This window comes from Ambystoma mexicanum, chromosome 3p (assembly GCF_040938575.1).
Source record: "Ambystoma mexicanum isolate Mex_15411 chromosome 3p, UKY_AmexF1_1, whole genome shotgun sequence".
Classification (NCBI taxonomy): domain Eukaryota; kingdom Metazoa; phylum Chordata; class Amphibia; order Caudata; family Ambystomatidae; genus Ambystoma; species Ambystoma mexicanum.
Window position 1 is genome coordinate 1040994343 of NC_090925.1, and position 1153433 is coordinate 1042147775.

General features: G+C 46.1%; 1 protein-coding gene and 1 pseudogene across 2 annotated transcripts; both read left to right on the forward strand.

Annotated features, from left to right (window-relative positions):
- The first annotated feature begins 268396 nt into the window (after window positions 1-268396).
- LOC138581218 (bactericidal permeability-increasing protein-like) lies at window positions 268397-893100 on the forward strand. 2 transcript variants are annotated; one of them, XM_069652398.1, is made up of 15 exons: window positions 268398-268600; window positions 303886-304000; window positions 328236-328364; window positions 360313-360468; window positions 393465-393528; window positions 497192-497255; window positions 498035-498126; window positions 582512-582688; window positions 599081-599138; window positions 624761-624930; window positions 647117-647184; window positions 650472-650514; window positions 816699-816762; window positions 820107-820183; window positions 876380-893100. In XM_069652398.1, the coding sequence occupies exons 1-15, from the start codon at window positions 268474-268476 to the stop codon at window positions 876416-876418; spliced, it is 1443 nt and encodes a 480-aa protein (XP_069508499.1). In that variant the 5' UTR covers window positions 268398-268473; the 3' UTR covers window positions 876419-893100. The 2 variants fall into 2 exon arrangements, with proteins under 2 accessions (XP_069508500.1, XP_069508499.1); XM_069652399.1 differs by lacking the exons at window positions 816699-816762; window positions 820107-820183 and having other exon boundaries at window positions 268397-268600.
- Window positions 539605-540912, forward strand: LOC138581220 (calmodulin-1-like; annotated as a pseudogene).
- Window positions 893101-1153433: the final 260333 nt, after the last annotated feature.

The window sequence follows — 1153433 nt, forward strand, 5'->3', positions numbered from 1 at the left end:
AAAGGGCTGGGGAAAAGTCCGGAAAAGCCTGTGTTATTACCTCAAACCGTGCCCCAGTCCCCTCTCCCCCTTGCCATCTCTGTTCCCATAGGCCAGGAGGAGACTTGGTCTGACGACAAATGCCCCTTTTTCCCACATGCCAGTCTGTCTCAAACTACCCAAAACTCAAGGCATAATCCTTTGTCTAAGTGCACCATAGGTTTCTGTTAACAGGTGACAGTTAACATTTGAATTGCTCGCAGTTTCTTTTCAACCAGCGCGTTTTTGCAAGTGGTTTGGAAGGAGCGAGCGCGCGCATGAGAGAATGTTTACTAGGCAGTCTCCTGAAATCCAGTTGTGGGCGGTTGCATGGATGTGCCAACTGGCTCATCGGGTATTAAAGATGAAATTCCAATAACATGGCTAATTTCTCGCTGTTTTTATTGTTGTTGTCCGTGTGTGTGGCTTGTTTTGTAAGGCATCAGGAAACAGCATTTTAGGTGTTGGCACATAAGGTGTGCGAAGTAACACTTACTTTAACCGCAAGTCAATGGTATAGTAATTGACCCTAAAAGGCCTGAACCACAAAACCCTTTTTTCAGTGATCGAAGTGTATGAAAAGAAGTAGTGGAACTATGTTCCCTGCTGGCCTGCCGACGCACCTGTGGAAACCCATTGCCCTTCCCACTCCCACGCACAGTAAAGGCACCCAAACACATGTGCCTGCTGTGTAAGGGAACGCTCACTGCAATGTACTGAAGTGCAACTTTCACCTTCTTGCTACACTTTTATTTAAAAAATAATAATAATTCCGGAACTGTTTCATTCAAAAAGAAAAGTATAGGCACAATAGGCACAGTAACACTTAATTAAAAAAATGTAGAGGAGCACCGCTCCTACCAACCCACTTCCCACTGCCTTTTTTGCCCTAAAACGAAAGCCTTGAGTAAGATGGGGGGGAAAAGCATTGCTGGACGGGTGCATCGAAGCTCCACGTTTCGGGCAGGCTCCCGCCCTGCTCACACTCAATCCGTACAGGCACTGGTGCCCACCACGCACCATTTGCACTTTTATGCTGTAATTCCCATTTCCAAAAGTTGATCTTTTGAAGACAGCTTTGTTTCTGGAATTTGGCTTGTTCATCCAACTGACCTGTCTTGTTATCTTGATGCATGTCTCATTACTGAGCTACAGGAATGTGGGAAGGGGATGCTGCTGGCTGAAATGTAATACATCTCTCTCTCTCTATTGATTATCTGCATTGCCAGGCGTGTCTCCTGTTATGTCAGTATTTAGTGAAAAGAAAACATGCTTACAACGATACACAAAATCAAACTAGGGGCGAGCAAAGATGCTTGTCTTTTACTAACACTACAGAAAGTCACCTGCAAAACCGCTCATACTTCACAGTCATGAAGCTGTTTGCATCTCACCATTATAAAATTATAACCTAATATTTTGTAGGTACTTAGCTATGCATAGGCTATATTAGCGCATAAACGAGGCTGGGGGAAGAACTATGCATCTTCCCTTCGAAACAGATATTACTCGGAAATAAACTCCACACATGGAAATCATTAATAAGTACTTCCCGATCGAAAGGATGATAGAATCGAACACACTTTGTACTGCAGGCACCTAACCACTTGCAGGTCTTTTCTTTTTCTCCCTCACTGGCCGTGCCAGTGATGACTCTGAATTAATTCTCATGAGTTGCAGACTTGGGATTAATACTTTGTTCTGCTGTCAGAGCCTGTGTGACGCAATGACTGCTGCCCTGCCGCAGCACAGGGACGAGTAGTGGCCAAACCACCTCCTCAGCCCCACACTACTACTAAATAGGCAGTGATCCCAATCATAAAGGTAAAGCAGGCATAGCCTGAGGGGTACACCTACTTTGCGTCTTGTGGTAACGTGAGCTGAGGGCAGGCTTTACTCCCAGGAGGTATGTCAGGGGATAACAGTAGCAACACAAACAACACTAGTGCAAAGACTCCAAAATAAAAGAATGCCCAATCAAGGTTCTATACAAATAAAGAGTTTTAAATAAACAATTAAAATGCAAATTAATAACTAAAAACACAGCCCTGTAAAGCGTATAGAGTGGCACTATGGATACTTGGATACTTGAGCAAGGAGTGTTCAGGCAAGAAATTGCACCAATTCACTGTGGGGAAATATATGTTTGAAAAACTAGGTGGAAAAGGTGACAAGTGGGACTTACAAGCCCCTAGGGTCCCAGAACATAGACAAGGGGAACAGGACCTCTTCTCTTTAAGAGGCTCGACAGCTGGAAGAACCTTGGGGCGTAAGGCCTCAAGCTCGTCTTCGCTTGCTGCTTTTAGAGCTCTCACTCTAGTAACTGATGCAACTATGTTTGGGCCCAGGAAGTCATTGCCCACCAGACACCCTAATGCAATGTAGTATTTGAGTGCAACACGACACATGGAGATTTCACCTCTCCAACTAAGCTCTGCAATTGCCAAGGTACTGGATCCAAGACCGTCAAACCCCCTTTATATTTGGTTTGGTCCTGGCATAAACTGTCCTTTTTCCACCTATTGTCGCCTGACAGCTGTGACACAAGCAGCAATGTCACACAAAGTGGGAGATTTTTCCCCTGTCATAAAGACATGCTTCAGAAATATCTGAGTATTGATGGAAACTGGAGCCTCCCCTGGGCACCTGCTATCTTCCCCTTTCAGAGTGTCTAGGCAACATTCAGCCTCTTCCTGACACAGTTGCCTCTTCCATGACACTAGCAGCCATGATGGTCTGTTTTGTTTACCCTTTTAGTCTGGAGCTCCCTTTGCTATGTGTCACGTCTGCACACAGAAAACAACCATTGGGTGTCGAGGGTGCATGTGCCTCAGTTCTTAAGATGGACTCACTCTTCTTTTCCATGGGAGGTGACAAACCATGTGTCAGGGATGTCCCGTCAGGTTTTTAGGGGCCTTTTTTGGAAGGAGGGTCAGAACCTCTATCCTTACTCTCCTAGTGTTCAGCATTATCAGATAACTCTGCTTCTGCTTTGGGAGTGCTCGCCAGAAATGTCTTTTGTATTTGTATTTAATTTTATTTATATAGAAATATCGACCAAAGCACTAATGCAGAAATAAATGATAGAAATGAATCAACAGGCAAGCAAATTAGTTTTAAGATGAGTTCTGAAGAGAGGAAATGAAGAGAAAGAGCGAAGACAAAGGGAAAGTGTGTTCCAATGTTTGGGGGCTAATAGAGCAAAAGAGCAACAATGTGATTTAGCACATGAGGACAAAGGACAGTGAGAAGAAAAAGAGATTGTGATTGAAAAGAGCGGGAGGTTGTATAAAAGGAAACCAAGGAAGACAAATAAGGGGGGGGGGACGGGCAGGCTGTGGAGACACTTAAAAAAAGATGCAGAGAAAATTGGAAAAAAACCACAATTCGAAAGAGAGCCACTGAAGTGATGCAAGTGCAGGGGAGATAGACTCTCGAGAGGATAAAGAGAAGAGACGATGAATCGAGGAATTGTAAATAGAGCACAAAGGAGCCAGGTGAGTAGCAGGAAGGCCAAGAAGAAGAGAAGAACAGAAAAATAGTCAAGAAAATATAAGAGAGGACACAAGAGTTTTGGTGGCATTGAAGGAAGGGCTGCACCTTCCGAACATTGAAGATCTGGTGGCGGCAGGAGCAGCAGTAGTTGAAACATGAGAGGAGAATGTGAGAGAGAAATCAAGTAAAACGCTGAGATTCTGAGCAGATGAAGAGATGTTGAGAAAGGTAGGAGGAAGAGAGATGGAAGGAGGGGGTAAAGGGGGAGGAATAGCAGAGGCAAGGAAGAAAAGGTCTGCAGTCTTGGTGAATAGCAAGGATGAAAGAGTAGAGTGAATAGAGGGAGAAAAAGAAGAGGAATAAAGATCTGTGTATAGTCTGCATAAAAGTGGCGAGAAAGACAAAAGGAAGAGATAACAGAAGGAAGGGGAATCGTGTAGAAGGAAAATTGGACCAGACCTAGGACTGAACCATGGGGGACACCAAATTTGAGAGCGAGAACCGAAGATGTTTGGCCGGCTCAGGAGACAGAATATGTACGATTAGTGAGGTAAGTAAGAAGCCAGTCAAGGACAGAGCCCGTAAAACCAAGAGAGGAACTGGAGCGAAGAAGAAGAGAGTGATTGATCTTGTCAAATGCTATTGACAGGTCGAGAAGAACCAGGCAAGAGGATTGCTTGGAGTAGCAAGCAGAAAGAAGAAAGTCACAGATAGAAAGAAGTGCAGTTACCACAGAGTGAGAGGGGCAAACCTCATATTGGTGTAGAGGAAGAAGAGATAACAAATTGATATGTGTAGTGACTTGTGAATACAAATCATTTTCCCTAAGTTTCAAAAGAAAAGGAAGGCATGATATTGGATGATTGTTAGAGGGGAGAGAAGAATCAAGAGTGTTTTTTTAAGAATGGGGTCTATATTAGCATGGTTAAATAAAGATGGGAAGGTGGAGGACTGGAGAGAAAGATTAAACAGAATATCCAAACAGGGAAAGAGTAAAAGATAGACTTTAAGAATAAGTGATAGGGCAAGAGGGCGAGAAGGGACAGAAGTAGGGTGATCTTTGGAAAGAAAAGAAGAAATATCTGAGGGGGAGAGGGAATGAAAAGAAGACATAAGAGGGGAGAGAATGAAGAGGATTAAGTGAAAGAAGGGGTAATATAAAAGTGAAGGAGAATGACATGCAAAGAGAAGAAGCAAAGTCTGAGGCAGAAAGCGAGGAGGACAAAGTGGGAGATACGAGAGAGGATACGTTTCAAAGATGGCATATCCTCGCCTCTCTCCCTAAAAAGATGATGAGGATGAGAAGAAAAGGAATTTGAAGATCAGTGTAATAGGTTTGGCAGATAATAAGGCAGAATCAAATTCTGAGTGAAGAGAGGAGGGATTAACAATGTCAAACAGAGATTGGCATTTCCTCCATCAGTGCTCTGCACGGTGCAAAATGCACCCCACAGAGTGAAGGGCAGGAGAAAGCCACAGTTGGGGTGTCCTACAAGATGTAGATAAGGAGGAATGAGGATAAAGTAGGTCAAGAGTACCAGAGATGACTGAGGAAAAAAAGAAGCACAAGAGTCAGCAGAAAGACTAGACAAGATGTTAAGAGGAGGGAATATAAATATGAAGGTAGAAGTGTCAAAAGAGCAGAGATCTCAGAAAAAGAAAGTGGGATAAAAGGAAGAGGTAGAGAAGGGGGAAAAGGGGTGAATGAAACAGAGAAGAGAGAGATATCAGGAAGAGCACATATAAAGAAAAGAGATGATAAGGAGGAGAATATTAAGTCCAAAGAGAAGCCTGAGATATGAGCAGGGGAGGAAGAGACATTAGAAAGATGATAAGAATTTAGAATGGCAAGCAGAGGGAGCAAAGTGTGAGTAAAGGACAGATGGAGATTAAAACCGCCCAGGAGAATTAGAAGGGCAGATAGAGGAAGGAGTGACAACAGAAACATTTCAAGATCCTCGTAGAAAGTGGTAACAGGGCCTGGGGTATAGTAGATCACAAAATAAAAGCATGAGGGAGGGCGCTGTTGCGCACATCGAAGATGGCCGCTTGATTTTAGTGCTCCGTCCCGCATATATCCTGATCTGAAATTACCCCGACTTGGAGCTACCTACGAAATAGTAAAATATGTCGGTACGCAGTGAAGATCACTGGGCACAGCTGCTGTAATTTTGGAGCTGAACCAGAGTACTGTTCCTGAACAGCACCATGTGCAAGAGTCTGCGGCGCTGTGTGACGACGCAGGCCGGTCTTGGGATCCATGAGACTTGTCCCGCCCGGCTGCTGCTGTGACTTGGGGGAGGAGCACTGTGAAAGTGGAAGAAAAGGCTCACCTATGGCCGCCACAAGTGCGACAATGGCTGGCAACACTCATAGCGCAGGAACACTGACACGCCGGTGACCGCACTATACACCACATACTAGGTGTGGAGGCCACAAGACCACGCTGGGTCCCGGAACAAACCTGGCTAACCTGTGCGAACCACCCCCCCACTGGATGGCCGTGGCGGATCGGACCGCTGCCGTGTGATCAAACCAGGAGGGGCTGCGACAAATTAGGGTCGCTGACACACCATCTACCCGTTCTCAGGAGAGACCATCAGTGCAGTGTACACGGAGGATGTGACACGCGAAACGCGGCCCGATTCGGCAGTGGCCGTGAGACTGTGGGCCCTAACTGTTCTCCTTTCAAGGCAGTGTACCGGCGCTGGATCACCCCCGGCCCTTGGGCCGCCCCCAACCTCTGACCGACTAAATCCTGTACACTGCTGGGGCGTGGTGCACACCATTAGCAAACTGGCGAATGCGCCTAGCAGGGTAAGCCACGACAGACAAACTGTGTCCAACGTATCCCAGCAAGAACTTTTATCCCCTTGGCGACCGTGGTGGACGAGGAAGACTGGCGTGCCCCAGTCCATTGGCCTGGACACGGGTGTAGCCACGAGAGATCTGCGACTAAAGGGAAGCAAGAGACTACTGACAATGGTGAGTGCATTGTATAGATAACCGGATTGACTGCTGGTCTACCCCCCATTTATTGGCGGAGGAATCTATTTGACAGCCCCTGTATACACACTTGCTGCGAGTGGAAGCCAATACACCATAACTGCCCTAATATCTCCTAGACAGCAGTTGGCCCCAGGTACCACCTGAACTAAGCGTGTGGTTAGTGAATGCAGCTATTTACCAGAGGATAAGAAAAAAAGGACTGTACTCAGTGTACACGCACCACACTAAGCACCACTGGGCTGGCTGGAGACAGCAGAAGAAGCCTTGCAGTTCAGGCCTTCCCCTGTAAATAAATCCTTTTTCGCAGTCAAAGACACAGCTTATCCTAAACGTGTAAACACTTGAAGGGTGCGCTGCTACGTGGGAGGACCCAATTCATTCATAAGAATTGGAACTTTTTACAGAAAGCCATGGGAGGAAGGTAGGAATGGCACACAATCCTCCTCAATGCAAGGCTGCTGAGCTGGTGTTACGCGCTGTCGCTGGTACACAACTTGGTGAGCCCCTGGCTGGCTCATGCATTGTTCTACATACACTGCCCTATGCCTAGATAGATGCAAAGTATAAATACTCTGGTGACATCCAACCTCAGGCACCAGCCCACTCGGAGTTGCACCTGGCAGTCGGCCATGTAAACGCCCTCTCAGATCCACAATCTAGCAGCAGGCCATCATATTGGAGACCAGAAGTCACCAGAATTTGCACACCACACAACGCAGACAAAACTGAAAACTGTGGCACACGCCTAATCACTGCACCTACGACACGAGAAACGCACAGCAATCCGAGACAATGACAAAGGATGCGGGTGCGAAAAAGAAGGGCCCCATGGACTCGTTCACGCACAGCCGAACACCGAGTCCACAGTCGGAAAAGCCAGCTACATCTAATGCCCAATCTGAGGTAGATGGCGGTGATAAAGACCGGCGAACGACCATAGTACAAAATGGCTTCCTAGCAGTCAATGTTAAACTTGATGACATTGTCACTACCATCGGGTCCCTGAAGGCAAGAGTGGACAAGGAAAGTTCACATATAACGGAGGCAGAGGACAGAATCAGCACAAAAAAAGACACTATCGCCCACCACAGCAGAGACATTGCCCAACTTAAGAAAAACCTATCCAAGATGCAGAATAAATACGAGGATCTTGAATCGCGATCCAGGAGAAATAATATTCGGATTGTGGGCGTGACCGAAAAATTTGGTAAAGGTGCAATGGAACGCCAGGTGGAATCTCTCCTTAAAACTCTTTGGAACAGAATCCTTTTCAGACCATTTTTTGGTTGAAAGAGCGCATAGAACTCTAACTCCTGCACCCAAGCCGGGTGCACCGCCCCGCATGATCATTGCACGCCTTCTTAATTACGGAGACAGGAACACAATACTCAAACAGGCTAGGGCGCAAGGTACGCTACACTAGGAAGAGAAACACATTCATATATATCTGGATTTCGCAGCGGGAGTTCAGGCAAACCGAAGATCGTATGAGCCAGTCAAAAGGCTGCTAAGAGCACGCATTAATATTACCGGCTAAGATGAGAATCCAACATGGAGGAAGAACACATTTTTTTGAAACTCCAGCTGCCGCCATAGCCCATGTTGAGGCCTCTATACCCTTACCCCAAGGGAACGGAGACAGGATCAGAATGGCAGACCTCTCCCTGAAGAAGAACGGCAAGATCCTGCTGACTGAGCAAGAACTGTTCTGATACCCTTCAGTACTTATAAAGGTGATGTCCATGCTTCCGTGGTGGCTCTACACACTATTGTCTAACTGGGGCGTGAGCCTAGATCGGGTGGCCCTGTGACAGCAACATGGCAGCCTCAGGAGAGCTCCAAAAGTTTGTTAGAGTTCATCGTCAAGTTGGGGAAGATGATGAGGGTGGGGGGAAAAGAGAGGGGAAGGGGGAAATGTGGCCTTCAAAGGGGGTAAGGGAGAAGTTGATTGTTGGAGCCCCAGTTGGAGTGGCTCACACAGGGTAAATAAAATGGTCGTCGTGCAACTGCATGAAACACTGGTTCGGTTAAAATCAAGATGGTCAAGAGTAAAGTTAATACACCCACATGGCACACAGTACTACCATATCTATGGGGCTGAAAATTAATCTTCTCACATGGAATGTCCGGGGGCTCAATAACCCGACTAAGCTGAGAAGGGTTGGTGCATATGTTGCCAGACATCGCCCACACATTGTCATGCTGCAAGAAACACACGCACTCCAGAGGGTAAATGGGGACCATCTTCGCAATTGGGGTCGGCAGAGGTATTACACTGAATACTCCACCCAGGCGAGAGGAGTTCTTACACTGGTACACCCCTCTCTGTGTTTTCAGTTCGTTAAAAGCAAAATTGATCCACAGGGACGATACGTGATTGTATGGGGCAACATTGCTGGGAGAGGAGTCATACTTGTAAACACATACGGCCCGAATATCGATGACCCCGATTTCTACACAAATGTGCATGCGAGATTGGCACACTAGACGGGGAATGTGTATGGTGGGGGGAGACTTCAATACTACTCTGAACACAACTCTTAACCGTTCATCTAGCAAACAAAGAGCACCTACCAGAACAGCAACTACCATACTTCAGATCATGACGCAACTGTCACTCATGGACGCCTGGAGAGCATTACAACCACTGATTAAGCAATACTCAATCTATTCCTCCATACACAATAGTGAATCCCATATAGATTACTCGCTCGTGTCCACACTCCTTTCTGTTAGGGTTGATAAATGTGAGATTCTTCCATGCACTTTATCAGACCACTCTCCAATAACCCCACAATTAATTCTGGAAAACTTCAAGCCCCCCAACGAGAAGGTTGGAGGATGCCACCAGATGTTTTAAAAGACCTATATGTCACAGAGGCACTTCACACTGGCATTGAAATGTTCTTTGAGGTCAATAAGGGTTCCGTAGAAAAAAATGCTGCCCTATGGGAAACCTTTAAGGTCTGGGTAAGGGGAATCCTAATTGCCAAGTCTATGGCTTTACTGAAGACAGTCAGGGCAGAATTAACAGAAGTGGAGAGACAACTGGGGGAACTGGAGGTACAATACAGTGACAACCATGAAAAGAAGACCCTACCGAAAATAAATAACATTCTACAAGACTTTTATAAACTGGCGACTAGGGAACTGCTGTACATGTCTGCCCCTCTCAAGGCACGGCGATATGGCGAAGGGAACAAGGCTGGCCGAGCTCTTGCAAATCTGCTGAAAACTGAAAGGTAGCATGCACCCATTTCCAGCATAATTGCGAGAGATGGTCCCTGATAACCACTGAGGAAGGAATCAATAATTAATTTACAGCAGTACACAGAGCTATACTCCAACCACGATACTAAGTCTGCACAGGAAGTAGAGAATTATCTAAATGCAATAACAGTCCCTAAACTACGGTTGGAGGATGGGTTGGCCCTTGAAAACCTGATAACACTTGAAGAAATGACAGATGCAATTAAATCCCTATCCTCTGGGAAGGCATCCGGATCTGATGGCCTGGTTGCAGAGTTATACAAAGAGTTCAGCGCCGAACTGGCCCCAATATTGTTATTGGTGTGGGAAGAGGCAATGGAGCGACGCACCCTGCCTGACACAATGAGGGAAGCAATAATAACGGTGCTGTTAAAACCAAGACGCCCACCACACGACATGTCTTCTTATAGACCTCTCTCGTTAATTAACTGTGACGTCAACATTTTTGCAAAAATCCTGACCATGGGCCTCATTACGACCCTTGCGGAAATGGAAAAATGATGGCGGAAATGCAATACCGCCATCGAACACCGCTCGTTGCGATCATGACCCGTCACCGTAAAGTACGATGCCATTAGCGACACCGCAGTGAACGGCAACGCTAACTGCACCAAGTACGCGCACGCGCGCCTTGCAAAACCGGAATCACCGCCATGGCGCAACGGTACGCGAATTCTGACCCTAGCGGACATGTACTGAACGCCATCAAGCACGTCGTAAAGTACCATTCCGCCATGGCGAGAAATACGGCAACGCGAACCAACCGTAAATGGCCCACTGAGTGCCTGTACTCCACTCCCTGGCCTCATTGCACAACTCCTGGCAGGCGCAATGTACACACACTATGCAACCAGTGAAATCCACTATTCACCCATGCATGCCAACGTAGAAAAGCATGCAGGGGCTCAAAGCGCCCCGTGAGTGGGCATCCATGTACGGCATGTCACCATAGCCGTACTGACGCAGCACAGGCATGTGAAGGTACAACACATCAAAATGAAAATCAAGAACACATGACACAAAACAACAGTAGTCCCCCATCGCTTGCCACCAGCGCAAGGCAACATCCACAACAGCATCCTGAGGGGGATTGCACCAGCCCTGTACTCATGCCAGTAAACAAACCAACCATCAGCAGAAGCATGTACCACACAAGTCGGCAGAGTGACTGAGCAGCCAGGCCCATCCCAAGAGGGGCCGATGGGAGCTGCAGGGCACAGATGGCATCAATACAGAAGCTATTCCAATGGACATGACCCCAGTCCCCCTCCAACAAACGCACGCAAACACAGTCACCTGTGACCAGCCACATTCTGAACAACCCATCATTCCACCAATCGACCTGGCTGACAGGCACCAGTCGGCCAAAAGCCAATCCCCCGCCCCTGAACAGCACATCATGTAAACAGACACAATGGCAGCCTCTATCCGTGACCATACTGTGCTACGTAGGCAAACGCGGCCAGTACTGTACCACACAACTCAACTCAGAAGGCGGAACACAAAGCAGATCATCATGCAATACATACCGCCACAAAGCGAAAATCGCCACATCACCTGCAAAGAACAACGCAACACGACAAATATCGGAATACAATTTAAATGCACATCCAAATGACAAAGGCCCCACATCAATTTGCAAAATCCCACCAAAACAACCATCATCACCGAGGGCTGCATCTGCAATAATTGACCGGCTTCCACTTGTGTGACGCCCTGTACCATCATGGCACACAGGGCTTACATCAACGTTCCAAAAGGCAACATGGAAGCGGCAAGAACCGCAGGTCCGTCCCATGAGGCAGGCACTAGTCGAGCTGAAAGGCCGAAATGTTGCACCTAGCCACCAGTACAGCGTAAGGGCATGTGGCCCATTGGCGATCGTCCCATATGATCGAAATGGTGCTCCACTGATTCACCCGAAGCTGCAGGAGTCGAGAGTAAAAACCATCTGGAGGAGTGGCGTAGAGATGGCATCTGCAATAGGGCAGGAGATACCTGTCACCCAAAAGAAACACAAATCAACCGATTGCATTACGGGACTCATGATGCATTACAATCTTCATTCAACACACCAAATCCACACCCATATGCATGCTAGCCCACTCCAAAGGAATATACACACCCCTAATCCAGTATCGAATCACAACGAAACCAATCGAGCTAAATACACGATTGGCAACGTCGGTTACTGTGCATGCGTCCGTCAAGATAGAACCCATGACATGGGATTAGTAACGTGCCTAGACACAAGTGTATGAAGGCGCGTCGAGACAGGGAGGATCCGACAAGGGCAGAGAGACGTATGTCCCACTATGGCAGCCTTGCATCACATAACGCAGGGGAAGGGGAGTGAACCAAGAAACCCATGTACATGGCAGACCCTGAACGGATTCATCAGTCCATGCATCCACACATCATTCCCTCATCCCGCAATGAAAACGCATGAATATTCACTCACATAATATGTGAAACTTCCATCGCGTCTGTGCGTAATGCAGTCCGCAAAAACCACTGTGCCCCTGGCCGGATCTGTAGTGTTGTGAAGCAAGATGGATTTGGGAACGTCCTGCCTTATCGTCCACTACGCTATTGCGCATCCCATTCAATTCATATCATTCATTGCCTGCTCGTTATGGGCCATGTCCCAAGGACATTCTACAATAGAACGTTACATTTCCAGCCAGACCTGTGGGCGTATCCTCGCCGCTACTTCAAAACCAAAAATGCTGGCCTTCGAATTCCTCACTTGCAACATTACGTCGAAAAGGCTTCTGTGAACGCTTGCATTCACAATTACATCAATGTAGTGCGGCTGTGGGTCATAATGCTAACTGGCTGCAATCACAAATGGCACGCCACGCCCGTCGGTGAATTACGTTACTGTGCTGCATGAGGGTCGGCCATCGATCGAGCCCTACATACCACTGACTCTTCACAGGTATGTAAGCGGCTGCAATCATAGCATGTGTAACAATGGGAGCATAGCATGAAAATCAGTCAAAGTACATCACACTGCCATCGGGATTTGATACATGATTCCAATCCCAAGATGCCATGCGGCCAAATGCAGCCTTACGTGCGGGCCGTGCTCGACCAGAAGGGATTGCATCTGCCACAGATTCATTCAATCAGCACAGGTGGAGGCCATACAGGCCGACAGCACATATATTGCAGACCCAAACCCCTCCCACAACCACTCCCACTCCAAAATGCTACCGGCAGGACTAGCGATGTTGGGCCTGGGGTACCAGATAGCACTGCAAGTGCTACAACTACAAGAAGACGACGAACAACAACAGGTACAACAACCGGGCGCACAGGGGAGACGGAGGAGGAGGAGGAGGAGGAGGGCAAGGCAGGGTCAGCAAGGCCCACAAGCACTGCCACCACCACCACGCAGGCGGCCCGCAATCCCACGCCTCCGAGCCGATCCGTTCAACCTCACTGCTGAGCAGATCCACACCCTCTACCGTTTGGACCGGGACACCATAATCGCCATTGTGGACATGACACATGCTGACCTCGTGAGCATGATAGATAGCCCAACCGCCATCCCACCCCTACTGAAGGTGGTGTCTGCACTCCACTTCCTGGCCACAGGCACCTACCAGCACACAGTGGGACAGTTGCATGGCATTTCACAGCCACTGTTCTCACGGACACTCTTCCAAGTGCACGATGCCCTCCTGAAGCACGCCGACGACCACATCACACTACCACGCACGTACCAGGAGATTACCAACGCTAAAGTGGGATTCCATGCACTTGGCGGCATCCCGGGTTGCATTGGTGCCATCGACTGCACCCATGTTGAATTGGTTGTCCCACATGCCATGGAGGTCCAGTACCGCAACCGGAAACAATTTCATTCAATCAATGTGCAAATGGTGTGTGACTCCAACAAGATATTTACGCATTGTTGTGCCAGATTTCCAGGATCTACCCATGATTCTATGGTCCTGAGGAACACAAGAATACCACGCTACATGGAGCGACACGCAGGGCACAGATCCTGGCTACTCGGTGAGTCTCATTTCATGCATGACATCGTGGCCCATTTGATGCGTCAATGACCTTGCAGGGGGGGGGGGGGGCTACTTAGCACTATCATTCCACTGACACCCTTTATTCGTCTCATACAGGTGATGCCGGGTATCCACTGAAGAGATGGCTCCTTACACCAATCCGGAACCCACAGAACGAGCATGAGGAGGACTACAACCATGCCCACTCACGTACCCGTGTGGTCATTGAACAGGCATTCGGCCTACTGAAGGCTCGTTTCCGCAGCCTCAGCAGGTCTGGCGGGGCACTCATATACAGCCATGAGAAGGTTTCTAAGATGGTCATGGCATGTGTCATGCTGCACAACATGTGCATACGTAGGAATGTGCCCATGCCCCCTGACGCTGTACTGCATGCACCTGAAGATGATGATGATGATGAGGGTGGGGATGTGGAGGCACCTCAAGGAGTCCATGAGGCACAGGATGCACGTGCAATCCGACAGAGCATCATAGATGCATGCTTCTAGCAACCACGCATGGTGCCTATTACACGGAAAGGGGACCTGTGGCACTGTGTGTGTGTAGTACAGGCACATTGTGGACTGTACGCCTATGAAGGCCTCGTACGCAAATATCAATGTCCACACATGTCATTGGATGATAATGAGGTGCTGTATTGTTAATGTGATTTGATTTATACACCCTATGGACCCGCCACCCAGTGAAGCCCAACACACCCCCTCCACCCTACTACCTCCCCCCCCAACACCAGTGTCCAAATATGCATGCTGTCCGTGGGTAGACGCTATTGCAAGCCCCCTCTACGGGTATCAGGGGCACCCCTGCCCGTGGAGCGCAGGTTCCTGCCAGATCTGCGTTGGGGGCTGCCCTGGACGGAACTTGCCACGGATGAGGTCTCTGCCTGCTCGCGTCCATGCATGTCTCTGAGGGTTTGTGAGAGCTCCGAGAGCACACGGCGCACAGCAGCAAGTTCAGCACAGACGTCTTTGGACGTCGCATGCAGTTCCCCCCTCAGGCTCTCGGTGCTTTTCTCCATTTGTGCTCTCAGGCTCTCGGTGCTTCTCTCCATTTCTCCCCTGAGGCTCTCACTACTTTTCTCTATTTGTGCCCTGAGTGTCTCGGTGGATGTTTCCATGGCTGCCCTGGAACCCCCGCATTCATTTGCATGGTCCTTGAGTAGCGTGGACGCTTCCTGCTGTTGCTCGATCAGCAGGTCGAGGGACTGTTGCCTCTGCTGGGCCATGGACATTTGCGGTGGTGTGACAGGGGGGCTGCTCAACACATGTTGCCTTGGCACAGGACTTGTGGGGGTTGGCCAGTCGTCGTCTTCAGGGTGCCCCTGCGTGGTTTCGTCATGGTGTAGGGGATGGGACATGCAGGGGGATTGGGAAAGGTCATGGATGGTACCTACGTCGCCAGCACTGTTTTCCGTGTCGGAGCATGCTGGCATGACAGCTGTGTCCCCTATGGTGCTGCTACCACCAGAGGCGGTGCCATCAGATACGTTCTTTGGGGGGACCTGTGGTGCTGGGGTTGTGGACTTGCTGGCTGCTGGGGTGCCTGTTGCAGTCCCCTCCAGTGTGCTGCCACTTGATTCCTGCTGCTGCCGTGTCTTGATCCTTGCACCTGAGGTGGAGGCTCTTGGGACGTTGGTCCTGGCCCTCTTTGCAGGCGTGCTGGTAGGGGTGTCCTGCAGCTCGTCGTTGGTATCGGACCCTGTGGTGGAGTAAAGAGGGGCGAGCGTTAGTTATGGGTCTGTCGGATTTGGAATGGCAACGTATCAAATGCATTGGGGTGGTACATGAGGCTGATTTGGGACTGGGCCTTGGAGGTGGTCTCATTTCCGTGTGGATTGAGGATGCATTCATTTGGCTGCCTGCAGTTAGGGGGTGCATGCTGCACATGTAGGGGTTGTTTATGGCTTCTTGATTGATTTGTTTGTTCATTCTGACTTTTAGAGGGCGCTGTCAGGGCTAAGTATGTATTGCACTATGGGGTCACATGGTACTGCACATGTTCGTGGTTTGTGGATTTCGCATTGTTTCTCTTGGCCAACCTACCTGATTCTCCGGATGTCGGCACTCCTTTCTCCATCCCTCCGACTCCCTCTATGCTCTCCATTCCTATGGTGGAGGCGCAGATTTCCTCCCAGGGGGTCAACTTGATGGGCGACTCTGAACCCCCCCCGGTAGCTGTGGCGATGTTCCTGTTCGCAGAAAGTATGCTGCGTACGCGGATCCGCAGGTCGTCCCACCGCTTGCGACATTGCTGTGGCGTGCGGGGTGTTGTCCCCACCGCACTTACGCGCTGTGCCACCAGGACCCATATGGCCTTCTTGTTGGCAAGGGCCGTCCTGGTCATTTGACTTGAGAAGACGACGGCGGAATTTTCCTGTAGGGTCTCGGTGAGCACGGTCAGTTCCTCTCGGGAGAAGTGTACCTGCCGCTTGCGGTCACACGCTTTCTTGGCTACCTTTCCCATATTTATTTTTTTAACTGGGGTTGCTAACGGGTTGGGATGTGTGTCAGGGTCGGATTTTTTATGGTTGTGTTGGGATTCGGATTTTATAGTTGTGCGGCGTGCTGTTTCCCGTTCCGGCCACATGCTTTTACTTCCGTTTCCGTATATTTACGGTGGCCGTAATTTGCGGTGCACGCTCGTTACGGTGACCGCTCATTACGGTGACCGCTAAGATGGGTGGCGGTATTGCACCTGGTGCAGCGTACGGCGGCGGTAAGGGCCGTTTTGGGGTCATTTCCGCCATCGCAGCCTTTCGGATTCCGCCATGGCGTAATGCTCGTGCCCGATGGGTCGTGATTGGCCGCACTTTGCTCCTTCGTGCAATGGCGGAAACGCTATTTACGCTGTTGCGGTCCGGTCAGTCAATTTCCGCAAGGGTCGTAATGAGGGCCCATGAGGCTACTACCTCACATGCCCCAACTGATCCACCCAGATCAATGTGGCTTCATCCCGACAAGGTCGACTGCACTGAATATACGTAGATTATTTGGAGTCATGGCTCAAATTAAACCTGAAGCCCAGGCAGCGGTGGTCTCTTTAGATGCCAAAAAGGCATTCGATTCGGTGTCATGGGGTTATTTATTCTCTGTACTGCAAAGGTTTGGATTAGGCCCCTACTACCTGAAATATATTAGGCTGCTATACACAGGACCCGGTGCCAAGGTGTTGACCAATCGTACCATCTCATATTTCTTTAAACTAGGAAGGGGAACCAGGCAAGGGTGCCCATTCTCCCCCATACTGTTTGCTCTTACGATAGAACTGGTGGCAGCTGCTATCAGACAAATCCAGGGACATAGAGGAGTAAAAATGGCGGGATCGGCTCAGTCGATATCGCTATATGCAGATGACACCCTATTATATATCCGAGAACCCAAATCTAACCTAGGGCCCGCTATGGAGGTAATACACAAATTCGTAGAGTACTCAGGTTTTAAAATTAATAAATCAAAGTCAGAAATGTTCCCCCTGACTCCAGCAACTGTATGCCCAACCAATATGCATGGATTGAAATGGTCACCCATTAAAATTCGATACTTGGGAATTCTAGTGTCCAGAGAAAGAACTTCTCTGTTTTTGGATAATTACGAACAACTCTTACACACTATCACAACCAAACTCCAGCTGTGGGCCAAACTCCCCATATCATTTGCAATCCGGATAGCTATTCTAAAGATGGTGATCCTACCAAAATTACTGTACATATTCGGTAATGTCTCGATCTGGCTGGGTAGACAGTTTTTTGATAGTCTACGATCCATGGCGGTAGAGTTCATCTGGTATGGGGGTTCGGCTAGGATGAAATGGGAAAAACTGGTTGAACCATATAACACAGGGAGCATAGTGGCACCAGATTTTGAATTATTTTACCTAGCAGCCCAAGCTCAATATGCCAAATGCTGCATTCCTGACAGAGCTATGCTCCATCTTGTTCAAAACACAACATAGAGACGAATGCGAATTTGACCCGGTCAGAACAACAGTCCTTGTCTGGGCCAAGATTTACAAAATATTAAAACTCATGACACCCTCCAATCCAGACGCACCTCTCTGGAACTTCCCTGGCATCTCACCAACATACGATGTAGACATACAAAAGCTGTGGGACCCTGATAGAGAAATCAAAATGTGGTATATCTTCCCTAACAGGAAATTTGTCACGCAGGAAGACTTTGTGGCCACTGTGGGGGGAGGACAGCTTAGATTACTGAAATACCACTGTATGAAGGCAGCGTTCAAAGACAGATGGCCTCTATTCCCAGATGAACCGCTTTCGCATGAGTGCCTTATATCACTATCTTCAAGCTCCGGGACCAGTGTTTCCAAACTATACACGATCATACAAACACATACACCCACGATAAACACGGTCAAGGAGAAATGGGCAGTAGACATGGAGACCATAACTGAAGACAAGAAATGGTCAAAATACTGTGCGTTATCCAGGACTGTATCACTCAGCGCTGGACTACAGCTAATCCAGTTTAAGGTACTGAATAGACTACACTATACACCAGTCAAAATGACCATATTCACGGATAACTGTACCAGGAGCTGTCAAAAATGTGGGAACTCAACTGCCGACTCGTTTCACATGTACTGGAGCTGTCCGCCTATCCTTAGGTTTTGGGGGGAAGTTGCTGAGCTATTAGAAGAAATAACGCAGATACCAGCAGACCTCACACCCCACAAATACTTGGTTGGAGACATAGTGAAGGCAGCAGAGGTGACCATAAGATTATTTAATGTAACATGTGCATTGGCCGAAAAGTGCATACTACAATGCTGGAAAAGTCCACATGCACCACGCAAAGACAAATTGCTTAAAGAACTCACGTATATCAATGAGTGTGAGGAGCAATATGTAATCACATTGCCTAGAAAAAGCAGACCCAAAGATATATGGCCTCCATTCAGAGTGTATCTGTGCAAAATGCTGTCTGATGATGAAGACTCCCACAGACCCTAACATATGTCTGAATTTGTTAAATGTGTGATAAGATCTGGACAATATACCCATCTATGTTGAATTGTACTGATTGCTACATGTGTTGCTGCAGTGTTGTAAACCACAACTAATAAACAAAGTTTTTAAAAAAAAGCATGAGGGAGAAAGACTTGGTCGAACAGGAAAACTGGAATTCAAAGGATGGAAAAAGAGGAAGCTTGGGAGAGGGAAGCAAAATGGAATAAGAAGAGTGATAGAGAATGTCAATACCGCCCCTTGCACCCGTAGGATTGGGGGGTGAAAGAAGGACGTAGACGAAGAAGAGAGAACAGCTGGAATAATAACATTTGCAGGAGAGAGCCAAGTTTCTGTGATGCAAAGAATAGGAAAATTAAGATGTAGAAATGCAACAATGGAATGGGCTTTATTACATATGGAATGCACGTTCCAGAGACCAACGTTGAGAAGAGACAGTGACGAGGAAACAGAAGGAAAGTACAGTAGAACTCACATAGCTATCATACCTATCAGCAGCTCTTGTGAGCTCTCTCAGGCCTGTGCTTGTCTTGTTCACTCAATGCTTGTGTAGGTCTGCCTCACAATTGTTAAGGACATGCTTCTATACAACCAAATTTAACAGTACCTCAAAAGTGTCAACTTTGTTACTAGCGACCCATTCATTCAGCTTCTTCCGGGGCCAGAGGCATAAACTCCTCAAAAGTCTGACATCCCTTTTTTGTGACCTCACTATAGCTCATCAGGTATTATTCTGGGGTCTTGATAACTTCCTGAAGATGATGGTATTCATTTTGCTGTAAATGGGCCTCTCTTGAGGAACCAATTGAATAATTACATCAGTTCCAGGCATGGGTAGGCAGCTTTTAAGAGAAGTTCCTCACAATTCCTCTTCCACTTCCCGGAGGCACAAATATCGTTGGAGTGAATCAAACCAGTCAAAGATGTCCTTCCCCATCTCATATGGGTGGACTAAGTCCTTGGAATGTAGCGTATAGTCTTGCCTTGGGTGCCACCACTGAAAACACTTCCAGCTCCTCTAGAGATGTGTTTGTGTGTCTCAATTCTCTTCTAGAGCTCCAATTTACACAGTTCTAGTATAAGCTGGGCCCCCTCTTTTTGTTCTTCTAGGGCCACCATTCTTTCTTCTAAGAGTAGCTTCCTTTATTCTGTTCTGCCCCAGAGAGACCACCCCCGTTACTTGGCTGAGACACAGCACCTAACAGAAACCTGGGATCTAGCTGAGCCCCGGCAACCGAGAGAAACTTTACTACCTGCTCTTTGGGAGGGATGGTCATAACAGCTATCATTGTCTCCATCCACTTCCATGCTCTCCAGTGGAATGGGTACCTGCGTTCGGGGGGTCCAGGTACCTGCTGGCCCCCTGGATCTTCCTCCATCCCCATGAATTCCTCAAAAGCTTGGAATATCTTAAGCAATTCCATCTTACTAACCTTACTGCCACAGGGGAGTCCCCTTTCTTTACATAGCTTGTCGGGACACTGACTTTCAAGCACTGCATTGAGCCCCATCCAACACCTTTGTGTAGCAATCAAAAAATGTCTGCCAATGTTTCTAACATTAACGTAATCTTTTATTTTGGAATACTAACTGTAGGCACAGTCTGCATCACATCCCACCGATGTACACAAGTGTGGTGAAATAACTGCTGCTCTGTAGGCGTACAGGAATGAGAAGTTGCTAAACTGCCTACTCAGCCCCACAATACTACTAAATCAGTCATTATCTCAATCATAAAGGTAAAACAGACACATTCCGACAGGTATACCTCCTTTAGCTTTTGTGATAACTTTGCAGGGCAGCGCAGGTTATACCCTAAGTGGCATCTAAGGTGATAACAATAGCAACCCACATTGCTCGAAAATAGAACACATGTACAATAACATTTCTATAAAAATATAGACTGTTAATTAAACAATAAAAATGCAAACAACTAAAAAAAGCAACAGGAAGAAAGTTTGTTCTAGACAGTGGGCCTGCTTCTCTCCTTAGCATTAAGTCATTAGGGGCAGGCAGAGGAGTGTCTAGCAGTGTTTTCTACCAGGGGCCCGGACACAGAAAATGATCAAGGTGATGCCAACGTTGCTTTCCCTATCCGACTAGATAGAGAAGGCAGCATTGTGGGTCAGGCAGGGAAGGGAGCTCCAGATTTAGACAACATTACTACTGACATGAGAGGCAATGATGGTGGTAGTATGAAGGGATGGGGTGCTGTAAGGGACACTAGATGATCATTGTTAAAGTGCAGACTCTCTTGAGTACATTACATGGGAGGCAGAGTTTGAGAGACATGAGACATGATATGATATGATATGGCATTTATAACGCGCCTATACACAAGTGTTTCAAGGTGCGATGATCACACAGACAGAGAAGGTGGCAGAGCAGAACAGGGCAGACCAATGAAAGCCTATCAGCTATTCAGGGAAGAAAGAGAATACAGGAGATGGCCATAAACACTCTAGGGATGTCCTGCTTCTTGAATGTATAGATGCAAAGTCTGTCTTTATTGCAAAATGTGAGGAATGTATTGCATGCAATGCAGACACCACCTAGTGCTCCTGTGCATGAGGGGTATAATTGCCATTTTACTAGGTACCATTTATGCTCCTGAGCATTGAGAAGGTGCTCCAGCCATCTGTTGCTGGGCAGTTCAGCACCCAAGGCATCAGATGTTACCCCGCCTATTTCGGGATCCATGTTGCTAGTGCTAGATATATCCACAACCACCATGAGCAAAACCACTTTTTAAACTACATTTGTCCCATTATGCATGAGACTTAATGCTTTAGATCCTTCTCACATTGCAGGGCCCAGTGAGGAAGTTGCAGTTGCCACGGGAATTTCAGTGGAAGGGATTGTGGGTAGACCACCCCCGATTGTACCTAGTGTTGTGGGAGTGTGCGGATGGGCCTCTAATCACCTTAACTCAAAATAGGCCCACCACTTAAGAAGCGAGTTCATGTTTGTCCGTAAAGCAAGTTTATTGTACAATCAGCCGAGAAGAGCTAGATGATGCTGTAGAGTCAAACTAACCCGATTCTCCCCGAACCACACAAACACCTCACATTATATACATTTTGCAACAATTAAAACACTCTCAGATATTTTATTACAAATCTCACCCCCACATCTGATTGATCAAACGTATACAAAAGAAATCCAATCTTCTCTAATTCTCACGTTCTCATTGGTCACATTTATCTAACTAACATCATCAGCTCATATTTACAGCACACCACTTTTTGGGATTTGTCCATGGTAGGTCATGACATCATCAATAGTTACACATTTAAAACAAACATAATTAATTACAAATTCCGGCTGGCCTGAGACCATCTAACTCCAGATATGATGCACATGGTTTGCAAGGACACTTCAAACAATATGGAGAGGGGGAGAATAAACCAGTTTCCTTTGAACTGGTAATAACAATCTCACCCGCCCAGATTTGCTGGTGTCCTTGTTTCACTATAATCCAAAAAACTACCAATTAAACAAACATGACCTCCTGACACACCCCGAGTAAATAATTGAAACCCATAAAGTATTGGTCAACTCAGCCTTTAGATGTCGCTTCACCCCAGGTTTATTACTCAGCTGCGAACAGATAGACGGATTCCCCTGGACAATAAGTAACAAGCTCCCATGCACTTAAAAAGATTCCATCTCCTTTCTGGAAATAGTGGTAAACCATAATAATCCAGGGTCTGCCTGTGGCTGACCATCTGATATTGTAGCAGCTGCCCTTCCTTGGCCTTCAATCCTTGACAAACCAGTTTTCCCAGTCACACAGATTTCCCCTCACAAACCCTGGGTGCAGGGCCTCGCCAACCTATGAAAAAAAAACATATGGCATACAGATTTCCACATTTCCCATGTACCACAAATGGTCCCAAACATGTATCCCTGAAGCCCGCCATATATCTTTGTCTGTTTATGTATGTTCAAGACTACCACGTCCTCCTCATAGTGGTTTCTTCATGACAAATCTCCATTTTCTCATGCACATTATGAAGCTCCTTGTTGTCCAGTATTTTAGGGTCTTTGTGGCACACCATACCTATATTGCAGAAGACCCGTGAGTGTTCCAATATCAATGAGCTTGTCCATACATACATGCCCCAGATAGGAAAAAATGTGCCATGTGAAGAGACAGTGACAGTTCTACTGTTTAATCACAGTGACAGCATTGGTGCATTCTTTTTATCTTTTTGCCAACACGTGTTTCGACTGTTGAGGTCTTTTTCAAGGCAAAGACATGATATGATATGATATTTTATTTGTATCGCGCTCATACACAAATGTTTCATGAGCAAAAATGTCTCACGAGGGACTATTTGTAGATTCAAATAGAGGTGTGTGGATCTCTCCACAAGCATGACTGTTTAATTATGTTTGTCACTGTTATCACGAGAAACCAGATGTACTAGCAATTGATTTCAAATATCGGGCAATCCATGATTCGTTATCCTTGTGCTCGGGCCCTCAGCCCGAGCGCCCATATCTACCTGGTATACCCTGCACCTTCTTACCTAGCATACCTATATTGCATTTATATTTTATCTGCGGTTTTGACATTTATTTTGCTCCGTACATGCAATCTAAAATGGATCAACTTAAACACAATAGTAACACTAAACGTGATGCATATCCCATTCCCATTAACTGCACTAAATATATGTAAAATTGCAACATTGCCCCAACTTTGCCATTTCTCCAGTCCTCAATATGGCATGCGCAATATTAACCCTTCTCATTCGGACCTTTGATGACCACCCCAACATTCCCACCTCTAGTTAATACTTTAACTAATAAGCCAATATAATTTTCTTTAAAATCATCTTCTCAGGGAAAACCCTACAATCATCTCTCACATTGGTCCCACTATGGGCATACTCCTCTGCTGAACAAACCCAACTCGTCCCCCACCATTTCCAAAATCTATCCGCTGCTCCACACAATCATACCAACTTGCTGGAGGATACAAAACAGCTTCAGTCTGAGTAGCCATGTGATATAAAATTTAAGTGCTGCTAGCTTTGGACAGGGTCACAGTCATGGCAGCTACTTTCGGTACCTGGGCGGAAAATCATCGTAAGAGCATTTGAAAGAACAAATGATAACAAGGCAAAACAGAAAAATTGGCATTACGATCTTGACAGCTAGGCTCATCCAAGGCAGCACCCAAGTAAAAAGAGAGTCCAACCAAGGGTCATTTGTGATTCCTGCCTCATTCTCCATGACCACCCTAAGCTTTTGCAAAGGGGCAATAATCTGAGTCAGAGTCTCATTTGCAGAATCATTAGGAGGCACACATGCGCAACAGTTGCTCCATATTTTCTGGCAGACCCCTCCCTCCATAGCTGTTAAGATGTCGAGGACATATCTATTCTGCAAAGCAATCACCCTCCGGACTCGTAGTTATTCTTTGATGGCACTGAAGGCTGATTGTGAGGACTTCACAAATAGCAAGATTTTGTATCAGGTCACCTGGAGCCACTTCGCATCCATGGTAGCTTGGACATCAGGTGCCAGGAGGGAGGGAAAAACACCTGTGCCCGACTGAATAAACGATATTGCTTGGGAATATCCATCAGAGCTTTTAAAAATGCCATTGATATGAAGTTTGAATTCTTGGTCCGTCGCAATGGTCTCTCCTTTCCATGATCAGGCAAAGTCATTGGAGTGTTCATGTGTGTTACTACAGGGGACGCAATGGATGAAGGGGGCACAGATGTGGCTTTGAGCATTGGGCAGTCGAGTATTAAGTGTTCCTGAGGAATAACAAGGACAGGCACATGTAACGTGGTGAAACTGCACACACCTCGCCAGGCTGCAGGCAATTGTCTGTAGGCATACTGTCGACAAGTCAGAAACACACCAAGAAGCATAGCTTTAGCTCCAGCCAGATCAGCGATGCAAAGTGTGCAGCTACAGGTCCCATTTGTGCTAAAAGGCACTGTGCCATCACCCTTAAAACACAGAGAAAAATTTGTAAGTGTCGATATCTTAACAGGTTTTTCTGGCTCCTTGAGCCATGTCAGATATTTTAAATATTTTTGCCGCACATTTCCACATTCTTGGTTCACACGTGCCACTCCTTCTTCTGAGAATCCCATTATTCCTCCAGCTCTGCAATACTTCACCCCTTCCTCCCATCGGTTGCTTATTATAATGGCCCCTTTTAAACTCAACTGGACTCTTTGCATCCAGCACACATTCCTGTGCTTCATACGGTCTGTAGCTGAACAATCTTCATCAACAGGTAAAGAAGATGCTGTGACTGATTGCCCTTGAAAGTGCCCTCAGACCCTGTACAAAGCTAGGTGCACTAGACACAGTGCATCTGCTAACTCTATCTTATCCGGGATAAACACCCTAGGGACACCAGAAGCATGGGGGATGAGAGAGCAGATGTAGAAAAATCCTACAGATCTCTCTCTCTTCTCAAATGGCTATACTTCAACTCAACTCAAAACAACTTTATTCAGCCATAAAAGGCCATGAAAGCACATCCTAACAAAAAACAATACTAGTGCATGGTTATAATAAACATATCAGCAAAGGAGATGACAAAATCATAAACAAGAAAACCGCACCCTTCATAAATACCCCCGACCAGAGCTATGAGCCAGTAAACAAAAACCACCAACCCCCTGCTTCTTGGACCCCCCATAGCGCCTCGGGCCCAAGGCAGTCAGGTTTGCCCCTGACAGGGGACTGTTGCCAGTGTAGGCTCTTGTGGAGTACAGAGGGGCAGGGACATAAAGAGAACCAACTTTAATACCAATTTTCCTTGAACACCAAAGGCCATTGCATCTTTCCAGGACAATGCTTACCATATCAACATCCCAGAAGACCACTTTGACAATATCCATATTGGCTCCAAATTTGGGCATTCTAGTGCACTTCAACAAAGAGCTCCTGGACACAAACCCGCATCCCCCCCACTGCCTGCAACCAATGAAGGCATTTGTTTCGGAGGGCATCCCTTGGTTCTCTAGTAGCAGTTGGTAGTTTTGGGACATAATGGAGAAGCACAGTGGAGCTACTACAGTCTTCACAGATATGGGCCCAGACGGAAGCCCCCCTTGATCGCACTGTGAAACATTTTTTCCCCTCCCCACCAGGCACAAATTGTCCTGTGCTCTCCTAATGGGAAGCCACGAGGTTGGGGGGTTGACCCCCAAAGCTGAAGTCACCCTCAGTGAGGGTGGCAGTGGGGGGGAGCCAGAGATGGAATATACCCAACCACAGGAGCAGGGGACGGACAGGGCTGTGTTAGGTTTACCCCTTTGACAGAGCCTGAATTCATCCCCCCAGAAGAGGGAAGTGGGGGTATAACCCCATACCAACAGTTGGGGCCGAGCCTCCCTGCGTATCCCCCGGTAGGTTGGCCTCTCCTTCCCACTAGCCTCTGTCACACCCTTGAACAAGGCCACTAATAGTGATTTAATGTTGGCCAGTTCGATAAGTACACGCTCACAGCAACAGCTTGGAGTAGTAGATGGGTCCTTAGGTGGTGAGGCCAGCGAGGACCGATTCCCTTGGATAGGAGGCTTGGTGACCCTAAGCGGAATTAGCCGTGGAAAAGAGCTGGCCCCAGAAGGTGCCGTTGACATAAAGTCGCTCCAAGTGCTGCAGGGGGGACTCACAAAGTGCTTTCCCGCGGCAGAATTTGCGAGGCCCAGGTCCATTGGGTCCACTGGTGGCTGCATAGACGGGGGTGGGGAATGAGCAGCCTCAGCGACTGGCTATTGTAGCTCAGGGGCCACACACATATTACCAGGGACAGGCCGTGCAGACATCACAGGAGACAGTGGGGGTGCCGCCTCCATTTTTAGTGGCCCACAGCCCCCAATGCGGTTCGCAATCCTCACACATCCATTACCTAGAGTCTCAAGAAGGTTTGCAGTGGTAGTACGATCAAAACCACCTCCAGGGGTCAGTAGGGTAGCATTGGCATTAGCATTGGCCACATGTTCACCATTCTAAGCATGGTCTTGAGAGAGCCCTTGAAGATCCTCATGAGGGTGATAGATAAGGTTGCTTAAATATACAGGGATTGGGGCCCCCTTTACTCCTCCCCTATCTTGAGTAAGGGCGTTGGGCGCTAGGGCCAATGCGCTACCTGCACAGGCATCTTCAGAGCGTGCGGGATCAACTGCAGGATCAGCTCCACTCCACTGGCCCTCCCACAAAGCTTTGCTGGCAGACCCCCCCATTCCTTCGCCCAGTTTTAAACTTACAATCCATTTTGGGTGCGGGGGTGCTTGCAAATTGGGAAGGTTGGACAAAAGAGAAGATTTAAAGAAAAAGAGGGGGGAAAGGGGAAAATTCCTCTGTGATTGCAAATCCAGCCATTCCAACCGCACTGCCTGGCCAGTTCAGAATTCTACAGTCACTACAGTGAGGGGGGGCCCCGAGTCGTTTTCTCACCTTAGAGGAAGTCCAGTGCCCAATCCAGGGGTGCTCTGTTGGTGATTTCCTAGCAACAGCGTAAGTCCTGGGCGCTCCACTTAGCGGCGCACGAACACTCTGGTGGCGGCAAAAACCCACGTCCTTCTCCCCTGTGGGCTTACACCCTTGCGGGTGACGCCCGCATCATTTTATGAACAAGGGGGCGGGCTTAGGTCTGTGATAGAAAGGGGCAGCAGACTCCCCAGCAGCAGGACCCTGGAGGCAGCAAACACCCGTGTCCTTTTACCCCGCGGGCTTACACACTTGTGGGTGAAGCCTGCATCATTTTGTGCACAAGGGGGCGGGGCTTAGGTCTGTGACGGAAAGGGACAACAGACTCCCCAGCAGCAGGTCCCTGGAGGCAGAAAACACTCGCGCCTGTTAGGCTCACCTGGTCTCTGCGGGGACGTTGGGGTACGGTTGGAGCCCTCCCAGGAGTTGGCTCCCTTGGATCGACTCTCTCCCCCAGCTGCAGCGAAATCGAATGCTCTGGATGGTACTGCCCCTAAGAGAAGATGAAAGAAAGTGAGAATGGCGTGGTGGTGTCGTGATCCTCCTCGACTCTTTCATGCCAGAATGAAGTGAGCAAGAGTTTTCCCATGCAAGCTCACCTGTTTTAATGTAAGGATGAGCTCTCCATCCTGCTTTCTCTCAGCAGGGGCACTGTGAATGGACCTAGTTGCGTCACTGGTTCTTAGCATAGCGGTCCAGACCGGCTGCGACCAATTCCGCCTTGAAGGTAGGTGTTTTATAACAATGAATATTGTCTGTATCCTTTGTGGTGATTTTCCCCAATGAATATTGTCCGTAACATTATATTGTCCTTTCCTCTCCCTCTAGGTATGAAGTTGGCCCACGAGTACGTGGTGATGGAAGAGAGTCCAATCCGGAAAACCTACAAGAGGTAAATTGACTTTCCAGATGATGCGCAAAGTTCGCAAGTTGCACTGCCCAGCGTTTAAAGTATATGCAATTGCTAACCTTGTGCTTTCTGTCTCCTTTGCATGTCCAGGAAGTCGGCGTTTGATGGCAAGCAGTCCTTCCGAACTCCTGCCGGCTGCCAGATGAAGGGATCTGCGAGGATGATGTGCCAGAAGATGTCTCCGTGTTAATGGGGGTTCGGGACAGGTAAGAAGCGTGCGGCCGCTGCAGAGTTGGAAGCGAGTAGCAGTACTTCAAGCGGTGGCGTGGCTGATCTCAGGTAAGATGCGCACGATAGCTGCAGAGTTGGAAGTGGACAGCAGTGCTTCCAGCGATGGCGTGGCTGGTCTCAGGTAAGATACGCATGGTAGCTGCAGAGTTGGAAGCGGACACCAGTACTTCCAGCGATGGCATGGCTGATTCCAGGTAAGATGCAGGATGGGTTCCGGAGACTAAAGATGCTTGTGCTGAACTGGAACAGGTAAGGATCTGTAGATGGCGGTAAGCGGTACGCTGCTCCAGCAGACTAACAAAAAGCGCCAGCATGCGGGTGGGGCTGGCTTATATAGCCTGTCCCCAGTCACTCCCTTTAGGCCCACCTTGTGGCTCCACCTTGCCACTCCCCCTGTTTTCTGCACGTGCTTCCAATGGTTTTGTATGGCCACGCCCGGCCATGGTGCACGTGCCTTGAGCATACTGCGGGCAGAGCACACTTTTAAATGAGCTTGGTGCCAGAGGTGCCAGGACTGGGTCCATTGGGACCCTGCAGGATATAAAGTTAATGGCCGTTGACCAGTGGCCATGACAGCACTCCCGCTCAAGGCCCCTCTCACAGTTATCCTTCCCCCTGGCCCCGGTTTGGTGGGATTGTCCAAGTGAAATTATTTGATGAGTCATGGAGCATGGACGAATTCAGCTGGTTCCCATGTACGATCCTGGCGCTCGTAGCCCTCCCTATCGATTAGATAGTAAAGTTTTGAGCGCACTTTCTTGGAGTCCAGGATACTTTTCACCTCATATTCAAGTTAATCTGTGATGATCTCTGGTTCTGGTGGTGTTGAAATTTGAGTGTCCGGTTTCCCTGGCTTTAGAAGAGAGACATGAAAAATTTGGTGGATTCGATGTTGGCTGGTAAATCCAATTTCATGGCTGCCGGGTTCACAATGGCTTTAATTGGGTATTGTCCCAGGTATCTTGGCCGGAAGGCACAAGGTCCCTTTAATGGAATGTTTTTGGATGCCAACCATACTTTATCCCCGATGTGATATTGCGGGGCTTCTCTTCTATGTCGGTCTGCAAATTTCTTTTGTTGTTCCTTAGCTCGGTTTACGTTTTTGGTAGCTTCTTTTAGAGACTGAGTAATAATGTGATGCAATGATGTGATCGCTGGCATCTCCAATTCGTCAAGTGGATCAAAGGAAGATGTTCTTGGGTGCCGACCATTCATTGTATAAAACGGGAACTGCCCAGTGCTGGTATGAATAGAGTTGTTGTACGCAAATTCACTTAGCCAGAGGATGTTTTTCCAGGACTCTTCTGTTTGCTGTAACATACATCTCAGGTATTGTTCCAGCGTCTGGTTTGTCCTTTCCGTTTGACCATCGGTTTGGGGATGCTTGTGCTGAACTGGAACAGGTAAGGATCTGTAGACGGCGGTAAGCGGTACGCTGCTCCAGCAGACTAACGCGAAGCGCCAGCATGCGGGTGGGGCTGGCTTATATAGCCTGTCCCCAGTCACTCCCTTTAGACCCGCCTTGTGGCCCCACCTTGCCACTCCCCCTGTTTTCTGCATGTGCTTCCAATGGTTTTGTATGGCCACGCCCGGCCATGGTGCACGTGCCTTGAGCATACTGTGGGCAGAGCACACTTTTAAATGAGCTTGGTGCCAGAGGTGCCAGGACTGGGTCCATTGGGACCCTGCAGGATATAAAGTTAATGGCACTTGACCAGTGGCCATGACAGCACTCCCCCTCAAGGCCCCTCTCACAGTTGTCCTTCCCTCTGGCCCCAGTTTGGTGGGATTGTCCAAGTGAAATTGTTTGATGAGTCATGGAGCATGGGCGAATTCAGCTGGTTCCCAAGTACGATCCTGGCACCCGTAGCCCTCCCAATCGATTAGATAGTAAAGTTTTGAGCGCACTTTCTTGGAGTCCAGGATACTTTTCACCTCATATTCAAGTTAATCTGCGATGATCTCTGGTTCTGGTGGTGTTGATATTTGAGTGTCCGGTTTCCCTGGCTTTAGAAGAGAGATATGAAAAATATGGTGGATTCGATGTTGGCTGGTAAATCCAATTTCATGGCTGCCGGGTTCACAATGGCTTTAATTGGGTATGGTCCCAGGTATCTTGGCCGGAAGGCACAAGGTCCCTTTAATGGAATGTTTTTGAATGCCAACCATACTTTATCCCCGATGTGATATTACAGGGCTTCTCTTCTATGTCGGTCTGCAAATTTCTTTTGTTGTTCCTTAGCTCGGTTTACGTTTTTGGTAGCTTCTTTTAGAGACTGAGTAATAATGTGATGCAATGATGTGATCGCTGGCATCTCCAATTCGTCAAGTGGATCAAAGGAAGATGTTCTCGGGTGCCGACCATTCATTGTGTAAAATGGGGACTGCCCAGTGCTGGTATGAATAGAGTTGTTGTACGCAAATTCACTTAGCCAGAGGATGTTTTTCCAGGACTCTTCTGTTTGCTGTAACATACATCTCAGGTATTGTTCCAGCGTCTGGTTTGTCCTTTCCGTTTGACCATCGGTTTGGGGATGGCGACTCATGGATAGACAAAGGTTGATTTGGGCTAGTTTACAAAATATTCTCCAAAAGGCTGAAACGAATTGAGTTCCCCGGTCACAGTCCAATACGGATGGGAAACCGTGCAGCCGAACGATTTGTTCCAGGAACACTGTGGCCAGAGTTGCAACGGTGGGGAGTCCCTTCAGTGGAATAAAATGTGCCATTTTGGAGGATAGGTCTACCACAACCAGCTTTGTATTAAACCCATCACAGGGTAGCAGATCGGTAATTAAGTCCATAGACAATGTATGCCATGGTGTTGGTGGTACTCAATGGTCTCAACAACCCTGCGGGATTACATTTTTGGGATTTGTTTTTTACACAGACACCGCAAGTTGTAACAAACTGGGCAACATCTTTTCTCCAAGACGGCCACCAATAGTTTTTATGGATCTTGGTTCTAGTCAGGATGTCCTTCCACCAATGACTCATGATAGTTCACTATTATCTTGGTTCACACTTCCTTGTCTTGAACATATAGTCTTCCTTGGAAGTATGGTAGATTATCTTTGATGGAGTAGTGGTCCCCCTTACTCAACCATTCCTTTTGGGCTGTCTAATCCATCTGTACTCAGTGATCAGTCTTCAAGTCTTCCCAGCAGGTAGTTAGAGCAATCTGATGTTGAATCTGTTCTTCGGGAAAAATGGCTATCGGTTCTGATGGATTAAAGGTGTCTTTGTCCTCTCCCATACGGGATAGGGCGTCTGCCTTTCCGTTATGCACTCCTGGTTGGTAGGCTATTACAAAATTGTACTCGGCAAAGAAATAAGCCTAACAGAGTTGACGTGAAGTTGAGCCTTAGCTGTTTTTAAATATTGCTCGTTACAGTGATCTGTGATAACAGTGTCCGTGTGTCTTGCTCCTAAAAGGTAGTGTCTCCAGGTTTTGAAGGAGCTCTTTGTCAGTGATTGCGTAATTCTTTTCAGGTGCAGAAAACTTACGGGACCAGAATGCTATGCGATGGAGTTGCCCAGTCTCTGGGTCCTTTTGTGATAAAACTGCTTCCATGGCAATACTGGAAGCATTTGTTTCAACCACATATGGTAGGTCAGACCAAGGATGTCGAAGTATAGGTGCTGAGGTGAAGGTTTGTTTTAATTCCTGAAAGGTGTTCTCAGCCTCGGTGGACCAAAAGAATTTCTTATTCTTTTTTAGAAGAGATGTGATTGGAGGGACGATCTCTGAAAATCGGGGGATAAATCGTCGGTAGAAATGAGCAAATCCGAGTACACTCTGCACCCCTTTGGTAGATGTCGGGGATGGCCACTGAAGGATAGCATCAGCTTTACGTGTGTCCATATGAACTCCTTGTGGAGTAATCATGAAGCCCAAAAATTCGACCTCTGTGATGTGGAAGGAGCATTTTTTTTAATTTGGAAAAACAGTCGGTGTTGACGTAGCTTTTCCAACACTGCTCTTACATGGCCAACATGAGCTTCCTTGGACTGTGAATAGATCAGGATATCGTCGATGTAAACGAGGACACAGACATCCAACAGTTCGTGGAGTACATCGTTCGTAAAGAACTGGAATGCCACCAGTGCATTGCATAACCCAAAGGGCATCACCTGATACTCGAAAAGTCTGTATTTGATGTGGAATGCTGTTTACCACTCGTCGCCTCTTTTAACATGTACAAGGTGACAGGACCCCCCGGAGGTCTAGTTTCATATAGATTTGAGCGCTATTTACCTGATCGAGTAATTCGGAGATGAGTGGCAGAGGGTATCTGTTCTTCTGAGGTCATCTTCCTTCTTTGGTACGAAGAAGAGCGCTGAGGAAGCAGGAGACTTAGATGGGCGGATGAATCCATTAGCTAGGTAGTGGTCTAGGTAGGTTTTTAGGTGTTGATTTTCTTGCTCCGTTAGACCGTATATTCGACTGCACGGGATTTGAGCCCCGGGTATCAGGTCGATCTGGCAGTCGTAAGGTCTATGTGGAGGCAGGGTGTTTGCTTGTTCTTTTTGGAATACATTTTGATACTCCAAATACTCCGGGGGTAAGGCACCAGCAAGACCCAGAAGCCTTTTTCCCTTGATTTTGTGGTTCTGCAGGTCCTTATGGTAACAAGTTTTGGCACATTGTTGCGGAAAGGTCAGCACTCGTGTTTTCCAGTCTATTCTGGGATTATGGGTTTGTAGCCACAGCATTCCTAGGATCATCTGGAACTGTGGTGCCCCAATAAGATCAAAGGAGATGTCTTCCCGATGACCGTCCTGACACATGAGCATAACTTTATCGGTGTGTTGCGTTACTGGCCCAGATGACAATTGAGAGCCATCCACTGCAGTTACGTTTTCCGCTTGTAGTTTCTGCTGAAGAGGGAGGCCTGTTCGTGCAGCTAGATCCTGATCAATATAGTTACCCACAGCTCCACTGACAATATACGCTTCCAAAGTGTGTACCCTTGATGGTTGCTGGTGGTGGACTATGAGTACCTGAATGACTAGGTGTGAGATCTGAACTACTTTCTTCATTTCGCTCGACAAGTGGACCCCTACGCTTGTCGGGCGCTGGAGTTTTCCGGGGTCTGCTCTTGTTCGTCATTGCTGTTATCCGTTGCACCTACTGCGTTCTTGGGTGGTTTTCTTGGGCAATGCCGAAGAAAATGTCCTGCCTTGCCGTAATGTAAACAAAGTTGTTGTTGCCTCCTTTTTTCTCTCTCTGCCTTGGATATAGGGGCCCATAACCCCCCGATCTGCATGGGTTCGGTTGTTTCATGGGCCTTGACTTGATTGTCTCTGGGTCGCATATAAACCGAACTCCCTTCAGTTCTGTAACCTATGATCCAGTTGTACCGTCAGATTAATATATTCTGCACAACACTCAGGAGGGTTGACCACTTGGGCTAGTACATCCTTTAATTCCCCACGTAATCCTCGATAGAATAATGTGGTTCTCTTTTCTTTGGGCCAGTTGGTTTGTGCAATGAGGCAATTAAAGGTGGCTATGTACATCAGTAGATCATGATTTCCCTGTTTTAGGGAAAACAGTTAGTTATCTAGGGCCTGTCCTTCGGTGTGTCTCGTAAACAACTTTACCAATTCCCGTTGAAATTCCCCAAAATTGTGGAGTACTGGATCATCCTGGTTAACTAATGGTATGGACCAGTCTGCTGCACTGCCTCCTAAATATGAAAGCACAAAAGTAACTCTGGCACTATCATTAGGGAAGGCCCCAGGACGGCACAAAAAGTGAAGGCAACACTGATTCATAAATATGTCATATTTGTTGGGGTCACCGGTAAACCGTTCAGTTGGGGCCAAAGGTACAGCCCCCGGGAGTACCACTTGAACTGGTGGTGATGGCGGTGGCAAAGGGGTTGGTGCGATTCCAGGTAAAGGGACTTGCCCTGCATGAGTTTGAAGCACACATCTTGCCAGTTCGTCAGTTCGTTCTCGAGCAACAATTAGATCCCTTCTTAAAGCATTTGCCTCTTGTCTGGAAGCATGCACTTCAGCCCGTAGGTCCCCCAGCAATTGGACAACTGGTCAGTCTCTGAGGTATTCATAATGCCCAGGCAGAGATTCTGTGAGGCTTCGCGTTCTGTTACGCTCACCGGGTCTCTGCGGGGTCGTTGTGGTACGGTTGGAGCCCTCCCAGGACTTGGCTCCCTTGGATTGACTCTCTCCCCCAGCTGCTGCAAAATCAGAGGCTCGGGATGCTGGTACTGCCCTTGAGAGAAGATGAGAGGCAGTGAGAATGGCGTGGTGGTGTCGTGATCCCCCTCGACAATTTCGTGCCAGAATGAAGTGAGCAAGAGTTTGCCCATGCAAGCTCACCTGTTTTAATGTAAGGATGAGCTCTCCGTCCTGCTTTCTCTCAGCAGGGGGGCCGTGGATGGACCTAGTTGCGTCACTGGTCTTTAGCGTAGAGGTCCAGACCAGCTGCGACCAATTCCGCCTTGAAGGTAGGTCTTTTATAACAATGATTATTGACTGTATCCTTTGTGTTGATTTTCCCCAACGATTATTGTCCGCACTGTTATATTGTCCTTTCCTCTCCCTCTAGGTATGAAGATGGCCCACGAGTATGTGGTGATGGAAGAGAGTCCAATCCGGAAAACCTACAAGAGGTAAGTTGACTTTCCGGATGATGTGCAAAGTTTGCGAGTTGCGCTGCCCATGGTTTAAAGTTTATGTAATTGCTAACCTTGTGCTTTCTGTCTCCTCTGCAGGTTCAGCCAGTCGGCGTTTGATGGCAAGCATTCGTCCGAACTCCTGCCGGCTGCCAGATGAAGGGATCCGCGAAGATGATGTCCTGAAAGATGACTACGTGTTGATGGGGGTCTGGGACAGGTAAGAAGCATGCGGCCGCTGCAGAGTTGGAAGCGAGTAGCAGTACTTCAAGCAATGGCATGGCTGATCTTAGGTAAGATGTGCGCGGTAGTTGCAGAGTTGGAAGCGGACAGCAGTGCTTCCAGCGATGGTGTGGCTGGTCTCAGGTAAAATGCGCGCGGTAGCTGCAGAGTTGGAAGTGGACAGCAGTGCTTCCAGCGATGGTGTGGCTGATTCCAGGTAAGATGCAGGATGGGTTCCAGAGACTAAAGATGCTTGTGCTGAACTGGAACAGGTAAGGATCTGTAGGTGGTGGTAAACGTTACGCTGCTCCAGCAGATTCACGCGATGCGCCAGCCTGAGGCTGGGGCTGGTTTATATAGCCTGGCCCCAGCCACTCTCTTTAGACCCCGCCTCCCCAGACTCCCCAGCAGCAGGTCCCTGGCGGCAGCAAACACCTGCGCCCTTCTCCCCCACGGGCTTACCATACATTATCTGTTGCAAAAACATGTGCATCTACTATCAGATCGAAATTTACATTGTCCTCATTGCCCAGGAAATCAGTGTCACCATTCCTTTGTGCCCACAATACTATGTCATCAAATTCTATAATACTAGATACATTTAAACGTTCACATCCATACTGTTTGCCATCTTTGAATATGATAACAAGAGAAACAAAAAAGACATATAATTCATCATTCTAATATACATTTTAAATCCAAAGTTTCATCTTATTCTTGAAAAATAAAAATGACTGGTTTTCGCTTGCTCCCCCCTCTTCTACTGGAATGAACTCAGTATCCTGAGAGCATACCTAACTTTGAGCCTGCTCCTGTGCCGGTAGAGGGGCGCTGGTATTCCTTTGTACATATCTGAGTTGGACCCAGCTCTTGCTGCCCTCAACCTTCACAGCAGTAGGAGTTGCGAAAAATCACACTTTGTGGGCCATGTAAATACTGCTCATTCCAGTGTCGCACAAAGGTGTGTACGAAGGCCAGGTGCCCGGGGAACAGTTGTTGCTGGCGGAGATCGTCTGATTCTTTGCCGCTTTCTCCTGTAGACTGTTGGTGAGAAGATGCAACCTGTGTAAGGCCCTGAGGTACTCCCTAAACACCTCACTAAGGACCTCTGCTGCTTATGTGTATATGACGTTGAGTGTGCAGGTGAGAGCGGTGTGCATAACCTGCACCCAGTCACAATCTCATGAGGGCTACTTTGTTGATCTTTCCCTGGCTGATTTAGTCTTGGGAGCAACATGATCGCCTTGGAATCAAGACGACGCAGAGCAACAGAGGCTTGATCCACGGGTGCGTGCTTAGAAACCTCTGGGTGTTAAGCGCATTATAAATAAGCAATTATTATTATTATTCAAATAAAACAGAACAATTGGTAGGCAGAAGTGGCAATTATGATCCAAATCACTACATATTTTTGATAATCGAGACTTGAGAACACCATTTAGCCCTTCCGCTAATCTGTTGGCCTCAGGGTGGTATACTGAACACAACTGGTGCCTAATCCCCAAGAGTGAAGTAATCTCGGTGAATAGGGCATTCAAGAAATTGGTCCCATTGTCAGACTTTAGGACCTTACAAATTCCCCACTGAGGAAATACCTCCCTCACCAAAAACGTTGCTGCAGACTTAGCATCAGGGTGTACACAGGGACCAGCTTCGAGCCAATGGTAAAATGGGCAGACTACATCAATCAGATAGTGAAAATTATTACATTTTTTGATCATGTCCAGAAAGTCAATGTGGAGTTCTGGAAATGGCCCTGAGGGCATAGGCAAAACTCTTCTTATCGTCCTCATGTTATTACCAGGATTACATTCTGGGCAGACTATATAATTTCCGACAAATCTACATACCTGTTCTTGGTGGTTTGGTATGAAGCATTCCTCCTGGAGCTCTGCTGCGATGTGTTGCCAATAAGCGTGCAACGGGTAATGTAGTTGCTGTAGAGCCACAAGAAGCACTTCTACATGCATTACTACCTTCCCCGTAAACTCCTGTCTCCACAGCAAATCCATGGGTGAGAGGGCACATCCTGTCTCTCCTGTTCCTCCTTAGGTGCCTTTCCCTGTATTTCTATCATTTGAAGCAAAGGGACTGCAGTGTACAGAGCTGGGAACTGTACCTGCTGTGACTCGGTTTCCATTTTCTGAGGATCCGGGAATGATAATCAATTCCAAGTGCTATTGGATTAGTACGATTAGTATGCACAGCACATTTAACAATCCCAATCCTTTGTGGACAGTGGTAGTGCTTTGATTAATCTGGACAGCAGCAAAGCATGCTGGAGAGCGGTCCCATCATATCTCCTAAACCCTTTTTTTTGCCACCCTGATAAGCCTGAATGAACAGTGGAGGTTACATATGCAGAGTCAGAATAAGTAATGACTGCCTTCCCCTTACTCTTTTCTAGTGCCTCTATAAGTTCCACTAATTCCGCTGCTTGCGCAGAGTAATTTCTTCAGTGTGACCTGGTATTCCCCATGCACAAGGCCCACAACAGCTGCAAGTGTATGCCTCTCTGTAGTGTCCTGATTGATTGTCGAGGACCCATCAACAAAAAGTATGTCACCTCCCTCCAAGGCATTCTCCTTAACACTTGTCCTCTCTTCCTCTTCTCCATCGTACATTGCACAATCATGGACAATATCATCAGTTTTCACTGGCTCGGCTACACATGTCACAGAATTAACTAGGTGACACTGTACGGTATGTATGGATGCATTCAATATAATAACCTCATACCCCAAGACTCTTTGGGTCATCAAAGTTGACTTGGATTTTTCCAAGATCACAAAGAGTGCATGCTCCACGTACAATGTCACCGGACAACTCAGAGTAATGGTTGAAGACTTTTGAATTGCAGAAGCCACTGACCCTAAAGCTTGTTTACAAGAGAACTGTCCTTGCATCACTGGGTCTAGGAGTCCACTTTATTAAGGTTTAAGGATTTGCGATGTTTGCTGTGCCAGGACCGCTGTCGTTACTTGCCTGTTTGAGTGAGAAAACAGATAAAAATGTTTTTGTAATTTAGGGTCGCCTAGACTGGGGCATTGCTGATCGTGGCCTTGAGTTTCTGAAAGCAAGTAATCATTTCCTCAGACCATTCTATCTGACCTTTTGCCTTTTGCACTTCCTTAAGCCCCTGCATTAAGGGCCTTTTGCAACTATAGTAGTCAAAAACCCATGATCTACAATAGTTACAAAGTAAACAAATATGCAGCATTTTTTTCACAGTGATTGGCTGGGGCATATTTTCGAAAGTGCGGTAGCTCTCTCTGGCATTACCTTCCTTCCCGTGGGAGATATCACTTGCCCCAAATATACTACTTCTGTCTGCCAGTTTTGCAATTTTTCTTTGACCACTTTGTACCACTACTCCCCAAGCAAGGTGAGGAGTGTTATTGAATCTCCTCAACATTGCTCTTCTGAAGCGCTACAAACTAGTAAGTCATCCAAGTATTGAATTTATATACTGTACACATGTAACTTCCCCAAATCCATTTGAACCACCCTGTTGAAAACACTCAAAGATTCACAGTATCCCTGGGACAACCTTGTGTGCTTGAAACTCTGACCACAATACGTACATTCTGTGAGGTACTGACAATCGGGGTGTAACGGGACCAAGAAAAATGCATTCTTCAGATCAATCACCATGAAGTGGTTCGACACAGTAGGGATATTGCAGAGAATGGTAGCAGGTTTCGGTACTGTGAAATACCTGAAGGTATCTCACATTGCAAACCTTGAGAAACCCTTATTCAGGTGGCCAACGAAGGGCTGATCTGCTCAGATCCCAACTCTAGGGGTGAAAGAGCAAGAAAGGCTCACCGGGATAGGGAAGCCCGGGGTGGTACTCGAGGGAATACCCCAAGGGAGACGCAGTATTGTACCAGAGAAGGAGAGGAGGGTGAGATCCCTGAAACTTTCTTAGGAGGTATGACATCGGCCTCCCTTCCTCCTATTAGATTTCTCCTGGCTCCTCTATGTCTGCTAAATACCCTATGAGCACGAACCCCCGTAGATTCAAAAACCACATCTGCAGGAAGCCCTGCTTTCCAACTTTCTACCCGAATACTCCCAACCATTCTTCTTCCCGCCCCTCTGATTATTATTTCCTGCCCTCCCAACCTGCTCAAGGAAAACGCTACCGGTCCCACAATCCGTCTTGTTTATTTCACGATCCTAGCTATTCGTGATTGCCTCACAAACCCTCCTACTCTTTTTAAAACTCCTCCAAAACCCACCCTTCCGAGTTCACCCAAAACCCCTCTAATACAAGGGTTGTAATTCCATATAGCACTGTTTCCCCATCCTACCCCATAGAACAATCTGACACTCTAACCCCCACCCCTTTTGACCTGAACACCTTTTTGCCCCATGAAAGACAACAGGCTCATATGTGTTACTACTGGCATCTGCAATTGTATTAGCTTTCCCCTCTTGCTTCTACACACTTTTTGACTGCGTACTCTCTGTTCTCGCCTCCTCATCCTTTCTCCCTTTTCCTATGTCTTCCCCTCCTCCCCTTACTTTCTTCTATGCACTTACTCTATCAGAATTGTCCCTGGACCTAGTATGATAGCAACCTTGTCTGTCTCCTCCCCCCTGACCTTACTGTTTTTATTCCCAGACCCCTTTCCCCAGCACTATCTGAAATGTCATCAGGCCTAGTATGATAGTCGCTTGTGTTGTTCCTACCCTCCCTTTCTGCACCCCTCTCCCTCACCTTTTGTTTTTCTCTGGCTCTACCAGAAATGGTGACAGGCCTAGTACGGTAGTCGCCTGTCTGTTTCCATTTCCTTCCCATTCTCCCCCTCCCTTCCGTATCTATGTCTTAGCTCTTGCACTATCTGAAATGTTGTCAGGCCGAGTAAGAGTAAATTTCACATCCTTACTGTTCATGGCCTGTAAGAATGTCATTGTAGTTTCCCTTGTTCCCTCCCTTGCCTTGAAGCGCTTTGAAACACATTGTGTATATGCGCTATATAAATAAACTATCATATATCATATAGAGCTGTTTAACTGACATGTCCAGACAAGGATCAGGCAGAGTCAGGCAATTAACCAGAATCACACACATCTGATGGCCCTTTACTTTCCCCACAGGGATAAAAGGTGGAGCAAGAGAGAACAGTACGAGGAAGGCAGACCGCACGAGACAGCTATCCAGATCCGGCAGTTCAAGAGTAGAAAAAGGACAGCGAATATCGAGAGGGTGATGAGGAGAGACATCACCTTGCCCTTTTCGACAAAACCCTCTGAACCCTCCTTAGAAGGAATCGTCAGACAGAGGACAATTGCCCAAGTGTGCTGGAGCAGATGTCAACGGTACATGGAGCATATTGACGCTAATAAGCCAGAGCGAGGGAGACTCCTGCTTCTCTGGTAGCGGCCTTGACTCCAGCAAAGAGGAAAGCCAAGTGGTTCATCCCAGCTGTTGAGTTGAGGGGAGAGTTGATAAGAACCAGGCTTTGGTGAATGAAAGTCGCAAAGTGGAAAATTGAGAGAAGTTCAAAGAATTATACAATTGTAAAGTGGAGACCAGTTGCAGAAGAAGACCAGCACCACATGGGTGCTGCTCCGAGAAACTCTGGTTGATCCCGTTTGCACTTCCTTAAGCCCCTGCATTAAGGGCCTTTTGTAACTATAGTAGTCAAAAACCCATGATCTACAATAGCTACAAAGTAAACAAATCTGCAACATTTGTTTCACAGTGATTGGCTGGGGCATATTCGAAAGTGCGGTAGCTCTCTCTGGCATTACCTTCCTTCCCGTGGGAGATATCACTTGCCCCAAATATACTACTTCTGTCTGCCAGTTTTGCAATTTTTCTTTGACCACTTTGTACCACTACTCCCCAAGCAAGGTGAGGAGTGTTATTGAATCTCCTCAACATTGCTCTTCTGAAGCGCTACAAACTAGTAAATCATCCAAGTATTGAATTTATATACTGTACACATGTAAATTCCCCAAATCCATTTGAACCACCCTGTTGAAAACACTCAAAGATTCACAGTATCCCTGGGACAACCTTGTGTGCTTAAAACTCTGACCACAATACGTACATTCTGTGAGGTACTGACAATCGGGGTGTAACGGGACCAAGAAAAACGCATTCTTCAGATCAATCACCATGAAGTGGTTCGACACAGTAGGGATATTGCAGAGAATGGTAGCAGCTTTCGGTACTGTGAAATACCTGAAGGTATCTCACATTGCAAACCTTGAGAAACCCTTATTCAGGTGGCCAACGAAGGGCTGATCTGCTCAGATCCCAACTCTAGGGGTGAAAGAGCAAGAAAGGCTCACCGGGATAGGGAAGCCCGGGGTGGTACTCGAGGGAATAACCCAAGGGAGACGCAGTATTGTACCAGAGAAGGAGAGGAGGGTGAGATCCCTGAAACTTTCTTAGGAGGTATGACATCGGCCTCCCTTCCTCCTATTAGATTTCTCCTGGCTCCTCTATGTCTGCTAAATACCCGATGAGCACGAACCCCTGTAGATTCAAAAACCACATCTGCAGGAAGCCCTGCTTTCCAACTTTCTACCCGAATACTCCCAACCATTCTTCTTCCCGCCCCTCTGATTATTATTTCCTGCCCTCCCAACCTGCTCAAGGAAAACGCTACCGGTCCCACAATCCCTCTTGTTTATTTCACGATCCTAGCTATTCGTGATTGCCTCACAAACCCTCCTACTCTTTTTAAAACTCCTCCAAAACCTACCCTTCTGAGTTCACCCAAAACCCCTCTAATACAAGGGTTGTAATTCCATATAGCACTGTTTCCCCATCCTACCCCATAGAACAATCTGACACTCTAACCCCCCCTTTCGACCTGAACACCTTTTTGCCCCACGAAAGACAACAGGCTCATATGTGTTACTACTGAATTCTGCAATTGCATTAGCTTTCCCCTCTTGCTTCTACACACTTTTTGACTGCTTACTCTCTGTTCTCGCCTCCTCTCCCTTTCTCCCTTTTCCTATGTCTTCCCCTCCTCCCCTTACTTTCTTCTATGCACTTACTCTATCAGAATTGTCCCTGGACCTAGTATGATAGCAACCTTGTCTGTCTCCTCCCCCCTGACCTTACTGTTTTTATTCCCAGACCCCTTTCCCCAGCACTATCTGAAATGTCATCAGGCCTAGTATGATAGTCGCTTGTGTTGTTCCTACCCTCCCTTTCTGCACCCCTCTCCCTCACCTTTTGTTTTTCTCTGGCTCTACCAGAAATGGTGACAGGCCTAGTACGGTAGTCGCCTGTCTGTTTCCATTTCCTTCCCATAATCCCCCTCCCTTCCGTATCTATGTCTTAGCTCTTGCACTATCTGAAATGTTGTCAGGCCGAGTAAGAGTAAATTTCACATCCTTACTGTTCATGGCCTGTAAGAATGTCATTGTATTTTCCCTTGTTCCCTCCCTTGCCTTGAAGCGCTTTGAAACACATTGTGTATATGCGCTATATAAATAAACTATCATATATCATATAGAGCTGTTTAACTGACATGTCCAGACAAGGATCAGGCAGAGTCAGGCAATTAACCAGAATCACCCACATCTGATGGCCCTTTACTTTCCCCACAGGGATAAAAGGTGGAGCAAGAGAGAACAGTACGAGGAAGGCAGACCGCACGAGACAGCTATCCAGATCCGGCAGTTCAAGAGTAGAAAAAGGACAGCGAATATCGAGAGGGTGATGAGGAGAGACATCACCTTGCCCTTTTCGACAAAACCCTCTGAACCCTCCGTAGAAGGAATCGTCAGACCGAGGACAATTGCCCAAGTGTACATGGAGCATATTGACGCTAATAAGCCAGAGCGAGGGAGACTCCTGCTTCTCTGGTAGCGGCCTTGACTCCAGCAAAGAGGAAAGCCAAGTGGTTCATCCCAGCTGTTGAGTCGAGGGGAGAGTTGATAAGAACCGAGCTTTGGTGAATGAAAGTCGCAAAGTGGAAAATTGAGAGAAGTTCAAAGAATTATACAATTGTAAAGTGGAGACCAGTTGCAGAAGAAGACCAGCACCACATGGGTGCTGCTCTGAGAAACTCTGGTTGATCCCCGTTTGAGTGAAACTACACATACCAGAAGTCCTTAGCAGAGCCGCCAAGATAGGTCGAAGTGGACATACAGGAGGTTAAGCAAAATGCCTGTACAGTCGAAAGACTTTGACCTAAGAACTTTCATGGAAGCAAAGGAAGTGAATCCCGCCACATGAGAAAGCAAGGGAAGGGAATCCTGTGAACAATGAAAGTAAATGTGAATGTGAAGTTGGCAAGAGTGAACCCGGCCTACAGATGCTGATGTTCTCATCAGTCTAAAGTTCCAAGAAACAGTGTGTTGACAAAGGTGAACCCGGCCGAGGGACCTTCACTGGAATTGTTTAAAAAGAAGATAAGATTTGTGAGTGAAGGAAAATCCATAGTTAACCCAGTGGAGGGAGCCTGAAAGTAAAGAGGGGTCAGTGCCTGGAAGAGGGGGATCTAGGGGTGACGAATCCTCACCCTGAGTGAAAACAGGAAACAAACTTTCATTTTGTTGAATGAACTTTTGTTTTGTTACTTGAATACGTTAGGTCCTCAAAGGCAAGAGACTTTCAAGAGATATAAGACTTGGCCATCGACAGTCCTGAAAGCTGCAAGTGGAACTGTCGTATCGTGCTGGGGAAGCTTGAAACTGTAATGTTCTCCAGGATCCCACTTTACCCCATGCTTAAAACATGGGGAAGGGAGACCCAAGCTACCGCATCCTGACATATTATTTGTGAAAACTTCTTTCTTTTCTTGAGAACTATCCCACACACTTTTTTGTATTAGTTGTAAGGTTTGGCAATAGGTTTCTTAGTATAAGCCCTTTTTATTTGACACAATGCCACTAGGACTGCCTTATTTTCATTTGATGGTCAATGCTTGCTCCCATCTTGGATTTAGGTTTAGATTAGGTGTTTTTCCTATCTGCATACAGTTTAATAAACACCCTTGAACTGTGATCCCTTGTGTCTGTCTTTACTGTTGCCACCATGAGTTCCTTACGGTACCACTGAGAACTCCACGTGAACAATATTATTGAGAGGGCGCAAATCCTGGACCACCCTCCAACTGGACCCCTTTGTTTTCTTCACAGAGTAGATGGCCGTGTTACATGGGGACACAGAAGGTTGTTTTATGCCTTTTTCCTCAACGCCATAATGGTCTCATAAATCGCTTCGTCTGCCTCTCTAGACATGGGGTACTGCTTAACCTGTGGTAATATTGAACCAGATTTCAATTTTATCTGAACTGCTCCAACACTCTTTAATAGCCCCCACACCATGAGGATTGCTGGCCCATAAAAGGTCCAGCACTTTTTCCAAATCCTCCTTCTAATATGGCGATGTATTTCTAATGAAGAGCATGGTCTGTGGTACTTCCCTTTGCTCTATCGCTATCTGTCAGGCCGTAACCCTACTTTCCAAATCTCCTCCTCACCTGATTCTTCTGATGACTTGTTCTTGGAAACAGAAGAAGACTTCATGCGGGATTTTCTCTTGTCAAGGGATGGCTTCTCCTTCGGCTTTCGATCCTTCCGATCATGTAGATAGGGTCTGGCTCCCCCGGAGGCCACCTTGGCAGCGATGGGAACCTGCCATCGGGGGACCCTGGGGAGCCAACCCCAAATTCAGGGAAAAAGCCGAAAGGCAGAAAAAACCCTGACGTCCAGCCTCACAGAGTTGAAAACGGAAGTCCTTGTCTCCCAGAAGAGGCAGCAATAACAGGTAAGTTAGTATGCAGGGGTAGTAATTGCCAATGGGCCTCATTACGACCCAGGCGGTAAGTTACCGCCTGGGCCGTGACTTTACCACCATTGAGTAAACTACGTTTACGCCATGGTGGTTGGCGGACTTACCGCCCCATTCCGACCTTGGCGGGGCGGTAAGTCCCCAATCCCCATTTACCCTTCCCCATTCCCATTTTTGCCCCATAGGGCATAATGGGAGTGGGGAAGGCGTTAATTACGCCACCGTAAATTACGGTGGCGTAATTAACTCCATGGTCCCTTAGCGCCATGGATTTTAACACCTGCTAAAAGCAGGTGTAAAATCCGCCATGGCGCTAAGGGACCTCGTACTCAGGCGGTAAGGGTCGGCGCTGTTTACGGCGCCGTAAACCCCTTACCGCCTGGGTCGTAATGAGGCCCAATGAAGGATGAGTACAGGAAGTGCTAGAGAATGAGTAAGTAGCGACAGGTCCAGAAGGGCTAGAGTAATAGCTGGTCCGGATGATACAAATGAACTGAAGGGTTCAAGTGGAAAAGGGTTGCTGACAAAGAAGGTAAGAAGAGAAACAGCCCTAGGACTAACAAGAAGAAACAAACACCACAGACAGGAATTACGACTGAAAGAAAAGGATTGGCTTGAGAGATCCAGACTAAGGTAGGAGGGCTAGTTGCTAAGACGGTGAGTGCCGGGAAAAAAGAGGAAACGGGCACGTTGAACCAGAGAGAGCGATTCAGAACGCTACCCTGGAAACAGACGGAAACGCGGAACGACGCGGAGAGAAGCCGAATTCTGACAGGTGGATTCGGAAAGCCGGGAAAAGCGGTAGAACGCCAAGGGAAAGAACAGCTAGGAAAATAGTTAACGCATGAATAAGACAGGGATAGCAAGTGGACAGACTAGGAAGCAGAACGACTAGCAAACTAGCAAGAGGGAAACAAAGGAACATAAATACTTAAGGCAACAGGAGGAAAACTTCGGAGTACGCAGCGGAGCACTGTAGACAAACAAACAGATACAATGCATCGAGCCGTGGGCGGAGTCTGCTCTTATACTAGCGTCTGCAATCTTGGATGAGGACTAGAGCAGGAGTGAAGAAAGATGCCTAGTGCCTCCAGTAATGCCACAGCTTCCACCTGTGATTCCTGACAGTATACCCCCTTCCCCTCGGGGGAACTCCCGGGTTTTCCGGGGTGCATCAGATGGAACCTTCTTAATAACCTAGGCGCATGAATGTGGCCTTTGGGTTCCCAAGACCTTTCTGCCACTGGGTATCCCTTCCAATGTACAAGGTATTGCACTCTACCCTTGCGGTATCTGGAATCTACGAGATAGGCAACCTCATATTCATCTGGAGCTGAAACCGTTGGCGATTGTACCCTGTGACCTTGTCGTTGAAAAGGATCTTCTCTGAATTCCTTAAGTAGGGAGGTATGGAAGACTGAGTGCACCCTCTGGAGATACTTGGGCAGCTTAAGTTTATAGGCTACTGGATTGACACGAGTCATTATGGGAAAAGGACCCAAATAACATGGGGAGAATTTACCAGTGTGGACCCATTTAGGTAGGAATTTAGAGGATAGGCAGACTAACTGACCAGCATTCCAATCAGGATTGATTCTTCTACTCTTGTCTGCCCATCTCTTCTGTGATTGCCAACTAGCCTTGTGTGCCTTCTTAGCTAAGGCATGTACTTCATGCAAGTCCTTAAGCAATTATGCAGTAGTCTAGAGTGGGATAATTGGTAGAGGGCACACTGGACCACGGTAAGTGTTGGGGATGATACCTGTATGTGCAATAGAAAGGGCTCATCTGAATGGAGGTGTTGATTGAGTTGTTATATGCAAATTCCGCCTGAGGGAGAAAGCGAAACCACTCATCCTGTTGGGGGCTACAAAAGCATCTCAAATACTGCTCACGGCTGGCATTGAGTCTTTCGGTTTGGCCATTGCTTTGTGGGTGATAACCTGATGAAAGGGCCTTGTGAATTCCCAATACATCACATAAGGCAGACCAGAAATTTGAGTTGAACTGGGTGCCCCTATCGGAAACGATGGTTCTGGGTAGGCCATGAAGACGAACTATGTCTCGGAGAAAGATGGCTGCAGTTTCTGGGGCTGAAGGAATCTGTGTGAAGGCTGAAAAGTGGGCCAACTTGCTGTATGAATTCACGGTAACCATGATGACCATCATACCATAGGATTTAGGTAGGTCGACAATGAAGTCTGTAGATATATGTTCCTAGGGGTGACCAGGTAACTGAGGTTGCTGCAACAATCCAATGGGCTTCCCAGTCTGATATTTGCTGGAAGCACAGATGGGACAGGATGAAACATATCTTTGTACATCCTTTCGGAGGGTAGGCCACCAAAGGTTTCTGCTCAGTAGGTCATGAGTCTTCCTGATACCCGGATGTCCTGATAAGGAGGAATCGTGACACCAGGAAAGGACTTGTTTCTGAAGTCCTTCGTAAGGATATAGAGTGCAGTATCCTGATAGTAGAGCCCATCACTCCCTTGAGTGACTGTCGATGGAAGATTTGCCTGCCCTTGATAGTGTGGGACTAGTTCCTGGAGAAAGGAGTGAGCTGCTGAAATTATCCTCAGTCCAGGGAACACCAGTACATGACTCTGATAAGGACCAGAGTCTTCTCCCTGACAACGGGACAAAGCATCAGCCTTCTTGTTTTCTGATCAGGTATGTATGTGATGAGAACATCAAATTGCAACAAAAGAAAATAGGCCCATCTGGCGTGGCGTGCATTGGTACATTCCATCTGCTGTAGTACCCGAAGGTTACAATGGTCTGTGCGGATCAAAAAACTGTGAGCGGCACCTTGCAAGAGATGTCGCCACTCTTGGCAGGCTAGCTTGATGGCTAATAGTTCTCTTTCTAGTACTGAATAGTTGCGTTCATTGCTGGTTAAGGTCTTGGAAAAGTATGCCACTGGATTTTCCAGACCATCCGAAGCCTTCTGAAGTAAGATGGCACCCACGACCCTAAAGAAGCGTTGGGCTCTAAAATAAATGGTCTGGTTTGGTCTGGTTGCACCAACACCGGGGCGGAAGTAAATAACTTCTTTAGTTGCTGAAAGGCTTCTCTGGAATGCTTATCGAATGTGAACTTGACCCCTTTCTTAAGAAGGGAAGTGATGGGTAACATCATGTTGGAAAAGTTGAAAATAAATCTTCGGTAAAAGTTCGGTAATCCCAGGAATCTCTATACCTACTTAACATTCTGAGGTTCCTTACATTCTAGAATAGACTTAATCTTACTCGGACGCATCTCACAACCATCCTTGGACAGAATGAATCCTAAGTACAATACAGATGTAGATTCAAATTGACACTTTTCTGGTTTGACCAATAGTTGATGAGATTGAAGTCGGTGTAAGACCTTCTTTACTTGCTGACGATGATCCTGTAAAGTTTGTGAAAAGATCAAGATGCCGTCCAGGTATACCACTATAGACAGAAACAACATGTCAGCGAAGACCTTGTCCATGAATCTCTGGAATACGGCCGGGGCATTGACCAGACCGAATGGCATCACCTTGTATTCAAATAACCCCAGAGGGGTACGAAAGGCTGTCTTCCATTCATCACCCTTCCTTATTCTTAGAAGATGGTAGGCCCCTCTGAGATCTAATTTGGTGAAGTAAACTGATCCTTGTACTGCTTCCAAAATGTCTCATATCAAAGAAATGGGGTATCTATCTCGGATGGCAACTTGATTTAGACCTCTATAATCAATACATGGTCGCAGTTCAGAGGAGTCTTTCTTAGGGATAAAGAATAAAGATGCTCCACAGGAAGATTTTGACTCCTGACAAAGACCATTCTTCTGTAGGTTGGCGTCGAGGTAGTCCTTTAAAGCACGCCTTTCTGGTAGAGACAGAGGATGCATGCAACCAAAGGGTACTACAGAATCCGGAATCAGATCTATGACGCAGTCTTCAGCACAGTGAGGTGGCAACAGTCTGGGTAAAGCATCCTGGAATACTTCTGAATATTCTTGATACTGGAGTGGAACGGATGATATCGTCTTAGTGCTAATGCTACGAGTCTCTTCCTCTTCAGATTCCTTGAACGGATGGTTCATGCAGGTAGAACCACAGTATGATGAGTTGAAACTCACGTGATTAGATGCCCAGTCAAAATGAGGATTATTCTTCCTCAACCACGGCATTATGATTACCAGAGGAAAGTGGGCTGCTCTGATCAAATCGAAAACCAGGTATTCCTGATGTTCTCCCAACTTCATCTTAATTGGATGCGTCTCCCTTAGGATGGGACCAGAGGACAATGGGGTTCCATCGACTCCCTCTACTGGAATGGGTCTTGATTTGGGTCTCGTAGAAACAAGATGTTCCTTGGCTCAGTTAACATCCATAAAGTTGCCGGCGACCGCCCAATCCAACATGGCCATGACTTCCGTGGGTTCAGGACCGGACAATGAAAATAAGACTCGAAAGACCATTAACTGACTGTCTTCTGTATCTTCTACTGATCTTGAGTAGTTGCAAGGTTTATAGCTAGCTCACCCGATACTTCCCTTGCATAGGATCGGGGGCTGGAGTTTTCCTTCCTCCTGGGTGGGACTTTTGGACAATTCCTCAATCGGTGCTTAGAGGAACCACAATACATGCAGAGTCCTGAATCTCGACGTCACCTTCGTTCTTCAGGTGTTAAAGGGCCTCGTGTGGCACCAATTTGCATTGGTTCTTCCGCGGTGTGGCTGATCCTAGGAGACTGGGCAGGTGGGCTAATAACCTGAGGAGTGGTATGGGGTCTTCTTCTCTCTTGGCGTTGTTCTTGTAGTCTGAACTCCATCTGCAAGGACAAGGTCATCAGTTCCTGAAAGGAAGTAGGACATGCCACGCGTGCTAGCTCATCTTTAATATCATCATGGAGTCCTTGTCGGAAAATAGTTTGTTTGGCGGAATCTGGCCAGTCTGCCTTAGTGGCTAATCTCAGAAAGCGGGAGGGATACGTCTGCACGTTTGTAGATCCCTGACGTACGTCCAATATTGTTTCCAGGGAAGAATATAGTACTTCAGGACGGTCAAATCTCTCTTTAAGTGATTCCACAAATCGATCATAATCGTTTAAAGAAGGATCATTGCCAGTGACCAATGGGGTGGCCCACGATAAGGCGTTTCCGGAAAGATTGGCAATGATAAATCCGACTTGGGATCGAGCTGTCTCATAAGCATGGGGTCTGAAGGTGAAATATACTTGGCAGGCATCAATAAAGTCCTTGAAACCTCCTGGATATCCATCATATTTGCCATAGGATAGTGTCATGGGTTGTAAAATACCCCGATCATCACGATGTAATACAACCTGTTGAGGAAGTGCCACATTCTCGGTCCTTAAATCTTCCACTTCCACAGTGAGATTCTGCATAGCTACCGCCAACTCCTGATACTGCTCCAAGGACGCCATGGGAATTATTTGGCATTGTATGCTGTCAGGCCGTAACCCTACTTCCCAAATCTCCTCCTCACCTGATTCTTCTGATGACTTGTTCTTGGAAACAGAAGAAGACTTCATGCAGGATTTTCTCTTGTCACGCGATGGCTTCTCCTTCGGCTTTCGATCCTTCCGATCGTGTAGATAGTGTCAGGCTCCCACAGAGGCCACTTTGGCAGGGATGGGAACCTGCCCTCAGGGGACCCCAGGGAGCCAACCCCAAATTCAGGGAAAAAGCTGAAAGGCAGAAGAAACCGTGACGCCCAGCCTCACAGAGTTGAAAACGGAAGTCCTTGTCTCCCAGAAGAGGCAGCAATAACAGGTAAGTTAGTATGCAGGGGTAGTAATTGCCAATGAAGGATGAGTAGAGGAAGTGCTGGAGAATGAGTAAGTAGCGACAGGTCCAGAAGGGCTAGAGTAATAGCTGGTCCGTATGATAGAAATGAACTGAAGGGTTCAAGTGGAAAAGGGTTGCTGACAAAGAAGGTAAGAAGAGAAACATCCCTAGGACTAACAAGAAGAAACAAACACCACAGACATGAATTACAACTGAGAGAAAAGGATAGGCTCGAGAGATCCAGACTAAGGTAGGAGGGCTAGTTGCTAAGACGGTGAGTGCCGGGAAAAAAGAGGAAACAGGCGCGTTGAACCAGAGAGAGCGATTCAGGATGCTACCCTGGAAACAGACGAAAACGCGGAACGCCGCGGAGAGAAGTCGAATTCTGAGAAGTGGATTCGGAAAGCTGGGAAAGGCGGTAGAACGCCAAGAGAAAGAATAGCTAGGAAAACAGTTAACGAATGAATAAGACAGGGATAGCAAGTGGACGGACTAGGAAGTAGAACGACTAGCAAACTAGCAAGAGGGAAACAAAGGAACATATATACTTAAGGCAACAGGAGGAAAACTTCGGAGTATGCAGCGGAGCACTGTCGACAAACAAACAGATACAATGAATTGAGCAAGGGGTGGAGTCTGAAAAGCCTCTAGAGCCTCCAGTAATGCCACAGCTTCCACCAGTGATTCCTGACACTATCTGGCAAGGCACCCCAATCTCAAAAACCATCTCTCCTACGTGTTTGGTGTCTTCGAACAATTGCGCATCGGAAATCTCCCTTAGCGATAGGTCGGATTGATGCACATAACTGTGCTCCACTCTCAGCCTTCCTCATTAGTGCCTGAGAGAATCACCCTATTCTTCTTGATTTATACTGCTTCTAGGAGAACCGTAACAATGGTGCCTGGTGTTGCCTCCTTCGGCACAGCAGGCGTAAACACGCCATGTCTCATCTCTGATTCCTGGGACCCAACTCAACAAAACAATTACCCCATAAGTAAACAAAGTCGGATGTACAGGTACCCCCTTATCACGCTATCACTACAGTATGCATGCAAACGTGCCACTTCTCTTACTGGATACAGACCTGGAGTTGAGCATACTATACCTTCCTCCATGAAAGCGATCGACATGTGTAGTTAACTGAGGTGATCCATGCCCGAGAGGTTCACTGGGGTATCTTTGCAATAGAACAAAGGAGCAGATACATTCTGTGTACCTACCTTAATACGTAGATCTTCAGAATGAGGAACTGACAGAATAGCCCCAGAGTATCCCTGTGTGTCCATTGTTTTGCCTGACAAGGAGAACTCACCTTCCTTGATGTAAGATGTCATAGTCCCTTTATATACCTTGAATGAAAACGTTTGTTCACCTACCTGCACACCTATCTGGGTTTCCTCTTCCAGATCGGCGGTAATGGACAGGACTGGACACATCAGAGATCCCTGAGGGCTGTCCTAATCCTGATACATAATAGCACCGGGGAGCGGGAAAGGATTTCCTCCAAAAACACTTGCTCCAGAGTAATGAGTGATCGTTCCTCGGGGTAATGGATTTCTCTCCCATGTCTGTACCGGTGCCTGTGCTGGCAAAGTCGGTTGAATCACATAGGTCTGTGCCATCCCAGCTGGATTCTGTTCAACCTGTGCCTGCTGTGATTGCACAGAGCCTGGGGCATATGGCATCGTTGGGGATTGCATTTGCTGAGCTTCTATGTTAAAATACTGTGGCCTGCTCCTGCAATCTTGTGTGACCAACACTGAACCCCATACAACCCTCCATATTTATTTCCCATTGGCCCATTAAACCGGAGTCCCATTCTTCCGAACCCACCAAATGACCCATTACATTGTGAAAATTCTTTGCTACGCCTGGGAATCCTTCTCATTTGCCTTCGACCAGGAGCATACTGTAACGCTTACCTGGACTCCTCTGGAGCGTAATGCCTTCTCTGCCTGTGGACCTGAACTTGGGCACTTTTTGTATTCCCTTTCTGTATAAACAATAATAACAACACTATAACTGCTATAACATCTATTTACTGAGACGGTACTGCAATAAATGTATACTTTTGTAATCCTCCCTTCTCACCTGTGTTTATTTTTTGTGAAGCTCTCCATCCTGCTTTCTACAGGAGCGTGTTGAGATGAAGATACCAATGGAATTTGGAATGCTGAGGTACGCTATAGTTTCTTGCCTTGACAATGCTTATACTTTTCCAGAATTAGTCTTTGGGTTAAGTATCTTGGAGAAAATACTTTATTCTTTTATGTCTTGAAATAATTCCTACGTTGGTGAGATCTCTCTTTCTACATAATTGACTTTTACTTGCAAGTTCTCGGAATTCGGAAAATAAATGTATGGCTGCGGATGACTGCAAAGTTAATCAGGATGAGGAAACGTTAAACAATGTAAGTTTGTCTACATGGAGTAACTGCAGCCTTCAGGAAGAGCACAGAAACAACTGTGAGGGGTAATCTTGAAGAACCTTCAGGTACGTAAAACTTCTGTTATTTTCTATTCAGTTTGTTTGTTAATTAAACACCTCTCCTTGGCTGCAGGTTTTCGGAAAGCTGAGGAAAATACCTACGGAAGATGCAGAGGCTGCGGAAGAAACTTCTGACTGAAGATGCTGCGGCTACGAGCGAAAACCGCTGCTGGAAGATGCTGCGGCTGTGAGAGAAACTTCTGACAGAAGCTGCTGCGGTAATGAGCGACCACTGCTGACTGAAGATACTGCTTCGGAGATACTTCGGTTCAGGGAGTATTTTCTGTAAACTATTGTATTCTATTGTCTTTTTCTGAAAAGATAATGGGTCTCATCACGAGGTGGGCGCAAAGGGATACCGGGCACCGTTAAGGACATCGGTGCCGGTAATCCCTTTGCACCCTATTCCGAGGTCCCTTAGCGGGTCTCTTCCTTAACAACTGGTTTTACCAGGCGTTATGGACGGGGCCCGTTAAGGGACTTCAGAGCTAATAACGGTACAGAAATTTGCGGTACCGTTATTAGCGCCTTCCCATTGAGCCCTATGGGGGCTGAAATGGGAATGGGGAATGGCTTTTTCCTTTTTTTTCCTGCAAAGGTCAGAATAGACCGGTAAGTCCCCATTGAACGAGGGCGGACTCGGTACCGGTTTTCGAATATAATAGCTAATAGCGCCATGACTACCTCCAACCTCAGAATGAGGCCCAATGGCCCTCATTCCGAGTCAGGCGGTGGACCATGGTGCTATTAGCACCATCATCCATGCCGGACTCCGGCATGGTGGATGGCGGAATTACCGCCCCATTCCAAGGTGAGTGGGGCGGTAATTCCCCATTCACCATTTGCCCTTCCCCATTCCCATTTTTGCCCCAAGGGCATAATGGGAATGGGGAAAGGCACTAAGTACGTACTTAGCACAAAAGTCACTTTGCGGTATGGGTTTTAACGCCTGCAAAAAGCAGGCGTTAAAACCCGGGACCTCTTAATCAGGCGTTAAGGGTTAACGGCGCAGACGGCGCCGTTAAAACTTTAACGCCTGACTTGTAATGAGGGCCAATGTCTTTATATTTTCTCCTTTGACAGGTTCTGTGAGGAGGAACGCCGGTAGCGTTACCTGCTGTCAGTGGCGCAGATGCAAAGCGAGCGTCCCAGCGGAGGCTGGGCTTAAGTAGCTCCCTCTGCAATATGAATAGAACGTGCTGCAAGGTACAAATGGATCTTGTGGTGGCCATTTTTAGAGTATGAGACCAATGTTAACACTATAAGAGTCTATGGAAACCTATGCTGTGAATGGAGCAAATGTCGTATGTGCCAGGCTAACACCCACCTTTGACCCGCTGACTGATGTAATGTTCCTTGTCTATCTTGAATGCCTGAATGGGAACTGTGCTCACTGACTGGGATCATGCCACATACCCATCCATAAAACCTTGTGTCATACCCAATTCACTATATCCCTGGTGTCCTAATTGTCCATGCTGTCCATCCATGGAGCTGGTAATACTACTCCTTCCATACAGATTTTCACTACTTTTTTATGAACAAGCTTGGCCTCTGACTTTTGTGCCTGCTCTATGCTCTCCATTTCCTTCTCTTGCCTCTTTTTACAAAAATGCACAATATGTGCCTGAATTTCCAGCCAACTCTTGGCCTCCATCCCTACTACTTTTACTAGATCGTGTTGGACTTCCTTAGGAAATCCTTTTTTTAGCATGTGGTAAATAATTACCACATTCTTATCCCACACTTGTCCTATCTCTGCCTACCACATCTCCCGAATTAACTGGATATGTGCGGCAGGATCATCGTCTAACTTCATTGTCTTGGCCAGAATAGAATTGATATCTGGCGTATCAGGGTACCTAACCCACAGGGCTCCCCACACCTGTGCCCTGTAATTATTGAATGCTGCCCCATCATTGGTGTTTCTATCCAATTGAACTCCAGATACCCTGCTCACCTGCAAAGCTCATCTGACCATCCCCCCCTTAGAGATGTGAATAAGCCATTCATGTCCCCTATGGCCAAGTAGCAGCGTGTTTCTCTAATGCATAGATCCACTTCCCCACCCCTGAAGTGAGTGGAGGGAGCATATTCATCAAATTATTCTGGTCCATGTGTGACCATGGGACATAAAATGCCTTTCTCTGGCCCTTCTGTAGCAACAGAAATTGAGTTACAACCACTTTTACTGGAGTTTCCCCCATCTCTCTCCTACCGCTCGCTGCGAGTACCATGGCATGTCCGAAGACCCCATGGTATATTCTCTGTCACTGCTACTGGAATGGGAGGTGGGGCTACTACACCCTGATCACCCTGCTCAACATCTGATTCCCATTCACCTTCATCTCCCACTCCTGTTATCATGTCTCCTGATACTTCTAAAGGCATGTAAGCATACTAAGCACTACCTTGCTTGAATCTTTTACCCATAGCAATACTTCTGCACTCCAGGTCGACGTTGATCTCCTTGATAACTGACTTGTCCAACCTAACAAGAACTTGTCCATTACTCCACTTTCCTTCCTCTACATCATTTGTCTGTCTATTCACTTCTTATCACACTTTACTTCTCTGCTGTCGTAACAGCACTACCTCTTCTTCTGCTAGCCTCAGTGCTTTTCCGCTCCTGCGTCTCTACTGCCATTTGCAGCCTATGCTCTATCCCAGTGGTAGAAGACATTATCTCCTCTTTTTCATTCATTCTCAATGCTTCATTTACTCTTCTGGTTGCCAGTCTCTCTCTCTTTGTCACTCCTTCACCCTTAATCCCTCTGCTAACCTTGCTGTTAGGGGAGTTATTCCCTTTCCACTATCCATTCTCAACCTTTCTGCAGCCCTGACCACTGAAGGAGTTATCCTTTGACTTTCCTCAACATCCTATCAGTTAGGAATCATAGCTGATGGGAGTGTTATCTGTATTCGTCTTGCAATCACTAGAGTAGCCGCTGGAGAAAATGGAAGTTCGAACTCAGGGTCTGTATACCACTCTGCGTGCAATAAAGGATAGCACCCACATGGGGGCAGTGCAGCAGGAATTCATGCACCCTCCTTTATTGGTTTTTCCTCTGAGATTTAAACACTATGGGCCTTCCTGCCTTTCTCATACTTCCCCAATAGCTCTAGGATGTTCAACTGCTTCTCTAACTTCGAATCCTTGTGCCTTGCAACTAAAAAAGTATTCAGTTTTCCCATATCATAGGTCCCCTCAGTAGGTCAAGATATTAGCATGTTGCCCTTAGTTTCCCACAGCCATTCCCGATGGTACTTTCAAATCTTTACCTTATAGCTAGGAAGTACCTGACACAAATTATTTAATGGAGTTTCCATACTCCAAACCTAGTCCAACCTTTAACAATATCACTTCAAAATAAATGACTTAAAACAGAGAAGACGAACTTGCAGGACAACATCTCGACCCAAGGAACCTCTTTTTCCCCTTCCCAGGTTTTTATTCTTTCACACACTCACCCACCTCACTCACTTTCACCACAATCATCTCACTTAGCTATTCACTTTAATTATGCTTCTCACTCTTACACAAAAGACAGCATCTGTATCCAAAAAACAAATGCCAGCAAATATCTCTGAGTTATCTACTTCACACAAGCATAGAAGGAGCACGATGCTTTCCACTACAACACACCTGCTCTTGCTCTTTTCCTCACTAGTACAGTATTCTCGACTACAATACCATCTTTCCCTGACTACAAGAAGATTACCTTCACTACTTCGACTAACCAAGAAAAGCAAGTCAAGGGCCATGTCTGCACAGTAAATATAATTGAAGGGTGCCAAGGGTATACTTCAGAAAGGTATCTACAGGTGCACGTATGATATGATATGATATGGCATTCGTAACGCACCTATACACAAGTGTTTCAAGGCGCGACGAGGCAAGGGGGGAAACAAAGGGAGACAGACAACGATCCTACTAGGCCAGGTGTCATTCTGCAAGGGGGAAAGGGAGAGGAGAAAGTGCATTACAGGGTCAATAGCATACAGGAAATAACAAGGGCCAGCTAGTGGCAGTGCGAGTAAGTGCAGATAAGTGCTGGGAAGGGGGGGCTGTGGGATACAGACACAGTCTCGTAGTGCAGGGGGTGCCAGGGAGGCAGTGCAGGGGAGAGTGGCTGGGCCAAGGACCGAGAACAGCGAGTGGCCCAGTTGCAGATTCAGTGCAGTTTCAGTAACTTTAGCAGGGGAGAGGGGGAGAGAAAGCGGAGGCAAAGAGGAAGGTTTTGAGGTGCTTCTGGAACCGGAGATGGTTCTCCTCAAGTTTCAGGGAGGCAGGAAGGCTGTTCCAGAGGGAGGCCCCTGCAGCGGAGAGAGATCTGCCACCAACTCGTTGTTTGGCGAAGCGGCTGACCCTGAGGGAGTTGGAGGCGGATGAGCGAAGAGCTCGAGAAGGAAGATATTTAGGAAGAGAGAGTTGAAGGTATTTTGGCCCAAGGCCCCAGAAGGCCTTGTGGACAATGCAGAGGGTTTTGAACTTGATCCTCGCAGTCACTGGGAGCCAGTGTAGTGATTTCAGTCCTGGAGAGATACGTCCCTGGGCTTGAGGCCAAGGACAAGTCTTGCAGTCCTGTTCTGGATGAGTTGTAAACGGCGGAGAGTAAAGGCAGGCAGATTTAGATAGAGGCTGTTACAGTAGTCCAGCTTCGAGAGAACCAAGGCTCTAGAGACAGTGAGCTTCTGGGGGAAGGAGAGGAAAGGAAGGATACCTCTGAGGAGGTGTAGCTGGTAGTGTGACTTCTTAGAGACGTCAGATATGTGAGGAGAGAAGGAAAGTGTGGAGTCTAAGATGACCCCGAGGTTTTTTGCCTTGCAGGTAGGAGCAGGAAGAGGGCCAAGAGAGGCCGGCCAGAGAGCTGCAGGGAAGGAGGGAGTGGGTGTGCCGATGAGTAGAATCTCTGTCTTACTGGCATTAAGGCAGAGGTCATTGGCGGCACACCAGTCCTGGATAGCAGAAAGACAATCAGAGATGAGGGAAGCAGAAGAGGAGGCCGAGGGTAGCCTGAAAATGAGCTGGGTATCATCCGCATAGCACTGAAAGTAGGGGCAGAGAGCGGCGATGCGGTGGGCGAGAAGTGCCAGATACTGATTGAAGAGCCAGGGGGAGAGGCTAGAACCCTGGGGGACACCACAGGTAGATAAAAAGATGTCAGAAAGGAAAGACCCCAGTTGGACCTAGCAGGGTCGATTGGAGAGGAAAGAGGTCAGCCACGCCAGAGCCGGACCAGTGATACCCAGGTTATCACGGAGACTGTTGAGCAGGATGGTATGGTTGATAGTATCAAAGGCAGAAGAGAGATCAAGCAAAATGAGAACACAGGGAATGTTAGAATCAAGGTTCGAGAGCAGGTCCTCACGGATGTTCAGGAGAGCAGTTTCCGTGCTTCTGGCAGCTCTGAAGCCAGACTGATGATCATGAAGACTGCCAACAGATTCAGCATGGAGATTAAGCTGGGAGATGGCCAGTTTCTCCAGAAGCTTGCCCAGGAAGGGAGTGATAGAGATTGGGTGGTAGTTAGCTGGGCAGGAGGGGTCGGAAGACGACTTCTTAAGAATGGGGTGCTCAAGGGAGTGCTTGAGAGGGGATGGGAAGACTCCAGAGGCGAAAGAGTGGTTGCAGAAGTCAGCAAGGGCAGTGGCCAAGGAGTCAATGTGGTCCTTGATAGTTTTGGAGGAACAGGGGTGGACCTGTTTTGACGAGACTTTTATAGATCGGACTTGTCTCGAAACTTCGTCAGCAGAAAAAAGGGGAAAGGCAGAGAAGGGGAGAGGAGGGGTGGCTGCAGAAGGGCTAGAGGGAGAGGTGATAGGAGGAGAGTGAGGACAGGATGTCCTGAGTTTTTTAAATGAAGTGAGAGGCCAGTGCTTTGCAGATGGCCTGGGATGGGACAGGAGATGTAGAGACTGCAACAGGGTTGGCCAGCTCCTTGCAGATTTTAAAGTGTTCGGCCGAGTTGTTAGATGCCGCAGAGATGCGGGTTTTGGATGAGGGCTCTCTTCTTGGAGAGAACGGAGAGCCGGTATTGCCTTTGGAGCAGGCGACAGGCCAGTTTGTCAGAGGATGCACATGAGGCACGCCATTTCCTCTCTGCCACCCTGCACTTGCGTTTAGTTACATTTGGCTTTGGGCTTCTGGCGGATTCTCATGACAGGGGCAAGGATATCAAGAGTATCAGATATAGCAGAGTGGAGAGGGCTGTGTCAGGGTGGGAGTCAGCCGAAGGGAGAGGAGGGGGCGAGAAGGTGGCAGCAAAAGCCTCAACTGACACGCGCTTCATAGGTCGGATGACCAAGAAGGAAGGTGGCAGTGATGAGGGTGGCTTTTCCTGTGGGGTAGAGAGGGTGAGGTGGGAGGTGGGCGGATAGGAGAAAGTGATCACTCCAAGAGAGAGGAGTGGATAGAGGGACAGAAAGGGGAAGGTCAGAGGAGATCAGAGCATCAAGAGTGTGCCCTGCAGAATGGGTCGGCCCAGACGGGAGGATAGAGAGTGAGAGAGAGTTGCAGAGGTCGCGAAAGAGTCCAGAGGGGGGACAGGAGGCATCCAGGTGGGTGTTGAAGTCTCCAAGAAGGAGGAGTTGAATGGTTGAGGAGAAGAGTGAGGAGGAGAGGTTCGCCCACTCAGAGAGGAAGGAGGAGATTTGACCAGGTGGCTGATAGATAGTAGCCACGGTAAGGGAATGGCTAGGAGAGAGAGTCGGCAGACAAGACATTCAATAGAGGAGTAGATCTGCGTGGGAGTAACAGTGGCAGGAATCCACTCAGGGAAGATAAGGGCCACACCCCCCAGCATGGTTGGGCCTGGCCACTGAGAGGATCTTGTAGCTGTCAGGTAAGAGTGTGTCAAAGCTGGTGACAGAGCTGGCCCTGAACCATGTCTCAGTGACACCGAGCATGTCAAGGTCCAGTTCCTCTAGAAGGCGGCAGATATCAGAGGAATGTTTGACAGCAGAGCGAGAGTTAAGTGTGGCAATGTGGAGAAGGTTGCCATCTTTGAAGGACTTCCGGGGAGGGGTACAGATCAGAGGTACGCCTTGCGGAGGTGTGGAGGGAAAGAGAGAGGGGGCAGGGAGGGAGGGTGGTGGCAAGGTAGCCGAGGATAGAGGAGGGGGGACAGCAGGAGAGGAAAGGAAGTTGATGAGGCGCGGGAAGCATCTATCAAAGAGGAGAAGATTGGCCTGAGGGCCTTGGACCAAGACGGTTCCATTAGCATAGACATTAATGATGGCCTTAGAGGAGTGGAAGGAGGCCAAGAGGACATCCCATCGGGTGCCACCATTAATTTGAGAAGAGGAGAAAGGAGAGAGCACAGAGACCATATGAAGGGTCCATAGGTCAGGTGAAGGCACGAAAAAGAGGATGTCAGTGAGAGTTTCCTTGGAGGAGGCACTGGTGTAGGTTTCACCGATAGGGAGGCCTGGGTTGGAGACCAGGATGTCCTTTTTAAACTTTTTCCTACCAGATTTAGTGAGGAGAGCAGGATAGTCAATGGAGATGCAGTTTGAAAAGATAGGTGAGATAGAGAGCACCATGGAATAGAAGGGAGTGGGGAGGGGGAAGACAGGACAATCGCAAGCGGACAGGAAGAAAGCGGCAAGCCCTAGTTTACCACAAGTTCCGAATACAAGTGAACACAGTGGAGAGGCCACCTAAGTTTGAAAATCCTGCGAGGGGAGAAAAACCATAGTATACCACAAGTTCAGAACACAAGTGAACACAGTGGAGAGGCCACCTAAGTTTGAAAATCCAGCGAGGGGAGAAAAACCATAGTATACCACAAGTTCAGAAGAACACAAGTGAACACAGTGGAGAGGCCACCTAAGTTTGAAAATCCTGCGAAGGGAGGAAAACCATAGTTTACGATGATTATCAAACACAAAGAGGTGTAGGCACCCGGTGAAGAAGTGAACATGTATGGGAGGCTGGGGAGGGCCGGGAGAGCAGGAGGAGCTCACAAGAAGGAGCGGCAGAAGGTGCCTGGCGTTCCCAGCGGACACCAGCAGACACAATGGGAGCTGCAACCCGTAAGGAGCCGCCCTTTGCCTAAGGGGCCCTTAGCCTAGGGGGGCTGCCGGGCAGGGGGCTGCCCAGGGGGAACAGTTAAAAGGCAGAAGGAGAGGAAGGGGAGGGGGGTGTGGGCGGGCAGGGAGGCAGGCAGAGGGACGAGGACCAGGAAGTGGCTGGAGGGGGGAGGGGGAGCAGGCACACAATACGCCCAGAGTGCGGAAGCAGACTATTATTTTAAAAAGCACCAGAAATCACTCACATGAGGCCCGGAGGGCCTGGAAGGGCTTGGCTGCCCTGAAATTAGCGGCGGCTGCTCTCCCCCGCTCTGCTGGGCAAAGAGATCAAAGGGGGTCTGGGCGGGCATTAGGTGGCATAATATGCCACCTCACCCCTAGGTGTGGGCTTCAGGTAACCAGAAAAGCAAACTGAAGGGTATCAGGACAAACCTCGCAATGGACATGCAGGTGGGGATACCACCTCACACCTCTAAAATAACAAACTAGATAAAAATATATACAAATGACTTACAACATAAAACAATTCATTCACTCCTTCAAAACATTCACCCTTTCATTCCCCTTAACCTTGTCTAATCTCCACACATGCACTCCAATTATACCCTTACCAAACCTCTTAAATCCAAGAAAACTTTTTTTAACCCCTATTACCCTCTTGCTTTACCCACCGAAAGTGCACTCACGTGAACCCAAAGCACTCCGAAGTGGTGCTCCTTCAATTTGCCCTGCACAGCTGGACCATGGTACCGTGCCTCTGGGGAACAGACAGGATTCTTACCAATATGTCACCTGTGGACCTCTCCTTTTTCTTCCATGAAAGACTGATCCCCGCAGAGAAGCACCACAGTCGAGTTGTGCGGACAGGAAACCTCCAACGTCTCGGAACAGCCTGGGCTCCTGGCTGGCTCACCAAAGCACGTTTATTGTACAATTAGCTGGGAGGAGCTAGAGTCAAACTAACCCGATTCTCCCTGAACCACACGAACACTCACATTACATACATTTTGCAACAATTAAAACACTCCCACATATTTTATTACAAATTATCTCCCCACACATGATTGGTGAGAACTATATAAAAGAAATCCAATCTTTTCTAATTCCCACATTTTCATTGGTCACATTACTCTAGCTACCATCATCAGCTCATATTTACAGCACACCCCTTTTGGGGATTGGTCTGTGGTAGCTCATGACATCATCACATAGTTACACATTTAAACACAAACATAATTCATTACAAGATCCAGCTGGCGTGGGATCTTCTAACCCCAGACGTGATGCACATGGTTTGCAAGGACACTACAAACAATATAGGGAGGGAGAATAATTATTAATTATAATTAATTAATTATAATTAATTATAATAGTTTTTTATAATGCACTTAATACCAAAGAGGTTTCTAAGCGAGGACCTGGGAGTCAAATCTGAGTTGCTCTGTGTCGTCACGAGCGTGTTGCCATTTAGCTATACTACCCATGTGAATGAACAAGTTTCCTTTGAACTGGTGATAACTATCTCACCCGCCCAGACGTGCTAGCTTCCTTGTTTCACTATAATCAAAACGACTACCAATTCCACACACATAGCCTCCGGACACAACCCGAGAGAATAATTGAAACCCTTAAAGTATTGGTCAACTCTGCCCTTAGGTGTCCCTTTACCCCAGGTTTATTACTCAGTTGCGAACAGATGGTTGGATTCCCCAGGACAATAAATAGAAAGCTCCCGTGCACATCACCTTTCCGCAATAGTGCTCAGCCATTGTCTCAGGGGGATAGCTCAGGGGCAAAGTGCTCGCCTTGGAAACAAGATGACGTGGAGCAACACAGGTTTAATCCCTGGGTCTGTGCTTAGAAACCTCTGGGTATTAAGTGTGTTATAAATAACCAATTGCAATAAAAACCCTGGGTCTGCCTGTGGCTGACCATTTGATATTGTTGCAGCTGCTTTTCCTCGGCCTTCACTCCTTGCCGAACCAGTTTTCCCAGTAACACAGAGTTTACTTCGCGAACCCTGTCAGCAGGGCCTGGCAAAACTATGAAAAAACACACTGCATACCCATTTGTAAATTCCCTATGTACCCCAAACTGTCCCAAACATGTATCCCTCAAGACACCACGCATGTATGTCTGTTATGCATGTTCAAGACTACTGCATCTTTTTAACAGTGGTTTCTTTATGATAAATCTCCTATCTCGCATTCACATTATTAAGCTCCTTGTCCAGTTTTTAGGCGCTTCGTGGCACACCATGCATATGTTTCATCAGCAGTTTTCACATTTATCTTGCTGCACATGTGCAATCTAAAATGTATCAACTTAAACACAGTAGTAATGTTGGGATAGAAATGAGTCTATGCCACCCCCCTAGGCGCTTCAGAGTTAAGCGGATGCCATTAATAGCGCAATGTGTTAGGGGGGAAAGGGCCGGGCTAGAGAAACCTAGATTGGATACAATATCACTGGCATTCTATATGCATAGATGTAGAGCACATATAAAGAGACATTATAGTTATGGAAGACAAATGCAGCCCTACATGGCTGCGCAGTAAACATAGGCCAGACGGAGAAACATGAACAAGCCGAGCCACTGAGGGGAGACAAGCCCACACTGCTAAATCCCACAAGACACTTCCTCTTGTTCCCTGACTGTTGCCATTATTTAGTTTCACACTGAGGAATGCGCGCTGCAAGGCCATGAGATAGCAACAGGCTCCTCGCCATGCTCATCCATCACAACTAGGCCAACAACAGACCTCTAACCCCGACCCAGCCCACCAGGATGGAAAGCACCCCTCACTGACCCCGTCCAAGAGTCTCTGCATTCCTCAAAAATAAGTGAGTGAGCCCAGCTGGACCGCAATAAAGCAAATGGTCATAAAAAACCTGAACATGCATGACCATGTCACCTCTTCCCATAAATACACCATTTGTAGTACGAGGTACAGCGAGGGATACATTATAGATCAAAACAAAGGTGGAAGCCTTGGGTGCAATAGAGATAGTGCACAGAATGTGTGGGTGAGCATGATTGTATTTATACCCTTCCCCCTGATGCCAGTCCATGAGAGTCCCAGGTGCACGCCATAATGATGTAGTAGTATCATTAGCGCACAAAGAGTAGCCTTGAAACAGCAACATGTGAAACGCCTAACCGTCAGTCCTTGAAGAGATGAGCCCAGCTGATCCACGTGAAGACAGACGGCGGAGGTGAGAACCAATCATAGCCTGGCGCAGGACCATGTATACTGTGTTACCAATTATACCCAAATGTGATGTCCTTAGTGACACTGTGGCCGTTCATAATGTACTAAGACTCATTTTGGAGGCAGAACGTTCTCGAGCATCAGAGTCCTCTGCTGAACGTTTTACTTTGTACAATTAAACCTTGTTATCCTTGCAAGAAATCTCTTGGCCGTGTTTCCCTAGAGGGTTGCATTTTCTCTCGCCTGAGCGTAAACAGTGACTTGCCTTCATTAACACTAAAAGTTACACATATCCCATTCCCATTAGCTGCACTAAATATATGTAAAACTGCAGCATTGCCACAACGTCGCCATTTCCCCATTTCCCCATTCATAAATATGGCGCGCGCAACGTAAGCCCCTACATGTCATTGGGATCTTTACTGACCACCCCAATAAGTGTAAACACAGTTGTTAAGCAGATGGCGACGGTATAGGGAAGCCATTGGGTGGTTCATGCAGGCATCTAGGTGTCTCAACCAGCCCTAGCCAGCAGACCATTCAGGGCTCCCTCATTCTCTCTGGTTATGTAAGAGGAAATATCTGCAGTTGTGGGACAGTAGAACAGTGTTCTATGGCTATGAAAGGTGTGCTGTTAACTTGTGCCTTGGGCTATGGAAGTTCTCCTTAGTGACCCGCTAGCACCTGAATGCTGCTGTTGTGCATTGTTCTGTGCATTTGGCCCACTGGCACCTCCTGCAATGGCCATCTGACTGGTCAACTATGGATAGATGGGTATATGTAGCTATTTGTATTAGTTTGCAATAGATTCCCACTCTGCAGCGGAGTTGGTCATGGTGTATGCCTTGGTGAAGAAACATGAAGTGTTGCTTTTGAATGCCAAAGGCTCCAACAATGGTGCATCTGGTGTGGATGTAGGCCATGTTGTACAACTTTGGCTCTCTTATAGTGGGAGTGTTGCATAACATCATGAGCCATGTCTTCAGTAGGTGACCTTTCTCGCCTATTGCCACCTACATGAGGCGAAGAGGAAGGTGTTATTGCACATTTATTGTCTGTCTGTAGGTAGGCAAATGGGAATCAAAGTGGCTGGTGGATTTTGAGTTGGATGTAGTGTCCTACACATGTGTCTTTGAACACTGACTTATATAATAGGACACCGTCCTTATATTGCTCTCTCCATATGTCCCTTGCCACCAAACTAGACTCCATGATGCCTGCATCATGTGCAGATACTCCCAGCTCATTAACAAATAATTCAAGCAACTAAAGCAGAAATAGGTTTTGTTCATACAGCTGTGCAGAAATAGGTCAGGAATTCCGCATAGTACCCCCATCCCAAAATGGATGTCCCAGAGCACAGAAACCTCAGGGATTTTATACTGTTTTACACAATGCACCTCATACCGAAAATCAGTATGTTATATGAAGTCTGCTACATAAACAATCAAATGCCTAACAGTATAGCCTACGGGCAATGCTTTACAGGACCATCCAAGCGTGATGTAATACGGCTCAGCCGCCCATGTGACACAGACCATCTCCCTTAAGAGAGGTTTTCATTATACGTAATGTACAAATCTGCAGACTCAGCAGTTACCTGGTGACTAAATCGGTTCTCAGGCAGTTAAACCCACTTCCGTGATCTAATGCAGGTCATGGAGGCACAACTGGGCATCAGTAAGTGGCTTACTTTATCCTGGCACAGTATTATAGGCAGCTGTGTGCTTGCCAACGAACTGTCAATTAGTTCTCACCAATAGCCCTCAGCATGGCTTTAGTTTCTATGTCGCTGACACAACGATGGCTGCTAGTCTGTACTGTCTGAGGCTCATGTATGTGCACAAACTTAAAGCTTCCGCATTTGCCATTATTCTGAGAATAGTTTTGAGTAGGTGGTGAACCACAAATGTTCATCAAACACTATCTGTACTTCGAGAGTGGGGTAGCCCTTCCTCTATTAGTGCATCGCATTTGAGTCTCCACAGCCAGGCCTGTGACTTCCGGTATTCTAGATTATATTTCAGTACCACTGGAGCATGATCGGATAGCGCTCCCGCAAGCATCTTGCGTGATGTAATTGCGCTAATCAGCCAGGCTAGCATTCGGCCCGGTCTATCGCTCTCGCCATATCGCCTAGCACAAGTATTGCCATCCAGGTAGCGTGCATCCCTGGTTGCCAGTTAATTAAATTCTTCCACCTGTTCCTCTATCTTATCAGGAAGCCCTGCCTGTGGTGTGGTACATATTCTGATTCCAGTTGCTTAATTTCCCTTTCTCACTTATGCAGTTCAGGCCTGATATGCTTTAGTGTGCCGTCTCCAACGAAATGCACATAACCCTAATAACGCTCTTCAATGCCTCACATAATACAAAGACATCCCCTACAGATGGTATATTTTGGTCAAAGTATAACTCTATGTCCATTTCAATGCCCTGTTTCCTCTATTAGTGCATCGCCCTTGAGTCTCCACGGCCTAGCCTATGACTTCCGGTGTACTTGATATTATTCCAGTACCACTGGAGCATGATCGGATAGCGTTCCCGGCAGCATCGTGCATGATGTAACTGCACTAAGTCCCTGGGCCGATATCATAATGTAATCTATTTGCGTAAAGGCATCAAGTATGGAGGAATGATATGTGTATTCTCTTTTCCCTGGGTTACAATGCCTCCAGGCGTCCCAAAATGAGTAGAATGTTGCTGTATCCAGCCGGGTACGCACAGCCTGTGGGAGAGGTCTAGCATCAGTAGAGGTCTAACTCTAAGCTCATAATCATATTAAAATCCCCAGCCCAAATCCCCAGACATTCACTGAATTCATGTAATTTGCAGGCCGCTTACTCAAAGAAGGACGGTGTAGAGACATCGCGAGAGCCCGCGCTCTCGCGAGATCTCGCGGCAGGCTCAAGCTCTGCCCCCGCGCGCTTCGCGCGCATTACGGGACGAGAGGAGGACGCGATAAGGAGCGTCCTGCTTAGCCCTCCTGCTACGGGGCCCGCTCCTTACAGATCTTGGACAGAGACTCCGTCATACATTCTCCCAGCCACCTTAAGCCCGTTGGCCCTTAGCATTAAGGCACACACGTTGTGTGCACGCTGCATAAAGCTTGTGAGTTAATAAATACAACGTCACAAGATCAGAGGCTCCTGTCTTCATTGAAAGCATTATACTACATAAATTGGCGACGAGGATCACCACCAGGACTCACAGAGGAACATGCAAGAGCAACGCCACCGCCACCATTTCTCCAAACTCCAGGTAGGCCTGCCATTCCATGGCCACAATGGCAGCCCCTATTCACGACATATGTGGAGGCCCTAGGTGGGGCGGGGTTTTCAGCGGCGAGGCGCAGGGCCATGCTACTAAATGCCCTGGGAGTGGAAGGACAGAGAATATTCGAGAGTCTCACCCCGATACCGGTGGCTGACGACAATGACGATGTTTTCAAGGAGGCTGTCAGGAGAATCATAAAAAGGTTTGCCAGTAAAGAGAACACAGTGCTCCACCGAATACGCTTTTACACACGAAGGCAAGAAATATCTGAACCAGTTGACGATTACGTCACCAAGCTGAGGGAATTAGCGGCGCTGTGTAATTTTGGCAACAACGCGGAGAGTCTCATATGTGACATGTTGGTCGTCCACACTAACAGCCGGAAAGTCCAAGATAAGTTTATTGTCGAAAAGGAACTGCAGTTGGAGAAAGCGATTGAGATCGCCAGGGCAGTCGAGGAAACGGCGGGAAGACGTAAGGAGCTTACTGGGGCCCAGAGTTCTGCAGAAATACAAGCAGTGGGTTTCCATGCAAGAAAAGAGAGGCTGGCTGCTGACACGAAAGAAGGGAGAGGGAACAGAAAAGAACCCCTAAAGTGTCACAGGTGCACCAGCACGAAACACCTGGCGTTTGACAGGGAGTGCCCGGCCAGAGACAAGGAGTGCTCCATTTGCAAACGCATTGGCCATTTCTCCATTGTGTGTCGGTGGAGGAACAAGAAAGTCTCCAGCCTCAATGCAGATCGCAATACGGAGAAAGAGTCATCCTCAGAAGATGAAGGTAGACCCACTGTCATCATGGTTAACAGCACAAGAGCGAGGAGAGAGAAGCCTCATTGCGTGATCAAGATTGATGGCATGGAAACTAAGGTCATGGCAGATTCAGGGTCCGATCTAACGATCATTCCCCTTCGCACGTATAAGGAAATGGTGGGGAAGGAAAAGGTGCAAGTGCTAATAACGAAGCACAAACCCACGGTGTTTGGAGGGGCGTCAGTCGAACTGCTAGGATATATCAAAGCCAAAGTTGAATTCAAAGGAAGGGAAACCACGACCAGGGTCTATTTCAGTCACGAAGGCCCAGCAGTGCTAGGATGGGACGACCAAGACAAGCTGAAAATCAGACTGGATCCCAGCACCGAAGAACAAGTCCTGTCGGTCAGGGTGACGGGAGGACCTGTTGTCAAAAGCGACTACCCAACACTTTTCTCCGAGGAGCCGGGGCACATTAAGGGTTTTCTGCACAAAATAATACTCAAAAGGAATGCGGTCCCTGTAAAGCACCGAGTGAGGCCAGTACCAGCCACGGCAAGGGACATTCTTAGAAGTCAGTTGGAAAAGATGAAAATGGAGGGCGTCATAGAAGAAATCGAAGCATCTGAATGGCTGAGCCCTGTTGTGCTCATAAAGAAACCCCAATCACAGGAACTCAGGGTATGCATAGACCTACGCAGCTTAAACTTGGAAGTCATCAGAGATAACTACCCCCTTCCAAGCATAAATGAACTCATTCTGTTAATGAAAGAAGCCAGGATATTTTCAAAACTGGACATGAGGAATGCATATCACCAAATACAGCTACATGACGAATCGAAACCCCTCACGGCATTCATCACTCCATTTGGCACATACCAATTCACCAAAATGCCATTCGGGTTGTCATCAGCAGCGTCGGCGTTCCAACGCATGATGGATGTCTTGCTGAAGAAAGTTAAAAACGTGGTGTACTTCCAGGATGACATCCTCGTGTATGCGGAGGATGAACAAACGCACGACGCCACGTTAAGAATTGTCCTAAACAAGCTACAAGAAGCAGGGGTGCAGTTACGCTATGAGAAATGCCTGTTCAGAGTGAAAGAAGTTGAATACTTAGGATATAAGATTTCAGAAAAAGGGATCAGTCCCAAACAGAATCTCATGCAAGCAATCATTAAAGCACCGGAACCAATCAGCAAAGAAGAACTAAGGTCATTTCTGGGGCTGGCTGAGTACTATGCGAAGTTCATACCGAAGTTTTCCGAAACCACGGCACCCCTTCGCGATGTACTCAAAAAGGGCTCGGAATTTGTATGGCAAGAACCCCAAAAGACAGCGATGGTGAAGATAAAACAGCATATCATAGATGCACCATGCCTTCAACCGTTTAATCCGGCGTGGGTAACAGTCGTCACCACCGATGCCAGTGCTTATGGACTGGGAGCAGTGCTAACACAAAAGAAAGGCGACACTGAACACGTTGTGGCCTTTGCATCGAAGGCATTATCGGAGGCGGAACAGAACTATTCCACCATTGAAAAAGAAATGTTGGCCTGCGCATGGGCGGTGGAACATTTCAGGACCTATGTATGGGGCATCAAATTCAAGTTGGTGACTGATCATAAGCCCCTTATCCATATGCTTAGCCCGGGAGGCACAAAAGTATCCACGCCCAGATTGGCACGCATTGCAGCCAAGCTGCAAGAGTACACGTTTGAGATCCAGCATATCTCAGGCTGGAAAAATTCACAAGCCGACTGCATGTCGAGACTGCCGGAGGGTAAGGATAAAGCCACCACGTTCCTCCACGGAGGATGCATAGTTGCATCCATTATGGACTTGAGAGCGCCAGATTACCTGGAACTCAGTGAGAGACACTGGGAAGCGGAAGATGGGAGAGACCCCACCATGGCCATGATCCGCAAATGGACCAAGGAAGGCTGGCCAAGTGAAAAGGCGTTACCCGAGGGCATGAGACCCTACTGGAAGGTGTCAGACGAACTATCAGAAACGGAGGGGATAATCATGAAGTCAGACCAGATTATTCCTCCCACAGGAATGAGAAGAATCATCCTAGGTAGAGCCCACGCGGGCCACTTGGGAAACATCATGACCCGTCGCAGAGTGAGAGAAGCCTTCTGGTGGCCATCCATGGACCAAGAAATTCGATCCATGATAGAACGTTGCCATGAATGCCTCAACAGCGACAAGAGACTCAAGGTCCGCCAAGCACCCCTAATACCCACAGAAATTCCAGAAGCTGTGTGGTCAAAGGTCGGCATTGACTTCATAGGGCCTTTGGAAGCAATGGCACGCGAACACCGGTACGGCATAGTACTGGTCGATTACCTCTCCAAGTGGGTGGAGGCCGCGTACGTCCCGAACATAACCACGGCAAACGTTATAGAAGTACTTACAGAAATTTTTCAGAGGGAAGGCCTCCCCAAGGAGGTAGTCACAGACAACGGGGTGCAACTAGTCTCAAAAGACATGGAGGAATTCTTAAAAAGGAATCATATAAAACAAAAGAAAGCGGCCCTGTATCACCCCCAAGCAAATGGGCTTGTTGAGAGGGCCAACAGGTTCATAAAAGGCGCCATCCAATTGGCAACAGCTTCGGGCATGGACCCGCTCAAAACCACCAAGGAGGCCATAGCAGCCCACAGACTCACACCAAATGGGATCACCCAAATATCCCCGTTCAAAATGTTGAGAGGGAGGAGTGCGGCATCCACGTTGATCCCACCATGGTTGTCGAAACTACGAGAAGATGAAGCGGTGGACATGGCAGAAGTAGTCTGGAGAATCGAAAGCGATAAGGCACGCATGAAATCATGGAGTGATCGGAGAAGAAGAACCAAGCAGACGTCAGACATCGGAAAGGGAGACTTGGTTAAAATCCAGTTACCGAAGAAAGATCAAAGCACAGGGTCTCGGTTTAGCCGACCCATCAAAGTGATTCACAAAGGAGCAAACCACATCCGCACGGAAGATGGGCGAGCGTGGAATCTTGAAAGAGTGGCACTATACCAGAAGAATCGAGGAAGAGCGAAGACCCCGGAGAGATCACAAACGGAAACCGAAAGAGACTATGGAGCAGGCGAAGAAAGAGAACCAGAAAGAGACGACAGAGAGAGGGTTGAAACCGAGGTTGAACCGGAAGCACTGGCTGCAGATCCCGATCAGGAGCAACAAGAGAATTGCACCCAAACTGATGATCGTCCCAGAAGGGAACACAGAAGACCGGTGAGATATAATGACTATGTTTTACAATGAGTTCGGTGTGCGTTGAAAAAGGGAGATGTGTAGAGACATCGCGAGAGCCCGCGCTCTCGCGAGATCTCGCGGCAGGCTCAAGCTCCGCCCCCGCGCGCTTCGCGCGCATTACGGGATGAGAGGAGGACGCGATAAGGAGCGTCCTGCTTAGCCCTCCTGCTACGGGGCCCGCTCCTTACAGATCTTGGACAGAGACTCCGTCATACATTCTCCCAGCCACCTTAAGCCCCTTAGCATTAAGGCACACACGTTGTGTGCACGCTGCATAAAGCTTGTGAGTTAATAAATACAACGTCACAAGATGAGAGGCTCCTGTCTTCATTGAAAGCATTATACTACAGACGGGTTATCCTGGTTGGGTGCATATATATTTTGAATACATATCCTGTTTCCCAGTATCTGTCCCAAAAGCAGTAGAAGCCTGCCCTCCAGATGAGACTCTTTCACCAGCCGCTTCAATTCTACAGATTTGTGAATGAATGTCGCTACACCCCTCGCGACTGACGTGTATCAGTATTCTTTGATTTTACTCCCAAGTATGACCACGTTTAACCCTACACCCCTCGTACATGTGGGTTTCTTGCACCAAGAGGATATCTACTTCATGGCTTTTGACATACCCTAAGATTTACCTGGCCTTCCAGTTATCCTTCACTTACATTCCATGTCATTATTGTTAACAGTTTGTTCATATCTACCATATCCCACCTGAACCATACACACGTGCTACATTTGTCAACCATGTGTTCACTATGCTCCTAATATTTGTGAGTGTAACGTTCAACAACCTGTTTAAACAGTACCCACAAACATTTCGCCTTCTGCCCCCCTCTCACACGCAAGCCTCCCAATCTGACCAGCAGTCCCCCTCCCAGACGGGTAATGTTTCAAACTGTCACTGTGCGATATATGCTGGGGTGCACAGTAGTGCATGCCTCGGCTATTGGCTGCAATTCTCCGGGCTGTTATCGCCTGCTAATTCCTGCGACTGCTCAGCAATTGCTCTAACCCTTTGAGGGTATCTAAACACAACAGCGCTGTTGGCTATTCAGTCACCATCGTTGGTTGCAATCTCTCTCCGCCTGAGTTGTGCGGCTGTCTTTTTTGCTTCGCGGGTCCGTGAAGAAGTGCGCTTTTCCTCCACTAGATTCTCTCAATTCTCCAGTATAGTACATGCCAACGGCGATAACCTGGGCATTTGTCCATTAGCTATGCCATATGCATCACCCATTACTCATTCTTGCCAGCCCCTTTCCTTTCCCCTCCAGTAAGGTGCTGAATGAGACATTTTCCTTTGGTTTGGCATAACAAGGCCGCAGATTTATTTTCACACATATATATAACCACAGCAAACAGATATTGAAAATAGTTCCAAAGATGCGGCGACTGCTCCTCGTCCTGCTTCCCCCTTTTTGTCCATGTCCATTGCAGGCCCAACTCCCCCAAGACCTTCGAGTCTGAGAACCGCCTGCCCCTGCAGGTATTTGCGGACTGGGGGAGCGCCGTTAGTTGGGGGGAAGCTGAGCCCCAATTGCTACCGCCAGACACCCCCGCCGTTTAGGCTCCCAGGAGGCGCTGTCCAGAATGGGCGAAGCCCCTTCCGGTTTAGCAATGGCTCATTCAGAGTCTTTCTGTTCTCATTGGTCGCCACAACATCGCCTGGTCCTCCTGCGACAACGACGTCCAGGCTCTGCCTCAGCTGTAGGGTGGGAGGGTGGGAAACGAAAAACCTCTCCTGCTTGGCGGGCACCCGGCTGCTGGAAGAGCTGCAAGTGCTGCTGTTCCAGGTGCCCGCCGCTTATGAATCCCAAGCTCCTCCCCTTTCTTTTGTTGCCCTTCGCGGGCTTTGGCAGCGCTTGCCGCCCTTTTTCTGCCTCTTGCCGCCCTCTCCCCTGCCCCCGCAGGGGGGGAGGGATGAGAGAGCGGAAGGAGGAAGGCCCCTGCCCCGGTTATCGGGGTGCCTCCTCCATTTCCCTTCGGGTCTCCGTTCGTCACCTTCATAACCTGGGCATTTGTCCATTAGCTATGCCATATGCATCACCCATTACTCATTCTTGCCAGCCCCTTTCCTTTCCCCTCCAGTAAGGTGCTGAATGAGACATTTTCCTTTGGTTTGGCATAACAAGGCCGCAGATTTATTTTCACACATATATATAACCACAGCAAACAGATATTGAAAATAGTTCCAAAGATGCGGCGACTGCTCCTCGTCCTGCTTCCCCCTTTTTGTCCATGTCCATTGCAGGCCCAACTCCCCCAAGACCTTCGAGTCTGAGAACCGCCTGCCCCTGCAGGTATTTGCGGACTGGGGGAGCGCCGTTAGTTGGGGGGAAGCTGAGCCCCAATTGCTACCGCCAGACACCCCCGCCGTTTAGGCTCCCAGGAGGCGCTGTCCAGAATGGGCGAAGCCCCTTCCGGTTTAGCAATGGCTCATTCAGAGTCTTTCTGTTCTCATTGGTCGCCACAACACCGCCACGCCAAAGGTGGGTTACCGCCCACCGTGGCTCCCCCTTTTCCTAGTTTGTAGCTCTAGAAGTTCTGTGTACACCTTGCTGCCTGGTGCCAGTCCTTCTATCCTTCTTTGACCAGGGATGTCACCTTTGCCAGTTGTGCCTGATCCTGGGGTACCCCAGTCCCCCCTTGACCTGCTCTCGTACCACCGGCTCCTGGTTCTACCACTGCTTTGAAGCCAACTGCTTCCTTCTCTTCAACCATCTCCTTACTAGGCAAAAATCTCCCAACACTCCGTGCCTGGTAACACCCTGCCCCTGCAGGTGTTTTAGGGTTGAGAGCGCCATTTGTTCGAGGAGGCTGAGCCCTCGTTGCCAACACCAGACGCCCCTGCCGTTTTTAGGCTCCCAAGAGGCACTGGTCCGATTCCGTTCCTTGCATTATCCAACCATCTCCTTCGTGGACACAACTCTCTCAACCCTCCGTGCCTGCTACCTCCCTGTCCTTACAGGTGTTTTCGGGCTGAGAGAACGCCATTTGTTCGAGGAAGCGGAGCCCTCGTTGCCACCACCAGACGCCCCTGCCGTGTTAGGCTCCCAAGAGGCGCTGGTCCGACTCCTGAGTAGTGGAGTCTATACATGAAGCTACTGTACATACTGACTTGTCTTTTGGCTCAAAACTTATCCCACCTTTTGCCACATACTACTGGTGTTATATTGATTCCACCGAACCGACCCATGTGCGCCAGCCCAATAAATTGCGTTGTGTATTAGTAACTTTCATGGCCACTTTTTGCAGCCCTATGGATAGCCTGAGCCCTCTCCCCCGCCTCAATGCCCTTGCAACTACCAGGCCCTGCAGTGATAAGGTACCCCACCATAACCCTACCTGGACAACCTGTTTTGTAGGGTATGCCCTCCTGTGCGTTGACCTCGGTGGATCACCCACTGACCTGAGTGCCCCAGCAACCTTCACCCCCTGGCCAATTCAGATATGTCCCATCCCATGCCCACTAGAATCTGCCCAGATATGGTTGCCTACAAGGGTATCCATCTACCTCCGTGCCCTTATTGCCTCCCCGGCCTATTCTCCCATCCTCTCCTAACCTGCTTCATATCATTTGAAACGTTGGTAGGAGGATAGGTTTTTTCTAATGCACTTAATACCCCGAGGTTTCCAAGAGCTAGCATGGGCTCAAACTTTTGTTGCTCTGTGTCATCTTGCTTCCAAGTCCAGCCTGCTCCCCCTGAGGTATCCTCACCTCTACGCTTTGTACCTCCCCTGATTAGCCCTATTCACTTAGGTACATTCACTCTTATGTCTTCCAAATTTGCAATGCCTTGCCACTCCTGTCAAATCATGTGACCCTGCGTGATCCCGACCAACCACCTTTGCCTGGTGGAAATTCCCTTAAAAGCCTGCTGCACTGGAAAGTTGCCTATCGCAACGTCTCTTCACGGGCCACCAAGTGAGTTCCGTAATAGAGTCCCTCACTGCAAACCCCTACCAGTTACTTGCGAACTCAGCTGACCTATTTGAACACCTGTAGCCCCTGTGTCATCTCTGTGGCTGCTCCCACGAAACACAAACCAATGCCGTCAACACACGTGGCTGATAACTAATCCACTGTTGCTGTGCCATACCTACAATTAGCTAAACTACTCCTAATCGTTTTTCACCTCCAGCCCCCCGAGCAGCAACTGCGGTACCAAATAACAGCGCGACGTGATATCATGTACCCCCCAAGGACTTAAACCATATTCGTCCCCTTTTCCTACATTGTGTGTCCGAGCGTTTTTACACCCGCCATAATTCCAGATACTTTTGCTAACTTTACATTGACCGTCATTGGGGCGTCTTGTCCTTCCAACTGCCCCATACCCGTACCACTAGCTGCTTTACTGGGGCTCTACTGGTGCCTAGTCCTATCTTTCCTAAGAGTACAGCTGTCACCTACAATGAAAGCCTTAGACCCCACTCCTGTACAGAAACAGCAGGTGTACCACCAACCCCTGTACCATGTGGCAGTTGCGATAGCACCACACAAGAGATATGATCCTTCCAGCACGCTCCGCCCAGGTAAACTGTGGCCCAATCGAAAGCTTTAACCCTCCCATGTGCCGTTGCACGGGAAGTGGTGCGGTTTAAAAACAGTCACTATCTAGTGGTTTTGCCGCTGCCGAAATTACACATGTTAATCCCCCAGCTGTAGCCTTCCATACTTTCCCTGGCCGCACACCATCACCTCGCTGCTAGTGGGTCGCTCAGCCTGGCCAAAATAAAAACGACACCTAAGACAAGTTGAAACCTGGCTGTAAACATGGAATATTCCCTTGATGACCCATGCAAGCCCACTGCACTGCTCACCCATCCCAACTGACGGTAGTTCGCCCTCATTTCCGATGTTCATGGGCGCCAATGCCCTACCTAAGCCCCACGAGGAGACATTCAATGTCACCCACACTGAACACGCGGGCGCCTCGCAACCTTCCCTGCAATGAGCAACATAATGCATGTGTGACGCCTAGTCCTAGTAAACACATCCCCACCTCTGACGGTGTTAACCAGTCATCAACCGGGACCTCCACTACTATAAGTCCCAGACTGCCAAAAGAAAACCGGGCCTTGACCGGTTTCCCCCCAAAATGCAATGGGTAACGAACGCGATATCTCCCGCTTGTCGCTTTGCCTCTGACTTGCTACCATGCCCTCTGCCGCTCTCGTGCGCAACGTAATGCACTTTCTCCTCCCCACGGTAATTCCCCTAATGCTGGAGGACATATTGGCCGGAAAATCGCGCACCACCTGTACGTTCAGCTCGTCGCCTCTAGGAAATATAAAGAGTTGCTTCTAAAACCCCCTCCCCTATATAGACCACTTTTGAAATGGTGTTGCCATGGGGTCCATGTAAGGCATATGAAACTGCCTTCCTTTGTTGTGCTTGGGAAAGCACGACTGACATCTCTGTAATGTGTAGATCTACCGCTATTTTGTACTGAAAATCCCTGATCCTTCTCCATTGAAAAGCAAGGCAACGTGGAAGACCTCTGTCCTGAACGTCGTACCACCCACTGCCATAGTAAACCCCTATATCATTAGCCCCGAGAGCACAGCTGTAAATATCGCCTGATGACTGTGCAGGCGGCAATGCGGTACATAATGACTCCCTACACGCCCTGTACAAATTGAAACAACTCGCGGCACTCTTCAATAATTCCAACACCGCACAGAACGCCATGATGATGCCAACCGCCATGTCCTCTAATAATGCAAGCCCCCCAAGTTGATTGTAGTCTGAAAAAACCTTATCCCACGGGCTACTACACACGCCGTTAATCATACTAATCTCCGGCGCCACAGCACACGGTTTCACACCCATGACCAGGTACCACCTCCATTTTATCAAAGAGCTTGCTACCGACATTTCTATCGTGCTGTACCACTGTATGCAATGAAATGCAATTCATTATTTTCCTGCGAGCAACGCCGTAAGTTTAGGTCAAAGGCTTAGAGCACTGCATACTATTGTAACTGTACAGTTACTTATAACGTGCTTAATGCCCAGCTGTTTTCAAGCACGAATCTAGCGCCTGAACCTGTGTTGCTCCGCGTCTTCCACAGTGAGCACGTTGCCCCTGCGCTATCAGTTATGCTGTCCCATGCCGCCCCGAAGCAGAAAAGCAAGAAACACACCTTTGGGTAAGCGATTAAAAACCTGGGGAGGGGGGAGCCTATAAACTCATCTTAAAGAAATGGCAGCCCAGAAGTGCCATATGGACACATGGCTCTGTACTCCATGACACCCTCTGCTCCATTCAGCATGGAGCGCTGCTAGCACACTCCAAGCATACCCCTGCCTCTTCTGGTGGACAGCTGGCGGACGCTGAATCTCCCTAACAAGCGCTGCGAGAAGTGTCGTGTCTGCAGCATAGTGTAACCACCCCCTTCCCAGGGGGCCATAGGGTTTGGGGTCCATGTGGCATCGCACCAGCCTCTGCAGGTTAACTGCTCAGTTTAATTACTTTTTGTCTCACCGCCGATGCAGGCCTGCATGCTCCAACTTGGAAAGTGTACTGTGGAGGGGGTGAGCGAGCACTGCCCCCTCCCCCCGTCCCCCACCGAGAAATATGCAATTTTCGAAGCGAAGCCACGGCAACGAACGATTAGTGGACACAATGGAGCAACACTGTGATGTGTGTCCGCCCTGGATTTGTGCTGCGCGAGAACCCCCACGGGAATGTGTACAATTCAGCAACCTGCAGGTAAACAGGAGAGGTGGGCGGGCACCCACGCACCCTCCTTCCCATGCACATGCGCGTACCGCTACCACACAGGAGGAGTGTACAGTCACCCACCTGAGCCGACCCACAAACCTTCCGGGATCGATCCACGCGCTTTCACTGCTCATGCCACAGAGACTGAATAATTTAGCATTTATATAGCGCTACGAACCCTCAAGTATCTGAGCGCTGCTTATTATTGCCCACGGTGTGTGGTGCTCATTTATCGACCTCGGAAGGATGAAAGGCTGAGTTTGGCCCCGCCGGGATTCGAACCTGCGTTAGCAGGCTCTGCACGGATGTCAAAGCAAGCGCTCTACTCGCTGTGCCACTTGACGACCCGCTCTTTCTACGTTACGCTTGCTGCATCATGTACAATTCCTACATGGCCCATAAAACTCCCGCCTCAAATGAGCCCGCTTACTTGCTCCGACGACCAGACCACCAATTACTGGAAACCCCTTCTATGTAATTACGGAGCCAGCCGCACTATCATTATCCACCCCGTCCTCTAACCAACGGAGCATTCGGCTCTCCCCACCTGTATGTACCTTCTCTCACGCTCTATCCGCGACACCCGAGCTCCTCTCGTGACTGCAGCTGGCGCACAAAATCATCCGTTGGACCACCGTGACATCTTAGGATCTCCCACGCGAACGCTGGAAAGGCCTTCAGCTGCAGTGACCGCCACACAGCAACGCGAACAGGGGTGAGCCAGGAGAGCAGGAACCCAAAACGACATCCTTCTTGAAACGAAAAACCACGAACGAAAAACCTCTCCTGCTTGGCGGGCACCCGGCTGCTGGAAGAGCTGCAAGTGCTGCTGTTCCGGGTGCCCGCCGCTTATGAATCCCAAGCTCCTCCCCTTTCTTTTGTTTCCCTTCGCAGGCTTTTGCAGCGCTTGGCGCTCTTTTTCTGCCTCTTGCCGCCCTCTCCCCTGCCCCCGCGGGGGGGGAGGGATGAGAGAGCGGAAGGAGGAAGGCCCCTGCCCCGGTTATCGGGGTGCCTCCTCCATTTCCCTTCGGGTCTCCGTTCGTCACCTTCATGCCGGCTCATTTCAGGTCCTCCTTCGCCTTTGGAAAGGTTTTCCTGGTAACCGGCTAAAGCCAGGAAATAGTGACAATTTGGCAGGACCAAAATGTAATGTCTTCTCACGGGCCGCCACCAGGAACGCATCACGGTCCCTGCACTCTAGTATTTTCATGATAATCGAGCACTGTGGCACACCGGAGAGGTGGTCTCACCATTAAAGCTCTGTGCGCATGCTCCACGATAAAGTGCCCCGACACAGGCAGGCTGCCTAGGATGTCTTTTAATAGGCGCTTTATAAATACCTCGATTTCGCCATCGATATTGGTGGGCCATTGTCAAGCACAGCTTATTTCTCCTTGATCTGCCTCTCAGGTCCTCGCATTTGGAGTGTAAATGTTTAATTAGCTTATCCATGTCACTGCGCTCTTGCGCTGCTGTATACTCAAGTGCACTAATACGCTCTTCCGGCTCTGTAACCCTGCCACACAGCTTGTCAATTTGGGACATAAAATTATCTTCCTTACAGGATAGAAAATCCAGTTTCTGGCCCATGCCATCAGTGCTGTCCTTAAGGGGTGCCAGAAGCCTAGCTATGTTGCTGTTGTCATCTTCCGTTGGCTCCACTTGTGTGTCCGTCACAGCTGTGCCCAGAGCCACCTATGGACCCGCAGTGAGTTAGTGTATGCTTCCATCTTGGCTTATTTCCTGTTCCCCATAGGGCCAAGAGGCCATGGGGTCCCCCCTGTCCTCGCCGGATCACGTATTATAGTGGAATACCTCACCACATCCCAGTTCCCTCAGCCGCAGCACAGCCAACACACCTGTAGGTGACCTCCTCTCACTGTGACCTCAGTATGTGTGGCGTTTGTTTCACCCCAGGTTAACTGTTGAGTACAGAGTAGCTTTTATCTCAGTCCACTGACAATGTTGCTTGACTTTAGGTCTGTGCTGGTGCCGAGTGTAAGGAGAGAGCAGGTGCCGCCACCTCGTGCAGCAGCCACCGCAGCACTCACCAGGCCTCCAGCAATCCAGTTTTGGGGCGGGACAGCACTGTACAGACAAAAGGATCCATCTCTGTCCTCATGGCATGGGCGTTGGCCCGCAGCACCCTCCTCCAGCCCGAGTCACCCGAGGGCCCGTGCTTCGCCTCCCATGTGCACCGCGCTCACTGTCGCGACCCCACTGGCACTGCGTCCCAGTTGCCACAGGCTTCCTCAGTGTGCTGTGCCAAATTCATGCCCCCTGGCTCTTTGTGCCCTCTCCAGGTCTCCTGTCTTGCTCCCAGAGTTTCCAACAGCCTTTGCACTTCCGCCGCAGGGGCAGAGTAAGATGCAGATGCCGGTATTTTTGATGAATTTCAGCCTGACACGGAGCTCCTCCAGCTTGCAGCCATTTTGAGCACCATGCTCTAACGCCCCCGATCTGGAGCATTTTACAACCAATCGCCCTCATCCAAACAGTGCGCTACATTTTAGGACCTCATTATAAGTTTGGCAGTATCAGCTAGGCAAATACCGCCTAACTCATTTTCTGTTACCTCATTAAGTAACAGTAATTTAACACACAATTCAAAATAGATAGTATTCCCCAATATGGGGTCCCATAGGAATCAATTGGGGTTAGGCGGTATTGCCATGTGCAGTAATTCTGCCTGGTCTATTACTGCCATTGGAAGTAAAGGTAATACCTCCATTTACAAGCTCCTTTTTTGTATCTATATATTGAAATTACCCATTAACATGCAGAGCAGTAAAACAAGTGGTATTACAAAACACACCTCTTTTACTGTTACCGCATTACTTCTAACGAGGCTCTCAGTCTGATGGGCAAGTGATATCCTGCCACCCTATTCCGCAGAGGAAAATCGAGAAGTAGCTCCTGCATTTGGACTGGGGCCGCTGTGGAATATTTATGCCTAGTCGAATTTTCACCCCTTCTCTTGATGATCCAAAGACTTCATGGCAACCAATGTTACTTTGGGAATCGTATTTTGGTTCACTTTGAAATGTGTGCTATTGTTGTCAATGTTAACGTTCAACACATGTGAATTTTGGATCAAAAACGCACAGTGGGTGCCATATATTACTTCATTTTGTATTTCTAGTTGAAAGTTGCTCTGCATTGGAAGTCGCACCACACTGGCTCTCTGTGATGCGGCCCTTAATGTATCTAGCAAGTCTTTTGGTGCCACAGGGGAAAGGAACAATTGAAAGATTGGGTCAGAATCCAAGAGCAAAAGAAGTGAGAGGCAGGCCCCTGTGACTGAGGACAAGCCAAAGGTTTGTGTGAATTTCTTACAATTCAACAATGTGAAATCAAAGCATTTACAAGCACTTATCTGGCATACGCATGCATGCAATTGGTGTCAGATGCGGGCACATTGTGCAAGCACACATTGCGAATGGGCCCGAAATAAAAGAAACCAGTTTTAGCTTGGGAGCATTTTCAACGATTGGGTGTCAGTCTTTCCTCCTGAATGAGACTGTGAGGCAATTTTAAAAACTGGGCAGAAATGCTGCATTTTGCAGCACACTTTTGCAAAACATTTGGTAAAAGGCCATAACCTTCTGAATCTTTTCTATAGTGTAAGACTTGGTGGGGGGTTGGTGTCGGAGGTGGGAAGCAATAGCTGAGTGGCTAATATTTTGATTCCTGTACCCACGATATATGCCAGCACGGACAGTGTAAAGTACATTTTCATGATGCCTGCGCCCGCAATGTGAGTCAGCATTGCTACTGCAAAACATATTTTCATGATCCTTTTGCTCACAATATAATGGTATTGTTATGGTTATCAATGTTACAGGCACTGAGGCCTGAAGGCATCCAAGCAATCCACCGAGCATGATACATGGATAACGAGGAAAGGACAGCCAGAGTGGGGGGAAAGTAAGGGCTCCTAAGATTACAACAACCCACTTTGTTTCGATTTTCTAAACAGAAAAGGACCATTTATGCTGCAAATATTGTTATTTTTTTATTTTTGTTTAACTTGACTTAATTGTTTTTATACAATTTTTGCAAGAAATGTCTTCCATCTTGTTTATTTTTGTCCATAGTGTCTTATAAGGTTCAAAGTATAAAAAAAGAAGAAGAAGAGAACTTTTTTGTCAAGTATCGGCCGTCGGCTGGAGGTTTTCATTCTGCGTCTGATTTTGATTAGTTTGTATGTTTTTTTCCTTCATCCAAGCCAATGTTCTGAAGGTATTGTCCTACTGCAATGACTGATTTTCTACTTTGGCCACTCACCAGACGATTCCACCAATGTTCCTCCTCTATGCTCTGTGCGTCCCTAAAGAGATGGCCCATGTGGATCCTTCTTTTTGTTGTCAGTCCAGGACAAAAGAGGAGCACATGTCTTATTGTTTCCACTCTGTCTTTCTGATCACAGAACCGACAAGTGTTTGACTAGAGCAACCTCTTGTTGCCAAAACCTCGTTAGTTTTTAGTAGGTTCAGTCGTGCCCTCAAGAAAGTTGACCTCAGCTTCTTATTTTGAAATGTTGTCATGTATTCCATTGGTTTGTTTATTTTGTGGGTGTTTATTGGCAAGGGAATGGTTAAGTTTGTTCTTAGCGGCAGTTTCTAAAGTTCTGCTCTAGTCCCGTTCTTTCAGGCGTCTTGCTGTTTTCGTTGGATTATATTCAAGTTCCAATCTCAGAGCTTCCTATTTCTTCTAAAAGTGTTTGATTTCTTATCACCCATCTAGACAGCATTTTGTTGTTGCCACTGTTCATTTCCTCATGATTGATCTCGTGTATTTTTTGTTTAGAGACTGATCCTTCTGAAGAACATCAGGCCGTTCAGATCGACAGTGCCTTTGAGAGACACCAGACTAAGTTCTCTCCGGATAGAGGCTACAGGGGTGGAAGATAGCAAATTTAAAATTTTCCTCCAAAAGTATCCTTCGAGTTTTAACCAGATGTTAGTGGGAATTGAGGGCATGGCTTCAACTCCGTAGACGATTGATGGTAGGACCTTGGCCTTGTAGAAATGTATTGACGGCATCAGCGAGAAGCGGCCACATTTTTTGTCAAGGATTTTCGTCTGAGACATGAAGTTCTTGATTTTAGTATAAAGAGTTTCTTGCATTGGAGACTATTGCAGACTGCTGTTGATTGTTACACCCAAATACTTGAAAGATTTGACTTTCGCAAGACATTCACCTTCTAAATGCGAGAGGATTTTTTCGTTTCTCTTTGGATTTTTCTCGATAATCATAACTTTGGTCTTTTTAGAGTTGAAGGTAGGTGAGCAGACCGTCCAGTTGTCGTTGGAGGCCTATGGCGGTCTGGTCAAGCAGGATGAGGTCATCAGCATAAAGCATTCTGCTGATTTGTTCTTTGCCCCTTCTTGGTGGAAAAGATCTGATTATTTTTTCGGAAAGCTGGTAATCTCCGATATATGCATTATAAAGTGCTGGTGCCAAGGGGCAACCTTGTTTGATTCCTCTAAACGTAACTATTTCTTCTGAGAGTCCCCAGCACCACTAAGGCGCGCTCTCATTGATGTATCAGTGTATAGCTCTTTAATAGGTTCAAGGATTGAGGAGGGGCATTTCCAATTTCTGAACTTCGCCCATAGTTTTTCTCGATTTACCTTATTGAAAGCCTGGGTTTGATCTACAAAAGCAGGAATGTTCTAGGGCTTCCCTCCACAACTTTCGCTTTGAGTGTACTCTGGAGCCTGATGTTTGCTGAAGTGCCTGTGTTCTTTATAAATCCAGTTTGAAAAGGATCTGTACATTCGGAAGAGCTTGCCCAAATTTTGAATTTGTCAATAGAAGAGCCCCAAAGAGTTTTCCAAGTGCGTCCAAAAGGGCTATTGGGCAGTTGCTACCCGGGTCCCCTTTGTCATCCTTTTTGTATATGGGGACCACATTGGCTGTTTTCCATAAATTCAGGATATAATGCAAAACGACACAGGTATTCATTATTTCCATGATTAGGCAAGCCCAAACTTCAGGATTATTCTTTAAGTCCATGTTTGAGATCCCATCAGGACCAGGTGCTCTTGAGTTTTTTAGTTTGGCGATTTTTTGGAGGATTGAGGCTTTATCATGATCGACATCCCGAATTCGGGTGAGATTAGGCAATCTCTTGTTGTTGACGATGATGGTAATCTGGTCAAGTTAGAAAAGTAAGACACCCATTTTTTCTCACCCACGTTGTTTAGGAGAGCGTCTTGTGTGTTTTTTGCAGACGGATCTATTAAGGACCAAAAGGCCTTGGCTTGTTTCATACGGAGAGTTGTCAGCATTTTGTCTAAGTCTTCTTGATGAAGGATTACTTTATGAGATTTGAGCCAGTTTTTGTGTGTCATTGTGGATTTTTTTGCAGCCTCTTTATTTTCCTCTGACGGTGAATTTTTTGCCCTCCTTATTTTTCTACGCATGTCTTTCCTTTTTCGCAATCAGGAGCAAGGTTTTGCTGTGTTGGTGGACGTTGTAGGGTGTGTTATTATTCCTGGATTAGTGATAAGGAACCAACAAGGGGCAATAGTCCGTCTTTGCCATTCCTGTTGCCTTAGCGTCGCTTTGTTTTGTTGTTAATTGTTTTTGTGTGATTTCCTTTATTAAAGCGATGGTGAGCCTCAAGCGCGTGCCACTGTTGGCTACTTCAATCGGAGTTGCCATTTGTTTTCTGCCAGAAGTTGTTGAGGTTTCTGGGGCAACCAATATGGCAACCAACAGGTTATGATCTCTATTAGACATTCTGGTCACCTCAAATGATGATACCGTTGCCAGGAGGCCTCTGGAAACGTAGATGTGCTCCAGAGTAGCTTCACGACCTGCTTGTTCCCAGGTGGCAATATAGGGCGTTTTAGAGGTCTGGGAGAAGTGAAGATTATGCAAATATCTTGAGTCCATAAGGGACGACCATGAAGTTCTTCTGTGAGCAGAGCCAGATGTCGTCCCCTCTATGGTTCGTGCCCCATAATGGGTTGTGTCGCAGTCTGGTAATTTTTCATTCCCTAGATCTGAACAAGTGGCATTAAGAGCGCCACATATGATGATGTGGTCGATTTTTATTTTCTTCAATGGTTTCATCTATTAATGTTTCGATCTTGGTCAAGAATAATTCATCGGCTTGCGCTTTTGGGTTCCAGTATACGTTAATCACTAGGTATTGCTTGAATCTAGTTACGTCCTTAGAAGCTAAGCTAGGTTTCCAAGATGTCAAGGTTGCTAGGATGAAGCCATCAGTCAGTAAGATTTTTTCCAAATGAAGGCCGTTTCCCGAGTGGAAAGCTGATAGCAAACCCGACGAGGGTCTCCCCATTGAACCTTTTAATGCTGGTGAAGAGGCAATGTCAAGGCCATCTAGAGAGGGTGTTTTTGTGAGCCAAGTCTCCTGTAAACACAACAGGTCAAAGGATCCTAAGTTAACGTCACTTTCTGACATTAAGTGAGTAAAGCCTCGAGTGTTCTATGACCCTATGATCAGCTGGTGTGGTACTTGGCATTCCGGTATACTACTTAGATTGTGTGTAGTAAAGCGAGGAAGACATTTTAGTGGCTAAGATCTGGAATGGCTCGCCAGAGATTCCGGTAACCAGGCCCATCTCGTTAGCTCTTTTTATTTTGAGAGAGCTCCTTATCAACCTCTAGGTGCCGTGGTCTTGTTTTATCCTGGTCTATGGTGATTTTCTAGTTTGGAAAGGGACCATGAGGAACTCGTTCGAGATCGATTTAGGTCTCAAAATCCTTGTTTGTGAATCAGATTGACTTTGCGTCACATTCTTCCAGCCTTCTTCGTTAAGAGGGAGACTTGCGCCTATCCGATGTTTTATGTTCGTTCCTCGGGTACCTAGAGCATTGAGAAGGAGAGCGTTTTGCACCTGTTGCGCTTCGGCCTTCCCTTTGGTCGAAGCCTTGCAACGTTTGTTGGCCGGTTTTATCTCCATGTGATGTCGACTGGGTACTACGACCCTCCTGGAGGGATTGGTATATGAAGATCTCCCTCTCTCTGTGGCTACAGGGCTCTGACGGCGGGGCCTGAAGTGACGAGGTCTGTTAGGTGTTGCCAAATTTGTTCTGGGTCTTGATCTCTTATGTAAATTTGTCAAGTGCCAAGCAGCGAGATCCACAGAGGCACGGTCAGGGTCCTATGATCGTTTACATCTAAGGATTATTAGTGTGTTTCTAGCCTTAGAAATAAAGATCTTAAGAGGCGACTAGATATATGCTATTTCAGATGGATTCTAATATATGTGGGACAATATCCTACCTCTCTTTATAAGTGATAACAGGAGTTTAAAGGGAGCATATTCTAGCACTGAAACTGTAAAACACACTTCACAATGTCTACTTCCACAATATATGATAGCACTGGCACTTTAAGAAAACACTTTCACGCTAACTTTGCCCAATGTATGCCAATAAATTGCCACAGTAAAATACGTGTATTCCCGATAGGCACAATATATGCCATCGTTTCACTTTAAGCATGTGGTCATGCATCCAGCAACAAATATTTGACAGCATTAACTTATAACAAGTTGTCTTTCAGCCAGTGACCACATGTATGTGAGGAATGCCATTGAACAATAGCATGATCGTGCCTTTGCCCACCTTCCTGTCCAACCACATGCACAGACACATCCATCAACATGCGTTACACACATGCACGCACATGCACACACATGCACGCTTAAAGACACTTTCACAACATGGTCTGCTCCAGGTCATCATTTCCAGGCCCGTGGGTGGAAGAACAGCAGGAAGCATGGGGGAGCGTTGCCTGACACTTCCCTTCCGGAGTACAGCCCCAGCTTTGCCAAAAGCAGGATGGGATGGACCACTCCGGGCGCTGCCACCTTGCTCCACCTACTTACTACCTGTGAGGATAGGGCATCCCCAGACCATGGGACTGCAGCTCAAATGAGGGTGTGCGGGGTTTCTGTCCCTGCAGGCGGTAGGGAAGTATTGTATCTTGCACAGCACTCCTGAAGTGGGCTGATGCACGTGACGGAATAAATGCCCATTAGCGAAATCATAGCCAAGCACAAGAAACAACTGATGGGCATATGGCAAAAGGTGTGCTGGAGGTGTCACGGGTGTGACCCATGTCTTAGCTGCAGCTCTGATGCCCAGGTGCAGGCAGATAAGGAAGGAGAGAGTCCTTCCATCTTTTACATGGCGGATGATCACGTGCAGGGGAGGCCTCGGCTAGACCATGTCATCCTGACCATGGTGGGGGAGGGGCACTGCGAGTAATTCACAAGGGCTCGGCTACGCCATTTACAATCACATGTCAGGCATTGGAGCGCATACCATTTGTGACACGTGCGCACATTCTGGAAGCACTGACTGCAAAGTTTGAGGCGGATAATGATGCTGGCATGGATTTAAGCCATTAACGCATATTTCTGATAAGGTCATGGACATGGGGCGCATCCTTTTCCACATCGTGTGATACTGGGCTTGTTGGGGGAGTAGGTCGGTGAGTTGACCTCACTAACAGCCCACTCGCATTAATTGCAGACACGTGTGAAAGTGCTGGCTGCCTTTGCACTCCCTGAGAACTATCCTTGCAGCTTCCCAGGGCCCTTACATGTGGCATTCCACAAGTCAGCAAGCCGTGTAGCCTGCATCACAATCTGCTGCGCCCTTTATAATGTGTTAACCGTGCATTGCATTCCGAGTGCAGCACCAAGCAATGGGTTACATGGCAATGTCATGCTTTTACATATGCATCCAAGCGCTTGGCGCACTACGCTGTGCACATGTGGTCTTTCAGCCACCGCACCAGACTAAACAGCTGGACAGCAATCGGAAGCTCTGCCGTGCACACACGTCATCGGAAAAGGCAGGTGTAACATCATGAATGGGTATGGCAAGCTCTCTGCTGCCACACGTGACAGTTGCATGTTCCAGCGCTCATTGAGTGCAGGAGTTACAGGCTGGAGACTACAGCGACTCCTGGCGGCTTCGTGGGTGCAAATCCTTATTTCACAACGTGTGCCTGTAAGTGGGCGACACGTCACTGAGAAAGTTCACAACTCGTCCCATGCCATTAGACATAAATAGAAACTGCCTGAGGTTATGTGTTGGGTAGAAGCCAACTGAGCATGAAAAACACATGTGCACACAGAGTAAGGCTGCACAACCGGAGCAGGAAATGACATGGCGTCACCTACTAACTCTGCCAAAATTCTAGAGTTTCAACAGTCACAGGGTAAAATGTGCAAGTACACAGCAAGCAAATGTGTATCGGCATTGTGCTTATGCGTGCAATTAAAAAAGAGCCCACTTAATAATATCACATGGGGAGAAGAGTTCCCACTTAATAATATCACACGAGGAGAACAGTTCCCACTTAATAATATCACATGGGGTGAACAGTTCCTACTTAATATCACATGGGGTGAACAGTTCCCACTTAATAATATCACATGGTGTGAACAGTTCCTACTTAATAATATCACATGGGGTGAACAGATCCCACTTAATAATATCACATGGGGAGAAGAGTTCCCACTTAATAATATCACACGAGGAGAACAGTTCCCACTTAATAATATCACATGGGGTGAACAGTTCCCACTTAATAATATCACATGGGGTGAACAGTTCCTACTTAATATCACATGGGGTGAACAGTTCCCACTTAATATCACATGGGGTGAACAGTTCTTACTTAATAATATCACATGGGGTGAACAGTTCCCACTTAATAATATCACATGGGGAGAAGAGTTCCCACTTAATAATATCACATGAGGAGAATAGTTCCTCACCATCCACATCTAATTCTAGCAGCCTGTGATCACATTGGCACTCACTGCATAAGTTTAGTGTCACAGAAGAACCAACCAGAGACATCATTGTACACATTTCTGCCATACATGTCACATGTTCAGAGCCTGGATCACGCAGTTGTGGTCCTCTACACCCCATCAGTGGTGTGCAAGACTGGAATGTCCTTTGATGTCTCTCCAGTGTCGTATTTAGGCTTTCAGCTGCCCTATGCCTAAGTGCATGTTCCCCCCTCCCCAACTTACTCCACCTCTGCCAGACTCTGTACCTTCACCAGATTCCGACCCTTCAGCAGACCTCTGCATTGGCCAAACTATGCCTGTTCACACCCTTTGTGTCCCTCATTTTGGCTCCATAACAACATACGGAGGTTTTCAAGGCTGTGTAGATTTATTGCTTACACTCTACTAATTCAAGCCTGTTCTCTTCGATGTTATGTTAGTTAGAGTGTTTTCAGATCTCTGCTGACGAAGATTTAGCAAAGAAGACTGAGAGAAGGCACATTTATGCATGCAGTCTTGTCAAATGTTAAACATTTACATATGAAATATATGTACGTGGTACAGGCCCATCTTATAGGCCCATGGTTGCAGCTCTGGTATTAACAGAGGACAACATGGAAATAATGCAAGTTACCTTCTGCTGCAGCCCATGCACCTCCAATCCTTGTGTTACAACAACATTAAAAGATGGCAAAATCACCACTGATTAACACCTCAGTAGAGTAATGAAAGTTGTAGAAGGTTCCTGAAACCTTTGACTGCGTAGTCTCACAGTGGAGTAAAGGGTAAGCGTGTGTCATGAACCATCAAACTCGCCCCTTCTGGGCTTCCGGGTCCCTGTCACGTCGGGCCTTACACTCCATAATACTACCAACATGGCGACAAGCTCAGCACGCTGCTCGCTAGTCTTCACGTTCTACACAGCGTCCTCTATAAAGAAGCCACACCCCTGCGGCCCCGCGCGTCTCCACGCTGCTACTAGCTGTGATCGGACGTGTGTTCCGAACCTTCTCTAGTGCTACTTGCTATCCCCCGGCCCCTGGATTCCCTTCTCCCAACTTCTTCCCTCTTTTCTACTTCCCGGAATCCCTGTGCGCTTCCGCGCGCCCCAACACATTCTTGAATACTCCTGAAGTTTCCCATGATCCTGGACATCGAAGATGAACGTAATCTGGAAGCCGAGGACGGCCGAGCGGGCTTATTTAAGTCCCGAACCATACGAAAGAAGACTCCACCTAAGGAGGACATCAGGCAACATAGACAGGTGAGAAGGGGGGAAACCTGTGACAGATTGAGACGCCAGCTGACCGAAGTCGATACAGACATGGAGGCGGCCATCCAGGATCTTATGCGTGGCATGCAAGAACTATCGACCGAAATACAGAACTTGAAAGCGGAGAACGCCGCGCTGAAACAATTGGTACTCTCACGCGACTCTGCCTCAAAGGACAGCGTGCTATTGGGCGGCATTGTTGACAAATATGACGGCTGTGCAACAACCCTCCGAGGATTCCTGGATTCTTGTTTGGTCCACTTTACCTTTTAACCTTATTATTTTTCCACCCCCAGGGCTAAAGTGGGCTTTATTATTTCTCACCTCTCCGGGAATGCCTTAGCCTGGGCCACACCATTAGTTAACACCGGAGATTCTGTTTCGGATGATTATGATGGAATCATTCAAGCTCTAAAGACTATGTTTGACCGCCCAGAACAGGTCTTTAGTGCTCAAGAACGTTTACTCGATTTCCAGCAAGGCTCTCAGGACATGCTCACCTACGTAACTCGATTCAAGCAATTGGCTAAAGAAGCGGGTTGGCCTTCTGAAGCTTGCTTCACCCTCTTTCGAAGAGGGCTAAATGAAATGTTAAGGATGAATTAGCCAGGGTAGCACGTCCTAGTTCTTACCAGGCACTTATGGATCTTGCTCTACAAATTGATTTCCGCATCCAGGAAAGAAAGGCAGAGAAAAGGAAGACCAAGTCAACCATTCAAAAAAATCCTCTTGTGAGCCCTTCAAAATCCGAAGATTCTCCTGCGCCTACAAATGAACCCAAACCCATGCAGCTAGGGGCCTTCCGTGGACCCATATCCCCCCAAGAAAGGCTGAGAAGGATCCATACTGGCTTATGCATGTACTGTGCCTCGGACAGGCATTTAGTCAGAGAATGTCCCTTAGCCCCTCCACGGCGTTCGGGAAACGCCAGCTCCCGATCCAGGATGGAGCTCAGTTTTGGGAGAGAAATGCAGGCTCCACATCTATACCATCCTTGAACGTCCTGGACAAAACTCCCTGGTAGTCTTACTGGCCTTTCTATCGTCATTTAAGAAGGAATCCTACCCCATTCTGGCACTAGTGGACTGTGGGTCCATGGGAATATTCATAGATCAGGAATGGGTCCTTAAACACCATATTCCTTACGAATCCCGGAACGTCCAGCAACCTGTAGAAGCAATTGATGGAAGACCTCTTTCTTCTGGACCCATAACCCTTAGGAAATTGAGCTTGCTATAAACCATCACCGAGAAAGGATAAAGTTTGACATCATAAAATCTGCCCATTACCAAATGGTTTTGGGAATGCCCTGGCTACAAAAACACAACCCATACATCAATTGGACAGCTGGTTCCTTGTTCCTAGGTTCCGAATTTTGCATGTCCCATTGTCTGCTCCAAGATCCTTCACCAACAACATCAGAAGAACATTCAACAACTCAGCAAGATCCTCTTATGGTCTCCAACACCATCTAGGTTCCTAAAACCTACCAGGAATACGCTGATGTGTTCTCTTCTGCTATTGTCCAAGCCCTGCCACCCAATAGGCCTGAGGATTGTGCTATTGAAACGGAACCTTCAGCCGTGATTCACTTTGGAAGGATGTTCATCCTGTCTGAACCAGAGAAAAAGGCCCTTCGTGAATACCTAGATACTAACCTAAAAAATGGCACCATACGCCCATCCAAGTCTCCGGCTGGAGCTTCATTATTTTTTGTTCCTAAAAAAGACACCAAGGAACTCAGACCTTGTCTTGATTATCGAGGTCTTAATCAGTGCACCCTTAAGGATCGATATCCATTACCCTTAATCTCGGATATCCTAGAAGCCGTAAGAGGAGCCGTAATATTCACCAAATTGGATCTTAGGGGTGCTTATCACTTGATTCGTATTAGAGAAGGTGACGAATGGAAGACAGCCTTCAGAACACCCTTTGGTCATTACGAATACTTGGTCATGCCCTTTGGACTCTCTAATGCTCTGGCAATCTTCCAACGCTTCATGGACCGGGTGTTTTCGGATATGCTATTTCTTTTCGTCATCGTCTACTTGGACGATATTTTGATATTCTCTAAGGATCCTCTTAAGCATGAAGAACATCTTAAATCAGTGTTACAATGGCTACACGAACACAAGCTTCTAGCAAAACCGGAGAAATGCCTTTTTCATGTTTCCACTGTTCACTATCTAGGATTTGTCCTTAGCCCAGATGGCATAGGCATGGATCAATCCAAGGTTAAAGCATGCTATCCTCGCCAACTCCGACCTCCGGAAAACAGATCCAATCTTTCCTGGGCTTGGCCAATTTCTATCGGAAGTTTATACCATCCTTCTCTGAGATTGTTCAACCGATCATCTCCTTGTTGAAGAAAGATACTCCCTATTGTTGGACCCCAGCCCAGGAGAAGGCCTTCCAACGCCTAAAAACAGAATTTACACAAGCCCCCATCCTGGTTCAACCTGATATAAATCGACCATTCCTAGTGGAAACAGATGCCTCTAACTATGCCATCGGAGCAGTTCTGAAACAGGAACTAGATGACGGGCTGGAACATCCTATTGCCTATCTTTCACGGACATTGACCTCCAGTGAAACTCATTACTCAGTCTTAGAAAAGGAACTTCTAGCTATCCGTCAAGCCTTCACCGAGTGGCGTCATTTACTTCTAGAAGCTAAACATCCTGTCCAGGTTCGGACGGACCATCGAAATCTCCAAGTGTTACAGGCCCGGGAATGCAGGAACAGCCGTCAGGCCCGTTGGGCGTTTTTCTTTGCTCAATACCAGTTCCAAATTCACCATGTTCCGCTAACACAAAACGTAATTGCTGACGCCTTGTCTCGGTGCCCTGACTATGAACCTCCTGATGACCTAGCATTTCCCAAGATGTTTCCCCACACAATAATTGTAGCTCAGGCGACCAGCCTCCTAGATGAAGTCCGCAGTCAGAATCAATCCTCGGAACTCTGGAAAGGTATCTCGGACAAGAACCAGTGGAAACTGAAGACCAAAGATGGATACTTGTTCAAAGACAATGCCTTGGTCATCCCAACACAAAAACTACAGCAAAGGATAATAAATCTCTGTTACAATACTCTTTACTCCGGGCATCGTGGTATTACCAATACCCTCCGATTAATACAAAGGCAATTTTGGTGGCCTGGAGTGAAAACTGATGTACAAAGGTATATCCGGGCATGCTCTGTCTGTAATCAAAACAAACATGACAACAAGAGACCAGCGGGTCTATTGCAGCAACCTCCACTTCCAACAAGGCCTTGGGAATTCATAGCAACAGACTTTATTGTGGAATTACCACCTTCCAGGGGATACACAACCATCATGGTCACCATTGATTTGTTCACCCATGTGGCCCATTTTACACCTCTGTTTAAACTGCCATCCTCGTCAGAACTTGCTGGAATTTTCCTGGAACACATATTCCGACTGCATGGACTTCCTTCCAAGATCATATCAGACAGAGGGCCCCAATACATTTCTCAGTTCTGGAAACATCTTTGCCAAATACTAGGAATCCAACGCACTCTTTCTTCAGGATATCATCCCCAAACCAACGGAGCCATAGAGCGCGTAAACCAAACCTTGGAACAATACCTCCGTTGCTTCGCTACCAAGGTCCAGGACGGTTGGTCCCTCTTAATACCAGTGGCAGAATTCGCCTATAATAATTCAGACCACTCTGCTATTAAGACCAGTCTTTTTTTCTGTAGCCAAGGATTCCATCCTTCGGTTCTACCCTCCATCCTTCCTCATCCTACACCAGTTTCAACAGTCGATTCCTGGATTGAAATGCTCATTAATGTTCAAAGAGAAGCCAAAGAACAATTAGAAAAGGCCAGGACCCAGACCAAACTGTATGCGGATTCCAAACGAAGACCAAGCCCCTCCTACACAATAGGGGATAAGGTTTGGCTGTCCTCGAAACTGCTACCACGGCATTTGCGACCAAATAAATTGGCTCCTCTATATTATGGGCCATTCCTTATAAAGGAAATCATCAACCCAGTGGCCTACCGACTCAAGCTTCCAGACTCCTGGAAGAAAATCCACCCAGTCTTTCACACGTCCTTAATAAAGCCATATGTTCAGACCTCTCGAACTAACCTTCGGCCCAAACCAGTACTCATCAATGACCAACTGGAGAATGAGGTCTCCAGGATTTGCGATTCTAGATATAGACGTGGCATACTCCAGTACCTGGTGGAGTGGAAAGGATATCCCCCCAGTGTACGTACTTGGGAACCTATCTCAAATCTAAATACCCCCAGGCTACTCAGAAGGTTCCATCTCATACACCCAGGCAAACCCGGTGGAATGAGTTTCCGGAGGAGGCATGCTGTCATGAACCATCGAACTCGCCCCTTCTGGGCTTCCTGGTCCCTGTCACGTCGGGCCTTACACTCCATAATACTACCAACATGGCAGCAAATTCAGTACGCTGCTCGCCAGTCTTCACGTTCTACGCAGCCTCCTCTATAAAGAAGCCACACGCCCGCGGCCCTGCGCGTCTCAATGCTGCTACTAGCTGTGATCGGACGTGTGTTCCGAACCTTCTCTAGTGCTACTTGCTATCCCCTGGCCCCTGGATTCCCTTCTCCCGACTTCTTCCCTCTTTTCTACTTCCCGGAATCCCTGTGGCGCTTCCGCGCGCACCCAACAACTTCTTGAATACTCCTGGAGTTTCCCGTGATCCTGGACATCGAAGCTGAACGTAATCTGGAAGCCGAGGACGGCCGAGCGGGCTTGTTTAAGTCCCGAACCATACGAAAGAAGACTCCACCTAAGGAGGGCATCAGGCAACATAGACAGGTGAGAAGGGGGGAAACCTGTGACAGCGCGACCCAGATCATTCATAGAAGGGAAACAACACCATTCCTCGTAGCTGCGCATTGCAGGTATATTTCTCTCAAATTAAGTGGTACATACTGTTTACCTTATTTGGGGAATTGCAACTGTCCAAAATACCCAAAACGCCAAGAGTAAAACTAAGTAATGGGTCAGGCACAACATTACCTTTGTGGGTGTGGTTTAGGCTATGGGTCTTACCAGCTGGCGTTTATGATCATTTAAAATGTTGTTAACTCCTTGGAGTTGGTTGGACTGTACAATACATAGGAACATTTTGAGATGTGTGTGTTATAAATATAGATTTCCTGCTGTCATTTGCGCTGTTGTTTTACAGTAAAAGGTAAACCTTGTATTTAAAATCTCATTCATGTAAAAGATACCAGTAAACGCAACTCTTAGATATTACGTGGCCTACATTGCAGTTGGTTCTCCTGGTAGTGCTCAGCTGAATGTCATCAAGGGCACATGATAAACCGAGCAGGGGTGCCATTTTCCTGCTTAGCACTGGGCAGCTTCTGGAAAGAAGGCTGCATGAATATCTTGACGGGACACCACAGATCCTTTTTCTTTGCAGCTGTGAAAGGGTGTGTACCTTTTTTTGCATGGCCACAAACCTCTGAAATGTGGGTCCGGGAAGAGAAAGAACTGCTTGCTTCTGAACAGCATTTTAGGGCTCCCTTGTGGCAACGCTCTGCTTGTCTTAAGCTTAGGAATCTGGTTAATATTGTAAAATGATGCCTCATTTGTAACCTCTACTTTTCTCAAGAGAAAACCTTAAAAAGTCAAAGAATTCTTGTGGGGTAGTGCTGAGCCAAGCTGTCGTGTGTTGCTGCAGAAGAGGAAGGAGGGGGTGCTTCACTGAAGGCTAGCTGCCCGGAGCAGAGACAGGGACCGTGTGCATTGTAAAAGGGGTTGCTGTCTGTGATCAGCAGGCTCAGAGCTCCATACAGCACTTGGAAAGCATAAAGTGACAAATGAAGAGAGATTTTTACACGTGTTTTAGATAATCTTACACTCATAAGCAAAAAGTCAAATTAGGCAACAGGAAAACCCCTTTGTTCTTCATTCACTGGAAGGCTAATTTATTTTCCTATGCGAAGCTCGCTGCTTGCAAAAAAGAAGGGAGTTTCTGCGCTATCAAAGCTGTAAGTGCAACAGTTATATCACAAGGTTGATATAAAAAAAAAAGTGTGCATGCTCTGCCAAGTTTAGCAAATTAGAGGCCTGCTTTGCTGCTCGTGGAGAAGAGTTTTTCTCTTGGGGTGAGAGAAGCCAGGAAAAGGTTCTGGAATTGCCATTGACATAAATGCACTACACCATTGTTGGCAGATTGTGAAACCGTAGTAGAAGCAGATAAGCTGGAATATGTTTCTTTCTTCCCGGTTTGTTTTCAATGTTACATGTGTCCAATGATTGCGCATCATATATATTTCTATGTGTTTTTATTATGATCTGCAGCCAATTTATAAAGTGTATTACAGAATAACAAAAAGCTGCGCATGGCTGTTTATTGTGTGGCATGTTTATTTTTGTAATGTGTAGAGGATAGAATTTGGTACAACCATAATCGCAAATGGACAAAAGAATTTAGAGGGACCTGCATAATACAAAGTCCGGTGGTGACCTTAGACAGTGCCCGAATTAAAAGAAGCATTTTGCAGTGAGGTGATCTCCACGCTAGGAATCAGAGAAACACATAAAACAGCGCATGAGATTGTAGAAGAATAGAGATAAAAATATCCAACAGTTACCTTTACTTTTCTCAAGGGAAAGCCCTTATTCTAGAAATTGTTTAAATAATGCATGTAATGTTTATTTGAACATAAATGTGATTGCTTAACACACTGTGTGTGTGTGTGTGCGTGATGTGTTTGTTGATTTGAAAGAACTTCAATGATAATGGGGAGTTGCACCAACAAAACTATTGAGGTTTTGGCTGCTTTTGCATATTAAAGAGCATTTTGGGAACATAAGAATGACAAAAGAGTTTTATATCTGTCATATATGTGTGTGAGAGTTGTATGACTTAATCACTAAATCCCTAACACACACTGGGTTTGGTTCTCATTTCCTTTCCTTTTTTTATATATAAACAAACGTTAACCTAATAATAAACATTTAGTAAATGTCAAGCATACATAGAAGTTTGGCCATCAAAGACTTTAGCTGTCAGAGTGGAATGACTGCTAACAACTTGCAATCACTTAAGGAACTTTATATTGAAAAAATAACTACATTGAAAATCACCTGCTTTAAAATGCAGCTTCTGTGGCATTTTGTTGCCCTAGTCGGCCTTATCGTAAATACCTCTGTGTATGTTAAACAATACTGCTAAATCACAGGTCAGACATATAGAAGCTATGGCGATCTATCCCACCTAGTGTACACTGGTGTGGCCTGCCAAAGTACCAAGAAGGCCCTGAGAAAAAACATAGTGTATCGGGTTTCATCCATTTTGGAGCCTCTTTTGAAAATTGTGGTGTGTCACTTGTCAGGACCCTTCCTCCCACAAATGCTTTCAAACTCTAAAGACTCTGCAAATACCAGCGTTCCCTAAAACAATGTTTTTGATAGCACAAACAATGAACTGCTAGGGTTAGACTTGGGGTCCTTGAATACAAATGCAGAGCAGACAGCTTTCCTACAAGTAGTCAAAAATGTATTGGAAAGACACAGCAATGGCACGGTCACACACACTGATTAATTGATTGATGCACAGAATTGTATTTAACAAAAACATGCAATTACAATAAAATACTGTCATTGAAGCTACCGTGGCTCCCAATGTAACCAACCTTCATGTGAATAGGTTTGAGAAACTAGAAACACAGCCTTACACATGGCACATACTATTTTGCAAATGGTATATCGATGATATAAAAATAACATGGAGAAGAACAAAAGAAGAAGCAGAGTACTAAAGGTCGTGCATAAGATCAGGCACTATGATCTCAACATTTTGGCCCTAACAGTATAACATGAGGATGATATATTGTTAGTCAAACTCTTCAGACCACAATGCACTTCTGGGGTATTAAGGTCCTCACCCAAGCACATCAGTGATAATATTGAATTTAGGCAGTATCCAAACTAATAAGGAACACCAGTAGCAGAAATGCACACAGTATGGAACAAAAAGAACTGACAAATACGTTAAAATGTACGCAATTCCCCAAAAAGACAAATTTAAAGAGCAGCCAAAAGCACCATGGACAACAATCACCGAGCCTTGCTCGTGATGACACTGAAAAATCAGGAAGGCACAAGATTTGTATCCGTAAACACAAAATCAGATGTGTCTCTCAGAATCCAATGCGTCGTCCAGAAGAATTGTCAAATCTGGAATAACCAAAAGGAAAAAGTAGACTCTCCATTGTTTGCACGCAAAAGGAGCTCCAACGTATGAATTGCAGTCGTTAGGAGCAATTTAAAATAATTCCAATAGTGCAACCCTCACAGAACACTGGGGTAGCTACAAAGACATGAGCCACAACATGTGTGGAATTTGCATGACATGCAACCTTGCAGAAAAATCCTGCACAGTAGATAAAGGTCTCATATACCCAGGGAAGAAAAGGGTGCTTGCTAATAGTGCACACAGGAAGTCATATACATGACCATATGCAAATGTAGTATGAAGCATATATACAAAACCCACAGTGAGGATGCAAATAATTGAGCACAGCAGATGCATTTTATATGCTAGCTGAGCTTTTAATCAAGGAAGGACACAGTGCAAATGATAATGACATCAAGTGGATACAAATGGGATTACCAAAATAAATGATCTCCGGTCCAAATAACCGGAGAGACTCAAATAATATGGCAAAATACTACTTTATTATCAATTCAATAAAGTAGGGAAACCTGTGAACAAACCGATTGTAGCTCACACACTCTCAACGCATTTCAATTGCACAAAAGGCTTTATACCTCAATGTAAGTCAGTTATGATGTCATCCTACGTGTCAAACTGTAAAAACCTACTGGGTGGAGCGATTGGTTAAGGGAACATGTATACCTATAGTTTATATAATTGTTAGTATCATCATTGGCTGCCCCATATATGGTAGGCACGCCTTGAACAACCTCTTACTAAGTAAAATACTGTTAATAGCATAAAACCAGCAGTGGATAGGCTTCTGCAACAATCTATGGTCCACCATCACATAGGCCCTCATGATTGGTTGGCACTCTCTTCTAACCTTGGACATTCGGCTTGTTAATAGCACATAAGCAACAAAAGCCAGGTGCAAGGGAACAACATCAGACTACTGTCCTTCTTAGCTAATTAGCCTACCATCTCTCATCAGTTAGGACCTAAGCGAAAGCTTCTTCTCTGTAGTTGACCTTGCTGACTGTTCTCTTCCCTGGAACTATAAAGGGAGTAAAGGTGCATTGCTTTATTCGTCTGGAGGTTTATGAATAGTCCTTGTCTTCTGGTCTTGTACCACGTGTGAGGAGACCATGATTTTGTCCATTCTGTCATTCTATTTAGTGCTATTTGATTAAATTATATTGGGTGCTAGTACTCTTCGCAACCTCTGGAGACTTGGTTGCCCTGTCTTGCATCTGCTATCTGCATTTCTGTTTGTACAATACTTGGCACTCACAATTATTCACTCCTTTACTTAATCTAAGAGAAATATGTCCTACGTGCATGGCTTATCCTCTTTGACTCCTTTTGTGTCTTGCAGTTGCTTCTTGCTGTGGCACCCTTGATTCTGAGCCAAGCAAACATCCTTTGTTCTGCACGAATCTCTATTCCAGCGCCTGTTAGCATTGCAGCCTTGGTTTCCCTTCTCGAGGCTTCTCACTTACGTCCATTTTCTCAACATGTCTACTTTTCTCATGTTATATTTCTTACTCCAGCAAGCTTCTACATTGTTTTATCTACCTTGATTTTCTGCGTATATTCATCTACTGCATCGCTTGTTACTTAACTTCTAAGTGTATATGTTTTTCTTCATATTTGCATATATGTTTACTTCGTCACTTTAGTTACATCTTCATTCTCTGCATAGTCATAGATCAGGTTTAGTGCACCCACGTATCTTCTCTTCATGACATCACTTCACACCTATAAGACTTTACTTTTACTTTTTCTATGTCTGGTGGTATCTGCAGGCTCATGTCGACCACATCAGTATGGGGCTACATTCTATATGGTTGTCAGTGCATAACGTCTCTCATACCTTCGATGTGGTATTGGGATGATACCAGGTGTCATGCACAGTGTTCTCTTGCTGTTCTTCCAATATGACGGAGGTAAGGGAGTGGGCTCTATAAATGACATGTACATTTGCCTCTCTCCAAAATATATCGACCAGCTGAGACACAGAAGAAGAGAAAATAATTTCTTTTGGGGAAAAAAAGGATCTTTCACACAGTGAGTTTTGAGAAAGGATTGAATGAGAGCATAGAGTGGCGGAGTGTATCATCAGTTTGATTGATGCTACATGAGAGAGGTAGAAGCAGTACACTGAGAGAAAGTATGCTTAGGGAGAATGTATATTTTCTCCGACCTGAAAAGTTTACCCAGTGACCCTGGAGTACTCTATGGGGCTGATGGGATGCGTTAGCTCATCTTTTTCATCTTTTTCATCTTTTTCAAATGAACCAAAACATTTTAACACTCTTCACCAAGGGCTTCTGAATCGGGGCATCATGGATGTGCACAATCTGATGCCCCCTGCCTCCCCTAGGCAACTGTGTAAATTAGGGTCTGGAAAGGAACGTTTATACACATTTTAAAGTGTATCCTGAATTAACAAACAGGATTCGCATTGGAATTGCAGAAAACAGAAGGAATGGGGCAGGTGCATGGTAGATTATCAATGCATGATAGTGTGGTTACTGGACCTTTCATGTATGTTTTGAGTATATCAGCAGTAGTCAAAAGGCTGTGGCCCCACTTGCAATTGTATCCCTCAAACTACTATTGAATTACACATTTCACATTGAGAGTGCCTTTGAGGGTGTGTCACTGGGAAATACAATCCCTGCAGTGTCGAGAGTGTGCAACCAACGTTAAGATGGCTAGCCAGCATATCATTTGCACTGGCGCACAGTACCCCAGAAATGCAAAGGGCACCTTTGTGAATGAGGTAACCTGCATATTTCTTTAAATGACAAAAGTAAAATACTTTTTTTTACTTCAGTGATTTTCTGAGAATTGGGCTCAATGCTTATAGCATATACAGTCAGTAAGTGCTAAGATTTGCAGCATTTCTAGACTAAAAGTGAGGCTGTTATCCATCCCCACAGAAGAAACCCCCACCCAATCGCAATAAAAACACAAATCAGCTATCTTCCCTTAACACTACATTTCCTATCAAACATTGCAGTCCTAGCAATCCTTCTGCAATAAAACGGGTGGGAGTACATATTTCTACAATCTGAGAAATGCATTAGAGCTGCCCCCTTAGAAATAATGAAACGACAACCGCCATTATGCAGATACATTTCACAGAGATACTAGTGGCTTTCCACAGACTGGAGATCGTCCTTCGTTAGCACTGCGGGGGGGGGTCAGTACTTGAAGGCATGGTGACTCTGTGTGGATCACGGAGGGGCGCGTCGGACCGGCGGAAGCGTTGGAGGGAGCGGATTGCGCACGTGGGCTGAGTTGGTTCTAGGGCTCCGGTCTCTGGGTGCCCTTTGGAGTATGGGTGGGGGTGGGGGGCGCCTCTCACCCTGCCTTAATGCCTTGAGGTTTCCTCTGGTCGTCTTGGGCCCTCCCCGCTTCCACAGAGGCAAGCTTGAAAGTGATGGCTCCGGTCCTCACGAGGGGGGCTAGGATTGTGATTGGGGCCTGTTTCCCCAGATACGTCATGGCTGAAATGTTCCGGGGGGACCCCTGTACTCCAAGGGGGAGGGCTGTGCCAGCTTTTATGGGGGGAGTTGCGCTGGTCTGTGCCCTGAGGGTGCCGGGGGGTGCCAAACCCAGTCTGCCGAGTATCAGTTCTCCCCCCTGCGCTCCTCACCTTCTCCGGGCCGTCGAGGGCCTCCACACGTCCATTGTGGGCTCGGACCCCTTCACTGGGGGCTCCTTTTCAAGTAGGCCTCCGTGCGCGGGGGATGGGTCGGGAGGCTCCCAGAGTCCTGATTTGCTGCTAGTTGTCCACACCGGAGCGGTTCTCGGCGACGTGGGGCTCCCACCAGGGTGCCCCACTCATCCCTGGCCCCGTGCGATGCCCACACGCCACCGAGGCAGAGCTCCGGGGCCCGCTCGGTGTCTGCGCATGCAGGGGGCGTGCTCCGGCATCCCCCTCTCGGTGTTATGGGTGCGGGCCGCGGCTGCAGAGACGACGACTGGCTGCTCTGGGTTCCGCGGCAGGTCAGGCCGAGGTCTGGGACCCCACGAGAGGCGACGCCCTCAGTGGCTCCGCTGCACGGCCTCCGAAAAGGTGTCCTCTCTGTTGCTCGGCGAGCGGGGCCTCAGATCGGGACCAGGCTATGTCCACTTTTGGAGGGGCGCTCGATTCGTTGGGCCGCTGCCGCGGGGGAACACGTTCCTGTCGTGGTTACTCCAAACTCCCGGCCGGAGATTGGCTCAGAGTGCTAGGCCCTGCGGTGGTGGAGGAGCGCTGGTCTCACACATCCAGCATGCTCCGCGCCCCCTGGCAGTCTTCCGCTTCGTGAACTTTTATTTGTGCAAGGGAAGGTTTTCCAAAGATTATCATGACCGATAATGGCGTTCAATTTAGATCTAAGGAAATTCAAAAATGATGTGCCGAAAATTCTATTATGCACAAAAGAAGTGCCATATATCACCCACAGACGAATGGAGTAGTTGAGCAGTTCAACAAAATACTCAAATACGTCATTCGGCGGGCTTGGGAAAATGGACTGAAATGGGAAGGAGCGGTTAGAAAGAAAATTATTGCTCACAGTTTCACCCCACATTGTACAACGGGGCTGTCTCCATTTGAGTTAAGTAGGGGACGCAAAGCAAATACAAAATTAACCCCATCTTGGATGGAGAGAGTGACCATTGTAAGAAAAGACTTTGGAGAAGTTTGTGAAAATATCAGGAACACACAGTTAAAAAACAAGTGAGCTCATGACAGTTCTTTACTTGGAATAAAAGTGGGAGAAGCGTCAACAGTGCGAGGGTTAGTAAGGATTAAACTTCCCCCTGTCCTAAGAGATGGACCGTGTAAGTGGTCAAAACCGGTGAGTGTGGTTGAAGTTTTTAAACATGCAGTGAAAGTTGAGGACGGAAGGATCTGGAACATAGAGAGAGTGTGTGTGATAAAACCATATAGAGTGGATGCAGTAAATGGGCATATGTATACAGATGAGAAAATAGCGGGTAGTGGTGAGAACACAGAAGAGAATGGAAGGTGTATCAGAGGACTGATGAATAGAAAAGGATTGTCGAAAATGTCCTTGCCAAGACCTACATCAGAGTCTTCACACGTGTCAAGGACAGGTAGGATCATCCGCAGACCTGACCATATGAAAGATTTACTGTGGGCACACGAAGAATATGGAAGAATCTCAAAGTAAACTTTCGCCGAACAGTGGGAGGCTAGGGAAGGGAGATGTGCAGTATTATGCAACTTCCTCCTCTGTCACCACGAGACTCCACTAGGAGATCCAGCTCGTGGATGCTTTAGCTCATGAGCGATAAGTGTAACGGTCACCTGACACCCACAGAGGTGCTGGTCTAGTCTGGGTTGCTGTGGCCTCTTCGAGCGTGATGCGCAGAACTCGGAACACCGACTGAACAGGACCCTCAAATCTTGCTTGTCTGGCCCGTAGGAATATCCTTCTGCAGATGAGAAAGGGGATTAACAGTCTGCAGAATAGTGTGCTTGCTCCCCCCTTCCCCCCTTCGTTCTTCTCTAACTTCCTCCGAAATCCCCGGTTGAAGCTCACCTTATGGTTTGAAAGGATGAACTCTCCATCCTGCTTCTGGTGCAGGGGCGCGTGTTAGTCCAGTTACTTCACTGGTTTTCAGAATGGCGCTGGCAAAATCCACTTGACTTTTCCGAGCGGAACGCCGTAAGTATGAAGATTACAAAAGTTCAAGTGTTGTGCCTCCTTTTCTGTTGCCTTCCTAACCTATGATCTGTCCTTTATTTCAGGTGCAGAATGAAGGTGATGCGTTGAAGGATTGAATTGCCGATGGTAAACTCAGGTGAGTTAGCGATGGGGGCGATCCCTCTTAATGTCTTTATATTCCTCCAGTAATGTCTTTTGTCCTTTCCCCATAGGGGCCAGGGTGCGGTACCTGCCAACGAAGCGGCGCCGACCCGAAATGAGGAATGGTCCACCAACAGAAGACCGGTAAGTGTTATGGCGGAAAATTAGGCTTTCCTCATATGTTCCTTCTGCTCACCTTTTGTCTCTTCTTCTCTCCCCTAGGCGCAGAGATGTGGCGACCGGTGCAGACAGTTGCGGTGGAGCCAGAAGAACTCCCGATGACAGGTGAGTGAAGCGCGGCGCTGCAGCGAGCAACGCAGTGCTTTTAAATGAAAGTCTTTTCTCAGGAACGCTGGCGTGGAGGTTCCGGATGCAGGTAAGAAGTTTGGTAAAATTCTTGGTTTTCACCTTTCTCTTCTCTTCTTTCCTTACAGGTGTTCCAGGATCGAGGCGGGCGTGGCTGGAGACCAGATGCGGGAGCAGACACGGTGAGCGTTCAGCTGCTTGGATGCAGAACAATGCGAAGCGTGAGCTACTGTCTGGGCGTGGCTTAAATAGCCCCCAAAGTAGTTCCAAGTAAGTATCCTTCCCTGGCCACGCCCAGTGGCAAAATAGTCCCAATGAAAAAATAGTCCCTTTCAGGTCTCAGGGAGGCCTGAATCTTGCAGCATGGTCTGCATCAGGTAAGTGCACAAAACACCTTCCTTTATGAGCCTGGCGCCTATGGCGCCAGGACTGATGTCCAACATGAGCCTGGCGCCAACGGCGCCAGGACAGAGTCCAAAGAGCCCCTATAAGGGGCCGCTGGGCTTTTACCCGGGGGCATGATGCCTGCTCCCGGGGGTGCTGGGCCTGGCCTGGTGCTCCGGGGGTAGGCATCATGACAATAAGCTCCTGGAATCATGAGACGTCCTTTTACGTGTGAGAGAACTTCAGGAGGTTGAAATGACAACAGAGGCATTGGAGAAGTAAGTCGGTGGGGCCTCATATGCTACCTACTTTCTCATGCCCATATATGTACCCAATATTATTTATAATTAATACAAGTGTATTCAATATAAATATATATCTTGGAATCTTTACCTCACCCACTACAACATTGTATTGCAAATATTTAAAAGGAATTATGCAAACACGCCTATGCTGTACATAAAAGGTATATGCAAGTTGGGCCCCTCTCTACCATCACTTCTCAGTACAAAACTTGGACCAAGTGCCTCTAGTGGTGGGTACGCCCCTCGCCCTTATACAATACAAACCTTTGGTTACATTGGCGTAGATGGGACTACCGAGCAGGACACAGGGCATCCATTTTCTGTACCCCCTTTCGACTCCATCTTGGTAACTAGGCCTCACTGCGATAGTACAAAATGCATCCCTCTCTTTTTGCCCGCCGCTGTAGCTCGGAGCACATGGCCCCCACCCTCGTCCCCACTACAACTGGAAAATTCTGCGGCTCCATTGTCACGCTGAGGCCGGAGCTGCTTGCAACAAATAATAAATGTAACACATCCCTTTTCCTCTGAGATCACTGTCCTGCATGTGAACCAACATGAGCCAAGCACAGGGCTCGTCCATCTCCACAAAAGTGTCCTTGCCCTCTTACCCTCACCAGTTGAAACTTATTGCCATTCTAACCCTGTGTCCTTTCAAGGCATCCCTTTCATGTGCCAGACTGCCAACCATACTATGAATCCCACCCAGCAGACCCCCAACTAACATTAGACCCCTGTGCAGTATATCGTGTCCAATACTAACAAGTGCCACATACCTGAGATTCTTGTGAGACTAACCCTATAGTTCAATGACAGTATTATAGTGGTCAAGACCCTTAAACCTGTGACCTGTGTAACCCAAATGTGTAGATGGTATAAACCCTTGAGTGATTTGTATAACGACATGATACACGACTGAGAGTCTTTTGATCAACTGCTATTTATTGCATGCATTACTCAGAATGTATTTTCTTAGCTTAGATAGTGACCACCGTGTTTCACAGCGACCTTACCTTCACCCATCCGGAGCACAAATGTCTGACGTCAATCTTCCCGCCAACCAAGCAACCAACCCGGAGGAAGAGATGATGCCCACACCTAAGTCACCACCACGGCTGACCAATCCTGGTCCAACATAGCATCATATGTTAAAAATGTAGATGTACTATATAAATGTGTTGTAACCTTGATGTGGGCAGAGTGCTCTCAGAGATCTAGATAAACGTTTCCTTGAACTCTCCCAGTCTGCGCTTTTGTGCCTCATTACCTGCCCAGGGAGTGTCTGTTTTATTCATTTTTACACGTGTGAGTCAGGGTGGGCACAAACATTTGGTGACCCCCTGCAATGTGATCGGAGAGGTGCCCTGAGGCCGGCGCCGAGCGGTGAGATCCGGGACGCCCCCCAGCGAAACCATCGCCTCTGCGGCCGAACAGCCTGTGTGCACTACGAAGAAGGGTCAAGGGTTCCCGGTTGACGAATACCCAACTGAAAAGCTGTTTGCCGAGGCGGGCCACGGCTTGGTTGGGGTGCGAGTCTGACTGGGGTCGGACTGCGAGCGGCGACCCTCGGGTCACCTGACTGAACACGTGAGTGCCGGTTGTGAAGGTTACGAAGGAAAGGTAAGGGGGAAATACAGGGGACAGGTGGTAACGGGTAGTAGGGAAGAGTAGGGCCCGTGTGAGTGATGATGAGGCTTTTCTGATCTATCCTTTATATGGCCATTAGGTTTTGGTAAGAAGTGAAGAGAAAAAGAGAAGTGGTATCCTTGCCCGAACGGGGTAGAAGGCGGCGCCGCGTAGCATTGTCTCGTCCAGTGCAGAATAAATAAGTGAAGTTACAGAGAAAATAGTAGGAGTCTCGTATATTGAGTAGACTCGGAGTAGTTATTTAGAACATTCTTTTTCTGGGTACGAAAGGATTCTTGGAAAAGAGTAAGAGGGTGTAAGAGGTGGGGAGTGAATGAGAAGAGTAGGTGAAACGGGAAAGGGGGTGGAAAAAAGAGCAACTGGGAGAAAACGTGCCCAGGTAGTGCAGGTGCATGATAAGTGTTATATGTGCTTTTGTGTTCTCTCCATTTTTTGTCAAGGATATCCAAATACTGTGATTAATTTGTGGTTAAAGTGGCAAAATATGCAACAATGAACTGTTGAATTTGAACATGCAATAACTAAAAGGTTAACGTTGAAAAGGGGGTTGATATATATATATATATATATATATCTTGATACATATATGTGCATACAAATTACAAGTAATTGATAAGACTCGTGGTATATTATCCAACTGGTGAAGAAGTGATTAAGGGGAAAGGGAGGTTGAAAGTTAAGTACAGACAGAGGGAGGGAAGGAAACACATCGTCATGGGAGGAATAACACCACTAGCACATATTTGTCAGCACCTTCCGTTATACAGTGAGAAAATGCAAAAATACCATGCTTAATGGTTGACGGAGATAAGAGGGGACAGTGTGACGCCAATCTGGCCAGAGGGTGGGTCATTCGACTAGAGAGTATTAGATCTAGTATCTACACACTTGTTAGCAAGGTATAAGGGGAAACAACTGCAAAAGAGAAGGGAAGTACTAGACCTATGGCGAATGTTTGAAGAAGTTACGCCTGCAGCAGAGGTATGTAAAGAGAAAGTGAATGAAACACAGAAAACACAGGAAGAGGTAAGCAGAACGCCAAAGGGCGAGTGCACAACCACTACAGCTGAAGGCGATACAACTAAAATATATCTTCTAATGTCCAGACCAGCAGTAGGATATAGTGAGCCCCTGTACGTACCAGAATGTCCAACTCCTACACCTACAACAGGAGCAGTTGCCACAGCACCACCCCCCTATGATAAAGGAGGTTTGTATGGCCCAACAAGCGCACCCCCGTGAATTTAGCACATATCACTGGAGAATTAGACCGCCAGCTAGCGCATGCACAGATGGAGATAACGCGGCTACGAGAGTTGTGCGACAGGAGCCAAATGCTACCAGGGGGAGGAGAGGTACCACCATTATCCATAGCGGATCTAACACCAACATTGAGCACATCAGGGGAAGTGGCGCAAGCAATCTCAGAGCCTGCATGGTCAGTAACATCACAAGGAACACACATACCACAAGGGCAAGAGAAAGAGTGGCAGTCAGGGGAATTCCTGTTCCATTTAAATGACAAACCCGTGAGGATTATAAGCCCACCCACCCCAGACAGTGAGAGAGGAGAAGGATGTGAAGGGAACAATGAGCAAGAATCAGAACTAGAAGAGGTGTGGAGTGACTTAGACGAATATGAAGAGGCAGCTGCCGAGACCGGGTCCCCACTGCCAAACCGCCGGTACCCAGACACACCATCGCCACCACTATGGCAGGGTAGGCTAAGACAGCGAGGGGGAAATATGATGGTAAGTAAGAAAAAGAAAGGTGCGGTAAGTAAAGTAGGGAAGAAACACAAGTTACAAATGCCATTGATACATAAAGGAGCAGGTAGGCCACATTACATTCCGTGGGCTCAAATGGATAAAAATGACTTGCTAAAGGTCCTCCCCCCACTGTCGGGAGGAGCTGGCAAATGGATACACGCCTTTGAGAAAAACACAGCAGGAGTGCCGCTAGCAATGGGGGATGTGAAGGGCTTATTAGTGTCAGCAACTGGTGATCAAGCAGACGCAGTGTGGGAAAAGGCCGGATTTCCCGGAGTAACGATGAGTTGTGACCGCCACGATGGATCGGCGTTCAATAATGTTTGAGCACAAGTATAGGATGCATTGAGGCGCACGTTTCCAGATATTCCAGATTTACATTTGGTTTTGCAGTGCACAATGGAGGAGAACGAGGATCCTACGCAATTGGATGCAGGATTTATGGAGAAGCGAAACTGGCCAGTCCACCGCCTTGTTTTATTTTATCATCAAGAAATGGCTCCCGAAGGAGGTGCAGAAGGCCTTGGACAAAATAGCTGCGATAGAAGCCAAGGGCTGGCCTGAAATACAGAGTATAATTGTGCACCACTGCAGGAGGATCAAAGAGAGAGAAAAGGCGATAGCACAAAAAAGGCTGGCAGACGAGGTGAAGCGGGTACAGAACAAATTAGTGAAGGTCGCCGCCATCAACGCCAGCGCAACCACAGACCGAGAAAACGAGGGAGACGAAGGAGCGGGAAACAGACCAGCAACAATAGCAGCACTGCAGTCTGCAGGAGGACAAGGACAGTGGAACGGAGAAGAGCAATATAGTGGGCAACAGTGGCAAGAAAGACCAGCAAGAGGAAGAGGTGGGTACCGGGGCCAGAGAGGGGTGTTTGGAGGTATGGGAAATAGGGGATTTGGCGGCCAAGGAATGAGAGGCGGATCACAAGGGTCTTGTTGGAACTGTGGGAGATGGGGGCACTACTATAGAGATTGTAGAATGCGGCCTTCAGGGTATTTCCAGGGGCAACAGCCCATGGAGAACGAACAAGGTTGGGGGTGTCCACACCCAGGTAGCCCCTACGGACTACAGATGGGAAGTGGAAGACAGCAAGACTACTGCTATAATGAACCACAGTTACAGCGAGGACAGCAACCACCACCACAACCAATGGCAAGACAAAATGCAGTGGGAAGCGCGACCAATAATTGCTATCAACATCTGCAAACGGTGCACCCGCACCGCATCGTGGCGTGACCGTGATCGGAGATAATGTCTTCTCCGTGCCAGGGCAAGAAAGACATTCAGATTAGGACAGCCCACAGGGAACACTTGCGTGTCCAGTCCTATCCACCACCCTATGTGCAGAAGAGGAACCACTAGTAGGGGCAGAGATAGGAAATAAGCAGTTTATCTTTATGGTAGACTCTGGAGCAGAGAAATCATGTCTTATGGAAGGGCGGTTTCCGCTCTCAGGCAGGAATTTAGAGATGCAGGGGTTCTCTGGGGCTATTTTAAAAGTTCCTTACACTAAAGATCTTGATATAAGGGTGGGGGGAAAAACCGTGCGCGCACCCTTACTGTACCACGAAGATGCACCAATAAACCTGCTGGGTAGAGATTTGTTGAGCAAATTGAATATGATGATCTCCTTTACAGAACGAGGAATAGTGTGCTCAACACCAGGAGTATGCCCAGTACGAGCATTGTTGATGATCAGCACAGTGATGAAGGAAGTTGTGGTGCGAGGGGTACCCATTGATATAAGCATGTTCATATATGGTATCAAGGTGTTAGCACGAGTGGTGCCAGAGATAACGAGAAAAGAATGGAGAACACCATCAGATTTCATATTCCGCCCAATTGCACCCACAGTTATTGTACCAGGCACGATAATGTCCATAGACATTGAGGCAGTCCAAGTATTCAGCAAACGTATTGTGGTCATAGGACTGGACGCGCAGGGGTGCGAGTGGAGGACTGTGTTATGCATAGACCCAAACATAATGCTACGAGATATAACAGATGAGGAATTGTTCACTGATGGTGAGGATGATGGAGAAATAATAATGGAAATAAGCATACCATGTGATATTATGGTCCAATACAGAGAGGTACAAAACCCAATGATGGCTTTCGTTAAAGCCCCACTGACTATATTTGAGGAAGACATGACAAAAGTAGCACCTGAAATTTGGACCACCAGGCCCCACGATGTAGGGCTGCTGCATGAGGTGACACCAATGAAAATAAAACTCAATCCAGGTGCAATGCTGCCGAGAGTAAAACAATATCCCATATCAAAAGAAGCGGAGGAGGGAATTAGAGAAACAATAAATGCACTCCTGAAAAAAAGGCATCATAGTGCCATCAACCTCCCCATGTAATACAGCGATTTTCCCAATCAAAAAAGCAAAGGGAGGGTCGTGGAGGATGATCCAAGATCTCCGGCCACTCAATGACGTCATTCAAAAAGAGTTCCCATTAGTGCCTAACCCGGCATCAATATTGTGCCAAAAGAATCAACATGTTTTACTGTAATTGACTTGAAGAATGCTTTCTTCTCCATACCACTCGACCCAGGATCCCAGTACCTGACACTGTTCACAATAGGAAACAAAAGGTATGAAAACCGCCGACTCCCGCAAGGGTATTGTGAAAGCCCTAGCATTTTTAAAAGGGTGTTACGGGAAGACATTGGAAACATAGATGTAGAGAGCACCATCATTCAATACGTAGGTGATTTGCTCGTCTGTAGCCATACAGAAGAAAAGTGTCGAGAAGACTCGATAGCACTACTGAATGTGCTAGCTGCCAAAGGATACAAGGTAGACAAAGGGAAATTGCAATACTGCCTTGCCGAGGTTGTATACCTCGGACAGTTAATATAGAAAGATGGGAAGCGAATACTCCCAGACAGAGCAGCTGCTATACGCAATATAATAATACCAAAAACTGTGAAAGACATGCAAAAATTTCTTGGCATTTGTAATCATTGCCAAGCATGGATCCTTGATTACGTGGCATATACACACCCCAACTACAAGCATTAAAAGAGGCACAGAAGAATAGGGTGACAATAAAATGGACACATGAAATGATAATACAGTACTCGAAATTAAAAGACCTCATCGCTGACGCCCCAGTCCTCGCGAACCCAGATTATGAGAGGGAATTCTTCTTGTTTTCACACTGCAATGGGACACTGATGACAGCAGTACTGACACAGAAGACATCACTAGGTCACAAACCATTGGCTTACTACAGTGGGACACTAGATCCAGTAATGCAAGGTCATTTCGCGTGCGAACAGGCCCTCGCAGCTGCGGCCTTTGCGATTGAAAAAAGCACCACCATTGTCATGGGATGTTCGGTAGCGCTATATGCGGAGCATTCCCTGTTCGCCATCCTTGAGCGATCAAAATCAACACTAACGACACAAAGAGCAACAGCATATGAAGTAATAATTTCAAGTCCCAACGTACACGTTGTGAGGTGCAAGACAGTGAACCCAGCAACATTTATTACAGAGTCATGCACGACAGAGGACATACAAGAACACGATTGTGCCACATATGAGGGGGAAGGTGACGACATCCCGAAAGCAAGTGAGAATGCCCTACAGGATGGAGACATATATTTCATAGATGGGCCAGCATCAGTAAACCCCGAGACAGGGGCAAAACACGTTGGAATGGCAGTAGTGCGCATGGAAGAAGATGAATATGAGACAATTGTGCAAAAGCGCCTCCCATCCCATTATTCAGCACAGGCAGCAGAATTAACTGCATTGATTGAAGCCCTGCGCACAGCCAAAGGCTGTGCGGTGACAATAGACTCAGCCTATGCAACTACCACGGTGCACTCAGGGCTGTCACGGTGGCGTAGAAGACGATTCAGGAGGGCAGACGGTTCTCCAGTACAGCATGCAACATTGTTGAATGAACTGATAGATGCATTAGCAGTACCATCGGTAGTGGCAGTGGTGAAATGCCAAGCCCATACCAACAACACAGAAGCAATCTCATTGGGAAACACGGCAGCCGACGCAGCAGCAAAGGAGGCCTCGTATTTCAATGTGACACCAACACTTGAGTGCATCACAAAAGCAACCACCACAGATCCATGAGAGGAAGCATACAATAATACCCCAATAGCGCAGATAATAGAGTTACAAAGACGAGCGTCCCAAGAAGAGAAAGAACTGTGGAGCAAACAGGGATGTACACAATCAGCCACAGATCTCATTTGGAGGCAAGAGACGACAGGAAAGGTTGTAATGCCCATAGAGTTACTTGAAATAGCATTCCAACAGTTGCATTTCCCCGGCCATGTAGCGAAACAACACATTGCTGCAGACATTCAGGAACACTGGTTCATCCCCAATTTACAAGAGCACCTGTCAAAATTCATTGTAGAATGTATAACATGCCAAACATATAATTCTGGAATGACATTAAGAACACTGGGTGGTACCTTGCCCCGACCAACAGGACCATTTAGAGAGCTCGACATAGACTATGCTGATATGGGAGAGCGGTGTAACGGAGCAAGATATTTGATTGTGGTGGTGTGGCCCTTTTCAAGGTGGGTCGAAGCGGGCCCATGTCCCCACCCAGACTTGAAATGTGCTGCCAAGTTCCTCGTGCGGGAGGTGTTTTCACGATGGGGGATATGCGATGTGATTAGATCAGACAACGGTATGCACTTTGTGAATGACCTCTTCAAAGAAGTGACATCACTCTTGGGGGTGAAGCACAAATTATGCTCAATTTATCACCCAATGGCGAATGCGATGGAGGAAAAGATCAACGGATTATTAAAGAGTAAGTTGTCTAAGTTGTGTAACCCATTAAAAAAGAATTGGGTGTATTGCTTGCCCCTAGCACTGTTCCAACTCAGGACGCAACCATGTAAAGACCACCATTTAAGCCCCCACGAAATTGTAACTGGGAGGAGGATACACAACAGTATCCCCGATTAGAAGAGCATCGGATGCACACAGGGCTGCCACAGTGCTGGGGGAAGAGATCAAGGAATACCTAACCCAGTTAACACGTGCAATACGCAGCATAGCGCGACAAATAGCACCGCCTTTTACTGAAAATGTGATGACTGATACTACTACACCGGCCACAGATAGTTCAAGCAGGCCACTAATGCCGGAGGCACATGTGCATGTCCGCAGCTTTGTGAGAAGGTGGAATTCACCCAGGTTTCATGGCCCCTACGAGGTCATTTATAGTACACCCACCGTGGTGAAGGTGAAGGGATTGAATTATTGGGTGCACTTATCCGATGTGAGGAGGGCACACAGTAGTACAATCCCCCAGGTGGAGCAAGAGAGCACTACTGGGACAACAAATGAGGTTGAAAGAAAATAACAAAAGAGTCAGTAAAAGAATATGCAGAGATAAAAGTGATGATATGTATTTTGTTCTGCACAGCTTACTTCCTCCTTCTTTCTTTTCTGTCTCTTCCCCCTCTCCTCTTCAATTGGCCAGCATATTGTCTACATACCTCACCTATCTCTCCCTCTCTATCTCCCACCTTCATTTTTTGATGGTTGTCTCTACAGCAAAAGTACATGAGCAATAGAGTAACAGAACAAGCCTGACTGAAAATAATGACTAAACGTGAAGTTGAACAAGAATGTAAATATATGTATATATTGTGATGACTTAACAAATTTATATCGCCCCTCCAGGTGAACAATGGCCCAATGACCCACGATCGGAGAGAGCGAATTAATGTTAGATAGTGATAGGGTCGCCATTAGGGCTAAATGGTTCAGTGATGTTGAATGCGTTTTGAAATGTGCTGCAATTTTTATGTCAGTAATGTTGTTTTTTGCAGCTTGGCACTATACCCTTTTATCTCTTGTTGATGACATGCAAAGGGGGGAGCGAGGCTAACATGATAAGAGAAGGATCGCAAATGATATGGACTGGGGTGAAGACTATATGGCAGGAGTCACATGAAATTAATGTTAACAAAACAGATGGAATGCAACCCTCAGAATACATCACTGTGGGATCAACAAGTGTGTCAGTGTTACATTTCGATGTAAAAATGAGTAATGCTTATGGATATAACGAATATAATGGAGATTATTATTGGACAATGATTTAATTAACACTAGTATTAATGCACAGACAACCATACACCCTACCTCACACAATATTGCTGCTACTGATGATGATACATATACCATATTGAATAGTAATGATACAACATGGACTGGGATGCTTCCAATACATTACAAAAGGGTGAAAAACAATGATCAGCAAGGCAGGAGGAGGAGAAAAAGGGGGGCGGGAGGGAAAAGATACGACATCTATCACAACCTGGGGTTAGATGAAATAGAAGATCCCCGCCACCCTGATCAATCAAATAAATGGTATTCTGACATGAGTGCCACGGCGAAGCAAGCAACAAATGAGAGCTGCTACGTCTGTTCACTCATCCCGCATGCATCAGGAACACCAAAAATGTTAGTACCACAGGAAGTGCCCTTGTCGGAGGCCCAATGTTTAATTCATCTGGTTTTATGCAGAATAAAGAGCACATTCAAGGTGCACACTGTCACATTGGAAAAGCTGGAGAATGAGAAAACATGCACAAGCCGACTCCAAGGAGTAATTTGCCTCGAGGAACCATTTCTTGTCATCAAGGGGACACGATTTGCAGAAAATAAATGGCATGAAGAAACAATACAATGCAAAGCCGAAGCGCTTCGAGGCCTACCAAATGACACTTTCCAATGGATAAAAGGGGCATGTGACCCTATCTGGTTGCAACATGTTGCAAAGCTAACATGGGTCACAGCATTAGAAAAACCTATCAAAATACAAAAAGAAGTGCCACATGAACTGTGTTTCCGTGGGGAAGGGAAAGTGAACATGGGGGAAGCAAGGAGATGTAATAAAACGGTAATAATTCCCGACAAGAAGAAAGGCACAGCTGCACTAATGGACATGTATTGGGTTTGCGGCAAGCAAGCTTACCTGCACCTCCCCGCATCGTGGAAAGGAACTTGTGCCTTAGCCACCCTCCACACAGCCATGATGGTAATACCAGAGAGCCACATTCACGGGTCAGCAGAGCAATCGGCTGGCATATCGGCAGCAGGGCAATCGGCTGAGCCATCGACAGCGCCCCAACTAATAAGAACAGAAGCTCCAGCATATGAACTATTGTCAGAATATGTACTAAAGAAAAGATTGACACGAAGTAAAAGATCCTCCAATTACATCTCACCCGAATCATCGAAACTCCTTGCTGAGATCCCGCAGAAATACAAGCTCTTTTCATCAGCAGAGACATTCTTTGTCTCACTTTTTGCCCCTGGACTGCAAGCACGAGCAAACGCCAAATGGTTGCAGATAGTGCGCTGGGAGCTCATTCAATTGGCCAACGACACTGAAGAGGGGTTCAATGGGATAAAGATAGAGCTCCGCGTGTTGCGCCTAATGACAATGCAAAACAGATATGTCCTCGATCTCCTCACGGCGATGGACGGTGGTGTTTGCTGAAAAATTGGGGGGGCGTGTTGCACATTCGTGCCAACTGAAGACGCTGATAACAGGACACTCTCCCATGTGATAAATGCAGTGCACAATTTAGGGGAGAGAATGAGAGCGGAAGGAGGAGCAGAAGAAAGTACATGGTTCGACAATTTGTTCAGCTGGATACCATCATGGGTAAATGTGGCAATGAAAACACAGATCACCCTCATCATTTTTGTGCTCCTGTTCTTTTGTGTGTGCCAACTGGGACTACAGTGTTGTGAGAAAAGCATGCCAACCTCGGCTATGATGATGGTTACAATGGGCCGACCGACAACGGTAACTTCCATGATAGATGCACAAATGCAAACAGGAGAATAGACCACACCACAATACAGAATGACAGCAATTTACAGGCAATATGGGGATATAGTGGATAATTTGCATTACACAACGATAAAGGAACCAAGAGAGTTGCAATGGTACCAAGAAGTATGGGTAGATCTAGATGGGGATGGAGGTAGTTACTTAATGTGTACCCCAGATGAATATCCTGCACACCAATTGGTATTGGAAATCAAAATTCCAAACAATATTTAAGTAGCTTGAGTAATTCAAATCAGTTTTGTCTTTAGATAACCAATTTTGTTGTGAAAATTGTTGTCAGAAACATTCAAGGATACATACAATCAAGAATGTTTTTAATCAAAAAATCAATATAGGAGTTCAATTCACTCAATAGTATCAGATTATATTAATTATGAGCTCCACGCGTTTCGAGAGTGAACCTCTCTTCTTCAGGAGCAATACATCATATTTTTTACAGAATATTTTCAGTGAGAATGCTTTAAACAAAAAAAATAAAAGTTTCTTTTGACAAAGGAATTTTTGACAAAAATATTTTAGCAATTCAATGGCTGCCTATTTTACATTTAATACAGACATGATTGCATTTTTCAACTAAATTGTCTTGTGTATCGTCAAAAAGATCATTTGACTGTGGGGTAATGGAAACATCATCGCGTGGCACAATTCTCTGAGAATCTGTGGATAATATTAATAAATAATATTAGTATTGTGTAACTCAGTGGGAGTTCTACTGTTAGTCAGGTAAGATATTGTAAGTACCTGTATGATTATTCAGCACGTAACGAGGGAATTCAGATATCCAAAAGTTTGGTCGTGCAAAATCTTGTTCTATAAAGGTAAATACATTTGATATATATATATATCTTTTATTTGCTAAGTGTTAAGCTCAATATATTATCACCATTTATGTGGATCGACTGTTTTATACACTCACCTATTCGCAAGTGTGCTCTATCTGGTACAGTCAACGTTCTTCTCGTGTCTGTATCTGTTCTTTCATTGGATTTAACATCACGTTGCCCAAGTTTCGAAAATCACTTATCTTTTTGTATTCGATTTTCTAAGGAATGACAATATGTGTCAGTAAGTAATAATCTCTAGATGTTATTCGCTATCTTGTTAATGTTGTATGAACAAAGCTTACCTCTGCTCCTGCGTGCACTAGCCATTGGTACTTCTTTACAATTCCCGTCAGTGAAAAGCAATTCATTCGCGCATGGTTCCTAAAGTAGTCATGTGATGCTGATCACATGTCTACATGGGGTTTGGGAAGGGTAGTTTCTCTATGTGAAGTGTTGCGCGGTAGTCGCCTTAGTAGTTCCTAAAGTAGTCATGTGATGTTAATCACATGATTACACAGGGTTATGGGAATCATAGTTTCTCTGTGGATGGGACCACTGAGCAGGACACAGGGCATCCATTTTCTGTACCCCCTTTCGACTCCATCTTGGTAACTAGGCCTCACTGCGATAGTACAAAATGCATCTCTCCCTTTTTGCCCGCTGCTGTAGCTCAGAGCACATGGCCCCCATCCTCGTCCCCACTCCAACTGGAAAACTCTGTGGCTCCATTCTCATGCTGAGGCCGGAGCTGCTTGCAACAAATAATGAATGTAACACATCCCTTTTCCTCTGAGATCACTGTATACAGATACTTTTTTAAAGATTCAGTAGTGTAGTTTAATAAAAAGGTCCTTTCAATAAATGACGTATGCATTGGCTTGCTGGGTAAAACACCAAAAGCCATCACTGATGATACATTGCCACCAGACCCCTGATAATTTACCGGCGCCTGAATTCTGGGTGCCACTGGGCTATTACAAGTCTGGTATTTGGGAAGTCAGGCGCTGGTACATTTGTTAATCCCCATTCCCATGGAGTCCTGTTGTGAATAACCATGCGATTGGTTGGGCTGGCCTCTGTGCCCAACCTTCTCATTTTGACATCACAGACTAATGTTTTCATCAGGAGCATATTTGGACATACACAATGTTAGTTTCTTTGTTTTAGCTATTGTGTGGAGTATCTCAAATTTCAGATTACTAGCTTCAACATTAAACAAATCATTTTTTGCCGGAGAAGTACATTATGAATACATTACAAATTAGTGTTTTCTTTTTATAGCACCCAGACACATTAAGATAGGGTTTCATGCCTTTCATTGTTTAAAGGTGACCTCACTTTATAAAGACATAAATATTGTCCAGCTTGCTACTGAACTGGCCCTTTTTATTAAGCACCAGAGACAAAAGATGAAACATGTGACTTTAGCCATGACCTCAGAATGACGATTACCTATGCTTACAGCGCAAGGAGTCTTGATTCTATTAAAGACACAGAGGCGAGCATTGTGCTTAAAATTCTTTAATGCCACCATCCAGCAGCTTTTCAAATCTCCCCTTTAAACAATAAAATATTTGTCAAAATAGTTGTCATCATTTTTCTTTTTTCCCTTTTTTTTAAAACAAACTGTAAACTATTCCAGGAGACTTCATCTCCCAGTCATTTCCTGACTGGGGAGTTTCCTTCCTTGAAGTCTATCCAATCAAGACCCTGCTGACCCCTTTATGTCATGACCTGACCGGGTCCTTACCTCTTCTTTTGTCAAATCCCATAGCACACTTAACCGGCAATGGAACCATAGAACAGCCACACTAGCCCCCACAGGGGCCAAACAAAACCAAACGAAACCTGCTAAACCTGCTAAACCAGCATCGTGTGAATCCCTTGCTTCAGCGTCTCCAAAAAGGCTTCACAGCATCTTCTGGTCATCTTCTGCAATAGAAAATATACAATTAGGGTGGGGAATATGCCATCTAGCTAGCGTGCCTGCGCTCATCCTCTCCTGACTCTCACTAGTGACGTGCCCTATTCCTCAATGTGCATTCTTCTGGGAGGGATAATGCTTGCCTCTGTGTCTTTAAGCTGTAAGCATAGGTAATCTTCATTCTCCGTCAAGACCGGAGGTGAGCATTACGCTTGTTCAAAGCTTCTCACTACAGTCGCAGCTTGGACGAAACTGGCTTAAAATAAAAAAGTATGGAATGTGGAGTTGCTTCACCAATCTGCTGCTTTGAGAATGTCCTGCAGCAAAACGGCCACAGTGAACACCCTCGATGCCATGTCTCCACCGACGGAGTGTGCTCCAAAAATTGAAACATCGATCCATGCTGATGTCAAAATCTCCCACACCCATCTGGGGATGGTAGATACTGCCACCTCTTGAAAAGGCTTTCGTCTTGAAATTAACAATTGCGATATCTCCTGTGGCATGACCTGTGCCGATACTCTTTCATAGCATGTAATACACAACTTTAGGTTGTTAGGAAAATATGGGTAAGAAATTACATCCGAGTTCCCTTTCATCCACCTGTCGATACTAAAAGCTCCACCGTCCAGATAGAAAACCTTCCTGTCTATCTCTAAGCCTCTGACATCAGAAACCCTTCTGCAAGTCACAAGGCAGAGCAGCATGCCTAGCATACCGGATAGTTCCTTTTCCGATAGCCGGTTGTTCACAGGCCACTGCAAGAATAAGTTTAATACTGTATTGATGTCGCACAATGTGGTATACCTAGTGACTGGATGCCTAACCATCTTCACCACCTTGAGAAGCCTGATGACAGCCGGATGCTCATCTACTGGAGCGGCTCTCACTTGTTCTTTTCCCGCTGATATGGTGCATCTATAGACCCCTATCGTGCAGAAGGCCTGACCTTCCTGCGACACTTAGAAACGAATTACCTGAGCGACAGGGCAGAAACGGGATGAACATGATGCTGCGTGCACCAGGACTCCCAATGGTGCCATGCAGCACCACAGCTCCTGAGGGTGGAAGTAGCCCAGGATTCTTTGATAAAGCAGGCAGCTTGTTCCAAAATTCCTGCTATGTGCCACCATCACCAGAAACTCTTCACTCCAGAATTCGAAAGCTCCCATCTGAATTAGAGGGTAAGGTTACCCCGCTGGATCAGAGTGCAGATCCTCCCAGGATGGACTCCTCCTTGGGAAATTTGAGGAAAGTTCTATCAGAACTGGAAACCAAGCTTGTGACTTCCATTTGTGCGCTATCAACACCACCTCCCCTTTCTCCCTGTGGATCTTCGCTAGGGTCCTGGCCATCATAATAAATGCGGGAAAGGCATAGTGTGTGGCTCCGGTCCAGTCTTGAAGAAACATGTCTGTACCCTGTGCACCCGGATCCAGCCACCAGCAGAAAAACCTGGGCAACTGCACGTTCAGGGGAGACGCAAAGAGGTCTGTGTGAAGGGGACCACATAAGCTATGAATACTCTGAAACACCTGCTCATGCAGCCTCCAGTCCCTGGAGTCCATGAGGTAGCGTGAGTTCCAGTCCGCCACTACTTTCTGTGCCCCTGGTAGATACTCCGCCGTGACGGAGATCTGGTTGCTCAGGCAATAATGCCAGAAATCCTTTGCCAGTTCCACCAACATTTTAGACTTCATACCTCGCAGATGGTTGATGTAGTGGACTGCTGAAATGTCCATCCTGAGAAGGATGCAACACCTCTTTTCTCAGGGCTTGGATTGCAAAGGAACCTGCGAGCAACTCTATGCAGTTGATGTGCAACGCTAACTCTGCAGAAGACCATCTTCCTCCTGTCTCCAATGACCCACACCTTGCGCCCCAGCCTGACTCTATGATTTGGTCTGGGACGTCACTGAAAATGGCTTGCCCATTCCATGCCTCCATGTTTTGGAGCCACCCTTCTAATTCTGCTTTGGCCTTGCTGTCGAGGCAAACCAGCTGGTGATATCCCAATCCCCCTTGCAGGTGCCTGATTTTTAGCCTCTGGAGTGCTCTGTATTGCAGAGGGCCTGGGAAGATCGCCTGAATCGAGGAGGCCAGGAGACCCACTCTGACTAGACTCGGAAGCGATATAACTTCCTTTGTGATCAGCCCTCTCAGCTCCTTTTTGATCGCCCTGAGTTTGGGCATCAGAAGTTCCAGGGTCGCCTTGTTTGTATCTTTATCTAATGCCAGGAACTCCAAGAGCCTGCTCAGAATGAGGCTCGATTTCCCTGATTCACTAGGAAACCTAGAGAAGTAAGCAATGTGCTGGCCTCTTGTATCTGTTGTAATAGGTGATCCTTGTCCTGTGCTAGGCAAAGAATGTCGTCCAGGTAAACTATCATTCTGACGCCTTTCTCCGAGTGTGCCCATGACCACTTGATAACCTGTGCCAATTTTTGATACACTGGCCTGTCCTCTCCTCTACTGGAGGGTACACATGTCCCATCATTCTGAACTGTTCCTGCACCTTAATGGCGGTAGAAGCCTCTACATCTGCTACCTCAGGACCCTCTACCATCGAAAGGGAAGAACGTGTCTTGCTGCCTTGTCTCCGAATATTGGGCTCTGGGCCCTTGAAAGGGACGGACGCTAGACTTGGGTAGCGAACGGTCCTGGCAAACACACGATTAGGTAATATTTTCCTAATGGACTATTGTGCTCTGTCAAGCCAATTAGTGTGCCCACAAACTTTTTCTTCTCCTTTGCAAACATCTCCCCAAATAGGAGGCCTTGGGCTGTGTCACCTGCTTCATATGACGCAAGGTCACCAAGTTTGATGTCTATCTTGAGCTACGTACTTCTCTTCTCCAGTGATATGCCATAGTTCAAATTACCTAACATGCAGACTGCCCTCTGTGCCCAATTAGCGATGGTCTGTGCCTCAATAGGCTCGCCTGTGTCCTTTGCTCTTCCCTTGTTTTCACAATTGTACGCGCTAGATCCAGGAGCTTGTTCTGACACCCCTTCCATGTCCTGTCCATGCCTTTGCAGTCAACCTTGAAAGACTTTGTAATAAAGCTGAGTGGTTTATAGTCATAATGTAGAAACCAATAATGTCGAAAGACATTTTTTCAAAAAAAAAATGTCGAAGAAAAAAATGTCGAATTTTTTTTTTAATGCATTTTTTTTTCGAAATGGGGGGGTTCTCCCCCAACCCCCCTTTTTTAATTTTTTTTTTTGTTTTACCCATTTTTTTTTTATCCCGAACCCCAAAATAAATATATAATTTAAAAAACAGAATTCGACATTTTTTTTTTCGACATTATTTTTTCGAAAAAATTGTCATTCGACATTATTTTTTCAAAAAAATGACCGACCACCAAGCTGAGTATTCTGGGATCCAGCTCTGGTGTCTCTGCTACCTTTCACAGCAGTTCGGGTCTAGGGCACACTGCTTTCATGCGGTAGTGTGCTTCCTTGTCCAGGGGCTTACGCAGCTGTGCAGCCATTTACGCAGTCACTTTAAGGGAAGGCAACCACTCAGAAGACCTAGGGTGTCTGATGATCTCCGGATCGAACATATCAGACATCTCCTGTTCTGGTTCCTCTTGCTCTCTGGGCCTCTTGGAGGGTCTTTGATCTGTAGATTGACTACATCGGAGGCCGCTATACCTCTATTTTTCACCCCTGGGGCAGGGGTAAGTGGCTGGGCTTGGCCGAGTTTAGCAGAAAGGCTCTTTTAGCTTCTCAAACGCATTGGCCACGTCCTGGGGCTTATCTCCCTTCCCTACACCTTGGCCCGGGGGTGAAAAATCAGATTTACTCTTCCAGCAGCTTGATTGCCCTCTGTGGGTGTAGGTGTGATAGTCCTTCTCCCAGACTGCCTCTCCCTTCTCATCACCCAATGCATGCCTGGCTTGGCCCGTGTTTCCTATTAAAGCTTTGAGAGCCACTAATCTGTCTTGAAGGGGCTTGACTACTTGTGAGGCAGCTTGTACTAGAGAATCCCCTAGGATGCTCTTGAAGCTGAGGGTAAGGTCAGCATCCTCTTCTTCGAGGAGCTCCTCTGTTCTCTCATGAGCCTCAAATTCAATCTCACAATCCTCCAGGCTCTCAACTTCCTGGCTTCTCTCGCTCCAGGATTCAGCCATTTCTGTGCCATGCACTTTGTTTAGTTATTATTAGACACTTGACTGCAGCAGCACAATTGTAATGTCTGTGATACATAAAGACATTTTTTTTAATTCTTACATATATCTCATAGGTGTTGTTCTGTAGAACACTTGGGGCTTTGCAACTTCTATAACTCGGTCAGCTCAGGTCTGTGATTTATATTCAGCACAGAAATACACCTGCTGCCAATATCGCAGAGGAGAGGCACAGAGGACCCCAGCCAAGATTCTCTATTTGGTAAATGTGGTCAAGCAATCAAGGCCTAGCTCTCAGGAGGGGATGCAGGCTGGTTGTTAAGTACAGTGTAGTCCCCAAGCACCCATAAAGGAATGTCCACACACTATGTTAGTGATAACACAGTTATTTATATAAATAAGGTTTCTGTTGTATACACAATCACAATAACACACTTTGTGCTCAAGTTAATCTAAAATGGCAAATATATACAGTTGTTATGTGGTACCACAATTATACTTGTATTCCTTTAAACTGCATCAACTGTAATCAGTTCAAATGTCATACAAATCATTTAATAATGTGAACCAGCAATAGACATAGGAGGAAAGCAGATTGGTTAAAACAATAAGCAATTGCCCCTAACAATAGACACAGTTCTGTGTGGGGATCCCCCCACCTGTGCAACCTGTAAATAAAGATATCCTACAAGCCCAGTCCATATATTGTTCAGATGACTCTAGCAAGGTTCTACCACCCCAATGTACCTCGAATAGCAGAGTTTGATGTTGGGTCATCAACAGATCCTTCTTGAGTGGCTCTCTTTAAGGCAGGAACCACGGATTGTTGAGATCTCTTAAAGAAATGGTGAACAAAGGCGTTGAGGCAGCAGCTTCGGGCCTGGCGGTACTCGTCGATGATCCGTCGTGGATGTCCTGCGAAGACATGGCGTGTGGTGCACCTCGACGGCGATAGTTCGATGCGGCAAAGAGTCATTGAAGAACGTTGGCCCAGCAAGGGCGTCGAGTCGTCGGCGTCACTGTAGTCTTTGGCCGGTGGGAAACCCACCAGCGGATGCTCCTTGGCGCATCAGGGGTCTCGACTTTCTCCGACGCGACAAATCGGTCGAAGATGCTGGTGAGAGCGCCCTTAAATTCAAAGTGTCTTAATCAGGTGGAGCGTTGCGGTTCCGGTCATTGTTGGCTCGGCGTCAAGCAGTACCCGCTCTTCTGGGCAACACAGCTTCGACAGGCCTCCAGCGGTTATAGCAAACCTACGAACCCTGGTCGACGACGGTGGACGGCTGTCCAGTGCTTATCTTCGTTCTCCTCAGCGGTCCCCATCTCCGGTTGGCAGCATGTCGAGGGTCTGACTTCCAGGGAGCTTTGGTGAAGGTTAGAGGTGCACGATGGTCCCTCGTAGCTCGAGAAGAGATCTCCTAGCCAGGTCCTCTCTTGGAACAGTTTCAACGGCACAGCAGCAGATTGCAGTGAAGGTAATAGCTGTCAACCTTCTTCTTCGGGCTCGGCTTTGAGATTTAAGCATCAGTTTCCGCTTCTGCTCCTGAACGATTTCTAGCAGTCAGAGGCCCCCAGATATACTGTTTTGTCTCTCATTCACTGCGCTGGGTCACACTCGGGCAACCAATCATTCAGAAGGGCATTCAGCAGGCAGGCAAACAATCAGGCTTACCGGGCATTCAGGCCATTCTCCTCCCGCTCAGACACTCACAACAAGAAATGTGTATTGGGACAAGTACCAAGCCATTCAGCACTCCACACTGCATTCATACCAATTTCGGGCAGGGCTGTCTCAGTCTTTGTGTCACATACCAGAAACTAGACAACCATAACAAGAAGTGCATATTGGTCATACACTCTATTCAGCCAGTTCCCACCCCAAGGGTGTACCCACATCATACAGTCACTGGGAAGGCTCCAGCCAGTCTGGCCTGGACTTCCCTACAATACCATATATGGAACTTCCACCCAACAGCCAGTCTGGGGGAAGGAACAGAGTCAGGGCTCCCCAGGACTTTGAGAAAAACAAGGTAACCGGCAATAGAAAGCAAGAGGCCACAGGGGCCATCTTGTCTTCTATCAGGAATCAACTGATTCCAAAGGCAGGGCCTGGGTATCCCAAAATGGAGGATACTCGGAGCACACATCAAATTCAGCATGGAGCTGCCACCAGCCCATATGGCACCTATGGGTGCCATAGGGGTATCCCAAAGGTCTGTACAGCAAACCAAAAAGAGGAAGAGATGCACTGCCAGGAGTCCCAAATGGACTCCTGTGCAGAAAATAACACAGAACATAAACGAAAAAGGACTACAGAACAAGGACAGGGAGGCCCTGTCCCTCCAATGCATTTCCAGAATTACAGGCCCGGTGTGAAACCGAACTCCATTATGTTTATACTATACGCTAAAGTGTTAATAAAGCGTGCCTGCAATATAAAGCGCAAATAAACAATAGCTTTGCAACAAATATCTCAAATCAACGTTAGATAAGCTCAGTAATGTGAAGCAAGAAAAAAGCCACACGTATCTGCTGGGAAGCAGCAAAAAAAGAAGAGGAAAGGACATGACATAAAGGCAGCAGCAGGGTCTTGATTGGATAGACTTTGAGGAAGGAAACTACTCAGTCAGGAAAGGACTCATGGGAGATGAAGTTTCCTGGAATGTTTCCAATTTGTTTTAAAAAAAGAAAAAAAATGTATGAAAAACTGTTTTGTCAAATATTTTATTGTTTCAATTTGACATTTGAAAAGCTGCTGGATGGTGGGATTAAAGAAGTTTAAGCATCTTGCTCGCCCCTGGGCTTGCCATCTATAGAAATGCATCTCCCTTCTCCCAAACAGATTCAGCAATGGCCAATTTCTCTTGAGTTGTTATTTAGGGTATGCATTCAGACTTCAACGCGATTGCTACCAAGTCAATGGAAATCATTATTTTAATAATGCCACTCCACTCTATGAAACAATGTTTACACTCTGAGTCTCCATTCATGTCAACATCGTAGAGATTCAACATCTGGGATACTGACAATACCAACAGACCTCAAACAAATGGTCAATGGACACACCCACAGAGCAGGACAAACTCTCGATGGAATCTTCTGCAGGGGTGGACTCTACACTACCGCTCCACCATTAACAATCTTCTGTAGCGACTATCACATGATTCCTTTCACCATCAATATCGCAACTCAAGGACTGACCACAAATACAGCACAACCGACAACAACCAAAAGGAACAGGAAAAAACTAAGGGCCTGATCACGACTTTGGCGGTAACGCCGGAGGTATTACCGCCGGCGGTATTAGCCCTATGGCCAAACTCCCCGGCGCTAAGAGCACCGGATCACGAGTTTGGCGGTAATGTAATTCCCCATTCCCCATTGAGCCCATTTGGGAATGCACCATTCCCCATTGGGCTCAATGGGGAAAATTTGCGCTCTTACCGACGGCGGATTTCCCGGCGGTGGTAATAGCGCACATTTTCAGCAGATTTCCCCCCAGCTCAGAGCTGGGGTGAGATTCCCCGAAGTCCTGATTTGGCGGACCTTTCAATCTGGCGGTAATAGCGCTACCACCGGATTTAAGGGTTACCGCCAAAGTCGTGATGAGGCCCTAAATCTAGAAAACCTAACACAAGTGCTCGAAAATGCCATATCAGACATAACCAAACTGAACGAAATGACGCCAGATGTCATAGAAGATAACATCTACACCTGGATCACAATCACTTTAGACCCAATGGCACCTTTAAAAGCCTTCAAACCAACCTAGAAATAAGCAGCAACTAGATAGCACACAAGGGATCTGAGAGGACTCAAGAAAACAAACCGTGGAGGAAAACTACAATCAGAAAGAGAAAATTATTTACCTGCGACAAATTCGCCTATACAAAGCAGCAGTTATAAAAACTAAGAAAGCACACCATGCTGAAAGAAACCTATCAGCAACTTACCCACAAAAAGAAATGCTCACAATGCCACAACACTACCTTATACTTGCAAATGTTATGTGACAAAATCACAGACTATTTCAGAACAGAAATACACTAATTTCAACAAGTCATAGATGCATCCACCTGGACCACAAACACGTTTCCAGAAACAAGGTTTTTATCAGCCAGCGCAACCATCAACCAATTAAATGCAACAACCGATGACATTTTTGACAAACTACTAAAACAAACCAATAAGGTTGGATCCCCCAATGACCCATGCACACTGGATATCTACAAACAGCTTCTCACCCATAAAACACCAGCTCACTACACCCAATTATTAGTGAACCAATCACTGAAGGTTGGAATTGTCCCAAAATCATACAAATCAGCATACAATCAACCACTCTTAAAAAACAAGCCAGGAAAAACTGCGCCAACTACAGACCGATACCAAACGTGCCTAACCCTGCAAAAAGTTTGGTGAGCCATGTATACAAAGAATTGCTCAACCACTTGGAATTCAATGTATTTTTAGACCAATTACAGGTTGGTTTTAGACTCATGAGAGGAACCGACTCGGTACTCCTGTCCATATGGAATGATCTAAAGATAAACACTGACAACAACCAATCGGCCCTCATGCTACCCTCACCATACACCTACCTCACACACCACAGATGACTAGAAAACCCACCCAAAGAACACCTGAATCCGCACATCTTTCACAAAACCAATTTATAAAACCCAACTATGCTACAAACACATGATTATAATGTTGTGATGATGCTTATGTAAATAGTTATGAAGATGCCTTTGTAAATAGTTATATGTGGAGTTCCACTTATGATGCATTTATGCTCCATGTGGAATGCTGCAATGGCACTATGAAGAAGCAACAGAATGTATATACATGTCATGTGAAATGTTTAGACTTGAATGTGGTCGCTATACAGTTGATGGTTTCCCAGCTTGGAGGAGGAAGGTGCTGGGGGTCTGTACGTGTTCAGCTTGGAATAAATCTTTACTTCAATCTCGCACCGGAGTGTGCATTCTTTCATTGGCGGCGATGAAGTCAACAGACCCGGGCAAACCAGAAGGACAAATCGCCGCTCCAGCTCATGTGTGTGTAGCAGCGGCCAACGTCAAGGGAGGTTAAGCCGATTCACTACCCAGGCATGTCAAGCGGCCAAGTAGGACAAAGACAAGCCGCTCCGCCTCAACTCAAAGTAAGCAGCGGCCAACGTGAGGATACAAAGTGGGGCCAAGGGGATCCTGCTGATAAGCGCTTTATCATTGTGAAGAAATCATCTTTGCAAAGACGTTCCCCAGTGCGAGTGGCTCGCAGAAGTAGAATCAAAAGTAAACAAACTTACCGCCAGCTGTAGAGCCCGAAGCGCACGCACAGTACAGAAACCATGGGCACAACAAGCCAATCCTCACAAGCGACGTTAACCAAGAGGACGCGGCGCCACTGAGCATGCACGTATAACTTAAATACGATTGCGCATGCTGAGGAAATCAGAAGTACAATTAAGTGTGTAATTTACTGCTAAATCCAGCAGGGGCAGCGAGGGGACCATACCAGAAAAAAAACAAACATATTACTAAGCATTATCAAGTTTTGCAATTTAAAACTCCAAAGGAAAAAGGGACACAGGAGTTAGAAAACCACACTTTATGCAGCACCCCACTACGTAGAAAGACAACAATTGACAGAATCATGGCATTTACATGCTTGCCAGGCCCATCTCTATTTTTGGCATTTCCAGGCCCTTCGAAGGTGAAATGGTCCCAGTGCAAAAAGGTGTTTCTACATTACATAAGGGCAGCTTGTGGCAACTCCTACTCAATGGACAGAAAAGTTTAATTGCTCATGCATTTTTTGGGTTATGAAGGCCAACGAGTTTATGATACGCTCCCACCACTTCCAGAAGAGGGAGAAGGAAATAATATGCCAGACCTGGACATTGCTCGGAAGAAACTAGAATGCATTTTAATCCTAGAACAAGCAAGATATTAGAAAGATACAATTTTGGCACTAGGGCCCAAGAACAAGGGGAAACTGTAGAGGAGTTTGTTACGGCTTTGAGACATTTAGCTCTCTCTTGCAAGTTTAAGGAATCATACAGAGACCAATTTATGTTACACTGCAGCAGCAACACAATAAGGGAGGAACTATGGTTGAGGGATGATCCATCATTGGAGGAAGTGTTGAGCAGTGCGAAATGAGTGGAGCACTCCATGGCCTGCGTAGCAAAGAAAGCAGAAAAGGACAGCAGTGAAGGACAAGTCAAAGTATTGAATGTGGTGGATGGGAGACAAAAGGAGAAAGGGAAGGAAAAAACCTATGTGAAAGAAAGAACAGATAACAAATCCAACGAAATGGAAAGTGGAGAAAAGAAACAACAAGGGGCGGTTCTTTTTCAGGTGTGTGAGTGGCACACATTTTGCTGCTTCCATGTCATGTCCGGGAAGGAGGGCTGTGTGCGCCAAATGTAAAAGGCGTGGTTATTTTGCTAACTGTTGTAAAAATTACCAGACCAATCAAAGGAGAGTCATGGTAGTGAATGATGAAGATGGCAATGTTTGTTCAGTGGAGGATGATAATTGTAATGTTGAGAACATTACCTTGAATGTTATACAATATTCAAGTGACAATGATTGTGATCATCCGTACGCCAATGTGAGAATGTTGTGATGATGGCGAATTGAGGATCTAAAATATCCTTAATGTCTAGAAAAGTGTATGAGGAAGAAATGCAAGGTGATGTGCGAAATCTCCTTGAACCTGATATAAATCTGGAAGGGTACAATCAAGAATAGAGTTGTTAGGATATTTTGAAGCTGATTTTGAATTAAAAGGGACATGTACCAAAGGAAAAGTCTACATCACGAAAAAGGGGTTGACACTACTAGGATTGTGGGACCAGAAAAACATAATGGTGAGACTAGATCCCAACAAGGAGGATCAGGTGATGCAGGTGAACACATCTATGAGAGATACATACAAAAGTGTGTTCAGGAAAGGTGTAGGGAAAGTAAAAGGGATGCAACATCAGATTGTACTTAAAAAGGGATGTGTGCCCGTTAGTGTGAAATTAAGACCTGCACCTTTGGCATTAAGAGAGGATGTGAGGAGAGAATTGCAGAAGTTGTTGATCATCAAAAGGGCAGGAGGAGTGGAATGGAAGTCTCCATTAGTGATTGTAAAAAAAAACCTTCAGGTGATTTGCACCTATGTGTGGTCTTGCAGGAATTAAACAGGTGTGTGCTCGTAGACAGACAACCATTGCCTAATACGGGTGAGGTGCTAGCTTTGGTGGGTCAAGGAAAAGTTTTTTTGAAGCTTGATATGGCGTCGGTCTATCATCAGGTAGAGCTAAAGGAGGAGTGTTGAAAATTAACGGCCTTCATCACGATGAAGGCATCTTCCAATTTAGGAGAATGCCTTTTGGTTTCGTTTCCGACTCCTCTGTCTTTCAGCGTATAATGGATAAACTGTTTCACAAACTCAAAGGTGTATTCTGTTTCCAGGATGACATTTTGGGGTCTGGGGATAATGAAAGTATGCATCATGACAGACTTGGCAAGGTACTGGAAATTCTAGGAGCAAGAGGCATAACTTTAAGAGAGGAGAATTGTGTTTTTCGGGTAAATAAGGTGGAATATTTAGGCCATGATATTTCAGCCCAAGGGATAAGACCCAAAAGTGCCATGGTGAATGCGATCAAAGATGTGGTCGAAGTAAAGTTAAAAGGAGAATTACGTTCTTTTTTAGGAATGCTGGAGTTTTACCAGAAATTTATAAAGAATTACTCTGAAAGAGTTGTGAAAATGAGGAAACTGCTTAGAAAGGGTGAAGAGTTTTTCTGGACTGAAAAATGTAGTCAAGAATTTAAGAATATTAAGGAAGAAATTGACTTAGCTGTACCATTAAAGAAATTTGACACAAGAAAAAGGTGCATCATCACAGTTGATGCCAGTGAGGTCGAGGTGCTGTTTTGTCGCAGGTGAATTCTAAAGGAGAGGAGGAAATCATTGTGCATGCATCCAGAGCACTGAGAGGTGCAGAGTTGAGATATTCTGTAATGGAAAAGGAGGCTTTGGGTTGTTTCTGGGCAGTTGAAAAATGTAAGAATATCGTGTGGGGAACAGACTTTGTAATCAAAACGGATCACAGACCTTTAAAGTCCATTTTGTATGTAAAGGTTTAGATAAGGTATCTAGAAAGGTTGCAGTATGGGTCACACACCTACAATGCCATAGTTTTGAAATGTGTGTGGTGGCTGCAAAAGATAATATATTGGGGGATTGTTTGTCTAGATTAACCAGAAGAGAGGAGGAAAACCAACAGGATAATGCTATGGAATTAGTTCCTGCAACATGTGATGGTGTTATAGATAAGGAGGATTGGTTGAGAGCAGTGAATAGTGACATTGGGCCTCATTCCGAGGTTGGCGTTAAGTATTGGTTTTTACCGGCATGGCGGAAAGAGCGAGTCCGATCTTGTACCACGCCGCTATTTACAGGCTATTCCGACCTCGCGGGCACGAGCTTTCCGCCATGCCGGTAAATCCCCTAGCGGCATAACGCTAAAAGGCCCGTTAAACCCCTTAGCGGCATGAAGCGAGACGTTCTTTACAACACCGCCATCGAAGCTTCGCCGTCCGTAATTAGCGGTGACCGTAATTTACGGATACCGTAAATTACGGTCACCGCTAATTAACGGATACGGAAATTACGTCATCGCACAGGAAAGGGAAGGAGCGCGGCGGCCATCTTTAAATACACAATCCATTGCCATCCTCTTCATACTGGACCCGGAGGCATATTTGGATCGGGAAAATAGCCATTAGAGACCAACATCATGCCAAAAGCACTGAAAAAGGGTGCCGCCCGCATAAGGAAGGAGCGCTTTACAAAGGACGAGCTACAGGTCCTGGTGGACACTCTGCACGAACATGCTGAGATAGTATTAAGCAGTGACATGCGTAGGCCCACCGTCGTCAGGAAGAAGGAGATCTGGGACTTGGTTGCACAGAGGGTGAGCGCCGTAGGAAACACCCCCCGCACCACGAAGGACTGCAGGAAACGGTGGGATGACCTCCGTCTCAGGGTGCGGGCCAACCTATCGGCCAACCGAAGTCAGGCCCTGGAGACAGGAGGAGGCCCAGCTTCTCCCATCAAGATGATGCCCTGGGAGCAAACGTGTGCGGACATGATGGGCACAGAAGCCATAGAAGGGATTGGCGAAATGGAGTGCGGTGCTCCGTCATCCGCTGATGGAGGTGAGTGTCATGAGTCAAGACAGTAAATGCATTCCTAATGTAAGGCACCGCCAAGGGCTGGGCAAGCTGTCACATCATGTATGGGAAACCACCCCCCCCCCCCAATGAAATCATACCGTAACAAGTGGGACCCAGGCTGATGTCAGGTGCAAGGCTACAACCCATATTGGCCATACCACACAAAGAGGCTGTCAATGTGAGTCACCACAGTACTCCGCCAACATGAGTGGCCCAGACATCTGCATGCATTTTCCATCCAAGCCCAGATCACTGTCCCACTCACCACCCAAATGTCAACAAAACGCTGCAATCCCATTGTTATATCATAGGCTTGAAGAAATGCTGACCCCCAAATCATTACTCATGCCGTCTCTCTCTTCCCCCCCACAGGCAGCGGGCATGAAAGTGAGGACCAGGAAGCCACCCAGCCCAGTAACTCCAGGGGCAGCGCCAGGGGACACCGTATACCTGCAAGCAGGAAGAAAACACATGCAACACCACCTGCTCCAGCAACCCCCATGGAGGGTGCACAACCCCCACCCGCACCCCTACCCATGCCTGCAGTGCCGCTGGAGACATGCCCCACGGTGCACTCTGAGGAGTCCAGTGTGGCAGGGGAGAATGCTGCCATGTGCCTCCTCGATGTGCCAGATAGCCCAACATTAATTTCCGTGTCCAACGTGGAGGACCCCAATGACATTGGACATAGCCCAGACACTCCATCATACAGCCAGGTGGCACAAAGTGACTCCGGGGAGAGTGACACCCCAGGGCTCACAAGCCAAGGAGTACCACCTGCCTGTCCTGGATCCACCTCCCCTGCAGAAAGTCCTGAAAGGGCTGCAGGCTCAATACCAAGCCTGCCAAGCACATCGGCCACACCGGCCATGGATGCAGTGCGCTCCCAGCACCTCACGGGCCTGATTGAGAACTTTATCCGGGACAACCGCAAATCTAGGTCGGAGTGGAACAATGACCTTCAGGCTCTGGGCGAGGTGATCACTGCGAGCACAAACCGGCTCTGTGAGTTATTGGGCCGGATCGCAGATGCCCTGGAGGCAGCACCCCCCAGACCACAGCCCCAGTGGGAGTACCCACCCTCCCAAAGCTCCTCCACGCAGACCAGCCCTGTCCGTCGGTCACTGCGTACTTTGCACCGCCACAACATGGATCCCCCTGGCTCTGGAAGTGCACATTGACCATACTGCCACACACATGTGGCCTATGTTGCACTGATGGGACTTTTGTGGGGTTGTTGTGGGGGGAGGTGAAGGGGGGTGAGGGTGTGTGTGGGAGTTGGGGGGGAGGAGGAGGAGGGTGAGGGTGGAGGTTTTGTTGTACACGTTTCTACATTATTATTCAATACACTGGTTGATCATCCCTAAAAAACAGAGTGGACATTGATCATTGTGCATGTGTCTTTTTATGTTGCACAGTGCATGGTGTACATGTATCCCCACACCCAGTGCCCAATGTCCTGTCATCCTCACACCCTCAGCTGACTTGTGAGTCAGAAATATTGTCCGATCAATGATTGCCGCACGGAACGTCCCTCCTGTGCATCGGCACCGTGATGCTGTCCTGCCATTCCTTCCTCCTCCACCTCATCATCATCTGGTGGTAGCAGTTCCACGTCAGGGGGCAGTGGCACGTTCCGACAGATGCACATGTTGTGCAGCATTACACATGCCATGGTGATCTTGGACACCTTCTCGTGGCTGTAGATGAGTGCCCCACCCGACCGGCTGAGGCAACGAAATCGTGCCTTCAACAGGCCGAAGGTCTGCTCTATCACCACCCGTGTACGGGTATGGGATCTATTGTAGTCCTCCTTGTGCCTGTTCTGTGGGTTGCGGACCGGGGTCATGAGCCACGGCTTCAAAGGGTAGCCAGCATCACCTGCTTGAGAGTGGAATGAAGGTAAGTGTTTGTGCATTCATGGTGGAGAATTGTAGTAGTCCTTTACCGGCATCGTTTTTCCCTTACCACCCAACTCGGAATGACCCCCATTGTGTTATCTAAGATAAATGCAAAACAAGGGGGGTCTGAGAATCTCTCTACCAGCACGAACACAGCCCAATGACCTGTTCTTGGGTGAATGACCCCTGGGAGAGACTCTACCAAGTCTTTAGCTCACTGTCCCTTTCACAGAGAAGAAATTTCCCTGCATATCAGTCTTTGTCCTGCCCAGGGGCAGTCCAGCACCAAAATACTAGGCAATTCTCCTCTGAACAAGAGTACCAACAGCAACCCCATACACGTGTTTCAGCCTTGTTGGGCATCATCAGTGAGGTGAGGCTGTGTCTCTCTAAGAACAGTGAGCAAGGGGTCCACGTCTGGATCGCCCTGTTAACTTAGGGTGAAGCCCAAAGTTAATTTATGCAAAACAAGGGGGTGTCTGGGAATCTCTCTACCAGCGCGAACACAGCCCAATGACCTGTTCTTGGGTGAATAACCCCTGGGAGAGACTCTACCAAGTCTTTAGCTCACTGTCCCTTTCACAGAGAAGAAATTTCCCTGCATATCAGTCTTTGTCCTGCACAGGGGCAGTCCAGCACCGAAATACTAGGCAATTCTCCTCTGAACAAGAGTACCAACAGCAACCCCATACACATGTTTCAGCCTTGTTGGGCATCATCAGTGAGGTGAGGCTTTGTCTCTCTAAGAACAGTGAGCAAGGGGTCCACGTCTGGATCACCCTGTTAACTTAGGGTGAAACCCAAAGTTAATTTATAAAAAACAAGGGGGGGTCTGGGAATCTCTCTACCAGCACGAACACAGCCCAATGACCTGTTCCTGGGTGAATAACCCCTGGGAGAGATACTACCAAGTCTTTAGCTCACTGTCCCTTTCACAGAGAGCTAAAGTTAAGTTAACAGAGCTATGGATGAGAAACCAAGGCTGACACTCAAGGGAGGTGATGCAGGTTGGTTATTAGGTATAGTGAATCCCCAATCTACCCACAATGGATTGTACACACACTATGCAAGGTGATAACACAGTCCTTTTATTAAAGGATAAACAAATCAGATAGATATATACAAATAAATAAGACTCACTTTTTACTACAAATCTAAGCAGGTAACTTAACTTACTATATAGAGTTCTATGTGGTACCACTGTTACTGTGTGGGAATCCTCCCATCTAGGCAACCTGTAAGGAAAGGTGTACTTTATGTTGTATGTTACAGCCCAGTCCAGATTTGTTCATTAATAGTCTGATTCTGTTTCTACATATCCCACCCCCCCCCCAAAGAACCTGGGAAGCCACAGGAGAACAGAATCCAGGACAAATCTAGGACCCTGGATGAATCCTGAGGATGGAAGATGCTCTTCGTCATCACAGTAGCTTGGGTGCCTTGGAAGGGGTAGTGGTAGAGTTTCTCTGCTTTACTCAATGATGCCCCTCAAGGATGGACCCACCTTAAGGGGCGGGAGAAGTGAACCAAGCAGTATCAGAAAGACAGCAATGCAGGTCTGTCGCGGGGGTCTCGTTTGTCGTGTTGCTATGTCGGCTGGGGATGTCCCATGAATATGGGATTTGCTGTGGACCTCGACTAGGCTTGGATGATGAAGATAGGTCCCTTGGTGGCTTTGTTGGGTGTCCTGACCCACGTTTGAGCTATCATGCTGCAACATTTGGTGCTGTGGGGTTAGAAAATCCAAGATGGCCAAAAAGCTCACATGTGCGCCAGAATCCAGGAGAACCACGCAGTTTGTGCGCACACCAAGATGGTCACCCAAGGTGCCACCCATTTTTGCCTATGTTGTGAGCACAGAAGGGCACAGAGCCTAAAACCATTGTAAAAGGGGCAATGCTGATTGCCAAAAGCAACCCATAACTATTGGGAATTCGTTTTCTTCAGGTCAAACATGGCTAATTTATGGGCACAAAATTATTTTACTGCAGAACTACACCAATGCCATTTGTTGAACCTGGACAATATACTTCCATGTAATATCTCTTGTTTGAAATGCTTGAATTCAAGACTGATCCAAAAAAATGCATGCAGTACCCGCGTTTGACTGAGGGCGGCGCTAGCGGTCTAAACTCTGACAGGGAAACTGCATGTCAGGAGTTGCAGGAGAGGCCTTTACATCAAAGGCTGGGAGTTAATTAAAATCTTAACCACATGCTGTTCCCAGAAGACAATCTGATTAAATTAACAGGCCAAAGGCTGGGAAACCTCTCACCTCCAGAGATTCACACCAGGAGTTAGAATCTCACATGACCTCTTGATTGATAGAAGGCAGACTGGCTGGGAGCCTCCTGGAGACCACACAATAGGCTCTTGCACTTGAATAGAATATGTTGATTTTGACTGTTTCCTGTCAACAAAGGCCTGCCTGCCAGCAGAGGCATGGTCACTGACCCACCAAAGTCTTGGAGGCGGACTCCAACACTCTGAGAACTGAATTGAAAGCAAAATATATATTTTACAGAAACACTGATAACTCTTTGTAATCAAATGACAGGAATGTATAACTTTGAGAGCCTTAATTTAAAAAATGTACCTTCGATTCAAGCCCAAACTCCAATTTGTGTGATGTTCTGGGGCAAAACCCTGCTACTTATTGACACCACATACTCTGTGTTTAAGCTAGAGATATGGGAATTTACTGGAGTAGGTATGGACAGCCTGTGTATATGTGTATAACTTTTAATGAAGAATCAAGGTTGCATAACCCACTAAAATCGAAAATAAGTTGCCATTTTTGAATGCAAGCCCTCAGGAAGAGCAGAGTTTGAACAGAGTATACCTCATGTGATATGTGATGGGTGCATGTAATTTTAAACAACTGTGTATCTGTGCAATATGTATTTGAATCAAATATAGATTTGTGGGCAAACTGACCAGGGGAGGATCCTCTGACCCATAAAACCTACAGCATCACTCTGACTCACATTTCCTTCCCACAATCATGGGAGAGGGGAGAATTGGGCCAATGACAAGTAGAAAGGGGCAGGCTTAGCTAGGCCCAGGCACACACCCATTTTCAAAACACATAAAAAGAGACTGCTGGGACAGGTAGAGACATTCATTTCCATTTGCTGCGGAGCATGCTGACCGACGACTTCACATCCAGAGATCCTACACTTAGACTTCCAAGCTAACCAGAGACTACAGAACTTTGAACCAAGAAGGCCCACTGTAAGCAAAAGTATTTGTCAGCAGGCCCAAAAATCATTTGCAGACTATTCACAGCCGGACCCAGCTGTTGATTCTGGCCTAAAACCCTGTGCCAGGAAAATCCAGAAGCAGTGCTGTACCCAGAGAAAGCAGAGCAGTATCCAGAACCAGAGGCCAGAGATCCAGAGTGACCCAGACCGCTGTTAGCAGAACCAGAGAGCTGATCCAGATCACTGTGAAGTGCCGAGACCAGAACCGGAGTCCAGTCCAAAACCTGACCAGATCCGCGGCGAGGCCTATTTCAAAAATATATTGTGAGTACCTAGCAGAACTGTGCAGAACCAATCTCTTAGTTAAAATAATCTAATCCAAACTATTTTAATCTAACCAGAACTGCCTCCTAACTGTCACCTGTCATTTTCTAGCTGCAAGCTGTAACCTGTCGCTTTGAACTTTTAAAATTTCAAATCCGAAAAACAACCTTCACAAAATTGTTCATAACTCCGTAACCGTTTGGGCTAGAACCTTGCTTTAACTTTCCTCTGAAAGCTTAGAATCTTAGCTTTTCAACGGACTTAGAGACGACTTGCTACTCCTTATACTTTTGCCGTAACGCATTCGCAAATTCTGCCGCGATTCGCGATTTGGTTAAAAATCCAGCCACGTGTGAAAACAGCAGCTTCCTTGCTTTCCTTTGCCAAAAATTCGTTTAACCTGCTAGTTACTCCTAGATCCTTGCTAAAGTGAGCCTGAACTCATCCCAAGTATATTTCACTCACCCTGAACCTCCTAAAGGGAATTAAAACCATTTTCAGCATATTCCTCACTTCATTGCCAGCACATATAAAAGCATTTTGGGCCTGTGTTTCAAACTTCTGTAGTCTAAGCTTGCTTGGGTGAACTGAATTACATTTGATTGCATTTCTAAGAACTGTGTGCTATCCTCTTCATTTCCTTACATTGCATAAGGGGGGGGGGGGAGTGGATTGCCAGAGAAAAGTGATTACATTGTTTTGTTGAAATCATATTGAGTATTTTCTGTATTGCATTTTCATTCAACATTGCACCCATCTGAAACTAGATAAAGCATTCTCTACCACCTTATTCTTCTGTTCCTATTCCCAAGCGTGCTACCTCATCCTTTATACTACTTCTGAGTAACCCAATCAGTTTGTTAGTTGAACATTACCCATTGTTGTTAACTGCTAATGTTCTGAAGTGTGATATTAATTATTAATTTATTATAAAGTGTGATATATATATATATATATTGTTTAAATTCTCAAATAAACCTTTTAACTTGCAAAACAGAACTACTTCTTGGCTCAGTGGGGTCAGGGGGATTCCAAGAGTGGGGTGTTATATAGGGGTAGTCATCCAGAACTCATGAACTGGACATAAAGATATATCAATAAGGGTTTCCATTCAGTATCCCAGACTAGGCATTGACTTAGCTGTAGTGTTGAATTGAATCCTCTTACAAATTGGGGGCTCGAGCCGGACGTCTGGGTTAGATCTATCACTTGTGCAGATTAATACAGTGTGCCAGCTGACCAGATACACATATCGGGTCGGATCACCATGCTGTGTTACGCTGTAAAGCACTCCTCAAAGGAACGCTCTAAGAAAAAGGTCTGTTTTGCAAAAATAAAATACTAATTTCTGTAAGTCAGGACAGAGATCAATCTCTAGAATGACGACCTTGGTAGACATGAAAATAGCGAGGGAGCACCTCTTACATAAGCTATTTGTGAGAGGTGAGTGGACTCATCAGGACCAGACGGTCTGGTTGCAGGCAATCGCACCCCAGATCACTGAAACAGGGTCAGATATATGGAGAGACCAGGGTCCCTTACATGTGGCCCTGAGTGAACTATATATGTCCCCTAAGGCCAAGGATGAGCACAATAAGATTGCCAGGATAGCGGCATACCTGTACCTATATATGGGAGACATGCAGGATAAATGTACTGAAAGCCAAGATCTGGCAAATAGGCGACAGATGGCGTTAGAGAAGGTCCAATCTGACCTGGTCTCTTCTGAGCAGAGGCTGCAGAGGAGCCAGGAGTCAGAAAATGATAGTAGGCAGTATATCATTAAAATAAAAGAGGACATGGATATACTGCAACAGGAAAAGACAGACCAGGATACCAGAATTCTGGCCTTGCAGAAGGAACACCAAGACAGTTGGGACTCCCTACTGCAGAGCCAGAAAAAGCTGGAGCAACAGATCAATTTCAACAGGGCATGCACAGAGCAGGTAGCCACCCTGCAAATCCAACTAGACAGAGAGAAAGAGGAGAGCAATAAACTGATCCTGAAAGACCTGGATACCCAGGCAGAGTTTGATCAGGAGCGCCAGAAAGCTGGTGCCTTCCAAAGGCAAAGGGGCGACCTGACGGCACAGATGCAGACTCTTAGTCAGGAAAGGGACACCTTAGGCCAGGAAGTCTGCCACTTAAAAAGAATAATGGAAGAAAATCACCTGGCCCACCAGGGACTGGGTGACCTCCAAAAAGAACACCAGGACTTGCTAGAGCACACCAGGAGGGTGGAGGAGGCTCTGGCAAGACAGGAGCAGGCCAGTAGGGATGGGACTCAGGAGGTAACCCTCCTGCAGCAAAGACTGGCCCAGTGCTCCAGGACCAATCAGGAAACGCAGAGAGAGAATGAGGCTCTCTGCCAGCACAATGATAGGCTCCAACAACAGGTAGCGATGCAGGAGAGACTGATAGAGTCTAGTAAGGCCTTAACTGAGGAACTGAAAGCGCAGGCTCTTGCATTGCAACAGGGAGCAGGGGCGGATAGAGACCAGGTTCGCTGGGAAAGGGAAACTCCTGAGCATAACCTCAGGAGCCCTAGTACTAGAGGCCTTTATCTCTCTCAGTCCCTGGACTCTGCCACCCCCATGTCCCCTGGCGCACATGAGCACCGGGCCACAGGGATGGCAGATTACTATCCAGCCAGAAGCATGGGGCTCATAGGCCAGTACCTCCCAGGAATGGATGGGCGGGCATCCGGGTATGGGCACCCAAGCACAGTGCAATTTAGTGGGGAACCCCAGGAGAATAGGCCCATTAAGGGCATCCTGAAAACTTCTGCCCAGTTAGGTCAGTGGGGGGGGGTACCCATCAAATCCTGGCAGCAAGGAGGAATCTGAAGACTCCTCTGAACGGTGCAGGACACAGGAGACCAGGTCCCCACATTCTGCCAGCCATTCCCAGGCTCGCAGAATACGGGAAAACCTGGAAGATCAGACAGGAACCTCTGGGAGCAGTGCCTCTGAGTCAGAGGATGAATGGACCAGGGTTACCCGAACCAAAAAGGCCAATAAGGCAAAAAGGGCCTTGCTTAAGGACCCATTGAAACAGATTAAGGCAATCAGGAGTGTCATCACGCCTTATCATAAGAACGCCAAGTACTCTGTTTGGGAACACTTGGAGCTCTATGAGCAAATGATGGAGACTTTCCATTTGAAGGACAGCAGTAGCTGCATCCAGTACGTCAAATGGACATTCTCCCCAGAATACTCCAGTTTCTTTGCGGGGCTGGAGGACCAAAATCATTTAAGATGGTCCACTTATAAGGCGGCCATCTTGAAACATTTTTCTGTTCACAGAAATCCTCAAGAGGCTCGCAAGGCAGCCTACAATTTGCAATGTGGGGAGGACCAGGCCCCACAAGAGTTTGTGCAAGAATTAAAGCGTGTTTTTGCGCAGACCACCAGAAGGGTGCGCACAGACAGCAAAGAGTTTGTCAATACATTTTTCCATGCTCTCCCTAAATATATAATGACCCAGCTTGTGAGAGATTTTCATGAGAAAAGATCTTTAGACTGGGTCATTAAACAGGCTACCCGGATCTATGAGGTGCAGAAGCCTATCGAAAATAAAAATAACGCGCTGAAAAACCCCAAAACCAACAGCACCCCTGCTGCTGCCAAGGTGGCAGAGGTAAAGGTTGCCCCCGTTTTAGATGGGGGGCCTAAAAACCTGCCTGCACCAAATAACTCACAGCCCAGAAGGCCATCGGGCCAGTCACAGACAGGGAGTCGAGGAGGTAGTCCCACAAATGGGGTCCCCCGCTCCCCTGACTATGTAAGTCCCCGCTACAAGGGAAACCGACCAATCCTGGGTTATGTGTGGACTCCTCCAGCCCAAGGGGGGGGATCCAGCCAAGCACCTAACCCAGGGAACTTCCCTCCCAAGTTCCCCCAGGAGGGCAGAAATTCTCCAGATCCTGGGCAGAACTTTTTCCCCAGGTATCCACCCAATTTCCAGCCCCAAAATCATCCATCCTTCTTTCCCCAATTCCCTGAGCCCAGACAACCTAATCCGGGCGAGGGGAGGCCAAGGTTGGAGGGGTACCAAAATCTTCGCAACCAGGGGTACTACCAGAGAAGGGATAGCTACCCTTCCCGGGATCAGCCCAGGGGAGAAAATAGAGCCCCGTATCAGCCTGAGCGGGTTTCCCAGTTAGAGCGCCAGGTCCAAAATATGGCACGGGATCTGGGTCACATACAGAACCCTCAGATGAGCATGCCACCGCAGAATGCCCCAAACTCTGGACCTGGTGCTCCAGAACAATGACGGGGGCAGCACCCCGATAACCCACCGGTTCCCAGGGAGGAGGCACAAGGGGAAGGGGGGTGTAAAGCCTTGGAGGAAGCTTCCTTCCCAACTTGTAAACAGCCCCTGGAAAACCAGGAACCGGAAACAAAATCTCCTACCCCTGAAAGCCTGCCTCCCAAGGAGCAGAGGGGGGGTAGGAGAAACAAAGGACCCAAACAGACCCACTTTGTGGGGGAGGTACAGATCTTCCAATTTGAGGGAGAGGGATCCTCAGAAGATCCTGGGAAAAGGATCTTCTCCTTCAGAGATGGGGGAACTCCTCCCAAAGAAAAACGGATCCCAAGGGATTCCAATCCAGACTGGGGAGATATGGAGACTGAGCTACCGCCGCCCATCATCTCATCCCAGAACCCACAACACCAAAATCCCCTGCTTTAAACCCATCATGGTGACTGCCTCTGAAAAGGGGGGGGCGGCCCAGAAACGGAACCAGGGGAACCCACAATGGCTCTGATCTCCAGCTGCCAACTTTTTCTTTCAGATTCCCAAGACTCTCCACAGAATTCTGCCCAAATCTCTTCTCTAGCAATGTCCAAAACCAGAAAGTTAGCCCACCAGTTGTCCAAAAATGTGCATTATCTGTGCCCCCTTGAGGAGAAGGAGGGAAGATACTATGCCCCGGTACAAGTACAGGGGCAGGGTACAATTTTGGCACTGGTGGACATTTGATCCCAAGCTACCCTTCTGTCCAAAAGGGCCTTTGAGGAACTAAATGCAGGAAGGGGGGAGAATTACCAAATTCCTCTCACCTCTCTTCCTGGACAACTGCAGAACTTTGACGGGAAGGAAATTCCCGTTGAGGGGACTGCAGACTTGGACATTAAAATTGGGCAACACAAGGTGAAACACCCGGTCATAGTAGTGACTCCAGAGGGCACCCCTTGTTTACTAGGGAATGACCTCCTGAGAAGGTTGTCACCCCTAATAGATTGTGTAAACAAGGTCCTCTGGACCCAGACTAGCCGACCAATAAAATTAAAACAGAGTGTCAACCATGTTAGTTTAAACGGCACCTGCCACATGGTTGAACAAAAATCTGACCAAGTAGAATTTCACTTCCGGAACAACCAAACTCCAGACGTGACAGTAATAGAAGTAGGACAACAGACTGGTGATGGGGGGTCCTCTCTATTTCTGAAAATCAACCTTCCTTCCAGTTTAAGGTGGTGTTCCACACTGGAAGGAAACACCCTGAAATTCTTTACTAATCCACAATCAGAAACTCTCACTCCTATAGTCCAGAAAGATGTGAAATCAGCTCAGAGCCTGGCTGATATTCAGCAAATTGGAGAGCAGTTGTTCATCCCTGTTCAGTTAAATGATGGGAAGGACTCTGTTCTCGCTCGAGTGTGCGTGAACAACGGTAAGAGCTTCATCAGCGAAGCCATGTTCCGCCAACTCCCAAAAGATCGAGCCATTCCCACATTCAAACTGATAGACAAATGGGAAATGGACCTAGAAGCACCTAATTCCAAACAGCTCCTGCCAAGCAGGTGTATGCTCAAAATCTCCATTGGCAACAAGAGCATAGTCCATAATTGTTGGGTCGTGCGAGACGTCACTGCCGCCTTTTACTTAGGGAGTGACATTCTCAATCGCTTTGCCATTAGTTTGAACCTAATAAACTTCAAAGCTTGGTCCCGATTAGTGGATAATCCCATGGGCTTTGATGATCCAGAAAAAGCATTTAGGTCAGCTCAATTGCTACCTTATGCAGTTGAAATTCAGATCAAAGAGGAAGTCACCATCCCAGAAAGGACCCGACAATTCTCCCTGGAAGTGAAAGTTAAAAGAGGACAACATTTGAAAAACCCTGATGCTTACATACATCTAAATGCTTCTCTCCAACAGCAAGGGTTGGGGGTAAACCCAACACCATTAGTCAACACAGAACATGACACCATTCCAATAGAGGTGGATAACAGCGACTTAAAGAGTATTACTCTAGCCGCAGGCACCATTATTGGAATGGCGTTTGATGACTGACATTTTTCCATTGATCTAGGAAATGAACTGTTAGGACCAATCCCCAAGGACTGTTTTGACAGTGACAGTGATGACGATACAACACCAGACAGGATTTTTACCCGGCATGGGGGGAACTTCCTGGTGTACACTTCCTGCCCTTATGGTAAGGAAGATGTGACTTGTGACTTCAGGAGGGATGAGGTGATTTTCCAGGTCCATGAGGGTTGCCTTTCCCAACTGAGGCCTCCAGTCCAAATCAGCACTCTGACCAGGGACTTCTCCACCCACCTGGAGGAGGCCGCTGAGATTGCCAAACCAGAAGTCTTTCCATGCTTCAGGCAAATGGTGGAAGAGAGAGTCAACCTAGCTGATGCCTGTGTGACTTTGGAACAAAAGCAAAAGTTGAAACAAGTTTTCTTGGATTTCCAAGATCTCTTTGCAGTAGACTCATATGATTGTGGTCGCACCGACATCCACACAACAACAATTCCCACGGACCCTGGCATGACTCCAGTGTTTGTGAAGCAATATCGCTTCCCTCGCGCATCCATGGAGTCCCTTACTGAAATAATTAAGAACCTTGAGTCCCGGGGAATAATCCGTCCAGTCCACAGCACCTTCAATAATCCGGTGCTGGGAATATTGAAGCCAAACGGCCAGTGGAGACTCTGTGCTGACCTTAGGGAGCTCAACAAACGGGTCCATACTTCCCGATGGCCTCTGCCCTACATTGACCAAGGGCTGGCCCAGATCCAGGGGTCACAAGTATTTACTGCAATAGACCTGACCAATGGATACTGGACTGTGCCTGTCAGTAGGGAGGACCAATACAAACTGGCTTTTACCTTTGGGGGCCAGCAGTACACATGGACCCGGACTCCCTTCGGATACCTCAACTCCGGCAATTAATTTAACATTTTCCTACACAAGGCCATGCCCGACCTGGGTGCAAGGGGTAACCTGGCTTATGTAGATGATGTCCTCATCAAAAGTTCATCTGTGGAGGAACACATAGCAGAGATCTGTTATGTTCTGACCCAGTTGAGGGCCGCCGGAGCAAAACTTTCCTTTCAGAAAGCACAGTGGTGTAGAACCCGTGTAAATTTCTTGGGGCATGAGATTACTCCTCAGGGTCTCTGTCCCCAGGAAAAGAAAGTGGAAGCACTTCAGAAACTGAAAGACCCCACAACTCTGCGTGAACTAAGGAGCCTCCTTGGACTGACTAATTACAGCAGAAAGTTCATTGAGGGCTACGCAGAGATCACCAGACCCCTGATTCATCTCCTGAAGGGGGGGTCAAGTGGGAATGGGGTCCAGAACAAGCAGAGGCAGTAAGACAACTCAAAAGAAGCCTCTCACAAGCGCCCTGCCTAGCTTACCCTGTCAGAAACAAGGAGTTCTTCCTGGAGACAGGGTTCTCTAATACGTGCTTGACGGCAGTATTATACCAAAAGCATGACAAGGTCAATAAAGTAATCTCCTATGCGAGTAAAACTTTATCCTCTGTGGAGGAAAAATTCAACGATTGTGAGAAGGCAGTCCTGGCAACGGTGTGGGCATTGAAGAATTACCGCCCGTTTATCCATGGGGAACACATCATAGTGGAGACTCCACACCAGCCTCTGCAATATCTCCAAAGTGACAGAATCCGGGCCGGAAATGTGAGTAATTCTCGAATTACTTCCTGGATTCTGTCAATGCAAGGCTTTCCTGTGGAGGTCAGATATGGCCAAAACAAGAAGAGTCCCCTCGCGCAAGGTCTGGCTGACTTGCATGATTGTGCCAGAGAAAACTGTCTCGAGGACGAAAGTCTAAAAATCAAGGACAACACAGAGGCATACCTTAATTCCCCACACAAAGTCTTTGAAGAGGACAAGTGTGAGGGAATGCCCACTGTCTATGTGGATGGATGCTCTTACCATGTTGACAACAACGGGGAGAAAGAACTGGTGGCTGGCGTAGGGAATGCATGGGTGAATGAGTCCCCAGAACCCTCTGCTGGATACAAAATTGATCGCCGAAGTAGTCAGGTGGCAGAATTGATGGCTGTGCATCAAGCCATCCTCACTGCTGTCCAACATCAACTCCACGAACTGGTCATAATCACAGATTCTGATTATGTACGGAACGGGTTCATGGAGCACCTGGTTAATTGGAAAACCAGAGGCATGTTATGTGCTAACAACAAACCCTTGAAACATGGGAAGTTGATCCAAAACATTGATGATCTGGTCACCTCGAATGAGATGACCATCTATTGGAAAAAGATCAAGGGTCATTCCAAAGTAGAGGGACCAGACAAAACTGGAAATGACTTAGCTGATCAGCTGGCCAAAACCGGGGCCATCCAAGGGGATCTAATTGAGATTGAGTCCCTGTTGGGGGAAATCCAGGTCACTGCTATCACTAGGTCCCAGACAAATGCTCACAATGATCTTTCAATTGCACAATGGAGTAAGGAGACCCCTGATGCTGATTTGATTACCGCTCAGAAGGGGGATCCAATAATTGGTAAATTTTACCAACACATTGAGGACCCTGAGAACTTTCCCCTGACGGATACCGATTACAACGGGAAAGAGGACCTTAGAGTGTTGATGAAATGTCCAAAAATGTTCCGGATCCAAGACGGTTTGTTGGTAAGGAAATCCCAAGCTGGCCATGATCAGTGGGTGGTTCCTACCTCTTTCCGAAGCCTGATGTTAAGTCACGCCCATGATGCGGCTACCGCCGGTCATAGGGTGTTTCATACAAAACTTGAGATCTTAAGAGAGGTTGCCTACTGGCCACACATGGGCCAGGACCTCAACCAATATTTGAAGGGTTGTCTTGTGTGTGCACAATTTCAGCCAACATCCCTCACACACCGGGCGCCTCTCCAAAAGAGGGGAATGACACTCCCATGGTCAGATTTACAAATCGACTTTGTAGGCCCCGTGATTCGCTCCGCTAGGGGGAATAAGTACATGTTGACTGTGACATGCTTGTTTACCAAGTGGGTGGAATGTCTCCCAGCCCCAAACTGCAAGGCAGAAACGGCAGCTGCCTTGATGATTAACCACATCTTTTCCCGTTTTGGTCTACCTCAAAGGATTGAGTCAGACAGAGGTAGCCACTTCACCAGTGAAGTAATGACAAAGATGTGGGAGATACTGGAGGTCAAGAGAAAGCTACACATTGCTTACAGGCCAGCTTCTTCTGGAGCAGTGGAACGCTACAACCGGACAATTGTGAGCATCTTAAAAAAGTTTGTGGCAGATTCTGGGCCAAGATGGGATATCCGATTACCTCTGGTCCTAATTGCCATCAGATCTACCAACTCAAATATGCTGGAAGAGATAATCATTGAGATGATCAGGGCAGCCCTCTTGAGTTCAAAGTCAGCCCTGAGACACTTTGAAGCAGAAGACTTGTACTTAGGACGGCTGGCTATAGGCAGGCTGTGATGGCATCATGCTGCTGAGTACATTTGTGAAGCCTGCCTTAGGTGCTTAGCTCTTATAGTAACACTCTTTATTTATTTTTTGAAGATGGCAAAGAACATTGTCTGGAACATGAACAAACATAATAAAACGTGCATTGTTGAATTGTAGCATCTATTGGCGAGTTGTTGTCTGTAAGTAACCATTTTAACACACCTATTTTTAAGGATTTGCATGTCTTTGCTAAGACCACTGTCAACATTTTCGAAGGTTGGCATGGATCTGTTAATTTCTGTAACTGGCATAGGAGTCTTGGAATTACACTATATTATGCCTTCATTGGCGCACGCAATTAGTGGGATGTAAGGATCATTTTGATTCTGCCTGTCAGCATTAGTCATAATGCATGGTGAAAGATCAACTCCTTCTTCTGACCAATCGAACATGCCCGGGACAAGGATATGCACCGAGTGCTGCCAAATCCTTTGAATTATGCCAATTTTTTGAAACCCAGAGACAAGATGAGACTCAATGAGTAGCTCACACATCGTAGAGGACACGTGATCAATGAAAGTTGGGAAGGCCTGGACCGAAGGCAAGAAATTCTTAGTTAAAATGCTTCCCCTGCCAGACCAAATGCAGAGTGTGAATGTCCTGATGAAGGCTGTGCAATAATACAATGGCTCAAGCTGGTAGACATACATGGAGAAAACAGGCATAACTGTTTACCCCTGATTCAAGTGATAACTGTTTTAATGGTAGTCTTTTTGTTTTCATGTAGTTGTTGGTGGTTTTTGGAGAGAGCCATGAGTAAAGGGTCTTCACATGGGAATTGTCATGCCACTTCACCGATTTTCATTTTTTCTATATGTGTCTGGAATTGAAAGGTTCTCCAATGTTGACTTGCGGACCATAGTGAACAGCTTTTTAGAACATTTATCGAAGACAATTACATTCTCCCAGACCTTTTGTTTTCCTTTTCTGAAAGTGGATTTCTTGGCAAAGGGGCCTGTAAGAGATACGGTACACCAACGGTACCTAGGAAGAGATCCTACCACTCTGTTAGGGAGTGATATGTGTCAAAGTACAGACTTACTTTAATGTTCTCATCTTTTAACTCCCCTTACTTTTCCGTGTAATTTTTAAACATTTAAAGAGTTGAGAATTTATGGGACAAATCACTAATTCCATCATTATTTTGGAGGAAATACCATTGCTTCGTTAGTGCTAAATCCCTCAAAAAAATGTGCGGAGTTAGCGCAGGATGACAAAACATTATGCTAGACATGGGAGGCTTGAGTAGTGATTTTCTTTAAACAAGCAATGGACTTAAAATGATCAATTTCTTGGAGCCATCTGAGGGACTTAGTTGACAGAATCATGCTGGCTGAGAAAGGAAATTCTAAGTTACCTGAAACACTGGTCCCAAAGCCAAAATTCACAGATGAGGAGCTCCAATTGCGTCTGTATGAGGCGGTGGGCATGCCCATGTATTGCTTGGTGGCCAACAGCAGACAACCTTCCTCCAGAAAAAGACAGAGATCTGGAGGAAGGTTAGGGATTGGTGGAAGATCAGTATTACTACAAAATACAGAATCCCATTATTCTGAGGTAGAAACCTTGCATGCAAAACAACCACTTTCCCACGGAAAATAGATGGGGGCAGGGTAAGGGTATTTAATTAAGTGGGTGGGGTGAGAGGCACTGCATGGGGTCTGCCCCCACATTAAAAATACCCAAAATGTGTTGTTTTAAATGCAAGGTTTTCAACCACGCAGTAAAGAAATTGGTGATTTTCACATAGATCCGGGAGATCAAGGTACTGCTGTAAGGATTGTGTCACAGGACACTAATGATGTCAAGAAATGGTCGAATGACCCTACATTCAGGGTCCACAATTTCCAGTCTATCCACTGAAGGGAGACTGCCGCCACCAAAGGTGGCACAGTGGAGCACTAAACTCCACATGGCTGGCCTGGAGGAAGTAGAAGCTGAAGAGGTGGGCTTAGGATGCCAAGCAGACTCTGGTGCCACAAATAAAGGTTTATGGTTGTATGGCAGTCTTACTGATGCTGGTAATACCACCGTTTTTAATCTTAATAATGAAGGTAAATGCTGGGGACATTATCATCAAATATGAGTGAAAACCATAATCTGTCATCAATAATTCTGAGTCGCACTGAGGTAACGTTCTTGCAGAATCGACACCACCAATGCAGCAGGACTCGTAATGAGGCCCAGAGGCCGATAACATCATGAAAATGTACCATAATGCATCAACGACACAAACCACACATAGCCTCGCACAACAGCACATGACAACTACTGACTGAAAAATCACATCCACGCTCATCGAACGGTGTAAACCGAACTGAAGCTGCCAACAGCACATAAGAGCTCTCTTGTGCTTTCTCCTGCTCAGTCCCACTACCTTACAATACCCTCTTGCCATTCAGATCCACCAGAGCGCCAGGGGACCACCCTCGTGGTGACAGTGCACGGTATAAATATCCGTTAACATAACACAAACAGCATTGCCACAGTAGGAAAACTAACCATGTTTATGTTGCCCTCACATCATCTGCAGTTCCAGTGACCAGCACCCAAAATAACAATCAGCATGTTGTTTTCACCCTCTTGACATACGTAGTCCCAATGTGCTGTGCTCTGCTATTACCCCTTAATCTCCTACCTCTGTCTCTTCTCTCCCTTCTCATTCTGCTTGCATGTCCTCATTTCATCCTCTATCTAACACTGCCCTTCTTCTCTCTAGAGCCCATCCCACTTCTACCCCAATTCCTTCTTCCTTCATCTCTAAAGTTTACCCTACTCTATTACCCTATCGTATGGCACTGTTTAAAGTCTCTTTCTTAACTTCATATTTTCCTTCCTTGTTTAAGCATGGCACTTTTTTCCTTTCCTTTAAAAACCTTCACTTGACCCTTCCTTCCCTTCCAATTTCCACCGAATATCACTCCTCCCTTACCTTTTCAAACGCCTGTAACGTCTTGCCTTTTCTCAAGTCTCCTCCTATATTACCACTAATGCCTATCCTCCCCCATTTCCCCCATTTCCAATCTGGTGTCAGCCCTTGCAATTCTGTTGAGACCGTTGAGACTGCCCTCCTCTCTGTCTGTGATTCACTCCTTTCTGCACGCTTTGTGAAACATTCTTCCCTCTTGATCCTTCTGGATTTGTCAGCCGCTTTTGACACTCTTTATCACGCCCTTCTTCTTTCTTCCCTTTCTTCTCTTGGGTTTTCTGGGTCTCTCCTACACTGGTTCCAGTCCTAACTGTCTAATTGCACCTACTCTGACTCTTGGGATGGCAAAACCTCCCCCACTCTCCCTCTGCCCCATGACATCCCTCGGGGTTCTTTCCTAGGCCTGCTTCTTTTCTCCCTCTATACCTGTCCTCTTGCCTCTATAATTTCATCCTCCGATTTGTCTCACCACCTCTATGCTGATAACACCCAGATTTTTCAATCTTTTTCAGCTTTTTCTCCTCTATCCATGCTACTCTGACCTCCTGTCTTCAGTTCATCCAATGATGGATGGTAGACCATTATCGTGTTTTAAGCCCTTCTAAGACTGAGGTTCTTTTCTTTCCTGCCGCTATCATCCCACCTCCACTATTTCCTGCTTTCATCTCTTTTCCTCCTTTCTCACTCGCTTCTATCTACCCATAATCTAGGCATCCACCTAGATGCTTCACTCTCTTTCACTGCCCACATATCATCTCCCTCTCTCGCACGATTCATCTTTTTAATATCTGTAAGGCCCAACCCTTTCTCCCTTGACATGCCTCTAAGCTGTTAATTACTTCGCTAATATTTTCTCATCTTATTTTTTACTTCCTAAATCCCATCTAAGCCCTCTCAAATCTATCTATTCTCTATCCACTTCCGCCTCTGACACCATTTTACGAGCTCTCTCTACTCTTCAAAGGCTACCTTTCCACTCTTGTCTTAAGTTCAATTTCCTTTGTCTTGCCTTCAAGTCCCTCCACAATCTCGCCCTGTCTTTCTTCTCTCATTTTATTCTCGCTTTTGCTCTCTCCGCTCCCAGTCTCAATTCCTTTTATCTGTTCCTCGTCCATCCTGTGCCCAATCCCGCTTTTGTTCTTTTTCTCTCTTGGCCCCACTTCATTGGAACATGCTCCCGCTCTCCCTCCGCTTTCTTTTCTACCATCCTATCTTGCGTTCTGGTCTTTACAGACTACCTACTATCCCCGTAAAACCTGGACTCTCACAGGGACATCATTTGGGGGGTGTCTAGGGGTCGCAATTGTAACCCCAGGCAACCCCCATGAGACCTCTGACACTGCCTTTGTAACCCATTGGGGTGGAGTGGCTCGGATTTCGAAAATAAATAATGTCTTTTTGAAATCACTCTGACTTCAAAAAGAAATTATTTCTGTTTCGGTTTTGCAAAAAGGAAATCATTTAGTTTTGAAGTCAATACGAGTGACTTCAAGAAGAAATTATTTCATTTTGAAATACGAGCATCCCCAACCCCCCAGGACATGGATGGCTCTGGCTCCTGTGCTCTGTTGCGCATGACAGAAAACAGAGCTGGTTCTTTTCGTGAGTGCTGAAGCATGAGAGCCAGAGTCATGCCTGCAGAGGAGGAACTGCAGCAACAGATTTTGAAAGGTAAGGACAATTATTTTTAAAATGTAAAAGTGTGTGAGAGAGAGAGTGTGTTATGTAATGTATGTATGTGTGTGTATATCGTGTAGTATGTGCATGATGTTTGGGTGGCTGGGCGTGCTTGTATGAGTGAATGAATGCATGTTTAAAGGAGCAAACAGTGTGTGAATGCGTGTGATTTTGTTAACTACCTGGTTTATTTACCGGTCATCTTTATTACTCTTTGTTCCACTCTTCCTCGTCCCAGTACTTGCTTATGAAGCACCTAGCCTCATACATAAGTACTGGGCAGAGGAGTTGATTTTGGGGGTAGGAGGAGAGTGGGAGGGAGAGGAGACATGTGGGAGGAGTGGGGCAGGAGAGGGGTGCACTAATACATAAAGGTCATCAATGATAAAGCAGGCATGATGACTAGACTGGCATTTTGGTACAGCCAGTCTAGTAATTTCTTACTGTGTCATGCTATATTTTCTTGGCATATATAATGGAGTAAGCGTCATATGGGTTATTACGTAAGTGTTATTGCATAGCTAGACTAGCATTTTGGTGCATCTAATCTAGCAATTTCTTTCTGTGGCTTCAAATTTTGTACTGGACATCTCTGATAAAGCAATCATAAGTGTTATTACCTGGCTAGACTGGCATTTAGGTGCAGCCAGTATTGCCTTTCCTACTGTAGCCTGGTATATTTTTCTGGGCATCTATGATAAAGTATGCATGATAAGTGTTATTATGTGGTTAGATTGCCATTTCGGTGCAACCCATCAAGATATGTCTTTCTGCGGCATGGCATTTTTTACTGTGCATCATCAAGGTTACAGCCAGCATGGTAAGTGTTGGTATGTGTCTAGCCCATATTGTGCAGCCAGTTTTGACATGCTTTTTTATTACGACATTGTATATGAAATAGCAAAGTGGTAAGATAGCTCAGCAGGTTAAGCACTCACTGCTGCAATCTACATGTTCGAATCCCGGTAAGGCCAATTTAGCCTTTAATTTGTTTGAGGTTGATAAATGAGTACCAACTTCTGTTGGAATGATAATTGTATTTAAATATGTGCTATGAAAAGTGCTTTGGCAAAAGCGCTATACAAATAACAAATCATTATCATGAATCAAAGCATTCATGCTCCTGTGCATTGTTGGTGACTTGCATCTAACTGGCAATGTAGGGGCTACACTTATCACATAATGACAATACCTGACATGCAGCTGTAACTAGCATAATATGAAAGTAAATGGCCATACAATGCTGAAGTGATATATATATATATATATATATATATATATATATATATATATATATATATATATATATATATATATATATATATATATATATATATATAGTGATATATATATATATGGCAGTGCCTCAGCCTTCGTGGAGTCTATTGGGTCTAATCCTATTATATCATGACCCCCAGCTTTGACATACGAAGGCAGCACCCTTGTTAAAATGTGGTTGGTTTCACAAATATTCTTGTCTACTATTGTACCTATTTGGTATTTTAGAAATTGTACATTTATGTACTTTTTTTATGCCCGCGTAATGTTTCTGGTGATGTCACCAGAGTAAAGAGGACATCACTCCCTGTGATATTGGGTGTGTGATGTCACTACCGCTACTCGGGGCATTTTGGTGAATCGACGTCCCTGGAGTCTCATGTCATTTTTCGGACTCTCGTTGCATTTTACCTTTTGATTTGTTCCGCTCTGTAATTTTTGTCAAGTGATATGCTCCGAAGCGCTATAGAAATCCAAATACACATGTTTCAAGGACCTTTCTGTCCATAATTCAATGAGTCAATGATTAAGCAGTTGTACACTGCAAACATGTAATGAATGTGCCTAGACCTGATACCAAACAAAATACAGTGCCGCTCCAATCAACCCACATTTATGTTAGATTGTATGTGTAACTACGAAGGCCCACTAGACGTGTCACACGTGCTATGAGCACACACTACTCATCAAGAACAGCTTCCCCATTTCAAGTATGTTTTTCTGGTGCATACTTGTATTCTCCAGTGTTTAGTTTTCATTGTCCCTCAGCATCCTTAATGATTTTGGATTAGGACATGGCTGGTACCTCGAGCTTCTAGCCTGACCGTGTATGTGAGGTCTGATGACCCGCAGGATTCAGGTGAGTCCTGACGGGTCCTGTTCTGTGTTCTATACACCTGTTGGGTTTATTTTGATTGGTTTGGGGTAGTTCAGGGTAGGCCACTCTTTTTTTTTTTATTAAAACAATTTTCTTTATTTTCATTTAACAACAAACAAACACAAAACAAATAAACCACAACTCTCAACATTTGCTCTGGCACTTTCGGGTTTAAGTTCATAATGTACGTTATCCGCTCGAGGCACGGCTAGGCACCCTCCAACTCCATCGTGTTGTCCTCGTTCCTGTCTGCATGCTGCGCACGGGTGCGGGCACGTCAAGTCTCCTCTCCTCCCGGCTCACTCGATTCAGTGGCGCTGTTTTCCTCGTCGCTCCCAAATTTCCCAAAGTCTTGTACCCAGGTATTCCACGCTAGTATTCTGGCCCCACTGTTCTCTTCTCCCCACTGCGAGGTTCTGGTCCAGACCGTAGTTTCTGCTATTGCCCATTTTTGTAGGCCTGCCCAACAACCTTCTATCAATGGTCCTGCGCTTGCTTTCCATGCCATTGCGATGCGGCGTTTCGCCAGAATTGTCATCAGGTCTATCATCTTAGCTATATGGATCCTTTGCTTCTTGCCCCTCGGGAACAGGCCCAGTATGTAGGACACCGGCGACCAAGCTTGCATATGGATTCCTGCCTTCAACGCCCTTTCCTGTATCGTAGTCCAGAAGGCTGTCACACCCGGGCATGTCCAAAACATGTGCATCATATCTGCCTGTTCTTCCTGGCAGCGTGGACAACTCTGTATTTGACTGTCCCCCATGTTTGACATTCTTTTAGGCGTTAAATATGCCCTGTGCACTATGTAGAACTGCAGCTGTCTGAACCTTGCGTTTCTGGAAACTTTCTTTGCGTATTGAAGGGCTCTGTTCCATTCTTCGTCCCTGAGGGGTCGCTGAAGTTCCGCCTCCCATTTTGTCCGGCTGTTCAGTGTCCTAGAATTGATGGTGCCCAGCAATTGTTCATAAAGTCTGGACACAGGGTGTCCCCCCTCAGATACATCGAACCAGGCGTCCAGCGGCCCATCCATGTCTTCCTTTTCCGGCAGGGTCTCCCACCTCATCCTTATTCCTTGGACCATGCTATTATACAGTATGAATTGGCCACTGTGTATGTCCTGCTCATCCGCCAGGGTCTGAAAGTCTACCCAATGTCCTTCTTGCCACAGGTCACCTACTTGGGCCACTCCTTTGTCTTCCCACTGTGTTCTGAACGTTGCCATGCTTGCTATACGGGTGTCTATCAGTCCCGCCAGGGGAATGTGCCTTGAACAGGGGTCTCTTATGTTCTGCACTTTCCATGCTCTCTTCCACAGTGCTCAGCCTAGTTGAACTATCCTGGGAAGGGTTTTTGCTTGGGTCTAGTTTATCCACAGTAGTTCTTTGAAATAGTATCGCTGGAGTGATGGTCGAAACCGTATTGCATCTATGGAGGTGTCTTCCCCCAGCCATCTGACCACGAAGTTGTGCGGCCAAGTAGTAACGCTCAAAGTCCGGGAGCTTGATCCCTCACCATTCGTAGCCCCTCTGTAATGTGCTTAGTGCTACCCTGTTCCTCCCTCCCCCCATAGAAAGGTCCGGTTATGGAATGTAATCGTCTGAAAAAGTATCTGGGGATGTTATAGGGGATATTGGTGAAATAATATAGGAGTCGGGGTAAAACTATCATCTTCATTAGGGCCGCCCGGCCTACCATACCCAGCGGTAGTGTTTTCCAGAACTGCATGGCGTTCTCTATTTTGTCCAGGGCTGCCTGCGTGTTGGCCATGTATGTTTCCACGGTATTGTGATATATGTCCACCCCTAAATATCTGAAGGTGATTGGGGTCCTTGTCAGGCCCTGATGTGGCAGCTGGTCTGACGTCATCGCCCTCAGGCGCACCAAGGGGAACAGTGAGGACTTCCCCTTGTTGATGGTGATTCCCGATAGCCTGCCAAACGCTCCTAGTGCCTCCAATAGGTCTGGTAAGTGGGTTTGTGGGTCCTGGACGTAAAGCAGCATGTCATCTGCATATATTGAAATCTGGTGCATTTCCCCATCTATCACTATGCCTGTGTCTCTGTACTCCGCCCTTAGGAAGGCTGCAAATGGTTCCAGCGCCAATATATATAGCATCGGGGACAGCGGACACCCCTGTTTCGTACCTCGCCCTATGCTCCACTCCCTTGAGACATGCTTCCCCATCTTAACTCTGGCCCTCGGGTCGTTGTAAAGCAGCTTTATCCAACGTAGGAACCCCCCGCCTATCCCAAAGTGGGCGAGCGCCCCCAGTAGCCAGTCCCAGTTCACTGAATCGAACGCTTTAATTGCATCTAATGATGCCACTGCGTATTCTCCCTCCTCTTGGTTCATCCTGTCAATGACGTGATGGAGTCTCCGGAGATTCCATGCCGTGTTGCGTTCTGGTGCAGACCCCGTCTGGTCTGTGTGTAGCAGTGTGGGTATCAACCTTTTTAGCCGATTGGCAAATGCCGCTGTCAGTATCTTGGAATCCTGATTTATCAGAGAGATTGGCCTGTAGGACCCGCACTCGAGGGGCGGCTTCCCCGCTTTAAGTATCGGGACTATTACAGATTCTGACATACTGCTCAGGAGTCGTCCGCACTCGTACGCCTCCTCCAGTGTCTCTAGTAATCTCGGAGCCAAGCTATCTTTGTATCTTTTATAGATTTCCCCTGGCAACCCGTCGGGCCCCGGGGACTTCCCTGTCAGCAACTGGGCAATAACCTCTGTCAGTTCCTCCACAGTAAGGGGGGCGTCCAACATCTGGGCCTGCTCTTCTGACAGTCGTGGGAGTTTGATTTCCGCAAATGCGTCCTCAAGGTCTCCCTCTTCTGGTTCCTGTACTCTGGTATATAGTTCCTCATAGAATTGCGAGAACACCGTATTTATACCCTCCTGGGACCTTTCAATCGCCCCCTGACTATTTCGAATTGCGTTTATCGGTTCTCGATTGGTATCCTGTTTGGTCAGCCAGGCGAGAAGTCTACCAGGTTTATCCCCTTCTGCGAGAAGCCTTTGTATGTACTTCCCATAGTCTAACGGCCATAATCTCTCCCAGGCCGCCATACACTGTTGTCTCAGAGTGGTGAGGTCACCCGTTTCCCCCCTCTCGCCCTGCCTGTGCTTCCGCCCTCTCTATCTTCCCTTCTATCTCATCCAATTCAGCCAGGGTTTCTCTCCTAAGGCCTCCCGCTTTCCCAATTGCCGCCCCCCTGATCACCACTTTAAAGGCCTCCCATGTCGTACCTGCACTGTCTACACTACCCGTGTTGTGCTCGAAGTAATCGTCTATTGAAGTTTGGATATGGTCTTGGAAATCCCCCTCTAGGAGTGCTTCCGCCCTAAGTCTCCACGTGGGTATGGGGGCTTTCCTGTATGTATGTGCCCATGTTGCTTCCAGTGGGGCGTGGTCAGATAGGGTTCGTGCGTGAATGTGTGCCCCAGTGAATTCACCTAGTGTCTCTTTGCCCGTGAATAAATAGTCGATGCGGGTAAATGTCCCGTGTGGGGCGCTATAGTGCGTGTTTCCCCTCTCATCCCCATGTACCTTCCTCCAGACGTCCTCTAGCTCAAGCTGGTCCAGTGTCTTCTGCAAAACCCGCGCTGGTGGTGCGGCCCTTTTGTGTTTGTCGTCCGACCGGTCGAGCTTGGGCTCCAGTGTGCAGTTCAGATCTCCAGCCCAGTTGGTCGTGGTGTTCCTATATGGGGCCAGCTGGGGTGTGAGTGATGTAAAGAAATCTGCTGCATTGTGGTTTGGGGCGTAGGTGTTCACCAGACACACTTCCCGGTTCTCCAGCATTCCGTGTACGATGAGGACCCTGCCTTCAGCGTCTCTCTCCTGTTTGATGAGTTGGAATGGGATACCCAGGGCAATCCAGGTCGCTACCCCTCTCGCATAGTTAGAGTATGTGGAGCTGTATGTCTGGCCGCCCCATTTCTTGGCCATCTTGGCTTGTTTATCCGCCGTCAGGTGGGTCTCCTGCAGCTTTGCGATGTGGACTTTCGCCTTGTTCAGCCATGTGTAGACCCTCAGTCTCTTCACGTAGGCGTTTAGCCCCCTGACGTTCCAAGTCACCACTTTTAGTTCATCTCGGTTCCTGTGTCTTACAGTTTCCTGCGGCCCGCTCGTTCCCATCGGCCTGTTTAGTTTTCCCTTTCTGGTCCGCCTTCCCTCTTTACTTCCCCTGTCCTGGCGGACCGCCCTGCCACCCGTGTCTGCTTCCCTCCACCTCCACTCTTTGGTGTTCGCGCCGGATTCCCGCATTTGAGTGTAGCCTCACTTGCGCCCTTGCATTGTCTTTGCTGTGTCCGTGACCTCCTCGTTCATTATGTTTGCCTCCTCTCATGTCTTCTTTTAACAAACTTATCCAAACTACTACAACTACTATAAACCAACGCCCAGCCTCCCTCCCCCTGCTCGGGCCCTGCCGCATTCCAGGTGCCGCCCTTGATCCGTGGGCGCACTCGTTGTGGCGTAGTGCCTTAAAAACTGACACTGCTAACTTGTTGCTGCTTGGCGTCCCCTCTGTGGGTCTTGGTGGTCCAGTGCCGGAGGCCTCGAGCTCCCGGGTTGATCCATTAATTTATGCTTCGGTTCTCATTCTTGCCGTATCTCGATTCGGCATGGTGTCCTCAGTGTTTTGTCCGCACCCTCATTCCCTTCCTCGTCGGGGTGCCTCCCGATTCCTCTCGGCCCCCTCTCTTAGTTGTGGGATCCTCTGCTGGTCCATCCACTCCTGGGCATCTGCCGTGGTCTCAAAGATCTGTGTCCTCCCGTTGTGCAGGATCTTGAGCTTGGACAGTTAAAATAACACGAATTTCACCCACGCTGCCCGAAGGCACTCTTTGGTCGGCCAGAACTGGGCACGCTGTCTTTGCACAAGTGCCGTATAGTCAGGGTAGATGGTTATCCTGGCTCCGTTGCGCGTTATCTCCCCGCCTTTCCTCGAGAATGTCAGGATTTTCTCCCTGTCTTTAAATTTCAAGATCTTCACGATCATGCGTCTAGGTGGCGTGCCCGGGCGGGTTTTCCTGTTAGTGCTCTGTGCGCCCTTTCCACCACAAAGCCCTGGGACAGGGTCCCTGCACCTACTTCCTGGAGCAGTAAGTTCTCTACGTAGTCTGTGGGGTCTCTGCATTCCAACCCCTCCGGCAGCCCCACAATGCGCACATTGTTGCGCCTGGCCCGGTCTTCCGCATCTTCTGCCCTGTGTTCCAGTGTTTTAATCCGCTCCAGTGCATCCGACATTTGTGTCTCAGAGGTGGTCAGATTTGCTGTATTGCTCTGCACCTGTTGTTCCACAGTTGTCACTCTCTCCGCTAGGTTCCTCGTGTCCTGCCTGAGGAGCCCCATGTCCACGATCACTGCATCCAGCTTGCCCTCTAGTGAGGCCTTTAGCCCCTCTATGGCCTCTAGGATACTGCCTTCCACTTGTTTGAGCTCCCCTTGCGTAGCGTATGATGTGGCTGTGTCCGCCGCTGCCGTCCCAGGTTGTCAGTCCTCGCTCTTGCGGGCAAATGTCTCCATGCTTGTTTGCCTCCCTCTGCTGCCTTTCTGATTCCCAGGCATGCTGATGTTTGTGGCCTTGTGTGTCTGTGCTTGGATGGGGGCCTTGTGCCCCTGGGCGGCCTCCACTTTGTAGTCGGTGTTCTTGCTTGCCTGCGGGTTATCCCAAGCGTGGGCCCTGACACTCCCCAGCACCTCCCTGGGCCCGGCGCGCAGCAGCTAAAGTCTCTTTGTGGCCCCTCTGTCCAGCTGCAGCCTCGCCTGCCTCCGCTGACTCGGCCTTACCGGGGGCTCCGGTTGCGTCTCTGCTAGTTGCTGCTTCCTGCTGCGCTGCCACGGCCCCCGGCCGGCAGCCCGCTTGCCTTTTGCTGGAGAGGGCCGGAACAGGGTCAGGGTCTCCCCCTCCGGGCTGCCACTGTGTGGGCGCACTCCGGTAGGACTTCTGTGCGCTGGGGGGCGCCCTGTCGGTGCCTCGGGCCGCAGGCGCTGTGTTCTTCCTGCGTCTCGGCCCTCCACTCTCCTCTGCCGGGGTTCCCGCCATGACACAGCACTGAAACGGCCCTCCTTGGTTGCCTGCTCCCCCTTTACGCGGCTGGTGGTGTGCGTCTCGTTCCCCGTCCCTGTCAGGGAGGGCAGCCGGGTTTGGCGCCTCTCTCGATCTTCCGCGAGTGATGTGTGGGTATCCAGTGGGCAGCCGTCCGTGCCCCCGTGCCCAGCCGTCTGCGTACTCAGCTTCCACTGCCCTTCGGAGCGCAGGCAGGTCCTCAATGGGCCGCGGCCGCCATTTTGTGTGGTGGCCCCGTGCCTCCGCTTCACCTCGTTTCTGGTCTTTCCGACCTCCGATTTTGTTCGGGCTTTTGCCCGTGCATGCCCTGGACCCCCCGGGTGCCGTTCCTTCGATTTGTTCAGGGTCTCCTGCCGTTTTTCAGCCGTTTATAAGGATCGTGTAGCGGATCACCCGGGAGCTCTCGGTGACTCGCTCACTCTCGCATGGCCGCCAAGCCACGCCCCTGAGTGCTGGCCACTCTTATTCTTTCTCATTATTGATACCGAAGTTGTTATTCCCGACTCATTTTCATTGATTGCTCAGGGGAGTACTGGCCAGTGAACATTTTAAACTGAAATATGTTTCTGGTTATGAACAGATCTCAATCAGTTGCAGTTACTAGTGGCTTTTCTCTCTGTGGCAGACAGCGGCAGGTTTTCAAGTGGAAGTTTGAACTTTCTTTCTGAATGCCGGTCTCTTAAGAGTAGTCTCATGTTATATCTGAGCCTCCTGCTTCTCTCCAGTCGGTGGTCTCCATTTTAATTTCCTTTCAGTGTTTACCCGGCAGTGAGCTCTCGGTCAGGGCCGACCTTAGGGGAGGGAGTGGGCGGTGTTCATTAGAATATTCCAGTGATTAACTCCCTGGTCAGGCACCAGAGAGGGTAGTTAAACAAAAAATTGTAACCCCTACCTCCCACAAACCCCTGGCTTTGACCAGGGACATGCGGGGAGGGAGGGGCACATGTGTCTTAAACCACCTGGGGCGCTGCTACCGCTAAGGCCGGCACTGCTCAGTGTTCATGACTGGTGAGGATCAATGTCATTGGAGGGCATCCTGTCCAGAAGTGTTGGGTGCTCTTATACGCTCTGAGGTATTGGTAGATGGGCAGTTCAATGTCAGCATGTTGCCCCACTGTTATCTTTGATCTCGTTTTGATTGTTCTCATGAAGCGTTCTACTTCACCATTTGCCTGCAGCCAGATTGTCGCTATTTTATGATGCCCTATGTTCTTCTCAAGTAGGTATGCTTTCCTTTAATTGACATGGAAGGCTACCCATTAACAGTGTTCCTTCCCTTCGGGGGATCTTGAGAACACATCAATGACTATGAGCAGCTGTCTGCCGTCGACAGAAGTCAGTTATGACCTTTTCCCAGGAATTTTTGCTGAGTTCGACTTTCTCACTTGGGACTGGCTAGTCACTGGCTGCAGACCCTGGCCATGGTGGGCACTGTGCTAGTTTGCTTTCCACCAGTGCATGTAATCAGGGAACCCCGGTTTTTACTCTAAATCAGGCTTTCGGATTTGACAATGCCTTGGTGTTCAACATGAACATGTTTGACTGTTCTCATGGCAAAGCCAACAGTTTTGACTTGTGCAGAAGCATTACATAGGCATTAGACAGGCTACACAGCTACGCACACCATTGTCCATCTGTTGCCATTTTATGGCCAGGTAGTACCATTTTGGCGGTGCCTGGCAAATGCCTACCCCATGCCTTTACAGAAGCCAAAACTGACGGCTTTGCCAAAGCTTTCTTGTACTGTGTTTTAGTAGAAGCCAACGGTCATCTGCATCCCTACCTAGCTTGGCATTGAGTTGCGACACCGCTGGTATTCAAAGAACATGGTTTTCTCATGGGAGTGACATGTGTTTTAAGGAGACGCATAACCAGCACAACTTGGGGCACCCTTGATCTGTCAGTCTTCCCCCAGTCATCCTCTTCTCTGGGGAGACCTCATCACCCACAATTATTGGAAATAACAGAACTTTCTAACCACCCCCCTTTTGAAGTCCCTCGCTATAGTGCTCTGAAGTGGCTTAACGGGGGAGGAAGCGCTTTACACAACCAAATAATAAAATACATCTAGGATATTTATTTCAGAAAAGGACAATATGAATGTAATTAGGCAGATGATATACTCTTGGGTGCATGGCGCTCGAGTATGCCAAGGTGTTACCAATATATATTTACTTGCTGCGCAATCTGCCACGGTCCAACTGCATCTATTGGCTGTTTGAATAACCAAAGCACTAAACAAAACAGAGTGTTACTGCAGGTTCTCCATGTGGGGGTGATGCAGGTTTATAAGCACTATTTCTGCCTGGAAGCTAGCGACATGTGAGAGCGCTATCTGAATGCAGGGAGTCTAAGGGGGCGATTCAAGCAGCCATGGTGGGTGCCAGCAACAGCTTGCGGGGATTACATTGTAACTTCAAGACCCCTACATGGGGCCTCTGCCCTACACTCGCTTCACCTTCACTTTACAGTAATGCCATCATTGGTACCTTAATCTTGAGGGAAGAAAAAGCTCCCCTGCATCCGGCCCACGTCTATCAACGAATTCACGGTATGTTGGCCGCTGTTGGCTTACACCAGTACATATGTTTGTTATTCCAACTGCTAACTCCCGTGGGCTTCTCCCGCCACCTCAGCTGCTGGACACACGATTGAGCTAGAAGCCCTTCTGTGACTGAGTCACCTGTGCAAGCCGTCAGCCCTGACTTCATGGGGCTGAAAGCGTCTGCTTAAAATGGCGCTGAGGACTTCGCTCGGGTGTCAGGAGGGGGTCGCATGCTACGGTTTGTTGGGAGTGGTGCGCTGAAGTCATGTCATTTTCAGATTCGTGACCCACTCATTTAACATTTAACACGAAGTAGGGCTTGTTTTCTCATTAAAGAAAATCTGAGTTTTGACGTCTGAACAATGTGTATCACGTGGCAACGAATTGCGGATTTAATGAAAAATGAACAATGAGTACGTTTCCACCATCCCAATAGCACACAAACACTTAACCCTCTATCTAACGAGTTGCAGTGAATTTGTGAAACCAACCTTCCCTCCCTCCCTCCCTCCCTCTCTCCTGAACACCATTCATTCCTTCCTCCCTTCTCCTCGTCCATCATTCATTAATTCCTAAACCCTCCCTCCTTCAATCTTCCTCTGCAGTCCACCACACATTCATTCCTTCTTTCCACCCTCATCCTGCCCATCTAACGATATAAAAAAAAGCCAGATGTAGGTTTGTCCGAGGCCTGTTGACTTAGGATATATAGTTGTCCTACTGTGTTAATATAAACCTGCACTTTGGCCTGTGTACACAGGCCTCTACACTAGTCATTCATGAATTGCTTCCTTTGTTCCTCCAATCTCTCCCTCCCTCCTGCACATCATTCATTAATTCACTCATTGCTCCTCCATCCCGCTTTACCACCTCCTTCCTTGTTCGCTCGAGTCCGTTCCCTCGGTTTGCCCTCCCTCTTCTTACTCCTTCTCTCCCTCCAAGGGCATGAGCTCTAATTGGGGCAGCTGTTGGGCTGTGTGCCCCTGCCGGGGTCAGGCCAGCACAGAACTGGCATTCAGAGGAGTTGAAAGGTCTCATGTCGAGTCGTACCAAGGCTCCAGGGGGTGAGGTCGGGATCCCTGCATTTCTGCCAGCCTGTCTTTGTCGCTATGTGCCCTTACTTTGTTGTTGTTTATTATTAGCCAGAGGGCCTCCCGAGCGCTGGGTAAAGGCGGAGGACTGGACATCGCACACAGGAGGAGTGTCATGAAACAGTGGCGTGTCCATGCAGTAGCCTGCGGTGGCACATGCTACCCCTGGAATCTGATTGGTCACCCCAGGTACCACTGCATTATCCTAAACTAGGAATGTGTGTGTGTGCGCTCGTACTTAACGCTACCCATGCATAAGTCAGTGCCCCACTTGGGCCACCCCAGTCAAAAGAGTCTGGACGCGCCACTGAAATAATCCTTGTGGTCCCCTAACCTCAATGACAAACCTAGGAAAAGCCATAGTGGCACCCATGCATAACTGGTAGGCACTAAAGCAAACCTATAGATAATGGCACCCGTCCGACGTGCTATCCACACAGACATCTCAGATCTGTTGGTCAATATGCAATGAGCAGTAGGAGAAGTGTGTACACATGTGCAGGCCGTGTATGTGTTTGCAACCTTAGCTAAGGTTCCAAATGACTATGTCATCAAGGACATCATGCACCAGTACTTGGCTTTCATTTCTGCATCAATTGCCTTTTTTTGAGTTCATGTTTTGGGGTTCACTTCAAGCTGGCGAAAACTCATAACTGGGGTTCTGCCTTTTCCTCGACTCCACCCTCCAGCCCTGTGTTTTACAACTGTACCACCAAGACTGAAAGAAAAGAAGTGAAAGAAAATACATCTTCAACAACCACCATTACTGTCAGTCATGGTCCCCACAGCATATAACTTCAAACACCCTGCCCTTTCCAATGGCCCACCATTCGCACCTCTTGAGGGAAATTTGGAAGACTACAGCCGCCACTCCTGACAAACCATGACCTACCTCCACACAAAGGTATCTATGCAAGCTATTTCACATTACTCGGTTGCTTCAATGCAGAAGAGAAATTGCTAATCACTATGGGAACAGGACTATGAGGAGACTCGAGAATTGGCATTATCTCTCAGTCAGGGAAGCAACAGTAATCAGGCTACAAGATAATGCCACGGGATGTGACATTAGGGCATCTCCAGCCGTGCCCAGGTTTAAATCCTCAGTAAGGGAGCACGCCTGGGGACCAATGCCGTTGGTGACAGTGCGCGGTACAAATACCTTTAACAACACAAACACGCCCTTTGTCATCCAGGAACGGTTCACAGCTGACAAAAAGGGAATGATGGTTGCCTTTATGAAAAAGTAGACGAACTTTGGGCCCTTTAGTTCCCGCCCACTTTGGCCTCTGCTTCAAGCAAATAAAAGGAAGTAATGCAAAAGTAAAGTTAAAGGAAAGCGCAGGACTGTGATTGGGTGTTTCTGGGATACTCTTGCCATCTCTCCACCTCTAACATGATGGCATTTGCATGTTTTCTGACCTGCAAAAGCCTTTTTTCTGTGTTTCATGTTCCAATATCATCGGCTATAGCCGTGGCGCTATCTCGCTTCGAGAAAAAAAAAAGATGGCAGCTTTTCATTTATAACACCCACTTTCTTGGCAATTTACCCAAGATACTGGTATTTATTTTGGGAAGGGGGCACCCCCCTTCTCCATTAAATATTTTAAAAAAACACTGTATGGAATAACCCCAAACAAAAGTTTGTGTCCAAGTTGTTTAAGATCTGGTCCAAATCCATCCAGAGGTTTGGGCTGTGTGGTGAAGCAAACATTGACCCTTTCTGTCTGTGGGAAAATGAATGAGAAGCCCACAAGGTTGTTTTTTCTTCTTCTTAATAACGTTCTTATTTTTTAACAGATCTTTTCCAAATGTTGCACTCCGAGGGCCCACGTGTCCCTAATTCTTCTCAGCTATTGTACATTTTGCCAAAATAAAATGTGTTTTCTCAGCTTTGGAAGCCTCTCTGAACCAGGCGGATGTTTTCAACTAATAGTTGATTCAGGAAAATATTATACAATCACCCCCTTTTGGGACAGGCCTTAAAAATTAGTCCAGAGAATCAGAGAAAATGTGTTTGTCAGGGAAGCCTTCTCCTTCTCGCAAGTTAAGGAAGAGGTGGTACGGTCACTGCTTCAGAATTTGAAACCTACCAATGACACTCTTTCCTATGCCAACATGTGTAGCAAAAGGGCTTGCGGCAAACATATCACCTTTTCTGACACAGTTCACTAACAAGTCACTACTTTCCGGCTTTGTACCTGCCATGTTAAAAAAAACTCTGTGGTTACCCCCCTTTTGAAAAAACCAAAGCTGGATCCAGAAGATTTGCAGGGTTGCGTTGGCCGAGAAAAATCATAGAGAGGATTGTAATGTCACAGCAGCAGGACTATGTGGATAGGGCATCCCTGTTGGACCGCTTCGAGTCTGGTCTTCAACCAGGTTTTGGCACAGACACAGCCTTTTTGGTGGTGTGGGATGACCTCCTTGATGTGGCAGATCAGGGTGCGTTACCCCATACTGGTCATGCTGCACCTCTTTGCGGCGTTCGATACAGTTCATCACAGTATCTTGCTTGAATGCCTCGTTAGGATCGGAAACATTTCTGGCCAGACCATGGGATGGTTCCAGTCCTTTCAGTCAGACCGAGAACAATGAGTCATGCTTGGTGGATTTCTTTCAAACTCCCTCCCACAGGCTTGTGGCATCTAGCAGGGATCCTCTTGCTCCCCCCTTCTCTTTAACTTATACCCGAGACCATTGATGGACATTTTAAGGAAGCATGATGTTAAATTTCACTCATATGCTGATGATACCCAAGTGTTCATCAAAATAGGGAAGGTGAAGAACACTTTTCGGATGGTCGAACGTTGCCTGCAGGAAGTCCATGGGTGGATGTCCTCCATCTGGCTTCTCTAAAATGACAGGAAAACAGAGGTGGCATTGTTCGGCCCCAAACATCATCTTGAGGGTAGCAGATGACCAGTCACCTTGCTTTTTGGGCTCACACTTGGTTTTAGCCCCAAAAATAATAAATGTAGGTTGTATCTAGGATGAGGACATGGGGAGTAAAGCCCAGGTTAAGGCTAAGGTACAGTCAGTATTTAGTACCCTGCGCCGTCTGAGACAAACCCTCCCATTCATTCCAGCCAAGAACGATGCAGTGGTGGTGGGAACTTTGACAAACTCGCGCCTGGATTCCTGTAATGGCCTGCTGGCAGGCAGTCCCCCTATACAAATTCAGAGATTACAAAAAGCCCAGAACGTGGCTGTTAGACTTGTCTTTGGAGTAACAAATTCCTCCCTGATCTCAGGTCTGTGCTGATCCCTGGCCTGGGTCACGTTGAAGGAGCGTATCGATTCCAAAATTCTTTGCCTGGTGTTCAAGTATGTAAACTCGTTGGCCCCCTAACTATCTTTCTGACAAAATAACCCAGTACTCGCCACCCCAACAATTGTGCTCCTGCAATAATTTGTTTTTGCAAATTCCCCCCTCAAACTGTGTATCTTTTGGTGGCCGCAGGTTTGCAATTAATGGCCCAAAGCAATGGAATACGCTTGAATTGGAAATTCCGGCAATACAATCGCTCAATCCTTTTCGAAAAGCTTTGATCACTTATCTGTTTAAATAATCTTGGGAGGATGGGTCCAATGTAGGTAGTTTTTAGCATTAGGATGTGGAACCTGGTAGAGATTCTCTTTAAGATTGGCTGCTTGAGTGTATTTAGAGTCTAGCTGCGCCCAGATATGATTAGGTTTGTCAGGTGCACGGTACAAATGACTCAAAATCAAACTTAATTGACTTCTGCCAAATCCATTGCATGAGTCAGATGTTAATAGCAATTCATTTTGGGTTTCGTATGGGAGTCCTATTATATATAAGTAGGAAAATCCATTTCAGCCGAGTCACACATTCCACAGCCCCCCTAGTAGCCATCGCTGAAAGTTTACCTCCAGTTCTGAGCCAAAACAGCAAGGCATAGCAGGTATGCAAATTAGCCCAACTGCAAACCTTTTCTCTAGGAAATTGGGCCTCACTATGACCATGCCAGTCTGGAAACAAGGGTGTCGGTAAGCTTACCAGCACCATTGTTTCCGGACCGGCATATTACAGGTCTGCTTGCCTGAGCCGCTGTGCCCGGCAGGTCTGACCCTGTCGGGCACAGCGGCCACGGTAGGCAGATCGGTCACAGAATCACCGGCACCGTTAGTAACGGTGCCGGTGCTTCCGTGCCCACTCCCAATGGGGACTTACATTTTACCGGCGCCTGACTTTCCGGGCCACCGGAGTTGGAATCTCCCGGTGGCACTGTGAAGTCAGGTGCTGGTAAATATTTACAGGTCCGGCAGTAACCCTTAATTGTCTTTGTCTAAGAGGGAAGTGCTCTTTTATACATAGCTTAATCAACACAAGACATACATTTTGCATTGCTGTCAGGACAACTAAATTCCTGGTTTCACCCATATTAGGGATCATTAATGCAGTATACTGTACACACTGACACACTGTGGTTGGAGCATTTGGCCATGTTTTCACAACACCAAGACATTTATGGTGGGTTTAAAAAGGTTTGAAAAAACCCTTTCACCTGAAATGTGAAAGTAGGAAAATCCATTTGAGCTGAGTCACACACTCCACAGCACCCGTAGTAGCCATCACTGGAAGTTTGCCTTCAGTTCTGAGGCACAACAGCAAGGCATTGTGGGTAATCAAATTAGCCCAAATGTATATACATCCATATATATATTCAATGAAAAAACTTTGTTAAAAGGGGCGTTGTTGTTACAAGTAAAATCGAAAAATCTCAGAAATTCACCAGTTATGGTAAACTAAGCAACCACAAGCAACCAAAACTCGCACCACCATGTGCACTGCTAAGTCTAACACCCAGGACATCAAAGATGACATCACAAATGTGGGCACCATAGCCAACCCTACACAATCATCACCAACGTCTTAAATGTATGTTACGCACAACAAGGAAGTTAAACACAAACATCCACAACAAATGGAAAACCATGGTCTTTTTTTTACTGAAATGATAGAAACATTTCATTTTGAATAAAACGGCAGTAGTGGACATTGTAAAAAACACTTTTCATTTTGACATAGGAATGAATACATTCACTTAAGTCCACAAAATGTTTGTTAACTTTTTCGGACCCAGTTCACAGGTACCAAACTTTGCAACGTTTACATTTTCACTGAAACTCACAACTGTAATCTTCTGCCAAATCCTATCATCGATCCATCCATGCAAGTCTTTGCATTCTCCGACAAACATAATTTTCCATAAGCGAAGAATAATCTGTGCATATGCTGCTGCATTACGTAGGACAAAGTACTGCTTTCCAATTGAAAAAAACCCAATACTTTCACATCCGCACTTTTCTAGAAGCTATACGCGACCCTGTTGCTTCTTGTTATTGCAACGGCAAAAGGACAAATTGTTGTTTGACGATCATCCCACACATTGTTGGCGACACATCCGTTGTTGATAATTATTGTCCAAACACTGTTGAAAAAAACATCGGCCGTGAGAATGAACCCATGACATGCACACAGCGGCAGTATATAACTATGCAAAATAAAGGACAAAAAACATATTTCAGTAAAGACTTTACAATTCAATATACAAGTACATTCATATTTTGGCTATAATTTAATGTTCTTGTAACATGTATTACGTCTACTCTTTGTGGCAAATTCAATATTCATGCATCACAGCGTTCATCATATGGCATACAGTTACTTTCCACATGTCAATAGCTTTCATGTAAAATGTTGCTTACAATGCTTTTTGCGTATCCATTTTTCCAATGTTGTTCACGACGAACCGCTTCACAACAAAGTTTTCTAAAATACAAACTTTACTTTCCAATGTCTGCTTTTAATATAGGGAATCTTATCATTTATTTGCTGACTGTTGACACATTTACTCCCACAAATTCTTAGTGCACTGTTTTGAAGGCCACGTAACAATGCCACCCTTCATGTACTTAACTCAACCACTAAGACCGCCTCCACAGTACAATGCTCTGCACACATTCAGCTCCTAGATAAAGGTTAGAGCAGAACTATAACAAGGGCCAGCGCCGCAAAATAATGCCGCGCTATGTAGGTAGAAGATGCAGGAACATAAGCAGGGGCAGTGGGGCCCCATAGGGCGAGTACAGCGACGCTGAAGTTGTACAACATTGGTAGAGCACAATAAGTACACAGCACCGACAGTGGTTGTTATCCCCCCTTTTCCCGCCTAAGTTTCTGTTTTCTTCTCTTCCCCTACCCTTTCCTTTAGCCACAATACAAAAAGGAGACCACCAGAGGAAGCAAAAGGCAAGTTAGGATGTCGCACCATGGTGCTAAAAGGGCCCGGGTGTCACTCTGCAGAACAAGAAAGGAACGGAAGCAAGTGCAGCATAGGAGGATGGGGGTGGGGAATAACACACATATGCAACATTTTCGGCGCCAGCAACGTCAACATTAAACCAATGGCCTAAGACCACAGAAAGCGAATAAAAGGGGCCCTGCTAGCAATGGACTCCATTTCGCACATCACTCTGAAAGGAGTGCAAATTAGCTGTTCTGCGACCACAGTACACTTCTACTTTTTTACGCAGCCAGAAAAATAAGAATAATAAAATTGAAACAGAGACACAAAAAACAATGATAGCGCAATGAACGTTGTCACACAGTCGTGGGAAAACAAAGCGGCACAGACCAAGGGTTACACCCACTGTCCTCGTGCTCAGAAGGACTTTTTCATATTTTTTATGCAAAATGTTATCAATAACATTGTATTATCATATATGTAATTGTGTAGTACAATCCACAGCCTTTTATTGCCAACACTAGCAATAATGTCCCGGGAGGATAGCTCAACGGCAACGTGCTAGCCTCGGAAACAAGACAACACGGAGCAACAGATGTTCGATCCCTGGGTCTGCGCTTAGAAACTTCTAGGTATTAAGCAGGTTATAAATACGCAACTAAGACATAGTCCTGTAACAGCGCCTCGATGCCCTCGGGCTGTGTGACCGCTTTAAAAATGCAAATAAATAAATGTCTCAGTAGTCGTTGGACAATCAACTCAACAAGCTTGGGCGTAGGGGGTAATAACACAAAATGACCAGGGGAGCATCGCTGCTCCCCAGCTTATAGGGTAAGCGCAATAGGCCTGGGACAACATTCAATGGACTCATACATATGTTCATTGCTGAAACAAGGTCTTCAAAAGACAGTCCTCTCACACCAGCAGTGCTGTGTCCATTTCCACAATAGTCACAGTGCATAAAATACCTTTCTGGTGCACGTTGTGTACCACACCTTCAGCGTCTCCATTCACCCTGCCCCCTTTCCAGCACACCATCACAGCTGCCAACTGTCATTTATACTAGACGCGGGTATGTAACAGTAAGGCAACTGCCACACACCAATGCATGTGTTATTGCACACCACTATGTATCAATCTGCTTATATGTTTGAATGTGTAGTGCACTTAAAAAAGTGTCTCACAATTACAATACACATACTACTACTGTAGTCATTGTGCCCAGTGCACATATTCTAGTGGGCATGGCCTCTGGCCATGCCCCCCAGAATCTAGCCACTGACCACAACACAATTAACTGCATGCCAAATACATATCATACACGGTGAACTAATGAAACTCACCCCCACACCCCTGCAATCCAAATGATATCTGCAACATGTTCGTCGACATCGGAGGAAGACACGCCTGTTTTTGGACTTTGAAGCCATATCCCATCCCATCCTCATCACCCCTGAACTCCCCAGCTATGGTTTCTTTAGTTTGACAAGTGTAATCTTGTGTTTCTTAATATGTCTGTACCATGATGCCCGTGGACACTGGCGAATGTCCAGAAATCCAACATGGCAGGCATCTCCAAAAATCTGACGCGTCTCACGCTTTTCACCATCCAATCAGTGAGCACCTCCAATGTCCGTGGACCTGACATCACCCCCTAAACCAATGGGAGGCCCGTCCCTGGACCGAACAGGGAAGTGAGTCAAAGGACCGAACCCAGATATCACTCATTTCTTTTTGCCTACTTGTTGGTTGTTTTAAAAAACAAATACTGAACGAATTTACACCAAATTTACAAAAGCACACTTTTGGGAACAAGACACTGCTCCTGCCACAAATCTGCTGAAAATCCATCCCGCAGTCAAACATTGTGGCCACTGGCTAGTATTGTGCTAAAGTCCATGGCTAGTGTCTGTTCAGTGTATATAATATACAATGGACACCATTGCCACATTTCATCCACTGGTAAAGGCCAAAATCTATGGTTGATAACTTGTTAGTGTTTTAAAATATTCAGTGCACAAGAGTGAAGGTTGTGACCACTGTCCATAACTGAAGGTCATGACTAGTAATCATCCATATGTTAAAATACATTTGGTCATGCACACTGACCATGGCTGAAGCCCATGCTTAATGGCAGTTACTGTTGTATTGTAATTAGTGATGTGATCAGTGATGTCATCATTATGATCACAGTCTGTGCAATAGACGGCACTTAGTTGGGGTGGCTTTAGGAGAATTTCCAGGGTTTTGTTGCATTAAGTTCTCACCTTAACGTCCCTAAAACTAATGTTATTTCCTTGAATTTCAAGGGTTTTGTTATTCCATACATAATTAACATTAATAATACAGACAATTCTGCTAATCAAAACACTATTATGTCAACAAACTAAAATAAAAAGCAATTGGACAACCACATTCCTCCCAAATAAACCTGTTACAAAAAGTGAGTTTGCATATGTACTTTACTTTTTTTTATTGTTTTTATTTGAATTTATGTCAAACAGATTACAGAATTTCCATTAGAAATTAACAGGCATCAAAATGACATGAACTATCCAATCACACGTTGTGCTGTATTGACGCGGATACGTCCATGCCATTTGACGACATCCACGCATACGAGACTGCACAATCAGACGGCACAGCAGTCTGTAGCCACGAATAATCAGCACACCCACAAAAAAAACTTTACATTAATCATTGCGTTCTGTACTCGCTAGTGAAACGGTTTCTGAATAACTGCAAGCACTTTTGGCACTTTACCCCTTAAACTCTTCATCCTTTTTACCGATATTCCCAAAATCCAATTTTCATTTGTCTTGTGATATGTTTAGTTTGTATATTTTCTGTTTTACTTTTTTTTTTACTTTTTCATTTTTTGCAGCATTGTCTTTTTTGTGTTGCCATTTTTATTCTTTTATATTTTCCTCCCTAGTTGGACATTCTAACATGTTCAACCACGATATTAGGAGCAGTGAGGATGACATCATCCTTTGGGTTGACAATCCTTCACCAGCAAGGAAGAAGCACACAGGAATGAAAACAGCTGCAGACAGTCGGTGCTTCTTTAAAGTGAAGGAACACTGCTCCAAAAAAGAGGCAGAGGAGCTACTGTGCACATTTTGCAATAAGACTACACTGTGGGCCTTCCGATAGCCGCTCTCAATGTCTAGGAACATAGATAATGATCAACCGTCTGGTGCGAGTCCACTGGGACGATGTCGATGATGAATATCGTAAAGCCCATGAACATCACAAAAGAAAATTCATACAACAATATAAAAAATATAAGAAAACAACCCTACAAAAATCAAATAGAGATTTAATGGTAAAATTGAGGAATCCTGGAGAAATGTTAATAAAGCAGTTTCAGAATTCATGACTGACCACAACCAATTATGGATTGCAAACAACAACATACAGTTCTAGATGTCCAATTTCTATAGACATGATGGAGTACACCTAACCGATGAAGGATATGCAGTGTTCTTAATAACATCAAAACAGTACTGCTAATGTGCTAATGTTCTACACTCAGTGTATCCCAACACAATCCTTTTAAGGTCTACTTATTATATAAAAATATACAAATACAATAAATAATAACAAAAAACATGTTTTATTATAACCGCAGCTACAATTCATTGACTTTTATCTTAACCGCGGTTACAAAAAGTCAGTTGACAAAGGACTGACTTCAAGTTTTATGCTACAATCCAACTTAAATGATCAATACAGAACAACACTAATCATGTACTTATGTAAGGTAAATTAAAAGTAAGAAACCATAGAAAAATACATAACAGTAAACTAGAAAGGCAAACATTGCACACCCATACAACATAATACCATAAGTGAGGATAGATGACCTAGAATACATTGTATGGCACATCTAAAACAAACTAGACCACAATTGCTCCTTTTTATATTCATTTTGCTAAACTATTTTATTCTATCTTTCTCTAAAGTCTCACATGCTCAAATGTCTGAAAACACACATCCAAAATAAAAAAAAGACACTCTAATACCTACCAGGTCACTGACCATTGCCCTTGGCCATGGCCAGTGATCCCACCACCCTTGGCATCACCATACCTAAACAAAGTATGCTAAAAAAATATATAAAACACTGACACCCCAAACTATATAGCCACGAATACCGAACTACACATACCCCCCGCTATCTGTAGTCCTTTGTAGCCTCGGATATAGCTGTGAATATTGGCAAAATGGGCAAAGAAGAAAATGCTTTCCTGCCCCCTGCAACTCACCAAGTGCCCCCTCATCTGTGCCAGCTCCTCCCACTCCCCAGGTGGCCTCCTCAACTCCCCTGACCTCTCAATTTTCCTCCCCACAAGACACGCCGCTTCCGTGACACAGTTTGCAATGACATGCCGGCTATTCGTGGATATAGCCGAGCCTACGGAAAGCTTTGTGTTGCAAACTCTGTCCCTGTACCCCCTACAACTTCCAAATTACACTCAGCATTTGTATTTCTTTTACCTGAAAATAGCTTTTTACTGCTTTCATTTTGTGAAATGGATGCCCGCCTGTGCTTGCTTTTGCGGCACTAATGAAGGAAAAGCCAGCGAGCTGTAGTAAACAAAAGCTACCACTGGGTGGCTTTTCCTTCATTGGTGCCGGGACTCAGAGGACGGAGACCGGAGACTACAGGCAGAAAAGCTGCAGCTGCATCTCGGTAAGTGCTATTTTTTAAATATAAATAAACACTAGCTGTGTTTTTTTTCCTAAATTTTCCGGGCTGGAGGAGCCCGGAAAACTTAGAAATGAAACTGCAGCTTTAAAAACGTTGTATTTATGTTTGCGGTAGCTTTTGAAGCTACCGCACACATAAATACAACGTTATTGTGTTTGAAAACGCTGCGGTTTTTCTTTCCAAGTTTCTCAGGCTCCTCCGGCTCGGAGGAGCTTGAGAAACTTGGAAAGAAAAACCGCAGCGTTTTTGAAACACAACCGCGTTGTGTTTCTGCTGCCTTGGCTATCACTTTGGGTCTCCGGTGCTCGGAGACCCAAAGTGAAAGCCAAGGCAGCAGAAACACAACGCGGTTGTGTTTCGATGCCGCAGTCTTTCTGCCTAAAGCTGTTTTCCCATTTGGGGCTCTCGGGCTCCCCATGGGGAGCCCGAGAGCCCCAAATGGGAAAGCAGCTTTAGGCAGAAACACTGCAGTGTTTAACATTTCAGAAAACAACCGCGTTGTGTTTCTGCCAAATGGGAAAGCAGCTTTAGGCAGAAACGCAATGCGGTTGTGTTTGAAAACGCTGCAGTTTTTCTTTCCAAGTTTCGCAGGCTCCTCCGAGCCAGAGAAGCCTGAGAAACTTGGAAAGAAAAACCACAGCGTTTTCAAACACAATAACGTTGTATTTATGTGTGCGGTAGCTTCAAAAGCTACCGCAAACATAAAGACAACGTTTTTAAAGCTGAGGTTTTATTTCATAATTTTCCGGGCTCCTCCAGCTCGGAAAACTTAGAAAAAAAAAACCCAGCTAGTGCTTATTTTTTTTTAAATAAATAGCACTTACCGAGATGCAGCTGCAGCTTTTCTGCCTGTAGTCTCCGGTCTGCGTCCTCTGAGTCCCGGCACCAATGAAAGAAAAGCCACCCAGTGGTAGCTTTTGTTTACTACAGCTGGCTGGCTTTTCCTTCATTAGTGCCGCAAAAGCAAGAACAGGCGGGCATCCATTTCACAAAATGGATGCCCCCATGTGCTTCCTTTTTAAAATTTTGAGCTTCATTTTCTCAAAATTTTACATAGGGACTTAAAAAAGGGCAAACCATTCCTTTAAGCACAGCCAAATGCAGACGTTCCAAAAATAGAAGAGAGAAAAAATGGTCATTGGAACTGGATACCAGTTTTAGTGCTGCACATCATATGTCAACATCTTTAAGTATCTTATCAATGTTTGATGCTACCCTACCCCTCTCAGACTGCTATACTACCATCACCCACAATGTCATTACCTATACTGTATCCTCCTCCTCACAGCTTAGCCCTTGTATTTCATCCACTACACTTTCAGACCTACATTTTATACTTTCGACTACAAGCCCCACGAACACCATTCATGCACTCTCCCCCCTATTCCTACCACCCCCCCGCTCTCATCTCCGATTCCATTCCTGCTACTCTCATTTTACATATTTCATCCAATCTATTGTCATCATTATTTCATCCCTTTCATTTCAGTATCCCTATTCCAATGCCCCTAAAGTCATCCATTGAGCTCCCACACCCTTTTATTCCACCGTTTACACTCCCTAATCTCATCATTTTCACAGTTCCACTCTCAGCCGCCCATTACCCCCTTGTCGGGTATACTCATTTCACCCTTCTCTCTCAGCTCCGCCCTATGCAAGCCTCTATTCTCTGCATCCCTTCTGTCAAGACGTACCCTCACCCGATTAATATTGCACTCTACTTAAACTCAGCTCCCAATATAAATAAATATACATCAAGGACAACTTCCTGCTTTTAGCCCCTTAATATTTCACCCTCCACTCTTGCCCCCTCATTTCAACCTTATTCACTGATCTGCTCATAACATCTCACCGACAGTCAGCCATGCTGAAATCACCAACTCCATCCTCTTCTAAATTGTTCCACCACTTTCAAGCTTCTTGATTTCACTACCTCCACTCTTAAGGCTCCATTTCACTCCTTACATTCTGAGCCCCCCTACCCGTGTCACCAGGGCCGGCGCTAGGCATGTGTAGTTGCACTTGGCCCTGCGCCAAGGTAGCTGTTGACTCCAGCACTATCCGTTCCCAGATTATCACACTCGACTCTCAAGCTCAGGAAACTGCACCACTCCTGTCTCAAACTATAATTTCACCATTCCAGCATTTCACCAATCCACTTTCACCTCACTAATTCAGCACCCCACATTCGGTCCCTCCATTTCTTCCCCATCATGTTCAGGATCCCTAACACCACTCCAGTTCTCCACATGTATCCTTTCATCTCATCCCTCTGTCCAGTGATGTGACCGCCTCCAGTCTTCGACCCATCATGTTATCCTTCTCAACTATCACCCGCCCTCATACTCTCCAATGTCACTCTTTGACTCATCCAATTGTTGCCCAGCCACACATGCAGTTCCTTCCATCACAGCTCCTCTAATGATACCTCCTGCAGAGTCAGCCTTGGTTACTGGTTTCTGCAGTGACTGGTAGATGACATGTGGTGTGGTTCCTGCCATGCCTCTAATAAAATGATTAGAGCTAGATCTCTGTAATTTACCACCATCAAGTTCTTCCAAATGTAATGCCATGACTATTTGTGGTGTCTTAATGGTCAGCCATGGATGTGAGTGGCTTGGCCATGGTATTTACTATGACAGTCCTCATCTAGATTACGACTAACAGTTCCCTTTCCCACTCTCTTATTTTTTGTTAGTGTATCAGTTGAGGCACATAACCTTTTTCCCCAGATTATCGAATAAATAAACAGTGGTGGATTTGAGCTACAGAGCCCTGCTAAGAATACACAGAGGCAGAGCTTAGAGACTGAGCGCTGGCCTGAGGACAGTACAGTCTTTTCTTCTGCTCATCATGACGTAACAATACCTATCCGACGAGGATCGATGTGTAACTAGAGCTGAACGCCTTGAACACATTAGCTTTATGCGTTTCTGCTTCTTAACTTGATTTATGAATAGAATTCCTGTCCTGGAGACAGCTACACGCATGAGGCCGGAAGACGACGTCTGACGCGTTTCCTTACGTGCTTGCTTGAGGATTTGTTCTTGCATTTCGTGCTGTGCTGCACCTTCTGAGCATGGATAGGCCGAGGTGCATACAGTTTGATACACTAGCCGTTTGCAAAGGTCAGAAAACATCTTCAATCAACTGATGACGTCTGCAGGGTCAAAGATGTGGATATGTGTGAGTCTCTATTATCAGCATAACTGTCTCCTGTCCGGAATGCTACAATGCAATAATAACGGTTTGCCCTTCTTGTGCCGGCCCCGGTAACAGATGCTCCGGGCGGCCATGTCATCGGCACTAAAGTTTAATGTCTAAGGGGATGGCCACTGAGGAGCGAATGTGTGATAATCATTTCACACTCATGTGTAAAATTCTCACTACTAATGTTTTTCTCTATGACCTGTACACCGCTCCATTGCTCCCGAGCTAGGCTGGAGCTATAATAATAAATAATATTAACAATAATAATACTCTATTGAAGGCGCTTACACTTAAGCCATTATTGTGGAAGTGTGAGCGGTGTCATTGACGTTTTTGAGATCCGTTAGGAGTACATTTTTAAGATTCTTTTAAAATATACGAGGCATATAATATAGGAACGTGTGAAATTCTATTAAGGTAAAAGGGGCTGCTAAAAGGAGAATTTGTGAAACTGTCTTAACCGAAACATTTTTAGATTCTATGAGGGAGTTTGTGACCATTGCTTAAATTGAACAAAGAGGTGATGGCTGGAAGGTTCAGAATTAATTTTAAACCACTGGCAATTGCTCTGGGCAACCCTCCAGACCATTGTTCTTCGCCTGCCAAGAAGGGGGAAAGACCAAATGCAAACCAGGCTTGGTCCCACCCCTAAAGGGGCAGTCCAGCCCGAACTGCTAGGTCACGTCCCTTCTGCACAAGACCACAATCATCCATAGGCACGTTTCAGCCTCATTGGGCATCATCAGCGAGGAGGAGCTTGGAGCTCTAGGCCCAGCAGGCACAGGACCCATGTATGGGTATACCCGTCCCACTCGGGGTAACAAAGCAGAAAGAAAGAGGTGATGGCTGGAAGATGTAGAGCTAATCGTAAAACCTCTGGCAATTTCTCTGGGCAACCACCCAGACCACTGTTCCTCACCTGCAAAGACATTACAGAAAAGAGAAAGATCATATGCAAATAAGGCTTGGTCCCACCCCAAAAGGGTCAGTCCAGCCCGAACAGCTATGTCACATCCCTTCTGCACAAGGCCACAAACATCTCCAGACATGCTTCGGCCTCATTGGGCCTCATCAGTCAAGAGGTGCTTGGGTCTCTAGGCGCAGCAGGCGCAGGGCCCATGTCTAGGCATACCCGTCTCACTGAAAGTGACAAAGCAAAAAGAAAGAGGTTATGGCTGGAAGGTTTAGAATTAATCTTAAACCTCTGGCAATTGCTCGGGGCAACCCTCCAGACCACTGTTCTTCACCTGCCAAGCCATTACAGAAAGAAGAAGACCAAATGCAAATCAGGCTTGGTCCCATCCCAAAGTGGCAGTCCAGCCTGAACAGCTAGGTGACATCCCTTCTGTGCGAGACCACAAGCATCACCGGATATGCTTTGGCTTATTGGGCCTCATCAGTGGGGAGTAGTTTTGGCCTCTAGGCTCTTTTGGTTTTCCATTGCTTAAGTTGACCTTGTTTTCTCATTACAAAACATTATGTATAAAAATGAGGTGTCGCGGATTTGGTGATAATCCCAGGACACTAGTGCAATCGCATATTGGCATTATCCCAAAATAATATTGTAGCAACATTTCTGTTTCTGTTTCCCGGCGCTTTAAAGCAACTTGTTTTACAATACAGCACAGTTACAAAATAACAATAACATAAAAATGAATACTTCAAGTGCCTTGAGCATTCCCCTTATGCAGCTTTTCCAGTTCCGATTAGACCCATATATACAACCTTCAGGCTTGTAGTGATTCCGCGAGCTACGCAAACCAGGGAATGCGATCTGGAGAATTCTTCGTCAGGTGCGTGCACATTTTCTACTTTTGTGCCAATTTACTCTAAACTTGGAAGACATGCACCTGTCCTAGGTGAGCCAGAAGGGGGCACTGCTATAGAACCTTCTGTGGATTGGAAATCAAGAGCGGTGGAAGATGGCCATTCAAATGTATGTCACTGGAACGGCAAAAAGAGACTTGTGTCCATTTGTAGTGATGTGACAAAATTTCTTTTTTTCCCTTTTGGTCTCCAATATTATAAGTGCACCCTGGGTGATATATAAATTATGCTTTGCAGGCAACATATACAGTAGATTCCAATAAAATCTGCCAGGGTTGAGCATGTACTAAATGGAAGAGGATTCCAAACGATTCCTTTCGCTCTGCGCCATAGGCGTAAAACCATGAGTACTTTGAAGACGGTAGAGGAAAAGCCATAAATCCTGCTTCTGCACCTTCAAAGTTATTGAAAATATCACTGAGCGGTAAATAAAGGCATAAACATATTACACCTTGATTTTTTTTTAACCCCGTTTTACCTCTCACTCGTCTATAAAATGCCCTCCAAAGTTTTTATGACAAATGGGTTTCTTCCCAAGATGAAAAAATTGCGTCACTATAATGAATAACATGTACTTTTTCCTGGTAATGTCAGAATCCTATCACTCTTGTTGGTGTTTTACCTTACTTATTACGTGTCTTTAGAAAATAAGATGTAGAGGGGAATACCTGAGCGAGTGGTGATGTCATGAGACTCTAAGGCAGAATGTGATGGGTTGCTTGAGTGTCCACATTCCAGGGAATGAGTTGCCTGAGAGAGTGACAGAGAGGCTAGCCTAGGTGGTGGTGCCAGTTGTCAGATGTTCCATCTGCCTACTTGAGATGTAGCCTACAACCAATAAAGTGGACTTACCTTATATCCTGGTGACCTTGTGCCCATCATTCAACCCCTCAACATAAGACTTGAAAACTCTGGCGCCATGCGGTATGCATGCAGTTTGTTTCCCTATCAGATAATTGGACATCCCGGAGAGGTGTCTGGATTTGATTCTCCTTGCTAATAACTAAACATACTTATACGCACAGGTGAATCACATGTTTAAGGAAAAGGAAATGCTATATTGCAATAATTCACATGCATGTATTAAGGAGATGTATGTTTGAGACAGATGAACGGTCAAATGCTTTTTCTGAAAAATACAATTATTTTTGGTGTCACCTGAACTTTCCACCTCTCTTGCGGTTTAATTTTAAGCAATATTTTGAAATGCTTCCATGAAGTGTGAATTCAAATATTATGACAATTGCTGTTTTAATTGTAATTCTTTAAACAACAAATCTGTGTATTTGAGGTGATGTTGTAATTGAAGTGTATGAGTTTATGGCCGCGACTATGTATGATACAGGAGTATAAAGGACCTATTAAATTATGATGAAATAATAGATTTGACAACAATTTAACTGGTTATGGCCGTTATATATTTACTTCTGAAAATACATTAAAAAAGAACAGATGTTGCTATCATGTAGGCCTGTTATTAACAATATTGCTTTCCAGGCTAATTCCTAAACCACACAGTTTTCTGTAAAAAATCTCTTCATGCGTCGTTTCAAAGCCGAGCATGCTTGGACATGTACTGCCTTTATATGAGAGCAGAATATGATCTACTGGAGCAGATACTTTGAAAACCTACTCGTGATATAGAAAGGGGATGTCAAAGAACTAAAGGAATTAGTTGACTTCCTTAATTACAACAATCATCGGATTCAACTAACAATTCATTGCAGTGTTATGGGGATTTTCATTTCAGATCTGATACTATGTGTGACAGAGAAACTAATCTGCTTCAAAAAACTTTATGGAACTATATAGGGGTGTACCGAAATTCCACCTTGAGTAAGCATTTGTCCGCATTCTGGCTTAAAATGAAATATTCGGCTTCGACTGAATACTTATTTCATTTTCACTTGAAGCTGAATTGGTTCCCCTACAAAATACATTAAGTACTAATATGACTGTGCCTGGAAACATGCAGGAACGTCATGTCAATCCTTTAAAAGGATAATTAAACAAACACTGCTAGCATTTTGTTTGATTGACTGCAGACAGAGCATGGGTGTGAAAGTGCAAACCAAGTCTCAACCCTTCATGTGCTGGACAGGCAGAATTTAATCTGGTAATCTGTAGTCTGCTGTGGACAGGTCAGCTGAAGCAAAACGTTCAATAGTCTTAATGTGCAATGAAAGGTCTCTAGTTTCCCTGTATTTTGTAGTTGAAAACCATTGAGCTGGAACAATAGTTTACAAAGTCACTATTGGAAAATGGTATTTTCTTTAGGGGCTTTAGGGGCGTGTGTTGCTGATGACCTGTTGGAGTAATCTGAAAGTTGCAGGTTCCAATTAGGGCTGTACTGAAATTGGGCTTTGAGTAAGTAGTCGGCCTAATTCCGGCTGAAAATGGGCTATTCGGCATCCGGCCGAATACTTAATTATCACTCAAAGCTAAATAGTTTCCTCTACAAAATACATTAAGTACTGCTTTGACTGGTGCCTGGAATCCTTCAGGCGTGTCATGTTTACCCTTTAAAAGGATCATTAAACACATGCTGCTGTCACTTTTCTGATTGAGTACAATCAAAGCAGAGGTGAGAAAGTGCAAACAAAGTCCCTCCCCTTCATTTCCTGGACAGACAGATTTTCATCTGGTGGTTTGCTGAGGAGGGGTGAGCAGAAGCAAAACTCTCAATATTCTGAATATATCTCTGGTCTCCCTTGTATTTTGCAGTTGAAAAACATTGAGCTGTAACAATAGTTCATAAAGTCAACTATTGTAAAATGGTATTTTGTTTTGCCGCTTATTGAATTGCTGACAAGCTCTGTGAGAAATATGAAAGTTACACATTCCAATCCCACCAATTCTAAATCCAAATAATATATTTAAGTGGACTAATATAACTGTTGCAGAGATACCAATACATTTCAAACTCTGAATAAACTCTCTCAGGAAGCAGTGTGCCTGTAGCAAAGAACTGTAGTTAGCATGCATGCCAAGGCTATAAAGAAAGTAAGATGGCTCCATTGGAAGTGTGCCTGCGACATAGATGTGCTTCTAATACTGAAACAGGTTTCAATTCCTGCCCTCTTTCTCATGTTGCCAAAATGAGACACTTTGAATTGTGTAAAAGTGGCAGATGTTACTAAAGAACATGGCTTTATTTTTTTAACCAAACGCCTCAGTCTATAGCAGCAGAAATATTCCTTGCAACAACTGAGGGTTACAAAAAGAGGGATATTTTGGTAATAAAGACAAGGAAACACAAGTTTACAATTTTGAAGCATTGGACCAAATGGATGTACAAGTGAAAAAAGGTAAAGTCATCATGCACATGCCAATTAAATATCTGAAAATCAGCACTGTCCACCCCCTACAGGCTCAGCTGAGAACCATGGAGGACTCCACATTCTCTATATATTTTTGTCTAGTGTCTTTTACCATGCCTCACAACACCACAAACATACCCAACCTGAAAAAGAAAGAAAAGTACTATCTATTAATAAAAATACATTTTGTACATGCCTCATCCCCTCTAAGTAGCACAGGTAGAAAGCATGGCATTAGCACCCAAAGGCGTGTATTCAGTAGCACTTCAGCAGTCAGCAGGATGCCAATTGTTGAAATCATTCCTTTTGTGCTTCAGTTTCTTGATGGTGCCAGAAGGCTAAAGATGGGGAGGCCCAACAGAAACATTTAAAAGAACGAGTAAACACATCCCAGTCTTTCCTCACAGTCATTGCCATATGCATACTATACTTTTGAACTAGTCTTAGTTACTTGAGCCCTGCCCAACAAGCAACACTCATGAATGGACACAAATACAAACTGTGCTGTTATTGAACAATTTATTTTCTGATCATTTATGGTTTTCACAAACATCTTGGGTAGACAAGGAAAAGCAATGAAATAAAGAATGGTTATACATATTTTCAAGTATATTTTTAATTTACAAAGTGTTTTTCTTGTCTACATAAGTTTATTAAAAAGGCAACTTTTTGGCTCCGTATTCGGCTACAGTCGAATAATTGTTCAAGTATTCAGCTGAATACTTAAAATCTACTATCCGGGGAAACCCTGAGTTTCAATACACCAATTCCCAACGATGTAATATAATTAAGTGGATTATGTGGGGTACATTTAAGACCCTTGCAGAAATCCCCTTCAAACAAAAACAGCATGGAAATAATGCAGAAAAATGGCAGCGCTCTTCTTTCCATGGCACATATGTGTGGCGAGCACTAAACACAAGAATGCTACCAAAAGAAGTGCTCTGCATTGTTTTACCTCCATTTAAATCATCTGAAAAAGTACCTACATGCAGAACGGCACCACATTTGATGTTCTGTTTTCTGAATACTAAAGCTGCACACATGACATCCAAGACGGCTTTGCAATTTGCTCTTGATTTCCCCCTTGTGCCTCTTCTCGTTTCCGCTCCTTTGAGCTCCTTGCCCCTTTACACTGGAACTCCCTGCTTCTTTCTATCCGCTCCATCCCTACCTATTCTTCATTCTGTTCCTCCTTGAAATCACTCCTTCATTCCCCTCCCTGACACCCTATCCCCTTTTTCCCCTTTCTCTCTCTCCCTCTCTTTCTCCCCCTAGTACCACATCTTAGTTTTCTTCATCTTCCCCTTCTTTCCTATGACCTCTCTTCCTACTATTTACTTTACTCCCTAATCTCTCTCCCTCATCCTTCCTTCCCCATCCCCCTCCTCTTCTCCTCATTCTCATATGCAAATTGTTCTACATACTGTTTTTTGGTTTGATTCATGTATATTGTTGCTTCTACTGTTCCATGTTTGATGTATCCTTGTTGTTAAACTGTAAAGCGCCTTGGATTAAGGCGCAATATAAATACAATTTCATTTTAAAACATCACAAAGTTGTGCCCTTATTGGAAACCCAACCTGGCATGCTTTACTTCTCCTGAGTACCAAGAAGTGAGGCAATGCATTTACAGAACAGCTGATGTACTGGGAAATCACTTGCAAGGCAAAGAACTCGTTTTCCACTTAAACACGGCTTGTGTTTTCTTTTTCTATAAACCATTGCACACAAATTGCAGTAAATGAAAGATATAATGCAGAGTTTCTTTTTCTCATGTCAATTTCAAAGAAATGCTTGGCAGTATATCTCTCTGTGTCCAGAAACGGACCATATCTGTAAAAGCACTCCAGAAGGTTAATTAACAAGAAACTGTCTGCCTGATTCATAGAATTTTTTGCGCTGAAAACGCAGATTTGCGTGCCTTTCTGCCCGAAAACCCCCATACTTCAAACAGGGATTGAAAATCTGCATTTTCAGCGCAAATAATTCCATGAATCAGGCTGTCTGTGCTGCAGAAACCGCATTGGGAAACTCAAAATGAACTGAAATAAACACGTGTGAATTTGCTCTTCTGAAAATCAGGAAAATACTGTTTAAAAGTGAACTGACAAATCACAGGGTTACTCTCAGAGAAACAGTATTGTATATGTAGGGGGTTTACAGTGACATGGCACCTAAAATGTACATTATATTTATTCCCCAACAACCTTTGTTTCTGTTGAAGAAAAGAAACTTGGAAACCAGCAGAACAGGTTTGGCTTAGGCACTTATTTCAAAGGTGCCCTGCCTTCCATGGAAAAAGAATTACCTCCACAAGTGAAATAGCCCCAATGGGCATATGAAAGGGCCAAACTGTGGGAGTTTGCAGCCTCGTCAGATTGTCCGGCAGCCCTACAGAAAGGAACAAAGGACCCAATAGGAACCAGCATTTTCACCAAGAGGTGTGATTTCCTTTGACACCCCTCCCCAGCCCCAACTGCATGGTTTCAAATGGCGTCATGGAAACCCTTTGTTCAAACTGACCCAGGGGAAGACAATTTGGCTGTGAGGGTTTGAAAAGACTACCCACACACAGTGAGTCATCCAGCCCATTGATTTTAAAAAACTGTTGTACATTCAGACACTTTGCCCAGCACCCTAAATAAGCAATAATTCTATATTATGCCAGTATTTTAAGGGATTTTTAAACAAGCAAAATAAGACCCAGTGCATGTTGCTAGCACCTGTGGAACTGGAATGGCAGGAAAAATTCATTTCTGGGTGAAGTATAAATGAAACAGACATAAAACTTCGTGAACATATGTCAAATACTAGTGGGCATGTGTGTAGCTAGTTGCAGAATTTTAAATAGTATGCTCATCTTGAAAATGACAAAAATGTGCAAAAGGGCGATGCAACATCACACAGAGTGGGTTATTGGATTGTCGGATTCCCTGTGGAATCTGCATATCTATTTTTTCACGACAGTGGCTAGTGTAAATCTGAGGTTTTGATCCATAACTTATTTTTGTCAGGAAATAGGCCTGGTGAGTCAAAGGAAGTCATAAAATGCACACACGTAAATGATGTCACTTCACCTGAACCAATCAGCCCAAGGGGAGGTGGGAGGACCAATAAACTGGCCTATACTAGGATAGGAGTAACTCCAGAGTACTCCCCCCCCCCTCCAGCTTGTAAAATGTAAAATGTTATGTCGTCACCTTGCCTATATAAATGGGGAGACAGGGAAACACTGGGAACATGCAACTGAAAACCAGACCCCAAGATCCAGGAAAGCAGAAATACATCCCACTATCCAGAATAAAAAACTCAAAAACCATATCCAGAGGCAGCTGATTCCATCCAGGCAGGACCATCCAGATCCAGGCAGGACCATCCTTCCAGATCCAGCCATACCCAATAATCCAGGGAGAAAAGAGGAAAGGCAGCCGACCCACCCCGCTGTCCACAGTGACCAGACCTTGCCCAGCTGATCCCATCCAGGAGAGCCCAGCTGTCCCAGTGACCAGATCTCTTGATCCCACTGTCCATGACCAGATCCCTTGGCCCCGCCATCCAGAGACCTTGCTGGCTGTCCAAAGCCCCAAACTCAAGCTTACCTTGTAAGTATCATCTATCCCAGTCCCAAAAACTGTATATCCAGCTCTTTTAATTTTGCATCCTACAGAAAATCCCATTGAAAATCCCATATTGCATACCCCTCTTTTGAATCCTGCATCTCCTATTGAAATCCCAGTCAAATCCCAGTCAAATCCCAAATTGCCAGTATCTGCTCACCTTTTCCATAGCAAAATCTGTGTTAATCTACATCTGCTAGCATATTCCTTATGATAATTCTTCCAGTTATCTGTGTAAGTCCTAGTATTATTTGAAGTAACTCAATTAATTTCCCCATTGAAAATGCACATTAATTATTGTTGCCTTTCAAAAGTAACAATTTTGTCGAGTGTTTTTACTAAGACTAGCCATTAAAATATAGTCTCAACAGAAATAGTCTAGTATAACAAAAAACAAATTTGCATGGGTCTTGTGCTTTTCTACAAAATCCGATTTACATTTCCCATAAAAAACCCTAGCATAATCCCATTAAGAATATTGCCCTTTCCTCAGAATCCTGTCCGATATCTGCCTTTGTTTCTCATCCAAAAAACGATTTTTGATTTTAACAGCTGAGCCCCTTTCCTTAGCTGATTGTCATTTTAAAGTCCATGTAAAATAAGAAATTGCCATTCTGCCATGTGTTTTTTTCCTGCATTGTTTTCCTCCCAAAATCGATTTTCTTACCTGTGTCGCGAGCCTTGGTGTCCTGTTCAGTAGTCTATGAGCTTCCTTGTCTCTTAAGTGCATCCATGCAAATTTCTGTCATAGCTATCCTACCGCAATTGTAAATTGAGATACAAGTAACAAGTTACATCACAGTATGCCATTTTGCTCCTTTTGAAGGTTTTCAATTAGTTTCTGGCCTCCCATCCTGGGGTGGTGGGTTGGATTTAAAAATTGATGTTTCCCTCTTCATACCGACTCCTTGCCTTTACTTTCCATCCACAAAGAATTTCGTTAGTAGGTATTTGGGGGTGGGGGGTGTTGCAGGGGGGTGTGCATAACGTGAGTGCCATTTGTCATTCTGAAGAGTGATTTTGCTTCTGCTTTCTATGAAAGCTTTATGTAGATGTTAGGAATTTGAATTAATTGTGTTGTAGGATTGTTGCATTTTATACTGCCATACCGTGGTGGCTTCTGTCCTAATTTTGATTTGCTTGATTTTCTTTGAATTCTAAAAATGAATAACTATTTCATTGTTGCGCACTGGCCTGGTTCATAGTCCATTGCGACACGGGATATTTGTTAAGGTGGGTGTGAGATGGGTTGGGTGTCTTTTCAAAGTAGAATCATAGGAGAAATAAAGAGAATTCTTTTTTTAATTGTGCGCCGTATTGTCTGTGGAAAGAGTCCCTGGCTGGAGTGTGCCGTGTTCTAAAACCGTTACAATTAATATAACTACTGTCGAGATCCAATTCCAAACACTGAGTAAAATAGTTTAGGGGATAGTGTGACTGTAGCACAAAACTGTATTCAGCCTGCAAGCCAAGTTTATGGAGCAAGTAAGTTGGCTGAGTGGAAAATGTACATGCAGCATAGATGTGCTTGTAATAATGAAACATAGGTTACAATTCCTGCCTTCCAACTGTCTCATGTTGCCAAAAAGAGTACCTTTAAATTGGGTACAAGTGACAGATGTTACTATAGAATGTGGCTATCCAAAGGATTGGAATTTTTACACAAAATATGTGTAACCAAAATGCCCCAGTCTGTGGCAGCAGAAATATTCCTCGAAACATAACAGCATTACAAAAAAAACAGGGATATTTGTGTAATAATGATTAGAAACATTGGACCAAATGGATTACAAGTGATGCAAATATGTAAAATAAGCATACACATCCCAAATACAGATCTGAAAATCAGCACTGTCCATTCCCTATATGGTCAGCTGAGAACCATGGAGGACTCCGCATTCCCTTTATATTTTTAGTCTGCATCTTTTACCATGCCTCAGAACACCACACACATACCCCACCCGAAAAACAAAGAACAATACTATCTATAAATGAAGACATTTTTCAAATGCATCATTCCCACTCAGTACCAACATCCCAAAGGTTTGTCATCAGTAGCACTTCAGCAGTCAGCAGGGTGCTAATTGACATAATCACTCCTTTTGTGTTTCAAAGCCTTGCTGAGCCAGAAGGCTAAAGACAGGGAAGGCCCAAAAGGAACATTTAAAAGTACAGGTAGACACATCACAGTCTCCCCTTACAGCGATTGCATACATGCATACTATACTTTTGAGCTAGTCTTAGTTTTGTGAGCCCTGCCCAACAAGAGACACCCATGAATGCACAAAAATCGAAACTGTGCTGTTATTGAACAGTTCATTTTCTGATAATGTATTCCTTTACTGGTTTACACAAACATCTTCCGTAGACAACAAAGAAGAGAATTGCAATAAAAAAAGGATGTACGTATTTTGAAGTGTGTTTTTCATCTACAAACCGTTTTTCTTGTTTCCATGGCTCTGGATGAATACTTGTCCAACTATCCAGTATTCGGCTGAATTCTTAATCTCCTATTCGGTACACCCCTAAAACTATATACTACATGCTGGAAACCGTCTCTCCCAAAACATGTAACCAAAATATTCCACATGGAGAATTCCATTATCTGAGGCAATGTTGGAGTGATGTAAAGGCCTTCAATGAGCCCAAAGAAAAAAAAGCAGTGGATGTGTACTAAATATGAGGTGAACCCCACTGAGAGACAGGAATTCTACAAAGAACAAGCTAGGATTCATTCCAAAATAAAACTCAGCCATGGTTACCATATCAGAAATCCTTAACAGACCTTGGCATTCTCTCAAAATAGTCTGAGATATGACTTCAACAAAAGGCAGCCATGTCCCTTCAGGGTGGAGACTAAATAGTCAACACTCCATAAAGTGACATTGTGCAAATACAATAACCATGTCAATGCATGGGATACATATATACATGTGCAAAGTCAAGATATTGAATTGCTAGTGCTTGTGCAACATCAGAAATATTGAAGTGCAAATGCATATTACTGACATAGTGATCACATTGAAATATGAAACATCAAAGTTCAACAAGTAGCAGAGCACATGGGTATCATGAACAAATCAATATTTAAATCAGGTATGCTCATTCAATTAAAAAAAATACATAATTAAATACATGATGGGCACAAATATACATCTATATGAAGATACGGTACACTGTATTGATGTTGACAAATCCATAAATATGGAGACATTTCATAGTTGCTTAATACCTGAATTCAATACCATTGAAAGTTTGATCTATCACACCATAATGCACACTAAATATTCTTAAGGCATGCTGACATTACATTGCAGTTATAAAATCAAACAGATTATTTACAGAATAAGCCCTCATAAGTATACAGAAAATGGTTAACAGATGTATATGAGAAGTTCGAATATTTCAACATATTATTTCATATAGAAAAGATGGTGACCATCTTCAATGTTATGACCATCTAGATAAAGTGTATTCTGTCTCATAATCCATTTTGATTCCAATTTCCTGAAAGACAATTCAGGGTTACCATCGCTTGGATTGTGATGCACTGTCCCAATCTCTCACAATCACTGAAAACAGTGTGTAGTCACTTTAATGATTATCTCTTACACGTGTAGGCATCGGTTAGCAAATATCTTAATTCTTAATTCCATGTATATATTTTTGAATGCACAATTTTGCTTTCCTATTGCTACTGCCTATGTTTTGCATACTGCAAAGTCATAGCGTGTAAACACAATCTTTTGGCTTATTTAAAGTGTGGCAAAGAGAACAGTTACACCATTGAGCGAAACCATGAAACCATTTTATTATTGTTCACTTTGGTTTATCCTCAAAGTAAATGTTGCCTAGCATATTTCTCACATTTAGGGTTTTTATGAACATTATTTTTGGGTGGGTGCCTTCAGAAGATGTGATATTGGTATCACATTGAAGTACATTCCAATGATTCCTCAACAGTTGTCGAACCTGGTCTGATTGAACAGTTGGTCAAAAATCACATCAGAAGATATATATTCTTCCATTAGCAGCTTTTCCTTGAGTAAATCATCACTATTCACATTTCACATTGGATAGAGCCCTACCAAGGGTCCACTGGGGGAAATGTCTGGCATGGAGCAATTCACCATATGGAATGATGCACTTAAGAGTAGAGTGGTGTAAGTTGCTGTTATGCAAGTTCAAATAAGGTGCGTTTTCTAAAAATACAGGGTTCGGTTTAATCATTAAGAGTCTTGGTTTTAGTATATCAATAATATGTGACATGTAAATTACAATTATTTGAATTCATTCAAGCATTTAAAGTTACTTTTTATTAATCAATGCATGTAGATGTTTCTCACATTCTGAGTTGTAATGCATTGATTTAAAGTCTTTTTCGATAGAGTGTTGAATCATAGAACCATCAGTATGTAACGATAATACTCTAACATCTGTGGAGTATCTTAGAAAGGATGATTTGTAATAGGATGCTTTACAAAATAAAATTATTCAATTCTAAAAAAAGAAATTTAAAAAAACTCACAGAATGAATGTGTATTCCTAAAGCAACATTGATTTTATCCTGAGTAGCAGGCTATGCGACCGTATGTGCTGCGAGCATCCATTACAACCAAATACCAGCAAATCTTCAAATAACAATTTGGGTAACTGTCCAGCCTGGGAGTCAAAAATAGACAGCGTGAAAGGTGAATGTAGTTGGAAAACTAATCGTTAGGATTGATTGCTATCGATCAGCCAACTGATATCTTACAAGCCTGGAACGTCATTGTACGAGACGATCTTGTGATCAGCAATCCTTGTTCCTGCTTTGAGCAAACCTCACGCAGAATGGTGTGAGGATCAGAATTTGCCCTAAGTGTTAGGTTATTTTATCTTCCTGATTCATATTCACCCTACCTAATTCATGTAAGCACAATCAATCTATCAGAAAACAGGTGGTGAAAGAGGAGACACGTAGTGGTCCAATGCAATTGAGAGACAGGCCCAGTGTGCACCATTGAATATATCAAGGTGCTCAAGCACTTGCCAAACTGGTCTGTTTCATGAGTTAAAGAACAACCACTGATTGGGCTCGTGCTTCTTGCGACAACTCAAGAATAGGCTAGGGTACTGACCAATCGACCAATCCATGAAAATGGCCCTAAGGAGTACAGAACTCAAGAAAAGGGACTATTCCTTCTGTGATCACGGCTTACAAATTAGAACTGTTACAGTGAAGAGAGGATCCCAGGAATTCCCCCCCAACCCCATCCCTATGAACATGATGGCCCAAAGAGTTAAGAATGCACAAGGTCACTCATTATTTCGGACAACCCCAGTAGCACCAGTGACTGACATGTATGCAGACAGATATTCTCTCAGACAGCTGTGAATCCAGTGAATATCCAGTGAATGTCTTTATGGACACAGGTGCCTCAACAGTGGTCATGGATCCAAATGCCATGATGGGGATTGTTGACTAAATGCTGAGAAACCACTGTGCTGATGTCATTAGTGATACCCCGACATAGCCACGCTAGTCATGAAGTACACTCACAACCATGCACAGCTTAAACAAACACACATTCGTATACATGAAGAACATGCTCCGACAGTTCTGTAGATTGAGGACAGATACATATACATATAGTCAAAACTTTTGTTATTTTTCTCACTAGCCAAGTGCAGAAACTCTGAACACAATGCAACCAAGAGATGCAGAGCAAGCTTGCAGATGCTTATGGCAACTAACCCTATGGAACTACAGGATTACATAAGGAGCCTGGTAGGACCAAATACTACTAACCTATAGAAAATATAGCACAATACAAGTGTGTAGAAATCATAGTATTATGAAAATCACAGAAGGCCTCAAGCCATAACACAAAAGGCGAGGGAAGCAGAACCAGGCAGCAAAGCGCGGGAAGGTCAGAGCTTGCAGCCAAGATCATAAATAAACAGCACATTCAAAATCTCAAATGACAAGGGGCCAGCTGCAGAAAAGCAGAATAAATCCTCATAATTGCAGACCTGGAGAGCTCGATTTTGTGGTCCATATACGCATGATGCAGCCGAGCTAGACAATGGGTATTCACCCACAGTGGGAAGACGACCAGTTCTCAGCAACCCAGGCGAGAAGTGAAACATGAACAAGTTAACAATGTTGCAACATGGAGAGCACTTCTATAGGTAAAAGTGGTGTTGCTACCAGATACATTGGGAACATACGTCATTTTACCTCACCTTGAAGAGGTGCACAGAGGACTGAGAACCGAACTGGGTACCAGGCTTAAGGAGACCAGTTCCAGCCAATCAGGGGACAACAACCCAGGGAAGGATGGCAGGGGGCAAGGGCCAAGGTGGTCTGAAGCGTCTTGTGCCGGCTGTACACTATCACTCTCCCGCATCTGCAGCTGCCCAGACTCAAAGCGCTGTAGTCTATTAGATCTTGTGCTCTTCCCTATGGATAACATACTCGCAGGTTTCTTCTGCCAAATCCATAGAAATCATATTGGGACTCAGGAACGGAGTACTTCCAACCTGCACAGATCAACATCACAGGTTTCGCATCTGCCTTTCCCACTGTCCCACTAATGACCCTCACCCACTTTTTCTCTTCTAGAGCGAAGCGCAGCAAGGCCACCAACAATGGTCAACAAGTGCTATACAAAACCACATACATTACACTACATTAGGTGTATTGTAGTCAATCGAAGTAACAAAGGACAAAAGGTTCCAGAATGCAATAGGTGGAGAAATGCAATCCTAGGACCAGATTCTAGTATCCCAGATGACAAGGAGTTAAGTTTGGCAACTTTAACTATTGTACTACCAGGTGTTCAACAAACGGTGGGTAAATCAGACTTCAGCATTCCCTTGCCACCTGCTTAAAATTCTGGTTTATGTTGCCTTGACCTCACTCACCTACAGACCATCAGGAGACAGGACAGGGCACATATGATGAACGGTGCCTCGTCTGCGCTGTTAATAAAGACAGAGCAAATACTTCTGTGAAACATGTTATTGTTAGCAAGTGCGCTTTTCCATGTGCATACCTTATTAAGATTGTGGTCGGATGTTAGCACTTGCATGTCAGAGGAGTGTTTGAAGGGTAAGAGGGGGCAGGGGACACCACCTTCACAGCAGTCCTTGAGCATCAGGTTCAAATGTAAAGGGCAAAGTTGTGGCTGCTTTTAACATTGAAGCCTCACTAGAAGAGTCTCACTAGAACATGTAAAGGGAGTTAGATGATCGAAACAACATATTTGGTCAAGAATGCCCCCAGAAAGAAAGTGACTCACAAAAGAAAGCTACTTTTTAAAGTGGAGTTTATATCCATAGGGTCTACTAGCATAAAATGAAAAGCAACAGTAAACCTTATCATGACCCAAGTTTACATGGGATTGTGCTACAATTAGGGGTGTGCAGGAATTCAGCTTTGAGCAAGTATTCAGTTGAATACTGGCTGCAAATGAGATATTTGGCTTTGGCCGAATACTTAATTATCACACAATGCCGAATCATTTCCCCTACAACATACATCAAATATTGCTTTTGGTGTGCCTAGAATCATTCAGGCCTGCCATATTCATCCTTAAATCATTAAACATGTGCTGCCATCACTTTTTTGATTTAGTATAGGTAAAGCAGAGGTGGGAAATGCCAACAAAGTACTTGCTGGACAGACAGACTTTGATCTGGTGGTGTGCTGGGGAGGGGTGAGCTGAAGCAAAACTCAATATTTTGAATGTATCTCTGGTCTCCTCTGCCTGAATTCTACAGGTGAAAACCATTGAGCTGGAACAATACTTTATGAAGTCACTGTTTGCCAATGGTATTTTCTTTAGGTGCTTATTTATTTGCTGAAGACATGTGTGAAAACCTGAAAGTTACAGGTTCCAATCCCACCAATTTCCAATGCAAATAATATAATTGTGTGGATTAATATAGCTGTTGCAGAGATCCCAGTACGGTCCAAACTGAGTACAATAGCTCAGGAGGTTGCATGCCTGAAGGAAATAACTGTATTCAGCCTGCAAATCAAGATTATAAAGAAAGTAAGATGGCTCGTGGGAAGTGTGCCTGTGGCAGAGATGTGCTTGCAATATTGAAACATATGTTACAATTCATGCCCTCTTACTTTTTATGTTGCCAACATCAGTTCTTTTGAATTGTGTAAATGTGACAGATGTAACTAAAGAGCATGGCTATGTTTTTTAAACAGAATGCCCAAGTGTGTGGCAGTAGACATATTCCTTGCAACATTACAGAGTTTGAAAAGAGGGATATTTGTGTAATAAAACTCAAGGAGATACAAGTTTACATAGAAACATTGGATCAAATGGTTTACAAGTGAAAAATATAGGTAAAATAAACATCCACATGGCAATTAAAGATCTAAAACCCAGCATAAGGAAACAGCCAAGAACCATGTAAGACTCAGCATTACCTATATATTTTTGTCTGGTATTTTTTACTGTATCCCAAAACACCACAAACATCCCCCACCCGATAGGTAGAAAGCATGGGGTTAGCATCCCAAAAGCTTGTATTCAGTAGCACTTCAGCTGTCAGTAGTGTCCTAATTACTGTAATCGCTCCTTTTGTGTTTCAGTGCCTGGCTGGAGCCAGAAGGCTAAAGATGGGCAGGCCTGAAAGGAATATTTAGACACACCCCAGTCTTCCCTCACAGTGATTGCATACATGCATGCTTTACTTTTGGGCTGGTATTAATTACTTGGTCCCTGTCCACACAAATATAAACTGTGCTGTTATTGTACAGTTTATTTTCTGATAATGTATTCCTTTCATGGTTTACACAAACGTTTTACATGGACTACACAAATACTTTTCCAACTATTCAGTCGAATACTAAAATATACTGTTCGGTACATCCCTAGCAGCTGGACATGCGCAATGAACTAGCTGCTGCTGACAAAGCCAACCACACGCCGCATCCCAAACACAGCATTGCCATGCCAGCATGTACCAAGAGAAATGTGCATTTTGTCTTTCCATCCTACCAAAGAGTCAGGGCCCGATTCTCAACACAGTGTTAAGTACTGATAACATTGTAGAAAGGTTTTGAAATTTTGTTTTCAGTGCTTAACAACTATTCTGAAGGTGGTGCATTGTTTCGAAAGTTTCAGAATATGTGTCGGTTGCTAGGATGGCCTGTAAACCAACCTGGCAACTTGCAGCTTCGGTATCCGTGATTTAGCATGCTATTCTCATGGCACTCCTCCACTATGGGCCTGATTCTCAACAAGGCGCACTGGGCATGCCAAACAGCATGCTTCACTGCGCCTTTTCTTGATGCCAAGGCACCACACATATTCTGAAATGGGCCTGTGCACCAACGCAGAGCATGACAGTGCTCTGTCTGTAATCCGCCAGTTTTGGGAATCAGCGGCATATTGCAAGTCTCAGCAGTATTTTTGTTAAATTGCATGATAATCGCAATTTAACGAAAGAGCTGCCAAAAACACCTCCTGGCCATTTCTACTTTCAGATCCCTGCCGAGTGGTTCTTTATGATAAAATAAATGTCATTCATAGCGGATGTATGCATGTTTAGCCATTAGTGAGGATCTTAAAGGGGCAACATGAGTCATGACTTTTACAACGTTGAATGGAGCATGTATTCTGGTGGTCTCATGAACTATGGTGTTGTCTCTAATTGTGTTGTGATATATAAACTTACCACTACAGTCCGCTGGTGTCACTCCTCCACAATAGTGACAGTGAAATGAGCAGACCTCCACCAAAAGAGGTACCGGATATGTGCACCCATTTTAGACTGTCGCTATTGTGCAGGAGTGCCACCAGAATCACCATGCAAACAAATGTTTTCCGAAATTGCTGGTTGGTAGGTTAGTTTCCAGCCAATCCTAGCAACCAGCACACAGGTTCCTAAAGTGGCACTTTCTGTGCACCCTTGGAATAATGTGCCTGCTTCAGAATAGGTGTCAATTACCAAAAATGTCAGTAACCCATTATGCGACTTTTCCGGTAATTAAAACCTTGTTGAGAATCGGGCCCTATAGTGTCAGCCAAAAAGTGGCGCACATAAACGGTACCTCTTTGGTGATGGTGTGAGTTTGGTGGTGTGGAGGAGTGCCACAAGAATAGACATGAATGCACAATACATGCATTTCTGGTACATCAATTTGTGTAGGGTGCTATCAATAATACTATGATGTTGCTGAACTATTGCAGAGGGCTGTCAATATTATGATGCTGCCCTGAAAGTGCTGCTGATTCAATATGCCATAGGGCTCTCAAACATGCCAGGTAAATGTGCCAGTCTTCAGCTTCCAGACTGTCATAATTGATTGACATGGCCCATTTAAGCACATTGTCTTACAACCTCAGTGCCCAAGGTGCCACCGAGTTATTCTCAGCAGCACGCTCGTTAAATTGCGATTAACTCGCTAGACTTGCAATCCGCACATTATCTATGAAAACAGGCGGTATGAAAACAGGCATATTGAAGACAGTGCACCGTCGTGCACTGCGCCGAAGCCCAGGCCCACTTCAGAATAAGCATGGTGCCTGGGTGTCAGGAAAAGGCGCAGTGAAACGTGCTATTTAGCATGCTCACTGCGCCTCGTTGAGAATCGGGTCCTCAGTGTCCTGATGTTTTTTAAACTGTGCTGCTAACTTGACACCAGTTCGCACAAACATGCCTTGGCAGAGAACTCCCCCACACAAGTAAGTTTGCCTCTCCTCCCACAGTCCCTGAAGTTAACCCCTCTCCCAATATTTGAAGGGATTGTGGTGCTGCCCCTTTAAGGGAAGAGCAGGCGGCGGAGTGATGTTGCACTCCGCTGCGTGCATTATAAATAAAGGGGGCATTCCTGGCCACATTAGTGTGACCGGGGAGCTCGAACACAGCAGATGCCTTGAGGCTGAGTCTGTGGGGGGTGTTTGTGGGGCTCACGGGCATCGCGAGCGGGGGCACTGGCAGACCCCCAACAGTGCCGACGAGTCCGGTATGTCTCCCGGGCCCGGCGGTGAAAACTGGAATTATGTTCCATGCTGCCACGCTGCAGGCGGCCATTTTGACTATCAGGCAGTGGATGTTCACGGCGCTCCGGAGGGGCCCGTGGTTGCCACCCAGGCCCAACTTTTAGACACAATGATAGCAGGCAGCTATATCTGCCCACGCATGCCCACATTTTGATTTTTTTTTTCATTTTTGGCGAATTACACCGAGTGAAGGCGAGGTGCTGGGGGAAGACTGCTGAGGCCTGCTTGATCCTTGGACCTCCCTAGCTCAATCTTTTGGACACCTTTATTGGACTGTGGATCATCCACACAGTTCTACAGCTGGAAGATATTCATCATCATAACCAGCTGCTGAATTTAAGTCAGAACTCTGGACTGGTGGACTTTGTGGCCTGCAGGGCCTGCTACAGATCATCAGGTCTGGACATTTGGCTCTGTTTGAGTGGTTGGACTGGTGTACTCCACGGCCTCCGAGGCCTGTGCTGGCTGGGTGAGTTGAAGCCCCTGCCTCTTTGCGGGGGTGCCTGTGTGCTTTAACCCATGAGTGCACCTGGTGATCAAGACGGTGGGCAACCCGTGGACCAGCAGATACCTCAAGGTCAGCCTCTACCTGTGGCACAACCAGCTGTTCAACCTGTGCCTCAAGTCATGGCACAAATATGGGCCCCTGCGGCGCTCCAGCCAATCCCGGAGTTTGATGTCTCAGGCCTTACATCTAGTCTGGGGCCCAGATGGAAACGGTGGGTCGACTGCCTGGATATGTACTTCAGGGCCACCATGGAACCTAATGAAGACAGTAAGCTGGCGACACTGCTGTATGCTGCAGGGCCTGCAGTGCAGGAAATATTTGAATCACTCCAGACTGCCGATGCCTTGTATGTTGCAGCCATGACAGCTCTCCGCAACCATTTCATCCCATTTGCCAACACAGGCTATGAGAGGTTTGTAATGTTATCAGCTCGCCAGAAGGAAGATGAGACTCTGGACACATTTTATGGCCGTGCCGTCTCAAATGCCTGTCTTTGGCGTGTGCATGGGGTGACCCTGATGATATGATCAGGACCCTCCTAATCCAGGCTTGCTCATCAGGGAAATTACGGCGACAGGTTCTGAGGGAACCAGGGACCACCCTTGCTCGCATCCTGGAGCTGGGGTGTTGCCATGAAGTCTCGGAGGCACGTGCATCCAGGATGGAAGCCGGAACTCGCCCAGGAGAAAACGGAGTTGGTATGTGCGGTGGGGCGTGGCAGGAGAGGTACCAGGAGGCCCAGCGGCAACCTCCACGACAGGGGCGGTAGAGCTGGAGAAGCATTCCAGAAGTGTGGCTACGACCTGCCCCACCCTGTGAGTGTCCAGTGGTGGGAAGAACCTGTGGGTGGTGAGTCCTTGCTGATCACTATGCACGGGTGTGCAAAGCATCTCTGCCGGTAATGGTACTCGCAGGCCCGGTACTGTCTGGATTCCTGAGTCAATCTCGCCCACCGAATGTGGCCCAAGTCGATCAAGGAGAGGAAGGTGCCCAGAGGGACAAGGAAGAGGAAGAAGAGGAGCAGAGCATCTTCTTCAAATCGAGTGTGGATGCCCTCAAGCCGAAGAGCAGACGGCAAACACGGTGCATTGTCGCAGTGAACAGGTCCCCCGTCCCGTTGCTGGTGGACACGGGTGCATCTGTCAACGTGATGGCCCGAGGACACTATGATGCGATGGACACCTCGCCAAAGCTGGTCACCCCCAAGGCTTGCATATTTACATTCGGAGGATCCAAGCCAAATCCCCCTGATGGGGCATTTGTGGCCAAAGTAGAGCACGCAGGATCAAAGATCACAGCAAGATTCTACGTGATGCTGGTGAGCACTAACATGCTGCTGAGCTGCGCCGGAGGCCCTGGGCATCGTGAGTTTCGCTTACTCTGTATACATGGAAGATATTCACAACCTGCTGGACAAATACTCTGGCCTGTTCCAAGGGATCGGACAGATGGCTGGGGATCCCGTGAGGCTACACATAGATGAGTCCATGCATCCCATCGCTCTGAAACACTGGAGAGTGCCCTTCCACCTGAGAGAACTAGTGGACAAGGAGCTGGACAATTTAGTAAACTTGGACATCATTGAAAAGGTGTAAGGTCCCACACCATGGGTGTCCCCTATAGTGGTGGCAAGGAAACCTAAACAACCCGACTCAGTAAGGATTTGCGTTGATATGAAGCTCCCCAACAAAGCTATATGGAGGAAGCAATACCTGACACCGAGCCTCAACAACATTATTGCATAGCTGCAGGGAGATCACTTCTTTTCGAAGCTTGACCTCAGGGCCGGATACCATCAGGTCGTCCGACATAACGACTTTCACCACCAATAAAGGCCTATATAGATATAAGAGACTCAGTTTTTGGGTGTCGTCAGCAGCCAAGCTATTTCAAAATATCATCAGAGGTGCCCTGGCTGACCTGGACGGGGTATTGAATATCAGCGACGACATCCTGGTATTTGCAAAGACTGAGGTAGACCATCTCCGCCAGCTGGCTAGGACCTTTGAGCGGCTGCAGTCGCTGGGTCTTATCCTCCATCGGGAAAAATGTGAGTTCTTGCGGCCAACCATCAAATTCTTTGGATTCATGTTCGAGGAGGGTGGTGTGTCACCAGACCCCAGGAAGGTAAAGGACATTAAAGAGGCCCGACCACCGGAGAATGTGTCCGAGGTGAGGAGTTTTCTTGGGATGGTGACATGCTGTGGACGATTCATCAAGAATTTAGCATCCAGGTCAGAGCCCTTGAAGGCCCTCACCAAGAAAGACACGGTGTGGCAGTGGGGCCCTCTCGAACAGACAGCATTTGAAGACATCAAAGGCGCCCTCACAGTCGGAGACACAATGGTGTTTTTCGACCCTGCACTCCTGTCGGAGTTAATTGTGGATGTCAGCCAGTTTGTCCTGGGAGCCATTTTGACGCAGATCGGCCCAGATGACAGCGTCCACCCAGTGGCATATGCAAGCAAGGCGATGTCTGACACCAAACAGCGCTACTCCCAAATCGAGCGGGAGGCCCTTGCTGTTCTGTGGGGATGCAGGCATTTCAGGCTGTACGTCCTATGACGTCCCGTGACCTACCATAAGCCGCTGCTTCCCATTCTGGCGGGTCATCGTCTAAACCACCGGCGAGAATTGAATGATGGATGCTCGCACTCCTCGGGTACGGGGTCTCGCTGGTGAATAGACCCGGCTCCAACAATGCGGCAGACTACCTGTCCCGCCATCCGGGGAGCGGCAGCGAAGATGCACCGGACGCATGTGTGGAGGAAACGGACAACCACGTGCAGATAGGGGAGCAATCAGCCACCCCAAATGCCATGCCTCTAGAGGATCTCGAGGCAGCAGCTGCCTAGGATGAATGTTTCTGCATCCTGAAGATAGCTATGCAACAGGGGTCATGGAAGACGGTGCTCGAGTCCCTGGCCGGACGCACCCAAGAAGCAAAAGGGGTGCTAGAACAACTGTGGAAGGTGAGGGAAGAACTGTCATTCTCCACCACAGGCCTCCTGCTGAGCGGCGACCGAATCGTTGTCCCCCAAGCCAAGATCCAGGAGGTAATAAGTCTCGCCCATCAAGGACACCAAGGGGCCGCAAAGACAAAGGCCCAGCTACGCCTCAAAGCGTGGTTCCCTGAACTGCAACGGCGGGTGGATGAGCATGTGGCCGCATGCGTCTGGTGCCAGGCGGCGTCCCCCGTGCAACGAGAGCCCGCCATTGAGACAATGCCCAGAGGAATGTGCCTGTGGGAGATGGTACACACAGATTTTGGGTCCACTATGCAGGATACACACTTCCTGGTGCTGGTGGACGAATACTCCCGATACCCGGAGGTTGAATTTGTCGACTCTGTGGCATTTGAGCACATGGTGGTACAACAGAGTGCCTTTCCAGGGTGAGTGGTTGGTGGAATTGATGGACGGGTATGGGGTCCAACATCAGAAGATCACCCTGCGCTGGTCAAGAGCTAACAGGGAGGCGGAAAGGATCATGCAGACTTTGAACAAGACATTCCTCATAGCGCAAGGCCAAGGCTGGTGCCTGAGAAGAGCGTTGTACCAATTTCTGAGGGTCTACCGGTCCACTCCCCATACATTGACGGGGATGGCACCGGCAGAAGCCCTGTTCAAGTGGTGCCCTCGATAACTGCTTCCAGAGGTTGTGGAGAAAGAACCTGGGGTCATCGATGACCAGCAAGTGGAGCATGATCGCCGGCTGAGGAACGAGCAAGAGAATCTGAAGAGAGGACTCCGCCCCCAACACCTGGCACCTGGGGATGAGGTGCAGATCCAAAATAGGCACCCCCACGGGAAGCTGTCCCTCCCCTATGAACCGGAACTGCTGGACGTTGTAGCTGTGAAAGGATCAATGGTGACAGCATCCAATGGCAAGTCATCAGTCACCAGGAACGGGAGTTTCTTTAAGAAACTGAGTGTCACAAGGACTGACACACCCCAGGTTCAGGACAGTATGGAGGTAACCGACGAGGGTGGAGGTGCTGGACTCTTCCCTTTGTCTCCCGCCGAGGGAACGCCTGCTGATTCATCTCCTGTGCTGGAGGCGAACAGGAGGTACCCCCCTGAGGACTGGGCGAGGGAAACCTGCTCGCCTCACCAACTATGTGGTAGGACAGGTATCCTGAACGACCCGCGGGTCGTTGTAGTCATAAGGGGGACCCAGGGCGGCTTTGATTAAAGGCGTATCACAGGGTTATATGTTTCTCATTATAGCAGATGATGTCTTGTTGTTTATGTGTTTATTGAATTTATATAGCGCTTTAAGCCAAAGCGCTTTACAACATAACAGGTACAAAGTGAGAGAAGCATATTTACAAACATGAACAGGTCATTAGAACAATAAGTAGAACTATTTACAAGGGGAGAAGGGGGGATATGGTAAAGGAGGGGGTAGGTGAAGGGAGTTAGTTACAGTGTAGGATTTGAGGTAGGGGGAGGGAGAAGGGGAAGGGAAAGGGGATTTGTTTGAGTTTGATGTTTGAGTTGTTAATGTAAATTTGTTGTCCTCATGAAAAAGAAGAAGTGTGGTGCTGCCCCTTTAAGGAAATAGCACGCGGTAGAGTGACGTTGCACTCTGCCGCGTGCACTATAAATAAAGGGGGCGTTCCTGGCCGCGTTAGTCAGAGGCGTAGGCAGTTTAGGGCATGAGGGACAAGGCCCACCCAAAATCTGTAAATGCCCACTCAGCTAAGCTGTGTGGGAATTTACAGATTTAGTTTTCAGTGCAGTGGGCCCAACTACATTAGCATCAGGCCCCATTTGCTAAACAATCCTGGCTACGCCTCTGGCGTTAGTGCGACCTGGGATCCCGAACACAGCAGACGTCTTGAGGCTGAGTCTGTGGGGGGCGTTTGGGGGCTCACGGACATCGCGAGCGGGGGCATTGGCAAACCCCCAACAGGGATAGTCCCTACTCCCTTTGCCCTGATGTTTAGCCTATTTTCACCCTTTGTTCCTACCCAAGGCATAGCACTTTCCCTTTGCACAAAGGATTGTATTACAGAACGTGGCCCTCCGAAGACATTCTTCCTGAGCAAAGCGATGTTTCAATGCGACTCTATGGCCAGCCACGTGCTCGAAGCTGACACGACACGTAAGTGAGAGGCCAGTGATGCGAGGAATGTGTTTATTTTGTATTAAGCATAGCCCCACATCATTGTGATCTGAGCAGCAACACAAATAATAGCAGGACCGACGTTGCACACATGGCCTAATGCGGATGCGTATACATAGCTTGAGAAACAGGTGCATGCAATCAGTTCGAGCAACCAGCGCTGAAGCAAGTGTGGGTGGGCGTCAAGAGTCGTCCAAAAGGGTCTGGCAGGGCCACGGCAGCTCGAGGGAGTCCATCAAGGGCTCCCCAAGCTAGCGTGGTGGGTGAAGGGGCGGCAGGTACACTAGTGTAAGGATATAATGGGTCTGGCCCGCCTGCTAATACAGCACGGCTGTCAAACAGCCGTGCACTATTGGGGTGAGTAACTCCTTGCGCCTGCATGGGAGTGGGGAGTTAAGCACTTAAATAGAGAAACAAAAATGTGGTGTCCTCTCCCCCTCCACCCAAACCCCCCCTCCTGTGGGGACCCGGGGGAGGGTTGCCACATTTTGTTGACTCACCCTGGGTGCTTCCATAGATAAGGCCGGCCGCCTGAAGGGCCAGGCCTGGTCTTCGTTAGGGTCAGACTACATCAAAGGGTGTGAAGCTGGTGCAGCGCGGGAGTGGCAGGCAGTCTAAAGTCAGGAGTTAAACCTGACTTGGGCACAGCAGCGCTTCATAGAAATATTTCGGCCAGTGATGTTGGAGTGAGTGCTGTCCTATTAAAATGGACACAACAGGCAGGACCAGTCTTACAATAAGTTGATTCTAGCAGCAGCTTATGGCACCACTTGAAAAAGGACAAAAGCGACATCATGTGGTCCTCAAACATACCACCAACCACGTTCGCTGTTACCACTGGCCCTGCAAGTTGTTATTCCCCATTTTGTAGTTCTGCTTCATTGGTGATTGGAGGCATTACCGCTGGAGGTAAATCCACCAGCGCTAATCCAACTGGCGCTTACGCCTCAATTTTTCAGGAGAACCACCCCATTGCATGTGCTGGAAGTAGTTCCTGCTAAGGTAAAACACACTGATAGTCTGTAACAACAGACAGTACATATGTTACTACCAGTTTTTCAAGTTAGCGCTAAAAGGAAAAAGAATTAGGCCCAATGTTTAGCACCCAATGCAAAATAATTGCTACAAAATGGCTCCATGGGTGTAGTGAAAGAAAGGGATAGAAGAAAGACTTTACTAAAGTGCATGAGGTGTAGTGTACTCTAATCACCAAGACTTAAGGCAACAATGTGAGGGTAGTAACAATGGTTAAAACAAGGTATTTTAAAATACCTCCTGGTTTTAAAATATTAAGTATCAGTTGGGGTATCGCCTTGGATTTCTACCACATGGGATACACAAGTTCTGCCTAATGAATAGCACATGCAATCTCAACTGATAATTAGGGCAGCATTTGAAAAATGGTAGATATTTCATAATACCACATCCTTTTTCATTAGCACTATATTGATAATGGAGCCCTCAGGTACACGCTCGCTCATTTCAGTGGGGTCAGCCCTTTCCCTGCGCGAGCTGCGGCCTGTCGAGAACAGCGCCTGCCCCGATTAGCACGCGATTGTGCATACCTGGAAAGGAGGACCGGGCAACCCTATGAAGGTAAAGAGAGGATTGGGTGTTTAGGTAGAAAGTGGAGGGTGGGTGGAGGGTGAGATCAGGGCTGAGGCAAGAGAAAAGTTGAGATGGGGGTGAGGCTGCTGGACATATAGAGGTGGGGTGGAGAAGCGAAGGCTGGAGGGAGACCAGGGTGGTGGCGACACCCGCCAGTTGAAACAGGTCAGGTGGGGCAGGGTGCATACGGGGGTTGGGGGATGCCCCCCACATGACTGAGGGCAGCGCAGAGTGGAGGTCCATGGGAAAGGGTTCCGTGTAGCGCCAAAGCCAGGCCCGGGAAACCAGCATGCAGCAAAAATTGCGTGCGGGCAGTGATCGAAGCGGTTGTGAGCGGTGCTCCTCTACTTTTTAAAATGTTTACTGTTAGTATATTTTGATTTTAAAAAGAAACCGTTCCGGAATGGTTTAGCTTTAAAATAAAAGTGTAGGAAGAAGTTGAAACTTGCACTTCAGTGCACTGCACTGCACTGAACGTTCCCTTAATCAGCAGGTGCATTTCTTCAGGGGTTTGGATTGCTAATGGGAGGGGGTGTGGTGATGGGGTTATGTGGGGAGCGGGGACAGGCCAGCAGGGACCCAAGCTCCACTACTTCTTTTCGTACACTTCGACCACTGCCTGCAGGGTAACGTCATAGGGCCGTTCAGTGATGCTGGAATGAGTGTCACATGTGAAGCCAGGAAAATAGAAATGAATGGGTTTCCTCTGCAAAAAGGCACAAGAACGTCTGTAAACAGAGGACCCGCTTTCTGGAGCATGAGGAAAAAAAAACTTGTCACATCACGCTACACTTAATGAGTCCCATATACCCTCGGGCAATTGCGGACTAACCCGTGTGTTATCCCGGGCCAGAATCCCATCTATTCAGGCCAGAACTTTAGGCAGTCCATAACATATCACTTACTCTGATAATGGCCAATGTTGCTATGGTAATCTCCTTAGCCATCACTTCCTATTGATCTATTACTATTCACATTAATAGTAATAAAAAAAGTCTTCCCCTCACCTGCTTCTATTAGTAAACTACTACTATTCGTGACATCGATTATTGCAGAGCTTAGTAGCAGAACGAAAACGGAGTGAACTGCTATATAAAACATCCTGCTATTATCACAACTATTAATAATATATACAACATAACTTAGTGATGTTAACATGCGCGTAATGTACAATTCGAGCTATGTTATTCCGTATTCCGCCCTAATGCCCCCATTACACAACTCGCACAGATTCCCAGGTAATGGGCACACCATTCGCAGCCTTCCCGAGTAGCTCAGGTTCTCGCGTTCGCCAAAAGAGCACAGACTCCTTCCTTCAGAACCGATTAACTTGTATTATGGGGGGGTCATGGTTTCCCTCTCAGGACAGTGTGATGTTAAATCCAACACACGATGGGAGCAGACGCCCCCTGGCGCATCCCGGTGGGTTACAGCGATTCCCCCCAACGCAGACGCCACTGCCGAGTCGCATACCCCTTCGGCCTTCCTTCCTTCCGTTGGCCACAGCCATCTTCACAATAAACCAATCACAAGACTTGGGCTCTGGCAGCTCTTACCTGGCCTTGAGTGGCCCCTGCGCTGGATTCCCAGGACAGCTGGGCTCTGCAGCGGTTCCTGAAGCGGGAGGGCCGCCGGCTGCAGCTAGTCCTTGCTGTAATTCTGCATCCGAGGAAAGGACCGCACCGGAAGCTGCATGCTCACAGCTCCTGATGCACAGCAGCAGCTGTGAAAGGTAAAACCAGCTCGCCATCTGCCTCCCTTTGCCCCTCTCGCTTCTACTTCAGCCTCCACCCCGTATCTCCCACCACACGCATGCACGCACTCTCTCGTGCCCTGTTCTGGATCCAAAGTCTGTGCTTAGAAAAACTTCTGTCACCGACACCTCTGCATACATACTTGACTTAGTATAAAACTCTGGTAGTCAAACTTTATTGTTCCAAGCCCCCCTCATTAAAAGTATTGTTGCCGAGTTCCCCTGGAGTACAAATATTGTTGCCACGCCCTCCCAGATGCCATATCTGCTTATATTAAAAGCAGTCACCGTATTCCCTTTCTGAAGAGACTCGCGGCCCCCTGAACATCCTCCAAGGCCCCCCAGGGGGGCCAGCGCCATAGTTTGAACACCGCTGCAATGAGCCCTTTCAGGCAGACACGTTGTGGCAATGTACTGCACTCCTCACGCATGCACTGTACTTCCATGTGCCGGCCTGTGCCACCCCACGCAGGCCTGAAATGAGAGAAGGGGAACCGCGCAAGGCAGAGGGCAGAGGCCTCGTCGCTATTTACGGACATGTTTTGAGGGAGCGATTGATGCCCTGGCGTGGTGCCATTCCCTCTCACTGCCCTTTCACCTCTGAGGACTCTGGTTAAGTGTCAGCTCGTAATTTAAAGGAAACACGTTTAACTGGTGTTTGGGGATTATTCTCCCTCATAGTATGATAATGCACGTGGCCTGGCGCACAAGCATAACTGTCAAGTGGCACAGTGGCTCTCACCAAATCCTCATTGCTGGAAATGTACACAAATGTACACATGGAATCCACCTTCTGCGGTTGGGGGAATTCCTGGAGCAAGGGAGAGGGGCTGAGAGTGGAGGCATGCCAGACAAGTGATAGGTCTGTGAAAAAGGTTAAAAAATACAGGACGTCTGACACTCCATTGTATACAGAGTACCTGAAACATTTACAAGTCATATAACAAAAACACCCGACAAAACATGAGTCAAATTCGATAATGTTAGCCAAAACAAGTATGAATATAGCTTTATATAATTCCATCATGAATGGAAGCCTATGCTGACCAGCATACAAAGTGTTGTGAGCATAAACAATCCTCTCTGGGACTTACAGCTGTCCTGTTAAGAAACACACTGAGAGAAATGCGTTATAGAATCGGATGCTTAGTCACATTTGTTCACTAATCTTGCAATTGTAATGACCTATTATTCAGATACGGGACACAGGCCACAGACCACAGCCTCTCCACATGATGTGCACACGCCTTTGTCTGCAGCCATCTCATTTTAGCACACGGAGATCGCTATTGCCCTCCTCTGAACCTATCAGAAAAGTGGAGGAAACACAGTGACATTTCCAGGCAAGATTTCTTTGAACAATACACTTCCTTTCTGGGAGGACCTTTATTCGTTGCACCCGATTATTTACACTACAGCACTGTTGCACCCAACAACAACAATGCATTTAGAATATTTTTTCAACATGTTTTCATCTGCATTTTATGCTCATTAGTTCACTGGGACAAAATGCTTTCCATAGTTATTTTTAATCATTTTCCTTATTTATTCTGATCATTTTATTTGAATTCATTATCATTATTTATCAAAACATTATTGTCCTTTTCCTTATACTGAAATAAACAGAACACCGATAACATTTTCATGACAAACCTAGACAAACACCACGTGCTGAAATATACCACTAAACACCCAAGCAAACATACACATCTGGAAGAAAGTACACAAGACAACCCTGTCCGGAATGCTCCAACATGGCTTCCCTTCATTTACTTCATACTGGGTATGCAGTAGAATTCATTTAGGGATTGCTTGCCCAAAGCTAAACTACACCTAAAAATCCAGTTACTAGGTCACCTACAAAAACATTTGATGAATTGTGTCCAATTCTTTTCTTTGCTAATCTCTACAAGTCATCATTTGTCCTGCAAGGGTGTACAACATGCAATTTCTATGGGACGCCTATATTATGCTTCCATTGTACCAGCTGGTCTATGATGCATTAACTGTGCTTATGTTTTTCACACAATACTTGACTCTATGTCTTCGGCACAATGTTATAATTGCATTTTGGGAACACCATAACATGTGTTCAAAATGCATCCATTCACTCAGGGTCTACGTCTCCAACATATGGATCCGGGATACTGCTATCCCCAACTTATATGAGCAGTGAAAAGCCAGCCAGTCATATTGCGACTTTTCGGCGGCACTAATATCCAGCCACCTTCTTCAGGACCCTCTTGGGAATTGAACCCTGAAAAAACAGCGAGTGGAAAAACCTATTAACATCTAAAAGTCAGAAAGTTGACGTCCCTAACTTAAAACCAAACTGAACACGGTTCACTGACCTGGCACCGTGCTGTTCTCTTATCTCTCTTGCACATCGCACTCTGAAACATGCTTGGGGCACGCTGCTTTTAAATGTTCAACTTGCGTGTGCTAACAAAAATGATGTGTGGTTTGTGATATGCAATGAGTATTTACACACTAGAGAGAAAGGTAAAACATGGAATATGCTTTTACTTTTAGTGATAAACCGTGTACTTTTACATGGCACAGGCTGACCCAGTGAAAACAAATGGCCAGAAAGCAGAAGTCAGGGCCATTTGTCCCACATGAAGATACACAATTGATTTAAAAGGACTTATCATTTAGGCCTTTTTCTCAGCCATCATAAAGCGGATGGATTTCATCTATGCACCATTTTTTATGTAATTACCAGGTGATTTAGGGGATATAAAATTCATCCAGGTGTGACTCATGGAACTAGAATGGCTATAGAAGATGTGTTTCTGGCTGATCTGAACATGTTCCAAATGTGAGAGTTGGTGAGCGGGTGGAAAATGAAATTAGGGCTATGCTCCATAACTTACAAATTCATAACTGTTGTGCTTTCTATGGAAATGGCAGAAAGGTGACACATGACCGTGCTACATGATACAGATTTGGTGGTCGGCTTATTTAATTCCCCATGATTAGCTGAAAGAGAAAATATGTTTAGTCTGGCAGTTGCTAGTAAAATTATGAATTTGTGATACATAACTTGTTTTTTTTGCCAAAAAGTTGAGAGAACAAAGGAGGACGACAAATGGGAATTGCCATATTTTGCTCCAGACCCCTAAACCAATCCTGACTTGGAGGCTGGTTTTGGGAAGAGAAGGGTAACTGTCCGATCCTAGTGGCAGGAATTATTGCAGGGTATCTCCCCAAGATTGTAAAATTGGTGGTGTCATCGCTGCTATATAAAGGGGGACTGCACTAGGACAGGGAGACAGAAAAAGGAAAAAGACAGGATTACAGAGAGAAGAGACAGACCATCAGGAAGGCTGCTGAAACTTAGCATCTGACAGCTGTAAGGAGACACCAGAGGAGATTGCTGAGATTGCATCTGGGTGGAGCCGTCGCTCTCCAGGAAGGCCTTAAAGCTGACTGGGTCCTATGGTGGAGAGCGGGAGACCATCAGAGTGGAGTGACCAGACACCTGCCCTATCTTTCCAGAGTGTCCTCAGATGCAGCTGACTTTCCTGAACCTTAAACAGTGGCTTGCTATGCAAGTAGAACTGAGCGCTGGGAAACTAAAAGGTGGGGGAGTCTGCTTGCCTTGAATCCTTTCCATTTATAGTGGGTGGGGGGAACACCTGTGCAGATCCTTAGCCTATGTAACCAAAAATATTAATTAATTCATGATTTGCCAGAACACTATGGGGCGAATTTCGTTAAAAATCAAAATGAACAAAGCTCGCAGAGTATGCTGAAACCTACAGCCTACAAATTAATTGGGTAATCCTTGTTGTCCGGCTGACCCCGACACCGGCCTTTCAGTAAAGGGGGGTCTGAATTCCAAAATTCCCCAAAGCATTCCAATTTTTCTGTCTGACTTCCCAATTTAGACCAAAGCAAGGGGAGGCGGGAGGTCTGAGAAACAAAGCAATAAAACACCCTGTGTTTATTTTAAACGAAAAGTGTGGGCGAAATTATAATTTTTACCAATCTTGAAATCCTACTGCTATCCTTTTAAGCCTGTAGGAAAATCAAAATCGCACAGCATTACACAAGTGCCTTTTTTATTGATCCGTGTAATTATTTTGTGAAGTGAAATTTGCAGAAAGTAAGAATTGTGATTGTGTTCTTTTTAACACACCTTTGCTATTTATTTATGCCGAGAGAAGTTGATTGTGTTGTGCCACAGATAGTGGTGTTTTTGACATTTCATGCTAATTTCTATTACTGTTAATTTAAATAAATACCAATATATTTCCCATACACCGGCCTGGTTCTTGGCTCATTGTTAGCTCAGGGAGAGGGATCCAATGGGTATGATGTGTTTGAGAATGGAATACAAAAAAAGAATCTTAAATAGTTTGTTGCATAACCACTTGAGTGGGGAGGGAAGGAACTCCAATGCTGAGGGTGGCTTATCAATAAACCATTACAGAGTGACTGTAACCCAAGGCCTGGTACACATTCAAACTTATGTTTAGATAACATCTTCATCAAATAACATTGCATGTCACTGCATAGGCATAGAGGTCTATCGCCTACCAGTACATAACTGCCACAAATAGTCTATGGGTTGCTATGTGCAGGATTGTGCTGTAATTTGGAGCGGCTCTGTTCATTGCAATACAAGAATGAGATCCTAAGGAACAGGGTTTAAGGTATAAAAAGAGTGCAAAGGAAGGAGGGGAATGGAGTGCATGAGGTAGTGGGGAGTAGCACAGAATAGTTTTCTGTAGGAGGTAGGGAAACTGCAGTGGGGTGGGATGAAGTACGGGAGAGAAAGTTGACTAGCATTTCGGGGCTGGATTACCCCAGGGCAGGACAAAGACTCATATGTTTGGGATATTTCTGCTCTGTGAAAGATAGTGAGCTAAAGACTCTGGTTAAGTCTCTCGTAACCAGGACTAATGTCTGGCAGAGGGACTCCAAGGAACCCCCTTGTTAATTTGCAGGAGGGGAACACTGGAAAGGACACCCAGGACTTGATGTGCAGCTTTTGTTGCAAGCGGTAAGATGATTGGATTGTTCTGTGTATTCAAACTGCCCATTGGGAGCCACTGCAATAAAGACTAGCTTTTAGGCCACCCTAAATCCCCCTTGCTGGTGCTCACCTGTCCAGTCTGATCTCCACCCACTCCGCCTTAAGCACCACCCTGAGTCTCGTATACAAATCCCTGGACAATCATCCCCCTTTTATCTCAAAGAAGAAGTCATACCCCACTATCCAAAAGGAACACAAAACCAAGAGATGGCCAACCAACTAACCATCCAAAACTAGATTCAAAAGCAGAGGCAACGGGTGTTTCATAGCAATGGCACCCCATCTGGCGAATAGAATCCCTGATGACATGACACAAATGGCCGGCTTAAAACCTTTCTCTTCTTCCAACCCTGCTCCCGAATTCAAGAATCAGACAGGACCTAAACAAACTGCTGAAATGCTTACAAGCAAATGATCTTGACAGAGAACGTGGGACAAATCAAGCAACATAAGTTATATGGCTATGACAGTTGGAAGAGCATTACAAAGATTGGATGCTGAAACTGGAAACAAAGATACCCCAAGCTTGGCTTTTCTAAGTTCCCCAGTTTGATGGTTCTGTGTAGTAAAGCCCCAGAGGTTGTACTTTGTGATGAAGGGCCACCGCGTCGATTGAAGGAATTTAGGTCCTTGCCTGTGGACTGCAGGTTGGGTAATGCAAAGTGCCTGTGAGGTCACTTTGTTGCTGGTGAGTAACCAAAGCAGGAAGTGCAGATTTAGGCTGGTAATCCCTCAGGCTACATTGCAATATGAGCCTAGCATTTTGTTGCAGGACTGTCCCTGGCAGTGACCCCCATGTAAAGGTAATTACCATGGTATTTGTGCAAAAGTATGACCGTGATCACAGATTCTGGGAAAACAATTGAAAGATGCCCCTTGAAGCCAAGCCCCAGTTGATGCTCAAGCCAGAATGAATACAACCCTCTAAGGAAATTGGCACAGAGATAGCTTGCAATGATAACAAGGTTTACTGATACAGAATACAAAAATTTCAACAAAGGACTCTGCTGCAAAAGAACGTTCTGGCTCTAACTAGTACAAGCAGAGACTTATAATTCAGTAACGCATCATCAACATAGTAAAAAATGAGTGACACTGATTGGGGAGACCCTATACATGGGCCTGCTCCATAGGGGATGCCTGGCTAACATTGGTTCACTTTCACTGCCGTCTGTAGTCCCCACGTGGGTCAGCTGGGCTCATCTCTCCACAGAGTGAAGGTCAGGTCTCTCAAAAGTTACATTGTCAAAAAACTGCTATGATACGATAAGCCTAATACTACATCACTATGGCATGCACCTGGGAGGCTCAGGGACTGATGCCAGGGGGAAGGGAGGCATGAATATATTCACACTGACCCACACATTCTGAGCTTTGTTGATACCACACCTCTCGCACCCCAAGGCTTCCACCCTTGTTTTGATCTATAATTTATCCCTCCCTGTACCTTGTGTTACAAAGGATGTATTTATGTGGAGAGTTGAAACAGTTGCACATGCTTGGATCTTTTATGGCCAGTTGGTTTGATTGAATGTTTATTTATATAGTGCCTATACACAATGTGTGTCAAAGTGCTTCAAGGAAGGGAGGTAACATGGGAAAATACAGTGACATTCTTACAAGTCCTTGATACAATCAGAATGTGAAAATTAACTTTCATTATCAGCCTAGCGACATTTCAGATAGTGCAAGTGCTATAGACAATGCTGGGGAGGGTGGGTGGAAGGGAGAAGGAGACAGGCAACCGGCTACATTACTATGCCCGACACCAATAGAGGTAGTGACGTAATTTAATGAGAGGGGGTTGGAGTAGAGGGAGAAGGGGAACAAAACAAGCGACTATAATACTAGGCCTGACAACATTTCTGATAGTGCTGGAGAGGGAGGAGAAAATAAAAGGGGAAGGGAGAGACAAAACAAGCTGCTATCAAATAGGCCGGGAGGCATAAGTGATCGAGTAAGAGCAGTTGACAGTGATAGGGAGGGGAAGAGGGGTGGGCAAGAGAATGAGAGACAGGCAGCTACATTACTATGCCTGATGACAATTGAGGTAGTGCCCGAATTTAACAAGAGGGGGGCTAGGGCGGTGGAGTAGAGTGAGAAGGAGAAGATCAAAACAAGCGACTATCATACTAGGCCTGACGACATTTCTGATAGTGCTGGAGGGGGCGAGGTAGGAGAAAAACAAAAAGGGGGGGACAAACAAACAGCTAACAAACAGGTCAGGCGACATATCAGAAAAGCATTAGTGCTAAGGATACAGTGAAGGGAGGCGGGAGGGAGAGGGTGGGACAGCAAGAAGAGTGAATTTCAAGTTTACGATTGGGGCTCATTCTCTATCATAGAATGTAGGGATGTGGGGATCGGGTCAGTGGTATGGGCCATGGCTCTGGGTAGGCTGGGTGGGGCTTAGAGGTCTGCTGGCAGTTCAGCTGTGATGAATGGACACTGCGAGGAGCCTGGTGCTGTCTCACGACCTTGCAGGGCGCATTCTTCCCAGTGATACTGAGTAATTGCAACACTGGAGGGACAAGGGGGAAGCAACATTCAGTGAGAACCGATGGTGCGGACTCATTCTGCCTTAATGATCTGGGTCTAGTCGAATCCTTCATTGGACCTGACGTTTTGTTGCACGGCCCTGTCAGACTATGCATCCGCCATTAGTACAAAATGACGTTTCTATTCGCACACTACGTCTATCTATCATTTACACTACATTATATCCGTACAGAGTTTCATAGCACGTTCCTCTCCCCCTTGTACACTACACTACTTCATTTGGGTTTCGCCTCACCTTAAAGCGCCTAACGGGTGGGATAGATTAATTTCCATCCCAACACCCTTTGGGAATCAACATGGTCAAATTTAGATTTGACACTTTTCTCATCACTAGAAGGCTCAGCAAAAGGTCTGAAATCACGTGGACAACTACTTTTTTGACTGCTTTGGTGAGGAAGGGCAAAGACAATGGCCCTCATTACAAGTCAGGCGTTAAGGGTTTAACGTTGTTTGATCTATAATGTATCCCTCCCTGTACCTTGTGTTACAAAGGATGTATTTATGTGGAGAGTTGAAACAGTTGCACATGCTTGGATCTTTTATGGCCAGTTGGTTTGATTGAATGTTTATTTATATAGTGCCTATACACAATGTGTGTCAAAGTGCTTCAAGGAAGGGAGGTAACATGGGAAAATACAGTGACATTCTTACAAGTCCTTGATACAATCAGAATGTGAAAATTAACTTTCATAATCAGCCTAGCGACATTTCAGATAGTGCAAGTGCTATAGACAATGCTGGGGAGGGTGGGTGTAAGGGAGAAGGAGACAGGCAACCGGCTACATTACTATGCCCGACACCAATAGAGGTAGTGCCGTAATTTAATGAGAGGGGGTTGGAGTAGAGGGAGAAGGGGAACAAAACAAGCGACTATCATACTAGGCCTGACAACATTTCTGATAGTGCTGGAGAGGGAGGAGAAAAAAAAGGGGAAGGGAGAGACAAAACAAGCTGCTATCAAATAGGTCAGGAGGCATAAGTGATCGAGTAAGAGCAGTTGACAGTGATAGGGAGGGGAAGAGGGGTGGGCAAGAGAATGAGAGACAGGCGGCTACATTACTATGCCTGATGACAATTGAGGTAGTGCCCGAATTTAACAAGAGGGGGGCTAGGGCGGTGGAGTAGAGTGAGAAGGAGAAGATCAAAACAAGCGACTATCATACTAGGCCTGACGACATTTCTGATAGTGCTGGAGGGGGCGAGGTAGGAGAAAAACAAAAAGGGGGGGGGACAAACAAACAGCTAACAAACAGGTCAGGCGACATATCAGAAAAGCATAAGTGCTAAGGATACAGTGAAGGGAGGCGGGAGGGGGAGGGTGGGACAGCAAGAAGAGTGAATTTCAAGTTTACGATTGGGGCTCATTCTCTAGCATAGAATGTAGGGATGTGGGGATTGGGTCAGTGGTATGGGCCATGGCTCTGGGTAGGCTGGGTGGGGCTTAAGGGTCTGCTGGCAGTTCAGCTGTGATGAAAGGACACTGCGAGGAGCCTGGTGCTGTCTTACGACCTTGCAGGGCGCATTCTTCCCAGTGATACTGAGTAATTGCAACACTGGAGGGACAAGGGGGATGCAACATTCAGTGAGAATCGATGGTGCGGACTCATTCTGCCTTAATGATCTGGGCCTAGTCGAATCCTTCATTGGACCTGACGTTTTGTTGCACGGCCCTGTCAGACTATGCATCCGCCATTAGTACAAAATGACGTTTCTATTCGCACACTACGTCTATCTATCATTTACACTACATTATATCCGTACAGAGTTTCATAGCACGTTCCTCTCCCCCTTGTACACTACACTACTTCATTTGGGTTTCGCCTCACCTTAAAGCGCCTAACGGGTGGGATAGATTCATTTCCATCCCAACACCCTTTGGGATTCAACATGGTCAAATTTAGATTTGACACTTTTCTCATCACTAGAAGGCTCAGCAAAAGGTCTGAAATCACGTGGACAACTACTTTTTTGACTGCTTTGGTGAGGAAGGGCAAAGACAATGGCCCTCATTACAAGTCAGGCGTTAAGGGTTTAACGGCGCCGTCGGCGCTGTTAACCCTTAACGCCTCATTCACACTTTAATGCCTGCTTTTTGCAGGCGTTAAAGTCCAAGGCGCTAAGCGACCTTGGTGCTAATTACGGCACCTTAATTTACGGTGCCGTAATTAGCGCCTTCCCCATCCCCATTATGCCCTATGGGGCAAAAATGGGAATGGGGAAGGGCAAATAGTGAATGGGGAATTACCGCCCCACTCACCTTGGAATGGGGCGGTAATTCTGCCATCCATCATGGTGGAATCCGGCATGGACCATGGTGCTAATAGCACCATGGACCACCGTCTGACTTGTAATGAGGGCCAATGTTGCATCTTTAGATGGAAACCGTAGACATGTGGGCAGGGACACAAGGAGAAAGGGAGGAGATCAGGGAGTGATGGAAATGCCTGGTGGGAAACAGTTCCAAAGAAAGAAGTACAAAGGAGAGTTGTGAATTACTTGGCTCCTGTGTACTCTTGCATTTCCATCTTGGCCACATAGATCTGGGCCTTAGCGGGGCGATCCCCTACATAGCCCTCCTCCTATACATTCTGATAAAAACAATGAGAACAGGATCCAATGAACACTCGTAGTAATCAACACAGAAACAGTTGTAAAGTTTGGAAACACCAACATAGCAGTTTATTAGAGCAACAGAAATCTGGACAGTATCAGCCACATAAATAAACAAGAAGATCATCCAAGGGGTGACCCGTGCCACTCCCTGTTTGACATTTGCGTCTGTCCGCTTCTGGTTTTTAGGACTTTTCGGGACCACAGACTTCAGGTGATGGAGTCAACTGTCCCTAAGGGGAGTCAGTGCCAGTCAACTGGCTTTGGCTTGATTGCGGCCATTACGGAGCCACTCGGGCCGAAACCACAGCGTCAAAGGTCTCCTCTCCTGCTAGAACCGCCTCAACACTCCGCCTGCGACAGAAAAAAAGATTTTAGCACATACATACAAAACCACATGAGTCAAAGTATTATTACATAATTACACGAGTACCATAATACTCCCAAAGTACACCACAGGACTGGAAACGGAAAAGCTATCAATCAGTAAGCACACTTTAATTGTACCTCCTAATCCCTACAACATAAATGAAAACGAATACCTCCACCTGCACCCTCTGCAGGTGCTACTAAAGGGAGAGGGAGGGTGGGACTTCAAGCGGGGGGCTGCAGAAAACGTTGACCGATCGACCGCAGCCCCTACCTTATGAGCGCTACTCGGGCCTGAGACCGGATGCGTTGGACCAGGGGACGCCCACTTCCACCTCCAGGTGGGGTAGCCAGAGGGTCAGCCGGCTATGTAGGCGGGCCCTCTAGCACCCCCTTTGGGGGCTGGCCAGCATCTTAGCGTGGCGATGCCCCACATAGTCCCCCCCCACACATTGTGATAAAAGCAATGCAACCAGGGTCCAATGAATACTCATAATAATTAACACAGAAACAGTTGTAAAGTTTGGAAACCCAAAGATCAGTTTATTGGAGCAACATAAATCAGGGCGATCCCAGCCACATAAGTAAACAAGAAGATCATTCAAGGGGTGACCTGTACCACTCCCCGTTTGCCATTTGCAAAGAGCGGCCATAGTCATCTGGTTTTCTGGACTGCCAGTCAGTCTATCTCGGAACCACAGACTTCAGGTGACAGTCTCAACCGTCTCTAAGGGGAGTCGGTGTCCGTCAACACTTTGGCTCACGTGCAGCCATTTCAGAGCCCCTTGTGGCTGAAACCACAGCATCAAAGTTCTCCTCTCCAGCTAGGACCACCCCACCACTCTGCCACAATTTGGGGGTGGCCCCACTGCTGCCTCCATCACCCCCACACTCTTAAGACATACTCACCATGTTATTAACTGCAACCAGCCCTTTTCAATGTCACCTGAATCACTGTGAGGATGTCAGATAAATGCACCCCATCAGCCGCAAAATGGGATGGGGCGAATTTAGGCAATGAAATCCAAGTCCTTCGGCCTTAGTCAATTTCTCTACACTTCTGCTCAAGTGCCTCCTAGAATTTGCCATCCCTTCAAGTTACTGCCTCTGCGTAATCTCAGACAGGAATATCTCTGTGGCAGGCAAATCTTGCGCTAAGATCCGCAATGCCACCTGTATCTGGGCCAGTAAGCGACCCCTCCCAATATGGCCAGGTCATTCCCTCCTAGGTGTAAGACCAAAAATGTTGGTGCCGACCTACATTGCAGCTGCCAGTGCACAGCGGGCACGAAAGTGCCACCTCATCCCTGATGTGCCCAGCCAGACAACCTTTGTTTCCCGAAATCCTAAATTGGATCCTACTCTCCACTGCTGTGCCTTCTTCTTGGCCTGCACTACAAATGAATGACCAATTATCCACACACAGTTGGCGACAATGTGGAACACACCCCACAATGGGGCTGTGGCGGCTGGTGAATTGTTTTAACCGGGGTGGAGTACATATTGGTCCCACATGTGCGACAGGGACCGAGCGTAGTGAGGGAACCCGCACCAATCAAGGGTATTGGGTGGGAGGGTGTTCTCCCCCCAAGAATGATTTTTAAATAATGGGTTAAAATTGTGCATTTTAGAGCACAATTGTTTCGAAAAAATGGGTAAAAAGCCAAACAGTTTGTAACTGGCTTTCTAGGGTAACTCATGAAAAAATCAAATAGATACAAGTCACCAACAGTGCACAGGAGCATTTCTCCAACACTTTTCCATGATGCCTTTTCTCACAATATGTGCCAGTATGAAACATTTCACACTGGCTGTGCCCATACATTTCCATGCTGACTGTACAGTTATACCATACTATTCCCATATAAGAATTTACTCATGTTTGCTTTGTGCATAAGGCCAGTAATTATGCTATAAGAAAACATGCCCATGTTTATTCCACCAATATATGGCAGCATCCCCACATAAGAACATACTCCAGTTGGCTTTACCATTCAAAATGGATGCAAAAGTATAAAAACATGTTGCAACAGGCTGCACTAAAATGCCAATTGAGCGACATAACACTTATCATGCTTGATCAAAGATGTCCAGTACAAAATGTCATACCGCAATAAGAAATGGATAGACTGGTTGCTTAAAAGGTGCCTGTCTTGCTTCATAATTACACTTAATTACACTTACCATGCTTGCTTTACCAAATTTGCCCAATACAAAATGTCATCATAATAAGAAATCACTAAACTGGCTGCATTGAAATGCCAGTCTAGCTTCATATTAACACTTATTATGCGTGCTTTATCAAAGATGCCCAGTACAAAATGTCATGCCACAGTACAAATAATACCACTGATCATGCTTGCTTTATCAAAGCTGCCTAATATGAAATGTCATACCACAATAAGAAATGGTTAGACTGGCTTCATTAAAATGCCAGTCCAGCTACATAACACTTATCTTGCTTGCTGTATCAACCATACCCAGTAGAAAATGCCATGCCCGCTTCATGGTACACAGTGCCTTGCACTCAATCACATTAATGAATGTGATGTGTGATTGCGAGGTGCTGGGGCCCCGGGGGGTAGATGCATTCCAGGAGCTGGGGCCTCAGGTTACAGCTATAGCATTGTTTACAGGGCATAAATGCCCAGTAAAAAATGCCATGCCCACCCGAGGCCCAGAGCACCTCACAGGCACACAATAATTGTGTGTGTGTGTGCAGGGTGCTGGGGGCCCAGTCATGGCATTTTTCACTGGGCATCTATCAGATGCCATTAATAAATGGCGTTCCTTCCCCCATTGCCCTCCAGCACCTTACATGAACAGATAATTATGTGTACATTTGCGGCGCTGGGGGTCTTAGGGGTCAGGCATGACATTGCATGTGAGGCGCTAGGAATCCCAGCGGACTGGGCTGGCATTCTTTACTAGGCATGCCTGCCCCCTAGGCCCCAGTGATTCACACGCACATGATGAATGCGATTGTGTGTATGCAAGGCACTTGGGGGCACAGGGGTCAGACATGGTATTTTTTTACTGAATATCTACCATAGATACCCAGTAAGAAAAAGGACATGCCTGTCCCCTGGGCCCTACAGCGGCAAACACACGCACACAAGCAAAGTGATTATTTGGCAGCCTGCCTTTATAATCTGTACACCCATGAATTTTGCGAAAAAATCCAAAATTCAGCGGCAAATCCTCCAAAAATTAACAACGAGTGTATCCAGACACTAATATATGCCGATGATATTATTATTTTGGACAAAACTGTATCGGGTCTACAAAAATCTCTTGATAAAGCTCAAAAATTCATGCTTGAAAATGACCTGGTAATTAACAGCAATAAAACCAAGACAATGAAACTCGCCTCGCGAAAAAACAATAAATCCCAACCTAATCTAAAAATATATCTAGAAAGAAATGAAATCGCCACAACCACATCAATAAAATATTTGGGCGCAATGATTAATTCTTCTGCAAACGAAGAAGAGTGGAAAAATCATATCGAGGGAAAAACCAGATCCCTGGCCAGACAAGGCTGTTTCTTTCATAGAAAATACAGAACATATTCGATAAAATCTACAATAGCCTTGTATAAACAAAAAGTAATTCCGATCCTGACGTATGCAACCGAGTCTCTGATCAACCAAGAAACTATACACTGGCCCAAGTATGAAGCATTGTTTTGGAGGAAAACTCTATCTCTCCCAAAGTCTTTCCCGATGGCAAGAATCTGTTATGAACTAGCTATTCAATCCATCAAATCAATAGTTGTGTGGAAACAAATGGACCTCCTCAGGAAAATAATTTCCAAAGACAAGATTCCATCACTGGAAATCCTGAGAGAAAAAAAAATCACCACTACACATTACAGCACTGACCAAATGGGCTTCTGATATCAAAATGAAAATGCAAGCCGAAGATATCTCTGAAGAAATGTTGATCAACAGACCATAATACGCAAAGCGTAAAATACAGACCAATGATTGGATCCAAACCATAGGTGATAAAAATAAATATGAAAGATATTTGAAATGTCAAACAGAAACAAGAGGTCTTCGTGAATTGCCTGCTTATTTAAATCTCTTCCCGGATTGTAACATTCGTGATCTGTTTCTCCGTTTCAGGTTTAACATCTTACCAACTCGAGAATATCATTCGATGATGGACAAGTCAAATAAAATAAGTCCTGATTGCTGCTTTTGTAAGGACACTAACTGCAAGGAAACTCTATTCCATTTGATTATGATCTGCCCGGCACTGAAGGATCAAAGATCTTTGCACAGAGATTATTTCGGGATATCGCATAAGCAATTAACAACTCAAGAAAGATGGGACAATTTGCTAAGAGGTCAAGATAAACGCCTAATTCTGACAATAATTAAATTTTGGTTGGGAATCACTTAGGAAAATTTGAAATGAAGGAACGAATAGCAAATATTGATTGTTACTGATGCTCTCTTTCTATTTTTAGTAGTGTAATACAGAAATGAAAAGTTTGTAAAACCAAACAAAACATTTTTAATAAAAACAAAAAAATATGTGTGTATGCAAGGTTCTGTGGGGCACAGGTATGGTATTTTCTACTAGACATCCATCAGAGATGTCCAGTAAAAAATGCCCTGGCTGTCCCCTGGGCCCACCAGTGCCAAACACACACAAAGTGATTATGTGTGCATGTGAGGTGCCGGGGTGCCCAGGGGCAGGCATGGCATGTTTTACTAGACATCTATGGCGTCCAATAAAAAATGCCATCCCTGGGCCTGGCAACACCTCAGAAGGAGGTGGGGGAGTGGGATTGTGCAACAGAGGCATTTTTAAGCCGAGCTGAGGATACTTCTGCTGCCACGCCATGTCCTCCCCAACTAAAGACACTGGTGCCAGAGCACTGCACGCAGTTCCCACCAAAGCCCACAGAAATATTTTGGGTAGCTGCAATCCCGCAGCTGAGTACACCACAGTCAGAGCGCTAACCATTAATCTGCCTAATCCACCACAGCACCCCTGTTAAACTACTTGCAATCCATTCCTGAGTCCGTAATGACCCAGCACAGAAGCCATACACCTTAAGACCTACAACAGCTTGGATCTGACTGGCCACCACTGCATGTCCACTACACAGCAGCGTTGCTACATCCTCCAGACCAGACCATGTCACTGCGCAGATGGACATTCCACATCCAATAAACATTCCCTGCCACAAGAAACTGTGCTGCTACCCTGACACCTACTTTCACCATACAAGATGCAGAACTATGCTCACAAGCACCAGTCCATTCACATTAGCATAATTCCTCCACAAACTGCCTGCTTTTGAACTGACACCCCCAAATGACTCTAGCGCAAGGTGGTCTGAATGCGTGTAAATTTAAATTATGTGTATGGATCTGTGCATGCTTGTGTTAGGTGAATATATGATGATACTGGTGTGAATGAGAGAGTGCTTGCTGTGTGTATGTTGTGTAAAAGTGTGTGTTTGCATGTGCATTTATTTATTATTTAAATGTGTATGAATGCGTGTATGCTTGTGCATTCTGTTAATTAGTGTTTAGTGAAACTGCGATTTTGTTATTGTGTTTTAATTTGTGATTTCTAACTTTACTGTGTACTTGTGCTGCTATCTCGGTTTTAGGTGATTTTAATTCTTGGTGCTCTTACCAACTCTTTTCCTTCATCTTGTGTACGAGGGCGATTTAAATCAAGCTTTTTGCTCCGGTTGTTAAAGAACTACATTACCCATCTCTCCTCTAGTTCCCAGGCCGACTTCTGCCGAAAACCGGAAGTGTAGTGTAGAGCTGGTCTGTGCCGACTATATAAAGGCTCCTTGCATCCTGCTGTTGTATAATAATGCACAGGAGACCTGGAGTGGCTGGTTGGATCCCTTTATTGTGGTTCTGGTATCAGCTTGTCATTACATCTTACACAAATAACTATGAGCTCTGGCGCAACAGGCCCTCTATTATGCTGGGTGGTGAGGGTGGTATAATGTCTAATTTAGTGGTTGCATCAGTTAATAAGAGGAGCACCGGGAGCTTGACCTGCTCTGTGCCCTCAGCTCCGGCTTCTGGTGCTTCGTGCTCATTCGAGACCTTCACTTGCGTGATCGGGCGATATCTCGCGAGACTAGAGGTCCCGCGATCTCTACACACCTCCCCTTGATAATGCAGAACAGTTTATTGCATAACAGTCATTGTATCTCACTGGTCTTCTGCATTCCCGTCTCGGCCTGTCTTCTTTCTCGCTGCTGTTGTTGTCGTCCAGTACCTGGCCAGTTCCGTGGACGGCCTCCGGTGCATCTCTTTCAACTTCACCTGCTGTGGACTCTCACTCCTGCTTCCAGTTCTTGTTCTGGTTCTCGCCCAGTCTGTCTGGTTCTTTGTAGGTGTTGGGTTCCTCTTGTGGCTTTTCTCCTTCACAATGCTTCTCAAACATGTTCTATGTGCGACCATCCTCGGTGCGGACGTGGTTAGTTCCTCTATGAATCACTCTTATTGGTTGACAACTTAGAACCAGTCGTTTGGTCCTTGGTTGGTAGATGTATTTTAATCCAGTCACCTTTTACTTCTCGACCTTGGGTTGTCCTGTCGTTCCACCTTTTCATGCATGCTTTACTGTTTTCTCATCTCCATACTACGTCTGACATGTCTACTTCATTGTCTTCTCTTACTCTGGCCAACCATGGTGGCACTAGTGTGGACGCTGCTCTCCTCCCTCTTAACATGCAAAATGGGGATATTTGTGGGATCCCGTTGGGTGTAAGCCTGTGAGCCGCAATGGCCTCTTTGACTGTTTTGAGGGGATCCATCCCTGAAGCGGTTACCAGTTGGATGGCTCCTTTAATGAACCTATTGGCTCTCTCCACAAGTCCATTGGCTTGGGGATGGTACAGGGCTGCTTTCTTTTGATGAATGTTGTGTTTGTACAGGAAAGACTCCATATCCCTTGATACCAACAGTACTCCATTGTCTGTTACTAACATGCTGGGGAGAACCTCCCTCTGAAAGATGGATGTGAGAACTTCTATCACGGTGGCAGTCGTGATATTGGGGAAAAACTCTGCTTCCAACCACTTCAGCAAATAATCCACCAGTACTATACTTTACCAATGCTTGGGCATCATTGCCTCCAGAGGACCGAAAAATTCCAGTCCCACTTTCGACCATAGTGCTTCAGGGATCTCCGTGGGAATCATGAGAGCCTGCCTGACTTTCAAGCGTTTATCACTGTTGACACTCGTGGCATCTCTCAATCATTGTGCAAATTTCCTGATCAATGAGGGGCCACCAGTATGCTTCTCTTCGCCGCGTCATGGTGTTCCCTAGATGCCTTGCTTGGGCTCTGCACAGAATGATGTTCCTGATCCCCGTTGGTGGTATCACCTGTTCGTTTTTCATGATCAGCCCATCTGCCTCTGAAACTTCCTCTGCCACTTTCCAGTACGGCCTCATGCCTTCTGGCACTGACCTTTCATCTGGCCACCCGTTCCTGATCCATTCCCCGATTCTCATCATGGTGGGGTCTTTCCCATCTTCTTCATTCCAATGTCTCTCGCTTAGTTCCAGGTAGTTTGGGGCCTTGAGGTCTTGGATGGACGCCACTACGCATTCCTCCTGGAAGAAAGTGATGGCTTTGTCTTTGGGTAATCTTGACATGCAGTCTGCCTGTGATTTATCTCGAAGGTGTATTCCTGCAACTTGACCGCTATGCGTGCCAATCTAGGTGTTGACACTTTTGTACCTCCTGGACTGAGCATGTGAATGAGGGGCTTAGGTCAGTGACCAGTTTAAATTTTGTGCCCCATATGTACGTTCTGAAATGTTCTACCGCCCATGCAAACGGCAACATTTCTTTCAACTGTAGAGTAATTTTGTTCAGGCGTGGATAGGGCCTTGGAGGTGAATGCCACTACGTATTCTGCATCTCCTTTCCTTTGGGTGATGACCGCTCCTAACCCGCACGCACTGGCATCTGTGGTGATGACGGTACACCACTCCCAATTAAACGGTTGCAGGCATGGTGCTTCCGCTATGTGTTCGATACTTTCTATGGCTTTCTTCTGGGCTTCTTGCCATGTGAAATCGGTCCCTTTTTTAAGTAGGTCTTGCAAGTGGCGTCAAAATGTCTGAAAACTTGGGGATGAATTTGGCATAGTACTCTTCTAGTCCCAGAAATGACCTGACTTTATCCTTGTTTGTCGGCTCAGGAGTTTTGATTATTGCTCGCAGCAGGTTTTGTTTGGGGCTTATGCTGTGTGATGAAATCTTGCACCCTAAGTATTCAACTTCACTTGCTTTCAATAAGCACTTTTCATATCTCAGCTTAACTCCAGCTTCTTGCAGCTTGGCGAGGACCTTCTTCAGGGTGACATCATGCGTAAGTTCATCTGCAGCGTACACTAGGATATCATCCTGGAAATAACACATTTTTTATGTCTCGTAGTAGCACATCCATCATACGTTGAAACATTGAGGCCGCAGATGACAGGCTGAAGGGCATCTTCGTGAACTGGTAGGTGCCAAACGGGGTGATGAATGCGGTCAATGTCTTGAAGTCTTTCTGCAACAGTATTTGATGATAGGCATCTCTCACGCCTAACTTGGAGAACACTCTGGCCTCTTTCATCAGGAGGATCAGCTCATTAATGCTTGGCACGGGGTAGCTGTCTGAAATGACTTCCAGGTTCAGACTGCGAAGATCAATGCATACCCTTAAGTCTTGTGAATTTTGTTTTTTGATCAGAATGACGGGGCTCAACCACTCCGATGCTTCGATTTCTTCAATGGTGCCTTCCTTCACGATTCTGTCAAGTTGGTTTCTGAGCAAGTTTCTGGCGGTTACTGGCCTCACTTTGTGCTCGACAGGGACTGCATTCGCCTTGATTAGTATTTTGTGAAAAAACTTTCCCTTTGATGTAACCTAGTTGGTGGATAGATGCACCACCGAACACTGTGGGCTTGTGACGGGTGCTGAGGGCTTTGACTGTTTCCGTGCCCATCATCTCTTTGTAAGTGCAAAGGGGCAAGATGGTTAAGTCTGAGCCCAAGTCCGCCATGACTCTCGTTTCCAGTCCATTTATTTTGATGACACAGTGGGACTTCTCTCTCCGGGCTTGTGGGCTGTTTAGCATTAACACAGTGGGCCTTCCTTCATTGTCGGAGGATGCCCTATCTGCGATGCACTCGGCACTAACATTGCTGACTTTTTTGCTTTGCCATCTGAATACAATTGAGAAATGTCCGATCTTCTTGCACACTGAGCATTCTTTGTCTCTTGCGGGACATTCCTTGTCAAAGGCTAAGTGTTTGGTGCTGTGGCATTTCAATGGTTCTTTCCTTCCCCACTTCCCGTCTCTTGTGTCGGCGACTGGTTTCTCCCTCTTGGCCCGGAAGGCTGTAGCTTTAACTTCTGCAGGGCTAGGTCCGCCTGCGTATTCTTTCCTTCTACCTGCGGTCTCTTCTACCACCCTCGCGATCTCACGATCTCGACAGCCTTTTCCAGCAGTAACTCTTTCTACAATGAATTTGTCTTGCACCTTCCTGCTGTTGGTATGTACCATAAGCATATCGCAGATCAGTCCTTCAGCATTATTTCCAAAATTGCACAGTGCGGTTAATTCATATTGTTTGTTCACATAGTCGTCCACTGGTTCAGATGCTTCCTGTTTGCAGCTGTGAAACCGTTTTCTGTGCAGGACGATATTCTCCTTGCTGGCAAATCGTTTGCCAATTCTCTTAACCGCCTCCTTAAACACATAGTCCTCATCCCCGGCCACTGGTTCAGCCGTGAGGCTTGCAAATACACGTTGGCCCTCAACACCTAGTGCATTCAATAGCATGGCTCTGCGCCTTGCCGGCGTGTAGCTTTCGCCGCCTAATGCTGCCAGGTACGTAGTGAATAGGGATTGCCATTGTGGCCATGGGAAGGCAGGCCTACCTGGCGTTTGAAGGAACGGCAGCGGTGGGGTTGCTCCTTGCATGGCGCCGCATGGGTTGAAGTCCTGATCCTCATCGCCAGTTTATATTGTATAATAATGCACAGGAGACCTGGAGTGGCTGGTTGGACCCCTTTATTGTGGTTCTGGTATCAGCTTGTTATTACAGCTTATACAAATAACTGGGATCTGGGGCAACAGGCCCTCTGTTATGCTGGATGGTGAGTACTAGCTTAAGGGCTTCCGGCAAACCGCTACCGCAGCTGCTGTTCGAACATTGCGACCTGCAACAACGAGAAAGGGAAAAAACAAAATTAGAACGCACGCTTCCAAAACATCGAATTCCATCAGTCTTACCTGAATTCCATCGTGCTACGCCCTGCTTCCATCCGGAGCACCAGATCAACATCTGCAAAGGAAAAGAGACATATTCTGGTTCGTGTTCAATATTAAACAACAGCACAGCGCTGTACTTACCTTAACGGATTCCGGGGGCCTGTTTTTCATCGCGCTCTCATCCACTCGCAGCACCACAGCGGCCTGTGAGAAGAAGAAGAAAACACAGGTTAGCTTTAAAAGACAATAAAGGCGTTGCGCTTCACGCTTTCTCTTACCTAGAAACGTGCCTCTCCATCCGGCACGCCAGCATCAAGACTTTCGCACCTGAAAAGAAGGAGATAAAGACATTAACAAATTCCCACCATAAACAGAACAAAGACTTACAATTAACAAACCTACCTGTCTACCAGCAGATTCGGGGTCACAGCAGGCCTGGGCCCAAGGAAGGCATACTGCACCAGTGAAGCAACTGGGGCAGCTCGCCAACAAACAGCAAGCGCCCCTGCACAAGAAACGCAGGACGGTGAGAAAAGGACCCAGTGGGAAGGGAATCGGTCAGAGGGAGGTCGAAGATTCAGCCTTTAGAGACAGTTATCACAAATCCTCCATTCTGTAATTGCAGATTCATTATTCAGCACTGGGCAACTATACATCCAGGGTTCCAGATCTCAGAGCCTTCTAGACGCCCCCGGGGATATCAGGTGAGCGTAACACGCTTCGTGCTTGTTCCAGACCTTCACTTCAATGATGGGGCGGGATCTCGCAAGACTAGAGGTCCTGCGATATCTCTACACCTGCGCCCATTGATTCTGTTAAATAGTGTTTAGTGAAACTGTGATTTTTTTTACTGTGTTTTAATTTGTGATTTCTAACTTTACTGTGTACTTGTGCTGCCATCTTGTTTTTTGGTGATTTTAATTCTTGGTGCTCTTACCAACTCTTTTCCTTCATCTTGTGTATGAGGGCGATTTAAATCAGAAGCTTTTTGCTCTATGAACGCCCCCGTGGGTAAAGAGCTACATTACCCATCTCTCCTGTAGTTCCCTGGCAGATTTCTGCTGAAACCCAGCGTGAATGTGCTGGCGCGAAAGCGTAGGGCCGGTCTGTGCCGGTCCGTGACCAGACATGCTGGAGGGATGGCTGACTGCTCTGCTTGTCTTTTGACCAAGGGTCTGAAGCAAGTTCTAGCCGCTAACGATGCAGCTAGAAATATTTTCAATAACCTGCCGCAAGTTTCAACTAAGAGGTAAGCTCTTCTCTTACTGCCTCCCCGGTTTGAACATCACCTGTGCAGGATACTCTCTCCTCTACCACTGATTGTCCCTTTATGGAAGTGAAGATAGCTGCCCCTATTGAAGCAAGTCATTTAGCTGCACCAGTAGCCCCCTATTCTATGGATACATCTGGGGTCACATTGGCTAAGTGTTCGGAGCCCATTTCAGGAGTACAATTGCCAACGTAAATCAGATGCCCCTGACTCAACCACTTGCCCCCACTGACACCTTATGTTGCATGCTTCTCAAAACCAGATCTCTGGTCAAACAGACACATGAGGTTGCAGACTACATAGATCATAACTTCGATATATGCGCCATAAAGGAAATGTGGGGCTCCAGCTCCGCCGTTCCGGCTCTTAATCTCCATACCAGTAGGCTATAATATGTTGAGACAATACAGAGCTACTGGGCGGGGGGCAGGGAGGGAATTGCTCCGATACTCAAGGATATCCTCTCCGCATGGGAAATGAAAGGGCATATAAGGGATGGTGTTGAGTTTCTGCATGCCAAACTAGTGATGAATGCAGAAATCACGGTTAATATATTAATTTATTGTCCACCTTCCCCATCGGAACAGTTTACCTCCGCTCTGTCTACTTACTTGCTGCCATGTCTAAAGCCTAATGCATGCTTTATAGTCCTCGGCGACTTTAATTACTGGTTCGGTCACGCTGATGACCCGAAGGCCATGGAGTTATCACAATCACTCACAGACCTGGAATTGACGCAAAGTATTCATGCTCCAACACATTATGGGTCATACATTCGACTGGATATCAGTCTCTAATGTATCATGCCATGATATCTTGATCTCACCGTGCCCCTGGTCAGATCTGCTTTTGTGCATTTTTCCTTTACTGTGCCATTTACTACTAAAATTAAGCATACCTACACTCATTCCATTTTGGCCTGAATCAACTAACTTTGAAAAGATTGAGTCCCTCTTGGAGCATCTATTAGACATCTCAGAATCAGACTCACCGGACTCTATGGCCAGGAACCTTAAAACCACGTTGGAACATGTGGCTGATACGCTGGCCCCATCGAAGTCAAAAAAGAAACTCTCAGAGGGAAGAAAAAGCAAACCATGGTTCTCCCCGGAATTGCAAAATATGAAATCCTCTGTGGTTAAGCTATTTGTTGCTTGGAAGGCTAATGCTATGTCTGCAACCCTTGCAGCCTTCAAAAGAGCCTCTAAAAGTTATAAAACTGCCATAGTCGCAGCCAAGAAGGATAATCATAACCGTAGAATCTCCCTCACAACTTCAGACTCAAAGAAATTGTTTAAGATTCTGAAAGAGCAGGAGGCAACCCCTCAACCCCAGGCTTCCACAATCATTGAAGATTCTAAGTGCTGCCTGGAAATCCAAAACGCTATGTCGTAGAAAGTCTGAGTATCTGAGAAGGCATTATGCTAAAAAAATCTTATTGCCGACAATTTGGACACTAGGGAGTGTAAACCTTTTATTAGAGATCCAGCTATACCTATTTTTATTGTTACCCCTATCTCTATGGAGGAACTCACTATTGTGATTTCAGAACTCCAGGCCACAAAATGTAAGAGCGACCACCCCCTGCTCTTCCATTATTATTAAAACTTGTCCACTCTTGTAGAGGCAATATGTAAATGTATTAAACTATCACTTGTATCCGCTGTGGTACCCAATGATTTAAAATTGGCATGGATCATCCCGCTTTTAAAAAAGCCCGGCCTGGCACAGGATATTCCGTCAAATTACAGGCCCATAACGAACACTTCCTTCTTAAGATCATAGATTGAGTTGCCTATACACAGATATCTCAACATCTTAATCAGTTTCCTATTTTGAACCCGCTTCAGTCCAGCTTTAGACAGGGCTTCGGGACCAAAACCTCTATTGGATTTAAAATCTAAGCTACTGGGCAGAATTGATAAGTGACTTAAGTCCCTCCTAATTTCTTTAGATCAGTCTGCCGCGTTCGACCTTGTAGACCATACTATCCTGGCAAATCGTCTGAAGAAAGTGGCCAATTTCTCGCCAGCTGCAGTACGGTGGATGCTTTCATTTCTCTCTAACAGAGTAAGCAGGGTATGTGTAGATGAAGCCATGGCCCTGCCTATCCCTGTGTTGTATGGGGTTCCACAGGGAAATTGCACATCGCCCTGTATTTACAATATTTTTATGGTTCCCTTCTTTTCCCACCTTGAACAGGAAGGGGTCCTATTTTCCAACTATGCCGATGACACTCAGTGCGTCATCCCGCTCATAGGATTTCACTCACAAGATGAAATAGAACTTAATAGAATATTCACCATCATTGAGATCTGGATGATGCAGAATAACCTGGCACTTAGAGGAAAAACAGAGCTTATGATCGTGGGATCTCCATTGATACTGGCTAAACTGGATCCGGCCTATAAGCTTTTCCATCTAAGAGATGCGAGTATCTCTTCCCTACCCAAGGTCAAAATCCTCGGAGTCATTCTTGACCAGGCACTGAATATGAAAGCATATGTGGGGAGCATGGTTTCAATTGTGATCTACTACATAACACTCCTAGCCCACTTCAGACCGTACATCTCACAAGCTAATGTGGAAGCTATTGCGCGTGCAATAATAGGGGCCAAAATAGACTACTTGTGCAGTCTTCTTGCAGGAGCCAGTAAATCTACTATTGATAGGCTGCAAGTAAATCAGAATGGCGCAGTCAGAGTTGTTACGGGGCTGGCTTATCGTGTCCACGTTACTGAGGCCAGACGCTCATTACATTGGCTCCCAGTGGAAGCATGTATCACCTTTAGGCTATTGGTCATCCCATTAAAGTGCAGACTGAGGACTATGCCATCTTACCTTCAAGATCACATTAGGGATAAACCTAACCACAGAAGTCTGAGATCTGGTAATCAAAATTACCTATTTTTGCTGAAATACAAAACTAAGAAAGTCCAGTTAGGAGCTTTTTTAGTGCTGCCCCTTGTATATGGAACTCCCTTCTCTTTGTATCGAGAGGTCATTTATCCTTGCCTCTATTTAAGAGAGCTCAAGACCTTCTTCCGGTAAATAGCTTTCTTCTCTCTCATTCTGCTGTTACACTGACACCCTGCTTAGTTTAGCACTTACTAGTTTTTCTGTTTTTGTTCGTCCTGTCTACACCCTCACGCATACAGGTTTATGGAAGAGCATTACAAATAAAGTAAAGTAAGACTTTGAAGATTTTATTAAAGAGGTGGTTGAGAAGTACACCATTAAAATGGCAGACATCTTCACAAATCTTGTCATGAAGGTGAAGTGAGCCATTTAAACCCTCACTGACTAGCACTGCCTTTTATTCACTACATTCATCAATAAGCTCAACAATAAATTCATAGCCCGATGCAACAGAGACTACGAAAAATTCACTTTTAACCAGTGCAACCAAAAACTCATGAATCAATTGACACATTCATCCTTCATCTACATAAAGTAGTGGCACACTGCCAATTTGCTGCATTCTCTCATGGAGAAGCAATCAGACTATGCATAATTGAAGGTTGCGCCTCATCCACCTTCAAGAAGCACTTGCTCAAAAAGCCACTACCTCTACGGGAGATACTTGACCTCACAAGAGTATATAAACGCGTCGTTGCCCAAGACACCACAATGGAAGCCCACAAGAATGTAGACTCTGGCTTCGATATCCACCAAATCACAACCATGTTGTCCACAAGACGGACGACACATGGCTCCATAAAATACCATCAATAAACTGCCAAAATCGTCCACCGATGCAGGGATGTCACTTCACCAAAAAGCCAGGGGTAGTGGAAGGGACACCATGTGACCCTTGACCGTTGATGACATCACAGGAAGTGATGTCAACTGACCCCACCCCAAAGTGACATCACCGGAAGCAATGGAACACAACCTTTCACCCCTTGACAAAACAGGAAGTGGTATCACATAGCATTGTTTCTAAGTACACTAGGAAAAATATGGTTACGGTATTACTGTAAATTGATATACATTGCATACAAGAATGGATCACCATATGTATCGTTAATATCAGTGTGTCTAGGCCCATATGACCAAATTGCTGTCAATGCAAGCAGATGTCCAAGGCCAAACGATAATGTGTTATTATATAGCACTTACGCTTAAGCACTTCATATAGAACAAACATACATACAATATCACCTGTGTTGGTACTCATTTATCAACCTCAGCAGGAAGAAAGGCTGAGTTAATCTTTTTGGTGTGTCAAACCTGAAACCTGCAGATCACACACGCATTGGAGTAGTGAGCGCTCTACCCACTGAGGTATCTTATCAGCTATAGCTACCACAAAACCAGCCACTCCAGAAACAAAGGCACATATGCTGCTGGCCACAGCCCAGGAGCCACAATTAAAACAAACAAAAAAAAAGACTTAAAAACAAAATCTTGGAGGTGGCAAGAGAGACCACAGCGGTAGCAAGGGAGACTTCAGGGGTCGCAGTTGCAACCCCTAGCGACCGCTAAATGACGTCCCTGCACCAGTGTTATTTCATATTTCCTCACAAGGCCCGTGCCCTATTCTCAGTCATTAATGCAGCAGATGTGGTAGACAGGCTCATTTCTATACTGTTGACAGATCTTTCCCACAACAACAAGCACCTTGCCAAGACAATGCCGAAATGGTGAGTCATGGCTGTTGAACACAGACAAGCAATGTCATTTTTCATTACATTGCTTGTCTGTGTTCAACACATACTCTGTGAAACAAAGGAATCTTCTTGAGATCATCTCAGGTAGGTAAATAGAGGTCATGTCCCTGGATTACACTTCACAGTTCTTAGTTGGCAATGTTGCACAGCACAGAGGTTTGAAGGAGGTTATGTGGCACTGCAAATCCCATGATCGAAGACAATGGGCTTCATTACAATTTTGCCGGTCTGGGAACAACGGTGCCGGTAAAATACGGGTACTGTTGCCAGACCTGCAAACTATGAGTTCTGCGAACGGGTGCCCACTCGCAGACCTTGATGGTAGCACTGGCACCGTTATTGGACTCTATGGGAATGGGGAGTAATTCATTCCGGCAATACGGAATTACCAGGACCGCCGGGGCTGTAATGCCCTGGTGAGTCCCCATTGCCGAGAAAAAAAAATGACTCCGACGGCAGCCGTGCCACTTTTACCGGCACAGCTACCGCCGGATTCATAAGGCCTATTGCTATGTTATATTATGTTAAAGGTTCTTATATCTCACACTGTTTCCATCAGTGTGGTCTCATAGCGCTCTGATGGATCTGTAATGCAAGAAGGTCACGGGGGTAGTCAGTAGGATCGAGCAGGAAAAAGACCAAGAGAGCTGTGATGTGCTGTAGGCAGCTTCAATTCGGTTACACCGCTCACTCAGATTAGGTGAGATTTTCAATTGGTAGCTGCCGTGTGGTGTTTGGTGAGATGGTGTCTGGTTTGCTTCGTTGTGTTGTGAAGTATGTGCGGTTTGTGGTGCTGCAGAGTTATGGTTGTGTTTAGTTCAGAGTTTGAGAGGTGTATGCAGGAGGGTGAGTTTTTAGTATGGTTTGTTAGTGGCAGTACATTTCCTATTCTCGCTGTCCTGACTAAATGCAATCCATATCCCTTCCCCTGATGATCATTCTAGAATGTAGCAATTATCACTCTCACAAGATCCTCCAGGGATACTGCGTTCCCTGCGGCCCGTGGTCAGCCAGTGGGCTGCCTGGTTTCCGAGTCCAGTGCTACTCCTTTATGTGCGATTAATTTCACACTCTCTCTGGTCCGATTGAGTGGGATACATCTCCCTTCCTGGTTTCCACCTTTGGCCCTCTATGAGGGGAACACTTCAGGTCTCAAAACCACCATTCCCATTCAGACGCCTCTATGCTCCCCTGCCCTCCACTCCGGTATGTCCTACTCCCCACTCCTTTTCTGTTGTGCGTTTGTTTCATGCTGCTTGGATTTTGTTCAGTCGTTTTCATCCTGTTCGTTTCTGACACTCTGCTAACAAAAGGGGAACTTATGAGACCAAGGTGTTCCTTCTAAAATGAGCTTTCATTTAGATATCATCAACAATCAGCATGGTAGGGGGCAAACCACACCCGATGATCTGTTGAATTTGTGATGTTGCCAGGGGCGTGTGTTGTAACATTCCTTTATGAAATTGTCTATAAACTGTTGCTTGGCAAGCATGCATATGATTACCTTTCCCTGTTCTTGCACTGACAACACAATGGAGATTTGAATCTGATCTGACCTGGGTTCAGTCACAGAGGGCCTGCTAAATTCTTGAGCTGCTGGTGTTACAGTTGATTGTGGCCTTGAATTAGGTCTCTGGACTATGTTATTCATCTGATTTATTACAGTGTCTATGGCCCTCCTTATGAGATTTCCAGTGGCCTACTGGCAACCTCAGCTTACCGTTTACCCTGCCCAATATCTCAGTAATACTGGGATATTACAGGAAGTGGCAGAACAGTAAGTTCAATTCCTGCGGATTCCCATAGGACTCCATGGGAATGGGAACACTGAAGCACCGGCACTGCTGGTGCTTCAGTGATTTATCTGCCGGTAGGGACCTGTACTAGTGGCAGGTCAGGCCTACCGGCAGACTCGGGGTGAGCTGGTCCAGAATGTCAGCGCTAGGGTTCAGAAGCCCCATTCAGTACAGAAGGGGTGGGCTGGGGGCAAGAAACAGACAATTCATAACATAAGCTATGCAGTAGACAAGCCCAAGGGGCAACAAAAACGAAGGTGCACATTGAAATGAACAATTAAGCCACAGAAAAGGCTTCTCTACCCTTTCTGCAGAACAAACGCCTACCGAACCACGTTTTCCAACCACACCTGGTCCCAAAACTATTAGCAAGCCACCTTGGGTGTAGCACATCGCGTGCGTGCACAAAAGAAGCACAGGGCTTGTGCTCAAGTCTTCAGAGAAGCAAGACATGCCTCAGAGCAGCTCTGGCCTCGAAGACCAATGCGAGGGTCTATGCCCCACTGGATCCACAACCCGGCCCCGTGCCGCGCAAGACAGATAAGTCACGCAGCGTTTCCACTAACGACAGGTAGCAGGGGGCCACGCAGGGGACCCATCACCAGCAGTTATCTGGCCCCTGCTTCCCGCGAATATAAGTGCCAGTGCCAGGTCTGGAACCAACTTCCACTGGAGATTAGACTGAGACACTGGACCTCTTTAGGAAGAGGTTGAAAACGTTTCTGTTTAAATAAATTGAACCTCTCACCTAATGATACTCCTGCCTTTCCTTATGCTCTTATGGTCATCTGCGCCTGAATATGGTTTACTCTTTCTGGTGCGCGTAATACATTTCTCAAAATCAAACCAGGTAATCTGCATGCTGCATACCGTGTAACAGAGCGCACTGAACACAGTGCACAAATGCAGCCCTAAACCGCGCTACTTACCCCACGCAACACCTCCATATTTGGGAACCAAATGGCTCATAAGCCGCAAACGGTTGTATAGTGTCTTTATACAACGAATCACCCTGCATGCTAGATACTGAGTGGAGCCATATGCGGCCCTGCACGCTGCATGTTATTTAGCAACGTGTGGCTCCCAAGAAACCCTACATGTATCCAGCACATAACTTGCCATGTTCGGCAACTTACATTGAGAACCCAAGACAGATAGCTTGAGTACACGCACATGAATAGCCACGTGTGGCAGTGTTTAATGAGTGCACGAACAGTAACACTTTCTTGCAGCCTTTGATCTGCTACTGCAACACAGCCTGTGTATGTGACTTTGCAGGAAACAAGGGACACTCTGGGCTACCACGACCCTAAGCTAAGTGTTATGCTTTTATATGTGTTAAGAACCATATTCTTGTTTAGAGTTGTAGCATTGTGTGCTGGACTGTTCAGGGGATATTGCATGTATCTGTACTTGGATTAGGGAGGTAACCACATGCTGGAGCATGTGCTAAGCTCAGACTATACCCTACATTCCCCTACCTATCCATAACCTCTCCCTAACCCTCATTCCGGTTTCCCTATTACCACCTTCCTATCCAACCATCGAGACCCTGACCCTCCTTCCCTGCTAGGGTTGTGGAGTCCTGTGTAAGCACTGACTTGCAGGCCTCAAAACCATAGTAGGGTGGTTGGTTTGTGGCACTCCTATGCCTCGGAGCTGTGGATCCTGAAGCCACAGTCCCCCCGGCCCGGCCTGAGCGGTATGCGGGTGATCCACAAAAATATCAGGCATTCCTCACACAATGCTGCCTGCATTACTTTACAAAGCCCACAGCATTCACATCAACACAGGCTAGAATGGATTACATCATTTCCTAGCTTAGCAGTGATGCTGCTTGGGCAAACCCCTTGGCACAGAGGGATGATGCCATCCTATATGATGGGGATGGGTTTCTCAAGGAGTTTGGTAAAACCTTTAACCAGCAGGCTGCGGCCATATGTAAAGACAGAGCTGTTGACCCTTAGACAGGGCAATAAGCAGCTGGTGACATACGTCACTCAGTTCAACCGTTTGGTGGCAGAGGCCAAATGGCCAATGGATAAACAGATGTTGCTATTCCATCAGGGGCTCTGGGATGAGATTAAAGATCTAACCGCACAGGTTGACCCTCAGCCCACGGAGTGCCCTGCCATGATCGGCTTGGCTTTACGTCCGGACCACATGCAGAGAGGCGGGTGACAGGAAAAGAGACTTGTGCCCAATTGCGCTGCTCAATCAGTCCCGAAAACCACGTACTCCAGATAAGCTGGGAAGTGACGAGCCAAAGCAAATAGGCTCAATTAAGGGCCTGCTCACCAGGGAGGAGAAAGTGGCTACGGAAAGACTGTCTGTGCACGTACTGAGGAACCACTGGCTATTTCATGCGGAAATGTCAGTCTAAGCCCAAGGCTCAAGGAAACACCTCGGCTCAGCTGTAGTAGGGGTCACACAGTAAAACCTGGCCAGTAAGGGAGCCCTATCCCTTGGCAATGCCAAATAGCCAACTCATGTCACTCTTTCTGGTCTGTTGTGTTTCCTTGGCCGGAGTCTCCCAATTGTCATGTTAGTGGATTCAGGAGCTACAGGGAATCTTATTGATGACTCCTATGCAACAAAGATAGGAGCTGCTCTATGTAGCAAAAACAATCCAGAGGCCGTCAGAGCAGTGGACGGCACCCCTTTGTGTTCCGGCCCCATAACACAGTACTCCAGAGTTGACGCTTTTATGTGGGGAAAAGCTTTGGGAGGAGATCCCTTTCAATCTCATTGCCGCACCACAGTTTGGCATAATATTGGGACTCCCATGGCTCAAAAAACATGATCCGCAGGTCCCATGGTCACCTAGAACTATTAACTTAACCTCTGCATACTGCTCAAAGCACTGCATACAGGCGTTCTGAAACCCTTCGGTATGGGACATCAGACTGTCGAAAAGGCGATCCCGCCAGACGTAACGAACCTCAGTGCTTTTCCTCAAGAATATCACAACCGCCATGACATCTTTAGCAAACAGGCAGCAAAAACCCTACCGCCCCACCGGCAGTTTGATTGCTGCATAGATCTAGACCCCAGTGCAGCACTACCTTGTAGCTGCATCTATGCCCTGCCAGAGGCAGAAACTGAACACTTACGTGAGTACATTGACACCAATCTCCATAACTGGTTCATCAGACACTCCAACTCACTGGCCTCTGCACCTCTCTTTCAACCCGGAGAAAACTGGGGACCTGTGCACATGCATAGACTACCCCGGTATTAACCGCATTACCATTAAGAACCGTTATATGCTTCCCCCTCATTCCAGTCTTGTTGGATGAGGAAAGATATGCATCGGTATACACTAACCTAGATCGGAGAGGTGCTTACCATTTGGTGTGGGGGCGTGCAGGGGACGAATGGAAAAGCACTTTCTGAACCAAGTTCGGTCTTTATGAATATCAGGTTATGCCATTCGTCTCTGCAACGTGCTTGTCGCCTTCCAGCACTTTGGATGAGGTCCTTTGTGAATATTTGGACGTTTTCGCTGTTGTGTATCTCAATGATATACTAATACATTCCTGGAACATGCAGGACCGTGTCAAGCATGTCCAAATGGTTCTGCAGCGGTTGAGGGAGCCTCATCTTTTTGCCAAACTAGAAAAATGTGTGTTCCATCACACAACGGTTGCATTTTTGGGTTATTTCTTGACCTCGTCAGGCGTGCAAATGAACCGTCAAAAGGTGCAAACCATCTTGGACTGGCCAGCCCCCACCATTAAGGATATCCAGTCCTTCCTTAGGGTTTGCAAACTTTTATAGGTGGTTTGTAAAGAAAACTTCTCTGAACTTGTCACACCAATAACAAAGCTACTTAGGAATGGGCAGAAGTTGTGTTGGGATAAGGCAGCCGAACGCGGGTTTCAGTTAAAGGCAGCTTTTATAACCGCTCCGGTCCTACAGAACCAAGACTTGGCACAACCATTCATCCTGGAAACATACATGTCTGGTTAAGCGTTCAGAGCCGTGCTCTCACAAAGTCCCACATACCAGGTGGCTCCATCAGCTCTCATATTACTCCTGTAAGTTGTTACCAGTGGAACCAAATTACATCATAGCTGACCGGGAACTACAAGCAGTTAAGTTTACCTTGGAGGAGTGGCAGCATTACATCCTAGGGGCACGTGAAAACGGTGATAGTGAGGACAGACCACCGGAACCTCGAGTTGTTGAAGACCACAAAATCATTAAGTCTGCTTCTGCTCCTCTGGGCACTCTTCTTTGCCGATTTCGATTTCCTCATTACATACAGGCCAGGGACCGACAACCGTAAAGCTGATGTTCTCTCCCGGTACCCGGAACGTCCAGACAAGAAATTCAAGAAGGACCCACAGACTATCATCTCTACAAATCAAATCTTGGGGACAACCACCACTGCAGACTTCTTTGAAACCATACAAAAGGCCATGCCGATTAAAGAACTGCACGATTGGTGTAAACTTGATTCGCAACCCAGGCTGGCACATTGGGCTTCCTTACCACACTCACGTCCCCTACTTACCGATCGCAGAATTGCAGATCCAATCCATGCAGTGGTGCCATGATTCCCCTCTAGCCGGTCATCCGGCCATAACAAAAGCCAGGAGTTAGTAGGCCGACAATTCTGGTGGCCCAGCCTCTGGCAGGACACACAGCGCTACGTGTTAGATTGTGAGGTCTGCTGTAGGAATAAATACGACCACCAATAACCAGCATGACTACTCCAGCCAATACCCACTCCCCCTTGCCTTGGCACACGGTTACCATGGATCTTATAGTACATCTGCCCCTATACAGGATGATACATCAATATTCGTTATAGTAGACTTACTAAAATGGTTCACTTTGTTCAGTGAAAGGGAGTCCCCACCGTGGGTGTTGCTGATCTCTTACAAAATGTGGTCCGGCTCCATGGCCTACCAAACCAAATCATCACAGGCCGTGGTGCACAGTTCACAATGAGGTTTTGGTGCTCGTTCTGCAAAGTTGTAGGCATGGATGTGCGGTCCTCCTCTGGGTACCATCCAGAAACTGACAGCCAAACTGAGACGGTAAACCAGGGCTTGGAACAATTTTAATGCTGCTTTGCTACAAGCGCAGAAACATCCTGCGTCCAACATATATGGCTAGCAGAGGTAGACTACAACAATGCCATCCATAGGTCTACTAAACATACTCCGTTCTACGGTCTGTACGGGTTCCATCCTCGGGTCTTGCCCATTGCTGCAGCATCACCATCCCCAGCATTACCCACATTACTAGGACAACATACACATGCACAACAAGTATGGAAAGCTATCCAGACTAACTTAACCCTTGCTAAACAATATGCTGGCAAACACTGCCGCGTTAGTCCTCAGAATCAAGTGGGAGATAGAATATGGCTGTCCACCCAAAATATCCACATGTAAGGCACCAGAAAACTTCAACCACAGTACTTAGGCCGGTTCACGTTCAAAAAGGTTATCAATCCTGTAGCCGTCCAGCTCGATCTCCCAGCTCAAGTAAAAATCCACTCAACATTCCACTTCATCCTCTTAAAACCAGCCTGGGCCACTATTTGCACCAGGAAAACCACACCGATCATGGTGCATGGTCATTCAGAATACAAAGTGCAAGATTTCCTTAATTCCCAGCGCTGAAAGATGGGCAGGTATACTATTTGCTAGACTGAGTAGGATACAGCCCTGAAGACATTACTGGGAACCAGCCTGTAACGTATATAACCCAGAATGTCTGCGTGTGTTCCCAGGAGTACTGTGAGAGCTAGCGGTTAGAAGCCCCATTCAGTACAGAAAAAGGGGTGGGATGGGGGTCAGAAACAGAACTCCTATTAGCTATGCAGTAGACAAGCCCAAGAGGCAACAAAAATGAAGGGGCGCGTTGAAATTGACAATTAAGCCACAGAAAAGACTTCTCTGCCCTTTCTGTACGGCAAACCCCTAACGTACCACGTTTCACAGCAGCACATGGGCCCAAAACTGCTGGCAAACCACGCTGGGAGAGGCAGGTCGGCACGCATGCGCAAAAGAAAAAAAAAACACAGGGCTTGTGCTTGAGTCTTCAGAGGAACAAGATGTGCCTCCAAGCAGCTCGCGGCCTCAGACCGCTGTGAGGGGCCACACCCCACTAATCGACAACCCGGCCCCTCACAAAACACAGATAAGTCCTGCAGCGCTCCCACTAATGACGGGAAAAGGTGGGTGGCGCGGGTGGCTCAACCCCACCAGTTATCTGGCCCCTGCTTACCACAAAGATAAGTGCTGGTTAGCTGCATGCCGCGTGCCGTGTAACGGAGTGCACTGAATGCAGCACATGTAGGCAGCACTAACGCGTGCTTCTTATCCCACCCAACACCTCCATATTTGGGAACCAAACGGCTCATAAACCGCGGACGCTTGTAGAGCCCCTTTGCACAACCAATCCCCCTGCATGCTAGATACTGAGGGGAGCCATATGCGGAACGCATGCTGCATGTTAATTAGCCACATGCGTCTCCCAAAAAAAACCTGCATGTGCCAGCACAGCAACTAACATTGAGAATCCACTAACCCAAGACAGAAAACTTGAGTACACGCACGTGAACAGCCACGTGCGGCAGTGTTAAATAATACGTATAATAATAATAATAATTTGGCATTTATATAGCGCTACGAACCCTCAGGTATCTGAGCGCTGCTTATTATTACCCACGGTGTGTGGTGCTCATTTATTGAGCTCGGAAGGATGAAAGGCTGAGTTTGGCGTTAGCAGGCTCTGCACGGATGTCAAAGTGAGCGCTCTACTCGCTGGGCCACTTCACCGGCATAATACTGGTGCATATTTACAGGGCCAATTCTAGACCCAAAGTGGATTGATGGCTTACGTTGGAGCGCGTGATTTCAATTGCTTCACATACTTCAAGCAGTGATGCAGGTGCAAATATATAACCTAGGGTGCATTTACTACTTACTCCCTTTGCCAAGTATAGGTTTCTGTATTCCACCTCAGTAAAAAATCATAGTTCGCAAAAAATCTCCATTCTCTTAGAGAGTTCACCCAGGTCACCCTCCTGGTATCTAACAATAACTCCTGACCATCTTATTTTTTCACTGTTCACCACTGATGTCCTCGTGCCTTGTCTGATGTAGGTCGTGAAAAATAAAATCCCTTGCTAACAAGATGTTCAGTGGATTACCTTCTATAAACGATTCAATCAGAGTTTCCGCAATTGGTACCATAACCTCTTCATCTTGTAGCACATTTTTTCCCATTCTCATCCAGCCAAACACATTTTACTCACACCAAACACATTGTTTGCAGACGTTTTTGCCAAAATTCATAAGGAATTGCTACATTCACAGATTAGACCTCCTGAGGGCAACCCCAATGTGCTTTCACAAGCCTTCTGTAATATAACAATAACAACCCTCTATGACTGGACACTGCAGGAGCCATACGCCCCGCAAAAGAATGATATTGTAATCCCTTAAATCACTATTTTCCACACTCCTAAGGCCCCTGGAGTTGCATGACAGAATTCCTATACTAGGTTTATCAAACCTTCTCCTGATCAGCCCCCTCTCTCCCAGCAACCAAGAACAGTCCATGTCTGCTACTGCTTTCTCTAGTCCTTTGATAAACCTTAACTTTCAGAAGTCTCCCCCTCCTTCTCCTTAGGAGAATAGTTACATCTTCACAAGTTATTGCTTTTTCTGGATCTTTGATGAACTTTGCATTTCCAGAGTCCCACTCCTTTTCCACAGGAGATAGTTGGGTCTCCTTAATTTATCTTCAGTGAGTCCACTGATCCTTCATTCTTTCCTTTGAAGGTTCTTACTTATTTTTGGCATCATTGTTCGGTTCTTTCAAGGGGTCTAAGGTAGACCGGTCCTCATCTAGGATGCAAAGTCCTTCATTAGGGGCATTCACTGTCCCGGCGGTCCCTGTCCCTTACGACTTACATTGTAATCCCTTTCCTTGCCATTCATGTTTACCTGGTGTGCACACACACTTCTGCCCTTTATATAAGGACAACAAATGTACAATTTGATTTCATGCGTCTTAGCCTTGATTTCCTCTTCTATGTTGCAGCCTCTCACAGCCCAGCAATTGCCTGTAAGTGCACTTCTCAGCGCTTCACGGCCATTCGCGCCTGGCCGGTCTCTTTATGCATTACCTGCACCGTCCACCCGTCATGCTTAAAGAAGCAGAAACTCCACACTTTGAATCCCTTCTGCTCGCCGCTAAGCCGCTCTTCCATGTAATCGTCTGACTTTCACTTCGCAGTGAATAACAATGCATTGGCAATGCCAGCAGTTTGGGCTTTCATGTAGGCATGGGAAGGGCATTTGCCATGCACTACCGTAGTGGTATTAACTGGCCATAGATGATAGCAGGTGGAAAATGGTGAGAGTAGCTGGGAATCTAGTAGCAGTGCCTGACAAATGCCTAAGACTTATACACAAACCAAAGTGTTGGCTTTGCAAATGCTTATTTTTAAGAGGACTTAAGCGAAAGACACACATAGTGCTAATAAATCTAGTGGCTCAAGGTAAACCTGGTTAAGAAATGTTTATTACACCAGTAGTGAGTTTACAACTCCAATTATAGAGTCATTAACTCTCGGAAAACTGCTGTGGTAAAACCCTAGCAGGCAATTTGACTGCAAAGTTTGATGGTAAGGCTTTATATAAGCTTGCTCAAAGAGTTCCCATGAGGAGGTTTTTGGGTGGGGAGGGCCAGGAACTGGGTGGGGACGGCCATGGGGATTAGCATGTCCATGTAAGTCAATGGGTGGGCAAATAACCAAACACCTGCACGCTGGGTGTCCCTCCTCATATGCCATTTCTCCCTACATGTACTCTAATGCAATAGTTTCTGCTGCGGAACCGAATAGCTCAAACTAAAAGCACTCTTCACCGTGCTGATAACAGTTTGGCCTTCCTGCACGTCATTTCACTTTCATGTGATTTCTGTCCTCTTCCATGGGGCATTCTTAAGAGAATCATACCTGAGTCATGTCTATGCATCTATGAAAGAAATTGTGAATGTTACCATAAAGTACAATAGGACCTGGGAAACTGTCTTCTAAGTGTCCAGACTGTGCGGTTGCAGGATGCACTGGGGTCAGAGGGGAAGTCAGGTCTCATCGGGGCTGCGTGTAAAACATACTCAAAAGTAGTACTTTCGGCGATCGGAATGCTGAAAAAGCTCGAGTACCAGAACGGTGTACAGTCCATGTTGACCCTTTTGGGGTCATGTAACTGAACAACACTCAGCCCCATGTTCGTCTGGGAGTTGTCACTTTATCTCTTTTTTACAACGTATTTATAGGAGCGGCCGCCATTTCCGGAATTCTCGTCTAAGCCGATGCAAACATCAGGTATGTTTGCACAAGCATTTAGCCACAGAGTGTCGCAATACGGGGCTGTCCCAGTAAGAGGCCTCTGAGTGTGACATCCGGATTCTGCTGAAAATCTGTTTCACTTCCCTCCTGTCGAAAACTTTACACAACACAACGTCGGTTGCCGCACGAGGTGCAGCCAGCCTGCTCCAGGTTCTGAATTGCAAATGTCCGTGAGGGTGAAGATGGCGCACAGTGTGGTCCTGGGGCTTGTGATGGCAGCCTGCGCATCGCTAGCAGAGACCACTAACCCCGGATTTATAGCCAAAATCACGGAGAAGGGTCTGGATTACGGTAGGTCTGTGCTAATCCTGCCTGTTTACCATCGGAAACCCAAAAATACGTATTGCAGGTTTAAATTGCTGAATTTTATAGCACTTAAGGAGACCAAGATAGCCCAGGGAGTTAGGTGCCAACTGCATTAATCTGCACATGCCAGATGTCAATCCCAGCTAGGCTGATTCAGTATTTCAACGCGCAAGATGTCTATACAACAGGTGCATATAAACATGTTCTTTGTAAAGTGGCTTTAGCGAGTGTGCTTGATCCATTATTACAAAACCCTCTCAGTTTCTGGTAACATTATTAATGCATTTCACAGCTTGTCCTGCTGTTGTATTGAAAGGTTGTTTATGCCACATACACTATCTTATTGTTGTTGCCCTTTGTTTGCTGATGGAGCATTTCCATTGGCTCGCAGAGCTACCCTCCCCTAACCCCCGGCTGCCTGCAGGCCGGACGTGTGGATTACACAGTGGATGGCCCATGCCGCCCCTGACTGGCATCCCCAAGCAAGGAACATCCCAGTTGCCCTGATATTGATTGATTGATTTATAGAGCGCCTTACACCAAGGCATAGTACCATATTCACACTCCATCAGGGATTGTCTACTATTGTGCCTAACATCACCCTTGTAACTACACAAAAGACTTCCAGACAAATCCATGCTTCCTTACTCTGTGGAAAAGTAAGATCTTCTCGTACACCCAGGGGCTAAGTCCTAAAAGAAAGTGGGGGGGCTCATTAACAGACCAATTGAATGTGATGTTACCAGAAATTAGCATATCAAGGTGCCCTCTGAAAAAAGTAGGGGGGACTTGTGAAAAAAGTGGCAGGACTCCTTCCCTCCCCGTGTAACCTCGACTTGAGCCCTGGTTATACTTACAGACTCATTTCCACTCACCATTCTCCTAATGAGGGACAGCTGCTACACTTCCCCTCATGAAGCCTCTCTTCCCCCACCTTACCCTAAGTATGGGGGTGATGCCCAAAACATGCAGCATTTCAAATAAAGCAACTTTTTAAAATACATAGAGGCCGATTCATGGAATAATTAGCGCGGCGCAAGTGGCCAAAAACGTGCGAATCGCAGTGGAATAGCGAAAATCGCAGTGCAAGTGCGAAAATCGCACGAAAAGCAGCGCACATCGATTCATGGAAGTCCGTGCGCGAGAAAACCAGCGGATGTGCGATAAAAAATAGCGCGGCGCACGTTGGCGCACAGGCCATCTAACAGCGTGCGCCAGGTCACAGCGAAAATCGCACAGGCCACAGCGAAATTCGCACATAGCGCGGCTCACGCAACAAAAGTAGGCGGAACACGGGCGTAACACTCGGAATGGGGAACAACTTGCCAAAACGTGGGCGTCACGGGGGGAAGTACAGGGCACAAGTGCGCGGAACGCCCACACGCTCGCCTACAACACGTATTCATGGAATAGAATAGGCCAAAAAAGCGCACGCTCAAACCAGCGCACAGGTACAAACACGACCGCCACAAGAAAGCAGGCGGTAGCATCTCTGCGGCTGTAAGAAATGTGCGCCAAAAGGTGCGCCAACAAATAGCACCTATATACTGCCATGATGAATGTCCTATAATGTGGCCCTCCAGGACAAATGACGTGCAAAGGGGTACCCACAAACACGGACACCCGCTGACAAAAAATACGTGTGCGTGTATACCGGGGTGCGCGGGAATTTCCACACGCGATTTCAGCAGGTTACGTGTATTTCAGGGGTGCGCGGGAAGTGCCACACGCGATTACAGCAGGGTACGTGTATTTCAGGGGTGCGCGGGAAGTTCCACACGCGATTGGCCCAGTGCGAGCAGGGTACGTGTATTTCAGGGGTGCGCGGGAAGTTACACACGCGATTGGCCCAGTGCGAGCAGGGTACGTGTATTTCAGGGGTGCGCGGGAAGTTACACACGCGATTGGCCCAGTGCGAGCAGGGTACGTGTATTTCAGGGTTGCGCGGGAAGTGCCACACGCGATTACAGCAGGGTACGTGTATTTCAGGGGTGCGCGGGAAGTTCGACACGCGATTGGCCCAGTGCGAGCAGGGTACGTGTATTTCAGGGGTGCGCGGGAAGTTACTTACGCGATTGGCCCAGTGCGAGCAGGGTACGTGTATTTCAGGGGTGCGCGGGAAGTGCCACACGCGATTACAGCAGGGTACGTGTATTTCAGGGGTGCGCGGGAAGTTCCACACGCGATTGGCCCAGTGCGAGCAGGGTACGTGTATTTCAGGGGTGCGCGGGAAGTTACACACGCGATTGGCCCAGTGCGAGCAGGGTACGTGTATTTCAGGGGTGCGCGGGAAGTTACACACGCGATTGGCCCAGTGCGAGCAGGGTACGTGTATTTCAGGGGTGCGCGGGAAGTGCCACACGCGATTACAGCAGGGTACGTGTATTTCAGGGGTGCGCGGGAAGTTCCACACGCGATTGGCCCAGTGCGAGCAGGGTACGTGTATTTCAGGGGTGCGCGGGAAGTTACACACGCGATTGGCCCAGTGCGAGCAGGGTACGTGTATTTCAGGGGTGCGCGGGAAGTTACACACGCGATTTCAGCAGGGTACGTGTATTTCAGGGGTGCGCGGGAAGTTCCACACGCGATTGGCCCAGTGCGAGCAGGGTACGTGTATGTCAGGGGTGCGCGGGAAGTTACACACGCGATTGGCCCAGTGCGAGCAGGGTACGTGTATTTCAGGGGTGCGCGTGAAGTTACACACGCGATTGGCCCAGTGCGAGCAGGGTACGTGTATTTCAGGGGTGCGCGGGAAGTCCCACACGCCATTTCAGCAGGGTACGTGTATTTCAGGGGTTCTGGGGAGTACCACACGTGAATTGGCCGTGTGGGCCCTCCCAGGTGTAAGCTCCACAACCTCCACGGACCCTGCAGGCAGCCCACACCACGGGGGACTACCCTGCACCCATGCTCATGTCCCGCAGGCAGCCCATCCACCATGGGCATGCCCCCCAGCCAACCCACATGTCACCTTGCACTACTGATCAACAATGCATGTCTACCACCACCCTCACCCCCCTGCCACCATGGGCAGACTACACCAGGCCCCCACTCATGTCTCCCACCACCCCCACCCCCCAGCAGTGCAGGGGCAGCCTCCACCAGGCCCCCACCCATGTCTCCCACCACCCCCACCCCCCAGCAGTGCAGGGGCAGCCTCCACCAGGCCCCCACTCATGTCCCCCTGCACCCCCACCCCCCTGCCACCATGGGCATCCTCCACCAGGCCCCCACTCATGTCTCCCACCACCCCCACCCCCCTGCCACCATGGGCAGACTACACCAGGCCCCCACTCATGTCACCCACCACCCCCACCCCCCTGCCACCATGGGCAGACTACACCAGGCCCCCACTCATGTCTCCCACCACCCCCACCCCCCAGCCACCAGGGTCACCCTCCACCAGGCCCCCACTCATGTCACCCACCACCCCCACCCCCCTGCCACCATGGGCAGACTACACCAGGCCCCCACTCATGTCACCCACCACCCCCACCCCCCTGCCACCATGGGCAGACTCCACCAGGCCCCCACTCATGTCTCCCACCACCCCCACCCCCCAGCCACCAGGGTCACCCTCCACCAGGCCCCCACTCATGTCTCCCACCACCCCCACCCCCCAGCAGTGCAGGGGCAGCCTCCACCAGGCCCCACCCATGTCTCCCACCACCCCCACCCCCCAGCAGTGCAGGGGCAGCCTCCAGCAGGCCCCCACTCATGTCCCCCTGCACCCCCACCCCCCTGCCACCATGGGCATCCTCCACCAGGCCCCCACTCATGTCTCCCACCACCCCCACCCCCCAGGGTCACCCTCCACCAGGCCCCCACTCATGTCTCCCACCACCCCCACCCCCCTGCCACCATGGGCATCCTCCACCAGGCCCCCACTCATGTCACCCACCACCCCCACACCCCAGCCACCATGGGCAGACTACACCAGGCCCCCACTCATGTCTCCCACCACCCCCACCCCCCTGCCACCATGGGCAGCCCCCACCAGGTCCTCACAATCCCCAATCATGTGCGTAATGGTCAGCCTCCACAGCCAAAAAGCCCTACCAAGTAACCCATTCACCCACATGGAAATGGAAATCACATGTTACACCCCCAATGTTCATCAAGCTAATGAACCCATGTCCGTCACACACAATGGTTGCAATAGAATGGGAAAACACACAACATGACATGCATGAAACCAATGAGATGATACCACACAGTGAAGTATGCAAACAAAATTGTATTTGAAAAAATTAAATAATGCTAAAGAAAGAAAAATAACTACAATGTGAATGTGAAAAAAATAGCTGCATGTCCGTATAAAAACACAAAACTGCAAATCAGAATAAAAAAATTATTATGTCCAAAGTCAAATGTAAAAAAATCTCCATGCAAAAAATAAATATGTACAAAACTAACAAGGGTCCATGAGCCCAACTGAACAAAGGAAACCTACTAAAAAACCTACCTAAAAATCAACTATATACAAAAAGTGGAGCAGTGTCCGTCGACTCCAAATCATAATAAGAAAGAAAGGAAACCTAAAACTAAAGAACTATATACAAAGGCGGCGGGCAAGTCCAGCGGCTCACTCCGTGGTGTCCCGGGCCAGGGCATCATCGAACTCCTGTTCGATGTCCTGGAGGCGGTCCAGTTCCATGGCCCCGAGGGTCCGCAGGGACAATGCCGTGTCCTCCTCCAACCCCCTGCGGATTGCCTCGAGGCACTCGGCCCGCCTCAGGGCCCTCCGCATGGAGTTCTCCGCCTTGACCATTGTGAGCCGCGCCTCTTCCGCCCGCCGCCGCTCCGCACCTATGGCGTGGCCCAACCGCTGCCACACGGAAGACACTCTCTGTCCTGGGTCGCCCTGCCCTCCGGCCGATGCCTGCCCCTCCGATGTCGAAAGCCCCGAGCCTTCATGTCTCCCACCATGTTGCTGCTGCTGCTGCTCTGCCTCTGCCCGTGCACTGCCTCCTGCTGCCTGCACATCCTCCACCGGCTGGGGTGCCCTTGTTGATGTGGCCACCCCTGCTGGACCACCGACTCCCGACTGTGGCAGGGATGCCTCCTCCACCAGCCTGGCCGCACCGTCAGAGGCAGCTCCACAGGGCACCCAGGTGACTGATGGGTGGGAAGATGGCACAGAGGACGACTGGCCCGTAGGGGGTCCAGTTGAGGAGGGCGTCGGAGCAAGCCCCATCAGACGGAGGAATCCGGCCTGGGTGACCTGTCCCAGCAGGCTGACGTGGTCAACGAGCCATTCGAGATGACGTGCAGTCTCTCCATGAAAAGACTGCAGGTCACCTTGCATGGCCCGTTGACGCAACGCCACACCAGCCAGGACAGGCTCAACCCGGACCTGGATGGCCACGTCCGCAGGCAGAGGAAGGCCAGTTGACGTCAGCTCATCCCCTGCCTGAAAACAGGTCTGGACGTAGGCATCCCTGCTGGTGCAAGATGATGCAGGGACAGGATCGGGGACAGGATTGCACACAGGCACCTCCGCGGCCGCCTGTGCTGCCTCCTGTCCCTGGTCCTGCACTGCACCACTAGCACCAGTGGGATCCCCACCTCCAGACCCCGTCTCTGGTGCTTGCACGGCCCCCTCCTCCACCAAACCCCCCACCAACCTGGATGACTCCGTGCCATCTTCCCCTGTTGGGCCCTGTGGGGTCCCAGCTGCCCCTTCTGCTGCCGAGGAGTCCAACTGCAACCTCCGCCTCTTGGACCTCCTCCCGGCAGCTGCGGCCTGGGACGCGGCACCGGACTCCTCACTCCCCGACGAGATGACAACACGGGAGGGGAGCCGGGCCTTGCGTCTCCGGCTGGCGGTCGGATCCCCGCCGCTGTGCTCCACAGCACCTTCTCCGCCCTCTTCATCAGTTGACGCTGCAGACAGGGAGAAACAAAACACAGGCATCAGGGCACTGTACAATGGACACATACACGCATGACAGTTGCACATGAGTGGCATTGGCAAACCTCAGACATGTCATCACAATCCCCAACACACATGTCATTGCAACTCGCACACATGAGCCATACCACAGCCATATCGCAACTGCCACCACCATCCATACACATACAACAGCATCAGCAGCTAAAGGGGAGCCAGACATCACATGCAACACAGGAAGTGCACCACACATGTACACACACCACCACACTTGCATGCATGTCTACACCTCTGCCAAGTGTCGCACTGTTCAGACGGGCATCCATGTCACATCTGCCAATCAGGCTTCCACATACCGCTGTCACATGCATCCATGTAGCATCACTGTTGCACCCTTGACAAATACACACACATGCACATGTACACAGTGCTCATACATGCAGGCCAAAACAACATACATGCCTGACATCACGGACATGTCTACTTACATGCACATTCATCCAAACATGTGTGCACGCACAACTGCATTTGCCATGCAAGCCCACACACACAAGCACCATCCATGTCTCACACATTACAGCCCTCGCATGTGTCAGACCCACGGCCCTGTACACCCCCACCCATACTCGACCCCATACAAACAGATGTGCAACCGGCACAATGCCGAATAATCACCACACGCACTGCTCACAATCAGGATGCATGTACACTCACCGCTCGACTCCAGACGGGTCTGCTTCTCTAGGACCTGGACGTGGAGCGCTGGGGATATGCGTTCCAGGACCCCCATCTGTTCTTCCGACAAGTGGCCCCGGCGCCCCTTGGCATCCGCTGCCTTCAAGAGGCGCCGGGCCTTGTTCAGGGTCCTGGACCTGAAGTCCTCCCAGCGCTTCCTGACATGTTGGAAGTCCCGGACTGCCACCCCCTCCGCGTTGATGGCAGTCACGATGTCAGTCCAGATCCGAGTCCGTCCTTCCTTGTCGGCGCGGGAACTTCCGAAGAGGGCATCATACTGCCCCAGGACTTGCTCCACCAGGACACCAACTTCGGTGGCACTGAAGCTGGTGCCCCTCTGCCTCTCTGGCCGGGGGTTGCCAGTGGTCACAGATGGTGTTTGCCCCGACATGACAACCCCAGAGGCAGGAGTGGGTGGGCAACTGGGTCCTGGGGCTGGGCTGTGGAGCGATGGAATTCCAGTCGGGAGTCTTCGGTTCCAGCAGGGGTGGTCACAGCAACAGCACCCCTGGCTGATGTGCAGGCAGCAAATGGCAGTGCACGTGGGCAGCAGGCAGTCAGGCAGCAGCAGATGGCAGGTGGGAGCGTGCTCGGGGCTCTGGGGGGCAGTAGTTCGGCCTTCTGGGCAGGAGCGTGGTCTTCCGTGTGCTTACGCGTGGCCAGCTTGGTACGGAGTGATTTGGCACGTGAAAATCCTGCACGTCAGCGTGAAAACCGAGGAAAGGCCCTTAGCGCGTAAGCGCGTCAGCACGCATACGCGATTCTATTGGACCAAAGGCCCTCAGCGCGTAAGCGCGTCTGTGACGTGACCCGCACGGGTGTTTCCCACACAGCACGTGATGACAGAGCACACGTGGAAAGACTGCACGTCAGAGTGTCATCGCGTGTAATTGGACAGCACGTCAGAGTCTCATCGCGTGTAATTGGACAGCAATGCAGAGTCTCATCGCGTGTAATTGGACTGCACGTCAGTGTGTCATCGCGTGTAATTGGACTAAAGTGCGCGTACACGCGATTGGCCTATGTACGTGTATATCAGGTGTGCGCGGACACTTACACATGCAAGTACGTCAGCGCACCTGTATCCCGGTGTGCGCGGGAATTTCCACACGCTATTGGACTGGGTACTGGATTTCAGGGGTGCGCGGGTCACACGCTCGCCTACAACACGCGCAACGCATAAATTTGCGCGCTAAAATAATAACAAGCTCACACCCAGGATGAACATACCGTTCCTAGCAGCAGTGGCCGTGGCCTACCAAAGGAGGAGGAGGAGGATAGTCAGGGTCAGAATATTCACACCCAGAACCAGCCTTTTCGGGATGCCTGATGACCAGGTGCATGGGAGGTACAGGTTTCCACCACACATCATACTGGACCTGGTGAGTGAGTGGGAGGATGACCTCACATCACCCACCCTGTGCTCCCAAGCACTCAGCCCTCTGGAGAAGGTCCTCAATGTACTGCACTTCTTAGCCACTGGATCATTTCAGCGGACAAGTGCCATTGTGGGTGGGGTATCACAGGCCACCCAGTCACGCTGCCTACACCAGGTCTTGAACATCATCACTGCACGCCCATCAGTCCGCAGGCACATATACCTGCCCAGAACACCTGCAGAAAGGCATGCTGCCGCCCTGGATTTCTACGCTGTGGCACGATTCCCCAAAGTGCTAGGTGCCATCGACTGCACCCATGTGGCTCTACGTCCCCCCAGGGCATCTGAGCACATCTATAGGAACCGCAAGCACTGGCATTCCATCAACGTGCAGGTAGTATGTAATGCCAAGGGAATCATCACCTCAGTATATGCCAACTATCCCGGGTCAACCCACGACAGCTTCATTTACCGAATGTCCACCCTAAGCCGGGACCTAGAAGCTGGGCGGCATGGCGATACATGGCTGCTTGGTGAGTATGAATGCCACTGCACATGCATGCATGTCAGATACTGAGCAAGGTCACAACCCCACCAATGATACCAATCACCACCTCCACAGGGGACAGTGCCTACCCTCTCAGCCCCCACATGATGACGCCAATTCGGAACCCCACCACGCCACCCCAGGTAAGATACAACGCAGCCCACATAACAACCCGGGGCATAGTGGAGCGCACATTCGAAGTGCTGAAGTCACGCTTTCGCTCCCTTGACCGTTCTGGCGGGCAGCTGTTGTACGCTCCCCCAGTAGTGTGCAGGATCATAGTGGCAGCATGTGTCCTGCACAACGTTGCAACACGCCGGGGCCTGGCCGTGGACATGGTGGTGCCCCCCCATCCCCAACCACATGCACAGCCGCTGCGCATGGGAGGGGAAAGGGCACGGGGGGAGGCAGCCCGTACACAGCTAGTGGCTAATTACTTCACATAGAAATCACACCCCTGTGGAGTGCACACTGCCCTGGCACATTTCATCTGACAATCAATGATGACTCAACCTGACACTGATCCTGAATGTCTGGAGAAAGAACCGTGAAAACCATATCAGCCTGAGATTGTTCACCTGGAAGTGTCACAATGTGCATCCCTACCCACACAGACACCACCAATGCAGTTTTGTGAAGTTACACATTCAAGCAGCTAAAATGAACACCCACTTGCAAAATGCAACAAGAGGACAGTGCCATGTCAGCCAACCCAACCCCAGCACCGCCACACCACACACCGTGCCATGTCATGCTATTTGCAGGTAAACAAAGTAATCCACACAACATGACACTAGGGTCACAAGGTACAGTGTCCCTATTAGAAACTTGCAACACCTGAAATGCTCACAGTAATGCCGGACCAACAACAAAGTTGAGCACGTACTACCATTAACATGACATCACTAATGTTAAATATTAGTAGTCTCACCACCTGGAAATGCCTGCACTCCCACCACTACCAACTGTGCAGTGTTGGCGCCATGTAGAGTTGTAGGTGCACTGCTGCCAACAGGGACCACTTCTCCAGACTAGAGGTCCCTGTGTCGACATGAGGAAGGGACCTGCAAATTGGGAGGTAGACACAGAAGATGAGTTACACATCAATGCAACATGCAGTGTACAACACAACAGCAATATGCACTAGGAATGTATACACAGTATTGACTACAGACTGCCCACACAGCTCATGGGAGTCCAACGTCACTGTGTAATTCACTGTCACTTGGGCACACCCTTTGCAAGCCCATGGAAACGGGAAGCAGGAGGGGTGTGTGTGACTCAAACCCAAGCATCGGAACCAAATACATTACAAGCCTGCATGTGCCCAGCCACAATGCAGCGTATGCCCACAGGAACCACGGAAGCCAACAAATCGTCCCAAAAAAATTGGGAATAAAATAAATAAAAATAAAAATAAAAATAAAATCAAAAATGGCCATTGAAGGGCCCGGGGGGGTTGGGGAGGCCACCCAGGAGGTCCGAGGACAGGATGCACACCAGAACCCACCTGCGTGGATCCTGGGAAAATAAAACACCTCCATGGGCTCATGGCCCACACGGCTACCCTATTGTGGGAGTATCACTGCTGTCGCTATTATCACCCTGTGCAGCTGCATCCGGAGGTGGTTGCACTATGGGAGGCAGCCCACGCAAGGCCCTAGTCTGCTCCTCCATGGCTGCAAGCATGCGGGTGTGGTAGGTCTGGTTCTGGAGGATAAGTGTGTGGAGGTCCCCATGCAACAACTCACGGGATGGCCGGACCTCCGCCCTCGTTGCCTGCATCTCAGCTGAGAGCGTACGGGTGAGACGCTCCAGCTGCTGTTCTGTCCTTTGGTGGGTTGAAGCCTCAAGCTCAACAAGAGTCGTCCTGAGGTGAAGGAGCTCCTGCCTCAGGGCTTCCCTGTGGCCCTGGGACTCAATGGAGATGGCCTCCTGCAGAGTCGCCAGTGCCGCCCGCCTGTCCCTGTTGGACCCCAACATGTCCTCCCTGTGTGACTGGCAGATGGAGTCGGTTGCCTGCTCTAGTCGCTCCATCAGCCTTTCAGGGGGGACAATGGAAGTGGCCACCCTATCCATGGCCTGAGCCATCATCTCGGATGATGCTGCCTGTTGGGTTGCCATACCGTAAATGGATTGCTCCCATGCGGTATTGCCAGGTGGCGTACGCCACCACGTCGGCGGGCACCACACCTGTCTGGGGCAAGGCGAACTGCGCCTTGCTGTGCCGGCACTGCCTGAGGCTGCACGACTGCATTCCCCCTCTGATCTGCTGGCCCAGGAACAGGATCAGATGTCGCGGAGTGTGACCCTGCATCCGTAACCACCAAAGGCGTAGCTGCCAACACTGACATCCCCATTGAGGGTTCTGACCCTGGTGCAGGTGGGTGAGACAGAACAGAATCCCTCCCTGGAACACTCACCTGCGACGGCACATAGGTCTCATCCGAATCAACACCTGAGTACAGCTCGGGGGAGGTGCAGCCAGAGACACCCCTTGAGAGCACGACCTGCAGCACTTGTGGGTTCTCACCCACCACCACACCACGTCCCTCACTGGTGGTTGGTCGGCCCTCGGACACCTCCTGGGTCTGCACCATCTCCACAACCCCAGCAGTATCAGGTGCGTCTTCCCCTGCAAAGACATGAAAACAAAGAAATGGAAACAGGCATTAGCACCATGGCACACAATGAGGGCTGAGAAGCAAGAGAAACAGTACTTGTTTGACACATGTCCCACATGACTAAAACCCTCCCATGCATGCACCCTCACTGCGTATGAAGGGCAGGCAAATGGCACACACTGATGACACCAAGATGGAAGATGAACACATTTTCTGCATGCTGCCTGGCAGTGGCATCACACATTGCCCTGTGATTGGCAGGTGAAACACACATGCCATCACACAGATGGCATGTACCATTGCTATTGAGTGAAGATGGAGAGGAGGGCAGCACCTATTCATTCAGTCCAGTTCCCGCATGTAATAGCTTTACTAATTCAAACAGGTCAGATTCTTCACCTGGAGCTGCCAGTCCAAAATGGTGCAATTGCACAGGGACATGTCTGAACAATTGATATCCAGGTAACAAAGTCACTACACTTTACCATAGCCATGTCAGACATGTGACTAGAGGACTGCGACATGCCTAGTAAAAGTGGTGGAATGCAAACAATCTGACTAAATGAACAGTGAAAAATCAGGCAACAATGTTGTGGCAGGGTGACACTTCAAGGGCAACTGGCGTGCAGTTGGGCTACATGTCTACTGTTGGCAGAAGGGATACTGCTATGGCCAAATGCAGCTGCGCAGGACGTATTGCATGAAGCACATGGCTGACCCATACGACTCAGGTGCACACACTCTCACCTGTCACACAAACAGAAGCCCTCACACACACCATGCACATGGATGACACACACATGCATGTGCACTCACCGGACAATGCCTCGTAATCAGCCAAATCTCCCACGCCTTGGATCTGTTCCTCCGTGACGTAGGTCCCAGCGACTGACTCATGTGGAGTGAGTTCCATGTCTACTACTGGAGACCCACCTCCAGTCACTAGAGTTGCGGCATGACTTGAGGCCAGCTTACTCTTTGCCCTGCGCTTTAGGTCATTCCAGCGCTTATAGCAATCATTGGCTGTGCGCCTCACGATTCCAAGGGCACTTACGATGTCCGCAACGGTCTGCCAGTGTGCCTGGCGTTGTGCAGGTGTGGTCTTGGATCCTGCAACAATGACCATCTCGTTGTCATGTGCGGACACATACTCGACAAGTGCATTCAGTTCGTCATCCGTGAAGCTGGGCTTCCTGGATGGGCCGGACTGTGTAGCCGTGTCTGGGGCATCAGCCTGTGCCGGACGAGCACTCTTCCTCTTCCGCTTGGAAGGTGGTGGTGATCCTGAGTGTCCTGCGCCGCTCTGGACACTAGGGGCAGGAGCCCTGGTGGACTCTGTATCAGGAGTGTGGGATTGCACACTCAGCATGGGAGTTGGTGCAGGCATTGGCTCTAGTGTGATGGTGTCAGGGGGAATGTCAGCAGCATGGACTAGGACCGACACTGTCCGGGCTGGGTGTGTGAGGGCTGGGGTGGATGGAGCCGCAGCTGCCCCTGCAGCCTCTCCGCCCTGCCTACTTGGTGCAGCAGATGACCTTGCTGCCACAGATGCACGTGGCATGGTGACATCAACGTGCACCAGCGCACATGTCATAGGCCTGCTGACCTGGAAGTCAGCCATGGAGTCAGCCAGGTCTGGTGCCACAATGGGCTGGTCCAACAAGGGCTGAGCATGGATGGTGTCAGCCACATCAGCCTCAACGGGAGGGGGGGGGGATTATGGGTGCCCTTGACTGGTCCTCCACACATGGGGGGACAGGCTCACCCTGCAAGTAACGACCACGTCCCCTACCGGATCCACCACGGCCACCACTTGTGGCTCTTCCACCTTTGCCACCCTTACGGAATCCTCGCCTCCCAGCCATGGCACTGATGTTAATGTGCGTATGGGAGTGGGTGTAAAATATTGTCCTGGGCAATTGGGGGTCAAAGGGGTTGGGTACCAGATGGTAATTGTACCCTAGTGCTCTTGCAAGGCTGATTGTAACCCCTGGGGAAAGATGACGGGTCACGCTACGCACAGGAGCCCCAAAAAAGGGAGTTGACGTGCACGCAACCCCTCCTAGACCACGTGTGCAGAAAGAAAAACCTGCACTACGCTGTGGCACCCAGTAACACAAGAATGAACGTATGCGTGTCACACGCAGCCTAGAATGACCTCTGAAGGGGTAGGCTACACACGGGGCAAGCACAGATGTTAGATACGTGCGTGACTCACCGTCTGCCAGATTAAAGAGCGTGAAAAAGGAGCGCGTTTGGTTGGCAACACCCCCGCCAAAAGAAGATTTGTACGCTGTCTGAGGAGACAGGACAACAGTAGTAGGGAACACTGTTTGAGGGAACAGGCCCAGGTAAACCAGTTAAAGTGAAAAAAGAGAAAAAGCTGTCAGAGGTAACAGGGAATACGAACTTGAAACGCCGTGAAGTAAATCGCGTGTGAAACGACAAGAAGTACAGAATTCACCCACTCGCTCTCCACGAAAAGCACGTACAAGGAAATGGTGTTCTACGCGTACCTTTTATACAGGCCCACACGTCCAGCGTCACTTACGCGGCGTGTACGCGCTAGGCCCATTTCCACCAATTACACGCTTTGTCACTTCTGCGTGTAGGGCCATTTCCACCAATCACACGCGATGACACACTGACGTGCAGTCCAATTACACGCGATGAGACTCTGCCGTGCTGTCCAATTACACGCGATGAGACTCTGACGTGCTGTCCAATTACACGCGATGACACTCTGACGTGCAGTCTTTCCACGTGTGCTCTGTCATCACGTGCTGTGTGGGAAACACCCGTGCGGGTCACGTCACAGACGCGCTTACGCGCTGAGGGCCTTTGGTCCAATAGAATCGTGTATGCGTGCTGACGCGCTTACGCGCTAAGGGCCTTTCCTCGGTTTTCACGCTGACGTGCAGGATTTTCACGTGCCAAATCACTCCGTACCAAGCTGGCCACGCGTAAGCACACGGAAGACCACGCTCCTGCCCAGAAGGCCGAACTACTGCCCCCCAGAGCCCCGAGCACGCTCCCACCTGCCATCTGCTGCTGCCTGACTGCCTGCTGCCCACATGCACTGCCATTTGCTGCCTGCACATCAGCCAGGGGTGCTGTTGCTGTGACCACCCCTGCTGGAACCGAAGACTCCCGACTGGAATTCCATCGCTCCACAGCCCAGCCCCAGGACCCAGTTGCCCACCCACTCCTGCCTCTGGGGTTGTCATGTCGGGGCAAACACCATCTGTGACCACTGGCAACCCCCGGCCAGAGAGGCAGAGGGGCACCAGCTTCAGTGCCACCGAAGTTGGTGTCCTGGTGGAGCAAGTCCTGGGGCAGTATGATGCCCTCTTCGGAAGTTCCCGCGCCGACAAGGAAGGACGGACTCGGATCTGGACTGACATCGTGACTGCCATCAACGCGGAGGGGGTGCAGTCCGGGACTTCCAACATGTCAGGAAGCGCTGGGAGGACTTCAGGTCCAGGACCCTGAACAAGGCCCGGCGCCTCTTGAAGGCAGCGGATGCCAAGGGGCGCCGGGGCCACTTGTCGGAAGAACAGATGGGGGTCCTGGAACGCATATCCCCAGCGCTCCACGTCCAGGTCCTAGAGAAGCAGACCCATCTGGAGTCGAGCGGTGAGTGTACATGCATCCTGATTGTGAGCAGTGCGTGTGGTGATTATTCGGCATTGTGCCGGTTGCACATCTGTTTGTATGGGGTCGAGTATGGGTGGGGGTGTACAGGGCCGTGGGTCTGACACATGCGAGGGCTGTAATGTGTGAGACATGGATGGTGCTTGTGTGTGGGCTTGCATGGCAAAAGCAGTTGTGCGTGCACACATGTTTGGATGAATGTGCATGTAAGTAGACATGTCCGTGATGTCAGGCATGTAAGTTGTTTTGGCCTGCATGTATGAGCACTGTGTACATGTGCATGTGTGTGTATTTGTCAAGGGTGCAACAGTGATGCTACATGGATGCATGTGACAGCGGTATGTGGAAGCCTGATTGGCAGATGTGACATGGATGCCCGTCTGAACAGTGCGACACTTGGCAGAGGTGTAGACATGCATGCAAGTGTGGTGGTGTGTGTACATGTGTGGTGCACTTCCTGTGTTGCATGTGATGTCTGGCTCCCCTTTGGCTGCTGATGCTGTTGTGTGTGTATGGATGGTGGTGGCAGTTGCGATATGGCTGTGGTATGGCTCATGTGTGCGAGTTGCAATGACATGTGTGTTGGGGATTGTGATGACATGTCTGAGGTTTGCCAATGCCACTCATGTGCAACTGTCATGCGTGTATGTGTCCATTGTACAGTGCCCTGATGCCTGTGTTTTGTTTCTCCCTGTCTGCAGCGTCAACTGATGAAGAGGGCGGAGAAGGTGCTGTGGAGCACAGCGGCGGGGATCCGACCGCCAGCCGGAGACGCAAGGCCCGGCTCCCCTCCCGTGTTGTCATCTCGTCGGGGAGTGAGGAGTCTGGTGCCGCATCCCAGGCCGCAGCTGCCGGGAGGAGGTCCAAGAGGCGGAGGTTGCAGTTGGACTCCTCGGCAGCAGAAGGGGCAGCTGGGACCCCACAGGGCCCAACAGGGGAAGATGGTACGGAGTCATCCAGGTTGGTGGGGGGTTTGGTGGAGGAGGGGACCGTGCAAGCACCAGAGACGGGGTCTGGAGGTGGGGATCCCACTGGTGCTAGTGGTGCAGTGCAGGACCAGGGACAGGAGGCAGCACAGGCGGCCGCGGAGGTGCCTGTGTGCAATCCTGTCCCCGATCCTGTCCCTGCATCATCTTGCACCAGCAGGGATGCCTACGTCCAGACCCGTTTTCAGGCAGGGGATGAGCTGACGTCAACTGGCCTTCCTCTGCCTGCGGACGTGGCCATCCAGGTCCGGGTTGAGCCTGTCCTGGCTGGTGTGGCGTTGCGTCAACGGGCCATGCGAGGTGACCTGCAGTCTTTTCATGGAGAGACTGCACGTCATCTCGAATGGCTCGTTGACCACGTCAGCCTGCTGGGACAGGTCACCCAGGCCGGATTCCGCTGTCTGATGGGGCTTGCTCCGACCCCCTCCTCAACTGGACCCCCTACGCGCCAGTCGTCCTCTGTGCCATCTTCCCACCCATCAGTCACCTGGGTGCCCTGTGGAGCTGCCTCTGACGGTGCGGCCAGGCTGGTGGAGGAGGCATCCCTGCCACAGTCGGGAGTCGGAGGTCCAGCAGGGGTGGCCACATCAACGAGTGCACCCCAGCCGGCGGAGGATGTGCAGGCAGCAGGAGGCAGTGCACGGGCAGAGGCAGAGCAGCAGCAGCAGCAACATGGTGGGAGACATGAAGGCTCGGGGCTTTCGACATCGGAGGGGCAGGCATCGGCCGGAGGGCAGGGGGACCCAGGACAGAGAGTGTCTTCCGTGTGGCAGCGGTTGGGCCACGCCATAGGTGCGGAGCGGCGGCGGGCGGAACAGGCGCGGCTCACAATGGTCAGGGCGGAGAACTCCATGCGGAGGGCCCTGAGGCGGGCCGAGTGCCTCGAGGCAATCCGCAGGGGGTTGGAGGAGGACACGGCGTCGTCCCTGCGGACCCTCGGGGCCATGGAACTGGACCGCCTCCGGGACATCGAACAGGAGTTCGATGATGCCCTGGCCCGGAACACCACGGAGTGAGCCGCTGGACTTGCCCGCCGCCTTTGTATATAGTTCTTTAGTTTTAGGTTTCCTTTCTTTCTTATTATGATTTGGAGTCGATGGACACTGCTCCACTTTTTGTATATAGTTGATTTTTAGGTAGGTTTTTTAGTAGGTTTCCTTTGTTCAGTTGGGCTCATGGACCCTTGTTAGTTTTGTACATATTTATTTTTTGCATGGAGATTTTTTTACATTTGACTTTGGACATAATTTTTTGGGATTCTGATTTGCAGTTTTGTGTTTTTATACGGACATGCAGCTCTTTTTTTTCACATTCACATTGTAGTTATTTTTCTTTCTTTAGCATTATTTAATTTTTTTCAATACAATTTTGTTAGCATACTTCACTGTGTGGTTTCATCTCTTTGGTTTCATGCATGTCATGTTGTGTGTTTTCCCATTCAATTGCAACCATTGTGTGTGACGGACATGGGTTCATTAGCTTGATGGACATTGGGGGTGTAACATGTGATTTCCATTTCCATGTGGGTGAATGGGTTACTTGGTAGGGCTTTTTGGCTGTGGAGGCTGACCATTACTCACATGATTGGGGATTGTGAGGACCTGGTGGGGGCTGCCCATGGTGGCAGGGGGGTGGGGGTGGTGGGTGACATGAGTGGGGGCCTGGTGGAGGGTGACCCTGGTGGCTGGGGGGTGGGGGTGGTGGGAGACATGAGTGGGGGCCTGGTGTAGTCTGCCCATGGTGGCAGGGGGGTGGGGGTGGTGGGTGACATGAGTGGGGGCCTGGTGGAGGGTGACCCTGGTGGCTGGGGGGTGGGGGTGGTGGGAGACATGAGTGGGGGCCTGGTGTAGTCTGCCCATTGTGCCAGGGGGGTGGGGGTGGTGGGTGACATGAGTGGGGGCCTGGTGTAGTCTGCCCATGGTGGCAGGGGGGTGGGGGTGGTGGGAGACATTAGTGGGGGCCTGGTGGAGTCTGCCCATGGTGGCAGGGGGGTGGGGGTGGTGGGAGACATGAGTGGGGGCCTGGTGGAGGCTGCCCCTGCACTGCTGGGGGGTGGGGGTGGTGGGAGACATGGGTGGGGGCCTGGTGGAGGCTGCCCCTGCACTGCTGGGGTGTGGGGGTGGTGGGAGACATGAGTGGGGGCCTGGTGTAGTCTGCCCATGGTGGCAGGGGGGTGGGGGTGGTGGGTGACATGAGTGGGGGCCTGGTGGAGGCTGGCCCTGCACTGCTGGGGTGTGTGGGTGGTGGTAGACATGAGTGGGGGCCTGGTGGAGGCTGCCCCTGCACTGCTGGGGGGTGGGGGTGGTGGGAGACATGAGTGGGGGCCTGGTGTAGTCTGCCCATGGTGGCAGGGGGGTGGGGGTGGTGGGTGACATGAGTGGGGGCCTGGTGGAGGCTGGCCCTGCACTGCTGGGGTGTGGGGGTGGTGGTAGACATGAGTGGGGGCCTGGTGGAGGCTGCCCCTGCACTGCTGGGGGGTGGGGGTGGTGGGAGACATGAGTGGGGGCCTGGTGGAGTCTGCCCATGGTGGCAGGGGGGTGGGGGTGGTGGGTGACATGAGTGGGGGCCTGGTGTAGTCTGCCCATGGTGGCAGGGGGGTGGAGGTGGTGGGAGACATGAGTGGGGGCCTGGCGGAGTCTGCCCATGGTGGCAGGGGGGTGGTGGGAGACATGAGTGGGGGCCTGGTGGAGGCTGCCCCTGCACTGCTGGGGGGTGGGGGTGGTGGGAGACATGAGTGGGGGCCTGGTGGAGGATGCCCATGGTGGCAGGGGGGTGGGGGTGGTGGTAGACATGCATTGTTGATCAGTAGTGCAAGGTGACATGTGGGTTGGCTGAGGGGCATGCCCATGGTGGATGGGCTGCCTGCGGGACATGAGCATGGGTGCAGGGTAGTCCCCCGTGGTGTGGGCTGCCTGCAGGGTCCGTGGAGTTTGTGGAGCGTACACCTGGGAGGGCCCACACGGCCAATTCACGTGTGGTACTCTCCAGAACCCCTGAAATACACGTACCCTGCTGAAATCGCGTGTGGAACTTCCCGCGCACCCCTGTAATACACATGCCTTGCTCGCACTGGCCCAATCGCGTGTGTTGCTTCCCGCGCACCCCTGAAATACACGTACCCTGCTCGCACTGGACCAATCGCGTGTGGAACTTCCCGCGCACCCCTGAAATACACGTACCCTGCTGAAATCGCGTGTGGAACTTCCCGCGCACCCCTGTAATACACATGCCTTGCTCGCACTGGCCCAATCGCGTGTGTTACTTCCCGCGCACCCCTGAAATACACGTACCCTGCTCGCACTGGTCCAATCGCGTGTGGAACTTCCCGCGCACCCCTGAAATACACGTACCCTGCTGAAATCACGTGTGTAACTTCCCGCGCACCCCTGAAATACACGTACCCTGCTCGCACTGTGCCAATCGCGTGTGGAACTTCCCGCGCACCCCTGAAATACACGTACCCTGCTGAAATCGCGTGTGGAACTTCCCGCGCAACCCTGTAATACACATGCCTTGCTCGCACTGGCCCAATCGCGTGTGTTACTTCCCGCGCACCATTTATTGAGCTCGGAAGGATGAAAGGCTGAGTTTGGCGTTAGCAGGCTCTGCACGGATGTCAAAGTGAGCGCTCTACTCGCTAGGCCACTTCACCGGCATAATACTGGTGCATATTTACAGGGCCAATTCTAGACCCAAAGTGGATTGATGGCTTACGTTGGAGCGCGTGATTTCAATTGCTTCACATACTTCAAGCAGTGATGCAGGTGCAAATATATAACCTAGGGTGCATTTACTACTCCCTTTGCCAAGTATAGGTTTCTCTATTCCACCTCAGTAAAAAATCATAGTTCGCAAAAAATCTCCATTCTCTTAGAGAGTTCACCCAGGTACCCTCCTGGTATCTAACAATAACTCCTGACCATCTTATTTTTTCACTGTTCACCACTGATGTCCTCGTGCCTTGTCTGATGTAGGTCGTGAAAAATAAAATCCCTTGCTAACAAGATGTTCAGTGGATTACCTTCTATAAACAATTCAATCAGAGTTTCCGCAATTGGTACCATAACCTCGTCATCTTGTTTGTAATCAGTAGCACATTTTTTCCCATTCTCATCCAGCCAAACACATTTTACTCACACCAAACACATTGTTTGCAGACGTTTTTACCAAAATTCATAAGGAATTGCTACATACACAGATTAGACCTCCTGAGGGCATCCCCAATGTGCTTTCACAAGCCTTCTGTAATATAACAATAAAAACCCTCTATGACTGGACACTGCAGGAGCCATACGCCCCGCAAAAGAATGATATTGTAATCCCTTAAATCACTATTTTCCACACTCCTAAAGCCCCTGTAGTTGCATGACAGAATTCCTATACTAGGTTTATCAAACCTTCTCCTGATCAGCCCCCTCTCTCCCAGCAACCAAGAACAGTCCATGTCTGCTACTGCTTTCTCTAGTCCTTTGATAAACCTTAACTTTCAGAAGTCTCCCCCTCCTTCTCCTTAGGAGAATAGTTACATCTTCACAAGTTATTGCTTTTTCTGGATCTTTGATGAACTTTGCATTTCCAGAGTCCCACTCCTTTTCCACAGGAGATAGTTGGGTCTCCTTAATTTATCTTCAGTGAGTCCACTGATCCTTCATTCTTTCCTTTGAAGGTTCTTACTTATTTTTGGCATCATTGTTCGGTTCTTTCAAGGGGTCTAAGGTAGAACGGTCCTCATCTAGGATGCAAAGTCCTTCATTAAAGGCATTCACTGTCCCGGCGGTCCCTGTCCCTTACGACTTACATTGTAATCCCTTTCCTTGCCATTCATGTTTACCTGGTGTGCACACACACTTCTGCCCTTTATATAAGGACAACAAATGTACAATTTGATTTCATGCGTCTTAGCCTTGATTTCCTCTTCTATGTTGCAGCCTCTCACAGCCCAGCAATTGCCTGTAAGTGCACTTCTCAGCGCTTCACGGCCATTCGCGCCTGGCTGGTCTCTTTATGCGTTACCTGCACTGTCCACCCTTCATGCTTAAAGAAGCAGAAACTCCACACTTTGAATCCCTTCTGCTCGCCGCTAAGCCGCTCTTCCATGTAATCGTCTGACTTTCACTTCGCAGTGAATAACAATGCATTGGCAATGCCAGCAGTTTGGGCTTTCATGTAGGCATGGGAAGGGCATTTGCCATGCACTACCGTAGTGGTATTAACTGGCCATAGATGATAGCAGGTGGAAAATGGTGAGAGTAGCTGGGAATCTAGTAGCAGTGCCTGACAAATGCCTAAGACTTATACACAAACCAAAGTGTTGGCTTTGCAAATGCTTATTTTTAAGAGGACTTAAGCGAAAGACACACATAGTGCTAATAAATCTAGTGGCTCAAGGTAAACCTGGTTAAGAAATGTTTATTACACCAGTAGTGAGTTTACAACTCCAATTATAGAGTCATTAACTCTCGGAAAACTGCTGTGGTAAAACCCTAGCAGGCAATTTGACTGCAAAGTTTGATGGCAAGGCTTTATATAAGCTTGCTCAAAGAGTTCCCATGAGGAGGTTTTTGGGTGGGGAGGGCCAGGAACTGGGTGGGGACGGCCATGGGGATTAGCATGTCCATGTAAGTCAATGGGTGGGCAAATAACCAAACACCTGCACGCTGGGTGTCCTTCCTCATATGCCATTTCTCCCTACATGTACTCTAATGCAATAGTTTCTGCTGCGGAACCGAATAGCTCAAACTAAAAGCACTCTTCGCCGTGCTGATAACATTTTGGCCTTCCTGCACGTCACTTCACTTTCATGTGATTTCTGTCCTCTTCCATGGGGCATTTTTAAGAGAATCATACCTGAGTCATGTCTATGCATCTAAGAAAGAAATTGTGAATGTTACCATAAAGTACAATAGGACCTGGGAAACTGGCTTCTAAGTGTTCAGACTGTGCGGTTGCAGGATGCACTGGGGTCAGAGGGGAAGTCAGGTCTCATCGGGGCTGCGTGTAAAACATACTCAAAAGTAGTACTTTCGGCGATCGGAATGCTGAAAAAGCTCGAGTACCAGAACGGCATAGCTCTCAACTCACACGCTTTTGGCGGGTGTCACCCGCCTTGTAAAGGGCTGACTCACCCGCCAAGCCTCCTGCACGCCCATGCATTTCAATGGGAGTCTCACCCGCCAAAAACAAAATCGGGTGGTTTCACCCGCCTTTGCAACACAAATGGTTGAGAGCTATGGAACGGTGTACAGTCCATGTTGACCCTTTTGGGGTCATGTAACTGAACAACACTCAGTCCCATGTTCGTCTGGGAGTTGTCACTTTATCTCTTTTTTACAACGTATTTATAGGAGCGGCCGCCATTTCCGGAATTCTCGTCTAAGCCGATGCAAACATCAGGTATGTTTGCACAAGCATTTAGCCACAGAGTGTTGCAATACGGGGCTGTCCCAGTAAGAGGCCTCTGAGTGTGACATCCGGATTCTGCTGAAATCTGTTTCACTTCCCTCCTGTCGAAAACTTTACACAACACAACGTCGGTTGCCACACGAGGTGCAGCCAGCCTGCTCCAGGTTCTGAATTGCAAATGTCCGTGAGGGTGAAGATGGCGCACAGTGTGGTCCTGGGGCTTGTGATGGCAGCCTGCGCATCGCTAGCAGAGACCACTAACCCCGGATTTATAGCCAAAATCACGGAGAAGGGTCTGGATTACGGTAGGTCTGTGCTAATCCTGCCTGTTTACCATCGGAAACCCAAAAATACGTATTGCAGGTTTTAATTGCTGAATCTTATAGCACTTAAGGAGACCAAGATAGCCCAGGGAGTTAGGGGCCAACTGCATTAATCTGCACATGCCAGATGTCAATCCCAGCTAGGCTGATTCAGTATTTCAACCCGCAAGATGTCTATACAACAGGTGCATATAAACATGTTCTTTGTAAAGTGGCTTTAGCGAGTGTGCTTGATCCATTATTACAAAACCCTCTCAGTTTCTGGTAACATTATTAATGCATTTCACAGCTTGTCCTGCTGTTGTATTGAAAGGTTGTTTATGCCACATACACTATTTTATTGTTGTTGCCCTTTGTTTGCTGATGGAGCATTTCCATTGGCTCGCAGAGCTACCCTCCTCCAACCCCCGGCTGCCTGCAGGCCGGACGTGTGGATTACACAGTGGATGGCCCATGCCGCCCCTGACTGGCATCCCCAAGCAAGGAACATCCCAGTTGCCCTGATATTGATTGATTGATTGATTGATTGATTTATAGAGCGCCTTACACCAAGGCATAGTACCATATTCACACTCCATCAGGGATTGTCTACTATTGTGCCTAACATCACCCTTGTAACTACACAAAAGACTTCCAGACAAATCCATGCTTCCTTACTCTGTGGAAAAGCAAGATCTTCTCGTACACCCAGGGGCTAAGTCCTAAAAGAAAGTGGGGGGGCTCATTAACAGACCAATTGAATGTGGTGTTACCAGAAATTAGCATATCAAGGTGCCCTCTGAAAAAAGTAGGGGGGACTTGTGAAAAAAGTGGCAGGACTCCTTCCCTCCCTGTGTAACGTCGACTTGAGCCCTGGTTATACTTACAGACTCATTTCCACTCACCATTCTCCTAATGAGGGACAGCTGCTACTCTTCCCCTCATAAAGCCTCTCTTCCCCCACCTTACCCTAAGTATGGGGGTGATGACCAAAACATGCAGCATTTCAAATAAAGCAACTTTTTAAAATACTAAGTTGCCACTGCATGGACGGGTTTATACAAAGTACTACATAAATATAGGTTAATGAACCCCATGCAGTTTTCTCCATGCATCCCATAGGGTAAATATTAGGTCCAATTCCAACTCACGATTAAAGGGGTATTTAAAAAAATAGTAGTCTTTAGAGCATAACGGGTGGCTTTACAAAAACCTTGCACTGTGGAAGTGCATTTAGACAAAAAGGACCCTACTTCAACCAAAAAGCTATTCTTAAAACCAGCAGCTGAGTGTATATTTGGGGGTCTGCGTTTGTTGTACTCTTAACTCTATGATGTAAATATGTCTCGGGAGGATAGCTCACCGGCAGCGTGCTCGCCTTGGAAGCAAGACGAACACAGGTTCGATCCCCAGGTCTGCGCTTAGAAACCTCTGGGTATTAAGCTTGTTATAAATAACCTTCAATCTCGACCTTATGAAACAGAAAAGGCTTCTCAGAGGCAAAATCAGAGCATATGGGAAACCATCGACTGCTGAAGACTTGGTGAACATCAAAAAATGTAAACAGTCATATTAAAACGGGCTCAAGTCACATCGAGCAATTATGTTCCAACAGGATGCAGAATTGATGCTTACAAAAATGCTCGTCAGTTTTGGACTTTAATTAATGAGCAAGAGAACTCCCAGACTGCACTCCAAACGAATATGGTGACTGAAAACGACTGGATAAGCCATTTTGAACATCTTTATAAGAAGATGGAAAACTCCCTTGATCCGGTATTGCCAGTCCCTTGATCCCGTATTGCCAGTCCTTGATAAGTAGGATTTGCAGTTTGAACTTCCGGATATTCTTGAAACCAACAACAGAATAAGTATATCACATGCACCATGCCCGGATGGTCTGACCAACCTTACATTGAAAGAAAATCCGGAGGCCTGGCCCTACTTATGTTATAATCTATTCAAAGGCATCACAAGTGCGTGTTCAACACCGACCTCCTAGAAAAGGGAAATAATCATAGCAATATTTAAGAAGGGCAACCGAGCGAATCCAACAGACTACCGCCCTATTGCACTACTAGATGTCCTAAGTAAGATTTATGCTACGCTCTCACAACGCAAGTGTCTAGGCTGGACTACCGCTAGTAAGCATATTGATCAGAGACATACAGGGTTCATTAAAGGAGTGGGGTGTAGTTTAAATCTCCTATTTGTCAACATATTGAAGATGGATGCTTTAAGAACCAGCAATAAGATCTACCCTGCCATAATCGACAGCATAGATCATGAGAGATTATGGTCAAAGATGATCAATTGGAATTGCCCTCCGAGTTTACTGTTGGCAATAAAGGATTTGCACACGAACACTGTAATGAGAATCAGACTAGATCGTTCTGGCAAATAATCTGTGCCCATTAAAACCCAACGCAGAGTCAAACAAGGATGTCCCCTGGCTGCGATCATTTTCAATTTGTTTATCTCTGACATTGACCAAACCATTGAAAGTCCTAGATTGTTCTCACCTAAAATAAATGCAGTGTCCATAAGCCATCTCTTGTTTGCAGATGACTTGATATTATTAGATTCAACACCAATCGGCCTCCAAAGAAAATGTAATGCTCTGGGTCAATATGTAAAATCTAATGGGTTGAAAATTAACGCCTCTAAATCTGAGATACTCGTTCTTGAAAATCTAAGTGGCCAAAGAAAAAAACTTCAGCCAAACTTTTGTTGGCATATGGACAAAACCTTACTGAACATAACAACGAATGTTCATTATCTGGGTGTGCAAATTAATTCTAACATCAATGACTCCCCGTGGGTTGAAACAACTAAAAAGAAATGCCATATCCTGTCAACTCAGGCTGCTGTCTTAAATCGGAAATATGGGAAATATTCCCTCTTACCAGCTCTGGCTTTTTATAAACAAAAAGTGGTTCATGCATTAATCTTCGGTGCAGAATGCGCGTTGGGTGGTTTATAGTGATAATGTAGAAAGACAAAATGTAGAAAGTCAAAATGTCGAAAAATAAATGTAGAAAAAAAAATGTCGAATTTTATTTTATGATGTTTTTTATTCGAAATGGGGGGGTTCCCGCCCAAACCCCACTTTTTTTTTTTTTTTTTGGTTTTACCTATTTTTTTTTATTCCCGGACGCCAAAACAAATATATAATAAAAAAAAGGGAATTCGACATTTTTTTTTCTACATTTATTTTTCGACATTATTGTCATTCTACATTTTATTTTCGACATTTTGACTGACCACCGCGTTGGGCTGCCCAGAAGAGCTATGGAGCTCTTTAGAGAACATTTTTTGGTCCAGAGTTTTGAGTTTACCCAAGGGAACGACTACTGCATGTATCCGACACAAACTCAGCTTAACATCCATCAAAGCACGAGTGTGTTGGAACATGCTTTCGCTATACAGGAAAACTACGTTGACAGAATCTGCTATACAGTTTAGGATCTTGCAATCAACTAGCTCTGGCAACGAGAACTCAGTCTTTGCTCTATGGATGAAACGTTGCAGAGACATTATGTTAGATCTCGATATCAACTTAGATACATTAAAGACAAACCCAGATCATGCAAAAAAAATGTTATGGAAACGTGATTGGTGTTAAACCTGTGACCAAAAAAGAAGCCATTGAATAATGAAATGCGTTTCACAAGAGAAAAGAGCCCTTAACAAAATTCAAAACTTCTGGAAATTATTTCTGGATTTACATCGAAGAAAATTGTAGATGTAATTCCGTTTAAACTTGTTTAAAACAAAGTTAAAAAACAAACCTCTTGGCTGGAAGTAATAATGAGTGATCAATGCAGACTTTGTAAAGCCAAGGAAGAAACCTCAAAACATTTAACGTTGTTTTGTCCATCACTCAGACGAGAAAGAACAAAACATCTGGGAAGATTCATTGAAAAACGGCCAATGTTAACCGCTGTAGATTGGTGGCAGATAATGTTCGACGAGACTGATAGAGCTTTGACCATTACATTGAGATTCTTTCTTGAAGAAATAGTGCTGCGTTTTCAATCGCTAAATGAGAAACTGTAAAAATATTATGCTTTTTCTTCTTTGTTTTTAATTATCATACATTTTTATTAACTGTGTGGCCTAAAGATGATGTCCACTTTTTTGTTTTATTTCCAGCTTCTCCCTCATTTATAGCCTTGTAAGATCGGTCTCTTTAGAACATGAATTTAATGTGAAGAGTTTCATTTCAGTAACGTTGATATAAATGTGAATGAATGTGCTGTATTTGAAAGGTTTGTAATAAACCATATAAAATAAAAAAATAAAAAAAATAACCTATCATACCTGCGCTAGAATAGACTGCCACTGATGTCCCCCAAACATGAGGAGTAAGACAGATCAGGGGCATGGGCCCGACGAGAGGCTGCACTTTAATCTTGCTCCATGCTTTTGTGGTGCATATTTGCCAATATCCTGTCTCAAGGCATTCTTCTAAAGTTGTAGCTTTTTAAGTTTTGGCTATTTGGTGGCACTAAAGCATCAACTGTACATTTAAACTATTGCATTGGAGTTCATCTAGGAGAGAGATGGGATGTGAGGAGGAACAATCAACTTGTGGGTGCTGTTCTGTTATTTACCTAGCATTGAATGCTAATGGCCGTGCTACTTCCAGGTGTCATTTCGTCCCACTACCCGCCGCTCCCCACCTAAAACACATCCTCCAGGGATCTCTTTGAGCTAGCTTGATCAAGCAGTACTGTCAGAGTTTGTTCTGTAAGTTCCTGCTAGTGTTTCCTCAATGCAATCTTCAGAGAGGGAATGGCTTAATTGCAGCCAATAACGCGCTATTGAAGAAATACAATCTCTTAACTAAGTGGGCCTTAAGGTCCTTGATTTATAGGCATTATGAGCAGCTTTCCACTGAAGTCCCGGTAAAAGCAAGTTTGGCAAATCCAACAGTTTTCGCTTGTATATAGGTATTTGCCTGGTGCAGATTTCATATGCCCTGGGACTCGAACTATTTTGCAGCTGTTTCCATATTAATAGATCATGGCAGTCCCTGGAAAATGCCTATCCTATGCGCATTAAAAAGCCCAAATTGTCGACTTTGTCAGTGCTTGTTTTTTAATCGCACTTTAGTTAATTATACGATTTTTCTACAAATGAGGTAAAACACGTTAGATATCCATAACAGTAACAATATGGACCACGCTATCAACAAACTATTAAGAATTAACTGGAATGGGTAGATCAACTTCCACATCATAGCGCCACATCTAAATTACGCACTTGTCTATTTCTATGCAATTTAACAGTGACAACTATAAATGTTTCGCTGTCAGAGTCTCTAACGTCATTTCACCAAAATGCCAGGCGTAGGGTAAGTGACATCACATGACCCATCACAGGAAGTGATGTCATTTGACCCCACCCAAAAGTGACATCATGGGAAGCAATGGAACACAACCGTTTACCCCTTGACAAAACAGGAAGTGGCATCACATAGCATTGTTTCTAAGTACACTATAAAAAGTATGGTTACAATATCACTGTAACACATGGGTGCACAACATACGGCCCGCGGGCCAGTTGCGGCCCACCATGCCCTTTTGACCGGCCCGCAAGGCACAAAGACTTTCCTAATGGAGGGCGGCCCGCGGCCGCCCTCCATTAGGAAAGTCTTTGTTGTCTTCCGGGCCGGGGAAAACACTGGCCCTCATTGGCTCAGCACACACACGCATCACGTCGCTCCTACGAGCCACGTAATGCGTGTGTGCTGCACCAATGGAGGGCCAGCACTACGGCTGGCGTGGTCCATAAGGCTTGATGCCGGAAGGCATTTCAGCCTTGGACCACGCCAGTCGTAGTGCGATTCCAGCGTTCCAGCTTACCTGCCGCTTACCTGCCTGCCTTCCAGCACGTCTCCGGTAAGTGGTCTGTTTGTGTTTGTGTGTCGGGTTTGTTTTTCCTAATGTTTGTGTGTGTCGGATGTGTATGAATGTTTGTGTTTGAATGTATTTTGTGTGTATGTTGAGATGCGGGGGTGGAGGGGTGTGTCGGATGTGTATGAATGTTTGTATTTGAATGTATTTTATGTGTATGTTGAGATGCGGGGGTGGGGGGGTGTGTCGGATGTGTATGAATGTTTGTGTTTGAATGTATTTTGTGTGTATGTTGAGATGCAGGGGTGGGGGGGTGTCGGATGTGTATGGATGTTTGTGTTTGAATTTATTTTGTGTGTATGTTGAGATGCGGGGGTGGGGGGTGTGTCGGATGTGTATGAATGTATTTGAATGTATTTTGTGTGTATGTTGAGATGTGGGGGGGTGTGTGAATGTTTGTATTTGAATGTATTTTGTGTGTATGTTGAGATGTGGGGGGGGTGTGAATGTTTGTATTTGAATGTATTTTGTGTGTATGTTGAGATGCGGGGGTGGGGGGGTGTGTCGGATGTGTATGAATGATTTTGAATGTATTTTGTGTGTATGTTGAGATGTGGGGGGTGTGTTAATGTTTGTATTTGAATGTATTTTGTGTGTATGTTGAGATGCGGGGGTGGGGGGGTGTGTCGGATGTGTATGAATGTATTTGAATGTATTTTGTGTGTATGTTGAGATGTGGGTGTGTGTGTGAATGTTTGTATTTGAATGTATTTTGTGTGTATGTTGAGATGTGGGGGGGTGTGTGTGAATGTTTGTATTTGAATGTATTTTGTGTGTATGTTGAGATGCGGGGGTGGGGGGGTGTGTCGGATGTGTATGAATGATTTTGAATGTATTTTGTGTGTATGTTGAGATGTGGGGGGTGTGTTAATGTTTGTATTTGAATGTATTTTGTGTGTATGTTGAGATGTGGGGGTGTGTGTGAATGTTTGTATTTGAATGTATTTTGTGTGCTGAGTTGGGGGTGGGGGGTTCGGGTTTGTATGGGTGCATGTTTGTGTGCTGGGGTGGGGGGTTCGGGTCTGTATGGGTGCATGTTTGTGTGTGTGCTGAGTTGGGGGTTTGGTTGGGGTGAGGGAGCCATGGGGCATAGTGTTTGGTTGGGGGTGAGGGGGCCATGGGGCATAGTGTTTGGTTGGGGGTGAGGGGGCCATGGGGCATAGTGTTTGGTTGGGGGTGAGGGGGCCATGGGGCATAGTGTTTGGTTGGGGGTGAGGGACATGGGGCATAGTGTTTGGTTGGGGTGAGGGGGGCATGGGGCATAGTGTTTGGTTGGGGGTGAGGGACATGGGGCATAGGGTTTGGTTGGGGGTGAGGGGGCCATGGGGCATAGTGTTTGGTTGGGGTGAGGGGGCCATGGGGAATAGTGTTTGGTTGGAAGAGGGGGCCATGGGGCATAGTGTTTGGTTGGGGGTGAGGGGGCCATGGGGCATAGTGTTTGGTTGGGGGTGAGGGGGCCATGGGGCATAGTGTTTGGTTGGGGGTGAGGGACATGGGGCATAGTGTTTGGTTGGGGGCGAGGGGGCCATGGGGCATAGTGTTTGGTTGGGGGTGAGGGGGCCATGGGGCATAGTGTTTGGTTGGGGTGAGGGGGCCATGGGGCATAGTGTTTGGTTCGGGGTGAGGGGGCCATGGGGCATAGTGTTTGGTTGGGGGTGAGGGGGCCATGGGGCATAGTGTTTGGTTGGGGGTGAGGGGGCCATGAGGCTTAGTGTTTGGTTGGGGGTGAGGGGGGCCATGGGGCATAGTGTTTGGTTGGGGTGAGGGGGCCATGGGGCATAGTGTTTGGTTGGGGGTGAGGGACATGGGGCATAGTGTTTGGTTGGGGGTGAGGGGGCCATGGGGCATAGTGTTTGGTTGGGGGTGAGGGACATGGGGCATAGTGTTTGGTTGGGGTGAAGGGGCCATGGGGCATAGTGTATGGGGCATAGTGTATCTAGGGTCAATAAAATATATATAAGTTAATTAAACAGGCGAGATACAATAACTAAATAGAAATAAATTATAACAATGGAAAATGTGTAGTACAAAATGTAAGTTTGAAATGCAAATAAAAATCATTACCCCTCAAAAACATTCTTTTTCCATGTGTTTAGTACAAATTGGGGGTTTAAAAAGCCTCCTGCCACGCCCCACCTACCTCCCCGCCCACATTTACTTTTCAGCCCACTATAGCCCTCTTCCTCATCCTTGACGCCATGGGCATCTCTTACACCAACTACGCCGACGACACACAGATCCTTCTCACTCTGACAGGCAACTATGACACGGACTCTGCTACCCTCAACAACATCTACAACACAATTCAAATGTGGATGGCTATCAATGGCCTCTGCCTTAACTCCGACAAAACTGAGCTCCTACTCGTAGGCTCCCCTGACACCATCAAGAAACTTGATGCTCAGTTCAGCCATTTCACCATTGACTCAATCACGATCCCAGTACTTGACACGGTAAAAACACTAGGCGTCTACTTAGACTCCAATCTATCCATGACCAGACAAGTAAACGCCATTGCCTCCTCTGCCGCTTACCATGCAAAACTCCTTAACGCAATCAGACCTTATCTGTCAAAAGACACCTGCACTAACATAGCCAGGGCCATAACCGGCTCGCGACTTGATTACTGCAATATTCTTTTCCTTGGGACCTCCAACAAAAATCTTGAGAAGCTCCAAGTAATACAGAACAGTGCCCTACGCGCTGCACAAGGCATTGCCAAAAGAGAGCACATCACTGCTGCCAGAAAAGCTTCCCACTGGCTCCCCATAAAGGAGAGGATCCTATTCAAGGCTCTAAGCATCACCCACAAATGTGTCCATCTTGCCGCCCCAATGTACCTTTCGCAGAGGATCCACCTGGTCTCCTCCACAAGACCCACTAGATCACCCTATGCCAGCATGCTCTCAGTACCCAGGGTAAAAAAGACCAGAGCAGGGGGCTCCAGTTTCCCGTACCTCGCTGCCGTACACTGGAACACCCTCCCTAGCTCCCTGCGCTCTGAACCCTCACTGACCGCCTTTCGGAAAACCCTGAAAACGACCCTGTTCATCTAACAATTACATGGCCTAGCCCTCATAATTGTATTGTATGATGTATTATGTGATATATCTGATCACAGGTCACTGCCTTAATGTAACCCAAGGCACAACCTGCTCACATTGTAACTAAGTCTTCCTGCAAGTAACAGTGCCACAATGCCCCTGGGCTGCCTGCGCGCTATATAAATTTAATAAATAAATGTAAGGTACTTTCGGCCCTCTGTCAAAATCAGTTGTGCACCCCTGCTGTAACAGGATATATATTTCATACAAGAATGGATCACCATATGTATCGGCAGAAAAAATATGCTAGAACTGCAACTTGCGAAAAGCAAAATACATAGGCCCTCATTAGGACCCTGGCGGATTTTTTCCGCCGTCGGCGGACTTTTCCGCCATGGCGCAAAGTCCCTTTACGCCATGGCGGATGGCGGACTTACCGCCCCATTCCGAGGTCGGCGGGGCGGTAAGTCCCCATTGACCCATTTACCCTTCCCCATTCCCATTTCGGCCCCATAGGGCTCAATGGGAGTGGGGAAGGCGTTAATTACGCCACCGTAAATTACGGTGGCGTAATTAACACCAAGGTCCCATAGCGCCATGGATTTTTACGCCCGCAAAAAGCGGGCGGAAAAATGACCATGGCGCTATGGGAACTCGTAGTTGGCGGTAAGGGGTCGGCGCAGCTAACGCTGGCGCAAACCCCTTACCGCCAGGGTCCTAATGAGGGCCATAGTCTGAAATGCATGCTTATTCTACTCAATGCTTTTTGGAAGATTTTGTCTACATTGTGAATTTGAGGTGTTTAAGAACAGACTAAATCAGTGACTCGTCCCCTGAAGTGTGCCTGAAATTAACCTTTCATGAATCTAGCAATTATTGTACAGAATTCCAGAAAGACAAATTGTTTGTTATTCCTATTCTTTCTTATTTATGGTCACTCCTCAGTGTTACATTTATGGAACAACCTGTTTCTTTTAAGAAGCCTGAACAAGAAAGCCAGCCACTGTAGAAACAAAGAGGCACATGGCATTGGCCACAGCCCAGGAGCTTCAATAAAAAAAAAACGTTTTTTTGGTGTGGGTAGCCAGGGAGACCTCAGGGGTCGCAAGTGCTACCCCTTGCAAACCTTAAATGACGTCCCTGAGTCTCTTGATAAGGCACAAAACGTCCGAGAATATTCCTCCTAATGGAAAGTGCGTGCAAACGTTCACTAAACAATGTGTCTCAAAGTTTTGATTTTCCCTCCACATTTGCACATTCTAGTCCTAACATCTCCCAAGATTTCCAGCATGTTTAGCTGAAAATTCTTGAAAGTATCATGTTTGCCTATAAATGAGACATTTTTCTTAAGTTCCGGAGAAATCTTTAAATATTCTAAAAATAGTCTTTCTGTTCAATAATTAAAATGATTCACAACCCCATTTGGGAACCTTCACTTTTATTTTATCATCTAGCATTGGCCTGTCTAGCAATTTGCAATTAATTTTCCCTAATGAAGGTTTCACATTCAAGCAAATTACTGCTGAGGTGTAATCAAGTCTATGCAAAAAGAACGAGCATACACGTCCTTAGCACTTAAGGGGTTAAACATAATGTGTTCTGCAATACTAAGGCTTTCCTCATTATACATAATAGTGTACTGTTTTATGCGAACAAGATCTTTATAAACAGTAAGGCCTATTTAATTAAGAATAGGAACGTCAAGGAATTCATGCCAAATTTGGTCTCAATTCTTGGCTCGGCATGGCCATTGGAAGACTCAAAATGTGTTTTTTAAACACCCCTCTGGGTAAGGAACTGGTCAGGGAGATCGGACCTTACCTTCATTCAGTCCCATACAATAGGGTTCTTCAAACTTTACTGCTCTTTGGACTACAAATCAATTACCCCTACACAATTAGCCCTAGTCAATGGTGAAGGGTCATGGGAATTGTAGTCCAAAATACCTAGAGAGCCAGAGGTTGCAGACCCCTTCCATACAAAATCATCGAGATTACTCTCATTGTATAAGTCTCAACAGCGGCAGTAAAGATAAGCGTCCATGTGTGTTCATAAAGTCCTCTCATGGCTGCAAACAAAGGCAGAAGCTTTTTAAATAACCTGTCCTTAATATGGCCGGGCGATTTGTATAAATTCTAAGATACACGAAATTAGGGGTATATATTGATTGATTTTATTTGAAGATGTTGAATTGGTACCGAGCAAGTTCATGTAGACATGTTCTTTTAACAAGAGATTGGCATCAATGTGGCTACCCATTGATTTTGCACAATGAGTAAGCATGGGGGAGAAGTCCTCCACGGACATTGTTGGATCTGGACTGGATCTGTGTGTGAGGAGCTGACATGGGGGACATTGAATTCAGGTTTGGTTAGATTTATTTTTAAACATACAATACAATTCCAGTGCTGAATGGCATTGACGCATGATCGTTGCATTTAGATAACAATAGAAAAGAGGAGCCTCATTCACCTTTTTGGGTCAGCACGGCTGCTTCTGAACACTACCCACTCGGCCGACTCAAAGATATCAGCTGGGGTGTCTGAGACTAAATAACTTCTGCCCCGGCGCAGGAGTAAGTGTATGAGTAGTGTCTAAACCACTTACTCAGCCCTCAGACTTCTACAGAACAAGAGTGATCCCAAACATAAAGGTGAAAGAGGAACAATGGAGGGATATAACGTTGACCGAGGGCAGGCTATACTCTTAAGAGGGATGTGAATATGAAACCGTAGCAACCCAAACAGCAAAGTACAACTGTCCAAAATAAAGGAATGTCCGATCACTTTTCTACAAAAATATATACACTTTAGTTGTCTAACTTTATTCCGTTTAAGAGCCATAAAAGGTGTCGCACACAAGTTATACATGACAAAACAGACCCATTACAGGTATTAACATAAATAGATTACCTAAAACAGAGTAATCTCAAAGTCCCATCAACTTGGGACCATGTATTGACTTTTCAACCTAGATAATACCACAACGGCCATTTATACCCAAAGACATGGAATGCCCTGCTGTCCTTGCCCCTAATGGCACAGCATTCGCTCCTGACGGTATGGGCTCCTGTAGCATTTTGTCCCAGAAGTGCTGGCTCAGTAGGATTGCGCTCTTTGCCATGGGATTACATGGTCTATGGGTGCACAATCTGTCCCTAGCTACGATGGGGTCTCAAAGTTTTATCACAACCAAGTCAGAAGCATTCACCCCCTTTTTGGCAATTCTTGTGCAATCCACAGTTTGCTTCCCAGTTACAAAATAAGAACCCCTCACAGAACAAAGCCAATGTAGACATGTGTTTCGGAGTTCCTCCCTCCATGCCACTTTGAGATGAACTTGGGTACCCCCTGCAAAAATATAGTCTAGGATGGAAACGGCCTGATGGAGTTAACTGATAGATTTATTGGTCTGAGTCGGCACATTTGTTGCCTTCACAGGCGTCCTATTTACCCTGGAAGTACTATTTACCTCTGACCTTTGCGACAGCCTTAATAGGACTGGGGCTAGAGTGCGGTTTCCCCATGGGGTCAGAAACAAGTGGTGCTGAATTACAATAAATTCCCTTTTCCACTTTGGACACTAACATTGTTAGTTTTTACCCCATTCCTATCGCAAGGGCCATTATCACCCTTAAGTCTAGAGATTTAGTATAGGGATCAGCAACAAAGGTTCCAACTTTTCTCACCGCTCTGGCTAGTCGATGGATTCGCCATTTCTACTCTCAATCCGTCTGCTTCCATTAAGGACAGGAGCAGTTTCTTTAAAGAGTCCGTTCAGGACCAGGTTGCAGCTGAGACGGCACTTGTTTACCCATGGGCCCCCCTCCTTTTTATGCACAGTGATGGCATAAGCCGTTTCATTTAAATTTAGTGGGCTAAGAGTGATGTCCGGCAGATCTATATTAGTTGCCAGTGGTACACATGTCTGGCATCCCACAAAGTCACTACCCTAGCTCATAACTAGTGGGGAGGAGGATTGAGAGGGCAGCTCATTGATGGTCATGGGTGGTGACATTGGCCCCCGCCCACTTGCTGGATAGATTATGGTCTGAGCTGGAGTACAATGGCCACATTGCCCACCTATCGTGGGGGTGGACAGCAGGGATTATTGAAACGGGGGTGATTAAAGCTGGGACAACTGGACCAAAGGCACTTTAAAGTCCCCATAGACACGAATGTTGGGCCTGTTGGGTGGACCAGCCCTCGCTCCGAAACTCAAAACCCAGATCAGCAATTGTCAAACCAGACAATGTGTCAGATGTTTTCACAGCCAGCGTAGAATCGTTGATGGCGTTGGTGACCGCACTAGTATCTGCAGTTGCCCCCTCCCCATGGCACAGGCTATTGAGGGCACTGGGTGTGCCCAAGAAGTGCTCAATGTCACTGATTAGTAGATGGGTATTCCCAAAGGAAGAAGCAACCTCGGCTACGTTGGAGGCTGTTAAATCAGAGGCTCAGAGAGCCACAGAGTTTGGATTTAGGGGTTGCTTGCTCCTCTTTGAGGACAGAATTTTCTGTTTGGACCACGAGCCGAGCCCAAATCCCAGCCCGATCTCAGGTCCAAATACAGGGAGAGAAGTAGGTGACTCCATGAGTTCCCAAGCGAGTTCCTGGGCTAGTTCCGGATGGAGAGGTGTAGTCATGCTAATGAAGATGTAGCGCAGTGATGATGGCTCGAAGATTCTATTCATACAGCATAATGGTGAGGCCTCAGGAACTCAATGTTATCAAATATTTCCCCAGTATTATAGGACTATAATGAATCCAGCTTCAGTGGTTACCTTCCTTACAGGTCCATGTCACTCCCTTATTGGTCCCAAGTTGGAAGTGGAGTAGAACAGAGCGGAGCAGGACACCAGAGGCGGGCACAGCTTGCAGATGCAACTTTCAGTCTTCAGGAATGGTGAATAAAAATAATGGGAAGGTAAAGCACCAAGGTAGAACACACACCCCCAATGGCCCGCAAACCTGCAGAACACAAACACCCACAGCCTTGACCTCCCATGGGCTCCAACCTTATGGGGGGTTAATGGAGTTTTTAAAGGGCTGTTGGAAGTGGCTTAACAGCGCTGCATGGCAAGTGGCAACAACATCCTCCCTCCTGGATAACCACCTCCTCAGGCACCCTGCGGGACCACAACACCCACACCCTTGACCTCCCGCAGCCATCACACTTCGCGGGTGGTTACTGGAGTTTTTACAGGAATGGTGGGTGGGGCTTAATGGCAGTGCACAGCAAGTGGCAATAGCGTCCTTCCTGGAAAAACACCTCCTGAGGCACCCTGCAGGATGCCAACACCCATACCCTTGACCTCCTGAAGGCTTATATTTTAATTAAACACAGCACATGCAATAATAACTAAATAGAAAACCACTACAAAAATCCCCCCTATGCAAATAACACAGAACGAGCAAAGACAGAAAAATGCAGCATTCTGGGTAGTGAAACCGGGGTAAAAGGGACTCAAAAACCAGAATGTGCATGAAAGGATGCTGTTGTGAGCAATTGGGGTCAAAAGTGACCTAAGCAGTTTCTAGAACCCACATTTGGACCAGTGGAGCAGTTTGGAATCAATAGAATCTTCTTGCTGTTCTTGGCAGTTATACATCAACAAACCAATTATATTGGCACTGTGCGAGCGGTTCGAAGATCAGGAGAGCACCAAAAGCAGCAACGGAGGGTCCTGATGGTTTAAATGTGTTGATCAGCATTTGTAACATGGCTCAAAGTGGTTTGATTGTCAAAACACAGGAATCCTGGCTGATGTTGTTCTTGGGTTGTGAGTCCCAGTAAAGGGACTGAGAGGCAAGAAAGTTAATTGTTCTCATTCTCTCAAACACGGGGGAGGCTGGTAAACCCCTGCAGGAGTCCTTCACCTACATTGAGTTACTGGTGTAGCTTGCATAGAGGTGGGTCTTGCTCAAGTAGCAGGTCACCTCTAATGTTCCCTGGGGATAGTCGGAGAGCAGAGCTTGTTTCTGCTTTGCAACACCTCTACTTACATCACAACTGGAGGACTTTGAAAAGACTGCTCTCCCAACAGGATCCAAACTAATTCTTCTTGAAGTGTTGAAGTTCAAAGATGAATCCAAGAAGGAGTAGGGCACCCCCTCTTTTATAAGCAAAAGTCCACAGGCGATTGGGAAAAAAGCAAGCCTGCTTTAACAAGTCCACTCCCTCCTCTGGTGACACATGGTCTTTGCCACCTCACATCATACACAAAGTGCTTTGCGCTAAAGGAAGTGGAGTAGACAGGAAGGAGAAGTACGGGGAGAAACAAAATGGTGGAACACTTCCCCACTTGTGTTGCGCTCTCCCTAACTAATCTATAACTCTGCCCCCTTCACATACCCACAGGACCAAAGGCCCCTTAGTATGCAAAAACCTGGTGTGAGTCTAGTCCTGATTCCTGCTTACAAGGACAGCTCCTGCTGTGAATCTATCCTGTTAGAAAGAAGTGTTACTAGACCTCACAAAGGATCAAAGGAGAGGTACTCTCAGTCTCTTGCCCTATAGGCTGGCAGGCCCAGATTCTCTGACCAGAATACCCCCAATCCTTTCATAGCTGGTCTCGGCTCAGTGTTGACACATGTACGATAAAAATCAGGTCTGGCATTTTATATTATGTGCATTACTATCCACCATTTACTAAACTCTGGCATGGCTTCATGTTTAAAGATTAAAATGCCACCAGAATAGTAATTCCTAATTTCCTCATTAAATGCAGCCTCTATTCTGGAGTGACAGTGACCTCTAAAACTCCCCTGTGCCACTGGAGAGCAGACACTGCAGATCAGGAGACTGATGCCGCAGGAGACATGTGTCATTATGCTTTTGGCTTGAACCTTTGAAATGGGGATCTGGTTAGCAGATCACCGTTTCTGAGATGGAATTACCTGCATCATTCTATTAATGAATACAAATAATAAAGCCAGAGCTTGTACTCCATTGCCAGATGACAATTCCTCAGTGTGTCATCTGTCAATGACACCACGCCAAATGGTGCCAACCATTGAAACAAAAACCCCACGGCATGAGCATATGGTATTCATTTTAATGCAGTATAATTGCTATGACTGGCTGAGCTCTGTGAACAGTCGAAATCCTCATGGCAGGTTGTGGGTGCACTGATGTGACTTCCCTACTCCACAGTGTGTGAATTGTGAGCTTCTTTCCCCATCACAGACCTCTGATATTGGTGCTCTTGTCTCAAAGCACGTTTACTTGCTTGTTGACCTTTTGCTGCTTCCACTTGCTTCTGAGTGAAGATGTGGAATGGACCACTGCTCCTAGAGTAAGTGTCTATCGAGCAGGCCGGTGTGCTAGCAAGCAGGTGCTTGCGGGACACCCCGCTTTGCTGTGTAACAACAAGACTAGCAAGGCATTGACACATTCAGGACCTGGCAGCCTTGCTGTGCCCTTAGGGTGACATTGCTGCCAATCAAAATTGCATTTTATATATGCTCTTCCAGTATGTGAGTGAGGTCTCCAGTCCTCAACCTCAAGAGGTGTGAGAGGTAGTGAGCAAATGGTGGTAGCAGAGGATGTCAAATAGTGGAAGAAGACACTATGATGTTCTCCCACGTGCTAAATATCCCCTTTGATGTCCCAACTACTCTGCTCCAAGCACGAGGCTGCAGGACGTGAGACACTGCCATTCTTTTGTGAAAAGAACCCAAAGAAAAAAGGAAACGTTAGGCTCACAGCAAAAAAAAACGAATTGGACATCAACCTCTCCACCTTATACCATGGATTTAAACGTGCAATATCCACCGGTTCGTTCTCAATACTTTGAAGTCTGTTCAGTACCCGATGGGTAGACAATGTGAGCTTTAGGGCATCAGAGAGAAGGTACATTAATTGTTTGGATCGCCTGCAGTCATGCAATTTGTTTATTGGGGAGTCTTTTTTTAGATTTTGTGTATTTATGTTGTTTTACAAAGCCAATTGGCTATATTGATATCAAACCAATAAATAAATAAATACATCAATTTTTGGGGAGTCCAAGTAAACTACTCGGGGCTCAAGTCGAGGGTACACGTGGGTGGACGGAGTCCCCCCACTTTTTTCAGAGGGCACCTTGATATGCTAATTTCTGGTGAGGACACATTCAATTGATATGTTAATGAGCACCCCCCCCCCAAGATTTTGTTGTTAGGGCTTGACCCGTGAAACTACTGCAGTAGTCCATTTTGGCGAGGATGACTGCTTGAACCAGATGGATTTTGTCTGTCATCTTGAGTCGCCACAGCCAGCAGCCTCGTTCATAATACTATGAGGTGGCTACTGCTGACCAGTGGTGAGGTGTGGTTGGAGAAAGCAAGTTGAAATATCATAGTTTTATGACTTTGGTCACTGAGCTAAGATCTGAGGAGCGTAGTCTGACGTTTTAATCCAGGTTGAGGTTGAAGGATGCTTGTCTGGCTAATTATCAATGAAGTTCCCTTAGCTTCGCGTTCTCGGAGCTTGAATTGCAGGGTTTGCGATAGAGATCACTGCAAGGGGAAGCTCCTTTTATGCGCCATTTCCAGCGGTATTATTCAAAGAAACAGAGGAAAAAAATAATAATTCTTAACAGTGCTATGAGAGGCAGCATCCAACGTGTTGCATTCCAAACAAATTAATAAATATAAGCCCCCTCAACCCAAGTGTGAGTAGAACTACCCATTCCCCAATACATTTTAAGGGGGAAATGGAGATTGAGGCAGAGTTGGCTAATGCTCCCAATTTCATGCTGGAGAAGCGGCAGAGAGCGAGAATGAGAGACCCACTCACAGAATAAATCAGAGAAAAAAACAAGCCAACAGTCTCCTGTGAGATAACAGGGTTGCTGGTAGCCATATTTGAGAGTTGTGAACAATGGTTTCAGTCACTGCTGTTGAAAAGCAAACCAGAGAAAGAAGAAAGAAGACTGCACAGCAGGTGGGGTGTAGATACCATAGCACAGAATGTAACTACTGCGCCGAAGAGCCTGGAGAGGACAGCTCAGCCAAGGTCCCCACTACCAGCCAGACATCACATGGACTCCTGGAGGCACTGACGAGACTCAGTAATATTAGGACAACTTCAAAATGGACAGGGCAAGTCAGTATCACATTCAGAATAACCAAATGACCAGACCCTCAGAATTTGAAGCAGATCTATTTGAGAAGAGCCTTCAAGACGTGTACGTCCACCAAAGGGAAAATGTCCAAAAGATCTCTAGTTTATCTTATATAGCATATAATAATATTTACGCCAAAAGCTGAGGCCCCAGGAAGTAGCACGTGTATCCAAGGTAATGAAAGTGTATTGAGAGCGTTGATGAAAGGTATTGCACAGATTGGCCTATGAACAGATGCTTTCCTTCAAAGAAACGCATAAGAAGCACATTCTGACCCTTGAGCAGTTATTCAAAGCAAGTAATCTCACACCCTAAAGTCAAGTACCAAACCATCCTGGCATAGTTAACTTCACAGAAGGAACCGTAAAACACAGAGCCCAAACGTCTGATGCCAACCATTTAAGTACCAGAAACAAAACCGTCTTGCCAGATTGTCGAAACAAACACTTGAGGCAACACAGAGGTACAGCAAATATCGCAGACCAAAGAGATATCACAGATACAACTGCTAGAGTCAACAAATTCTTGCATAATAAGGCCACCCGATGTAACTGCCAGTATGTTTCAGAAGAACAAAAAGAGCGGCTCCGTGGTGAAAACGACAACATCAGTGTCGACAGTGAAGGGCACGAAAAAACAGGATGAAATCAACGACAAAGGAAGTGCAATTATCAAAAATGTGACTAGATGGAAAGGCACACTCCATGGATGGTCCTCGGGTACAAAATCATACCCTGGTTTACAGAAAAGAATTAGCGAGGCTTGTCTGGACTTAGGACCTGAGAAGCTTCAGGCGAATCTGCGTTCCCTAACAGGAGTCTCCCAACTCGTAGCGTGCTGTGGGGGAAATTCGTGAAAGACTCCAGGAGAACACAGAGTTAGGAAGTCAACATTCTGACCTTAATCCTCAACAACAACAAAAGGGAGACTATGGGCTAGTTTAAAGACACAGAGGGCCAACCCTTTAGAACAACCCAATCAGAAACCAAGGAACCAATGCGTCAGTCTTCCTTAATCAAATTATTCCTCAATCTCCTCTCCTCACTCCCACTCAGCGAAACAAGAACACCCAGACCGTGAACCAAATAGGTACTGGGTAACACACTGGTAAAGTCTTAAAACACATTTTTTATTATAAATATATTTTTTCACAATCATCCTAATTCACGTATAAAGTTCTAAAACACAATTATTAAACACAGCCTGGCAATTTAAGAACAATCATCAATGAACATAAAAATTCATCTTTATCGCTGTACTAAAGGTCTATATTTCACTTTGATTGATGTAACCTTAGTGGACAATTGTCCACTAATGGACCAAACGACCTTAAAGTACACAAGTACAAAACCTGCAAAAAGTGCAAAAAGTGCAAAAAAGTGCAAACTTCCCACATTAATAATTCAAAAACAATTTAAACAACAACAAATACAATTGTAGTGTAAACACTCCGTTGTTTTTTTTTTATATACAATTTATTCTGATGTATAAAGGAACCCTTGACCAAAATCAAAGGACCTATTGAACCCTTGTGTTAGGATATTTTCATAAACTCCTTTCTTCCGAAAGGTATGTCGTATTTAATAACGCTTTTAGTTATAACACTGTTGTAAATTCACAGTGTAATGTGACCTTAATCCTCAACCACGCATAAAAGTGAACGGATACACTCAGCATTGAACTTGAACACTATCCATTAACCCTTTCCTTCTTTATGCCCATATTCTATAAGGTATCTAGTTAAAATGTCAAACATTTTTTCGAATGCAATAATGTGGAAAAAAATAATGGCGAAAAAAAAATAATTTCGAATGTGTTTTTTTTATTTGTATATTTTTTTTTGGTTTAGCTAGTAAAAATAAAGTGTAAATAAAAAAAACAGGGGGTTGGGGGAACCCCCATTAAAAAAAAAATGCAATAATTTATTCGGCATTTTTTTTCCAACATAATGGCATTCGAAAAAATGTCATTCGACATATTTACTATAACCCATTCTATAAACCAGCCAAGCGCAAGCTAGATCTGCCTTACAGTAGCGTTAATGGCCAGGCCTGAGATCTTCCCATAATGCCTCCCCAGATGGGGTAATCCCTACTGGGGTATATTCAACCCTACCACCTTATTTCCTGTAGACGAAAATTGGTTACCTGCATGTCAGTCTATAGTCCTTCTTGTACTTTATTTCTTGTCATGTTACCCTCCCACAGAAGAGACCATTATGAAGAAAGACGTCTTAAACTTTCTACGTTTTCTTGGCACACGCAAGAGATGCATCTCATGTGCTCCTCTCAAGATTCTCTTGTTTTTAAGTGGTTAATGTGTCCCACATGCCCCCGCCTTTTAAGTTTTGGCTGAAAGTTGGCATTTCTATATGTAGGGGTTTTGGAGATTTGCGTAATGATACAAGGTAGCAACACAAAGCAGGTGATGGCTGGAAGGTTGAAAATTAATAACCTCCGGAATTTCTCTGGGCAACCCTCCAGACCAGCGTTCTTCGCCTGCCAAGCCATTACAAAAGGGGAAAGACATTTACAAATCAGGCTTTGTTCCACCACAAAAGGGGCAGTCCAGCCCAAACAGCTTGGTCACATCCCTTCTGCAAAAGACCACAAGCATCCCCAGACATGTTTTGGGCTTATTGGGCATCATCAGTGAAGAGTAGCTTGGTTCTCTCAGCCTAGCAGGCACAAGATCCACATCTGGGCATAACCGTCCCAATCCGGGTGACCATAGCAAAATAAGAGGTGATGGCTGGAAGGCTTATAATTAATCTTAACCTCTGGCATTGTTCTGGCCAACACTCCAGACCATCGTGCTTCAGCTGCCAACCCTTTGCACAAGGGAAAGATCATATGCAAATCAGGCTTGGTCCCAACTCAAAAGAGGCAGTCCAGCCTGAACTGCTTGGTCACATGTGCACTAGACCACACGCACCCCCAGACATGTTTCAGCCTTGTTGGGCCCCATCAGTGAGGAATAGCTTGGGTCTCTGGGCCCAGCAGGCACAGGACCCACTTCTGGGCATTCCCGTCCCACTCAGATTGACCGAAACATGATATCTCCTGACTGATTTGCATATGGCTGGACATCTTTTGCAATGGTGCAGACACCACTAAAAACAATTTAGTGGAAGGTTGCCCAGAGCAGTGCCAGTGGTTCAGATTTATTGAAAACCTTCCGCCCATCACTTTTTTGTTCATGAGAAGAAAAAAGAGCCCTTCCCAAGGACTTGCCTTTACATATAGACAGTTGCTGCTCTGTCCATCCTGGGCACCATACCAAAGTCTGCCTATACCGAGTCCTCTTCCGACCCACCTGACACCACCGATATTCTCGTGGGGCTCAGAGCAGGCTAAACAAATATGAAATTCACTATGGGCCTTGCTGCCCACTTGGTGGCTTGGGTAGCTGGTCTGATAGTGCCTGCCCCACAAGACGAAGGGCCAGACAAAAGGAGGTCCACGGAATGTAAGATCAGCATGGCAGAAGATATAGGTGTTATAAAAATGTTTTCCATGTGTGCATGCCTGTTTGTGGAAGAGTTTGAATCAACTTGCATGAGTGAATGAGAATGTGTATGAGCGTGTATGGGTGTGAATGTGTGTTTATGGATGCATGTGTGAATGAATAACTGAATGTTTTAGTGTTTGAGTGAGGGGCGTGGGATGCACTGGGAGTGTGAATGCGTATTTTCAGTTGAGTTCCAGAATATATAGTGGATCAAAGCAGTAAGAGCACGTTCTATGCAGCGGAATTATGGCATATACTGTGAAAAACATCTGGCATATATTTGGCCACAGACAGCATGAACACTTTTTTTTTTACAGTGGAATGATGTTATATATTATGGGTACCATAATCAAATTGCTTTACAGGGGTGGGGGGAAACTGCCATATAATTGACAGGCACAATAAAAAAGGTTGTATATTACAATGCTGGTTTATTTTGTAGGCATAAGCATCATGACCAAGTGCTTTGCACAGTGGCAGTACCGGTATATATTGAGGGCACAGGCGGCATAAAAATGTTAAACAATGCTCCTGTGTACTGTTGTTGACATAACATCTAGCTTTTTTTTCTCATGTTACCTTACAGAAACAGTTGTAAGCTCTATGGCAATTTATCCAGCTTTTCTTCAATATTTGTACGGAAAAAAATAACCTTTTCAACCATGTTTTAAAACCTATTCTCAGAGGGCTCCCATCCAAACCCACTTAACCTCTTAAGTGCCAGGCTATTATTGAAGTCTATGTAAAATGGACGAGTATACTCGAGGGTACAGGCTGGCGCGGCCACTACCACTAGTTTGGGGAAAGCTTAACGCTCCTCCAATGAGAAAAATAACCAACTATCACTGACTTCAGTTACACTCACTTTTTCACTCATCCTCAAATTCAATTATTATATGCTTATTCAATTATCCATTCATGAATATCAGACTTATGCATTTATCAGCCCAGAAATCCTGACACTCTTATGAACTTAACCTTTCATTAATTTGTCTTCTAAATATTTGATGCCCCCAGATCCATACTCTTTACCCATTCAGATGTGTTCACCCATCCCTCAACCTCCCCATTCTCTATTTTGCCCTGGACACATGCCCCATCTGCTAAAGTGTCTCTGTGCATGAACTCAGAAAATGTTTCACCATACAACCCAAACTATTGGCTGTCTTAATGCGTGCCATATCTAGTGTTGAAGTGTTTACATATACTTAGCCTTATTACCACAAAGCCTCAAAAATGGAGAAGGCACAACCTATTCACACATGATCTAGCAGCTATCTGTGATTACATTTTTGCAATTTTTTCTTTGTTTTCGTTTCCAAATATGGGACTTCTTTTATTGAGGTCCGTTCTTATCTTTAATTTCACATGGTAATTTGGGGGGCAGAGAGAATTATAAAACATCTCCTCTCACGCTAAAGTGTGCCCAAGCATCCCAGCACACAATCCAACTAGATGTACAAAAAACATGTGCAAATCACTATCTCACACATTCTCTGTTTGATTAGTGACTAATAAATCCTTAGATATTTATTTATTTATTTATTTAAATTTGTATAACGCGCAAGCAGCCCAGTGGCATTGAGGCGCTGTTACTTGCATGAGTTTAGTTACAGGCATGGTGTCAATAAGAGGCATATTACAGAAAGGAACAAGTAAGGTTATCATTGCAGTTTATGCGGTTGGTCAATACAACTTATGCCTGTGTCTTCCACACAGCTAGCTTAGAATATTGCCCATCCACACTGCATCTTTTCATGGAAAGGGGTGGGATTCCAAGAAATCTAATGTAGTCCCTTAGATCCATAAAAGGTCCTTGTGCCTCCACCTTTTATCACAAGGAGGTAACCGGATCATAGGGATGCATTATGGAGGAGCGGTATATGACGATGATACTGCGGGGCGATTCTGAGCTGTGTGCAAATGTGGGAAAGTGTTCTTCCATGAGGGAGGAGCACTTTCCATAAAAACACCATATTCTGATAAAGAAAGAATGTGGTGCAGGGACATGATAGCCTCGGCTGATTGTTGGATATACAACAGACCTAGCAAACCTCAGGAATGCAGGGCAGCACCAGTTCAACACACATAGGGGAGTCCCCCAAATGAACCATTCAACAATTGATTTAATGTCCCAGTCTTAGCACGTCAAAATAAGGAGTTAAATTATGGCACTTGTGTGGTGTCAAACTCTACTACATACTTTTTCCTTAAAAAAAAAATAGCATTTCTTAAACTGCAGCACCATTTTTCTAGTTTAATGACAGTTTAAGAAAACTTTCTTAAACTAGAAAAGTGGCAGCCCTTTAAGAAATGCCAGAGCACATGTTTACCGCACAACAAGACATTTTAGTAGCTTTTGCTGCTGGAAAGGATGGCATCTCCCCTCCAATACTTCCACACACTTCAGCATGGAGGTGCTGGAAACTGGAGGGGAGGATGTTGTATTTCCACACACTTCAGCATGGTGGTGCTGGAAACTGGAGGGGAGGATGTTGTATTTCCACACACTTCAGCATGGTGGTGCTGGAAACTGGAGGGGAGAATGTTGTATTTCCACACACTTCAGCATGGTGGTGCTGGAAACTGGAGGGGAGAATGTTGTATTTCCACACACTTCAGCATGGTGGTGCTGGAAACTGGAGGGGAGAATGTTGTATTTCCACACACTTCAGCATGGTGGTGCTGGAAACTGGAGGGGAGGATGTTGTATTTCCACACACTTCAGCATGGTGGTGCTGGAAACTGGAGGGGAGAATGTTGTATTTCCACACACTTCAGCATGGTGGTGCTGGAAACTGGAGGGGAGAATGTTGTATTTCCACACACTTCAGCATGGTGGTGCTGGAAACTGGAGGGGAGAATGTTGTATTTCCACACACTTCAGCATGGTGGTGCTGGAAACTGGAGGGGAGAATGTTGTATTTCCACACACTTCAGCATGGTGGTGCTGGAAACTGGAGGGGAGGATGTTGTATTTCCACACACTTCAGCATGGTGGTGCTGGAAACTGGAGGGGAGAATGTTGTATTTCCACACACTTCAGCATGGTGGTGCTGGAAACTGGAGGGGAGAATGTTGTATTTCCACACTTTTTTATCCGGAGTTCAGAATCAGCCCCTTACACTACCCTAGCACTGTCTTAAGAGGGAACGAGTTTTTACAACAGTGACACCTCTGAAAGAATATTGCCTGGGCAGTACAGAGCTCAGGTGGTGACTTAAACAATTGGACCTCGCGAGGATAGCTCAGGGGAAACGTGCTCGCCTTGGAAGCAAGACAACACAGAGCACCACAGGTCCGATACCCGGGTCCGTACTTAGACACCTCTGGGTATTAAGAGCATTATAAATAACATGTCATACTTTCGCTTGAGTGTCCTCAGGCTCACCCCACAATCACACTCGCAGTATGGCGTTTTGGGGTGCTTTCTTTTCATGTTCCCAGCGTCTGGGGCCCCTGCAAAGACAACATAGTTCACTGTTGCTCATTCTGTTCATTGTGTCTGTTTCAAACAAACATTGTTCTGGCAGTGCTGCCAGGCCTGAAAGTGCTCTCAAGTAGCAGGAAGGCAGAATGTTAGTGCTATAAAAAGCACGAAAAGCATCAAACATTTTCAAACAGTTTTAATTAATGAAGACTTTGAGAAACATATTTCGCACCAGAGATCTATGGCTCACCTACAATTGTCAGTGCCAACGTCATGGCAAAGCTGACTTAACCTTTTACAGGTTACAGTTAAAATAAGAGTACCATTGAGCTGGATAGTAGTTACTCCTATTTAAGTGCAAGGACATGTTATATATTGAAATGGGGCCTGTCTTTCATGCATGGCATGTAAGCAGACGATGGTATCCCTGTCATATCAGACTTATAGGGACAATTTCATTAGCACTGGTCTTTAACTGAAAGACTGCTGGTAAAACTCTCTCGCAAGCCACCCATCAATATCAGATTATGTGTTTTCTAGTTTTTACTCATCAGTTGGACAACCTGGGAAATCTGTCCAAATTGATGTTGTCTGGAAAGGGGAAGTGGCTCCTAGCCACTATAGAGATGATTGTGCTTTACCCAAAAGGGAAGTTTACATATTATATAAAGGAGAACAATGTCACCACATTTCATATTGATATACAGCCTTAATGTGATGCAAAGAAACGGTTTGGTGTTACTCCAGTTAAAAAATAAATATGCTGGTTTTGATACCTTTTATTTGACTAACTGGAAATACTATGCAAACATGGAGCAATGCTTCTATTCCAAACATTTCACTCTGCACCATCCGATGAAGAGGTTTTTTCCGATTTCGAAAACAAATGTGTATTTGTTTAACTGAAGGGTCCATCTGCATGCCTCTGAATCATGTGGACCCTTCAAGCTAACGCAAGCGTACTTCATGTGGTAAGGATATTGAAGTGTAGTTAGAAACATTTTTTCTCGAGGGAAATCCCCTCATGCCAAAACAACGGAGGAGTCCAGGAATGTGACAAATTCTGCTTTATTGATCCAAGCAGGGATACACACACGGATTCCACAGCTCCCAATGCACTGTCTGCTCATTAAAGACAGGCAGTGAGTTTATAAACTGCAGTGACCTCAAGACCAAAAGATACTTTTGTCACTTGTAGCCGAAATGGGATTGGGTGAGCAGTATAGACATAATTAGTCTATAGGGGACAGATCATTTGATTGGTCTGGCTAGATCGGGTAGCTCTGCCTGGCACCATCCCAGGAGGTCAGTGCAATCCTTGTTAGTTTAAGAAATGTATCAGCATGTGAGGGAAACATGATGGGTGTGGAAGGTGACCTCGCAGCACCGCCTGCCTCCTCCTAATGTTGCCACTTTCAACTTACCAAGCCCAGAGCTAGGACACTTTCCCCATCTTCTCTCTTCAGTTTGATGGGAACAACCTTATCTGTCGGAATGGGCCCTGTTCCCCAGCTCCTGGTCAAGGGTTCAGGGACCGTAAAAGTAATTTATTTCTTTTTTTCCCTGCTGGCATTTGAGGGATTTCGGCCTTTTTGTCCTTGCAGGTGCTGCATCTTTTCAGCTGACTCAAGATCTCTCCCTCAGCGTCCTTGGCAGGCCTGGACATGCTGCCAGGCCTGTTTTGCATCTCTCAGAAAAGTCAGTGTATCGGGCCTCAGCAATGTGTTTTGAGCTTTCCCAATTCTTTTCAATCTATCTGAACCCAGGCAACAAAGGACTAGAATTGCAGATTTCTCCTGCTCCTCTAAGCACTGGCTAAACAGCACCATCTGTGCAGTTAGGCGGCCGCCACATGCATAGCGGAGATTTCGTGCTGTACATGTAGCGAGGGGCTCGTAAAATTGGGCGGTATCGCTCTCTCACGGATAAATAGCAGAGATGCTGCGCTGTGCACCCAGTGGCGCGTCAGACATGGTGGAACCTCTGCTATTTATCAGACACCGGCTGAAAAGCACATACAAGGGACCGTTTAAACAGCCGCCCCATCAATGGGCAAACTGATAACTAGTGAACAGATTTGGTTATTTGTCTCACTTTCCTGGCTGCTGCCTGGCACACTCTGCACACGCAAGCATAGCTATGGCGGGGCTGATTACATGCCAGTACAGCCTCATATGGATAGGTACTATCATCTTATACCAATTAAAGCCCCACACGCCAGGTGTATCCATCATATGCAAGGTTTAGTCTCCCATGCCCAAGTGATGCCATTATATGCCAGCACAGGATCACCATATAATGTACTCATCCTTGGATGAAGTCACACTCAACGGGCTCATTGTCAACTAAACACCCACCCCGCACCCCCCCTCCCCCAAACATACTGAATGCTCCGCCACATGCACTTTATGGGATCTCCCTCCCAGGGGCAACGTGCTCAGGGGAAACGTGCTCGCCTTGGAAGCAAGACGACGCGGAGCAACACAAGTTCGATCCCCGGGTCCGCGCTTAGAAACCTCTGGGTATTAAGCGCGTTATAAATAACCTATCATATTCATATTCATAATGCAGCTGTGGTTTCCATTTTGCTTTCATGGCTGTTAATGGTAATTGCTTTAGGTGTCAGCAAGCAGTTAATGTGGTCTATTGCACCTGGGTAATGTCTCAGCGGGTGTGTTCAGCCATGTCGCCTCTTCACAATTACTTTGGTGATGTCAACTGGTTATGGTCTGTGGGCTGCTTCAGTGTGTCAGGGTTGGATGGGGACGGGGGGGTTGAGACGCCCTCAACAGTATTAAGCATTGGTGGTATTTCTGATCAAAACACTGAAAACGATACATTCATCCCAAAGATTATGAAACTAAGCCTATTTGTACAGCTCTCACTAAAAGTACTAATTCCTTAAGAGAATGCTACATTGAATACTCACTTTCGCAGTAACTCATAGCAAAAAAAACTAGTTTGCAGCACTGCAGTGAAACATGTTTTTTGCATTGTTTTCCATATACCCTATTGTGGGCACAAATGGATAATGACATTTATCTTCCCTTTTCATGTCACATCAGTCTGGTCATTCTAAAATATGGTCTAACAAGTGGACATTCATTGACTATCATTGGCATATCGGACAAATGTGCATGTGACAGTAGGTTATTCATTGTGCATGTTCTGCATGTAAAGTAAAGCTGAACCCTCAATTGTAGACAGTTGCCCTTGGGGTTGCTAGACTGATTTGTTAAGGCCCCATTTCATCTTTACGACCACGCAACACAGAATGCAGCTGAGTTACACAAATATATTTGGTTCAGTTGTCCCATAGTCACTGACATTGCAATCCAAGCTGTGACTGAACACCCTTTACAATAAGACTATTTTAATGTCACTACACTCATGTCTTCTTACAATTGAACAGTCGCTTGATATAAATAATATCTGCATGCAATGTAATACTCTTTCTATTTCATGTCTGTTCAGACTATGAGCTGCTGAAGGGCCATTCCCCCAAAAGGGTTTCAAAACCTTAACATGGCCCTAAGGCAGTACACAAATATCAAGTAACATGACATGACATAACCCATAGTTAGGTGTGCACATTTTTTTTATTTAAAGTGATCATGTTTTATTCACTCAGGCCACCAAGCACTTTCCACAACTTACAGCATAGGTAAGATCCCTACTCTGCCCGTCTTTCTTGTACTCATGGTTCCTAGCACACTAGCTTCATTTTGCGAGGTCTTTATTCCTCCTTCTGCTGTAGGCAGCTTTTCTGACCTTGATGCCTATACACATTTATTATTTTCTCCCACATCTATCTCCAATTATATCTGAGGCTACACTGGCTTATTCTAAGGATTGAGGTTGGTGGAAGATCAGGGCCTCTTCACACTTGGGATATGCTCCTTGTCACAAGGAGAATTGTGCACCCCCATTTAGGTTCTGTGCATGATATTCAATTAGTAATGTTCCCATCAGTTGGAGGTCTTTTCTGTCTCCCTGACAATTAGCAAGGACTCAATTCTGATCATGTTTCAACCTCATGCTTAATAACTATAACATTGTCTTTTTGTTTGTTTATTGATGCATCAAGTACTCATAAATTCATGTTGCAGTCCAAATATTGTGAACTGTACCTATTTGAGTCAGGGCCAGTCAGTCTTTTTGCAGGACTAACCACACTTACTTCTACTTGCTTAATGTCAAAACATTTTTTGTTTCCCGGACTACTTTTGTGTATTTTGGATATTGTATTTACATGTTTGTTTCTACTCCTCTGTTATTCTCATTATTTTTTTTTATATCAATTCAGTTTGATTGTGTCATATACTTGTGATTTTATGTTTTGTACACTTGTCAGTTTTGATCTTAGAAGTATCTATTGAGTATATATATATTTTTCAAGAATTAAACAAGTTATGTTTCTTGTGGTCCATCTGTTGTATCACAACCACTAAACATATCATGCTCACTATGAATAATAGGATTAAGTCCTATGCATGTTTCTATGCTGAATGCATCATGAAAGTTAAGTAAAATCTAACGGGAGCACCCTTTTGCTTGTGTATGTTGCTATGAGACTTGTTAGCCTCGTTATGTGGGAGGGGTCTAGTTGGGGTCTGGGGTGGTAAGGGAAGTGACGAATAGGCCAGGATGTCCTGACTTGAGAGATGAATAAAGCATTGTGAAAGTCGCATGTCTCTGATCTCCTTTATTAGGCCCGACCCGAACCACGGGCGGCAGGCCTAATCCAGACCTGTATGAAAGACGGGTTATCACCTTTACAAATAATATAACACACTAGACACATGCTCCTAAAAAGGAACTTAGATTACAGATTGTATCAGTGTAAGGGCAGCACAGCCTCACATCGTTCCTGCATTGATAACATAGGTAACGTACAGACCCTAATTTTTAAGATGGCAGATGGAGGAGAAATGTGAAAAGTATGCATGCAATTTGCTCCCATCTCCTATGATGTGGGTTTCTGGCAGCAGTGTTTGTTCCCAAGTCTGTGGGACACAAAGCTGCCAGAACAGCATATCAGAAAAACCATGACACTTCCACGAAAGCTGGGAATGGAGGCGTCAAAACTCTTCCGCCTTCCTGGAGAGATCCAGCGTCACCCACTCTTGCGACGTTGCCATACCCAGAAGAGAACTGCTCCGCTGCCCCCCTAGAAAGACATTTGTGTTGCTCTTTCTGACTTCACAAATAGTATTACATGAGGTCAGAAGGAGGAGATGGTAGTTTGGTAGGGCATACTATATCTTTGTAGGTGGGAGAAATTAAACACAATGAATTTACCTTTCTTTTGCTCTCTGCCTTGCAGTCTTGCTGTATTGTGGGGGTTGACTGCAGCCATGCTGAATCATTTGTGATCCAGCACTGTAAAAGGTTGCCTTCAGGGTCTGGATCAACACGAGAATCCCTGGGGAATGAGACGACTCCAGATGTGGAAGTGGTTACACTATTCCCTGAGAGGTTAGATGGGGCAGTAGGGGGAAGACTGCTGTGAAATATGAACAGTCATTATTAATCGTCAAAGACAAGTGGGTTGTTCTACATTGTTCCTCCTTTACTCAATCCATGTGTTCTTCCATTTTATCCCCATATCCGATGTTTAATCTTACTTTGGAACGATCAAGTCTATCCAGTCACTGTAGATCTGATTCCCTCTTTGAGTATTCAGGTGTGCACCACAGGACACTATCGTGTCAGACATTTTCAATGACTTCCTTGCTTACGGAGTGTTTGCCAGCCCTTCAAAAAGGAATTCCAGGCCTCTTTTAAAAAACACTTTGCTGGATGTTAGTTATTTGGTTAACTTTCAGCCATCAGAATTTTCGCCCATATAGAAAGTAGGGTGGTCAGTTTGCTCAGATGGATACCCACAAACTACTGCACCCTTGCCAGTCTGGCTTTAGATTGTAGTATGGGACTTAGCTGCTGCTCCTCAAAGTAAGGGAGGGCTTCTGGTCCACTGCATATGGAGAGGGGGTTGTGTCCTTGCTCATTTCAGATCTGTTTGACATTGGATTTTAAGGTTCTTATCAACTGCCTGTCAGTGGTCGTGAAAAACATCCGAGTGGATCTGCACCTCTTCTCCATATTCTTTGGAGACAAATCCACAACTGTAGGCAACTGACCTATCATTCCTGTGAGGCTAAAGTGAAAATAACATTCTAGTATTTTTTGGGTACGCACAACCCTCACCAAAGAGGGGGAAGTATTGTTAAATCTATGTACCTTCAATGTTCTAGTCCCCCTCATACCCACACACAATTGTGCTTGGTGGATGGAAAACTTATCATCCCAAGACGCGATCACTGTAATGCTCTGGGGATCCTGCCTAATTCTTGTTCTCCCACTACCACCTAGGATGCTCCTGAAAGGATGAACAGTTCTGTATGGGATTGGGACCACATCGCCAAACGTTATAAGGCCCTGGGCTGTCTCCCTATCAGAGCTGAAAACAATCTATGATCTGATGTCTGGTCCATACTTCCATTCTTGGCTGAGCACTGTCTTACCTTCTTGCCAAATTTGAGATGCACTCCGCAATCACTAGATGAAGAGCTCTTACTCCCTGACTAGTGGGGAAGGAGGTAGAGCCTTTGGGATACACAGTTCCAAGTCCTGGAATAGGCCCTAGAATCTAGAATCTCCTTCCCTTTGAAGCAGCGTTAAATCATGTTCTCTTCAACTATCTCCACCATCTAATCCTTGTGAAACTGGTCAGTTGGTACATTTTGTTACCGCCACTTTACTGCCACAGTACTGCAGTAGCATACTGTGCATTTCGATGATGTATTGTTACCTTCACCAAAAATATGGAGGTAAATCACCTCATTCAGCAAATATTAGAATTACAGTGGCACAATTGTTGCCTGTTAGCACTCCTGTAAAATCCCCAGGGCGTCGCTTGGACTCCAACAATGGGATTTACGCTGCCTGGCCATCACTTGTGATATGATGGTAATTTCAAAGGGCCGATTAGTAGTAATAATAATCGATTTTGGTGGCAATTCTGTGGATTTACCACTGAAATTCCAGCAAACCGGTAATGATCCCCAATGTCCAGGGCCTCGAAACAGTTTGTTCTTTTCAGGTACCCATTATAAAGGCCTTCGCTTACTTTTCCCCCAACATGCACATCTGCAGACTGTAACACAATCCCTCTCACGGGCTAGTGGCTATCACCAACATACACCTCATCTTTTCTCTCATAACCACTGCCATTATCTGGCAACAATATGCACTATCAGCGCGCGCCGTGAGCATGAATTGAATTTGTTCCATCAACACTGTCCATTTCACACAACCCGCTCCTTCCATATCTGAATGCATCTCCAGTTACGCAACACGAGTTACCAATAACACCAAATGTCACTACCTTTTCATTCATCACGACTTAATCTTTATTATCCTGCAAAGCCCAATCAACCAGCAAACCTCAAGGGATATTCTTACCCAAATCGTCTGCTTGTTTCCAACATCCACTTCATGTAAGCACCAATGTTAACTCCCAATAGCTGCCTAAAGTCACTGTCCAATTTTCCTTGTGAAAATGCATCACTGGCTCCTGCAAGGTTCACTCTGTTTTTAAACAGTTGAAGCAGGGTGCCGTTTGGCCTTGCTCGAAATACCATTAAGTAACTAGCAGATGTTTTTGGATGGACTTGTGAGAAGGGAGAAATGGCAGTGATCCCAAACCAAATACGTGCAAAAGGCCGAAGTTGGGATGCTTGGATACCCATTATTGTGAAGCACCAGACAGCCTATTCTCTTAGATGTTTACATGCCTGGCTTCTGGAGAAAGTGGAAGTTACCCTAGGATGGGTTGAAACTGAGTAATGTGCAGTCCTGTCAAAGAAACTGCAGCCAATTTTGTGAAAGGACAAAACACCCTGAAAGATGCATTTTATTTCTCAGTATTAAAACCCAAGATGATTGAAAGCTAACTTTTGCACTGCCAAGCCTCTCAGTGGAACAATATGGCCTTACAGATTTGGAAGTTGGCAATTATGGACTAAGGCGGGCATGCATAAAATAAGTGGTGTTGCGTGGATAACTTTGTTGTCGTTTGTCTCACTAAAATTTAAATCCAAACTCCCTCAACATAGATTCAATGAATTATCTGTTCTATTCAACAGGTTGATACAGGCGACTTTGACGACTCACCCTCACTGCTTCCCCTATCATTATTAAGCACCCACTCAGCATATATACTGTATGTGTATCCTGTTGTTTTCACGAAGTACATTGCTTCACAGTAATATATTTTGTGGGAATTACTTTTAATTTCTTCAAATTTTGTATATGTAGTTGTGTGTTAAGGTGTAAAAGTGGTCTGGGGAGGTGGTGTGGGGGTAGAGGTGGTAGTGAAGGGAAGGAGGTAATGGGGAGCACCACCCAAATAAAAAAGGAATTCAAACTAAAATTTCGAAGTACTTAGGATGAAGTAAAGTACCACAGAGTAATGTTTTCCTTGAAATGACATGAAATCCACTGTGTAGACTGATGTGTAAGGAACACATAACTGAAGCGCACAGTTAAAAGGATCTGTCTTCTGTGGAAGGTAAATGCTGATCTGAATCTTACTCCAATATAGAAAACACAAAGGTAGACCTAACTCTCAGGTTAACCCACCAAAAAATTGTCTTCCATTTATATGGGTCCCCGATGAGAATGGTGCAGAGCCAACTGAGTATGTCACACATGTTGGGCTTGCAGGAAAGAAGTATGCAATGAACTCTGCATGTACTGGACGTTTGAATGTGTAATGGACTTCTTTGGGTGGAAATGGTTTTGGCATGTGTGATCCCAAGAAGGCCCATACTGATGTTATTGGGGATCTTCCCTCTCCTGGCGAATATTCCATACGCGGGTATACTTTGGGAATTGTGTGCCTTAAAAGTCAAAAAGAGATGCTGAAGGTTTGGAAATGTAATGGGGAAACTTTCATGTGATGACTGGATTGTGAGTTTACATGTCCTGTCTCTGAGGTAAAAAGGTATGTGTAAAAGAAGGGACTACCTAGAGCTCTTTGCGGGTATCCTTTTTTAAATAGGTATATGTCTGATTCTGCCCAACATTTTGTGTAGGGTATATCCTTGCCTGTCTCTCATCTGTGTTTCTTGTCTGTGGTTCTGTGCTTTGTTGACAAAAGGGTATTATCTTACTATTCATGTTCAATTTATTTGATGTGTTGATGTGTAGAATGCCTACCAAAGTAAGAACGTTTTCAGTATGTTACTACCATACTGTCTATTATGTTTGACACGTTTGACATTTTCTGTGAAGTTATATTGGTTAAGTTGTCAATAAAAACTGTTTGGAAAAAAAATGATGTATTATTCATATCCACTTCTGCTTAGCAAGAGCATCAAAAGCCCACAACAGCCAACCTCCATTGGCAATAACTACTAATCCACGCTGTCAATAGCCAACATTACCTACTCCAGAGACATTCGGTCTACCCACACCGCAAACCTCCACTGATAAAACCACTCTACCAGTTCTTGCAAGTTACAACTGCCCAACATACACACCTCTCAGACACTCACATACTCTCACACTCATCATACGACCATCATCGAGCAGAACACGTAACGCAAATGTTAGTAAAGGTGATGGCTTTTTTTATTTTGTACTTGTTTTTGAGAATATATTATGGACATCAGTGCAAGAAATGATATCAACAAAGCAGGCAAAAGAAGCAAGTAAGGTTAAATTACTACTCACGCCAGTTGTCCACTGTGAATATATTTACTACTATCTGATTAATCAAGCAAGAGATGAAATGAACAGAGCTGCTTCTCTCAGAGAAAGAGAGCTACGAATGCGAAGGGGTGGTCCAGGGATTCCAAACAGGATTCCGTGTCATTGTTCTGTTTCTACAATGGCCGCCCATTCTTACACAGTCATGGAATCCATGCAGGCAATTCAGCAAGGAAAATGAACATATACGGGCAAATTGAGATTTAGCAGGATGAAAGGTTTTGTGATATTGCTCAGAAAACACCCAATTTGACTGAAGAATATAGTCACAATGTATACGCCAGTGTATTATATTTTAAAGGACAGTGTTCTGTCTGATTGAAAAGGCCCTGTAAAAATGACCGTCGTCTACTTTGTAAAATATTGACACTTTCAAAGATACGTGAGGTGAGCAGATGGTGATGTGCCATTATTAGAAGAAGCTGCACTTTGCATGTAATTATATCTTTCAAATCAACAAACAAACCCTATCGTCATTCTTATTTATCTGTTTTCTTCAGCCCGTCAGGAAGGAGTTGCCACGCTGCAGAAGGAGCTCTCAAAGATCACATTACCAGATTTCTCCGGGACGTTCCACGTCAAACATTTTGGGCATGTGCACTACAGCTTTCATAGGTGAGTGTGGATATGGTCAAACTTGTTCTGGGAATAAGGATAAGTTGGCTAAATCCCTTGGACATAGTGGTGTGCAAGTGTAATGCAGGAGAAGATCTCAATTTATGCATAGTTTTCTTGTGATAACTGGCTTGGCATGGAAAAGGCCACGCAAGCACATGCTTTGAGCTACCTACTTGTATCTCAACTTGATGTGAGGGGGGGTGATTAGCTTCATCTGTTTTATTATCCATGCAGTTTGTGGCAGGCAACCTTATGGGTCATTCTTAATAGAACTGAAAGATCCAAGTGACTTAACAAAAATGATATTTGAGAGCTTACATAAAAACTGTGTTGTGTCCAAGGTCAAAATAAATAGACCTTGATTTGTAGACTTAGTCATACACTGAATTGGGACCTTGATAGGTGTTACACATACAATTTGTCAGGAATAATATGGCCATTGCACCTCCTTTCCTCTGATCCTTCTGGACATAAATAGACTGACAGAAGTAACTTTACCAGTGTTGTCTGGGAAAGAAATTTGAAAATAGCAAGCTAAAAGTAATTTTCTAACACATATAAAATTCATCAATGATTTTAGAATGATTAGAAAGAATGCAAATACTTTTAAAATACATGATCTGATACATTTGATTGATAAATATATTTTGCATATGTTGGAGACCTGACTTAGTTTTACGAATCCGTGGATCCACTGTATTGGCCAAAGGAAACATTAGTGGGTAAGCAAAAGTGAAGCCCAAGTGCAAATAGGCGGGGAACAGGTGAGACTAAACGCGCATAGCGGCTCTTATCTAATAACATATTCTATGTATAGGCTGGTTGCACACAATCAATGGAGAAGAACATGTAAGAGGAGCATTGCAAGGTGGATAGGAGGCAAAAAAGAAATGTGAAAGGATGGGGAGAGAGGAAGCACAGAAAGATGAAGGGGAATCTCTCAGGAGGGAGACACAGATGGATTGTATTGAGGTGGTGATATACACTTTGTGAACAGCCATGACCAAGAAAGAGACTCAGGGGAGATTTGAAAGAATAAACAGATGGTGTTAAGCTGAAAAAAAAAACAATGACAGGCAAATCAAAAAGCAAAACTGGCTTAGGTGCTACCAAGTATGGCATCGACTGTCCAGAACTAATACTATTTGCCAGCTATTGGTATTTTATGCCCACGTACTCCCACCACTTGTAAACATATTTTACTTATGCCAATTGCTCATATTTCCATATATAGTGATCCTAATTTTTCTGGAAAATTGATAGGAAGCCATGTCACGGGCCAGCCCTTGCAGTCATTTGTAGGTAATGCTACCCGATTCACAAGTACCAATGTTGTCTGTAGGGTAATGCCATGTGACAAAGTTCCATGTAAAAGACTGGGTGATGGGACTTGGCTGATATTGGGGGCCACCTATCTCCCACTATGATGCAGACCGTAGAAGAGGTACATAAGGGCCCCAAGCTCTCTAGCTATCACCAACCTTACTTGTTCTGCTCCCTTTCCATACCTAGCTAACTCGAGGCCACGCCAACCATGCAGTCCTGAAAGGTTAAAGCAGGATTCTCCAAAATGAGCCTGGACTGAAAACTTTGACCCAAGACTGAACAGGGTTGGAATGCAGGAGAAAGAAACAATAACAAAACCCAATTTTTCAGTTTGAAGATCTTATGATAATCCTCTTATATATCTTAGAAGAAGTGAACTTAGTTTAATGAGCCCCTCTCAACATAGAGGGAGTCCACCTGAGTAGGTCCCTCAAGTGACTTGGCAGAGCCCCCTCAGTGTTTAGAGAGTGATACCATTACAGAAATTATGGAGGGTGCAGTCTTCCAACTGAGTTAGGGAAACCCAGGAAGTTAGTAAGAAAAGATGCCATGGACTTTGGAAGTAGCAAACAGTGTTAATAGCAGGTAGGTCAGGCTGTGAACATCTCAACAAGGACTTGATATGACAGCTGTTCTGGACTGTGGCTGTGCCTCCACGTGTGCATGCAGAGTTTGGCACACTGAGGTAAGAGCATTGTCTACACAATGCCAGAAATCAACAAGGGTCATGTGTGTGCCTGCTCACGAACCCGACACGCGGAAGCTCGCAGACCACTGTGAACATGGTAGACAGAGGTGGGGGATGTACAGAACATTATAGTTGAGGAACGAAGATGGGTAAAGAAGCCGTGATGGGGGAGCCAGGACAGGGATTGAAAGGAGGTGTGGACCTGCTGCAGATTACACCAAGAGAGTAGCCGAATCCCAATAAAAGAGAAAGGAATAGAGTAGCAACAGAATCGTTTTGCAGAAAGTTGAGATTGAAAGAAGGAAGGGGACAGATTAGACACTAGTTAGAGACAAGGATAAGAACATGGAGAGTATTAAGGAGGTGGAGGCAACATACAAGAAATACAAGGCAGGAGAGGGATCTTTGAGGGTAAAGTCTCAAGGAGGCTTCTAGTTGGATGGGATAGTAGTATCCAAAAATGTCTTGACATTCTATCAATGGGTTAAGCTTAACCACCCCATGCACAGCACCATCCTGAAAAGGATCTCTGTGTCCGACGACTGACCCCAGTCTAGAGGACCAAGGCAAAAATGGATGTTGGTGCCAGTGTTTCTGGAAAGCTAAGTGTGACATCCTGATCTCTGCAGGAGACCTGTCAGCTTTGTCAACTGTCAAGAAAAGGAAAGAAGACCAAAGACTGTGATTGACCTTTTATTTTTTGCCAGAAGGTAGACTATAAGGGGAGAGGGAAGGACTAAAGATCACAGCCGTAAAGAGAAGCCCATTGGTTTTGTTCTGTTGACTTCTCGTTCAGTGATTTAAATTAACCCTAATCTCGAAGTATTGTGTTGTAAAATTTGGAACCTGACCACCTGACTTTGAGTCGTCTGTTGATTTCTCAGCTGTGATATCCAGCATATGGCACATGTTAATACCATATGCCAGGTTTTGCCATCAAATGAAAAGGTACTCGAACCATTTGACTATTGACCATTTGAAGCAGATATTGACATCCTGCCCAGGAACAAGAGAATTACGAGCAGCTCGACTGGGGTGCTTTGTCTATCACAAGGAATGGTTAGATACAGAATGATTCTGTTAACGGTTGCTAGCAGGGCATGAGATATCATTAACGATCAAGATAGTCAAAATCTTAAAAGAGCTGGACTGGACAGAGTTAGACTGAAACAACATAATTTAGCAATGTTTATCATGTGAGACAAGAGTCGTGCCTGAACATAAGCAAGACAAGGATCAACATTTGCACAGACTTCTAATTATTTACTTATATTCTTACATTTCTAGCGTTAATTGATAAGGTAATGAATGTAAGGCACGTGCAACGTGCGGAAATTTGGTGCTTAAATGTGTAAAAAAAACAATGTAATTGTATTAAAAGTCGAAATGTCGACTAAATGTACACCATAAATAAATAAAAAACCGGAAAAATTACTTGTTTCTGTTATTTGTTCATGTACTGAACCATTTTCGAGGCATTGCTAGCAGATGCATTTGTGCTGATACCCAATGTCACGTTTTACAACAAATGCATAGGTGTTCACACACCATATTTGGGCTTTCATATCCAAAACTCTGGTGCAAACTTCAAATTGAATGTTTTAACATTTAAAAGTACAGGCATTTCCATCTGTGCTCTCTCGGGAGAGAAATGCAGAATTATTACACCATCACCTGTTCCACCACCTCTGCCTTTGCAGAGGGCTACTGCACTCCTTTTTCATACACCAGAACTTTAAGAGCAAGGTGTGAACGTGGACAGCAATATTGTTGAGCGCCTCTAAACCACCTCTCTGCTGCCGGATATAGCGTAGCACGGTGTGCTAAACCTCTCTTCCCATCAAGCTCTCTGGTCCCACTGCCCTCAATAAGGCGGTGGGGAGGACGTTGGTAGGGTTGACATAGGGGCGCTTCACTCCTTTCTTATCACTTAACATGTTCTGGGAATGTCACAGCAGGGAGAGTGCAGGGGTAACATCTCCCCTCTGGCAGCAGGAGAGGGGGTAGGTGACTCTCTCCCTCTACCACTGTGCTGTATTCCATAAAATTAATGTGGGTGAGCTATTTGCTGAGATAAAGCACTGTAAGTCTCAGTAATTAGAACGAGTCAAAATACAACATTGCTTTTATTTATTTGTATAAAAGAGGAAAATGCTCTTTTGATCACAAAAGAACACACTCTAGATAAGAAAGCAGATTTGACGGGAAGCAGTGAGCTTCTTAGAATGGGTGAGTTTGAGGGACATTCTGACCAGGTTGTGGAGGGGAGTAAAAGAAAGTCACTGGGGACAATACATAAGTGGGGGTACATAGATTCAGGACAAACAACCTTGGACATTTTTAAGTGCAGGTAGGCAGTACGGCCAGCTGTGCTTGGGATGTGACCATGATGGGTGAAGTGCTAGAGTGGAGGCAGAGGAAGTGAGTGACAGAGGCAGGTTAGAAGCGAGGGGAAAAATATTAGCTAGCAGGCAGGTGAGAGGTAGGTTAAGAGGGTAACTCAGAGGCGAGGAGGTAGGCTTTACGTTTGGTTTTGAATACATTTCTGCGGACTGTTTCTCGCATGCTTTTGCTCTTGATTGGAGCAAGCTCCACCAAAAAGCCAGCACTTATAAGAATGAGTTGACATAGGACAAAGTAAGACACGTGAATAAAAACATGGAGAAAACAGAGGTAAGACATAATGGTACAGGGATAATGACAATATTGTCAGTATGTGGTAGAGGCAGCAAGGCACTTAACCAAATGAATAACACTTCATACCATAGTTATTCAACATGTCTTGAGCAACTCTCATGAACGCTTCTGATTGTTCACAGGTGTTCAGTACACATCATTCGTTGGAGCAGTGATACCATTGGGTAATCCGCCTAATAGCTCATTAGCTAGCATCATGGGGCAGAGGCTAATGCCATTGTTCCCATTATATCACCACTTTATTTCCGGAAGCAAGGCCCATAAAAGTACATTCAAAACACATAAATCATCAACATAAATAGAACTTTAAAATCATCAAGCAAATGTATCTGATTCCTCAACCGAATTCATAATTGATTTGACATAAAAAATCACATGAACCACTACATTTTCAATAAGCTGCACCGGTATGAATTCAGCGCTTCAATGGTCTTAACTATCTTTTGTAACTAAGCTAGTGGTGAGATGTGATCAAGGCGCTGCGACTTCATTTGTAAAATCCCTCTGGCATTGTATGAAGATGCTCTGTTCAGTCTCCTTTAACACAGCTCTAAACAAGGTCTGGGAGCCCTTCTACCAAGAAGAAACACAGCCAAATAGCCTGTTCTCTGGGAAGGTTCCCACTCGGGAGGGTCTACAACCACCTTTAACACAGCTTTACCATATAGTTGAGAAGGTACAAAGAAGTGGTTCCCTGTGTTGCTTGCATACTGCAGGAGAGGCAAGGATCAGACACAAGCAGAGCTACATTAATGACGTAGGAGTGCTCTGTTTCGGGCACTGTGCTAAATACGTGATAGTGAGCAGTTTTGATCACTAGCGTAAAGGTTACGGCAATATTAAGGAATGTCTTTTGCATTGCCCCACTACTTTTGCTAGCACCAGGCCGCAGCATCTGATGAGACCATAGTTTCTGCACTATATCTAGCAGTACCTGTATTTTGCACAGATTCTGCACAAAGAAAAGCTGCAGGACTAGTGATGCTGTACAGGACCTACATGATACCCTAAATTACCTAAAGCATTGCATACTATTGGATTTTAAAACCTACCCTGCAGGGTGAACCCAGATGTTGGGTGGTAAAAGCTAACTCACTGAACTAACTCGCAGATGTGAACATCATTTGCAAAGCATCTATATTGCATTATCACAACATGTTCTGGTTTTATGTGATTTCAGTTTAGTCGCCCCATATTAAGGTGAAACCGGCTTACCTAGATGTTTTCCAGAACTCTAACGCTAATATCTTTTGACTTGCAAGATGGATTTCTATAACATTGTCCGCCAAAACGTTTGTTGCAGGTCCCTCAAACTTGACATTTTTGGAAAAAATTGGTAAAAAGATGGAAAAGTTATTGAGAAAACAAAAGAATGCTGTTTCAGCCTAGTCATTTCCCCACAGAATAAAAGGACAATTGAACACCAATAGCACAAAAACCTCTGGACAAATGTGCATCAAATATGAAGCAACTTTGGCACAAAGTGTTGCACATGTGCCTTTTCGTGGTTTGGGTTAAATCTTCCGTCGTTTTTTAAATATTATACGGAGAAGGGGGTGCGTCCTACTCCCAAAAGTTTATAGTTCTCACATGGCGCTATGCGGCACAAAGACTCAGAGGCTTTTCAAAAATGAAAACCCCTATTTTTATGGCTCGATGCAAAGATCCCTAAACAATTAAAACTGAGGGAAGGCGAAAAAGAAAAGTGTTCAAAATGATATTTTGATAAGGGGTGCATTCAAATCAGAATATAGCTGGCGAGATGGAAAGAGGACCACATGTGCAGTGTGGGAGTTTGAGGTGGGATGGGGAGCTTGTTTGTGGGAGAAAATGTTCGGCTTACTGTGGAAATTCCATGAGAAACTTGCAAGTTTCCCGTGATAATGACTGAGGGTGCGCTCAGAATATAAAATGTGTAGCACAAACTGAAGAGTAAAAAGGGGTCATTGGGAGGGTCAGGAGCGTAAAAAAGGGAGGTGAGTGCAGTAGAAGCACCATAGAAAGAGGAAGGGGGCCACATAGTCTGTGTCATTTTTCCATTACCACAGGAATGGGTAACCATTACAGTACTATGAGAATGGGCACACTCTGTATTACCTCAGAATCATTATGAGAAATGACGTCCACAGGAATAGATGTCAGCAAAAGAGTTATTGTTGTGTGAGAAATTATTGTGAGAATAAAGAGGGGGGGGGATAACAACCTATAGCCTATGGACAACTGGGACTTGGCGATGGATTTTTAAACCTGCACAGAGGCCGGATCAGAGCTACTATGTAGGGGACATGGGTCTTTTTAAATTTGTGCTACATGTACAATGACCAAAGTCCATGGCCACTGGACCCTGAGGCTACCGGCTAAGTCCTCAGTGTTCTTTAAATATTTGGGGCAACATGAATGTCGAAGGGTGGTGCACCATAAAACCGCTGCTCATGGACTTGGGCTAGTGGGTAGCGGAAGGGGGTATGGGCCTTGGCCTGTAGGCCAGTGGACTTCCCTCTTTTAAAATCATTGATGCAACATGGGCAGTGGGCCCTGAAGAAACACCCTTGAAATGCAGTGAAACATCTTTAATTAAGAGAGAGTTAAAGTTATCTGATTTATCGCCAAAAAACCCTTGCAATTTCAGTTGAAAGGGGAAGTGATGAGCATCGTGACTCAGTGTCTGCCCGTTGCAAAGCCCATGAGCACATGATATCACAGAAGTAATTCAAAATAATATACAAAATGACATAATGGGTGCATCTAAGGGGAATGCCGAGTTAAGATGCGCATCACTTCCCACACCATCTTAATTTCAAGGGTTTTGTTATGATTAATCAGATCACTTTAATTCTCTCATAATATAATTTCCGATGCTTGTGGAATCTGCTTAGATCACATGCTGTGCATATGCTGACATCTAGTGGAAGCTGCGGAGTATTACAGTTTGTTTTTCGAAACTCGAAAAGGGGCGTCGAACTAGGGCGTGCCAGTAATACTATCCCTAGTGTGACGTCCACTGTACCCATGATCCCTCACACGTGTAGGACCCTCAGATTGTTTTTTTGTGCCATACTTGTCGGAAGCATAGTTGAGGAGTTCCCTGGCTTTTAGCCAATTATAATACATTTAACAATAAAATCCCTGTTTCTCAAATCCCACGTTGGGAATCCGAAGATCGACGCCGGTTCTTGGAGAACGAACAGCCATCGAGACTACACACCAGAATGTGGGCCTCGGAAGGCCTCTGGCCTCGGCCCAGCCTTGGAAGGCCTCTGGCCTCGGCCCTGCAAGTAGGGAGAGTGGAGGGTGGACATACTCACACTCGTTTATTTTCTTTCATATACTCGCCCACTGCCAGATATTAACATATGGAGAGTACTCCATTTAAATTCTGCCCCAAGTGCAAACGTAAGTTCCCTTTGGTAGATAAGCATAACACCTGTAATGTGTGTCTTCCTAGGGACCACCCAAGGCAAATTGTAGAACTTGTAAGATCTTCAAAGCCAAGACACTCAAGGACCGCTCCACCAAACGTTGGGCCCACTACGCCAAGCAACTCGAGGCCATGGACGCTGTGGGTTCCTTCAGTGATGGCAGCAACGCCGCCGTATCGGACGGCAAGGGAACAGGGGTGTTGTTAGTCACCCAAGCGCAAGCCCCCAACCACGGAGGACTGTCCGGCGGGGCAGTTATGGGGACAACACCCGGCGGCAAGGGCACTACCCACACACCTTCATCTAAACACACTAACCCCACCCGAGATTCAACATGTGTGTCGAGTGATCAGCAGAAAAAGGCACAGAGAGAGCGGTCCGCAGAATCAGTGTCCTCTGGGCGTTCCAGGTCAGAGTCGCCCCACGACACACAGCAACCGTCTACGATTGCTAAGAGTGCCACATTACCTAAAGTCACAGAGGTATGGTCGTCAGAAGAGGAATCCAACCTCTAGACCCAAGCAGCACGTTCAAAGACAACTCTGGCAGTTCGTTCGACGTCTGCCTCCGAGATTCAACGCCCCTCCTCTAAGGCTCCAGAATTTCACAAACCCAGCTCCGAATCTCGACGGCAGGCGTCGAAAGGTTCAGGAAAAGCCAAGAAGTCAGGAAAACATGCCTCTACACATGGAAAAGGGGAGAAACAACAGAAAAAAGCCTCTCAACACCAGGTTCAGAAGGAGAAACACCCCAAATCTTTAGAGAAACACCCCAAATCTTTAGAGAAGTCCAAGGCCCCTGACCCTGTCACTAGACCAAAAGTTGTCCCTCCCACTCCCCAGGATATGGGAAAAGAAGAGGAACCACAGCAGGAAAGGGTCATTCCCAGTTCCAAAGAATGGAGCTTGGAAGACATTGACAGCGTGATGAGGAGAATGTCTTTTATGGTAGATTTTTATGACAAAGACCCTGATTACTTCCAGAGCTATCAGAATACCCCTGCTACCTGTGCCCCTTCGGGATCCAAAGACCCTCAATCTCCTACTAAGACTCCATACTGATACTCCAGTTCAGGGGCTGATTTCAGACCCATTCACTATTGAACCTTACCAGCAGTATAGTGAGGATCCAGAAATACAAACACTGGACGACCAAGCAGGGGTCGACTTTTATGGAGATGATGAGGACCAGGATGAGGAGGAGGAAGACAAAGCAGAAGCATATAATCTTGACTCCCCTATAGCCAAGGACCCACCCGTGAACGACTCACCTGTGGATAATCAGCCCTTGCTGAACAAGGTTTTAGCTAAGGCTGCAGCGCATTTCCAGATAGACATTCAGGGGGCCCAAGAAGATGGGGACTTTGCAGAGCAAATTCTGGGGGATGAAAAACCCATTGCCCAAGCCATCCCGATTCTGAAGTCTATTCAACGCAGAATCGACCCTTCTCTGCTCACCCCTAATCTTACCCGGGCAGTTAACCCACAAATAGAGAAACTATTCAGGTCCGCCCCCGCCGACCCACTTTACATAAGGGGTCAGCTAAAACCCAACTCATTAGTGGTTACAACCACCAGAAAAAGGGCGGGTACACCTCTAGCATCTTCTGAAGCTCCCCCAGACAAGGAGAGCAAAAAAATAAATGGGCTAGGAAGGAAAGTGGCTTCCACTTCCGCTTACCAAGCAAGAATTGCTAATACCACCACTCTGCTAGTAAGTTACAACTGTCACCAATGCGAACAGGTAGCTGCCCTCATTGCCTCCGCACCTGAACCTCTAAAGAGCCAGTTGGCCCAGACTGCGACGGAAGGAAGATCGGTGTCCGGATGCATTCTCAAGGCTAACTTCGATGCAGCAGACAATCAGGGCGGTTTATCGCACAGAGCACAGTAATCAAGAGACACGCTTGGCTGAGGCAGTCGGGGTTTAAACCCGAGACGCAAGCCACCCTCATTGACATGCCGGTGGAACCAAATGTCTTGTTTGGAAAGGCGGTGGAGGAGGCGCTCAACACAGACAAGGGCGAATATGACACCTTAAAGTCCCATGGCCAACTAACTAATAAACCCACAAACCAACAAGGGAATAATAATTTTTGTCACTCTCACGGCCAAAATTCCCAGAGAGGGTCCAATTACTTTCAAAGCCAAGGAACATCGTGGGGCGGCAACCGACAGGCTACCCAAGGTTTTGCCAGAGGTCAAAAGAGGGGCCGTGGTAGGGGGAGAGGCAGCCCAGGTAGAGGCACTACGCCTCCCAACAAACAGTGACATTCCGCTCCGGGTCCCTTTCCATGCATCCCCAGTAGGGGGCCGCATTTCCACCTTCACCCACGCATGGGAAGGGATCACATCGGACAGATGGGTGCTGTCCACAGTGTCCTTGGGATACTGTATCGAACTGTTGGAACGCCCCCGCGACCATCCTCCAAGCCAAAAAATACACTCCTTGGAGCACCAAAGAATCCTCCTCGAGGAGATCGTCATTCTTCTTGCAAAGGACGCAATAGAACTCATCCCAGGCAACCAGGTAAACAAGGGTATTTATTCAACTTCCTTGTGCCAAAAAAAGATCTAACAATACGCCCAGTATTAGATTTACGCCCTGCAAACAAGTATGTCAAGCCTCAGAAATTTCGCATGACTACACTCGAAGAGGTAATCCCCCTACTGAAAGGAGATTACATGGCAACATTGGACATGAAAGATACCTATTTTCATATTTCCATGTTCCCAGCGCACAGAAGGTTCTTGTGTTTCAAAGTAAGCGGCCAGCACTACCAGTTCAAAGTGCTGCCCTTCGGGATAGCCTCGGCTCCAAGGGTTTTCACCAAGGTACTGGCAGTGGTGGGCGCACACCTACGCAGGGAGGCAATCCCAGTGTACCCTTAACTGGACGACTGGCTCATCACAGGGGAAACCCCTGTGATTTGCAGATCCAACATTCAAAGAACAATCAACCTCCTCTTTCAATTGGGCTTCTCGATAAACGAGAAAAAATCAAGCCTGGTGCCAAGCACCTCCAAACAGTTCCTAGGAGCTGTCCTAGACACCAAAGAGGGGTTGACCTTTCCATCAGAGGAAAGAATTCAGAATCTGTTACTGCAAATTCCTCTATCAGTCCAGTCGCCAGATAAGAGTGCGCAAAGCGATGTGTTTACTAGGCATGATGGCATCATGATTTACCTGGTTCCCCACGCGCGCCTGCGCATGTGTCCCATGCAGGAATGGGTGGCGAAACAGTGGTCTCAGGCAAGTGGTCAGTGGGACGATCTAGTGGTTGTTTTGCCAACACTAGTACAGAGTCTTCGCTGGTGGAAAAGAGAGAATCTTTCAATGGGGAAACCCTTTTACGATCCAGAGATACAGGCCGTAGTCACAACAGACCCGTCGCTGTCAGGGTGGGGAGAACACCTCCATCACCACCCAGCTCAGGGTCTCTGGTCTCACACAGTGGCTCAGAATCACATCAACCTGCTAGAACCTCTGGCAGTCTTCAGAGCCCTTTGGGCATTCAAACCCCACCTAATCAACCTGTCAGTGCAGATCTTAACAGACAGCACGACGGTAATGTTTTACATGGACAAACAGGGGGGCACTCGTTCGCCAAATCTGTCCAAACGTGCCCTGAAAATTCGGGTATGGACACTCAGACATAACATTTACCTGTCACCTCAACATGTTGCAGGGGATCTCAATTCACTAGCGGATGCTTTGAGCAGAGATCCCCTCCCAGAAGAACACGAATGGTGTCTACACGAAGAAGTAGTAGGAGATCTATTCTCTCAGTGGGGTTTCCCCACTATAGACCTATTCGCCACAAGCGAAAACAGACAATGCCCAGGATTTGCATCCAGGTTCCCCCAGCCAGGCTCCAGGGGGAACGCCCTATGGATGAACTGGTCAGGGATGTTTGCCTAAGCTTTTCCACCAACCCCTCTAATCAGGAAGGTGGTCAACAAGATACACAGGGAATCGATGACGCTCATCCTAGTTGCTCCTATGTGGGCGAGACAACTGTGGTTCCTGCACCTGTGCAAACTGGCGGTGTGCGAACCCATCAGACTCCCGTGCTGGTTCAACCTACTCTCCCAGCACAGAGGACAAACAGTGCATCCTCAACCCAACTCGATGAACTTGGCAGCATGGTTCCTGAAGTCCTAGAGTTTGGCCATCTCAATTTACCACAGAGATGTATGGATATCTTAAAAGAATCGAGAAAACCTAACACAAGGCAGTGTTACTTTGATAGGTGGAAAAGATTTGTTATTTGGTGCCAGAATAAACAAATCAACCCAGTTGATTGCACTCATTCCAATATTGTCACGAACATGCTCCACTTACTAGACACAGGGTTAGTATTTAATTCACTCAAGGTGCACCTGGCGGCGCTGTCAGCCTACACCACCTCCCATGACAAGGTGTCATGGTGGAAGGTGCCAGTTGTCAAAGCCTTTATGGAAGGGGTGAAGAGACTCCACCCTCCAATTTCTAACCCACCACCAGGGTGGGACCTTAATGTGGTGCTTGCTAAACTCGTGGGACCCCCCTTTGAACCCATGCATAAAGCTAGTCTCAAACACCTGACTTATAAGACTGCCTTCTTAGTAGCCATTACATCCATAAGAAGGGTCAGTGAAATTCAGGCTCTGTCAGTGCAGGATCCTTTCTTTTCTATACATAAGGATAAACTGGTTTTACAAACTCACCCTTGGTTCTCACCTAAGTTTATTTCCAAATTCCATGTTAACCAGTCCATTGAGCTACCAGCCTTTTTTCAAAAACCCAAAAGCTGTGCTGAGGTGAAACTACACACACTAGATGTGAGAAGAGCGGTTCTCTACCACGTAGACAAGACGGCACCACTAAGAAAAACAGATCAACTGTTTGTCTCGGTAGCTACAGGCAGAGAAGGAGATTGTGTCTCTAAAGGTGCCATCTATAAATGGATAGTTAAATGTATCCAGCTGTGCTACTCCCTTTCAGAAAAGACACTGCCTTTTACGCCAAGGGCTCACTCCACTAGAGGTACTGGGGCAACTCTGGCTTTCATTGCAAATGTACCCCTTGACACCATTTGCAAAACAGCTACATGGAGCTCTATTCACACATTTACTCAGCACTACTGCATTGACACTCATTCCAAGAAAGATACTCAAGTGGGACAAGTGGTTCGAAGACATTGGTTCACTCATGACCCTTGTCACATCCCACCTCCTTCTTCTAACACTGCTCGCTAATCTATGCACAGCATGTGATCTAAGCAGATTCCACAAGCCTCAGAAGGGATACATTACTCACTGTAATCGTATTTCTGATGCTTGTATCTGCTTAGATTCACATGCGCCCGCCCTTCCTCCCCTCTGAGAGAAGGTGCATGGATGCTTGTAGTCTTATCTATCTATCTGCTTGGATACTCTGTACTCACGCTACTCTTCATGCTATCTCATATCAGAAAAAATACAATCTAAGGGTCGCACACGCGTGAGGGATCATGGGTACAGTGGACGTCACACTAGGGATAGTATTACTGGCACGCCCTAGTTCGACACCCCTTTTCGAGTTTCGAAAAACAAACTGTAATACTCTGCAGCTTCCACTAGATGTCGGCCTATGCACAGCATGTAAATCTAAGCAGATACAAGCATCAGAAATACGATTACGGTGAGTAATGTATCCCATATATAATATAGTGCAGCGGTCGCCACAATATAGTTGAGTATCGAGATGCATTAGAAACCCAAATATTGATTTGCTGATACCTTTTGACGTGCATGACAGATTTGACTGAAACCTTGGAAACAAAATGTTTGTCATGGCCAATCCCCCACCGTACTGGGGAATTTAGGAAAGATTCATTAGAAAATTAAAAAGTTATTAAGAAAGCCAAAAAATAGGTTTCAGCCTACTCCCCATTCATTTCCTCATAGAGAAAAAGTCAACTTTTCTGCACAGCAAAAACCACTGAACGGAATTGGACCAGACATGAAACAACTTGGGCACGAAGCGCTGACTCGATTTCTTGGAGGGGTCCATCCAGCAGCCCCCTTCTCCCAAAATATTCAAGGTTATCCAAAAACAAAGTGGATAAAATGCCTTTTGGAGGAGGAAAAGGGATTCAAATAACATCAGGCTAGAGGGGGAAAGAGGACACCATGTGAAATTGGGGAGTTTTTTTGTGGGGGCAGAGCTGGGGACCAAGTTCAGAGCTCAACATTTTTTTATTTTCAGGGTTATTTTTGCATATTCGGGTTATAGTAGAAAACAGGAATGAAAGTGCATCACACGTATAATGACCACAAATATTTTCGAAATATTCAGGGTTATTTGTATCCCATTGCTGATATAACCACAGCTATATTTAAAAAAGGGGAGAGTTCATAAAATTGAGGCAATATGTCAAGCGGCACAATATTAGCCCTGGCCAGTGAACACGAAGGTCATGCTCAGTGGCTAGGCCTGAAGGCCCTAGTTAGTGGGTCCGAAAGACATATATATACTCATAGAGTAAGCATACAAATATGATGTTCAAGTGAGAATTTTAATTGGAGGCAAATGAACATTTAGTGTTCAATTAATTAGTGAAATTAACATGTATCAAGTTTATTGACAAACAAATCAATGAAAAGAAAGACAGACTAACTATCTCCAAAGAAAATGTGGAAAAAAAAACGCAAGACCAGTTTAGCACAGACAGCACGATAATGAGCACTTTCTACAAATGACCTGTAGATGGTGTGCGGAACACCATAAAACATAATGCCGAAAAAACATGAAATTAATTATCTTGGGTACTGGATGACCTATCTAGCTAGGAATAGTTGCATTTACTCGGCAATGAAATAAAGAATATTCATGCACAATTCATGACGCAAGACCTCACCGTTCAGGAGGAGTTATGTCCCGAAGATCAACGCCACATACAAACCCGCAAAGAAACACAACTTTTTTTTATATATAGATGTTTGAAATACCGGAAATAGATTTACCTCAATCAGGTACTTTCCCTGCAATAAAGAGCAAACCATTTGTATAACGTTACTTTTTTTATTTTAAATTGTATAAGTTAAGTACTGCACATGAATGTTACAGACATAATTATACTTCTGTACCAGTCTATTGTTCCATGTTATGTTATTATTATTGCGAAGTGTAATACAATAGGATATGTATCAAAAGAAATGAACAACGATAGTCTAAATTATATAATCAATAATGTCATATGATATAATTATTGATATCATCAGTGATATCTTGTATAATGTCATTAGTAACTCCATCAGCGATTTCATCAGTGATGTCATGTGTGATGTTACTAGTGATGCCCCAGTGATGTCATCAGTGATGTCATCTGCAATGTCATCATTGTGGTCAGACGCTGCGCAACAGGGGGCGTATAGTAAAAGTGCACTTGCTTGAAATGCAAGTGCTGGATTTTAGGGGTTTTGTTGTGTTAAATCTGATCACCTAAACTCTTTTTTTCACTGAAGTTCAAGGTTTATTTTATACTATAGGCTCCTTTGGGACCGCTAGCCATGGCCTTAGGCTGTAGCCACTGTACGTGTTGCACCAATAGCTTTCTTTTGGGCCTACTAACAGGACCTTCAGCCATGGCCATTGGCCATGGTCGAACATGTTGCATAGGTTCTTGAGGTCTCACTAGCTATGGACTTCGCTGTGGCCTCTGTGTTGCACCAATACCTTTCTTTTGGGCCTACTAGCCATGTCCACGTCACACCATCATCTTTACCAAGCACCCATTGACCCTTACCCAGTAGATGTAGGTGCTGCAGATCTAGCTCCTTAAACCCATGATAATTTCAGTGAACATTTAAAAAAAAAAGAAATTCCTGCTGTAGAGTGGCAGTTCGCCAATTCCTGCAATACGGGAAAAAATGCCCTGAATTAAAGTCTTCCATGTCCTCGCAGGCACTGAACATGTCCCCCTTTTTTTTCTAGGTTCCCACCCTCCACTCAGTTGCTACTGCCATTACTAACCCTTTCCCATTAACCCCATCACTCATTGTTTTGTGTGCTGCACATTTTATTTCTGAGCATGACTTGTGGCACTGCGGCTGCAATTTTTAAGATTCCCATGGTCTTCCCCAAATAAATTGAAAATGTTCTACCCTTAAAAAGCTCCCCAACCCACCTCCAAATGCCCAACTTCACATGGTGTCTTCTATCCTACTCAAGACCTCTAGCCTGATGTGATTGCTATTGGTACTTATATAGCTAGCGCCTATGGCCAGGGCGTCTAAGCGCTGTCGTTCAAACCAAGCAGTGTTCCTCTAGGAGAGACTACATAAACAGAAGAGTTTTGAGTCTCGATGTACAGAAGGTTATGGGGGATTTCATTGCAAAGCTTGATGGCATCTTTTTTCTTCACCAAATAGCGTTTTGAGTTCTTTCATTTTTCCCCTTCCCCCGGTATTACCGCAGGAATCGCTCGCATAGAGCAACCAAAAAAAGTCAGCTTTCATTTATGAAAATTCTCTGCTGCAAAGCACCAAGGCCAATATGAGGTTTTTAAGGAGCCAGGGCACCCCCATGTCTCTGTCAAATGTTTTAAGTTTTCTTAATACCATTTTTATTTTGTAACAATGACTTCTGAAAATTCCAGTTTAGGGAGGGGAGGCCTTGACAACATTTTTGTTTTGATGCATCCAGCAAGGCAAAAGTTATTAACCTCTCTCATCCTCTGTGCTGCAAAGCACCAAAGCAATATAAATGTTTAAAGGATTAAAAGGCACCCCTTCTCTGAATATTTTAAAAATCACTTGATGGATTTACTCCAAACCAGTCAAGTAAATGCTTTGTGCCCAAATTGTTTCTTGTTTGGTCCAAATTTTCCCTATGATTTTTCTGCTACACTTTTTTCCTATGGGAAAGTGAATGGGAGCAGCCTGAAAACAAAATGCACTTTCTGTTTTTTAATAACTTTAAAAAAATGTAATGTACTGTTCGCAACATTTCCGTGGTTATGACGAGTAGGCTTGTTTGTTCTCAGTAAAGGGTCTCCCACACCCTTGTTTAATTTGTTAAATTTAGAGTTTCACCATAAGTAACCCAGGGTAATCCAGACGTGGACCCCTTGCTCACTGGCCTTAGAGAGGCATAGCTTCACCTTACTCATGAGGCCGACAAGGCCGAAACATGTGTCTGGATTTGCTGATGGTACTCTTGTTCAGAAGAGAGTGGCCTAGCATTTCAGTTCTGGACTGCCCTTGTGGGTGGGACCAGACTGATATGCAAATGGATATTTCTCCTTTGTGAGGGGTGCAGTGAGTTAAAACGTGGTTGTAGACCCTCCTGATTGGGAGAAATTCCATAGAATAGGTTATTTGACCAATGTTTGTTCTGAGTAGAGGGCCCCCCACACCCTTGTTTAATATATATAATGTATACTCATCCTCCAATGCAGTGCTGCCATAATTTCATTATATCTACTGTCCCATTTCTTTCATTGTAGAAACCATAATGGAACCTATTAGAATTCACTGTGTGTTATCTAACAAAGTGTTCTGGTGCCAAAGAAAGCTGGCTCTAAAATAACTATTTTCAGCCAAAACCGAACTCTTAAGTCAACAATTGTTTTTAGTTATCCCTCTACACCTGGTCTTGATGTTGGAGTGTTCACATACTCTTAGATATAAAAAATAATTCCTAATGCAGGGAATAAATATAATTACTTGGTCTTATTTCATGTAAGTGCACCTTTTAACACATGTTTATTTCTCCTTCATTTTATGTATTCTGTGCTGATATTCATGTTTCATTCATTGGGTAGTTTATTATTTGACATATGATTGATGTTACACATTTGGTTGCTGTAGAAATGCAATTATCTTGCTTCATTTAATGCTTTATGGTGAGGCACCATAGTATTATGTTTACAATGATAATGATAGCCATGGGACAATTTATGTTCATTTGTACAATTCATTCCCAGTTGGATACCATCTGGCCACTTTAGAATATCAAAAAGCCATCATGGCTGCTAAACAAATACATTTTAGTACCAAGATTGTACAGGCCATCAATCAGCCTAAAGCCATATTTGTGGTTGTTCAGTCTCTAACTGTGCAGGCTAAGCCCCAGTCCGCTATCCTGCCTTCTCAGGAAATGTGAGACTCCGTCTTCTTTCTTTGATGAGAAGATAGTCCCCATTCGAAAAGCTATCCACTTGTCCCACGCTCAGGATGTGCGGTATGGGCTCCTTCCCAGCTCACCTAACCTTGCAGATACTCCGGCTGTCTCATGGTCCTCTTTCACAGTGTTTTCTGACATGGAGGTTCTGGCAGCCTTTAATGGTTTGAAATCCGCTTCACCCAGCGATCCTTTTCCGCTGTCACTTTTGAAGAACATTTCTGACTATATTGTCCTGTGTCTCTCTAAGGCCTTTAATGACTCCTTTCTCTCTGGGATTATCCCTGACAATCTCAAGCATGCTCTGGTCATCCCATTGCTGAAAAATCCAGGCTTGCACTCTGCAGTTCTGTTCAATGTTCGTTCCACCTCTCTGCTCCCCTGTCTCATGAAATTTCTTGAGTCCTTGGTTGCCCCTCTTCTCAGTACCTTCTTGGAGTCATCTGGCTTCTTTGACCCGTTTCAATCAGTTTTTCAACCCGGCCGAGGTACAGAGTCAGTTTTGGTCTCTGTTGTGGATGACCTGACTCGTTTGGTTGATCAGGGTAGGGGCCATGATGTTGCTTGATCTGTCAGCAGCATTTGATACCATTGACCACCCTACCCTGATTGTCTGGTTTCCTCGGCTGGTCTTTCCGGTCAAGTTCTTGATTGGTTTCTTCCTTCTTGGCAGGGCGTTCTCTATCTGTGTCTCTTCCCTTTTCGTTTTCTCATTAGATTCCTTTGCCGTGTGGAGTTCCCCAGGGCTCTTGATTGTCCCCTACTCTATTTAATCTGTACATTCAACCTCTCTTGGGCATAATGCATGCCTATGGCTTCTTGTGTTATTCCTATGCCGATGATGCGCAAATGATTGTGTGGCTGGATTTAACTAAATCGGGGATGGTGAGGTGGGTGATGCATTGCTTAAGGGCAGTTGGTGATTGGATGGCCTTGAATTGGCTTAGACTGAACGGGGAGAAAACAGGTGTTGGTGGTGGGCACTGCATTGCCCTTGTTGTTCTGAACCCTGAGTTTTGGCCTAGGAGTCTTGGTCCCTTTCCCCTTCCGGTTTCTTCACTGAAGGACCTGGGTGACAAAATCTCGGCTTCCCTATCTATGGACGACCAGGTCTCTCTTGTTTGCCAAAAAGCGCACTTCAAACTGTGGACCCTTGGGAAAGTACTCCCCTGCATCCCCCCAGAATGTCATGCTCTAGTGGTACCCTCACTGGTTAGCAGTAATATTGATTACTGTAATGCCTTATATCTTGCTATTCTGCTGCAGCGTTTTCAGCTATTGCAGAATATAGCAGCTAGAGTTGTTCTTAATCATCAGTTTGGTGCTCACATGACTCAGTTTCTGCGTCAACTTTACTGGCTCCTTGTTGAGCAGTGCATCAAATTCAATCCTTGTGTTTGGTTCACAAAGATTTTTATAAAATGAGAGCAGAATTCCTTCAAGTAAAGTTCTGTCTATAAACTCACCAGGCCTCTTCGCTCACAAGCTTTGAAGACCATTCAGCTCCCTAGGAGTAGACTCGAAAGGGTGTTTGGTCGTTCATTTTCGGTGTTGGCAGCTAAGGCCTGGAACCTTCTTCCTATTTCTTTGCGTACCATTGAGGACCAGCTGCCTTTCCGTCAGGCTTTGAAAACCTTTTCTAGTCCTCTGGTGCCTAACTGGCCTTACCTCTGTAGCTTCACCGCCATGATGCCTTTGGGCTTACGCTGTGCTGTATAAGTTTGGATAAGATGCTTTATTCTGGTTTGTTTGGGTCAGATCCTTAGTAAAATATTTGTAAGAATTAAAATAAATGTATTTTCATATTTTGTCCTCATTTCCGAATATCCTGTGTGGTGTAATTACTGGGTAGGATGTAGAGAATAGTAATCCTGTCAGTGGCGTTGATGCTGTTTGTTTGTTTGGGGATACATTTTAGGCAAATATCCATCTCCCCAAACTTTGAATGATCCCAAAGCCCATCATTAGGATCTGGTGACTCATAGGTTCTTGCGAGATTATACGGTTCTCCTGAGTCATGCTGGAAGCTACCAAAGCTCTCTCCTCCTTCACAGCAAGATGGTGTGTGTTGCAATGTAAGTGATTTCAATCCGGCACACACCCAAGTCAAAGCATATAGTGCACAACTGAAACCCTTATTTATTTTTGTCTATATGTTCAATGTTCTGAACGATATACCACTCATATCACACCCTTCTCCTGGAACCCTCGCGGTCACACTGAACCAGGAATCAGGCTCGTTTGCAAAGGTAAATATTTATTTATGTATTTAAAATTTAATCACAATATGTTTTAATAGATAAATAACAATCACCAATGGGGTGACAGAACACAGAATAATGTCTTTAATACACTAGGAATGAGTAATGAGCAAAACAAATGCAGCACAGAAACTAATACTTTTGTGTTGGTTCAGATCAGATAGCACTATTGTTAGATGTTCCTCCTGCAACACCCCTCAACCCCCAATAGGCAATGTAAAGAGATGGGAGGAGAGAGCAGGTATTCAGTAATAGCGCAAATCAAACAGAATATCAGTCCCACTTCCCCCTTCAAACACAAGCGAAAAACGGAATTGACTTTTCAGCTGTCAGGATGTCTTTAAAATTATCTTTAGAATTGACTGGGCAAAAACACCAAATGTGGTCAATCCTTAAATTGTTGTCAATTCCTATTGGAGCCGCTTTGAACAGTTGCACACAATCACAAGCAATGATTTAGTTCAAAGAAAACATTTGAAATCTTAAAATCCAAGTCGGAAGCAGTTTAAGCTATTTCACAGGTGTAAAAATCTTTCAGATTTTAAAAACGCAGCAAACCTCTCCTTGTGCATTTTTGGCTATAACGGGAGAATCGTACTGTTTTGAAATGGATGTTGGGTACAAGTAGGAGTTGAAATTTCGTTTCTATCTGAAAAACCGAGGGAGTTATAGAGGTTTTAGTAAAGGTCATTTTTGTAAAATAGGCGCGAGAATGGAAAACAGAAATGCACTTTTGAAAATGACAAATGGGTTTGCTTACACTAGAGGAGGACTATGAAAAAGCGAATACCAATGAGGAATCTTACAGTTACGTGATCAGTGTAATCCGCCTACTGAGGAAACTCGACTTCTTCAGATGAGAAAAGAGTCAGCACAAAGATGGTTCTAACTGGTTATGAATGAAAGATAAGATGGGTTTGAGATAGGGATAAGGCAAAGTAAATATACTATGGGTCACAGTTCTTCCTATTAATACTCACAGGATAAGTTTTTAAATTGGACAGTCAGCTCTGGTCATTGGATGGGGTCTGGTCTGTGAAAGACAGCACATCAGGCACCGTACTGGATCAGCTAGGCCGGTCGCTGGATTTGCACAGGATCTGCCCTCCTAGTCTGTGGGTATTTTAATCCACTGGAAAGCGAGTTCCTCAGGCAAGCCTAGTGGTGCCAAGCCAGAGAACCAGGATACTGCTTCAAAGGGCCTTCTCACACCACCCAGCGCTTTACTTGGTGGAGAGAATAAATGTGAGGATTTGGGCCTTGCCAGAAATCAATGGTTCCCTATTGCTGGCAAGAGATTTGGCCTCTGGATCTGGAAGAATATTAAAGCTGGATGCAAAATGCTGGATCAGAGTGCTTCGCCGGAATCAGAAAAGTGAGTGGATCTGTGAGTCCCTATGTGTTGTCAGCTGTCTCTATTTATGCTATAAAATGACATCACAAAGTGTGTGCATGGGCCGGCTTAGCTAAGCTTGCCCCTGTGAGCTGGGATTGGACCAAACTTCATCTCAGCCTTGCAATTTGAGTGATTGGATCCAGGCCGGATGATGTCAGATTTTATGGTTTGCTTTACAATCTTTAGAAACCTTCCTTTGGCCACTGGTCTTAAAATCAGATTTGATACTAAATGTACATTTCTACATTGGTCACCTTTATACAAATCACACACAAAGATGCCATATTTTATGTAGCAGCTATTCCTCAAAACCCTGCAGTGGTGGGATCTTGTCTCAACTTTGTACAGAATGATGTCCTTTTCGCTATGAACACAATTTCCAAATTCTATGCAAAATTCCAAAAATGTGTGTTTTTAACATAGGGATGCGCGTGTAAATTTTCACAATTGTAACATTAATACCTTTCGTATAAAACCACATGTATTGCCATTCCTGTCCAGAACATGTCACACAGATCTACTGCCTCTTCACACGTGCAGCCAATAATTAAATTAACAACTGTCCTTTTTATATTTTTCACCCTTTTGGATGACAAGTTTGGAGTCTTTTCAATTGTTCTTTGTTCATGTTTAGCAACAGATGGTCCCCCGTTTTTGTCTCCCTGCAGTCCAGGGGCATCCCCCTCCTTGTTTGTTGCTTCCAGAAGCCATTTACGACGACCTTCAAACATCCAGTTTCCTGGGCGGAAGCTCTGTCATTGTTCCTTCTCTTTCCATAGACAAAAGTCTGTTTCTAACCCGCAATTAACACCTTGCAGTGAGTTTCTGCTGAGAGGAAGGCCCTCTTTCTGGGAGAAACCTGCTTTCCCAGTTCTTACAGCTCAGCCAGGCTAATTAACTTTTTAAATCCAGCCAAAACCACATTTGTTGCATCAAACATAAATACATTACTTTCTTAGCCCTAAAATCTGTGGGATCAAAAACACAAATAAAATATGTATTCCTTTTTGGCAAAAATCCTTTTTATGTTTGCTAATCCAGCAGACTTTTAGTTTTAGCGCACTTTTGCAGTTTCATCAGTAACTCATCTGACAGCTGTCATTCAGGTGGCCCAGGGTACTGCACCCAAATTTTGGCATAGGCTCAGTTTTCAGAAAATCCAGTTTGTCTGAAGAATTTTTTGCTCTTCATGTTAGGACTTTGTATGTTCACAATACTTCATTAGATACATGAATTTTAGCGCCAAGCAAGATTTTGAATGTTGCAAAGTGTTGTGTTATGGGCATTTTTTGGAGTTTTTAGCAACAAAGCAGATGTCATGTGTAGGCACATTTTTGGGGTTTCACTTACAAAGTGCTGCTTCTCTCTCTGCACTCTGTTTGCTGGTCATGGAGCCAACTGGCACATTTCTGCAGGGTGTGCTCTATTCCACCGCACATGCACCATGGGTGGCAGGTTGTGCATCCCTCTTTTTGTGTGCTGAAGCACATGGTTTTTGTAGGTTTTTGTATGGTTTTGGCGCGCACAAGGGTTTTGCCGCCATTGTTGCTGCTTTCACCGTAACTGGCAGGGTGATACAGCATAGCATAGCGGAGTGGGTCAATACATCCCACAGCAACCACTGAATGCACTTTCCTGCCTCCAGATTCTCCCTGGTAGTCACTGACAACAAATGTCATGTGTGTAATAAAACGGGGCGTGTCATTGGAAGTCTCTCCTCCCAAGTAGTTTCAAAAGAATTGCACATAGTTACAACAACTAAATGGTAATCTGCAGTGACCTCCAACAAACTGAGATTTCAGTTTTCTACATTTTCCTCACCTCTATCTTACTTCACTGTTCTGCCTCACCTGCAAATAATCCTCTTTGCATTGACTCTCCCGCTTCCACAACGAACCTAATGCAACTCAAAATAGAAGTCCTTCTTTATATATTTGCATTAGCCAAGTCGGCTGTAATCTCCTGCCTCTGCGTACGATACTGATCATGAATCCACTCCTGCCTGTATCTTATGTAGCATCAGGTTAAACCCACATGATTCCACAAACTGAGTCCCAAAGGAAGTCTGAGAATATTTGTTCAGAACAAAAGTGTGCAAAATACAGGTGATTCAGAAATAACTTAAATACATTTGCCTAGACTTATTGGTGATGGATGTGTGCATATGTGTATGTGCCTGAATGCTTTCATGTATATGGGTAGGGCACCCTGGGTCACATGCCACAGGCAAAGCAGGAGAAATCTCTGAAAATGATGGTTAGGAAGAAATGTTGACAGCCATTTTTTTTTCTTTACAGCCTAGTCATCCGTAGCTTCCAGCTGCCGAATTCCCAGATTTCGCCTGTTCCTAATGTAGGTCTGAAACTCTCCATCACTGATGCCTTTATCCAGCTGGATGGGAAGTGGAATGTGCACAAGGCTGCTCTGTAAGTTTTAACTGCACCAACAATTGATTATTCTGTTTCAATGTTATTCCCACGAGGTGGATTAACTCATGATATCAAAAATATAGTTGACTTCATCATTACAGACCATGAACTGAGTCTGGCTTAATACCTGCATTTAGAAGGACTTTTAGGCATGCATGATCATACAAATATTGAACTCTCATTTTTAGGCACCAATAACAAAACTGTAGTCACCTTATGCAATGGCAGGTTCCCATTTTTCATAAGTATTTGGAAAGAATTGTCTTGAAGCGATTGGACATAAAGTTCATCACATTACTCTCTAGTTATGTCCTATGTGCCGTAATGATATATGTTGTCTCTTTTACAGCTTTTTCATTGCAGTGTACCGTAATTGTGTAAACTTGGAATTTTCCAAATTTGCCAACGTGTGAAGTTACTGTGAATGTCAAGCTTATTATGAATGGCATATTGGGAGCTTACTGTGAATGTCACACTGGGAAATTGCTGGGACTGTTTAACTGTGAGTCTACCAGGCCAAACTAGGAATGTATTGGCAGGGTTACTTGGAATGACAATCTGTGAGTTTACTGAGAATGTCACACCAAGAGTTTACAGGAAATATAAAACTGGGATATTGCTAGGAGTGTCAAGGTTACTGGGAACATGGCTTACTAGGAAAGCCCAGCTTGCGTGGAATGTCAAACTGAGCTTATTGAGAATTTTGAACTTAGCTCTTACTGGGAATGTGTATGTCGTAGATTACTTTGAGTGCAATCTATGAAAATACAAGGAATGTAAGTCTTATTGGTAATGTATGAGTTATTTGGCAATGTCCACCTTCCTGTTAAACTGAAAGTCTACTTGAAATGTCAAGGTTTCTAGGAATAACAATCTAGAGGTTTACTGATATTGTCAAAATGGGAGATTTTTGGGAATCTAAAACACAGAGGGACACGTTTACTGGTAGCTTTTTGGGATTGTTAGAGTTCTCTTAGAATGTATAACTAGGTGCTTACTGTGAATGTCAAACTTACTGCGAAGTTCCAACTGGGAGTTTACTATGAATGTGAAAATGGGAGAATATTGGGAATGTCATTCTAATTGGGAATGTCAGAATGGGAGATTACTGTACATTTCAAGATTGCTGAGAATGCAAACTGGGAGGTGATGATATTGTGAAACTGAACTTAGTGTAGATGTCAACCTTCCTGGGAACATACAGTGAAGGTTCAGTATAATGGGAATGTAAAATGCAGAAGTTCATGAGAATGTAAAGCTGACTGCGAATGTCAAACTGAGAGCTTACTTGTCAAGTGTATTGGGACTGTCTAACTAGTGTTTCCTTGCATGCCAAACCAGTAGCTTTATGGGAATGTCAAGCTTACAAAGAATTAAAATCTAGTAGTTTACTGGGAATGTTGTACTTGGGGGCGTACTTGTTATGTCGAGCTTACTGTTAATGTCAAAGTAGGATTGTACTGAGAATGTCAAATGGGGATATTAGTGGGAATGTCCATGTTTACTGCCACTATAAAACTGGGAGCTTACTGGGAATGGCAGGCTTACATGCAGGGTCGAGCTGGAGGCTAAAGAGGATTGTCAAGATTATGGGGAATGCCAAACGGGATCTTAATGAGAATGTCAAACTGGGGTTTACAATCATTGTCAAACCTGTATCTTACTGAAAGAATGGGTGTTACTGAGAATTTCAAGACTACTGGGAACTTACTTTGAATGTACATCTTAATAGCAATGGCAAACTATGAGTTACTTGGCGTGTCATGATTACTGGGAGTGCCAAACTGGGAGCTTGCTTGGAATGTAGGGCTCAGCGAAAACCTGCTGTGAATGTGAAGCATGCTGGGAATGTCACACTGAGTTTACTGTGATTGAAAAGCTTTCTGGGAATGTCAAACTGTGAGATCACGAAGTGCCTTGTCACGCCATGTCATACCATGAGTTACAACCTAGATTAGACTACCAAAAATAGCCAAAGACGTAACCCTCTCTGAGTAGTGTACCTGTATTCTGGCACTCAAACATGTGTAAGCGTTAGGCTACAAGGACAAAGAAGGCAACCATTTGAGACCAATGTGGAAGTGAAACCGGGATGCTTAGTTATTCTGGTTTTATTGGTACGTGCCCAAATGGCATATGGCATTTCCTGATGCCTGCTATTGAGGGAGATATCCTGAGAGTAGGTAGCATTAAAGCGCCAATACTACTCTACACGGTTGATTTAATTCTAAAAGGAAGGGCACAGATGGCCCTCAAGTCCCACCGGAGAGAAACTGAACAGTAGTGTAAAGTCAACAATCCTGTGATCAATGAAATGAAATCAAAGAACATTTTGTATTTATTTGGCATGTATTGAGCACTTTACTTCAAAGCGCTATACATAAAAAAGTGAAAGTACACTAAAATGAAGATTGATAGTTACAAACATTTTCAGGGAAAGCATTATGGTTGAAGAAGATGGTTCCTTAGACTTCAGAAAGAAGGGGGAGAAGTAGTAGAGCGGAGAGGGAAAGGGATCGAGTTCCAGTGATAAGGAGCATTAAGAGAAAATGAACGGTATCGCTTTTGGGCACATGGAGGGCGAGGGACAGATAGTAAGAACTGGTTTTGGGAATGAAGGGAAGGAGTGGGGGCGTAGAAGAACAGAGATGACTAATAGTTTGAAGCAAGACCATAGAGGGACTTAAACACAATACAAAGAAAATCAAATTTGAGCCGGGATGAGAAAGACAGCCAACCAAGGGAGGGCAGAGATTGCAAAAGGAAATCACAGGGGGAGAGAATGAGAATAGAAGCATTGAAAATGGACTTAAAGGGGTCCAAACGAGAGAGGAGGACCAAAGAGAACAATAAAAAATGCAAGAGAAAATAAGAGATGAAATCTGGAGTTTGGTAGCACCCAAAAGTCAGAAAAAAGCGGGCTTTACGAATGTTAAAGAGATGGAAGCGACAGGATCGGGAGAAAGTAGAAATGTGAAGGGGAAAAGAATCTGTGTCAAGGTAAAGACTGAGTTTACGAGCAGAGCTCAAAGAGACAGAGGAAGGAGGAGAAGGGGAGGAATAGTCGTGGCAGGGAAGAAGAGAACTTCAGTTTTCGGTAAGTTTAGAACAAGAAAGTGGTCTGACATCCAAGATTTGATAGCAAGAAAGCAGGAAGATAAGTTACTGTGGATGGCCAGAGTAAATGAGGAGAGAGAGAGAGAAAAAGTTGCTTGTCATTGGCATACAAGTGGTGGTAAATCCCAAAGGATGAGATAATTGCAGCAAGAGGAGAAGTGCAATGGGCGAACAGAAAGGGGCCAAGAACAGAGCCTTGGGGGATGCAATGAAGGGGAAAAGTTTGAGAGGAGGAACCAACCCAAGAGACAGAATGTGTGGTTAGAAAGATAGGAACGAAGCAAAGCAAGAACAGTCAGCAAACCCAAAAGTAGCCAAAGAAGTCAAAAGCAGAGTCTGATCAACCATGTCGAAAGACGCGGACAGAGTAAAAGTATGAGAAGAGAGGAATGATCGGTGTAACGAGCATAGAGCAAAGAATCACAAACAGAGACCAGTCTCAGTTGAGTGACAGACGGAAGCCAGACTGAAGAGAGGGAAGAATAGTTATCATTAACAAAGGTAGAAACCTGAGTATCGACTAAAACCTGAGTATCGACTAGCCTATTGAGTAATTTCGAGAGAAAGGGAAGAAGAGAAATTGGATGGAAGTTAGAAGGAAGAGAAGGGTCAAGAAGTGGCTCTTAAGAATAGGGAGAATAGAAACATTCTTAAAGCAAGAAGGGCAAATTGATGTGAAAAGAGGTGTTAAGAAGAGTGGTGAGATAGACAAGAGAAGGATAAGCTTCAGGTATTAGAGAAGATGAAATAGGGTCGCATGGTGAACCAGTTGGATGGAAACGAGTCAGAAGAGAAGAGGTCTCCAGGTTATTAATGGGAGAAAAGAAAGAGATTAAGGAGGTGGGGAAGTAGGAGAAAAGGTTGACGGAACAATGGCAGCATGAAGAAAAGCGACTTCAGTAAAAAAAATACATTGCAAAGTCAGAAGCAGTAAGAATAGATTGGAGGGAATAATCAGCGGTATGCGGTGTTAGGAGACAAGGAATTGATTGAAAAAGACGCCAGAGTTGAGCAGATTGGGCCTGCAGAAGGTAAGAGTAATAATTACACTTAGCTGCAAGAAGAGCCTTGTCACAGAGAGAGTGATAGGATTAAAAAGAGAGGGAATTAGACTCAGAGTTTGACTCGCACCAGCAACGCTCTAGAGACGACGCAAAACTTGCTGGATAATGGAAGTTAGATTACCACACAACAAACACCAAAATTCAAGCTACACATACATTGGAAAACAGCGGAAAAGTGATGTCCTGTCTCAAGCTGCGTGTAATGATTTCCTGCAATTAAGACTATTTTGCAGAGGATGGACTATGATATCAGGCAGTTTAAGATTTCCTGCTGATTTGAGTTTTCAAGGAGAGATTTGTAGATGCTAAACCAGAGGGATTTGGCATTTATGGCGAGCAGAAGTTTGAATTAGTGTAATTCCGTTGATGAGTCTTGTCTGTCTAGTTTTAAGTTGCTTGTGATGAGGACGAATTTGGCCTTGATTCCTTCCAACTTGGGGTATCCAGGCTTGGATGAAAGCAGACCGCTCTGCAGATTCTATTCTTTCAGATACATAGCAGATCTGTATACAGATGAACTTGATTCTATGTTTGGAAATGCGTCTTCCCAGGGACTCCCTTGTAGGTTGAGGATCACAGCGCTGAGGAGGTGTCATTGAAGGACTCCAACGGTTATTGGTTGCTGTTGACAAGAGATACCCATATGGACATTTTGATGTTGGTTGGAGAGGCAGGAAGCAAACCAGTGTAGAACAGTGATGCATCTGCATGTTGAGTGAAAGCCAGTTAGGCCATGATGCTCAGTGGTGTTGTGGACTGTCTAAGCAGGGCCAGAAGGCAAGGTTCACCATTGTCTGCGATGTGAGGGTGTGTCCTAAAACTGAAATATTTGTTCTTTGTCCTTCAGTACAGCCTGAAGCTGGACTGGGTATTGTGTAGGGGGTAATAGCTGGTTTGGTGTTGCTTTCTCGATTACTGAACAAAAGAATGAAACATGTGTGATCAGCTCACACTTTGTGAGATCATCAGGGTTCAGACTTAGTTTCTTTAGTAGTAGTATCTGCCCTGATTTCTATACATCAGGGAGGATGACATGGGTGAATTGCACATTGAATATGATAAGGAGGAGAGTGAGTAGAACAAGTTCTTTTATGTTAATGTAAAAGTTCTTGATGGGTGCTTGGAGGGTCTTTTTAAAAAAAACATGTTTTTGGTATGCAGTGGTTTGAGGGCTGAAGAGACATTGCAAGGTATATTGTTGGGATCTTGAAGGTGACATTTGGCGTGTTGCCTGATTGGACGGAAGGCTGGTGATGGTGTCCAGTTTGCTCTCAATGTGGTGGCTATTATTTTTTTTAATTCCTTTTTTTAGATGAAGAATTGTTGGAGGGCATTGAATTTGTCATTTATGTGGTATAGGGATCTGGAAGCAGGGTGAGGCATTGCTGGGTGGACTGGAGGACCGCTCGGCTGCAATTGGTAAGGTCTCTTTCATAGTGGTTGGTAGTATGCGGCTTTGCCTGTGCAGATGAACATTTTGCCAAAGGAACAGAACATATTCAGTTTTAAGCATATATTATTTTGCTAGGGGATGGATTGTTAGGAAGAAGTTTGTGGTAACAATCAATTTCTCCTTGGCTTCGATAGTGTTAATAGGAAACACTTATGAACTAAACTTGCACATAGGGGGATTCCAGTGGGTCTGATGCGGTTAATCATTAGTTTACACAAACACTCTAATGTACAGGTCCGGACGCCCCATAAGGGGTCTCTGTCCCACAAAGTGTTTACACACACTGGAGTGAGGGCAGGGATGCATTTTGGCTCCCTGCCTTTTTAATCTTTGTGTCTGATTTTGAGGAGTTTATAGGCCCTGCAGTTTGTGCCTCACCAAAATGAGATTTTTAAATTTGTTTGGCTTACATATGCTGATGATTTCTTGTTCTATTGTAACCTGATCTGCACCGCATGATTCATGTTTTCTCTATTTTTGCTAGCGAACATTTTCTCATGATTAACTCGGGGGGGAAAACAAAAGTTAGGCAATGTATAACCAGGAGATCCTTGACTAACTTCGTTTGGTGGAATTGCCCGACAAACTGGTGAGGGTTGGCAACTATGTTTATCTGGACTTCCCCATGGTTGGCAACCCTCATAAGTCTCACGTTAAGGATTGGCTGCATTCTAGAGCTGTTGCTTTAACAAATCAACTCTGTGAAATCCACACAAATAATGGGACATGTTCTCTTATTCTGCTTTTCAGGTTTTATGAAGGTAAAATTGTGCCAAAATTATTATATGGAATTGAAGTTTTAAACGTATGTCTCATCTATTTTCTTGGTCAGTATCAAGGTCTCATTTGGAGGAGGGTCCTATGGATACCAAATTTCATTCCTTTGGCTGAAATAAGGTGTGTGCTTGGCCTTTCCTCTTTGGTTAGTAGGGCCAAGTGGAAATTTGTAGCATTTTTTTTCTACAATGTTATACCATGTTATTCAATGTATGAGAAGTAATATCTCATTTTAATGCAGAAAAGAGAAAATACCTGGGTTTTTTTACTCTGTTATGCCTAGTTGGGTAAACTAGAGAAGAACTTGAAGCCTCAGGACGAAGGCCCAGGGAAAAGGCCACATCCAGAGCTCTCGTCTGCTCTGCTGCGAGAGAAGGATCAGCTGCTGCCCCGAGGATCCCCCCCACCAGCATCCGAAATCGCACCGAAGTGCATCCGCCCCTACAGCCGTGCATCAGCACCCACGGCATCTGCTGCAAACCACGAGGAGCTCGGCCCCTCCAAAATGGCCGCCTACGCTGCCATAGCAACCACCATCAACAACAGAGATGGCCGCCGCATCATCACCGCCGCGGCCCGAGCATCCAATAGGCCCGTGGAGCCTACTAGCCCCTCCCCTACTGCTTTAAAAGTAGGTGGAGGCGACCGACAGGCGAAGCCACAGGGCGAAGGCCCAGGGAAAAGGCCACATCCAGAGCTCTCGTCTGCTCTGCTGCGAGAGAAGGATCAGCTGCTGCCCCGAGGATCCCCCCCACCAGCATCCGAAATCGCACCGAAGTGCATCCGCCCCTACAGCCGTGCATCAGCACCCACGGCATCTGCTGCAAACCACAAGGAGCTCGGCCCCTCCAAAATGGCCGCCTACGCTGCCATAGCAACCACCATCAACAACAGAGATGGCCGCCGCATCATCACCGCCGTGGCCCGAGCATCCAATAGGCCCGTGGAGCCTACCAGCCCCTCCCCTACTGCTTTAAAAGTAGGTGGAGGCGACCGACAGGCGAAGCCACAGGGCGAAGGCCCAAGGAAAAGTCCACATCCAGAGTTCTCGTCTGCTCTCTGCTGCTCGAAGGTGCGGATACCGGCCAAAGGTAAGACCCCCCCCCTTTAATTGGTCCCCCGCACCGCTAATAAGCAGGCTATCACGCCTACGAGCCCGCACAGCAGCCCCGCCCGCCTGCATGGTCCCCCTTTCCTATCTCTGCAGAAACGACCGCCTCTGCACGAGGATATCTCTCCCTTCAGCCGCACTGCATGTCCCAATCACCCTCTGGTCACCGCCCCGGTACTGCCAGCCTGTCCTCTCCGCTGTGCACGCAATGCAATACAGGCATCAACCATGCCCCCCTGCAGGTCGCCGGTTTTCAGAAGCAACCCCCATCACGAAACCCACTACCCCCATCCGGGCCAAAACTGTACCTGCTGCCATCAAGACCACCGCTGCTGTATCCACCGGTGCCATTTGCGATATGAACGCAAAGCACGCCTCATGTACTGCCTCCACTGAATGTAACTCGAGGCGTGATGCATACACCAACACACTTGTTATGTATGCTACAGCCATGGCCACTGATGCTACTGTGATTCCACCTGCTATGTGTGATTTAGGTGCGCCCAGCACTGCCTCTGCTGCTGCCACTGTTGCTACTGTGATGTGTGATTTAGGTGCGCCCAGCACTGCCTCTGCTTCCGCCACTGTTGCTACTGTGATTCCACTTGCTATGTGTGATTTAGGTGCGCCCAGCACTGCCTCTGCTGCTGCCATTGTTGCTACTGTGATTCCACTTGCTATGTGTGATTTAGGTGCGCCCAGCACTGCCTCTGCTGCTGCCACTGTTGCTACTGTGATGTGTGATTTAGGTGCGCCCAGCACTGCCTCTGCTGCTGCCACTGTTGCTACTGTGATGTGTGATTTAGGTGCGCCTAGCACTGCCTCTGCTGCTGCCACTGTTGCTACTGTGACTCCACTTGCTATGTGTGATTTAGGTGCGCCCAGCACTGCCTCTGCTGCTGCCACTGTTGCTACTGTGATGTGTGATTTAGGTGCGCCCAGCACTGCCTCTGCTGCTGCCACTGTTGCTACTGCGATTCCACTTGCTATGTGTGATTTAGGTGCGCCCAGCACTGCCTCTGCTGCTGCCACTGTTGCTACTGTGATTCCACTTGCTATGTGTGATTTAGGTGCGCCCAGCACTGCCTCTGCTGCTGCCACTGTTGCTACTGTGATTCCACCTGCTATGTGTGATTTAGGTGCGCCCAGCACGGCCTCTGCTGCTGCCACTGTTGCTACTGTGATTCCACTTGTTATGTGTGCTTTAGGTGCGCCCAGCACTGTCTCTGATGCTGCCACTGACGATATTGGTGAACCACTTGGTATGTGCGCCCCCACCACTGCCAGCGAATCGCCCCTAAGCAAACCATCAATACTCAAATACGCCCTCATCAATACGCGCTCCCTCCCGGCACACGCCCTAGATATCCACGACCTCATATGCAACTCCAACCTTGATGTACTATTAATCTGCGAAACATGGCTCCATGAAGCCGCAGGCCCTGCTCTAGCCTTTGCCCTACCCGATGGTTATACAATTTTCAGGCAAGACCGCAATACACAAAAAGGAGGGGGGGTTGCATTGATAGCCAAACAATCCATCCCTATCAGAAAGATACAAGGAGACCCCTCACACAGTTGTGACTACATGCTCGTCAAAATCAACCCCTCACCTAGCTGCACCATCACCGCCCACCTCACATACCGCCCACCAGGACCAGCGGGAGAATTCCAAGAAGCGCTCTTACACACCATCAGCAACAACCTCAAGAAAACCACCATGTCCATCCTCCTGGGTGACATGAACCTCGGGCTTAATGACCCCTCAGACAGGAATGCCACTTCCTTCAACAACGCCCTCACAACACTTGGATTCAAACAAGAAGTGTTAAAACCAACACACACAAAGGCCGCATACTGGATTGGATCACCCAACACAACTGTCAGATATCGACGCCCATCATTGACCCCATTCCCTGGTCGGACCACTCCATCATCCACTTCAATATCAACTATTCTAGAACTCCACCCACCGCTCACCAAGCTCTGCTGCCCGCCCTCACGAGGAGCACCAAGCAACTAACCAAGGAAAGACCTCCTGGTTCCCGAACTCAAACACCCTTTCACCAACAACCCAGACACTCTCACAGAAACCTACAACGCCATTATCACCAAGGCCATAGATACCATTGCTCCCTCCTGAAACTACACTCACAAAAACGACTAGCTCTCAAAGCCTGGCAAACGAACCCCACTGACATCACTAAACAAGCCTTTAAAGACGGCGCCAAACAATACAAATCCACCATCATTGCTGCCAAAGCCAACTCCTTCAATGCCAGGATCGCCAACGCTAAATCCGGATCCAGAGAAATCTTTGCTATCTTCAGAGAATTGGAGTCCCCAACTCCCCCCCCAACCCCTTGAATAAAGACAAAGAATGGTGCAATGACATCCAAGAAGCCATGCTCAACAAACTGAATACTCTGCAAGATAAAATCATCACTCACCAAAAAGCCTTATCGCAACAACTATCCAACCTACACCAGAACACCGCCCCTTCCGGAATCCCAGCCTTCTCGTTCCAGGAGATGACAGAAGAGGAAGTCCGAACCATACTCAACGCCATCAAACCCTCCAACTGTAAAGGCGACTCATGTCCAGCCCAGCTCATCAAGGATAGCGCACCTTCACTATTAACGTTCTTCACAGCCTTCATCAATGCCTCATTCAGATCCAACCAAGTGCCATCCTGCCTCAAAGAAGCTTGGGTCCGCCCATTACTGAAAAAACCTACACTAGACCCCAAGCTACCAGGGAACTACAGGCCCATCACAACAGTTCCATTCCTTCTCAAAATCCTGGATAAAGCTGCATACATCCAAGTTCAAAACTACCTAGAAACACATCACCTACTTGGTCTCCGGCAATCTGGCTTCCGGCCAAACCATGGCACAGAAACAGCACTACTGGACCTCAAGAACCAAATCGATGATCTAAGAGACGTAGGCAAACCAGCTCTCCTACTTCTACTAGACCTTTCGGTGGCATTTGACCTGGTTAATCATGACACCCTCTGCCACCACCTCTCTACAGCGGGCAACTTCTCACCAGAAGCCACCGACTGGATAGCATCCTTCCTTAAGGGCAGAGAAATGAAAGTCTTCTCGGACACAGCCTGCGCCCAGTCACATCTTATTAAATGCGGTGTCCCGCAGGGATCCTGCATATCTCCTACTCTGTACAACCTTTTCACAAGGGCACTATTTAAATACCTCGATGCAATGGGCATCAGATACACAAACTATGCGGACGACACACAAGTCCTCATCCCTCTCACCGGAGACTATGAAGACGACCAAAAAACCCTCATCTCCATCTACACCACCATCCAAACCTGGATGGCTGAGAATTGGCTCTGCCTCAACAGCGAAAAAACAGAGTTACTCATCATCGGATCACCTGCCACAATCAATAAAATGGGGCTCCAATATGAGTCCTTCATCATCGACAACTGCTGCATCTCGGTCTCCAAAACAGTCAAAACCCTTGGAGTCTACCTGGACTCCAACCTCACCATGGACAGACAGGTCAACGCAATCTCTTCAGCAGCAGCCTACCACTCAAAACTTATCACCGCAGCAAGGCCCTTCCTTTCGCAGGAAAACTCCCTCACCATCGCAAGAGCTATCATAGGATCCCGCCTAGACTACTGCAATGCACTCCTACTAGGCACTTCAGCCAAAAACATTAAAAAACTTCAAACGGTGCAGAACAATGCCCTCAGAGCAGCAACAGGAATCTCAAAAAGAGACCACATTTCAGCCACCAAAAGATCCGTCCACTGGCTTCCAGTTAAGGAACGAATCCTTTTCAAATCACTGGCACTCACCCACAAATGCCGACAGGACACAGCACCACGCTACCTTGCACAGAGATTCTCTGATCCCACCTCCAACAGACCAACTAGATCTAGCCACACCAACCGCCTAGCAATTCCAAAAAGCCTTAGAACCAGAGCAGGTGACACTAGCTTCCCAGTCCTCGCCGCCACCAACTAGAACTTATTACCCGCCGAGACTAGAGGTATCAAATCCCACCTGTGTTTCAGGAAAGCAATAAAAACGATGCTGTTTGTATAAACCCCTCTTGGGCCCTGTCAACTGTATAACCGATGTAATTAATCCCAGGCTAGGGGTAGATACGATCTTGATGTAACCTCCTCTATCTACCCCTCCTTGCACTGAAACTAAGTCATTATCTTGCAACAGCGCCCTGATGCCTCTGGGCTGTGTGGCGCTTTACAAATGTAAAAATAAATAAATAAATAAACTTGCTGCCTTTCCATGTAAAATGAAGGGTTTGCTGTATCAATGGGATATCCCTCCTTTAGTCATCTTTTTTTATGATCATAAAAAACTAGGTCTAGTTAACATTTATTTAGCGCACAGCAGCCCTGAGGCATCGTGGAACTGTTACATGTAGTCATGACAGGTTGCAGAGTAAGTCCTACTTGGTTACATGGCATTGTGATATTGTAAACATACTTAGTTACAGGTTTTGACATAAGACATTCCATAGACATGAGTGTGTTTGTGGGCATCCTTAGTTACGGGCATAACAAAAAGACAAGCAGAGTTCCAGCCGGAGTGAGTGGGGGGTGTTAGTTGAATGGAGTAGTTTTGAGGTGTTGTCAATGGTGAAGTTGCTGTATTTATAGTTGAGTTTGGACAGTATTTCTTTGGGGCCTATGATGATCTCCGTTTTGTCTCCATTGAGGCATAGCCAGTTGTCCGCCATCCATGCTTGAATGGTGGAGTATATTTGGAGAATGGCTGCAGAGTCTAGGTCGTATGAGCCAGTGAGTGGGAGGAGTACTTGGGTATCGTTGGCATAGTTGGTGTAACCTATGCCGAGGGAGTCCAGTTGTTGAAACGGGACTTAGTAAAAAGATTTTAAAGGTTTGGTGTTGTGCGAGAGCCCTGGAGAACTCTACAGTGGATGGTGGCAGGGGCTGCATTTGTCTGGTCAGAAAAAAAGCTTCATGACTATACCTTCTAGGAAGGAGGTTATCCAGTAGGAGGCCTTTTTGGAGAAGTGGGCTTTGTTGGTGAGATGGACAGTAAGGAATTTGTGATCAACGAGATCAAATGCGACTGACAACTTCAGGAGCAATTATGGGGCTGGGTTGCCATTGTCCATTATCTTATCTGATTTTTAACTTCTAGTAGGGCAGTTTCAATGCCGTGGCCTTTACGGAATCCTAATTGCCTTTTCCCTAGGATGGCATTGGTCTCTAGGAAATGTTGGATCTGATTGTGGGCGTCTTTATCTAGGATTTTAAGGAGGAATGGGACAGTGGTGATAGGGCGCTATTTATTATGGATGATGGGTCTAGGAACAGTTTTTTGACGAGGGGGTAGACCCATGCTGCTTTTAGGCTGGACGGGACAGTGCAAGTGGCAAATGATGCATTAATAAATGCTGTGATGAGGGGCCAGGGAAACCGCACAGTCTTTAATCATTTTGGGTGGACATGTGTCTCCTTTACACGTGGAGGGTTTGAGGTGTTGGAGATCTAAGACTTCTGATTCTGAAACGTTTCTGAAGGCGAAGAGGGGGATAGGATGCTTGTATGGGGGTGCTGGGTGTGGCAGGATGGTCAGATTTAGGGAGCGCATTGCGTTGTGTTCATATTTTCTCTTGGACAAGAGTAATTTTGTTTTGCATGGCTGCCTGTATGCTAGAGCACCAGGCTTCATCTTTGATGATCTCATCAGGGCTGTGGAGTGCGGTGGTAAGATCTTTAAGGTAGAATGGATTGAATATAGCTTTTTGTATTCTATTTTAGTGGAGTCACTAGGGTTGGTCTGCCAGTTGGTTATAGTGATGCGTTTGTTGGTGCGGAGGGTTAGTAAGTGATCCATGAGCAGGAGTTGGTGTCCATGGATTTTTCTTTATATTTTTGCTTCAAGGTGCAAGGGCTATGGTGTCAATGGCTTTGGTGAGGGTGTGGGAGTAGATGTCAGCGAGTGCGCCGGGTCATTGGTGAATGCGGGTTTGAGTTCCTTGATATTCCTTGATATCCAGGAAGGGAAGGAGGTTGTCTGCTATTAATTCTTTGGAGCTTCTAACCTTGTCTGGAGAGGGCATAGGAGAGTACTTCAGTGGTAGGCTGGGTGGGGATGGAAAATTGGATGCAATTGTGATCCGTCCAAGGGTATGCCAGGTTAGAGATTATAGTGTTGGGCAGTTGAGGTCTGCCGCCCAGTCAAGGGTGCAGCCTTTGCAGTTGGTAGGTTGAATAACGTTTTGTGCGAACCCAAGGTCTTTAAGTTCTTTAGCTAGATCCTCGGCTGCTTTGTTCTTAGGGTCACAGAGACCTAGATTGAGGTCACAGAGTAGGATGATTTTGTTGGAGCTTTTTAAGTTATTACTTAGAACATGGAGGAGGTGCCTTTGGGAGTCAGGGGGGGGCTTTGGCAGGAGGCCTATATTTGATGTGAATGTTTATGTGCTGTTAGGGGATAGGGACAGTTTGGTAGAGAGGAGGTTGACGTTACCTTCCCAGGTGTGATTACACATCCTGATATGAAGTTCATCCCTGAAATTAAATTCATTACTGAATATGAGAGCTACTCTGCCAACTGTCTGTCCTGTTTGAGGATGGAGTAACCCTGTGGGAGAGCGAGAGATGGCTGGGCCGGATGCTTCGTGGAGCCAGGTTTCTGTGATGGCGAGTAGATCTAGGTCAAGAGTGGTAATGCGGTTGTTAATCTCGAGGGCGTGGGCGGGGATAGATCAGGCGTAGATAAGGGCAAATTTGAGGGCGAGAGGAGACTTGAGCTTTTTAGGGTGGGGAAGTGTGAGGGAGAGCTAGTGGGGCACCGGAGGGGGGAGGCTGAAGTGGTGGTGGGGCAGGTGAGTTTAGTAGAAGGGAGTGAGAGTGCTAGTGGGTTGTGTGAGGAGGCTCAGGGGAAGAGTCAAGCGTGGTGGCGCGAGCCTGGCATGAGTGGGTATGGTTGTGGTGTTAAGGGGGGGGTGAGTGTGTGGTGTGAGTGCCGAGTTTGAGATTTCTACTGGCTGAGTAGTTAGGAAGGCTAGGGTGATGCAAAGGCTCAGTGCGTACTCTCAGCCTGGAGTTCCTGGTTCCCAGGTCTGTTTGGGGCAGAGAAGTAGCAGGTGTGAGTAGTGATGGCTGGCCTTGCGGGCAAGTGGGAAGAGGGGCTGGGAAGATGTTTTTATTTATTTTATTTATTTATTTGTTTTTGGTTTTAAGAGAAAAACCTTTACAAAAGAATAGAACATTTCCTTAAATAAAATTACAATAGGATCTCGGAAACCAGGGAATAACTAGAATAACTGGGGAGGCTAAAGAATGTCAACCAGGAAGCTCAGTAGGCCATGTCATCTTTTGATACTTTGTTAGTATAGTGAGTTTCTCTGAGACTTTTACTATCGCTGCGGTGAGCATGATTTCCTGGCCGGAGATCAGTCTGTTCCAGAATGCATCCTGATTTAGACTCTCTTCTCTGCTTACGAATCTCCTCAGTAAAGACACTCTTGTGACCCATGTGCCTTCACATTCCAGCAGTAGATGTTTCAAAGTTTGGAGGTTCGAAGTTTTACAGATTTCGCAAAATTTCGTTGCCTTTTCTCCCTGGTTTCTTTGAGCCAGTATTTCTCCTGTGTAGGCTAGATTCAGTCGCAGTCTGAGAAAGCTGTTCCTTATCTCAAGATCTGGGAATTTTTCCAGGTAACGTGGCATAGTTCCAAGTTTCCTGTCTACTGATTGTTTCGATCCAGTCAGCCATTTTTAGTTTTTTTTTTACGTTCAAGGGGTTTTGTAGAAGGAGTTCTGTTGGTAAATCAAGCTTATGCAGGATCTGTACAATCTTCTCTTCTTTAGGTGTTGGTTTATATCGAAATAAAGAGTGGCCTTGCTAGCTGTGATTATATTACGATAGAGTGACAGGAGTTTCCACTCTGCACGGCAGCTCAATGAGGTCAAGCCTAGTTCGAACCTCAGACTGACTGACGATGTGCATATTGGTAGCGAAGTGGACGATTTCCAAATGAGGCCCTAGATTTTGTTCCAATCGTAGTTCCACAGCAGAGGTTTTGCCTCCAATCCATAGAGGAGGACAGGAACTGCTTTGCCTACGTAGAATTTCTTGAGTGGTGACAATGAAAATGTACAAAATTTTCCGTTTAAGTTTTTCATTTGTGCAATAATTTTCGAGGTCTTGTTGAGAATAGATGAGTTCACCTTGTCTGCATTTGGATGGGCAGAGACTTCGTATCCCAGGTATGTGAGCTCATCTACTCGGGGAATTTCCTCGTTGTCCAACACCCAGATCCTTGATGTTACTTTTTTCTTGGATGTTTGAAAATCAGGACCTTAGATTTTAGTGGGTTGATTATTAGGCCATTTAACTTGGCATATTCACTAAGTTTGAATAAAAGATGTTGCAGTCCTAATGCTGATCCATCCAAAAGAACAAGATCGTCCGCATAGGCCAGCCAGTGTAGTCTTCTGCTGTTAATCCTGGGACAGATGAACGACGCTGAGGCCAGAAAGTCTCCAATGTCTGATAGAAATAGGTTGAAAAGCAGTGGTGCACCCAAGCATCCTTGTCGTACCCCTTTGGGGGCCTGGATTGCTTCTGAAAGGTTGCCGACGTCATCCAGCCTCACTCTGATCGTAGTATTTTTATGTAGTTCAACGAGTATGGCCAGCAGGGGGGCTGGAATTCCCCAGTTGTTCAGTTTCTGCCAGAGGAGTGATCTGTCCACCAGGTCAAATGCCTTGGACAGATCTACCCACGCCCCATACAGCGGCGAGCCTTCTTTCTCATTTGAGCTTTCGCTTAACAGGTTCAGTGTAAGGCCATTAAGACTGGTAGAAAGACCCTTCCTGAAGCCTGTTTGGTGCGGGGGGAGAATCTCATTTGAGTCCACCCATAGAGAAAGTTCCCTCAATAATATTCGCATGAATAGGAAGAGGGGCTGGGAAGATGCGTTTCGGACCTCATTGGAGTGGTTAGGTTTGGGTGCAAGAGTGTGGCTAATGTGATTATAATTGTGGTGAGGGTGTGTAGTGATAAAGTGGTGTGCTGAGTGTAGTGGTGAGTAAGCATGTGTGGTGGCCAGGAAGTTAATGGAAGGATGCATTGGTGAGTAGAGGGCTTGCGTGGCACAGATTGGGCAGAAAATATTTTTTTCGTGGTACTGCTGGGCAGCAGTAAAGCTCGGAGCTGGTGGGCACAGTGCAAAATGAGCTAAGATGGTTTGGCGCAGCGGCGCAGCACTACATGCGAGGGTGGTGGACACAGTGCAAAATGGGCTAAAATGCTTTTCTGGGCAGAGCAGCAGTATGTACAGGGCTGGTGGGCGCAGTGCAAAAATGGGCTAAGATGCTTTTCTGGGCACTGCGGAGCAGCAGTACATACGGGGGGGTGGGCACGGTGCAGAAACTGTTAAAAATACATTTCAGGCACAGCGCAGCAGCAGTGCATACAGGGCTGGTGGGCATGGCGCAAAATGGGTTAAAAATACATTTCAAGGCACAGCGGAGCAGCAGTACTTGCGTGGCTGGTGGTCATGGTGCGCGCAGTAGGCCAAGTACTTTTTAATTTTTTTATTTTGGGCTTATTACGAGGCTCTTTGGCAGAGGAGGGGCCAGGATGAGAGTTAGTGTCAGGATCAGGGTTCCACAGGAGTAGGTTTATTACCTTTCGTATGCAGCAGTAAGGGGGTGGCGGCACAGCAGCGTGCTCCTGAGCGTGAACTGGGGCGCAAACAGGGCCTTAGCTTTGCAGGCGTTTGCTGACACGGGCCAGCGGAAATGCAGGTTACAAATGTGGCCAACGTTGCTTAGCAACGCAACGCTGGGCACATAATGCGAGCAGCCATTTTAGAGGCAGGCAGCTGCCTTAAGTATAAATGAATAAAGCAGGAAATCGGCCGCATCTGCGGTTAGTGAAGAGATATTTCGTCGGGTAGGCTTCTGAGTAGTTGCCTCTTACTTGACCATTCAACCAAATAGATCTGTTTGCAATGGATTCTTATGATTTAGATGGAACTTGCATCCTACCAGACGACCTTTGGTAAGGTACAAGATAATATCCGCGCAGCAGGCCACTTGTAGGTTCGGTAATGATTCTAACGAGCAAGAGACTTTGAAACACTTATTGATTTATTGTCCTGCTTTGCTAGGCAAAAACATTTCATATTTTAAGTTTTATTCACTTTGACTTTTATTGTCTGTGGATCTTTGTGGGATATATGTCTATGTAGTCATCCTACTTCTATCGTCCTGGCAGTGGTGGGATTTGTAAAATGCATGAAACTGGTGGATACGCAAATTTGTTTTATTTTGTATTTGGATATTAGGTGTGTATTTATGGAATTACATTTGTTATCTTTCATGTAATCAGGATTTTTAGTACTGTATGAACTGTGTTTTGGAATGTTTTTTTTATTTAAGTGTGAACCTTTGCAGATCTATTTACTGTTCAACTAGTTGAAGTTTGTTTTAATCAATAACAATGGAAATATCCATAAGGGGTTCATTAATATACTGTACCAGCAATGTAAAGATGTCGTGTTAGGGAGCATAGCCCCTGACAGGCCTATGTGTGGAAGGCATCTAGAGTTTTTCTTAATTTTAGTACTTTGTTAGTATGTGGACGTCAAGGATGATATTTTTGTTTGAGTGTTTTAAGGATTGGGAAGTAATTGAAGGAACTGTACGGTTTCTTAATTTACTCTAGTTACTAAGTAATATATTATGGGTTTGTACTGGAATTGTTTTGCCAGCTCTATTTTCATTGGGCAATGTAATTTTATGGTAGATATTAAGGTGCAGGAAGGTTCAGTAATGTGGTGTTTGACGTTCAGATAATTAAAGATATTGCAAGTGCTTCCTTGGAGTTTTGTGGCTTTGGGGTCCCCAAAGAGATGGAAGTCTTTAAGAAATATATTGTTTCAGGTATTGATGGAAAGTGTTGATGGGGTTGGCAATTTCTTCAATTATGGATCTGTTTGTTCCTGGAGGCATGTAGATCAAATGAAAGGTTCCCAACTGAGAAACTGTGAAGGCAAGTTACAGTTGATGAGATCTATGTAATTCAGGATATAGGGTTTTGCAGTTGATGAGATCTATGTAATTAAGGATATAGGGTTTTGCAGTTGACGAGATCTATGTAATTAAGGATATAGGGTTTTGGAGTATGTACGGCCAGGTGTACATATGGCTGCCTGTCCTCCACATGTACTTTATATGTTAAATGCACTTTTCAGTCAGCAAGAGGGGTTCAAGAATTTGTGAATAAGAGGGGATTTTATGCATCAATGGCCCTCATTAGGAGATTACCAGTAACCCAGTGTTGCTACCTGTGGGTTACCGGCAAAATCCTCTTACCGTTACTGGCACCCAATAGCCTGGTATTGCCTGGATATTATGGGCGACTCCATGGAATGGGAACCACTGAAGCACTGGTACTGGTACTGTTAATGATGCCGGTGCTTCAGTGATTTTCTTTTTTTTTGTTGATGCTAGTAGAGGCTAGTAGAGGCCTAAATTCATGGGAGGGCGAGTTTACCTGGAGTTCACTGCCCCTACCGACAGACTGAGTAATCCGTTTTGGAAAAAAATGCCATAGCCGGTATCACAGACTGTTTTACTGGCATTATTTCTGGACCGGATTTCTTGTAATTACCCCCATTGTGTCTAGATTGAGTAAAGTTATTGTGTCTGTTATTACCAATGTACGGTGCTTTAGGTGTTTTATTGATGCACTGGAGATGTAAATTTAGTTCATTGGGTCGGTCGTGAGTGTGAGTGCTGGGTTTGGTGGTGCATGTGTTTTGAGTGTTGGAAGGATGTCTATGTGAAAGCATGTGGCGACAGTGTGAGGGTGTGAGCTGTGTTGTGTACATGGTACACGAAGCGCGCATGCGCGGCCCAGCAGTCCGGCGCATGCGCGCTAGTTAATAAAGGCGATGCCCGGGCAGTTCGCGCCGGAGCACCGGAACGAGCAGACGTCTCCGGCGTGTGTTCTTGCACGCTGCCTACGCGCGCTGGTGTCCCGACCCTGGGAGGCCCGCACACCACCACAGGGCTTTCCCAGGGCACAACACTGGCGACGAGGAGGTACGGACTGCTTCCGTGCTCCGACAGCCTCGGAGAGACGGAAAGTCTTCCGTATTACGGACCCGCGGAGCGCCGGCGGCCATTTTGATTTCACTCGCGCCCCTCTTCACACGTGGCGGCAGTGGTTGCGGCCCGAAAGGGTGCTCGTGCGCCACCTACCAGCTGTGTTTGGAGGTCACAGACAATTTTTGGAAAACCCACAGTCCTGCAGGCGCAGAGCTGTGGCATTTAAGAAGAAAGAAGTGGGTTTCTACACCCCAATACTACCACGAGACCAGGACAAGCCGCCCTTCTCTCAAGAAAGACAACTGTGAGTACGTGACGCAGAAATGGGAGAAGAGACCGACGATGAGGATGCCGCTGCCCCAATCCCCCGCAGATCTCGCAGCTCCCTAGCCCCCATGCCTGAATTCGATACTACTGGCACCCCTTCCAAGCTGGGCCCAAAGTGGCTATTGTGGGTCAAGAGACTAGATATGTTCTTCAGGGCATCGGGGGTGAACGATGATGACACCAAAATCGCGACTATGATCTACTCGGCAGGCGCAGAAGTCCACAAGATCTACGACGCCCTCGTCATCCCCGTGGTCATGTATGACGCAGTCAAGCAGGCACTCAAAGACCATTTTCTCCCCATGGCTAACGTGGATTTTGATAGATTTGTCATGGGTGCCGAAAGGCAACTGGACGCCGAGCCCCTAGACAAATTTTGTGCCCGTCTGAGACACCTGGCGACCTCCTGCAGATGGGTCGATGAGGAAGAAATGGTCCGCAACCAACTACTGCAGGGGTGCAGCTCCGGCAAACTTCGAAGGCAGGTACTGAGAGAACCTGGCCTGACCCTCCAGCAAATTTTTGACCTGGGAAGAGCACATGAGCTAGCGGAAGCCAGAGGTGCGAAAATGGACGCTGCCACGCGACCAAAGAATGACGAAGACGCATTTGTTGTGGGACGGTCAGCAGCGAGAAACGAGAACGAGACAACAAGGCGGAGGCTGCCAGGAAAAGAGATAGCAGTAGGAGACACCGTCCTAGTCCGGAACAGGAAACCGGAAGGGAAACTCTCGATGACTTACGAAACCCAACCAATGGGAGTAACTCATGTCAAAGGGTCAATGGTCACAGCTGCGAATGCGCGAGGGACGGTAACCAGAAACGTGTCCTTCTTCAAGCTCATAGGACCCGTGGCCGCGGAGGAAGAAATCAGTCCTGTCGAAGGATAAGCAGCAGAGGCGCCGCAGGAAGGCGGTGAACCGCCCGAGGTCCCTGGGGGACCAGAGAACCTCGAGAGAGGCTCGCCCCGGTACCCGCGCAGGGAAGGACGCCGTCCACCGCAAAGGTTCCAAGATTTCATCATGGACTCGGCAGCTTGAGTAACGAAGCCTGTTAAGTACAGTTTGATTTGAGCCATGTTGGCTCCCCTGTTTAATGTGTTTATTGTTTGGGGGAAAAGGAGGGATGTTGTGTACATGGTACACGAAGCGCGCATGCGCGGCCCAGCGGGCCGGCGCATGCGCGCTAGTTAATAAAGGCGGTGCCCGGGCAGTTCGCGCCGGATGACCGGAACGAGCAGACGTCTCCGGCGTGTGTTCTTGCGCGCTGCCTACGCGCGCTGGTGTCCCGACCCTGCGAGGCCCGCACACCACCACAGGGCTTTCCCAGGGCACAACAAGCTGTAGCACAATTTGATTGTTTGCTTGTGGAATGGGGATCAGGTTTTCAGGCCATTAGCTTTTATTTGGCCAAGATGTAAAAAGGGGAGCAAACTTTAGGAGCCACTCTTTGAAGTGTTGATCCTTACCAGTGGTGCCTTTTATGGAAGCCCTAGTAGTGGTTTTTTATGCGGTAAGCAGAAGGAGGCACATGCAATTGGCAGCAATTTCAGAGCTACCATGTCACTCTAAGTCTGTCTGGGATGATCACTTTAAATGACTTGGTGTTGAGGCTAGAACCCCTGCTATGGACACCAAAGGTATGGTACAGCATCAGTTAAGGCATGCCATCATATGTCAAGTGCAGCGTCATACCCAAGTAATGCCATGTTATGCAAGATGATGCTTCATATCCCCTTTATGGTCCTCTTGTGCAAGCTGCAGCATCACTTGTCCAGGTGTTGTCATTGTGCCTTCTTTGCCCCTGGCCTTCTGCCACTCTTTCCTTAAAGTACCACAGTTATGGCCCAGCTACACACTTCTGCTCGCAGGCTCCTCCAGTACTAGGACCTCTGCTTCAACCCTCTTGCAAGAGGTTGGAACACCTGCCAACCCATAAATGACATAAATACTTTGCATAGACAGCTGACAATGGCCCTCACTATCTCTTCTTGTCCTTTCAGACCTATCAGGAGCTCTCAGCATGGTCAATCATGAGCTGTTACTTTAATGTCTGCGCTCGTTAGCAGGAATAATGGTGTCGCTCTTTCCTCCATAAGAGTTTCCAATAGGGTCAAGTTTGCCAAATCTGCTCATCTTCTGTGTGGTGAAAAATGGAGTCTCCCTGTGCTCTATCACTTTTCCTCTCCTGTTTACTTATACCTGCGCCCTTCATTGGACCTAATGAAAGCATGCCGATGACATGCGGGTTTAGCTGCATGTCAAGGAGCCTCATGGTGATGTGGCCTCCTTAAATCCTAGACTCCAAAAAGTTTGCATTGTATGAGGAACAGCACACAGAAGCTAAATGCTTCTGAAACAGAGCTTCTGTTGATGGCACTTGCTCACTGGCTGAGGAACAGAGCTTGTCTTCCTGCACTGCACAGTGCCATGGGCCTAGTTCTTCCGTTTCCTGAGTGAGTTAAGAACTGAGCGGAGTGTGAATTGGCAGGGCAATTACAAGATTAAGAACTTTGTTTGCACGCTCTGCCAACTCACTCATGGGCCGCCCTTCACCCCTCACTTTTCCATAGCTATTGGAATGAATTAAAAATGTTGCTGTGCCAATGGCATCTATGTGGGCTTCCCATCCTCCTAAATTCAACAACTCCTGATCGTCCAAAACGATGCTTTGTGACTTATTTCCAAGCTGAGGCAAAGACATAATCATTGTCTCCCAGCACTTAGCCACATTCTCTTTAAAATGCATTATCTCACTTCCAAATGTGTGTATGGCTTGCCTTATCTCTTCCTTATGTCAAAGCCAAGCATTATCTGCCAAACGGACCATGTTTGTGCCCAGGTGTCTCCCAGGCCCAAAAGCAGAAGAGATTGAAAATAAATGTTGCTACAGGCCTCCAGATTATGGAATAATTTGTCCCTGGAAATTTGCAGCATCACTAATCTGATGTCCGGGCTATAAAGTGTGCTGCTCCTTTAATTGACCGACACATCTTGACCCTGCGTTTCGCCTCTTTAATACCTACAATCAGCTTAGTGTTCAGAGCTGCGCTTCATTAATTCTAATATCCTTAGGATTTTATAGTTAATATATATTTAATTGTACAACATCAATACGAAGAATTTGTACCACAGTATCAGGGTGCCATTTCATGAAATAATCTCCAAATGATAAACTGTTAATGGTCCATTTGAACATCTGGTCCTTGGACTACAGTAGTTCAAATGTTTCGTTAAGTGTCAAGCTCATCTCTTCACCTAATCCTCTTATTTGTCAACACACTTGTTCTAGTCATATATTTGCATATACGACAAACTGATAAGATTTCAAGAGTGGCCACCTCGTATTTGATGCAAACTGAGTAATGTCATTGATGTGAAATGCAACATCACATTGCGCACTAGTAGATCTATTTACTGTTTAGCCCACAAGAATCCTGGTACCATTGAGGTATTTTGAGAAATGCATTTTCCTTTCAGGCATTTCTGAGGAATGTTACAATGAATGAAAACAGGGTACTCTTGGTCAGGCCTCATTTCCACTTCCCACTATCCATTTGGGACATATAGATGGCTCTTGGGCGTGTAAGAAATGGTGTGCTGTGTGCATGTGGCGAACTGAGCGAGTGAGCGACTTTTTATGCCTAACTAGCTTGGAACTTGAAATGTTTACCCCAGCTTTAGGTAATTCTCTGGAGCCTCTTGTAGGTTACAGGTAAGAGCTAGGAATCACTAAGGTGTCTTTATAGGACATAGACGGGGCACACAGGACCACTGGCAACCCCGTCCCAGGACTAACATACTGGGGAACTCTCATTCAGACATCCACACAGGGAACGACCCGACCTTTGACACCACTCGCATGCAGGGCTCAGGCATTCTCAAGCAAGCAGAGAACACACTAGACAGTCACCTCATACATCAAGCAGAAAAGGTAAGTAAAAGGTAAACATGAGAAGTTCTCAGGAGAGCATGTGAATTCCCACACATACACACCACACGGAAATCTGAATACGCAATCTCACACCAGCTCACGAGACAACTCATGCATGAGGAGACGAGCACAGCAGACCGGGGAACAACGCAGATCACAACTATGCATCTTTTAGAATATTCCTGTATTGTCTTGCCATTCCTAAGTGGAAACAGGAGCTGCTACAAAAAGAGTCAACCAGAATGAGAAGATTAACAGCATTAGCTATTGGGTCCTTTACAGCGATCAGTGCATAGAGTTATGGAAAGCAATGCATGCACATGTCACTGGCAAATTAGTACATGGCAGCAGGGTGGGGTGCGGACCCAGCCAATCAGAAGGCACAGAACGGAGGTTACATGGTAAAACTCCTGCTATCAGCCTCGCCGGTACTGAGATAAGTGCGCCCCCTGTGCCCCTTCTCGTTCCCCCGACCCCAACTTCCACATAGCATCCCCACTTACGTTGTACGCCTTCATCCTTTGCTCTGGCTGACCTGGGGCATTACCTGGCCCTGTAATGCCCTGCCCGTCTGGGTTCATTGCTTAATTATATCCCTTTCCTGTATGTAGATATGCCCAAAATATCCAAGGCAAATTAGTCTTTGCTATATTAACCTAACCTAAGAGATAATTAATCAGAAGTGTAATTCGGTAAGGGTTTTCTGGTGGAGAGAGTATAGCCGAAGGCTATAAATCACCATGATTTTTACATGCTGGAGCAATGTCTACAAATCTATAGAGGCACTAGACCGTAAGAGAGATATCTCTCGGAAGTAGGCTATCGCCCGGGCCAACCAGAAAGACGGCACTGCAGAGAATTCTGCATCCAATGGTCAAGCATATCCTGGAGTCGAGAGTGAAAGGGAAGATCAAGCGAATGCAGGAAAGGGACAACTGCAAAGTGCACAGAGGGAGTCTGTGAAGTCATTAGTGATGTTTGTTGCAAGGAATCTCTCCAGAAATTGTTTTGTACATGCTGGGTTTCCCTCAAGTGTCCTTTGCTCACCTTGAGCAGCTGCGCTCAATTAGCCAAGGAACAACCCCTTGGATGGTAAAAGCGCAATCAGAAAACAATGCAACCCTTAGTTATCTTAAATGAATGTCCACAATGTGCAGTCAAAAATAGAATGCGTTATCTGAATTTAATGCAGTGAATATCTGCAAGTGCTGGTACATATTCTCAAGTTAGAAATGCAAAACAAGAGGTAGGAGCAATCTTCAAACCAAGACAGCTCCACACGGCTTAACCATAAATAAAGAAACATCTTTGGCACCGATATCCACAGTTCTCCTATGCAGGCTCTGCTACTTGGCCAGAAACAGTGTTGAGAACAATGTTAACCTTGCATTTGCTTTGTGCGGCTCAGAAATGTCTCAATTCTTATCTGGGTCATACAGTAGCGACAATGTTTTGAAGACATTTACCAGTGTTTGGTTGGCACAACTGGTGGCCTCTTTATTGAACAATCTGACCACTACCCATAATGATAGAAACGTAGTGCATACCCAATTGAAAGCTCCTTCCTGCTACAATCCAACATTTGGGCTTATTAAATAAATAGTACAAAGTTACTTTCCATCAACAGTTAGTAATAATTGGTGGGAATTTCTTTAGTTTATTCCTCTGTCTTCATCGATTATATACAGTGTGTTTTTGACAGTCGATATACTAGACAGTTAGCACTAATCCGGGGCTATTGTGGAAAGTGTTGTCAACACGGTTGTTTCAGCCTCTGAATGAGCTTCAGGTGATGAGCTCCTTTCCTTAATTTTTAGGCCTTGATCAGGACAATATCGGTTTGAAGTCTCCCATAAGTGTTTGTATGTCGTAGTACCTACAAACGGATGTGGACATTTCTATATTACAAATTGTGAGGTGTCTATCAGGGTATATTTCTAAGGCTTGTTTGCCAGTCAAAGTTTTTATGAACTTCCCATGTGTTAGACATAATATATTTTTATGTATAGGACTTTTTGTACCTTTCTTTTCTTTATATCCCGTTTTTTGGAGCGGGTGCGTACAATCCTATTGGAAGTATTTTCTTGTTCTTCTCATATGTTTGAATATTAGAACACACTACTAGCAGGGATTCTTATGGCAATTTCCATCTCATTTACTTTCCCATCTTGTGTCTGCACACTCACCTCATCCGAGTGAGGTGGCATTTTTCATGTATCAATGCTCCTAGTTTTTTTCTCTGCTCATTTTATGACTTGACCTTCAATCAAGGGTTTAGTCACCTCATATAGAACGCAAAGTAAAAGTATCTCCCGTGTATTTCTCAGTGAATGAGTGTCATTTATGGTATATGTCCAATATCTACGGATCTTGTCCATTTGACCCCATGCAGTTTTGAAACCCCAATTGGTCTGCGTGGTGTGGTTAAACCACCAGACAAACTCGATTGTTTAAGGTCATCTTCTGGAGGTGCAGTTTAGGACCTTTTTTGTTTATTCTCACACAGTCATTAGCTGAAATCTGAGAATGGCAGTGATAATGCTAGAGCTAAAAGAAAAGCATCCACATCACCTACAGAACGAATGTACAGCGTTAATGTGCCAGTCATAGGAGAATAGAACTTGCACAGGGCAGCCAATACTGAACAAATCCTTTTCTGGTCCATGGAGAAGGCAAAGCAGGAATTACTGCAAAAGCAAGAAGGTGAGGCTTTCCCAAAAAGTGAGTTGATATTCTACCCAGAGGGTGCTCTTGTTTGCCTGAGGTCCAGGAGGAGAACTTTTCAGGCAATATCGTTATAGCCTCAAGGAAACAGTGAAGCTCTTCACAAAGTCTGCATGTAGGCCAATGTTGTGCTAATCTAATCTGCCACTGGAAACCATACAGCGGCAAGCTTTGAGTACGCTGAACATGCCATGTGATTGTCTTACTAATTTCCATAAAACGTTAGTCATCTGGTTGCTGCAGGGTGAAAACTGCACCCGAGTCGACAGTCAACCCACCATCCCAGTGTTCACCCAAAGCCTATGAGCAGCTGAAGGTCTGCCCTCCCATGTAACAGCACACTGTATTGAGGATCAGCTGCCGAGGTGTGAGTGCTGCCCTCTGAGGCCATACAAAACTCCCCTCTAACCATCTGGAGCCCCAAATTCACCCGTACCAACATGGATGAACTAGCCAGTCTTGGCTTGTGTACACCAACATGGGTTAATAGGTGAGATATAAAGACAGGGCCATTGTCACTGTTTAGATCCTTGATCAGGGCCGTGAATGTGTGCATGTACAGGATTCCTTCCTATGAAAAGTTTCATTGAGAAGGTGTAGGCTTTGAGATTTTGGTTTTAACTGATGATTCCTGATCAAATTGCACACAGCCCACTGATGGCTTCACCATCGGGTGGACAGCTTTTCGGTAAACTAGCAGTGAAGCCGATTTGTGGACATGTTTTACGTGAATAAAGAGTGTACCAATTACAGACAATTTGGATTGCAAAATCACTATCAAATTAGAGGATCTACTCTAATTTATTTTTATTTATTTATTTAATCTGGAAAACTACCACCAGAAGTGAAAAAGGCCACTTTGAAAAAGGGAACCTTGAGTATGTTCTTATTCCTTTCCAATTAAAGGGCTCAACAAGATTTGTGTTACATAATGCTTGTTTTATCCCTCATGTTTTTATAATCCGGTGAACAGAAGAAATCCAAATCTTGGAAAGCTGCGTCCCCTGCACACTGTCAATGAGGCAATAAGCCTACGGAGATGTAAAAACAGGTCTGACTGGTTTCAAGAAGACTTTTTGTATATTTTACACACATACAGTGTATACAATTTTTAGAATGACAGTGAGATGTAGTATAATACATCCAAAGAATGACATACAATGATTCTGTTAGTTTTTGGAGGAAAAGATGTCTTCTCCTTTTTTATTATTTTCAGGTTGGCCCAACGCGTTTTGAGATTCATATTCTCTTCATCAGGGGCATAAATCTTCAATAATTCTTTCACTTTAATCTACAAATAATTAATCAAGCATTAATTACTTTTTACAGAAGGTCAAAAGAAGAATAATTAACCAAGTTAAAACAATTTTTATAAAAAAAACATACAATTCTTAAAGAGGGGCATCCCCTTACAAGTTCCTCAATTAACCTGACCTCGCTAGGGTACAATTGTTAAGAGTGCAATGATTCGATTCATGTTGTACATTTGGTACCGAAATATTATGTCATGTGAGACCAATATTGAGAATAATGTAGTGCTAACAAGATTTCTACACATTAAGAACCTTTAATTTACATGGATATGCTATCTTGAGACATAATAATGCCTAGAAAAAATTCAAATAAATAAATAGAGCCTCAATATAAAGTAGGGAAGAGATGGGGAGAAGGAGAACTCACCCTTCTTCCGGTAAGATAGGGGATAGAAGTCCACGGAGAGAGCATTGGTTGCTGAAGGTAGTCTAGTCAGGAAGCTCCGTTCTCCTATGGGAGAATAAGAGCATAAGTGCCTGCAGTCCGTCTAGGCTTAAGTAATAGCCCTATGATGTGAAAGAGAACTTACTTTCAATTAGATGATAGAAGAAGCAACAGTCTACGGCAGGATTGCGGTCAGGAAGCCCAGCTCTTAGACCGCATCTGCCACGGACTGTTTATTTATACTCAATGATGGAGCCGTGATGCCACTCACGCATGCGCGAGCGGCGTCTCAGCAACCATGACGTCACTCGCGCGCGCGCGAGCGGCGTAATGTCAGGAATACGTGTGCGCGGGCAGCGTCAATGACACGTCACCCGACACCCTGTAATCAATATGAAGGTAAGTAGACGAGACGTGATAACATAACTGTTGTCACGCGCTATTCAGGTCTGTGAAAGTAGAATGTTATAAAGGCTCACTATTTACTGTGTGTCTATGAAAAAAATGAAGAGAAGTAATCTAAAAGGTGTTATGTTGCATGTCAAACTTCAACAGCCTACTGCCACAAAATAATGGTGTAAACGGCTAAAGTTGCATTAATGAAAAATATAAGAAGAATGGTTTGATCATTGCAATAAAAACAATCCAAGTACACTGGAGAGCATTGTTGTGATTCAATGTTGACTATGCAGAATATCCAACTTTTACATATCAACATTTCAAAGAAAAGGAAGAACAGACACCTGTACAAATTGTCTAACCCAAAAACAGAAGGGTGTACAATCTATTGTCAATACCATCCTAAAAGGTGTTATAATCAGGGAATCCTAGAAACAAATTATCAGTTATTAAGGCAAGCATTGTGTGAATGTGAAAAATAGCCATGTTTACAGAAATGGACCTAAATAATAGTCCTCATTAAGGCCCAGTGGGGTCATTGCATCAAGTTTATTTATCCAGAACAGTTCTCTCTGGGCCAATAGTTTAGGTAGATTACCTCCCCGGCTGAGGGGATGTAGAACCTCCAGAATCACTAATCGCATTTGACAGACATTGTGTCTTGAGTCACGGAAATGTCTGAAGACTGGTGATTTTATGTTCTGTGTCCTGATGCACGATTTGTGTTCCATCCATCTATCCTTTGCCCTTCTGTTTGTCTTGCCGACATAGTATTTCCCGCAAGGGCAGCGAATCGCGTAGATGACATTTTTGGGTCACATGTTGCGAAGTGCTTCAACATGATTTTTTTACCAGTATGCGGGTGACGGATGTGGTCTCCTTTAATTAGGTTATTACAATGCTGGCAATGTAGGCAAGCAAAAGTGCCAAATTTTGGTTTATTTAGGGTCTTCTGTGTTGTTGATTTGCTCCTTTCCGCTCTTATCAATTGGTCTCTAAAGTTCTTTCCACGTTTATAGGCCATCATTGGGGGATCTGGAAATAAGTTGGATAAGGTTTTATCTGATTTAATCAAGTTCCAGTTTTTATGGATGATTCTCTTAATTTGGAAACTTTGGCTTGAATATTTGAGCGTATGTATCAGATTTTTTTCTTCTTTCTTTCAATTGGCCTGTAAGAGTACATTTCTGTCATGTGTCTCAGTGTGTATGATGGCTTTGTCGATAATCTCTGGAGGAAATCCTCTGTCTAAGAAACTTTTCTTCATGGTATTGTATTCTTCTTGTAGTGTGTCCGTTTCAGAGGTAATTCTTTTGAGTCTTAACAACTGACTGTATGGTAAATTGTCTTTGAGATGTTTAGGGTGATGGCTTGCATGATGCAGACAACTGTTCACATCTGTGGGTTTACGGAAGATCTTAGTTTTTATATGCGTGCCAGTACATTCCACTGTGATATCTAGGAAATTAACCGTAGGTTTACCGCTATCCATTGTAATGCCAATTCTTTGGTTACAGGTGTTAAGGTAGTTCCAGAATTCAAGTAGTTCCTCTTCTGTACCTTTCCAAATTCCAAATATGTCGTCGATGTATCTTAGCCAGGTTTGTATCTTATTCTGTCATCTGAGGTTGTCCAGTACGTGTGTTTTTTCAAAGTGGTACATAAAAATGTTGGCATAGGATGGGGCTACTGATGACCCCATAGAAGTACCTGAGATTTGAAAATAGTATTGTCCGTTGTACCTGAAATAATTGTTGTAAAGTATGATATGTAGAAGTTCTAGTGCGAAGATTTTGTTGATGTTCACATCTCTGTGAGTCAGTAGGAACCACTCCATGGCTTCTATACATTCCGAATGAGGGAAGGAAGTGTATAAACTATTTACATCCATTGTAAACAGTCACATCTCTGTGAGTCAGTAGGAACCACTCCATGGCTTCTATACATTCCGAATGAGGGATGGAAGTGTATAAACTATTTACATCCATTGTAAACAGAAGTACAGTCTCATCCTCCAACTGTAGTGCTTGTAAGCTCCTCAGGAAGTGAGTGGTGTCTTTAAGATATGTGCTGATCGATTGAACTGCCGGTTGAAGAGCAGTATCTAAGTAGATGGCAAGCGGTTGGAAAATGCTGTCTGTCCTAGCGACAATAGGACGGAATGGTGGATCATTCAAATTTGTATGGATTTTGGGGAGTCTATAGAACACCGGCGTGACGGGATGTTTTTGAATAAGGTATTTTGCTGTTTTTTCGGTGATCCAATTCATAGTTTCAGCCTTGTCCACAGTTGTCTGTATAATTGAGATAATTCCCATGACTGGGTCGTTGTCTATTGGTTTATAAGTCCGCAAATCTTCCAGTAGTTTTCGACATCCTTTGTCATAGAGTGAGGTATCCATCAGGACGAGTGCTTCACCTTTGTCTGCCTGTTTTAGTGTCAACGTGGTATCTTCTGCTAGTTGTTTTATTGATTTCAGTTGGTGTTTCCTGATATTGCATTTCCTAGGCTGGGCGTATTTCAGACGTTTCAAATCTTTCATAGTTCTTTGTTTAAACAGGTTAATGATAGGGTGATTGACTTGGGGATGGAATGTACTCTTGTTCTTTCTTATAATCCGGTGCCATGTAGTTCCCATGTTTCAAGCAAGTTTCATACAACTCACGATTGCTACTTGCCATTGCATGACACATTTGTGTTCATGTGTTGCCTTTCTATGTAGCTACTTATCTGACTTTCTGTTGGACTCCCTTGATTGCTAAAATGGAGGTGCTATTGATTGAGAAATTCAGTACAAGATTGATTGATGTGCCCTTATGAAGACACTGCACAAAATGAACCCACTACCAGGTGCATAACTGCAATAGGCTGCGATGTACAAGCAGGGAGATGTACACAAGAACAAGAGAAAAGCTATTTGCTAGAGGTTAGAAAATGGGAATGTTATGTTTTAGGACCTTTGGATCAGAATCAGTATTTTCATTTAATTCTCTTAAGTAAAACAAGAATACACTTAATCTATGCTGCTCCTACATGATTAATTTCTCCAATATATTAGCACATATTAGTCAACTCAGGTACTGGTACTTTGGCACGCATACAAATAAGGATTTTATTTAATCAAATAAGTGAAATACTGAACTACGCACACTCAGAGCGTTCCTCAAGTGCAAAGCTTATTTTGACCTGTAGCTGTATTCATTAAATGTTAAGTGCCAAATTTGTCTCCCTTGATTAGAAAAGATCACGGCTCCTTTGACCTCAAAGTGGAGGGGCTCTCCATCGCAGTTGTGTTGGCCTTGGGAAGCGATAGCTCCGGGAGACCCACCATCTCCACTTCAGACTGTACCAGTCACATCCATGATGTCCGTGTGCACATATCTGGAAAGCTCAGGTAGGCAACTCCAGCTTTTACACCACTAGAAGATGCAACATTTGGATTACATTTGGGCTATATGTACGTGGGGATGTAATGATATATGATCATCAGGTCAACATCAGTAAGGATGCTCCACTCACCACCACCCAATGAAGATGCCTGTGTCACTGTCACTCATGATATGATCAATGACCTGCACATTCTTGGATTCTAGACCCATCGGTTCTACTGGCTCTTGTTGAGGATGGGAGACTTCCATTGACGCTCTTCCGGTCCTGATAATTGTGGCATTCTTTAGGTTTGTGTGATGTTTCTGGGTCCCTTTTGATTCAGGATGTTATTCGAGCTGGTGATTCCATTCTAATATCATTCTGATATGTTCAGTCTTTATTCACTCTTTGCAAACCAGTATCGGATGGCACCTTATTACACTGACATATTTGGCCATTTGTTGCTGACATGGGAAGTTGGGGAGAGGGAAGGGGGTACCGACTGCCGAGTAATGATGGGTACTGCAATTTCCAATGCCATTATTAGGATGTTTGTCCGGCCTTAAGTCGTGGTGCAATGCCAGCACACTAGACAAGAGGCATAATGTTTGCATCATTTTTCATATACCCAGTGCAATTGCTGCATGATGCACTTGTGCTCCAACTGAGTGCATTTTTATCGAACTCAGTTCCACGTTATTTCACCATCTCCTATTATTCACACACTAATCACCCGGAACTAGAGATCCCTTTACTTATTACCCCTCTCCTCAAACCTAAGACTAAATTCATCCTATTCGGAGACATCAACTTGGGTTTCAATGATGCCCACTACCACACAGTGTCGGATTTGCCCGTCAGCCGATCGGCCCATGGCCGATATGAAATCCTTAGAGGCTGGCGAGGGGCCGGTTTTCAAGCCCATGCCTGGGCCGGTCTCGCGCTGGCTCAGGGCTGCCTGCAGTGCTGATCTGCTCTGCATGATCAGGGCCTGCGGGCAGCAAGTCGGCGCGAGACTGACGCCATGGCACTACCGCGCTAGGTGATTGTGAAGGAAGTGTTACTTTTTTACAAAACACTGGTAGTGGGTCGGGCTGGACTCAGCCCGGCCCGCTACCAGTGTTTTGTAAAAAAGTAACATATTCCTGCAATTGCTCACCCTTGAAGGACCTGGGGCAGCAGCAGACAGTCTGATGGAGGAGCCTGGAGGCTGCCTAGGGCTGGGCTTGGCCAGAGGCGCGAAAAGTTGCTTTCAACTAGTTGAAAGCAACTAATATTGGCCATGGCCAATGAAAATGCAGCGACACTCCGTGCCACCACCAGCCCCCACTCCCAGCCCCAGGTCAGGACTGGAGCTGCAGCCTGCAGGAAGCCGCGCAAAAAGGAGGACCTGAACAGTGCCATGGGCGAGGTCGACGAGGCCCCTGTCTCCACACCACAGCAAGTCCTTCAACTCATCTCCAGCAGTGCAGCAGAGGCCAGCACAGGAGGGCACACAGGCACTCGGGCACGGGCGACCCCCTGCCCCCTACCCACACATTCACCAGCCCACAGTGGCAGCGGAGATGGAGAGACGCCCCTGGCTGAGCTGAGGAGGTAAGAGTCACCGGCCGTAAATGCGGTTATGGCCGGTAAGATAGCTCAGCGGGTTGAGCGCTCGCTGCTGCGATCTGAGCGTGATCTGTGGCGTTGGTTGGATGTCCCGGGTATTCCGTGCAAGGAAATACCTCATCCACACCAGGGATTTACATGCAGGTGGAGGACTTGCTGCGAGTGCCTGTGACCCACAAGAAGCTCACCTATGCAATCTCATGATGTGTCATATACATTCCTGGCACCTAAGTATGCAGAGGCTTGCTGCCCCCATCTGCATGTGAGCGGGTGTCGCCCTGCAACCATGTGGTTTTAGGAAGTACATTTGCAGTGATGGGTTTTAAAGAGCTTATCACGGTGGATTTACTTTTTATATTTCCTCAAGTTAGACTGAAGTTAATGTGAAAAATAATTAGAAATGCTCATGCCAACCATGGACATGTCTGTTTTGGTCAGACAGTTCAGATTCCTGTTATTGAAAACGACCTCTAGCAGAGTTGCATGTTCCCATGAGTCTTCCCACAGTGCGGATGAGCCACATGGGAGGGAGGCACCGAGATTCCACGATCAAAGCGCCTTCCCATTTCAGCCCAGGATGCACTTTGATCTTCAGCCGCAGCTCCTACGGCATCCCACCTGCACGCATTCTTTGGCTAAACTGACTCAAATATGTCTATGCGGCCGTACAAAGCATTTGCTTGTGCACTTTTGGACAACCTGAATTTGACACATTTTTTGTTGTTTGTTATGGGAGGTCCCCCAATACCCCTTCACTACCCTCGGCCCGACCACACCACGCTCATACCCCCTTTTCCCCACATACACATATATGTGTATATGTAATTGGTCGATTCCACCAAAAGTGCACAACCAAACTGAGATTTGTAAAAGGTCATTTAAAACATGGGATACATTTTGCATACACTTTTCTGAATCAGCAGGTCGCAGGTTTGAATCCTGGCAAGGCCAACTCAGCCTTTCATACTTCCGAGGTCGATAAATGAGTACCAATTTCGGTTGGGTGATATTGTATGTAAATATGTGCTCTGTAGCGCTTTGGATTAAGGCGCTAAATAAATAAGACATCATTATCATTAATGTCACCCCCACCTGTCTCACTTTGTCTCTCTTAGCTCCACACCCTGATAACCAAAGCTCCATTCTTTGTTGCCCTTCCATTTTCTCCCACTGCCTCCCCTTCACCCTTTTTGCTCACTACTCTTACAACTCCCTCTCCACAAGTGCCCACCACAGCATCATTAGATCCCAGGAGCAGCAAGCTATGCTGTTGGGGTGAAAGAGGAACATTCCTGCCATGCATGTGGGGAAGAAACATGAGATAGTGACCCCACAGGGGGCGCTCCTACTCACTGCTTGCCAGTGGGAAGCCAGTGGCTTGCTTGCCACAGCAATTGGGTGTTGCTGTGGAGAGTTGTGACTGGCAGCTAGGAGCAAGGAAAGACTACTATGGTTGGCCTCTAAATCTGGTTAATGGACAATGCAGATGAAATCGGATGTTTTTTGTTGTTGATGATTTAGGCACATTGAAGTCTATGGAGGGGTCTTGGGTTTGACGTGAGGGTGTACATTGTCCAGGGCTGGTGACACCCACCCAAAGAGAGTGAATTGAGGTATGCACCACAGGGCATCGCAACTCTGCGTGATAAGTAGAGCGACAGACTGTGGCATGTTTTCCACACTGCATTCCACACTGCGCTCCGCATGATTGTGGAGACGGGCACTTCCTTTTTGTATGCTCAGACTCGAGCCCCATGTATCTGCAGTGCTGGATGGCAGTAGCTGCCGGTCTACGAGTTGGCTCATAAACTTCGCAGACCCCTCCACTTGATGATGGCCTGCAATGGAAAAACATCTAGAGTGGTCTACATCATACACACGAGGGAATGCTTGGGATAATTAGCAGTGGACTGGGGGTGGGGCCATTTACATCTCAAAGCAAATGTTCCACGTTGCTTTGGCACACCTTTGCTTGCTCATGTTGACTGTTTAGTAGTTTATTAAAAAAATACTCTTATCACAAATTTCGCCGCATTTGGAAAGCGCCTGTGTGTGAACTCATTTCCAGAAAATGTTTTGGGTCATTGGCTGTCAGACTGTCCCATAAAAGGCCGAAGCTGACAGGACCACTGCGGTCACATGCATTCATGTTTGTTCGACGAATCGACGGGGTGGATGAGCACCGCGCAGGCACAAAGGGGGCCTGTGTGTTGCTGTTGTGTGGAGGGAGGGGGCTGCCCTAGGCTCTAGTCTGAGTGTAACATTAGGAGACACTCCTGGATTTTCCTTACTGGGGGTTGTGTTCGAAGCCTAAGGTGCCCTTCATTGTTATTTTTTGCAACACCCTAGCAGCTGTGCCTTCTTCGGTGTTCGTTCGCTCGCCGGGGTGGTCGGTCAGTGGGTTAGTGTGTGTCATCCATAAAAAGCGTGATTTATTACAAAGGCTCCTGAGTCCTCACCCTTTCTTATCCCTGTTGCTTATATAGACGAGCTCCTGTTTTCTGATTTTTACATCCACTTAACACTAACACGAGACGCACAGAGGAGTTGCTGAATGAATCATTGAGGGCACACATGTGTCCAACAGATGAGATCTTCATGTATGTGGTTTGTGAACTATAAATAGTAAACACGCTCCAGTATAATTGGGCCCAAGCAAGAAACATACCTTGGAAAAACGGCTCACATTTTTGCAAAAAACATGCATTCTACATATTTTAAATTAGCAAATGTAATGATAACTGATGACATACAGTATACACTATACGGACTACATGAGGGCCTGCTGCAATCTTACGGATTGCTGCCCAACTGCCACTGCTAAAATGTGCCGATGTATCAGAAATCATGCCATGTGTAGCTATTAGCTAACCAACAAAAGTTCCACCCCAGTCAGTGTGGGGGATGGGAATGGAAGTAGCACATCTTATTATTTAGAATAATGCAGTCAGATTTGTAATGCAGTATTACCAGAAACCATATTCCCCGCAATAGAATATGAGGGGAATACCTGATGCTCGGTAATCAAGCACTCCACTGCCTCTTTAGCTGTAGTCCCGTGAAGCCAGGATGCCCGAGTTCATACTCCAGCTTACATGTCAGTGTGATTGAACCTATGCAAAACACTTTGCTTCCATTGCCCCATTACAGAAAGAATTTAAAAAAAGGTGCAACGGATGCACCTTCTTCAAATGCTGCCTGCCTCTTGGAAATGTGGAAATCCTTGTGCCTAAAAGCTTGTGCTCAGTGTAGAAATATTTGACCATGCACATCAAGTGGCCATTGATTAGTCTTCATTGTGCCGTAATGAATGCCTTGTTGTAATGTGTCTATTTTTCCCCACCTCACTGGCATGCTGTTCAGGATGTTTGTTTGCATGTATGAGGTAACGAGTGCTCAGAGTATGGGATGTCCTGTGAGTGTGCTGCTTTCCCTATTTTGCCAACCTCTGAAGCCTGAATGTAGATGTATGCAGGCTTGACATGCAGCCAAATTTGCACAGACCTGCAGATGAACTTAACTGGTCTGCTGTTAAATCTCAGTTACCAGTTTAATGGTATCCACTACATAATAATTGCTCAGTTTACTATTGCTGATTTGATAGCTCAGTGGGTTGAGCGCTTGCTACTGCGATGTAGGCCATCTCAGCCTTTCATCCTTCTGAGGTCGATAAATGAATACCAACACAGGTTGGGTGATATTGTATGCATATTTGTTCTATAAAAAAGAGCTTAAGAGTAAGTGCTATACAATAACATATTATCATTTGGCCTTGGACGTCTGCTTGCATTGACAATGACGATGGATTGAGGGCCCCTTTTCTTGATGCAAGGGGTGGGCCACTTTTTGACGTGACCTTGAAGGCTGGGCCACTTTTTTGAGGCAAGGGTGGGCCACTTTTCTTTGGGTGTCCGGGCCTATTTCTTGTCCCAGTCCGACCCTGCTACCACAATGCCATATCCTTCCACACAGCACTACAAGAAATGCAGTTTTCCCAAATTGTCAACGCGCCCGCGCACACCAAAGGTAGAATCCTAGACTGGGTCCTAACCCTCAATACCAATATTTCTCTTGTAGACATTCTAGAAATCTCCTGGTCAGATCACCGTCTAGTCCGCTTCAATGTATCAACCATAAAAGACCTGGATTCACCTCTACCACCACCCTTACCAATTCTGGTGAGAAATTCCCATAAGCTCACAACAGAAAACCTGACCCCAGTTCTCACTAAACTACTCGAAGCACAACCCATAATGAATACCAATCCAGACAGCATCTCCCTTCTCCACCACACCTGCCTGAAAACTGCCATCAACGAAGTTGCTCCACGTAAGCTTAAACTTCCCAGATCGAAACGAAGCAACTCCTGGTTCAATGATTAACTCATTGAACTCAGAAGAAAAAAAAGAGCATTAGAACACCTATCTAGGAAAAACCCTTTCAGTGAGACTAAAAAAGAGCTCCAGAGAATCTCTCAAAATTATAAACTTGCAGTCGTCACCCATAAAGCCAATACCCTGAATTCACGCATCACCAATGCTGATTCAAACAGTAAAGAACTATTTGCAATAAAAGAATTGAAAACTCCCATCCCACATCCCAGCCCCGCTATCGCTAGTAAAGCTTGGTGTACCACCATTCGGAATGCCCTAGCTACTAAAATCAACTCTCTCCAAGACAACATTATAATGAAAGGAAAATCACTGGCTCTTACTGATGAGACCTCCCCCACGTACTCGGCTGATAACGAAGTACCCCCCAGTTCAATTTCACCCTGGTTACCCAAGACCAAGTACTACAGACCATCGCCACCCTCAAACCATCTAATTGTAAAGGAGACAGCTCCCCCGCTAAACTAGTCAAGACCTGCGCTCCCACGTTAGCGCCCGTATCACCAATTTTATAAACTCATCCTTCAGTACCAATTCCATCCCCGCTGGCATTAAAGAAGCCTGGGTCACACCCCTACTGAAATAACCCACACTGGATCCATCTATTCCCACAAACTACAGACCCATTACCACAGTCCCATTCCCATACAATCTCACTTAGAAAACAATCACCTGTTAGGTGAGAGACAATCAGACTTTCGCCCCAAACACAGCAAAGACAGCATTACTTGACCTGAAAAACCAGATGGACGCCATCAGACTCTGGCAACCTATGCATCCTGTCTGCTGCGGTAGATTTAGTAGACCATGACAAACTATGCCTAGCATTATCTAAAAACTTCAATTTTTCTAAAGATGCAACCTCGTGGGTTAAATCATTCCTATTAGCGCGCACTTCCAGAGTAGCCATTGGCGAGGAGGCGGCCGACCCTATACAAGTACCTCAAAGATCGTGCCTCTCCCCCACACTATACAACGCCTACACGAAACTCCCTTTTGCAGCATTAGATGACATGGGAGTTATCTATACTAACTTTGTGGATGATACAGATACTCTCGTCCCAATCACTGGAAATCAAGAGGATTCTATTCGCATAAATAAAATCTACTCTCATCCAAAACTGGATGGCAATAGTCTATGCATCAATGGTGAAAAGACAGAGATCCTCATTGTAGGTTCTCCAGCCCGCCTGAAAAGGTTACACCAGGACTATGCATGGTACTCTTATTCCCATTTCTAACCAAGTCAAAACTCTAGGTGTTTACCTAGACTCTTCTCTCACCATGAGTAAACATGTCAACTCACTCGCCTTCTCCACCGCCTATACGGCTAAACTCATTGCCCTTAGTCGTCAATTTCTCACCACACAGAACTGCATCACACTAGCAAGAGCGTTTATTCTGTCTAAGTTAGAAAATTGCAACATTCTTTGCTAGGCTCCGCAAAGAAAAATATAGAGAAATTGGCAATTATTGCAAAACAAAGCCTTAAGAGCAGCACTAGGAATCAAGAGACCACATTTCAGACTAGGAGAGGTACATTGGTTACCCATACAAGCCAGAATACTACACAAAACACTTACCACCACTCACAAATGCATTACCCATAATGCCCTACCTATCTTAATCAATGCCTCACTCGCAAAACTCCAATCCGATATCTCAGATCCAATTCCATTACTCATCCTCCATTTTAAGTTTCCAGCTTCCCTGTGGCAGCTCCCAAAGTGTGGAGCTCACTTCCGTCAAACATAAGCAACAAGCCCTCCCCCACACATTTTAAGAAACTGTTAAAAACGTGGTTATTCAACAAATTCTAGAACTATTGTCGTCAGCCCTGTTGATCACCACACAAGGCTGAAGCAGGCTGTTTTACTTGTTTTTGTAATCTTTCCACCCTGTAACCAGAACGTTTTATTGTCACCTTGCAACCTACGCTGTGATACCCCTGGGTTCGGGAGTATAATCAAATGTAATAAATAAAATAAATGTGCTATCTATAATCAAAATGAAAATGTCTCTTCTTTAATGTGTAGATGGTATATGCTACTTCCTACAGTGTGCCTACTGAGGAGTAGTGACCTCCTTACTCACAACCAGAAGCAGTGTAGAGTAGACTGACAACAAGCAGGTGCTTATGAAGCAGCACACACCATAGTCTACATGCAGTGGGACAATTGTGATGCTGGAGACAGTAAAGCACAGCCAAGTCACACATTGTGTATTTCAAACTAACTGCGGCTCAGCAAATGATTGATCCAATACTTTATACTAGCCCTTTTTGCAAAGAAGACCTTGTTTAGGCCTAAGTGGTAGTGAGGTTCTAGGAGGCTTTAAATAGAGTAAACAAGCTATTGGTATGACAGCTGCAGAGTTCTCAATTTTGTAGTCATAGACACTAAATAGAGGAATTTATTTGTATTTATTTGCAGAGCAACATAGCCCGCAGGCATTTAAGAAGTAGGTGATTCTGGCATTGAAGTGCCCGACCCTCTCTACATGTCGTCCCTGATGCATGTTAAATGCTTATCCCGTGATCGCCCTAGGATTCCTCTCCACTCAGCATATATATCGCTAGCCTGTTATTTGCTCTGTCTTATTCCCGATCATCCACTTTAAACAATCTAACATATCACAACTCTCTGGCCCTGTCAGTGTCCACACTCCTCCTTGTGCCATTTCCTATCGCTGGAAATTCATTTCTTCTAAGGGTTTCCTTGGCCCACCCTCTACTACCCAATCCCTGACTCTGCTGTTTGTGTTGACCAATCCTTGCTTTGATGATCATCACATTGGGCCTCATTACGACCCCCACGCTAAACCATGATGCCGGGCTCCGCCATGGTGAATGGCGGAATTACCGCCCCATTCCAAGGTTGGCGGGGCGGTAATTCCCCATTCACAATGGGCCCTTCCCCATTCTCATTTTTGCCCCATAGGGCTCAATGGGAATGGGGAAGGCGCTAAGCACGGTGCCGCAAATTGCGGCACCGTACTTAGCACCAAGGTCCCTTTGCGGCACCCTACTTTAACAGTTGGTAAAACCAGCCGTTAAGGTCGGGTCCCGCAAAGGGACATCGTAATCAGACGTTAAGGGTTTAACAGCGCTGACACCTTTTACGGCGCCGTTAAACCCTTAACGCCAGGGTCGTAATGAGGCCCATTGTAATTCTGGCATGAATTTGAACTTAGTTTCTTTTGTGCAGCTCGTTGGCGAGAGCTGTGCGATGTGAAAATAAAGTGAAACTGAGGGGCAAGAATTGCGAGGGCACAAATATCCTCATTTAGGTGGGTAGAGAGAACACAACAGCTGGAGGGAAGAGACACCCATTTTGGTAGACAGAGGGTCAAAGGGTCGATGGTTGGAAATGCAAAGGTATAAACAGGAGAGGCAACTGACAAAGGCATCCACGAAGGACTGATCATGTTTAAGCCAAATCAGGTAAATGAGTGAATGCATACATGGAATAGTGTGGCTAGAAGAGAATTTCCTGTACTGGTTGTTTGATGTAATGGAACATGTTAGACAAGAGCAGTCTCATGGCTCTGCTTGACCGTACCCTCAGCACAAAAACCCAGATTTCTGAAGACGTTAAAGCCAGAATCTTCAATCGCAGAAAGGCAACAGGGCGACATCTCCTCAAGACATGGCTATGCTCTTGTATCAATGTGTTTTTAATATCGAAATGTGCTCCATGAAAAGCTGCCCGTGTATCTCTCATGGAAGCTACAGCATGTGCACAGCGCTGTTGATCAGTCGCACCACGGGCATGAGAGCAGTCCAGCCCAAAATGCCAGGCATGAGGGGCCGCTGCACCTCACTGAGGATGTCCAACGAGGCAGAAACATGTGACTGGGGTTGCGGTTGATGTTGATGTTCTACCTCAGAGGTGACTTGCTTGGCATTTTGGCCAGAATACCCCTATTGACGAGATCTGTGTTTTTTTAAAAAAAAATGTAACATTTATAAAGCTCACCAAACCCTTAGGGATCAGGGCGCTGTTTCACACGTTACTCTTAGTGCTTAGGTTATGGTTATCACTTTTGGCAGAGTTGCACCTCAAGGTACAGGGGCTACTGCAGAAGTGCCGGTTAGCGTGTTACAGTGAGGATTACGGGTGCAGTGCGAGTGAAACCCAGTGGTAGGTTCAATGCACGCGCAGCGCAGGCTGCAAAGTGTCAGATCCGCAAGTTGCAAATGGGTTAAATACAGGTGCAACGCAGGCTGCAAAGAGTCCAATCCGGGAGTTAAGGAAGGGAGATTTAATCATGAGGAGGATAGTGTGAGCATGTGTAATGCTGTGCAAAACCAGGGGACATGGAGGGGTAGAGGCAAACCCAGGGCATCCTCTCGGGTGCAGGGAATGTGAAGCCTCTTTGTGAGTCTCTAAGGAGGCACTGGCATCAGCTGCCGGTTTCATTAGTATCGAGGCAAAAGGGGATGAGTTGCAGGGAGGAGCTAGTGGTCGGGGTAGTGACAGACCGATTAAATGATTGTGAGGTAGACTAGTCGGAAAAGGGGCAACTCTTCTTACCTTAGGTTTCAATGTCGGATACAGGCTGGTACCCGGAACAGCTGGTAACTAGCTGATGAAGCGTGTGGTTGAGCTCTGTCACGGGCAGCATAAAGGGTATTGTGGTATCGAGGCTGGTGGCATTTAACATGCTAGACATGCCTAGTCAGGGCAAGATGGGGACAGCGGCCGTGGATGCAGCCCTTCGATGTGGACCGGCTGCACCTCCTGGCTCCAGGATAGTATCCACATAAAATATGCAGGCAGCCAATCAGCTCGCTCACAACCGGAGGCCTGCTCCAAGGCTCGCTGGGTGCAGAGTGGGTCTTTGTGCAATTATGCAAGTGGATGTTCTGGACATGTAAGCCGCAGAACACGGAAACATAATTAAGGCTTTTTAATGCAGTCTAGGTTGGTTCTACTCAAATAGCGTTGGCTAGAGTACACGTACTCAGAATTGTGTTTTATGATATGTTTGTTTCCTTTTCATAATTTTTATCCACGTAATTTGATTAAACTAATTGTCTTAATTTGAAATATGTTTGTTTAACTTGTTTTTTTTTTATACATGGACATTTTAGAACATGCTTCTGAAAGGTTTACATGTATTTTAAAACCAAATCATACAATAGAATGCAGGGTCTCCTGACAGGGTTACAGCCGATCGAATGGACGTTGCCAGCTTTGTTTTTTTCTCAGTAAAGCGCCTCTTACATTTGTGGCTAATTGTGATCAGACGACTAATCCAGACATGGGCCCATTGCCCTCAGCGTATTGGCTGCTAATAGTCACTGAGGAAACAAACGTGTCCAGGGTTGCCTTGGGTACTCTTGCTCTCTGCGGGTTGTCCTACAATTTGAGACAGGGCTCCTCTTGTGGGTGCTGTCAAACTGATGAGCAGATGTTATTTTACTTTGGCAAGCTAATGAGACATACATTGTGTATCTGGGTGGATTGCAGCCCATAGACATAGCAATATTATTCTTTGTTCTCTGTAGAGAATTCCTCAAATTTGACAATTTATTGTGAAATTGGTCTTTAGACGTTCCCCCAACCCTCCAGTTCACAAAAAGCTATGCTCCTCGGATGTGACAAAGACTGGGCAGAACTCAGGAGAAACAATGGGCAGCGTAAATGCAAATGCTACACATCTTGCTCCCCACAGGACAAAACTGCACAGCAAATACTTTATTACCACTCTTGCATCATGGATGCCCTGATTAAGGGAGACAATTCTTCCAAATCTACAAAGAGCTGTCCTGCACTGGCCACGTCTCCAACAAGCCTATCCCATTCATGGAATTTGCAACAATCCTTGAATGAATATCAAGGAGGTGAGTTCAATACTTGATATTAATCATCCAAAATGCCACTGTCCTTAAGCCACGCCAATGATGAATGCCCACACCCTCTGCCTCCCAAAAACTGGGAATGGCATAATGGCAATCACCAGAAAATTAAAGACTTCTGCCTCCCCTGATGTGCTTCCATCATAAAAGGACGACATTGGACGAGTAGCTGATAGCATTGCGCAGGTCTGCAATACATCTTCACTGCCCACCTTATGAACCATAACTCTCATGTATGCTGATTCCCAACTACTCTCCATTTACTATTCTGTAATCCTAACAGCATCTTAACAACTCACACACACATACCTACTCATCTCACTCTTTAACCCACAACCATCTCATTCTCAACTGGAAGTTAGGGCGAGCAGGGGTGAAATACCCCATAGTAAAACATCTTGATACGGCCCAGCATTACATACCCCTTTATTGAGATTACAAAACAATCTCCCTCAGTGGAGTAACTGAAACGAGAAAACGAACACATTTCCATCATGCAAATCCACCCAGCCCCAAAGCCAGATACCCCCACAATTTAGCAGGACCCCCAGTACAACAATCCCATAAATGGAAGCGCTGACAGACCTCCGGTTGCCATTTTCCCCTCTTGGTAACAAGCCGAACAAACTTGATATGTGTTAAGTCCCACAACCGCCACTTATTAGCCTCCTTGACTTGCTCCCTGTCCATCTGGATACTTAAGGCATCATCAGTGTCAGGAGCAATGGCGTCCTGTCCTGGGAGGAGGGTTGAAAGGAAAAGCATCAACGAGGCCACCAAAAATCCACACTCACAGGTAAGCGCTACCTTTCGAGACTCACACTGCGCTCCCCCACCACTTCCTCGTGAGCAGGGATCCATGCTACCTCATCTGCTTCACATTCCCCCCTCAATGAATGTACATACGGATATCCGGCAAAAGCCAAAGAATTAGCTGCTGGTCTCTTGTCAGGTCTTGGCGCTCAAGCACAGAGAGCCTAAACCATAGGCCGTTTCCCGCCTCATGAAACCCCCCTTCTAGTCGGCTCCAAAATGGCCACTGCTATAAGGAAGGAGGTCCCTTTCTAATCGTGACTGGTGCAGATCTTTCTGTCAGGGTCCAGCCCCAATTCAAGGTCCCAACACCACTTGCCCATGGATTAGCCGTCACATCACAAGTGCACCCACTGTCACATTTACAGAAGCACATGTTCCCTATCAGATTATGGTACGTTGCAGCCCTGTTTCCTCTTTTACATCATTTGCAACATACCACTGGCACTATAAAGAGGCCAGCTGCCAGTTTAAGTAATTCTACGAATCAGCAATGGCAGCCGCCGTAAACTGTAACCTCACCTCATTCCATCCAGCTGGGATCCCAGTGCGCTCTTGCAGTGCTGATTCCCAGCGTTGCAATCTGTAGAAATGATGCAATCTTTAAGTTCAGCTGTAGAGTGAACCATGCCGGACACTAAAGTTTTGCCTACACTCACACAATGTAAAATACTAAGCTCATCCCCTGAGTGGATCAACCAGGGTACTACTGGTAAAAAAAAAAACATTAGACAACATTATGGTGGGCCACACCAGAGATCACACAAGGCATGTCTGAGCTCGAGCCAGTGTCTCTCCCCCACTCTGCAAATTTTATATTAGTTCCATATCCATATAATTTTTATATTAGACGTCATTACACTTTTCTCTATCACTCCCTGCTTCAAGAACCGTAGTGCCAGTTCTCTTGACATGCCTATTTCTCCATTTCCAACATCCCCGTTCTTGGCGAAACTCTTGATAAAAACACTCTTACTAGGGTCACAGGGTAACAACTTTTCTTATGACATTTGATCCAGCTTCGGATAAGCTAGAAGTATTGAATCACTCCTCTTGCACTCCTATCACACTGATGCTTCTGCCTTTGATATGTTGAATCACTCCATTCCCCATAACCACATGAAAACCTATGTCCGATTAAGTGCCTTCTGTCTGACTACGTGGGCCTCACCCCTCTTGGATGGAATCCATCTTCTGTGGGAGACCGGTCCAAGTCAATGTGGCCCCTTATCAATCGCTACCCTTTACCCTGAACCCCCAAGGATCTTACCTCTTCCCCAGGCCTGTAACACCTACCTCAATCCCACTGCTACAATCTTTCAACTACTGACATAGGAGAATAGATAGGAGGGAGATGGGATGTTTGTACTTTTACCCACCCATTGACTGGCCATGGTCATGCAAATCCCTATCGGCATTCCGAGTTCCTACCCACTCATCCATGCCTAAAACACACACTTTTGGGATCTCTTTGAGCTAACTCTGTTGTACAACAAAAGATCATCATGCTGTTAAGGGGCTGCCATTGGTATTTCCAAGCTGTCTTCTCAAACATAATAGCTTAACTGAAGCTGTACATAATCTATTGGTGTGATAAAGATGTCTTATCAAGTGTGCTTTCAGCTACTAGATTTATAAACTAAATGTGAGCCCTTGCATATGTTCCTTGTCCTAGCATCCTACTAAAAACAAGCAAGGACCAAGCCGCCAGTTTTTGCTCTTGTATAGGTGCTACATGGGCATGTGTGAGTCAATGCGATCATATGCCCAGGCACGCACATAATTTGCCAGCTGTTGGTGCTGACTTGGGCTAGTTATTATCATTGTGGTAGTGACTGGCAAATGCCTACTCAGTGCTTATACAAAAGCAAAGGTGATTTGCCCAGGTACTAACATACTGTCACAGGTATTGCTGTCATATGACGGTTGTTGTCATCAAATGCTAAGGTACTAACACAATTTGCACTTATTGTCTTTGAATGTCAGGTACTCTCACCATATTAACTAAAATTCCATTGATGGCCATCTCATTTTAGTGAACACATTAGGACATGGATGTTTACCTAGTGACCCTTTATAGCTTAGCTGTAAGGTTACAGATTGCCACACTGTTCTTCGATGTTGATTTTTAGAGTGGGTTGAGTCTCTTATGACACACGCAGGTTTACCCAATAGAACAGTAGCACAAGGCCATCTTGGTAGTATTGGAGCACTGTTTACAAATAAAAAGAACCAACCTCATCTTTTAATGCAATCACCCAATCAACAAAACTTCCTTTTGGCATAAGCGTTAAACAACAGCAACAATATACTCTGCTAAAAAAGCAAACACACTATACAGCTGAAACTATAAAAACAGATATAAAAAGATTATTCCAAAATCCAGAAATCAAGTATGAAAAATAGTCAATAAATTTGGAGCCTAAAAACATGAGACTCAATTGGGTTTTTTGCCTACAGCTTTCCAAATGTACTGCCTTAAAGAACCTTTGCACAATTGGCCATTAGCGTTAAAGAGAAATCATAAAGATTGCCAACAACACCTTAAACCAAAAGCATGTAGGCCAGGTTTAATAAGTTCTTACACTCGGTCAAATACAAGGGACAAAAAAAGAGAAAATGCATCAGACACAACTTCATTTGACCAGTGAGGATAATAAATCTACTGGGGTTCTTTTACATTACACTTCGATATGACAGTCAAACCTACCCAATTAAATTCACTTTTCTAATGATCAATGATCTTCTGATATTTGGGATTGTGGGACCAGAGGAGATAGGGCTGGTAATTCATGGTTTGACTCCTCTATCTGTCCTTCATATGGCATAACACCGCAAAGGTGCAGTCCTACACCAATTAATCAATGATATGCTATGGGTTCATTTTTGATAAGGATGTAAAGGAATAATTGACTGATTCATTTTAGAGATCATTTTTTACATGTCTAAGCCATGGAATAAAAAGTCCTTTTTTGCCAGACTTTGCTTACTATCCACTGGGAGAGAGTTGCGTTGGGATGATGTAGAATTTTTAAAAAGAAAATAACTGGGGCAACCAAAAATTGGTCCCTGATGTATTCTAAGACAAGCTCTCTATGACAAGCTACATTTTGAGCAGACGTGGAAAGGGCCAATACATGTGTAGTAAAACAATTTTGAGTCGATTGTAGAGTGCCACAGTTGGAGTTAAATACCTAGATTTCTGAGCCGTGCGGAATTATTGAGTAAACATTGGCCTTGTATTCATTCAGCATCAAATAAACATGTTAAACATTAAAATTGTTTGCAAATTTAAAAAATACCCTCTGGCTGCTTCATCCTACAGGATTGTATGATATGTTGCAAATTTGAAAGTGTTGGGGAAAACCTTAGGCCTAGATTAACAAAATCCTTATCTGCTCATTATATATTTACAAGATATGATTAAATGGCGTTCTTTTGGTTTTAAATAACAGACTTGCTAGCATTGGTCAGTGTTCCTCTTGTCGTCATCAGTAGTGTATGTTTTAAGCAGCAATTGGAGGGATGTTGGAGTGTGGGCAATCAACACAGTCCGCATATACGAGAGCTGGAATCAGTGCGTTGCCAAACTGGGGAACATCGGTTTGAACTTGACACGAGAAGGCATAGTGACAATTATTAAATACATTAAAAAGCAGTTATGCCATTACACAGCTTTGGCAAACACCATGATTAATGGAAATGATCTAGTAAGTAGGCCATGTCATGCATATCGAACTGTAGCTGAGTTATAAAGTGCAACTAGAATGGAACAAATATCTCTGAGGACCCAATTGGTATAAACGACACCATAATAAGTTATGATTAACTGAGTCGAAGGCCAATTTAATATCCATAAAAGCAATATAAAGAGCCTCCTTTTTGATAAATGGTTTTCACCCCAAATATGTATAGATTCAGACCTTTGTGGGTGGTAACTATCCCCTAACAGCACCCAGGTTGGACTGGGGAAAGAACATTATTATTCAGGGCCCATTCTGTGACTTTGATTAGAACGACTTTTTTGTAAAGATCTTGAGGGAGCTTTCTAAAAGTGATATGATCCAATAGCTTGAAAGGAAACTCTTTGACCTATCCAATGAATTTGGAAAATGATGGCTTTGCACCATGAAACTATGAAGCATTTTAGAAGTAAACGGGTGTTACAAGTAGAAGAAAATAGGGTTTCACAGATCTCAGGATTGTTTTTAAGTAAATGAGCGCTAATAAAGTGTGACTAAGGCCTTTTATGGATTTTAAGTGCCAATAATATGTTAAGGAAATATGGTACTGACAAATGGAAGGAAACATAAGCAATATTTGGGTTGGATTCAAATAAATATTGCTAGTTACCGTTGGTACTGATTCAGAAATTGCATAAAGATTGAACAAATGCGACCTCCAGCAAGAATCTGAGATTGAATTGGTTTCAATAGAAGCACAATTAAATACAGAACCTGGCAACACTAATTTTCAGAAATGTTTGCTGTTGAGGAGTCTGAAAGCAGCATATCATCCTGCGTCTAGCTAAACACATCCTATAAATGCCTCATTTTTCTTTAACATCCCACCAGGTGTTAAGAGGAGCTTTGGGAATATCAGATTGCTTTCTGAGCTATTTGAAGGCCTTATCCAACCAAGATTTCATATGCCTTGAGAGGAAAAATTACAATTTCTTTTGATAGAACAGTACCCATATTTGTCATTAACTAATCAAAACAAGCAACCAATTCCAGAGGCTCGAGATCACTAGACAAACAAGCTTGAAATAATGCTTGATTGGATTTAAACAAATGGGAAATAAATTATTTGATAGAAATACTATCCCAATTACATTTTATTCAGATAACAGTGTGGATCTGTGGATGTCCATAATTATTTCGATTCCAAAATGTTAGAAATAGCAATAATCACGTACACCATCCTGCAGCAAAATGCCACTCTGAACCCGCTCCCACTCCCACACCATTACGTAACCTTTGGCGGCAACCTTTGCTATGTGCCGCCACTCCCCGTCTCCCTACGGCACCATTTCCCTTCACTTGCATGGATGGGAACCGGAGCTGCAGAGTCCTTTCCTCTTTTTTTTTAAACTTTGTTTTGCCCCACTCTTTCCTTTTTATGGGAGCAGGGAACACCCCTGCAACCCCCATAGTGCCATAATTTGATCAGGGGGAGCGGGAGACACCGCCCCACCCCCTGCTTATCTTGATCGACATTTTTTTTACAATTAGTTTTTTTTTTCATTTATTTCTATGGATGCCTGGTCCTCCTGCAACTTCAAGGGAAAATGTGGCTGAAGGGATAGAGGCCTTTGTTCGTTTAGGAATAAAGAGACAGGGTGGCATGGTCGATGTCAAGCCCAATTAAATCAGAAATAGAGTTCTAGGGAGACAATGAGTTAAAATAATCAAAGGTGGAGTTACCGCAAGCTCCTACAGTTATAGTTACCAGGATGATCAGGCTGAACACTCCCATGTATCGTACACAGGCCGGATTCCTGGATAATATTTAATAACTGAAAACCTACACCGCCATGCCTGGGATATTTAATTTTGCGTGAAATTACGTCAGATTCACATTGTAGTGGATCAGAAAGGTCCTGATCTGAGACCACACTAATCTTAGAATTAAAATCACCACAAACCAAAGTCAAAGGGAAGCTATATACCTATAAGAGACAGTACCTTTTAAAATGTGTTGCTTAAAGTTTGAACGAAAGATTTCCCTTCTCTGCTTGGTGAGACAGATGACAAATGCCAACTATAACTTGTTTAGTTTCAAAGTAATAATTAGAAAATCTGGACTGTTATAGTTAATATCGATATCAAAAATGCCTTTAGAAGCCGATCAACAGAGATCCTTTAATTGTGAATTTATTAAAACCATAATCGTGTGGAGGTAAAACCACTTGTTATTGGACCAGCACATAAGAGCACATTAGCTTTGAGGCCTACTTCTTCAGATGGAAGCCCCTTTGTAAAACCTTTTATGTCAGGCAGAGGTACTGGTAATACAAACTGTGGACTGCAGCAGACTTCAGCAACCACCACCTAGTCCATTTTCTGGCCTTTGATATGTAGGTTACTCCACTGTCCAGGTTGTTGGTAAATTGCACAATTGAGCTATCTTGCTGGCTTTCCCATAGCACTAATATACCTACCATATCACTTATGGGGGATTTGAGATGACCCTGAATCATTTAAGAACACAAATGGAAAACGGGGATATTTTGAAAGATACCTGTTGATTTCGGTGTGGCAGAATTATTGCACCGAGGTGCAGCATGCTCCAAAAACTGGCACTGGCACTGTCAGCGATCAGAGGAGCAATGGTGAGAGGGGAACCAAGGCACATGCGTATGAGGGGGCCAGTTTAATGGCCCAGATGCGCAAGAGAAAGACCAGACCACATCCAATAGTTGAAATGAAACAGAGGCATCAGATAGAAGAGAGATTGGTTAATAGTAGGCTCCATCCTATACCTGCCCTATACCTGCCTCTCCATGCCACTCCACCGTAATCAGTCATTAAAAAAGAAAGGGTTGGGGGTAAGGTGAAAAAAGTAGTAAGGGGTAAGGGATAGAGATTAAATGATAGAAGAGAAGGTTTGGGGGAACCCCAATATAAAAAAGATATCATGGGTTTTTTCATTGAAATGTTCCGAAAAAATCGTATCGAAAATAAACTGGTAGCAAAAGAACATAGAACACCAATCCACGCACACTACACACCAGTTCTTACTCCCCTGGCCAACTTACCTCTGTTCCCTTTATTGGTAGCGCTGCTGCTACAAGTACCTGTGGCCCTTCACCCCAATTCCATCTTTGCCTGTTACCATACCCTCGCTGCCACTACTCCATCCCCATTATGCCCTTTCTTAGTGTGGGCATGACCCACGCAAGCGTCTGCCCCAGTAGGATAGAAGAAACTGATGGGAGTCGGTGCATCGATTTGTTTGCTGAGCTGTATGCAGGGTCGGACTGGGACAAGAAATAGGCACGATCACCCAAAAAAAGTGGACCACCCCTCGCCTCAAGAAAGTGGCCCACCCCTCGCCTCACGACCCTTGACCTCTGATGACATCACCGGAAGTGATGTAATTTGACCCCACCCCCAAAGTGACATCCCGGGAAGCGATGAAACACGACCTTTCACCCCTTGACAAAACAGAAAGTGGCATCAAATGACATTGTTCCTAAGTACACTACGAACAATATGGTTACAAGATCACTGTAAAGTGATATATATTTCATACAAGAATGGATCACCATATGTATCATTAATATCTGTGTATAGGCCCATATTACCAAATTACTGTGAATGCAAGCAGACGTCCAAGGCCAAATGATAATGTTATTGTATACCATGTACGCTTAAGCTCTTTTTTTTATAGAACAAATATGCATACAATATCACCCATCCTGTGTTGGTACTCATTTATCGACCTAAGAAGGATAAAAGCCTTTTTGGAAGGAAAAAAATGTGAAAAAAATATATATATATTTTTCAATTTTCTTTTTCCAAACTGGCCCAGGCATGGCCAGAATCCGGCCCCCACTCCCCAGGCACGATTTCGGCCCCACCACGGGCCAAAAGGCTGAGGGGCCAATCCGACCCTGGCTGTATGTGTCACAAATTCCAATGGGTTGGACTGGTGTTAGCCGATCCACGCTTCGGCGATTAAGTGCCATGACTATATAAACCTGCTTCTAAGATGGGAAACGATAGAAACAAAAGACCGTGGCAACCGTTTCCCCAACATAACACATCATTCAATGCAATGTAAACAGAATAAAATGAAACCATCTATGCAATGATGCAAACAAGCATGGGCCAAATTAATACTATCACAATGTTCAGAAAAACAGGTTTTCCCATATCCACTCAGAAACCGGGAATTCACAAGAATATGGAGAGCATTGTTTACATGGGTGGAATTCAAAATGTACTTTGTGTTTATTTACTAAAATATTGCTACAGTTAAGATTGCTTAATTAGCAGCAGCAGAATACCTACTCATATAGCAAAGACCCTCCTACACTACAGCAGTGTATAGACATCAATTGATACACAAGAAGGAAAGTCATACAAAAATGCATCAATACATTTCATACAAAACTCATCGGCCCTCATTACGACCCTGGCGGAAAGTGACTGACCGGACCGCCACAGCGTAAATAGCGTTTCCGCCATTGCACGAAGGAGCAAAGTGCGGCCCATTCCGACCCATCGGGCACGAGCACCACGGCATGGCGGAAGTGCAAAGTCCGCGATGGCGGAAATGACCCCAAAACGGCCCACACCGCCGCCGTACGGCGCCCTAGGTGCAATACCGCCACCCATCACAGCGGACACCGCAGTGTGCGCCTACCGTAAAGTACGGTGACCGTAAATATACGGAAACGGAAGTTAAAACATGGGCCCGGAACGGGAAACACCCCGCCGTACACCTATAAAACCACTAAAACCACACAACCACTAAAATCACTACCCTGAAACACACCCCAACCCGTCATCCACCCTAGCGAAACCAAGAAAAATGGGAAAAGTAGCGAAGAAAGCGTGCGACCGCAAGCGGCAGGTCCACTTCTCCCGTGAGGAACTCACCGTGCTAACAGAGACCCTCCAGGAGAATGCTGCCGTCGTCTTCTGCACGCAAATGACCAGGACGGCACTTGCAAACAAGAAGGCCATATGGGCTCTGGTGGCACAGCGGGTAAGTGCGGTGGGGACCGCACCCCGCACCCCACAGCAATGCCGCAAGCGATGGGACGACCTGCGGATACGCGTCCGCAGCATACTCTCTGCCAACCGCAACATTGCCACAGCCACCGGGGGAGGTCCTGAATCACCCATCAAGTTGACCCCCTGGGAAGAAATCTGTGCCTCCACCATCGGAATGGAGAGCATAGAGGGAGTCGGAGGGATGGAGAAAGGAGTGCAGACATCCGAAGATTCAGGTAGGTGGGCCAAATAAAACAATGCCAAATCCACAAAGTCCATCCATGTGAAGTACCATGCGTCCACATAGTGCAACAGAAACACATGTCCAGGAGAACGTCCACACACATCGGCCTGATAGCGCACGTTAAAACCCACAATAAATACATAAATAATTAAAAACCCCTAAAACACGCACTGCACGTGCAGCAGGCACACCCTAACTGCAGGCTGCCAAACAACTGCACCCTCACTCCACACACAAATGAAAGCACCTCCAAGGCCCCGACCCAAATCACCCTCAGGTACCACCCCAATGCATGTGATACAATGCCATTCCAATTCCCACAGACCCATCAATAACCCTCGCCCTCCTTTACTCCACCACAGGGTCCGATCCAAATGACGAGCTTCAGGACACCCCTACCAGCACACCTGCAAAGAGGGCCAAGACCAACGGCCAAAGACCCTCCACCTCAGCTGCACGCATCAAGACACGGCAGCAGCACAAATCAGGTGGCAGCACAGAGGAGGGAACATCAACAGGCACCCCAGCAGCCAGCATGCCCACAACACCACCACCACAGGTCCCCCCAACGGATGCCACAGAAGGCACTGCCTCTGGTGGCAGCAGCACCATAGGTGACACCCCATTGATGGCAGCATGCTCCGACACAGAAGACGGGGATGTCGAAGTCAGATCCATCCATGACCTGTCCCAATCCCCCTGTCTGTCCCATCCCGTACAACATGAGGATACCACGCAGGGGCACCCACAAGACGACGACTGGCCATCCCCCACAAGCCCTGTGGCAAGGCAACATGAGGACAACAGCCCCTCTGTGACACCCCCGCAAATGGCCATGGCCCAGCAGAGGCAACAGTCCCTCGACCAGTTAATCGTGCAACAGCAGCAACTGGCCACGCTCCTCAAGGACCATGCCGATGAATGTGGGGGCACTAAGGCAGACATAGAAACATCAACTGAGACACTAAGGGCACAAATGGAGAGTAGCACCGAGAGCCTGAGAGTCCAAATGGAGAGAAGCACCGAGAGCCTGAGGGGGGAACTGCATGCGACGTCCAAGGACGTATGTGCCGAACTTGCCGCAGTGCGCCGTGTGCTCACTGAGCTCTCGCAAACCCTTAGGGACATGCATGGACGTGAGCAGGCAGAGACATCATCCGTTGCAAGTTCCGTCCAGGGCAGCCCCCAACGTAGATCTGGGAGGAACCTGCGCTCCACAGGCAGGGGTGCCCCTGATACCCGCAGAGGGGGTTTGCAATAGCGACTGCCCACTGACAATGAGCATCTTTGGACACTGGTGTTCGGGGGGGAGGTAGGAGGGTGGAGGGGGTGTGTTGGGCTCACTTGGGTGGCGGGTCGATAGGGTGTACAACATGATATCACATATGCCATAAACAGTGCACGATCAACCAATGAGATGTGTGGACATTGATCTTTGTGTACTAGGCCATCATAGGCGTACAGTCCATATTGTGCATGTCCCAGACACACACAGTGCCACGAGTCCCGTGTCCATGTATCAGCCACCAGGCGTGAGTGCTAGAAGCATACATCAATGAGATGCTGACGAATGTCACGGCCCTCCGGTGCCTCGCAGACTCCATGAGGTGCTGCCACATCCCCACCCTCATCATGACCATCATCAGGTGCTTGCAGTTCTGCGTCAGGGGGCATGGGCACATTTCTACGTACGCACATGTTGTGGAGCATGACACATGCCATCACCATCTTTGCAACCTTCTCATGGCGGTACAGGAGTGCCCCGCCAGACCTGCTGAGGCAGCGGAAACGACCCTTCAGTAGGCCGAATGCCTGTTCAATGACTACACGGGTACGTGAGTGGGCATGGTTGTAGTCCTCCTCATGCTGGTCCCGTGGGTTCCGGACTGGTGTGAGGAGCCATCTCTTCAGTGGATATCCAGCATCACCTGTATGTGGACGAGAAACGTATGATGTGGAATGCCATTGCTACGTACGCACACCCCCCCCCCCCCCTTCCTGCCAGGTCATTGCCGAATCACATAGCCCACATTATCATGCATGTAATGAGACTCACCGAGTAGCCAGGATCTGTTCCCTGCGTGTCGCTCCATGTAGCGTGGTATTGTAGAGTTCCTCAAGACCATAGAATCATGGGTTGATCCAGGGAATCTGGCACAACAATGTGTAATGATCCTGTTGGAGTCACACACCATTTGTACATTCAGAGAATGAAATTGTTTTCGGTTGCGGTACTGGGCCTCCATGGCATGTGGGACGACCAATTCCACATGGGTGCAGTCGATGGCACCAATGCAACCCGGTATGCCGGCAAGTGCATGGAATCCCACTTTTGTGTTGGTAATTTCCTGCTCCGAGCGTGGTAGAGAGATGTAGTCGTCTGCGTGCTGCAGGAGGGCATCGAGCACTTGCAATAGTGTCCGTGAGAACAGTGGCTGAGAAATGCCATGCAACTGTCCGACTGTGTGCTGGTAGGTGCCTGTGGCCAGGAAGTGGAGTACAGACACCACCTTCAGTAGGGGTGGGATGGCGGTTGGGCTATCTATCATGCTGACAAGGTCAGCCTGTGTCATGTCCACAATGGCGGCTATGGTGTCCCGGTCCAGGCGGTAGAGGGTGTGGATCTGCTCATCAGTGAGGTTGAACGGATGTGCTCGGAGGCGTGGGATTGCGGGCTGCCTGCGTGGTGGTAGTGGCTGTGCTGGCGGCCCTTGCTGGCCCTGCCTTGGCCTCCTCCTCCTCCTGCGTCTCCTCCGTGCGGCCGGTTGTAGTTGGTGTTCGTCTTCTTCTTGGAGTTGGAGTACTTGCAGTGCTATCAGGTCCCCCAGGGCCAACATCGCGAGTCCTGCCGGTAGCATTTCGGTGTGGTTGTGGGAGGAGACTGGCTGTGCAATTTATGTGTTTTCAGGCTGTATGGCCTCCACCTGTGGTGATTAATTCCACCTGTGCAAACTGCTCTCCCCTTTGGCCGAGCACGTCCCGCGCACAACGCTGCAATTCGGGGAATGGCATCTTGCTATTGCAATCATGTATTTGTACCCGATGGCCGTGTAAGATTGGTTGATATGTTCATTCTGCTGTGGTCCCATTGTTTCACATACTATCTGTGCAGTCGCGAACAGACTTGTGAAGGGTCAGTGGAACGTAGTACTCGAGTAACGGTGGGCCCTCATGCATCACTGTACCGAGTTGCAACGACGGGCGGGGCGTCCCATTTGTGGGTGAAGGCAGTTGCCATTTTCACACACAGCCGCACTCGATGGAATAATTAGTGATTTCAAACGGCCACAGATGCCTCTTCGACGTGATGTTGCAAATGAGGAATTCGAAGGGCGGCGCTTTCGGTTTTCAGCTAGCGGCGAGGAAATGCCCACAGGTCTGACTGCAAATATAACGTACTATTGTTCAATGTCCTTGAGACAGGGGCCATGGCGAGGATGCAATGATTGATATGAATAGTTTGGGATGCGCAATAGCGACGTGGGCGATGAGGCCGGACGTTCCCAAATACATGTTACTTCACTACACTGGAATTCCGGGCTGGGGCACTGTGGATTTTGCAGGCTGCATAACTCACAGACTCAATGGATATTTCTAATGTTATGTGAGTAAATATTCAGGCGTTTTAATCCCGGGATGAGGGAATGATGAATGGATGCATGGGCAGGTGATTTGATACAGAGTTTGCCATGTACAGGGCTTCTTGGGATCTATCCGCCTCCCCTACGCTATGTGATGCAGGGCTGCCATAGTGGGACCATCGTCTATCTGGCCTTGTTGAGCCCTCCCTGTCTCGACGCGCCCTCTGACACTTGTGTCCATGCACGTTAACATTCCCATCTGATGGATTCTGTTTTCACAGACGCATGCACAGGTACACTCGTTTGTGATGGTGTTTGCACCTCGATATAGATGGTTATGAGTCGCAAGTGGTTTTGGGGTGGTGATGATCCTTTGGAGTGGGCTAGCATGCATATGGCTGTGGATTTAGTGTGATCATTGAAGTGAGTTGTTCGGATGTAGTTCTGATGGCCATTCTGTTCTTTTTCTTTTCTTTTGGTTGACAGGTATCTCCTCCCCTTTTGCCACTGCCATCTGTATGCCACTCCTGCAGATGGGTTTTACTCCCGACACCTGCTGCTTCGTGTTAATCAGTGGAGCAGCATTACGATCTTATGGGACGATCGCCAATGGGCCACATGCCCTTACGCAGTACTGGTGGCTCGGAGCAACATTTCGGCCTTTCAGCTGGACTAGTGCCTCCCCATTGGGACGGCCCTGCGGTTCTGTGCGCTTCCATGTTGCCTTTTCGTACGTGAATGTGGCTCTGTGTACCATGAGGGAACAGGGCGTCACACAAGTAGTGGCTGGTCATTTCTTGCGGATGCAGCCCACAATGGTGAAAAGTGTTTTGGAGTTCATGGCCTGATGGCTGTATGGGCTTGGTGATTTTGATGTGCATTAAATTTCTATTCTGATTTGGCCCGTGTAGCGTTCTTCTTTGCAAGTGATGTGGCATATGCCTATTTGGGGGGCGATGTATTGTGAGGAGATCTGCATTGGGTTCCAGCTTCGGAGTTTAGTTGCGTGGTACTGTACTGGGCGCGTTTGCCTACGAAGCCCGTGAGGTCAGGGATGGGGGCTGCCAATATGACTGTTTGAATGTTGTCATGCTCAGGGGCGGGGGATTGGGTTTTGTGTAACAGATGCCGGTCAGCCAGGTGGACTGGTGGAATGATGTGATTCTCGGAATATTGCTGGTCACAGGTGCCTGTGTTTGCGTGCGTTTCTTGGTGGGGGACTGTGGTCATGTCCATTGGGATGGCTTCTGTATTCGTGCCATCTGTGCCCTGCTGCTCCCATTGGCCCCTGTTGTGTTTCTTTTGTTCGTTGGCATGCATGGGTGACTTGTACATTTCAATGGTTGCATTGTGACTTCATTGCACCTACGGGGAGTTGTACTTTGTGGCCAGGGAGCGGTGTACAGGCACTCAGTGGGGCCGTTTACGGTTGATTCGCGATGCCGTACTTCTCACCATGGCGGAATGGTACATTCCGCCATGCTTGATGGCGTTAGGTACATGTCCGCTAGGGTCGGAATTAGCGTACCCTTGCGCCATGGTGGTATTTACGGTTTGGCATGGCGCGCGCGCGCGTGCTTGGTGCAGTTAGCGTTGGCGTTCACTACGGTGTCGCTAATGGCTTCGTACTTTGCGGTGACGGGTCATAGTCGCACCGAGCGCTATTCGATGGCGGTATTGCATTTCCGCCATCGTTTTTCGATTTCCGCCAGGGTCGTAATGATGGAATCAACATAGCATATACAAACACATGTAAACATTCTTTCAGCCCAACACTTTTATTCTTAATATAGCTAATCAAAAAAGATACTTTTTTTTTTATTCATCTTACTTCCTAGGTAGGGACACAATCACTATCCCCCAACCGGTTTTCGACTTATTTGGCCAGTTTGTGCCACGTCTTCTTCAGGGTGATTAAACTACAAAAATACATTTGCTATAGTCGTCCCTATCAGGTGGCTTAATTATTTCACTATAATTTTAGCCAACAGTTTCTACTCACTTAAAACTACGGTAATGATTTTGTTTAACCTGCAGACTCTGGAGCATAACAGAAATCACTTTAGTCATGCCACACCCACACACGTGACCAGCACCACATATAACACATGTCCCCAGAATACTCAGATTGCCATGGCAGGGCAAATGGCAGGGCAGATGGCAGGGCAGATGGCAGGGCAAATGGCAGGGCAAATGGCAGGGCAGATGGCAGGGCAGATGGCAGGGCAAATGGCATGGCAAATGGCAGGGCAGATGGCAGGGCAAATGGCAGGGCAGATGGCAGGGCAAATGGCAGGGCAGGGATTTTTTTTTAACTAAGTTGTTTTTGTTATGTGAGTAGGTGACCCAATGCTAGTTATTTAAATATGTTTCTAACGTTATCAACATTTAGTAAATAAAGTAAATTTTGAATGTCTCCCATGTAAAACATGTTCTGTACGGTGCGACGTCCTTTCATCGCGCGATGAAAGGACACTGGGTTTTGCTTCGTGGGAATTTTAACGAAAAACATCATCTCATTTTTTCAGTGGGGGGTTAGAAAAATATACAGATGGGGTGTGGGTTTTCTGGAATAGATGAAACCAAGTGGATGGGCGCATGGGGTACCCCAAAAAGAAAAAAAGAAATACATTTGAGTTTTTTTTCGTTAAAATTCCCACAGAGAAACCCAGCGAAATTTCATCCTGCGATGAAATGACATGGAACCGTTCTATATATACTTTTTAAAACTAAAACCAAGCATCTGCTCCAATATTAAAATAAGTGATCCACCTTCCTAGGTTACGCCACTGACTTACTAACGCAAGTGTTGATGTGAAGACCATCACCCACACGCCGTTATCTGGACGGCTTCGAAGAAGGCTACAGAGAAAAGACCCACAGATGGGGGCGGGGGGTGTTGGCTTCCCACAGCTACACACATATCCCCATGCTTAATCCAATATGCACTCCTGTTTACAGAACGCTAGCCAGATGAAACCTCCTTCGTGATAACTGAAGCGTGTGCTGCCTCAGAAAAGTCCTTCATAGATGAGCAGAGTTTGTCAATAAAGAGCCCGGATTCTCTTTGCTGCACATGTAGAGCCCGTCCATCACGCATCCAACAGGTTGGGACCTGAACCCTTCATTTTGCCCTGCTCTTTCGTTTGGCAGAATCCATTTTGAAGAGTCAATAAAACCCACGCCTCTCGTCTAAATGGCACCAGAAGATCATTTGACACTTAGAGCAAACTATCAGTGATGGAAAGGTGCACACCTTTCAGACCCTGAGAGTGAGCGTTGTTGGGCCTCATTACACGGATGGCGGAGAACCATGGCGCTATTAGCGCCATGGTTCATGCTGGTAAAATACCGGCACCGCCTTGGCGGAAAGGGGAATTACCGCCCCATTCCAAGGTTGGCGGGGCGGTAATTCCCCCTTCCGCCATTGCCCTTCCCCATTCCCATTTTTGCCCCATAGAGCTCAATGGGGAAGGCGCTAATTACGGTACCGAAAATTGCGGTACCGTAATTAGCTCCCTGGGTCCCTTTGCGGGTTGGTTTTTAACGCCTGCAAAAAAGCAGGCGTTAAATTCCCCAACCCGCAAAGGGACCTCGTAGTAAGGCAGTAAGGATTTACCGGTACCGGTATTTTACCGGTACCGGTAAATCCTTACAGCCATCCGTGTAATGAGGCCTAGGAAATGCTAGCCTATGAGCATCAATCCTGACTGCCCTGAACCCACGGGAAGGGTTCTGCCGTTCCCAAGATTCTATCTACATGATAACCTATCAGAATAGAGACAAATCTGCCTCAGAAAACCAAAGAGCAATATCCACATTCAACACACAATGACTGAATACAGTAAAACGTGACTAGGAACAAGAATTCAGCTACACATTCTCTCAGGGAGAATAGTTAGCGTTATTGTGCTATCTCTAGAAAGCTGCCGTAAACTTGAATACCATCTACACCCAACAGCAGCTCCACGAGGGCCTACAAGACACCTGAGACAATGTTTAAACTCAGAGAAAGAGAGCCAGATTGCCTTTGAAAATTCAGCTCAAGAGGAGCAAACCTAATTCATACGATGATGACATGTTCTCCTATTAAAGGGCTTGCGATGAGCGGCAAAGAGGTGAAGTACCATCAGAGTAGCTGCTCCTTAGAAATATCTGACTGACATTCTTGATGTCATTTTTAATTCGCACCCGGGGAAGGGCGCTCATAATCAGGTGACTGGAAGAATACACAATCCCCGCCCACTGTGGCACCGGCAGGAGATCGGCTGGCGCTAATGACAATGTCCAACCTCCTGGCGGGGCATGAAAGCCATGTTCATGCACCAATATAACCAATGTTTATTGCTGTCTATTAAAACCCATTGTTACTCTTCCAGTTTCTGGTGTTCCTTTCTTATTTCACTGTAAAACCAAGTGATGAATTTCCTATTAGACTTTAGGACTGTGTTATCAACCATTTGTTTGGCTGGTGACCCTCCTGTGGGTTAAAATTGATACAGTAATCAAGTGGTAACACCATGGTTAGGGCTTCGATGGGGGTGAATGGCTGTTACCACAGTAAGGTCCACAGCAGTAGCGATTAGACATTAGCACTCCAGCCAGGGGAGCTGAATACTTGGTTATGTTGACATTAGAAATGCCACGGGTGGAGAGCGAAAGCCGCTTCTCATGTCAAGAGTCTACAAACATGGGTGGCTTGAAAATGGAAAAGAAAACTGAGAGCAGAGGGAGAATGCAGTTCAAGAAGGAGAAGTGGGCGAGACAAAGGGCAAGTGGGGAATGGAAGCCAAGGGAAACTGAAGTCAGAGAGAGGTGCAGCAGGCAGCATGCAATCCATGCTTTCACCAGTGAATAAATCCAGTTTTTCAAGCCAGCTGATTGGGTGGAATTGCCCCAAAATGTCACCCTCATAATTGCACCAGCTGAAATGCCTGACTTTTTTGTTTTGTTTTAAACACCCGCTTTACACCACATATACATGTAGGGGTGTGTGGGATATTATAGTAGTATGGGGGAGGTTGCGGGGGTCTCCCTGCATATCTCTATGGTGTAAAGGGGGTTTAATAAAAAATAAAAAATAAAAGAATCGGCAATTTCGGCCGTCACAATTGTGTGGTCGCAGTGATTACATAGATCCGATTGGGTTACACTCCTTCTGCAGCTGCTAATTCCACATACTTTCTGCTGAATTCATCTTTTCTTTTGATTGTAATACAGTATTTTCAAAATGGAATAGAGATGTCACCAGACCACAAACACACATAGATGATGGAGAAAGATATCAACTAGCAATGACGATGTAAGAAAGAGAGTGAGAGACCACAGTTAGATATGTAGGCCAATGACGATATCATTAGAGAGACTGAGGTGAGATGAAGATTTCTTGCAACAAAACACTTCCTCTGTAGGAGATCCTGTTTTTTCAAAGAAACATCCTGCTTAAGATACAAAAGAGGAAGCTAAACCACAGGAAATTGTTTTCACTTTCTTGGGGAAAGTGTTTTTTTTTCACGACCTCAGGTTAAACCCTCTCCACTTTAACCAAGTTTGCAAAGGAAATGCTTAACTTACGAAAACAACTTTGTTATTTGAAGTCTACAAAATATGCATATAATTTACTGAGTTTGTCTATTTACTTTCTAATTATTAAACTTTTGTTTAGACTTCATCACCAGACCTCCAAAGCATGATTTACTGGTAATACTATGTGCTAATAGTCTTGTAGACCTCTGAAGGGGTCATTATCGCTTCTGATAATGACCCTTCCCCAATTTACTAGGTGGCAGTTCATTTTCCTCTGAAAAGGTCTATAGCATTTGAGAAATTACCTGAAAAAAGCCACATAAAATTATTTTCCCCTGAAGCCACCACACCTCAACAGCGTGGGAATTGAGCTCTGCCACACACTATAAAAAACAACTTGATGGCAAGTATCCGAAAATGCATGTATTTGCCCGTGTTGATACGTTTCTGAAGACTGGGAAATGGGTCTGGGTACTACAACACATTCAAATGAATATTACAATAGAGCTTGGGACGTAGATGCAGGGAGAAGCTAGAACCCTGGGGTGCCCTTCAAATTTCTGGCATCTCTTCACTCAGGAAAGCAAGGCTATATATCTGGATTTACAAATCATGCAAAGTTTTTGATTTATGGGGTAGGTTGCACTAACAGAAGTATTAGCCAACTGTGATTTGGTGCAAATACCCACACGCGCATTTGTGTTGCAATTTCATGCAAAATGATAACAGGACCCAGGCTAACAGCATAACCTCTTGAGCTGCAAATCTGGAAAAAGGTGCCTTCCACTTAAAAGTAGCTTCCTTAATATTGGCAGAATAAGATGCATGTTTTTTTTTCAACCATCGGTCACAGTTATTGGGTTGTTACTGAAAAAGGGGAGAGAGCCGGAGTACACAACAGACACATACATGTTGGGCTGGGCATTGAGCAGGTGCAAATAGAAGCCATGATCCCTATGCAATTGACTACCTGCCAATATCCCTCCACGAAGGAGACCCTCATGACCGGCTGTCAACCCCTTGTGAACTCACTTGCAAGCGCTGTGTACCCCATATCTGTTAACAATCTGCACAATCTTTACACTCAGAAGTTCCGGGTGTCAATATCCAGGGCATCCAGGGCATCGAAGAGAAGGGTCATTATTTGGGAATTTGCGTTAGTTCTGCCAGGTGTCTTTGCCAGCTATTTAGAAAGAGGGAGCTTTGCCACCTGCTCTTAGGGTATGCAGAAAGTATGCAATCACATAAATTGATTTGTATTCCTCTGGTTGGCGGATTTTAATCCTGTAGAAAACAATGAAAATGCACCTTAACTGGATAGTATCTACTCATTGCCAGATGCTTACAAGTATTATATTGGCACCCTTTGCAGCCCGCAAGCCGACCCATAATTAATTTTGCCAGCCTCAGGGCACTGCAGACAACACTACTTAGATTGGTTCTCTAAGGTCTGGATTTCCCCTTTTGCAAGAACACTAGTGCTATTAGTTTCTGAATTAACGCCATTCAACGTATAGACCTTGGTGGGAAGAAGGGCTTGGTCTTGAATCTGCGACTACAGGTTGCAACGAGATATCTGAGGTGAACGCTTAACTCGCCAGGCTACCTTTAGGGCATATTGATTTATCTGGGTGGTTACTCCAAGTAATACCCTTATTTCACCAAATATCAAAGACAGCATGCATGGGCTGCTGAGAAGGATGGGAATGTTTGAATGCCATCATTGCAAAATTCTGAACAAAACGTCTACCACTGTTGAAACTATTGTCCGGTCAATAAAAGGATTAAGCAGGAGGAGGCTTGTGCCTCAGGCACTCCTAGGGTTATTGGCACGCAGACAGCAGGACATCGCTTACACATGGTTCTAACGAATCAAAAAATAGTGAATTAAATAATACAAAAAAACAATTTAAGTTGGGGGGACCACCTCCACACTCTATAACTCCTTACCCCCACACCCAATATATTTATTTTTCAGTATTTCATTGGTTTTCTTTCTCTATATAATCTCTGCATACCCAGGATATCATCAATTCAAATGAACCACAAAAGGCATAGCAGAATTGAGCTACTACAAGCAAGTGAAGAACAAGATGTATATTTAATTGAGTAGAAAGTTCCAAAAGAACTGATGCTGTGAATGTTAATCTTTTGTTGGATTCTGAAAGAACGCCTGCAGTGCTATCACCAGGATGATTTGGATTCCCATCTTCTTCTACCATCTATGATAATGCTGAATAGGATTTCTTTTGTTCCTTCTCCGCAGTTGGTTGTTTAAGCTATTTCATGATCAAATCGATTCCGCATTCAGGAAAGCATTGGAAGCCAAGGTAGGTCCCTGAAAGCTCTCACTCTAGACCCCTTGTGACACTTTGTTTTAAACATTTGTTTTATTTGTTTGAATTAAGAACAGTATTTTTTATCGAAAGATCAGAGGCCTTGTTATTGCCCTGGATATTCCTATAATGATGATGTTGCGCAGCACTTCATGCCCGAGTCTAAGTGCTGGAATAAAAGCTGCCGTCCCATTTTAATGGCTCGTAATTTATCCACCTCAAAAAGATGGAGGACTGATAGGGCTTTATCAAGCTTCGAACATCCGAACCGCAGGTTGGCCCCATGTCTCAGGAGACACAAGGAGCCAACTTCGGGTTGTTATGGGCATGTCTGCGTTTATAGTTTAACTGACTTATTTCTGTAATTGAGTTCATGCTTCGAAACCCCATGTTATAAATACCCAATACATAAAAATGAATCAGTGATCACTGCGCCGCCCGTAATTCCGCCGATGAAAATGTTGACTCTAATTACGGCGCGGCGCAGTGATCGGATCACTTTTCAGTGCATTCCCCGGCCCGCAATCCCCCAACCCGCATCCGCCCACTTATGTTTACTGCAGCGCACCTCTGTGGGTGCCGCCGACTGCACTGTACCCCTGCCCTGTACACCTACGATGTCAGGGTGGTGTTGATGCCGCTAGGTCATTTTAAAAAACGTTTTTTTTTCTTACGATAAGTAAGGGACACCCCTACGGCCCCTGAACCCATTAAAACTTTCAAAGCGTCAAAGATGGGAACATGTTAGATATTTTATTGAACCCAAAAATGGGCAGATGAATTATTTCTTTAAGTTACATAAGTTTTGCAAGCGAAAGTTAGTGTTGCATCAAAAAAAAACGTGCAACACTGAATAAAGATTATAAAATGAAAGAACTGTTATCTCACGTCAAATGTCCTCCCATTTTTGTTCCTCCTCGATCCAACCACAACTTCTCATCTGTGCTCACTGCGGCAGAGCCCACTATCTCATTCTGAACAAACTCCACTGTCTCGCTTCTGTTATCGTAATGGCCCACTTCCTCCAAATGGTGTATCTTGTGTCCCTCTTCAATCTTCTGTCAGGACCAATCCTAACTTCCAATGCACCACAGGATCGCAAAGCTGCAGTGCAGGGACGACATTTCACCAAAATGCCAGGGGTAGTGGAAGTGACATCATACGACCCTTGACCTCTGACATCACACGAATTTGTCATTTGACCCCACCCCTAAGTGATGTCACGGGAAGGGATGCAACACGACCTTTCACCCCTTGACAAAACAGGTAGTGACATCACGTAGCATTGTTCCTAAGTACACTACGAAAGATATGGTCACAATATCACTGTAATGTGATATACATTTCATACAAGAATGGATCACCATATATATCTAGGTATGGGCCCATATTACCAAATGACTGTGAATGCAAGCAAATGTCCATGGCCAAATGATAATGATGTGTAATTATATAGCACTTACACTTGAGTGCTTTATAGAAAACAGTTATACATAGAACATCACCCAACCTGTGTTGGTACTCATTTATCAACCTCCTAAGGATGATAGGCTGAGTTGCCCTTGCTGGCATTCAAACCTGCAACCTGCAGATTACACACGCATCACAGCGTTCAACCCACTGAGCTATTTTACCGGCTATAGCGATCTTACCGGCTATAGTAAAATGAGCAATTACATGTCTGAATGTTCTCAAAGCCAGAAAGCAAATTACACTCTGTAGTGGATACGATAAAACTGGTAACTGAACAGAAGGCCAGTTCATCTGCAGGTCTGATGCAAAGTCGGCCACATGTCAAACCTCCGTGGATCTACTTTTCAGGCTTCAGAGGTTGGCAAAATACATACCATTGGGAAGGTTCATAACTGTGTATTAAAGAATTTGGAGTAGCGCAGGGAAAGCAGCGCATTGACACGCCACCCCGTACTCTGGGCACTCATTACCTCATACTTGCAAACAAACATCCTGAACAGCATTCCAGGGAGATAGGCAAGATGGACACCTTACTACAAAGCATTAATTGTGGCACAAAGAAATCAAGGACCGATTTATGTGCTATGGTCAAACATTTATACACTGTACACCAGCTTTAAGGCAGAAGGATTTTGTCAAGTGAACAAGGAATGTCTTGTGATGATCATAACAGAGACAACGGCAGGAAAAAAAATATATAATTGCAACTTGCGAAAAGCAAAATACATTGTCTGAAAGGGATGCTTATTGTAGTCTAAATGCTTTTTGGAAGTGTCTGTCTGCATAGTGACTCACCCCCTGAGGTGTCTGAAATAGACCTTTATTGAGTCTAGCAATTATTGTATAGAATTCCAGAAAGACAAATTATTTGTTATTCCTATTCTTTCTTATTTAGGTCCACTGTTACATCTGTGTAACCACCTGTTTTTTTAAAAGGCCGTAATAAGAAACACAGTCACTCCAGAAAAAGAGCCACATAGTGCTGGCCACAGCCAAGCAGCTTCAATTAAAAATAGACCAATTTAAACATTTTTTTTTCTTTTTAAGGGTAGAAAGGAAGACCACAGGGGTAGCAAGGGAGACCCCAGTGGTCGCAGGTGCGACTCCTGGCAACCCCCAAATGATGCCCTGCTGCAGTGCTACCAGAGCTACCCTCAATTACGGCATCATGATGATGAAAAGAGCCTATTTTATGGGAGTAAATACTGTAATTGTTCATATGTGAATCTGCATTGGAAACACTCAGCTTGTGTTGTCGATTTCTGGGGCCTAGTTTACAAAAAAAAATTAAATGGGATTGCTTCATTGTAAAACTCATTAGTAAATCAGGCCCCTGGTCTCCACAGTGAAATGCTCTGTTAGAAAATATGTCTACAAATGTTGATGCAATTCATTTGTGCAATAGTTAATCATTGGGTGGGCCATCCCGGCCGGTAACCAATTGCTTTCCAAGTTATGCTCCTGTGCAAAATGAGCATGATTAATGTGGGATTGACAGGCCAATTCTTTCCAAGGCCAATTTACTTCCCCATACGGTCTCACAGCTGATCTCCTACCCATGTATTTTAACTCCTTGTGCGCAATTTCCTGTAAGTGCTGGATTGTTAACTGCATCTGAGCAAGGTTACTAAAGTTGTTCATCTAAGCACCTTTCTCCTCAAGATCATTCAGAGCTCTCTCAAGCTCGTCTAGCTCTCTTCTGATGGTCCTTTGGCAATACAAGTCCCCCGCATGGCACATTTGAAGGCTTCCCACAGTGTAAATGGGGAGGCCACTGTCCCTTGTTTTCCCTGCAAAACATTATTGATCCGGAGGCGGGCCTCCAATTAAAAAAAATATATCTGTTAGGACTTCACTGTTAAAGTTCCAGTGCTTGTTCCCTCGCCTTTTGCCTGGGACCTCAATGCCAATGTTTCTTTCTCTATAGTTGAGTAGGACACATCTGTTCCCTGCCGTACTCATAAGGTAATGGCTGTGCCCAATCCTTGCCATACATGTGCTTGAATCAGAATTGCACCTAGTTTCTTATTACTAGCATCTGTTTACGTGAACGTGCTTCTCCCGCACTTGCAATTCTTCAGTGACACCACATGTTTCAGTGCTTGCTTGTTTTGTTCAAATTCCAAGCTGCGATTACTTTCTCAGAGAAATCTTTCACCCTTCCTTGCTCATTTATGCATGGATGTTGAACTATCGGCAACATTTGACATGACTTCAGTGTAATAAGCTGCAATTCTTAAAGACAGGAGTTGGTGCTTATTAGCCAGGATCAGAATTCTCCTGATTGTGTCTACCACCTGTTTTGGATGGTTCTACTCCTCTTTCAGAAATACATGTTCCAGATATTCAAATTCCTTCCTGTTCAACTTGCACTTTGCTTTGCTCAGCGTAATGCCTGATTTCGTTACAATGCACAGAGCACTCTTCAGGCATTCGCCATCTTCAGCTTCATTTTGTTTCTTTTGTAGATCAGCATGTTATCTGGAACGCACAGAATTCCTTTATCTTCACGAAACAGGTGATACATGGTCTCATAGAAGACTGTGGCTGCATCTACTGGTCAAAGGATGTTCTGGTGCATTGCAGAGTGCTTCTGTGTGATTAATGCGGTTAGCTGTTGTCAGCCTTGGTGTAGACTGATCTGGTTATAGGCCACTGTCAAATCTAATGTGGAGAAATGTTTGGCATCACCAATCTTGGTCAACAATTCTCTCAGGTTGTGCAGAGCGAGCCATTTTACATGAGTCCTTTTTCAGGGCCCACAGATCTATGCATAGGCTTGATTTCCCCATGGGCTTGCAGATGAGCATCCATGGGGACACCCAGTCCACTGCTTTCACCCCCTCTGTTATGCCTTGTTGCTTCATGGCTAGTAGCTCAGCCTTGTCCTCCTCAAGCATTGTGATCATGATATTGGATACCATATGTGCTACTGGCTGGGTGCCAGTCTTAAACTGAATATGGTGCGTGAAGCCTTGAGGCAGGCTACACCTTCTCTGAACACAGCCTCCATAACCCTGCTGCCTTTGTCCCCAGCCTCACGTGCCACTAGGTTTATATCAATTTATCTTGGTCATTTGTGTGCTGTATATATCTTTTGTGGCAGTAATTTGTGCTTAGTGCCCAAGTCCATGGTCATTTCAACAGCTTTTCATCCAATTCTGATGTGAGCCATAGGTATAGTCCCTTCACCTTCTTCATCCACAATGGCATTTGCCACAGTAGACAAGTGCTTTAATTAAATTATTAAGAGGGTGCCATGGTGGGGACAGTCATGCAGATTATTCTGTGGTTCTCTGTCTCTTTGTAGTGTCCAGTCTCTTTTGTCAAATAGATATTTGTGAGGTGATTACTAATTGTTGGGTTGAGATTCAATGCGTGAACCCCTTTTATGTTTTTTCCATTTCACATATTCTTTTTTTTTTTACTTCAAACAGCATAGATATACTTTACAGCTATTGAAACAAGCTTTGTTTGCTAGAAGATACATTGGCTAATCGGGTATTCTGTGGCTAACTGGCTAACCGATATGTAGTGATTGTCTCAAAGGTAATGCAGCTGAAAATTGATAGACTGCCCCAGAGGCAGTCACACATGGTATGGCAGGGTACTAACAGTGCACCAGGTGCAACGCCTTTCAGGAACTCCTTTTCAGAGGCATTTCTGTTTCCTAATCAACCAGTCCTCATTTTACACTATTTTCAGTTCCCATAATGTACTGTTAACGCTCTTTCCATTTTTGTGATACTTTTGCCCACTATACACCAGTATAAAAAACCATACATATCCCTGCTGTCCTCAATAATATATCCCAGTATTCCCACCTAGTAGCACACTTCTGTTTGTTTTGACCCTGATGCCAATGATACCATATGAAAACATGTTCATGCTGGCTCTGCCAATATATGCCAGGATAAATATGGAAGAAGATATGTATGTTGGCTTTGACCATAATACGAGTACAAATCTCATGCTACAGGGAGAAAATATGTTCCTGCTGCCTCCACAAATACCTCCCCTCAACTCTCCCACCATGTAAGAAAATTAATCATGATGACTTTGCCCTTAACACCAGGAAAAATTGTAATGCCATACTAAAGAAACATTTCCTTGCCTACTGCACAAATGCCAGTACCCCCACGATGTAAGAACACTCATGCTGACTTTATCCTTGACGCCAGTAAAAAGAGCCATGCCAAAGTAAGAAAACATGACCTTGCTGGCTGCAAAAATGCCCCCATCAGGTAAGATTACTCATCATGTTGACATTGCCCTTAACGCCAGTAAACAAATGCAATGTCACAGTAAGGAAACATGTTCTTGCAGGCTGCACAAATTGTATTGTAATAACACACATGTTGTCCTTAATGCAAGTAAAAAATGCCATGCTAGAGTGAGAAAATGTCCAAGCTGCCTGCCCGACTGTAGTATAAACCTCTCACCCCAACCTCGCCACCAGGTAGCAACACTCATCAAGTTGGCTGTGCCCAAAAATGACAGTGAAACATGACATGTCAATGTAAGAAAACATGTGGGAAAAACTACCGCTGTCCCCTGTTTCGTTATCCAAAACTTTTCAGACCATATATTATTCAAATGATGGTATGCTATTCAAGTCACTTAACGGTTTGTCCATCGCGCAGATGGGGGAGAAGTGGTCCTAGATGCATCAGATACAAAACCGCAGTAGAAAAGAACACAAGGAGTTTAAAATTGAAAGAGAAATCAGAAGACACACTGCATGACATTTGCCCACTTACTGGTGGTCTAAGTGTGTACAAGTGGTTCCATAATCAACATGTCCACTTGACAGTGGTCCCTGTTCAAAGTCTACTAAAAAGAAACCTAGATTGAGGGTTAGACGACTCTTTAGCCAACTAAAAGCACCATCTGTCCTGACAATGGCCTTGGGGAAAATCTATTTGGAGATGGGGTTTATCCCATGAGAGAAAGGCCAAAACGCGTTGACACATCATCTCAGAAACACATTAGCTTGAGAAAAATGTCTGTGTAAAAAGTGACAAAAGATTTGGCGTTGAAAAGAAGAACAAGGTTCACAACAGAAAAGTTATGTTAACGTATATCAACTTATGAAAACCCTGAAGAAAAATGGATTGTGTATTTATAACGTGATGTTTTGCACAAAAAAGCTGTAACAAAGACATTCTTGTTGAAAATAAAATGAACTAAACTATTATACATGTTACAAGCAAAAAGCACTGAGTCTGGGTATTTTTAACATGACGGTATAGCATACCATCATTTGATGTCATGATATATGGTCTGAAAAGTTTTGGATTACGAAACAGAAGACAGGGGTAGTTTGTGTTTCCCACATGTTTTACATAGTCTTTGCTCTGCTTAAACACAGACCCCTCGGAAACAAAAAATGTTGAGCGTGACCTACTATGTTTACCAACTGTAAGGAAACATCCATGCTCTGATAGGCCTTAGCCTCACACACACACATGCATTCATAACCATTCACCCACCAGTCACTCACCCATACAGCTTCTCTCTAAATAATTCACATGCACACTGAATTTATTTGCAATGTGTTCTCATTCACATGCCACTTACACCCACACATACACCATACATACGCATCGTTGACATTTCACTCTCAATCATACGCACAATTAAACAGATACACCATAGCATGCACGCACACATGCATACATGCAAACACAGACAATCCTTGTTTTTTGTTTGACCTGTTTCCCAACCAGCTTCAGACTCAACGCTCCCCTCCAGGTCTCTGACTAGCACTCCCCGTGCAGAGAGGAACCGTGAAGCCAGGAGAGCTTCCTGGTGACTGACATGCGTGGAGGAGCCAGAGGGCCTCAATCAAGCCACTACCACCTTGCCTGCTCAGTTGCTACCCTGTCTACGCCCATGATGCCTCTCCCGCACTCTGCTCATTTTGAAACTTTACCTGTTGGACAGTTCGCCATGTGCGGCTGCATCTTCTGCTCCGGCAGTTCTGTGGTCTTCAGGTGGCCTGTTTGATCCTGATCAGCGGTATAACGTTGATTCATCGGCAGTCATTTCTACGTCTACCTTTTACGAGTACGAAATTATGAAAAAGGTCATCGACATTTTTTGGGGGGTGGGAAAGGGCAGGTAAGGGGTTGGGGGTTCGTGAATAGTAAGAAATAGGTGGCAGAGAGGGGGTTTGGGGGTGAACCCACCCCCCGTTCCCGGCAAGAAAACAAAAATGTGATGACCTTTTTTCGCCATTTTGTACACGTTTGAAAGGCATTGGTTAGAATGTCTCGCGATGAAAGAAGATAGAACCGAATCAGCACGCCAGAAATCAATGTGTCCGAAAATATTTGTGAAGTCAACAGCCACAATCCCTTTCAAACTTACTACGTATTACCTTTCACCTGACTAAGCAACTCTGACCTATGTATGTATCACTCCCCTTCTTCAAACCAGTGTCCAGGTGGCCCCAGGTTTGCTGCGCTACACAAATGGCAAAATAAATAAATAAGATACGTATTTTGGAAAACTCCAGTTTTAATGAATGCCTTTAACGGAAGTAACTAAAACACTTCACTCATGCAGGCAGCAGATGGCGCTGCACCTTCATTAACCATTCTGTAGGACAACAGAAGCTACTACAGGCTGCTACAAAATGAAATTCCCACAGATACCTTCACTGCAAAACCAGACGATGATTGAACTGAAACGCTACAACAGTCTGCAACCTGCCGCTCTCCGGATGTTTTGGACTGCCACTCTCATGATCCCTCACAATTGATCATACGGGCTAATGGGAGTGGTAGACCAAAACATGCTGCCCGAACTGTCTGCCACAGGGGAGCTATGCTTGAATCGTCTCATAACCCTTCTTGTCCAGTATTTTCTCTGCGAAGCTAACTATCGAAAGTTCCCTTAATGCCACTTGTGTTTCTGCTTCTTCCCCTTCTGGTGGTGAGATGGCTCAGTGGGTTAAGGGCTCACAGCTGAGATCTGTCTTTGATCCACAGGTTCAAATCTCAGCAAAACAACTCAGGCCTTGGGTGGGAATTAGATGAGTACTAACTTTGGTTGGTTAATAAAAGCTGTGTATACATAATGTTCTAAGTAGAGCATGTTGATGAAAGGGATCTATTGATATCGGTTTTTTATCATTATTATTACTATTTGAAGGTGAAGCACAAAGTCGACGCATCCAGTACCCCTTTACACCACTAGGACAAAATGTCCTTGGAAGTATGATGAAGACTATTTCTCAAAAATCAAATTTGCAGCAATGAGGAGTGTTTGGGTTCCCTGCCATCATTAAAGAATCTCGTGTTTTTTCTGCATTAGCCAATCCTGGATTATCGTCTTGCTCACCTGTTTCCAGCCACGCCCACTTCTCCGTTACCCTCACCACCTCCAGCCTCTAACCTAGCCTCTAATCAGTGAACGTTTTCCTGAAACCTAACACATTCCTTTTCTTCAGCTTTTCCCAACTTCACTCATTTCTCAAACCGTTCTATCACTTGTTATGCAAAGGTGTGGTTCGCTTCCACATAAAACATGCATTGGAAAAGTCCATGGCTTTTGGCCCATATAGGCGCAGCCTCAAATGTCCCTGTAACGCCATCATAGACGTGGAATAGTCACCATATGATAAGGTATAACCTCGCATGTGTATCGTCTTTATTTATAAAAGTGTATTTATTTGTAAATCACTTGTTAGTGCTTCATGTCAGATTCTGTAATATCCTCGATATATTGAAGAATACAGTTTCCTGCAGATTCCAGCTCCCTGCAGAATGTTCCTGCAGTATGCATCAGCCAGCTGAGCGAGAGCGAGAGAGCGAGAGCGTGCCGGAGGCAAGAAGCATAAGGAAAGGAATGTAGAATGCAAATTGAACTATAACAGCTGGTAGTCCTGGCTGATGGACGCATCATCTCCGTCCTCCTCTTATATTTGTAATATTTTATAAAGATGTAATAAACCCAGTTATATATACACCATAGTATCCATCTTCATTCACCGCCGGACACTTCATTTGGCAACGAGGATTTCAGCTTACGTCACCCAGCTGACAATACAGGCCGCTCCGCTCAAGCCCGAGCGTTGCAGCGGCCCCGATTTGTCTTACGGTAACATTTTGAATTAGTGATATACATACGGAGAGTTATACATACTGAGTTTCTCACACTATCATGCCGTGACTCCATAGGGCACCCGTGAGCCAGTTCCCATTTCACGTCCTTTCACTTCCTCAATTTCCACACGCATGCATGTTAGAGGTCTGTCTCTTAAAGAGATACACACGTTGATTTGTCTGCATCATATCAAATGACGTGAGGAAAAAAAACGTGCTGCAAGTGTGAGTTTAAGCTGAGAATGCTTGTAATGGAAAAGAAAACTTGCAGTTTGTCTAAGTGACCCCTGCTGACTTACCCACACTGATCCAATCTGATGTCACGCTATTTCCACGTTTGTCAGTACACAATTGGGAACAAAATTTGTATACTGTGCAGAGAATATAGCAGCCATTTGGCATGTTTAAGTCACAACCAGTAGATCTCCTGTTTCATTGACCACTTTATACTCATGGAGGAGAGTCACATGTGCACTGTTTAAAGGAAGTTTCAGCAACCCTCACTTGGTATTTATCAAACCACACATTGACTTCACACAAGTGATACCTTGTCATGTTTAGTTGGCAGTGATGGCATTCAGCCGTGTACCTCCTCCAGCATTGTTTATGCCTGATGCAGATGAACCCATTATTCCTTGGAAGAGGTGGATACGGTCCTTTGAACACTATGCAGGTGTGGTGTGTGGCCCTAATTGCAGTGCTGACAAGAGAAAGTCATTATTATTGCACTGTTTAGGACCTGCTGGTCAAGAAAAATATGAGTCTTTACCAGAACTTCCGGCTGATGAAGATGTTGACATTAATGAGTATGAACGCACCATAAAGAAAATAAACAAACATTATGAAAAGAAAAGTGAGTATCATTCTGGAGAGGTACAAGTTTGGCAAAAGAACACAGGAGGAGGGAGAAAGTGTTGAAAAATATGTGACTGCTTTACGCAAACTTGCCAAAACTTGTAACTTTAATGAGCAATTAGACGAAAGGTTAAGAGACCAATTCATGTTGGAATGCAGAAGTGCTAAAGTAAGAGAGAAGTTATGGTCTGAAAATGATCCTTCGTTAGATATTGTGCTTAGAGTGGCAAAAGAAGTGGAGCACACTGAGGAGTCTGTGAAGGAACTTGAGAACAAGATGAGATCTGTCAAATTAGAGTCAAGCAATGTAAAACTTGCCAAATTAACATGTGACAATGCTAATGAAAAAATCCATCGCTATGGTGACTAACCCTAGAATAAAGAAGAAAATATCCAATAAGTCACATCAATCACCACCTGACAGAGGGAAGCACAAATCCATTCAGAAAAGTAATCCAAACAACTACTACAGGAAGGAAAATTCCATTACCAACTCAAGAAAGAAACGTCAAGGCAGGTGTTACAGATGCGACAGTGCAAATCATTGGGCAGATGATCCTGAATGCCCAGCATTGAAAATCATATGTAGTAGTTGTAGAGAAAAGGGACTCTATTCCAAGTGTTGCAGATTTCGCAGCATGTCCACCAACTGGATAGTTGGGAATTCAAGTAGTGATCGCAGTGATCAAGATGAAGGTGAAGAATGTGTATTTGTTGTCATGGATGATGAAGATGAAAAAGTATTAGTTAGTCCCAAAGCTAAAGTTCATATTGATGGTGTCGAAATTGACATGATGATTGATACAGGAGCAAAATATACATTTGTACCACAACAACTATGGGATAAAAAAAGACATGAATATCTACATGAGACAGATATCAAACCCAGGGCATATGGTGGTGTGAGAATAGCTACCATAGGATGGTTTTGGGGCAATTTGAAATTTAAAGGAAGAAGAGCCAATGGAAAGATCTACATCACTGACTCAGGTCAAACTCCCCTATTAAGCTGGACTCATCAAAGCAAATTACAAGTGAAAATAGATTCTATTGCTGAGGAATCTGTGTTTGCTGTTCAAGATGAACCATATAAACAGAAGAATGATCACGAAGTGAAGAATTACACTTCAGAAGATGTCATGACAGAAGTGCTTCATGAGGGGATCGGATGTCTTCGGGGATATGTGCATGAGATAAGACTGAAATCCAATCATACGCCTGTAGTTCAGAAATTAAGGAATGTTCCAATATCCATGAGAGATGAAGTCAGGAGACAGATAAAGCTCATGGAAAGTCAAGGCATAATTGAAAGCATAGACACCAGTGAATGGGTGTCGCCATTGGTAGTTCTCAGGAAGAAGTCAGGAAAGCAGCTTACCATCAAGTCAAGTTACACGAGAAGTTGAAACATCTTACGGCCTTTATTACACCGGATGGGTTATACCAGTTTAGGAGGATGCCGTGTGGTCTCGTGTCAGCAGCATCTGTCTTTCAGAAGATTATGCATAAGCTGTTTGAAAGAGTACCAGGAGTGATATGTTTCCAAGACGATATATTGATTTATGCAAATAGTAAAAGACTTCATGATGGAAGATTAAAATATGTGTGTGGAAAACTCTGTGGAGCAGGAATGACTTTAAGCAAAGAGAAATGCAAAATTGACCGTTTTGAAATTGAGTATTTAGGGCATAAGATTTCAGCCGAAGGAATATCTCCAAAAGAACAATTGGTCAATGCAATAAAGAATATGCCCAGACCAAGTACTAAAGAAGAAGTACGTACGTTTTTAGGTATGGCAGAATATTACTCAAAGTTTGTCCGTGACTTTGCTGTACATACTGTACCTCTTCGTGAAGCTAATAAGCAAACATTTTTTACATGGAACAACGAAAGTGAGGAAGAGTTTGAATTCATTAAAACTGCAATTGATAAGGCTCCAGCTTTAAAAAATGTCATTAGTGATAAGAAAGTCATCATTACCACAGATGCCAGCAATATTGGATTAGGAGCTGTCGTCACACAGGAGCATAATGGGCGAGAGATGGTAATCGCACTTGCTTTGAGACTTCTTAAAGGAGCCGAAAAATCGTATGCAGCCATAGAGAAAGAAGCCTTGGCAATAAAGTGGTCGGCAGAAAAGTTCAGAAGTTTTATTTGGGGTCGTGAAGTAGAGTTCCGGACAGACCACAAACCATTGGTCCATGTTATCATGTCCAAAGGATTGGACAAAGTGTCCAACCGGATCAGAAGATGGGTGATACTCCTTCAGGAGTATAATTGCAGTGTACGATATGTACCAGAAACAAAAAACATTACATCCGATTGTTTGTCACGTCTGACTAATGTTTCAGAAGCTGCAGATGAAGATGATAATGCTGAAAATGTTCTTAATATTGAGGCCACTTCTATTTCGAGGACGGAATGGAATTAAGCTATAAAAAGTGACAGTGCTATGGACAATCTTAAAGAATTGATATGCAGTCAAGCTCCATGGAATAAAGCTATGTTTGAGAAAACTAATCTCTCAGAATATTGGCCTATTGCTGATGAATTGCACGTACATAAGGACATAGTTATGAGAGGAGACAAGATAATCCCACCGAGTAGTTTGAGACGAAGAGTTATGGAGCTCGGTCATGAGGGCCACCAAGGGATGGTGAAAACCAAGCAACGCATAAGAAATGACTACTGGTGGCCAGGATGCGACCTGCAAATAGAACGACATATCAGGGATTGTATCCTTTGCAACAATAATGATAAGAGTTGTGTGGGAGTAAAACAAACCATGGTTGTGACTGAGATTCCAGATAAAGCATGGAAGGATTTGGGTATGGATGTATTGGGTCCAGTGTGCAGTGCTGGTGTACAAAAATATTGCCTAGCAGTAATTGACCTGCTCACTAAATGGGTTGAAGTACTTATTGCGCCCAATATCACTGGTAATACCGTGATCAAATTCCTATCTGAAATATGTGAGAGGGAAGGTTATCCGAGTAGCATCATGACAGATAATGGTACTCAATTTAGATCCAAAGATATGAGAGAATTTTGCGAAAAATATTCCATTCTACATAAAAAAAGTGCCATTTACCATCCACAAACTAATGGTACTGTGGAGCGCTTCAACAAAGTGTTGAAACAGACCATTAGGTTAGCATGGTCCAACGGCATGGATTGGGAAAAGGCTGTTAAGGAGAGAATTGTTGCACATCGGTTCACACCCCATTCAACTACGGGCCTTTCCCCATTTGAGTTAAGTTGGGGTAGAAAAGCGCACACCAAATTGGCGCCTATGTGGTTAGACAATGAGAACAATAAAGTCAACAAAGACTTTGGATCGGTGTGTGACAATATAAGAGGCACGCAGATGAGGAACAAAAATGTTTATGATGAAAAGAGACCCATTGGCAAATATGATAAAGGTACTGTGGTGGGAAAAATGGTAAGAGTTAATTTGCCCCCTGTTCTCAGAGAAGGTCCCTGCAAATGGTCCAAGCCAATCAAGGTGTTGGAAACATTCAAACACTCTGTCAGAACTGAGGATGGTAGAATCTGGAATGTAGAAAGAGTATGGATATGTGGTGACAGCAGACACTCAGCTGACAACAGAGGTAGAGTGATGGTGAGGCAAGAGGATGGAAGGAAGGAAGGACAAAGTGAAGTGAGTAATAAGAAAGATCAAAATGTTGTGTGTGAGATGAAGAATGTGCAAGAAATGAGATCCAACAGGTCCGAATTAATTTCCTTGCCTAGTCACATCAGCGAGATGTCCCGCAGTTCCAGATGTGGGAGAATATATCGCAAGCCCAGAAGAATGGAGGACTTTGTGTGAATATGTATATAGACTATTGTCATCCCCGTTTTTATTTCGTTTAGTATATATAAAGGAAGGGAGATGTGTAATATACTCGATATATTGAAGAATACAGTTTCCTGCAGATTCCAGCTCCCTGCAGAATGTTCCTGCAGTATGCATCAGCCAGCTTAGCGAGAGCGAGTGAGCGAGAGCGTGCCGGAGACAAGAAGCATAAGAAAAGGAATGTAGAATGCAAATTGAACTATAACAGCTGGTAGCCCTGGCTGGTGGACGCATCATCTCCCTCCTCCTCTTATATTTGTAATATCTTATAAAGATGTAATAAACCCAGTTATATATACACCATAGTATCCATCTTCATTCACCGCCGGACTCTTCATTTTCCTCCTGCTTCTAAGCGCAATAATACATGTAGTCTTCATGGCCTACTTCAATGGTAGTCAATTTATCAACATAAGAATGATGGCAGGTTGAAGTGCCCGTGCCATGATCTGAGCTTGTGATATGCAGGATTGTTACATATCAGAGATGTGCATTAACACGTAAACTATACATGCAAACCTCAATGCACATGAATAGATGTCACCCCAGTAAATCAGGGGGAATTATATACCTCACTGACCACCCAATTAAATTGCCTGTGTGCATGTGAGTTTCGTGATCTTACTTTTACTGTGTTTAATTCTTGTATGTTTATAAAGTCACAGGGTGCTTTGAAGCAGCGCCGAGATAGTAGTAGGTTGCTGCAGCAATAAAACAAGGAAGGCACTATCTGCGCATGTGCAGGCAGGGGGAGGGAGAGCCATGCAATAGACAAGAAGGGGTGAAACTCACCACAAACATTTTTCATAGCAATTCAGGAGATGTATAAAACTCCACATGTCGGAGACTGGATACAGTAGAAACCACATCAAAGTATGTTTACGGCCTCCAGTTGCCGACATATAAGGGCCCATTTGCCATTCAGGCTACCTTTGCAAATAGCTGATAGCGTCAGATTACTTTGGGTGGCTTCACATACCTTTTGCATTATTTCAGGATATAGCACACTATGATGTATTACTTTTGAAGGTTTTTGAATTATGTCGATCCTTGCCACCGGATTACTTGTGAATACTTTTTATTACTGCATCCTCTTGGATTAGTGTATCCTCTTGGCTTCAATCAGTAATTAATTTATAGGTGAGACCCAAAGGAAAACCTACCCAAGCCTATTTTCTAACGCATCACAAACCTAAAACAGATTAGAACAAAACATACTTTACAGATTAAAGAGGCGAATAATGTGTGCAAAGATATTCACCTCAGATGAGGCCGAGCTCAGTGCTTTCATGCATGGCTCTGTGCTAGGAGGAGGCTGCATTGCTTAGACATCAGCCCCCTAAAAGGCACCCCTGTGCAAGACGTTTGTGTTAGTTAAGTTACCGTTTAGACAGCTATGTTTGACTGCAGCACCATGTGACATGCAATAAAATATTTCTTTTTGTTAGTCCTTTTTAATGTTCATTCTTCCCTTCTCCCCTGCTCCCAAAACTGTTTGCGATTTTCCATGTGCTTCTTTCAAGAAGAGTGGTTTAATACAATAATGTTTAATACAACTCTTGTTCAGAGGAGAATTGCCTAGCATTTCGCTACTGGACTGCCCCTGGGCAAAACAAAGACTGATATGTTTTGGATATTTCTCCTCTGTGAAAGATAGTGAGCTAAAGACTCTGGGTAAGGCTTTCGTAACCAGGACTAATGTCTTGCAGAGGGACTCCCAGGACCCCCTTGTTGTTTGCTTTACATTCTAAACAGTTTATAATGGCCGTGAGGGGCCTCATTACAAGTTTGCCGGTATCCTGGCGGTTAATCCGTCAGGATACCGGCAAACTGTATTACCGTTACTAGCACAAAGTCTGGTGCAATTACCATCAGATTATGAGTGCCAGTAATGGCAGTAAATCCCCAATCCATGGAGTCCCATAAGACTCCATGGGGGATTTGCCAGTATTACCGGCACCAGTAATACCAGCTATTTTTTGCCAGTAGTGTGTCGGAATTACCTCCAGCTCTTAGCTAGAGGTAATTCCTTGTACTTTGCCAGTGTGGAAACGTGCCGGTATATGGTAACACTGGCTTGTTATTACTGCACCGGCAAAGTTGTAATGAGTCCCTCATTTAAATGTCGCCCATGGTCGTTACCAGCTGTTTGGCCCGCCAGTCAGGTTACAGTCATATCCTTAAGGTAATACAATTGCAGTTGAGGGAATGTGCCACAGGTTAATACCATTTTCCAACCGTGATGAAACCTTCTAATTCTCAATGGAAATTCTACATGACAATCCAAAACAGAGATGTTGTGTTTTTCACTGAGCACCGAATGTCTTTCACTTGGGCAGGCGTTTTGTGTAATTGTCAGCCTACAATCCTCCTGGGCCAGCCTAGGGCAGTATAGTTAACTGGAGGAGCCCGCCATTGCTCTCACAAGGGGGCAGTAGAGAGCCACCCTTTTCTATCCTCCAGAATAAAGCTGCTGAATGCTGATAGATAGCAAGGCAGCACTAAGTCTTTATGGCTCAGTACTTAGTGCCTTATTTTCCTCTTACCAACGTTTGAAAATTAAATCTATCTCATATTTTGCCAGAATAAATTCATTTGATTTTGTACCTGACTTATTTTGAGCTGACACTGCTTCGCTCGAAAAATAACAAGTTTTATTTTTTAATATTAGTTTCCATACCCTCTTTATTTCCAGACTTTCTCTCCAACCTCCCCCTTCTTTGCCTTCACATACCCTAACTTAGAAAAAGGAAATGTTGGCTTCCTGCCTCTTTCACCCTAACTTTGAAAAGGGAAAGGTTGGTTCCTGCCTCTTTCAACCTACCGTAAAGAGGTAAATATTGGGTTCCTGCCTCTTAAACTCTGAATAAGAAAAGGGAAAGGTTGGTTCCTGCCTCTTTCAACCTACCGTAAAGAGGTAAATGTTGGGTTCCTGCCTCTTAAACTCTGAATAAGAAAAGGGAAAGGTTGGTTCCTGCCTCTTCCAACCTACCCCAAAAAGGTAAATGCTGGGTTCCTGCCTCTTCAGCATACCTTAAACAGGGACATATTTGTTTCCTGCCTTTTCCGCCCTGACCTATAACCAGGAAATGTTGGGTTCCTGGATCTTCTACCCTCCCTTAAAAAAGGAAAATGTTGGGCTCCTCCCTCTTACACCCTATCTTAAGATAAGGGAGATGTTGAGTTCCTGACTCTTATGGGATGGGCCTACGCAAAGAAATAAATAAGGGGCAGAACATGCATATTCCCCATTCTCCCGGCAAAATGAGGAAGAGCGCGGGCGAGTTGATGGATGGGCCATGCAGTGAAATTGCACGCCCAGTCAATCCCAAACCTAACTGAATTAATGGAATCCAACATGTAACTTCACATCGGAAAAAGTTGCACACAAACCATGTGGACTCACCGCCACATGTTAGGAGGCGCAGAGCACTATGCGTATAGGATTCACTGTGGTTTACATAGCAATTTAGAGTTAACAGCACTTAGTTGAGTTGCTGCTTGGAGTGAGGGGGTGATCGTATGCAGATTAGCGGGGTGCAGTCTTGAATTATGGGGTTTCGCATGCAGGTTTACCGGCCGCTGCCTTGAATTATGCGAAATGATGCACAGATCATCCGGGTGCAGTTTTGGGTTATGGGGGTTCAAACGCAGTGCCGTCGGGTGCTGCCTTGTTTGCGTGGGGATGGCCTGCAGTATTGCTGGGGTGCCTGATAGTGGGGATAAGGTAGGCTGAAAGGTTGATATATGTCGCTGGTTTTGGTTTGCATGTGGCCATGCCGTGGGATTTCCGGGCGCTACTTGCGCCGCGGGGTTATTTTGCAGTTAAAATTCCATTAATACGTGGAATGCACAAAACATACTTTTGCGTACAGGTAGGCGCAAAGATGTTTTATGGGCAGAGTACATTGCGGGGACTTTGAGTTTTTTCCATTAAACGAGTCCTAAATTGGCACAAACCTGTATGTGCCAGGACACCTCGGTGCTAGCACTCCACATATTTCAGAGGCCCCATGTTCCCATCTCCATTTCGTTTCCAGTGGGATAATTGGTCGTTTCATCCTAATGTCTGCAGGAAAACAAACAAGAAGACTCACACATTTGTCTATTTCACAACTAGTTCACAACTTTCTTAAGATCTTTAAGTGCCAAATCAGAGCCCCTCGTGGAGCTCTTGCAGCCCGAATTCCATCACTAAATGATGGATTTATTTCCATGCAGTTGTGCAGAAATGAACTGGGAAACCGGCTTACTATCCCCGTCCCAATTTTGTGGACGCAAACATTGATGTATATATATATTTTTTTTTAATAAGATTTGGCACAAGGGGCCTGACACAGAAGAGTCGGTATGATCTATTCATCACATTAGCAGTGAACGTCCTCATAACTATGCATTTTCTGAACTTTGAAGCCTTGGCTTTGCGGCACTTTTCGAGATGTGTGTAATTCTGCTCGGCCCAGCCGCCTGCCACAGAGCACCGCCTCTAGCAAATCTTTCGACTTCAACTAAAAGAAACCTGATCACGACCCTAGTGCCTGTAATTCGGTTTTAAGGCGGCTAAAAACACCTTCATGTGATTGACGTTGTGTGTGTTTTTGGGGGTACCTGTGCCTGGGATGCTTACAAACCAATGATAACTTTCACTGCGCCACCTCGCCAGACATGGCTGCAGTTACTGCGGCACCTCCCGCTTTTCAATGAGGTTTTGCTCTGTCTGTGGCTCATGTACATCCGGCTCATTAGAAATCAAATGGTGTTGCTTTCCAGAGAGCCATGGCCAGCACAAATGCGTCTGTGCAGCTCTCAACATGCACTTGCTCTGAAACTTTCTGGCAACCTCGAACGGAGGATAGCACAGGGGCAACGTGCTGGTCTTGGAAGCAAGACCACGCAGAGTAACCGAGGTTGCGCTTAGAAGCTGAACTCGGGTATGGCATTAGGCGCGTCGATTAAAATAAATAGAATGGACTAGTAAACCCCGAATCTGCAAATTGAGTACCTTGGATCCTGCTTTTGCATCAGCTGTTCTTGATCTCACCTGGAGTATTTGCATCCTTCTCAAGGACTTTCACTGCAAACAGTAATTCAGCCAATTCAATGGCATAACTACAGTGTCAAAAGTTATCTATCTGTGTCCCATGCCACCTCGAGAGGACCTTGCATAGCCATCCTCAGAGAAACCGACCAGGACAGGCCATCAGCCTGAGGACCCAACATGGTTTTCAGCCCCAGCCCCGGCCCCCTGGTCTTGCCTGCTCCCAGTTGGGGCATGCGCTTGATCTCATGACTTCTTCAATGTGAAGAACCATTCAGTGGATACCAACACATGACCAAATTCATTGTGCACCATTTTCGGGATCTGCCACCGCTTGATGGAAGTGAGCTCTACAAAGAAAGTGCAAAAGCTACTTTAATCAACCATGTGCAGATTTTTCATGCTTTGTCATGCACTGCAGTGTTCGTGAAATGCAATCATTTCTATTTGCATGCTGTCCGTTGTGAGGAGGTATGAGGTGGACGGTATTACGGCAGTAAACCCGATGCAATACTGCTCAACAGAATTACCATTACCACCGCTTGGTCCGGCAGTATTACTGCTGGATTACATGTGGTGGTACAGGTGGAAGTCCCCATTTTTTTGAATCCATAGGGCTCAAAGGGACAGTTTCAGCAGAATTACGCAGCAGTAATTCCGCTGTGGTAATTCCACCCAAAAATGGGTGGAAAGTCATCAGATTTGCCTGAAGCTTATATTGTGCAGTAATGCGGCATTATATGATAATAACGCCATATTAAACCTGCCCCGCCCAACTTGTAATGACCCCCAGAGTGTATTGCACCTGTTGTAAAAGTGGGGACCCTGCAGAAGGGTTGCATGTGGTCAGTGAGGGTTTTTGACTTTTGCGTGAGTGTATAGAGGGTAGAATTGGGGGTTTCTCTATTGTTTGGCTGAAAGTCATCTGCTAGTTTTCGGTTTGTTTAAGGGTGGAACCCTGCTGAGGGCCTCAATTTGTGACCTCACCCAACACCTCTGAGTGTGTGTGGTGTGTGTGTCTGTCTATGTGTTTGCAGGTGGTAAAGTGGCGTGCATTGCGTTTGTATTGCTAACAGAAAGCAAAACCTGTTTTGCTGACCAAGGGCCCTCTGTCTTCTATGGGTTTCTCGACAGTGGGAGCCATGCACTGCGGGTGTGTATGGGACCTTTGCCACCACCTGTTGGCGTGGGTTGTGAGGTCGGGAGCTCTGTCTTTATCTAGAGAGTGTTATGGATAAATAGAGGTATTACTATTACCCAGTATCATGTGTCTCAAGTTATCAACCTCAGGGGAATGAAAGACTACATCAGTACTGGCAGGATTTTTAAACCTCTGACCTGCAGGTTGCACACAAATCTCAGCAGTGAGCTCGCAACCCACTGAGCTCTCACCATAACATTCTAGAGGACCGGTAATATTCCTCTAACTGCGGTTGGGGTATTTTTTTGTTTTTGTTGCTTTTGCCCACCATGGAGTTTGCCTTGTTCTGGCATTCCTTTCTTTATCTCTTGAATTGTGTGTTATGTTCTGAGCCGATCCTTGTTCCTCTGGTTTGTTTAAGCCTTGAGCTTCACAAAGCTATGGAAGTGTGTGTGTGGGGGGCTGAAAGGTGACATTACAAGGTGAATAAAATATTCGACTTCTCATATATATCTGTACACATCAGATACAACTAGACCTGAAAAGCTAATTACATTAGAAGGGAGCTTCACTGCGCAACCGAAAATATCTGATATTTTCTCCAAGAAAGGGCACAAAATTGAGTTTTATCTCTCACTTCCAAACCTTTCTGGCTTGAGACTCTCGCGTACAATGCAAAGTTACTAGCTTCTAGGCGCTGACTTGCAACTGAAACGTTGACCCCGTTTTTTTCACTTTCAGCCTGATGCAGGGTTTTGTTCCCAGACATAGTTTAATTACATTAGGGCGGTAACGGTAATTGCGTTGGTCGGCATCCCGGCAGATTTACCGCCGGGATATTGCCCAACTCGTGATGAGGCCCATAGTCATTAATGTTGGCAGATCACGTGTCAGTCACATCTGCACAGCTCTTTTTCACCTGCAGTTCAGCTGGCTCTCTGTTTGGCTGTTGCTGCTTGGGTACGGGGATGATTGGGCTCTCACACTATGGATAACATGTTCAAGCCTAGGGCCAAATCAGTTTTTTCTTCTGGCTTGGTAATAATGTGTACTAACACCAGCACTGTGAAGTATGTTAACAAGCACTAGGAAAACTGTTTTGGTTACTAGATGTGATGCAGAATTGAAAGCACAAATAGCAATAAAGACAAGAAGTACGCCACAAACGGCCTGTTTGTTACCCCACACGGTCACTAGACATGTCTGGGGGGATTGTAAATTCACCACGTGCCCCTCCTGCCTACCCCACAAAAACAATCTGGCCCCCTGTGGACAGCTTGTAAGGTACATTCGGCCCTCTGGCAAAACTAGTTGTGCACCCCTGCATTAGGCCATCAATCTAAAAAGAATTACACATTTTAATTAAATCACCGGGTATCTTTGTGTTAGGAGTTCAGTTCCATTAATTCCCACAAAGCACTGCACTTTTCTCTGAATACAACACTGAAGAGGGGCACCTGGAGGTTTTAACCTTCTACATCATTTTCTTTCAGCCTGCTCTTCCATTGCAGAAGGCGGGCGGGAAACCTTTGAAAACCAGGTTTGCCCCCGGTCTGCATTCTATTAATATTACATTTGATTTCTGCCCTCTGCATCTTCAGAGAACCACACATGAATACTCATATGTAAAGTAGGGTAGTCACTTTATTCGCAGTTTCTGTAATTGTAAAATTGGTTCGAGGTATCACTATCTACATTATGCATTTCTCCATTCAAATAAATGTCGAAAGGCAGCGGTCTGGCACACTGCTTTAAATGGGACGAGGAATAAGTGGGGGGGGGGGGGTTGTAATTAGATAGCGTGCCCCAAGTAAGGGTGGTGGGGGACGGGTGGGTATGGCTGGAGATTGCTCTGCCCCCATGGGCACCGGAAACCATGCAGGAGTTGTGAGCACATGTCTATCATCATTTTTGCTGCACCCACCATTCCTTGTTTTCTTAATCTGAGGCAATGCCCCCACAGGCAGTGCTTTCACCATGCAGTGCTGTTGAGTGAAAGGGCTGTCTGATGGGGTTGGCCCCTCTAGGGCTAGTTGCGGGGAGTCCCAGCTCAAGAGCACTTTCTGGAGACTTCCTTGATTCCACCCCAGCTAAGCACAGTCCACTTAAAGCCCTCGTTTTGCTATTTACCACAATAACAGTTTCCTCAGTTCCGGCTGAAGATGTGTCCGGGTAGGTGGGGGCCCATTTCAACATGACTTAGTGTCTCCCTTTGCCTTCCAGCTGAGAGGAACCCATGGGCGTTTATATTGTAATGCAGCTGCGCATTCAGGATTGTGTAACAAGTAGGGCCTGGAGCTAATGAAGCACGGTCCACCCGACCACAGAGGGAAGTGGGTTGGTTCTGCCCCCAGTCGAATCGACTCAGTAATAAACACAGACACACAAACACACAGACACGCATACAGACATACGCACAAGGACACACACAGACCCACACACAGGCAGACACATAGACACATAGGCACACAAATACACAGACATACTAAGACACACAGGCTCACACATATAGCCACACATAGACGCACAAATGCACAGAGATACACACATACAGGCACACACAAACATGCCCACACAGACTCACAAAGACACACACAAACACCGGCACACAGTCATACATATTCACCCACCAGTTATGCACCCATACAGCTTCTCTGTCATTCACACTAGCATCCAGCACATTCACACTACATTCTCATTAACAAGGGCTCTCGCACGCACTTATACCATTCACACTGCATTCATCCATGCACATGCATTTACCAACACCCCTCACATACATACATATAAATACATACACTATCTTACATTCCCCTTGCATGCATGCACACATAAATTCATAAATACATGCAATCCTCACTCACACGCATAGACACAAACAAGTCACTTTCTTTTTCTTTCGGTTTCCCTCCAGACTCCTACACTGCCACCTCCTCAGCTGCTCCATAGCCCTCCGGCTCCCCCACAGATAGGAAAAAAGAAGCCGGAAGCACTTCCAAGTTCCTGACATGCGCGCAGCAGGTGTTGCGCTCAGCTCATCCGCACAATGGGCCTCATTATGACCCTGGCGGAAATCGGAAAACGATGGCGGAAATGCAATACCGCCATCGAATAGCGCTCGGTGCGACTATGACCCGTCACCGCAAAGTACGAAGGCATTAGCGACACCGTAGTGAACGCCAACGCTAACTGCACCAAGTACGCGCGCGCGCGCCATGCCAAACCGTAAATACCACCATGGCGCAAGGGTACGCGAATTCCGACCCTAGCGGACATGCACCTAACGCCATCAAGCATGGCGGAAAACACCATTCCGCCATGGTGAGAAGTACGGCATCGCGAATCAACCGTAAACGGCCCCACTGAGTGCCTGTACACCGCTCCCTGCCCACAAAGTACAAGTCCCCGTAGGTGCAATGAAGTCACAATGCAACCAGTGAAATGTACAAGTCACCCATGCATGCCAACGAACAAAAGATTCACAAGAGGGGCCAATGGGAGCTGCAGGGCACAGATGGCACGAATACAGAAGCCATTCCAATGGACATGACCACAGTCCCCCCCCCCCCGAAACGCACGCAAACACAGGCACCTGTGACCAGCAATATTCCGAAAATCACATCATTCCACCAGTCCACCTGGCTGACCGGCATCTGTTACACAAAACCCAATCCCCCGCCCCTGAGCATGACAACATTCAAACAGTAATATTGCCAGCCCCCATCCCTGACCTCACTGGGCTCCGTAGGCAAACGCGCCCAGCACAGTACCACGCGACTATACTCCGAAGCCGGAACCCAATGCAGATCTCCTCACAATACATCGCTCCCCAAATAGGAATATGCCACATCACTCGCAAAGAAGAACGCCACATGGCCCATATCAGAATAGAAATTTAATGCACAACTAAATCACCAAGCTCATACAGCCATTAGTCCATGAACTCCAAAACACATATCACCATCGTGGGCTGCATCCGCAAGGAATGACCAGCTACTACTTGTGTGACGCCCTGTTCCATCATGGTACACAGAGCCACATTCACGTACGAAAAGGCAACATGGAAGCGCACAGAACCGCAGGCCCGTCCCAATGGGGAGGCACTAGTCCAGCTGAAAGGCCGAAATGTTGCTCCGAGCCACTAGTACTGCGTAAGGGCATGTGGCCCATTGGCGATCGTCCCATAAGATCGTAATGCTGCTCCACTGATTAACACGAAGCAGCAGGTGTCGGGAGTAAACGCCATCTGCAGGAGTGGCATACAGATGGCAGTGGCAAAAGGGGAGGAGATACCTGTCAACCAAAAGAAAAGAAAAAGAACAGAATGGCCATCAGAACTACATTCGAACAACTCACTTCAATGATCACACTAAATCCACAGGCATATGCATGCTAGCCCACTCCAAAGGATCATCACCACCCCAAAACCACTTGCGACTCATAACTATCCATATCGAGGTGTAAACAACATCACAAATGAGTGTACCTGTGCATGCGTCTGTCAAAACAGATTTCATCAGATGGGAATGTTAACGTGCATGGACACAAGTGTCTGAAGGCGCGTCGAGACAGGGAGGGCTCAACAAGGCCAGATAGACGATGGTCCCACTATTGCAGCCCTGCATCACATAGCGCAGGGGAGGCGGATAGATTCCAAGAAGCCCTGTACATGGCAAACCCTGTATCAAATCACCTGCCCATGCATCCATTCATCATTCCCTCATCCTGTCATGAAAACGCCTGAATATATACTCACAAAACATTCGAAATTTCCATTGAGTCTGTGCGTTATGCAGCCTGCAAAATCCACAGTGCCCCAGCCCGTAATTCCAGTGTTGTGGAGTTACATGTATTTGGGAACGTCCGGCCTCATCGGCCACGTCACCATTGCGCATCCCAAACTATTCATATCAATCATTGCTTCCTCGCCATGGCCCCTGTCTCAAGGACATTTAACAATAGAACGTTATATTTGCAGTCAGACCTGTGGGCATCTCCTCTCCGCTAGCTGAATACCGAAAGCGCCGGCCTTCGAATTCCTCATTTGCAACATCACGTCGAAAAGGCATCTGTGGCCGTTTGAAACCACAAATTATTCCAGCTAGTGCGGCTGTGTGTGAAAATGTCAACTGCCATCACCCACTAATGGGACGCCCCGCCCGTCGTTGCAACTCGGTACAGTGATGCATGAGGGCCCACCGTTACTCGAGTACTACGTTCCACTGACCCATCACAAGTCTGTTCGCGACTGCAAAGATTGTATGTGAAACAATGGGACCATAGCCGAATGTACATATCAACAAATGTTACACGGCCATCGGGTACAAATACATGATTGCAATAGCAAGATGCCATTCCTCGATTCGCAGCGTTGTGTGCGGGACGTGCTCGCCCAAATGGGAGAGCAGCTTGCACAGGTGGAATGATTCACCACAGGTGGAGGCCATACAGCCCGAAAACACATTAAATGCACACCCAGTTTCCTCCCACAACCACACCCACTCCGAAATGCTACCGGCAGGACTCGCGATGTTGGCCCTGGGGGACTTGATAGCACTGCAAGTACTGCAACTCCAAGAAGAAGACGAACACCAACTACAACCGGCCGCACGGAGGAGACGCAGGAGGAGGAGGAGGCCAAGGCAGGGCCAGCAAGGGCCGCCAGCACAGCCACTACCACCACGCAGGCAGCCCGCAATCCCACGCCTCCGAGCACATCCGTTCAACCTCACTGATGAGCAGATCCACACCCTCTACCGTTTGGACCGGGACACCATAGCCGCCATTGTGGACATGACACAGGCTGACCTTGTCAGCATGATAGATAGCCCAACCGCCATCCCACCCCTACTGAAGGTGGTGTCTGTACTCCACTTCCTGGCCACAGGCACCTACCAGCACACAGTCGGACAGTTGCATGGCATTTCTCAGCCAATGTTCTCACGGACACTATCGCAAGTGCTCGATGCCCTCCTGCAGCACGCAGACGACTACATCTCTCTACCACGCTCGGAGCAGGAAATTACCAACACAAAAGTGGGATTCCATGCACTTGCCGGCATACCGGGTTGCATTGGTGCCATCGACTGCACCCATGTGGAATTGGTCGTCCCACATGCCATGGAGGCCCAGTACCGCAACCGAAAACAATTTCATTCCCTGAATGTTCAGATGGTGTGTGACTCCAACAGGATCATTACACATTGTTGTGCCAGATTCCCAGGATCAACCCATGATTCTATGGTCTTGAGGAACTCTACTATACCACGCTACATGGAGCGACACGCAGGCAACAGATCCTGGCTACTCGGTGAGTCTCTTTTCATGCATGATGATGTGGTGTATGTGATGCGGCAATGACCTGGCAGGAAGGGGGGGGGGGGTGTGCGTACGTAGCAATGGCATTCCACATCATACGTTTATCGTCCACATACAGGTGATGCTGGGTATCCACTGAAGAGATGGCTCCTCACACCAGTCCGGAACCCACGGGACCAGCAAGAGGAGGACTACAACCATGCCCACTCACGTACCCGTGTAGTCATTGAACAGGCATTCGGCCTACTGAAGACTCGTTTCCGCTGCCTCAGCAGGTCTGGCGGGGCACTCCTGTACCGCCATGAGAAGGTTGCTAAGATGGTCATGGCATGTGTCATGCTCCACAACATGTGCGTACGTAGAAATGTGGCCATGCCCCCTGACGCAGAACTGCAAGCACCTGATGATGGTCATGATGAGGGTGGGGATGTGGCAGCACCTCAAGGAGTCTGCGAGGCACCGGAGGGCCGTGACATTCGTCAGCATCTCATTGATGCATGCTTCTAGCACTCACGCCTGGTGGCTGATACATGGACACGGGACTCGTGGCACTGTGTGTGTCTGGTACATGCACAATATGGAATGTACGCCTATGATGGCCTAGTACACTTAAATCATTGTCCACACATCTCATTGGTTGATCGTGCACTGTTTATGGCATATGTGATATCATGTTGAACACCCTATCGACCCGCCACCCTAGTGAGCCCAACACACCCCCTCCTACCTCCCCCCCGAACACCAGTGTCCAAAGATGCTCATTGTCAGTGGGCTGTCGCTATTGCAAGCCCCCTCTGCGGGTGTCAGGGGCACCCCTGCCTGTGGAGCGCAGGTTCCTCCCAGATCTACGTTGGGGGCTGCCCTGGACGGAACTTGCAACGGATGATGTCTCTGCCTGCTCACGTCCATGCATGTCCCTAAGGGTTTGTGAGAGCTCAGTGAGCACACGGCGCACTGCGGCAAGTTCGGCGCATACGTCTTTGGACGTCGCATGCAGTTCCCCCCTCAGGCTCTCGGTGCTACTCTCCATCTGTGCCCTTAGTGTCTCTGTGCTTCTCTCCATTTCTGCCCTGAGTGTCTCAGTTGATGTTTCTATGTCTGCCTTAGTGCGCCCACATTCATCGACATGGTCCTTGAGGAGCGTGGCCAGTTGCTGCTGTTGCACGATTAACTGGTCGAGGGACTGTTGCCTCTGCTGGGCCATGGCCATTTGCGGGGGTGTCACAGAGGGGCTGTTGACCTCATGTTGCCTTGCCACAGGGCTTGTGGGGGATGGCCAGTCGTCGTCTTGTGGGTGCCCCTGCGTGGTATCCTCATGTTGTACGGGATGGGACAGACAGGGGGATTGGGACAGGTCATGGATGGATCTGACTTCGACATCCCCGTCTTCTGTGTCGGAGCATGCTGCCATCATTGGGGTGTCACCTATGGTGCTGCTGCCACCAGAGGCAGTGCCTTCTGTGGCATCCGTTGGGGGCACCTGTGGTGGTGGTGTTGTGGGCATGCTGGCTGCTGGGGTGCCTGTTGATGTTCCCTCCTGTGTGCTGCCACCTGATTTGTGCTGCTGCCGTGTCTTGATGATTGCAGCTGAGGTGGAGGGTCTTTGGCCGTTGGTCTTGGCCCTCTTTGCAGGTGTGCTGGTAGGGGTGTCCTGAAGCTCGTCGTTTGGATCGGACCCTGTGGTGGAGTAAAGGAGGGCGAGGGTTATTAATGGGTCTGTGGGAATTGGAATGGCATTGTATCACATGCATTGGGGTGGTACCTGAGGGTGATTTGGGTCAGGGCCTTGGAGGTGCTTTCATTTGTGTGTGGAGTGAGGGTGCAGTTGTTTGGCAGCCTGCAGTTAGGGTGTGCTTGCTGCATGTGTAGTGGGTGTTTTAGGGGTTTTTAATTATTTATGTATTTATTGTGATTTTTAAAGTGCGCTATCAGGGCGATGTGTGTGGACGTTCTCCTGGACATGTGTTTGTGTTGCACTATGTGGACACATGGTAGTTCACATGATTGGACATTGTGGATTTAGCATTGTTTTATCTGGCCCACCTACCTGAATCTTCGGATGTCTGTACTCCTTTCTCCATCCCTCCGACTCCCTCTATGCTCTCCATTCCGATGGTGGAGGCACAGATTTCTTCCCAGGGGGTCAACTTGATGGGTGATTCTGGACCTCCCCCGGTGGCTGTGGCAATGTTGCGGTTGGCAGAGAGTATGCTGCGGACGCGTATCCGCAGGTCGTCCCATCGCTTTCGGCATTGCTGTGGGGTGCGGGGTGCGGTCCCCACCGCACTTACCCGCTGTGCCACCAGAGCCCATATGGCCTTCTTGTTCGCAAGTGCCGTCCTGGTCATTTGCGTGGAGAAGACGACGGCAGCATTCTCCTGGAGGGTCTCTGTTAGCACGGTGAGTTCCTCACGGGAGAAGTGGACCTGCCGCTTGCGGTCGCACGCTTTCTTCGCTACTTTTCCCATTTTTCTTGGTTTCGCTAGGGTGGATGACGGGTTGGGGTGTGTCTCGGGGTAGTGTTTTTAGTGGTTGTGTGGTTTTTGTGGTTTTATAGGTGTACGGCGGGATGTTTCCCGTTCCGGGCCCATGTTTTTACTTCCGTTTCCGTATGTTTCCGGTCACCGTACTTTCCGGTAGGCGCACTCTGCGGTGTCCGCTGTGATGGGTGGCGGAATTGCACCTAGGGCGACGTACGGCGGCGGTGTGAGCCGTTTTGGGGTCATTTCCGCCATCGCGGACTTTGCACTTCCGCCATGCCGTGGTGCTCGTGCCCGATGGGTCGGAATGGGCCGCACTTTGCTCCTTCGTGCAATGGCGGAAACGCTATTTACGCTGTTGCGGTCCGGTCAGTCACTTTCCGCCAGGGTCGTAATGAGGGCCAATGTGTGGATAAACTGAAGAGCTAGCCCTGCTGCTCAGGCTGCACAGTGGCATCTGTAAATGCTTTACAGATTTTGGGTGGGCCTTGCCCGCTCAGGCCTTATCCTGTCTGTCTCATATTTAAGTCAAAAGAATACATCATGTGGTTAATAGTTGCAGATTATGGTGGGACAGCCAGCATGGAGCTGAAACATTGAAGGGCCTCATCACAAGTTGGGTGGTATCCAAGCGGTAAATCCGCCCGGATACCACCTTACGTTAACAGCGTTACCACAACTTGGTCCGTCACTATTAGCGCTGGATCCCGAGTTGCAACAAGGCTGTTACTCCCCAATTTTGTAAGAGTGCATAGGACTCTAAGGGGCAGTATCGGCGCAATTACTGTGGTGCAAATTGCACCAAAAATGGGCGGAAAGTGGCCAGATTTACCTCCAGCTAAAAGCTTTGCATAACGGCATCCCTCAAGCAAGTGTCTTGATGTTTCGTTTTTGCACAACGAAAACAATAACCCCTCCGGGCCCTAGCGTGCACAATTCTGTGTTGGCTCCACCTTTTTTTATGTGTTTCTAACCTCACGGTTGTGTCTTGGAACATTGCGGTGCTTGCAAAAAAATCTTAGGGGTGATGGATGGTATCATTTCATTAGGCAACACCAGGTGGTCTGTATGCAAGAAACCTGGGATGTAAGTTGCACAACATTTCAGGGATTTGGATCCTACTCTGTTAAGGCACTGAAAGGGGAGGGTAGAAACCTAATGACGGGTTAGCTACATGGGTGGATGTCAGTACAGACACTAGAGTGTTCCTTCCTAACCGTTATTCAAAGGATGCACAAGTTACATTTGCAAATGGGGAATGTGCAAGCTTCTTATATCATGAGTAAATTCTTGGATTAATATGCACCTTAAAGATGCGCATATTGTATTACTGGGCAGTTTCAAACTCTAATTTAAACCCTTACCCCCAAACACTTGATGTTGTAGATGAACAAGATCTGGAATGAGATGGGATGTTGCCGGAAATGAGGGGTCAAACTCTGGACGCCCTCATTTCTGGCAACATCCCTATCTCTTATCCGTTCACCAGGCCCTCTCTTGGTCTGACCACTCTCTCCTCTACTCCCACCTGGGACCCCTTGGCCCTCTATCCAAGCCACCCCCAACACTGTCAGCCTCCTTCGCCTTCATCCGACCCATGAAGCGAGTGTCAGCCGCTGCTTTCGCGTCCACCTTCATCCCCCAACTTCTGGCTCTCCCTCTGACTCTGTCCTTGCTAACCTGCACCTCTCCATGTCTAACACCCTTGACATCCTTAACCCTATCATGAGGATCTGCCTAAAACCTGCCTCCAAGAAGAACAGCTGCTACGACTCCGATCTCGCATCTCTGAAAAGCAATTGCAGAGTTGTTTTACAGAAGTGGCAGACCTTGGGCTTATGCTCTGACAAACTGGCCTGCCGCCTACTCCACAGGCAATATCGCTTCTCTATCGGGTCCAAGAAGTGGGCTCACATCCAAGCATCTCCAGAGCCACTAACAACACAGCCGAACATTTCAAAATGTGCAAGAAACTCATCTATCCAGCTGCAGTCTCCACCTCTCTCCTCCCTTCCTAGGCTCTCTGCACCACTTTGGCCTCCCATTTCACATCACAAACTCAGGACATCTTGTCCTCACTCTCATCTCCACTCTCACACCTGCCCCAGCCTCCCTTGGCTCCTCTCATTCCACCCCCTTCTCTTTCCTCCCTCCTAATCATAGCACCGGATGAGGTCTCTAAAGTTGTCTGCTCTAAGAAGGCCTCCTCCAAACAGGTGCTCCTGCGCTCCTCCAAAACCATTGAGGACATCTTAACCCTGCTCTTGCTGACTTATGTAACCACTCCTTCCCACTGGCTCTTTCCCTCTATCCCTCAAGGACTCGCTTATGCACCCTCTCTTAAAAAAGCCATCTGCTGACCCCTACTGTCTGGCTAACTATCGCCCTATTTCCACTACCCCTTCCTGGGTAAACCCCTGCAGAAGCTGGTCCTCCCCTAATTGACCCACCACACTGATATTGTTGGTTGACTCCACGACCATCAATCTGGATTCCGGGCATCCAGCGGCACAGAAACTGCCCTCCCGAACACCTGTGAAACCATGCTTGCAAATCTCAACTCCAACTTTGCCACTGTTCTGATTCTCCTCTGCTTTTGAGATGGTCAACCATTCCATCCTCATAAAATGACTCCCTGCCACCCTCTGCATCACTGACTGGGCACTAGATTGTCTGACCTCATTTTTCATTCATCGCCCTTCCCAGTTGCAATTGGGTCCTTATTCATCCACCAACTCACTCTCTGCCTGTGGCATACCCCAGGGCTCTATCCTATCGCCTTGCCTCTTCGATATCTATCTTGCTCCTCTTGCTCCTCTTGCTAATATAATGTCCTCCTTCTCTCCTCATTTCTAGTGATATGCCAATGACACACAGCTTTCCTTCAAACTTCCCTCTTCTATCTCCTCTCCTCCTCTCTGATCCCTGACTGTCTGTCCGCCATTCAGGCATGGTGTGCAGCTAACCATCTCTGCCTTAATGTCAGTGAGACAGAGATCCATCTGATTGGGACACCTGCACCCTAATTTCCTCCTACCCTTTGGCCTACCTCTTTGGGCCCTCTACCCCACAATCTTGAGTCAAAAACCTTGGGAACATCTTCGATTCCGCTCTCTCCTTCATTCCTCAGAGCATGGACCTCACAAAGAAGTCACACTTCCAGCTGCACCTCCTCAGAAGATCAATGTCGCCAAAGCCCTGGACCTATTCCAGGCCGGACTATTGCAATAGCCTCTTTTTCAATCTCCCCCTTTCCTCCCAATGCTCCTCCAGCCAATCCATAATAGGGCTGCAAGACTTATCCTTGGCCTGAAGCCCAGGGACGGTATCTCTCCATCCCTAAATTCTCTGCACTGGCTCCCGGTGGCTGCAAGGATCAAATTCAAGACCCTCTGCATCTTCCACAAGGCCTTCTGTGGAAAAAAGCCAGGCTCGGTATCAAGGGCCTGTTTCTAAGGCCCCTGTCGTTTCCCTGTCCTTGACCGGGACTTCTCTGCCTGCTCACCTGCACCACCTGTGTGAGCCCTGGGCACTCTGTTACTCCCGCGGGTAAGAGGCATGCTACTTCCCCCTTGCCCATGTTGGGATCTTTACCTGACTTCAGTCCTTATCACTGCCCACATTACCTTCCTGTGCGAGATGTTGCCTTATTCTCCCCTCCTCGCGAGCAAAACTTTGCTTCTGGCCTGCCTGGCTTACGTCGCAGTGATCGCCTGTTTTCCTCTGCACCCTACTCCGTTTCACTTTGAACATTTAACAAAACTACTGAAATACAATACAATGTTCACCTTTCCACAAACATAAGCCACTATGCCGAACAATATCGCACTTCGCCCTCTAAGACTATGGCTTGCTCATTATGTCTGCTCTGTGGCACGCCACTAGGATTGCTGACTCCGGCCTCAATCACGAATGCATCAACAGCACCTCTACCGATTGACACAGGTCCATCGGTCACCCCCGGACACTGAATCAATTGGCTTGCCCTGGTTGAACTTCATTCAACTTCGAACCTTCCGACTTGGGCCATGTCCACTAATTTTACTGTAACTCTCATTCTGTGCTGTCAGCCATCTTTACCTTGCTTATGACTGGTACGACTGTTCTAGTCTCAACATACTATATTTACCGTTGCAATATCTGAAACCATTTACTTACTGTGTTATATTGCATGCGAAACACAACTTTATTACTGCTGCCTTCCTGTAACCTCCTGTTTACCTCCCAGATACTGTGCCCTAATACGTATGTATGACATTGCCTTTTCAACTCTATATCTACTATGCACGCTTATCCTTCATAGGCACATTGATTAGCTCCCTGCAACAATAGGCAAGCTTTCCCGAGGATGCCCTATCCACCTATTATGTCCCTATGTACTCAGATGTAGTTCCCCGCAACAAGAGGTGAGCTTTCCTAAGTATGTATTCATTACGCATTACCTAGCCCTATTGTAATCCTGTCTTGTATCTATTGTAACTGATCTTTCTCCAGAACTTATTATAACCATTTCCATAAGTTCAAGAACCTAGATGCCTCCGGGCTGTGTGCGCTATATAAATAAATAAACAAACTCATAAAAGTTCACTTCAGGGGGGGGGGTTTGTTCATAACCCATCTTTGTATTGCACTCTGTCACATTTACACCCATTTCTGTAATTCATTTTCACATGGGCACTTAGGCAGTCCTTTGTTACTTGCTTTGCACATAATGTTTTATTCCATTCAGTATTTAACATGCTTAACTTCAGGGTTTTAGTCAATTCTCTATTCAATATGCATTCATGTTGCTTAATTTTAAGTTTCCATTGAGTTCGGTATTCAATTTGCATTTGTTTTGCTTAATCTTCACGGACAGTTGCTTATTTGCAGTCAGCTAGGAGTGCCCGGTGTTCAAGCACCCTCCCAGATGCTCACCATATTTCAGTGTTTCCTCCCCTCGCTCCTTCTAAAGCTGGGAAGTCCACCGGTGCAAGCCCTGCTTGCCTGCCTGGTGTTTCCCTCTGCACGCTGGGAGTTTGTACTCTTCTTCACAGACGTAGGCAGCATCCTCTCTTCTCCTGCCTTGCTCGCAGCTCCTGCTGCTCGCTCTGCATCACGAAGGATCCCAGACCTATGGCAAATACACAGACCATTTGTTTTGGGTCCTGCAAGTCCTCTGGGATATCTGCCGGCATCCTGACTCCTTCTCCTGTCCCACCATGGCTGCCACTTCTTTACAAGGGGCCCCTGCTAGTCTCTCCCACACAGGCCTCCCTGTTGCTCTCTTCTCTGCTCCACTGGTCTTCCTTTATACACCTGCAGCTCCTTAACAGGCCGCAGCTGTAGATGCCTAATTAGACTTGCCTGATCATAATTAAAGGGACATGCCTGACCCTCACAGCAATTTGCAGGCATCTTCCTCGTCCCAGTACTGAAGAGGTATAATGGTATAGTATTAAACATTTTTAGTCGCCTCTTCCTCGTCTAAGTACTGTCAAGTGTCACATGTGGGGAAATGAGGGGAGCTGGTTTACAATAGCCCATAAAATATGGAGGAGGCTTAGGTTGGTCGTCAATAGGGAAAGTGAGCTACCATGTCTCGCCTGTGTGCACCCCGCTCCTAATCTGCAAGGACCCTCCACCCAGGTGATACTCCCTCGCTTCTCCCCTCCAGGTTCAGGATCCAAGAGCGATGGCCTTTCATTGGCCAACTGAGCAGAGGATCCAGGGGGAGTAGGAGTGAGAATAGCCTCAGGTTTCTCACAGTACCCAAAGAGACAGGATGAGCAACAACTATTGATGGCTTGCACCTGGCTCGATTTTGGGCTTGAGAGCCATTAATGGCAGAATTGTTTGGGATATAGCATCTGTTGAAACCTTTGTTAGCTAGATTGGTACTAGTTGTATAGTTGTATTTTCCTCAATATGGCGATGTGGCCAATAATTAAGGTATTCTGTATCATTAACTGCCAGGACAGTAACTATCAATTGATACTAGATATGCCCATGGAAACCCCTTCAAGATCTACTAAGGAAATGTTCAGATCATAGTAACGGCCACTTCAAAACAAGCCTTGAAATGGGAAGCAATTGACCATCCAGAGATGGAAAATAGCACTTATTGTGCAATATTGCCAACACTGGAGAGAGGATTTACCAACTCACCTTTGCTCAACACCGAAATGGTGTCTATTTATGAGAGCTTAATGAATACAGTGGCTCCCTAGATTACGAGAAATAGGGAAGCAATAAAAGAAAAACGTAAAGAAAACCCCTGGCTTGAGAAAGAGTGCAAAATTGCTAAATGTCACTTACAAAAACAACCAAGGACTTGGCCAACTAGGAGGGTCTAGGGAAACGTCAATTCAAAATCCCTTTTGATGTAGCTGGCAAGATAAATGGTGTACTCTTATTGAATAAGGTCTTAAAATGGGTAGAGGAAGGAAACATGATCAGACTTTTGTGAGCTGGGGTTAGAAAAAAGATCAGCACCACCACCAGTGGTTTGTGTTTCATCCTTTTCCAAAAAGATATCCTTTTGAGAAAATTGCCTATCTATGTGATATTCATTCACCTTCAGACAACTTTTGATGCTGTATCAAAATCTAAGCTGTGGGCATCGTTGGAAACCTTCGGACTCCCCTGCCAAGTACAATACTTTTAGACTCGGAATGAGGTGGTGGTTAGGTGGAGGCTGGCGGGGAAGTAACTACACCATTTGAGGTTCAAAAGCGTGTCTGACAGCGGTGCGATTTTTCACCCCTGCTCTTCTCCCTTTACAACAATGTGGTTATTGTGAGTGTGCTTTCCGTACCAACGGACACACCAACCATAGGGATGGACAAATGCCCAATATACTGTTTTCTGTTGATGCAGCCCTTATATCTCTCCCTCCAGCAGGACATAAGATGCAGATTATTGTGCTGCAGAAGATCTGTAAGAATATAGGCCTGACCAGGAATAAAAAGAAGACAAAATGCATGGCCCTTCTACCCACCTATAAAAACATTCTAAAACAAAATCCTAAATCTTTCAATGGAGGGTACCCGGATTGAGCAGGTTAAAGCGTTTGATTATCTGGGTGTTAGATTTTCTTCTAATGAGAGATGGATTGAGCATATTGGCAAAGCAAATATGGTTCTAGATAGGCAACCATCTGCTATATCCAATTTGGCATGGACACAAGAGCAAAGAGCGTTGTGCCCCATACTTACACAATACAATATAAAGGCCAAACAAGCCACAGTTATTTGGCAGAGATTTGGGGATATAGACCTTGCCCTTTGTATTTGAAAACATAAAATGGTTTCTTGCAGAAGTATTATCTCGACCCAAGAGTACTCCCGCTTTGTCAATGTATTTTTAGATGAATCTAGAATATATTGATCGGCAGGTTGCTTTAAAACAACTACAGTTTTGGGTTCAAACCTGGGCAATTCCATCTTTGCATAAGTATAGAGAAGCCATCCAAGACCTTTCAGGACAAGATGGAGGTACATCTGAACCATAGTGCAGTTGTGTTAGTAAACTGGTGACTTATACTGGCCACTTGGAAGTTTGAACTAATCCGTACTCCCTAACCCTGGCTACCAAATAATTGGTAAAAGTGGCATATAAAGCTGGAGAAGAAGACCATATTCTTGATGAGATCCTTGATTCTGCATGACTTATGAGTTACTGGGAATCTGAACTAAGGTTCTGCGATGAATCATATCTAGATTACATGACTCCCACACCTGAATGGTCTCTGTTTCTAATATTTAGATTTGGCATTCTGCCTCTAGCTAGCCATTATATAGGATGCCTCCAAATCAGATCGTTGTGTGCACTGTGGAAATGTTTGTGAATCACGTTCTCATTTCATGTAGATGTGCCTACAGTATACTAGATATAGGTAGGTATATTTATTACACTTTTTGAGCGATGTATAAAGGAGGATCGATCGAGGATGCATTGAGGACTCGCAAGGAAGCACACGATAGAGTGGTGGTGACCAAAGTATCCAACATATATTGACAGAGCATGGCTTCTAAGAATAAAATGTATAGATTGAAATTAAAATACATAGTGTTCTGTCATGTGTAACCTAGCTATGGTATTTTACAATGTTTCAACGCAAGGAAAGGTTTTAGTGTTTGCTGTTCAAATTTTTTTTTAGACATGTTTTGATAGGGTTGGATGATGCCATTTTATTTGAATTTCATCTTTATTCGTCTCGTGTATTTTTTGTAGTAATTGTTTTATTGTTGATAACCTATTGATTGCGTATTAATGCGTTTATAAAAGGATGTGCACAATCCAAACTCTCTTGGCTGTGAGTTCATTCATCCTTGATGAGACCCCAATCTCCACAATGGTGACGATGGAGGGGATCCTGTATTGAAGCTCAAGGGAGAGAAGAAAAAACAGATACAGGATGAAACCCAAAGGGAGCCTGAAAAAAAGCTGAAATAAAGGAATACACAAGACGAAAGAAGACAGAAAACACGAAGAAACATGGCATAGCAATTAACGATGTTCGTTGCCCGTCGTCAAACCAAAACCAGGAACTCTTGGCATAGCATGCCAGCAGTGGTGGCAAAGCTCTAAGATATACATGGAGGCGTCAGGGTTACAGGAAATAATCAAAAAGCAGAAAGCTGCAGAGTTAGGAAATAAACTGGCACTAGAAGCACAGCTCATATTGCAAACACTACCCAGAGAGAAGGAAAATGGCAGCTCAAGCATGGCTGCCCTTAGGACGTGATGGAGGAGAATGATGACAAGATTAGCAAAGAAAGCAAAACGTCACAAAGCGCATTGTCACAGAAAGCTACCACACAGACTTAAAAGACTTGGCCATTCAATGTCGGTTCAGAGAAACGCTGGATGCCAGGTTGATAGGTTCACTGGTGATAGGATCCCATAGAGCAAGAATGCAAGAGAAGCTGCTACAATATAAGGACTCTACACTGAAAGAATTGACTAAAGCATATGTAGGAAAGCATACAACATCGACAGTAAGAAGCAAGGCATGTGATGGAAAGAGAAGCAGTCAAAGGGAGTGAAGTCAAATGGAAAACAGACAGTGGCAAAAGACAATAAAGGCATACACGCAGAAGATCCAGAAACGGGCCAATACCGGAGCATGAAAGAACTAAGGATGAGAAGAGAATGAGTCCTGAGTGGAGTGTGCAAGCATATGGCAAAAGCAGAGAATGCCCGGTGTCAGGGACACAGTGTGCCAAGAGCCAGAGAATCTGACATTTTGTGAGAGCATGTCCCATTATCTGCAGGATATGTGCATGAGATTAAAATAAAAGGCGCCACATCACTGAAACACATGATTCAGTCACCGCCAGAGAAGAATGATAGGAATTGGTTGACAATCACCAAAGGAAAAGTTGATCGAGACATTGAAAGCTACAGAATGGCTAAGTCCAGTAGTCACAACGAGAAGGAATGGCACACTTAATTTAAGAATGTGTAAGAACGTTCAACCCGGATGTACATGTGTCAAGGTACACTCGGCCAACATCTTAGAAAAGATGCTGTCATTAAGGGCAAGGATAATTTAAAAATCAGACATCACACGCGTGTATGATCTGGCAAAACTACATCCCTGATCAAAAAACTTGACCGCATTTGTGACTCCTTTTGGCAGATATCAGTATGCAAGATTACAATTTGGACTTTGTCTATAAGCCTGAAGAGTGTATCAAAGCATCATGTCTCAAACATTGTAATTCACAAAGAAATTGAAATACCTTAAATATGATATAGTATTGTGTTAGCACCCCGTTCTAAGTGGTGGAATGGCCCGGCAACCTGAGTTTGCTCAGGCCTATAATGAGGGCATCGGGACGTTACCCCCTGTTCCAGCTTTTGGAACGGGATGCTAATACTATTAGCACCCCGGGTTACCAAAGCGGTAACCCCGGGTGTTAAAGCATTTTAATTAAATGAACAGGACACACAGGGGCCGATTCATGGAACAAACGTGCGCCGAAAATCTACGCGCAAGCAGGCGCAAGCAGGCGCAAGCGGAAAAAAAGAGGCGCACGCGTGCGATTCATGGAAGTCCCTGCGCGTGTCTTCCTCGGGATGTGCGCCAAACCCGTGCATGGCGCACACATCACTGCAACATCGCGAAAGGCGTGCGCGACGCGCACAGTGAAAGCGCACAACCGCAGCGCACACACCAGAAAGTGGGCGGGACATGGGGCGTAACGCGCGGAATGGGGAACAACACGCGAAAATAAGGGCGTAACTGGGGATGTACTGCAGGGAAGCAGACGGAACGCCCACACGCACTCGAACCACACGTATTCATGGAATCGAATAGGGCAAAGCCATGCACAGCCAAAGACACGCACAAGCTGAAACACGGCCGCCACACGAAGGCAGGCGGTAGAGTCCCAGCGCATCCAAAAAGTGGCGCGCGGGAAGTTAAATACGCGATTGAGCGGGTACGTGGATTTCAGGGGTGCGCGAGAAATTCTACACGCGATTGGCCTGGGTACGTGTATTACAGGGGTGCGCGAGAAAATCTACACGCGATTGGCCTGGGTACGTGGATTTCAGGGGTGCGCTAGAAAATCTACACGCGATTGGCCTGGGTACGTGGATTTCAGGGGTGCACGAGAAATGCTACACGCGATTGGCCTGGGTACGTGCATTACAGGGGTGCGCGAGAAAATCTACACGCGATTGGCCTAGGTACGTGGATTTCAGGGGTGCGCGAGAAATGCTACACGCGATTGGCCTGGGTACGTGTATTACAGGGGTGCGCGAGAAAATCTACACGCGATTGGCCTGGGTACGTGGATTTCAGGGGTGCGCGAGAAAATCTACACGCGATTGGCCTGGGTACGTGGATTTCAGGGGTGCACGAGAAATGCTACACGCGATTGGCCTGGGTACGTGTATTACAGGGGTGCGTGAGAAAATCTACACGCGATTGGCCTGGGTACGTGGATTTCAGGGGTGCGCGAGAAATGCTACACGCGATTGGCCTGGGTACGTGGATTACAGGGGTGCGCGAGAAAATCTACACGCGATTGGGCCTGTGCGAGTGGGGCAGTGTATTACGTGGGTGTGCGGGAAGTTGAAGAGGTGAATTGCCAGTGTGGGTCCTCCCAGGTCTCCCCTCTACCCCCTCCACGACCTCTGCAGGCAGCCCACACCACAGGGGACTACCCTGCACCCCTGGTCATGTCCCGCAGGCAGCCCATCCACCATGGGCATGCCCCCCAGCCAAGCCACATGTCCCCTTGCACCCCCACCCCCCAGCACCGTGGGGCACCTGCCAGCAGGCCCCCAACCATGTCCCACTCATGTCCCCTTGCCCCCCCCCAGTCACCAGGGGCAGCCTCCACCAGGCCCCCACCCATGTCTCCCACCACCCCCACCCCTCCAGTCACCAGGGGCAGCCTCCACCAGGCCCCCACTCATGTCCCCCTGCGCCCCCACCCCCCAGCACTGTGGGGCACCTGCCAGCAGGCCCCCAACCATGTCCCCTTGCACCCCCACCCCCAAGCAGGCCCCCACCCATGTCTCCCACCACCCCCACCACCCAGTCACCAGGGGCAGCCTCCACCAGGCCCCCACCCATGTCTCACACCACCCCCACCCCCCAGTCACCAGGGGCAGCCTCCACAAGGCCCCCACCCATGTCTCACACCACCCCACCCCTCCAGTCACCAGGGGCAGCCTCCACAAGGCCCCCACCCATGTCTCCCACCACCCCCACCCCTCCAGTCACCAGGGGCAGCCTCCACAAGGCCCCCACTCATGTCCCCTTGCACCCCCACCCCCCAGCACTGTGGGGCACCTGCCAGCAGGTCCCCAACCATGTCCCACTCATGTCCCCTTGCACCCCCACCCCCCAGCAGGCCCCCACTCATGTCCCCTTGCACCCCCACCCCCCATGCACTGTGGGGCACCTGCCAGCAGGCCCCCAACCATGTCCCACTCATGTCCCCTTGCACCCCCACCCCCCAGCAGGCCCCCACTCATGTCCCCTTGCACCCCCACCCCCCATGCACTGTGGGGCACCTGCCAGCAGGCCCCCAACCATGTCTCCCACCACCCCCACCCCCCCAGCAGGCCCCCACTCATGTCCCCTTGCACCCCCACCCCCCAGCACTGTGGGGCACCTGCCAGCAGGCCCCCAACCATGTCCCACTCATGTCCCCTTGCACCCCCACCCCCCAGCAGGCCCCCACTCATGTCCCCTTGCACCCCCACCCCCCAGCACTGTGGGGCACCTGCCAGCAGGCCCCCAACCATGTCCCCTTGCACCCCCACCCCCCAGCAGGCCACTGTGGGGCACCTGCCAGCAGGCCCACAACCATGTCCCCTTGCACCCCCACCCCCCAGCAGGCCCCCAACCATGTCCCCTTGCACCCCCACCCCCCAGCAGGCCCCCAACCATGTCTCCCACCACCCCCACCCCTCCAGTCACCAGGGGCAGCCTCCACAAGGCCCCCACCCATGTCTCCCACCACCCCCACCCCTCCAGTCACCAGGGGCAGCCTCCACAAGGCCCCCACCCATGTCTCCCACCACCCCCACCACCCAGTCACCAGGGGCAGCCTCCACAAGGCCCCCACCCATGTCTCACACCACCCCCACCCCTCCAGTCACCAGGGGCAGCCTCCACCAGGCCCCCACCCATGTCTCCCACCACCCCCACCCCTCCAGTCACCAGGGGCAGCCTCCACCAGGCCCCCACCCATGTCTCCCACCACCCCCACCCCTCCAGTCACCAGGGGCAGCCTCCACAAGGCCCCCACTCATGTCCCCTTGCACCCCCACCCCCCAGCACTGTGGGGCACCTGCCAGCAGGTCCCCAACCATGTCCCACTCATGTCCCCTTGCACCCCCACCCCCCAGCAGGCCCCCACTCATGTCCCCTTGCACCCCCACCCCCATGCACTGTGGGGCACCTGCCAGCAGGCCCCCAACCATGTCCCACTCATGTCCCCTTGCACCCCCACCCCCCAGCAGGCCCCCACTCATGTCCCCTTGCACCCCCACCCCCCATGCACTGTGGGGCACCTGCCAGCAGGCCCCCAACCATGTCTCCCACCACCCCCACCCCCCCAGCAGGCCCCCACTCATGTCCCCTTGCACCCCCACCCCCCAGCACTGTGGGGCACCTGCCAGCAGGCCCCCAACCATGTCCCACTCATGTCCCCTTGCACCCCCACCCCCCAGCAGGCCCCCACTCATGTCCCCTTGCACCCCCACCCCCCAGCACTGTGGGGCACCTGCCAGCAGGCCCCCAACCATGTCCCCTTGCACCCCCACCCCCCAGCAGGCCACTGTGGGGCACCTGCCAGCAGGCCCACAACCATGTCCCCTTGCACCCCCACCCCCCAGCAGGCCCCCAACCATGTCCCCTTGCACCCCCACCCCCCAGCAGGCCCCCAACCATGTCTCCCACCACCCCCACCCCTCCAGTCACCAGGGGCAGCCTCCACAAGGCCCCCACCCATGTCTCCCACCACCCCCACCCCTCCAGTCACCAGGGGCAGCCTCCACAAGGCCCCCACCCATGTCTCCCACCACCCCCACCACCCAGTCACCAGGGGCAGCCTCCACAAGGCCCCCACCCATGTCTCACACCACCCCCACCCCTCCAGTCACCAGGGGCAGCCTCCACCAGGCCCCCACCCATGTCTCCCACCACCCCCACCCCTCCAGTCACCAGGGGCAGCCTCCACCAGGCCCCCACCCATGTCTCCCACCACCCCCACCCCCCAGCAGGCCCCCAACCATGTCTCCCACCACCCCCTCCCCTCCAGTCACCAGGGGCAGCCTCCACCAGGCCCCCACCCATGTCTCACACCACCCCCACCCCTCCAGTCACCAGGGTCAGCCTCCACCAGGCCCCCACCCATGTCTCCCACCACCCCCACCCCTCCAGTCACCAGGGTCAGCCTCCACCAGGCCCCCACCCATGTCTCCCACCACCCCCACCCCTCCAGTCACCAGGGGCAGCCTCCACCAGGCCCCCACCCATGTCTCCCACCACCCCCACCCCTCCAGTCACCAGGGGCAGCCTCCACAAGGCCCCCACCCATGTCTCTCACCACCCCCACCCCCCAGTCACCAGGGGCAGCCTCCACAAGGCCCCCACCCATGTCTCACACCACCCCCACCCCTCCAGTCACCAGGGGCAGCCTCCACCAGGCCCCCACCCATGTCTCCCACCACCCCCACCCCTCCAGTCACCAGGGGCAGCCTCCACAAGGCCCCCACCCATGTCTCCCACCACCCCCACCAGCCAGTCACCAGGGGCAGCCTCCACAAGGCCCCCACCCATGTCTCACACCACCCCCACCCCTCCAGTCACCAGGGGCAGCCTCCACCAGGCCCCCACCCATGTCTCCCACCACCCCCACCCCTCCAGTCACCAGGGGCAGCCTCCACCAGGCCCCCACCCATGTCTCCCACCACCCCCACCCCTCCAGTCACCAGGGGCAGCCTCCACCAGGCCCCCAACCATGTCTCCCACCACCCCCACCCCCCAGCAGGCCCCCACTCATGTCCCCCTTGCACCCCCACCCCCCAGCAGGCCCCCACTCATGTCCCCCTTGCACCCCCACCCCCCAGCACTGTGGGGCACCTGCCAGCAGGCCCCCAACCATGTCCCACTCATGTCCCCTTGCACCCCCACCCCCCAGCACTGTGGGGCACCTGCCAGCAGGCCCCCAACCATGTCCCACTCATGTCCCCTTGCACCCCCACCCCCCAGCACTGTGGGGCACCTGCCAGCAGGCCCCCAACCATGTCCCACTCATGTCCCCTTGCACCCCCACCCCCCAGCAGGCCCCCACTCATGTCCCCCTGCCCCCAGGTCCTGACGAAACGCAATCATGGCAGTAATGGTCAGCATACCCAGCACAAACACCCAGGCAAGGATTGCATCCACCCACATAGTAGATGCAATTACATGATACAACCCCAATGGCAAGTATGTAAATGAACACATGTCCCTCACACACACATACACAATGGGTGCAAGTGAATGTCAAAACCCATATCATGACATGCATGAAACCAATGAGAAAATACCACAAATGTAAGTAATAAATATATGTATTAAAGATGAAAATGAAGTAAAGAAATAAAACACACAACAATGGGGATGACAAAACAAATGGTCCATGTCCGAGAACAAATAGAAAAAATCAAAAAACAAAGGAATCCAAAAACTAATGTAGTCCAAAGCAAAATAATGGGGGGAAAAATAAGGAAAAACCATTGCCTCATGGTGAACACAAATATAAATCCAACAAATGTTTTCCAAACATCAAACTATGTACAAGAATATCCCAGGGTCCATGAGCCCAACACCATAAATTAAACCTACTACTACTAACTAATAATAAAAATATATACAGAAAAGTGGCCATTGTCCGAGCGGTCCAAAAAAAACTTAAAAAATAAAGGAAACCTAACACTAACTAACTAAAGAACTATATACAATGGCAGCGGGCAAGTCCTGCGGCTCACTCTGTGATGTTGCCGGCCAGGGCATCCTCGAACTCCATGTCGATGTCCCGGAGGCGGGACTCTGTCCTGGCCCCGAGGTCTCGCAGGGACAACCCCGTGTCCACCTCAAACTCCCTGCGAGCTTCCTCGAGGCACTCAGCCCGCCTCAACGCCCGACGCATGGAGAACTCCTCCCTGACCATGGTGAGCCGCTCCTCTTCCGCCCGCTGCCGCTCCGCACCTATCCGCTGGACCAACTGTTCCCACACGGAAGACACTGCCATCCCAGGGTTCTCCTGCCCTCCGGCCGATGCCTGCCCCTCTGATCTTGATGGCCCCGAGCCATGATGCCTCCCACGTCGAGCCTGCTGCTGCCTCCGACGCCACTGCCTCTGCCAGCACGACGGCATCCAGGCTGATGGAATCCACCGATGCCGTCGTGCACGTGCCCTGCCAGATGATGCCGGCACATCCTCCATCTGCAGGGGGACAGTTGCTGGTGTGTCCACCCCTGCTGGACCTTCGACTCCCGACTGTGGCAGGGATGGGGTCCCCACCGAGCTGGCTGCGTTGGTCGGGGCAGGTCCACAGGGGGCCCTGGTGGCATCTGGGCCGGAAGACGGCATGGAGCACGACTGGCGCATAGCCTCCACAGAGGAGGAGAGGGTCGCCAGAAGGCCACACACATGTAGGAAACCCCCGACCATGGCGGCTCCCAAATGGTTCACGTACGCACGGTGCTCTTCGTGATGATGTGCATGCTCCTCCCGGGAAGCATGCACCTCATCACGAATGCCAGCCGTGCGCAACGCGACACCAATCAGGACCCTCTCCACACGGCCAGGGGTCCCCTCGTCCGCAGGTAGAGGAGTGTCAGATGACATGGACATCTCCCCTACCTGCGGACGGGCCTGGGATGGGGCATCCCTGCTGGTGCATGGTGGTGCAGTCACAGTGTCAGGGACAGTGACATGCACAGGCACCTCCACGGCGACCTGTGCTGCCTCCTGCCCCTGGCCCTGGACTGCACCACTTGCACCAGCGGGGATGCCCCCACCAGGCCCCATGTGTGGCTCAGTAGCGGCCTCCTCCCCCTCTGTGGAAACCACCAACCTGGATGTCTCCACGCCGTCTTCCGCCGGTGCAAGCCCCTGTGGGGGCTCACCCACCCCTTCCGCTGCAGCCGTGGTGGCATCCCCGCCGCTCTGCTCCACAGCGCCTTCTCCGCCCTCTTCTTCACTTGCCACTGTGTAGAGGGAGACATAGAACACAAGCATCAGGGTACTGTACAATGGTCCCCTAGACAGGAAGCAACAGCAGATGAGTGGCACTGTCATACATCACTTCCATCATGTCCCGCCACAACACATGGGTCAGTGCAGGCAAAACACATACAGTAACAGGCATGGCGCATGCCATGGACATTGGCATACATGACCAAGGGACTCATGATTCATACAATGTTGGTTTTAAACTCACATGCATCATGGGTCTTGCCATCACATGCACACACCTCACCGTAGTTCCATCCATCTGGCCTCGTACACCACAGACGCAGTGGATACAAGGATGACTAGGCTGCATCAGTGAATCTGAACATTGTCACAGACATGTGTCATGCATCCATGGCAGTTACAAGTCACAGACACGCAGTTCAGACACACACACATGGGCACCATACGTGTACATGGGACCAGCACCCATCCCTCACCCCCACCCATGTCCAGGAACAGAGACTGCCATGCTTCCATGTGTCCATTCCGCACAGAGCCCCCCATGTTGCAATAGAACACATGCACCAACCATGTGGTTCACACATCACTGTACTCACATGCCTGACCATGATGTCCCTGCACACACACACACATACGTACATGGCCTATGTCACACATACAGGCAGGTATCAGACAACCAGCACACTGCAACATGCCCTGTCTCACACAGTAATGCTTGGCCACTTACCGGCCAACTCCAGATGGGTCTGCCTCCGAAGGATCTGGGCGTGGAGCGCTGGGTCTACGCGTTCCAGGACCCTCATCTCGATGTCACTCAGGCGTGCCCGGCCCCCCTCCGGACTTGAGGTCCTGGACCTCAAGTCCTCCCAGCGCTTCTTGATGTGCTTGATGTTGCGGGTTGCCACCCCCTCCGCGTTGATGGCAACCACTACATCGTCCCAGATCCTCTCCCGTCCTTCCTTGTTGGCGCGTGGTCTTCCGAAGAGGGCATCATAATGCCCCAGGACATGCTCCACCAGGACACCAACTTCCTTCTCACTGAAGCTGGTGGCCCTCTGCCTCTCTGGCTGGGGGTCGCCACTGGTCTCAGATGGTGCTTGCCCCGACATGGCGACCCCCGAGGCAGGCGTGGGTGGGCAACTGGGTCCTGGGGCTGGGCTGTGGAGCGATGGTATCCCAGTCGGGAGTCTACTGTTCCAGCAGGGGTCGACACAGCAACTGGACCCCTGCAGATGGCTGATGTGCAGGCACCAAATGGCAGGGCACGGTGGCAGCAGGCAGGCAGGCAGGCAGGCAGCAGCAGATGGCACATGGGAGGCTGCTCGGGGCACTGGGGGGCAGTGATTCGGCCTTCTGGGCAGGAGCGTGGTCTTCCGTGTGTATTCGCGTGGCCAGCTTGATACGGAGTGATTTGGCACGTGAAAAATCTGCACGTCAGCGTGTAATTCGAGGAAAGGCCCGTAGCGCGTAAGCGCGTCTGCACGCATACGCATTTTCATTGGACCAAAGGCCCTCAGCGCGTGAGCGCGTCTGTGACGTGTCGTGCGAGGGTGTATCCCTCATTGCACGTGATGACAGAACACACGTGGATTACAATCAATCGCGTGTGAAAGTTCACGCCACCCCGGAACACACGTACCCAGGCTAATCGCGTGTGGAAAACTGCACGTCCGCGTGTAATGCGCGTAATCGCGCGTGAAAAACTGCACGTCCGCATGTGACGTGACGCGCGCGTGCGTTTCCCTCAGCACGGGTTAAAGGTGAGCGGGCCCAGCAGTTCGCTGTACGTGCCTTCCTTGGAGACCGACGTGTGTTGCTGCTTCCAGTTGTTTCGCGCGCCATCTACTTCACAGCTCTCAAGGACGTATCTCTTCTTTTGGCGGGGGTATTGGCTACGCGTGTTTTTCTGCATCGCGCTAGTCAGACGGTGAGTCGCAAACGCTCCTTTTCCCACTGCGGGTGCCCCTGTGTATTGCACCCATTTTCGATGTCATCGTAGCCTGCGTGTCCCACGCGTACGCGTTATTCGTGTTACTGGGTGCCACCGCGTACTGCGGGAGGTCAAATCCACGCACGTAGGCTGCAGGGTTGCGTGCACGGTTTTACTGCAGTTTTGGGGTGCCTGAGCGTTGCGTGACCCGTCACCACATCACCGGGGTCACATACAGCCTTGCAGGTGCAGGGGGGCTGTTAACATCTTGCTTCCCACCCCCTTCACCCCAATTGCCCAGGACAATTGTGGTGTACACCTCCCATTGGCACCACTCCATCTGTGCCAGCACTATTACATCTGTGCCATGGTTGGGAGGCCACCAAAGGTGAGGGGCGCCTCAGCTGGGCGTACTCCTCGTGGCGGGCGTGGTCGGGGACGTGGCCGTGGTGACCAGGGAGTAGGGGGACTCCAGGGTGTCCAGGGCAGCCACAGAGGGGGAAGAGGCAGGGGTGCGCCACTTGAGCACAATGTTGTGCCATGTGTCGGTGCAGCCATGCCACCACCCCCTGTGGTTCCGGGGGATGCAGCTCCTGCATCTGGCACTGGCACCCGTATGACCCAGCAGTCCGTTCCATCGACTGCCACGGGCCCAAGGGTAGCGGTAGCTGCAGGTGCAGCTGTGGACACCGCCACCCAGGCTCAGGGTCTGCCAGCGCAGGCTGCGTTGGCACTTGAAGAGCCCTTGGTAGATCTCCAACAGGCCAGGGGGGAAACCATAGGGGCACGCCGGGCTGCTCAGACCAAGACACGTGTCCCTGGGGCAGTCATGTCATCTGCTGCCCCGAACAGCCGGGTGTTGGCAAGTGCAGGGGCAGATGCACCCAACAGCACCCCGGTTGTGAGTCTGCCAACCAGGACCGTTGCGGTCAATGACCCTGCCACAGCTGATGTTGCTGCGCAGGGTCCATTAGTGGGCACCCAGCTGCCACTGACACAAGTCAGGCCTTTGGTCATCCCTCCACCTGCCACTCCCTCGGCTCAATCCACCGAACCCACTGGCCATACTGGTCAGGGCGGCATTAGCCAGCCAGGGTCTGCGCCACAGTCCAAGAGGAGGAAGGTTGCACCTGCAGCACAGGCTGGGACCCCACACACAGCCACGACCTCCTGCACGTCGAGGAAGAAGCCTTTCTGTAAGCAGGAACTGGACTGCCTCGTGGACTACGTGCGGGGACACAGCCGTGACATGCTAGTGGGTGCCAATAGTCAGACTACGGCTGCCCAACGTGACACCCACTGGAAGCATGTTGCGGAACATGTCAGTTCATTCGGCCATGAGGTGCGCACGGCGCAGGAGTGCAAAAAGCGCTGGAATGACATCAAGCGCAGCACTAAGGCTAAGCGTGCCTCAAATTACAACTTGACTCTGGTGACTGGCGGTGGGCCTGCACCAGAGGAGGAAGAACTCACTCCGCATGAGGCTCTCATTGCGGAGTTCATACCACCAGAATTGGTCGAAGGTGTGGGAGAGATGCTGGACTTTGATGCCCAGTCCAGTGAGTGTCGAAGCGTAGTTGTTGAGGACGTGTGTGTTTCACTTGTGGGATGTGTTGTGCATGATTGCTGCTACATGTGACGTGTACATGGTTCTGATGTGTAAGTAATGCAATGCTACCGTCATGCATGTCTCCTCTGCCTGCATGCGGGACTCCATGTGGGCATGCTCCCTTGCCCCTCCTCCGCCACTCTGCACCCCAGTTCCACCTTTGCACTGGTCTGCTACATTCTTGCCAATGTGTAGTTTCTTGTTCATGTGTCCTGTGTAGATGCTAACTTCCAGCTTAGAAACTGCCAGACATATGCCGTGTGGTACAGCCTTAGTACTCGATGCAGGGTATCCCACTTGTACTGTGCATGGGTCAGATGTCCCGCAGGGACATGAGTGCCCATTCATGCTCCATGTGCATTGCACGCATGCCCCTATGTGTCCTTGACTGGATGATCACTTTAATATGAGTCCTTGGTTACAGACATTGCCTGCCATATTATCGGCCTCCCCATGTCAACTGTGGCTCAGTCCTGCGTTGCACACATGTTTAGGCAATGACAATCTGTGTGGCTCACAGGCCTCAGCCTGTTCAATGGCCAATGACTCTGTCCAACTCTTGTCGTGTCTTCTTCACACGTGGCTGGCCTCCGGATCTTCCATCATGTGTCCTGCCCACTGTCCCAGCATCATTAGCAGTGTTGTAATTTGATTCACATTAAGCTGTTGATGCCAGTCAACACTGCTTGTCAATACACAGGTGTATGGGCAGCCTTTTCATACCATGCTAGGCATCCCTGCTTTGGTACTGGGGTGGAGGGGTGCTTGGCTGCTAGACATGGTACACATTGAATACACAATGCACGTGATGTCTGAATTTGACATTGCACTGCCTTCACATTTCCTGGCACACACCATGGAGTGCTTGTACATGTAGGTAGTGAGTGGCGTACACATTTTCAGCACTGCATAGACCCACTTCCATGCAATCTGCCACCTTTCAACAGGTCTGATCACAGTGGCTATTCTAAGTAGACCCAGCATGCATGCCAGGTCATATGTTGTGTGTCACATGTCTGCCGGATGCCTTTGCTGTCGGTGTGTGTGTGTGTTGTGTGCTTCTGACATGTGTAGTGACCTTTTCCTCTCTATTTTTCAGGTGATGATGCAATGGATGCAGAGGATGGTGTTGTCACGCCAGACACAGGGTTGGTAAGACCACATCAACCCGGCACTAGTGGGGGTCGTGGGGTGGTAGGCCACGAAACCCCCCAAGTGCTGCAGTCCATCCTGTCTCTGGCTGCCTATGAGTCCAGCCTTGATGACGACTCTGACGTCCATGTTGAGTTGGATGACCATCAAGTCCATGTGTCAGGGGTGAGTGATTCTGATGTGGACACTCCTCTGTCTGCGACACCTGCACTGAGGGATCAGACAGTCTTGGTTCCTCCGCCCGTGGTGGATCGGGACGCAGGGTCACCCTCCACACCAGTCACTGATGTGCCTGGGACATCACGTCGACGGGGGCATGTAGTCGTGCAGCCGCAGGCGGTGCCAACACAGCGAGGACCTCCGGTCCTTGGGTCCCGCAGGGGTCAAGCCCGGCAACGCGGTCGCCGCGCGCAACCGCTGTATACTGAGTGGGAGCAAGACATGACTGCCAATTCCGAACGGCAGGGGGCAGCAATGGAGAACATCGCTGACAGCATGGAGCGTGTGGCCCGATCTGTGCTCCCCCCTGCTAGGCAGGTGCTTCTCCAGCAGCAGGCGGCACGGTCCACGGCCCGCTCGCTCAGGCTGGGCATGGCGGCCTCAGACAGGGCACGCCAGGCTGAAATGTCGTCTCTGCGTCAAGCAATTGCTGCTCACGCAGAGGCGCACATGGATGCCCTGAGGGAGGAGTATGCCTCCCTCAGATCCACTCTGGGTGTCCTTATGATGTCCCAGAGGCAGCAGGCAGAGGAGAGGTTTGCACAGCTTGAGCGCACCATCTCGGCTGAGCTACAGGCTTGCCGGGAGGTGCAGCGGTTGTCCAGCCAGGCCTTGCAGGAGGAACTCCGTGTTACACGTGCTACCTTGCAAGAGGAAGCACGTGTATCACGTGAGGTTCTGCATGCAGACCTATGTAACATCGCCACACAGAACCAGGCTCACCTGTCCGGCAGACTTGCTGCCGACGAGGGGCAAGCTGCGGCTAGGCGTGGCCAGGCTACTGTGCCACGTCCTCCTTTCCAGGATGAGCCAGACTCGGACGACCATCTATCTCCCACATAGGTCGTGCTGTGCAGGCGTTGAGCCCATGGAGGTATTTTTTTTTGGCTCAGCATCATCGCATGTGGATGTTGAGCAGCACCCTGTACCTCCCCCCTCCTGGGTGCCTCCCCTCCCCCCGGGTCGTATGTGGCCATTTTTGATTTTTCGTTTAGTTTAGTTAGTTAAGTTTCTGTTTGATAGTTAGTTTAAATAGGTAATGTAGGTTTTCCATAGTTAGTGTAATTAGTTAATAGTTGAGTTAGTTTAAAATTTGTAGTCTATTGTGCTTTCATGTGACAGTGCGGCGCCTTGTGGTTTTTGAAGGCATCCACTGTCTGTTCCAGCTGGGCCCTTCATGGTTGTCTTGTGTATGTGTTTGCTGCTTGGGTTCCTTGACTCACATATGCCACTCCTGCCTCCCTTATCCATGGGCTCGCAAGGATGGTTCGGTGTTACAGAATTTTACACAAGGGCTTTGGACTGTCATATCTGTGGCATGTCTGGTGCTTTGTGACTTGTGTTGACACCCCTAGTGGGGATGATTTAGGTGTAATTGTCCACTGTTCAGCTTTTGCTAGATGGGGTGTGTCATGATTAATGTGGACATTGATTGCTATGCATTGTGTATTATGTCTCATTTCTTTCCTGTACACGTGCCTGTTGCAATTCATGCTGTAGATAGTGTTCCACACTTTGGAAGTCAAAGACGGACTGATGGTGTGATTTGTGATGTGACTCTCTGACATGGTCAAGTAATGAGATGCCTGATGAGACACACACAGATCACTTTGATGCATTAATCATTTGTTCCATGCACTTTCTGCAGGGGGATGAGGCACCAGAGCACCTTTGGCAGCAGACATGGCCCATTGGACGACGGAATTCCTGACCCGTTTGTTGGTGCCCACATGCACATGCGTGCACGAGCAGAGCCACAGTGATTGCAGACCCACATCCTAGAACTGCTGACATGTTCCAAGGAATTCCAGGCAAGGTGAGCATCACAGGGGGGCCACGACACAGCAAAGCTTGCACCAGGCGAGTTGCACATGCAGGCTTAGTCACAGCACTGAGGGTGAGCTTAGACGAATATTGGTGTTGAAGCACACAATGCAGCTCAGATGTGTTTGTGGACTGATGGCTGTTGATAGTAGGGTTGTCTGGGACACATGCAGGGGCAGTGGCACATACCCTGCGGTACACCAAGGTTCATTGAGGCACTTGTATCAACCATGTAGCCTTCAGAGACATGGAAAGGGGCAGCTCACAGGGACATACAGCAAGGGACATACTTGGGTGCAGTGCATGTCTATTCCACGTACTTCATGATAAATGCACTGCCAACTTTGTTTTGGTCATGGTGGTACGCAACTTGCTCTGTAGTCATGGCTTGCCATATGGGTCTGTCTGCTTACCCAGGGAACATTGCATGTTGTGTGAATTGTGACACATTGGTGTTCCATTTGCCACGCACCCACCAGCGCCTGACTCACTGCATTGACTGTGTATGACCCGTCACAGGGGTGATGTTATATATGGGTATGAAGCATCGAGCACTGATTGTCTGTTTGTAGAGTAGTTTGTTGCTATGGGGCATGTTTTGTGTTGTGTTTTCGTGTAATTGGCACATACAGGTTGTTGACTGTGTCTCTCTTTGCAGCATTGGAGTGCTCCTGTAACCGGCCCTGAGAGTGCGCAGGCAGGAGGCCAGCACTCAAAACCGGAGCTAAGTGTCTTGTTGTTTTCCTTACAAACTGCCCTGCATAGGCTTGCTGGGGAGTGTACTGATGCACGGATGTATGTGTGGTCCTATTTGGTATGTTTTTTTCCCTAATCACCCGTGATCCTATGCAATTATGAAACCTGTACCCTCTACCCGGTGTTCCTGCTTCCCGTGCCTATCCAAGCAACGTTCCCTGACCCTCTTTCCCCACTGGGGTTGCGGATGCCTGTGTAAGCCCCGAACTTGCAGGCGCCAAAACCCTAGAGGGGGTGGTTGGTTCGTACCACTCCTGAGCCTGGACTACAGAATGTCATGACAATGATGTCCAAGTTTGTTTGGATTGTGTATGTGTTCATGCAGGTTGTACATTTTCGTGCATTCCCTAGTTTCATGTGTCATTCCTCCTCCCCTCACCTGCCACTCATTCCAGTCATCCAGTGTGTCTACACCTGTCCCGACTGCATATCCCTGAACCTCATTCCCCACCATGATCTCAGGGGCCTGTGTGAGTTTGACCTTGCAGGCACCCGGGACATGGTGTGGGTGGTTGTTTCATGAGACTCCCGCGCCTGTACAGGGGACCTGTGACAGTACACATCCATTCATTGTGCATCATCCTATGTCATGTACCACACATGTCTCACATCCTGTCGTGACATTGTTCTGCTGTGCTACCTTGGTTGTTGCATCATTGTGGTAGTACTTGGCGTTTGTGAGGTACTGCTACGTCAAGTCATCTACTGGAGGGTGTTTGGGTTCGTTTTCATGCCTTGGATTTTGTGATTTTGTAAATGAGTGTGGATTCTGAGGGTTCAGGCATCTTTTTACACACAAGGTGGGAGATGGACACGAAGGGTAAAGGTGATCCTGTGGCCAGGTGGAAATGAGGGTTGGAGGCTCCATGACCCAGGTGCAGTTGTTCAGCGGGTCATGGTCATTTGCGCGGGAGGGGGGGGTTGTTGTTGATAGTTGCATTGCCCTGCAGTGTGATGGGAACTCTGACATTGTAATGTTGTTGTCCTATGTACATGTTGTGTTCTGCTGATCAATGCCTGTTCATGTGTTGTGTTTTCCTTTCAGGTGCGAGGGGATAGTTGTGGTTTGACATGCTGGGGTGTACACATGGTGGATGTTCACATGTGATGTGTAGGGAACACTGATGGTCACTTGAGTGCACATGCATATGTGGAGTGCATGTCCCTGCAGAACCACACACTTGCACTCGGATGCACTCCATGTACTCCCACCCTTGCATATCCACGTGTACACTGTTTGCCTTCTGGTGCCCACTGTGTCCCGGCAGCACATGTTCTGTGACCGATTATGGTTCCAGTACATGCCAAATTTGATGTTTGATGTAGTCTGTCACTTAGATGTGATGCTCAGGGTGTGCATCACACGCAATGGCTGTTCACTGTGCTGTGCGCTGAGCAGTGTGATGCAGGAGTGGGACACTGCACACATGAGCTGCAGTGTTGATTTTGCAATGCATAATGTGCATATAGACAGGCATTCATTGTGATGTTACGTCTACGACTGTTGCAATGCATTTGGAAACGACTTATTTTGGGTGGGACATTTTGTTGGTCTGTCATTTCATCTGATTCCGGGTCAGGCATCATTGTCCGATGCCACTGTACATTTAGGACATGGCAATGTGTACCTTATTGTTACTGCGTCAGTGTATGGGTATTGCTTGCCATGTCATGTTGATGTTTGGGAGGGTTTGAGTGACATGACAGTGATGGCCATGGCCTGTTTTGCAGGTGTGTGTGATGCACACCTTGCATGTCCAGGTCATCCGCTTCTCAGAGCAACTAGCTGGGGGTATGTTTCTCTCCGCAGCAGGGCCCTCCCCCTGGAACAGACTTCCTGGCTGACTTGAACTTGAGGGGAACCATCTCCAGTTCTGGAAGCACCTCAAGACCTTCCTCTTTGCTTCTGCTTACTCTCTGCCTCTCCCTTGCAGAATTCTTCACTGGAACTGCACAGGAGCTGCTACTGGGACACTCTCACCAACCTCGGTCCCTGGCCCAGCCACTGTCCACTTGCACTGCCACCCTGGCAACCCCTGCACTGCAGATGTGGGTGCACCACCATGTCCACCGGGACGCCCTGCCGTGTTGCAACATTGTGCAGGACACATGCTGCCACAATGATCCTGCACACTACTGGTGGTGCATAGAGTAGTTGCCCACCAGAGCGGTCAAGGGAGCGGAAACGTGACTTGAGCACTCCGAATGTGCGCTCCACTATGCCCCTGGTTGCAATATGGGCGGCGTTGTATCTTACCTGGGGTGGTGTGGTGGGGTTCCGGATTGGCGTCATCATGTGGTTGCTCAGAGGGTAGGCACTGTCCCCTGGGGAGGTGATAATAATTGAGATTATTAGGGTTGGGATATTTGTCTGTGTGTGACTTGCATGCATGTGCAAGGGCATTTGTACTGACCTAGGAGCCATGTGTCGCCATGCTGCCCAGCTTCCAGGGCCCGGCTCAGGGCGGACATTCTGTATATGAAACTGTCATGGGTGGAGCCAGGGTAGTTTGCATAGACAGAGGTGATGATTCCCTTTGCATCGCATACCACCTGTACATTGATGGAATGCCTGTGCTTGCGGTTTCGGTAGATGTACTCAGTGGCCCTAGGTGGACGTAGGGCCACATGGGTGCAATCTATGGCACCGAGCACTTTGGGGAAGTGTGCCACCCTGAAAAAATCCAGGACAACGGCCTGCCTTTCTGCGGGTGTTCTGGGCATGTATATGTGCCTGCGGACTGAGGGGCGCGCTGTCATGATTGCCAGTACCTGGTGTAGGCAGCGTGACTGCGTGGCCTGTGAGACCCCCCCCACTATGGCAGTGGTCCGCTGAAACGACCCAGTGGCCAAAAAATGCAAGACATTGAGCAGCTTCTCCAAGGGGCTCAATGCTTGGGAGCAAAGGGTGGGGGATGTGAGGTCATCTTCCCACTCCCTGACCAGGTCTAGGATGATATGGGGTGGAAACCTATACCTGCCGTAGACCTGGTCGTCAGGCATCCCAAAAAGGCTTGTCCGTGGTGCAAAAATGCATGCCCTGGCTATTCTCCTCCTCCTGCGGTGTCCCACAATCAGTGCAGCAACAAATGGGGCATTCATCGTCGCTGTATATACGCGTTTGTTGTTTGCGCGCACTTTTATGCTGTGCGCGGGCGCGGGACGCCTCCGTGTGGGCGGACTCGTTGGTTTCCCGTATTCGGGTGTCATCGCGTGTGATCGGAGGGGAGCGAGCGTACACGCGATTGGCCTGGGTACGTGTGTTTCGGGGTGCGCGGGTAGTTCCACACGCCATTGGCCTGGGTACGTGTGTTTCGGGGTGCGCGGGTAGTTCCACACGCCATTGGCCTGGGTACGTGTGTTTCGGGGTGCGCGGGTAGTTCCACACGCCATTGGCCTGGGTACGTGTGTTTCGGGGTGCGCGGGTAGTTCCACACGCCATTGGCCTAGGTACGTGACGCCATTGGCCTGGGTACGTGTGTTCCGGGGTGCCGTGAACTTTCACACGCGATTGGCTGAAATCCACGTGTGTTCTGTCATCACGTGCAATGAGGGATACTCCCTCGCACGTCACGTCACAGACGCGCTCACGCGCTGAGGGCCTTTGGTCCAATGAAAATGCGTATGCGTGCAGACGCGCTTACGCGCTAAGGGCCTTTCCTCGAATTACACGCTGACGTGCAGAATTTTCACGTGCCAAATCACTCCGTATCAAGCTGGCCACGCGTAAGCACACGGAAGACCACGCTCCTGCCCAGAAGGCCGAACTACTGCCCCCCAGAGCCCCGAGCACGCTCCCACCTGCCATCTGCTGCTGCCTGACTGCCTGCTGCCCACGTGCCCTGCCATTTGCTGCCTGCACATCAGCCAGGGGTGCTGTTGGTGTGACCACCCCTGCTGGAACCAAAGACTCCCGACTGGGATTCCATCGCTCCACAGTCCAGCCCCAGGACCCAGTTGCCCACCCACTCCTGCCTCTGGGGTTGTCATGTCGGGGCAAACTCCATCTGTGACCACTGACAACCCCCGGCCAGAGAGGCAGAGGGGCACCAGCTTCAGTGCCACTGAAGTTGGTGTCCTGGTGGAGCAAGTCCTGGGGCAGTATGATGCCCTCTTCGGAAGTTCCCGCGCCGACAAGGAAGGACGGACTCGGATCTGGACTGACATCGTGACTGCCATCAACGCGGAGGGGGTGGCAGTCCGCGACTTCCAACATGTCAAGAAGCGCTGGGAGGACTTCAGGTCCAGGACCCTGAACAAGGCCCGGCGCCTCTTGAAGGCAGCGGATGCCAAGGGGCGCCGGGGCCACTTGTCGGAAGAACAGATGGGGGTCCTGGAACACATATCCCCAGCGCTCCACGTCCAGGTCCTTGAGAGGCAGACCCGTCTGGAGTCGAGCGGTGAGTGTACATGCATCCTGATTGTGAGCAGTGCGTGTGGTGATTGTTCAGTAGTGTGCAGGTTGCACATCTGTTTGTATGGGGTCGAGTATGGGTGCGGGTGTACAGGTCCGTGGGGCTGACACATGCGAGGGCTGTAATGTGTGAGACATGGATGGTGCCTGTGTGTGTGGGCTTGCATGCCAAATGCAGTTGTGTGGGCACACAAGTTTGTATGAATGTGTATGTGAGTAGACATGTCCGTGATGTCACGCATGTATGTTGTTTTCAGCTGCATGTATCAGCGCTGTGTACATGTGCATGTGTGTGTATTTGACAAGGGTGCAACAGTGATGCAACATGGATGCATGTGACAGCGGTATGTGAAAGCCTGATGGGCAGATGTGACATGGATGCCCGTCTGAACACTGCGACACTTGCCAGAGGTGTACACATGCATGCAAGTGTGGTGGTGTGTGTACATGTGTGGTGCACTTCCTGTGTTGCATGTGATGTCTGGCTCACCTTTGGCTGCTCATGCTGTTGTATGTGTATGGATGGTGTTGGCAGTTGCGATATGGCTGTGGTATGGCTCGTGTGTGCGAGTTGTAATGACATGTGTGTTGGGGATCGTGATGACATGTCTGAGGTTTGCCAATGCCACTCATGTACAACTGTCATGTGTGTATGTGTCCATTGTACATTGCCCTGATGCGTGTGTTTTGTTTCTCCCTGTCTGCAGCGTCAACTGATGAAGAGGGCGGAGAAGGTGCTGTGGAGCACAGCAGCGGGGATCCCACCGCCAGCCGGAGACGCAAGGCCCGGCTCCCCTCCCATGTTGTCATCTCGTCGGGGAGTGAGGAGTCCGGTGCCGCGTCCCAGGCCGCAGCTGCCGGGGGGAGGTCCAAGAGGCGGAGGTTGCAGTTGGACTCCTCGGCAGCAGAAGGGGCAGCTGGGACCCCACAGGGCCCAACGGGGGAAGATGGCACAGAGTCATCCAGGTTGGTGGGGGTTTGGTGGAGGAGGAGGCCGTGCAAGTACCAGAGACGGGGTCTGGGGGTGGGGATCCCACTGGTGCTAGTGGTGCAGTGCAGGACCAGGGACAGGAGGCAGCACAGGCCGCCGCGGAGGTGCCTGTGTGCAATCCTGTCCCTGATCCTGTCCCTGCATCATCTTGCACCAGCAGGGATGCCTATGTCCAGACCAGTTTTCAGGCAGGGGATGAGCTGACGTCAACTGGCCTTCCTCTGCCTGCGGACGTGGCTATCCAGGCCCGGGTTGAGCCTGTCCTGGCTGGTGTGGCGTTGCGTCAACGGGCCATGCGAGGTGACCTGCAGTCTTTTCATGAAGAGACTGCACGTCATCTCGAATGGCTCGTTGACCACGTCAGCCTGCTGGGACAGGTCACCCAGGCCGGATTCCTCCGTCTGATGGGGCTTGCCACGACCCCCTCCTCAGCTGGACCCCCTACGCGCCAGTCGTCCTCTGTGCCATCTTCCCACCCATCAGTCACCTGGGTGCCCTGTGGAGCTGCCTCTGACGGTGCGGCCAGGCTGGTGGAGGAGGCATCCCTGCCACAGTCGGGAGTCGGACGTCCAGCAGGGGTGGCCACGTCAACGACTGCACCCCAGCCGGCGGAGGATGTGCAGGCAGCAGGAGGCAGTGCAGGGGCAGAGGCACAGCAGCAGCAGCACCATGGTGGGAGCCATGAAGGCTCGGGGCCTTCGACATCGGAGGGGCAGGCATCGGCCGGAGGGCAGGAGGACCCAGGACAAAAAGTGTCTTCCGTGTGGCAGCGGTTGGGCCACGCCATAGATGCGGAGCGGCAGCGGGTGGAAGAGGCACGGCTCTCAATGGTCAGGGCGGAGAACTCCATGCAGAGGGCCCTGAGGCGGGCCGAGTGCCTCGAGGCAATCCGCAGGGGTTTGGAGGTGGACACGTCGACGGCCCTGCGGACCCTCGGGGCCATGGAGGAGGACCGCCTCCGGGACATTGAGGAGGAGTTCGATGATGCCCTGGCCCGGCACATCCAGAAGTGAGCCGTGGAACTAGCCCGCTGCCCTTGTACATAGTTATGTAGGTAGTGTTAGGTTTCATTTTTGTTTTTGTTTCATTTGGACCTTTTGGACATTGGCCACATTTTTGTATATATTTTTTTTATTAGTTAGTGTAGTTAGATAGGTTTCCTTTATTTTGTTGGGATAATGGACCCTGGCTTCTTGCATTGTACATAGTTGTAGACTTGTACATACTTTCTTTTTTAACATTCTCCATGGATCAATGGCTTTTATTTTTATTTCCCATTGGATTTTGTTTTGTGGACATTGACTTTGTACAACATTACTTTGGATTTCAATATATTTTTATTTTTTTTATTTTGAACGGACATGCTTCTTTTCATTTTTTTACATTCACATTTCTGTTTCTTCATTTTTGATTCTATTCATGTTTCCTTTAATACATTATTTTTTTGTTGAACTTCAATGTGTGGTATCTCATTGTTTTCATGCATTTCATGTTATGTGTTTTGAGATTCACTGACACCCATTGGGTGTATGTGAGGGACATGTGTTTGTTTCGGAACTTCCAATTGGTGTTCTGTGATGTGATTGCAAATTATGAGTGGGTGGATGCAATACTTGGGTGGGTGTTTTGCATTTGGGGGCTGACCATAGAGACCAGGGTTCTGGATTGTGATGACATGTTGGGTGGGGAACATGAGTTGGACATGGGTGGGGGCCTGGTGGAGGCTGCCCCTGCACTGCTGGGGGGTGGGGGTGCAAGGGGACATGAGTGGGACATGGTTGGGGGCCTGATGGCAGGTGCCCCACAGTGCTGGGGGGTGGGGGTGCAGGGGGACATGAGTGGGGGCCTGCTGGGGGGTGGGGGTGCAAGGGGACATGGTTGGGGGCCTGCTGGCAGGTGCCCCACAGTGCTGGGGGGTGGGGGTGCAGGGGGACATGAGTGGGGGCCTGCTGGGGGGTGGGGGTGCAAGGGGACATGAGTGGGACATGGTTGGGGACCTGCTGGCAGGTGCCCCACAGTGCTGGGGGGTGGGGGTGCAAGGGGACATGAGTGGGGGCCTGCTGGGGGGTGGGGGTGCAAGGGGACATGGTTGGGGGCCTGCTGGCAGGTGCCCCACAGTGCTGGGGGGTGGGGGTGCAAGGGGACATGAGTGGGACATGGTTGGGGGCCTGGTGGCAGGTGCCCCACAGTGCTGGGGGGTGGGGGTGCAAGGGGACATGAGTGGGGGCCTGCTGGGGGGTGGGGGTGCAAGGGGACATGAGTGGGACATGGTTGGGGGCCTGCTGGCAGGTGCCCCACAGTGCTGGGGGGTGGGGGTGCAGGGGGACATGAGTGGGGGCCTGCTGGGGGGTGGGGGTGCAAGGGGACATGGTTGGGGGCCTGCTGGCAGGTGCCCCACAGTGCTGGGGGGTGGGGGTGCAGGGGGACATGAGTGGGGGCCTGCTGGGGGGTGGGGGTGCAAGGGGACATGAGTGGGGGCCTGGTGGAGGCTGCCCCTGGTGACTGGGGGGTGGGGGTGGTGGGAGACATGGGTGGGGGCCTGGTGGAGGCTGCCCCTGGTGACTGGAGGGGTGGGGGTGGTGGGAGACATGGGTGGGGGCCTGGTGGAGGCTGCCCCTGGTGACCGGAGGGGTGGGGGTGGTGGGAGACATGGGTGGGGGCCTGGTGGAGGCTGCCCCTGGTGACTGGAGGGGTGGGGGTGGTGGGAGACATGGGTGGGGGCCTTGTGGAGGCTGCCCCTGGTGACTGGAGGGGTGGGGGTGGTGTGAGACATGGGTGGGGGCCTGGTGGAGGCTGCCCCTGGTGACTGGAGGGGTGGGGGTGGTGGGAGACATGGGTGGGGGCCTGGTGGAGGCTGCCCCTGGTGACTGGGGGGGTGGGGGTGCTGGGAGACATGGGTGGGGGCCTGGTGGAGGCTGCCCCTGGTGACTGGAGGGGTGGGGGTGGTGGGAGACATGGGTGGGGGCCTTGTGGAGGCTGCCCCTGGTGACTGGAGGGGTGGGGGTGGTGGGAGACATGGGTGGGGGCCTGGTGGAGGCTGCCCCTGCACTGCTGGGGGGTGGGGGTGCTGGGAGACATGGGTTGGACATGGGTGGGGGCCTGGTGGAGGCTGCCCCTGCACTGCTGGGGGGTGGGGGTGGTGGGAGACATGGGTGGGGGCCTGGTGGAGGCTGCCCCTGGTGACTGGGGGGGTGGGGGTGGTGGGAGACATGGGTGGGGGCCTGGTGGAGGCTGCCCCTGGTGACTGGAGGGGTGGGGGTGGTGGGAGACATGGGTGGGGGCCTTGTGGAGGCTGCCCCTGGTGACTGGAGGGGTGGGGGTGGTGGGAGACATGGGTGGGGGCCTTGTGGAGGCTGCCCCTGGTGACTGGAGGGGTGGGGGTGGTGTGAGACATGGGTGGGGGCCTTGTGGAGGCTGCCCCTGGTGACTGGGGGGTGGGGGTGGTGGGAGACATGGGTGGGGGCCTGGTGGAGGCTGCCCCTTCACTGCTGGGGGTGGGGGTGCTGGGAGACATGGGTGGGGGCCTGCTGGGGGGTGGGGGTGCAAGGGGACATGTGGCTTGGCTGGGGGGCATGCCCATGGTGGATGGGCTGCCTGCGGGACATGACCAGGGGTGCAGGGTAGTCCCCTGTGGTGTGGGCTGCCTGCAGAGGTCGTGGAGGGGGTAGAGGGGAGACCTGGGAGGACCCACACTGGCAATTCACCTCTTCAACTTCCCGCACACCTACGTAATACACTGCCCCACTCGCACAGGCCCAATCGCGTGTAGGATTTCTCGCGCACCCCTGAAATCCACGTACCCAGGCCAATCGCGTGTAGATTTTCTCGCGCACCCCTGAAATCCACGTACCCAGGCCAATCGCGTGTAGATTTTCTCGCGCACCCCTGAAATCCACGTACCCAGGCCAATCGCGTGTAGAATTTCTCGCGCACCCCTGAAATCCACGTACCCAGCCCAATCGCGTGTAGAATTTCTCGCGCACCCCTGAAATCCACGTACCCAGGCCAATCGCGTGTAGAATTTCTCGCGCACCCCTGAAATCCACGTACCCAGCCCAATCGCGTGTAGATTTTCTCACGCACCCCTGAAATCCACGTACCCAGGCCAATCGCGTGTAGAATTTCTCGCGCACCCCTGAAATCCACGTACCCAGCCCAATCGCGTGTAGAATTTCTCGCGCACCCCTGAAATCCACGTACCCAGCCCAATCGCGTGTAGAATTTCTCGCGCACCCCTGTAATACACGTACCCAGGCCAATCGCGTGTAGAATTTCTCGCGCACCCCTGAAATCCACGTACCCAGCCCAATCGCGTGTAGATTTTCTCGCGCACCCCTGTAATACACGTACCCAGGCCAATCGCGTGTAGAATTTCTCGCGCACCCCTGAAATCCACGTACCCAGGCCAATCGCGTGTAGATTTTCTCGCGCACCCCTGTAATACACGTACCCAGGCCTATCGCGTGTGGGGACACCCGCACACCCCTGAAATACACGCTCCCCGCTCTGCGTTTGCTGCTGCCCTTTGCGCTGGATTGGGGATTTTGATGGCTTTTCCCTGCGCAAGGGGCGTTCTTGGGGGCGTAACTGACGCTGCTGCAGGGTCGCTGCACCACTCTGCGCCACGGCTGGTTGTGGATGTTGGAATCCATGAATACGCTGTGCGCCTGAATGTGTTTCGGCGCACGCGGCTGGCGCAGACTACCGCACGCGCACACTGTGCGCCAGCCGCGTGCGCCACTTGTGCGCCGAATTCTATGAATTGGCCCCACAGTGTCCCGTTCATTGAATGGGAATAGTTTTCCAAGATGGCCACCATGGTTATGAAAGGTGGGGCTCCATAAGGTGCCCCTCTTCTGTTTCCATGGCAGCCACAAACCTAGAAGGAGGGACTGGGGTGGAGGGATGGGATACGTTTAAAAAATAAAAAAAACAAGGGAAAGGCTGGGCAGAAGGTGATGGCCAACGGCGGGGGAGGCAGCCTGTGGGTTCCATGGAACATGTGTTAAATCAAAGATTTCAGCCTGTGATATGCAGAACCTGATTGACTGTGCCTACTGCCATGGGTGCTAATAGCACATGGAGCCCTGGACGAAGAACTCAATGACACATTAACTAAGTATTGAAAATACTTTATTCTGGATTTCAACTGAATAAAGAAAAAAATTGAATTTTACAAAAGATAATTGCTTCTATTGGATTACTTCTCAGCAGAAGGAATTACACCAAAAGAAAGATTATTGAAAATAACAGAGCAAGTGCCAGTGCCCAAGTACCATGACCACTTTAAGTCATTAATTGGAAGTGCAGAATATTATGGCATGTTTGTTTATGAATTTTTGTTGGAGATAAGAGTGCCTGACAAAGCTCCCGAGAAAATAAGAAACCTGAGCGGACTGAATAATGCAAAGACGATTTCAAGCAAATCAAGAGATAACAGAAGCACCACACTTCCAACTTCCAAGTCCTTTCACACTGTCTGTGAAATAATAATGAATGCAGTAGATGCAGTGCTTAAGCAGCTGGGGGCGGAAGTGATGCAAGCAGAAAGGAAAGGAGTGTATGTGTTTTCAATCACTTCATAGGCCTTACCTGAAACAGCAGCACTGCGACTCTGTAATAATAAAGATAAATGCTTGTATGCATGTGTGTAGTTCATATTTTCAGAAATTACCTATGGGGGAGAAGATTCAGGGCTGTGGACAGGTAACAAGCCTCTAGTGAACATGCTGGGACCAAGAAATATGGCAAAACGTTTAGGTTAGTGGGATCATCAGTGAAGATCGACTTCAAAATAGAGCACGCCCCAGAACAACAACATTGTTAACAGGCATTATCATTGAAGCTCCCGAGATAGAAAAGAAATAAACACACATACTTGAGGAATGTTACCTAAGCAGGGGAGGCATTACCAGACCAGGTTATGCCCTATCTGGCCCGATAATTTTGTTATTCGTATCCGGCACGATGGACCGGATACTAATAGTTTTTTGTGTGTTAAATTAAAGGACAAACTCTTTCCTCAACGATAAAAAAAAAAAATGCCTGCCATGAATCCATAGTCCCTTCTCCTTTTCCATGAAGGTCATTTGCAGGGACGTGCCGGGAGGTACTGCAGTTCCCGGTGGCTGCAATGGACCAGGCAGTGCATGGCCGGTGGGGATGGGAGTGAGGAAAATATGTCGAAAAGGGCGGTGGAGAGGCAGGGCCCCCGGGGACGCAGGCCAGCACTTACCTTTCGGGGTGAAGATGGCAGCCTCCCGCTATGAGGAGGCTCGAATGGCAGGATTACCATCTGGCAATGCCCACGTTTTGAGCCGCCTCATTGGTTGGGGGGCCAACACCGCCCCCTTGCCAGGTACTAATTGGTAAACAAATCCCTTTTGAATACATTTATTGATGGGAACGGTCAACAAGAACAAGCAGTCACCCTGGCAGAATGGCGCATGGAGCTTAGGGATGATAGCACTCTACATCTCGCTCTAAGTTTATTCATGCTTGATGAGGTTGCAGGCACAATAAGGGGTTTTGGTTCATACCTTTTTCCCGCCAATGCGCTGGAGGTGTTAGGAATCAAGCGGTGAGTGTTCCTTGCAACGTTCGACTCTTATGTATTTTAGCAACAATACTGAGAGGTATTTGCTTCTTCTGTTACTAGAGATCCCTCTTCTGTAATTCACTGCTATCAGTTAAACAAAATACATGAGGATGCTAGGTGCCCTAAACACACAATACATAATATTGAAAAACGTTCAGCTCCTGAGCACAGAAATAACGTAAGGTGCAGTTTCCTCAAACTGTTACTAGAGTTTCCTATGCTTTATAAAACAAGCAACACCTTTCCCTCACTGTACAGTACTGCTGAAGTTGCTGATTTGTTCTTAGCCCCCAAGGAGGGTGCTCATGTGCCCTTCCCACCAAAACCCTTCCCGGCTCCTTTACTAGCCTCCAATACGAGTTGACAGAGCTCTGTAAAAGGGAGGGTTTGAAGCAGTAGTTCTCACTGGGATACTTGCATACCCACCCTATTTTGCAAGCAAAACATATTTAAAGCCTCACTGTGAATTTATGGACAGTTTAAAATAATGTCATGAAACTGCATGTGCACAACTGTTTTGCATTACGTACAAGATTGATTGCAGCGGACCCCATCCTAATATTATTTGGTATGATTTTACAAGCGTTCAGCGATAGGTTTTTGTAGAGCAAAGTGTTTCCGTATAATTGCCTATACGCAATGGAACTGGAATCTATGCAAATTGTGTGAAAAGCATTCTACCTGTCTGGATATCAGTTGCCGTAATAATGTGTACGAGTAATGCCAGGCATAGTCCATACCCATATCCTTTTCAGGCCAAGTAAATGATATCACAATGTTTCTATAGGGTAATGTTACTAATGCTAAAGAAGGATACACTGAGCATGACGTTTGACTGCTCAAAATCCTTAGAGGGCAAATTAATAGATTTTTTCAATTTGTTAACTTGCAAGGGTACGGCTTTAAAGCGCTTGTGTGGCATATGTACAACGCATAGGAAGCATGGGAAGAGGTTACACATCCTAGTTGCCTGCTTACTTAGTCAGTATCCAGTGTGGTGTGCATGATATCTTCTTTCCTATGCATGTGTCGGTGGAGGATGTGCCATTTAGATCTCTTGCACTGTTCGATTCCTCCCGACTTGCTTCCACAACAATGCCACAACATCACTTCCAAGATGGCTGCTCGAGCGTCCACCCACCCCTACCATGCCTTCTTTGCTTCCCTGAAACCACCTCGCTGCTTGTCGCAACGAGATTGGCTGGACACCGCAGCAAATGGGAGGCCGACTTCAAGCCGGCCTCATTACAAGGCCTGTGTTTCAAGGCCCCGATCCTGTCTTTCCCGGGACCCTGGAGACCGCCAGAGTCTCCCCGACAGAGGTAAGAGTGGGCGTATTGGGCCTGCACTTGCACCTTTTCATATTGCCTGATATGCTGCTCCCTTAGCTTTCCTGACCTACTGCTAAGATCTACACCCCTGCAGACTTGCGCATCTTCTGTACACTCCCCCTACTGGAACTACCATGTTTACTCTTTTAAACAGAATTGTGTGCATCTCAGTAGCCACACGTTGCAATGTCTTGCCCCTCGATATCCCGTACCTCATCAGTGTGCACCCAGATGCTCCCACTTTCTTCATTCCTCATAGCATCAAGATACCTTTTTCACTCATGGACTAACCCCCTTTCTTGTCAACACCTTTCATATAACTACACACATGCCATAGATGTGATTGTTGCTCAACCGACACTCGCGCATCAAAACATTGGAACATTACGATCATTGCTGACCAACCTTGCATCTACGTTTCCCCCGATTCCCTCACTTGCTCTGAATGTATACCACTTTTTTTTTTAAACCAACTATGTCTATCAACCTTCGTAAAGACCATAATGATTTTTTCATAGATTGATGTCGCCCTCCCAAGTAGGGTTCGGCTCCCCTTTCTTTTCCTTGCCTACTATCACCCTTCATTGCTTGTATTGACGCTACCTCTTAAAAAGGGTTCAAGCTTGCTTATTGTATGCTATGACTGTAATCTGCCCTCTACTTCACACCTGATGGGGCTGCCTTTTTACATGAGGCCTAGTCTCCCATTTTCTCGACTTAGTACTTTGATGTAGTTCTCTGTAACAAGAGGCGAGCTCCCACAAGTATGTATTTAACTGTCTCTTATGTACTATGATGCAGTTCCCCGCAATAAGAGGTGAGCTCCCCCTAGTATGTAGTTACGTATGTCTCTCTTATGTACTATGATGTAGTTCCCCGCAGCAAGAGGCGAGTTATCTTAAGTATGTATCTCTGCACTACACAGGTCCTTGAATGCCTGATCTGTAACCATTGTATTTTGTTGGCTTCCTGCACTTACTGTAACCATGTTCTTAAGTTAAAGTGCCTAGATGCCTCTGGGCTTTGTGCTCTATACAAATAATCAAATCAAATATCCACTGTTATTGTGTCAATAATGTATGCCTTTCAAATTGATACAGTGGTGTTACCATGCTGTAAAGGCAATCTGTGGTGTCCAACATTAAATCCCACACAATTGAATAAACAACTTTTCGTACTTGGCTCCTGTATCTGAAGTGGTGAGTCTTATTGGCAACTGACTGGTCCTATGAATTTAGAATGAACTCCATTGGGATTGATCCTCGAGCACGGATGATCCATGCTTTCCCAAAGAGAGGGATTTCTCTCCACACAAAGAAAACATCATGGGACTGGGTTATTAAAGAGGACATAGGCTAATGGTGGGAAGAAAGAAAGCACAGGTTCAGCGCCTCCTTCTGTGAGCTGTGTGTACAGGTTGGAATCTTGACCAATCACATTAATTTTTCGTCCTTCTGCTATGATAAAATGGTCATGAAACAAAGGGGTGGCGTCCTGCCACATATATTTCTAACAGTAATTCTTTACACTTCTATTTGCTGCAAAGTTTTACTCATTACACACACTAAGTATCAGAGAAGCTGTGTACTTGTACTTGTTAAAGTGCAGGAATACAAAAAGGGAGAAAGTCACAGGTGACTTTTGGCTTATTTATTCAGCTAATGTCACAAAAGAAATCTGGGTTGTATTTCCCATAATAGTTCAATAGTTTTTTAGAACAACACTTGCCTAACAGTAGGCGGATATGTAGAAGAGAGAGCAGATAAAGAGCAGAATGAAGCCACAATTCACATCTCTCATAACAAAATCATAAATGTGCTGAAGCATGTACATAGAGGCAGAGTGATTATGCAGCAATTGTGTAGAGTAAAACACATAAAGCATGAAGTTAGTGAACCGGAATTTCGTCTTCACAGAAAAGGCATCCTGATGGTTGTTCCAAATGATGGACTGGATGTCTTTCTAAGGGGAGAGAACCAAGTCTTTGATAAAATGGTCAACCTTATTCATGGCATTGCAAATGTGTCTATTTGTGCTATGTAATACTGTGGTATTCCCATAGACAGTACAGTTTATGTAGGCTGCTTTGACTAAGTTCTCCATTGCATTGCTAATTTGCAAAGTTAGCAGTAGAGATGCGTCTTCAACGCGAGGGTCCCAGGTATGCAACCCGCTTGGGCTGACTGAGCCCTACATCTTTCTGAGTTCTGATTGCAATGGTTAGCATTGACACCTGCTATTTACAGTGCTGTGACTCCAGGAAACAGTAGCAATCAGTATATCAAACAAAGCATGCCTAGCTGTATGATTGAAAAAGTACTCCAAGGCCCTGAATGAGCTATCAGGAGGAAATCACCCAGGCTCAGACACCAGAGAGCAGATCCCTTTCTCACGTATATGGGAGAAGTACTACATAAATGAATTCCAGATTACATTAATTTAGAGATGGGGAAATTCTTATTTATTCTGCTGAAATATCTCACGGCTTAATCCTTCAGCTGTAGATTTGTGTGTTACCTCGATCTGTCTTTTAGTTGCCTTCTAAAATGTTACCCGTCCTAAAAGTCGGCTTGAAATGATCACCTACCTAAATCTCAATCTCATATACTTACTAAATTTCACCAAAATGTCGACCCCCAAATCTCGCCCACTACTATTTAAACCTAAAGCTAGGAAAGTGAAGCAATAAAAAGGGGTAAGCCCTGCATCACCTCCCAATTAACTCTGTACCCATGTGAGGAATTCGGCCATCTGCATGGTGGATCTTCGCACGCTTGGACTTTTTGAAATGTTTTATTAAATGGAATGATGACCTCAGGAAAATGAGTGAGTCTAATCCACACACATGTTACTATGCTCACACCTCAACAAAAGCATAGGTCTGTGAACTCTGGGCTAGAGACCACCTACAGGCACCTTCTGCCCTTGACTTATGTCATCTTCAGGAAGGGGGAGGACCAACCTTCACTCTTCAATGGTCAGACTGATTAACTAATCAAGGTTCCATGGGTCCACACTGCTCTTTTGTTAGGCCTTGCAGCTGCTGGCAGCGACTATCATACCAACAGGGGGTATTTCAAACTGGCCCAAATGAGGCATGGCTACTGAGGATAACAAAGGAGGCAGGAAACAAAAAAATAACCTTTCATATGCAACTGTGTCAAATTGAAGACAGCTCCCGCCTCTCAGCATCAAGGGCAGTGAACGGTCATGTCTGGGTCTGTTGTTTAAAGTAGGCCTCCACGATAGGGGGAGCCCATTCATGAGGTACGAGAATGTGAGTGATTTGACAGTATTTTACTTGCTGTATAAGCGCCTAACAAGCAAACAATAAATAAATGTGGTTTGCAGGTTCCAGAGCATCTGGTCTCTTTGCAGCTTCAAGGGATACCTGCCGCTTTGACAGGGACCACACAGTGAGAACCATTAACCAGAGAGACTCTTTGAACACAATGGGCAGGGGGATGGGTGGGACTAAGTAGAACAAGGGAGTGAGCCCAGAGATCTTTCTATTAAGGGAAGGGTTCCTCCATTTTAGTTCTGGGGCAAACCTTGCTCCTCTTTTCACCCCTTTACCTTTCCTGTTGCAAAGCACTTTGGTTATGACCTCACGCATGCAGAAGATACTTGGTAGGGACCTCAGGAGTGGTTCATTAAGGTAGGCTATGCCTACACCAATTACTGTGGCCCACTTGGCTTTAAAAGTGGGCCAATCCCCTCTTTTGGCAGATCACCTGAAGACTTCACAAGACATCAGTAAGAAGAACTCAACCTTGGACCGTGGCTGAAGGTATAGAGAAGGAACGCCAGGATATCCAATGAGGGAAGCAAGATCCCTCCCCTAAACATCTCCCAGGGAGCAGAGGGAGATGCAGAACTCAGATGATCCTTCAGCAACTCCAGAACCAGTACCCAACCAGCACACACCATACCCTGCTAGACTCAGCAGAAAGCTTCCTGTATAGGAAGTGCCAGAATGTCTCGAAACCCGAAACCAAGGACAACACAGCTGACTGCAACACGCTCCAGAGCTTTGGGCGTTCACCTTAAATGACAACACAAGCCCATCAGAAAACTGGGAGAAGTGCCTCGATGAGCATCTACTGATATCTGCCTTAAAGGACATTTTCGAGCCAGTCGAGTTCCTCGAGATGCAACCAAAGGCAATGCTGACTGGTGTCAAGCGCTGTTGCTTCAGAGACATTCAAAACATCTCGACCAGTGCATCAAAAGTGCTGATCAGCACGGAGATGATTCCTGACCTGAGCCACTGTGCAGGCCAACCTGCAGCCGTTCATCCAGCTTTGCTTGCTGAACCGTCTTGCCGCATGATATCTGCAGCTGACTCCCATCTTTAACTCTGTCACAGAAGCCTGAAAAGCACCCTAAAGCTGACTCAACCCTATCGAGTACCAAGAACACCTACATCACAAGGCACTGTGTGGTTCTGTCCCCCTAGTCCTTCCCAGAAGGCCTTTAGAGACGTATTAGGACCCATTGCTCCCTTTGTGCTGAAGCCAAGAAACCTTAAACTGTTGAGTGAGTTCAGAGTTGCCTGACACAGCACAGGAACCTGGGGTCGAGGACCAGGTGAGTTCAGATCTGAAAGGACTGCCCATGCAGGATGGCTTGCATCAGCTGGGGGCCCAGATCAGACTGACTTCTTGAAAGCCCAGAAAGAGTGTTCCACTCTGGCGGGCCTGCAGAAGGAGACCGAGGAGCAGGCAAAGGACGAGGCCCCTGGACTGTTAAAGTGTGCTGGGAGGACACACTTGTATACAGTGAGCCAAAAGGCTATGAGGGTGAGGTCACCAGAAGGCTTGGGAATCGCAAATGCCATAGAAAGTTCCTTTAGAAAAAGTCAAGGAATTTGCCTGGTCCTGCCTGACTTGTCAGGTTTCCAGCAAGTCGGGCAGAGCCACAAAGGCCTCCTTAATTGCACTACCCGTGGTTGGGGCGGCCTTTCGAGAGAATAGGCATGGACATTGTGGCTCCTTTGGAACCCCAAACCAGCTCAGGGAACAGATGCATCTTGGTGGTAGAACATGCCACTAGGTACTCGAAGGCTGTCCTTTCTGAGCAGCATCAAAGACCCTGTGGGTGGTTTTGAAGGCTCTGATTGGTTTATTCTCCTGTGTTGGTTTCCCCAAGGAAGTTGTTTGTGACTGGGGAGCAAACTTCATATGAAGGCTATGTGGGAAGAACGTGGAGTCACCTACCAGTTCTCCACAGCTTTCCATCCAGAAACCAACAAGCTTGTTGGCCGGTACAACAAGACCCTAAAAGGCATGATAGGTGGCTTGGAATTGCACCTGAGGAGAAAATGGGATGTTCTCCTGCCATGCCTTTTGTTCGCCTACAGGGAGGTGCCACAGAACAGAGTAGGGTTAACCCCTTTGAGCTTCTGTTTGGACACGCTGTACAAGGTCCCCTCAGTCTAGTGAGAGTGAGATACGAGGGCAATCCCTCATCTCCCACGTGAGATGTGGTGGACTATGTTCTTGGCCCTTGGTCTAGAAGGACAAAGTACATGGCACAGTCGACAAAGAATCCCGAGGCCAGTCAGGAGCTGATGAAGCACTGGCACAACCAGAAGGCCACAGTGAAAGTTTATTCTCCAGTGGGTGTGGGTTATGGAACCTGTCAAACCCAGTGCCTTTCCGGAGAAGTGGACTGGGCCTTACTGTGTTCCCAGAAATATTCAGTGAGGTGTATTATCTCATTGACGTGAAAGGGCCTAAACAGATGTGCAGGGTCTTTCACGTCAACCGGATTAAACCCAGTTATAGCTGGAATAACTTGGTCATGGCATTAGGGACAGATGGAGAGACTGAGGTGGAGACAGATCCCCTCCCAGACCTCCTGCACACTGAAGCCACAGATGGGTCAGCTGAAGGTGTCAACCTTGCAACGCACCTGTTGGAACAGCAACTGATAGATTGTTGCTGTTTACTGGAACAGTTTGCTGGCTGTTTTCTCTAACTCGCGGTCACACAGATTTGTAGACCCATGATGTAGACACTGGAGACAGGAAGCGGTGAAGAGCAGGATTCACCAGATGTCCGATAAGATCAAGGACACCATCAACGAGGACATTTCCAAGATGTTGTCCCTAGGAAGGCTAGAGACATCCCACAGCCCCTGGGCTAGCCCAGTGGTACTGGTCCCTAAAATGACCAATGGTGGCAAGACTGAAGTCTGCTTTTGTGTGGACTAAAGGGTGCTCAATTCTGTCACAAAGACAGATGCTCACCCCATTCCTGGGCAGATGAGCTAATTGACAAACTCAGTGCTGCCAATTTCATGAGTACTTTTGACCTCATGGCAGGGTTCTGGCAGGTCAGCTTGACAGATCGAATGCGAAAGAGGTCAGTATTTTCCACCACACAAGGACATTATCAGTTCACTGTGATGGCTTTCTAATTGATGAATACCCCTGCCACTTTTCAGTGGATGGTTAACCAGGTCTTGTCTGGGCTGGAAAACTTCAGTGTTGCCTATATGGACGACATTGCTGTGTTCAGCCATACCTGGGAGGATCACTTATCCCACCTGAAACAAGTGCTTCATGTGCTGCAGAATTCAGGTTTGATAATCAAGGTCACAAAGTGCCAGATGGCACAGGGCACAGTGACTTACTTATTGCCACCTGGTCGGTGGAGGTAAGAAACAACCTCTGGAAGCTAAAGCACAGGCTGTGAAGTATTAGGACATTCCCACCACACAGACGCAGGTGAGAGCCTTCCTAGGTCTCATCGGGTGCTACCAGTCATGCATCAAGGGGTATCGGACCATTGCCATGTCCCTGAATGATGTAACTTCCAAGAAAATGCCAAAGAAGGTAACCTGGACTCCCTGCCTGTCAAACCTCTTTTCAGGATTTGAAGAATGGATTGTGCAGGGCCCCATTTCTGAAAGTGCCAGAATATCCTCAGGAGTTCATCATCCAGACAGACGCATGTGGTTTTGTGATTGGTGCAGTGTTAGTGCAGCTGAACTTGCAAGGAGTAGAGCAACCAATCCCCTACATTAGCAGATGATTAACAAAAAGGGAAAGGAACTGGTCCATTGTTGAAAAAGATTACGCAATCATGTGGGCAGTGAAGAAGCTAAAACCCTACATCTTTGGGTTGCACTGCACCCATCCAAACAGACCGCTGACATCATAGATGATTAATGGCCATGCAATGGGAAAACCCTAAGTTTTTGCGTTGGGCAATATCCCTACAGGAATTAGATATGGACATCCAGCACAAGCCAGGCTCTCAGTATGGAAATGCAGATGGCCTAAACTGGTACTTTCGCCTAAATGATGAACTATACCCTCAGTAAGATGGTGATTCACATGTTGAGGCTGGGGTGCATGTGAGGAATTCGACCATCCACAGGGTGGGCGTGCGCTCGCCTGGGTTTATTTACATTTTTTATTAAATGGAATGATTGTAGATCAACTTCAGGAAAAAGCGTGGGGCTAATCCACACACATTTACCTATGCTGACACCACAACAAAAACATAGACACATGTAATACAGGCTGGACGCTGCCTACAGGCACCGTCTACCCATGAAATACTGAGCTGGAATGTGACAGCCGAGGAGTGCACAATGTCATCCCGTGGAAGGGGAGGACCAAACTTTCTCCGGTAATGGTGAGCCTGGTTAACTGGCAAAGGTTCCATGGATCTGCCTTACCCTTTTGTTAGGCCCTGCAGCTGGTTGTAGCAGTTATCATACCAACAGAGTGTGTTTCAAATAGGCCCCACACATGACCTGGCCGCAGAGGATACCAAAGGAGTCAGGAAACCCAACAACCTTTCATATGCATCTGTGTCAACCTGAAGCCAGCTCCCCCCTCTCAGTATCAAGGGCAGTGAACTCTCATGTCTGGGTCTGTTGTTTACAGCAGGCCACTCCGCTAGGGGGAGACCATTCATAAGGTACGAGAATGTGGTTTGCAGGAGTCAGAGAGTCTAGTCTCAATGCAGCTTCAAGAGAGACCTGCCTCTTTAATAGGGACCACACAGTGGGAACCATTAACCAGAGAGACTCTTTGAAAACAACAGACAGGAAGATGGGTGGGACTTAGTAGTACTGTGGAGTGAGCAGTGTTCCTATTGTGAGAAGTGTTCCTTCATTTTAGTTCTGGGGCACACATTGTTCCTGTTTTCATCCTTTTACATTTCCTGTTGCAAAGCACTCTGTCTATGTCCTCATGCATGCAGAGGATGTTGATGGGGACCACAGTAGTCGTTCATTTAGGTAAGCTTAGCCTACACCAATCCATGTGGCCAACTTGGCTTTATTTGCCAGATCACCTGAAGATTTCACAACAAGTGAATTAGAAGAACTCAACCTTGGACCCTGGGTGAAGGTACAGTCTGCCCTACATCTTCCGCCAGTGATGGAAGGCCAGGATATCTAAAGAGGGAAGCAAGATCCATCCCCTTAACATCTCCCAGGGAACAGAGGCAGATACAGAACTCTGAGGTCCCTCCAGCCATTCCAGAAAAGGTACCCAGCCGGCACACAGCGTGCCCTGCTCGGCTATGCAGCAAGCTTCCTTGATTGGAAGTGCCAGAAGGTCTCTCAACCCGAAACCAACGACAAGGCAGCTGCCTCCAACACACTCCCAAACTTTGGGCCATCTGTCCTTAAAGGACGACACAAGCCCATTGAGGAAGCTGGGAGAAGTGTCTCAAAGAGCACCTACCAACATCTGCCTTAAAGGACATTTTCGAGCAAGTCAAGTTCCTCAAGCTTCAACCGATAACATCGCTGACGTTGTCAAGCTCATATCACTTAAAGACATCCGAGACGTCTTGAGCAGTGCCCAGCCGTTTATCCAGCTACGCTTACCGAACCGTCTTGCCATCTGATGCCTGCAGCGGACTCCCGTCTTCAACGTTAAAGCAAAAAAAGTCTGGTGAAAATATCACCAGACTTGTTGACGCCAGTGGTGGTAGTAAACACTACTATAGATTATCAGGATCATGTCAATTTCAGTTCATAGTATATGTAGAAAAGTAATATTCAAGAAACATTTCATATGTAAAAAACTTCTTATTTATTCTCCATTAACTTAATTTGTTGCGCAGAAGCCAATGTCGCCGATGCATTTCAGACATCAGTCCTTCATCAGGACGAACTCTATAAATACAATATGATACATTAATTTAGCATGTGATCAAATCAATTACAAAAGGATGTCAATCAATAGTACACATTTATCGGAACGATAATAAGCAAAAATACACAATAATACCTGTTCTCAATTTGAAAAATGAATAAATTCAAAGCGATTAAACTTCTCTGTGTGCATCTATGGTTCTTGTTGCTTTTGGGGAGGTAAACTCCTAGCCCCTCATTACGAGTTCGGCGGTAACGGCTGCCACCGAAATCGCATTGGGGTCCGGGTCCTCAGAATGAGGACTTACCGGGCCATTCTGCGTTCGGAAGGCCCGGTAATTCCTCCCTCCAAGGACCTGGACACGGTCCTTCCCCATTCCCATTTCAGCCCCCCATAGGGCTGAATGGGAATGGGAGAGGGAGCAAACAAAGGGCCATTACGAGATGGCCCGTTGTTTGCTCCCTCTTCCCCTCGCAGGACCCGGTAAGCACGCCTGGTTTTCCCAGGCGTCCTTACCGTGTCCCGCGAGGGGAACTGGTAATGCGGCGGTACAGAGTGAACGGCGCCATTCACTCCGTACCGCCAGGGTCGTAATGAGGCCCCTAGTGTCTTTCCTACAAAGTGAGAGTATGTATGTAAACCATATCCTAGTTCAGCTGTGAGTCATAACTGATGCTTTAAGAGATAGGTTCATCTCTCAATAATTCCAGTCCAACAAAACAATTCATCCAAAAAAATAAGTGTCCCTTGCCACAATCGTCACTACTTAAGGCATGTAGCTGAATAAACAGTTGTGCTGTGTTTTTAGCTTGCCTGGCTCTGACTCTGTTATACACACTAAGAAATGTTTTGCCAAATATATCCTCTGGCTTTAGTGAACGCTTGACAACCATTAGTAGAAGTCAGAATTGCCGGTGCTCATACTAATCTTACCTAGCAGGCGTGTGTAGAACGATGCAGCGTCCGTGAAGTGAGTCATGGCCGCTGTATCTGTACCCCAGAAATACTTATTGCACCCACGAAAATGCTACGTAGTGTAGCAGGTATCTTCAATAAAGTCCATGCTGAGCAGTGGTCGAAGTGAGCGGTGCTCCTCTACTTTTTTAAATTAACTTTTACAGCTCCTATACTTTTATTTTAAAAAGAAACTGTTCCAGAATGGTTTCATTTGAAAATAAAAGTGTAGGAAGAAGTTGAAACCTTCACTTTCAGTGCAATGCACACTGAACGTTCCCTTAAACAACAGATCCAAATGTTTGGGGGGTGTATTGTGTTTGGGAGGGGTCGTGGCAATGGGGTTTGTGGGGACTGGGTGCAGGCCAGCAGGGAACATAGTTCCACTACTTCTTTTCGTACACTTCGACCACTGATGCTGAGACAAAATAGTGAGGAGACTAACTCTACACGTATTGATGGCTATAACGCGTGTAAGAAAGAGCTATAGTTCGGAGAAAAATATCGATGTGCTGCCGCTGTTCTTTGAGGATTATGTGCGTGTATACCAACCGCTAACTAAAGGGTAATAGGTGCTGTTAGATTGCGGGGCACGTCATCGCGCTGCATAATCACCTTGATGTTGTACACTTGCCGTCTTCTGGCGTTGTCATGGATACGGCTTTGTTATGCATGCGTTTATGCGGGCAGCGCTACATTGCTGATATTGAACAACGTTGGAGGTGAGTGGTCCCTCCACACCTTGAAGCATTTTATATCATTTTTCTTTTAATTAAACGGATATGAACAGGATGAAAAGTTTGATGTCGATAATACTGCTGCAAGCATATTATGCCTTGTAAGGGTTGCCAAATGTGACACTGAAACGTGGGGCAATCAAAGCAAATCTTCAAAAACATTCAAATAATATGTCAAAAAGTGGGAACAAACATCTCTTAATACAAGTACATTTGTTAACCTACTGTTCTGGTATTCACGTTTTTTTGTGATTTACCTTTGGAAAGAAGCATTTAGAAGCATCACAAATCATTATTGTTACTATCCTGTTCTAACACTGGTAATCTATCTACAAGTATAAAACACATTTGAACTGATATGCGTGTATGTCAAACATTGTCCTTTCTTATGGGAGGAAGAAAAAAGACTTCACTTATAATAAATCTAACTCCTCATTCAAACCTTGATGAGAGACTTTGTCCCATCTTAAACTCTGTCACAGAAGCCTGCAAAGCACCCTTAAGCTGAGTCTACCCCTTTGAGCTCCAAGAACACCTACAGCACAAGGTACATTGTGGTTCTGTCCCCCTGGTCCTTCCCAGAAGGCTGCTAGGGACATGTTCAGCCCCATTGCACCCTTTGTACTGAAGCCAAGAAACCTTAAACTGTTGTGGTTATTAACCATAGCAATTACCCTTCTGTCAGTTTCCAGAATCCATCCCTTTTCCTTCTTTGAAATTGTCTGTCCTCTGCATTCCTTTATAAGGGTGGGTTGTATTTCATAGTGTTCTTATATTTTGAATACAAACTTGACTGGACACTTCTTTTATCATTGGGTAATAATTGTATTTTCACTGTGTTGCAACTAACCAACGATCTATGGCCTTTCGGAGATAAGCCTGCCATTCCGTCCACATTACCAAAATGGGTCAAAGTGGTTTATAATTTGCTTGTTATTCCAATCTGTTTGGATCCCTTCTGGTGTATTAGAGGTGTGGGGCTGATTGATCGTTTAGAAACCTATATTCCGATATTCACCCCTGGACCACTGGTACCCTGGAAGTTGATTTGTCACAGTCCTCATAGTTGCCATTAATGAAACTCTTCAGTCGGCCCAGACACTCATTGCTCTCCTCTGCGCATACTGTAATCAAATAATGACCACTAGAGGACAGTGAAGGTACCTAAATGAAATAGTTCGATGTTGCAAGCAAAGCGAGACTGTGAATAAATAAAGGACATTTGGGCAGGACTAGATTGATGTGGGCGAACAAGGAACTGGATAACGTAACGGGCAGGTCCTTCCTGAGTTAATACAATGCGTTCCATTGAGTAGGGTGATAATAGCCTCTGATGTTGGGAAGTGAGAGAAACCCAGACTCTTGAGTGCTGTATACAACCCATGTTCTTCCTATGCAGCACAGTGTACTCCTAGTTACTTGGCAGCCTCTTTATAAAGACATCCCCTACAGGAGCCATTAATGGAGAAGGAGGGGTTAGGCAGAGTCCAACGTTAATATCTCAGCACTGTGCAGCTGACACCTTTTGTTTAAAAGCGGCAATGCCTTTCTACTCAAGCCATGGGTTGAAGTGGGCCAGGGCTAGCCTGTGCCAGTAGTCACTTAAATGTGCTCCTGAACGAGGGCATTGCCAGGGAGGGGCAGTGTCAGCTCTTGGCTAAGGAGACCAGCGCTCACTCACTACCGGCTTTCAAAACTGCCATCCAGCCACCCCCAAAATGTTGACTCTGGCTCCGCCCCTTCTGCTAGGGCACCTCCGCAGCCCCCAGTCCATTATGGCTGATTCCTCTGGAACGTCTGTCTCCCCTCTTCGATGTCGGTGGAGATCAGCCCTGGGTTGCAAGAGCGTAGCTGCTGAGTACCCCCTCCCCTCTTCGCTGCTTCCTCTGGCCGCAGCATAGCGGGCAAAGCAGGGCGCACAGCAGATGAGTGCCATTTGCACACCAGTGTGTAATCTGCACAACCATAATTCACAGCAAACTTAATAGAACGGTGGTTTGCTTTAATCATTCTTTAATGGTGGTGAAAAGATTTGCTATGGACGTCAATGGTAAACAAAAAAAAGCTTTGGGGCAATACAGGGCACATTGCCTGATGCTTCAGCAGTATCTTGTCAGTCCGAAACCAGTGTCCCAGTGGACATTCAGAGTGCACCCAATCTCTGTCATCAATGGAACCACAAACTTGCCAGTTAAGGGACCCATTACGAGGTTGGCAGTAACCAGCCGATGCTACTGGCAGGTTGCTGCCGACATCGTAACACCCTTCTGCATCCTGATATCCCGGTGCCACAGGGATATTCCAAGTGTCGTCGGGCCGGGATGTCAGGCAGCAGAAAGTGTAAGTCCCCATTCCCATGGAGTCCGATGGGACTCCATGGGAATGGGGACACGGAAGCAGCGGCACCGTTGGTAACCATGCCTGCAGGGGCCGGTGCTCCCAGCAGGTCAGGCCTGCCAGGAGCAATGGCGCCGGCAGGTATTCTCGCAGTCTGGCAGATCGGAAAGGGTGCCGCTACGTTGCTACTGGCACCCTTACTTCTGGACCGCCAGGCTTGTAATGAGGCTCATTCTTATTTTTTGCACAGGTAAAACACAACACGCTTGTCAATGAAAAAATCCCTACCACTGTTAAATATGTTTATGTGGAACATAAGGAACTATGTAATATGTTATTTTACCAATCAAAAGTCTCAAATATTTTGAAGATAGTAAAAAAGCTATAGTCCGCTCTTCTTTTATCTATGCACGTTGGTGTTTCGGTTCTTAAATGGTTGCCTTTTGAAACAAAAAGCACTTAGGTTTAATTTGTGAACAAATGATGACTGTTCACAGACCTTCTCAACTGTCTGTCTGCTCTTTGAATGCGAGGTAACGTTTCCAATAACACTTGCGATGTTTTCACTGAAATGCTTCCTGTCAGATTTTATCATGCTTGCTGCTCTTGGAAGCAGAAAAACGCTGTGACACATGAACTGGGGATTAGTGAAAAAGTCGCCCGCCTGCAGAGCAGGGGATCTCTTAAAAGTCTGGCAGTGTCACTTTCAACAAAGCAAGTTCAGTCCTTTTTATGGTGCTCTCTAGGATTGGTAATGTGAGATTTTTAATGGGGAATCTAGGAATACAAGTCCCAGAATGCAAAGGAAAAAACAGGACTGGACAATTGGTACAGGGAATATCATTCAACTTTGTATGTGTAAAGTCAAACTAAATAGGAACCTTACGAGACATCAATGGAACATATTTTCCAGTAGGTCCTAAAAAGTGTCATATACATACACATTTCTAAAGTTATGATTGTAACATTGACTTCAGGTGTTTAGCTAAATCGGCCACCGTCCCCTTAGGCCTTGCCCAGCACTTTGGCCATATCCCCTTGCTAGAGCCCCATCACTCGGTGTCTCATCCTGTCATATCCTGGCAAGGGCATAGGTAACGGAGCTAAAGAGCTCTGTCACAGAACAGACAGGCCAACCAGCATGCGTGGGAACATGCATGCGCAGAACCCTGATTTGCAGGCAAAGTGAAAATAAGGGACTGAATGCTGGCGTGATAATAAAGTCCACCATTTCACCATTACAGAGGCTCTTGGTCTTCATTGCCACTGCTTGGCATTGTGTGTGTGTGCGCATTCTTTCCCTCTCCAGTTCACCTGTCAATGGGCACCAAGAAGAAAAGAAGACCATGGCGACGAGGATGGGATACCTTCTTCACTAAAAGCACTTCTCTGCCCCATTGCCACCATTTCTCCCAGAAATGTGACATTCAAGGTTCAAGGAAGATCACCTTGCTTCAGAAATGTCAGAAGGTGAGCCAACTGAAGATGAGGTGTGCAATGCAGCATCTTTTCGCCGACCTGGGCCATTTGACATGGGTGACCAGCAGGCACTGGGACCACGCTGGGAGAAATGGATAAGGAGGTTCGAAAACTACTTGCATGGCCACGATGAACATGCTGCCTGACAAGTGCGTCAGGAGACTGCTAATAAATCTAGTGGGTGACGATGTGAAAGAGCTAATAGCTACCTTCCCGCCAGAAGATGTTAAGGAGGCACTGAGCACATACTTTGACCCACAATGTAACATTAACCATGAAAGACATACATTCAATATGGCATGTCAAATAGTGGGCAAATCCATGGACATCTTCGCGAGTCGTCTCTGTAAATTAGTGTCTCACTGTGAATTTCACAAATTCACAAATGAAGAGGTGATCAGAGTAAGGATCATTGGCGGATGTTTGTCATCATCTTTTAGGAAGAAGTTACACTGAGAGTCGCTCCCCCTTGCCACCATACTGCAAATGGCCTGGACAGAATCCTGAGCGGACACACAAGGCTGGCAAATTGAAACCACCAAGAGCTCGGGGAGAGAACAGATATAGCAAGTCTTGCAAATGACTCGGAGCAGGTACATAAGCATTAACATGACACAGGGACCTGCTTCATCTGAGAGATGCTATCAATCCGGCCTCCCATTTCCTCATCGAGAAGGTGTAAAGTGTCCCACCTTTGGACACACCTGTACCAAATGTGGCAGAGAGAATCAACTAGCGGTTGTGTGCACCTCCGCACATGGATGGCCACAAGGATACAAATTCACGCCCACCAAACAAGAGTATGATATGCAAAGCACTGTGTCGAGAAGAGATACCAGAGCACTACGAGACCTTATGAGACACGTTAGACAAGTTACAGGAAAGTCTCAATCATCCTCACTGTCCAGAGAGGTAAACCAGCGTGATTATGCCTACATGATTAATGAGCTGATGACCTCACTGAAGAGTGATGTCAACCTCCTAGTACGGGATCACTAGGCCACATTTCTCATTGACACTGGCGCCACCCTAAATATTATGTGTGAATCAGAATACTGCAAAATGACACCTTCTCCACAGCTGATACCGTCTGACCTAAAGGTTTTCCAATGGGGTGTGGTGTGTCTAGTGCGATGTCATGGGAAATTCTATATGACACTACAATACAAAGGAAAGTGCACATATACTGAACTCCAAATGCTACAAGGGTAAGTCCGTGGGAGTAATCTACTGGGTCGCCCCACTGCCCGCAAGATGGAAATTTCAGCAGTGACCTACAACATGCAACACAACTCCTCAATCATGCCAACCTTTCCAACTCCATTCAAAGGCATTGGGTGCCTTAAGGGAGATCCTGTGACACTTCAGATTGATGAGTCCATAACACCTGTAGCTCAGCACCCGAGGAGAATACTGATTCACCTACAACCACTTGTGAAAAAGGAGATTCAATGTTTACTGACTGAAGACATTATAGAACAGGCCAGTGGTCCGACTCCATGGGTATGCCCCATAGAAGCTGTCCCGAAAACAGGGTCACCAGACAAAATATGCATGTGTGGACAAGAGGCAGGCAAACAAGGCCATTGGCCATGTCAGGCACCCATGAATGCATTTGGACGATATGATCAGCCTGTTGAATGTAACTAAGGCATTTTTGAAACTTGATATAAACAAGGGATATGATCAAACCAGAATAGATGAACAATGCCAGTATATCACCATTTTTGCCATGCACATCAGACTCTTCCGCTACAAGACACTGAGTTTCGGCATCTCCTCAGCGGCCGAGATCTTCCAGGAAATTATGCCAAAAGTCATCTGCCATGTGAATAATTTTTCAACTGCAGTGATGATATCCTGGTTTTTGGAGCCACCACTGTGCAGCATAAGCAGGCCCTTCAACAAGTGTGCATAGCACTGATAGAGGTTGGGTTAACACTGAACCATGAAAAGTGTGCCTTTCACAAGTCTCACCAAGTTCTATGGCCACATTTTCTCACAGAGGGGCATGAGTCCTGACCCCAGCAAGCTGGGCACTATCTCAGAAATCTCGCCCCCCAAAGATGTCAGAGGGGTACAGTCTTTTCTGGGATTGACAAGCTATTGCAGCCAATATCTTCAAGACTTTGTGACTGTTGGGTGTCTTCACCCACGTTTGAACTATTATGCTGCAACATTTGGTGCTGTGGGCTTAGAAAATCCAAGATGGCGGAAAAGCCCACATTTGCGCCAGATTGCGGGAAAACTGCGCCGTTTTGCGCACACAAAAATGGTCCCCTGACCTGGCACCGAACAGTGCAAAGAAAGATGGTTCTGTTCAAAATCTGTTTTATTAATGTCAAAAACTGCTAAGATCATGGGCCCAGAACCACCAAACAAAAATCCAACTCTGGTTGAGTGTTTTACTTTACTCTACTGCAGATCCACATCAATGCCATGTCAAGCAAGGATCATATACTATCAAGTAAAATCCTTTCTTTTTGAAATGTATTAATTCAAGACAGCTGTCAAAAATAGGTGCAGTACCGGCATTGGACACTGACCGGCGCTGGCGCTCTATAAATCCTGACAGGGGAGTTGTCTTGCAGAACTGTGCAGTGAACAGAAGGGGGTTTTATGTAATTAAACGTTCAAAAGACTGGCTTTTCCTGAGAACCATTAACACCTCAGAGACACACACAACAGCCCAGGATATCACATGGCCCTGTTGATTGAGAGGGAGGAGTTTCCCCTGCAGCCTGCAGGACACAACACAATAGACCCTTTCAATTGAATGGGGTATGCTGATTTTGGGTGTGAACTGTAAACAGTCTTCTGGAGAAAGGAGAGGCCTCTGATCTCTGACTCATCATGCTTCTGGGGCGGGCCAGACTGGATTGTGGATTCATATTGCAGCAAATATATGTTTAAGTTAAATGCTACTGAAATATTGTATTAAGCTTACAAAAATGTACAATTTGTAGATCCTTAATCTGAGAAATGTACCCACGAATTGAGACCAAACTCCACTTTGTGCGGTGTTCTGGGACCGAACCCCGCTAGTTATTAATATTGCAGACACTGTGTTTAGGATAGAGACATAGTAATTTCCAGTAATATGCTCAGGGAAGGGGTGCAGGTCTGTGTAAATTTTGAGGAAAAACCAATATGGCGAAAGTCACTAAAAAGCCCAAAGGCCCTCATTACGACCCTGGCGGATTTTTTCCGCCATCGGCGGACTTTTCCGCCACGGCGCAAAGTCCCTTTACGCCATGGCGGATGGCGGACTTACCGCCCCATTCCGAGGTTGGCGGGGCGGTAAGTCCCCATTGACCCATTTACCCTTCCCCATTCCCATTTCGGCCCCATAGGGCTCAATGGGAGTGGGGAAGGTGTTAATTACGCCACCGTACACTACGGTGGCGTAATTAACACCGAGATCCCATAGCGCCATGGATTTTTACGCCCGCAAAAAGCGGGCGGAAAAGTGACCATGGCGCTCTGGAAACTCGTAGTTGGCGGTAAGGGGTCGGCGCAGCTAACGCTGGCGTAAACCCCTTACCGCCAGGGTCGTAATGAGGGCCAAAATGTTGTAATTTCTTAACCCAAGCTCTTAGAAAGATCAGAGTTGGGCAAGAATGTACCTTAATTCATCTGCAATGTGTACATGTAATTTCAACAAACTGTGTATCTGGGAAATATGTGTTTTGGGTAAAATTGATTTTTCTAAGTAAATGCAAAGGGGAGTGTTTTTTCTGTATGCCATAAAATTAATGCCTGATGACACTCCATTCCTTCCCCCAATCAAGGGAGAGAGGAGAGCTTGGCCAATGATAAGTTGTGAGGGGCAGGCTTAGTTATGCCCACTCACACACCCATTTTCAAAACACATAAAAAGAGACTGCTTTGGACAGGCAAGACATTCACTTTCCATTTTCTTGCTAAGCACTCTGCCAGACCAGACAATATCCAGAAGTACCATCTCCAGAACTTAGAATCCAGACTTCAGAACTTTTCAGCAGGCCTCAAAATCTTTTGCAAATTATTCAAACAGCCAGGCTGAGCTGTTTGATTCCACCTAGAACCCTGTGCCAGTACCCAGAAAGCAGTGCTGTATCCAGAATCCACTTGATCCAGACCAGCAGAACCAGAGACCCAGAACAGATCGCTGTGAGCAGAACCGGTAGTAAAGACCGTCCGTGGCGAGAGAACCGGAGTCCAGTCCAACCTGACCAGACCTTGACGGCCTATTTCAAAGTTAGGAGTGAGTATCCAGCTAGAACTGTGCAGAACCCATCTCTCAGTTTAAAATAATCTGATTCAAAACATTTGAACCTGTCCAGAACTGCATCATAGGAATTGTGTGTTCATTCTGTCATTTCAAAGCTGTAAAAGTGTCATTTTGCCATTTTGAATCATTATTTCATTTCTGAAAAACTACCTTCATAAAATCGTCCGTATCTTTGGAATCGTAGGTGCTAGGAACGAGATTTGATTTTCTATTCCTTATAGTTATTCCGTAATCGCGCTCGACGCATACGGAAAAATTGCCGCAAATTGAAAAATTAGCTCCTGTCAGAATAGCCGCTTTTGCTTGAACTGCTAAAATTGGTTTTCAACCTACCAATCCCTCATTGAGTATTGCCAGTGTGACTTGAACTAATCTTAAATAGCTATCACCTACCCTGAATCTCCTACAGGGAATTAAAATAATTTTTAGCATATTTGTCCCTTCTTTGCATACCACATTTAAAAGGATTTGCCTTCTTTAAAATCATATCTGTTTTCCTCTAAGCTCACTGGGGGGAACTGGAACTTTGTATTGCATTTTGTTTGTATTCCTGAAAATTGTGTGCTCCCCTTCCATCTTTTTATATTGCATAGGGGGTGAGTGAATTGCCACAAGGGGAAAAGTGAACATATTGGGCCTCATTCCGAGTATGGCGGTAAGGGATAGCGGCCACCGCTAACGAGAGCGGTGGCGGTAATCCTTTACCGCCATACTCCGAGTTCCCTTAGCGCCATGGTGCTTTTAACACCTGCTTTTAGCAGGCGTTAAATACCATGGCGCTAAGGGACCTTGATGTTAATTACGCCACCGTAATTTACGGTGGCGTAATTGACGCCTTCCCCACTCCCATTATGCCCTATGGGGCAAGAATGGGAATGGGGAAGGGTGAATGGGGATTGGGGAATTACCGCCCCGCCAACCTTGGAATGGGGCGGTAATTCCGCCAACCACCAAGGCGCTGCCGGTCCGGGTACGGCGTCAACCAAGGCGTTAATAGCGCCATTGGTTAGCGCCGTACTCGGAATGAGGCCCATTATCTCTTGTGAAACCCTATCAGTTATTTCTGTACTGCATTTTATTCATCATTGCATTTCCTTGAAATCATAAAAGTATTCTCAGCTACCTTATCCTCCCTATACTAACTCTTAAGTAATTAAATCAGTGTGCTAGTGTAACATCATCCATTGTTGGTCACTGTCATATGCCTAAGTGTGATATCAAATATTAATTTATTATAAAAGTGTGATATATATATATATATATATATTGTTTAATTTTTCCAATAAATCTTTTAAATTGCAAAACACACCTACTTCTTGGCTCAGTGAGGTCAGGGGGATTCAAAGAGAGGGGCGCTATATAAGGGTTCATAATCCAGAGTATAACTTGTCATAAAAATATATTAATAAGGGCTTCCCTTGGGCGTCCCAGACGAGGCACTGACTTAGTGGGATTGCTGAATTGAAGTCACTTGACACGACCACCAGTGCTCCTCTCAGAGAACTCACCAACCAAGGTCGTACATTTCAATGGTCACAACAATGTGAGGAAGCCTTCACACAAAACAACATTGCCTCACCAGAGCACATGGCATACTTTGATCCAAACATGTGTACAGAAGGGACTGTTGACGAGAGTCCTGTTGGCCTAGAGGTAATCCTAGTGCAACGTCAACCAGGATGAGATACCCCATGGCAGTTAGCACGTATGCTAGCAAGAGCTTATCAGACATAGAGACAAGACACTCATAACCTGAAAGAAAAAGAACTCAGTCGTCTGGGCGGGCAAGCACTTCCATATGTTCCTCCTGGGAAAGCGATTCACAATCGTGACAGATCATCAAGCCCTGGTGACCATCTATGGTAACTCTCAGTGCAAGACGGCCCACGCATAGAACTTTGGGGCCTATACCTACAGGACTTTCATTTCACCATCATCCACAAGCCCGGGAAGGAGTACAATCCAGCTGAGATCATGTCTCGACACCCATTGCGCGATCTGTCCTCAAATGTCTCGATGGCATAGGAGTAGGTCAACTTCCTCACTCATCGGTTTTTCCCAGGGCAATCACCCAAAGATCATACTGGATCATACGAGGCTAGACAACGCTATACGAAAGGTGCAGGACCTGATCAAATGCAGAAGATGAAGATACACAAATGTCACAAGCACACAAGAGGGAGAGAGTCCAACTGCAAAGTTAAGTGCATTCAGAAATGTCTGAGAGGAAATGTCAAGATCTGTGGAAGGTCTCGTCATGCGAGGACATCGAATAATAATTACCACAGACTTGCGACACCAAGTTGTGAACCTGGCACAGAAAGGTCACAGGGGGATGGTGGCTACAAAGCGACAGATCAGGGACAACATGTGGTTCCTGGGAATAGAAGAAATGGTGGAACACACAATCCGTGCGTGTCACTTGTGCCAAAGCACCTCCAGACACAGCCATACAGAAACCTTACAGATCTCTGACATGCCTGAGCTCCCATGGACACATCTGGAAATTGATTTCTTCGGCCGTTTGGAGACAGCAAGTTTTGGTTGGTCATCATGGATGAATACTCGCAATTCCCTCTGTTACATCTGATATCCTTCACTGCAGCTAGCACCGTCATACCAGTGCTGGACAGCATTTCTCTGCCTGGGCATTCCAGAGGTCCTGAAGTCGGACAATGGACCACCTTTCAGCAGCCTAGAATTTGCAAAATTCATGCAAACGGCATGTGGAGAGATTCATGAGCAGCTTAAAAGGTGTCATTCAACAAAATGAACTACGGTCCATGTCACTTAACCAGGCACTATGCAACATGCTAAGAGACTACAGAAACTCTCCACATGGCACGACTGGGAGATATCATCAAAAGGAAAACAGAGTGGGGTCCACCCTGTAAAAGCTGGTGCTCCTCGTTGCTCCTCAAAAGGAGCTCAGTTCATTCGTACTCAAGTTCCAAGATTTAAAGCTTTTGTTTGTAATATATTTGCTTCAATAGTCAATTGTACTATTTATAATTTACTTGCTTCAATGATCAAATGTTCAAAATATGCTCATTCGGAAATATGCTGTAAAAGATTTGTGTTTTAATCATACAATTATCCCAAGAGAATCAACAAATCCTCAGTTAACAGTACAAGCTCTTTGGCCAATGCATTTCGGTGCAAAGCAGCATCGTCAGGGCTACGTTAGTTCAAAAAAACATTGGTTCGAACAAACATTCCATTCATGTAATTAATTATAAGTATTTACATACCCCCATTTGAGCATGTCACAAGAGATGCATTGTTGCATACCGATGAACAGGTAAGGAGAAAACAGAAAGAGACAGAGTGCCCTAATTAGAATACTCGAACCCATATTTGCATTTTGTATCGTAATGTGTACAAGATTCAGTAACTAGCGTCATGTTTAATAATTACCTTAGCTATAACTGGCGAGAATATGTGTCTCGTGTTCCTTCAATTTCAAGTATACGGGGTAGATATCTCTGCGGGAGAAACGGTATGCAATCATCGTGTTGGACAACATGGTGATGCTGTGTGTGTTTCAATACGTGTGCAGGTAAAGAACTTACCTCTACACCGTATTCGATGAACCGTTCTGCTCGCGCAGCGGGCTGCAAATGTGACCGCTCTCCCGAGCTTCGTGTTTAAACGTTGCCATGACGACCGGGGCGGCCCCACATGTCCAGTATTGGACAGTGCAGACGCGCCTCCGGTCCCACCCTCCCAAGGGATTGGAGGGGTGGGACATGGTCAACGCCATGACAACGCTCTGTCTGGAAGTAGACACTTAATTACGGGTCAGTGAGCCATGTTGTTAAAGAACGTTATGTGTGAATGTAAACACGGCAGTTCAGATTATCTTAAATACATGTGCGAGTCAGGCACCCGACTCACACCATGGTGAAAAATCGCATGCAAAAGGGTCTAGTATGAGTTAAAACGAGATCGAAAGTCGACTCGATCATTGCTAAAAATGTAGATTAGGCCGCCCATCCTTAAAGGGCCCCTACACCATATCAACATGGTTCCCTGTATAGGTGCTAGTGCATCGTCTGTGTAGAGTCAACACACATATCTCTAGACCGATAGGAACATGACAACTTACTATACAGAACAAGATTCACGGTGTGGTTACAAAAAGTTAAACCATGTTAGCAGTCAGAGTGCACGCTCAATCTTCCCCCATGCTGATTGGACATTTCTGCATCCACAGACCAGAGGCATAATTTCTTAATCTTATAACCTTCCCTCAATTCTCTTTCTTTGTAACACATATCTGTGAAAACCATCAACTTTGTCAGCAGATTCCAACAGTGGATATTGATGCATTAACATTAACATTTAGAAAGAAACACAAACGAACAACTGCACATCGTTCTTAAAGAAAGCAAGAGAAATGTAGCTCTTCATTTAATCCCCTTGGTGTCAGAGTTCCCAATTTGGCAATCCAAAAAGACTTGCGCTGGTCCAGTCTCTGTTGTATATTCATGTGCGGTTCCACTTTCTTTACCACTTCCAGTATCTGAAATCTGATCTGGAACAAATAATGTTTTTCTAAATCCCAGTGTCTTGCCACTGCCGAATTTTTGTTATGGTTGCGAATGCAGGAGCGATGCTCGTTCCATCTTAGTTTTGCGGTGCGTGTTGATTGTCCCACATAGTATAATCTGCAAGGACATCTTATGGAGTAAATCACATTGCTTGAATTGCATGTTCCAAAATATCTGAGCTTTATTTTTTCTCCTGTATGCGGATGGTGTACTATGTTGCCTTTAAGTATATATCCACAGTTCGTGCAGCTCAAACATGGGAATGTTCCGGTTTTGGTGGTGTCCTTTGAGGAGATACTACTCCTTGTTCGTACCAGTTTGTCTTTAAGATTCTGACTCCTTTTGTATGCAAAGGTTGGCAGTTCCTTGAAAAGTGATTCTACCCTCTCGTCCAGGGCCAGTATGTTCCAATTCTTTTTAATTATGTCTTTAATGCGTTTACTCTGTTTAGAGTATTTCAAAACAAACACCAATGGCGGTGTCTCCTTTGTTGTGGATTTTGCTTTCAACAGATCTTCTCTTGTCTTGTTTGTCAATCTTCCTCCTGCCTGCTCTATTTCAGAGCTCGTGTAGCCATGAGTGAGGAAGGTATCTCCCATCTTGCTGATAGCCTATTCGTAGTCTGTTGGATCACTCACAATCCTCTTTACTCTCAACATCTGACTGTACGGTAGATTCTTTATCAAGCTTGGTTGGTGAAAGCTTAATTTGTGGAGAATGTTGTTCCTGTCCATGGGTTTTTGATAGATGTTTGTCCTGAAACCTGTAATTTCTTTGGTAATCTTTACATCCAGAAATATATTGTTTCTATGGAGTGTTCTGATATAAATTGTATGCGTTCATCAATGCTGTTCAAGTATTCAAAAAAATTCTTCCATTCTTCTTCAGTGTCGTGCCAAATTCCGAAAATATCATCAATGTACCGATTCCATAGCCTGATCTTGCTGTTCCATCTCTCATTTTACAAGACGTGGTCTGTTTCGAACTTGTGCATAAAGACATTAGTGTAAGATGGTGCCATGATGGCCCCTGTTGATGTTCCCTCCGTTTGAAGAAAAAACATTTTATTATATTCAAAATAAGAGTTTTCACTAATAAATTCAAGTAATGCCATGATGAATTCTTTTTGAGCCTGGATATCGTCTTCTTGTAATAATAGCCATTCTACTGCTGCTCTTCCTTGGTCCTGTGGTATGGATATATAGAGACTTTTTACATCTATTGTGAACATGATGTCTGTTGTGATATATTCGCATTCCTTAAGATATTGCAAAAAGTTAGTAGTGTCTTTCACATACGTTGTGGTTTTCTGTATCAGGGGCTGTAAAAAGTAATCTATGTAGACTCCCACGGGTTGTAATATGCTGTTGGTGCCAGCCACTATGGGTCTCCCTGGTGGATTAATAAGACTTTTGTGCACCTTAGGCAATGTATAGAAGAACTTATCTGCAAGAATACTTACGGAACAAGAAACCAAAACGTTACAGAAAGGCCTCAGTTTCGTACCTACATATAATAGCTCCCTATTTGATACTCGGATAGAACTCTTCAAATTAATAAGAAACATGAAGTTAAAAGTCTTTTTCAATGAATTTGAGGACCCGAAAGGAGAGAAAGTGATGAAGAAGAATTTAAAGAGTTCAGAGGAAAAAGTGGATTAATTCCACCCATCAATGTACCATCCATTGATAAGTTCCAAAAGCAAACCTTGAAAGACTTTGAGAAAATGAAATTTAAATCTAGAACACGTGGGAACATGAATCCCCACGAATGGGAACTAATTAAGAGATTATACAGTGATGATAAACTGACCATAAGAAGTGCGGACAAAGGTGGAGCACTAGTGCTCCTAGATACCACAAAATATGATGCAGAATGCCAGAGACAATCGAATGATCGCAATACGTATGCAACACTAGATCAAGACCCCACAATTGAGATTCAACGAAATTTGGAAGAGCTACTTGTCAAAGCTGAAGAACTAAGCTTGATTAACTATCACACCAAGAAATTTCACACAAACAGGTTCCCGAAAATTCCTCACTTCTATACATTGCCTAAGGTGCACAAAAGTCTTATTGATCCCCCAGGGAGACCCATAGTGGCTGGCACCAACAGCATATTACAACCCTCTACATAGATTACTTATTACTTATTACAGCCCCTGATACAGAAAACCACAAGAAAGTGAAAGACACTACTCACTTTTTGCAATATCTTTAGGAATGCGAATATATCACAACAGACATCATGTTCACAATAGATGTAAAAAGTCTCTATACATCCACACCACACGACCAAGGAAGAGCAGCAGTAGAATGGCTACTATTACAAGAAGACGATATCCAGGCTCAAAAAGAATTCATCATGGCATTACTTGAATTTATTAGTGAAAACACTTATTTTGAATATAATAAAAAGTTTTTTCTTCAAAACGGCGGTAACATCAATGGGGGCCACCATGGCACCATCTTACGCTAATGCCTTCATGCACAAGTTCGAAACAGACCACGTCTTGAAAAATGAGAAATGGAACAACAAGATCAGGCTATCGATTCGGTACATTAGCGATATTTTTGGAATTTGGCACGACACTGAAGAAGAATTGAAGAATTCTTTTGAACACTTGAACAGCATCTATGAACGCATACAATTTACATCAGAACACTCCATAGTAACAATACATTTTCTGGATGTAAAGATTACCAAAGAAATTACAGGTTTCAGGACAAACATCTATCAAAAACCCATGGACAGGAACAACATTCTCCACAAATTAAGCTTTCACCAACCAAGCTTGATAAAGAATCTACCGTACAGTCAGATGTTGAGAGTAAAGAGGATCGTAAGTGATCCAACAGACTACGAAGAGGCTATCAGCAAGATGGGAGATACATTTCTCACTCGTGGCTACACAAGCTCTGAAATAGAGCAGGCAGAAGGAAGATTGACAAACAAGACAATAGAAGATCTGTTGAAAGCAAAATCCACAACAAAGGAGACACCGCCATTGGTGTTTGTTTCGAAATACTCTAAACGGAGTAAACGCAATAAAGACATAATTAAAAAGAATTGGAACATACTGGCCCTGGACAAGAGGGTAGAATCACTTTTCAAGGAACAGACAACCTTTGCATAAAAAAGGAGTCAGAATCTTAAAGACAAACTGGTACGAACAAGGAGTAGTATCTCCTCAAGGGACACCACCAAAACCGGAACATTCCCATGTTTGAGCTGCACGAACTGTGGATATATACTTAAAGGCAACATAGTACACCATCCGCAAACAGGAGAAAAAATAAAGCTCAGATATTTTGGAACATGCAATTCAAGCAATGTGATTTACTCCATAAGATGTCCTTGCGGATTATACTATGTGGGACAATCAACACGCACTGCAAAAGTAAGATGGAACGAGCATCGCTCCTGCATTCGCAAACCATAACAAAAATTCGGCAGTGGCAAGACACTGGGATTTGAAAAAACATAATTTGTCCCAGATCAGATTTCAGATACTGGAAGTGGTAAAGAAAGTGGAACCGCACATGAATATACAACAGAGACTGGACCAGCGCGAGTCTTTTTGGATTGACAAATTGGGAACTCTGACACCAAGGGGATTAAATGAAGAGCTAAATTTCTCTTGCTTTCTTTAAGAATGATGTGCAGTTGTTTGTTTGTGTTTCTTTCTAAATGTTAATGTTAATGCATCAATATCCACTGTTGGAATCTGCTGACAAAGTTGATGGTTTTCACAGATATGTGTTACAAAGAAAGAGAATTGAGGGAAGGTTACAAGATTAAGAAATTATGCCTCTGGTCTGTGGATGCAGAAATGTCCAATCAGCATGGGGGAAGATTGAGCGTGCACTCTGACTGCTAACATGGTTTAACTTTTTGTAACCACACTGTGAATCTTGTTCTATATAGTAAGTTATCATGTTCCTATCGGTCTAGGGATATGTGTGTTGACTCTACACAGACGATGCACTAGCACCTATACAAGGAACCATGTTGATATGGTGTAGGGGCCCTTTAAGGATGAGCGGCCTAATCTACATTTTTAGCAATGATCGAGTCGACTTTCGATCTCGTTTTAACACATACTAGACCCTTTTGCATGCGATTTTTCACCATGGTGTGAGTCGGGTGCCTGACTCGCACATGTATTTAAGATAATCTGAACTGCTGTGTTTACATTCACACATAGCGTTCTTTAACAACATGGCTCACTGACCCGTAATGAAATGTCTACTTCCAGACAGAGCGTTGTCATGACGTTGACAATGTCCCGCCCCTCCAATCCCTTGGGAGGGTGGGACCGGAGGCGCATCTGCACTGTCCAATCTTGGACGTGTGGCGCCGCCCCGGTCGTCATGGCAACGTTTAAACACAAAGCTCGGGTGAGCGGTCGCATTTGCAGCCCGCCGCACGAGCAGAATGGTTCATTGAATACGGCGTAGAGGTAGGTTCTTTACCTGCACGCGTATTGAAACACACACAGCATGTCCAACACGATGATTGCATACCGTTTCTCCCGCAGAGATATCTACCCCGTATACTTGAAATTGAAGAAATACGAGACACATATTTTCGCCAGTTATAGCTAAGGTAATTACTAAACATGACGTTAGTTACTGAATCTTGTACACATTATGATACAAAATGCAAATATGGGTTCGAGTATTCTAATTAGGGCACTCTGTCTCTTTCTGTTTTCGCCTTACCTGTTCATCGGTATGCAACAATGCATCTCTTGTGACACGCTCAAATGGGGGTATGTAAATACTTATAATTAATTACATGAATGGAATGTTTGTTTGAACCAATGTTTTTTTGAACTAACGTAGCCCTGACGATGGTGCTTTGCACCGAAATGCATTGGCCAAAGAGCTTGTACTGTTAACTGAGGATTTGTTGATTCTCTTGGGATAATTGTATGATTAAAACACAAATCTTTTACAGCATATTTCCGAATGAGCATATTTTGAACATTTGATCATTGAAGCAAGTAAATTATTAATAGTACAATTGACTATTGAAGCAAATATATTACAAACAAAAGCTTTAAATCTTGGAACTTGAGTACGAATGAACTGAGCTCCTTTTGAGGAGCAACGAGGAGCACCAGCTTTTACAGGGTGGACCCCACTCTGACTCTGTTTTTTTTATGCTATGTTTTTGTTATAGCCCCGGAGTCATTTGGGCTATTCCTAACCTGGTAGCTCTATATATGAGAAGCAAAATACTGTAAACGCAACAAACACGCCACTTGATCTAAATATTGAACTTATAGTGGTGCCCACCTCTCTGCCATTTTTTCCATTTTTTACGACTGGGAGATATCCCTCAGAACTACTGTTTGGCAGAAAGATAAGGACAAGGCTTCCCCAGCTGGCAAGTGCCCCAAGTGAAGATACGACACAGCTTCAGGAAGTGGTCAAGTGGACTTATGCAAGAAATAGGAAATGAAGAAGTAGGCAGACAATCGAAGATGTGCCAAGAATTCCGACCTGCAATGAAGTAGGCAGACAATCGAAGATGTGCCAAGAATTCCGACCTGCAAGTGGGGGAAAAGTTCTAGTATGCAGACGGCAAAACAAAAAGTTGGATTCAGGATTTGAAACTGATCTTCTGATGATCTCATGTGAATGGGACAATGATAACTGTTCGCTCCATAGGGCAAGTAATCACTCAGAACATCTCACTTCAAGCTTTAGAAAGTAGATCAAGGAAGTTGTGGGGAAGGCAGCACAGCAGTATTACAGGAAGGGCCTTCGAGAGAAGAAGTGGAGGAAACATCTGGAGAACGCCCGGCAAGGCCGACAAGATGCATCAGAAGACCTGTGCGCCTGATTGATGAAATATAGAGGCGCAAACCGTGAGTGACTTTTGTTTTGTCTGACGGGAGACATGTCATTTCCTGGCAAGGACATAGTTAACGGAGCTAAAGAGCTCCATCACAGAAGGGACGGGCCAATCAGTATCCGCGGGGTCGCGCATGCGCAGGACACTATTATTCATGTGCAAATGGAAAAGAAAGGACTGAAAGCTGCCGCGATAATGCTCCTGGTCTTGATTGCCTCTGCGTAGCATTGTGTGTGTGTGTGTGTGTGTGTGTGTGCATTCTTTCTGTCTCCAGTTCACCTGTCAAAGGGCACATGAAAGAAAATAAGACACATCCCAGCACAGACCCACGCTGTGCACCTGTCTCATATCATAAGGACACCAACGGGCAGTACAGCATGAACTGTTTCTAGTTAATGAGATTGATTGTTGGGATTATCTATCTTCTGATTTAATTTAGATGTTCACATTTATTCTGGGCCTTTTGAGACACAATCACCTCTGGACACCTAACACCCAGCACAAGGAGATAAGTCAAAATTCGTGCATACTAAAGACCTGCTACTGAGTTTAAATGTTTTAGCCCTGACAGAAATAGTTTAATCAATTAATCTTTTATACTGCACTTACGGGAACCTTTGCTGCTCTGCGTTGTCTTGCTTCCAAGAGAAACACATTGCCCCTGAGATACCCTCCAGGGCCTATGGCTTTTAGTGCGGTGAAAGCTAGTTAGACGGTGGACGATGAAAGAAAAACAACCATAGACAAAGCCAACAGTTTTGGCGTATGAGTGTTACAGGCATTTGACAGGCAATACCATAATCGTACTACCTGGCAACAGCTGGTAAATGGTGTGAGAACCAGTGCAGTTCAATGAGGGTTGGGTGATGTAATCGAATTTGCAGAGTCCTTTGATGACTTTATGCCATATGCAGGACACATTTCCGGGGTGCCAGGGTAGTTGCCAGAAGGCCTTGTGAAAGGACATTAGCACCATACAGTTGAGACAAGACCAAGGCTTGGACAGCAGATCTGAAGTTGTTTTCTGGGATGAAGGGCTTGATTTATTCTGCAGGAGAGAATGCTTGTACAGGCCATTTGTGTCTTCCTTGCTATGTGCTGTTTGAATGTGAGGTGTCTTATCGATGTTGCACAATAGGGAAAGTAGGAATTCAGTCTTGGAGGGGTTGAGCTTCAGGTAAGCACTAGACATCTAGGACTGAATCAATGTGAGGCAGGCCATGAGCCTGTAAGTAGATCTGCATGTCATCTGCGTATTGGTGAATCTGGGTGTTGTGTGGAGAGAGGAGGGTTTTGAGCAGTTCCATGTAAGGATTGAAGATCGCAGAGGCGAGGATGAATCCTTGAGGCACTCAATAGGTGATGGGTAGAGTTGGTAATCTGGAAGAATCCATTTGTATGAACTGTTAGCGGTTTGCAAGGTAGGATTTGAACCAGCTGAGGACGATCTTGCGGATCACCATGCAGCGATTTAGATTGTCAGTGAGTGTCTGGTGGTTTACTGTGTAAAATGCTGCTGAGGGGTCAAGGAGAAGGAGAAGTAAGAGGCAAGGATGGCCATCATCAAGGATTTTAAGGGCATCGTCGATCACCTTGATGGTAGCCGTTCTGTGCTGCATCTGGGTCTGAAGTCAGATTGGTAAGACTGAAGGAGGTCATTGGCTGCGATGTGTTGGAGGAGTTGTATGGCTACTGGTTTTCCAAGGATATTCCCTAGAAAGGGAAGATGGGTAATGTGGCGGTAGTTGCTGAGATCATCAGGGTCCAGTGTTGGTTTCTTAAGAATCGGGAGGATTTGTCCAGTCTTAAGGGTCGAGGGGAAGGTGCCTTGAGTTAGGGAGCTGTTGATGATTGTCAGGCAAGGGAGGAGTGCTTCAGTCGGAAGGGTCTTGTGTAAGGAGGAATGGAGGACGTTATCTGTATATGATGTGGGCTTGACGGATGCTAAGGTGGCAGTGGGGTCTTCCATAGTTAGTGTTTTAAAAGATGTCTAGGTAGTTGTGGTTCTGTGAGATGGGATGTGTACTGTGCTGTCAGTTGTGTAGTTGGTGTTTATGTGTTGGTGGATAATGTTGATCTTGTTGATGAAGAAAGATTTGATGGTGTCAGATTTTCCGATGGAGTGTGCTATGAGTGGGTCGAGCAGAGGGATAATGCAGTGGTGATGGCTTTGAAGAGGGCTATGCTTTCTTTGTTGGCCTTGGCTATGGTGTTTTGGTAGTAGTTGATCTTGGCACTGTTGATCATTCCCCTATGTGAAGCAATGAGTTCCTTGAGCAGTGAGTGGCCAAATGTGCTGCCGGATTTTCCATTAATTTTACAACCACTTTCTCCATTCTGGAAAGGTTGTTTTTGAAGTTAAAACATACTTCTTAATGTTATCACCATACAGCTGTTATAGCTAAAGTGAAACCGGTTTCACTGTACATTCACAAAGCATGAATGGCATCTCAGCCTGGATGAACTCTATCAAGCTTCTTGCTAGCTATCAGAAGTTGGAGGAGGTACTGCTAACACTTAGGAATTGTCTCTCACAACACACAATCTACCTATGATTTTTGGAAACCGTTAAGTTTTATCTCTGGTTAAATGCTTAGAAATTGCAGTTGAAAAAGGTAAGGTGTTGAATGCTTAGACAATTAGGTGATAAATTGGACACAAATAAATAGAATACAAAGGCTATGAAAACACTTTTCAGTGAAAGGCTCTGTGCAGCTGGGTGCAGTTGATGTTGCACAAGGCAGTGTCCAGTATACTGTATGCTTGCCCAATTATTTGCTGTATAGGGAGAAGTTCAGAAGTTTCATAAATCAAAAGTTCACAATGTTAAAGGAAAGCCGTAGCTGGAGACTAAGTTAGGAATATGGTTTTGCAGCAGACAGTGTAATTGTCCACTCAATGATGCCCCTTTTCTGTCATTAATAGAAGCTATTTTCAATATAGTGATAAAGACCACTTTTGGGGAGGGCTGGGCCGATAGCAGCCTTCAAGCCCTAGCCAGGGAGATCCAAGTATAGCATTCCAGCCCCGCACGCCAACACAAGCAGTATTTATTGCTATTAGAACTCTGAGCCACCATCTGGGATGCTGATACATATTTGATTGTTTTTAACGGAACCAATCTTTGTTCCATTCATGCATCCCTTAAAATGAAATTATATGCATGTCTGTAATTGGAAATGACTATTTTCAGGACCAGGAGGTGGGCCACGGGGTGCATAGGTGAGTAGGCAGGGGGCTGGCTGGGGTACAATGGTGGCGCAGGGCAGATCAATGTGAGGCACTCCCATGGAGAATCGGCCAAGGGGGCACCACCTCCAAGGACAAGGTGAAGACTGGGCAGAGTACAGCGTGCCAGCATGAAATGCAGATGGCTACTTGCGGATTCTGCTTACATTCCTGGCCCTTCTGATTGGCCAGCTTTCTCTCAGTTTCTAATGCCATAATAATGCTAGAGAAAAGGAAACTCTGGTGACTAACTAGAATCTATGGTGCTGCAGTAGGACTATAGATGTACAGACTGGATGGTAATATTGATGGCTACTTTGCATAAAAGTCTAGTTTGCTTTGTGTATTTACGTAAGAGAGAATAAAGTAAAAGACCAAGCAGAGAGGATGCATTAGCAGGCATAGAAATGGGCAAACGAGATGGAATATTGTAGTTTGCGGACATCTCAATTTCAGGGTAGCTGGTATAAAGCTAGAGGATGGTAAGATAGAATATCAAGGAATTTGAGATCAGATCATTAGTTAAGTAAAAGCAGGTCACAGAACTAAGTTCTCCATCAAACTCATTGGCCGTGTGATCATGTAATTTTTTTTAATTGTTTACTCATCAATATGATGCACCTTCACCTACAAAATTAAATATAGTTCATACTACGTGATTTGGATACACTAAACTTACTGAATAACATGGAGATAATGCAGCGTTTGACAGTACCAATACTGTAATTATGCATTATGTAACAACTTACATTTTTATAAATGGAATTGCAGGATTGTGTTTTTAAAAAATGCTGGTCTTTGCCAAACAGAATATAGTAAGTTTAATAAAAGTATCACCCTGATTATTTGTGGTTAGTAATTATTTACAAAAGAAAGAACCTTTCCTGGCTAGAACTTCCACACAGGCCTTTGACTCTTTTACGAGTGGAGGCGATGATTATTGCTGCACTATCTCTCCATTAGCCCCTTTGAACTTCCAGTGAACAGAGAAAGGAGCAGGGCACAAGAGGACTACAGGGTGAGCTGTGTTTCCATTGAATAGGGTAATTTAAATTGCCAGCTGTGCTGCACAAGTGTCAAATTAATTAGAATACCTCCAAAATTGCATACCATTTTGCTTTGCAAATTGCTAAACAACACTGCTTATTTTAAGTCTTGAAAGGTCGAGGCCATTTCTACAGGATTTTATTTTAACATTGGGTAGTTACTTGGGGTTTGCCCCTTCATGCCACTGGACAAGTGTGTGTTTATAGTACAAGCTTTGGTGAAAAGTGACTTTCCTGTTTAATGCGCTCCTGTTGGATACTTCAGGACCACGGACTATTAATCCCCCAGACTGTCGGACCAGAGGAGAGAAGATTTTCAGTTTTGGGTTTCAGGCTTTGTAATACATTACCAAATTCTACATTATAACATATTTTGCTAGTGGCAGCTCCCTGTTGAAGTAGCTGCTGTGCAGGTAGGTGTTCAGTATGGGTTCCAGCAGAGTGAAGATCTTCGAGAAGATTGAATTCACAAGGCCATAAGTTCCAATTGACTGATCAACTGAGAGAAATTATTGAAAAACACATGACCTCCTTCTGTTACCTGTTCCACCCATTTGGGTGTCAACCTGGCCCATCCACAGCCCCTTGAAACATGTGTTGCACCATGTTCTTCCCGACTACTCTGTTTTTCGTATGAGTCACAGTTCCACTACTTTCTTTGGCACACTTATACCACTAATGAAAAGTGCTATTATATGATAGTTGAAGAGCGGGATAGCGAGTGGAGAAAGGTGATGTGTAGGGCAACACAAATGACCCCACATATGAAGTACAGAGCAAAGGTTACATGCCATAACATATATCTGCGTTCTGGGCTGTTTATAGGTAGTAGGGCGAGCAGAAGGTATCTGAGAGGGAAAGGCTGGGGTAAAATGGATATCATTTCGAGGGAAAAAATAAGAGGGGGTGGCGGGACAGACAACTGGTGGCAATAATATGGGCATAGTACATGTAAAACAGAGCTAAATAATAGTGAGAAGCGCTGATTATATAGCTTAAACTGGGCATTGAGCTCCAACTGCATGCTGCCCACCATACCACACGCAAAACAAAACTGTATGGTTTGGTTTAATTAAAACAGTGTACACATGTCACACAGAAAAAGGTACAATATGTTTCTTAGGCAGAAGCCCAAGCCAAGCCCAACTCCACGGGGTCAGATGCAATTCATTGATGTAATGATGGTAAAATATTATGTCATCCATTCTTATCTCTTCCAGTAGTGGCCAACAATGTTGGTGCAGTTATGCAAGAAGGTCAAACCGCTCCACTATAGTCCAGACTCTTTTTGTTGCTTCTCAGCCTTTCTAAGTTACATTCCACAATTGTCTACCAAGATTGTGCGTACAAGGACCTGAGAAAAGTACACTTGCAGAAAGCCCAGACCTCGCTATCCCACGAACAGTCGAATAATCATCTGAGTGAAACCGTTTAATCATTCAAATAGTTGCAGACAGGTTTTTATAAAGGCAGAGACAAGGTATAAAATAAGCAGTTCCGCATGTTTCCATGAGATTTTCACATTTTGCATTTGCACATGGTAATGAGCAGCCAGATTCCATAGGAATCCATTAGTAAAGGCTATCCGCAAAGCGTAATTTGCAGGCGGCAATTACTTTTTTTGCCAAACGGAGCATAAAAGAGAAGACTAAAGGCAATTTTGTCTTGTTTTACTCTTCCTTTTTATTGCAAATGTCTAAAATGACATGCTGAGACCCAACTGCATGAAAGTGTTAACGTTGGCAGTCCCCTGCATGAACTTTGCATTGAATTTAAAATGACCCGATGAGTGATTGTGTCCTTCTGCCTGTATTTGTTACACATCAATCTTCATTTTACTGCTGTTGCTCTTCCTGGCATCTGTCAGTGCTGGATTTATATTTATAAATTTATTTATTTTGGCATTTGTAAGCGCACCTACCGCTGAGGCATCTGGGCGCTGAAATAATCTTGACAGTTACAGACATACATATTACTGACATTATTTATCATACATCTTGGTTCATTACATTAGGGTGGTGGAATGCATGAACTGTGCATTTACAGTGGTATCATTGAATTACATACAAGTATTTACAGGCAGTTATTTAGAGTAGACTAGATGTGGGGGAAAGCATTCATAGTTCTGAAGTGTGCTCATGGAAACTGTTGTCGTTTTCATTGGTGATTTAATAATGTTCCAGCAGGCAGGTTCTGCTGTAGATGTTGAGTCACTCTTTGAATGTCTGCTCCTCTTCTGCCAGAGTGCAAAGACTGAGGATGCACTTATTTACAGGCTGAGTCACCTAGGTTCAAGTGGCCAAAGCACAGAGATATGTTCCGCTTCCTTTTGCACGGCCTGGCTTATTAATCAGTAGCTTAACAGTTGGCCACCCATTCCCATGTTCAAGATGACCCCCTGTTTTAACGGAATGTATTTAAAAGAAAGCAGTCGCTGTTTTGATTGCAAAATAGTCACTTTCCGCACTGCTGCCACTGACTTTGAGACAAAAAGAGATCGGAATGGTGGGATAGTGTAGGGATGAATGGTCAGTGATGGTGCCTTAGGTACCGGTAACATGGCCATTTGCGTGCAGTGGCTAGTCACAGATACACACAACAACAAAAGGATATTCATCTCTCCTTTTAATGCCATCTCCCTTGCATTTTACCATCATGTGCCAATAGTTTTGGCTTTTACCTAATAGCCCAAATGAATGCACGAATTACACTAGCTCCCCATCCCGACTAGAATCAGGTTCAACATCTCGTACTTCACCTGCAAGAAAACCTCCTCCAGAGAAAACCAGGAAACAGTCCTTCTCATGCTACGCCCCAGTCCTCTGGAACTCCATCCTGGTGGCAATCCAGACTGGTCCAAATCTCCTTTAGTTCAGAAAAGAACTGAAGGACCTGGTCTTTCAAAAAGCTCTTGGTGTAACCTAGATTCTCTGGATCTTGTGCACAACCCCAGGTGTAAATTGTACTATGATAATTAATACTAATGTTTTCCTGATGTCTTGTTCATTTCTCGCAACTAATGCTTTGCTCTGACCTTTACAGTGCTATGTTGCCCCTGAACTAGGTTTGCACTACACAAATATAGAATAATAAAAATAGTAATAATAATTATTAGGCAAAACACTTTAATCTACCTTCCCAAACACTGAATGCAACATATGATTGAAGCATATTACTTTCTTTTTGCACGCATCTGTTCCAAAAGGTCATGAAGCAATGATAATAAAAGTGTATTTTCTTAATTGTTTTTCCTCAGATATGCCCAGTTGTGTCCGAATCCATCAAGACCAAACTTCAGCCATATCTCCAAACTCTGCCAGGTATGAAACACAGAAGAAAACCAATTTGGTAGCATCACTTGACAGCGTTAATCAGAACATTTTATCACTTGCTCACTTGTTTATTTTTATTTGTGTTTTCTTCTCCATTTCCCTTTAATTGTCCTTAATTTAAATTCTACTTTTAGTTAATCTCTTTTAACTCACTCCCAATCTCATTTCCCCCTTCCTTCCTTCCTTCCTTCCTCTCCACTTTCTAGTTCCTCCCTCATTCTCCCTCGCTTCCATCCTTCCGTGTGTCCCAGTTTCCCTTTCCTCCTCCAGCCTTCGTCCCTCCCATCCTTCGTCCCTTCCGTACATAATCTCCAGTTCCTCCCCTAACCCTCCTCTTCCATCTACCCCCACTTTCCAATTCCTTCCCCATCCTCTATCCCTCCCCCTTTTTACAGGTCTCCCAAAGCTTCCCTCTATTTGCTTCTATCCTTCTGCCCCACTTTCCAATACCTTCCCCAGCCGCCCCCCTCTCTCCCTCCCTTCCTCCTTCTCATCCTTCTTTCAGGCACTACATTGCAGGTTCCCCAAACCTTCCCCCCTTCAATCTTTCTGCCCCCCACTTTTCCCATCCTTCCCCAGCTTCCCTCCTTCCTGTCCTTCCTTCTGCCTCCACTTTCCGGTTCCTCCCCAGTCTCTCCCTGACACTCACTTCCTTCGTCTACCCCCGCATCCACTGCCTCCCCATCCTTCCCTCTTAAATCCTCTGGCCTTTACCTCGTTCCTTTCATGTTATTTCAGAAGAATCATTTTCTTCATTTCGCTTTCAGTCACAGTAAAAATAGACCACATCGCTGGGATTGACTACTCACTGGTTGGCCCCCCAGCCACAACAGCGGAATCGGTGGATCTTTATCTCAAGGTAACAGATTAAGTATATCAACTTGAAGAAATGAAAGTGAGAACTGTAATGATAGCTAGTCTTGGCTCAAAAGTGAATAATAGTATAATCTCCTTCAGAAAGATATCCTTTCATTATTTTATTGTATTTATTTCTCAAATGTGTCGCAGTTGTGTACACAAAGATCCTTGATCGGAAGTTGTAGCCTAAGTTTCCTATTTTGCCCTGGCCTGCTGGTGACACCCTTGCCACCAGGTCAGAGGGACCACTTTGTATTAGACCCTCCCCTTCCAGTCCAGCTGCAAAGGAAACTAATTGGCATCATATATTCACACTCACTCCTATTTATATTTCCCGCTGCACGGCTCCAGCCTGTGGGACCCTGTCTGGCTGACCTTCCCACTTTCAATGCTAACATCCTGGTGTGAGGGTTCTATGTGATTTTGTCAAAATTTCATCAAATTTAGTTTTTTTGTGGTAGATTTAGCCACAAATGTATGTGGGGGGAGACCCCTGCGTCCCCCTCAATAAGCCTACTACATTATTTTTCACCTAAACCCACCCCACATATATTTGTGGCAAAACTTGTCAAAATAAATTTGATGCAATCAAATTTAACAAAATCTGCCACAGCAAAGCGTACATATCCCTAGTGTGAGCACTCAAGAAAGCACCTAATTTCCAGCCTATGACATTCTCAGCTGATGTCCCGAAGTCTTGATCTGTGGGTTATCTCATTGGGGACCCCATCCTCAAGAATGGCATACGACTCTTGGCCTCTACTGTGCAGGTTACTTTTTGAATGTGATGGCCCATTTAGTCTAAAGTAAGTCAGGCTGGCAACTCCAACAACGAACACCTAACCCTAATTGTATAGATTCTTGTTCAGAAAGTCTAAAGGATCACCTCCCCCAACTCTCTGGTCTGGTCTCTCCATTGCTGCAAGGGAAACCATGACCAACCACTTTAAGATTAAACATCTCAAGACAGATCATCACTAACACACTTTAGTCAAACCCAACCTCTGGCAGCTTCACTCTTCCAGGGAAGGCACAACCTTCCAACTTCAAATAGGGCTATGGAACCCATAACAGTGGTTCAAAGCGTACTCTCTCATAGGTCTGGTCCACAATTTCCCTCGAACTTTGCCGCCCATGCCAGCCTCCAGAAAGGAAGACCGAAGAGCCCACATGCTCTGTTGTTGAGAGGCAGGTGCTGGCTTGCACTACTGGTCCTGCCCCATCATTGCACCACTACATCGATTCCGGACATTGCCACATCAACAATGCAACTACACACCAAGATGTCGGATTATCTTGCCGCTACGACCATCTGTGACTCTGGATCCCTTGTGGACACGATCTAACCAGTGCACACGACTGCTAACATCAAGTACCCAGTAATTACAGAGGACACACAGGATCGTATTGCTCAAACCTTAACTTTATTATACTGCCTCTTCCTCCCTGAGGCTCCTCCTCTTCCTCTTTACCCAAGGTGCCTCTTAAGGGGCACTGCTATGTTTTCCCTCACAACACCTCCCCCTCAAGCATCTCCTTACATCCAAGTCATATTACTTCAATGACCCGGCTTGGTATTTTGATGCTCCGCCAGGGGTGATCCACTGGCTCAGTGCCTTCTCTCCATTCTGCCTGCTCTGGCTGCCCCTCCATTTCTTCTCCCCCTGCCATGTATGGCCTCACCTTCTCCCTGGGCTTGGGTGTAGCCCGCGGCTGGGTCCTTGTCATGTATAAGGTGCTTGAAGAAGGATGCATTCCTGGTGACTTCCTTTTGTGGGTTATTGGCTGTGATCATTGTCCCTATTACTGCAGCCACTGTTATCGGTATGCTCTCATATCTGAAATTTGTTTTCCTTTCTATTCGCTGTTTCAAAGTACTTCATCACCTTCTTCAAATTCTTTTATTCTCGCCTTCCTGGCCCAGTTGGTCTTTACTTTGGTTACTTCCTTTGCTCTGGCATCTCTCACCTCTGCCTCCAGGATGTCTCCCTTCTGACTGGCTCCTAGCCGTCTCTTCTCCGCGGGGGTGTCATGTCCTAGCGTGGGGACGCTCTCATCAGATCGCCGGGTGACATTCCCGTCACGGGTTGAAGTGTGTTCCTATAGTGCTGAAGCATTCGGCACAGGGCCTGCTGGATTGGCATATCCACGATTGTAGTTTTCTGGATGGTCCATTTTATAAACGTCGTGAACCGTTCTGCCATGCCATTCGCCTGGGGTCACAGTGGAGTTATCTTGTGGTGTGCGAACCCCAGGTGCTTAGCAAATTTGTGGAAATCATGGCCGTTGAAAGGCAGCCCATTGTCCGTCTTCACTGTGTTGGGAATTCCACACTCACTAAAACCCTGGGTGAATGCTATGGATGGTGTCATCAGTATGAAGAGAAATCTTGAGAATTCGTCCACAATCACTAACAGGTGGTCTCCTGTCTCCAATGTCTCATAAAGGTCCAGTGCAACACCCTGGCAGACTTTCTGTTCAGATTTGTGTGGGCTGTATCGGGAGCGGTGGGTCACTTTTGGCCGTGCATTGCCATGGAAAACAACTCTTGACTGCTTCTTTTACCATGATGTCCATGAGCGGAAACCACACTATCTGAGTAGTTTCTTGGTTGCCTCCACCCCTCAGTGTCCTTCATGTGCAAGCATCACCGGACCCCTTTGCAAGGATGATGGAATGACAATACGGCATCCTGTCAACAGTATTCCCTGTTCTGAGACGCAAGCTCCATGCATATTTACACCAAATGCTCCATCTCCTGTCTGTTCTCGTGTCTGTTCGCCCCATCATGTCGGTGTAGTAGGCTCCTGTAGTCTCTCAAGTCTGTTGGAGAGAGTTAGCTCTTTGGCCCAGCTGATGGATGTGTCAGCGTGTGACACCTGTGCCTGGTCCTCTATGGTGAGAGCCTGTGGCATGGCCTTATCAGTGACTGTCACACCACGGCCGTGGAAACAATGGGCAAGATGGAGGCGCTATTAGGTCTCCACGGCAGGTTAGTGTGACATTCTATGCTTTTTGGGCTGCAGGTATATTAGGAGGCCACACCCCCTGCGAGTCGTGTTGCAACTCATTCGTTGGTCTCTAGACTTTTGCCCGCGTAGCAGTGTCCGTTTTTGTATACTTTTCCTCTTGTGATTTTTTCCCGTGCCTTCCCGACTGGGTATTTTGTTTATCCAAAGTCGTCTCCCTCGCTCCTTTTCCCTCTCAGGATCCTTCCTGCTTACCTGTGTTCTCAATCAGCCTTTCCGCTGCCATGTATCCGGTTCCATCTTCGGATACAAATTCTTTTGTACTTGCTTACTTTCTACTGCCGTTTTTGGCATTTCTGCGTTTCCCCTTTTGTCTACTCGATCTCACTGGCACCCGTCCGCGGTGTGTATGGTGTCTGCCACTGTTTCATCCCTTGTCTCTCTCACTCTCTCTCCCTCTCTTTCTCTCGCTCGCTCGCTCACTCTCTTTCTCTCTCTTACTCTCTCTCTCTCGCTTGCTCGCTTTCTCTCTCGCTCTCTCTCTCTTCCTTTCCTTCACTCTTACCTTTGCTTCCGCTACAGTCATCCTTCTGTCGCTCTTGCACACTCTCTCCCTCTTATCTACTTACCCAGTCATTCTCTCTACGACCTGCTTGGATATCCTTACCACCAGAGACAAACCAGAGACTTTACCACAGACAATTGGATTCTACTGTTCCGGTTCCGTGCAATACAGTACCAGCCTCTTCCACTTTCAGTTCTGTCTGGAAACTAATACCTGCAGCTACACAGGGTTTTTTCTGCCTCTTCAGGCTTTTTCCCTGTTTGAGGGGATGGGATTGCCTTGGGCTCACGTGACTGCCAGTCCTATCGACGGTCAAGGTGGCCTCGGGTGGAGACCGTCCCTACCTCTACGAGCGCAAGAAGGGAAGAAGGACCACCAAGACAGACGACGAAGCAGAGAACCTCAAGAAGGATAGAAGGAGGAGACAGAAGGCATCTAGCTCCACAGAAGACCCAGGTGAGGAAACTCAGGGGGAAGAAGCTGCAGACCTTGACAGATTGCAACGCCCGCTAACCAACATGGCCTCCTTGGAGCAATACCAGGAGATGGTGACCGCTATTCATGGCCTTCAGGCTGAGGTTCAGAATCTCCGAACCAAGAACATTAATCTACGCCAACAAGTAGCGACATGAGAAAATTCTCGAGGTGATCTACCCCCCCCTGACGTTTTCCTTTGGGAAGTATGATGGCAGTCCCAAATTCCTGAAAGAATTCCTGGATGCTTGTATGATTTACTTTGCATTTCGACCTAAGGCAAGGTTGGCTTCCTTGTTTCCAACCTTGTTGGCAATGCTTTGGCCTGGGCTATTCCACTGATAGCTCAAGCAAGTCCAGCAATAAATGATTACTCTCAGTTCTCTCAATTGATGCGAACCAGATTCGATAGACCAGAGGTCCAATATTCTTCCTATGAAGCCCTTCTGGATCTCCGTCAAGGAAACCATGATGTACAGACTTATGCTTCCACATTTATAAAGTTGGCAACGGACGCAGGGTGGCCAGACTCGGCGCAACAAACTCTTTTTCGTCGAGGCTTGCATGATGAACTCAAGGACGAGCTAGCTAGGATGGCACGTCCTACTTCCTTTCAGGAACTGGTCACGTTGTCACTACAGTTAGAATACAGACTTCAGGAGCGGAAGCTGGAAAGAAGGAGACTTAGACTTCCTCCTTCTGTAGGAATTCCCACGACAAATCCTCCTACCCGACCACAGTCAGATGAGCCTATGCAAATAGGAACAACTAGAGGTCCTTTGACTCCTGACGAACGGAAGAGGCGCAGAGATCAGGGCCTCTGCATGTACTGTGGATCTTCTAAGCATCTGCTCTGTAATTGTCCAAAGGTACCTCTGAGACGCTCTGGAAACGCGTCTCCCCAGTCTTGAGCAGGGAAAGGAACCGGGCAGAGATTAAGAATCCCTGCAACTCTACACAACAGGATAGTTCCAATGATGACCATAGACTTATGGTATTTAGGGTTTGTCTAACATTTGAATCCACCTCCTCAGTGGAAATCTTGGCTATGTTCGACTGTGGTGCGGCAGGAAATTTCATTGATATCCAGTGGGCACAAGAACAAGGTATACCCCTACGCCAGAAAGTCTGCCCCTTGCCAGTGGAAGGTGTGGACGGAGCACCCCTTTCATCCAGACCCATCGTCAAGGAGACAGGTCCAGCCACCATGTACTTGTTTCAGCACCAAGAACAGATCACTTTTGATGTGATTAGAGCTGCCCATTTTCGGGTCATCCTGGGCATACCCTGGCTACACAAACATAATCCCAGGATCGATTGGTCTGCAAACACCATATGTTTTCTATCCCTGTACTGCTCGGCATCATGTCTATCTCAGGCCCCTCCTTTGACGGGGAAAGGAGTTGCAGTTTCGACTTCCACAGCAGTGGTTCAGATGATTCCATCGTGTTATCAGCAGTATGCTCAAATATTCGAAGATAGACTACCCCGTTCTTTACCCCCGCATCGAGCTGAAGACTGCGCCATCGACCTGAAGCCGGGAGCGTCTGTCCCTTTTGGTCGCATGTATCCCATGTCACTCCCAGAAAGAAGAGCACTGAAGGAGTATTTAGATGCAAATTTACAAAATGGCCTAATACAAGAATCTCGTTCTCCAGCAGGGGCCTCAATGTTCTTCATTCCAAAGAAGGGTACCACGGAGCTGAGACCTTGTATTGACTACTGCAGGTTGAACAGCTTGACTATTCGAGACAGGTACCCTATGCCCCTGATAAAGGAGGTACTAGAAGCAGTGGAAGGAGCTACTATTTTCATGAAACTAGACCTTTGGGGATTCTATCACCTGTTGAGAATAAAGAAAGGAGATGAGTGGAAGACGGCGTTTAGGACTCCCCTGGGACATTTTGAATATAAGGTAATGCCCTTTGGACTCGTGAATGCTCCTGCAGTGTTCCAACGCTTTGTTGATAAGATCTTCTCAGACTTGTTATATGCCTCGGTAGTTGTCTATTTAAACGATATACTGGTCTTCTCCTCCTCCCTTTCAGAACATCGAAGGCATGTGAAACAAGTCCTCCAAAGGTTAAGAGAACATCAACTTTTGGTAAAACCAGAGAAATGTATCTTTGAAGCCTCTTCGGTGTGTATTTAGGATTCATTCTCTCAACGGAGGGGGTGCAGATGGATCCCGAGAAAGTAAGGGCGGTCCTTCAATGGCCTACTCCTAAAAATCCCAAGGACATACAGAGGTTTCTGGGACTATCTAATTTTTATAGAAGGTTCATCCCCAGCTTCTCAGATATTGTCCTACCCATTAATCACCTGCTTAAGAAAGGTCAGAAGTTTGAATGGGATATGGATGCGGATCAGGCCTTTCAATTACTCAAGAGGACCTTTACTACAGCTCCCATCCTAGTGCAACCTAACCAGTCTCTTCCTTTTGTTGTGGAAACTGACACCTCCAGAGGTGCCATTGGTGATGCCCTTCTACAGACTGGCAAGGACGGAGTCGAACACCCGGTAGCATATTATTCCAGAACACTTACCCCTAGTGAAAGTAATTACTCGGTTTTGGAACGAGAATTATTGGCGATCCGTCAGGCATGTATTGAATGGAGGCATTTGCTGCAGGGAGCTGCCCATCCATTTCTAGTGCGTACAGATCACCGGAACCTGAAGGTTCTGCAACATATGGAGTGTCGCAATTCTCGACATGCCCGGTGGGCCTACTTTTTTTCCAAGTTTGACTTCGAGATAACTTACCTTCCAGGAAAGGAGAATGCATTAGCAGATGCCCTATCCCGTAGCCTGGAGCACAATGACGACCAAGGTCAGGGTGAGATACTTTCTGGTAAGAGAATCCTAGAAATGATTAGCTCTTTCCTGCAAGAAGTAGAGCGTTCTACCAGTCCGACAGAAGTTTCACCAGAGTAACAACCAGTCACGGAAAGAAGAGGAATGTATTTTCATCAAGGCTCGCTGTTTTTATCATCCAAAGAACTCCAAACACAAGCCTTGTTTTGGTGTCACGACCTTCCTTCTGCAGGACATAAGGGCCAAGGGGGCACCCTGAATCTTGTGTCAAGATATTTCTGGTGGCCGACAAGGGTTAAAGACGTCAAGACATATGTGACTATTTGTCCTGTATGTGCAGCCAATAAACACACTACTCACCGACCATTAGGCCTGCTCCAACAAGAACCTCTACCACCGCAACCTTGGGAACACATTTCCACTGATTTTATTGTGGATTTTCCTCCTTCAATGGGTTCCATGGCAATCATGGTACTGTGGATACCTTGAGCAAGATGGCACATTTTTCCCCCTTGCCAGCACTACCTCCTGCACCAGAAGCGGCTGAAGTATTCTTGAGAAAGGTAGTGAAGTTGCATGACCTGCCTCGGACCATCGTGTCCGATAGAGGGTCCCAATTCACCTCACGACTCTGGTCAGCATTATGTAGCTCTTTGGGCATAAAGAGAGCTTTGTCGTCTGGATATCATCCCCAAAGCAACGGACAAACAGAACGCTAAATGCCACTCTCGAACAATATCTCTGTTGTTTTTGTCACCAGGAACAGGATAAGTGGAAGTCTTATCTATCATTGGCAGAGTTTACCTACAACAACACTCAACACTCCGCAACTGGTATCAGCCCCTTCTTCTTCACCTACGGTTATTATACAAGGCACATAACTCTTTTTGGAATCCCTCCAACGACAGTGCCTTCGGTAGATCAACGCCTTCATGATCTTCGAACCATTCAAAAAGAGGCTGCACAGAAACTGGAAGCTAGTAGGATCCGTTACAAGAAATACGCCGATGAGAAAAGGTCACCTAACCCCAAATGGGAAGTAGGGACCAAGGTTTGGTTGTCAACCAAATACCGCCCGCATTGGGTCCACCCTGGGAAATTCACGGCCCGTTTTATAGGCCCTTTCCCTATCTTGTCTCAAGTGAATCCTGTGGCCTTTCGTTTATGACTGACATCCAGTCTGAAAAGGATACACCCTGTTTTTCATGCCTCTCTCCTGAAAACCTATCATCCAGAGCCCCTGAGCCATCGAATTCCTTCCTCATCAATGCTCCAAGAACCTGATCCTGAACAATATGAAGTGGAGAGGCTGGTGGATTCACGTTATAGACATGGTACCATACAATATCTGGTCCATTATAAAGGTTATTCTGCAGCAGAACGATCTTGGGAACCCAGAAGTCACATTCACGCCCCACACCTTCTACGACAGTTTCATCGCCTTCACCCAGGAAAGCCCGGGGGAGAATGGATGAGGAGAGGGCATGCTGTCACTCCGCGGCCGTGGAAACTATGGGAAAGATGGAGGCGCTATTAGGTCTCCACGGCAGGTTAGTGTGACATTCTAGGCTTTTTGGGCAGCAGGTATATTAGGAGGCCACGCCCCCTGCGAGTCCCGTTGCAACTCGCATTTGTTGTTCTCTGGACTTTCACCCGCATAGCAGTGCCCGTTTCTGTATACTTTTCCTCTTGTGATTTTTTCCCATGCTTTCCCGACTGGGTATTTTGTTTATCCGTCCGCAGTGTGTACGGTGTCCGCCACTGTTTCATCCCTTGTCTCTCTCACTCTCCCTCTCTCTCTTGCTCGCTCACTTGCTCTCTCTCTCTCTCTCACTCTCTCTCTCTCGCTCTCTCTCTCGCTCTCGCTCTCTTCCTTTCCTTCACTCTTACCTTTGCTTCCGCTACAGTCATCCTTCTGTCGCTCTTACACACTCTCTCCCTCTTATCTATTTACCCAGTCATTCTCTCTACGACTTGCTTGGATATCCTTACCACCAGAGACAAACCAGAGACTTTACCACAGACAATTGGATTCTACTGTTCCGGTTCCGTGCAATATAGTACCAGCCTCTTCCACTTTCAGTTCTGTCTGGAAAATAATACCTGCAGCTACACAGGGTTTTTTTTGCCTCTTCAGGCTTTCTCCCTGTTTGAGGGGACGGGCTCGACGGTCAAGGTGGCCTCGGGTGGAGACCGTCCCTACCTCTACGAGCGCAAGAAGGGAAGAAGGACCACCAAGACAGACGACGAAGCAGAGAACCCCAAGAAGGATAGAAGGAGGAGACAGAAGGCATCTAGCTCCACAGAAGACCCAGGTGAGGAAACTCAGGGGGAAGAAGCTGCAGACCTTGACAATGACGTAGCAGAGGTATTCCACATCTCCTTCCATCGCTGGCTGTATCTTTGTAGTCGGGTGTCGCAAAATGTAGTCTGCAGGGTTGTTGTCCCTTCCAGGTCTATGTACGATCGCTTAGTTGTACTCTTGGAGAGGAATGCCCCATCTCTCGATCCTAGGTGGCATCTTGGTCCCTAGATTTCAGAATAGCGAGAGGAGGGCCTAGTGGTCAGTAATAAGGGTGAATCTCTTCCCTATGGCGAAATTATGGAAGTACTCGCAAGCCCACACCACGACCAAACTCCCTTTCTCTGCTTGTTAGTACGTGCTCTCAGTCTAGGATAAGGATCTGCTGGCATAAGCCACGGCAAAGCTCGCCGGTGCCTCTGGCCACTTACATTGTGCTGGAATGGATCCCAAGTCCCACGGGGCTGGCATTAACCACAATTTCCGTGCGCCATGCCGGATTGAAATAGGCAAGTTGCGTTGCACTCACAAGCTCCACTTTTATGTTATCGAACGCTCTCTGACTGGTCTTGTGACCAGTGGTATGGCTCCTCTTTCCGCAATAGTTTCCATAGTGGTTCGGTGGTGATGGCATATCTTGGGAGGCATTGCATGCAGTATCCGGCCATCCCTAAAAATGACCAGACCACAGCCATCTGGGTAGGCTCCTGCAGCTCACTGATGTGTGCACCTTCTGCAGGTCAGGTTGCATTCCCATGCTAGAAAATGTGTCCATAAAAACGGAGCTTGTCTTTGCTGATATTGTTTTTCTCATAGTTCATTGGGAGTCCATCATCCCTCAGGATGTTGCATACGTCAATGAGGGGTATAATGTTTCTCCTGGGAGGTACTGTATATTAGAATGTCATTGGAGTAGTTGAACGCGATTTTACAGGGATCTCCTGAAAAATCTCTGTGGCAGAGGAGATTCGAAGTTTAGACGTTTATAGCGAAATAGGCCATTGTGGGTGGTTAAGAACGTGGTGATCCCTCTGGACTTGAGCTGCAACTCCAACTGGTGGTACCCCTGGTTGAGGTTCAGTTTGGAAAATGTAGTCACAAAGTTTAACTGTAGACTCATGTGCTCCATCTTCGGACCTGGATGTCTCTCTCTATAGCTGTAATGTTCCAGATTTCTTTATACAAGTTCTCTTACTGATGCCATGTGTGTTTTAAATTTCTGAGTGGTTTGGGAAATTGGTAAAATGGCCTCCTATTTCTTCCCTGGTTTCCTTTAGCATGTCTAACACATTCCAGGGTTCCCTCCCATTGAGAAGGTCAAACAGGGAATATCCCGCGGAAGCTTGTGGGGTCTTCAGGACTGTGAACAAGGCTCAGGGTATCATGATATCCCAGTTTTTCCTGTTGGCGTCCACCAACTTCAACAAGATTCTTTTTAACGTCTGATTAAAACATTCTACCAAACCATCTGCTTGGGGATGGTAGACTGATGTTTGTAAGGTTTTGATGTTAAGCAACTCTTTTACCTCTTGCATAAAGAGGGACATCAAGTTAGTGCCTTTGTCAGTAAGGATCTCCTTCAGAAATCTTACACTGGACATGAAGGGTAATAGATGTTTTAATATCTGCTGTGTAGTGTTATTGTCCAAGGAAAAAGCTTCTGGATATTGAGTGGTATAATCCATAATCACTCCAATAAAGCGATTTCCCAATTTAGAGGTTTCCAGTGGGCCTACTACGTCCATCGTTATTCTAGAGAAAACAACATTGATGATGGGTAATGGTTGTAATGGGGCTATCAGGACCGGAGTTGCAGCAGTCTTCTGACAGATCTCCCAAGTAAAAACAATGTTTTTAACATCAGCTAAAACTCCTGTCCAGTGGAACCTGGGAATTATCTGTCTCTGGGTTTTTCCCATGTCTTGATGAGCCACCGTCAGATGTGAATGGGCCAGCTCTAAAACAATTCTCCTATGGCTTCGGGGGAACCACTAGTTGTGTTCAGCACAATCCCTCTTTTGTAATAATGCCACGATATAACAATCCTTTTTTTAAGAAAAAGAAAGGATTTGCTTGGCTGCGTCTGACTTCCTCAGTGGTTGTCTATGCTACTAAAAGCCTCAGTGAGGTCATTCCTCTGTGCAAAGGCTAGGGCAGATAGTTGTGCAACCTCCTCTACCTTTTCCTGGCAGGTCTCCACTATGGGGAGATCTGCCTCTCCGAACTCTCTTCAACCTCTCATTGTTTCTTTTTGAACCACAACTTCTTGGGGTATTGTAACTTTGGTAACTGCAGCTCCTACTGCCTTCTTGGCAGGTTTCACCGGACAGTCTCGAAGAAAGTGCCCTGAGTTTCCGCAATAGAGGCATAATTGCAACTGTTTTCTCCTTTCCCGCTCCTTTTGTGTTAGAGGACCTTTCAGACCCCCTATTTGCATGGGTTCCCCGGAGTCTACTCCTTTGGAAGGAGTTGGCGGTTTGGAAAATACTCGAGCATCAAACTTGGAATGATCGGCCTTCCTGTTCTGCAGTCTGTGATCTATTTGAACGACTGAGTCTATATAGTCCGAACAATCTTGTGGGGGATTCACTACTTGGGCTAACACATCTTTGAGCTCTCCGCGTAGACCTCTATAAAACAGCGTAATCCTTTTGTCCTCAGGCCAGTGAGTTTCCACTATCAGTCTGTTGAAAGACGCAATATAAGCCAAAAGGTCTTGATTACCTTGTCGCAACGAAAGAAGCTCATTGTCCAAGGCCTGCCCCTGTGAATGTCTTGCGAACAGTTTTTCCATACTGAGCTGAAAAGCTTGAAAATCATGGAGGACCGGATCATCTTGATTTACTAGAGGGATCGACCAGTCTGCCGCATTGCCACTAAGGTACGAAAGCACGAAAGCTACTTTAGCTTGATCAGTTGGAAAGGCTGCTGGCCGGCATAAGAAATGCAACCGGCACTGATTGATAAATACTGCAAACCTCTTTGGGTCACCAGAAAATCGTTCGGGCGGAGCCAGAGGTACATTCCCAGGTAGGTTGATCTGCACTGGATTCATCGAGGATGTAGAAGGAAGATTTCCCCCAGATGCGGGTAACGGGGTCTGTCCGGCTTGTGACTGTAGCAATTGTCTAGCGAGATCATCTGTTCGCTCCTTGGAAATAATCAGTTCCCTTCTTAGAGCGTTCGTTTCCTGACGGGCTGCATGCACTTCTGCCCTTAGTTCCCCAAGTAACTGGGCTAGCTGGTCGGTATCCGAGGTTTCCATAGCGCCTGGACAGGAGTTTTGTGGTAGGCTTTGCGTTCTGTAACGCTCACCTGATTCCCGTAGAGGCGCCGGTCTTGACTGGGCGTATACCGTATCTTCAAAGGTGATGTGTAACACACGGCTGGCTCTTTGGGCTGGACCTCTGTGCACTGTATGTCTGGCTCGAAGGGTAAGATGTCTGCAGATAGAAAATGTGGGATTAATGAACTGGGTTATTGAATGTCTCTCTCTTCTTCCCTTTCTCTTCTCCTGTAGAACCCCAAAGGTTAACGCTCTCACCTTAGGTAAGTGAACGCCGTGCTCTCCATCTGCCTCAAGGCAGGGTGCTGTAACCAGTTTCTTCACTGGATAAGGGGAGCAGGCCTCTTGACTTCAGAGGACTGCTGTCCGTCGTTTACTGCACGAACGGTAAGTTTCGAGTAATTCTAATATCTTTAAAGTCTTTAGTAATGATGTCTCTTGTTTTGCAGGGTTCCGGCGATGGCGGATGGCGGGCTGAAGTGAGTTGAAGATGGAGCCCGTGTGATGAATAGAAGCGCCTGGAAGCACGTAAGTAAGCGCTTGTTGCCTGCTTCACGATGCGCTCTAACTGTCTTTTTATTTTGCAGGTACAAGTTCGGGGCGGCTGCAGGGTGCCGGAATACCCACTGGGTTAGATGTGGAAAGGAGTAATGGCACGTGAGTATTAAAGTTCCCCAATGTCTTTAAACGCACCTTGTTTTGTCTTTCAGATGCGGGATGCAGCGCCGAAGGCCTCCGGAGCGTGCGAAGAGTTGGTAAGCTTTTGTCTTTCAGATGCCGGAATGCAGTGTGAAGACCTCCGGAGCGCACGAAGAGTAGGTAAGCCTTTGTCTTTCAGATGCCGGAATGCAGCGCGAGGCGTTGGTGACAGCCGATGGACCAGGTAAGTGAAGAGCTGTCACTGAAGACCGTAATGCTAACCTGTTCTTTCTTGTCTTTATAGGTGTTGCTGAAGACTGGATTCAGAATGGTAAGCCTTTTTCCTTAGGCCCAGGATCAGATGCAGAAGACACGATGAGCGTTCTGCTGCTGAGGATGCAGAATAACGCAAAGCAAGATACATCCATCGGGTGTGGTTTAAATAGCCTCCTGTAGTGCTTAGGTGTCTCCTTCCACAGCCACGCCTAGGTAAGAAAAGAGTTCCTGCTTTCCAGAAGAGTTCCAGTGTTCTGAATCTAGGGAGTGGCTCCTGCCCCACCCAACAGGAAAAGTAGTTCCAAACAGAAGAGGATCAGAGACTCAACTGGCAGGCAAGTAAGCAGCATGGTCTGCTGCAGGTAAGTCCACCCAAGCATTATGAGCCCGGCGCTTCCAGCGCTGGGACTGGGCATATTTATGAGCCTGGTGCCACTGGCGCCAGGACTGGGTCCAAAAGGTCCCAATAGGGACTGGTTGGCACTCGGAAGCTGGGTTATGGATCTGCTTCCAAGGGAGTTGGGAAAACCCTGACCTTTTGGAAGCAGAGATCATGACAGTACCCCCCTCAAGGCCCCTCCCAAACCGGGCTTCTCCGGGGGTTTTGGCTTGTCAGGAAATGTTCGGTGAAATCTTTTGATTAGGCGAGGAGCGTGGACATATTCAGCAGGTTCCCAGGATCTGTCTTGGGGGCCGTAGCCTTTCCAGTCAATTAGGTAGAATAGTTTAGATTTGGAGATCTTGGAGTCCAGAATGCTTTTGACTTCAAACTCGAGTTCTCCATCAACTAGGATAGGTTTTGGAGATTTGGTTAGTCGGGTTTGAGGTTGCACAGGTTTTAATAGAGAGACGTGGAAGACCGGATGTATCTTCATGTGCGGGGGCAAGTCCAACTTGACCGCTACTGGGTTTACTATGGTAGTGATGGAATAGGGACCAAGGTATCTTGGGTTGAATGTGCGTGGCCCTTTTAGAGGTAGATATTTGGTGGATAACCAGACTTAATCCCCTACTTGATATTGAGGGGCTTCCTTCCGATGTTGATCTGCTCCTTTCTTGTATTATTCTTTAGCCCTTTGAAGGTGAGAAACAGCTTCCTTAAAGGCTTGGGTGATTGTAGAATGCAGGTAGTCTACTGCTGGTGTTTCAAGATCTTGGAGGGGATCCAACTCCGAGGTTCGAGGGTGACTGCCGTACAAAAGAAAAAATGGGGTTTTCCCAGTTCCCGAATGGACAGAGTTATTGTAGGCATATTCGGCTATCCAAAGGATGTCTTTCCAAGTTTTTTCAGTTTGTTGCAGCATGCAGCGTAAATACTGTTCCAGAGTTTGATTGGTCCTCTCGGTTTGTCCGTCGGTCTGAGGGTGGTGACTGGTCGATAGTCTCACATCAATTTGAGCCGACCGACAGCAACTTCGCCAAAAATGAGAAATAAATTGACTACCTCGATCCGAAATTAGAACCGAAGGAAAACCGTGCAGTCGGATGATGTTTTCGAGAAATTCTCGGGCCAGAGTTGCTGCTGTTGGCAAGCCTTTGAGCGGAATGAAATGCGCCATCTTGGAGAATAAGTCCACGATTACTAGAATCGTATTGTATCCGGAGCATGGAGGTAGATCGGTGATGAAGTCCATAGAAAGCGTATGCCAAGGGCGAGGTGGGATGTCAATAGGACGTAAGAGGCCTGCTGGTCTTTCCTTTTGACTCTTGTTTTGGGCGCATACTCCACAGGACATTATAAAGTCTCTGATATCTCTTTTCCAAGACGGCCACCAGAAGTAGCGCTTGATCTTTTCTGAGGTCTTGGCCATACCGGGATGTCCTTCCATTAAAGAATCGTGATAACAAGAGATTACTTTTTTCTGTAAATCTGTGCTGGGTAGGTATAATCGGTCTTGGAAATACAATAAGTTGTCCTTTACTGCAAAGTTCTTTCCCTGCAGATGCCAATTCTGTATGTCTGCTGGAGTTACAAGTTGCCTGGCTTTATCCTTAACTTCCTCTATGGATTCTGTGGCGATTACACCCAGAATTCTTTGTTCGGGAATGATTGGTACAGGTTTAGGGTTGATCAAGTGTTCTTCCACTCCCATCCGAGAAAGGGCATCAGCTTTACCGTTTTTTGTACCAGGTCGATAGGTAATTATGAAGTCAAACTCGGCAAAGAATAATGCCCAACGGAGTTGTCTAGAGGATTGGGCTTTTGCGGTTTTCAAATATTGCAGGTTTCGGTGATCCGTAATCACAGTAACGGTGTGTCGGGCCCCCAGCAGATAATGCCGCCAAGCCTTAAAGGCAGACTTGATAGCCAGAAGTTCCTTGTCAGTAATCGTGTAATTGATTTCAGGAGGCGAGAATTTGCGGGACCAAAATGCCACGGGATGCAACTGATTGGTTACCGGGTCCTTTTGTGATAGAACTGCCCCCATGGCAAGGCTTGAAGCATCAGTTTCCACGATGTAGGGGAGTTCGGGGCGAGGGTGTTTTAAGATTGGTGCAGAGATAAATTTAGTCTTCAAATCCTGGAAAGCTTGTTCCGCCTCGGTAGACCATTCAAAACGTTTGTTTTTCTTTAACAAGGCAGTGATGGGCTGGACTATTCGAGAGAATTCGGGGATAAACCTGCGGTACAAGTTGGCGAAGCCTAACATGCTTTGCACACCTTTTACGGAGGATGGTGATGGCCATTTGAGAACTGCATCGACCTTCTTTGAATCCATACGCACTCCGCCAGGTGATAATATGAATCCCAAGAATTCAACTTCAGTCACGTTTAAAACACATTTTTCCAACTTAGCGAAAAGTTTGTGTTGACGCAATCTTTCGAGGACCATTTTCACGTGTTTCCGATGTTCAGATTCCGATGAAGAATAAACGAGGATGTCGTCAATGTAAACAACAACACACACATCTATGAGCTCTCTGAGGACATCGTTCATGAAATATTGAAAGGCGGCCGGGGCATTACCAAGTCCGAAGGGCATGACCTGATATTCAAATAGCCCATACTTGGTGCGGAAGGCCGTCTTCCATTCATCGCCCTCTTTTACTCGTACCAAGTGGTAAGCTCCTCTAAGATCCAGCTTTGTATATATGCATGCTTTTCTGACTTGGTCCAGGAGTTCAGGGATCAAAGGTAACGGATATCTATTCTTAACGGTGATCTGGTTCAGGGAGCGATAATCTATACAAGTTCTAAGGTCTCCTTCCTTTTTTGGAACGAAGAACAAAGCTGAAGAAGCAGGGGACTTGGAAGGACGAATAAACCCATTTGCCAGGTATTGATCCAGGTATTGTCAAAGCTGAAGGTTCTCAGGCTCGGTGAGGGCATACATTCTACTACAAGGAGGAGTAGATCCTGGTATCAGGTCGATCTGGCAGTCATAAGACCTATGAGGAGGTAGAGAGTTAGCCTGATCCTTCCGGAAAACATCTTGGTATTCTAGGTATTCGGGAGGTAACTTGGGAGTCTCTGAAGAAATTGCTGCCAGTGCAACACCAGGTGGAGGGTGACAAGTAGAGACACATTCTGGAAACTGGACCGTTCTTGCTCGCCAATCGATCAGAGGATTGTGTTTCTCTAACCAAGGTATTCATAGAATAATCTGAAACTGAGGGGCCTCGATCACTTCGAACACGATCTTCTCATGGTGTCCATCTTGACTTACTAGCGTCACTTCTTGAGTGGTATGCGTTACTGGCCCGGAGGCTATCTCCGTACCATCCACCGTAGTAATGACGTCCTTTACAGCCTTGGGACAAAGAGTTAGATTCATCCTCAAAACCATTTCATGATCCACATAATTGCCGATGGCACCGCTGTCGACGTAAGCTTCAATTGCATGTAATCGATCCGGATTATCAGGGCTAATGAGGACCATAGGTATCACGAAATGCGAGGTCACAGAACTGGTTTTCACGCTCGGCAAGAGGACCTCTATTCTTGTCGGGCGAGGTTGTTTCCCTGCTCAGAGTTTGTAACTTTGGTAACTGCAGCTCCTACTGCCTTCTTGGCAGGTTTCACCGGACAGTCTCGAAGAAAGTGCCCTGAGTTTCCGCAATAGAGGCATAATTGCAACTGTTTTCTCCTTTCCCGCTCCTTTTGTGTTAGAGGACCTTTCAGACCCCCTATTTGCATGGGTTCCCCGGAGTCTACTCCTTTGGAAGGAGTTGGCGGTTTGGAAAATACTCGAGCATCAAACTTGGAACGATCGGCCTTCCTGTTCTGCAGTCTGTGATCTATTTGAACGACTCAGTCTATATAGTCCGAACAATCTTGTGGGGGATTCACTACTTGGGCTAACACATCTTTGAGCTCTCCGCGTAGACCTCTATAAAACAGCGTAATCCTTTTGTCCTCAGGACAGTGAGTTTCCACTATCAGTCTGTTGAAAGACGCAATATAAGCCAAAAGGTCTTGATTACCTTGTCGCAACGAAAGAAGCTCATTGTCCAAGGCCTGCCCCTGTGAATGTCTTGCGAATAGTTTTTCCATACTGAGCTGAAAAGCTTGAAAATCATGGAGGACCGGATCATCTTGATTTACTAGAGGGATCGACCAGTCTGCCGCATTGCCACTAAGGTACGAAAGCACGAAAGCTACTTTAGCTTGATCAGTTGGAAAGGCTGCTGGCCGGCATAAGAAATGCAACCGGCACTGATTGATAAATACTGCAAACCTCTTTGGGTCACCAGAAAATCGTTCGGGCGGAGCCAGAGGTACATTCCCAGGTAGGTTGATCTGCACTGGATTCATCGAGGATGTAGAAGGAAGATTTCCCCCAGATGCGGGTAACGGGGTCTGTCCGGCTTGTGACTGTAGCAATTGTCTAGCGAGATCATATGTTCGCTCCTTGGAAATAATCAGTTCCCTTCTTAGAGCATTAGTTTCCTGACGGGCTGCATGCACTTCTGCCCTTAGTTCCCCAAGTAACTGGGCTAGCTGGTCGGTATCCGAGGTTTCCATAGCACCTGGACAGGAGTTTTGTGGTAGGCTTTGCGTTCTGTAACGCTCACCTGATTCCCGTAGAGGCGCCGGTCTTGACTGGGCGTATACCGTATCTTCAAAGGTGATGTGTAACACACGGCTGGCTCTTTGGGCTGGACCTCTGTGCACTGTATGTCTGGCTCGAAGGGTAAGATGTCTGCAGATAGAAAATGTGGGATTAATGAACTGGGTTATTGAATGTCTCTCTCTTCTTCCCTTTCTCTTCTCCTGTAGAACCCAAAAGGTTAACGCTCTCACCTTAGGTAAGTGAACGCCGTGCTCTCCATCTGCCTCAAGGCAGCGTGCTGTAACCAGTTTCTTCACTGGATAAGGGGAGCAGGCCTCTTGACTTCAGAGGACTGCTGTCCGTCGTTTACTGCACGAACGGTAAGTTTCGAGTAATTCTAATGTCTTTAAAGTCTTTAGTAATGATGTCTCTTGTTTTGCAGGGTTCCGGCGATGGCGGATGGCGGGCTGAAGTGAGTTGAAGATGGAGCCCGTGTGATGAATAGAAGCGCCTGGAAGCACGTAAGTAAGCGCTTGTTGCCTGCTTCACGATGCGCTCTGTCTTTTTATTTTGCAGGTACAAGTTCGGGGCGGCTGCAGGGTGCCGGAATACCCACTGGGTGAGATGTGGAAAGGAGTAATGGCACGTGAGTATTAAAGTTCCCCAATGTCTTTAAACGCACCTTGTTTTGTCTTTCAGATGCGGGATGCAGCGCCGAAGGCCTCCGGAGCGTGCGAAGAGTTGGTAAGCTTTTGTCTTTCAGATGCCGGAATGCAGTGTGAAGACCTCCGGAGCGCACGAAGAGTAGGTAAGCCTTTGTCTTTCAGATGCCGGAATGCAGCGCGAGGCGTTGGTGACAGCCGATGGACCAGGTAAGTGAAGAGCTGTCACTGAAGACCGTAATGCTAACCTGTTCTTTCTTGTCTTTATAGGTGTTGCTGAAGACTGGATTCAGAATGGTAAGCCTTTTTCCTTAGGCCCAGGATCAGATGCAGAAGACACAATGAGCGTTCTGCTGCTGAGGATGCAGAATAACGCAAAGCAAGATTCATCCATCGGGTGTGGTTTAAATAGCCTCCTGTAGTGCTTAGGTGTCTCCTTCCACAGCCACGCCTAGGTAAGAAAAGAGTTCCTGCTTTCCAGAAGAGTTCCAGTGTTCTGAATCTAGTGAGTGGCTCCTGCCCCACCCAACAGGAAAAGTAGTTCCAAACAGAAGAGGATCAGAGACTCAACTGGCAGGCAAGTAAGCAGCATGGTCTGCTGCAGGTAAGTCCACCCAAGCATTATGAGCCCGGCGCTTCCAGCGCTGGGACTGGGCATATTTATGAGCCTGGTGCCATTGGCGCCAGGACTGGGTCCAAAAGGTCCCAATAGGGACTGGTTGGCACTCGGAACCTGGGTTATGGATCTGCTTCCAAAGGAGTTGGGAAAACCCTGACCTTTTGGAAGCAGAGATCATGACACCAGTTTTATGTTGGTTCTTTCTAACACCATATGTTGCAGGTCAGAAGAAGAAAGGAGGCGGACACTTGGGGCACATTATTACTGATGTTAATTAAAATGATAGAGATAAGGCCTATCTTTCCCTACTACTAGAGGGGTCTTCCGCCCTACATACATAACTAAAGGTGCTTGTCAGTCATCAGGAAGTCCCAAATAAATATGTCCACAGTCCAATAGAAGATCTAACTGACCCTACCACTATTTTAACTAACTTAAATTATACTAGGAGAATATCTCCCCTCTCATGGTTATGTCTTATGTCAATATATCTTCTTAGTCTAAAGTTCTCTTCAGTAAGATATCAGTAAGATAGCCTCTTGCTACCTTCTGGACAGGATCTTGGAACTCATAGGAACTAGAATCCTTGTCCCCTAAGAGGGAGTCTCTCCTAGTGAGGTCCCACTTTCCCAGACCCCTAGGCAGGGTCTTGAAGAGCGGGCTCACCTCCCTAGCCTCGATGGGGAAGACTCCCCCACAGAGAGATGTACAAATACTCTTGATTCATCACAGTTCCCTGTGGGATGAACAGAGGTCATTTGGACACTACCATCAGTATAGCTGCTGCATTTACTTAAACGGAAAACATTAAGCTAAAGGTTGTCTCGACCCAGCAATGCCTCCCCTGTGCACAGTGGAGCCTTCAGGGGTTTCTTAAAACTAAACTGACACTAGTGCGATCGATTTGGGACTCATTCTAGTGACCATTTCCTGGGCCATAAGGTCTCCATTACTGGGGCTTGCAAAGATGTTCCTTCAGGAATTTTCTGGTGCCCAAACAGAGGGACATTATTAATTGTGTGGCCCCTGGTCTAAGCTGCTTCACCATTGTAGCCTTCTCCCAATCGCTGAGCTCGCCTTGCAGTTGCAGGGAGCAATATCTCTCCCAGGGCACTGGAGACCAGTGGTTGGGGACCTGCTGCCTCCCACGTAAACCACATCCGAGTCCTATTCTGGATTAGTTGACTGGTGAGAAGGGAGGAATTAGGCAAATTGAGGAAGAGGCTCTTGCAGTAGTCCAGCCTGGAGAGGACCAGAGCTTTGGATTGAGTTTCTGGGGGAAGGTGAGGAAAGGGAGAATGACCCTGCGGGGGTGAAGCTGAAAGTGGGCCTTCTTGGCAAGGTCTGTGATGTGAGGTGAGAAGGAGAGAGAGGAGTCTAAGATGACACCAAGGTTTTTTGCCTCACAGCAGGGTGAGGGGCAGTGGTGGCTGGTGAATTATTTAATTGGAGGGGTGTAAATATTTGTCCCAGATATGACCGAGTGTAGCGAGGGAGCCTGCACCACTCAATGAGGGTTCGGGGTAGGACTCTCCCTGAGATTATTTTTTAAATAATGGTTGAAAATTGTGCATTTTGGAGCACATTTTTTTAGAAAAATTGGGTAAAAGCCAAACAGTTTATAATTGGGTTTTGTAGGATAACTCATTAAAAAAATCCAATAGATGCAAGTCACCAACAGTGCACATGAACATTTCTCCAACACATTTTAATGATGCCTTTTTCCACAATATCTGCCAGTATAAAACATTTTCAGAATGACTGCGTCCATACATTTCCATGCTGACTGCACCACTATACCCTATTATTGACATATCAGAACATACTCATGTTTGTTTTGTGCATAATGCCAGTAATGATACTATATGTCCATGTGTGTTCTGGCAATATATTGCTATATCCCCATGTAAAAACCTACTCCAATTGGCTTTGCCTTAAAAATGCATGCAAAAGTACGAAAGCATATCCAAACTGGCTGTAGTAAAATGTAAATCTAGCTGCATAACACATATCATGCTTGCTTTAGCAACCTTGCGCAGTACAAAATGCCATGCATGCTCCATGGTGTGCCAGTGCCTTGCAGTCAGACATAATCACATCATGAATATGATTATGTGTGATTGCGAATCCCAGGAAGCACTCTTTGTCTCATTCACATGAGCACCCATCATGCACTCACAACACAAGCATAGACACATCCATACACATTTTTAAATAATAAACATACAAACACACACATTTACACAACATACACACATAAACACTCTCTTTCATTCACATGAACATCCATCATGCACTCACTTATGAAACAAGGATACATGCATCCATACACATATTTAAATAATAAATGAACATAAATAAACACACATGTACACAACATGCACACAACATGCACACAGCCATCACGCTCTCATGCACACTAGCATCCATCATCATGCATTAATTCACCTAACATCACAAGCATGCATGCATCCATACATTTAAATTAAAAAAACAGAACATAAACAAACGTACCTTCTGCCGCAGGTCTTTCCTCACCAGCACTCAGGCCCCTGCTAGCTTGTACAGGAATCGGGAAGCTTCCTGGTTTCTGCTCATGCGTAGAGGGCCTGAAAATGGGTGATGAGACGCGCCACTACAGCCTGTTCTGTCTGTATGTGCAAGGAGGAGCAGGAGCGACCCCTTGCCCATACAGACATGCAGTTCCCCAGCTAGCATTTCCAATGTGAGGCTGGGGAAGCAAACGCCACCAGCCTTGCATGACTCATTGAGCTTGCACTACCAAGAAACTTTAAGTGTTAAAGGGAAACAGTGTTTCCCTTTGACCGTTAAGAACCCTCCATCAGCTGAAAGAAACAGCTGAGGGAGTGCTTGATTTTCAGTAGGCATCACCTCTATAATGGGAGAGAGAGAGGGGGATCAATACCTAGTGGGTCGGCGTACCCCTCCCCCAATATGGACGAGTTGCCCCTGGTGAGGGGAGGGGTCCATGGAGATCGGCCAGAGATTAAGAGGGAAGGAGGGAGCTGGGGTCCCAATGAGAAGGATCTCAGTCTTACTGGCATTAAGGCAGAGATCGTTAGAAGTGCAACATGCCGGAATAGCAGAAAGACAGTCAGGAAAAAGAGTCGAAGAGGAGGCAGTGAAGGGAAGCTTTAAGGAGAGCTACATGTCATCTGCATAACACTGGAAGTTAGGAGAGAAGGCAGAGATCAAATGGGCTGGATGGGCAAGGTAGATGTTGAAGAGCCACAGAGAGATTGTAGAACCCTGAGAGACACCACAGGTGGAGAGTGTGATGGAAGAGAGAAAAGGGCCCAGTTTACCCTGTAGAGGTCGGTCAGAGAGGAAGATGGTCAACCAATCCAGAGCCACATCCGTGATGCCAAAGTTATCACAGAGCCGATTTTATAAAGGTGGCATGATTGACTGTATCAAAGGTGGAGGAAAGGTCAAAAAGGATGAGAATGTAAGGATCGTTGGAATCGAGATTACAGAGCAAGTCTTCACTGGTTTTCAAGAGTTTAGTTTCCATGCCTCTGGCTCCTCTGAAGTCAGACTGGTGGTCATGGAGACGACCAACAGATTCAGTGTGGTGGAAACGCTGAGGGAGGCAGAGAAAAGGAGGTGGTTCTGCAAAGTGCAGGCATATCATCCCTGGGAGGCAGTTAACCAAGTTGTGGCAATATTGCTCCCAATATTTTCAGGATGCTTTTGTGAACGGCTGCAGACTGGTACTCAGTCCTTACCGGAATGGTAGTCACGTTTGCCGGGGGCTGTCAGGAGAGTGGTGGAGTGCTGGAATTGTGATGTGTGATGAGATTGCACATAAAACCAGTGCAGAGTTGCTGGAGAGCCCCCTGCTTCTCGGTGGTAGCCAGCGCCTGTCAGAGCTGGGAAGTTTGCTGCCACTGGAGCTCTGCCCGGCTCGGCCCCTCCTGCGAAATGATGACCTCCTAGAATGTCTGGTGGTGAGGGTTCGGCAGCAACCATTGCAGTGCATGGCACAGCACGTCCATGACTTTGGGTTCCATTTTCCACCAAGTTGGCATACTGGGAGCAGTGGATCAATCTTCGGCTGCTGTTCTGGAAGGCATTTGACAGCGATCTGTTTAGGCCAGAGCAAGTTTCTGGCTCTGGTTATGGATCACAAGCTGGAGGCAGCAGCGGGTCCTGTCATACATGTCGTACTGTGCCATGGCAGGGGCAAAAGGTGGTGGTCACGGTCACTAGCACAGTGGTTGTGTCATGTGAAGGAATTTTGGGACAGAAAAGGTTTCAATATCTTTGCAGGTCCTGCTGCAACTTTGCGGTCCTGTGAGTTTCAGTAATGAGTCCTTCAGGCTTAGTTCAGTGCTGTAGAGGGATTGGAGGTGTTTCTGTTTGGCTTATTGGTGCAACAGTTGTGATGTAAAGCACTTTTAGTTCCCTTATGATCCGTTTGGTGTGCACATTGTTTATATAATATCTGTTATGGTGTGCAAATGTTTGTCTATGAAGTTAGTGAGCAATGTGCATTGTGTGAGTTGTGGTTGGATGTGGCTTTGTTCGATTTGGCAATCTGAACAGCATTTTGAATGTTCATATTATGTTTTATTGTAAACTTACCCTCAACAGGTAACTGAGTGCATTTGTGAACTTAAAGCTAGGGCATGGACTTGTTAAGGACAGGGTTTTCTTCATTTACCATGTTCCTATGTTGACTTGATGTACTGCCTGCTGTGTGGTGAGGATGAATGTAGTTTGTCTTGTGTTGTAGGGTTATCTGGTGGCCTAGCGAACAACAAGGTAGATCGAGGCTGTCCGTGATCATTGTGTTGTGTGGTAGAGTAGTGGCATTCGTTGGGGGGCGGGGTGTCTCCTGCCTACCTATGTGCTGCTTCAGGGGAGTAGGACACCCAGCATGTGTGGGGGGCCATGTAACCGTGCCATTTGAGTGAGTTGGAGTTAGGTAGGTGTGGATGCCTAGTTGTGGTGGTGTTCTTTCACCCCATTGGTTTTGTGTTGTACTGGTGTTGGACGGTATAACATCTTTTCATCGCCAGTAATTACAACGCCTGGCTTTTAAACGTGCACAGTATTCCGAAAATGCTAAACAAATGTAGTAGAGGGGGGGTGTCAGATAAGGGATTGGGGGTAGGGAATAGATAGAAATAGATGTGAGAGTGGGGCTTGGGGGTAAAAAAACAATTGCTGCCCATTTTCAGAATTTTGTGTACGTTTAAAAGTCAGGCTGTAATTATTGGCAATGAAAGAACATAGACGTTTGTTGGAAACTTACACTGTTGATTTATTGAGTTTTAGGTGTTGGACACCCTAGTGTTTAGTGTTTGGAGCGTCGAGGTGTGGTACGCCTGAACGATTCAGTTATAACGGCGTTGGACACCTTAGGTTATGGAGTCATACAGTTGGAGGGGGTGTGCCACCCTTAGTTTCAGCTTACAGGGGTGTGTATTAAGGATGATGGATGTTCGGGTTGAGGTTTGATGTGTTTGTTCCTGTGTCATGGTCAGTTTGGGGGTTGGGACACCCAGCACCAGCTGGTGCCACACCATTTGTGTTTGGCCATTTGTGTTTGGGTCCTGGACACCCAGTAACTTTATATGGGGTATTTTCCTCACACTATGGTCTATGTGGGGGGGGTTATAAACCCATTTGTATTCAGTCATATTTGGATTGCTAATAGTGCTACACAGCGCACCACTGTGTTGGTTGATGTCTAGTCGAACAGAGATAGTTGTGTTGTTTGGAATTCTGGTAGCTATAAGTTGCTTGGAGTGTTTAGTGCTCGTCTGTCTTGTGTGAGGTGTTTCACTGTTCAGCCGGCATGCAAGGACTTTGGAGTGGTTTTAGTGTGGGCTGGTCCTGTTGTATATCACCCTTTAGGATGGAGAGAGGTGTGTTGGTGGTGTTTTTCTCGTTGTTTTGGTTTTGGCATGGAGCTGTTGATTTCAGATACTTGTCTCCGTGAGTTTAGTAATTCCATATATTTTTCTGTCTGAGGGAGATATGTTGTAATGTGCGCCTTTCGCTATGATGTGCTGCGAGCATGTTAGCTGCTGGAATGACTGTGGAATGTTGTGCGATTTCTCCATCAGTGTTCTGTGTATGTAAGTTGGAAAGTAAGTTGCCTGAGAGAGAGGTTGACGGTGGATATCTGTGTCCCTTTAAACTAATGTTCTTACCTGTAACTTGGAACTAGAAGACTTGTAACCAGAACCTCAGTAAAGAAGTCACTTACCCCACCTGCGACTTCAGTGTCTTCTCTGAGGAACACATTTGTTTTAACAATTAGCTTTGGAGAGTGTTTAGGGAAGGGTTTGTTACTTGTTTGTGGTGTTCTATTTCAATTTGAACCCCCTTTTGTGTGGTTGTAGATGTTTGTTGTATTTCTAAGTTTTCAGGAACCAAGAATGATACACGGACACAGATGTGATTTTGACCATAAACATTTGTTAACAAAAGAAAATTGGGTTGGTAAATGCCTCTGTCCCTGCTCTAAGAGGTGTTTTCCTAACTCAAACAAAACTGAGGGTCTGTCAGATGTCAGAATGCCCAAAGCAAAGCGTCTGTGTTGAAGTACTATTTTGGCCTCACATTCTAACAAAATTAACTAGTAGGTGAAAACGGTAAATCTCTTTGGTCTTTGGTTATGTCCAAATGTTCAGAAGAAAGGAAATGTTTAGCTCCAAAAAAAAGTCCCAGAAGGATAGAGTTCCTTTTTCCAGGTGGTGATTCCCATTCCCTGGATTTCTCTTCACTCTGTTTTATATTCAAGAAAACTAGTTCCTTAGGTTTCTCTTGATCAACAACAAAACTGGTGTACAAAACAACTTGGCTGATAGTCAGTATTTTGTTTGGATATCTGGTGTACTCTCCTGCCAGGTTTTCTCTCCTCTTTATTATGTTTCCACAACCTTTTGTCAGTCCTGATGTCTCTTTGTCAGGACTTCCTTGGATACTACATGTTACACACTGTTCAACTCAATGATGCCCGGTGTGCTTTCTTGCCAGGACTTTTTCACATGAACACGAGTGTAACTTGCTCTGCCTGGTATAAACAAATCGAATTCAGGGATTCTGAGATGGCAGCCTGCTAGTGCAGTTGCGGCCGTTCGAGCTCTGTCACTAAAAGAAGCCCAGCTGGGCATAAGAAGGAACAAAGTCAACCGGAGGTCCACTAACAGCCAACAAACCCGCAGAAGGCCGGTGGCGAGGTGCCTGCACCCCACAAATTCAAGCATTTAGTGGAAAACAGAAAGCTCTCCACTGACGCACCAGCCGCGCAGCCCCGGACCTCCACGAAGCTGATGGTGATGGCTGGGAAGCATGGCACGCAGGGACACAGTGGATAGGGGAAGCAGCAGACCCTTCTACGGTGGGTGCAGGGGACTGGAATGGTCTGCACTAGTTCCTGCATATCCTCAGCAGCGGGAACCTCTGGCCCCACTACTTATCCAGCCAGTGGAAGGGGAAAGCACATTGGAGACCTGAGACCCGGGGGCGCACAAAGAGTAACCATACAACCGATATTAGGCGCAGTCACGTGCACAATGGAGCGCCTCCTCCCCAGCTGTGGAACATATAGGGACGGGCCTCTCATGCAGTGGCACTCAACAATCGGGCAAGGCAGAGAAGAAGACTGCCCCCATACAATTGAAAGGTGAGCATCAGGCCTGACAATATCTGGGCCCCAGAGAGAGCAAGTGGGGAAGGATACCCACCCTGTACGGTAAACATCTCAGTGGGCTGAACGTGTAGCAACCTGGGACACCAGATCAACCAGGGCTCACACTTTTTATTAAACAATTTGATCAAACAAGGGGTAGTGGCGACCCTCCTGAGGAGCTAGCGGTCAATGCCAGGAACCAGGGGGAAAAGGACAATGCAGAAGCCCACACAGCAGCTCACCTCCAAAGCAAATCCAATCCGTAACTGCTGTTTAAGATCTGAGGAGGCACAGTTGAACACAGATCGCACATTTGACTCTGCAGAAGACCTGCCAAACATGACTGACCCCGATATGGTGGCCTCCAAAGAGGATGTAGAGCTCTACTCTCTGGATTTCCAAGACAGTTTCTCTGCCTCCTTACAAGCACAATTTAACTCCTTCACTATCGAGTTTAAGTTAACCCTGGCGGACATGAGGAAAGACATTGCTTCTCTTGAGAGCTGATACTAACGAAAAGGCACTCCAAGACCTGGCCCTTGACTCCACTAAGTCGGATGAACTGCTTAAACACCTGGCAAGGACAACACACAACATCGAGTTGCACTGCGAGGATTTAGAAAATAGGTTGCAGAGGACCAATATCTGAATAAGAAATTGTGACAAGTATCTTCAGGGATTTCTTGAGTGCAGAAGGAGAGATGGACATCCCAATTGACAGGATTCAGCGAGTGGGGCCAAAACGCCAATACCCGGGTGCATCCTAGAGACACCTTGGCCACACTGGCATGCTATCCACAAAAGAAGCAGATCCTTAGGGCTTGTTGGGTATTTTGAGGAGATTTGGGGCCTGACGATATTTTCTTACCGCCGAAAAATAATTTAGCAACAATCACTCCTTGTATTCAGATTGGGCCATGTACAACAATAATACAGTGGACATGCTTTATTTCAGCACACAGACATGCATGGTTGGTATGCGTGATTGGTGGTATTTTGGTGAGCATAATTCCTTTGTTTTATTTGTGGCCCCAATATCCAGAACCCCTTATTTTTGTTTAGATTTTTCATGTAATCACTAGAGAGACCTCAGGCTTGCATTTCAGGAACACCACATTTTCATTTTTAGTGTGCCACCATGGGCAATTTCTCTCTGTCTTATCTACGGCACCGAGCTATCATGTGGTATTTTTCACTATCTTATATACGGTAGTGAACTATGTCCCGGGCCTCACTTTCTGCCGACTCATAGACCTCCGGCAGACTACAACACACACAATTAGTTATAATTGTTCATACGGAATGACATTGTGCACATAGCTGCAGCCGAATCTTATGTTTAGCTACCTTGAAAATGACAATTGCACTGTCTAAACATCTCCCCACATCATCAGCACTGTATTGGTAAATATAAAACACACCACCCGTCTGCTTTCAGATATTTTTGTGTATTATAAAAGTTGCATTTAAACACGATCTGACTCTTTACAGAAATAAATGAAATAGCACAGTAACAACATTATCTGTGATACACTGAAAAGAGAGTGGCGGAGACAAGAACTCAATTTGTAACATTAAACACGTGAGTAAAGCACAGGAATCTCCTTTCCTACACTGACTGAATATTCTCGTACACACTCAGCCCCCACACCTCAGCGAGATAATTACCAGGCTTATTCAGCATGTAACTTCTTTGGCCTTTCGCTTTCTGGGGGGGTTCACCCAGCAAGGACAAGCATCTGCTGTCACTCGAACTGAGACTTGTTGACTGGAAAAGCCAGTCTCTGCAACCAAGCTGAATCTGCTTTAGGAATCAGGCATCCCCAGCTGTCAACCCCATCCTTCTTCGAGCTGTGTCAAGATGTCTCTCCCTTTCTTCCCCCAGATTCTGCAGCAAAACACTAGTCACAGCCCCTAACATGATGCTTGATGTGACGTGCTCCAATCAGAATCAATCATGTTCTATCCTCCTACTTTTAACAATGGCTCTTCTTGTACAGTTGCAATTGTAACAAGCTGATTTCCTGCTTATTCGAAGTCTTTGCTTCCTGCAGTTACTGTGGACAGAGCACAGAAAGGCAAAGAAAAAAAAAACTTGAATGTGTGTTTAAAACTGATTTTCAGAGTCTGCCTCTTTTTGCAGTGAAGACACATTCTTTTATTAATGAGTTATAATTATTAGTCTAATTATTAGTCTTGTTAGTGAGATTAGTTTGTTAATTACCAAATGTGTCTCTTGCAACATAGGCATTTCAGGTGAGAAATGGTGTGCATTTTGAAGGTACAGATATGTGCTTTTAACTGTGAGAAATGTATTTGCAATTTATATGTAAAAATCGTTTTTGACTGAATAACCTGCCCTTACTTATATGTCCATGTTACACTGGCAACACATAGCTTGAAACAACTGCATCATAGCAATGAACCAAACCCATGCAGTGGCGCCACATAAAAATGCTCAATAACACATATCTTGCTGTACCACATTATATCAATGCACCAAACCCATGCAGTGGCGCTGTACTGCAAAACATGCTATACATTGATCCTGTGCAGTGGTGCTGTACTCTGTGCTCCCAAAACACGCTAAACACTCCTACAGGCTGCTAGAAAGGCGGCACTGATCTCATTCAACGGTGAAGAAATGTAACTTTTCCAAGATCTTTTCCAGTTGAAGTTGCAGAAGCAAAGAGATATGTGCAGGCTGTTTATCCACTTGCAATCTAAAAAGATGGACCTTCCCATTCAGCCTTCTGTTTAGCTGGGAAGGCAGACAACACAGGAGGAAGAGGCCCGGCTACTGCGGATTAAGCTGGGTGAACATCCTGGACCAAACTCAGCCAGATCATATGCCCCCCTGGGACCTCCGACACCGGGAATGGACAACTATGGAACGAGTCATAGGTAAAAGTCAGAAAGGCCCCCTGAGCTGAGGTACGTGAAATGCTCATCTTGGAATCCATTAAAGATCTATGGATGGGGTTTTAGGAGACCCTGAACAAATCCCTAGTTTTAGTGGTAGGATAGCAGGAAATTGTGGGAAATAGTTGGCGGGTATTAGGTAGTGCACAGGGATCCACTAAGAGCTTTCAAAATGATGCCTATGGCTAGGATACTCCTAAGCATAAACTCCATGAAAGGGACCTATGTTCTGGTGCCTCACACTTAACATAAGGGGCCTAAATACCCCTGTCAAAAGGAGGAAACTAGAATGCCTTCTCTCCACGGAACACCCGGACCAAGAGGGGTTTCTCAAAACAGTCATCTCGAACCTAGAACTCTTCAGCAAAACCAAAATAATTTTGAGGGGAGAGCTAAACATTGCATGCAATTCCCTTAGGGATAGAAGTTCTAAAGCAAAATACACTCAACCTCCGCCAAAACATGCCCTGAAATCTAAATTGAAACAACTGGCACTCAGTGATATCTGGAACACTTGAAGAGTATGGAAATAGCCTATACTCACTACTCCCATGTGCATAGGTCCCTCTCTAGAATCGATTACTTCTAGCATCATCCAAGCTGATAGGAAAAATTTAACATATAGATACTCATACTATTACAATCTCAGATCATGCCCTGTTGACGCTAGACCTTAAACTCCCCGTACTGCAACCCAAACTGTGGAGCTGGAAATTCCCAAGGGTTTTACTGATAAATCAGGTCATTTGTGACGACTTAGAACGCACAATTGTGGATTACTTTAACATTAATACTAACAGGGAAATGTGTACGGCAGTAGTCTGGGATGCTTTTAAATTCACACTGAGGAGAGATTATAGCGATTGAAGCACATACGGGTAAACTTCAGAGAAAGACTCGACCAGACCTAGAAACAGAAGTTAAAGACACACTGAAACAGATGGAGGCAGACTGCAGTCCGGGTCTCCATAAATTATATAGGAAAGCTAAGGGCAAATTGGACCTTCACACAAAACAAGCTGAAAAAGCCTAATTTATCGAAAGCAGAAGTATTATATTAAGGCAAACAAAGCAGATAGGTTGTTAGCAAGGCACCTCAAACAAAAACATGCTGGCCAACCAATACTGGGGGTGGAAGACCAGACGGGGACAAGGGTGAAGACAACAGTAAATATTGCGCCACAATTCCATTCTTATTACTCTGCTCTGTATAGGTCGAATCACCCTGACCAGATTTCCCAACACAAGTACCTACATACAGTTCCATTAAATATGATTTCCCCTTTTGGAAAGAGAGATATTAGAGAGAGATATCACCCGAGAGGAGGTGCTTCATGTGATAGCGAACCTGCCCGTGACTAAACCACCGGGCCCGGATGGGTACCCACCCTCCTTCTATAAAAACTTCTATGTGACCCTAGCCCCCAAATTGACAGACCTCTTCAACTCATTTGGCACTGCCGGCAAAATAACCCTTTTCATGGAAGAATCCCCAAAAATTCTATTCCCTAAACGAGGGAAAGTTCCGGATAAATGTGGTTCATATTGCTCAATCGCACTTATGGACATAGATGCAAAGATCTACCCTAAAATTCTTGTGCATCGGCTGGAGAATTTAATGCCCACATTAACTGACCCGGGCCAAACAGGGTTTATAAAAAAATCGCCAAACCTTTGATAACATCAGGAGAGCGTGCCATCTGCTGGAAAAAGTGGCTAAGAAAGGGGAAGCAGTGGTATTTGTGTCACTCAATGCAGAAAAAGCATTTGACAGGCCCGAGTGGTCTTTTCTTTTCAATACTCTCCGAGTGATGGGTTTTGGCCCTAAAAATATTAAGGTGAAGTTGAGTCAGAAGTCATCCCCACCCATGACACTGCCCATCTGGTCATTGGAATAGCCTAGTCTAGCTTTCCAGGTGCTATGACTGTCAGTGGAAAGAATCTGTTTATGACTTCAAACCCCTGTCAGAAGCCAGTTACGCAGGACAATTCACAGAAGAGCACCTTGGGCAATTCACAGATGTGTAAGCACTGTAGGGTGAGAAACAGCAATGTGTACAGGACACACACCGGTGCCACAGACCCTGAGTGCACCATTCTCAGCCAACAGTAATGGATGTGACAAGTGATTGTTGGATAACACACAATTTTGTTGCTGGACACGTTATTCTATGCAACCTTTCTTTCTCCCTCAGTAAGGGCTAGCTCATATCTTTCAGACTCCTCAAATGTGTCCAATCAGAGCCTGATTCAATGGCTCCGTCAATTAGCAGGCCCCTTTAGCACTACTAGCACCACAGCATCCTGTGAGTGATTGTAGATATCAGGGTGTGGCGCCATTTGGGCAGGATAGAAGAGCCTGCATTGCATCTCTTTTGTCATTTGGGGCATCAGGAATCCATGCCAGTGGCAGATACCATGTAGAACTACTTGCTGCAACACCACTCTGCATGCCATTAGGTGACTGCAAGAAGATAGTGAAAGACAAGTCATGGGCCCTCATTACGACCCTTGCGGAAAGCGAAAAACGATGGCGGAAATGCAATACCGCCATCGAATAGCGCTCGGTGCGACTATGACCCGTCACCGTAAAGTACGATGCCATTAGCGACACCGTAGTGAACGCCAACGCTAACTGCACCAAGTACGCGCGCGCGCGCCATGCCAAACCGTAATTAGCACCATGGCGCAAGGGTACGCGAATTCCGACCCTAGCGGACATGTACTTAACGCCATCAAGCACGGCGGAAAGTACCATTCCGCCATGGTGAGAAGTACGGCATCGCGAATCAACCGTAAACGGCCCCACTGAGTGCCTGTACACCGCTCCCTGGCCACATAGTACAACTCCCCGTAGGTGCAACGAAGTCACAATGCAACCAGTGAAATGTACAAGTCACCCATGCATGCCAACGAACAAAAGAATCACAAGAGGGGCCAATGGGAGCTGCAGGGCACAGATGGCACGAATACAGAAGCCATACCAATGGACATGACCCCAGTCTCCCACCAAGAAACGCACGCAAACACAGGCACCTGTGACCAGCAATATTCCGATAATCACATCATTCCACCAATCCACCTGGCTGACCGGCATCTGTTACACAAAACCTAATCCCCCGCCCCTGAGCATGACATCATCCAAACAGTCATATTGGCAGCCCTCACCCCTGACCTCACTGGGCTTCGTAGGCAAACGCGCCCAGCACAGTACCACGCAACTATACTCCGAAGCTGGAACCCAATGCAGATCTCCTCACAATACATCGCTCCCCAAATAGGAATATGCCACATCACTTGCAAAGAAGAACGCTACACGGCCCATATCAGAATAGAAATTTAATGCACAACAAATTCACCAAGCCCATACAGCCATTAGGCCATGAACTCCAAAACACATTTCACCATTGTGGGCTGCATCCGCAAGAAATGACCAGCTACTTCTTGTGTGACGCCCTGTTCCTTCATGGTACACAGGGTCTACATTCCGTACGAAAAGGCAACATGGAAGCGCCTAGAACCGCAGGGCCGTCCCAATAGGGAGGCACTAGTCCAGCTGAAAGGCCGAAATGTTGCTCCGAGCCACTAGTACTGCGTAAGGGCATGTGGCCCATTGGCGATCGTCCCATAAGATCGTAATGCTGCTCCACTGATTAACACGAAGCAGCAGGTGTCGGGAGTAAAACCCATCTGCAGGAGTGGCATACAGATGGCAGTGGCAAAAGGGGAGGAGATACCTGTCAACCAAAAGAAAAGAAAAAGAAAAGAATGGCCATCAGAACTACATCCGAACAACTCACCTCAATGATCACACTAAATCCACAGCCATATGCATGCTAGCCCACTCCAAAGGATCATCACCACCCCAAAACCACTTGCGACTCATAACTATCCATATCGAGGTGAAAACACCATCACAAACGAGTGTACCTGTGCATGCGTCTGTGAAAACAGAATCCATCAGATGGGATTGGTAACGTGCATGGACACAAGTGTCTGAAGGCGCGTCGAGACAGGGAGGGCTCAACAAGGCCAGATAGACGATGGTCCCACTATGGCAGCCCTGCATCACATAGCGCAGGGGAGGCGGACAGATTCCAAGAAGCCCTGTACATGGCAAACACCGTATCAAATTATCTGCCCATGCATCCATTCATCATTCCCTCATCCCGTAATGAGAACGCCTGTTACCATACTCACATAACATGTGAGAATTCCATTGAGTCTGTGCGTTATGCAGCCTGCAAAATCCACTGTGCCCCAGCCCGTAATTCCAGTGTTGTGAAGTAACATGTATTTGGGAACGTCCGGCCTCATCATCCACTTCGCTATTGCGCATCCCAAACTATTCATATCAATCATTGCATCCTCGCCATGGCCCCTGTCCCAAGGACACTGAACAATAGAACGTTATATTTGCAGTCAGACCTGTGGGCATCTCCTCGCCGCTAGCTGAAGACCGAAAGCGCCGCCCTTCGAATTCCTCATTTGCAACATCACGTCGAAAAGGCATCTGTGGCCGCTTGAAATCACAAATTAATCCATCTAGTGCGGCTGTGTGTGAAAATGGCAACTGCCTTCACTCACAAATGGGAGGCCCCGCCCGTCGGTGAACCTCGGTACAGTGATGCATGAGGGTCCACCGTTACTCGAGTACTACGTTCCACTGACCCTTCACAAGTCTGTTCGCGACTGCAAAGAATGCATGTGAAACAATGGGACCATAGCCGAATGAACATATCAACCAATGTTACACGGCCATCGGGTACTAATACATGATTGTAATAGCAAGATGCCATTCCTCGAATTGCAGCGTTGTGTGCGGGACGTGCTCGCCCAAAGGGGAGAGCAGCTTGCACAGGTGGAATGAATCACCACAGGTGGAGGCCATACAGCCTGAAAACACATAAATTGCACGCCCAGTCTCCTCCCACAACCACTCCGAAATGCTACCGGCAGGACTCGCGATGTTGGCCCTGGGGGACCTGATAGCACTGCAAGTACTCCAACTCCAAGAAGAAGACGAACACCAACTACAACCGGCCGCACGGAGGAGACGCAGGAGGAGGAGGAGGGCAAGGCAGGGCCAGCAAGGGCTGCCAGCACAGCCACTACCACCACGCAGGCAGCCCGCAATCCCACGCCTCCGAGCACATCCGTTCAACCTCACTGATGAGCAGATCCACACCCTCTACCGTTTGGACCGGGACACCATAGCCGCCATTGTGGACATGACACAGGCTGACCTTGTCAGCATGATAGATAGCCCAACCGCCATCCCACCCCTACTGAAGGTGGTGTCTGTACTCCACTTCCTGGCCACAGGCACCTACCAGCACACAGTCGGACAGTTGCATGGCATTTCTCAGCCACTGTTCTCACGGACACTATTGCAAGTGCTCGATGCCCTCCTGCAGCACGCAGACGACTACATCTCTCTACCACGCTCGGAGCAGGAAATTACCAACACAAAAGTGGGATTCCATGCACTTGGCGGCATACCGGGTTGCATTGGTGCCATCGACTGCACCCATGTGGAATTGGTCGTCCCACATGCCATGGAGGCCCAGTACCGCAACCGAAAACAATTTCATTCACTGAATGTACAAATGGTGTGTGACTCCAACAGGATCATTACACATTGTTGTGCCCGATTCCCTGGATCAACCCATGATTCTATGGTCTTGAGGAACTCTACAATACCACGCTACATGGAGCGACACGCAGGGAACAGATCCTGGCTACTCGGTGAGTCTCATTTCATGCATGATGATGTGGGGTATGTGATGCGGCAATGACCTGGCAGGAAGGGGGGGGGGTGCGTACGTAGCAATGGCATTCCACATGATTCGTTTATCGTCCACATACAGGTGATGCCGGATATCCACTGAAGAGATGGCTCCTCACACCAGTCCGGAACCCACGGGACCAGCATGAGGAGGACTACAACCATGCCCACTCACGTACCCGTGTAGTCATTGAACAGGCATTCGGCCTACTGAAGACTCGTTTCCGGTGCCTCAGCAGGTCTGGCGGGGCACTCCTGTACCGCCATGAGAAGGTTGCAAAGATGGTGATGGCATGTGTCATGCTCCACAACATGTGCGTACGTAGAAATGTGCCCATGCCCCCTGACGCAGAACTGCAAGCACCTGAAGATGGTCATGATGAGGGTGGGGATGTGGCAGCACCTCAAGGAGTCTGCGAGGCACAGGAGGGCCGTGAAATTCGTCAGCATCTCATAGATGCATGCTTCTAGCACTCACGCCTGGTGGCTGATACATGGACACGGGACTCGTGGCACTGTGTGTGTCTGGTACATGCACAATATGGACTGTACGCCTATGATGGCCTAGTACACAAAGATCATTGTCCACACATCTCATTGTTTGATCGTGCATTGTTTATGGCATATGTGATATCATGTTGAACACCCTATCGACCCGCCACCCAAGTGAGCCCAACACACCCCCTCCACCCTCCTACCTCCCCCCCGAACACCAGTGTCCAAAGATGCTCATTGTCAGTGGGCAGTCGCTATTGCAAGCCCCCTCTGCGGGTATCAGGGGCACCCCTGCCTGTGGAGCGCAGGTTCCTCCCAGATCTACGTTGGGGGCTGCCCTGGACGGAACTTGCAACGGATGATGTCTCTGCCTGCTCACGTCCATGCATGTCCCTAAGGGTTTGTGAGAGCTCAGTGAGCACACGGCGCACTGCGGCAAGTTCGGCACATACGTCTTTGGACGTCGCATGCAGTTCCCCCCTGAGGCTCTCGGTGCTTCTCTCCATTTGGACTCTCAGGCTCTCGGTGCTACTCTCCATTTGGACTCTCAGGCTCTCGGTGCTACTCTCCATTTGGACTCTCAGGCTCTCGGTGCTACTCTCCATTTGTGCCCTAAGTGTCTCAGTTGATGTTTCTATGTCTGCCTTAGTGCCCCCACATCCATCGGCATGGTCCTTGAGGAGCGTGGCCAGTTGCTGCTGTTGCACGATTAACTGGTCGAGGGACTGTTGCCTCTGCTGGGCCATGGCCATTTGCGGTGGTGTCACAGAGGGGCTGTTCGCCTCATGTTGCCCTGCCACAGGGCTTGTGGGGGATGGCCAGTCGTCGTCTTGTGGGTGCCCCTGCGTGGTATCCTCATGGTGTACGGGATGGAACAGACAGGGGGATTGGGACAGGTCATGGATGGATCTGACTTCGACATCCCCGTCTTCTGTGTCGGAGCATGCTGCCATTAATGGGGTGTCACCTATGGTGCTGCTGCCACCAGAGGCAGTACCTTCTGTGGCATCCATTGGGGGGACCTGTGGTGGTGCTGTTGTGGGCATGCTGGCTGCTGGGGTGCCTGTTGATGTTCCCTCCTGTGTGCTGCTACTTGATATGTGCTGCTGCCGTGTCTTGATGCGTGCAGCTGAGGTGGAGGGTCTTTGGCCGTCGGTCTTGGCCCTCTTTGCAGGTGTGCTGGTAGGGGTGTCCTGGAGCTCGTCGTTTGGATCGGACCCTGTGGTGGAGTAAAGGAGGGCGAGCGTTATTAATGGGTCTGTGGGAATTGGAATGGCAATGTATCACATGCATTGGGGTGGTACCTGAGGGTGATTTGGGTCGGGGCCTTGGAGGTGCTTTCATTTGTGTGTGGAGTGAGGGTGCAGTTGTTTGGCAGCCTGCAGTTAGGGTGTGCCTGCTGCACGTGTAGTGGGTGTTTTTGGGGTTTTTAATTATTTATGTATTTATTGTGGTTTTAAAGTGCGCTATCAGGCCAATGTGTGTGGACGTTCTCCTGGCCATGTGTTGCTGTTGCGCTATGTGGACACATGTGAGTCACATGATTGGACATTGTGGATTTGGCATGGTTTTATTTGGGCCACCTACCTGATTCTCCGGATGTCTGCACTCCTTTCTCCATCCCTCCGACTCCCTCTATGCTCTCCATTCCAATGGTGGAGGCACAGATTTCTTCCCAGGGGGTCAACTTGATGGGTGATTCCGACCCTCCCCCGGTGGCTGTGGCAATGTTGCGGTTGGCAGAAAGTATGCTACGGACGCGTATCCGCAGGTCGTCCCACCGCTTCCTGCATTGCTGTGGGTTGCGGGGTGCGGTCCCCACCGCACTTACCCGCTGTGCCACCAGGGCCCATATGGCCTTCTTGTTCGCTAGTGCCGTCCTGGTCATTTGCGTGGAGAAGACGGCGGCGGCATTCTCCTGGAGGGTCTCTGTGAGTACGGTGAGTTCCTCACGGGAGAAGTGGACCTGCCGCTTGCGGTCGCACGCTTTCTTCGCTACTTTTCCCATTTTTCTTGGTTTCACTAGGGTGGATGACGGGTTGGGATGTGTCTCAGGGTGGTGTTTTTAGTGGTTGTGTGTATTTTGTGGTTTTATAGGTGTACGGGGTGTTGTTTCCCGTTCCGGGCCCATGTTTTTACTTCCGTTTCCGTATATTTACGGTCGCCGTACTTTCCGGTTGGCGCTCACTGCGGTGTACGCTATGATGGGTGGCGGTATTGCACCTAGGGCGCCGTACGGGGGCGGTGTGGGCCGTTTTGGGGTCTTTTCCACCATCGCGGACTTTGCACTTCCGCCATGGCGTGGTGCTCGTGCCCGATGGGTCGGAATGGGCCGCACTTTGCTCCATCGTGCAATGGCGGAAACGCTATTTACGCTGTGGCGGTCCGGTCAGTCGCTTTCCGCCAGGGTCGTAATGAGGGCCATGGACAGTTGGGAAAGTGCAGAAAAGAAGCAGGCGTGGCTCTAGTGGTAGGTAGAGCCCAATAAATTGAGGCAGTACCACCAGGTTTGGAGAGCAGTGCTGGGATTTAGACAGTGGCTTCTCTGATTAGTAAAATCAAATAGATTGAGAAAGAACAATTCTAAATTCAGTGTTTGTATTAACCAAACTGAAGAAAAGAATATTTTAACACTGTGTAGAGATTATTTTGTAGTTCTGCTGGTTGGCAGAGGCAAATACATTGAGGACGAACCAATACTGGATCCAATATTGAATAGAACTGAAGAAAGAAGGCAAACATGTAACATTATGCAGAGGATATTGTGCGTCTCCGCTGGTTGGTAGAACCAAATACACTGAAACAGAACTATCAGTTTGTGAGCGCGGCACTTGGTCTTAGAGAGTGACTTCAGTGGTTGGTAGTGTCAAATAAATGGAGGCAGAATATCCACTAAATCCAATATCCGTATTAACCTGACTGTAGAAGACATGCATGTGCCACTTTGCAGAGGAGTGCAGAGCTGTCCACTCCGCTAGTTGGAAGTGACAAAAATTGACACACAACTTCCAGTTTGTGGATGCGATAATAGAACTTGTAAAGTGGCCGCACTGGTTGGTAGAGCCAAATAAGTAAAGACAAAACGTACGTTGAATCCAATGATGGCACTAACTGGACTGGAAAAGATAGACTTGTAACACTATGAAGAGACTGCTGCATTGATCCACCTGTTGGTATAGCCAAATAAATGCAGGCGGCACCTCTGGTTTGTGAGTTCATTAATACGACTCAGAGAGTGGCTTTGATGTTTGATAGAGCCAAATACATTGATGTAGACCTTCCAGTCTTGGAGCGTAGTACAAATTGCTTAGGGATTTAATCCACTGCTTAATAGAACCAAATAAATTCAGGATGAAGGAAAAACTAAATGTATACTTTTGTAACGCCCTAACCCACTACTGTTAGAGTAAAAGTCGCCACCACCTTTCAAATGCCCTTCCATCCGCATGACTAACTAGTTGCCAGACAGTGCACATTCATTCTCCTCCATTTTTGGCATCGATTCAGTGGGCATCACAGTGAGCTTTTGTATTTACAGTGGCAACATCTAATGCATACAGAGCAGATGGCTGAGGTATATGTTCTCAATACATATCATATTGGTAGTGATGGTGATACATTACAAATATGACTTGACAAGCTTCAATTATGGCTATTTGTTCTTGTCAATTAACTGCGAAACCCCTAGGGTGCCTATTGGCTAGTGTGCAGTGTGAAGTGGTGACACGTCTATGCCACACGCAAGAGAGATTACTTTCTTGAATATTAATGAGTATCTTATCACCAAAGACTACAGATGGAGAAGCAACAAACCCATCACTTGAAAGACCAAACAAAGTATTCTACAGTTGATGAAGATTTGTATGCATGGCACCTGCATGAAGACATGTTTAAGCTTTTAAAAGTAATTACTAGATAGGTGGAGTATATTGTGTTACTTATGGTAGATGTGCAGGTTACATTGAGATGGGGATATCACCATCCCAAAACGGTTACCTAAATATGGTCAGGATATCTAGTGATTATATTTCAATGCCTACAAATGTTTCCCTCGCTTAATCAAACGTTTATAGATACTCATTTGCATGCATTTTAAGCGTTGATAAGTGATTACTATATATGCTGGATGTATTTAGTTGCTATAGTGAATTTTCTATTTTTTTAAGGTGAACACTTCACCATCTCAAAATGAGCTGGATGTTCACCATAAAAGCTAAACTGAGCTGAATATTGGGTGTAAGTAAATGTTTGCACACTTGGCATTGGTAATAAACAAAGTAAAAAGACGTCCATCCAACATAATCTATGGATATCTTTTTACTAGCTGGGAGCCACTGAGACCCAGCCTCAATAATTTAGGCACCTTTTCTGAAAAGCAGTCACACTGGTGACTGTTTTAGGCATAGTCTGATGCCGACACTTGTTTTGGCCTTTTCAGCTGTCTACAAAATGCACACGAGTTTAACACTGATTTAGCCTTCTCCTCTGCCTACAAAAGGCATATGATGTTCTCACTGCTTTGGCGTTGTCCGCTGCTTACAAAATGCATGTTTGCCTAGCACTGCTTTGGTGTACTTCCAATTATAAATTGCATATGGGTTTCTCGTCTCCTCTGCTTACAAAATACATGTGGGGTGCTCAATGCTTTGTCCTTGCCCACCACGTTCAAAATGTACAATTTCTTATCACTCCTTTGGCATTCTCCCTTGCCTATAAAATCCACATAGAGTTCTCACAGCATTGGCCTTCTCCCTAGCCCACAAAATAGACAAGGGTTTTTCCCTACTGTAAGTGTGTCTTCATCATACAAAAAGCAAGTTGGCTACCACTCCTTGAACCTCCTCTGCTTTATAAATAAATGCAGATGTGCCTAACACTGACTTGACCTTTGTGTCTGCTAACAAAACTTAATTGTGTCTAACACTTCTTTGTTCTTCTCCTATTTGCATACAAAATGCATCTGCGTTCTCACTGATTTGACGTTCTCCACTGCCTGCAAAATACATGCGCGCCTAACTGTGCTTTGGTCTTCTCCTTTGCCTTCAAATTGCATATGTTTCGAACAATGCCTGGGCATTCTTTCCTGCCTACAAAATGCATGTGGTACTTGTCAATAGCACACGAGAGATCAGCTGTGGGCCGTTAGACACACGCACCCATCACAATGGCTGATCAACTACTAGAAGAACAGATTGCAGAGTTCAAAGAAGCATTTTTCTTATTTGATAAGGGTGGTGATGGCACACTTACAGCAAATGAATTGGGTACAGTAAGGAGGTCGCTTGGACAGAATCCAACAGAAGAGGAGCTTCAGGATATGATCAACGAAGCAGATGCCGATGCAATGGCACAATTGACTGCCCGCAATTTCATACAATGATGGCAAGAAAAATATGAAAGATACTGACACTGAAGGGGAAATAGGAGAAGCATTCCTGTATTTGACAAGGATTAAATGGCTATATTAGTGCTGCAGAACTTTTTCATGTGATGACTAATCTTGGGGAGAAGTTAACTGATGAGTACGTTGATGAAATAATCAGGGAAGCAGATATTGATGAGGAATGGTCAAGTAAATTATGAAGAGTTTGTACAAATGATGACAGCAAAGTGAGGATGTACAGAATGTGTTAATTTTCTTGTACAAAATTGTTTATTTGCCTTTGTTTGTAACTTATCTGTAAAATGTTTCCTAATGGCAAAAATATGCATGTCTAGTTAGGATTCATTATCATTTTTTATGCTATTATACCCACCATCAAAGTAACATAGAGGTGATTAAGGGACTATTGTTGCATGTGGCTTACCCTGGATATCACCAAAGCCCTACTGCATATCTGAAATGAGATGGACGTCTTGGACAAACATCCAAGTTGAGGAGCTCCCATCTGGGTTATACCTGAAGTTTGGGTTCTTTGGGAAGTATCTTCATTGTTGAAATGTAGAGTTGTCTCTACATGGACTATGGACAGTCAACAACGGGTGTATCATCTAGTCACCAGAACACTTTTTGCATCTATTCTTCTTTTGTACTGCTGTCTGTATTGGAAACCCAAAGTCTAATGTTACTCTGCTTTTTAACTTTGTTTAGCCATTTATCGGCTAAAAAAGAAAAAAACACACTGCCTTGGCTTTCCCATCTGCGCTCAAAATGCATGTGTGCCGAACACTACCTTGGCATTCTCCTCCATCTACAAAATTCCTGTCAAGTTCTCACTGCTTTGTCCTTCTGCTCTGTCTACAAAATACATGTCTTTTTCTCGCTTCTTTTGCATTTTGCCCAAACTACAAAATACATGTGAGACTAAAAGTGCTTTGGCCTTCTCCTTCTCCTTCAAAATGCTTGTGTGACAAACACTGCCTTAGTGTTCTCCTCTGCCTACAAAATGCACTTGGGGTGCTCACTGCTTTTCACTTTGCGCCTGACTACAAAATGCATGTTTGATTCATTCTGTTTTAGCCTTGTCCCTGCCTACAAAATCCACATTTGCCTAATATTATTTTGGTGTTGTAATCAGCCTACAAAATTCAGATGGGGTTTTCACTTCTTCGGCCTTCTTCTAAGGCCTTCCTCTGGCTGGCCCCAATCATGCTCCCCTTCTGCATAATACTGGACAATGTTCCCTGTAGCAACAATAGCTACATAGCCCACCAGGATGGCCTCGCGAAACTATGGTGTCCCAGACACCACCCCATCCCTTGCCCCACTCCATTCCTTCCCTCGACATCCCCTTTCGTTTCCACTCACCACCAACCTCCTCTCACATCCACTATAAACCAAGGCCTACCTACCAACAGCCACCCCAGGCCCATCGCTAAGTCTACCCAAGATAAACCGAACACTAAACCTCCTGCCCGCTCTAGGCCTGCTCTTACTCCCAACCTCATAGCCCGTAATGACAGATTAGGCTCCAGGCTCCCCACTACTTCTAGTTCTAACTCCAAACCCAACACCAAAACCAATACTAAGCACAATGCACCAATTAAGCCCACACCTCCCCCACTAAAAGGCGCCTTACTCAACGTCAGATCCCTGGCCGCCCACCCCACAGAAATTGCAGACATCATCCTTACCAACGACCTTGACTTTCTAGCCCTAACAGAAACCTGGCTTCATGAGGCATCTGGACCACATTTATCGCTAGCCATCCCAGACAATTACTCTATCCTCAGAGCGGATAGACCAAAGGCCAAAGGTGGAGGTGTAGCGATCATTTCCAAATCCGCCCTAGACCTCAGACCTACCGTTACAGCCGCACTTGCATCCTGCGAGCTACTCCCAGCCAAATTACAAACTTCCCCTACAACCACGATCACCATCCACCTCATATATAGACCCCCAGGCCCCCCTGGGAGCTTTGAAGAAGACATCACATCCCTCATCACCGAAAACTCCAAACTATCAGCACAAATTATGATTCTCTGAGACTTCAATCTCGGCTACCAAGACCCGAACGATGCACATGCTGCATCCCTAGCCAATGTCCTAACCGAGCACGATCTCACCCAACTCATCGTACTCCCCACCCACCAAAAAGGCAGAACCCTCGATTGGGTAGCAACCTACAATTGCAATACAACCTGCAAAGACCCCCAACCACTGACATGGACCGATCACCACATGATCCCTCTTGAGGTCAACACCAATCAGGCACTGCCCAACAAACACCCCCTGGCACCAGCATGTCCCACCAGGAACAAACGCAACATTACGGCTGAAGCCCTACTACCACTGGTCCTACCTACTCTCAACGCTCTCCCAGCCAACACTGACTTAAACCTGCTGATCGACACCTTCAACGACTCCATGGCTAGAGCAATGAACACAGTTGCCCCCCTGAAAATACGCAAAATCAAACCCAAGGCGCACCTAAACTCGTGGTACACCCCTGAGCTTAAACTACTCAGAAAAGAGAAAGCGAAGGCACATCATACCTGGAAGACTAACCCCACCGCGGAAAACAAATCCAACCTCACCAACCTATCCTCACTTTACAAAAATGAGATAATCCGTACCAAAAAAGATGTATACAACACCAGGATTGCTCAGGCAGGATCCTCCACCAAAGAATTATTTAAAGTTCTGAAGGAACTAGAAAGCCCTATTGCACCTCCAGACACCTGCCTGAAAGACAAATCCTGGTGCACCAACATCCAAAACGCCCTCAACAATAAAATCTTAGGACTCCAAACTAAAATCGAGGACAAACGGCAACAACTCTCCAACAACAAAGTCACCAACCCCAGCCCTCCCACACCTAACAATACTAGCTCAGGCTTCTCGTTTACGAAAGTCACCATCCCGGAAGTCCAAAAAATCATCACCTCCCTGAAACCCTCTAATTGCAAAGGAGACAGCTGCCCGGCACAAATCATAAAAGATGCAGCCAGAGAGCTCTCACCTTTCATCACCAAACTTATCAACCTATCCTTCACCAACAACTCTATCCCTAACAACCTAAAACAATCATGGGTCCTCCCTCTCCTGAAAAAACAATCCCTCGATCCGGCCATACCCACTAATTACAGCCCCATCACCACAGTCCCTTTCCTACTGAAAATCTTGGACAGAGTAGCCTACATCCAAATTCAGAAATACCTGGAATCCAACCAACTGCTAGGAATACGTCAATCTGGCTTCAGACCTCAACACGGAACAGAAACCGCCCTTGTTGATCTCAAAAGCCAGATTGACGAAATCAAAGACAAAGGCAATGCCGCAATCCTACTTCTATTAGACCTCTCAGCGGCCTTTGATCTGGTCAGCCATGAAATCCTCTGTAATCACCTTGCCACCGCAGCCCACTTCTCACCCTCCACCATCACATGGATACAGTCCTTCTTGGCAAACAGAACCATGCGGGTCTTCTCCACGACAGATGCAGCAGACCCCATCCCCATCACATGCGGGGTCCCACAAGGTTCCTGTGTATCCCCCACTTTGTACAACATATTTACAAAGCCTCTATTCGACCAACTGGACCGTCTGGGTGTCACCTACACAAACTACGCAGATTACACCCAGATACTCCTCACCATCTCAGGCAATTATCAAGCAGACTCCGCCCGGATCAACAAAATATTCTCCATCATTCAGGCATGGATGGCCTCCCATGGCCTCTGCCTGAACGATGAGAAGACAGAGCTCCTAATCGTTGGCTCCCCCAACACTCTAACTAAACTCGACCCTAGCTATAACAACATCACCATTGACGGCCACACCATCCCCATAGCCAAAAGTGTAAAAACCCTTGGCTTCTATCTAGATGCCAACACCAACCTTAGCAAACACACCAATATGACCGCCTCAGCCGCTGCCTACAACGGCAAGCTCATCAGGGCCAGCAGACCATTCCTCTCACCCAAAAACTGCCTCACCCTTGCTAGGGCCCTCATACAATCCAAACTGGATTACTGTAACAGCCTATACCTAGGTGCTAATCAATCCGTACTCATCAAGTTGCAGGTAATACAAAATAACGCCCTGCGCGCAGCCCTCAACATTCCCAGACAAGAGCATATCTCTGCTACCAGGTAAGCCTGCAAATGGCTATCCATACGCCAAAGAATTGACCTAAAAACCATCTGCCTCACATACATATCCCTCAATCATCTAGCACCACCTTATCTAGCCATCAAATTCACCCTGAAACCTGCTACCAGATCCACCAGATCCTCCAACACTCTTTCACTGACAGTGCCCAGGTTCCACCTCAAAAGAGCTGGAGGGGTAAGCTTCACAGTACTCACCCCCCAACTCTGGAACACCTTACCGCTCAACATCATAACTATCAAATCCTTCCAAATCTTCAGGAAACAGGTCATCAGATGGCTCCTAAACAAAGAATAGCGCCCCTAACACCAGACCCCCGCGCGGTAACTGGATTAGGTACTATACTTATACTGAAAATTGTATATTATGGGTACTGTATGTGTTTTGTATATTGACAACTGTATATATATGTATACTCTATAACATGTATGCAACACAAAAATACTTCGCAATGCTGTAACCATTTTCTTAAGCGCCCGTCTACCCCTGGGTTTGGAGCGCTATACAAATAAAATAAATACAAATACAAATACAAATACACAATCCACATTGGCCTAGCACTGCCCTCCATTCTCCTCTGCCTACAAAATTCACATTTTCTTCACCCTGCTTTGGCCTTTTTCTGGACCCATTAATTAATGTGTGCATGTGCCTAACACTGCTTGGGCTTTCTCCTCCACCTACAGCATTCATGTGCACACCTAACTCTGCTTTGGCTTTCTCCTCCACCTACAGCATTCATGTGCACACCTAACTCTGCTTTGGCTTTCTCCTCCACCTACAGCATTCATGTGCACACCTAACTCTGCTTGGGCTTTCTCCGCCACCTACAGCATTCATGTGCACACCTAACACTGCTTGGGCTTTCTCCTCCACCTACAGCATTCATGTGCACACCTAACTCTGCTTTGGCTTTCTCCTCCACCTACAGCATTCATGTGCACACCTAACTCTGCTTTGGCTTTCTCCTCCACCTACAGCATTCATGTGCACACCTAACTCTGCTTTGGCTTTCTCCTCCACCTACAGCATTCATGTGCACACCTAACTCTGCTTGGGCTTTCTCCTCCACCTACAGCATTCATGTGCACACCTAACTCTGCTTGGGCTTTCTCCTCCACCTACAGCATTCATGTGCACACCTAACTCTGCTTTGGCTTTCTCCTCCACCTACAGCATTCATGTGCACACCTAACTCTGCTTGGGCTTTCTCCTCCACCTACAGCATTCATGTGCACACCTAACTCTGCTTGGGCTTTCTCCTCCACCTACAGCATTCATGTGCACACCTAACTCTGCTTTGGCTTTCTCCTCCACCTACAGCATTCATGTGCACACCTAACTCTGCTTTGGCTTTCTCCTCCACCTACAGCATTCATGTGCACACCTAACTCTGCTTTGGCTTTCTCCTCCACCTACAGCATTCATGTGCACACCTAACTCTGCTTGGGCTTTCTCCGCCACCTACAACATTCATGTGCACACCTAACTCTGCTTTGGCTTTCTCCTCCACCTACAGCATTCATGTGCACACCTAACTCTGCTTGGGCTTTCTCCTCCACCTACAGCATTCATGTGCACACCTAACTCTGCTTGGGCTTTCTCCTCCACCTACAGCATTCATGTGCACACCTAACTCTGCTTTGGCTTTCTCCTCCACCTACAGCATTCATGTGCACACCTAACTCTGCTTTGGCTTTCTCCTCCTGCAAACTGCACCCGTTCCTATCATTGTTTTGCCTTTCTCTTCCACCTACACAACAAGCATGTTGTTCTCACTGCTTTAGTGTTGTCCTCCACCTAAAGAAAGCATATGAGGGTTATTGTGTTTTCCCCTTTTCCCCACCAACAAAATGCATATGTGCTGAACACTGTTTTGTCGTACCCTCGACCTACAAAAAGCCCCTGTGTCTAGCCCTGCTTTGGCGTTCTCCCCGCCTACAAAACACTTATTTGGCTGTCTGCTCCACTAGACAATACACATCTGCCTAACACTGACACAGCATTATCCCCATCTACACAATGCACATGAGCTTCTCAGTGCTTAGTTATTTTCCTTTGGCTACAAAATGCATGTTGGCTTTTCACTATTTTGCCTTTTCCTTTGCCTGCAAAAGCATGTGCCTAACACTGCTTTGGCCGTCTCATCCACCTACAAAACACACTTGTTGTTACCCTGCTTTAGCTTTCTGCTCCACCTACAAGAGGCATGTATGCTAACACTGCTTTGACTTTCTCCTCTATGTTCGAAATGCATGTGTGGTTTTCCCTAATTTGGCCTTGTTCTCCACCTACAAAATAACACGTGTGCCTAAAACACAGATCATGTTTCTCAGGCCTCAACAAAGGTGTACCTCTATACCGTAACTCTCCCTTGGCCCTATCATCAATTTACTGTATTACTGGTCCTAAATTACCCCCTCATGACACAACTTCCCTTCCCTAACCAGACAGAGCCCTGAGGTTTTGCACCTGCTTCTTTAAACACCAATCATTAAGTGTCCCTAGTGTCTACTTGCCCGCTGTTATATAGGCACATGGTTGAATCTGCTCAAACCCAAGGCAGAAACTGGGAACATTTTTAAAAGCTCAACCTGATTAAACACGTGGAACGTGTAGTGATCTGGTGGTGAGGAAGTTGTTCTATGTTAAGGTGGTTTTCGTACATTGTGGGTTGTAGGGATTCAAAGATGCTTGGTGTAGAGGCAACCCCAAGGGTTTGCATTTAGAGATTAGCATGTTAAATTGGTGCACAGGGAGAATCTGTCAAAGTCTGGGGTTTTGTAGAGGGAAACAATGTTTTGAGGGGTTAGATGAATGGGTCAGAATTGTAGGTAGAGTTGTTTGAGACATTGTTGCAAAATTCCAGAGATCTTGGTTCGGAAGTAAAGTGATGTGTTGTGGCAAATGTTTTCAGAAGGATGAACGAAGAGTTTGATGCTGAAGGCTTGGAGACCTTTGCCGGCATGTTAGGTATGCATATGTGTCCATTACCAACAATACAAACCCTCTTTTCACTATGCCCAACATTCAAATTACTCATCTAAAAAAGACAAATCCAAGAAACCCTGAGTTGAATACTTTAACTGTAAAGTACTGGCAAAACGTCAGCGTATCACTGCAGGAAGGCCCATGTGACAATCTGGCAGCATGTAGTGTACGTGGATTTCAGTGCCTACCGACAGGCTCTACAACCGTCCTTTATATCTTAGCTCAGGTCTTGTATCTCAGGCCAGGCCTCCATCTGCACGATCCTCATTTGGAAACAAGTGGGAGGTGTTGCGTGACAACAGTAGGATGCCAGCATGCAATGCCATGGACAGGAAAAGGTAGAGAGGGAGCTCATGACAGCTCCTGTGCTCATCAGATACCTGTCACCTGTCAATGTCAAGCTGGACTTTCATTAGCATTCACTCCATGTCTCCAATCTCTACCACTAGCAATGAATGGGGTATTCTATAAGGCATTGTTTGACGAACAGGCAAGTTCAGAGGGAGGTCGCTGGCTAACATTTAAATCTGGAAAAGGTATTTGTACTTTGCATTACATTTATATAGCGCTGATCGCCAAAGCAATTTACCAGATAAAAATGGTACAAAAATATACGTACATGATGATCTACCAGCAAGTTTAAGCAGTAGAAAGGCATAGCAAGTGGTCCTACAAGGGGGACTTAAAAAGTGAGATAGATGAAAGGGATCTGTTGATTAGAGGCAGTGTCTTGGTGCAAGAAGTGAAAAGGAGTGGAAGCATGATGAGGCACAAGAAGGTCGAGGAACAGAGATAAGGAACCGAGATTCAGATCTCAGCTCAGGAGGAGGAGAGTAAAAAGAGACAAGAGCAGAGAAATAGGGAAGGACTAGAGCGTTTAGAGATTTAAAGACAATATAAAGGAAATAAAAGATACAATGAGATACAAAGGACAGCCAGTGAAGCAAAGCGAGAGCAGCAGAGATAGTTACAAGGAGGTATACCAAGAAGAAGACGAACAGAAGATTTATAGACAGAATGCAAGGGCGCTAGTTGATAGGCAGGAAGACCCAACAGAAGGGAGGAGCAGTGATCAAGTCTCAAAAGAACCAGTGGAGAAATGAAGAGCTTAGTCACATGAAAAGACAGATAGGGTTGCACTTTCCGAATGTTAAAGAGCTGGTAGGGGCATGAACGAGCAATAGAAGATATGTGGGCAGAGAAAGGGAGAGAAGGATCAAACATAACAGCAAGATTTGTGGATGATATAGATAAAGATAGCAAGGAAGGAGGAAACAGTATGGAAACAGGTGGAATCAGAGGAGGAATAGAGGAGTAAAAAAAGAAGGGCACCTCAGATTTCTTCAGATTAAGATGAAGGTAGTTGGCTGACATCCATGATTGGATGGCAAGCAGACAAATGGAAGGAGAAGTGAGAAGAGAATAAGTTAGAGAGGAAAAAGAGAAACAGATGTGTGTATTATCTGCATAGCAGTGATGAGAAAGACCAAATTAGTTGATTATAGAAGAAAGTGGAATAGTCTACAGTGGAAAAAAGGATGGGCCCAAGCACCGAACCTTGATGGACCCCAAATCGAAGAAGAAATTTAGAAGAAGTAAAGTTGGCCCAAGAGACTGAATAAGTGAGTTTGCAAAGGTAAGAACAAAACCAACCATGAAGCGAGTTATGGAAACTGAGATGGGAGAGAAAGTGAAGAGAAGGACAGAGTGGTCTACAGTATCAAAAGCCGCAGACAAGTCAAGTAAGACGAGGAAGGAGCGGATAGCAAAGAGTGGCTAATATAAAGCAGAGCTGTTTCTGTTTATGTCGAATGAAATGGATGAAAGCCAGATTGAAAGGTAGGTAAGAGGGAAGAATAATTTACGATGGGTGCAGACTTGTGAGTGAGATGAGTGGGAGCCTCAACTGCTTCTGGACATTTTAAATTACAAGCTTAAATTACAAGTGGATTTGGGAAGGGTTGCTTGGGGAGGGTTTGCGAGTGAAAGGTGGACTAGTTGAAGTTTCTTGAAGTTTTTTGCTTCAGTCCTCTGAAAGAGCAGCCAGATGCTTGCTGCGGCTCAGCCACTGTATTGTTTGCACCCATTTGTTTACAATGGACTTTGAAAATTGTCTTCTGAAGGGTAACCCAAAAATATACTTGCACTCCTAATAGCTAGCCTGATCTCTTTCATCATTCCAAAAAAACATCAACCACCCCTGATTTGGCTTCTGATTATCACCGGTGGCGGCAGCTGGAGGAAATCAGTTTGAATAGAACTCTGACTTTATCTCCCATAAGCCTACACTCCGAGCCACCTGACAGGTGCTGCCTCCACATTCCAAACCCACCTTGCCCACCGCACACCCCTTTACAGTTAAAACTAATACATGTACTTTATAATAATTTATGTTTTCTTCCTGCTGTTTGGTTCCCCTCCTTCACTGCAGTTCCTAGATTGTGATGAAAAAAGGGGGTTCTTTCGTGTTTGAAGGAGCATCCTTTCTATCTTCTACGGTGGTCATGCTTTTGGCATTCAAGCAGCACTGTTCACTCTTCGACTTTATAAAGCCTGTACTGCGAAGGAGTTCTTCCAGAGTTAAGCACAATGTCACCCCTGGCACCCAAGTGCCAAGGTGTTAATGGTGATGAACCTGCGATCAAAGAGTTGGCTGTTCGCTTCACCCGGGCCTTTAACTGCAGGCTGATGGGCCATTACCAGGCGGTATGGCCTGCCAAGCCTGTGTTTGTTGCCTAATAACCACATGATCCATGTTCAAGAAAACCTGCTCAACTTAAAAGGCCAACCCTTTCAATTCGCCGAGCTCTCTTGGAAAAACAAAAAACAACCTTCAATCCCTCTAAATTGCACAATGTGGAACCCAGTAAAATCTCCAAGAACCCTTCTGTGGACGAGGCTGCATGATAGGAAACTGCCCCCAGATATCACTACCCACTAACCCCGGGCTTGATTTACTCCAGGAAAATAACTCAAGACGCCCCTTTGCAGAAAGCATATAATAAACCATGTCAGTTTAAAACCCACTGTATACATATTGGTCTGCTTCTCAAAATCCAAATGAAATATGATTTTTTTAATGATGTCAATGAATTTGCATGTTGTTTAACAAACGCAGGCACAACGCTCCAATATCCTGAGAAAACTATGCAAGGGTGTGCCTGGGTCCCTTCTGGCCTACTCGACGGCCGCTCCCCCCGCTCGCTTCTTTTTTCAGCTGAGCATGGGAGAGCGGTCGCCGTTAGCCCGGAGGAATCTTCAGGCTAAGGAAGCCCTGCCTGGCCCCTGCGGGCCTCCGTGAGTGTCTTTTCCTCATTAGAGGATTAATTGTTTCTCACGCTCTGAGCGCGTTGTTGGTGTGCCTGCTCCTGTTCCCCCCTCCCACTTCCTGGTCCTCCTCTCCCTTCCCGCCTCCCTGCCCGCCCACCCCCCCCTCTGATTGGCTGTGTGCCTGGGTCCCTTCTAGCCTACTCGACGGCCGCTCCCCCCGCTCGCTTCTTTTTTCAGCTGAGCGTGGGAGAGCGGTCGCCGTTAGCCCGGAGGAATCTTCAGGCTAAGGAAGCCCTGCCTGGCCCCTGCGGGCCTCCGTGAGTGTCTTTTTCCTCATTAGAGGATTAATTGTTTCTCGCGCTCTGAGCGCGTTGTTGGTGTGCCTGTTCCTGCTCCCCCCTCCCACTTCCTGGTCCTCCTCTCCCTTCCTGCCTCCCTGCCCGCCCACACCCTCCCCTCCCCTCCCCTTCCTCTCTTTCTGCCTATATCCACCCCCCTCCTGGGCAGCCCTCTGCGGCTAAGGGCCCCAGGCCAAGGGCGACTCCTAAAGTCGTGGCTCCCTGTGTGTCTGCAGGTGTCCGTAGGAGACGCCAGGCGCCTGTACTTCTATCTCCACCTTCCCCCAGCCCACCCCATCCTTTCTGGTCACTTCGTTCGCATTGTGTCTTCACCCACCGTGTCCCACATTTGTGGTAAACTAGGGACTTTTCCCCCCCTCGCAGGATTGTCAAACTTAGGTGGCCTCTGTACTTAAATACGCACTCACTGTTCTGTAATGTGGTAAACTAGGGACTTTTTTCCCCCCTCGCATGATTGTCAAACTTAGGTGGCCTCTGTACTTAAATACGCACTCACTGTTCTGTAATGTGGTAAACTAGGGACTTTTTTCCCCCCTCGCAGGATTGTCAAAGTTAGGTGGCCTCTGTACTTAAATACGCACTCACTGTTCTGTAATGTGGTAAACTAGGGACTTTTTCCCCCCTCTCAGGATTGTCAAACTTAGGTGGCCTCTGTACTTAATACGCACTCACTGTTCTGCAATGTGGTAAACTTGGCCTTGCCGCTCACTTCCTGCCTGCGTACTCTCGGTTTGTCTGTCTTCCCCCCCCAATCCCTCCTACTCCATGGTGCTCTCTATCTCGCCTATCTTCTCTAACTGCTTCTCTATTGACTATCCTGCTCTCCTCACTAAATCTGGTAGGAAAAAGTTTAAAAAGGACATCCTGGTCTCCAACCCAGGCCTCCCTATCGCTGACACCTACACTAGTGCCTGCTCCAAGGAAACTCTTACTGACATCCTCTTTTTCGTGCCTTCGCCTGACCTATGGACCCTTCATATGGTCTCTGTGCTCTCTCCTTTCTCCTCTTCTCCCATTAATGGTGGCACCCGTTGGGATGTCCTCTTGGCCTCCTTCCACTCCTCTAAGGCCATTATTAATGTCTACGCTAATGGGACCGTCTTGGTCCAAGGTCCTCAGGCCAACCTTCACCTCTTTGATAGACGCTTCCCACGCCTCATCAACTTCCTTTCCTCTCCTGCTGTCCCTCCTCCTCTGTCCTCGGCTACCTTGCCTCTACCCTCCCTCCCTGCCCCCTCTCGTGCTCCTTCTTCACCTCCCTCTTCTACACCTCCGCAGGGCGTACCTCTGATCTGTACCCTTCCCCGGAAGTCCTTCAAGGATGGCAACCTTCTCCACATTGCCACTCTTAACTCTCGCTCTGCCATCAAGCATTCTTCTGATATCTGTCACCTTCTTGAGGAACTGGACCTTGATGTCCTCAGTCTCACTGAGACATGGTTCACAGCCAGCTCTGTCACCAGCTTTGATACACTCCTACCTGACGGGTACAAGATCCTATCTGTGCCCAGACCCAACCGTGTAGGGGGGGTGTAGCCCTTATCTTCCCTGAGTGGATTCCTGCCACTGTCACTCCTACGCAGACCTACTCCTCTTTCGAATGCCTTGTCTGCCACCTCTCTCTCTCTCCTAGCCATTCCCTTACCGTGGCCACTATCTATCGACCACCTGGTCAAATCTCCTCCTTCCTCTCTGAGTGGGCTGACCTCTCCTCCTCACTCCTGTTCTCAACCACTCAACTCCTCCTTCTTGGCGACTTCAACATCCACTTGGATGCCTCCTGTCCCCCCACGGGACTCTTTCGTGACCTCTGCGACTCTCTCTCACTCTCTATTGTCCCGTCTGGACCTACGCATTCTGCAGGGCACACTCTTGATGCTCTGATCTCTTCCGACCTTCCCCTCTCCGTCCCTCTCTCCACTCCTCTCTCCTGGAGTGATCACTTTCTGCTATCCTCCCACCTCACCCTCCCTACCCCACAGTCAATGCCACCCTCATCACTGCCACCCACCTTCTCGGTCATCCGACCCATGAAGCGCGTGTCAGTTGAGGCTTTCGCTACCACCTTCTCGCCCCCTCCTCCCCTTCGGCTGACTCCCACCCTGACACAGCCCTCTCCATGCTCCACTCTGCTATATCTGATACTCTTGATATCCTTGCCCCTGTCATGAGAGTCCGCCTGAAGCCCAAAGCCAAATGTAACTCCTGGTATGACTCGGATCTCGTCACCCTTAAACGCAAGTGCAGGGTGGCAGAGAGGAAATGGCGTGCCTCATGTTCATCCTCTGACAAACTGGCCTGCCGCTTGCTCCAAAGGCAATACCGTCTCTCCGTTCTCACCAAGAAGAGAGCCCTTATCCAATCCCGCATCTCTGCGGCATCTAACAATTCGGCCGAACTCTTTAAAATCTGCAAGGAGCTTGCCAACCCTGCTGCTGTCTCTACCTCTCCTGTCCCCTCCCAGGCCCTCTGCACTGCACTGGCCTCTCACTTTATCTCTAAAACTCAGGACATCCTGTCCTCACTCTCCTCCTATCACCTCCCTTCCCGCCTCTTCCTCTGGCCCTTCTGCAGCCACCCCTCCTCCCTCCTTCTCTGCCTTTCCCCTTTTTTCTGCTGACGAGGTTTCCAGACAAGTCCGATCTATGAAAGTCTTGTCTAAACAGGTTCACCCCTGTTCCTCCAAAACTATCAAGGACCATATCGACTCCCTGGCTCCGGCCCTGGCTGACTTTTGCAACCACTCCTTCGCCTCTGGAGTCTTCCGATCCCCCCTTAAGCACTCCCTTGTGCACCCTCTTCTTAAGAAACCCTCTTCTGACCCCTCCTGCCCGGCTAACTATCGCCCAATCTCCATCACTCCCTTCCTGGGCAAGCTCCTGGAGAAACTGGCCATCTCCCAACTTAACCTCCATGCTGAATCTGTTGGAAGTCTTCATGACCATCAATCTGGCTTCAGAGCTGCCAGAAGCACGTAAACTGCTCTCCTGAACATCCGTAAGGACCTGCTCTTGAATCTCGACTCCAACACTCTGTGTGTTCTCATCCTGCTCGATCTCTCCTCTGCCTTTGACACTGTCAACCATGCCATCCTGCTCAACCGTCTCCGTGATAATCTGGGTATCACTGGTCAGGCTCTGGCGTGGCTGACCTCTTTCCTCTCCAATCGACCCTCCCAGGTCCAACTGGGGTCCTTCCTCTCTGACATCTTTTTCTCAACCTGTGGTGTCCCCCAGGGATCTAATCTTTCCCCCTGGCTGTTCAACCAGTATCTGGCACTCCTTGCCCACCGCATCGCCGCTCTCTGCCCCAACTTTAAGTGCTATGCGGACGATACCCAGCTCATTTTCAGGCTACCCTCGGCCTCCTCCTCTCCTTCCCTCATCTCTGACTGTCTGTCTGCTATCCAGGAATGGTGTGCCGCCAATGACCTCTGCCTTAATGCCAGTAAGACTGAGATTCTACTCATCGGCACACCCACCCCCTCCTTCCCTGCAGCTCTCTGGCCGGCCTCTCTTGGCCCTCTTCCTGTTCCTACCTGCAAGGCAAAAAACCTCGGGGTTATCTTCGACTCCACACTCTCCTTCTCTCCGCATATATCCGACGTCTCTAAGAAGTCACACTACCAGCTGCACCTCCTCAGAGGTATTCTTCCCTTCCTCTCCTTCCCCCAGAAGCTCACTGTCTCCTGAGCCCTGGTTCTCTCGAAGCTGGACTACTGTAACAGCCTCTATCTTAATCTGCCTGCCTCCACTATCCGCCCTCGGCAACTCATCCAGAACAGAACTGCGAGACTTGTCCTTGGCCTCAAGCCCAGGGACTGTATCTCTCCAGGACTGAAATCTCTACACTGGCTCCCAGTGGCTGCGAGGATAAAGTTCAAAACCCTCTGCATTGTCCACAAGGCCTTCTGGGGCCTGGGGCCTAAATACCTTCAACTCTCTCTTCCTAAATATCTTCCTTCCCGATCCCTTCGCTCATCCGTCTCCATCTCCCTCAGGGTCAGCCGCTTCTCGAAGCAACGTGCTGGGGGTAGATCTCTCTCCGCGGCAGGGGCCTCCCTCTGGAACAGCCTTCCTGCCTCCCTGAAACTTGAGGAGAACCATCTCCGGTTCAGGAAGCACCTCAAAACCTTCCTCTTTGCTTCGGCTTTCTCTCTCCCTCTCCCCTGCTAATTCTTCGCTGAAACTGCACTGAATCTGCAACTGGGCCACTCTCCCCGACCCTGGGCCCAGCCACTCTCCACTTGCACTGCCTCCCTGGCAACCCCTGCACTGCGGGACTGTCTCTGTATCCCTCCAGCCCCCCCTTCCCAGCACTTACCTGCACTTACCTTGCACTTGCCACCAGCTGGCCCTCCTTGTTTATTTATTTATTATTTATTTTATTCTACTTACCTTGTACTGCACTTCCCCCTCCCCCTCCTTGCACTTCCCCCCTAACCCCCTTGCACTTCTTCCCTTCCCCCTACCCCTGCACTTGTGCGATCTGAATGACACCTGGCCTAGTAGGATCGTTGTCTGTCTTCCCCCTGTTTCCTCCTCCCTGCCTCGTCGCGCCTTGAAACACTTGTGTATAGGCACGTTACAAATGCCATATCATATCATATCATATATCATATCATATCATATGCCATATCAAGACCTGGCTGTCTATCTGAGCACCTGAAATGCATTACACACCTGCTGTTATTGTAAAGAAGGTGGCCTTATTTGCAATTTAAAAACTTTTAGAGTTACTTATATAAAAATGTGCAATGCATATGTTCAGCAAGAAACAAAGAGACAGTGATTAAAATGATCTGCAATACGGCAGCAATGCTTTTAACCATTTCCCAAATAAATGAGGCAGGCAAAGAAAGATATACACACACATACATGTGGTGTAAGGAGATAAAACAAACTTCCATGTGTCTGTATATTTGTCTTACTAAAGCCCATTTTTTTCTGCAAGATGGGGCAAACTCTGTGTGTGGCATTGCAGCTCACAAGTGTTCTTTAACCACATTGGGCCCCATTACGAGTTGGGTGGTAATACGGCAGCTATTCCGCCCCAGCATAATTGCTGTTGCTGCTGTGATGTCTGGCGTAATTACCACTGTATTACAAGTTGTTGGTAGTGGGAACACTGTTGGTTAATTCTGTCTGGCGGAATTACTGCCATAAATGAGTTTTGGATGGTAATTCCGGTGTCCAGTCATTCATTCGAAAACAAAAGGATCGAATGCAATACATTAGAGTCAAAAGGACCAAAAAAAAAAGATCGAATGCATTTTTTTAATGTATTTTTTTGGGGGGGTTTTGGTATAGGTAAAATTAATGGTTTTTGGCCTAAAAACGGGGGTTTGGCGAGGGTCCTTTTGACTCAAATGTATTGCATTTCGATCCTTTGTATTCGATCCTTTCACCCATAACCGGTAATTCCACCTGACATCGGCAGAATTACTGTTATTGCCACTGCATTCAACACCAATTCTGCCAGTGGAATTACAGCTGGCGGAATTACCACCAGCAGAAATGGCGTCATCACCGTAATGGGAAGCCTGCCGTTGGCCATCTTAAAAAATCCAATCCAACATAAATTTCCCATTTCCTGGTGCCACCTGGAGACAAGAGTTGGTAGGTACATGTCCCAGGAAACGGGAAAGCAAAGGTGGCTGAGATAAGGCTGCCGAAGCACAAATTCAGTGAGGGTGAATTGCAGGTGCTGGTGGATGAGGTTGTCGCTCATGGGGAAAAGCTGTAAGGAAACAGACAATGGAGAACCTCTGGCCAAAAGAAGGCTGCTATCTGGCCGAGCATATTGGACAAAGTCGTGACAGTGAGCATTGTCCAATGGGACGCTGAAGACTGCTGCAAAAGGTTGAACGACCTGAAGGCCAGGGTCCGCACACTCATCTCTAAGCACAGGCGTGAGACTTCCGCCACAGGATGCAGCCCAGAGGACACACTTGTCCTGACTCCATGAGCAGAAATGTCCTGCTCAGTTCACCACGGATAGAGGGGATTGGCAACGCCTAAATCGCAGCTAGCAGCTAAGGAGGTGCCGGTGAGTCGATCAATCCATACTCCCTTTTGAATGCAGTGACCAAAATCATGTGCTCCCCAGCATAGATGAGCCCATTGGTCACTGGAATGGGTAACCACATGGCAATCTGGACAAATGCACCAAGACCTCATACATGTGCAAAGGAAGTTGGATACTGTTGTCATGCACATGCACCATAGGGGAATTGTGCATGTGAAGCCATGGAACCAGGAGAATCACCCATGTGTGCTGTGAAAGCCCATGTTGCAAAGTGAACCCCATGCGCCACCACAACTACAAACCATATTGGCCGGCCAACATGCAATATGCCCATGCATTTGCTGTGTACACCCTCAGCAGACACTACTCACACATTGCATTGTCCGCACTCATTGGCCTGCAACTGACCCTGCCCATCAGACAAAATGTGTGCAGGATGACCATACTTCATGTTGCGTGAGAGTCTCGCTAGCCCACTTGCGTGTATGCATGATGACTGACAGTATGCCATTATCTACCCAACAGGTTCACAGTTGACTCAGGCTGAAGAGGCAGGGCCCTCCACTGCCCAGGAGACCTGCACCGCTGGCCGTGCATCTACTGCCACTCCAGCACAGGGCAGCCATGGGAGTAGCGGGAGGAAGAGCAGGAGGGAGGCACCACGGCTACATCACACCAGCCCATCATCAGCGGCGCAAAGAATGGAGACAGCCACTGTCCCTACAAGTGTGCCCAGTGCCCCCTCCACCAGCACTGCAGATGGCACAGAAGGTACTGCACATGCAGCTGCAGGTTCAGCACCCCCAGCTGCTGTGACTGCCACACCACAGCCGGCCCCTGTGGGGAGTACAAAGGAGCAACATGGTTCCACTGTCACACATGCACCCACCCATCTGCCCCCTGATACCCCCTTGTCACATGAGGCAAACAGCCATTACCAGCACCAGGTGGTGCCAGACAAGGGACTGATGGCACTTATACAGATAAGATTAGACTGGCTTCAGGTCACCTTGCTTCAGCCCTTGCCCATTCCAAACTCCACAGCCTGTGCCACAAAACTTACTGGCTGCAATCTGGGGGAGGCTGGACGCCATAGGGAACCTGGCGGAGAGGCGGGTGCAGCATCTGCATGCCACTAGGGACAGTGTCCAGGGTTCATCAAGGAGGATTGCAAGGGCAGTAGACTGCCAGTACCAGCAGCTGTTCTTTGTGACTGCTGCCATCACAACTGTGGGTGTGAGGGTGAGGGAGCACAGAGGCAATGCCAGCGTTTTCCGACTCCATGCATATACACATGCTCCTCACGATGCAACACATCTGTGTCCATGAATCAGAGCCTTTCACCTCTGTTACCCCCACAGAGGGCTAATTACCCGAGACCCCAAGGCAGTGCCCAATGTGCAATCTGGCCCATTCAGTGCATGAGAAGGCTAGCAACGACAAGAGGCCAAGAAAGTGACATGAAATGACACTATTCTGCTGGGCACAAGGGAGCTGGGAGGGCATAGCTGTTGGGGATCAGGGAGGTGGATGGCAATGGATGTTGGGGATTCGAGAGGTGGGTGGTGAGGGATGTTGGGGATTTGGGAGGTTGGTGACAAGGGGTGTTGGGGATTTGGGAAGTTGGTCGCAAGGGGTGTTGGGGATTGGGGAGGTGGGTGGCAAGGGATGTTGGGGATTTGGGAGGTTGGTGGCAAGGAGTGTTGGGAGTAGGGGAGGTGGGTGGCAGGCGGTGTTGGGGATTGGAGAGGTAGGCGGGTATGGGTATTGGGGATGGGGCTCACCATTGATGATTCCAAAAATAGAAGAAATGCAAGGACACTACTTTTTGTGTCAAGGGGATATGTTTAATATGTGTGTATATGCTAAAATGTGAAGCATGCTAAAAGTAATGTTTAGAAAAAAATGTCCATTAGTTCTTGTCGCGTCAGATGTCCGTCCCTTGCTTCCTATTGCTCAATGTGTGCCAACACTGCATCTGCGGACAGTGCATCATTGTCTGATGGAGGTGGGATCCTGTTCAGGGGGCACAGGGACATTTTGCAGGAGGCAAATATTGTGCAGCATGGCACAAGCAACAAATATCTGGGCAACCTTCTCTGGCCTTAGGGCCCCTCCGGTACGGTCCAGACACCAGAAACATGCCTTCAGCAGACCAGAGGTCTGCTCAATGCAGAGCCTGGTCCTGACGTGTGTCTCATTACAGGACACCTCCTGTGCCGTACGTGGATTGTGCGCAGGTGTCATCAGTGTTGGGAGCTTGGGGTAGTCGCATGCAAGAGCAAAGGACGCACACGTCAGTCAGTGCATTGAGGATGCGTATCATGTTACTACATGTCTTGTTTAAGTACTCTCTCTTGATGAAGTTGTGTTGCATTTATTCTACATGGCTTTCTTTCCCGCTATTCATGAATGTGTGATTTAATACAGGAGTACATGTGCATAGTCACTTAGAGGTACACTGTGCACACGAGTCACAAGCAAGTTGGGCCAGACATGACCTGTGATAGGATGTCGAATGTGCATGTTGTCTGTGTTGGACCTGTGCTGTGCTTTGCTGTTCTTATGCATGTATGTGGTTTGTGCATTCCTGACACAATGTATTCACATGGCTTGCAGTGTACATGTCATCAGTGTCTGGCAGTGTTGCATTCCCATGTGAAGTGTTGAACTGTTGCATTGGCTGTGTAGGTATTGTTAAGTGACTTCAATTCAGCACTCCCACTAAGTCAATGCCGAGTCTGGGATGCCCAAGGGAAGCCCTTATTTATATATTTTTTATGACAAGTTATAATCTGGATGATAAACCCTTGTATAACACCCCTCCCTTTGAATCCCCCTGACCTCACTGAGCCAAGAAGTAGGTTTGTTTTGCAAATTAAAAGATTTATTTGAAAAAAATAAAATATATATATATAAATATAAATATATATATATATATATATATATATATATATATATATATCACTTTTATAATAAATTAATATTTGACACTTATGAATATGACAGTGATCAACAATGGATAATATTACACTAGCACACTTTTGTAATCACTTAGGAGTTGGTATAGAAAGGATAAGGTAGCTGAGGATGCTTTTATGGTTTCAAGGAAAAACAATGATGCAAAGAATGCAGCACAAGAGAGAATATAATCACTTTTTCTTTTGTGGCAATTCACTCCCCCCCTATGCAATATAAAAAGATGGAAGGAGAGCACACAATTTTCAGGAATACAATCAAATGCAATATAATTCAGTTCCCCCCTAGCAACCTTAGAACACAGGGATGATTTTTAAACACAGGCCAAAATGCTTTGAATGTGATGGCAATGAAATGAAAATATGCTAAAATGATTTTAATTCCCTATAGGAGGTTCAGGGTAGGTGACAGCTACTTTGAATTAGTTCAGGTCAACACTATCAGTGATTCATGAGGGATTATTAGGTTGTAAACGGATTTCAGCAATGGAAAGCAAAAGCAGCTATTTTTTTCAAGTGATGAAATTCAGCGAGTTACAATTCGCGGCACTTTTTACGAGTGCGTCGAGCGCGATTACGGAAAAGCTATAAGGAGTTGGGATGTCGTTCTGGGTTTGTTGGAAAGGTTAGAATCTTAGCTTTAAAATGAAATCTCGTTCCTAGCACATGCGGTTACAAAGATACGGACAATTTTGTGGAGGTAGTTTCTCAATATTAAAGTAAACTTCAGAATGACAAAATGACACTTTTACAGATTTAAATCACAGCAGGACACACGATTTCTATGATTCAGCTCTGGACAGGTTAAAATGGTTTGAATCAGATTTTTTTAGACTAAGAGATTGGTTCTGGCACAGTTTTCAGGATACTCACTCCTAGTCTTGGAAGGAATGGGCCTCCGTCACAGATCTGGTCGACAGGTTTAGCTGCGGTTCTCTCGCCACGGACGGTCTCTGATACCGGTTCTGCTCACAGCGATCTGGGTCAGCTCTGCTCTGCGGGTCTGGATCTCTGGTTCTGGCAAAAGTTCTTGCACTGCACGGCGGTCTGGTCTGGGTCTCTCTGGATACAGCACTGCTTTCTGGGTTCTAGCCGGAATCAAACAGCTCGCCCGGCTGTTGAATAGTTTGGTTAGGTCGCTAGATTCTGAGGCCTGCTGAAAAGGATTCAGCTTTTGGACTAGGCCTCTCTGCTGTAAGTTCTGAAGTCTGGATTCTAAGTTCTGGATGGTCCTTCTTGATACTGGGCCTCATCACGACCTCGGCGGTAACCCTTAAATCCGGCGGTAGCGCTATTGCCGCCGGATTTAAGGGTCCGCCGAATCAGGGCCTCGGCGGATTTCAACCCAGCTCTGAGCTGGTGTGAAATCCGCTGAGAATTCACGCTCATACCGCCGGCGGGAAATCCGCCTGCGGTATGAGCACGAAATTTCCCCATTGAGCCCAATGGGGAATGGGGCATTCCCGAATGGGCTCAATGGGGAATGGGGACTTCCAAGTCTGCCCAACTTGTGATCCCGCGCTATTAGCGCCGGGGGGTATGGCGGTCGCGCTATTAGCCCCCGTGCTAATAGCGCCGGCCCTACCGCCGAGGTCGTGATGAGGCCCATTGTCTGGGCCGGCAAAATGCTTCGCAAGAAATCAGTTTGAAATGGAAAAGTGAATGTCTCTCCTGGGTCTCAGTGTTTCCTTTTATGTCTTTTGAAAATGGGTGTGTGCGTGGGCATAACAAAGCCTGCCCCTCGCAACTTATCATTGGCCAAGTCCTCCTCTCTCCCTTGATTGGGGGAAGGAAATGGAGTGTCATCGTGATGAGGTATGTTTATGGGTCAGAGGATCCTCCCCTTTGGTTTCACTTAGAAAATCAATTTTACCCAGAACACATATTTCCCAGATACACAATTTGTTGAAATTACATGTACACATCATATATTACTTAAGGTAGCTCTCTGTTCCAACTCTGATGTTTCTAAGAGCTTTGGTTAAGAAATTACAACATATTTTCGTTTTTGGTAGCTTTTGCAACATTGGTTTTTCATCAAATCTTTACACAGACCTGTACCCTCTCCCTGAGCATATTAATATAAGTTATCATGTTTCTAGCATAAATACAGTGTCTGCAGCATTAATAAATTGTGGGGTTCGGTCCCAGAACACCGTACAAAGTGGAGTTTGGGCTCAAATCATGAGAACATTTTTCATATTAAGGATCCCCAAACTGTACATTTCTGTGAGCTTAATACAAGATTTTATAAGCAATTTAATAAAACATACATTTGCCCTTAATTGAATTCACATATGAGTCTAGGTCCGCCCCCAGAAGCTTGGCTTGACTCAGAGATCAAATGTCTCTCCTTCCCCCAGAGCAGTGTTGACAGTAAACACCCAAAATCAGCATATTCTATTCAATTGAAAGAGTCTATTTTGTTGTGTCCTGCAGGCTGCAGGGAAGTCCCCTCCCTCCCAATCAACAGGGCCATGTGATATCCTGGGCTGTTGCTGGGAAGGGCAGGTGTGAATGTTTCCCATGGACAGGCAAGTCTTTTGAACTTTTAATTAATAAGACCACCTTCTGATCAATGCACAGTTCTGCAAGACGGATCTCCTGTCAGGATTTATAGAGCGCCAGCGCCGGTCAGTGGCGTGCAATGGTACTGCACCCATTTCTTTTTTTTGACAGCTGTTCTTAAATTTAAAAGGGGAATTTGGCTTGACCGTTATGATCCTTGCTGACAATGTTTTGATGGGGATCCTTGCAGTAGAGTGATGTGGAACACCCCACAAGAAGGTTGAATCTTTATAGTGGTCTTGTGGGCCATGATTTCAGCAAATTTTGACACCAATGAAACAAATTTTTGAACAGCTCTGTGTGCAACCAAAGGATGGGTCTGGGAATTGTTAAAAGTGGATGGTGGCTTATCTGTCAGGTTTTCACTGCACTTTTTCTGGTGGGCAGCATTGCTTTTTATGCTATCAGCAACGCACAGTGATGTTGTAGGGCTCGGATGCGTGGGTGAAAACATCCCACAAGCCCCCCTTCCTGCAATGGCCATTCTTATCTTCCATCGATGGAGCTTCGCAAGACTGGGATGTTAGCATCATCTTCTTCTGATTCCGCAGATGGCACAGTTCAGCATCTTTTCCTCCATCAGGGTGGATTGATCGGTTCTCCTCGCCGGTCCTGATGGGAGTTTTGGGCGGTACCCCGGGCCCCTCGGATCTTTGCTCTCGGTCCCCGGGTCGTCCTCCTTGGTCAGTCTCCACGGTTTCATCTCTCCTAGGATGATAAAGCAAAAGCGGCAGAAACATATTCGTAGACATTTCTCCCCCACTATTGATATAGTGGGGCGGCATATACATTTTATAAATCAGGAGACATTTGCATTCAAGAATCATGGAATTTTATAGGCTATATGTGGGATATTTTAAGGTTGGACTTGTATTACTCTGTATCGGCCCCCTCTGGGATTGCAGAGGACTCCTCCAGTTGCTGCAAAGTGTGCCTGGGATGGCAACACTTTAGCTGATTAATATGGACCCACTTGTCTTCCCCTTCCGCCGAACTACCTTTGGGGATGTGGATCTTGTAGGCGACTGGGGAGATCTTGTCTACAATTTCAAAAGGTCCCTTCCATGTAGGCAGACATTTTCGCTGTTTGGCCTGGTTCCTTTGGAAATTGTATAGATAGACCTGGTCTCCCACATTGTATTCTTTCCTAGTAGTCTTCAGGTCATAGTGAGTTTTCATACTCTCGGCTGATCTTTCTAGATTCCGCTGAGCATAGGCAAAAGCATGTTGGAGGTGTTTCCTTAAATTCTCAACGTATTCGTGAGTTGTGGAGGCATTTATTAATCTCTGCTCTTGGGTCCTGTAGAGCAAATGCTGGGGAAGCACCATCTTGCGTCCAGTCATCAGCTCAAATGGTGACATTTTAGTTGCAGATGAAGGGGTAGACCTGATGGCCATTAGGAAAAGAGGTAATCGGATATCCCAACTTGGCACAGAATCTGCCACAAACTTTTTTAAGATGCTCACAATGGTTCTGTTGTATCTCTCCACTGCACCAGAAGAGGCTGGCCGGTAAGCAATATGTAGCTTCCTTTTAACCCCCAGTATCTCCCACATCTTAGTCATTACTTCGCTGGTAAAATGGCTACCTCTGTCTGACTCAATCCTTTGGGGTAGACCAAAGCGCGAAAATATGTGGTTGATCATCAGGGCAGCTGCTGTTTCTGCCTTGCAGTTTGGGGCCGGGAGACATTCCACCCACTTGGTAAACAAGCATGTGACCGCCAACATGCACTTATTTCCCCTAGAGGAGCGAATCACAGGGCCTATGAAGTCGATTTGCAAATCTGACCATGGCAGTGTCATCCCCCTCTTTTGGAGAGGCGCACGGTGTGTGAGGGATGCTTGCTGAAATTGTGCACACACAAGACACCCCTTCAAGTATTGGTCGAGGTCCTGCCCCATGTGTGGCCAGTATGCAACCTCTCTTAAGATCTCAAGTGTTGTATGAAACCCCCTATGACCGGCGGTGGCCGCATCATGGGCGTGACTTAACATCAGGCTTCGGAATGAGGTAGGGACCACCCACTGATCATGGCCAGCTTGGGATTTCCTTACCAACAAACCGTCTTGGATTCGGAACATTTTTGGACATTTCATCAACACTCTAAGGTCCTCTTTCCCAATGTAATCGGTATCCGTCAGGGGAAAGTTTTCAGGGTCCTCAATGTGTTGGTAAAACTTACCAATTATTGGATCCCCCTTCTGAGCCGTAATCAAATCAGCATCTGGGGTCTCCTTACTCCATTGTGCAGTTGAAAGATCATTGTGAGCATATGTCTCGGACCTAGTGATAGCAGTGACCTGGATTTCCCCCAACAGGGACTCAATCTCTATTAGATCCCCTTGGATGGCCCCGGTTTTGGCCAGCTGATCAGCTAAGTCATTTCCAGTTTTGTCTGGTCTCCCTACTTTGGAATGACCCTTGATCTTTTTCCAGTAGACGGTCATCCCATTCGAGGTGACCAGGTCATCAATGTTTTGAATTAACTTCCCATGTTTCAAGGGTTTGTTATTAGCACATAACATGCCTCGGGTTTTCCAATTAACCAGGTGGAGTTGATGTTGGACAGCAGTGAGGATGGCCTGATGCACAGCCATCAACTCTGCCACCTGACTACTTTCGGGGACCAACCTTGCACCCCGCGGAGGGTTCTGGGGACTCATTCACCCATGCATTCCCTACGCCGGCCACAAGTTCTTTTTCCCCGTTGTTGTCAACATGGTAAGAGCATCCATCCACATAGACAGTGGGCATTCCCTCACACTTGCCTTCTTCAAAGACTTTGTGTGGGGAATTAAGGTATGCCTCCATGTTGTCCTTGATTTTTAGACTTTCGTCCTCGAGACAGTTTCCTCTGGCACAATCATGCAAGTCAGCCAGACCTTGCGCGAGGGGACTCTTCTTGTTTTGGCCATATCTGACCTCCACAGGAAAGCCTTGCATTGACAGAATCCAGGAAGTAATTCGGGAATTACTCACATTTCCGGCTCGGATTCTGTCACTTTGGGGGTATTGCAGAGGCTGGTGTGGAGTCTCCACTATGATGTGTTCCCCCTGGATAAACAGCGGTAATTCTTCAATGCCCACACCGTTGCCAGGAGTGCCTTCTCACAATCGTTGAATTTTTCCTCCACAGAGGATGAAGTTTTACTCGCATAGGAGATTACTTTATTGACCTTGTCATGCTTTTGATATAATACTGCAGTCAAGCATGTATTAGAGAACCCTGTCTCCAAGAAGAACTCCTTGTTTCTGACACAGTAAGCTAGGCAAGGTGCTTGTGAGAGGCTTCTTTTGAGCTGTCTTACTGCCTCAGATTGTTCTGGACCCCATTCCCACTTGACCCCCCCCTTCAACAGATGAATCAGGGGTCTGGTGATCTCTGCGTAGCCCTCAATGAACTTTCTGCTGTAATTAGTCAGTCCAAGGAGGCTCCTTAGTTCCCGCAGAGTTGCGGGGTCTTTCAGTTTCTGAAGTGCTTCCACTTTCTTTTCCTGGGGACAGAGACCCTGAGGAGTAATCTCATGCCCCAAGAAATTAACACAGGTTCTACACCACTGTGCTTTCTGAAAGGAAAGTACTGTTCCGGCGGCCCTCAACTGTGTCAGGACATAACGGATCTCCGCTATGTGTTCTTCCACAGATTAACTTTTGATGAGGACATCATCTACATAAGCCAGGTTACCCCTTGCACCCAGGTCGGGCATGGCCTTGTGTAGGAAAATGTTGAATTAATTGCCAGAGTTGAGGTATCCGAAGGGAGTCCGGGTCCATGTGTACTGCTGGCCCCCAAAGGTAAAAGCCAGTTTGTATTGGTCCTCCCTACTGACAGGCACGGTCCAGTATCCATTGGTCAGGTCTATTGCAGTGAATACCTGTGACCCCTGGATCTGGGCCAGCCCTTGGTCAATGTAGGGAAGAGGCCATCGGGAAGTATGGACCCATTTGTTGAGCTCCCTAAGGTCAGCACAGAGTCTCCACTGGCCATTTGGCTTCAATATTCCCAGCACCGGATTATTGAAGGTGCTGTGAACTGGACGGATTATTCCCCGGGACTCAAGGTTCTTAATTATTTCAGTAAGGGACTCCATTGATGCGAGAGACAAGCGATATTGCTTCACAAACACTGGAGTCATGCCAGGGTCCATGGGAATTGTTGTTGTGTGGATGTCGGTGCGACCATAGTCATATGAGTCTACCGCAAAGAGATCTTGGAAATCCAAGAAAACCTGTTTCAACTTTTGCTTCTGCTCCAGAGTCACACAGGCATCAGCTAGGTTGACTCTCTCTTCAACCATTGGCCTGAAGCCTGGAAAGACTTCTGGTTTCGCTATCTCAGCGGCCTCCTCCAGCTGAGTGGAGAAGTCCCTGGTCAGAGTGCTGATTTGGACTGGAGGCTTCAGGTGGGTAAGGCAGCCCTCATGGACCTGGAAAATCACCTCATCCCTTCTGAAGTCACAAGTCACATCTTCCTTACCATAAGGGCAGGAAGTGTACACCAGGAAGTTCCCCCCATGCCGGGTAAAGATCCTGTCTGGTGTTCTATTGTCATTACTGTCACTGTCAAAACAGTCCTTGGGGATTGGTCCTAACAGTTCATTTCCTAAATCAATGGAGAAATGTCGGTCATCAACCGCCATTCCAATAATGGTGCCTGCGGCTAGAGTAATACTCTTTAAGTCGCTGTTATTGTCATGAACCCTCTTGGTTGGCGATGGATGCCGTTGTTACGGCTTCGCCGCCATTAACACTGCCACCACGTTTTTTTCACGTTTCTCTGTTTACGGTCTAGTGTTTTTTTCTCTGTTCTTTGTCTCGCCTATTTACTTCCTGCTTCCCATGATTCCTTGCGTTGCAACCGTCACCTTTCGTTTTCACGGTGAGACGCTTCCAGTGCTTTTCTCTCGCTCGCTCTTGTTCCCCCTTCTGGGTATTTCTCTCCCTTCTTTTCTCCTTCCTTCCCGTCTCCTCTCCTCTGCCGGTTTCCCTCTGCTGCTGCGTTTTGACGCTTACCGGCTACTTGCCAGTGTTCTTTCCTTCCTTGTCATTTCCTCTCCGGAAGGATCTTCTATTTGTTTACCTAAAGGATCCCGAGGCAATTGAATTTCACTACCACTACAGCGACAACTACATCTCTCATCGCAATCCACGACTACAACTCAGGGGTTTTTTCCGCCTTTGGGCTTTTTCCCCTTACCCGCCTGCATACGGGAACGGAGCCAAGGTGGTAACCAATACAGAGTTCCACCACGGCTTCATTCCGTGTCAGAGCATTCACAACGAAGAGTAAAAAGGATTACCTTGCCCACAGACACGGCGTCGGAGCCTCAGACCCTGAAGACTCAGGTGAGGAGAGTGGTGCCTCGGGTGGGAAAGTGAAGCATTTGGACAATACCCTTACGGTGACTTCAAGTCATTCTCCAGATTGTGACAATTTGCAACGCCCGAAGATACCAATGGCTACTCCAGAACAGTTGCAGGATCAAATCCAAGAACTATGGAAAGCTGTACAGTCCCTTTCTCAAGAGCTTCAGACTGTTAAGGCAGAAAATGTGGTATTAAAACAATTGGTTTTGGGCAAAGAACCTTCCCCTCCCCCAGAATTGCCACCTATGGCCCTATCTTCGGGGAAGTTCGACGGTTCTCCCAAAAAACTTAAAGAGTTTCTGGAAGCTGCCACTATTTACTTCACTTTCCGCCCTCATATGTTTTCTTCTGATCAGGCTAAGGTTGGCTTCCTCATTTCGAATATGGTGGGCAATGCCCTTGCGTGGGCTACACCTCTTGTGACAGGAGAAGACCCGGTTCTACAGAATTACGGGAATTTTAAGATTCTTCTCAGAGAATCCTTTGAAAGACATGAACTCACCTACACTGCTTGTGAGGATCTCCTGGATGTTAAACAGGGAGCCTCAGATCTCCTCACCTACATTACTAGATTTAAGACTCTGGCGGCAGGGGCCGGTTGGCCTGAACAGGCACAATTTGCCATTTTCCGTAGAGGTCTCAAAGAGGAGATAAAGGACGAACTAGCCCGGTCTCCCCGACCTGCCTCTTTTTCGGATCTTTTATCCTCGGTCCTACAGATTGAACATCGTCTCCATGAGAGACGTAATGAAAGAAGACGTTACAGAGAAAATCCCTCTACCATAGGGACATCATCCAACACTCTTCCTCCATCTTCTAAACAGAGTGAAGAACCTATGCAGATTGGAACCACCCGAGCACCACTTACCATGGAAGAAAGAAGAAGACGAAGAGAAAGAGGGCTTTGCGCCTACTGTGGGTCTGACAAACATCTGCTCAAGGACTGTTCCGAACTACCTCCACGGCGTTCGGGAAACGAATCACCCCGGTTTTAAAAGGGACAGAAAGCCGGTGGTTATCTAAATCTTCCAGTCCCTACGTTTCTTTGGCTGTATCCACAAAGAAGACACCAGAAGATTCCAGACTCATGGTTATCAACATCAGCGTGATGATCCAAGATCAGCTAGTAGAGACTTTGGCACTCTTAGACTGCGGAGCAGCCGGTAACTTCGTTGATACCTTATGGGTTGACAAGGTGGGCCTCAAAAGGCTAGCTAGACTCGAAGACCAGAAGGTGGAGGGTGTAGATGGTACTCCCTTGTCTTCAGGACCCATAACGCAGACGACTGAGGAGCTAGAAGTCCGAATTTCCCAGCATGTGGAGAGTCTTAAATTTGACATCATTAGAGCTGCCCATTTTCCAGTTATTTTGGGAATCACTTGGCTCAGGAGACATAACCCACAAATAGATTGGGTATCTAATTTGCTACGTTTCGAGTCTGAGTTTTGCAAGAAGCATTGTATTCCTCAACAATCTTATCTACAACTACAGGTCACCCCTGCTTCTTGTCAGGAATCCTCAACTGTCCATAATATGGCACATCTTGGTGAGGCTTTCAGAGAGGTTTTCACAGAAGTCAAGCCAGCACCTTTACCACCCCATCGTCCTGAGGACTGCTCTATTGATCTTGAGCCCAACGCACTGGTTCCGTTCGGTCGTATGTTTTCCTTGTCCAGATCCGAGAAGGAGGTCTTACGAGCTTACCTGGATGTGAATCTGCACAATGGCCTCATTCAACCTTCAAAATCTCCTGCCGGAGCTCCCTTTTTCTTCATCTCCAAGAGGGATTCCAAAGAATTACGACCTTGCATTGATTATAGAGGTCTCAACAAGGTCACTGTCAGAGACCGCTATCCTATGCCACTCATCACAGACATTCTTGAGGCGGTTCAAGGTGCTCACATTTTCACTAAGCTGGATCTTTGCAATGCATACCATTTATTGCGCATTGCTAAGGGTGATGAATGGAAGACGGCTTTTCGAACACCCTTCGGATTGTTTGAATATAGAGTCATGCCCTTTGGGCTAGTTAATGCTCCCGCAGTTTTCCAAAGATTTATGGACCGCATGTTTTCGGATCTCTTATTTGTTTCAGTGATCATCTATCTAGACGATATTCTTGTATTTTCCATCAACAAGGAAGAACACGAAGAGCATGTCCGGACAGTGCTTTCTCGACTTAAGGAGAACAGTTTACTAGCCAAACCTGAAAAATGCCAGTTCGGGGTCTCGAGCATTCCCTATTTGGGGTTTATTTTGTCTGACCGGGGTATCTCCATGGACCCTCGCAAGGTGTCTGCCATTTTAGAGTGGTCTTCTCCCACCTCTGTCAAAGAGGTTCAGAGATTCTTGGGTTTAACAAACTTTTACAGAAGATTTATACCCCGGTTCTCCGAGATGGTGCTACCTATAACCACACTTCTCAAGAAATCATCTGGAACCTTTGTGTGGTCATCGACGGCAGAGTCTAGTTTCAGACATCTCAAAACTTTGTTTTGCTCAGCACCCATATTGCTCCAGGCCGATCAAACTAAACAGTTTATCGTGGAAACTGATGCCTCTTCCGCGGCCATCGGTGCTGCCTTGCTCCAGGAGTTCGAAGGTATAGAACATCCAGTCGCCTACCTCTCTCGCACTCTGACCATCAGTCAACTTCACTATACCGTCCTTGAAAAGGAGTTACTAGCTATGAAATTGGCCTGTGAGGAATGGCGACATCTGTTATTGGGTGCCAGTATTCCCTTCATCATTCGCACAGATCATAAGAATCTAAAGGTCCTGCAGTCCCTCGAATGTGCTAACTCTCGCCAGGCACGATGGGCTTATTTTTTTTCCCAATACGATTTCACCATTACCTATTTACCAGGCTCTCAGAATGTCCTAGCCGACGCCTTGTCTCGCAAGGAGTTGGTTGCTGGTTCGGGCCACCTCCCTACCGAACTTATGTTTCCATCTACTCGCATAGTGGCACCTCTTCACACTTTTCTACAGGAACTCAAAGAAGCTTCAGACTCTGAACCCTGCTTTAGAGACAAATGCTTGGCGTCTCAGTTTCATACCAAAGATGGTCTCTGGTTCTACAAGAACCGACTTTACATACCTTCAGGACATCTCCGCAAGAGGATTCTCTACTGGTGCCATGACAGCCGAGTTGCAGGACATCGAGGCCAGGCAAACACCATTGAACTCATAAAACGCTCGTTTTTCTGGCCCAATCTTCGACGAGAAGTCCAGTCATACATAAAAGCATGCCCAGTCTGCGCTATGGCAAAGAATCCAACAGGCAAACCGTTAGGTCTCCTCACTCAGCCTGACATACCACAAAGGCCATGGGGGAACTTGTCTACTGACTTCATTGTGGATTTACCCTTATCAGAGTCCTGTTCTTGCATCATGGTAACTATAGATTCATTCACCAAGATGGCCCATTTCTCTCCACTGGAGGGCTTACCTACGGCCAATCGCATGGCCGAAGTTTTTGCCAGAGATATATTTCGTCTTCATGGCTTGCCCGATAAGATTACTTCGGACCGGGGAAGCCAATATATTTCTAAATTCTGGAAGGCTTTGTGTTCCCGGTTAGGTATTGACCGTGCTCTTTCATCTGGCTACCATCCCCAGACTAATGGTCAGACGGAAAGACTCAATTCCACTCTGGAACAATATCTCAGATGCTACATAAATAGACTCCAAGATAATTGGGTACAACTCCTCCCCACGGCAGAATTCACCTACAATAACTCCAAACACTCTGCCACGGGTATCTCTCCTTTTTACTGCAACTACGGACTTCATCCCAAGTCCATTTGGCCCATTGCTTCTCACACCAGTAACTCTCCTGCTGCCGAAGCTGCTTTATCGGAAATTTCTGAGGCTCACCGGACGGCCAGAGACAGTCTAGCGAGGAGCCTTAGAACCTACAAAACCCTTGCTGATCAACATCGCCAAACGGCCCCCACTTGGACTAAAGGGACGAAGGTATGGCTTTCGACCAAATATTTACCAAGGTGGATCCGGTCCTCCAAGTTGTCTCCTCGGTTCCTGGGTCCGTTTCCCATCCTAGAAAGAATCAACCCGGTGGCTTACAAGATTCAACTACCCTCCTACCTTCGCCGGGTGCACCCGGTGTTTCATACCTCCCTTCTCAAAGAATCACGAACTGAACCACATTTTAGGTCTAAACCCTTGCAAGACATTTCACCCAGAGACTCCCAGGAGGTGTATGAAGTTTCTAAAATCCGTGACTCCCGCTACTACCGGGGACGTTTACAATATCTCATTTCCTGGAAGGGGTATCCCAGGTCTGAAGATTCCTGGGAACCTGTGCATTTTGTCAAAGCGCCCCGCCTAGTAGCTAAATTTCATCAGAGCCATCCTGGTAAGCCGGGCGGGGTGGGCAGTAAGAGGGGGCATACTGTCATGAACCCTCTTGGTTGGCGATGGATGCCGTTGTTACGGCTTCGCCGCCATTAACACTGCCACCACGTTTTTTTCACGTTTCTCTGTTTACGGTCTAGTGTTTTTTTCTCTGTTCTTTGTCTCGCCTATTTAATTCCTGCTTCCCATGATTCCTTGCGTTGCAACCGTCTCCTTTCGTTTTCACGGTGAGACGCTTCCAGTGCTTTTCTCTCGCTCGCTCTTGTTCCCCCTTCTGGGGATTTCTCTCCCTTCTTTTCTCCTTCCTTCCCGTCTCCTCTCCTCTGCCGGTTTCCCTCTGCTGCTGCGTTTTGACGCTTACCGGCTACTTGCCAGTGTTCTTTCCTTCCTTGTCATTTCCTCTCCGGAAGGATCTTCTATTTGTTTACCTAAAGGATCCCGAGGCAATTGAATTTCACTACCACTACAGCGACAACTACATCTCTCATCGCAATCCACGACTACAACTCAGGGGTTTTTTCCGCCTTTGGGCTTTTTCCCCTTACCCGCCTGCATACGGGAACGGAGCCAAGGTGGTAACCAATACAGAGTTCCACCACGGCTTCATTCCGTGTCAGAGCATTCACAACGAAGAGTAAAAAGGATTACCTTGCCCACAGACACGGCGTCGGAGCCTCAGACCCTGAAGACTCAGGTGAGGAGAGTGGTGCCTCGGGTGGGAAAGTGAAGCATTTGGACAATACCCTTACGGTGACTTCAAGTCATTCTCCAGATTGTGACAGTTATCCACCTCTATTGGAATGGTGTCATGTTCTATGTTGACTAATGGTGTTGGTTTACCCCTAACCCTTGCTGTTGGAGAAAAGCACTTAGATGAATATAAGCATCAGGGTTTTTCAATTTTTGTCCTCTTTTAACTTTCATTTCCAGGGAGAATTGTCGGGTCCTTTCTGGGATGGTGACTTCCTCTTTAATCTGAATTTCAACTGCATAAGGTAGCAATTGAGCTGACCTAAATGCTTTTTCTGGATCATCAAAGCCCATGGGATTATCCGCTAGTCGGGATCAAGCTTTGAAGTTTATTAGGTCCAAACTAATGGCGAAGTGATTGAGAATGTCACTGCCTAAGTAAAAGGCGCCAGTGACGTCTTGCATGACCCAACAATTATGGACTATGCTCTTGTTGCCAATGGAGATTTTGAGCATGCACCTGCTTGGCAGGAGATGTTTGGAATTGGGTGTTTCCAGATCAATTTCCCATTTGTCTATCAGTTTGAATGTGGGAATGGCTGGATCTTTTGGGAGTTAGCGGAACATGGCTTACCGTTGTTCACACACACTCGGGCGAGAACAGAGTCCTTCCCATCATTTAACTGAACAGGGATGAACAACTGTTCTCCAATTTGCTGAATATCAGCCAGGCTCTGAGCTGATTTCACATCTTTCTGGACTATTGGAGTGGGAATGTCTGATTGTGGATTGGTAAAGAATTTCAGAGTGTTTCCTTCCAGTGTGGAATACCACCTTAAACTGGAAGGAAGGTTGATTTTCAGAAATAGAGAGGACCCCCCATCACCAGTCTGTTGTCCGACTGCTATTACTGTCACGTCTGGAATTTGGTTGTTCTGGAAGTGAAATTCTACTTGGTCAGATTTCTGTTCAACCATGTGGCAGGTGCCATTTAAACTAACATGGTTGACACTCTGTTTTAATTTTATTGGTCAGCTAGTCTGGGTCCAGAGGACCTTGTTTACGCAATCTATTAGGGGTGACAACCTTCTCAGGAGGTCATTCTCTAGTAAACAAGGGGTGCCCTCTGGAGTCACTACTATGACCGGGTGTTTCACCTTGTGTCGCCCAATTTTAATGTCCAGATCCGCAGTCCCCTCGACGTGAATTTCCTTCCTGTCAAAGTTCTGAAGTTGTCCAGGAAGAGAAGTGAGAGGAATACGGTAATTCTCCCCCCTTCCTGCATTTAGTTCATCAAAGGCCCTTTTGGACAAAAGGGTAGCTTGGGATCCAGTGTCCACCATTGCCAAAATTGTACCTTGCCCCTGTACTTGTACCGGGGCATAGTATCTTCCCTCCTTCTCCTCAAGGGGGCACAGATAATGCACATTTTTGGACAACTGGTCGGCCAATTTTTTGGTTTTGGACATTGAGAGAGAAGAGATTTGGGCAGAGTTCGGCAGGGAGTTTTGGGAATCTGAAAGAAAAAGTTGGCAATTGGATATCAGAGCCATTGTGGGTTCCCCTGGTTCCGGTTCTGCCCCCCCCCTTTTGGAGGCAGTCACCAGGATGGGTTTGAACCAGGGGATTTTGATGCGGTTGGTTCTGGGATGAGATGATGGGCGGCGCTAGCTCAGTCCCCACATCTACCCAGTCTATGGATGCTGTTTTGGGTTCCCCTGGTTCTGGTTCTGGGCCGCCCCCCCCTTTTTTTTTGGAAGCAGTCACCTGGATGGGTTTGAACCAGGGGTTTTCGGTATTGTTTGTTCTGGGAGAGAATGATGGGTGGCGACAGCTCAATCCCCACATCTACCCACTCTATGGATGTGGTTTTGGGTTCCCCTGGTTCCGGTTCTTGGCCGCCCCCCCTTTTTGGAGGCAGTCACCAGGATGGGTTTGAACCAGGGGTTTTCGGTATTGTTGGTTCTGGGATAGAATGATGGGCGGTGACAGCTCAATCCCCACATCTACCCAGTCAGGGTTGGAATCCCTTGGGACCCATTTTTCCTTGGTAGGAGTTCCGCCATCTCTGAAGGAGAAGATCTGTTTCCCAGGATCCTCTGAGGATCCCTCTGCCTCAAATTGGAAGACCTGTACCTCCTCCACAAAATGGGTCTGTTTGGGTCCTTTGTTTCTCCTACCTCCTCTCTGCTCCTTGGGTGGCAGACTTTCAGGGGTAGGAGATTTTGTTTCCGGTTCCTGGGTTTCCAGGGGCTGTTTACAAGTGGGGAAGGAAGCTTCCTCCAAGGCTTTAAATCCCCCTTCCCCTTGTGCCTCCTCTCTGGGAACCGGTGGGTTATCGGGGTGCTGCCCCCGTCATTGTTCTGGAGCACTAGGTCCAGAATTTGGGGCATTCTGTGCCGGCATGCCCATCTGAGGGTTCTGTTGAGCCCTCAGCATGTGACCCAGATCCTGTGCCATGTTTTGAACCTGGCGTTCTAACTGAAACCCGCTCAGGCTGATACAGGGTCTTGTTTTCTCCCCTGGGCTGTTCCCGGGAAGGGTAGCTATCCCTTCTCTGGCAATACCCCGGGTTGGGAAGATTTGGGTACCCCTCCACCCTTGGCCTCCCCTCTCCCGGATTAGGTTGTCTGGGCTCAGGAAATTTGGGAAAGAAAGATGAATGATTTTGGGGTTGGAAATTTTGTGGATACCTGGTGAAAAAGTTCTGCCCAGGATTTGGTGAATTTCTGCCCTCCTGGGGGATGTGAGGAGGGAAGTTCCCTGGGTTGGGTGCTTGGTTGGATCCCCCCCTTGGGCTGGAGGAGTCCACACATACCCCAGGATGGAACGGTTTCCCTTGTAGCGGGGACTTAAATAGTCAGGGGAGCGAGGGACCCCATTTGTGGGACTACCTCCTTGACTGCCTGTCTGTGACTGGCCCGAGGGCCTTCTGGGCTGAGAATTATTCGGTGCAGGCAGGTTTTTAGGCCCCACCATCTCCAAATCTAAAATGGGGGCAACCTTTACCTCTGCCACCTTGGCAGCAGCAGGGGTGCTGGTTGGTTTGGGACTTTTCTGGTCGTTGTTTTTATTTTCTATGGGCTTCTGCACCTCATAGATCCAGGTGGCCTGTTCAATGACCCAGTCTAGCGACCTTTTCTCATGAAAATCTCTCACTAGATGGGTCATGATGTATTTGGGCAAGGCATGGAAAAATGTATTTACAAACTCTTTATTGCCCGTGCGCACCCTTCTGGTAGTCTGCGCAATGGCACACTTCAACTCCTGCACGAATTCTTGTGGGGCCTGATCCTCCCCACATTGCAAATTGTAGGCTGCCTTGCGAGCCTCTTGGGGATTTCTGTGAACAGAAAAATGTTTCAAGATGGCCGCACTATATGTGGACCATCTTGAATGGTTTTGGTCCTCCAGCCCCGCAAAGAAACTGGAGTATTCTGGGGACAATGTCCATTTGACATACTGAATGCAGCTACTGCTGTCCTTCAGATGGAAAGTCTCCAGCATTTGCTCAAAGTGCTCCAAGTGTTCCCACACAGAATACTTGGCGTTCTTGTGATAAGGGGTGATGACACTCCTTAATGCCTTAATCTGTTTTAAGGGGTCCTTAAGCAAGGCCCTTTTTGCCTTATTGGCCTTTTTGGTTCGGGTAACCCTGGTCTATTCATCCTCTGACCCAGAAGCACTGCTCCCAGAGGTGCCCGTCTGATCTTCCAGGTTTTCCCGGATTCTGCGAGCCTGGGAATGGGTGGCAGAATGTGGGGAACTGGTCTCCTGTGTCCTGTGACGCTCAGAGGAGTCTTCAGATTCCTACTTGCTGCCAGGATTTGATGAATTCCCCCCCCCCCACTGACCTAACTGGGCAGAGGTTTTCAGGATGCCCTTAGTGGGCCTACTCTCCTGGGGTTCCCCACTAAATTGCACTGCACTTAGGTGCCCATACCCGGATGCCCGCCCATCCATTCCTGGGTGGTACTGGCTATGAGCCCCATACTTTTGGCTGGATGGTAATCTGTCATCCCCGTGGCCCTGGGCTCATGTGCGCCATGGGACATGGAGGTGGCAGAGTCCAAGGACTGGGAGAGATGAAGGCCTCTGGTACTAGGGCTCCTGAGGTTATGCTCAGGTGTTTCCCTTTCCCAGAGAACCTCATCTCTATCAGCCCCAGCTCCCTGTTGCCATGCAAGAGCCTGTGCTTTCAGTTCCTCAGTTAAGGCCTTACTAGACTCTATCAGTCTCTCCTGCATGTCTACCTGTTGCAGGAGCCTATCATTGTGCTGACAGAGAGCCTCATTCTCTCTCTGTGCCTCCTGGTTGGTCCTGGAATACTGGGCCAGTCTTTGCTGCAGGAGGGTTACCTCCTGAGTCCCATCCCTACTGGCCTGTTCCTTTCTTGCCAGAGCATCTTCCACCCTCCTGGTGTGCTCTAACAAGTTCTGATGCTCTCTTTGGAGGTCACCCAGTCCCTGGAGGGCCAGGTGATTTTCTTCAATTTTTTCTTTTAATTGGCAGACTTCCTGGCCTAAGGTGTCCCTTTCCTGACTAAGAGGCAGCATCTGTGCCGCCAGGTCGTCCCTCTGCCTTTTAAGGGCCCCAGCTTTCTGGCGCTCTTCTTCAAATTCTGTCTGGGTATCCAGGTCTTTCAAAATCAGTTTGTTGCTCTCAGCCTTCTCTCTATCTAGGTGGCTTTGCAGGATGACTACCTGCTCTGCGCATGCCCTATTGAAGTCCAGTTGTTGCTCCAGCTTTTTCTGGCTCTGCAGTAGGGCGTCCACACCTTCTTGGTACTGCTTCTGCAAGGCCAGAAATCTGGTATCCTGGTCAGACTTTTCCTGTTGCAGGATACCCATATCCTCTTTTATTTTAATGATATACTGCCTACTATCATTTTCTGACTCCTGGCTCCTCTGCAGCCTCTGCTCAGAAGAGACCAGGTCAGATTGGGCCTTCTCTAATGCCATCAGTTGCCTATTTGCCAGATCTTGGCCTTCAGCACATTTGTCCTGTATGGCTCCCATATATAAATATAAATATGCCGCTACACTGACAATCTTATTGTGCTCATCCTTGGCCTTAGAGGCCATGTATAGTTCACTCAGGGCCACATGTAAGGGACCCTGATCTCTCCATATATCTGACCCAGTTACAGTGACCTGTTGCGCGATTGCCTGCAACCACACATTGTGGTCCTGTTTTGTCCATTTGCCTCTCACAAATAGCTTATGTAAGAGGTGCTCTCTGGCTATTTTGATATCTACCAAGATCGTCATTCTGGAAATTGATTTCCTTCCTGACTTACAGAAGTTAGTATTTTATTTTGCAAAACAGACCGTTTCCTTAGAGCGTTCCTTTGAGGAGTGTTTTTACAGTGTAATACAGCGTGGTGATCCAACAGGATTTATCTATCCTATCAGTTAGTACACTGTATTAAGCTGCACAAGCGGTAGATCTAATCCAGAATCCCAGACGAGCCCCCACTCTGTTAAGGGACTTCAATTCAGCACTCCCACTAAGTCAATGCCGAGTCTGGGATGCCCAAGGGAAGCCCTTATTTATATAATTTTATGACAAGTTATAATCTGGATGATAAACCCTTGTATAACGCCCCTCTCTTTGAATCCCCCTGACCTGACTGAGCCAAGAAGTAGGTTTGTTTTGCAAATTAAAAGATGTATTTGAAAAATTAAACAATATATATATATATATCACACTTTTATAATAAATTAATATTTGATCGCACACTTATGAAAATGACAGTGATCGACAATGGATAATATTACACTAGCACACTTTTGTAATCACTTAGGAGTTGGTATAGAAAGGATAAGGTAGCTGAGGATGCTTTTATGGTTTTAATGAAAAACAATGATGGAAAGAATGCAGCACAGAAATAAACTTATATGGTTTCAACCAGAGAGAATATAATCACTTTTTCTTTTGTGGCAATTCACTCCCCCCCCTATGCAATATAAAAAGATTGAAGAAGAGCACACAATTTTCAGGAATACAATCAAATGCAATATTATTCAGTTCCCCCCTAGCAAGCTTAGAACACAGGGATGATTTTTAAACACAGGCCAAAATGCTTTGAATATGATGGCAATGAAATGAAAATATGCTAAAATGATTTTAATTCCCTATAGGAGGTTCAGGGTAGGTGACAGCTACTTTGAATTAGTTCAGGTCAACACTATATTAGGTTGAAAACGGATTTCAGCAATGGAAAGCAAAAGCAGCTATTTTTTTACAAGTGATGAAATTCAGAGAGTTGCAATTCGCGGCACTTTTTCCGAGTGCGTCTAGCGCGATTAGGGAAAAATTATAAGGAGTTGAGATGTTGTTTGTTGGAAAGCTTAGAATCTTAGCTTTAAAATTAAAGTTAAATCTCGTTCCTAGCACATGCGGTTCCAAAGATACGGACAATTTTGTGGAGGTAGTTTCTCAAAATTAAAGTAAACTTCAGAATGACAAAATGACACTTTTACATGTTTAAATCACAGCAGGACACACAATTTCTATGATTCAGCTCTGGACAGGTTAAAATGGTTTGAATCAGATTTTTTTAGACTAAGAGATTGGTTCTGGCACAGTTTTCAGGATACTCACTCCTAGTCTTGGAAGGAATGGGCCTCCGTCACAGATCTGGTCGACAGGTTTAGCTGCGGTTCTCTCGCCACGGACGGTCTCTGATACCGGTTCTGCTCACAGCGATCTGGGTCAGCTCTGCTCTGCGGGTCTGGATCTCTGGTTCTGGCAAAAGTTCTTGCACTGCATGGCGGTCTGGTCTGGGTCTCTCTGGATACAGCACTGCTTTCTGGGTTCTAGCCGGAATCAAACAGCTCGCCCGGCTGTTGAATAGTTTGGTTAGGTTGCTGGATTCGGAGGCCTGCTGAGAAGGATTCAGCTTTTGGACTAGGCCTCTCTGCTGCAAGTTCTGAAGTCTGGATTCTAAGTTCTGGATGGTCCTTCTTGATATTGTCTGGTCCGGCAAAATGCTTCACAAGAAATCAGTTTGAAATGGAAAAGTGAATGTCTCTCCTGGGTCTCAGTGTTTCCTTTTATGTCTTTTGAAAATGGGTGTGTGCGTGGGCATAACTAAGCCTGCCCCTCACAACTTATCATTGGCCAAGTCCTCCTCTCTCCCTTGATTGTGGGAAGGAAATGGAGTGTCATCGTGATGAGGTATGTTTATGGGTCAGAGGATCCTCCCCTTTAGTTTCACTTAGAAAATCAATTTTACCCAAAACACATATTTCCCAGATACACAATTTGTTGAAATTGCATGTACACATCATATATTACTTAAGGTAGGTCTCTGTTCCAACTCTGATGTTTCTAAGAGCTTGGGTTAAGAAATGACAACATATTTTCGTTTTTGGTAGCTTTTGCAACATTGGTTTTTCATCAAATCTTTACACAGACCTGTACGCTCTCCCTGAGCATATTAATATAAGTTATCATGTCTCTAGCATAAATACAGTGTCTGCAGCATTAATAAATTGTGGGGTTCATTCCCAGAACACCGTACAAAGTGGAGTTTGGTCTCAAATCGTGAGGGCATTTTTCATATTAAGGGTCCCCAAATTGTACATTTCTGTGAGCTTAATACACGATTTTATAAGCAATTTAATCAAACATACATTTACCCTTAATTGAATTCACATATGAGTCTGGATCCGCCCCCCAGAACCTTGGCTTTACTCAGAGATCAAATGTCTCTCCTTCCCCCATAGCAGTGTTGACAGTAAACACCCAAATCAGCATATTCTATTCAATTGCAAGAGTCTATTGTGTTGTGTCCTGCAGGCTGCAGGGATGTCCCCTCCCTCCCAATCAACAGGGCCATGTGATATCCTGGGCTGTTGCTGGGAAGGGTAGGTGTGAATGTTTCCCATGGACAGGCACGTCTTTTGAACTTTTAATTAATAAGACCACCTTCTGATCAATGCACAGTTCTGCAAGACGGCTGTCCTGTCAGGATTTATAGAGCGCCAGCGCCGGTCAGTGACGTGCAATGGTACTGCACCCATTTCTTTTTTTTGACAGATGTTCTTAAATTTAAAAGGGGAATTTGGCTTGACAGTTATGATCCTTGCAGACAATGTTTTGATAGGGATCCTTGCAGTAGAGTGATGTGGAACACCCCAAAAGAAGGTTGAATCTTTATAGTGGTCTTGTGGGCCATGATTTCAGCAAATTTTGACACCAATGAAACACATTTTTGAACAGCTCTGTGTGCAACCAAAGGATGGGTCTGGGAATTGTCAAAAGTGGATGGTGGCTTATCTGTCAGGTTTTCACTGCGCTTTTTCTGGTGGGCAGCATTGCTTTTTATGCTATCAGCAACGCACAGTGATGTTGTAGGGCTCAGATGCGTGGGTGAAAATATCCCACAGTATTTGTGCCCTTTGCATTGTGGTTCCTGTAGTCATCTGTTTGTGCAGGAGTTACTTGTTGGGGTATTATGCATTGCTGCCATGCTACTGCATACTCCTACTTGGACTAGTCCTGAGGGTTGGTGGTTTTCATGTGCTGTGTGAGAGGTCAAGTCCTGTATGTACGTGCAGGGCCTCAACAAAGGCATGCATTGATCAGTAGTAGTGATGTTTCACCCCCTCCCCTCACATGGCATTCAAGTGGTTTTGCAAGACTATATTGTGTGAGGTTGCTTGTGCTCACCCAGGATCCAGGTCAGTTGCCCTCTGTGGCTGTCAATATAAGCAGGCAGGGTGCTGTTACGGAGGACCAGGGCATCGTGGGTGGGTACAGGGGAGCGGGTGCAGCAGTGGTTTCTTGTCAGGGCAACGTTGCACATAATCTGCACATTCATGGAGTGGAACTGCTTCTTGTTGTGGTATGCCTCTTTGGATGCCTTGGGGGAAAGCTACGCCACATGGGTGCGGTCAGGCACTGCAGTAACGTTTGACATGTGGTTTGCTGCATAGACGTGGGCCTTTGTAGCATTTATCTGTACCAGGGTGTTGGCAGAGAGATGTGCCGAGATGCATTGCACAGGAATGCCTCCAGCGTCTGCCCGAGTACAAGTGAAAAAGTGGTCTGGAACATGCGATGCGGCATGCCTACAGTGTGCAGATGGCGGCATGTTTGAAAGTTTGAAAATGTGTTTGGGTCAGGTGCAGGCCTTATGTGCTCGTTCAGAGTGGATTGGGTGTACCTGTGACTTGTTTTCCATGACCTGTATTTATTTACATCCACCTTTTCTACTGCACTGTGTTTATGGCGGAATCGTCACCCGCTTTCGGTGGTATTTCAGTGATATTTCAACTTCTGATATGGGGAAAATACTGTTTCACATCTTGGCTGTAAAATGCTAATTATGCCTGATGTTGGTGGTAATTCCACCTGTGGAATTAGCACCAACCCCTAATTCGGTGGTGTGGTAAAGGTAGCGATAATTTTCTTGCTGCCCTTTTACTGCATAGTGCCACACTAGTAAGAAGGCCCTTTATACATAAGGGTTTAAAAAAATCAAAATGCACACATACAAAGAAAGCATTGCAAATTGTCAATACTTAATTGTCAATGCTTAAGACGTTAAGACGTTGCTTCTGTGGGTGAGACCTGGTGTCTGAGTCTGGTGCCAACTCAATCAAGTGAAACATGAATATATCTTAATCCGGATGTGCCTCCCTTTAATAGCACACACGTATGCTTGATTGTCTGTGACGAGGAGCAATGTCCCACGCTTTCCTTCTTTTGTTTCTAGGGGGAGTGTTTTGATCTCTCGCATCGCTCCCAGGTTCCCTTCCCACCTCCAGCGCTGGCTTTTCCTGCGGATAACAAGCTGATGGTTTACTTCGGGATCTCCAGTTACCTCTTCAACACAGGGAGCTTGGTCTACCAGGAGGCCGGAGCCCTGGCCTTCCCTCTCACTGATGATATGGTAAGGGCATGGGACAGTATTGCATGTAGTGGAGGGGCATTGTGAGTTAGGGTGGGCTAAGACCACCCCAAACATCCTATTAGCATATCTAGGATGCAATACACTTGCATGCCTTATCCCGTCCTTCATATCCTATGCTTTGGTTATTTTGTATGCAATACGCCACCTTAATGAAACAGCAATAGATCACTTGCTGACAAGGTGCACGCCCTCCCACTCCCCTGTTAGCTTCTCACATGTTTCTCTGCTTCCCTCACCATGTTCTTTGTCCTATGATTGTAGAGCATTTCTTTGCTATCTGAAGCTAGATAAAATACACTAATAATAGTAACAGACCCCAGCAGTCTTGTTTCTCTATTGCTACATGCTCACACAGATTGAAGCAAGAAACCTAGAACTGTTCTGATGTCACCATCATCATCACATGTCCCCACTCCCCATAGCAGATAAACGGAACATAGACTCCTTTGTTGCCAGGGCGCACACACACACACAGACACACACACATGCATGCACACACATTCACAGGCATTTGTTCGGACCCGCACCCAACCTATCAGGGCATTGTTTCAGACTCTTAGATGTTCTCACGCCCCTAGGTTTGGGGTATTTCATTTGGCTGTTTCTTCAGCTCTCCAGTTGAACTGACTAATGCATGTGTTGTTTCTTAAATATACTATATATCACATGCTGAGGTAGTGCACGGTCTCGCTCTCTTTCTCTTGCGCTCTGTCTCTCTGCTCTCTTTTGTTCTCAGTCTCTATCTATTTATTCGATGCACCGAGACACCCACTATTCAATGACTTGCAGAGATGCACACTGTGCAAGCATAATACTACAACTAACAAGATTATTGTATACAGATGATTTGATCACGATCGATCAAACAGCAGTAGGACTGCAAAGACAACTGGACAGCCTGCAGCGCTACCTACATGAAAATAACTTGGAGATAAATGAAGGAAAAACAAAAATCATCTGCCTACAAAAAAAAAGCAGAGAAAGTCCAAGCCAACCTCGGTATCTGGGCGAAAAAAGAATTGAGGAAGTAGATACGATTAAGTACCTCAGAGTCTTGTACAACAAGAGCGTCACAGAACGCTGGCTCAAGACTTTCTAAAGAACAAAGTCACCGTATTGATAACACAAGGTCGATTGATGGACAAAAGATTTGGGCGGTTTTCCATTGTAGGATTAATTAATTAATTTCGACAGAAACAACGTGGTTTCAACTATAACCTATGGAGCAGAGGGCTTGTTCCACATGCCGACCAAGATCTGTCCAGTACTAGAAGGAATGTTCTGGCGATCTGTACCAAATCTACCAAACTCAGTGGGAACCATCAGAATCAGAAACAAACTAGCTTTATCTTCTATAGAAGTAGTCGTGGAATGGAAGGCATTAAACTTATATCGAAAAACGTTGCCTCCCCTCTGTGCACCGATATTTGGGATAATCCACGACGAAATCTTGAAAGTATCAAACACTGCCCTAAACGACAGGGTCAGTAAACACCAAAAAACACTAGGGGAGACTGCATGCTCGGAAAGTGACCTTGTCCTGAACCCGCTGAGAGTAAAAAAAAAGCTTTTTGAACTCGACTGGATAAACACAGCCCATGAAGTGGGTAAAAGTAGTCTCACAAAGAACTTGACACAAAGCAAACCCATCGAAGAGGCTACCTGAAGAAATTCCCGAACAGATCATTCAGAGACACCTTCCTCTGTATGAGATTAAACCTCTTAAATATCAACGAAACAAGCTACATTCAAAGAAGATCTCTCTCGAAATTTTGTCGTTTTTGTGACCACACTGAAGAGACTGAATCTATTTGACATCTACTGATGAGTTGTTCTAGGTGGTGGTCCCTGAGGGAGATACATTTGACCCCAACACTGAGTCAATTTCCCACAATGGACACGGAGGAACGCTGGAAATCACTAATATGTGGCGAGAAAACCAAGATGACCGCTATCTCAGTGTCAATGATGAAGCTCATAAATCCAAATCTTTTGGGAGAAGGTGGCCATAGGGAGATTGAGAACCAGGACCCACCTGTTTGATTAGGATTCTTGCCTTTACTTGGACTTTTGACTCACCTTTTATCTCCTTTTACGCTTGCCTTCCTGTTTCTTTGGACCTGGATGGACAAGATGTTGATGTAAAGTTTTGAAAAAATTGTTAATAAATTAACTCTAATAACATTTTTTAAAAAGAAGTATGTGGATTTCTATGTGCTACATGCTACGTGTCAGTACCATGCACCTGCCAAGATTCACCCCCATCTTGTGTTAAGAGGGTCTAACATTTGTCATGTTTCCTAAGTCATTGTGGCATAGAATGTTTTATCATACACCACAGAATGTGTGGACCATATGAACTGGCCATTTGCCGGTGGTGGGGAAATACATAGTAGTTCAGCTCTACAAACTCTCCCTCCACCTCAGGTTTTTGTACTGTGACGAACCCAAGTGTCAGTCCACTATTTCCCAACTAGAGAACACTACCCCCAGTCCCTAAGACCCAGTACAAACAGAACTGGTTTTCTGAATTCCCTACTTTCTTTCGCTAAATAAGTCATACTTGGACAAAGAAACTAGAGGCAGAGGAAAAAAGATCAAAAGGCCAGAAACTACACCCTAGCCCTGTTTCTATGTATTTCAACAAAGTCATCCATAAAAAGAAGGAAATACTAAGGATATGTTGTAGTGGTTTTAGAGGTCATTGTACTAGCGGTGGAAGAGGTAATAGTACTCTGAAGCGGGGAAGAACTGAAGAGAGACAGCAGCAGAGAACGAACAGAGGGAATAAAGCATGTTATCATAGTGACAATAGTAGTTGTAGTAGTAATAGCAGTGGGTTTGGGGGTTATTACAACATAATCTCTGTGAAAGAAGGAGAAATCCGAAAAGTACTGGATTGGGCTGGAAGAGCGTGGAACTGAATCAAAGCTCACAGAGAAGCCTGGGTAAGGTGGATACATTGTCACTGGCAATGCAAAGTGTAGCACTTATATGACAAGGCTCACAAAGGGGAGAGGCAGCGATCAGGAAAGCACAGTGCAAGGCTTTCAATAACCCATTTCAATACTGAGCCACAAGGGACACTACTTCCCCAGTGACAGTGGAAACCAGGGCTGGAGGAAGAGGTCCCACATCCATTCAACAGGCACCGCAGAAGTACCAGAGTACCAGCGGAAACCAGGGAGCCGTGGTACCCAATGTGGGAAGGGAAAATATATCTGTGGGCGAAACCCTCTTTTTTAGGGGGCCTGACTCTTGAGGGTGGATAATAGCAAAATTATAGGGGGAGTAGAGTCAAAGGCTTCCCTAGCCAGACACTTGATTAGTGGTCAACAGGACCTTGCACAAGAGCTATATAATTGTTAGCTCTGAAAGGAGAGATTCACCGTTGGATACATAGAAAACAGTGAACATTTATTTTTAACAAGAAGACACACCTTTTGAAAAATTACTTTGTGCCGTGGCACAACACAAGTCATATAAAAGTGCATATATAGTCTGCACAGTAGTGGGTTAGTAGATTGTGGTGACAGTCCAACGGTGAATCTCTCCTTTCAGAGCTAACAATTATATAGTTTTACAAAGGTAGCGGGCGCCCCTCTCTCGCAAGAACAGACATGATAACCTGTTCAGTGGTTATTAACCACTTGAGAGTTCGCAGCCACTGCTTTTACTCACTGTGCCTTTCACAGATGGGAAATATCCATTTGCATATCAGTCTTTGTCCTGCCCAGGGGCAGTACAGCACCGAAATACAATGGCAATTCCAATCTGAACGAGAGTACCACCAGCAACCCCATACACGTGTTTCACCCTTGTTGGGGATCATCAGTGAGGTGAAGCTGATGCCTCTCTAAGCACAGTGAGAGGGAGACCACGTCTGGTTGCCCCCAGGAGACCTAGGGTTACCAATCCCAGGTTCCTTAACAAATAGTTTTACAAAGGTAGCGGGCGCCCCTCTCTCGCAAGAACAGACATGATAACCTGTTCAGTGGTTATTAACCACTTGAGAGTTCACAGCCACTGCTTTTACTCACTGTGCCTTTCACAGATGGGAAATATCCATTTGCATATCAGTTTTTGTCCTGCCCAGGGGCAGTCCAGCACCGAAATACAATGGCAATTCCAATCTGAACGAGAGTACCACCAGCAACCCCATACACGTGTTTCACCCTTGTTGGGGATCATCAGTGAGGTGAAGCTGATGCCTCTCTAAGCACAGTGAGAGGGAGACCACGTCTGGTTGCCCCCAGGAGACCTAGGGTTACCAATCCCAGGTTCCTTAACAAATAGTTTTACAAAGGTAGCGGGCGCCCCTCTCTCGCAAGAACAGACATGATAACCTGTTCAGTGGTTATTAACCACTTGAGAGTTCGCAGCCACTGCTTTTACTCACTGTGCCTTTCACAGATGGGAAATATCCATTTGCATATCAGTCTTTGTCCTGCCCAGGGGCAGTCCAGCACCGAAATACAATGGCAATTCCAATCTGAACGAGAGTACCACCAGCAACCCCATACACGTGTTTCACCCTTGTTGGGGATCATCAGTGAGGTGAAGCTGATGCCTCTCTAAGCACAGTGAGAGGGAGACCACGTCTGGTTGCCCCCAGGAGACCTAGGGTTACCAATCCCAGGTTCCTTAACAAATAGTTTTACAAAGGTAGCGGGCGCCCCTCTCTCGCAAGAACAGACATGATAACCTGTTCAGTGGTTATTAACCACTTGAGAGTTCGCAGCCACTGCTTTTACCCTTGCCTTTACTCTTTTACCCTTGTTGGGGATCATCACTGTGCTTAGAGAGGCATCAGCTTCACCTCACTGATGATCCCCAACAAGGGTGAAACACGTGTATGGGGTTGCTGGTGGTACTCTCGTTCAGGTTGGAGTTGCCATTGCATTTCGGTGCTGGACTGCCCCTGGGCAGGACAAAGACTGATATGCAAATGGATATTTCCCATCTGTGAAAGGCACAGTGAGTAAAAGCAGTGGCTGCGAACTCTCAAGTGGTTAATAACCACTGAACAGGTTATCAGGCCTTGTTCTGTCGAGAGAGGGGCGCCCGCTACCTTTGCAAACTAACAATTATATAGCTCTTGTGCAAGGTCCTGTTGACCACCAATCACGCGTCTGGCTAGGGAAGCCTTTGACTCTACTCCCCCTATAATTTTACCCAATGTGGGAAGAATGGTGCCGGAACTGGAAATAGTGGAATTCTTCTCGACACCTTGTTTGAGGACCGGTGTTGGTAACCCAAGAGATGGCACTGTAGGCACCTGTGCTCTCTAAGAGGAAGGAGGCTGCACCAGACACGACCCCGTTCTGCTCAAATAAGGCAAAGTAATTTGCCACCTAATGGGAGATGAAGAATACCAGCAGCTAGGACTGATACTGCTCACAGTCAAAGCACACGACTGGCTAACAGACAAGCCGAGAAGCAACTGCAAAAAGGGAGGAGTCTCAGGACGCCATTATCCTGAGGGTTTCATGGACGTGATACCCTGCTGCAGCAAGATAAGCCGCATAGTGGAACACTCTGCAATACACAGTAGAAGGATACACTCTGGGTCGCTAAAAGAGGAACCAGTGGAATAATACAGGCACACTAGGTCAAAACACTGATCAACAACATATTGTCCCAGTGACTTTAAAGGTGTTGGGGACAAGACATGGCAGGAGAACAGACGGAGTTTTCCCCAAAGCAAACCCGCACTTATTAAGCTTGGGCATACCACAGGAAAATCCCAGGGAAGAGGATTGGCCCCTGGCACACTAAACAGAAAAGACCAGGGAAGGGTATTGTCTCCCTAGCATTGCAAGACTTGGCAGTAAGAGCCGGGAAGGGGATTTTCCCCTGGGCATTAAGTTGGCATCATTAGCCAATAAGCAAGAAAGAAGGTGACTTCTTTAACAATGCAATCAGGCACCCCTGTACCGACAAGAAGCAGATACATTGATGAAAAGGAAGGCTGCAAGAAGATAGCCAAAATTATATTATTTTCCCCGGTAGTAGTTTCACCAGGTGGTATTTGATTCTAAGGGTCAGAATAGGTTTTTGGACACAGGACAGTAAATATCATTATTTTGGACATCCTGATAATGACTGCTACATTAGTTTGTTTTGTTGAAGCAGGGAAATCCCTCATAGAGTTAGGGATAGTGAGGCCTTTTCCCCAACCTTTTTATTATTTAAATAAAGTAGCTGTGAACCACTTAAGACTGTGTCTGTATCCTTGCTTCTGATGCCTCACAGTACATATGGGAATTGTGCCTTGACTCTGGTGGTGACGTCAAACGTGGAATAGGGCAATGCTCCCAATTAGCTATAACTGGCCACTGCACTTTGCTTGTAAAAAAAGACAGGTATCAACATTTTTCACACAACATACATGATCTGCCATTTCATCTATATGTTCTAGATCTTCAGGATCTAACAGTGCTTCTTGTGCAAAGGCTTCTAGCTTGGTCCTCAACAGGTTCTTATTCGTGTCTAAGACATGCACCTTAGGAGAAACTATCCTAGATTCATCTATCTTTGACAGTGTGTGTACCTGGAGTTGCATATTAGGCCCACTGTAGATTTTATGCTGGTGTGTGCAGAAATGTCCTAAATTTAATGGGTATATGCCTATTTGTGTTGAGACTTCTCCCTCAACAGCAGCCTGCACCTCCCTGGTATGTAGTGTATGTGCTAAGGCTAAGGGCGGCATGTTGAATTGTCTGCTGAGCATCAGGATCTCCATTGGGTTTAAAAAATGTCCCACAGTCAATAGGACAAAAAAGGTGAGAAGATCTTTCCACGGCAAAGTGCAGAACAGGATCACTGCAGCAACACATATTTTACAGTTCTTGGTGCACTTTGGACGGTCAAAAATCCTTTGGATGGACCTTGGGTTTGGCTTTACGTCTAGCCTTGTTCCTGGCTCATCTGTGGCTGGTAAAACAGACGTTTTCTCATAGGATGTGGAGGTTTCTGGAGTTATTGTTAACATTAGTTGTTCTTCTATTGTTGCCTGCTGGTAAGGTTGTTCAAAATAGAGAGGCTCCTCCCATGGGAACAGGGGTCTAACCATCTGGAGCTGGCTTAATGTGGTCTATTAACACTTGATGTGTACCTTTCTTAGAATGCAGGACTGGTAGGTCTGCGGTTCTTGAGCTAGTGAGCTTCAGTATCTACACCGGAGATCTGTAGCACAGTCCAGGTGCTTCTTTGTCATGGATCTTCTCCAAGACATAGTCCCAGACTACAAGGTGCTCTGTGACTTGCCTTGGTACTTCGGTGCTTCATCACCATGAATGGAGTCTCTCAAGAGACTTATGAGAAGCAGGTGGTCTGGCTTGGTGGGAGAACTTGTGTGTTTCCTGATGTTTTTGGGTATTGTCCTCAGTTGTTTGCAACCTTTTGGAGCAATTTTTCATCTACTGTCATACTTCTTTACTGATCTGTGACCACCGATATCTTTCTAGTAGCCGACATCCCAAAGTTGGCTGTGGATACACTTAAATGTGATGCAGAGATTAATCTATCTTGCTTTTTTTGGAGTATCCTATTAACAGAGCCTCCCTTTGACCTAGGGATAGTGGCTATCACTGTACTCTCTTTTACAGTGTAGGCATATATAGTGGGAAACGCTGGCGGGTTAGGGCAATTTGCATCTTAACATTCTTTTATTTCCTCATTTATGTATGTAGCAGAATGTGTCAATGCTGCTACTACCATTTGTACAGTCCTTTGCCTTGCAGACGGATTGGCAAGCGCATTGCCTGCACTGTGCACGTAATCTTTTCTGTGTGCCTTTGTATGCATAACAGAGATGTGAGTTCTCGCCTTCTTGATGTCCAATTCTTCTCGCCAAAGTTGTTTTGACAATATTCGTTTGCCTTTGGAATCTGTGAATGAGTTGTCTTGCCACCATTGTAGGTCAAACGTATAATCTCTTACTACATAGACGGAATCAGACACAATTAAAGTGTCTTTATGTGGACTGACATCTCGCAGTACAAGGAGGAGGCCTTATAACTCACAAGCTGGAGATATTGTGTCCCCTGAATGTTTTGTGTGGGTATCCTGGTGTTTATGGTTGCAATGCCCCTTGACAGCAGCACAGGCAGCAGAATATTTGAGTGTGCCCCAACTGCTGGATCATCACTTCCATCACAGTATATTACGTTTTCATACATCCAAAGTGAGATGTCGGGTCATCCTGCACCTTCTTCTGGTTGATAATAAAAACCCCAGAAATATGATTTCTCCATGGGCTCTTTTTGATTTCTTAAAATTGAAACTGTATCCTTTAAAGGCTAGTGACCTAACAATCAAATACACTTGCTCTAGGTGTGCAACATATCTGTATGTATTCTACGCAGGATTATATACTTGAGAATAGCCCTGGACTATTACCCAATCACTTGGTTGTTTAGTCACTGGTATTTTCCTGGGAGTCTGGTTTAGTGCTTTAGCCATTGTCCAATCTCAAAGCTGCTGTTTGCTTCATTTCTTCTTCTCCATCTTGGCGGGCCTCTGCTCTCCCTTGGCTGCTGAGCCCTATTTCATCTTTCTGTGAAGGAGTGGAAGGATTGTCTGCATCTCTGTTTCCTTGTGCTTGCCTAAACTGTGCCCTATTCCTTAACTGATGGGTAATTTTCTCTCCACTTCTGCCCTTGTAGGATCTTCTACCCTAACCCACTCTCTGCCTAGGGCTTGTACTATCCCTCTCTACAGATACTGTTCTCTTGTGAGAGGCGTCCCTTTCATCCTCTCCTACAGGGGGCATGCTGGAAGCACATGTCTATCCCTTTTTCCCGCTAGCTGGGAAGATGTTTCTGCCTGATTCCTGTCTAGAAGTGCTGGTAGATCATACCCTTCTAGTGTGCTTATTCACACCTAATTCTTTCTCTGTCCCCTTTACCTGGGGACCTGTGAGTAGCTGTCACAATTTTGCCAAACTGGAACTTCCTTTCCTGTTCACTGGGCAACATTGCTAGACATCTCACGACTTCTCGTCTCACAGAGCCACCTTTTATGAGGGGCATGAGTACTCCCACTACCATGGGATAATTGCCCCCAACTATTGCTAGTCCTAAACACATTGCTGCTTCTGCTCCTTGGGAGTTCAATATCTCTCTCAGAATGGAGGTTACTGCTACATTTGAAGGAGTCCCCATTAAATGTAGGTATAACCAACTATACACTGAAAGCTAGGTTTCAGTGTTCCATGGGTGGACTCCAACCTGTTGGAATTACAATTGCCAAAGCCCTCTGCCTCAGCTGAGGAGTGATTTGAGGATAGGCTTCCTCTAGCTCTCTCAATTTAGTTGAATACCAACTAGGGATGTCCTCCTGCCTGGTAGAGCAGGTCCACAATAAGGCTTTGAGGGTCTGAAAGGAAAGTGTACCTTCCTCCCCTGCTATTACTGGTCTGGGTGCTGCTGGTGCAGCCCCCAGAGGTCTGTACTCTCCCGCTTGAATGTGGGCAGTGTCACAGTGTCTCCCCAGGAGTTCATAGTGTTCCCTCATATAGGAGTGTTTGCCTCCGAATTTGGTGATACCTCAGGATGTGTTCTAAAGTTACCCCTTCCATAGCAAAAGGGCCATGTCTAGCCCTGATAGTGGTATACGTCAACCCCACTGGAAACCATTTCTGGTGGTCAACCTGCTGCAAAGCTAATTCAGGATACCTATAGGGTGTGCACTGTATTTGGTCTAAATCCCTTCTGATGTATAGGGTTTCAAACCTATCCCCTGACATGGCACCAGGTGTCTTCATATATGTAAACAGTGTTTCCACTGGCAATCCTCCAGGCACAGCCACTGCCACTATACAGTTGGTTTTCAAACCCTAACACTGCCTTAATATAACTATCTGGTTAATGCTTGTCATCAATGTACAGGTATAGGGAGAAAACATGCAGGTTAGCCATTATAGTATCTCTCTATTTAGCTGTTAAGGGTACTGGCTTAAAATACACCCTGCTCTTCAGGGGAATGTATTTCTAAGTGTTATGTGTATTCTTTGTATCGCCAGGTCTGTAGCAACCCCCTTAGCCCCTCTTCAGTAGCTAAGTAGGGAGAATATTTTAGAGTGTAGGATTGTTTGAACTTTGGAGTCACATCGGGCTGCCAAAATGATGTGATCCGTATCACCTATATCTCAGGGAGCCTTTCTTCCACCCCTGGGGAGTGCCTTAGACACCCTCCACCAGTAGGGGTTGTGGTAGGGATACATATAGAGAAAAAAGCATATACCCTCTACTGTGCATCAGTAAAGATAGTAGTAAACAACCCCTTGCAGTGGGTGGTTATTCTCAGTCATCCACACAGGAGTGGTTTGCTAATATCACATACATTTTAATGATGGTCCACTGCTCAAACCTTCCACCTAGCCTTTTTGTATTAAATCATGGACCATATATGTCATATCAATGTACTTCAAACAGACATTATGCTCATGCTTCTTACAAGTGAGCAGTCAATAAATTACACTATTCTGTATATTGTAATTATTTAAATTATGAGAAATAAGTAATACATTGCTACCATTATTGTCACTACACATAACACACTTCTGTGAATCAGGCCTTCAGTGTCAATTGGAATTAGCCATGGTGCCAGCAGCAGTCAATTAAGTATAAGATCTGGCTGTGTCTCATTAAAGTTTCTTCCCAGTGCTGTATCACTGGACTTGTTCCTAGATGATCAGTGCACTCTCCGTCACACAGTCCTCTCAGACTGACTCCTCCATCTTAAGAAGATACTGCTGAGATCGGGGTGCACCCCTCCTCATTATTGTGGGCTTTGCGAAAAATCTTGCTGTTGGCACAATTTCTCGTGTGTTCAGATACTGGGCTCTCCTTTACCTTTCCCTCCACGCAGCCTTCCGCAAGTTCCTCTCTGTGTATGTGGCTGCGTAGTCTGCTAACCCATCTGGGGACGTTCTTCAGTAATATTGCACACACTCTAGAGTTTACCTTTGTTTCAATTTAGCTCCACGCTAAAACCATGTTTATTTTCTTCACATTGCTATTAGCGGGCACACATTCTGGTGCCTCACTCCTCTATCTAGATGTTACCACCTTTATGAATTATTCCTAGTCCCATGCCAACCTTATGAATGCCTCTGTTCGTTATGTGTGTGCTCACATCCCTACCTATGTTTGCTAGTGGGGGCATTCCGTTCATATAGAATGACCCCACTAGCCAAGGACCTTTGGACTTAGCTGAATCGTGCTATGTGTTCAGCTTGACCGATCATGCATGCTCCACATATAACCACTCTTTCCGAAGAATCTATTTCTACCCCAAAAACAAACGACTACTACCTCCCAGAACGCAAACCACATATGTACCTAGTGCATTCATTTCTCTGTGATAATGGCTCCATTCCTATGGGTTTCTCTCCTTCCTCATACCAATACGGTCCTAGAGAGACTGTTCTTCTGGGCAAACACCACAATATCACACTCCTGAACATGCAGGGCACACTGCATATCCCACGGTTCATGTTTAGGGAGATTTATTTCCTTTGTGGCTTTGCCGCATACCAATGTCTACCTTGGAACTGGACTGGTTATGATATGATATGATATGGCATTTGTAACGCGCCTATACATAGGTGTTTCAAGGCGCGACGAGGCAGGGAGGGGGAAACAAGGGGAAGACAGACAACGATCCTACTAGGCCAGGTGACATTCAGACCGCGCAAGTGCAGGGGAAGGGGCAAGGGGAAAAGTGCAAGGGGAAGGGGGAAGTGCAGTACAAGTAAGTAGAATAAGTAAATAAATAGGGCCAGCTGGTGGCAAGTGCAAGGTAAGTGCAGACAAGTGCTGGGAAAAGGGGGGCTGTAGGGATACAGAGAACAGTCCCTCAGTGCAGGGGTTGCCAGGGAGGCAGTGCAAGAGGAGAGTGGCTGGGACCAGGACCGAGGTCGGTGAGAGTGGCCCAGTTGCAGATTCGGTGCAGATTCATGTCGAGACTTTAGCAGGGGAGAGGGAGAGAGAAAGCAGAAGCAAAGAGGAAGGTTTTGAGGTGCTTCCGGAACCGGAGATGGTTCTCCTCAAGTTTCAGGGAGGCAGGAAGGCTGTTCCAGAGGGAGGACTCTGCCACGGCGAGAGATCGACCCCCGACTCGTTGCTTCGAGAAGCGGCTGACCCTGAGGGAGTTGGAGATGGATGAGCGAAGGGCTCGGGAAGGAAGATATTTATGAAGAGCGAGTTGAAGGTATTTAGGCCCCAGACCCCAGAAGGCCTTGTGGACAATGCAGAGGGTTTTGAACTTAATCCTCGCAACCACTGGGACCCAGTGTAGAGATTTCAGTCCTGGAGAGATACGGTCCCTGGGCTTGAGGCCAAGGACAAGTCTCGCAGTTCTGTTCTGGATGAGTTGCAGGGGGCGGAGAGTGGAGGCAGGCAGATTAAGATAGAGGCTGTTACAGTAGTCCAGCTTCGGAAGAACCAGGGCTCGGGAGACAGTGAGCTTCTGGGGGAAGGAGAGGAAGGGAAGAATACCTCTGAGGAGGTGCAGCTGGTAGTGTGACTTCTTAGAGACGTCAGATATATGAGGGGAGAAGGAGAGTGTGGAGTCGAAGATGACCCCAAGGTTTTTTGCCTTGCAGGTAGGAGCAGGAGGAGGGCCAAGCGAGGATGGCCAGAGAGCTACAGGGAAGGAGGGAGTGGGTGTGCCGATGAGTAGAATCTGAGTCTTACTAGCATTAAGGCAGAGGTCATTGGCGGCACACCATTCCTGGATGGCAGACAGACAGTCAGAGATGAGGGAAGGAAAGGAGGAGGCCGAGGGTAGCCTGAAAATGAGCTGGGTGTCGTCCGCATAGCACTGAAAGTAGGGGCAGAGAGCGGCGATGCGGTGGGCAAGGTGTGCCAGATACTGGTTGAACAGCCAGGGAGAGAGATTAGATCCCTGGGGAACACCACAGGTGGAGAAAAAGATGTCAGAGAGGAAGGACCCAAGTTGGACCTGGGAGGGTCGATTTGAAAGGAAAGAGGTCAGCCACGCCAGAGCCTGACCAGTGATACCCAGGTCATCACGGAGACGGTTGAGCAGGATGGCATGGTTGACAGTGTCAAAGGCAGAAGAGAGATCGAGCAGAATGAGAACACACGGAGTGTTGGAGTCGAGGTTCAAGAGCAGGTCCTCACGGATGTTCATGAGAGCAGTTTCAGTGCTTCTGGCCGCTCTGAAGCCAGATTGATGGTCATGGAGACTACCAACAGTTTCGGCATGGAGGTTAAGCTGGGAGATGGCCAGTTTCTCCAGGAGCTTGCCCAGGAAGGGAGTGATGGAGATTGGGCGATAGTTAGCCGGGCAGGAGGGGTCGGAGGAGGGTTTCTTAAGAAGAGGGTGCACAAGGGAGTGCTTGAGGGGGGAAGGGAAGATTCCAGAGGCGAAGGAGTGGTTGCAAAAGTCAGCCAGGGCAGGAGCCAGGGAGTCGATGTGGTCCTTGATAGTTTTGGAGGAACAGGGGTGAACCTGTTTAGACGAGACTTTCATAGATCAGACTTGTCTGGAAACCTCGTCAGCAGAAAAAAGTGGAAAGGCAGAGAAGGAGGGAGGAGGGGTGGCTGCAGAAGGGCCAGAGGAAGAGTCGGGAAGAGAGGGAGGGAGGTGATAGGAGGAGAGTGAGGACAGGATGTCCTGAGTTTTTGAGATGAAGTGAGAGGCCAGTGCAGTGCAGAGGGCCTGGGAGGGGACAGGAGAGGTAGAGACTGCAGCAGGGTTGGCAAGCTCCTTGCAGATTTTAAAGAGTTCAGCCGAGTTGTTAGATGCAGCAGAGATGCGGGCTTGGATAAGGGCTCTCTTTTTGGTGAGAACGGAGAGACGGTATTGCCTTTGGAGCAGGCGGCAGGCCAGTTTATCAGAGGATGAACATGAAGCACGCCATTTCCTCTCAGCCACCCTGCACTTGCGTTTTAGGGTGACGAGATCCGAGTCATACCAGGAGTTACATTTGGCTTTGGGCTTCAGGCGGATTCTCATGACAGGGGCAAGGATATCAAGAGTATCAGATATAGCAGAGTGGAGCATGGAGAGGGCTGTGTCAGGGTGGGAGTCAGCCGAAGGGGGGGGGGGGGGCGAGAAGGTGGCAGCGAAAGCCTCAACTGACACGCGTTTCATGGGTCGGATGACCGAGAAGGTGAGTGGCAATGATGAGGGTGGCTTTGCCTGTGGGGTAGGGAGGGTGAGGTGGGAGGATAGGAGAAAGTGATCACTCCAGGAGAGAGGAGTGGAGAGAGGGACCATTGGCTTTATTCAGCCCGCCGGTCGCTAGACTTATAAATTCCCTGTGACAACTTGCATTCCATACCATGACAAATGTAATGCATGGGAATGGTTCAAAGGGGTTATTGGTTTTCTTATCCCAAACATTGGTCTTGTGGTTAATAGGGCCGACATTCTCATATTCTCTCTCTCTCTCTCTCTCTCTCTCTCTATCTCTCTCTCTCTCTCTCTCTTCTCTCTCTCTCTCTCTCTCTTTCTCTCTCCCTCTCTCTCTCTCTGTCTATCTCTCTCCTACTTGATCAGATTGCTAACAACACAGCAAAATGTCTTTCACTGCTTAAAGCTGAACAGATGGCCTCAGAACTACGGTCCTATAAAATAGGATAGCCCTTGATTACATCCTGGCTGCACAAGGGGGCACTTGTAAGATCATAGGACAGGAAGGTTTTAGCTGTGTACCTGATAACTCCTCCCAGGTTGCCCACATTATCAACCACCTTAACAAGGTAGGATCCATCCTCCATACAAATGAACATTCCTGGTCCATTTGCTCCTGTATTAGGGGTGTTTTTGGTTTCCTGGGGTCCTTCATCTTGCATGGTATCCTGATTATTGTAGCGCTTGTTGTGACACACACCATGGTGGGTTGCTTCGTTCATTGCCTGCTTGCCAGCTGTGCCAAACAAGCGTCCCTGACCGACACCAAGACCATGGTCCTCGACCTAGAGACTGGAGGACAAATGGAGGCCATCGACCCTAATCGGATGAGCTAGCTGGCCTCATGGCTGTTAATCTCGACGGTGCATTCCATGTGTATGAAAGCGTATAGCTCCCTCACGTCTGCTGTTCCTTTATTTGTGCTGCTATTTTCACACGTTTCTTTCGCTCTGCTGGGGTATATTGACTGACCGCCTTTTAGCTCGCATTCTTTCCCTTTCGATTGCCTTCTGTGGCCTACATACACCCTGTTGAGGCACGACCAAACGGCGGGGCTGATCTCTATATTACACCAGGCCCAAACCATGCTTCCATCTGTTGCTCACTGCAGACAGCACCACATGACCCGCCTGGAAGTTCCTTGCTGCCCCAGCAACACACGTGACATCCACCTGTGCCAACTTCACCATGCTAAGACAATGTTGTTTATAATGTTTATTCCTAATACAATGCCTGCTGATCTGTATTACAAAACAATAAAAAATGAAAATGTACTCCATCGTAACCTCAAGGCTTGTGACCTGGGTTCCAGCTAGGCCAACAGTTCATTACCATTATACAAAATGCAATCACATCCATCAATGGACCCAGGCCACATGCACAAATGATTTCATATTACTGATGCATTTAAATAAGATGTGCTCTCGGGAAAGGACCTGAGAGCACCTTTCACCTCCTCCCTTCCAGAGCGACAGGAGCACCTGAACACCATGAAAATGGCATCAGTGCACAGAATAAATCCCAGTAACGTAATATACCACGTGGATAAGACATTGGGCCTAATTAGGAGGCTGGCGGACGCGGAATGAAAGGTGCCGGTAAGGGACCGGCACCGTTCATTCCTGGCCGCCACATTACGAGGTCTGCCGCGGGTCCCGCTCTGGATGCCTGGCCAGACCAGACGTGCAGAGCGGGTCCCGCTAGCAGTACAGGATGCTAACAACTGGCCCGTTGTTAGCATCCTCCCCATTCCCATTGAGCCTATGGGGGCTCACATGGGAATGGGGATGTACCTGGTCTGGGTCCCGCGAAAAAGGGAATTACCGGACCTGCTAGAGTCGGCATTGCCCGGTAATTCCTTATTTTTGGTACCGGTACCCGGTTTAGGGGTAGCCATGCCGATTAGAACACCATGGCTACCTCCAAACTCCTAATGAGGCCCAATGTATATAAGGTGCTCAGTATGCTTTGACTTGGCACACGTAATTCAGGAACACATTATTTGAATGGACTCTTGTATGTTTAGATATGCTTACACATGTGTTCAGAACACATATTTGTCTGTCTTTCCTACAGATATTTCTTCTTGCTTTCCTTTTGATTGCAACAATGTATCATCTACTGAAAGAATTAGTAGTGTTGAAGTAAAACATTTAAAATTTGATAATAATGTTTCTATTTCTATTTACCCCTCTGCAGATTCCGAAGGACTTCAAAATCAGGCTGAACACTTCTTCCATTGGAGTGCTGATACCTCAGGAAAGTATAAGTCCTAATCACTTTATCCTCCCTATCATATGCCTATCTCATATTCTGTATGTCTATCTCACTTCCTTTCTCTCTGTTGCTCACTCTGCGTTCTCTTTCTTTCACTGTCTCTCTTTTAACTCTCTTTCTCACTCTAAATATCTCTCTCTCTGTGTTCGAGAATTGTGTTGCCAGGTGCTCACTTACTAGAGCCACTCTGCCTCCTGCTGGGAGCAGATCAGTCAGCAATGTCTTGTAGGATGGGGATGCATACTGTAATCCTAATTGGACATGGGTGGAACAGTTTATGAAAAAATCAGGACATGGGGGGTCATTCTGAGTAGGGCGCTAAGGGTTAACGGTCACCGGTAACGAGACCGGTGCCGTTAAACCCTTACCGCCCTATTCCGAGTTCCCTTTGCGGGTTGGTACTTAACGTCTGCTTTTTGCAGGCGTTAAAAAACCAACCCGCAAAGGGACCTAGGAGCTAATTACGGCACCCTGTAATTTACGGTGCCGTAATTAGCGCCTTCCCCATTCCCATTGAGCCCTATGGGCCAAAAATGGGAATGGGGAAGGGCCCATGGTGAATGGGTAATTACCGCCCCCGCCAACCTTGGAATGGGACGGTAATTCCGCCATTCACCATGGCGGAGTCGGAAAAATAACGGCGTCAACCAAGGCGCTAATAGCGCCTTGGTTAACGCCAGGGTCAGAATGAGGCCCAGAGACAGAAAGGCATCCACTGCTATCTTTGGCAAACGTTACCTTCTGTGTTTGTTTATTCCAGTAATGGGGGAGGGGAAGCAATCGGCCGAGCAGTCAATATTGTTGATAAAGGTGTTAATCACAGTGCAGTATTGTGTTCTTATGCAAACAGTACATCCAACAAGTAGCAGATCTTGAAGAACAGAGTGCTGTACTTTTGTAATTGTTAAAAGTAGAATGAAAGCAGCATTGATAGAGGCAAACCCCCAAGGAGAGGAGCAGAGCTGCATTCAGAAACATAGGGCCTTATTACGACCCTGGCGCTCCCTTAATGAACGGTGCCGGTACAGTACCGGCACCGTTCATTACGGGATGCCCTATTACGAGGTTCCATTGAGGGATCCGCTAATAACATCTGGTCCCCCACAAGGTGACCAGGGAGCTAATAACGGGCCCGTTATTAACAGGCCCGTTATTAGCTCCCTCCCCATTCCTATTGAGCCCTCTTGGGGCCCTCTTGGGGCTCAAATAGGAATGGGGATGGGTTTTTTCAATGAAGAATTACCGGGTCCTCCAAGAGTGGAATGGCCCGGGTTCCAGGACCGGGTTCCTTCAATATTAAGGGCATGGCTACCTCCATACTCGTAATGAGGCCCATACATTGGGCCTCATTCCGGGTTTGGAGCTAACCATGGAGTAATTAGCTCCACGGTTGCCTCCGAAACCGTCCCAAATCCAGCATGGTGAATGGAGTAATTACCGGTCCATTCCAGGGTTGGAGAGACCGGTAATTCCCCATTCACCTTTTGCCCTTACCCATTCCCATTTCTGCCCCATAGGGCTCAATGGGAATGGGAAAGGAGGTAGTTACGGCACCGTAAATTACGGTACCGTATTACCTCCGAGGTACCTTTGCGGGTCCCGTACTTAACTCCTGCTAAAAGCAGGAGGTAAGGAAGGACCCGCAAAGGGGACTCGGAATACGGAGGTAAGGGATTACCGGCATTGGCACCCTTACCGGTGCCGGTAATTCCTTACCTCCAACCTCGGAATGACCCCCATTGGCTTTTTGTGTATACTGCAGGTATTTCATCTCCAAACTGAGGGCGGATTGTCCATACTGGGGGAATTAGTGTTATATGGACAGGCAAAGTCACTGAAAACCCCACATGCTCTTAATTGGAATAGAAGAAGGCCATAGAACTGAGAACACCACAATGGGCCTCATTACACGGATGGCAGAGAACCATGGCGCTATAAGCGCCATGGTTCATGCCGGTAAAATACCGCCACCGCCTTGCCGGAAAGGGGAATCACTGCCCCATTCCAAGGTTGGCGGGGCGGTAATTCCCCCTTCCACCATTGCCCTTCCCCATTCCCATTTTTGGCCCATAGGGCTCAATGGGAATGGGGAAGGCGCTAATTATGGTACCGCATATTGCGGTACCGTAATTAGCTCCCTGGGTCCCTTTGCGGGTTGGTTTTTAACGCCTGCAAAAAGCAGGCGTTAAATCCACCAACCCGCAAAGGGACCTCGTAGTAAGGCAGTAAGGATTTACCGGTACCGGTATTTTACCGGTACCGGTAAATCCTTACCGCCATCCGTGTAATAAGGCCCAATGATTTTATCAGCTGAGTCGGAGGTCAAAGCACTGAGAACTCCATGTGAATTTAGTAGATGGGCTTAAAGTCCACAGCACTGAGAATCCCACTTGCATTTAGTAGGTGGAGGGGAAAGCCAAATCACTGAAAACGCCACATGCCTTTTGTAGGTATTGGAGAAAGCCACGGCACTGGGAACCACAGGTGCATTTTGAAGGTGAGGAGAAGGACAAAAGACTGACAAACCCACATGCATTAATTATGTGTAGGAGAAGGTCAAAGCACGGAGAACCCCATGTACAATTTGCTAGCAAGGGAGAAAACCAAAACACTGAGAACAACACTTAAACTCAGGCAAAGGAGAAGGTCATATCACTGAATCCCCACATGCGTTTTATCAGTGGAGGAGGAGGCCAAAGCACTGAGAACCCCAAATGCAGTTTGTAGGGAGAGAAGTCAGTGGTCGAAGTGGGCGGGAGTGGTAGGGAGCAGTACTACTCTACTTTAATTTCAGTTTTACTGTTTCTGTACTTTTATTTTGTAAAATAAACTGTTCCGGAATGTCTTTGTTAACAGATAAAAGTGTAGGAAGAAGTTGAAATGTGCACTAGTCTGAGCGTTCCCTTAAACAGCAGACACGTTTTGTTTGGGGGTTTGAATTGCATGTTGGAGGGGCGTGGCGAAGGGGTTTGTGAGGAGCGGGGCCAGGCCAGCAGGGGAAAAAAAGTTCCACTACTTCGTTTTGTACCTTTCGACCACTGGGAGAAGGCCACCGCACTGCGAACCCCATCTGAATATAGTGGGTAGAGGAGAAGGCCAAAGCACTGAAAACATCACATGCATTTTGTAGAGACTGAAAACGCAAAATCAGTGAGAAACCCTTGTTCATTTTGGTGCTGCATTTAAGTGGAGGAGAAGGCCACAATACAGAGAAACCTAGATTAATTTAATAGATGTGGGGGAAGGCTAAAGCGCTGAGAATTCCATGCATGTGTTGTGGCAGAGGAGACGGCTAAAGCATTGAAACCCCCACATGTGTTTATTGAAGGAAAGTGGTAAATTAAATGAACATGTCTAAATCTACTTCAGGAACCAAACATGGTAGGGTAGAGGGTATAGGTCAGGGGAGGAATGGATCTTGTGGGCATTTTGTACCTGCTAAGGCATCAGCAGTTTGTGACTGAGAAGTCTAGTTAGCAGTTGGGACTCGGCGCCGGCCGCACTGGTCAAGTGGTAGCTGCAGATATCTTTCTCTGCAAAGAACTGGGCTATCTCTCTCCAAATACTCTGTTGAATCGCGACGAAATGCTAATTATGCATGCAGCACCTGTGCACATGCATACAGTGCCATAGAGAAATGTTCAGGAGTAGGGGACGGAGGTTAAGCCACAACCAACCCAGGTGCTAGAGGGAGATGATATATCAGCCCCACAACAAAGTGTGCAAACCACGAATGAGGACGAAGAGTTAATTCCTGAAAACTTCCTCAGAAACATGAGACAATGAAGAACATGAACAATCATCAACATTCCGGCATCTCTACTTTGATGATACCACAGATGGCCGAGCAGAACAAAAGACAGAAGCATAGGGTACATCCATTGACGAATGCATGCAGTTTTTAAGTTGTCCAGTGCACATACTGTACACAGGAAGCAGGTTTAAGATACTCCCCATGCACTAGTGCACAGTCAGTTCAAACAATGGTCCATTGATTCGCTTGCTAGTGGTAGTGCAGTTGTGCAGTCAGTCACATCAGCAGAACCGGCACCCCAGTCAACAGCACCCACACAGCATCCTCTGCAAATTATAGAAGGAAGAGTGGTAAGGACTTAGGTCAGCCCTGCCAAAAGAATCTGGAGTGTGCAGTTATTTTACGACAGACATGTCACAGGCTCATCTTGCCATATGCCATATATGCAAGAAAGATGTCTTGCGGGGGAGAGCTTGTTACCCGTTTGGGCTGGCAAGCACACATGAGACAGCATCATCTCAGGGTTGGCAAAATAAGTGGAGACCGTGCAGCCTCTCACACCTCATCTGCCGGCAGTGGGCACATGTGCTGCACCAGCCCAGAACACTACACCAGAGATTTGATTTGCAGATTTTCACATGCCTCATAAGAATACCATCTTTGCCTGCAGAGCCCATGCATGCAAACAATGTATTTCCCCCTCACTGGATAGGGCGTTTAGGTGCGTCACAAAATATCACAAAAACACGTGACGCTATTTTTATGCAATGAAAACCATCATGCAATTAAAAAAGAAATGAAATTTCCTTTTTATATAGTGCGCAAGACCTGGTATTGAACCCATGCTTCTTAGCATTATCTTGCTTCCGAGATGAGCACGTTGCCCCAGAGGTATTCTCCCGTCCCAGTGCAATGTTGGCAATATCATCATATACATTTTATTTGGATTTCTCCATTTACAAAGAAAATACACAATATACAATACGTAACCAAACACCTCCCTTACAATCTAAAAGTACAAAAAAGCACAATCACAATTATTCAAAATCAACCAAACATCCCACAGTGAAGAAACATAAGCACATTTTTAAAAATACTATTTCTCAAACCATATAAAATATAGGTGTGTTGTGAGGGAAAAGGGACACGGACCCTTTAAGGGAAGTTAAGAGGGAAAGAAGGAGAGGGGCGGGGCGGGAGGCGGAGGGGAAGCTGGAAAGTTGGGGATGGCAGTGGTTAATTAATAAAGAAGGTGTTCAGACGTGTCCCGCCTCCGCGCTTCTTTTAGGCCTAGCTAGCGCGTAACAGGTGAAGCAATAAAACGTGGCAAAACCCCTCATAATAGAGTCCTACTATGCTATTGACATTGAGCTCGAACTTTCAAAGCTACAGTTACATACTCAAGATTATAATTAAATGTAAGGTCCCCAAAGTTGATTACAAAGCGCGTTGCGTCTTTACATGTTTTCATCTTATTACATTTAAAAAAAAGCTAGGAGCAGAAGCTTTTGAAGTGCTAGATAGCTTGGGCAGATCAACACAAAGTGCCCACACATACATTTAGATGAATCTGCCAACCACATCAAGCGTTTGTTAAGCGGAAGTGCATTTAAACGTATCTGCAGCACAATATACTACGACTAGATGGTGATCTAATTTGATAAAAGTTGCAACTGGCAAAAGGAAATCACGAAGCTCCGTGCAAGATGACAAAGAGGGCAAAGAGCACATGTTTCGCATATCTAACTCCTTGCCCTTACCACCCATCATATGTTGGCAATAGATAAACTAACCCCTTCCTTTGTAGAAAAGTATGGATGCTGACAGCTCCATGGCTTTGTTGATCCCTTCAGAGAAATTCCTTGTCAACAATACTTCACAAGGAATTAAATTCCGCATCTCAATAATCATATTGTGAAAACATTGGGTATGACACTAGATCACTGTGATGGTAAGAAAGCCTGCCTCACAATGTGGTCCAGTGCTCAAGCCACACCTCTTATGACCATCACATGGCACTGGGTGACCTTCCCCGTGCCTCTTGCCAGCAAGTCCCAAGACAGCATAACGATGATTATGTGAGACAAAAACAGGATCAAAACCAAATTTACAAGACAACTTAAAATACACCAGCATAAACCAATTCAGCGTATCTATCCAAAGAATCAAACCAACTAAAAACCTCATCTTTCAAGCACCTGACTCAACAAATGGTCACTAACTCACGAAACACTGTAGGGCTAGAACAAATACCTTGGCCCACCACAACACCCTGAAATTGCTACACCTGTCCAACCAACTGATAATACACACCCAGAACACACAGATTCTCCTGTCCACTCAGGCCTTCGATCTGTAAATGCAGACCCTGAGGCAAAAAGACAAGAAGATAGAGAACTAACCCACACACAAGCCAGTTCCCACTGGCTCTACTAACATGAGCAGTTGAGCACCTAGTCTTCTACAATTAACTCCATAGCCACGTCCTCCACCCTCTCCTACTCCTACAAGACAATGGCAGCAGTGTGCCATAGAAATCCAAATAACATAACATGTTTGAGGGGAATATGCATGTATTTTGACATACAATTTAAAGCCAATGTGGCACCTTTCAAACAGCATGTGTGTGAGCACGAGAAATATGTAGGGGGTGGTCATTTGTAAGGGAATGTGCTAGCCATGGGTAAGAATGCACTAAAGAAAGATTTAAAAGTTTGGATGGAACAAGAAGAGGGAGAAAACATCAGCGATGAACAACTCGATGCAGGACTCCACCACTGCAAAGAAATTTATCATTTAGCATACTCATTTTCCTGAACTCCTGACACTGATTTGTGCGGCACCAAGGAGAGCTTTCAGAGAGTTGAAGCACATAAAAGTCTATGGTACAGGCTCATCTCCCATCCTGGGAGCTCATATGGGCCAACTTCAGACTAGATGGTTGACACATATGTTCTTGACACATGCTAACTCGATATGAAAGGGGCCCCTAGGGGACCCTGACGTCTATGGAAACAAGGCGGGTCACCACACACGATAGAGACGCCAGACACGAGGTTGTATTCCCAAAGTTAGGGTCTTATTGCAAAGCAAAAGTCTCAATTGGCCAACTCGGTCTATCAGTTACATATATACAAAATGCATATCAAACAATCAGCTATGACATGGTTAACACCCCCCCTTTATTGGGTTTCTTTGAACTTGGTGTGATGATGGACATCTCCGACCACTATGACACCTTCAAACATCTATTCTAGTAACAATTTGCAATTTGTGAGTGCAAAGGCATCTTTCGGTTATTGAATAGAACACAGCGCTTCTGTTCTTGGAAGCGAACTACATACGGGGGGAGTTGCATTCCGGACCTTGTTATCTATCAGGTGCTATTCGCGTCCTGGGAGCCGACATGCTCTAGCAGGCTCAGCAAAGGGGGGGCCTATAGAACAGCATAATTCAAGCCTTTAGCTGTATTATTCTAACATATTCTACCATATAACGAGACTGGCTGGCAGCTGTGAAATGATTAAATGCCCTGCAGCTCTGCTTCAAGGCTGCATTCGGGAGGGAGCCGGGCATTCTTCCTGGCGCTGCCTACGTTTGTGTTTCAGCAAACTCTTGTTATCCTCACAGCCCTGTGGCCTTGTCCTTTTCACATACAGACAACAATGTTTCACAGTCGAGCAGTGTAAGCGGAAAATATACTGCGAAGCAATAGGAACAGAAAGCAATGAGCAATGGTTAGAAAACAAAATGGCGATTCTTGCTACATCAAAATGGCCGTTCATTGGCAAACTCGAAGACCTATATTCTGTCGTATCGTGCATTAGATTGTTGGCCCACGGCCACCAAAATGCGTTTGCGGCCTCAAAGTAGAGGTATCCGTATTTCTAGACTGACAGATAGTGGTATGATTTCGTGAAATTCTGGTATGGCATGCGGTCATTGTGGCCATCTGTAAATGTTCAATTATCTGTAGAAAGACTAAGCTACCCCTCGGCTCGTGTAACATTTTAATGAGTTTTTAGTGCTGTCAAGGCTTATGTTTCTGAATGTCAATTGGACACATATGAAGCGCTTACTTTCATAAAATGTAACTTGCATCTTTTTCGCCGAAGACTATGGCGTTAGACAACACCAGACCCAATGCTTGAAAGATCACACAGTAGATTCTGCACATGATGAATACTTGTGTGTGAGCCAACTACAGTCATCAGGATGGAATAGTATGGGACCGTCCAGGACATTTGGCACTACTAAAGGGACAGAAACATGTGCATGTCGGGGCAAACCTTCATGGTTAAAATGTGTTGCATTAACGGGGCGAACGAGTCTGGATAAAAAAAAGTGCTGCATTAACACATTGATGGTGTATCGGTTTTACTAACTGTAAGGGTTTGTGAATGTGTTTTTTGATAACATTGTATTTTGGAGAAGAGAATTGTACCAAGATATTGAGGATGGATACTTTTTTTATTTACAAGTGCTGGTGGAGGTGTTTCTTACATAATTGAAACTGGAATTACAAAGAAGATACTCTTGTATAGCATCTCAGTTCACTTTACAAGTTTGGTGAAACATGAAAATTAAAGACAATTTTTTGTATTCAATTTTAATTTGTAAAATATAGGCAATGCGATTGTTGTATGATGTATTTATAAAAATATAATTTTTATCATACAATCCAATGTTGAGCAACACTTTGATGGTTTAGTGAGAAGGATGTGTAGAAGTCTGATTTATGGAGTGCTGAAGATAAGGAAAGGGGACTATAATCATGCAGTTTTGGTTATGCATTCATTGAATGTATTTTTCCGGTGTTAACTACGAGTTTCAAAGCGTTTTTCCTCCCTGATAGACTAGTATGGGAACACAGGTTGAGACTTTGGGCCTCATTACACGGAAGGCGTTGAGCCATGGCGTTATTAGCGCCATGGCTCATGCCGGTAAAATACCGGCACCGCCTTGGCGGAAAGGGGATTTACCGCCCCATTCCAAGGTTGGAGGGGCGGTACATCCCCCTTCCGCCATTGCCCTTCCCCATTCCCATTTCTGCCCCCTAGGGCTCTATGGGAATGGGGAAGGCGCTAATTACGACACCGCAATTTTGCGGTGCCGTAATTAGCTCCGAGGTCCCTTAGAGGGTTGGTTTTTAACGCCTGCAAAAAGCAGGCGTTAAAGCACCAACCCGCTAAGGGACCTCGTAGTAAGGCGGTAATGGTTAACGGTCACCGTTACCATTAACGGTGGCCGTTAACCATTACCGCCTTCCGTGTAATGAGGCCCTTTGACTCGGACAGTAGTGACTGAGTTGTCCGTTGTTCCCTCATCCTCAGTTTATTTGGCTCAACCAATGAGCGCAGCCACTCTCTAATGTCTAGTATTGTGCTCACAGTTTGAAGGGTTTGTCTCAATTGATTTGGGACCAACAACTAGAGGAGCTACACAGCATCCTCTTCATAGTTGGAGAATCATTTCCACTGTTTATCAATTACGTTTTTGTAATTTTTATCTAGTATGATGATTAGGGAACCCAGACTATATGCCAATAAAAATGTATTTGCCAAAGATAGTGTTCTAGGTTGTTCTAGTATTTTATATTTAGGAGTTGAACAAAAGGTTTGAAGTGACTCATTAGTATTGTAAGGAAGGCATGGTATCAAACAGTAAGACAGACACCGGTGACCGCAGTTCAAGGGTGTTTATTGAACTTGAATTGGGGTTCAATAACGCCTATCTAATCCTACATCCAAAGATGGGAGCAAGTTACGACCATCAAATAATAATAACGCAGTCCTAGTCGAGTCTCTCAAAATAAAAGGGCCTATACTAATAAACCTATTGCCAATCCTTACTTCTAAATGCAAATAGTGTGGGAAACAATGATATGCAAAAGAAAAGTGTTCAAGAAATGACATTTCAGGATATTCAAGCTGTTGGCTTCCCTGCCCCGCGTTTTCAGCATGGGATAAGGTGGCACACTCGAGCTTAGCACACTCTATGGCTTCTCTAGCACGAGGATACAGTTTAAAACCTCAAAATCAGGGCCTTCTGTGTCAAAGTCTCTTTGCCTTTCAATGTCTCCTATTTCAGAGGGCTGGATGTAACACAACCAAGTGCCTTTCTTCTTAGAATTTCACATGTACACAATTTATCAGGTGATTCACTATTCACCTTGGATCCCCCTCCACCGTGTTCACACCCACTTTAACACAAAACCTTCACTTGGTCTCCATCTGACGGGTTCGGACCACATTCATGAACTTTTCAAAATTCATCAAAATTGAAGACTTGTGCACAGGATTTTGCTTGACCCATTGCAGGACCACTTCGATTCACATTTACTAGTTCTCTTTGAATTGCTCTCCCTCCGCCGGGCTTGGACCAAAATGGTCTCCTCTTGTCACTTCTCAGCTGGGTAGCTTACAGAGACTTTCGATTGAGCACCCATGTGGTGTCGGACCACTATGTCAAAGGTATTGTGGCTTGCTTTAAAGTTCAATCAGTCATCCGCATTTAAACTTCCCTTGTGCCTCTTATCACATGCGTTTTTACAATGTTTGTTCGAGCGCTCACGATACAATGTTGCTGCTTACATCCTTGGCCTCAACACAGACCGGTCTTGTATCAGTCTCCCCAACTCACCGGCTGTGTTGATTTTACTGACGCTGATTTGTTCTTGGAGCCAAGGACAGTACCCGGTGAATGGCACTTCTCCCCACCTTGATTGACGTCGGAGGGCCCGGGTACCTCTGACACACAATGCAGGATTCTTCAGCCTATTTTCCTGGTCTTACGCTTTCTATTCTCGAGGTTTCATGAAAGTAACGGTTCTGTGTCAAAAAGGTCAAGGGAACTTTGCTCCTTGAGATCCCTTTCTGTTTTGCCATCTTTCATCTATCGTTAAATTGCTATCTTGGACCTGCTGTTTCCTCATGTGCTTTGCCTCATGCCTTTTATCCGAAGGGAAGTGTAATGAAAGTCAGGTGTGTGTGATGGTCAGTAATAACCTGACCTCGCCTGACCTTTGTATTGGCACATGTCTGGTATACAGCTCAGGTGTTAGTCTGTTTTCTCCCTTAGCGGGCTGTCCATGAGAAAGTGTTTGTGTTGTAATAGTGGGGGCTGGGGAGATGGGAGTAGAGTTCGTAAATATCCTACCTGGTAGGATGGGGTAAAGGTGTTACAAGGAAGGGGATACCATGTCTCACCATCCGGTGTCCCACTCCACTCCTTGAAGACCCCTCACCCAGGTGATCCTCCTGCACTGATCCACCCCCAAGAACTGGATCCAAAAGTGATAGCCGTGTTCAGGCCACCTGGATGACAGACCCCGGGGACTAGTGGAAGAGACACCTTCTGGTTTCTCACAGTATACATAATGAGAGAAGAGTGCTTGTTCTAACCAGTAAAGATATAATCTACCATCTTTTTATTCTATCCACTATTAGATAGGTGGCAGGGCAGCATTCACCAGGGGTAGTTACCTGTGCGGCATGGACATTTTAGCTGCTCTCCCTGTCCTTTGTATGTCTCTGTTTGTATGCAGAGGACAGTAGTAGAACACCTGGGACCAGGATCACTCTCACACTTCTGAATGCACGCTGTATGCATTGACTATATTTTCTTTAGGTGTTTTGCCCCATTTATCTGTTAGAATATATATATGCCAGGGCTTACCCTGCTTACAAACTGTTGAAGCCCCACTCCACAATGTAATTGTCCCCAAATGGCACCACAACCTATATTCTACCAACACTTAGGGGACTTCATTGTGAGTGGTTCTAAAATGACCCTGGTGCCAATGGATCAGATTGTGTTGGTCGGGGAGGCAGGTGGGATGGCCCATAGTCGGTGGGGGTTGGAGGATGCATGTTAAGGCATAACCGGTGATGAGCTGGAGTGTCATTTTTACTGCTGCAGGCTGGTATGTCTGGCACTTGATGTGTGCTGCTTGAACACAACATTGTGTCACAACCTAAATTGTTTGCATGTCGAGGAGGTGGCCAATGCACTCTTACTTGGACTACCACAAAGAAATGTCTCCTGTCAGGATTTGCATATTCCACTGCCTGTCTCCCACTAACAGTCACACTCTCTGACAAGCTAAATAGGTCCTATACCCATGAACAGTGAGGGCATGGGAGAGGATGTCTTTCGACCTATCTTCACCCACTTGAGGTAAGCCTAATCCCACCTTGCCTTCTCTGCACAGGCAGGCAATGGTGCATTGGCTCCATTCTCCTCCTACTCAGCCATAGTTAGGGGCCCATGTCTGACTACTTCATCTGGTGCTCTTTGTCTTCTACTGCCTCATAAATATCATCCCCCTCTCCCCTTTGCCAGACTGCACGTATGTGGCTACCTCTCCCTGCTGCTCCCAGGGTAGCTCCTCCATGCAACATAAATGCCAAGATGCTGGCCCACCTTCTACAACTGTCCTTTGAGTGACTCTGCAGACATCACAACCTGTTCTGGATTGGTAACCATAACCTTCTCATCAACCACCGTTTCCTTCTCCTCATCCACCATCTCCCATTCCTCAACCACGTTCTCCCCATCCTCAACGATCCACCCCTTTACTCTACATTATCCTCCCATTCTCATGCACTGTATTGCTGCCCTACCTACTTCTCTGGCTTTACCTCATGCTCAAAAACAGAGGTGAGGAGTAGTCCAGCTCCTCCTCTTCTGCCACTGGCACTTCCGCCATATAAAAGGACCTGTTGCCTAAGGTCCAAATGTGCAAAAACAAAACAAGTGACAGAGACAAACAAAGGGATTCTCTCAAGACACACACTAAGCGAAAGGGTTGTTGAGATATGCACACAGTAGGAAACGTGACTGACCACAGGACAGGAAGTATTGGGTTCACACAAAAAGGTTTATCTACAAACATAAGAAAACAGGTTTTAGGTAACTTTTTATTTTAATTTTTAAATGTTTGTGGTGACAAAAAGGGAACAGGGGGAAGTGCAGTAGGAACAGTTTCGTTTTTTCAAAAGGTAGTAAAGGTAAAAAGAGATGATTAGAGAGGCAGCCTAAAGGACACATACAGACAATGGGGATAAAACTGGCTTCAAGGAACACCGAAATACAATGAACAGCGAACTCCATCAAAAACACTCCTAAACTAGCCAGAAGCACTCAAACTCCACCACAACTACTGTTTTGTATGCATGCCCTGTCCGCTGCTGACTTGATGGCCAAACAAAACCAACACAGGAGGCTTGAAGTAAGCCAGTGCTTTCAAAGCCCCTTAACTTGTGTTAGAATGGCTCATGACCTTTAATTGGCTGGTTGATTTCCCCTCTCAAGTCTCAAGCTTTCCAATTGGATGGAGGTCTTCAAATGCCACCTTTAGATCTGTGGCAGAGTTCGACCTTTGGGATCTAGTTTGGGAAGTTCGAGCAACCCTACTCATAATAAAAATACTATACTTGTTTTACTGTGCCAAGCAAATGATCAAAACCAAAAGTAGCCATGAACGCTATTTTCTGATAGAAGGTTATGATGTCAAGACGACTGGAACCCATATTGTACCCATATTGTTATATTTCAAAATGCAGCTATGAGAAAGGGAAGTGAACAAATGGCACCAATTGAGGGTTCATGGTTTCTTTTCATAAAATCAAAGAGCATGCTGGGAATATACGAATGACCATGACTCTTTTTATTTGACAAATATGTCTATGATAAAAGGGTTGTATGCTTCAATCCTCTAGTAAATAATTCACAGTGGACTTGGCGCTTTATTTGTTCACAAGATTTTCTAACCATACTTAGTCATTTGGAGAACTATAAAGTTTGGATGTGGTGTTAAAATGAGTTTCGCTGTAAGTCTGGCGGTAATTCTGCCTGACCAAATCACCATTACTGTTGTGGTGTCCAGAGGAATCAATATGTATGGATGACAGGTGAAATCTCAAACCCTTGGTGCTAAGGGTAATTCCGTCAGGCAGAATTACCATCGAAAAGCAACTCTGAACGGAAGTTCGGTATCTGCGCTGGGCGGAAATAGCATCAAGCCAAAAACAAAGTCCAGTGCGCCCATTTGTAAAAATACAATTCATCCGGAATCTCCCATTTGCTGTAGCCATCCGCAGGCAGAACTTGTGACAAACATGTCCCAAGGCAAAGGGCCTCACTTCAAGTCTGGCGGTCCGGAAATAAGGGTGCTTGTAGTAATGAACTGGCACCCTTTCTGGACTGCCAGACTACAAGAATTCCTGCAGGGGCCGGTGCTCCTGGCACGTCTGACCTGCCGGGAGCACCGGCCCCTGCAGGCATGGTTTTCACGGAAGCATCAGCACCATTAAGAATCCAGAATGGTGGGAAGGGAGATGTGCTGAGGTACATGCCACATAAGTGCATCCAGCACCTGGCCAGCCATGATGGAAAAGGTGGGCTCTAACATGCCTTGCAGCATGTACATAGTGATCTGAAAGGTGTCTGTGGCAAGCAAGTGCAGCACCGGCACACCCTTGAGCAATCATGGTACAGCAGTTCTGATAATCCTGCTTTGGATGTCATACTGTATCAGAGTGAGTAACACAGCAATGGATTCCTTGTTGAGGCAGTGCAGTGTAATAAGCGGCCTATCTGTTAGTACCCAGAGTTATGGCCTGACCTGGGGAATGGGTGCTCACCTTGCATGGAAACACTTGTTCAGTACAAACAGTTACAATCAGGGTGTTCAGAACAGATGACAGGAGTCTGCAAGTCACAGGAATAGGCTGGACACAGTTTATTGCTGTTAGCACCCTGGATAGGTGACTGATATGATAAGGATGCTGTTTTTGTTGAGGAAGCCAAGATAAAGTGATGGGGTTGCTCATAAAATAACTAAAAATAACATTACCACAATGGAAGGGGCTTCTGGGGCTCAAGCCAGATACCCATATCCATTTTATTGGCATAGGGAATCCCAGAGCACAGGTAGCCACCTGGCTGTTGAAGTAGGCCCTGTAATTGGTTGACTAGGATAGGGGCCCAAGAGGAAGTGGTATTACGAGGAGTATGGATCCAGAAGCTTCAGGGTGCAGTACATACATTGGAGTCTGGAGTGGAGTCACCAGCTTTTTGTGAGGAACACAGGCTTCTATAAGTAAATAAGGCCCTCTCCTCATGCTCCCTATTAGGTCAATACCAAACATCAGAAAACATGAGACTTAAAGCTTATTTCGATGCCAGAGTAGATTTCTTCATCCAGTATATTAAGAGAATGACACATTTGAGGCTTGAACAGTTCAAAGATTAACCTTGGTACGTTATTTATGTTGTCGTTAGATGTCAAGAAGCAGTCTACTAGGTGAATGGAGGGTCCTTGATGGTTTGTGTGTCTTAGTACAAACTTGAAAGAATGCAGGTCAAACGTGGTGCATGCCCAGTGGGAGAGACGGGCCTCATTACAAGTATGGTGGTAAGGCAACAATGGCGCCGATATCGCTACCGGCACTGTTGCTACCGTACCGCCATACTAGGAGTTCTGCTTGCGGTTGCCCTTGCAGCCACCAGGTCTGACCTGGTGGCCGTACCGGCACCCACGAGCAGAACATGATGGTAGCACTTGTACCGTCATTAATGGTACCAGTGCTACCATCCTCCCCATTCCCATTGAGCCCTATCGAATGGGGATGTACCGGGCCCAGCACCCGCGAAAGGGCAATTACCGGGTCCGGCTGGGCTGGAATAGCCTGGTAATTGCCCATTCACGGGTGCCGGACCCGGATCCGAGTTTTGAGGTAGCCATGCCGGTAAAACCAGCAAGGCTACCTCCAACCTCGTAATGAAGCGCAATGAGTCTTAAAGATGATAGATCAGCACTGGCTTTAGTTCAGTACTCTATCAGTGGCTGTGGCTGTGGGGCCTACAATTAGCCCACTGTTGTCGTTCTACATGACTTACAGTTTAACTGTGGTTGATTAAGGAAGTCCAGTGGAGAGGGAGTTAGGAAAGGATGGTGGCCTTAATAAAGGAAGTTAATGGTTGGTAGGGATGTATGGAAAGATGTTGTGGGAACAGTTGATGTGGTAATTTAAGATTTAGGGTGTAGTGAAAGCTTGTTGTTACACCAAAAAACGGAGGTTGAGGTCTCTTCTTCTGTGGAATAACATGAGCCCTTATTTCAGGGGCAAGTGAAAGGTAGAGAGGATGGGGTTGGTCGGTCTAGCAGAAAGATTTCCAGTTTGGCACTATTCAGGGACAGGTTGTTCAGATTCCTCCAACTCAGAATGACTTTTAGCATTCTGAGGCGGAATCGATGAAGGGCAGTACTGTATATTATTAATGTCTTTCAATTATCCTCATTATCGTTGATTTATTGTTTGCAAAAATCGATTACAAACATAATTTCATTCAAAGCACATGCATTAATATCTAAAACAAAGATGTGGAGGAATAATAATAGATCCACACCTGGGGAAGGGCGCTCAGCCAATCAGGTGGCTGAAAGAGCGGGCAAGAAATTAACAGTGTACCGACTGCTGTTTCCAGGCACCCGAGGCAATTCCCCGGGTGGCGCCACTTTTTTCTTTTGCCCACCTTCTCCAGCATGACCAGTGCCATCTCTCACAAAGGAGTACCATGCCAGCCCGCCCTTCATGAATCGTGTTTGGACATTCTTGAGCATCTAAAGGCCTATCAGGGAGCTGGCAGTCTGATCCGGCCCCCTGACAAAGGCCAACCACTAAGGCACCTGTCTGGCTGTTACCTGCCTCACTCCCTCCAGCACCTAACGCATCCTGCAGCATCAAGCCTCCAGTGACCACAAGGCAATTTCTTTGAAGCGCGCGACAAGATCACTGCAATGCAAGCAAGCCCAGTTGGGCTTTGTCAGAATTGAGTGACTCCTTTCTATGCCATGATGACTTTTTCACCTTACAGCTTCTAAATTGCCCTGAGGGGCTCTTGGCATTATTCTGTGGGCTGTGCCCCTTTATTACATCCGGCCCCATTTAACATCGCTGCAGCCCAGTGGGGCAGTTGATTCCCATTTTGCCCACCTTCTCCAACATGGCGGATGCCATCTCTCACAAAGAAGTGCCATGCCAACCCGTCCCTACATGAATTGTGATTGGACATCCTTGACCATCTAAAGACCTATCAGGGAGCTAGCATGCTGAGCCAGCCCCCTGACAAAGGCCCACCACTAGTCCCCATGTCTGGCCTGTCCGTTCATGGCTGCAGGGCCACGCCACCCTGCATCTTCTGATTTGCACTCCGTTTGTCCTCGTCTGATGCCTGCTGCAATGCCCTGCCAGAAAGTGCTTCCCGGAGAGCCTCTCCCCCCTGCCTGACTGATTGGCTCTGCACTTTTGGAGCCCAGATCCTGTTTGCCTCCTACCTCTCCCCCCCCTTTCTATACCTTCTGTGTGACTGCCACCTTCACGTTTTTTCTCACTCATCTCCTCCCTATACTATCAGCCTACCTGCTCTACATCTGCTTGCTGAACTCAAATTCTAGCAATGTGCCTGTAGTTGTAACATCGTCCCCACCTTCCTCACATTTTAATTGCTGCATTGAAATTGCTGTTTTTTTTACTAGTGTTTGCAAACATCGAATGTAGATGTTTTAAAATCTCAGCAGCTGCATTGTAATTGTTGGCGTTTTGACTAATTTGGGCAAAAATCGAATCTAGATGTTTTCAAATCTCAGCTGCTGCATTGTAACTGTTAGCATTTTGACTAGTCTGCAAAAATCGAATTTTATTTCTGTATTATCTCCCCTGTATTGACTGCTAAGCCAGCGGTGAATTCCTCTTGCACAGTGCAGTCCCTCTCCTGACCCTGTACTCATGATGCTCTCTGCCTCCCATATACTCTAGTTGTTACTCTATCACCTAGCCTACCTCTCTCGAAGTCTGGAAGGAACACGTTTAAGAAAGAACTCCTGGTCTCCAACCCAGGCCTCCCCATTGCTGATACCTACGTCAATGCCTCTTTCAGATGGACTTTCACGGACATCCTCTTCACTGTCCCTTCTCCTGACCTTTGGACACTTCATATGGTCTCTATCCTGTCCCCTTTTCCTCCTCGCCCATTAATGTTGGAAGCAAGTGGCAAGCCCTCTTGGCCTACTTCTCATCATCTAGGAGCATCATCAATGTCTTCAAAAATTGCACTATCATGGCCCAGGGTTCTTAGCCCAACATCCTCCTTCTAGATAGGTGTCTCTCGTTTCTCATTAACTTCCTCCCCGCTTCTGCCACTCCTCTGACCTCCACCTCACTGTGCCCCCCATCCAATTGGTGTGGCACGTCCCTGTACCCACCCCACCTCAGAAAAAAATTAAAGGTAGCAACCAGCTTCACTTAGCTACCCTCAACTCTCGCTCTGCTGTTAAACACTCCTCTAAAATCTGTCACCTCCTTGAAGACTTTTACCTCGACATCCTTGCGCTTACCGAGACATTGTTCAATGCCAGCTCTGTCATTGCTTTCAACACTCTCCTCCCTGAAGGCTACAATATCCTCTCCAATCCTAGGACTTATCTGCCTGGAGGAAGAGTGGCCCTTGTCTTCCCCGATTGGGTCCCTGTCACTATCATTCCCACTCAATCTTACTCTTCCTTTGAATCCATAGTCTGCAGGCTAGATGTCTCTCCTACTCTCTACCTCTTCCTCCCTACCATCTATAGGCCCCCTGCACCTACCGCCCTTTTCCTCTCTGAATGGGCCAACCTCTCCTCTCTCCTGACCTCCTCCACCAAACTCTCTTCCTTGGTGACTTTAATATTCATCTAGACTCTCCAGATGTGGCCACTGAACCTTTCTGTGACTTCTCTGACTCTTTCCCCCACAATTATTCACTCCGGCTTGACCCATTCTGCTGGACACACCTTAGATGTGCTCATCTCAGCATACATCACTCTCTCTAACCCTTTAACTACCCCTCTCTCCTGGTCTGTCCACTCTCTCCTCTCATCCCACCTGGACATCCATGGCCCCCAGGCGATGCCTCTGCCCACACTGCCAGACTCCTCCGTCATTTGATCGATGACGAGCGTGTCAGTCACTGCATTTGCCTCCACCTTCATTCCTCCACCCACCCCCGCTTTTGGCTCTCACACAGACTCATCACTTGCCTCTCTCCATCTCCAACACTCTCGACATCCTTGCCCCTGCCATGACAATCCGCATGTAGCCTGCCTCCAAGTGCAACTCTTGGTATGACTCTGAATTGGCCACTCTAAAATGCAAGTGCAGAGCTGCTGAGCAGAAGTGGCAGACCTCAAGCACATCCTCTGACAAACTGGCCTGCCGCCTGCTCCAAAAGCAATACCATCTCTCCATCCGCTCTAAGAAGAGGGCTCTTGTCCACGCCTACATTTCTGGGGCCACCAATAACATGGCTGCACTCTTCAAAATCTGCAAGGAACTTGCCATTCCTACTGCAGTCTCCTCTTCTCCACTTCCCTCCCAGGCCCTATGTAATGCATTAGCCTCTCACTTCTCCACCAAAACACTGGACAGCCTGTCCTCACTCTCCTCCACTCCCCTTCCCACCTTCCCATGGCTCTTGCCTACCTTGGCCCCCTCTCACCTTCCCATATTCCCCTCCTTCTCTCCCATTGCACCGAATGAGGTCTCCTCCAAGCATGTGCTCCCCTGATCCTACAGAACTATCAAGGACAACATCTCCTCTCTCTCCCCAGCCTTCGATGATTTCTGTAAACACTCCTTTGCCACTTGCTCCTTGCCACAACCCCTTAACCACTCTCTTGTGTGCCCTCTCCTAAAAAAGCCGTCTGCAGACCCTTCCTGTCCGGCTAACTATCGCACCCCATCACTCCCCTGACCTTTCACACCAAATCTGCTGGCTAGCTCCATGACAACCAATCTTGCTTCAGAGCATCCAGAGTCAAGGAAACTGCTCTCCTGAACACCTTTGAAGACCTGCTCTCAAATCCAGTCCAACTTTCAGCTCCACCTCCTCAGAGGCATTCGTCCTTTCCTCACCTTTCCCCAGAAGCTCCATGTCTCCAGAGCCAATGGTTCTCTCTAGGCTGGACTAACAGCCTCTTCCTCAATCTGCCTCTTTCCTCCCTCTGCAACTAATCCAGAATAGAGCTGCAAGACTTATGCTTGGCCTGAAGCCCTGGGACTGCATCTCTCCAGCCCTAACATCTCTTCACTGGCTCCCGGTGATGGAAATGATCAAATTCAAGACCCTCTGCATCATCCATTAGGCTTTCTTGGGCCTAGGACCCCGCTACATCCAACTTTCCCTTCCTAAATACCGCTCTGCCAGAGTCCCTCGGACCTTTGGCTCCAAATCTCTACAAATCAGGCGTATCTACAAGCAGAGCGTGGGGGGGTTGATCTATTTCTTCAGCAGGAGCCTTCCTCTGGAACAGACTTCCTGCCCCTCTCAGACTTGAGCCGGATCTCTTGAAGTTCTGGAAACTTCTCAAGACTTTCCTTTTCTCCTCCTCCTTTCCTCTCCCGCATCCCTGCTAATGGGCCCCTGCCACTGCGACTGGTGCCTGGTACCTTATGTGCCTTAAAGGGGCCAGGCCCTCCTCATCCCATCTGCCCCAACACCCCTTAACCAGCACTTGCCTTCAGGCACCCTCCCTGACAAGCCTAAATCTAGTCCACCCCGTCCTCACACTAGCTGACCTGTACCCCATCTCCCCAGTACTTGCCCTACTCGGCTCCCCTCTGTACTTGCCCAGCCCCTCGGGCCCCAGCCTTCTTACACTTCTCCCCTCCCTTGCACTTATTGTGACTGTACTTGCATACTCTGAATGTCACAAGGCCTAGTCAGACCATTTTTTATTGTTGTTTCTCCTCTGACCCCCAGTACTCCTTTTTGTCTTGTGGTGCCTGGAAACACTTGTGTATAGGAGCCTTACAAATGACAAATAAATACAATTAAATGTAGGGAGGCAACAGGGAGACTCTCACTGTTGCCTACCCACTCTCACCACCCCCAAAAGCAAAGCATAGTCTTTCCCCACCCTCACCCTATCTCTCCACTTACCTTTACCTCTAGCTTGGTTTGCCTGTTAAACTGCTTCATACATGTTTGTGTGACTGTATGTTGAAGATTTTGAATTGTACTTAAATTCGTCCTAGATTCCATTTTCCATTTGTTATTGAAAGTTGCACAGATCTACTGTATTTCAAACATGTTAGATTCACGAACAAACTGCCTCATATTATAGCTTGATTCTCTGCTGTTGTGGTTAATTTGGACTACAAGTGTGTCTCCTCGCTGTTTGCTTTTCACTTTTAAACTGCCACTTAGATACTACCACCGCACGAGGCGTTGTTTGCACACCTGTGCTGTAGCTCTTCTGAACTACACAGCTCAGCATCCCTAGAGCACTTAAGGCCCTCGGAGGCGCGTTGGGGGAGGTGCCGCTTTGGGCCGGTTCGTGTCCCGGAAGAGTGGGGAGAGCGCTCAGTGTGTTTTGATGTTCGTAACTTGCTGTTCCTATCTCCCTTCGCCAGGTAAGCCCTGCAAACACCCCCGTTCCAAAGATGGCCCATCTCAGTGACTTGTCTAATGAACTATGCAATAGCTTACATTTTCGCTATACTCACAAGGGTATTTTGGAACACTACTCTACCACTCATTGCCTGTACTTAACATTCAACCTAGTATTGATGACAGTCGGGAAGCACCCAGCTCTAATACCCGGGAGGTGCTAATACTTCCATCTGATAAGAGCTGTACTGTAAAAATTCCATCATGCACCAACACTGTATACAACGCCACCCACAAAGTTACTGGTGTCCAACGACCTGACAAAGAGGATATCAGTTTGAAACCCTCATGTCTGAACATAGCACTCGTAAATACATGCTCCTTAGTACAGCATGGAGCAGAGATGGAACATTCCCACTACCTCCAATCCTGATATATTGGGCGTCACTGAGACCTGGTTGAGTGACACAACCAATCATGCTGCTTCCCTTGCAGTCTCACAGGATTATAAAATCCTGAGGGCTGATCTTATTGACTAGAGGGGTGGAGGAGTAGCAATTCTCATTAGAGAACAATGGGACTGTCATGTGGTGGAGCCTCCAGGACTAGCAGGGTGTGAACGCCTACTTATCAAGGTAAAAATAAATCCCAATGTCTCTATCAGTATTCTTACCATCTTCAGACCACTCAAGGACATGCTGGTATTTGAAGAGCAGTTTTTGGCTCTTCTTAATAGTATAGCGAAACATATGTCACCCGTCATCATCTTTGGGTAATATCCAATGGATCACAGAACCAACACATAGGGATGGTCACACTTTGGACGTGGTTCTTACACATTGGTTAAACATTCTAAACACCACTTCCTCCAGCTGCCCATGGTCTGACCATTTCATGGTTAACTTCACGATATGTCTCCCTGAAGCACCTGTTAGCCTGGATAAGCTGTTAAGAACTCCGAAAAAGTGTTGCAAAATGTATCTAAATCTGCATGTTCCTCACTACTGAAACCTAAATTGCTCCCCCCAGACTCATTTGAAAATGTCACATCCCTAGTCTCTCACTTGTCCTCTGTCATCTCCTCTGTTATAGAGGTACTAGCCCCAGAAAAAGGAAAACGAATTATGCCAGAGAGTCTAAAAAACACCTGATTTAATGATGGCATTCTTCAGTTTATACTGAAAAAATGGTCTCTGGAAAGAGAATGGTGTGGAAACCCATCACCCTTGACCCGAACCAATTATAAAAAATCTGTCAATTTGAAAAATGCCATTATTGAGACCAAATCAAAAGACTTCAACAGTAGAATTAACAATGCTAAATCCAGTTCTCGGGAACTGTTCAAAATCTTGAAGGAAGTTGAAGGCAAGAGTGTTGATAACACTAATATTAAACAAGACTCTGCTTGGTGCCAAACAATCCAGGAGGAATTTTCTAATACAATTCATGGCCAGCAGGAAGCTATTCGCGCACAGCTACCTGGCACAAATGCCCTGCTGGAACACAAACTGGCTCCCAACTCTGACTTTTTGACACCTGATTTCAACTTTAGACAAAGCCCTGAAGCAGTGATCCTAAAAATAGCCACCAACCTAAAACATACATCATGTAAGGGGGGACACTTGCCCAGCAAATATTTTTCAAGAATCTCTTGACTTGCTGTTACTATGCATCACCAGAATGGTGAATCTATCCTTCAGTGAGGGTGTGATTCCTGCCTTTCTTTAAGAAGTTTGGGTTACTCCCCTCCTGAAGAAGAGCTCTCTCGACCCTCTTCTATCCAATAGTTATCGGCTGATAACCAATGTCCCATTCCTGCTCAAAATCCTAGATAAAGTGGCCTTTCTTCAATTCCAGGATTTCCTGGAGAAAAATAACATACTAGACACCCACCAGTCTGGATTCAGAGCATGGCAGGGTACAAGAACTGACCTACTGGATCTTAAAACCACCTTAATGGACATAGTAGAGAGAGGACATCCAGCACTGTTGAAGCTACTGGAGCTGTCTGCTGACCTGATCAACCATGTCATTCTTGTTGACCGGTTGATGGGCCTAGTAGGCTGCTCTGACATGGCCTCTGACTGAAATGCCTCCTTTGTTGGCCCTTGCGTCTCCAGAGTAGCTTTTGAGGAAGCACAAACACTCCCTAGCACCATTAGTGCTGGTGTCCCACAGGGATCCTGTATATCGCCTTCTCTCTTCAATGTCTATATGACCATTGTTGAATTTGCTCGACCGCCTGGGCTAGTACACCAATTATGCAGATGACACCCAGGTGGTCATCGAATTGTCAGGCAATCACTCATAGGACTCTGTAACCATTTACCAGGTGTATGCTGCAATCCAGTCCTGGATGGCTGCAAATTCTTTGGCACTCAATGACAACAAGACAGAGCTCTTCCTTGTGGCCACTGGGCAAGGGCTAAAAAAACTGGACATCATGTATAAGAGCTTTGACATCGCGAACAACCAGATTATGGTTATGGATTGTGTTAAAACCTTGGGCGTCCATCTGGATGCTGAATTAAGTATGAAGTCTCACGTATCACACACTAGATCATCTTGTGGTTACGAGGTCAGACTTCTTAATCAAATCAGTCCTTTAATTTCAGTCCCAAATAGATCCGTCCTGGTGTCGGCACTAGTGAACCAGAGACTCAACTACTGTAACAGCCTTTTAATTGGGACAACACATGGGAATCTCTAGTCTCTGCAAACCACCCAGAACAGCACTGTGAGAGGAAAATCCACCAAAATGTTGGCCTCAGAATTCCGACTCCCGAAATTCCGACTTTTTTGTTTTTTTCAACCCCCCTTACACCACATATATATGTGGGGGGTATGCGATATAATAGTAATATGGGAGGGCTGCAGGGGTCTCCCCACGCATATCTATGTGGTGTAAAGGGGGTTGGAAAAACAAAAGGAAAATAAAAGTCTGCATTTTCGGTCGTTCAAATTCTGGGGGTCGTCATGATCACATAGATCCCTGTGAGAGCAGTTTTTGGTCTTCTCAGACAAGATCATATCTCGGACTCTCCTAGGACTTTGCACTGGCTGCATGTTAGGCAAAGGATCAATCATAAACTTTTGGCCTTGTCTTACAAATGTTGGACCTCCATTGCTCCTGCCTATCTCTCAAAACGATTAGTTATTGATCACCCCTCTAGACATCTCCAATCTAACGACAAACATAAATTCCAACAGCCACGGTTCAGGCTAGGTTAATTTGGAGGTGTTTGTTTTTCTGTACACTCCCCCAGAGAATGGAATGCCCTCCCTTTGGCTATGAGAACATCCAACTCCTTGTCTGTATTTAAACAGGCTGTTAAAACCTAGTTGTATAACCTTAAGCCAGGCTAAATCTGCTTCATACTGTTGGTCTCCTCTCCTTTCTCTTTGAGTCTAGCTTTCTTGTTGTATGTTTTGTCTGTCCTGATGTGCGCCCTGAGTCCTACGGGCATGAGGCGCCTTAAACGAAATGCATAATAATAATAATACCTGCTGGAACGGAGCTTTGTGATCCTCCTGCCTGCGGCCGCCACCATAGAAATGGGAAATGGGACTTAGTCCCTTTTCCTGTGGCAGCAGCCATCTTTATTTTTTCTCAGGAGATTGGCTTCGCGCAATACGTACAGTCATTCTCCCAAAAAAAACATTTGCACCCCGGATGAACCCTGAGCAGGTAATTTCCTATGATCTAGGATTTTCCGACCAGGAAGTTCATCCAACCTTTATGTAGGTGGAGGTGGATATATAGTGGGAGTGAGGTGTGAAAGGTAGTCCTTGAGGGGCAAGCTGTTTCCTGCAAATGTGTGTTCTGCTTTTGAAAGCTAGTGGTAGAGGGTGTTTGCGGACAGTGGGGGAAAGAAATACACCAGGTAAGACAAGGAAAACAGTTACTAGAAAAAAAGTGATTCTAGGACTAACGTTTTAGGAGATGAATGTGAAAGGCCATGTTAAATTGCTTTATCTATTTCTGCATTTGAACCTATTTTCTTCTATGTTTATATGAATGGTAATATGTATATAATTGGTTGTTTATAACACGCTTAATACCGAAGAGGTTTCTAAGCTTCGAACCTGTGTTGCTCTGCGTCGAGCGCGTTGCAACTGAGCTAAACTACCCATGCCAATGGGGAGCTAACTTGTATGATTGTGTGAAATGATGTCAAAGAAAAGTCAATTAGAGTTGATCTAAGGATTTGTTCTACAAAATGCCCAACTTCACTCTGGTTTAAACAATATATTTTTTGTTTGAGGAAGCAAATACTGAAGAAAAAAAGAACAGAAAAGAGTTGGGTTCACTGACTTTTCCCAGTTGGCGACTTATGGATTCTACACGCCACTGAATGTGAAGTTCTGCCAGGAAGTGTGCATTGTATTCATTGTAATCATGTCATTTTTTCTCTAGGTTGAGAAGTTGTTCCCAGATATGCTGATGAAAATGATGGTGTCGGCACCTGTTGCTCCATTTTTGACTTTCACTCCGGGAAACATCAGTCTTTCCCCGGTCCTGGATATCCAGGCGTTTGCCATTCTGCCAAACTCAACAATGGCTTCTCTCTTTCTTCTGAGTGCGGTCAGTGTGCACTAACATATTCAACATGAATTCAGCAAATGAATGTACATAATGCAGCTTCCCCCACTACCAAGTATCAAACAGAACTAACCATGTGTGTCACATGAGCTTATACACCATAAAAGAATAGTACTGGTGAGACATGCACATATCAGTGGCCTTAAAAACTGCCCCTCTATTGAATGATTTAGCCTGTTCTATGGGATGGTACATATTTATTTACATGGTTCTATCACTATGTTGTGGCTCGCTGTGCCATATTTGAGCAGACATATCAATTTGCCTTGATCTACATTTTTGGTAACCTCAGCAATAGTGTTTAATTTGCATGGGAAACTCGTTGTTGAACATTGGGGAGTGCTCCCATTTCAATATGGATCTGTTAAGTTTTGCTGGTGTACATTTAAGATCATAATTGCAGCCTAAAGTCCACTTGCATGCCACCAATGTGTGCCCCGTTCAAACGGCACAATATGCTATGTCTCTGATTACATATCTTGTATGGCGGCCCTTGGAGTATATCATGTGTAATAGATGGCCTATGAAATGAGTGCACCTCATGATAGGGTGCAAAACTGTGCACTACTAAGGAAGGCAGCATTGGAGGCTACCCCAGTGGGGGTTAAGAATGTGATACATGTTGCTATGAGAAAACGGAGCAAAATATAGTACTTGGATTGTACAATATATGTGTGCCATCAGCATAGTGTTGCAATACAACAGGTAAGGAAGGGTTGCTCAGAAATGCTAGGCTTTACATTTATGATTTGCAGAGCAGGAGTAATTAGGATGATCCTTGTGGCACTCCACATGTGAGAGATGAAGTTGCCGATCTCTGCTGAGTCATTAATTCGATTGAATATGTGGAGATGACGATGGAGGTTGGTACACTCCTCTGTATCACAAGTAAAGAGGATGTGTCCCAGCAGGTGTGCCCCCCCCTGCTTTCAGTACTCATACTTTAAAATGAGTAGGATCTATTCTGTGCTCCTTCAAGATCTAAAACCAGACTGGAGCTCAAAAATCCAAACATGTACCTTCCTACATGTTTTAAGATGATTGCATGCTATCTACTCTGTGATCTTTGCAATGAAAGAGATATTGATGATGATACAGACGTTGGCAGGGTGAGTGGTATTTGAATTAAGTTTCGTCAGAAGACAAGTTGCAATTATTCCTCCAGCGAGATGGGAATCATTCCTCCCCTGAATGTTGTGCTGCAGAATTCTGAAATTGCTGGTTCAAAAGTAGTTATTTATGTATTTATTTTAATTTGATTGTTTGCTAGTTAGGCGCTTATACAATAAGAAATACTGTTTCAAAGCACCCACAGGGCAGGGGGGGAGCACGAGTGGGAAATACATTATAATACATTGAAAACACAAAATATAAGAGCATTAGGGTCAGGGGGCAGGACAAACCTACTATTCCTTGTGAGTGTTCAGAACGTGCATTCGATTTGATGTAGGCCTGGGAGTGTAAGGTTAGCATTGAAATGATTTGAGGACACATCCTTTTGACCAGTGCCTCATCAGTGATCGGGATGAATGCGCAGTGTTACTGTTTTCCTTAAAGGCTGTAGCTTTTTACTTGTTGTGTGATGTAATGTTATATTCTTTCTATTACGGTTTCCTCCCAAAAATAGTTCCATCGGTCATCATCCAGCTTTTGGGAAGGGTTAGGATTGTTGATCATTGCTTGGGGCTGTGTCCTTCCTATTAAATCCAAAACACTTCTGCGGTTGGGTGTGGGGTTCCCATTATGTAGTTGTGATAGAAGTCTGTGATAGAAATCTGTCTTTGCGCATTCTAATAGAGTCTGGCATTGCCGAGCCTGTGCTTCGCAGGTAACTGCATTTTGCTACTGGCCTTCCAGTTTCCTGACCTGATGTTTTGTCCACTAACTACCTATAACGCCATTTATTCACAATAGTTTAAGATTTTGAGTCTCTTGCATATGTCTGGAGATAGGTTATTTTGGGTTACCCTCTTCATAGAGGTTATTTTGGGTTACCCTCTTCATAGCTATGAAGGTGACGATCATAGCTTTGTTGTTACGGTCTTGCTGTTAAGTTCGTCTGAAAGTTTGCTAGCACAAGAGTATATGAAATCTAGCATATGACCATCTTCATGGGTAGGTTGGTTTATCAACTTTTAAAATCCTAAATTGTCTGTGTTACTGTGTTACTCAGGAATGTTTACACAGGACTATTAACAGAGCAGTCCAGCCATAAGTTGAGATGCAGAAGTATAAAGAACTAGTCAGTTCCAGTTTGGAGGCTGATCATTAATTTTTTTTTTTTTAAATGATATAGTTTAATTTCTTTAAACTTTTCATTTATCTGCCAGTTTAAAATATGAAGGAATTAGTTTCTCTTTTGTTTTAGATATTAAGTGGTGGTTTTTCTAGATTGAGAATTTCTTGTAAAAAGTGGCATATTGTCAGGATGAGTTTTCGCGATCTGCCGTTCAATATCTCCGTCCATCTTTCCTCTGTTATCATTGTTTGTTCGTAGATCTTGTAGTATCTGCCAAATCTTATTCTTTCCTCAGATAGGGCTGTGCATTCCATGACTGGGTGAAAGATTGTTTCAGGTTTTTCGGTATCTGAGCAAAATCGACAGAAATTATCAGATGATGGAATTTGTCTTGTTTTGGCTAGGTAGTAGCGGGTTGGAAGTATGTTCATTCTGAGCCTCAGATATGTTGCTCGAGTTTTGGCGTCAGGGAAGATGGTCAGGTATGCCGGGAGTTCGTTGATAGATCTGAGGTCTGTTATGCATTGTAAATTCAGAGAATATTTTTTTTTCTCTTCAAGTGTTTTGATCCAGTCGTTGTCCATTATTTTCTTTTTCGCATGCTGAGGGCGGAGTGTAAGCATTTCATATGAAATATCTTCTGTTTGCATTCGCTGTTCTAGGCTGGCTTTCCACTTCTTCAGGATTGTATTGTTCATTGCTCCTTCTTTGGCTCTCAGGATTTCGATTGCCGGTGTTTTTTCGTCAGTAAGGAGCTTTCGGTATAAGTCCAGCTCTTTCCATAAAATTGTTGAGCCGATGGATTGTAGAGCTCATTCATGCCTGATTCTTGGCATAGGAAATGCAGGTGGAAGTTGTAGGATTTTACGCCAGAAGAGTGCCTCTAGTTTTGTCCAACAGGTCTGGTCTATTGCATGTATCATTGCCTCTGTTCCGTAAACTATTGTCGGGACTACTTTTTGTTTGTAAAATGAAATTATCGGTTTGAAAGAGTATTTCCCAAATTTGCGCTGTATTGAACATCCTTGTCTTGCTAAGGATTGAGTTCGTTCTTCCAGTTTTAATGTCCACTCTTTTTCGCACTTTGATTGATTTATTAGAATGCCGAGGTATTTGAAGGTTGTTACTTCTTCTAGCTGCTTTGTATTGAGATAGATTTTCAGTTGTTTCTCATTTTTGATGTTTGATGCTCTCGTTAGTTGCATGATTTTGTTTTTTTTTGTATTGACAGTGAGTTCGTTGAGGAGCATATAAGAACTTAGTTGGTTAAGACTGTGTTGTAACCCTGACGGTGTCTTGTCCAGTAGGATTATATCATCTGCATATGTCATAATTCTGACCGGAGTTGAGTTGATTTTTGGAGGGTTGAGCGCGTCCGTCTGCAAGTGGGTTTCAATGTCTGCAGTGTAGAGGTTATATAGAGTTGCAACTAGGGGGCACCCTTGTTTTAGTCCGTTTATGACATTTATTTTAGATGATGTATGACCTTCTCGTGTGAGTCTTATTGTAATAGAGGTATTTGTGTAGAGTTGTTTGATTGGGCCCAGTATGTCGTTAGGGCATTCCCATGTTTCCAGTTTGGTCCAAAGTTTTTGTCGAGAGATCCCATCGAAGGCCATATGGAGATCTATAAACGCTGCGTACATTTTTATTTTGCTATTGATGGCTTCGTGTTTTATCAAGTTTAGTAGTAGGAGGTTGATGTTAGTCCCGACATTTGCGGTGAAGCCCGTTTGTCTTGTGGCGAAGTGTTTGGTTTGAGTTGCCCATTAGTTCAGTTTTTTCAAGAGGATTGAGGCAAACAACTTTCCTAATGGATCTAGTAGTGCTATTGGACGGAAATTGGTCGGGTCATCTTTTGGACCTTGCTTATGGATAGGAACAATGGTTGCCGTTTTCCATGACTTTGGAATTTGGTTGAGGTTGTTTATGAGTATTATAATATTTTTTATCAGGTTTGCCCATGCATGTGGATTTTTCTTTAACATTGCATTTGATGTTCCATCTGGTCCTGGGGCTCGTGATGCATTGAGTTTTTGGATGATTTTGAAAATGTCTTGGTGAGTACATGTTATTGTCCATTTATCGTTCTGAGATTGTGAATTATTTTCAGCATCTGTTCTTGCTTTGTATAATTCTGTGTAATGGGCAATCCATTGTTGTTCCGTCACGTTACCAGTCAATTTTTGTTGTTGTGCAGAGTTGTTGTTCAGGAGGTTCCAAAGATCCCTAACATTATGTTTTTTATAGGTTTCCAGGATTGCTTCTGCGTCACATTGTAGTAGCATCATCTTGTGATTTTTTATCCAGTTCCTGTAGCTTTGTTTTGCTGCTTTTATTTTGATGATCGATTCCGTGTCTTTGTTTTTTGATAGTTGGCGAACTATGTTTCTCATTGATCTTTTTCTTTCAACGAGCTCTTTGTTGTAGCAATGCTGATGAATCTGTGAAGTTTGTCGTTTAAGTGTTTTGTAATGAGGTTGGAGTAGCCATTGATAATTTAATTTCTGATCGTCTGGTAGAGAATTTTGAATGAATTTGCTTGTAAGTTGAAGTGTTGCTTTTTGAGTAATGCAAAGTTTCTTTCCAGCTGCACAGACTTCAAGTGGAATGGGGTGTTCGGGCTGATGTTGGCGCAGGATATTTTTCCCTTGTGTGACTATTTGGTTGTGGTCACTTTTTGTGGTTGTTATTATGCTTATAGTTTCTATTGAGTCTTTTAGGTTGTTGGAAAGGTATATATAGTCAATTACGGCAGAGGATTTGCCTCGAAACCAGGTTGGTAGAAGGTTTCCTTTTTCGTCTTTGGGTGATCGATGGGTTGTAAGTTACGAATCGCGGTTTCCTTGGTCCATTTTTTGGCACGAATTGTTTGATTTTCACTTGATATTGGTTGTCCATCTTTTTGCCATAAGTGCAAATTTAGATCTGCGCACAGTATAAATTCGATTCCTATATGCTTCTGGATGAGATTGTCGATTGTTAGGAAAACGCCGTCTAAGAATGCTTCGTTTGTAATAGCCAGCGGATTCCAGTATAGGTTCATAATTGCTATTTTCCTTTCGCAATTATTTTTCACTGTTTGACATGATTTTGATGACTGTGTTCTGTATCCATGAGTTAATGTTTGTTGTCTCGAGTATAGACCATGTAGTGTCAATCTTAATTAACGTTAATAGTCCCGAAGACGGTCTTCCTTTGGTTCTTATTGGGGCTGGATTAAGAAAGGCTAAAAAGCCATCACAACTCGGGGTAATGGAGAGCCAGGTTTCTTGGAAGCATATGATCTGATAGGAAACGAATTCAGGAGAGGGTTTGTTGAACAGGTGGGAGTTTCCTCGTGTATTCCAGGAACATAGGGTCCAGTTTTCCAGATTGTTGGTTAATGGTTATGAGATATTGCTTAATTCTGCGGTATCTGAGTAATTTAGACTATCCTTTGATCCATATTCACGTCTGATTGGACGATCGGTGTTGTAGCTTGTCTCTGTTTCGCCTTCGCTATATGTAATTTCTTGAGTGTCCTGTCGTCTAATTTGGTGATCTTCCGAGGTGTTCGGTTGTCTGAGTTGGCAATCTTCTAGGGTCTGCTGACGTCTGAAATGGCGGTCACTTCTGTGTTTGGGATAATCTGTTTTGTGGTTATAGTCCGTTATCTTCGATTGTTTTGTCTGATTTATCTTTGTAGAGGTTTTTCTGGAGTTTTCTTTTTTGGCGATCTCTTCTCTACATGCCTTAGTGCCAGTTGAGCAGCTAAAGCCAAGTTTGTTTAAAGCATCTTTTGATGTTGTTATTTGATCCATGGTTGATTTGTTATGTAGTTTTAGCAGTATTTTGTCGTTAGAGTTTTCATCTATAAAAATTACCAGATCGATGTCTCCAGAACATATTTGGTTGAGTTTTGGGATTGTTTGGAAGAGGATAAGAATGTTCGCTCTGTTCAATACTAGTTTGTTCTATCTGGTGGTAACATTTTCTATTTGCACTATGTGGTTCTCTGTTGGCTGAAAGGGGTTTATAAATTTTGGTTCTGGAAGATCTTGGTGTTCTCTTGGTTGGTTTGTGTCACAAAATTCTTGATATGATTTGGAAGGGATGTTTCCAGTAGTAATATTTGGTTTGTTGAAAAGTGAAGATGAAGAGATTTCCTCGTAGGTCATTTCATTAATTGAAGTGTTAGGTCGATTGATCGTTGAACTGTCAGAGATTTCTTCCCACGAGATTGAGTTGCTGGAGTGTTGGTCTTGCTTATATTCATCAATGATTATTAGGGTGGATTCTTTCCTTTCGTGGTTGTTTTTGTTGTTTTCTTGTGAGAGTTGATCTTTGTGTGTCATTAAATTGATTAGATCATCCAAGTCGGAGCTTTGATCTTTATTTGCTGACTTTAATGTCACTTTTGTTTGTTTCTGTAGGATTGACGGTTGTTGATCGTTGTGTGTTCTTGTGGGTTTCTTTACAGTGCTTTTAGGTCTTTTTTCAGATGACAAGGGTTGAACTGTTTTTTGAATTTTTTCTGGGTTCGCCGTTGAAATTGACAAATTTCGTAGGAAAGCTCGTGAGCCTGTTTGTTTGTACGATTGTTTGGTAGGTTTCTTTAGAGGTACTTTGTTGGTGTTCCTTGTTTCTTTGAAGATACCGAATGTGTCGTTGCTGATCAGGGTTCCAGGATCATCTGTTAGTTTTTTATTTCTTTTACATGGTTTTTGCGCAGTTTTTGGTTGTGATGATGAGGATATTTGGGGATTGTTTAGGGTGTGGATTGCTTGATCGAGGATCACTTTTTCTGTTGTCAGGCATCGTGGCATGCTGTCTTGTGTTGTTTTTTGTTGTGGGATCTATTGTTGTTGCTGGTTTTTGAGTAGGACCATGAGTTCTTTTGCAAGTTGGATCTTTTCTTCCTTGTCATCTCGTGCTATGGTGAACAGTCTTTGTTGCCATGTACGGGATTGTTCTGCTTCGAAATCTAGGCGTTTTCCAATCGTGTTGATAAAGTCTTCTGTATGTATTTGTTTGGTATGGATCATTGCGAGGAGCGTTGCGTGGTCTCTTATATTATCTTTTATGGCTTCATGAAGTTTGAGAAAGGGTATCATGGATTGGGATACAACTGCTAGCAGCATGTTTTGTAGTTCAATCATGGTTGTAGGAAGTCTCTGATTTTGTGCGTTGTCAGCGAGGGAAGGGTATCTGTCTGCATGTATGGGTTCAGGAGTTTGATTGTCTGATTCGTTTCCTTGTGCTGGCGTGTGAAAGGAATCTTCTTTTTCATGTTCAAATTGGGTTACTTTTTGTTCGTTTTTTTTTTTGGGAGGGAGAGCATATGATCTTTCTCTGTGGTTATTGTGATTTCCAGCCGGACGGCAAATTGGTTGTGCAATTTTTTTTTGGTGCTGGTGTCGACGTGCTAGATGGAGATATCAAATGTGATGGTTCTCCGAGGATTTATCTCATTTTTTCAGCGCTGTTCATAATGGATTTGATTTCTATTGTGTCTATCGATAATTGAGCAGTTTTTTCTGTGGATGTGTTCCGAGGAGGTTTGTTTGATTCATTATGTAGTTTTTGAGCATTGTGTGATTGCAGCCATTTCAGTTTTGCCTGTTTGGCTTTTTCTCTTTTATCCATCTTTGTCGTTTGCAGTTCCGGTGTGTTTGTCTGACTTGGTTGGGTTGTTATTTCTTCGTTGTGTCTTTTGTCCCATGTTAGTAGTACATCACAGTCGTTTACACTTGTCTTTCCTTGAGTTTGTTGTTCTGATTCTTTACTGTGTTTGTGTTCCGAATGGGGCAGACCTTCACTTGGATATTCTTCGCTATGTATTTTGTCCAATGTCACCGGCACGTCGCAGTCATTTATGCTTGTGTTTCTTTGTTTGTGTAGCTCTGGTTTTGAATGAGGCAGGGCTTCGCTTGGCTGTTCTGCGAGAATTCGTACTGTAATATCAGATGGTTTTAGGATTTCATTTTTGCAAAAATCGCTAGATGTGTCTGTGAATGTTTGATCTATATTAGCAGCTTGCTTTTGTGTTTGTTTTTCTAGGTTTGGTGCATCCTGGATGGATGTAGACGGTTCGGTTGTAGTAGTAATTTTGTTCGAATTTTTTAGTTGGAGTATATGTTCCATTGTTGGTTGCATGGGATCTGCAGGACGCTTCCCTCTGAACCTTGTGTTTGGCCGTGTATCTTGTCTTTTTTTGGCTAGGGAGGATGGGAGGTTTGTTGTCGGCTCCGGTGTTTTTGCGAGCGTTAGATTACAATTAGTTCCGGTTTGCATCCTGATGTTGGTAGATTTTCTCACTTTGTGCTCTTTTAGTTATTCCCAGTCAAGGTGTCTTTATACAGGATCAAAGGGGCAGGATCGTCCGCAGTCTCCTGTGTTCTTAGTTAAGTGCTTGTTTGTTCAGGGTTAGTGTAGAAAGGCTGTAGGCCACTGTAGCCTTCTCTAGCCGGATATGTCCTCAGGTGGCTTGGTGCAGGATGTGCGCGTAAATTGAGGCGCCGAAAAGCCGGTTCCAGCCGGAAACAGCAGAAAAAGTAATGCCAGATGCGTTGCCCTTTTCTCCGCGGTCGGGTTTATCGCCGCAAGGGTGGACTGGCCCTGAGTTTGTGGGCAGGCAATGTCACGTGATCAGTCACGGGACCGGCCCGATGCTCCGCCTCCTCTTTGAAGCGGTCGTCCGACGAGCGCGAGTTTGTTGGAAAACTCCCAGCGCAGATTGATGTGAGGCGGCAACAGGCACCAGGTATGTCTGATCGTGTCTGCAGAAAAGAAAAAAGGAATGTCCTTCACTTCAGAAGAGCGGTTCACGCCGCTCGGCTGCACTGGCCCTGAGTTTGTGGGCAGGCAATGTCACGTGATCAGTCACGGGACCGGCGCGATGCTCCGCCTCCTCTTTGAAGCGGTCGTCCGACGAGCGCGAGTTTGTTGGAAAACTCCCAGTGCAGATTGATGTGAGGCGGCACCAGGTATGTCTGATCGTGTCTGCAGAAAAGAAAAAAGGAATGTCCTTCACTTCAGAAGAGCGGTTCACGCCGCTCGGCTGCACTGGCCCTGAGTTTGTGGGCAGGCAATGTCACGTGATCAGTCACGGGACCGGCGCGATGCTCCGCCTCCTCTTTGAAGCAGTCGTCCGACGAGCGCGAGTTTGTTGGAAAACTCCCAGCGCAGATTGATGTGAGGCGGCACCAGGCACCAGGTATGTCTGATCGTGTCTGCAGAAAAGAAAAAAGGAATGTCCTTCACTTCAGAAGAGTGGTTCACGCCGCTCGGCTGCACTGGCCCTGAGTTTGTGGGCAGGCAATGTCACGTGATCAGTCACGGGACCGGCGCGATGCTCCGCCTCCTCTATGAAGCGGTCGTCCGACGAGCGCGAGTTTGTTGGAAAACTCCCAGCGCAGATTGATGTGAGGCGGCACCAGGCACCAGGTATGTCTGATCGTGTCTGCAGAAAAGAAAAAAGGAATGTCCTTCACTTCAGAAGAGCGGTTCACGCCGCTCGACTGCACTGGCCCTGAGTTTGTGGGCAGGCAATGTCATGTGATCAACGTGATCAGTCACGGGACCGGCGCGATGCTCCGCCTCCTCTTTGAAGCGGTCGTCCGACGAGCGCGAGTTTGTTGGAAAACTCCCAGCGCAGATTGATGTGAGGCGGCACCAGGTATGTCTGATCGTGTCTGCAGAAAAGAAAAAAGGAATGTCCTTCACTTCAGAAGAGCGTTTCACGCCGATCATTAATTAACATTGGTCATTCATTGATGAATTTGGGATCATATCCTGGTGGAAGGTATGAAATCAGTGTGGTCACAGTAATGCAGTAAAATGTATTCTAAACCAAGTAAGAACGCCTTGAAAAAGAGCTCCCGGGACTTGAAACAGGTGTTGGCTGTAATAAGCATTTGAAGCACGAATAAATGTATGTTTGACATGATGAATGTGGTTTGTGTAGTATTGATCCTGTTTGATTTTGCTTTTTAGAAAATTGAAAAATTGTTAATTCTAAAAAAACGATTTGTGTGCCCCTATAACTCAATTACAAGAGGTATTTCAAAGTAGTTAGCCAATTTGTGATCAAAATTACTCCATTAGCATTGTGTGACCAGTTGGAAAGTGGGTGTGTACCCCAATGGTATAGTTCTCTGTCAAGTAGGTCTCAGTAACATCTAGTAGGTCTGGCTCAAATTTCCCTACTCACATATGTATGGGTAGCATTTCTGGTAGCCATCCTGATTTTCAGTGGTTCTCTGTTTGCATAGCTCTCAACTCACACGCTTTTGGCGGGTGTCACCCGCCTTCTAAACAGCTGACTCACCCGCCAAGCCTCCTGCATGCCCATTCATTTCAATGGGCCTCTCACCCGCCAAAAATACAATCGGGTGTTTTCACCCGCCTTTGTGACACAAATGGTTGAGAGCTATGTGTTTGTGGTTGTACAGCCTATTCTCTTTCACCTGTGTAGGTTCCTCATTGCCTTTCAACATGCTACTCTAGCAAGGGAGCCAGTGTTTATTTTCACTGTTGTCCTGGATGCTCAAACCTCTTACAGCAGGGGTTGAGACTGTGGAAAATTGCCCTACCCTGAAGGCAGAGCCAATTATCCCAATCAGGGATGGGGTCTTAGATAATGGCCAAAGCTGTGGATTTCTATACTATTCTATACTTGTCTGAGGGGCCAGAGTAAAGTGTGTTGGGTAACCCCTCAATATAGAGTGAATCTGCACAATACTCACACTCCTTTATACCTCCTCATGTTTATACCTGCTCATGTTATTTGACAGGTTGTTGAAGGTTAGGCCTGGTTTACTGCTCATAACATATGAGAATGAAGCCTATTGAATGCTAATAGTAATTTATGGTTGGCTTGCACCATCACTGTACAACTATAATATATGTTAAATTTGTATTTCTAGGAGTGAATTCCTTTTTCTTTGGTGTCTCATGTCTTTCAACCATTATTTTCAAAAACCTTGGTGATCTTTGGTGATCTTAGGGCCAACTACTAATTATTTATTGTTTCTGAGTGGAGAAGGGTGTCTGTAAAATGTCTCCTTGTTTGAAGGTGTCTGTAGCTGTCTGCAATTGGTGGAGTCTCAAGATCCTTAAGAAGTGCATTTATTAAAATTAATTCTCCTGTTTTCACTTAAAGAATTGGAGGGAAGACTCCCAGGAAGCAATTCATTTGGATAGGTGATAATTCAGTCTTCCCTCTGATTCAACATGGTTGTTCATAGATTGATGCATTGCAACATCATATGCTCAATCTAATCTTTTCTCAAGGGGTATCTGTGGGCAATATTAATATATCCACCCTCCTCTTATGGACAGATTTCAAAGTGATCAAGATGGATATCAGAGGCATCCCTGCTCCCCTTAAATGCCGCATTTGACCCAAGATACCGTCAGCCTATAGGTCCCTTTTATCACCTTTTTCTCTGCTTTGAGAAGTATCTCCAGGTTGCAGTGGATTAGGTAGCTCTTCTTTGCAAAAGGTCTGCATCCAGTAGACTGAGGGCTCCATGGTACCCCCACGAAATCCGGCTCCTTCATCAAGCCTTGTTTAAAAGAAAGAGCACCACTGATTTTGCAAGTTAGCAGGAAGTCAACAGTACTGCAAATGTCTCATTGGGGGTACCAGAGTGCAATCTTCAGAAGATACATTTCTTTATGGTTCCTGAGTTTAACTTCACAAGAAACTGTTCTACCACACTCTTCAGGATGGTACAAAGACCTATTCATTCAAATTCTTGACTATCAGGGTGGCGCCCAATGAAGGTTGAAATTATTTACACTGGTTCTTTGAGAATAGGATTGCATGAATGCAAGCCAAAGTGGACTCTTGCCATGAGAGACTACAGCCCTGTCACTGCAACAGAGATTCATACATTAACCAATGGATATGAACTGCACTATCTGTGATTTTGATCACTGTCCACCATGCCTTCTTAAGAAGATACTTGGAATGGTGTTACTTTGGCAGGATTTTTCCCAGCCCTTTGGAGACTGGCCTTTGTTTGGGGGCCTCACTTGGCCTTAATGTTGATATTGTCCACACTATTACACTATCTCCAGTCCTACCCTATTGTGGAACGTTTTTAAAAGATTGTTTTTTCTGAAATGGAAAAATGCTTAGAGGAGAGTGGCTTGTTCCATGTTTTCCAGTGCAGCTTTGAATCAGTCAATGACATAGAGTACACTCTAGTCTGCTTGGCCATGAACAGGGATATATTTCAGTACTTCAAATGTTGGACCTTTCCGAGGCCTTCAACACCAATGACTACAATTATTGCAACAGTTGCAAGGTATGGTGGGGATTGCGATAACTGCGCCTGAATGATTCGCTTTGTTTCTGTAGGGCGGCACACAGCAGGTGAGAATGGGTGCTTATTTAGTTACTGGGGGCGTTAAGCCCTTCGTAGGGATCCTCAGGGTTCGGTCTTCTCCATGCTTTTTGTGAAATGTATATGAAAGGCCACTGTGTAATAGGAGGTAGCATGGTGTTCCGTATGTAATGAAATGCTGAGATCTTTAGCCCTTTTATATTTGTTTATTTTTATTATGCATTTCAAGCAAACACACAATATTACAATCACAAAACCTCCTCGCTCTCTCCCCCCTCCCGCCCACACGCATCACAGAGCTGGTTAAAATCAAGTCTCTGGGCCTCATTACGCATATGGCGGTAACCCTGCTGGTGCTACCGGTGAGTTGCCGCGGACCCGTAAAATTTTACCCGCGCCTGACTTCCCGGTGCCACCGGCTCATTACAAGTCTTGTAGCCCGGAAAGTCAGGCGCCGGCAAATTTTAAGTCCCCATTCCCATAGTGGGGACACGGAAGCACCGGCACCATTAGCAACAGCGCCAGTGCTTCCATGAACAGTCTGCCGACAGCGGCCACGGAAGGCAGACTTGGAGTTTGCGATCCGGACACAAGGGTGCCGGTGAGCTTACTGGCACGCTTGTTTCCGGACCGGCAAATTCATAATGAAGCTCTATCAATCTTCCCCAGATCTCATCAAAAAGCTTTTTTTTCCTTTGTTGATGGTAAATAACCCCGCGGGTGTGTGCCTGAGAGGTCCTGGAGTCTTTTGTCGCTGCCTGCTAAGCCCCGACCCCAGCAGGACTTGTACGGCTGAAACCTTCGAGGGTGGAAGCCCACGGGTGAAAGGGTGCAGGTGTTTGTCTGGGAGGTCCTGGAGTCTTTTGTCTCTGTCTGCTGAGTCCCGCCCCCAGCAGTACTTCTACTGCGTGCTGAAACCCGTGAGGGTGGAAGCGTGTGGGTGAAAAGGCACAGGTGTTTGCCTGGGAGGTCCTGGAGTCTTTTGTTGCTGCCTGCTAAACCCCGCCCCCAGCAGGACTTACACTGCGGGCGGAAACCTGCAAGGGTAGAAGCCGATGGGTGAAAGGGCGCAGGTGTTTGCTCCCGCCTGGGTGTTCGCGCCTAACCGGGGGGAGCCTGAAACAAGAGGGTGTAGCAGACCACACAGCAGACATTGGGAGGTGAGGTAGTACTATCTTTTTGGTCCGGAGTTCTTGCCAAATCGGTTTTCATTGCATGGGATGGCCAGCTGGCCCTGGAGTACTGCTGCAGTCATGGCTGGTGTTGCAGAAGGGGAGGACCTCCCTTCCCCCTTTCCCTCCCCGCTTTGTCAACAAATCCGTTCTTCTGGCGAACTTGCACCCTTGGCTCAAAGAATCGTACATTTTTAGCGGCACATAGAAAGAGGGGGAGGTCTCTTGCAAAGCTCCTGGGAAATGCGGAGCTCTCTTGGGGGTCTCCAATGTGGAGGATGCACTCACTCAACTGCCTGCTGACTCCATCTGTAATCAGGGGGGTTACTTGGGGAGACAGCCATCGAGACCTTGAACCCCCAGTAGCCTTGAAGAGGGGCTTTTGTCACAACCACCTGAGTTAGCCCTGGCATCTGCTTTGAATCCCATGCCCGCCCCCACCCCCCCCCCCCCTGTACAGCCCATTCCTCAATGCACTAGTGCCCAAGTTAACCTACTGACTCCCGGTTCTCCTGTAACCATGTGCTTGCTGAATTGCTGGACATCAAAAAACTATTATTGGTTATTATTAAGGGTGGGACTGAGACAAAGGGGGTGGGTGGCATGGAGTGGGGTGGAGAAGCTCCACCGGGGATTGAGCCCAGGCCCCCAGGGGTTTGGGTCCAGCTGCTGCCATAGAGCCACATCCCTGGTGTCCATGCCCTTTCCCTGAACCTGGAGTCTTGCTCGTCCCAATAATGAAGAACCAACCAGCAATGAAACTTTTTCCAACTCCTAATTTACTGAGTGAGTCCAGCAAGAACCCAATCCCGGGGGAGGAATACCCCTCCTCAGTGAACTGTACCCCAAAGGCCCTGGGTGGCAGGCACCTAGCAGGAAGGGCAAGTAATGCATCACACCCGTACCCAGGGTGGTTTCTCCAAAGGCATAATAACGAAATGAAGGACACCGAATCTCCACAGTGTTTCTCCACAGGGTCCCAAAATTAACCCCCAACGTTAGAGAACCAAGCGATACCCTCTCGAATAAATGCCTTCACTGGTTCCAATCCATTGGGGAGTGTGTCTGTGTCGAAGGCTTCATTGCTGGAGTGCACCAGACTTACTAAGGAACTGCCTGCCAATTTTGACTCTATCAAACTGGTCTTTAGGGACGCTCATATGGCAAGGGAGATCTTGGAAACTTGCAATTCCCACAGGCGGACCCGAAGAAGTGGGATTATAGCCACCTATTCCCCCAACTTTGACCTTTCAGCCCCCCTAGGTGTTTGCAACAGGAACAGACCTCTTTCTGGGGCGAACCGTACTCCTTTGGGCCAAGGATTTATGGGAGGTAAAAGGGGCATGGGGTTAGTGGTTTTTGAACTAGTGAGGAAGATCTCTATGGTGGCACTCAAGGAGGGCGCCGCCTTTTTCACTTTGTTTTCTTTCTCTATGTGATTGATGTAATCATTTACTAGAACAGTATTGTTAGGCTGCACTTTGATGGCTCCAACAGGCCGAATAAAGTTGTTTGACTGACTCACTGAAATTACCATTTCAATCAATGACATTTTGCGAAGTTCTCGAGACCACTCATCTAACGTTGGGTGTTTCTCTGATTTCCAATCTCTCGAGATTACTTTTTTGGCTACTTACACTGATTTTAAACGCCAACATTTCTATGGGTAGGACAAAACTCCCAAAAGTGTATCCGCTCCTAGAATCAATGTCTCAAAATCAAAGTCCAGGTTTATTTGTTTGTTGTTTCATCCCAGAACTTTCTAACCTTATTGCACTCTGTGACAGTCCTTAAAATGGCGTCACTTCTCCGCAGGGGATAATATCTTCCCATTAGACTAGGCAGGTGAGACCACTAACCAATAGGGGTGGTAACATGCGGGGGTATCTCATGGGGAGGGACTCCTCTTCTGTGGAATAGTTCCCAAATCTGATCAAGATACGATCACATCCGAAACTGTGTTATTGTGAAATATCAAAACCATCTGACGACAAAAGTACTGAGATGAAGAAGCATTCAAAAATGCTACATCTGAGTGGGACGAAAGCTAGAACAGCTGCTGTCTATTGGAAGGATGTTACACTGGGGCCGCCCCCACTATTTAAACTGAGCAGCAAAGAAGGATTGTGTTCATCTGCTGAACCATCTGGCCATGTTCCGTGTGGTTCTGACACGCTGTAAGCTGTGAAACAACCAGAGGGAGAACCAGGTGATCGAGGAGGCTGCATCGAAGCATAGAAAGCTGATGCAGGGCTTCAGGAGAATGCAACAAGGCTCATCTTCACGGCTGAGAAGAGGGATAGCGGGACGCCCGAGAAGTGTCTTGGGAACCAGTGCAATAAACTTGCAGAGACTGAGAGTAGGTGGCATGACCTGTAGTGGGTGGACCGTTGGACCTGGCAACGGTGCCACGACCACCTACCGTACCTTACACCAGAGCTGCATAGGTAACTATCAGGATAGAGCAAGAGACCATGGAGGTGATGTGACCAGTCAAAGCAGGACTGAGGGTCCGACAGCTAAACCAAGGCAGTTCACAATAATTCAAGGTGGAGAGAGGCGAGACGCAGAAGGCAATTAAAGGAAGAAGTTGAACTAAGAAGTGTGCACCCGCGACCCCTGGCGAAACCAATGAAGGGTTGCCCGGGAGAAGATAACAGGAACACATGCAAGTCCATGAGGGCGACGGGAATTTACGAGACTGTAGGCTATAGAGAAATAGAAAAAGCGTAAATAATTTTATGATGCATTTCCCAGGCCAGTTCCTCAAAAAATGTGGTGCTGGAGAGTCAAGAGGGATTCCAAGAACAGCTTCATCCTGCCAGTGGGGGGTGGATCAAGAACTGTACAAAACCTAGAGGTTGTGAAAACCTCCCTAAGGGAACTACAAACCTTATTAAGAACTGTGAAAGTCATGTGGAACCAGCTAGGAGAAGGGAACCATTCTCTTATCCCCACAAGAACTTTATGTGACTGTTTGTTTATTTTCCGTTGAGCCACACAGAACCCAGAACTTTTGTGGAACTTTTGCTTTGAACAATCTGAGAGACATTTGGACTCTTCATATGCAGGAGAAGGGAATCATTTTCCTGGATTAGGAACCGTAGCTGGACTTTATGGTGTTTTGTTGTAGTGACAGGGATAGCATAGGAGCATTTATGACAAGGATGGTGCCTTTTTAATTTTGACTCACACAGACCTCCTGACAAGCACCTGAGTTTCTTTAGTTTAGATAGGGAAATCCCCTTACAGTTAGGGATAGATAGGTTTGGTTTATCATTTAATAAAAGTCTATAGCAACCACTATGGCACCACTCGGTCAGTCTCTTCATTCCTTGTCACCACAACTCCCAAAGCATGTGGTCTAATGAACCCACTCTGTGCATACACCTCCAGAAAGCCTCCTTGTCTGCCATACCCCATTTAATAAGTCTCTCCGGAGCCCAGTATACCCTAAAGGATTTTGATTTGTCTGACCCTTTCCCCCAGGTTCAGAAATGTTAAGGGAATGTTCTTACATTTGTTTGCCTATGTACTTTGAGTCATTCCAGAGTCCAGGTTACTTGACCAGTTAATAACATTTTTCTTCCTACTACTCATCAAAAGGGTATACAATTTCAGAGCCAGGTGAGTCGTTCTGTGGAATTCTAGTATCTGTGTACCTAGATTGTTTTGTTTAATTGGATCGTTGGTGCCTATCAGTGTTTTAAGTGTTTTCTACCTGGCTGACCACAACACACTTTTCCATCACCTCAAAACAGCCACTAATTTCTCCCCCCTCGCCACCAAAAGGATTGCCTCCTTTCTAGCCAACAGATCCTCTCGGGTCTTCATCAGCAACGCTGCCTGCCCTGACTCCCGTCTCCTGAAGTGTCCTTCAAGGATCTTGTGTCTCCCCTACCCTTTACAACATTTAGACCAAACCCCTCTTTGACCACCTTTACTCCATGGGTATCTCCTACACTAACAACATCGACAACCCCCCAGATCCTTATAACCCTCACTGGCACCTATATAGAGATACCACCATTCTCAATTCCATTTACAAGAGCATCAAGGCTTGGATGGCATTTCACAGTCTCTGCTTGAATGACGATAAAATGGAAATCCTGATTGTTGGCAGTCACACCACACTCTCCAAACTCGACCCAGCCTACCACTCATTGCTGATTGATGGGAACACTATGCCTGTATCCCCAGTCAACAAACCCCTAGGTGTATGGCTCGATGCTATCCTCAGCATGACACAATATGTAAATGCCATAGCCTCGGCTGCTGCCCACACCTAAAAACTCTTGAATGCCTGCAAACCCTTCCTCACATCTGACAACCGCCTTGCTATTGCACAAGCCATCATCGGCATGAAACTGGATTATTACAACGTTCTTCTAACCGGCACCACTGAATGAAACCCGAAAAAATTCAAAGCTATCCAGAACGATGCCCTCATGGTTGCACTCAACCTCTCAAAATATGATTACATCACTGTCCACAGGAACAACTTCCACAGGCTTCCAATTCGAGACCATATTAAATTCAAGAACCTGGCCATCACCCATAAATGCCTCTTCAAAACTGCACCTTCCTACCTCTCCCAAAGATTGGCCCAACTAAACCTATCACACCCACAAGCTCCTGCAACAGTCACAAGCTGGTCGTTCTCAGATTCAAAAGAGCAAGAGCTGGTTAATCAAGCTTCCCTGTAACTGCCCTCCTATCTCCCCCTCTGGAACTCCCTACCGCTTGCTTTCAGAACTAAATCTTCTTTACAAATCCTTCAGGAAACCGCTTAAGATGTGGCTTTCCAACGGAGACTACTCCTCCATCTGCCATGACACTTCACTAACTCCTTTATTCTGCCACAACGCCCTGAAGTTGCAACTTGACATTTCATTGATACTTGCTACCTTCATTGCAAAAAAGTGTGGGAGTCTCTCTATAGAGAACGAAAATGAGCCAAATACCCTGTTGTATGGAATTCCTTCCACTCAGGAGGATCTACAACCACATTTTATCTCACTGTACCCATCAAAGAGGAGAAATAGCCATTTAAATATCAGTCCTTGTCCCACGCACTGGGGCAGTCCAGCAGCCAAATGCTAGCAATTCTCCTCTGAGCAAGAGTACCATCAGCAACCAGAGAGACGTGTTTTGGCCTTGTTGGGCCTCCTCAATGAGGTGAAGCTGAGCCTTTCTAAGGTCCAGTAACCAAGGGATGAAACCGCACGTTTTACAAAATTGAAAAGGAGTGTAGGAGCCCCTCTACTGAGAACGGACATGCCTCAAATACCCTGTTCTATGGAATGTCTTCCACTCCGGAGGGTCTGCAACAATGTTTTAGCTAACTGCACCCTTCACAGAGGAGAAATATACATTTGCATATCAGTCTTTGTGCCACCCACAAGGCAATGCTAGACAATTCTCCTCTTAACAAGAGTACCATCACCAACCCCAGAAATGTGTTTCAGCCTTGTTGGGTCCCCTCAATGAGGTGAAGCTGAGCCTCTCTAAGGCATAGTGAGCAAGGGGTCCACATCTGGATTACTGGCTACTTAGGCTGAAACCCCAAGTTTTACAAATTTGAAAAAGAGTGAGGAAGCCCTCTACTGAGAAGGAACATGGGTCAAATACCCTGTTGTATGACATTTCTTCCACTCAGGAGGGTCCACAACAACGTTTTAGCTCACTGCACCCTTCAAAGAGGAGAAATGTCCATTTGCATGTCAGTCTTCGCATCCACAAGGGCAGTCCAGCACCAAAATGCCAGGCAATTCTCCTCTGAACAAGAGTTCCACCAGCAACCCCAGACACGCGTTTTGGGCACAAGATCATCTATTCTTTGTGTTTCACTTCCGAATTAAACCATATGGACGAGTGCTCTGAGTGGATAGTCTCAAATCTGACACTTTGATCCAACTGTCCATCAAGAATTCTGTCAATGGCGATTTTTCATTCCTTTGTAGACCTTTTGTCATCGTTAAGGCTTTAGGTTTGAGAGGTGTGATCATATTTGCTTCCACCTGGGTCCATTCTTCAGGTCAGTCCTCAAGCAAAGGTACCAGGTATCTCACTGTAAACGCAAGGTGGTATAGTGAACAATTGGGAACATTCATTTCGCCGCTAACACAAGGGAGTTGTAATTTCCATAATTTCAAGCGCTGTGGTTTTTTCGGTCCCATAAAAAAAATGTGTATCAGTCTGTTAATGTCGTCAGTATCGTTCATCCTGCCTTTTCCTGTGGGTTTCATGGCATTAACCATGGCCCACAACGAAAGACTTTGGCTCTATTGAAGGTATGCTGGAGATGACGCTCAAACCCCTGACAAACTGTCTGACGGAAGTTGCCTCCTGGAAGAAGGCTAATTGTGTAAAGATGAATCCGGTCAACTTTTTGTGGGCTCAGCATGCTTGATTGCAGTTGTTGAAACTGGGTATTTTCATCTCTCAACTGTCAGGTGTGTGTTTGTTTTTCTGATGGAATGCATTCTGGAATCATTGGCCTATACACATGTCTCAAAGTGTGAAATGTGCTACTGTGATTGCAATGCTGCTTGCCTAACACAAAGCTACTGATGGCGAAGAATCCTGCTTCTCTGTTGGTGCAATATGTTTCATTCTTCTAGCAAGCTTACCCCACTTTGATCTTATTACACTGGTTTCATGTAGCCTTCAGTGTGAGGTAAACGTTGGACACGTTGGCCTTTTTTTTTTTTTAGCTTTATACAGAGCGAGACAGATTTATCTACAGTCACAAACATTCTCAGTGCAAGAGAGAATGACTACAACAACCGTTTTTTCTTGGATGAAAATGTCCTACGTGTTATTTCTCTGGGCCTCATTCCGAGTACGGCGCTAACCAATAGCGCTATTAACGCCTTGGTTGACGCCGTACCCGGACCGGCAGCGCCTTGGTGGTTGGCGGAATTACCGCCCCATTCCAAGGTTGGCGGGGCGGTAATTCCCCAATCCCCATTTACCCTTCCCCATTCCCATTCTTGCCCCATAGGGCATAATGGGAGTGGGGAAGGCGTCAATTACGCCACTGTAAATTACGGTGGCGTAATTAACATCAAGGTCCCTTAGCGCCATGGTATTTAACGCCTGCTAAAAGCAGGTGTTAAAAGCACCATGGCGCTAAGGGAACTCGGAGTATGGCGGTAAGGGATTACCGCCACCGCTCTCGTTAGCGGTGGCCGCTATCCCTTACCGCCATACTCGGAATGAGGCCCTCTGTCATGTTAAGGCATGACGCATCCAAAAACATCACACGTACCAGTCAGAACAAGGGTAGTGCAGCTCGATCTCCTTTAGTGTAAACAGGAAGCTAGCTTCACCGGCTGGAGGATGGAGCATGTTCCTTCAGGCAAGGATAAACATGGGACCTCACGATATTTTGGCAGTTACGCATGAACCTTTAGCATGCATTCTGTGCATCTTCCCACTTGATGGTGATCAGTGCAGGTTGTTATTCCCTCGCTGATTTGTTTTTAACACTTTAACTGCAGTATCAATCGCAAGCATAGCACATTTTTCACCTTGTCCCATTCTCATTGAAAACCAAGAGCTCTGGGGACACGGCCGTACATGGTGGCTTTCCCTTTCATACCGAGCCTGATGAAAATACCAGCCCTAGAGCGATATTTACCTCCGGAAGAAGCTGTGACAAAACAGCAAGCCGTGGGTTGGGGTTGATCTTACATAAAGGATGTAAACAAATAAAATATAAGCGCATTATAAACAATTGCACGGCCACTGAACGGGTGAACTCTAGCTGCTACAACCGTTCTCTATATACAAACCTATCAATAGTCACCTTGGTAAATACCTAATAGGACTCACGAATGGCACACACGCTTGCCCTTTTTTAAAAGTCACCTGTGTTTAGGTGCTTTCAGACATGGCTGACAGATCCACTGTATTATTTCCTGGTGGTGGCAAAACGTGCATTGGGATATTGGCGATTGATACAAACGTGTTTCTGCCTTCTTTAGCCAGACATTAATTTACTTAACAGAAGTGCTGGTGTTGAAGATGTGCTTGCATTTACAACCTAAAAAAAATAAAAATAAATATATATATATATATATATATATATATATATATATATATATATATATATTGGAATTTTAAAACATCATTACATTTAAGGGAATTCTGGCCATATGTTTCTTAATTATGAAGACTCTTAACATTCAAATCATACTGTGACTGTTAACCAATTATATTTTAATTGTTAAAGCTTTGTTACTGACTCACACTTAGGTGTATGTATTTTTAGAATTTGTTATAATGCTATTTGTGTTTCTTGAAAGCTGTCTTCGTTAATTGTCTTTAGATAATACATGCATGAGTTTTTCAATGTCCTAATTTGCCAAATTGGAAGGTTTGTTGGTCATTGTACTATTTTGTGTCTGTTTCAGACAACCACCCTATCAGCCAAGGTTGCTGTGAGTGCAAATCGGATCACCGGTAGCCTCATACTTAGCAGGTAAGATGGTGAATTATGTAACTAGATGCAGGATCTTATGAAAGTGGTGTGAATATTGAGGCAGGTTCTTCAAGGACAGCAGCTAAACATTCTATGACTGTGAATGGTGCACATGTGGTTTAGTAGAGGCCTGTAACATTTAGTGAATTTGCAAGGAAACGCCATTTTTAGTGGTCATATTCTTAGTCCAGACAATTGAATGGTCTTTATGGATGGTGGGCACTGAAAGTGCTCGCTTCCAGAGAGCCTTCGGGTAAGAATATGGTCGTGCAAGTTCATATTTTTATGCTGATTGTGTTGTCTTTCAGTGGCAGGTTTATGCTGAGATATTGTACAGCAGTTTAATATATTCACGTCACATTTGTTTTTCTTAATACTTATATTTGCACATTATCTGGTGTTTATGGGAATTTAGTTGATTTTCTGTGTGTCATGGGAAGATTATCATCCATGGCGGTCATCAGAAAATGGTGTCCCAAAACAATACCGTTCACAGGGACTGTTTTGAATTTGTTGAAAAGTGCCTTTTGAGGATCCCATTTATGCAAGTGTTGTAGCTTTACATTAAGCTTGGACGTTTAGCAGAAAGGTAACCTGTACCAGATATCAATTTCCATATTAAAGCCTTCAGGTGTTGGCAGTGAACAGGACAATCCCCTATGATCATCAAGTTTAGAAAAAAGCAAAGCTGATTTGAGAGGCTGGTAGGTGTCGGCAAAGGATTTATTATCATTATCACAATACATTGTTGGACAATTGCCATTGCCCTAGTCTAAGTTACTGTAAACCTCAGCCGTTCCCCAGTGAAGAGAGAGTCGGGATACTCGGACCACCCACCCCTCCCATCAAGTTCATGACAAGACGGAAGGCCAGAAAACACTTAAATCATCCATTCTATTTCGGATTAATTTCAAATGCACCCATGATCGACAAATGCACAGAGAGATACCCTTTCAGCCATCCATACAGACCAGGTGTGGTGCAAATATAGCCATGTGTGAGTGAAGAGGTGCAGGCCATGGTCAGAGACACCTATATGGACAGCCTGCACTAAGCACCAAGCAGCCACGATTGGCGTCATTAGAGACACTACGACATAGTAGCATTAGACATGAAGAAAATGTGCAATCCGCACTGGGTGGCAAAAACTCACACTCGAATACATGAATCAATGAGCATACCGTTCTATAGTTAGAGGACAGATACATGTACATACTGTCATTGCTTTTATTATTTTTGCCATTAGCCAAATGCAGCAACGCAGAAACCGCAAGGCACAAGAGATCCTGAGCAAAGCTTGCAGATGCTTAAGCACAAATAACTCTATGGAACTGCAGGAGCACCTATAGGACCTGACAGAGCCAAGTGTGACCAACCTATGGAGAATATAGTCTAACGTGGACAATGTAGAAACCACATTTTAAGGTTTAGGAAAATTACAGCAGGCCTCAAATCATTGAGCAGGAGACGAGCTGAGCCGATTCAGGCTGTACATAGAGAAAGATGCGTGACACGCGGCCCAAAGCCAAGGACAAGAGATATGGAGACATTCCAATTCTCAGACAACAAGGGGACCAGCTGCAGAGAAATTGAATAAATCCTCTTAATTCTGAGCTGCAGAGCTCAATTTTACGGTTTCTAAACACGTGATGCAGCTGAAGCAGACAATGGGCAGAGATCCGTGGTGAGAAAGGAGAGCCGATCGCAGGCAGTCAGACACCGACTGCAACAAGCATGCAATAAGTGTTGTGACGAGTGGAATATGGTCTCATAGGCAAAGGTGGGGTACATAAGCTACAATACAGACACATAATCATTCACATCACTCTAACAGCAAAGGTGGTAACCCTAAAGGTCTAAGCACAGATTAGTGTAGTGATTAAAGACCAGACACACTGGGCCTCATTACACGGATGGCGGTAAGGATTTACCGGTACCGGTAAAATACCGGTTCCGGTAAATCCTTACCGCCTTACTACGAGGTCCCTTTGCGGGTTGGGGGATTTAACGCCTGCTTTTTGCAGGCGTTAAAAACCAACCCGCAAAGGGACCCAGGGAGCTAATTACGGTACCACAATTTGCGGTACCGTAATTAGCGCCTTCCCCATTCCCATTGAGCCCTATGGGGCAAAAATGGGAATGGGGAAGGGCAATGGTGGAAGGGGGAATTACCGCCCCGCCAACCTTGGAATGGGGTGGTAATTCCCCTTTCCGGTAAGGCGGTGGCGGTATTTTACCGGCATGAACCATGGCGCTAATAGCGCCATGGTTCTCCGCCATCCGTGTAATGAGGCCCACTGTCCTCTGAAGGCTTTGTAAATGTAAACCCTACCCACTATTCTGATATAAATTCATAACTCTAAACTATTCTTTGGTTTCCAGTCACAGCTTAGTCACTCTAAACTCCACACCACTGTCCCAGAAAACATTTCTAAATCTAAAATCCACCTACTTTACAGGTTCAGAGTAATAGCTCTTAACTCTACCGACCTGTTATAGATGAGTAACTCAAAACACCCACCACCCCACCATGTAATCGCAGATTAATAGCTGCAAACTCCACACTGGCCTTAAACCGATTACTAAACCTAATCTCCACATACTGTACCACTACACATCAGAAACAATAAAGCGAAAGCTGCTGTCTTTGCACAGGTCAGTAATTGAACTCCACCTACGGTGCTAAACTCCACCACCCATGAACCTTAAGTATTGGTTCTGTGGGATGATTCTGAAAGCATTGACAGTGTAGAAAGACTTTGAAATAATGAACTCCTCACATTCTGCATCTACTTTCCTTATCACATACTCCACACAAATAAATCTCAAATGTACATTGAAATAGGAGATTTTCCACAGTGTGGTTTTGTTGCAAGGTGCTAAGGTTGCAGTGTGGGGATGTGAAGCAAGCTGGAAGCATGTCAGACTACTTGTGCTGTTTTTCCGGGGTCTAGCAGGTTTGGTTTAGGGGAATTGGCTTCTACTATGCCAATCACTTATTGTTATATTGACTTACCTATGGCTAGACTCTACATTACCTGTGGGAATAGCCAATGGTTATTTATTTCTTGAGATAGAATGGCCATTAGCAAAATGCCATGCTTGAAAAATGATTTCCGGCTGTGCGCTGTTTTTGAAAGAGACTGTAAACTTTGAACATGTTGCGCAATGGTCGGGCCTTCAGTCGCACTCTCCTCTTGTCTGTCCGCTGACCCAGCATGCCAAGTGTAGAACAACTATGTAGTTTGTGCGTGAAACCTATGCAAGTTCCTTTCTTTTTCTTGCAGGTTAGAGTTAAGCCTGAAGCACTCTGATGTTGGCCCATTTTCGGTGAGTTTTCTTAAAAGCTTGGCAGGGAATAACGTTTGAAAATCCACGTATGTATGATATGGACTATTGATGAGCAATCAAGCATTCAGCTCAAACCCAACCTCAGCAGTAGAACGCATCCTGGGGCAATTTAAATACATTTTCACAGAAAGATTATTAACACGGATTTGAACTAGCACATGTTCAAATAAATGCTTTGAGGAAAGAAAGGAAACAATAACAATTACAGGACGGTTAGAGTAATTTCCAAATATATTATCAAACACATTAAACTATTACTGATCTTTCAAAATATATTCTTTGAATGTATTACTAAAAAAATATTTAAAAGCGTATGTTTTTCATAAATTACAAAGTAATACATTATGCATTTTTGGTTAAAGACGTAATTTCTTTAAAAACACCAAATCCTTCTAGCAACTGCTTTTGGGTTTTGGCCAGAGATAGCTTTACCTATTGCCAGGTCTGCAGTATGTACAGGGTCTCCAGTATTAGGGCCTCATTACAACTCAGGCGGTAAGGGGTTTACGGCGCCGTAAACAGCACCGACCCTTACCGCCTGAGTACGAGGTCCCTTAGCGCCATGGCGGATTTAACACCTGCTTTTAGCAGGTGTTAAAATCCATGGCGCTAAGGGACCATGGAGTTAATTACGCCACCGTAATTTACGGTGGCGTAATTAACGCCTTCCCCACTCCCATTATGCCCTATGGTGCAAAAATGGGAATGGGGAAGGGTAAATGGGGATTGGGGACTTACCGCCCCGCCAAACTCGGAATGGGGCGGTAAATCCGCCCACCACCATGGCATAAACGTAGTTTACGCCATGGTGGTAAAGTCACGGCCCAGGCGGTAACTTACCTCCTGGGTCGTAATGAGGCCCTTAATCGACTGTTCCATGATGCAGAGTGTGTTCATAATGTTGAAAGCTTGGTTACAGTGTCAGGAATTCTGTTAAATCTAGTGCAACTGTATGAGCTGGAGAGCCAGTTGTCAAATGTTGCTTTTAGGAGCTCCTTTTGTTTGCAAGACACTTGGCACGTTGATATACTTTCTCACTTGTGTGCTGCTTTCGAGTGCTGTTAAACGCTATACAACAAGGCTCACGATCCTTAACATTCAACTTGCTGTGACGCCAAGTCTGCCTTTCATTCAGCCCTTGAATCTATTGCAAAGCAGTATTTCCACAGGCACAGTCTAGGAAAGGAAAGACTTGACTGACAATGTTATCATTTACTTGATAGTGTCAGGTTTGTGATAATGTTTCAATTACTTGTGTGTTTTCAATTGTTGTGACAACTTTGAGCTGCAGCATGTTATGGTAATAGCAAATTGATCTTTCCATTATATAATTGGGGAACATTTTCGGTTACAAAATGGTATTTTGCAAGTTAGCTGCTAGGGGTAAGATTGCATCTTGTTGCCTCATTGAATCTTGATTAAAGCAGCATTTTAGTGGCCACCCGCCATGATACATTATAGCGACTGCATCAATGCATTATATTATCTGGGAACTGTACTGTACTTTCTGCTGTAATGTATGGATACATTAGAGTGAATTTTATTTTTTATTTTGCATTTTTAAAGCGCTCACACAGCCCGGAGGCATCGAGGCGCTGTTACAGGAATCTGTCTCTTAGTTGCATATTTATAACACACTTAATACTCAGAGGTTTCTAAGCGCGGACCCGGGGATTGAACCTGTGCTGCTTCATGTCGTCTTGTTTCCAAGGCGAGCACGTTGCCGCTGAGCTATCCTCCCGGGGAAATGAATCACAGCCTCACATTATTGCAGAAAACATTTCCGGTGTGTTTTTCCCTTACGTTCAACAACGTGGAGCTGTAATATAATAACGTATTACAGTGAATACAACCTTGACTTAAAGACAAGGAACACATATCTGCTCACAGATTAGTGTTTTTGCAAAATGTGTAATCGTGTTCATGAAGTTCTACAAAGCTGCTTCAGTGGTGTGAGGTATAGATGCATCATGCATTATCTTTGTTAAATCAGCCTGTGATATTTGTCAGTGTATTGTACTAAACAAGTTTTTCCAAAGCAGAACAATATGGTGTGTGTTCCTATCGGGAGGATAGCTCAGGGGCAACGTGCTCGCATTAGCAGCAAGATGACAGGGAACACAGATTCGATCCCGGGGTTCGCGCGTTATAAGTGACCAATTATATTATATATGGCACCATTTCTAAAACATAATGGGCCTCATTACGACCCAGGCGGTAAGGGGTTTACGGCAGCGTAAACAGCGCCGACCCTTACCGCCTGAGTACGAGGTCCCTTAGCGCCATGGAGGTTGTAACACCTGCTTTTAGCAGGTGTTAAAGTCCATGGCGCTAAGGGACCATGGAGTTAATTACGCCACCGTAATTTACGGTGGCGTAATTAACGCCTTCCCCACTCCCATTATGCCCTATGGGGCAAAAATGGGAATGGGGAAGGGTAAATGGGGATTGGGGACTTACCGCCCCGCCGACCTCGGAATGGGGCGGAAAGTCCGCCTACCACCATGGCGTAAACGTAGTTTACGCCATGGTGGTAAAGTCACGGCCCAGGCGGTAACTTACCGCCTGGGTCGTAATGAGGCCCAATGTCAAAGTTAGGGTGACCATTTATTGTCTCACACCGCTGTTCATACACCCAACTCTCTCCACTCATCTTTTGGCAATGTATACTGTGTTCACGCGTGACATGATTAACAGGAAGAATGAAGCAATTTATAATCCAAACAGGACAGCACAGATGTGCACATGATACCCGGCTGATTTTTGAGAGCATTCATTGTGGGTGCTGTCCAGCAAAATTAAGAAAAAACACATATGACTGTGGCACAAACATGTAGGTTGGCAATCTCGGTTACATGGTGACGTGATAGCATTTGGAATTATCTTCAGCTACAAATATACTATCACATTAATTGCCTACTGACAAAGCAAATACGCCTTTCTGTAGAACTGTAGGGCGGTAAACCATGCTTGTCCAGTGATCAGCTTATAACCCACAGTTTCCTCTACACTTTCAAATCCAAACTCTTGCCAATGCTTGTTTAGTTTGTATGAGTCCTTTCTATAAGGCTTTAAAAGATATGCTTCTACTGCACCTTGTGCCGGGGTCCCCTTTTGTCTCCAGCCCACAGGAGCTTGTGCCAGGGTGCCCTTTTTTCTTCAGTTCACATGATCTTGTGCTGGGTGCCTTTTTGTCTCCAGCTAACAGGACCCCCACAGAAGCTTGGGCCGGCGGTCCCCTTTTGTTTTAAGCTCACAGGAGCTTGCCCTGGGTGCCATTTTGTGTACAGCCCACGGGAGCTTGTACTGGGTGCCATTTTGTCTTCAACTCACAGCAGCTTGTGTCGGGTGGCCATTTTGTCTTCAGTTCACAGCAGCTTGTGCTGGGGTGCCTTTTTGTCTCCAGCACACAGGAGCCCACAGAAGCTTGTGCCGGGTGGCCATTTTCTACCCTGCTCACAGAAGCTTGTGCAGGGATGCTTTTTTGTCTCCAACCCATAGAAGCTTGTGCTCTTGTGTCTCCAGCCCTCTCTAAATTCTAACTCTTCCCATTACCTTCCTAGTTTTTTTTCTTTTTAGCAATACACCCCACCCACATAATTCAGCAGTCAGGGTAACCTTGAGACCCTTTGGTCCTCAACTCCTACTTCTCCTGGAAACATCCTTCTTATGGATCATGATATGTTCGTTTGTGAATTCCACACCTCAATTCCAATGCCACCACTTTTCCATTTGGGGCCAGGATAATGTCCTTGCCTCTTCGGGGAACAGCTCTCAGGACACCCACCTTACTTCCATGACACCTTGCTCTCTTAATTAAGCTTGTCCTTTCACCACCTCACTCTCAGAAATGTCACGAAGAGCTCAGGCCATCGTAATACATTCCTCTTTACTTCGTGTTCAAAGAGACTTCCTTGCCCCTCCTCTGGAATCATTTGTACAGCAAAGGGTCGTTTAAGACTTCACGTATTCGCACTTCCCATTCCCCTTTATCTGCAGCCTTTCTCTACTGATTTTGATTAGAATGGAATATGTTTACAACTGTAACAATTTATTGTGACTATATTGAAACTAGGTGTATTTGATTAGAGATCACTATTTTTTCTGCATTGGCTGATTGCTTAAGCAACGACAACATATTATGGTTTCCTCATTTGGAGCAGCTGCCTTTTTCTTGGGTCCACATTTCTTTCCGCATGAACTGGTTTCCTAAATCGTCCCTTTTCTCATATCCACAGAGCATCCATGCGCTGTATGATTTTTGAAAGCAACCCATGAACACGTGTGGTGCGAGACTGGCTTACAGGCAATGCAGCACCATGCATCAGGTGGCCACAGCAGGGGATAAGACATGGATAGCCATGGGAGAGGAGGAACATTGGGAGGGTTGCTCCCATGTGGCCAAGTTAACATGTTTCTGGATTTCCAGGGAACTGTTAGAGCCCAGAGAGAAGTAGGAAAACATCTGCAGGGCTGATGAGAGGGGACCAATAGGCCCAGGTAGTCTTGGTACAGTCACGCCTATGTAAAAAAAAAAAACGCCTCGTCCCCTCACAGACCCGCAAGCTAGACTGCAGACTAAGGTTGGAACAGATAGGCCCAAAATATGTTTGATCCCTTTGCCACGTTTTTGTCTTTATTTCTGCATGTTTGCATATGTTCTTAAGATGTACTCCTTGTACTTACTTATGGTTTTATTAGAGGTACAGCCTTGATTGTCTAACATCCATGTTCCCTTGGGGGGAAGGATCGTATATTTATTTATTGCTTCAGCTTACCTAGCCCTAGAATGGACCAAATTGTACACCTTATTGTGTTCACTGTTGCACAGACTTGTGGACGCTGATTCTCGTCGTTTTCATGAAGTGCAGTGAGACACTTGGTCCTTGTCAGATGTACAGGGGATCAACAGACTCGGCCAGCTCTTGCATTTCATGGTGCCTCTGGGTGTCATCTTTGTTTACGCACCATCTTCTGTACTTTAAGCTTCTGTTCATATTTGCATCCATTGACATATAATAGTATGGTATAAAATGCACCTCTAATCGCTGCCAGCATGTAATCACGGCCCTGCCTATTTGAGTCGTTCAACATCTATGAAAATGTTGCTTGCTTGGTAGTGGCCCTGTAAGAATTGATACACAGCATTTTTGGGCATATAATTAAACAGGACACCTATATCTACATCTCCCAAAGAAGCTGCAGACTTGGTTCCCTATGTGTGATGACATAGGACATATCTCCCATATATGGGTCTATTCTTCTATAGGTGGGCTCATATTATTAGGGTTAGATAGCCTATTATTTTCTGCGAGGTTCAAGCTGAAGGTGGCCACCATGTGTTAACCAACAGTGCTTTTTATCGACCCTGTAACTGCCCAGGGTGCCCAGGGTGCAGAGCTAGATATACATCTTCACCAGCCTCTGCAGAGTGTGGTGTGAGTCCCCTTGGCGAAGTGCAGGAGCGGTTAGTGGCCCCATGGAACCACTACACTTGTGCCCATTCTGGTATAGAAGGTTTATGCTGTGGCAATATATTCCAGCAGGGCATACACAAATATGAGTTATCTAACAGTTGCATCTCATTCTCAACATGCCTGGCTTTCAAACGGTAAATTATTCAATACCTCCCCTTGGCAATCCAATTAGACTCGCCTTTCTGCACGGTCAACTCCAGACCAGGCCACTAAGGGCCTCATGCGGAACAGAGCTGCAGTTAATATTTGGCAGCTCGTTATGCTTGTTATGCTTTTCAAAATATACATTTTTAGTTTGACTATCCCTTTCCGCTAATATCTGGTTACCGCCACCTAGTGCCTATATACTCAGTCCATGCGTGGAGAAGGCATCTCTTGGCTCAGGCTTGGCAGTCCAGAATCAGCATTGTGGAATTTGATCTGTGGCACAACTCATGAATATGCCAAGACAATTAAGACACCAATGATATGATTGGTTATTTATAACGTGCTTAATACCCAGAGGTTTCTAGGCACGGACCCGGGGATGGAAACTGTATTGCTCTGTGTGGTCTTGCTTCCAAGGCAAGCACGTTGCCCCTGAGCTATCCTCCCGAGACAAAGTTCAAGGGTTGCCCAAGGACATTCTGACAATTCCAAATCTGTCTTGGAAACACATCCCAGTGAATACAGGACATTACATCATACCTTCCGCCTTCTCTCCAGAGCTATGGGCCAACTCTGTTGAACTATTGGACTAACATGAACCTGTGCTACCAAAATGTATTCTTCTTCTGCTGGATCAACCCTTACCCCACAACTTCCTTCTTTTGGAAAACAAAAATGTGGCTTTCCCATCCTCCAATCTTCCTCTGATTATTCTTTTTCGCCAGCAGACTAAGGTCTGGATTCCCAGGGTTGGGTCACAATACACAATCCTCAGACAAGCCTTGGCACTCTGAAACTACTTCGGTGGTGATTTGGTGTAGTACAAAAGCATGGGAAATAGCATCACCTTTGTGATGTAAAGATACACTTTTGATAATCCAGAATCTTTTGCTAAATATTTGTCACAAGCCTGGTCTAATACTTGATTTAACTCAAAATTCATTGTTAGTTTATGTCTGGAAAATAATTGTCACATTACTAACTTTAAAGTGAAATTACAACTACCGGATGACGTATGTGAATGATACATGATTGAGTATGACCATAAATAAACACAACGTGAAACGTTTACCAACTGAAACAAGATTTTGTGAGCAATAATCCCAAAACTAAAGCAGTATTAGTGCTATTTATTTCAAATAAATAACAGTGGTCCTGATCCACCTAACATTATTCGTCTTGTTGTCAGAAAAGTTGAAGAATTAAGTATGTATTTTTTGTAATATGCACAAGAACTGAGCAATTATTTGGTCATTGAGTCTGATTGATTGTGACTGTACTTTTAGACATGTTATTCCATGGTTTAAATTCTGTTAATTATTTCCACTGAATCCATTCACTGTGAATCAAGCTATGGACAGCAACTAAACTTCTGTGAAACTAATTCCAGGTGCCTATTGCTTTCAGTTGGTATTTAAAAAAAGCAGAATATCTCTTGATTTCTCCACTCGACCGACATAGTCCGATGAAGAACATGCTGTATTCTGCAAGTGGGTCGAAAATATGCCATTTGCTTCTTATCTATCCATTGTAACTGTGATGAATCCTAAGTATACCTCACTGAAACCCTGCCTAAAGTCTCCTTCCAGGTAGCCAGGGTAAGGCAGACCAGAGGCGTTGCCAAGGAGTGGCTGAGCGGGGCTATAGCCCCAGTCTTTTGGTTGTAGCCCTGGAGACGCTCAGTCCCGATATTAGCATAGCCCCAGATCTTTTCCAGACCTAGCAACACCCCTGAGGTAGACGCTTCCTGATCCCAACCCTGGAGTTGGTGTACTGAGGGAGGATCACCTGGGAGGTTGGTGAGGAGATTCCATTGGATGAGGCCAAGTATTTTTCCTCTGGTAGGAAGAATCTTCCGAAGATACCTATAGAGGTAATGGCTTATTGTTAGTTTAATGTCCCTAAACCTCATGTTAGATCTAGGGTTGTGGACCCTAAGGTTGTAAAACCTGAGCAAACTTTACCAAAAGAAAGAACGTTTTGGGTATTCCAAACTAAACACCTTACTCAATCAAAAGGGTATAATGTAAAGGCATATGGAAATGCTGTATTCAATAAACTATCATCCTCTATAACAGGTAATTCTCATAGCCCATATTTTAATAACTTTAAGGGAATTAAATCTACCCTGCAAGTAATTCAAATGTTGAAAAAACGAACTTTGTTGAAGGGCACTACAGGTCCCAGAATTCAAGAGGAGGAAGAGGGCTGCAGGGGCATGCAGATGTAACAGTCGGGTAATTAAGCCTAACAGCCATTGTAGTAGTCGGGCAATTGGGCCAAACAGCCCACACCTAAAGGAACCTGGGAGTCATAAAAGGCCCCCTCAGATGTAGGTAGAAGGAAGGAGTTGAAGGAGCTGGAATGTTAGCTGCAGTGCATGCTGAGGCGGTAGAGGCAGAAGGAAGGCACGAGGCTAGCATACCAAGCAGAAGAGGGAGAACAAGTGGGACGATGGAAATTGGAAACAGCAGATTTCCCCTGCGTGTTCTCAGAGTCCTGTCCTCCCAAACTCTGAGGTTCAGAGGCTCCGCAGTGGAAGACATGTAGGAGAAACAATTTTCCCCATATGAGCCTTAATACTGTGGTTGCCGAGCTGCTGGCATGACAGAGACTGAGGCAAGAAGCACTTGTCATGCCGAGGGTCTCGGGAGTAGAGAAGACGCCCAAAATGAGTGGCCGGACTGGAGACACCTGTTCAGGAGAAGGGTGTGGAAGAGCCAGAAGCTGTACAATTTGTAGTAGAAGTCGGGAAAGCAGTGCGAACCGAAGAGTGTTTCAGAAGCTGGTGAGTGAAGCACAGTGTTCTAAAACCTTGCACAAGCATTGCCGGTAACAGTAACCAGCTCCTTAGCCACTTGCGTAAGACTTGAAGCGAGTATAAGTCGATTGTTTTATTGAAAATCATGTGAACAGTGGAACTGCCCACACGTGTATTAACACAAATGCTTCTTACATGCGTAAGAAGCTAAGCACTATTAATACCCATTGCTCCATTATTCGAAGACTATTCCTGGTCAAAGAGTGTTTGCGTGTCCCTAATTAAGGAGATGCAAAGCTGATACCATTTCTGAACATTTAACTTTGACTCTACTAGAGTTATAGTCTTTATCGTGGGAAAATTACATTAAAGAATGATCGTGTGTTCCTGATTGTGATTCCCCAAGGTGGCCTGAACTCTATCCTTTTCTTCTATGGGAATACAATTACATACCCACATTTACAGCTTGAAGACAACATCAAAGAATGGTTATGTGTGCCTGATTGTAGTTTTTAACAAAAGACGTAACCTTATACTTTTTTATAAAAATGACATACCTTACATTAAATGATTGACAAAGAGAATGTGCATTGCCTAAGTCAAGAGGTAGCCCATACTAATTGTGAAGCTGACCTTTTCTCAGAGTTATGCAATCCAGCAAAACTGTGTAGTTGGTGACAGTTAATTGGCCCAATCCAACAATATACGATTATTACCTGAGGCGAAGAGAGTGGCATCAAGGCTTCTGGGTAATTGTTGGACTGCAAGCTGGCAGAAAGGTGCAGCTAAAGTTGGGGAAGGGGAATTGGCTTCTTGTGAAGAACAATTTTGAAGCAGACTCAACCTGTAATGCCCAAGTCTGTGGAGACCAGAAATAAGTGGTTCTTGAAGGCAAACCCAGGTTGTCATTTGGACAGTTACACAAGAGAGCCAAAGATGCTGCCCCTTTGAAGAAAGCAAAATGAAGGAAGAGTGCCTTGCCTACCTGAGAAGGTTGAAGTACTGGAAAGCCTATTTAGCCAGAGGCAGTCTAAAAGTCATTGAAGTTGTGACAGTAGTCCAAAATATTAAAACTCAAGAGGTATATCTGGTTAACAGTAGATGCTACATTGAAGTTGTTGAAGTCAAGGTGACATACTGTGGGACAAAGGTGGCTGTTCTTATGGTAAAACAAGTAGAAATATAGTTGTTGAAGCAGAAGCAGCAGCAGTAAGAAGTCATCCTGACAAATATACTATTTTGAAAGTTGAAACTATAATTCAAAGAATTCTAACTGTTAACCAAGGACTGTGTATCATTGTTAGTTTATGGCCTTTAGGAGCGTGCATATGGAATGGATGGGATTAAACCAGAGTAATTCTGAGTCCAAATAACGAAACGAACTCAGGAAGATGGCAAAGTACTGTTTTATTAACAATTATCAAAAACAGGGCTGTTACAACGAACATCAACGGACGTATGCTCAGTCAATCAAGGATCTCCATAAAAAATGCATTCTTATAGTGATAATGCATCAGAGTGATCTTCTACTACATGGCAATAGTGAGAACACTGATCCAGGGTCGGGATTGGTTAAGGGAATATCTAGATATACAATTGTATAGGACCTAGGAATGTTACTGGCTGTCTAATATCAGGTAGACAACCTATGCCTACCTCGTAAAACATATAATTTCACGTTTCTCATTGGCCCTACAAACTAGAAGTCCTTTGTTATATGGACTAATATAATTGGTTGGCACGCTTGTGTCATGGCTGGAACATTCGCTTCATTTAGCAGCACGTAAACCCAGACCCAGGTGCAAGGAGATAGGGCATGAGACTACTTCACCATCCAATAAGCCCAGCATCTCCCATTGCCCATGCCTTCTAACATTAAATTGTCTTTTGTACTTGGTTTTGCAGAGTATCCCTGTATTTGAGAATGCACAGGAGTGAAGGCACTCGCTATCGTGTCTGGAAGTCCAAGTTCAAGCTCTATTTCCATCCTTGGCTCACGTGACAGGAGACCATGATTTGGTCCACTTTGCAGCTTTTAAATGTTCTAATTGAATTAAAGCTTGGCATCCTTTGTGCTCTTTCTTTCACCTTAACTTGAGAAGGTTCATTCTCCACACATTCGTTCTTCTTTCGAATAGATAGTTGACCTTGCATCTTGAATCTTGACTCCAGGTCAGGCAGCTTCGCCATGCAGCTCCATGAGCTTTATTATTTTTTGCTGTGACAGTTTTTCTATTACCGCTTCATGGGTTCTGGCTTACTTAATTCATGATACCACTGTCCAGTGTACAAGGGTGGCTTCACCTGCATTCTATTCACTACTCATAGCTAGGTTCTATGATGACTTAATCTACCTTGCATTTCAGCATCTGTATACGCGTTGAACTGCTGTTTTCTGCAACATATTATTTACTTCATAGTCTTTTTCTAGTCTACGTCGATAGTTCTTTTGAACTCTTGCGTCATTGTTTGTTAGTTAGCACTCACATTTTCTCATATTTTGAGACAATGTGCACGCTTCTTTATGATGTCATCAGTTCACCCATTTAGGTTCTTTTTATATTCCTTCTGGGTTTTCCTCCTGTAGGTTATCATAACGTCGAGGGTACATTCGGTAGGGTTGTCTCAACGGGTATCTTCTTTCAAACACTCACTGCGGTATTGGTATTGTGGCTGGTGTTAGCATGGCACGATTTCATGTCTGTAATACAGAGGAGGTAGGATGGCGGGATCACCTGCAGATGTACACGGCTGCCCCTCTGCAATTGACAGTGTGGATATTGCATATTCTTTTGAACTGTGGCAAATCTTCCTGTGGTATTGACAAAGCACCATGGCCAGGATTAACATTGGGGCTATTTTGCTTAAAGTTGTAAGTGGATAACTTCACCCCAAAAGAGATTTGTTACCATTTGTTTTGGTGCAGTGGCGGTAAATCCTGGGGAAGGGAAAGCACCTAGGACAATATAAGGTCATTTAGGAAATGTGCATATTGTTCAGGTTATGTTGAATTGCCATGGCATATTTTGAAAGATCCTCAAACAGTTATCCACCTTGCATTACTGACCCTTCACAGTAACCCATTGATCAACACATTTCCTGTACAAATTAAGATAGCTTATGATCATGCATTGCACCATTACTGAATACATCTTGATATTGGTGTAATTAGATTGTTGAGTTATTTCATTAATTGTATGAGGGAGGGTGTGTCCTCATATCCACAAGTATATTGGTCCACATTACTGCAGCATAGCAGGTGATGGCTTGCTTTGTCATTTTCTACTTTTTCCTCTGTTGTTCTTCATTCTGCCAATATCTTGGGGTATTGCGTTTCATTGTTCTTCAGTGATGAACAGTTTTTAAGCCCGGTTATAGGTTATCTTGGTTGTCGCCCCCTTATGTATCGGGGGGGGGGGGAGCTTTCTAGAAGGTGATTCAGGTTTTCAGCAGAAGAAAGTGTATTTCTTGGCAGATGCGTGTGATATAACATTTCCTTGCCCTATGGTAAGAGATTAGCCAAATGTTCTGAAGTTTGAGGATGGGAGGAAAAACATTTTCCTCCTCGGAAGGGAGAGCTGGTTTCAAGCTGTCTGTGCTTTCTTGCAGAAGTGCACCTTAAAAGGGAGGTCAGCACTGATGATACATCAAATATTTATTTTGCACTGGGGATGATATGTGGAGTGCATCCATTAACCTTTATTTCCGTCGGCCAGTTTTGTACATATGTGCACTTGGTGAAGATTCTAAATAGGGCAAGTTCTGCTTTAAGTAGCTCTTCACATCCTAGCCTTTATGAGGAATACAGTCTTTCAGCCAATCATCATCATCGAAACATCTCACCTTTACGTAAATACCTATACAATCAGCATATTGGTTGACTATAAGTACACATAGTGGTTCTATGTAGAAGCTGCTACTAAACCTTTTAACTGATGGGGAGAAAAAGAAGCAATAAATAGTGCAAGCAAGTGCAGTAAGCAAGCCCTAACCACACCACAATGGCAAGTAATGCTCTAATTTGTAGAACACGCCAAGCATCACACATATGCCTTTGGGTGGCACACAGGCACACTAACACAGACACACTATACATGTTTTTCTTACCTAGAAATAAGTCTACTCTTCAACTTTCAAATAAATTGTATAGGATGTACAAAGCAGGGAAATCTAAAGGGTATATATTTGAAAATGTACTGACTATCCTTTTGAAACTAACATTGAACGTCAGCACTGGGACTGTTATTTTTATGCATCGCCTTCATGGTTGGTCTCTTTGGCGCAGATGGCGCCGCGTACTGGGATTGCATGTGCTTCCCTCCAAAATGGCACCCGTTCAGCCGTGTAGCGGTCCAGTTCTCCCGATCAGAGTGGATTGTGTCCCCTCCCCGGCCCCCAGATCCAGTACTTCTGATGCCTTCTTCTGGTATTCAGTGCGTTGTTACTGCTGTTGCAGCCACGCTTCGTGAGTTTTCGCTTAAATGCAGATCCCTACATTGCAGCTTTAGCGTTCCACTATTCTTGCTCTTCTGATCTATAACTCTTTTTCTTCCCTCTATTTAGGGAATCCTCTCGCGCTGTCAGCCTGGTCATTCGTGTCTCCTGAAAGCCGCTTCCCACTTCTAAAGAACTCTCTGTCCCCTACTCAGTAGGTATCCTGAGATACATTGCCTGTCTACTATCACATACCCTCACAGGCATAACGCCACTCTTTCCTTACAGTCAGTTATGAACGTTAAGGACCGGAGACAGCACACTATCCTGAGACTCCTTCACTACGCAGATCCTAAAGGCTCCAGCTAAAGGGCACCGCTCTTACATTCGGAGACATACATCAACAAACACCGCCGTCAGGTCTTAACCATATTCTTTCCTTACCGGTTATCAGCACACTGAGCAGGGGTTCGGATCAGGAGGGACATCCTGCTACAAATCGGATGCAAGCTTACCAGGCTCTCTAGCCACCAAGCATTCCCTTCACGTCCACTCAACGCTCACAAGCATCACAGGGTTTGTTCCCCCGTGAGGGTTTCCCTGACGCTTTCACACTGGGTCAGGTTTGGCAGACACAGAGAGAGATGATATGTGAGCTCTTCATTCTTCAAGCTGTACCGAAGACCAGACCAGTGATTTCTTGTTCTGTTGCCTAAGGTTAAGTACTGGGGTATTTGAGCCTGTAATTCAGTGTGAATTGGCCATTATCAGAGATAAGTTATTTGAGTAGGCATCACCTTAATATTTGAGAAAAAGAATATAGTCACTTTGAATTTACTATTTAGGCAAATGTGCATCTATATTTTAGAGAGAGACAGATAGCAACATCATAACATGCACCTAATCAAAATTGTGCAGGACCCTTATACTAACGAGGTAAAAAATACATAATGGCTAACCAGTGTAAAAATGCCTTTTATTGCAGCAATATTTTGAAAACTGTTAGATTGTTTTTGCTCTATTTGTGATATCTCGTGGTATTTTTGTGGTATAGTGGTATTTTTGGTACTTTGTGGTATAGTGGTATTTTTGGTATAGTGGTGAGCCCAACTTCACAGTACTGCCTGATAATTGCTCTTTTACCAGAATCACAAACGGTAATCAAATATGAGACTTAGTACACTCTAAACAATGAACTCATCCCCTCCTGTGGTATCTTATCTACAAAACCACTTTATACCTTTTTGGCTTGCATCCCAGAATACATTTACCATGCAAATGAAACACGAACATTCATTCAGAGCCTCTCAGAGCAACACAATTTGCAATGACTAACTTTGCTTTTATATTTTTTACCACACTATCTATGTATGCCAACCCAATAAAGCTGAGCACAGAATAAGTACACGGAGGCTAATTCACCTTTTCAAATTTTTATTCTTTATTAGAAGTTAGAAATATCCAAGTTACACAGAATGGCATGTGCAGCCATGTTGTAATTCAAACATAAGTGAATCATTTCCTGCAGTTTTAAAAAACATTCTATTTGCAATAATGCCCAGAGTTCCGCCAACATTGGCCTTGAACTTCGCAACAAGAATTGGCAGAGCACAGGTTTCCATCACCTCTGAGTTGTATTGCAGCAAATTGTGGAGAAACATGAACACAGTTTTACATAAACATTTAAAATGTCATGGTGCAGCACCTAAAAATGAAATGACTTCCTCTCTCAGCACTATCTAACATCAAGCATTCACTTACGAGCATGCGCCGCAAATTGACTGAACTTACCAAATAAATCCTTAATCATGTGTGTGTCTTGAACTGCTTACAACCCCTATCTTGGAACAAAGTGATCATTTTCTAGCATGTGTTCTGGGCATTCTCAACATTGGCATCCATTAGATTCAGCCCCACACCCTGGAGTCACACAAATGAGTCTCACATCCTTGGCCCTAGTAAAAATTCAGACCTTTGCTAAAATGTGGATGATGAAATGTGGAGCTATCCTTGTTGAAATTCAGAATCATTTCCCTACAAAACATATTATTTACAACACGGTGTTTACTAAATTATTTCCTGTATAACATACTAAAGCAAGACTTTCTTAACATGCACACGTGGAGTCCACATAACTAAGAACTCATCAGCCATCCTGCACGCCTTACGCAAAATTGACAAATGCGCTGATAGCTCGTAGTCACTTGAAGAGGAGAGGTTTTACAAAAGGATAATTAGGAAGTGATAACTTCAAAGTAACTTATTTGTACATTGAAGCATTTCTTTGATGAGTTCCTTTTCCATACATGACACAGCCAATGCATGAAATGAGTCTTAAGTCATGATATTACTTAGAACTGCTTTAGTGGAAAAACATCACTAAGACTCTGACCTTGTCATTCAGATGGGTGATTATCTAAAAATGTAATCTCTAAAAGAAATCTTTAACATTTAACTATTAAAGAAACTAAATAAAGCAATGGCGGTGTTGGCATTCTGGAATTCAGTGTTCCCGTTGATGATTGATAGTGCAGTCTGCAGCTAGTGTTTATTTAGCCTGAGGCATGCGTTGGCAGTTTTACTTAGTGCTTCGGCAGGAAAAGATGTGTCATGTTGTTGAAGTTCATAGCTCTGTGGCCTTTGCCAGACGTCCTTTATACACAAAACATGTTGTCGTGTTGACAGTTTGTGTCAGTTATCTGGAAGTACGAAGCTTACTTCCTTAAGTAAATCTGTAGAAGTTAACTGAGGAATCATTTAAATGAAGAAAACAGTGAAATCGTTCAACTATTTTATCATCACATTAAGATAAAGAAAAGCCAGTGCTGACTGAGTTTCATTGGACACATCATCTGTCTCATCGGCTCGGATAGCTCTTGTTCGGTCCAGCATGCCGTTTCTGGTCAATTTTGTAGTGATCTTTAATGCAATTTTTGCAGTTTTCAAGTGTTCTTCCTCCACCCTGTCTACACTAGAAACAAAAAACGCAAGGCCTCTTACTACTTCTGGGTTTGATGAACTAAATCTTCAAGGAATCTCTCCGCCTCAACAGCTAGGCCATCACATCGCCTCTCGTGCCACCTTACTCGCTAGACGCCACCTGCCCCTCTCATCCCTCTCATCCCCGCCACCCAGTTCAGCTGTACCCCTCCTCTGTGCCCATCTGTAGCCCCCCGCTGTTTATTTGTCCTGTTGTTACCTATGAAAAGTGCTCTGTCATGTATCTGTATTGGTGTATACCTCTGTAAAGCACTCCGTTGCTTCTTGCAGCTAGGTACATGCTGAATAAATACAAGAATAATAATAACCCTTGTTCTTCATGGTTGGCAAGTAATGCCTGTTCAAAAACACCACACAATGCATTAAATAACTTTTGATAAAATGCAGCATTTATTTTTTACTTCCTCATTATGCATCATTACATCTGAATAACATCATTCCTCTTATTGCGTTGCTGTTTTTACACGACCAAACATGGCCAACATTAATGAGTTATCCAAATGTGATTTATAAGATGTATATATTTTCCTCATTTTCTCAGAGGCATGTTTTATGTCATCAGCCCTGTTTATCCAGTGTCCTTCACCACCATATAGCAAGCAGGGAAGGCAAAACAAACCATTTTTGGGGCCTCATTACAACTCAGGCGTTAAGGGTTAACGCCACCGTTAACCCTTAACGCCTGATTCTGATTTTGAATCCATGGCGCTAACCTGCCATGGTGCTAATTACGCCGCCGTAATTTACGGCGGCGTAATTAGCGCCTTCCCCACTCCCATTATGCCCTATGGGGCAAAAATGGGAATGGGGAAGGGAAAATGGGAAATGGGGATTTACCGCCCCACTCACCTTGGAATGGGGCTGTAAATCCGCCATCCACCATGGTGTAAACGGAGTTTACACCATGGTGGTAAAGTTGGTGCACTTAGCACCAAGGTTGTAATGAGGCCCTTGGTCTTGAAGCATAGGTACTGTTACAGGCAAAATGATTGATATGGATGGTCAGAGATAGAAGGACATGGCCTTGTGGAGGTGGAGCTGCAAGAGGATGGACACAGGTATACTTTGAATGATCTCCCACCCATTCCACATCCATAGCCATGATCATGCTTCTGTGTTGCTCTGATCCCTAGCCTGCACATTCCCCCTCAAACCATGCCCATTCCAGATTCTTTTCTTCAGGTGTACATCAGCTGCACCGCCCACAGGCTCATGCAAATAATCCAGCCCCTGGGAGGTGCAGATGATTGAAGGAAGACAAGGATCTGAGGGATCATACATTTCTCCTTCACACATGTTGTACGCAAAACCACGTAAGAGTCTGACAGACGGTAACCTTGTTAAGAGCCATGTGCACTCATTAGCGCTATAGTGATGTGGACTGAGGGGCAGTCCAGTGTTCGTGCATGCCCCTAGCATCATTCGGCCCACCTCTTATTGGCAGATGTGTACTGTTTGCTAGAGGGGCTGGTTGTGATCCCTCTTGTTGCTTGCCTAGTTTTGCTTGAACTTGCCATCCATTAGCTGCTGAAGAAGTGGTCGCTGAAGGCTATCCTTCAGAATTGTGCAGGTTACAAATGAAAATCTGTATTTCTTCCAACTAGGTCCACATATCCTCCACTGCCCACCCAAATTGATAGTGGGTGACTTACTCATCCCTGTTTCTTCCCCAGATGTATTGTAGACCTCTCACAGCCACAATTTCCACCCTCCTCATTGCTTGTTGTTAGCGCACTGCTCTCTTGTATCTCTGCTGTCCTTCCCCCTATGATTTATAAAGCACTCTGTTGCTTCCCGAAGATAGGTCTGCGTTCAATAAATACCCTAATAATATTACTGATAATAATATGTAACGACTAAAAGGTACACTTAAATTGTATGCAGTCCCTGTTATTAACGATCATGTCACAGTGAAAAAGGAGTGTTGCTTTCGCTGATATAGACAGGGGGCCTCATTGCAAATCCGGCGATAACCCACCGGTGGCTTGCCGCCGGACTGAAACACTGTTTCCGCAGCCTGATGTCCCAGTGACACCGGGACATTACAAGTCCCGGCGGCCCGAGATATCAGGCGGCAGAAAATGTTAGTCTCCATTCCCATGGAGTCTAGCAGGACTCAGGAATGGGGACTCAGAAGCACCGGCACCGTTGCTAACGGTGCTGGAGCTTCCGTGACAACTCTGGTTTCTGAGACCGTTGCACCCAGTAGGCCAGAACTGCTGGGCGCACAGGCCCAGGAAAGCAGAGTTGTAGTCTGCCGGTCCAGAAAGGAGGCTGGGAAGTTGCTACCGGCACCCTTATTTCCAGACTGCCATACTTGTAATGAGGCCCAGAGTTTGAAAATGGTGCAAAGACCTGACATTTTTCATTTAGAGTGTCAATCTCAGACCTAAGTGTGTAAATGCCAAAAACGGTCATTAGTTTAGGAATACCAAATCCTCAAGATGCATGCACTGTATTAAATGATGTATGCCAGTAGTACAGTGTGATGAAGTACTTGGCAAAACTGCTTCTGCTCTGTAATGCAGAAAGTCAAAGAACCACTTAAGCAGTGTCTATGCACTCATGCAAAGTTACCCGGCATGTTGAATGGCAATGCAACACAAATAGGGATTCAATGAAATGTCAGCTTCAGCCCGCTGTGCAGCATATTCAGAGGCCTGTGATTCACTAACGTGCAGCCTTTCATTACCTGCTTGAAGGAAGCCACTTCATCTGCAAAAAGAACAACCAATTAACTTCTAATGAATATACAAAACGGGGTACACAAGTGGAGGTGCCAGAAAAGATGTATGTCGCCTAATTAGTTAGATACATTTTAGGCCAACTCGATACAGTTACAGGGTATTACAGTGACCCCCAATATCATCCACAGCTACCAGCTCTGGCATCCACCTCAGGCGAAAAAGTAATCCTGACCTTGTATTGACTCACCCCCTTGTACATAGGCAGGAAGATTCGGGGAGACATACAGATATTGGAGGTGCATTGCTGTATTTTGTGTGGCACAAATATTGAGACCAGCACACAGGGAAAGGCACAGGATGTCAATGGGACATATAGTGAGAGGCTATGGCACATGGGTAGGAAACAACAGGGGAGCATAAATGGCCATTTGTTGAACACATGGCATGTGGTGGGCATGTACTGCGTAGCACATGGGTTTGCTTGTGTTATAGTGGTACGGTGTGGGGTACCTTTACATTGGATAATGATAATGCTTTATTGTAGCGCTGTGGAATATTACAGGAAGTGCTAGACACAAAGTGGAAGTGAGAGTCTCTCTCCAGGGGGGCAGTGAGCAATGGAAGAAAGCATGGAAAGAGTAGGCAACCGCTGGACAGATCAGAGTGGGAATATGGAAAACAAGTGGGCACCTGTGCATATGTCCCAGTCAGTACTTACTTCATGTTGTATTAAGTCCAGCTCTGCGTTGGTTTTCAAGCACACATGCAGACACCTCTCAGAACATGTTTACCATTGTGTGTTGCATATTTTGTTTAGCTTTTTGTTTGAATGCATATGGTGTTGCTTTCAGACACCATTTGACTAAAACATTCCTACAGATATAGGGCCTCATCACGACTTCGGCGGTAACCCTTAAATCCGGCAGTAGCGCTATTACTGCCGGATTTAAGGGTCCGCCGAATCAGGGCTTCAGCGGATTTCGCCCCAGCTGGGGGGAAATCCGCCGAAAATTTGCGCTATTACCGCCGGCGGGAAATCCGCCGGCAGTATTAGCGCGAAGATTCCCCATTGAGCCCAATGGGGAATGGGAAATTCCCGAATGGGCTCAGTGGGGAATGGGGACTTACATTACCGCCGAACTCGTGATCCGGCGCTATTAGCTCCGGGGAGTTCGGCAGTAGGGCTAATACCGCCCGCGCTAATAGCGTTACCGTTACCGCCCAAGTCGTGATGAGGCCCATAGAAGCGAAGGGGAGTTGAGAAGCAGTTTTTCTTTTGGTTTGTATAGAAACTGCCAACACTTGTGGCATGTTTTCACTGTAGCGTGATTCGTTCTTCCTTTTGTTGACCAGCATCTTACCCACTAAAAACTTGCTTTTCTATATTTTTGCCCATAATGCAGATCTGCTGGATGGAAGGAAGGCCTTCGCAGTGATATGACTTGTTTTCTTAAACCCCTTTCCCATCAATCACAAGCTCCCTGCCCAGCAAACCCTCCCACTCTAGGACCATTCATAATCCTACATAGACCTCAATCAATGTTTCTTATTTTGCTATAGACCCAACCTTGTTAGGAAGCCCTCAACAGCCCATCCTCGAGTACCCACACTGAGAGCACGTGCTTTGCAAACATAACGCTGTTAAGGACATACCTATAGTGAATAACCCAGAAATACTGTATGCTGGCTTCAGCATACCAGCGTGAGAATAAACACCGGCCTTATGTTTCACACAGAATGCTACATGATTTGGTGTACAGGTATTCTCTATACTAGGTTTGAAAAAACAGGCAATGGCAACAGCTATATTTCCAAAGGGTGCGCAGAAAAACTGAGCTCAACTGACACCATACTCGCTATTAAGCTAAAGAAACTGCAACAATAGAAATCCGAGGAAGAGAGGAAAAATGTTCATACTTTTGAAGATATGTTACATAGGCTCAAAGTTGAAGCTGGCAAAATAAAGATAACATGGAATGGGAAACAGATGCTCATACACAAACGTTCACCAAAGGGAGTAATGAGATAACAGAATCTAATTGGAAAGACAGCAGAATATACCACCAAACTGCCTCCCCACACCATGGATCAATTAAAGGATGATATGACAAAAATAAAAAATAACATACAGAAAATAAACCCTCCGACAGGCTGCCAGAGCAACCACTGAAACTAGACAGCAGAAGAGTCACACCAACCCTAAGTCAATAAATTAACATGACCCACCAAAGAAAATACCACAGCAGAGTCTGAAATTACAGAAAAAAAGATGTCCTAACCTTGAAACATCAAATAACTAAATGCCCAAAGAAGAAAATAACACCACAAACTATAGGAAACAACCATTAGAAATTGAGTACAACACCAGAACAGGGAATAGACACCCAGCCACTGTCTCTGGATATGTAAACTGTGACACACAAACAGCAATCTATTGTGCTCTGCGTGAACTAAAATGGGAGATTCCTAGCTGGAACATGCTTATTCCCAGGCAAAAGTGCACTACCGAGCCCCTGCCCAAATAGAGAACAAATCATTTGCAACCCCATGTTTAGCAGCGCTTAAACATATATTGAAATCAGAAAGATAAAACATCGCTGAAGGTAACAGTATGTTCTGCTAGGAATAACTGGGTTACACAGTAAAAGAAGCCACATCTAAATATCACACAAAATGCCGCCCTTTATAATACGCCGTTGGAATATTGTTATAGTCACCAATATTTAGTGATCGAGACAAACAATCACAATTTTATTGAAAAAAGTAAGCCAACACGTTTCATCACTCTGTATGAGATATGCATGGGGAAGCAACGACAAAAGGTTACACACAACCCAGCAACTGCATACCAGGAACTAACCCTTAACCCTACAATAAACCAAGACAAAGTAAATGAAGTCATTCAGTTGGACTGAAGATCTGGTACAAAGCAAGATAGCTAAAGATATAGTGCCAGTTAAAGGAGGGACGCCACCTGCTGCTCCACATATCTAGAGAACTATTTCAACAAAAGACTGATGGTTACATATGAACACCACAGATACCACCTGTGAAATCCCCATACTGTGAGCAGAAGGTGTTTGGCGCTAGACAATCAGATACTATAGACTCCGAAACCAAGGGGGCGGCTACTAATATATTGGGAACTAAATGCACATACTGCTAGGGAAATGGACACCATCCCCACAGAAGGTGATGAACAGAAATTAAAAGATAGCAACATCTACCGAAATCCTGACATAAACTAGAGACTGGACTATGATCGCAAAACAAGCAGCAATGGAAAACATATCTTCACATTCAATGACCCAGTTGGTAGCAGTATAACATACTACGTTATCACTGGCATATAAACAAATAACCAAGCTTTCACAGCCAAACTCCAGTCTGTCAATGACAGAATACACTGTTTTCGAGACAGCAGCAGACAAAACATTAATTACAACTGCTACAAAACCCCACAAAAAAGGAAAACCCCAAAAGAACTAGTTTGGCACAGATTGCAACATTCTAAACAATTATTTGACAATTGGACTATTTCCAAAATCAAATACAAAGGACCCCAAAAACAAAAAGTAAGAGAATACCATGATACTCTGCACAGACTTAAAACACTCACCAGGAGAAAAAAGAAAATGTATGAAATACAACAACTCTCAGAGTTGGGAATCACTAAGAACAAACAGCTTATGGGACAAAGACAATAGCGTAAACGAAAATAAAAACAAAAGGACAAAATTGCAGCGCTAACAACCACGAAATTACACGCAAGAAACTTCCAGTACCTACTTAAATGTTTACGATGAGAGCAAATGACGGCATGGCAAATAACAGCCATGAACAAGATACATATATTAGAAAATGCCATAGAAGATCTGCAGAGAGCTGGTCATAAATAAAACTAAAATAAACCAAAGATGACTTACAATACTTGAAATCCGGGAAATCTAGTGGCTTTGACTGCATAATAACTGAGATGCTGAAGTTGAGCGCAACATAATTACAAGAAGCCCTTAGAAAACTCTTAAAACTCTGCCTATTTAGTATGTATTGGGCACTTTCCCAATGGATGGACCAAAGGCATGATCATCCCATTATACAAAAAGGGTAAAGCCACCTTGACCCAAATAACTATCAAGGCATTTGCGAGGAAAGCAGAATAGGAAAACTTTTCTTTAGCTTCCTCAATGAACGAATATAGCCATTTATCATGAAGAAAGATATCATATACAGAAGAAAGAAAGGCTGCTTGCCCAAAATCAGAACAACAGATCACATGCACACCCCACGCACAATAATACAGATGCCACCAAAGAAAAATATTTGGCAGTTTCCTTGACTTCCGTAAAGCATTTGACTCAGTCTGGCATCGATGGCTACCACAGAAATGTCCTAAAAGTGGCTTTGGAGGAAAGGCATATGACATCATCAAGGACATTTGCTCCAAGGCTGAATTCAATGTAAAAATAAACACTGTGAACTCAGTCGGATTCAAGCAGGGGGTGGTTTTAAAATGTCTCGCCTGTCACAGCTTCAATGCCAGGTGTATTGTTAGGGGAAACAAAGTTAAACTGCGTCCCCCATGCTGACGGGTTTGTCCTTCTTTCACCGAAACAAGAGAGTGTTACAAAAAGATATTTGTGATATCACTGTGAAACCCCAGCGACCAGTATTTTAGTTTAGATTTGTAGGTGTCGCATTGGTGTGTGAAAGACGGAGACTGAGAGATCCCTCACTCCGTTTGTTTGCATGGAGATGTGTATTTTCACACACCTTCTTGCTGCGCCACAATTATGTATGAACAAAGTTCCAAAATCACATGTGTTGGTGATCCAATTAGTTTTGTTTATTGGCCCTTTCTGATGCCATGTTGTAAAACAAAAATATAAACAGTATAATCAAATGTGAATCCCAGAATATGAGTGTAAAATGAAAATAAATAATGATAAAGACAAACATCCCAATGGGGACAAAATCCAACACCTCATGGGGCAAAACTCCAAAACATGACGGGCAAATATAACAAACCATCATATTTTCATCATATGATCATGTTAAAAAACAACATGGAGTAAAAGTAGCTAAAATAGTTCAAGAAACATAAGAAAATCCCCAATGGGACTAGAAATTGGCAATGGAGAGACGAGATTAGGGGAGTGCAGGTGGGGGGGGGTTCAGGAGGGAAAGTAAGGAGTTGGAAAAAAATGGAAAAAAATATAGCGAATGGGAAAGAAACATTCAAAACTAACAATTAGTCCATTGTCTTAATGATGATGAAAAGCATGAGGGCATTATGCATTTTGCATACATTTCTACATTTCCATAAAGAGTTGAGACTAGGTTAATTTGAAATTGTGTATGAATATATATATATATATATATATATATATATATATATATATATATATATATATATATATATATATATATGCGTTACTCTGTCTGTCCCAAGGCTCCTGTCCTGTCTCATTTAACATTGTATATTAGGTCAAAGAGTTCCCTTACCCTTCGTCATTTTGCGTATATGCATGTTTGTAGAGATGTTGATATAGTACTGGGGTAAATCCCATCTGCTGCAAAACGACAATAAAAAAATGACACTTATAAGCCATGTGGCGTGTGATGGTATTTGCTGACTTATGCATCTTGACATTGTGTTGTGTGTCCCTCTATTGGTTTTAAGCCGTCCATGAGCTTAAACACTTGTGGCTGTGTTTAATAGTTGCTGCACTTACTTCCACGTAGCGTTATATTTTGTGTCCCTCGTGCATTTGTACACATTTGTGTGAATAGGGGAGTGCACTTAGGCAATAAATTAAAATGAAGTAATTGCTCCTCTACTGTTTATTGTTACCTGAAAATGTTTGTTTCTTGCAGCTCGCGTCGTATGTAATGGACGCCGGTCCTCTGGTAGGTCATGTTTATGTCCTATTGCCATGGAAACATGCTAGTCCAACCATTGTTTCCATGGACTGCTGGAGCTTGTCGGCCATACTTTGGAGCATCATGCATGCTGTAAGGAATGTGGGCTCAGCGTGGTTAGTCCGTTCTGGATGCTTGGAGAGTAATTAGACAATATACCATTACAAGATGCCTCCAAAAAGGGATTGTTATTCTATATGTGTGTCATAATGTCAAACAAAATATGCGCATAAAATAGGTGATACATCCGTGTTAAGTGTTCCTTGTACCTGTTAGTTGCTTGAAACTGCCTATGGCTGGCCCCTATTGAAGATTTGTTGGGAGCTGATTCATGATTATCTCCACGTGCTAACACTGGTGTCTTATGGGAAATATCCCAAAGTTTATGAGTGTGTATATCCTGGAAGATGATGATGTAAAACGTACATGTGAGGTCAATTCAATGCTCACATTAATACTACGGGCCATTTGTCATTGGCCCTCAATGCTTTGTGGGAATTGTAGTCCCAATGTGGTGAAATTGAAATGCCCTAATGCATGCTATAAATAGCGTGAGAAGTGCTTGTTAGGATATTTGGGCAAAGGTTAACCCCTTGAAAAGTCGACTGGAAGCTAATTGGCCAAAGTCCCCGGGTGCTAACGCTTGTGTCTTGTCGGAAATGTGATCCCAATGTTAGTGAATTCACATATCCCAGAACATTATGGTGGTAATGTACAAGATACATGTTAGGTTAATTTAACACTCCCCTGAGTGCTAACTGGGCCATTTGTCAATGACCCTCAATATTTAATGGGAAATTTTATCCCAACTTCAAATATCCTGATGCATGCTATAAAAAGCAAAATTGTTGTATATCCATCGTCATTTAGCTAGGTGTATTTCACTTGTCTCCTTCTCTATGCCTAATGCATCCATAAATTAAACGTTATCAGTTGCAGTGGGCTGGTACACCATTCCAGCAATGCCTAATCTTGTACACGTGTATGACAGTAGTTCTTGCTATAAAAGCATTATTTCACAAATTCACGAATATTACAGGTAGTGATGTCGCCAATATTGTGCTGGTTGTTTAATTTAAAGAAAGTATGTCATCTCATTGTCTGTGTTCAAACCCGACTCTACACTTCTGAAATGACAGATGAGCTTTGCTTCCTCTTGTTTTAGGAGTAGTTCCTCATTGCCTCCTCTGCGACCCAAGGTTACTTTTTAAATCCAAAAAATGTAATTTCTTTTTTGTCATTCAATTGGCGTTGATTCTGCCAATGGTCTGCTAAGGGTAGGTTTTCGGCCTGACTGCCAATTGCAGATAAATGTTATTTGATCCTGATCCATAGCTCTTGGATTGTGCTTCCGATGTAGACTGGTTTGCAAGTGCATATGAATGCATATATTACAAATTTCGACCAACAAATGATTTGTTCCTTTATTTTGATCTGAACACCATTTAGATCCTTGAAGGTGTCTGTGCTGGCCATTGCATATTGGCACATAGAACATGTGCCACACTTTCTAAAGCCTGAATACGGTTGCTGAAGCCATGTCTGAGGTGTCTCTTCTTTCACTTCTGGTAATAGTGAGGGGCTCGGGCTAGTTCTAAGGGTTCTGGATCGCTTGTAAATTATAGATGGATGGTCATTGATGAAGTCCCCTATGTGGGTATCCAGCTTAAGCAGATACCAGTTTCTTTTGAGTATCCATCTGATAAGGTGATTATTGGCACAGAATGTGGTGATGAATTTGACTTTGTTATCGGATTGTAGTCCTTTGTCTTTTTGTGTCAGAGTTTGTGCTGTGGGTATCTGGTGCACTTTGTTACGTGCTGTTCGAATGCTTTTGTGTGAATATCCTCTGGCTGAAAATCGACTAGACAGCAATTCACATTCTTTGTCGAAATATGTGGAGTCCCCACAGTTTCTTCTTGCTCTAATGAATTCTCCTTTCAGAATGTTCTTAATTACAGTTTGGTAGTGACAACTAGTGGCAAACAATGTTGAATTGACTTTAGTCTCTTTGCGATATGTTTTTCTCTTTAAGTGGTCTCCTGATACATAAATTGTTAAGTCCAAGAAATGTATCTCTGTTGTGCTCAAGGTTCCTATGAATTCAATCCCAAGTTTGTTCTCATTCATTTTTAGCCGGAAAGCTTCCAAATCTTGAAGTATGCCGTTCCATATTAAAAAGACATCGTCAATGTAGCGTGCCCATTTGATGACGCTTTTCTTGTATGCTTCAGTTATGTAAACTAAAAGATCTTCAAACATACCCATTACCAGGTTGGCCAAAGCTGGTGCGTATTTTACGACCATTGTAACGCCTCTTTTTTGTTTGAAAAATTGATTCTCAAATAGAAAAATATTGTCAAGTGTAGCCATGAGCATTTCTTTGAGCATACAAACGAAGGGGAAATGAGATGCGGATTCTTCTTTGAATATGTAGTCAATCGTTTCTAAAGCAAGATCATATCTGATAGAAGTATAGAAAGTTTTTACATCCCATGTCGCAAGGTGGTAAGTTGGTTACCATTGTATTCCTTCTACGATATGTATTGCTGCTGTTATCCTTTAGGTATGCTGGAACCGTATATACCCTTGTTCTTAGAATGCTGTCAATATATTCTGCTATAGGCTCTGTGGCCCAGCCAATGACACTAAGAATGGGCCTGCCTTCTGGAATATCAATGAATGGCTTGTGCACCTTGGGAAGAAAAAAGATTGTGGGTAGTGTTGGTTTGGGAACAGAGAGAAATCTTTTTTCTTCATCCGTGATCGGGCCCTGACGGTGCCCTCCCTCTATTGACTTATTCAGATCTTTTACAATGTCATTATTCAGATTGGTTGGTAGTGCCTCATAGCAATTAGGTGTATCAAGATGGCTATGTGCCATTAAGTTTCAGCATTCTAACGAATTTGAAAAGATCAATATGCACTTGAAAGGATTCCAGATATGACTTTGGTGTGAATGAAAGGCCACTGTTCAGGAGACTTATCTGATCTTCCGTCAGGATTGTGTCTGACAAATTCATGACTAAGTTGTTCATTTGTTCATTTGGTTTTCTTGGCTGCTTCCCTTGCCCCCGGTCGTGTAAGTCGTAGGTAATCCTCTAAGGCGTCGGGGTTGCCTGAGTCGACCTGACCCCCTCCTTCCTCTCATCCGAGTAAAGTTTGTTTCTTGTCCGGTTGATTTGTCAGTTGAAAATTGACTTGTTTCTGCATTGTGTTTCTATTGCCTTTTTTGTATCGTCTTATTTGTTTGAGGAAACCATGTCCATGCCCCTTTTGGGGTGGCACCAAGCCTGATTAGCATATGGTATTTCCCCTTCTGTAATGGCTTGGCAGGTGAAGAACAATGGTCTGGAGAGTTGACCAGAGCAATGCCAGTGGTTAAGATTCATTCTAAACCTTCAGACATCACCTCTTTGTTTTTGCACAAGTATAAGAAGAGCATGATGGCCCCTTCTACTGAGAACAAACATGAATCAAATAACCTGCTCAATGGAATTCCTTTCCATCAGGAGGGTCTACAAAGACATTTTAGCTAACTGACCCTTCACAGAGAAGAACAGTATCCATTTGCATATCTGGTCCTACCGAAAACAGTCCAGCATCAAAATGCTAGACAACTCCACTGTGAACAAATGTGCCTTCTGCAACCCCAGATAGATGTTTCAACCTTGTCCGGCCTCCTCAGTGAGGTGATACTGAGCCTCTCTAATGCACATTGAGCAAGGGATTCACATCTGGATTACCCCATGTTACTTAGGGTGAAACCCCAAGTTTTACAAATGTAAGAAGAGTGTAGTGGCCCCTCTGCTGAGAACGAACCAAACATAAATCAAATAACCTGTTCTATGGCATGCTTTCCACTCTGGAGGGTCCCCAACCACGTTTTAGCCCACTGGCCCTTTACAGAGAAGAAATGTTAATTTGCACATGACTTCGGTTATAGGTGGAACCAGACTGATATGCAACTGCATATGTGTCCTCTGTGAAGGGTGCAGTGAGCAAACACAGGATTTTAGACCCTCCTGTATGGAAGACATTTCAGAGAACATGTTATTTGAACCAAGTTCACTCTCAGTAGAGGGGATGCAACACGGTTGTTTAATGTTTAAAACTTGGGGTAAGTAACCAAGGGTAGTGCAGGCGTGGAGTGCTTGCTCACGGTGCTTTGCAGAGTCTTAGCTGACACTGAAGGCCCAATATGGCTCCCGTATATGTCTGAGGTTACTGACGGTACTCTTGTTCACAGGAGACTTGCCTAGAATGTTGGTGCTGGACTTCCCTTGTAGGTTGGACCAGACTGATCTTCAAATAGCATTTTCTTCTCTGTGAAGGATACAATGAGCTAAAACCTGGTTGAAGACCCTTCTGAGTGGAAGAGATTTTATGGAACAGGTTATTTGAGCCATGGTTGTCCTCAGTAGAAGGGCCCCCATGCTTTTGTTTAATTTGTAAAACATGGGATTCACCTTAGGTTTCCAAGGCTAATCTAGACATGCAATCCTTGCTCTCTGTACCTTAGAGAGGTTCAGCTTCACCTTACTGAGGAGGCCCAACCTGACTGAAACACATGGCTGGGGTTGCAGATGATACTCTTGTTCAGAAGAGAATTGCCGAGCATTTTGGTGCTGCCTTCTTTTGTTGGTCGGATCAGACTGTTATGCAAATGGGTATTTCTCTTCTTTCAAGGGTGCAGTGAGTTAAAACATGGTTGCAGACCTACCTGAGTGGAGGACATTTAAATAAACCAGGTTATTTGAACAATATTCAGCCTCAGTAGAGGGACTCCCACATTCTTGATTAATTTGTAAAACACACATGGAGGCCTTGCTCACTGTGCATTATAGATGCTAAGCTTCACCTTATTGAGGAAGCCCAACAAGGCCAAAATATGTGTTTGGGGTTTCTAAGGGTGCTCTTGTTCAGAGGAGAATTACTTAGCATTTTGGTGCTGGACTTTCCTTCCTTGTGGGTGGGGCCAGACTGATAGCAGTGAATGAAGCAGTGAGCCGAAATGTGGTTGTAGAACCTCCTGAGCTGAGAAAATTCTATTGAACAGGTTATTTAAACCATGTTCATCCTCAGTAGAGGGGCCCGCACACAATTGTTTAATTTGTAAAACTTGGTGTTTCAACTTAAGTAACCAAGTGTAATCCAGACATGGAGCCCTTGCTCACTGTGCTTTAGCGAAGCTCAGTTTCACTTCACTGAAAGGAACCCACAAGGTTGAAACACTTGTCTGGGGTTTCTGATTGTACTCCTGTTCAAAGGAAAATTGCCTAGCATGTTGGTGCAGTGCTGGGCTTCCCTTGTGGGTGGGACCAGGCTGATACGCAAATGTGTATTTCTCCTCTGTCAAGAGTGCACTGACATAAAACATGTTTACAGACACTCTTGAGTCGAGGAAATTCCATAAAATAGGTTATTTGAATCATGTTCGTCCTCAATAGAGGGGCTCTCACAATCTTGTTCAATATTTCCCTAAGTACTCATATATTTCTCAGAACACTTTACTACAATATCATCTCTGTAAAACCGAGTATTCTTGAAAACCAAATAATGCAGAAGTCTACCAACTAAGCCCGAGAAAATGTGTGGTCGGCTGCCTGAGTTCCAGATTTGTCTCACATCTCTGCTTTACTGTGTGTGATCCTGGCCACTTCATTTGATCTCACTATACTTTATTTGCCAAACTTGAAGGAATTTAGTTCAAAATGTACCCTATTTAAAATAAGCTAAACTCCAGCATAGCCCGAAAGTAAGTAATGAGTAGAATATTGATCATTCATGTACTGCACTTCACACTTTGTCTTCACTTTCTGTGGGATACATCTTGTGAGATATGTTCCTCTGACCCACTTGAATATCAAATCCTCATGCAACTCACTGTAATAAAATGTTCTGTGATACCAACTTGTTTTAGAATTGGCTGTTTGCACAGGGCACTCCCATGACCACTTTGCCAATGCCTCTTGGCTGTCTCTGGCACAGACAATACAGTTTGTGAAAAAACCTATAAATAATAACAGGTGACTGTAAATACTGGTTCATAAAAATGTAATGTGTTTCATAAAACAGGCTACATTTTGAAAGCCATTGCATTTACATATCATGTAACTTAATGTCAAATATAACTGGAATAAATGTTGCCATTCAATAAAATTAAGTTAGCTAATGCAAGGGTTTCTGTTTTTATGCAGCCATGTTGCATCAAGAACATGAAGACTTATACAAATTATATTTTCATAATCTGCAAGGAGATGATAGAATCTGCTTTATAAATTATATAGATTGATTTAAATGTGTTTATAGGTCTCCACTTTACCAAATTGTCATTAACTGTATGAATTACACAAACAGCATTTTTCCTTTTGACCGGTAACTTAAAAATGGTCAACATAGCTGATCTCTGGTTAAACCTCAGACTTGTTTATACAGGGAACAGATCTCTTTAGATAAGGGATGCAAGTGTCAGATTTCTGTCAAAGCAGACTATTATTCACTGATTAAGCATTAAAAGGGATTACTTGACACAGCTGTGTGTGCCCTGGACAAAGGCCAGTTTTTAAAATATTGAGAGAATTGAACACAATTCGAGCTTCATGCTGGATTCAGCTCAATCTGTTGGACATGTATTTTTGAGGAGGGTGGGGGGGCAAGGCCAAAGGTTCAGCTGCATGGCTATGCTGATATGGCAATGTCAGAGGACATGATACTGTCACACATGCTGATCCTTGACGTGGCAGAGCCAACTCCCCTTTGTAAAATGTGTATATGTCAATTGTCGAGTCTAATAAATGTTCTTTGTTTCGCAGTATATCAGTTTCAGCACATGTTTTCTGTTAATATCAAGATCCCACAAAGCATGTAATGTGCAGCGTTAAAAGCAAAATATAACTAAAGTGAAAAAATAAACATATTAAAGCTCTAATTTGTTAACCCTCTGCTGGATTAAGAAAACCAAATTTGACTTCAGTGAAGTGACCATAATCACAAGCATATAAAAAGGATTTCTTAAAATGTGTGCATTATTAACACATTCACATATTTTAATAAATTTTATGACTTTGGCCACAGAAACATGGAGAGTATCTCCAAATTCAGAATAGTTTTGCAGTCCTGAATAGATAGGGCTTATTAATGGCACAGACCGATTCAAGAAACTAAAAGCAAAAGTCATATATCAGTTCAGTTTCATTATCATTTCTGAAGGCGGGCTAATTCACGGTTGAATACATCCATTTATGACACTGTAAAATGGATTGGGTCAATTGAAGCAAAGAGGTGGATTCTAATGTGTTTTAGCAAGTGAAAGTAACCAATCACAGGCCTGTCCAATCCAGAATTGGCACATCAAATGATGCTGCAGGGTTGGGGGTTGTTGGGTAGTTAATTGCATTGGAAGAAGAGACCGTTTTTGGGGAAAGCAACAAGAGCTGTCCAATATGAAAAAAGCTGATTGAGGTTGCACCTCGATGTAGCCCATGGAATCTTCCTTAAGAAGGCTGTTTCCATTGGGAACTGAATTTACAAGAGTTTTCCAGGACTAAATCAGATTGTTGTGAGGGATTTGGGAGTAGGGAGACAGACTGAAAGAAGGTGTGTACCTGGCAGAGTTGACTTGATTTGTAAATGTCCTCAGTCATTGAAAGACAAACAAGTGAGTATAATGACCCCAGCGTATTTTGTTTAGTGCCGAGCTGTGCATGGCATTTAAGCATTAAATACACGTTTTAATTAAATCCTTCTTTCATCCACTCAGGCGCTAATTCTTATCATATCTCTGTGTTCAGATTGTGCAGGCCGTGTCTCAGGTTGTCCAATATACATGGACCTTGGCCACGTCCACCATCATCTGCTGACTGCGGACAGCACCTGTAGTCACTCACTGCATATGCCAGCTAACATTGAGGGCTGGATGCCTCCTGTTAAAATAGTGTATCAGGTTAACATTGAGGTGGGCTGGCAGACCTGTTTGAGTCTTACTCTGGAATGCCACAAATGTGCTCCTGGAGATAACTGGGTTGTATTGGCAAAGTTTTGCATAAGCCTCAATATTGTGGAATGTGGGGGTGCTCAAGGTCCACATTCATGTGGATTTGCTGAGCTATGTTTGTGCGAATGCTAGAATAGCAGGAGTGATTTAGTCCTGGCTTTAGATGCATGGGCAGAAGTGTGTGTTCCAGTACTGGAGTAGCCAGAGGTACATCAGGGTAGGCCTGAGGCCCCTAGCACTCAAATGAAAAGGGTCAAGGTGCATCAAGACTGGACTGTATTTGGAAAACTTTGCATTCCTTCCAGAAATGGACTAGGGAGTGCTGCATGGAAGAGTTGAACTGCATCGGCATAGAGGTGTGGTCCACATTGAAAAACAGCAATCAGGAGTGGGCTGGCTGGCCAGTAGCAACCCTGCGAAAAGGAACTGCAGCGCATTTTGAAGACCTATGCAATATTCCCTACAATATACAACACTGCAAACGCCCCTGGGCTCTTCACCACTGCCACAGCAAAGTAGACTGTGACACCCTTTGCCAACATGGCTTTGTTTGCAGTAAATGGATTTAACTTCTCCCTTAAACACTTTACTCTGAATCAGAAATCAATGTGCATAAACCACTGTAAAAATAAACTTACTGATACGAGTTTGTGTGATACAGTGCTTCTTACCCTGCTTCGCAGCACTGATGTTAATATTACAATTTTTAATGGTGCACATTTTCTCAACCCATAGAAGAATAGTTAATTTGGCACTGACTGGACTTGAACATGGTATCTGCACTATACGCACAGATCTCAGCTGCAATTACCTAAAACAGTGAGATATCTGTACTCACAATGAGGGTTATATGTGACCTTACCAACCAAAAGAACAGAGTGGTACATAACAGAGCGGACAAAACATAGAAAAACATTGAATTTGTTTTTGTTTGTTTGTTTTATTTGGGGGGTCCCCTAAGCCCCCCTTTTTTCCACCCTTTTAAAGCCACTGCAACCCCATCCCGACCCATTTAACCCCTTACCCCTCTTCCCTTTATAATCATTTAAACTTTTCGTTGTTTTTCAGTGTTATTGTCCGCTCTGTTATGCACCAATCTTTTCTGTTCGCAATAAAATGACTGGATACCAAAATGCGCTGTGTTTTTGCGGGTGACTAGTGTTTACACTGATGACTATAGGAGGGTGTGCTGCAGAATGCCTCGCAAGCCCTGTAGCTGTTCAAATGTGTGCTTTTAATTGCTTTGCCTCTTTTTGAGGGCCATGGATTGCACCATGAGCGTGCTGTAATGGGAAGCAAGTGTTGAAAGGAGTACCCCAACATGGTCCACATGAAAGCTGCTCCCTGGGGGCAAAACAGACACAGTGTGCTGGTTTGTTAGTGGCAGGCTTGCTGTGTTGGCCACACAAGCAGTGGCGAGCAGCAGACTTTCAGTAAGGGAGTTTGCAGAGGAATCGGGAGGATAGCTCAGGGGCAACGTGCTCGCCTTGGAAGCAAGACGACACGTAGCAGCACAGGTCTGATCCCCAGTCCGTGCTTACAAACCTCTGGGTATTAAGCGTGTTATAAATAACCTATCATATAATATCATATCAATTGTGGAGGTATTGAGGACTATACAGAGATATGTTCAGAGTGCTTTGGAGCTCTTCGCTTGGAACTCGAGAACTGTTTGACAATGGAGTTTAACTGTCTGGTGTAGGAGCTTGTAATCTGACCTCTTTCTTGTACTACTATATAGATATCCCTGTGAATGAGCTGATGTAGTGCAAACGACATTCTGCCTCATCACCAGTTTGGCAGTACCCCTTAAATATGGTGGTCACGCTATTACCGCCGCATTTAAGGGTCCGCCAAATCACGGACAGCTCTGAGCTGGGGGCAAATCTGCAGCGATTTTGCCGATTTTCACTGGCGGTAATAGCAAAGAACATTCCCCATTCGGCCCAATGGGGAATGGGAAATTGCCGAATGGGCCCAATGGGGAATGGGGACTTACCGTTCCGCCAAACCTGTTATCCGGCGTTATTAGCGCCGGGGGTTTGGAGGTAGGGCTAATAGCCCCAGCGCCCAACTCAAGATGAAGTCCACTGGGTGTAGTAATAGGAGGTTTACTGCGGGATTGATGATTCGCTCTGTCACCTTCAGTAAGGAGAGATGGGGCAAGGCATTATAATCCTATCTGTGGTCATATTGGGTACTTGCCTTGTCACTTGTACCACAGCAACCCTCCTCCTGCTCCTATATTGCACACTGTCTTCTTGTTATTCATGCGTGAAATCACGGCATGTTGCAGGACTAGGACATGGTGCGACCTGATTTGTTTGGTCTCCATCAAATGGCCGGCTGTCGGGATGACTCTGACCGATCCCTTAGTGGGAATAGGTCCTAGTGACTGTCGACCCCGGGTTCTTCTTTCCCTCTTGTGCCCTTGCTTCTTTGCCTACTCAGGGGCTTTTTCATCTGAAGGGGGCTATGTATCCTGTGGTTTGGTCATTGCACCCCTACTGATAACTGTTCAATACCACCCCATTTGCCCACTCTCCTGCTAGGTCTAGTACTTGACTTCGGTTCTGACTTTCCATTGGTTTTTCATATTTATGTTGTTATATTGCATTTGTTTTCTACTGTGTTTTTACTATTTTCAAAATTAAATATGTACAGCATCCTTTATTTGCCAAGAGGCTTCTTAGGGTCATACAAGTGATCTCTCCTAATAAACAGCACAATACAGGGAGTTGATTGTGCTGACTGAGTTGCTTTGACAGAGGTAGGTGTGTGTGTGCATGAGCATGTGTGGGTATGTGTGTCCTAGTATCTGGAGAAGCAGGTGTATTGCACAGCAGGATATAGGACTCCTGGGGATAGCTTTGTATGGAATGTACACTAGAGCAGCAGGAAGTTCTCAATTTCAGGCTTCAGGGGCCTTGATGAGCAGTGTGTGGTGAATTGTGTGAATTCCAGTACTTGAATAGCCTAAATTGCTATAGTCAAAACAGAGTAGCTTTGCTGGAGTCCTGTGTGGATCCCAATTCTGGAACAGTAGAAATATTGAAGACCAGAAGTTGGGCACATAAGATGACCTACTTTTGGCGTGTAACTATGGAATAGCATGTGTCCACAGGGCAGGAAATTGGCAAAGCAATTTGTGGTTCCCAGTACTTGACTCGGTGGGTTCCTGAGCTTTACGAGGAGCATGGGTTCAGCTTTTTGTGGGTACTTTTACTGGGAGATTTGCGGATGCCTCAGTTCAAGACTGATTTGCATTGACAAGGCTGTAACTCCAATAATGGAACAACATGTGAAGATGCAGGTCTTGACTCGTATGCAAGGATGGATGTGTTGTGTGGGGAAATCCTCTGGAATTGCAGGGAGTGCTAGTGGTCCTGAATGAAGTGCGTTGACAACTCTATGGCCCGGATTCATGGAATAGTGTCTATCCCACAAAGGGTGGGCGCTGAGAACGACACTGCGCGAGCATGCTTGCAGAATTTATTCTGCGTGCTCCTCGTATTCATGGAGTTGTTTGCACAAAGTAACCTTATAAGCAAGTCGTGGCCGGAACGCCCCCGACACGCCCCGCTCAACGCCACGCAACGCAAAAACAGCCAGAACAGCTACCTTTGCGTGCTCCTCTGGGCGCGAATACCTGCATCCTTCATACAGTGCTTGGAGTCCCCTGCAAGCAGGCCTGTTTCCCTGGGACCCTGCGTGGGGTCCTCCGTAACTGTTACAGGGTCCCCAATGGCATGCGTATGATTTATCGTAATTGGGGTAAACACTTGAAAAATCTGCGAGCGAACCACTGTAAATGATTTGTGCGCCCCAATACACTGCGTACGCACACCCCGAAGTTAGTTCGGAACCACGGCTGCGTACACACACCCCTAAATCCGACACCCGATCACATGGTCATTCTATGCGCAAGTATTGGTACGCCTGCCGTCGATTGGTGGATCGAATGAGGGCTTTGCGTGGCCATTTCCCTGCCAAGAGGTTGCGCGATCGGATCCATGAATATGTATTGTGCCGCACAATAGTGGGTGTGCAATGGACTGCCTGCGGCCTGTCCCTCGTAACACCCTCATTTTCCCTTGTTCTTCCCCACTTTTTGAATTCCGCCCCCTTCGCTGCTCTCCGAGCAAGCCACACCCATGCTCTGCATGGTGTCTTTCGCAAGACCCCCAACCGCTCACAGAGACGTGTCAAGCCTGCGCGAAGTCCTCACAAAGTACGAAAAAGTGCTGCATGGTCGATTCCATGAATCGACAAACAGGATTTTGCACACAATTGGGCGTGCAAAGTCCCTATTTTCTGCGCAGATAATTCCATGAATCGGGCCCTATGTGTGGATCTCAGTACTAGAGAAGTGGGGGGGGGGTGATACTACTTAGGATTGAGGATCTTTGATAACGTTTACTGTAGTTTCCAACACTGGAACAGCCACAAATGAGTGTTCGTTGGCAGACCTGCAAGAGCATTTCAGCACTTCATTATGATTGGGCGTCATTGATAGAGCTCCATGTGGCCTCCAGTAGTGGAATAGAGTAGCTGTTAGTAGATTATGATGGAGTTGTAATGGCGGAGTTGTGTTTTAGTCCGTTCAGTGAAATATCAGGAGGGCTGCATGTCAGCAGTCAAGTCCCTTGTCAGGTAGTTGGTATCAGTAGAAAAGCATGGGCTGCTGGTTGCAGCTCAGGGGGGCAGGTCTATTCATCAGCTTCTCTGAGAGCCATGCTTTGGAAAAGCAGAGGGTGCTTGGTGTCAGAATCAAGGCGCGTTGGCAGAGCTGTGTTGGTGTGTGGTTTCCAGTTCTGCTAGGCATTGCCTGTGGTCTCGACAGAGGGGCTTGGAAGAGATGTGTGTGGGTTATTATGATAGAAAAGTAGGGATCAGTGCTAGCCAGGTGTTGCATCAAATAGTTCCTTAACCCCAGCACTTCCTTACTACCCTGAGTCCACTGACTCCCTCCCCCCAAAAAAGCCCATTTCAGCTGGGTAAGAGGCCGGTTCAATGGAAGAAATGCCAAACTATCCTTTACACATCACACACTACAAAGACAGCAGTGAGAGACCAGCCTGAAGCCAAGCCATTGATTGCTGAGCAGGCAGCCTGTCTGCCCGGAGAACAGGGTAATTGGTTCTGCTGTTTCCACAGGAAGCCAGACCTCTACATAATCTTCACACCTATTAAATAATACTCCATGCTGTGGCAGAGCCATACATACACCCACCTCGCTCTCGGCAGAAGTAACGAAACCATTTCCAAGAATGGTTCGTGGTAGAACATTTGTGTTCGAGTTCTAAAGTCCTTGCAGCCTCCTTCTGGTGCCTTGTGTCCGATTGATCATCATAATTCATTCTTTACTTGTGGTGATTGCAGGAAAGGCTGGCGCCCAGTGGCATATATGGGAGCTAAGGTTTGAGCACATTTCCAAACATCACTTACAATGCTCATCTTGTATCCAACATACCAGCAATTTCTCTCATCGTTCCCGTTCTAACTTTTGAACGTTCTACTTTCAATTCCCATATTTCTTGCCAGCAAGCTGCATATTTTAAGTCTTTGTTATTTCAAATAATCTAGTTTTAGACAATTTTAGGATATGTATTGCTGGAATTTCACATCTACTACAAACCTGAAATGCACGAATTGCTTTCATAATTTGCTTCGAATTCACAGAACATACATTTGCACCGCATAAACTCACTGTCCTTATGTGCCAGATACCATGTCCTTTATTGATCTAATTGTACCCCGCAGGCCCTGTGGGTCCATGGAACACTAGAGCCAGGCTTAAATGCTTTGTTATGTTGGCAGTATATATCATATGCTGGCACAGTTGGGATGATTAGACACAGCGTGTGTTATCTCATGTCATACCGGGATATTCCTATTGTCACGGAAGACCACATGCAGGGTCCTAATGAAATGGAGCCCTTAGTGTTAATAGTTTGCATGAGCTCAGAAGCACTGACCTCCCTATCCTGCTGGCCCATGTAGCATCGCTAGCACTACTGTAAATAGACGACATTACTGACATGTGACATGGCTATGTCATGGGTAGCATACAATGCATGCTAGACTCCTCCTCAAAGCAGTTTTCACTGAGTGTTCCAAAGTGTGGAAAGTACTATTCTATACACCCCCTAGCCTGCAGTGTCCATTCTGCATAGAGGACTCTGTGCCAGCAACTGTCTATATTTTCTACATCACTTTGCATAAAGCTCCAGCAATGTTATTAAAATACAGAATGTTCACAGATACCTTAATAACACGCCTCTTTTGTTCTTTCTTTGAAGCATATGCTTTAAAAGGTTTAAGGCATTACCCAGGTCCCATGCCTCAAAATGTGCTCATTTTGGAGAAACTGGAGAGCGCTACAGAAATAGGAAAGAAAACAAATAACTGGCATACTACTGTCTTTCTTTGTCTTCCGAGTCATTGTCACATTCTATTCATTGCACCTAGTTTAGAGATCTTGAAAAGACACAGGGCCTGATTTACAAACGCTTTGGTCCCTGAGGAAACCCCGTTGAAAACACGTCTGGGATTCTCTGGCTTGGTCATGCAGGGGACTAATTTACTGCACAATACCCAGGGGGTGAATTGCTTTTGCTACCTCTCTTTACTGTTCAGAATGGAAAATGGGCTCTTTGAGGTGCGTGGGGTTGTGACAGTGTTTCCAGAAAGTATGCTCATGGAATAATATGGTAAATTGTCATGCTCTCGTTGATGGCACGCCATTCTATCTTGCTCATGCTTCAAGAGCAGCCCCTCGAATATGTTCTCTGCGTTCCAAAATGTCCTACTTCTCCAAACTATTACTGCGTGAAATGGTGAAACATGGTCCACTTAAAAATGCTTTCAGGGTCATCAGTTTAATCATTTTACGGCAATCTCTCCCTGTGGAAATGCCGTAACTGCTCATTACTTCAGCCTATAAAGCATGCAGGGTGATGTATGTGATGAGAATTCAATTTACGTCGAAGATGATTTCATCAGGGCCTTTGTAAGTACCGCACTAATGCACCAAGGCTGCTGAGCTGAACAACGTGGCGTGTGATGTTCCTTTAAACTAAAGCAATTATTCCAGAGTGCACGTGTTAGCATATATCAAAAGGCTCTTTCACTGGACATGTAATGTAACAAAGATAACCTGAAAGTAATGCTGCAACATATTCCATAGTATTTCACATTCCATATCACTTGTGCATTTGGCAATTATGGTAATGATACATACATACTTCAATTTAATATTACAATTGTACATTATTTGCTTTTTGAACAATATTGGTGGAAAGGCAAACCTTTCTCCTGTTAGATCCAGAAGCTCAATCAGATTCAAAGGCATATGGAATACTTCCATAAACAATATTACAGTATGATATATGTTTCTCAACATTTGTATTGTCCCTAACAAAACCTGACGATTGCAAGTGCATACTCTGTAGTGTACATACTTAGTAAAGGTCCTGCGGTATCAGCCCTGTAGTTATGGTTAAGTTGCTCAACTCAAAGGAAGAGCACTTTTTGGGCGGTTTAGAACTTTGCTTTCCCTGGACGAATCCTTAACAAACTTTGCAAAGAAAGTATAGGGCCCTGTCTGAATTATTCTGGCAAGTTTGGTGAGGTTTCATGAAGGGGTGTAGGGGGGTCCCAAAATGTCTGTTTTTTCCATAGATGCAATGGAAAAAATGTTTTGCTCACGTCTACCGCTGTATGGATTTTCACCAAATTTGCAGCAGGAGCTGCGGCTTGGTGCCAAAAGTGCTTTTGTAAAATTTGTGATATCTGGGTTTGATCCGTGGAATCTCTTTCCTGTTTGGTCCGCAGACGGGGATACGATTGGCCTAGAGGGTGATGTGATGTCCACGGATTTGATGGTGAAAAGCGTGAAGCGCATCAGATTTTTGGAAACGCCTGCCATGTTGAACATTGGTGTAAAAACATAGAAAAACACAACATTGCACTTGTCAAACTTATTAACAATTTGTGGGGAGGTGAGAGGTGATGAGGATGGGATGGGATATGGCCGTAAGAAGTAAAAAATCAGGTGTTTTTCCTCCCCAAAGTCTGATGTTCGGGTACAGTCCGGTGATGTTCGCGAACACTTCCGATGTTCATGGACTTCTATGCCTATTTCTGCATTACAGGGTTGGTGAAAAGCAGTTTTTGGATGGCTTATAACTTTGGCGCAACTCAATGAAACTGCATGAGACTTTGGGATTTCATTCTAGACCTGATTCTGAATGGTTTTGGAAAGTGTGGAGCTGTTTTGTCAAGCGGGAACAAAATTATAGGGGGGGCTTCCAAAATATTGTAAGGGCTTATAAACGTGGTGCCATTTGACGAATATGCACAAATGTTTGAAAAACTATTTTAAATCGAGATATAAATGTTTTTGCAAAGGTTGGTGGGATTCTGTCAAGAGGGGGTAAAATTAGAGGCCGGTGTCCCAAAATATTATAAAGGCTTATAAATGTGGCGCAATTTGACAAATCTACACAAAGGTTTGCAAAAAGATTTTAAATCTAGATATCAATGTTTTTGTAAAGTTTGGTGGGATTTTGTCAAGAGGGGGCTAAATTAGAGGAAGGTCTCAACATTTTTAGATGGCTTATAACTTTGTTGCCATTTGACGAATGTGGACAAATGTTTTCAGAAAGATTATAGACCAAACCTTGAATGTTTGTGTACAGTCTGTATGGATTTTGTGAAATGGGGGCTAAGTTATATGACTATTGTTTGTACATACATTTTGACACTTTTGAAAAAATAAAACCTGGGTGGATTTCCACCAAACTCGTGTAAGGAGCATTGGCAAAGACCTTAAAGCATGGTTTTGGAAATGTGCCTGTGTTTTATTTTTTGACAAGTGTCATAATGTAGGTACAAAAAATAGTGATATACCTTTGGTGAATGAGGTATAGTCTGTGGCCATGGGCAGTGGCCAGATTGTCTGGGTCATGGCAAAGGTCATGACCTGGACAAGCTGGCTACTAGCCATGACCAAGAGGAATGACAAATGGGGTTAAAGTGGCAATCTTCACATAGGACCGGCTATATGGTAAAGTTATTCGAAAGTGGGATAGGTTTGAAAAGGAAAAAAAATATGTGCTTGTGGTAATATGGTCATAGGGTTCTCTCTTTGCCTTCTGCAGGCTGCAATGGAAAGGGAAGAGGGGCTCTGTACTGAGCCCTGCCTCCCCTTTCCATGGTGGCCATCTTCGAAAAGAATGTTCCTTCCTAAAGCGGGGCGCAACAGGCGTCCCAGTATAGGAAGAAAAATCTGCTTTTTTTTTTAGCACCCCAGGTTCCCGCTTGATTGCTTAGCTTACCATAACTGGCGAATTTCTGAGGATTTCGGTTTTACTATATATATATATATCTGTTCTATACAAGTAGTCCAACCAATCAAGCCTATGATAAAACCCTCCGAATTCTTTACAGCAAATTTACTACAGCAGCCACTGTAAGATGCACCTGGAGCAGACCTGGTATTGAACAAGGAAGTGCTGCTGAGTCCAATGCATCATCTGATTTGAACTGTGTGGGAAAGGCGGCATCACTCCTGTGCTGTGGTTCTGGAGACAATCTTAACGGTGGTGAGATAGAGTTAAAAGAGGGGGGCTAATCAAAAATACAAAAATAAATACATTTCATTTTTGTCCGTAGCTGAGGCAATCACTTCAGAGTAAGGTGGGGATAGTCATGAAATGGAAAGGCCATGAACAGACATACCTCATTATCCCCCCTTTCAGATATTGATGTCAGGTACCCTCTATGGCCATGGTAAAAGGAAGTTGCAAGGAATAATGCACTCCAGTGCTGAAGATTATATCAGTGTTGAGTTTAACTCTGAGCATTTGAGTACACGTGTGATTAACGAGCAACAGAAGCACAGCACATAGAAAACAGTTTATGTGGAGCCCATCAGTGCTATTTACTGTCCAAGAATGTACATTAAGCCTGAGTGTTACAAGTACAAATATGACTGGGAGCACATTTGCAACAAAGGACAGCAGTCTAACGATCCTTGCCACCCAGGGTTCTTTTATGTCCACTACTGAATCTGCCAGCAACACCACTAGAAGAGGAATATCTGTTGCCGACTTTGCCACTGTGAAAAGGTTCATGCCATGTGCTTGGAATTTGTTTTACCATGTTTCAACACTGATTAGAACATTGAACACATTGCAATATGTTTGCTCTGTAAACAAATAAAACTGTCTGTCGTGGATACCTGAGCACACGTTATAGCTGTGACGAATCAACTTCCGGGGCACCAGTGGTCCAGGGATGAACATCAGTTTCTAAACCATCAATCAACCCCACACCTCTAGTACACCAGAATGGATCCGAACAGATTGGAATACAAGTGAATTATAAGACCTCCTTGTCCAATTTATTGTAACGTGGATGGAAAGGCAGGCTTATCTACGCAAGGTCATGGATCGTTGGTTAGTTGCAACACAGCGAAAATACAAATATTACCCAATGATAAAAGGGACTGTCCAGTCAAGGTTGTATTATTACTACAACAGACAGTTCTAGCACACTACAATTACGACCACCCTGTAAAGGAACACAGAGGACAGACAATTTCACAAAGGAAAAGGGGTGTACTCTGGATACTGACAGGAGGGTAGTTGGTAAAGTTTTACTGTTCAAGGTTATTTGGTTTCAGCACCAAGGGGGCAAAGGGTCGTAACTGTCTCTAGGGGCCCTCGGAGAAGCACCAGGGGGGCTGATTCACAACGTACCTGGTGCTGAAGATGTTCTTGGTGCTTGACAGCATCAAGGAGGTTCCAGGGTGCTTTGCAGCCCTTGAGACAGAGTTAGTGGTGGGAGACAGCTGCGGGTACAAGGCGGCAGGCAGTTCAGCAAGCAAGGCCGGATGGATGTCTGCAGGCTGTCCAGCATGGCAGCTCAGGGCTAAGAATTGTTGTCTCTGTGCTAGTTGGGGGATCTGGAATGCCGGTCGAGGCGCCTCAGACGGCTCTGTTGCCTGCGTCGTGACAACAGTCAGCGGTGCAGCCGGATGCGGTTCGAGGACTCGACTGTCTTGAAAATGTCCTTAAAAGATGTATGCTGGATGATGCTTGTGTGGCACTCCTCCTAGCTTCTTCGCAGAGATCGTGTCCTTTCAAGGCGGACGTCCCAAAGCTCAGAGTGTTTGCAGTCAACAGCATTGTCCTTAGTTGAGATACTCTCCGGCACGTCCCACCTAGGAAACTTCCTTGCAGAACGTAGCAGGGCATGCTGTGTGCTGGCTGGGTACCGGTTCTGGAGCTGCTGGAGGGGTCCTCTGAGTTCGGTATCTCCTTCTGTTCCCTGGCAGATGTTTAGGGGAGGGATCTTGCTTCCCTCTCAGAACTCCTGGCCTTCCTTCACTGGCGGAAGATGTAAGGTAGACTGTACCTTCAGCTTGGGTCCAAATGAGACCATCTTCTTACTCCTTTTGAAGTCTTGAGATGCTAAGTAAGGGGTTCAGCCCTCCTTTAAAGACAAATGGGCCCGAGTGATTGGTGCAGGCTAAACCCACCTTAATGAAGCAATCCTGGGTCCCCACCAACAATCTTCTTTTATGCATGAGTTCAGGACCAGAGTGCTCTGCAACAGGACAGACAAGGTGACAACATATATTGAAGTCCCACCCATATCACTGTCTGTTTTGGATCAAAGTGTCTCTCTGGTTAACCAAGCCCTCTGTGACTCTTGATTAAAGCACAGGGTTCCCTTGGAGTTTGTGCTGGAAGCAGACTTCCAGTCTGCCCCATACCACATTCTTCTCCCCTCTGAAAGGGTTCAGCTGTGCAAGGGTTTGCCTATGGTAAATAGTGGACCCATACATGTATTTCACTGCCTTTCAAACAGAAGGGTGGGAACTAGCTTGAAGTTGACGCATTGCATACCAAAGGGGTGTTAGCCCACCTTTCCTGTTGTCTATTCCGGCAAGCAAGCCCCTTCAGACTTGCTTCAATTATCTCTCATTAGTATGCACTGCCACCAGCCGGAGGACAAAAGGAATGCAGATCCATGGAGCCTTTGATATTTAAATCAGGCTGCTCATGGCTGGAGGACGGTGTGCCTTTCCCCTTCCTGAGATGCTTTGGAATACCCAGAGCTGTCACATTCCAGCTGAATATGACAGGGGAAGACAGCGCCTGTAGGCCGTGTCTTCCCAGAGTACATGTGACTTTGCATTTTGTGTGGGAAGCAGGTAGACTGTGCAGAATGGCCTCACACAGTCCTCAGAGGATGATCTGCCATCATTTATTTTCATTTATCAAAAAATCACAAAGACCAGGTGAGCACACTCTCCCTGTGCATATGGTTGAATTCCTCACAATGGTACTGGGCACTTTAGAGTTGCTTGGAAAATAATAATTAAGGAAAATTGCTTGCTCATCAGAAGAAGTGGGAAGGTGGGTTGGCAGACCAAATGTCTTATAAAGGAATAGTGCTTATGGCCAAAGATGAAAATAATAGTGAAGGAGCTTCTGAACACTTTTTCAAGATCTCAAGATGTGAAGATGGCATCAATCCCCATGCCCCCTGTACACTTCAGGTGGCACAGAGACAGCCATGCTCATTCTTGATGGTTTTTTTGTGAGCCAGGTGCCCCTACTGGCACTGGCAGCACACTTTCACAACCTCTTAAAAAAGCAAGCATCAAGATCCTTTCCACCAAGTCTATATAGAGTGTCATAGAAAGCACAGAGTGGTGCAGGAAGCTGGCCAAAATCTTGACAGTTTAACTCATTCCTTATTCTTTACTGGACACTGGACACCAAAGGATTTGGGGACTACACCGGAGCTGTTTTTCCAAGATAACAGGTTCCCAGCAACACATATGTCAACAGTTGCAGTGTCCTGATCTTCAGATACAATTTTTATGCAGTGTCCTGATCTTCAGATAAAAGTTTTAGAGGCAAAAAGAAAATTGCTGACAATTCACTTGACAAAGGGCATGTGGTCAGTGGACAGGCAAGAGACTATATGTGCATCACTGCATATGGGGCATCCGTTATGGAACTGCATGCTGGCCGCTCCACCATTACAATTCAATTTCCATTCAGCAGGAATATTTCAAGCATGCAACTGACAATGTTTGCCTTGGAGAAGGCACATAGAGCAGCAAATGTCCTAAAAGTATTCACTGCCAAGGGTGTGGATTGGCTTGGACCAAAATTATTATTATTATTATGGGATTTATTGAGTGTGGAACCAGCTTTGGGAATCAAGTGAGCACTTTAAGATTATAGGGAGAAGTACATGGTTGGGAATCACAGATACAAAAAAAGGGAGGATATAACAACTGGGTGGGGATGGGGTTGCAATGTGGCAGAAAGGAATCCTAAACCAACTAGGGAAGGAAACAGGATGAAGCATATCACCCAGACTCAGGTTAGGTGAGGAGTTGAGGGTGTGTGGACCTAGATGTTAGAAAAGAGCCATTCCTTGAATGGTCGTTTATTGAGCTCCTTCCCAAAATGTAAAAGAAAGGGTAGGTCGGGAAGGTGGATCCAGGGTCAGACGATATAGACACAGAAGGCCTTTCTTCTAGTTCTTTCCTTCCTACACCGGCACAGTTCAAGTCTGCATGCGTCTTTACTTCTGGTTGATTGTACGCCTCTGGAGATGCTGAGTTTCTTAGTAAGGTAGCGTGGGGACAACAGGAGGATAGACTTGTATATGATGCAGCAGGATTTTGAGAGGATACGTGCCTGCAGTGAAAGACAGCATAGCTTGTTGAAGGTCAGGGTGATGTGGTTTAATTTGCAGAGTCCTTTTGTAAGGCAACCCTCCAGACAACCAAACAGAGAAAAAACTATTCTCTAAGGAAAAAAGCTTGGTGCACCTCTTTGCAAGTAAAACAAGATTTATTTTGTACACAAAAAGGAAAAAGGTGACAGAGGGTGCAGTAGCACTCTACAGCTACAGAGCTCTCTGAGTTATTTAAACAAATGCAAGCAGTTAAATAGCAAAACATCATCACTCATGATGCAAACAGTATACAGTCTTATCCCACCACCCTCATTGGCTACCACCTAGATACATGCCAATCTTCTATAGTCCCTTGGCCGATTGGCCACATCTCCATCTACCCCTGCACTCTAACATGTGGTCTTCTACTCCGTCACCTTGGTGCCCCGCTATCTGATTAGTGGGTTATGTGATATGTTACCCTCTCCACATGGTGTGCATCTGGTCATTAACATGAGCTCATCAGATGCTTTTGAGGTCGAATTGGCCCTTCAGAATGAATAAGAGCTTCTCTTGATCCCAGACAAATGGGTGCCCACATCATGCCTCCCTGTCGCAGGACTAAATTTGTTGGCATCACCTCTTGCCCCTCATAGTACACATCACAAGATGTTTCACTCCTTGCTCCCCTGTGTTCAGCTGCCCAACTTGGGAGCTCCTCCTGGGGCTCGTGGAGGTCACATTAATCAGCCACGTCCTGAAGGATTTAGGGGTCTTGTTTGTGGTCATCTGGCAGTTCAAAAGGGGCTGTCATTATTCTGGGGGGTGCTAGTGCCCTAAATCTAGAGCAGGCTTTTGGCAGCTCGAAACCTCTGCCCCGGCTCCGATGGGTTTGTCCTTTGGGACTGGCATAGCCCTACCCATACTCAGCATTCCTTTTGTGTGTCACAGGCCTGCAACACAAGACAATTGTATTGTATCTATCAGGCCTGAAAGCCTCTACGTTTGGTTGCCCTGTGGAGTCATGGGATGGGGAAGTGACTCTGAACTCATTGCCATGCTATGCTAGGCTGCTACTCTCATCATGGCCCACGGCAAGTTATGCATTACTTTAAATATGTCAGTACTTCAGTAATCTCTTGCGGCAGGGGACATGGCCTTTGTCTATATTGTTAACACTATATTTCACCTATTATACTTTAATATCCCTCATGCCCTATAGCAGGGCCTACCTATATTTCCAGGACTACTAGAAAACACTAAGTTTGTTTTCCCCACATTGCATTCTCCACCCCACCTGCAGGCGCGCACATGCATTTCCTTGCACACTAATATATTTTCCTCAATCTAAATCATTTGAGTGGGCATGGGGCCTGGACGTGCATCCCAACATCCCAACATCCCCCGTTTATATATTACTCCATTAACTAACCCAGCTGCTTCACTTGCTCTATAATCCCTGCACACATGCTGTAAACTACCCCGATCCTGGGCATACTTCTCCGGGGTACACGTAAAATAAATGCAATCCCCAGCACCAGGTAGATCGACCCAGTGGTCTACATAATTTTCTAGATCCGGAGGGGTGAAGTCAAGGTCCAAGAGGGATCTATAGGCCATTCTACTGTCACCATGTGTTGCTTTTTTGATTCATCTGAGCATGGCCATCTTTTGTACTAGAAGGAGCTGTACCTGCCCCTATTGAGACCATCATCATGCCACTGTTCGGGAGTGTCTTTGCGCAGCACAGGAGTATCATTTGGCATGTGCTGAGGATTACCACCAAGAACTCCATGATAGGGACCAATATCTTCATCAGTGCTCCAAGCCATGTTGGTGCCCACGAGAATATTGCATCGAACCAATCTTCATCTTCCATTACTGCTTCAGTTTCCATGCCAGTCTTGAGCTTGTGGAGGGCTCCTATGATGTATGACAGGGACCCATTTTCTGAATTATTTGGAGGGTCGTATGTGCAACATGCCAGTCCAATTTTATTGCAGACACCCACTTCCATGGCTGTCAACATATCCAGGATGTACTGTTTCTGGAGAGTCATCAACCAGATTGCGCACCTCTTGCTCTAGATCGAGTTCAGCCCTTGCTCCGTATCATTCACCAACTGGATCATTTCTCACTTCACCATCTGGCACCACTTAGATTTGCCTGCAGCCTGAACCCCTAGTAGCAGAAGGGAGGTAAAAAGAATACCTCCATTTTGGTGTACAAGAAATACTTGTCTGGAACTTCTTTCAGAAATTTGGAGGAATCTTTCTATAAATAATTTGATCTCTTCTGCCTTCTCCTTAGTAAGCGCCTCTCTCTCCTCCGGTCCTGGGTTCTATGGTCAGGTGGGCCTCGGGAACTACGAGGATGGCTGAATGTAAGGTCATTAGCAAACATGTAGCTCTCCTTGATGGTGGGAGATGCATGTATGCCCGCTGACCGCACACCCAGAAGACATCCATAAGGGCTGTTGTGCCCTTGCTGAGATCAGGGATATATAGGGCCTCATTACACGGTAGGCGGTGAGCCATGGCGCTATTAGCGCCATGGCTCATGCCGGTAAAATACCGGCACCGCCTTGGCGGAAAGGGGATTTACCGCCCCATTCCAAGGTTGGAGGGGCGGTAAATCCCCTTTCCGCCGTTGCCCTTCCCCATTCCCATTTCTGCCCCATAGGGCTCTATGGAAATGGGGAAGGCGCTAATTACGCCACCGCAATTTTGCGGTGCCGTAATTAGCTCCGAGGTCCCTTAGCGGGTTGGATTTTAACGCCTGCAAGAAGCAGGCGTTAAATCCTCCAACCCGCAAAGGGACCTCGTAGTACGGCGGTAAGGGTTAACGGTCACCGTTGCCATTAACGGTGACCGTTAACCCTTACCGCCGTCCGTGTAATGATGCCCATAGTGTCTTATTGCACTTGCTGTTGTTGGTTCCCACCAGAACAGTTCCATGTCCTCAAACAAAACTTGTATTCATCCGCCACTTTAGGTGTGAGACATAAGTGTACCATATAGGAAGACATTTCTTATTGATGAACCCCATTACTTCTTCATCGAACCCCACCAACCCCCCTGATGTGCAGCTCACTACTGCCTCCTCCCATCTGTTTGACCCAAACAGTCCATTCATTTTTAGCAGCGGGCACACTTTGCACTGTGGATCTATGCCATCCTTTGCACATTTTTCTCCATCAGTACAACTTTTACTCTGTTCCCCCGGAACTTGCTCCCAACCCAACAGAGTGCCAAATGACTCAAACACTGGGGTTCTAGAGGTGGCATCTCTTGGTCTACTAACATTTTGTGTGACCCTAATGCATGGGGGATGAGAGAGCAGACAAAACAGCTCCCATTAGGGCTCTGCTTCCTTGCTGAGCTCATGCGACTATACCATAGACTACTAAACTCTGGATGGTACAAATCAGGGATTGTGTCAAGTACAACCCCCTTATACTGGTCGTATTCTGTTTCCTCCTCCACCCCTCTTTTCACTCGAGACTCCCATGCCATGTGACTGCATCCACTACCCGTGTTGGTTACATGTTTATTATCTCATTTGAAAAAACCTCATTATGACCAATTCCATAATTTAAAAAAATGAAAAATAATTTTTTATGCTTATGCACCGCCTGTACGACACCACCCGTTATATATGCTATAACCATATAACCTGGTCGAGTATGTATATACACAGACCTAAAAGAAAGCCATCAAATATATACAACAACAACATAATTACACAATGCTTGTGATGCAAAGATACAGTATTCATATACTTCATTTTACTCAGTGTAGCAATGAAAGCTTGATAACAGAAGATACATATTACAGTAAAAGGAAAGTGCCTTCTTTAATATATTGTTAGGTGATCCAAAGGAGCTGAAGTGGAAAAGGTGTGTACTGAAATAGTAGAGTCAGTGTGAGGAACGAAAGACAATCATTTCATGGCAACAGACAGAAAACAGGGTGAAGGAGGTGCTGTATGGGGAGCCCTTCAGACATTCAAGAGGTGTACCCAATACCGCAATTGCTTTTCTTTGACTGCAAACCAAGTGGCATGAATAACTGTGGCTGACAGCTTTAAAGCGGCTCACTTCACCTGCGGACAAAGTTCCTGACAAAAACAGTATCTCCTGGCTGCAATTGAAGAGGTGGTGGGCTCACAGCTTCTGGTGCAGCACTGTGTTCTTCTGCTCTTCTCAGCACAATCTTTTAATAGAGTAACTTAATGCATTTTGTTAACTGACAAAAATATGCTTTAACTTCATCTCCTAAAATGGACACAGCCTGGTGACCATCAGAGCACTACATGTATGTGAAGTGGTGTGTGCATGCAAAACCCTGTCTCTATTTCGTGAGGGGACAGGTGATGGTCCTTGCAGAGCTGTGTCTGCAAACTGAATATGGCCAAGGGCAAATAGTGGCCCCAATTATTTTTCAAGGTAACACACAATTTGGATAATATTGCCTTTAAGAGGCCATTCATCCACTCAACAATACAGCTGGTTTGAGGATGATAGATTGAGCACATCTTATGCTTGATCCCAGAGACAGCCTTTATTTCTTTAAATAGCATGTTGAAGAAGTGGGTGCCGTTATCAGATTTAAATGCTTTGCACACTCTCCAGTGGGGAAACACTTCTCGTACTAAACATTTGGCTTCTGACTTAGCGTCTGGATGTGTACAAGGTCCAGCCTCAACCCAGCGGGAGAAGGGGAAAACGACAACAATTAAATATCTCTATGTGTTGCACCATTCTCCCATGCTGGTTGGAAATGGACCTTTCAGTAAATGCTTGAGTGTAATATGCAAAGCATGGGCAACGCAGATGCACCGGAATTAGTAGCATGCTGTGGATAGATATCCATCAGAATCATGTCCGGAGTCTAAGGAGGCTGGTCCCTGAGGGGCTGTTAAAAGATACACCTAGCAGTGATAGCTCTTGGACCAGTTGGGTAGCTACCAGCTGTTAGAGGGTTGAGAGTGCAAATGAATCACGTTGAAGGCGCATAGTTCACAGTGTCCATTGTATGAGTGAGTGAGTGAGGCCGGAGGGTGTGTTAACCTCTCAGACCTGAGTAAAAGTAAGATGATGATTCTAGCTCGCTGGTATGCTCCACACATGAAGGAGTTGGTCCGTAGGGGCACCAAATGTGAAAAAGGCAGAGCAATTGTCTTACTGTTGGACTCTGATGATAGGTGGGTCCCAGTATGAACCTTTCTCTCTTCTTCTCCCTTTCTCTTTACCTTTTGACTTATGCACTGACTTATGGATTTGGATGGGCTGACTCATTCTTTTCACTCTGCTGTTTAGTTGTGAGTACGTTTAGGCTTTTCTCCGAGCATTACTTTATGCTTCAAGATTTTTCTCTATCTCTTGTAAGGCTGATTGGGCCGTTTACCTACACCTACTATTTACAGTAGAGAGCCCCCACTGGCACCATGTGAGGTAATTATTTCCCTTGATATGGAGCCTACTTTCATTCATTGAATCTGCCTAAGCAATTAGCTATTTATGAGCTGACCCGTGTTGTTTGTTGTTTTTACCTTGCAGGTACTATGATACCATTGTTGTTATGATCACCACTCCAATTGTTAAATAGGCTACGTTGTTAAAAGTTTTTCCCTCCTGATGAATGTTCCATATCTTTGCCTTGAGGAACAGAAACATGTCGAGACAAATCTCTGGACTCTAAACAGAGATCAAAATCTATGACACATTTATCCAAACTTGGTTGGGCACTATACTATTTGCTTTACAAGTACCCACTGTGTGTGTTTTTTCTGTAACACCGTTTTAAACTGGCCATCCAAGCCTGCTACGTATTCCTTTTTGTTGCTTCATACATTGGATGTGATAATTTTGTACCGTGGACCAATTTATTTAATAAGATGTTTTAAACTTCACAATTCTTCGTTATTAAAATTTGATATTTACCTTTTTAAGCTTGACTGGTCCCTACCTTTCGATATACTTCGAGTATTAATGTTCGATACCTCTGGTACCTGCCATTTAGCTTTGTCTCCCTATACATTGAGTATTATCCCCCCGGATATAGACAAAGTATACACTGCTAACTCTGATTAGACAGTTGTATACCGGGTTTCCTCTCCTTGTAAGTAGTAGCAATTGTCAAAAGACACTGAAAATCAAATGCGCGTAATGAATTGATAAACTGGCAAAAACGGCCAAGCAGTTCTATAGTCAGGCATCCTTAAAGTGTGAGGTGCTCTCATGTGCGTGGGCCCAGGGAAGGGGGGAGGTTTGCTTACCTGTTGTGTCTGGCAGGGCCGCTGTGTTCAGTGTGGCTCACTGTGATCCTTTGATCCCGTTAGCCATTTGAGTGACATGATATAAGACCGTATCCTGGATTGTGGAGGGGCTGGTTGCAAGACCCGCTTCCATTGGCTGCGTAGGTGGTTGCATAGTAAAATAGAGTGCTCTGCAATAGTTCGTGAACATTAGTAAGGCATGATAGTTGTACACGAGGAGTTCAACGCAATTTTCTGCAACGATAGTTGAAATTGGAGGGCATGCTAAATAAACATGAGGCATGCTGGAGTTAACCACAAGTTGCTTTCAGCGATATTAGACTTTGAAAGTGCTGGTAAAGTGAGCACCAGTTATAGAGAATCATTTCATAGATGTGCACTGAGTGCGTGCTTGGTTAAGTGAAATTTGGTGTCTGAGTAGTGGGCCTGGCCCTCGGCAAATGTAAATGTGTACTCTGATTTGCTTATTGGGGAATGCAGCATGGCCGAAGCTCATGCCCCATGGATTTGGAGACTGGCCATGGCTGCAAGCTATGAGCACTGGCCATTGGTCACATTACTAGGGTATAGTTGACACTGTACTTGGATGCAAGGTAGGTGCAGTGAATAATAGGGGTGGTTTGGTTGGGCTGGGGTCATCGTTGAGCATTCTGCCGTAGGTAATTCAGTGATGATTTGGATCCCCAGCATGCGCGGCTGATAACGACAGACTTCAGTGTGTGTTGCAAAAAATGTGTTTCTTAAAGGAGGTTTATAGTTCTTTCGTATATATGAAAAGAGGAATTATTAATAACTTATATACAGTGTTACAACACCATGAAACATTTTCACTTATACAAACCTATTAAATTGACAGAAAAAACCTGGTAAAAGGGATGTAACAGTTAAGATGCATCCCACCCTTGGGACTCCTCTTCTCCAATAGTTAGCCAATGGCGTCCCACCTTGGCATCCATTGGCATTTCCCTCCTGGGTTCTCATGAGGGAGTGCCCGTCTGTACCGCCCCTTATATATATACACTTCTCTCACTGCACAATGCATACGTGCATTTATAGGAGCAATGTGTACAATAATTTTGTATAAGAAAGGGAAATGCTGATGCAAAAGATGTGTAGAAGATAGTAAAGTGGCAGTTGGTGTGTGGAAGCTTAATGTGGTCAAGGATTATATGTACAGTTTTTGGAAGTGATTGGTGGATGAATGTGTGATTGAAAGCAGTCATTGAGGGAGTGTTATAAATATACAATTAAAAAGGGTAGAAGGGCTGCCCTGTGTGATGGTGTGCATGTCCCATCCTTGTCTTTTAAAGATCCATGGCCGGGAAAGGGGACTGTGGAGACTGCAGAAAGTTATAAATGTCCATCGATTATGGTCCTTATTGTATGCTAGAGAAATGTAATTGGGACAGGAAATTGTTTCTGTGTTTTATATTTTTCTTTTGTATACAACTTTCCATTATTCCTGGAAATGTTGGCAAATCTTATTGAGTCTAACTACTTCACTGAAAAAAGTAAAGTAGATGCAGTCTATGAGATTATTTTTTTGGTTCTATTTTTTAACTGTGAAAGCCGGTTCCTAAAGGAACCTGTCACGATGCCTGCCCCCAGACATCAGGAGCAGACCAGTCGGCCCAGAGTACTGGCACCCATGGGGACCTTTAAGGCCCCAAAGGATTGCCAAAGGGCTTCCTGGACTCAGTCCTGGCGCCGTTGGCGCCAGGCTCATACTGCCTTTTAAGGCAAGACAGGTTATCAAGTAACAGAACCATGTACAACCCAGTCTAAGGTTGGTTGAAGGGACTACTTTATCTGGGGACTATTTGATAAGGTGTGGTGCAGGGACTACTTTACCTGGGAACTACTTCTGGGAAGCTATTTAAAGCATGCCCGAAAAACAGAACACGCTTTGCGTTATTCTGCACTCCTGCAGCGTAACACTCACCGTGTCTGCAGCTCCAGTCCTGTCTTCAGCCACGCCATCATGGTCATTGCGATCCGTGCCTGCAAAGGAAGGAGAGATCACAGATTAGAACAAGAGCCTTACCTGATACTCCATCACCATCACTCGGGAGTCTCCGCATCTGCAGAAAAAGGAACATCAGTTAACCGCGCTACGTAAGAACCAGCTTAAAGACAATTAGCATAGCGCAGCATGATACTCACCTAAGCGCTGTACATCTACGCGATCCAACGGGGCATTCTCACGCGATCGCCGTCCCGGTGCAGCGGCATCTGCAGAACAAGGAAAGAAAACAACAGGTGAGCTGTGCTTCGCTAAAGGACATTCAATCTCACGCAGCATAATACTCACCAGAAGCAGTATTCACTTGCGGTTCCGCGAGTCACCATTACACGACCTTCGCTCTGGCAGCGCTGCACCTGCAGAAATAAAAGGAGACAGGGGATTAATAGCACGAAAGAACAATATCACTTGTTGGACATTTTTGAATTGTGCAAGTATTGGAACTTACGTTGGCATTACCTCATCTCATCCGGAGGGGAGTCGCCTTTCTTCGGGAGTACCTCAAAGGGGAATCTGCAAGGAAAAGTACAAGAGTGAACTTTAAGACAACCAGAACTCTAAAGCATTTCACGCTATACAGGATTGGCAAAAAGACTTACCTCAGAGTCATTGTTGTCTGGAACCCTGCCATAAGGCTACAGGATCAGTGAAATTAACTGGATCCCTGAATCTCGACGCACCCCTGCACACCGTCGCAGGAATGAGAGCCCATCCTTCATAACATTAAGGTGAGACACAGTGAAGGTACATTGGGGAGGTCGCGGAGGTGGAAGTTGGCCCTTCTCTTTATGGCTAGTTAATTTATCACTTTCGCCATTTTAGGCAAATCTTCCTTTATGCCCCTCAGACGAAACTAAAGGGGCAGGTGCAGTCACTCATCACTTTGCTACTAGTCACGCTGGTGGAGACTGCCGCAGTCCAGCTTTGTTCAGCACTGCTGTGGAAACCAGGTGAGCGTAACAGAACCTTTGTTTTGGTGTTTTTTAGTTTTTTTGTTTTTTGCAGGAGAGGTCAGAAAGTATGGTGAGGAGGGAAACGAGGGAAGAAGCATCAACCACAAATATGGAGTGGCAGGTGGCGAGAGGAAGATGTTGCGTGTGTGTTCCATCTAACGTAGCGGGCAGCGTTTCTCATGCTCCTTGATTACAGCTTCAAAAGCACTTTGAAATTGCTCCCCCCTGCAGAGTGGTGTGTTGCAGTATATACATAGTACTATTGTCTTCGAAAGATATGGGACAACAGCCTCTTTTATTGCTTGCAAGGTAGCTGGTGGGATTTGGTGAATCAGAAGTAGGCTGGGTTTTTACAGTGTTGGTTGAGGAAGATGAGGTGGAGGAAGACCGCCGATTACTTTCTATGAAAGGAACAAACTTCCTTAGAGCATTGTGGTGGTTGGATTTGGTGTGGCAGTGCATGGAGGTGGTCCCATAGGAGTACTGTCCAGGTAGTCAGTGACTGAGTACAGCGTTGCACTCAGTGCATTTCACTTTGGTAGCTTTAGCCTTTGGTACATTCCCAATAGTGGTAAAGAACTGCCACACCCATGATTCTCTCTGGGTGCTAGGGCTAGGCACTTCCTCTACTTCATCTTCTTGCTCCTCTTCATTGTCTTTTGAAGTACTGTGCTTTTTTGGTTGTGTAGGTCCTCCAGCTGGTGGTGTGGTGGCTCTTGGGGAGAAGGGATGTCAATAGCTGATGCCATTTTTAAGATAAATAGCAGTTTTGCTAATATTCTTCCAAATATGTGCTGTGTACTAAATTCTTAATGGATAATGAATAAGAATAGGTGCAGGAGCTATGCAAGGGTACATTTTGAGCTTCAAAGTCCCTAGATCAGCTGAAAATGCAGTTTGAAATGTTTGCGAAGCATGGACACTTTCGCGAAGTGTGGATGTGTTCGCGGACATGTCGTCATAATGTGCGCGAGCGCGTTGTCACTGTCCAGATAGTCCGCGATGACGTCAGAAGTTCGCGGACGTCGAACACAAAAACAGTGTAAAAAGTTGCAAAAAGTGTATAGAAGTGTTCAAAACGATGCTAGAAGGTGGGGAATGGTAGAGCTTTAAGGTGAAACTTTGTAAATTGGACAAACATTTTGCTATATTGGGGTAAGTATAATATTAGTAAGTTGTAGGAAATTAGCATGCACTGGTAAAAACCCATGAAATTCACTGAAAAATCTTTGTTAAAGGGACGTTATGGTAAAGTTGCACTAATTAAAACATATGAAATTCAAGGAAAAAACTTTGTTAAAGGGACGTTATGGTTACAAGTAAAAGCAAAAAAGCCCAGAAATTCACCAGTTATGGTAAACTAAGCAACCTTAACTTGTGCCACCACCGCGCACTGCTAAGACTAACACACAGGACATGAAAGATGACATCGCAAATGTCATTGACATCACTGATTGCATCACAAATTAAATTAATTTTAATAATCAGGCCCTACAAGGGGTTGAGTTTATAATGTTGGAAATAAGATGTTAGGGGTAATTGGGAGAACTATTATGAACTTCTTAATATATTAAATAATGTTCTCATGTAAACAATTCATTATATTCTAGTGTTGTTGCTAGTAGAGGAACCTTATCATACATACATATCGGCAATGGTTGCAGCATGCACAATAGAAGTACAATATTTTTAATCTGGCAATTTCTGATAGTAAAATAATAAATGCTACCATATGAGAGTTTTGAGTAATGTTAAACATGGAATAAATAGGTAACAATTGAAAAATTACCACACACTTGTGTTGGTAGAAAAATGCATATGAAAATACACAATGCATACAAATTGGAGGCACATGCAGGGAAACTAAAGTAAGGAAGAAAAAAGCAATAGCACAAAAAATGACAATAACATTAGAGTTAGTCATCATGTACACAGATAAATTGTGTTTAAGGTGTGTTTATTGCCCCATGTAGGTGCACTATGAGCTCATATTAAACTCTAAGGAAAGTACTTTAAGAACATATAAAAAGATTAATGTGTAGATATATAGCACCTTTTATATTTTGGAAATTCTCATTGAAGGTAAAACCAAAAAACTAGCCTAATCATGTCAGTAAACAAAAACAAGTGGCCATGATGCCCCAGGGTCGTTGTGCGCTTTATAAATATAAATAAATAAGATATGTGATGTCATGAGTGATGTAATTAATGACATGTGTGATGTCCTCTTTCATTTCCTGGGTGTTAGTCTTAGCAGTGCACGGTGTTGGTGCGAAGTATGGTTGCTTATTATAACTGGCGAATTTCTGTTTTTTGTTTGTTTTACTTGTAACAATAACGTACCTTTTACAGCTTTTTTTCATTGAATTTCCTAGGTTTTAATTAGTGCAACTTAACCCTAACGTCCCTTTAACAAAGTTTTTTCAGTGAAAAAAAATATATATACTCACCCCCTTCCAATCTGTTTTTCAAACTAGACCACTACACTCACATTCCCGATGACATCCACAACATCACAGACAAAGGATACACAGCACCCCTCATACTCCTCAATGTCTATGCTGCCTTCGATACCATTCAACACACCATTTTTCTCAATATCTTCCACAGGATGTAACTCTCAGGTCCATCCTTGACCTATTAGTCTCCTTCCTTACTGACAGGACACACTTTGTCTCCATGCCCCCTTTTCGATCTGGCCCCACCTCGGTCAAGTACCAGTCACAAACCTGAACGCACCCCTTGGAGCAAAGAACTCACCACGGACAACCCACGCGTTTCTCTCTCCACACCTGTAAAATCCCTCGGCTTCACCATCTACCCCTACCTTTCTTTCACAAACCTTAAGGCTGCTGTCACCAAAACATGCAATATACAACTACCACTGCTCTCTAGGATCACACAGATCCTTCCTCCTGATGACTTCTGCAACACATTCCAACCACTAGATCTCTCCGAGTTGTACTACAGCAATACTCTCCTCACTGGACTCCTTAACAGCACATTTGCCCTCATTCAAGCCATACCCAGCAGCCAAAATCACGCTCCACCAACCCAAACATTCTCACATTGCCCCAGCTCTTGCCCGGCTTGACTGACTTCCCCAAAGAATTGCCTTCAAATGACACTGGATAATTTGCAAAGCCATCCACCGCAAAACCCCATCTTACCTTCATGGCAAAATTGAACCCATTACCCACACAGACACCAGACAAGCAAGCCAGTATCCCCTGCACATTCCACTCTGCAACTAACATGCACAAAAGGCAAGTATTTGCCAACTGGGCACCCAAAAAATGCAATACCCATCTTCTTCACATCAGAACTGCATCCTCCATCACCATTATCAGAAAGAGCCTCACAACAAACCTGTTTCTCCACACATACCCCTGCCCCTTTACCCTGCTACCATTTGTCTACCTAATCTTTTTATCCAATCCTTAAACATTATGCAACTTCTCAACCTCTGAACGTGTTAAGGTGCTCTGAGACTCACTGGATAGGGCCAGTGCTAAACACAAATGCCAACAAATAAATATATACACATAGGAAAGAAAAAATGCAACACAGGAATGATAAAATGCCACCCTATTGGAAGGTGGTCTGTCCTCTACTCAGAAGTGGCAATCATGGCCTTCACATGGTCCAACTGGACTTGCATTTGCAGCAGATTCCCATGTATCATCCTCATGTTCTTCCACATGAATAAATGAAGGGTCTGGCAGCAGCTGGCCTTTTGGGTTTGTGGTGCCACACAGGCTTCTCTTTCTCATTTTGGGAGTGAGTGTAAGTTGTTATCTCTTTGGAGATACAGTTCCTGCATCCAATAAAACTTCCTCTTCCTCAATGACTTCCTCACATGACTGCAACATCATGGCTGCAGATCCTGTTGATTTCCCCCTGAAAAACAATGGGCCTCATTACGAGTTGCCCGGTAAAACCGGGTTCATTACCGGCATGACGGAATGAGCTGGTCTGTGCTCGAATGAACCCGCTAATAGCGGGTGATTACGAGTGCGCGAGCACGCGCGTCCCCCCCATGCCATTAGTGGCAATACCGCCATGCCGCTAAAGGGCCTCCAACTCCCCTATACGGGCATCGCGGGAACCGCCCATAGCAGTACTGCCTCATACCAACCCCTAAATACCGGTATGGTAATACCGGCCTGGTAATACCGTGTTCGCCAAAAAACGGACCCAAAAATTATGTCATCGCGCAGGAACGGGAAATGGGCCGGCGGCCATCTTTAAAAACACAATCCATTGCCATCCTCCATAACCACCAGCCGATACTCGGAGAGCACAGTGGAAATCCATCGAGGATGTCAAAGGCTACCAGGAAGACCACCCCCCGGCTGCGTAAACAGCGTTACTCAGACGCAGAGCTCACCATATTAGCGGACACTCTAGCTGCACATGCAGACACAATACAATCCCATGACAAGAAGCGGGAGGTGCAGCAACAAAAGAGGGAAATCTGGCAGGAGGTAGCCCGCAGGGTATCAGCCGTAGGTCCCACCCCGCGCAGTGTGAGGGACTGCAGGAAGCGGTGGGATGACCTCCGGTTGAGGGTACGCAATATCATGGCCACCAATCAGAGGGAGGCCATGGCCACAGGCGGGGATGCCCACCCCCCTACCAAATTGATGCCCTGGGAGGAGACGGCCAGCAGATTCATCAGTCCTGAGCACATCAAGGGATTATTCGAGATGGAGATGGGTGCGGCATCAACCGCGGAAGGAGGTGAGTGACCCTGCAGATCCCTGTATGGGAGACCATGAAGTAGCACAAGTGAAGTGGTAGAGAGTCTAGGCAAGGCAATGCATGTCCCAACACCCACATGACCATACCCAAATACAGATGGCGGGCTAAACGCTGCCACACTGAAATGCATGCTGAGTGCCCATCCCTTAACCAACACACAGCCAACACACACCTGGAGCTTGCCCATGTGATACTTCACACAAACCCAAAATCAACAGCATGCCATCTGCCATGCAGTGAATGCTTACATGCCCCCTCTGAATACCCTGCATGACACACCTGTAAGACATGAAAGCATGATCAAATGAATAATGAACAGCACCACCACTGCCATGTCACACCATGACTGATGCCCTGCATCTCTTCTAGCCCCCCAGGCACTGATGAGGAAGAAGCAACCCAGGAGACAACTGCAAGGGCATCCACCTCACACCGTAAGAAGAGGGCAACCACCACCACCACCTCCGCTGGAGACAAGCAGGCCACACCCACACCTGTCCAAGGGGAGTCCCTGGAAGCACCCGCCTCCACTGGGGAAGAACTTGATGCCAGTGTGGAGCCTGAGGGAGACACCGAGGTGACATGCCCGGCCACCCCGAGCCCCGTGCCCACCCCCTCGCCCCAACACCTGCAGTCACCCACCTGCAGTGAAGTTGATCCCTGCCTCCGTGACTGTGACCTACCCACCTCTGAGGAGTCCAGTCCCGAAAATGCCATCCACGTGACTGCACAACCCACCACTCCAGCCCCCTTCAGAACCCTGGAGACACGATTGTCGATGGTGGAGGCCCAACAGGAGGCCACGTTAGACCTACTCCGCCAGTACATAGCGGACGGGGAGGAAACCAGGCGGGGTATTGCCACAGCAATTGCAGGGACCACAGCAGCCATCGAAGCAAACACAGCCGCTGTCAATGCATCGGCTTGGCTAATGAGGGACTTCCTGGGGGCGGTGACACAGGTGCTAACCTCAATGCTGCTTCATATGCAGCGGCCACGGCTTGCAGGAGGTGTGGAACCTGCCAGCGAATCACCTACTACCTCCACACCAGCTTCATATGTCCCCACCAGCCCAGTGCGCCACACACGTAGGAGTGCAAGGCACCCTGAAATCCTGCCACTGGACAGGAAAAAGTCCCAGAAGTAGTGTGGGGGGACAATGGTAGTGGGACACAAGGTTGAGGGTGAAGGGGTGCATCTTGTGGAGTCTATTGGGGTTGTTGGTGTTTGTTGGGGGGTCGGGGAGTTTGTTGGGGGGACTGGGAGTTTTTTGGGGGTCAGGGAGTTTGTTGGGGGGATCAGGGAGTTTGTTGGGGGAGTTTGGGAGGGGGGAACGGGCACATTTTTGCTGTTGTAAATAATACACACGTTGTGATAAGAAAAATCCATGGCTGGACATTGTTATTTTTGTGTGCATCCATTTAATGTGGTACGGTGTTCAGTGCCCAACTCCCAGCATTCCCTGTGTGCATTTCCACATTGGCCCAGTGTCTGACTGACACAAGTCTTTCATAGTCCCTGTGTTTCAGAAGTATTCGTGAATTAGTGCTTGGTGTACAGCATGGCCATCCCGTGCATCACATACTGGCAGGAGGGCTACTTCACCTCCGTCTCCATCCTCATCATCCTCACCCGGCCCATGCATGTCAATGTCAGGTGGCAGTGGTACGTTTCTCCGGACACACATGTTGTGCAGCATGACACAGGCTATGGTGATCTTTGCCACCTTCTCAGGCCTATATAGGAGTGCCCCACCAGACCTGCTGAGGCAGCGGAACTGCCCCTTCAACAGGCCAAAGGTCTGCTCAATCACAAAACAGGTAGGGGTGTGCACACAATTTTACTCCTCCTCATGGCTGTTTTGCGGGTTACGCACAGGGGTGAGTAGCCACGGCCTCAAGGGATATCCTCCATCACCTGCAAGCAGATTCAAATAGGTGTGTGTCACTCTGAACTGCCACATTCAGGGAGCACAGTCATGGCGGCAGCTATTTGGTGTGGCCATGCACATGTCCCTGTAAGCATGAAAAAATGTTATCTAGGTGCAATCTATACTGTCATGAGGTGTGGTAGTCTGGATGGCGTTCAATAGATGATGCAGGGTGTAATCATGCATGCTGAGGCAGATATGCTGTGGTAGTGCAACAATGTTTTGACTCCAATTCATGCTGTTCATTATTTACTATGCATGGTCACACTGCCCACATTGCCACACTTGCCATCCTGTTCATTCATCCATTGCTTGCCATCACCATGGTGGCCTGGTTGTGCCTCTTACTTGTTCTCATCGATATGCATTATTTGTGATATTTGGCCCAGTGAAGTGTCATGTACCGTTTGACTGGTTCAGGTCAGGAGTGTTTGGCTCTGCATGCATTCTCCAATCACCGGCTATTCCCACCCAGGTGCAGTATCCCCCCCCCTTATTCATCCCCACACATCAGTACCCCAAAGCACTGCCATGGGACGGTTGTGCAACTCACCAAGCAGCCAGGCACGTGGTCCGGCATGTCGCTCCATGTGATGGGGTAGCGTGGAATTACCCAGTAACATGGCATCATGTGTTGATCCAGGAAATCGGGCGCAGCAATGGGTGATGATCTTCCTGGAGTCACATACCATTTGCACATTGATGGCGTGGTATTGCTTGCGATTGCGGTACACCATCTCTATGGCATGGGGGACTACCAATTCCACATGGGTGCAGTCGATGTCACCGACACAAATGGGCATGCCTGCCAGTGCATGGAAGCCTACTTTGGTTCGGCAATCTCCTGGGCAGTCCGTGTTAGGGATATGTGGGTGCTTGCGTGCTTCAGGAGGGCATCCAGCACTTGGTTCAGCATGCATGAAAATAGTGGTTGTGAAATGCCATGCAGCTGGCCCACTGTGTGTTGGTAGGTGCCTGTGGCCAGGAAGTGTAGCACAGAAACCACCTTTAGTAGTGGGGGGATGGCAGTGCGTATTCCTATGTGGCTGGCAATGTCGTTCTGTATCATGTCCACTATGGTGGTGATGGTGTCACGGTCCAACCGGTACAGGGTGTGGATCTGCTCAGGGGTTAGGTTGAATGGGCTGGGTCTGGTGCGAGGGATTGGTGGCTGCCTACGAGGCAATGGTGGCTGCGCTGGTGGTAATTGCTGGGCCTGTCTCACCCTCCTTCTCCTCCTGCGTCTCCACTGTGCTGCCTGTTGTTGCTGCTGTAGTTGTTGTTGTTGCTGCTGTAGTTGTTGTTGTTGTTGCTGTTGTTGCTGTTGTTGTAGAAGTATAGGCATGTCCTCCAGTGCCATGATTGCAACTGCTAGTGTTAGCATTTTGGTGTAGGAAGGGGTGTGGTGTGTAGGTGTGCTCCTTTTGTACTGGGCAACTCTACATTGCCTACACCTGTTGGGGGTGTTGTGGTGTGTGGGTGTGCTCAGTTTATACTGGCACAGCCTCCATTGACTCCACCTGTGGGGATTGTGTGCACCTGTGGCAGCTGCCTTGTATCCTGCTTGCTGTTTGCGGGTGGTCTGAGATGCCATTTGTGGCTGGCATTGTGCAGGCCGTGATTACCGGCTTCGCGATGCCGGTATTTGCATGTATGCGTGGGTTGGAATGACCCCCTATTACCGGCATGCTGGTATTTGCTCCCTGAAGGGGAGCGGCACCGTTGTTTAGTGTGCCGCTAATACCGGGTTTGCGGGTCGGAATGCAACGGGACGGTAAACGATGCCGGTATTACCACACCGGCATCGTTTTTGCCTTACCGGCATACCTCGTAATGAGGCCCAATGTGTTTATACAATTTGTTTTATTATTGGTATAGTTGTTAAACAACTTTTCAATAAAGTTATTATTTAAACATATCATAATAAACAATTTGCATCATGATGAGATTTAAATTCTTAAAATCTAGAATATAAAAATATACAAGTATATCATTTCCTAAGCTTACAAAAATTAAGAAAGTAAATCCATTCAGAAAGGAAAACAATTCAGAAACCCGAGACACAACTGTTTCCTAAATATAAAAATCGAATTTGAAAACAAATGTTACAACCAGACAGTGGACCATACTTAACATTATACCAGCGGCTGTCAATTAAAGTAGTGCTTAAACGCTTAAGTCTCGACGATCAAGCTATTCTATTATTCATGGTGCAACTTACATTGTAGGTTTCAGGCCAAGCCTCATGTTGTCTCAAGAATTGAAGTCACCATTAGGAGTCGTATGTTAAATAATGATGCCAATGAACAGATTTAGGCCACCTTGATTTTTGTTAAAATATTTATGAATCCAAATCAAGTACAAGTATATATTTCACAATTGCAATTTGCAGGCGAACAGATTTTGTGTGAAAAAGTCTCTTCCAAAGTTCCTCAGATGTAAGGATTATATGATCTTGAAAATGCATTTGAAATAAGAGAAATCGTTGATTTAACAATGCAGGACATTCACTCATAACATGTTGTAGGGTTTCGTGAATCCGTTGATTAGCACAGAATCTACAGAAATTCTCTTGCCTATCTGCTTTCTAGAGGCACGTACATCTCTAGTTATGCATAAATTTAGGCGAAATCGTAAAAATATATTTTGTAGCTTTTGCTGTGGAAATTTTAATAGATATTTTTCAGTTCTGAATATCTTTCCTTCAAAAGGATTTCTCGAACATTTTTATATGTTTTACAGCAAGTCATGGTGCTTCTCCAATCAGACCACCATAGCTTTGATTTTGCTCGTGTGGGATTTTGTGTCAAGAGAATTTCTGAGATACTTGCTGTTGCCATCAAGGAACTTACAATGTTTCGATATGATCGTGGATATGCATGAGAAGATTCCAACATGTACCTCGCAAGTTTTGATATTATTGAGTCAGAATTAAAGTCAGGTATAAGAATAAACTTAATTTCCAATTTGCCATGACATATAATGACGGAAGACCTAATTCGTGTCTTAAGAGACACATAGGTTGGCTCTTGGGCAAATTTAGTACTCTCTTCCAATAAATTCCTTCAAGTTGGGTCCCTAAATGCAGGATCCTTATTGGTTTGGTTTCACTTCCATACAGAATTATTGCTGACACCTTCTGCATGTAAAAAGTGATAGCCGGTTGCTAAGAAAACCTCCCATATTTTCCTTGAATACGAAATGCTTGCGAGGCACAGGAGGATGTTCTTCTCTTTAACTCATTAACATATGCATCAACCTAGGTATCGATACTCATTAACAGTTTCTAGCATGTTACTATCTAGGTGCCATATATAAGAAGATGATCTAGATGTTTTTTTTATTTAATAAGTGTAAGACCTCAGTTTTATTTGTGTTAATTTCCAGGCTGTTTATATAGGCGTATTGATCTAGAGCAGATAATAATTTTTGAAGACCAACAGTTGGCTTAGATAGCAAGACAAGGTTGTCCGCGTAAAGGAACCAAGAGACTTCATCGGTACCTAAACGCAGAGGATCAGATGTTAAATGCAGAAAGTTGGTTCGTAAGTCATTAATAAAAAAATAAAATAAAATTGCTGCAAGTACGCAGCCTTGTTTCAGACTGCGGCTCGTCCAAATTGGAGCAGACAAAAGTCCTTGCATATTTAATCTTACGCAGATTGATGTGTCAGAATGGAGTTCAGTAATCAAATCCACAAGATTCACCGGACATCGTGCCGCTATTAACTTGTCTTACAAAAGTTCACGACTGACTGAATCAAACGCGGACTTAAAGTCCACAAAAGCAAAATACATGCTCTGTTTCGATAACGGGGCCTGCTGTTGGATCGCAGTTATTGTTGTCAAGTTTTTAGCAGTCCCAATGCCGGGAGTAAACCCAGTTGGATGTGGATCATTTAGTTCTTTTTGGGCTATCCACTGTGTGAGATAACATAGGATCAGTCTGGAGAATAACTTTCCAGGCACGTCCAACAAAGTAATAAGGTGATAACTCTGTGGCTGTTGGTGGTCCCCTTTCTTAAAAATGGGGACTATCACCGATTTTTGCCATGAGGGGGAATTTTTCCGGTATTAAGGACGTCAGTAAAGATAATGTTCAAGATCAAAGCCCACAGCTTAGGGTTTGTTTGAATTATTACATTTGAAAGCCCATCAGAGCCTGGAGCCCTCGATATTTTGAGCTTGGAGATATAAAATTCTATGTCTTCACAGTCAAATTTCAATTCTAAGCTGGGGGCAGGTTTCTACCTCTCCTTTATTGAGGGTAAAGTTGTATGGGGAATCGCATATAGTTTGAAAAAATGACTTGTCCATTTCTGCTTGCAGGATTAGCTTGTACTATTTAGTAAACCTATATCATAAAATACAGCATAGTTGTGTATATAACATTATTTTGTGTTTGGATTATGAAGTTAGATTCGTTGAGATTTTGCAGTTAGAGTTTAGATTTCACTGTCCAATAGCTTCACATACCATCATATCATTGTGCTGGTTCTAGCCTGCATTTTGCAGCCCCAGTACCTTCATGCCCAGGTCATCCCAGCAATGACAGACATGTTTTGGGGTGCATTTCAGGCAAGTTCCCAGTTCAATGTATATGACTACCTTCTACAATTTGTCCTTTCTTACTTGGAGTGGGTATGCTCTATGTTACAAAGCCAAGCAAGATGAGCAACAGACAGAATCCAAAATTATTTATTTAAACGGGATGTATTAGGGATATTTACATGGTTGGTCCAACATGGTGATGCAAAACAACTTTGAACAGTCTTCCTTAACAACAACAGGATGGCCTCTCCTATGATTCAAATCGTAACAGTGCCCTAGAGTATGCCATGTTAGCAACTGCTGGGATTCAGCATAGTAACTTTCAATTGCTTGATTCTTCTACCGTGCTCCCCTCTCACCCCACTCAAGCCTATTTCTGCAGGAGTCTGTCCTGATACATTCTGGTTTGACCATCACCATCTTGTGGACAATGCTGGATTGACTTTTATGGACTTAATTCATTCATGGTGTGTCACCCTTTCTCAACTCTCATGCTGAACTTCTTTTGCATCTTGTACTCATGGTGGCCCTGAATCATGCTGTTCCCATCTTCATCTTGTATCCTGGCTTGCAACATTATGTGTTACTACTGACTTCTGCAATTGTATTCACTCTCCCCTCTTGCTTCTCCACTCTTTTGACTGCTAACTCTCTGTTCTCTCCTCCTTTCCCTTCTCCCTTTTCCTATCTCCTCCCCTTACTTTCTTCTATGCACTTACTCTATCAGAATTGTCCCTGGACCTAGTATGATAGCAACCTCGTCTGTCTCCTTCTCCCTCCCCTTACTGGTTTTTTCCTCCCCAATCCCCCTCCAGCACTATCTGAAATGTTGTCAGGCCTAATATGAAAGTCGTTTGTTTTGTTCCTCCCCTACCTTTCTGCACCCCTCTCCCTCACCTCTTGTTTTTTTTCCGGCTCTACCAGAAATGTCAGGCGCACCCGAGCGAGTCCCCGTGGAGTCCCCGCTTTGCCGCTTCACTCTGCTTCAGTCTGTTCTGCTCCTGCTATTTGGACACACAAAACTTTTGTGGATGTGACTACAACTACCAGCAGGCTTTGCGCTGGTCCCTGTTGGAGGCGGGCCTATATAAGGTTGGAGCCGCGCGCACCGCGCGCGCGCACCCGAGCGAGTCCACTTGGAGTCCCCGCTTTGCCGCTTCACTCTGCTTCAGTCTGTTCTGCTCCTGCTATTTGGACACACAAAACTTTTTGGGACGTGACTACAACTACCAGCAGGTGAAACCAACTCTCAAGAAAGCTCTCTTTACCTTACATATAAGGTGAACTATAGTAACTATAGTTTTGTTTATATTTATCTAGGCTTTGCGCTGGTCCCTGTTGGAGGCGGGCCTATATAAGGTTTGAGCCGCGCGCACCGCGCGCGCGCACCTGAGTGAGTCCCCATGGAGTCCCCGCTTTGCCGCTTCGCTGCGGCGTCTGGGGCTCCACGGAACTTTTAAATCTGCTCTCAAGCGGCAGAGCGTTTTATTGCATAGTCTGTTTTGCCCACTAAAACTTGTGGCCCATAGTGTTATTTTTAAAACATGTCTACTAAAAGAAACAAAATGTATCGCCTTACAACTGGTATGCCCACGAACACACGGCTACGAATTATGTCAGAAACGCAGTCTATGCTGATCCTGACGGTGGACGAAAGACTTCCATCAAGTCCTGCAGTAAATACCTGCTCAACGCCTGTTCAACACTCTGCTCGATCCAAATGCAAAACAAAAGATAAAACGAAAAGGCTGCCGATGGACAATGTTGACATTCGGAAATATGGTTTTGGGGCGCAGAGTGGAACGAGCATTCCAGCTCTCCTTACTAATCAGACGGTAGCAGCTGTTCATGTTAGTGATATTTTTGATATTGTGCCGGCTAACTCTGAAATAGGTAGTAGGGGTGAGCCGGTGCTTATATCAGATGAAAACCTAAACTTAAAAGAGAATCTGGAAACTTCTAAAACGCCTGCCTCCATGTCAGACAGTATGCTTTTGAAAAATGCTTTGTCTGGCGTTGTGCAGCCTGGAGCTGCTGCGGCTGCAGAAAAAACAAGTGAAATAACAAATGTTCTAGAGACTAACAACTCGTATTGCTCGGCCAGAGCAGAAGGCTCCAAACGTCCATCGTCCTGATTGCGACATATCGACTTTGGAGGTATCATATATACCACCAACTCCACGAAGATCGAATAATATTCTTACGAGCCTTGAAAGATCTTCTGGCAATCCAAAATCTCAAAATTTGACTTTGGAAGTCATGAATATAGCATTAATGGCTCTTGTGAAGCTCTTTGAATCAGTGGATAGCACCTTAAAGTGCCTTACTGCAAATGTTAAAACTCTTGAAAATAATCAAATTAAATTGTCATCAGAGGTGTCCTTTTTACATGATGACATTAATGCAAAAATAAATAATGTTACTCATTTACAACAAAAAATAGCCGAGTCTCTGGCCCAGAAGCCGAGTTGTACATAAAAAGAAAGTGTGTCTGGGACCTGCACAAGCACTCAAACCATCGAAGATCCAGACTGTCAAATCGTAGAAATCATTATGGACTCTCAAATTTGTCTAGAATCATATAAATCCAGTGTCTCACACATTTCCAAGACAGCGGTTCCCTTTGTGCCAGGCATCATAGTAGAAATAATTGCACCCCAAGAGCCCGTTATATTGTCCCCTATTGAACGTTCTTTAGTACAAACAGAAAATAATAAAAATTGGAGTGTGCTCAAACACATAAATCGATCCACGCAGTGAGTGACCCAATTACAAAAGTGACAGAAGATGTTGCATCATCGAGAAAAGCACTAAGGGAGGAAATTGATTTATATCTGGAGACATGTAGATTTGAACCTCCAGTTTTTTCGATCATAACTAATGGTCCAGCAAAATTTTCGACTGTCAATTCACCTGATCTTGTATCACACGTGATGCCTAGTGAACTAACAAAGCCATCAGTAAAACGAGTATCGTTTGCTGACTCATTGTCATACGCCGATGAGAAAACAACAAGGGAGGGGTTTGTTAATAATAACATGTCACAAACAGATTTAAATGAAATTAAAGAGTCCATCGCACGCCTATGGATGCTAGATTCCAAAGCACAAATGCAAAACCATCCGAAAGATAAAAGACTCAAAAAACATCCAAGCTCACATCAATTTGACAACCAAGCAGTGGCAGACCCAAAGCCTTCTTCTGATAAATCAACGAAATCTGGTAGAAAACAGCAAATAAAAGTAGAAAACAGACACTCCTTGCTCTTAACAGCACGAGAAGATTTAGCTACATCATACAACATGAATCGACAGAGTATTGTCAGACTCTTCTCGGATGTGAAATCCTTGCGGGAGATTGATTCTAATGATATTGATCAGATTGAATTCCCTAGCAATGAGGATCTAACAACAGTCCTTATATGGTGTCGGTCTTTAATTATTCATAACATTATTTGGGCTGCCCCGGACGAGCTGTTTGAATTGGGTTTTGTACTCTCACGTAAAAACAAGGACGAAGGTCCTATTAAGTCCTGCTTGAAATCTACCCATAGATTCCAACCGTACATCCCTAAACACAGAAATGAAACAAATACATCTATGTACAAGAGTCAAAATGTCATTACTAGAGTATAACTAGATCGAAATAGGGAGCAGGTGGATTTGTCGGTGCTAAGTTGGAACACTCGAGGTTTCTCTCATTTTATTAATAACTCTGAAAGCATACTGGGGGATTATGATTTGGTTTTTCTACAAGAGACTTGGCTGTCCATTGCACCAACTTGGAATAATTACGATATATTACTTGAACCAGCATTGCGTGCTTTGAGAGGTAGACCTATGTCAGGCCTGGTTATGGCATCTAATTCTCTAGCAAATATCCATCTCTCTCCCTTGCCTTTCAGTAATCCGTTTATCCAATGCTCCTATATTTCTGTCAGTTCTCTTAAAATTGCTTGCATTAATGTATATTGGAATCCAATGGGCATTACAACTGCCAAATTTTTGAAAGATCTAACAGCTGTCCTGGAAAATGTTATGCTTGTGCGGGAAATTGTACATTTTGTTATTGCGGGTGACTTGAATTTGCATCTTCTCAACAAAGAAACCTCAAAAGATCTTGAGCGTATAAGATTATGGAACAAATTTATGAAGTCATGAAATCTAATTATGCTGAATGGCACAAGTGCAGCGGACTCTCCTCCATTAGCGACATGGCATAGCCAAAAACAGTCAGCAATTATTGATTTTATTTTTGTTTCCAGAAATCTCTTTGCACACACCACCGATTTTGCCATCAAGTCATCACAATATAGTGATCACTGCCCATTAACATTTAAGATCATGTTGTCCCCAGTACCAAATGTAGAAAGTCAATCTCTTATGGGCCATTATGAAACCAATAACTCTTTAAACCGACTAAAATGGTCTCACGAGTCCTTAATATGCTATCGTGACCATATAAGATCCTATGCAGAAATTTCTCAAATGTCAGTAGAATCATACAGAATGGTCCCTTTTGATCTTATGCAATTATATGCCACAAAACAAAACATCAAATTAAAGTCAGTTCAATCATATGATACTGCAATTCGCACTAGGAAAGCTCTGTTTAAAACACAAAAGAGACAAGCTCTCAAATTATCTCCACTTTTAAAGATTCAAACATTAAGAGCTATTAGAACTGCATATAGAAACTGGATAAAAGAATACAAAATAACAAAACAACAAAAAGAAGGAGAAGCTATGTTAGACCAAATTAAGAACAAAAATACAGCACATATTTGGCAATTTCTAAATTCAGTTACTAATGCATCGCAAGTATTATCTCATATAAATGGAGTGTCGGAAAACGACTGGTGCAACCATTTTTCATCTATATATGTTGCTCTAACCTTGAATGAGACCTCGGATATGATATTGTCACCCTTTACTTTAAAATTTGATCAAGATGACATTTTTTATTGTATTAATAAAACAAGCATGTCGCGAGCTCCAGGTCCTGATGGACTCTCGAACGCGGTCTTAAAGAAAAACATCGACATGTGGGCACCAATTTTGTACTCACTTTTTCAATTGATCATTTACCTTAAAAAAATTCCAAGCTCCTGGACACACTCTATCATCGTCCCTATTTATAAAAAGGGAGATAGGCAAAATCCCTTGAGCTATCGACCTATAGCCTTATTAGATGTTCTGGGAAAAATTTTCTGCAGGTTGGTATTACGTGATCTAAATAATTGGTCTCTCCATTGTAAGCGAAGGGACCCGTTTCAATCCTGCTTTGTAGCAGGACTTGGGACAGCTATTAATCTGACCATTCTTAATGCAATTAAACTATCTTATGCCATGCAAAAACAACCCTTATATGTCGCATTTGTGGACTTTCGCATGGCATTTGATTCTGTTGACCGAGTGCGACTTTTGAGGAAACTAGCGTATTATGGTTGCCCAGGGAGACTGTTAAAAATTGTGAGCTTGCTACACTCTAACACTTCCGTCCAGGTGAAGCTTAATTTAGAGGGCCTTTTATCTAAAACAATCCCAACTGAGAGGGGACTCAAGCAAGGATGCATACTCGCCTCTACTCTCTTCAATCTATTTTTGCTTGATTTGGCGGATGACCTTGCTGTGGCTAAATCTGATCCCCCAAAGTTGGGAAATCAAGCTGTTGCCTGGCTTCTTTATGCTGACGATTTAGTCCTTATTTCTCAAACTCCTAGTGGGCTCCAACACTTATTGAATGTCCTTGATATTTATGCAGCAAAAAATAATCTCACAGTGAATGAACACAAGACGCAAATTATTACTCTTGGGAAACCAAAATCGTCTCTACGGACTAAACATACATGGTCGATATGTAATAAAAAACTACAGATCGTGGACGAATACAAATATCTAGGAGTATATTTTAACAACTTTGCCTCAGAAAAGGCACTTGAGACAACAATTAAAATCAAATTAGCAGGATTAATTTCGCAGGCCAGAATAATTCATGCAAGATTTGGTAAGTTTACTTGCATTCCGATCATGAAATTTTACCAACTAAAGGTAATACCTGTTCTCATATATGGTTTGGAATCTCTGCTCCCAAGAACCTTTAAGTTCTGGAATGGCATTGAAGCAAAATTTTGGAAACGTATACTTGGACTGCCTAAGTGCACATCTAACATGTTACTGAGATTTGAACTTGGCTTGCTGTCCATTCATGCTCAAGTTAGATGGAAAATGTGCAGTCTTCTAAGAAAATGTCTTATGGGGATAAGTAAGCGAGATAGCCTCGCCATCTTAGCAAACTACCTCTTATTCTCCACTCATTCATTTCCACAAAAATGGAGAACACATGTTATGAATGCCCTTGCTGACGCACACATATCAATTGATCTTTTGATTACAAATCCGAATCGAGCCAAGACTAAAATGTATCAGACCGATTGGCTAGCCACTCAAGAAAAGTGCCTAAGATTAAAAGATTTTAATAGACTTCTCTTTGGTCACAAAGAATTTGGTAGTATGGCTGACTATCTCATTAAATGTCCATCTGTAAATTTAAGATGGAAAATTTTGCGTTTGCGTTTTAATCTATGGCCAGTCAATGAAATCTTGTTAAGACGTGGTATGGTCACAAAGAAGCAAAGCTATTGTCGGTTTTGTAATGATAAATCTCAAACAGAAACACTTGCTCATATCATTATTCAATGTAATGCTTTTGCTCCATATCGATTCAAACTGATAAAGGAAATGACATGGCAACATGTTAGTCGATCCTATGATGAAATATGGTGTGAAATTTTCAGCGCAAGAAAAATATCGATCAGCATTGCTGCTATACAATTGCTTGACATAGCATTTCCGTGTGCAAAAAAATTTCCTAAAAGATGTACCTTAGTGTACTGGAACGCCGGGGAAAAAATATATGTCTATATATTTTTACATAGTTCTTTTTATATGATGGAAGTAAATGTTGATTGTATTTGTTTATTTATAAAAAAAAGAAAATTTGTAAAGTTGTACTAACAACTAAATCAAATAAAAAAAAAATGAAAAAAAAATGAAATGTCATCAGGCCTAGTACGGTAGTCGCCTGTCTGTTTCCATTTCCTTCCCACTCTTCCCCTCCCTTCCTTATCTATGTTTTAGCTCTTGCACTATCTGAAATGTCGTCAGGCCGAGTCCTTACTGTTCATGGCATGTAAGAATGTCATTGTTTTTTCCCTTGTTCCCTCCCTTGCCTTGAAGTGTTTTGAAACACATTGTGTATAGGCGTTATATAAATAAACTATCATATCATATCATATCAACTGCACCTTTTGGTATAGCATCTCCTCTGGCTTCTATCCTAGGTTCAGTAAACCTAATTCGAGGTCCCCTCCTGCAGAGGTTATGTTTGCAATCATTCACAATCACCCTCAGAATTTGCTTATAGTAGAAAGGGTCCTCTTTTGTACAGTGTTATATTTTGACAGGGGTTCACGCCCCCTGCTTCCGGTCTTAGTCCCTCACCCTTTTGATGTGCTTTGATATAAACTTAATATAAATTTGATATAAAAACGATATAAACAATGTTTGATATTGATTTTATATCAAATGTATATTAGTTATAAAGTGTTTTCTATTTTATATCAGTTTTGATATAAGGTGAATATAATTTTATATAAAATCTATGTATAGATGGGAGCGGCTGGGAGTGGCACTCGCCAATTTTGCTCGATGAAGCTCCGAGAGCGAAGTGAGCTCTGAAGACAGGGACTGTGAATCTAGGGTAGACAGAGTGATACAGTGACACAGTGATGACATCACAGAGGGGTTTCGCCCTGGGGTGATGTGAAGCAGAGATACATTTTATATCAAAATGATCAGTCCCCCAAAGTTGTTGGTAGCAATTTTATTGAACCCCAATCATTTTTATATAAACTTTATAGGGTGTGGAAAATGATATCAAGCAATTTTGATATCGTTTTAATTTTTAAAAAGTATATACAAATATGAAACATATTTGTTGATATATACATTTAAATAAGAAATCATTTTTTAAATCATATTTTTGATGGGTTTTATATACAAACATGTAAAACCATATTTTTTGCTATAGAAATGTATATAAAATGAATATTAAAATACCTTTTTGTCAATATAGAAATGTATATGAAAATGTATATTTTTTACAAACTTCCCTGAAAATGACGATATAAAAATGTTTTTGTTATAAAAATGTACAACAATCTTATATGAACTGGCTTTGATACAGAGTGTAAATAATGAAAAGCACTTTACTTTAGAAGTAAAGTGTGTTCCCCAGACACTGTGCAAAAGTCAAAGTATTGCCTTGACAATCCGGCAACCTACGTGTGTCCCTCTGTTGCTATGTGACCCACCAAAGAGCTGTGAATAAACACTACAGGGGTTTAATATTACGACAAAGCCTGGTGAATCCTAGAAATGTGGTGACTCATAGAGAGGGATTAAAATCGCATCAGCAGAAAGCACAGGAGGGGTTTATATTTAGATCGCCGGAATACAGGGTGTTTGTGCCAGCTGTATAAACAAACCTATAAATATGAACAATGTTTACCAACTAAAATTAATGGTCATTAGCAAGGCTATTTTCAATTTATGACTGAAGGCGGCACAGGAAGCACCTGCATGCTGAGCTTAATTTGTCGAGTATACAGGAAATGCCAGGCTGTGCTGCTGTTGATAAGAAAAATTACAATGGTCCACCACAGGAAACAGCATGGACACATGAATCAGCTAAAATTAGATTTGTTACAAACCCATACAGGAGTTCAGGCAATCTGTGTTTGTTGATAAAAAATAATGGCACTGGCGCCCAGGAAATGGTATGTGCTTTCTACCCTTTAAAAGGACCCTTCTGACTGTAAAATGGGGTACTGTCAAAACCAGTCAGAACACCTGCCTGATGAGCCCCTGCAGTGGCAACTAATTGACTTGGAAGAGGTGATTGCAACTCTGCAGGGTACCGTGCTGCTCGGCTGGATTTGATCATGGGGCTATAAATACTGGGAGAACCCCTGCAAAGCGTGCTTATTGGAATCTGGGCCTGCTGTTTATTCTGAGTTTTTTTTCAACAACAGCAAACAAATGTGAGTTTAAGGGTATTTCAATACTTTAATGTATTGGTTTGTACATTTTATGTGGTTTTATCAAGCAAAGAAGAGGCTTTTTATTACTCTATTTATCAATAGGCAGGCATTGTGAGACAGGCTATGAGGCAGGTCCTTCATGAGAAAGCCCAGTAGGCAGGCCATGAGGCATGCCCTTTTTGTGACAGGCTGTGCATTTTTAAACTAAACAGCTATGTACTTTTAATGACGTGTTTGAAAATGTATAGTTTACTGCGAATGCTCTGTGGTTGTGCGTGTCGGCCAGGATAGTGCATAGATATTGGTTGCGCCGGATTCTATTTCAATGCGTGGAGCTTATGTTCTCGAACTGATTTTGAGATTTTGACTACAACACGCTGGAAGAAGTTGAAAATGTGTTTAGAGCGTTTTGTAAGTCTTTAATGTTTATAGCACCACTACACAATCATTCAGACACATCAATGTTAAAGCTTGGAACCCTCCGCCCTTATTGCCATTCCAAACATTAAATAAACCCTGATTGTACTTTGGTGCACTTATCCTTTTGTGATGCAACATAATTGCATGTACACAATGCCTTGTCTCAGCTTCACATCGCCAATAAAGTTGATGAAATATTTCAAATGCGTGAAATGTGAAGTTAGTATTTGGGTATTTGAGTTTTTGCCAAAGATCGCACATGTCGTGCAAACGCTATTGCCGTGATTTATTTTGTACAAACTGTTGGCATGACAGGTTGCGAGTGTCAGGATGTTATACAGGTCTCGAGATGTTTGGGAATGTGTACTCTGTCGGCAAGACAAGTGCAGATTGCTGGCCCAGCATCACTATGTGTGAAAACTGTAATGTGTATTTTTAAAACACAATTGCGAGCTAGAAGTGTGTCAGGACATTTAAAATATGGTTCTAAGTTTGCAGTGTTCTATACAATCTTGACCCCACCTAAGACGCAGTGGATTCAATTTTTGGACAGGAAGCCGCGTGTAACACCCCACAGTCTATCATCATTACACATCTGGGCATAGTGCGCAATAAAAAACAGTGGGATATTAGCACCGCTCAGTGTTGTGTTTGACAAAAGAACACTGGCACTGGGCGGATTCACACACCCCTATGGCTATTCAATATTTTTAGTGTTAATCTTTACCGGCCCCTTCCCTATTCCACAGCGCCCCTGATATGATATGATATGATAGGATAGTTTATTTATATAGCGCCTATACACAATGTGTATCTCAACCTCTAAATCATCTTTGCCACATAAGTGACATATCCTTCTAGCTGTTTGTCTGAGCATTGAGTATTTGAATCTGCATGTTTATTTTTTCTTTTGCATTAAATGTTTTTCTGTCTGTATTAAATGTCTTTTTTTATATAAACAAATAGTTTTACAATTCATAAAATGGTCTGGCTCTTTATTATGCGTCCTATTTATTATGCATGTTAACGCAGATCACTTGTTCATTTTTAAAGTTTGTTTTATTCATTTATACAAATAATGCTAGGTTGTGGTGCAGTCAACAATTTTTAGAGCAACTGTTTATATGTTGCCACATAAGTGGCATGTCCTTCTAGCTGTTTGTCTGAGCGTTGAGTATTTGACTCTACATGTTTATTTTTTAATTTTGCATTAAATGTTTTTCTTTCTGTATTAAATGTCTTTTTTATATTAACAAATATTTTTACAATTCTTAAAATTGCTTATTCTTTATTGCATGTTCCTTTTTATTATGTATAATAACACCTATCGCTTATTGCTTTTACATTTTTTTTACTTTTTATTCAGAAGAGTAATGCTGGGCTGTGACGGGGGCACCATTTTTTAGAGAAACAGTTTCTATGTTTTTAATCACCCATTATAAGTTAAGATACACAGTAGAACTTTGTTGCTGTACCAGATGCTGGATATATTTGCTGCAAGCGCTTAATGGCGCTTTGTCTTAGTATATTTCCAACAACTTCATGCCCAAGCATGTTCACCCCATAACCACTGAACATAAAGATGCAACTGTGTATTATAAACAACCCATTTTTATTAACATTTAAAACAGCGATTTTTATTCAAATTGTATTCACAATAGTTTGGGTTTTCAGATGCTACACGACGATCCTACCAGCTACAAATTCAGATGTATCAGCAATTACTTCATAGACGCACTCTGCGTCGATAAGCAAACATACATAAACGAGAAATGTTGACAAAAATTCATAAAGATCTGTTGCAGGTTGACCAGCTTCAATCATAATGAAGGGCCCACCAGCGACCTTAAATCACACAAAAAACTCTGTGGTGCTTTTGGAAGTAGTTGTCCATTGGCGGGTGGCTGGTGTTGACACACATGTTTGTGATACATACAAAATGGTTGCATTCCCTTCTGTATATCTCTCTTGCCGCTTTCAGAAAACACAGCAGCCTTGGACATATAGTACTCCAATGTTCCTTAAGTAAATCCAGCAGTAATCGTTGTAAACATCCAACTGTGGGTTTCACATTAAATTGATCGCTTTCCAGCAGGTGTTCATTTTTTTATTTCCTGCAAATAAGCACAAATACATATGAAAACATCTACAGTCTCAATCCTCGTAGGTCAGTTTATGGGCCTCATGCACATTGCTCTACCATGCTGTCTTTGATATACTTTCTCTCCCCACTTGCTAACTGTTTTCTCAAAGATGCTTCTAGCACACATCGGCCTCCCATCTAAACTGCTTCATTTTCAAAAGGGGGTTAGGCGCCAATTTTATAGCCCTGAAGGTTTTAGAAACGCATTGTTCTGTCCCTTCACCAACCCTTAGCTGTGTTAGCGGCTGTGTCACTTGCATCATTTCTTGAAGTTGCTTAGAGCTCAACATGTGGCATATTTTACATAGTGAATTGTCTATATAATATATTTCCAAACACTCATGAGCATCCTGTCGGTGGTCATCAATTTTATATCCTGAGCACCATCTGTGAAAGTGTTGTTTTTAAACACATTTTCACCAGTATGGCTCATCACCCTCCATTAGAAAATAAGGGGTATAACTATTCTTGGAACTCCCGGGGCTTCCACGGGGTGTTTTCCCCTCGTCGTAACTGTTTATAATCATTGTTTCCTGAATAACCCCAAGAAAGATGAAAGAGCGCCTGTCTTTCCAGGCCTACCACAAAGGTTATATATAACCGGGTTGTATGTCCCTCCCCTCATGCCATCCTAGTCTTAGGGCCGTCCCTTTGGATCAAAATTTATATCAAACATTCTTGGGGTTCTTGAAATATATAAAATGTATATAAAAATTATTGTGGTTCAATAAAATTGTTATCAAAAACTTTGGGGGGGCCTATCAATTTGATATAAAATATATATCTGCTTCCTTTCACCCTGGGATGGAATGCCTGTGTGATGTCATCACTGCGTCACTCTGACGTCACTCTGTGAAACCATAGATTCACAGTCCCTGTCGTCAGAGCTCACATTGCTCTGGGCAGACGAGCGAGCAACATCGGTGAGCGCCGCTCCCAGCCTTTCCGCTGTATATACAAATTTGAATAAAATGTATATTCACTCTATATCAAAACTGACATAAATTAGAAAACAATTTATAGCCAAATATACATTTCATATAAAATCGATATCAACATTTTTGATATATACTTTTTATATTAAATGTATATACATTTTATATCAGAGCACATCAAAAGGGGGAGGGACTAAGACCAGCAGCAAGGGGGCGTGACCACCGGTCAACATTTTATTTTGCATTGTACAAAAGGGGACCCCTTCTACTACTTTTGGTCTCTTCTTCCTTGTCCTAACTGCTTCTAATGTCCTCCTCACTCCCATCAATTACCTCTCTAATATTCCTTCCAACAATCTGCATACAACTTCTTGGTATCTCCTCTCTGGTGATCTGCTTTCCACCATCTTCACAACTCTTACGCACCTACTCACCTCCTTCTGACCTGTTTTAAACTCCTTGGCAACTCTTCTCTATTGCCCCTCCTGCCACCCTCCTCCCAATACTTTGACCTAGGCACCTACTCTATGTTGCTCTGCACCTCCTTCCACCCAAATCACAACTCCTAGGGCCCATCTCTAGAGAGCTCCACCTGCCACTCTCCACACACACCTCCTAGTATTGTCTCTGCCTTAAACCAGTCTTCTACCTCTACACTCCTCTCACCTCCTTCCTGGTGGCGTTCACATCCACTTCTTCTTTAGCACAATCTCTGCACATTTCTAACCAGCTCCTCAATTCCACACTGAGGCAGCTGGGTTTGCTGTTTGTATAGAGCCTCTGCTGCTCTCCATGGTATGTCTTCTACCTAAGAGTGAACACATGCAGGTAATGAGAGATTGAGTCCTGTGTTTGGGTTATGTGGCCATTTGGTCTCAATCCACATGTGATTTAATGGACCTGCACTGGACATCTGAAAAACATAGACTGAGCTCCGAAAGGGCTCATCCGCTATCTTGATTGGAGCATGCTCTGTGAACTTACTGTGGAGTTGGCAGTTTACAGACAGCTCTCCAGAATGCTATTTCTGTAGCTTCTCCAGTCATCCACACATCACCAAAGCAGGCACTGACAAAGTCTCCCCAATAGTACATTTCACTATTTCTTTGGGCCATGGGGTAATCCGGGGAAACCATATAACTATAATAACAAACATTGGAACAAGGCACTATATCTTCTTTTGAGGTCCACTTAGAGTAGTGGTCTTCAAACTGTGGTACTGGATCCCTAGGGGGCCCAAATGATGTCCGTGGGGGGTGGAGGGGATGATGCTCTTCTGAAAGGGGGTACAGTAACTGCTTTTAATAGAAAATATTAGTAGACATGGCATCTGGAGGGCCCAGCAACAATGTATTTCCTCAAGGGGAGATTAGGCAACAACATTTTTACTCAAGGGGGGATTATCTTATCAAGGTGTGAATACCTCTAACTTAAAGGAACCAGGTGGCATGAGCATATACACCGTGACATTCCCCTGCAATAGAACTGGGACTTGGTGGGGGGGTCAAAGGGATCTCCCTAGCCCATCTCCCAGACCCAGCATAATGCTGCAGGTGGGGCTCCATAATATCTCCCACACCCCTACAGCCTTATAGGCATGTAACATGCCACATAACATACACGGAAAGCCATCGCCACCTAAATTAACCTTGTGTTAATAGCAGGAGCCACCTTCCAAACAAGAAATACAAAACTCCCAGGGACAGTCACTAAGAGATTGAGAGCAGGAGTAGCTAGGCTGTGACACGACGTGCATGTGTTGTCTATGTGTGTACATGGATTTTCACGTGTCCATTTGTCATGAGCGCTAAGCACAAGTAACCTTCTTTAAAAGGGATTTTTCTGCAGAATTACTTTAGTAGATGATAAACCCTTACAAATGAGTGTATGCTTCTCAGTTCTCGTTAAACAGAACTGTATCTCGGTGCACATACATGCGTGCAATGATTTGTTTTCACAAAATAATTGAGGGGCCTGCTAAATAAAAAATGTTTTAAAAGAATAAATTATGGCATGGGCAAAAAACGTTCCGGTGGTAAATCCGCGGGGATACCGCCCAACGCAAATAGTGTTAACGCCACTCGATCCGGCGTGGTACATCGGTAAGTTCACATTGATATTGGGTCCATTGCACCCAAAAGGGCAATTTTTCGGTGCAGTTAGATAACCTGGGTGTTCCACTAATCCAATACTGAAAGACTTTGCCAGAATGGGTGTCCGGGTGATTGGTGGTTTTACTTAACTTTTGCTGCATCCAAAATAGGAATGTTCAGAGTGTTGTTTTCTATTTTTCGGTGTTACATTCACACTGCCTTGCTTCTCAAATTGTACGATTTGGTAAAACATTTGTAAATAAAGGCTAGTACCTCTGCTGTCGTTTGCTGTTGGTCGTTTTCTTTGCCTACATGAGAAATTGACATGAGTCTGATGTCCTTTGGAAGTGTGGTTTGTGTTTGCCAATATGCACCGTTGCCTTTACTTTGTGTGTGTCTGTGTGTGTGCACAAAAGGCTGACTTATGATTCAGCAGTTTGGTGTGGAGCCTGCGAGCAACAAAGACACGGACAGAGTGGTGGTGTCTCACCGGGTTCCCTGCTCCAACTGGCGCATACGCCCTGAGAACCCGCCTTTATTGGGCAGAACACACGTGACTGCCAACTGCAATCTCTTAAAGAGATACACCACACTCCTCCCTTTTCATATATCTTTTTCAAATGAACAACAAACAGAACGTAGGCACTTATTGCATTACACAAATATTAATAAAACAATTACACCATTGTCAGACCAATATATAAGTTCAATGATACCAACTGATGAACTGCACCAATGGGTGCCCTCCGGCATCAGGGAAAGTCTACTTCAAAGTCAGGCAGGAAGCTGGGCTGCCTACGGCACTCTCGTACACTGTAGCGCCTCTCCCCTCCAGGATCACCCTCAGCCGAGGTCAAGCCTCCTCCTTGGTCGGTCGGGCTCTCTTCCCCGTCGCTTAATGGCAGGCCTTCCTGGTCCGTCCCTTCTCTTTTACTGTCGAGGCTTGACCACTTCTGTACAAACTCGGTCCTTCAGCATCACTCTATGCTTCATTCTGGGGACTGTCCCATCTTCCTGAAGAAACAAGAGGTCCTGGTCACTGTTGTGTTACCATTCGATGTGGTCACCATTGATCCTTTGGTATCCATCACCCAGGGGGGAGTTGGCTCGTGGGGCAGAGACAATTTCCCTTGGATATTTCTTGTTCTCAGCAGTACCCAATCCCCTATCTCGAGGGGGTCGCTCTGCAGACTCCTCCAGTCATTCTCCCTCTTGTTTACTCTTCTGTCCTTCAGATACTGGGCTGTCATCAATGACTCCTGGTGTACATGGTGTGTGGTCTGGGAGAAGTCCTCGCGGTCACCGTTGAGATAGTGCTTCAATGGGGGCCACCCCTTTGGGTCAGTGGAGAGTAACACGATACTCTGCCAAGAAATAGTATAGGGTGTGCTTCTAGCACTTCCCTTGTCCATGGGTGATCCAGAAGAACTTGTTCAATGTCCTCATTAGTCTCTTGGCCTCCCTGTTTGCTCTCAGCCACAGTGGCGTGGTCTTATGGTGGGCGACACCATGGGCACGCAGATATTCCGCGAACCCTCTGCCTTGAAATTAAGGCGTATTGTCGTAGCATATTTCCATTGGTAGTCCATGCATGGCAAAGACTCTCTCCAACGCCAGTATTAGATCCTCCAGGGATGAGTCAACGAACTTGACCTCAGGGTATCTTGACCACTGATCGACAAGGACCATAAAGTGTTTGTCTCTGCAGTTCGACTCAAAGTCCATGTGTATTGTGCCCCATGGCACACAGCTCCTCTCCATTGACTCCATCCTGGGCTCTCGTCGGTGCGGCAACACCGCCTGGCACAACACACACAGTTGTGGACAAAGTCTACCACCCACTCTTCTAGGCCCAGAAACCATACCTTCATGCAGAGCCAGGCCTTGGTCTTGGCAACACCCTGGTGACATTTGTGTGCCAGTTCCAGCGATTTGCCCACAAGGCTGGCAGGAACCACCATCTTCGAGCCCCATGGTACAAGGTCATCTTCCAGATACGTGTGTTCTCCCCTCACTCTCCACATCTGCTCTAGCGCCTTTCTTGCATCTGTGATCCGTGCCTCAAGCTCTTTGAGGACACTCCACCATTCGCCTTTTGTCCCAGCGGCCTGGAGAATTCTGAAGCCCTCGACATCGACTGAACCCTTTCTAATAATGTCGATTGCCATGAGGGTTGGGGTCATTGCATCCGCTAGACTGTTCAGGTACTCCTCCATTTCCGCCTCTTCAGTACTCTATCTCCGAGCCAGGGCAGCGTGACAAGTAGTCTGCAGCATTGAGGTTCCCCGGGTGAAACGTGAGTTCGACATCATACTCCTGTAGAGCGAGCAGCCACTTTTCGATTCTCGCCAGTGGGTTGGAGGAAGAGCCAATCATGATCGCTATCGGGGGCTTATGGTCCATGACGACCTTCACAGGTTTGCCGTAAATATACAGATGGTAATTTCTGCACCCCCAAACCACCGCCAGGACTTCTCTTTCAATTTGTATCTCTGCTCGGGTGCTGTAAGCGCATGGCTGGCAAAAGCCACTGGACGGTTTAACCCGTTTTCGCCTGGTTGCATAAGCATGGCCCTAAGCCGAACAGGCTGGCATCAACTATGATCTCAAACTCCTGGTCCAAAAATTCCATTGTGTCCTCTGCTGTCAAAGCATCTTTTATATTGTTGAAAGTGCTTTTTTCAAGTGCCGTCCACCTCAACGTGCATTCTTTCTTCGTTAGGCTCCAAAGTGATTCAGCAAGGGTGGCTAGGCTCTGTATAAACCTGCTACGGTACGTGGCCATCCCCAGAATGCTACACACCTCTCACACATTCAATGGGGCACAGGCTTACTTTATGTCCTTTACTTTTGCCGGATCAGGGGAGATGCCACCCTCCTGGAACACAAATCCAAAGAACTTGATCTTCCTCTGCATAAATGTGCATTTGTTCAGGTGCCAGGTGAGACCTAGATGTTAATTGCTCCTTTTAGTCCAGCGAGCGCCCCCCTGATGGTTTTTGTAAGCCCTCTGCAGCCAACGATATCCCAAAGCTCAGGCGCTTGTACCTGTAAAGGCCTTTGTGTGTTCTGAAGGTGGTGATATGGCATGATTCTGTATCTAGCTTGAGCTGGTGGTATCCGGCATGGAGGTCCAACTTGGAATAATAATGGGTGCCCTGGAGGTCTGCCAGTATGTCATCCAGGGTGGGTGTGCTGTGTCGCTCCTGACGGATTGCTTTGTTTGGGAGATGCATGTCCACGCAGATGCATATGGCCTCCAGTTATTTGGGCTTCCTTGCAATTACAATCCGTGAAACCCACTGAGTCGGACCTTCCACCTTCTGTCTAGTTTGAACAGCTTGTAGAGCTCTTGTTCCACGCGGTCCCTCAGGTGAAATGGCACACTGCGATGCTTCAAGGCGACAGGTTGGACCGTGTTGTCGATGTGCAGCTGCATTGGGTCTCCCACCAGTTTCGCAATTCCAGTGCAGACACTTGCATATCTGGCGAGCAGCGCCTGGATGTTCTCAAGGTATACTCCAAACACGAAGTTTACAATGTGTAATGCCTCGGCGACTGCGCTTTCCAATAGTCACGTTACTCACCTTGGTGGAAAAAAACGACCCCTGATGGACGTCTCTACATGACAGACCCAGTCCACAAACATCCCTTCCAGGGGCAGAAGTTGTTTCCCGCCGAACATGAAAATGTGCACATTTGTCTTGCTTAGGGGTGGTGCGTTTTCCAGTTGTCGGTAGTGGTCCTCCGCCATGAAATTCACAGAGGCGCCACAGTCGATCAACACGGGAATCTGGAGTCGCAGATGCTACACCTGGGCTGATGCCGTTTTGACCTTTGCAGCACGACATGCTCAAAATGAAGAAGACATCCTCCTCATCTTATTCCTTCTTCTCAGGCTCGTCCTCTGCCGTTGGTTGTTCGAATTGGGCTACCTTGTGCTGCAATCTCTGCATCATCGGTCTCGTGAATGCCTGGCCTCTTGAATGAGTTGACGGTGTAGGTGCTCTGCAGACACATGCAACATGGTTCGCTACACCACAGAGACCGCACACGTGGCCCTTCAACGGACAGTCTTTGGGATGGGGCAAGTCATAACCGCAGTTGAGGCATGGGGACATATCCTCCTTTGTCTTCTTTACTGCTCCACTGCTGGTGCCTTTTGCTTCTTTGAAACTGCCTCCGCCCTACCGCACATGCATCCTCGAGCTGGACAGCTTTCATCGCCGAGTACATCTTGTACGCCTAGACATCCGCTAGCTCATAGGACCGTTCCAGCTCCAGGATGCATGTGAGCGTGATTCCGGGCTCGCACAGCATCTGGCACTGCAGCTTGATCTCGAGGCAGTCCTGTATGACTTGTTGGCGCACCTCGAACTCCACGTCATGCCAGGCACATGCCACTGACATGTGTCGTAGCCTGCTGTGAAAGGCGTCAAGACATTCCCCCTCTTTCTGCACCGCAGTCGTAATGAGAGTCCTCTCATAGTCCACATTCACCATGGACGCAAAGTACTCCAGCAAAACCGCATTGGCCCCAGCGAAAGAATCTTCCACGGGCCATAGAGTCTCAAAGGTGTTGTGTACTCCCGGGCCGGCATAATAGACTTCATTGTTTTGTCATCATCTTCTCCCATGGCCTTGAAAAACAGGTCCACCCTCTCAACCCATGCGATCTATCTGGGACCCAGCGATGACGGTGCTCCCGAAATATCAAAATCATGTAAAGGGACGAGTTGTGCGGATGAACGTGGTAATCTAGCAGCAGGCTGTGCCTCATTTTCATCCCTCATGCTTATTTGCTGTGGTGGTACTTCGTGGAAATAAGCCCAGGGCTGCCTGGCGAGGTATGGACCAGTGAAAAAGTCTAATATAGGGTCGGGCTCGCAAGCATTCACCTCATGAGCTGCAACCCTGACCACCGTTGGCTCGTGGCCAGTGGCAATTTGCCGGGGTGCCCAGGCATTCCACTTAGGAGCCACAACCCACAATGGTGGTGGCAGCGCATGGTGCTGGATTGGGGCCGGTATCGCCCTGCACTGGAAGCTGGTGGCATGAGGTGCACAACGAGGGGTTTCCCCTCAGAAAGGAAATGCTGGGTGCTGTGTGGAGCAGGTAGCACCAGGCCACAGGAGGCAGGACCGGGCCTGTACATGTGTTTGACAATTTCTACCCACTTCTTGAAGAAAGAAGAGAAACAACAATTATTTTTGTTTGTTTTTTGGAAGTCCCCGCTACATGGACCATGCGGGGTAATGTGCCCCTCACCCCGGGTGCCTTCACTTGCCAGGTGTGCAACATGGGCTGCATGGCAGAAGCAGGGGAGGTAGTGAAGGGGCCACAAAGTTGCCGGGTGTCTGATGAACCCGGGAAGCCTGCCGCGGGCAGTAATGGCAGTCCACCTACATGAGCATGATCACCCGCCTCGTCACCAATGTGGTGTGGGGCCTGGTCCAGGTCAGGCCCGGGGCGAGCAACAAAGACACAGATGAAGTGGTGCTGTCTCACCGGGTCCTCCGCTCCAACCGGCGCATGCGCCATGGGGACCCGCATTTATTGGGCAGAACACACGTGACTGCTAACTGCAGTCTCTTAAAAAGAGATACACCACAAGTGGGAAACTGCATTTTAAAGGGCAATGTATGCGTTATGAGCAGAGGCATTCTGGAGATGTGTTACTCAGAGCTAAGCTCGGACTGCCCTATAGGGCAATGCCCAAACCAAAAACGCAAAATGCTCGTGTGGGCCCGTTTTTGGGTCAAGGTGGGCCAATTCTTTAGCAAATGTTGACCTGTTTGATGAGCTTCTTTACTATGTGGCTAGTAGTTTTGACCATTGTTGCTGAATAATGATTCCTTAACTTACACAATTTGCATTACATGTTATCAAGAAACTCCCTCTTCGGTACTATTCAGTCTGTCACAAAAGGAATGAATTGTCATTTGCAACTGTGTGCCACTTTTTCATTGGTGGCCGAGACAGTTTTATGCCCCAGTCCGACCCTGCTCCGCGCCATACTGAGATATATTTTGGGCAAGGGCATCATGAGTGTTTGTACAGTAGAAATGTAGGCTTACCAGCATTCCATGCCCCCCACGCCAAAGCCTGAAGGACTTAATCCCCGGGAAGGAGAGAATTCCAGGAAGTCATACACTTTCTTTTAGGACACCCCTTGGCAGTGATTTCCTTACAGGGATCACAGGTCTTAGAAGCACCATCGTGGTTTTTGTCTGACTCACCCTACCTGGGGCACGTCATAGGGTCCCCGCTTAAGTGCTGATCTGGTGTGCCCCCTGATAACAAACCTAGGGTCTAATATGGAGACTGATTCCGATGTTCCCGCAGTCAAGGCTGACACCAGTGTCACAGCTGAGGATCCCCACAGTTTCTAAACTGGCTAATGCGATAACTGAACCACATAATGACAATCCTTCTGTGGCTACCCCAAGAAGCCATGATCCTGAGCCCCATCGGCTTGCCAGCGGTCTGTGTGCTGAGGTTCCCCACATACTGAAGAGCTTAGTCGTGACTGTGCAGTCAGGCTCTAGCTTACAGCCGTATTCTGCTACTTCCTCTGGACCTCATGTGTGGATGTGAGGTACTGTCACATGTGGATTATAAGAGCATACACCACTGCGGAGCAGCAGGCGCCATTTTGTAGACAGAGCAGGTGACACAGGACTGTAATCTGGCCTATTGTGCCCCTGTCAGGTTTATCCAGAACTTTGGGCCTCATTACGACCCAGGCGGTAAGTTACCGCCTGGGCCGTGACTTTACCACCATGGCGTAAACTATGTTTACGCCATGGTGGTAGGCGGACTTACCGCCCCATTCCAACCGTGGCGGGGCGGTAAATCCCCATTTTCCCATTTTCCCTTCCCCATTCCCATTTTGCCCCATAGGGCATAATGGGAGTGGGGAAAGCGTTAATTACGCCACCGTAAATTACGGTGTCGTAATTAACTCCATGGTCCCTTAGCGCCATGGATTTTAACACCTGCTAAAAGCAGGTGTTAAATCCGCCATGGCGCTAAGGGACCTCGTACTCAGGCGGTAAGGGTCGGCGCTGTTTACGCCGCCGTAAAACCCTTACCGCCTGAGTCGTAATGAGGCCCTTTGTCTGTGGAGCAAGTGAAAAGTGTATCAGGAAAGAGCAAGGGCAATGAGGGCCCAGAGAATTAGATGAACAAATAGTGTATGTAAAGGAGATGGGAGTCAGGGATGGAGTTTGTGGTAATTGTCCAGCTAGATCAAAGCCTATCAATGATCACAAAAAGACTACATGTATTACCCTTAGGGACATTTTCTTGAACTTGAACAAATACTGAAATTAGCCGTTCGGTGGTTGCATGATTGCTTTGAGTTGTTCCCTGCATGTCCTATAGGTGTGACTGTAACCTTCTCAACCCAGATGAGAAACTCTGTGATTGTCCAGCTAGCTGTTAGGCCAGAGTGGACTGCTTGTGAGGTGAAGGCAGTGGACACATACGCACCCGGGAAAGGCAGATTGACAATCACAATCCACCTTTGCCGTGCGCGATTGTGCATTCACTGCCCAAGAGCCAATAGAATAGAGGAATCACAAAAAGGAAAGGAAATAAACAAGAAAGGTAGAACATATATCAAATTAGTACAGAGGATACTATAAACAGAATAGATCTCTCTGAAAAAAGAAATTAAACCTGGGGTTCTTCAAGCAAATGGAGATACGGGCAGTGAATAACATCCTATCGTTGAGATGGATTTAAAAAATAAATTGCTAAAGGTGAAGATAGTACAGTGCTAGTCATCTCTGCCAAAGCAATTGTCATGTTTCTGCAGTGTGATGTACAGGTTAACATACTACATGCCAGAAATGATAGGATTGTCAATCGTGCAATTTCAAAGCCTACAACTGCAGTCTGTTACTTTAAGGTAATTACTTCAACTCATTTCGCTGGCTTCACTCACCTTTTAGAACAGCTACCTTATAAAAGCTATCAGAGTTCAACAATCAGCATTCGGCTTCCTTCCTAGCAATACATAACTTACAGGCATAGTCAAAATCACAGTACTCGCAACTCAACACATGACTGGTACACATAATGCTACACTGCTGGTCACCCTTGATAAATACTTTGGGCCTCAGGAGAAGTTTGGAGGTATTTCGTTAGTAAATCCACCCAAATACTGCAAAAACGGAATTACTGTTACCGCCAGTTGGTCCCATGGATTTACAAGTGATGGGAGAGCAGATTAATTGTCAATTTTTGCAGTTCATAGAATTCCATGAGGATTTGGAGGAATTTTTCCAGTGGTACTCCTGCTGCAGTAATTCAACTGATTTAGCTGATTTCTGCTAGTAAGGTGCCGGATTTACCTCCAGCTTTTCTTTTTGCCTTAGGTTTATCCTCCACAAAGTCATAGTATGGTGGTGCAGTAATGCGGCAGTAATGCAGTGGTAACATAATTGCCACCACGTTGCTGACATCTTATCCTTCATCGCCATGCGGCCTATTGTTCTTTCCCTGGAGTTTAATGTACAGTTTATCATGGAATTCTTAGACCAGGTTTTTAAAATAAACATTAAGACAACCCAGAGTGCTTCGAGGCCATGACCACGGCAGCTAGGCGCTATAGAGATCACTAAAAGTGGCTCATCATAAGGGGAGAGTGGCATTGCCCACAAACTCTAAACTTTTTAAACGGGTGCATAGTGCATATATGCTGCCAGGTCTGTCACTCTTTTTTGTTGTATCCCGAGTTTCTGTGAGATGGCCTAGATCATTGTATGTCCTCATAGACATTTCATCTGCTTTTCAAGCACTGATCCTCAAATACGACTTTATTTGAAAAGTAATCAGTTTGTCACGTTTCTCAATGCCTTTCATAACGTTAGCAGCAATTGTGTGTATGGACAGGTTTTCTTTTTCTACAGCGACCTTACATCAGGGGTGTGCGTAGCTTTTTCTCCCACCTGCCTGATTTTACCAATATTCCGATTTCGCCGCTATGCAAAGTTTGATCTTTTTTCTGCTTTTCCCCTCAGCCTCCATGTTAATGAAGTTTCCGGCTATTATGTTTTCAGCTATAAATCATTGCACACATGTATGTGTCTGAAGCAGTCCTTAAAAATACGAGTCTCAATGAGGCTAATGGGAGTCAGAGGAAGTTTGCAAGAGTTGATTGGCAAACGGCCATTTCTTCCTGTAAGTGTATTCTCGGCTCTCTTCAGCACCTGCGACATTTGTATGATAAGTGCATTTAGATTGGAGCAATCACAGTAAATCAAGTATGGTACATGTCATTGTGATAAGACCAGCTGAACAGAGGGACTTATACATTATTGATTACTGTTTCATTATTGAGAAGCTCGCCATTTTATTTAGTGACTTTTCTAAATCTAAGCACAAAAAAGCGCATTGTTTACTATTTAATAGCAGGGATTGAGTTTATCAATTACTAGTGAACCTACCTACTGCACCCACCCACTGTAAGGTTAAATTATAGAAAATACAATGAAAGTAGTTACAGGCCGATGGTTACAGTGACAAAATGCTGCTAAAGAGGAGTGTGTTACTCAGCGAGATCCCTTTACTTATTTAAAAAAAAGCAAAATATATATATTTACCATTCACTCATTGTAGTGAAATGAAAAAAAAGAATCAATTAGGCACTATAAAATACATCTAGACCATTGTCTTCTTCTTGAAAGCACGTAGCGGTGATACATTGTATAGTGTTACACTGTAAAAGTGTTGTTTCTCTCACTAATGTCAGTGTTACAATTCTGCATACATTGCAGTTCTGTTTCTTGTCAATGGGTCGCTCACTACCAGCTGGCACAGGCATACATTCTACCACTGCGGGGGCTCCAGAAAGCTGTTTGCTCTTAACTTTAGTCATTTGTGGCATAGCTGGTGAATGACATGCATTGGTAAAGCCAAAGGTTCTGACCTTGAAGATGTAGAAATATTCTGTTCCGTGGTGGGGGTAACCTTCATAAAAATAAATGTTACAATATTTAAAAAGCAAGACATTGGCTTTGTGGATACATGTTTGTTGTACTTTTTTTTCATTTTAGCCCCAGAGTGAGACAAAGTGGTGGGTATGGAGTCACTTGGCCCGTGGCATACATTTCACTCTGCACACATAGATTTTTGGTTTGTGCGATCTTTGCTGGCTCAAGCCACCAATATCGCCAAAACCCTTGGTCCTGTAAAAGAGAAAGGAGAAAAGGGAGTTCGGGACAATGGGCCTCATTACACGGTAGGCGGAGAACCATGGCGCTATTAGCACCATGGTTCATGCCGGTAAAATACCGGCACCGCCTTGGTGGAAAGGGGAATTACCGCCCCATTCCAAGGTTGCTCCACTGGTCCCTTTGCGGGTTGGTTTTTAACGCCTGCAAAAAGGCGTTAAATTCCCCAACCCTCAAAGGGACCTCGTAGTAAGGCGGTAAGGATTTACCGGTAACGGTAAAATACCAGTAACGGTAAACCCTTACCGCCTACCGTGTAAGAGGCCCAATGTATGGTGTTGGCATGGCAACTTGCCGATGCTTGGCCATGAAATGGCTGAAGCATCAGTGGGCCTTGCTCATTTCATGTGCTTCCGCCATTCAACATGCTTTAATGATTTCCTCAAACATACATTACGATTATACATCTTAAATACTTATTTTCGGCCTTCAATGGATGCTTTCAGCAGACAGGCTAAGGCCCCCAATTGATACATTTGACCTGCAAGTCGCAGTCTGATCTCTGCAGCAGGCGCTCAGTCGACGGAGCGGTTTCGGCAGCTTATTCAAGTTATATGGAATTCTGCAGCCCTGAATGACAACTGCCCTAGCTACAGAAAAGCTGATTTATCAGATCCAGGCAAGGAAATGTAGAGTTAAATCTACTGGGAGGGGGAGAAACAATATTATTTTCTGGGTGGAGATAACGCATGTCCCTGGAGCTCGCTGGAGCCTTCTCCATCCCCCATAAGAACACTCGCTTTCCCAGAATGTATTTCCTCAATGACACTCACAGTGCCCCCCTCTCCACGTCCTTGCCTCTGCCAGGTAACATTTGCGTGGAATTTGCTGCAGCTTTAAGAAGCGCAAAGCATACCACTTTATTTGAGGGCTGTGGGTGATCACCTATGGACGGCACGGCTGGGCTGTGACCGTGTATCCGCTCAGAGTGTGGTGCCCTCTATCTCATCTGCACCATCAGGGGATAGCAAATAATAAAGTGGAAAAGGAAGGCTAATGGGCAAAAGGAGATGGAAGATAATTATATTTTATGTGTATTGCGCTCGTACACAAGTGGTTCAGAGCGCGACAAGGCAACGGAGGGGAACAGGGGAGAACAAAACAAGAATCTTACTAGGCCCAGTGACATTGAGAACTTCCCAGTGCATGGGAAAGGGAATGGGGAAAAGTGTATGGAAGGGGGAGAGTGGAAAGTGCGGAGCAGAGGAGAACAGATAAATAATAATAAATACAAATAGATAATGGAGGCAATAAACAGTGGTAGTTCAGCCAACAAATGGCAAGTGTTGTGTTTAGGGCAGCAGAACTGGGTGAGTCTGATAAGTGCATAAAAAGAAGAAAGTGGGGGGGTTGGTGGGGGACTGTATGGGTACAGATACAATCCCCAGTGCAAGGGGTGGCCAGGAGGCACTGCAGGAGGGTTGCAGGGTGAGCAGGTACCTGGGCCCAGAGGACATTGGGTGGCCAGGTGCACAGTGCCAAGAGAGCAGATCCGCAGAGGAGAGGGGGAGCAAAGGCAGATGCAAAGAGGAAGGTCTTGAGGTGCTTCCGTAACCAGAGATGGTCTCCTCAAGTTTTAGAGTGGCTGGGAGGCTGTTCCAGAGGGAGGCCCCAGCTGAAGACAGAGATCTACCCCCAGCTCGTTTCTTTGAAAAACGACTGACCCTGAGGGAGTTAGAGGTAGAGGAGCAAAGAGCTCAAGAGGGGAGGGATAGCTGAAGGTATTTTGGTCCCAGGCCCCAGAAAGCCTTGTGGACAATGCAGAGGGTTTTAAATTTAATCCTTGCATCCACTCAGAGCCAATGGAGAGATTTCAGAGCTGAAGAGATACGATCCCAGGGCTTGAGGTCAAGTCCAAATCTTGCAGTCCTGTTCTGGATTAGTTGCAGAGGGCGAAGAGTAGAGGCAGGTAGATTTAAAAAGAGGCTGTTACAGTAGTCAATCTAGAGAGAACCAGAGCTTGGGAGACAGTGAGCAACTGGGGGAAGGAGAGGAAAGGAAGTGTACCGCTGAGGAGGTGCACTAGGAAGTTTGACTTTTTAGAGACCTCATAAATGTGGGCGGAGAAGGAAAGTGTGGTGTCAAAGATGACCCAGAGGTTCTTAGCCTCGTAGGTGGGGGTAGGAGGAGGGCCAAGAGAGGCCGGCCAGAGAGAGAGAGGGGAAAGGATGGTGAAGGTGTGCCGATGAGGAGGATCTCTGTCTTGCTGGCATTCAGACAAAGATCATTGGCGGCACAACAATCTTGAATGGCAGCTAGACAATCAGATATGAGAGAGGGAGAGTGATCACCAACCACTACTATCCCTCTTTGGCAATCCGAAAAACGAAAATGCTGCTGCGCATTGAACGATGGGGCATCAGTCTCCAAAGGTCTGACTATCTCCTCATTCACAAGCGTGACACCAACCTGGCAGACTACCTCTCCAGGCACCCGGACGGGGAAGATGAGGAAGCCATGACGCACGAAGCAGAGGCCTACATCTTGTACCTTTCAAGCAATGCACTCCCCCGCTATCACCACCGACATATTCGCTGCCAAAAGCACAGCCGACCCGAAATTACAAGCGGCAACCACCCTCATGAAGGCAAACAGGTGGAATCTTCTTGCCGAGGAAAGGTTTTTGGATGGGGAATTTGAACAGGAAAGAACTGGAAAGAATTGTCAAAATACAAAAAGAACTAGCCACGATGGAACAGGGAATACTACTACGCAGGACTGCCTAGGAGAGCAATCACAACCATTGCCCACAACCATTGCCCAGGAAGGGCACCATGGGATCGCAAACACAAAGAAAATACTGCGCAACCAAGTATGGTTTCCCTACATGGACCCGATCATCGAAGAGACACTCTAACCCATTGCCAGCTATGCCAAAAGACGGCCACAAACACGCCACCATGCCCCTACAAATAGTCCCATTACCAGCAGGGCCATGGCAACGCATAGCCATGGACTTCTACGGCTCACTAGAAGAAGGAAGATACCTAATGATAGATGAATACTCCCAATTCCCTGTGGTAAAACATGTACAGTTCACAGCGTTCCACCACATAGCAGGAGTAGTGGACAAACTGAACAGCGAGTGGGCAATACCCAACATGGTAAAAACTGACAATGGTCTGCCCTTTCGAGGGCAGGAGGTCTGAAAACTAGCCGCACACCTAGGATTTCATCACCAGAAAATTACGCCACTGTGGCCACAGGCCTATGGGATCGTGGAGCGGTTCATGTCCACCATCAAGTGAACCTGACAAAAAGCCACTGCAGACCAAACAGCTCTACCCCAGGTGATATGTCAGATGCTGTGGAGCTACAGAAATACCCTGCATGATGCAACCGGACGCAGCACTGGAACTCATGATAATATACAAACCCCAAACCCGCCTCTTACAAGCAGAAGACCCCACTCCGGAACAAGATGTAGAAATCCATGAGCGGGATGCTGAAAAGAAAAGACAAGCAATGGGCTGACCAGAAAGGGAGAGCAAAATAACCTCTGCTCCCTGTAGTCCAAACAGTCCTAGTAAAGCAAAGACAACCAAGGAAGACTGAATCAAGATACGACCCAGACACGCTCCTCATCACAGAGATCAAAGGACCGATGCTGACTGCAACTGGGGACAGACGTGAAATAACCCGGAATGCAAACTTCTTCCGCTGACTAAACATAGAAGAGAAGTCCTGCACGCCTGGCTCAAAGGGCTACGTAACAGGTAAAAATACAACAGCAATTGGGAACCATATTATGTTCATGGGTTGGGGGAGGAGGGTGGCTGAAAGAAAAACAGTAGCCCTACCAAGCTACAGAATGAAACGGGTCCCATGAATTGAAGGGGTGGGAGGCTTGTTTTTATGCAGTCGCTATCCATGTACCCATTGCAGTGCATTTACATGTAATGTACAGCACTGCACAGGAAAATGTGTGTGGCTGTGTGTGTCTGCTGCAACAGGCCACAATGGCCAAAGTTGTGGTGTGTAAATCCAGCGTGTTTGTGTTTTCACCATGTTTTGTATTCATTTATATTCACCATTTGTTAATTGGGCCATGTTTTATTTTTGTAAATGTATGTGATGTTTTGTTGATTTATAAATTCCCATTTGCTTTTTTTGGGAGGTGGGGGCGACAGAAGGTTTACTTTTTTTTCATTAAACAGCTGCCCCCGCAATGCGGAATATGTTAAGAAATCTTCATATATAGATATTATTTTATTTATTGAATTTAGCTGAGTAAACTCAACTTTTTCAAAACATTTGAAACAATTCAATTACATTTCCAAATTTACAACTTTACAAAGCAATATTACAGCAATATTTACAGAGCCCCACAACACAGAGGCAAAGAAAGACAATACAAATGAGCTACCGTAAGATAAAACATATAATCAAAGCAAATTATTTGAAGCAAATTGAACATATAAACATAAAATACATAAAATTCATGTCATAATCGATAGCCACTTCATATAAAACAAGCAAATTGTTCGAGAAACTGTAGATGTTAAGTGGTGCTCTTATTAGAGTCTATTAGGAAGGTAAAATTATACAGAGGTAGTTCAAGCAATCCACAATGTTTAGCATGTTATGAATATGTTACCACATGGTGACCTCCTATAAACCGCTGTTTTTCATTGGAAACCTAAACCACCATAAGGGCACTTACAGCACTTAAATTCAAAGCATTCATGAAATTAAATGTTGTAACTCGAATGCTCATAACTTTGGAAGACAAAATAGTTGGCCATCTGTTTTCCAGCGACATCAGACCAAAATACGGCATGTGTTTCCAGTAAACCTTAGCTCTCAAATCCATTTAAGATGGGCATTCTACTATTAGAAGCTTTAAAGTTTCTCTATAAGAAATACCCACATAGAATGTACAAAAATGTTCTTTTGCATTAATAAAATTATTTTTTGCCAAAACATCTTGTGTCAAAAACAAATTAAATCGTAGATGTAGAAATATTGATCTCCAACTGTGGAGACGGTGTGCTACACAAATATGATTCTAGCTCTTTGAGTTTGTTCTGTTCAAAAGCAAAGGCATGAAAGTCCTTATAAGTAAGAAATATACTTCTTGTTTCAATCCAGTCCAACCTATATATTTTATCCTTGGCTCGGTCTGGATTCATGATGAGAGTGTCAATATTCACATCTGCCCTCTCCAAAATTTTAAGAATGCAAGTTGACCATGATCGAAAAAATTCATGCGATGCCGAAAGCATATAGACAAACAAAGTTGCTAAAATGATGTCGGTTCGGGTATAGTTTAAACATTTACAGAACAGGGCACATAACCGCCAGTTATATTCAGCAACCAAAGAGGTAAGACCCAACTCATGTCGCAGTCATGGTCCTGGCACACATTGTGGAAGATTTAGAACACCCTTCCAAAATCTCGCCTCTAATTTATTCAAAAATGATGTTGAGATTATATTTTTGTTCTCCAAACCATGGAGGATCGTTGGCATGAGTAAAAGATACATAATGGCAGATTTAACCGAAAATTTGCCATATATGTATAGGACTAACCGTGTCTGCGATATGGCTGAGATTAATTTGTGCCCAAGCGTCTTTAGTTTTGAGTCAACCTGCGGCATTTCATCAAATAAGATAACAAGATAAAGATAAGTCGGTACAATTTCCAAACTCACATTCTTAATCCTCCAATCCAATTTAGCCCTATTGGTTAATCTAGGAGCATATATCACTATCTGAGTTTTCTTCAGATTGATAACTAATTAATTATCATCTAAGTAGGCACTTAAGGCGGACAAAAGGATTTGCAGACCTGACAGAGTTTTTGAAATTAACACCAGGTCGTCCGCATACCATAAAGCCTTAATTGTCACACCATTAATTTTCGGTCATCCAAAAAAACCTGGAGAAAGGCCTGCATCACATCATGTATAAAAAAATTAAAGAGGGCCGAATCAAGGATACACCCTTGCTTCAACCCTCTCGATGTGGAAATTGCTGTAGACAAAAGACCTATGACTGATAACCTAATTTTTATAGAGGCTTGTTTTTATGCAGTCGCTGTCCATGTACCCAGTGCAGTGCATTTACATGTAACGTACGGCACTGCACAGGAAAATGTGTGTGCCTGTGTATGTCTGCTGCAACAGGCCACAATGTCAAATGTTGTGTGTAAATCCAGCACATGTGTGTGTGTTTTCACCATGTTTTGCATTCATTTATATTCACCACTTGTTAATTGGGCCATGTTTTATTTTTGCAAATGTAAGTGATGTTTTGTTGATTTATAACTTCCAATTTGCTGTTTTTGGGAGATGGGGCGACAGAACGTTTGCTTATTTTTCATTAAACCGCTGCCCCCACAAAGCGGAATATGTTTAGAAATCTTCATATATGAAGGTGTAAATTATACTGACCTGAGCTTCTGAGTTGGGGGAGTGGAGATTAGAGGACAGGGCATAAATGCAAGGAGCAGCCAGCCTGCCTGTGCCTTTCACTGTGCCAGCAGACAACAAAAGGTTGCAGGCAGACCGGGTACCGGGCATATAATGGCACGGCCCTTAGTCTCCCCGTGGACTGTGACTCAGGGCCTGATTCAGAGGTCTGTGTAAAAATAGAAATGTGTTGTTCCAAGCCGGAACAACACATTTCTTAACTGCACCATATGCTGACAGGGAAAGAATGTGGTGCAGGGACATGAAAGCCTCAGCTTTAGCATGAGCCTGATTTACAGCTTGACAGCAGCCCTAGCAACCATGAAGAATGCAGGGCAGCCACATGGAGGCGATTCTCCTCCCAGCAGCACTGGATTATCACGTCAATAAAATGAGTTAAAATAAGACACTTCTGATGTGCTGTTAAACTCCACTACACACATTTCCCCTTTATAAACATAGCATTTCTTAGACTGCAGCACCACCTTTCTAATTTAATGAAAGTTTAAGAAAACTTTAACTTAGAAAAGTGGCAGTCTTTAAAGAATTGCTTGCACTGCCAGTGGAGCACATGTTTCCCCCACAGCGTGTGATTTTAGCAGCTTTTGCTGCTGGAAACCGTGACATTTCCACTCCAATATTTCCACCCACCCCAGAATGATGTGCTGGAAACTGGAGGGGAGAATGTCGGCTTTCCACACACTTTTTATCACAAGCTCAGAATCAGGCCCACAGTCTGATGTGACTTCAAGCGCTGAAACTCACGGGCCCAGATAAAGAACCCCCAGCAAAGCTGATCTTGCCGTTTATGTAAGAAAAACGAATTGGCACATCCCATTATTTGCACACGAGTCTTACACAGAAGGCATGAGTCTCCCACTTTAGTGTGCAGCTTTGCGCCCACCCTGCAAGGCCAACACAAGAAGGCAGCGAATTCACTGATAGCTTTTGGAGTCCTTTTTACTTACTCTTTGTTGTCGTTTTATATTGTATTTTATATGAAACCCTGTTTTACACATGATACATGCCCCCCCCATTTTGGAATGGGTTATACAGTTGTTTTCCCGATTGATTCTCATACCATTTTTGTCAATCTTTCGCACTTTATGCCGTGCATGTTTATCTGTATCTATTGGGGCATTTGTTTTAGTGAATAAATGGTTATTCCCACTCAGTATTTCATATTTTAAACTCGTGATTTGAAAATTCTCACAAAAATGTCGTAACATTTGCTATGGACATCTAGCATTCTCCAAATTCTTACATTGTTTTTAGGGTGTTTTACATTTCGTATGTTTTTGGATGCATTATGTCTGTTTGGCTTCGTGTCACAATGTGGCATGAGACAATGGCGTGTCCATTTGCACATTTTATTGCTATGCTCGATGCCTTTATTTAAAAAGCTTCCACGCGAAAGTGTTGGTACTATTTTTCTGAAAAATGTTCCCCATTATTCATTTGGTACATCTACACTTCATGTTCTTCTCCTTCTTCGTAAAATGCCAATTCATACTGAAGTTCATCTCGCCTTGGCCTATATCGGATTCAAATCTCAGTGCTATTTTCCATTTGACAGAGTTAATATTATTGACTTGTTCTTTCAATGCATTTTGAATTTCCTTTTTGCTTCATTATAAAGTGCATCATGCCTTTGCCTATATCAGCTTTAAGTTCAAAGTGCTTTGTGCTATTTCCATTGGATGGGGTTTCGACATTTTATTGTATCAGTGAATTTTTTCACTTTCACATTAAGTTGTGTGATGCTATGTCTCTGACAAATTATTCCCATTATAGAATTGGTATTTCTATATTTCACATTCTTCTCCTTGCTAATGTGCTATTTCATGCTAGAAAGCATCTTGCTTTTAGCCTCTATTGGCTTCAAATGTAAGGTGCTCAGTGCTTTTATCCATTTGACAGGGATTAACATTGTTAAATTGCTCTTTCAATTCATCCTGTATTCCCCTTTGCAAGACTTCATTCATTGTCAATTGCATCATGCCTTTACCTATGTTGGCTTCAGGTTCAAAGTGCTTTATGCTTATTCCATTTGAGGGAATTCGACATTTTGTTATTTTCGTATTTCCTGTATTTTGATTCTGATTGTGCATAATATGTTCTAGACAGATCTATTTTTTGTAACACCTTGTGGTCTTGTAATTCATCAGGTTCATCCTAAATACTGTCTTATTTTTTAAAGTTTCAACATCAGGAAAGGCAAGAAAGAAAATGAGCAGCTTTTTCATTTCATATCTGCATTTTTAGATTTGTATCACTTTTCCCTTTCTGAATTTTTGTGTCGACTGTTTTTGCAATCCGGACCAGCTGGTGCATTATCTATAGTAGTATTTTTACTAAATATTTTGACAGTCTCATTCCTGTTGGCCCATTGTGAACACCCTAGTGTACCGTATGTAATTAAAACTAATTGTGTGTCATTTTAGCATGCTTTTGGTTTTATAAAGTTTTCATAAGAGATGGCTGTCTTCTTTCAAAATCTTTTAGTATTTTGTTATTCTTTATTTAGAAGCTCCAATGTCATTGGACTTTATTTTGTATGTTGTTTTTGATACAGAAAGCTCCTCAGCCTTCGAAAAATGTGTGCGGATCTTCATCTACATTATGTCCATTTGGTGTCGTGTCTAAACCTACAATATACCAGGTGTCTGTTTGCCATAGCTTTCTTTCACTATCACCCACACAAGAATGTTCTTGAATGCTGTCTATCAGAAAGTATTTGAATGTCATCATTTCACCTTTATCTATCTCATGGAAGTGCTTGGCTAAAGGGTAGTTGGCATCTTTGTTTTTTATAGCCCTTATTTGTTGCAAGATTTGTAATTTGGCCATTAGTTTTGCACTGAAAATATACCATTTGTTACATCCACATGAGATTACATAAATGACAAACGTACTTCCGAATGTCAGGTGTTTGCTGATGGGTATGATCACATTTGTTCTAGGATGAGTATACTGTTTACCATTTGTTCCATGTCGTCATGCTTTACATTTTGAGCATTTGAAAAAACCGTTGATTGGTTCCAGCATCCAGGTTTGTGTATTCTTTGCAATATCTTTTTGGAAGAAAGATGGTGCCACCCTCTATCTTATTGACAGTGGTTTCTGGAAAGTAATTTGTACTTTTTGTTCCAAATGCGCTCCTATGTCTGGGTCTGCACTGAGAATCTTCCAATGCGTGTCCAAGATTTTTCTTATTCTTGTGGCTTGAGTATTATAGGTGGTGAAAAATAAAAGGTGATTTGATTCTGTTTTGTCACCTGTTTCTTTTTCGGAAGATCTTCTCTGTTTTGTATCTTTACTTAGTCATATGTTCTTTCTACACCATCTCTCGTGTACCCACTTTCTTGGAATTATTTGCCGTAGTTTTTGCGTGTCTTTCAAGATCTTCATCTTTGGAACAGTTCCTCTGGTTTCTGATCATCTTGCCATATGCAATACTTTGTATTAGTGTTTTGGGGTGGCAGCTTTGCGCATGTAGCGAAGAGCTAGTGCTTGTGATTTTTTTATTTTTAGATTCAAGCTGTTTGTTTTCTGCATATACCTGCATGTCCAGATATGCAATTTTATGTTTGTTATGATGTTCTGTAAAGCGAAGATTATAGTGATTTTGATTGATGTTCTGTATACATTTGAGCCATTCCCCTGATGCCTGATGCCCCCTTGCATTTATAAACAGATTGTCTATGAAACAAATCCATAGGACTATTTTATGTGTGTATTCTTCAACTTTTTCATCTCTGACTCTCACGTTCCCACCATTAGATTTGAGTATGCTGGGGCAAATATGGTGTCCATTGCGGTTCCACACGTTTGTTTGATAAAGTTAATGTCAAAAATGAAAACATTATGTTCCAAACAATAGGTAAACATTTTGAAGATAATTTCTGAGTGTTCCATGTTACTCACAGATTTTGTGCTGAGAAAATAATTTACAGCTTGAAGTCCAAATTGATGTTCAGTGCTGGAGTAAAGTACAACCACATCTAATGTGGCTAGTAGATAAGATTCTTCCCATGCCATGAAATGCCCGCTATTTTTTGAAAAACATCTGTTGTGTTTGGTATGTAGGAAGGTAATGTTTCCACAAACAGAAACAGGAAATGGTCAAAAACAATTGACATTTTCTCTAAGAGAGATCCTATGGATGCCACAATGTGCCTACAGGGAGGTTTGTGTAGTTTTCCATGAACCGTTGAGACAAAGTAGATTGTAGGTGTAATGGGATATTTTACTTTCAAATATTCCTTTTCTTCCGAATCTAGGAGGCCCTTTTCATTACATGCTTCTATTTCTTTGTCAAGTATTTGTTTTTATTCCCCTGTGGGGTTATCAGCCAGTATGGCATATTGTGTACTTTTATTCCGTTGTTGTTTTGCCACCTTGACATAGTCCTCCTGTTCCATCAAAACTATATTGCCTCCCTTATTTGAAAGTTTTAGAATTACATTTGAGTCATTCCTCAGCTCTTGAGGAGTTTTCTTCTGCAAATGTTCCCTTTTTCTTTGTCTTTTAGTTCCTTTTTCTTTTGTTCCTGACAATTCTTTCAGAGCTTCCCCTTTCTTTTTCCAAAGCGAGTTTGGCGTCCCTGGTTAGTTTTTGACCGGGACTGTGCTACTTTCATTTTATGCCCCACCTTGTTTTCCTTGTTTTTGTCCCATTTGTCTGTTTTTCTAACTGAGTATCTTCCCTGAGATGTTGGTTTTCTGCCTTCCGGGTGTATTAATTTCATCTTTTCTAAAAAAAAGAAATTCAGGCAGACTGGTGTCTGTGCCTCATCTTTCTCTGATGTTTACATTGATGAACTTGATGGTTCTTCCAGATTCGGTTGTTGGTGCGTATATATATATATATATATATATATATATATATATATATATATATATATATATATATAAATATATATATATATAATGAAAAAAACATGATTAGCCTATGAGTGCTCAGCCTTCATGTAGCTGGTACTTTAGGGTACTGAAAGCTGGCTTTCTTTCTAAATGTATACACAAACAAACATTCTCTCTGTGGTTGTAGCACTACAAAAAACCACAGCAAGTAATGCATAAAAATGTACCAGCACACATGACCACCCTACCAATTGTGTTCAAATTTCAAAATCTTTATTTTAACAACTTTGTGCAAACACAGTAAAACGAGCAAAACATAAAGCTCTTACTCACATGAGAGACCAAATGAAAGGTAAGTCTAACACCCTCCTGGGTGGATTAGTGCCACGCGTTCTGCCCACTTCTTGGGTTTCCTCAGGCTATACAACAGCCATTAGTTAGAACGAACATTCACTCTCTGAGGGGTGAGTGTTGTTTAACCTGCTTGCCATGGGGAGGTTTCTGACTTATACCTACCCTTTTTTGCACATTTGCACAGTTGGTTGTTTGTTTTTATAATGAATAAAAACGAAGCATTTTGTAAGAAGGTGTTTTGGTCTTGAGTGCTGGGAATACTTTTGGCATGTTTTGTAGGGGTTTTTTTGTAGTGTTACAACCCTCCATTTACATGTGTTTTTTATATATATATATATATATATATATATATATATACATATATATATATATACATATATATATATATACATATATATATATATATATATATATATATATATATATATATATATATATATATATATATATATATATATGTTACACAGCCACTACCGTTAGTGGCTGTGTAGTTATGGTTAAGTTGCTAATCCCATAGGAAGAGCATTTTTTTGGGTGGCTTATAACTTCGCTCCCCCTGGACGAATCCACACCAAACTTTGCAAAAAAAAAGTATATGGCCCACTCTGAATTTTTTTGCAAAGTTTGGTGAGGTTTGGTCTAGGGGGGGGGCAAAGTTATAGGGTGGGTCCCAAAATATATTTATAGACTGAATGGGGAAAAAACTTTGCTCACGCCTACAGCCCAAACCGCTGGACGGATTTTCACCAAATTTGCAGCAGGAGCAGCGACTTGGTCCCAAAAGCGTGAAAATCCATGCAGTAGTTTTTTAAAAAAGAACCAAAAAGTAGGTCACAAAAAATTAGTGATATCTATGTCCGCTCCGCGGACAGGACACCGATTGGCTAATCGGCTTGCGTCATGTCCGTGGACATGCGCCGTGTCCGCTGATTGGCTGGAATGAAGAGTGAGGTGCGTCGTATTGTTTCGATGCGCCCGCCATCTTGGATCCGCGGACATCCGCGCACAGCGTAGCGAAGAACGGGAAGAAATAGAAGTTTGGCAAGTGTGTTGGTGTGTAATAGTTCTTGGGGAGTGTGGGGGAGTAAGAGATGGTTCAAATGCTGTTTGTTTAGGTGGCAGGCACCCCTGATGTTTTCGTCATGTCCACCGTCACTGCGGCTGTCCGCGAACCTAGAAAATGCATTGCAGTAGCCCAAATAGCACAGTTAAAATGTTTGATTCTATGGGTGTGTTATGCTGCAGTGGTTGTGGCCAGGGTCTAGAGTCTTGGGTGCATGGCCGAAGGCAATAGGCTGCAGGCCATGCACACAAGACTCTGGGCCCTGGCCACAACCACCGCAGCATAACACACACATAGAATTAAACATCTATCAAATATCCACAAATCTACAGTTTGTGTACTGTTTGATTTGTATAGTTTGTATGTGACGTTTTGTCTACGTCATGTCATCAAGATTGTAGTGTTTGGTAACGAGCACTGCAGTATAACATATCCATGGCAGTAAAGATTTTGTATTGTGGTGTATGGTTAGATGTTTGCTTCAATGGTTGTGTTATGGAGCAGTATTTATGAGTTGCATTTATTATAATATACTTACTGTTTGATTTTTTTGTGATTGGATATATTTTTTTCATGATGTGGGTAACTGGAGTAGATATATTCTTTGTCAATTTCTGTGATAAAAGAAAAGATCATGTTAGTGTAGGTAGTTTATAAAGACTTATTACATTGAATAATAGACATGTATGCTTTATTTCGACCATCATATCTAGTAGTTTACAAACCAGTGTATTGTTCAGTGTATTGCTCAGATTCTGTGTTTGTTGCTTAAATCATTGGGTCTGCGGGAAAAAAAATCCATGTTGGATTAAAAAACTTTTTTGTTATGGTACAGTACATTTATTTCTTTGTTTTCAGTGTTTACTTGTTGTTTCTGGCTAATGTTCTATCTGTTGCTTGTTGCATATTGTTAGATACCTGTTGTTGAATTGTAACTGGTTATAGTTTTCTATTTATATTCTCAAACTGTTAATCTATCTGCTGGGTTGTTGCAAGTTCTTGGGGCAGTTAGATACATGTTGGCGTATTCTAACTGTTTATTTCTTTTTATAATTTAGTGGTATTGATTTATCTGTTTGATTGTTGCAGAACTTTGGGCAGTCAGATACCTGTTGGCGTATTGTAGCTGTTTATAGTTTTCTAATTGAAGTTTTATTAATGTTTATGCGCAAATTCGTTTCTGGTGGTATTGTTTTATTTGTTTGGTTGTTGCAAAATCTTGGGGCAGTTAGATACCTGTTGGCGTATTCTAACTATTTATTTCTTCTTATCATTTACTGGTATTGATTTATCTGTTTGTTTGTTGCAGAATCTTTGGGCAGTTAGATACCTGTTGGCGTATTCTAACTGTTTATAGTTTTCTAATTGAAGTTTTATTAATGTTTATGCACAGATTATTTTTTCAATTTTGGTTTTAAGAATATTAAATAAACATTTATAAGATTTGCTGGTAATCTTTGCTATAGAGTAATGGTACTAGCATTACATTCGAACCATCCACAATTCTTTTTTATATATGCAGTGTAGTAACCTGAATTGGTTGTGGCTCCTGCATTGTAGATCATACCTATTGTTGTGAAGGTTTTTTTACCAAATGATACTTGACCGTGTGTGAATCCAGTCAGCTTGCAGTTGTTTTTAGTACCATCTGCATTGTAACGTAAAAGCATTAGTATTACGTATTTACTATGTGTTTGTATTTGTAAGGTGGAGCGATTATCTGAATTGCAGGTAGTACATAATCTGCCATGGTTTGCATTTTGTACAAGTTGCTGAAATGGAACGGATTCACAGTTAGGTATGGATACCTACACAAAACGTTCATTAGGGATTTGTTCCTGTGCCATATTGTTGTACAGAGTGCATGTATGTTTGCACATGTATGAAATCTGGAAGATTTCATTTATAGGTATGTTTTTGTTTTCCAGTACTTGTAGTAAGTACATTAGAAATTCTTGTGGATCTTCTTGTGAGTTCATAGTGAATTTCACCATTCCAGCACAGTAGTCCAATTCTTGTCTTATTCCATGGACACTATATGTGTTGTCAGGATTGTTGCTTGCATTTCTATGAAGGACTAACATGTGCAAACACAATTGGTCTGTATTGTGTAAGTAAATGTTGTCAACAATTGGTGGCAATTGAAATAGAATATTTATTGCTACATTTGCGCAGCAATTTACACCAGTTATATTTGAACATTTTAATGGACCAGATAGTTCTATGTCCAAGTCATTTCTTTGGAGTGTGTGTTACTTCTTTGAAGAAGTACCTGAGTTACTTTGAGTAGTACATACTTCTTTGGTTGTAGTAATTGATGCAGTATTAGCTTTTTTTATTCTCTTTGGAGGATTTGCAAGAGATCCTGTTGCATTTCTGTTTGAAGTACTTTTCTTTTACAACGTTTTGCTTTTTGTGGAACAGGATAGGTTTTTAAATGGGGGTGTATAGTGTACGTAGTACATTGTATTCTAAAATGCAAGGAATATCAGCGTTTACTTTACTTGCATCAAAGTTGATTAGAAATAGACAGTCAAGTGTACGTAAGCGTGATAGTGCTACGTAGCTCATGCCTTCTTTAAAGATTGTGTTCCCAATATCTATCAATGCTTTATCTAGGGTAAGACCTTGTGATTTGTTAATGGTGACTGCGTATGCAGAATTAGAGAAAATTGTTCTCTGCGTACATACATGTCTTTGAAAAGAAGGAATGGAGCTGTTGAGCGTCCTATCCTTTTTACTTCTGTTAGTTTGTCAAACAGAATATTGGCAAACTGAATGTTGTTGTCACGTGGGTATGTTTGAAAACCAACAACTGTACAAGTGCTCCATTAACTAGTCCTTGCTCCACGTCAAGGTTACGTTTAAGTGTTACTCTACAGTTCAAAAATAATTTTTATATTTTCTCCAAACCAGCTGTGTTGGAGATAGAGTTTTCTAAGGTATTTAGTCTTGTTGTGGCTTGTTGACACATGGGTAGTGTCATACCATGTACGTCCAGTTTGTCTGTGGAGCAAATTTCAATTATTGGTTGCATTTTTTTTTCAACATTGTTTCATTGAATTTGGAACAGCTTGCAAGAGGTGGCATCAAGGACATACAATTGACATTTTTGCGTGCTAATTGTTCCATGACATCAGTAGCACATGAGTTATGGCTATAGAATGCATGGATGTGCAGGTTTTTAATATTCCTTGTGATTCTTGAGATAGTACACCAACTCTAATACTTTTTAAAATGTTGGCGTAGGTGAGGTCTGCAGACTGGCGCATGTTTTCTGTTATTTCTCTGTATTGGAAATGTTGTCAAAGGTTAACATTTCCTATGCTGCAAACAGTTTTACGGCAGAGTTTGTGTCCTAAGGTTTTAAAAATAGGTTCACCTTTCACTGGTGTCAATTGAAGAAGATCTCCGAAAACAATACTGTGTTTTCCTCCAAAGAGCTCTTCGTAGTTTGTTTTGAGTACTTCTTGTAATCTGAGGTGAATCAAAGCAAACATTAGATTGGAGACCATGCTCACTTCATCTATTAGTAGCATTTTCCTTTGTTTTAACACTCTGCGTAGTTCCATTTCAGCTTCTGTAGAAAGTTTGTAATATTCAAATTTGTTTTGGTGTTCTACTGGAAGGAGTAGTAATCAGTGTAAAGTGACACCGCCTATGTTGTAGGCAGCTACACCTGTGGGGGCAGTTACAACAGCTGACAGTTTGTTGTTTGTCAATTGTTGAAGGAACTTGCTGATGATTTTGATTAAGAATGTTTCGCCTGAACCAGCTTCACCACTGACGTATAGTAGTATAGGTTTGTAATTTTGGCAGGTACATTCTTTATTTTCATGTTGTATGCCATGTGCAGTTTCTTCTTTTATTTCTTGAAAAATGGTACGTTGCTCTTTGTTCAGTTTTGATTGTAGTACAGTTAAGTCTTCTGTATTTTCTTCATAGTAACACATGGTGTTTTCTACTTCTGTCATAGCTAATTCTGCCTCATTTGCTATTCGTGGCTGTCCCAGTGGTTCTTGGCTTCCTGTTACAGAAGGTTGACTACTGTCGGGAGTGTCCTTATCTAGTTGGGCCTCGAGTTCTTCTTCTTGTTGCTGTTCATTGTGCAACATTGTTTTGTACTGTATAGAGTTTACATCAGTTATAGTGCTTTCATTTGCTTTGAAAGCGTCTTCATAGGAGTCATAGATATCTAGTACCTCTTCTTCTTTTCTCCATGGTTTAAAAAGTTGTAGCAGGGACATGTAATATAGTTATAGTTTATGTTGAGTATTTTTAATGACAATTTGATATGATTAATTAAGCTTCGTTTGGTAAGTTTCACAAAGCTGCCTTCACAATTTGTCACTCTGTATCTACCTTTTTTTTCATCAGGTTTTATATTATCTTTGTATGTGAAGTTTTGGGCTATGTGGTATAGACACATGGTTTCCAAAGTGGTACTCCTGTTTGGGTACTATGTGTCTAGTAAATTGATTCTCAAAATGTCTTGGCTGTTGGGATCATTTTTGGCTATTGTTTCTATGTTGTCGTATGATTAGAGAACTCTTTTTTCTAGATTTAGCAGGACCAAGACTTAGCCATAATATATTTTCAGATTTTCCATACAAAGCACTACCGGTTAAACGATCTACAGCTTCATAGCAGCCACGTTCTCTATGAGAGAGCATTTTTATGCCTAAGCTGTACAATTTCTGATACAGTGTTTTGTCCGATGATAGGTCATTCCAGAGGTCTTGAAGCTCTGTTTTATCTGCTTTGGTTAAGTAGGCTGTAACATATCGTGCAACTGCAGTGGAATTATCTGCAATGTACTGCACATCTAGGTTTGCATTCCATACGAGGGCAATGATTTCATTGTAATCATTGATATATTTTGCTTCTTCTGTTCTTTTTATGTAATATGTGTTCTTAGGTGATTTACCTTTAACACTATGTCTAACTGAAGACATGAAGTTGATCACTTCACCTGTTTCTGTAACTGGTCTAAGGAACCAAAGCGGCATGTGGTGTAGTATTTCCCTTTGTTTTTGTATTTGCAACGACAATATTTGCCACATTTGTGTCTTTGAAATTGTACAATTTGTGCATGAAGATCACTATTTGTTGCTTCTGTTGGAATTTCACAAGTGACATATTTTTCCATAAACTGTAAAACAGTGGCATCACTGTCTTGACCAAATTTAGGAGCATCTTTAATCTATAAAAACATGTGGATATGTGGTGCTCCTCTGGCTTGGTATTCTTTTCTCCAAAAGAACGGTTGCACTTCTCCAAGGGGAGGAACAGTTTTATTACAAATAAAGTGTAGCATAGCAATGAAGAGATGATGGAAATATCTTGAAACATGTTAGTATATCTATATTTGTTTTGTTTTTGTTTGATATGCGTAGGAAATCATGTAAATCTTTCAATGCATATTCTGCATAACTTAATGTAACAAACCAAGTGGGTGGGCCAAGGTTTCTTATCATACAATGTACTTCTCGGTGACGTCGGAACCAGTACTCTTTAGTACCACACATGTTTGCTAACAGATTTGTAATGCTTGATTGTAAAACCTCATCTTTTTCTTGCACTTTTGGTAGTAATTGCGTAGCTGACATATTTTGAAGGTGGGTTCCTGATTTCAATGTGTGTGCAACTCCGTGACATAGAGTTGCTAGTTAACTTTCAAAGAGTAGGTGGAATATGTATTCCCAGATTTAGAGAAAATGTGGATATTCAGAATACATTCGTAATGAGCGGTATTCTGATGCTGTTATCTGAATGGGTCTATCATCGTACCTTCCTCCTTTCCCAGTAGGAAAGAGTAGAGGAAAAGCACGTGCTTCTATACTTTTTTCACATATGCTGATTGGTGATCCTTTGGTTTGTCGCATTTGGTACGTTTCTAGTGCATCATCTATGGTGTCATTAGAGTCTAGTGGATGAATTGTATAATGGTCTAAAATATTCGCTACTGTAGTAGAATCTAGAAGTTCAAATTGACCAGTTTCTGGTGACTCTTGAATTATTTCAGTTGTTTCCCTTAAGTTTTCTTCAATATTAATTTCTTTGTAGTATTCATTATTGTCTTTTAGATATTGCAAGGCTAGTTTAACTTTAAGTAAGTCTACGGGTTGTTGCCAAATTATTTTGTCTTTTGTAGGTACACCATTTACTAAAACTATTAAAGATTTCTCTATTGGACGTTGCACTCCCAGAGTGTGCACATTTTATTTTAGATCTAATGGTAAATAAAATACTTTGCCACAAATGCCTTTCACTTATTCAGGTGGAGGTAATTTTGCTGTTTTGGTTGAAGGCGTATTATTGCTTGAAATGGGTGCACTGTTTGAATTATGATGCTCTCATATAAATTGAGTTGTTGCAAGGGTTTTGGTAGTGGGAATAATTCGAAGTTATTTGTGATAGCACGTGAAGGAGTTTGATTGTTGTCAAGTTTTGTAGTGCAGTAATTGCAAAGTATTAAGGGGTCAGTTATTTCGTATTTGTTTTCTGCTATAAGGTAGAGAGCTAATTCAAACCATTTGGAATCTTAATTATCTTCTATTTTGTATGTTACGTCTATAGTTTTTGTGTTACTTTTATTAAAATTTCTGCTGCAACACACACACACACGGTTTGGCACTTCAGCGGATGTACTTTTAAATTTTACTATTTCTTTTTTGTATGTGTGTAGTAGACGGATGCCATCTGTACAATTGTTGCTAGTCTGTTCTAAAGCTATTGCATTTTGTAAGTGGCTTTCACTTCCAAAATATTTTCTCTGGATATGCTCTATTTCTTCAAGTAGGTCTTTGGTTGTCCCATGTAGAAGATTGTTATTTAGATTGGCTTGTGCTAAAGCAGGACTTTTAGCATAATACAGTTTATAGACTAGATTTCTTATAGTTGAATTATGTGTTGATATCATTTTGATATGATGGAAGGTGCTTTTGCAAATAGGTCCTGAAATGCAGGCTAATGAATGTCCTTGTAGTCCTGTGTATTTGCGCACTGGACAGGTATCCATATTTTGTAGCAGTTTCATTTTGATTTTGTCTTTGCCTTTCACATACTGATTGAGGAACTGGCATAAAGATTTGAAAGATTTTTTGGCAGTGTTACACATTGACGTACATGGCCATTTGTATACTGGCAATTCTGGTTCAGTCGAATGGAGAGTTGATACTGAGTTTTCTGGGGCTATTTTTGTAAGCAGTATTTCTTGTTGAATTATGGTATTAGGTTTTTCATACCCTCGTCCACTGCTATGTATGGAAATTGGGTTTGTTTGCTTTTGTTTGTATGCTTCTTCATTGAAATACGGTTCTGTGCTCGTGGTGTGACTCGATTCACCTCCACAGATATTTAAGAAGTTATTTTTGTTTACATTCTGTTTATTTTTTGTAATTTAGTAGTTAGTTTTGTTAGTGGTTTCATTCTATTTAACACTCAAATAAATAACTTCCTTTTGAGAAGGATTGCACTGTCTATCAAAGCTTCTAAGATTAATTTAATTTTCTATGGTAGGGTTTAAGGGTTGTGCATGATTTGTCTCCTGTTTTTGTAAGATTTTGAAGGACTCTGTGACGGAACAATTTTGCTAAATGCTTTTTTTGGTATGGTTACTTGCCACTACATCAAGATTTATAGGAGCAGTGTTAGCAGTAGTGGTAGCTGAATTCTTGTTAATCACTTTCTGTTTCCTTTTACATTTTGATAGAGGAGGCAAAGTTTCTGTACTGGAAGCGTGTTTTGTTTCGCTTAATGACTGTATTAGCTGTTTTGTTTGAACTTTTTGTACAAATTCTGCTAGAGATGGATGCTTATTTTGGACACTTTTATTTTTGTTTGCTCTACTTCTGCGGTGCTTTCTACGGACTTGCTTTTTGGTAGGCATTCTTTGGGGTCTGTTGAAAAAAAAGAAGGTATGGGTTGGGCTGTTCTGCAATGTATGTGTGCTGTGTGCATGAGTGTCTGAGTATGATGGTAGGGATGTATGTGGTGGTGTGTGATTGTCCATTGGGCAGCTACAACTAGTTGGGAAGGCTATTCTTCTATTTGTGTGTTACTATACTGGGTTCAGATGACAGTAGAAAGTGAGCTAGTGGTGAGGAGAAGCACTAATACTAAATCTATTAGTATAGAATTAAAAAAGTTCTTTGTTCTGTAATACTAACATTCTAGGGGCTTAGTTATGTCATTTGTGCGCTGAAAAACAGAGATTTGTTCACCATTCTGCCTGCTAATCCCTGTTTAACAAATGGGGATTTGTGGGCAGAATGGTGCACAAATCTCTGTTTTTCGGTGCATAAATTCCATGAATCAACCCAACAGTGTGTTTGAGTAACAGTAAGAATATTATAGGAGTATTGTACATACTCTTATTGTTTGGAATGAGCAGGTTTCTTCTGAGTTGTTGTTTATACTTCAGATGCTGCCGCTTTTCAGGAGAGTGGTCTTCACTGCAATTGTAAAAGAAAGAAGTTAGTAATTGTGTGTGTTTATAGCAGTGATGTTAATTTAGACGTTGATTTTTATGTTTTTGTAGTAGTATTCTTGTTTGATATCTGAACATAGTGTGTGCATGCAGTTTCCTTTGACTATGTGCAACCTTTATCTTTTACTTACAATATGTTAGTTGAACATGCTTTGCAAATGAGTAGAATACTAAGTGTATGAAACTAACTTGGTTTTTTACGGCTGTGTTATTGAATGTTAGGAGAAAGAAGAAATAATGATATATTTGTTTTGCAATTCTTTTAAGGTAAATGGCAGATACTGTATAGAAAAGCATGGAATGTATGCATTTGTGAAGGTGTGGGTAATAAATCAGAATGATGTGATTTACAGGCAGTGGTGTTAGTGCAGCTGGGAGCTTTTCAATGATAGTGTCTATCTGTGTGAGTTTATGAAGATGCATGACCTTATCCTGGCTGTGTGTAATTTTATAATACACTACTAAGTGTTTTTCTACAATTATACTGTTATTTCTCCCATCTTCTAATATTATAATTTTTAGATAGCTGTGTATGTAAAAATAAATTTAGACAGCAGATAGGTTTGGAAGTCACAGTTGATTATCGCAGATGGGAAAAATGGCAGAAAGTTTATTTTATAGGTTATACAGTTTAAGTGGCAGTTACTCTGTTTATATGCATTCATAAGAGTTGTACATGTACTGTGCAAAAGTTATACATACCTGTAGTTTGTATTCATGCATGTGGATATACATGCAGCTGCAAGTAGAAATTGTCACCGGGATCGGTGATATCTTCGTCCGAAAGTGTAGCTTCTGAAATCTCCCCCTCCCCCGACTCCTCACCTTCTTCTTCCTTCCAAGAACCCTTCTTTTCTTTTCTTCGAGTAGACACCTTTTTTTTATGAAGATAGGGACGACCCCGGAAGGAAGCCACCGCGCTCCCCAAGAAGGGAGAACAGGGGGCCCACCCCCGGGATCGACCAAGAGGGGAAAAAGCCTTAGGCACAAAAAACCCCTGTAGTATCGTTGGGTGTCTTGTAGACGTTGAACCAGGAGTACTTATAAGGTAAGATCTGGTAGCGGTGGCTGGAGACAACACGTGGAGTGAAGACTCAGAAACACAGGCAGTCCATTAAGAGGTCCGAGGAACTGGTACACAGGCTAAGTGAGGAAGTACTAATGCAGCAAGCAAAGGCAGTCCAGGGGAACAGGCCGGAGTCTGGTACACGGGAGGTCACAGAAGCAATACTGAAGGTAGGCGAAGGAAGAGCGGAGAGAGTAACAGACCGGAAAAGGAAAAAAGCGGTAAGTGAAGATGGGAAGGTGGGAGGGGAAGCAAGATGGAAGGAGGGCAAGGGAGAATACTGCGAACCAAAAGGGAAAGGGAAAGGCAGACAGGTACAGCGGAAAGAATAACAGAAAGGTTCAGGCAGGGTACGAGGACCCGACCAGCAGCAAGCGAGAGAGCAGCACGAAAGCCACAGGTAGCAAGCAACTCAGCCTACGGACGAAACCGGAAGCGTTGCAACGCGTCCGTGACCCGGAAGTGGCCGGTTAAAACACCGGGCCGCGGAGCGTCTAGCCAATCAGAATCAGAAAAAGGGAACCAGGAAACAGGGGGCGTGGCCGAAGCGAACGAAGCTAGGTTCCGCGTCACCAGCGGCTCCATAGACGCCAGGAACTCGGCGGTATGACAGTATGCCCCCTCCTATACGCTCCTCCTCCGGGTTTCCCTGGATGGAAAAAGTGGTATTTGCGAAATAGGACAGAAGCATTAATGTGTGTGATGGGTTCCCAAGAGTTTTCCGAAGAAGGGTAGCCCTTCCACTTAACCAAATATTCCAGCCTGCCCTTATGATACCTGGAGTCACAGAGTTGGGCGACCTCATATTCAGCTCGAGTGGAACCCTGGGGAATAGGAGTCTGTCTAACCTGTCGTGCCCATGTATCAGCATGAAATGACTTAAGTTGGGAAGCATGGAAAACAGGGTGTACCCTTTTTAGGTTATTGGGTAGTCTTAGGCGAAAAGCCACAGGATTGATTTTCTGTATGATCTCATATGGCCCTAGATATTTTGGAGATAACTTGGAGGGATGTACCCAAAGAGGTAAATATCTAGTGGAGAGCATAACTTGGGTACCCACATCCCATCCTGGTACAGGTCTACGATGTTTATTGGCTTGAATGCAATATCGGGCTTGGGCTGACTTAAGGCCTTCTTCTACCTTCTTGTGTGTCTCTCTAAGGAGGGAGAGTGAAGAATCTACTGAAGGTACGTTAGTAGAAAGGCCCGAGACAGGAAGAATGGAGCGAGGGTGAAAACCATAAGTACCAAAAAAAGGGCTGAACCCCAGAGCTGCATGTGTGGAGTTATTATAAGAGAATTCAGCTAGAGGGAGTAGTGTGCACCAGTTGTCTTGTTGGTTGTTGATAAAGCATCTTAAGTACTGCTCCAGGGTTCCGTTCAAGCGTTCAGTTTGCCCATTGGATTGTGGATGGAATCCAGAGGTGAGAGCTCTTTCAATACCTAGTCTGCTACACAGGGCCTTCCAGAACTGGGAGGTGTACTGACTACCCCGGTCTGAAATAATCTTGTTAGGTAGACCGTGTAACCGGAATATGTCTTGGAGAAACACTTCCGCCATCTTGGCTGCCGTAGGGACGCCAGGTAATGGGGAGAAGTGAGCCAATTTGGTAAATGAATCCACTACTACCATGACACAGGTGCATCCTTCAGACGGAGGTAAATCCACTATGAAATCAGTTGAAATTGTGCTCCAGGGACCCTTGGGTACAGCATTAGGTTCCAGTAGACCAATTGGTCTTTTTCGGGATGATTTACTCCTCAGACAGATGATGCATGACTGAACGTACTGCTCTACATCCTTTCTCATTGTAGGCCAATAGAAATGTCTTTGAAGATAGTCATGAGTACCAGCCACACCCCTGTGTCCTCCTAGTTTAGAGTCATGACACCAGACAAGTGCGGTTTTACGAAAAGCCGGAGTGGGTAGATAAAGTTTTCCTCCTACTAGGTAAAGACCGTTCCTGATTTCATAGGCCAGATCTTTAGAGTGTTTTTCAATTTCAAAACGACCTCCAGAATCCTCCTGTACCTGTTGAAGGAATTTAGAAATTATTCCGATAGTCCTGGACTGGGGAAACATCCGTTCAAGATTCGTCTCTGACTCTGACACGTAATCACACCGGCGGGAAAGAGAGTCGGCTACAACATTATTTTTTCCCGGGATGTAAGTTATGCTGAATTCGAATTGGGCGAAGAAGTGAGCCCATCGGGCCTGTCGAGTATTGTAACACTCGAACTGTTTGAGAACCTGTAAGTTCTTATGATCAGTCCTTATGGTGAACGGGAACCTTCCTCCTTGAAGTAGATGACGCCATTCTACACAGGCCGCTTTCATGGCTAGAAGTTCTCGCTCAATAACCGAGTAGTTCCTTTGGCTGGAGTTTAGGGTCTTCGAGAAATAAGCCACCGGATGTTCTGTACCCTGGATTTCTTGAAGAAGCACAGCCCCTATTGCGGCTGAAGAAGCGTCCGTCTCTAGAATGAAGGGTAGATGTTGGTTTGGTTGTTGTAAAATGGGTGCTGAACAGAAGGCTTCTTTAAGAGTACCAAAGCTGTCTTCTGCCTCCGTTGTCCATTTAAATGGAGTTGCAGATTTCTTTAAGAGCGAGGTGATGGGTAATATCTTTTGAGAGAAATTTGGGATGAATCTCCGGTAGAAGTTTGCTAACCCCAGGAATTTTTGTATCTCTTTGACTGAGGTGGGTGAGGGCCATTCAAGGATGGAAGACACCTTATTTGGATCCATGGAGATTCCGTGGTCTGACAGAATGTATCCTAAATAAGGAATGGAGGAGGCTGAAAACACACATTTGGTGAGTTTAACCGACAACTGGTTTCTCTGTAGTCTTCTGAATACTTCCCTAACATGTTCCACATGGTCTTCAGGTGTACGAGAGTATATCAGTATGTCATCTAAATAAACCAATGTGGTTTGGCACAGGAGATCAGAGAATAGTCTGTCCATAAATCGTTGGAATACCGACGGGGCATTTACCAATCCGAACGGCATTACCTGGTATTCAAAAAGTCCGAAAGGAGTCCGGAATGCTGTCTTCCATTCATCTCCTTTCTGCACCCGGAGTAAGTGATACGCATTCCTCAGGTCGAGTTTGGTAAAGATGGTAGCACCCTGTACAGCTTGTAGGATATCGGTTATCAATGGCATAGGATACCGGTCCTTTATGGTAACCTTGTTTAGGCCGCGATAGTCTATACACGGCCTCAACTCCTTAGAATCTTTTTTTGAGATGAAGAACAGTGATGCCCCTGCAGGGGACTTGGAAGGCCTAATTAGCCCGTTCTCCATGTTGCTGTCCAGGTACTTTCGGAGGTATTGTTTTTCTTCTAATGATAGTGGAAACATCCTACCGAAGGGTACCAATGCACCTGGGGTGAGATCGATGCAACAGTCTTCAGGCCGGTGAGGAGGGAGCTCTACGGGTATCTTTTCAGTTGCCACTTCATTGAACTCCTTCAGGTAGTGGGGAAGACAGTGCACCGTTTTGACTTCGCAGCTATTAGTGGTCTTGACGGTCTCGAATCTTGGTTCTGGCAAACATTCCGATTTGCATAGTGAGGACTGAAAGCTAAGTAGGTTTCTAGACCAGTCAATACAGGGGTTGTGTCTGCGTAACCAACAGATACCCAGGATAAGAGGGAAGTGAGCAGCTCTGATGATATCGAATGTGATACTTTCGGTGTGTTGTTGGATGGATAAAGTAAGTGCTTTAGTGGTATGAGTGATCAAACCCGAGCTCAAAGGTTCGCCATCAACTCCTTCCACCTTTTGATCTTCGTTTTTGGCTATCCTCTTGACTCCATGTCGTTCTGCCCAATGGGTATCCATGAAGTTTCCTGCTGCTCCACAGTCGAGTAGTGCTAAAGCGGTTACTTCTTTGGGGCCTACTCTGAGAGAAACTGTGAGCACCATCAACCGGGAGTCCTCAGATGTTTCTGTAGAGGATACAGAAAGTGGTGCGTAGGGACTAAAAGCAGCCCCTCGGTAATGCGTCCCAATGCTTACCGAGGGCGAGCGTTTCCCGATCTTCTGGGTGGTACTTCCGGACAATCTCTTAATAAATGTAATGAAGATCCACAGTACATGCACAAGGAACCCTCCCTGCGCCGTTTCCTTTCTTCCGGTGTCAGTGGGGCTCTGGTGGTTCCAATCTGCATGGGTTCTTCTTTAGTTGTCCGTTGGAAGGGTATAGATGCTGGTGAAGGAGTCTCCACGGGAGGGGGTACGCTTAGCCTGTTCTTCCTCTTTTCTTGACGTCTTTCCGTCATCCTGAAGTCAATTCGGAGGGTAGCTGTCAGAAGTTCGGCGAAAGACACCGGTCTTTCTATTCGGGCAAGTTCGTCCTTCAATTCCTCCCTTAAACCTCGCCGAAATATGGCATACTGAGCCTGTTCCTGCCAACCTGCCTCTGCAGCCACCTGTTTGAAAGTGGTGATGTATGTCAGTAAATCAGAATTCCCTTGACGGATGTCAAGGAGGTCCTCCGAGGCCAAGTATGTACTCTCTGTTCGCAAAAAGGTTTGTTGAATCAGGGCCTTAAAGGCATCGTAGTCCTGTAAAACCGGGTCTGACTGGTTTACTAGAGGGGTAGCCCAAGCCAGGGCATTTCCGATCATGTGGGTGATCATAAACCCCACCTTGGCGTGATCTGAGGCGAAGGTCTGAGGGCGAAAGGTAAAATGAAGATTGCATGCGTCCAGAAATTCTTTAACCTTCTTTGGGGATCCATCGAACTTCCCTGATACTAGGGGAAGTGGAGGTAAATCGCCTAAAGGTCTTTCTCTGTCCGTCATACGCTGTTGAAGGGTGGCGTTAGCAGTCTTAAGGTTCTGCATCTCTAGACTTAGACTTTGTACAGCGGCTACGAGTTCTTGTACCTGCTGTGGGGTGGCCATCTCTTTTTGGCGTTGCAAACTGTCACCGGGATCGGTGATATCTTCGTCCGAAAGTGTAGCTTCTGAAATCTCCCCCTCCCCCGACTCCTCACCTTCTTCTTCCTTCCAAGAACCCTTCTTTTCTTTTCTTCGAGTAGACACCTTTTTTTTATGAAGATAGGGACGACCCCGGAAGGAAGCCACCGCGCTCCCCAAGAAGGGAGAACAGGGGGCCCACCCCCGGGATCGACCAAGAGGGGAAAAAGCCTTAGGCACAAAAAACCCCTGTAGTATCGTTGGGTGTCTTGTAGACGTTGAACCAGGAGTACTTATAAGGTAAGATCTGGTAGCGGTGGCTGGAGACAACACGTGGAGTGAAGACTCAGAAACACAGGCAGTCCATTAAGAGGTCCGAGGAACTGGTACACAGGCTAAGTGAGGAAGTACTAATGCAGCAAGCAAAGGCAGTCCAGGGGAACAGGCCGGAGTCTGGTACACGGGAGGTCACAGAAGCAATACTGAAGGTAGGCGAAGGAAGAGCGGAGAGAGTAACAGACCGGAAAAGGAAAAAAGCGGTAAGTGAAGATGGGAAGGTGGGAGGGGAAGCAAGATGGAAGGAGGGCAAGGGAGAATACTGCGAACCAAAAGGGAAAGGGAAAGGCAGACAGGTACAGCGGAAAGAATAACAGAAAGGTTCAGACAGGGTACGAGGACCCGACCAGCAGCAAGCGAGAGAGCAGCACGAAAGCCACAGGTAGCAAGCAACTCAGCCTACGGACGAAACCGGAAGCGTTGCAACGCGTCCGTGACCCGGAAGTGGCCGGTTAAAACACCGGGCCGCGGAGCGTCTAGCCAATCGGAATCAGAAAAAGGGAACCAGGAAACAGGGGGCGTGGCCGAAGCGAACGAAGCTAGGTTCCGCGTCGCCAGCGGCTCCATAGACGCCAGGAACTCGGCGGTATGACAGAAATCTTGGAGACTTGAAGAGTAGTTTTTGTAGTAGGATCTTTCCAATGATATGCGACTTGTACTCAGAGTGATCAACAGTACATTTGAAGTGCTGAACTCTGATGATGAAGTCAGATGTAGAGGTCTTGCATGTGATTGGTGGATGGTTGTGTGACTGCTTAGCTGTATCCAATGAGGGAATGACACAGAGAGGGATGTGGAAAGGGTAGAAGGGCTGTCTAAGAGTTACGTGGTCCGCGAACACCGTGGCTGTCCGCGGACAGGGCGTGCCACATACGGGGTTTTCCAACAAATCCAGCATGGAAAGGGGACTGTAGGGATCAGCCAATCAGATGTTGAGGTTGTGGATTTGTGTTGAAAGAGACTGTGTGTAGTGAAGATGGCAGAGGTGGATAAAGTCAGGGTGTTGGTGCTTGGAGATAAGTTTGTGCATGGTTTACAGCCGTATGCTCAATGCAGGCATGTGGCAAACAATTTTGATGTTAAAGGAGTGGAGGTGGTGTGGAGCACTGTGCCTGATTGCAATGTACAGGGAATTGTACAAGTATGTGAAGATATGGGCAGGATGAACAGTCCCCATGTGGTAGTTTTGCACTATGGTGCTTTCCATTTGGGCTATGTCAGTGCCCCTACTTTGTTGGCAGATTCAGAACACTTGGTTCAAGCAGTAATGAACATCCTTCCAAATGCCAAAGTAATTTTTTCTGGATTAGTACCTAGGGCAATATGGGACAATAGTTCTGTTTTTTGTCCAGAGCAAAACATTGCTAGGTGAGCAATCAATCGAGGCATGTGTGTTTTCTTGCTTAGAGCTAGTATGTTCTTCTGTAATAATGAGAATATTGATTCCAGTAATGCTGTTTATTTGAAAGAAGATGGCATTTCCTTATCTTTTCTGGGAAATGCCATTCTGTTTTGGAATGTAAGGGTTGCTTTGGAGAACGTTATGTGAAGATTTTAGGAGTAAAGTAAGAAAAGAAAAAAATACAAAATACCAGGTGTCTGTCAAGCATCTGCAAAAAACTCCCCAAAAAACAGCCAACCTCAAAGGGGAAATGGGGCACACTATTTAAATTTACATTACCATGCTCAGATTTTCGATATGTCCGTGGACATGGTGGTAGTCCAAGGACAGCGTGTATTACATACAGGGATTTTGGGGTGGAGAGGCATGCAAATGCGAATGAGCAGAGCAAGGGATTGGTCAGTAAAGTTTACTGGGTGTGTTGTGTAAGGAGAGAGTTTGTCAGAAAGTTTGTTTCTGAGAGAAGAACAGATAGCTATGTCTGCGTGTTTCAGAAAACAGATTATCTGGATTTTGGGAGACTCATGGATACATTGGTTGGAGGTGCATGCAGAACGCTGTGGAGTAGCTGTAGCTCTTGGCTTCCCACATGTGGAAGTGCACTGGCATGGAGTGCGTGGAATGAAGTGGCTGGACTTGGTACCTCTCTGTGCTACTTTGTAGCCACAGCATCATCCAGACATAATTATAATTTATTGTGGAGGGAACAGTTTAGGACATGTGTCTGGAATTTCTTTACAATTTGCAATGAAAGAAGGATTTAGGAAGGTCATGGACATGTTTCCAAATTCCCAAGTCATTTTTTCTCGTATTGCACAGAGACAAATGTGGCTGTGTTCTTCTTCATTTGGCCCACAAATGGAGAAAGCGAGGCGCAATGTCAATAAGGTTGTTTGTGCCTTTTTAAGAGATGTTGGCATGTCCTCATTTCACAATGAAAATATTATGTTTCGTAGAACATACATTTTTCACAGAGATGGAGTCTTCCTTACTTATGCTGGCAATCAGATTTTTCTGAGAAATGTACAAAATGCATTGCGACCTTTTTTGGAATTACAGCAATCCATTTTGCAGTAGGTGTTCACCATTTCAAGTTTGTCAAACACAAAAAAACACCACCAAAAGGCTCTTTTCAGAGCCACCACTTCCTCCCAGAGAAAAGTGCAATGGTTTTGAGAGGGCAGCTCCCCAAAATTTTATATGTCCGCGAACTGTCCGCGGACTTCTAAAAAATGCACAGGGCTCTGCTCCATTTATTTGCCATTTCTATTTTTAAACTGTGAAAGGCGGCTCTGAAAAGAGCCTTTTTTTTTGTTGTTTTATATTTTTTGGGGGATTTTACACACAACACACTAGGAGAGGAGGGGAAAGGAGGGTAAGGAAGGGACACCAACCACAGGGATAAGAAAGGGCAGGTGGAGAGGGGAAGATGTAGGGTGGGCCTTACTTGGGTAGGTAGCAGGTCTTCTGGTGCTCCGTGACCGCAGTCTCAAAAGCATTTCAAAGACTCTCCCCCGTGCAGAGTAGTGCGTCGCAGTACATACACAATATTGTGACCCTTGAAAGGTAAGGGTCAACCGCATCGTGAATGGCCTGTGAAGCAGCTGGGGGGATGCGCTCTCCCACAGGTGTGTCTCTTGTGTTGAGAGGATCGGAAATGGAGGATGTGTTAGAAGAACTCAACCTACTACGTTGATTACAAGGTACAACCTTGCAAATGGCCCCACCATGGAACAACCTTAGGTGTCGCTTCATGGATGTCGTACCAAAGCTGTACGAACCAGGCCTCCCACGACTCAGCACCATTTTGCACTGGTTGCAGGTGACCTTGTTCGCACATGCTTTTGGTACGTTACCATGAATGGTAAACAACTGCCACACCCAAGAATCACGGCGAGTGCTGGTAGTAGGGACTTCCACTACCTCATCCTCTTCATCCTCCTCTACATCCTCATGCCTGTTCCCCTCTGCAGGCCTATGGGGACATGGTGGTGGTGGAGGGGCTGGGGTGGTGCTGAGGCACTAGAAGCACCAGCTGGAGCAGCAAGTATAGTTGCCATCAGGTCTGATGGGAAGCAGCAAGAGCAGCAAAATCAGAAAGATTAGCAAAAGCTAATATGGACAATGGTCTGTCAGGTAGCCAGAAGCACAATGAGGATGAGCTCTGGGGTGTGGCCTTTTATACGGGTGCAGGGGTGCGCTCCGCAGACAGCTGCGCTGTCCGTGGACAGATCGAACACCCCAAAAAGGCCCAAATGGTTCCAAAAAGTATGTAGAAAGCCAGGGTCATTGTCTGGGACATGTGCAATGGTGAATTTGTACTGTAAAATACTTTTGATTGTCTGAAAAAGTACTTTTAAAATGTTTGGGGACCCAGACAGTGTCCGCAAATCAGGACACACATTCAGTGTGGATGCGGTCACATGATGATGTCGCGAACACGTCCGCGAAGGGAACAGGTGTCCGCAGGACACCAAATGCACAGGAACAGTTGTGCGCAGGTGTTCTACGGACAGTGTTCGGGTCCTCAAACTAATTAAAAGTGCGACACAAGTGAGACGGACAGTTACGGACAGGCGCAATGTTCGTAGGACTTATGGGTGTGGTGCGCATGTGCGTAGATGATCTACAGACTGTACAAACAGGTATAGTGTCCTTAGAACACCTTCATTTGGGTTAATTGCGAACATTCCCAACACTGGGTGTGTTCTAAGAACAGTTCCATGCTGCTTGCGCACAGTACAGACAGGTATAGTGTCCTTAGGACACCCCCATTTTGGATAATTGCGGACATCCCGGACACTGCGCGTGTTCTAAGAACAGTTCCATTTTGCTTGCGTACAGTACGGACAGATATAGTGTCCTTAGGACACCTCCATTTTGTTTAATTACAGACATCCCGGACACTGCGCATGTTCTAAGAACAGTTCCATTTTGCTTGCGTACAGTACGGACAGGTATAGTGTCCTTAGGACACCTCCATTTTGGTTAATTACAGACATCCCGGACACCCGCACTGTCCGCGGACATCCCACTGCCTTTTTAAAAAAAAATAAGACACAAAGGACTGAATTAAAAGACACATACTATTTTTTATAATATACAGATACAACATTTATGAAAGAGAGGGGGAAGCAGAAACTGACACAAATACAGGGAAATTAGGGGTTTGGAGAGGATGGATGGGAGGAGATGAAGGGATGGAAATCTCATCAAAACTTTTTCTTGGTGTTGAGGGTTTGGGGATAGTTGACTGGAACATGGAGAGGGGGAACAGGTGCATGTGGGACAATATTTATTTTTTTCTTTTAAGTGGTCCTCCACACAATGTTTCAAAAGATTAAAATTTTCCATAAGCATGTCCTTTTTTTGTTCCAGGTGCTGCAGAGTATTTTCTAATGTCTCTTTTGGTGTATTATTTTCAATGTTTGTATGGTCTGTTAAAAAAAATATATATGTTAAGTGCACATAAAGTAATGATTATTAATTTGCTTTAGTATCACTGTCTTCAGACATTTCCTCACGTGGGAAATTTTCCTCAAGCCAAGTACTGGACATTTCTGTGTGAAAAAAAATATATTACTTTTAGTGTACCTAATACAGAAAGTTTAGAAATATATAAGGAAAATTAAGTTTACTTACTAATTTCTGGTAAGTTGTGTTCTTACGGTTGAGTAGGGCTGCTATTGCTCCTAGCTGTGAAGTTTCTGTGTGGTAATTATGTTGGAAGCATATCTTTTTTGTTTTGGTACATTCCATTTTAGTACATGTGGCATTTAAATGGATCGTTGATGTGTTACATATGTAGGTTCCACTTCTTATTTATTATTACATATAATATGTTTATATGCTGCTTTTTGAACTTGTTCAGTGTTTATATAGCACGATAGAACAATCTAAGATACCCCCTAAGTTTTTGGGTACTGTTGCTGTTGTCTGCGTCTGTCCACAGACATACGCACAGTCTGCGGGCATACAAATCACTAGCAAGGGGTTCGGTATGTTCTATGTTACATATATATAAAGTAAGGGAATCCTAGTAAACATCTATCAAATTCACACTTTGTATATGTGTATTCAGTAAAAAAAAACTTTGATAAACGTAGGTTATGGTTAAGTTGCGCTACTAAAAACCTATGAAATTCAGTAAAAAAACGTTGTTAAAGGGACATTCTGGTTAAGTTGCTCTACTAAAAACCTATAAAATTCAGTAAAAAACTTTGTTAAAGGGACGTTATGGTTCAAAGTAAAACCAAAAAAAACCTGAAATTCGGCTAATTATGGTAAGCTAACTAACCATAACTCGCGCCACCAAAGTGCATTGCCAAGACTAACACCAGGACATCAAAGATGACATCACAAATGCCATTCATGACATCACTGATGACATCACATTTGCATGTACTTTGCATGAAAAGTCTGTACAAGGGAGTCTTATTATAATGTTGACAAAAAAAGTGTCAAGGATCATTGGAATAGATCTCATGAGCTATGCAGTGCATTAAGCAATGCATTGATATAAATATCATTCTATTATGAAGTTCTTTACAGTATATTAATGTACTCATGTATAAACATAGGCATTGTGTGCAGCATACATGATGGAGGTGCAATATTCATAATCTTCCCATGTTAAATAGTGAAATGCTAAATGCTTTCTTATTAGAGTTTTGTGTACTGTGCAACATGTTATAAGCAGCTAATGAAACCCACTTCCTATATAATTTCATTATTACATACAAAACACAGAAACACAACAGCACATACAAATATGAGTATATACAGGGAAAGTGAAGTACGCAAAAAGGCAGCAGTAGAACGAGAAATTGTTCATAACCTACCTGATTATCTTTATGCACAGAAATGATTGTTCTGCTTCAAACCTATACTTCCCTATGTATACCCATCACATGATGTGACTGCACCCTAAAGAGAGTAATGTGAATAGAAATATGAGCATATCCAGAGAAAGTATAGTAATTAAAAAACAGCAGAACAATAAGAAAGTGTTCATAACCTTACAGATTGTCTTCATACACAGAAAGCATTGGTATCTTTCAAGTGTGTATTCTCCCTATGTATATGTTTCATATGCTGAGAGTGAACCCCAAATGAATTACTGTAAGAACATATTTGAAGTTTAAGTCTACAAATATAGTACTTTTGGTTTTTTTTTGTTTCTAAGTATTACTGGCTAGGATATATTACTAAAGGAAAAAAGAGGGAGCCAGACATGCAATGTCATCAGTGATGTCATCTTTGATGTCCTGGGTGTTAGTCTTAGCAATGCACGTTGGTGGCGCGAGTTATGGTTGCTTAGCTTACCATAACTAGCGAATTTCAGGGGTTTTTCCGTTTTATTTTGAACATAACGTCCCTTTAACAACGTTCTTTTTACTGAATTTCATAGGTTTTTAGTAGTGCAACTTAACCAGAATGTCCGTTTAACAAAGTTTTTACTGAATATATATATATATTTATTTTATGGGAAATGTGTACAGCACCGATGCAAAATGAGCCACTTCAAGGCGCTTACTAAATTAGTGCATTCACTGTAAAATGTTGCTAATTTTTTAGCGTCCTACAGTATATTTCTATTGCTCATCATCGGCACCCTCTATTAATGGCTTCCTCCGTTGCTCTATTCCCCTTCTCATTGCATTGCACAACTGCACTCCTTATCACATCCTCTTTTAAATCTTTGCACTCCTCCTTGCACCCTAAGAACAGGTAACGCCAAAGCTATTGGCATTGCCACTGCTTGTTTGTGTTGTAATCTGCAAGATGCCGATAGGTAATCTATTTTCAATCGTAGAGGGCTTTGTAAGTGGGTTAGTACCTTACTCCCCTCTAAATATCAAATAGTACTAATAGCTTATTTGTGTGTTTTTGTCTCTTTTGCAGTAAAAGGGAAGATGTCTGGAGGAAGATGTTTTTAGAATTTGATAGAGAATTCAAAACTATGATATAATAGCTGTGACCTAGAAATGAGCTCCTAAAGAATATTTACCACTGCGAGGGCATGGGAACAGAAACTTGTTGAGGTGTGGACAGGACCTATGAAAATACTGGAAGCCCTGTAATGATAATGATAATGATGTGTTATTTATACAGCGCCTTAATCCAAAGTGGTGTACCTTATCTGAAAGTTCTTATCTGTATTTGTAGACAAATAGAGGGTGGATAAGGTTGATAACGGTCACTAGAGCACTTATTACTTTTTAGGCTTTGTGATTAAGGTGTCTTGTTTCAGTGTATTGTGTAAATGTTTTTATGATGGTTTATGTAGTATGAATAGATATCATGTTTGTGGTGATTGAATACATTTAAAAAATATGTATATTGCAGAAGGGTTGTAATTGATTGCTTCTCCTCCAACCTTTACAGGCCGTTTCATGGAATTAATGTGCGCCGAAAATTCCGGCGCAAAGGTGCCAAAACGTTCGATTCGCAGTAAAAGTGCGGAAATCGCAGCGCAACTACGAAAATCGCAGGGAAACCAGCACACATCGATTCATGGAAGTCCGTGCGCGAGAAAAATATTGGATGTGCGCTGAAAAAGTGCGCGGCGCACGCCGGCGCACATGTCATCCAACGGCGTGCGCCACGGCCGCTGCCAAATCGCACATAGCGCGGCGCACATTACAAAAGTAGGCAGAACACGGGGCGTAGCACTCGGAATGGGGAACAACGCGTGAAAATATGGGCGTCACGGGGGAAGTACAGGAGTCAAGTGCGCGGAACGCCCACACGCTCGCCTACAACTCGTATTCATGGAATCGAATAGGGTAAACAAGCGCACGGTCAAAGACGCGCACAAGGCCAAACAAGTACGCCACAAGAAAGCAGGCGGTAGCGTCCCTGCGCCTGAAATAAATGTGCGCCAAAATGTGCGCTAACAAAAAGCACCCATATACAGCTATGATGAATGATCCATACTGTGGCCCTCTAGGACAAAAGAGGTGCAAAGGGGTACCGACAAACACTGACACCCGCTGTGTGAAAAATAGCGTGTGCTTGTATTACTGGGTGCATGGGAAGGTCCACACGCGATTGGCCTGGGCACGTGTATTCCGGGGTGCGCGGGAAGTTCCACATGCGATTTCAGTAGGGTACGTGTATTTCGGGGTGCGCGGGCAGTTTCACACGCGAATTTGCAGGGTACGTGTATTTCAGTGTGCGCGTGAAGTTCCACACGCAATTTCAGAAGGGTACGTGTACTCCGGGTGCGCGGGAAATTTCACACGCGAATCCAGCAGCCTACATGTATTTCGGGGGTGCCGGGGAGTCCCACACGCGAATTGGCCGTGTGGGTCCTCCCAGCTGTCCCCTCCATACCCTCCACGGCCCCTGCAGGCGGCCCACACCACAGGGGACTACCCTGCACATGTCCCGCAGGCAGCCCATCCCCCATGGCCCTGCCCCCTAGCCAACCCACATGTCACCTTGCACTACTGCCCACCAACGCATGTCTCCCAGCACCCCCACCCCCCAGCATCCAGGGGCACCCTCCACCAGGCCCCCACTCATGTCCCCCTGCACCCCCACCCCCCAGCATCCAGGGCACCCTCCACCAGACCCCCACTCCTGTCTCCCTGCACCCCCACCCCCCAGCACTGTGGGGCACCCTCCACCAGGCCCCCACTCATGTCCAACTCATGTCCCCCTGCACGCCCACCCCCCTGCATCCAAGGGCATCCTCCACCAGGCCCCCACTCCTGTCTCCCTGCACACCCACCCCCCAGCACTTTAGGGCACCCTCCACCAGGCCCCCACTCCTGTCTCCCTGCACCCCCACCCCCCTGCATCCAGGGGCACCCTCCACCAGGCCCCCACTCCTGTCTCTGCACCCCCCCACCCCCCAGCATCCAGGGGCACCCTCCACCAGATCCCCACTCCTGTCTCCCTGCACCCCCACCCCCCAGCATCCAGGGGCACCCTCCACCAGTCCCCCACTCCTGTCTCCCTGCACCCCCACCCCCCAGCACTGTAGGGCACCCTCCACCAGGCCCCTACTCCTGTCTCCCTGCACCACCACCCCCAGCACTGTGGGGCACCCTCCACCAGGCCCCCACTCATGTCTCCCACCCCTCCACCCCCCAGCAGTGCGATTTGCCTGGGTACGTGTATTTCAGGGGTGCACGGGTAGTCTTACATGCAATTTCATCAGGGTACGTGTATTATGGGTCCGCGTGAACTTCCACACGCGATATCAGCAGGGTACATGGATTACAGGGTTCGCGGGAAGTTCCACACGCGATTGCCCTGGGTACGTGTATATCGGGGTGCGCGGGAAGTTTCACACACGAATTTGCAGGGTACGTGTATTTCGGTGTGCGCGTGAAATTCCACACGTGACTGGGCCTGTGAGAGTGGGGTACGTGTATTCCAGGGGTGGGCGGGAATATTTACAAGGTCGCCTACAACGCGCCAAAAAAAAAGGTCCAATCTGGAAACACGTACGCCAGCATGAAGCAGGCGCACGTCCCGCGCAGCATAAAAGAGTGCGCAAACAACAAAGAAGCTCAGACGCCAGGATGAATATACCGTTCCTAGCAGCAGTGGCCGTGGGATACCGCAGGAGGAGGAGAAGGATAATCAGGGCCAGAATCTTCACACCCAGAACCAGCCTATTTGGTATGCCTGATGACCAGGTGTATGGGAGGTACAGGTTTCCACCACACATAATACTCGACCTGGTCAGTGAGTGGGAGGATGACCTCACATCACCCACCCTGTGCTCCCAAGCACTCAGCCCCCTGGAGAAGGTCCTCAATGTACTGCACTTCTTGGCTACTGGATCATTTCAGCGGACAAGTGCCATAGTGGGGGGGGTCACAGGCCACGCAGTCACAGTGCCTACACCAGGTGTTGGCCATCATCACTGCACGCCCATCAGTCCGCAGGCACATATACCTGCCCAGAACACCTAAAGAAAGGCAGGCTGTCAGCCAGGATTTCTACAGGGTGGCACAATTCCCCAAAGTGCTAGGTGCCATTGATTGCACCCATGTGGCTCTACGTCCCCACAGGGCATCTGAGCACATCTATAGAAACCGCAAGCACTGGCATTCCATCAACGTCCAGGTAGTATGTGATGCCAAGGGAATCATCACCTCAGTATATTCCAACTATCCAGGGTCCACCCACGACAGCTTCATTTACAGGATGTCAACCCTAAACCGGGACATGGAAGCTGGGCGGCATGGCGATGCATGGCTGCTTGGTGAGTATAAATCCCACAGCACACGCATGCATGACAGATACAGAGTAATGTCGCTACCCCACTAATGATCCCCATCACCACCTCCCCAGGGGACAGTGCCTACCCTCTGAGCACCCACATGATGACGCCAATTCGGAACCCCATCACGCCTCCCGAGGTAAGATACACCACAGCCCATATTGCAACACGGGGCATAGTGGAATGCACATTCGGAGTGCTCAAGTCACGCTTTCGCTCCCTTGACCGTGCTGGCGGGCAGCTGTTATATGCTCCCCCAGTAGTGTGCAGGATCATAGTGGCAGCATGTGTCCTGCACAATGTTGCAACACGCCAGGGCCTGGCTGTGGACATGGTGGTGCCCCCACATCCCCAACCACATGCATGCCTGCTGCGCATGGGAGGGGAAAGGGCACGGGGTGAGGCAGCCCGTACGCAGCTGGTGGCTAATTACTTCACATAGAAATCACACCCCTGTGGAGTGCACACAGCCCTGGCACATACCATCTGACAATCAATGATGACTCAATCTGACAATTATGATGAATTAAGGGACAGTCAACTGTCAGAACCATAGCAGCCTGAGATTGTTCATCTGGAAGTGTCACAATGTGTGCATCCCTACCTACACAAACACCACCAATGCAGTGTCATCAAAAGACACACTTCTATGCAGCAAAAATGAATACCCACTTGCAAAATACAACATGAGAACAGTGCCATGTCACCCAACCCCTCCCCGGCACCGCCACACAACACACCATGGCATGTCATGCTATGTGAGAGCAAACAAATTAATCCCCACAACATGACACAAGTGTCACAAACTACAGTGTCCCTAATGGAAACTGGCCACACATGAAATGCTCACAGTAATGCAGGACCAACAACACACATTACCAAATACTTACCAATAATACTAATCACCTACACAACCTCCAACCTACCATAAACATGACAGTACGGACTTAAAAAATTGGTAGCCTCAATACCTGATAATGCCAGCACTTCGAACACTTCCAACTGTACAGTTTTAGCGCCACGCAAAAGTGTAGGTGCACTGCTTACAACATGAACTCCATTTCCAAAGTAGACCCCCTTGTGAAGACATGACAAATGGACCTGCAAATTAGGAGGATGAGATGGATGCAGAGGCACATATCAATACACCATGCAGTGTACAATACAACAACAATATGCACTAGGAATGTATACACAGTATTGACTACAGACTGCCCACATATCAAATGGGAGTCCAACGTCACCGTGTAAGTCAATGTCACTTGGGCACACCCTTTGCAAGCCCATGGAAACGGGAAGCAGGAGGGGTGTGTGTCACACAAACCCAAGCATCTGATCCAAATTCACGACAAGCCTGCATGTGCCCAGCCACAATACAGAGTATGCCCACAGGAGCCACACAAGGCAACACACTGTCCAAAAAATAAAAAATAAAAATTCAAAAATCAAAAATCAAAAATGGCCATGAATGGGCCAGGGAGGTGGGGGAGGCCACCCAGGAGGTCCGAGGACAGGGTGCACACCAAAACCCACCTGTGTGGATCCTGCGGGAAAAAAACATCTCCATGGGCTCATGGCCTGCACGGCTACCCGAATGTGAGAGATTCGCTGCTGTCGCTCTCCTCACCCTCTGCAGGTGCATCAGGAGGTGGTGGCACTATGGGAGGCAGCCCACGCAAAGCCCTAGTCTGGTCCTCCATGGCAGCAAGCATGCGGGTGTGGAAGGTCTGGTTCTGGAGGATAATCGTGCAGAGGTCCCCATGCAACAACTCACGGGATGCCCGGACCTCCTCCCTAGTTGCCTGCATCTCAGCTGAGAGCGTACGTGTGAGCCGCTCCAGCTGCTGTTCAGTCCTTGTGTTAGTTGAAGCCTCAAGCTCAACAAGAGTTACCCTGAGCTGACGGAGTTCCACCCTCAGGGCTTCTCTGTGGCCCTGGGACTCAATAGAAATAGCTTCCCGCAGAGTCTCCAGTGCCGCCCGCCTGTCCCTGTTGGACGCCAACATGTCCTCCCTGTGTGACTGGCAAATGGAGTCTGTTGCCTGCTGTAGTTGTTCAATCAGCCTTTCTTGGGGGACAATGGAAGTGGCCACCCTATCCATGGCCTGAGCCATCATCTCAGATGATGCTGCCTGTTGGTTTGCCATACCGTATATGGATTGCTCCCATGCGGTATTGCCAGGTGGCATGCGGCCACCCCGTCGGCGGGCTCCACACCTGTCTGGGGCAAGGCTAACTGCGCCTTGCTGTGCCGGCACTGCCTGAGGCTGCAGGACTGCATTCCCCCTCTGATCTTCTGGCCCAGGAACAGGATCAGATGTTGTGGAGTGTGACCCTGCATCCGTAACCACTAAAGGCGGACCTAGCAACACTGGCATCCCCATTGAGGTTCTACCCCTGGTGCAGGTGGGTTGGACAGTACAGAATCCCTCCCAGAAACACTTACCTGCGACGGCACATAGGTCTCATCATCCGAATCGACACCTGAATAGAGCTCGGGGGAGGGTGCACCCAGAGACACCCCTTGAGATGATGGTCTGCAGCAAGTGTGGGTTCTCACCCACCACCACACCACGTCCCTCACTGGTGCCCGGTCGGGCCTGAGACCCCTCCTGGGTCTGCACCATCTCCACAACCCCTGCAGTATCAAGTGCGTCATCCCCTGAAAAGACATGTAAGAAAAGAAATGGGAACAGGCATTAGCACCATGGCACACAATTAGGGCTGAGAAGCAACAGAAACAGTACTTCATTGACACATGTTCCACATGACTATAACCCTCCCATGCATGCACCGTCACTGCGTATGAAGGGGAGGCAAATGGCGCACATTGATGACACCAAGATGGAAGACCAACACATTTGTTGCATGCTGGCTAGCAGTGCCATCACACATTGGCCTGTGATTGGCATGTCCAATACACATACATGACACATGCCATCACACAGATGGCATGTACCATAGCCATGTCACACATCTGACAATAGGACTGAGAAATGCCTAGTGAAAGTGGTGGAATGCAGACAATTAGCCTGAATGAACACAGAATAATACGCAACTATGTTGTGGCAAGATGACACTTCAAGGGCAACTGGCGTGAGGTTGGGCTGAATGTCTACTGTTGCCAGAAGGGATACTGCAATACCCAAATCCTGGTGCTCAGAATGTATTGGATGAAGCACATGGGTGACCCAAACCACTCAGGGACACACACCCTCACCTGGCACTCAATCAGAAGCCCTCACAAACACACCATGCACATGGATGACACACACATGCATGTGCACTCACCGGACAATGCCTCGTAATCTGGCAGGTCTCCCACGCCTTGGATCTGTTCCTCCGTGACATAGGTCCCAGCAACATACTCATATGGAGTGAGTTCTATGTCCTCTGCTGGAGACCCACCTCCAGTCACTAGAGTTGCGGCATGACTTGAGGCCAGCTTTTTCTTTGCCCTGCACTTCAGGTCATTCCAGCGCTTGTAGCAATCATTAGCTGTGTGCCTCACGAATCTAAGGGCACTTATGAGGTCCGCAATGGTCTGCCAGTGTGCCTGATGTTTTGCAGGTGTGGTCTTGCATCCTGCAGTAATCACCATTTCGCTGTCATATGCGGACACATACTCAACAAGTGCATCAAGTTCAGCCTGATTGAAGCTAGGCTTCCTTGGTGGGCCGGACTGTGTAGCCGTGTCTGGGGCATCAGCCTGTACTGGACGAGCACTCTTCCTCTTCCGCTTGGAAGGTGGTGGGGATCCTGAGTGTCCTACGCCGCTCTGGACACTAGGGGCAGGAGCCCCAGTGGACTGTGGACTAGGAGTGTGGGAATGAACACTCACCATGGGACTTGGTGCAGGCATTAGCTGAAGTGTGATGTAGTCAGGGGGAACGTCAGCAGGATGGATTGGGACCGACACTGTCCTGGCTGGGAGACTCAGAGCTGGGGTGGATGGAGCCACAGCTGCCCCTGCAGCCTCCCCACCCTGCCTACTCAGGGCAGCAGATGACATAGCTGCCCCTGATCCACGTGGCCTGGTGACACCAACGTGCACCGCCACACATGGCCTAGACCTGCTGACCTGGAAGTCAGCCATGGAGTCACCCTGTGCCAGGTCTGGTGCCACAATGGGCTGGTCCAACAAGGGCTGAGCAGGGATGGTGTCAGCCACGTTACCCTCAACCAGGGGGGGGGGCATGGGTGTCCCTGACTGATCACCCACACATGGGGGGCTAGGGGTACCCTGAAAGTCCCGGCCACGTCCCCTACCGTATCCACCATGGCCACCTCTTGTGGCTCGGCCACCTTTGCCACCCTTACCGCGTTCTCGCCTCCCAACCATGGCACTGATGTTGTTGTGCGTATGGAAGTTGCAGTAAACTATTGTCCTGGGCAATTGGGGGTCAAAGGGGTAGGCTACTAGATGGAATTCGTACCCTAGTGCTCTAGCAAGGCTGTATGTGACCCCTGGAGGAAGATGACAGGTCACGCAACGCACAGGCACCCCAAAAAAGGGAGATAATGTGCACGCAACCCCTCCTAGACCACGTGCGTGGAAAAATAAACCTGCACTACGCTGTGGCACCCAGAAACACAAAAATGAACGTATGCGTGTCACACGCAGCCTAGACTGACCTCTGAAGAGGTAGGCAACACACGGGGCAAGCACAGATGTTAAATACGTGCGCGACTCACCGTCTGCCAGGAAAAGTCGCGTGAAAAATACGCTTGTGTGCGTGTTGGCAACACCCCCACCAAAAGAAGAATTGTACGCTGTCTGAGGAGACAGGACAACAGGAGAAGTGAACGCTGTTTGAGGAAACAGGCCCGGGAAAAAGACAAAAAGAGAAAAAGCTGTCAGAGGTAACAGGGAGTATGAACTTGGAACGCTGTGAAGTAAATCGTGTGTGAACCGACAAGAAGCACAGATTTCACCCACTCGCTCTCCACGAAAAGCACGTACAAGGAAATGGCGTTCTACACGAACCTTTTAAACATGCCCACACGTCCAATGCCACTTCCGCGTGTACGCGCTAAGGCCCTATCCTCCAATTACACGAGCTGACACTCTGACGTACAGTCATAGGGAAACGCCCGCGCACGCACGTCACAGATGCACATACGCAGAGGCCCTTTCCACCAATTGCACGCTATGACACTCTGACGTGCTTATTTTTTCTACACGCCATGGAAAACGCACATGCGCGTAACGTCATAGACGCGCCTACATGCTGGGGGCCTTTGGGCCAATGAATTCGCGTACGTGTGCTGACGCGCTTACGCGCTAAGGCCCTTTCCTCGAATTACACGCAGACGTGCTTGATTTTCATGTGCCAAATCACTCCGTATCAAGCTGGCCACGCATAAGCACACGGAAGACCACGCTCCTGCCCAGAAGGCCGAATTACTGCCCCCCAGAGCCCTGAGAACGCTCCCACCTGCCATCTGCTGCTGCCTGATTGCCTACTGCCCACGTGCCCTGCCATTTGCTGCCTGCACATCAGCCAGGGGTGCCGTTGCTGTGACCACCCCTGCTGGAACCGAAGACTCCCGACTGGGATTCCATCACTCCACAGACCAGCCCCAGGACCCAGTTGCCCACCCACTACTGCCTCTGGGGTTGTCATGTCAGGCACTGCAACATCTGAAACCACTGGCAACCCCCAGCCAGAGAGGCAGAGGGCAACTAGCTTCACTGCCACCGAAGTTGGTGTTTTGGTGGAGCAAGTCCTGGGGCAGTATGATGCCCTCTTCGGAAGTTTGCGCGCCGACAAGGAAGGACGGACTCGGATCTGGACGGACATCGTGACTGCCATCAACGCGGAGGGGGTGGCAGTCCGACTATTCCATCATGTCAAGAAGCGCTGGGAGGACTTCAGGTCCAGGACCCTCAACAAGGCCCGGCGCCTCTTGAAGGCAGCGGATGCTAAGGGGCGCCAGGGCCACTTGTCGGACGATCAGATGAGGGTCCTGGAACGCATATCCCCAGCGCTCCACGTCCAGGTCCTTGAGAGGCAGACCCGTCTGGAGTCGAGCGGTAAGTGAACATGCATCATGATTGTAAGCTGTGCGTGTGGTGGTGTGCCAGTAGTGTGCAGGTTGCACATGTGTTTTTATGGGGCCAAGTATGGGGGGGTGTACAGGGCCGTTAGGCTAACACATGCGAGGGCTCTCATGTGTGAGACATGGATGGTGCTTGTGTGTGTAGGCTTGCATGCCAAATGCAGATGTGTGGGCACACATGTTTGGATGAATGTGTATGTAAGTAGGCATGTTCGTGATGTCACACCTGGATGTTGGTTTCAGCTGCATGTATCAGCACTGTGTACATGTGCATGTGTGTGTATTTGACAAGGGGGCAACAATGATGCAACATGGATGCGGGATGTGGAAGCCTGATTGGCAGATGTGACATGGATGCCAATCTGAACACTGCAACAGTTGGCAGAGGCGTACACATGCATGGAAGTGTGGTGGTGTGTGTGCATGTGTAGTGCACTCCCTGTGTTGCATGTGATGTCTGGCTCACCTTTGCCTGCTCATGCTGTTGTATGTGTATGGATGGTGCTGGCTGTTGCAATATGGCTGTGTATGGATCATGTGTGCGAGTTGAAATGACATGTGTGTTGGCGAATGTGATGCCATGTCTGAGGTTTCCAAATGCCACTCATGTACAACTGTCATGTGTGTATGTGTCCATTGTACAGTGCCCTGATGCCTGTGTTTTATTTCTCCCTGTCTGCAGCGTCAACTGATGAAGAGGGCGGAGAAGGTGCTGTGGAGCACAGCGGCAGGGATTGCACCGCCAGCCGGAGACGCAAGGCCCGGCTCCCCTCCCAGGTTGTCATCTCGTCGGGGAGTGAGGAGTCCGGTGCCGCGTCCCTGGCCGCAGCTGCCGGGGGGAGGACCAAGAGGCGGAGGTCGGAGTTGGACTCCTCGGCAGCAGAAGGGGCAGCTGGGACCCCACAGGGCCCAACGGGGGAAGATGGCACAGAGTCATGCAAGCGACAGAGACGGGGTCTGGAGGTGGGGATTCCACTGGTGCTAGTGGTGCAGTGCAGGACCAGGGACAGGAGGCAGCACAGGCCGCCGCAAGGTGCCTGTGTGCAATCCTGTCCCTGATCCTGTCACTGCATCATCTTGCACCAGCAGGGATGCCTACGTCCAGACCCGTTTTCAGGCAGGGGATGAGTTTACAACAACTGGCCTTCCTCTGCCTGCGGACGTGGCTATCCAGGTTCGGGTTGAGCCTGTCCTGACTGGTGTGGCGTTGCGTCAACGGGCCATGCGAGGTGACCTGCAGTCTTTTCATGAGGAGACTGCACGTCATCTCGAATGGCTCGTTGACCGCGTCGGCCTACTGGGACAGGTCACCCAGGCCGGATTCCTCCGTTTGCTGGAGCTTGTTCCGCCCCCCCCTCAACTGAACACCCTATGCGCCAGTCATCCTCCGTGCCATCTTTCCACCCATTTGTCACCTGGGTGCCCTGTGGAGCTGCCTCTGACGGTGTGGCCAGGCTGGTGGAGGACACATCCCTGCCACAGTCGGGAGTCGGACGTCCAGCAGGGGTGGCCACATCAACAACTGCACCCCGGCCGGTGGAGGATGTGCAGGCAGTAGGAGCCAGGGCACGGGCACAGGCACAGCAGCAGCAGCAACGAGGTGGGAGCCATGATGGCTCGGGGCCTTCGACATCGGAGGGGCAGGCATCAGCCAGAGGGCAGGAGGACCCAGGATGGGAAGTGTCTTCCGTGTGGCAGCGGTTGGGCCACGCCATAGATGCGGAGCGGCAGCGGGCGGAAGAGGCACGGCTCACGATGGTCAGGGCAGAGAACTCCATGCGGAGGGCCCTGAGGCGGGCCGAGTGCCTCGAGGCAATCCGCAGGGAGTTGGAGGAGAACATGTCGTCAGCCCTGCGGACCCTCGGGGCCATGGAGGAGGACCGCCTCTGGGACATTGAGCAGGATTTCGATGATGCCCTGGCCCGGAACATCCAGAAGTGAGCCGTCGGAGTAGCCCGCTGCCCTTGTAAATAGTTCTTTAGTGTTAAGTTTCCTTTCGGTTTTGTTTTGTTTTGGGGCGCTTGGACAATGCCCCAACTTCTTGTATATAGTTCTTCATTAGGTAGTATTTTATTTTATAGGTTTCATTTAAAGGATTGGGCACATGGACCCTGGATGTTCACCTTGTACATAGTTTGACAATGGATTTGGATTTTTGATTTTTTTTCACATGGATCAATGGTTTTTACTTATTTTGGAACATTGGATTTATTTTCTCAGACTGACACTTTGGAGACTTGCTTTTGGATTGCCTTTCATTTGGATTTCATGCATCTTTTTCATTTATTGGACATGCTGGATTTCATTTATTATTTCCATTTTCTTCTGTTCCATTTCATTGCCTTGCTTTTCTGTTTAATACATTAACATTTTGTACTTCAATGTGTGGTATTCTCTCTTTGGTTTCATGCATGTCACAATGTGTGTTCTATCATTCACATGTTGTCATTGTATGGGTTTGACGGATATGTGTTGATGTGCAGACTAGCCATTTGGGATGCATCATGTGCTGGTGATTTCTTGGTCGGGTGGATGTCATACCTGGTGGTGTGTTCGGACTGGGGTGGCGTAGGCAGTGTATTGAGTGGGTATGGGGGCCATGATTATGGATCGTCATGAGGTGTTGGGGGGACATGTATGGGGGCCTGCTGGCAGGTGCCCTGCACTGCTGGGGGATGGGGGTTCAGGGGGACATGAGTGGGGGCCTGCTGGCAGGTGCCCTGCACTGCTGGGGGGTGGGGGTGCTAGGAGACATGAGTGGGGGCCTGGTGGAGGGTGCCCCACAGTGCTGGGGGGTGGGGGTGCTGGGAGACATGAGTGGGGGCCTGGTGGAGGGTGCCCCAGAGTGCTGGGGGGTGGGGGTGCTGGGAGACATGAGTGGGGGCCTGGAGGCAGGTGCCCCACAGTGCTGGGGTGTGGGGGTGCTGGGAGACATGCGTTGTTGATCAGTAGTGCAGGGTGGCATGTGGCTTGGCTGGGGGGCATGCCCATGGTGGATGGGCTGCCTGCGGGACATGAACAGGGGTGAAGGGTAGTCCCCTGTGGTGTGGGCTGCCTGCAGGGGCCGTGGAGGGTGTAGAGGGAACACCTGGGAGGACCCACACGGCCAAATCACGTGTAGTACTCCCCGCGCACCCCTGAAATACATGTACCCTGCTGAATTCGCGTGTGGTACTTCCCGCGTACCCCTGTAATACACGTACCCAGGACAATCGCGTGTGGAACTTCCCGCGCACCCCTGAAAGACACGTACCCTGCTAAATTCACATGTGAAACTTCCCACACACCCCTAAATGATGTGCAAAGGGGTACGCGACAAACACGGACACCCGCTGTGTGAATAATAGCGTGTGCGTGTATTTCGTGGGTGCGCGGGAAGTTTAACACGCGATCGGGCATGGGGGAGTGTGGTACATGTATTTCAGGGGCTCGTGGGTTGTTTAACACGCGATCGGGCCTGAGGGAGCAGGGTACCACTCACCGTCTGCCTTGCGTGTAGAAGAACGCATAGCCAACACCCACCCGCTGTGAAGTAATGGCGTATGATCCCCAACGCCTGCATAAAACACGCACCGCACCCCACGAAAGGCACATACTGAGCAATGGAAATCCACGTAGGATCTTCAAGCCCTGCAAGGGCAACGCCCGTGGGCGATATGTCACAGACGCGTTTACGCACTAAGGGCCTTTGGTCCAATGGAATCGCGTATGCGTGCTGACGCGCTTACGCGCTAAGGGCCTTTCCTCGAATTACACGCTGACGTGCAGAATTTTCACGTACCAAATCACTCCGTATCAAGCTGGCCATGCGTAAGCACACGGAAGACCACGCTCCTGCCCAAAAGCGCGGATTACTGCCCCCCACAGCCCCGAGCGGCCTCCCAGGAGCCATCTGCTGCTGCCTGCCTGCCTGCTGCCATCGTGCCCTGCCACTTGGTGACTGCACATCAGCCATCTGCAGGGGTCCAGTTGCTGTGTCCACCCCTGCTGGAACAGAAGACTCCCGACTGAGATACCATCGCTCCACAGCCCAGCCCCAGGACCCAGTTGCCCACCCACGCCTGCCTCGGGGGTCGCCATGTCGGGGCAAACACCATCCGAGACCACTGGCGACCCCCAGCCAGAGGGGCAGAGGGGCTCCAGCTTCAGTCAGAAGGAAGTTGGTGTCCTGGTGGAGCTTATCCTTGGGCATTATGATGCCCTCTTCGGATCATCACGCGCCGACAAGGAAGGACGGACTCGTATCTGGACGGACATCGTGACTGCCATCAACACGGAGGGGGTGGCAGTCTGACTATTCCATGATGTCAAGAAGCGCTGGGAGGACTTCAGGTCCAGGAGCCTCAACAAGGCCCGGCGCCTCTTGAAGGCAGCGGATGCTAAGGGGCGCCGGGGCCACTTGTCGGAAGATCAGATGAGGGTCCTGGAACACATATCCCCAGCGCTCCACGTCCAGATCCTTGAGAGGCAGACCCGTCTGGAGTCGAGCGGTAAGTGGCCAAGCATTGCTGTGTGAGACAGGGCATGTTGCAGTGTGCTGGTTGTCTGATACTTGCCTGTATGTGTGACATAGGCCATGTACACGTGTGTGTGTGCAGGGACATCATGGTCATGCATTTGAGAACAGTAATGTGTGAAGCACACGGTTGGTGTATGTGTTTAAATGCAACATGGGGAGCCCTATGCGGAATGGACACATGAGAGCATGCCAGTCTCTGTTCCTGGACATGGGTGGGGGTGAGGGATGGGTGCTGATGCCATGTGCATGTATGGTGTCCATGTCTGTGTGTCTGACCTGCGTGTCTGTGACTTGTGAATGCCATGGATGCATGACACATGTCTGTGACAATGTTCAGAATCACTGATGCAGCCTAGTTATCCTTGCATCCACTGTGTCTGGGGTGTACGAGTCCAGATGGATGAAAGTACGGTGAAGTGTGTGCATGTGATAGGCATGACCCATGATGCATGTGAGTTCATAAACAACATTGTATGTTTCAAGAGTCCCTTGGACATGTTTGCTAATGTCCATAGCATGCGCCATGCCTGTTACTGCATGTGTTTTGCCTGCACTGACCCATGTGTTGTGGAGGGACATGATGGAAGGGATCTTTGACAGTGCCACTCATCTGCTATTGCTTCCTGTCTAGGGGACCATTGTACAGTACCCTGATGCTTGTGTTCTATGTCTCCCTCTACACAGCGCAAAGTGAAGAAGAGGGCGGAGACGGCGCTGTGGAGCAAAGCGGCGGGGATGCCCCCACGGCTGTAGTGGAAGGGGTGGGTGAGCCCCCACAGGGGCTTGCAACGGCGGAAGACGGGGTGGAGCCATCCAGGTTGGTGGTTTCCACAAAGGAGGAGGAGGCTGCTACTGAGCCGCACATGGGGCCTGGTGGGGGCATCCCTGCTGGTGCAAGTGGTGCAGGCCAGGGGCAGGAGGCAGCACAGGTCGCCGTGGAGGTGCCTGTGCATGTCACTGTCCCTGACACTGTGACTGCACCACCATGCACCAGCAGGGATGCCCCGTCCCAGGCCCATCCGCAGGTAGGGGGGATGTCCATGTCATCTGACTCCCCTCCACCTGCGGACGAGGGGACCCCTGGACGCATGGAGAAGGTCCTGATTGGCGTTGCGTTGCGCACGGGTGTCATTCGTGATGAGGTGCGTGCTTCCCGGGGGGAGCACGCACGTCATCACGAAGAGCACCGTGCCAACGTGGCCCAGTTGGGAGTGGCCATGGTCGGGGGTTTCATACATGTGTCGGGCACTCTGGCGACCCTCTCCTCCTCAGTGGAGGCTATGCGCCAGTCATTCTCCATGCCGTCTTCCGGCCCAGATGCCACCAGGGACCCCTGTGGACCTGCCCCGACCAACGCAGCCAACTCGGTGGGGATCCCATCCCTGCCACAGTCGGGAGTTGGAGGTCCAGCAGGGGTGGACACACCAGCAACTGGACCCCAGCAGATGGAGGATGTGACGGCATCATCGGGCAGGGCATGTGCACGACGGCGTCGGTGGATTCCATCAGCCTGGATGCCGTTGTGCTGGCACAGGCAGTTGCGTCAGAGGCAGCGGCAGGCTCGACGTGGGAGGCATCATGGCTCGGGGCCATCAACATCAGGGGTGCAGGCATCGGCCGGAGGGCAGGAGAACCCTGGAATGGGAGTGTCTTCCGTGTGGGAGCGGTTGGGCCAGCAGATAGGTGCGGAGCGGCAGCGGGCAGAGGAGGAACGCCTCACAATGGTCAGGGTGGAGAACTCCATGCGGAGGGCGCTGAGGCGGGCTGAGTGCCTCGAGGTTATTCGCAGGGAGTTGGAGCTGGACACTGCATTATCCCTGCGAGACCTCGGGGCCAGGAAACATGCCCGCCTCCAAGCCATTGAACAGGAGTTCGATGATGCCCTGGCCCATGACAACAACCAGTGAGCCGTCGGACTAGCCCGCTGCCCTTGTAAATAGTTATGTAGTTGTTGTTAGGTTTCCTTTGCTTATTATTTTTTTTTGGACCTTTTGGACACTGGACCGCATTTTTGTATATAGTTTTTTTATTAGGTAGTATTATTAGATAGTTTTCATTTCTTCTGTTGGGATCATGGACCCTGGATTGATTATCTGTATATAGTTGAGTGTTGGATTTTATTTTTTTATTTGGAATTTACCCATGGAGCAATGGTTTTCGGTTTGGATTTTCCATTACTTTTTGGAACTGTGACTTTGGACACCTTTCCTTTGGATTATGATTTGTGGTTTTACTTTATTTTACAGACATGCTGCTTTTGGTTTTTAATTCCCATTGTCGTTTGTTTATTTTTGATTCCATTTATGTTGCTTTTAATACATTTTCTTCATCAAACTTCAATATGTAGTATCATCTCATTGGTTTCATGCATATCATGATATGGGCTTTGACATTCACTGACACCCATTGTGTGTATGTGAGAGACATGTGTTCATTTACATACTTGCCATTGGTGTTGTATCATGTAATTGCCATTTCTAAGTGGGTGGATGCAATACTTGGGTGGGTGTTTGGCATGTGGAGGTAGCCCATAAGGGCCAGGGATCTAGATTGTGATGACGTGTTGGCTGGGGCACATGAGTCGGGGCATGGTGGAGGGTGCCCTGCACTGCTGGGGGGTGGGGGTGCTGTGAGACATGAGTGGGGGCCTGGTGGAGGGTGCCCCTGACTGCTGGGGGGTGGGGCTGCAGGGGGACATGAGTGGGGGCCTGGTGGAGAGTGCCCCTGACTGCTGGGGGGTGGGGCTGCAGGGGGACATGAGTGGGGGCCTGGTGGAGAGTGCCCCTGGATGCTGGGGGGTAAGGGTGCTGGGAGACATGTGTGGGGGCATGGTGGAGGGTGCCCTGCACTGCTGGGGGTGCTGGGAGACATGTGTGGGGGCATGGTGGAGGGTGCCCTGCACTGCTGGGGGGTGGCGGTGCTGGGAGACATGTGTGGGGGCCTGGTGGAGGGTGCCCCTGGATGCTGGGGGGTGGGGATGCTGGGAGACATGTGTGGGGGCATGGTGGAGGGTGCCCTGCACTGCTGGGGGGTGGGGGTGCTGGGAGACATGAGTGGGGGCCTGGTGGAGGGTGCCCCTGACTGCTGGGGTGTGGGGGTGCAGGGGGGCATGAGTTGGACATGAGTGGGGGCCTGGTGGAGGGTGCCCCTGAATGCTGGGGGGTGGGGGTGCAGGGGGACATGAGTTGGACATGAGTGGGGGCCTGCTGGCAGGTGCCCCACTGTGCTGGGGGGTGGGGGTGCTGGGAGACATGTGTGAGGGCATGGTGGAGGGTGCCCTGCACTGCTGGGCGGTGTGGGTGCTGGGAGACATGAGTGGGGGCCTGGTGGAGGGTGCCCCTGGATGCTGGGGGGTGGGGGTGCTGGGAGACATGTGTGGGGGCATGGTGGAGAGTGCCCTGCACTGCTGGGGGGTGTGGGTGCTGGGAGACATGAGTGGGGGCCTGGTGGACGGTGCCCCTGACTGCTGGGGTGTGGGGGTGCAGGGGGGCATGAGTTGGACATGAGTGGGGGCCTGGTGGAGGGTGCCCCTGGATGCTGGGGGGTGGGGGTGCAGGGGGACATGAGTTGGACATGAGTGAGGGCCTGCTGGCAGGTGCCCCACAGTGCTGGGGGGTGGGGGTGCCAAATCACGTGTAGTACTCCCCACGCACCCCTGAAATACACGTACCTTGCTGAATTTGCGTGTGAGACTTCCCGCGCACCCCTGGAACACACGTACCCAGGACAATCGCGTGTGGAACTTCCCGCGCACCCCTGAAAGACACGTACCCTGCTGAATTTGCGTGTGAAACTTCCCGCGCACCCCAGTAATACACGTGCCTCGCTCGCACAGGGCCAATCGCGTGTGAAACTTCCCGCGCATCCGAGTAATATACGTACCCCGCTCGCACAAGGGCCAATCGCGTGTGAAACTTCCCGCGCACCCCAGTAATACACGTGCCCCGCTCGCACAGGGCCAATCGTGTGTGAAACTTCCAGCGCACCCCAGTAATACACGTACTCCACTCGCACAAGGGCCAATCGCGTGTGAAACTTCCCGTGCACCCCAGTAATACACGTACCCCGCTTGCACAGGGCGAATCGTGTGTAAAACTTCACGCGCACCACTGTAATACACGTACCCTGCTGAAATCGCATGTGAAACTTCCTGCGCACCCCAGTAATACACGTACCCTGCTGAAATTGCGTGTGAAACTTCCCACGCACCCCAGTAATACACGTACCCTGCTGAAATCGCGTATGAAACTTCCCGCACTGCGCTCCCCAGTTATACACGTACCCCGCTCGCACAGGGCCAATCGCGTGTGAAACTTCCCACGCAGCCCAGTAATATACGGACCCTGCTTGGCGTTTGCTGTTTGGCAGCCCTGTAAACTGGTCCAGGGTTAGCGCAGACATTTGCTATGAATTGGGAATTTTGATGGATTTTCCTTGCGCGAGGGCGTTCTTGGGGGCATAACTGGCACTGCTGCAGGGTCGCTGCGCCACTCTGCGCCACGGCTGGTTTTGGGGGCTAAAATCTATGAATACACTGTGCGATGAAATGGATTTTATCGCACGCGGCTGGCGCAGTGTATCGCACGGGGACACTGTGCGCCAGCCGCGTGCGCCACTTTTGTGTGAAATTCTATGAATTACCCTGTTAGTATTTTGGGTATTTTTCCTGTTGACTGCAACAGAGATGATTGCCAGTCGTACGTTGCTTTTTGATATATCTGCAACATGTTATATCCACGCCAGTGATACACGCACTTCATTCCAGCATTCCTCCTTCGACAATCCGTCTCTCCCTCCTCCCGTTGCCTTTTCCCCCTCCCCTACTCCTTCCTGCCCCTCTCCCTCTTCCCCTCCCTCCCTCTCTCCCTCTAGTCACTACAGCTCCTGTTAAAGAGTAGAATAAAATGCAAAATCGTGATGAGAGAGCAGATGCTGCAGTGAGTTCTTTGTAACTACAGTAGCAATAACAGTGGCACTCACACGTAACATATCAGCTGTCTCTTATTTTCACAAAGTGCTCAATGTACGTGGTTTGCTTTGATTAGTACCAGGCAGCACTTTACAGGCATTTCATTTAAATACACATCACCTAGCTCCCATACATCTCAAACCAGCAATGCATGTTGTATTTAAAAAAAAAAAGAAACTTGCAAACCTGCTTTGGTTGAGCATATTGAATATCCAAAAACAGAGAGTCTACCCTGATTTACAAAAGTGCTTTACAATGGCACAATCCCATTGAAAAACGGTTTCTACAACAGACCCCTGTTCATAAAATACTGTGGAAAACAGTACCATCTTCATGAATAGCTCACCCTGATTGGTTGCCATGATTAATCCTCAAAAACAGAAAACCTTATCATGGTGATTATGATAAAGTTTCAGTGCAGAACTCTAAAAAGGTGAAGAGAAGAAAAAGGTAGATGGAGGGCATTTGCTAACATATTTGATTGCAATCCACCACTCAATTACAAGAAACACATTCAACATATATCTTGCCTTGCCACAACAACTTCAATGTGAGCCTAGTCATAGCGGTCAAGTAGCCACATCTGTGTTATCGGTGTCTCTTATAATGTTTGCTGGCTCTCTGGTTTTGGAAATGTCTTTTAAATATGCCTTCAATGTACTGGAAGGTTGCCTTTCTTCACTTGGTTAAACCACACTATTTGCATCTATCTATTCAATGCCCAGGTATTCAATTTGTCTCAGTGATGCAGCTAGAACTCCTTTAGAGGGCACAGTAACCTGAACTTTCAGGGCAAGCTGTTCTCTATTAGAAGCTTTGTTGGGTCAACTTTCAGAATTCACTCTCTGCCAATCAATGTGTGAAACAGCCAGCCCTTGTAAAATCATGAGTCTGGCCAGGCTGCCCTCTTACTCTCAGAGTGGTCTGACCTCTCCACATCTCTCCTTGCCTCTACCTCTCAACTTCTCCTCCTCGGAGACCTCAACATCCACCTGGATGCTTCTGATCCCCCCTTTGAGCTCTTACACAACATCTGCAGCGCTCTCTCTCTCCCCATTCTACCCTCATGTCCGACTCACAGTAGAGGACACAACATGGATGTTCTCATCTCCCCAGAGATCCCTCCCGCTAACCCTCTCACTACTCCTCTCTCTTGGACTGACCACTTTCTTCTTTCCTCTTACCTGACACTCTCTGTCCCCCAGGCAAAGCCCACCCCAGCACTGCTACCTACCTTCTTGGTCATTCGGCATATGAAGCGTGTGTCAGTGGTTGCCTTTGCCTCTTCTTTCTCTGCTCCTCATACTCCTGGGACTGACTCGCACCATGACACAGCCCTCGCAAACATGCATCTTGCCATTTCCAAAACTCTGGACATCCTTGCCCCTGCCATGAGAATCCGTCTGAAGCCTACCTCCAAGCGCAACTCTTGGTATGACTCCAACCTCACTGCCCTGAAACGCAAGTCCAGAGTGGCTGAGAGGAAGTGGAGAGCTTTGGGGGCATCCTCTGACAAATTGATCTGCTGCAAAGGCAATACAAACTCTCTGTCCTGTCCAAGAAGAGAGTCCACATCCAAGCCCTTGTCTCTGCAGCCTCTAACAACATTGCTGAACTCTTTAGAATCTTCAAGGAGCTGTCCGATACTTCTGCAGTCTCCACCTCTCCTGTTCCCTCCCAGTCCCTCTGTACAGCCCTGGCTTCTCACTTCACTGCTAGAACTAGGACATCTTGTCCTCGCTATCCTCTTACTCTCCTTCTACCACTCTGGGCCCCCTTCGGCCACCTCTCCCTCACCTCCTCCTTTCTCCTCTTTCTCTCTGATAACACTGATAATGTTTCTAGATAAGTCCGATCCATGAAAGTGTCGTCCAAACAAGTGCTCCCTGCTCATCCAGAACAATCAAGAACCACATTGACATGCTCGCTCCAGCCTTGGCCAATTTCTGCAATCACTCCTTCGCCACTGGAGCTTACCCCTATCTCCTCAAGCACTCCACTGTGCACCGCCTCCTTAAAAAGCCTTTTGCAGATTCTACCTGTCCGGCTAACCAAGGCCCGATCTCTATTACTCCATTCCAGGGCAAACTTCTGAAAAAGCGGGCCATCTCCCAGCTTACTCTTCACACTGAAACTGTTGCTGTCTCCATTACCACCAGTCTGGCTTCAGAGCAGCCAGAGGCACAGAAACTGCTCTCTTGAACACCCGTTAAGATTTGCTCTCCAATATCGCTTCCAGTACCCCTTCTGTCCTCATCCTTCTTGACCTTTCCTCTGCTTTCAACACGGTCAATCATACCATCCTGATCAATCGACTCTGTGGTAACCTGGGCATCACAGATCAGGCCCTGGAGTGGAAGACCTCTTTCCTCCTGGACAGATCCTCCAAGGTCCAACTTGGGTCCTTTCTCTCCACCACCTCTCTCTCCACATGTGGTGTTCCCCAGTGCTCTAACCTCTCACCCTGGCTCTTCAATCTCTATGTGGTCCCTTTGGCACACCTAATCTCTATCTTCTGCCCCAACTTTCAGTGTCGTGCGAATGACACACAGCTCTCTTTCAGGATACCCTCAGCCTCCTCTCCTCTCTTGCTCATTCCTGACTGTCTATCTGCGATTCTGGATTGGTGCACCTCCAACGATCTCTGCCTAAATGCCAGTAAGACAGAGAACATTCCCATCGGGTCCCCTGCTCCCACTTTCCCTCCATCTCTCTGATTGCCTTCCTTGGGCCCTCTTCCTTCGCCTTACTGTGACGCAAAAAACCTTGGCGTCATCTTCGACTCCACTCTCTCCTCTCCTTGCATCACAGACCTTTCCAAGAAGGCCCATTAAGAGCTCCACTTCCTCAGAGGTACTCTTCTTTCTCACTTTCCCCCCAGAAGGTTATTGTCTCCAGAGCCCTAGTTTTCTCTAGGTTGGACTGCTGTGACAGCCGCTTTCTCATTCTGCCGTCCTCTACTCCCCGCCCTCTGCAACTAATCCAGAACAGAACTGCAAGACTTTTCCTTGGCCTCAAGCCCAGGGACCGTATCTCTCCAGCCCTGAAATGTCTCCACTAACTCCCAGTGGCTGCAAGAATCAAGTTCAAGACCCTCTGCATCATCCACAAGGCTTTCTGGGGACAAGGCCTCCACTAAATTCAGCACTCTCTTCCTAAATACCTTCTTTCTCAAGCCCTTCCCTCTGCTGCTTCAAACTCTCTGAGCGTCAGACGCTTCTCCGGCAGAGAGTAGGGGGTAGATCACTTTCCTCTGCAGGTGCCTCCCTCTGGAATGGCCTCCCTGCCCCTCTCAAACTTAAGCCTGACCACCTGAAGTTCCGGAAGCAGCTCAAGGCCTTCCTTTTCTCCTCTTCTTTCTCTCCCTCCCTCCCCTGCTGGCCTACCTATCTGCTGTGCAGACTGGCTGCTTGGTCACCCTCAGAATCTCACTGGGTACCAGGCTCCACTTTGACCAGTCCCCCCGCACTGCCTCTGGGCCTGCCACGCATTAGGGGCTGTAACGGCAACCCCTACAGCCCCCTGCCTTCTTGCACTTACCCAGAGCTGTGCTGTCCTGACAGCACTTACTCAGAGTAATGCTGCCCTGAGAGCACTTCCCCTTTCCCTCCCCCTTGCACTTCCCCGGTCCCCTACCCCTGACCTTTCCGTTCCGCACTTGCACTATCTGAATGATACAAGGCTCAGTAAGATCATTTGTCTTGTCCTCCCTCTGTACCCTCCCTTGTCTTGTCACGCCTAGAACCACATGTGTACAGGCGTGTTATTATCATATCATATCGTTGCTGTCTTGCGCCATAATGTCGCTCAAATATCTCGGTTTTTAAAAGAGTGGTTCACATGAAAGGAAATGCATTCCATCGGAATGTGTAATCCAAACAATAACAAATACTCCATCAGTGACAGTGAAAACGATTGGAAGTGGTGGGTGGGGTTGAAAGGGCCTTCACACATTACTGTTCAGAGAACCCTGAGGGACTAGCTTTTAAGTTTTAGCCAGAAACAAAAGTAAACATGATAAAACCGGCAGCTAGATTCCCAGACAATGAATTATTAAGTGAGCAGCTGCCAATGACTCCTACCTCCTGACCCCATGGGAGCTTCTGTTAATTAGAACGTCAATTGAAGTCTGGCTTTTAGGCAGATAATAGATCTGAGGCACAAGGAGGTGAGCACATCTTCTAAAGAACGCACGATTTGTCGCAAGGGTAAGTCAGGGTATGGACAGGATGGACCACGCAGCAATATAAAATGATAGGCAAAGGCTTCATTTCATACCAATTTTATCGGCTTAGAATCCGTACAATGACAGCCAAGCATGAGCCTAGAGGGGGGCCTCATTATGACTCTGGCATTAGCCGGGCCGTTAAAAACGGATTGGACTCAATGGGAATGGGGAGGACGGATGCACCGGCACTGTGTCCAACAGTGCCGGTGCATCCGTCAAGGTCTGCGAGCGGGTGCCTTTCTGCCCGCCAGGTCACACCTGGCAGGCGGAAAGGCACCCGCTCGCAGAACTCATAGTTTGCCGGTCCGGAAGCAACATTACCGGCAAGCTTTCCGGTACCGTTGTTTCTGGACCGGCAAACTTGTAATGAGGCCAATGTCTTCTATCAGGTTTTAGGTGGTTCCGAAAGTCCTGCCATCCAAGCTGTTATTTTTATATTTTTGTAGCCCCTCATTTCTGGATATGGTGTGAGCAAGGGGCAAGCCTGCCCAGCCCAGACTAGGGGCAGTCCCTCCGGAAAACACCCGCCCCTACACCCTAGGGCAACTAGACAGGAAGGGGCTCTTCAACCTGCAAAATAAACTCGCTGTTAACAGTAGATGACTACGCCCTGTGTTCTTATTTTATACATTTGTAGGACACAGACAGCAAGGTGGATTTTTTTTATGGAGGGGTGTTTGTCGATGTGGAACCTGAGGGATTTGGCGCAGGATGTGAGCTCAGGTGTGAAGCCCTCAGAGTTCATGGTTGAAAGCCAGGTCTGTATGTCTGGGTGTTCGGTGTAGTTGGTGAGGAGTAGGAATTCTGTATTGAGGGGGTTGAGCTTTAGGTATGTTCTTGACATCCAAAACTGGATCAGCGAGAGGCTGGTTTTGAGCCTATGGATGTCCTTGATTGAGTCGATCCTGACATATAGCTATGTGTCATCAGCGTATTTGTTGAAGTGGATTTTGTGTGTGGCTAGAAGGGCTACCGGCGGCTACATGTAAAGATTGAAGATCACTGGGGAGAGAATGGAGCTCTGCAGGACGAAACAGGTGACTTGTAGCTTTGGCAATCTAGAGGAGTCCATTTGAACAAACTGCTGCCGGCTGGCGAGGTAGGACTTGAACCAGCGTAGGACAAGGTTGATGATCCCAATGCGCAGATGCAGGGTGTCCATAAGCACCTGCTGGTATACAAAAGCGTCCGAGAGGTCGATTAGAACCAGGAGGCTGGGGTGGCAGTCATCAAGGATGTTGAGAGCATCGTCGGCCACCGGTATGGGTGCTGTCTCCATGCTGCATCTGGGTCTGAACCCCAATTGGTAGGTTTGGAGGAGATTGTTGATGTCGATTTATTGCTGCAGTTGTGCGGCTACCAATTTCTCAGCTAGGAAGGGAAGATGGGTGATGGGGTTATAGTTACCTAGTTATAATTACCTAAGTTATCAAGATCCAGAGTAGGTTTCTTAAGTAGAAGGAGGATTTGTCCTGTTTTTAGGGTCGATGGGATGGTGCCTTGAGTTAGGGAGCTGTTGATGATTTCCAGGTAGGGAAGGAGAGCTTCTGCAGGGACGGTCTTGAGGATGGATGCTTGGAGAATATTGTCTGTACACAATCTGGCTTCGAGGGCAGCCAGGGTTTCTACCAAGTCCTCTGTGGAGAGTGTCTTAAATATTGTCCAGGATGTGGAGATTTTGCGAGGAGGGACATGAGGTGGGTCTGTGGCAGCAGAGCTGGGGTCTATGTGCTGGTGAATCTGGCTGATTTAGTTGATGAAGAAGGTGTTGCTGGCAGTAAATTTTTCGATGGAGTGTGGTATGGCAGGGGAGGATAGTGGGTTGATGCAATGCTAGACCACTTTGAAGAGGGCTCTGCTTTTGTTGTCAGCTTTTGCTATGGTGTTCTGATAGTAGGAGGCCTTGGCTGTGTTGATGAGTTGTCGGTGGGTTGCTCGTAGTTCCTTGAGGAGCCCCAGGCTGGATGCAGTCCTAGAGTGGTGTCAGGTTTTCTCTTGTTTCCTGATTACTCTTTTTCTGAGTTTATAGTTCTTGCATGCAGCAGGATGCTGATGGTTACAGTTTGCAAGTGCATTGTATCAGGGGTGCATGTCGGTTGATGGAGGCTAAAAAGGTGGCATTGAGTGCTTCCAGTAGAGAGTCGCAGTTCGGTTTGTGGTGTTCGGTCCATCTAAGGAGTAGGTTGGCGAAGTCTTCAGTGAAGGCTTCCACTGAGAAGTTCTTGAAGGACCTGAAGGTTTGTCTGATGGGTTTCTGCTGGAAGTGCTTGCCTGGGGTGGTGTGCAGAATGTTGAAAGGCACGGCTCGGTGGTCAGACCAGTCAAGCGGGAGAGGAGAGTTGCAGTGGAGGGAAGACAGTGCTGTGATGATTAGGTCCAGTACGTTACCTTTTCCGTGTGTTGGTTCTTTCATGTGCTGTGTGAGGCTGAGGGTGTCAATTAGACTGAGGAGAACTTCCTTCATTGGTTTGGTGGCATTGTTGCTGTCGAGGTTGAAGTCACCTAGGAAGATGTTGCCATGCGTGAGGGACATGGCGGTGACCAGGTCGGTGAAGTCTCGGATGAAGTCTGTGTTGGGTTTGGGTGGTCTGTAGATGAGATGGAAGATGACTGTGTTTGTCGGGGAGAGTGGAAAGTGACAGGAGAGGACTTCAAAGGAGTCAACGTTGTCAACTTCAAGTTTGGTGCAGGGCCACAAAGTCTTCTGGACAACTGCAAGGCCTCCGCCTGTCTTGTTCAGTCGGTCTCTGTTTTCGATTCTGTAGCCGTCGGGGACAAGGACGTCTAGGATGTGGGTGGAGATGGGTGACAGACCACGTATCAGTGATGAAGATGGCATCAAGTTCATGTGTGGTGATGAGGTTGGCGCTGTCTGTTTCCTGGGTGATAGCTGAGCAGACATTGGCTAGCATCAACTTCTGGGCTGTGGATGGTGAGGGGGTGCTGATGGACTTGGGACTGATGTGGGTGAGGATGCTGCATTGCGGAGTCCATGCCCTAGAGGAGGGGCGTTGGCATTGCCTGATGCTGGTGAGGATGGCCTCTGGGGAATGAGGGAGAAAACACATGTCAGCGTTTGTTTACCTGTTGTCTGAGAAGGGGTTCAGGCCCTGGGTCCACCCGGTCCAAACTGGAATTGCCCTTTTTTTCATCAGCCCTCAATTGAGTCGCCCAGGCAAGAGAGACCCTTAATCTAAGAATGAAGAGCAGAAAGGAAGAGGCAGGGCAAAGAAGGTGGATGGGCTTAGGCAAGGTGACCTAGTTCCACTTGCACCTGCTCACCAACTGCAAATGAAAGGAGGCCAGAGGGCTGCTTAAGAAGGGAAGAAGAGCAGCAAACCAGGAAGGCACCAACAGTTTAAAGTGATTGACCGGTGGGTGGTGCTTAGGCAGTGGCATAACACAAAATGTGGAGGCCCCCCTGTGAGCCATGCTGAGGGCCCCACCCCCAACTTGGCAAAAAATCACAGGTCGCGCCACTCTCTGGGCCGGCCTAGATTACTACGCATGTTCAATACACACGAACGTGCTGCTGCATGGGGTACGCCGCACACTGCACTAGGGAAAGATATAAATATGTATTTTAATGCATTATGCATTGCACTTTCTGAGAAAAATTGACTAAAAGGCCAGAGGATTTGCAATTGTTTTGTAGGGTAACACCAATCTGAAAATCAAGTCACTGACAGTGCACAGGAAGATTAACGCCTTAATTAATATAATGCTTTGCTATTAAAAATGGCATGCCACAATGAAAACATGTCCAACTGGCTGCATAATGTAGACCAGTCTAGACACATATTAATATATTACAGTAAAGCATGCCAGGCCACATTTAGACATACCTAGACTTGTTGCACAAAAATGACAGTCGAAGCAATAACACTTATCATGGTTATTTTATCACAGATGCCCAGAAAAATATACAATGCTGCAGTAAGAAACAGCTAGACTGGTAGAACCCAAATGACAGTCTAAACAGGTAATTACACTTATCCGGACTGCTTTATCAGAGATGCCCAGATAAATACAAGTCAAGCCAAACTAAGAAATTACTATACTGGCTGCACCAAAATGCCTCTCTAGCCACTAATACCACATATCATGCCTGCTTAGCCTGGAAATGGAAGTCGATTTATCGCACACTATCCATAACACATTCCATTTCCCGATCACCCCCCCCCCTGCACCAACACCCAAAATCACCTTCTCAGCCCAGAATTACCTCCACAACCCTTTTCCTTGTCCTGGTGCTTATGTAGAAGGCTCCTTGCCTCATAGGTAAGTACTGGGATGAGGAAAGGTGGGACTACGAGTGATGAAGATTACAGGTAACTAAGACAGGCATTACCTCCATGTCTCTCTACCTCATCCCAGTACTTGTGTATGAGACAAAGTGCTTCATACACAAGGACTGGAAAGAGGAAGAATAGGGCTATGAGTAATGAAGCGTACTAATAAGTAACCAAGGGATAAAACACAAGTAGTGGTTCAACACCAACGAGCTGACTGGGCTTCAGCCCTACCCCCGAAACCCCCTAAAATGATGGGCTATGTTGACTTGACCTAGCTGACATACAGAGCTGTTGCTGGACAGAACAGGACACAGATGTTGAACGGAACCTGTGTTTTGCTGTTAACAAAGGCCAGGCAATTACTATTGTAAAGCATTTCACTGTTAGTACCTGCATTTAAATGCATAATTCTTTAGGCAATTGAAATGTTGATGTGGGTTTAGTACTTGCATGCCAGAGAAGTGTTTGGAAGGGTAAAGAGGGGACAGGAGGCCACTTATTCTCACAGCAGTCCATAAGTGGGTGCTTTCAGACATAAAGGGGAGAGTTAACTGCTTGTAACATTGAAGCTGCACTAGAATAGTTTCATTAGAATGAAAAAAGAAGTTAGATGCTCCCACAGAAATAGTTGTGCCCCTCCCCCAACGCCTGTGAAGTTAGCACCTCTCCCAACATTTGAAGGGTTTGCTCTCCCCCAAAATGTAGGTTTTGATGCACCCCTCAATACAAGCACATACACACCATTCACCATACACGCACACACAGCCACCCATACATTAAAGTGTGTACCCTTTCACCATACAGACACACCCAGGCAGTCACCCATACATTTAAGTGTGCACCCTTTCCCCATCCAGGCACACTCAGGCAGCCACCCATACATTGAAGTGATCACCCTTTCACCATACACTCACACAGGCAGCCACCTATATATTTAAGTGTGCACCCTTTCACCATAAACTCGACACGCACACCCAGCCACCTATACATTTAATTGTGCACCATTTCACCATGCACTCACACAGGCAGTCACCCATACATTTAAGTGTGCAGCCTTTCCCCATACAGGCACACCCAGGCAGCCACCCATACATGTAAGTGTACACCCTTCCACCATACACTAGACACGCACAACCAGCCACCCATACATTTAATTGTGCACCCTTTCACCATACACTCACATAAGCTGCCACCTACACATTTAAGTGTGCACCCTTTCAACCTACACACACACACACACACACACATCATGGGATTGAGGGTTGCCCTATTACTTCAAAAAGAAATTGTTTCTTTTTGAAGTCACTTCGAATTCATAAAGAAATTTCTGTTAAGGACCATACCATAATGGAAATAATTTATTTATGAAGGCAGAGTTACTTCAAAAAGAAACGATTTATTTTTTAAGTCATAGATCTCCCTCCCACCGCAGAACATGGAGGCCTCCAGCCTAGAGGCTTCCGTGTCATGGGGGTGGGGGAAGCCCTGGGAACCTGTTTTTTAGACATTACACTGAGTCCATTGAAGACATATGCCAGCATTTTTTAAAGAACGTTGTATACATTTTGAACATGCACAAATCCTGCTCTAGGCGGACTGAATACAAATTAAAATATGGCTGGTGTTAGGAAAGATTTCGTTATTGTAGGGAACTTTCCTTCCATGTGGCAACCCCTAAACTTTTTGCTATTGTTTTCAACCTGTTTTCTTGACTTTGCCAGAGAAGTGCAGCCTTCTGCTGTACTCCTCTGGGCTTTCGCTCCTTTCTTACGGGGAAACTGACATGCCCTTAAGACAGTCAGTACCGGGGAACGCTGTTTCCCGTAGTTTCTTTTATCGTGTCGCCATTTTAGTGCAACACGACACAAGAGGGCACTGTAAGCTAAGTTACAGCTCTCTTGGGTCTCTAGCCTTCTACAGACCCTAGACACTCTTATAGGATGGTTTTTGGATCGGTGCAAGTCATTCAGGGACTGGGCTGGTGGCAGCGATCATTTGGTTTATTTTGAGCTCCTTTTGCCGTTCTGAGCACCTTTTTGCCGCGAACACAAAAGGGTGGCCCGGCTACCCAAAATGGCCGGACCACGAGGCTCCTTTGTCTCGTCCACTGTCCGTCTTGCTCCCTTTACCCTCCCCCGGGTCAGGCGACCCGGGGCCTTCCTTATTTGGGCATGTAGTTTCCCGCGAAACACGGTTGCTTTCGCGGGCTTCTACATGTCGTTTGAGTGCCCCCAGGATGTGGGCTGGGCTGTCTGGTCCCAATACACATCCTGGGTGCCAGAGAGTCTAGGGTGGTGTGAATGCCTGGGACCACTGTGGTCCGTGATTGGTCCACGTATGGTATGTGTGTTGATGAGCGGATCTCCCATTGGCTCCCCTCCGTTTTGGCGCGAAGGGAACCGTGGATAAGAGGGAGCTGGAAACACCACTACCATGTCGATCTCCTGAGTTCTTACGAACCCAGGGATACAGGAGCCAAGTATCCTGCGAACACGAGGCTGGACCGAGGAATCACTGGTGACCCCCTGAAGAACTTCTGCTCCTCATTGCTGTCGTCCGGTGAAGCCCTTTCCACCTAAGATCGAACAAGAAGGCCTGTACTGGCGCTTCGACCTATTGGAATAGCAGGACCAGCTATTCCCGGCACCTTCATCAACTCCTGCTGTAAGCCTTCGGAAGTGTCTCTGGGCCATCCAGTTGACTGACCAGCTTACTAAGGAGGCCTGCTCTGTAATCGCCGACAGGTTGGGTGGTGTTCTGAGTCCGGGGCATGCTCACACGCTTCGTTTGCTTAGCAGTCCTAAGCTAGAGGTGAGCGGTGCTCGTTTGGCTTGAATACACCCGGCCGTTCCGTTGCCCTGCTGTGGCGACAAAACTGTGCTTGTTTCTTCGATCGGGACGTCTTTTTACTCTGCACGACGACGAGACGTTCCCTGCTCTTCAGAACCTGCCAGAAGCTGTATCTATCGAGGAGAAGCTCGGGCCTGCTTGCTTCGGGGACCGGTGAGTAGATTAGCTAGGATCTGGTCGCCCTCCTGCAGTGCCCCTTGCTTTTCCCCGCTGTAAATACAGCACCCCTTGCCCGTACTCGCGCCCTGCTTCTGCCTCACAGTGGAGGCTGCGCTAGAGTCGCGGACCGTGTTCTCCTTCATTAGAGCTCCCTACAGAGCTGTTCAACGTCCTCCGAAGAGCTTCACCTTCTGCCCATTGGCACCGGCGTGTGCAGGTACTTTTGAGCGCTAGGCTCCACTCTTCGTAGGGATTGGACTACCATCTAGTTAGGGGCCTCAGAAGGCGGACATATCACACGCATTGGTTCGCACTGCCTGTTTTCCTTCCCCTGCAGGTGGATAACATATTTCGTGCTGCTAATGCTGTGAAACTGTGTATTCTGTATATATATTGGGTGGATAGTGTATGTGTTGGTTTAATATCGTTGTATATTGCTGCTTTTACTGTAGTTATTAGTTTCAAGGCCTTATAATAAATGTGTATCTATTTTTGATATAAACAACTGTTTGGAGTAGTTTGTAAGCGCTCTTGCTTTGTGTGCTCACTGTGGGCTTTCAGTCACCCTCACCCCTCTTGAGACCTAGTCTTGACCGCCGCGATCGCTACCTTGATTGGTCTGGCTTGTCCAGAGGTTACCCTGTTCCAAGTAATTAGGTTGGCCTTCTGAACCTCTGCGCCACCAGGACAGAGTTCAGAAATCCGTCTTAACAAATTGGTGTACAGCGGTGGGATACGACTGAAGGTATCCAGTGTTGCGCACGAGCTAAGGCGTTTTCAGGTTATTCCAACCAGGACACGCAGTAAAGTATTGAATATAACGTTAAAAAGGCCATAGTCCTATCGACAGTATGGAAACGAATACTTTATTAACCTTAAATGCTTCGAAATCTGAAACATTGAAGAAGATGTGTGCGGAGAGAGGGGTTTCCTCTCAAGGCACTAAATTGGAAATGATCCAGAGAATCGTGGCGTGGCAAGAAGCGCAGCTTGACGCTATAACTTCCGAGGACAGTGCAGAAGGTGGTGGGGCTGCTCTCACTGGCAGAACCGACGGTTCTGCCGCTGCACTGATCCATCACGACCACGAGGACAGGGAGGATGTAATGTCTAACGTTTCCTCTGCCAGTGTTGATGGGGAGGCTATGCTTGAATTCAAGAAGCAAGAGCTGCGGTTTAGGCAGCAGGAGCTTGAATTCAGCATAGCCAAACTGAAAATCGACCAGGCAGAAAAACAAAAAGACAGGGATCACCAGTTGGAACTGGCCAAGCTTCAGTTCGCAAATGGGTCCAAGGGTCCTGGACATGGTTCTGGGGCTTCCTCTCATCCACGGTTTCCAAAAGATCTGCTCAGTGTGTATGAGGAACGAAATGACATTATGGACTGGTTAAATGCGTTTGAGTATGCATGCGAGGTTCAAGAGGTTGATAATGCGGATAAGATTGCATGGTTACTCAGCAGACTGCCCCATTCTGGTTGCAGTGCCATTATGGAAATGTCGAAGGCTGAGCGCGCTGATTTTGCAATGTTGAAGCAGACTCTCATTTTAAAGTTTGGGAAGACTCCGACCCAATATTTGAAAAGGTTTAGAGAGTATAAGAAAAAGGAAGGTGGTACTTGGGTGTCGTATGTAGCTGAGTCCCTGAAAAACTTGACTGGCTGGGTTGAAGGTTATAAGGTTTCTACCTTCGAAGGCATGATCAATCTGGTCATGCTGGAACACATTTTTGCTTCTTCTTCCCCGGAGCTTAAGCAGCATTTGGCCGATTCGAAGGAGATAGATCCTAAGAAGCTGGCCATTGCAGCAGATTTATGGGTGTCACATCGAGTGTCCCATAAGGACAAAACTCATCCTGGTAAGCAGGAGGAAGGGAAAAAGTCCAAAGATGTGGAGGGTGGGGAATCTGCTAAATCTTCTTCCCATAAGGGCCACAAAAAGAAAAATAAGGGTAAGCCATCCGAGAACTCACAGGGTAGTGGAGGTTCGCCTCCGAAACAGAACTCTGGTTATAATAAGCCTCCCTACGTAAACAGACCCAATGGGGCTTGTTTTTCTTGTGGAGCAACTGACCATGTGAAGGGGGATCCCCGTTGTAAGGTTAGACCTTTGGGGGTCCACTCCGCTAATCTGGCCTTCTCCTCCTACGAGGAAGAAGAGATTACAGGAGCATCCTTCTCCTCAGACTCATTTCCCAGCGGAATAGAGGCTGAGGTAGTTTTAGTGTCCCTGGGTTCCTGGGAGCCTAAAGTCGCAGAGGCGTATGCTAGGATTCCGGATAATACCAAGCACTACTTTAAAGACAGTGTGCTGATCAATGGAGTGGATACTCCAGCTCTTAGGGATAGTGGGTGCAGTCGAACTGTAGTGGATTCTACCTTGGTAGACTCAGAGGAAGTTGCCAGAGCTACTCTGATGCCCACTAAGTTGGCTGACGGCCCCCTCCGTATGTTTCCCGTGATCCCTGTTAATCTAACTTTAAATGGTACAGCAGTTAGGATTCCAGTGAGCATTCAGAGAAACGTCCCGGGAAAGGTCTTGTTGGGCAATGATCTCAGAGCTCTAGGGCTCGTAGGAGACACTGCCGAAAGACCCTACACACGGTCTCAAGCACGGGCAGCATTGGCCAAGTCCAATACGCCGCCCCAGCCGAAGGGGAAACCCAAGGCGAAAGGAGTCAACAAGTCCCGACGGGGGAAAGAGAATATTCCCCCGAACTCGCCTACCACTGCGGTGGAGGGAGTTGGTCAATCGCCCGAGCCTGACGAGGAGGTGGCGATGCCTGAAGTGTTCGACCCCAACGACCATCCTGAACTAAAAGACTTGTTAGTTGAAGGAGGTCCTGATAGGGACGACTTCAGTAAGGGCCAACGTGAGTGCCCATCTCTGGAAGGCCTAAGGAGACAGGCCTGCTCCCAGCTTGAGGGTGAACCTCCTGGGAAGCATCGGATTTATTGGGAAGGTGGACTCCTGTACAGTGAGCCCACAGAGTCTACAGAAGGAGACCATAGGAGGTTGGTGGTTCCCCTTTCTGTTAGACCCTTCCTCCTGCAGTTGGCGCATGAAGTTCCCCTTGCTGGTCACCTTGGAATGAAGAGGACCAAGCAAAGGTTATCTATGCACTTCTACTGGCCCAAGATGGGGGTGCAAGTAGAAAGTCACTGCAGGAGTTGTGCCTCCTGCCAGTTGTCTGGTAAGGTTGGCGCGACAATCCAAGCTCCGTTGGTACCGCTCCCAGTTGTGGGGGTACCATTTGAAAGGGTAGGGATCGACATCGTTGGTCCCCTTGACCCGCAAACATCCTCAGGCAATAGGTTTATCCTGGTGCTGGTCGACCATGCAACCAGGTATCCTGAGGCCATCCCATTAAAGACTGTAACTGCCAAGTCAGTTGCAAAAGCGTTACTCGGCATATTTACTAGGGTTGGCTTCCCTAAAGAAGTTGTGTCAGATCGTGGCAGCAACTTTATGTCGAAGTATATGCAGGCTATGTGGAAAGAATGTGGGGTCACCTACAAGTTCTCTTCTGCATACCACCCCCAGACCAATGGTCTGGTGGAGCGTTTCAACAGAACGCTAAAGAGCATGATTGGGGCTCTGGAGGAGCCCCAGAGGAGGAAATGGGACCTTCTTTTACCATGCTTGTTGTTTGCCTACAGAGAGGTACCACAGGAGGGTGTTGGCTTCAGCCCCTTCGAACTTCTGTTCGGTCATCCCGTACGGGGACCCTTAGCCATCGTCAAAGAGGGATGGGAGATGCCCACTCCCCCTGTTACTACCAATGTAGTTGACTATGTGCTAGGGCTCAGAAAACGGATGGTACTCCTGATGGGCTTGGCTAGTGAAAAGTTGAAAGCAGGACAAGCGCTGGTGAAACATTGGTACGACCAGAAAGCTTCCTTAATTCACTTTACACCTGGTCAGCAAGTCCTGATCATGAACCCCATAAGGCCTCGCGCTTTACAGGACAAATGGTCAGGCCCTTACACAGTGGTGGAGCCCCTGGGTGAGGTGAACTATTTAGTGGACCTTGGAAGGCCTGGACAGGCTCCAAAAGTGTTCCACGTAAATAGGCTGAAGGCTTTCGTCCCAAGAGTCGAAATCGCAGCACTGCTACTGGCGTCAGACGTTGAGGAAGAGGAGTCAGAACCTCTTCCCGACCTGTTCCAAAGCGGTCCTTCAGATAGCTCCGTTGAGGGTGTCCGAGTGGCCTCTCACCTGACTTCTGATCAGCAGGCTGAGGTGAAAAGTTTGCTTAGGCAGTTTTCCCCCCTGTTTTCACAGTCGCCTGGTTTGACACCTTGGTGCAAGCATAACATTGACACAGGAGACAGTGTACCTACCAAAAGTAGGGGATACAGGATGTCGGATAAAGTACGGTCTTATATTAAGACCGAGGTCAACAAGATGTTAGACCTTGGGGTGATTGAACCCTCTAGTAGTCCTTGGTCCAGTCCTGTGGTATTGGTTCCAAAGGCAGGCACCTCTGAATTGAGGTTCTGCGTGGATTACAGGGCTCTGAATGCTGTCACCAAGACAGACGCTCACCCCTTGCCTCGAACTGACGAGCTGGTGGATACCTTGGGTGCCTCCAAGTACCTCAGCACGTTTGACCTGACTGCGGGCTATTGGCAAATAGCTTTAGCAGAACATGCCAAGGAGAAGACAGCATTTTCAACTCCTGACGGGCTTTACCAATTCCGGGTAATGCCGTTCGGATTGAAGAATGCACCTGCCACTTTCCAGAGGCTTGTGAATCATGTGTTGAATGGGTTGGACGAATTCTGTCTTGCATATCTGGACGATATAGCAGTTTTCAGTGCCACCTGGGAAGACCATGTGAAACACCTCGGGATTGTGCTCCAGGCTCTTCAGAAAGCCCACTTGACCATAAAGGCGAGTAAATGCCAGATTGGACAAGGCTCAGTGGTTTACCTTGGGCATGAAGTAGGTGGAGGAAGGATACAGCCTCTCCCCAGTAAAGTACAAGCAGTACAAGACTGGCCTACCCCCACTACACAAACCCAAGTGAGAGCCTTCTTAGGACTCACGGGTTATTACCGCAATTTTATGGCAGACTATGGCACCATAGCTGCTCCTCTGACTGCCCTCACAACTCCGAAGAAACCCAAGAAGGTAACGTGGACTGACGAGTGTGAGAAGGCCTTCAATGGCTTGAAAGACTCCTTGTGCCAGGCCCCTGTGCTCAGGGCCCCTGATTATCAAAGACCTTTTATCGTGCAGACGGATGCCTCTGACACTGGGATAGGAGCTGTACTATCACAAGTAGATGAGAAGGGTAAGGAACACCCTATCGGTTTTATTAGTCGCCAGCTTAAGGACAGAGAGCTCAGATGGTCCACGGTAGAGAAAGAATGTTTCTCTGTTGTGTGGGCCCTAAGGAAGCTGCGGCCCTACCTCTATGGGACCCACTTCACTGTGCAGACTGACCATAAGCCGTTAAAGTGGCTAATGAACATGAAGGGGGAGAATCCAAAGTTGCTTAGGTGGTCCATAAGTCTACAAGGCTTCGACTTCACTATTGAGCATAGGCCAGGTGTCCAACATAGCAATGCTGATGGGTTGTCCAGAATGTTTTACCGACCTGAACAAGAGACTCATCCAGGGGTGGATTAGTTCCCCCTGTCCATAGTCTGGGAGGGGCGAGTGTTAGGAAAGATTTCGTTATTGTAGGGAACTTTCCTTCCATGTGGCAACCCCTAAACTTTTTGCTATTGTTTTCAACCTGTTTTCTTGACTTTGCCAGAGAAGTGCAGCCTTCTGCTGTACTCCTCTGGGCTTTCGCTCCTTTCTTACGGGGAAACTGACATGCCCTTAAGACAGTCAGTACCGGGGAACGCTGTTTCCCGTAGTTTCTTTTATCGTGTCGCCATTTTAGTGCAACACGACACAAGAGGGCACTGTAAGCTAAGTTACAGCTCTCTTGGGTCTCTAGCCTTCTACAGACCCTAGACACTCTTATAGGATGGTTTTTGGATCGGTGCAAGTCATTCAGGGACTGGGCTGGTGGCAGCGATCATTTGGTTTATTTTGAGCTCCTTTTGCCGTTCTGAGCACCTTTTTGCCGCGAACACAAAAGGGTGGCCCGGCTACCCAAAATGGCCGGACCACGAGGCTCCTTTGTCTCGTCCACTGTCCGTCTTGCTCCCTTTACCCTCCCCCGGGTCAGGCGACCCGGGGCCTTCCTTATTTGGGCATGTAGTTTCCCGCGAAACACGGTTGCTTTCGCGGGCTTCTACATGTCGTTTGAGTGCCCCCAGGATGTGGGCTGGGCTGTCTGGTCCCAATACACATCCTGGGTGCCAGAGAGTCTAGGGTGGTGTGAATGCCTGGGACCACTGTGGTCCGTGATTGGTCCACGTATGGTATGTGTGTTGATGAGCGGATCTCCCATTGGCTCCCCTCCGTTTTGGCGCGAAGGGAACCGTGGATAAGAGGGAGCTGGAAACACCACTACCATGTCGATCTCCTGAGTTCTTACGAACCCAGGGATACAGGAGCCAAGTATCCTGCGAACACGAGGCTGGACCGAGGAATCACTGGTGACCCCCTGAAGAACTTCTGCTCCTCATTGCTGTCGTCCGGTGAAGCCCTTTCCACCTAAGATCGAACAAGAAGGCCTGTACTGGCGCTTCGACCTATTGGAATAGCAGGACCAGCTATTCCCGGCACCTTCATCAACTCCTGCTGTAAGCCTTCGGAAGTGTCTCTGGGCCATCCAGTTGACTGACCAGCTTACTAAGGAGGCCTGCTCTGTAATCGCCGACAGGTTGGGTGGTGTTCTGAGTCCGGGGCATGCTCACACGCTTCGTTTGCTTAGCAGTCCTAAGCTAGAGGTGAGCGGTGCTCGTTTGGCTTGAATACACCCGGCCGTTCCGTTGCCCTGCTGTGGCGACAAAACTGTGCTTGTTTCTTCGATCGGGACGTCTTTTTACTCTGCACGACGACGAGACGTTCCCTGCTCTTCAGAACCTGCCAGAAGCTGTATCTATCGAGGAGAAGCTCGGGCCTGCTTGCTTCGGGGACCGGTGAGTAGATTAGCTAGGATCTGGTCGCCCTCCTGCAGTGCCCCTTGCTTTTCCCCGCTGTAAATACAGCACCCCTTGCCCGTACTCGCGCCCTGCTTCTGCCTCACAGTGGAGGCTGCGCTAGAGTCGCGGACCGTGTTCTCCTTCATTAGAGCTCCCTACAGAGCTGTTCAACGTCCTCCGAAGAGCTTCACCTTCTGCCCATTGGCACCGGCGTGTGCAGGTACTTTTGAGCGCTAGGCTCCACTCTTCGTAGGGATTGGACTACCATCTAGTTAGGGGCCTCAGAAGGCGGACATATCACACGCATTGGTTCGCACTGCCTGTTTTCCTTCCCCTGCAGGTGGATAACATATTTCGTGCTGCTAATGCTGTGAAACTGTGTATTCTGTATATATATTGGGTGGATAGTGTATGTGTTGGTTTAATATCGTTGTATATTGCTGCTTTTACTGTAGTTATTAGTTTCAAGGCCTTATAATAAATGTGTATCTATTTTTGATATAAACAACTGTTTGGAGTAGTTTGTAAGCGCTCTTGCTTTGTGTGCTCACTGTGGGCTTTCAGTCACCCTCACCCCTCTTGAGACCTAGTCTTGACCGCCGCGATCGCTACCTTGATTGGTCTGGCTTGTCCAGAGGTTACCCTGTTCCAAGTAATTAGGTTGGCCTTCTGAACCTCTGCGCCACCAGGACAGAGTTCAGAAATCCGTCTTAACAGCTGGAAAAAGCCCATAAGACAGGAGTGTTCATTTTTAGATGTTTTTCGGCTCCATGGAAATGTGCTTTATCTATTTGTAGTCCGCCTCTAGCAGGTTTTGGACATGTTCAAGATGTGCACAATGTTCTATAAAAAATGTTGGCATATGTCGTCAATACACTCAGTGTAATGTCTTAACAACAGATTCATTGTATTTATAACAGGTCCCACGAGTTGCACATGAACTGATCTAATTGTTTTTGCCAAGGCCGAGACTAAAGCCCAACTTTTCCTGCATTTGAGCTACACCTCACACTACGTTGGGAGAAAAAAAAGGTCTGCATATTTGTTATGTGCTTAGTCCATGTACTGTAGAGATGGAACAAAATATAAGAAAGCAGCATGTGACACCACACCTTTATTTTATGTTTGTAGACACACTGCCTTACCAAGGGTTGTTGAGGATCCAGTCCCCTCGAAAGCAGCTTTTTCGGTCCTGCTGAAGGCTGCGGTCACTATCTGCTACAGGAGGCAAATGGGACGAGTGTACCCCACAAAACCAGGCCGAAACACGTAGTGGCAAAATTATTTAAGATTGAAACTCCCAGATATAGGATATTTGGGTACCACAAAGAGTATAACTGATTCCACAAGAGTTCATAATACATGTCCTGTGGATTTGCCACATAGACATACTAGCTGATAGGGGCGGAAGCAACATAGATCCCTCAGTTTTGTCTGCATATCAATACTACTTTTTCCTGCCATGGAAGAGTTTTCCTCTTGTATCTTAATGTGATTTTTGTTTTTCGCGTAATGTATCACACGCGCACTTACCCTCAGGCACGTTTTTATACGCGATAGGTACGCCATTTTGTATGCTTTCCAACAGGATATTTGGGTCCACATCCAAATCTTGTGTTTTGTCTTTGAATCCACTAACTCTTGCGAGATTGGCCCGCAAACATAGATGTGAGGCCGGGTTTCCTACTCGCTCATGAGACTGCATGCATGTTAAGCCTACATATCTGCCATGCTACAGGCTACAATGCACCCACGCAAACCAAATGACTCAGAGCAATCTCTGATGCCTCCAGACATCTAACCTATAATTCTTCCAAAACTCCCTTTGAATTCCAAGTGTATATTAACCAAACACATATGTCTCTGTGTCTTATAAAGTGGTCTTCCATACATCCACACTTCTAACAAGGAATATCCCACTTGCATGAGTCTACAATCCCCTTCCATGCTTTCCCTCCCTCTTACCTCCATCTTGCTCTCCTTCTCAGCAGACTAAGGCTGGTGAACTCGAATGGGGGCACAACGAGCCTCGGACAAACATTTGGTGCTTTCAAACTAGTGCGGTGGTGATTCAGGGCATTGTAAAGGCATAGTGGCATCACATAGGTCAGAAATTGGTGCTTGCATAACTGTGTGGAGCATTTATCCTGCTCATCTTGTGTGTGTGGAATATATTTACACATATAGCCGCATGGTCATTATAAACGTAACATATGGTTAATATTGATGAATATTACCCGCTTTAGCCAATATGTTTTCCATTTTCATTCTTTTTCCTCCGTCCCCCTAGGTGGCGCTGTTGGATATGGCTGTAAATTACTACATGTCACAGGTTCTGCTTCCTCACATTAATGGTGAGTGACTAGAACATGGGTCAACAGATGGAGGAGAGTGAATCTAGATACAGAATAAATATGGCCATGGGATACAAATATGCTGCATGTTCCCATTGGTGCTAAGAAGCATGATGACTGGTCGCAGTGATTCATTTGGTAGAAATAGATTGGAATCTGAGCTGCAGGACCAAACCCTTGAGTTAAAGGTCCTTGCTGCAAAGGGTTTACTCAACGTTGTTCCTAATAGGTGGTATCCACACAGGACAACCTGCCATTTTGTCAAAGGCCAAGCAAGTAGGGCCTCAGGCTTAAAAAATGCAGGCTCCCAAATAGTGCTGCACCCGTTTCAGAAGTTGGTGGAAGCTAGATAAGGGTAGACATTATCGCATAATACTTGGGATTTGTGTGCTATGTGTACACGGTGTCCTCTCCTGCAGGCTGGGGTCTGGAGTATTGCGCCATTATTAGGAGCTTGGCAATTTGTCAAGTTTGTCATGTCGAGCTCCTTAATGCTGCATTGTCATATAGAGCCTAGTGAGATAAATTGCAATATTATAACATGTAATGCCCTGAGCCAGTGGGAAAAGGGGCTTCATTGGTACAAAAAAACGTACGATGCTGTGACAGATGGAGAAGAGAAAGCTACAAGGATTAGAGGTGGGTCAGAAATAATGAAAACGGAAGAAGAGGGATAAGTAGCAATGAAGGAGAAAGGAGGAAAATGGAAAGCAAATAAATAGGAAAGAAAAGAAGGAAGAAAGAGTAGTGTTGAAACTGCCTAATTGCATTTGTTTATTTGTAAAGCGCTTATACTCAAGTGCAGTGCTTCAAAGCGCTCCAAGGCGGGAGAGGAACAAGGGAATACAGTAGTCATTCTTAGGCCTTGAAGTTTCCGAATGATCTAACAAAATTAACTAGCATACTAGGCCTGAGGTATTTCTACTAGTGCATGACAGGAGGGAAGAAGGGAAGGGCTCTGCGGGGGGGAGGAGCATACAGTGAATAAGCTGCTGTATTAGACCTAACCACTTGTCAGATAGTACATGAGAAAGAGACACGAGAGAAGGAGGGGATAGGGGGGAAAGGACATACAGAACAATAAGCTACAGTACTAGGCCTGGCGGCATTCAGATTGATTGATGCTAGGTCATCATCAATAGTGCGCCTATGCGCAAGTGTTTCAATCGCAACCAAGCTAGGGAGGGGAGACAAAGGGAGGATGGGATAAACGAACTTGCTAGGCATAGTGCATTCAAGGTCATGCAAGTGCGCAGACAGGAAGTGTGAGGGAGGTGGAGGGGGAACAAGTGCACCCAGTCCTTCAGGGGCCTGCGTTAAGAGCAGAGAGGTTGCTCCCCACACTGTATGTATTCTGAGTGCAGTAGTGAAAGGCAAAGTGCAGAGGCCCGGAGGCAAGTGTGGGACTGGCGGGGAAGCCTGGGACCTGGGTGGCTATGGAGGTGCAACAGGCGACCAGTCAGCGAAACTGAGCAGAGTTGGGGAGGATAAAGAATGAGGGAGGCAGTAGAAAGGAGAAAGAAGGGGAGAGGGAGAGAGGAAGAGAGGAGGAAGGTCTTAAGGAGTTTCCGGAACTTGAGAAGGTCCGGCTCAAGACAGAGAGAGGCAGGGAGGCTGTTCCAGAGAGAGGCACCTGCGGAGGAGAAAGTTCTACCCCCAAATCTCTGTTTGGAGAAACGGCTCACCTGCAGAGAGTTGGAGGAGGCTGAGCCAAGGGCTCTAGAAGGAGAGTATTTAGGAAGAGAGTGTTATAGGTAGTGCAGGCTCTGGCCTGAGAAAGCCTTGTGGTCTATGCAGAGGGATTTGAACTTGATCCTTGCAGCCACGAAGAGCCAGTGGAGGGATTTCAGCATAAGAGAGATGCAGTCCCTGGGCTTGAGGCCAAGGATAAGTCTTGGGGTTCTGTTCTGGATAAGTTGAAGAGGTCAGAGAGTAGAAGTAGGAAGATTGAAAACGAGACTGTTGCAGTAGTCCAGTCTAGAGAAAACCAGGGCTCTGGAGATCGTGGGCCTCTGGGGCAAAGTGAGAAAAGGTAGAATACCTCTGAGAAGGTGCAGCTGGTAGTTGGACTTTTTAGTGATGTCCGAGATTTTAGAAGAGAAGGAGAGAGTGAAGTTGAAGATGACCCCCAGATTATTTGCCTCAGTGGTGGGCGAGGGCGCAGGACCAAGGGAGGTCGGTGAGAGTGCAAGTGGGAAAGCGTGAGCAGGGGTCCCAATGCAGATGATCTCTGTCTTGCTGAAATTAAGGCAGCAATCATTGGCGGCACACCAGGACTGAATTGAGGACAGGCAGTCAGGGATGATCGAGGAGGAGGAAGAGGCCGATGGTGGCCTGAAAGAGAGCTGTGTGTCATCCGCATAATACTGAAAGTTGGAGGTGAAGCCAGAGATCCTGTGGGCCAAAGAGGCCAAGCAGGATTTGGAGAACCAGGGGGATAGGTTAGATCCATGGGGATCTAGTGATAGCGGAGGGAAAGGACCCAAGTTCCATCTGGGAAGGACGATCTGAGAGAAAGGATGCTAACCACGCCAGGGCCTGCTCTGTGATGCCCATGGTATCACGGAGACATGACACCAGTATGTTGTGGTTTACTGTATCGAAAGCTGAAGAGAGGTCAAGAAGTATGAGGACAGAGGGAGAGTTAGAGTCAAGATTTGAGAGCAGGTCTTCATGGGTGTTCGGTTCAGAAGAGCAGGTTCCATGCCTCTGGATACTCTAAAGCCAGACTCATGGTCATGGAGAAAGCCAACAGATTAGATGTGGAGGGTAAGTTGGGAGATAGCCAGCTTCTCCAAGTGTTTGCCCATGAAAGGAGTGATGGTGATCGGGCAATAGTTTTCTTGAATGGAGGGGTCAGCAGAGGGTTTTTTGAGCAGAGCGTGCACAAGAGAGTGCTTAATAGAAGTGTAGAAAACTCCAGTAGCAAAGGAGAGGTTTTCAGAGGTCTGCCAAGGCCGCAGCGAGAGAGTCGATGATGTCCTTGATGGTTTTGGAGGGGCAGGGGTCGACCTGTTTGGAAGAGGCTTTCATAGACTGACTAGTCTGGAAATCTCCTCAGGTGTGACATGGGAGAGGGAGGAGAGAAGAAGGGAGGGGGCGGCCGATAGGAGCCCAAGATATGATGGTGCATGATATGATGGTGCATGAGTGGGTACGGAGGAGAGAGAGGACCGGATGTCCTGTGTTTTGGCGGTGAATTGTGCAGCCAGGGCCGAGCAAAGGGACTGGTTGGGTGTAATAGAGGATGAGGCTGCCGTAGGGTTGGCTAGTTCCTTGCAGACTTTGAAAAGTTTGGCTGTGTTGTTGGATGCCATTAAAATGTGACTTCTTTTCTTTTCCAGAAATATTAGGGAAAGGGTTCCCCTTTCCAGTGTTTGATCATATGAAACTGTCAGATATTGTGCTTCAGCCTCACCAGGTGAGTCAACGCTTTCCTTTTCAGGAGCCCACTGAACTCTCTTTATTCTTACTCTTGCACGTCTAATTATTGAACTACAGTACATATGCAAATTGAATTCTGTCTATATCACACCTGAGAGAGGTTAACTAAATCCATTATGTCATGTCCCCAATCCCACTTGTGGAGACCCAGATAAGAAGGGCAAATGGGTCAAGTCCTAAAAATTAAAGTGGGGGGACTCATCAACAAAAGCACATTTAATTATATTGGCTTTGCATAACAACACAAATTGCATAGGACGAATGACATTTGCATTTTATAAAATCAACACACACACAAACTCAAGAGAGGATATTTTCTTCTAATAGTGTTTTTGAAAAGTTAAAAATGTGTGCATGTTTTAAATACCAAGAACCAATACAAATGTTTTCCCTGGAGCATGCAGTACCTAAATGGGACATTTCACCTTTAGTTGTTTGTTATTTTTAATCAGGTTATATAGTGCAGTGGCGAAGTGTCTGGCTTGCAAACTTGACGATTGTGGTTAGATCCCTGTGGACAGCTTTAATTCACAAATTCACAGAAGACATTCAATGTTTCTCATTTTAGCTGGGGGGGGAATGGAGTCCAGCCTCTGAAAAAAGTGGCTGGACTCCGTCCACCCGTGTGTACCTTCGACTGGGCACGAGAGACAAATGTGGAGGGCAACCTTTTTTCTTTATTGCCATACATCAACAGACTTTTCCCCTCCTCTGGTCACTTCCCTTCCTCCGCCCATCTCCCTCTCACCCCTCCTTCCCTTGTACAGTGTACCTCCAAGGAAGGATACAACAGGTTAGACCTTGCTTCACTGACTCCTCCATTACAGGTCTCTCTCTCCCTCTTTCTCTCTCTCTCTCTCTCTCTCTCTCTCTCTCTCTTTCTCTCTCTCTCTCTCTCTCCCTCTCCCCCTCCCTCTCCCCCTCCCGCTCTCTCTCCCTCTCTCTCGCACACACACCCTCTCATTCTCCATTTCTTTCTTTCTCTCTCCCCACCTTCTCTTTCTCTCTCTCTCACTCTGTCTTTCACACACTCTCTCATGCTCTTTCTCTCTCTCTCCACTGTACCTTATTTGCAGATCTTCGGCATCTGTCCTTCACCAATTTGGTCAGTACACTCCAGTCCTTCTCATTTACATGCAATGCTATAAATGGAAGGCATTTTGGTTTTTTTAATGAAAAGTAACAACTGTTCTTCATCCCCATTTAAAATTGAAGTTCAGGTATGGTGAAGTGCTCTCCCAACATTTCCAAGTCTTCTGCCAACCCTATCTTCCTTTACTTTCATCCCTATCCATGTTCCTCTGTTTTTCAGTCGTCCTTATTTGCTTTCCTTTATTATCCCTTCCATTCCTTTTCCGTAGCCCACCCATCACTCGATTCACGTATTCATTCTACCATCTTAACGTCTGATTGACATCCCATTTCTTCCTTTAACTCTCCCTCTATTACTCCCTTACTTTTCTATCCTCTCTCCTCCACCTTTCTGTACTAAAAGACTCTCCCTCCTAAAAGGTCAATTTTCTTTTTTTTTTATTAGGTGATATAGCTTGACAATCAAACCGTTCACCAAAATATAGAACCGCAATTAATAAATTGACAACAAATACAACAAGCAAATAGGTACAATTAGAAAGGTCAAAAATAAAAAAGAAAGAATAGTTCTCTAATAAAAACAAATGAAGGTAAAAATTGGTAGAAAACATAATGACACTGAATCTACTGTCCTTGATAGCAAAAATGTCCATTACAAATCTTATGCTGGCTGGGGTTATGTATACTTAATAGCCAGCCTGCATACTATTCCAGAGGTCAGATTCACTGATAAGATTAACATTGTGGAAACATTTTGCAAAGTGTCTCTGTCTCATGGATGCTAGGCATTTACATTCAACCATCCAATGCTTTAGGGTCTCTACTACTACAGAATCTGCAGAGCCTCTGTATTCTTGCCACACTGAGGCAAGCCCCCAATATTTCATTAATTGGGAGCAAAGTAAGCCTCGACCGCAAGATCCATGCTCTGACCCTTGAATCTGGGAACTTTTTCAGGAAGGGAGGACCACAGTGCAGCAGTTTATCAGTAAGGTGCCAATATAAGTGGTATTGCTTTATGCAATCTCTTGATGCAATGCAGTCTGAGACCCAAAGCTTTTTATTTACTGCTAAAGGGGTAGAAACAAGCGGTTCTACCGTTGTGCTCAAAGATTCTAACAAAATGTTTCCATGTCTAGACCATTGATTTAATTTAGTGTCTGGTAATTGGAGAAGTGACGAATTTAGCACACCAAAAAGAACATGTTCTGTAGGTGCTAATATGTTCCTATATAAGCATATGTATTTCCAATGTACTATTGCTTTTAGTGATAGTACCCCTAGTTCATATCTCAAGATTACAGTAGGGATCATAATATACCTTCAAGTCTATCCTGGGTTGCTCCATCAATTAGCCCTACTTCTTTAGCACCATAGGTGAGTAGAAGTGTCACCTTTGATTTAAAGAATTTCAAGACAGAGTTAAATGCAAACGCCTGTAGCATGTATTCGTTGTTTTAGCTTGGCCAGTCAGCAGCAGGCATTTCTCACAAAGCCATAAGTACTGTGAAACATTTTGGTTCCTCTCATAGAATGGAAACCCCAAGTAGGTAAATGAGCTGGTAATTTCAATTGGGTTATGATTTAGACTTGATGTAAACATTTTATATTTGTTTCCATAATTTCTACTAAAGATGAGTATCTTGGGTTTTGTTGGTTGAATACACAAGCCATTATTTTCCACACATAGATCAGCAGCTTCTAGTTAGCATTGAAAATCCCATGGGGGTATAGTCCAGCAGGAGCAGGTCATCCGCATTCGCCAGCCAGCTGACAGGGGCATTCACAAATTTGGGGCGGTAGGATCTTATACACCCAACATCTCTCCAATGTCAGCCACAAACATGTTTGTTTGTTTGTTTATTTGGTAATGCGCACCAAACCCTTAGGTAGCTGGGCACAGCAAATACAAGGATTCTTAAAGCTTAGTTACAACATGGAATAAGTGCAGTGCAAACAGCAGAAATGCAGGTAGGTACAGTGAGATGGCACAGTAGGTTACATACATGCTTGAAGTGGGAACATAGGTATATACTGCGGAATATCCCAGGGGTCATATGTCATTAGAGCGCAGCCAGTTCATGAAAAACAAAAACAGGCTGAGAACACACCCCTAGCGTAGAACTTTATAAGTATTGATTTGTTTAGATAGGGAGCCCGATAAATGTGTCTCTTTCTCCCCTTTTCCAACCTCTCGAATCTCATCTTGGTTTTTAGTGAGGTCTCTCTATACACTTAGCCATTTGAGGCCAAATATTAATGTGTTCACTTATGTCATGTTTGACATCATGACTCATGTCCTGATTGGTGGCATGAGAAAGTCACGTGATGCCACATGTGACGCCACATGTGATGCCAAATCAATATTCAGCACTAAAACTCAACTTTCCTTAGAGATGTAAGATGCCTTTCAAATTGTACATTGAAAATGTAAAGTCTGAAGAAATTGTTTCAATTTTTATTATGATTTCTGTCTCAAATGTATAGTCTGTTCATCAGTTCGGTAATGCAATCCTGCCCCCTTGAACCTATTGTGCCACCTCCAACATGAAAAGTGTAGCCCTAAGCAGGGCAAACAAATTAGCTGTGTCTGGAGGCTGGTCTGTAGTGGTGCTCTAAGAGTCATTCTTTGCAGCACTCACCCCTGTATTGGTTTTGCCACAGCATACATAGCCCAGGCAGATGAATCCAATTTGATCAGAAGAGGGCAGAAGCATGCATGTCACTCGGGTCATTACATCTGAGTTTCTACTCTTTGACCTCAAGATAGCATCCAGGATTTTCATCAGGATGATAACCCCAGTAGAGGATATTATACATGCAGGGGCCATTAATCTATATCCACACAGTTGGCTAGTGAACACTGGTTATGTGTCCCAGTCAACGGGGAATAGCAATATTCTAAGAAATTTGCCCCAAAGTTCGGGTACCTCATGAATTCCCAGTGACCACAGCAGCTATCAGAGGACCTGGTGTCCATTCTCACCGCATTTCCCACAAGATCTAGGAGTGCCCTTATCTCTGTTATTTCTGGCTCCAGCATCATACATTTGGAAAAGTCTGCAGGCAATCTACAATGTGCTTTTGACCTTTTTTGGGCTCTGATCAAGAAGAGCCTATCACTATTTTGGACGCCAAATATGGCATAGAAGGCATATGTCAGTCGCAAAAAAGGTGTTAGTTACATAAACAACTCCCATAGCATCCCTGTTTGCTCAGATTGTTTTTTGGTAAGCATAAAACATTCTCTGTCTGACACCAGTTCAGTGTTGCCCTTTTTTCTATGGAGTTTTGCTTCTCTGCGGTAGTATTTCAAGATTTGATGCAATATGTCCACTCAACTTTAGTCACCTTTTTCTTCAGGGAACATTGCTTTACTCCATTCTACATTCCCAGGTTTTTCTCCAGGCCCCAGGGATACACTAGCCTCTGGCATGGAAACTTTTCTTCTCCAGGGGCTTCAAGCCCTGGCTCATGCCTGCCTGTTAATTCCCAGTGTGATAACAACATTCAGAGGAGGGAGAGGGTAGATTTGATTCTGGTTGGTTTGTTTTCAGTCATGGAAAGCATAGTTTCTGTAGCTCAATGTTTTCTTTTTCTCGAGTTAACCCCCCCCCCCCTCCTCCCAGGACTTCAGTGTTGTCGGCTAAGCAGCCCAATGGTCTAGAAGACCTTCCACTCGGCAGATCTGCACTCAACATTGGATATCCTTTCAGCCATGGTAATTTCGACATGGTCTTCATACTTCATCCTTTGTGCTGTGAGGCACCAAACACCCTACATTTTCTTATTGGGGTGTTTCCAGAAATGTTTGTAAGTTAATGGTAAAATATGTGAGGCCATCAGTAAGATAATGTCAGTATTTCTAGAGGACAGAATACATCAGAAAGTGTGATAAACTATGAGTTTCTTTTGGCAGAATCCATATAGGCATGACGTCCAATCTACTAGTGACACTTAAGCAGTGGAAGAGATTGATCATTATGAAGGCCTAGGAAATTGCAGTGTATTCCTTCTTTCTCTCGGTTTTGCCAAATTCCAAGACATCCATGTTCCACTATCATCTCCAGGAGCCAGTTTGTGTTAAAGGACGCTTTGATGGTTTCCATTATTCTATGGGTAGTAAAGAGAGATGTTGCTGCAAAGTAAAAATGGCTGTAACTCAAATCACCTTAACTGTTAACATGTGATTCTTATTGTCTATTTCGCAACTTCTCTACTTCATTAGGTATATTCTAAAGGAGTGAGGATTATTACAAGGAGTGATGATTGTGACAAGGATTGTGAAGAGCCAGGGGATCTGGGGGTAATGCTAGGATTATGTTTAGTAAACTCTGTTACGCTAGGTCTTATCGCTCATCACGGTACACCCTACCTGCCCTCTGCGTCCAGAGAACCAATGGCATTGGAAGCAAGAGGAAGAACACTGACAACCCTAATGCTTATCTTTCCGGTATGAGGAGCAAAGTGCAATCTAGGGACCATAGTTAAATGTTCTGTCATGAGGTTAGGGTGACCCATGGCAATGGAGGAGAACCAGAGTAATGGGGATAACCCAGTATACAAATGGAAGGTAAGGGTGGCCCCTTAACTAATGATGTGCTCTCACAGAGCTCTATATGAAAGTTGCAACTATTTCCACTAATTCAATGTCAGTATTACTATCTTAAGTGTTTTCTGAATAGTAGTTTATGAATTCTTATGAAAAATTCCCCAATGTCACTTTTATTTCATTCTAAGAGGCAGTATACATCCAGAGAGTGCCCAATAAAATTTCCAATGCATTTGGGAACGCAGTTTGTCATCAGAACCGGACACTATTGTATCAACATTTTATGTGTTACCAAAGGTGTAATCAGTAACATGTGAACAAATAGAACCATATGTCAAAAAAATAAGAATAAACAACGTGATGCACCCAAATACATAACTCACAATAGGTGAAATCAACATAGTAAAATACAGAAGAAATACATAGAACAACTCCACAGTTATTATTCAAGCAAATGTATCTCGAGAAAAACAAAATGGAAAATAACAGTATGTTTACCTGACTGCTTTAAAAATCGAAGGACACCTAGTGAACATAGATAAAAGTTGGAGAATTCAGTATTAATGTGTGCTGCTTGTTTGATGGAGCTAAGCAAACTGATACAGATATCCATGGTATGCAAAATCTAATTTTCCTGGGTACTTGAAGACATCAAAGTGTGATGCTTGGGTTGTACATGGCTATGCATTGCTGAACAGAGATAGTGTTGGCAGATAAAATAGCTGCACCTACGGGAAATTCGTGATGAATCTTAAATGGGACCTTTAACTAGTAAAGATCTTACCTTGTTTGACAGCGTAAACACAGCAGGTAGAGAAGCGCTCGTGTGGCGAGCGTTCTCATCCTTCCTTTCGTGTTGAAGTGTCTGCGAGGTGTCAGTACGTCACGTGCGCGCTGACATCACGAACGCCTCGCATCCCGTGGTGTGATGAACAAGACGCAGCCCTAAGGCAAGTAAAAGAGTTCAATCCTTGCTGTGTCCATATGCTCAAATGTAAATCGGAAATCAAGTCTAAAAGGTGTAATACTGAGTAAAGACCCGCAATATTATGTTTGGTTTACAATAGTATATATGAAAAGTGAAAGGCTTCCATGCCATACCAAATTGAAACCAGCAACAACATAAATAGTGAACGATAATACAATATGCCACAGTCACAAACTGGAAGAATTCTGAGTTGCAACTACTCGATAGTTAGGATCTCTGAGATGACAAGGTGATAGATACAGACAGAGTCGTACAGCAGAGGAAGCTTTGATCACAAGAAATTGTTTATCCAGTATAATCATAGCACTATACACTTTGAAAATGTATGCGCTGTCCGTTCAGTTTGCTCATATTGCTACAGGTGAAAACACCACATCTACAAATTATCAGTTTCGGAAAGATGTTTGTTTGATTACTTTCTTGACCCTCCATTCAGCACATTCCCAAAATCTTCTCGGGCTAGTATTAGTTTAGTAAATAATAACAGGGCTTAATATGGAGAGAGTGCAATTTTCGGTGCCGGGAAATAATCTTATTCTTTAAATGGTGTTTTCTAGTCTGGTATTATCACCGGCAACCATCATTGTTTAGCGATATCTATGCTTGGCATGTTATTGTCTTTGATCAAGACTGTGGTTATCCCCATTGCTTCTGGTATGCAATATGAGATGCGGCCTCGAAGGGCTGCCTTTGGTCATGCTGTCATTCATGCTGCAGAAATTCCATTTTGCACTAATTCCGTCCTGCACTAGTTCATAGACTCTTCATCGGAGCAGCCAATAGGGCACCTGAACATAGTGATCGTTCTTTACGCGGATAAAACGTATTGCAGCAGCCTTCCCAGCACTGCCTGACAGTACATTGAAGATGCAAGCATGTTATGTCATGTTCAGAGTTTTCTATACTGCAACAGCCACCACCGCAGCAGTGCAGCAGCACAGTGGTTTATCCAGAGAGTATCATAACATGAAGCATGCGGTAAAGTAAGTCAATGGAATACATTGATCTTAGCCATTGCACTACAAATGATCTCATACCCAACTCATTCCAATCCATCTTGTTGAAATGGCATTTTTTGGCCATTTTCGCTCAAGCCATCTCATTGAACTTTGGGGTTCGTCTTGCTATGAAACTCTTCATTATCTACATGTGGCCCTACTGCTCTTTCCCCTCCACTTTACTCTTTCCTGTTTGTTTGTCTCTTTTTCCTTCAAGTTTTCTTTTCTATGCCCCTTTCCCCTGCACTGTTCATTATTTACCTTTTCTTTTACAATCGTTTAGAACTCTTTTGATGCTCCCCGCACCACCATATTTAGTTTTGGTAATTAGATGGGACTTCGGAGTACAGCTAAGACTGAGATGACATGAGTCTGGAGACACACAGTTTGTCAGTGTTTGGCTATTTACCCACCCACTGACTGCCCATGGCTATGCGAATCCCTATGGCCATTCCCACCCACTATCTGCCTCTGCCTGCCTAAAACACATCCTCTAGGGATGTCTTTGAGCTCGCTCTTTCATGCAGTAACATCAATCCTTGGTCTGCCGGTGTTATTTCTAAGTTGACTTCTGCAAGTTAATGGCTTAATACAGCTCTGTATAGTTATTATATAGACATTAACCACACACTGCTACCATATGCACAGGTAGACACACCATGTTCCAGCTCTTGCTATCCTATGACCAGCGCTTGGCAAATGCCTATCCCATGCTTTCGTAGTCACAACTATTGTATTTGCCAATGCTTGTTTTCAGATGTTAGTAAGTATTCCATTGAAACTCACAGGTGCACTTTTATTGTATTGGTATTGCATTGAGCTTGAATTTCTGTGTGATGGTTTTCTCTTGAGTTGGTAGAGGAGCAATGAAAGGACACTGAATGCATACAAACCAGCAGAACCTTTGGTGCCTCTGGCATAATAGAATACAATGTTATGCATTCTGAAGGTTGATTGACAGCAAGCACTTTTGCTGGTTGCTGCAGCATCTCCATTCTTTAATGAATTGTTGGAATTCATTTGTTTACTCCCTTGAGGTCAGGACCATTCGGTAACCTCTGGCGGCATTATGCACAAAAAAAGGGTTTTAAATTTAAACATGACCTTTTCTCTCTGTGAGTCACAGGGATAATGGCCTTTTTCTTGAGTAGACCTTTATCTTTTGTGGGTAAGTTCTCCTTTGCTGGGGATCTCTTGAGGTTTGTGTCACTCTTAACCCTGACTCTGAAAGTGGAGAGGAGAAGTCAAAATATCTGAGGCATATGATCTGGTAGGCTAACTTGTCATGAAATCTTCTTCCACTGTTCTCTGAATACCAGGAGACACCCTGCTACTGGTGGAACCCGGTCTGAGAGCCTGGAATTGTTAGGATTGCAGACCTTTAAGTTCATGTGGTGGAGGAAGAAGACATACTTTAGCCCAGGGTTTTAGGACCCTGACGGAGACGTTGTGGTCTTTTTCTCCACTTGGTCTCTCCTCTTAGGTACATGTCTCATGGTTCTTCTCCTAGTGGTTGAGACCAGTTTTCTTTGTAGTGGGCATGACGATTTCCAGTCTTTAAAGACTTTCTTAAACATGTTGTCCAGGTTGGGACTCAACAGGTGTTTTCCTAACAGGGGCATATGAAGAAGAGTCGTTTTCTGACTTGCACATTCCTATATGCCACCTTGAAAGCAACTTAAATCATCACCTATAAAAGCAGCCACTGTGACAGTGTTCAGATCAAAGGTTTGTTTGTGAAAGAGGAAATCACCCCACCTTCCCACCTAAAGTTTCTAGCAGATGACCTTATAAGTAAACTGTCAAGCCTTTGACCCCAGAGCAGGAGATTAAATGACTGTTCTTTGGATGGATGGATGGATGGATGGATGGATGGATGGATGATGGATGGATGGATGGATGGATGGGTGGGTGGGTGGGTGGGTGGAGGTTGTGAGGACATCCATAGAGGCAATGAGTACATTTCAATTGAATGGTAAACTGACAAAAAAGGTAAAGATTCTCCTAGGCTCTGTGCTGAATGTTTTGAATTGAACGCTCTTGTCTAAAATGTATGGCGTTTCTACTCTCTCTGCTGACTCTACCTCTACCCTGTTATCTTCATCTCTTTGTACTACTCTTGACCTTCTCTGCCCAATCATGTCTTTGTCTCCTTCTCACATATGTCTTCTGCAGTGGATAACTCCTTCCCTCTGCTCCTCTCGTTGATCTCTCTGCCAGGCGGAACATGGATGGAAAAAGACAAGATCTCTTGCAGATATTAATATACTATCCTCTCTTCATGCCTCCCATGATTCCTCTTTGCGAGCTGCCACACGATAGTGCTATTCTGATCTTCTTCTCTCCCTTTCTCCCCATCCTTGTCTTTTCCAAGTTCTTAGCCATATTCTGACCCTGCTCCATCTACTCCTTGTCTTTCCTCTTCTCTTTCAGCTTTGGACCTTGCTAATTACTTAACTTCTAAAGTCACTCTTCTTAGTGCGTCCTTTTCGCTTAGCTTATCTACATTCTCTTTGCCCTCTAATTTTACTTCTTTATCTTCAATAATGTCTTAATGTCCCCCTCTTTTTGCTCAAGCCAATCCCAATGCTGCTCCCACTGATCCTGTACCTTCGGTATTAATACCTAATATTGATCCTATATGACTCCCCTATCTGACACTTTTATGCAATACTTCCTTTCCTTCTGCAGCATTACATACGAAATTCAAACATGCACCTATACTCCCCATTCAGAAGAAGCCTACTCTATATTCTTCTGTTTCTTCTAATCCCAGTCGTATCTCCCTACTCCCATTCATATATAAGGCTCTAAGCTTCCTGAAGGTATTGTGCACGTCCAAGGCGCTGCCCATCTTAATTCCTCTGCTCTGTTACCTAGCTCTTAATCTGGCTTTCGTCCACATCCCTCGACAGAAACAGCTCTGCTCTTAATTGATCATTCTTTACTATATACACGCTATCCATAAGTCTTCTCCCCTCATTTTACTTGATATATCTGCAGGTTTTGACAGGTTACATGTCTTTATACGAAATATTTTTTAAAGAATGAACATATATCTAAAATTTTATAACGAAAAATGTTGTAGAAAATGCGCAGTTTTTTTTGGGTGGGGGGACCCTCCCCAAAACCTCACAAGACCCCATTTCCGACCACTAAAAACCCACCCCAACCATTTCCCAAAAATATTTAACACTTTACCCCACCCCTAAATGCATTCTCTGTAAAATGTTCCTTATATAATATTGGATGTATGTGTTCATTCTTTAAAAGAAAATTCAGTATAAAGACTGCATGCCGTGTTGACACTCTAGACCCCTCTATCCTTCTTTCCACTCTCTCCCATCATGGTTTCTGCAATTCTGTTCTTGATTGGCTTCGTTGAGGGGCGGACTGGGCTTGGGGCAGGAAGGCATTTGGCCCCCAGGCCAGCAGTGCTGTTTCACCCAGGGTCGGCACTTTAGGAACATTTAAAAAAAGAAAGAAAATGCTCTATGAAAATCTGCCTTAGTCACAGCCTGCCAAACTGGATGGAACAGGGCCTTGCTGCGAGGCTGGCTGGGCTTCTAATGACCCGCTGGCTGGTTGAAACAATCTTTCCGGTCTGCCCAGGCGACCTCCACGTGTGCACCTCCAAAATTAAGGAAGGAACATCCAGGCAGTCAACACATCTTTAATCTCAAACACTGCTGGGTCAGTGACTGGGTGCGGTTCTGCCAGAACCTTCGGCTTTAAAACTGATAAGCACATAGAGATCCTTGTGGCACTTTATAGGAAGCCTGGCCCAGATACACCTCCTCCACCCTGCAGCCCGGTAAATATCAGTCACTTTTGCCGTTGTTTTGGGCAGCTACGCCATTTTTAATATCTGATTAGGGAGGGAGAGTTAAACCTCAGAGGATTAAGAGTGTTGCTTCACCTGATATACAATTTGTTTCCATTATGGAAACAAAGGAATAAACGTGGGAAACGATGCACTGGAAGGAGGGTCTGGGTTTTGAAATGTAGTGTCAGTTGATAGTCACACAAACAGATGAATTCTATTTCACTTTTCGGGTCACTTCCAACCGGGTGCTCTGAAGCCATTTTGCGTTCGCATATGCTTGTAGTCCTGGGTGTATTATTGACGAGAAGAACATTGCAGCCCTGCTAAATAATCTGTGTTCTGGTGGGATGGAGGTGAGTGCTGTTTCCGATCTTCCCCACAGGTAGTTTCCTGTCAGGGGTTCTCCTTGTCTTTTCATTCTAGGTAGAATCTTATTGTTGTTAGTTTTCTCTCCTTCTTGTGATTGTATAGACCTTTTCCTCCTCTTGTTTCCTTCGTCCATCTTGGGGAAATTGGCCATGTTAACATGTTTTTGAGGCACTACCAGTGATGGTACGTTAATGTGTACCATGGTACATATTCCATTCCATAATGGAGGCAAGGTGTGGTATGCCTTATCGCCGCAGGCCCAATAGTGGTCCATTATAACTGCCGTACCAGCACCCCCCTCTAGTAGTGCCACTACGCTTCCACAGTTGGTGTTGTATCCCACATCCACATCTCCTTTGTGTTGGTAGCATAGTTTGGGTGCAGTTAGTGGTAGTATGCTTATTGGGTCTGCATCTTTCTCCATCCACGTCAGCATGGGTACATATTTACCCCATGTCGTCCAACATCTGTCGTTGTGCTCCTGCATGGTGGTAACATTTTTTCTTGTTATCATGTTGCTCCCAACCACTCCTATTTCCCATTCATTGTTCATATATATTTTCCCAGTTGTTGTTATCAGTGGTCTCTCCCAGCATCCTTGTACACCAGGAACTTCGGTGGCGTACCAATCACACGGCCGGTATTCTAGCGTTACTTTCTTCGTTTCTCCTTTATCGGGGCCCTCCGTCATGTATCTGAATGCTGCAGCATGTAAGCTGCTTTTATGGTAGTTCAAGTATGTCTTGAGGAAATTATTTTCGTATGGGTATGTGTCCCTTGTTTTCCACTGCATTCTCACCAAAGTTCCTTGGAATCGTCCTCTCGTTTGGAATAGTGCCAGATATATTATACATTTCACTGTTTTTTCCTGTATTTCAGTGGCAACAAATGTTCTTGATGCGCTCATGGCATATGGGATCAATGAGCACACATAGCAGTTGTCCTCCGTTGTCTGCTTACCAATTTGGGTCATGTGCTGGTACCACATGTTGTTTGAGACGTGTGCTGAATCTGTTATGTAATTATCGATACATTTATTATCAGTATATGTGCTGCATTTAACTCTACCTCCCTTACCTTTAGGGTTGCTAGTACCACCTGATATCCTACCTGTTGCAGCTGTGGGAGGGAGTAGGTTAGTTTTGGATGCAGCCATAAAATTGGGAGCATAGCTTTTCTGCCATACAGAGGCAGTCAATAGACCAGTTATGACCAACACTCCTATCAATTTTATTACAAGAGCTATTCTCACTGGCATTTTTGCTCTTACCTCACTGCAGTCCTGCAGCTTATTCTTGCGATGTTAAAGGTGCCCGCCTGAAAATCCTTAATGTGCTCGTTATTATTGTTAGTATTTGTTAGTTAAGCTCTCCCTATCAAGTAATCGTTCAGTGCCCAGGCGAAGAGCTGTTCCCACGCTAGTGTTCGTGAAGATGGGGAAATTATTGTTCTATGGCCAAAACAAATGCGGTGTAATATACGTGTACCCTCCTTCTTTTTGGGTACTTTGGCCTTCTTATATGATATACAAATTGGTGTGATAGGGCCTCAGGGGTGTTATCATCTGTGGGCAGCATCTACTCCTGGGCACAGCACACTGTTAGTTACTTCACTTTCTAAACAATACAATAATATGCGGTACCTGCATGTGCGAGAGAAGGTGGAAGAAAAACATACAAGTGTTTTATATGTGTGTGTGTAACATCCAAGTTCGTTGTACAATGTCCTTCAATCGGTGGTGTCCTTTACGGGGCTCGGGCTCGGGGGACTAGGGCTGGGTTGGAGAGAAGATTGTTTACTTTGTGATCTCATGACCACGGGGTGGGCTATGGGCAAGTGTCCAAAGTCTATGGCAGTGTTTGTGGCTGAGGAGTGGTCAGGGGCAGTGACACAAATATCCTCAGCGGCGGTTGCTGTATCCCTGTCTGTAGCTGACGTTGTCAATGTTGGTCTTGTAATGGTCCTGTCGTCAACGCTAGGGCGGGTCTGATGTTTGTAGGGCTTCACGTCATGTAGGTGATTCCAGGTGCGCTTATCGTGTAGCTTCACTGCTCTTGGAGCCACTGCCTCTACCAAGTGGGGTCCGGTAAAGCGTGGGCTGTTCCACTTTCTATTGAAGTTGCGGAGGAGCACGTGATCTCCCTCCGCAGTAGTGCATAGACCTTCCTTCTCTTGTTCCCTGTTGATGTCTTCTTGTTGAGAGCTCTTCGACACACCCCGCGTGCACTTGAGCTGTTGAGATACAAAGGCGACACTAGTAATCAAGGAAGACACATATTGATACATTTCATCACCAAAAACAGTTGCAGTGTTATCATGGTCAGTAAAGTCTCTTGATGTTGGCGTTAAAGGAAGGTGCATTTGACGTCCTGTCACCACCTCATGGGGAGTGAGGTGGTGATCAGATCCTGGCCTCTTCCTCAGCTCAAATAGAGCCAGCGGAAGGCAGTACAACCAGCTCTTTGTAGTTGTCTGCTGAATTTTTGCAATTTCCTCATTTAATAGGCCATTCAGGCGTTCACAACACCGTTGGCCTGCGGATAGTATGCACATGCAAATTTATGTTTAATACCCAGCAAAGATGTGATGTGCTCAAACATTTCATTAGCAAAGTGCGGGCCGTTGTCCGACCGCAGCACTTCGCAAACACCCCACCTGGGGAAGACCTCTCTCACTAGAAATTTAGCTGCTCTAAACGCATCCGCGGGTGAGCAGGGTCTGGCCTCCATTCACCTGGAAAATGACATACCACTACAATCATGTACCTATGTCCTTGACATACATTGATCATATCAATGTAGTCAATATGAAGGTGTAGGAAGGGTCCTTCAGGCTGGGGTATAGTACCTTTTATCACCTGCAGCGTGTAACCAGCCATAAACTGTTGGCATGTGAGGCAGTTGCTGATGAAATTAGTAACATGAGAATTTAACTCGGGCAGAACGAAGCCTCCCTAATTCGTGCTGCAATCACTTCCTTTCCTGTATGTGCTGGATGATGAAGCTGGGCCAGGGCGGTGTTCAACAGTGCCAACGGCATGACCACCTTGCCAGTATTATTTTGACGCCACAGCGCGTCTGTTGGTGACATCGTGCATCCTCTCTTTACCCACAATTCTTTTTCTGCCATTGGTTCAGCTGCCTGCAACTCCATTATCTGTGTTGCAGGGAGATGAGTGTATCCCTCCTTCATCATCATCTGTCTTACATTGACCTCCCCCTCCCTCTCTCTGATTCTGGGGGGGGTCCATATTTCACCAAAATATGCAGCATGCTTTGCATGTGCGTCTGCTGTTTCATTACCTTTCAAGATATAGGGCCTCATTACGACCCAGGCGGTAAGTTACCGCCTGGGTCGTACCTTTACCACCATGGCGTAAACTATGTTTACGCCATGGTGGTTGGCGGACTTACCGCCCCATTCCGAGGTGAGTGGGGCGGTAAGTCCCCATTAACCCATTTACCCTTCCCCATTCCCATTTTTGCCCCATAGGGCATAATGGGAGTGGGGAAGGCGCTAATTACGCCACCGTAAATTACAGTGGCGTAATTAACAACAAGGTCCCTTAGCGCCATGGATTTTAACACCTGCTAAAAGCAGGTGTTAAAACCTCCATGGCGCTAAGGGACCTCGGAATCAGGCGGTAAGGGTCGGCGCTGTTTACGCCACCGTAAACCCCTTACCGCCTGGGTCCTAATGAGGCCCATAGTCATCTCCATTAGTGTGTGCTTGACACTTAACCAAAGCCATCTCTTGGGGGTCATTAATTACTTCAATCAATTCTGCTAGCAAGAGGGCATGTTGTACTGGGGTGCCATCAGCTCTTCTAAACCCCCTTCTCTGCCATTTTATTAACCCAGAGTGCACCGTTGAAGTGACATATGCGCTGTCAGAGGAAATATAGTAACTCTTTTGTCAATACTTTTCTTTAGTGCCAAAATCAGTGCAACCAATTCCGCTGCCTGAGCCGAATAATGCTGCGGTAATTGCACGCATTTTACTGGGACATACATAAAATCTTCCGTCATTTTAACTACTGCTGCCCCAGTTCTCCTTATCCCATCGCTCTGATCAATGGTTGATGACCCATCAATGTACATTATCTCACCCCCCTTAAGGGCATCCTCCTCCACCTTCCTTGTGCTGGAGTACATTTCAATAGTCTGTGTGTAATCGTGGGCATAATCACCTTCCTCAACAACCTCTGCTATGAATCTGGCTGAGTTTACGTTACTGCATCTGATAATTGTCAATTCGGGTCTGGATAAAATGATTTTGTAGCCTGAAGCCCTCTGTGTGGTCAGTGTGGACTTAGGTTTGTTCAAAATTGCAAACAGTGCATGTTCCACAAATAATGTGGTGGGGCACCCCATTGTTATCGATGGTGATTTTTCCACCGCAAATGGCGCTGAGGTGAGGCCCTGTTCGCAAGGGAAATGATCTAACATGACAGGGTCCAAGTGACCGCTGTAGAAAGCTAGTGGCTTGTGTCCCATGCTAGTTTTCTGAGTCAATACTGCTTTCATTACTGCTGAGTCGCAATGTGAAAAAATGAAAAATTGATGTTCGTAATTTGGAGTGGCTAGTACGGGAGCTGTGGATATGGCGTGTTTCAACTCATCAAATGCCTCTTTCATTTCTCTTGTCCACCCCAACCTCTTGTCCCCCTTTTGTGCCTCTCTTAGTGCTTCGAGCAGAGGCCCTATATATGAGCTGTAGTCGTAAACCCATGCTCTACAGTAGTTGCATAGGCCCAGGAACTGCTGCAGCTCCCTCACAGTTTGTGGTTGTGATTTGTTGGTTATGGCTTGTGCTCTTTGTGGTGCAATGTTTCTGGGATATTAGTTGGCCAATGTATAGTACCTGTTCCTGACAGTACTGTAACTTTTCCTTGTCTACCTTGTACCCCTTTCAGCCAACACTGTCAACATTTTTACTGAGTCTTCCCTGCACCTCTCCTCAGTTGTGCTGCAAATTATTATGTCGTCAACATATTGCAGCACCGTGCTCTCCATTTCAATATTTCCCAAATCCACCTGTATTAATCTGTTGAAAATTGAGGGTGACTCACAGTACCCTTGTGGTAACCTGGTGTGTTTCCATTTTGTATTCCTGTATGCGAAGCTTGTCAAATCTTGTGAATCTGGGTGACGAGGTATTGAGAAAAAGGCATTTTTGAGGTCAATCACAGTGAACCGTGATGCCTCTGCTGGTATTCCACATAGTATCGTGGCTGGGTTTGCTGCTATGAGGTATTCTGCCTCTACAATGTAATTCAAGGGCCTGAGGTCCTGGATGAAACGCCAAGACCCCCCTTTAGCTTTGCGCACTGGGTACACAGCCGTGTTACATGCTGACTCTGATGGTACCAATACGCCATTATTTATCAGGGCTGTTATGTTTTCGTATATGCCCTCATCTGCCTCTTTTGATAATGGGTATTGCTTCACTCTAGGTAGTATTGCGCCCTTTTTCAACTTTATTTTTACTCCCCCAATGCTCTTTATGCAGCCCACATTATAGGGACTGGTGGTCCACAGTGATGCTGGAACTTTAGCCATGTCTTCCTCGTAAAATGGTACTGGGGTAGATGCAGGTGCCTTGAGTGCCATTGCCATTTTCAGTGCTACTTGCTTGTATGTCACTCTTAACCAGATGTCGACACTCATCATAAATACCATCTCTCCTTCTCCTTTGTTCTCTGAAAAGAGCTCTTCGTCAGACACGTGCGTGAGCCTGCATCCCTCAGCCAGTGCTATTACTGCTCTCCATGCTCTCCCTTCCCTGTCTTGGGCATGTACTGCGATGTAATCTGCAGTTGCTATAATGCTCTCGATGCTCACCGAAATCACCTTCTCCTCTGGTTCACTAGCTGGTGTCTCAGGCCTGAACAAATATGCTGCTGGCCTCCTCCAAATCTTGCCTTCTATTCCTGGCATCCATGCAAATGCCATGTCTGTTCCATATTAGAACAGTTTGCCATCCACAGGCTCAGCTCGAGCTACTGTCTAGCCACAGTAAGCTTGCAGTATTTGTCGTGCAGTAAGCATGTTTATTCCTGGTGTGGAGCAAATTGTGCTGTTCTCCGTGAAGGAGATCATCATATTTAATCTGCTCATTATGTCCCTTCCAAGTATGTTCACTGGCGACTCCTTTGAATACAGGAGTGGGACAGACATGTCATAATCTCCTATAGATAAGGAGATGTTATCAGTAAAGGGAACCAACCCTCTAGCCACAGAGAATCCTTGAGTGTGCATGGCCTCGCCTGACATTTTAAATTTACCCTCCCTTATGCAAGACCTAGTTGCCCCAATGTCAACAAGGAAGGAACATTTTTTTTCACCTATCGCTACCTGAATGCGTGGTTCCTTCACGCTATTAGGTGTTATCGACAGGATGGGACACACCAAGGACGTCTGTGGGCTGCCCTATTGTGGGTACAGTTACTGACCGCTTCCTGTGTAAGGGTTGTGTCCCAAGACAGTCACCCTCCCCAACTGTGTTTCTTGTAGCGGTGTATCAATGGGTGTCAATTTATGGTCCTGTATTTGAGTGAGCTGTTGTACCGGTTGCACTTGGTGTTGTTGTGTTATTGTCACCTGCTGCTGCGGTGGTTTGTATGTCTGTAACTGTTGTTGTGGTGCAGCGTAGTGGTGCATCTGTTGCTGTGGCTGTTGTGGTGATACTTGCTGTTGTGTGTTGCTCTGTTGCGTTCCCTGCTGTTGCTGGTAAACCTGCTGCTCCCTCATAGGCCCTTGTGGTCCCTGTTCCCCCCAGGCTGGTGGGGTGGGCCCCATTCTACATGTGCGTGATATGTGTCCCAACATTCCACAAACCCAACATACAGGTGGTTCCCTGGCCTGCCATGGAAAATCCACGCATTGTCTTGGTACCCTTGTTGCCCATTGGCGTAGTAACTTCGAAATCCTCCCCCTTGCTGTTGTGCATGTTGGCCATACCCTCTCCCTCTCATTACTCCACCCCTTCACCGGGGGTTGTTAGAATATCCATTTTCCGGTGGCATGTACCCTCCTCCTGTAGGAGCCGTGTATGGTGGGGGTGGTGGCATCTATTGCGTCATAAGTTGTGGTGGTTGTGGTGATGGTGCTTTTTGTTGTTGTGTGGAATCTTGTGTAGCCACTACTTGCGTGGGGTTTGGTGCCATTATTGCCGGTGTAGTTATTAGTGCTCCTTCCATGGTATACTTAGTTAGTTTTTTCTGCACTAATTTTACCTTCTTCCTTTTGTTTTACCTTTTCTTGCCACATCCTACAGTGGTGTATTATTGTTAGTTGTATTTCCGGCCAGGCCTTAGCTTCCATTCCCACTATAGTCTTCAGTTGTCTTTGTACTGCCTCCGGGAGTCCTTGTACTAGTATGTGATAATAAATGGCTGGTGTCTTGTCCCATTGCTCCCTAGTTTCCATGCGCCACTTCTCCTGAATCTCCTGGATATAATCAGCAGGATCTTCATTCTCACGCATCTTGCGAGACGTAATTGCTCGTATATCTGATGTGTCTGGGTGCTGGACCCTCAGTGACTGCCACAATGCATGCCTGCAGTTGGCAAATGGCGCCCCGTCTTGTGACGTGTTTGTTATTGTAACTCCGGGGAAGCCTGCCCTCTTCCAAATGTCATCTGCCGTGTTCCCTAATATTGAATTAATAGTCCCTTCACGTCTCCCACTGCTAGTTTCTGTCCCGCGGTGTGTTTTTCCATCTCGTATATCCATTTCCCCGCTCCTCCGCTTAGTGATGGGAGCCTGCACTTTATATTCTCCTTATCAGCATGCTTCCAAGGGACATATTGTGGTCTAGCCCCTCCCCTCTCCAATAGTGGCATATAATTGTACCCATCTGTCCCCACCGTTGTCTCAGGGTGGAATCCGTGTACTCCTCCTCTTCCTCTGTGTCAAGTAAATCTGCTGCCATATCTATATTACTGCTGCTTGTCGTATCTTCTCCTTCGTTTCTCCTCCCTCTCCTATTACTCTCTTGGTTCACTGCAGGTGTGAGTGGCCGTTCTTCCTGCCTGCATCCTGGCAGGTCTCTGAGCCTGCCCATGTATGGTGTGTGTTCAGGCGCGGGTGTAGGTGGGCGTGTTGGGCGTGATGATGTGGATGTAACTGTGCGTGTTGTTCCTCCTGCCACTTCTCTTACTTGCTCCTCACTTCTCTTCTCTTCTTCCTTCTTCTTGCATGCCCATGGTGATTCCCCGTTAGCGCGTGTGATGTACAATTTATCTAAGCTCTCCCTACCGCCGCTTCTTCCTTCTCTTCCCACGCCCTCGTCTTCTTCACTGCAGAATTCATTCAGGAGCGACAACCCCCAATCTATCCTTTTCCCCCTTAATGTCACCATTTTTAAGTCTATTAAATCCGTTCCTTTCTGTTCGTCTCTACTAGTTACTCCCCCTTGTGCTGATGTTGTAGCCACTTCCGCATCCCGACGCGCATATGTTCTTACCCCAGTCTCCAGTTTCCTCTCTCTGCTCTCCTCTTCCTTCTTTTCCACTATTTCACCACCTATTTCCTCTCTCTTCTTTTTCAATTCCTCTATCACCCCACTACTTACCTTCACTAATATCCTTTCTTCCTCTCTCCTCCTTTCCCATTTCTCTTTTTCCCTTTCTAATATGCTTTCTATTACTTTACCTTCTTCGTATTTCCTGGTGCTTTCAGAGAGTATTTTCTTCTTCCATAGTTCCATTTCTTTTTCCTTCTCTTCCTCCCTCCTCTTCATGTCACGCTGTGCTGCTCGGGATACCCTTTCCGCTATTGCCTTCATCCTCTCCGCTTCCCTCTTCCTCTCTTCTGTACGCTCCTTCATTCTTTCTAACTCATCCCTACTTTCCTTCCTCTCCTTCCTCCTTCCTCGTGCCTCTTGCTCGAGCTGCTTAATCAGTGCAGTCCGCTCATTCCTCAATTCAGCCAATCGTTCCTCCAACATCTCCTCCTCTTCCTGTGACAGCTCTCCTTCCCTTGTATTACTCTCCTCACCCCCTATTCCAGTACTACGTGTGTCGTCCTTATTCATTCTCCTCACCACATCTTTTTCTTCTCCTGCTAATGTCCCTCGCATCTTTAAGAGCACCTGCGCTGCTATCCATTCGTCTTGTCCTATGTTCGAAATGTGCTCCTCGCTGCTCTTCCCTCCATTTGTGAGCGCCTGCATGCAACTCGAACCCACCGTGCTCGTCACCTCCTCCCCCTTCTGGTAGCTACCTGTAGCGGTATATGGTGGAGGGCTCTATGCAGGGTTTGAGTACCCCTCAGCTGCTGTCAGTTGTTGCCTTGCTGCTTCTTGTAACTCTGTCACAGGATACAACCCACCTTCCTCTTTCTTCACTACCTTCGCTAGGGGCATGTCTTATGTCCCTTCCCTCTTTACTTCTACTCTCTTTACTTCTACTTCATGTCCATTATCAGACCTTTCATCCCCCTTCCTGTCTCTTTCCGCGCACTGTGCGTTACTGGTCGCCGTTTCCCTGTTCTCTTCTTCCTCCTTAACCTCTTTCCCCTCCTTTGTTTCTTCGCTCCCCTTCTCTTCTGCCGTCCCTTCCATGGTGAACATTCCCGTTGGTCCTGGCCGGGATCCCTGGAACATCCTCCACAACTTAAACACCTCCACGTGATGTCCAACTTCTTCCCTTTGTACGTGTTGTGTATGTGTGTCAGCAGTGAGTGTTGGACGTACGGTTCAAAACTGCTGTTAGGCGGCCATGGTGTCGTCATTTTGTTGTCTGTTCCTTGTGTCCATTCTATGCTATATTTGATAAGTTTTTCCCTGTGGGGTGACAGCATTTAGCAAATATGTTGGAGGGGGTAGTCAGAGTGTTCCCCCACCCTCCAGATCCCGACCCGTATGACATGGTTATACTGTTCTTTTAACTCCCCTCAGCACAACCGTCGTTACCTGGGCCTGTAGATTGGGGACTTTCGACCGTCCGCTAAAAGTAAAACAATCAAGTAGAACAATTACAACTATACAGTCCTTTTCCTCTGTTTGTTTCCTTCCTTTGATACCGTTGGTACGGCCCCCTGCGGCCGCGGTACACAAAGCCCCCTGTGGGGGCGTGCCCTGTGTGAGGTGCTTGTACAGCCGCCCCACATTTTCCACTCCCCTCTTTCTTCCACCTTACTCAGCGTGGCCGGCGTTCTCCATGCACGGTCACTTCCCCCTTTTCACCCTTCCTGTATTTGGGGGTGGCCGGCATTCTCCGTGCGCGGCCTCCCCACCTCTGTTGTACCGCCCTTATCCTCTGCTTACTCCCCTAGCAACCCTCAACAACGCAATGTGGTCAAGGTGTCCTATGAAGGCCCTACGGGCGACGTCACCAAACTCTTTCAACTACTACCAGCAAGATCTTTACACTTCAAGAGAGCATGCAATAAGTTTTAACTTCTTGTCCCCGTTAACCCCACAGCTGTCCTCTTGTTACGCCCGGAACAAGGTAACCAACAATACACTCTCATAATCGGACTGCGCACGCTGCGTCGCCTCGCGTGTGACACGCCCCTCGCCGGGGGGGCTTAACAAGCCTATTATCTTCCATACTTGGCAACAATCTAGCTACCTCCTACAGGAAAACATCATCTATCTATCCAGTTTCAACTACTCGATCAATAGGGATCCTCATCTACTCATTGATCAAAAACGCCAATTCATAGGAAAGCCGCACACACCCCCTTTACAGGTCCCCATGATCTGGACCAATCAGTGTCTACGAGCAACCGCACATGGTGCCTTCTGGCTCCACCCACCCTGCTTCTGTGAAGTGGCCCTCGTGCCTGTCCCATTACCGCTCACTCGTCTATCAACACTTATTAATCAAATCTTAGCAACACACTGTAGTAACACCTCCCACCGCCCTTATTACAAATCCTCCCCCCTCCCTCACAATGTCACATTGTTCGTTGGGTGTGCCATACTCACCAAGTTCTCTTGATGCGGGGCCGCTTGACTGCATGCACCCCTCCAAGAGGCTCGCCACCTCCCCTCGTCTGGACCACGTCTGGACACTCGCCAACCGCGGGCGGGATACTTCTCAACCGGCTCCCGAGGGCCAATATCCAGATTGCGCTGTCCAGTTTTCTCACAGTTCCGCGATGGTCCTGTAGTCCTCAAAAGGGGGCAGCGGCAGAGGGGGCCGGGCCGCCGGGCCTCCTCGCAACGAGAGGCCTTGGAAAAAGAAAAAAAGTTAAAAGGGTAGATCTTAAAGAGATTTCAGCAGTGCCTCCAACTTGTCGGGGTGATTATCCCGGGGCCGGCAGAGCCGTCCGCGGCCTCCTGGATGGGAGGCCCCAACTCCTCCGTGTTTCCCAACAGGAGTATGAGACACACACAAGGAGCAAGGTGGTTCTACTGTTTATTATAACAACGGCAGGGATGGGTCTCGGTTCGTACGCGTCCGTCCAGACTCTCACCCTTAGTGGGGCTCGCAGGCCCTTTTTACAGCAGTATGACGCACTATCTGCATCACCTGGGAAAGTTAGCAAAAAACCTATTGCCACTCCGGATTGGTTCCCCGAGTGGTAGGGTTAGTATAGGGTACATATGGAGAAGGATATTAGTGGTTAAGGATGAGTCAGGTGGTATACTTGGGCTGTCCCTACTATTAGATATTTGAAAATTGCTAGAAGGGGACCACTTTTGATTGGCTAATACTACTGACATCAGTGATGAGCCCCCCTGTGTTCTGATTGGTCCTCCCGCGAGCCCCCAAGCGTGGGATCATCGTCATTCCCAGCTCGCGGTGTACCTGTCATTAGCAACAATGTGCAACTATGTGTTTGTGCAGGCAACATACTGGTCTGCTCATAGACTTGTGAGCGGGTCGTTCCCATCACCGTGTCCCAGACGTGCGAACCAGGCGACTTTCGGTCTCGTGGGTCTGGCACCTTGTCAGATCGGCTTGGTCACGTGTGGACAGACCGTAGCTGGAGCAGAGTTCTGCACATTAGATTTGTATTTCGTTTCTGTGGGCTTGGTTTTTTTTTTTTACAGGTCCTTTTCATCTGTGCCTAATGCACGGTGAGCGCACTCGGCGCGTGGTCCCTCTCCCCTTTCCCAACCCGCTTCCGGAACCTCCCTCTACCCGCCTCTGTCAGCGCCCCCGGCCCTGATTGGCGCACAGAAATTGAAAGAAAAAAAAAACATACTCCAGGGCATTGCACGACCTGCAGCGTCCGTCCTGTCTCATCTGGACATGGACTGCTGACCAGGTAGGTGCCCCCTGACCCCGCCATCTTGTGGCCTCCCAAATCCTTTTCACCTGTGCCTAACGCACGGTGAGCGCACTCGGCGCGTGGCCCTCTCCCCTTTCCCAACCCGCTTCCTGAACCTCCCTATACCCGCCTCCGTCAGCGCCCCCCGGCCCTGATTGGCGCACCACACCCTCATCAAGGACACCGCAGGGCAGCCCCCTGCCCGTGCAGCCCCTGTGGCTAAGGGCCCCAAGGCCAAGGGCGGCTCTGACATTGGCGGCTCCAAGATGTGTCTGCAGGTGTCCGCAGGGGACGCCAAGGAAGCCAGCAGCTAACAGACACCAGCAAATACTGTGAGTGTGGCATGGGTGGGGAGTAGAGCAATCACTCTACTCCAGAAAACCCCTGCCACTCTACCTTTCCTCCAAATAACATAGAGTGCCATAATATTAGCATGTCCACACTTAGATAGAATTATGAATATTAGCATGTCCGCATCTGGATAGAATTGTGAATGTTAGCATGTCCACACTTAGATGGAATTGTGAATATTAGCCTGCGTCACGTCTGAGCATAATTGCGAATATTAGCATGTCCACACTTAGATAGAATTATGAAAATTAGCATGTCCACACTTAGATAGAATTATGAATATTAGCATGTCCACACTTGGATAGAACTGTGAATATTAGCATGTCCGCACTTAGTTAGAATTGTGAATATTAGCATGTCCGCATCTAGATAGAATTGTGAACATTAGCCTGCATCGCGTCTGGGCATAATTGTGTATATTAGCATGTCCACACTTAGATAGAATTGTGAAGATTAGCCTGCGTCGCATCTAGATAGAATTGTGAATATTAGCATGTCCACACTTAGATAGAATTATGAACATTAGCCTGCGTCGCGTCTGGGCATAATTGCGAATATTAGCATGTCCACACTTAGATAGAATTATGAAAATTAGCACATCCAGAATTATGAATATTAGCATGTCCGCACTTAGATAGAATTGTGAATATTAGCATGTCCGCACTTAGATAGAATTTTGAATATTAGCATGTCCACACTTAGATAGAATTATGAATATTAGCATGTCCACACCTAGATAGAATTGTGAACATTAGCCTGCGTCGCATCTAGATAGAATTGTGAATATTAGCATATCCACACTTAGATAGAATTGTGAACATTAGCCTGCGTCGCATCCGGACAGAATCGTGAATGTTAGCATGTCCGTTCTTAGATAGAACCGGTAAATATTGGCATGTGCACACTTGGATATAATTGTGAATATTAGCATGTCCACACTTAGATAGAATTGTGAACATTAGCCTGCACCGCATCTAGATTGAACTGTGAATATTGGCATGTCCACACTTGGATGGAATTGTGAACATTAGTCTGCGTCACATCTAGATAGGATCTTGACTGAAGGATATCATGCCCGCACCTAGATGAAACTTGAATGTTAGCATGTGCCACACGCAGAACTGTGACCACCAGCCTGCACCGCATCTAGATAGGGCTGTGAATGTTAGGATGCCCACACCTAGATAGAACTCTGAACATTGGCCTGCGCTGTATCTAGATAGGATTGTGAAGGCCAACAAGTGCCACACTTAGACAATACTGTGAATGTTAGCATGCAAAAGGTCAGGTAACCCATTAACCAATATAACCTCAAACTCTGCATACTTATCTCACTCAAAAACTCACACAACCATCTCTCGCACCACAAGCCGCACGCACTTCACAACACTGCAACAACACATAAGCCGGAGCAACAGCACACGCGGACTGACACCGATCCAATACCCGCACCAAAGCTCAGCACCCGGTGTCTACCGAGTTGAAGCTGCCAACAGAACACCACTCCTCTCACTATCCTACTCCTTCTTCACCTTACTAACCCACCCACCCCCTTATCGTTTGCAGATCCGCCAGAGTGCCTGGGGACCAATTCCGTTGGTGACGGTGCGCGGTACAAATACCTTTAACATTTAACATTTAACATTTAACAGGTGTAACCTTGGCGCCGGGCTGGCAGCATGCGAGTTGCAACATCGTGGCCTTGGCTGTGAGCTCTCGCTGGGGCTCGTTCTGCATGATCAGCACTTGTACTCTTGCTCTGAGAGGATTTTCATGATGAGGCTCTTGCTTGCGGCCTACTCAGGCATAGTCCATGGGTGGCGATAAATAATCCATTGTATGGAGATTGCGGGTTGACATGGCGTCACAAGCAGTGTTAGGTATACATGATGGTGTCGTCACAGGGCGAGTGTTGGGAGAAGCGTCAGCAAGCGTATACACAAGCTTTTCAGGCATCTTGCATTTCAGCATTACTATAAAAAGGCCTATGTGTAAAATAACAACGATGCACGTCAGTGGGTGTGTCAGTCACCTACGTCATAGCACTGAATATGTTCTTCGTGTAGATTGGTGTGTGAGTGACCAGTGTGCATGGTGGCACGTGTGTTCTTGGCAGTTGGCTAGGTCATTATGGCATCTCTAATGATGTGGATACTTGTGGCTGTTGTCTTAGTCGAGTTCATCCATGCCGCAGGTGTCGGCTTGAGTCGGACAGGCTGGTGGGCATACCCTTATGTTCCTGAACCAGGGTATTTTGTCATCTGGTAGATAGACAAACTCGTCCCGTGGGGGGTGCCTGGGCTGTGATCCTCTAGGCCATGGTCTTGATGAGATTGGGGGGAGCTTGTTTTCCCATTCTCCCACTTCACCACCCCTAAATGCATTCTCTGTAAAATGTTCCTTATATAATATTGGATGTTGTTAGGAAAGATTTCATAATTGTAGGTAATTTTCCTTCCATGTGGCAACCCCTAAACTTTTTGCTGTTGTTTTTCACCTTGTTCTTGACTTTGCCAGAGAAGTGCAGCCTTCTGCCACACTCCTCTGGGCTTTCGCTCCTTTCTTACGGGGAAACTGACATGCCCTTAAGACAGTCAGTACCGGGGAACGCTGTTTCCCGTAGTTTCCTTTATCATGTTGCGGCTTTTGTGCAACATGACACAAGAGGGCACTGTAAGCTAACTTACAGCTCTCTTGGGTCTCTAGCCTTCTACGGGCCCTAGATACTCTTATAGGATGGTATTTGATCGGTGCAAGTCATTCAGGGACTGGAATGGTGGCAGCGATCGTTTTGTTTATTTTGAGCTCCTTTTGGCGTTCTGAGCACGTTTTTCGCACTGAACCCAAAATGGTGGCCTGGCTCCCAAAATGGCCAGACCACGAGGCTCCTTTGTCCTGTCCACTGACCGTCTTGCTCCCTTCACCTTCCCCAGGTCGGGCGACCCGGGGCCTTCCTTATTTGGGCATGTACTTTCCCGCGAAACGTGGTTGCTTTCGCGGGCTTCTACATGTCGTTTGTGTGCCTCCAGGGTGTGGGCTGGGATGTCTGGTCCCAATACACATCCTGGGTGCCAGAGAGTCTAGGGTGGTGTGAATGCCTGGGACCACCGTGGTCCGTGATTGGTCCACGTATGGTATGTGTGTTGATGAGCGGATCTCCCATTGGCTCCCCTCCGTTTTGGCGCGAAGGGAACCGTGGATAAGAGGGAGCTGGAAACACCACTACCATGTCGATCTCCTGAGTTCTCATGAACGAAGGAATACAGGAGCCAAGTATCCTGCAACCAAGAGGCTGGACCGAGGAATCGCTGGTGACCCGCTGAAGGAATCCTCCTTTGCACTGCTGTCGTCCTGTGAAACCCTTTCCTCCTTTGATCGAACCAGAAGGCCTGTACTGGTGCTTCGACCTTTGGAATAGCAGGAACAGCTATTCCCGGCGACTTCATCATCTCCTGCCAAGTAAGCCTTCGGAAGTGTCTCTGGGCCATCCAGTTGACTGACCAGCTTACAAGGGAGTCCTGCTCTGTAACTGCCGCCAGGTTGTGTTGTATTTCGAGTCCTTGTCACTCTCCCACGCTTCGTACGCTTGGCGTTCCCAAGTCTGAAGGGAGGAGTGTACATTTGGCTTGAATACACACAGCCGCTCCGTTGTCCTGCTGCGGCAACAAACTGTGCCGGTTTCGTCGATTGGGACGTCTTTTTGCTCTACACGACTACGAGGCGTTCCCTGCTCTTCTGAACCTGCCAGCTGCTGAAACTAACGTGGAGAAGCCTGGGTCTGCTTGCTTCGGGGACCGGTGAGTAGTATATCTAGGATCTGGTCGCCCTCCTGCAGTATCCCATTGCTTTTCCCTGCTGTATAAAAACAGCACCCTTTTTGCCGTACTCGCGCTCTGCTTCTGCCCGCTGTGGAGGCTGCGCTTGAGTTGCGGAACCTGTTCTCCTTCTGTGTGCACTATACTGAACTGCCTGACTTCCTCCGAAGAGCTTCCCCTTTTGCCCGTTGGCACCGGCGTGGCAGGTACTTTGAGCACAAGGCTCCACTCTTCGCAGGGCTCGGACTTCCATCTAGTTAGGTGCCTCTGAAGGCGAACTGAGTCTAAAGCGTTATCGCACTGCCTGTTTTCCTTCCCTGGCAGGTGGACTACACATTTCGTGCTTATAATGCTTAAGACTGTCGTATTTGTATATATATTGTGTTGATATGGTATGTGTTGGTTTAATATTGTGATATTGTGATTTTCTCGCTACGGTCATTGTTTTAAAGGCCTTAAAATAAATGTGTATCTATTTTTGATATAACAACTGTTTGGAGTAGTTTGTAAGCGCTCTTGCTTTGTGTGCTCATTGCGGGCTTTCAGTCACCCTCACCCCTCTTGAGACCTAGGGCCTCATTAGGACCCAGGCGGATTTCGCGGTGCTAAATGCACCGCGAAGCACGGCGGAAAGCCGTCGATAGCGCCATGGGGGTTGGCGGATTTACCGCCCCATTCCGACCTCGGCGGAGCGGTAAATCCCCAATCCCCATTCTGCCCTTCCCCATTCCCATTCTTGCCCCATAGGGTATAATGGGAGTGGGGAAGGAGTTAATTACGCCACCGTAAAATACGGTGGCGTAATTAACAACGAGGTCCCGTAGCGCCATGGTTTTCTCCGCCTGGTAAAACCAGGCGGAGAAAACCTCCATGGCGCTAAGGGAACTCGTAGTACGGCGGACGGGTCCGCCGCGATTAGCGCTGGCGGAAACCCACTCCGCCTGGGTCCTAATGAGGCCCCTAGTCTTGACCGCCGCGATCGCTACCTTGATTGGTCTGGCTCGTCCAGAGGTTACCCTGTTCCAAGTAATTAGGTTGGCCTTCTGAACTTCTGCGCCACCAGGACAGAGTTCAGAAATCCGTCTTAACAAATTGGTGTACAGCGGTGGGATACGACTGAAGGTATCCGGTGTTGCGCTCGAACTAAGGCATTTCAGGTTATTCCAACCAGTACACGTAGTGAATTGTTGTAGTATAACTTTAAAAAGGCCATAGTCCTATCAAACAGTATGGAAACAAATACCTTGTTAACTTTAAATGCTTCCAAATCAGAAACGCTGAAAAAGATGTGTGCAGAGAGAGGTGTTTCCTCTCAAGGCACTAAATTGGAAATGATCCAGAGAATCGTGGCGTGGCAAGAAGCGCAGCTTGACGCTATAACTTCTGAGGACAGTGCAGAAGGTGGTGGGGCTGCTCTCACTGGTAGAACCGACGGTTCTGCCGCTGCACTGATCCATCGCGACCACGAGGACAGGGAGGATGTGATGTCTAATGTTTCCTCTGCCAGTGTTGATGGGGAGGCTATGCTTGAATTCAAGAAGCAAGAGCTGCGGTTTAGGCAGCAGGAGCTTGAATTCAGCATAGCCAAACTAAAAATCGAACAGGCAGAAAAACAGAAAGACAGGGATCACCAGTTAGAACTGGCCAAGCTTCAGGTTGCAAATGGGTCCAAGGGTCCTGGACATGGGTCTGGGGCTTCCTCTCATCCACGGTTTCCGAAAGATCTGCTCAGTGTGTATGAAGAAAGGAATGACATTATGGACTGGCTGAATGCGTTTGAGTATGCATGCGAGGTTCAAGAAGTTGACAATGCTGATAAGATTGCGTGGTTGCTCAGTAGACTGCCCCATTCTGGCTGCAGTGCCATTATGGAAATGTCGAAGGCTGAGCGGGCTGATTTCGCAATGTTAAAGCAAACTCTCATTTTAAAGTTTGGGAAGACTCCGGCCCAATATTTAAAGCGTTTTCGAGAGTATAAGAAAAAGGAAGGTGGTACTTGGGTATCTTATGTCGCTGAATCTTTGAAAAACTTAACTGGCTGGGTTGAAGGTTATAAGGTTTCTACCTTCGAAGGCATGATAAATCTTGTCATGCTGGAACACATTTTTGCTTCTTCTTCCCCGGAGCTTAAGCAGCATTTGGCCGATTCGAAGGAGATAGATCCTAAGAAGCTGGCCATTGCAGCAGACTTATGGGTGTCACATCGAGTGTCCCATAAGGACAAAACTCATCCTGGTAAGCAGGAGGAAGGGAAAAAGTCCAAAGATATGGAGGGTGGGGAATCTGCTAAATCTTCTTCCCATAAGGGCCACAAAAAGAAAAACAAGGGTAAGACACAAGAGAACTCACAGGGTAGTGGAGGTCAGCCTCCGAAACAGAACTCTGGTTACAATAAGCCTCCCTACGTAAACAGACCCACTGGGGCTTGTTTTTCTTGTGGAGCAACTGACCACGTGAAGGGGGATCCCCGTTGTAAGGTTAGACCTTTGGGGGTCCACTCCGCTAATCTGGCCTTCTCCTCCTACGAGGAAGAAGAGATTACAGGAGCATCCTTCTCCTCAGACTCATTTCCCAGCGGAATAGAGGCTGAGGTAGTTTTAGTGTCCCTGGGTTCCTGGGAGCCTAAAGTCGCAGAGGCTTATGCTAGGATTCCGGATAATACCAAGCACTACTTTAAAGACAGTGTGCTGATCAATGGAGTGGATGCTCCAGCTCTTAGGGATAGTGGGTGCAGTCGCACTGTAGTGGATTCTACCTTGGTAGACTCAGAGGAAGTTGCCAGAGCTACTCTGATGTCCACTAAGTTGGCTGACGGCCCCCTCCGTATGTTTCCAGTAATACCTGTAAATCTTACTTTAAATGGTACAGCAGTCAGGATTCCAGTGAGCATTCAGAGAAACGTCCCGGGAAAGGTCTTGTTGGGTAATGATCTCAGAGCTTTAGGGCTCGTAGGAGACACTGCCGAAAGACCCTACACACGGTCTCAAGCACGGGCAGCATTGGCCAAGTCCAATACGCCGCCCCAGCCGAAGGGGAAACCCAAGGCGAAAGGAGTCTACAAGTCAAAACGAGGGAAAGAGAATATTCCCCCGAGCTCGCCTACCACTGCGGTAGAGGAAGTTGGTCAATCGCCCGGGCCTGACGAGGAGGTGGCGATGCCTGAAGTATTCGACCCCAATGATCATCCTGAACTAAAAGACTTGTTAGTTGAAGGAGGTCCTGATAGGGACGAATTCAGTAAAGGCCAACGTGAGTGCCCATCTCTGGAAGGCCGAAGGAGACAGGCCTGCTCCCAGCTTGAGGGTGAACCTCCTGGGAAGCATAGGATTTATTGGGAAGGTGGACTCCTGTATAGTGAGCCCACAGAGTCTACAGAAGGAGACCATAGGAGGTTGGTGGTTCCCCTTGCTGTTAGGCCCTTCCTCCTGCAGTTGGCGCATGAAGTTCCCCTTGCTGGTCACCTTGGTATGAAGAGGACCAAGCAAAGGTTATCCATGCACTTCTACTGGCCCAAGATGGGGGTGCAAGTAGAAAGTCACTGCAGGAGTTGTGCCTCCTGCCAGTTGTCTGGTAAGGTTGGCGCGACAATCCAAGCTCCGTTGGTACCGCTCCCAGTTGTGGGGGTACCATTTGAAAGGGTAGGGATCGACATCGTTGGTCCCCTTGACCCGCAAACATCCTCGGGCAACAGGTTTATCCTGGTGCTGGTCGACCATGCAACCAGGTATCCTGAGGCCATCCCATTGAAAACTGTAACTGCCAAGTCAGTTGCAAAAGCTTTACTCGGCATATTTACTAGGGTTGGCTTCCCTAAAGAAGTTGTGTCAGATCGTGGCAGCAACTTTATGTCGAAGTATATGCAGGCTATGTGGAAAGAATGTGGGGTCACCTACAAGTTCTCTTCTTCATACCACCCCCAGACCAATGGTCTGGTGGAACGTTTCAACAGAACGTTAAAGAGCATGATTGGGGCTCTGGAGGAGCCCCAGAGAAGAAAATGGGATCTTCTTTTACCATGCTTACTGTTTGCCTACCGAGAGGTAACACAGGAGGGTGTTGGCTTCAGCCCCTTCGAACTTCTGTTCGGTCATCCCGTACGGGGACCCTTAGCCATCGTCAAAGAGGGATGGGAGATGCCCACTCCCCCTGTTACTACCAATGTAGTTGATTATGTGCTAGGGCTCAGAAAACGGATGGTACTTCTGATGGGCTTGGCTAGTGATAAATTGAAGGCAGGGCAAGCGCTGGTGAAACATTGGTACGACCAGAAAGCTTCCCTCATCAACTTTACACCTGGTCAGCAAGTCCTGATCATGAATCCTATAAGGCCTCAAGCTTTACAGGACAAATGGTCAGGCCCTTACACAGTGGTGGAGCCCCTGGGTGAGGTGAACTATTTAGTGGACCTTGGAAGGCCTGGACAGGCTCCAAAAGTGTTTCACGTGAATAGGCTGAAGGCTTTCGTCCCAAGAGTCGAAATCGCAGCACTGCTACTGGCGTCAGACGTTGAGGAAGAGGAGTCAGAACCTCTCCCCGACCTGTTCCAAAGCGGTCCTTCAGATAGCTCCATTGAGGGTGTCCGAGTGGCCCCTCACCTGACTTCTGATGAGCAGGCTGAGGTGAAAAGTTTGCTTAGGCAGTTTTCCCCCCTGTTTTCACAGTCCCCTGGTTTGACACCTTGGTGCAAACATAACATTGACACAGGAGACAGTGTACCTACCAAAAGTAGGGGATACAGGATGTCAGACAAAGTACGGTCTTATATTAAGACCGAGGTCAACAAAATGTTAGATCTTGGGGTGATTGAACCCTCTAGTAGTCCTTGGTCCAGTCCTGTGGTGTTGGTTCCAAAGGCAGGCACTTCTGAATTGAGGTTCTGCGTGGATTACAGGGCTCTGAATGCTGTCACCAAGACAGACGCACACCCCTTGCCTCGAACAGATGAGCTGGTGGATACTTTGGGTGCCTCCAAGTACCTCAGCACGTTTGACCTCACTGCTGGCTATTGGCAAATAGCTTTAGCAGAACATGCCAAGGAGAAGACAGCATTTTCTACTCCAGACGGCCTTTACCAATTCCGGGTAATGCCGTTCGGGTTGAAGAATGCACCTGCCACTTTCCAGAGGCTTGTGAATCATGTGTTGAATGGGTTGGACGAATTCTGTCTTGCATATCTGGACGATATAGCAGTTTTCAGTGCCACCTGGGAAGACCATGTGAAACACCTCGGGATTGTGCTCCAGGCTCTTCGGAAAGCCCACTTGACCATAAAGGCTAGCAAATGCCAGATTGGACAAGGCTCAGTGGTTTACCTTGGACATGAAGTAGGTGGAGGGAGGATACAGCCTCTACCCAGTAAAGTACAAGCAGTACAAGACTGGCCTACCCCCACTACGCAAACCCAAGTGAGAGCCTTCTTAGGACTCATGGGGTATTATCGCAATTTTGTGGCAGACTATGGCACCATAGCTGCTCCTCTGACTGCCCTCACAACTCCGAAGAAACCCAAGAAAGTAACTTGGACCGACGAGTGTGAGAAGGCCTTCAATGGCTTAAAAGACTCCTTGTGCCAGGCCCCTGTCCTAAGGGCCCCTGATTATCAAAGACCTTTTATCGTGCAGACGGATGCCTCTGACACTGGGATAGGAGCTGTACTATCACAAGTAGATGAGAAGGGTAAGGAACACCCTATCGGTTTTATTAGTCGCCAGCTTAAGGACAGAGAGCTCAGATGGTCCACGGTAGAGAAAGAATGTTTCTCTGTTGTGTGGGCCCTAAGGAAGCTGAGGTCCTACCTCTATGGGACCCACTTCACTGTGCAGACTGACCATAAGCCGTTAAAAAAGTGGCTAATGAACATGAAGGGGGAGAATCCAAAGTTGCTTAGGTGGTCCATAAGTCTACAAGGCTTCGACTTCACTATTGAGCATAGGCCAGGTGTCCAACATAGCAATGCTGATGGGTTGTCCAGAATGTTTAACCGACCTGAACAAGAGACTCATCCAGGGGTGGATTAGTTCCCCCTGTCCATAGTCTGGGAGGGGCGAGTGTTAGGAAAGATTTCATAATTGTAGGTAATTTTCCTTCCATGTGGCAACCCCTAAACTTTTTGCTGTTGTTTTTCACCTTGTTCTTGACTTTGCCAGAGAAGTGCAGCCTTCTGCCACACTCCTCTGGGCTTTCGCTCCTTTCTTACGGGGAAACTGACATGCCCTTAAGACAGTCAGTACCGGGGAACGCTGTTTCCCGTAGTTTCCTTTATCATGTTGCGGCTTTTGTGCAACATGACACAAGAGGGCACTGTAAGCTAACTTACAGCTCTCTTGGGTCTCTAGCCTTCTACGGGCCCTAGATACTCTTATAGGATGGTATTTGATCGGTGCAAGTCATTCAGGGACTGGAATGGTGGCAGCGATCGTTTTGTTTATTTTGAGCTCCTTTTGGCGTTCTGAGCACGTTTTTCGCACTGAACCCAAAATGGTGGCCTGGCTCCCAAAATGGCCAGACCACGAGGCTCCTTTGTCCTGTCCACTGACCGTCTTGCTCCCTTCACCTTCCCCAGGTCGGGCGACCCGGGGCCTTCCTTATTTGGGCATGTACTTTCCCGCGAAACGTGGTTGCTTTCGCGGGCTTCTACATGTCGTTTGTGTGCCTCCAGGGTGTGGGCTGGGATGTCTGGTCCCAATACACATCCTGGGTGCCAGAGAGTCTAGGGTGGTGTGAATGCCTGGGACCACCGTGGTCCGTGATTGGTCCACGTATGGTATGTGTGTTGATGAGCGGATCTCCCATTGGCTCCCCTCCGTTTTGGCGCGAAGGGAACCGTGGATAAGAGGGAGCTGGAAACACCACTACCATGTCGATCTCCTGAGTTCTCATGAACGAAGGAATACAGGAGCCAAGTATCCTGCAACCAAGAGGCTGGACCGAGGAATCGCTGGTGACCCGCTGAAGGAATCCTCCTTTGCACTGCTGTCGTCCTGTGAAACCCTTTCCTCCTTTGATCGAACCAGAAGGCCTGTACTGGTGCTTCGACCTTTGGAATAGCAGGAACAGCTATTCCCGGCGACTTCATCATCTCCTGCCAAGTAAGCCTTCGGAAGTGTCTCTGGGCCATCCAGTTGACTGACCAGCTTACAAGGGAGTCCTGCTCTGTAACTGCCGCCAGGTTGTGTTGTATTTCGAGTCCTTGTCACTCTCCCACGCTTCGTACGCTTGGCGTTCCCAAGTCTGAAGGGAGGAGTGTACATTTGGCTTGAATACACACGGCCGCTCCGTTGTCCTGCTGCGGCAACAAACTGTGCCGGTTTCGTCGATTGGGACGTATTTTTGCTCTACATGACTACGAGGCGTTCCCTGCTCTTCTGAACCTGCCAGCTGCTGAAACTAACGTGGAGAAGCCTGGGTCTGCTTGCTTCGGGGACCGGTGAGTAGTATATCTAGGATCTGGTCGCCCTCCTGCAGTATCCCATTGCTTTTCCCTGCTGTGTAAAAACAGCACCCTTTTTGCCGTACTCGCGCTCTGCTTCTGCCCGCTGTGGAGGCTGCGCTTGAGTTGCGGAACCTGTTCTCCTTCTGTGTGCACTATACTGAACTGCCTGACTTCCTCCGAAGAGCTTCCCCTTTTGCCCGTTGGCACCGGCGTGGCAGGTACTTTGAGCACAAGGCTCCACTCTTCGCAGGGCTCGGACTTCCATCTAGTTAGGTGCCTCTGAAGGCGAACTGAGTCTAAAGCGTTATCGCACTGCCTGTTTTCCTTCCCTGGCAGGTGGACTACACATTTCGTGCTTATAATGCTTAAGACTGTCGTATTTGTATATATATTGTGTTGATATGGTATGTGTTGGTTTAATATTGTGATATTGTGATTTTCTCGCTACGGTCATTGTTTTAAAGGCCTTAAAATAAATGTGTATCTATTTTTGATATAACAACTGTTTGGAGTAGTTTGTAAGCGCTCTTGCTTTGTGTGCTCATTGCGGGCTTTCAGTCACCCTCACCCCTCTTGAGACCTAGTCTTGACCGCCGCGATCGCTACCTTAATTGGTCTGGCTCGTCCAGAGGTTACCCTGTTCCAAGTAATTAGGTTGGCCTTCTGAACTTCTGCGCCACCAGGACAGAGTTCAGAAATCCATCTTAACAGTTGTATATGTTCATTCTTTAAAAGAAAATTCAGTATAAAGACTGCATGCCGTGTTGACACTCTAGACCACTCTGTCGTTCTTTCCACTCTCTCCCATCATGGTTTCTGCAATTCTGTTCTTGATTGGCTTCGTTGAGGGGCGGACTGGGCTGGGGGCAGGAAGGCAGTTGGCCCCCAGGCCAGCAGTGCTGTTTCACCCAGTGTCGGCACTTTAGGAACATTTAAAAAAAGAAAGAAAATGCTCTATGAAATTCTGCCTTAGTCACAGCCTGCCAAACTGGATGGAGCAGGGCCTTGCTGCGAGGCTGGCTGGGCTTCTAATGACCCGCTGGCTGGTTGAAACAATGTTTCCGGTCTGCCCAGGCGACCTCCACGTGTGCACCTCCAAAGTTAAGGAAGGAACATCCAGGCAGCCAACACATCTTTAATCTCAAACACTGCCTGGTCAGTGACTGGGTGCGGTTCTGCCAGAACCTTCGGCTTCAAAACTGATAAGCACAGAGAGATCCTTGTGGCGCTTTATAGGAAGCCTGGCCCAGATACACCTCCTCCACCCTGCAGCCCGGTAAATGTCAGTCACTTTTGCTGTTGTTTTGGACAGCTACGCCATTTTTAATCTCTGATTAGGGAGGGAGAGTTAAAACTCAGAGGATTAAGAGTGTTGCTTCACCTGATATACAATTTGTTTCCATTAAGGAAACAAAGAAATAAACGTGGGAAACGATGCACAGGAAGGAGGGTCTGGGTTTTGAAATGTAGTGTCAGTTGATAGTCACACAAACAGATGATGAATTCTATTTCACTTTTCAGGTCACTTTTGAAGGACCACCTTCTCTCTCTCTCTCTCTCTCTCTCTCTCTCTCTCTCTCTCTATCTCTTTCTCTCTCTCCTACTTAAACCTTCTGGTAAACTGCTATCATGTATGCCTATTTTTGTACCATTTTTATTTTGCAACTTACTTTGGCGAAAGCGCGATTTAAATTAAATACAAACGCAAAATAAAAATGAAATCATACCCATATGTACAAAGGTTTTAGTAAATAAAACAGATGACTAGGAAATGCTTCCACACATGCATTGCATTCATTCATGCACACGCGTGTACCCTCATGCATTCGTTCTTACATTCATTCGAATCATACACATGCCCCAGTTGATAGCAGAGATGGGATGAGTGTTGCAGAGCACTTCCTGCGGGAGCTGCTATTGCGGTTCTCTAAACTGAGAGTCTATTATCTGCAAGATGGTTGTGGTAAACCTGCACTGGGGAACCACAGCACATCTTATGTGGTTAACTTTGACCTATGATTTGGAAGCCAATTTTTAAACGTACTTAGCTGCAGTTAACACGATTCCATTTGGTAGGTGTGCATCCAGGGATAAATAAACAGTCTACAGTGCATCATTGATGCCAATGAGGGTCAATTAAAATAGAGGATGCTACTTATGTATGTGCAGGACGGTTGCACCAGCTCACGGCTACTAATGACGCCTAGAGACGCTTCACTTCCTCTGCTGCCAAGCGGTCGAAGTGGGTGGGAGCGGTTGGGAGCAGTGCTTCTCTATTTTTTTAAATTAAGTTTTACTGTTCCTATACTTTTAGTTTAGAAACTTGTCCTTCATTTCACTGCACTGAACGTTCCCTTTAACAACAGGCGCATTTGTTTGTGGGTTTGTATTGTGCGTGTAAGGGGACGTGGCAATGGGGTTTGTGAGAAGCGGGGCAGGTCAGCAGGGAACATAGTTATACTACTTCTTTTCATACAATTCGACCACTGCATGGTGCTGCCCCAAGTTATGGGCTCTTAGAAGCATGCCCTTAACCCTCCTGCTTAGACTGTTTCTTGGAAAAGATGTTCAGGAGATGTTCTCGCAGCCCTGACTCCTGAGGTGATCCTGCAGCAAGGAATACAGCATTCAGGGTGGTGTTTACTTATAGAGGTACTCTACGCCCAACATGGCTGCCACTAGCCCCACATTCCTGGGAACTATATATATATTTGTATTGTGCTGGCATCTTTTGAATGGTAATGGTGGCAAGCCGTACAGACTATGTGGTCAGAGTGGTAGAGGGCCTATTTGGATTGGTCATGCACGATAGTACCTAGGCCTGTATCCACCAGATACCAAATATAGCTGCTGCTTCACAAGATGAAGGGTGTCAAAATAGTCAGTCTTCTGATCAATCCTGTATTAGAGCAACTGTCATTGCTTGTGAATATGTTGTGATATACCTCATAACTCTGTGTTCTCAAATATAGTGTAGTCTGCATCTGCTGTTCTATCCAGATGCTATTTCCAAAATATTTGATACGATGATGTGCACATCATTCTTCAAAAAAAGATTTAAACTTCATCTGCTAGCATCCAAAAGAGCCCCTGCTAACTCCTGCCATGGAAAAATGACCACTGACTATTCCGGTGGATTGGTGAACAATTTATTAGTAAAAAATCAAGCAACAGGACAACAACAAACCAACAACAGTATGAGACTTTGACACAAGTGAGAACCCCCATCCTCCAGGCACCATTCTCTCACCAAAGGAACGCATGCATTTCAATGGAAGGGGAGGTTGAGACAGGGCAAGGAACCATACTGAAACAATGTACAGTGTTACAAGCAGGGAGCAAAGCCCCCATTTCCAAGTCTTTGATACCAGCTGTGTTTTCACATGGTAATAAAGTGTCATCTGGAAGGACAGCATAAAGTGATACATTTAATGAGCTGAATATACCCCTCAGAGGTACACACACAGTCTGAGGCAGGCGAGCACGCTTACAATATGATGACTTCCATCTGCTAAAGCTGCTTTTCCTGAAGAAAGCAGGAGCCTAAAACACACTTAGATATGCCAAAACGGAAACACGTCAGAAGCGAGAGAGGTTAAGGCAAGCATAGCTATACACTAGGCAAAAAGCCTCCATTGCAATGACTTGTAGAGTAAAGCCTAAAGCCTTGCCTCACACATTCAAGAAACAGTTGTTTAAGCATGGCAGTTTGCAGCACCTACTCAATATTATGATACAGTGGTGTGCTAGGGGAGTACATAACATTTTCAATTCCATACTTTCCCCCCACACCTCTACCTTCACACCTTGAAGAACCACTTAACCCTCTTCTAACACCTTCTCACTCTGGCTGAGCCAAAAGTAAATTGTAACGATGTAATTACTGACCCTGGGCACTTTCATTTTGAATTATTTGTTTTGTAATTATGTGCATGTCCCTGGTACATGTTCCTACACCAGCTCTTTCTCTTGTGATCAAACTCAATATGCTGTCTTTCTTGTGTAAGAGTGCTTGCGCGTAAGTGGGCATTAATGTAATGGGTACATATGGTCACACACAATGTATGTGCGCAGGCTGAATAGAACTAGAATGGTTGTGTGTGTGTGTGTGTGTGTGTGTGTGTGTGTGTGTGTGTATTCTTAGATGGTTGTGGAAGAGGGGCAGGAAGAGGAGAGCGTCTGGTGGTGCCTCATCAAGCTCTTCAATAAAGGAATATTTAACTTACGGCCTGCTGTATCATTGCCCTCATTAAGTCCGACACAACTAATTGTGAAGGCACCTTAACAAGGGGACTGCCTCTGCCCTTTTTATTGTTACTTTGTATGTCAATGTTTGCCAAAATGATATACTGCTAATTCAATCAAAGTAAATGCAATGCATTCACTTTTTCTGCCAAGCCTTCTTCTGAACCCCATATGAGATGCCTCTTCGATAGGGACCTGGACACCATCACTTTTTCCATTTCATTTAATTACTGTTAGAGGCCCCGCCAGGTGATCCCCAGGAGCAGAATGTGTGTTGCTGCAGTTAGCTACTATCTGCTTCAAAGGTCTCCCTGTTCTTCTACCTCATCTGAAGGTGGAAGATCTCCATATTTTGCCAAATATCATCCAACATTCTGGGTTTTTCCTCTTGGTGATACAGCACTGCTTTGCATCTGGGTATTTCTCATCACCCTCCTCCCCTGGCTTGCTATTCAGCAAACAGTGATCCTTATCCTGACCTGATGCATAATTTTTCCTCCAGCAAAGCTACTGAGAAAGCTTCAGTAATCATTGTCTGTGGAGTAGATGAGAGGGGCAGGCTGTTCCCTGTTGGACGGATGGAAGGAGGAGTGCCACTCACACGTGCAGCATTGAACTGCTTTCTTTTTTATTTCAAGCCACTACAGACCTTGGAGAGGAGGGGAGCAAGCGAGTGTGACGGGCTGCTTCCTTCCGGAAGGAGGAGTGCCAGCCACACCTGCGGGCATTCAGCTGCTTTCATTTTATTTTAAGCCGCTCCTGACCGTGAAGCGGAGCAGAGCGGAGTGAAGCAGGTAAGCAGGGCAGGCTGTTCCCTGCTGGAAGGGGCAGTGCCAGACACACCTGCAGCTTTCAGTTGCTTTCATTGCATTACAAGCCGCTCCGAACTGTAAGGAGGAGCACAGTGAGGCTTAGCAGGGCAGCAAAGTGGGGCTGGCTGTTCCCTAATGTTCCCCTGATGGGCTCTTGTGGCTTCTGTGGCCTTTTCAACATTTGTTGTCATGTGCGGTTCCCTTATACTTTGGCTGTATGACCAGAGAGAGAGAGAGGAGGGGATTGCACACAGTGCGTTAGTTGTGCTAAAAGTTGTGCCTAAAGCCCCCATCAAATCCGCTGCTAATTAAATCTGCATCTGGAGTACTTGGACAACAGCGCTGCAGGGTATATGCTACCGCTGTGAACTGGCAGTTCATATATATTGTCTTGGCTGGTACAAGGCTCCATGGGCTATGCCCTCAGGCTATGGTGGGTGTTTAATTTGGACTCAGACAGCACATGAGTGCTGCTGATCATGGAGGGCACTGAACGTTTAGCCTTAATCCCAGAGGAAATATCTATTTATATCCATTCTATTGTCTCCACACTTTGAGCCAGCTGTCCATGGTGGGTAACAGCTCAATCTCCTGCCCCTTACTCTTAATAGTTCATCTTTATAATGTGTTTACTTTCACAAAGGGGTTGGCCACAAGGTACGTTATAAGGTCCTGTCTAATAGAGTGGATGGTGAACATTTTGGTGAAAAGATCACAAATTGCTGTTAATCCCTAGTACAGGGGAGAGGAGACTGACAAAGGGCTTCTTCTGAGCAATACAGGATTCTGTGGTGGTTTTGTATGACTTGGCCCAAGAGTAGAGGTGCCACGCACAGGTTTTCATGGTGTTTCTGTTTCTGGACTAATGTATAACCAGGTGCAGAGGACTACGGGTGACTGTCAAGCCATGGGGTGTTCCCTGCTCTGGTCTTCTTTGTTTTAGAGTGTCTTTGAATCTGGGTTTATATAGATTTATTTTTATATATTCTTACTGTTGATGCTGCTATATCTTTGCTCACTTTCCACATGCTTTTTGATAACAGAACTTTAGCACCTTGTGTACCCTGTACTTTGGACTAGAGCCATACCTTTAACATAGCATGGCAAAGTGGAAGGTTTGTGACACTTTAGGGCCTGTACTAGGGCTATGAGCTAAGAACAAATTGAAACTGGCTAATTGCCAGTTTAGGCGATAATGCAAAATCTCACCGCACTGTGGGTGCATGGCTGCATCGCATGGGGAAGACAATAACCACTTCCAAGACAAACGGATCCTGTGCTCTGAAATCTTTTCTTAAAAAGGCAGTGGCAGTCTTGGAGGAAAAGTTAATGTTGGCAGAAAAATCAATTAGTCCATTTTCAATGAGTACTTGCGAAAGCAGATAGAGGAGTACTTCACCACCAACACAGATCGCGTAGCGAAAACAAGCACGCTCTGGTATGCATTTAAAGTGGTCATGCAGGGGGTGGCGATAGGGAAAATGGGAGGTCTCTGGAAAGAAATACTGCGAGCCCTAGTAGACACCAAAAATGAGATAGCAAAGGTGGAAGGCACAGAGGTAGGACTACTTGGGGAGTCAGGGAAGCCATTGGGACTGAGGCAAAATTGCATGGGGAAATGAGACAGGATGGCAAGATTGGATTTCGCTAAATATACCCAAAGCTTGCATGCAGAGGAAGACAAGCCTGTGAGATTGTTAGCATCATAGCTTTGCAGGCACGAGAAACCAAGGGCTATGATCAGTGCCATTGCAGATGAAACAGGAGACCAAATGTGGGATCTACAAGGTATTTTCGAGAATCTACAATTCCCTATTCTCTGAGGAGGTAATCGGGATGGATAGGAATGTAGATGAAGCTCTAACCCAAATTGGCCTGCCAAGGCTGGGGGTGGAACAAGTAGATATGCTTGATGCACCATTGACATTAGAAGAAATAGAAGAAGTGATAAGAGAACTTCAGAGCGCCAAGGCCCCGGGCCCGGATGAATTTCCAGGGGAGTTCTACAAAGCATAAGGAGAAATACTGGCACCCAGAATGTTGGTAGTCTTCGCAGAGGCATACGAACTGGGAGTGTTGCCCAATAGCTTAAGGGAATTTTATTTATTTATTGTTTATTTGTACATTGCTTATACACAAGTGAAGTGCTGCAAAGCACAGCTACTATAGTACCTATCCTTAAACCAGGAAAGCCATCACAGAGTTGTGGATCATATAGGCTCCTCTTAATGGTGAATCCGGACTGGAAAATCCTGACAGCTGTACTGGCGAATACGAATAAACTCAAGAAGGTGATAGGCTTGGTTCATACGGACCAAACTGGATATGTCCCGGGGCACAACACCACATAGATTTTGCAGAGGTTACATCATGTCATAGATAATACTAACCAACTGACAGAACATTATGTGGTGGCCTCATTGGATGCAGTGAAGGCCTTTGACACGGTCCCTTTGGGACTGGCTGCTAGCGACCTTAACGCGATTTGGGATTGGCAAAGCCATTTTGCGTCAGGTGAAATTGATCTACACCTCACCCATGGTGCGAGTGAGGACGGGAAGGCAAATCTCTGAGGCATGGGAGGTACATAAGGGTACCAAGCAGGGCTGCCCACTGTCGCCAATGATGTACATCTTGGCACTGGAGCCGCTGTGTTCCTCAGGGGGGAGTATATAGCAGCTGGAATTAAGATAGACAGGGTGGTCCACTTGGTTTCTCTGTGAACAGATGACATGTTGCTATATGTAAGTTGGCCAGTTGATAATCTACCGTACTTGCTGGATGTTATGACCAACTTGGTATGTCCCGGGCATTAAGGTGAACCAGGAGAAATCCTGCTTGTTCCCATTCATGGGACTCAGGTTTCTCAGCGAGTAGGAACTACCGCAATTGGGCCTCCAGTGAGCAACTGACACTTTTTCGTTACCGCAGTATCAATGTATGGCACGAACCGATGGCCACACACAAGGACAACACGCTGAAGGCCCTGATGATGTGCCTAACTCCATAGGGTTTTGGAAAAAGTTGCCTCTTTGTGTACCACCAGGCAGAGCAGCTCTCCTGAAAATGGCCATACTGCCCCACCCCCTCCAGTTTTATTTAATTAATATACCTTATAATATACCTGCAACTTTTTTCAACAATTAAATACGATGGATAGAGAATTCCTGTGGGAGGGAGGGCGAGAGTTGCCTTGCCCACGTTGTAAAGGGAATATGCAGAGGGCAGGATGAAAACACCCCACTTCGAGTGCTACTACCTAGCAGAACAGCTGCAGTTTGCAGTAAAGTGGCTGGGAGACGAGTCCTCAGAGGATACCTTGTTGCTGGAACCGATGCTAAGGAGACATTTTTATTTTTAAAGAACTACTGTGGGTGAAAGAACTTGCTTTAGCAAGACCCTCTAGACTATTGAAACTTTGCAGAGACATATGGCGTAGGGCCTGGAAGCTCCTGGAAGCTTTGGATCCTTGTTCTGCGCATGTCTCCTTGGTAGGAGTTATTGGAGAACAGATGAGTGTCTTGTGACAGTATAGTAGGCAATGGGAAAGTAAAGGGATAGCTAGGGTGGGGGACTTAGTACGAGGAGATAAAATAATAGATTTCCACACACTGGTAAGCGAATGTGGCATCCACAAGGGCCAGTTTTTGTTATACCTAGGAATGGTTAGGCGGATAGGAAGGAGGTGGTTGGCCCCTATGAGGCAGTGGAGACCAATGTGATATTAGATACCATATATGATGTGTCAGAGGGGGGGACATATGGTCTCCAGACTGTATGATTTGTTTTTGGGTAGCCTTGCCGCAACACAGTTGAAGGTGCGTGGGAACTAGGAGAAAGATATGGGAAGAGTTTTCACAGATGTTGAATGGAGGAGGGTGCTGCTGTACAGTAAACACGTCTCGATTAATGCCCGATTCAATCTGACCCAATTGTACATTTTGCATAGGGTGTATATGACCCCACACAGTCTATCCTATATAGCGGGGAGGGATAATCATGCCTGACCGAGATGCGCGCAGGAGGGGTCAGACATAATGCACTTGTTTTGGGCATGCCCAGTGTTTGGGAAGTGTTGGCAGGAGGTAGCCAGGAGAGTGGCAAGAGGAGGCATTCAGATGCAGATATGGCCCCCAGATTTTTCCTGCCGGGACTATTCCTGAGGGGCGGGAGACGACGTTCACCTCTCTAAAATGAAAGATCTGATTTACATACTGGCAAAACGCAGAATTGCAATGGTGTGGAAATAGACTGAAGATCCCAAACTAGAGGCTTGGTGGGCGGATTTGAAAAGATGGTCCTTGGCAGAGACTGCAGTTTTGGTATGGAGCGCTGCGGAGTGGGATGCATGATAGGAGTGAGGGAGTTGAAGCCTGGAATGCATTGACACAGGCCATGTTTGCCCCTGACGGAGAGGAGCCTGAATGAACGTATATGATAGGAGTAGGGTCCAGCACGAAGGGATTGATAGCAGACCGCATGGACACAAAATGGAAATTGGACAATGCTATAGCCGATGGTTACGTTTGGCAAGGTGGTGAGGATAGGGAGGGAAAGATAACATCCCACAGGAAGTTTGGATTGATATATAACTGCATGATTGCAACAATATGGTGAAACCTGTCTTTGTATTGGGTGTGTTTGTATGTTTTATAATATATATAATTTTTGGAACAAGCCTTCTGGGAATCCGAGTGTTGGGCCAGGCAAGAAGACAAGGACGGAGACTATTGCTCCGGCCTCCCTTTCATTATATTTTTTTAAGTGGTTGGGCCAGTTAGATAATAGGATTTGTACTAAGGACTATTTCATTTTGGCCTTTGACAAGTACCCTTAGTTTGAGTTTTGTTAACTTCCCTCATATGAGTAGCTTTTATATTATTTGAATAAACAAACTTTGAACATGTCAGTACTTAGTCCGACTCTTTCTTACTTGAGGGAAGCTGTGAAAGCCAATGTGGATAATATAAGGATTTGTCTTTATTCCAAAACCACCCCACATATGATTTCTAGGTCCTTTTTTGATTTTATTATTCATGTGGTGAATTTTTTAGGATTAAGAAATGTAAGAACCATCAGTTAAGGGGACACCGCTGCACCTGGCATTCCGCTGAGTGCAAGAGGAGAAAGAAAGCCCTCTTGGGGGGTGCAAAGGCCAAGTGCCCAAATATGGAGCGGATCCGTCAAAGACAAATGGAATACAAACTTGAACTAGCCTTGTGGAAGCAGGAGATTACGAGGACCCACTGGGAAACATTGTGTGAGGCTGCGACATATAATGATAACATGAGCTTCTTGGGGAGTATTACAAATAATTTGAATAACTTAGATCTGGGCCTCTGTGATAAACCAGAAACATAAAAAGGAACAGGGCTGGGTTGACCATTTTGCTGCACTATATAGTGCTGGCTGTGATAAAAACAGCAGTTGGGCATTCTAATTATGGCAGCATCATCTTGGAACCTTTCACAGTTAAGTAAGTGGAATTAGTTATCAGCTTGCAGAAATGCATTTGGCCCTAGGGCAGATGGCGTGCTTACTGATCTTTCTTCCCTCTTGTATACAGTTGTGGGGCCCTTTCCTCACTCAGGTGTTTAACTCACTGCTCTCCATTGGCTCTATCCCAAGAGTTGGAAAGTCAAAACCTTTGTTCCCATTTTCAATAAAGGAAATAGATCATTCGTGACCTCTTATCGACCAATTACCCCCTTGAACAGAACCTCTGAGCTATTCTCTGATGTCATTACGAGGAGACTAGAGGAAAGGGCCTTTAACCATAATATCCTATCTGATACGCAGTTGGTGTTCAGACCAGGAATGAGCATGATTACTCAGTGTGTCAATCTCTATTTAATTATCTCCAAGTACATCACCATTTTGAGGGCTCCTGTCTATGTGGCCTTCATGGAGTTGAGCTCCGCTTTTGACCACATGCATTGGAGTCTTCTCTGGAGATCCCTGGACGAAATGGTGGCCCTCTGGCTGCTACTGCAAGTCCTGGAGACTCTACATGCAGGTATGGTATGGTATGGTATGGTATGGTATGGTATGGTATTGTATTGTTTATTTATATAGCGCCTATTCACAGGCAAGTGTTTCAAAGTGCTCAAGGAGGGTGGGAACATGGGGAAAAAACAACATTCGCTCAGAGCCCTTGAAATTCTGAGATGATAATAGTTTGCACAGGCAGAGTAAGTGCGTGAAAAATACATTTAACCATTTGGGATACAGCAAATAATCCTGACAGTGATTCTGCAGTTTTAAATGGTGCAATTAAGGGGTGAAGACAAGGGAGAACAGATAGACGATCTTCAGGCGCAGTGCGTACGGATCGAGTAAGTGCACAGAGGGTCACAGGGAGGGGGAGGATCAAGTGCACCGGTCGGTTGAGACTGGGTAAGTGCAGAGATCCACTCTCTTCGGCTAATTTCTCAAGTACAATGAGTGTGTGTAGCATGTAGGGCCCTGAGGCAAGTGCCAAAGAGGACTGGTAAGGATCCCAGGGACCAGTGAGACTCTGAGGTACACTAGGCATCCAGTCAGCATGCTGTAAGGAAGAGGAGGGAAAGAGGGAAAGAACAAAAAACTAGGTTAGCAGGGTAGAGGGAGAGAAAAGGAAGAGGAGAAGAGGAAGGTCTTGAGGAGTTTCCAGAATTTAAGGAGATCTGGCTCAAGACGGAGGGTGGCAGGGAGCCTATTCCAGAGGGAGGCACCTGCTGAGGATAACAATCTCCCTCCAAATCTCTGCTTGGAGAACCGACTCACTTGCAGAAGGTTGGAGGTAGATGAGCCGAGGTGGGCAGCATTGCAGGTAGGTAGGTCCCAGGCCCCAGAAAGCCTTGTGAACAATGCAAAGGGTTTTGAATTTGATCCTTGCAGCCACGTGGAGTCAGTGAAGGGATTACTAGAGTTTGTGTTTGTTATGGCAATGGAGGCAAGATTAGCGACAGCATAACTGTGAGTAAGGGTGTGCGCCAGGGCTGTGTACTGGCCCCATTGCTTTTTAAATTATATGTTAACGGCTTCCCCGAGTGCCTGGAGGAATTGGGTCTAGATGTTTCTCATTGTGAGGGGATAGAGTTGCCATTCTTGAGTTATGTGGACAATGCTCTTTTAGCTAGAGCGCCTAAGTCTCTGTAGACATTAATGGGATGATATGTGAATTTCATGCCCCAATTAGGACTTAAAGTCAAAAAAGAGAAACAAAGTTTATGTGATTTTCATCCAGCAGGCAGAAGGGCCCAAGTATTTACTTATGGGAAGCAAAATTAACCTCTGCCAACAATTTGAATATCTGGGAGTTAGTTTGAATAACCGGCTTACATGGAAGGCTAACGCGGATGTTAGGAGACTAAAGATGAAACAGGCTTCAGTTTGATTAGTTAGATTTTCTAAATTTCTACACAACTCTTCAGTCCTGCATATGCTAACCGCATACAAAGGGAAGGGGGTGGGAGTAGGTGTACATGCTGGCGAATTATGGGGCACAGGCAAACTAGGGAGATTACAATCTGAGGAAAATGTATTTCTCACCTACTGTGGGCGCCTGCTTCTACTGCAGCATATATTTCACTCCTACGGATATGGGGAAGGTTTTTATATCTGATACTCTCCACCTTAAACCTATTCTCTTTTGGCATTCCTGCGGTGATCAGATGATGAGTGTTTTACCAAACTTCTATTGAGGCCTATACTTTCTTTGGATAACTACCAGAAGATTGAATGGCTGGCATACTTTAAAATGGCCCTTGGATCCGTGAGCATGGGCTCTTGTTTGAATAATCCATCGAGTACTGCCACTGTGTCTATCCCAGTACTTAAGATAACACTGTTGGCACTTTGGACTAGTAACAGAGAGGATCTCTGTCTCAGAGGATCCACGGTACAGCAGTATCTTCCACATAACAAGCTACGTTAACGTTATTCTAGAATACTGCCGTCTGGTATACCTGCTGCCATACCGGTCGATGCCGCTTCTACCTCTACCCTAAGGCAGATGGCGCCTCCTGTCACACTGTTACCACTCCTTAAAGATCGCACTCATGAGTTGCCAATAGTAGGGATATCTCTAGGTATTTCTAAGAAGTCCAGGCTGTCCATAAGGAAGAAATCCTCAGGCGCCATCTGGACAGTTACTGCTCGCCATGTCACTGCCCCACTTCCGGAGCTTACCTCTTGCAGAAACAGCAGACTCTACCTGCGAACTGACCATAAGCCACCTCTCTCTCACCCCCCCCCCCCAATGCTGACATTAAGAAACCTCTGGCTCAAAGAGCGCTCCTGTGTGCATACAATCTCCTGCGACATTGACCCATCAACCTACCATGACTAAACACAGTCTCAGTTTTGTTATTTCACCCGCCGTAGGCATCCCACACCTATGCAAGATTCGTTTCCCAACTTGGACCCCCACCAAATCTCCCTTCACATGCAACAATAGTTGCTCGGCACCTAGTACGCATGCCCTGGGTGCATCTCTCCTATCTTTTTTATTTTTTATTTATTTATTCGGATTTGTAAAGCGCGCAACAGCTCCTAAGCATCGTGGCGCTGGTTACATAAGGGGGTGACAACTTAGTTACATTGGTAGCAGTAAAAAGCGGTCACAACTTAGTTACATCGACAGCAGAAGCAAAACTTAGTTACAGTGGTCGCCTTCCCTTCCCCTACTAAGAGACCACGTAGACCGAAGAAGACGAAATTACCCTCCCCTTCCCTACAATGTACAATAGTAAACACTAGATCCCTCCCTGCCCATGTCTTAGACATCAATGACCTCATCACAGAACTCAACCTAGACTGCCTAGCCATTACAGAAACTTGACTGCATGCGGCATTGGGTCCTGCCTTATCTTAAGCGATACCCCAGGGATATACTATTTACTGCAGTGACAGGCACAATGCTAGAGGAGGAGGAGTAACTCTGATAGCAAAATATTTGCTGCTCATTAGACCGTTTAGCACTTCCTTGAAAGGAAATTGTGACTTGCTTTCAGTGAAATTGTCCATCGCTCACACAGACACTATGTCTCTCCACATTATATACCGACGGCCAGGCCCTGCCCTCTCCTTCGAAGAGGATCTCGTACACACCATAGGCTCTAACAGTAAACCCTCATTCAAATCTATCCTAGGGTACTTCAACCTAGGTCTCAATGACCTTGAGGATGCTAATGCCACATCAGTAGCTAACTCCCTAAGCGCATTATGCTTCAGTCACTGCATCAGTGCCCCGACCCATGCTAAAAGTTGCATTCTAGATCGGATAACAGACCATAACAGCAAGATGGCTGTCTATCCAAACCCACCACGCCCATGGTCTTATCATCATGTAGTGGCCTTCTCTATTCCACCAACTGGCCCCCCCATGCACCACGATACAAGAAAGAATATACTGATTGTGCACTCCCTTGCTCAAGAAGTTTTGAAAAGAATTCTACAAAGCAGTTGTTTAAATTTGGGGTGGAGGAGAGAGTGAAACCCCCCTGGCACAAGGTGGAGAATAAATGATAGGGAAGAAGAGAGTCCTAAAAAATAGGCACCCTCATGTACCCTGCACACCTCTATACTGAAGTACATTCAGAATTCATATACACAATGGTGATTACAATATTTTTTCAAAAAAGGTTTTGCAGTAATGATTTACAGAGAGTATTTTTTCAAGGAAAATTATTTTTATGAAACTATGAGTATGTTGAAGCTCAATGCGTTTTGGGATTTCCCTTTGTCAGGAGAAAAATTACATAATTTTCCATCATCATTCACAACATTTCATTTTTCCTGTTTGTGAGGCTGGAACACCCAGGTCCCGTGGGGTTGGCCGGCCATGGCCTATACGAAACGGAAAAACCACAAGGAAACTCAAGCCAGGGAGCCAGGTCGAGAGATCCAGAGTCTCCAGATTACAGTAGTTTAGGCCAAAGAGAAAACGGAGCAGTGAAAACCACTGATAGCAGGGAGATACCCGAGCAAAAGGAGACAACCAGGCACACCAGAAGGGTCAATATATCGCTGTTGGGAATTACAGGAAGCTACCCAGCAGTGGAAATGGGACCACGGACTACTACTGCGATTTTTCCATCTAGGAGCGAGTGCGGGCGCAGAGGAGTGGACCACGGACGTCAGTGGATTTGAGTGGGCATACTAGGTCAATTTACCCCTGGGACCGAGGAAGCCCCTACAGCCGACCATTTAAACCAGGGAACAGGACAATCACAGTTGATACGAAGACGGCAAGGGAAGAGTGCTCTTGGAATTCTTGTGGCATTTTATGAGCACAGAACTGATCCCAACAATACACCAAGCAGGGCTGCCAGTCTGGAGGAAACTACTTGTTTATTTTATTTAATCTCCTTATTTCTTCGAATACGGCTCACGAGGAAAAAAGTCGGCAGCAAGCAGGGGGAGGCTCTGTGCGATATCCTGTGCAAGTGAGGCGCAGGACAGACAGCCAGAGCCGGATGGGTTATTGAACACTGGAAGTTTGTTTTGTTCCTATCCCCGTTATACAGAACCTTCCTCCCCACCATTGTTGGGGTGTAGGAAGAAAGCAAACCGAGATGGGGACTTTTGATTTCTAAATGCACAGTGCCATCGAAAAAGCGTATTTTCTCTGCATTAATCTTTATATAAGTTACTAAAGCTGCATTTCCGTTTTGAATGCTTGAATAAACCCCATTTTTGCTGAACCTGACCCCTGCCTGCTATTCAACACTGTTCTACAAAGTAAATACAATATATTTGGATAAATAATCTGACAGATATACACCAAATCATACCAAAGTTCAAAATATTAAATAATCTCCCGTGGACATGAGGAGTTGTTCGCCTGGATTAGGGAGAGATTCAAAGCTCGCTTTCAATTGTAACGAGATCTTAATAGGACCTTCTAAACTGGCCACATCACCTCTGGATATTGCTGTCAAACTGTGAAAACAGGGCAGAAATACTAAGCTCACATAAGTAACAATTTACTGGCTTCCTCATTAATGATTGTCATATGGGACCTTACCTCTAATTGGTATGCCAACTAGATGCCCTTTCTGATGTTCACTATCATTTATATATCCCAAAGGAGTAGATACCACACCTCACTAATGGTAAAAACTGAGAAATTCAAATTCTCTCTAGTAATGCAAAAAAGTGTATTTCGAGCATCTTACCTCTACTAGTGTCTACTATAGACTGCAGTAGGTGTGGCAAAAAGGCCTTCTATTGATGAGTAGTGGTGAGTCACATTTCTTCATTACACGCTGGATTATATAAGAAAGGCATATATATGCCGATCAGTATATAACCTTCCCTGTCAAGATTTAAGTTGATTAGCATTTGTAACAGCATTTGTAACAGCAGTTATATGGAACTTCCTCATACTGATGGACTATAACAGCAAGGTGGCTCTCCATGCAAACACCCACACCCACGGGCTGATCATCATGTAGTGGCCTTCTCTATTCCGCCAACTGGCCACACCACGCTCAGCTGATGCCTGCCACAATGGAGCAAAGTTTCCGAAACATCACTTATAAACGTATCCTGCCCTTGCTGAATGCAATAAAATTTGAATATATACACATCACTGTCCCAAGCATGTTGGCTAACCAATATTCTAAAACTCTGACTACGACCATTGACCTCATTGTCCCACTAGCGCCCCGGAAATCCAAACCAGCTCTGCACAGCAACTCCTGGTTCATCCCAGACCCCCAAGAACGCCCATGCAAACAAATGCTTAGCTGAAGCCAAATGGAAAAAAGCACCCTCTGAGAACAGAAAGATGACGTTTATCCTAGCTGCAAAACACTACAAAAAGCCATATTCCTTGCCACATCTACTACCTACAGTAAAAGAATTGTGAATGCCAAATCTGATACCCGTGAAATGTTCACCATCCTCAGGGAATTGTAAGCCCCCTCCACCCCACCTCCTACCATTACTAAAGATAAGGCAGGCATGGTGCATTAACATACAAAATGCCATACTCAACAAAATTAACTTCTTACACACCAAAATCCACCAGTAGCAAGTCTTGGTTAAAGAGCTACCCAACTATTTGTCTCCCCTTCTCATCCCCCTGCTGCCACCTTCCATGAACACCCTACCTTTCATTTTGCTAATTTCACAGAGGCAGAAGTCACACCGATCCTAAAAGGCCTTAAACCTTCGAGATGCAAGGGTGATATATGCCCGGCTGCATTCACCAAGGACTGCTTAGAGGCCCTGGCCCCCTTCATCGACACCTTCATCAATAACTCCTTCTCCACAGGTTTAGTTCCTACCTCTCTCAAGGAAGCGTGGGTACTCCCTCTCATCAAAAAACCTACATTAGACCCTACTGTCCCAAATAACTACCACTCAATCACTGCAGTCCCGGTCCTACTGAAAGTCCTGGAAAATGCGGCATTCATTCAGATCCAGCAGTTCTTGGAAGCCAACCATATCCTGGGAACATGACAATCGGGCTTCCACCCAGATCATGAAACGGAATCAGCCCTGCTAGACCTAAAAAAACAGCTTTATGAGCTCAGGGATGAAGGGGAGCCAGCCCTGTTGCTACGGTTGGATCTCTCAGCCGCCTTTGATCTGGTGGACGATAATATCCGTTGTCACCACTTATACACAGCAACAGATTTCTCCACAGAAGCCACAACATGGATTGCCTCTTTTTTTAATGACTGGACCATCGGAGTATTCGCAGAAAATGCCAGTGCCCCTCCAGCCCCTATCTCTTGTGGCATACCTCAAGGGTCCTTCATCTCCCCCTCTCTCTACAATGTCTTCACAAAACCCCTTTTTAACCTTCTGGACTCCATTGGCATAGCATACACCAACTATGCTGGTGATACTCAAATCCTCCGTCCTCTCTCTGGCAACTACCCGAAGATGTCTCCATGTTGAACTCTGTCTACTAGACTATTCTGGAGTGGATGGCCATGCACTGTCTCTGCTTGAATGATGGTAAAACTGAGCTTCTCCTCATTGGCCCACCAACGTTGATCAAGAAACTCATTCCTCAAAACTCTTCTTTCAATATTGATGGCAACTTGATCCTAGTCTCCCCCTCAGGGATGACACTGGGACTCTACCTGGATGCAACGCTCTCTCTTACTAGGCATTTGAATGCCATTGCATCCTCTGCAGCCTATTCCACAAACCTGATTAACGCATCAAGACCCTTCTTATCCACGGACCGTTGCCTCACAATTGCCCGGGCAGTCATTGGATCGAGGCTGGATTACTGTAATCTGCTGTTTGCAGGCACCTCATCTTCCACCATCCAGAAGATGCAAATGATCCAAAACAATGCTCTGGGAGCATTCATATTTCCAAACTAGAGCACATCTCTTCGGCAAGAAGAAAGACTCACTGGCTCCCGATCGGGAACAGATTGTGTTTGAGACCCTCTCAATCACTCACCGATACCTCCCAACGCTGCGCTCCGTACCTCGCAGAGAAATTCTGGAAAGTGCAATCCACCAGACCAACCAGGTCACCCTATGCCCAATGACTCGTCCAACCGAAATTCAAAAGTCCTAAAGCAGGAGGGTCAAGTTTCCCAACAATTGCAGCAAAACAATGGAACTTTCTGCCCCCAGCCTTGCAATCTGAGCAATTTTACTGGGCCTTCTGGAGAGCGCAGAAAACATGGCTTTTTTGCATAAAGCTGAAGGGGAAACACAGACCACGAAGGGCCTTACCTGTCTTCTATGTGTAACATGTAATGTAACAGCGCCTTGGTGCCCGTGGGCTGGGTAAATGGAAAATAAATAAACTCTCACTGTCTAACAGGATGGCCCATATCTTGCTTTTGTCACAAACTGCTACAACGGGTCGTTATTGACCCGTACCGGTTTTAATGCAATATGTGTCAAGACAGTGACATGGGCAATTGGGCCCTTCATCAGCTTAACTTGTTTTTGTGGCAACGTCAAAACCCTTGCTCATTTGGTGATCTTTTTCCCTCTGTACAAAGACTTATGGAAAATGTATCTGAATGATTTACTGAAGGGTTTTGGTTTCCGGCAGTGGAGACCCTCTTTTTTTAATCATTCCTTTCATTAAGAGATGTAACTTGCACGTTTAAGCGTGCTTGCTCCCTACGCCACCCACGCCTGGAAAAGAAGAGCCTTGCATGATGGATTAACTCTATGATATAGTTAGTGAAGGAGCAGGAAAGCAGCCCAAATCCCTTAACAAATGGACCTAACTGGAACGCTGATCCTCAAACCAGTGGTTACTAGGCAACGAGGGTCTCGAATCAGAAGAGGCGTTGTGCTGCTGTCTGCCTCTAACTGACTTTCGAGGTTCCATGATTGAGCTTTGCTTGGTGACTTGAGCTTACCTGAACAGTGCCCCCTTTTCACCACTGTAGAGGCGCACTTCAATACTTATCTTGCAAGATGTAATTATTCCACACCACCGTTTTCCCGCCTGTTTTTGCCCTTAGATGAAAGCATTGAGCTGCTTTGCTCTTTTGGCTGCTGCTTGGCCAGGGCTCTGTCAAAACCGAGAATACAGCCCTGGCCCTTCATCACATCTTGCCATCCCTCTTAAGCCTGGGCATCGCCCGTTAAAGCAAATCTCAGGTCCGGACATTCAGTGTTCTTGGGCACCCTGCCACATGTTGGCCTCTTTTGGCACCAACCGTGAGAAATAACAAAAAAAATAAGACGAACACAAGAAGTCTCTCCTTAAAGGTCAGACAAGAAGTGGACGGCAAGAATGCACTGGCAGCAGCAATATAATTTTTCTTCGAAAAGGGTTTTGTCATGCGCTCATTGAGAGGACATTGAGTGCTAGGATTGTGAGAACGGAGAAAACATGAGTGTAACAACAAACATTTGCAAGTTCACACAAACACGGGTGGACTGGCCAATACGGAACTCTGGAGATTTCCTGGTAGGCTTCTGCAGCTTGGGACTCTTTCTCTGTGGTATTTCCAAATGTTGCCATAGCAGAAGAGTTGGGATTGCTGAAAATGTGTAATATGGGGCCACTTTCAATATTATTCCCGGGGCCTCTTTTGGTTCCCAGTCCACCCCTGCGCACAAATGACAGATGAACAGAATTCATTAATGGTGATGTTTGTTAGGTGAGATTTGGCAAGGATTGTACCGACAGTAGTCTTTATGGACGAGTACCATCCAGTGGCAGATCGTGCAGTGTATTAAGGAAGTTCAAAGTTAAGTTGCAGTCATCTGCAGGTTTGGATTCTAGCAGAAATTTAGAAAAACCAAAGTGGACGGAGTAGGTTTTTGGTTGCCTTGTTCGGATGTTGGCACATCAACAGCATGGCCCCAGGGAAAGATGGTAAGGGGGCCTATAAGTCAGCTTCTTGGTTGAGGCACCTGAGAATCAAACCACCATTGCTTGCACTCTATTCATTTGCTTGCTGAACTTGATGTGACCCGTGAAGTGCTGTTACTCATTGCTGACTTGCATTCTTGCTCTTTTCTTTCTACAGGATTTCCTCATGTTTGCAGCAAATGTTCAGCCTGCTTAAAAGTGCTTAAACAACAAAGGAGCAAGAAGTTAAAGAGAATAAAATGATAAGAAAAAATGAATGTTGCACCAATCCACTTTCCCCCCAAAAAACAGTCTTTACTGATTCAAGCAGGTCCCAGGCTTACTTGGATGCCTTCTACTGGTGAAGGGAAATGAAAAAAAGGAGAAAGGAAAAGAAAGAAAGAAAAACATACTTTCCTTTCAAATATCAACTGCATGGCATTTATTATACTGTTAAATTGTTCAAATGTTACTCTGTTCATAAGTTTGTAAGTTATTAATTCTCATTATGCATGTGACGACTGCTCTGGTTTAGTCATTGCTGCCTGACTTCCTGGTCATGTCCTCATTTAGGCTCTCTTTGTTCTCCTCTCATCCATCACACACCGCCTCTACCCCCACTCCCAACCCACAGGCAAGAGTTCCATTTGCTTTGGGATCATGTGGCCTTGGTGTGTGCTCAGAAGCAGGAATGGGTGGGTGCCACAAGAGTGGTGACTAGCCCATTAGTGTGGAAGTGTGGTGCCCCTTCTCCGTTCAGCGGCCACTTCAAAGAATCTTCTTCAATTGTAGGCACAGTATTATATGCCCAAGACGTTAATGTCCAGGAATGTCAGCTGACCTTGCACTGCCTCGCACACTCATTCTCTCATTGTACTGTGAATCTCTGATGGGGATGTTGTGTAAGCCAACCACAGTACACATGTGCACATGTGCAGTGCAGGATTGTTCAGTGAATGAGGGTACCTGTCTCCACAATCCAAGGAAGAGACAGTAGCCTGGAGGGTAACATTTTGCCCTTCATTAACCAGATCTTGATCCCTTGCCATATGCTGTCTCTCACATAGGCATGGGTGGGGTCAGAATTCAAATCCTACCCTAGCTTGTGGGGAAGACGCGACAGGTAAAGGCAGGCTTCCTGTGCTTGGCCACATCACTCCTCTTCAGAGTTAGCATTCTATACCTAACTATAAGGGGTTCTTCAGGGCTGGCATTCTATACCTAACAATAAGGGTGAGGGTAGCACCTAGAGAAGTGTGTGGAGTTGTTTATGCCATGCAGAGTCAGAGCTCTGTGCTAGCATATATTGTGGAGATATGTCATCAAATTGAACAATATAGCACATTGACAGCAGGATGCATGTTCTTGCTTTGTGTGGACCTTTTTTTAGAGTAGTGCTAAATGAAATGTGTTACTATCACAATGCTCGTATTTGTTAAGACATTTTCTTTTGGCACAAACTGCAGAAACCTATATTTTGCTCCTTTTAGACAAAGAAAAGGGCTAAGACTGTCACATGGAGTTAGGGGAGATGAGCCCAAATATCGACATTCAGCCTCATGGTTTCTTTGGCACAAGTGGCATGAAGGTGTTGTGGGGTGCAGGACTTCAAAGCATTTATTTGTATCTGCTAGAGAAAGCCCTTCAACTTTGTTTAACTCACAGCATGAACATATGTTTTAAAGGGCAGTTGTGACTTATATTGTTGGGTACTAGCAGCAAGGAAATGTGCTTTACAGTGGCAACACTGTAATATATGTTGTGTCACTGACAGCATACTCACCCTGTAACTTGTGTTGCACTACTGCAACAGAGTTCTGCTCAGACTTTTACTATTTCTGTCTTATAACTACAATTCTCTATGCTGACCTGTAACCAGAAACGTAAGCTTTCTTGTATAATTTCTACTGCTTTCACTTTGCTTCTGAACTTACAATCAGATAAGTAAGCCTTCTGTAACCTACACTTTGACACCTCAGGGTCTGGGTGTATAACAAATAACAAAAATAATAAATAAAAATACAAGTGGTACAGCCCTGGCAAAATTGTATTGGGAACTCTCGTGATCTGTTTTGGGCATAACAGCAATGCTGGCTTAAATGAATGAGATAAACGTAATGATTTCTCTTTGATCACATCCAGCAAGAGGTGTGGTGCAAAATGGTGTCTTTGGATTGCCAGGCATCTATTGCGATTTCTCTGAAGTGTGTGCAGGAAAATGCACCATTTCTTCCCATTATTAAGAAAAACTCTATGTGGCGAAGACCTCCCTCCAACTAACCTAAACTGTTTTGAGCTTGGTTGCTACAACTCTCGTGCACATTCAAAATTGCTGTTTGACAGCCATATTTGAGTGGCTTTTTTTCTTTTTGACCACCATCTTTTGCAAAATGACAGGGAAAGCCCATTGTGGCATGCAGTAGAAGTAGGTATCTACCCTTTGTAATCCTTATGCATCTCACATCTGTCATGTCTGTGTGTGTGTGTGAAGACTCGAGAGAATAAACACACAGAGACAGCGTGAACAAAACCTACTTTATTCTCCGTCGCTGGCAAGTGCTCTGCGCAGGAAAAATACATTACCAATGTGCAATGCCTCATGCTGCTATTGGACACTGTTCTCTGTCTCACAGCCGCACCAGTCCCACATTAAGACTGTCCTTCCCAGGATACGACATCTCTCCTGGTCAGAAAAATAGGGCTCATGTCACTCATCCTTCAGATCTCTTCAATGAGACGTACCGGTCTTCGGATGCATCTTACCAGTCTTGCATATATGTCCCTTTGCTCATCTTCTTCTCTTATCATATGATCACTCAGTTGCTCTTCATTGTCTCTATCACGCTCATTGTTTTCTTCTTCTTCTCGTTCAATATATTTCTTGAACTGGGAGATTTTTCGTGTGACCACTCGACTGGGCAATCATGCTGTCACCATTGTCCCCTTCACGTGAGACACTGTTAGCGGTGATGGATCAAATTAAGAGTCTGATTTCCTTTCTTGTCTGTGATAGACAAGTACTTTGTCTCCTGCTTGCACGGATGATGCTTTGACATGTCTCTGTTGATCAGAATACCTCTTCATGACCTGTTTTCTAGCACAGTTCCTGGCGGTTACTTCTCGATCATCCTTGTTGGGCGGTCCTCATATGTGTGGGAGCCTCCTCTTCACTCTTATCCCAAACATTAGATCCGAAGGACATTTCCCTATGGTTCCATGTGGTGCGTTTCTATAGTGTTGCATTTTGCATAGTGCTTGATTAAGTGACATGCAGCATAGTTCATTTTGTGAGAGTAACTTTTTTAGACTGCTCATAGATCTCTCGACCATCCCATTGGCTTGATGCCAGAAGGGGATGATTTTCCTGTGATGGATCACCATATATTGCATGAAACGAGTGCATTCTAAACCACTGAAAAGTTGCCCATTGTCAGATTTGGGTGTATCAGGTATTCCCCATGCCGAGAAAATGTCATCCAGCTATAGAATGACAGTGCTGGCTCTAGTTGAGGAAACCATTTGTACGATGGGGAATCGTGACTATTCTTTCTTTACTACCAGCCAGTATTTGCTGTCTCCGAAGGGCCATAAGAAGTCAACCAAGATCTGACTCCATGCCGAATCTGGCATATCTGACATGCAAAGTGGTACTGGATAGTTCTGCGCTTTGACACAGCTAGCATACTCTGATTGTATGATCCACAAGTGCATCAATCCCCGGAAACCACATGATATTTCTAATCTGTCTTTTTGTGGCCATATCCCAGGATGACCTTCATGCGCTAGTTCCCCCACCTGATATCATACATCTGAGGGGATGCTCAGTCTGTTGCCTCTCATGATGAGTTCTTCTGCTGATCCGTATAGCTCATCTTTTACTTGTCTGAACGTCCACAGTTCTACCATAGGCACACCTCTATCTTGAAGTCCTTCAAGGAACAAGGATCTCCATCTCCAGTATTCAATTAGTTCTTGGGCCTTCCTCACAGTTTTATCACATAGACTGTACTCATTAATGAGAGCTGGAGTTACGGAGCTAGACAGACCATTCAAGTTGATGTATTCTTATGCCTTGGAGGCACTGGCAGACATATCTGCGAGTGCATGTCGTATCATGAAGTCCGCTGGGTTGTACTTTTTCCCAGGTTTGTGTATGATCATGAAGTTAAAATCTTGCAGTTGCAGGCCCCATCTTTCTATTCTTGGTGGCATCTTGCATTGAGGATTACTGTATGTAGTCACTAGAGCTTTATGATATGTAACTATTGTGAATGGTTTGCCAAGCAAGAACATTTGGAAATGCTTGCAGGCTCACAAAACAGCTAGTCCTTCCTTCTCAGGCTGAAAGTATAATTTCCCTATCCCTGAAAGACTTTTACTGGAGTATGTTATTACAGTCCTTAACGCTTCCCTTCCAGGATGATGTTGAGCAAGTACTGCTCCCAACCCCACAGGGCTGGTGTCTACCGTCAGTTCTGTGAAAATGGATGGATTGAAGTATGCCATGTGTTCAGCTGCCACAATGTTCTTCTTGATCTGGATACATGCTTTCTCACATTCATGGTACCACTGAAATGTAACCCCTTGTTTGGTGAGTTCTCTCAGTGGAGCACTTGTACTGCAGAATCTCGGATGTACCTGCTACACTAGCGTGCAATTTCTAGGAAGGATCACAGATTGCTGACGTATTCAGGGAAGGACATTTCTGAGATGGCCGCCACTTGGTCATGGTCAGGACTCCCTTTATGAGAGAAGACATGACCGAAGAATTTGCGATGCGTCTTGTTTTCCACACACTTGTCAAGATTGAGGGTCAACCCTATACTGACCAGTGCAGTACACACCTGCATTAATGCTTAATCATGTTGTTTGACAGTGGCACAAAAGACTAGAATATCGTCACTGTAGTTGCAACAGGTCTGTATGTAACATATCACCATTCGGATACTTTTTTGGAATATCTCTGCTGCTGATGATATTCCAAAGATAAGTCTTTTGTAGCAAAATAGACCAATATGCAAGGAAAAGGTGGTTATATAGCTTAAGTGCACAACTAGCTCAATCTGGTGGTAGTCTTTATTTAGATCATGTTTTGAGAAGTGTTTTGCTCCATTCAGCTTCCTAATCATGTCATCTAGGTGCATCCTGGGGTGTCTCTCTCATCCAGTTGCCTTATTGGCGTGACTCATATCGACACATAGGCATATCTTGTCCAAGCATTCCCTTTTTTGGCACCGCTACAATGTGTGAGACCCATGGCCTAAGGCCAACTGACGGTTTAATGACGTCATCTGCTAATAGGCATCATATCTCCTTTTAGTGCTGTGGCTGATGGTGAATGGGTGATCTCCGCAGATGCTGTGTTACTGGTGTTAATGATTCATCAATATGAAGTCCTATTGGTTTTTTTTCGAGGCATCCAACACCCTTTAACAGAGAGGGAAATTTCTGCATCACTAGGAGTGCATATTAAATGGCCTACGTCACAGCTACAATGTTCATTTCGATGGCAGTGGAGCGAACTAGTAGATTTCTCCGTGCTACTTCTCCTTGGAGAATGTGAATTAGAGAGAATGCCTGTTTCCCTTTGTAGTGGAGTATCGTAGAGAACTTTCCATGATGTATCACTGGGCCTTTCACAGCCCACTGAAATACCTTCAATTCCAACGGTGAAATTCTGATACAGACATGATTTTATGGTTGCCCCTGTATCTATGATGAGCCTGGCTTGGTGTTCTCCTATGAATAGTTCAATATCGCTTCCAGGTGATGCCACCAGAGCAGTAAACATGTATGCATATACCATCCCATTTCTACATCTGAATTGTGGGGGGTGAAGGAGATCTCCCTGTTTCTTGTCGAACGTGGATTACAAGGTCACTTCTTGCATTTGCGTCTCTTATTGGCGTAGATCCATGCACACGAGGATCATGCCTACCCGTTATGAGGTTGGTTCCATGTGATCAAGAGGGTACAGAGTTGCAGACAATAGCCAGATGATTTTTTCAATCACAGTTGTTGCATTTTTGTCCCAGGGATGAGCATCTCATTCCTTCTTCATGAGGAAACTGCAGGCCACAGCAAGAACATCGTCCTGTCGATGAACATCGTCCTGTCGATGAACATCTTCTCGGTGGAAGGGTTCTGGTGTATTTGTTCTTCCCCACATGTGAGACCCGATGTACATGTTCCTTTAAGGATCCTTTACTAGTATCTATTTGGGACACAAGGGTGTCTGCTCTAGCCTCCATTCTGACCATCAACAATATTGTAGTAAGAGGTAGAGGTTCTCGGTGCAATTTCTTTCTGAATAATGAGGATAGGCATCCTCCGATGATTCAGAGTCAATTTGCCTCTTTGTGAATTTATGGAAATCGCAGTGGGCTACCATTTTGCCAAGAAGGGTCACAAAGGCGTCCATGGACTCACCCACTATTTGGCAGGCAGTGTTAAAAGTGTGGCGCTCATGGTCAACGTTCCTCTGAGGGTTGAAGTATGCACTGTGCGCTTCTTTAAGCCCTGTTTAGGAGTCAACCTCATCTGGCGGGAAAGTGGGGATGAGACCTTCGACTTCATCTCCCACCATATTGAGGAGTAATCTCCTGGTGAATTTATCAGACATGCTTTCATCATAGGCTTCGGGGTAGTATTCAAATCGCTTACTGCAACTCTCCCAGCGTGGACCTAATGCTTGTTGGTCTTTCATATCAAAAGGTAGAGGACTGCCAAAGGCTGCTGCGTTGGAGGCATCTTACCCAAAGTGTTCACTGTCTGACATTCTGGATGCCTTTCTGCACAGGATTATTTAACTGGAGGGTGTATCGAGAACCAATGATGTGCAGCCTTACTGTTGTTCTTGTGCCCCTCAGCAGATCCAGACATGCAGTAATTGTTGAGGAAACATTAATGGCATGTTAATAAGATAGGATTCTCTTCATATAACCCATCCTCGTCGCCATTGTGACGTCTCTGTTTGTGTGAAGGCACGAGAGAATAAACACATTGAGCCAGTATGAACAAACCCTTCTCTATTATCCTTCGCCGGCACGTGCCATGCGCAAGAAAACTACATTGCCCCTGCGCGATGCCTCACACTGCTATTGGGTATTGTCCCTTTGGTCACAGCTACACCAGTCCCATATTAACCATGTCCTTCCCTGTCGCGACAACATCCAAACTGCCTTCTGTGACAGGCTTTAATTTATTTTTCTTATGAACAAAGCACAAACTTCACAGTTACAACTACATGGCAAAGATCGTCAATATGGGGTTTTTACCATTTTCTCATATAACAGAAAAGATAGAGTTAAAAAATGAAAGATAAAGATCCAGAGCGAGGAATGCGGATGTAGAAAACAGACCAACGCCCCCGGTAGGAAACACCCCACACCCCGCTCCCCGTGGCCAGGTCCGTGAGATATAGGACCCAGGGTTGGCAAAACTGTCCCGCTGAGTCATCTTACGGTTGCAAATGTCATCCACCAACCGATGCTGGTGCACCGGCAGCCGAAAGGATGCCCGCGCAGTTGGTGAGGGATTACCTGCTAACCTGTTGACCACCCTGAATCTCTACGTGTGGGGGAGTGCCTGCCGCCAGCACCATGGGACCCTCCCTGTCAAGTAATTCTCTGGCTGAGCACTTCCTGTCAACTGGCAGATCTCTTCCTTGTTTCCCACAGTTGATTTTTTGGGGATCGAGCTTGTCATGCATACACTGTCTGCCCCACGGTGCAGAGCCACGATATCAGACATGTCCACAGTAAACCCTTTCAGCAGTTTCCAGGCTGAACCGAGATGGACAGGTAACGACTAGGAGAGGACAAGAAAGATTAGAAAGCAGGAGTGAATAGAAGAACCCCCCACGCCCCCGATAGGAACCCACCTCACCCCGTCACTCCTTTCCCTGTCCCCCCTCCCACCTGCCCTTCCCCCGCACCCCTGGGGTCTAGTGCTTTGAGGTCTCAGCAGCGCAGCACCTGCAGTAATACGGGTGCGGTAGCCGAGAAAAGAGCTAGGTCAGCGGAGAAGGGGCAAGCAAAGTGCTGCCCCCTGGGGGTTCAAAGCTGTGGGCTGACTTCCCTGTAGAACTCCAAAAATCGTAGCCAGTGCATATCTATGTGTTAGTGGGTTTCCATAACCATCGGCGTAATGCTTTCCATGTCATAAATTTCTTTGGCCTTATGCAACCAGTCGGCTTGTGTGGGGGGGGGGGGCGGATTTGCCTTCCATTTCATCATAACGCACACCCATGCCGCCAAGAGCAGATTCCTGGCCATATGTGGAAGAACCCTGTAGTGATCATCTATGTGTTCTACCCCGAACAGAACCAGGAGTGGAGCCAGTGATCTATGTATTCCCTCTATCCATCGGATCCACCCCAGGAACTCCTTCCAGAAAGTTTGCATGTGAACGCAAACCCACCACTGATGCCAATATGTTGATATTTGCACGCAACCCTTCCAGCACAGCAGTGAGACATTGGGGAACATCTTGGCCAGGCGCTGGGGTGTTAGGTGCCACTGAACAAGAAGCCTGCAGTTATGCATCTTTTACTGCATTACTATGGAAGACTTCCACACCGCTCTATATATGGCCTCCCATCTCTTTTGGTTTTCGACCCAGCCCAATGCCTCATCTCACTTTGCTTTGGGGCCTGGCGGGGGCAGGTGACCCCTTCCCAGGAGAGCCCTGTAAATTTCCACTGTAAGACCCCTCGTTCCGTTGTGGGCATCCAATATGGACTCGAACGCTGTAAGCGGATGTTGCAGTTGACCGTTCCATCTCACATCCGTAAATATCCTTTAACATGTAAATATGGCAGAGGATTGATCGCCAGTCCCTGTTGAGCTGTCTAAAGGTCTGCTTTAGACAGGAAGACCCCCTCCTTCCTCATCTGGCCCGCCCTGACCAGCCTCTGCTCATATTGCGGCTGAAAGCGGATGGGGTCTATTATCTTGTCCCTTATTGGGGGGGCCCCAAATACAACTGAGGGGCGAGGGCCAAGTGGTACCCCGACCATACTGGAGCCATCATCCCTTCATATTGTCCACAGGACCTTTAGCACGGGGTGTTCACGAATGCTGCGCAGCGTGGACCGGAGTGGAACCCACAACCATTCTCTCAGGGTGACAGGGGCAAACAGACAGTTTTCTAGGTGGACCCACTGCTTGGATGGTGTCTCCTGGACGTGGTCCACTAGGACCCGGTGCTGGGCTGCTCTGTAATGTTCCCCAAGGTCAGGATAGGCAAGGCCCCCTTGTTCTTTTGGTAGGACAAGCGTGCTGTACGCGATTCAGGGTATTTTCCTGCCCCATAAAAAGCCAGGAGCATTCTTTTAGCCATTGCTAGGAAAGCATCTGGGAGCAGGACCGGAAGTGATTGGAAAAGAAACAGAAGGCGCGGAAGCACGTTCATTTTTACAGAGGTAAATCTATCTGCCCAGGAAAGATTACGTTTTCTCCAGCGCTCGACGTCTGCCAGTATAGCCGACCAGAGTGGGTTGTAATTAGCCTGATAGAGGTCGTCCAGCCGCTTGGTAATTGTTACCCCTAAGTACCGGATACCGTTGTAGGTGGTGTTAAGGCCCCAGTTCGCTGGATCTCCTGCAGATATGATATGATATTATCGTTTATTTATATAGCGCCTATACACAATGTGTTTCAAAGCGTTTCAAGGCAAGGGAATGAACAAGGGAAAATACAACCACATTCTTACACGCCATGATCAGTAAGGATGTGAAATTAACTATCGTACTCGGCCTAACGACATTTCAGAAAGTGCAAGAGCTAAGACATGGATAAGGAAGGGAGGGGGAGAGTGGGAAGGAAATGGAAACAGACAGGCGACTACCGTACTAGGCCTGACAACATTTCTTTTAGAGCCGGAGAAAAACAAAAGGTGAGGGAGAGGGGTGAAGAAAGGGAAGGGAGGAACAAAACAAGCGACTATCATACTAGGTCTGACGACATTTCAGATAGTGCTGGAGGGGTGGTGGGGAGGAAAAAAACAGTAATGGGAGGGTGGAGGAAACAGACGAGGTTGCTATCATATTAGGTCCAGGGACAATTCTGATAGAGTAAGTGCATAGAAGAAAGTAAGGGGAGGAGATAGGAAAAGGGAGAAGGTAAAGGAGGAGAGAAAAGAGAGTAAGCAGTTAAAAAGAGTGGAGAAGCAAGAGTGGAGAGTGAATACAATTGCAGAGCCACGAGGGATGTCCCTCAAGGGTAGAGCAAACGTTTTATCCCAATTAATGGCGAAACACAAATGAGTGCCAAACAGCTCAATCCGCTCTAACAATGCTGGAATAGATTCCTCCGGCGTGTAACATAAACCAGGATGTCATCTGCGTATAGGGCTGTTTTGTATTCTTTGAGTCCTCTAATGAGCCCCCTGATTCTACTATAATTTCTAATGCTCTGGGCCAAAGGCTCCATAGTCAGAAAAAAAGCCATAGGCTAAAGGGAATAGCCCTGCCTGGTTCCTCTTATCAGGGCGAATTGGGACGACGCCACCCCATTAACCACAACTCTAACACGGATATTCCTATAAAGGGCTAACGCTCCCCGCATCCATTCCGTGGCCGGGCCGGCCTGACACAACAACTGCTCCATGCACTGCCATTCGACGCTGTCGAATACCTTCTCGGCATCGACCGAAATAAGAACGGGATCATTGCCCGCCGAGCTCGAGGACGCCATTAGATCCAGTGTCTTCCGGATATTGTCCGCCCCTTGCCTCTCTCTAACATAACCAACCTGATCGCTTTGAATCAGCTGGGGGAGGACCACATTGAGTCTGCTGGCTAGGATACTTGCATAGACTTTAACATCCACGTTAAGCAATGAAATTGGCCTATAGGACCCACAGAACAGCCTGTCCCTGCCTTCCTTGGGTATCATAATTATCCTGGCCTCCGTGAAGGAGGGAGGGGCCACAACAGTGGTCATGATGTTATTTAATAAAACAGCAAGGAACGAGAGAGCACACCCTTCATTCTTTTAAAGAAGCCTGGTGTGAACCCATCCACCCCTGGTGCGGAGCCTTCCTTTAGACGCAATATAGCCTGGCAGATCTCCTCTGCCGAAATGGGTGCATTGAGCTTGCCCCTGTCTTCCTCCGCCATAGGCGGGAATTCGACGGTAGGCGGAGCGGGCACCACATCATCAGGATAAGCCGTGGTTTCTGAAGAATATAGCCGTTGGTAATAGCCTACGAAACAGTCCGTTATGGCCGAGGGGTCTAACAAAGTAGCTCCTGAGGGGGAGTCTAGTTTCAATACTGCCCTGTCTGCCCTCTGCTTGCAGAGTATGGCCGCCAACAATCTGTGGGCTTTGTCCCCCTTCTCAAAATATTTCTGCTTAACAAATAATAAGTGGGTGAGTGCTTTTTCCTGCAAAACAGGTTTTAGCGCCTGTCTCAAATTACTGACGTCCTTCCTAAAATCTGGGGAGTAGTTTCCTTGCTCGTTTATCACCGATTCTTTAGCCTGTATCTCCTGTCTAATTTGGGACTCTCTAAGCATCTTCTGTCATTTCACCGCCACCCCCTGAGCGACACGCAACCCCCTGATCGTTGCCTTTGCCGCCTCCGAGATGGTGATGGGGGACATACCCTCTGTGTCATTTCTTACAAAGAACTCTCGAATCTCCTCATCTAGTGCAACTCTAAAGGGCACATCTTTCAGTAGCGTGTCATTGCATGTTCTTCTTTTTTCTCTGGATTTCCCCGGGCCAAGATCTAGGACCACAGTGACCATGTCATGATCGGACCAACCAATGACCTCTATTGTGGAGTCCCCATCAGTGTTCTAGTTCCCCGTCTAAGAAAATGTAGTCAATGCGAGAGTTAGTTTCATAGGGTGGGGTGTAAAAAGTGCAAGCCTTGTCATGAGGGTGCATCGTGCGCCAGGCGTCGACCAGGCCATACTTGGTAACGAGATCGTCAAAGCATCCCCTGTCAGTTGGGAGTCTAGCCCCTTCTCTATATGAAATACAGTCCCGCTCTGGGTTAAACACAAGGTTGAAATCCCCCCCGCATATCAGGGACCCAGATCTGCCCCCCTCCAGATGCTCCAAAAGGTCACTACAATATGACAACTGTTGCAAATTGGGTGCGTATGAGGCGCAAAGAGTGACAGCTTTTGATCTAATGAAACCCTGAACCCACAAAAACTTGCCCTCTGGATCTCTGTGTTTGGATTATCTGGAGCTCCAGGGAAGTGCGATACAGTATGCCCACTCCGCCTCTCTTCTCCATGCCTGATGCCCTCAGGCCCCCCCCCTATGTGCCGCCCTCTAACAACAAATTCCGCCATACGCTTAAATTTGGTCTCCTGGACAAAAAGGATGTCCAATTTGAATTGTTCGAAAGTTCTAGCCAACATTGATCTTTTCAGTGGGGAGTTGAGCTCCTTCACATTAAGGGTACCTACACGTATGTTGTCATCCCCCATCAAAAGCTAGAAAGCTGACTTTTGTGCGTTGCTGAGCCCGCGATAAACCTACAGTGAGTGTCCGCAAGCAAGCCCCAAGACCCTTACAACACTCTGCAGTGGAGTCTTCGCGCATGCGCTCGCATAACAGCAATTTGCTTTTCTTTTAATTGTTGATTTGCTAGGTTGGGCTACTGTAGCACAGTTATTTGAAGCACGCGTTCGAAAACTGGAAAGAAGAGTGAAATGACTAATGGGGTGGCCAGGAAATATAACCCATATGAATATTTGGACTCAAGTAATTTCCTAAGATTATAAATATCGAATAGATGTTAAATGTTTCTCGTTACAGATTACCAGATATGTGTTAAGAGCGGAAAAATAAGTATTCTACAGGAGGCAAATATGATTTGTAAATATTCAAGGTCCACCGCTGAGCACATCCCATCAGTAAAGCTCTGGGTACATGAGTGCATCTGTTCTGAAAACAGTTCTTATTGACCATGTTGGGGTATCCAACTTCCTGGGTGGGCTAGTAGAGTTGGCATTAGCACCCTCCACAAGCATTCTTGTCATGCGAGGGTTTCTTAAACAGCTAGCTTTTGAGGTTTTTCTAGAATTTGCTATCATGTTGTTCCAGTCTTAAACAATATTCCAAAAGACTTAAGTAGATTAATCCATTAAAAAAAATAGAAGGGACAGGTAGAGTGAACTTTCCACGACAGGAGAAATGAACATTCTTGTTCTCTCACCATTAAGCAAACGTTAAATTATAAGAAATCTGCTCCTATGTGTTTAGGTTTTTGAAGAAATTACTTTAATCTACAATTAGTATGTTTGTAAATACTCAGCAAACTACATCATCACTTATGAAGTGCCTTCTCTAAAAAAGTTGATGATGAAGTACGTGTTAACCAGACATTCTAACCTGGTCTTTGTTTATAACTCGTTGTCTTTCTTCAGTTTCTTTACAATTCTCTCTCTGGGTCTTCCCCACGCCCCACGTTTTTTTCTTAGCTTTACTTTTTTCACTGAACCCTTTTTGGAAGTTATACATTTTAATTCTTCATTTTTTGCACTATAGAGGGTTCAATGTAATAACCATGTTTGTGCTACAAGAATACTTAAATTGGTCATACACAGTGTACTGGAGTGCTCATATGACACAGTGTTAGTCAAAATGTGTGGGAACATAAATGTCCTAATATTTAACATAGTTTGGTGAATTTCACGATCAATCTTCTATTATATCTTGTTGACAGGGGTTCTTTTTGTTTATCTTTAGTTCTTTTAGCCCAACCTGCCACCAAGAGTTTAGGGCTCCCAATTCCGTGTTTAACGATTAATCCAATTGGCCAAAATGTCACGCAGTAGCCGTCGCTGGAAGTTCACCTCCAGTTCAGAGCTACATCAGCAAGGCACTGTGGTATGCTAATTAACCCAAATGCATCCCTTTGCTCCAGGAAATTGTTTTTGTCTTACAGGGCAGTTTAATTATACATAGCTTTATCAGCCCAAGACAGACATTTAAACAAAAGATACCTTGAAATCCTTGGAAGAGTTTTAAGAAGTAACTTCAGGATAACACTTCAAAGTTCATTAAAAAGCCTGTGACCTTTCTAATTTGCAAAATGGCAAAACTCGACTGTGAACTTGCTGACACCTTCTTGCCAGCACTACATTTTAGAATTGTTCTGAAGTAATGCCTTTTTCTATGGTCATGAATGTATTAATTTCTAAACATGTCTAATGATAATTATGAGATTACCTACTATTCTCATTATTGACATTTCTTCTCCTATGGGGAGAAAGGCAAATTAGTAGCTCCGCCCTGTCCATGGTGAGAAGCTAAACATAACATGATATATGCTACGAAAGTATTTACAAAGTATAAAGGAGAGTGTGAATGGACATACACAATTTTACTACTACTGTGAGAGGTCAAGGATTAAGTAGGGAGACTGAACTGCAGTGTTGCCTGCGTGCGATCATTACAGAAATGTCAAGTTATGAGTAGGCAAAGAAACAAATCCCTCATGTTGTCCTCTAACTAAGACTAACATTTGGGCCGGAAGGATAAGTCCAGCAGCAAGCTCGAGTCTTAGAAGCAAAATGATGTTGAACAATATGGGTTCGATACCTGGTCCCGTGCTTAGAGGATGGAGTCCAGCATTTACAAGACAAGACCTGTTGGCTGTTTGGTTAAAGTGTAACAATGCGAGCATTGTGATAGGAATATAATGATAATAACTTAGCCCAATGAATGCATTTTGTGATAGCCATGTAGGTAAAGAAGACACTTAGCCAAGGCTTCTTCAGGTACGTTTAATCATTGCGCCAGAGAACCGGGTAAGTGATAACAGGTAAGTTACTATGCAGAAAGACACTGGCACATCCAGATTCTGGCCCACCCAAAACTAGCCAGCACCCAGATCAACTGCTGCTGTAAGGATTTTCACACAGTCAGACCATTCCATATGACAACACTCAATTCAGTTAAAGCCTACAACACACCTCCTCCCGTTACACAACAACACAGTAGAGAAGCAAGAGCGGACCTATGGAAAATCCACAAGACCCCACCTAAACCAGAAGGCAATTCCACTACCAAGCATACATGTGGCAAGCATGCAAACCAAATAGAATAACCCAACTCCAAACAAACGGCCACTAACCAATTACCCCACCGTACTTAAATGCAGGACGAAACCAAACCTCAAATGGATACCCCATACCTTGAAGGACATACATCCAACTCCAATCCTCACTAAAACCAGAACGCCAATGACAAATTGCTGGACCATCAATGGCACTTCATGAATAACCATGATAGCACAGCAGATGGAAACACAACATGATATTATGATATGACACAAATCGAGCACAGCATGAAACACCAAGCTCCGCTCCACAGCATGCCCCACTCCCTACAACAGAAGGGAACACCAACACATTGTTCTAGAGTGGCGTTCCAGGTCTTTCAGACCATTGACACATGCCGGTTATCTTATGGTTTCTCCAGGGTGGGCAGTGGCAGACAGCGGGCTGCCCGTTCTACTTACCGTTGTTTTCCTTCAGTTTACCACTCACTCAAAGCCTTTCCTGGATGGTGCTCGTAAGGATCTAATCCTCGCAAGTAGCAGGCAATCCGTCAAGGTGGCCCCACAGAGATGTTTATAAGCATTGATGTCCAAATCAAATATACGCCTTTCCATTACAACATGCACATTTGGCCGTTAGGGCTTTCTGGTTTATTATGTCCTTAATTATTGATGTCTTCCCCTCAAGCATCAATGGGCTCTCAGGCATACATACACCTCATACATTCAATTTCCCTTTGGCCCGAGCGAGTGTAGTCAATATGCACTTAGCGTCACCTTTAGGCAGTAATGGCATGAAATTAATTTGAAGGAAAAAAATATGCGCCACAGCAGCCAGGAAACACTTGTAAAAACAAGATGGGGCTTTGTGGGAAAGAGCTTAGGAGAATGTGCGGCTGGGGGGAAAAAGCAGTGAGGGATAAAATAATACAGCAATATTACTACAATAATTGCAAGCCAACACAGAACTCACTTAAATAGTAGGCTAAAATGTGAACATGCAGAAAATGTGTAGCCTAGCAGTTTCGCGTCCTCCGTGCCTGTTCGAGTGGTGCCAGAAAGGTTGGCGCATGGCCTCATGAGAGACAAAGGGTTGGAATGCATCTCGCGAGATTTAGCCACAGCAGAGTATGAACATTGCAATCATGACTTTTTCATATAGGGTTGGTCAAGACAGCTGGAATTGATCCAGATCAATCTAAACAACAGAGTTTGAATCGACTTGAATAATCAAAGCATTTTGAGCCTAAACTCAAAATTAAATGAAAGATTCAAACACCATTCTTAGGTTATTTTAAAATTAATGTGTGTTTTATTTGGTTATCCCTCTTAGGCCAGACTACAACAGACCCTATTTTTAAGGTTTATATTCCACTCAAAAGTGGACCAGCCCACCAGTTCTTTGGACACCAGAAGAACAATATGTGTATATCTCTTGAAAACGTGTGTTTTTGTTTGGGTGATACTTGTACTCCTTGAACACCTATGACATACCGTAGACTGTTTGGGCTGAAAAGTGGGTGCATTTGTAAATACTCACTGCATTAGAAGTATCTTCTCAATATGCGTGTGGATTAATATGAAGCAATATTTAACCAAATTATGCATATGGTAGTTGATACCACACCATTGTTTTTGGGATTTTCGTACTTATGCCCACAGGACACTTTTTGATTGATCTATTTGATTTAAAAGTGTTGTGTTCATTATACCTTGTGACACACTTGTTTATGCAACTCTGCGGATTGATTTTGACAGAATACTTGAGAAACCTGTGACCCTCTTGATTTAAAGTGTTTTGTTGAAACTTCCCTCTTGTAAACCTACATGTGTAGCCAAATTAATAAAGGCTACTATAGTAGAAGTCCAGTGTTTGGATCATTCCTCTTTCAGTAAATATATACTTTTGAATGTCTTACTGTTGATTTCTGGAGGTTTCAAAATTATCACTGTAATATATAATTGCAGTTACAAACATTTGAGGACAGGTTTACCCCCTCGATTTTTTTCTAAATCCTCAAGCTCCCGCGCCTTCACGTGCGTTTCAGTCTTTAGGAAAAAGGCCTCTGCTTCCAGCGGCCTCACCCTTTCAGCCTTAATGATGACGCTGCCCCTCCCCAGCTGGTGAGGGCCAGCGCCACCATTAAGGATGAATAGGCGTGGCGTTATCCCCTGCCAGGCAAGCCAATAGAAAATAAATGAAGAGATCAGCACCCTCTTCCCCTGTGGGGAGAGGGTGCTGATCTCTACAAAAGGCTGCCTAGCAGGAGTGACAGTAGCCCATTGAGCCGGGGCTTGTCGGGGGGCGTGGCCTAACGGGCCAGCAGGATCCCTGCCGTTAGGCCACGCCCCCTTGATGAGCCACGGCTCATTTTGTAGTGCCACTTAAGGCACTGTTGATCACTCTACAGGAAATCTGTGTAACGGCCAGTGGTAGAATGGTACCAAAAAAGTAGTGGAACTGCGCCCTGTGGGAGACAGAGTGGGCAGGAAGGGAGCAACGCTCACCTTTTTTTTTTTCAAGGGTTGCAGCCATGCTGGTTGACATCCAATTAAGTTGAAACAGATTTCAGTTGATCCGTAACTACTAAGTGTGCTTTAACTTTACAAAGAACAGTTCCGGAATGGTGAAAATGGTTTCAAAAAGTAGTGGAACTGTTAATAGTAAAAACTAAAAGTAGTGGAGCACCACTCCCGACCGTCCCTGCTCACTTTGGCCCCTGGTAACGGCATTATGATTAAAGGCCAGACTCATGGAATTTTTTGCACGGTTCAAAGTGACTTTGCACTACTGAAAATTGAGTGCAAAGTCTTTTCGTACTTCAAAAATACACTTTCCAGAGTTCCATGAATCAGGGTTTGTGTCGGCAGTGCAAAGTCACACTTCAGCAGCGCAAAGTCACTTTGAACCGTGCAAAAAAGTTCCATGAATCGGGCCCTAAGTCTTTTTTCCATGTATACAAATGGCTGGAGCGGTGCCAACTGTCAGATTTCTATGATCTAAAATATTGATGCACAGCTATAAATGTAATGAGCCAAGTTAGTGTTCCAGAAACATGTGTCATATTCTATGAAGATGGAGTGCTGCAGAAAGTCATCTCCTCTTCCCACAGTTGCTGTGCGTTCTCCCGAGGGAACAATATCTATAAAAATCCGCCATGATCTACTGGGAATCTAAGGGTTCTTAGGGATGCTTCTTTGGAACACAGAATGTTAGAAATTCCAGATGGGTGCCTCCCGCAAATGGGAGCATGTTGGACTGGCAGCGAGCGTAGGAGGGTGTAAAATAGCTTGCCATTTGGTGCATGCGTAGTGGGCAGCGTGCACCTCTGAATGCGGAAGTTTAAAGCCAGTGACGGCTGAAGCGCCACGCCGATAGGGAAATAGTTCATATAGCAATCACACGTTATTGTTCAAATGCGTGAAGAACTTCCACTTACTTTAGAACTGTCTAATGGTATGACGTTTTAGGTGAAATAGTGTAGGAACTAATAGTCGGCTGTAGAAGCGAAATTCCCAAACAGGACGAATAAGCCAAAGGTGCCTGACCCCCAGTTCAGTGGCTTTGTATCCCAGTAAATAAATGCAAACGGCCCACTGTGTTTGTTTTCCACTTTATAGCTGCGAAATGTTTTCCTGGCTTTTTATTGAAAGCTGGGCCTTCATAAGAACGTATGCTATTTACCATTCCTCTTCAAGCTCACAAATTTGACACGAGATTGGATTCTGTTTTTATGTTGGTTAAACAAGGAATCGTAGCTTTTCCTAGATCTGCTAAACCAGTTATTTTGGAGAAACGAAGACCTTTAATTTATGATTTTTTTCATAAGTGCAGGATGGAATTTGTGAAGGAAATCTTGGATTGAAGAAGACTAGGGCGCACATGATTTGTGAAGAGAAGATTATACCTAAAATGTATAATTTGATCTTTTTATTTATTTATTTTATTTATTTGCATTTATAAAGCGCCCTGCGGCCCTTAGGCATCGTGGCGCTGTTACAGGATACTTGCTTAGATGAACAACAGTTAGCGTAAGTTTTTAAATTTCACATATTGCATTTTACATACAGTTCACAGTAGTTACAGAAGGTGTTACTCATAAAACAGTTGAGATGCCTTGCACAGGGAGGCCACATTGGGTTTTCACATTTTAAGGAAGGGCGCGAGTGTGGGACAGTGGCTAGTTGGGAGAGTTGAGTTTTCAGGGCCTTACGTAACACTGTACTTGATGTCTCTTTTCTGAGTTCTGGTGGTAGTGCGTTCCAGTTTTTGGGAGCTTGGACTGCGAAGCTTGCGCCTCCTGCTTTGGCTCTTCTGAAGGTCTGGACTGCCAGCTGGTTGCAGTGTTGGGCGCGCTTGGGTCTTTCTGAGGTGGCGCAGTGAATGGTTTCTGAGAGGTAGGAAGGTTCTGTGTTAGCGAGGCACGAGTGTGTGATTGAGAGTGCTTTAAAGATGATGTTAATAAAAGCTTGACTTTATCTTTAAACACCCGAAAGTGGCATTTTGTATTGGTCTTTTAAAATCCATACATTTATATTTGAACTTCTTGTAGCAAGACCTGCAGCTAACAACTAACTATTTAGCAACCATTCATGGCAGAATTCTTTTTTAACAAATACTTGCTATCAGTGGCAACCTTTATTTTCCAATAAAAGTTAAACTCAGCAATTCACAAATGAGGACAGAAAAGGAGGCTGATACAGGAAGTCAATGTTACTATAGATCAGCTTGATATAGACTTGACTCACTTCAATAGGCAGTTTCCCTTTCTTTAATCGAATCCATATGATTAGGGCTTTTCTTAAAGGTTTCCAAGCTATTCCCACTATGCATTCATTAAATACCATGGGGCCGATTCACATAAGGATTTGCGTGGCGCAAAGGGAAAAAGGACACTTTGCGCCGCACAAAACAAATGTTGCTGATTCATGCTTCAGATTTTGCGTTGATTATTACCTACTTTGCTCTGGTCCTTACCTACTTTGCACTGTGCTGAGCGCTTTGCGCGTCACACAGTGCAAAGTGAGGGAACGGCCAGCACAAAGAAATAAATAGGGGGTGGGACATGCATATTTCACATTCTCCCCGCAAAATGAGGAAGAATGAAGAATAACATTAAGGGACGCACCACGCAAGCACCAAACATCCCTGATCAAGTGCAAACAAACCCCTATTCATGGATTTCATGGCTCAAGTGTCCAGAGTCCATAGTAGAACGCACATCATGTAATCTTATTGCCACGTGATAACTGAAGCAAACAGTAAGTATAAAAGCATGCAGTGCAGAAACAGGGCTTCCACAATGTCGGACCCTGCTGCAGTGGCACAGATTGTTTATGGAAGAAGAAGGACGATGATGAAGGCCTGGATTTTCCATCCACGCACAACACGATTTGGGATGCCAGACCAGGAGGTGTATGCAAGGTACAGATTCCCTCCCCATGTCATTCTATACCTGGTTATCTAGTTAGGGAGTGGGAGAATGATCTTGCCTTACCCACCATCTGCCCCCATGCATTCACAGCCCTTGACAAGGTGCTAACAGCCATATATTTCCTGGCAACAGGTCCATTTCAGCGCACCTACGCCATTGTCGGCGGTGTATCACAGCCCACGCAATCCCAGGGCCTACACCAGGTATTGCACTGCATAATTGCACATGTGCATAGGTAAAAATACATGCACACACACTCAGGCAAGGCAGAGAGTGTGCCAGGAGTTCCATGCCATTTCACAGTTTTCACGGGTACTGGAAGTCATTGACTGTACCCATGTAGCACTACAGACCCCCCGCACCCCTAAGAGAGCGAGCACATCTACCGCAACTGGAAACATTGGCATTCCCTCAACGCACAGGTCATCTGTGATGCCATGGGAGTCATCATGCATGTGAATGCTAATTACTGTGGAGCACACATGACAGCTTACTTTACCGCCATTCTGCCCATACCAGGCCCTGGCTTCGGGAACAAATGGGAACACCTGCCTCATCAGTGAGTAACAACAATCACACACATGCAAGCAGTAACATCACACACATAAACAAGCAAGCCATGACAACCAATGCTAACAAGAGCCATTGCCACCGTTGGGGGACAGTGCCTACCCACTCGCTCACCATTCCTGCTCAGACCCTACAGGAATTTAGCAACCCCAGGTGAGGAAAGGTATGATGCAGCACACATAGCCACTAGGAACATAGTGGAGCGCACGTCAGGATGCTTAAGTCACGCTTCTGCTCCCTTGACCACTCAGGTGGCATATTGTCACACGCCCCGCCAGTAGTATGTCAGATCACTGTGGCATGTTGTGTCCTCCACAATATTGTCACATGTCATGACATAGCAGTGGAGCTGCAGAAAGAACCACACCCTCATCCACAGGCACCACCCATCCCCTTTGTAGGGCAAAGGGCACAGGGACAGGAGACATGTAATCAGGTCGTACTAACATGCTTCACCTGAATTGCAGCCCCTGTGGAGCACACACACTGAAGCCATGTCCCTGATGCCATTCAATGATAAAAACAGGGCTAATACAGCTTGCCAATAACACCACCCTGAGAATGTGCATCTCAGAGAGGAAAACTGAGTGTGCCCATATACATCAAATCAAGTGCAAAAACCACCCACACAGTCATACCAAGTGGAAACAACAATGGGCCTCATTCCGAGTATGGCGGTAAGGGATACCGGTCACCGTTAACGAGACCGGTGCCGGTAATCCCTTAGCGCCACATTCCGAGTTCCCTTTGCGCCCTTGTCCTTAACGCCTGCTTTTAGCAGGCGTTAGGAACGAGGGCGCAAAGGGGCTTTTCAGCCAATAACGGTGACCGTAAAGTACGGTCACCGTTATTTGCAATTTCCCCATTCCCATTGAGCCCTATGGGGGCTCATTTGGGAATGGGGAAGAGCCCTGGGGAATTTGAAATTACCGCCCTGGTCAACTCGGAATAGGGCAGTAATTTCCCATTCCACCAGGGCGGTGCCGGTACGGATCCGGCGCCGACCAAGGTGCTAATAGCGCCATTGGTTAGCGCCAGACTCGGAATGAGGCCCAATATCTTTGTCGCTCACACAAAATCTCAACACAACCAATACATCCTGTTGCCAGTTTTTTGTGCTCCCCACCAATAATTGTGGACTCAGGCACCCAATAAAACACAGCAGACCAGAAGTAATACAGCTTATAAAACATATCTCAATATAAGGAGTGATACAGACAGAGAAAAGTACAAGATGCATTGAAGAAGAATGTCCTCGTCATGTGGCAGCTTTTGCCCTACAGAGCCTGCTCCAGCCATCCTCAGTCATGTAGCCATCTACTTCTCTAAAGGGGCTGAAACCAAACCAAACTGCCTGAGGTGTGGTCTGCAGCCATTCCACAGCCCTGTCACCTTGCACAGCAGCAATCTTCTCCCCATGCAAAATGCCTCACAGAGAAAGGAAAACACAAGGACAGAGCAGGTAGCACAACATCCCGGAACCCAATGACACCATACCCTGTGCTCCTCTGAGTGCCATGAAACAATGTGCACAAAGGACTGACCTGCCTCCATTCTCCATCATGTACCCCTCCACACAATTGCTGCTGGACCTGCTCATCTCAGGCCAACACACATGTGAACACCCAACACAGTGAACACATCCCAGTGCCCAATGACACATACCCTGTGCTCCCATGAGTGCCATGAAACAACTTGCACAAAGGATTCACCTGCCTCCCATCTTCATCAGGGCTTGCAGAATCACCTTGTCATTTCATATAGGACTGTTGCGCATGAAACACAAAAAATGGATTGCATTGAGCTGCCCCGCATTGAACATGGCAACCTGACAGCCATGGTCTATCCAGCACCACCCAAGGGCGCAGTTGCACCCCTGGCCGTCTGGGGCCCTGCCTTTGATGCCCTTGAGCTTTGCCCTCCATACTGGGCTGGGGCCCCCTGAGCTCCACCGGTGAGTTATATGGTTTGCCACTGCATCAGAGGCTGGTGCACAATGGCTGCGTCAGCACCCCTGTGCACCCAGAGTTCTGGATAGGACACCATTGAAGAATGCTCTCTAGAGAGGCATGGTGTCCCTGACTGCCTGGCCCAGCACCAGTAGTACTTCCCTTTGACACCTATTGGACCTTGGCACCCACCTGGAACTTCAGCAGGTGTGCGCCCTTAGTCTCATCTTCTGTGGCCAGGCCCGTTTGTCCCCACCTGCTCTGGGGACCCAGTCTGAAACTGGAGGAGCCAGACCGGCTGTCCCACATGGTGATCCTTCCCACCAACTAGCTGGAGTCTGGCTGCAGATAAATGTAGGAGACAAGCAGGCCACCTGTGACTCAGGCTATCTGGTCCGACTGCTTCAGACATATGGCTAGTTGGGCCCAGACAAAATACCAGATAGCCCGGGATGGTCCTCCAGAACCACATAGCTATGTGGCCATGAGGTTGTGCCTACCTTAAGGCCACTGTCCAGGGACTGAGGCATAAGCTACCATTCCTAACCAATGTCCAGCCTCTCTACCTGAGTCCCATCGGTTGGGTCCTGCCACTCTGCCACTAGCTGGGCCAAGGCCATCTCATCTGCTACGCTCACTGGAAATGGACAATAACACTCAACACAAAGCTCACATCCCTGCAGGTGCACCCAGGGGGTGTAGGAGTTTCCCATGCACACTGGCACAGCAGGAGGAAAGACAGAGACCCCTGCGGCTCCGGCACTGTGACAGCGCCTTTCATAAAACTGTTCTTCAGAGGATGACTACAAATAAATAGCAGAAAGGTAGCTGCTCTGCTACTTACGAAACCCTGACCCAGAATCAGGTTGTCCACAAATGATTATGCACCATATTCCCCACAAACATATTGTGCACTACGGGTAAGAGATGTAGCCCCATTATGTCCACACTCAAGTCCTGAGGCAAGCAGCTCTATCCACTGGCACACAGGCTGGCTATCGTAAGCCAACCAAGGCTCCACAGTGCTTGGTTACCATCACAGTTTAGTGGGGGGACTGACTCAGAGGCATTCAATCATAATTTCACAGATAGCAGCTTCGCCCCATTGGCTCCTCAGCCATATAAACTCTGAGAATGGGGTGAGACTGTTTTGACCCCAAACCCTCAAATCATTTTCCTCAACAAATTAAACAGGGTCAGGAACAGGGCACTAGGTGATTCGATTGGTCATCTGTCCCTATACCCACGTTGAACAAATGACTTGCATGTCAGGACCGCTATGGGCCTCCACCACAGTACCCTCTGGTTGCACTCGGCCCAGGCATACTGTGCCATCTCTTGGGTCCTATCACACATGCTCATGCAACACCTCCCCAACGGAATGGATGAGAGGTGCTGGTGGTGTGTACAATGTAATGGGATCACCCCACAGCTCATGTATGCTTTCATAGTGCCACAAGCATTTTGTTGGCTCTCCCACTTGTACACATGGGTCTGTGTCACAAGATGCGTTGGGTGGGTAACCGATATCACTGCAGACCCCTGCCACCCTGTGTGGGCCTCCCAGTCTGGTGGTGCAACGTGCTTGTTGCACACTGAGGACAGTCCATTCCAGTTGACAGTTGCACTGGGTACAGGGGGCCCCATCCCCTGTCTCTGCCCCGGTGACCCCCGCAAGCTGCCAGGATGGTTTCAGGAGAAGGGTGTGCTGGTGATCAATCTCCCTCTGCCACCTGGACATGTTGAAACTGAAGCCAGGAGTCAGTAACACTCTTCACCAAAGTAGAGAGCCACCTGCCCCCAAGGGCATTCCCAGCTGACCCGGAGCCAGTCAAGGTGCACCACTACGGAGGTAGTGGGCCGGATTTGCCTGGGTAGAGGTCCTGCAAGGGTATCTGCTGTTTTGAGTGACCAACCTGCCCAACTTGTTAAATCCTTACCTGTTTATCTCTCAATGGTATCCTGCCCTCTTGAAATCACTCATCAAAGTACTCTTCATTGTTCACTTACGGTACTTGTTGGCTATTGGTCTTGCCAACATAATTATCCTTGGATGGAGTCTGCCAGCTGCCATGGGCTGCATTCCCAAGCACCACACTCGGAGAAGACCTGATCCTGCCGTGCCGGGGGACGCTACGAGCCTGAAACCTTCCATGTGGTGTGCCCCAAACAGAATGACTTGAGACCCCTGATTGATGCTGCAGAGTCTGTCTTCTGCTTGCCACTTTTCGTGTACCCACCGCTGGATGCGGTGCGGATGCAGCACTGGGCTCTTCCCTCTACACTCGCTGTTACTGAGGGAATCCTGGTCAGTCACTTCACCTCTGCTTAGTGAGATGCTTAAATTCAGCTACTCGCCACATCTAAGCTGGCCCATATTGGGGAAGCAGAAGCTTGGTGGCTGGGCTTGGGGCTGTTGGTGGTTTAACTCTGCATAGCCCCTCTGGCATCGTCAAGTGTGCACTGTCCCAAACTGCACCAAAGCCCACCTCGGGAGTGGTTGCCTGATGGATGTGGTTGCAAAGCCTACGTCCCAGGCCCTTCAAGTGCTGGCAGCTGTGGAACACAACAGACAAACGCATGTGACACAGCCAACTGCCCTGGGGAAGGGAAATGTGTGGTGGGGTGTTCAGCCCACTCCCACTACTACCACCACCACCACGAATGCTGTGGGCCTGGCTCACCTGACCTGACGAGGGGTGAAATGAGGAGGTCAGGAGGTGCCAGAAATAAATAACTGCAGCAGTTCCATGTCTGACCTGAGGGGGACAAAGGGAATGGGGGTCTCTCTGACAACCCCAGTTGCACCACAGGGGGGCCGTGCGGTAATTGATGTTGAAGCGACCTTCAGACAGGCATAGCCTTAGGAGGAACCCATGGCTGCAAGGTGAGATCGTATTTTCGATGATCAATGTGTCCTACAAATCACACTAATGAATCAGAGCAAGTGATCCACCGACAAGAGTCACAGAAAATGTTCGTCCATCCAAATGTCAGCCTGAACTTGCTGGTCCAGGAGAGGCTGGGGGGAGGCAGCACTACCTGTCCTGCCCGCATAGTGAATTGGACCCATGCTCTTTTCAGCATCCACTCTTGGGAGTACAACAGACCATTGTGTAACATTACAAACGGGTACCTGGTGTACAGCCCGTTGAGTCTGCCTGCTCTCCTGTGTGACAGCGTGACAGGCCATCACATGACAACGGTGTCTGGGGCTATGATTTGCATTTGTGTGCCTCATGCGAGACCATCAGCTCCCTCACATGATCCAATTTTGAGCATGTTAAATGCAAAATGCTGTAACATAGGCATTTGGAGCTGGAATTACCATGGCTGCTGGCACCAGACTTGCCCACCAATGAATCCTTGTCAAAGGATGTGAAGTGTACACATTCCAATTGCAGGCTCTCGAAAGAGTCCTCTAACATGGATTCAAGTCACTAGCTTCCGGAATTGGAAGTGAATAGTTTGCAAGCTTGCTGCCTACCTTGGATTTGGTAGCTGTTTCTCAGGCTTCCTCTCTGGATTTGAATCTTTATTTTACCCTTACCTGTGACCAGCATGGAAGGCACAAGAAGTACCATCGGAAGTTGGCAGGGCAGACATCACAATGTAAGGGTGCTGCCACAGGGAGGTGCAAACTGACTAAGAGTAGCTACAGTCACCAAAGCAACCGTGTCAGGCCACATTGGTTTAGGTCTGATTAATGCACGCATCCCAGGAGGTCAGCGTTTGTCAGCACATATTTGCTGTACATACACCACATCAATCCAAGTAAAACATACAGCCATAACAGGGAACATCACTGACTCAATGGGCCATTTGCAGTATCACGGTCTGGCCATGTGCACAAACACGTGTCTGGCTCAATCTTTGAGACACGCATATGCCACTGGCAGGAACTACCAGGCTGGCAATGGGGCACCTTGTACCCACCTCGGGCAGATCTGCATGCCCTCTGGGACAACTGCGGGACAGAAACAACAGAGCGTGCACCCCCAACGCTTGGGGGGGTGGACAGGTTGACGACACAGGCACTGGCAGGCCAGCCTGCCTCGGGGGTGTTGGTGGAAGGAGAGAGGCTGGGCTCAGGCACAACTGAAAGAAGGAGCACTGGCGTAACAGGGGCCCCCGCAGCCCCTGCGGTGCAGGGGGCCCCACCAGCACATGGCCTGGAAGGGGGTCCCACTTGAAGAAAAAAAAAATGAAAAAAAAAAGAATTTTTTTTTCTCAACAAAATAAAAAGTTTCATTTTGAATTCACTCTGCATTAATAAAGAAATTATTTCTGTAACAGAAATCGTTTCTTTATGAAGGCAGAGTGACTACAAAAAGAAACTTTCTTTTTGAAGGCTGAGGGCTCCCCTCAACCCATGACATGGAAGACCCTAGGCTGGAGGGCTCCATGTCATGGGGTGGTGGGGAGCCCTATGACTTCATTAATAAATGGTTTATTTTTGAAGTTACTCTGCCTTCATAAAGAAATTATTTCCGTTATGGTTCGGTCCTTAACGGAATAATGTCTTAATGAAGTTAGAGTGACTTCAAAAAGAAACAATGGGGCTCATTCTGACCATGCCGGCCTGGAAACAACGGTGCTGGTAATCTTACCGGCACAGTTGTTTCCGGACCGGCATATTACAGGTCTACCTGCTTGGGCCGCTGTGCCCGGCAGGTTTAACCCTGCCGGGCACAGCGGCCACGGTAGGCAGACCCATTACGGAAGCACCAGCACCGTTAACAACGGTGTGGGTGCTTCTGTATCCCCAAACCCATGGAGTCCGATGGGACTCCACAGGAATGGGGATTACCGAAATTACCGGTGCCTGACTTCAGGCGCCGGTAATTTTTTAGGGGTCTGGCAGCAACCCTCCGGTAGCACCGGCACGGTTACCACCAGACCCGTAATGAGCCCCAATTACTTTTTTTTTTAGGGCTCCCCTCAACTCCATGACGTGTGCGTGTGTGAGTGTATGGTAAAAGGGTGCACACTTAAATGTATAGGTGGCTGCCTGTGTGAGTGTATGGTGAAAGGGTGCACACAAATGTATTGGTCGCTGGGTGTGCGTGTGTACGGTGAAAGGGTGCACACTTAACGGTACAGGTGGCTGCCTAAGTGTGCCTGTATGGTGAAAGGGTGCACACTTAAATGTATGGATGGCTGCCTGGGTGTGCCTCTATGGTCAAAGAGTGCACACTTAAATGTATGGATGGCTGGGTGTGTATATGATGAATGATGTGTGTGCTTGTGTACAAGGGCACAACAATATATACATTTCGGGGAGCTAACCCTTCAAATGTTGGGAGAGGCGCTAACTTCACAGGTGGTGGGGCGGGGCAAACTTATTTGTGTGGGAGCATCTAACTTCTTTACGCGTTTTAATGAGACTATTCTAGTGCAGCTTCAATGTTACAAGCTGTTCACGCTCTCCTTTAAGTCTCATATTCCCTCTCTACCCTTCCAAGCACTCCCCTGGCATGCAAGTACTGGACACAGATTGTGATTTCAATTGCCTAAAAAACGTGGCATTTGAATGCAGGTAGTAGCAGTGAAATGCTTTACGTTGGTCATTGCAGGGCCCTTATTAACAGCAAAACCTAGGTGCTGTTTAACATCTGTGCTCTGTTGTGTCTGGCAACTGCTCTAAAGGTCAGCCAGGTCGAGTAAACATAACCCAACATGTCAGTGGGGGGGAGTGCTGATACCCAGTCAACTCAATGGTGTTGCGCCACTACTTGTGTTTAATGCCTTGATTACTCTTAGCCCTATTCTTCCTCGCCCCTGTGCTTATGTACGAGGCAGTACTTGGGTACTCTGCCTCATACACAGGTACTGGGATGAGGTAGAGGTACATAGAGGTAATGCCTGATTTAGCTACCTGTAATCTTCATTACTCCTAGTCCCACCCTTCCTCATCCCAGGACTTGTGTATGAGGCAGAGTACCAGAGTAAATTGAGTACCAATTTCGGTTGGGTGACAATTTTATGTAAATATGTGCTCTGTAAAGTGATTTGGATTAAGGCGCTATATAAATAACACATCAATATCATTACTTACCTATGAGGCAAGGAGCCTCATACGTACGCTCTGGGACAAGGAAGATGGACGTGGAGGTAATTCTTGTCCAAGGAGCTGATTTTGGAGGTTTGGGTAGAGGATGGGAGGGAGAGGGAATTGTATGGGGGGGGGGGATTGTGCGATAAATCATAATGGTTGTCCATGTCCAGGCTAAGCAGGCATGATATGTGGTATTAGTGGCTAGAGAGGCATTTTGGTGCAGCCAGCTTAGTCATTCCTCAGTTTGGTATAACTTTCTTTTAACTGGGAAACTCTGATCTGTCCACCAGTGAGCTATCAGGATGCTCAGCCTTTGATATGCTTGGAGGGGGAGCCACCCACGTAAGGTGGCCCACCCGAGGGAGCATACCCTTGACACTGTCCCAAGTAGGGTGGAAGACAATTGCTGAAAACAGCAGCCTGTGAGGAAGTTGGTATGGGAGACCCCAGGCTGAGCCACAGTTTTGAACCAGGGATCAACAGACCAGTGAGTGTGCGGTGTGTGTGCAGACAGACTGGGTCCCCCTATGACAATAAAAGGCAGGTTACACCAAAGAGTGTGAGCACCAAAGAAGACACCAGAATCGGAACTCAGGAACAGATCAATTACTGGTAGAGAAGTAAACTTGTTGCCTGCAGAGTACGTTAGGCACACTGGACAGAGGGGTTTGTAGAGGAGTTTGTCTTCTCTTGGCTGCGGCCACAATGCAGGGCATTGATGGCAAGCATACAAGTTAAGCACACCCACTTTCATGGGACTTGGGGCTCTGTGGGGTCCACTTGGATGCAGGGGAGGCAAGTGTTGGAGACAGCAAGTTTGAGTGGGGAGGCTAATGGGATGGAGGAAAGGGGGCAAGAGGGACTGAGGAGAGAGGAGAGGAAATAATGGGCAGCTGGGGAGTGTGGAGATGGGGTGGGTGGGAAGCAAGGAGGAGATTAGCTAGTGGGAGATCTACCCTGACTCCCCACTAGAGAGAAGGGAGCTGGTAGAGACGGTGAGGTCTGAGAGAAGGGGGAAAAAAGAAAGACAGAGACAGAAGGAGGGCAAAATAAGGAAGCTGGGGCAGAGAGACCAGAGGCCTACTGTTGGAAAAATACAGTAGGTTGGGGGTGAAGGAGAAAAAAGGGGGAGAGGGTGAAGGGCAGACGGGGAGGAAAAGGGTACCTGCTATTTATAATTGTATTTATGTAGTGTGCATTTGTTAGGCCCTTACACAGTAAATCAATTCTGTTTGGAAGCACCCACAGGGCAACAGGGAGGGGACATGGGATTGGAAAAAATGAATACAGTGGAAGATAAAAGACAAACCTACTATGCATTGTGAGTATTCAGAACGTGCAAGTGCAGCGAGAAAAGGGTAAGTCGAACTGGGGTAAGTGCTAGAATGTCCGTGCTCGTGGGTGAGCAGCAGATGAAGTGCATAGTATGTTAAGTGCTATGTGGCCTCGAGCGCATTGGGTAGAAAGTGCAAGCCTACAGGATTGAGGCCAGTGGGTGCCGAGGGGAAATGCTGAGAGGTAGGCAAAGGCTGGCGCGATTGGGTATCTGAGGACAGGGCCCTGAGGGATACATAAGGGCCTTGGCCACCAATCACAGTGATTGTGAGATTAGCAGAGGAGGGATAAAGGGAAGGAGGGGGTGAAGAGGAAAGTCTTGGAGGAGCTTCCGAAATTTAAAGTCCTGCTCAAGACGAAGAGGAAGGGGGAGGCTGTTCTATAAGAGGGTGCCAGCAGAAAAAAGTGATCGGCCTCCCGCCCTTTGTTTAGCAAAACGCTTACACACAGAGAGTTGGTACCAGAAGATTTAAGAGGTCTAGAGGAAGAGTATTTGGTCAGAGAAAGTTGTATATAGTGTGGTCCCAGGCCTCAGACAGCCTTGTGGATGATGCAGATGGATTTGACTTTAATCTGTGCCACAACCGGGAGCCAATGAAGAGTTTTTAGGTCAGGAGAGATGTGGTCCCTGGGTTTGAGGCCAAGGATAAGTCTTGCTGCCCTATTCTGGATTAGCTGGAGGGGTCATAAGGTGGAAGAAGCTATTGTAGTAGTCAAGCCTAGAGAGAATCAGGGCTCGGAAAACATTGAGCTTTTGTGGGAAAGTGAGAAAAGGGAGAATTCCTTTGAGAAGCAAAAGTTGAAAGTGGGACTTCTTGGCAATGTCCTGAGTGTCTTGGAGGAAGGAGACTGAGGAGTCGAAGATGACTCCAAGGTTTCTGGCATCAGAAGAAGGAGCAGGGGGGAAAGACCATGGAGGATAGCCAGAGTGAAGGGAAAAATAGGGACCCAGCGTCCCAATGGGAATGATCTCAGTCTTGCTGGCATTGAGGCAGAGATCGTTGGAAGTACATCAAGACAGGATGGCAGTTAGGCAGTCAGGGATGATGGAGGATGCAAGAGGCTCACCAGGAAGTTTGAAAAAGTGTTGTATGTCATCTGTTTAGCACTGGAAGTTGGTGGAGAAGGAGGAAATGAGGAGTGCTAGCTGAGCAAGATAAGTGTTGAAGAGCCAGGGGGAGAGGTTTGAGCCCTGCGGGACACCACAGGTGGAGAATAAAGTAGGTGAGAAGAAGGTGCCCAAAATGACTTGGGACAAACAGTCAGTTAGGATTGAGGTAAGCCAATCCAGTGCCCGCTTCGAGATACTAAGGGTATCATGGAGCTGTTTTATGAGGATGGAATGGTTAACCGTATTGAAGGCAGAGGAGAGATTGAGTAAGATGAGGACAGCTGGTGAGTTAGAGTCCAGAGAAGCGAGCAGTTCTTCACGGGTGTTCAGTAGAGCAGTTTCCATATCTCTGGATGCTCGGAATCCAGATTGATGGTTGTGGAGACCACCAACAAGTTCAGTGTGTGAGGTAAATTGGGGAAAGGCCAGCTTCTAAAGCGGTTTCACTGTCATGCCTACACACTCCAATCCAGCCTTAGGTTCACGACAGGCTCAACAGGCACCCACACCTGGCACTACAAACTCACCCACAGTGCAGCGGCATGGTTCGCACGGGTTCTCTGCAAGGCCTCTTTACACTGGGTCTAATGGAATCAGTCCTCATCACCCTGGACGGAGTTGGAGGTTACCATGGCGATTGTATTCCCGCCTGCGGCAGCGTCTGTTCCTTCCTCGATGCGTTACGCGGCACACCGGTCAGATGACCTCGTTGCCATGGACACGCTATATATAGACGTTGCGCGTGTTTAACGCTGCTTCTCAGCTGTGTATTTTCCAGCGTTTGGCGTCTTTGTTTTGCATCGCTTACCTTCAGGATTTTGACTTTGGATTTGCTCTTGGATTTCTTCTTGGTTTTTCCTTCTGATTACAATGCTTGGCTTCAAACTCAATATTTGGAACTGCTACAACTTGGAACTTTTTTTAGGACTGCCTCTCCCTTACGACAGCGTTTTGCTACATTGTTTCCAGAAACTCATGCAAGTCCCATACTTACCTGTTTTTGTCTTCATCATCTGGTTCTCCGATCCACGCACTGCAACTTGGAACATTACACCTATAGGAGCAACCCCACATACTACTGCTGCTGTTGCTGTCGGTATACATTGGGGTAACAAATACACACAGTTTAGTGGAACGCTGTTGCGAAGTTATCGTCTTTTTTAGAGCCTCCTTTCGCTGACTATTTGGTGGGTGTCTTTTTCTTATTCCAATAACTGAATATTGTTTTGCCTATTTTTCTCCCTCTGTGATTGTCCTAACCCTACTTTCTCTCCCTGCTACAGACATCTGAATCCAGTGCTCCCGCTCCTGTTCCAGCCACCTATGGCTCCAATAACTGAACAGCGAGTATATTAAAACTCCCTGTTCGGTGCTTGAGGACGGAGGTATATCTAATCTACGCGGCATCAAGTCTTGACAGACTGAGAAGCCTATCCCGCCTAGATTATGAATACCTCCGCTGGGGACCCCGTGGCCACATTAGTCCAAGCTATCACCACGTTACGGGCAGACATGGCAACCACTACCGCCGCTATCCATCAGCGGTTGGATACCGTACAAAGCGAGCGCCATGCCCTGCTTGCAGACCCCGAATTCAGGGATCCACCCGCCCCTACAATCCATCCAGAAAATGTACCAACACCAAACCCAGTTTATGTACCCACTCCTTGTCCATTTGCTGCCCCTGAAAAGTTTCAAGGGGATCCCCGAAAGTTCCACCCTTTCATAAATCAGTGCACATTACATTTCCATTCTCATCCCCAAGCCTTTCCAGATGCCACTACCACGGCGGCCTTGACCCTCTCGCACCTAGGAGCAGTACAGGCAATTGATGGCTGTTCCCTTATTTAAGGTCCCATCAGGCAACAGACTGCTCCTTTGATGTTGATCATACAGGAAACACATAGGGAGATAATAACTTTCGATCTCATTACCACCCCTCAGTTCGGACTCATCTTGAGTATCCCGCGGTTAAAGTTGCACAATCCTGTTATAGATTGGTCTTTGGGTTCAGTCTATTTCGAATCCCCATATTGTCAGAAAACGTGTCTCTCTTTTTTTGATGCCTTGAACTCTCCGTCACAAGCATTAGGAGCACTGGCTGAGTTGACACTACTGGACCAACTCATGGATCTCGATTCCCCACAACATATGGTAGGGGCCACGATACCTGGGAAACCCGCTGAATATCAGGAGTATACACACGTCTTTGATAAAGGTTCTGCTGAACATCTCCCACCTCATAGGCCATATGATTGCCCCATTGATTTGCTCCCAGATGCAGTGATTCCCTCTGGTCGGATCTATTATTTGTCCCCCTCAGAAGATCAGGTGCTTAAAGATTACCTGCAGTCTGCCCTTCGCTTAGGTCACATACGACCTTCCAAGTCTCCTGCTGCAAGTCCAATATTCTTTGTTCCAAAGAGGGAGGGAGACTTACGTCCCTGTATTGATTACCGGCGCTTAAACCATATCACAGGAAAAAAACGTTATCCCATTCCCCTCATCGGCCCTTTACTCGACCAATTAACTCATGCCTCCATTTTCACCAAACTGGACCTTAGGGGGGGCCTACAATTTGGTTCGAGTCTGAAAAGGCGATGAGTGGAAAACTGCTTTTTGTACTCGGCATTGGCTTTTATGAATACTTGGTCATGCCGTTTGGGCTGTGTTATGCCCTGCAACATTCCAGCATTTTATGAATGATATTTTCCACGATATTCTTGACTCTTTTGTAATCGTCTATTTAGACGATATCTTGGTATTTTCCCCAACTCTACAGGAACACGTTACACATGTCCGGGAGGTACTCAATCGATTACAAACCCACTCTTTCTATGTGAAACCAGAAAAGTGCATATTCCATGTTAAAGAGGTGAATTTCCTGGGATTTCACATGTCACCCAAGGGGCTCTCCATGAACCTCTCTAAAGTCTGCTCTGTTTTGGACTGGCCGGTTCAACCTCGGTCAAAGCCCTCCAATCTTTCCTCAGCTTCACCAACTTCTACAGGCGATTCATTTCAGGTTTTTCATCCATCGCATCTCCCCTCACTAAACTCACCAGCCCCAAAGTCCCGTTTCTCTGGTCAGATGATCAACAACAAGCCTTCAAGACCTTAAAAACTGCTTTTAAGTCTGCACACATCTTGCAACATCCTAACCCTGAGATTCAGTGTGTCATTGAGGCAGATGCCTCTTCTTATGCCTTAGGGACAGTTTTGTCACAACCATGTCCAACTACGGGGCTATTGCACCCAGTTGCATACCATTTGCGTAAGTTCACTGTAACAGAGGCCCATTATACTGTGACTGAGAAGGAGCTACTGGCTGTTAAGGATGCCTTCCAACTTTGGAGGCACCATCTCCTAGGAGCCAAGCACCAAAACACGGTGTATACGGATCACCGTAGCCTTCAAGATCTGGCCTCCCTAAAATGCGCTAACAGTAGACAAGTACACTGGCACTTGTTTTTTCCACATATGATTTTCAGATCAAACATCAGCCCGGCACCACGCATGGGAAGGTGGACGCCTTGTCACGTATGCCAGGTTGGATCTCACTTCCAGTTTTTCCAGAGACCCTTCTAGAGAAGAAACACGTAGTATGTCTGTGCACACCCCCGTCTGATCTTTTGGCCACTATCCGACAGTGCATGACTATGCATCCAAACGCTCTCTCGGATTGGGATCCTGTTTTTCACAAGGGTTTGCCCTTCATTCAGGATAAATTGTTCCTTCCCACACCCGATACACGCAGCCAAGCACTAGAGTGGTCCCACGATGCTCCCATTAATGGTCATCCCGGCCAGAAACGCACATTGACTCTCCTTCAACGCTGGTGTTGGTGGCCTTCCATGCGAAAGGATGTTGCTACTTATGTTAACACCTGTTCCATTTGCGCCTAATGTAAACACAGAAAGGGTCGTCCACTGGGGTTATTACAGCCTTTAGCGATTCCTCCCAGACCTTGGCACTCCATCACCATGGACTTTGTAACCAATCTCCCCAAAGTGCAAGGCTAAGACACAGTATGGGTGGTTGTGGACTTCTTTACCTAAATGGCTCATTTTGTACCCTGCTCTGGTATACCCTGTGTCCCTGTCTTGGCTGGCCTTTTCTTTCACTCTGTTTTATGTCTCTTTGGTCTCCCGTCTGTTCTTATATCTGACCAGGGTTCACAATTCACTTTCCGAATTTGGAAGGCCCTCACGAGTTTACTTGGTATTGATGCTAGGTTCTCTTCTTCATACCATCCGGAAACGAATGGTCAGACCGAAAGAGTCAACCAGTCTATGGAACAGTATTTGCACTGCCTGTCCCTGCAAATGCTGGTATCAACTACTTCATATCGCAGAGTTTGCCTGCAATAACACCCCACATTCCTCCACTGGTTTCTCTACCTTCTATTCCCTATATGACCAACACCCTCAAACTCTCCCTTTCCCTGACCTGACCTCTTCCCGGTCCCCTGCTGCAGCTGCTTGTATTAGGGATCTGTCCTTTGTCCACTCGCAAACCCTCACTCATCTCCATGACGCACAAGAATCCATGTGCCGTGCTGCTGACAAAAAGAGGTCCCCTGCACCATAGTACGTCTTGGGGGATAGGGTTTGGTTGTCCACCCACCATCTCCGCTTGCCTGGTTTACAGTAAGCTCCTTCCCCGGTTTATAGGGCCTTATAGAATCACTGGGGTCATAAATCCGGTGGCTTATCGGCTCTCTTTGCCCTCCTCATGGCGCATTCACCCCGTTTTTCTTACCTCTCTCCTCAAGCCTTGCCCTACGAACTCACTGTTGATTCTGCCTCCTTCTCCTGTTCTCCGGAACTCCCCTGATGTATACAAGGTAGATGCTATTCTGGGTTCCAAAAACAGCAGGGGGGTTCTGTTCGATTTGATCGACTGGCTCGGTTATGGACCCGAGGAGAGATCTTGGGAGCCTGCTAGTGCAGTTGAAGCCCCCTTACTAGTGGCCGTTTCCACAGGGACAATCCTGCTTGCCCACCAGGTCGTGGGCCTTTGGGGGGGAGGCTCTGTCATGCCTACACACTCCAATCCAGCCTTAAGTTCATGACAGGCTCAACAGGCACCCACACCTGGCACTACAAATTCACCCACAGCGCAGCGGCATGGTTCGCACGGGTTCTCTGCAAGGCCTCTTTACATTGGGCCTTATGGAAGCAGTCCTCATCGCCCTGGACGGAATTGGAGGTTACCATGGCAATTGTATTCTCGCCCGCGGCGGCGTCTGTTCCTTCCTCGATGCATTTCGCGGCACGCCGGTCAGGTGACCTAGTTGCCATGGACATGCTATATACAGGTGTTGCGCACGTTTGACGCTGCTTCTCAGCTGTGTATTTTCCAGCATTTTGTGTCTTCGTTTTGCATCGCTTACCTTCAGGAGTTTTACTTCGGATTTGCTCTTGGATTTCTTCTTGGATTTTCCTTCTGGTTACGACGCTTGGCTTGGAACTCAATATTTGGAACTGCTATGACACGGAACTCTTTAAAGGACTGCCTCTGCCTCTCCCTTACTATGGCGTTTTGATACATTTTTTCCAGAAACTCACGCAAGACCCGTACTTACCTGTTTTTGTCTTCATCATCTGGTTCTCCGATCCACGCTCTGCAACTTGGAACATTACACCTATAGGAGAAACCCTGCATACTATTGCTGCTGTTGCTGTCGGTATACATTGGGGTAACAAATACATACAGTTTAGTGGAACGCTGTTGCAAAGTTATCCTCTTTTTTAGAGCCTCCCTTTGCTGATTTTTTGGTGGGTGTCTTTTTCTTATTCCAATAATTGAATATTGTTTTGCCTATTTTTCCACCCTCTGTGATTGTCCTAACCCTAATCTCTTTCCCTGCTACAGACACCTGAATCCAGTTCTCCCTGTGGCTCCAATAACTGAACAGCGAGCATATTAAAACTCCCTGTTCGGTGCTTGGGGACTGAGGTATATCTAATCTACGCGGCACCAAGTCTTGACATTCACAAGGAAGGGGGTGATAGAAATAGAGCGGTGGTTGGCTGGACATGTAGGGTCTGCTGAATGTTTTTTCAGGAGGTGGCGCACAAGGGAGTGCTTGAAGGAGGATGGGAATGATCCAGTGGCAAAATAGTGGGTTCAGAGATCAGCAAGTACAGGGGCAAGAGAGCCAATGTTGTCCGTGATGGTTCTGGAGGAGCAAAGGGAAACCTGTTTGTGGAAGAGACCTTGGGGCAGACAACTCTGGTGACTTCGTCAGGTATGACAGGGGAGAAGGAGGGGCATGGGGGGTGAGAAGCCGTATGAGGCAAGGGAGAGAAAGAGGGTTTGGTAGGGAGGGTACCAAGTATGCTCAGGATGTCCAGAGTTTTAGTAGTGAAGTGTGTGGCCAGTGCATTGCAGAGGGCCTGGGATGGAAGAGGAGAGGAGGAGACTGCAGAAGGGTTGGCTAGTTCCCTTCAGATTTTAAAGAGTTCAGCCAAGTTGTTGGATGCACCCAATACCTGTGCCTGGATGTGGGCCCTTTTCTTGGTACGGATGGAGAGTCTGTATTGCCTTTGGAGCAGACGGCAGGCTAGTTTGTCAGAGGGTCAGCCTGAGGTTTGCCACTTCCATTCCACAGCTCTGCACTTGCGTTTCAAGACTGCAAGTTCAGAGTTGTGCCAGGTGTTATGTTTGGAGGCAGGTTTTAGAAGGCAGAATGAAGAGGGATAGTGATGTGCGGAGGTCAAGAAAGAGAGTGGATGCTGTGACAGGGGAGTCCAATTGGATGTTGGAATCGCCCATGAGGAGGAGATTAGAGGTGGTTGAGAGTAGGGAGGAACAGAAATCAACCCGTTCAGAGAGGGGCAGGGCAGTTGCGCTAGGAGGCCTGTAGATGGTTGCAGTGGTCAGAGAGTAGGAAGGAGACATGACCAGCTTGCAGACCAAGCTCTCAAAGGAGGAGTAGAGCTTGTTGGCTATGATGGAAGAAGGAACCTATTCAGAGAAGATTAAGGCAACCCCAATGCCAGCACAGTGAGGTTGTGGCTTGGAGATGATCTTGAAACCATTGGAGTGAAGTGAGTCAAAAGCAGTGACTGAGCTGGCATTGAACCATGTCTCGGTAAGAGTGAGAATGTCTAGGTCAGTGTCTTTAAGAAGGAGGCAGATGTCGGCGGAGTGTTTATTGGCTGAGCGGGTGTTAAGTGTAGCCAGGTGAAGGAGGTCTCCGGCCTTTGAAGTTTTTCTGAGGTGGAGTACAGGGACGTAGTACACCAGTCAGAGGTGGAGGGACAGAGAGAATGGTAGGGAGAGAGGCAGGTGAAGGAAGGAAGTTAATGAGGGACAGCATACATCGGTCAAAGAAGAGGAGGCTGGGTTGAGGACCCTGAACCAAGATAGTGCCTGTGTGGTATACATTAATGATGCAGCGTGATGATGAGAAGACGGCCAAGAAGACTGCCCACTTGATGCCACAAGTAATGGGAGAGGATGTCAAAGGGAAGAGAGTGGAGATGAGAAGTCCATAGATCTGGAGATGGGACAGAGAAAAGGATATCAGTGAAGACCTGTCTGGAAGTTATGCTGACATTGGTGTCTGCGATGGGTAGGCCAGGGTTAGTGGACAGGATGCCTTTTTTGTGCTTTTTCCTTCCAGACTTTATTTATTGAATTGTTTTTTTCGGTTTCTAAGCGTGGATCTGGGTTTCGAACCTCTGTTGCTCTGCTTGGTCTTGCTTCCAAGACCAGCGTGTTGCCCCTGTCCCATCCTCCGTTCTCACTTCGTGAGAGAGGGAGGATAGGCGATAGAATAGCAGTTAGAGAAGATGGGTGAGATGGTGAGAGACATAGGGGCAGCAGAGGTTAGTAAAGGAATCAAGAAGAGTGGCTGCACAGTGGCCTAGTAGTCACAAAGGCACAAATGCAATCCAAAAAAGAAATTAGAATATCAAGAAACAAGAGACACAAATGCAATGCACAGAGGGTGCAGGGATGTAAAAGCACACACATCTAAATTCGAATTAAGAAAATGGTGGCACAAATGCAATTCAAAGAGATTGCAGAGATTTAGAACCACACACACCTAAAATCGAATTTCAAAAATAGTGGCACAAATGCAGTGAGAGAAGAAGTAGGTTAGGTGAGGCTAGGTAGGCAGAGTAAATAGGTACAGTAATTTGTTCAGAAAGTTAGTCGAGGAGGCAATGCTAAAGGGGCATCCTCAGCTTCTCAACCCTGAATGCACATGGTTAACACACCACATCAGGAAACCCAGAAAGAGACCCAGATCTTCACTCCCCTGCATATACAACTGTTGCACCCCCACTCCAGAGTTTGCCCCGCCCACCTACCCCTCCTGTTGGACACAATAGTTCAGGGAAAGGTCCTCACTTACCAGCTGTCACTTCCCCCCCTCATTCAGAGCCCACCCCAATAATGAACTGTTCCCAGGAAGGGTGTGGGAAACAAAGGGTGTTGTGCAAATACTTGCACGGGTAACAGATGCTGTGGGGTAGGGGAGTGCGTTTCCAGGAATGCACACACAATATACAGTCACTTACAGTGCAACACTTTAAAAACAATTGGGAAATGAAAAGTCATGCAATACATTGAAGATCAAAAAACATACAGAATACCAACAGTAATCAAGAAGTGACATGTATGTGAAACACAGGTAAAGGCTGTCAGGGGTCCACATGTACCAGGCAGTTCAGATCTAGATGGCCCGAGTGTGCTAAATCAGTCCTCTGGAGTGCAGGGAGGCATACAGGCAGGCCGCCCTTCATCCATGTGCAAGTCAGCTGAGGAACTCCTTTTGGCCAGGCACCCTGCTGGCCGAAAAAAGTAGGACTCTCTGAAAAACACCACAGGCATAACATGTAGTACACCACTGCCATGGGACAGCAGGGTGCCTCCAGCACGGCAAGCTTTTCTGGGACATTGCATGGGGTGTGGCCTTTGTCTGGCTTGGGGAAGGGAGGAGCCAGGTATTAAGTGCCTTCCAGAAGGAAAGGTGGTCCTCCACTTGGTGGATGCTGAGTGGGAGGGAGTTCCAGAGTGTGGGCGGACGGAGAAAGAGGTTCCTCCTATTCTAGTGGAATTGAAGGAAGGGATCACAAGGAGGAGTGCAGAGCCTTATGTAAGGTTTCAGTTGGGCTGGTAGCCTGCGAGTCAGTGTTGTAGGAATTCAGGGCCGGTCCCATGGACTCTGGCTTCTCATTTCATCTATAAAACTCAGGACATCCTGTCCTCTCTCTCTTCCTCTCCCCCTCCTCCCTCTACTCCCTGCTCTTCCTACAACCCTTCTCCGGCCACCTCTCCTCCCTCCTTCTCTGGCTTTCCCCTGTTCTCCCCTGACGTGGTCTCTAGACAAGTCCAATCTATGAAAGTCTCGTCAAAACAGGTTCATCCCTGTTCCTTCAAACCCATCAAGGACCACATCGACTCCTTGGCTCCTGCTCTGGCCGACTTTTGCAACCACTTCTTCGACACTGGAGTTTTCCCATCCCCCCTGAAGCACTCCCTTGTACACCCTCTTCTTAAGAAACCCTCTGCCGACCAGTCCTGCCCGGTTAACTATCGCCCAATCTCCATCACTCCTTTCCTGGGCAAACTTCTGGAAAAGCTGGCCATCTCCCAGCTTAATCGTCACACTGAATCTGTTGGTTGTCTTCATGACCATCAGTCTGGGTTCAGAACTGCCAGAAGCATGGAAACTGCTCTCCTGAACATCCATGATGACCTGCTCTCCAACCTTGACTTCAGCACCCCCTGTGTCCTCATCTTACTTGATTTCTCTTCTGCCTTTGACACGGTCAACCATGCCATCCTGCTCAACCGTCTCCGTGACAACCTGGGTATCACCGGTCAGGCCCTGGCGTGGCTGACTTCTTTCCTCTCTGATCGACCTTCCCAGGTACAACTTGGGTCCTTCCTCTCCTCTTTCTCTATCTCTACCTGTGGTGTTCCCCAGGGGTCTAACCTCTCTCCTTGGCTGTTCAACCAATACCGCATTGCCACTCTTTGCCCCAACTTTCAGTACTATGCGGATGACACTCAGCTCATTTTCAGGCTACCTTCAGCCACCTCTTCTCCTTCTCTCATCTCTGACTGTCTTTCTGCTATCCAGGAGTGGTGTGCCGCCAATGATCTCTGCCTTAATGCCAGCAAGATTCTCCCCATTGGCACACACCCACTCCCTCCTTTCCTGTCACTCTCTGGCCGGCCTCTCTTGTCCCTCTTCCTACTCCCACCTGCGAGTCTAAAAACCTCAGGGTCATCTTCGACTCCACACTTTTCTTCTCTCTTCACATCTCTGACATCTCTAAGAAGACACACTATCAGCTGCACCTCCTCAGAGGTATTCTTCCTTTCCTCTCCTTCCCCCAGAGGCTCACTCTCTCCAGAGCTCTGGTTCTCTCTAGGCTGGACTATTCCAACAGCCTCTTTCTAAATCTGCCTGCTTCTACTCTGCGCCCTCTACAACTCATCCAGAACAGGACTGCAAGACTTGTCCTTGGTCTCGAGCCCAGTGATCGTATCTCTCCAGGACTGAAATATCTGCACTGGCTCCCAGTGGCAGTGAGGATTAAGTCCAATGCCTCTGCATTGTCCACAAGGCCTTCTGGGGCCTGAGGCCTCAATACCTACAACTCTCTCTTCCTAAATATCTTCCTTCTCAAGCTCTTCGCTAATCCGCCTCCAACTCCCTCAGGGTCAGTCGCCTCTCCAAGCAACGAGTTGGTGGTAGATCTCTTTTTTCGGCTGGGGCCTCCCTCTGTAAAAGCCTCCCTGCCTCCCTGAAACTTGAGGAGAACCATCTTCGATTCCGGAAGAACCTCAAAACCTTCCTCTTTGCTTCTGTGTTCTCTCTGCCTCTCCCCTGCTGAACTCCGGACCATAACTGAAACTGCACTGGTTACCTGGCCACCCTCTGATCTCGGGCACAGATAACCTCCCCCACCAGTTGCACTCCTGCACTGCCCCCTAGGCAACCCTCGCACTTGGGGACTGTTTTAGTATCCCTACATTCCCCCACCAGCACTTTACACCTGATGTCTGCACTTACCCTCGCACTTGCCATCAGCTGGCTGTACTTTTGGCTTATTGCTTTTATTTATTCTATTCATCCCATGTACTGCACTGTCCCCTCCCTCTTTCGCCGCACTTTTTCCCTTCCCCCTTCCCCTGCACATCCGTGTTCTGAATGACACCTGCCCTAGTAAGACCGTTGTCTGTCTTCCCTCTGTCTGTTCCCCTTCCCCCAGAGGGCAGGAGTCATGTGTTCCTTGAGGGTGAGTGCAAGGAGGAGGCAGGCTGTGGTGTTCTGGATCTTTTGTAGCATTCTGAGATGATAGGCAGGGGTGCCCACATAAAGGGAATAAGAGAGGTTTCGGTGGGAGAGGATGGTAGCCAACATTGCCATGACTCGGTGAGTGTAGGAGTGCTAAGGGAAGAGTCATCTAAGGATGTAGAAGTGTAGATGACAGTATCTACATGCAGCATTGATGTGGTGAGAGAGTGTTCTGTCAGAATCCATGGTGCATCCTAAGTTCTTTACTGAGCTTGATGCTGTGGGCATGGGGTCTAGGGAGCACAGCCAGGGTGTGGTTTGGTGGAGGAGTGCTGTATTATTTCAAATCAGGATTCCAGTTTTACCAGGATTAAGGAGGAGGTGATTAGCCGTTAAGGCAGTGGTTACAAATCTCTGAGGCTTGAAGTGAGGTCAGGATGGGGAGAAGCCAGATTCGTGGGGATCTTGTGGATGATCTGGGTGCCATCTGCGGGATTGTAGCAGGTCAGGTCATGTGAGTAGATAAGGATAGGGAGGGGGCTCAGGTATAGGTTGAAGAGTAGGGTAATCAGGAGTCCCTCTGTGGGACCCCATTGGAGATAGGGCCGGGGGGAGAGTAGACGGGTGGTAGGATGTACATTTATGAATGGTTAGCAAGGTAAGATAACCATCTTAATGCAAAGTCCATGATGCCTAGAGAGTGGAGTCTGTCCATGAGGATGCTGTTGGTGCTACTGTCAAAGGCTGCCAATAGGCTAAGGAGGATAGGTGCAGCACAGCCTTACGAGTCTGCTGCTCTTTGTGGATGTGCAACCAAAACCCCAAAGCACTTACATGGCTGATCAAGGAGACATGCATACACACAGACATGTGGGCCAGCTCACATCTTTAGTGGCTGTGACCATCAAACAAACATCACCAGATCACATCATCCATGCAAACCCTACATGTGCCGCTGCATGCCACTATTGGGGTACAAACATCACCAGCCATGCACATGATTTACAGTGTGCAACCTTACCTGCTGGTAGAGCTGTTCGGCTGTGATTCCCAGACCACCTGCACCTAACACTGTTTCTCTGCATTGGGGCATGGAAGGCCAGTGTCCAGCAAATGGTATGGGGGCTAGGGTGGTAAAAGGGTGCTGGGTGGACCTATCAGGGAGTACTGGATGAGGCAAGATACCTGTAACAACATAGGACATTGAATTCGACCAGTTAAAGGAGTCATTCATGCAGACAGCACATATGATAATCAATGTAGATTGTAATCTGCACCTGTATGTGGGAGGCTGTATCAGTCCACAAAACCATGGCAATTGACTCCACGGCGCATGCCCGCATGTCAAGTCCTCCAACTCAATAAGGCCTTTCACAGAGCTATGGCCCACTACACAAGTAACAAAACAAAACAGGAAAAAGAGTCCATCTCGGATGGGGGTAAAACTGATATAAAGTCCACCCTGGACAGAGAAAGTAAAACATTATAAAAGTCCATCTTGGGGTGGGTAAAAAAATAAATATATATTCTCACCCTGGAGAAGGGGCCAAGGGGGGTTGTCAGACATAAGTGAACAAAAAAAATGTCATACCCCCTCCATGGACTCATGGACATCAGTGCACAGGTTGGAGAGGTGTCGTGGGTGAGCTGGCACTGCTATTCTGTGGTGGATCCTCAGGTGGTGTTTCACTCTGTCCACGCAGTGGCAACGGCTGATCTTTATTGGTTACAGACACTGGTGATACAGATGCATGGAGGAGGGTCCCAATGGCACAAGGTCCCGATGATGTTCGTCATTATGTTTGCTCACTCATGACACATCCAAATGCAGGGAGAGCTTCTGCCTCATGGTGTCCATCTCTTGGTGGTGGAGGGACCTTGTGGCCAACAGCTCATCATGCAGAGTATCACTCAAGGTCTCCTTGTTACGGTGATGGGATGTTCTAGATGACAACATCTCTAGCTTCAGGCTCCTTTTCTGGGCAAATGTGTCTCTATTCAGGGATTCCCACAGCGACACCTTATCAGCCTGCTGGCTTTTTATGTGGGCCTCCATGCCCAGTCTGTGGGAGTGCCTTGTGGACTGAATCTATGCATGGAGTGTCCTCATCAAGGTGTCCATCAACCACTGCTAATGGTCCAGAGAGGCCAAATGTTGTGCAACCTGTGTAGCTGCTGAGGAGATTGTGTTCTCAGCCAGGCAATGGAGGTCTCTGGCCATCTCCTGCAGAACCTCACCATGTCAGGCGGTTGCACTTATCATCTTCTGCACCCGGCATGCACACAACCACCATGTGTGCGATCCCGACAAAGGTGGGATGCCGGGGTCCAGGCCCATCGCAGTGGTACCCCTGTCATTGACTGCATGCCTGCAACCCTTCATTGGACACCTGCCCCTGCTGCGATTCCAACTCGGGTTAAGACGATCTTGCAGCCGTAACCACTGCTGATGTAGGGCTTCCCACTTCCTAGATCTGTGTCTCCTATTTCACCACTGTGGATTCAGTGGCCCCATCTAGACTACACATTTGGAAACTCTCCTTGTCCCTCCAAATGTGATTCAGCTGCTTCAAATTAAGAGTGTGCAGAGTCAGAAGAAGAGTCTGTAGTACTACTGAGGACTGCCTGCAGCATGTGGTAATTCTCACACGGCACAACACTCGGCATGCGCTGGTGGTCGGTTGTGCGTCCCCCTTCTCTTCCTCCTCCACCTCTGCATCTGCTGCGTCATCACCTGCACAAACACAGACAACTACATTCAGATATATGAGTACCTGGCAGACCATGCATATGTGCATTGAAATGCATACAGACACAAAATAGCCAGTTGCATACACATCACACGTTGTAACTGAGAATAGTGCGATTTGTACGGGACAGATTAATGGCATTCGATGACCTGTGGAATATTGGCTGGGCACATTAGGCCATGCAATAAGGCATGGTTTGTAGGACCGGGAGAACATACATGCACACAGACATGATTGAGACTGATTCCCATCAGTGGATTGATGGAGGTCTGTACATCATCAGTGAGCCCCTACTGTACTCCGTCCTTGTGTTATTGCAACATTGGAAGTCTGACCTGTACATCTGCTGACCCAAAGTTGCATGCAGGCATATGTGTTGCCATGATCTCCCTAACCCCCATCACCACAATGGCCTTATCCAGATACGTGGTTAATCACAATCCATGCACCTCAACCACGTGTGAGGGCAGAGTGACATGGAAATGACTAGTGTACGCTTGCATGGCCAATGCTACACTGACACTCAAAATGTGGAAGGCACTACAATGAAACATCTATTGGCCATCCACATCTACCCCTGCCTGGAAGATGGCCTCATGGGTTTTGCACCAACATTGTCACTCATCCATGTCCGCCGGCAGCCAGGGCCAGGGAATGGATGACTGTGACATCATCCACTCCTTGCTCTTATACCCAGTGAGTCATGATTCGCATTCACAATCAACTGTACGCATGCATGACATTGTGAATTCATCCAATGATATGTGTCTTGCACACCATTGCCACACATAGGTGTATTGGCACAGCAGTGTAATCATCTATACAGTGATGTGCACTGTGAGATCAATGTGAACCGCACACAGACACTGCCTAATCACCTCCCAGAATGCAGATAATGTGATGGTAAGTGTACATGGTAGTGTTTCTGCAGTGCCCATTTATGGCTGCCAACTCCAGCCAACTCTACCCCAACATATGTGAGCATATCATGCAAAAATGTAAGCACATAGGGAAAGCACACAGGACACTCACCTGATGTAGCGACATGGGATTCCACAACTCCCAAGTCACCCACCTGCTCACTGCTGAGAATTCCACTGGTGACCTCTTCAAATGGGGTCAGCTCCTCCTCCTGAGGCGAACTTCCTCCCGGGGTCATGGCAGAGGCCAGATTCCCACTGAGCTTCTCCTTAGTCCATCGTAAGAGGTCCCCTGTCCTCTTCTGGACCTTTCTCACAGTGCGCCCCTCCATGCCATAGGCATTGTTGTGGTCACTGACCTCCTGCCACTTCCTCTGCTACTGAGTTGGAATAAGGGTACTGCCAGCCGAGGGGTAGAGCTCCACATAGTGCTCATCACATAATCCATTTGTTTCTTGCAGATCTTCATCAGTGAATCGCTTCTTCCTCAGTGGCCTTTCTCCCTGTGCGTCTTCATGGGGTGGGGAGTCTTCCTGCTCTGCAAGATGTCCCCTCCTGACCCTAGTCGACCCTGGTGGTCCAGGTGCACCTGTAGGCTCATCACTTTCCTGCCCCCATCTTCATCCACATCCTCTCCCTCTCAGCGGAGCCTTCCCATGGTGCAGTCAATGGCAATAACCCCCCAAAAAACAAAAGATAAGTGATTCCCAATGTAAAATGAGATAGGTAATGCCTAATGTAGGCTCACACGCAAAAGATAGACTGTGCCCTACATAAAATTACAACTGGAAATATGCATTGCAAGTCTTAAATGTTCCTGCCACGTTTGTTTGCCGCATAGGCGTGCTGCGTGTGGTGCATAGCATATGATTTATGCTCTAAGGTACCATACTCTTATTTTTGCACTGCTGCCTTTGTCATTTCAAGAGCCACACCAGTTCCTCTTGCCTGTGTGAGTGCCTGGTGCCCACCAGTACAGCCTTGGAGTGCCTGCTGTTTCCCCATTGGCTGTTCTACTGTGGCTCACCTCTAAGGCTCTATGAACACCCCATTTTCCATTTTGGGACTTCCACCTCCATGTTCCACCACTGCACACCGTCAGGGCCCAGCTCCACCACACCTGCCTCTAGGGGTGTCATGTCTGCTCCATCCTCCACTCCATTGAGCGGCACCACAAAGGTGAGGCAAAGGATTGCCAACTTCACCTCCACTGAAGTTGGCATGCTAGTCTATCGGGTCCTGGCGAATAATGATGTTCTCTTCGACCCAGCAATGCAGTTCGGAAAAGGCGGATGTCACAGGATCTGGCAAATCATCACGCCTGGCAAATCATCACGCTTATCATCAATGAGGAGGGGTGACAGTCCGTACCATGTAGAGCATGAAGAAGCACTGAGAGGACCTAAAGCACCGGAGCCATGATAAGACGAGGCAGCCCTCGACACAGGTGCCACTGTGGAGGTGCACCGTGCGGGCTGCTATCAGATGTCACCCTTTCAGCTCCGGTCCTGGAGAAGTTCTATCCAGCACTCCACATCCAGATCCTTGACTGGCAGGCATGCCTGGAAGCTGCTAGTGAACACCAATTTGTTGCCCTGCTCTACAGTGTATGTGTGTTCTGCATGGGTGCATGATTTAAGGTACTTACTTCTGTACACAGCATGTGTGTGTTGCACTGATCTACACCAGCATGCAGACTCATGTTGATGCTGTGTGTATGTGTTGGCAGACATCTGTGAAGTGGACAAGCGTAGGTATGTGCATTGTCAGATCTCAGTGAGTTGGTGCACTTTTGCAAATGCAATAAGTTGATTACAAGTGCTCGGAAAGGTACAGGTGCCAGATTGTGATGTTGGAGCATGTGAGGGAGATGCATGCATGACACTTCTATGGGTTGCACTCTTGCAGCCGAAGATTGCATCATCCACAGTCAACAGCTGAGACTGGCACATGTTTATGAATGTCTAGAAATTTCATGTTGGCGCATTGACCTCTCAGTGACAGCAGTGTGCTCTGTCAGCCCACTGCACGAGGAGCCAGAGATGACGTGTGATCATGCCATTTGTTTGAGCGGGGAGCAACAGCATTGGTGCATGTACCTCAGCAATGGGTGCCTGTATGTGGTGCAGGATTACAGGTCAAACTGTCAGAGGTTCATGTTGCTACATGTAATTGGATGAACAGGTGCCTAAGCAGGTGTCGTGAGACTTCTCCACCCACTAGCATGGCCATGCTGTGTGTTATCCAATTGTGACTGGCTTGTGGGGTCTTGCATATAACACTGTGGCTTGCCAGCTATGGTGTTCCCAGCAGTGCACCATGCATGCCCAGGAAGGTCCCCTAGACCAGCTATGCTTCCATGCATTCAGTGGTTGACCGCCCAACCAAGGGACCCACTGCCCACCCCTCTGCCCCTGTGTTCATCCTCTTGGGGCCATGCTGTGTCTTTGCCAGGAGGTCAGGGCCATAGGCTGCAAGTGACCATCATGATCCATTGAAATTCCAGTTGTCCGCTCTCCATGCCTGGTCATCTGATGGTGGACCTTGGGAATGCATTGTAGGTCCAGTGGGCTGGCTGGCTACGGAGGTCTGGATGGGCTACCATCTGGAATGAACTCCTGTCATCCTCTATGAGGTGGCATGACACTTTTGGCTTTCCTCCTCCTCTGTCACCCAGATTACAAGTAAGCATACTCGCCTTCCTCTGGCCTACTGTTGACAGTGTGTAAGGGTCCTGTCTGCCCTCCACTAGGTTCTCGCTGACACACCCAGGATCCATACCATGCAATGTGCCAACAAGTTTTGCCTTCTGGGGACAAGTTCTTTTGCAGGCCAGCAGAGTGCCTGGCCATCAAATGACCCTCGATAACTTGCACCAGAAAGACAGGGAAGCCTGTCCGTCTGGCTACCTGCATTCCATGGTTTCATATTGTGCACTTGGTTCATCTTGGGTTGGACTGCTTGTCCGACCATGGCCATTGAGACAGCCATTTACATGCCACCTGCATTGGGACAGTGTTGACTGGAAGGCATGCCCCCTCAGGTAGTGCCCCTTACATGGGTGCCCCTCCCCTCCAAGTAAGCAGAGGCAGAGCAGGACAGCAGTTCCCCAGTGGTTATGTGTGAGTACAAAGATGGTGGGCTGACCAGAGCGTCTGCAACACATAGTGGGTGTGGGCCCATGTGAGTCATCCACATGCACATCTCTACCAGTCTCATTTTAGAACTGCATTCCAGGGCGACGACAGTTCCAAGGGTGGCAGCCCTCCTTTCCCCACACCAGTGGTGTTGGCGTGTGCAGCAGCTGCCCCCTTCTCGAAAGGTTAGTGTCTGGGCCCATGCTCTTCCTCCCACCCATCCAGCTGGGCTGTTGCCACCTCGTGGCATTGGGCCAACCCCTGACACTGAGGTCACACGTACAGGCCCGAGGGTGTGAAGCTCATTCTTGGCCAGCCACCTGGGCTCCTGTCAACAGACTATGTACTCAGATCAGAGGTGGCGGACTGTTACATTAAGGCATGTTACTTGAGTGGATCATCATTACATGTACAGGAGTCCCTCGGTCACATCGAGTGATATGGAAAGTCCACAGTGCACAGTGCTATTTTTTCATCCGATAGCAGACGAAGGGCATTTGGAGTAAAGTGACCATCTTCCCAGCACCACTCAGGGGTTACAAGTAATTTTGATAGGGCTCAACCCACAGACAACGTTATGCCATTAGCCGACCCCAGCATAGTGTTGGTGGATGAAAGCCAGACCCTGGATGGTGGCCTTATGGCTAGCACTGCCTCATGGCCACATATCAATCTGTTCCTTCGGCCAGGCCCAACTGCCCATGTGGCTGCGCAGGACCACTAGATGGCCTGAGTCGCAGCTGGCCCAGCTGTGTCCCACATTTGTCTCCATGGATCCCACATTGGACATGCATTGTAGTCTGTTCTTAGTGTTTCCCTGTGTGATGGACATGTGGCATGGGAGCTTGAGTGGCTCCTCCATACTAGTACAGGGGCACCTGAGCAGGTGTGTGACTACAGGCCTAAATGCTATGGGAGTGGCTAAGCAAGACCGCAGTTGAAGGTTTAGGCAAAACACATGCCCCAGTATGTGTGCCAGGGAAGTGTTAGTGGAGCACCAGTCGGGGTCCTCAGGCCTCTCGTGAGGGTACTGCTCTAGAGCGTCAATGGCATAGCCCCAGTTGAGCACATTGTGGCCACACACTTGCATTCCACTGTGTAGGCCATGTAGGTCAAGTTTCACTGTCCCATGCATGACTCCTCATGGCCATCCTGTTGGTAGCCTTTCCCACACTGCATGTCTATGCGAGCAGACAAGGTAATTATGTGAGCCAATGCAATGGTGTTATTGAGACATGTGCCCAAGTGCACTTCCCATGGCTCTGGCTGCAGGTTACACTTGGGTCACTTTGGCATTGGTATTGTGTCATGTAATGATTTCTTGCTATGTGTATGTGGCTACACGTCAATGTGCTGGGTTGACATGTGCGTGTCTCATGATTGTGAGTCATCGTCCGGCCTGCATTTGTGTGTCAGTATTCATGCAGATTGCATGGGCATGTGTGTGTGCGGCGTTGCTGGCTGACTTGTGCTGAATTCACAGTACTGTTAATGCTGTGTATGCCAAGCATGCATTGTCACTGTTGACTGATGTCTATTTTATTTGCCCACTTTAACACAGTTGTTGCAGCTGGTGAAGAGGGCAGAAGCAGGGACAGGGCCTCCAGACCCAGGCGCAGACCCCAGCCATGCCCATTTGACACCTCCTCTTCAGAGAGCGATGTGGCTGGGCTGGAGCCACTACCATCAGGCAAGGCTGATGAGGGTAAGTCCCAGGAGTTGAGTGTCATGGGGGACACCTTAGCAGCAGTGGGACAGGATGCTGCCACACAGGGGCTCACTAGGATGCAGGGGTCTCTGGAGGCATCTAGATTGTTGGGATGGATGTGCAGGGGGTGTGATTGCAGCCCATCCCACGGAGTAAGGTGGGCGCATCATTGAGGGTGTTCAGGCTCCACCCCTGGCCCAGAGACATGTAGATGTGCAGTCCACCGTGCAGGGTTCAGCACAACCTCCTGTACCCGAGTCATCTGCTGCAGCAGTGACTACCTTCTGCAGCCTCCACCCTGACTGATTCCCCACTTGCAGCCAACAAGGCCATCCGCGTTGTGGTGCACTGCTGTGGTGGTTATCTCTCTGGGCTGTCCATTGCAATTACTCCCTCCTCCACTTCCTCCTCTGTGGCCAAGTCATCCTCCAGTGCAGCTTCCATACCACGTCCCACCACCAGCCTGTCTGGATGTGCCCATGCTCCTGGTCGAGGTGGAAGTCCCAATAACAGCAGCAGAGGTGGCCACTGAGCCTGGCCAGGAATCCACACAGGAACAGGCAATGTAGATACAGCAGTCACATGATGGCAGTGCATGTGCCGTACACCCCCGATGATAAGTGTTGGGTTGTGTCTGCAGGAAACTCACTGCCAGGCAGCAGCAGATGGTCGAGGTGAGGAGGCTTTTTACAGCACATTGCCACCCGGAGGGGGCAAAGTGGCCAACATGTGGCTCAATTGAGGCAGGGGGAATGTCTGCAGCTGGTGAGTGTGGTGTCGGCAAGGGTGCGATATGGAACGCAATAGGAGGTGGAGAGGAGGCTGGCAAGAGATGCAGTTTTCAGGAGGGCCAGGGCCGAGGCACGGGAGAAAGTGGTAAGGGGGCAGGCTGCTATCCTGGGAAGTCCTGCAGGGCTTTGGAGGAGGCAGAGTTGGATTTCCTGGACACCGTGCAAGCCCTCCAGGCAAGAATGGAGGCCCACCTAATGGCTGAGGAAGTGGTTGAACAGTCAGGCCTGGTCAGCATCCCATCAGACTAGCCCGCTCCCAGTGTAAATAGTTTAATAGGGTTATATTTCATTTTGTACTTTTTTATATTTTCACTCATGGACATTTTTACACTTCCCCTTATTTTTGTGTGGATATTTACAATTATTTACAATACAGATTTTGATACTCTTCATAGCACGCTTTTTGCAATCTCTTTGTCCATGTGATAATTTAGATCTGACATGTTCTCCAGGTGCATTTGTTCTATGGCTGTCATGTGGGTTAGAGCCTCACTGTGTGTGTCATGTTGTCACTGTGATGTTTGCTGGAGGAATGTTGCATCCATGCTCGATGAACATGGGTGGGATCTTGTAGATCTGGGGAGTTGAGGTGCTTTGTGATTGTTGTTTTGAGAGCTTTGTCATGAACATGTGTTGCTTGCCTACTTGCGTGCTTTGAAATATAGGCATGTTGTTGAATTGTGTACATGGTGTGGATGTGTGTGTGTGATAGTTGTATGCTGTGGTTGAGTTTGTACTCCATGGGAGAATGTGTTCATGTTTGTTTCTTTATGTTGTGTGTTGTTGGGTCTTGACATGGTGGCATTCTTCAGATTGATTTGGACATATGCACATGTGTTTCACATGGAGTGGGGCCATTAGTCTGCTGGAGTTGGCAATAGCTGATTATCTGATTCCATTCCTTGTGTTGGGGCACTGCGTGTTTGATGTCAGTGCATTAGTGTTGTTGGAGTGGCGTTTTATTGGTGTGTTATTGATGGTGTGCATACAGGGAGGTTTGTGGTGATGTATGAGAGATGTATCATAATGGTGTTTTGGATCTCTCATTGGGGATGGATACTCACTTGTTCATGTGTATTTCCACATGTTCCACATGGTTTAATTCTGTGTTGTATCTCGTGACAGCTCATTCACTTTCCACAAGAGGGTGAGATGATACCAAGCTGTCTGAGTTATCTTAGCTTTGTGTGTCTTAAAGGAGAGGTGTTTGTCAATATGGAACCAGAGGGACTAGCCGCAGGAGGTGAGCATGGGTGTGAAGCCCTCAGCATTCATGGTTGATAGCCAGGTCTGTCTGTCTAGGTATTTAGTGTTGTTGGTGAGGAGTAGGAATTTGATCTTGGCGGGGTTGAGCTTCAAGTATGCATTGGACATCCAAGACTGGATCAGCGAGAGGCAGGCTTTGAGCTTGTAGATGTCCTTGATGGAGTCGATCTTGAGGTATACCTGTCTGTCATTGGTGTATTGGTGGATGTGGATATTGTGTGTGTGGCTAGGAGGACTCCCATGGGCTCCATGTCTAGATTAAAGATCACTGGGGAGAGGATGGAAACCTGCAGGACTCCATAAGTGATGGGTAGCATTGGCAATCTATAGGAGTCCATCTGAACAAACTGTTGGTGGTAGGCGAGGTAGGAGTTGAATCAGTGTAGGACAAGTTCGCTGATTCCCGTGTGCTGATGTAGGGTGGCCCTGAGCGCCTGGTGGTCTACTGTGTCGAAAGTGTTCAAGAGGTCAAGTAGAACCAGGAGGCAGGGGTGGCTGTTGTCAAGGATGTTGAGGGCATCGTCGACCACATGTATGGTTGCCATCTCCATTCTGCATCTGGGACTGAACAAAGAGTGGTAGGTTTGGAGGAGATTGTTAATGTCGATGTGTTGCTGCAGTTGCACGCTTTCTCGATGATCTCACCTAGTAAGGGAATATAGTTACCTAGGTTGTCAGGATACAGAGTGTGTTTCTTTAGTAGAGGGAGGATTTATCCTTTCTTTAGGGTCGATGGAATGCTCCCTTGAGTTAGGGAGCTGTTCCAGGTAGGGAAGAAGTGCTTCTGCAGGGAGGGTCTTGAGGATGGATATTGGGAGGATGTTGTTTGTATACAATGTGGCTTTGAGGGTGCCCACGGTTTCTAACAGATCCTCTGTAGAGAGTGTCTTGAATGTTGTCCAAGGTGTGGAGATTTCACAAGGAGGGATGTGAGGTGGGTCTGCGGATGCAGAGCTGGTGTTCATGTGCTCATGAATCTTGCTGATTTTGTGGATGATGTTGAGTCCCTTTCTGGTCCACTGATGTTTATGTATTCCTTTGGCACTTGCTTGTCAGTGTGGATGTGCCGACACTTCATTCACTGGTATGGATACTTAGCATTGTGGATGTTGAGGTGGGATGTTTCCTCACTGTGGATGAGTGGGCTACACTTATCGCTTGTGACTCAATGGCAGATTGCTGTATCCCTCCCAAGGTATGGCCAGACACCCGCATACATCTGCAATTACCCACTACCTGCTCTCAAAACATGCATCACCTCTGCCACTGGAAAGCAGCTGAGTCACATGACTGATTGTACAGTGTAGATGGACACATTGTCAGTGTTCTTGTGTCACACCTATCTACCTCCCTACCTTTTTACAGGCTACAATGCACACATCCATTCTGAATGGCTCAGAGCAATCTGTGATTCTGCAGACTTCAGGCCTCCAAGGGCAATCACTGACAGCGCTTTGAACCCATTGCAATAGCACAAAGGTTCAAACAAAATGCCACATTGCATTCCATTGCATTAGTATGTCACATGTACATAGAGTGGTCACAGTGTAGCTGTTGCAACAGTGTTCTGTCCTGTTGATGTGCAACAGCAGTGCTCCAAGTTGTTCATGTTGGAGGAAGATATGTCTGCTGGTGTACTTCATGGTGGAGGCAGACCAGAGGTGTTGAGGTCCATTATTTCTCCACATTGAACTGGTAGGGGAGTGGACAGTCAGGGGATGCATGGGGTTGGGGGCATAAGTGAGTTGATGGTGGTGGGAGGTATTAGGACTTGAGGGGGCTGCCTGGGGTTGGGGTTTGGCTGGTGTTTGGGGTACAGGTGAGTGCGGTGGTGGGAGGCATCTGGACTAGTTCTGAGTTAACAGTTTACAATAAGTGCTGAGCAAGGGGTATTCGATCTCAATTAGGTGCTTAAGCTGTGGGACGCCCCAAACATTTGCTGGTCTCCCCATTACAATTTCATATGGGAGAGTCCAGTCCTTGCCTGCACAACTGTTCTCATACACAACAAAGCTAATGGCAACACATCAGGCCACTTCAACTGACTCCCTGAGCATATTTTGCTAATTTTATTCTTCAAAATACTGTTCTGGCATTCCACAAGACCAGCACTCATCGGAAGTCTGGCCGAGTGGAATCTTTTATCAATCTTGAGTCCTGCACAACTTTGTAGTATTACGGTTGCAACAAAATGCGGGCCGTTGTCTAACCATATAACACGTGGCAAGCCAAATCAGGAAAAGTATTCTTTTAGCATCACTTTCGCTGTGCTCATTGCTGTGCAATCTTTAAGCGGGTAGGCCTCCACCCATTTACTAAATGCACAGACCACATCAAAGACGTACTTGAAATTTTGACACCTTTCCATTTCTATAAAATCAAAATGGATCACTTCAAATGGCATAGAGGGTGAGCAAAAGCTACCTACTGGAGTCGTTCCTTTTCCAATGTTATGTTGTAAACATGTCCTGGAGTTTTGGACCAATCTGTCAGCAGTTTTTCTAATGTGCGGATTCTGCCATACTGTGTCTAGGTGCTGCACCATTTTCTTAGCACATATGTGCGTGGGGCTGTGGGCCATAGTGACCATCGCTGTTACACAGGCATTGGGCAACATCCATTTTCTACTTGTTTTTTCCACCCAAGAACCCTCTATGTCTAATTCTGCTGTACTTTCAGACCAACTTTTTATTTCATCTGCAGTTGCTTCTGTTTGCATTTCTTTAACTGTGGCAATTCCATTTTCTAACATACAGGGTACCTCTTTTGACCTTTCAATACACATTTTTGTATGTAAGTCAGGGCAGTTTGTTTCGCAATTTTGTCTGCAAATGTGTTTCCTTTTCCAACATCACATGCTATTTTTTTATGCGCGTTGCATTTCATTATTGCTAATCGTTTAGGAAGTGCAAGAGCAGACAACAATCTGACTATTAAAGTGCCATGTTGGATCTTTGTTCCATGTGATGTCAGGAAACCCCTCTCAGCCCATAATCGACTAAAATTGTGTACCACTCCAAATGCATACTGACTGTCAGTATATATGTTCACATTTAAGTTTTCAGAAATTTCACATGCTCTGGTTAACACTATTATCTCTGCAGCCTGTGCTGAATTGTATGGGATTCTTTTGCTCTCCACAATACTGTTTAGTGTTGTGATGGCATAAGCAGCAGTTGATGTACCATCGGGTAATTTGAAACAAGAACCGTCACAAAATAGCTCTGCGTCTGGCTCTTTTTGTGGTGTGTCTGTTAGATCGATTCTCCCTTTCGTTTCTTGCTCAGTAACCATTAAACAATCATGGGGGAATTCTTTTTCACCAGTTCTTTCATCGGGAGGGGGCATTAACTCAGCCGGATTCAAAGCGCAATATCTCATAATTTGGATATGTGGTGCAAATAGAACTATTTCATACCTCATCAGCCTGGCTGATGTAAGGTGCTGTGTCTGCATTCTATTTAAAAGAACGTCTACTGCGTGAGGCACCATTATGGTCAAGGTGTGACCCAAAACCATCGCCTCTGTTTGTTTTACTGACGTGGCAGGCACAGCAACAGCTCGCAAACAGTGCGGCAAAGCGAATGCAACAGGATCCAGCACAGAAGAAAAATAACCGCATGGCTTATTTCTTCCTCCTTGTTCCTGTGTCAAGACAGCCAAAGCACAACCATTGTTCTCATGCACAAGTAACTTAAAATTCTTTTGATAATTTGGTGTGCCCAAAACTGGAACTGAACACAATGCCACTTTGAGCAGATCAAATGCTTCTTGACATTCCATGCTCCATGGCAAAGGCAAAGCAACATCCTTCTTTGTCACTGCCACCATTGGTTTCACAATCATGGCGAAATTCCTGATCCACTGCCTACAATATGAAGCCATGCCTAGTATAGCTCTGACTTCCTTCTGCGTTTTTGGAATAGGCATACCAGAGATACTTTCTATCCTTTCTGGTGTCAGTCTCCTTCCCTCCTTCGAAAGGAGGTAGCCCGAATAAGCCACCTCCTTTCGACAATCCTGGAATTTTTTCAATTAAGCTTTGTGTCCATGTGCTGCTAAATGTGTTAACAATGCAACTGTACTTTCTTTACAAATTTCTTCTGTGTCTGCAGCAATTAGTACGTCATCAATGTACTGTAATAATACACAGCCTGTTGGTAGTTCTAACATGTCTAGTTGTTATTTTAGTGCCCTACTATAAATACTCGGGCTTTCAGTGCAACCTTAGGGAATTTGTGTGAATGTAAATGAACGTCCTCCTAGAGTAAAAGCAAATAAATATCTGCTATCTCGATGTACTGGAATGCTGAAAAACGCATTCTTCAAGTCTACAACACTAAAATACAATGCAGATGGTGGAATCATAGATAAAATGGTCATCACGTCTAGGACTAATGGAAATTGGGGATCAACTACTTTATTAAATCTGTGCAGATGAATTATGAAACGATAAGGTATCTCGTTACCTCCTTTCTTATAAACTGGAAGAATTGGACTATTGCATATACTACCTGACATCTCTTAAATTACAGTTCGTTTAATCAAATCAGAGACAATGCACTTCAATGCTCTCTCCCCTTCCACCGAGATCTTATATTGTGGAATGTGTGGTAATGTAATTCCTTCTTTAAACACAATGTTCACTGGCTCTATCTTTAAACAGCTCACATCGTTATCATTCATTTCACATACACATGTTGGTACTCTACTCAATTCTGTCGGTAATAGTTTGGACAAAAATTGTGATACTAGAGCTTTTTGTGGTGATATTGTCTAATACACTCCATCAGGAGAACAATGAATAACCACACTCAATTTTTTCAACAAATTTTAACCTAATAGATTTTCACCGCATTTTTGTGTCAAAAGAAATGGGCATTAGTCAGTGAATGGACCTAGTGTTATAGGTACTGACTGTGACACTGGACCAATTACTGGTGTACCTATGAACCCTACTGAGACATTATTCTGCCCTCACATTGGATATAAATGGAACCAGGTGATGGTTGATTGAACATTTCTCTGCACCTGTGTCCACAAGTAAAGTGTGCTTCCTATTCCCAACCTTCATTTCTATGTAGGGCCCTTTCTGGTCTATGGGAATAGATACTGGTTCCAACCCCTGTCCTGGGCTGTCCTAGTAAAACAATACAACATCAGATGTGAAGTCACCAGAATAGTATGCATTGGCGTGATTATCGAAAACATTTCCATCTCCCGCACCATTTGGCTGTTGGTTGCTTTGGTTCTGCTACTGATTCCCCTGGTTATTCTGACTTTGTAGCATTCTTGTGTTTTTGTTCTGTCCTTGTGTTCCCGGGCGACCTCTATTCTGTCTTTCCGGTAAATTCCCATTCTGATTCTGTATCTGCAGGCACTGTGCTCACCAATGGCCTTCTTGTCTACAATAGGCACATTGATTGAGTCCAATTGGACCACTGTGCATATTGGAAAAGTTAGATCTTGTTTGTGCGTTCCCACCACCTCTGTTATTGTTTGCTACTTGTTGCATTAATACCCTTGTTTTCAAATTCCCTTTGTCCCTTATTTCTTTCTCCTGCTCTACATTCACTCTATTCTCATAATATTGGGCCATGTGTAACACTTCACTCTGTGATTTTGCTTGCCATGCACTCTCAGATGTCATTATTAGATTTTGAATTTTCGGTAACAACCCTCGTACATACTTATCAACAAACAACCTTTTCCTGGGTTCAGTACTCAAATCTTGGCCACTAAAATCTGCAAATACTTCTTCAAACTGATTAAAATAATCTGTTGCTACTTCATCTTTATCCTGCATGCAAGCCGTCAATTTGTCCCAAACAATTCTTCTCTCAGGTACTAAAATTTTCAATTCCTGTACTATTCGTGCCGGTAAAGCTAACATGACTGGCGGCGGTTTCTCACCAGCTTTTCTGTTCGCGTCACTCATAATCAAATTTTGCCATGTATCACCCAAAATATCAATGTCATCTGTATTTCTAATCTGTTTCCATATGTCTACAGGAAGAATCATGGGAAATAATAGATCAATATCACTCATTGTAAAGATAGACGAATTCAGAACAGACTCTATTTCCTTACAAAATCCCGCCAGGTTTTTCATGAGATCAGGGATTGTTTGCTTAATGTTATTTACCTCCTGTCTAGAAAATGGGACATGTACGAACTGCACAGTATAATGGTCTTCTTTACTTGCGGTGGATTTCCATCAGCGGAAGCAATCTCTTCTTTCGGGACAAACGTTGGGGGCACTTCTCTCATAGGCAATTCTAAGCTAGGTGTTTCTTCCACTGTTCACTTGCTGAGCAATAGCACTAAATCGAGACAGAGAGCAGCCCTTCCAGTTTCAGGAAAAAAATGCTCTTTTATATATTTGTCATTAAATCAGGAGGGCAACATTATTTTTTTTCAAACACTCATCTTGCAAATATTCAACCATTACCTGCAATACCTTTCTCTGCATCTCTACTGTATATTCACTAAACAAATCATGCCCTTCTATTGGGGTAATGGTGACATCAGTCATCCATCTAAGTGCCTCCCGCATACACATTTTCCTTTCTTCACTAACAGGCTGTAATGGAGGCAAAAATCGCTGCTGGACATATGGCGTTAGTGCACCATCCCCCTGTCTATTTCCTCTGATATAGCTCAGAGAAGATAGTCCTTGAGCATGTGACTACCTTTCCCATGATGCTCCGGACGGTGAGTAGTCATAACACCCTGTGTGTTTTTCTCCTCCGTCCCGCAATCAGCCAGCCTGTGCTTAATTGGCTGACCTCTGGAGTTCGTGTGGTGGGTTGAAGCGTTCGCCTCCCCAATCCATCACGCTTCCCCATTGGTTGACCTGCTTCCAGTGTTAATGATTAAACACCCGGAAGCAGGTCCACATCACACAGCAACCTCTGCCTGCTGAGGATCCCGCGTAGACACCCGCTCCAGACACACCGCGTTAAGTTTGACTCCTAGGAGCGCTGCACTCTCATTCTTGTGTTTAGTTAGTACCACGAACCTAGACAATTATGTATTTCCACGCAATCCGTTGTGTAAGGCACTTTTACTTAATTGTTATTTTTTGGAGCCCACCTTCCACCACTTTGAAGCACTCCACTGAGCCTACATGCCATCCGCCCAAGACCCCAAAGCACTATTGCGCCCCGGGAACCTGCTCACCACAACCAAGGGTTTCTCGCGCATCCGGGTAATGTCATCATTTTTAACGTGCCACAGACGCCGCACCAACAGATCGGTGCCATTTCACACCGCATCCGAGATCAATCAATCAGGTGATCGCCATGTTCAATCCCACAGAACTTGGTCTGCACTGCCACATATGTGTCCTATTACCACCACTCACTCCAACTGTAACAATGGATTGTGCACGACTCTGCACAGCTAAAGCATCCCGCTTCTTAGTCACACAACAAGTGATTTTACAAAGTGCCAGACCTAACCTGGATCAACACCAGTTCACCACAATTGCCGCTTTGGACACCACCACGGTCAAACACGTAAGTAGACTTCGCTTCCATTCGCAGTCAGCCGCTCCATGTTAATCACTTCCAACCCCACTCCTCATCAGGGTAAGCGCTCTGCCCTGACTACGACGGTCACCCACAACGTATTATTGAGGTCTCTAACCCCTGATGCATTCTTATCTCATCAGAGATCATCACTTAAGATCACTCAATTAGAATTGGACCACCTCACGCTTCATGGTCCACCCTTGTTTTTCTCTCAGAATTGGGACCCACTCTGGCCCTATCCGGCTCACGGAACCCTGAGAGATGTCGGCCTTCAGGAGCCAACGGCCCATTCCAAGTGCTCCATGCACCCGCAATCCAGCAACCGTTTGAGGATTGCCTACAGCATCCCACTGCTATAGCAGCAGAAGGTAAGCTGTACTCTGATACACCACGTGATGTATCACCACGGCACCACTCAGCCATTATTAATTAATTTCTTAAATGAGTCAACTACCTTCCTAGATCCATACAGCCTTTTCTTACCCACAGATACCACGGACTACACCGCAACTGGTACCATCCTGACGAAGGCCAACACACAGACATGCTCCAATCAAGCCCGATTTGGCCGAAACACACCTGTGTCGATCCCCCGTGACACAACTGTACCATCCCCCTCTTGTGTATGTTTTTGTAAAAACTGTTGTGTACACCTTGTGTAAATCATGCCTGGGACCACCTTCCATCCCAGGTGCACCCTCTTCCAATTGTAGGTCCTTCCTACCTCATTTATGAATGTGCCTCTATGTGAAGTTTTGACCTCAATATCTCTGAGGTTGACACCTACCTGTGTTACCACAGAATACAATCACTCTTGTCCATTTGCTCTAAACTTTCGTGCTTATCGAAAGTACTGTAAAGTATTCATTGAGTCACTAAAAATGTTCTGTGTTGTTTTGAAATAAATATCAACATTCAGAACTACACAACCGCTTGTAGGATCTTCCATCCTGATTATTTTTGATAGGTATACTAGTGATACAACAGACATGAGGTTTGATTTCCAAGTATTAGCGTTTATTGCAAAAATATGCTCAGTCGGGCGACTGGGTCTAATGTATCGCAACTTGTGTCACCCAAACCTCATGAGACGCAAGAGAGCGAACATCATCCAAACAGTTACATATATACAAAATATTAGCCTTCAAGGCACATCAGAACCGCCCATAATGTATCTTCTTCAGCTAGGGTTCGGTGATTGACAATTATGACACATATGACACATTATGACAAGTTTCTTAATCTATTATACTCAGCAACAGTTGCAGACATAGTTCTTTGTTATAAAGAACATAAAGCACTCGTTCAGTGAGGATATTGTGTTCGCGGGAGATACACATTACAAAGCTCCTCTTCTACTAGCTTCTATTCATGAACTTGGGGTCAGCCCGTTCTAAGGAAGATCCGTGAAGGAGGGCCGCTAGGAAAGTATAATTCATGTTTTAGCTGCCTATTTTCTACAGCTTTAGTGAGACAGTCCGGCACCTGGGCTGCTGATAAAATGCTGTTTCTGCTTGCTCTCAAGGATTTCATGAGGGAGGAAAACACTTTTTTGCTGTACTGTTTGGCATTCCTGTCTGGGCTGATCATTGAACATGCAGGCTGTGGCCTCGTACCGCATATGAGCTTTTCAGAATATGATATGTTTTACCAAAGCATTTAACAGAAGAGCAAAAGAGAGATCAGCAAAAAATGGCGGATGTTACACAAGATGGATGCCCTGTGGTTCTACAGACGATTCTGTGAGCGCACATGATGCGATTGGTTTATGCCCAACATAATATACCTTCTCTACTTGTATTAGGGTTGTTTCTAGACTTAGACAGGGGCTCCCTGGGGTTGGGGCCAGAGGTCAGTGGGGTGGTGGGAGGTGTTGGGACTTGAGATGGCTGCTATAACTTAGTGGTGACAGCCTGCAGTTTAAGTGCCACTTGAATTTAGGATTGACGGTCCGCAGTTTGGGTGCCGATTGGACTTCAAATGATGATCCTTAGTTTGGTTGTCTCTTGAACTTTGGGGGGACGGTCCACAGTTTGGGTGCTGCTTGGACTTAAGTGTGAAACTCTGCAGTTTGGGTGCTATTTGAACTTAGGGGTGATGGTTTGCAGTTTGGGTGCCACTTTGACTTAGAGGTGACACTCTGTAGTTTGGGTGCTGCTTGTAGTTAGGGGTACAGGTCCATAGTTCCATCAGGGTGCTGATTTCAGTTATGGGGTATGAGCCACAGTTTGGGTGCCACCTATACTTAGGGGTGGCAGTCCACAGTTTGGCCAGGTTACGGCAGACGGGCCACAGTTGGCTGGCACAAATGTTGTTCGATTGCGCTTGCTTTTGCTTGCGTCGGGGCATGCTCTGGGTATTCCAGGTGCAACAAATTTTTCTTTGCGCTGCAGGTTACTTTGTGCTTTGCAAACCATAAAACAGCCAACCACGCTGATGATCGCACAATTATATTTCTTGCGCAAAGCAGTTTGTGTGTAGTTAGCGCTTTTTATATGAATTGTGCCTGAAGACTTCTTGAGTTAATTCTAGGATTCCATTTAATTTCTCTACCTTTAATGTTCTGCTCTGTGATTATGAGATGGAGGGGAACGTCCGGGGTGGCTACTAACTGGCTTTTTCAATGGTTGCATTGTTAACAGGAATTACGTTTTCTACTATCAAATTATGGGTAGAAGAGTGATTTGCTTGCATTTTTAAAATCACCATATTAACTGAAATGGTGACTTTGATGCATGTGTTTAAGGGAATGTTTTTTAGAGCAATGTGATCCTTGATTCCGGTAAGACTTCATGCTCCTTCTCAATGCAATGTGTCATGTCAGAAATCCTTCCATTTGCTAGGACTATTCTGTCAGAGGTAGTCTGATTCCCAATAGTGTTGTGTCATTTTCTAAGCTTTTCCAAGAGCTTGATTTCCTTGAACATATTACAACTTCAAGTTTATCTATACATTTCCAACAGAAACTGTTCCAAAGAAATCCTCAAACTTCCAATCTGATTTTTACAGGGGCAGACAGTTGATGCTGTTATGAATAGGAGTGCTTGGAAGAATGCAAATATACTTGTAAACAAAATCTACCAATCAGAGTTCAATGATACAACATCATTGTACAAATGGCCAAACAAAAATAAAGTTATACAATCATCCAAGCCCAATCTTCCCTACCGGCGTGTAGACTACACATCAGCAATGACCATGGAACTCCCCCCCCCCATATTCTACATTACATAGAGTGCTCTCTATAAGTGACTGAGCAGGAATAAATGATCCCTTATAGAATATCAGTGTGAGCACACACCTGCATGCATACACACACACAAACACACACACACACACACACACACATGTACACACATATACAATTTTGTGGAATTGTGGAAGTACAGGCAATCAATACATCAAAGGCTCGATTCACATAAAAACACATTAAAAACACAGATAGTCAGAGAAGGAATTCAATGCTACAATGAGAACACACACACATTTAGGTTGCTTTTGCTTTACATAAGGAATACCAGTTAGGAACATTGTGTCTTTCTGAGACACGATATAAGAGTAGCTGGATTTTGTGGAGACTATAATTGAAAGAGGGATAGGGATACCTTGAATGCATATGCTCAAGAAGAGACAGGAAGGGTACACACTAAAAAGCTTCATATATGAGTGGTAAGGATTCCTACTGGCAAGGTCAGGTAGGAGAGTGTACATCAAATTCCTAGAAGGGGTGACAAGAGAAGGCAATGCATGCACTAAAACAGTGGAGGAAAAATGTACATAGGGAAACAAAATAAAAGTACACATATCTAAGGGATTATAATATGTAAAATATAAATGTTTGTGTTTTGTTTAGACTAATTAATATAAGATAACAATAAACAGTTAAAACTAAAAGCGCTGAAGTAAGAAGTTCTTAAACCAAAAGATTGATATCAATCCAAGGGGTGAAATAAATAAATAAATAAGTAAATAAAAACCGATGAATGAATGGATATCAGAGCAATAAGAAACACAAGTTGATAGAAGGTGTAAATAAAGGAATAAAAAATAACATTATGAGACAAGGGTGATGGAGGAAGGTGTGGAGAAAATATTTATATTTTCCAACAATGAGCACAATTGATGGTGCTTGCTTAAATTAATCAGTGTAATATATTTGAAAACCAATAAAATGTGATTAATGAAAGGCCAAGAATGTATGGATGGCCAAGATTGATCTAACAGTATGAGAGAACTTTTAGTAGTGTTGCACAAAAGAACATATGAGAGTAAGTAACAAGAACATTGATTATGTTTATATGAAGATGTTGATTTATGATTGGACATTTTTGGAGCATGGGAGGAATGTCTATATGACCTTAGTGTAGTATAGTGATATAACGGGAAGAAATATTATGACAAGAGTTAGTACTTTTGGACACGTAGAGACAGAAAATGTAAGCACCAGTTGACACAGTAAGTGTGTGAATAACCTTATTGATCATTATTAGGAGTAAGAAGACCCAGGTGATTACAGAAAAAAAGGTAGTAAGGGATACAGTCCTTCTAAATTGGTAGCATTTTTCCCAGGAAAGGTGTAAACAGGTGTGAGAGCAGGCTAGTACATATATACAAGTATGCCCATATCTAATGAAGAAAATGAAGAAGACTTTTGGATAAAAGGTGGAGTAACCTTTTTGTAATCCTGATGACAAGGAATGTCAAATGTGTACATATAGCAAATGCATGAAACTTTACGGATAGGCAAAACAATGTATGCCTATATGCCACACTTGCATGCACTTAATAGGATCAGTGCTGGTTTCAAAAAACCACGGGTCGGTAAGACTAGTGTAGGAAGGGCAACAAAAAATGTTAATTATTTCTCAACAGAATGAATTCAGCAAAGAAAGAAGAGACAGCGGTCCCACGCCATCAGGAGGAGTACTTCAAAAGTACAGAAAACATTTTCAGCATAGCAGAAGAGACTAAAAACAGGCCTGTTACTACACTTATGACACTTCAACTAAAAGTGCACCAATTATTTTTCAGAAAAACTATCCTGTATTTTATTGGGCTGAGGATACCAAGAGATGACCTCAGCAATATCATGTTGAAGGAAATACAAAGGCCTATTCTAAGAAAGTAACTGGTCGCTTGGCCAGTTTATAATGACTTTGCCTCTATTTTTGGTTTCTACAGGGAGCAAGCAACCACATCACCTATGGATGCGCCAAGAAAAAAGAAGGAGAAGCGGCTGAAGAAGACCATGGGCCTCATTACGAGTCTGGCGGTAACCGAGGCGGTAAAACCACCTGGTTACCACAAGACTCGTATTACCATTCCGCCTCTGTGATTCCCGGAATTACTGGGGCATTACAACCCCGGTGACCCGGGAATTCCGGAGGCAGATGGTGTAAATCCCCATTCCCATTGAGACCGATAGCACTCAATGTGAATGGGGATCATGGAAACACCGGCACATCTCGTGATGGTGCCAGTGTTTCCTCATCCGCCTGCAGGCAGGCGGTGTTAAACCCGCCAGGTCAGACCTGGCGGGATTGACGCCTCTGCCTGCAGGAGTCGTGATCACCCAGTATGGAAACAATGGTGGCGGCGCGTTTACCGCCACCATTGTTTCCATACCGGGTGAGTTGTAATGAGGCCCCATGTCTTTTTTTGAAGAAAAATCTTTTGAATTTGTTATGTTGTTTGTTTTGTCTTTTATTATTTTTATCATAAAGAAGGAGACCAAAGACTCTATTGGTGTGAAGAATGACACAACCAGAGAGAAAAAGTTTCCTTTGTCACTTAGACAATAAGCACACTATAAAAGATTTGGAATGAAAGCCTGTGTAAAATGGGGCAATTAAAGGAAAAAGTGAATATGTTTATGCTTTATGGTCTCATGTCATAGACACACCCAAGTATCAGACAGTATGTATGAAGCAGAGGTGACACTAAGATATGCAGGAAAGGGAGAAAGAAGCAGCCATTCTATTATATTAGAAAACGAGAACATTCAGTAGCAATTGTTTTTAGGAGACAGGAGTTCTTAAAGGAAATGACATGGTTATTATACATTTTAGGTTTGACGAGGCTGTATTGATGATTAAAAATGTACTTATTCTTCAAGAAACTCATCAGTTTTTAAAACACAGATGAACGGGAGGTACCTGAACTCCAGGTGATTGATGGCAACCAATCTTGCAAGCAGGGAGAAAAACCTATGTTGTCATAAAAAGGGTTTTGAGGGACCCAGCCAGATGCCCAGTTGCAACTGAAATTGCGTTATGAAACTCCCCCATCGTTGAATTAAATGCCCCACACTGACTATTTTATGCGAATCAGAAGATTGAGATTTTGAGTCCTTTGTGGTCACACAACAGTGAATCCAAAAAGACTGGCCTGTGCATTAAGGGGCCCATTAACCTGCTGCAAAAGCAGCCCAAAGGACAAATCAAAATAAAGTATTGACAAAATTGAGACATTCCTTGGACTCGCAATAAGGAAAATAAAGAATCGGGTGGAAGATGTGCACATGGAAAACTAATAAGATGAAGACAAAACTAAATGTGCATGGGGAGAGTGCAGGGACCAAGGAAGTGTTGTGGGGTGGGAGGAAGAAAAGAAAAAAAATGATATGAATAATAAAATGTTGCATGTGGAAAGAACAGTAGAAAAGGGGCTACTGACTTCCCTCAATGAATGAGTAAATGTACTAAAAGATCTCTCCCGATTCTCATGGTGGCTAAAATCACTTGTTGTGCATGTTATTTTAATATTTAATTGTGTAACAGGGGTCGGAACAAGACAGAAGCAAAACAAAGTTATTGTTTGGGGATACGTATATACAAAGATTAAAAAAGGGCGAAACATATGCAATGGTCTTTTGACAGAAAAGATATACATATATATCTTAGATTAGGAGAACACAATATGGTTGAAGACACTGTTGATTCTTTAGAAGTGTCTTTTATGATGCCTCCCACGTGAAGATAGAACACTACATTGAGGGGGTGAATGAGCTAGGGATGCATAGGAACACTGCATATGGGGAAGGGTGGACACTCGGTGTAGTGGTCGAATATCGAACACTGGTTGAAAATCGACCAGAGGGGGGAAATGTATAGGAGGTGCCAACCCCTGCCCCCTCAACTGATTATAGATAACTTGATAGGCAGATCAAATGGTTCTATTATTGCAGAAATTAGGATTATATTGCCTTTATTTAAGGTAAAAAGTGCACATGGCACTGAAAATATTTCAGTTAGAATGACCCAAGAAGTGAAGGGTGCTTCACGTGCCCAGATGCCTCAGGGTTAGGTGTGCTCTATAAATGCCAAAATAAATAAATACATATCACACACATACCATAAGTGTATAAAGAAATATCACTAACAAGGGATACAAAGTGAGAGATGCTTAAATAAATACATAACAGCTCCCTGTAGATGTAATTCCCTATCAGACAAAGATATATTTCAAAATGGATGACTCAAGTACAAAATGGTGTTTAGTTTTAATCCAGGTTTGAAAAACCCTGACTCATACTCACAAGCAACAGGGGCTGATACAGTAGAGAGTTTTTGGCAGCATCCCACAGTGAGATCATTTGGTTTGTTAGCCAAAAATGGAACTTGGCAGGAAAACCAGACAAGATTAATGATGATGTTTAGATAAAGCAAGGGAAAATTTGGAAAATTTGATATATTTATCTATGTTGTTCATTATGAGAAGGCATAATGTGCTTCATGTAGACCAATTTGACAGACCATCTACATTATCTGGCAATATATAATAGATTTTATTAATTTCATCCATGGTATAAGGCACTAACTAATTTGGCAGGACCTTGAAAATTAGATAAAGGATTGGCATTGATGTGATAAAGTTTTTGCAGATGTTGACAAATGTCAAAAATGTGTCCATTCAGGTCTAAAATAAGCTTATCAGTTTTGTGCGTCAGAGACAATTGTGGGTGCCAGCTATGCTAATGTGGGCTTGGTACCCATATACCAAATAAGACATCCTATCATAGTGGAGTGAGGTTTATTCTCACTAAGAGAACCTATCAGAAGAATTCTCTGACCAAATTAGTCATTTGTATAAGGATGTTGCATCATCCAAATAACTCATATAAGCAGGTTGAAGGCAAAATGTGCTGAGTGCTTTCCAGAGTGTGTCTTGTAACTAATTCTAATAAAGACTGCTGAGAAAAACTCCTGTGCATGTCACGCCTCCGCCAGCCCGCAGGTCCCACTGGCGTATTTGGAATGCTTGGCGCTGGCGCCGCCATTCAGTTTCAGGCTTCTTGCTTCCTGGTTAGCGGTCTAGTCTTTTTTGCTCTGTCTTGTTTTCCTATTTAGCCCCGCCTTCACTTCTGGATTGGCGTGTTACAACTTTGCCTTTCGGTTTGTTGCTGTGCTCTGCTCTGCTCTCTGCTGCCCGGTTACCGCTTGCTTTCCCCCCGGGACTGAGCCCTTCTGGCTTTTACCCGCTCTCTGTGTACTCTGCTGCTGCATTCCTTTTCCGCTCACTCCTCCGACTCCTCCCTTCTCTCTCGCCCCCGTGTTCCCGGTACTTCTTCTTACCTTTTCTTCTCTCCCGATTCCCTCTTCTCTCCATTTCCTGGTTCACTGTCTTTGCTACAGCGTTCCCGCTCCTCGGTCCGCGCTGCATTGTGCAAGTCAGGGTGCCTACCTTACAGCTTGTTTCCTCCACTCTGCTGATCCGGATCTGCCCGTCTGCTACACTCTCCAGGCTCCCTCGTCTCCAGCGAACTATCAGCTGCACCCACGCCTGTCGGGTCATTCCGTCCTGGAACACCTTGCTACTCCATCCATCCCATTGACCATCAGAACTGGAATGAATCCTGCCTACCGGTATTTTGCTGCTACAGATCCGCTAGAAGAGGGTTTTTTTTAAGCTGTTGCTTTTTTTTCCTCTTCTCGTGGTCTCTGCGGAGGAGGGGTCCCGCTTCCCTGTTTATCAGGGAATCAGGGTGGCTTCCTACCGCGGAAGACCATTTCTCTTCACAAAAAAGAAGAAGACCAAAAGAAAGACCCGTCAACGCGGAATCTCCTCTGAAGAAACAGGTGAGGAGGAAGGGGAGGTTGACTTGGACATAACTGATATACAGCCGGCTACAGCTGAGTTTGACAGTTTGCAACGCCAAAAAGACCAAATCATGGCATCTCCGGAACAGGTCCAGGAACTCCTTTCCGCAGTTCACAACTTGACTCAAGAATTACAGGCTGTCAAGGCCGAGAACACTGCCCTTAGACAAAGGGTTGATCGCTATGAACAGTCCCGCAGCGATTTACACCCCATGTCGCTGTCTTGTGGCAAATACGATGGGTCTCCCCATAAATTCAAGGAATTCATGAAGGCATGCATAATCCACTTCACATTTAGACCCCAGACATATGCTACGGATCAGGCCCGCATAGGGTTTCTGGTCTCTAACTTAACTGGAAATGCTTTATACTGGGCAGCCCCTCTTGTGACTAGTGCTAGTCCATTGCTGCAGGATTACTTCGGATTCACAGCCCAGTTTAAAGCGGCCTTCTAAAGACAGGAGGCAGCTGTGGTCGCCAGTGAGCAACTCTTGGACATTCATCAAGGTAATTCTGATTTGCTGTCCTATATTTCAAACTTCAAAAGGGTGGCTGCTGACGCAGGTTGGCAAGAAAACGCACAATTCACCATTTTCCGTCGGGGACTAAGAGAGGACCTGAAGGACGAACTAGCAAGGGTTTCTAGACCAGCTACACTTAGTGACCTTTGGTCCACAGTCCTCCAGTTGGACTTTCGCCTACCTGAAAGGCGATCGGAGCGCCGAAAGAACCAGGGATTTTCTGTCCCACTGGAACCTAGCGCGTCCACCTCCACTCCCACCTGTCAGAGTAAGGAGGAACCTATGCAAATTGGGACAACCAGAGGACCACTTTCTCCGGAAGAACGTAAACGGCGTAGGGACAACAATCTGTGCATGTATTGTGGGTCGAATCAACATATCCTGAGGGATTGCCCTGATGTACCTCCTCGACGGTCAGGAAACACCTCCCCTCAGAACTGGTAGGGACAAGTTACCGAGGGGGTTTCCCAAGTCCCTATGTGTCTCTGTCTATCTCTCCAACCAACGCCACCGAGGATAACAGGCTCATGGTAATAGTGGACCAGTTGTGTCTCCCACAACAGACTTGTAAGGTGTTGGCCCTTCTGGACTGTGGGGCTGCAGGATGCTTTGTGGATATTGTGTGGGCAGACAAGACTGGCATTGGTAGGCTGGAAAAAGAGGAAGACCAAAAGGTGTAGGGGGTCGACGGAAAGCCGCTGAGTTCTGGTCTGATCACCTATACCACTTCCTCGCTGATAATGAAGATTCTCCACCACACCGAGTCAATTCAATTCGACCTTATTAGAGCAGCTCACTTCCCCGTTATCCTGGGAGTATCATGGCTAAGTAAGCACAATCCGATTATTGACTGGAAAAGGAACCAGCTTTCGTTCTCTTCTGAGTTTTGTCGGCAATCCTGTTCCTCACTTAACCAACAGGCCACGGTCCACACCCTTCCAGATCCTTCCATAAAGAGGGAGGTTTTGAAGATTAACAATATTCCCAAAGAGTCTGCTCAATATCAGGAGGTATTTCAGGATCAGGTCCCCCAAGAGTTACCTCCCCACAGGCCGGAGGATTGTGCCATTAATCTTACACCAAATGCCAATGTTCCTTTCGGGCGCATGTTCTCCCTGTCCTTACGGGAGAAAGGGGTGCTTAAAGAATACCTTCATTCTAATCTCCAACACGGCCTCATCTGTCATTCCCACTCTCCTGCCGGAGCATCCCTGTTCTTCGTTCCCAAAAAGGGATCGAGGGAACTAAGACCTTGTATAGACTATAGGGGACTTAATCAGGTTACCATCAGGGATCGGTATCCCATGCCCCTAATCAAAGACATCCTGGAGGCTGTACAAGGAGCCAAGGTATTCTCCAAGATTGACCTTAGAAGAGCCTACCATCTGTTGTGTATTAACCCCGGAGATGAGTGGAAGACGGCGTTCCACACACCATACGGTCACTTCGAATATTGTGTAATGCCGTTTGGTTTAGTGAATTCTCCTTCAGTGTTTCAACGTTTTATGGACCGCACATTTTCGGATCTCCTGTTTCATTGTACCATCATCTACCTTGATGACATCTTGGTTTTTTCCAAGGATACTCAACTACATGCTACTCATCTCCACCATGTACTAAAACGGCTACAGGATAATCATTTGAAGGCCAACCCTGACAAATGTGTCTTCCGAGTTTATGAAGTTCCCTATCTTGGATTCATCCTATCTCCTGAAGGCATAACGATGGATCCCTCCAAAGTCGATGCCATCCTACATTGGCCCACATCTGGATCTGTCAAAGATGTGCAGATGTTTCTGGGGCTTGCACATTTTAATCGCAAATTCATCTCGGGCTTCTCTAACAGGGTACTACGCATTACGCGTTTGTTGAAAAAATCCTCATCCCCTTTTTCCTGGACCACAGAGGCCGATCAGGCCTTCCAGCTTTTGAAGACAGATTTCTGCAATGCTCCCATATTCCGTCAACCTGACCAAACTGCGAGGTTTATTGTTGAGACAGATGCCTCCGCCGCTACTCTAGGGGCGGTTCTTCTCCAGGAGCATGACGGTACAGAGCATTCCATAGCGTACTTATCTAAGACCTTGAACGACAGCCAGACCCATTACTCTGTTATCGAAAAGGAACTGTTGGCCATAAAATCTGCTTGTGAAGAATGGTGTCACCTGTTACAGAGGAGTCTCTATCCCTTTGAAATTAAAACAGACCACAAGAATCTCAAGGCCATACAGAGCATGGAATGCGTCAACTCTCGACAAGCCCGGTGGGCCCATTTCTTCGCTCAATATGATTTCACTCTGACATACTTACCAGGTTCCAAGAATATCCTTGCAGATGCCCTCTCAAGAAAGCCTTACCCTGGCGTTTCTCAATTGGAAACACCCAGTCTCATGTTTCCTGATACCAGAGTCATCTATTCCATCGACTCCTTTTTGGAGAAGGCCCACTGTGCCTCGTCCTCTTCGGTACTCCCATCTACATATTCCAAAGATTTGGTGTTCAAGGATGGGTTACCTTTCCATAAACAGCGCTTGTTTCTAACCAACGCCCAGACGGGGCGCACCGCGTTAAGGTGGTGTCACGATGACCTAGTGGCAGGACACAGGGGAGTAAAGAACACCTTGGATTTGGTGCGTCGTCAGTTCTGGTGGCCGGGGATGGCAAAGGAAGTGACTAAATATGTACGTGCCTGTCCAGTTTGCTGTTGCTCAAAATACTGCACCCAGAAATCCATTGGATATTTACACAAAGAAGAGGTGCCCAAGAGGCCTTGGAGCATAATATCGACTGACTTCATAGTGGAACTGCCGCCTTCGGTGGGATGCTCTTGTATTATGGTGACAGTAGACTGCTTTACTAAGATGGCTCATTTTTCACCACTGGCAGGTTTACCCACCGCAGCAGAAATGGCGACAGTCTTTGCCCGGGACATCTTTCGATTACATGGCACACCGGATAAAATAATCTCTGAAAGGGGCACCCAATATTCATCCCACTTTTGGAAAGAATTGTGCAAAAGATTAGGCATAGAGAGGGCCATGTCATCTGGTTTCCACCCCAGACCAATGGACAGACGGAGAGGACTAATGCATCCCTAGAACAATACCTCCAATGCTTCATCAATTCGCAGCAAGACAATTGGGTGAGCCTGTTACCCACGGCGGAGTTCGCCTATAACAATGCTACTCACAGTTCTACCAAGCTCAGTCCTTTTTTCTGTTCCTATGGCTACCATCCGAGCTTTATTCCTTTCTCTTTTTCTACTCCCTCTCCTATCCCTTCTGTTGACCATCTGCTATCTACTGTTTCAGAGGCACACAAGGTTGCCGCGGAGAGTTTGCGAGCCAGTGGCCTTCGCTACCGCACTCAGTGCAATCGCAAACGCCTACCTTCCCCTGATTGGCAGAAGGGTACCAAACTATGGTTGGCAACCAATTATCTACCACGTTGGTTACGCCCATCCAAGCTCTCCCCCCCGATACCTGGGTCCTTTTGTCATTACCCACAGGATTAATCCTTTTGCCTTCCGCCTTCAATTGCCTCGCCACATGCGTAGGCTTCACCCGGTGTTTCATTCATCACTTTTGAAGGAATACCGTGTGGACCCGTTTGGTCGCCCATTACCCCACACGTCAGTCCCTTCTGCTATTCCTCCAGTGGAATATGAGGTGGCTTCCATCCAAGACTCCCGTTATAGAAGGGGCCGGTTGGAGTACCTAGTCCACTGGAAGGGTTATCCTCACTCTGAGGATTCGTGGGAGCCGGTGTATTTTGTACATGCCCCTGCTTTGGTACAAAGATTCCATTGCCTCTTTCCTGGCAAACCGGGTGGGGTGTCCCTTGGAAGGGGGCATACTGTCACGCCTCCGCCAGCCCGCAGGTCCCACTGGCGTCTTTGGAATGCTTGGCGCTGGTGCCGCCATTAGAAGGTTCGGTTCCGTTTCGGCCTTCTTGCTTTCTGGTTAGCGGTCTAGTCTTTTTTGCTCCGTCTTGTTTTCCTATTTAGCCCCGCCTTCGCTTCCGGATTGGCGCGTTGCAACTTTGCCTTTCGGTTGTTGCTGTGCTCCGCTCCGCTCTCTGCTGCCCTGTTACCGCTTGCTTTCCCCCCGGCACTGAGCCCTTCTCACTCTTCCCCGCTCTCTGTGTACTCTGCTGCCACATTTCTTTTCCACTCGCTCCTCTGTCTCCTCCCTTCTCTCTCTCCCCCGTGTTCCCGGTACTTCTTCTTACCTTTTCTTCTCTCCCGTTTCCCTCTTCTCTCCATTTCCTGGTTCACTGTCTTCGCTACAGCGTTCCCGCTCCTCGGGCCGCACTGCATTGTGCAAGTCCGGGTGCCTACCTTACGGCTTGTTTCCTCCACTCTGCTGATCCGGATTCGCCCGTATGCTACACTCTCCAGGCTCCCTCGTCTCCAGCGAACTATCAGCTGCATCCACACCTCTCGGGTCATTCCGTCCTGGAACACCTTGCCATTCCATCCATCCCATTGACCATCAGAACCGGAACAAATCCTGCCTACCGGTATTTCGCTGCTACAGATCCGCTAGAAGAGGTTTTTTATAAGCTGGTTCTTTTTTTTTCTCTTCTTGTGGTCTCTGCGGAGGAGGGGTCCCTGGCTTCCCTATTCATCAGGGAATCAGGGTGGCTTCCTACCGTGTAAGACCATTTCTCTTCACAAAAAAGAAGAAGACCAAAAGAAAGACCCGTCAATGCGGAATCTCCTCTGAAGACACAGGTGAGGAGGAAGGGGAGGTGGACTTGGACATAACTGATATACAGCAGGCTACAGCTGAGTTTGACAGTGCACCTGATTTTCTTTTGTCTATGTCTCTGAGGAAAGATTCCTGGATGCCTGGAGTTTGACGGGGATCAGGCCTTCCATTCAGTCTTATTACCTCTGTGGCCTCTGGAGACTTGTTTCAGCTACTCTCTCCTCATTGTCAGGTTTGAGCAAATGAGAACCTGACCTTCCCACAAGATCTGTTTCCTGTTGATTTAGATAAAGCTGTGTCTGCTCTCTGGGATCTGCCTTTTCCCGGTACTTTTCCAGCATTGTCTTGAACCTGTCCATCTCTGCTAACAATGGCAATCTTATGTGCTGGTTCGCTGTGCTTCCCAATTCAGTCCTTTTGCCGCTTCAGCTGACAAAATTCCCCTGCTGTGTTAAGACATTTCAATATTTCCCATTCACTTAACCTGACTGCGCACTCCATCTTGGTTGACATGGCTACCCATTTCAGTTGCATTCAGCGTTAAGCAAGCATTTATGTGTATTCTTGCGCAACTTGCATTTCAGCATAAGAGAGAGTGTGTGTTTTCTACCCTAGTGATTATAAGCATGTTCGTCATGTCCAAATGTAGTTTGATCTAATGTTCATGTATCTTCATGCTTGGATGCATGTGCTTCATGCTTAATGCGCCTACGTGTTTCAGCTTCCATCATGATGTAATATTTTCTTCATAATTGCAGGTCGTACAAGATTCCATCGGTTTTAGTGCTATTGCTTCGGTGACATCATCTTGGTGCGTCTGTACATTTGTCTCAAAGATTAGTGCCTCACGCATCAGCTGTATAATGATTGTGACAGGGTAGGTTCCACAAGTGAGGTGCACTGTCAGGAATAAGGGCTGGAGTAGGCGAGGAGTGACTAAGTTTGCCTATTAAGGAGCATGAGCATGGGAAAATCAGAACAATTGCAACACTTGGGAAAAGATGTAGTTTTGTTGCACGCGTATTGCCAGCTGCCAGTAATTAGAGACAGCTTAATTGCAGGCAACGGCGTGTGACAGGTGTGGCTTATTTTCACTATGGTGCAGCTGGAGTCAGAGCAGGAAGGAGAATTCCCGGAGGCTCGGGGATCACTGAACGTGTGAATCTCATTTTCGGTTACCCGCACGGAAGGAGAGCCGGAGGGCTGGTGGATTCACGGCATGACAGAGCTTAGTCCGGGATTTCCTGTGGGGCTTCTCAGATAGCAGATAACTACCAGAGAGATTGAGGGGTGGGGTTGTGTTCACCCGACACGATACGCAAAGACTTGAATATCACATTTGCTTCTCAGTTTGTGCAGGCACAACGTAATTGCAATCAGGAAGTGGCACATGCTACGCTAAGATCACGTTGCATTGCCACAGAATTGTGCAACCTGTGGATTCCCCGGATATATATGAGCTCATGAGGATATGTCATACAACTGGTGCTGCTTACTAGTGAAAGACTGGGTTATGGTTTTGTGTGTGCTGCTCACGCTCGCCCACTGGGTCATGTGTTTTGTTCATCATATATGCGGAAAGTTTCCCATTTGTTTGTGTTCATCATGCTTCTCTGCTATAAGTGTTTTGTAATGAGAGGTAATGACTTGTCACGCTTATTAAGGTGTGTTTTAGTTTAATCAAGCAGGAAAAACGGGTGATGTTTGTGCATGTCATTGTTATGATTTTCCCTGTGTGTCCCCTTCCCTATCCAACCTAGGAGTTCCTTTAACCTCTATTCGGTGTTCCTAAACTCCCCTACCCTATCCACAACCTCTCCCTAACTCCTCTTCCTCCATTGGCTGCCTCGTGGTGACCTGTGTGTACTATGCCAACCACGGTGGGAGGGTCAAATTCATTTGGCTTCTGTGGTTCGGGGGAGAGTGTCGATCATTCTCCTCCATTATTGTTTGCATTTGACATGCACTGTTTGTGTCTATACCGTCGGAACAGGGAAGCCGAAGCAATGATGGACACATAAATTCACCTCTCTCCTGTAAAAACCTGTCCATATATTAGTAGTTGTGGCCTCTCCCAACATCCTGGCATTTCCCCAAAACTCGCTTTTCCCAGTCTCGGGGCAGTGCAGCTCCTTTTGTGCCACTATTCTAACCTCCCCTCTTTGCGGACCAACCAGTATGAATTGAAGAATTTTGTTTGAGCTCCAATAATCCTCCCTCATCATTTGTGTGTTTATATACCTATCCTCATGTGGCAATGTCTTCCGTGACATCCATGTCAGTTTGGCCCGGTTGCCTTTACATTGACCTGTGGTGCGCAGAGTGCCAGATGCATTAGGCACTGTGCTCTGGTTGCTGGTATCTCAGTGGCTATAAATGTCCTGGAAGAACTCATAGCATAGGGAATGAGCAAACAAACTTAACAGCTGTACCCATGACCCTGAAGCCTCTTTCCCCACATGTGTCATGCGCTGGTACCATATGTTATTGGTGATGTGTGCTGAATGAGTCCTATAAGCATTCATGTGTTCAAAGTTATCAGTGATGCTTTGCTTGAGTCTCTTTACCTCTTGGGTGGTGCTGGTGAGGGTTGGGATTGTCGTTTTGGTTAGTATGGATATGGGTGTCATATTGGCATAGATGGGTTCAGGCACATAATACATCATCACCTTTTTCAATGCTTGGAGGGTAAAGAAGTAGAGAAAAAAGAATGCGAGAGACATAGTTATAATCAGCTTAATTGTAAAAGCCATGTGTTGTGCGAGTGCAGGTTTGTTACGTTGTCTATAAGCAATCATTCTATATTTAGCAAAGTTCACAGCATTACTTGGAACGATCATTTCACTGTCATCGTTTGCGTTTCTCCCCTTTGTGTTTAGGTGCTAGACTGTTATGAGGGTGCTGTGTTAGAATTGCTACGAGGGTTCGCTTGAAGATAAATGTTGTCTTCAGATCATCCAATAGTACAGCGACGGGCACCTTGCTTCTGGTTAAGACTGGGTAGCTGCTTGCCACATATGCAAGCAAAATGCAAATAGCAAGCTGAATAGGCAACATTGAATGTCTTAGTTTCTGTGTGTCAAAATGTTTTCCGGTTGGCTTTCCTTATCTTGTATGAAGAGGTATTTTTCTAGGCAGCATTGTTCCTTCATGTAGAGGGTAACCTTGGGTGTGAAAGGGATTATGTGCCTGCACTATTTTCTGTGACTGCTGGTCAGCCCTTGTCATGGATTGAGTCTGCACTCTTCGCTCCTTGTCTTCTTTGTGGACCGCTCTGTCTGGGTTGTGAGGCAGGGGAGGCAGGGGAGTCTCACCTGTACACAGCTTGACGTCTCTGAGATGGAACCAGGGCCTTTTTCCCATTTTCAGCAGTGGGTTTGATATTTCCAACTAAAAATTGGCTGCTAAACGTAGGCTTGTGCAAAGTTTGGTTAAAATTCATCAAGAGGACGGGGGCTTGAGCAATTCTTGAGATTGAATCTTGCGTCATCTTCTTCGTTCTTCTTCGACCTCCCCTGCCTCACCCAGAGCTGTTGGGGAAATAAAAGAAAAACTTGCCATCAAAGCAGTAAGGTAATCATGCATCTCACTTCCTAAAATAACAGTAGCATTCTGGGCATCAGTTAACTCTCTAGTGGGAAGTGCAAGTGGGATACAGCGTCCTGTCACCAACTCATGAAGAGTTAAATGGTGATCAGAGCCGGGTTGATTTCTTAGTGCACTAGGGACAGGCAATGGAGCCACCCACTTTTTCAGGGTGATCTTCAGATTGGCTGTTTTTTCCTTGAACAGGCCGTTAAGGCGCTCACAAACTCCATTCACTTGCAGCTGATAAGCACAGGTAAATGTATGCTTAATCCCCAATAGAGTTATGATGTGCTCAAAAACCTCATTTACAAAATGTGGTCCATTGTCGTATCAGAGGCACACACCCCATCCTGGCACTACCTCTCTTGTGAGGAATGTAGCAGTGCGGATGGAGTCAGGGTGTGTATGCACGGACCAGCCTCGACTCATCATGAAAAGGGGAACACGACTACCACCATGTATTGGTATCCATTGCAGATTTGGATAATATCAACAAAGATGCTGGAAGGGTCCTGTGGGATGGGCTATTGCTCCTCTCACTACTGGCAATGCATGTCCTGCTGTGAACTGTTCGCATATTATGCATTTGAAAACAAAGGCGGCCACATGCTCCGCCAGGTTGGGAGCAAACCAATTGTCTGTGATCTGTGCAGCAAAACTCTATTTACTTGTGTGAGTTGGATGATGGAGCTGCTCTAATGCTGTCTGTATTAGTGTGAGGGGGATATCTAGTTTACCAGTGCTTTCTTGGCACCATAGGCTGTCCGTGGGGGACATGGAACACCCCCTTCTTTACCATGGCTCCTGCTCTTCTGGTGGGGCTCTTCCATGTAACTCTGCAATTTGACTGAGGGGTAGTGAATTAAAACCTTCCCTCCCTATCATGGTGGATGCTTGCATGCATGCGTTGGTTGGGTGTCAAACTCTGTAATTTATGGAAAATATACCACTTTTTTTGCCTCTCCGTCTGTGGCTTTGTTGCCTTTGGAGATTAGGTCCACCCCCCCTTGAATGGGCTGTGCACTTCACAATGGCAATAGTCACTGGGAACTGTAGTCGGTCCAATGGGGGCGTGTGCTGCACCAGTGCACCATCAGCATGCAAAAATCAATACTTGTCTTTTCTACTGTGACAGTTCTGCATATACTGTAGATGTCACATAGGCAGAGTCGGAATATACTGTGATTTCCTCATCCTCATGTGTTTCAAAGGCTACAATAAGCACTACTAGCTCTGTCGTTTGCACTGAAAAATGTAAGGGCAGTCTCGCACTTGCTACCACCTCAAAAGTCTGACTCCATCCTACCTTTACTACTGCTGTCCCCGTGTGTCTCTCATCTGAAGTCTGGTCAATTGTTGAAGACCCGTCAATAAAGAGTAATCCCCCCCAAAGGGCATTTTCTCTCACATGGCATATGTCATTATAATATGCAGTGTATTTGACACAGTTGTGTTCATAGCCCCCCTCCTCAACCAGTTCTGCTATGAATGTTGCAGGGCTCACTATTCCACATCTTACTATGTTCACTGCTGGGTTTGAAATGATTACTTTATAACCTAATGCCCTTTGCATCATCAATGTGCTCTTGGATTTCTCGAGAATGGTGAAAAGGGCATGCTCCACATAGAGTGTGCTTTGGGAGCCCATGGTGAGATTTGCTGACTTCTCCAATGCAAAGTATTGCTCGGGCCCTTCCTCTCCGCGTGGTGTCCCCAGGGGTCTAACCTCTCTCCCTGGCTTTTCAACCTATACCTGGCACTTCTTTCCCACCACATTGCCGCTCTCTGCCCTAACTTTCAGTGCTATGCGGATGACACTCAGTTCATTTTCAGGCTACCATTGACCACCTCCTCTCATCTCTGTCTGGTGTGCCGCCAATGACCTCTGCCTTAATGCCAGTAAGACTGGGATTCTCCTCATCAGCACACCCAATCCCTCCTTTCCTGTCACTCTCTGGTCAGCCTCTCTTGGCCCTCCTCCTGCTCCAACCTGTGAGGCTAAAAACCTTGCGGTCAACTTTGACTCCACCCTCTCCTTCTCTCCTCACATCTCTGAAGTCTCTAAGAAGTCCCAATAGGAGCTGCACTTCCTCAGAGGTATTCTACCTTTCCTCTCCTTCCCCCAGAGGTTTGCTGTCTCCAGAGCTCTGGTTCTCTCTAGACTGGACTACTGTAACAGCCTCTTTCTAAATCTGCCTTCTTCTACTCTCTGCCCTCTGCAACTCATCCAGAACAGGACTGCGAGACTTGTCCTTTGTCTCAATCCCGGGGATCGTATCTCTCCAGGACTGAAATATAAGCAGTGGCTGTGAGGATCAAGTTCAAAACCCGCTGCATTGTCCACCAGGCCTTCTGGGGCCTGGGGCCTCAATACCTTCAACTCTCCCTTCCTAAATATGTTCCTTCTCAAGCTCTTCGCTCATCCGCCTCCAACTCCTTCAGGGTCAGTCGCTTCTCCAAGCAACGAGTTGGTGGTAGATCTCTTTCTTCGGCTGTGGCCTCCCTCTGGAACAGCTTCCCTGCCTCCCTGAAACTTGAGGAGAACCATCTTTGGTTCCGGAAGCACCTCAAAAGCTTTCTCTTTGCTTCTGCCTTTTCTCGTCCTCTCCCCTGCTGACTTCCAGGCTGTTTCGGAATCTGCCTGGTTACCTGGCCACCCTCTGATCCTGGGCCCAGGTCCCTCCCCCCCCAGTCACTCACACCTGCACTGCCTGCCCAGCATCCCCCGCACTTGGGGACTGTTTCTGTATCCTTTCAGTCCCACTATCAGCACTTGACACCTGATGTCTGCACTCACCTTTGCACCTGCCACCAGCTGGCCATTACTTTACTTGTTGTTATTATTCTATTCCCATGTACTGCACTGTCCCTTCCCCCTCGCCACCGCACGTTTTCCTCTTCCCCATCCCATGCATTTGTGCAATCTGAATGACACCTGGCCTAGTATGATCGGTGTCTGTCCTCTCTTTGTTCCCCCTCCCTTGCCTCATCGCGCCTTGAATCACTTGTGTATAGGAGTGTTATAAATGCCATATCCTATCAAAGGCTGCTGCAGCCAACACTTGTTCGCAAGGGTAATGGCCCCTCATAACCAGATCCAAGAGCCCACTGTAGTAGGCCAATGACTTGCGTCACAGGGTAGTCTTTTGTGTGAGCACTGCAGTCATCACCACCCGAATAGAGTGGGAAAATAGGTAAAACTCTTCATTGTAATCGGGGATCCCTAAAACTGGTGCTGTCATATTGCTTTTTTCAATTTGTTTAAGGCCTCCGTCTTGCCGCTCGTCCAGGCTATCTCACTGTTGTCTCACTGCACAGTCCTGCTGGGAGGGGCCTAATGTAAGTGTGGTAATCAAATACCCATCCCCTGAAACAATTGCATAAGCCCAAAACTGGTTGCATGTCCCTTACTGTCTTTGGCTGGAGTGTTTTGGTTATTGAGTCTGTTATTTCTGTAGTTACCCTTCTACCCTCTGGTGAAATCAACTCTCTGATATGTAGAACCTCTTTCTTACAGTACAGTAGTTTTGCTTTGTCTGCTGTGTATCCCTTGTCTGCTAAGACTTTCATCTCACCTGCACTGTTCCTCTGTCTCACTGCCTACCAAAATGTCATCCACATACTGAATTGTTACACTATCCATATGTTCCCCAAATCCATCTAAAGTACTCTGTTAAATATAGATGGGGATTCACAGTTCCCCTGTGGTAATCTTGTATTTTTCCACTTCCGGTTTCTATATGAAAATGAGGCCAGGTCTGGTGATTCCTCGTGAAGGGGAATTGAGAAAAATGTGTTTTTTCGATCGATTACAGTGAAATGAGTGGCTTTCGTTAAGATGTTGCATAATATGGTTGCTGGGTTGGGAAGTAATGGACATTATGCCTCCACAATGTTGTTTAGGGGGCTTAAATCCTGAATAAATCTCCACAACCCCCACATTGCTTTCTTCACTGGGTACACAGTACATGGAGACTCTGATGGTACTAGAATTCCCTGTTGTACCCGTGCTGAAAAAGTTTTGAAACTGCCTTCATCTGCTTCCCAAGACATGGGATATTGTTTCACTCTGGGTATAATTGCCCAATGTTTTAAATGTATCTTGACTGCCCATACTCCCTTCAGTAAACCAATACCATATGGGCTACTGGTCCGCAAGACAGCCAGCACCTGTGCCAAGTCATGTTTGAGAAATGTTGGTGTTCTTTTACATGAGTTTCATTCTCTGTGGCACTTCCTTGTTCTAAATTCACATCCAATAAGTGATGATTGTAGAGAATACTACCTCTCGGTCGAATAGTAGTCTCTGAATAGCTCATCGTCTGTTAAATTCTGTCAGTCTGTGTCCCTCATCTAGTGCATTTACTGCCTGCCTTCCCCATGTCATCTGTCCGATGGAGAACTATCATCTCGTCTCTTAATATGACCGCTTCTAATTCCAACGCAAACACAAGTCCCTCTTCCTCATCCATGGGGATTTCTAGCCTGAACAAAATATTTATGGGTAATAATATTGCCCTTACCCTGTGTCCACAGAAGCCATGCCCATATAATACTCACTCCGTACTGAAACACCTTGGCATCTAGAGGCACCCCCTGCTGCACTGTCTGCCCACAAAATGCTAGGATGAATTCTCAGGTATTCATGTAATGGATCCCTGGAGTGGAGCACACTATCCCCAGTTCATTGGAAGAGATGGTCATGTTGCGCTTGCTCATCATATCCCTCCCCATTATGTTCACTGGAGTTTGGCGAGAGTACAATATTGGCATGGTCAAATCGTTTTCCCCCACTCAGTAAACGGAACCAAATTTGTAGCCCCAGAAAAGCCTTGTGGGTTCATGAAAATGCCTGACATTGGATATCTCCCTTTCCCAAAACAGGATCCGGTAGCCCTTGTATCTACAAGAAAATAGAATGTCTTTTCACCTATGGTTACTCACAATTGTGGCTCCTATTGCAGGTCTAGAACACATCAAATCAGTCTGCGGCTGTCCTATTGTGGGTAAAAGTTCATCCCTGTCCTGGTGAAAGGGTTCCCTCCCACTACTGTCACATTCCCTAGCTTGGGTGTAGGAATCTGTACTGGCACGGCTGTGTTCCAAGTAGTGAGGGCATTCTGCTGTACTGGTGATTGGGGTGGTGCTTGTAGTTGGTTTGTCTGCTGTGGTTGTGACTGCATGTGTATTTGCTGTGGTTGTGCTAGGGTGTGAGGGTGTCATGATCCCTGCCCCCAACCCCCTAAGACAACATACTGGAACCAGGCCTCAATCACCCACATGGACCTTGAAGACCTCTCTGTCTTATTTGAGACCCACTTGGAGTCAGATCTGGCGCCTGTGGCGCCAGGCTCATTCATAACTCTGAGGACAACTTGGCATTGGACTCTGTAATGTACTGTGGGGAACATGGATGCCCCCACATAACTCCGTTCTACGAACTGAGCTATGCTGTCTAGCTTTTTGGGTGTGGTTCAACCCATGGATACCTGGGATACCTGGAGGCTATTTAAACCACGTCCGGGCAGAGGAACACGCTTTGCGTTACTCTGCACCTGCAGCGTGACACTCACTGTGTTCGATTCGGTCTCCTGAAGGCCTTTGCCTTTTCCTCCACATCCGCGCACCTGCAAGAACAAGAACAGCGTTAATAGTATACTTACCTTGGGCAGTATCCTGCTTCCATCCATCGCTCCTCCAGTCCTGTGGGCAGCATTTACGGTGGTGTCATCTCCATCTAGGCATGCCGCCGCAAACAGCAAGAAGAGTCAAACTCTTACCAGGACTCAAGCCGCTCAGGGTAACTTCAGTTCCGGAGCACGCCATCAACCTGCAAAGGGAAAAGACAAGTCAGGTTAGCACATGAAGGACAAGTACGTGCCGCATATCGCTCTTACTCACCGCACTTTATTCTCTCAGCCGGCAGTCTCGCTGGGACATTGCAGCACCTGTAGGGGACAGAGAGAGACATTGATCAGCACATGAAAAACCGAAGAGCGCAGCTCATCGCGCTTTCAATCACCGCTTAGTGGTCGGCTCCCTTAAGCCGCTCGACACTATCTGCGACTTTGCCAACACCTAAGGAGAAAGGAAAAGTTATAAAGGGGGCAAGAGACAAGAAGAGGACAATTCAATACGAATCATCAAACCTACCTTGTCAGACCCAATTGGGCCGCACCAGTGAAGCAACTAGGTTGCAAAGCGGCCACATCGACCGACACACCCCTGCACCGAAGGAGCAGGACGGAGAGCATGCAACACCAGATAACAAGGTGAGGAGAGGACATAGGGGAAGGTTTGGTCCCCAAGGGAAGAGGGGGGTAAGCACCCAGAGACAACAGAGTTTAAATCCGTAAATCCTGTGTTTCAGGCCCAGTCTCCAGCCGAACAGATTCCAGGGAAGGGTTTGAGGACATGGGAGGTCCATACAGGCTGAGTGGCGTCCCAGTGGATACTAGGTGAGTGTTACAGAACACAAAGACTCATATCATAATCCACCTGGACGTCATGGAAACGTCAGAAACCGACCAGCTAGCCCAAATGTTGGGGCAGTTATGTGCCGAAGTACATGCAGCCAGGCAGGAGACCAATACCCTGAGGAGAGAGTTGATAGTCGTTAAAGAGCGCACTGATGAGTTAAGCCGGCAACTTCTCCAATTACAGGCGCGACATGTACCGTTACCTGGTAATGTGTCTTCAATGCCAGTATCAACAGCCAACCCTGTTCAGATCACCCTTCCAGGGGCAGTTCCTTTGATCCCGCCTGAACGATTCACGGGAGATCCCAAGATGTATGCAACATTTATGAACCAATGCCGTCTGCATTTCCTTTGTAGGCCATGGGCCTTTCCAAATGACCAATCACTGGTGGCTTTCGTGCTATCCTATCTGAGCGGCAGTGCTGCCAACTGATCTGTATCCTTTGTCAATCAAGATGATCCTTTGCTACATGACATCAGGGGTTTCCAGCAGGAGATGGAAAAACTCTTCTCTCGTCGAACTCATGGACAGGCATTAGACAACCAACTTTTGTCCTTTCATAAAGGAAACCAAGACTTACTAACATACATAGCCACCTTCAATAGGCTTGTGGTTGAAGCAGGATCGCCAGAGAAGAAAAGAACCACGTTATTTCATCGGGGCCGATGAGGGGAACTAAAAGATGTTCTCGGATAAGTGGTGGACACCCCGAAAGACTGTGCAGAATTTATTAACCTTGTTGTTCAATTAGTTCATAGGTTGCAAGACCGAAGAGCAAATTGAATCAGACTGGACCCTCGCCCTATGTATGTACGTTCAAAGGACAATGTTTCTCAAACAACAGAAAGCTCAGGGGAACCAATGCAAATCAGTGGGATCAGGTTCCCTTTGACTAAGGCTGAAAGGGACAAGAGAAGACAGCTGCAGTTATGTTTGTACTGTGGAAAGTCAGGCCATTTCCTTAAAGAGTGTCCAGTGAAACCACCAAAGAGAACCATAGGGGCCACGGACAAAGACAATACCAATCAAGAATCGGAAAACTACCAAGCCCGGCAAGTGTAGGGGCCCACTTGTCGAGCAAAGAAAGTGAACTACAGACCTCCCATTTTGCATTGCCTGTGATCTTGATCAACCACCAACAACCATCTTGGATGCACGCAGTAAAAGCGTACATAGATAGTGGAGCCATTGGGAACTATATGGACCAAGATCTCGCAGCAAAGATGGGGCTTCCATTATGCTATGCCCTAAGTCAACCACAGACACTGTCACCACTGTTGATGGCATGGAAATAGCTTCTGGTCCGGTATCCCAATGCACTGCAGTGTTAACCCTTCTGTGCCAGGATGGACACCGGGAATCTATAGCTTTCGAACTCATCAAAGCGCCCCAGTTTCGGTTGATTTTAGGAATGCCATGGTTGGTAGCTCACAATCCTCGAATAGATTGGCGTGCAAAAGAGTTGGCATTTCCCGAAAGTTGTGCTCACACTTGTTATCGCCTAGGGGAAAAGTCAAGTGATACTACTAGAACTCCTACTCATGGGACAGTGGCAACAACTCTGGAGGGAACCGGTACCTTAACAAATAAATACCAGGACTTTCAAGATGTATTTCAGAAAGAGCAAGATAATACCTTACCACCGCACAGACCATACGATTGCCAGATCGACCTGATACCCGGCGTACCGATCCCTTTTGGGCGAATATATGCACTCACCGAACCAGAAAACCAGTATCTAAAGTCCTACTTAGACCAATACCTGGCAAGTGGATTCATCCGCCCCTCGAAGTCGCCAGCAGCCTCTCCCCTATTCTTCATGCCGAAGAAGGAAGGGGACATGAGGACGTGCATCGACTATCGCACACTAAACTAGATCACCGTGAAAAATTGCTACCCTCTACCACTCATCCCTGAACTGCTTGATCAAGTCAAAGACGCCCAAATCTACACAAAATTCGACCTTAGAGGAGCGTACCACATCGTTCGAGTGAAAAAGGGTGACGAATGGAAAACCGCCTTTCGTACCAAATATGGCCTGTACGAATATCAAGTAATCCCCTTTGGCATTTCCAACGCTCCCGCTGCATTTCAATACTTCATGAACAATGTTTTAAGGGAGTTAATCGATATCTGTGTCCTAGTGCACATTGACGATATCCTGGTATATTCCGCATCAAAACAGGACCACGTCAAGCATATTCGATCTGTATTGGCAAAACTCCACCAACACCAGCTCTATGCCAAACTTGAAAAATGCACCTTTCATGTCTTCGAGGTGGAATTTCTATGTTTCGTCCTTACCCCAAAAGGAATTCAAATGGATGTGCACAAGGTAGATGCATCCTAAATTGGCCATCGCCAAATTCGTTCAAGGGAGTCCAGATCATGTTGGGTTTCGCAAACTTCTACCGCTGATTCATCCCGGGGTTCTCACAAATAGTGCATCCAATCACATCATTGCTAAAGAAATGCAACAAGAAGTTTCTCTGGACAGAAGAAGCAGAAAAAGCTTTCCGGGAACTCAAGAGGAGGTTCACTTCTGCCCCGATTCTACGTCATCCACACCCAGACCTCTCCTACATGGTGGAGACGGACGCCTGAAGTATGGCAATGGGAGCTGTCCTCTCACAAAAGGACCCAGAAACAGGTCAATTACACCCTGTCGCCTTCTGGTCACGTAAATTCACACCACCCAAGCTTAATTACGCTATCACAGACAAAGAACCTCTAGCCATCAAGTCAGCCTTTAAGGCCTGGCGACATTATCTCCTAGTTGCCAGACACACAATCACTGTAATAACTGACCCTCAAAATCTCCAATACCTCAAAACAGCAAAGGCTCAATTTTTGCGGGAACTACGCTGGGCCCTTTTCTTCGCTGAATATGATTACATGATCACGTTTCACCCGGGTGTGAAAAACGGAAAAGCCGACGCTTTCCCGTATGGGTATTGATGAACAAGGATACTAGGTTCCCGACCCAATAGCCAATATTACAAGTGACATACTCCTAGGAATCACAACAACCATGACCCAGAGTGAGTTACATGACAAAATCCGAAGCTTGATGAGTCCCGAGCAGTTGCGAGAATGGAGTACAAAAGGTGAACCTCACACAATTAAGGACCAGCTACCCTATTTCAGGAACCGTGTATTTCTGCCGAAAAAGGAACTACGAGAACAAGTCATGTCCGGTTAACATGATTCCTTAATCGAGGGTCATCCTGGAATTGCAAAAACCCTAGTCACGGTAAAACAAGAGTTACTGGTGGCCCACATGGCGCAAGGACGTTATCCAATTCATCCTATCCTGTGGAGTGTGTGCACAAAATAAATCATCAAAACAGAAACCAGCTGGACTCCTTCAACCATTGGAAATTCCACCAGCACCCTGGCATACGCTGTCTCTCGACTTTATTAACGACTTACCACCCAGTCAAGTGTTTAACACCATTCTAGTGGTTGTGGACCTGTTTTCCAAAATGGCACACTTCATTCCTCTTAAGGGTCTCCCAAACGCATTCACATTGGCCAAAGTGTTCCTTGAAAGCATCATAGAGCTCCAGGGATTCCCTTTGGTACTGGTCTCGGATCGAGGTACGCAATTCGTGTCCAACCTCTGGAGGAAGTGCTGTTGTATGGCCCAAATTGACATCCAGTTATCCACCAGTCACCATCCCCAAACAGACGGTCAAACGGAGAGAACAAATCAAACGCTCTAGCAGTACCTCCTCTGTATGCTACATCAAGCAGAAGGAAGTTGGACAGATCTTTTATGGATAGCTGAATATGCCTACAATAATTCTCTACACACCAGCACTGGGCAAACTGCCTTTTATACCATATATGGCAGGCATCCATGCACTTCAGAGTTAGATGCCCCTATGACCCTGGAAATGCCAGCAATTAAAACACTGCACACAACCATTTCTCAAACCTTTAAAAGGGCTATCGAACATTTCCTCCAAGCTAAGAATCATCAAAAGAAATTCACTGACCAGTGCAGAGCAAAGGCCCCCAATTACCAGGTTGGAGACAAAGTCTGGTTGGCATCGAAACATGTGCCCATTAAAGGAACCCGGACATTTCGCCCAAGGTACCTAGGTCCATTTGCCATCACTTCTATGATAAATCCAGTAGCAGTCAAACTAGCCTTACAATCCAACATGCAAATTCATCCTGTGTTCCACGTATCTCTCCTGAAACCTGTTCAACCTGGAACCCGTGTTACAACACCACCAAAGCCAGTAGTAATCAATGGGGAACCAGAATTTGAGGTCAAAGACATTCTAGACGCAAAATATGTCAGATCTAATCTATACTATCTAGTGGAGTGGAAAGGGTATGGCTCGCAAGACAGAACATGGGAACCTTGAGAGTACATCCATGCACCTTGTTTGCCCAAAAGATTCCATCAAAACCATCCAACCAAACCAGGGCCAGACAGAAGAACCACCATGAGAGGGGTCTTAGGGGGAGTGCTGTCATGATCCCTGCCCCCAAACCCCTGAGACAACATATTGGAGCCAGGCCTCGATCACCCACATGGACCTTGAAGACCTCTCCGTCTTATCTGAGACCCACTTGGAGTCAGACCTGGCGCCTGTGGCGCCAGGCTCATTCATAACTCTGAGGACAACTTGGCATTGAACTCTGTAATGTACTGTGAGCAAAATGGATGCCCCCACATAACTCAGTTCTATGAACTAAGCTATGTGGTCTAGCTTTTTGGGTGTGGTTCAACCCATGGATACCTGGGATACCTGGAGGCTATTTAAACCACGGCTGGGCAGAGGAACACGCTTTGCGTTACTCTGCACCTGCAGCGTGACACTCACCGTGTTTGATTCGGTCTCCTGACAGCCTTTGCCTTTTCCTCCGCATCCGCGCACCTGCAAGAACAAGAACAGCGTTAATAGTATACTTATCTTGGGGAGTATCCTGCTTCCATCAATCGCTCCTCCAGTCCTGTGGGCAGCATTTACGGCAGTGTCATCTCCATCTCGGCACGCCGCATCCTAGAAGAAGCGAACGAAAGGAAAAGCCATTAATACGCATACGCTTATCCAATCACCCAAAAAACAGCAAGAAGAGTCAAACTCTTACCAGGACTCGAGCCACTCAGGGTAACTTCAGTTTCGGAGCATGCCATCGACCTGCAAAGGGAAAAGACATAACAGGTAGCACATTAAGGACAAGAAGTTGCTGCATATCGCGCTTACTCACTGCACCTTATTCTCTCAGCCGGCAGCCTTGCTGCGACATTGCAGTGCCTGTAGGGAACAGAGAGAGACATTGATCAGCACAAGAAAAAGAGAACAGCGCAGCTCATCGTGCTTTCACTCACCGCTTAGTGGTCAGCTCCCTTAAGCCGCTCTAAACCATCTCCGACTTCGCCAACACCTAAGGAGAAAGGAAACGTTATAAAGGGGGCAAGAGACAAGAAGAGGACAATTCAATATGAATCATCAAACCTACCTTGTCAGACCCAATTGGGCCGCACCAGTGAAGCAACTAGGTTGCATAGCGCCCACATCGACCAACGCACTCCTGCACCGAAGGAGCAGGACAGAGAGCACGCAACATCAGAAAACAAGGTGAGTAGAGGACATAGGGGAAGGTTTGGTCCCCAAGGGAAGAGGGGGTTAAGCACCCAGTGACAACAGAGTTTAAATCCGGAAATCCTGTGTTTCAGGCCCAGTCTCCAGCCGAACAGATTCCAGGGAAGGGTTTGAGGACATGGGAGGTCCAGACAGGCTGAGTGGCGTCCCAGTGGATACTAGGTGAGCGTTACAGAACACAAAGACTCACATCATAATCCACCTGGACGTCATGGAAACGTCAGAAACCGACCAGCTAGCCCAAATGTTGGGGCAGTTATGTGCCGAAGTACATGCAGCCAGGCAGGAGACCAATACCCTGAGGAGAGAGTTGATAGTCGTTAAAGAGCGCACTGATGACTTAAGCCGGCAACTTCTCCAATTACAGGCGGAACATGTACCGTTACCTGGTAATGTGTCTTCAATGCCAGTACCATCAGCCAACCCTGTTCAGATCACCCTTCCAGGGGCAGTTCCTTTGATCCCGCCTGAACGATTCACGGGAGATCCCAAGATGTATGCAACATTTATGAACCAATGCCGTCTGCATTTCCTTTGTAGGCCAGGGGCCTTTCCGAATAACCAATCACGGGTGGCTTTCGTGCTATCCTATCTGAGCGGCAGTGCTGCCAACTGATCTGTATCCTTTGTCAATCAAGATGATCCTTTGCTACATGACATCAGGGGTTTCCAGCAGGAGATGGAAAAACTCTTCTCTCGTCGAACTCATGGACAGGCATTAGACAACCAACTTTTGTCCTTTCATAAAGGAAACCAAGACTTACTAACATACATAGCCACCTTCAATAGGCTTGTGGTTGAAGCAGGATCGCCAGAGAAGAAAAGAACCACGTTATTTCATCAGGGCCTATGAGGGGAACTAAAAGATGTTCTCGCATAAGTGGTGGACACCCCGAAAGACTGTGCAGAATTTATTAACCTTGTTGTTCAATTAGTTCATAGGTTGCAAGACCGAAGAGCAAATTGAATCAGACTGGACCCTCGCCCTATGTATGTACGTACGTTCAAAGGATAATGTTTCTCAAACAACAGAAAGCTCAGGGGAACCAATGCAAATCAGTGGGATCAGGTTCCCTTTGACTAAGGCTGAAAGGGACAAGAGAAGACAGCTGCAGTTATGTTTGTACTGTGGAAAGTCAGGCCATTTCCTTAAAGAGTGTCCAGTGAAACCACCAAAGAGAACCATAGGGGCCACGGACAAAGACAATACCAATCAAGAATCGGAAAACTACCAAGCCCGGCAAGTGTAGGGGCCCACTTGTCGAGCAAAGAAAGTGAACTACAGACCTCCCATTTTGCATTGCCTGTGATCTTGATCAACCACCAACAACCATCTTGGATGCACGCAGTAAAAGCGTACATAGACAGTGGAGCCGTTGGGAACTATATGGACCAAGATCTCGCAGCAAAGATGGGGCTTCCATTATGCTATGCCCTAAGTCAACCACAGACACTGTCACCACTGTTGATGGCATGGAAATAGCTTCTGGTCCGGTATCCCAAAGCACTGCAGTGTTAACCCTTCTGTGCCAGGATGGACACCGGGAATCTATAGCTTTCGAACTCATCAAAGCGCCCCAGTTTCGGTTGATTTTAGGAATGCCGTGGTTGGTAGCTCACAATCCTCGAATAGATTGGCGTGCAAAAGAGTTGGCATTTCCCGAAAGTTGTGCTCACACTTGTTATCGCCTAGGGGAAAAGTCAAGTGATACTACTAGAACTCCTACTCATGGGACAGTGGCAACAACTCTGGAGGGAACCGGTACCTTAACAAATAAATACCAGGACTTTCAAGATGTATTTCAGAAAGAGCAAGATAATACCTTACTACCGCACAGACCATACGATTGCCAGATCGACCTGATACCCGGCGTACCGATCCCTTTTGGGCGAATATATGCACTCACCGAACCAGAAAACCAGTATCTAAAGTCCTACTTAGACCAATACCTGGCAAGTGGATTCATCCGCCCCTCGAAGTCGCCAGCAGCCTCTCCCCTATTCTTCATGCCGAAGAAGGAAGGGGACCTGAGGACGTGCATCGACTATCGCACACTAAACTAGATCACCGTGAAAAATTGCTACCCTCTACCACTCATCCCTGAACTGCTTGATCAAGTCAAAGACGCCCAAATCTACACAAAATTCGACCTTAGAGGAGCATACCACATCGTTCGAGTGAAAAAGGGTGACGAATGGAAAACCGACTTTCGTACCAAATATGGCCTGTACGAATATCAAGTAATCCCCTTTGGCATTTCCAACGCTCCCGCTGCATTTCAATACTTCATGAACAATGTTTTAAGGGAGTTAATCGATATCTGTGTCCTAGTGCACATTGACGATATCCTGGTATATTCCGCATCAAAACAGGACCACGTCAAGCATATTCGATCTGCATTGGCAAAACTCCACCAACACCAGCTCTATGCCAAACTTGAAAAATGCACCTTTCATGTCTTCGAGGTGGAATTTCTATGTTTCGTCCTTACCCCAAAAGGAATTCAAATGGATGTGCACAAGGTAGATGCTATCCTAAATTGGCCATCGCCAAATTCGTTCAAGGGAGTCCAGATCATGTTGGGTTTCGCAAACTTCTACCGCTGATTCATCCCGGGGTTCTCACAAATAGTGCATCCAATCACATCATTGCTAAAGAAATGCAACAAAAAGTTTCTCTGGACAGAAGAAGCAGAAAAAGCTTTCCGGGAACTCAAGAGGAGGTTCACTTCTGCCCCGATTCTACGTCATCCACACCCAGACCTCTCCTACATGGTGGAGACGGACGCCTGAAGTATGGCAATGGGAGCTGTCCTCTCACAAAAGGACCCAGAAACAGGTCAATTACACCCTGTCGCCTTCTGGTCACGTAAATTCACACCACCCAAGCTTAATTACGCTATCACAGACAAAGAACCTCTAGCCATCAAGTCAGCCTTTAAGGCCTGGCGACATTATCTCCTAGTTGCCAGACACACAATCACTGTAATAACTGACCCTCAAAATCTCCAATACCTCAAAACAGCAAAGGCTCAATTTTTGCAGCAACTACGCTGGGCCCTTTTCTTAGCTGAATATGATTACATGATCACGTTTCACCCGGGTGTGAAAAACGGAAAAGCCGACGCTTTCCCGTATGGGTATTGATGAACAAGGATACTAGGTTCCCGACCCAATAGCCAATATTACAAGTGACATACTCCTAGGAATCACAACAACCATGACCCAGAGTGAGTTACATGACAAAATCCGAAGCTTGATGATTCCAGGGAAGGGTTTGAGGTCATGGGAGGTCCAGACAGGCTGAGTGGTATCCCCGTGGATACCTGGTGAGCGTTACAGAGGGGCTTGCGGCACATGCGTCTGATGTGATGTGTATTCTTGGGCATAATCGTCATGTTGCTCTGTCGCGTATGTGGGTGGATGTGCTGTTCCCCCTCTTGGGTCCTGCCAATTCTGCTGCACCCCTCCTCCATACATACACTGTTGGGATATATGGCCCATCCTCCAGCATGTCCAACATTGTTTGGGCCCCACGGGTCTGAACTGTCCTCCTTTAAATCCCCCTCTTCTTGCAGAGTTTGAAATCTGCCATTATCTTCCTCTGGTCACCCCTCCTCTCCTATGGGGCCACTGAACGTATCCTCTCCTTCGTGCAAAACTCCCTCCTGCCATTTCCTAGCTTTGCAGCAGATCGTGCCTAACCACTCCCTCTCTGCTTGTCAGCACCATCCCTCCATCGCGTATTTCAACAACTTTTTCTGAGCCAGTTTTGCTTCGTCCTACTTTCTTTCCTCACATTTCTTTCAAGCATTCTCTTCCATTAACCGACAATAGTGTACTATACTCAAATGAATCTCTGGCCATGGCTTTGCCTCCAACCCAACTAATTTCTTCAACTGTTTTTGTACATAATCAGGTAGTTCTTGACTCAATATGTGATAAAACAAACCCACTTTCTTGTCCCATGGTTCACGCGTCTCGAGACGCCAATGTTCCTGGATCTCTTGGATATATGCAATGGGTTTTCGTCATCACGCATTTTGCATGTGATCATCACGCTTATGTCTGATGTGTCACGATACTGTACTCTGAGTACAGTTATTAAATGGTGCCCTGTCATATGATGTGTTCTGTGTGGTCACTCCACAGTATCATGCTCATTTCCAAATATTGTCCACTTTCTCCCCAAGTATGGCAGAGAGCAAGCTCTTAATGTCACCCACTGCTAGGGTCATTCCTGCTGTCAGTTTCTCTATCTCATATATCCATTTTCCCGCCCCTTTGTCAATGATAGCAACTTACACCTCAAATGATTCTTATCTATCTGAGGCCATGGTATGTATTATGGTCACCGAGGGTATTACATTATCCCTGCATGACTTTTGGATGCACCCACACCCTTCATCACTGTGAATGCTCCAGTCATGCTCGCCCTTGTTCACCCTGGTAGCTTCCTCAACTTCTGGGTATATGGGCTACCTATGTCTAAGCTACTCAAATGGCCTGTGAGGCACTCCAAATATATCTTAAGCCCTGACTCTTCTCCCTCTGTCCCTTTCCCCTCTAATATTTCTGACTCCCCTCCAAAGTTGCCCTCTCTGTGAGAAACGATAAGTCGCTTCCACCTTCCTCATCTTTGCTCGTCTCTCTTTCTTCTTCAGACCTCACTGTCCCGCTACTATCATCACTCCCTCCATCCTCATCGCTTTCAAAATTCAGTCATTTTAATATTCTTCTCCTCCTTCACCCTTTTTCAGCTCTGTCTGACGATTGTAGCTCCTTTCTTCGTGGAGACCCTGCTGCACCCTTTGCTGCCCTAGACTTGGCTCCACCATCCTTTCTGCTTCTATATAATGCCCAAATCCTCCTTTGTATCCCCCTCCCCATCCTCACCAGGACATGTATTATTTCTCATTGCTGCTTCCATTTACTTAACTCGTCTCTCCCAGCTGTTCTCTCTTTTCCGTTCCTGACACTTACTTTCTTCTTTGCTCTTGCGCAGATGCTTCCAAACAGATTTTTCAGCCTCCTGTCTCCTTCTTTCCTCATTCAATTGCACCTGCCTCTCCCTTTCCTCCACTGCTTTTCTTGCCGCCCTCTCTGCTTCTTCTGACTCGCTCCTCCTTTTCTCTTACCGCCCTTTTCCCTTTTTCTCTTCCTCCTTTACTTCCCTTATCACTTTGTCCCATTAGCTTTTTTCCTCCTCTAACTCCCTTCTCTGCCACGCTTCTTCCTCTTCTTCACCAGGCTTATCTTTGGTTCCTTTATCTTTATGGTCGGTCTTGTATTGTACTTCCAGTTTAAGCAATATTTGTCCTCCTACCCATTCGCCCTTGTCCGCTCTCGCCCCTCCCTTGTCACTCTGTGCTAGCTTCACCTGCAATTCGCGATGCTCCTTATATTCATTGCGCATGAATATTAACTTGGGGTTATTTAGCTATGTTCCGTTTGTTGTATCTTCAATGCTGTATGTGGGAGGTGCATACTCACGGTTAGTATATCTTGCTGCTGCCTTTAATTCTTTCAATGGGTAGAATCCCTACGTCATGCTTATTAAGCATCCACTCTCTTGGGGGCGTCCTCCACCCCGTCCCCGAACATCTGCCATCATTCCAGAATGGCTCTCCTGTTTTGTAGCTTTTTGGCTTTATGTGCGGATACTAAATATGTGGTCATGTGTTGCAGAACAGATTTCGAAAAACTGCCCTGCTGGGGCAAAGGTTTTTACCATTTTGCCCTCTGTCTTGCAAGTCCATCCTGCACTATACTTGCAAAGGTTGACTTTATACTGCGGGCGGGACTTGCACATATGCATAAAGGGAGTGTGCCCCATGATGGCACATCACTATTTGACTGCGGATACATACACAACCTCAAAATGAGTTTTTGTTTTACACCTTAAATATCTTCACTTCACTTTTTCAATTCTTTCATGAATCGTTAATACATTTGTTCCAAAATTCAACACTTCTCAAACCTTCCCACAAGCCTCTTTGGCTCCAACAACAGCAACTCAAGGTGTGAGCCACAGTCGCCGCCCCTTCTTCCAATTCCGCCCTTTAAGGCCAATACAAACCTCCTGGAGCCCGCGCTAATATGAAATCAACCTTTCTTCACTGCTTCTCGCCTACAATGTCAAGAACCTCTAGCCCACAACCTCACCAACCTGGACAACCCTCGAGCCAGCTCCTCACTCTTTGGTTACCACCTTTACACCCTAGAAAAAACACAATCTTTTCCACCAACTTATAGTCCTTTAAGTGCCTGTCTTCCTGGGCTAACAACCTCCCCCTACCAAATCCCCTCAAGTGCAAAGTGTGATTACAGCCTATGTCTAACAACCACCCTCATATATAAAACCCCACAAGGGTCCACTCGTTTAACAACACAATAATTCCTCACTGTGTCTTTTTGCCCACACCGTATGGCAAGACTTTCTTCTGTTCGGTGTAGCCCTTCTTCTGTGCTGCGCTCGCCCACAGCATAACTCTTCTTTCTTTTTTTGTATTACATTTTTTTACTTTTTTTCTGTAATACGTTTTAAGGTGCCAACTCCTGCTTCTGTAACTCTGGCAACCCCCTAGCTACTGGATTATCTCCTACTACATACAAAACCCTTTCCTCCCCCCTGACACCCTCGGAGCCGCCTCTTCCCACTCTGCCGTCTTGTCTGAAGGGCATCCCGGGGGACCGGGCAGGAATTTCTCCTACATGGGTCGGCTTTCGTCATGTCGTTATTTATTTCCTTTGTAATTGCAGGTTGTCATGGGGTTCCATCGCTTGTAGGACTATTGCTTTGGTAACATCATCTGGATGGGGTCTGTACGCTTGTCTCAGTATAACAGTGGTGAGGGGGTAGGTGTCCTAAGTGAGGTGCACCATTTGTGACTATACCGTGGGAATGGGGGGAGGGCCGAAGCGCTGATGTACATGTTCATTCGCCTCTCTTCAGGGTCTATATGTTTGTCTGGTGTGACCATAGGTGTGTGCTACTTCCTATCCCCTCAACAATTCAACACTCTAAATAAAAATACATTCTTTGTTCTCCTACAAACCTGTACTGCGTGGGGAACATGTGTTTGAAATTATGAGTGTATTTGTGTGTGTGTGTGTGTGTCCCTATACCCTTGCTCTTGTACATACATGTGTGATGGGTGATTGTTAGGACAATGGGCCTATTTTCATGATGACATGTATTCATATGTTATTAATAGGGGCTTCTACTAACAGTGTATACATTTGCCAAGAAATAATCATTGCAACGTGAATCTCAACCATCAGCACTGTTTCACTGAGCTATCTTTAGCTCTCCCTTCTCCAGGCTCTCCCACCTCCCTCAGGAATGCAGTCTGCAGAGCTGCCTGCCAGCAAATCTCATCACCCTTTTGCTCAGGAATGTGCATTTGCAGCCTAACAATTACGCAGGCCTCAGCTTTTCAATACAAAAATAAACGTATGCATCATGCTTTAACACACGAAACAGAAAACAATAATGCTTTAATGGTTAATTATTTTTGCTAGCTTCAAACATCACACATCACAAACAATAAACAAATCAAAACATTTTCAAGACATCATCTTACGTGAATCTACACCCATTTCTAACGTTTTCAAAACACAAAACCTTTACAAATAAATACCACTAACAAAATCAACACTCCTAGATCTCCCAAAATCTGTTCCGCACCTTCCCACTCTTTTCAACCTACACAATCATCACACCTCTCAAAACGAAAACACTTCATACCACTCCATACCACAATATTACAAAAAAACGTAAACCATACCACACAATACAGCAATACATTACAGGGCATATGGTATCAGCCCTGTAGTTATGGTCAAGTTGTTCAACTCTTTGGAAGAGCACTTTTTGGGATTTTGGGAGGGGAGCAGTGATATAATGTGTTTTGAAATGCTTATAATGTTTGTGAGACTGCAAGGTGTTATGATTATATTCAGTCAGTCAACATTTTTATTTCGGATTCAAAATCCATAAAACACATAAAGCATTTCATATCAACGATCACACTTGTTTGTTAAAACCCTTCCCTTGAGCTTACATATAACACCAAAAACCCATGTAATACCTAATGAATACACCCTAATAAGGCACTGCAAATGAATAATACAGATAAAACAAATAAAGTATTGTTCAATGATTCTTTGATAAAGACGCGATAAAACACTGTCATCAACATGTGGCTCCCATTCCCATTACATTCGGGGGTAAAACTCACTGCATTATTCACCTTGTATCCTCAGAATTCCAATTCTGAAGTACATTGCTCTTTTCAGGAGAGCGACTAAAGCCCTAGCTGCCAGAACTGAATAATTGTTAAAAAAAAAGTAGGCATTTGTTAAATTTGCTGGTAATCTATGTTTTAAAGTAATGGGAGAGTCATTGCATTCAAACCAACCACATTTGTTTTTAAAATGTATGCACTGGTTTTGGCACCCGTGTGGTAGATTATTTCAACTGTTGTGAAGGTTTTCTTGCCAAGTGATATTTGCCCGTGTGTGAAGCTAGTAAGCTTGCAGTTGTTTTTGGTACCATCTGCGTTGTATCTTAAAAGCATTACTATTACGTATTGGCTATGTGAGTTTATGTGTAAGGTGGGATGCTTGTCTAAATTGCAAACAGTACATAATATGCCATGATTTGCATTTTGCACCAGCTGCTGAAATGGAATGGATTCACAATTACAAATAGATACATAAACAAATTGTTCATTAGGGACTTGCTCCTGTACAACGTGGTTGCAGAGAGTGCATGTATGTTTCCACGTATATGAAATTTGGACTATTTCATTTATAGGTATGTTTTTGGTTTCTATTACTTGCAGTGAGTATTTAGAAATTCTTGTGGATCTTCCTGTGTGTTTATGGTGATTTGTACCATTCCTGCACAGTAGTCCAATTATTCTCTTATTCCTGAGACACTGTAAGTGTTGTCAGGTTTATTTGTGGCATTTCTATGAAGGACGAGCATTTGGTCTGAGCCGTTCAAGTAAAGGTTTTGCACAATTGGTGACAATTGAAACAGAACACTGATTGCTACATTTGCATAGCAATTTACACCAGTTGATACATTTAAATGGACAAGAGAGTTCTGTGTCTGTGTCATTTGCAGGACCTCTACTTGTTTTTTTTAGAAGAAATATTTCTCTTTGTTTGTGCTGTTGGATGTGCACTTGCGTTTGCACTACATGGTTTTGTGGTTGTGCTACTTAATGGAGAAGCAGCCCCTTTCACTTTCTTTGGCGGTTCTGTTGGGTGTTCTCTTAGAAGTTCTGTTTGCATTAATTTTCTTTTAACAAGTTTTCCTTTTTGAGGAACAGGGTCCATATCGAGATGGGGTGTGTACGGTGCACGTAGTCTGTTGTACTCCACGATGCAAGGAATGCCAGCCTTGACTTTGTTTGCATCAAAATTGACAAGAAATAGTCCTTCGATTGTGCATAAACGTGATAGTTCTAGGTAACTCATACCTTCTGTAAAGACTGTGCTGCCAATGTCAATCAATGCATGATCTAGGGTTAGACCTTGCGATTTGGGAATAGTGACTGCATATGTAAGAGACAGAGAATTGTTCTCTGAGTAATTATATGCCTTTGAAAAGAAGGAATTGTGCAGTTGAGCATCCTATCTTTTTAACTTCTGAAAGTTTGTCAAAGTGGATGTTGACAAACTGAATGTTGTTGTCACATGCATACGTCTGGAAGCCAACAACTCTACCAAGTGCTCCATTAACTAAACCTTGCTCCACGTCAAGGTTACATTTCAGAATTACTCTACAGTTTACAATGGGCTTACTAGTCCGGCGGTAGCCGTGCCGGAAAAACCGGCAGGCTGCCGCCAGCCCGAAACACCATTCCGCCTCCATGATTGCTGGAATCACCAGGGCATTACAACCACGGTGAACCGGTAATTCCGGAGGAGGAATTCTGAAAATCCCCATTCCCATGGAGTCAAAGGGCTCCATGGGAATGGGGACAATGGAAACACTGGTTCCGTCTATGATGAAGCCAGTGTTTCCATTTCGGCCTGCAGGCGGGTGGCGTTACTCCTGCCAGGTAGACCTGGCGGGAGTGACACCTTCCGCCTGCAGAACTCGGAATCAGCTGGTCCGGAAACAATGGTGGCGGCGGATTTACCGCCACCGTTGTTTCCGGACCAGCAGACCCTAAATGAGGCCCAATGTTAACATTTTCTCCAAACCTGCTGTGTTAGAGATTTTCTAAGCTATTGAGGCGTGCTGTTGTTTGTTTACACATAGGGAGTGTCATGCCATGCACTTCCAGTTTGTTTGTGGAATTAATATGCACTGTTGGTTGCATTTCTTTTTTTAACATTGGGCCTCATTCCGAGGTTGGAGGTAAGTACTGGTCGTTTCCGGCATGGCGGAAAGTACGACTCCGGCAAGGTGACAGACTGCTAATTGCGTCCCATTCCGACCTCGCGGACACGCGCTTTTCGCCATGCCGGAAAAGTACCTAGCGGCATGCCGCAAAACCCCCCGAAAAACCCCTACCGGCCTGCTGCGACACGTACACTACAACACCGCCATGGAAGCAGCAGCGACAGTAAATAACGGGGACCGTAATTTACGGATCCCGTAAATTACGGTCACCGCAAAACAACGGAACCGGAAATTACGTCATCGCACAGGAACGGGAAGGAGCGCGGCGGCCATCTTTAAAAACACAATCCATTGCCATCCTCATCAGGCAGCACCCTTGGGAGCAATCCGAAGTTGGGGAAAGCATCAGGAACCCAGGAACTATGCCTAAAGCACCTAAGAAGTCTGCGGACCGGCTCTGCAAGAAGCGATTCTGCCCTGATGAGCTCCAGGTCTTGTGGACTACCTGGCAGAACACGCTGACGTGGTGTTCAGCCCCGACATGCGGAGGGAGTCCACTATCCGCAAAAAGAACATCTGGGCAGAAACCGCCCAAAGGGTGAGCGCTGTAGGCTCCACCCCTCGCACCCCCAAGGACTGCCGCAAGCGGTGGGATGACTTGCGGGTGCGGGTGCGGGGACTCCTCACTGCCAACAGGAGTCAGGCCATGCAGACTGGAGGGGGCCCAAGTTCCCCTGTGCGACTTGAGCCATGGGAGGAGACATGCGCCGCAATGATTGGCACGGAATGCATAGAGGGCTCGGTGAAATGGACTGCGGGGCAACGTCGTCTGCCGATGGAGGTGAGTGTCCAAAGTCAACACTGCCAATGGCAATTGCATGATGTAGACTCCCCCAAGGGCCATAAAAGGCACCTTGTCATGTAGCCACCCCCCCATCCAACTAATGCAGAGTCAACTGCAACGCAATCAAGGGCCAAGTGCAAGTACATAACACACATCAGCCATAGTGCAGTAACTTGCACATTCCAGCATGCACATTGTGCATCAGGTTCGGCAGTGTGTGAGCCAGACTGCACATTACTATGGCAGGATGAGTCACTCCGACACATGCGTACACATGCGTACATTCAATTCACATCCATATGTACTAGTACTGTTGCAACGCCCAGAGGGCCACAAACCCCAAATTACAGAAATGTGAATGCAGCGATCTATGCAATTAGCGCATCATACAATCACTCATGTTGTCCCTCTCCTCTACCCCCACAGGCACCGATCATGACAGCGGGGATACCCAGACGACCCGTCCATCCACCTCCACGTGCAGAGGCCGGTCCCGGAGCATTCCAGCACGGAATAAGAAAACAACCCAGGCACCACAAACGCCAGTGGAGGATGCACCACCACAATCCCTCCCTGCCTCAGCACCTGCCACATTAGACACCCCAAGGTCGGCAGAATCAAGCATTGCTGGGGAGTTGGCAGCTACGGCCACCCAGGAGAATGTGGAAAGCCCCTTATCGATCTGTGGTGCCACTGAGGAGGACTTTCACCCCACAGTCCACACCCCGGAGCCCACCAATGTCCCCCTGCCATCAAGCAGTGACTCTGTGGAGCAGGAAACACCTCGCCGTAGTGCTCCGGCAGATCCTGGACCTATTCCACCAGTTGAGGCCATGCCAGGGCAGGTAGGCCCAAGACCCGCCAGGAATGTACCTACATACATTGATGAACCACGTGCACATCAGCTGACGGACCTCATCAATGTGTTCATGGAGGACACCCGCCAGGCCAGGGTGGAGTGGGTGGATGAGCTAAGGCAGATGCGTCAGGCGGTCACTGACAGCAGCAATAGGTTGTGTGCGGTCCTGGGACGCATCGCGGATGCCCTGGAGGCTGCACCTCCCACACGGCAGCCCCAGCGGGAGGACACACCGTCACAGTGCTCCTCCACCCAGACCAGCCCGCTCCGACGCTCATTGCGTACATTGCGCCGGCCCAACATGGATCCCTCTGGCTCTGGGGGCACGCCTTGAACATGCTGGCACACACATGTGGCCTATGTTGGGCTTATGGCACTATTCTGGGGTTGGTGTGGGTGAGGGGGAGGGGAGTGAGGGTGTGTTTGGGAGTTGGGGGGAGGGGGAGGGTGGTGGAGGTTTTGTTGTACACGTTTCATGACAATTATTCAATACACTGGTTGTTCATAATGTAAAACGGAGTGGACATTGATCATTGCGCAGGTGTCATTTGATGTCTCACAGTGCATGGAAGGCAACATTTGCATCCTGGGGAGTCCGTGGTAGGTATATGTAGTCCCTTGTGTGCTTGAGGAGGGCATCCAGCACTTGGTTCAGTATCCGGGTAAATAAGGGTTGTGATATACCATGCATGTGCCCCACTGTGTGCCGGTAGGTGCCTGTGGCAAGGAAGTGGAGCACAGTCACTACCTTCAGTGGAGGGGGGATGGCAGAGCTTTATTCCATAAAACTCACTATGTCGTCATGTATCAGGTCCACTATGGTGGTGATGGTGTCATGGTGAAGCCGGTACAGGGTGTGGATCTGATGTGGTGTTAGGTTGAAGGAGGTGGCTCAGATGCGAGGGATTGGGGGCTGCCGGCGTGGTAACGGTGGATGCACTGGTGGTGCATGCTGGGCCTGTCTCACCCTCCGTCTCCTCCTGTGTGTCCTCTGTGGTTGGGGCTGTGGTTGTTGTTGTTACTGCCTTGCAAGCAAGGCCTCCAGCTCCAGTTGTGCCACTACTATTGGTATCATCTTGGTGTGGGAGAGGGTGTGGTGTGTGGGTATGCTCATTTTGTGCTGTGCCAGACTCCATTGGCTACACCTGTGCTGATTGTGTGCACCTGTGGCTGTGGAAACCACTGCTCAGTGTTCTTAACTCCTTCTCTGAGATGCCTGTATGTACTCCATGCCGGTAAGGTACTTTACGGCCTTAAGGAGACCGTTATTTACGTGTGCTCCTTACTTGCTATCAGCTCCGGTTTACGCCATGCCGTTGATTACGCCATGGTGGTGTGCGCGCGCGACCCAAGACCGTAAATTACGGCATTGTTGTTTACGGTGCCGTAATTTACGGTCTGAAGGGTCGGAATGGCATGGAGCGGAAATCCATGCCGGTAAATCATTACCGGCATGGTTTGTACCTTACCTCCAACCTCGGAATGAGGCCCATTGTCTCTTTGAATTGCGTACAGCTTGCTAGGGTTTGCATTAAGGACATACATTTTACATTTCTGTGTGCTAATTGTTCCATGACATCAGGAGCAGATGTGCCATGGACATAGAGCTCATGGATGGGTCTACTATTTAAGATAGATTGTGCATCCTTAGCAGGAAGACCAATCCAAATGCTTTTTAACATGTTAACTTAGGTGAGGTCTGCAGACTGACGCATGTTCTGAGTTAGTTCTCTGTATTGGAAATGTTGCCAGAGATTTACATTTCCTGTGCTGCCAAGTGTCTTATGGCACAGTTTGTGTCCTAAGGTTTCAAAAATAGGTTCACCTTCCACTGGTGTTAATTGTAGGAGGTCTCCGAAAACAATAACGTGTTTTCCTCCAAAGAGTTTTTCGTAGTACTTTTTAAGGACCTCTTGCAATCTGAGGTAAATCAAAGCCAAAATTAGGTTGGAGACCATGCTCACCTCATCTATTAGGAGCATTTTCATTTGCTTCAGAATTCTGCGTAACTCCATAGCAGCTTCTGTTGAAAGTTTGTACTACTCTAATTTGTTTTGGTGCTCTACTGGAAGGAGCAGCAGTCAGTGTAAATTAACTCCTCCTATGTTGTAGACAACTAAACCTGTGGAGGCAGTTACAACAGCTGAAAACTTGTTGTTTGTACATTTTTGGAGGAATTTTCTGATGATTTTTATTAAGAATGTTTTGCCTGAACCAGCTCACCACTTACATAGAGGATTTTGATTTTATTTTATTGTATTTATAAAGCGCAGAAAACCAGGCCCAGGGGCAACTGGGTGCATACTCTTAAACATGTTACAATAAAACAGTAGTTACACAGTAAGTTACAAAATATACAGCATATATACATAAACCGAGGGGTACCATTAACAGAATATAATACAAGTACAGATCAGACAGAGAGTTTCTAAAGATAAATGCAATTCCTCCATCTCTCGAGGTGCGATCACATCTGATAATGGAGTAATCGATGGGGATGGCCAGAGAGAGTGCCGGGCCAGATGCCGCGTGCAGCCAGGTCTCAGAGATGGCGATGAAGTCGAGTTCCTGAGTCTTGATAAGATCAGCGATGTCCAGAGTGTGTGCAGCTAGGGACCTTGCGTTAATCAGGGCGGCTTTAATTAAACCAGAGTTGCTTGTTAAAGCTGTGTTGCTCTGAGGGTGATGGGGCGTGGGTGAGGTGGGCGTTTGTGGAAGCGGGCTGAGCATCTGTGTTTTCAAATGTGGGCTCAGATACACGGGGTGGCCCTTCTTACCCATAAGTCTAGATCCTCATCTTAAGTTTCTAAGAGAGATAGAACATGGTTGGTTAGGTGAGGGTTTTTTAGCAAAATGGTCAAACCATAATTCTGGATCGTTGAGGTAGATGTTGTGGTTTTGCGGTGCAGTGCTTGGGTAGGTATCAGCAGGTCTGTAGATGATGGCCATGGATGAGGTGTACAAAGAGCTAGGTGCAACTAAGTTGGATGGTGGTAAGTGTAGCGTCCAGGTAATTGCCCACACTAAGAGTGGTACTTGTAGTGAGAAGAGAAGTGACCTTAGGGAAGACAAGTGTGGTAACATGTTACCGAAGTTAGAGTGGAAAGGGGCACAGGGTTTGTGAACAGTTGTAGGTAAGAGTTGCCGACACTGTTTGGCTAGGCAGTACGTGCTCTGTGCGAGCAATGCAGGCTCAAAGGTTAAAATGCACGGCAGTCAGGTTTAGACTACTTATTCAGAGTCTAGGCAATAAGGGTGCATCAAATCAGAGTACACAGGCAGAACAAATACCAAGGCTTGCACATACATTAGCATATTAGTCAGGGAGCAATGCAGAGTGCATGAGGCGTGTGTCAATAGTAAAGGTGCAACAATTCTAGCAGAACAGACACTCTAGTGTTAGCAGCAAGTATTGGCAAATCGGGTAGATGTCAAATTAAAAGGCACGGCAGATTAAGGCATGTAACCTAGAGTTAGCTTACAGCGTGTGGACATGTCTCATGTGGAGCAGTGCAACATATGCAGGCATAGATCAGAAGGTGTGGCGCAGCAAGTTAGGCAATGCACAGTGAACATATCAGGCAGAGTAGCATATATCATAGGGGGGGCGTGGCTAACTAGCCATGTAATAGGACGTGCCTGTAAGAGCTGCTCCAGGGATCCGACATCGATCCGTAAGAACATGCATTTAAAATGAACAACCTACTTCAGGAATGGAAACACGAGCGTGCGAACGGATGCTCTGCCACCACTATGAAAACTGAGCTGATCGTGTAAGCAGGAGGGGTGAAATTGACATTGAAGCTCTCGGCATCCCTGAAACAAAATATCTAGGATGGCGGGGAACAAAGGAAGAGCGGCCGCGATGGCAAGATCCGCTGAATAAGACCCGAGCGTGAAGCGAATGCGGAAACACTGTATCCTGGAGGTCACGTGGACCTTTGCTTTCAGAACGGTGAGCGCCGATTGATAGCAAGGTCGCGTGCTACCCTGTCGGGCACAGAGCAGCGGGTGGACACAGGTTTCGAGTGCGGGATCCGCACGTTGAGAAAGGAGGGGACTGGCGTCTGGAGCCTGCGCGGCCCCCTCAGCTACAGGGGACTGTTGTGCGAGCGGCTCCTGGCTGCCCATGTGTGAAGACACGTTGAAGGCGCTGGGGTCGCATGACAACAGCAGAGGTGCGACGGATGGCCTGTGCACAGAACAGCTGCCGGGAGTAATGCCGACAGGAAACGAAAGTTCCATGAAGGCGCGTCGGGCGCTCCATTAATACAAGGGGGCACCCGCGCGAGCAAGACAGGTGTATTGAGGAGGCTTTCTGAGTCAAGAGATTTATTGGGCGTTGGACCGAATAGAAAAGAGGAGCTACACAGCCTGCTGGACGTTTTTCTTGCGCGATAGGCAGAACAAATGCTAAAATAATTGAAGTGAAGCACTACCATCACACAAGCGCGAGCACAACAACGCGGGCATTACATAGAGGCGCCCCTTGCAGCATACAACCAATACTGGGTTGAATTGACAACGGCAGAGAGGTTCTCGCGCCGAATAATAGCGGGGTGCGCAGCTGGTAAGAGGCGGGGAAGCCTCGAGTGAACACTGATAGCCCCCTGAGCCCACGGCTGCAACCGCTCGTGGAGCATCATTAAGCAAACCAAGGTCACTTCAAACAATTAATACGTGGCAAATCGGACTGTGCAAAGAACAAAGGGACCGGCATAGTGCCAACTTAAAACATGGGAGGACACAACCCACCTGGAGACAATGCACAATGCATATGAAGCCACACGGGCACACCGAGAATAGCGGTGAAAGGTGGAGATAACACATTTGCATTAGCCATAAAATTGTGCCTGGACCTGCTATAACTACAGCTTGTACGCAATTGACTAAAATAGTGCACAGCCCTTAAGGGACATGATTGCACGGGCCGCACCCACGCCCAAAGTGCTTCTGACTATGGGGAAGGGGCCAACAAGGTTAAGCCAAGAAGGGGGGCGTGGCTTGGCAGCCATGGAATAGGCTGCTTTCTCTATGTGCTCCGGGATCCGACAGCCGATCCGGACAAGCGCACGCTTGGAAATGGTCCAAAACTGCTCTGTGGCGCAATAAAACTGACTGCAACGTGGGAGGTCACAATCCACTCGCAAACTGACCTGGCCAACACATGCGTAAATAGAGATTTTCTTGAACGATTGATCCAGACCTGAAATACCGCTCTAGGCTACGTCGAATTAGAGAAGCAAGATTGATACATTTGAGACTGCATAACCCCAGACACAAACTGAGGCTCTGAGATGTCTGGGCGAGGGGCCATAAGTAAGAATAAGAACAAGCAATCTATGATGGAATCGCTTACCAAGGCGCAACTATCCCCAGTGACTACGGCGCCTAAGGGCGCGACGACCCCGACAGAAAACACTGTAACGTCAGAAAACCATCAGATTTTGGCTGCCATCACGGAACTGAGAGACTCATGGGGGATAGCGATGGTGGAACTGCGCACCTCCCTGGAGGCCAAAATAGACGCAGTAGGCGTTGACGTCGCCTTGCTACGACAAGATGTCAGAGGGTTGGCAGAGAGAACGAGCAGCTTGGAGAGTGCAGTGAAGACCAATTCGGATACTTGCGCCAACAATGCGCAAGAGGTTCATGCACTGAAACAGCAAGTAGCTAACCTGGAGAATCGTGCGGAGGAAGCGGAAGGTAGAGCTAGGAGGAATAACATCTGCGTAGTTGGCCTGCCGGAGGGAGAGGAGGGACGAGACTTGAAGGACTTCATTGAGAACTTACTTTTACAGGAAATTGGAGCCGAACAACTCTCGCAAGGATTTGCAGTGGAATGTGCACACAGAGCCCTCATGAGAAAACCGCAACCAGGTACCCCTCCCCGCGCTATAATCACCAAAATATTGAACTATAAGGACCGCGAGAAGATACTGGAGTACTTCCGTAAATGTGGGACAATCGAGAGAGCTTCAAGCACCATCACGGCGTATCCGGATTATACAATGCTGGTCCAGAGACAACGGTACAGTTATGTGGCTATCAAAAGGAGACTACGCATGGCTGGGATAAAATATATGCTTCTGTACTCAGCTAAACTGAAGGTGGTGCACAAGAGTAAAATGTTCTTTTTTGACACTAGGGAGGACGCATCGACGTGGCTGGATTTGCAAGGTTGCCCGGAAGGAGATGCGATGGGGGCCCGAAAGGAACAGGATAAGTGACTGAGACATTGTATATGCATTGTCATAGAGTAAGATGGGCACTCTAGGGGTGCTTAGTTAAAACGTTGATTAATGGGTGTGGCAAAATGATGTTGTTTTTTTTTTCTTTCTTTTTTGATAAGTGGATGCCGACGCAACGTATTTGAAGGACTTGAATATAGTAGCGCGAATGCATGTGCAAACTGCATAGCAATGTGTAGTCAACTTTAAACTCAGTAGGAGCAGCAGGGCAACAGCACCCTACCCCCGATTTATTGTAGTAGTAGGTGCGCAACTAGGACGCCCTCTCCCTGCGGAGCTTCGAGTACAGGCGTAAGCCAGAAAGAGCTAGATGCGGGGGAGCCTGAGATCCAGGGATGGAGCTGGGCAACAGTTGTTGTTGGGTAAGGGATGGGCAGTGGGTGGGGGGAGGAGTGGGAAGTTTGGGGTGTATATAGTTGTGGGGAGCTTAAGTTTGAACATGAGCCTATATAGAAGTATTAGATGGTTGAATCTGTGTCGCGCAGGAGGGTGGGATCTGCTGGAGGAGGGCGAGGGGGATGAAAGTGAGCCATGGGGGACCTTAAAATAATCACGTGGAATGTCAGGGGACTTAACAGTTACTGGAAAGGAATAAGGTAATGCTCTATCTAAGAAGGCAAAAGATAGATATTGCGCTACTGCAGGAAACGCATCTGACACGGGAGAAGATGGGGTTGATTGTTAAGAAATGGAAAGGGGTGGTGGTGGGCTCGACATACTCTGCGTATGCCAGGGGAGTACTAATTTGGGTGAGCCGCACGTTCCGTTCCAACCATTGCAGGAGGTGGCGGAGACGGATGGGAGGATGGTTATGCTGAGAGGGTTGGTGGAGAATAAGGAGATAAGCATTGTAAATACATACGCCTCCAATCGGGAGACAGCAGCATATTTCAGGACTCTGTGTGCCAACCTTGGCATATGTATGGGTAGCGCGGTGATTTGGGGTGGAGATTTTAATTGTGTACTGAATCCCAACGTACACAGATCGGATGGCAAGATTGATAGACCTTCCCCGGCGGCGAAAGCACTACAGACACTGCTAGATGACTTTCGTCTAGCGGATGTGTGGAGAACGAGATAACCCCAAGAAAGGCAATACTCGCATTACTCCACCCCTCAACAGCTACACACGAGGCTGGACTACGTCTTCGCCAGGTCGGATGTGATAGCAGAGGTTACTCAGGTGGAATATAAGGCAAGGGTCCTCTCAGATCACTCGTCATTGGTTCTGGGGTGGCAGTACCGCCCCCCCGAGGGCACGGATCCAGACGTGGCGCCTTCGTGCTGAGGCGCTCAAGGATCCAATCTTTAGAGAAGATATAAGGGAGGAGATTGACAATTACTTTGTGGAGAATACGGGTAGCGTTGACTCAGCAGGTACTTTATGGGTAGGCTTTAAGGTAGTGATGTGAGGGGTTGCCACAGCAAAATCAAAAGGCCTACAGGGCGGGGTGCTAGCCGACCTACGTCGGACGGAAGAGGAACTGGAGGGAGCATTAAAGGGCAGATGCGAAGATATGGAGCGGGTACTTGGGCTACAGCAGAAATGTGCGGAACACTCGGAGAGACTCTGCAACCTTAACTATAAAAAGTATATTGAGAGGCAGCATGCGGGAGGGGATAAAACAGGACGATTGTTAGCGTGGCTATACAAGAGCGAGGCTCCCAGACCCCCGATTAGAACAATAATGAGGGAAGGTGGTAGCGTAGTGGACACCCAAGAGGGTGTCAACGAGGAGTTTGCAGAATATTATAAAGTGCTGTATGCAGATGAGATGGGGGGCAGCCGGGAGGAAATAATGGAAACGTTAGAAGATATAGGACAACCCATGATAAGTGAGGAGGAAAGGGAGGAGCTAGATGCACCAATCACCCTAGATGAATTAGAAGAAGTAGTGAGGCAGTTACCTACTTGCAAGACCCCAGGGTCGGATGGGCACCCAAGTGAATTTTATAAGACATACAGGGAGGAAGTGCTCCCCCCGATGTTAGAAATGCTCAATGAAGCGTTTGAGGTGGGACGGTTGCCGGAATCACTTAGAGAGGCGGTCATAATACCGCTTCCCAAGCCTAATAAACCTGCACACAGCTGTGGCTCTTACAGACCTCTCTCGATGTTGAATCAGGACAGCAAGATATTGACGGCTGTCCTGGCAAACAGACTGCAGAGAGTGATTAGCAAGCTAATACACCCTGACCAGACGGGCTATGTCCCGAAAAGGAATATAACTCATAATCATAGGCGACTCCGACGGGTTGTTGAGTGGGGTAGTACGGCTGAAGGCGAAATGGCAATCGTGTCTTTAGACGCGGTCAAAGCTTTCGACTCGGTCCAGTGGCCGTGGTTGCTGGCGGCCTTGGAGAAGTATGGTATGGGGCCTGGTTACATGAGGTGGGTGAAGATGCTATATAGTGAGCCACTGGCCAGAGTTAAAACGGGATCAGTAATATCTGAGAGGTGGCAACTCAGTAGAGGCACAAGGCAGGGGTGCCCTTGGTCCCCGATGCTCTACATATTAGGCCTGGAGCCCCTAGCAATATACCTCAGACAGCAATATGATACGATAGGTATTGAGGTGGGGGAGAACGACATCTGATCTCCCTATACGCAGACGACTTGTTGCTATACTTAAGGTATCCAGAGGAAAATCTTCAGTACATACTGGAGGTGATGGCGAGGTATGCGGGGTTGTCCGGGATAGCGGTGAATCCCCAAAAATCTAGTATGTTACTGCTAGGCGATTATAAGGGAACCCCTAAGAGACGGTTACCGGTGTTACAAATACCATGGGAGGTCAGTTCTTTCCGGTATCTTGGGATAGATGTGTACCATATGGTGGAGGAGGAGCACAAGCATAACACCGAGGTGGCGCTCAAGAATATCGAGAAGTGTATGCTATTTTGGGTTAAGTTGCCCTTAGCAATGATGGGTCGGGGTGCAATGCTAAAAATAGTGGTCCTGCCTAGGCTTCTGCACTATTTTAGCAATATCCCATACATGATACCTAAGAAGTTTTTTGCTAAACTTAACAGTATGTGTAGGGATTTCTTGTGGCATGGTACCCGGAACAGAGTGGCGCTGTGGAAACTGCAGAACTTTTATGAAAAAGGGGGGATAAAGCTGGCCAATTTTGAGGTGCATTACATAGCAAGTCAGCTGCAATATGTGGCTCAGTGGCTTTCAGATGAGGTGACCCCTGAATTTAGGTTATTTGGACATGATTGTGCCCCATTTCACCTAAGAGAGATGATCTGGCTGCCCAAGTCCGAAATGAGAGAGCGCCCTAGGATGATGATGCTCGGGTGGCGGATGTGGCGTTGGGCGTGCCGGATGATGGAGAACCCATTTCCATGCTCCCGCAGGTGCCGCTAGTCGCGTTGGCAGGGGATGATAGGCAGTTAAAGGCGATTATCAGGACCCATTGGGAATCGGTGGGGATGGTGATGTTAGGAGACGTCTGGCCGGTGGGGATCATTCTGGACTTTGAGGCCCTTGGGGAGCAAACAGGCTTGCATGCGGGCCAGTACATCACATACCACAGAATTTTGCAGAGAATTCGGGAAACGTGGCCTGAAACTGTATTAGAAGGAGAGTCAGATGCCACTATGGAGGCAATATATGATATATCGGATGGGGGGCATGAGATTTCTAGGTTGTATGAGATGGTGATGTCTAAGGTTGGGAAGGACTTGACGCACTTGAGGCTAGATTGGGAGGCAGAAGTGGGAACCCCGATGGAGGATGGGATGTGGGAACGGGCAGTGGGATACCATAAGAAGGTGTCAAGGAATGCCAGACTAAAACAAATACAACTATATATTACACACAGAGCATATATGATGCCTATGAGGATATCCAAGTTCGAGAACGCTGGGTGACAAGCGTGTCCCAAATGTGACGAGGAGAACGCTGATATGACACATATGTTTTGGTCATGCCCAGTAATTGAGCGTTTCTGGGGTGAAGTGGCACGAAAGCTAGCCGAGAAAGGGGTCACGTTAATCATAGATACAGCTTGGGCCTGTTTGCTGGGAGGGTTCCCCAGATCATCAAAACTTAAGCATGTCGGTAAACTGAAGGATTTGGCATATGTGCTTGGTAAACGAAGGATTGCCATGGGATGGAATTCTTGTCACAGGCCACGGGTGGAGGTGTGGTGGAAGGAGTTACAGAAATGGGCAGAGGTGGAAACGATGGTATGGCAAGAGTCGAACACTGTAGGGGGGGAGGAAGAGACAGGGACCCTGATGGCATGGAAATCATTAATAGCGGAATTGTTTGGAGTAATACAAGATTGAACAGAATCTATAGTAAGCGAGACCCCGCCGCATGCGGCGGATACAGAGAACAATGAACAGACAGGCTCATGAAGGGGGTGAGAGGGGAGGAAGCAGTGACCAAGATTAAGAATTAATATGATTATTTTGTTGCAAAATGCACTCCGTGTTTGGTTGTATTGTTGTTTTGTTTGATTAAAATTAATAAAATTGTTTTAAAAAAAATATATATATATATATCATAGAGTTAACTGGTAGATCAACGTTGCAGTTCTAAGCGAGAGCTCAATCATTTCACATGCGAGCAGAGGACCGGCGGCAGAGCAGTTTCAAGGCAAGCACAGGCAAACAGATCAACAAATGAGGGGCGGTGATGTGGTCATTCAGTGGGCATGCACGGGCCGGGTGGCAGTGTGTAACAAGCATAAGGAGTACAGGTTTATAATTTTGACAGCTACAAGTTTTACTTTAATGCTGCAAACCATGTTCATTTTCATTAGTTGCTTCTAGGAAAATGGTACGTTGCTCATCATTGAGTTGTGTTTTCAGCAGAGCAAAGTTTTCTTCTGATTCACCATATTGATACATGGTCTTTTCTACTTCAGTCATGGCTAATTCGGCTTCATTTACTATGAATGGATCTCCAAGTGGTTCTTGGCTTGCTGTAACAGAAGGTTGACTGCCCTCAGTAGTGTCTTCATTTATTTGCGCTATAACTTCTTCCTCTTGTTGGTGTTCATTGTCCAACATGTTTTGTACTGTTTGAAATTGATATTGGTTATGCTGCTTTCATTTGCATTGAAAACATCTTCAAAGGAGTCATGGGTGCCTAATAAATCCTCTTCTTTTCTCCATGGTTTAAAAAGTTGGAATAGGGATATGTAGTACAGTTCTCTATGTTGCGGAGCTTTTTTCTTATATTTTTATTTGTGTTAATCAACAAAATAGAATATATCAGTCATATTGTTTACTTTATAGCCGAATGATGCTGTCACGTTTATGCTTACTCCTTAAGGACCTCTCGCGACTCTTTGTGTATTTGCGACTTAGAAGGAAGCAAATTACAGTTAACGTGTTGAAGAATTTTGTAAGTCGCAAGTAACCAGGAGGTTCTGTTGCCCGCAATCATTCTGGACCAACAAGTCTCTTCATCCCTCAGTGAAAAATTGGAGAGGATGTGATGTAAATTGTGAAGTCTTATCCATCGTGTGCCAGGGCAAGAAAGGAGCAGGAGCCAAATTGACTCTTTCTCACCAGAAGGTTCACAGAAAAGACACAGGCTGGTAGCAGAAAGACCTCTAATGGCTAAGATTTCATTTGTTGATATTAGGTTAAGCCTAGCTCTCAGCAGAAGGTTGCAAGCCTGTTTAGATGGAAATATCTTGATGAACAATTGAAGTTCATTTAGTTCCTTTGTATTGCTGGGAAGGTGGGTTGTCAATTTATTATTGGCAGCCGCTTCCACTGTCCTTATCCAGTCCAGTTCCTTAAGTTGAGGAGTTTTAAATGATAGCTTTATATGATTAATTAGACTGGGTTTGGTAAGTTTAACAAGGCCGCCTTCACAAGTTTTGACTATGTATTTACCTTCTTTTTCATCTGGCTTATTATTATTCTTGTACGAAAAATGTTGGGCTATGTGGTATAGACACATGTTTTCCAAAGCACAACCTCTATTTGGGTAGTATGTGTCTAATACATTGGCCCTCATTACAAGTCCGGCGCTGCACCATGGTGCTATTAGCACCAAGGTCCATGCCGGAGTCCGGCATGGTGGATGGCGGAATTACTGCCCCATTCCAAGGTGAGTGGGGTGGTAATTCCCCATTCACCATTTGCCCTGCCCCATTCCCATTTTTGCCCCATAGGGCATAATGGGGATGGGGAAGGCGCTAATTACGGCACCGTAAATTACGGTGCCGTAATTAGCACCAAGGTCGCTTAGCGCCTTGGACTTTAACGCCTGCAAAAAGCATGCCTGACTTGTAATGAGGGCCATTGTTTTTCTAAATGTCCTGGCTATTGGGATCGTTTTTGGCTATTGTTTACATATCTTGGTGCGATTTGAGTACTCTTTTTCTGGATGCAGCAGGACCAAGGCTTAGCCAAACAATGTTTTCAGATTTGCCATGTAAGGCTGTGCATGTTAAATGGTCTGCAGCTTTGTAGCATCCACATTCTCTACGGGAGAGCATTTTCATGCCAAAGCTATACAATTGTTGGGACAGTGCTTTGTCAGATGATATGTCATCCCAGAGGTCTTTTAGCTCTGTTTTTTCAGCTTTGGTTAGGTAGGTTGTGACGTATCATGCAACAGCAGTGGAATTGTCTGCAATGTACTGTATATCTATGTTTGCATTCCACAAGAAGGCAATGATTGCATTGTAATCATTGATGTACTTAGAAGCGTCGCTTCTTTTAATGCAGTATGTGTTTTAGGTGATTTACCTTTCACACTGTGTCTAACGGAAGATATGAAGCTGTTGACCTTTTGCTGAAACTGGTCTAGGGAAGCCAAAGCAGCATTTGGTGCAGTATTTCCCTTTGTTTTTATATCTACGTCAACAATATTTGCCACATTTATGTCTTTGGAAGCTAACATTTGTGTATGCTCCTGACTGTGGGCCTGATCACGACTTTGGCGGTAACGCCGGCGGTATTACCGCTGGCGGTATTAGCCCTACTGCCGAACTCCCCGGTGCTAATAGCGCCGGATCACAAGTTCAGCGGTAATGTAATTCCTCATTGAGCCCATTCGGGAATGCAGATTTCCCGCCGGTGGTAATAGCGCGAATTTTCGACGGATTTCCCCCCAGCCAAGAGCTTGGGCGAAATCCGCCTAAGTCCTGATTTGGCGGACCCTTAAATCCGGCGGTAATAGCACGACTGCGGGATTTAAGGGTTACCGCCAAAGTCATGATGAGGCCCTATGTGTGCATTCTGAAGTGATGTCGCAGGTTACATATTTGTGAATGAACTGCAAAACGGTGGAATCACTGTCCTGACCAAATTTAGGAGCGTCTTTTATTCATAAAAGCATGTGGATGTGTGGTGCTCCTGTGGATTGATATTCTTTTCTCCGAAAGAAGTGTTGCACTACTCCAAGGGGAGGAATTGTTTTATTACAGATGAAGTGCAGCATGGCAGTAAAGCGGTGGTGAAAGTACCTTGATACATTTACAGGGTCAAGAGAGAAGAGTTCTCCTGGTGTTTCTATGTCCATCCCTTCTTTGTTTTGGTTTGCTATGCGTAGGACGTCATGAAAGTCTTCCTATGCATAGTCTGCACAACTCAAAGTGACAAACCATATGGGTGGGCTAAGGTTCTTCAGCATACACCGTACATCTGTGTGACGTCGGAACCAGTATTCTTTTGTACCATGCATGTTTGCCAAGAGATTTGTGATACTTGATTGCAAAACGTCATCTTTATCTTGTATCTTTTGAAGTAGTTGCGTAGCAGACATGTTTAAATAATTGTAACCTATTTTCAATGTGTGCGCAACTTCGTAACATAGAGTTGCTAGTTCCCTTTCAAACAGGAGGTAGAATATGTATTCAACATTTTGTCTGAATCTGGGGTCTTCAGAATACATTTGTAAAGAGTGGTATTGTGATGCTGTTATTTGTGTGCATCTTTCATCATACATTCCCTATTTTCCCCTCTCCAGTAGGAAAGAGCAGGGGAAAGGCTTGTGCTTCTACACTCTTTCCCCATATGCTGATAGGAGAATATTTGGCTTGTCACATTTGATATGTTTCTAGTGCATCTTCTATGGTGCCTTTGGAGTGAAGTGGGGAAATTATGAATTTGTTTAAAATATTGGATGATGTAATGGGATCTACAAGTTCAAATTGGCCAATTGAGGAGGAATCTTGAATTATTTCGGTGGTTTTGCTTAGGTTTTCTTCAATGTTTATTCGTTTGTAGTACTCATTGTTCTCATTGAGATTGTAGGGCTTCTCTAACTTTGTGTAAGTCTACTAGTTGTTGCCACATGTGTTTGTCTTTCGTAGGCACACCATTCACTTAGATAATTAAAGATTGATCTATTGGCCGTTGCACTCCTAGAGTGTCTACATTTTCTTTAAGATCTAATGGCAAATGAACTACGTTGCCACAAATGCCTTTCAGTAATTCAGAAGGAGGTAACTTGGCTGTTTTAAATTGAAGGCGTATTATATCTTGAGATGGGTGTACTGTTTATATTATAATGCTCTCATATAAAATAAGCTGTTGGAGAGGTTTTGGAAGTGGGAATATTTCCAAGTTATTAGTGATAGCTTGTGAAGGCATTTGGTTATTGTCAAGCTTTGTAGTGCAGTATGTGCAAAATATTGAGAGGTTAGTAATTTCATATTTGTTTTCTGCTATAAAATAGAGTGCTAATTGGAATTCCTCATTGCCTTCTATTTTGTACGTTATATCTACAGTTTTGGTGCTCTTTCTGTAAAAAGTTCTGCAATAACACACACATATTTGGTTTGGTACTTTAGCAGATGTGCTTTTAAACTTTGATTTTTCTTTCTTGTATGTGTGCATTAGAAGGTTGCCATTTGAAGGTTTTCACAACTCTTCTCTAAAGTTACTGGATTTTTTAAGTGATTTTCACTTCCAAAATATTTGCTTTGGATGTGGTCTATTTCTTCAAGGAGCTCTTTGTCTGTTACATAGGAGAATGTGATTAAAATGTTCTAGTTCTAAAGCAGGACTTTTTGCACAGTACAGTCTTTGGACAAGATTACGTATAGTGGAATGGTGTGTTGCTAACATTTTGATGTGGTGGAAGGTGCTTTTGCAAGCAGGTCCGGAAATGCAGGCACATGAATGGCCTCATAGTCCTGTGTAATTGCACCCTGGATAGTAGTCCATGGTTTGCAAAGTTTTTATTCTTATTTAATCTTTTATTTTTGCTTATTGATGGGGAATTGCTGTAAAGATTTGAAGGATTGTTTTCGTACATTACACATTGAGGTGCAGGGCCATTTGTAGATGGGACGGATTGGTTCAGTGGAATAGAGAGTTGATTGTAAGTTTGTTGGGGACTAGGAGGTTGTTTCACTCTCAATGTGACTGGGTGGAATGAAAGTCGCTGATCGTCTTTAACGTATCAAACCTTCCTAGAATTAGAGGGGCTTGCTGCCTCCCTAATCTTATCTGAAGGTAATTCTCATAGTGGAAGTTGTGGGGAGATATTGCTACTTGATCAGTGTCCTGGTTCTTCCTCTTTGTCCATTTAACTTGTCCTGATTTGGCTTGTGTGTCTGTACTGTCATGTTATCTCTGGGAATCCCAGCAGGCATTAAGCCAAAGACAAGTTGAACATTTCATGTCAGTACAAAGCATTCCCAGAGTATGAAAATCTGCACACTGTGGTTTTCTCGACTTAAGCTAAGCACAGGCCATTAAATACTTGTTATCCGATAGTGTAGTGATTCTGGACTAGCATATGCCCAATGGGTTGATGTTCTCTTCTTTCCTAAACATCTTTAAACATTGCTTATTTAGTATTTTTAGTATCTTGTGATTTTATTAAATGCTATCTACCTCTGTAAACTATTTATTTTTCAATTTGCAATAATCTGTTTTAGGTCTGGCATGAAAGAACTTTAGCAATCTGTCAGAGCTCTTGAAACAGTTTGAAGGGGTCTCCAGCTGTCAAAGACTCTGTGATGCAGAAAATGTGCATCATGGTGAAAGCTCTGTTGAAGTGTTGGCAATTGTCATGTAGCTAGTGCAACAGTTCAAGATGGGTAACTAGTTGTCAAATGTTGTCAAATGTTAGTTTTAAGGGTTTGATTTAGCTGTTTAGTGGATTGATATTGTGTTCCACGTTTGCAACGCATCACTGTGTAGTTAAAGAATATAATGTCAACACTCCCAATCCTTTACAATGAACTGTAACTAAGCAGTATTTTCATTGGTGCTATTTCGGAATGCTTGGACATGATTGGACATGATTGACAAATTCATTCTTTACTTGTGTGTGTTGTGTGTGTTGCCACGAAGATGATGGGAATTGATGAAGAAGTCTAGACATGAATGCAGTTTAACTACCCTTTGTTTGAGCAATGAATATAGTGCAGGTTGTCAAAGGCAACAAAATAGGACTGTAATTATAAACTTAAATAAAAGTGAAGGCAATTCTACGTGCCATGTAGTCTCTCTGGGTTTACACTCAAGCCAGATAAAATGTGGGCCTAAAGGGGATTTCCTAGCCTTCATCCCCTTTCTTCTCAGGGGATCTCATTGAAGTCTCAACTCAAATTAAAATCTTTCCTGCATGCTTCTGCTCTGTGCTTTTTGGAGTCTCTTCTCATGGATCCGCAGCTCCAGGTTTAAGGGGTTTCTTCACTCTTCTTCACTGGACATCTCAGGATCTTTTCACCTTGGTTCGCAATTTTGGGTTTGAGAGGTTCCTCCATCCTTCTTTATAGGTCATCTCTTGAGCTCTTCTTCTTGATTCTCAGTTCTGGGAATAAGAGATTCCCAGACACTACCTCAGTATTCCTCTCAGGTATCTGTCTATGCTTCTTTGACTTCTCTACTGAGGCAATACTTTGTGCATCCTTCACCATCTCACCAAGCCTAAAAAAGTCACCTCACCCCACAGGGTTTTCACTCCTTCCCCCTTCACTATGTCCCTATTCATGTCCTGTTCCTGAAACTCCTCCATGCCATGCCATCTGCTTATTGCTCCTTCCACAGTTGGATTAAAACCTTTTGATCAGGGTCACACTCATATCTCCTACCCAGTGGCACATGTTCCCTTGCATGCCTTCCTGAACTCACTTGCTATTCTTTCGCCAGTGTCCTGTATTTCCTGCTGCTTTTCTCCTCCAAACTTTGCTTGATATTTTCAACTAATCGCCTCTTGCCAAACAATTCCAACCAACCTCCTTCTGCTTCAACCAAACTTACTCAAGATGACTACAATGAACAGCCTTCTGCTTGAACTCGCCCCTTTCTAGATGACGCCAACGTCTTTCTGCTTTAACCCAACCTCTTCCAGATGACTCCAGCAAACCTCTTTCTGCTTCAATCTGTCTTCTTCAAGATAGCTTCACTTAAGGAACTTCAACCCTACCTCATCCAGATGCTTCCAACAAACCTCCTTCTGCTTCAACCATGTTTCCAATATATCCACTTCCCTCTGCTCTCATCTCCAGCCTCCTCCTCTCTGCACTCATCATCCAAACTCCCTCCTCACTCTCCAGCCTTCTTTTCTCTTGACTTTTCATCTAATCTCCTCTACAGTTCTACCACAGCTATGGCCGCTATCTCTTATTCCAAACATCTATACTGCCTGACACAGAGTCTGGGCGTATATTGCCCTGCACACCCTCAAGTCAGGTTTTTTTGTCCTCTGAGGGGTTTGGGCCTATGAATGTGAATGAGTGAGCGGCTGTGACAGATAATTTTTAGTGACTTAAGCTTTGACCGCTTTGTTATTTTGGGCATGCACAAAGGTTTTCAAAGGTGATCCACTATCTCTTATTTCCATATCACCTTTGTCACGGTTTTGGCACACTTCAGCCAGGGGCTCGTTCCCCGACAATTAATGTGGTGTACAATAAAGCGCTTTTTATTTTTAATAAACCACAGGTTCTTTTTTTGAGTAGGCCTCCAACCCGTCTCACACTCAACCTTCACAAGAATCCTGTGTCACAATGGACCAGGAATCAGGCCAGTTTGTATCAGTAAGATATTTATTAATGCATTTATTACCCTTCTTTGTTCTCCTGGCCACTTTTTGACAAAAAACAGTTATGTCCCATAACTTCATATTTATACTAGCCCCAGTCATATGAAATAGATATGCGGTTTTAGTGGGTTATAAGGATTTAGGTAAGCTGATCATCAACTCTGTACGAGGTAGCACGGCCCTTTGGCACATTTTTGTCATTTTCATAAAATGTATAACAGTTATGACTCTGCATATGATCAAGCATGTCCCTAATTTCACCTTCCATCTTTCATCTTTCCATCAATTCTCATAATTGTCACATCTTCTGAGAAGCCAGAAACTAGTTTTAACCGGCCATTTCAGTCTCCAAAGTCCTAGGAAAATGCACTTTAGCTCTTAAAAACCGCTTGGAAATTACATAAAAACATAGCATAAAACAAAATTATTTATCATTCTAATTGTGACAAAAATGCCTAAAAATGGAATCAGTCCTTTAATGCCAATTGTGAGGATCTGTCCCCCTCTGTGGGAAGGGCACTTTATCCCCCACAGCCGGTGACCAGAAATTTTTATGACCCCCTTTGAAGTTGTCAGTTTGTTCTTCGTAGTGGGTGCAGGAAGGAAGCACCTTCCAGTCAAGTTTTAGCCACACTTGCTGTCTTTGAAATCCGTGGGCCCCTGCCTTAAGGTCTGGCTGAGCAGGGAATTATGATGCCCTTAGTACCATCACATGTCATTTTGGGATGATTCACTAGTATGTACGACTTCCAGTGGAAAGCAGGGCTTTCAATTGAGAGGTTTCCTGCCTGAGCCCAAAACTGTTTTTTCGGTACTATGCGTCTCTTCAAAGGTGACTGAAGTCTTGTGGGTGGAAACATAATGTACATTGCTTAGTCAAACCCCACCCAGAGCATATTTCCCTGACATTTCTGAGTGAGCAGAGCTATCCTTTCACAGTAGCCTTTTTAAAGTAATTTCTCCTTTTTTTCACACGTGTGGAAGCCATTTTTGCATCTAATGTTTGAAGTCATATCTTGTAGGTCACAGGATTCTTTAATTTCTTCTTGTTGAGTGAGTTTACATTTGCTGTTGGTCCGTTGACAATGAGGGGTAGGCCCCCTTTCACATGGTTCTCTGATTTGACATAAATAAAAGAAAAAGCCAAGCCATTTTCATTCGCAGTTTTAAAGGGCAGCTGTTCAAGTGAAATGGAAAGCAAAAGCTGTGTCTGGTTGTAGTGTTGAAATTCTTGCCCCTCATGTGAATTAAAAGTAAAACAAGGCCGTTTTTTGGGTGCAGTGCATAACTTCATGTCGTTCAGGTGAAATAAAAACAACACAGGGCCGTTTTTGGATTCAGTGCATAACTTCATGTAATTTAGGTGAAACAAAAGCAATGCTGGGCCGTTTTTGGATTCAGTGCATAACTTCATGTCATTTAGGTGAAACAAAAGCAACGTAGGGGTGTTTTGGATGCAGTGCTTAAAGTCACATTCATATGAAATAAAAGCAAAGCAGGGCTGTTTTTGGGTTACGGTGTACAACTGCTTGCCACTCATGTGACAGGGAAAGCAAAGCACAGTCGTTTTTGGTGGCAGTGTTTAAATGCGGTTTTTCAGGTGAAAGGGATTTCTGTTTAGGGCCTTTAAATGCACCCCACACCAGCTGTAGGAATGCAACTTTCCCTGAAACTCCAGAGCCTTCCCTATCCTTAATAGAGGCCAGGAGAATATGTTCCTGCTTTGGGGAAGAACAGTCTGCTGGTGCATAATGAAAAATTGTCATTGAATGGGGCACCATTGTCTTGCATGTGCTCTCTGAGCATTTGCTGCAGGGAAATGAGCGCAATATTTTTTTATGCAGTGAGCACTTTTTGTAATTGTTTTAGGAGTGCAAAGTGTGTCTCTGATGGCGAGGCGTGGCTGCTGATGGAAGCCGGTAAGAAACCTAAATGTGTCTTTGATGTCTAAATCTGGGTATTTACATGTATTTCAGATTATAAAGCACCTTCACCAAAGCGATGTACAATTTGGTTATGACGGTACAACATTATGCAATATACAATTCATGAGATAAAATAAGGAAAGCATAGAATTAAAAAATTAGTTTGAAAGAGTAGAGAGGAGATGGGCTTTGAGACGAGTACAAAAGACTTGCAGAAAGGGAGTAGACTGAATAGTTAGAGCAAGAGTGTTGCAAAGTGTAGGTGCGAGTAGTTAAAAAGAGTAGAAATGAGAAGAGGTATAAGGAGGAGGGGGAACAGCAAGGAGGAATTGAGTCCTGTTCAATTTGGGCAGTTATGCAAAGCCAATTTAATGAAATGTGCATATTTCGCATTGATATGCTAATTCCTGGTGACGTCACATCCCATTACGTATGCTGATGAGTCCCCCCACATACATTTTTAGGACCTGATCCTTGGCAAACAGTACCCGTACTATGCACATGATCTGTAGACAGAAAGGATAGCACTCTCATCAGTTGGCGAAAATCAATGATCCTCTATGTCGCTGTTCCGAGTCGCTTATCGCTTGATGTGCTCTGCACTCTGAAGTAAACTGCACTGAGAATGGGTGCTTGTGGCTGGCTGACATACCTTGGAGCAGACGTGGAGGTGAGGTGAGAGATGGCATGCCGCAGCATACTGGGACCTCTGTGTGCTCTCCCCAACTGACATCTCAACTTGGCGCGGTGCAGTTCATTGTAGTAAAACTTGCTTTTTCTATTCCTTTCAAGTTTTGTTCCTCGCACCATGATGTTTAAAATAAGCTTTGTCTGGTCTTTCTATGACCACATTGATGTTTCGCCGATTTCAATCAACCGTCTCATGTGGGAAGGGGCTGAAATTTAGAGAAAGGGGTGGGGTATCAAAATGTCATGTGCCCAGTAATATCTGGAGGGTCCTAACAGGTAACTATGCAAGATTTGGTGCAGATTGGTGGAATGGTGTGGAATTGTATAAGGAACAAACAAAAAGATGTTCTGCTTCATATATGTTATCTGTGAATGGTCATTGTTATTACAGATAAGTCTCATGTGTTTCATACATGCTTGCTCTGATCCTGGGGTGTGCTCACCATCTGTCTATTTAAATTCTATAGCTTGTAAATCCAAGTGTTTAGGCATTGTAATAACCTCAAATTTAGTGGCGGACCATCGGAGCTCCCGATATGGAAAAAATAACTATACAGCATGAGGGGTTGGTGGAGTGAAACCTGAGGGTGGGGACAATAGGCCCACTGTCTGATGCTCTAGTGTCTTCAACCCTATTTGAGTGATCTTCGGTGCTTTCCTGAAATGCAGTTGTGCTGCTGCTTTGCAGATGTCTGTAGAATGTTCTGCCAGAGTGATGGTGCATTACAGGAGAAGGTCTGTGCTCTCTGGTTTCCTTTCCAGCATTTTTTGTTTCCATTCATGACATAGTGCTTGTTTTATGGAAGTCTTCTGAACATCTGGAGGTGATTAGCTTTCGAGCTAGGTAAGGCGGTGCTTGGGTTGAAAATGCCTTGTATGTTATGCAGACCTTTAAGAAGAGGATCCAGGATAGTGTCCCCAGTCAGTGTTGCTCCCTGAGGGACACACATACAATGATGTTTTCGGATGCCTGCAGTTAGCATTGATGAGGCATGCTGTAGCGCTTCCAGTCATGCAAGGGTTGAGGATGGGGCACCTGCGAAGAACTCGCACCTCCCATCTAGTTAATGTCATGTAATGTAAAGCGATCTTATATAGCATCTTTCTGCTATGTTGTGACACCGGGATAGGACGCTGGTACTGAAGTCAGGGGCAATAGGAAGAGTTTAAGGGCCCGATTCATCAAAATATCTGCATGGAAAATAGGGATTTTGCACGCCAAACTGCATGCAAAATCCTGGTTGGCGACTTATAGAATCGACTGCGCACCACTTTTTCATACTTTGCGGGGACTTCTCAAACAAGGAAAAAAGTGGGCATTACGAGGGACAGCCCGCAGGCTGTCCATCGCATGGCCACTATTGCGTGGAACGATACGTATTCATGGATCTGAGCCTGCAACCTATCGGCATGGAAATGGCTACGCAAAACCCTCATATTATCCACCACCCAAAGGCAGGTGCAGAGACACTTGCGCATAGGATTTACTGCGCAGGAGTAAGATTGGTGGTCAGATTTAGGGGTGCGTGTATGCACCCATGGTTCTGATCTGACTTAGAGGTGCGCGTACGTAGTGTAGCAGGGTGCAGGACCAGTTTACGGGGTTTCCAGAGTTACGATAAATCGTATGCATGTTGTCGGGGTGCCGGTAACAGTTACAGGGGACACTGCGCAGGTCTGCTTTCGGGTATTCGCACCCAGGGGAGCATGCAAAGGTATGTTCTGGCTGTTTTTGCTTTACGTGGGGGCGTGTTGGGGGCGTTCCTGCTACCACTTGTGTATACGGTTACTTTGCGCAGGCAATTCCATGAATACGCAGAGTGCACAATTTTCATTCTGAGCGCAGGCTCGCGCCGTGTCGTTCTGCCGTGTGCCCTTGAAGGCTAAATGCTCACTTTTCCACAAATCGGGCCCTAATTGTTTAAGAGTGAGAGTTGATTGCAGGCAGTTTTTTCTCGCTGCTTTGGTGTCTAACAAAAAGTATTAGTTATACAAATGGAAGGGTATAAAGTATGTGCCTCAAATTATTGTTACAGAAAAAAACCTAAACAGCACTGGACCATTACCCAAGATGAACTATCAAAAAATATAAAAATAAATCAAATGTTATTGTACATATCACACACATATAATAATGTCTTAAAACACTCAAAATAATGCATAAAACCTTGACATAATACAGACTGAACTGGGTAATCTCAGCCCTTTAAGATGAGTAGCAATACCTTGGAGATAGATGGGGATGCAGATTTTATTCTTACATCAATAATCAAAACGAGTAGTTTGGCAAAAGGATAACTGTTTTAATGTCAATTATCTAAAACAGGGGGTACAACGAACATCCAACAAACTGAGGTTTTATACTCAAAATTAGTCATCAGTGAAGTTGACCTGCGTCAATACCAACGTCATCCTACGTGGCAAACTGCAAAAACCTATGGGCAGTAATGATAGGTTCTAAGTGAATATCTAAGTATACGTTCTATACTAGTATGGGACAGGGAGTGAAAGTGATTGGTCATTTAACATCAGGAGGGGCAACTAAGCCCTCTCCGCAAAATTGCCACTATGAAAGTCACTAAATGTATGATGTCCCATTGGCTACAGAAACTATAGGGCCCTTAATTACACGGTCCCCTAAAACTGGTTGGCCCTCTAACCTCCGTCAGTACTTTTCCACCTACGTCTAGCAGCATGCAGGCTGGCCATCCAGGTGCTGGTGAGCTTGTCTTAACCATAGCTTCCCACCAATTAGCATATCAATCCATCATCACCTCAGTGGTCTACTGTCAATTAGGCTTTGAAGCTCAGCCTTGAGAGTGTTCTTAGCACTGGGAAATTCAAGGAGTGAAGGCACAGTCTGCGCTTGTGCGTAGGGGTGACCATCTCATTCATCCAACTTCATCCTTTCACGTGATTGGAGACCATGCAATCAAGCTTTTCGTGCACTAAAATACTATTTTTTAATGGACCTCTGACGTCTTTGTTGTTTTGTTCATGCCTTCTGAACAGGAGCTCTGTGGTTTCACACAATTTGTATCCAATATCAGTTTGCTCCGGTTTGATAAGACTTTGGCTTCTTTAGCTCATCCAACTTTGCTTTCCGAGATTCATTCTGTAACTCAAGCTGCTTTTTTAACTGTGACACACTAAAAATCAGGCCTTCTTGCTAATGTCCAGAACTGCTATAATGCGTAGTGGAAACATCCATTCTTTGCTTGTCCATATGCATATATATATATATATATATATTATGTATATATATATAACAATATATTGGCGCTTTCCGCAATCTATTCACTATAAAGCTAGCCTCAAGATTACTTTGTCTGCTTGCGTTTCTCTTGCATTTGTACACATGTAAAATAGCTTGCTGTCTTCATTGTTTTTGTGGCATAAGCTTCTTCACCTTGATCCCAAGATGTCACTTATCCTTGATACTTTATTGATGACTTATAGATTATCTTCATTCTCTTATATCTCCATCTTTTATGTACGTCAACTCGACATCAACATTCGTCTTTGCCGTTTATCTGCTCTGCTTCTTCAGGAATTTCATTTAAATGACTATCATACTTCCTACTATGCAGGTATGGTTTCCTCAAGGAAAATCTTGCTTCTAGGATAATCTTAGAATTCGGTATTCTCAAAGGTACTGCACAGTTTTCATACTCTTGCTTTTGCCGATTCACCTGTTCCGTGTATGTCTCATACTCTGGTTTCCAACCCATAGGTAAGAAGGGCGGGACGGTTGATGTGGGGGTACTTAGCTCCTCCTATGCACAACATGAATACACAATTAATGCAGTTTGGAGTGAAACTCCGTATCTCAATCAACACTGAATTATAGCCACTTGAATGTGTCAATAATCATAATTTTCATTATATTCAAAGTCCAACTTGTACAGGTTTCTGTCCTAACAAGGCAACTAAATGCTGGACTTCCATCAGGGGCGTAATTTTGTCACTTGTGTGTATTGTCAATGGGACCCAGCAATAGAATTCGGCCTCCTGGAGCCCTGGTCTTTCTGTAGATCCCTGGTGGGATAAAGGCACAACTTAAATACACTTGATGTGACCTTCAACATCCCCTGCCCCCTAGGGTATATGGTATAACACTTATTGCGATACATACTTGGTCACTTGGATGTAGTTTTCCAAAGACTCTGCACAACTGCATTAATTGTTGCTTCTACTGGCTTCCTTACTCCACTGACCACCATTGAGAGTGATGATACCTATAGTAAATGTACTGTAATGTACTTTCATCTAATTGTCCTAAAGTAGTATACTGGTCATTACGTTTTTCTTCATAGAACTTGTCCAACTAAACTGTTATTGACTTTGCATCACTTTGGAAAGCATATCTCATTAAGTTCTGGACATTGTGAGAGTGAGGAATGTGTTTTCTTCCTGTGCTCAGTGGGCCTGTTTGTGGTCCATGTCTGTGTGTCAGATGCCTGTCTATGTTCCAGCTCTGTGCCACTTATCTCTGCCTGTGCACAAGATTCCTGTCTATGTCTTTCATCTGGTTAATATTAAGTGGCACACCTGTCCTTGAGGTGTTTGTGCTTGTGTGCTGTGTACATGTGCTAGGCAATGGTGTGTTTAGGCTGTCTGCAGCCCTAGGCCCAAATAATTGCATGCAGCCGCCCAGCTTTACTCCACCTCTGCCAGATTCCGCCCCTTCAACAGATTCCACCCCTTCAACAAACTCTGTCCGTGTAGTCCAAACTATGCCCCTTCACCCCCATTTTGTCCCCCACTTTGGCTAAATGGCATTATAATTACATTTTTAAGGTTGCAGGTAGTAGGAGGTTTTTGCTTCCTCACTATTATTTCAAGCCTGTTATCTTGAAAGAGTGTTTTCAGATCTCTGCTGCCCAATATTTGGAGAAGCCACTGTGTTCTACAGTTGGATGCACTAGAGGTCATTGTTATGGCTAATTGTCGGTTCGGTCTAAAAACATTCTTTCAGAGGAAGTGATAAGAACATAAGCTGTCTGCCAAATGGACAGACGTGAGAGAAGGTTGGAACAAGGAATTTTGGTTTCAATGCTTATATCTGGTTTCTCTCACAAATTGCCTGCTTTCACTATAAGAGAAGCACCTAGACTGGTTTGTAATACTAATGCAACATAACCAAATTCCTACATCCAGCCTTGTCAATGGTCATATGAAATATATGCAAGTGGAATAGGTACATTTTATAAAAATGTTGAATAAATATAACTCAACCCCCTTCTCATGGTTACAGCGCTGGTGTTAACATGGGGCACAATAAGGCAAGTTACCTGCTGCAGCCAATGTACCTGAGCTGCAACGCCAAAAAAATATCGTAAAATCACAAGTGAAGTTTGTAAACTCTGCCTGGGCATAAACACCTCAGTAGAGTAAGAACTGTTGGAGAAGGTTCTTGGAATCTTTGGCTGTGCATTCACAAGATGGAGAAATGGATAAGGGTGACTCTGAACATTCATGTGTGGGAAGCAACAACATTCCTTATAGCTGCACAATGCAGGCACCTTTTATAACAAATTAAGTGGTACATACTGTTTACTTCATTGCTGTTAGTACAATTGTTCAAAATACCCAACACTCCAAGAGTAAAATTGAGAAATGGATCGGGCGTTCCAGCAGAATATTACCTTTGTGGGTGTGGTTTAGGCCAGGGTTCTTCCCAGCTTGCGTTTACCGTAATTTAAATGTTGACTCTGTAGAGTTGGATGGACTGTCCAGTATATAGGAACATTTTGAGATGTGTGGGTATAGATATAGATGTCCTGCTGTCGTCTGAAGTACTGTTTCACAGTAAAAGACCTACCTTGTATTTAAAATATAATTATGTAAAGATTACTTACAAACATCACAGTTATGCATTGTTTGACATACTTTGCAGTTGGGCCTCGTGGTAGTACTGAGCATGCAGCAGAATGTCATCAAAGACACATGATTAACCCAGCAGGGATGCCATCAGGGACATCATTTAACCAAAATGCTAGGGGTAGTGGAAGTGGCATCACCTGACCTTTGACCCCCTAATGACATCACACAAAGTGACGTTATTTGACCCCACCCCTAAGTGACATCACGGGACGTGATGGCAAGCGATCTTCAGATTTTTCAGATGCGTCCAGCACCTGTTTTGTCCAGGCGCTTTCATTTCAGCCAGATGTAAGAACTGAGGCACAGAGGGAGGCACGATCACACATTTGGGGAATGCCATTTTCTAGATTCGACATGGGATCTATGTGTAAAACATACATAATGCAGTATTTGTAACAGGGTAACCAAAATCTCTAATGCAGGCTACAGCAAGTGTATGAAACATTTATAGATCAATGGACACAGAAGTATTCATTATTTGTCGTATTGATGTGTTAAAGAAAACAAAAAAGCACTGACCTGGGAGGCATGCGCTGCTGGTTACCCAGGAGAAAAATGCTGCACGAGCAAGGTCTGAAAATTAAATCATTGACCAGGATTTAGTATCAACAAAATTCCCTGTTTATAAATGTATCTATGAGTCAGCTACCACTAGGATAGAAGAAACCTATTAGACTGGTCTGTGTGCAAACAGGGGAATGCACCTGATAATGTTATATTTGCTGGACTATAATACCTGGGAAAGTTTTTTTCAATATACCCAAGACCCCCATAATTGTTATTACCTACTTCTAATACTGGGTGCCAGAGAACTTTAAAAAAAGAAACACCATTTCATGTAATATCATTGCTGTAAACTTAAATCCACTGAGTCTGGGGTAGACAGGATGTATGGGAGGGGGAATAGGCACCCGGGACAGGGTTGCCTACGCAACCCAAGTCACACTCTGCCCTTATAGGCTGGGGGGTTTTCCTACCAGGAGAGCCACCCCACTGTCTGAGTGACAGCTAGGCTGTATGAATGGGGGTTTTGCTGCATAAAAGCAGGGTCCTGAGGACTGGAGGACAATACGTCACCACTGCAACTAAGAAGCCAAAGAGGAGAGAAGCCAAAGACATCTGCAACGACTGAACCACTGGTGAAACCCTGCTGCAGATCCTCATCACTTTTCTCCAACGACTCAAGGAGATCTTCGCCTGCAAGAGTCTTCTTCCATTGAGCTGGTGGGGTCAACCAGTTCTCCAATATCCTTCCAGGACCTGCCTTGGTCGAATCGCCAGTGCCCTGCACTCGGAGACCGGATAACCAGGCACCCGTCCACCACGACCGTGATTTAAAGGAGCACACCTTTTATTTCGTTGGGCAGCACAGCCGCTCGTTTCATTCCTGGGCAGTGCAGTAACTCGAACCTTCCTCCACGACAAGAGCCTCTCTTCCTCTGCTGGATCTCCTGAACTGCAGGAACTGCCAGGAACAACCGCCACCGCAGGAGCCTCTTCTACTTTTAAGGTACATTGTTCCTCCAGGCCTCCCTTTTCGTTGGGTACTGCTAAAGGTGTTTTAAATCCTTTACCTACCTACTGGGTTGGCCGCCCCTTTCATCTAACATTGCTCAAATCACTGACTCTGGCACAGACCTATTGACTCTGGCAAAATCTGCCTTCTCTAGATTGCTTCTCACCTAGAAATGTGTTGGTGCACCTTTTTCTTCCCCTTTTTTTAAACTTGGGAAGTGCCATTTTGCTCGGTTTTCACCTCAGTATTATACATGCTAAAGTACTGCCTTGCCTAACTTGTTCACAATCTTCTTGGGAAGTGTTGCTGGTGTGTTTAAGAGTATATTTCTGTATAACTTGGCCTTTCCCGTCCTTTTGAAAATTGATAGAGTGCCATTTCTGCTTGGTTTTCACTGTGCGGTTTTGCTCAGTTTTCACTCTTGCTCAAACTTGTCTACACTTTAAATAGGGAGTTGGTATAATTTGCTTGACTGATTTAACTTGCTTTTATAATAGTGATTTTTGTGTGAACATCAGAGTGTGTAAAATAAATAAATATATATATATATATATATAACTTTTTGATACAAAGCTTTGGTCAGTGTTTCCTTGTTCCAAGGTATTGTAGTCCTAATGTGTAAACCCTGAATACTGCTCATCTCCCTCTTGAGACAAGTCTGACTGCTTAGCCACAGCTACAAACTAAATCTTTGTGGTACAGACTGATACCAAAGGGGATTTATTGCATATACCTGTAGTCTTAATCTTCTGTAGTGCTCCCTAAGGGAACTGCACAGAATTCTGCCTAACACCTTCAAGCACCTGCAGGTCCACAGAAAACCAGTCTGACTTCCAATGGTGTCTGTTCAGTGTTCAAGGGCCTTCAAAGCCGAACCTGGGGGCACCAGGGGCCACATCGGCCTAGTCCTTAGCTGATGGGAGCAAACCGCTGCAGGGTGCTGGGTTGGCAAGATGATGGGCCAGCTCACAGTTCAGGGCCGGCAAAGCCACACCTGGGGGTGCCAGGGGCGCCCACGGCCTAGCCTCTAGATGGAGGGGGAAATAAAACTGTGCTGCTGGCATAAAGCGCACAAGCACTCATGAGAGTTGCAACCCTGCTCCACTCCTTTTATCTTCAAACATGCCAGCCACCACCACCAGATCCTCATGGGGCCTCTATCTGCACAGCCCCGATCAAGTGGGATTCTGGATGTTTTTCCTTTCAACAAAACAAAACTCCGACATGGAGCACACAAAACCACTCAGCTTCAGCTGGGCCAAGTTCGTCACTGGGCATCGGGGCCACCAACATCCAGCCCCGACACTGGACTCTTCACATCGTCCTCCCTCCTCTGCCCCTGTTTGATGGACTTTCAAGGCAGAGAAGGCACACAGGCCAGGACACGGGCAGCGCTACCTGCACCATGGGTCGATGAGGGCTGCAAGCCCTCTCCTTTGTCCTTCAGCAGGGGACACAGTGTGTGCTCACGTTTCTCGTGTGCCACCTTGCTCCATTCTTTCACTGCAGCAGGCCCGGGTCTTCATGGGCCCTGCCCCTTCTTTTGTGCGCATCCGTGGGCCACAACATCTCTTTTCCATTTCACCATTGCCGGTCCCGGTCTTGGTGGGCCACGCCCCCTCTTTGCGGGGCCGCTGCAGACCTCAACGTCCCTTTGCCCATTGCACCATGTCCCTTTGATCTTTTCCCCGTGGCCGGCCCGGGTCGTGGTGGGCCACACCTCCTCTTGTCGGGTCCACTGTAGCCCTCCTTTATTTTGTTTTTGTGCATGTTCCAGTCCAGAGCACTTTTGTTTTCTGGCAGCCGGCGCGCAAGGACCCGCTACTCCTCCCTGCTCCCTCCTTCTGGCACCGCAGGAGTCGCCAGCAGGCCTCGGCACTGCACACTTTCATCGCCGTGGGCCTGGTGTCCATAGGCCACGCCCAACCGCCTGTTTGCTCTTCGGAGTGGGCTCTCCTTTGTCCGCTGCCGGGAGCGAGCGCGCGAATACCAGCTGCCCCTCCCTACCCCTTCTCCCTCACGGGACATGCAGGGAGGCAGCAGCTGGCCTCAGCATGTTGCACTGTCACCTCCTCAGCCCAGGACGCCCGGGCTGCGCCCCTCTTTTGTGCGGCCGACGCCACCTCCTTCAACACATGGGCCCTCATTACGATACTGGTGCTAAACCATGGCGCTATTAGCACCATGGTTGGTGCCGGTATCGCAACGAGTTTGCCAATGTTCAATGAGGAATTACGACCCCATTCCAAGGTTGGCAGGGCGCTAATTCCCCATTGAACATTGGCCCTTCCCCATTCCCATTTTTGCCCCATAGGGCTCAATGGGTGGGGGAAGGCGCTAAGTACGGTACCGCCAATTGCTGGTCTAGACCAGCCGTTCAGGTCGAGTCCCGCAAAGGGACCTCGTAGTAAGGCGCTAGTGGGTTAACGGCGCCGCAGCCTTTTACGGCGCCGTTAACCCATTAGCGCCAGGGTCATAATGAGGCCCATGGCCAAAGCTGCTTCGCTGCTTCTCGCTTTCTTTCGGCCGGCAAGACATCCAAAAATAAAAAAATTAGGCTTTCAGCAGCCTGCACCGCTGCCTGTGCAGGGTCCAGACCACCATCTTCGTCGATAATGTTGGGGGCCCACTCCAGGTTCACCAGAGCGGGTGCCACCAGATGCCGGGACCAGTCGGCATACACAAATGAACGGCATCCACGCAGTATGAGGACCTCAGGGGGCACCCTGCATACTCCGGGTTACCGGAGTGTAACATCATGGCTGGGGGCACCCAAGCCGAGGCTGCGGTACAGGCCATGATCACATGGCAAAACAATTCCTGGGGGACGGTGTTGCCCAGCAGGGGCACCGTCTGGATGCTGGGCCACGTGGGTAGGCCCTCGGCATTCTGTCTGGCACCAGCATTGTGCCCACAAACCACGACGCAGGAGTCAGCTTTGGTCGACTGACAAGCCGGAACTGGCCCCCATCCCTTTTATTAAGTTGGTCACATGGTTACCACCATGTGACCAAGGCACACGTCCTGGGAGCTACCATGCTCCCAGGAGGGGTGACATGAAACATTGCTCCTGAGCTATCCTTCCGGCCCTATTTACACCAGCAAAACTGTGCCTTCTAGTGGCCCATGGAATGAACAGCCCTTCCTGAGGCGCTAGATGACCAAGGTGGCTAGTTCCTCCTCATATAAATGCACACACATCAAGGGAGGGTCAAGCCTTGACATGAAGAAGACGCCTCCCCTTGTGACTAGTCTGTCATGTCCTCCTTACTCCTTGCAGCGTGGCTGTAGGCCTCCTGCTCACAGTGCTGCTCTGCTCCATCCCAGGCTTATCATCAACACTGCTGAGTCTAGCTTCGCTTGCTCTAAATCTTCTACATAGCAACAACAACCAGCCCACGCACAGGCCACCTTACCCCATGAGGAGTCAGGCAGGGGGCAGCCCCAGGCCAGCCATGCCCCCCACCCCAAGAAGGACTGCACAATTTAGCAAAGTGTTACAACTTTGCAAACAACTTGCAAGCACACGAGCGAAGCCGAGGCTCGAGCTCATCAGCCTCAGCTCACACATGCCAGCCAGCCCCACACCCCATTTGCTGTTCGGATTGTTCTTGTTGGGACAGTCTTGAGAGGAGGAGTGCATGCCTGAGGCCCCGAGCAAGGCTGCCTCTGGCTGGCGTGCCATGACGCCGGCTGTATTCAGCAATAAGCAGCCTCTTCTATTTTTGTGTTCTGCGAATTCTCGTTTTGAACCCACGTTGTCTCGTCCTGGCCGTGTGTCTCATCTTGCATCGCTCTTAAAGTTTTTGAACAATATTTAGTGCAACTTAATGCACGAATAGATGTCTTTATTTGTAAAGAGTGAATCGTTTTGAACAAAATCTATGTACTTGGGAGCGTTCTATAGTCTGATCCCAATAAACCATGTTGAAGTCATTGGGTAAGATTTACAAAGAGTTTTTCCAGTGGGAAATTCTGATTGAAAAACGCTTTGTAAATCAGGCCCATTGTGCACTTCATATCTCATTTACAACGTATTTTTGATATTGAAGTAATGGGTTTGAGTAACACATAGCTCCCAACCTTTTGTGTCACCAAGGTGGGTGAAAACACCAGATTTTCTTTTTGGCGGGTGAGAGCCCATAGAAGTCAATGGGCGTATGAGGGACTTGGCGGGTGATTCAGCTGCTTGCAAGGCGGGTGACACCCACCAAAAGCGGGTGCATTGACAGCTATGGCTAACATCTGAATTAGCAGCAGCCGACTTGTTTTCTTTACCATCTTGTACACATGTGTCGTTCTATCACTTTTTAATTCAGCATTATGCAGCCTGGCTGTTAGGTTTATGCATACTAAACTATTCCATGACACTCTTCCCACTACTCGGCAGTGCGGTCTCACCCGGCCTTCATACCTTGCAGCGGCTGGTGTTGTAGGGCCCCCCACAATGCGGGGACCCCAGCTCCACCAGGAGCTTCCTTTCACTTTTTAAAAAAAAGTTGGGCTCGCAAGGGTGTCCCCAGGGGTTGCAACTGTGACCTCTGGCGACCCCAAATGACTCACCATTTGCCTGCTTAACACTGAGCAGCTTCTGTAAAGATGGCTGAACGGATATCTCTAAATCTGTCAAATAGTGTGTGTACCTCTGGCACACAGTTTTTGTGCCCACCCTTCTATGAGTTTGGGTATCCTTTCCCAGGTTTCTTGATGCACTTGAGCATTCAGATTTATTCTTCACTATTTTCACTCCCTATGATCCATGCCATGCTTGCACCTTTTGGACGGCCACAGACCTCTGAAAAGTGGTGCCTGGGATGGAAATGAGTGCTCGCTTCTGAACATCATTTTAGTGCCGCCTGTCGAAACTCTGTGCTTGACTTAAGCATAGGCATGCGTTTAATATTGTAAAATGATGGATCATTTTTAACCTTTACTTTTCTGAAGGTAAAACCCTCATTTTTGCAATGCTTTAAAAAAATGCATGTCGTGTATTTCAATATGAAAGTGATTGCTTAACACAGTGCATGTGTTTATTGATTAGAAAGAATTCCAAAAATAATATGAAGTGGCAACAATAAAAACAGTGAGATTTTGACTGTTTTGCTTGACACTCAGCATTTTGGGAAGATAAAGATGAACAGAGAGCCTTATATCTGTCATATGTGTCTGTGAGAGTTGTATGACTGAATCACTAAATTCCTGAAGTCGATGCGGGTGTTTGTATGTGAGCGTTTCTATACGTGATTCGTCTATGCTGTGTTGGTGCACTACTTGCGCTGTGCTTTAGCATGCAATGCTACACCCTTTTATATGGAAGATCTTATGTCACACTTTGCGGGTATCACTAGAGGTCACATTGAACATGGAGATACGAGCCCGATTCATGGAACTTTAAGCATGGTGAAAAGTTGCTTTGCACTAGTGCAAAGTGACTTTGCACTGCCAACAAACACCCTGATTCTCAGAGCGGTGCAAAGTGTATTTTTGCAGTGCAAAGTGACTTTATACCCCTTCTGCACCAAAAATACACTTGCACCGCTCTGTGAATCAGGGTGTTGGTTGGCAGTGCAAAGTCACTTTGCACCATGCTAAAAGTTCCATGAATCGGGCCCATTGTGTCTCTGCCTACTCACTACAAAATCATCTCCTGACAATCCAGTCTCATCCTCACCTTTGGCCTCTGCATAGTGTACTTTTAAGCTGCAAAAGTGGGTGCTTTTGAGCCTTGGATGGTTGGTTGTGTGCTTAAATCCCTAAGCCACCAGAAGAGTGCAGAGGACATGACAGTGAAAGGATTCACAAGGTCCCAGTGGACTTGCTACGCATGGGGCTTGGTTGAATAACCTGTGCGATACTCTCTGAGGACGTATGGAGTTGTGTCTTTAGTATGCATTGATGATAAAAGTAGGGTGAAGGGAGAGATAGCTGGAATCCAACATGAATGCTATCAATCAAATCAGGTAACATGGACACGTTACTCATGGGTTCATTTTTATTTACAATTAAGAATACATTTTTGCACATTAAGACACATTGATGTGAATACAGTGTAATGGTTATTATTCTTAAAATAAAATACAAATTTCTAAAGCAAAAAAGTAAAATCTTGAACACACTTCTACCACCAACAGTAACCGTCTAGAGAAGCAGCCAAATGGCACTTTGTGGTTGATGGGTGGATGGATAGCTGGAGGGATGGATCGATGGATGGATGGGTACAAATGGTACGATTGGTGATGGAAGGATGAGTTGCTTAAAATGCCTATATAACAGCATAGATGCATGGGAGAACACTGTTTTATTGTGGATGTGTTAGGGAGTGGCTGGATATTGATGCATTGGTGTATGGATTTGTGGGTCAATATGGTTGCAGCGGCAGATGGTTTGATAAGTTGGTGAATGTAATTAGGGTGAATATAATGTAAATAATGTAACTAATATTGTACTAGTCAAGTGTTCTCTTCATTTTGCCTCCATCCCAATGGATAGTGTTCCAGCAGTTGTTGCTAAGACACATCTTTTTTTATCCCCATGGATTGCTAAAGTCATTACCATGGGCCTCATTATGGGTTGTAAGTAACCGACGCTGGTTACTGGGATATTACGGTGCCAGCAACGACAGTAAGTTCCCATTCCATGGAGTCCCGGTGATTGGGGCAATAGTTTGACGATAAGGATATTAACTCCCGGAAGATCAGGCCTGCCGGTAGTTCCCTGGCCCTACCGGCAAACCTGGAGTGTGCCGGTGAGGTAAAAATTATGGATCCGGTATTACCGGACCAGCACACACATAATGAGGCCCATGTCTTTATCCACAGGACAGGTACAGCCGGGACTGAAACGGGACATTTGAACACTTCTCTTGGAAAAGCCCTAACATATTCTAATTATGAAAAGTAACAACTCATATCTGCCCACCCTGGATCGCAAGAAGAATCGGAAAGTAGACACATGTCAGATCCATGGATTCTGTAATCTTCTTCGTCTCTTACTCTCTACCAATCCTGTTTTTGACAAAACCTTAGGACCACGATTGTTCTGCTAGTATGTGAAAGCATCCTTATCTTTGCAGATGAAGTTACATTTTCACTTCTTACCATGTTTGATCTACTGGCAGCTTTTAATAATTTGAATTACAATGTCTTGGTGGACTGTAGGGTTCCCCCTTTTCCCCAGGTCCTTCTCAGATACCTAATTCTCAGGTGCCACACTTATGAAGATGGTACCCATCAGCCCCCAGCATGGCTTTAACCCTCTCTGTTGAATGCGCAGAGTTTGATGAGTAGATGAAATTTGGACCCAGACCTAACTCCTCTAACATGGAAGGTCTCTTGCCAGGACCTTCAGCACTTGCGTCAGAGCACTGCACATCCTACTGATTCGGGCCACCAAAAAATGGAGTAAACAAACCTAGGCATATTATGGGGTGCAGATGACAGTCCGAAATCACAGTTTAGGCTGCTTGTCTAAAGCTCATGTTTCCAAATTCCCCAACTCCGCCTTATTCTCCCTCAGATCCGCAATAGCCTCCATAAGGTAGTGGTTGGATCACTGGTATATTCAAAGTGTAATTATGTCAACTCTGTTTACTCTGGCAACCATGCTGGTCTCAAACACCCCTTCCACTTTTTTATTTTACAAACAATGTATGATTTGTATTATGCCTAAAATCAAAGCAAAGTGATTTATTGAAATGTGTACTATTGTTTGTAAAAAAAAGATGGGCCAAGTGCAACTGAAGCACAGGATATATCAAATGCAGCCAATTAAAAGTAGACGATATAAGAGATGAGCAACTCATGGCATTTATTTGTTGCCTATGCAAGAGCTCTTCCTTGGCTGCTTTTGTTAACCCAGACATTTGAAAACAACAGTAGAAGGAAGAAAAAACAGCATTGATAATTTATTTGAGGACAGGGGGGCCAGCAATGAGCCCGATGCAAACACTTTCTCAGACTACCCAGTAGTCCAAATGACAGACACTCCTGGCTATCAAAACAATGTGCTACCAAAACCCCAATTTAATCTTAAGAATGTCTTTTTTTTATTACTGGGCTGAATATTTTGACTAAGTACCTAATGTGCTTTCGGGCAACATGTAACTTGTGCCTCTCAAAGCGCCCTGATGCCTGAACGTTTGTGGCGCTATAGAAGTGTAAAAATAAATAAATAAATAATGTTGTAAAATTGCTACTGCTCATTGCCTCCTGAATTATACACAATAACACCTGACTTCTTAATAAATAATTTCTCACGTATGCACTGTTTTCTTCTATCTTCTGTTTCTTCTGAATCTTATCAATCGGAAATCGGTCAAACATTAGGCCATACTTGGATTGCAAATGCAGGCCGCAGAGTGTGAGAGAGGCTGATTTCATCCCTGAAAATAAACAGAGTCAAACAGCATAGGCTCACTTACCAGTGCCCACCCCTCTTGCTTGCTTGCCACTGGACTTTGGAGCATGTGCATATGGTACGACATAAAAAATGCTGCCTTCAGAAACTAGACTAAAGGTCCTTTAGGCCCACCTGACTCAATAACATGGCTCAGTCTGGTACAGACAACGGACTGCTGAGAGAGTGCGAAAGATGACATGATGGGAGGGGTGGCTGCACCCTTTGGCAGGACTTGGTCAAAGAAGACTCGTCATGTTTCATGGTTACTTGAAGTTGCTATGGACATGGCACTAAAAGTGAAGGAAAGGATTGGGAGGTGGGATATTTCTGGCAGAAGGCCTAGTAATCGTTTCCAGAATGTTCTTCGGTTTAGAAACTGTCAAGTGAACTACAAAGATGAAGGTTTTTCAGGGCGTCTGAGGTCCCAGAATTCAGTTTCCGATAGACAAAGGATGCTGTTTTTGTCTTGCAAGACAACAATATGGCTGGTAGCGTAGATTTCCTTGCCTGTCTGAAATCTCCACTCTGTCAGTCCCCCAGCATTGCTTTGCTGGACACCTGCATTTTCTTTCCAATACCCTGAGTGAGTGGGAACCTTTTTTCCCTAATCACTCTCCTTTTTACTATGGTGTATTGAACCTTTTTGAGCACTTTTTTTGTATTTCTATTTGGAGCCATACTTTACTCCAACTTCTTGGCATCTACATTTTACTAAAGCAGCACACCACACCTTCTACGCAGTGCTGCTGGAAGCTCCCAGAGCTTCCCCTTGTTGTTTCTTTATTTTCCTGACTAGATCCTAAAGTTAGCAAACCAGGGGATACCTTTTATCACTTATATGTTTTATTTTTTTGAGATCAGCACACTTCAATTTAAGAGGAGTGCTGAGGGGAGACAAAGCATGCCTTTTCTCGATTCTCCAGTAACGTGGTGTTACTGTGACAGGTCCATTTGTGCAGGCTGGTGGCAGTGCACCTTATGCCTTACTTTTTGTGAGCTTTTTTCACAGGCTAGAAAAAAAGGGGGGCAGAGAGGCGCGCACTCCAGTTCCCAGTCAAATTAGACCTGGTACAAAAAGTAACTGGGTTAGATCCCCAAAACAATTCAACAAGTATTAACAGGGTTGAAGCCCAAAACATTGAAAAAGTATTAACAGTGTTGGATCCGATCTGCTGTTCAGTTGCTCTGTTTCTCTTCTCCTCCTAGCGCTTTCCTGTCACAAACAATCATCAGGGAGTCTGTGCCTGTATTCAGGTGATTCCAATTAGCAGTTTTTATACTCTCTAGGGATTCTGGTAGATGTAGTGTTAACATGTTACCAAATCAGGTGACCAGGAACCGACACCCCTACTAGTACACAAGTCTTTCCCAAATGTTTTCGCAAGCTGTCATCACAGCTGTGGTAGGGGACACAAGGAACCCCATTTACCCAAAATGGTGGTCTTACATTTTTAAGCTCTGGTAAAGATGCCTTGTCCTTTCTGGTTCCTTATTCTACCTTTCTGGAGGATTCTCATGTTTATTTGTCTTCACTGCGCTTCCCAAGGAAAGCCTGCGAAGGGTCTCTGAGTGACTAGCAGGACAGGAAGCGGGAGAGGTGACAGAAACTCCCCTGTTCTTTGTGCTGCAGTTTGCCTGACTGTAACCACTTCAGACTGGGAGGATGGCTGTCTCCTGAGGACAGTCAACCGCAAAGATTGACTAGTGCCTGGGACATGATTGGTGTTCCTGGATAGCGTCCGAGGTCCTGGAGCTGAAACTCAGAGTCGACCACTGGAACAGATGATTCCGAAAGAAAAAGGATGAAGCAAGATGCCAGCAGCAACTTCCGTCAACCACCAGTGCCTGTTGAGTAACTGCTGCTGTGCCAACCTCCTCCTTCTGAGTGACAGGGAAACTCTGAAGAGGGGAACTTCCTCCGATGGACTGGTGGGCCTAACCAGTACCCAGATGAACTACAATTTTTACCATCTCTGGAAGACCTGTGACCTCCACGGTTTGGAAACTCCCAGTACACATGGTACTGTGCTGCTCCTTTGTGCATCATCTCAAGAATCGCGGTTTGACCTGCAACTTTGATGGCATCATCCTAGATCTGCATCTTCTTGAACTGGCTCCCAAATGTCCCCTCACCCGAGGCGAGAACCAAGAAACTGAGAAGATATGACCAAGACGACAACCGTCACTCCTCGGAGCCTGAAAAAGGCGCCAACAATCCAGAACTACGAAGATCCCTTGCTGGGCGCCTGTCTGCATGTGAGCTGTCACCCGATCCAACAAAGTTCCCGCCCCCTGTTGTCAAGACCAAGAAACCTGTGACTGGGTCTGCTCTCGCCTCCCCGCTATAACCATCCTGCTGCAATTGCTTCTTCACATGAAGGTACTGTTTCTCTCCTAGTACAACTTACCTGGTGCCTGTTGGCTTGAAACTGTGACTCTGAGGGATGCAGATAGCTTGTATCTTGCACCCTCCCAGGTCCTCATAGTGTTACATTGGGGTGGACAACCCATTGTGCTCTTGGAGTTAACCACCTGCCCTAGGACACTAATCTTTGGGTCACTCCTTCAGGGGTCACTAAAAACTCCCTGCATTTCTATTTAACCAACGTTGTTACTTATCTGCAACAGTAATGAATGCTGCTGGATACTACCTCTTTGAACACTGCACTTTAACCTTCCCGCCTTTTCTCTTCCTAACCCCTGGTTGTTACGGTGGATTTCTAAACTCTGCTCCGGTGAACAGAGGTTTAGGAGGCCACCCTTGTTACTGAAACGGGGAACACTTAATTTAAGCTAGCAAGGACAATTCAAGGTAGCTAGGAGAGCAGCCATGGCTAAGTCTCAGGAGTAGTGGGGGCGATCTGAGCTATTGGAATAGCACACACAGTAGGATGACAAGAATTACTCTTGGACAGTAGTATATGAAAAATATATAATTTATTAGGCCCAGAACAAACACAAGTGAATAATGGAAAACACAGTAATATCACAATTTAAACACACACTATGAAAACTATATGTACAGTCACTTTTAGTCAATGCTGTAACGTGCAGAATCCTGCCAAAACCTGTAAGGAGGAAAAGCATGCAAACTTTATCACATTGGTAAACTCCAGAGATGGACAACCCTAACTTTATAAGTCCAGCTCTACGAAGATTGGAGCCTCGTGCTCAATGTCAGATGTGCACATAAAAGTGCATGGTGGTGCATAAAGACACAAAGTACAATATTCAAGAGGGTGGAGAAGTTAGAGAGAGGATTCTGAAGTGTAGGAAACAGGGTCTGAGAATCAGGGGAGGATCTGCTGCAGAGAACAAAGCTATTCCCAACTTTCAGACGGCTTTAGCAAGTGGAGGCCACCCATGCCAAGGCAAGGACCACAAGGGATCATTTGTGCGTAAAAATGCACTGGAGAAACTAGGAGCCACTGGTAAGTGATATGATTACTCACTGCCCTTAGCTCACTCCAGGTCCAGGTCCAAACTTGGCAGGTCGGGAGATGGTTGCCTGGAGTATAAAGTCCCACCCTTGGTTAATCTTCAAAGTGCACAGGTGCTGCAGGTGAAGATGTGGGTCTGGTTTACAACAGGAGCTGTATCTCCCGCCTCGAATGCAGGACAAAGAAAGTGCCAATGCAACTGGTCTCAGGACACTTAAAGAAAGGTGAGATAGTCACCAGCAGCGACTGCCACTGTGGCACAGTGACACAGGGGCACCCAAGTCTTGCCGTTTGATTCACGCTTCTCTCTTGTGGCCCAAAGCAGCTGGCATGACGAAAGTTGGCAACAAGATGCTTTGCAGTGTAAATTAGGATTTCCCTAAAGCTCGAGATAAAGCTCACTAAGACAATGCTCCTTGCATGTGAAAAGGTTTGAGCTGGTCAGTCAACCAGCTCAAACCTGTTATACAAACTTTCAGAGTACAAGGATGAACCAGACAATGATGTAATCCCCACTTACTATAACACAGCGGGAGAACTGGTTACACGGAAGGACCACATTGGAGACTTCAGCTCCCAAGCGCTTTTAACCCAAGTAAATCAGCTATTCTTTCAAGTAGCTGTATGAGCTTTTTTTTAAAAAAAATGTGCAGTATAGTCAAGTCACTAATACATTAGCAATAACCTATTGCTCATTTTCCATTTTTTTGTATTGATCTCTTTTAGCATGATATTCTGATAGCCACAAATTAGGAGCTAGAAGAGCACAAAACTTTTTTTTTTTGATCTTGAGGGTGGGAAAGACATGGTTGCCATTTCTCCTATACAACATACAAACTTGCTTTATATATGGAAACATGACTGTGAGTGTTAAGACGGATTTCTGAACTCTGTCCTGGTGGCGCAGAAGTTCAGAAGGCCAACCTAATTACTTGGAACAGGGTAACCTCTGGACAAGCCAGACCAATCAAGGTAGCGATCGCGGCGGTCAAGACTAGGTCTCAAGAGGGGTGAGGGTGACTGAAAGCCCGCAATGAGCACACAAAGCAAGAGCGCTTACAAACTACTCCAAACAGTTGTTATATCAAAAATAGATACACATTTATTTTAAGGCCTCTAAAATAATGACCGTAGCGAGAAAATCACAATATCACAATATTAAACCAACACATACCATATCAACACAATATATATACAAATACACAGTCGCAAGCGTTTAAAGCACGAAATATGTAGTCCACCTGAAAGGAAAGGAAAACAGGCCGTGCGATAACGCTTTAGACTCAGTTCGCCTTCAGAGGCACCTAACTAGATGGAAGTCCGAGCCCTGCGAAGAGTGGAGCCTTGTGCTCAAAGTACCTGCCACGCCGGTGCCAACGGGCAAAAGGAGAAGCTCTTCGGAGGAAGTCAGGCAGTTCGGGTTAGTGCACAGCAGAAGGAGAACAGGTTCCGCAACTCAAGCGCAGCCTCCACAGCGGGCAGAAGCAGAGCGCGAGTACGGCCAAAAGGGTGCTGTTTTTACACAGCAGGGAAAAGCAATGGGATACTGCAGGAGGGCGACCAGATCCTAGCTAAACTACTCACCGGTCCTCGAAGCAAGCAGACCCAGGCTTCTCCACGTTAGTTTCAGCAGCTGGCAGGTTCAGAAGAGCAGGGAACGCCTCGTAGTCGTGTAGAGCAAAAAGACGTCCCAATCGACGAAACCAGCACAGTTTGTTGCCGCAGCAGGACAACGGAGCGGCCGTGTGTATCTGAGCCCAATGTACACTTCTCCCTTCAGACTTGGGAACGCCAAGTGTACAAAGCGTGGGAGAGTGACAAGGACTCGAAATACAACACAACCTGGCGGCGGTTACAGAGCAGGACTCCCTTGTAAGCTGGTCAGTCAACTGGATGGCCCAGAGACACTTCCGAAGGCTTACTTGGCAGGAGATGATGAAGTCGCCGAGAATAGCTGTTCCTGCTATTCCAAAGGTCGAAGCAGCAGTACAGGCCTTCTGGTTCGATCCAAGGAGGAAAGGGTTTCACAGGACGACAGCAGTGCAAAGGAGGAGTCCTTCAGCGGGTCACCAGCGATTCCTCGGTCCAGCCTCTTGGTTGCAGGATACTTGGCTCCTGTATTCCTTCGTTCGTGAGAACTCAGGAGATCGACATGGTAGTGGTGTTTCCAGCCCCCTCTTATCCACGGTTCCCTTCGCGCCAAAACGGAGGGGAGCCAATGGGAGATCCGCACATCAACACACATACCATACGTGGACCAATCACGGACCACGGTGGTCCCAGGCATTCACACCACCCTAGACTCTCTGGCACCCAGGATGTGTATTGGGACCAGACATCCCAGTCCACACCCTGGAGGCACACAAAAGACATGTAGAAGCCCGCGAAAGCAACCACGTTTCGCGGGAAAGTACATGCCCAAATAAGGAAGGCCCCGGGTCGCTCGACCTAGGGAAGGTGAAGGGAGCAAGACGGTCAGTGGACAAGACAAAGGAGCCTCGTGGTCTGGCCATTTTGGGAGCCAGGCCACCATTTTGGGTTCAGTGCGAAAAACGTGCTCAGAACGCCAAAAGGAGCTCAAAATAAACAAAACGATCGCTGCCACCATTCCAGTCCCTGAATGACTTGCACCGATCAAAATACCATCCTAAAAGAGTATCTAGGGCCTGTAGAAGGCTAGAGACCCAAGAGAGCTGTAACTTAGCTTACAGTGCCCTCTTGTGTCATGTTGCGCGAAAAGCCGCAACATGATAAAGGAAACTACGGGAAACAGCGTTCCCCGGTACTGACTGTCTTAAGGGCATGTCAGTTTCCCCGTAAGAAAAGGAGCGAAAGCCCAGAGGAGTGCGGCAGAAGGCTGCACTTCTCTGGCAAAGTCAAGAACAAGGTGTAAAACAACAGCAAAAAGTTTAGGGGTTGCCACATGGAAGGAAAATTACCTACAATTACGAAATCTTTCCTAACAGTGAGCCACAGGACTCAAAATGTATTATTACATGTCTTTGAAAAACATTTAGTGAAATATATTTATGTATGAACAAAATATTTATTGTATTATGATATTATTTGAATATATATATATATTTATAATATATATATATTTTTTTTCTTCCATAGAAATTTTTGTAAGGAAAAGCATGTTTGCCCCTGATGAAGAGTACAAGTATTTCACAAAAGGTAGGAGGCGCTCCTCTCCAGAAAGAACATGGCATGATAACCTGTTCTGAGGTGAGAGTTTGCAGCACACACTTTTTGCTCACTGTACCTTTCACAGATGGGAAATATCCTGAGTACAAGTAAACTCAAAATGTGTTGGGCCAGTCATACTGATTGTATTTTTATATGAATAAATATTAGTTGTAAACCATAATCAAATTGTCAAACACTAATTATGTTGTTTTTGGAAAGCACCTTGACAGAATAAGGCTAAAAATATTTCAGAATTGCTATAAAAATAATGTTTACAAACTAGGAGGAAAGGCCTAGTCTTGCACTCCCGTTGCGGAGTCTAACACAACAGACCTAGGCTCTGATACTAAATAACACATGGGCATTTTGCCTCATAGGTAGTGTGCAGGGGACGCGGGTTTCCTTAAATAGGAAACCATCTGTCTCTTTTGTTAATTTGCCAGTCTAGTTACCAAGGCTGAGTACTTCTCCTCTGCACCTTGAATTACATCTTACCAAGATCTTAAAACCAGGCACAATGTCCCCAATTTCTGAACCAGAACCTCTGAATCTACGCAAATCCTGGAAGAAACTAAAAATCCTTCTGATGCCCTCCTTCAGTCTCCTCCCCTACCTTCCTACCCAACCATCCCCTAACCTCCGACGCCTTTGACTCATGGCTCAACAGCTCACTAATCCCTCTCACCCCCTCTTGCAAACCATCAGCTTGCCATGGCCTTTTTCCTAGATGGTTCACACCAGAACTGAAGACCACTAAACAGCTATATAAATCCCCAGAACGCAAATGGAGGAAAGACAGCCCTGAGCAGATCATCCTTGGCCCGGCACCATCGCCTTTACAAGGCCAAAATCCGGAAAGCTAAAAAAGCCCATTACAACTCCCGAATGCTAAACTGTAAAAACCCCAGGAAAGAACTTCATAAAACCATCGCCGAATTCACCAAACCATCATGTACCACCACCCTTCCCACCCCCTCACAATCACTGTGCGACTCACTCTCTCTACACTTTTACACCACAGCTCTCGAAAGAACAAACTCTCTAACCAACAAACTAGCTCTCTTACACCCACCACGCAATCCACCCACCCTACCTGCCATCCGACCGCCTGCGACCGCTACCCAACCGACTTTCGACTCCTTCACTCCAATATCAACTGACCAATTTCTCAAACTTCTCTCTGCCCGCAAACCATCCGGCTCCCCGCTTGACCCCTGCCCAGCCACAACCCTCAAAGAAATGTTTGCAGGAGAACGCGCAAGAACCATCATAAATGAAGCCCTCTCCTCGGGAATTTTTCCCGACGTGTTCAAAACTGCTCATGTCAAGCCGATTCTAAAAAAACCTTCCCTCGACCCTCTCGAGCCCAAAAAAAACTGCCCCATCTCAAACACCAGGTTCCTCGCCAAACTCATTGACCGAACTGCCTACTCCCAACTAAATGCCTTTGTGGAAGCCAACAATCTCTTAGACCCCGCTCAATCAGCCCGACATGAAACCGAAACCACCTTAAACTCAATCTGGGATGACCTTAAAAACACTGCTGATTCTGCACGAAGCGCTGCACTAATCCTTCTTGACCTATCCGCCGCCTTCAAAACAATCAACCACTCAATCCTCCTTGACCACCTCCACCCTCTGGAAATCCGTGGAAACGCTCTCAAATGGATAGCATCCTTCCTAGACAATAGGAACCAAATAACCCTACTCTCCACCTATGCTTCCCACGCCCGCCCAGTCAACACTGGAGTTCCACAAGGAGCATGCCTATCAGCCCTCCTGTTTAACCTCTATATGTCCACCCTCCCACGAATAATCCGCTCACCCAATATCTTGTGCTATAACTACGCCCATGACACACAACTAATCCTAAAACTCCTGAACTCAAAACCCAACTGCCAACCCAACCTCGCTTCCTGCCTCCTCGACATAGATCACTGGATGACCACAAACCACCTCTTGCTAAACCCCTGCAAAACTGAAATCATGGTATGCGGCAACACCGAACTTCTTCCTCACCCGCTACCCTGGCCATCTGCCATGGGCAATTCCCCGACACCCTCAAATTCAGTAAAAAAACTTTAGATGCACCCTAGACTCAGACCTAACCCTCTCACTCCAAGTCAACGTCTCCAAGTCCTGCCACTACCACCTTAAGACTCTTAGGCACATTTTTCCATACCTCTTCTTTCCCAACAGAGTCTTCGCGGTCCAATCAATTGTTATCTCAAGACTGGACTATGCTAACCCCTTCTACCTCGGAGTCCATGCGTACCAACTGACTAAATTACAAAGAGCGCAAAACGCTGCAGCCAAACAGCTACTAGCACTTGGCCCAAGAGATCACATCTCTCCAGCCCTCAAAACTCTGCACTGGCTTCCGGTTGCCCGAAGGGTGACCTTCAAAACCTTATGCATCTCTCACCGAGCAATGCATAAAACCGGACCTCAATATCTTCAAGACAAACTAAAACCCTACCATCCTCCACGCACTCTGAGATCAAGCTCTGGCAGCCTCCTAATCATACCAAAAACCAACTCAGTCAGGCTAGGTGGATCATCATTCTCAGACCTGACCCCCACTCTGTGGAACGCACTTCCACCCAACATCCGACTCACAGAGGACCTCATGTTTTTCCGCAAATTACTAAAAACATGGCGCTTCCCCTAAAATCGACTCTTAACTCAAACTGGATAACAGCAATCAATGACCTTAGCCCAAAGCTGCTTTATCATAAATAAGAATCCAACACCAAGATCCGAGCGAGAAATCGAAAACTAATAACCGCCAATGTAAATTAAAACGGATAAACTGAATAGAATGAGTGAAGTGGATGAAATTAGTAATGTGGATGAAAAGGAATAAACTGGATGAAAGCAGTGAAGTGGATGAAATTAAGGAAATGGATGAAAGCAATGAGATGGAAGAGAGGAACGAAGTGGACGAGAGGAATAAAGTGGACGAGAGGATGGAAATGAAGAATACATGATACGGATGGTGTGCACGGAATAGTCAGAGTAAATGGAACGGATAGATGGCATTGAATGACAGAATGCATGGAATGAACAGAACAAATGAAATAGATGAATCGAGTGCACGACATGGATCGAGTGCACAACTTGGATGGAGTGCATGGGATGGATGGAGTGCATAGGAAGGTGGAGTGCGTGGGACAGATGGAGTGGGTGGAACGGGTGAAGTGGGTGGAAGAGTGTGGAGCGGAAGAAGAGTGTGGAGCAGATGAAGAGCGTGGGACGGATGAAGAGCGTGGAGCGGAGGAAGAGCGTGGAACGGAGGAAGGGTGTGGAGCGGATGAAGGGTGTAGAGCGGATGAAGAGTGTGGAGGGTGTGGAGCAGATGAAGGGTGTGGTGCGGATGAAGGGTGTGGAGCGGGTGGAGAGTGTGGAGCGGATGGAGAGTGTGGAGCGGAAGGAGAGTGTGGAGCGGATGACGGGCATGGAGCGTATGAAGTGCATAGAGCAGATGGAGTGCGAAGAGCAGATGAAGTGCATGGAGCAGATCAAATACGTGGAACGGATGAAGTGCGTGGAACGGATGAAATGCGCTTGAAGTTCATGGAACGGTTCATGTGCATGGAACGGTTGTAGTGCACGGAACAGATGGAGTGCATAGATCTGAGGGAGTACATGCGATGGATGGAATGCTTGGAGCAGTTAAGGGGCATAGAATGGACATTGTACAAGAATGGTTGGAGTGCATGGAACGGTTGGAGTGCATGGAATGGTTGGAGTGCATGGAATCGGTTGGAGTGCATGGAAGGCTGTAGTGCATTGAGCGGCTGGAGTGCACGGAACGGCTGGAGTGCATGGAATGCTTGAAGTGCAAGGAATGCTTGAAGTGCACGGAATGCTTGAAGTGCATGGAACAGTTGGAGTGCATGGAACGGTTGGAGTGCATGGAGCGGTTGGAGTGAATGGTACGGTTGGAGTGCACAGAATGGTTGAAATGCATGGAACAGTCAAAGAGCATGGAACAGTTAGAGTGCATGAAATGGTCAGAGTGCATGGAATGCATGGAGCATGAAGACGCTCGTTCTCAAGCCCTACTGAAAACCACCATATCACACCACCACGCTTACTCTGTCCTATACACCACCACTCAACTAGAACACAGCAATACTATGACACATTCGGTATAGCTGTTCTCATACCAACACCTGCCACATACTCCCCATTATCCTAACAAAACACAGCTGGCTGCACACCCACCAGACTAGGCGTTCTCCTCAGGCCTAACACAGCCAGAATCAGTCTGGTATCACCCTGCCAGAACGAACACATACTCCTGATCTCCCAACCACCACACCTACCATTAAGAAGCAGCTATCATACGAGTGCTCACCTGCTGCACACATTTCCGGTGCACACAAGCACCTTATGACTCTCTCTCGCTCTCTCTCTCTACTGACTTGAACTACGGTTCACGAGGGCGTTCAACCTACCAGCGCCTTGAGATCATACCAATGGTACGTAAGGCGCTATATAAATGTAAAGTAACATAACATAACATAACATAACATAATCTACTGAACCAACTATTGATTATGAGTGCTGGGTGGTTTTTAGCTTTTTCCAGTGCACTGAAGGGCGGAGGGACAGGTCCGAGAAGGCTCTTTTGATTGGTCCCACCACTCCAAGGGGTTAAATCACCCTTACAGGTCTTCAGAGATCAAGCAAAAAGCAGGGCTCTAGCGGGACCGCAGTGTGCTCAGGGTACCAACCATCTTCTGCATGGTACCGGATAGTCCTTGGGTTTGCTCGGCTCTTCTGGATACTTTGCTCTGTGTACAGGTTGATTCAGACCTTTTGGTTATCTGTGGGTCTGCATTCAGGACCCCGCCTCATATCCACAAGTCCAGTGAGTGCTCACACCAGCTGGTCAATGATGAGATCTGCCCCACTCCAAACAGGCACCACTGTGGCTCTCATGCCCCCGTGCACACTAGATATCCTGGCACCAGTAGTGTGTATTGGGGCCAGACAGCACCAGCACACTTCCTGGGGCACCTACCACATGACATGCATTAGCCCAGGAAAAACGGTGGCTTTTGTGGGTGAATGCACTCCCCGGGTCACAAAGATCAGGAGGAAGGCCAACGGATAGGATGGGCAACAAAGAAGACGTAAGAGCTTATGGCACGGCCATGATGGACACTAGCCACAGTCATGAGCCAAACATCATGTGCCAAACACGGTAAGAGTGGCATGGCTTGGTAAAAGTTCATAAAAATACATGAAACAGCTTCTGCTGCCACCAGTCTACTACTAGACACATTGTCCAGTTACCAAATAATCCTTAGTGGATGTCTAGGGCCCTAAAACACGAGGACCCCATAATGCGGTATGCATCATCATCTTTGCACAAGGAAATAGAGTTACCAAAAGTGGTAACATAGTCACAAGACTAAGAGAAACAAAGTTGCTCAGTACTGACTGTCTGAAGGATATGTCAGTTTCTCCTTAACGATGGGCAAAATCCCAGTGGCATGCAGATAAAGGCTGTGCTCCACTGGCAAACGTCAGGACAGGAGCCTGAAACAAAAGCTGTACGTTTGAGGGTTCCACAAAAAAATAGAGGTAAAATAGCAGTAAGTGAAAATGTACGTAACACTGGTCACTGGTGGTCCAGTGACCCATTGGAACTTTGAGGAACTCATACCAGATAGGGCTGGACTCATAAGATAGGCTGGGGTCAAAAATATGAAAAGTTGTAAAGAGTTTGAAAAGTGTGCATATATTTTTCAAGTTAGTTGATTACGTGATTTGTTACCCCAAAAGCTTTTCTAATGTTACTAAACCTGTGGTTTACTATCCTAAGAGTATTGTAAGTGTTCTAATACTAGTGTACATGTTTTCTATTACTTACCTGATCTTTAAATTACAACAATGTGCCTTAGTATAAATAATAAATATCTATTTTCAATATCGCTCTACAGTGTTGTAGTGTTTTCTTGAACCAAGGTGTGGTTTGAGTTCTGTGTATCTACTTCAGCCCTTCTCCCTCCTTAGACTAAGCCTGGCTGCTCGCCATTGCTACCATACCTTTTGGTAGTCCAGGCCAAACCTAAGAAGTGTAACCCTGTTCACCCAACGTGGATTTTCCTAAGTTCTGTCCCAGACTACAACTTGCTGTCTTTGTATGTCATCACCCAAATTTTTCGCTGACACACAGATGTATATCTTGTATGTGTCTTTAGAACCACAATAGTGTTAGTGCACAGCTGCGATCACAACACAAGGTCTGTGGGCCAAATGCGGCCCTTCACTCCATTATATTCAACCCGCCAAGAGTGTTTACTTTTGAAATGAAATACGACCCATTTCAAGAGTCGGCCACATTTCATTACATAAGTGAACAACAGTTTGCACATTGCTGGGGTCAGGCATACGTGACAAAGTTCTGCACAACACAGAGATCTTGCAGTCAGAGGCCAGCTCTGTGCTCAGGCTGGGCTGAACATGTGTGGGGGCCCAATTTAACATATTGGTTGTCGCACCCCCTACCACTGCTTACAGCAGAAAGCAGTCCGAGGCACCAGTGGGGAGTATACATTATAATGGAGACAAAGATAATGTTAATAGCCGCCAATTATCACGAGATGGCCATTCAGCAGGGAGCAGAAACACTGAATGCCCGCTGAGTAGCAATGGATCCTTCTTTGTAAGCAAGTGGCTGATCTGGAGGAACCAGTGTTTAAAGGCAACGAGGTTATAATACTTCAGTTTTGCCCAATGGAAGTGACGTCCGGACGTGCTCAGCAAACACAGCTTGTAAGGCAAGTGCGCACACTTTAAGCTCCAGAATATAAGAAACTTATAAAGGAATATATTACTGCGTTATTAGGCTGCTGACTGACAATACGGGGGTATTTGCTGCGGCCCCCTGACGCTCAAGGCCCCTTTCATTTGAAAGGCCATGATGCCGTTCCTGTCTGTACTGTAAAGGATCTTTATCCCGGCCACAGATGATCTTTGTTTAACTTCTAAAGACATTTTTGACAGATGGTAGTTGGTGACTAACGGTTACATAGTGGTTTGGCAATAAAATAAATAAAAACGTCTTGCCATTGCGGAGCATATAGTGCACAGTCCAGCAACTTCCCAGACAGCATTTTCTCTTCCTTGGGCATAAATAATTGCTTTTTCGCGTTAAATTAATTTAATTAATTTAATTTATTGCATGAACATATTTTGCTGCACTTGTTGTTAGACTTGCACCCATGCCAATGCATAAGTAGGTTTACATGCGCTTGCATAGTTCCATTTTTTTGGGTCAGTCCAAAAGGAATGGGCAAGTGTGACATTATAAAAATGAAAATAAATAAATATATACAATATAAATGATCCATGAGGCCTAGGTGTCATGTGTATGAAAAAACGTTTCACCAATTTATTACGCTTCTTTAAATTATGCCTTCATGCACAAAGCTTCCATACTCCATCAGCATAGCAGAGACGGCCGGTTGAAGGGAGGAGCATACAAAGCAGACCAGCCAAGCAAAACACTGGATAAATGACAACCGGGGAGCTCCTGTGGACAATCACAGCCCAGGAGGGTGTGCATGAACTGAAGCAGACCTGCCACATGTGGAAGAACTCTCACAGGAGAAAATGGAGGACTGCAAGGGGGTGCGAGTGGCACCCATAAGTAGGTATGCGCAAGTTCCTTGAGTGTTGCTTACATGTGGTGATGGTTCAACCCGCCCCCTTCAAGCAAAATGCTCCCAGACTCTCTACGCATAGCAATGTGTGTGTGAAAGAGAAGAGAGAGAGAAAGGGTGATAATGTCAGAGTGGAGAGAGTGTGGGAATAAGTGAGATAAAGAAAAAGATGACAAAGAGATAGAGGGAGTGTTGAGGAGAAGCAAGGCAAGGTCAGGAAGATAGAGATGATGAAAGACAAAGACGTGGTAGAAAGAAGAGATGGGAGGGATAGAGAGAGATATATAACTAGTAACCTCAGGGGCAAGAGAAAGAGAGGAGGAGGGGAGAGAAAGAAAGTCAGAGAGAAAGAGAGACAGAAATAGAAACATAGAGGGAGAAAGAGAAACAAAGAGGAGGGTAGAGAACGAATGACAAAGAGAAAGAAACAGAAATAGTAACAGAGAGAGAGTGAAAGAGAGAGAGAGAGAGAGAGAGAGAGAGAGAGAGAGAGAGAGGAGAGAGAAACAGGTCAGAAATAGGGAGTCAGAAAAAGTAACATAGGGAGTGTGAGAGAGGAAGCGGGGAAAGAAAGAAAGACAGGACGCGAGAGTCACATAAATAGTAACACTGGGAGAGAGGAGGGGGGAGGGAAAGAAAGAGAGCAAGAGAAATAATAACAGAGAGGGGGAGACTGAGAAAGAGGAAGAAGGGAAGAGATAGAGAGAAAAAGATAGACAGAAATAGTTTTATAGGGGGAGAGAGGAAGAGGGGAGAGAAAAAAATAGAGACTAAAATAATAACATAGAGAGAGGAAGAGGGGAGAGAGAGAGAGAGAGGGGAGGGAGATGGGTGAGGGGAGTACTGTTCTAAATCTTATTTCCTATTGACATCAGAAATGCTGTATTTTCATGAATTTGGCCTTCTAAGGGCGCATTCTTTTCTGCTTCTCCATATTGACACATTCTGTTCCCACCACGTTCAGGCCTTGCAGATGGAAAGAATTAGCATTTGTCTGTGCACTGTGGGTGCCTCTGACCTCGGCTTCTCTCATGGAGAGGGGAATGCAGATTTATTTTAAAAGCTGAGCTAAACAGAGCCCAGCTTTACATCAGGGCTTGTGTACTGGGCATCCAATATGACGACATGTCTGCCTTGTTAACACACTGACCTCGCTTTTACCTCAGTACATTTCTGACTCCAACTTCCACCTACTTCAACTGTTCCCGCAAATCCCACTACACAACATAACTAGGAATGCGACAACTGAAAACAGGCCCTATAATATTGCCCTCTCTATAACCACTGCAACCGCAATATTAATACATTTATTGCTCTTTCTGTGTTGCTCTATTTGAGTATAAAATATGTGTCAAGCCTACCTCAAATAACAAATGCACCTTCTGCAGCGCACACCTCAGGCTGCTCCCATGACGGCAGGGGCGTTGCTAAGGGGGGGGGGGCTAAGGGGGCTATAGCCCCTGATCTTTTGTTTGAAGCCCCTGATAGAATCTCAGGAGCTACAGCCAAAAGACTAGCTAGCCCCCAGTCCCAACAGTTCCAACATCAGCATAGCCCCGGGTCTTTTCCAGACCTAGCAACTCCCCTGCACGACGGTACCTGCTAATAGGTTTTTCTCAGCCTAAACCTTTTTGCCTGAATGGGACGCCTTACGAGTAGTCCAAATTCAATAGTATCCCTGGGTGCAAGGGCTTCTCCAAAAATAACACTTCTTCAACGTTGAATTTTAAATTTTATATTACAATCTTTTGTATTACAATACATAAATCAAACCATACGTGTGTGTCGATGGGGGTCATTACGACCCAGGCGTTAAGGGGTTAACGGCGCCGTAAAAAGTTGCGGCGCCGTTAACCCCTTAACGCCTTACTACGAGGTCCCTTTGCGGCTCCTGATCTTAACGGCTGGTCTGGACCAGCTGTTAAGGTAGGGACCCTCAAAGGGACTTTGAAGGTAATTATGGTACCGCAATTTGCGGTACCGTAATTACTGCCTTCCCCATTCCGATTGAGCCCTATGGGGCAAAAATGGGAATGGGGAAGGGCCAATGGTAAATGGGGAATTACTGCCCCGCCAACCTTGGAATGGGGTGGTAATTCCCCATTTCACGATGGCGGAATTGGTAAGTTACCGGCGTTAGCCATGGAGCTAATAGCGCCATTGGTTAACACCGGAGTCGTAATGAGGGCCGATGAGTTAGCAGCAGTGAGGTCAAACAAAAGCTGTATCCAAAATTAGAACTCAAAAGGACTATTCCAACTGCATGGTCATCAGTTTCCCCCTCTGGGCTTTGTTAAGGCCATTACATATTTTTCAACAAAAGCATTGTTAGCTGCTGCCTTTAAGTTAAAGATGAGAAAGCAGTCTTGAGTGAGTCTGTATATCAGGTAGCCATTCTAGGACTCTATAAAAGCATTGTCGGTATCCCGGTGGTATTACTGCCTCGATACCGCCAGCGCAAATACAGTTACCGCTACTCGGTCTGGCCAATGTGCGCCGGATCCTGAGTAGCAGTAAGGAAGTAAGTTCCCATTCCCCATTGGGCCCAATGGACCCAATGGGGCAAGGGGCGCTATTAGCGCTGAAAAATGGGTGGAAAGCATGATTTTTACCTCCCACTAAAACTCCAAACTTTCCACCCAACTCATAATAGGGCCAGCCCTTAAATGCAGCGGCAATAGTGTTACTACCGCATTTAAGGGCTACCACTCAACTCCTGATGAGGCCCTATTCTTCTGCCTTAGAGCCTCATCACAAGTTGGGTGGTATCCCAACTGGGATACTGCCCAACTTTATTTGTGTTACCGCCGACCCGTCTGTCGGTTTTACCCCTGTATCACGAGTTGGGTGGTAAACGTTATTCCCCAATGGGGAATTTTCAGTGCATTTAACGCAAGAGGTATTACCACACAGTACTTGCACCGAAAATCATCATTTTTCAGGCATGTTTGCCCCCAGCTCTGAGCTGGGGGTAAACACACAATACTCATGATTGGGGGGACCCTTAAATGCGGCGGTAACACTGTTACCACCACAATTAAGGGCTACTGCCCAACTCATGATGAGGCCCTTATTCACTAGATTCAACTTTAATTGAGATGCCCAAATCATAGCTGTTTTCAGGCATTCCCATGTGCTCTTTGTACTGGATGTTTGTTCTCTCCCCTTTTCCCCTCCCTTTGCCTGGTCGCGCTCTGAAACACCAGGGTATGAGCGCGATATATATAAAATATCATATCATATCATACTTGTGAGAGCTTTTTCTCCTTCATGTATACGGACATGTTTCCAAACCTCTGAATAGGAAGCCCAAATATTAGAATTTGTGGAGCCTTCCTTCGTAGCTCTGTAGCAGGGTTCCTCTCATATACGGGTAGGTTCCCAACATGTTCCTTCAAGGGTTCAGTTCCCTGTAGCAGAAAAGCGGTGCTCAGCCTGTGCAGTCACTTTGGCCCGTGCCCAGGAGAATGTGGTGCCTAGTGGCAAACGTTTGGACAGTATCTTCAATGCCTGTGTTGGCTGGGCACCGGAGACATTTTGGGGCAGAAATAGTGTAACATTTGTTATTCAAATAGCCATTTCAGGTGGGCAGAAATAATGATATGCCTAAATGCCACTCTCAAGTACAGTAATGGTTCACACTAGTATCAACTGTGCACGGGTTAGTCAGTGTACATGTCATTTTAGGTCAGACTGCAGAGCGCTTCAGAAAATAAACATATATCAGAAAAGTGATCTCCATTACCAAAAAGCATGAACAGCAGTCACACAGGTAAGCAGAAAGTGAATCCATTTTCATTGAGTGGTTCAGTATCTCCTTCCGCAAAGTAGTCCATGTTTCCGTATGAGGCGTCAGGCGAAGACTGACAGGCAGCTTCCCTGTCGCTCTTACAGCCTTGACTCTACGCCCACCTAGACTTCCACCAAAGGGGCACCACCGGTTTGTTACCTTAGGGTCAAATATCGCAGCTGATTCCGCTGGTGGCACGTCACGATACAGATTGATTATGTCAAGTGCGGAAAAGGCTGCGCAGTCTTGATGTGTTATGTTATGGTATGGTATGTGTATGTTGTGTTATTTTTTTGTGGCTTTGATAAGCAAAGCTTTCCAATTTACATGAAGTTGTCTTCACTTTACCACTTTGCATGGCAGAGCTAAAAAAACTTTCCTCATGTTGTCACGTTGGTTTTCGTGCATTTAAAAACTGCATCTCCCAAAAGGTATTTGATGCGGTCCTCTATGACTTGGAATTAGAATGTGGACTTTGAAGCTGAAGCTAGGAATTACATTTCCCTTAGATGTATTGTGCGTGATTTATAAAAAAAGACCTAGCTGAAATCATGGCTCTCAAAGTCTTCTATAACCAAGATAAGGCAATGTCCACTCAGACCAGGCTGGAGGTGGGCAAAGTAATAGTTCTCCATTTTAAAATTCCCAATGAAAAGCTAGTGCACAATGATGCAGAAGCTCTGCCTAAAGCAGCCAGGAGCAGTCACCATTGTTAAACTGGTGAAGTCTTTCTTCTCTCTCCATCTTACTGTTCTCTCTACATGTTTAGGGTTTTGTCGAATCAGGATTGGGAAGGTGGGGCAATTGCGTGTCGGAAATCAATAATCATTGGTATTATGCAATATCCGTACCCTATATAATGCTCAATGGACTGTTATAAGCAAACGAAAGACCTGAAGCTGCAATATGTATTGTTGGACCTTCCTAAAGCTTTGAGTGGAATACCTTTCAGCCAAAAACGCCATCTCCCAACATGCACAGTGCTAAGCTCATGAAAGACCTGAAACATGAATCTACATGTTTCAACCTTTCTGATGCGTTTGATGCAGGGCGGCAATGAGCCAGAAACTAGATCTTCCAGAATGCACTGCACTAACCTTCTGGAGGAGCTTGACCCGGAATCCAGACTTTTGAATGCAATGGCGCCAGAAACTATGGGCCAATTCTGAGCCATTTGTAATAGTTCCTTTCCAGTTGTCCTAATTTGGCCATAATGGATACCTTGCAGCCAGAAACTGCAAGGTATCCAGTCTGGGAGAGACATGGAACGAAAGCATGTGCATGTAAACATGGCAGTCCTTGCAACTAGAAACACTGTGCTGGAAACCAGTGACCCGAATTTGCACTTCAATGTTCAATCTTACTAATGCTGGACGCCATGAAGCCAGGCACTACATCTCCCTCGATGCATTCTTTGTATATATCAAGATATTATATGACTTTGGCTAGCAGAGGGTGTTAATTTAGGACAAGAACTTTTGGGTAATTGCTCACCAGGTGCTGATATAAGTAACTGTCGTTTGGAATGCAGACGTTCAACAGCTAACTGTGCTGGCCTCCGGGCAAAGCCTAAACTGGAATCTGCACTTTTTACTTCTTTGAACCACGTTATGTAGCTGATTTAATATGCATCTCCCGAGATGCACTGTGTTGAGCTACTGGACGGCAGGAAAACACATTTTGCACTGTTCTTTCTGCCTTATGCTGTGATTCTGAAAATTATGCAGCCGGAAACTACATAGCCAATTTTTCAGAGCTATTGGAAGACCTGGAACATGCACTTGTTATGCTTCCTGATGCTGTCATGCCAGATGCAGATAAACCAGACACACAGCTCACAAAATAAATGCATTGTGCTGAACGCCTGGAAGATCTGGAACTGGAACCTGGACTTTAGCCCTTCCTGACACCATGAGCCAGAGAGCTGCAGCTCCCAAGGTGCACTTTTTGGAACTACTGGAATGCTGAGGCCTGTACCCTGTGCTTTTGACTTTCCTGGCACTCTGGTTACTTAAGATATGCTCATGAAGGCAAATACAATGGCCCTAGAAAAGACTGCTCCTACGATGCATTGTTCCCTACTTCTAACATGGCGTCCGGACAGGGCATAGACAGGATGTGGACTGAGGAGCGAGGCCAGCTTTTCCCCGGCTTGCAACCTAGGAGGGAGGGTGAGTGTGGAGTGGGAAGCTGCCACAATTAATGAGCTAACTGGAGTACCGAGGACAGTGCCCACATACGTGAACACAATTCAAACAGTGGTAGGAGCCTAGGTCTGGCTCCCTGACGCTTACCCAACATGAATAACACTGGCTGGTGTTGGTAAAGAAGATCTGAAGTGATCAATTAATCCTGTACTACAGTCTTGGTTCGCTGCAGTACATACAGTCTGTGTGTTCCCCAGAGCACAACGTATGATACCTTTGGGTCTGGAGCGCGCTACAAATAAAAAAAAAAAAGAAAAAGAGAAAATGTCATGCTTTGAGCTCTCTTTGATGAATATATTGCTCATGAGCAATGCCCAAACTAGAAATGCATGTCGATGAGTTGAGTGTCCTGATGTTTCAGAAGATAGCTCATCGTGCCAAGCACTTGTTACAGAGATCTGTGTTCATATGCCAGGTCACAGTTCCAAATCCTGGCAAGGCAGACTAATCATGTCCTCTTCCCGAGTTTGATATCTTGAAATATATATATATATTTGGTGATAGTAACACTGATGCAGCTGCACCAGGAAATGTGAGCTATAACAATGAACATAGCATCAGTGTGCTGCAGGTCGAGAGCATGATCATTCCAAGTAAGATTTGTGAACATTGGGTCCTCGCCCATCATGAAGAGCATATGGCGTTAGTACGCAGGGTGATCATTAGGTAGTCAAATTAGAGACAGTAGGACTAAAGCATTAAGGCCTATACCCCGGCTTTGCGTCTGGGCGCTATTGTGATCCTGGACAGAACAGCCACTCTCACTGTATCAGACTGTTTAGTCTGCGATGAAAGGGGTTGCCTCTCACATTCTGATGGCATTATTTAGCTCATTGTCTGCTATTTCTTTTCATATACACCACCTGGGTAGAAAGACAGTCAGGAGACGACCAAATGGCACAGCTCTCTAAAAGGTTAATTTAAAGGTCTGTTCGTTTGACACAAAATAGAGGACAGTTTTCTACTATTTCAATGTTCCTCTTCACATCATGAAGAACAATCTGCAACTCTGTCAAAAAATAACTATGAGCAGGTGAAATTCTCATAAACGTTTCTGCGTGTATTTAAACATTTAAAATACAGTAGATGTCCCACATAACACATTTTAGCTTCACATCAATTAGCATTCAGATACTTGTAGACTGCCATTCATTTTGGAGACACTAAAGCTTCAATCCTTCTCCTTTGCATATCATGTTTCGAAAAGGATTTATTTAAACAAACATTATCACGTCGGTTTATCATTTGATGGGTGTACTTTCCAAAGTAGGTCTTCAAAATAGAGTATTATTATAGTGCATGAAAACATTTACAAATAATGTCACCTTGTCGTATGACAAGAAATGGGAAGCAATGCGGTCAAGTGCCAGTAACACAAGCTGGCCACAAAAGTGTGTGATCTTGGCCAACTATATTGATCTCACAGTGACTCATCTGTAAAAATTGTTTTTAAAAGTTGTCACCCCCTAAAGTAATTTATTTCTATGCGAGGACTCACAACACAATCCATACTCATTGTATAATTGGCTGCAGTATTGCTGCATTATTATAGTCATCATTGGTTTATTGCTCGGTACAATTAAATTCTTTGCACGCTCATGCTTCACCGCTTGGAAAAACATTGTTCAGGTATGGACAACTTCCTGGTAACCTCCAATTTGTACCCTTTATCTGTGTTGTGATATGTTTATATTACATGTTGTTTCCAGTCATAGAAGCTTCAGCATGTGTACCTTCTGTGAGGCTGCTAATGTGAGTTCTGTAATTAGGAGTGGTATTTGTACCTTTCTCATATGGCTACTGGTCTGTGACCTGCATCTACACTTCAGCCTGTATAATTTCCTTGTGACTGCTGTGCTAAAATGTGTGCTGTTAATAATAGAACACAAGTACCCTCATTGTGGACAGCTATTGTTGCCCTTTGAAATGCACTTGTTTATTGTTCTTATTGCAGCATGGTTGAAGGGGGGAATGTCACTTTGGAGGATACCCACATTTATATTAATCGCTACCAGGGAAACATATCAAGCAGTGGGGTGTGATCATGAAAAAGGAGGGGTGGAGTGCTACTCTAAAAGAGAATCTTGGGGTTCATTCATCTTTCTTTTTGGTTCAGGGTCCCCAAAGTTGTCTGTATCTAAATTCCCAAAATATATTAAGATGGACTTGACTTAAAAGATTCAGAGACAATCACACAGGGAAGAGAAGCCAGCCCACAGAGAATTCAATGCACAAGAGCCTCATCTGCATCAAGGCTCTGCCTGCAGTTCTGCTTACTCAATTTAACAAAATACAATTATTTCATCAATTTCAGTGACTATCTGGTTGCAAATGAAGCCTGCACGCAAAAGTAGACCCACGTCTTTTGGCATGTATTGGTATACTCTGACTATAGGAATTTTTATGTTCATCCTACAATCTGCATAGGAATTGCAGATACATATTAAGAGTGCATTCTCGCACATAGTCCTCAACAATAAAGGAAGCACTTTGAGCCTCTGTAGAAAGACTTGTTGCTAATGCAAACACAACCACTGGGGGAACAGCGCAGATGCAGCTAGCAGCGTGGCAACAACTGGCATTACGTGCTACATTACTAAGGCAAGATTGACACCACAGGCAAGGTCGTGAAGAACCCGAACCACAATTCCTGTTCCTCATGAAGACCGTTTTATCCACAGCCATCTAAACAAGCTATAGGCCGAAACACAGTTGTGTTGACTTTTTATAAATATATAGGGCCTCATTACGACCCAGGCGCTAATGGGTTAACGGCGCCGTAAAAGGCTGTGGCGCCGTTAACCTATTAGCGCCTAATTACGAGGTCCCTTTGCGGGACCCACCCTTAACGGCTGGTGTAGACCAGCCGTTAAAGTAGGGACCCGCAAAGGGACCTTGGTGCTAATTACGGTGCCGCAATTTGCGGCTCCGTACTTAGCGCCTTCCCCATTCCCATTGAGCCCTATGGGGCAAAAATGGGAATGGGGAAGGGCCATGGAGGAAGGGGGAATTACCGCCCCGCCAACCTTGTAATGGGGTGGTAATTCCCCCTTTCTCCATGGCGGAGTCGGTAACTTACCGGCATGGACCATGGTGCTAATAGCACCATGGTCTTCCGCCAGGGTCGTAATGAGGCCCATAGTGTCTGTCACACATACTGGGCACCTAGTTTTTGATGTTTAACTCAACACAATATCATTCCCGTGGCAAAGTTGTACGTTATGAGCCATTGGACATTCAAAAAATGTACCAATTGGTATTGTGGTTAGATACGTTGTTGTATATGTTTTGTGTTGGGAATGTGTCGGGTACACTTACCTGTGTCAATCATTTTCTTGTATGTAACACACAATATGAGATTCATGTTATAAATACTACTAAACTGTTTTTGTGTCCTTTTGTACACCCGGGGTCGCCCTGATCAACATGCTTATTAAGTCCATAGATGCCAGTGTAGTATGTGAGCATATTTGGCTGTTCCCTTTTTCTGCTAGAGCACAGTTTTTCAATTTCGCAGCCAGAGAATACAATTCATTATGGTTACTTTAAGACTTGGCTGTGTGTGTGTTTTGCAAACTTGTATCATCTCAGCTAATCAGCTCACCCTGTCCTCTCCTTCTGCTTGGGGTAGCTTAACGTTTTAAAGTTGCATGCATCGCTCACTGCTGGGAGCTAATCTTCTGTGGGAAAGGGTTGTTTTAGTTCATCTTTTGTCGGGCTGTCAGTTTATTATAATGTTGCAAACCCGGCAATGCATTTGTCTGATATCTTGCTCTGAGAAAGAAATCTTGTGCTTGAATAGAAACTGGCTGAATGCTGGCCTGTTTGTGTGTTGCATTTAGCTGAAGTCAAATAATGCCTATTGACTTTTCTAACTAAAATGGTATGATGCTAATGGAGCTAAAGAGCGCATGATTATTTCTATGTGCAATATATAATTTACATAATATGTGTTTGTATTTCCATATAAGCCTGCCTGCTGTTTCATGCTCAGGAGTGGGGGAAGCCTTTCTCTGTGAGAAAGGCTGATTACATGTGGAGCTTTCATGTAATGTGCTTAGCTAATGGGAACTGGCGGCCTTTCTGCTGCATTCTATCATTCTGAAACCCTCTTCTGTATTTCTTAGGCTAGTGCAAACTACAGCAGGTTTAGATTCAAAACACATGGGTGTTTGTCGAAAAAATGTTTGGTTTTTGCTAAATGAATATGTAGCTGTCCTCTTCTGCTGGACTTATGTGTAAGTGCCTGTCACCAAGTGGGCTTGTTCATGTGCTTTTCTCAGCGCTTCTTTGTCTATTTTTAGAGGGGCTTCCGCGGGTGGTATTTCCATGTAGGTTTGATGTGCTGAATAGGTGGGTCCATAATTACATATTCCCCTACACATTCTTGCGATATCGCATTAAAGATATGCTCATTAGATGAGCATGGTAACTAGGGGAAATCAAATGTGGAGAAGCCTACAAAAACATACCTATAGATGGCTATGCAAGAGAAGTGGTAGCACAAATTGTATTCACCACAGCAAAACAGTAAGCTGAAGCTGGAAAACTGGCTTAGTACACAGAGTACCCAGCACTTTTTAAGACTTTGGTTAATGGGGTAAAATACTCCTTTGAACATAGAAAAGCTTTGCAATTTCTAGGGTCACCTCATGAAAGGCTTTCTCCGCAACAATGCTCATAGACATACAATGTCCCAAAGGACCTTTGTAGAGATGAATAACATTTGTCCTTCTACCAGAGACAGGCATAACAATTGTGCTGCTGGGTCTTTGAATAGTTTATTTGCTTTGTCACAATTAAATTTGGCATATGGTATATAGATTCCAAGCCATTTATTTTTCTCACTTAAGCGGGGCATAGCTTGTGCTGGCTCCTGTGGGGGTGTGGTACTTGTTGATTGCGGAGTACTAATGTGTAACATAATTTAATTGCTGCTTGTTAGTTTTTATTGATCATTGATATCATATTTAGGACTTATGGGACATCAACATTGAAAAGTAGGCCCATGGGATAACATAGATGAAAATGGTGCCTGGGGCTCATATTGGTTAGTTTTGAAATTACCAATTGATTGTCTGGAAGCCCTAGGAGCTAGACAAGATAGGGTGGCCCATGGCTCTCCAGCCTCTGATGATGCCATCACATTAACAGATGCCTCTCAACCATGGACATCCAGTGGTTTATATTGTGGACGGGAACCCCCAGCGTGGGCTCTGTATTTATGTGGCATAAATGTGAGGAGTCATGAGACTCAGGAGATGTGGGGTCACATTGGAATGGATCCTGCACCCTTATTCATCAACACTAAAGAGTGACAGCTGAAACTGTGCCATGTGGAGGGTACCTTGATGGCTTCGCCTTCACACCCATGCAGCACATGTAGAGTGGGGAGTCATTAAGTGGCCTAAAGCAAAGTTATGGATTATTACCACTTTTCATTGGTGTTTCTGACAAGGCATCTCACTGGAATATTGACTAGAGGGTGGCAAGCAGAGCAGGTATCGTTGGTCTCAGTGAAACTTAGAAGGCACCCTACTCATTTGTAGACGCCTTTGGACCTCCAACACAGTTTTACAAAAAGAAGAAATGAAGACTGTCTCAGATGGCTAAATACTTGTATAAACAACCTGTTGAAAAATACTTGATTGTTGTACACAGTAGCCATGCATTTGGGATGAAGATCACCTTTTCAATACTGTCCTAACTCAGCTGACCTTGCCATACATATGTGACCGCAGGAACCTGACAAGGACTAGTTACTGGGAACGTGGCTATATGATTGGATTCTTCACCCTGCAGAGAATTTCAAACAATACGTGTTTGAGGGCTGAAATGTGGTTACATTGGGTCTGCCCTGATATAAGAGCCACATCAACATGAGCAGGTACTAGTCCTGTGGCGAGTCTGGTCATCATCTGTCATTAGCTGTTAAGATTGTGGGGTCCAGCAATATCATGATTGGTATACTAGGTTGTATATCTTTTTTGGTTCTGTTGACTTTCATAGCCTTTTATCTAATATGATATATTCAATGGGGAAGCATCAGGGAGACTTCCAATATTGGAGCAATAATTCCTATGTTTGCCTCCTGTGTTTGCACTTCCCTCTCTTCTTTATTGTCTACACTCCCAGTTAGTGAACTTCATTTTTGTGACACGCAATGTCACACTTCACAACTGATTTACTGAAGGGTCCAGATCCTTCATACCCAATTGCCCTCATCAAACTGTGCACTTAGGCAAATAGCAGTAGTTCTCTGCGAGGATGAGTAGCCAATTAAGATTACTGAGCTGCAATTTTGAAGTGGTCAATAGCCCAATAGAACAGAGGAAAATTCTTACCTGTATAAGAACAAAAACAGGATACAATGCTTTTACAAGAGGCCCAATTACTTGAGGAACATAAACAATATGTAGTGAACAATACTTAAAATAGTGAGGTCTCCAGGTGCTTTGCCGGTTAATCCAGAGGAGTTAGCATCCTCTTCAGGAAGAATGTGTGCCTGATCACTGATAGGTTAGAGATTGACCTTGAGCGTAGCTACGTGGCAGGGAAGGTTACAGTAGAAAATAAATCTTTGATCTTAATGAACGTTTATGCACCAAACACAGTACAGTGGGAATCCTTAAGAAAGATTGGAATGGTTTTGCATGCCTTTGAAGAGAGGGAGGGGATTATGGGAGGAGACTTAAATGTGCCACTGGATTGCAATTTACACAGAACAAGGGATTCCTGCTCACACAGATAAGAAAGAACGAGGGGTGACCTACTATCGCTATGTGACTCTTCGGGGGACTTACTAGATGCTTGGCAAGTACTTCACCCGACAGATAGACAGTGAACTTTGTGCTGCTGAGATATTTGTTAATATGTTTGCCTTTTCCCCCTGATTTAATGCTCCAAGGTATACATGCCATAATTACCAAAACTCAAATGTATTTAAATGAAAGAAAATCAAACACAATAAGGTATAAACACATTGATGATTTAGTTACACAATTAGAATTGGCATCAGTCTGACAATCTCGCTATGAGGTGGCACAGATATACAGCAACACCATATAACAATGATATATATTTCTAAGAATTGTAATCCTAAATTAAACAATGCCACCTGTAAGCAGCATTTGGAATTCTATGAAAAACCTTGCCCCTTTTTGGTCAGTATATTAAAGCTATCTTCAATGCACATAACATTAGTTTATGTTAATAAATATCAAATGTTCTGTACAATATCAAAAACAAGTATTGCTATATGAGAACATGTGCTAAGAAAAATTACGTTTATGGAAACACATCTAAATTAATTCACCCTCCCCATTGTGATTGTGGGTTGTGGGTTTCTAACATATGTGTGTTAGGACATATACACTATGATAGTTGCATTAGAATCCACAGGCATTTGCTTAGGAAAACTGTGTTATCAATTTAGAATGCACACAGTTGGGTTAATCTACTCCTTGAATCTACCCCCGTTTCTGACTTTCTGAAAGGACAGCAACCATGTCCCCCATGTCCACTTGAATTACTTGGATATATTTAGTTAGGGATACTTTCACTCCAACACAAAATCATTGGTGACACATTTATTTGGAAGTATATATTTTCTATAGGAAGAAAATGATAAACTCCCTTCCATTCCAATCTGTCTTTTTAAATATGTATGGCTTTCACATGTGTTGACATCAATTATCTATTGAGGCTATGAAGCATGGCCACTGAGTCACAGGCTAAGGTGTTTCGCTATAACAAGGAAGACCACAGCATTGAGTATATGTTAGCTATAATTTAAAAATGATACAGCTTCAGTGTTGGGAGGTGTTCCCTGTTTCACACAGTATACACTTCACAGAAAAAGGCTATTGGTTTTCTTTGACATAAAAATCTTATTTCATTTTGAATACCGTAAAAACGCACAGTGCACTTTTCCATAATAATATTAAATTATTCTATTGGAAATAGGGATCCCTTAGTGGTATTATCTCCCCAGTTATCTCCCGCTCCAGAGACTTACCATGGCATTGATTCCAGGGGGTTATCTAATTAAATTTGAGGAAGTATTATACTCACTTTGAAATAACTTTTGAAGGTGCTGAGCCAGAATGGACCCTCATGAGTTTTCAAAAAACTCCCAGTCAGCCTATCCTTCCTCTTGGAAAGCAGGTCTGCTCTGGGATATCATCTCCTCATCTGTAGGGCCCAATCCTCCAGATAATATCCAGGCTCAGCTCTGATCCATTTGGAACAGGTGTTATCCCTTCGAAACAGCTTTTGATTCCAGAATAAGATAAATATTCTCTGTGTGTTTCCCTTTTTTCTGGGTGATATTTTCATGCTTTGTCATAGACGACATCACACTTTTTGATTGACCAAACCATTCCATTGGCTAGCCCACTAGTCAGACACTCTCAGAGAATGCACACACCCAATATTTATAGGTTGAACATAATTCTCACAGGAAAACGGTAGGGGGCTAATATGATCTTAACGCTTCTGAATGTACAATCATTTTTATTCCATATTTTATCATAGCAACAGGAAACATCAATAAAATATGGATTGGTGGGTTCTACCAACACTGAAAAATGGACATGCAACATGCATTTGTACAATAATGTTTTATGCCGTTATTAATATTCATACTTTGATGAATTCTTTTACAAGATAGTGCGGTCTATTCTTAGGAGGGTATAGTCCTCTGGAATGGCTAACATAATTGCTGGGCCAGCTGCTGAATGAAGCCAAGATTCAGTGATAGCGAGGAAGTCCATTTTTTCAGTTGAGATTAAATCGGCTATTTCTGTGGCATGTGCCACCATAGACCGGCCATTTATTAAGGCTCCTCTTATACCAGACAATGTGGTCTCAGTAGGTAGTGGCAATGTATTATGGTGGTGTCTTGGGTGGGTGGTGGGGTCTCGAGTGAGTCGGCTGTTGAGCTGGAGTGGGTGCTCAGTATTGGTAGTTTTATGCAAGGAAGTTTTAGTATTAGGCTGGGGGCCTCTTAGGTTTCTAGAAGAGTTATTAGAGAGGGGTTGTAGGGATTTGGCTGAGGGTTTGTACATTTTGGGGCATCTAGCACGAAGTTTGAGGTTTCTTTGGGAGAGATTACATGGTCTGGTGAGCAGGTCATTAAGGTTGGTAGGATTATTAGGGGGTGTCACAGATGCCGAAAAGGGCATAGTGTGAGGCATATTAAAGTGTTTTGTACTAAGCCGGTGTAGGATTGTCCTCAGTAGGACAGTGTAAGTAGCTGGCATATACATAATTTATGTGAGGGGATGCTAGCTGATGGTAAGAATACCATATAGATTAGTTAAGGAGAGTCAGCAAGGAGAGAGCTGGGCAAGAGGTAACTGAAATCAGAATAGGTGCTGCTGACACAATTTAGGGTAAGCATATGATTGATGACAGTACATCACAAGAGCTATAAGGCAAAGCATAAAATAGGCAAAGCTGGCACAATGGTCACAAGAATCACAGACTAAGTATATAGTGGGCAGTGTTGACACAGTGGTCACAGGAGTAGCAGGCTCAGCATAATATGGGCAATGCTGGCAAAATGGACACAAAATTCACAGGCTGAGCATGATATGGGCAATGCTGGAAAAGTAGACACAGGAGTCACAGGCTGAGCGTGATATAGGCAGAGCTGACAAAATGGACACAGGAGTCACAGGATCAGCATGAAATGGGCAGAGCTAGCAAAATGGTCACAAAATACAAAGGCTGAGCGTGAATATGGGCACTGCTGGTGGTCGCAGTGATCACAGCCAGACTTAATGTAAGTATATTAACTACAGCGTGGGCATAGACTAAGATGAGCGTGGGCGCAGATGACTGGGATCGATAATGCAGGCACGTGTCTCTAGAACATGCATCAGTCAGCCGGGTCAGAGCAGCAGGGGCGCTATGCAAAAAGGATAGATACCAGAAGGAGCTAGATGGTAGTGGACAAGTGCTAGTGCAAATATTGCAGGCAAGTCAAAGTGACCGACACACTAAGGCTAGGCTAATTAACAAAGTGCATTACTGTGAGGCTAATGACTAGGACTTAGATCCCGAGGCGGGTACATGTGAAGCAAATTACACATATGGTCGAGTGGCGTTACCGAACGCAATCTGTGTGGTAAAGATTCGAACAGATAGTCTCGGTCATGACCAATAGTTGAGTGCAGAGTTGTTCTTACCAGATAGCTGGATACTGGCGCCAACAATCAGGAACCAAATGGAAGTGGTGCAAAATGAGCAGAGTTCCTGGCCTCTGTCAACTCTGGACAGGCTCAGGACAGGCACCAGCCTTGATGGGTTTGCCTTTGTTGGTGGGCCGGCTTGTTGCCTGCCGGCAAGGGATTGGCTATAAGAAGAAGCAGGCAGCCAATCTCGTGCCGAGGCAGGTCCAAAGTGTAGATTAGGGTCGGGTTTGCCCAAGAGAAGTGCGGGCGGCCATCTTGAAGCAGCAGCACCTCGTGGGCTGCAATGGAGGCAAATGTCATTATCAGCGAATATTGGCGAAGTTGGCAAAATGAGCAGGCTGTTCCAGCTTGCATGTGGGACACTGGCTAATAGTGAATATTACCAGCTGATCCTTCGGTGAAAAGCATAGTTGGAGGTACGGGCGCAAATATGATACGGATTGAGCTCTGGGTCCTACCTTGCATCTGAAAGAGCTTTGAAAGGAACGGTCTGAGTGTTTAAAACGGTCGTAATGCACGGAACAGTCGGAGTACATGGAACGGATGAAGTTCATGGAACTATTGGAGTGGACGCAATCTCAAGCACCTACAGTAAGCCACCATATTCACTTCTCCACGCTTACTCTCTTCTTTACACCACCACTCAAATAGAACACAGCGATACTATGACACCATTCGGAATAGCTGTTCTCATACCAACATCTGCCTCAAACTCCCCATCACTCTAACTAAACACTGCTGGTTACACACACCCCAGCCAGGCGTTCTCCTCAGGCCCAACGCAGCCACAATCAGTCTGGATAAATCCTGCCAGAACGAACACATACTATTGACCTCTCAACCACCACACCTACCGCTAAGAAGCAGCTATTTCACAAATGCCACACCAGCTGCACACATATCCGGTGCTCACACGCACCTTTGACTCTCTCTACTCTCTACTGACTTGAACTTCGGTTCCCAAGGGCGTTCAACCTACCAGCGCCTTCAGACCATACCAATGGTACATAAGGCGCTATATAAATGCAAAGTAACATAACATAACATAACAATAAAGGCAATTTGGATTTTAATTTATTTGGTAGAGGAGAATATCATGGTTATATGTTTGTGGGTTTACAAGCAAAACTTGTTTTTAAATGCATGAATAGTGTTCCAGCCTTACGTTTCATTTGTTGAACCTTTGTGCTGGCTTCATAAGTCATTTAAGCAGCTCTTACAGGTTCCATTGTCCATTTTGTATTACCGGAAATCTGGTCAACTTTATTGCCTTCATTTATGTCAAAGATAACACTCTAAGTGCAACCATGTTTCTTTGAAGCCCAGCATTGGGAGTATACGGTAGATTGTGATGTGAGCAATTCAGATTCTTATCACTTTAGCACCTTGTCGATTCCATCTTGGTGGAATTTTAAAATGCATTTATTAGCATATTCACTTGAAATGGGCTCACAAGGGTGGGTGCACCTCATTAACTCAGGGATCTTGGTGCAGATGGCCATATGTTATACAAACCCAATTGTATATAAACCCAATTCATACTTAAAAGCAAACACACCTTATTCACTCCAGATGACCCAGCCAAATCTCCTGGGGCATTTTAACCTACCCCATTTGAACATGTAGGCAGAGCTGATGTGGAGTTTAACGTGTGGCCATGGCAGTACGAAAATAGCATTTACGCCAAACCAACTCAGAACATCATATGGTTTCATATGCATGAAAGGCTTATTCACTTCTACTGTATTGATGGTGTCTAAGCCATTCATATAAAGTACTTTACAGTGACTCCACTCCTTTTTTTTCAAAATATCCTATCAAAAAGACACATTGTAATTTAAAACAGAAAGTCATCTTTTCATTGCGTCATGATTAACTTACTTGTGTGTTTTATTTGAAATACTTTGAATGTGAGTTTATCAGATTAAAGATGGCTTGCTTTCCTAGATGAACTACAGTTAATATACATTTCATTTCAACAATGCATACTAAGTTTTCTTCTGTTCTTATCAGCATTTCTCAGATATTTATTTTCATGATGATGTATTGATGATCTGAGCTGCGTTTTCTTTTCTTTATGTGCAGCAGGAAGTAGAAATGTAAAGCTACTGAAAACCCAGTCTTTATGTTGTGAAGACCTTTTCACCTTACAACTTGGTAATGTTCCTGATGTGTGTAGAATTCGCAAGATGGCGGCTTTCTTCTAGACGCTGTGTGATGTGGCTATATCCTGAATATATAACTGAGCCAAACGTATGAACGGACACCATAAGCAGCCTGTAATAAAGTGCTGGATGCAATGATTATACTGGACACAACCCGATATCTGTACGAGACTGGACACTGAAGATACAGGCATTTGAAAACAGATAAGGCACTCTATTGAGGAGGATCCTCATGGACGCAGCTGTGCACCAGCAAGACAAGTCGTCAGCACACAAACTCGGATTGGATAGCTGCAAATGCTCGTCATTCCATGCCGGTCAATGTAGCTGGTGGTCTACATACCGGAGACCACAGCTGGGCACACAGGAGTGTTACACCAGATTGACCTCTGGAGCATTGCAGTATCAAGCTGGCGGTGAGCAGAACCTGGTACATGCTTCCAAATCCCTGTGTTGCAGCATGACTGGTGGGTTGTGTTGTGGACAGGGTGAGGCCACTGCTGTTGTGGCAGCGGGGTATTCACTCCCCTGCCTGAGAATTGGATAGGCGCTCATAGCCCTAGCAGGGGGAGTTGCACTAAAGGGCACAGTGGGGACACTGAGAGGCCTGCATGCTTGGAGGGTTGCAGTGGAGTGCCCCTTCGGCACACATATATCAATGCTGAAAGTCACTCTTATCCAGAACATAGGATCAAGCAAATGCACCCAATACCCTATCTGATATCCAACCAGTGGAGCACATTGTGGGTGGAAAGTCATCCCCTTTCATAGACTGGGGGGGGTGTAACTGCCTATAACGCACACCCTGAATATAATAGCCAGTTTACTGGTCCCCACTCCTGATCGCAGAGAAACGTGGTCTGGGGGGACCAAGAATGTATTTGCAGCATAATGACCAGAAGCGCAGGGGGGGGGAGAAGATGGGAAGCATGGATTGCTTCACTAAGATGACCCCCAAGAGCGGTAATGCAACCCCTACCAGTGAATCCAGCTCAGGGGACCAGGAAGCCCAGCACGAGGGGAAACATCTCAACTTTCAGCAGATTCTGTACACAATCCAGCACAGATTCTCATCAATAAATCAGAAACTTGATGATGTAACCCTTAGTGTCATGTGTCACCTCTATATGCTCCGAGCTAGAAAAAGAAGTTGAGAGAATTACTGAAACTGAGAACGGGATCAGCACGGCAGAGGATAATGTACGTGAGTTGCAAAACACAATCACGACTCTGTTGAAGGATATGAGAATAATGAAGGCTAAATGCGATGACCTGGAATCAGGGTCCCACAGGAATAATAGTTGCATCATTGGGGTCCCGGAAGAGGCGCTACTTGGCAATGTGTAGCTGGCGGTAGAGGAGTTGATCAAGAAATTATTGGTTGACCCAGCTTTGTCACCAAAATTTACGATGGAAAGAGCACAGAAGGTGCTCTTAACAAACCCAGACCGGGTTACCATCCAAGTCCAATCATTGCACGCATCCTGAATTACAGAGACATAGACCTGATACTGAGCTGCGCTAGAGAGAAGAAATAGATAAGGCTGGAGTCCCACAGTATTCATTTGTACCCGGAGTGCATAGTGGCGGTGCACCAGGGGTGTTGCATGTTCATGGGTATTAAGAAATTGTTGCAAGACAGAAATATTCAGTATGCGATGCTGTTCCCGGCACGGTTAAGGTTTCAATATAATAAGTCATTTTTTTTTTTATGTGCCTCCAGATGCAATTATTTTTAAAGAATCCAAAATACCTGTGAGGAGGGACCCCATTTCAGAGGCCTCCTTCTCGGGATAGCCGGTGTCAATCTGTATGTATAGACCTATCTCTTCATTCTATGTGTCGATTGAAACCCAATTATAAATACCCAATAAATAAATAAAAAATACAAAAAAACACAAACATGTTTATGCTTGGTTGAATTCTTTTTTCCTGATCCTTAGGTCGGAATACTGCTCACCATGGTAACAGCTACCCCCTTGCGAATGCAACAGTTTTGATTGATGTTGGGGATTGTTGGGGTTCGGGCTTACACTGCTGTAGTTTGGGGGCAGTGAGTGTGGGGGTAGGGATTGGGGTGTTGAGGGGATACAAATTGAGAAATTGACTTGATGGAGATGGGAAAAAAGAATGGGAGAGCAACAGCCAAAGTCATTGTGCGCTAATACACCACAATACTCTTATGGCATAGTCACGTGAAAACTAACAAGGTATTTCCTTCCTTAGCTGGCATGTATGGGGACTGTGCAATTCTGTCAAGGCCCACAAGATTGCTGATTACCTGATCAGTCAGGGTGTCAAAATACTGTTCCTATAAAAATCTCATGCACAAAAACAACAAGCGGTGGGGTTCACTCTGAGCTGGGGCAATCAGCAGTACTACAAGTCCTGCTCAACGAGAGCCAGGGGAGTAATGATACTGACCCACGGCACATTACAGTTTACTCATTTGGAATCTAGAATAGATGTAGATGGGCCGTATGTTTTAGTGCATGGGATACTATTCAAGAGGGAGGTATTACTGGTCAACATTTATGGGCTAAATGTAGACAACCCAGACTTCTGTGATAAGGTTTTCTGATATTGAGCATTGTATCAAATGGCAGAGATCATATGGGGTGGCAACCTGACCAACATTTTAGACATAAAGCGGGATCGCACAGGCAAGGTGCACAGGACCCCCACTGAAACGGTGCAGGGTATACTTGAAAATGTGCGCACACAGGACCTTCTGGATGTCTGGCAAACATTGCATGGCACAGGCAGGGAATACACATATTATTCCACAGCCCATGACCTGCACTCAAGGATAGATGTGTGGCTAATATCTAATACTTTGCTCAATATATCTGAATGCAAAATACTGTCCCGGACACCCTATGATGATTCCCTGATACTACTAATAATCACAATGTCAACGGAGGGGAGGCTGAGACCCCCATGGTGGTTTAAACCATCTGTATTGCTGGAGCCCACCTTTTCACTTAACTTGCATGATCATGTATCATCCTTTTTTGAAAATAATGTGGGTTCCATCACTTCCATAGGGTCGTTACGGCAGGCTTTCAAGGTATACATAATTGCCATGTCACAGATTTCAGGGTATTATAAAACATAAGAAAATATCTAGATGGGCAGAAAAATCAAGTTAGAAAGACTCCAACAGCAATATGCGCATACTCCTTCACCCAGGGTGCAAATGGATGTGAAGACTGAGCTTGATGGCTTTTGAGATGCCGCACAGAGAGAATTGAAATTCATAGATAGACCAATAATAGCTATGAAATATGGTGAAGCAGATAGATCTAGCCATTTACTAGCCCAATTGATTAGGTCAGACGCAGGAAACGAACGGATACCTTTTATTAAATCCCTGAATGGTCAATAGCAGACACACAGATATTAATGCAGTGTTTTGTGCATTCTACTCAGTATTGTACCAACCTAAGGGAAGTGTCAAAGTTAGATTATACAATATTTGCAAGAGATACCAACCTCACTTCTATCCAGAGAAGCAAGTGAGACTCTTGAGTTACCCTTATCACTGGTAGAAATTAAAGCAGCCATCCAAGACTTACCAAATGGCAAAGCGTCAGGCTTAGACGGTCTGGTGGACAAGTTTTACAGAGAATACCAGGATAGTCTCTCACCATAATTACTTCAGCTGTGGGAAGAAGCGTTGCTGAATGGCGCATTACTGGAAACAGTACGTGTGGCAGTCGTAATTCTATTCTTTAAACCGAACAAGGCAGCAGAGGACTGCGGCTCCTACCGTCCACTGTCACTTATAAATGCAGATTCTAAAATATTTGCTAAAGCAATAGCGATCCGATGATCATCTTTGATGACTCATATTGTGCACCCAGACCAGTCAGGTTTTATACCAGGCTGAGCTACAGCTTTAAACCTGCATGGGCTATACAAGGTTATGTCTCGGGTGACCCCCGAAACTCCATTTACGAGAGTATGCACAAACGGAATGCTTTCCACATTAGTACACTTACAGGGTGCGACACGGCAGGGATGCCCCTCATCACCACTGTTTTTTGCTATGGTGATAGAGTCTTTAGCAGACCTGATACAGGATAAACATTCAGGAGCCCGTATCAGATTAGGAAGTCATACGGAAGTCATCTCATTGGATGAAGGGAGAGTGTTCTCCTGGCTATCTTGCTTTAGTAGTTTCAAGGATGGTTCTAAAACAATGGTTGTTGCGTTACAGTTTCCGCTTTTATTAGTGTCAGTGAGAATTTGTTCTACATTGAGTTGCTATCTGGGGCAATTGGGCCCCCAGGTTTGTCAGCCGACACGTGTTTCGACCTGTGGGTCTGTATCAAGGCTATTGTTTGCAATCTGTTGCCCCCTGTGGGGTCCTTGTGCATCGTAATGGGTAGCTATCTTGTAGAGACAGTGGCTCCTGTTGGACCCTGGTGGTGGCTCCGTTCGGTCCGTCAGTGCCCCAGATACCAACTCAATGTAGAGAAAATTTGCACTGGCACTAATAAAAGCGGAAACTGTAACGCAACAACCATTGTGTTAGAACCATCCTTGAAACTACTAAATCAAGATAGCCAGGAGAACACTCTCCCTTCCTACACAAACAATTGGGGTACTGGCTAGACCCCGACAGCTCCTGTGATCTTGCGACACATGAGCTCTACCAGCATGCCAAAAAGAACAACAGAGCTCAGCAAAGGTCGCTTCCAAACCTAGAGCCAACCAAGTTTCTATCATCTCATTGTATGCCAACGATATTTTGTTATATGTACGAGATCCAGAGATAAATACAGAAAGTCGCAGGAAAGTAGTGAAAGATTTCGGCAGGTACTCCAGACTCCATTTGAATACTAATAAATCTGAGATGTTTCCTTTTACACACAGAAAAAGTGAGCCTGTTAATAAGGGCTTTCTGAAATAGTCAGACCATACGATCAGATACTCGGAAATATCGATTACACAGTCTCCAGCTCTGACTAGAGAAATATCTATGAGACATGTATGAGACACTTGAAGACTAAACTACGACACTGGGATTGCATTCCAATGTCATTAGTGCTACAAAAATTACTATAAATGTTCCACAATATACCGTTATGACCATACGAGGCCGTACATGCTTTGAGGAACTTAATACAATATATACCTCATTCATATGGCCCAATGGTCAAGTTTGCGTGAAGGGTGATCAAAACGCCCAACCATATGAGGCAGGGGGCATTGCCGCCCCAAACTTTGAGTTGCATTACCAGATGGTACAGGCTTATTATGCTATTTACTGGGTTGAAGAAGCACCCAACTAGCTGCATATTAGATTGGAACAAATGGCACGGCGCACACTACCTTCATTGACGTTGCTAACAGAGTGGACACCCAAATCAGATAATTCACTGGGCGCTGTAGGGGCAACGATTTGTGCGTAGAAGAGATTTCATAAACAGAAGGGAAATGAACCTCTTATGACAAACATACCACTCTGAGGAACATCAGTATTGTCCCCTATAATGGACAGCAACATATAAAAGTGTTGACGAGCATTCCATATACTAACCTTGCAGGATCTGCCCCAGAGGTTAACTTTATAGAATGGTGAAGCATTGAGATACGCATTGCGGATAATCTCTTACAACTACTCTATTATCTTCAGATGAAGACCACATTCAGAGTACACTGTACAACCATCCCTGAGAAATGGCCCTCAAATGTGTGCTTAACATACATAGTGAACAATGCAACATACAAGAAAACCATTCCCACGTTGTACACACTGACATAGAAAACTATTAAACAGGCTGCAATGGACATCAGGGCTATATGGAGTGCAGGCCTACAGGAGGAATTCACAGATGCGCACAGGAAAGCCATATGTAAATTGACGAATGGAATTTCGCTCAACTCTAAATATCGTCTTATTCGTTTTAAGGACCTCAATAGATTGCATTATCCCCTGTCGAGAATACACCTATTGCAGACAGACAGGGAGGGTCTATGGCCTAGATGCCACTCTGAGAATGCCACCTTACTACATATGTTATGGTCCTGCCCAAAACTGCATACCTATTGGACCACGGTCTGTCAAGCATTGTCTACTGTATTGAGCCAACACATGGAGCTAACCCCAGTGGGAATACATACTGGGCTACATTGCCCAAATAGAGCTAACTAAGCACAGATTTCTCAATTTAGGCCTACTTCTGGCTAAGAGAGGTATTTTGCTGAGATGGAATCGGAAAAAATCACACACAAAGGAAATATGGTTACATTATGTTATTTGGGTGAATGACACGGAAGACCTATATGTAACCCTGCTACCAAATAGCTGCTGACCTAAAGATATATGGTCTGATTTCCACACTTATTTAGAAGAGACTATTCCATCCGTAGATGTTGCAGGGGTATGAAACCGGTTGTTGGCACTTATTTAGATATATTCTGAATGTGCACTGTACGCTTGCGACCTACTCATGTTCATAGGCATACGTTGTAATGTGTTTATCTCAACAAGTACTGGAGGAAAATAAAATGGATAAATAAATAAATAAAACTCTGCACAATTTGTTGGGTGATATCTCGCATGGAAGCACGTAATTACCTGCATCGCACAAGTTAACCATTTTCGTGGTAACTAGTGAGGAACAATTTGGCCACCTCTTGCTTTAAATTGAGGCAGTGCCATGTGTCTTACTTTCTTATTCTTACACTACTCTAACACACAAAATTCCTCCTATGCACACACCTATTGTCATTACGTAAGGAGACCGGTGCCGGTAATCCCTTACCGCCCAATTCCGAGGTCCCTTAGCAGGAGCCTCAAAGAACGTGTGGTCTGACCACACGTCCTTTACGGGTCCCGCTAAGGGACCAGGGCACTAAAAACGGTACTGCAAATTGCGGTACCGTTATTAGCTACTTCCCCATTCCCATTGAGCCCAATGGGGCTCAATGGCATTTGGAATGGGGACTTACCGGGTCCGCCTAGGGCGAATGTCCCGGTAAATCCCCACTCCACCAGACCGGACCCGGACACGATTTTGGAGACAGCCATGGCTCTAATAGCGCCATGGCTACCTCCAAAGTCGTAATGAGGCCCTAAGACTCTCCTTGGCATTGTAATGACAGTGTATTTGGGAGACATGGTGATTTCAGACTTCGCTGATATTGAACTCACATGAGATAGCCCAGATACCTAAGTAGATACTGGAGGCAATACATCTCACCCTTTGCTGATGCAGCCTGTGCGGAACATATAAAGTAGAAGACACTTTGTTTAGCTTCCAATGAGATCTCGTACTCTTATGGTTTCATACTTTGGGGCACCTTAAATCGAACATGACACAAAATGATTAGTTGCACATCTCACATGTGCAGAATGACGCAATGGGAGGAAAAGTTATTATAAAGCGCTCTCCACAGAGCAGGAGAAGAGGACAACAAAATCCCTTCTGACTGCACTAAGGCAGTGCTCTTGAGGGCGAGACACTCCATATACCGCATGCTATCTTATCAGGCAGAACATGACCTGTTGTGCACATGACAGGCATTCTAGGAGCATAGTGAGAGGTGTGGGTTCCTATTGGAAAGCCATCTAATGAAGGATAAGGAAAGTAGGAGGGTCCATCTATTACTGATGCCAGTGGAGTGATAGGTCAGGAGAGCCTAGCCGATGCTACATTAATGGGACGTTTTCCGGTCAACATAGACCTCCCGAGTATAACAAATGGCGAAGTGATAACCCTAGAGGCTGCTGTAATTACAAAAGAAATCAGTGAAGTAATGCACTTAATGCAAACAGAGACAGGTACGGGACCGGACGGGCTCCCAATTGAATTTTATTAGGTATTTAGTGGGTTGCTATCTCCTGCCCTACACAAACAATATGGGGATATTAGGTTATTTTTAGGAGAAGCAAAATCACAGAGACAATGAAATTAGCCCTTACAACTTTGATTCCAAAACCTAGCCAAGTCTACGTGGACATTGTAAACTTCTGCCTGATTTCCTTCCTAAATGCTCCTTGTGAAGATGTATGCCCATCAGTTGGGAAAGGTCTTATCAAGAATTATCCAAAAGAACTAGACGTGCTTTAAAGCAGGTCCCATTAGATAAATAAGCGAACGGACAAATGTTATTTATCTCCACAAAGGCCCGTTTTTAACACCCTTCATGGTAAAGCCAGGGCACAAGTAGCAGTCAATGGGTTGGCATGGCAAGTTTTATTTATTCTTTATTGATTTAGCTGACATTTATCAATTTTACAATATATTCATTATCATGTGAAGAAAAGAAAACAATTACAAAATGTGTTACTTAAATAAAGAAGTAGTACACTTTCATAAGTTTTATGTGATATAGCATAACAAAAAAGCATGTTCATTGATTGAGCACTTTGCATTGAGTCATTAATGATGAGAATGATTCATATAGACACATTGTGAAATTTAAATCATTATGTTTGTGCATGGCTTAAAAAGTAAAACATGACTCAATTCTAAAAATGCTAAAAAACCTACATAAAACAAAACAATGAGCATCAATATAAAAGAACAAATCAGATAAAGAAGAGGGATAAATATATAGATTAAAAGAAGAAGTCCCTTTTTGTGAAGGTTCCTTGCGGAAACGGAATAAATGATCTTTTTTTGCAAATAAGACCACGTCTTGCCTGTACCTCTTTTGTTGGGCACAGATTAAATCTGAGGTGCAACAACACTGATTTATGGGCAGGCGAAGGGCCTTTAGCCATATACAATTCTACAGTGGAGTGTCTTTTGAGTAGAAAGGGATTATTCCTAAAGTCATGATAAATTTGGCATTTAGCCTGTGTGTAAATCCAATCATATTGTAACCATTTGGTTTTAGCTCTTTTGGGATTTTCCAAAAGTAATTCTATTGAGATTTCAGTCTCCGCTAATACATTTATAATTGTGTTTTTCCATTTATTTAGAAATGGGTGTTTTGAAGAATACATGTATTTGGATACAATACTAAACAAAATGTTCATCATAGGGGCCATTAAACCTTTCCTGAATAAGGCAAGTAAATGCCATAAGTATCTCCAATATCGGTAAATAAGACATAGTTCATGCCTAATCCATACCATGGGCACACACCTCGGCAGACTGAGTATTCCTCCCCAAAAGCTCCCGTCTAGTTTCTGCCATTAACTCTCAGGCAGAATTTCTTGCGTTTCAGAAGCATATAACAACATGGGGGTGGCATTCTGTCGATAGTAAGTTAGAGCAGAACCAATGGAAAACTTGCCAAACTTGGCCAATATAATGTTAGTTTGTGATATTGCTGTTCTCAATTTTTTCTGCAGATGGAATGAGATGTATTATTGTCCTGATCATGATACGGTAACCCTAAATAAGTATACTGGTGAGCAATCTCAAGTTCAGATTTTTGTAATGTCCTTTTTAATGATTTATTTCCACGACGCGCTCCATTGCAGCACATTATTTTTGTTTTTTCAAGATTGATGATTAATAGATTTGTTTGCACATATGTTCCTAAGGCGTCTATTAGCCTCTGCAAACCCTGCAGAGCTTTTGATGCTAAAACTAGATCATCCACATATAATAATGCTGGTATTTGGCATTAGTGACTATGTTCTCAAATAAGTTCTTCAAATCAAAGATGAAAAAATTGAAGAGGGCCGAAGCAGATACATCCTTGCTTCAACCCTTGATATGTATTAATATGGGCAGTGAGGTCACCCCCAAGGGTTCTGATCTGGACTTTATTATCACTATGTAAGGCCTCAATAAATAAGCACATGTGAGGAGGGAAATCTGCTTGATGTAATTTATCCATTAGAAGTTCTCTAGAAATGTAATCCAAAGCTGCACGGAAATCCACGAATGCTAGATAAAGAGGTTGTTTAATTGAGGCCAAGTGCGCTTTGATAACTGTAATAGATAGAAGGTTAATTGCCGTTCCTAGCCCACCACAAAACCAGTTTTGCATGGATCTCGTTTTTGTCAAGTAACAGACCATAGATTAAAATCCCTAAGGATGAACCGGGCAAAGATTTTGACCGGCACATAAAGGTGAGCAATTGGTCTGTAGTTAGAAGGTACAGAGCAATCTCCTTTTTAAAATATAGGCACTGTAACAGAGCGATGCCATGAATCTGGTATGATATTAGTATTTATGTTATTCGAGAAGATATTATAGAGAATCATTGCCCATGCTTGTGGGTGTTGTTTGAACATTGCATTGTTCAAACCGTTCGTGCCCAGAGCTCTAGAACTGCTCAATTTCCATATGTAATATTCAATATCTTCTCGAGAAATTTGCAATTTGGATTCAGGCAGAGATTGTGATGTTAAATAACCACGTGTGGACCTAGGGGCAGCATATAATCTAGAATAGTAAACTGTCTATTGCGACTCAAAAACACCATTGATCTGAACAGGACTTTGATTTGCATGCTTGGCAAGGTTGAGAACTGACCAAATTTGTCCTGAATTTTGGGAAGTTATGGCTATAAGTAGGTCCTCCCCATCCTGCTGGTGGAGCTGTGCCTTTCTGGATCTCATCCAGTTCTTGTCTTTATATTTTAAAGTTCTCAAAGTGTTGCCTAGTTCTGAAGATTTGCATTGGCAGGTCATTAATCTTTTTTATCTACGAAATTCTGCCTTCCTTGCTTTGACTTCTAAATACTGGCTATGCCTGTTTTTGAAATTTGGATAAGAGTTTCCAGAGGGGTAGATCTTATAGAGTTCTAATGAGGAGATATACATATCCTCTTGAATAGTAGTTTTTTCCACCGCTTTAGCATTTGTAAAATATTCATATTTAAATGCTCCAGCTCACTATCGGTCCAACGGAAATGAGTTCTAGCGTTATTGGCAATTAATGGGTGTTTGTATTGATAATTTCTTGTTAGTGTAGAAGAGGTACCTATAGAACAATATAAAGTTAACATTTCATGGTCACTATAGGGGTGTTTAATTATTTGAAATTGTCTTGCTTTAGAAAATGTTTGCTGGTCTACAAAGACATAATCAACAATACTTTCACTCGAGCCTCTGTGCCAAGTACTTTGTGCTGGTATGTCGCCCGGTAATTAACCATTCGTCATAATGAGATGTCTATTTTTCATTAGCGTGGCCCATTTTAAGCAGGCTCTATCCTTCTTAGATTTTTGTCACAACAAACACTGCAGGTTTAGGTCCCCCACTAAGATAGTATGCGTGATGTGTCGAGTGTGTGCAGTGATATCCAATATGTTTTCAAGATCATGGAAGAATTTTGAATCTTTGGTGGCTCCTGGACTCCTATGAATGTTAATAAAATCAATGACTCCTTTGGGATAGGTTATTTTAACAAGTTGTAGAAATTGGTACAGGGTTTCCTATGGGTTTATCATAAATCCAGAATCGCACTTAAAAGCCGTCATGAGGCCTGAAGTGGGTCGACCTTTTTGCAGTATCTTGGCTGGATGCAAAACAATGCTATGACCGTTCCACACTGGAGTCTGAGTAAGCCATGTCTCTTGGAACGCTATTATGTCAAAAGCATTGATTTGCAACCAGACAAGTAATTTGTTTAAAGGTGGGTATGACATGATATGATATTTTATTTGTATCGTGCTCCTACACAAGTGTTTCAGAGCGCGACTATGCAAGGGAGGGGAACAGGGGGGAACACAAAAACAACAACGATCTTACTAGGCCTAGTGACATTGAGAAAGCGTAAGTGCAGGGGAAATAAAAAAAAGGGAAAAGTGCTTGGAAGGGAAGAGTGGAAGTGCAGAGAAGATAAAGAATATATAAAAATAAATAAATAGAAAATGGAGGCAAGAACAGTGATAGCGCAGCCAGCAAGTGGCATGTGCTGTGTTTATGGCAGCAGAATGGGTGAGTCAGAAAAGTGCAGAAAAAGGGAAAAGGAGGGGGCTGAATGGGTACAGACAGAGTCCTCTAGTGCAACGGGTATCCAGGAGGCAGTGCAGGAAGGCGGCAGGGTGAGCAGGTACCTGGGCCAGGGGAAAGAGGGTGGCCAGGTGCACAGTGCCAGGAGAGAGCCAGTCAGCAGGGGAGAGGGGGAGCGAAGGCAGAAGCAAAGAGGAAGGTCTTGAGGTACCGTAGATGGTTCTCCTCAGGTTTTAGAGTGTCAGGGAGGCTGTTCAGAGGGAGGCCCCAGCTGAAGATAGAGATCCACCCCCAGCTCGTTTCTTTGAAAAACGATTGACCCGGAGGGAGTTAGAGGTAGAGGAGCGAAGAGCTCGAGAGAGGAGGTATTTGAGGAGGGATAGCTGTAGGTATTTTGGACCCAGGCCCCATAAAGCCTTGTGGACAATGCAGAGGGTTTTGAATTTAATCCTTGCATCCACTGGGAGCCAATGGAGAGATTTCAGGGCTGAAGAGATACGATCCCAGTGTCGGGGGGAAATTCTCCCGGGGTCGGCTGGGCCGTCCGCGGACCTCCGGGCAGGGAGGCCCCAACTCCTCCCGTATTTCCCAAAAAATAGAGTTTGAGACACACGCAAGAAGCAAGGTGGTTCTGCTGTTTATTAAACAAAACGGCAGGGATGGTTCAAGGATCGTACGCGTCCGTCCTGACACTCTCTCTCAATCGTGGGGCTCGCAGGCCCTTTTTACCTCAGTATGACGCGCTACTTGCGTCATTTGGAAAAGTTAGCACAAAACCTATCGCCACTCTGGATTGGTTCCTCGAGTGGTAGGGTTAGTATAGCATACGTATAGATGGCACTATTAGTGGTCAAGGGTTAGTCAGGTGGTATACTTGGGTTGTCCTTTCAATTTGATACATGAAAATTGTTACATGAAGACCCCTGAGGATTGGTCAATGTTAATGGCGTCAGTGATAAAAGCCCCATGTTCTGATTGGTCCACTCGCGAGCCCCCCAGTCTGGGACCATCGCCGTTCCCAGCTCGCGGTGCACCTGTCATTTGCAACAATGTTTCACTATGGGTATGTGCAGACAATGTGAGGATTTATTCATATGCTGGAAGGCCGACTCCTCCCACTGCCGCAGATGTCCATTGAGTCGTTTAATTGTATCTGCCTGTGTCTTGTAACGGGGGATCCAGGCGCCTTCCTCCTCCTGGGCTTGGCACCCTGTCAGGTTCGGCTTGGTCACGTGAGGTGGGACCGTGTTTGAGGCAGAATTCTGCACAATTAATATTGCATTTTCCACTGTGTGCCTGGCTTAATTTGCAGGTGTGACCTTGACATCGGCTTGCGGCATGCGAGATTGCAACATTGTGCCCTTGGTTGTCTGCTTTCGGAATGCGAGTTTGCAACATTGCGCCCTTGACTGTCTGCTTTCGCCGGGCTCATTCTGCATGGTCAGCAACCAAACTCTTGCTCATTCAATGTTCATGGAAGCTCTTGCTTGCGGCCTACTTGGGTCTGGTGCGTAGGTGGAGCCGTTTGATACACAGGCGCTTTAGGTTATGGTATCATATTGTTTTATCCTCAGTATCGTATCTTCGGTATATTTCTCATTATGGCGCATGGGTTTAGGAGAAGTGTGAGCAAGCTTTTTAGATGAGTTCATTGTGCGTCTTGCGTTTCTGCATTTTAAAAAGCCTATGTGAAAATAATAAAGATGCACGTCCGTGGGTGTGTCCGTCACGTACGTCATAGCACTGAGTATGTTCTTCGTGTGGATTGGTGTGGGAGTGTCCAGTGTGCATGTTTGCGCGGGTGTGCTGATCGTTGGCTAGGTCGTCATGGCATCTCTAACGATGTGTTGATTTAGTGCTGGATGGTTCAGTCGAGTCCATCTATGCCACAGGTGTCGGCATGGGCAGGGCAGGCTGGTGGGCAGGCGGGTGGGCACATCCGTATGTTCCTGTACCAGGGTATTTGGTCCTCTGGTAGATGGGCAAACTCCTCTCGTGGCGGGTGCCTGGGCCGTGATCCTCTAGGCCAGGGGTGAGAGGGGATTGGTGGGAGCCTTTTGTTCCATTCTCCCACTTCAGTCCCCCCTCTGGTCGACTTGTCGACCACAAACATATCCTTTTCCTTATCTCCTCTCACTCTCCATATTTTAGTTACTCCTCCCAAATGTCCATAGTGGTTAACATGGTCTTCAAATGACCAATACATAAATACACAGGTTCCTCCAGGTGTGCAGTATACCCATTTCCCTATGTAGCTCCTCGGGTTTCTTGGGTTTTCGAGCTTCACAGATGGTGGGTCCATGTGGTTGGTGATGATCTGGTTGCGCAACTTCTCTCTCTCTTTTATTATTGTGCCTGTGTGTTGGCCGTCATCTGCTGGCATCAAAGGGTGCATACCAACCATTTCGATCATATCGTCTGTGGTGCGTGCCTTCCGGGCCTTCCAAAATCTTATTATGATCAGTGCAGCTCCAGCCAAAATAGTGCATCCAGCTATAATCTTCAGTCCATCTGATAGCCAAGATGGCATCCATGACCATAATATTGAAAACCAGCTCTCATCCTTTTTCACATCTTTACTTTCATCCATCATTTTGGAGTGCATCTGGGCCAATTGTGACACTGCTTCTGTCAGTGTACCATTGTCAGCATCGTTAGCAGGGATGAATGTGCAGCATGATTGTCCTATCTTTGCGCAAACTCCTCCTTCCATTGCTGTGAGGAGGTCCAGTACATATCTGTTCTGTAGTGCTACCATCCTCACTGCTCGCAGTTCTTCTTTTATTGCGTTGAATCCATTTACTGTAGAATTAATTGTCATCATTAGTTCCCATCTAGTTATCTGGAGCCATTTTGCGTTTGCGTAAGCCTGTAGTCCCGGATGTATTATTGAGGAGAAGAACATTGCTGCTCTGCTGAATAGTCTGTGTTCTGGCGGAATTGAAGTGAGTGCTGTTTCCGACCTCCCCCACAGGTAATTTCCTGTCAGAGGTTCTCCTTGTCTTTTACTTCTATTCAGGACAGTGTTGTTGCCGTTGTTTTTGTTCTCTGGCCCCTTCTGAAGTTGTACAGATCTCTTCTTCCTCTTGTTTCCTTCATCCATTTTGGGGAAGTCCGCCACATTCACATGTTTCTGGGGCACTACTAGAGATGGTACATTAACGTGTACCATTGTGCATATACCATTCCATAGAGGGGGCAGTGTGTGGTATGCCTTGTCTCCGCAGGCCCAGTAATGGTCCATTACCACTGCTGTTCCTGCTCCCCCCTCAGGTAACTCCGTCACGCTTGCACAGTTGGTGTTGTATCCCACGTCCACCTCTCCTTTATGTTGGTAGCATACCTTAGGCGCAGTCAGCGGCAGTATTGTTATTGGGTCTTCATCCTTCTCTATCCACGTTAGCATGGGTACGTACTTGACCCAAGTCATCCAACATCTGTCGTTGTGTTCAGCAATAGTTTTAGTATCCTCTCTTGTTACCATGTTGCTGCCAACAACTCCTGTGTCCCATTTGTCACCCAGGTATACCTTCCCTGTTATTATTATAAGTGGTCTTTCCCAACATCCTTCTTTACCAGGAACTTCAGTGGCGAACCAGTCACATGGTAGGTACTGTAGTGTTACTTTCTTTGTTTCTCCTTTTTCAGGGCCACTTGTTATGTACCTGAATGCTTCAGCATGTAAACTGGCCTTGTGGTAACTCAAATAACCCTTGAGGAAGTTATTTTCGTATGGGTATGTGTCTCGTGTTTTCCATACCAGGTGCACCGTGTTCCCTTGAAATCTCCCTTTCGTTTGGAACAGTGCCAGGTATATTATACATCGTGTTGTCTTTTCATCTATTTCCGTGGCAACGAAAGTTCGAGAAGCGCTCATGGCGTATGGGATCAATGAGCAAACGTAGCAGCTGTCTTCTGTTGTCTGTTTACCTATTTGGGTCATGTGTTGGTACCACATGTTGTTCGAGACGTGTGCTGAATCTTGTATGTAGTTGTCAATACCTTTATTTTCTGAGTATGTGCTGCGTTTAACTCTATTTTCCTTGTGTGGGATTTTGCTAGTACCACCTGACGTAACACCTGTTGCAGCCGGGGGTGGGGGTATATTAGGTTCGGGTACAGCAAGAATATTGATAGCATAGCTGTTCTGCCATACAGAGGCAGCCAAGAACCCGGTGATCATCAAAATCCCTATCAACTTTATTACAGAGGCTAATCTCACCGGCATTTTGCTCTTCGCTTGCTGCAGTCCGGCAGCTAATTCTTGCGACGTTAAAGTTGCCCGCCTGAAAATTCTCAATATGCTTGTTATTAGTGTTAGTTGTTGTTTTCAAGCTCTCCCTATCAAGTAGTCGTTCAGTGCCCAGGCGAAGAGCTGTTCCCACGCCAATCTAAGCGATCTGTCTCTTAGGACAGGCAAGTATGGGTGGAGGTGGGGCATTGATTGTTCTATGGCCAAGAGAAATGCTATGTAGTAGACACGTACCCTCCTTCTTTTCAGGTACGTTGGCCTTTTTATGTGATAGACAAATTGGTGTGATAATTCTTCAGGGTAGTCATCGTCTGAGGGTACCATCTACTCCTGGGCAGTGAACTTTGTTAGTTATCTGTTTTCTTATCAGTACAATAATACGCTGTACCTGCATGTGCGAGAGAAAAAAAAAGAGAACATTCAAGTGTTTGCATGTGTACATGTGCAAGACAATGTCCTTTAGTTGGGTTATTACTGCAGTGGGTAGGGGGTCGATGGGCAAAGGGTTTAGGGCTCAACTGGCGGAAGTCTCTTTACTCTTTGATCGTGTGACCATGGGGTGGGCGGTATGGGAGTTACCCCTTTCTATTTCAGTAGTTGTCTCTGGGGAATCTGGGGGGTGGCAGGGTATGGAGACACTTAGGCCGTCAGCTGTGGGAGAAATCTCTTCCTCCGTTGGTGACGCCGTTGCTGTTCTTCCAATGGCCCTGTCGGTGACGCTAGGGCGGGTCTGGAGTTTGCAGATCTTTACATCGTGTAGGTGATTCCAGGCACGTTTGTCCTGTAGCTTTACTGCTCTCGTTGATGCTTCCTCTACCAGGTGGGGGCCAGTGAAGCGTGGGCTGTTCCACTTTCTGTTGAAATTGCGGAGTAGTACGTGGTCACCTTTAGCAAGTTTGCACAGTTTTTCCTTTTCCAATTCTTTATCCGCGTCTTCTTGTTGATCACTCTTAGACCCGCCCCGCGTGCGCTCGAGCTGTTGAGACACAAATACTACACTAGTAATCAAAGAAGACACATATTGGTACATTTCATCACCAAGAACAGTTGCAGTATTTTGGTAATCAGTGAATGCTCTTGACGTTGGCGTCAGAGGAAGGCGCATTTGATGTCCGGTCACCACCTCGTGAGGGGTGAGGTGGTGGTCGGAGCCTGGTCTATTCCTTAGCTCAAATAGGGCTAGCGGAAGGCAATACAACCAACTCTTCTTAGTTGTTTGCTGTATTTTTGCAATTGCCTCCTTCAGTAGGCCATTCAGGCGTTCGCATATACCGTTGGCCTGTGGGTGATATGCACATGCAAATTTATGCTTGATGTTCAGTAAGGATGTGATGTGCTGGAACATTTCATTGGCGAAATGCGGGCCATTATCTGTCCGCAGTACCTCGCACACTCCCCACCTGGGGAAGACCTCCCTCACTAGGAATTTAGCTGCTCTGAATGCATCTGGGTGTGAGCAGGGCCCTGCCTCAACCCACCTCGAGAATGGGCATACTACTACAATCATATACCTATTTCCTTGACACACGTTGATCATGTCAACATAGTCAATATGGATGTGTCGGAAGGGTCCCTCTGGCCGGGGTATAGTGCCTTTTATCACCTTCAGCGTGTGACCGGCCGTGAACTGTTGACATGTGAGACAATTGCTGATAAAATTTGTCACATGGGAGTTTAACTCGGGACGGAACCAATCTTCCCTAATTCGTGCTGCAATAACTTCCTTGCCTGTGTGGGCTGGGTGGTGTAATTGGCTCAGGGCGGTGTTCAATAGCGCCAATGGCATTACCATCTTTCCAGTGTTACCCTGGCGCCATAGTGCGTCAGTTGGTGACATTGTACATCCTCTTTTTACCCATATTTCTTTTTCTGCCATTGGTGCAGCCGCTTGTAGCTCCATTATCTGTGTGGCTGGGAGATGGGTGTACCCTTCTCTTATCAACATCTCCTTAGCTATTCCCCTCCCTCTCCCTCTCTCTGACTCTGGGGGGTTCCATATCTCACCAAAATATGCAGCATACTTCGCGTGTGCGTCTGCTGCTGCATTCCCTCGTGAGATATGATCTTCTCCATTAGTGTGTGCGGTACATTTGACCAATGCTAATTCTTGGGGGTCATTTATTACTTCAATTAGTTCAGCCAATAAGAGAGCGTGTTGCACTGGAGTGCCGTCAGCTCTCCTAAACCCTCTTCTCCTCCATTTGGACAACCCTGAGTGGACAGTAGACGTGACATATGCGCTGTCCGAATATATGGTCACTAGTTTGTCAAAGCTTTCCTTCAACGCCAAGATCAGTGCAACCAATTCAGCTGCTTGAGCAGAGTAATGCTGTGGTAATTGTACGCATTTCATTTCCACACACACCTCTACCTCCGTCATCTTTACCACTGCTGCCCCAGTTCTCCTTATCCCATCACTTTGGTCTATTGTTGATGACCCATCAATGAACAAGAGCTCATCTCCATCTAGTGCGTTCTCTTCAACTTTTCTAGTACATGAGTACATTTCAGTAGTCTGCGTACAATCGTGTGCATAGTCTCCTTCCTCAATTACTTCTGCTATAAACCTTGCAGGGTTGACCGTGCTGCATCTAACAATTGATAGTTCAGCTCTAGATAAGATGATCTCATAACCTGATGCCCTCTGTGTGGTTAGTGTGGATTTAGGCTTATTCAATATTGCAAATAGTGCATGTTCCACAAATAGTGTGGTTGGGCACCCCATGGTGATTGCCGATGCTTTCTCTACCGCAAAGGCAGCTGCGGCGAGACCTTGTTCGCAAGGGAAATGACCTAACATCACAGGATCCAAGTGGCCGCTGTAAAACGCTACTGGTTTGTAGCCCATGCTTGTTTTTTGAGCCAACACTGCTTTCATTACTGCTGAGTCGCAATATGAAAATATAAAGAATTGTCGTTCATAATCTGGTGTGACCAGTACCGGAGCAGTTGATATTGCATCTTTCAGTTCATCAAAAGCCTCTTTCATTTCCATTGTCCACCCCAACTTTTCTCCCCTTTGTTAGCTTCTTTTAACGCCTCAAGTAGGGGTCCTATGTATGAGCTGTAATCAAATACCCACGCCCTACAGTATTTGCACAGACCCAGGAACTGCTGCAGTTCCCTCACTGTTTGTGGCAATGGTGTTTTTGAAATGGCCTGTGCTCTTTGTGGTGCAATCTTTCTTCCATATTGGGATATGAGCTGACCAATGTAAAGTACCTGTTCCTGGCAGTACTGTAACTTTTCCTTGTCTACCTTGTTACCTTTTTCAGCCAATATTGTCAGCATCTTTAATGAGTCCTTTCTGCATCTTCTTTCGTTTGTGCTGCAAATTATTATGTCATCAACATACTGCAACACTGTGCTTTCCACTTCAATGTTACCCAAATCCATCTGAATTACTCTGTTGAAGATTGAGGGCGACTCGCAGTACCCTTGTGGCAATCTGGTGTGTTTCCACTTTGTATTTCTGTAAGTGAAGCTTGTCAGATCTTGTGAGTCTGGGTGCAGTGGTATTGAGAAAAAGGCATTTTTAAGGTTGATCACTGTAAATCGTGATGCCTCTGCTGGAATGCCGCACAATATTGTGGCCGGGTTTGCTGCTATAGGGTATTCTGCTTCCACTATGTTGTTCAAAGACCTGAGGTCCTGTATGAAACGCCAAGACCCCCCTTTAGCCTTGCGCACTGGGTATACAGCTGTGTTGCATGGTGATTCTGATGGGACCAATATGCCATTGTTTATAAGGGCCGTTATTGTTTCATATATGCCCTCATCTGCCTCTTTTGATAGTGGGTACTGTTTCACTCTGGGGAGTATTGCACCCTTTTTCAATTTTATTCTTACTCCCCCTATGCTTTTTATGCATCCCACGTCATAGGGGCTAGTAGTCCATAATGATGCGGGTATTTTTGCCATATCTTCCTCAAAGAAGGGAACCGGGGTGGATGTGGGTGCCTCAAGTGCCATTGCAATTTTCTGTGCCACTTGTTTGTACGTCACTCTTAGCCATATTTCCACACTCATCATAAACACCATTTCACCTTCTTCCTTTTCTTCTGAGAAGAGCTCCTCATCTGACACCTGGGTGAGTCTACATCCCTCTGCTAGTGCTATCACTGCCCTCCATGCTCTTCCTTCTCTGTCTTGGGCATGTAGTGCAATGTAATCAGCGGTTGCTATAATGCTCTCTATGTTCACTGAAATCACCTCTCCTTCTGGTTCATTGGCTGGTGTTTCTGGTCTAAACAAATAGGCTGCTGGCCTCCTCCAGATTTTTCCTTCGATCCCTGGCATCCATGCAAATGCCATGTCTGTCCCGTATTGGAACAGTTCACCATCTACTGGCTCAGCCCTAATCATTGTCTGTCCACAGTATGCTTGCATAATTTGTCGTGCAGTGAGCATGTTAATTCCTGGAGTGGAGCAAATTATGCCGTCCTCCGTAAAGGAGATCGTCATATTCAACCTGCTCATTATGTCCCTCCCCAGTATATTTACTGGTGAGGCCCTAGAATATGAAAGTGGGACTGACATGTCATAATCCCCTATTGATAAGGGAATGTTATCAGTAAAGGGAACCCACCCCCTAGCCCCAGAGAATCCTTGGGTGTTCATGGCTTCACCTGACACCTTAAATTTACCTTCCCTTTTGCAAGACCGGGTTGCCCCGGTATCAACAAGGAATGATAACTTTTTGTCACCTATCGTTACCTCTATGCGTGGTTCCTCCGCACTATTAGGTGTTACCGACAGGATGGGACACACCAAGGCCGTCTGTGGGCTGTCCTATTGAGGGTATAATGATTGACCACTTCCTGTGTAAGGGTTGTGTCCCAGGATCGTCACCCTACCCAGTTGTGTATGTTGTAGTTGTGTATTGTTAGGGGTTATGTTATGGTCTTGGATTTGTGCAGGTTGCTGCACTTGCTGTGCTTGGGGTTGTTGTGTTACTAGTTGTTGCTGTTCATTTCCCTGTTGCGACGTCTGCTGTTGCTGGATGCCCTGCTGTTCCTGTGTGGGCCTTTGTTGTCCCTGTTCATTCCATGATGGTGTGCCTGGTCTCACTCTACACGTGCGTGACATGTGCCCTACTAATCTGCAAATCCAACACACCGGTGGTTCCCTGTTCTGCCATGGAAAGCTTCCTGTGTTGTCCTGGTATACTGGTTGCCCGGTGGGGTAGGAATTTCTAAGTCCTCCCACCTGCTGTAGTGTGTTATATCCGTATCCTCTCCCTCTCATTATTCCTCCCCTGCCCCTGTTGTAATTATAATACCCAGCTCCTGGCGTTGAGTATCCTCCTCCCATGTTGGTCGCGTATGGTTGGAGTGGCGGCATCTGTTGTGTTACAGTCTGTGAGGATTGTATTTGGGAGGGATCTTGTGCAGCCACTAATTGTGTGGGGCTTTGAGTCATTGTTGCAGGTGTAGTTATTAGTGCGCCTTCCATCGTGTATTTAGTAAGCTTCTTCTGTACTAGTTTAGCCTCTTCCGTTTTCCTATCCTCTTCCTTTTTTTTCATTTTTTCTTGCCATGTCCTACAATGATGCACTATTGTCAGTTGTATTTCTGGCCATGCTTTTGCTTCCATCCCCACTACTTTCTTCAGTTGTTTCTGAACTGCTTCTGAGAGCCCTTGTACTAGTATATGGTAGAATATTGCTGGTGTCTTGTCCCATTGTTCTCTAGTTTCCATGCGCCACTTCTCTTGAATTTCCAGGATATAATCAACAGGATCTTCGTTCTCACGCATCTTGCGCGAGGTAATTGCTCCTATGTCTGATGTGTCTGGATACTGTACCCTCAGTGCCTGCCATAATGCATGTCTGCAGTTTGCGAATGGTGCCCCATCGTGTGATGTGTTTGTTATTGTGACCCCGGGGAAGCCCGCTCTCTTCCAAATGTCATCCGCTGCATCCCCTAATATTGATATTAGAAGGCCTTTTACATCCCCTACTGCCAATTTCTGTCCTGCGGTGTGTTTTTCCATTTCATATATCCATTTACCCGCACCTCCACTTAATGATGGGAGCCTGCACTTTATATTTTCTTTGTCTGTATGCTTCCAAGGGACGTATTGTGGTCTAACCCCTCCCCTCTCCAGAAGTGGCATTAAGTTGTGGTCCGTTTGACCCCTTGAGTTCCACAAAATTGAGTCCGCGCACCCCTCCTCTTCTTCCGTGTCTACTACATCGTCAATTTCGTCCATATTTCCCCTGCTCTTAATTCTTTCTCCTCCATCTCTTCCCCTTCTTTCATCATTTCCTTTATTTAATGTGGGCGTGTGTATTCGTTCTCCCTGCCTGCGTCCAGGGAGGTCTCTAAGCCTACCTGCATAGGGTGTCAGTTCGTTTGGGAAGGGCGCGAGTTTAGATGGGCATGTTGTACGTAATGAGCGTGGGGTGGTGGAGCATGTAGGATTGGATGGTGATGGTGTGGCTTCACGTGTCTGCCTTTCCGCTATTCCTTGCTCTTCCTCCTCACTTCTCTCCAGTTCTTCCTTCCTCCTGCAGATCCATGGTGAGTCTCTATTTGTCCGGGTGGTGTATGCTTTATTTAAGCTTTCCCTTTCACTATTTCTTCCTTCCTTCTCCATTCCTTCTTCTTCCTCATTACAAAAGTCATTTGTAAATGGCAACCCCCAGTCTGTCTTTTTCCCCCTGATCGTTACTGTTTTTAAGTCTATTAGGTCCGTTTCTCCCTCTTCTCCTTTACCAATCGCTCCCCTTTGTGCTGATGTTGTTGCTACTTCAGTGTCTCTATATACATACCCCCTTACTACACTCTCCCCTCTCCTATCTTCTCTTTCCTCTTCATTTCTCTCTGCTATATTTCTACCAATTTCCTCTCTTTTCTTTTTAATTCCTCCATTACTTCACTACTCATCTTTTCCAATATCCTTTCATCTTCTTTCTTCCTTTCCCATCTCGCCCTCTCCCGTTCTAATATACTCTCTATCATCCTCCCTTCTTCGTATTTCCTTGTCGATTCTGATAGTAATCTCCTCTTCCATATTGCCATTTCTTTTTCTTTCTCTTCTTCCTCCCTTTTCCTCTCTCGCAGTGCTGCTCTTGATACCCTTTCTGCTACTGCCTTTACCCTTTCGGCTTCTCTCTTTTGTTCCTCAGTTCGTTCCCTCATCTTTTCCAACTCATTCTTACTTTCTTTAGTTTCCCGGGCTCTCCCTCTTTCCTCCCTCTCGAGCTGCTTAATCAGTGCATTCTGCTCATCCCTTTGTTCTGCTAATTGTTCCTCCAAAATCTCTTCCTTTTGTCGTAACAGCTCTTCCCCTTTTCTTTTCCCCTCTTCCCCTTTCATTTCACTCTCCCTGCTATTATCCTCGTCCCTTTTCCTTACTACCTCCTTCTCTTCTCCTGTTAATGAACCTCGTAGTTTTAATAGTACCTGCGCAGCCACCCACTCATCATGTCCTTTTTCCGCAATCTGCTCTTCTCCAGTCCTCCCCTCCCCTACTGGCTTCTTCCTATTAGCTGGTCCCGTCGTACTAGTCCGCTCCCCTCCCGTGTGGTCACCTGTAGCTGTATATGGTGGCGGGCTGTATGCCGGGTTCGAGTACCCCTCAGCCACCCTTAATTGTTCTCTTGCTATTTCTCCTAGTTCTCTTAAAGGATACAACCCCCCTCCCTCTGTTTTCACTACCTTCGCTAGGGGTATATCGTCGCTCTGTTCCTTTTTTATTTCATTTTCTTTTGAGTTGTTACTCTCTCCTCCCTCTTGTCCGTTCCCCGTGTTCTGTGTGCCTTCACTCTCTTTTTCCCCATTCTCTCCTTCCTCCTTAATCTCCTTTTCTTCCGTTATTTCCCCCACAATGAACATTCCGTTTGGTCCTGGTCGGGACCCTTGGAACATCCTCCATAAGTTAAACACCTCCACGTGGTGTGTCAACTTCTTCCCCTTGTATGTGTTATGCAGATGGTTCAATAGTGAATGTTGGGTATATGGATCGAAGCTACCATTAGGCGGCCATGGTGTCGTCATTTTGTTGTCCGTCCCCTGTGTCCATTCTATGCTATACTTGATCAGTTTCTCCCTATGGGGTGACAGTGTTTTACACATGTGTTGTAGCGGGGTAGTGAGGGTGTTCCCCCACCCTCCCGATCCTGCACCGTATGACATAGTAGCGCTCCACTTGTTATCCTTCCCCTATTTGGTAGCGGTTATCTTACTACAGTTTACAATATACAGCCTTATACCTTTACCTGGCCCCGTAAGTTTGGGGACTTGCGATAGTCCGCTAAGGAAAGTTAGTAAAATATAGTATTTACATTTGTATATTCTTTTCTTTCTTTTCTTCCTTTACATAACACCCTTACGGCCCCCTGCGGGTGAGGCGCACGTAGCCCCCTGCGGCTGCGTGCCCCTTGTGACGTTCTTATTCAGCCGTCCTACTTTCACTTGCTCCACCTCCCACTTCTACACTTGCCGTGGCCGGCGTTCTCCGTGCGCAGCCACGTCCCCCTTTTCGCCTTCCCCCCGATCAACTCATTGCCGCTTACCTCCGTTTTCACTCCCTTACCACAGCTCTCCTCCCCACCACACTCAAAAAAAATAAAGATGCCTTGTGCTCGAGATATCCTATGAAAGCCCGACTGGTGACGTCACCGATCTCTTCAAACTACTGGTAAGTTCTTCATATGTTTTTAAAGTTCAAAATACACTTGCAATCTACCCCCGTTAGCCCCACAGCTGTCTTCCTGTCACGCCTGGAACAAGGTAATCAATAATATAATCGGACTGCGCACACTGCGTCACCTCGCGTGTGATACGCCCCTCGACAGGAGGGCTTAACCAGCCAATTATCTTCCGTATTGGGCAACCAGCTAGCTACCGCCTACAGGGAAACGTCATCTATCTATCGAGTTTCCTGCTCGATCAATAGGGATCCTCATCTACTCATTGATCAATAATTACCAAATCGGAGGAAACCGCACACACACACACCCTTACACGTGGTCGCGACCTATGTCAATCAGTGTATACGAGCGGCCACACGTGATGTTTTCGTGCTCCGCCCCCTTCTCTCCCGTAACGTAGCGGAATGCTCACGCACTCGTCCGGCTACCATTCATTTCATGGCCAACACTAAATTATCAACCCTTCGCCGCGCACCTGTGCAACACCTCCCACCTCCCGTATTCAATTCCTCCCCCCTCCCTCACAATTTCACATTGCTTGTTGGGCGTGGCATACTCACCAAGTTCTCTTGATGCGGGGCCGCTCGACTGTGTGCAGCCCTCCAAGCGGTTTGCCACCTCCCCTCGTCTGGACCACGTCTGGACACTCGCCAACCGCGGGCGGGATACTTCTCAACCGGCTCCCGAAGGCCAATATCCGGATTGCGCTGTCCGGTCGTCTCGCAGTTCCGCGATGGTCCTGTAGTCCTCAAAAGGGGGCAGCGGCAGAGGGGGCCGAGCCGCCGGGCCTCCTCGCAACGGGAGTACTCGGAAAAATAAAATAAAAGCAGACCTTAAACAGATCTCAGCAGTGCCTCCAACTTGTCGGGGGGAAATTATCCGGGGTCGGCTGGGCCGTCCGCGGACCTCCGGGCAGGGAGGCCCCAACTCCTCCCGTATATCCCAAAAAATAGAGTATGAGACACACGCAAGAAGCAAGGTGGTTCTGCTGTTTATTAAACAAAATGGCAGGGATGGGTCAAGGATCGTACGCGTCCGTCCTGACACTCTCTCTCAATCGTGGGGCTCGCAGGCCCTTTTTACCTCAGTATGACGCGCTACTTGCGTCATTTGGAAAAGTTAGCAAAAAATCTATCGCCACTCTGGATTGGTTCCTCGAGTGGTAGGGTTAGTATAGCATACGTATAGATGGCACTATTAGTGGTCAAGGGTTAGTCAGGTGGTATACTTGGGTTGTCCTTTCAATTTGATACATGAAAATTGTTACATGAAGACCCCTGAGGATTGGTCAATGTTAATGGCGTCAGTGATAAAAGCCCCATGTTCTGATTGGTCCACTCGCGAGCCCCCCAGTCTGGGACCATCGCCGTTCCCAGCTCGCGGTGCACCTGTCATTTGCAACAATTTTTCACTATGGGTATGTGCAGACAATGTGAGGATTTATTCATATGCTGGAAGGCCGACTCCTCCCACTGCCGCAGATGTCCATTGAGTCGTTTAATTGTATCTGCCTGTGTCTTGTAACGGGGGATCCAGGCGCCTTCCTCCTCCTGGGCTTGGCACCCTGTCAGGTTCGGCTTGGTCACGTGAGGTGGGACCATGTTTGAGGCAGAATTCTGCACAATTAATATTGCATTTTCCACTGTGTGCCTGGCTTAATTTGCAGGTGTGACCTTGACGTCGGCTTGCGGCATGCGAGATTGCAACATTGTGCTCTTGGTTGTCTGCTTTCAGAATGCGAGTTTACAAAATTGCGCCCTTGACTGTCTGCTTTCGCCGGGCTCATTCTGCAGGGTCAGCAACCGAACTCTTGCTCATTCAATGTTCATGGAAGCTCTTGCTTGCGGCCTACTTGGGTCTGGTGCCTAGGTGGAGCCGTTTGATACACAGGCGCTTTAGGTTATGGTATCATATTGTTTTATCCCCAGTATCGTATCTTCGGTATATTTCTCATTATGGCGCATGGGTTTAGGAGAAGCGTGAGCAAGCTTTTTAGATGAGTTCATTGTGCGTCTTGCGTTTCTGCATTTTAAAAAGCCTATGTGAAAATAATAAAGATGCACGTCCGTGGGTGTGTCCGTCACATACGTCATAGCACTGAGTATGTTCTTCGTGTGGATTGGTGTGGGAGTGTCCAGTGTGCATGTTTGCGCGGGTGTGCTGATCGTTGGCTAGGTCGTCATGGCATCTCTAACGATGTGTTGATTTAGTGCTGGATGGTTCAGTCGAGTCCATCCATGCCACAGGTGTCGGCATGGGCAGGGCAGGCTGGTGGGCAGGCGGGTGGGCACATCCGTATGTTCCTGTACCAGGGTATTTGGTCGTCTGGTAGATGGGCAAACTCCTCTCGTGGCGGGTGCCTGGGCCGTGATCCTCTAGGCCAGGGGTGAGAGGGGATTGGTGGCAGCCTTTTGTTCCATTCTCCCACTTCACCAGGGCTTGCAGTCCTGTTCTGGATAAGTTGCAGAGGGCGGAGAGTAGAGGCAGGTAGATTTAGAAAGAGGCTGTTACAATAGTCCAACCTAGTGAGTACAAGAGCTTGGGAGACAGTGAGCTTCTGAGGGAAGGAGAGGAAAGGCAGAGTACCTCTGAGGAGGTGCAGTAGGAAGTTTGACTTTTTAGAGACCTCAGAGATATGGTCGGAGAAGGAAAGTGTGGAGTCAAAGATGACCTCAAGGTTCTTAGCCTCGCAGGTAGAGATAGGAGGGGGGACAAGGGAGGCTGGCCAGAGAGCGAGGTAAAAGGATGGAGATGGTGTGCCAATGAGTAGGATCTCAGTCTTGCTGGCATTCAGACAAAGATCATTGGCGGCACACCAATCTTGAATGGCAGTTAGGCAGTCAGAGATGAGAGAAGGAGAGGAGGTGGCCGAGGGCAGCCGGAAAATGAGTTGATTGTCAGCGAAATTTGAGCAGAAAATGGCAATGCAGTGGGAAAGAGTTGCAAGGTATTGGTTAAAAAGCCAGGGTGACCCCTGGGGAACAGGTAGAGAGGAAGATAGATGATAGGAAGGACCCCAGTTGGACCTGGGAGGGTCAATCAGAGAGGAATGAGGTCAGCCAGGCCAGAGCCTGATCAGTGATACCCAGCTTATCATGGAGACGGTTGAGCAGGATGGTGTGGTTGACCGTGTCGAAGGTAGAAGAGAGATCAAGAAGGATGAGGACAGAGGGAATGCTTAGAGTCCAGGTTGGAGAGCAGATCTTCATGGATGTTCAAGAGAGCAGTTTCCGTGCTTCTGGCCGCTCTGAAGCCAGACTGGTGGTCATGGAGACAGCCAACAGAATCTGAATGAAGGTTAAGGTGAGAGATGGCCAGCTTTTCCAGGAGTTTGCCCAGAAAGGGGTTAATGGAAATTGGGCAATAGTTAGCTGGACAGGAAGGATCAGCTGTATGTTTCTTTAGAAGAGGATGCACAAGGGAGTGCTTCAGAGGAGAGGGGAAGGATCCTGAGGCAAAGGAGTGGTTGCAGAATTCGGTAAGGGACAGAGCAAGGGTGTCAATGTGGTCCTTGATGGTTTTAGAGGAACAGGATGAACCTGTTTTGACGAGGCTTTCATAGATTGGACTTGTCTAGCGACCTCATTGGGGGAGAAAATAGGAAAGGAAGAGAAGGACGGAGGGGGGGTGGTAAAATGGGGGGCTGCAAGCACAGACTGAGAGGGAATAGGAGGGGTAGGGGAGGAGAGGGTGGACATGATGAGCTGGGTTTTTGAGATAAAGTGTGAGGCAAGGGCATTACAGAGAGCCTGGGAGGCAAGAGGAGGGGTGGAGACTACCGCAGGGTTGGCAAGCTCATTGCAGATTTTAAAGAGTTCAGCCGAGTTGTTAGAAGCCGCAGAGACACAGGCTTGAATGTGGGCTCTCTTCTTAGTGCGGACAGAGAGACGGTATTGCCTTTGGAGCAGGTGATAGGCCAGTTTGTCAGAGGATGAACCAGAAGCCCTCCTTTTCCTCTCAGCCGCCCTACACTTATGTTTAAGCGTAGCTAGGTCGGAATCATATCAGGAATTACACTTGGCTTTGGACTTCCATCGGATCCTCATGACAGGGGCAAGACCATCAAAAGTATCAGAGATAGAAGAGCAGAGAAGGGACAGGGTTGTGTTGGGGTGTGAGTTACCGAGAGGAGGAGGAGGGGGATGGAAGGTGGCAGCGAAAGCCTCAACTGACACACGCCTCCTAGGTCAGATGCTCGAGAAAGTAAGGGGCAGTGTTGGGGTGGGATTAGCTTGGGGGGAAGAGAGTGAGAGATGGGAGGAAAGAAGGCAGTGGGCACTCCAGGAGAGAGAGTGGTCAGAAGGATAGAGAGGGGGAGTCCAGGGGGGATCATGATATCAAGTTTGTGTCCAGCAGAATGCGTCAGGCCAGAGGGGAGGATAGAGAGGGAGAGGGAATCGCAAAGGTTGCAAAAGAGCAGAGATGAGGGACAGGGGGAATCAAGGTGGATGTTGAGGTCACCAAGGAGGAGGAGTTCAGTGGTTGAGGCCAGGAGAGAGGAGGAAAGGTCAGCCCATTCAGAGAGAAAAGAGGTCATTTACCCGGGGGGACGGTAGAGAGTAGCAACAGTAAGAGAGTGGTTAGGAGAGATTGAGAGCCTGCAGACAAGGCATCCAAAAGAGGAGTAAGTCTGAGTGGGAATGATAGTGACAGGAATCCACTCGGGAAAGATAAGGGCTACGCCCCCTCCAGGTCGAGTGGATCTGGGTGCGGAGAGGATCTTGTAGCCATCAGGGAGTAGAGTGTAAACGCTTGTGACAGAGCTGTCCGTGAACCATGTCTCCGTAAGACCAAGGACATCAAGGTCCAGTTCTTCGATGAGGCGACAGATGTCAGAGGAGTGTTTTACATCAGAGCGAGAGTTGAGAGTGGCAAGATGAAGAAGGTTGCCAGCCTTAAAGACCTTCTGGAGAGGGGTACAAATCAGAGGTACACCCTGCAGAGTTGTGGAGGTAGCCTGAAGAGTGGCAGAGGAGGAAAAGTGGGCAAGGTAGCCAAGGAGTGAGAGGAAGGGACAGCTGGAGATGAGAGGAAGTTGATGAGGTGAGGGAAATGTCTGTCAAAGAGGAGGAGATTTGCCTGAGGACCTTGGACCATGACTGTGCCATTTAGGTAGACATTAAGGATGACTTTGGTAAGGTTGTCCGCACCACCATTGATTTAATAAAATAGACACCAGAAGTAATGTGAATTACTTTCTTACACTATGTTTCGTTTTCAATAGATGCAAACTGTGATTGAGGTAATGTGACTTCTTTTCCGATTGCTATGTCCTTTTGGAAGTTTGACATCCAATTTAATATTTGATCTATTCGTAAGGATTGTTTTGAGATCTTGGCGTCCAACGATTCAAATAATTTTGAACGAGATAGTATGGTCATATCCATAGCAGATAGTGATTTCTAATAAGGAGGATTCTGAAGTTGCAGGTACTGTTTTAGAAAGTAAAGTTGTAGGCTGGAAGAAGAGAAAACAGAGCCTGTCTTGCGAGGTGTGGGGTGAACGAAAGATAAAGACATGGCCGAAGACTCATGAATAGTGATCAAACATGTTTGGTGATTGTGACAGGCTATGAGAGCTATGTGGTACCTCTACTATTACAGATGAATGTGTAGGTGCAATTCAGTTATACAAAGAATTTGAATCGTACATTGAGCAAGATATAGTCAACACAGCGACGTCAATGTTCATGCTAGTGTAACAAACGTCTACATTAGAAATGTTTGTTACGGGCTCCCGGGAAGGATGACTGTTAATCTGGGAGTGCCGCTCGTCGGCGCCATACAGCGGAGTGTTACTGAAGCCTGCAGTTACAAGGGAACCTGGTAACTGCATGGCTTCACTTGGATCGTTGTTACAATGTGACTTAACAGGTGTCGACTCCACTACAATGGCGGAATTGAAAATACTGTTGTGCAGTTTATGGGCGTGCACTCCGACATTGCGTGTGGGACAGAATTCTCTAATATCTCCCGCCAGAGTTTTTTCTTTTCGGAGTGAGCACCTTCGCTAACGCATTTCCTCGCACGGTAAGAGCAGATGAATGTTTGCAAGGAGTTTTTTTTAGGAATGTGTGACGCACTCATGATGTTTTGCTCATATCGGCATGCTCGACTTGAGAGTGTACGTGGTTTTGGCCATGAAACAGAAACACAGTTGTTTCATCGATCGGTATACTCACACAGAGAGCCAGAGACAATGGTGTCGCCCAGCCCAAATCATCCTTACACCGGGGGCTGGGGAGCCGTTTGCCATTTGCTGCTTGCTGCTTGCTGCACAGTGAAGCAGCAAAGCAGCACTTTCCAGCACTTCCTCAGTTGCCTGTCTTTATGGAGACGCTGTAATGGGGGGAGGCAATGCACCAATATACTACAAAACAGCAGTTTTCTAAAGAGAGTGAAACAGAAAACACACTATTATAGCAACATATATGGTCACACGTCTTTAGTCATGTCTATAAACTAGCCTGAGTACAAATAATCGTACCAGCAATATAATTGAAACAGAACGAGCTCACAGAGCGCAAAGTCCACAGCAGCAGAAAAACGGCACTTCCCGGCACTTCCTCAGTTGCGCGCGCAATGTTGCGCGTGCGTGCCTGTCTTTATGGAGACGCTGTAATTGGGGGGTGGCTTCTAATACAATGCAGTAATATACTACAAACCAGCAGTTTTCAGCAATATAATTGAAACAGAATGAGCTCACAGAGAGCAAAGTCCACAGCAGCAAAGAGGCACTTTCCGGCACTTCCTCGGTTGCATGCCAAGTTCCTAATGAAAGGGAGGGCATGACATGGCTGCTCACTATCACCCCTCTTTTTTAAGCCTTTATTGCAGCCCAAGTGATCTTGATTAAGTAAAATGGTAGAATGTTGGGCATTCAATGTCCAGGTTGTAGCTCCAAAGTTTTGCTTTATGAAGACATCCCCTTGGTGATGTTATCAGACCTGCAAAACTCCTCTTGTCTCTGGTTCCAAGATTGAGAGCAATTTGAAAAAGTGTCCAACTTCAAAGTAAATGCTTGGACAAATTGAGATCTTCCTGATAAGCCCTACCTGTCATAGGAACCTTTAGTGCAGTGTACTTTGCCGAAGGACCGATTTAGATACCTAGGACTCCATGTGACAAGAGTTACAGCCAAACTACCTCAAAGCAATGCACATATAAAGTTAGTAGAGGTTACAGCCATGTGTAAAGGTTTTACTGGTTCAACTAAACTCCTTTGGGGGCGAGGGGGTATATGGGGCTTTTAGGATGACACTGTTGCCTAAACTGTTCTACCTATTTACCATACGGAAAGTTGTTAATTACTTCAAATGGGGGAGGGTGTCAAGGCAAAAGGTCCTGTCAACAAATAGAAATGTGTGTATCCTAATAAAAGGAAATATAATAGGGCACCATCACTGCTCTCATGGCATCACTAAATGCATGCCAAGCTGGATCCAACACCACACTGGATGCAGAATCGGAGAAACATGGTCAGCCTGTACCCCACAAAGCAAAAACAAAGAGGTGATGGCTGGAAGGTTTAGACTGAATCTTAACCACTGGCGTTGCTCTGGGCAACCTTCCAGACCATCGTTCTTTGCCTGCCAAGCCATTACAGAAGGGGAAAAACCATATGCAAATCAGGCTTGGTCGCACCCCAAAAGGGGCAGTCCAGCCCGAACTGCTAGGTCACATCCCTTCTGCACGAGACCACAAGCATCCCCAAACATGTTTCGGCCTTGTTGCGCCTCATCAGTGAGGAGTAGCTTGGGTCTCTAGGCCAGCAGGCACGGGACCCACGTCTGGGCATACCCGTCCCACTTGGGGTAACAAAGCAAAAACAAAGAGGTGATGGCTGGAAGGTTTAGACTGAATCTTAACCACTGGCGTTGCTCTGGGCAACCTTCCAGACCATTGTTCTTCGCCTGCCAAGCCATTACAGAAGGGGAAAAACCATATGCAAATCAGGCTTGGTCCCACCCCAAAAGGGGCAGTCCAGCCCGAACTGCTAGGTCACATCCCTTCTGCACGAGACCACAAGCATCCCCAAACATGTTTCGGCCTTGTTGGGCCTCATCAGTGAGGAGTAGCTTGGGTCTCTAGGCCCAGCAGGCACGGGACCCACGTCTGGGCATACCAGTCCCACTTGGGGTAACAAAGCAAAAACAAAGAGGTGATGGCTGGAAGGTTTAGGCTGAATCTTAACCACTGGCGTTGCTCTGGGCAACCTTCCAGACCATCGTTCTTCGCCTGCCAAGCCATTACAGAAGGGGAAAAACCATATGCAAATCAGGCTTGGTCCCACCCCAAAAGGGGCAGTCCAGCCCGAACTGCTAGGTCACATCCCTTCTGCACGAGACCACAAGCATCCCCAAACATGTTTCGGCCTTGTTGGGCCTCATCAGTGAGGAGTAGCTTGGGTCTCTAGGCCCAGCAGGCACGGGACCCACGTCTGGGCATACCCGTCCCACTCGGGGTAACAAAGCAAAGACAAAGAGGTGATGGCTGGAAGGTTTAGACTGAATCTTAACCACTGGCGTTGCTCTGGGCAACCTTCCAGACCATCGTTCTTCGCCTGCCAAGCCATTACAGAAGGGGAAAAACCATATGCAAATCAGGCTTGGTCCCACCCCAAAAGGGGCAGTCCAGCCCGAACTGCTAGGTCACATCCCTTCTGCACGAGACCACAAGCATCCCCAAACATGTTTCGGCCTTGTTGGGCCTCATCAGTGAGGAGTAGCTTGGGTGTCTAGGCCCAGCAGGCCCGGGACCCACGTCTGGGCATACCCGTCCCACTCGGGGTAACAAAGCAAAAACAAAGAGGTGATGGCTGGAAGGTTTAGACTGAATCTTAACCACTGGCGTTGCTCTGGGCAACCTTCCAGACCATCGTTCTTCGCCTGCCAAGCCATTACAGAAGGGGAAAAAACATATGCAAATCAGGCTTGGTCCCACTCCAAAAGGGGCAGTCCAACCCGAACTGCTAGGTCACATCCCTTCTGCACGAGACCACAAGCATCCCCAAACATGTTTCGGCCTTGTTGGGCCTCATCAGTGAGGAGTAGCTTGGGTCTCTAGGCCCAGCAGGCACGGGACCCACGTCATTTCTCAGCAGTGTAAAGTCACGTTGGACAGTTCAAAACATTCCATGAATAGGGCCCATGGTCTGGTGGGTACCAATCAGTTACTAGAATGGCAAGGAAACTGTAAACATTCAACTAAAATCCCGTTCATTTAAATACGCATTTGGCGGTAAACCTAAAACAGAAAATTAAACAATGACTTTTTAGTACTCTAAAGTAGCATTAAAACAGATCAAACATTACTTAAAAGTATACAACTGATGGCATCGATTCAGTCACAATTTGAAAGATCCGAAGATTCAAACACTGATGTCAAAGACAACAAGGCAGATCTTGTAAACCATTGCACCATCGCCAAAGCTTCCAGATTGCATCCTGTAATACCAGGCCCCTGTACCCAAAGTAACACGACCTGTGCCTCGTCATAAAGCGAAAATGAAATCCATCATGATAATTTGCACAGATCACTTTGTGCAGCCCACGCGGATGCAAAATGGGAGTTTGTATCCTTCAATAAAACAGCATCTTGTTGCGCGTGAAAAGTACTGGAAAAGCGTATATTAAAAACCAAGCCAACCGTTGCAGCTGGCACACTTCCCACAAAACACCCAAAAAATGCTTCAACAGGTCCTTGAAACCAATGTCTATAAAAATGTCACGCTGTAAACATTTCAAAGACAACCCGATAAAATTAAGCAGATTGGTTCAGATTGCTGTATTCTACGTGAAACAACAACATGAACTATTATCCATAAAATAGGAGGCTGCTGCGTTCTTATTTCCTGAGACATATGCATAAAAGTCAAAACAATTTGAAGCACTTAAAGAGCTTTAGCCGAGTTACAATAAATTGTGCGTATGTTTTTGGGGTGGCGGTAACTGTTACAGGGGACCCCGCGCATGATCTCAGAGATGCCGGCCTGCTTGCAGGGGACCAGAGGCACTGTTTTGAGGGTACATGTATTCACACTCGTGGAGCACGCAAATGTAGCTGTTTCCAGCAATTTTTGCTTTGCATGGTGGCATGCCAGGGGTGTTACGACTGCGACTTGCGGATACGGTTACTTTGCGTGAACAGTTCCATCAATATGCGGAGCGCACAGAAAATCTTCTGCGCGCATTCCCGTACCGAGGAACAGGAGGTTGTGCTGACCATTCCACGGTGGACTGCACATCCTCATGTCTTAGGGCTAGGGATGCAGCCTGAACATCCCCCCTCAGTGCCCGTACGTGTAGCTGTGGGCTGGGCTGCAATGGCTTCCTCCTCCTCCACCTCTATCAACCCAGCTGACTCCAGATAGGCCGCCATCCTTTCGGACCCCTGTCTGGCTACGGCACCACCCTGTCCCACCGCTGCCGAGGTGTCCCCCAGAATGATCACCTCAAGGGACTCACCATCAGCAGCCTTGCCAAATGGAACTGATGGTTCCCCAGCCACATCCCCCTCAGAAGAGGTGGTTGCAACAGGGCATGTCTGGGGCTTGCGTCTGGGTCTGGAGGCCATGTTCCTGGATTTCTGCTCCACAGCACTGCTTCCACTATCTTCACCAGAAGCCTCAACTGTGGAAAAGAGAGCAAAGATCATAGACATCATTTAACAGTGCAATGCCTGCATGGGATACATGGTAGTAACAGAAGCATGACGTCAGCATGGGTCAACCAGCAACTGCCACACACACACATACACATTCTCTCTCTCTCTCTCTCTCTCTCTCTCTCTCTTTCTCTCTCTCTCTCTCTCTCTCTCTCTCTCTCTCCCCCTGCCCTGCAGTCAGAATGAATACAGTCAGACAAGTGTAGGGAAAATGATGAGTCACGACGACGAAACATGCACATCTGAACCCAGCATATTGACATGTGGTCACATACACATGGCAACAAATTATGCCACATCACAATACCAATGCTGCATTGACCCAAGTGTATCCCGCAGGCAGGGCCATGGGAAGTGCACCTGGGCACATGTTGCAGTAGCACCATAGCATGGCTTGCAATATCACCACGTCTGCTCACATAGACCTGCAGTGTGGGAAATAATACATACAGGAGTGGCACGAGGAGTTACGCATTGGAACAGGGAAACTTGGCAGCCATGGTCTACCCAGCATCACCCAAGTGTGAGCTCACACCCCCTACTGTCCAGGGCTCTGCCTTTGATGCCTTACAGCAGTGCCCTTCTGAGAAGCTTCAGGACACCAAACGCCTTGTTGAGCCCCAGTTGCTCTTCCCTGGGACTCCTACCAGAGCCTGTGTCCAACGTAGACCTTCCACTGCTGGGCTTGCATAGCCTCTCCCACTGCAGTCATGCCCCGTTGTTACACAACTGCTCTGGTGCTCCGGTCTGAGCACAGAGGTGCCCCTCTGCCTCCCACAGAACACATCCATCCCACAGGGAGACCCTTACCACAGACTAGAATGCTCCCACAAAGTGGGGTCCATGAAGCCTGGATGCAAGCCGCGATTTAGGCCATCTGGAGAGTCCGGCCCCGCCACATGGCCAGTTGGGCATAGCCAAAGGAACAGATGGCTGTGTAGACATGAGGTTTTGTCTGCCTCAAGGCCATCATCCAAGATCCTGGTCTTAAACTGCCAACATTGGGCAGGGGGACGCTAGTGACATAACACCATCTTCAGGTTGAGAATGATCAGAAGGACTTAAGCAATGCTGGCGAGTCGGCCACTGAATGCCACATTCCTCGTGTCCGCTGGCAGATAGGAATTTTGCAATCTGCATTTCCCTCCTCATTTATCATTGCTGAGGGAATCATAGTCATTTCATTTTCCTTCACCCAGTAATATGCACAAAGCCAGCACTTTCCCACATCTTATCTGAGTTCGTAATAAGGTGACCGAAGCCCAGGTGGCTGGCCTCAAGACGACCTTCACACAAGCTAGCCTGTCTGTTGGGCCTGAGCATCAGAGCATGGCCCAACGCTGCAGGTTGTGGGGCCAGGTCAGTCACGTGAGCACCAACGGCACAGCTGGAGGGGTGGAAGGGAGAGGTTGGGCCTGTAGGGTATTTTGTGGAGATTTGGGGCCTGACGTTATTTTCTTACCGCCGAAAAATAACTTAGCAACAATCACTCCTTGTATTCAGATTGGGCCATGTACAACAATAATACAGTGGACATGCATTATTTCAGCACACAGACATGCGTATTTGGTATGCGTGGTTGGTAGTATTTTGGTGAGCATAATTCCCTTGTTTTATTTGTGGCCCCAATATCCAGAACCCCTTATTTTTGTTTAGATTTTTCGTGTAATCACTAAAGAGACCTCAGGCTTGCATTTCAGGAACACCACATTTTCATTTTTAGTGTGCCACCATGGGCAATTTCTCTCTGTCTTATCTACGGCAGCGAGCTACCATGTGGTATTTTCACTATCTTATATACGGTAGTGAACTATGTCCCGAGCCTCCCTTTTTGCCGACTCATAGACCTCCGACAAACTACAACACACACAGTTAGTTATAATTGCTCATACTGAATTACATTGTGTACACGGCTGCAGCCAAATTTGATGTTTAGCTACCTTGAAAATGACAATTGCACTGTCTAAACATCTCCCCACATCATCAGCACTGTATTGGTAAATATAAAACACACCACCCGTCTGCTTTCAAATATTTTTGTGTATTATAAAAGTTGCATTTAAACACGATCTCACTCTTTACAGAAATAATTAAAATAGCACAGTAACAGCATTATCTGTGATACACTGAAAAGAGAGTGGCGGAGACAAGAACTCAATTTGCAACATTAAACATGTGAGTAAAGCACAGGAATCTCTTTTCCTACATTGACTGAATATTCTCGTACACACTCAGCCCCCACACTTCTGTAATTACCTTATCTGTTCAGCATGAGTTTTCTCCAGCTGTTCTCTTTCTGAATGTGGCTCCCTTGAAGATTAACCCCAGTGAAAACAAGCGTCTTTCGTTCTCAAACCGGGGTTATTGCCTGGAATTCTCAGCTTTTGCAGCAGGAATGCTTCAGCCAGGAAACAGGTCCTTCTCCCAGCTCTGCCAAATCTCGATTGTTCTCCCCCTCTCCTCAAGCTCCCCCAGCAAAACTCTAATCACTGCCTCTAGCATGATACTTGCTATGACGCTGCTCCAATCAGAATCAATCATGCCATCTCCTCCCTCACTACACAATGGCTCATTTCTACAGTAACCATTTGTAACCAACTGATTTCCTGTTCCTTCGAGCCCTTTGCTTCCTGTAGTTATGTGGACAGAGCAGCAGAGAAAAAGAAAAAAAAATGAATGTGCGTTTAAAAGTTCACTTTCAGAGTAGGCCTAATTCTGCAGTGGAGACACATTTTTATTAGTGGGTTATGTTAAATGCAGTTTTATTAGTCAGGTTAGTTATTAATAAGGTTAGTTATTAATTTTCAAATGTGTCCCTTGCACCAAAGGCATTTCAGGTGAAAAATAGTGTGCATTTTTGAATGTGCACGTGTGCTTTTAACTGTAAAAGTAGATTTGCATCTTATATGTTAAAATCGTTTTTGACTGAATAGCCTGTCTTTACTTATATGTCCATGTTAATCTGGCAACACATATAGCAATGCACCACACCCATGTGGTGGTGCTGCATCAAAAAAAAAAATTGCTACCTGTGCAGTAGTGCTGTACTCTGTGCTGTAATACGCCAAATATCCTTACATACCCTCCTTTTGTTTTTAGAACTTGGCTACGATCCAAGCCAATTCCTAAAAACAACTTGTTCTTTTTTTTCTTTTAAAATGCATGTGTATTGGGATATCTTTCTCTTCCTGACGTAGCTAGTAAAATCAGTAACATTTTCATTTTTACTGAAGCACAATCAACCATCCACCCATGATTAGCACCAGGACAGCCAAACCCACTATTGAGCGTTCCCCCCAGGTTCCCCAATTAAATCTTTCCACTTCTATTATCCCCAGATTACTAATTGTAATATTGTTTTTTCTCAAATTCATTTTTATAACATGTCTTTCTTTGTGATTCAATAAATATTCCACATCCGGATCTATTGGAAAAGTATCCCTTTGAAAAAAATCGATATTTTCCACTTGGCTTTCCCAAACATCATTTGTTACATGAAACAATGTTAACCCCCCAATTGACACAATTGTATCCTTTGGAACCTGTAAATAAAAAACATTATATTTCATCTGTTTAACCACGTATGTTCCATGGTTTAAATGTACTACCGTCATGTTCTTTAAACAGGTGCTGACCAACCATTTACCTCTGACCATTTTAGCCTGTGCTATTTCTTCACTCCCCATATTGCTAATAATCACTTCACATCCCTCTGATATACTTGGGTCAGATTTCAAACCACAAATAGCATCTGTGGCATCAGGAACAAACGGTTTACCTGGACACATATAATTTTGTTCTTTACATTTTACACATGTTTCCAGGTTTGGTATTAAATAAACTTCAGGTTCCCATGACTGAAATGCCACCACTTCTGGAGTCTTAATCTTAATAAATTTGTCCTCTTGCCGAAATCCCACGGTGTGTACCCACTTCATTTGATAAATAAGTTCAGGGGCTACATATGGGATGCATAGCAAAAATCCGATCTCTAGTCTTTCCAAGTCCACATATAACGGCATTGCATTACCCATTTCGAATGCAATTTTTACCTGTATTATATCAATTTCCCTCCTGGTCAATCTTTCTATCATTTGACGAATAATATCCTGCAAAACAAAATACAAGGGGATATGTCCTTGAATCAATTGTGAAACTGCAGTTTGAACTTCTCTCATATAATTCGTTAATAGTCTATCAACAGGACTCATTATGTTCAATATTTCATTTAAAGTTCTGTTATGCTTAAGTATTATTTTAGTCGCCCGTTGCATTACATCCGCTTGTTCATTTAGAATGATTGCAGTTTCATTTATGAATCTTACTTGTTCATCCAGTCCCCCTCTAATTCCATCTAATGTTTTTTTATTATTTCTAGGTCAATACTCAGTTGTTGCGCTTTAGTACTCAGTGTTCCTACCGAAATAGAATTGGCTGTTGATATTGTGGTACCTATTATGGCTCCAACTATAGACATTACCAATGATATCGCGAGCATCACCGCACCTCTCTTTCCTCTCCTCTTTTTAATGTCTGCTGAATTCACAAATGTTTTTTCCAATTGCATTAATATATCTCTTATTGACTGCTTAGTGTCCTCTTTTCTTATTTCCAGCCACTCTTTAGTCTGTTCAATCTTAATTCCGGTATTGTTCAAGTGTTTTTCAACCAAAATCTCAGGATTCAATGATATGTATATATTTTGGAAAATCATCCTTCTATCACTCATGATGAATCCTGGTGCCTCTTCCACCGCGATACCAGATGCTGGTCCAGGTTCAATGACAACCTGTGCTTCTGAATTCTTGAAGATCCCTCCAAATATCATCATCATTAACCATATCATCGGTATCATCTTCAATGCTGATCGCTTTGCAGCCTTGGTCTTCACCCCTCTTTGGGGCATTCCCGGAATCCGTCCACGTGGGCTCCAGGACTCCATCGTCTCCCGTGGGCTTTGATCCCGGAACCTCCGACCAAATAATGTTAATTTTCTAAATCAAATAGAAAATAAACAAATTAAGTACATAGCACAATACTAACTTCACCCTTTTGCCAAAAATAAAACATGCTTGGTAAAAATATTTCGTTTTTTTTTTTCTGAAATTAAACACAAGTTAAAAAGAAAACAATCACATATAAAACAGCATTCAATATTTAATACATTTTCTCTCTGCACACCAACCATGAGCTTCCATTATATATTTTTATTTATTTATTTTATATTATATATTTTTATATACATTACAGTGTTTATGTGAAATTATAACAATCAACTTTTTAACTTCTTTGTCACTGCCTCCTGATTGTACCCATTTATTTTCTCTTTTTGTGTTCAAGGGACTTTATCTGTTTCTACATGCTCAAGCTGCCTGATCTCATGTCTGGGATGGCATGGTTTGATTTGATTTACATGGACAAACTGCTCTATTGCCGTTTCACCTTCATTTTTCAAAATTTTATAAACTACAGGAGAGACCTTATCTATAATTCGAAATGGCCCCTGCCAGGCTGCTAGAAATTTAGAATGTTTCTGTTTACTTTTTCCAAAATGAAACTTGTACACCTGATCCCCTACACTGTATTCCTTTACTGATGTCTTTTTGTCATAATAAGACTTTGCACTGTCAGCAGCTCTTTCCAGATTTCTCTGCACAAAAGCAAATGCATGTTGCAAATGCCTCCTCAGTTAATCAATATATTCATGAACTGTGGATGCACTCACAAGTGTCTGCTCATGTGTTCTGTATAGTAGGTGTTGTGGTAACACCATTTTCCTACCTGTCAAGACCTCATGGGGGCTAACACCTGTTGCTTTGTCAGGAGTTGATCTGATTGCCATCAAAACCAAAGGTAAACGTAAATCCCAGCTGGAACCTGCTTCTGCCACAAATTTCTTTAAAATATCCACAACAAACCTATTGCTTCTTTCAACTGTACCTGAAGACGCTGCCCGATATGCGATATGTAGTTTCCTTTTCACACCTAGTATTTGCCATACCTTACTCATTAGAGTACTTGTGAAATGACTTCCTCTGTCTGACTCAATTCTTTGTGGCAACCCAAACCTTGAGAACACATGGTTCACCAGCAATGTGGCTGCTGTTTGCACACTACAATCTGGTGCAGGAATGCATTCAATCCACTTCAACATCAAACATACCACACTCAAAATATAACGGTTTCCCCTGCTCGACCTTTTTAAAGGACCTACATAGTCTATTTGCAAATCTGACCATGGGAGAGTTAGGCCTCTTTTCATCAATGGTGCTCTATGCATTGGTGAAGCAGGTTTAAATTGGGCGCATACTAGACATCCTCTAGTATATAATTCCACATCTTGGGACATATGTGGCCAGTAAGCATAATCTTTTAGTATTTCTAATGTTTTTTGTGAACCTCTATGGCCTGCAGTTATGGCATCATGCGCATGTTGTAGCATTAGTCCTCTGAATGAAAGGGGTACTACCCACTGTATTTGTCCTGTTATGGACTCTCTAATCATGAGTCCATCCTGTAATCTAATTCATGTTTTGTTCTTTAATAGCACCCTCAACTCTTCTTTTCCCATACAATCATTTTCTGTTAAAGAATTTTGTTCAGGATCTATCAAATGATTATAATAGATTTCCAAAATTCGATCATTCTTTTGTGCCTAAATCAAATCTTGGTTTGGCGTCTCATGACTCCACTGCACCACCGGTTGATCTACCTCCTTTGGTGCTTTAGAACGTGTCACTGCATCAATTTGTATTTCACCCATTAAATAATCAATAGGTAGCAATTCTCCCATCACAGCCCCAATCTTAGCCAGGTGGTCTGCCTTATCATTTCCCTCCTTATCCTCTCCTGGTGTTTTTAAATGCCCACAAATTTTTCTCCAGTATATTGTTAAATTATTCTCTGACACCAATTTGTCTATGGCTTGTATCATTTTTCCATGTTTAAGTGGCTTTTTGTTGTATGTAACCATGCCTCTTGCTTTCCAACCAGGCAAATACTCCACAAAGCTATTCCGTGCATAGTCATAATCAGTCACCAGGACAATTTCACTGAACTTTTTATCAACTGCAGTAGCAATTGCTTTATAAATGGCTGCCAATTCCGCCACCTGACTGCTCCTATCTCCAATCCTCATCCCTATACTGGGGACGCCTTCACATTTCAACCAGACATTTCCTATTCCTGCCACTAATTGTTTATTACTGTCATTTTCAATGTGAAAAGCACAACCATCCACATGTACAGTTGGCAAATCCTTGCATGTTTTTTCATCAAAAGCTTTGTGTGGTGATTGTTCAAATTCCTGCAAACTAGTTTCCACTTCCATTTCATTTGGTATTTGTTCAGCTGCACAGTCATGTAAGTCAGCTAACCCTTGAGCAATTGGGTTCTTTTTATTTTGTCCATATCTCACTTCTACGGGAAAACCTTGTAATGCCAGCGTCCATGAAGTGATTCTGGATTGCGCTAGATTACCTGATCTAATTCTTTTACTCTCTAAAAATTGCAAAGGTTGATGATTTGTTTCAATAGTCACCTTTTCTCCCTGAACAATGGGGCGGAAATGTTGTAGCGCCCACACAGTGGTTAATAGGGCCTTTTCACATTCATTAAATTTCATTTCAACTTGGGAAAATGCCTTACTTGCATATGCAATGGTTTTGTGATTCAAATTGTGTTTTTGTGATAACACTGCTGACATACAATGTTCAGAAAAACCTATTTCTATAAAGAAATCCCTGTCCTTTATGGGGTATGCTAAACATGGTGCCTTTACAAGACATTCCTTTAATTTAGCCACTGCATCAGACTGCTCTTTTTCCCATTTCCAGGGAGTATTCAGTTTAAGCAGTGCAGTCAATGGTTGAGTGATTTCTGCATAATTTTCAATGAACTTTCTGTTATAGCCTGTCATCCCTAATAAACTTTTTACTCCTTTCACATTTTTAGGATCTTTTAATCTTTGTATGGCCTCTATTTTCTTCTTTTTTGGATTTAGCCCATGTTCAGGCACTTCATGCCCTAGAAAGTTCACTTTTTTCTTGCACCATTGTGCTTTTTGCAAAGATACTTTGGCGCCTGCTTTCTGCAATTGGCCAAGTACATGTCTTATTTCATCAAAATGGCTTTTCAGGCTTTCATTTTTTATCAGGACATCGTCCACATAAACTATTGTTCCTCTTTCCGCTGCATCCGGCATGGCCTTTCTCAAAAATATGCCAAATTCACTCCCACTATTGATGTACCCGAACGGAGCTCTAAGCCAGGCATATTGAGTCCTGTCAAATGTAAAGGAAAATAAATGTTGTATCTCCTCTGCCAATGGCACGCACCAATATCCAGAGGTGAGATCTAATGTGGTAAATACATTTGAACCATGAACCTGAGCCAGGCCCTGATCAATGAATGGCAGTGGCCATCTAGATACTGGTACTCTTTTATTTAACTCTCTCAAGTCTGCACATAGCCGCCATTGACCATTTGGCTTTAACACACCTAAAATAGGTGTATTGGATGTGCTATGAATGGGCCTGATGATTCCCTGCGATTCCAAATTTTTAATAATCTCTGCCAATGATTCTAAACATGCCAGCGGTAGTCTATACTGGCGTACACACACTGGATTTCTGCTACACCCTTCTGGTAGTGTGGCCACATGTAAATCAGTTAAACCACAATCATAAGCATCTTTTGCAAATACATCCTTAAACTCCATAAATATCTCCCTCAGATTGTCCCTATCCTCATTGCTTTCACACGCATCCGCTAAGGAGATCTGCTCTTCTACCATTTTGGAAAATTCTGGAAAATCTTCTGGTAAGGGAATCTCGGCGCTTTCCTCTAACTGTGTGGCTGTGTATTTTTGTAAAGCTGCCACTTTTAAATATTTTGGCATAATAGCTTCCACTTCAATGGGCTGATTTTCTGTTTCATTTTCATTTAAATTAAATATTATGCAATCCTCTTGATGGCAGCACACTGTCTCATTTGAATCATAAGGATACACAGAATGAATTTTAAATATTCCTTTGGGCTGAGAGTCCAGGTGTTCTGGCAACTCACCCTTGGCATCTACATACTTTTCAGGATTATTTCCAATCATCATGTTATTTAAATCTGCCGTATAATGTGATTTTTGTATGGCCATTCCTAATGGGGAGTTTTCCTCTAAATGAATATCCTGACAACCTTTATTATTTACCATAATTTTTACAGATCCTTCACCAATATCTACCAATGGAATGTATTCATAATCTAGGCCTTGCTGTTTCATGGATTCATTCAGGCATACAAATGCATCAGAGCCTTTCATCTGCTGTCCATTTTTGCATTTCAGTGTTATTGCAAACTGTTTTGTAAATGCAGGAATAATAGTATATTTCCTCATTTGTAATTCGATTGCATAAGGAACCAGTTGTGCACAATGATAAGCCCTTCTTTTGTCTTCAAATTCAGGTGCCGGACCACCTAGGCGTGACCATATTTTTTGATTAAGGAAATCTAACACCATACACATTCTGTGCATGATGTCATTGCCCATGTAAAATTCATTTTGTGCTCCACTCACTATCCATACATTATGGTAAATTGTTTTCTGCCCAATGCTAATTTTAAGCATGCATCTGCCTGCAATTCGGTTTTCAAAGTCTGGATTGTCCAACCCAGAAACATATTGGTTTTTAATCCTAAATCTCGGGATTTCTTCCCTCTCCATTATTTTTTGCAACAATTTCTCATTAATGAAACTCCTTTCATGTCCAAGCGCTAAAGTGGCTTTTATTGTTTTAAAATAGTCATTTATACCAACATGAACCATGGTTGCTCATCTTCCATGTCTATTTCTGCCAGAGTGGTAATGTGTTTTTCTGAATCTGTTTTAGGAGCAATATTCTGTTTGCATGTTTTCTCTTTTAAATAAAAACGTATTGTGTGCTCATCTATGGCAGTCTGCCAATTTTTCCTTGGGTCCAAGTATATTCGTACAGGTAGTTTTTCATTGTCGCTCTGCATTTTGTCTTGACACATTAATATAACAGTGACACTAGGTATGCAGCTATTCTGGAGATATACCTCCACAGCATCATTTGTTTTGGCAACTGTGTGACATTCATTTATATTGCTGTTTTGTGATTTTAGTTTCTTAGGCCTCAATGGTTTTTTGGTTAAGGACCACAGCACTCCATTCACCCCATCTATGAGAGGAGACAATCTTTTCAGGCAATCTGTCCCCATCAGAAATGGAATTTCACAAATAGATGTGATCAATACCTCTTGTTTCATTCTGTGCTTTCCTATTTTTATGTCAACCTCAGTTACACCTATGATGGGCACCTCCTCCCCATTAAAGTTATGCACTGGGCCTTGATTTTCCTTCACTGTGATCTGACTCTGTGGGGGTCTCCCTTCATTGATACTCTTTACCAGCTCCTTGGACATAATTGTGGCCTGTGCGCCAGTGTCAATCATAGCAAAGGTGTGGCATTTTTCTTCTACAGTGATGGGTGCATAATATCTGTCCTCAACTTCCTCTAATACACATAAGAAATGTGAATTCTTACTGATTTCAGGGCTCACCTTTCTCAGGTCTTTTTCACTTTTGGCTAAACACATTGGTAAATGGAAAGACATTTTTCCCTCCTTTTTACCCATTTCTGCGCGAGAGACATTATTTATTTCTCCATGATCAGAGGTTTTTTGGAGTGTGGCCACTGTTCGCCCATCCATCTGGGTAACATCAGAGACCACATTACAACCTTCCAACTGAACATGTGTAACAACATCATTCAGCAATTTGTCATTTTTTAATTCTGTGCATTTGTGATCATTTAGTGTGATACCAGCCCTTTCAGCCTCTTCAAAAATATGTGGCTCAAAGAATTCTTCAGGTGATTGACTTGTACCCTCCTTTTGAGTATTTCCTTTTTCTGTCTGTGTTTGGTCATTGTTTTGCTTGCCCAGGGAAAGAGCTATAGTATCCCCACTTACTCCCTGTTCACTGGTATTCCCCATGCATGAGTCATTTTTCTTAAATCTGTCCCTTTGTTCTTTTGGAATTCCTAATGTTTTTTTTTCATTTGTACAAATCTTTACTGTTTTATTTAGCTCTAGGTTAAACCGTACCTCTTTTTTAGAAGTATTTGCACTTTCTGTCACAAGTTCATTTACTGGCACTTTCACATTTAATCCATTAGGCATCTCAGAGTCGTTATGCAAAATTATATCAGAGCAATCTGTCATTTTGGCACTGCAGTTATCATGAGTACTTAGTCACTTTTCAGAAGCCCCCCGGTCATTGCTATGGCCATCAGCCCCCTCTTTGGAAGGTTGTTTTTGCGCTGTACAGAGCTTTCCTATTTGCTCAGCTAACATTTTCACTTGGGCCTCAAGGCACTGGAACCTTTCCATCTCTCTAGGATCCTCTTTCTGTGGCCTAGGTCGATATTGGTTGTTTTCCCCCTGATTGGATCTATTCTGATACCTCTCAGGTGATTGATGTCGGTTGGGATGGTTTCTGAACTCTTGGTTCATTTGTGGAGGGGAGCGGGTTGCACCCATCCTTTGATTATGGTCCCCTGGTGGGGAATCATTGTATTGACGTGGATTGTAGTTCACGTTTTGCCTCATGTCCTGTCTCTCAGATTGTGGGTACTGGCCCCTAGGTTGATTTCCATTATCAGTAAATCGATCCACATATCGTGCCGTATCCTGATTACCATATATCATGGTGTTGGGATCAAATCTGCTCTGTGTCCCCAATGACTGGTAGGGACCATCATTTCTTTGATCTTGATTTTGTCTCTGGTTATTGTTCATACCTGCCATATCAGGCCGATATCCTACCCGGGGTCTGTCCCCTAAATACCTAGGGCTGATGTAGCTCTCTCTATTACTAGGATCATGTGATTGGAATATTGGTACAGGAAATGGCGATCTTTGTTGATTACCCCTTTGTTCAGGTGTCACATTATTTTTACCTTGGCTTTGAGCAGCCTCAAGGGACATTTTGGCTGACCTGATTTCCATTACTGTGGCTGAGGGTTCTTTAGATTTAGGTCTAGTATCTTTTATTTTGTCACTTTCTCTACCCTGACAATAGAGTACCTCATATAGTTTTGTGCTTTGATGTACAATCCATTCAAGGGACTTGTCACGGTCAAATTCACGGACCAATTGGGATATGATGTTTTTCTGTAGCCCATAGAAGTATGCAGTTTTAAACTCATTGGAATTTGAGTCAAAAGATACATCAAAGCGAGAAAATGCTCTTTTTAAGTCTTGTAAAAATTGGAGAGGGGATGTATTAGGTCCAGCAGTTATTGTGTAAGCGACTTTCTTTGCCTCCTGCAATGACTGAAAAGGAGAAAAATGACGCCTAATTTCTTTTTCAAACTCCAACCAGATCATATTCTGCTGTTCATTTAATCCCCTTATGATGCTGGCCGTCGGGGCATCTAAAGTTAAATGAAAATATTGTCTGTACTGTTCCTTAGGTATCTGGAGTGCTTTAAAAATGTCATGCACCACTTCTAAGTGATCCTCAATGCAGCATTCACCTCCCTTTTTAAATGGTTTGATCAGGGCTTTAATGGATTTCATTATTTTTATGGGGCTACTTGTTGCAATGCATGGAATTGCACTATTTTGTGATTCAATCCTGTTTTCAGGTGTATGAGATTGGTGGCTGCCCCCAATGGGAGTATCAAATCCCCCAAGGGCGCTGCTACCAAGTTGAGTCACCGGCCCAGTCACTGGAGCACTAGCTCTTTGGGCAGAGCTAGAATTCACCTCCACTCCATTGAATGTGGTACCCTGCCGCCTCTCCTGGGACCTGGGAATGCACATTTGCTGTTCTAAGTCCTTACACTTTTTAAGGAGTCTGTTTGCTTCATTTTGCAAATAGTTGTTTTCATCACTCATCTTATTAATCACCTCCTGCATGTCGCACATTTGCATTTGGCATTCATTGAACTCTTTATTTCTCTTGTCTCTTTCTTGAATCATTTTAATCATTTCTTGTTCTGCACTCTGGAGATCACATTCTTTTTCACAATGTTCTTTTTGTAAAATCTGCATTTCCGAAACAACCTCATCTTTATCTTGTCTAATGTGGTCCACTAAGGCTTTTAAGTGTACCAATTCTTGCTCACTATCCTCAAATTGTTTCTTGCTTTTGGATAACTGAGCATCAAAGTCTCTGCATTTTAATTGCATGTCTTTTTGGCATACATCCAATTCTGCTCTTAACATTTCCTGATTTTTACTTGCCCCATCTAATTCAGTCTTTAACCTGTTAATTAGCTGAGTATCATTCTCCTGCATTCGCAGGGACTTATTCAAAATAAACCATATTTTGCCGCATAGCCGTATTAAACAGTCTTTCTCTGCACTTTTATCGGCTGCATTCAATAATCTTGTAAGGCAGACCTGAATTATGCTGCCTTCTGCAAAAATATTGTCTAGTTTTTCTTTCTGCACCTCACCCTGAATGCGTTCACGCCATTCTAACGTGCTGTTCGACGACCAAGTCCCATGTGCAAACAACTTTGCCTCTAAATATTGCACTAGGTCTGAGAATGTGGTTTCCCTTTGTGACATTCTGAAATTCGTTTTTAGTGGCACACTGCTATTATAAAATGTGTTCCCTTTAATGTGTAAATGGCAGTGTGAGACACGCTTGCCACGCCCAGTAGGTACTCTATGATCACTTTCCCGGCCTGCAACGCACCATAAATGTGTAGGGTATTTTGTGGAGATTTGGGACCTGACGGTATTTTCTTACCGCCGAAAAATAACTTAGCAACAATCACTCCTTGTATTCAGATTGGGCCATGTACAACAATAATACAGTGGACATGCATTATTTCAGCACACAGACATGCGTATTTGGTATGCGTGGTTGGTATGCGTGGTTGGTGGTATTTTGGTGAGCATAATTCCCTTGTTTTATTTGTGGCCCCAATATCCAGAACCCCTTATTTTTGTTTAGATTTTTCGTGTAATCACTAGAGAGACCTCAGGCTTGCATTTCAGGAACACCACATTTTCATTTTTAGTGTGCCACCATGGGCAATTTCTCTCTGTCTTATCTACGGCAGCGAGCTATCATGTGGTATTTTCACTATTTTATATACGGTAGTGAACTATGTCCCGAGCCTCCCTTTTTGCCGACTCATAGACCTCCGACAAACTACAACACACACAGTTAGTTATAATTGCTCATACTGAATTACATTGTGTACACGGCTGCAGCCAAATTTGATGTTTAGCTACCTTGAAAATGACAATTGCACTGTCTAAACATCTCCCCACATCATCAGCACTGTATTGGTAAATATAAAACACACCCCCCGTCTGCTTTCAAATATTTTTGTGTATTATAAAAGTTGCATTTAAACACGATCTCACTCTTTACAGAAATAATTAAAATAGCACAGTAACAGCATTGTCTGTGATACACTGAAAAGAGAGTGGCGGAGACAAGAACTCAATTTGCAACATTAAACATGTGAGTAAAGCACAGGAATCTCTTTTCCTACACTGACTGAATATTCTCGTACACACTCAGCCCCCACACTTCTGTAATTACCTTATCTGTTCAGCATGCGTTTTCTCCAGCTGTTCTCTTTCTGAATGTGGCTCCCTTGAAGATTAACCCCAGTGAAAACAAGCGTCTTTCGTTCTCAAACCGGGGTTATTGCCTGGAATTCTCAGCTTTTGCAGCAGGAATGCTTCAGCCAGGAAACAGGTCCTTCTCCCAGCTCTGCCAAATCTCGATTGTTCTCCCCCTCTCCTCAAGCTCCCCCAGCAAAACTCTAATCACTGCCTCTAGCATGATACTTGCTATGACGCTGCTCCAATCAGAATCAATCATGCCATCTCCTCCCTCACTACACAATGGCTCATTTCTACAGTAACCATTTGTAACCAACTGATTTCCTGTTCCTTCGAGTCCTTTGCTTCCTGTAGTTATGTGGACAGAGCAGCAGAGAAAAAGAAAAAAAAATGAATGTGCGTTTAAAAGTTCACTTTCAGAGTAGGCCTAATTCTGCAGTGGAGACACATTTTTATTAGTGGGTTATGTTAAATGCAGTTTAATTAGTCAGGTTAGTTATTAATAAGGTTAGTTATTAATTTTCAAATGTGTCTCTTGCACCATAGGCATTTCAGGTGAAAAATAGTGTGCATTTTTGAATGTGCACGTGTGCTTTTAACTGTAAAAGTAGATTTGCATCTTATATGTTAAAATCGTTTTTGACTGAATAGCCTGTCTTTACTTATACGTCCATGTTAATCTGGCAACACATATAGCAATGCACCACACCCATGTAGTGGTGCTGCATCAAAAAAAAATTGCTACCTGTGCAGTAGTGCTGTACTCTGTGCTGTAACACGCCAAATATCCTTACATAAAGCCCAGGTGGCTGGCCTCAAGACGACCTTCACACACGCTGGCCTGTCTGTTGGGCCTGAGCATCAGAGCATGGCCCAATGCTGCAGGTTGTGGGGCCAGGTCAGTCACGTGAGCACCAACGGCACAGCTGGAGGGGTGGAAGGGAGAGGTTGGGCCCAATGCACAACTTGTGTGAAAGGGGGTTGGCTGCTGTACATGCCTCCACCACTGGTGTTGGGAAGGGTGGGGCACCACCATGCAGAACATTCGTCATCCCAGACTGCTGTGTAAAAAACAGCTTGCGGGAGAATTGTAAGGGCATGGCTCACATGGGCCCGTACCCACTGCATCTTGGCCAGGCCCTGTGGCCAGCCCACCCCACCCCCTACTACTCTGACATGACCACTGGGGAACTGCCTGGCTGCTCTTGGTCCTGCTTGAGGGGGGGCACCCATTTAAGGGGGACCTCCCCAAGTGGGCATGCTCTTGAGTCAAAACCATCCCATGGTGAGTGGAAGGTCATTGCTGTAACAACGGTTGAGGCCAGAAAAGCAGTCCAACCGTAGATGGACCAAGTGTGCCAAGCAATCCTGTGGACTACATGGATGCAGATGGACAGCCTATACTGCTGTTGAGGTTCAAGTCATCTGAGGTTCTCTTGTCAGCCAGGCACCCTGCTGGCCCAGAAATGAAGTTGGCCTCCCAGAAGAGCACCCAGAAGGCAAAGTTCTGCTGACACATTGTGTGGGGGCATGGCCATTGCTCAACTTGGGGATGTGCAGAGCCTGGGTGTGGCAGCGACAGCCAAGTGGAACGCAGACAGGGCTCAGACACACTGTCTAGAGAAGGCCAGAGGAAGCCAACTATCTTACTTGAAATCAGTGTACCCTGGGTGACAGAGGAGGAGGTCTGGCCAAAAGTGTCCTGCCACCTCATAGACCCGGTAGGAGTACATTTCAGATTGGCACCTATACAGAGGTCCACAGCTGGCTAGCCATCTGGATCTTTCATACATTTATATGTTCAAAAACCAGACGGCAGGGCACGGAGAGCAGCCAACTGTTAGTTCAAAGCATCATAATGGGCCCCGTGGGCTGTGCCCCTGGCCTCCTGAAAAAGACCTCACCACAGAGTGGTCTTGGGAGGCAATACACAGGAGTAGGGGGGGCAGCAGAGCCCTTGGTATGGCAGGCAACTGGTCCAGTTTGAGACCTGTTTGGGCACTTGTCCATCCAATCATATCTAGCAACATGCACCCCTGACAGTCTGACCTGAAAGCATGCAACATGTACAGGCACCCAATGCTGAGGATTAAGCAGCAATGCTACTGCTCGCATCCCCAACAAATGACATGATGACATGCCATGTCTGGGCACTCATGCAGTGGGCTGACAGATCACACAGCCGTCCCTGACAGTCCAATGCACCAACATGTCATTACCAGACTTCCATTCACATGTGTCAGTCTCAGCTGCTGAGTGTAGATGCTAAAATCGTAATTTGAAAATGAGCAACCCTTAGAGGTGTTGTTCATGAATGTCCCTCAGATGCCCCCAACATCTCATTCTGGCAAGTCTACCTTTCTGAGTACTAGCTATCAGCAACTCACATTGCATGCACATGAGTACACTTTCTCACCAAGAACTGAGAGTGGACATCCCTACGCCTATCAACTTCAGAGATATCTGCCATTGCATACGTCCTGCAACAGCATGATGATGCATGCGGTTAAGAATTGTGCAATGCACATGCCGTGTACAGAAGAGATTACCTCAAATCATGCATACCCATGCACAACACACAAATGCTGTAAAATAGTACACCTGTGGGTACTTACCAGCAGCTTGGATCCATGTGTGCAGGTCAAGGATCTTGGCATTGGCGGCTTGGTTGACCCTCTCCAGGACCCAGCCGTGAAGGGGTGACACCCAATGGTGACCTGCACGTATACCTTTATTGTGGCACCTGTGTCGAGTGCTGCCCTCGACTGGCTATGGAGCCTAAGATCATCCCAAAGCTTGTTCGTGTGATCCACGGTACAGACTGCTACCCCCTCAATATTGATGGAAGTGATGTTCCTCCAGATCTTCTGATGTCATCACAAGCAAAGCTGTGTCTGCTGTTTGAATAGGGCATCATAGTTCGCTAGGACCTGCTCACCCAGGATGCCAACTTTGTTGGCGCTGAAGTTGGCAGCCATCAGCCTTGCCTTGGGGGTGCTGGTCGATTGCATATACATAATAGGGGATTGCCCCAAACGTGGTACAGCTGTTGAGGGGGTCTCAAATAGTCACACACAAAGTTTCAAAAGCTGTAAGAAAATAAATTTAATGAACTATAATTTTAATTAACATGGTATCCAAAACGGGATACCCTAATTATTCTTACTTTAAGCAACCCAAGGTAACCATGAGAAGTATAACGCAGTGTAAAGCCACACTAAAAAGTCCTTTTCCCAAAGTTTTTTTCACAAACTTTTATTTCAAAAAGATGGGTACATTTAACAAATACATGGAATCAAGTGCTTTTAACAAATACATGAAAACAACAAAATTCAATTTCTTTGATGAACAACAGATTATGCAAAAAGACAACACATCAATGAGATATTTTCAGTACAAGTAAACCAAAATATCCAATGATAAATTTGTCCTGGTTTGCCATTATGAATGAAAACAAGAAAATTGTGTAAAACAAAGAGAACTATTCAGTTAGTTGTACGAAAATAAATACGTTTATACAGGTCTGCCAACGTAAGCTTTTCACATTATTCAGATTGAAAAGGAGGGGTCTCAGAGAGAGGTAATGTAGTTGGGAACAAAAATTAGTTCCAGCAGAAAAAAGGAGAGACCACATTTACGTTTTGGCGGGCCACCTGTAGGGCCACTGATGTTAAGGAACCACCTTCCGCGGGGCAGAGTGACTAGTAATAATCCCCAGAATAAATGTGGGTGGAATTCTTCAGGGCAGGGTTTCGAGACGTCAATTTCACCTCGGTGTAAAGTATGGGCAGCGATATCTGAGTATAAAAGTTTGCATTCAACTCCGAGTGCAGCAGAAGTCCTGAAATAGTCGAGGCCTGAGTCATCTAGTAGTGGCAATGTTTAGAAAGATCTTGAACATCTTCAAAGGAAAGGATGGATGCCACAAGTTGTTAATTGAAGTAACAGAAGATGTCCCATATACGAACACTAGTTGCTTCCTTAGGCAGTAATAAAAACCATAAGCCTTAGAGTCGTTGGAGCGATGCAAAAAATGCTGCAGTCAGTTCAAGTGCCTGGGAAGGTCTGGCAATCGAAGGTGTCCTGCAGGTCTCCCTATTGGTGTATGACGGACGACGTAGTGCTGGTCGATTGAGCAGACATGGCTCCCCCTGAGGCTGTTGATGGGCATCTGGGTCCTGACAATAAGTGATATGGAGCTGTTGAGGTGCAACAGAGAGGTGGAAGTCCCAAGATGGCAGATGAGGAGGTCACGGAGCCTGACAGATGAGCCACAGGAGAACAGGCAATGGCGGAATAAAAGGCACTCCAATGCAGTGCTGGTGGTCAGCAGGCACTCACACACTACCAGGTAGCAGCAGATGGTGAGGTTTGGAGGCAATCCAGGGGGTTGTGCAAGAAATGGCACGAGACAGGTTGAATTGGCGTCTACCATGTATTCACGAGGCAGTAGTGTGAAGATCAGAGGGTCTAAGCACATCATTTATGCAATGCACGCAACCCGCCCACGTGCCTGACACTGTACTAGAGACATTTAAGGGGTGCAACATGCAATACCTGTCATAATGATTCCATGTCCGATTATTTGAGTATAACAGTAAATACAGACCCCATCAAATTAAGCAAAAGAATCGAACTCAAGTAGCTGACACACTTCTAATCCATTGCACAATTCAAAGATCTGAGTAGATCTGAGTAGAGCATTAATAACCATGATTTCTGAAATTCTGGTGTATGTAAAGTTTGAATAGTAATTCCCAATCTAATCTCAATTGTGTTACAATGTTTTAGATAAGAGGTTAATGTGTTTCATAAGAATGGCATCAGAGTAATCTCCTCATTCATTCCTGCAGGGTCCATGGATTCTAGTGTGTGTATCCAGAAAATTTCTCTCTTTGCCATGCTTGCGCTAATATTTCCCTTGAGGTGGTGCACATACTAGTTCAAGAACAACACATTTCAGTTGGGCAATATTATGTTTATGTATTTCAAAATGCCTTGCCACAGGTGATTTAGGGCCTCATTACAAGTTTGGAAGTAGCCATGGCGCTATTTCGTTTTACCAGCCGCCCTTAGCGGGACCCGCTAAAGGACCTCGGAATGCAGCGGTAAGGGGTTAATGGCACCGGCATCCTTACCGGCACCTTTAACCCCTTACCGCTGCACTCAGAATGAGGCCCTTAGTGTTCCGAGTGCGAATATTGGACAGATACAGCCATAGATTACGTTTAGATCCACATGTGGCAAAATGCTTAAAGGCAATCTTGCAAGCGTTCTATGGGTGTCTAAAATGGTTGCCTTTGTTGATGTCATTGCAGTGACTGCAATGGAGACAAGGGAATGTGGCCCATTTTTGTTTTCTGCAAAAACAGTTGTTTGTTGATGTTTTGTCTCTCTGCTTTGATTAATCTGTCCTTTAATTTTCTACCACTTTTATAGGCAATCATTGGTGGTTTTGGGAATAATCAGTACAGTTAAGGGTCTAATCGAGTTAATTTCAATTTGTCTATAGGAGTCTAGAGATTTGGGCACTTTGCCTTTAGTAATTCATCAAATCAATCTGCGCTGTTTCCCTGTCTTGTGTTCTGGGTATGAGGCAAGAATCCCTAGTGTGGGAATTAATGTTATCCCTATCCTTGGTTAACACTTCTTCTGGGTAACCTCTTTTTGTGATGAACAACAAAAACATCCCACATGTGAGAGAATACATAAGTTAAGAAAACCCATAAAACACAGGTTTGAACCTACACCAAAGGCCAAGGGGCCAATCACAAGCAGATCACACTGTCATTCCCACCATATCCCTTCACTGAGAGATAAACAATAAACAGCAAAGACACATACATAAACACTTAGGGGCTGATTCATACAATAATCTACATGGAAAATAGGGAACTTGAGTGCCAAACTGCATGCGTAATCCCATTCATCGATCCATGGAATCAAATGTGCAGGATTTTCCATGGATTTTGCAGCAGCCCGCCCTGCCTTGTGAGTGGCTGATTGCCTTGTGGGAGACACCACACAGAGCGTGGCCGTGGCTTGCAGAGGAGCACAACACCGAAAATGGGGAAGAACAAGTGTAAAAAGTGGGCATTACGTGGGACTATTGCGTGGAACAATATATATTCAGGGATCTGATCGCGCAACCTTCCGGCAGGGAAATGGCCACTCAAAGCCCTCATACTATCCGCCACCTGAAGGCAAGCATACAGACATTTGCGCATATAAATACACAGCGCACAGGTAAGATCAGGTGTTGGATTTAGGGGTGTGTGCACGCAGCTGGGGTTCCGATCTAACATAGGGGTGCACGTACATAGTGTAGCGGGGTGAAGGAACAGTTTATGGGGGTACACATGCAGATTTAACAAGTTTTACCCAAGTTATGATAAATTGTACGCATGTTGTCACGGTGCCAGTAAAAGTTACAGGGGACCCCGTGCAGGGTTCCCGAGATGCAGGCCTGGCTATGTGGGACCCCACACACTGTTTTGAGGGTGCATGTATTTGTGCCAGGGGAGCATGCAAAGGTGGCTGTTTCTGGGTGTTTTTTTGATTTGCATGGGGACGTTCCAGCCAAGACATGGGTATAAGGTTACTTTGCGTGAAAAAAAATCCATGAATAAGCAGAGCGCGCAGAAAAAATGTGTGCGCGCAGGCTCGCGCAGTGATGTTCTCGGCACGCAGGCATTGCAGGATTTCTGCACACTTTTCCATGAATCAGGCTCTTGGAGTTTAGATGTGTAGGAAGATGGCAGACACATTTAGCTAGGAAATTCACAGTTAGGATCAACGTAGCACAAAATTGCAACACACATGAAAGAAGAGTAGAGCCCAAGAGATAGGGAGCACTTTAGGCATTAACCAGATAAAGCAAACTGTAACAAAAGCAGACAACGTACACAATATAGCAGCATTTCCGCCAGTCCCCTTCTTCGTGGGACAGATAGCAGCTAGCAAGATACACACACACACGCACACAAATATATGCACTTATAGGTAGGCCACGAGCTTTGTAAAGTTATGGCAATGACAACATAACATATTGGTGGAGGTCAGACTTAACCAAACATGCACACACAAGTAAGCAATACCAAAGAGATGAAAAGAGTTTAAAGTAGGCACAAACAAGCATTTAGAGTAAATGTGAAATGCTGCACAGCTATTGATTAAGAACGGAATGATACAGCAGTGTCCAACACATCTAACAAGCGAGATATACAAGTAACAAAGTTTTGGCCCATATTCTTAGAAACTAACAACCACACGGTCACAGCTTGGTGGGAACAAGACAACTGTAGGGCTGTGCACAAGACGGAGACACCAGGACAGCAGACACACACTGCCCCCATTAGGAAAGTAATCACTAAAGAATCAAGCAAAATCATTAGGTGACACAAGCATTTCCCACCAACGAAAATACAAAGAAAGCTAATTAAGATTGTTGAGATTAAAAAATATACAGAGTAATAAAGTAATATAACACTTATAAGTTATGGAAGTTATTAAAGAACTCCTGCATGTATATGTCTAGACTGCTCACACTTTCCCATTCATCAATGCACAGTTTAGTCGTGTACATGGCCTCAGAGGAAGAGGTCAGGAAGCACTGCCCATGAAGTCCTTGACCCATCTTTTCCTTTACACCAGTTCTCTCCAACTCGTGAAACCTCACGGCCCTGGCTCTCTCAATGTCTTATCTCCCTTCGCCGAGTCTGCATAAAGCCGAGGGGCTATAGAGCAATTCTTGTTCCCCTCTTCATCTCGCTACACTCTCTATGCTGCATTCTTCTTTTGACTCTGCTTTACATATTGCTAACAAATCCTATTCCTCAGAACTCACAATTTCTTTATCTCTCCACCCTTGCTGCCTCTATCAGCTCCTTCAGAATATTATTTCTCCCAAAGCACCTGATCCATCTGCCTTCACGCCTCTCTCTTCCTCTAAGTTTGCAAACAACTTTAAATCTAAAGTAGCACATCGCTGCTTAGCTTTGACCCCTACTGCTGCTCCTGCCCCTTCACCCTCTCCTGCTCGATCACTACACTCCTTTTCATCCTTCTCTCACCTTGCTGACTCTGACACATCTGCCCTCTTAACTTGTGCTCAGCCTCCGGCCTCTCCTTCTGATCCTCTACTAGGGATGTACCGAATAGCATATTTAGTATTCGGCCAAATACCAAATAGTTTGTCAACTATTCGGCCGAAGCCGAATATGAAGCTGAATAGTTGATTTATTTAATAAATCATGTTCCAAACTTCATAAAACACACTTATTAAAAAAAACAAATAAATCAGCGTTTTAAATGCATTCTATACTTTTATTTCTCTTCATTGCAATTAATGTAGCATCTTTATTTAAAGTATAAAAGCCAGAAATAAAGCAGATTTAACCAAAATGAAGGGGCCAAATGTACAGAAGATTGTTGGATATTCAGTGCCAATTAAAGTAGGAGGCTTGACAAATGCAAAAGGACTGCCTTTGTGAATCAGATGCTTTGCATTCTCTATCCAGTTGCAAAGTCGATGTGGTCGAGTTTCGAAACTTCTTTGCAGCTCACATAAAAATGTATTAAATGGTTCATGTCGGCTCATGCAGGACACAAGTCAAGAGGAAATCTGAAATGCGTGAACTCCATCTCACAACTATTAACCCCACCCAAACAAATGCTGCTCACTTTTCACTTATCCTAGCCACTCCTTCTCGCCAATACACAAACATATGCAACTTATCATTCCTGATAAAATATCAGATAATGTGAAACTCAGGACTCAAGTCCTTAAAAAAAGAAAAGGGGGGACTATGACGTACGCATTGGGTAGTGACATGACAGGAACTGAAAGTATCTATGCACATTTCTTTCAGTTTGTTTTTTCCAACTGAAAAAAGTTCACATTGCATATAAACATTCACCAAAAGAAAAGATGTTCTTGTATTGTTGCAGGCTAAGTATAAAAGATGAGCACCTCTTTTGTCTAAGAATCTGTAACAAAACATGCCCTAAAGAGCCGATTACAATATAAGATATTTTTCAGCTGTGTGATAGCAATTTGTCTGGTCTAATTTTATTCAGTTTTGCAAACTGAAGTCTATATTTGCCTTTCTGAGTTCATGTTGCATTGTATTCAAATGATAATGTCAAAGTATTCGGCAAGAGCCGAATAGTTAGAAACTATTCGGCCGGAGCCGAATAGCTCTTTTTCAGCTGGAATTCGGCCGAATACTTACTCGAAGCCGAAGTTCGGTACACCCCTATCCTCTACCCTCTTCTCTTATTCCTCAAGTATATTGTCTCTTCTCCCTTACCTTACCATACCTCTATTATTAATTCCTCTGTTGTACATTCTTGCTTTCCTGCTCCTTTTGAGCATGCACTAATTCTTCCTATCTTGAAAAATTCCTTTCTTGACTCAACTATTCCTGCTAATTTCCACCCTATTTCTCTTCTACCTTTCCATTCTAAGGTTCTTGAACAGGTTGCCTATACCCACGTAACACGTTATCTGAACCTCAATTCTCTCCTCCCTTCTCTGCAGTCTGGTTTTTGTTCTTCACACTCCACCGAGACTGCTCTCCTACATGTCTCAAATTCTCTCCTCATAGCGCACAACTCCGCATAGGTGGCTGGAAATTTAGGTGGCCGGAAAGAATGGAAAATGATGAAGCTACGGATGAAAATATATGGATGGAGTGCATAAAACAACTTGGAATACACTAAACTGTTCGGGGTAAATAGAGCGCATCTGACTGCATGTGGCGGAGAGGAGTGCATGTGGCGGAAAGAAGTGCTTGCATGAAACTGACAGGAGTGCATGCCTGGAGCTGCCAAGTGTGCATATGCGGGGCAGGCTGGAGTGCGTGGGGCTGACTCGAGTGCATGAGCGCGTCGAGCGGGCTGGAGGGTGTAGAGCCAACTGGGGTGCACAAAGGTGATAGAAATGCGTGACATATATTGTATGGTCTGGGATGCAGAGAACGTTCAAAAGAGCTTATATCACATCATAACACACCTCCACGCTTACTCTCTCCTTACACCACCACTCAACTAGAACACAGAGATACTATGACACACATCGGTATAACTGTTCTCATACCAACATTTTGCCTCATACTCCCCATCACTCTAAATAAACACTGCTGGTTACCCACCCCCCAGCCAGGCGTTCTCTTCAGGCCTAACGCAGCCACAATCGATCTGGATAAATCCTACCAGAACGAACACATACTCCTGGCCTCTAAACCACCACACCTACCGCTATGAAGCAGCTATTACACGAATACCGCACCAGCTGCACACATATCCGGTGCTCACATGCACCCTGAATCTCTCTACTCTCTCTATTGACCTGAACTTCGGTTCCCAAGGGCGTTCAACCTACCAGCGCCTTCAGACCATACCAATGGTATATAAGGCGCTATATAAAAGCAAAGTAACATAACATAACATGACATGTTATTCTATTTTATTCTTATCAATCTGGCTGCAGCGTTTGACACTGTGGAACACTCAATTCTTATTTTCGCTCATTCTACCTTGGGTATCTCAGAGTCTGCTATCGAATGGTTCTGTTCTTATCTTTCGCTAGGTACCTATTCTGTAACCTGGGCTGGTCATTCTTCTTTATGGTGTCCCTCAAGGCTTGGTACTCAGGCCTCTTCTTTACTGCTTCCCTTTCTGCCCTTATCTCTTTCTTTCATCTCTCTTTTGATCTGCTCTTTACTCTACTGTCTGAAACTTTCTTTCTGCTTTTCAGAACTTGATATGCACTCATTTCCTACATCTAAATCCCTCAAAAAATGAGGTTCTGTTCTTTTCTGCCACTACTATTTCCCCAATTCCACCCCCTCTTCATTCCACATCCTTTCTTCCCTTTTCACCATCTGTATACAACCTGGTTGTTATCTTTGATCCTTCTCACTCCTTCTCTCTACATATTTCTTCTATTGCCTGCTCTTGTTGCTATGCTCTTTTTAACATTCGTTGTGCTGCCCCCTATCTTTCTTTTCATGCTACAAAACTTCTTCTTTTCTCGCTTGTCTTTTCCTGCATTGACTATTGTTCATCCTTATTGATTGGTCTCCCTGCGTCTATCTTCTTCCTCTTAGTTCCATCTATAATTCCTCTATTCGTCTCCTTTTCTCTTTACCCCATTAGCCCTCCATTACACCCTCCTTACTCTCATTATCATTACGTCCCTTTGAATCTCATCTTCTTGATCACTTTCTCTTGTTTATTTTAAAATGCACTCATGGTCTGGCCCTCCTCTATCTTTCAGCCTTACTCTCATTCTATGTCCCCTCATGCCCCTTATGATCACATAACTTATTTCTTCTAACTGTTCCTAAGCCTCCCTGTGCTTCGTCTAATTTCTGTTATTTTACTCTCCTGGCTCCAAAACACTGGAACGCTCTTCCTCTTTCACTTGGATCTGCCTCATCTCTTCAAACCTTAAAACCTATCTGTATCTTCCCTTGTCTCTTAAATTCTCCGGCCTTTCTTCCCGCTAATGTTACTTGTACCTATGCTAATTTTTCTTCTATCATGATGAATTGTACTGTTATTTAAATTATTTTATTGTTCAGCGCCTTTGGCGAAAAGGTGCTCTATAAATTCAATAAAATGAAAATGAAATGAAACAAAGTCATGTTGTCATATCATGAGAATGGAAGTGGAAGGGATTCTTGTTTAGGACTCGCAACATTAGCTGTCATTTGAGCAGTCCTAAGGTTGAGAATGGTAAAATGGTGCCAGCATTTCAACTCACATGAGAAATGGTGCAAACTATTATTTTTTTGTTGCCACACTGTTCACACCTCACATTTCTATTGGTCACCAATGACCAAAGTAGTCCACCCTAGGAAAACCTGTGAGGCTACACCAATCAGAAGTCACGTTGTATGTAGAACATTTAATACGTCTATTGTCCAATCCAAATCCTGAGAAATAAATGGCCCCATCCTGAAGTCATTATTACGAGGTAGTTATTAGAATGGTCACAAGGGTTAGGATAGGCCAATAGGGCTAGGCATAGTATACAGCCACCTATAGAGCAATTGTGGTTGTCCAATGAGCAAAGGTATTTCTACGGTATTCTGAAAAAATGCATGCAATGTCACTCCACTTTCTGCATTATAACACAGCCATTTCATTGTGTTCTTTAATTGATTTTTTTGATTGTTCCCAACCGCGGTTGCGTGTAAAACATTTATTTTTCTTGCTCATGTGCACTTTTTATTGACTCATTGGATTACCTTTATTATACTGAATTTTGGGACTTCTACATTTGGTGACCCTGAAGTGATTACAGGATTTTACCGGGGGCCAGTAGCTCCTCTGCCACATTCTGTGTATATGCACTGCCTGTCTGCAGGGAACAGAAACTGTGCAGACCACGAGGAGGCCAGCACACACCAGAATTATCCATTGGCTTGCCTGATCGCTGAAGGCTGTGGCACTGCCCCAGGTGTGCAGGCCTTCTTGAGGGGCAGAGACAGCATTGGAGGACCTCGGAAGAACATAGAGATTGAAGTGCACCCAACGCAAGAACAACGAACGGGAGAGTGGGTATTGGAATGAGAGTGGGGTGTGTGACGAGTGAAACATGTGGAGTTAACTTTTTGTATTTAGTTTTGATTTTAGCAGAAATAGAAGAGGACGTCCATGGGGGAAGCTGTGATGTAACGGTAGTAGAGAATGTTAGATATTGAAGTGTAATGTCTCTCGAAGAGGAGGGAGGGCAGCACTGCTTGAATACGAGTGGGAAGCCCCACACTAGAGAGGACTGTATGTCTCTGTTCCACTGGTATAGGAACGAGAGAAGGACAAATAAAAAATTGGGTACATAAGTGTTGAATTCTTAACTATGTTGCATAAAGCGTAGATCATTAAGTTGTATTTGATCAGATTGGTGTGAGTGAGGAGAGTGGGCATAAGGTGTCGGTAAAAAGAGTGCATTGGGAGAAATGGTGCTGTATTTTATTTGTTTCAGTGCAGAGATGCACAGTGAATTGATTTTTTCCATTTTGTGGGGCTTTTTTGTGGCAACTCAGGAGTGCACCCTAGTGGGCAACATCAGGAGATCTCTTTGGTTGATTATTAGTGTTTTTTTATTGGGATAATTAGTTGTTGGCCAGTACATCACTGTAACATTGTTATTGTCAAACATGTATACACCAATTAAGCATGTGTCTAAGGAGCTCCAGACCTATAAGGATAAAATACTCAAATACAATTTAGATAGGTCAGAAGGGATCAAAGGGAAAATGTTTACACCATGGCCAGCAGAAATCACACATGATAAGAGCATAATAGAACACTTGTGCATGCATTTGTTATCAATGCACAAAGGCAACACACTGAAAAGGAGACAGAGGAGGCGCAGAAAAACGATTAATGAGTATATGAAGTTGAATAATGATTGAATATAAATCACTTTCTCTCTCTCTTTCTCTATTTCTCTCTCTCTCCTTCTCTTTTTCTCTCTTTCTCTTTCTCTCTCTCTCTCTCTCTCTCTCTCTCGTCTTTTCCCTTCCACTCTCTCAATAAGAAATTATATGTTTTTGCATAACTGAAAATGCACTTAACCCATTCTATTACACTCTATAGGTACAAACATGATAGAAAAGAGGTCCCTCAATAACGACGCAACAGAAATCGTTATGGCCATTGTATTCTCAACAATGTTAGTTTGCTTAGGCATGTACTGGAACATATGTTTTATAATGGGTAATATAAAACAAGGAAGGGTGGGACAACCCTTGTGCAAGAGGGAACCCAATTGATATGGGACGGGGTAAAGTTAATGTGGGACCACAATGCCCCTACAAATCTTACTTCACTGCACAAAAATCATACAATAAAAGCCCCACTGTTTACGTACCCAACAATGAATAGTGATTAAAATGTACTAGATGCTTACACTGAAGACCATTCAATTTCTGATGTGTAAATGTTGTCATATGCACACACATAAACAAATGTTGAACCTACCTCAAATGACGATTACATGCCAAACTAACACGGGTGACAGCTCTAGAAAAACCAATCAAGATCCAACACAAAGTGCAATAGGAACTTTGCTTTCATGGAGAAGGGAAGGTGCCCATGGGTTCAAACAAATATTGCAACAAGACACCTATCCTCCCCGACATGAAGAAAGGAACAGCTGCCTTGATGGACAATTATTGGGTATGCAGCAAACAGGCGTACTTGCACCTCCCCCTGTCATGGAGAGGTACTCGTGCCCTGGCTACGCTACATTCGGCCCTGATGGTGATTCCGGATAGCCATGTCAAGGGGTAGAGGGTGCCTGCCAAGATGTCCTTAGCACCGCAGTCAACAACCGAAGAACCCCCCACATACGATGTGCTGTCGGAGGATAAGCTGTAAGACAGAGTGTCATGCAGAAAGAGAGCATCAAACTATATCTCCAAGGACTCTTCCAATCTTTTGGCACAGATACCAGACCAGTTTAAGCTGTTCAACTCAGCAGAGACATTTTTTGCATCACCCACACCAAGCATCCAGGCACGAGCAAATGCCAAGTGGTTACAAATTGTGAGGTGGGAGCTGATCCAGTTGGCTAATGACATTGAAGAAGGGTTCAACGTCATCAAGGTAGAACTCAGAGTCTTGCGGTTGATGTGTGATGCAGAACCGCTACGTGTTAGACCTCCTCACAGCAATGGAAGGCGGTGTTTGCTGAAAAATCGGGAGTGCATGTTGCACATTCGTGCCTTCTGCAGATGCGGACAACAGGACATTATCACACGTCATTGCTGCGGTTCATGCATGATCTCGGAGAACGGATGACGAAGGAAGGTGGAGTGCAGTCAAATGACTGGTTTGACATTATTTTTGGCTAGGTACCGTCCATGTTCGGGACCGCAATGAAGCTCCTGTTCCCCATCAGAGTATTTTTGTTGGTGATTTTTTGTGTGTCCAGGTAGGGGTTCGATGCTGTGCAGAATCTATGTCTAGTAGTGCAATGATGATGGTGACAGTGGTCAATCCAACAAAGGTGCCTCATGACACAAATGATGTGCAAGTACAAACAGGGGACAATAATGAGCCTAAATACTGCATGACTGCAGTGTACAACACAGGGGACAGAGTGGATAACCTTTATCACACAACCACAAAAGAACCTCATGAATTAGAATGGTATAAGGAGGTGTGGGTGGATCTTGTTGGGGAGGGTGGTTCGGTCGTTTTTCGTGTTGCTATCTCTGTCCTGGACATTATATTTATTAAAGCTACTTTTTGTGCCTGCAACACCCTGGCTTCCTGTTTCTATGTTTGGAGTATACTACTAGCCCCAAACTTCTTCCTGGAGTGCCATCCACTTTCCACTTTCTTTGTACCTTCGTACAGAGACCTTTCTTCTGAATATATATATATATATATATATATATATGACCTGCACTCCTGATGAATATGCAGAAGAGGTCAAAGTCTGAGATCGGTATGCAGAGCATGGATGCCAATAAAGGGAACTCCAGCCTGGGATGAAGCGGTAATGGAGGAGGAGGAACATAGGCGCACTAATAACCAAGGTTATTTGTTACCTTAGGAGTAACGAAAGGGGGAATGTAAGGGAGGAAGGGTCTTTTTGCCCCCCTGTACATCTGCATTAAAGGAATCTATTGCTAATCCCATCGCTGGGGGACGTCCCCTTGTCTTTCCTCTGATGACAGTGGAAAGAGGCTGTTGGATGACACATACAGACTCCATTTTGTGCCACCCCAGACTCCGTATTTGTACCAGGCCGCGCAATGATTTATAAAAATCCATCTCTCCCATCGTCCAGTGCAGCGCACAGCCAGCTCTGACAACCCTCTACCACCAACTCCCCCGCTGTCTGCGCTGCACTAGCCCTTTTCTCATGGAAGCCCAGGTGTGAATTGTTGCAAACAGATACAGTATTCATTCCTTCCTCTGAGCTCATTGCCCTGTGTGTGACCAGGGCGAATCCTGACTTGTGTACCCATCCGTCTCCACACACCTGCTACTGCTCCTTCCACCCCCACCTTTAGAAATGATTGCCTGTACCGCCTTTGCCCCTTTGCTCTCCTTTCATGTAACTGTTTGGAAGGACCTTCCCCATGGAACACCCTAAATTGCCTAAATTGCCCACCATATAACTATCCTGTGTGATCATATATTTCTTCTTAAACCAACACCCATCAACCCATTCGTTTGAACCATGAGGCACCAGGGAGAATGAATCTTAGATCAAAACCCCCAATTAAGGCACCTGGGTAGAAGAGCCATTGTACCTCTGCCCCATAAAGGCCTGGGTTAGATTGCGCGTATGTTTGCCTACGATTTATAGGTGACCCTTCATTCTGGTATAGGTTTTATGCACACGTTGCTTTCTGCATGCCAATACATATTGTGCAGTTTAGATTAGTTACAAAAGCTACATGTTGTGGACCCAGCCTGACCTTCACCCCACAGAGATGAGCCCAGCTGATCCACGTGCCCACAGGCTGCCCCAGCCACAGCAACCAATCAGAGCCTGATGCTGTATATTGCTGGGCCATAGGTGCCCACCAATGAATGATGTTATGTTTCACTGTATGTCATGACGTGGTTTGGCTTTATATTGTACAGTTCATGTATTATTGGGCAGAGCGCTCTCAGAGCAGCAGAGTCCTCTGTGTGCACCTTTTATCTGATATAAACTTTGTTCAACTTGCAATCTTTCTCCTGGTCTCATTCCCTACTGGGGTGTGTCCATTTATTCTGAGTTTGGGATTTGTATTGGGGAATGACCACCTTCAGTGGACAGGAAGTCAGAGGGAGGGGAGGGAGGGGATGAAGCTGAAGGGAAAACATCTATTATGTCTATTATAGCCTCCAACCCTCCATTAGTCAGAGACAATAGAAGTGTGACACAGGCTCCAAGGCCTACGCAGTCGCCAGCAACACCTTCTCTCAGAGAAAAAGGTCAATTTGACAAAGGCTCCAGCGCCTGCCCAGTTGATATATCTGCCCATAGCTGGAACCTATCCCATAATACCTGCCGTGGAATATACAAATCCACAGTCTAAGCCCCAAGCAGAAACAGAACCAACAGCATAACGAGGTTCCGCTGGAAACAATAGGGATGGAGATCCTATTATAACTAAGCTTGAAAATAGAATGCATAGGGACTTATAAACAACTATTCAGAAAACAGAGGAAGAGCCTCAGAGGGTAACAAAGAAGAGAAGGCAGAAGGTGCCATGGCCTGTGGTTAATGCTGATGCATGGACAGCAGGGGAGGTATTATTGAAGATGAACAAAGCAGTGATTAAGGATGTGAAAATAGAAACAGAGAATGACATGCAGGCAGAACGGAGAATCAAGGCAAGCTCATTGCATAGAGGACAGAACATACACACTTTTCACTATGGTTCAGAACCAACAGAGAGGGACCTGGATCCGGAGCAAGATAAGGAGGTTTGGAAATGGAGGGTGAGCAGAGAGTGAGTACTCCTTTGGGGAGTGGCTTAGAACCCACCCTTCAACGTTAGCACTGGCAAGAAGAAAGAAAAGGGCAAACAAATACAGCAAAGGAAAGAGGGGACCAAATTCCCACTAATTCAGAATGGGATAGGGAGATCACAGTACATGCCATGGCCACATATAGACAAGAGCAACTTGATAAAGGCACTAGCCACTTTTACATCATGAGCAGGTAGATGGATATATGCACTCAAAATGCAAACAGCAGGGGCTACATTAGCAGAGGAAGGCAGAATCTATGGTATTACAGTGCGGCATGAAATTGCGAATCTGGAAATATCGAATTGCAAAAATGTGCCGTGCATTGATCACATAGATCACTTTTCCCAGCATCCTCCCTCCCCCAACCCCTCAACCCTCTTTCCCTGCAGCATCAGTTCCATCCAAATAACGTGGGTCAGAGCTGGCGCTGCAGGGTCCTTTCTTCTTTTTTTAAATGTATTGTCCCCCTGCTTCCAATGTTAGGGAAGCAGGTGGCACCTCTCAATCCCTGAAGGTCATGATGCCAAACAAGGGAAGTGGGGGACACCCTCGCAACCCCTGCTCCCCATGTTCGGCATCATGGGATTCGATTTTTTTGTCCCAGCCAAATATGCTATATGTGTGCATTCAGCATTTTATTTTTGTCATTTTGGGGCAATACCAGAAGACATGAAGATTTTACTTGCTAACATACTGGGGGAACAGACTAACACAATTTGGGAAAAGCCACGGTACCCAGGAGTACAACTAAAAAACAACATACATGATAGTGCTCCATTTAATAACTGTCAAGCCCATTTATGGTATGCTCTGAGAAGAGTGCACCCGGACAAACCTGAAAGAGGATCAATCATGGCACATGTATTGCGAGCTGATGAAGACCCAGCACTATACATTCATTTATTCAGGAAATGTGGAGGGAAGAAACAGGCGAAGCATGCGATAACACTATACCAATATTTTACCGTGTATTAAGCAGGGGTCTTCCAACAGAAGTACAAATGGAGTTCGATAAAATAGTGGGCATTCATGCAAAAGCCTGGGATGAAAGACACGCACATATAGTACATTATTGCAAGCGCAAACACGAGAAGAGAGAGAAAAGAAAGAGGAAGAGCAATGAGCAGAAGCAACGTTAGTGCAGAAAAAACAATCAAAGGTAAGTATGGAAGATGCAGTAGTCACAAATTCTACAGGCAAGTGACATGATCAGGAACAAGGAAGAGCAGATAATATGGTGATTGATAGAAGGAATATGGGAGGGGTACAAGGAGGAAGGGGTATCTCCCAAAGATGGTGAGGGGGAGGGGGAGGGTTTGGAGGTTTAAGACCAAGATTCAGAGGGGCATGCTGGACATGCAGAAAAGTGGGACAGTATAAGGATTCATGTTATGTGTGCAGGCATATACCGCATGCAGTTGGAACCCCCAGATTCTTCTTATGCCGAGAGATACCAGTGCTAGAGGCACAGTGCTTATCACATTTGATACACTGCATGTTGCAAGGGCAGTTCCAAGGACGCATAGTTCAAGGTAAAAGACACTATCAAAAGGAAATGTAACGGGAAGAAAGGAACAGACTATAAAAATGTGCAGTAAAGCCCCAGATTTCCATAGGGGAGCAGCATACTGGAACATGCAATGGGTGACGGGGCGAGCAGTATTTAAGGCAGAGGGACTGGTGGGATATACAGAAGATGTCATCAAGAATGTAGATGTTAAATGTTGAGAAGTTTGCACATTATATCCGCATTATATGTCAATACGTTAACGAGATTGCAGCAGAATGAACAACCAGTAAAAGCACTGTTACTCACTTCATCTTCATTTTGTTTCAGAGGCAGAGGAAGCATGCCAGTGGGTCAGAACAAAGGATGAAACTAAGCTCTGACAATGACAGCACTACAAAAGAATGGCACTGCCACAACCCTGGACCTGTTCTGGCAGTGCAGGACTATCGCCTATTTCCATCTACCATCATCTTGGAACGGGGTGTGCTCACTCTTCCACTTGCACTCCCCAATACTTTTGTCCCCAAGGACCACTTATCGATTCCAAAAGGGTAACCCCGGTCCACTACTGTTCCCCCAACAGTGCAGAAACACAATGATTCACAGACATTGTCACGAAGGAGAAGATCTAACTACTTCAGCAAAGGAGTAGACAAATCCCTGGAAGAGCTCCCAACCCAATACTGCTTGTTCACTAAAACAGAGACTTTTTTCCGATTCCTGTAAGCTCTTGGAATACAGGCAGCAACAAATGCAAAGTGGCTCCAAGTTACCCACTGGAACCTGGTCCAGCTTGCAAATGCCACCGAGCACTGTCTTAATGCTGTGCAAGAAGAGATGCAGACCTTTTGCATCATGACTTTACAGAACTGTATGATTCTCGATCTACTTACAGGCATGGAAGGGGGGCTGTGCCATAAAATTAGGAACATGTGGTGTAACTATATACCCCCAAATGATCAAGACATTGGAACCCTTTCAGTACCACAATGACTGAATTATTGATTGACACTGGCACAATGGTGAACGTCATGAGTGAGGAAGCCTACAACCTTCTTCAACACCTGCCGAAACTGAGAGCATCCACGGTGGACATATATCCATACGACTCCAATGCACCACTACCTAGCAAAGGAATATTCACGACAGTATATGCTCACAAGTCCCACACTGCCCGCATCCAGTTACACGTGCTCTCTACTGAAGCCAACAGCAAATGTATACTGAGTTTCCAGACTGCAATTCATATGGGCCTTGTGCACATCCTCTATCACATGATGGCCCACAAGTACCAGGCTCCAGAGGGCTTTTCCCAACCTCTACAAAGGACTCAGCAAGCTATGCAACTGCAAGGTACACCTGCACATAGACCCAACTGCCAAACCAGTCGCCCAGCACTATCGGTGCCTGTTATACCTAAACACTATTGAACTTGCTGTGGGACCCACTCCGTGAGTCTTGCTGATAGTACCAACCTAGAAGAAGTTGGCAGAAGAGTCCATTTGACTCTGCATGGTCATGTGTCAACCCTACAAATCCAAAGTCTTAGGAGCAGTGGGGGTGATCCGAAGTACTGGATGAGCACACACAATAGGATGACAAGAATTATTCTTAGACAGTAGTATATAAAAAATATACAACACAAACAAGTGAATAATGGCAAACACAGTAATATCACTACTTAAACACACAATATATAAAATATATGCACAGTCACATTTTGGTCAATGCAGTAAAAATTGTGATCTCCCACCAAAACCTGTCAAGAGGGAAAGCAGACAAACTTTAATACATTGGCCATCTCCAGAGATGAATATCCCTAACTTAAAAGGTCCAGCACTACGTAGATTGGAACCTTGTGCTCAGTGTCAGATTTGTGCGTAAAAGCACTCAGTGATATATAAAGCTTACAAGGGACAATATTCGATAGGAAGGAAAAGTTATCAAGAGATTCTGGAGTGTGGAAATTCAGTTCCAAGAGTCAGAGGAGAGTCTGCTGCAGAGAACAAAGCTGTCCCCAATTTTCGGATGGCTTTAGGAAGTAAGAGCCACTGGAGCAAGCCAAGGACCACAAGGGATCCTTTGTGCATAAAAATGGGTTGGATGAAGTGGTGGCCACGATAAGTAGTACAATTACTCATCACCCTTATCCCACGCTGGACCAATCTTGGCAGCCATGGATATGGTCGCCAGTAGTACAAAATCCCCTCCTTGGTTAAGCGTCAAAGTGCACAGGCGCTGCAGTTGCAGATGTGGGTACGGTATACAAATGGAGCTGGATCTCTCATCATGAATGCAGGACAAAGGAAGCACTGATGCAGCTGGCCTTAGGACACTTGAAGAAAGCACACTCTTTTCTTGTGGCCCAAAGCATCTGGGCCAACTAAATTTGCCAAGACGATGCTTTGTAGTACAACCTATGATTTCCCTGAAGTTCGAGACAATTCTCCATGTAGCAATGCTCCAATGCAAGTGCCAAGGTACAAGATGGTCGGTCCACTGGAGGGTTCAGGGATGCTTCTGAGAAGGCTCCATTGCAGGTCAAGAAGGAGGCCTTGAGCGAGATTGGTCCCACCACTCCAAGGGGTTAAAGCACCTTTTCAGGTCTTCAGAGATTGAGTGCAATGAAGGGCTCTAGTGGGACAACAGCAGGCTCATTGTGCCAACCCAACTCTGTCTGGTTCCGGAGAGTCATTGGATCTGCTTCACTTCTCTGGACACTTGGTTCTGTGTATAGGTTGATTCAGACCTAGGGGTGATCTCCGGGTCTGCACTCAAACACCCTCCTCATATCCCAAAGTCCAGTGAGTGCCCAAACCCAGCTGGCCAACAAGGAGATGTGCCCCACTCATGCACTCCAGCAGTGCTCCAATAAGGGACCACTGTGGCTCTCATGCCCTCGTGCACACTGGACATCCTCGCATCAGTAGTGTGGATTGGGACCAGACAATCCCAGCCCACTTCCTGGGTACCCACACATGTGACATGCATTAGCCTGTGAAAAGCACTGGCTTTCGCGGGTGAATGCACATAAGGACTCACTGGGTCACAACGACCAGGAGGAAGGCCAACTGACAACATTTCCAAAGGAGAAGACAAAAATACCTTTTTGGTATGGCCATGATGGACACTAGCCACAGTCATGAGCTAAACGCTGGTAACTACTATATGACTCAGTTAATACAAATACATGAAAAAGCTTCTGCCGCCACCAGTCAACTCCTAAGCACATTGCCCAGTTACCAAAAAACCTGTAAGAGATGTCTAGGGCCCAAAAACACAAGGACCCCAGTGCACGGTACAGTAATGTACTTTGAGCACAGAAATACAGTTGCCAAAAGTGGCAACAAAGTCATAAGACCAAGAGAAACAAAGTTTCCCAGTCCTTGCTATCTGAAGGACAAGTAAGTTTCCCCATAATGATGAGGAAAAGCCAAGTGGAGTGCAGCTGAAGGCTGTGCTTCATTGGCAGAAGGTCTGGACAGGAGGCTGAAACAAAAGCAAAAAGTTGGGGGGTCCACAATTACAGAGGTAAAATAGCAGTAAGTGAAATTTTATCTAACACGCACATAGGACTAAATCGCTACAAAAGGCTAAACTTTGCGATATCCTCTTCAGCAAAGATATTCCAAGAGGAAATTCACCAAGTCATCAAGAACATCCCTAACTGCTTCAATGACATTTTAATCTTCGGCAAGATAACATAGGAGCACGACGGCACACTACATTGCGTGTGCCTGGCATTAGAGGCAGCTAAGGTGATGCTCAATAAAGACAAGTGCACATTAAGGAAGAAATCACTGACATTTTTCTAACACATATTTTCAGAAGAAGAAGGTATGCGCCCCGATCCAGTCAAGGTTGTGGCTCTGAATGAGGCCCCGCATCCGACTAATGTGTCTGACCTGAGGTTGTTACTCAGTCTCACAAGCTATTGCTCACGATACCTAGAAAACTATGCAACGGTGAGCATTCCATAATGTAAGCTCACAAAAGACAAGCAGGAGTTCATTGGTCCCCCGAGTGTGAAATACGTTTTGAGACTAGAAGGGTGATCGCATCTGCCACTGACTTGTCCAAGGAGATGGAAGTGCCAATGGACGCCAGCCCAGTGGGCCTAGGCACTGTGTTGGCCCAATATGACAACTGAGCACATCAAACGGATTGTGTCATATGTCAATTGCAGTCTGTCAGCTACAGAGCAGAAATACACTCAAGCTGAATAGGAGAGCCTGGCGGTGGTTTGGGCCTGCGAGCACTTTCACCTCTTCCTGTTTGGAAAGGCATTTATGATTGCAATGGATCACCGGACCCTCCTCCCTATCTATGGGAACCCGAAGGCAGGAATTCCCCCATGCACAGGCTGGGAAGGAAAAGAACACTGTTGACTACCTGTCTCGTCATCCCACAGAGTCCCAGCGACCAGAACACTCGATCATGGATGCATACCTACATTATGTCATTCTGCTGATAAAGTGGCATGGAAAATGCTGCAACAAAAATCAGCAGCAGACGTGGGGCTTGTCATCATTGGACAGTGTGTCACGCAAGGAAAGCTGAAACACGCAAGGGACATGGCCAAACATCTTGACCTTGCATCTCAGGAAGACATCAAAAGTATGACCCTGGAACAGGATGAGCTCACAGTCACTGAGGGCCATAGTGTGATGAAAGGGTGCAAGATTATCCTTCCCAAGATGTTGTGTCAGCAGGTTGTCGACCTGGCACATGAGGGAAATCGAGGGGTGGCATCCACCAAGAAAATACTCCGACATAAAATATGGTTCCCAGTCCTCGCTGCCGAAGTTGAAGAAACACTGAAGATTTGTGCCATCTGCTGCGTGGTGGCACCAGCCCACTGGCCAAATCCCCTACAAATGTCCCCGCTGCTGGAGGATGTCTGGGAAGAGCTGACGATTTACTTTTTTCAGCCCACTGCAAGATGGCTCCTATGCCTTGTCAGTACTGGATGAATATCTGAGATTCCCATAGGTGCAGATTGTGCCCTCCACGGCTGTGCTTGTAGTCATACCAGCACTGGATTGCATAATGACAGCGTCTGGCATCCCCAAAATCATCAAGTCAGATAATGGCCCACCTTTCAGCAACCTGGACTTTGCCAACTTTGCAAAATACATAGGGTTCAAGCACTGGAAGATCATGACCCTCTGGTCGCAGGCCAACGGCATGGTTTAAAGCTTCATGAGGAACGAAAAAAACAGCCTTGCAAGTCACACATGTGCCCAGAAAACCCTTTCAGTAAACTCTCTATCAGCTGCTGGGAGGTTATCACCACATGCCTCACAGACAGGTGCCCGGTGGACCTCATTTTCTGCTGCAGGGTAAGGACTTGCATGCTGCAAGGTCCAGATCCAAGACCGTCAAAACCAGCTGACCAAGTTCTCAGAGATAAGGATACAATGAAGAAGAGGAAAATTAAAGTGACAGAAGATTCCAGGACGGCTGCACTAGAAGGTACTTTTATTCTAGGGGACCGAATGGTGGTGCGCCAGGCTCAACGCCGGAAGGAAGACTTCATGTCCTCACCAGGGCCCCTTACAGTCAGAAAGGTGAAGGGCACCATGGTTACAGCAGAAGAAAATGAAGGAAGGACAGTAACGAGCAGTGTAACCCATTTTACAGTATCTTGGTGGGGGAGAAGGAAGAGTAACGTGTCCACAGCCGACTGGTCGATAGGAGATCTGGAAGACCCCTAACAGGGGGACGAATAAGCATCCAATGAAGAGTGGGTGGCCCTGGAGCCCAGCCAATCAAGATGTAGCCCAACCCTGCAAAGGGAAGGCGGCTGGTTCAGGCCAAGTTCAAACCCGTAAGACTTATTAAAGAAATGGGTTATGGTACAAATGTTTTGTTTAAGAAGGGGGACTGTGTCATGTTGTACATTTGCCTTGCTATGTTAGAGGCGGGGCTAGGGAGGGGGCTGTTGGGGAAGTGACGTGTCGGGGCAGGAAGTCTCAGTTATTGCAGTAAATGGAGTTGAGACCAGTTTGCTCTGTCTGGGCCCTCCATCATTTATGCGGGCGGACATGCAATTGAGATGCAGATACCCTAAGGCACTGAGCAGCGCAATATTCAATGCTTGCAGGGAGGATTAAAATTTGCAAGCTCACTTGTTAAAGCTGACTTGGAGAAAAATAATAAGAGCTAGGACTTGGGTGATAAAGGAGTGTTTTCTAGCTGCTGTTCATTGGGACTCAAGCTACAAACCCTTAAAAGGCTCTACTGTGCAAAGCCATGGGTGCCAATTCATGGAATAAAATAGCGCAGAAAAATGGGTGCGTGTGTGCAAAACGCACGCAAGCACCAGTTTGTTGATTCATGGAACACAATGCGTGTGGCTTACCCAGACTTGTGCAGAATACACCCAGGTCCAACATGTCACTGCGACACCACAAACGCATTGCGCGAGACGGCCATCGAAGGCACATACCGTCTAGCGCACAGTCACTTGAAAAGGGGGCGGAACACGTGGAATGGGGAACAACAAGCGTAAATGTGGGCGTTACGTGGGAAGTACCACAGTAAAATACTTGCAACGCCCACATGCCTGCTAACAACGTATATTCATGGAATCAAACAGGGCTCTACAGCATGCAGAAAAAGACACGCCAATCCGGAAACATGTCCGCCATGCGAAATCTGGCATATGCGTCACTGCACACTAAAAACAATGCATACAAAGTGCACGCAAAAGCTAACACGCGTATACAGCTACGATGAATGTACCATGTTTCGCAGCCATGATCGTGGGACACAGCAGGAGGAGGAGGATAACCGGGACATGCATTTTCTTACCCAGGACCAGCCTTTTTGGGATGCCTGATGACCAGGTCTATGACAGGTATAGGTTTCCACCTCATATCATATTAGACCTGGTCACGGAGTGGGAAGGTGACCTCACATCACCCACCCTCTGCTCCCAAGCACTGAGCTCCTTGGAGAAGGTGCTCAATGTCCTGCATTTTTTGGCTACTGGGACATTTCAGTGGACAACTGCCATTGTCGGGGGCATCTCACAGGCCACGCAGTCACGCTGGCTACACAAGCTGTTGGCTCTCATGACTGCACGCCCCTCAGTCCGCAAGCTTATTTACATGTCCAGAACACCCGCAGAAAGGCAGGCCGTGGTCCAGAACTTTTACGGGGTAGTTCACTTCCCGAAAGTGCTTGGTGCAATTGATTGCACCCATGTGGCCCTACGTCCACCTAGGGCCATAGAGCTCATCTATGGCAATCGCAAGCACTGGCATTCCATCAACGTGCAGGTTGCATGTGATGCCAAGGGAATCATAACCTCTGTATATGCCAACTATCCTGTGTCCACCCATGACAGTTTCATATTCATAATATCACAGCTACAGTGGGCCCTGGAAGCTGGGAGGCAAGGCAACACAGGGCTTATTGGTGAGTACAAATGGCCCTGTGAATGCATGCATGACTCACACAGACAAAACCACACCACTGGCAACACATCTGACCTCCACAGGGGACAGTGCCTACCCTCTAAGCACCTACATGATGACACCAATATGAAATCCCACCACACCACCCCAGGTAAGATACAACGCAGCCCATACTGCAGCTAGGGCCATAGTGGAGCGCACATTCGGAGTGCTAAAGTCACGCTTCCGCTCCCATGACCACTCTGGTGATGAGCTATTATATGCACCACCAGTAGTGTGCAGGATCATTGTGGCAGCATGTGTCCTGCACAGCGTTGCAACACGGTGTGGTGTTCCAGTGGACATGGTAGTGCCCCCACATCCCCAACCACATGCACAGCGGCTGTGCATGGGAGGGGAAAGGGCACGTGGCGAGGCTGCCTGTACCCAGCTTGTGGCACAATTTTTCACCTAAAATCCAAACCCTGAGGAGTGTACACAGCCCTGGCACATTCCAGGTGACAATTGATGATGACAAAGGGACAATCATCTGTCCCAACCGTACCACCCTGAGAACCTGTCCTTTGAAGTGCCACATTGTGTGCATCCCTTAGAACTTAAACCAACTCAATGTGGTGTGCACAAAAGTAGCACATGGAAGATATAGCATGTCACTAACACCATGGCAAAGTACACCTCTAAATGCCGATATGTCACCTAAACCATCCCACACTCCATGTCACCTGGTCGACGCACCTTGCCATGGCATGCAATGTTAAAAGTGTAAATCAAATGGCCATCACTCAACTCCGCTGTCACAAAGTGCTCAACAACCAACAGAACCAGTTCATAAACAAGTCACTCTCACACATCAAACTATCAATGTACACCAATTGGGCAGTACAACATACTAGATACACAGGCCAGAATAGTGAATATGCCTGACAGTGATCAATCATAATTGCACAAGTGCCTCAACATGCCGTAGCTTGCACATGCCACCCTTCCATTATTTGGGGTGGCCCTGATAACTAAAGCGGGCAGGGAAGCACATACAGACCAAAGGCCAACAATAATACAGATAGGCAAGCCAATACATGAAGATGGAACATGATTAAAGGGTGAATCCTAATGTACAAACAAAAAGGGATGGCAACCATACATTGGACATACAATCATGAATCCCACTAGGGGTGTATATACAGGCTGGACTTGAGACTGTCCACAGATAGAAAGGAAGCCCAATTGGCCTCTGTAAATTACTTTCACATGCTGCCCTCCTTGCAAGCCCATGGAAAGGGGAAGCAGGAGTAGTATATGTGTCTGGACTCAAGACACAAACACCAACACGAGACAAGCCTCTATGGGTCCAGCGGAACCTACAGTGGATGCCCTCAGATGCCACACAAAGCAACACACTGTCACATAAATGCACAATAGACAAAAAAGAAAAAAAGCCTATGGTGGACAGGGGTTAGGAGGCCCACCCAGGAGGGTGGTGGGGTAGGGTGCATGTCACACCCACATGTGCGGGTGTTGAGAAGAAAAATAAAAAACCTCCTTGGGTACATGGGCCGCACAGCTATCATGGATTGGTAGAGCTGTTGCTGTTGTCACCACCCTCTCGTGTAGCATTAGAAGGTGGTAGTCTTATGGGAGAATCACCATGCATAGCCCTGGCCTGGTCCTGCATGGCATCGGCCATGAGGGTCTGATATGCTTGCATCTGCCACATGATGGCTCGGAGGTCACCATGCAACACCTCACGGGATGCACAGAGTTCCTATGTGATGATATGAGTCAACGGTTGCATCTGCTGTTCTGACCATCTACTGCGGGCTTCATCAAGTGCAGTCAGTGTAATTCTGAGGGACATATACTCTTCCCTCAGGGCGTTCCTGTGTGCACGACCCTCTGCAACCAGGGATGCCCGCAGAACCCTGAGTTCCATCCGTAGGCTCCATGTGCAGCCTGTGTGAGTGGCATGTGGACAGCATTGCCTACAGCTGGAGATCCACCTGTCTTTCTAGGGGTATCACGGAATTGGCCCCCCTTTCCATGCCCTGAGCCAACATCTCATAGGAAGCCCCCTGTTGCCATGCAACACCATAAATGGACTGCTCCCACCCAGTATTGCCAGCTCACACACGGCCACCACGTTGGCGGACCCCATGCCTGGCAGGCCCAAAGGAACCTGGCCCTTGATGTGATGGGCCTGTCTGTGGCTGCAGGGCTGCATCCCTCCCTTGATCAGCTATCCCAGGACCAGGAGCCAATACTGTGTAGCGTGACCCTGCATCCGTAACCACCACAGACTGATGTACCAACACTGACTGGCCCTGTGAGGGGTCTTCACCCCCTGCAGACATTTGGGACCCAACAGCACCCACAGTTGATCCACTCACCTGCAACAGTGTTGCGAAAGCCATATCTGGTTCACCACCAGATCCAAAGGAATCATCAGAGGCGGAGTCAGACTGAACTAGGGCTAGGATGGACAGTAGTACCAGTGGATCTTCATGGGCTACCATACCACGTCCTCCACTGGTGGTTGGTAGCCGCTCATTATCCTGTACCACTTCCCCCTCCTCTTCTACATCAAGTGCCTCATCACCTACACATGGAGAGAAAAGGAAATGAAGACCCATGTTAATTGCATACCCCCCACACACACACAGCTACCACAATGTTCACATGCAACACATTAACCTACCATGTCCCTCATGGCACAAAAACCCTCGCACTTATGCAGTGTAAATGGAAGGGAAGGAAACTATGAATGCAGCAATGGATGTGTGATGAAGGGCTCAACACACATGCAGTTCATGGTGCATGGCACCTGCTTCACACACAAGCACCTGACGTGCAATACACCAATGCTGCATAGCCATGCATGAGCTGGCAAACAACATGAGATGGAACCTTGATGACTACAGTCCAAAGCCATGTACAATAGTTGTGACCTTACATTACATTGTACTCACAAAACCAAAATACACAAGTGTCACAATGCGCAACGATGCTAGGGTGTCGGAATAGAGTGAAGACAAGCACACTGATATCATGATGCAAGGTCACAATGACATCACACCATTGAGTAGGCATGTTGAAGGGGATACCTGGGTTTTTAGTGAGAGGGGGCATTGCAGAACATGTGAACGGCCTCAATTTCAAACATAAATATCTCTCCAGTTATGTAAATGTTGTGGCCTGTTGGCAGTGGAAGGGCAAATGGACACATCAGGTGTCAAGTGGCGGTAGTGGGTTGTAGGGATACAGTGTGGGGGATGGCCAGGATGGAGTACATGGGTGAAAATGTTGGTTCAGAGGACCGTGTCAGAGATCAGATTGTTGCCAGGTGACTAGTGCATCATCTCAGTCATCATGGAATCCAGCAGGAGAAGAGGAGGAGAGTAAGTACAACACATGATGAAGCATTGGATGTGCCTACATACCTTTAATAGGTTCACCTCCAGTTCCATTGAGGCAGGGAGGCTGTACCAGAGGGAGTACCCAGCCAAAGACAGTCATTAACCACCAACTCATTGCAATGAGGAGCTACTGACCAAGAGTGAATGGGAAATGGATGATTGAAGACTATGACAGATAAGCAAATCTTGAAGAATGAGTTGAAGTAATATCAGCCCCAAGACCCCTAAAGACTTGTGGACAATGCACAGGGTTCAGAAAAGAATAGTCGTGGCCACTGGGAGACAGTGGCATCATCACAGTCCGGGGGAGACACAATCCCTAGCCCCAACCCAAAAGGACACTTCCCACAGTCCTGGCCTGGATGAGTAGCAGAGGCAGGAGAGTTCTAACACCAAAATCTAGTAAGAGTCTGTTGCAGTAGCCCACCATAGGTAAGACCAGTCCTCTGTAGACAGTGAGCTGCAGGGGTAATGAGAGGAAAGGAAGAATACCTCTGAGGAGGTGAATCTGGCAGGGTGATCTCTCAGAGACATCACAGATGTGAGTAGAGAAGGAGAGTGTGGAGTGGAAGATTAACACAGGTTACCCACCATCACAGGTTGGAGCAGGAAGAGTGCCACGAGAGGCTGCACAGAGTGACATGCAAGGAATGTTAATGTGTGGTGAGGATGAGTGTCACAGTGTGCAGCAGATCTTATGCATGCAGTCTACGGGACAACAAGCACATGTAAATACAGGCAGAACTGCCGCACAATCACAACAATCCATCCAAGCTACATACACATGTCATGGCCGCACACACATCACCATTCACCGGTCATGGCCTCATAAATGGGCAGGTCTCCCACGCCTTGGATCTGCTCCACATGAATCATATCACTGACTTGTTCTTCATGTTGAAAGAGCTCATCATCCTCTTGTGGTGGCCCACCTACAGTCACCAGAGTAGAGGCGTCGGCTTTACCCAGCTTCTCTTTGGCTCTGAGTCGGAGGTCATTCCAACGCTTCAATGCCTCAGAAGCTGTGCGCCTCTCCTTGCCCAAGGTGTTGATTCGATCAGTGGTGCGCTGCCAGTGGGTCATACGCTGCGCATGCGTATGTGTGCTCCCTGCCCACACCAGCATGTCAAGTTTGTGTTCCCACACTTACTTAGTGCACGAGGATCTTGAGCTCCTCATCACTGAAGCTCCTCTTGCTCAACGTGTGGGTCTCCTGTGCCATGCCTTGAGTTGGAGTTACTGCACGCTTTGCCTTCTTGCGAGACGGTGCATACCCTGAGTGGCTGGGACCACTTGGGTCATTAGTGGCTGCAGCACTGGTGGACTGGGCCATGGCATCACCCACCGATGTTTGGACAGGAGGTTGCCTTGCAGGTATCCGTACCTGTGTGCAGGTGGCTGCCCCTTCCCCAACATGTCCCTTCCCCTTCGAGACAGGGAATTCCTGACCCAGGCTGGTACGGACAGCAGATGAAACTGATGCTCTGGGACCCCTGGTGCTGGTGGCCACAACTTTCCCGACATGTCCCTTCCCCTTCGAGACAGGACTACTGCACCTGGGTCCCATTGGACCTGTGCCTGGACCACTATTGGGCAGGCTGTGTGACTCTGAGCCTGGGTGGCAGGTGCTGCAGCTGCCCCTGCAGCTTCCTGACCCAGGCTGGTACCGACAGCAGATGAAACTGATGCTCTGGGACCCCTGGTGCTGGTGGCCACAACTTTCCCGACATGTCCCTTCCCCTTCGAGACAGGACTACTGCACCTGGGTCCCATTGGACCTGTGCCTGGACCACTATAGGGCAAGCTGTATGACTCTGAGCCTGGGCGGTGGGTGCTGCAGCTGCCCCTGTAGCTTCCTGACCCAGGCTGGTAGGGACAGCAGATGAAACTGATGCTCTGGGACCCCTGGTGCTGGTGGTCACAACTTTCCTGACACGTCCCTTCCCCTTGCAGACAGGGACTACTGCACCTGGGTCCCTGTGGACCTGTGCCTGGACCACTACAGGGCTGGCTGTGTGAACCTGAGCCTGGGCAGTGGGTGCTGCAACTGCCCCTGCAGCTTCCTGACCCTGGCTGGTAGGGACAGCAGATGACACTGCTGCCTCGGGACCCTAGGTGCTGGGGACTTCAGCATCAGATGCATCTCCTTGTCCCTGTTGGGTGGGGGGCATAGCTCTCCCTGCATGGCCCTGGGCATGTTGCCCACCTCGGCCATGTCCACCTCGGCCACCCTTCCCACGTGTTGCCCTTCCACTCATGACACTGATGGAATTGTGCGATGGGAGGCACAGATATCAATTGTACTGGGCAATTTCAGTGAGGTGGCAGTGTACGTGATGGTGAACGTACAAGTGGTCTCCGCAAGGCTCAATGTAACCCTTGGGGAAGAATAAACGGGCCACGTAATGCACAGGCACACCAAAAACTAAAATTATGTGTACCCGACCCCTTGTTAACCCACGTGTATAGTAAAAAGTGTAATGCAGTACGCTGTGACACCCAGCAACACAAAACAATGCGTATGTGAAAGACAAATAGGGTTGTATGACCTTGAAAATGGGGGTACCTGAGACACGGGGGCATCCACAGTATGCAAAATGCATACGCGACTCACCGTCAGCCTCAAAAACCAAAATCAAAATGCATGCACGTGTGTGGAGAGGCAAATCCCCCACCAAAAGAAAAAGCTTGCACTCTCGCTGTAAGGTAGAGATTGCATGGAAACTCTAGAATCGCAGAAGTCCACACGCCCGTCCGCTATCGCTAGCAAAAGCGTGTGATGGTCTCCTATGCACTGATTTATCCCGATACTGTTTGTTTGTTTGTTTGGTTGTTTATTAATTTGTAGGGTGCACCGAACCCTTATGTAACTGGGCGCAACAGAATATAAAGGATACTTACAGCTTAGTTACATGGTAAAGAGAGGCAGAGTAGGTTAGAAACCTACATACATTGTAGAGACAGGGGGTTAAATAAGGTCAATACATACTTAATACATAATACAATACCTACATAATTGCACAAGTCGGGGTAAGGTACAGTCAGAAGTGCGGTACGGAAGTGCCATCAAATGCAGGAGAAGGTACAGAGGCTAGTGTCAGTGGGTTAGTCATAGTGGTCGTTAGATCGTAGCCAGTTGAGGGTTTTGCATCTGAAGCTATGGTAGGATTGGTCTGTTCTGAGCTCAAGTGGGAGTGCATTCCAAGGATGGGCAGCTTTTACCAGAAAGCTGTTTCCACCAGTTGTTTTAATCCTAAATCTAGATATTTGTAGGCAATGGGAATTAATCATTCTAGAAGGCTGGGTTGAGGTTTATGCCCAACGTCCGGCGCGTGTCACATAATTTACGCGTGTAGGCCCTTTCCTCTAAATCCACGCTAACGCGCTGTTTCCGCACCTGCGGAGTCACTCTGTTTCCGGCTGGCCACGCGAGTAACACAGAAGACCCACGCTTCTGCCTACCAGCCAATTTACCTGCCTCCAAGTGCCCCAAGCTGCTTCCTACGAGCCATCTGCTGTTGCCTGCCCACTGTGTGTGCCTGCTGCCCACGTGCCCTGCAATTTTGGTGCCTGCTGTACAGCCGTTGCCAGTGCTCCTGTTGTTGGACCTGTGACCACATCTGCTGATCCAGAAGACTCCCGACGTGCCAGACCGCCACTCCACAGCCCAGCACCAGGACCACCTTGCCCACCCACACCTGCGTTAGGGATTGCCATGTCTGAAGCAACATCATCGTAGGCAAGTGGCAACCTCCCAGCAGTGACGCAGAGGACTATCAAATTCTCAGCCAGGGAAGTTGACTTCCTGGTGGAGCAAGCCCTTGCATTATGATGCCCTCTTCCCCGGACCATCGCAAGTCGGCAAGGAAGGACGGAGGAAGATCTGGGTGGACATGGTGGGTGCCATCAATGTGGAGGGGGTGGCATCCCACGACTACATCCATGTCCACAAGCGCTGGGAGGATTTCAAAGCCAGGACCTGCAACAAGGCCCGGTAGACCACCGACAACAAGCGGGTCCTGGAGCAGTTCTACCTGGCGTTGTACTCCCAGGTCATGGATCTGGAACTCCGTCTGGAGTCGACTGGTAATTGTCCATGTGTACTTGTCCACCATAGTGCATGTGCATGTTGATGTATGGTTGGAGTGTGCACCCTGGCCTTATGTCTGGTATCTCTCTTGTACAGATGTCTGTGTGCATGTCCCAGACAGTGCTGCATGTGAGTCCATTCAAGCATGTGTCACATCAACGATGTTTGTGCAGCAATGTGTGATGCGTGGCAGCATGTAACGACGTGCACATGGTTAATTACATGTGTCTGGACTTGGCCATGTGAGACGTGTCACACATGGGTGCTACAGGCAACATCATGGACATGCATGGTGCATATGTGCATGTGTCTGAAGAGTGTGTGTATGACTGGTCAACACTCAGGAATGGATGTCACTTGAGCATTAGATTGTGTGATTGAGTCATGCTGCCAAATTGACATTTAATGCACTCTGACGTGATAGATCCATGGCCTGCTTCATGACTGTCAGCTGACGTGTGTGAATGAGATGTGTATGTCCCATGATGCATGTGAGGTGAATGCACAATAATGGGGTGCTCAGAGTGCCTTGTCCAAGGATGTGATTGTCTGCTGAGAATGCCAGACATGATTGTGCATGTGTGTTAATTGCACTTAACTGTGTGTTGTGGACAGTGATGATGGTTGTGACCATTCACAGTGCCACTCATGTACATTTGCTTTGTGCCAAACCAACATATGTTCAGTTCCCTGATGCTTGTGTCCCATGTCTCCCTATCCACAGCGACGATGGAAGAAGAGGGTGGAGAAGGCGCTGTGGAGCTTGGCAGCAGGATGCCTCCACCAGGAACAGACGCAAGGTCCAGTCACGCTCCCAGCTCATATCATCTTTGGGGGGTGAGGAGACTGGTGCTGCATCCGAGCCAACGGCCGCAACTGCTGAGGGGAGGACCAAGAGGGTGAAGTTGTTTGTGGGCTCCTCGTCAGTGGGAGGGACAGGTGAGGTAGCACAGGGGCAATCTGATGCGGAAGACGGTGGGGAGGCATAGAGGTTGGCGGAGGGGGAGGAGGAGGCCGCATCAGCCCAGCCCACGGGGTCCGGCAGGGGTGATGACGTGGGTGTGACTGGTGCAGTCCAGACTCAGGGGCAGGCGGCAGTACAGATTGCCGTGGAGGGGCCTGTGACTGATCCTGCCCCTTGGACTGTGACTGCACCAGTGTGCACCTGCAGGCATGCCCCAGGCTGGACCCATCCGCAGGTGGCGGATGTTTCCACCCAAACAGAAACACCTATACCTGCAGATGTCGCCATTTGGGACTGTCTGCCACCGGTGTTAGCCGGTATAATGAGGCACATAGGCGCCATTTGTGATGATGTGCAGGCTTCCAATCTGGGGCTTGCACGTCATCACGAGGAGGTCATGCATCTCATAAACTGGTTAGCACATTTCCTGGTCTCGAATTGGGTGCATGGGCTGGTAACTTCTGCGACCCCCTCCTAATCTTCCTCCTCTGTGCGCCAGTCTTCCTCCCTGCCATCTTTTTTCCCAGATGTCACCAAGGCCCCCTGTGTACCTGTCCCAACCCCGGCGGGCAGTCTGGTGGAGATCACATCCCTGCCAAAGTCGGGAGTCGATGTTGGCTCAGCAGAGGTGGTCACCACGCCGATCCAGCCGGCCGACAGGAGCTGTCGCAATGGAGGAAGAGCAGGCATCAAGGAGCAGGGCACTTGCATGACAGCCCTGGGGATTGCCATCATCCCGGAGGCTGAACTTCAGGTGCAGCCACTGGCAATTTGGCAGCAGCAGGCTCGGAGTCGGAGGCTAGAGGACCCAGGGCATTCAATTACAGGGAGGCAGGTATCGGCCATCAGGCAGGAGGAAAACGTTGATTTTACCCAAAGGATGTCTTCCGTGTTGGAACGTTTAGGCCAGCAGATCGGGGCAGAGCGGCAGCGGGCACGGGAGGCAAGACTCACCATGCTCAGGGCGGAGATTTCACTGCGTCAGGCAGAGATGCGGGCTGAGGTCCTCGAGGAGACTTGCAGGGAGTTTGAGAGGAGCATGTTGGAGTCCCTGCAAGCCCTTGAGGGGGAAGCGGAGGCCCGTTGAGGGGAAGTGGACGCAGTGTTTGATGATGCCCTGGCGGAGACTATAAGGGAGCATGGTGAGGAGAAGGACTAGCCCGCTGCCATTGTATATAGTTATTTAGGTGTAAGTTTCATTTATTTTTCACTTTTTTCGAGTTTTTGGACTGTGCTCAACTTTTTGTATGTAGTTAGTTTTTGTGATGACATTTTGTGGAGTGTTTTAAAAAAGTGTTTTGTTATGCATTTGGGACAATGGACCAATACTACTTGTACATAGTTGGAATTTAATTTTTTCTGTTTGTGTTACCCATGATGTAATGGATTTCTTTTTATTTGTGATGTTCATTTGGATATTCAATTAGGACATAGACCTCATTTTGAATTTTGCCCTTTTTTTTGGCGTACACTGGTTTTTTCATGTGGAGAAGATTAATTTTGCTTTATTTTCATGCACAATTTATTTATTTCATGTAGATGAGTATGATTTCAATAATGGTTTTAATATATTTTCAGAAAATGTATCCAAGTGGTGTTTGGTAGCCCATTTTTTGAAACATTTGATGCTTTATTACTCTGTTCTGTGTCCACTATGATGAACTATGTTGTTCATGTGTGTGCACACATGCCGGCATGTGTCATGTTTGACATTCATTTGCATGGGGCATGGTCTGGTGTGCATGAGCAGTGTATGGGTGTTTGGGTATAGTTTGAGTGTGCACTGTGTGTTGGCATTTGATTTCACATGTGCAGCATGAATGTATGTTGGGCCTCTGCGTGTTTTTGAGGGTGGTGGGTTGGGTAAGTGATGTGAGTGTGATTTGTTTACTATTTTGGCACTGAATTAGGTTGATGTAGTGTAAGGCTTGTGCTTTGAGCTTCATCAGCATGTGAAATCATGTGCATTTAGGGGGTAATTGGTTCAGGTGATGTGTGCTCATTGATGCTCTAGCCATGACACGCCATTGCAATGTCTGTTTCTGTGACACATATCTAGGGTGCTTTGTGTTCTGTCACATTGTGAGTATTTGTACATGTGGATTCTTGACATTACTTCGTCACATAACATGCTGGGCCTCACTTTGACAACACTTTTGTGATGTGTATGTTGGGATGTGTTTGTAGTATGCAGTTGTGTGTGATCAGCTAGGACACAGAATCTTGTGGGCCACGTGTGTGTTTTTTTGTTGTTTTTCTGTATATTTGCTGAGGAGGAGGTTAAGGGTGGTGTCACTACACAGCAAGCACGTTCATGAACACACCATCATTGGAGTGAACCTGTGTCACTATGTCAGCATCCATCATGCAGGTGGTGTCCAGTATGGGGGGCCTGCCTGCAGGTTGCCGTTACAGGTGTTGGGGGGGGACCATGAAGTGGGGCCTGCCTGCAGGTTGCTGTCACAGATTTTGGGTGGTCCCATGTGGTGTGGACTGCCTGCAGGTGTGGTCACGGGTGGTGGGGGTACCATTTGGTTTGGGCTGTCTGCGGGGTGTGGTCACGTGTTATGGGGGCTCCCATGTGGTGTGGGCTTCCTGTGGGGTGTGGTCACGGGTGATGGGGATCCAATGTAGTGTGGGCTTGCCTGGAAACTCAGCACGTACCCTGGACGCACCGCATCCAAATGAAGTGGAAACTCAGTGCGTACCCCAGACACACCCCAGCCAAATCGCCTGGAAACTCAGCACATACCCCGTCCGCACTGAGTTTTCACGCAGTTTGGCTGGGGGTGCTGTATGTTGGACATGGGATGGTGCAGGGGCTTGCACTGTGTTAGGCATTTCGCTATCTTTTTACTGCGCATGGGGGCCTGCTGGGGGCGTTACTGGCACTGCTTAATGTTCCTTGCGCCACGGCTAGTGATGCCTCGGGAAATCCATGATAATGCGTGCCGCAGAATTGTTTCTTTGCGCCACAACTGGCGCACATGTGGCGCACGCTCCTTCTCGGCACGCAGCGCTTGCTCCTTTTCTGCGCTGGATTCCATGAATCGGGCCAATGGTGTCTTTGAGCTGCTGGCTATTCGCCCAGTGTTATAACTGACTCAGCCTTCATCAAGACCTAGCAACTTCCATTACTGGCTGCTCTCCCTCACGTTTCTTAGAACAAATAGTGTTAGTATACATTAGGGGAGGACGGGGAGGAGTTGCATGCCACCAGCCTCCTGGGAGTGATTTAGCTACCTCAGTCTCTGCCAGGCTACTTAAGCAGGAGGTTGGCGGTGGGTCTGAATTTCAGATCCGAAGCAGTAGTTCGAGGAGCCTGTGCACTTCTGTGTCGCTCTCAGGTAAGTGCATGTTTGGGAAATCTTGAAGGGGTGTGTGGGACGCATGAAACGTCCCATCCGCGCTGTAACTGGGTGTGAATATTTCTGTCATGAAGCAGGACTGGAAAAGGTGTATTATCCCCAACTTCCCAGCCTACGCACCTCCTTGACGACAATAACGGTTGGCAGCTACTCGGTGATTTGCTATTTTTTTTTTCTCCAGCCAAAGCCGCTTCATAAATAAAGAAGACTCGGGTGGAGAAACCTTGAAGCGAACGCTTTTTAAAAGTGATTAAATCTAGAGCAGGGGGTTGAGGGCTGTGCCCGAGAGAAAGCATGTATCGCTGTGTGCGAATGATACTCTGCCAACAACCGTGGTCCTTTCCTGGACTCATTCTAGCCCTTCGTGTTGCTTTGTTGGAAATGTGTGGTGCCTTTACCACAGGGGCTCCAGAAGATTCCCTTCCCTGGTGTTCATTTTACAACGATGCCAGAAGCTGTAAACAAGTGCACTCTCTTTCCAACAGTGCCGGAAATGAGGTCCCGGAATCTGCGTTGTTTTTCTTTATATTTAAAAGTGACACGGTTGCATCCACGGGACATATTTTCGAACGTTTGCTAAAAAGTAAGAAAATGCTTTGAAAATATGTAATATCACAAACAGGTTTTGTCACAGTATTATTTAAAACAGGTTTTGAAAAAAAATCAGACCGTTTTTTGCACTATGATTGATGGACAAAATCTGTTTACTACATTTAAAATTGTTTCATTTTTCCCTTGTGAAAACACGTTTAGTTAATGCGAATTGGGGCTAAACCTGTTTGCCCCATTCCAAATTTTCTAAGCAGCAACATTGGTGCTAAATTAATCTGCTCTGCATTTTTACACAAAAGTGCAAAGCTTTCACAAGTTGGCCCCTGGGCTGCTTCTGTGCTCATCCTGAGCTCTCTGTGTGCAGATCTTGCTCCCCCTCTTTGCGGATCGTGGGCTCTGTGCTCCCACTCTGCGCACCCTGAGCTCCCTTTGCACCAGTACTAAAAAATGAGCAAACGCTTTGATAATTCAAAATGGAGCAAACAGGTTTTAGTCGCGCTTGCACTATGGAAAAAGTGAACCAGACTGCTTTTTGCTCTGTTTTCTTCGTAAAATTAAACAAATGATGTTTACTATATCTCTTTTCATGTTACGCAGCAAATAAAGTATGTAAAACACCCTGCTTCCATTTTCCCAGTGGGAATCTTTTTTTAGATAATACTGACTGGGGCTGAACTGGTTTGCTCCAAGCAGCAAAATCGGTGCTGAATTAATTTTCTTTTTTCTTTGCACAAGGGCAACCCTTTGATAATCTGGGGCCTGGGCACCCTCTGTGCGCACCAGGGGCCAGATTATCAAAGAAACGCACTTGCGCAAACAAACAGCGCAAATTAATGTATCACCACTTTGGCTGGTTTGTTAATAGAGAATGGAGGAGAAAGGTTTATCCCCAATCAGTATTATCCAAAATGTTTTCACCTGGGCAAAATGAGAGCAGGCCGTTTTATGTACTATGTTTCCTGCGTAACATGAAAAGAAATGTAGTAGACTCCTTTTGTTGCATGTTACGCAGCTAATACAGTGCAAAAACACCCTGGGGCCAGATTAACAAAGCTTTGCACCTTCAAAAAATGGAGCAAATGGTTTGATAATACAAAATGGAGCATACCGGTTCTGTACTGTGTTTGTTGTATAACCTAAAACAAAAGGGGCCTGATTCGATTTTGCCCCTGTGAAAAAATGTCTTGAAAATACCCATAGGAACTAAACTTGTTCGTTCGATTCCATATTATCTAAACAGCAAAATTGGTGCTACATTATATGCTCTGCCTTTTTGCACAAGTACATATCTTTAATAATTTGGCTTTTTATTAAATGTGTCCCTATTGCAAACATTTTTAGATAGCATGGATTGTGATAAAATCTGTTTTCTCCATTTTGGATTATCAAAGTATATTCTCACTTGTTTGCACCAGTGCAAGTGTTAGTTAATCAGGGTCAAGATTAATAAAGAATTGGACTCGTGCAAAAAAGCAAAACAAATTAAGTTAGCACCAGTTTTGCTGCTTTGTGAATAGAGAACTGGGCAAAAAGATTTAGCACCAATTGATATGACCTAAAATGTTTACACCTGGGTAAAATTTTGGCAGGCTGGTTTTTTTTTTTACTATTGGCCCAATTCATGGAATAATCTGCATGCAAAATATTGACTTTGCCAGACCGCGCATGAAATCCCGTTTGGCGATTCATGGAATCGACTCTGCTGTACTTTTTCATACTTTGCGGGGACTTCGTGCAGGCTCGGCACGACACTGGGAGAGGCTGAGAGGTTTGCGCGAGATACCACACAGAGCATGGACGTGGCTTGTGCAGAGGGCAGGTTAGGGGGCCCGGAAAATGAGGAAGAACAAGGAGAAAATGTGGGTGTTACGAGGGATGGCCCGCAGGCAGTCCAATGCACGCCCACTATTGAGAGGAATGATAGATGTTTATGGATCCGAGCGTGCAACCTCTCTGCGAGAAATGGCCACGCAAAGCCCTCATACTATCTGCCACCCGAAGGAAGGTTCACAGACACTTGCGCATAGGATTCACTGCGCAGAGATCTGATTTAGGGGTGCATGTATTCATCCGTGGTTCTGATCTGACTTAGGGGTGCCCATATGCAGTGTAGCAGGGCGCAGGAATGGTCTACGGGTGTTCACACACAGATTTTCAAAGTTTTACCCGAGTTATGATAAATCGTATGCATGTTGTCGGGGTGCCAGTAACAGTTATGGGGACTGCGCGCAGGGGCCCTGAGATGCAGGCCTGCTTGCGGGGGACCCCATGCACTGTTTGAAGGGTGCATGTATTTGCGCCTGCGGGAGCACTCAAAGGTAGCTGTTGTGGCTTTTTTTGCATTGCGTGGGGTCGTGTCGGGGGCGTTGCAGCACGCGACTTGTGTATTCGGTTACTTTGCAGAAACAATTCCATGAATATGCAGAGCATGCAGAAAGACCTGTGTGCGCAGGCTCACGCAGAGTCGTTGTCGGCGCGCGGGATTTGCAGAATCTCTGCACACTTTTCTATAAATCAGGCCATTAATGTGCTGCATAACATGAACATAAATGTAGACACCATGTGTTGTATGCTGTGCAGAAAACATAGTGCAAAAAAAAGGCGGATTCGTTTTTGCACGAGATTCGTCTTTGCCCGAGTGCAAAAGATTTTTTTTTGATAATATGGATTGTGACGTCGGTTTTCTCCATTTTCTATTATCAAAGCATTTGCACAGTTTTTAGCACCAGTGGAAATGTTAGATAATCTGACCCACATGCAGTAATTACTGGGTGCAGTAATTACCAGATTCATGGAGTATTATTGGATTTGAAAATTGGAAAGGCATAACTTGTACTCATGCAGGCCTACCGGAGCACCCAGGAATTATCACAAGTAACAGTTTTTTGGCAGTTTTACCACTAGTAATACCGCAAAAATCGTAATCAGGTCAACTTTCTTTGACTACCAATCCTTTGAAACTGACCTATGAGTGATATCTCTTATGTTAGACTGACTAGTTTTTGACTGCGTATTAATTGAAGCTAAGCTGGGAGCGGTGTCTCTTCTGCTAATCACCATCTCTGACTACATATTATTTGAAGCTGAGCCTGTTTAGTTAAAAGGGAAGTGACTCTTAAGTGCAAACTAATACGTGGTTGAACTATGAGTGATGCCTCATTACAAATGTCCTCTCTCTTCCTTGTATGCACATCAAGCATAACAACAAGCTGCATACAGTTTTCAAACGGCGACTAAGAGCAGGGGACATTCACATGTATAATCCAGCAGGAACATGAAAGACATCTAAAATTAGGCCATGTAAGGTGATAGATGCTAAACCAGTGTGATCTACAGATCTGATTAAGAGTTTGTGGTAGACATGTTGAAATTACTCATTGCCCCGGTAGGACCGTATGATGACAAGTCATGTGGACTTTTCCGTTATTCCACATTTTGGAGTCCCATGGGACTCCACGGGAGCCGGTGTTTTACCGCATATGGTGATGCAAATGTTTGGAGGTAATTAACCCCCCACACAAAAGCAGCTAGTAAATATGAAACTTGGATTTTGGTGGACTAGTAAAACACCTGTTAATAGGAATTACCAGCTATTTTACCACTAACTCTAATCGTGTGATAGGGCTCTTAGTCTTCTAAAAATCTCTCAAAATCTGTTCACTATACTGCAACAGACAAACTAGCATGACCTCCCTAACCTCCCTACAGACCTAAAAACGCGGATCTTTCAATGTGTAACCACCCCAGGCTAGGACCTAAGCTTTAAGTGTACCAGGACTCAGCCCCAGCTAACCCACTGTGCAATTTAGGCACCTCACCACATACTTTCGGAGCTGCATTTCGCATTGCATTTTTACTGGCATTAATGGCAAAGTCAATCTGATGATTGCTCTTGGTGGAAGGGAGAAGAGGGTGTTAGGGCAGCCATCAAGAACATTATATGTTCTTACTGAGGCATGGCTTCTTGTATTGGTGTAAGGCAAAAGTAAACAGGAAGAGAGGTATTTCATGGAAGTATGGGAAACATTTGTGCATCCAGCAATAACATGTTTTCTTCCTGTAGCAAGAGGTTTTTACTGTCTTTAGGGCAAACCGTAATATGTTCATACATGGGTATACTGCTGTATATTGGCAGATCCAGCATGAACATGTTTTCTTTTGGTATCATTAGTGCACTGCTACTGGCTACACATAGCGGTGGCTGGTACATTTGTGTGCCAGGCATCGCCCCCTCCTTCCTCCGGTAGGTGAAAGACGTAAGACTTAAATAACAAAAAAAACATCCTTACATCTGTCACCTAGTGCAGAGCATGGCATGCCCTTACAGGAGCATGGTCAGCATGGGCAGGCCAGCCTGGAGTTTGGCACGGGCCATGCTTTTCTGAGGAACTTGGGGAGAGCCCCCAGCGTGTCGCGCAGGGGAGGGGCCTACATTTTGTGTAACGCCACTGGGCAAGTAAGTGAGTGGGAAGGTGGCAGAAGGGGATGGGAGGACCCGCAGAGGGTCCGAGGGTATCAGGAGAATGCAGGAAGGGGGGGGGAATGGAAATTACATGGGGAAGGAGACGGGAAACACATGGGAGTCAACAAGTTTTGTGGTGTGGCCCGGCGGGGGCACATTAGAGGGTAGAGAGGGGAGTCCCCATTCAATAGCATCAGAAGCTCTGAGAAGCAAAGGTTGATTGGGGGAGCCCCCTCTTGAAGGATAGAGGTGGAGCGCGGAAAAGATCTGCGCAGTGAAAGCAGCGCGCGACGAGCACCCCTGCAAAGACGTGGAACCCTTCAAATGGCTCATTGGTGAAAGCGGCCGATTGGCTCGGAAAGAAACACATCATTGCTTCGAATGCATGCGGCTTCTTGGCGCGTTGGTCTTGCTTGCACTGTCCACTCACTGTAACTGCGTAAGGAAGCTGCGCTTGGATCCTTTGTTTATCAGATGCTTTTGAGGAATTTTTGACCTCGCTGCCACTTCTGGCTTTTTGGATTGTAAGTACTTCACGAGCCTTTTCTTTTTTCTTGGATCTCTCCTCACTTGTCTTGTGGATAACAATTCATTTGCAACACATTCCACTATTGGCAGCCTCCGCGATTCCTCGCTGGCATGAACATTCAGAATGGTGGGAAAATGCCTCATTGAAAGTTGGAAGAGTTACGAGAGGGCTTGGGCTCGTGTTACTATGACGATGGGAATTCCAGTCTTTTTAAAGAACGGGAACACTTATTTACAGGTTCCGCTATGAAAATATTGGGATTGCTATTACGTTTAAGCAGGCAACCCTTGCAACCCCTCTCATCCAGCCACCCATATTTACCTACTTTTTCATCCCTCTGTCCACTATTACAGTCATATGCGACCACCCTTCCAATAAACCACTCATGCACCCATGATCGCCCATTCATCCATCCAACTACCCATTCAACCAGATTCACGATCCCATCTATTCATCCACCCACCCACACAACCATATGGATGCACTCACACATCCACACATCCAGCCACACTCCCCCATGTATCCATCCTTCCATAAAACCATACAGCCATCTTCACCCACTCGGCCACATTACCATATGCTCCCACTCATCCATGCATCCACCAATGCAACCAGATTCACTCACTCATCCATCCACCAATTGACCCATAGCCGCAAAGCACTCCTCGATCCAACATCAATGTAGCAATATTCACCAGCCTGAACCCACCCACCCACCCACCCACCCACCCATCCATCCATCCATCCATCCATCCATCCATCCATCCATCCATCCATCCATCCATCCATCCATCCATCCATCCATCCATCCATCCATCCATGCAACAAATGCCACCTGCTCATCCATCCATCATATTAGACACCCATATTAATACACCCACACTTACCAAAAAAAAAGCGACATATTGACTGTGCGGATACGTTTTTTATTATTTATTTTATGTTCTATTTTATGCCTTTTCATTCTGTGTATTGGTACTACTTGTTTTGACTTCTAAACAGGGGAAAGCTGCCCTGATATATTCTGCTGAGTTTTGTAAATTAAAAAAAAGAACAATTTCTCACCACCAGAAGGGCGTTTCCGCAGCTGAAAGAGACATCTGCCCCTCTCATCAGCTGACATACAAAAGGGTGCTTTGACAGGAAAGTTAGGGGACAGTCGAAAAATCGCCGCAAAGGCAATTCAATTCCAATGCAAGCTGTTTTCCAGAGGAGACCGATTTCTAGAAACGTACGCTGTACGGTTGGAGCTGTGCTGTATACCACCGTGACTCTAGCAGGACATCTCGAACTGGAGCAGCTTATCGGGGAATGCCAGTCTTCAGCAGAGATGAACCACTGCTAGATGAGAGCAATGCATGCGTTTATTTATTTGTACATTTGGTTTTTATTGATCCATTATGGAACTTTATAAAAAGTGGACCAAACAGTTGCAAGCATTAGAGTTCTTCAATAAAAGTAGGAATAGAAATACAAGGTTGGTACATTTCAAGACTTACCGCCCTCACAAAATAGACCTAATTCAGAACCAAGGGTATGGTAAAAGAAGCAGAAAAGAATCTGTAAGTGTGTAACACGGCAACATTAGCTCAACAAAGAGAACAGCTCTCATAAAAGGCAGTGGCGTAATGTTATTGGGTTATTTATTTGTGCTCTGCCGCCTTTCGAATGAACTCTTGGGTGGGTGCGGGTTAAATGGTGAAGCAGGAAAACCAACAAGCTTTGGCAAAGCCAGCAGTTTAGCCTTTTGGGTAGGAAAAAGATAAGCATTTGCCAGGCACTGCTATAATGGTACTGGCTGGCTGTACGATGGCAGCAGCTGGAACATGGTGTTGTTACATGGGCTTAGGATAAGTGCATGGAAAATGCCTAGTACTGATACACCAGCCCAAACTCTTGGCTTGTGCAATGCTTGTTTTTATTAGGGCTTCAATACAAGGAACAGATTTTAACAGGTGGCTGAAGGCAACCTGTTGAGAGGCTCCCTGTTGCCTCCCCACACACAAAACAAAACAAAATTGTAAGGGCCTCGGGTGGCTGGAACAGCGGGCAGAGAATATATATATTCTCGCCCCCCTGCTCCAGCCACCTGATTGGCCAAGGGCGCGTCCCCATGTGTGAATAGAGAGCCATACACAGTTCAGAAGGTCACACTGGAGTTCCTTTAGCAGGCCAATCTTGCTTCAGTGGACAGGAGAGCACAAAGATATGGGTGTTGGGGCATGTACACAAGAGGTGACCGAATATCCGGTTGCAATGGTGGGGCAATGGAGTTGGATCATTTTGCTTAGAAGTAAACAATAGCAATTCCTCAATAATGCGATGCACCTTGAGCAGCAGATTTCGGAGTCCTTCCGGAAGAAGAGGAAGAGTGATGGTAGGGGTATTCTTGGAGGAAAGGGTCCAGAATTATTGGTGCACAGCTAATGTCCGCGTCTCTATGATCGGTACAAAGTGCTGCTTCATAAAATGGGGACTGCATTCTTTTTGACCTGTGGTGTCACGTTGTGTTCACCAGCATCACAGAAGAATCGTTTGAGGTGAGCATCAATTAATATGAGCAGTTGTATCTCATTGGCAACGTGCAATTCACTGAAAGCTGCAGTTGTTGTCCCAGAAAAGAATCAAACAAAGTCACAATTGCATCCAATGTGGCTGTAGACATTGCACACCCAGCAGCAGTGCACATGTGTGCTGATACGTCATTTGCACTCTGTCTTCTGAAATGTTTGATGATCTCTCATCAATTATTAGGGTATCAAAACATCGATCTGAATGCCTGCCATCGGTTATGATGGTGGAACACCTTGCATGGATTTCAGGAACAGAAAATCACAGTTCTTCCTGGTCCATGTTATGTAGTATCTCTGGATCACGGACTGTCTGATAGGAGGTCCCTTTTACGAATAGTAAAGTAGTGCTTTCTCTCAAAAGAAGCAATCAACCTTGTAATGTCCTCCATTTTAGTTCTGAAAGTTTCCCAGGCAGTCAGCACACAGGCGAAACATAGAAATCTGTCGGTGGGCTTTTAGTACTTTGAGGTAAGATAGTGCACTTTGATTCAGAAAAAAATAGTACAAGATGGCAGCATTGCTCCATGAGCCCATGTGTGCTACACACAAAGATGCACTGGGAGATCAGGGCAGCCAGACCCTATCCCCGGTCAGGGCAATGGGAGAGAGATGGTCAGGGTCCCTGCCTGCCTCTGACATCTGTGGTATGCACCCTGTCCCTGCCCCCACCTCCACCCCAGTCTCACTGCTAAAGGTAGGTTGGCCTGGGAAGTGGGTTGAGGGGGCAAATGTTAGCAACTGGGAAGTAACTATAGATAAGCGTATAATTAAACCAAGTGTAAATCTATTTATTTGTGTAACTCTAACCAAATGTACAGTATTCACCACATAACGTAGGTGAACGAAAGATCACACGTTTGCATACGTTCAGGATCAAAGAAACTATCTCAGTGATTTCCCGTCAATTCAAATGCAATTTCTAACACGTGTACAGTATGCCAATGTGGCACACACTTTTGTGTGAATACCATGTTCAGTCATCATTCATGACAATATTTAGGCCTAACCTTGTGCAACCAAATGTATTATTGCACAATCTTACTTTTTAACTTTTGAAACCTATCATATTTCGGTTTGGAAAGTAATAGCTTGCCCGTGAACATTTGGAAAATGTTAAAAAGATTCGTCCCTGAGCATCACTGGGCAGGTTTTCAGCACTGCTGTTACATGCGTCATGGAGCTCAATGGGCAGCAGCTCCTGCCTTTGTGGAAGGAGGCAGTTTGAACACATAGTGCCTCATTACAACCCTGGCAGTAGCCGTGCCCTTATTAAGGGCACGGCTGCCGCCGGAGTTGCATTTTTTCCGGCACCCGCAAATGGGCAAGAACCGGGTCATGCCGAGCTCGGCGGACCCGGTACTTGCCCATTTGCGGGTGCCGGAATCAAGGGCGTCCTTATCCCCATTCTGCCCCATAGGGCAGAATGGGGATGGGGACATCGGATGCACCGGCACATTCAGAGTTGTGACGGTGCATCCGACGTGCTCTGCTCGCGGGTGCCATTACACCCGCCAGGAAAAACCTGGCGGGTGAAACAGCACCCGCGAGCAGAGCACGTAGTATGGCGGTCCGGGAACTACGGTAACAGCATGCTTACCGGTACCGTAGTTCCTGGACCGCCATGGTTGTAATGAGGCCTATTGAGACTTGGGTTGGAACAAGGTAGTTATTTGAAGAAAAAAGAAATGAACATCAAACTACACCTAACAACAAAGAAACTAAAGACGTCAATCTGGAAGAACATTGTGTTCAGGTTCTGTCTATCTTCAGAAAATACAGAATTTCAGAAATGAAAGTCAAGATGCCAGACACTACGAGTGCAGGGATCCCTTCTCTGGAATCCCCTTGCTTCTCACTGCACATGGAACCGTATCATGTTCACTTCAGAAAAGGGCCTTAACCGCTGAACTCTGGTTATAATGACCAGTGCGGTGTGGCACCTGCATTTGTGGCGGGTGCTGCAGGGATATTGCCATCCGTGTCGCCCCTAATCGATTGGGTTTGCAGAAGATGTGTCTGACCGTTTCCTCGTCAAGGAACTGTTTTAAACGAAACTGTTTTGAGGCGCCTCTGAGTTACCGCAATATCATCCTTTTATTTTTCAAGTGTCTATGCTGGTCACAACATCGCCATATCTATACTTCTCTGGACTCTTTCTCTGAAGCCAAACCGCAAGCTACCACACCACACAGGCAGCAGTTGCAGGGCTATCACAAGATGTGGTGAGGTATACACATTAAATTAAAATAAAAAAACACTTACCTTACCTACATGCACTCCGACACGTGGACAGGGCCGTCACGAGGGGGGGTAGGAAGGGCAAACTGCCCCGGGCCACGTGCTTGCGGGGGGCCTCGCAGCCCCCCTCTCCTAAGCAGAAGGCAGCACACTCCACCCGTATCCATTATTCACACAGGGGACGAATTTGCTGTTTTTTTCGCGAAGCTGTTTGGCTCCGCAACAAACAGCAAATTAATGGGAGACAGCAGGGCTCAGAAGTGAGCTCTGCTGCCTCCTGTTATTCATCTGACAATGGAGACATGCTGAATGACAAGAGAGGACTCCTCTCCTGTCAGTCAGTGTGTTCACGTTGCTGACGTTGCTTGAACACGCTGACTGATAGGAGAGGAGTTCTATCCTGTCAGACAGCATGTCCACGTGTCGGACTGCATGTAGGTAAGGTAAGTGTTTTTTAATTTTAATTTAAATGTGTATTTAAATAAAATGAGTATGTATATGTACATGAATGTGCGCTTCTATGTTGGTGTTTAAGTTGATGCCAATGCTATGTTTGGTTGTATGTATGTGTGCATGCAAGAAGTTATGTGACTGGTGGATGAATGCATGGGTGAAAGTGTTGTATGTGAATGTGTGCGCCAACCACCTCCCCTACATTTAGCAGGCCTGCGGGCCACTTAATTAAGGGCTGGGGTCATGGCATCAGAGGTGCACCTAGGCTAAAATTTCAGGGGTGGCGACGGAGCGGGACTAACACTTCAAATGTTGGGAGGGGCGCTAATTTCAGAGCCTGTGGGGGAGGGGCAAACTTACTTGTGTGGGCACATCTAACATCTGGTAAAGCTTCAATGTTACAAGCAGCAAACTCTCGCCTTCATTTCTGAAACGATACACTTAAGGACTGCTGTGAGAATGAGATGTCTCATGTCACCACTTCCCTTCTAATCACTCCTTGGCATGCAAGTGCTAACCCCACATCACAATTTCAATTGCCTAAAAATGTATGTTTATGAATGCAGGTGTTAACAGTGAATTGTTTTATGTTAGTACTTGCAGGGCCTTTGTTAACAGCAAAGCCCCGGCACCGTTTCACATCTGTGTCTTGCTCCGTCTGGTCACGGCTCTGTTGGCCAGCCCGGCAGGGGCTGGATGACAGTTTTCTCCCCACTTAGGGATGGCGTCTGGGTCTTTCAGCTTTTGCAGTCGAAATGTGCCCCCAAGCAGCTGCCCCCATGTTGGCAGTCTTATGACACAGACACCTACTGATAATCTGCAGCTTTTAACCACCGCACTGTATTATTTTGACTTCATTATTGATTTAAGCACTCCACAGCCTTGGCCTATTTTTCCAATTTACAATGCCAGGGGTGCCCCACATCGCAAAGAAATGGGCCCCCACCATCCCTGACACACCTTTAACAAGCCCTGCTCCCACTTCCCTCCCAATACCCTGAGCCCAGCTAGGAAGCTAAATAGCTAGTTCACCTTCCCTTTGGCTAATCGGCGTACCTTTCACCCCAATTCAGAGGCTCTTTACATTCATAATGCTATGCTAATCTCTGGAGAGGAGGGCCATCTAAAAGCTGAGACCAGAAGTTAAGACTTTGGCTTTATCAAAGTTTGTCTGTTGGATGGATAGGCATTTGTACTCTGCATGTTTGATGCTGCTCCATAATGAGAGCTACGGGCTGGCGACACATCGAAGGAGGCCTCCTGCCTCAAATGGGGAGGGCTCCAGGCCTCCCTAGCCAGGGGCTGGCCCCGCCCATGCAGCCAGGTCGAGTCAACAAAACCCAACATTTTGGGAGGGGGCTAGAGCCAGATATGCTCAGTGGTGTTGCACCCTACGTGTCATTCACTGAAGTCCTGTTAAAAACAAACATTGGCAAAGCCAACAGTTTTGGCTTGTGCATACGTATTAGGCATTTGCCAGGCACTGCTATTAGATGCTCAGGTACTAAAACCAGTTTGCACCTGCCACCATCAACGGCCAGTTAATACCAATAGAGCAGTGCATTTACCATGCCAACATGAAAGCCCAAACTGTTAGCATTGCAAATGCTTTTTTGCTTTACCCATGTTGCACAGGACTATGCATCAAGGTGAAAGCAAACATACTACTTGGCTAAATTGGCCCACATTGAATTTAGGCCAATCGAGCCAGTAATAACACTTATGGTGCACAGTCAGCCTGGACATACTTTCTGTGTCATGGCAGGTTTACTGTCTGGGAGTGCGTACATGGTAATAATGGCATATATTGGTGCAGCCTGCATGGACCACATGGGAACAACCAGCATGAATATATCTTTAGTCTAGCATATGTTGTGTGTAACGGTGGCATGAAATGTATTGGAAAATATTCCTGTGCACAGTTGGTGACTTGCAACTATTGGGTTTTTCCATGTGCTTCCATACAAAACCAATTAAATGTATGGATTTCTACCCACTTTTACAAAGAAAGTGCTGTAAAATGCATAATTGTAACCCAATGTTTCAAACATTTTCTTGGGAGTGAGAAACTCCCTCAAATAAGCTTTGTTTGGTTTGGGCACCCTCACTGTGCTCTGTCGATCCTGCATAATTGGCACAAACATTTAAGCCTCTTCAGTTCAGAAATTCACCAGCCACCACTGTACATCATCCATCTGTCACTGTGTATGATGTATGTTTTAATGCGCACACAGGAGCAGGGTGCTCCTTAATGCTGGCATCCCAGACCTCATGCCATCATGCCATCCTATATATATTTATGCATATGATACAAAAGTTAGTCTGGCATAAACCTTTCTTCAGTGGAGAAATCTAACTTTGCTGTAGTTGATTTGCAGTTGTAGTTATAAACCATATTTTGGTTCATCCACACAAACTCAAGGGGAAACGTCTCGAGTCCCTTGTTTGGGAAGGTGCTGCCGCTGGCCCAGTGGGTAAAATCAAAAGGGGGCCTCACCAAATGTTTTGGCCCGGGCCTCACCACATCTTGTGACAGCCCTGCACGTGGACATGCTGTCTGACAGGAGAGAACTCCTCTCCTATCAGTCAGCGTGTTCAAGCAACGTCAGCAACGTGAACACACTGACTGACAGGAGAGAAGTCCTCTCTTGTCCTTCAGCATGTCCACATTGTCAGCTGAGTAACGGGAGGCAGCAGAGCTCACTTCTGAGCCCTGCTGTCTCCCATTATTTTGCTGTTTGTTGCGGAGCCAAACAGCTTCGCAACAAACAGCAAATTCGTTGCAGGGGCAGAGAGGAGACAGCACAGTCCCCCGTGTGAATAATGGACACGGGTGGACTGTGCTGCCTTCTGCTTAGGAGAGGTGGACCGCGCAGCCCCCTCCGCAAGCGCGAGGCCCAGGGCAGTTTTGCCCCTCCCGCCCCCCCCTCGTGACGGCCCTGAGCAGTTGAACTTCCAGACAGATGTGCCTATAAGACCAATCGGAAAGACCATGTTTTATTTAATGGCTGTTTTAATGAATGGCTTGATATTATGCTTTTTACAGCACAGTTCTTGGGAAGAAATAAAAAAGCCATAACCGTTTGATTTAACTTTTCTGTAGGGGAGCACATGAGATACCCCAATTGTCGAATAGTGACATCACAATGAACGCCTCGAAGCCGTAAAATATTTTCTGCCATTGAAATGTGTGTCACTGATGGAAAAACTGGATGCGCGCTAGCTGCGTTCCACATCTCTGAATCAGTGCCCGGTATATGTGCGCTTACACTAGAAAGGTGCCACTCCCAAATCACGTGCAATTATAAACCACAGTGGTAGTAAACGTTGTGAAAGGAGCTGCAACAGCATCCATTTTAAATATCGTGAAATGAGAAGTGATGCACGTTATTGTTCCTGTGAAAATTACTAAAAGAAAAATCATAAAGACCATAAACTCAAGTACAATAGGAATAGTAGTGGTCCAAATCGCTGCATCATGGGAAAGCCAGACACAGGCATGTTTATCATGCCCTATGCAGATCTAATTATATCATCCCTGCGGCGTTTCAAGCAACAGTTGGAAGTCAATCAAAGAGGGGTTAGAAAAGCGCAAGAAAACAAAATATGTATTGTAATGGAAGGCTGTGGAGCCAAGAAATGGTCACATGTCATTGAAACAAACCACCTTGGGCAGCATTGTTGTATTGAGAGGGAAAGTTGGAGAAAAATCGAGGTCTGCCCATGGGGTGGGTGCAGGTGAAGGCAGCTATAACAGAAAGGTGCCAGTCTCCGCTTGGCACTTTTCTTCTAAATCTTTTCTTAAAGCACATATGCTCACCTCAAGGATGCAACGGCGGCTGTGCCAAAATAAAATTACGTTTCTAAGTGTGCTTTAAACTCTGAAGATAAATAAGACATGTCTGTTTTTAATTAGAAAGGGGGAGCAGAAGAAAATGAGAGCTGCACATTCTCCGGGCAAGGATGGCAGAGGTCCAGCGTTTCTTCTGTGTATCTAGACAAAACAAACGTACAGGGTAGGCAGCGTGCCAGGATGCCTAAGTTGCTTAAAGCAGACCAGCGCTGCTTGTTCCAGACATGTAAAAGGAACGAGAGAGCGCCATTTTAGTCAAGAGTGCTGAATGTAATGCATGTTCTCTGTCATGTGATGCAGGAGAGATGTAGATTTCCAAGGATCCGAAATATCAAATGAATTTAACACAAAAAGAAGACAACAAAGAAAATGATTTAATCTAAGACCAAACACCATGTACTTTCAATAGGTAGTTGCTACTGACAAGTGACGCATTGAAGCCTCCCCCTTCTCCATGCATGCCGTGCCAGTGAAAAATAAATGTGCAGTTTTAAATCAGGATGTATGCATGTAAAAAGAAAAATGGTGTATAAGTTAAAAATAGGGTTAATCTCTTTTTAACATTAATAATGTTCTTGTGAAATTGTATCTTACATATATTTGAATTCGCTCTACATATAAACGGAAAATATTAATGGAAAAAATGCAGTCATCGCCGGAAAATGTATCATTTTATTTGGAAGATGCATGGTATATTTCCCTTCAAAGATGGCTGCTAGTTTTGGCTTATTTCTAGAGAGCCTCATTAGAGACAGTCATCCAAGATGGCTGCGACCATGGAAGAGCTCAGAGCTGAAAGAGTTCCTCTGATGGGCAAGAATGGGTGGGATTAGGCATAGTGATTAGCATGGCTAGGGGCAGGGAGTTGAAGCGATCAATAACCAGACAACACCAAAATACACTGTGTGTCCCACCTTAGATGTCACTCATGTGTGCCTCTTGTCACAAGCCTTTCCCACTATGTACACATTAATCAGTATTTGAATGCAATAGTTTGTGCTATTATAGTGTCCAAGGAACACCTAATAGCCCAAACTAAAAGGGCCATGGGGCGGAGACCATTGGAAATTGGGTCAGTCAATTACTGGCGGAGAAGAAGTGGTGGTAGTGGGTATTAATATATTGCATTTTATTTATTGTATTCCTTTGTATAATTACATTTGATTGTGTGTTTGTTATTGCAGAGAGTGGTTCGTATTGATGCATGACTGCAGGGATTTGCAGAACAAATTTGGCTGACCATTTCAGAAACATTGCAAATCGCATGCACAGGATCGCTAATGTTAGCACGTGCGTGCTGCTGGGTCGCCTGCATGCAATTTTAAACATTGACAAGTTGAAGCGCAAAGATGAAGAGTAACAGCAGGCGAAATAAGCTTTACTCTTCACGTATCTCAATTAGGCCTTGCTTTATAAAGCTGTGACAGATTTTGCAAAGGCTTTGCAGATGGTGTAGGAGATGGGAGGACAAGGAAATATGTTTCTGACTTGTACTTCCCACTCGGCCTGCAAGTTTTACACTAGCATGTGATTTTCATACTTGTGTAAAACTGAAGGATCCCTATGGAGGTTGCCTGCATATACACATGCTAAAATCTGTAAATACTGTTTGCAAAGCACAGTTTGCAGGTGAGAGTTACTTTCTTTATAAAGACAAAGTGGGTAATTTTAAAAGAATTGAAAATTACATGCCAGGGACCACCAACATCAGCACTTGTGTGCTGTTGGGTTCCTTTCATGCAATTTTTAACCTTTTCAAGGCTCAGTGCAACATTGGAGAATGAAACCAGGATAATTTGCCTTTACCCGTTAGTTTTACTCTCTGTCTTGGAAAAAAGTAAACAAGGGCTGCCCATGTGAAAGGATATCTGGGTTTGCTCCGTCTGAAGGATTATTGGTCAAATCCCTCAATCATCACACCTGTTGCAAAGGAAGCAATCAAGAGTGTAGCAGGGGTAAAGCCG

Coding starts and splice junctions, on each gene's coding strand:
- LOC138581218 (XM_069652398.1), top strand. CDS start 268,474: ATGTCCGTGAGGGTGAAGATGGCGCACAGTGTGGTCCTGGGGCTTGTG. Junction 268,601..303,885: donor GGAGAAGGGTCTGGATTACG/GTAGGTCTGTGC, acceptor TGTTTTCTTCAG/CCCGTCAGGAAGGAGTTGCC. Junction 650,515..816,698: donor CTGATGTTGGCCCATTTTCG/GTGAGTTTTCTT, acceptor CCGTCCCCCTAG/GTGGCGCTGTTGGATATGGC.